Raw genomic sequence first — 1,153,433 nt, forward strand, 5'->3', positions numbered from 1 at the left:
TTTTTCACCTTTCTTTGCTCCCTTTTATTTTCTGTCAGTCTTCTGACTTGCCACTAATTTTTGCGGAACTGTACTTTCTTTCAATTTGGTACTACCTTTAACTCCCTTAGTTAGCTATGAATAATTAATCCGACCCTGAAGTCTTTCTTTCTCACTGGAATGTAACTTTGTGGAGGGTTAAGAAACATCTCTTTAAATGTCTGCCCCTGCATCTCTCCTGACCTACCCTTTACCTTGATTTCCCAGTTCACCTTGGCCAGCTCTATTTTCATACACGTGTATACCGGGGCCAAGTAGGTTGATTGTCAGCCTGTAAATCCTTCCAAAAAACCTAACGGCAATCAATAAAAGTGGGAGAGTCTGCTGGTCAGCCATCCTGCAGAAAGCAACAGCAAAACACTGCAGTACTTTGCCAAGCTTAATCATAAACCAATACAATGATAAACCATGATCACCAACGTTAGGGCACAGCACCTGAGGAAAGAGGGTCTTTATTTTCTTTGTAATTGCCTTTATTTAAGTCTGAAATGTTAGTCTTTGACACACTCTTCTTTCCCTCGAACTGGATGTGAAATGCCATCATGTTATACTCATGATACCTGGGAGCCCCTTTACTGAGAGATCATTAATTGATCCTGTCTCATTGCACATTCCCAGGTCTAGAATAGCCTGCTGTTTGGTTGCTTGTGGAATAAACTGCTCAAATAAACTGTCTCTAAAACACTCTACGAGTTCATCTTCCAAGCTACCTTTGCCAATCTGATTCATCCAACCTATATGTAGATTAAAATCATCAATAATTATTGCCCATAAGGCAGTAATTGTCATGGAGAAATACAAATTAGTCTCAGGAAATGGTGCACAATAGGTGGGGTTGGATCTGCTGTCCCTTATAGGTAGTGCCTAGTATTTAATTTCATTAACTACAACAACACTTAATATTGAACACTGTTTATTATGGGCAGCCAGTACAACAATGCCTATTTTCAGTCACTGTGCTGCCTCACAGTACCTGGGACCCAGGTTTGATTCCTGTGTGTGTGGAGTTCTAATTCATTTGTGGGACATGGGCCTCATTGGTTGGCCAACATTTATTTCCCATTACTAGTTGCCCTTATTCAGAGGGCAGCTGAGAGTCAACCACATTGCTGTGCCTCTGGCATCACATATAGGCCAGGCCAGGTAAGGATGGCAGATTTCCTTCCCTAAGGGACATTAGTGAACCAGATGGGTGTTTCTGACAATCGTCAATGGTTTCTTGATCATAAGTAGATTCTTAATTCTAGATTTTTTTAAAATTCAAATTCTACCACCTGCCGTAGAGAGATTTGAACCCAGATGTGGATTCAAACCCAGGACATTAGCTGAGTTTCTGGATTAGCAACCTAGCAATAATACCACTAGGCCCTCACCTAAAGTTAAAGTTTATTTATTAGTCATAAGTAAAGCTTACATTAACACTGCAATGAAGTAACTGTGAAATTCTCACCTAGTCTGCACGTTCTCCCTGTGTTTGCGTGGGTTTCCTCAGGATTCTCTGGTTTCCTCCTGCAGTCTGAAAGCTGTGCTGGTTAGGTGCATTGGCCATGCCAAATTCTCTCTCAGTGCACCGAACAGGCGCCGGATTGTGGCGACTAGGAGATTTTCACAGTAACTTCATTGCAGTGTTAATATAAGCCTACTTGTGCCATTAATAAATAAACTGAAACTCTGGTTCTCCTAGCAACCACCACTCCCCCCACCATTCTGCAGTTTTTGTAATTAACTTTCTGTACCTTATTTCTTTATGCTATTACCTTCAGTGTTATTTTTCAATTTAACATTCCTAACATTTAAGAGTATCACTGGTTGCATCAGCTAATTTGGCTACAGGATTCACGCTTATGCTTCCACGGCCTTTAAATGTCACCCTCTTTCTCAACATATACTCCTATTTATTTAGCTGAGATTCATGTTGATCATTTTCAGATTCTCTCTCCCACTTTTCCTTCTCAACCTTAACACAGCCTCCATCAACTGAGCTGGGAATTGAACTGAGTACTTGTTATTGTCCCACAGTTTATCAGACAATTATTGGATTACAGTCTCCTTGCATTTTACAGCCTGATCCTGTGTACACTTTAATTCAATTAATATAATGAATTAGTTGAAATGTCAAACCAGGTTTTGTTAAACACAGATGCCAGGAATCTCCTCATGGTGTGATGGGATGGGATGGGTGGGAGGTGGATTTGCCCAAGTGGTCACCATAACTTTGGAGGGAGTCCTGGATAAACCAGGTAAAATGGTTTTTCCACCAACCGGTGGCTGATGTACAACCCTGTTCTAAAGGTACCTAATCTAAAGGTTCTTTACTTTGGATATTACTGATACAACTTGGATGAAATTTCAACAAAGGTGATACACCTTTATTAAACCACTAAGCAATAGTACATACTCAAGATGATACTCATTTCTTATCTTCCCTATGAACCAGAGTCTATCACAGTACTCATGCTGATTATGAACCCTCCATGCGCCTCTTCTGAGCCATTTATCAAATTTCTCGAACAACTGCAATGGAGATAGTTCTGTAGACTCTTCATTTGGTCCATCTCTGACACTTCCTTTCCTTTCCTTGACTTCTTTGTTTCCATTTCTCGTGTTAGATTGTCTACCAATATTCATTACAAGCCCATCAACTCCCATAGCAACCTCAATGAAGCTCCTCACACCCTTCTTCCTGCAGAGGCTCCATTGCATTTTTCCATTTCCTTCACTTTTCCCATTTCCTTCATTTTCCCAGTTCCTCCATAATTGGAACATCAATTATGCTACCTTCCAAAACAGCACTTCTGACATAGCTTCCTTCCTCCTATGCTGAGGATCTCCCACTCATTGTGGTTGACAGGTCCAACCCATTTCCCTCACTTCTGCTCTCACCCCTCCCTCTCTCCCCCAGAACAATGATAGGGTCCCCTTTGTCCTCATTTTGCACCCCAGCAGCCTTGACATTCAAAGAAACATCCTCTGCCATTTCTGCCAACCCCTGCATGATGTCAACAGAAAATAGATCTTCTTCTTGCCATTCTCCTTCCCCACCCCCCCAACTCCACACCACCATCAGCATTCCTTAAGGACCGGTCCTGTTCCCTCTGTGACATCCTGTTCACTACTCTGTCACCCCCAGCACCTCATCCCTTTCCCATGACACTTCCCCCATGCAATTGCAGAATTTATAACATGTGCCCCTTAAGGTCCTCCCTCCTCACTGCCCAACACCCTAAACACTTCTTTCAGGTAAAGCAACACTTCACTTGCATGTCCTTCAATTTAATCTGCTGTATTCACTCCTCTACATTGCTGAGACTAAACACAAGCTGGGTAACCTCTTTGCGGAACACTTAGTTCATTCCTCAAGCATGACACTGACCTTTCTGTCATTTGCCATTTCAGCTTATCATCTTGTTCTCATGTGCATATTCCTGTCCTTGGCTTGCTGCAGTGTTCCAATGAAGCCCAACGCAAACTGAAGGAACAGCATCTTCCGATTAGGAACTTTACAGCCTTCTGCACTTAAGAATATAAGAACATAAGAAAGAGGAGCAGGAGTAGGCCATCTAGCCCTTCGAGCCTGCCCCGCCATTCAATAAGATCATGGCTGATCTGAAGTGGATCAGTTCCACTTTCCTGCTTTCCCCCCATAACCCTTAATTCCCTTGTCTGCCAAAAACCTACCTACCCGTGACTTAAATATATTTAGCGAGGTAGCCTCCACCACTTCAACTGGCCGAGAATTCCAGAGATTCACCACCCTTTGAGTGAAGAAGTTCCTCCTCAACTCTGATCTAAACTGCACCCCCCCTTATCTTGAGGCTGTGCCCTCTAGTCCTGCTATCCTTGACACTGAGATCACTTAACTTTGAGTTCAACACTAACTTCCAATCATGAACCCTCTCCTCCATTTCTATCTTTTTTAATATCTTAATTTCCACCATCCCTCTTAACATAGGGCCATCTGTCACCTGTGTTGCTTTCACAGAGCACTGACCTGCTTTCTGCTATTGACACGTTCTGTCATCTGCCCTTTAAGCCACTATTTGCATCTTTCTTAGTCTTTAACATTACCATGAGAGCAAGATGATGAGCTGAAATGGCAAATGACAGAAAGATCAGCGTCATGCTTGAGGAATAAAGTAAGGTGTCCCGCAAAGGGATTACCCAGTTTGTGTTTAGTCTGACCTGTATGCCACAATTTGCAGCTTTCTTAGTCATTAACATTACTATTAACACATCCTTTTCCTCATGCCCATGACATCTTTGTCAAATCCTTCTGAATTCCGATCTATCCCTAACCTATTTTGCTCCACCTGCTCAACCCCCACAAACAGTATAAAACTCATCTCATTTATCCCTCTTTTTAGCTTTGAAGAAGAGTCAATCAGATTCAAAACATGAACTCTGTTTCTCTTTCCTCGGATGCTGTTAGACCTGCTGAGTTTTTCCAGTATCTTCTGCTTTCATTTCATTTTACATGTTTTCATTGACAGATTACGTGACCTCTTAAGCAAGAGCAGCAACTTTCAGATAATCAATAATTCTTTCAATTCAAGCCTACTCCTTTGCTATTTTGGGTTTCCAGATTCATGAAATTCCTTCTCTAGCAGACGGATATAAGGGTAGATTTATGACCTACAGGAGTTCTCCCACAAGTGCAAGACATGCTGGGAGAAGCAAAAAAAAGGCAAAATGTGTGACCTTCCAGCATTTCTAATAGAACTTACATCATTACTGTTTTGTGATAACTTGATCTGGGAAATAAATTTGACCCGACCAGCGGCGCTCTCCCTATTTTAAGAAGGGGAGGTGATGGCCTAGTGGTATTAACACCAGACTATTAATCTAAAAACTCAGCTAATGTTCTGGGGAACTGGGTTCAAATCCCACCATGGCAAATGGTGGAATTTGAATCCAATGAAAAAAACCTGGAATTAAGTATCTAATGAAGACCATGAAGCCATTACTGATTGTCAGGAAAAGCCCATCTGGTTCACTAATGTCCTTTAGGGAAGGAAATCTGTCGTCCTTACCTGGTTTAGCCTACATGTGACTCCAGAGCTACAGCAATGCCACTCTTAACTGCCCTCCAAGGGTAACTAGGAATGGGCAATAAATGGTGGTCAGCCTGTAATGTCCCACAAATGCATGAAGATACAATTTTTTTTGAGACTTCCCACTTTACTCCATGAACTGCCATAGTGCTATTGGTCACTCACTCTAATGGTCATTTCATGTTGCTAAAGGGTTATATTTACATAAGTTAATTCATAGAATCAGAGAAAAATCGTAGAGTCCCTCCAGTGCAGAAGGAGGCCATTTGGCCTATCATGTCTGCACCAACCACAATTTATCTTTGATAGTTTAATTAACCATCACCTAATGGAACATGGCAATTTGTTACTCCCGAAATAGTTTGTTGACAAATGAGGGATTCAAATGAAATGAATATTCATCTAGTGATCTGTGCCACTTGTGAAAATGCGCAATGACTGCTTCCTGTTAGCTATTCAATATTTCTTGCCAATGATCTGAATGAAGTTTGTCTGCAAGCTCTTAAATGTTAAAAGATATACATGTGCATAAGGAATCAGAGGAGACAACTAACATGCAGACAGATACTGGTGGGGAAACAGACCAAAACTGGCAGGCATCGTTTAACATAGATGAGTGCACTTGGGTAGGGACAAATTTGTGCACCATGTAGCTCAAAGCTGCTGATGGGAGCTTGGGTATTGTGATGTGTGGATGAGTAAAGACTTCATTAAAAACTTGATTACCTTTAAAGGACTCAGCTTCCAATCATTCTTCACATTCCAAACTAATTATCTTACAATTGTGTCTTTGCCTCTATATGCTATTTTTGTGAACCTGCCTCCACTCACCTGATGAAGGACAGCACTCCGAAAGCTCGTCATTCCAAATAAACTGTTGGACTTTAATCTAGTGTTGTGAGACTTCTTACTGTGCGCATCCCAGTCCCATGCTGGCATCTCCACCTTAGAAAATTTGCTGTGTAGGGGCCAGAAAATCCCATCCATATCCTTCTGGGTTTGATTTGATTTGATTTGATTTGATTATTGGCACATGTATTAACATATAGTGAAATGTACTGTTTTTTGTGTGCTTTGCAGACAAAGCGTACTATTCATAGAGTAGGAAATGAAAGTGTGCAGAATGTAGTGTTACAGTCATAGTCAGGGTGTAGAGAAGGATCAAATTAATGCAAGGTAAGTCCATTCAAAAGTCTGATAGCAGCAGCGATGAAGCTGTTTTTGAGACGGTTGGTATGTGACCTTGGACTGATGTATCTTTTTCTCAATGGAAGAGGATGGAAGAGAGAATATCCGGGGTGCGTGGGGTCCTTAATTATTCTGACTACTTTGCCAAGGCAGCAGGAAGTGTAGGCAGAGCCAATGGATGGGAGGTTGGTTTGTGTGATGGATTGGGCTACATTCACCACATTTTGTAGCTCTGTTCTGCCAGAAGTTCCTGATGATCTGAAAATATTCTTTATCTTCATCCATTTATATGCTGAGGCATTGCAGAATTTTAAAGATTGGAAAAATTCAGCTCATCAATCCTTTCCTCATTCTCTGAAATAGCTAGTCATTTATTCTAATTCCTCCTGTCCTCATATCCTTTCAAGTTCTTTAGTCTCAATCTTAACCCAGGGCAACATCGAGGAATGAACATGGGGGTGGCAGGGCAACTACCAGCTCCCATGCTACAGCCCAGTGAGATTTTAACCCCCTGAATTTATTGCCATATTCACCATTGCCTGACAAGCAGTAGGAAACAGAAACATGGGCTAAAAAGAGGCACTCTTGGCGCCCTCACTGACACTAAGGGGGCAGCACGGTGGCACAGTGTTTGGAGAACACATTATTTTAGACTTGGCATTGTGTAATGTGACAAGATTAACTTATCACCTTGGAATAAAGGCAAACCTAGGGAGCAGAAACTGCAACACGATTGAATTCAGTTTGAAAGGGAGAAGATTGGATCTAAGGCTAATATTTTAAACTTAAATAAGAGCAGCTACTACCCTGACTAACTTGCAGGCAGATACTGGTGGGGAAACAGACCAAAACTGGCAGCTATCGTTTAACATAGATGAGTGTAATGGCATGCAATTGGGCAGGGACAAAGTTTGTGCACCATGTAGCTCAAAGCTGCTGACGGGAGCTTGGGTATTGTGATGTGTGGATGAGTAAAGACTTCAGAACTTCTGATGGACTTCATCCTAGGGTTTTTAAAGAGGTGCTTAATGAGGGAGTTGGTGTTAATTTTCCAGAACTTGGTCAATTCTGGAAAGGTTTCAACAGACTGGGAAGTAGCAAATGTTACCCTTCTATTCAAGAGAATAAGAAGGCAGTCAATAGGAAACTACAAGCTAGTTAGCTTGATATTTGTTGTGGGGAAGGTGTTAGAATTGGGATGGCACGGTGGCACTGTGGTTAGCACTGCTGCCTTTCAGCGGCAGAGAGCTTGGGTCACTATCCCTGTGGAGTTTGCATGTGTCCCCCAGCCCCACCCTCCCCATGCCCCATGTCTGCGTGGGTTTCCTCCAGGTGCTCCAGTTTCCTCCCATAGTCCAAAAATGTGCAGGTTAGGTGGATTGGTCCTGTTAAATTGCTCCTTAGTGTCAGGGAGGATTAGTGGGGTCACGGGAATAGTGCGTGGGTGGGATTGTTGTCAATGCAGGCCTGATGGGCTGAATGGCCTCCTTCTGCACTGTAGGGATTCTATGATTCTTACCGGGTAAACCTCGAGGAAGAAGTCCACGTGCAGGGATTGGGCACAGTCCAGGGTGAAAGAGCGCCAAGGTTTCCATGTGGCCTGGAGGAGAACAGCTGTCCCTCCTGGCCCACATGGAAACAGAAAATAACAATAAAAGCTTACCTTGCTGGGCCTCCTCTGGCTGTGTCTGCTCTCCCAGGCTGCTTCTCCTGCCTACCCGGGCCTCAGCCTGAACTGCAAATTGAGCCCCAGTAATGTCACTGGTCACAATTAAGTCAATGGAACTGAACATCTTGGGGTGGTGACAATGTGCGGCTAATCCATTTTACACCCTGGGCCAAAGTCAAAACGACCCTCATTATATCCAGGTGATTATCGGTGAATGTTGCAGCAAATCAAGTGCTTTTCACATTGTGCGTTTAGAGCATCCCTGAACAGAAAGACGTGATGCAGCAAATGAGGATTCGCGCTGGGTCGCGACTTGTTTCCGAATAGATTCATTACTCTGAGGCTTAATTCTGCCCCACATTCAAGGAACAGGAACCACTTTTGAGGATTACTAGGCAGTAAAAACAGAACAGCTTGTTTACTGCAAGCCCAGGCAGGCAACAGAATCAGAGCTTGCTCTCCGCGGGTGGTGAACACTCCACCACCAGTGGCAGCAGAGCAAGCTGACTGCAGAGTCAGAAAGCCAGTGGAGTGGGAGAAAGTGCTCTGCAGGCCTGTGCACTCAGCGGAACCGGGGACGGGACAGAAACTCTCTGGTTACAGTCAATAAAGGCGAACAATCACCATGCAGAGTGATAAAAAGCAGTTGAGCAGAACAGGGTTCACTGCCGGGGGGAGCACCAGATGCATAGCAGGACAGACACTTATTGAACTGTAGAGTCACATGATCAAGCTCATTTGTCTGACCGCTGGAAAAGCAGTGACCACTTGCTCGACCTTCATTTTAAATTTTGGCAGGAGAAAATCCCAGCGCAACAACAAAAAAAAACCATCAGGTCAAAGAAACAATTGAAAACTGTAAGATGTGGAACAGAGCCCTGAGATGAAGCTGAAAAATTAGCGCCTGACCGCAGAATTTCAAAAGCCGGTATGTTTTAGGATTATGGAACCACTGAATCCCTACAGAGCAGAAAGAGGCCATCCAGCCCATCGAGTCTGTACCGATTCTCTGAAAGAGCATCCCACCCAGGCCCTCCCTTCCACCCACATCCCGGTAACCCTGCACATTTACCATGACCAATCCACCTAACCTACACATCCTTGGACACCAAGTCCGGGATTTTCTGGCCGCTCTCAGCCCGATGCCAGAAAATCCCGCCCGAGGTCAACGGACCTTTGCATGGTCCGTGTCCCGCCCGCCAGGATTCCCGTGGGAAAATTCAGCCCTGAAGGGGCAATTTAGCATGGCCAATCCACCTAACCTGCACATCTTTGAACTGTGGGAGGAAACTGGAGCACCTGGACGAAACCCATGCAGACACGGGGAGAATGTGCAAGCTCCACACAGACAGTGACCCAAGGTCGGAATCAAACCTGGGTGCCTGACATTAAGGCAGCAATGCCATCACTGTGCCTCTGTGCCGCTCTTCGATCCGACTCATGCTCGTTCGCACTGCTGACTTCCCTGGTGTCAATTTATGCTGAAGCTTCCCGCGTAACTAATTAGATTCTGCCAGGACATCCAGCTTATTGAAATGTAATGCAGAGATGCCCTTACCAGCTGTGATAAATCACACAGCTCCAACATTGTTGTCCCAACTCTCTGAAATTAGGTTGAAGCTGATTTTGGAAGTAATCAACTTGTATCGCATTACTTAATTTTGTTAATGGCTTAATAAAATTAATGAATTAATAACATTGCTAAATGTTAAAAGAAAAGCAAATTGCATACAGTTTAAATTAATGGCTCATTTACGTATATCTGTCAGGCTCCAGATAATTACTTTCATGTTCAGAATTAGCTTGTTTTTTTTCAATAAGCCTTTGCAATTCTAAGCTGCTTTTTAACTGCAACCGATCCCCCCCCCAAACGCAGGATGTCCTTTAAAATGTACTCGCAGAGAGGATGAACACTGATGTTGCAAGGAACGGAAGCTTTCTTGGAAGCTTTTCCATATGAACTACTGCAATGGCATATTTATTGCTTCATCCTCTTTTTATTGCATTTTAACCACAACTCGATTGCAAATGGTTGTGACATTTAGGACCCAAGTAATTTGTCACGTCTAGAAACTCCAAAGGCTAAAGGACACTCGGTTGAGCAAGCAAACTTTGATTCTTGATTTTGGTTCGTGATGCCTCTGAAATCGTGTCTGAAAGACACGATCGTGACTTTTAAGGGGTATCTGGCCAAATAGGATACGATAGTGACTTTTAAGTGGGGTCTTGACAAATACATAAATAGGATGGGAATAGAGGGATATGGTACCTGGAAGGGTATGGGGTTTTAGTTCAAATGAACAGCATAATGGGTGTAGGGTTGGAGGGCCGAAGGGCCTGTTCCTGTGCTGTAATTATCTTTGCTGTTTGTGAAAGTGATTTTAATTTTGTCAGCACTTAATATTCTGTAAATTAAATTCAAACCCTTTTCCACAATTCATCTCATATGGTGAGCTGGTAAGATGGATACAAAACCGACATGGGAACAGAAAGCAGAGGGTAGCACTGGAGGTCTGTGACAAGTGGTGCTCCACAAGGATCAGTGTTGGGGCCTCTGTAATATATTAGGTGGTCTGATTAGTAAATTTGCAGATAATACAAAAATTGAGGGAATAGTGGGTAGTGAGGAGGATTGTCAGAGGATATAACAGAATATAAATCGGCTAGAGACCTGGGCCGAGAGATGGCAGATGGAATTTAACCAGAACAAGTGTGAGGTGATGCTATTTGGAAGGTCCACTGCAGAAGGGAAGTTTACAGTAAATGATAAAGCCCTTAGAAATATTAGCATACAGAGGGATCTAGGCGTGCAGATCCACAGTTCCCTGAAGGTGGTAACTCAGGTGGACAAGATGGTTAAGAAGGCATATGACATGCTGGCCTTCATCGGTCGGAGCGTTGAATATAGGAATTGGAAAATCATGTTGCAGCCGTATAATACCTTGGTTAGGCCACATTTGGAGTATTGTGTACAATCCTGGTTGCCACACTACCAGAAGGATGCTGATACATTGGAAAGGGTGCAGAAGAGATTTACCAGGATGTAGCCTGGTTTGGAGGATATGGATTATGAAGAAAGATTGAACAAACTTGGATTGCTTCATTGGAGCGTCAAAGGATGAGGCAGGACCTGATGGATGTTTACAAGATTATGACAGGTTTGGACAGAAAGGATAGTCAAAGTCTTTTTCCCAGGGTCGAAGGGTCAATTACTCAGGGGCATAGGTTGAAAGTGAGAAGGAACGTTTGAAAGAGAGGTAAGAGGCAAGTTTTTCATAGAGTGGTGAATGTCTGGAATGCGCTGCCACACAAGGTGGTGGAAGCAGTTTCTATAACAACGTTCAAGAGGCGTCTGGATAGATATATGAACAGTACAGAATAGAGGGATATGGACCTCATAGAGGCAAGAAAATATTAGATTAGTGAGGCATCTGTGCCAGCACAGGCTTGGTGGGCTGAAGGGCCTGTCCCTGTGCTCTATTATTCTTTGTTCTTTGCGGATCATAGGTATATCGGAAATTTGAGCATCTACCTTTTCCCATCTTAGAAACTCAAATTCCCCCAACTTCCACAACTTTTTGAGGGAAGTTTCCAAACTTCTACTTACCCATTGTGTGAACAAATGTTTTCAGAATTGTTCCTGAATGATCAAATTCTAATTTTAAGATTACGTCCTCTTGCTCTTGATTCTTCCACCAAAGGAAATTACTTCTTTTTATTCAGCCAGTTGAATCCTTTTGACATTTCAGACAGATCTATTTTTCTTATTCGTTCATAGAAGACAGTTCTTGCTGGCTAGGCCAACATTTATTGCCCAACCCTAATTGTCATTGAGAAGATGGTCGTGAGCTGCCTTCTTGAACCACTGCGATCCACGCGGTGTAGGTACACCCACTGTGCTGTTTGGAGGGGACTTCCAGGATCTTGACCCAACAACAGTGAAGGGGATATACTTCCAGGTTAGGATGGTGTGTGGCTTAAAGAGGAACTTCCAGGTGGTGGTGTTCCCACTTACCTGCTGCCCTTATCCTTTTAGATGGTATGTTTGGAAGGTGCTGTGTAAGGACCTTTGGGAGTTCCTGCCACTCATCTTATAGATGGTACACACGGCCGCCCCTGTTCATCAGTAGTCAAGCGAGAGAAAGTTGGTGGAAGGAGAGCCAATCAAGCAAGCTGCTTTGACCTCGATAGTGTCAAGATTCTCGAGTGTCGTTGGAGCTGCACTCATCCAGGCAAGCACACAATATTTCATCAAACTTCTGACTTGTACCTTGTGGATGGTCGACAGGCTTTGGAGAGTCAGGAGGTAAGTTACTCACCACAGGATTCCTCGGCTCTGACCTGGGCTTGTAGCCATAGTATTTATATGGCTAGTCCAGTTTCTGATCAATGGTAACCCCCAGGATGTTGAGGGTGGGAGAATACAATGACTGTTCTGCCATTGAATATCAAGGGGTGATGGGTAGATCGTCACTTGTTTGAAGATGGTCATTTCTTGGCACTTGTGTGGCATGAATGTTACTTGCCACTTGACAACCCAAACCTGGATATTGTCCAGGTCTTGCTGCATTTGGACATGGACTGCTTTAGTATCTGAATAGTCATGATTGGTGGTGAACATTGTGCAGTCATCAGCGAACATCCATACTTCTGACCTTATGATGGAATGAAGATCATTGGCGAAGCAGCTGAAGATGGTTTGACATTACCCTGAGGAACCGCAACAGGAAACTGAGAAGATTGACCAATGACCACAACCATCTTCCTTTGTGCCAAGCATGACTCCGACCTGTGGTGAGGTTCTCCACTGATTCCCATTGAATCCAGTTGTGCTAGGGCTCTGAGATGCCACACTCGATCAAATGCTGCATTGGTGTGAAGGGCAGTCACTCTCACCTCACTTCTAGTATTCAGCTCTTTTGTCCATGTTTGAACCAAGGCCATAATGAGCTGAGTGACCTTGGTGGGGCCTAAACTGAGTATCAGTAATCAGGTAATTGCCAAACAAGGGCATTGTTGATGATGCCTTCCGTCATTTTACTGATGATTGGAAGTAAACTGATGGGGCAATAATTGGCTGGGTTGGATTTGTCCTGTTTCTTGTGTATAGGACCTGCCTGGGCAATTCTCCACATTGCCAGTTGGGTGCCAGTGTTACAGCTGCACTGGAACACCTTGGCTAAGTGTGCGGCATGTTCTGGAGAACGACTTCTCACTATTTCAGCTGAATATTGCCAGGGCCCATAGTTTACTGTATCCAGTGCCTTCAGCCATTCCTTTTCACCACGTGGAGTGAATCGAATTGACTGAAGACCGACATTTGTGATGCTGTGAACTTCTGGAGAATTCTCAGATTGTTCAACCACCCAGAACTTCATAGAAACATAAAAACTTAGAAAATAAGAGCAGAAGTAGGCCATTCAGCCCAACAAACATACTCTTCCATTCAATGCTGGAACCTATGGTGATGTTAGGTGCTCCATTCAGTTTCATTCCTTTTGATTGACTTTCTAGTGGTCTGATACAACTAGGTAGCTTTTGAGACCATTTTAGCAGGCATTTAAGAGACAACCACATTGCTGTGGGCTTGGAGTCACATGCAGGCCAGGCCAGGTAAAGGTGGCTAATTCCATTTCCTAAAGGGTATTAATGAACCAAATGGCTTTTAATGACAATCAATGGTTATGTATCTTTTCAGAGCTTTATTGAATTCAATCTCCATCATCTACAGGGTGGGATCCAAACCTAGGTCCCTAAAGCTTTGTGTTGGGGGTATTGCATAAGCAGTGCTGGGGGCAATTTGCAGCCAGTATCAGGGTACTGCCCGGGCATGATCCTCTCCCCCTGGGGGATATACTCATCTGTGTGTCTCCGGAAGGTTCTGCTCACCAGGTGTACATCATAGGGGGACCTTTGGTGATTCATGGTGGCGTGTCTTCGGGCTTATGTTAATGGACAATCTAGTGAGGGGGGGGCGGTGCGGGGGCAGGCAATCAGGTGTAAAGGCCTGATCATTGTATTTCAATGTATTCAATGTATCCCAACATTGGGGATTCCCATGATGTCATTGGCAGGAGGTGGGGAAAGTCAGAATGTGGATTTTCCAGTCCCACTGCCAATCCTGCCCTCCCCCACCCCATAGAAACAGGGACGCAAAATCCACCCCTCCATCACCTTTACAAATCTCAATTAGATTCTTGCTCAGTTTTATTTTGATTCATGTTTGTGCCACATGATCAAACTTATCTAATTTAAATTGGCCCCGGATGCTGTTGAGGGGGAATTCTAATTGTTACTTCACTCTGTGAAAATCTGCTGCTGTTAATTTATGCTTTGTTCTCATCTGGCAACCATCTCACAATTAATTCAGTGCAAGCATGTCTCTGTTTGATATTTACTGTTGATATATTTTCATTTGTTAAACACATATTTTACTAAATCTGGCATTATGTCAAATTAAATTCCAAGGCAGGAACTGCTTTTGTCCATCTCGATTGTAAATCTAAAGGAAATCTACGCTCCTAAAACCTCAGTGTAAAATTTACACCCAGTGAGGAAGGGTGGAATTTAACCCAGCGGGGACTAAGTTCCGTGGTGGGGGTGGGGACGGGAACTAGGGGTGCCAACCAATGGCATGCCACCTCGACTGCCACAAAACACAACACGGTGGCAGCAGGAGAGGAGGGAAATCCCGCCTGTTTCTTCTGAATTCCATTTTGGATTTTTTGGAGGCTAATGAAAAACCATGCCATATCTTCCACCCCCAACCTCATCAATTATGCATCCAGGGTTTAATGTCATATTTTGTGGGCAGCACAGTGCCACATTGCCAGGGACCTGCGTTCGATTCCCGGCTTGCGTCACTGCCTGTGCAGAGTTTGCACATTCTCCCCGTGTCTGCGTGGGTTTTCTCCGGGTGCTCCAGTTTCCTCCCACAGTTCAAAACAGCATGCTGGTTGGGTATATTGGCCATGCTAAATTCTCCCTCAGTATTTCTGAACGAGTGCCAGAGTGTGGTGACTAGGGAATTTTCACAGTAACTGCATTGCATTGTTCATGTAAGCTTACTTGTGATGCTAATAAATAAGCTTAAACTGTGGTGGTCCAGACTTGATTGTGCGAGATCCACTATCGTAGATGGGTGCCACATTTAAAAACAACTCACCCACTGTTGAAGAAAGAAGATGGACCTCCTCAAAAAAGATGATGGATCTCCAGGAGACCCAGAACCTAGGCAGTGGACCTCCTCAATGGCACTGAAATGGAAAGATTCACCTGTAGACGTTCCACCCACCCACTGCTGTGTTCCAGGCTCCACAGTCTTCACCTTGAGCACTGGAGGCAATCCAGGCATTTTTCAGGTATGTCCTGACTTCTGCACGCCATGTTGCTCCAGCTGTGTTCTGGACTGGTGTGTTTATCCACTGGCATTGCAGGGAATTGGGTCTTCATTTGCGTTCATTAGCTGGATGCATATCAGTTACATGCTGACCACCTGTAGGTTGCCTGATCAGACATGGCAGGCACCAGCAGACGATCCGGTGGGATATTCTTAGATTTCTTTGGTCTCCCACCGAATTCTCCTTTCCCTCGGATAAGCAGCCTCTCCAAATTTGATCCTGCCAATGGTAAAGTGACCCAATGACAGTAACATGTCAAGGAGCCGAACCAACCCGGCTCCCGATTTTACCAGCAACCTCCTTCCCCCGTTCCTCCCCTCCCACTACCCCCCCATCCCCCCATTGCCTGCCCCACCTCCCAACAGCGTCCACTATCCTAGCCAAAGAACAGTTTTGGGGGATGGCCCATGTAGCATCTCAACTGGCAGTTTAAGGACATCCAGAGATGGACAGCAGAGGCTGGTCTTGCTCACAATGCCTTGTCTTGAGAATGAATTAAACAATACCCTCACCAGAAGACGCTTACTCAATTTGCAGCTGGCTATCTTTCCTCTTGTGCGGATGAGCAGAACTAAATGCCATCAATGCAACAGTCACCAAGAAATCCAAACTGGAATTCAGAAGAAACAGGCAGGATTTCCCTCCTCCCCCGCTGCCACCATGGTGTGTTTTGTGGTGGTGGAGGTGATTCATCATTGGTTGGCAGTGGGATCCTCCAGTCCCTCTGCTGTCAACAGATTTTCTCATTGTTCACACTATCCGTCACCAGGAAACCTGTGGCAGGGCAGTTACCGTTGGCAGGAGCAGATGATCCCATCTTCAGGAAGGCTGGAAAATCTCAACCAATGTCTTTGACACAAATGGGTGAAAATGTGGAACCAAAGAGAAAATGCAGGAGGACCTCAGCAGGTCTGGCAGCATCTGTAAGAAGAGAAAAGAGCCTATGTTTCGAATCCAGATGACCCCCTTTGTCAAACTGAAAGGCATAGAAAGGTGGCTCTGTGGCACAGTGGTTAGCACTGCTGACTCACAGCAGCAGGGACCTTGGTTCAATTCTGGCCTCAGGTTACTGTCTCTGTGGAGGTTGCACGTTCTCCCTGTGTTTGCGTGGGCTTCCTCCACATTACTCTGGGTTTCCTTCCACACTCCAAAGATGTGTGGGTTAGGTTAATTGAGCATGCCAAATTAACCCTAGTGACAGGGGAATTAGCAGGGTAAATATGAGGGGTTAAGGGAATAGGGTCAGGGTGGGATTGTGGTCACTGCAGACTCCATGGGCCAATTGGCCTCCTTCTGCACTACAGATTCTATGCAATTGGGAGATATTTAGACTGTAGGGTGAGGGAATGAAGATGAGTCATAGCCACAAAAATAAGGGGAAAGTTTAAGAGGTGCTTATGTGGAACAAGAAGTGGTTGAAGCAAGTAATATCAATACATTGAAGGCAAAGGTACAGAGCGGGGGGATCAGGTAGTGAGTTTTTTTGTTCCAGATTCTTCTTGGGAGCTGGCTGCAGCCGTGAGACTGCAAGCCTCTGTAAAGCCTTTACCTGTAAATAGACAAGTTGTTGTTTTCCCCTTAATTGGTGAACAGGGATTATTACAGAAAGATTGGAGGAGGCTCAAGTTGAGCATAAAAGCAGGTATATGCTTGTTGGGCCAAATGGCCTGTTTCTGCATCTGTTGTAATCTTTCAGTAAACAAACTTATTTTTGTTTGGTTCAACAATTAGAGTAACAACTGTCCATATCGGCAGGAGGTCCTGTGATGAGGTAACAATTAGTACCAAGTCACTGGAGTCTAAAAGCTTCCATATTTTGCTACATTTCCGACAGAAATGATCAAATTGACTCTCCTGCAAAGGATGCACAAGTTGCTTGGTGGATTGCAAAGGCATCACACCAACTGATCCAGCATTGAATTGCAAGCCACAGAAACAGTAGCTTAGTCTCAGAAAAAGCTGGCTCAAGTGCATTTTTAAAAGTCTCCAGGCATTGACCTAGTTTAAAATTTAATCAAAAATATATGATATGAATCTAGATAGATCCTCAGGTCCATCACATTAACACACTGAAATCTTTTTCTTATTGCAATTTATATAATATTACACTGCATATTGTGATCATATATATTATTTCAGCACAGTACGCATTTACTGGAACAGTGAATGCAATTTATAATTCATCTTCCCACTTTGTTAACTGCATTTCTGAATTAAACCATCTTCCCAGAAAGCCCTGTTAGATATTAATAAATTTATTAACTATGGGGTTTTCTGGGACTGTTTGCTGAGGGATTCTGCTGGTCACAAGCACTCAATTAATATTACCATTAATAACTACCTTCTGTTCCCTATTATCTAGCTAATTAATAATCTAATTTATTACCTCCGCTCAGGTCCCCCTGAGGTTCCACTTTTGCTGCAAATCTTGGGGGATGTTTGTGAAATACTTTTTGAAAGTCACTGTTACCTTTATCCACCCACTGCTTCTCCTCAAAGAATTCCAATAAATTTATTGGCTCAGATCTGTCTTCTGCAGAGCTTTATTGGCTTGGATATATTGGTTTTCTGTTTCTGGATGCTCTTGTATTGTTTACTTTTACTGCATACTTTAGTATTTTTCTTACCATAGATGTCACACTAACAGGCCTATAATTCCCTGCATTGCACCTCTGAGCTTTTTAAAGATTGGAATCACAACAGCTATCGTGCGATCTGCTAGTGATGACCCTTAATAAGCTTTGCAAGATTTAACCCCGCTGATATCTTGAGCCTACGTTGGTTGCTTCTAGCTTTTGTATTTTCTGTACTCCATCCATGGCTAATGAAATTCCGTATCCCATTTTCTCAATGACACAAATTGACCTTCCGTAAACATAGAAACGTAGAAAATAGAAGCCGGAGTAGGCCATTCAGCCCTTTGAGCCTGCTCCACCGTTCATTATAATCATGGCTGATCATCAAATTCAATATCTGGATCCCCCCTTCCACCCATACCCCTTGATCCCTTTAACCCCAAGAGCCATATCAATTTCCTCTTGAAATTATACCATATTTTGGCCTCAACTATTTTCTGTGGCAGTGAATTCCACAAATTCACCACTCTCTGGGTGAAGAAATTTTTCCTCACCTCAGTCCTAAAAGTCCCCTTATCCTCAAGCTAGTGCTGTATTCCTCCACCATTGGGAACATTCATTCTGCACCTACTCTGTGTAATCCTGTTAGAATTTTTTAAGTTTCTATGAGATCCCCTCTCACTCTTCTAAACTCCAGTGAATATAATCCGAACTGACTTAATCACCCCTCATATGACAGACCTACCATCCCAGAAATCAGCCTGGTAAACCTTTGCTGCACTCCCTCTGTAGCAATTGTTCTCCTTTATACTTAACGCACGTTGCAATTCTTCACACAATAGTAGTCCTTACAGTGAACAATCCACAACAGGTAATTTTCAGTCCACCTTAGACTTCGGGTGAAACGGAAACATGAGCGGAAAAATGATGAGAATCAGTAAGTGTGATTCTTGCTGGGAAATTCGCATTTCCTGATTTTCCAAGCCCCTCGTTGGTGGAACCACAAGTATTTTAATGGTTTGGGGTATATTTTAGTCTCATTACTGAGTCAGCCCACCTCCTAATCCCTTCTCACTGACTATTCAAACCTTGTCAACAAGGCATCATGATAAGGAGCTGGCGATGGTGCCATGCTGGACATTGTCTGAAAACTCGACTATTATCTCTAGAGAAATGGAAACACTTCGCCTACAATTCCTCCCAGCTTCCAATGTGTTTGCATTTCCCCATTTCGCCAAGTAATATCTTCAAGTGACCACCTGCACATGTTTTCCTTAGATAAGGACACCAAAACTGCACACAATGCTTCAGGAGTGGCCTCACCAAAGCCCTGCACAATTGCAGTAAAGCATCCCATTTCTTGTACACAAATCCTCTCGCTATGAAGGTCATCATACCGTTTTTTTGCCTTTATCACCTATGCACTTACTCTCAGCGATTGATGCACGAGGAAACCAAAGTCTCGTTGAGTATCCACCTCTCAAATTGACCTTCTGTAACTCATGGACAGTGAGCATTCTAAAATTTGTCTCTTACCCTGGGGTGAATTCTGTTGTAGATCTGCTGAGGGCACAAGGTAAACAGTGGGGGAGCCAGTCATTGCTGCTACAGGACATTAACCCAGCTTCATAAAGGAATCCATGGGCAAAGGCAGATTTGGCATTTAGTAAGTATGCACATTTATTGATTGCATTCATGTGGCCATTAAAGCACTGAGTGACAGGTCAGTTCGATTCACCAAGAGGAAAAGATTCCCCACCCTCAGTGTTCTGTGACCACAATAAGAATTTCCGGATCGAAGGTCCCGGAAGCAGTACGGTAAGGAAGGTTTGTAATTTTGGTTTGATCTCTGTAAAGAGCAATAACTTTATATAAAAGGAGTTAACTTCCAGTTAATAGCTGAAAAAAAATGACACAACAGGATTGCACCCTTTAAATCCTCTACTGTAAAAATTGACTCAAAACAATCAGAGCTGAGAACACCCTATTTTCTTTTTGCAGGTAACTTAGACGTCCAACTCAAAAGCAGTTGTTCTCCTTTATACTTAACGCACATTGCAATTCTTCACACAATAGTAGTCCTTACAGTGAACAATCCACAACGGGTAATTTTCAGTCCACCTTAGACTTCGGGTGAAACGGCAACGTGGGCGGAAAAATGACGAGAATCAGTAAATGTGATTCTTGCTGGGAAATTCGCATTTCCTGATTTTCCAAGCCCCTCGCTGGTGGAACCACAAGTATTTTAATGGTTTGGGGTACATTTTAGTCTCATTACTGAGTCAGCCCACCTCCTAATCCCGTCTCACTGACTATTCAAACCTTGTCAACAAGGCATCATGATAAGGAGCTGGCGATGGTGCCATGCTGGACATTGTCTGAAAACTCGACTATTGTCTCTAGAGAAATGGAAACACTTCGCCTACGATTCCTCCCAGCTTCCAATGTGTTTGCATTTCCCCATTTCGCCAAGTAATATCTTCAAGTGACCACCTGCAGATGCTTCCCTCCATTTTTGGAGATTTCCTACATACAGTATCAGCAGTAAGCCTGCTCTAATGATTTTTCACCTCTGGCCGGGCCAAGATGAATCTTCCACAATTCTGGTCATATCCCTCTTATATCCGGCTTTGGTAGTTCACCAAGCCAAACAGTTCTTCACTCTTCTGACCACATTAAAAAGCTGTCTATCTGTGATATTCAGTGAATTGCAAGGAAGCCTGTAACCCAATCTCAAAATGGTTTCCTAAGTCCTCTTCTCCATCACAATGTGAAACACATATTAGCCTTGTATCCAGATAGAAATGCAGATTAAATATCCTTCATCCCCAACTCTCATCAACTTGGAACTAAGTGGACAATTTAAAGCATAACTGTTTACAACCCAACAATCTCAACACTTTTCTGGATTTTGGAGACTCACAATCTTCATTGTTAACACACAAGCTGCCACCATTGTCTCCAAGTGCTAATATCTTGTACTTTCTTCCCAGTAAAACAACCTAAACCTATCTTTGATGTCTAACAATCAAGACCACCCAGAGCCGACAGGCTCTCAAACCTAGAGAGCCAAGGGGAGGCCCACCAGCACAGAAAGAGCTGCTGTCTGCAGATAAAAGAGAGTAAGAATGAGAGAAAACCTCCCTCATGAGGTAGCCTCTCAGTGCTTATAAAACCTATGCTGCAAAGAAATGGTCAAGGATATGGCATAAAATGGGGTCTGAAACGGAAAGAAATGGCTTACACCAATATCAAGAAAAGTAATGATCCAGTAGATCCTTAGAAAATAGGAACAAGTTTACATGAGTATGTAATTTGGTTCTCCATGCCTATTGCACTATTTGAAAAGAATATTAGATCTTTGACCTAATGTCATGTACCAAATGGCACTTAATATCTTTGGTTGACAAAAATCTATCGATTTTTATCTATCTAATTCTATAGGATTGTATGGATTTAAAGATAATAACTGACCTAGCATTTACGGAAGAGCATTCCAAACTTCGAAAACCTTCTGCATGAAGAAATGTCCCTAGCTTCATTCTGAAAGACCTGGGCGGAATTTTCCCATCCCACCCACCACATGAATCATAGCGGTGGGGGCCAAACCATTCAAAGGTCCATTGACCTGGGGCAGGATCTTCTGGTCTTGGGGGCAAGTACAGACAGAATATCACACCCCTGGTTTCTAACTTTTAAACTATACCCCCTCGTCTTTGACTCCCTACCAGCAGAAATTGCTTTTCACTATCCACCCCATCTCTATCTTCATATTGCATCCTTAAATGTCCAAAAATTGCCGGTCATGGTTCTCCAGACCTTTCTATCTTTAGCAGCTATCCCACACTGCCATTATCCCATTAAGGTCAAGTAGAAGAGGTAGGCCCCAAGGACAACCTCAACCGGTACAAGGATGGAACCTGCTCTGTCACTAAGCACAACACACTCACTAACTCTCATAGATCCGATTCATTTATCCCATGAATTCTCCACAAAATATTGAATACTTCAATCAAATCAATCCTCAAATTTGAGGGAAAACAATCCCAGTTTGTGCAACCTTCCCTCACAATTTAAGCCTTGGAGTTCGATTATCATTTGGATTAATGGCCAATGCATTCTTTTCAAGGCCCGTACAAGCTTCCTAAGTTGTGATGTTCTGAACTGAACAAGCAACAAAAACAACAAAATACAAGCAATACTGGTTAATGGTCATAGCTTTTATAAATACATTGAGAGTAAGATTGTGGCTTGGAAAATGCAGGCTCATTAAAGATAAATGCAGGTGACGCTGTGAAATAGAACAAAGTAAGGCAGATTTATTAAACAGATACTCTCTATCTGTTTTCACCATTGAAGAAGAAGATAAAACACTAGTGATAGAAGGGAAATAAAATAAATCATATTGATTCAATATAAGATTAAAAAATGGTAACGGAGAAAATAATGGGACTTGGGATAGATAAATCTCCAGTACCTAATGGGTTTACAACCAAGTGTAATAAAATAAGTCGGCAAAGAAATTGCAGAAGCATTAGTTACAATCTTTCAAAGCATTCTTGTTTCAGAAAATGTATCATTAGATTGGAAGCTTCAACTGCTTCTCAATTATTTAAGAAGGGTGAGAGAGACGAACCAAGTAACTGCCAGTTTAACATTAGTTGTGAGCAAGCTCCTGGAATCTACCTTGAGGCAATTGAACAAATATGAGCTGATCAGGAAGAGTCAATATAGTTTTATTAAGCTTTAACTTACTAAGTTGACTTATTTCAGGAGATCATTAATACAATAGATAGGAGAGTATCTATGGAAATTCTAGAAAGCATTCAATCAGATTCCACACAAAAGTTAACTTGCAAAAATGAGATGAGACATCATTGGGCCATTGAGCTGGAAACTACTTTAGAGGTAGGAGAAAGAGGTGGAATTTTCTCGTCCCTCCCACCACCTGAATTGTAGCAGGTATGGGCGGACTTTGCAAAGGTCCACCGACCTCGGGCGGGATTTCCCAGTTTTGGGGCAAGCACGGCTATAAAATCCTGCCCAGAGAGTGGAGAATAAAGGGTTAACACTCTAATTGGCAGATGTAGCAAGCAGTGTTTCCTCAGGACATATTCTTGGGCCTTAACCTTTCACTATATTTATTAATGACCGGGGGAAGGAATAGAGAGTTGTACAAGTTTGAAAATAACACTAAATTAGGATTGACAATAATATGACTGATATTACGTACAGGAAGTTGCAAAGGGGTGTAATCCCAAACATGGCAGAGTGTAGTTGAGATCTCTATGTTTCCCTTGATGCTGTGTCAATTGTACCTATCCAAACTCGGATAGGTACCAACTCAATGGGCTGAATGGTCTACTCCTGTTTCTGAGTTCGAAAATGAGATGAGGCATGAATGACATGCTGGCATTATTATATCCCATTTTCTGGCATTGCTGCCCCGTTTGCACTCAGCACTAGTAATGTTCATATAAAAAGCATGACGTTCATTGTTAGAGAAAAGACAGTAGATTTTAATGGCCAGCAAATACTTTACAAGGAACCACAGAAAGGCTATTTCTCAGGCACTTTTCTATATGTTTGCCATGGATAAATGTTTTACCATTTATTTATTTCTGATTTCGCTTTAATATTGCATTTTAGGGGAACAAGGGTACCCAGAGTGGTCTAGCAGAACGTAAGTACGTAGCATCAATGTACAGTATTCTCACACCACAGTATACAGACAAGACGCTGACGAGAAACAGTGCTGCCAGTGGCTTGCCTTCACAAGAAAGCCTTCAGCCCAGACTACACACCAGCCCACCACTGGTAATGCACTGCAGAAAAGATGCTTGTGGGTCATAACCACTCTTCTCCTGTTGATTCCTTGGATCTGTGAGGGTAGCAGCAAGGATCAGAAAATGACTGCTTGGGGATTGTCCAGGCTTCGCGTGTGGCCAGCACCGATGAGGTGGTCATTGGCCATCTCTGCAGAGGTGGAGGTTAGGTGATGACGTGGAGGCTCAGAGGGAAAAATGTCAGCCAAACCGGTTCCTTGATTTTCTTTTCTCTTCAACTGCTAACCCACCTGAGTTTAGCGAAATTGTGTGACTGTACCATTCGATTTTTGACATCGCCAATTCAATTCACTGGACATGACATCAAGTAGACATTGGACACTGGAAAGGCTATCGGCCCTGACAACAGGTCTATCCTCTCCACAAAAAGCAGGACAAATCCAATCCAACAATAACCACCCTGTTAGTCCATTATCAATCACTATCAAAGAGGTGGTTATCGAGGGCCTTTACTCAGCATAACGCCATTTCAGCCTCAATCTAAAAATGGACGAAAAAGAGGAAAGTGTCACGGTTCTTGGCATTAAGACTGCACATGACTGGATATGACATCAGGTAGTCCTGGCAAAACTGGAGTCAACCAAAATGAGAAGGAAAGCTCTCCACTCATTGGAGTCATATCTAGCCCAAAGGATGATGAGTATGATTGTTGGAGATCAATCCTCTCAGTCCCAGGGAATCACTGTAGGAGTGTCCTAGGGAGTGCCATAGGCCCAACAAACTTCAGTTGCATCATCAATAACTTTCCCTCCATGATAAGCTCGGAAGTGGGGATATTCGCCAATGACTTGACAACGTTCAGCATCATTCGCAATTTTTCTTTAACTGAAGCAATCCTTGCCCATAAGCAGCAAGATCATGACAACATTCAAGCTTGGGCTAATAAGTGACAAGTAACATCCACACTAAACAAGTGCCAGGCAATTACGATCTCCAACAAGACAGAATCCAACTCTCTCCCCTTAATAACCAATGGCATTACCATCATTGATCAACATCCCATTATCAACATACTAGGGGTTACATTGACCAGAAACTGAACTAGACCAGCCATATTCATATTGTGGCTGAAGGATCAGGTTAGAGGCTGGGAATTCTGCAGCGAGTAACTCACCTCCTGACTCCCTACAACCTGCCCACAATCTACAAGGCACAAGTCAGGAGGGTGATGGAATACTCTACACTTGAGTGCAGTTACAACACCATTCAATGAACTCAACACCATCAAGGACAAAGAAACACACATGATTGGCACCCCATCCACCACCTTAAACATTCAATCCCTCTACTACCAACACAGTGGCAGCAGTGTGTACCACATACAAGATGCATTGCTGCAAACCATCAAGGTTCCTTCAACAGAACCTTCCATACCCACAACCTCTCCCAACTAGAAGGACAAGGGCAGCAGATGTATGGGAATATATCTAGTTGCAAATTTTCCTTCAAGCTACATGGGTGCCAACCTGACCTAGAACTATATCATCACTCCATCATTAACATTGGGTCAAAATACTGGAACTCTCTCCCTAACAGTACTGTGTGGATGGACCTACACCACATGGACAGCAGCGGTTCAAGAAGGCAACTCACCTTTACCTTCTCCAAGGCAATTTGGGATGGTCAATAAATGCTGGCCTTGCCAGCAACATCCACATCCCATGAAAGAACGAAAGTGGGCCAGACTAAAGAGAACTTCATTTCTACATTAAGAAAGTTTGCAAGATACTGTGAATATTCTAATTCTGGAACAGCTATCAAAAAGCTAAGAAAGCCCTAAAAGCACAAGACGTTTTAATTTTCTGAACAAGTTCAGAATGAATCTGTAAAAACCTTTTACATACTTTTGAGATCAGGAATCAGCTAAAGATATTTCAGCTGGTGTAAGTTGTGAACTTTAAACACAAATTATGGATAACATTTTTTCCTGTCTGAAACGTTCTGCCATTGAACCTTGGAGAAAGAGCACGACTCAAACAAACTCTCAGCACTCTGCTCAGCAGTTAATCTAATCGAGGGCCATTCAACAGATCTGGAAACAAAGCAACAAGTCTCTGACGGCTAGATAAATGTCAAGCAGAAAATGTATCATGCCAAGTAAAAGCCACAGGCAAAACCAGGTCAACTCCAGTCACGTGGTATCGTAACAATGGAATTTACCCCCATCCTGATGATTGTCCAATAAAGGGTCAAGCATGCAGCAAACAAAAATCACTTCTGCTGATGCCGTCAGTCACCCAAGCATAAATCACGACAAAAAACATCCAATTCAACATGTCAGCCCAAATCAATATCCAGAAAAACACAGCCAGCCCTGCACTGGCTGCTTTCAAGAAAACACGATCTACATACCACACTGCAGTCCCAGCGATGTCGTCACCTATTTCAGGTCCGCTTTTGGCTTGATCCATTCCAAAGTGAGTCTTCGCAAGTCAAGCTATAGAATCCTTAAACTGCTGAAGGAGGCCAGCCGGCCCATCAAGCCTGCATTAACTACAATCCACCCCCCCATCCCAATAACCCCATGCATTTAGCCTAGCTAGTCCACCTGACACTAAGGGGCAATTTAGCTTGGCCAATCCACCTAGCCCGCACATCTTTGGACTGCAGGAGGAAACGGAGCACCCAAAGGAAACCTGCGCAGACACAGGGGGAAAAGTGCAAACTCCACATAGACATGATGTGAAGATGCTGGTGTTGGACTAGGATGGGCACAATAAGAAGCCTCACAACTCCAAGTTAAAGTCCAAAAGGTTTATTTGATAGCACAAGCTTCAAGAGCGCTGCTCCCTCATTCACCTGATGAAGGGGCAACGCTCCAAAAGCTCGTGCTACCAAACAAACCTGTTGGACTTTAACCTGGTGTTGTGAGACTTCTTACTGTGTCCATACAGACAGTCACCCAAGCCAGGAATCGAAGTTGGGTTCCTGGCTCTGTGAAACAGCAGTGCTAACCACTGTGCCATCATGCCGCCCCATTAATTCTAGACTCATGTGTCTTTGATTCCAGTATTCACTAGGTATCATGCTGGTTGTTGAGATTCCATTATTATGACCAGCATGTTAACTATTGCACTGGATCTGATATTCCAGCTGAGGGCACTTAAGATACTAAGAAATCACATTTCAAGAGGCTGACGCATTCATTTATTTTGCGGCTCGACCTTCTTCGCCCAAGGCATTCTTTTGAGCTGATGTTAAGCAAACTAAGAAGAGCTTACACTGGAAGCAACCAAGCAGAGTTTATATAAAAATCAGAGGGACGGGTTGAAAATTGTATGCAATTTTTAAGATATTACTTCAAAAAATAGTTAGCAGCTATTATCTGTACCTTGGGGTTTTCAATGTGGAAATTGAATTGTGTGGTGTTCTTTCTCCTTTTTAGATGAATGTTTTACTGCTCCAGAAAGGTGTAATGTCTGAAACACAGATCAGATGCAAGCCAGTAAAATCTCTCCCAATATGGAATGTATTAGGAGAAATTTTGTCAAAAGAGTGCCATTATCAACAGCGTAACTGGAAGTGTGCATTACCTCAGCTCTCTTGCCTTTCTCCCATTACAGCCCTAGTTGATGTTATAGCTGGATGGGAAGATTCCAGAATGGAACCGTGTCTCAAATGATCATAACTTCTACTATTTTCAAAAGGAGGAACAGAGACACGGGATTGCTAATTAGTTTTTAACCAAGAAAAAAAAGCATTTATTAAACGTGAAAGGTTTGATAATGATATAATACTCCTTCATTCCAGCCTTTAACTTTATAATTCCATACAAATTTCAAGGGTAACACCCCACTCTGAAACCAAGTGGCTTGTGCTATTCAACTGATTTTCCATGGATTATTTTTCTCACAATCCTTCAAATGATAGTCACAAATTCACCTCCCAGAAAGTCTTCTTTTAAACAATGCTTTCCATCAGATGTTTGCGCTAAGAATCTACTCCAGCTTTTCCAACTATCCTTTCAAACAATTCTGCCACTCCACTTTTGACAAGGAAACCAACAGCAGGGTTTTCATCTCTCCTTTCAGGTTTCCTTTGCCTTCAATGCTTTTACACAAACTGAGATACAGCCACCGACTTCCATCATTATTCCAACTCACATTCCGCAGGCTGTAGTAAAATCTCACAAGCCTTAAAATCACTTCAGGTATCTTTTAGGCTTCTTTTAGACAAATGCAAAGTGACGTATTTTGGTAGCTTGAATCAGGGTAGGACTTATTCAGCTGAGGAGAGTTACAGAACAAAGAGATCAAGGGATACATGTTCATAGCTCCTTGTAAGTGGAGTCATAGATAGACAGAGTGGAGAAGAAGGCATTCAGCATGCTTGGTTTCATCAGTCAGAACATTGAATACAGGAGTTGGGACATCTTGTTGAAGTTGTACAAGACATTGGTAAGGCCACACTTGGAATACTGTGTCAATTCTGGTCACCCTATTGTAGAAAGGATATTATTAAACTAGAAAGAGTGCAGAAAAGATTTACTCGGATGCTACCGGGACTTGACGGTTTGGTCCCAGTTGGATAGACTGGGACTTTTTTGCTGGAGCATAGGAGGCTGAGGGATGATCTTACAGAGGTCTGTAAAATAATGAGGGGCACAGATCAGCTAGTCAATATCTTTTCCCAAAAATAGGGGAGTCTAAAACTAGAGGGCATAGGTTTAAGGTGAGAGGGGAGAGATACAAAAGTGTCCAGAGGGGCAATTTTTTCACACAGAGGGTGGTGAGTGTCTTGAACAAGCTGCCAGATGTAGTTGTAGAGGTGGGTACAATGTTGTCTTTTAAAAATCATTTAGATAGTAATGTGGGTAAGATGGGTATAGAGGGATATGGGCCAAATGCAGGCAATTGGGATTAGCTTAGGGGTTTAAAAAAAAGCAGAATGGACAAGTTGGGCTGAAGGGCCTGTTTCCATGCTGTAAACCTCTATGACTCTATTCTCACTAGCCAACTCCTTCTCAGCTCTGCCGTTTTTTTCCTAAATGCTACTCTGTTCAAATATTTGTTTCCTCTGATCCTTTAACCCCAAACTTCTTGGAAAATTCTCTTAATTTCTCGAGTTTTCTTAGCTAGTCACCTGCACTGGTTCTCTTAACCATTACTCCATGGTGTGGCTATTCTTCTAGCAAATCTGTTACCTCTCTATCTTCTGACAACCAATTGTTATGAAATCAGTTAAAAATATTCAAAAGCCTACTTGCTCTAAAGATGCCCCTGGTTGCTAAGCAATGACTTTTTATTTCTCTCAGTTTCTTTACTTTTCATGCTGTAATCCTTCCTAAGCACAATAGAAGCGCAGTCAGAACTGACCAAACACCCCAGCATCAAACATCTTGTCCTAGCATGAATCTAATTAGAGTTTTACTCCTCTTACACAGACACACTAACCTAAACCAATTTAAACCTATATCTTATTTCTAACATTTGTAAATTAAATCTGTTAAAACAACCTCTGTTTTCCTGAGAACACTATTTCACACACAATTACAATGAAAATTTGAAGTGTCATTGATGTTCAAAGGAGACACATGGTGGGGAAGCTTTACAATGGTGAAACCTGTCATCAGATGACATGTTGCATCAATGGGTGGGCTATAATATAACTCCCCTTGTCAAATAAGGAGGCTCTACATCACAGTCAAAACTTTCCTGCTCTTCCATTACAATTAACATAAGAATTATTGAAAGCACAAAGATGGTTTGGATGTTCTTCAAAATTGAATTTCACTGGTAAATATTTTACATTACATTGGTTTCACTTCATTCATGTGTACATCATCATGATTTGTTGAGACTAGCTTAGTCAGGGAACTAAATATATTGGCACATCTCATGGTTGGCACACATTGATCATTCCAGGGGAGGTAAGGACATTTCCTTTGTTGTGGAAGAAATACTCACAGCCCTGACATCAGCTTTGTTGCAACTAAATAAGTCAAATCACGTTTCATTTCATATTCTGGAGTTTTTAGCCTTGATTACAATTCCGCCCATTGTTCTGTGCATAGCAGAAATCGATAGCCATTCTATTTTATGTATATTCCTTTAACTAAGTATTTAATTTAATGTAATCTATTGATATTTTTCAAGCTGAAAATATACAGGAAAATATGCAAGATGTGCCAATAGATACTATCCAGGACAAAGCAACTCGCTTGATTGTTACCTACCGCTTAAATATACATTCAGTCCCTCCTCCACCAACAAAGAGTGGCAACTGTGTGTACCAGCTATAAGATGCATTGCAGGAACTTACAAAGGCTCTTTAGGCAGCATCTTCCAAACCCAGAATGACTACCATCTAGGAGGGCAAAAGCAGAAGATACCCGGGAACACCATCACCTAATGGAACCATCCATCGCCCCAGCCTCCAAATGTCACTCACCATGTTGACTTGGAAAGTCCACTCTGTCATTGTTGCAAGGTCAAAATCCTGGAACTTTCACCCCAACAGCACTGAGGGTGTACCTACACCACAGGACTGCAGTGGTTCAAGATGACAGCTCACCACCACCTTCTGAAAGACACCACTGCCCCCTGAGGTCCTGAGTTTGATAATATTCCAATGGAGTGTTGACGCTTGATTGGACAGGGAGATGTGGAGCATTGTAAAAGTAAAGTTGATTTATTAGTCACAAAGCAGGCTTACATTGACACTGCAATGACATTACTGTGAAAATTCCTCAGTCACCACACTCTAGTGCCTGTTCGGGTACACCGAGGAAGAATTAACGTGGCCAATGCACCTAACCAGCACGTGTTTCAGATTGTGGGAGGAAACCGGAGCATCCGGAGGAAACCCACGCAGACAAGCAGAAAGAAGTTGAGGCCAAAAGATTGTGTTATTTCGAGAAGGAATTAGATATAGCTTCTGGGGCTAAAGGAATCAAGGGATATCGGGGAAAGGCGGGATCAGGATATTGAATTTGATGATCAGCCGTGGTCAAAATGAATGACGCAGCAGGCTCGAAGGGCCAAATGGCCTACTCCTGCTTTGATTTTCCTCTTCTCTTGCTACGTATGTATAAACATGTAATCAGAGTTTTGGTCTGTCTGACACATGCGCAGAAATGCCTCTGCGTTTTAAAACATGACCAGTGTAAGCTGCACCTAATAATATCACATAAATCAATACATTGTAAATAGACCATGGAATTTGAAATACTGTTCATGGTGATTGGAGGTTTAGGGCGCAATAGTAGTGGTACCTCTGGGCCAGGAGCTCTGGGTTCAAGCCCCACTTCAGGCCACAGAAGATGCATTCATCATGTGACTAAACAGATCAATTCTGAGCCTGCAAATTCTTTCAAAATGCCTGATGGCAGGCAGTAAGAGCGGGAGAGTTTCCTGGTCAGCCAGTTTGCAGCAGGCAATGCAAACCACTAATTCAGCCAAACATAAACACAGGCAAATCCAATGGATGTCCATGGACACTAACGCCCTATTAGGGCATGGTATCTGATGGAGAAAGAGGAGGTTCTTGATGATTAATTGTGATCAGCACTGTTGTCTAATAGAGAGGGTATACAAGCAGATCTTCACAGACCTGCTCACAGTAAGTCAAGGAATATACCATGAGCAAAGCTTCATCGAGCCATGTGGGTGGCACAGTGGCACTATGATTAGCACTGCAGCCTCATCGCGCCAGGGACCCGGGTTCAATTCCGGACTCAGGTGACTGTCTGTGTGGAGTTTGGATGTTCTCCCCATGGGTTTCCCCTGGTGCTCCGGTTTCCTCTCAAGGTGTGTGGGTTAGGTTGATTGGCTGTGCTAAATTGCTCCTTAGTGTTAGGGGGATTAGTATGGTAAATATGTGGGGTTACAGGGATAGGGCATGGATGGGATTGCTGTCTGTCAAGCTTGATGGGTCGAATGGCCTCCTTCCGCGTTGTCAGAATTCTATTCTATGATTCTAAAACAAAATGTATTCTCTAGTGTTAAACATAGATGTGTATTTCTTTAACCCAACTGTAAAGATGCATTTTCAAAGACTTTGGTTTTATATTAATGAACACAAAGGTATGTATTAATAAGAATTGTACAGTAATCTCAATGGATGTAGCGGGCTCTCAAGAAGTATATTTTCTTCGGAGTCTCTCTCACTATAGGGTGATTCACATCCTGAGTCCCGACTGGTCACACAGGCCACACAGGCCATGAACTAGGAAGAGAGGCTGAATAGACTGGGTCTGTACCCGTTGGAGTTTAGAAGGATGAGGGGGGATCTTATAGAGACGTATAAGATGATGAAGGGGATGGATAGGGTAGAGATTGAGAGGTTCTTCCCGCTCAGAAAGGACAGCAGGACTAGAGGACACAGCCTCAAGATAAGGGGGGGACAGTTTAGAACGGAGTTGAGGAGGAACTTCTTCACTCAAAGGGGGGTGAATCTCTGGAATTCTCTGCCCGTTGAAGTGGTGGGGGCTACCTTGCTAAATATATTTAAGACGCGGGTAGATAGGTTTTTGGTAGGCAAGGGGATTAAGGGTTATGGAGAGAAAGCGGGAAAGTGGAGCTGAGCCACTTCAGATCAGCCATGATCTTATTGAATGGCGGGGCAGGCTCGAGGGGCTAGATGGCCTATTCCTGCTCCTATTTCTTATGTTCTTATGTGACAGTTGCTCCGCTGTGTTTATCTTAAAGGGACAACGACCACATCAACTGTGTGAGATTGTCTTAAGCAAACATTAAGTTAGTTCATACGCAAGTCAGTTCATGAACCAGGGCCCAGTAGCTTGAGAGTGATCTGTTGGGAGAATTTATCTGTACATGGGCCTCTTAATAAGCTTCAATGGTTCTTTAAACCTTACATTGTTTTCTTGCAAGAGCAGCACACACATTTACAATGGACAAAACATGAAGTCTAAGATCCGACGGACATCTGAAATTTGTTGGCCAGGATGTGTACCCATCCGTCATGTTCTGGTAATATTACAGGCAGATGTTGTGGAGATAATAATAAACATCTGACACAAAGGCTTACGAGAGACCACAGCCCGGTGGAAAAAATAGGTTACAGCTGGAAATACTATACTCATTGGAATTTAGAAGAATGAGGGGGGATCTTGTAGAAACATATAAAATTATGAAGAAAGTAGATAAGATAGAAGCAGGGAGGTTGTTTCCACTGGTAGGTGAAATCAGAACTAGAGGGCATGGCCTCAAAATAACGGGGAGTAGATTTAGAACAAAGAACAAAGAAAATTACAGCACAGGAACAGGCCTGTCGGCCCTCCAAGCCTGCACTGACCATGCTGCCTGATTGAACTAAAAGGCCTGACTCTGCTGGGGACCATATCCCTCCATTCCCATCCTATTCATGCATTTGTCAAGATGCCCCTTAAAAGTCATTATCGTAACTACTTCGACTACCTCCACTGGCAGCAAATTCCAGGCATCCTCCGTGTAGAAAATTTGCCTCTTACATCTCCTTTAAACCTTGCCCTTGTCACGAGTAGGCTCACCTTCACACCGTGATGAAGTTACTGTGAAAATCCCCTAGTCTCCACACTCTGGCACCTGTTCAGCTACACCAAGAGAGAATTTAGCATGGCCAATGCACCTAACCAGCATTTAGGACTGAGTTGAGAAGGAACTTCTTCACCCAAAGAGTTGCGAATCTGTGGCATTCCCTGCTCCCTGAAGCAGTTGAGACTACCTCATTGAATGTTTTTAAGGCGCAGATAGACAGATCTTTGAATATTAAAGGAATTAAGGGTTATGGGGAGCGGGTGGGTAAGTGGGGCTGAGTCCACAAAAAGATCAATCATGATTTTATTGAATGGTGGAGCAGGCTCGAGGGTCCAGATGGCCCACTTCTGCTCTTAGTTCTTATGTTCTTTTAATTGAAAGTCATGATTAATACATGTAACAATAATAAATCAACTCAAATCAAATATTTTGGTGTCCTTTAAATCAGCTATTTTCCTCACAACGTTGGGTATTTATTTGACCTGATTGTCCTTTAGAAATAAGGCCCCAGATGCCCTGGCATCCTAAAATGGCATGAGAGATAAGCCAACACTAGATTAATACTTAATTGATCCAGTGTCTTGTGCCTACGTCACTGTTTTCTCCTTCCACCCCCAATCACAGCCCCCTAAACTGTGTCATTGCATAGTTTGGAAGAGACAAGAAAGATAGAACTCCCACCTATTTTCTTATGCAGTGACAGTGGAAAATTTGACTCATTGACAAATTTGCTGCTAAAATGTAGATATTTGAATTACAAAGCATAATTGATGTTAATTAAACAGGGGACAAGTTCAGTTGAAGGTTAATTGCTAGGCAGAAGGAATATCCCCTTCAAAATGGCTCACGGTTCTTCCCTGCTGCTGTAAATGATTGAACACTGTGGCATAGTACCAGCAGGAGTGCCTGATCGCATGAATATGCCTATTCCAAATATATATGGTTGTACAGTCACTCAGAGCTGGAGCTGCTGGTGGGGATGGGAGCGATGCTGAGAGGGAGGAAGCCAGCAGCCACAATAAGGGCGTGAGCAGCATAATATTGGAGCAAGAGAAATAAGAGTGCGGCTTTTCATTTCTGCCTCGCAGTGCCAGGGACCTGGGTTCAATTACCAGCTTGGGTCAATAGTCTGTGTGGAGTTTGCACATTCACCCGTGTCTGTGTGGGTTTCCTCTGGGTGCTCCGGTTTCCTCCCACAGTCCAAAGATGTGCAGGTTAGGAGGATTGGCCATGCTAAAATTGCCCCTTAGTAGCAGGGGGAACAAGCCAGGGTAAATGCATGGGATTATGGGGCTAGGGCCTGGGTGGAAGTGTGGTCGGTGCAGTGTCGATAGGCCGAATGGCCTCCTTCTGCACCGTATGATTCTATGATTAAACAAAACAAACAGAAATTCTGTGATTAAATGCAGAGGAGAAGAGTTCCAGGGTAAAATTGTAAGCAAAGAAAATGGCGAAGAAAATGGAAGGGGAAGGATTGCGAGACCCTGGAGAAGACAACAGTGTGTGAGGCATTGGAGAGGGGAGGAAAGTGCCAGCAGAATATCAAAGTAGTAATAGCACAAAACGGCCATTCAACTAGCGGGACAGAAAGAGTGTCACTGTGAATTGGTCAAAGAGAGAAAAATGTGCCTGCTTTTCAAGCAGAGGAAGGGGCAATGAGAGGGATAAAATAATTGTAACATTTCAAAATTCTTTCTTTTAAATAACAGCACTGTTGCCCCACAGCGCCAGGCGCCTGGGTTCAATTCCGCCCTTGGGTGACTTTGCATGAGATCAGGCACTTCTGCTAATACTTGTGCAGAGTTTGCACATTTTCCCCATGTGTGTGTGGGTTTCCTCTGGGTGCTCCGGTTTCCTCCAAAGATGTATGAGTTAAGTGGATTGGCCGTGCTAAATTGCCCTTGTGTGCGCCAGGATGTGTAGATTAGGGGGATTCGCAGGGTAAATATGTGGAGTTACGGGAACAGGGCCTGGGTAAGATGCGCTGTCAGAGAATAGATGCAGTCTAAATAGGCTCCTTCTGCACTGTAGGGATTCTATGATTCTAAGTGTGGCAATTACGTACACCGTATACTGTGCAATTATATAAAGTGTGACATTTTCAGATTGACATCCACCTTTGCTGATGTGCCACCTTTAATTTACTAGTATGGATAGATGTACATGGATATAGATAATAAATCAATAGCAGGATACTTTTAACTTGATGCAAAAACAGAATTAACATTTTACATTAGAAACAATAACTTACTTAAAGGACAAATGAGATAAACTGCATGGTATCAATGTTGTTTGTATCCTTTACGCTGTGATTTCTGAACAAACGACCACTGATTGAAGTGCCTGAAATTCATCAGATATTGATACATTAGTGAAGAATAATGAAACGCTATCTTTACATGGCACAGAGCGGATTCATGTTGTGAAGACAGAACAAGTGATCTGTGAGCAGCTATCACTGTAAGGCAGTGTGAGATAGTAATTCCTTCTTCAAATCTGACCTATCAGGAAAAGAAATGCAGAGATACTCGGAATATTTCAGTCAAGCGAGATTTTCCATCTAATAATTGCCTTAATTGGTTTTACTGAATAAGGACTATTCCAATAAAGCTGGGTTTAGTATTACATGGGAAATGAAGGGAAGTGACAACTGCTGTGTGTATTGGATGAGCCACTAGATTCAGGAGTGAAAGTGTAGCAGCAATATCCAGCACTGAGCAACGCAGATTTAATTTTCTTTACCATCCACTGTGATGGTCCTTTATTTATCTGAGTTACCATCCCAGTTCTCATTCGTACGTTTTCCAATCTTCCATCCCGTTTCTTTAAACAATACCAAGCATTTTGCTCCTGCAAATTCTGTCGCCCTTCGACTCGTCATTGAACGTATCCTCTCTTTGAAGCAGCGATTGTTATTTGTAACCGATTACAGCGCAGGGAAATAATTGGGTCAACCCAGTTTGCATTTTAGCGAAAGGCATAAAAACAGTCTTTAAAAAATAGGAGCACGAGTAGGCCAGACTGCCCTGAGATTGAGCCTGCCTCATTACTCAATAAAATTATGGCTGATCATCTATCTCACTCGAGTGAGTTACGGATAGCACAATGGCACAGTGGTTAGCGCTGCTGCTTCACAGCGCCAGAGACCTGGGGCGGAATTCTCCAGCCACGCTGATCTAAAAACCAAAAATTCCCGCTTAGCTGCCAATGAGGGTTTCATATTGTCTGCCACCACCAGCTCCCCCCCCCGCCAACTTAAATTCCAGTGGTAGGAGGGATGGGAGAATTCCCGGCCCTGGTTTCGAATGCTGGCTTGGGTCACTGTCGGCACAGAGTCTGCACGCTCTCCCCATGCCTGCGTGGGTTTCCTCTGGGTTCTCCGGTTTCCTCACTCAGTCTGAAAGATATGCTGGTTAGGTGTATTGTCCATACTAAATTCTCCCTCAGTGTACCTGAACAGGCACCTGGGTGTGGCGACTCGGGGGTTTTCACAGTACTTTCATTGCAGTGTTAATGTAAGCCTACTTGTGATACCATTAAACAAAAAAAAGACTTTCCTGCCTGCTCTCCACATCCCTTGATTCCTTTAGATTCCAAAAACCTATCAACATTAGCCTCAAATACACACAACAACTGACACTCTCAGAAACCCTGAGATTATCATTAGAATTCTACCACCCCACCTGCCACGGAATTGGAGCAGGTGAGGGGCGGACAATGGGAGTGTAGGTCAACCTCGGGCGGGATTTTCCAGTCTCGCTCGAGTAATGCCATAAAATCCCTCCTCATATCTCTGAATGAAAACCCTTCTCCTAACCTCAGACATAAATGGCCAACCTTTTGTCCTGACACAAATGCCCCTTATTCTAGGCTCTCTAACAAGAGGAAACAGCTTCTCAGCCTCTACTTTGTTGAGCTCTCTGGGAAGGCAGAATTTTCCCATTTTAAGACAAAGTGCAGTGGTGGGCAGCTCTGATAGTGCCAGAATGGCGGGATCCCACACCAGATTGGTGCATTCCCCACCATCACCTCAGCTGATTCGTTCCTCCGCCCTCTGCTGATGGCTCAGTTGACCATTGCAGAGGTGGCACAATGAGGGTAAGCAGGTCTTGGTCTGCATGGCCATTGGCAATGGAGATCTTCCAGCTACCTGGTGATGGAATTAACATAAAACAATCATATGGCACATTACACTCACTCATATTGACTTGACGTCAACAGTAACAAAGCTATGAAGATTATACAAATGTCGATATAAGCCTTTTAATCTTGAAAGTTCTTTTTCTTGTCCTTCATCTCATCACAAGCCCTTCGAGTGTACTCAGGAGCTAGTGCCAGAGGAGGAGGAAGATGACATCTCAGAAAAAGTCTCTCACTAAGAGGAAGCACTGTCACATGACTCATGCTCACTTTCCACCAGTGCAAATACACACATGGTCATTCATCATTAATTGTCCCTCAACCCAAGGACATCTACTCAGGGTTGTGAGTTTCTGTCATAGGAAGGACAAAGAGATACTCTGAAGCACAACAGCATTGAGGCTAGGAGGAGTTTGTTACCAATCGTTCGTCATGGCTCATTAAGCTGAATCATGCTTTGAGTACAAATGCTTAAATGAGAGGCAAAGCAACAATCTTCGAGTGACTCAACAGGCCAATTGCCAACCCACAGATCTTTGGACACATGGGGCAGGAAATACCAGTTTGTAGTGGGTTCTAGGCTGCTGAAATCGCTTTGAACTCAATGCATGATTCAGCTTAGTGGACGGGTTGTCACCATTTTGACAGATTGGTGGCAAACTCCTCTCAGTCATTAACACAAATGCTGCCATGCTGCAGGGAGATCATCTTTGAAATGTTTTCTTTATGTTCTCCTGGACCTTTAGGGAGGTCATCCAGGCTGCCTCCAGCTCATTTTAATGGCTCTGCAACAGTTTTGCCTAAATGCTTGTGGAGCTGGCTTCAGGAGGACACAAGTATTTGTTCAACCCAATCATTGAATCCACATTCGGGATGTGGCAAAGGCATTCCTGATGGAATTTCTCTTGCTCTGATGTGTCTCAGTGCAGGAGTGTGGTGATAACAGCTGCTTTGTGCATCAGGAATTCTGTTGTCGTGTGGCAGAGCTCTCATGGCTTCAAAACCCAGAGGACGCCAACAACGAGCATTGGCACAGGTAGAGCAGTGTGGTGAGCAGCTTATGCCTTCAGATCTGTCCAGGAATAGCACCGTGTTAGCACCCCACAGAAAAAGGGGAACTAAACTTTGGAGCGTTGCAAAGCAGATCCCCAGCTTCCTGGTTAGCTTTTCAACAGGCACAATAATCCTCCAGTGAGAACATGCCAGCTGAACATGACCAGAGTACAATTAATAAAGACTAGTGATTGAGCAGAGGATGACTTGATTGCCATATGTGTGTAGTCTCCGATGGCCAATACCTGTGAGAATCCAACCAGCGCGGCAAATTCTCAGTAAGTCAAGAAGTCCATTCTCCTCAGCATGAGGACAGGGCAGCTTAAAACCTGACTAATCTCTCAAGGTGTGCACTCTGAAGAGCAAATTCCTTGAGGAGCTCAGCTGAGTACACTAGGAGCGGGAGTGGGGGGGGGTGGGCGGTGCATGCCTGGGTACTCCCCCCTGGCAGAGCTAGGGAAGTGCCCAGATGGTGCCGGGGGAATGTAATGCCAGAGTTCCAAGTGAACTACCGTGCACTGGCGTAACCTGTAAGAATGTCACCCTCACCTTGGGGGGGATGAATTCATTCACAGATTGAGGCTGTTCCTGCAGCATATGTTTATGTTTTTTGGGCTAAGTCCAGGAGGTTACGGAGGAGAAAGCCTGCTGGTGCTGGCCGCCAAGTTCTCTGACATAACTGCAGCGGGAGCCTGGCACGAATGGCCAGTAAGACGCATAGTGTATATCATCCCCATTAACTTTAATATCAGGGTATCACTATTATTAAAAGAAAGAAGACTAAGATCAACATCACGTCTTTCACAAACTTGGAAAATGCTTTACAACAAATTATACACTTGTGAATAGTTAATTTTGGAATTTGGAAATCTCACAGCTACATAGTACACAGCGAGCTCCCAGAACAACAGTATGATAATAACCAGATAAGCTATTTTAGCGATGGTGATCGAAGGATGAATATTGGCAGGAGACGGTGGAGAACTCTTCCTCTTTTTTGAAAGTACCCTGAAATCTTTTACACTCACCTGAGAGAACCAACAGGTTCTCAGGCTATCATCTCATCTGGGAGATGGCACCTCTGGCACTGCAGCACCCCATTAGTACTGCTCTGCGGGTACAATGAATTTTTTTTTTACGTTTGTTTTTAGAGTCACAAATAGGCTTACATTAACACTGCACTGAAGTTACTGTGACAATTCCCTAGCCACCACACTTTGGTGCCTGTTTGGGTACACTGAGGGAGAATTTAGCATGGCCAATGCAACTAATCAGCATGCCTTTCGGACTGTGGGAGTAAACTAGAGCACCCGGAGGAAACCCTTATAGACACAGGGAGAATATGCAAACTCCACACAGACAGTACCCAGGCTGGGAATTGAACCTGGATTTCTGGCGCTGTGAGGCAACAGTGCTAACCACTGTGCCACTATGTGCAATAAAGTTCTAGATTTTGGAGGAACCTGCAACAAGTCTGAACTTAATGACATGTGATAGCTGGCATTTAACTATGCTCCAACTCCAGGTTATCTATTGCCTCAGACTGGCTGCTGAACATAACAAGGGTGATTCTCCCAGCCCGTTACACTCCAGCAGTGCAGCGAACCAGGAGACAAAAGCAGAGGCTGTTTACTGGGTTCCCTCCTGAGTGCCATGGCCTCCACACGTCTCAGGCTGCTGGATTTCTACCGATATCAGCTATGCACCAGACATCTGTGTGGAGCTGATTACATTAAAATTCTGATTTAAGTCTTATTAACAGGCCGAGACTGAAGTCTCCAGGCCCACTAGCCACTCCCCCCTCCCCCCACCCCACTCACCGCTGCCAGGAGTGGTTAACACTAGTGGGGTTTACAACAGTTCCCCACTGACAGGGAGCAGGCAGCCCGACCCTGCTGGAGTGAAGGGTAGCCTTTGAGGCCCCCCAGGAGGTGAGAGGACAAGGAGGGGTACCACCTGGGCACTGTGAGTCTAGCAGTGCCAGCCTGGTCCCCTGGCACTGCCCAAGGGGCAAAGTGGCAATGCCCAGGAGGCACGTTGGCAGTGCCCACCAGGCATCGAGCAATGCCCAGGGGGCAGGGCCATAGAGGGCAGGGCCTATTGGGGGCAGATCAGTGAGGGTGGGGGGACATGCTGCTTCCACTCTGCACTTGGGATCAGTGACAGAGGGAGGGTGGACAGTGATCCATGCTGGCCATCAGGATAGAGGGGGAGCATTCGGCTGTTGGGGGGGTGGTTGGAGCTGTGGAGGGGGGGGCAGTGGGCTATAGGGGAGGGTGGTGGTTGGGACTGAGGGGGTGTCGGGGCTGCCAATGGGGGTTGGGGAGATTGAGGCGGGCTGGTGGGGGAGGGGAGGGGGCAGGAGTGGTGGTGGGGGGTGGGCGGTGTCGGGGCTGGCCCAGAGAGGTCCGGGAGGGCTGCGATCAGGGGTTGGGGAGAGGCAGTCAGCAAAGGCAGTAATGCAGGGCTGTGGGGTTGGCCAGCATTTGGGTAGCCAGCAGAAAGGAGTTACTGCACATGCGCCGATCTCAGTGCTGACAGATTGGCGCATGCGCAGTGGCCCACTCAGCGTTATGCGTTATCCAATGGGAATAGGACCCACTCACTGATTTTTAGCACAATTCATACTTGCACAATGCAGAGAGTGTGTGAGATTCACTTTGAAAATCCTGCTGAATAAACCAGTGGGTTCTATACTCCAGTTATTACGTGAATTCAGTGCTTGGAATTTTTTTGGGAGAATCCCGACCAATGGATTCCCTAGGAGCCATATTTGAACATGCACAGATCCAGAAATCCTGCACTAGCTTCATTAATTAACATCGCCTTTTGAAACTTCACACCATCATTCTACTGCACTTCTTGGCAATTAAATACAATTAGCAATTTCTCTCCAATGCTCAACACCTTCACTCAGGTAGTTCCATATCACACTTTTCCTGATAGTTTTCAAAGAAATCTCTCTCCTCTGGTGTCACAGCTTCTCAACCACATGGACTTGAAGCTTTTATCTGAGGATGAAACATCTTCTTTGATAGCTGTCTGACCCTCAGTTATTACAAATGCTGCCCCTCCCTTAATCTACTTGATTATCATTTCCAAACCCAGCAAATGCAAAACTCATGTATCCATTCCTCTGTTAAGCTGATTATATCGCACATCTCCTTTCCTACATAACCGTCAGCAACCTGTATCTTGTTTCAGAAAACACAATACAAGTTAGACCAGTGCTGTCATTTTTTTTGGTTTCGAGATGGATCACATTGATTTCACACGGCAGTCCACCTGGTTGAGAACTGGGAAATCCACCTGAGGCTAAAGAACCAGAGAGACATGACAAGAAGAGGGAGCAAAGTGACTCAAGAAGCAAATAGATCCAATTAAAACGAGGAGAAAAGAGGGCTTCAAGTAAGTGGAAGTGTGAGTGACACACAAAGGCAAGAGAATCTCACTGACACAACAAAGTGAATGAACGGCATTGGAAGAATAAAGCAGGATTGTTGCAGGAACCAAGCGAGACAACAATGTGGTGGTGGTACAATGAAGAATGCAAGTCCTAATGGCAGAAGGATAAAAGAGTCAGAATGATGAGATGATGAAAGAGATTTGCAATGAACTTGAAGCTAGCAAAGCTGGCAAAAATCATTCATCTAAGATTAGTGACAGGATGCAGCGATTCAGGTATTTCTCAGCAGTGTAATTTTACCAAAGACTAACAATTTTGCAAGGGATGCGGAGGGGGAAGGTATCTTATTTCAATGTACCTCTCTTTAGAGCGGAGGAGGATGAGAGGCAACTTAATAGAGGTTTATAAGATGATGAGGGGGATAGATAGAGTGGACATGCAGAGACTATTTCCTCGGGTGGATGTAACAGTTACTAGGGGGCATAACTATAAGGTTCATGGTGGGAGATATAGGAGGGATGTCCAAGGTAGAGTGGTTGGGGTGTGGAATGGACTGCCTGCTGTGATAGTGGAGTCGGACACTTTAGGAACTTTCAAGCAGTTATTGGATGGGCACACGGAGCACACCAGAATGATAGGGAGTGGGATAGCTTAATCTTGGGTTTGGATATAGCTCGGCATAACATTGAGGGCCGAAGGGCCTGCACTCTGCTGTACTATTCTATGTTCTATGTTTTTACTTTTTCACTCTTCAATCTCCCACAATCTGAAAGATGTGCTGGTTAGATGCATTGGCCCTCAGTGTACCCGAACAGGTGCCAGAGTGTTTCGACGAGGGGATTTTCATAGTAACTTCACTGCAGTGTTAATGTAAGGGGCAAGTTGATAAACACATGAGTAGGATGGGAATAGAGGACTATAGTCCCCAGAAGGATCGGGGATTTTACTTCAGTTGGGCAGCATGGTCAGTGCAAGCTTGGAGGGTCGAAGGGCGCTGTAACTTTTTTTGTTCCTTCAAATAGGGTATAGATAAAGACTGGGATAAAGACACTTTACCTGAATGCACGTAGCATTTGGAACAAAGTGAATGAGCTGGTGGCGCAGATCAGCACAAATGGATATGATCTGGTGGCCATTATGGAAACGTGGTTGCAGGGTGACAGGGACTGGGAGCTGAATGTCCAGGGATATCAAGTGTTTAGGAAAGATAGAAGGGAGAAAAAAGGGGGGGCGGGGGGTAGCTCTGCTGATTAAGGATAATATTAGGGCGGTAGTAAGGGAAGATATAGGCTCCAAAGAGCAGAATGTGGAATCGTTGTGGGTGGAGATAAGAAACGGTAAGGGGAGGAAGACGCTGGTGGGTGTGGTCTATAGGCCCCCAAATAATAACTTGGAGGTGGGGCGGACTATAAACAAGCAAATAAATGATGCGTGCAGAAATGGAACGGCGATAATTATGGGGGATTTCAATCTGCATATTGATTGGTTAACCCAAGTCGGACGCGGTAGGCTTGAGGAAGAGTTCTTGGAATGCTGTAGGGATAGTTTCCTTGAACAGTGTGTGATGGAACCAACGAGGGAGCGAGCTATCTTAGATCTGATACTGTGTAACGAGGCAGGAAGAATTAGAGATCTTGTTGTGAGGGCTCCTCTTGGGACGAGCGATCATTGTATGGTTGAGTTTTTGATGCAGATGGAGGATGAAAAAGTAGGGTCCTGAACCTGTGTCCTCTATTTGAACAGAGGGGAGTATGATAGGATGAGAGAGGAATTGGCAAATGTAGATTGGGGGCGTAGATTGGTTGGTAGGATGGCTGAGGAACAGTGGAGGATCTTTAAGGAGATCTTCTTCGGTGCTCAGCAGAAATATATTCCAATGGCAAAGAAGGAATGCAGGAGAAGGGATAATCAGCCGTGGTTATCAAAGGAAATAAAGGAGAGCATTAAATTAAAAGCTGATGCGTTTAGAGTGGCTAAAAGTAGTGGGCGAGTAGAAGATTGGGAGAGGTTCAAAAATCAATAAAGAATGACTAAGAAGTTGATAAAGAAAGGAAGGATAGACTATGAAGCTAAACTAGCACTAAATATAAAAAAGGACAGTAAGAGTTTTTATAAATATGTAAAGAGGAGGAGGCTGGCTAGGGTGAATGTTGGACCCTTAGAGGATGAGAGAGGGGATTTAGTGGTAGCAGTGAGGAAATGGCTGAGGCCTTAAATAAGTTTTTTGCTTCAGTCTTCAGGAGGAGGATGCGAATAGTTTGCCGGGTATTAAAGATAGAAGGATGGTAGGAGTTGAGGGCCTGAATGCGATTACTGTCACTAGAGAGGTAGTGCTTGATCGACAAGCGGGACTGATGGTGGACAAGTCCCGGGACTGGATGGAATGCATCCCAGGGTTCTGAAGGAAATGGCAGAGGTGATAGTGGATGCCTTAGTGATTATTTACCAAACCTCGCTGGATTCTGGGGAAGTGCCGGAAGATTGGAAAACGGCTAATGTTACGCTGCTGTTTAAAAAAGGTAGCAGGCAAAAGGCAGGGAATTATAGGCCAGTTAGTTTAACGTCTGTTGTTGGAAAAATGCTTGACTCTGTCATCAAAGAAGAAATAGCGAGGCACCTGGAAAGGAATGGTTTGATAGAGCAGACGCAGCACGGATTCGTTAAGGGGAAGTCGTGTTTGACAAATTTATTGGATTTCTATCAGGATGTGACTAGTGCGGTGGACAGAAGGGAACCGGTGGATGTGGTGTTTCTCGATTTTCAAAAGGCGTTTGATAAGGTGCCGCACAAAAGGTTGCTTCAGAAGGTTAGGGGGCATGGAGTTGGGGGTAAGGTGTTAGCGTGGATAGAGGATTGGTTGTCTAATAGGAGGCAGAGAGTTGGTATCAATGGGTGCTATTCTGATTGGCGGTTGGTGACTAGTGGAGTGCCCCAGGGGTCGGTGCTGGGGCCTCAGCTATTTAGCATTTATATAGATGATCTGGAGGAGGGGGCTGAGTGTTGGGTGACGAAATTTGCTGATGACACAAAGATGAGTGGAAAAGAAAACTGTGCAGAGAGTGTGGAAAGTCTGCAGAGGGATCTAGATAGGCTGAGCGAGTGGGCGAGGACCTGGCAGATGGAGTACAATGTTAGCAAGTGTGAGGTTATCCACTTTGGCAGGAATAATAGTAGGAGGGATTACTATTTAAAGGGCGAAAAGCTGCAACATGCTACGGTGCAGAGGGACCTGGGGGTCCTTGTGCATGAGTCGCAAAAACCCAGTCTGCAGGTGCAGCAGGTAATCAAGAAGGCGAATGGGATGCTGGCCTTTATAGCAAGGGGGATAGAATATAAAAGCAGGGAGGTCTTGCTGCAACTGTACAGGGCACTGGTGAGGCCGCAGCTAGAGTACTGTGTGCAGTTTTGGTCACCGCACTTGCGTAAGAATACTTTGGCCTTGGAGGGAGTGCAGAGGAGGTTCACTAGGCTGATACCGGAGATGAGGGAGTTGGACTATGAAGAGAGACTAAATAGACTGGGTCTGTACTCGTTGGAGTTTAGAAGGATGAGGGGGGATCTTATAGAGACATGTAAGATAATGAAAGGGATGGATAGGGTAGACATGGAGAGATTCTTCCCGCTCAGAAAGGACAGCAGGACTGGAGGGCACAGCCTCAAGATAAGAGGGGGGCAGTTTAGAACGGAGTTGAGGAGGAACTTTTTCACTCAAACGGTGGTGAATCTCTGGAATTCTCTGCCTGTTGAATTGGTGGAGGCTGCCTCGCTAAATATATTTAAGACACGGGTAGATAGGTTTTTGACAGACAAGGGAATTAAGGGTTATGGGGAAAAAGCGGGAAAGTGGAACTGAGCCACTTCAGATCAGCCATGGTCTTATTGAATGGCGGGGCAGGCTCAAAGGGCTAGATGGCCTACTCCTGCTCCTATTTCTTATGTTCTTATTACGTTCTTATGTTCCTTTGTTCTTTGTAAGCCTACTTTTGACACTAATCAACAAACTTTAAAACTTGAATAAAACCTTATAAAATTGTCCATTTATTCTCACTAAATCCCATGTTAATTGTATCCAGCTCTCCCCCGCCCCCACCCTTCATCCTCAGTAGGTTAAGTTCTTCATTTCCTTATACTGCGTTTCTGTTTATCGATTTGTTTCCACAAATAACATTCGTGACCAGCATGTGTAGCACCGATGCAATCTCTCCTCTTTCTAAGATTTACAGAAAACGGAGACGACCTGAATGTTAAAACAAAGCTGGTTTGAATATCTCAGGGAGCTCAGCTTGCTCATAAATCCTTCCCTTAGCTTGTTAAGAAATTCCTTGTTGTGGTATTCGAACCTTAATATTTTACCCTGTAACTGAGGCACGCTTACTTCAAGATGTTACTGGCAGCGTCCTCCTTTATTGTCCCATTGCAGCTCTTTCAATTCGGCCTGTCACATGAAGTTTCCCACTTTCACACATCACTCAATATTTGAGCGCTGCCTCTCAATCCAGTTCCTATTTGGCATCCTTTGAAAACGTAAACCAGCCATAATTTTAGAGAGCTGAGTAGAAAATAGCTACAACATCCATCCCCTGACAATCTGGCCCATCATTCAGAACCAACGGAAGGAGTTTTATGGCAATATTGGTTCTAGGATTTTCATGCATGAGCACACTTATAGGACATATATGGCGCGATTTTCCCAGCCCACTGCACTGTTTGAGCAGCGTCGGTCCCAACTGAGAATTGCGATCAGTATTGGCCAGTCGCAATCTTCCCAGGCCATTTTTTTTGGATGTATTCAGCCTTGCACTGGGAAACAGCACAAGGCTGAATGCAATATGGAAATCAGCATTTCCATCAATTTACTGAGCCCGGGATGCAATCATCCAGTTTCTGACCCTGCCGGTGGAGTTCCATGCCAGTGGGGGTCTCCACTGAGACGTCTGGAATGGAGACGTCTAAGAATGGAGACGTCTGGTCTCCATTGCTGAGGACCAGGTGTAATGGCCTCGTTGGTGGGACCAGAGGCCGTTAAGGCCCCCTGGGAGGTCAGGGGTCAAGGGATTGCCCCTTCGGTAGTGCCTGCCTGACCAGCGAGCACCAGGCAGTGCAAAGGATGCATGACCTGAGGGAGAAGAGCCAAACCAGGGAGTGGGGCAGAGGGAGGTCGGAAGGGAGAGAAGGGGGGAACTCTGCATGTGGGGTGGGGGCTGATGTGGGGCTGGCAATCAGAGGCCAGGTCCGACCATCAGGAAGCCGAGCACTGGGGGGGGTGGGGGGGAGAGGTGAGGGGAGGGTTCGGGGCTGGCCATTGGGTTGGGGGTTTTGGGGGAGGAATTGGGGCTGGGATGTGAGGGGGGTCTAGGGCCGATGATCCAGGGAGGCGTTTGCCAACTGATCTCCTAGGAAGGGAATAGGAGAAGCTCTGCATGGGGACCAGCAATCGGAGGCCAATTCCAGCCATTAGGAGGCTAGCTATCGCTGGGGGCAGGAGGGGCCAAGGCTGCCGGTCAGGGGAGGAAGAGGGGAAGGGGCAGGTGATTGGTGGGGTGGGGGGAAGGCCAGGGCCAATGATCAGAAGAGGGGGAGAGGAAGAGGCACGTGATCAGTGGGGTGGGGAGGGCCAGCGCCGATGATCGGTGAGGGGAAGGGGAAGGGGCAAGTGATCATGGGGGGCTAGAATGTCTGACCAGCGATCAGGAGGGGGGGTTGGGACTGCGATCATGAGTTGGGGGGGCAGGGGGGAGCAATAAGGGAGGTGATTATCAACTGATCCCTCAATATACTGGGAGGTCAACACATGCACACTGGCCCCCAACATTACCATCACAACAAATAATAGAACAAATGATAGAACAAATTGTGAATACTGTTCTCCCATAGCCACAGAGCCATGGACGCAGCTGAGAAAGGCATGAACTGAGTAAGATTACCTACAATTCGGCAAATTAAGTACGTTTATAATATGCACTACTGCAATAGAACATGAGAAGGCTGGCACTCCCCTCTCAGCCAGGTGTCCAGTCTGACAGGTCCTTGGAATGCTGTTAGCACACGAGAGACCCACACAGTGAAAACACTGCAGCTGCACTTTCGCCTACATTATTACACTGCTGCTCTCACACCATCCATTTATATCGTAGACTGTTATCAGGGACCTTGATGGGTGCTACCTCCTTAGAAAGGCTTGAAAATATTTAGCAACTGAGCAGAGTGTTCATAAACGTGGGAAAATAATTCACCTACAAGGAATGACATTGAAATGCAGTCACTGTTATTATGAAAACAAGCATTTTGCATAGGAAAGATTGGATGAAAGGTCAGTTAATCTCTTGTTACTGGTGCTGGTCATGCATGGAATGTTTACGAGAACATATTCTCATTAAGTACCACCATAGGATTGGTAATGTTTAAGTGAATGGGCAGGCACCTGTACAATACACCAGGAAGAAATGAGAAAGGTGACACCTTGAATATTTTCCGCACTTCTGTATTGCCCTGTAGTTTGGGCCTAGATTGTTCCTGCAAATCAAGAACCCATCTATCTCTGTCTTATATACACTCAATGACTTGTCCTCCACAGCCTTCTGCGGCAAGGAATTCCACAGATTCACCACCCACCAGCTGAAGAAATCCTCCTCATCTCAGTTCTAAAGGGTCGTCCCATTACTCTGAGGCTGTGCCCTCAGATCTCAGTCTCCCCTAATAATGGAAACATTTGTTCTACATCCACTCTATCCAGGCCTTTCAGTATTCTGGTCAAGTGAGTGCTCTTGATATTCTTAAACTAAACATGTAGGGGAGGATCAAGCTTGACTAGGTGTAGCAAGTCAAGGGGTAGATTCAAGGTTGGAGAGCATAATAGTAATATGGGAAATGAGGGCCTTAGAATAGCAGGAAGGACAGAGATATAAACCCTAAGAATACACCAAAAGTCAAGATTAAAAGTGCAGATAACAGAAAGATTAAACTTAAAGCTTTGTATCTGAAAGCATGTTGCCCACATAACAAAGTAAACAAATTGAAAGTGCATATTGAATTAAATAAATATGATCCGTTAGCCATTGTGGAGATGTGGCTACAGGCTGACCAGGACAAGGGCCCTGGGCATTGATGGGTCTATAACTTTCAGGGAGAATAGGAAGCCAGGTAAATGTGGTGGGGTGGCACTATTAACTGAGGATGGCATTGGTGCAATAGTTAAAGATGACCTTGGTTCAGGATGTAGAATTGGTTTGGTTAAAGATGAGGAACAGTAGGGGAAAGAAGTCACAAGTTGGAAGGGTTTACAGCCTTCCTAACAGTAACCACAGTGTAAAACAAAGTATACAAGAAAAGTATTGGGTGCTTGTGATATAGGGACAGTAATAATCATGGGTGACCTTAATCCACATATAAACTTTAAAAATCAGATTGGCAGTAATAATCTGGATGAAGGGTTCATAGAATGCTATTGAGGTAATTTCTTAGGAACCAGTCTGAGAAGAGATTATATTAGACTTGTGTAATGTGACAAGATTAATTAATCACCTTAGAATAGGGGTACCCCTAGGGAGCAGAAGCTACAACATGATTGAATGCAGTTTGAAAGGGAGAAGATTGGATCTAAGGCTAATATTTTAAACTTAAATAAGAGCATCTACACGGGCATGAAAGCTGAGCTGTAGTGAACTGGGATATTATGCTAAAGGGTAGATCTACAGAGAAGCAGATATTTAATTTCAGAATACTCAGAATAAGAAAGTAGAGCATGAGAGGAAGCAAGTTAGAAGCATAAAAATAGATAGTGGGAGTTTCTATAGATATTTAAAAAGGAAAATTGTAAGTAAGGTGAGTGTTGGTCCCCTGGAATGTGTGAATAGGGATTATATAATGAGGAAATGGTAGATAAGATCAGCAAATATTTTGCTTCTGTCTTCAATATCTCTCTCTCTCTTAACCTTTCTGTACCCTGACGGTGTATAGGTCAGACTTTTGTCTGTTTCTGTAATGAATTATTCCTGGAAAAGGTTGCTAGTCTGTCATCAGAGGCTTTTTGCTTGAGGGGCACAACACCACATCAAGCAGGGTCACATTCACACAAATTAAGGGGCAATTTAGCGTGGCCTTTCCATTTAACCTGCACATCTTTTTGCAGTGGGAGGAAACTGGAGCACCTGGAAGAAACCCACATAGGCATGGGGGGAATGTGCAAACTCCAAACAGACAGACCCCCAGGTCGGAATTGAAGCCAGGTCCCTGGCACTGTAAAGCAGTGGTACCAACCAATGTGCCACAATGCCGTCTTCACTATAGAAGATAAAACATATTTCAGTGATAGCTGTAAATCAACACGTAGAAGGAAGAGAGGAACTTAGTGAAATTAGAATCACCAAGGAAGTGGTACTGAGCAAACTGATGGAGCTGTGGGCTGACAGGTTTTCGGATTCTGACGGACTTCATCCTAGTGTTTTTAAAGAGGTGGTTAGTGAGGAAGTTACTGTTAATTTTCTGGAACTTGGTAGATTCTGGAAAGGTTCCCACAGATTGGGAAGTAGCAAATATTACCCTTCTATTCAAGAAGAGAAGGAGGTAATAAATAGGAAATGATAGGCCAGTTAGCATGATAGCTGTTGTGGGGAAGGAGTTAGAATTGGGGCGGCATGGTGGCTCAGTAGTTAGCACTGCTGCCTCACAGCTCCAGGTACCTGGGTTAGATTCCCAGCTTGGGCCACTGTCTTGTGGAGTTTGCGCATTCTCCCCATGTCTGTGTGGGTTTCCTTTGGGTGCTCCAGTTTCCTCCCACAATCCAAAGATATGCGGGTTTGGTTGATTGGCTATGCTAAATTGTCCCTTAGTTTCTTGGGATGCGTAGATTAGAAGGATTAGTAGGGTAAATGTGTGGAGTTATAGGAATAGGGCCTGGGTGGCTTTGTTGTTGGTGCAGTGTTGATGGGCCAAATGGCCTCCTTCTGCACTCTAGGTTTTCTATGATTTCTTTGTCAAGCATTGTAGGTATAATAGCTGGGAATTCAGAAAAACCCCCAAGACAGTCGGCAAGACACAGTATTTTGCCTACGTTGTCTGCTTCTGATTAAGTTATTGCTGTACAGATATTCCTCCTATCAGCCCCTCAGATTAATGGGCATGCATCTGAGTTATTTTTTATTCCTTTTAACATACAAGTTAGCTTAACCTCGGAATCCTCAGTAGTGCTCCGCAATTCAGTGCGCCATGAATTTCTTCCTAGGATTCTGAGGATACATGACGTTGGACACTGGGGATTTATTAGATTTGAGTTTTGCCCGATTTGTCAATCGCACCTATTTTCAAATTCTCTAGGATACAGGCTCTACAACAGAAACTGGCCGGTAAGCTTGTTTATCCTCTCTAGTGACTGCTTGTACTAAATATTCATTTCACATTTCAACTATTTTATCATTGAACTTTACTGCCATTTTCATTTTTTATAGTTCAAATTTCCTCTCCTACTGTTTGTTTACTGTTATGATACTAGAAGAGTTTTACAATGGATTACATTTAACATCTTTAGCTATTCTCTTCTCCTGGGTCCTCTTTGCATTTAATCTCATTTTAATATTCCGTGCTTCCCAAGGGTATTCTCCTTCCTGTTGCCTTATGGATATGTTTGGTTTTGTACTTTTTATTTTCTTCACTCAGTTTTGGATACTACTGATTTAGCTTTCATGTAATTTTCCTGGGGGCATATTTATCTAGAATTTTCAAGATTCTTTGTTTCACTTTTCCTCAACAAACATCAACATTTCTCAGTCAAACTGTTATAATTATGCATATATTCCTCTTCAAGCTATTTGTCTGGTTTCAACTGGTGATGATTGCCAGATAATCTTAAATTTATGCATATCGTCGTCACAACATCTATATTACGAATGTTAATCTAATCACTTGAACAGCCTAGAAATGGTATCTGTTGTATTTTTGGATTCAAATCACATGCAAAGATCAGGCATCCCCAGTACAGACCCTTCTCACAGCACTGAAGTGGCAGAAAGTAGGGTAAATAAGCTCGACTCTTCAGAAGAGAGTTGTGCAACTATGGTAACAGCCACCCAGACTCAAGGGCATTTTGCTACTTTCTGAAACAGCAGACAGAAGGCCTTGTTCTTCTAAACCTGCCTCTAAAGGAAGATGTCAGTCTTGGTTCAATGGTATGAACTGATTAGACAGAAACAGCATGACTTTGTTATACATAAGGCATGCCTAACAAACCCAGTTTTTTTTACATGATAGATAAGAATGTGTCAATGAAAGCAAATTAAATGGACTTCCAGAAAGCATTCAATAAGGTTCCACACAAAAGACTTTTGGCAGTGATTAGTACCAAGTGAAAATAAATCTTATTTACAAAACCCTCTGTATTGTTATTCTATACTGTCTCTGTAACCCTATCCAGCTTCCCAAGCCTCTAAGATCACTGTGCTCCTCTATTTCACACTCAGTTTTTATCATTACACCATCAGCTCCCATGCCTTCAGACACACAAGCCATAAGTTTTGGAATTTGTTCCTTAAGTCTCTCTGCCTCTTTGCCTTTCCTTCTCTTGTTAGTTTTTTTTAATTTAGTCGTATAGGACATGGGCGTCACTGGCTGGCCAGCATTTATTGCCCATCCCTAGTTGCTCTTTTGAAGGGTTGTTGAGACCAACCACATTGCTGTGGCTCTGGGGTCACATGTAGGCCAGACTGGGTAACAATGGCAGATTTCCTTCCCTAAAGGACATTAGTGAACCAGATGGGTTTTTACAACAATCAACAATAGTTTTATGGCTATCAGTAGATTCTTAATTCCAAATTTTTTTTAATTTTTGGATTAATAGTCTAGTGATAATACACTTGGCCATCACTTCCCCAACTCTTGTTAGTGCATCACTTAAGAGGAGGTTCCTGGCCTAATATCTCCTAATTAGGCTCAAATTTTGTTTGATAACCCTTTTGTAAAGTGCCCAACAACATTTTACTATTTAAATGCTCTATATAATTGCAATTTATTGGTTTTGTTGTTTGCTGTGTAGACTGGGGACAACTTATTGGCATGGGTGGACAATTAGTTCTGAATAGGAATAGTGGAGATATATTCCAATTGACAGAATGTGATTAACGATGTCCCTGGAGGATTTGTACTAGAAGGTTTGGAGAATGGCATATCTTTCTAACATCACTAAGTTAGGCGGAACAATAAGTAATGGAGATAGGAGCAGAAAACTGCAAAGGAACATTGAAGATTAAGTGAGTGGAAAAAACTGTAAAGCTGGAGTTCAATGTGGAAAACTGTGAGGTCATCCACTTTAAAACTATGAAAGATGTTCTGAAATGGTAAGAATCTGGGGTGTGCAGCGAAATAGAGGAATTAAGCTGCACATGAACAGAAATCACTGAAAGCTATTAGACAGAAATATTAAAAAAATTAAAAGGCTAATGGAACGTGAACATTTATAACAAGAGGCTCATGCAGAATTGCTCTCAGTTGTATGGACATCCTTATAAAACCTGTTAGTACCTTAAACCAGTGCCTCATATATCCTTTTCAAAATAGCGAGAGCAGAACAGCACTTAAAGTGCCTCACAACTAAGGAGAGCAGGATGCCGTAGCATAATGGTAATGTTACCGAACCAGTAATCCAGAGGCCCAGGCCAATGGGACACAGGTTCAAATCCCACTAATTGGAGGAATTTAAATTTGGTTAATAAATCGAATTAAAAAGCTCACCTCAGCAATAGTGACCGAGAAAATGTTGTCATTAAAAATCCATCTGGGTTCATTCAAGCCCTTTAGGGAAGGAAATCTGCCTGGCCTATGTGACTCCAGACCCACAGTAATGTTGTTGACTATTAATGGCTTGGGAAGCCACTTGGTTGGATCAATCCACCACTAAAGCCTACAAAAAGGAGTTAAAATGGACAGATCACCCATCACCTTTTGAAGCACCAGAAATAACAACAATAAGCCCAACCTTATAAAGTCCTGCTAGGAATTTAAGCCAAAATTGGGAGAGCTGTCCCACTGACCAGCAAAGCAACAGTCTAACATAATCATACTCACGGAATCATATCTGACAGATATCATCCATCATCATCCTTCATGTTGGCTGGACAGGACATACTGTTGCACAATCAGGTTTTCCTGGAAGTGCGCAACATCGACTCTGGACCCCATGAAGACTCATTGTACCAGGTCAAAGATGGTCAAGGAAGCCTCTTGCTGATTGCCATGCACTCCCCTCAGCTGATGAATCAGTACTTCTCCATGTTGAACATCACTCGGAGGAAACACTATGGGTGGCAAGGACACAGACTGATCTCTGGGTGGGGGATCTCAATATCCATCGTCATGAATGGCTCACAAATGACCAAGCTGACTGAGTTCCAAAGACCAAGTACCAGACTGAGTCTCCAACAAGTGTTGAGGGAACCAACAAAAAAGAAAAATCTATTTGACCTCATCCTCACCAATCTACCTGTTGTGGATGCATCCGTACATGAGAGCATTGGTAAGAATGTCCACTCATCTTCACATTTAAGATACCCTCCATCGTGTTGTGTGGCACTACCACCATCTAAATGGGATAGACTCACTCGCTCCATGACCAACACACTTCAGCAGCAGTGAGTACAGTCTACAAGATAGAATTATAAAACCTCTACAGTGCAAATGGAGGCCATTCGGCCCATAGAGTTTGCACTGACTCTCCATCTTATTCATGCCCTCTCCCCATTACCCCACTAATTTCCTGAACTACACATTTTGGGGAAGTAAGGGACAATTTGGTTTGACTGATCCACCTTACCTGCACACCTTTGGAGTGTGGGAGGAAACCAGAGCAGCTGAAGGAAACACACACCAATACAGGAAAACATGCAAACACCACACAGACAGTGATCCAAGGTTGGAATTGAATCCAGCTTCCTGGTGCTGTGAGGCAGCAGTGCGAGCCATTGTGCCTCCTCACCAACCCAATTACATTGTTATCAAAGATAAATAATGCTCATTGGTTCAACCTCCAAAATACTATGATGAATAAACACAGTTGGAACAGTTGCTGGAGGGATATTATATAGAGTATATTATATCATGTAAGAGTATATAGAGTATATATTATTATATAGAGTTATATTTTGTATAAATATTATATTGTCTCTGCTGAGTTGGATGCAGAATAAACTTGCTGAAGGTAAAAGACAAGTTGCAGTATTATTCCTCCATCATGTACTGATATATTTAATATTTGCAGCAATGCCCATGTCCCATGAAAGCATTAAAAAAAAACTGCTCTGCTTTTCAATCATGTCCCTCTAGAAATAAACAGATTGAAATCAGTGGCAGAATGCCAATGCAGGTAAGTGAAGAAGAAGGTGCTTGAGAATGCAAGCACCCTCTCTCCAACTTTTTCAACTCTTGGATTAAAAATGGTCTTTAAAGCCAGGTCACCACAGTGATGGGGATTCTGCTTTGGAGGCAGCTTGCAGACATGATAGATTGCTGAGCCTGCCCTGTGTGTCACTGGGAAGCCGCTTCTCAGCAGCTAATCTGGCACCCTCTGCCTTCCAGAACCAGGAGACTGACAGGAAAATCCCAGACATCCTTTGTTAACAGGCCTTGTTAGGCTTTTAATTGAGTCAATTTTTTCAGAACATTTGAGTTTCTGCCTTCACCGGTGCGTATGCCCCAATCTTAAATTTGCTTTGCGCAAAAATGTTTAAATGATTTTGACTTACTGCATTTTGTTTCCTGTTTGGCTGCCTGTGAAAATTCTTTAAAGTGATTGGCTGCTTGAGAACAGCCTGATGCCATCTCTCTGGCTCCACTCCAGAAATATCCAGTGTGGATCCAATGCTGTGATCAGTGGCAGTGCCTGTGCAGAAATGACAGAGGTCAAATTTTTGCCAGGGAGACGGCTGGATCTCTCAGCCAGGCTTATTTCAGGGTCAACCACAAGAACCATTCCTTCGCTGCTGACCTCAAAGCTTTGGGCCGTTATATTTTTGGTACGTCAGACTTAATCATTGTATTGAGTTACTTTGAAACCAGTCCTTTTTATTATTCATTCGTGGGACATGAGCGTCACTGGCTGGCCAGCATTTATTGCCCATCCCTAGTTGCCCAAGGGTAGTTGAGAGTCAACCACATTGCTGTGCCTCTGGAGTCACATGTAGGCCGGACATGGTAAGGACAGCAGATTTCCTTCGTGAAAAGGGCATTAGTAAATGAGATAAATTTTTCCCGACAATCAACAAAGGTTTCATAGCCATTAATAGATTCTTAATTCCAGGCTTTTTTTGTATTGAATTCAAATTCCACCATCTGTTGTGGCGGGATTTGAACCCGGGTCCCCAGAACATTAGCTGAGTTTCCGGATTAATAGTCTGGCGATAATACCAGTTGGGCCATCGCCTCTCCTTCTTCTTGTGAATTCATACCAAACCTCCAAAGTTCCATTTGTATTTATTCTTCATCATGTGAGGGCAGTAAGGCAGAAAGTAGAATTGACTGCAAACACTGAGCAGACATTTAATTAATATTTATTTCAGTTTACCTGATGAACACTAATGCAGGGATAATTTGATCATTTGTCTATTGGGTTTTGCTATTGACCGTATATTGACACTGAACTGTCTTGATGCACCGTTGAGTGTTATGTGTCACAATGTAATAACAAATGAATTTCATCAGCATATAATGTACTTCAAATCATAAAATTGCAAATCTTATCCAGCAGGAAAGGGCTAAAGGTCAGGCTGTTGAGCACGTTTCACAGGTTGTTCAGGGCTTTTTGTATTCCTGGTTAGTTTATACTTATTAAGGTGAGGTTGAAGCATTTCTTTAGATCCAGACTCACTAGCAAGCAGGAAGAGATCACACAGAAGAATATTTATGTGCTTGATAAAAACTCTCAACATTCTCTTAGCAACATGCCTCAATCCTTATCTCAGTTATTAACAACAAACCTTAATCCTAATCTCAGCTATTAACAACACACCTCAATCCTAATCTCAGTTAAACACCTTCCACAGTTAGACACTTGTATTCCCCCATCAAAAACCTCTGGGTTTTTTCCATAAAACTAAAGGGTAAAGATTCCAGCTGGTGAAAGTGGAAATGGGGGCCAGAAATAACAAATTAATAATTCGCTGGGCTGAATTTTACAGGACGCTGTATTTACCACCAACTACCCCCCCCCATCCCTCCTAGTCGCCACTGCACAGATAGACCAAAACCCACCCAACCAATTGCTGTCTGCTCCGCAATAATTTTACACCAAAAGCTGTGTTAATTACTTTTTTCAAAATTGAGTCTTATGCCCCCATCTGGGAAGGCAGCCGCACCCTAGAGAACACTGGCCATAGTCCTGGCAGAAGCGGTGAGCCATGCAGTCGGCAACAAGAGGGGGTTAAGGGGCCAGACTGCAAGATAAGGACCAGTGAAGGGGGTGGGAGGAGGGCTGGTTTGAGAGGCTAGGGGGAGGGATAAAGAGGGTATGACCTTAGTGGATTCCTCCAATGGGTACAGGAGAACTTCAAATGAGGTTTCCCTCCCTTATCTTCAAGCCAAACCCCAGTCTAAGCAGTAAAACCTGCCAAGCTAGCCACCTGATATGGACTTTCCCCTGTAGTGGCAAATAGGGGGGGGGGCAGGAATGAGACACTCCCATGGCCAGTAATTGGGCCTCTATAGGCCCAAGGACAGGCGGACTGCCTGATGTGGTTGTCGCTCATCATAAAATGGGCGACAGGTGAGGAGTGAGAGGGAAAGCGGTGGGAAGACCCTGGCCCTGTGTACAATTCCTTCTCACCTTAAAACCCACCAGCAGTGGGCTGTAAACAACAGCCAGCCAATCATCTCCCTCCCTTACTTCATGCCGTGAACAACTTTCAAAATAAGGCTGATGCTGAAAAGAAAATTGTTGAGATGCTGAAACCCTTTACTGATGGGATGTCATTGTGCAGCTCTCAATTGTTGGACTTTACACCCCCTCTCTCCCCCCAACCCCCCATCAGGTGTATAAAATATTACAGGTGGCCAGCCCACTGCCTACCCACCTACGCCGTCCCCTCCCCAGTAATAGGGTAGGCAGCTGAGGGCCAAGATCAACAGCCTGCCCGCCATTTTGAAAAAAGTCATTAATATCCAATTGCACTTGTTAACAGACTATTTGACTCAAATGTTAGCACTGTAATACTTCCAGCGTAGGCAAATGGGCGAGAATGAGAATTCCATTTCTCCACCATTAGGGGTGAGAAAATGGAAAGGAACTGAGGTGGTCTTGTTGGCAATGCCCTGTGCACATCAGGGGCGACCCGTCCATCCCCCTTTGCGCCTCTTACCTAGGCTTGAAGGTCTGTCCACCTACACTCTCACCACCTCACCGCCACTGAAGGAGCCTAATCCTTTTTTGCCTAAAAGATGGTAACTATCTGAGCTCTAGTGGCACTGCTTGAGCTGTCAGCCAATCTGTCTGGTCTGCAGCTCTTCAGGGCGAGACTTCCTCCCACAGAGGGATGGAGGTCCCACTTTCTCCACATTGAGGCACCAGCAATGTTATCACTGCAGGCTAGCCTCGTATGTCCACTACAACTCTCGCCAATTTTTACAAGTGCACCATAAAAAGCATCCTTTTCACAGCTTGGTATGGCTCCTGCTCTGACCATGACCACAAGAAACTACAAAGGATTGTGAATGAAGCCCAGTCGATCACACAAACCAACCTCCCATCCATTGGCTTGACCTGCACTTCCCGCTGCCTCAAGAAAGGAACCAGTATAATCAAAGGCCCCACACACCCCAGACATACTCTTTTCCACCTTCTTCCATCAGAAAAATGATACAAAAGTCTGAGGTCATGTTCCAATCACCTCAAGAACAGTTTCTTCCCTGATGCCATTAGATTTTTGAATGGTCTTATCATATATTAAGCTGACCTTTCTCTTCACCCTATCTGTAATTGCAAGACTATATTCTGCACCCAATCCTTTCCTTCTCCCCAACGTACTCGATGTAGGGTATTTTTTGTTTGTATAGCGTGCAAGAAACAATACCTTTCACTGTATCCCAATATATGTGACAATAAGTCAAATCAAATCAAATTATCTTACGTTGGTCAGTTTGGAACTGATTAGGCACACACTCACTCATAAAATTCAGCTCAATTTATCTAGTTTCTATGTATTTCTGTCTGTCCAGTGTAAGCATTAAATACGCTATGTCCTGTTGCGAAGGGGTCATTCAATGAAACTCAGTCATTTTTTTCTTAATCTACTATTCTATACAAGTATGCGGGGAATACTTCCAAGGTTATCATATCCTAGAATTTAATGTCAGGTGATGAAGGAGATCATAACATGATACCAAGGAGATCAGATGGTACAAGTGATGGACAGCCGATCTGCCAAAATCACATAGTTTTGGGCGTTAAGAAAATCGAGGGATATGGGAAAAGGCAGGAAAGTGGGTTTGATACATGGATCAACAGTGTTTTTATTGCAGAGTGAAGCAGCACAAGGACATGTGGCCTATTCCTGGTAGGGAAGTGGAACTAAGTAAGTTGATCTTGCAAAGAGCTGTCATGAGAAATGACAGGCCGATTGGCCTCCTTCTGTGCAGTAACTACCCTATGATTCTGCGAGTTCTTACTTTCTTACGTTCCTGGGAGCAAACACAGGTTAAAGCTCCATGGATGGCTATGATAACAGGCAACTGTCTTCCCAGCCTGGGCTTCTCCAGGGAAGCAACTGATGAGTTAATCCAGCAGGAAGCCCTGCTGTTAATCATCATACAGATGGTACTGCTGACATGGTCAAGGTCACCTATTCCCTTTGCGTTTCTGCCACTGCCTCCAGCTCCTTCTAGGTTAGCACTAGGGTCAGCTGTGTCAGCTAAAGTGATTCTGACAGGTATATCAAATACATGGCTGACCCATCACTGAGCATGACCAGAAATACCTTCTCCTTCCCTGAGAACATCACTCAATTCTCCAAAACACAAGGATTCAGTGATAGTCTCCATTACCCTGTTGGGTCATTTCTGACCTTATTACCCTGAATTATTCGGCTCTGATATCTTAAACATAGAAACAGGGAAAATATCAACAGGAGGAGGTCATTCAGCCCCTCGAGCCTGCTCCACCGTTCTTTATGATTATCCATCGCAGTAATCTGATGCCACCTTCTCCCATCGATGTCATTTGATCCAATTTACCCCAACAGCTGTATTGAACTCTCATTCTTACAGGGCGGGATTTTACAGGCAAGATCTTAAAATCCCGCCCGAGGCCAACAGAGCTCTCCGTTCTGCAAGCATTGCCCGCCCCGATTCCAGGGCAGGCTGGGTCGTAAAATTCCAGCCACAATGTTTTAGCCTCAACTGCTTTTTGTGGTAGTGAATTCCACAGACTTACCACTCTCTGCGTGAAGAAATTTCTCCTCATCCCAGTCCTAAAAGTACATGGGATTTAATGGGATTGAGGGTTATAGATAGGCCTGGTAAGTAGAGATATGATCGGCGCAACTTGTGGGGCCGAAGGGCCTGTTAGTGCTGTAGTGTTCTATGTTATCCTCAGACTGTGACCATTGGTTCTGGACCCTCAACAATCTGGAACATCCTTCTTACATCCACCCTGTCTAGTCCTGTTAGAATTTTATAAGTTTCTATGAGATCCCCCCTCATTCCAGTATATATCAGTGATAGTAGAAAAAAAGATTATCAACAATGGATATCTAAGGAAATAAAGGACGGTATCAAATTGAAAGAAAATACATACAAAGTGGCAAAGATTAGTAGTAAACTAGACAATTGGGAAATCTTTAAAGATCTACAGAAAGCCACAGAAAAAGCTATAAAGAAAAGTAAGATGGATTATGAGAGTAAACTAGCTCAAATTATAAAAACAGATAGCAAAAGTTTCTACAACTATATAAAAGGGAAAAGAGTGGCTAAAGTAAACATTGGTCCTTTAGAGAATGAGAAGGAGGGTGTAATAACTGGAAATGAGAAAATGGCTGAGGCATTGAACAGGTATTTTGTATTGATCTTCACAGTGGAAGACACAAATAACATGCCAAAAATTGATGACAGGAAGGCTATTGCAGATGACGACCTAGAAGCTATTATTATTAGGAAAGAGGTAGTGTTGGGAAAGCTAATGGAGCTAAAAGTAGACAAGTCTCCTGGCCCTGATGGAATGCATCCCAGGGAACTAGAAGAGATGGAGGGGAAATAGCAAATGCACTAGTGGTAATTTACCAAAATTCTCTGGACTCTGGGGTGGTTCCCACAGATTGGAAAATAGCAAATGTGACACCCCTGTTTAAAAAAATAGCTGGACAAAAAGCAGGTAAGTGTAGACTAGTTAGCTTAACTTCTATAGTAGAGAAAATGCTTGAATCTATTGTCAAGGAAGAAATGGCAAGACATCCGGATATAAGTTGTCTCATTGGTAAGACACAGCTTGGGTTCATGAAGAGCAGATCATGTTTGACTAATTTGGTAGAAATCTTTGAGAACATTACATGGGCTGTAGACAGTGGGGAACATGTGAATGTGGTGTATCTGGATTTCCAGAAGGCATTTAACAAGGTGCTGCACCATAGACTGCTATATAAGATAAACGTGCATGTTGTTATGGGTAATATATTAGCATGGATAGAGGATTGGTTAACTAACAGAAAGCAAAGAGTGGGAGTAATGGGTGTTTTTCTGGTTGGCAATCAGTAATTAGTGGTGTGCCTCAGGGACCACTGTTGGGACCACAATTGTTTACAATTTACATAGATGATTTGGAGTTGGGGGCCAAGTGTAGCGTGTCAAACTTCACAGATGACACTAAGATGAGTGGCAGAGCAAAGTGTGCAGAGGACGCTAAAATTCTGCAAAGGGATATCGATAGCCTAAGTGAGCGGGCAAGGGTCTGGCAGATGGAGTACAATGTTAGTAAATGTGAAGTTATCCATTTTGGTTGGAATAACAGCAAAATGGACTATTATTTAAATGGTAAAAAATTGCAGCATGCTACTGTGCAGAGGGACCTGGGTGTCCTTCTGCAAGAATCATAAGGAGTTGGTTTGCAGATGCAGCAGGTAATTAAGAAGGCAAATGGTATTTTGTCCTTCATTGCTAGAGGGATGGAGTTTAAAAATTGGGAGGTTATGTTCCGCTGAGGCTACACCTGGACTACTGCATACAGTTTCAGTCTCCTTACCTGAGAAAGGACATACTGGCACTGGAGGAGGTACAAAGGAGATTCATAAGGTTGATTCCAGAGTTGAAAGGGTTGGCTTATGAGGAAAGACTGAGTAGACTGGGGCTACACTCATTGGAATTCAGAAGAATAAGGGGAGATCTTATAGAAACATATAAGATTATGAAGGGAATAGATAACATAGAAGCAGGGAAGTTGTTTCCACTGGCGGGTGAAACTAGAACTAGAGGGCATGGCCTCAAAATAAGGGGGAGCAGATTTAGGACTGAGTTCAGGAGGAACTTCTTCACAAAAGAGTTGTGAATCTGTGTAATTCCCTGCCCAGTGAAGCAGTTGAAGCTATCTCATTAAACGTTTTTTAAGGCAAGGATAGATAGGCTTTTGAACAGTAGAGGAATTGAAGGTTATGGTGAGCGGGCGGGTAAGTGGAGCTGAGTCCACAATAAGATCAGCCGTGATCTTATTGAATGGCGGAGCAGGCTCAAGGGGCCAGGTGGCCTACTCCTGCTGCTAGTTTTTATGTTCTTATTCTTCTAAACACCAGCAAGTACAAGATATCCTATTGGGTGGATCCAAGACTTAATACCTTTAACAAGGAGCAAATGGCTTGAAAAGAACAATAGCCTAATGAAGTTCCTAAACATCATGAGATTTCAAACATTCGCCCAACAAATCTTAAGACTCACCTTGTCATTAACACTTGAGCTGTTAGGAATATTCAATGATAGGTGAATATGCAAGCCAAACCGTCAGCCTGATGGAGTGCCTGGTCCAAAACGCTTATTCATGGAAAGCATATGGACTCCAATTCTCATTGGTCATCCTTTTCTTTTCTTTTCTACCCTGTTACTTCGTGCACGATGTTAAGATCGTACCAATGTCCTTAAGACCTAGGGAAGAATTTGATTGTACAGCCCAGATAGAACAGCAAAACACACCTGCTCATTGCCTTTAGCTGGAATCAAATCATAGGACCCCTGCAGTACAGGAGGAGGCTATTCAGCCCATCAAGCCTTTACCGATAACAATCCCACCCAGGCCCCATCCCAATGACCCTATGTATATACCTTGCGAATCCCCCTGACTCTAAGAGGCAGTTTAGCATGGCCAATCAACCTAATTTGCACATCTTTGAACTGTTGGAGGAAACTGAAGGACCTGAAAGAAACCCACACAGGCACGGGAAGAATGTACAAACTCCATACAATCAGTCACCGAAGGCAGGAATTGAACCTGGGTCCCTGGCACTATGAGGCAGCTGTGCTAACTACTATGCCACCGTGCCACCCCAAACTGTGATGAACAAATTTGTGTGATTAACAGATCTTATTCTGGTATGAAAGTAATGGAGCATCACAGAATTGCTCACTGTAAATTTATTCTACAGGAAAAGAATAAACCCATATGAAGCGGTCAGCAATGTTCTGCCTCATTCTTCCAATGGACAACGTAATTACACATTTGCAACTCCAACCCCTTATAAGTGCTTTTCAAAATGCATACCAATGACTGAATATTTCTTCAGAGCTACTCCCAGACCACCCCTGTGACTTTTTAAGAACTATTCTTGGAATGTGACCTTTGCTGATAAACATAAGAACATAAGAAATAGGAGCAGGAGTAGCCCTTCGAGCCTGCCCCGCCATTCAATAAGATCATGGCTGATCTGTCGTGGCTCAGTTCCACATTCCCGCCCTCTCCCCATAACCCTTAATCCCCTCGCTTATCAAAAACCCATCAACCCGCGTCTTAAAAATATTTAGCGAGGCAGCCTCCACCACTTCAACGGGCAGAGAATTCCAGAGATTCACCACCCTTTGAGTGAAGAAGTCCCTCCTCAACTCCATTCTAAACCGCCCCCCACTTTATCTTGAGGCTGTGCCCCCTAGTCCTACTGTCCTTTCTGAGCGAGAAGAGTCTCTCCACCTCTATCCTATCCATCCCATTCATCATCTTATATGTCTCAATGAGATCTCCCCTCATTCTTCTAAACTCAACGAGTACAAGCCTAGTTTATTCAGCCTCTCCTCATAGCTCAACCCCCTCAACTCCGGTATCAGCCTAGTAAACCTCCTCTGCATTCCCTCCAAGGCCAAAATATCCTTGCGTAAGTGCGGCGACCAAAACTGCACACAGTGCTCCAGCTGCGGCCTCACCAATGCCCTATACAGCTGCAGCAAGACCTCCCTACTTTTATATTCAATCCCCCTCGCTATGAAGGCCAGCATCCCATTCGCCTTCCTGACCACCTGCTGCACCTGCAGGCTGGGTTTTTGTGACTCATGCACAAGGACCCCGAGGTCCCTCTGCACCATTGCCTGCTGCAGTTTTTCGCCACATAAGTAATAGTCCTTCCTACCATTATTCCTACCAAAGCGGACCACCTCGCACTTGCCAACATTAAATTCCATTTGCCAGTTCCTGGCCCATTCGCCCAGCCTATCTAGATCCTTCTGTAGACTCTCCACACCCTCTGCACAATTTGCCATTCCACCAATCTTGGTGTCATCAGCAAATTTCGACACCATACACTCGGTTCCCTCCTCCAGATCATCTATATAAATGGTAAATAGCTGAGGCCCCAGCACCGACCCCTGGGGCACTCCACTAGTCACCAACCGCCAATCCGAATAGCACCCATTAACCCCCACTCTCTGCCTCCTGTTTGACAACCAATCCCCTATCCACACTAACACCCTATCCCCAACTCCATGTCCCCTGACCTTCTGCAATAACCTCTTGTGAGGTACCTTGTCAAACACCTTCTGAAAATCAAGAAAGACCACATCCACCGGCTCTCCTCTATCCACTGCCCTAGACACATCCTCATAGAACTCCAATAAATTCATCAGACACGACTTCCCCTTAACGAAACCGTGCTGCGTCTGCTCTATCAAACAATTCCCCGCAAGATGCCTCGCTATTTCCTCCTTGATGACGGATTCTAACATTTTAAAGCCAGCACTTATTCCCCATTCCCAGTTTTCCTTGAGAAATTGTTGATGTCCCTTCTTCTTGAATCTATGCTGTTCATGTGGCAAAGAGAACACTACAACTCTCTTATGTCAGGAGTTCCAGTGAAGGAGTGGTGATATATTTCCAATTCAGGACTTGAAAGACAACATGGAGATGGTCCTGTTCTCAAGTACATGCTTCCTTCAACCTAGTTGTTTCAAGCAGGGGGTATGGGAGGTGCTGCTGAAGAAGGCATGGTGACATGTTGAAGTGCATTCTGCAGGCGATGGCCCAGAGGTAATATCGCTAGGCTATTAATTTAGAAACTCAGCTAATGTTTCTAATGAAACTAACTCAATGTGAAATTCCATAAGCATAGACAAGGGTCATGGGTGGAGAGGGGACTTATAATGTTAAAATGGCGGCGCGGGCTTGTTGGGCCGAAGGGCCTGTTTCCCGTGCTGTGTTGTTCTTTGTTCTTTGTTGATGTTCTGGGTACCCAGGTTCGAATCTCGCCATGGCAGATGGTGGAGTTCGAATTCATTTTTTAAAAATCTGATATTAAGAATCTACTGATGATCATTAAACCATTGTCGATTGTCAGAAAGCCTATCTGGTTCACTAATGTCTTTTAGGGAAGAAACTCTGCCATCCTTGCCAGATCTGGCCTACGTGTGACTCCAGAGCCACAGCAATGTGGTTGACTCTCAACTGCCCTCAAGCAACTTGGGAGGGACAATAAATGTTGGCCAGCCAGTGATGCCCATGTACCACAAATGAATTTTTAAAAAATGTCCTTTAGGGAAGGAAATCTACCATCCTCACCTGGTCTGGCCTACGTGTGACTCCAGAGCCACAGCAACTGCCCTCTGAAATGGCCTAGCAAGCCACTCAGTTCAAGGACAACTTGGGATGGGCAATAATCTTGTCAACAATGTCCATGTCCCACAAATGAATAAAGACAAGATAATAATGTAGCCATGGAGAGCAAGTGAATGTTTAAACTGTTGATGACAACGAAGCAGATTCTTTTGTTTTGAATGCTATTGAACTTCTTGACCATTTTTGCTGCAGTGACCATCCTGTCATTGGGAGAGCATATTCTTGGCTTGCACTTTGTAGGTAGTGGAGAGACATTAACAAGTCAGGAGATGAGTCAATCTCTACAGAATACCCAAGGTCTACTTTGCACTTTCAGCAATGTTGCAGCATTGGAACAGGTACAATTCTGAGGAAAAGTTCAGCCAGTGTGTTTCTTTAAGGATGTCAAACTTACTGCTTCTGCCTGGCTGCTTCCCCGGATTTTAAACCATTTACTCTTATGGAATATAATTTAAACAGAATTGTCTTTTTTTATATCCTGCACAGGACTCATCAAGATTTCCTAGATTTGGAGTAGCTGATCTGTCACATTTAAAAAGAGACTATCTATCAAACATAATCATATCGCAATGCTTAAGTTTGAATTATTTCTCTCTCTCTCTGAAGCCTGTGACTTTGCAATATTTTAAATAGACTGATACAGTTATAGGAACTATTATTTTGTTTTTTTGAACTGCTATGACTGAATTTAAGAGCCAAGCGTTCACAGCATTTAGGTGTGCATTGGTAAGTGCAAAATAATTTTGTGTCATCTTCCTCTGTGTGCGATTTTCTCAATCTACAGGAACAGAGAAGCAGGTCGAGGTTAGAATGGTAGCTCCAAGACATTCTTCAAGCAGAGCTTGCACTGTGAGACATTGCCTGATGGTTGGATGGTTCTGTGTGTATTCCTGTTTGCCACTCTGAGAAAGGAAGAGCTAAAACACAATAGGAGTACCCCTACCTATATAAGTAGATTATACGATTTCAGTCTGACAACAATTTCAGCTAAAGGTTTCAGTAGCTATGACTGACATGGAGCTATCATAGTTCCTGTGTATCTTCACAGAATACAACAGGAGAAGGCCATTTTGAAAATCCTGTCCATGCCAGTTCATTGAAAAAGCCATTGAATTAATCCCACACCCTTGCTGTTACCCCACAGCCAGTGGTAAGCTATGCTTCCTCATCCATGCCCTCAGCATTCTTATCCATCCTGGGATCACCAGTGAATAATGGCGACTCTTATTGCTTCTGCATAAATTTATCTGTGCCTCTTTCGCAATTCTCATCTGCCTGGCCGCTCAGCTAGATTTTAAACCATTTACTCCTGTGGAATATAATTTAGACAGAATTGTCTTTTTTTATATCCTGCACAGGAATCAGCAAGACTTCCTAGATTTGGAGTAGCTGATCTGTCACATTCAAAAAGGGACTGTCTATCAAACATAAAAAAACCTTAAGTTTTGGAATATCTTCTGCCTCTCCCTCTTTCCACCTTTAAAATGTTTGTTAAAAATAATTTTAAAAATCGTGCAAACCAGCCTCCCATCCATTGACTCTGTCTACACTTCCTGCTGCCTCAGAAAAGCAGCCAGCACAATCGAGGACCGCATGCATCTCAGACATTCTCACTTCCACCTTCTCCCTTCAGGAAAAAGGTATAAAAGTCTGCAGTCACGTACCAACCGACTCAAGAACAGCTTCTTTCCTGCTATCATCAGACTTGTGAATGGACCTACCTTATATTAAGTTAACCTTTCTCTGCACCCTAGTTATGACTGTAACATTATATTCTGCACTCTCTCCTTTCCTTCTGCCCTATGTACTCTATGAATAGTATGCTTTGTCTGTATAGCACACAAGAAATAATACTTTTCAATGTGTCCCGATGCATGTGACAATAACATGAAATCAAATCAAAATCTACTTCTTTAACAAACCTTTGGCCATGTGTTGGAATATCTCTTCACTAAGTGACAAATTTTGTTTGATAGTTCCTCTCATGATCTGCCTTGTGACAAATTTATTACAATTACAGCGCCATATAAATGCAATTTGTTGTTATATATCCAATTTTGTTTTAAAAGCACCAATTCATCCTGCTTCCACCAACCTTTCAGGTAATACATTCTAGGTGATAATATTTTGTTGCATATAAAAAAAATTGCATCCTCATTTCCCCCGGTTCTTTCGCCAATCATCTTCAAGCTGTCTCCTCTGGTTACTGACCTTGCATGGAAAAGGTTTCTCCTTATCTGGTCAAAATAAAACCTTCATAATTAAACCTCCCTTAATCTTCTCTGCTCTAAGGGTAACAACCTCAGATTCCCTAATCGCTCCACAGAACTAGTAAATCTCTCCTGCACCCTCTCAAAGGCCTTAATGACTGGTGCTTACAAATGAGCACAATGCTCCAACTAAAACCTAACACGTGATTGATAGTTTTGCATAGCTCCCTTGTTTTTGTACCCTATGGACTGGATTTTCACTCAGTCACATTGCCTCAGGAACCATTTAAAAATGACGGGTGGATCCGGATTCTGGAATTCCCAAGCCCATTCCCCAAACCCTGCAGTCTTTGGTAAAATCTTTAAATGGTGACTGTCATTTTCTGTCAGTAGTCTGCATCCGGCACTCCTGACCTGGCTGGTTCCTTTTTGGAGATAGGTATCTCCTACTTCTCTGCAACCTGTATTTCAAGGAGTTATGGTTCACAGCCCCGTAACAGGAGTCCTGAACTGTAGGTGCATGTGGGACATTTTTAATGGTAAGTTCAAATGTCCTTTTCACAGCCCCTATGGCTAGTTACAAGCCACATCTACCCCTTCAGACCCCTCAGCCTTCAGTGCCAAGCTCTGCCCTTCCAGTCAACTTCTATGTGCACCCCATGCCAATCTCAGGCACTTCCATTCCCATTGACCCACTGAACACTTTCTAGATCCTATGAGCATTAGAGTATCAAGTGGAATGTTTAAAAAACAGCTTTTAAAAATTCTTTGGTCACTTTCCTCCATGCTTGAAAAATAGTCTGAACAAGCTAATAGAATTGTCAATCATCTAGGTCCTTTGGTGTTTCAAAAACCGCAAATCCTTGAAACCACCTGACTTATGTAACCAAACATTGTGAAATTGACTGCAGAGATCAGAGAGCATGAGCTGTCAATCATGCAATATTTCCTCTGTGGAGCAAGTGCTCTGTTAATCTAGTGGATGTCAGGATTCTCAGCCAGGCATACATAATGGGGCTTAGCTGAGGTCCCAGTTTTCTGTTAGAATAACAGAGCATTTGCTTCCCGTAAGAAATATTGTTTGATTGGCAGCTCAGGCTCTCTGGTCTCTGGGGTCAATTTCATAATGTTTGTGTATGCCACAGGCTGGCCTTTTAAACGGCCAATCCCTGTGGCTGCCTCCTTACTTCTTTCTAGATCAGCTGGCCTGGCTCCAGCCCACACCCGACCCTCAGCAATGAAAGTCCTGCTTTTGCGGACACTTTCTCCTGAATTTTTCCAACTCCCTCCACCCATATGTATAATAAAAATCCAGACCTATGCCTCCATTTCCAAAGTAGACATGATGTGGAGATGCTGGTGTTGGACTGGGGTAAGCACAGTAAGAAGTCTTATAACACCAGGTTAAAACAAACCTGTTGGACTCTAACCTGGTGTTGTGAGACGCATTACTCCATTTCCAAAGCCAACATTTCCTTAGGCTTTTTTAACAACCTTCTCCACCTGTCCTATCACTTGCAAAGTGTTTTCAATTTTTAATCACCTTCCTTTCAAACTGCATGCAATAGCAGTTCGATTGACAGTTTATTTAATATAAATCTCCATATTTTACCCTCTAAAGGGAAAACTGACATCACAACTGCAGCTCGACAGTAATAAACAAAGTATTCCCTTCACTGTTAGGATACTATAAACAGCTTGCAGAATCATTTAAAATGTCCTGCTCCACTCATACAAGATCCTCAAGGCTGTCCGTGGGTATTCACCATGAATATTTAAGGAAGTGTAATTCCAGGAATCCTGGTGGGAGCAATCATCCATAACAAGTCAGCCGGTTTTCCCACGACACACAATTCCCATTGTTATCTCACCCTCACTCATCAGTACAAATCCTGATTAAATTACGGGCAGGTTGCAGGTGTGAAAGTGAGAGTAATAAACCAGTTACGCACCCATTCCAATCAGATCCCCCCTGGCTAGGTTGGATTGAAATATTTCTGCAAACCAAAGATGGGATGTTCCCATCCTGCCCACCACGGGAATCGTAGCGGACAGGAAAGGACCATGCAAAAATGCATTAACTTCGGGAGGGATTTTCTGGTCTTGGGGGAAGTGCAGACAGAAAATCCTACCCCAAGACTTGCAAAAAAAATTCAATGTTTAATTTTGTCATCACTGTTCTGTATGTCTCATAGTTATCCTAAAGAGGCAAGAAGGAAGCAACCAATTATATCTAAAATCAAAACCAGGGCCACAACATACATTCTTTTTGTTATTCATTTGTGAGACATGGGCATCGCTGGCTAGGCCAGCATTTATTGCCCGTCCCTAGTTGCCCTTGAGAAGGTGGTGGTGAGCTGCCTTCTTGAATCGCTGCAGTCCATGTTCTGTGGCTTGACAATGCCACTAGGGAGGGAATTCCAGGATTTTGACCCAGCGACTGCGAAGGAACTGCGATATATTTCCAAGTCAGGATGGTGAGTGGCTCGGAGGGAAACTTGCAGGTGATGGTGTTCCCATATATCTGCAGCACTTGTCCTTCCAGATAGTGGGTTTGGGAAGTGCTGTCGAAGAATCTTTGGTGAATTGCTGCAATGCACCTTGTAGATAGTACACACAGCTGCTACTCAGCATCGGTGGTAGAGAGATTGAATGTTAGTAGATGTGGTGCCAGTCAAGTGGGCTGCTTTGTCCTGGATGCTGTCAAGATTCTTGAGTGTTGCTGGAGGTGCACCCATCCAGGCAAGTAGGGAGTATTCCATCGCACTCCTGACTTGTGCCTTATAGATGGTGGATAAAATCAGGAGGTGAGTTACTTGCTGCAGTATTCCTAGCCTCATTCAAACAAATGAATTAGAAGCAGTAGGCCGTTTGTCCCCTCAGACCTGCTCCACCATTCAATAAGATCATGGCTAATCTGTTTGTAACTTCGACTCCACATTCCTGACTACCCTGATAACCATTCACACCAAGAATCTACTTAACTCTGCCTAACTAACATTCAGAAATTCTGCTTCCGCTGCCTTTGGTAAATTGAGTTCGAGAGACTCATGACTCTCTAAGAGAAAAAATTTCTCCTCATCTCTATCCTAAATGAGTGATAACTGATATTTAAAAAGTGATCCTGTAGTTCTAGATTCTCTGACAAGAGGAAACATCCCCTCCACATCCATCCTGTCAATATTCCTCAGGATCTTTAAGGTTTTGATCAAGTTGTCTCTTACTTTTCTAAATTCCAGTGGATAAAATCTATCCAATCTTTCCTCATGTAACCCATTCATTCCTTGCATTAGTCTAGTCAACCTTCTCTTAAAATCTTCTAACATATTTACATCTTTTCTTAAATCAATACTATGCACTGTACTCCAGATACGGTCTCACCAGTGCCCTGTACAACTGAAACATAACCTCCCTCCTTGCACAATAAACTCGGCTCACAATTAATGATAACATTCGATTAGTTTTCCTAACTATTTTCTGTACCTGCACACTAGCATTTTGTGATTCATGTACCAGGCTTCCCAGATCCCTCTGAATTTCTTGCTCTGCAATCTCTCAGTATTTAAATATGTTTCTTTTTTATTCTTTCTGCCAAAATGAACAATTTCTCGTTTGTCCACATTATACTCCATTTGCCAGATCTTTGCTCACTCATTTAACCTATCGATGTCACTTTGTAGCCTCCTTATGTTCTCTTCACAACTTAGTCTCCTACATATCTTTGTGTCGTCAACAAATTTAGTAATGATACCATCTGTTCCTTCATGTAAGTCATTTGTATAAACTGTAAAAAGTTCAGGCCCCGGCACGGATTCCTGTGTCACATCACTCGTTACATCCTGCCAACCAGAAAAGGACTTATTTATGGCTATCGTCTGTTTCCTCTTGCTAGCCAATCTTCCAGCAATGCCAATACGTTACTTCCTACACCATGAGCTTTTATTTTCCACAATAAAAGGAGGCAATGACCTAGTAGTTTTATCAGTAGACTATTAATCCAGAAACACAGGTAATGTTCTGAGGACTCAGGTTCGCATCCCACCACAGCAGTTGGTGGAAATTAAATTCAATAAAAAATATCTGGAATTAAGAATTAAGATGACCATGAAATCATTGTTGATTGTTGTAAAAACCCATTTGGCTTGATAACGTCCTTTAGGGGAGGACAGGTGGAAAAGGTGGTGAAGAAAGCATATGGCATGCTTGCCTTCATCGGAAAGGGTATAGAAAAGTAACCTCAGCTGCTTCACTGGGCAGGGAATTCCACAGATTCACTACTCCTCGGGTGAAGAAGTTGCTCCTCAACTCAGTCCTAAATCTGCTCTCCCTTATTTTGAGGTCATGCTCCCTAGTTCTCGTTTCACTCGCCAGTGTAAACAGCTCCTCTGCTTCTATCTTATCTATTCCCTTCATAATCTTATATGTTTCTATCAGATCTCTCCTCATTCTTCTGAATTCCAATGAGTATAGCTCCAGTCTACTCAGTTTCTTCTCATAGCCAACACTCCGAACTCCTAGTGAATCTCCCCTGCACTCCCTCCAGTGCAAGTTTATCCTTTCTCAAGTAAGGAGACCAAAACTGTACACAGTACCCCAGGTGTGGCCTCACCAGCACCTTATACAGCTGCAACATAACCTCGCTGTTTTTAAACTCCATTCCTCTAGCAATGAAAGACAAAATTCTATTTGCCTTCTTAACTACCTGCTGCACCTGTGATTTATGCACAAGAACACCCAGGTCCTTCTGCACAGCAGCATGCTGCAATTTTTTACCATTTAAATAATAGTCCATTTTGCTGTTATTCCTACCAAATGGATGACCTCACATTTACCAACATTGTACTTCATCTGCCAGACACTTGCTCACTCACTTGGATTATCTGTGTTCCTTTGCAGACTTTCAGCGTCCTCTGCACAGTTTGCTCAGCCACTCATCTTAGTGCCATCTGCAAATTTTGACACACTACACTTGGTCCCCAACTCCAAATCATCTATGTAAATTATAAACAATTGCAGTCCCAATACTGACCCCTGAGGCACACCACTAGCCACTGATCGCCAACCAGAAAATCATCCATTTACTCCACTCTTTGCTTTCTGTTCGTTAACCAATCCATTACCCGTAACACCATACACCTTTATCTTACACAGCAGTCTTTGGTGAGGCACCTCGATAAATGTCTTCTGGAAATCCAGATACACCACATCCAAAGGTTACAGTTATCAGAAACATTGGTTAGGCCACATTTGGAATACTGTGTCCAATTCTAGTCACCACGCCACCAGAAGGATATTTGATTTGATTTGATCTGATTTATTACTGTCACATGTATTAACATACAGTGAAAAGTATTGTTTCTTTCGTGCTAAATAGACAAAATATACCATTCATTGAGAAGGAAATGAGAGAGTGCAGGATGTAGTGTCACAGTCATAGCTAGGGTATAGAGAAAGGTTAACTTAATGCAAGGTAAGTCCATTCAAAAGTCTGATAGCAGCAGGGAGGAAGCTGACCTTGAGTCAGTTGGCGCGTGACTTCAGATTTTTGGATCTTTTTCCCAAAGGAAGAAGGTGGAAGAGAGAATATTCAGGATGCGTGAGGATCCTTAATTATGTTGGCTGCTTTGCTGAGGCAGCAGGAAGTGTAGACAGAGTCAATGGATGGGAGGCTGGTTTGAGTGATGGATTGGGCTACATTCACAACCATTTGTAGTTCCTTGCAATCTTGGGCAGAGCAGGAGCCATACCAAGCTGTGAAACAACCACGAAGAATGCTTCCTATGGTGCGTCTTCGGAAGTTGGTAAGAGTCATAGCTGATATGCCAAATTTCCTCAGTCTTCTGAGAAAGTATAAGCGTTGGTGGGCTTTCTTAACTATAGTGTCTGCATGTGGGGGAATAGGACAGGTTGTTGGTGATCTGGACATCTAAAATCTTGAAGCCCTCGACCCTTTCTACTTTGTCCCCATTGATGTAGACAGGGGCATGTTCTCCTTTACACTTCCTGAAGTCGTTGATGCGACGGGAAAATTCCACCCAAAGAGTTTGGAAAATCTTTCACTCTGGAGACTATTCAGAGACTCGCACTTTAAGAATTAGCAAATGAGGAGCAAGAAATTCCTGTTTTGCACAGATGCCAATGCACCTTTGAGTCGAATTGAAATGCACATTTGGACGGAAAGAGAAGGTGTTGTGGAAGATAGCACTGTCTGATTACAGACAGCAAATAATCCAACTGAGATCTTGATCAGAGCAACCAAATTATGGAGCTGTCGCTGCGTTTTATGAATAATAACACATCTTTGTTGTCTGGCAGACGTTTTGTAGTAGAAACCCAGTTAGAAGATATAATGACGAGAAAAGAAAATGTACACGGGTGATTTCAGTCTGATGCTTCCTCTCAATGGGGTGTAATGTTCAATGAGCATACATCTCCAGAAATAGGAAGCCTAAACCCATGATTTTCCACCCATTCATAACATCCATTGTCAGCAGTAAATCTTCAAATTATTGCCATATATTGTACTGCAATTAAAAATGTAAGTACTCGAATGGATAAACTCACGAGGGGCTGAATCTTACTGAGAAAATAATGAAGTGTTGACAACACGTATATTGAATAATGCAAAATCAGTCAGCAAGTCCAGGGGAAGAAGAGACATATTGTGAAACTTCGAAACCTATTGATCAATTTACAGTTTTCCATCATTTTCCTCACACAAATAGCATCTTGCCCTCAGCCTCACTGTTATTTTTAAATATTTACTGGATTTGCAGTACCCTTTTCCAATTCCAGTTCTCGTTGGCACACTAAGGCAAACTATTATCTGTTTCCATACCTAGGTTGTTCTTGGAACAAGGCACTAAGTCTGTTGCCAGCATTCTTTTAATGACTTAATAATTTTAATGCAATGCCAATCACCCCTCCCCCCTGCCCAGAAAGGAAATTATTTAAACTTTTCAGTCTCACTGTTGCATGTTGTAACTTGTTCGCCATTTTAAATTGATTAAATTTTAATTCTTTCATCCTTTTCTGTCTCTGTTTTCCGCTCTGTCTTAATCCAATCTTTTCTTTCTCTGTTTATTTTTGTACTTTGTACAGAGGCACGGTGGTTAGCACTGCTGCTTCATAGCGCCAGAGACCCGGGTTCAGTTCTGGTTTCGGGTCACTGTCCAAATGGAGTGTGCACATCTTCCCTATGTCTGCATGGGTTTCCTCCGGGTGCTCCGGTTTCCTCCCACACTCCAAAGATGTGCAGTTTAGGTGGATTGGCCATGCTAAATTGCCCCTTAGTGTCGGGGGATTGGCAGGGTAAATCGGTGGGATTTCAGGGATAGGGCCTCCATATGCACTGTAGAGATTCTATGATTATATTTGACCCATCCTCCATCTGTTTTCCCTCTGCTTCTTTCTCAAGCCTTAAACCTCATCAGTTAAGGAGATGCATTGCGTTGTTTCATCTTTCACCTAAGTTCTCAGTAGCCCTATTGTCCATGACATTAGCAGCTCACACTTTGGGCAAATTACAGTGCAATAAAAACTTTGAGCTCAACAAAGCAGGCGAGAGTCCAATGAAAGGCAAGTGCCATGAGTTCAGCTGCTCCGGCAAGATTTGGCCCTACGGTATGGGATTCACCTCTTAGGTGAATGACACTGCACGCATTCTGTCTTTCCTGCAAGTCAAAGTCCAATGAGTGGCATGATTATAAACATGAAATGTGTTTAAACATTTCTTTAAAACATTTAAAGGAAAAATAGACAACAGCCAGCAAATTAATATAACACAGCGCTTAGTGGTATCACTGAGGTTGTCATGGCAATGGTTGTTCTGAAGCATGCAATTTTCTGCAGTGTGCAGTTGCTTTAGGATTAGCTATTAAAGTTGAGATTGGCACTGAAACTCGGCTTGTCCACATACGACTGTGAAGATTATTTCATGAGCGTTGGCTTACGAACACTGCAATGTAACTATTTGGAAAGCAATAATTGTATGCAGAACACGGTTATGCATGTCTTACTTACCTTTATATAGCACCTTTCACAACCACAGGACAGCTTCAGATTATATCACTTAGTATGATGTGAAATTTGTAAAGCTGTGTTCGATTAAATTGTGCATGAATCATTGAATATGCCAGAACTCTACTATCGGCACAGGTGAGGATCTGACAATGGAAATCTCATTAACCTCAGGCAGGAATTTCCAGTCTCACCCAAGTGATGCCATAAAATTCCACCCATAGAATCCGTGCAGTGCTGAAGGAGGCCATTTAGCCCATTGAATCTGCACGACTTTACCCTATAACCTCACCTATTTATGCCACTAATCTCCCTAAGCTGTATAACTTGAGATACTAACGGGCAATTTAGCATGGTCAATCAACCTAATGTGCACACCTTTGGACAAATGAGTCATTTGTTACATGTAGAAAGAGTTGAGTTATGAAAGCAAATAATAACAAACTGGTAATACCGTAACCTTTTTCTTTCCTACGACTTCTGGACATTTTCATCTGGCCTTTAGATTTGAAGAAAAGTTAACTAAGGTGCAAAACAATAAAAATAATAAACGGAATGATTGAAATACTCACAAACTCACTGCAGACCAACTATTCTAGAAATAATGACTAAACCCGAGGAGATAAGCAAAATATAAGGTTTTAAGAAAATATTCTTATGAATTTCTTTTGATATTTTTCTTTTCAATTTGGCACAACAGAGAACAGCAGCATTCACAGACACTTGCACTGAAAAGCACTGAAGTACATTGTTGACAGAACTATTTGTTAAATATGTTTGCAGCAGATTACATCTTTGTTTGAAGAGACCCTGTGGTCACTGCTAAGAGTAGTGTTGACAATCTGTAGTGGCTAACTTCATGAATGGAATAAACCTTCTTGGCCTCTACCAGTACTGTTTACTGATGTAACAGCCCCTGAAAGTCAGCACTGAAAGTACTGTTGACAGCATGTATTGGGTAACTTCTTGATTGGAATAAGCCCTGTAATCAGTATCGGATGTGGTGTTGACAGGCTGTAGTTGGTGACTCATTGATTGGAAGAGGCTCCGCAATGAGTATTGGCGCCCGTGTTGACAGACTGTAGTGGAGACTTATTGATTGGAAAAGGCCTCACGGTCAGTTTTGTGCCTGTGAGTGAGTTAGCCTCACTGAATGACTAAGATTACGGTGGACAGTCATTCTACAATTCTGATGGAAATGGGGCAGCTGAAAATTAAGCTTTGAGAATGAGGCAGTTCTCTTTCTCATCGAGCCGAGCCCTCCAGCTGAGCTTATTTGAACTCTTTGTGCTTCCTGTTGACTTTATTCCTCTAAACTTCTCCCCTATCAACACCCACTAATGAGAATTCTTCCGAGTATACTAGCTCTGTCCTTATAAGTTAACACAGTAAGAAGTCTCACAACACCAGGTTAAAGTCCAACAGGTTTATTTGAAAGTAAACGCCACTAGCTTTCGGAACGCTGTTCCTTCATCAGGTGACTGGAGTCCACTATCAAATAAACCTGTTGGACTTTAACCTGGTGTTGTGAGACTTTTTACTGTGTTTACCCCAGTCCAACGCCAGCATTTCCACACCATGACTACCCACGAGTTAAGCCATCGATGCAATTGCAAAAACTTTGGGTGGGATTTTTTAGCCATGCTCGCCCCAAGACCAAAAAATCCCACCCAAGATCAAGAGACCTTTGCATGGTCCATCACCCCACAACACTCCCACCCGCTACGATTCCCAGGGTGGAATGGGAAAATTCCGCCCTTTGTCAAAATCATTGAGATAGTGAAGAGTGTTAAAATTCCCTGCTAATTCTGGAGCCAGTCCTTCCTTAGCACAAGACCCAGAGAAGTTTAATTTAGATAAATGTAAGGTGATGCATTTTGGTGGATTGAATCGGGGCAGGACCTGGAGCAAAACAAAAATAAGAATAAACAGAATGATCAAAATAATTGCAAATTTTCTGAGGATCAACTCTCCTAGAAATAATAACTGAACCTAAGGGGATAAAATATTTTTAAAATATTCTTACGAATTAAGTGCATTTCAGTTTTTTCTCTTGATAGTTTTCCCTTAAATTTGGCAATTTGGCATTTGTTCTCACTGGAACGATGGAGGTTGAGGGAGGCGACATGATAGAAGTCTACAAGATGACGAGTGGCATGGACTGAGTGGAGTAGATACTCTTTCTTGGTGCGTAGCGGTGGACACAGTGTGCTCTCCCGCCAGGTCCACCCAAACAGAGGTGCAGTGGAGAGACAGACAGTGGGGTCAGACAACCCCCGTACCCGTTGATGGAACAGGAACAGGCTCACATGGAGATCCACCTTGCTGGACTAGCAATCCAGAGACTCAGAGCAATGCTCTGGGAACCAAGGTTCAAATCCCAACATGGCAGAAGATGAACTTTGATTTCAATTTTTTTATAATCTGGAATTTAAATGATGACCATGAAACTGTTGCCGATTGTCATAAAGACCTACCTGATTCAATAACGTCCTGAGAAGGAAACCTGCCATCTTTATGAGGAGATATTAGAGGAAAGATTGAGTAGATTGGCCCTATACTCGTTGGAGTTTAGAAGGCTGAGGGGGATCTTATAGAGACATATAAGATAATACAAAGAGCAACCCAGCATGGGAAACAGGCCCTTCGGCCCAACCAGCCCGTGCCGCCATTTCAACAAAGCATTTTCCTACACCTACCCTGCCCCGTGAAGGGGCTGGATACGGTAGAGGTAGAGAGATTCTTTCCGCTTAGAAAGGAAACCAGAACTAGAGGGCACAGCCTCAAAATAAAGGGGGGGTCAGTTTAAAACAGAGTTGAGGAGGAACTCCTTCTCTCAGAGGGTGGTGAATCTCTGGAATTCTCTGCCCATTGAAGTGGTGAAGGCTACCTCATTGAATATGTTTAAGTCACGGGTAGATAGATTTCTGATCAATAAGGGAATTAAGGGTTATGGGGAGCAGATGGGTAAGTGGAACTGAGCCACGACAGATCAGCCATGATCTTATTGAATGGCGGGGCAGGCTCGAGGGGCTAGATGGCCTACTCCTGCTCCTTTTTCTTATGTTCTTATGTTCTTTATCTGGCCTGGTCCTCATGTGACTCCAGATCTACAAGAAATGCAGTTGACTTTCAAATACGCTCCCTAAAATGCACTCAGCTCAATAGACACTAAACGCTGGCCCAGCAGTAATGCCTACATCCCATGCATGAATAAGATCCTTCCCCTCATCCAGAAACAAAAAAATATATTTTCAAGTGTCAGGAAATGCTAGCTCCAACAACTTCTGGATTCCAATACCCACCTGGGATCATTCTTCACCTTCACTTTCTTCTGACCCCATCCTTCCTTCTAATCTTACTCTTTGCCATGACTTCATTGTGACCTTTGGCTTTCCTCTCTCGCTCCCTCTGGTGCTAGAGAGTAAGTCCTCAAGGAAAGGTCTTCAGCCCTTAATGGTCCCATCTCCATGAATGTAGAGCCTGATATAATGCTGTCATCATCTTGGTCTTCCAGCCCACTTCTTCAGCCATGGGTCTTCCCCACTTTCGGAATTCTGGTTCCACGTGCACCCTTCCCTCAGGTCTCTTACTCTTGGGAATTCATTAGCATTTTTGAATTAGTATTTAACTCTCTCCCACCCCAGTTTTGAAAGCATTAAGCAACTCAGAAAGCATTGGAGAAAAGTGGGAGACTTTGCTCCAGCACTTACATACACAATACAGCAATGAAAGCTTGCCTGCTTTTTAAATGCAGAAGAATTATAGATTTCCTGTTGAATATTATAATAAATCTGCAAGTGAAATGTTTTCATTAGCGGTCTAGAAGCTGCCTTTAATATTTCTTCTTTTTGGTGGTCTATTGCACCAGTAACAGGACTTTTCTTTTTGTCATTTTATTACTGAACACCCACATAAACTGTCGTTTATGCAGAAAAACAGCAGCAAGAGAAGGCTGATTTCAGGGATAACATCCCCCTCCACTGCCAATTCAAATCTGTTTTCTTTGGCTAAACCTTGAGAAGTTGAGCACATCAAGAAGAGTGGCATTTATTTAAGTAGAAATTAGCAATGAATAATTTCATAGTCATTTACCAGAAAAGAAGTTGAATATTGCTGAAAACTGTTGGACAGTTAACTGTCACTTCACATCAACTGGTGCATTCTCCATGGCAGTGTCTCTACCAATCAGAGTCTCCTTGTCAACCAATCAGTGTCCTCTTCTCAGTGTAAAGTTGCTGTTTCCCCTGATTTTGCGAATCCTGATGAGTGTAAGATGAAAAACTCCGACACGGTGTCTTTTTCAGCAATATTCAAATGAATAGTATCTCATATTATTTAGCAAATGGGCACCCCAATTTCAATGGGCAGTGTTTTCCATTCCACACTTTAAGTGAGGTGACAGATGGGAAAGGCATTGTTTTCCCTGACAACTCAGTGCTGGATTTTTGCACTGTGTTGTCCGCACAAAAGGTTGTTACAGAAGGTTAGGGGGCATGGAGTTGGTGGTAAGGTGTTAGCGTGGATAGGGGATTGGCTGTCAAATAGGAGGCAGAGAGTGGGTGTCAATGGGTGCTATTCGGATTGGCGGTTGGTGACTAGTGGGGTGCCCCAGGGATCGGTGCTGGGGCCTCAGCTGTTTACCATTTATATAGATGATCTGGAGGAGGGAGCCGAGTGTAAGGTGTCGAAATTTGCTGATGACACAAAGATAAGTGGAACAGCAAATTGTGCGGTGGGTGTAGAAAGTCTGCAGAGGGATCTAGATAGGCTGAGCGAGTGGGCGAGGACCTGGCAGATGAAATACAATGTTGGCAAGTGTGAGGTTATCCACTTTGGCAGGAATAATAGTAGGAAGGACTCCTACTTACAGGGCGAAAAACTGCAGCATGCTACAGTGCAGAGGGACCTGGGGTCCTTGTGCATGAGTCGCAAAAACCCAGCCTACAGGTGCAGCAGGTAATCAGGAAGGCAAATGGGATGCTGGCCTTCATAGCGAGGGGGATTGAATATAAAAGTAGGGAGGTCTTGCTGCAACTGTACAGGGCACTGGTGAGGCCACAGCTGGAGTACTGTGTGCAGTTTTGGTCGCTGCACTTGCGTAAGGATATTTTGGCCTTGGAGGGAGTGCAGAGGAGGTTCACTAGGCTGATACCAGAGTTGAGGGGGTTGAGCTATGAAGAGAGGCTGAATAGACTGGGCTTGTACTCGTTAGAGTTTAGAAGGATGAGGGGGGATCTTATTGAGATGTTTAAGATGATGAAAGGGATGGATAGGGTAGAGGTGGAGAGGTTCCTCCCACTCAGAAAGGACAGCAGGACTAGAGGGCACAGCCTCAAGATAAGGGGGAGCAGTTTAGAACAGAATTGAGGAGGAACTTCTTCACTCAAAGGGTGGTGAATCTCTGGAATTCTCTGCCCATTGAAGTGGTGGAGGCTGCCTCGCTAAATATATTTAAGACGCTGGTAGATAGGTTTTTGGTAGGCAAGGGGATTAAGGGTTATGGGGAGAGGGCGGGAAAGTGGAACTGAGCCACTTCAGATCAGCCATGATCTTATTGAATGGCGGGGCAGGCTCGAAGGGCTAGATGGCCTACTCCTGCTCCTATTTCTTATGTTCTTATGTTCTTATACACCCCACCTCACAAGAAACAAAAGCATGTCAAATTGTAGATTTACCCACACGACCATGACCTCAATCGTTTGTTCTTTCAAGTAACTTATTAAAAGTACAGCCACAATCAGCCTTCTCAATATCTCCAAGCCAGGATAATACAATGGAAGAAAGACAAGAGGAGTGCAACTCCAAAGTTCAGTAATGCTTCTCTTGGTTACTTGCTATTGAGGCCTACCAGGATGTCTTTGCCTGCAGTGATGGCCGGAGGAGATCCACCAATGCCTTCAGAGCTCAGTGCAAACAGAGAAGGTCCGCAATCCTGTCAATTTAAGCACCTTGTCACTCTGACATCTTCTAATTCTGGCCTCAGCTGACATTCCCTGAGACACACTTCTCCATTCTGGCCCCAAGAATGATTCTAACCCATATCCGCCTAGTCATGTGTCATGTCACTTTTGCCCATTCCCCGTGGATGTCTTGCCTTGTGGCCCCTTCCACAGCACCCCTGCTTTACTGCTGGCCTGTGATCCCCTCTTGGGATCACTTAATGCTTTCTGGGAAGCCTGGCACTGTGTTGAGGTGTCATAAGCAGTGTATAATTAAAGGTAGACAAACTAAAACCAAAGCCACTAGCGTAGTGTTGCTCATCACTTTTTTCTTAATTAATTTTTGGGATGCGGGCATCACTGCCTGGGTCCAGCATTCATTGCCCATCCCTAACTGCCCTCCATTTCTGTGGGCATTTAAGACTGAACCACATTGCTGTGGATCCGGAGTTTCATGTAGGTTAGACCAAGTAAGGTCGGCAGATTTCCTTCCCTAAAGCACCTTAATGAACTTGATGGGTTTTTTTGGCTAATCAGAAATGGTCATCACTCGATTTTTAATTCCAGATTTTTCATTGAACTCATCTGCAATGGTGGGATTTGAACCCGGATCTCCAGATCCTGCCCTGAGTCAGTGGATTACAGTCCAGTAACAATACCAGTGTGATACTGCCTCTGGAGATGTGAAACACCTTGGTCTAATTAGACGTCAACATGACCTCTTGCTCCAACATTGGGGGATGATACTGACAGGCAGGCTTTATAATGAAAATTCAAATAGCCTTCCTGACATGTGCATCAGGAAACACACTCCACCATTGCAGGCCAGAACAAACATTAGGATCCTGTTTTCCTGCCGACACAAAACAGGTTTTAATGCCGTTATGAGATTTTCCGCTCCCCCCCACCATGATGCATGATGCAGGTGGGAGCAGAAAATCCCAGACAATTCGTCATACATTTATCAGCTGTGTTTAGTTTCGCCACATGATCCCAGTTGCGTGCAGTACATGCATTCCTGAAAGGTATCAGTTCTGAGGGCTGTCATTCATGATACTGCAGACACAGATGAGTGAGAAAGACAAGTATGGCTTTGTGCAGCCATTCTATGCATGCATGCCAGTCTTTCCAGCACGATCCTTTATCGAGATGCTACTTGCATTAAAATCGGACAGAAATGTGATCACTACAAGTACTGTGTGCCAGCCTTGGCTCAGCAGCAGTTCTCCCCGCTCTGAACCGGAAGGTTGGGAGTTCAAGCCCCACTTCAGAGAGCTGAACCCACAATCAAAGCTGACACTTAAGGGCAATGCTGAAGGGGGTCATTGAAAGGGTGACACAGTTGTTAGCACTGCTGCCTCACAGCACCAAGGACCCAGGTTCAATTCTGGCCTTGGGTCACTGTCTGTGCGGAGTCTACACATTTTCTCTGTGTCTGCGTGGGTTTCCTCCAGGTGCTCTGGCTTTCTCCCATAATCCAAAGATGTGCAGATTGATTGGCCATACAGAATTTAGCAGAGTAAATTTGTGGGATTATGGGAATCGGGCCTGGGTGGGATTGTGGTCAGTACAGGTTCAATGGGCCAAATGGCCTCCTTCTGAACTGTAGGAACTCTATGATGGGCCCTGCACCATTGGGTGAAATTTTCCCTCATATTGGCAAAAGCCAATAGCAGACTGGGAAAGTAGCATTGAAGCAGAGGGCATCAACAAGGACTTTCTCCATTATATCACAGGGAACATTGAAAAAGAAATGGAAAAGGGACAGGTCCCACAACGTCATGCTGGTAGGACGGGCTTTGGTTGAGTATCTTAAAGATCAAGGCACCATTTTTTAAGGCCGCCCCAGTGTCTTAAAAACATCTGCCATACTAACATGCCTTACTAACATCTTGTACAACTTCAATAAGGCACCCTGACTGCTGTATTCAATGTTCTGACCGATGAAGCCAAGCTTCAATGCCCGTGTGTTGTCCGGGCATAACCCTCTCTCCACAGGGTGATGTACTCACTTGAGTTCCTCTGGATCTGCCAGGTTCATGCCCCAGGAGACCAGTCGTAATTCACACCAATCTGCCCTCACACCAATGTGAATTGACTTTCCTACAGAAGGAGGGAGGATGGGTGGTGGTGGTGGCAGTGGTGTTGGGGGAGGGAGGGCGGGGGAGGAATTCAGACCTGATTAGGATATGTGAATGATATTCCCAATGTTGAAAGTCAGGAATCCCGTTACATCACTGACCAGGGGATGAAAAGAATTGCATCACATTTTTATATTAGCAACTTGGACATCTGGTGAGATTTTCCACTCCAATCACCGATCCCACCTAAGGAAAATGGGAGCGGAAAATCCCACTGTTGTCTTCTAAATTTTTTAAAATTTATTCATCCATAGACTGTGAACATTGTTGGCTAAGTCAGCCTTTATTGCCTATCCCTAATTGGTCTTGAGAAGGTGGTGGTGAGCCACCGAAATCCATGGCAATGCCGTTAGAAAGGGATTTTGACCCGGTGACAATGAAGGAACGGGAAAGGCTAGAGTATTCCCAGACTGTGTGTGGTTTGGAGGAGGACTTGCTCGGAGAACATGATGGTGTACCCATGTATCTACTGACCTTATCCTTCTAAGTGGTAGAAGGCATGGGTTTGGAAGGTTGTAGGTGGTACACACTGCTTCCACTGCATCAGTGGCAGAGGCAAGTAACATTTAATGTGATGTATGGCATGCAGGTTGCTTTGTCTTGGTTGGTGTCAAGCTTCTTGAGTGTTGCTGGAGCTGGACCAATCCAGGAAAATGGCAAGTATTCCATCACACTCCTGGCTTATGCATTGTCGCTGGCTTATAGTTGTGGCTTTTCATTTGGTCTGTCTGTTGGATATTAACAATGTGGAATTTATTTCATAGAAATTTACAAAATACTAACAGGATTAGGCAGGGCGGATTCAAAAACAATGTTCCCGATGGTGGGGAGCCCAGGACTAGGGATTATAGTTTGAGGGTTCGGGGTAAACCTTTTAGGATTGAGGTGAGGAGAAATTTCTTCACCCAGAGGGTGGTGAATGTGTGGAATTCATGACCACAGAAAGTAGTTAAGGTCAAAACATTGTGCAATTTCAAGAAATTAGACATACCTCTTAAGCTAAAGGGATCAAGCGATATGGGGAAAAGGGAAGATCAGGATATTGAATTTGATGATCAGTCACGATCGTAATGAATGACAGTCAGCTCGAAGGGCCAAATGGCTTACTTCTGCTTTTATTTTCTGTTTCTACAAAAGATAAAAAGGGAAAGGTGTTCACTCTGGTGTCCTGACTAAGATTGTCATTGCTCTTTGTGGTAAATCTGTGCACAAATTGTCTGCAACCTTTCCCTGTTTTGAAACAGGGCTACATTTCACAAAATAAGACATTGGCTGTAAAGTGCTTGAGGAACATCCTGAGGTTATGAAAGATTGTTAATAAATGCATGTTCTTTCTTCCCGTATGCTCACAGCTAGAAAATACTATAACATTGATTGTGTGGTGAAGAATTGGGGAATAACATAAAACAAATTTTCTAAATAAAAGGAAGGAGAAAATGATATTACTTGAAAAATGTTAGCACTATCTTTGGGCCATCCCACCATATCACTCAAATGTTTCGATATCTGAAGTGTTTCAAAGCATCCTGCTGCATTAGAAAATAGAAACACTTCCATTTTTCCCTTTAAGATCATTTGCTTGTTTCAATAATTCATACGTAGGGAGTTCTTCAGTTCTTCGCTTTCTTGGCTGGGTGGCTCGGTGGCACAGTGGTTAGCATTGCGCCAGGGACCCAAGTTTGATTGCTGGCGTGAGTCACTGTGCAGCCTCTACACATTCTCCATGTATCTCCGTGGGTTTCCTCTGAGTGCTCTGGTTTCCTCCCACAGTCCGAAAGACATGTTGATTAGGTGCATTGGCCAAGCTAAATTCTTCCTCAGTGAACCCAAAAGGGCACCGGAGTGTGGCGACTAGGGGATTTTCATTAGTGACTACATAGATAGTATCTATTTACCTAGAAATACTAGAAGATTGTATCTATCAACTTATTATCTGCCACCCCATTTGTGAATAATAAATAAACTTTACTTTTCATAATCCTCCCTCAAACATTACCAAAAATATCTTTTGCTATGGTTTAAATTGCCGACACTTTGTAGGGGGTGGTGATTGTCCAGAACCCGCTATCTCCGGATGGTGATGGCCAACATGGCTAACACGAGGGGACATAGCTTTAAATTGAGGGGTGATAAATATAGGACGGATGTCAAAGATAGGTTCTTTACTCAGAGGGTAGTAAGGGCGTGGAATGCCTTGCCTGCAGCAGTTGTGGACTCACCAATTTTAAGGGCGTTCAAATGGTCAGTGGATAGGCATATGGATAACATTGGAACAGTTTAGATTAGCGGGTCATTAGATTGGTTCCACTGGTGGGTGCAACATCGAGGGCCACAGGGCCTGTACTGCGCTGTAATGTTCTATGTTCTATCTCCAGGAGAGAATCACGATGGCCAGAGAATCAGGTGTCAGGCCAAAAACAAGTTTGGAGCTGGCCTCCAAATCTGTGATGATGCTCCCACCCATCCTACCCCACCAGCCCCAGTCAGGTTCCTGCCCATAGCAAGCAGCAACACAATAATTATGCAAATTCACTAATTGTAATACAATTACTTGGTTTGACAGCCTGTTGACTGGACCCCTGCCTTTCACCCTTTCATTCCAGCAGGAAATGCACCGGCGAGATCTGGTGCTGGTAATGATCAGCATGGATCTGGCATACTGGACCCCAAGCACCCAGGGGAGCACCATGAACCCCTCAGCAAATAGGGACACCCTCCCCACTCCATTCAAATAAAGGGTCATCCCACATCCCCCACACCCCACCACACAGGGATGAGGATGACCCAAATCGACCGTACCCTCAGCCCTTCCCTCCTGAGGCCCCCACCCTCCTGAGACTCCCACTCTTCCCCCCTTGCCCACTCAGATCCTCCTTTCAGCCCCCCCACTTATCACACTCTCCACACTCAGGCCCGCCTTCAAGCCACCTGCCTTCCTCTGCCCCCCCATCATGCTGGACTGCCCCTTCTTGCCCTGGCACACCTACATATCATCCGTAGGACAGGGGTTTCAGGCAGCTGAGATCAACATCTGCATTCCTGCCTACTAGCCGTGAGAATTCTGAAGTGGCCAGTTCACTTTAATCTCCGTGTCCCGCCCCGAGCCTCCCGCACCCCCCCCATCCCCCACCCCTCCCCAGTCACCTGACAGGCTTTTAAATCATTGCAGCACTCCATTCTGCAGCAGGGATTTCCCTTCCTCTCAGTCAGAAGCTGGAGGGGTGAGACTTTAATGTCTTTGAAGGAACCACTGTTGATGACCAGTTTTAGTATCTCTGTATATATTGCAGTTAGGAACAGAGACGGGTATTTGAGATGCATTGAAGCATGTAGGCAAATAAACACAGGTGACTAGAGGCTGAGTAGAAATCCACTCAGCCATCTTGGGGAGCCTAGTTCAAAGCACTGCATTTTGAAATTGACAGAGATCAAAGGTTTTTAACGCAATAGAGAGGGTTTCAAAGGTTTCAGTTTGCTGGGAGAGATTTCAAATCCAATCTGTGTGAATACATCGGGACTGAATGCACAGATGTGAAGAATGGAATGCCCCAGGTGAGATCTAACAGATCTCCTCTCTGTTAGAGCACTTCAAAGGGGTCTGCTCACCCTCCAGTTGGTGTGGGCACTTCTTTCATTCATTCATGGGGTATGGGCGTCACTGAATGGGCCAGCATTTATTGCCCAGTGCTGAGGGCATCTAAGAGTCAACCACATTGCTGTGGCTCTGGAGTCACTTGCAGGCCAGACTGGGTTGGAAGACAGATTTCCCTTTCTAAAGGACACTGGTGAACCAGATGGGTTTTCCTGACAATCGATGATGATTTCTCCTGACAATCTGTGATGGTTTCGTGTTTATCGTCAGGCTTTTAATTCCAGATGTTTATTGAATTTAGATTTCACCATCTGTCAGGGTGGGATTTGAACCTGGGTTCCCAGAGCCTTAGTCTGGGTCTCTGGATGACTAGTCCAGTGACAATACCACTATGCCACTGCCTCCTCTGCCTGTATAGTCTGTATTCAGTTCATTGACATGGCCAGCAACATCCTTCCTGTGAGTAGATCACCAAAACTGTCTGACGGGATCTGGACAGTGATAATCAATGTTACAACTTCTGATTTGTACTCTTTCTCTTTACTAATGCAGCCCATTGTTGCCCTCGCCTTTTCTATTTCAAACGCAGGATAAATGCTTCGACAAAGGGTCATCTGGACGCGAAGCATCAGCTCTTTTCCATTCTTACAGATTCTGCCAGACCTGCTGAGATTTTCCAGCATTTTCTCTTTTGGTTTTTTTTATTTCAAACTCTGGCTTTTCCTGAAACCATTGCATTCATCGATGTATCCGTAAATATTCGGTAAATATTCGTCATGGAGTTCAGTTACGAGTGGTGTGCCTCAGGGATCTGTTTTGGGGCCACTGCTGTTTGTAATTTTTATTAATGATCTGGATGAGGGTATAGTTGGGTGGATTAGTAAATTTGCTGATGACACCAAAGTCAGAGGTGAGGTAGATTGTGAGGAAGGGTGTCATAGTTTGCAGGGAGACTTAGACAGGTTGCAGAGCTGGGCCGAGAGGTGGCGGATGGAGTTTAATGCGGAGAAGTGTGAGATAATTCACTTTGGTAGGAATAACAGATGTGTCGAGTATAGGGCTAACAGGAGGACTCTGAATAGTGTGGATGAACAGAGGGATCTAGGTGTATGTGTACATAGATCCCTGAAAGTAGGGAATCAAGTAGATAAGGTTGTTAAGAAGGCATACGGTGTCTTGGCGTTTATTGGTAGGGGGATTGAATTTAGGAGTCGCAGCGTCATGTTGCAACTGTACACAACTCTGGTGCGGCCGCACTTGGAGTATCGTGTGCAGTTCTGGTCCCCACATCATAGGAAGGATGTGGAGGCTTTGGAGAGGGTGCAGAGGAGGTTTACCAGGATGTTACCTGGTATGGAGGGGAGGTCCTATGAGGAGAGACTGAGGGATTTGGGGTTGTTTTCGCTAGAAAGAAGGCGGCTAAGAGGGGATCTTATTGAAACATATAAGATGATTAGAGGTTTAGATAGGGTGGATAGTGATAGCCTTTTTCCTCGGATGGAGAAAGCTAGCACGAGGGGGCATGGCTTTAAATTAAGGGGAGGTAGTTATAGGACGGATGTCAGGGGTAGGTTCTTTACCTAGAGGGTGGTGAGGGATTGGAATGCCCTGCCTGCTGCAGTTGTAAATGCGCCTAGTTTGGGGGCGTTTAAGAGATCCGTGGATAGGTTTATGGATGAAAAGGGATTGGTTTAGGTTAGAGGGTCATTGTTTTTTAACTGGTCGGCGCAACATCATGGGCCGAAGGGCCTGTTCTGCGCTGTAATGTTCTATGTTCTATGTTCTATGTATCGAGAATACCCATAGCACACTGATCAGAAGCGTACCAGTTCAATTTAACATATGCAGCCAATTTTGCGTCATTTTGAAACTGGCAATCATCTTGAACCTATTCTCTTTCAGGTGCATTAAATACTCACTAAACCATTTGGAATAAATTGCTAATACATCACACCTTGAACAGGAAAACACGCCAAGACATTTCATAGAACATAGAACATTACAGCGCAGTACAGGCCCTTCGGTCCTCAATGTTGCGCTGACCTATGAAATCAATCTAAGCCCATATAACCTACACTATTCCAAAATCATCCATATGTTTATCCAATGCCCACTTAAATGCCCTTAATGTTGGTGAGTCCACTACTGTCGCAGGCAGGGCATTCCACACCCTTACTACTCTTTGAGTAAAGAACTCTGACACCTATCCTCTATCTATCACCCCTCAATTTAAAGCTATGTCCTTTCATGCTAGCCATCTCCATCCAAGGAAAAAGGGTCTCACGGTCCACCCTATCTAATCATTTGATCACCTTATATGCCTCTATTAAGTCACCTGTTAACCTTCTTCTCTGTAACGAAAACAGCCTCAATTCCCTCAGTCTTTCCTCATAAGACCTTCCCACCGTACCAGGCAACATCTTGGTAAATCTCCTCTGCATCCTTTCCAATGCTTCCACATCCTTCCTATAATGCAGCGACCAGAACTGTACGCAATACACCAAGTGCGGCCGCACCAGAATTTTGTACAGCTGCAACATGACCTCATGGCTCCGAAACACAATCCCCCTACCAATAAAAGCTTCCTAAGAAGAATATTCAAAAGAGCTGCGTAAGACATTGTGTTTGCTAAGTCTGCTCTTTTTTGTATTATTTGTAAACATGGAAATTTTGCCTTTGATACTTATCTCAGTCACTCATAGGATCATGGAATCCCTGCAGTGCAGATGGAGGCCATTCAGGCCACCAGACCTGCACCAACTCTCTGACAGAGCATCTTAACCAGACCAACCACCACCCCCCCACTTCCCTATCCCCATAACCCTCGCATGTTCCCCACAAATGTCTCTGGCCTACGCAAATCTACACATATTTGGGCACGAAGGGGAAATTTAATATGACCAATCTACTTAACCTTCACAACTTTGGACTGTGAGCACCTGGAGGAAACCCATGCAGACGTGGGAAGAATGTACAAACCCCACACAGCCACCCAAGACTGGGATTGAACCTGGATCCCTAGCACTGTGAGGCAGCAGTGCTAACCATTGTGCCACTGTGCCATCCAGAATGAAATTGATCAATGATATTGAAGGTAAAATTTGATCTCTGCTAACTGATTCTCTACATCCTGCAGAGTTCTCATTGATGGTAATTTCTGATTTCTTTGTTTAAATTAACAATCTATCTAGAGCCTCCTATTTGGGGACTGCTTACTTTGGCCACTAATTACAATTGTGGAACTTTGCCAAAAATATTTTGAAAATCCAAGTATATAATATCAGTTATATGTCCCTTACCTATCACGTCAGTAACCTTCAAGAAAAAAAACACTTGCGAAGAGTTTAATGTCACTCTTTGCCTGAATCCATATAAATTATCCTTTAGTAAGTTATACTTTTAAGTATATACTTAAGTATGAGTATTATACTTATACTTAAGTTTTAGTATGAGTATTCACTCATTTGTACTCTTTAAGTCATTTTGAAAATTTTCTTTATTGCTGATGTCTAACGTACTGTTTCTTGTTTCTGGATGTATCTCTGCAGTTCTTCAATGATAGAATTATCTTAGCAACTTTCACACTGTACGAGTAAATAAACGACAATGGGGTCTATCAAGTTAATATCCAAGTCCAACAAGTGATACGCATGTTTCTATTGCAAGGAGATTGGAGTATAAGAGTGAGGAATTTATTTTGCAATTATACATTGCTTTGGTGCTTGAAGTAATCATACTCATAGAGGTTTGCAGCATGGAAACAGACCCTTCGGCCCAACTTGTCCATGCTCATTCTAGTGCCCGCATTTGGCCCATATCCCTCTACATCCACCTTACACATGTACCTGTCTAAATGCTTTTTAAAAGACAAAATTGCACCTGCTTCGACAATTATCTCTGACAGCTCATTCCAGATGCTCACCTCCCTCTCAATGAAAATATTGCCCCTCTGGATCCTTTTGTATCTCTCCCCTTTCATCTTAAACCTACCCCCTCTACTTTTAGACCTTTGGGAAAAGATGTTGACTCTCTTCCTTATCTATGCCCCTCATTATTTTATAGACCTCTACAAGATCACCCCTAAGCCTCCTACGGGCCAGGAAAGAAAGTCCCAGTCTCTCCAGCCTCTCCTTATAACTCAAATCATCGAGTCTCGGTAGCATCTTTGTAAATCTTTTCTGCACTCTTTCTAATTTAAAATATCCTTTCTCTAATAGAGTGAGCAGGATTGCACACAGTATTGACCTCCTTTTGTAAGGAAGAATGCACTTGACTCAGAGGGAGATGCAACAAAGGCCTACTAGAGTGATTCCTATATTGTGAGGGCTGTCTTATAAGGAAAGGTTGACCATGAAATTTGATTCTAACACTGCTGGCACTGACAGTACAATGAATCTCCAACTGTCATCAAAGAACTTTATCCTTCTTCCAATGGCTGTTGTCTTCTGGTAGAAATAACAGTGCTTTCGTTCTCAGAAATGTTCTATCAACATCCTGGGGGCTACCATTGAAACTGAACTGGACTAGCCATGTAAATACTGTGACTAGAAGAGCAAGTCAGAGAAACCCAGCGATGATTAACTTACTTCCTGACTCTGTTCACAATCTACAACACACACATCAGGAGGATGAAGTAATACTCTTCACTTGCCTGGATGAGTGCAGCTCCACCAACACTCAAGGCACTTGATACCTTCTAGAACAAAGTAGCCCACTTGATTTGCACCCCATCCACAGACAATTATCTCCCTTCACCACCAACCTTTGCATGGTACCCCCACTCTACCCCCACCCACCACGATTCCCGTGATGGGCGGGACTGTAAAATTCTACCCAGTGCTTGAGACAGGTGACAATTCAGGACAAGAGGTGAGAAGAAATAGGACTTGCGGCAAGTGAAGGCATGTGCATCAGATTCTGTACAGGCCAATCAGCATTTGTAAAAGATCAGCTCAGCGCTAAAACGTTGACATTTATGTCAGAACAGGCTTCAATTGCTTCCATCATCACATTCACAGCTATGTAAAGGGTGTTTTCTTCCAGTTTATTACAATGTGCTCTACAGTATGACTGGACTTAGCATTGCAAAACATAAACTGCCATACAGAATTGACAATGTCAGAAACTCCCTCCTGCGCCACCGTAGCTTGTTTTCAGCTTCAAATTATTTGTTCCATTTCACAGGAATGTCATGTGTTCTACTCTGTAGTCAGCAGAGTTAAAAGATTTTTCTAAATGTTTCTGAGGCTCTGTCACTGAGTCTCCTGCAGGACAGTCTCCCTGCACGGATCTGCAGAACATTCTCCTGATGCCCTGGGCTGCATTTCACCTTGCACGCTGTAGAACTGACATTTTCATAGAATCCCTACAATGCAGAAGGAGGCAGCTCGACCTATTGAGCCTGAACCCACAACAATGCCAGCCAGGCCCTATCTCCGCAACCCCATGTATTTACCCTGCTAATCTCCTGACACTAAGGGACAATTGAGCATGGCCAATCAACCTAACCCACACACCTTGGCAGTGTGAGAGGGAACCGGAGCACCCAGAGGAAACCCATGCAGACATGGGGAGAATGTGCAGGCAGTCACCCAAGGCCAGAATTGAACCTGCGTGCCTGGCGCTGTGAGGTAACAGTGCTAACCACTGTGCCACCATACCATCTTTCATTCAGCTTCTTGCAACTCATTTGCTTCTTCATCCCCCTCCTCTTTAAAGTCCCCCTGGTAAAATTGTTTCCCGCTTTTACCATCACCCCTCTTTTGCTCATTAATTTGTTTACCCATTCGATGTACTTTAGCGTTGCTTACTGGAGTGTATGTTTGTCCTGTAGCAGTCAGCCAAGTTGGCCCTTAATTCCATGGCTGACTCACTCCATTGAAAAAGTGGTACTTAGCCGATTAGATGAGCTGCTTAGCTGTTACGTTACAGCTGCTCGCTTTGTTCTCAAATCATCATAGATTTATTTTATTTTCCCCCCCTTAAATCAGCATTTAATTGTGCTCCTGCAGTTAGTTTGTTCTTTGTGCTGTGACAGTAAACATCTTTAGAATTCTTGAAAGCATGTCGTGCAGTTTAATCAAACCCAAGCTGTCACAGTAACTTGCAAATAATTTCGAAACCCACCAAAAAAAAATCGCATTGACTCATTCGCCTAATTATCTTCCAAAAATATTCAACTTCTAATGGCAGCGAGCACCGTGAGCCCACTGGAAGGTGTGCGCCTCCAATAAATGCTGCCTTGAGGAAGCAGGTATGTCTGCACATGGTTCCCCAGTCAGTGAAATCTTCAGAGGGCTCTCCTTGTGGTTCAAGGCACTCAGCAGATAGACCATCCAAATCGGTTTGATCCTTGCACTGTCCAAAGTGAGTAAGAAGTGTCACAACACCAGGTCAAAGTCCAACCGGTTTATTTGGAATCACAATCTTTTGGAGCGCTCATCACCAGGGGAAGGAGTGGCACTCCGGAAAGAGCACCGCTCCGAGAGCTCATGATTCCAAACTGAACCTGTTGTTGTGAGACTTCTTACTGTGCCTATCCCAGTCTGATGCTGGCATCTCCACATCAAAGTTAGCTGAGGTGAGGGTTGGGGTTCTATGCCTGAATTGGAGGGGGACCCCTGTCCCCGAAAGCTGTCTGGTGGATTTCAGGCGAATAACAAACAAAATACTGCGGATACTGAAATTGGGACTAAAAACAGGAGATGCTGGGTGGATTCAGCAGGTCTGGCAGCACCTGTGGAGAGAGAAGCAGACTTAACTTTTCAGATCTGAATGACAATTGGGGGCTTTGCTGTGATATCTCTGCCACTTAAGCAGCCAGGCAGCACTCAGTGTCCACATGCCTTGTCCCATTGCAACTCCCTTCAGTCTAGGCCTCTGGTAATTCACTAATATCTAACATCATAGAATCCCTACAGAGCAGAAGAGGTCATTCAGTCCAGCGAGTATACACCACATCCCTGAGAGGGTATCTTACCCAGCCCCTCTTCCCTGCCCTATACCTGTAATCCCACACATCTATCATGGCTAATCCATCTAACCTACACATCTTGGGTCACTACAGAGCAATTTAGCATGGCCAATTCACCTAAACCGCACATCTTTGGACTATGGGTGGAGACTGGAGCACCCAGAGGAAGCCCATATAGACACGGGGAGAATGTGAAACTTCCAGGGCCTGAATCAAACCAGGTCCCTGGAGCTATGAGCCAGCAGTGCTAACCACTGTGCCACTGTGCTGGCTAGCTTTGGTTCCCTTCTATTAATGTACGTGCTGCCCCTTGGAAACATCATCTGAGAGTACAACATTAGTTTTACATATTACACCCATGGTACTGAGATCTAACTCACCATGATCTCAATTCCTCCATTGTGCTGAGTTGTCAGACTGCTTCTACAACATCCTGCAATGCATAAATAGAAATTTCTTCCAATTAAATATTGGGAAGGCTGAAGCTACTGCTTTTGGTCCTCACTCCAGACTCAATTCTGTAGCTGCTAACTCCATCCATCTCACTGCTAACAGTCTAACACTAAACCAGTCTATTCACAACTTTGGTGTCACATTTGACTCTGAGATGAGCTTTCAAGTTCATTTTCATACTATCATGAGCATTATCTATTTCCATCTCCAACCAGCTTGTTTTGCTAACCCACTGGAGGATGGGTGGTCAGTTGCTAATCAAACATGGCGAATACCTTTTGACTTAACAAATTTCCAAAACTCCTTCACTATAAATGCTGAGCCCATTGCCTAACATCAAGATTTGTAAGATGCCATGAATGGTAAAAGCCTGTCTCTACTTGTCAGTAGTGGCTATATCATTGTACACTTCACCAATTGGACATCTAGCCAGTTGGAATGCACACTAACCAAGATGAGAAACATGCTTCATGAAGGGGCCTGCAAAATCTATGTGTAGTTTTGCCCAACGTGTCCCCAGCCATTCCCATGGGTACATATTCACCGGTGGCCTGTTGGACTTCACAATTTAGGCACAGGCTGGCCATTCTTTCAATTTCTTTATCATGCCTGGCCACCAAACAAAATTTTGGGCGAGTGCTTTCATTCTGCTTTGTCCTGGATGTGCATCATGTAATTCTTGTAATAAAATCCGTTGCCTTTGAGGTGGCTCTATAACATGAGCTCCCCACAATAACTTTATTATGTTATCTCTATCTTTCACTAGTGATAAGGTTTAAGTTGTTCTGAGTTATCATATCGCCATCCTTGCATCACCATCTTCTTAACTTCCCCAACTTGGGTCACTATTTGTGTGGAGTCTGCACGTTCTCCCCGTGTCTGGGTGGGCTTCCTCCGAGCATCCTGGTTTCCTCCCACAGTCGAACAGACATGTTGGTTAGGTACATTGGCCATGCTAAATTTTCATTCAGTGTAAGCGAACAGGCGCCGGAGTGTGGTAACTAAGGGATTTTCACAAATGTCAGCCTACTTGTGACACAAATAAATAAATTTTAACTTTTGAATACATTATCTCTTTTGGTCCAAGTTTTTATATGATTTGCTGAGACTGACAAAGTCAAGTGCAGCACCAACATGATTTCTTGTGATATCAGTGGTGAAGGTATTATCTGCACCAGGGGTAAGTGGCTGAGTGCAACCGCATCTGATATTTGTATCCCTCGATGATGCTGGAACGAGTAGCTGTATACAGCTAGCAATAAAGCCCATCTCTGTACCCTCACAGAGACGATTGGTGACATGGGTTTATCCTCTCAGAATAACCCCAACAAAGGTTTGTAATCTGACACTATGGTGAAAGGTCTGCCACATATATATTGATGAAAATCTTCACATAAATTACCGCCAGACTTTCTTTGTCTACCTGAGAATACTTTATCTCTGCATCTGAGAGTGTTCTTGATGCAAACGCAATTGCTTTTTCTACTCCATCTGACATATTGTGGGACAAAACTGCTCCCACTCCATATGGTGATGTATCACAGTTAACTGCCCATGGCTTAGTTCGATCAACTTGCATAAGTAGTGCAAATGACTGTAAGGTCTGCTTTAGTTTGGCAAACGCTTCTTCTTGTTCCTCTCCCCACTTCCAACGCTGATACTTCTTCAAAAGGTGGTGAAGTGGGGCTAAGATTGTGGACATATTTTGTAAGAATTTGCCATAATAATTCACCATTCCTAGGAACAATTTTAACTCTGATACATTTTTAGGCTGTGGTGCTTCCTGAATAGATGCAAATCTTGAGCATCTACCCTGAAATCCAAATATGTAACTTCATATATTTATATATATATATATATATATATATAAGGATATTTTGGCCTTGGAGGGAGTGCAGAGGAGGTTTACTAGGCTGATGCCGGAGTTGAGGGGGTTGAGCTATGAGGAGAGGCTGAATAAACTAGGCTTGTACTCGTTAGAGTTTAGAAGAATGAGGGGAGATCTCATTGAGACATATAAGATGATGAATGGGATGGATAGGATAGAGGTGGAAAGACTCTTCCTGCTCAGAAAGGACAGTAGGACTAGGGGGCACAGCCTCAAGATAAAGGGGGGGCGGTTTAGAACGGAGTTGAGGAAGAACTTCTTCACTCAAAGGGTGGTGAATCTCTGGAATTCTCTGCCCGTTGAAGTGGTGGAGGCTACCTCACTAAATATTTTTAAGACGCGGGTTGATGGGTTTCTGATAAGAGAGGGGATTAAGGGTTATGGGGAGAGGGCGGGAATATGGAACTGAGCCACGACAGATCAGCCATGATCTTATTGAATGGCGGGGCAGGCTCGAAGGGCCAGATGACCTACTCCTGCTCCTATTTCTTATGTTCTTATGTTCTTATCTGCCTGGAAAGTTCATTTCTCTCATTTCAATCTGACACCCACTGACTTAAATCTTCTCAGAACTTCCTCTAAGTTCCTCAGGTGAGGGTCCTGTGGTTAGGATGTCATAGTGATATATCACTACATTAGGAGTGCACTGTAATTAACTTTCCTGGAAAATGGCACAGGCCAATGAGACTCCAAAAGGTAACCATATATACTGGTATAAACCTTTGTGGTTGTTGATGATAACTAATCTCTGGGATTCATCATCCAACTCCAGCTACTGGTGGGTGTGACTGAGATCTAGCTTGGTATACTTCAGGCCCCCTGCTAATTTTGGCATAGAGGTCCTCAATTCTAGAATGGGGTATCTATCTGAGCTCCTTGATTAACAATTTGTTTATTATCCCCACAAATCCTAACAGTACGATCCAGTTTGAGAATAGAGACTCGGGGTGCAGCCCATTAAGAGATCTGTTCAAGCTTTGTGACACCAAAGTCCTCCAATCTCCCAAGCTCTACTTATGATGAAGTCCATAAGTCACTGGGCAAGTCCAAAAGAATTTTGGTGTTGCTTCGGGATTCAAATAAATTTTGACTTTAGCCCCTTTATTTGTCCCAGTATTTACACAGCTCACAGCAACTCTTGAAAACCTCAATCCCAGATATTTAATATTTCCAACCAATTTGGTTTTATCTGCTTGAGCCAATCCTGATCCATGAGGCAGAGCCTGCGACCCTCAATCACTAGAATAGTTAGTTGTCCTGTTTGATTTTTGTCGGCTGTAATAACGACTTAGCCTCCTGGATCAGCAAGTTTCTTGGGAGTGCTCTCCCTCACACTGGAAACAAGCTTCCAGCTCCAGTTCTTCTTTGTTTTCTTTCCCCCCAACTCTTTTCCCCTACTTCCTCCCCTTTACTTTATCTTTTCTACCCCCGCTTCCCCTTTTCTACATTCTAACTCTGTCCCATTCTCCCCCCCACCTTCCCCAGCATCTTCATCTGTCACAGCTTACAACTTCTCTGCTGTTTGGCCATTCACACCCTTTATTCTCTTTGGGGACAGCTATTAGCAGTCTTTTCCCCTGTTTCTTATGGCTATGACTCATCTTTCATTCCCTCCCCCTGCAGTATAAATATTGCCTACTTTCTATGCCTTTTAGCTTTGACAAAATGTCACCTGGACTCGAAACTTCAACTCTTTTCTCTCCTTATAGATGTTGCCGGACCTGCTGAGATTTTCCAGTGTTTTCTCTTTTGGTTCTACCTCCAGTGATCCAGTGTTTATCTTCTCACTAAGCATGTGGGCCACAGACTGTGAGTAGTTTCACTTTGTTATTGTTATATTAGTGTAGATATAATTTTGTGGGCAGGATTCATAAGTTCACAAGATATAGGAGCAGAATTTGGGCCATTCAGCCCATCAGGTCTGTTCCGCCATTCAATCCGATATTCAGCTGATATGCTCCTCATCCCCATTTTCCTGCCATTGCCCCATAACCCTTCAACCCATTACCAATTAGTAATCTGTCAAAGTCTTCCATTAATTTACTCACTGTCCTAACATCTATTGCACTTTGGGGTAACGAATTCCACAGATTCACAACCTTTTAGGAGAAGTAGTTTTTCCTCAACTCTGTTTTAAATTTGCTACCCCTTATTCTAAGACTATGACCTCTTGTCGTAGAATGCCCCACCAGAGGAAGCATCCGCTCCATGTCTACTTTATCCATATCTTTTATCATCTTGAATACTTCAATTTGATCTCCCCTCATTCTTCTAAATTCTTTGAAATAAAGGTTTCTTTGAGGTCAGCAGCAAGTACTGTCATCTCACTGTTGACGAGTATCATCTTTCTTTTTTCCTCTGTTGTGATCCCATTAGCTACAAAGCAATAATGAAGCCTTTTGATATATTGTTCCCACAGTTTCAGTGCTCACTCTCCTCCCACTCTAGCTGCTCACTGTGATTTCCCAATGACTGACAAAAGTTTTTCCTCATCGCCAGTGTAATAGCTTTAAAAGTAACTCATTGTGGCTTCAAGTTATAAAGGGTTCATTACAACGATATTTATATATTGATAGTCTAGAGATCTGACAGAATTGCAACACATATAAACCCTCGTCTCCTCCCTGGCTCCAACTGAGGACCCTCCCTGACCCAGGACCCTTGCACTCAATTGGTTCGGCTTCCCCGCTGGCTCTCCATACTGGTCAGCCCAATCACATGGCCCTCAGGGATCATCCCTTAAAGGGCCAATGGTGCCACAAGATGAAATTCGCACTGCAGAGCTCACTCGATTTTTGTTTCTTTGAGGTCAGCAGCAAGGACCATCACCTCATTGCTGACTGCAGTACCCAAGCCAAAATGTGTTGTAATATATCCTGTCTAGAAAAATAAATTATTTAGGTACAGCACAACCATAGTTTCCTTTTCTGATCCTTAGAACTATTCAGTTAATTACCATATATAGAGGATATGTCACAACCAGAAGTGTGATGTGATAAATACTTTCACAAACGAGACTAACCGGATAATTCATGAGTGACAAAGTTGCAAGTGATTTATGGTCAATCTCTCCACTGGAGATATTTGTCACACCGACTGCTAGCCATGGCATATCCTTTCCTTTCCTTGTATGTTTTAAAATACGATTTTTTTGTTGTGAGGAATCAAGAACAGACTCAAAATTATATCTATGTTAATAGAATAGCACAATAACAATGTGATACCACAAAGTAACTTCAAATCATGTTCTTCAGCTGTGAAAGATGGGGGTATATTGAAAATCTATTATACATCGATCAGGCCAGGGATATCCATGACATGGATCTGTCTTCACACATGAGCTGATCGTGAATTATGTATGATGTCATTGAATGTGAGTTATCTGAACTCATATAATTTGTGTTATTGTGGGGTGTCCACTACTTAGTGGCACAGAGTAAGTAAGATGCTATGAAATATCCTACCATTTTCAAAATTGATGTTTGGCATGATGTGTAATAGTTAGTTGTCTTTGTTGGTTCGCATCACCCACTGATTTTTTTTATTTAATTCGTTGAGCCTGAAATATCTTGCACACACGCGTGTTTTTAATTCATTCGTGGGAGATGGGCGTCGCTGGCTGGCCAATATTTGCAACCCATCCCTAGTTGCCCTTGAGAATGTGGCAGTGAGCTGTCTTTTTGAAACACTGGGCAGCACGGTGGCACAATGGTTAACACTGCTGCTTCACAACTCCAGGGCCCTGGGTTCGATTCCCGGCTCGAGTCACTGTCTGTGTGGTGTTTGTACATTCTTCTCATGTCTGCGTGGGTTTCCTCCAGGTACTCCGGTTTCCTCCCATAGTCCAAAGATACGCAGATTAGGCTGATTGGTCATGCTGAGAAATTGCCCCTTAGTGTCCAGGGATGCATAGGTTAGACGGATAAGTGGGTATAATATGTAGAGATATGGGGGTAGGGCCTGGGTCGGATTGTGTTCGGTGCAGACTCGATGGGCCGAAAGGCCTCTTTCTGCACTGTAGGGTTCTATGATTCTATGAGATGTTGGTTAAGTGCATTGGCCATGCTGGATTCTACTTCAGTACCCCAACAGGCATTGGAGTATGGTGGCTAGGGGACTTTTCATAGTAACTTCATTGCAGTGTTAATGTAAGCTACTTGTGACACTAATAAAGAAACTTTAAGAAGCAATCCACGAGTGATTGATACAACTGAGCGTCTCACTCGGCCATTTCAGAGAGCTATGGCTTTGGAGTCGCACATAGTCCAGACCAGGCAAGGATGGCATACTTCCTTCCCTAAAGGATGCTAGTGAGTCATGTGGGGTTTTTCCAAAAATCATAGATTCTTAATTCCAGATTTTTTTTATTGAAGTCAAATTACAGTTACGGAGTTGAGGAGGAACTTCTTCACTCAAAGGGTGGTGAATCTCTGGAATTCTCTGCCTGTTGAAGTGGTGGAGGCTGCCTCGCTAAGTATATTTAAGACACTTGTAGATAGGTTTTTGGTAGGCAAGGGAATTAAGGGTTATGGGGAGAAAACAGGAAATTGGAACTGAGCCACTTCAGATCAGCCATGATCTTATCAAATGGCAGGGCAGGCTCGAGGGGCTAGATGGCCTACTCCTGCTCCCATTTCTTATGTTCTTAAATTCCACCATTTGCAATGGTCTCCGAGGTCTCCAGAACATCAGCTGAGTTTCTGCATTAATAATCTAGCAATAATACCGCTAGGCCATTGCCTCCCCCTCGAGTTGGAAATCAGGCAAATAATGAGGACGTGCAAACCTTTACAGAATGGACAGTCTCATGACAGATGCAATATAATGCAGAGAGGTGTGAGGCAATGTACTTGAGAAAGAAAAATGCTTATATTTTCGAAAGGAAGACAGAAATTTGGAGTTATTATTTAATGGAAAGCTATTAAAGATTGAGGAGAAACACAGAGTCTCTCGGGTCCATAGCATATCCTGCTAGGTTGTTGCAATGAGGGCCAATTTTGAAGACCAACGCCTCATGTGCAAATGAAGCAATAACAACATCTGCCCTGGTATCAGGTCAAATCAGGCATTAGGCCATTTGGTACATTAAGTCTACACCAACACTCTGATAGAGTATCGTAACCAGGTCCTTCCCTCCCTTAAATATATAAATAAGTACCAGTTATAATGTCATACGAACATAAAAATTCAGAGCAGAAGTAGGCCACTTGGCCCCTCGAGCCTGCTTCGCCATTCAATGTGATCTTGCTTGATCTAACTGCAACCTCATCCCCACATTTCTGCCTACCTCTGGTGACCTCTCATCCCCTTCTTGATCTAACTATGCCTTAAAAATATTCAAAAATTCTCCTCTCACTGCCGTTTGAGGAAGAGAATTCCAGAGCCTCTGAGAGAAAAAAAGTCCTCCTCATCTCTGTCTTAAAGGGGTGGCCTCTTGTTTTTAAAGCGTGACCCTGTGAGAAATCAGACATCACAGAGCAGCATCTGCTCCTGCTGTTTAAGCAATGGCGGGGCTTTTATTATTAAAGTTCCTGTGTAGCCGGCCAGGAGGAGCTGGAGTGCTTCGCAGTATCCCGATTGGTCCAGTCTTTCCCATTGTCACTCCATCTCCCATCCACTCACAGGAGTTACCTTCATTCCCAAAGCAATCTGCCCAAATGTCATCTCCATAAAATGGGTGAGTGAACAGCAGTGGCAAAACCATTCTCACATTAATGAGGCCCAGTGTTCAATTTCAGGCCAGCCTTGGGCCTCCTGCTTTTGCCACACTCTGTTTGTGTACCATTGATTCATAGAATCATAGAGTCTTACAGTGCAGAAGGAGGCCATTTGGCCCATTGAGTCTGCACCGACCACAATCCCACCCAGACCCTATCCCCATAACCTCATGCATTTACTTTAGCTAGCCCCTCTGACACTGAGGGGCAATTTAGCACGGCCAATCTGCCTAACCCGCCAAGAATGGGCCATAACTAATTCTAAACCATAACATCTTGATAATGTGAGTGTAGGTATACACAGTCTATTAAAAAAAAATAGGTCAATGCCTTTCGAGTTTCATAAATAGAAACATAACATATGAAAGTACACTGTAGGTATGAAATGTTGGAAAGGTAATGGAGACGGCTCCTGCTGACTGTTTCCCAAACCACCTCAAGGGTGATTAGGGATAAGCAATAAATGCTGACACTTCCACCCACGCTCACATCTCAAAAGTGTTTTATTTTAAAATCCAGCAATGTATCAAATTAGTCAAATCAAATACACAGTGACAATTATGGGAGGCTTCATTTACTCACAAATAGATTGGGCGGACAAGGGAGGGAAAGGGAACAAGGCAATAGCAGCTTTTAGAGCCCCTTCATAGGCAGCCTTAGATGAGAGGTAAAGCTGCTGGGTCTAGGCATGGGATATAAACCACAACAAATAAAAGAAATACCAGAAAACATTTGGGAGTAGTCATCTCACTATCATATGATTTAAGATACTGATTGCACTATCATAGATTCACATAATTGTTACTATGCAGAAGGAGACCCTTTGGCCCATTGTGTCTGCACCGGCTCTTCAAATGAGCATGGTGGCTTAGTGCCATTCCCCTGCCTTTACCCCGTACCCCTGCACATTGTTTCTATACAAATAATCATCTAGTGTCCTCTTAAATGCTTCGATTGAACCTGCCCCCACCACTCTGAGGCAGTTGCATAGTGGTACTGTCACTGGACTAGCAATCCAGAGACCCAGGATAATGCTCTGTGGACCTGGGTTTGAATACACCATAACAGATGGTGAAATCTGGAATTAAAAGTCTACTGATGACCATGAAACCATTGTCGATTGTCGGAAAAACTCCTCTGGTTCACTCATGTCCTTTAGGGAAGGAAATCTGCCGTCCTGACCTGATCTGGTCTACATATAACTTCAGATCCACAGGAATGCAGTTGAATATTAAATTATCTCAGGGATGGGCAATAAATGCTGGCTCAGCCAGCGACCCCGACATCCAATGGACAAATACAAAAAACACTTTCAGGCAGAGCATTCCAGACCCAAACTACTCATTGTTGAAAAAAGTTTCTTCTCACAACTTAATTCATGTAGTACAAGGGCAAGAGTAATACATGGGAAAAAAGCCATCCATGAGAAAATGCGGATGGAGCTAAGGAATGTAAACTGGAGGAAGTATTGCCGGCATATTTCAAAGGGGGACTCAGCAGATAGAGCAGGTCTTGTGGTGCAGTAGTAGTGTGCCTACTTCTAGACCAGAATCTCTGGGTTCAAGTCCAGCACAGTAAGAAGTTTCGCAACACCAGGTTAAAGTCCAACAGGTTTATTTGTAGCAAACGCCACTAGCTTTCAAAACTGTCTGTTTCTCCTGACGAAGGAACAGCCAGTTCTGAAAGTTAGTGGCGTTTGCTACAAATAAATCTGTTGGACTGTAACCTTGTGTTGTGAGACCTCTTACTATGTTTACTCCAGTCCGACGCCAGCATCTCCACTTCAAGTCTAACACCAGGGCTTACTGACCACAGAAGGAGTGTTCATAATTTGGTTCAAGGGACTGATGACCAACTCAGGAACCTATTCCGACAAGGAAAAGCAAATGTATATCAAAAACACGGATTTCTTCCCAAATTCAATTTAGTATTTGTGAACAGATAAAGGCAAATTACTGCGGGTGCTGGAATCCGAAACAAAAACAGGAAATGCTGGAAGATCTCAACAAGTCGGACAGCATCTGTGAAGACAGAAAGAGCCAACAGCTCGAGTTAGGATGACCAAGACATTAGCATTTTCTGTTTTTTGTTTTGAGGGAGATTTCTCTCTTTGCTTTAGACATGGTGACAAATTCAGGATGTCTGATATTTCTTATAGAAATAAAGACTGAGAAATCCTTGGTCAGAATTTTACATGTTATTTTCGGCACACAGCTGACCCGCAAGTGGGTGAAAATGCACAAAGAGATGTTGGGTGCTCTTGTTGACGTCAGCATGCACTTGGGTGATACTGCAGCCTTGCACAGGAGTCGGCACCATGCCGTCAATAATTAATCAGCCGATAAAGCAATCGAAAGGGTAATTGACTGCTTTAACGATCCTACTTCTGCACTTAATCCAAAGACAAGGCGAAAGGGGGCCGGAACATGGGCTTTTTGAGTTGTCAGACGTTCAGGTGAGAGTTCGCTGTTGCTTTAGTGTTGAGATTTCAGACTTTTCCCTCTGTTTCCTTTTCAAAATTTACTTGTTCTGATCATATTCGTTTTGTTAACTCTGTTGAGTGTTTCTGCCCATTGCAATCTTCAGTGTATGGGGCAGTGCCATCTGTATTTCAGCAGGTGGAGATTGCGCAGTCCTCTGGGGGGGTCATTTCCTCTGAGGCGGGGGAGAGTGGCAAAAGGGAGAGGAGACATATGAGAGGGGAGGCGCAGGGTCTGCACGGAGAGCAAGACAGACGGCACCATAAAGGAAATCACTCTGCTGCTATCAGAGCCTACAGGCAGCGATGCAGCTACCTCACCACATCCGAGACCGCAGAAGGCTCCATCACTCTCGAGACACGTGACATCAATGTGCCACACGATTGCGCTGGAGATCATCTCCAACTGTGTGGGTGGGCACCCAATGTCAGTGGCACTGAAGGTCACAGTTGCTCTCAGTTTTTTTGCATCCAGATCCAAGGGTCTGTGGAGGGTCTGTGTGACTGAGTATCCCAATTAGCTCTCTGTAACTGCGTCAAGTTCTCTTCAAACCAGCCTGCACATTCATTACCGGACAGACCAAGCTAGGCAGGCTGAGCGAGCCAGGGGCTTTGCATCTATTGCAACAGCAGATGGTGGGATTTGAATTCAATTTAAAAAATCTGGAATTAAGAATTTACTGATGACCGTGAAACTATTGTCGATTGTCGGGAAAACCCACCTGGTTCACTTATGTCCTTTAGGGAAGGAAATCTGCCGTCCTTACCTAGTCTGGGCTACATGTGACTCCAGAGCCATAGCAATGTGTTTGACTCTCAATTGCCCTCCAAAGGCAACTAGGGATGGGCAATAAATGCTGTACGAAGTCTCACAACATCAGATTAAAGTCCAACAGGGTTATTTGGTAGCACAAGCCACTAGCTTTCGGAGCGCTGCTCCTTCATCAGGTGAGTGGGATTTCAGTTCACAAATAGGTCATATAAAGACACAAACTCAATTTACGAAATAACGGTTGGAATGCGAGTCTTTACAGGTAATCAAGTCTTACTCTTTGCTGTCATGTGTCGTGAAGGCCGCCTTGGAGAACGCTTACCCAAAGATCAGAGACCGAATACCCATGACCGCTGAAGTCTTCCCCAACAGGAAGAGAACATTCTTGCCTGGTGGTTGTGATTGTCAATAAATGCTGGCCAGCCAGAGATGCCCATGTCCCATGAATGAATAAAAAAAATGTGCAAGACTCCTCAAAGCTCTAAATCACTATCCTCAGCTTCATGTAAACACACACAATGCTCCAAGTGTATAGCCAAGTGAGAGGATGAATAGAGCACTTGAATGATTTCTAGCTATTCCTACCATGTGTCCTACCAACTGTTGTTTTGAAAGTATAAACATTCCATGTGCAGATCGATTGACATGCTCAATATAAGCAAACATAAAATTAAATAAAATTACCTGGTTTAATAGAGATGGTAGAAGTCCCACCAGAGCCAATGGAGGTTCGGTGGGTGGGGCAACTACAAGCATTGGCCATTGCTTGGTGCTGCACCTGCCAAATGAGGCAAATCAATGGTTGTGCACACTAAAAGCCGAGTAAATGATGTCTGGGGATGTTGGGGCTAAGAGGCAAGCTCCAGTAAAGGGGGCATCACTAGGGACAAGTGGCAAAGTTGCCAATATTAGGGTTCTGGCCTGAAGCCCAAGGTATATAATGAAGCCAGACTTGACACCAACAGTTTTTCATATTTTCGCACAAATGTGCAGAGAGGATGCCTCACTCCAAGAGTAATTCCACTGACAAATTCAGGATCTTTTATAGTAAAACAAACTGTCATTAATGACACAGTTTAGCTGCAACTCTAACAAATGAAGCAACTTAACTATTAACAGTTGAACAGTTGTTAAAAGTGAAAGAAAACAACTTTAATTTCTAACTTAGCATTTGGTTCAGTTCTAAATAGGCAACATTTTTCTTACAGACCTAAAAGCCACTTTAAATGCCGCTAGCAACCATAAATATACTTGCTATAAGAATTGTATACAGTCTCGAAGCTTTGACAGAGGTGTTGATTTTCAGACCAGCTTGACCTCTGTCAATTCTCAGCCAGAGCTCGGAAGCTATTTCTTTCTGCTACAAACCTAAAAAGGAAACAGAGTGATGGAGCCTTCTGCGGTCTCGGATGTGGTGAGGTAGCTGCATCGCTGCCTGTAGGCTCTGATAGCAGCAGAGTGATTTCCTCTATGGTGCCGTCTGTCTTGCTCTCCGTGCAGACCCTGCACCTCCCCTCTCACATGTCTCCTCTCCCTTTTGCCACTCTCCCCCACCTCAGAGGAAATGACCCCCCCCCCAGAGGACTGCGCAATCTCCACCTGCTGAAATACAGATGGCACTGCCCCATACACTGAAGATTGCAATGGGCAGAAACACTCAACAGAGTTAACAAAACGAATATGATCAGAACAAGTAAATTTTGAAAAGGAAACAGAGGGAAAAGTCTGAAATCTCAACACTAAAGCAACAGCGAACTCTCACCTGAACGTCTGACAACTCAAAAAGCCCATGTTCCGGCCCCCTTTAGCTCCTCCCATTAACCGCAAAATCCCAGGGGAACAATTCTGTTTGTAAACAAAGCCCATTAGCTCTATCTTAATAAACACCATGTAGCTAAAATGAGTAATTGTCCTGCTTTCCCAGCATCTGAGCTGTATGAGTTCCAGACACATTGACTGTCTGCAGAATAGAGCTGAATCTGTAAACAGTTCCTTGAAATACAATAATGTATATATCCATAGCACACTATCATCACACTGAGAGGTGATCATTGCCATTGAGGGAACCATGTAAGCCAATAAGTCTCAAAATAGGAAAGGCTCAACAAGCTTCTGCCGGTGTTTATTGTAAATTATGCTGTCGACCAGCCTCCTTCCACTTTACTTAATCCCTCCTGAGCAATGTATCATCCAGCCCAATTCTATTTCTTTCTCCCTTGTGTACAAATCTAGCGTCCCCATAAAGGCATCTTTGCCAATCACCCACAATTTGCCCATTCAGTAGCTATTTCCCCATTCTCACCACTCTTTTGAGTACTCCCTGATTGGACGTATTCATGACTAACTTCTGCTCCCTGACAAATGGAATGTCTTCCCTACATTTACTCTGTTGGCTCCATTTATAATTTCAAAGATCTCTACCTGGCCATTTCAGTCTTCTCCTCTCTCGAATATCGGGTCCCAGCCTGTTCAACCTTTCCCAATAGTCAGAGCCTCTCAATTTTGTGAAAAGAAAAAAGATAGGATACTTGCCAGAATTTTACCAGGCTCATAAACTGTCATTCTCCATTGGCCTTGAGCAGGATCACACAGTGCAGAAAGAGGCCCTTCGGCCATCGAGTCTGCGCCGAGAACAATCCCAGCCAAGCCCTACCCCTACCCCATATCCCTACATATTTTACAGGCTAATCCCTCTAACGTACGTATCTCAAGACACTAAGGGGAAATTTTAGCATGGCCAATCAACCTAACCCGCACATCTTTGGACTGTGGGAGGAAACCGGAGCACCCGGAGGAAAACCACGCAGACACGAGGAGAATGTGCAAACTCCACACAAACAGTGACCCAAGCCGGGGATCGAACCCAGATCCCTGGAGTTGTGAAGCAGCAATGCTAACCACTGTGCTACCATGCCACTCCTGATCTTAAGCGCCTCGAGTGGACAAGGGGGTAAATGTGACTGTGGATTAAGCCCTGAACCTAGGTGAAGATGTTGTGACCTCAGTTATGGAACAGCATTAGCTCTATTCTGATTTTTCATGGGCCAATGAGCAGAGTTTGCATGTTGGTGAAGAGAACCAGCAATTCTGAGGCCATGGTCACTTTTTTTATGCATTCATGGCGGATGGGCATCGCTGGCTGGCCACCATTTATTGCCCATCTCTAGTTGGCTGAGGGGGTTGACAGTCAGTCACACAGCTGTGGCTCTGGAGTCACATATAGACCAGGCCAGGTAAGGATGACAGATTTCCTTCCCTAAAGAATATTAGTGAACCAGAAAGTTTCATCTTCAACAATGGTGTCAAGGTCAACAATAGATTCTTAATTCCAGACATTTTTTATTGAATTGAAATTCCACCAACTGCCATGGTGGGATTCGAACCCAGGTCCCCAGAACATTCGCTGAGCTTATGGATTAATAGTCAAGCGATAAGGCCATCATCTTATTTAAGTTCAGCAGGCAAATTGTGGAGCATCGGACAGGCATCCCCCACAAACAGCTAGCCAGATTGAGACTGCAAATTCAGGCCAGAGAAACCCTTCGTCAGGTATATGGGGGGAGTCATTATCATAGGGAGAGGAGCTAGCTAGGCGTCAGTGGGCCTGAAGGCCCAGAGAATAATAGGAGCCCAAATTTGACATTAAAATCTTGCCCAACAGATGAATGTTTATGTCACCCTGCACTGGTTCTATCAAAGTAGAGCTGATTGCACTGTGTGCTTATAGAGTGGGGATGGGCACATGGTTAAACCACCAACATCATTTTGATACTGTCACAACTTAACATGAAGAATTCGGAATCAAACCCCATGAGTTTGCAATGCATCTGATCCAGTGCTCAGAAATGTGAAAGGTCAACTCTTGGTTGATCTGTGTAATTGAGAGCATTTGGCCTGGATTTACACAGATAGCATCGATGTTTACTTTAAGCAGATATGACCTTCTCCATAATACCTTTTTTTGAAACACTGTTTGCATCACATTCAGTATTTTACTGTGGAATTTCAGCTAAATAAAGCTACACCAAAGTGCACAGCACATCCAAGAGTGAAGGAAATATTACCTCCTTACTATAGTATATCTTATACAACATAGATATCCTAACTGAAGAAACTTGATTGTTTTGATATGGACTGCAAACGATTGAAATCTCCGCTCCAGGTTTGGCTAGATGCATACCTGGAAGCTTACAAGATCTTGCAAATTGACCCTATTTGACATTCCTAGTAGCCTGATTCAAAGAGAGCCTTGTCAAATATTCAGCCTGGAACAGACCGCTGCAGTCAAGGCCTACAGTGAGATGATTCCATCCAAAAGGAGAGCAAAGCATGAACAAAGGAAAGGGAGCACTCCAATGCGGTTTGATTAAACCGCAAGAAAGAGCTGGCAAAAGGCCAGAAATATTAACTTTTGTAAGATCAAAGGGGTCTCTGAGAATCATATACAAAGGGAGTGCTGTAAAGGAGGAAGAGAAAAGTAAAATGAGGTTTTAAATGCAGTGATGTTTATAGATACGTGCGGCAATGAAAATAGCAGGTGCAGTGAGATGCTGATGGGGGCACAAGGTTTGATTGTAAAAAGGGTTGTATAAAGAATATAAGCCTTGTCTGATAACCTTTCCCAGGAGAATGGAGCCAGACAGAGGAACACAAGTCCTTTCTTTCCATTAGCATAACATCATTCATAAAACATTTATCTTCTTGTCAGCAGAAGACTCTTAACAAAATGCGTTATTATTGATCCACTCCAAAAAAAATATAAGCTACATACCCCTTGAATAGCTATCCTCCGTACCTCTCCTGGCATTCCCCAAAAGATTTATCAGGCACCTGTCACTGAGTTGCTACTTGCAACAAGGCAAAGTGCACCAGCATCCTCTAATCTTCACACCAAGTGCACCCATGAGAGATTAACATTGCCAAGTTCCTTCAGCTCCCATTAATACCACTCAGTGATCTTAATCATTGTTCCTGTCTGCATTTCTCTTCATAATGTCCAATTGCTTGTGAACTCTTGCCAACTGTAACCTTATTGCAGGTAATTGAATTGATATTCCAGCTTTGACTAAAACTTGGCCAACTGGTGGTGATGCTATGTCACTGCCAAGGCCTCCCTGCCTGCATCCACCATCCACCACCTGCTTTGTCCAAACCACCTTATCTCCAATTCACTCCTTGGTCCCTCCTCCTCTTCATCTACCGCCTTCTCTTCCTCAATTTCACCCTCTGACCCCTTCCTTTAAAATCCTTGCTGTCTACCGTCTCAATAAAGCACCGCCCCAATTTTATTTTCTGCTTCCTTTCATCTCTCAGCCATTTCACTGAACGATGAATCATTCTTGATTATTTCAATCTCCAACCCAATTCCCCTCTGATTCCTTGTAAATTGTGCCTTCATACTAAATCACACGTCCACCGCCACCCCCTCATTCTTGCCATCGCCTGAGGCTAACTTACTCCCAATGCTGTCGATCTGCTTTGATCACTTCTTTGTAGCCCACACCACCCGCACCTCACCACCGACAACATCCCCCCACTTCCAACCCCACATCTTTCTGCATCTGTTGCTGAAGAAAACATTTCTCGAAATCACATCCATTTGCATGTTCATACTCCCATCTGCCAAGCCTTTAATTAGCATTCACCGTAATGGGACATAACTTCCCTTGAGTTTAAAGTTAAAGTTTGTTGATTAGTGCTACAACTATAGAGCTCTGATGAAGGGTCATCTAGACTCGAAACAATGGCTCTATCCTCTCTCCACAGATACTGTCCGACCTGCTGAGATTTTCCAGCATTTTTCTGTTTTTGTTTCAGATTTACCAGGATGTTGCCTGGTATGGTGGGAAGGCTTTATGAGAAAAGGCTGAGGGACTTGAGGTTGTTTTCATTAGAGAGAAGAAGGTTGTGAGGTGACTTAATTGAGGCATACAAAACGATCAAAGGATTAGATAGGGTGGACAGTGAGAGCCTTTTTCCTTGGATGGTGATGGCTAACACGAGGGGACATAGCTTTAAATTGAGGGGTGATAAATATAGGACAGATGTCAGAGGTAGGTTCTTTACTCAGAGGGTAGCAAGGGCGTGGAATGCCCTGCCTGCAGAGTAGTGGACTCGCCAACTTTAAGAGCAGTCAAATGGTCATTGGATAGACATATGGATAATATTAGAATATTAGGTTAGATGGTCATTAGATTGGTTCCACTGGTAAACGCAACATCGGAGGGCCTGTACTGCACTGTAATGTTCTGTGTTCTATGTTCTATTCCACTTTTTGCAATATTCTGCATTTATCCTCCTATACCGATCTTATCCCTGTAACTGTCTAAATGCTTATTAAAAGACAAAATTGTACCTGCCTTTACTACTACATCTGGCAGCTTGTTCTAGACATTCACCACCCCTTGCATGAAAAAATTGTGTCTCTGGACCCTTTTGTATCTCTCCCCTTTCACCTTACACCTATGCCCTCTAGTTATACTCTCCCCTACCTTTGGGAAAAGATGTCTATTATCTACCTTATCTATGTCCCTCATTATTTTATAGACCTCTATAAGTTCACCCCTAAGCCTCCTATGCTCCAGGGGTAAAAGTCTCAGTCTATCCAGCCTCTCCTTATACCTCAAACCATCAAGTCCCAGCAGCATCCTAGCCAATCTTTTCTGCACTCTTTCTGGTTTAATAATATCCTTTCTATAATAGGGTGACCAGAGCTGTATATAGTATTCCAAGTGTGGCCTTACCAATGTCTTGTAAAATTTCAATAAGACATCCCAATCCCTGTGTTCAATGTTCTGCCCAATGAAACTAGGCATGCCAAATGCCTTCTTCACCACCCTTTCCACCTGTAACTTCACTTCAAGGAGCTATGAACCTGTACCCCTAGATTTCTTTGTTCTATAACTATCTCCAGTACCCTGCCATTAACTGAATAAGTCCTAACCTGGTTCAATGTACCAAAATGCATCACCTTGCATTTATCTAAATTAAACTGCCATTCATAGGTCCACTAGCCCAATCGATCAAGATCCCGTTGCAATCCTAGACAATCTTCTTTGATTTGATTTATTATTATAACATGCATTAGTATACAACGAAAAGTATTGTGTCTTGCATGCTATACAGAAAAAACATACTGTTCATAGAGAAGGAAAGGAGAGAGTACATAATGTAGTATTACAGTCATATCTTGGGTGTAGAGAAAGATCAACATAGTCCATTCAAAAGTCTGATGGCAGCAGGTTCTTCGCTGTCCACCAATCTTGGTATCATCTGCAAACTTACTAACTATGCCTCCTAAGTTCTCATCCAAAGAATGAATATAAACAACAAATAACAGTGGACCCAGCACTGATCCCTGAGGCACACCATTGGTCACAGGCTTCATGTTTGAAAAACAACCCTCTACACTCACCCCCTGTCTTCTGTCACCAAGCCAACTTTGTATCCAATTGGCTGCCTCACCACTGACCCCATGAGATTTAACCTTATGCAACAATCTACTATATGATACTTTGTCAAAGGCCTTGCTAAAGTCCATGTAGACAACATCGACTGCAGTGCCCTCATTTACCTCCTTGGCTATCCCTTCAAAAAACTCAATCAAATTCATGAAACATGATTTTCCACACAGAAAGCTGACTGTCCCTGATCAGTCCTTGCGTCTCTAAATGGCTGTAGATCCTGTTTCTCAGGATACTTTCTAACAACTTACCCACCACAGACATTAGGCTCACCAGCCTGTAGGTCCCACGGTACAATGAAGAAGAACTTGGCATGGTCAATGCACCTAACCAGCACGGCCTTTGGATTGTGGGAGAAAACTGGAGCACTCAGAGGAAATCACGCAGACACAGGGAGAATGTGCAGACTCCGTACAGACGGTGACCCAAGCCAGGAATCGAACCCCAGTCCCTGGAGCTTTGAGGCAGCAGTGCTAACCATTGTGCCATCACACTGCCGAATCTGTGACAAATCAGCAATGGATTGCCACTCTGTGCATAAGTTCATAAGTTCATAAGATATAGGAGCAGAATTAGGCCATTCGGCCCATCAAGTCTGCTCCAGCATTTGATCATAGTTGATATGCTCCTCATCCCAATTGTCCTGCCTTCTCCCCATAACCCTTCTACCCATTACCAATTTAAAAATCTAAGTCCTCCTTAAATTTACTCACTGTCCCAGTATCCACTGCACTTTGGGGTAGCGAATTCTACAAATTCATTACCCTTTGGGAGAAGTAGTTTCTCCTCAACTAAATTTGCTATCCCTTATCCTAAGACTGTGATCTCTCGTCCTAGAATGCCCTACCAGCGGAAGCTTCTGTTCCATATCTACTTTACCCACACATATTATCATCTTGTATACCTCAATTTTATCTCCTTCATTCTTCTAAATTCCAGAGAGTATAGGCTTAAACTGTTCAATCTCTCTTCATAGGACAAACTCCTCATCTCTGGATCTAGTGAACCTCCTGTGAACTGCCTCCCCTCTTACCTGTGCTAAATTCTGTCCAAGCCTGTCTCACCTGTCCTTCCTGAATCAGGTGGGATCCAAGCAGAGCACCAGGTCACCTGCATTCAGCATCGGAGCACCTAAAGAATCACAGTGAAGGAGGGCACGCCCCATTAATGGCACTAGTTGCTGGAAAGCAGATGAGTTTAAATATCCCATTGATAATAACAGATCAGGGACAATGTAAGTGTCTAAGGCAAATAGATGAGAATTGGTGGGGGGAGGCATTGTCAGACATGAAGGGAGGAGAAATGAGTGTCCAACATGAAGGTTGGGGGGAGGGGGTCAGACATGGATGAAGTGGAGCATCAGACTTCATGTGTATGAGGGGGTGCTGTTGGATGTTAGGGTGTGGAGGTCACGTTGGACTGGGTCAGATCATAGAAGGGTTGAGTCAGGTGGGGGGTATCAGATTGGGTCAGGGGCATGCAGTCAGGGGAGGTCAAGGGAGGGTCCTGCTGGGGTTCAGATTGGGTGAGGTCTAGCCAGGTCGGGGGTCAAGTTGGGTGGAGGGAATCTAACAGGGCCAGACCAGGTCAGGTCGGTTGAGGGAGGTGGGGGAAGGTCAGGTCATGTGTTGGGGGAATGTCATGTGGGAACAGTGGTCAGTTCAGGTCAGCTCAGCAGGACGTCCAACTGGCCAGATCAGAGGTCAGGTTTTGGGGGCGATTCCTGTGCAGGTGGAGATCTGGGTTGGGAAATATGATGGAAGTGAGTGCTTAGTTGGGCGGGGGGGGGGAGGTGGGTGTGTGGAATGTTTCCTGGCATGGTCAGTAGTGGAGGGGAGTCCCATACAGGATTTAAAATAGTTACACTGAAATTCAAAATAGTTTTATTTCTTCTTACTATTTTAGAGAAACCATTGGGAGAACACTGGCAAAACCATTCCAAAATTAGCAATTTAAATTGCTTTCGTTATTAAGTGCCAAATTTCTGTAAGAGCTGATAGTGATGTCATTAGGGTGTTGCAGAGGCTTCTGGTTTACTTTTAATTTGTATGCAGATGTCCTTGAATAAATCTGGTGTTATTATTTTGAATCTGCACGTGTAAACCAGATCTTTTTCTTTTTGTGTAAACCCACAACTCTCACATAGCTAGGACATTACATTTGTCGGATAGATCGCAGCCCAACGCAATTGTCCAGGGGAAGTTAACACTTCTGGACAATGGTTGAGTAAGCCCTTACTGGCATCTTTCATATCCGATGCTGGTGATGCATAGAGGATAGGACTTTTCCCATGTGGTCTATCAGAATATTGACACTCAATCCATGGGCTGTTGATTCCAAACTAGCACCAAGATTCATATCTGTTCTTTCTGATGGACATCAGCTGATGTGTGTCGGAGAATGGACTGACTTTCGATGCACACTTTGGGAAGACAAAATGTCTTCAGTTAACTGACTTTAAATAGCCAAATAGTTCTTAGCAGCATACATTCGTGGCATTAAGATATTCCAAGATTTGGCTGCTATTACTTAATGATAGCATAGGTTTGCAAGTGAAATTATAGAATCATAGAATCCCTCCAGTGCAGAATGAGGCCATTCGGCCCATCAAGTCTGCGCCAACTCTCTAACAGAGTACCTTATTGAGGCCCTCTCCCCCATCCCTTCCCCGAACTACATGTATTTACCATCCCGTCAATCTACATATTTTGGGGCACCAAAGGCCTATCCATCTAACCTGCACATGGCTAATCCATCTAACCTGCACATTTGTGGACAAGACTTTTACTCAAAACCACCCACTTACATGGAGTTAAAACTGAGACTTTTCCATTGGTTCTGGTAAACTGAGATGGAGAATGAAATCTTTCATGTCAGTGGAACTCTCTTCTCTATTGATTTGATTTGATTTGCTTTATTGTTGTCACATGAATTGGTGTACAGCGAAAAGTATTTTTTCTTGCGCACGCTAACGACAAAGCATACCGTTCATAGAGAAGGAAAGGAAAGAGTGCAGAAAATGATGTTACAGCCAAAGCTAGGTGTAGCGAAATATCAAGTTAGTATGAGGTCCATCAAAAGTCTGATGGCAGCAGGGAAAAAGCTGTTCTTGAGTCAGTTGGTATACGTCCTCAGACTTTTGCGTCTTTTCCCTGATGGGCAAAGGTGGAAGAGAGTATATCCAGGGTGCGTGGGGTCCTTAATTATGCTGGCCAGCTTTACCAAGGCAGTGGGAAGTGCAGACAGTCTCAATGGGTGAGAGGTTGGTTTGCATGATGGGCTGGGCTTCATTCACAACCCTTTGTAGTTTTTTGTGCTCTTCGACAGAGCAGGAGCCATGCCAAATTGTGATACAACCAGAAATAATGTTTTCTATGGTGCATCTGTAAAAGTTGTAACAGACATGACAAATTTCCTTAATATCCTAAGAAAGTAGAGACATTGGTGGGCTTCCTTAACTATAGCATTGGAATTGAGGAACAAGGGCAGGTTGTTGGTGATCTGGACACCGAGAAATTTGAAGCTCTCAAACATTTCTACTTGGTCCCCATTGATGTAGACAAGGGTATGTTCTCCACTACACTTCCTGAATTAGACGGCAATCTCCTTTGTTTTGTTGACATTAAGAGTGAAGTTATTGTCATCGTACCAGCTCACCAGATTCTCTATCTTTTTCCTGTTCTCCATCATGTCGTTGTCTGAGATCCAACCTACTAAAGTGGTGTCATCAGCAAACTTGAAAATTAAGTCGGAGGGGAACTTGGCCACGCAGTCAGGGGTGCATAAGCAGTATAGTAAGGGGCTGAGGACACAGACTTGTGGGGCACTGGTATTGAGGATGATCGTGGAAAAGGTGTTGTTGCCTATCCTACAGTCTGAGGGTTGGGAACTTCAGGATCCAGTCGCAGAGGGAGGAGCCGAGCCCCAGATCAAGGAGTTTGGAGATGAGTTTTGTAGGAATAATGGTGTTGAAGGCTGAGCTGTAGTCAATCAATAGGAATCTGACGTAGGTGTCTTTGTTAGCTAGGTGTTTTAGGGTTGAGTGCTGGGTCAGGGAGGTGACGACTACTGTGGACCTGCTGTGGCAATGGGCAAACTGTCTAGGGCAGTGGATAGAGGAGAGCCGGTGGATGTGGTCTTTCTGGATTTTCAGAAGGCGTTTGACAAGGTACCTCACAAGAGGTTATTGCAGAAGGTCAGGGGACATGGAGTTGGGGGTAGGGTGTTAGCGTGGATAGAGGATTGGTTGTCAAATAGGAGGCAGAGAGTGGGGGTCAATGGGTGCTATTCGGATTGGCGGTTGGTGACTAGTGGGGTGCCCCAGGGGTCGGTGCTGGGGCCTCAGCTATTTACCATTTATATAGATGATCTGGAGGAGGGAACCGAGTGCAGGGTGTCGAAATTTGCTGATGACACCAAGATTGGGGGAAAGGCAAATTGTGCGGAGGGTGTGGAGAGTCTGCAGAAGGATCTAGATAGGCTGGGCAAATGGGCCAGGAAATGGCAAATGGAATTTAATGTTGGCAAGTGTGAGGTGGTCCACTTTGGTAGGAAGAATGGTAGGAAGGACTATTACTTACGTGGCGAAAAACTGCAGCAGGCGACGGTGCAGAGGGACCTCGGGGTCCTTGTGCATGAGTCGCAAAAACCCAGCTTGCAGGTGCAGCAGGTGGTCAGGAAGGCGAATGGGATGCTGGCCTTCATAGCGAGGGGGATTGAATATAAAAGTAGGGAGGTCTTGCTGCAGCTGTATAGGGCATTGGTGAGGCCGCAGCTGGAGTACTGTGTGCAGTTTTGGGCGCCGCACCTGCGCAAAGATATTTTGGCCCTGGAGGGAGTGCAGAGGAGGGTTACTAGGCTGATACCGGAGTTGAGGGGGTTGAGCTATGAGGAGAGGCTGAATAAACTAGGCTTGTACTCGCTAGAGTTTAGAAGAATGAGGGGAGATCTCATTGAGACGTATAAGATGATGAATGGGATGGATAGGATAGAGGTGGAGAGACTCTTCCCGCTCAAAAGAGACAGTAGGACTAGGGGGCACAGCCTCAAGATAAAGGGGAGGCGGTTTAGAACAGAGTTGAGGAGGAACTTCTTCACTCAAAGGGTGGTGAATCTCTGGAATTCTCTGCCCGTTGAAGTGGTGGAGGCTGCCTCGCTAAATATTTTTAAGAAGCGGGTTGATGGGTTTTTGATAAGAGAGGGGATTAAGGGTTATGGGGAGAGGGCGGGAAAGTGGAACTGAGCCACAACAGATCAGCCATGATCTTATTGAATGGCGGGGCAGGCTCGAAGGGCTAGATGGCCTACTCCTGCTCCTATTTCTTATGTTCTTATGTTCTTATGTTCTTAAACTGTAATGGATCCAGGCAATCTGGGAGGCTAGAATTGATTTGTGCCATGACTAATCTTTTGTAGAACTTCATAATGATGGATGTCAGAGCTACCAGACAATTGTCATTAAGGCACACTGCCTGGTTTTTCTTTGGTACTGGGATGATGGTTGTCTTTTGAAGCAGATAGGGACCTCAAGTTGTTGTAAAGAGAGTTGTAAATGCTCCCTGCATTATACAGTCTTCAGCACTAAATCCTTTTATGGCAATGTATTGATTATGTTACTGGACCAGAAACTCAGACTAATAATCCTGACAGCAACATACCTTGGGAGTTGGAGACTTTTAATGCAGTTTAATCAAATCAGGAATTAAAGGGACTGTAGCAGGAGAAATGACAACAAGTTCCTGGATTGTTATTTTCGCAACAACTGGCTCATTAATGTTCTGTAGGAAAGGAGACTGCCCACCTTTACCTGGCTTGGACTATCTGTGACGCTTCCCACCCTTAACTGCCTTCTGAAGTCATCCAGCAAACCATTGATGTAAACCAAATGGCTAAGAATAACAAGAATATTTTAACTGTAACTTACAAATTAAATTGAATCAGGACTTGATGAAGACACAAGCAGCAGCAGTGAAATTGTAACCTCATGGCCTAGGATCTGCATTACTAGCAAGTCAGGAGACCAAAGCTGGTTTAATGAGGAGTGTATGATAGCATACCATGAATAGCATCAGATATACCTAAAAATGAGGTGAAACCACCACAGAAGACTACATGCATGCCAACAGTGGAAGCAGCCAGATATACACAAAGAAAAGCCACCCCACAACCAACAGATTAGACCAAAGTTCTGCTGTTCTGCCACATCCAGGGGTGAATGACAATGGAATGGTGGAGATAACTGTGGAGAAGGTTCCACAGATATCCCCAAGCTCAGCCCCATATCATCAGTGCAAAAGTGATGCCAAGTGGATGATCCATTTCCCCCTCAACCCAGCATCACAAATGCCAGTCTTCAGCCAATTTGATTTTCTTCACTAGATATCAAGGAATGATTTGAGCCGATGAATAGTATGTAGCATCTGTGTCACACATGCCTCGCAATGACCGTCTCCATCATGACATAAATCAGCATCTCCCCTTGGCAGTCAATGAAATTACCCATTATCGTCACTAAATTCACCCACCATCAACATCTTTGAAGTTGCCATTGACCAGAAACTTAACTGGATCAGCCATATAAGTACTGTGGATATAAGAGCAGACCCAAGACTGGGAATTCTGTGGCAAGTAATTTGCCTCATGACTCACTAAAGTTTATCCACTGTCGTACAAGGATGCTTGGCATAGAAATGTAGGACTGGGAAACAGTACCACCCACTGTATAATGCAAAGAGGTTCATTGTCATTGGAGCCAGCAGCTTCAATGCCTGTTTTCCTGCCCACTATCGCACTCTGCCAAAGACAGGGAACAGCGCGCCTTGAATTGTTATTGGAGTAGCTGACAATACTCTCTCAGACAACCTACAGACCAAGGAAGATCTGATTCTAGGAAAGCACATCCAAATCATCAGACATGCAAGAAACTACAATGGGTTATGACCATAGCCTAGTCCATTAAGCAAACCAGCCTCACATCCATTGACTCTGTCTACAATTCCTGCTGCCTAGGAAAAGAAGCCAGCGTAATCAAGGACATCCCGCACCCTGGATATATTCTCTTCCACCTTCTTCCATTGGAAAAAAGATACAAAAGTCTGATAGCACATACCAAGAGCAATTTCTTCCCTGCTACCATCAGACTTTTGAATGGGCCTACCTTATATTAAGTTGATCTTTCTCTACACCCTATCTACGGCTGTAACATGACATTCTGCTCCATCTCCTTTCCTTCTCCCTTATGTACTCTATAAACGGCATGCTTTGTCTGTATACTGCACAAGAAACAATACTTTTCACTGTATGCTAATATATGTGATAATAATAAATCAAATCAAAAACAGTCTAAAATCCAACAAAAGCACCGATCTATTTTACATGGCAAAATCAAGCCAACGTACCAAGCAACCCCTAACTGTCCAGCTAGTAAAACAACAAACAGACTCCAGGTCAAGGAAGACAATACCCAAACCAACCACATGTCAGTGCTGTGGAGCCAACTGATCTCATAGGGTGACACAGTGGCACAGTGGTGAGCACTGCTGCCTCATAGCACCAGGGGCCTGGCCTCAATTCCTGGCTTGGGTAACGGATGTGCAGAGTTTGCACATTCACCCTGTGTCTGTGTGGGTTTCTTCCAGATGCCCCAGTTTCCTCCCACAGTCCAAAAGACTGCTGGTAAGGTGCTTTGGCCATGCTAAATTTTCCTTCAGTTTACCTAAACAGGGGCCAGAGTGTGGCGACTAGGGGATCTTCACAGTAACTTCATTGCAGTGTTAATGTAAGACAACTTCTCACACTAATAAATAAACTTTAAACTGTAGGCCAGCAATCTCAGTGCAGTGTTTCAACTGCAACTGCCAGGGACACTTTGGAAAGCTATGGAAATCCAAGATACACCAACATTCGGACAATTCTTAGATAATCCATGAGATTGAGGTACCACACCAGGAAGAGGCGAAACCATGCTTCTTAGGTGAAATCATGGATCCTGGATTTACTTCTTGAAGGTCCACTTCTCGGTAACCTGTCACCTTACGAACCTCAAATTGGGCGGGGGAGCCAATATTACAGCCCTCTAGGACACAGAACTGTGGCTGGTAACATAATACCTGATGGCATGCACAACTTACTTGTATAGAATCATAGAATCCCTGCAATGCAGAAGAATGCTATTCAGTCTATTGAGCCAGCACTGATAACAATTCCACTCAGACCTTAACCCTTAACCCCACATATTTACTCTGCTAGAACCCCTGACACTAAGGGGCAATTTAGCATGGCCAATCCACCTAACCTGCATGTCTTTGGATTGTGGGAGGAAACCGGAGCACCTGCAGGAAACTCACGCAGACACGAAAGAATATACAAACTCCACACAGTGCAAACTCCACATCACGTCCCCAGTAAAAAGCACGTTGCAGGCAATGCAAAGGTAAACAAGCAGGGGAGGCATTAGGCAGGATTCTTCCAAAAAATTTTAAGTGTCATAACAGCAAGAATAAGGGAGTGATCCATACCAGCCTCTGAAGCTCAGGCCACATTGTAATCCTCCCATACTCAGTCATTGTTTTAACAAGGTGGGAGTTTTGTGCTGGTACTGAGGGACCAGGGCCTGACCACACCACTGAGCCTGGCTTCTGAGTGCTAGTTTCACAAGGGCACCATTCAGGACAAATCAACCCAGTTGATCACTACTCTATCCACCACCAGCAGCATTCACATCCTCCATCACACAGTGGCTAGTGTGCACTACCTACAAGATGCATTGCAGCAACTCACCAAGCCTCCTTCAACAGAGCTTACAAACCTACAAGCTCCATCCCCTAGAGAAATAACAGCAGCAGGTGCATGGGAAAACCATCACCTGGAGGTTCCCCTCCAATCCACGTACTATTCCAATGGAAATAAATTGGAGACTACCTTCCAAATCGTACTGTATCAGCACCTCATGGGCTGCTGCACCACCACCTTTTCAAGGTCAATTCGGGATGGATGGTGCTCCAGTTTCCTCCCTCAATCCAAAGATGAGCAGGTTGGGTGGATTGGCCATGCAAAATTGCCCCTCAGTGTCCAAACATCTGTAAATTAGGCCGAATAGCCCTGATAAATGCATGAAATTATGGGGATAGGTCAGAGGGGAGGGCTTAGGCGGGATGCTTTTTTGGAGAGTTGGTGCACTTCGATGGACTGGATGGCCTCTTTCTGCACTGGTTCTCTGATTAAATTGGAACTCCCACAGACTCATCAAGCAAGAATCTGACATAGTCATAATCACATTGCACCAGAGTTCTATCTCAAGAAGGAGTGGAATCCTGAGCTAGCATGTTATTCTTGCCTAATGTCCTCCGTTCCTCCAACTTGTCCTCATAATTTCATGCTAGACATTCCATATCCTCAAACCAATGTCAAAATATCATTAAACCTTCATTTCAACAACATGATGGTTTGGAACAAACAATAAAACTCAACCAACACGATTTATCTATTCATGGTTTTCAGAAGTCACGCTAAAGTTGGGAGTTTCCCAGTGTCAGTGGACTAATAAATCATTTAGTGCTGAGCAGGATGTCAACAAAAACAGAAAAATGCTGGAAAATCTCAGCAGGTCTGGCAGCATCTGTGGAGAGAGAATAGAGCCAATGTTTCAAGTCTCTGATGAAGGGTCATCTGAACTCCAAACATTGGTTCTATTCTCTCTCCGCAGATGCTGTCAGACCTGCTGAGATTTTCCAGCATTTTTCTGTTTTTGTTTCAGATTCCAGCAACCACAGTATTTTACATTTATCAGAGTACAAAGTTCCCAGGTTCAGTTCTTGACCTGCGCTGCATTACCTGATCTTAACTGAGGTTATGCCGTGGTGATAATAATGCGGGTCAGAGAGGTTAGAGATAAACTGCCTATGCCTAATCATTGTTTAATGATTCTCTAATGGACAAATAATGACAGTGGATGAAATCAGGACTGGAATTATCTAGCCTCTCATGGAGCTTGTCAACAGTGCTCAGCCGCACGTGTAAACGGTAACCTTTACCACTTAAATAGCATCTTCAACATAGTAAAATATCTCTGGAGAATTACCAGAGAAAATCTGACACCCAGCCAAATAATAGGATGGGGCTGAGAGAAATTTAAAGGAGGATATCAAAGAAGGAGAGAGAGGTAGATAACCAGGGAGGTTTAGAGAAGAAATTCCAGAGCTCAGGGTTTAGAAACTGAAGCACACATGCACCAATAAAAATGTAAACAAAATCTGGGATGTGCAACAGGCAAGGCTTAGAGGAACAGGGAGATGACAGAGGGCTGTAGATCTGAAGGAAATTAGAGCGATAGGGGATGGCATGTGATCCAAAAACAAGATGAGTATTTTAAATTTAATTGCAATATCAGGCCATTTTCACATGCTAGGTTTTGATTTGATTTGATTTATTATTGTCATAAGAATTGGGATACAGTGAAAAGTATTGTTTCTTGCAGTACACAGACAAAGCGTACCTTTCATGAAGAAGCAATGGAGAGGGTGCAGAATGTGGCATAACTAGGGTGTAGAGAAAGATCAACTTAATATGAGGTAGGTCCATTCAAACGTTTGAAGGCAGCAGGGAAGAAGCTGTTCTTGAGTCGACTGCTACGTGATCTCAGGCTTCTGTATCTTTTGCCCGACGGAAGAAGGTGGAAGAGAGAATGTCCGAGGTGTGTGGGGTCCTTAATTACGCTGTTTGGGGTCATGCTGTGCCATAATTAGCTACTGTGCTTCCTACCTTAAACATTAACAGTAAGTCAAATGTTTTAGACTGGCTGTAAAGCATCGTGACTGCGAAAAGCACTAAATGCAAGCTATTTCCTTTGAACCGGGCCTAACCAAGTTAGGAAGCAGAAGGAGATTCAAACCCAAAAAGGGCAAAAGAATGGGGAAGAGAAAAAGGATATCAACCCATAATGACATCTGTGCAAAGTACAAACCATAATTTAGATACAACTGTGTACAAATCTGAGTTTGGATGACTCATTTAGGATTGTCACATGTCATTTATAGTTTTATAATACAATATCAGGAATACGATACTATACATAGGCAGACTACACCCCCACCCTAAAAGCATAGCAGACATAGTTAGCCTGACAACCTCTTGAGAGATCCCTCTAAGCACGTACTAAGTACCCATCACTGAAACAACACTTCCCTGTGGGGAAGTAATTAACTGCATTTGCAAAAGTCCCATCCCCAGAAGTTGCCTACCAGGTCACGGGATATACGCAGTGACTCACACAGCTTTCTGAGAGAGACAAAAGGAGATATCAAAACAAGAAAAGATATTAACTGTAATATAATTGGGCGGCCTCCAGGCACCGAGGAGAATTTCCTGTCTCCCTTAATCAAAAGAAGTATTGTGGCTGTCTGAGGTTACAAAGGTTTAACACATCCTGTCAATGTAGGCGTTAAATAACAGGGAGTATTTTAACCTCCCGGCCCAAATAAAGGTGTAGACGGATTAAGAAAGTAGCGAATTGTTTTACACAGCATTCCTGAGGCGTTTCTTGCCTCCACCATTTTAATCTGTTTAACACCAGGAAGCGAGAGATTAATTTAAATGGCAAAGTCATCAGCAAGAATCAGTTTCCGTGGCCTGATCATAACCAGTGTGGTCTCAAACATAGCAAAACTGTGTTTACCCAAGTCCAACGCCGGCATCTCCACATCTCAAACATAGCTGCAAGAGAATGAGGTAAATGTGTCTCTATCACTTTTGAACCTCTTCGGGCCAGAAGGAGCAGATATACCACCTGTGCCCCTTATCTCTTTTCCATCATTGGTGATATAGGAAGGGGTTTCCCACAAATGCTGAGGACATTTAGCAGCAAGGACCTGATTGATATAAAATAATTCTCTGCCTCACCGCAGCTGGAGTCGGTGAAGCCTGACTAGTTATTGTGTGGATGGGCTTCTGTATGCAGCCATGGATCTGGCCCCGGTGCCGTGGCGTGGGACAGCGGGTAAGTGATCAGTTCACATCAATCATTGGGAGGGAATTGGTAAGATTCCGCAGTGAGGTTAGTCAGTTCCTGGGGGAATCAGGGCAGGGAAGAGCATTCGTCAGATTGTAGGGAGATAGGGATCTGTCAGATCACAGCAAGGACACAAAGGGGTGTCAGTCAGGTTGTGTAGACAGGTTGATCAGATGATCAGATCTGGTGGAAAGGATTTGTACAGATTGCTGCTGACACCTGATCTCCCTGGCCCACAAGCAGTGCTGAAAAAAGAATTCACCTGTTCCATCTGCCCTTCGCCTACAGGGTTTCCCTAAGGCCCATAAAAAAGCCAGACTGCAGACGTTAATGCTGTCCCTTTGTCTTATCTTCTGACTTTTGACCTTTAGGGAAAACTGTGGAATATCAGGTGGATTGACAGGGCGGCACGGTAGCACAGTGCTTAGCATTGATTCTTTAATGGCTCCAGGGACCTGGGTTCGATTCCCGGTTCGGGTCACTGTCTGTGTGGAGTTTGCACATTCTCCTCGTGTCTGCATGGGTTTCCTCCGGGTGCTCCAGTTTCCTCCCACAGTCCAAAGATGTGTGGGTTAGGTTGATTGGCCGTGCTAAAATTGCCCCTTAGTGTTCTGAGATCCGTAGGTTAGAGGGATTAGGGGTTAAAAATGTAGGAGTATGGGGGTAGGGCCTGGGTGGGATTGTCGTCAGTGCAGACTCGATAGGCTGAAAGGCCTCTTTCTGCACTGTAAGGTTCTATGATTAACAAACTGGCGTTGTGAACCCCCTTTCTGTGGTCGCCATCAAGTCATGGAATGGCCTTGAACCCTGAGCCTTCTGACTCAAAGAGTGCTGCCAACTGAGGTACAGCGCTGAAGATAAAAGTGATGTTAAATTGGGAGCACACAGGGCGGGGCTTTCCAGCCTCGCTTGCCCCAAGACCGGAAAATCCTGCCTGAGGTCAACGGACCTTTGCATGATCTGTGTCTTGCCTACTACGATTCCCGTGGCAGGCTGGATGAGAAAATTCCACTCACTGTCTCCTTGAAGTGCTTCCTAACAGCGTGTCAATAATCCACCCCCTGACCCATCTCTGTTGATGTAACAGATTGGGGTCACGTTGCTCATTTCTTTTATTTTAAAATTCACCCCATCAACTCTCCCCACCACCTGCACCTCCCCACATCTCCAGCCCCCCCCACCTCTGACCTGCCTGCCTTCAGCATCCCTGGGGATGTAAAATTGCCCCCATATTTAAAAGGGAGTTGCTCTAAGCAACCTTCTGCGACTAAGTGAGCACGTGCTTGGCGGGAATTGTGTCCCAGTTTTGGTTTTGGCACTTGTGAAAAAATCCCAGCGGTTTGAAAAGGGCTGAGAGAAGGGCAGCCAGGGCTGTGGATGGCTGGGACATGAGCTATGAGAGATATCCAGAAAAAAACAATTTGCCCTCACGAACAATGAGAACAAGGCAAAATATTTGATTAATTATTACTGCGAAGGGCGGATGTAAAAAAAAAGAATTTTGCTGAAAAAGCAAAACCAGGGAAAATGACTACATGTTAAAGAGACTAAACAATCAGTAAATAAGCAAAGGTTTCAAGATTATAAATTTCAAATGGCACAGGAGCCTGTCAACTTCCTGTGAGCTGTCCCCCCCCATGCCCTCTAAATCTGTCCTTTACTCTCGCTCTAAGCTTTTAAAACTGTACTCTGACTCTTATAAACTCTAAGAATGCTCCATTTACCTTACATTAATTTGATTTTCCTCTGCTTCCCAGCTATGTCTGTGACATTATATTCTGCACCTTCTCTTTTACTTCTCCCCCCTGTACTCTATGAATGGCATGCTTTGTCTGCATAGCGCAAGAAACAATACTTTTCACTGTTTCCAAATACATACGATATTAAATCAAACCAAATCAATGACTGCAACTCTAATCCTTCCTGAACAAAAAGTGGGAGAAGAATATCATTTGAAGGACATCTCACTCAATAGGACGTTTTCTTTCCATTGTCCCACTCCAAGAGCGGTACAAGAAGACCCAGCAGACTGATCCCAGACAGGGGGTGGTACGTGCCTCACAGCTCCAGGAACCCAAATTCAGTTCGTGGCTTGGGTCACTGTCTGTGCAGAGTCTGCACATTCTCCTCATGTCTGTGTGGGTTTCCTCCAGATGCTCCGGTTTCCTCCCACAGTCCAAAAGACCTGCTGGTTAGGTGCATTGGCCATGCTAAATTCTCCCTCAGTCTACCCGAACAGATGCCAGAGTGTGAGGACTAGGGGATTTTCGCAGTAACTGCATTGCGGTGTTAATGTAAGCCCACTTGTGACACTAAGAAACAAACTTTAAACTTTGGAAAGTTCCACTTTGAAAAGATATCCAGAGAATTTTAAAACTAAAATTAAAATTAATGGTAAAATAAACAGACAGGACATGAGGAGGAATTATTTTGCACAGCCAGTTGTGATACAGAATGCATTTCCTGAATGTGTGGTAGAAGCAGATTCAATGGCAACTATCAAAAGGGAATTGGGTAAATACATGAAATGGAAAATTTCACAGGACTGTAGGGAATGAACAAGGGATTGAGATCAACTCATGAATAATGGGCCGAATGGTCTCCTTCTGTGCTGTGTCCTTTTATGAAGTCTGTCTCAGCTTGGCTGCCATTATCGTGATTGGCGATAAATATCTTTCATGGTCTAGATGTCAATCCCCACATAATGGGCTGGATTTTGTCAGGGCAGTGGGGAACCCAAACAACCTCACCTTGATCTTCTCAGAGGCCCTAGCAGATGCTGTGGTAATCAGACAGCTAATGCACTGACATTGAGACTCCAATCCTTCCAAGAGACAATATCCGACTTCTAACTGCAGTGGGCCGGTGGGAGGGCTGGGAGCTCTTCAACCAGACAGCGCTGGCCACAGTTGGGGCTACTCTTAGTCTGGCGAACCACCCTTTGCACCAAGTTAAGTTGGGTGTGGGCTGCCAAGACCAATCAGGAAGGTCCTGGCAATTTGGGAAGGGAGGAAATCGTTCCTGATGGCAAGGGAGTGTTTTCAGCGGGGACTGCCTTTGGCACAGGGGAGAGGAGGGTATCTCCATGGGCTACAAGATGCCTGATCAAGAGAGCACTCCCTACCTCAATCTGACTGGAAGGTCATCAACTTTTACTGGGTGGTCTTCCCATACAGCAGAGGTTCTCCCAATACTGGTAAAATGCCAGCTGTGACGTAAGAGGTCCTTACATGACCCTTCATTGGCCACTTCAGGTCATCAGTTGAAAAACCATATTCAACCTTTCACTGAAAAAATTTCATGGGGCCAAGAAGGTGGAGGAAACTCTACCCTCCCCCCACCCAAGCTGCCCTCTTGAATTACTGACACCAACCCCCTCTCCTACCCCACCTCAGCCCTCAACCCGCTTCTGAGTGCCTCACTAAATTTTGCCCAGTGTCACTGAAGAGCTCAGTGCTTGTTTGGCAAAGGAATTGATGAGTGTAATTTAAAGTTCAACATGTTCTCTGTTGGAATCAAGTCCACGAAATAACTTGCAGGATTGTGCAGGGAGAATATGATTGCCGTGTTCAAATATAGTGGAGGTGGGATAATTCCTGATTGAACAGACAGTGAAAAGGTACAAATCTGGAATGTACGGGTGGAAGATAGAATAGCCTTTGATTAAGTGAGAGATGCAACCTTGGCACAGCACAGAACTGAATAAAAGCATCTCGCTGGGAAATAATGGACGGATAGATATTTGGCATGAAAAGAAATTAAAGTATTCAATTTAGAATTGAGTTCAAGATGCATACATAATGGTAGAACTATATGATGATAGACTGGTCTGTGATTAGGGGATAGTGGATACCGATATTATTGATCTTCCACCTATCTTCAGCTATCTATGTCAGGCGTTGGCGAGTTTAACTGCCAGAAAAATCTGCTGCCATCCAGCTGGGCATTTTCCTGTGGCAGGTATTTGTTGCTTTCCCAAAAAAAAGCGCTAATTTTAATTAAAGCAAGAATTGGGGTGACAGGGGCTGTGTGGTCAAAAATGATGGTCAACTGATTTTAACCACAGGGCCTCAATACCACCAACTAAATTCTCCCTCAGTGCACCCGAACAGACGCCAGAGTGTGGCGACTAAGGGTTTTTCACAGTAACTTCATTGCAGTGTTGATAAGTCTACTTATGACACAAATAAAATAGACTTTAAAGTTTGAAAAGTCCCTGAAGTGATGTGAAATCTCAACCAGTTTGGGGGAGATGGGGATGATGAAATTCTGGCCCATCCTTTTTTTCTCTGTCACACACTCTTTAGCCATTCAGACACTGCTCCATCTTCTGACTTCTTCTCTTGGCTTTTATCCATCGCCTTGTGTGTAATTCCATTTCTGGACTCACTCTTCCCTTACCTCAATCTCCCGTGTTGTTATTGCCTTTCAGTTTTCACCCAAGCTTAGCAGGTCAATTTGCTCACTCAAAGCTGACGTCATTCCACATGGATGACAGTAGATCATTGTAATTTAAAGTTCATTGCCTCAGTTGGAATCCAGTGCCTGCAATAACATGCAGAATGACAGAAAGGGTTGGAGAATATGATCCTTGTTTTGAAACCAGGATGCTGATGGAGTAATCCTGGTTTGAGAGACGGTGCAAAAATATACATCGGCTTGGCACGGAACAAGATTAAGGTGTTCATTATTTTTTTCCCTTTGTCCCCTTCAACTTCTAATTATTACCTTATTATCACTGACTTGCATTCATTCCAACTATAGGGAAAAGAGGTGTAAACTAAATTATTTTTAAAAAGTCATAAGTTCAGCTCAGTTCAGTGCTCGTACTTATGTATCCTATTTTGCTTTGCTTTTGTTCACAGGTTGCACATCTTCTGAGAAGTAACTGCTAAAGCACTTCAGTTCATGAGTTGATCTCCACAGAACTGCTCATTAATAGTCACCTCTTCGTAAAAATTACAGTTGAAATAATGTTGAATTGTGACATTAAAACAGATGCCAACCACAGAGTGGGGCAGAGACTTTCCCTTTAAATGTCTGTTCCTATAACACTTCAAAGTAAATAAGTTATGGATGGAGATTGACTCTAGTGGGTGAAATGCACAGAAATCCAATTTTCTGTACAATGAGCGAGCACAATGAGAGTAAATTGCACAGGCGCCTTTTGCCAGCTATGTACTGCTGCAAAATCTACTTCAATAATTATCTTTTATTTGTTTCATATTTGATTCTCCCTGACCAAGGGAACAAGACAGCACCAAAGACTTAGGTTTTATATATATATACGATGATCGTGAGGTTGAAAGGCCACCAAATCTGATGATTCACCTGCATTTGTTTCATGTCCAATTCAATATTCCACTTGCATCAGCAATTGTACGTTCTTCACCTACGTTTTCAAAGTTTAGCCTGGCTCCATTATCCTTTCATCTCCAAAAATGATAATGATGCAATTACACAGATGAATTCTTATTGCCCCCTCATCTGTGAACAAAATGTGCTCATGAGGGTCTTGCTTCGCAGTTGATTCCAAAGGAGAATAATGAATAGCCTGCTAATCTAACTCATTCCATCTGGTTTGGCTTGTTCTGTTCTGGGGTGAGCTGAGCGCAATGGATACCACTCCCTGCCCACTGTCAGTGAGTCACTATGCAATCGAGAGCGGCCAAAATGTTTTCAGCTAACCTCCTCCAACTTTTGGAGTTGAGGGGCCACATCAGACCAAGGCAGAGGACATGTGAGAAAGTTACGAAGAAAGATGCCCTTCAATTGCTTGTGAATGTAAGCATAATTAATAAGTAATGGAGATTGACCCCGTTTTTTCTAATTGCAGTGTAAGTGAGATTGACCCTTTGCTTTCTAATTACATAGCAACAGAAAAAGACCCATCAGTTGCTAATTATAGTCGAGTGGAGAATGACATTTCAGGTTATATTTCACTATTGTAAACAGCTATTTTTTAGCTTCTGATTTCAGTGTAAGAAAGTGATCCTTTCATTTCTGAATTTACGAGTAATAGTTATCCATTGGCTTCCCTTAATCTTATTTCCTTTATTGTTATAGTTCGGGTGTCGATGCTGAGGAATCGAATACTTTTCCATTTCCAGATCTCCAGTATCAATCTCCAGTATCAGAGAATTTGAAATGTGTTTCTTCAGAAGGAACTCATCAAAATGCAGCAAATGAAAATACAACAAAACTTTCTCCAACTTATAAATCAAATGAAGGGTTTAATAAAGAAATATCATTATTCAAAATTTGAGGCCTTGCCCTGAGCCACCCGAGCTTCCCACAATGCTACATAGTTCTTTATTTATAGTGAATCAGCTGGTCAGCTGACTATTACATCACTCTGTAATTGGTTACCATGTGTTACTGGGTCAGCTGACTCTTACATCTTGTTCCCATTGGTCACATTACATCCAATCAAAGTTGTCACCATTTGCATTCTAACAAAACACACATCCAGATGAACATTAAAATTCCTTCTCTATGCCAACAGTCTTCCTTTCTTCCAAAGCTTGACAATTGTTCCTGCTATAGTAATCTGAAAGTATTGTGGAACCTCTACAGTACAAAAAGAGGCCATTTGGCCCGTCAAGTCTGTACTGACCACAATCCCATCCAGGCCCTCTTCCCATAACCCCACACTTTTACCCTGTTAATCCCCCTGACACTAAGGGTCAATTTAGTATGGCCAATCAATGTAAGTCACACATCTTTAGAGTGTGGGGGAAAACCCACGCAGATATGGGGAGAATTTGCAAACTCCACGTAGACTGTGACCTGAAGCCGGAATTGAACCTGGGTCCTTGGTGTGATGAAGCAGAAATGCTAACCACTGTGCCACGGTGCCACCCATTGTCAGCTTTATTCAATAGTTGTGATTAAAAGGCATGAGCCCAACTACAAAACCTGAGCAGAGAGGTCATCAGTAACTTGCTCACTTCTTCTGGATATAAGATTACAGACTTGAAAATGGGAGGGGTTCTGTGGTCGCACACGCCTCAGACCGCAAATTCCCACCCAAGCTCAATGGACCTTCAGATGGTCCTCAGAATTTTCTGTCTCACCCCCGTAAAATTTTTGTGGTGGGCAAAGCAGGAGAATTCCAGCCAGTATGTTGTGAAGCAGACGTAGGAGTTTGCAGACAAATACAAATAGGTTGGGTGAGTGGACAAAAATCTCACAGATGGAGTGTAATACAGGAAAATGTGAAGTTGTTCGCTTTGGCAAGAAGAATAAAAAAGCAGAGCAATAAACAGCGAACAGCTGCAGAATTCCGAGGTGCAGAGGGACCTGGGTGTTCTAGTGCATGAGTCAAAAATAGTTAGTATGCAGGTACAGCACATAATTAAGGCTGATGGAATGCTAATCTTTATTATGAGAGGAATTGAATATAAAAGTAAGGATGTTATGCTTCAGTTATACAAAGATCACATCTCAAATATAGTTTGCAGTTTTGATCTCCTTATTTAAAGGAGGGTGTAAATGTTTTGGAGGTGGTACAGAGAAAGTTCGCTGCATTGATACCTGGAATGACCAGGTTACCTTATGAGATTAAAGTTTCTTTACTAGCATCACAAGGAGCCTTACATTAACACTGCATGAAATTACTGTGAAAGTCTCCTAGTTGCCACACTCTGGCGCCTGTTCAGGTACACTGAGGAAGAATTTAGCATAGCCAATGCTCCTAACCAGCACGTCTTTCAGACTGTCGGAGGGAACTGGAGCACCCAGGGAGAATATGCAAACTCCACACAGATAGTGACCCAAGTTGGGTATCGAACCTGGGTCCCTGGCACTGTGAGGTACTTGTACTAACCATTCTGCCACCATGCCTCTCTGCTTATGAGTGATTAGATAGAACAGATTTGTTTGCACTGGAATTTAGAAAAGTGAGGGGTGACTTGAGTGAAGCGTATAAGATCCTGAATGATCTTGACAAGTTGGAAGTGGAAAGGATGTTTCCTCATGAGCAAATCCAGAACTAGGGGGTATTGCTTTAAAATTAGGGGTGCCTTATAGAACAGAGATGAGGAGGGTTTTTTTCGTCTCAGAGGGTTTTGCAACTTTGGAACCCTTTCCTCAGAAGGCAGTGGAAGGCAGAGGCACAAAGATTCTGGTTGAGCAAGGTAAGCAAAGGTTATCAGGGGTAGATGGGAATGTGGAACTCAAGCCACAAACAGATTAGCCATGATCTTATTGAATAGTGGAGCAGGCTTGAGGGGCCAAATGGCCTTACCGCTGCTTCTATTTTGTATATTTGTATGTGTAATTATCGCCTGGAACAGACGACCAACAGGGCAGATAAACGAACAGGGGTTTATTTGAGGGAGGATAACTATATACAAGACAGAGATAAGAATGCTTCCAAGTTCACAGATCACAGATTCGACTATCAGAAAGCCTGCACTCCCAGTCTTGGTTCATGCACCTCGCTGCAATTGGCCCAGTGAGTTATGTAGCCCCCACCGATAACTTGCCACTTAAAGCGAGCACGCTACCACAGTATGAAATGCTAACTCTGTTTCTTTCTCTGCAGATATTGCCTACCCTTTTGAGCGCACCCAGTATTTTCTATTTTATCTGCAGTACCTGGCTTTTGTTTGCGCTGCAGCAACAACATGCCAAGGTTCCTTAGACAACTCCTCCTAAACCTGCGACCTCTACTATCTAGAAGGACAAAGTGCACAGAGACACCATCGCCTCCAAGTCACACAATTGCTGTGTCAAAATCTTGGGGACTCCTCGCAGTGGTGTCAGTGTACCTACACTATACGACTGCCACCTTTTCAAGAAGGAGGCTCACGGTCACTTTCTCAAGGGCAATTAGGGATGGGCAGTAAATGCTGGCCTTAGCAATGAAGCCCACATCCCATGGAATGAATAAAAAAAGAACTTAAGGATACTTCATACACTCTCAGCAATTGATTAAATGATGGAATGTGATAAATGAATTGTAATGACATAGAACCCTGGGGGTTTGAATCAAGTATGAACAGAATGAGATTATTAACCATAATGCTAGGCAAGATATGGGTGGGAGTTGCTGAATATTTTCATTCTCTCTCCAATCAGAAACTATTGAGTCTCATACTCTTATCTTTCCACTGTGTTCTTAATCAGAGAATATGATACAATTCACATTTGAGGGTCAAATTAATGCATATGCATTCTATTCCTGGTGAATTGTCACGCTGTTGTCATGTAGCTCCTGTATCAAGGCTGAGCCTTTTCATTCGGCCCTCATCAAAGGCAATTACAAACCTGTCCTATTCCAAACTGGGATCCACCCACTCCCTGTCCATTATATTGTTCCACAGACTGTGCATCTTTTTTCCCGTAAACTGCAAGCTAGTATTGTATTTTTCACGGCGTTGTGTAGGATTGACATCCCCATCTTTCTGGGAATGCCAGCTTTAACACCGAGTTTCAGTACTTTTGAAAGTCATCCAATTGCAACAACTGATCACAACTCTTCATCAATCATCAATCCTCAGCAACAGCAAGGATAATGTTTACTATTGTCTTCCACATCATTGCAAACTCATTTATAGCCAGTAATTCCACCAGGATACAACAGATAGAAAATGAATCCAATTGCGTTTCAAGTAGCACTGAGACTTTTTCCAATACGTTGCACATCCATTTGTGTACCATTTGAGCTTATGATCTTTTCCAAATTAACCACAAGTAGCAATAAATTGTGCATTTATGTAGTGACTTTAATGTAGGAAAACATTGAAAGATGCATTACAGAGGCAAAATGGCAGTGAGCCAATCAAGAAAACATTAGGATTGGTGACTGCAAAACATGGAGTGGAATTTTCCACCAGCAGAATTTTCTGCTTCCATCGAAGACAATGGACATTTTAATGGCACCCCCATTTTCCAGCCCCATCCCCTCCATGATGGAGCCATAAAATTCACTTAGCCCAGCGTCGAGGAAATAGGTAAGGTGAATCTTAAAGAAAGGATGGGAAATGGAAATCTTTAGGTAAAGAATTCCAGAGCTTGGTGGCTGAAGACATGCCCACCACTAATGAAGCAAAGGGATTGAGAGATGTGGAAGAGACCAGAGTTGGGAGAATGCGATGTTTATTCTCTGAGGGTCGTGGGGATGGAGGAGGTTCCAGAATTACAAAGGAGTGAGTTCACTAAGAGATTTGAACAGAAGGCTGAAAATTGTAAAATGGTAGCATTTGTCCATCAGGAACCAATATAAATCATTGATGGGTTCAAGTTAGAATATAGTTTTGGATGATCCAGTTTCCACTAAGTGAAGGATGGAAAACTGACCAGCAAACTATTGAAATGGTGGAATTTGGAGGTCTAGATGAGAGTTTCAACAGCACATGGGCTGAGGCAGGGGCAATTTTTTTTTATTCGTTCATGGGACATGAGTGTCACTGGCTGGCCAGCATTTATTGTCCATCCTCAGTTGCCCAAGAGAGTCAACTGAGAGTCAACCACATTGCTGTGGCACTGGAGTCACTTGAAGACCAGACTAGGTAAGAATGACAGAAAGTGGCAACACAGGTGGAGAAGCTAATCAAGAAAGCATATGGAAAGCTTGCCTTCATCAGCCAGGGCACTGACTTTAAAAATTGGCAAGTCATGTTGCAGTTTTATAAACTCTTGGTTAGGCTGTTCTTGGAATATAGTGTTCAATTCTGGTCGCCGCACTACCAGAAGGATGTGGGGGCTTTGAAGAGGGTACAGAAAAGATTTACCAAGATGTTGCCTGGTATGAGAGCATTAGCTATGAGGAGAGGTTGGAGGTTTGTTCTCACTGAAACAACGGAGGTTGAGGAGTGACCTGATAAAAGTCTACAAGATTATGGGCAGAATGATCAGTCTGAAGCTTTTTCCCAGAGTGGAAGAGTCAATTATGAGAGTGCACACATTTAAGGTGCGAGAGGCAAGGTTTAAAGGAGATGTACAAGGCAGGTTTTTTACACAGAGGCTGCCGGGGGAGGTAGTGGAAGTAGATACGATAGTGACTTTTAAGGGCGTCTTGACAAATACATGAATAGGATGGGAATAGAGGGATATGATCCCTGGAAGAGAAGAGGGTTTTAGTTCAGGCGGGCAGCATGGTCGGTGCAGGTTTGTCCGGTCGAGGGGTCTGTTCCTTTGTTCTTTGTTCTTTATTTCCTTCCCTAGATGACATTATTGAACCAGATGGATTTCTCTGACAATCAGCAATAGTTTCATTGTCATTAGTAGATTCTTAATTCCAGATACGTTTAATTGAATTCAAATTCCAACAGCTGCTATGGCGGGAATTGAACCCGGTTCCTCCGAGCATTGGCTGAGTTTCTGCATTAATAGCCTAGCGATAACGCCACTAAGCCTTTGTCTCCCCGACAGTCATCTCACAGAGATGGAAGCAGGGAGCCTTTAAAAATGGCTAAGAGTTAGGGCTTGAAGCTCAGCTTGGTATCAAATCTAATAAATTCAAAGGAGTCTGGCTCACTCCTCAACAGACCAAGGGAGGGGATGGAGTTGGTGGCCACAGCATAGTATTTGTGGTGGGGGCTTCAATCAATGGCTTATGCTTTCTCAAAATTTAACCAAGAGAAATTGCAACATAACTAGAGCGGAACATCAGCAAACAATCTAACAGCATGATAGCAGAGGAAAGGTCAGGAAGATTGGTGACAAGATCGAGCTCAATGTCGGAGCCTACTGTCTTCGGATAATGTTGGCGGAATGTAAATGATATATAGGAGGAGGCAAATATTGACTCTGTAATGGTTGTTCTAAGTGAATTAGCCACATGTATTTGTACTTCAAGACAAAACACATGAAAGCACTTTAATATGGCACATTAGCTTGTATTCTTGTTACTATTATTTGTTTGATTTTTTTTCCACATTCACACAATATCTTCAGATGTGATTACAAGTATAGACAAACTCTGGGAAACAATCCAGTTCTATGGATGTCAAATAATCCCAGATGGAGATACTGTAAGTAGGTTTGACCTTTGTGATCCATATTAATTACAACAGATGGGCCAGCCTTTCCAACACCCTCTGTGCTCTGATAGTGTGGGGGACCCCCAGAGTTAATCATGTGGCAACGAGAGAAGAAGCCATCGCTGGAGATTCTTTGACTGAGACTGCAGAGGTGAGAGGGGACCCAGGTAAGAGCAGTCCTATTCAACAGAACAGCGGAGGAATGGCATGGGAGATAGGTGGTATAGTCCAACCATGTCAAAGTCTGATGGGAAGTGACGAAGAATGAGTGGAAGGAATGTAGTAATGTGGCCCCTTTAGGGAGGTGATCCTTTAAGGGCCATATGATTGGGCTGGACCCCATGGAGATGCTGCATGGAAATGTGTGCAAGGCTGCACATTCTGGGATAGGGAGGAACCTCAGTTGGAATTAGGGAGGAGAGTAGACAGGTATTGCAGTTCTGCCTAACCCTTATTTGTACATATATATATTGTTGTTAATAAATCAGTTATTGCTTGAGACCACAGCAAGTTGCCTTCAAATTTACTGCAAGGATAAAGCTGGTGGAAGCGCTGGGCTGAGAAAGATAAGTGGGGAGAATGCAGCTCAGGCAGCTGAAATGCCCACAAATTAGCATTCTAAAAGAAGGTGCACATTAATTTCTCAGCCTTAGCCTATCAACAACATCACCATCTCTGGAATTCCCCTTGACATTTCTATCCTTTTCTCCTTTTGTAGAAGGACTTGGTCCACAGCTGGCATTTCTTTCTCGCAGCACAATGAAGTTCCAGGTGGCAATCGTGGGGAGTAACCAGTTACCACACACTAAGAGCACTGTGTGCTGAAAATGCTGTTCTACCAACCGACTGTTTACTATTAAGAACATAAGAATATAAGAAACATGAGCAGGAGTAGGCCACCTAGCCCCTCGAGCCCTCCCCGCCATTCAATAAGATCATGGCTGATCTGAAAGTGGTTCAGTTCCACTTACAAGCCTGCTCCCCATAACCCTTAATTCCCTTATTGATCAGAAATCTATCTACCTGTGACTTAAACATATTCAACGAGGTAGTTTCCACCACTTCAATGGGCAGAGAATTCCAGAGATTCACCACCCTCTGAGAGAAGAAGTTCCTCCTCAACTCTGTTCTAAACTGACCCCCCCCTCCTTTATTTTGAGGCTGTGTCCTCTAGTTCTTGTTTCTTTTCTAAGTTTCCTTTCTAAGTGGAAAGAATCTCTCTACCTCTACACTATCTAGCCCCTTCATTATCTTGTATGTCTCTATAACATCAGCCTTCAGCCTTCTAAACTCTGAGTACAGGCCCAATCTACTCAATCTCACCTTATAAACTAACCCCCTCATCTCCAGTATCAACCTGGTGAACCTTCTCTGCAATCCCTCCAAGGCCAATATATCCTTTCGCAAATAAGGGGACCAAAATTGCACACAGTACTCCAGTTACGGCCTCAACAGTACCTCGTACTATTGCAGCAAGACCTCCTTGCTTTTATACTCCAGCCCCCTAGCAATAAACGCCAATATTCCATTCGCCTTCTTGATCACCTGCTGCACCTGCAGACTGGATTTTTGCAATTCATGCACAAGTACCCCCAGGTCCCTCTGCACAGTAGCATGTTGTAATTTTTCACCATTTAAATAATAGTCCATTTTACTATTATTCCTTCCAAAGTGGATAACCTCACACTTGCCAACGTTATACTACATCTGCCAGATCCTTGCCCACTCACTCAGCCTATCCAAATCTCTCTGAGACTTTTCGCATCCTCCACGCAATTCGCTTTCCCACTCACCTTCGTATCATCAACAAACTTTGTTGCCCTACACTGGGTCCCCTCCTCCAGGTCGTCTATGTATCTGGTAAACAGTTGAGGCCCCAGGACCGATCCCTGCGGCATGCCACCAGTCACCAACTGCCAACCAGAGAAGCAGCCATTTATTCCAACTCTCTGCTTCCTGTTAGATAACCAATCCTCAATCCACGCTAACACTTTATCCCCAAATCCGTGTACCTTAATCTTCTACAGCAACCACTTATGAGGCACCTTATCGAACATCTTCTGGAATTGTATTTAATGTGGATGACATAGACCAGCGAATATCACACATATCTCCATCTGGGATCATTCAGCAGCCATAGGGCTAGACTATTTCCTCGAGTTAGTGTACACCTGTAGTCCTGTGTAGGTGAGAAAAATAACCAACCAATTAATAGTGACAACAATACATGCTAATGTGGCACATGAAGCTCTTTCATGCGCTTTGTCTTGAAGACTTACAGTTGGTTAATTCATCTGAAACAAGCATTACAAAGGTGATTACAGCAACAATTGTCAAGGGAGAGCAATTATACAGTCTGCATGCTGGCCTCCCAGGACAAATTCTATGTGTCTGTGTAATATCCTGTTAATATATATACCGTGTGCAGATACAAATAATGACAGTACACTGAATAAGCCAAGAACAAAATATGTTTGTGGCCCATTGCCAGTGGAAGAGGGATGGATGTCGAAAGAGACTTAAAGTACAGTTTAAATCCAACAGTGAGATGTAGGATAGGCAGCCTCTTAAGTTTCTTAATTTCTTGTTGCTCCTTAGTTTATTATTTCTTGTGTTTTTTTTGGCTACAGGGCAATTTAAGGAATCGGTAAGTCCAATGCCAAAAGTCAGAAAGATAGCGCTGGGCAAGACAAAAAGTCATGGGTTGATTATTTTTCCTTTGTCCTGAAGTATGCAAATGAAAAATACGGAGGCGCCAGCAGTTGCACATTATCTCTCAATGGTAACCTTGAGTCAACTAGGTCAGGTCTGTTATGCTGGCTTCAGACTGAAGTGTTTTGCATTGAAATCTAGGATAAGTTATCAATCTAAAGGGTGGGAGTGGAATAACATGTTTTGTGCATTGGACATGATTAACTGAATGCTTGCAGCCATTTGTGTGGCAATCAACAATCATTTGGCATATTTAAATAGGAAACAATAGTGGCATAATGTCACCCAAATTGTCTGACTCACAATTCTTTCAGGTGTGTCTCTTCATCGGAGCACAATAGACCATAAGATGTAGGAGCAAAGATAGGCCATTCAGCCCATTGTGTCTGCTCTGCCATTCAATGAGATCATGGCTGATAGGATACAATGCCTTATGCCTTGATTCCCTTTCTGATTAAAAATCTGTCTATCTCAGCCTTGACCCAGCCTCTACAGTCCACTGTGATAAAGAATTCCACAGATTCACTACACTTTGAGAAAAGAAATTCCTCCTCATCTCTGCATTAAATGGGTGACCCCTTACTCCGAGATTATGCCCTCTGGTCCCAGACTCTCCCATAAGGGGAAACAACCTTTCAGTGTTTACCCTGACAAGCCCTATGAGAATCCTATGCATCTCAATAAGGTCACCTCTCATTCTTCTAAACTCCAATGAGTATAAGACTAAACTACTTAACCTCTCACAATAAAATACCTCCACACTCAGGTTCAAATTAATGAACCTTCACTGGACTCTCTCCAATGCCAATGTATTTTCCTTAGAAAAGGGGACCAAAACTGTTCACAGTATTCCAGGTGTGGTCTAATAAGGGCCTTATTTAGTTATTGACAGATTTTCCTATTTTGATTCTCCATTTCATTTGAAATAAATATCAACATTTCATTTGCCTTCTAAATTACCCGCTGAACTTACTTTCTAGCTTTTTTGCGATTTATGCACGAGGACCCCTAAATTTCCCTGTGCTGTAGCTTTCTGCAGTCTGTCTCCATTTAACTAATATTCAGTTCCTCCATTTTTTCTACCAACGTGCTCAACTTTATATTTTAATATATTATATTCCATCTGCCAAGTCTTAAGTGGCCGATATCCCTCTGTACACATCATGTGTCATCCTCACCACATTCCTTCCCATCTATTCTTGTGTCGTCCGCAAACTTGGCAATCATGCATTCACTTCTCTCGTCCAAGTCATTAGTTTATTTTGCAAATAATAATAATAATTCCCTATTTTTACATCCATAGAGAAATAATATAGGATCATTGTGGGGGAAAATGCACGTTTCTCAGATTTACACATAGGGCTGGCATTCTCAAACATGATGCAATTCTTCAAAGAGCAAGAAAAGACTATAGAATGCTTCCTTTCTGATATGGACCATATCTGCAGTGTAAGTATGGTTGGTGACACCTTTTCCCAAGCTCTGTGCAACCTAGGGTTCTTACTGAGAAAATATTTGGGGTATAATGCAAATTTTGAGATTATTGGACCAGAGGGGAGGACGAGAAGAGGGTACTAGAATATGCATGCATTATTATAACAGTAAATTGCTGTAAATACTTTGCCATGGGCTTGGATGAGCAACAGTGCCAAGGTGTGGGAAACCAAAAGGGTAATGATGCCTAGGAACCATAAGTCACAACAGCCAGAGGGAATGCTAACGACCAAATCATTCCCAGAGCTTCTAGTGGACATTTATAATATAGGTGAAAAATGCACTAATGCTCTACCCTGCCAATACACCCCAGGCCTTCCAGATTTTTAATGTTAATACCATCACATTTTCCCATTCATGTCATTGTGAGAAGTAGGGCAGATGAGGAATAGGGAATTCAATGCAAATAGATTAGCCATGATCTTATTGAATGACAGGGTAGGCTTGAGGGGCTGAGTGGCCTACTTGTGCTCCTATTTTGTATCTACTTCAACCAAGAATCGTCATCCAGAACTGAGACAGCCCTTCTAACTAATTGAGAACAGATGGATTAAGAAGATAATCTGGTAAGGTTCAAACTATAGGGAAAAAAATGTATTCCACAGGTCCAACAAGAGGCTGATTTAGATACTTCCACTATCAGAGAACGGGAGGGCTCGACAGGGTAACAGCTGGTATAGAATGTGGAGAGATGTGACTACTTGGCACACAGCGCTCCCAATCTCCCTCAAGATCATGGAAACAGGTGGATGAAGGCCAACCCAGGCACAGCACGCAGCAATCACTGTAGAAAGTGTAGAAATTGGGAAAGATCCCGCAGAGTGAAAGAATTACTTCAGCTGTACAACGCTCACAGTCATGTGCAATGATTTAAAAAAAAAATTGCAAGAGAAAAATGTTCTCTTGGACTGAGGACGAATGATGTTCTTATAAGCTTCAATTTCACGGATTCTACTGGCAGTTGTGGAACCTGGCCACGGACAAATATGCATCATCAAATGGGGCATGTAGGCCACCACACTTGATTTTTAACTTTTTTCAGGTTTTTAAGAGGTTACATAGGCGACGAATAGAAGCCTCATTATATAAAAATTATTTAATCTCGTTGCATATTGGATTTAACAGCTTTTTTGTCATCTCCTTGCTAAAGCAAAGTACAAAGCGGCATGCGAGTGCTCTGGTATTGTCCTTTGAAAGGTGAGTAGCACTTCATATTGTTGGTTGAAGAGCTGCCTTATCATTGGGTGCATTCATTTCTTATCATCGTTCAGGTCTGACCTTTTTGCATTGCAAAATTTTTATTTCCAAACATGCTCCTTACAACCGTCTGGTTTCCAACTGCTATTTAGTTTACAGCAACTAAAATGGGCAGCAGATTAGTACCCGGGGGGATTTCCAATGGCATTCCTAATAGCTGTTTTTGAGAGGACAAGTAAGATACAGTATATATACCTCGTGCATTATGAATATGTGTGTACGTATCACACAACTCATTACTTGCTTTTTCAGGAAATGCTTCCTGGACATCTCTCAGAGAGCATCTGACTCTGGTACTTCTCCACATAAGAGTCTCTCGTACAGAAACTAGAAGCAGGAGTAGGCCATTCAGCCCTTTGAGGCTCCTGTGCCATTCATTTTGATCATGGCTGATCATCAAATTTAATATCCTGATCTTCCCTTCACCCCATATCTCTTGATTCCTTTAGCCCCAAGAGTTATATCTAATTTTTTCTTGAAATCAATTATTGCCTCCTGAAGATCCTTCACAGACAGCTTGTACCACAGGCAAACCACTGTGATGATAAACAACAAGTCAGCTTCAGACATATCAAACAAGTTATCGGGATCTTATTAGCAAAAGACTGTGTGAACCTCACTTGCCCTTTTGAAAGGAGGCATTAACTCAGCAGGGTAGAAAATGTTTTCCCTATGAAAGGGTTCCCCAAGAGTATGAAGCAGTATAGATGACAATGAAATGACCAGCTAGCTAGTAGGATCCACGTCTCTCCTGTCACCACCTTGTGTGCTCTATTTCACCTGGGCTCATCTCAGACTCAATAACATCATTCTCCACCACATGTGCAGCTGCTGTGGTTCCAGCAAACTTTGATTTGAAGGCCAAGGATACTGCTTTGATCTGTACCACCAGCAGAAGTAACAGGTTGCCCTTCCTAGTACACATTTCACATCCTTTTTGACAGCACTCAAACTTGTAACCCTACGCTTCCATTTAGGCAGAACCACAATGTTCACCTTGGCAATGTCTTCCTTTTGACCTTGGTTGCTCACTTTCCTCTAGGGCAACCCACCTTCCCCCCACCTCATCCAGCCCCGTCTCCCCTCCTACAGTTTCTACAGCGGGTCCCACTTTGGCAGGATTGGCAAGCCTCAGCGACTGTTTCTTCAACAACGGAGCAAACAAATGAGTTTCCTAAGCTGAATATTCCAGCAGCAGCTCTGCTAAACAGATCACTTTACTGAGACCTATAACTGGTTATTCAGTTCATTACTGTCCCGCGAGTCTTGTAGTTTTCTTCTAAAATCCCCATCTTACGTTGGCCACAAAGAAGCTGCAGGATTATCAATCAATCTTTGCATGGGCTTCGTGGAGTATGAACTCCCCTATTGAGCAAGTGGGGCATCACCCAATGGGAAGCAAGCAGTGAGGGTTAAAATCCCATTGCATCAACTCAGACCATCATTCTGTAGATCATAGAAACATAGGAAGTAGAAGCAGGAGTAGGCCATTTGGCCCTTCAAAGCTGCTCCACCATTCATTTTGATCATAGCTGATCTTCAAATTCAATATCCTTTGATTCCTGAGTTTGGACTTGCATGCTGTAAGCCATGGATGGATGTGGCTCTTTTCCGTTTTGTGAATAAAGGATTATGGGGATGAAAGATTGGCCTTGGCGAGATTATTACACCTTGCCACAGAAGGCTGTGGAGGCCAGGTCATTGAGCATACTTAAGACAGAGATAGATTCAATCTTGATTGTTAAGGAAATCAAAGGTTACAGGGAAAAGACAGGAGAGTTGGTTTGAGAAACTTATAGGGTGAAGGCCAGCACAGGAACAAGCCCTTTGGCCCTCCAAGCTTGCACCAATCACGTTTACCTAACTAAGCCAACCACTTATATCCCCCATTCCCTGTTTGTTCATATGCCTATCAAGATAAGTCTTAAACGTGGCTAATGTAACTGCCTCAAACACCTCACCTGGCAGTGCATTCCAGGCCCCCATCACCATCTACATAAAAAACTTACCCCACACATCTCCACTGAACCTTTCCCCTCCTTATCTTGAACTTGTGCCTTTGTAATTTCAAGTTTATTTATTAGCCACAAGTAAGGCTTACATTAACACTGCAATGAAGTTACTGTGAAATTCCCCTAGTCGCCACAGTCTGGCACCTGTTTGGGTCAGTGCACCTAACCAGCATGTCTTTCAGAATGTGGGAGGAAACCGGAGCACTCAGAGGAAACCCATTGCAGACATGGGAAGAAATTGCAAACTCCATGTGACCCAAGCTGGGTCCCTGGCACTGTGAAACAGCAGTGTTAACCACTATGCTACTGTATTTCTGCCCTGGGGAAAAGCTTCCAACTGTTCACCCTATCCACACCTCTCATAATTTTATAAACTTACATCAGATTGCCCCTCAGTCTTTCCAGGGAGAACAGTCCAAGTTTATTCAATCTCTCCTCATAGCTAATACCTTCCATACAAGGCAACTTCCTGGTTAACCTTTAATGCACTCTTTCCGAAGCCTCCAGGTTCTTCTGGTAGTGTGGTGGCCAGAATTAGACACAGTATTCCAAATGTGGCCTAACCAATGTTGTATACAACTGCAGTATAATTTGCCAACTTGTATACTCGATGCCCAGACCAATGAAGGCAAGCATGCCATGTGCTTTCTTCACCACCTTTTCCACCTGTGCTGCCATTTTTAAGGGTCTGTGTACTTGTACTCCCAGATCTCTCTGAGTGCCTATGTTCCCAATTGCTCTGCCATTGATTTTATAGCTCTCACCTGAATTCGATCTACCAAAATGCATCACCTCGCATTTGTCCAGATTACATTCCATCTGCCATTTCTCAGCCCAGTTTTCCAGTCTATCAGCCATGATTAAATGGCGGAGCTGACTCAGTGGGCCAAATGGCCTAATTCTGCTCCTATATTTTGTGGTCTTACGGTCTGCTCTCTCTGACACACATAAACGCACACTCTGAACTCTGTCTCTCTTCTGTCTTTTCTCTATGTCACCAGACCACTATCGTTAGACAACAGTAAAGCTTTTTTTCTATTTTGTATTTTTCGCTTCACAATCACTAACCTTTTAACCCTTCTCTTTAACTTCAGCTGTTGTAAAATATGGTTAAAAATGGATACATAGAAACAAATCCAAACTCCAAGGGCCAGAAATAACCTAGAAATCATAGAAACACTACAGCACAGAAAGAGGCCATTCAGCCCATCGAGTCTGCACTGACCACAATCCCACCCAGGCCCCACCACCCATATCTGTACACATTTTACCTACTAATCCTCTAACATATGAAATTAGGTTCAATTTAGCACAGCCAATCAGCTTAACTCACACATCTTTGGACTGTGGAAGGATACCGGAGCACCCGGAGGAAACCCACACAGGCACGAGGAGAACGTGCAAACTCCACACAGACATTGACCCAAGCCAGGAATTGAACCCAGGGCCCTGGAGCTGTGAAGCAGCAGTGCTGACCACTGTGCTACTGTGCCACCCAGCACCTAAATGAAACTGAAACCATTTTACATTTTGTAACACACAAATAGGTATTTACATATGTATTTTCACATTCAACTTTAAAATTATACATTGTTCATAACAGGGATCAGGAAGATAACTGATAGATGAAGCTGAAAGTTAAAATTGTTCAAAACCCCACACTACTCTGGTAGAACCTATCTACCATCCTATCAAGAGCCTATCAAGAACCTATCTATCTCTGTGTTGCCTGAAATGGAGGTTATTAGCTATGAGGAGAGATTGAATAAACTGGGATTGTTCTCGCTGGAAAGACGGAGGCTGAGAGGCAACCTGATAGTTTACAAAACTATGAGAAGTGTACATAGGGTGAACAGTTAGAAGCTTTATCCCAGGGGAGAAATGACAATTGCAAGGGGGCACAAGTTCAAGATAAGAGGGGGGAAGGTTCAGTAGAGGAGTGCGGGTGAGGTTTTTTTACACAGAGGGTGGTGGAGACCTGGAATGCACTGCTTTGTGAGGTGGTTGAGGCAGATATTTTAGCCACACTTAAGACTTATCTTAGTAGGCATATGAACTAACAGGGAATGGGGGATAAAAGCGATTGGTTTAGATAGGTAAACATGATCGGTGCAGGCTTGGAGGGTCGAAGGGCCTGTTCATGTACTGCACTGTTCTTTGTTCTTTGTTCAGGGCTTTAAACTAATTGCGGGGGGGGAGGGTGCGAGGGTAGGTGACATTACGGGGTCTAAAGTTAAGGAGACGGTACAGGTAAGGGAAGAGGCCGAGGATGTCCCAGGTGGCGTTCTGGCAAATAGGGTCCAGGTGAAGGCTGGGATGAAGGCACTGTATCTGAATGCACGAAGCATTCGGAATAAAGTGGATGAGCTGGTGGCGCAGATCAGCACAAATGGATATGATCTGGTGGCCATTACAGAGACGTGGCTGCAAGGTGACAGGGACTGGGAGCTGAATGTCCAGGGGTATCAAGTGTTTAGGAAGGATAGGCAGGAGGGAAAAGGGGGGAGGTGTAGCTCTGCTGATTAAGGATAGCATCAGGGTGGTAGCAAGGGATGATATAGGAACCAAAGAGCAGAACGTGGAATCGTTGTGGGTGGAGATTAGGAACAGCAAAGGGAGGAAGACGCTGGTGGGTGTCGTCTATAGGCCCCCGAATAATGATCTGGAGGTGGGGCGGGCTGTTAACGCGCAAATAAGTGCGGCGTGCAGGAATGGGACGGCCGTAGTTATGGGAGATTTCAATCTACATATTGATTGGTCGACCCATGTTGGACGCGGTGGGCTTGAGGAGGAGTTCTTGGAATGCTGCCGGGATAGTTTCCTTGAACAGTGTGTGTTGGAGCCGACGAGGGAGCGAGCTATCTTGGATCTGATGCTATGTAATGAGGTGGGTAGAATTAGGGACCTTGCAGTGAAGGATCCTCTTGGGGAGAGTGATCATTGTATGGTGGAGTTTCTGGTGCAGATGGAGGAGGAGAAAGTGGGTTCCCGGACACGCGTCCTTTGTTTGAACAGAGGGGAGTACGGTAGGATGAGAGAAGAATTGGCGAATGTTGACTGGGGGAGCGCGTTGGAAGGTAGGTCTGCTGAGGAGCAGTGGAGGATCTTTAAGGAGATCTTTCTTGGTGCTCAGCAGAAATTTATTCCAATGGTTAAAAAGGACCATAGGAGGAGAGGTAATAAGCCGTGGATAACGAAGGAGGTGAAGGAAAGTGTTAAATTAAAAGCGGAGGCGTTTAGAGTAGCTAAGAGTAGTGGGCGAGAAGAGGATTGGGAGAGGTTTAAATGTCAACAAAGATTGATAAAGAAGTTGATAAAGAAGGGTAGGAGAAACTATGAAGCTGGGCTAGCGCTTAATATAAAAAAGAATAGCAAGAGTTTTTATAAATATATAAAAGGGAAGAGGCTGGCTAGGGTGAACATTGGACCCTTAGAGGATGAGAGGGGGGACTTAGTGGTAGGGGATGGGGAAATGGCTGAGGTCTTGAATAACTTTTTTGCTTCGGTCTTCACGGAGGAAGACGTGAATAATTTGCCGGGTGTTAGCGATGGAAAGGTGGTAGGACTGGAGGGTCTCAATGACATTATTGTTACTAGAGAGGCGGCTCTCGACAGACTGGTGGGACTGATTGTGGACAAGTCCCCAGGACCGGATGGAATGCATCCGAGTGTTCTGAAAGAAATGGCGGAGGTGATAGTGGATGCCTTGGTGGTTATTTTCCAAACGTCGCTGGATTCCGGGGAAGTGCCGAAAGATTGGAAAGCGGCTAATGTTACGCCGTTGTTTAAGAAGGGTGCCAGGCAAAAGGCAGGGAATTATAGGCCGGTTAGTTTAACGTCTGTTGTAGGTAAAATGTTAGAATCGGTCATCAAGGAGGAAATAGCGAGGCATTTTGAGGGGAATTGCTTGATAGAGCAGACGCAGCATGGTTTCGTTAAGGGGAAGTCGTGTCTGACAAATTTATTGGAGTTCTATGAGGATGTGTCTAGGGCGGTGGATAGAGGAGAGCCAGTGGATGTGGTCTTTCTTGATTTTCAGAAGGCATTTGACAAGGTACCTCACAAGAGGTTATTGCAGAAGGTAAGGGGGCATGGAGTTGGGGGTAGGGTGTTAGCGTGGATAGAGGATTGGTTGTCAAACAGGAGGCAGAGAGTGGGGGTTAATGGGTGCTATTCAGATTGGCGGTTGGTGACTAGTGGAGTGCCCCAGGGGTCGGTTCTGGGGCCTCAACTATTTACCATTTATATAGATGATCTGGAGGAGGGAACCGAGAGTATGGTGTCGAAGTTTGCTGATGACACCAAGATTGGTGGAACGGCAAATTGCGCGGAGGGTGTGGAGAGTCTGCAGAAGGATCTAGATAGGCAGGGCGAATGGGCCAGGAACTGGCAAATGGAATTTAATGTTGGCAAGTGCGAGGTGGTCCACTTTGGTAGGAATAATGGTAGGAAAGACTATTACTTACGAGGCGAAAAACTGCAGCGGGCGACGGTGCAGAGGGACCTCGGGGTCCTTGTGCATGAGTCGCAAAAACCCAGCCTGCAGGTGCAGCAGGTGGTCAGGAAGGCGAATGGGATGCTAGCCTTCATAGCAAGGGGGATTGAATATAAAAGTAGGGAGGTCTTGCTGCAGCTGTATAGGGCATTGGTGAGGCCGCAGCTGGAGTACTGTGTGCAGTTTTGGTCGCCGTACTTACGCAAGGATATTTTGGCCTTGGAGGGAGTGCAGAGGAGGTTTACTAGGCTGATACCGGAGTTGAGGGGGTTGAGCTATGAGGAGAGGCTGAATAAACTAGGCTTGTACTCGTTAGAGTTTAGAAGAATGAGGGGAGATCTCATTGAGACATATAAGATGATGAACGGGATGGATAGAATAGAGGTGGAGAGACTCTTCCCGCTCAGAAAGGACAGTAGGACTAGGGGGCACAGCCTCAAGATAAAGTGGGGGGGGCGGTTTAGAACAGAGTTGAGGAGGAACTTCTTCACTCAAAGGGTGGTGAATCTCTGGAATTCTCTGCCCATTGAGGTGGTGGAGACTGCCTCGCTAAATATTTTTAAGACGCGGGTTATGGGTTTTTGATAAGCAAGGGGATTAAGGGTTATGGGGAGAGGGCAGGAATGTGGAACTGAGCCACGACAGATCAGCCATGATCTTATTGAATGGCGGGGCAGGCTCGAAGGGCTGGATGGCCTACTCCTGCTCCTATTTCTTATGTTCTTATGTTCTACTCAGGTCAGTCTGGGTTTGATGTTTGACTTGTCACCTGATTCACAATGGTGGTTAAAATTAGAGCTGTGATGTTTACTAAATTTTCAGCAGCTTTAAGGCGAATCATCCAATCTGGGTGTCTTGGTCTGACCTTAGATTGACATAAACATGGCATAAATTATTCAATAAATCAATTACAGACATAATGACACACTTAGAACTTTACTTTAGTTGAAAGAAACCCATTAACTATGTAATCACAGAGCAGTAAATCCATCCCTTATACCAAAGTGTCAGTGACTATATTGGCTCATGGATCTTGTTTCCCAGGAATAACCTCCTGTTGCAATGGCACCCTCTTTAACTACTGGCTGATTCAATGCCTCATCATTACTCTGTCTTAATCAGTGTTTTTTTGATGCATTTGGCGTTTCTTGCAGGAAGAAGTTTTATTTATTGGTGTTTCAGTGGGAAGCGATGGCCTAGTGGTATTATCACTAGAGCATTAATCCAAAAACTGAATTAATTCTCTGGGGACCCAGGTTCGAATCTCGCCACAGCAGATGATGGAATTTGAATTCAGTAAAAAAAAAATTCAAAATTAGGAATCCACTGATGACCATGAAACTTTTATCAATTGTCAGAAAGACCCATCTGGTTCACTACTGCCCTTTAGGGAAGGAAATCTGCCATTCTTACCAGGTCTGGCCTACATGTGACTCCAGAGCCACAGCAATGTGGCTGCCCTCTGAACAGGAACAACTCGGAGGTGGGCAATAAATGCTGACCAGCCAGCGACACCCATGCCCCAAAAATAATTATGAAAGAAGTGAGTACGCTTACACTCCCGTTGTCACCAGACCCCAGAACCTGTTCGGGTTCACTGAGGGGAAATTTAGCACGGTCAATGCACCTAATCAGCACAACTTTCAGACTGTGGGGGGAAACTGGAACACCCAGAGGAAACCACACAGACCGTGACCCAAGGCAGGAATCAAATCCGTGTCCCTGGCGCTGTGAGGCAACAGTGCTAACCATTATGTTACCGTGCTGCCCTTCAGAATTTCAGAACTCAGGGTTGGTAGTTCAAATTAGGAGATGTCAGAAGTTAGGGTTAAAGCTTGTTAAACCGAGCACCAGGAACCACATGCTACCTTTCTGAGACCATTCAGTGAACACGCTCCATAGGACAAATTTTCTTGTTCCTGTGTTGATTCACTTACAAATTGAGGAATATTAGACAGGAAGAATCACATGCATCTAACAATCTCTGTTTGATTTTCCATCCATTTTGATGCAATCGTCCCCACCCAATTTTCCTTCTATTTGCTACACAAGGGGATACAGTCAGCCCAGTACAGGAACAAGGAATCCCATCCCATCCCATCTAATGTTCGGCAGATGTGAAATTGCTTCACACCAACACTAAATCTGCGTGTAAATCAGGTGCAGCGACTTGAACTGACTTCAAAGCAGAGTGAGACTCTCTTTCAGCTCCAATCTTGGCACCACATTCAGATCACTTCAAAGCTACAGATGTAGTAATTGTCAGCTTGATTGATTTTAACCTCATTAGTCACAGCCGGAAGGCTATGGCTTGGCTGCACCCCCCACACACCATTTCCATCTCCTACCACTTTAACTTACCTGTTTCTGGCAATGTACCAGACAGTAAGACTTCTTACAACACCAGGTTAAAGTCCAACAGGTTTATTTGGTAACACAAACTCTTGGAATCTCGCTCCTTCTTCAGGTGAGTCAGGTGAGCAAGACTCCGAAAGCTTGTGCTACCGAATAAACCTGTTGGACTTTAACCTGGTATTGTGAGGCTTCTTGTTGTTCTTACTCCAATCCAATGCCGGCATCTCTACCTCACGTGTATCAGACACCCAATCCAGGCACAACCAGTACATCATTACCACTACAAATTAATTCCAAATGCATTACCCAGCCTCAGGTCAACCAACACCAAACAGGATCGGTGTCTGAGAATTCCTGATTCTGTATAAAAGGGGGCACTCATAGAGTTATCCAGCACAGAAAAGGCCCTTCAGCCCATCAAGTCTGTACTGACAGCAACTACTACCAAAGTCGTGTTTTCCAGCACTTGTCTGATATCCTTGAATGTTATGATCTTTCAAGTGCCAATCCAAATCCATGGGCAGCATGGTGGTACAGTGGTTAGCACTGCTGTCTCACAGTGCCAGGGACCTGGGTTTGATTCCTGGTTTGGGTCATTGTCTGTGAGGAGTTTGCATGTTCTCCCTCTGTCTACGGGTCTTCCTCCGGGTGCTCTGGTTTCCTCATACAGTCTGGAAGATGTACCGGTTAAAAGTAAAAAAAGTTTATTTATTAGGTAGTTGTGAACCTTTGGAATTGCATAAGCCAGAGGGCTGTGAATACTCTAGCATTGAATGTATACAAGGTCTAAGAACAATCAATTTTTGAAGTCTTTTGAAGTGAGGTTGAATGCGAAGAGCAGACACGATCTTACTGACTGGAGGAGCAGACCTAAGGGACCATATGGCCTCTTCCTGATCCCATTTTGTATGTTCCCTGGCCCTTGTCCTAACTCAACTGATTGTGCAAGAACCCAGGAGGCCATCACAAAGCTTGAGTAATTTATGGTCCTCCAGTCACCCCACTACTATTCCCTGAAAGTTTAAAGTTTATTTATTAGTGTCACAAATAAGGCTTACATTAACACTGCAGTGAAGTTACTGTGAAAATCCCCTAGTTGCCACATTCCAGCATCTGTTCAGGTACACTGAGAGAGAATTTAGCATGATCAATGCACCTCATTAGCACATCTTTCAGACTATGGGAGGAAACCGGAGCACCCAGAGACACAGGGAGAACATGCAGACTCCGCCCAGACAGTCACCCGAGCCAGGAATCGAATCTGGGTCCCTGACACTGTGAGGCAGCAGTGCTAACCACTGTACCACCATGCCACCCTATAAGCAAAAGCAGACACTGGTCTCTGAGAAAAGCTGCAGCTTGTCACAGAATTTGAGAATTCCTTCAATGCTTGTTTCAAACTCAAAAAAATCTCACCCCAGAAAAGACTTGAACCCACAATCCCTGACTCCAGAGGCCAGCATGTTATCCATTCGGGCAGCTGGGACAGTGAGGCTTGGCAATAAGGCACTCCCCCCTCCAGACCTCACTGATGGACACCTCTATGAACCTCACCCAAGCCGCAGACACAGCCAGGATCAGGGTACAGCCAGGGTCAGCTTTAGAGCTCAGGACAAGACTGCTCAGTCAGAGCTGTAAACATCTGAGAACTTCCCCCCAGACAGTGTCATGCATTGCCATTGTTTGCTGCATTCTGCATAGCATTGCGTAGCAGAGAGGCTGCCTGGCAATTGATTTTGATTTGATTTGATTTGATTTGATTTTGATTTGATTTGATTTGATTTATTATTGTCACATGCATTAGCATACAGTGAAAAGTATTGTTTCTTGTGTTCTATACAAGACAAAGCATACCATTCATAGAGGAGGAAACGAGAGAGTGCAGAATGTAGTGTTACAGTCATAGCTCAGGTGGAGAGAAAGATCAATTTAATGCGACGTAGGTCCATTCAAAATCTGATGGCAGCAGGGAAGAAGCTGTTCTTGACTTGGGGTTGGTACGTTACCTCAGACTCGTATCTTTTTCCCGACGGAAGTAGGTGGAAGGGAGAATGCCCGGGGTGCGTAGGGTCCTTAATTATGCTGGCTGCTTCGCCAAGGCAGTGGGAAGTGTAGACAGTGTAAATGGATGGGAGGTTGGTTTGCATGATGGATTGGGCTACATTCACGGCCTTTTGTAGTTGTTCGTGGTCTTGGGCAGAGCAGGAGACGTACTAAGCTCGATGAAAGATGAAAATGATGTCGGCCTCACACCAACAGTATCATGGGAGTTTGCTGCTTACCCTGCCCCATCCAGCACAAACACAGTGCCCATCCCTAGATCGTATGAAGCCGTTTTGTGTCAGTTTTGTGTTGTAGCCTCTATAAACTGCACCAAAACTGAGTATCTGTGTAATAGACAAGGTTTACATTGTGCACTAGTTTCAAATTCAAGTCAAAGGACAGTGTTCTCGTCATTGAGCGACCCAGACAATATTGAGCCTGTTTTATATTGTTAGTCTTGCCTTAATTGATACAATAAACAGAATATGAAGCAGGTTGTTTGGATAGAATCTGTTCACAAATATAAATTGTTCCTGCTGCACACACATTAATAACCACATGCCTGTTTTCAAAAATTGTTATTTATAACAATGCAACAATATAATTGGACTGAGGAGATTAACGTTATAAGATTTTAGCAATCTGCCATGTGTGAATCATCTATATATCATAATTATTTATAATGGAAAAATAACACGGTAAAATGCATTATATCATAAATCTAGCATTAAATTTTCAATAGTAATGAAAATATTACTCCATCTGAAGAGTTATGCATGTTTTAAATCCTTTTTTTCAGTGATAGATTCAATGAGGAAACATGAGTTCTTCATCCATCTCCCTGCACTCCATCATCTTGAAATGCGCTATTGTGATTTGGATTGCCTACAAGGAATCTCTGACATTCAACTCAGCTTTCCAGCTTTGTCCCGCAATTCTGTGTGGTTGCAACAAGATCTTCAAACTGAGTAAGTCAGCCGATCATATTTTGACTGGATAAGTCAGCATCCCCTAGTTCCAAGCTCCACTTGTGGACTGGGTGAATCACATTCCTGGACCTCAGCTCCACCTTTGACCGAGATAAGTCAGCATTCCCTGAATACTAGATCCACCTTTGGACTGGGTAAGTCCACATTCCCTAGTTCCCAGCTTCACCATTGAAATGGATAAGTCAGCATTCCCTGGTTGCCAGTTCGGTCCACTTTGTGTCAAGTCAGCAATTTGAACAGCATCTCCAACTAACCCCTTTCTCATTCAGACACCCAAACTTACAATTTGCAACCACATTTCCATCAATAGCAATATCTTGCATTTGTGTAGCACCTTTAACTCACTGAAGTCTCAAGTCTCCTGCTAAGCAGGGGAAGTGTCGGACGCTCAGGTGGCCAAAAGTGTGGCCCAATAGTTAGATTTTAAAGAGCATCCTAAAATAGGAGAGCTGGGGAGGTGTAAAGAGAGATCTCCCAATCTGAGAGCCTTGCCAACTGAAGACACAGCCTCCAGTGGAGGGCCTTAAATAACCAGTGGAACGTTACACTCATGCTAAAGGACGGTGCTGTGTCGATGTTTGATTGACTGAGCCCTCTACCAATGCCTAAGCAAGATTAATTTTAACTTCTGGCGCTAGGCTAGGTTGATTGGCCATGCTAAATTCCCACTTAGTGTCACAGGGATTGGCTGGGTAAATACGTGGGGTTATGGGAATAAGGCTTGGAAGGGATTGTTGTAGGTGCAGACTCAATGGGCCAAATAACCTTCGCCTGCACTGTCGGGATTCTATGGTTCTAATATAAAATCAGCCGCATGTTATACACCTCTCCTGCTTTTCCTTAAGACCTTGGTGCAATGGGCAGATTTTAAGCCCCATCACAGCAGGGTGGGGTCTGGAAAACTTGGCATGCCATTCAAAAATCCATTGATTTTGGCAAGACTGGAAAATCCCACCTGTAAAGTTCTGCTTATTGGCCGATATTTTACAACCTTGCTCGGATGAGGCTCATGAAATCTCAGCCAAGGCCAAAGGAAAATTCTGTTCTGCGAGCCGCTCCCCATCCCGATTCCAGGGTGGGCATGCCGGTAAAATTCTGGCCGCAGTGTCCATTTTACACTTTCACCGGTAGTTAAAGTGCTACAAAGTAATGGCTTGCAACAGAAAAGAATTTCCACCAAATAGATGTAGGATGGCATATTCCCATTGGTGGAAAATCAACGTTAAAAAAAAATTATGGCAAAACTTTACTATTCTGCCTGATGGAAATCTTACCAAAAACTTGGAAAATGGTGCTTTTAATTTCCATCATCACCATCGCTGAAAACTATAGATCACAAACAACTGAGAAAGTTCTCCCAAAGCCTGCATCCAAAAAGCAATGTGGAAACAAAATAGGACTGATTGCAGATATTAATGAGAATAGAAATAAGGTCACTGGAAATCTTCACTGACTGAACAGTACCAAATACTGACAGGGTCAAACGATTAGATGCAATTTTCCTAGTACGCTGAAATACATCTCTATTTCCTGTGTAATCTTTGTGGCTCAGAAAGGTCCCAAAGTATTCACACCATTCATGCAATAAACTATCCATGATTCCTAGTAACCTTTGTACTGATGAACAGCATTTAATTAAAGTAAGGTTAGTAAAGTTTTAAACAAGATTGGAAGACTCTGCTATAAGTTGAGCAAGTGTCATTAGGATGGATGTCAAAATGATGTTCTGTGCATATTCATGCATCCATCTTGTTACCAGGAGCTTAAATAAATATAGAAAATGCAAGCCAATGCTTGTTGACAACATCATCACTATTGGAGCATGTATATATTAAAGCTAGTTATCTGTTATAATGAGTTATTGTAATTATAAGCAGGGATTCTGTTTCTTGACATTGTACTTTGTATACAGCGCACTTGTGCTCACTATTCATAGTTGTACATTTTATTTGATTTGATTTATTATTATCGCATGTATTGGGACACAGTGAAAAGATTGTTTTATTGACCGCTATACAGATAAAACATACTATTCATAGAGTACATAGGGAAGAAGGAAAGGAAGGGGTACAGAATATAGTGTTACAATCACAGCTGTGAGGCGAGGTGATGGCCTAGTTGTATTATCAGTAAACTATTAATCTAAAAACTCAGCTAATATTCCAGGGACTTGGGTTCGAATTCCACCACAGCAGTTGGTGGAATTTGAATCCAATAAAAAATATCCGGAATTAAGAATCTACTGATGACCATGAAACCAGTGTCGAATGTTGGAAAAACCCATGTGGTTCACTAATGTCCTTTAGGGAAGGAAATCTGCCATAATTATCAAGTCTGGCCTATGTGTGACTCCAGAGCCACAACAATATGGTTGACTCTTAACTGCCCCTCAACAAGGGTAACTGGAGATGGGCAATAAATGTTGGCATTGCCTTTCATGAATGAATTAAAAAAATACTTAGAGTCTGTTTCAATTTTTGGAAACCCTATACTGCAGAAGGAGGCCATCAAGTCTGCACCAACCACAATCCCACCGAGGCCCCATTCCCATAATCCCACATATTTACCCTGCTAATCCCCGGACTCTAGGGTCAATTTATCATGCTTAATCAACTTAACCTGCAGATCTTTGGACTATGGGAGGAAACTGGAGCACCAGGAGGAAACCTATGCAGATATGAGGAGAATGTGCAAACTCCACACAGAGAGTGACCCGACGCCTGAATTGAACCCCCTTCCGTGATGCTGTGAGGCAACTGTGCTAACCACTGTGCCAATGTGCTGCCCCTATAGCTTGTACACTGATGATCCATTACAATAATACAGTCCATTTGCACTACCGCACTGTTTTTTAATCGCAATCTTATATTTACATTCTTTTCACTATTACAGATAATGCATTAATGAACTGTTGCAGCATTACAACCTGTTCACTGCTGGCTCACTTCACTCGAACAGCCTTCTAAGTATTGGCTTCTTTCATTTTTCCACTTTGCGCACAGATGGCAAATTTATGCCATGATTGTGGAATACCTCCCTGTCTGGCAGAACAGCATCTTGACAAAACCAAAGAGCAATATTAATTTGGAAATATAGTCACAACCATTTAGACTGGGCAGGATTTGCCCATTACCTGTCTGTTGTGGATGGTAAAACAACAATAAGTTGTAACAATGAAACAGCATGTCGTGTTCGAATGTAGCCAACAGCCCATCCCCACCCAATATATCATCTGGTCATCAGGATATTTTTTTCTGCATGAGTTGGTAAAAATTCACATGCAAATCTATTTTTAATCAGTCTTGTTGCAGGATGGCTGATGTCTCCATTTTCCCACACCTCTGGTAATTGTTAACAGTTGCATCCAAATCAATATCAATCTTAAGAATCTCATCACTTAGGGAATCAGGTTTTAACGAGGTGCAAACAGCTGATTAAAAATGCTGGAAGACCCAACTTTGCCTAAAGTCATGGAGTTTTTTTAAATCATTAAGTACAGGAAGCTAACGAGGTGCAAAAAAACTTATTGAACAGTGCTTAATAGGTTATAGGCGGTGTCACTGCAATTGAGTCTTATGGTTTTGGCAAATTATTAGTGGCATTTAGCCAATGTGGGTGATTCCTATGGTTTTGGCAAATCATTAGTGGCAGGTGGCCAATGTAGGTGGCTGCCAGACACAAGCATAGACAATGTAGGTGGTGGGTACTGTTCTGTGGAAGTCACTGTACGCCAGTGCACAATTACCTTTCATTTTGGCCTGTCCTTTAGAGACAGATACTGACTACGAGCCATTTATTCATGACTTGGAAGGCTTCCAAGGTAGAGGGAAGGTCGATGAGATTTCAGCGACAATTATTTTCTGCTTTAATCTCATTAACAAAGAAAGTTATGTCCAATGCCAATAAACAACAGACATCATCTATTATATAATGCAACTGCGACCCTGAGTCATAATCTATGCCTGTAATATTCACTGATCCATATGGAGCCCCGATGTAAAAGATTGTCAATGGCAACAACATTGAAAACGTTGAGAATTATTTGTCTAATAACCTAGTAATTAGAAACAAATGAGGCAGCAAAAATAGAAGACCTTGTCATGGTGAACTTTGCATTCAATAAAAATCTGGAACTAAAAGTCTAGTGGTGACCATGAAATGATTGCTATAAAAACCCATCTGGTTCACTAATGTCCTTTAGGGAAGGAAATCTGCCGTCCTTACCTGGTCTGGCCTACTTATGACTCCAGATCCGCAGCAATGTTGTTGACTCTTAAATGCCCCCCGAAATGACCTCAGTTCAAAGGCAATTAGGGATGGGCAATTAATGCTGGCCCAGCCAACAACAATCACATCCCATAAATGATTTTTTCAAAGAGCAGCCATTAAAAACTATTTTAAAAGAACAACCGAATAACTGATATTCTAAGTGGACAATGGAAAGCCTTGCAAAATGATAAACCTGTATTTCCAAGAACGTACTGAAGAAGTTCTGATTACAAGGTTGTATTTAAGCTCAAGACATTGAGAATATGAGGTGAAATACATTGATAAGAAATTGTCTGAAATGTGGAAATCAGTATGGGATGAGTGGGATTTTACTCAGACGAGACCGGAATTTCCCACCCGAAATCAACGGAGATTTCCATGGTCAGACCCTCACCCAGGCCAATTCCGTGGCAGGCAAGGTGGTAGCATTCCAGCCAAAATGCTTAATCAGTCAGGAGACACTGGTTGAAGTTCTCCCATTTCGACACCATGAGGTTAGAGGGATAGGGTCAGGGTGAGCTTGCTTTTGGTGCAGGTTTGATGGGCTGAATGACTTCCTTCTGTACTGTAGGGATTCTATGATTCTGTTTATATTGTGCATTTGTCAACCTGACAATATTGCAAGCACTAGCCAATTAAGTACCTTTCAAATGTAATCTCTGTTGTGATGTGAGACAGTTCATTTGCGCACAGCACGATCCCACAAACAGCAGTACGGTAATGACCAGGTAATCTGCTTCCCTCATTGTTGTTTGTAGGACAAATATTGACAAGGACACCAAAGATAACTCCCCCTGCTCTTCATCAAAATGATGCCGTATGGGATCTTTTGTACCAACCTGAGAGGGAAGACAGGTCCTCGGTAAAATGTCCGTCCTAAAGATAGTCCTTCTGACAGTGGTGCCCATTCTCAGTACTGTCATGATGCAATTGTTCATCCTGGGATCAAAAGCCAAGAAGCAAAGGTTTTAACATTAATCGACAAGCAGAAACGCTAACAATTTTTAAACATTCGAAGATCCAAATCTAATGGCAACAAATTAGGCTTTCATTTGTATCTCCCTAGATTGGATCTCATAATTTGTAATAGATTTTCCTCATGCTTCATGTACCCAATGCACAGAATCATAGAATCGCTGCAGTGAGGAAGGAAGCCATATGGCCTAGCAATCTTGCACCAACAACAATCCCACCCAGGTCCTTTCCCCATAACCTCCCCCCTGCTAATCCCCCTGATACTAAGGGGCACTTCAACATGATCAATCCACCTGTCTTGCACATCTTTGGGACTGTGGGAGGAAACTGGAGCATCCGGAGGAAACTCAGGCAGACACAGGGAGAATGTGCAAACTCCACACAGACGATCACCCAAGGCTGGAATTGAACCTGAGTCCTTGGCGCTGTGAGGTAGCAGTGCTAATCACTGTGCCACCGTGCTGATCCCAATGCAAAGGGATTGTATTTGGCCTTTGGTGATTCAGCGATAATCTCCATTTCAGATCTAACTAGTTGAAAATGGAAAGAATTGTTTTGGTAACACCCAAGGTGTGGATTTCCTTACGGCTTCACCACAGGAATTTAACAGCATTCCTATTTGCATGCTCTATGGTACAGAGGTCATTTTAATTTCAGCTACCCATTGGGAAGCTAACCACATATCCATAGCATCTCAAAGAGCGCCTATTTTCAGCTCCATAATATTGCCCAACTCCACCCCTATCTCAACTCATTTGTTGCTGAAACCACCAGCAGTGCCTTTGCCTTTTCCAGTGCACCCCGGCCAAATTCCCACGTTTCACTCTCTGTAAGCTGATTCCCCTGTCTTCACTCGCATAAAGTTCCATTCATCAATCGCAGATCTACGTCAGTTAAACAACATCTCAAGTTTAAAATTCTCACCTTTGTTTTCAAAACCCCCTCCCACGGTCTCAGCCCTCCCTATCTTTGAAATCTCCTTGAGAACTGCAGCCCTCTGAGATATATATGTTTTATGCATTCATGGGAAGAGGACATTGCTGCTAGGCCAGCGTTTATTTCTCAGCCCAAATTGCCCTTGAGAAGGTGGTGATGAGCTGCCTTCTTGAATCGCTGCAATCCCTGTGGTGTAGGCACATCCACAGTGCTGTTCAGGAGGGAATTCTAGGATATTGACACAGTGACAGTCAGAATGGTGAATGGCTTGGAGAGAAATTTCCAAGTGACCACTTTCCGTTGTGCTTACAGCCCTTGTCTTTCTAGGAGATAGTGGTCGTGGGTTTCGAGGGTGCTCTCCAAGCAACCTTGGTGGGTTCCAGCAGTGCGTCTTGTTGATGGTACACATCAGTTGCCTAGGGTCCAGGTTCTGGAATTCCATCTCTTAGCTTCTCTGGGACTGGATCTTCATGGAATTAAGCACCTTGGAGACCTTTGAAAATGGCAGGCGGAATACCATTTTCAAATGGTGCAGAATAACTCTCCACTCCCACTTCCGATGTGTGCAGTTTTTGCTGGCGGGGGGGTGGGTGCAGAGTGTTATTCAGACAGGTGGGAAACCTAAATTCGGCAGAGTCATTTGAGTCTAATGCTGAATTCAAACATATCACCATTTGGCTATGCCAATGGCCTTAACCCATAGTGTGGGCGTCACAAATTGATGGAGTGGATGTAAATGTTATTGAAGGTGGATTCAGCTTTGCATTACTGTCATGATCTGAAAATGTTGAAATCACCCACTCTTTAAACACGAAAAAAAAACTGACTAAGGTTGTCAGAGAGAGTTAAAGACAGGCCCTCTCATTGAAGATTCTGAGAGGACTTGACAGGGTAAATGCTGGGAAGATGTTTTCCTTTTGTGAAGGGATCAAGGACTAGGTGAACAGTTCAAAAATACTTGATCTCCCATTTAAGATAGAGCTAAGGAGGAACCTCTCCTGTCAGAGGGCCAGTACTCTTCTGTTCTATTGGTTCTAACAGGATCCTTTAATCCGAGGTAGGCTGCCAAATTGGGAAATTTCCCAACTTGACTTATACCAGTCATCTGATTTGATTTGATTTATTATTGTCACATGTATTAGTATACAATGAAAATTACAGCTTCTTGCGTGCTATACAGACAAAGCATACCGTACATGAAGAAGGAAATGAAAGAGTGCAGAGTGTAGTCATAGCTAGCGTGTAGAGAAAGATCAATTTAGTGTGAGGTAAGTCCATTCAGAAGTCTGATGGCAGCAAGAAAAAAGCTGTTTTTTAATCGGTTGGTCCGTGACCTCAGACTTTTGTATCTTTTTCTTGACGGAAGAAGGTGGAAGGGACAATGTCTGGGGTGCGTGCGGTCCTTAATCATGCTGGCTGCTTTGCTGAGGCAGCGGGAAATGTAGACAGAGTGAATGGATGGGAGGCTGGTTTGTGTGATGAATTGGGCTACTTTTATGATGTTTTGTAGTTTCTTGCTGTCTTGGACAGAGTAGGAGCCATACCAACCTGTGATACGACCAGAAAGAACACTTACTATGGTGCATCTGTAAAAGTTGATGGGAGTTGTAGCTGACATGCCTAATTAAATTTAGCCCTTTGTATCTCTACCTCTGCTCCTACCTTTACAACATTTCTTAAAACCTAGTTCCCCAGCCACATTATTGGTAACCTTCCACAATATCTATTTACATGGCACTGTATCAATCTTTACTTTTTGTGTCCCGGTAAGCACTCCGGGTCATTTTATTCCATTCAAACGCTAGAACACAGAAGAGAGGAGGAAGAGTAGGTCATTTGGCACCTCAGGCCTGCTTCACAGGTCTGCTCCATCATTCATTAAGATCACGGATGATTGTATTGTGAGTTCAGCTCCACTTTCCTGCCTGCCCTCCACCCACCCCCATAACTCTTGGCCCCCTTGTTAATCAATAACCTATTGAACCCAATCTTGAATATGTTCCCTGCCTCCACTCTTCCCTGAATAAAAGGATTCCACAAACTAACAAACTCCTGAAAGAAATCATTTCTCGTCATCTCAGCCTGAAATTGGAAACCCTTTTAAGCTGGCCCCTTGTTCTAGAAACATCCTCTCAGCATCCACCATGTCAAGTCCCCTCAGAATCTCACATTTTCAATTAAATCACTTCTCGCTCTTCTAAACATCAATGGGTATAGGCCGAACCTGTTCAACCTTTCTTCATAAGATAATCCTTTCACCCCAGGAATCAGTCAAGTGAACCTTCTCTGAACTCCTTCTAATAATATCAGTTTTATCTTTCCTTAAGTAAGAAGAGCAAAATTGTACACAGCACTCCAGGTGCAGTCTAATTAAGGCTCTGTACAGCTGTACCTAGACACCACTGCTTTTATATTTGATTCCTCTGGCAACTAACATTAACATTTTATTTGCCTTCCTGTATTATTCATCCAGGCACCCTGACCTCTCTGCACTGTAACATTTTGCACGTATCCCATCATTCAAATATATCCTGCTCCTCTACTCTTCCTGCCAAAGTGGACAGTTCACATTTTCCTATATTATACTCCATCTGCCAAGCTTTTGCCCACACACACAACTGATCTAAATCCCTTTGTACATTCTTTATGTTCTTTTCACGATTTAATTTCCTATCCATCTTTGTGTCATCCGTAAATGGATGGATTTATGGGTATAGATTCTAAATAATTGAGGCCACTGCATTGGTCCCTGTGGCACACCATTATTCTGTTTTACCCCAGTCCGACGCCAGCATCTCCACATCATGCACACCAATAGGAACATTCTCTCGAGGTTGGATCTCACAATTTGTAATAGATTTTCCTCATGCCTCTATAGCCAATGGAGTATGATTCTATTTGGTATTTGGTGACAATCTTCATTTCAAATCTAACTATTTGAAAGTGGGCACAGTAAGAAGTCTCACAACATCAGGTTAAAGTCCATCAGGTTTATTTGGAATCACGAGCTTTTGGAGCACTTCTCCTTCATCAGTTGGTGTTGTGAGACTTCTTACTGCGCCCTGTCGAGTCCAACGCCAGCATCTCCACATCATATTTGAAAGTGGGAATGATTGTTTCGCTATCACCCAAAGTATTGGATTTCCTTAGAGCTTCACTGCAGGATAGAACTTCTAACCAGCCATCTATCCATGCTGAAATGTCACTTTTTACACCAGGATCCCTTATTTTGTAAATAACTTTAATCTGGTACCTTAGCAAATATTTTCGGAAATTCAAGAGCATCACATCTACAGGTTGCCCTTCATCGACCTTACTTATTACTTCCTCAAAGAGCTTTAATAAATTAGTCAAACACAATTCCCTTCCACAAAACCATTTTGACTCTCCATGATTGTATTATTATTTGCTTAATGTCTTCCTTGGGAATAGATTCTAGCATTTCCCCAACACAGACATTAGATTAACTGACCTATATTTTCCTTTTTTCTGTCTCTCCCCTTTCTTGAATAGAGGTATGACATAAGTGATTTTCCAATCTATGGTGCGCCATAGGATGTACAAAGAATAACTCAACTCTGGAATAGGCCCTTCGGTCCACCAAGTCTATGTTGATATGCAGTTTCTATTCCTCTATTCGCCTCCCGTTCATGTGTCTATCAAGATACACCTTGAACGTTGCTAACATGCCTGCTTCCACCACCTCCACTGGCAGTGTGTTCCAGATACCCACCACCCTCTATGTGAAAACTTTCCCAGCTCATCTCCCCTAAACTTACATCCTTCACCTTAAACCTGTGCCCTCTTGTAGCCAACCCTACCATCCTGGGAAAAAGCCTCTGACTATCCATCCGATCTATGCCTTTCAAAATTTTGTGGACTTCTATCAAGTTGCTCCTCAGCCTCTATCATTCCACTGCGTTTATTCTATTCCAAGTTTATCCAATCTCTTCCCATACCTAAAACCGTCTGGACCAGGCAACATCCTGGGAAACCTTCTTTGCACCCTCTCCAAAGTATCCATGTCCTTCTGGTAATGTAGTGACCAGAACTATGTGCAATATTCCAAATGCGGTCTAACTAAAGTTTTATGCAGCTTTATGCGTAGGGGCAGATGGGTGGCACAGTTTAGCACTGCTGTCTCACAATGCCAGGGCTCAATTCACAGCTTGGGTTTCTGTCTGTGCAGAATCTGCACATTCTCCCTGTGTCTGCATGGGATTCCTCTGGGTGCTCCAGTTTTCTCCCAAAGTCCAAAAGACGTGCTGGTTAGATTCATTGGCTATGCTAAATTCTCCCTCAATGTTCCTGAACAGGTGCCAGAGTGTGACAATTGGGGCATTTTCACAGTAACTTCATTGCAGTGTTAATGTAAGAATCATAGAATCTAAAGTGCAGAAGGAGGCCATTCAACCCATTGAGTCTGCATCAACCACAATCCCAACCAGGCTCTATCCCGTTAAATCCCATATATTTACTCTGCTAGTTCCCCTGACACTAAGGGGCAATTTAGCATGGCCAATCAACCTAACGCATGCATCTTTGGACTGTGGAAGGAAACTGAAGCACCTGAAGGAGACCCATGCAGAGAGAATGTGCAAACTCCACACAGACATTGACCGAAGCCAGGAATTGAACCCGGGTTCCTGGTGTTATGAGGCAGCAGTGCTAACTACTCTGCCACCATGCCGCCTCCTAAGCCTTCTTTGACACTAATAAATAAATTTTAAAAATGCGAGTTATTGGCATTGTCGCATTTTTGGGTGCAACACTGGTTTTACTCTACATAACATTTGGTTTTCTCTTGCCGTCAATAGGATGTAACCTTGGTCGGGGTATGTAGCCAGCGTTACAGCCAGAATCATGGATTTTCATGACAGATTGGTGATGATAAAAATTGCTCCTGGGGTTTCTGTGGAAGTTATGGGTGGAGATGCCGGCGTTGGACTGGGGTAAACACAGCAAGAAGTCTCACAACACCAGGCTAAAGTCCAACAAGTTTATTTGGTGGTGTTTGCTGCCAAATAAACCTGTTGGACTTTAACCTGGTGTTGGGAGACTTCTTGCTGGCTTTATGGGGCCCATGGAAGTTCACAATCCCAGTTTATTATCCAGCTTGTGATTATTTTATGAGTTTTTGTTTATACATTTGCAATAAAAAAAACTTTTCATGGGATATATGGAAACAGAATACAACTCAGAAGGTGATCATCTTGCACGTTGTTCCCACATTGTCATGTGAAACGGAAGGGTTTGAGTCACATGACTGGTGAGAAGCAAAAGTAGGAAATAACTAACAAAGAGAAAAGAATTGACAATCATGCGTGGGCAACACGTTTAATGTACATGACAGAGACAAGAAATGTTATTAAAAATATGAATTATGTTCTGCTGATGTCCTTGGATTTGAGGTTTTGTACTCGTTATATGTGACAGGAAACAAAATGATCCTCATGCTAAAATCATTCTCAATAAGTTCTCATGTAAATATTGATTTTTTTTGTACTCCTGGCTTCGATCAGTTTCTGTAGCTTATCGCTTGGGCAGCAAGTGAAGAGCAAACTGTTTATTTCACACCTCAGATAGAAACATTGAAACATAAAAACTAGAAGCAGGAGCAGTCCATCCGGCCCTTGCAGCCTGCTCCGCCATTCATTATGATCATTGCTGATCATCAAATTCAATATCCTGATCCTGCCTTTCTCTCCCACCATACCCCTTGATCTCTTTAGCCCCAAAAGCTATATATAATTTCTCCTTGAAATCACACAACATTTTGGCCTCAACTACTTTCTGTGCTAGTGAATTCCATACATTCTCCACCCTCTGGGTAAAGAAATTTCTCCTCACCTCAGTCCTAAAAGGTTTATTCCTTATCCTCAAACTATGACCCCCTCATTCTGAAATCCCCCCATCATTGGGAACATTCTTTCTGAATCTACCCTGTCTAATCCTGTTAGAATTTTATAAGTTTCTATGAGATCCCCTCTCACTCTTCTAAACTCCAGTGAATATAATCCTACCAGATTTAGTCTCTTTACATGACAGACCTGCCATCCCAGGAATCAGCCTGGTAAACCTTCACTGCACTCCCTCTATAGCAAGGACATCCTTCCTTAGATAAGGATGGTACTTACTTGGAAATTACTTCCATAACAAATTAAATCTTCAAATGTTTCCCTATCAAACCATGCAAAATAAAACCAATGAAGAGGAATAACTTGCAGTCACTCTGCAGGCAAGTATTATTGTTCAAAACAGCAGGTACTCCTTGTTGAGTTAGTTCAGAGGTAATAGTATGAGCTTGCTTAATAGAGACTGCTGCAATAAAATGTGATAGTGCCAGTTGTCATTTCCAGGAGTTCATCGGATGGGGGACGGGCCAAGTGATAGCACAGCTCACCTGCTAAATCTCACCAGAGGTTCAAACCACCTCAATGGTCAGGCGTCATTGGAATAATTTTGACAATTTGCCAATATTGACAGACACATCATCAATTGGCTGGCACCAGGTATCCATCCGTTCCTTGCCAGGACCAAGCTGGGAAGTGATTCATTGAAGATAACACACAGTGGCACAATGGTTAGCGTTGCTGCCTCACAGGACCAGGGTTCAATTCTGGCCTTGGATGACTAACTGTCTGTGTGTTCACCCCATGTCTGCGTGGATTTCCTCCAGGTGCTCCAGTTTCCTCCTGCAGTCCAAAGATGTGCAGGTTAGGTGGATTGGCCATGCTAAATTGCCCCTTAGTGTTCAAGGATGTGTATGTTAAGTGGATTAGCCATGGTAAACACATAGGGTTATGGGGATAGGGTGGAAGGGAGGGCTTGGATGGGATGTTCTTTCTGAGAGTCCGTGCAGACTCGATGATCCAAATGTAGGGGATTCTGTTGTTCTGTGAGGGTGCAGCTGGGAAGAAGTGATCTCATAGGAGTTGGGGGTGCCACAGAGCCACCAGCAGAGAGCAGGAAATAAATCGTTGCCAAAGTGGATTGTGGACATTTCCAGTGTAGGCTGCAGGAAATTCCTTTAAAGATTGCTGCACCAGCTACTGGTCATTCAGCCCCACTGGGCAGAGCCTGTGTATTGGCATGAGTTGCCTCATGATACTAATATAATTTCAGACAGAGAGGCCTACCTTCCGCACTTGCTGGCGTCTGCAGGGATTAGGGTGCATCATCGACCCCTTTAATCATATTTTGTTTTGCTGTTTTAAGTTTCCTTTATGCTATTTTTGTGTTGGGTGGTCCCCTGCCCCCCTCCCAACGCACCAGTGGTCCCCCCCGCCACCGCTTAAACACATTTAAGGGGCTGTCCCTTTTACTTTATCCCTCAGTTTCTTTGATTTAGTTTATTTGATTTGCCAAAAACCAACGGCGAAGGGGCCTATCAGAATGCCTGCTGGAAAGTAAAGTCACCCGCAGGTCACCCTTGAGCAAAGAGACAGCAATAATTGGAAAGAAAGATTGTCCCTGAAAAATGGGGCGGTCCCAAGCTGCAGATCACCGGCGCTGCCCGGTTTGTGGCGGGCATGTGCTTGTCATAGATAAATGAGGAACAACGATAAAACAAATAAATGTTATTAAAACCTTGCTGTGGTGATCTGTTTGCTGTCTCCTGGTACAGAACCAGCCTATAAATGCATGCTCAGCCACGGGTGGCTGACTTGAGAGCGTCTGAATTGAGAAGGAAAGTTGCTGATAAAAGGAAAAAGGCTGTGTGTGCATTTGTAATTGAAAGGCAGATTCGATCAATAAAGATGCAAGCATGTAGTGATCTTCTCAGTCACTGTTTTATCACTACTGGAGAGTTGTAATCATTGTTTAAATTATTCCAATTGGCCAATTAAAAAAAGACTTATTCTTGCAGTTTGGGGAAGAGGTTGAGGAATTGTGCAGTTGTCTATTCCCAAAGAGCTGACAATAATTCTCACAAGAAGATCTTATCTTCTATTCTGTGAACACTCCCACAGGAGACCAAAACTGATGCTTATCAGTTACCCAACCACAATTATCTCCTTACTAAATCCAACGTAGCCTCACGCGACACAACCCAGACGTTTCCACGCTACATGGCCCTGATATTAAACTACATCAGACCTCCCCCCACACCCCTCTCCCCACCCCATCTTGGGAAAGAGAGAGCCGGGGAGGATGTTGAAAATTTTAGAATAGGATCCCTACAGTGTAGAAGGGGGCCATTCGACCCATCAAGCCTGCACCAACAACAATCCCACCCAGGCCCTATCCTCATAACCCCACGTATTTACTCTGTTAATCCCCTGACACAAAGGGGCAATTTAGCGTGGCCAATCCACCTAATTTGCACATCTTTGGACTATGAGAGGAAACCAGAGCATCTGGAGGAAATCCATGCAGACGCAGGGGAGATTGTGCAAACAGTCATCGGAGGCTGGACTTGAACCCAGGTCCCTGGCGCGGTGAGGCAGCAGTGCTAACCATTGTGCCACTGTGCCGCCTAGTAGGAAATGGGAAAAAAGTAGAAAAAAATGGGAAACCTTGAAGTGGGAACCCCTGAGCTTAACCCATCAAATACACACCCACTTCTGTTTTACGGTGTATCTTGGAACTCTTTATTAACATATTTTAATGAGGCTCACACAGTGCAGTTGGGAATCTGATTTAAATCTAACATTTTTCCCAGGACTCAGTAAACACAGCAATGAGCTGCCTCACCTTTTCCATCCAGATCTTCATCCCTGTCGCCAACCCCTCACCACTCAAACCCTGAATGTCCTGCTCGCACCTGTCCCCCGATTGCCAGGGACCATTCCCAAGGGTCCCCAGACGAAGAGTCCCACTGCTAGTTTTCGTATCCGGCACATAGCAAGCCTGCCAAGTGGCTATCTGCCAGGTGGGAATTGGAAGAACAGTATTCTAAAGCTTCTAAGTTGAGTAAGAGCTCTCTGTACTAGAGTGCTATCCCATCCCTTCCTTGCAAATATCTGGGGCCAATGTTTTAGGTGTTTGAAGAAATTGTCAGTTGCTCGAAGTGTTGACTTCGAAACAGATGGAGGTAAATTTGAAGGTTGCTCCAGGGCATTGAGTACACAGCCTGCAAGAGCACTTCAATGCAGTATGAAGCAGATGCTGATCTTTTAAAGGGGCTGCCTTTTAGATGGGGTGATAGTCTGACACCCCATCTTCCCGTACAGGCTGGCGTTTATGATCTAATGGCAAGGAGTTATTCCACTTTCCTTAAATCAACATGGCCAAAAGCAAATTACCAGGTCAATTATCCTGTTGTGTGCGGAATCATGATTTGTGAAGTATTTGCCAACATAATGATGTATCAGTGTACTCCAAGGTAATTAAGTGTACGTCAAGTATGTCTGAGAGGTCTAATAATGTTGGCACAGACTAAAATTACAACTTATATTGACGTGCAGACAATGAGCAAGCCTGCAACGGCTCAGTTACATTTCATAAGAGCAGCTTTTGATTATGTTCAGAAGTTGCTGTTAAATAATGAACAAAGTTCTCAGTTCATCATAAATTCAGCCTCTTTCCATCCTTTATGGCATCTTTGTTTACCCTCAAGCATATACTTCTCTCAGAGCTGAAATTCACTTCAATCACTTCTAAAATAAGCTCCCCTGCTGTTTCAAACTCCCCTGCCTTTAATCTCATTATCAAGTGGGGTCTTGATAACAAATATCTGAGATAAATTCAATATTTCCTGCATATACACGATTAAGATTAAGACATCAGTGCCTACCTGCCTCAACGTTGTGAACGATATGCAAAAATTGGAGGGACAAAATGAATGCAGAGGTCCCAGATATCCATAAATCTACTAGTGGACCCAAATAAAAATTACTTGTTAGACATTTGTGCTCTCAGGAAGTTCCAAAACGCATTACAACTAATGAAGCTCTTTTGAAGTATTGTTATTTGTTTGTAATGTAGGAAATGGGCAGTGAATTTGGACATAACAAGTTGCTACAGCAATCAAATAAATGACTAGATAGCCAATTTTAGATGCTTGTTAGGACATTGGAAGAACTCCCCCAGGCATTTTTTACATCTATCGAGGTAGATAGAGGAGGCCTCAATTTAAGATCTCAGCCGAAAGATGGTATCTGTAACTCTCTCAATATTGTGCTCAATCATCAGCCTACTTCATGTTCTCGGATTTCTAGAGTGGGATTTGAACTCACAACCTTCCGACTTAGAGGCAAGGGTGAAGAACAGCCAACTCCAGCCACAAATTTGGTGGAAGGCGGTTGGATCAACCGGAAAGTAGATCAGGACCTGGTAATACTCAGTGATACTGATTGGGCACAAAACTCTCCTACAGGTTACAACCACATGTTTCAGACAAGGCCTTGCGAGAGAGTGAATAACCTCCCATTGTCCGCACATCAAAGATAATGCAGAGCAGACCTTCACTCAAATCTGGCACGTGGATTTTCAATTATTGGTGGCATCAGAAAGGGGTAAGGGCACAATTCGAAAATCACCTTCCAAGAGGGCGGCACTTGATCGTATCACTTCCAAAACACAGAGTAATTTTTGAAAGAGGGGGAGGAATAGGGGACCCATTTGCTTCCAATTAACAGCTCCATTAGGCTCCTTGTTGAGGAGCTTGCTGATGAGCCAGGAATGGTGAGAGTGCAATCTTCAAAGTTAATATTTCCAAGCCCAAAAGGTTTGGTGCACATTAGTGCCCAGCTGTTCAGTGCAGGGAAAGGTAAACGTTTTTGGACGTGAAGAGATTTTGTGAACTGGATGATTTTGCACCAGATTGTTCTCTTTGCCTCCTATTTGGCTAATTTTGTGCTTGGTGAGGCTGTGGGTCCACCAATCTGCTGCCTGATTTGTTCTGCAAGGCAGCAGCAAGACCCATCTTGGCTGCTCTCTGCCTTTATGGGCAGCTCCTACCTCCTGGTAATAGTCAGCGGTACTAATTGGGCACAAAACTCAATTTGAACATTTACATTTCAAGATAGCGTCATGCAAGCAACAATGTTGCTTTGTTGGGTTGAGACATGGAAATTATCCAGGTGTTGCTTTCCTGATCCCAGTTTGCCAGATCAGGTCGATTAGAAACACATCTCTTTTGCTCGGACGATCTAACCTTTGTTTATAGGCAGAGACATGGTTTGGAGTCTTGTGCTCCTGCTGGCCTCAGATTTGAAGGTGGGGATGGCACTTACTTAGGTGGAATGGAACACCTGCCCTTTTATCATCTCTGAAAGAATTAGATTCTGGGTGGGAAGGCTACAGTTCTGCCCACCATACCCCCCTCTGCCCTTCACCCACCACACCAACCCCCTGGCCACTCCACCATCCATTAAGATTCTTAGATGACTAATTAACGATCACCTCAGTGCCTGTCCTCTGCCGCTGTTATTAACCCATCTGCAGGCAGATCTGTTGCCAGGCAGTGTGGACAAGAGATAGCAATGTATAGCCAACTTGCAGCTTGTAACCTCCAGTGGAGGGAAGTCCCTCAATCAAAGTGGCCAAAGTGCCAAATCAAGGGATTGGGCATCAGGTATGGGGGGTTGTTAGTGCGTATCTATCACTTCCCTATTGCCAGAGTCACTTGGCAATACAGGGACACTACAGTGGTACAGTGGTTAGCACTGCTGCCTCACAGTGCCAGGGACTCAGTTCCCAGCTTGGGTCACTGTCTGTGCAGAGTCTGTACATTCTCCCTGTGTCCGCGTGGGTTTCCTCCGGGTTCTCCAGTTTCCTCTCACAGTCTGAAAGACATGCTGGTTAGGTGCGTTGACCCAAACAGGTACCAGAATGTGGCAACTAGGGGAATTTCACAGATACTTCATTGCAATGTTAATGTAAACCTTAGTTGTGACTAATGAATAAACTTTATTTACTTATCCTAGGACTCCAGTGCCTATTGTCTGGCATCAGGCACAACCTTCGCAGCAGCATGGCTGAGAATAAAAGCTAGCAGCCTCTGATAGGCCAGCGTCTCTCACCAGGCGAGACTTCCACCCCTGGGGTCTTAATTCCAGCGGAAAGCCCACTGCTGGCTGAGCCGCTGCCTGGTTAGCATTTGGTTCGGCTTGCCGTCCTGAAAAGAATCAATGTGGGTCTCTCGCTGGCTCTCCAACCAGCAGATCGCATCAAGATTCCACCTATGGTCCCTCACCTCATAGTAGACCCATGTCCATCAAGGATAGTAGAGGTCATGGGTGGTGTCACCCTGGTACAGGGAGCTGCACCATCCTACCGATTTTCAGGGCAACAATCATCATCATCAGACTATGCAGGGACTATTTCCTGTGCTTCAATGTCAACATCTGAGCAGCCACTAATATTAAGGCTTGGACTTAATGACACTGGAGTCAGCATGGAACAAACAAAGGAACGATGAGGAACAAGGCTCCCTTTGTGTTGCAATGGTCCTCAGGTAAATGTAGCCAGGGAGTCAGAACTCAAATGCCAATAGGGGTTGATAGAGGAAGGACGCAGAGATGGGAAAGGAGGATTAGAATCTAGTAGAGATGAAAGGGGGGGCAATGGAACCTGGGGATCAGGCGGCATTGTGCAGGAAACAAGGCCAGATGGTGTGAGAGGAAACCAGGGGCCAGCATTGTGAGCTGTTGGATTCTGTTCAGTAGGTCTTAATAAATTCTCTGTAGTCTTAACTAAATTAACTGTACATATTTATTAACCACAAGAACTATGTACATATGTGCAACAAAGAGATTAAGTGAAGAGCTGACTCCATACTTGCTTGCACACAGAGTTCTGTACAACACTAGACTGACCCCTAAATTCAGGTTATGTGTGCTATTATCAGGGTGGGCAGTACTGTACTCAGCCCCGCATTAACCTTCTCAGTGCCAGACCTTTATATTGCATCTCCCCCTTGCCCTTATACTACATCCTCTACGTTGCGTTCCAAAGATTTTTGATGCTTGAATTTCATCAAGTTTTAATCAAAGATCCATTTTTGTTGAATTACTTTCTACAAGTTCTTCATTTAAACTTTTCAAGTCCTCTTTCAAGTGCTGTTCTTTCTGAGTGACATCACATTGCCCCATTAGTTCTTATTTTTCCTTGTCAAGTGCATCTTTAGTACATAAAAGTTGAGTCTATACATTGATTGGTTTTCGTTGACATAACGTAATTCCGCTGGTCTATCATTCAAATTTGTTTTCTATAATTTTTGTAAGTTGTTTTTGAGAATCCTCGCGTTGTTTTGTGAGGACTTCTGCTTTCTCTCGCCATTCAAGATTCTTGGGCCTCAGATTTCAGGATAGTGAACTTTGGATGCCTGTCATCCTGAGAGTCTGTGGGAAACACATCCTCATTGATTCTGACAGACCCAGTGTCATCACACGCTCAATTGATCTTGATTGGCAGCAGATGGGACATCCCTCCGCCCTTGGAGGGATGCCCTGCCTTGGAAATTGGACAACAGCTCTTCAGCCCCTCCAGGCACAGCGCTACAGTGGCCAGAAGAGGCATTGTAGCACTGTGCCTGAGACCAAGTCCCAGGATCTTATGTTAGGTAAGTACCAGAGCTCCACGGAAGGCCAGGAGGGGGCCATCTCAATGTCAGGGCATATCCTGAGGGTTGGGCTGAAAATTGCAGATCCCCAAGGAGAGGGTGGTCCCAGCCCACAGCATTTCCAATTGAGGCTCCACCCGCAGCCCAAGATTGAGGGTGAAAACCCTTTCAGTTTTTTACCCTGAGTCATCATGTGCCTGCCAACCTAAAAATTGAAGCCGGGCAAGATAAGGCCTCAAAGTGATAATTAAGTACCTAAATAAGCACATGATTGAGCTTCCAATCTGGGACCCTGCTTGCCCCACCATAAAATTGTGTCTGGGTCAGGGCAGGGTGTATGTACAATATTATGAACACCATCCCATTGCGTTAGAACCCATCAGCAGGGAGCATAAAATTCTGGCCTTGATTTTCATCTCTTCATATACCCCTTTGGAAATGTAATGTTCTTCCAAGTTTTCTCCTAAATGTCCAACCATTTTCTTCAGCTCTGTAATCTCTTTCTTATACTTCATTCACACCACAAAAATTTGTTCAGACCTTGGTTTTGGTTCATAGAAGACTTTAGTGTTTCATGCACTTCCAAGTGTATATAATGTCACAAAGATGAAAGGCACTGACTAAAGATGGATGCCACAAGTCACTTGATGTTTAGTATTGCCAGTGATCAGCTTCTGAAGTTTCTGATGTGGACTTACAATTCAAATTTGCAATTTGATCTGAGGCAGAACAAACTAGTTAAAAATTCAAGGCCACATTACATGGTGGAAAGAAAACAAATCACCATCAAAGAAGTAAGCAGAAAGCGGCATTTTCTATAATTCGAAGACCCATCAAAACTTGTCACTGTCTAAGGAAGAGGCATTAAAATCATTAGTGCTATATTATTAACCATTAGACCAGAGAAAAGCTGAATGAATATGTGATGTCACAGGCACACAGAAGTGTCAGAAATAATTGAAAAATTTCCTGCTACAGACAGACCCATGGAAATGCAGAATGGGTGAAGTATTTCATGTAAAACTGTCAGTCACTGTAGAGATTGCAAGACTGTTTTCAGTGAAGGAAACAGATTAAAAGTTAGTCTCTCTTACTCCATCTCTCTCTTGGAACAAAAGTATTACCCAGTTCAGGAGCCTACATTACGAGAAAGCTATCAGCAAGTCGAGATTTCATAACAATTGCAATATCTTCCATATTTGTATGTGCAGGTTAGGTGGAGTGGCCATTATCCCTTAATTTCCAAAGGATGGTAAGTTATGTGGATCAGCCATGGTAAATGCGTGGGGAGATGGGATAGGGTGGGGGAGGGTTCTTTCAGAGAGTTGGTGCGGACTCGCTGGACTGGATGGCCTCCTTCTGCACTGCAGAGATTCTATGGGTGTATCTGACCACATGCAAGAAAGCAGCTAATCCAAATCATCTGGAATGTTTAAACATCTATGCTTGAAGAACACTTAACTGTTTTTATTATTGTAATATTTTTCGATTAAGCTCTAACTTCAATTATTTCAGATACCTCTGTGTGCCTGAGACATCACATTTTCATTCAGCTTTTCTCTGGTCTAATGGTTAATAAATAAAATTTTTAGTAAAGTTTATTTATTAGTCACAAGTAGGCTTACCTTCACACTGCAATGAAGTTACCGTGAAAATCCTCTAGTCACCTCACTCCAGCGCCTGTTCGGGTACACTGAGGGAGAATTTAGCATGGCCAATGCACTGAACCTGTACATCTTTTGGACTGTGGGAGGAAACCCAAGAACCTGGAGGAAACCCATGCAAACACAGGGATAATGTGTAAACTCCATACAGCTAGGAATTGAACCTGGTTCCCTGGTGCTGTAAGATAGCAGTGCCAAGCATGGTGCCACCTTGCTCCCCAATTCTCTTTGACATAGGAAAATCTTGTTTGATTGGCTCTTTATTGCTCACAGCTTAAATAGTTAAATACATTTGCATTGGCAAAAGGTATACCTTGTGAAAAAGAAACCTAAACTTTCCTTGTGACCAGCCGAGGAAGTTGAATACAGGGAAACCAATTCATTCTACTTACCTGCTTATAATAATACTTAGCTTGAGTCTTGAGTTTCAAATCTTCCACTTCAGTTCTGATACAAACATTTTCCAAATATTTTCCAACAATATTTCATTTTCCTTTCTTAGAGTTTGTTTATTTTGTGCTTCGTTAGATATCTTCCGTTCATTCACAGCCAGCTGTTCCTCTGCACTATCACCTACTGTTTAGTTTAGGTAATATGTCGCAACTTCCAAAAGATATATTTTTGAGACTTCCAGAAAATTCCCTGCTTCTCTGATACTCTTATTTGGTTGACTCAAATATCGTACTTTTGTTCTGTGCACTTGACAACATGAAGATTAAAATATTCAAAGGCTTCTAATATTTCATCAAAACTGGTTGAGGATTCATCAATGCACTGCATTGGGATTACTCCATAGCCTGTGTATAAAAATTAATCTGTACCATTTCTGACTTCGACTTAGACCTGTTAATTTAAAAGTTCTCTCCACCATGGCAGCCAATTTCCCAATGGGTTTGGCTTTTGGATGAGTCCAAACTGATCTGGTAAGTTGGGTTCTGATCCACGGTTAAAAATTTCAAAGTGTAGGTTCAGTTTTAAGGAGTTGCTGAAATTCAAGATGGCACTGCATTCATTTGAAGACAAGGGTTTACTTGCACTTGTGGGTTTTGGTGGGATTCTCCCTGTGTCTAGATGGGTTTCCTTCAGGTTCGCAGGTTTTCTCCTACCATCCAAAGATGAGGGTTAGGTGCATTGACCATGCTAAATTGACACTTGGTGTCCTGGGATGTGTAGGCTAGAGGAGTTAGCAGAGAAAATATGTGGGGTTATGGGAATAGGGTTGTTGTAGTGTAGGGTAGTAGGATAGTTGTTGGTGCAGACTCAATGGGTCAAATGGCCTCTTTCTGCACTGTAGGGATTCTATGATTAAGCTACAATGGTGTTCATACTCTGCTTAGAAACAATTTTTCATGTATTCAGGTACCTACAAGGGAATATGGTTTTTCTGATAGTTTTTAAACAGCAACTTTTGATCTCTGAAATATTTAAAAGTATGGTTTCCTAACTGTGTTAGCAGTTGTGGGTTTTGACAGAAAAAGGAAAAAACAACTTGGTTTGCGCAGGTAAATTTAAGCAATCACAATAGGTTTTACTGAAAGTAAAACAGCAGCTTAAGCACACATCCTAATGACATCACCATCAAACCATGTGATCAGCTCTTGAAGAAACTTGCAATCCTTTTAATTATAGAACAAAAAATGTTGCTGAGGACTTACTTTATTCTGGATTTTAAAAGCTTTAGTTTACTTCTGCAAGCCTGCCAACTCTGCACTTTAGGAATTGAAGCTGGACTTCTAAGGGTTCTCATGGAGTCCTCTGCTGCAGAGAGGAATTTTACATTTCTGACTTCAGCTTCCAGCTCTTTCTCTAGAGAATTTTCCTGCTGATTTTCCTCTGTGCACCAGCTTCTCAAGCTTTTCTTTGGGGCAGAATACTTCTTCAAATTTTTCTTTAGCCTTGCAGGATTTTAGCTTATTTCTGGATTTGAGTGAGTCTTTGAGTATTGCTGTTCGTCACTGCCATGTTGCAAGACATCGGATACCATTTAGTTGGTCTTAATGAAGTCTTTGGAATCTTAAGTAGGTTAACTGCATGCATTTGTTAACTGCAAGAACTGTGTACATAAATACATTAGAAAGCCTTTACTTTCTCAAGAGGCTAAGGAAATTCAGCATAACTGCTACGACTCTCACCAATTTTTTCAGATGCACCATGGAAAGCATCCTTTCACGTTTTATCACAGCTTGGTATGGCTCCTGCTTTGTCCAAGACCGCAACTACAAAGGATTTGAACAAAGCCCAGTCCATCACACAAACCAGCCTCCCAGACTCTGCCTACACTTCCCGCTGCCTCGGCAAAACAACCAGCATTATCAAGGAACGCACCCACCCCGGGCATACTCTCTTCCACCTTCTTCCGTCAGGAAAAAGATACAAAAGTCTAAGGACACATACTAACTGACTCAAGAACAGCTTCTTCCCTGCTGCCATCAGACTTTTGAATGGACCTACCTCATATTAAGCTGATCTTTCTCTACATCCTAACTATGGTTGTAATATTATATTCTGCACCCTCTCCTTTCCTCTCCTTTTATCTCTATATAATGCTTGAGACAAAATACTTTTCACAATATACTAATACAAATGACAGTAATAAATCAAACCAAAATCAAATCAAATCAGTGAAGGGTTCAAGCTCGGAGCAGTCTCCATGTATGCTTGCACATGGCTCTGCTTATTATGACACTGATCATTAGGTACAGATCATGTGCTCTGTTACATCAGTGTGCGTGCTGTATTGTATTCAGTCTCTCCTTAACCCTATATGTGCCAGACTCTTATAGTAGAGCTAGTGGAAAGGGGCAGAATGCTTCCTGCCTGCCATATTAAGGACTTACTAGTCAGGTTGGCAACCAAACAGCAGTGCCACAAGGTTGAATTTATCGGCTGTAATTTGATCTCTAAAAGCAGGAATCAATTCGAACTTTGCTGCAGGTGTATTGCCGTCTCCTTCATCTTCAATTTAACACTTAGTTCGTATTTCTGGGTGACAGCTTACATTGCTTTTTCTGAGCTTTTAGCATAATCATATCATGTCCTAATCCTGTCCTTTCCTATGAGGTGCTACACAATCCTTAAAGTAATCTTCATAGAGTTGATGTGAACGGTTTCTGTGAAGTCTCTAGAGGAATGAGATGGTTTAAATATGTCCTTTCCACTCTGTATTGATGCTGTTGAGAAGCGCGACACAGGCCATTATTAAAAAGGGTTTTATGTATTTCCAGATTGTTGTTCTTCAGGGAAATGGCAGAGTACAACTGAGATGGGATGAATGCGCTGACATGATAATTTGTCAGTTTACGCGTAACTGTTTATTCCCGGGGGCCTAAGGAGGCCTTTCAGAACTGCATCACTGCATCCCACAAGGTCAGCATTTTTACAGTCTCTTCATAAAACAGGATTAAAAAGACGATGCGCCTACTGTCAGGCCCATGGGCTGTATGTAATAACTGTAAAATCACATACAAACTAGAATGTTGCTCATATAAATCAACCTTCTCTGAAATACTCCAGAGATTCATCTGTACGACGTCAAAGAAAATGACAATGGCATAGGGAGAATAGGCAGCGAATCAATGCCACTCTTTTTTAAAACGTAATGCCTACCTACTTGTCCTTCCGTCTCATCTTATTGTTAAAAAATTGTGCATGTGTTTAAATTGAAGGAGACTTGAGTATTTCCTAATCCGGTGACAGGAATTTTCCAGCAGTTAAAGAAGAGCTCTTCAGGTATTTGAAGTCAATAATGTAAAGTTTAAGGCTTTCTCAAGGTAATCAATCAAATAAAATGACAGCAACACGGCAGAACACAGCTTGTTCAGAGTTTCTAATATATTGTTAGCTATGTTTCCCAAATTGGAAAGAACCTTTTTGAATTGTTACTTACAAGGAATCTGTTGTGGTTAAATCGTTCTGTCTAAAACCACAACAGATGCACGTCAACTGGATAAAGATTATTTTAAGGATTATGACTTTAGACAGTATTGAATTTGTGTTTTCAGTTTTCAGTTTTCTCAATTGGTGTTTACACTTTTCAAACATTGTAGCCAGGATTTTCCGACCATTCACGCCAGCGGGATTTTCTCTTCCCGCTGCACTGAATGGAGATTTGGATTCCTTGCTGCAGCGGGAGTGTGGCGTGGACAGGCAGTAAGATCGCTGCCCTACACACACTCTAAAGGAGGGCCGTACAGACTAGAAACGTTAACTCTGTTTCCCTCTCCACAGATGCTACCAGATCTGCTAAGTTTTCCCGGCGTTTTCTGTTTTATAAGGCCATAACACCATAAAACATAGAAGCAGAATTAGGCCACTCAGCCCATCGAGTCCGCTCCGCCATTCAATCATAGCTGATATTTTTTTCATCCCCATTATCCTGCCTTTTCCCCATAATCTCTAATACCCTTGTTAAACAAGAACCTATCTATCTTTGCCTTGTTTGCCCCAGCATCCACAGTATCTTGCTTTTATTGTTATATATTATCACATGGACATTTTATTGATATATATTATCACATGGACACTTACTTGAATGACTATAAGTGTGTCCATGCATTCAATCTCTCTGACCTTCACAAACACTCCCACATACCGATTAAAAGCAAAATACTGCAAATGTTGGAGATCTGAAGTAAAAATACAAAGTGCTGGAAAAACTCAGCAGGTCTGACAACTTTGGTAGAGAGAAATAGAGTTAACATCACAAGACCAAAATGACTCTTCTTTGGGACTATTCTGAAAAAGTAATTTTGGACTCAAAATGTTAACTCTGTTTCTCTCTCCACAGATGCTGCCAGACCTGCTGAGTTTTGCCAGCACTTTGTTTATCTTCCCACAGATCCACCTCACTCCCCATGGTTCCTTTCCCATCTCCTTATCCTAACTGTCCTTCAGAGCACCTTTCCTTTCACATGGTTCCACCACCCAGTTTTCTTTCCCTCTATATTATTCCGCTCTATCTTCCAATTTACTCCTTCAATTCAATTCCTCTTCCTCTATTCAAGTCCCCCTCACACACTCCACATTAGGACCCTTTCAGATACAGGTTAATTTATCTCTATTGCTGTTCTTTCTCTCTCTCTATCCTGTACAAAACTCTTCCTCTGCTCTACAAGAGCACGTGAGAGACAGAATAATGACAAATAAGAAAAGCTTCATCCAATTTCTCCAGTGTAATGCGCATTACACTGTAGCCATCTCACCCTACCCAAAATCATAGAGGTCATAGAATCCCTACAGGAAAAGGAGGCCATTCAGCCCATCAAGTCCACGCTGACTCTCCAATAGAGCATCTTACCCACGCCCTATCCCCGCAACCCTGTATACTTATCCTGTTAACCCCCCAAACTATATATCTTTGGACACTAAGGAGCAATTTAGCATAGCCAAGGCACCTAACCAGCCCATCTTTCGGACTGTGAGATGAAACTGGAGCACCCGGAGGAAACTCAGGCAGACAGAAGACAGAACGTGCAGACTCCACACAGACTCCCCAAGTCTGGAATCGAACCTGGGTCCCTGGCACTGTGAGGCAGTAATGCTAACCACTGTGCCGCCGTGCCACCCATCTTGAGAGGAACAAACAAACAGATGAAAATCCAGACCCAATTTCCTAATCCATCTGGACAATCAAAACACATTCAGGACATCATTCTAGCCCTGATAATACTTTGCACTACCTACCTTTTGTAGGGGGTCTTTTCCACTGCAGACATAAGAGTTCACATCCTGCTGGAAGGTTATTCAGTGAAAGTATGTCTGGCACAACATCTGGCAGCCTGATTCACAGATCCACTATAATTTGGGAAAGGAGCAATCTTTTTATATGTCTTCTCGATCTGCTCTTAAACAAATTATTTTAAAATTATTATTAAAACTATTTAATCATAAACATATTTGTCAACTTAAACATAATTGGTTCCTTTCATTATCATCTAAACTTCAATCAAATCATCCCCGAGCCTATATTTCTAAGGGCAACACAGTCGTTAGCATTGTTGCCTCACAGTGCCAGGGACCTGGGTTCAATTTCTGGCTTGGATCACTGTCTGTGTGGAATTTGCACATTCCCCTCATGCCTGGGTGCGCTGGTTTCCCCCCACAGTGTGAAAGATATACTGGTTAGATGCATTGGACATGCTAAATTGCCCCTTAGTGTCCCAATGTGTGGGGTTATGGGGATAGGGCCTGAGTAAGATGCTTTTTGGAGAGTCAGCACGGACTTGATAGGCTGAATGAGCTCCTTCTGCGCTGTAGGGATTCTATGACTATAGAGATCCAGCTCTTGTTCTGCAGTTCTGGATTTGGCATTAATACTTTATCTTTTCTACTCTGCTTTATATCTGACATCAGTCTGGAAGGTGAAATTCTATTTCTTTTTTTTTCAGACAAAACAATCTAAGTTTTCCCGTCTTTCTCATGAGTCAGTTGTAAGACTCTAGAATTTAGTCTTGTAGCTCTCTTCCACAAAGCTGCCAGGCCTTGTATGTTTCTCCTGCGTCTGGGTGGTCAAAGCTGAACACAGCATTCAATACCTGGGCTTGATCGAAGCATTGTTCACTTTCATTTTGATGGCCTCACAATTCAGCTGTCCTGATATAACTCGGTATTAGCTTCACTTTGTTAATACTGCTTACATTCGTGTGCTTTGAGATGGGTAGAATAGCAAAATTTCGAAAGCATTTGGATAAGTGCGTGGATAGGAATGGATTAGAGGGATGTGGGCCAAACACGGGCACTTGGGTCTAGCTGGTCATCAGCATGAACCAGTTGAGACAAAGAGCCTGTTTCCGTGCTGTAATGCTCTATGACTGTACATGAGAATCATAGAAAATACAGTGCAGAAGAGACCCTTTGGCCCATCAACAAGCATGGCAAGTGTTGAGTTTATCATCATTGCATGTTCTTCATTAGTCTCTCCCTTGGCCAATTCAGCACTATTCTTTGCGCAAGTGCACATATTTTTTTCCCGACATTTACTTAATCATATTAGGTTATAACTGTTGGTAAAGACTGATTCAGTACTCCTGGCTGATAGAAATGTTGGCATTGTGGCATTCTCATGAGATTTGGTGCCAAAGGAGTGGGCATAGCTAACTAAAGCATATGCCGGCTACATTCAGCCTAATTTTGGAAAAGGCTTCAGACAGATTTGAGAAATGTAGCAATGGGATTAGGTTATTTAGCTCCCTGAGTGGGTCCTTTTTTGTATAATGCAAAGAACCCACCCAGAAGGAAACAAATAGTTGGAACGAATATTCTTATTTCCCCATTTTACTGTTTATTTCCCCCTTCTGGGCAATACCTGTTTCAGGCACAGATTTAACACTTACTTTTTTTCCTTTTACCAATACTTGATTTGATTTCATTTCATTTATTATTGTCACATGTATTAGTATACAGTGTTTCGTGCACAGACAAAGCATATCGTTCATAGAAAAGGTACGGAGAGGGTGCAGAATGTAGTGTTGCAGTCAAAACTAGGTTGCAGAGAAACTTCAACTGAAGGTAAGGTAGGCCCATTCAAAAATATGATGGCAGCAGGGAAGAATCTGTTATCGAGTCAGCTGATACATGACCTCAGACTTTTATCTTTTTCCCAACGGAAGAAAGTGGAAGAGAGTATGTCTCGGGTGTGTGGTGTCCCTAATTATGCTGACTGCTTTTCTGAGGCAGTGAGAAGTGTAGATGGAGTCAATGGGTGGGAGGCTGGTTTGCATGATGGACTGGGCTTCATTCATGACCCTTTGTAGTTTCTTTCTGTCTTGGGCAGAGCAGGAGACATAGCAAGCTGTGATAGAACCAGAAAGGATGTTTTCTATGGTGCATCTGTAAAGGTTGGTGAGAGTCATAGCAGACACACCAAATTTCCTTAGCCACTTGACAAAATAAGGCATTGGGGGGGTGGGGGGGGGGGCACTTTCTTAACTATAGTGTTGGCATGGGGGAAACCAGGATAGGTTGTTGGTGATCTGGGCACTAGAATGGTAGATAGAGCATACTGGGGCCTCACGTAGTGAGCACGTACCCCCACCCACCCCATTAGATGCTTCAGCTTCTCATTTTGTATTTGGAACATGGATGCAGTTCCATCAGATTTCGAAGCTCAAATACTTCAAGTGCAAAGACCTTCCTTCCCTCCCTGGAAACTCCATCTGCTCCTCCAAATGGGATCCAGCAATAGGAATGCCCAACTGGGAGTTCCCATTCCGAACAATTTGTCCACGACACGGAAAACAGCTGTTCAGGGGTAGACTGATGTGGGGGAGTGATTAAGGGTGAAATAATTATTGCAGTGCAAAGAAAAATGTAATGGCACCGTGCAGGAGTAAATATTTCGAAAAGCAGGGCGAAAACAGCAACTGGGATTTCCAGAATCTTCTCTTTCAGTGGCAGGGAGATAACGTGAAAGCTAAACCCAGCCATTCATGCTCTTCCTCTATATGTTCTGTAAAGTTATAGAATGGAATTTTACCGACTCATTGTGCTCGTTTTGTGATGGGAAAATGTTGTACAATCAGGCGCAATGCAACTAGGAGGAATGCCGCCCATTTTTGCGCCCATTCCCATTTTACACAAAAAAAATTCAGCCTGATCGGGAGTCCGCCCAAAATGGGCAAAACGTCAGTTTGCATTTTTTTGCATTCATCACAACGTCATTACTGAACTTCACTCCCAATCGTCCCAGCTCACCTGCCTTAACCACCTCCCTCACTGCAGCCGGATCACTCAGGAAAGCACCTCACGTATACACGTTGCATCCAGCTGCTCAATCAGTGAGGAGGTAAGTCTCCGCATTCAAACTGCTCCATGTTACTCGGGGGGTGGGTGGTGGGTGGGGGGAGGTGGTGGGGGGGGGGTGGTTGTCTCGTGGCAGCCATGTTGTGTTTCAGGTCAGGAGGGGCCTGCGAGTGCATGGCGGGGGTGGGGGACCGGGAGGCTGTTGTTGCTCACGGGGTCCAATCTCAGACTCTCAGCACAAACCTGGCTCAGAGCACTGACCTCGGGCCTAAGCAAAGACTCTGGGTCCTGACTACTGACTTTAGGACACTAAGCAATGACTCTGGGTCCTGGTGCAGGCAGCAAAAAGGGAATCGGGAGTGTGTGTTGCTTGGGGTCTGTGGGACGGGGTATGGGGAATGTGTGTTGCTGGGCTTGGGGTTAGCAGAGTTCTTCAACCTCTCTATCTGTCTTACCCCTTCTCCAAAATCCAGCGTTCCCCCCTCCCCCCATGGACCTCTGACTTCAGATTGACGAGATGGCTTTTGCAATGCAATCATTGACCTTGCTGCTCTTTTGGTTGCTGCTGGAGTTGAGGAGGAGAAGTTGGAGGAGGAATTGTGAGCAGAGGAGGCTCAGGTCTTACCACTCGCAAGAGTAGAGGAGATGGCCACTCACTCATGGGTTCTGGGAATGCCATGGCAGATGCTGAAGTTGCTGCTAATGCATGCCACCCGCTGTAGCCAGTGAATTATTTGAGTGTCTTAATTTTCTCAGTAGCAGCGCCTTGAGGGACAGCCCTCACTGACATCAACATATAGAGTCACACTGGTGATTGTTGGGGTAAGTAGATCATAGAGTCATAGACTCATTGAGGTTTACAGCATGGAAACAGGCCATTCGGCCCAACATGCCCGCGCCGCCCTTTTTTTTAAAACCCCTAAGTTAGTTCCAATTGCCCACATTTAGCCCATATCCCTCTATACCCACCTTACTCAAGCAACTCTCCAAATACTTTTTCAAAGGCAAAATTGGAGCCGCCTCTACTACTACCTCTGGCAGCTTGTTGCAGACAGTCACCAGCCTCTCTGTGTAAAAAATTGTCCCTCTGGACCCTTTTGTATCTCTCCTGTTTCATCTTAAACCTCTGTCCCCTAGTTTTAGACTCCCCTATCTTTGGGAAAAAATATTGACTATCTAACTGATCTGTGCCCCTCATTATTTTATAGACCTCTGTAAGATCACCCCTCAGTCTCCTATGCTCCAGAGAAAAAAGTCCCAGTCTTCCAGCTTTTCCTTATAACTGAATCCGTCAAGTCCTGGTAACATCCGAGTAAATCTTTTCTGCACTCTTTCTAGTTTAATAATATCCTTTCTATATTAGGGTGACCAAAACTGTTTACAGTATTCTAAGTGCGGCCTTACCAATACCTTGTACAACTTCAACAAGATGCCCCAACTCCTGTATTCAATGTTCCAACCAATGAAACCAAGCATGCCGAATGCCTTCTTCACCACCCTGTCCACCTGTGACTCCACTTCCAGGAGTTATGAACCTGCACCCCTAGATCTCTTTGCTCTGTACCTCTCCCCAATGCCCTACCATTAATTGAGTAAGCCCCCGCTCTGATTCGATCAACCAGCTCGCATTTATCTAAATTGCACTCCATCTGCCATTCGTCAGCCCATTGGCCCAATTGATCAAGATCCCGTTGCAATCCAAGATGACCTTCTTCACTGTCCAATATGTCACCAATCTTGGTGTCATCTGCAAACATCCTAACCATGCCTCTTATATTCTCATCCAAATCATTAATATAAACGACAAATAACTGTGGGCCCAGCACTGATCCCTGAGGCACACCTCTGGTCACAGGCCTCCAGTTTGAAAAACAGCTCTCTACAACCACCCTCTGACTTCTGTCAAGAAGCCAATTTTGTATCCATTTGGCTACCTCATCCTGGATCCCACAAGATTTAACCTTATGCAACAACCTACCATGCGGTACCTTGTCAAAGACCTGGCTAAAGTCCATGTAGACAACATCAACTGCACTGTCCTCATCTACCTTCTTGGTTACCCCTTCAAAAAACTCAATCAAAATTGTGAGAAATTATTTTCCACTCACAGAGCCATGCTGACTGTTCCGAATCGGTCCTTGCCTCTCTAAATGCTTGTAAATTCTGTCTCTCAAAATACCTTCCAACAACTTACCCACCACAGATGTGAGGCTCACTGGCCTGTAGTTCCCAGGCTTTTCCCTGCAGCCCTTCTTAAACAAAGGCACAACATTTGCCACCCTCCAATTTTCAGGCACCTCATTTATGACTATCCATGATTCAAATACCTCTGCTAGGAGATACGCAATTTCCTCCATAGCTTCTCACAATGTCCTGGGATATACTTCATTAGGCCCCAGGGATTTATCCACCTTGATGCACTTTAAGGCTTCCAGCACCTCCTTCTCTGTAATATGAACACTGCTCAAGCCACCACTATTTATGTCCCCAAGTTCACTAACATTCATGCTTTTCCAAACAGTAAATACTGATGAGAATTATTAATTTAGGATCTCATCCATCTCTTGTGGATCCACACATAGATTACCTTGTTGACACTTAAGAGGTCCTAATCTCTTCCTAATCACTCTTCTGACCTTTATGTACTTGTAGAAAATCTTTGGATTCTCCTTTGCCAAAACAATCTCTTGTCCCTATTTGCCTCCTGATCTCTCTCTTAACTCTACTCCTACACCCCCTATACTCTTCAAGGGATTCACTGTATATTCCTGTTAGAGACTAATTAGAGATAAGTTAGTCACAGGTGTGGGGTGAAATAGCATTTATTGTTGCCAATAATAGTGCTTTCAAAATAAGTGAGAACATAAAAGCATGTGAACATGAGACGTTAAAATGTGTAAATGTTCTATCTACTCAGTGTTGTCCTTTCCTCGTACCATCTTGATGCCACTACAATTTCTTAACCTTACGTGGCCTACCACAACATCTCAGTGCCTCCCCAGAATGTATATCGGAGATGGAGGGGGCAGGCTGCCAACTGCATCCTGTTGCCTATGATGCCCTTGGCAAGCATACTCTGGCATACGTCCAGGTCATGATGTAGAGATGCCGGCGTTGGACTGGGGTAAACACAGTAAAAAGTCTCACAACACCAGGTTAGAGTCCAACCAGTTTATTTGATAGTAATCTCGCAAGATTTCAGAAACGGTGTCCCTTTCTTCAGGTGTGTGGAAGGTTCTACAGACCTGACGAAGGAACATCGTTTCCGAAAGCTTGTGGGATTACTATCAAATAAACTGGTTGGACTCTAACTGGTGTTGTGAGACTTCTTACTATACTTCCAGGTGTCAGAGGTGTATCCATGACACCCTCTTCATCCCGCTGCCCCTGAGATTCTTCGGTGTCAGGAAGCGGGGAGTCAGAAGATGTAGCCACAGCTGCAGTCTCCAGGGTGGAAGGCCCCAGCAGGGGCTCAAGGCCTCCTGCTTTCTTGGGGTTCCTGTGGGCTCCTGGGTCATTCCACGGGATGGTAGTGCTTCTGCGCTGAGCCCTAGAAGCTCCAACACCACCTGGCTCTGCCAATCCTGGAGGACCACCTGCATTCTTGCCATGGTGGTCGAGCCCTCTGTGATGGCCCTCTGAGTGGGGGGGAGTGGGGCCACTTGTCAATGGCAGCAGCAAAGTGCCCTATAAGACTGGGCCGCAATCTGCAGCCCCTCAGCCATGACCATCTGTGAGTGGGCCATGTTATCAAGGGCTGCTACTGTAACCCGCTATGTCTCAGCGACGTCCTGCGGGGTCTCCTATGAGCTCTGTAACCTCTTAGCCATGACCCTCTGTTAGTGGACCACATTCTCAATGGTTGCTGCCATAGCCTACTGTGTCTCAGCAACGTCCTGCTGGGTCTCCTCTGCATGACCTTCTGTGAGTGGCCATGTTCTCATAGATTGCAGCCGTAGTCCGCTGTGTCTCAGCGATGTTCCACTGGGTCTCCTGTGAACTCTGCATGACCCTCTGTGAGTGGCCATGTTCTCATAGACTGCAACCATAGCCTGCTGTATCTCAGCACTGTCCCACTGAGTCTTCTGCAAGCTCTCGAGCCTCTCAGCCATGGGCCGCAGAGTCTTGATAAGCCTGTTGAGACCCTCAGCTAGCCTGCTGTAACTTGGCCATGGTCCTCTGAGACTCCATCGTGACCCACTGTGAGTGAGCCATGGCCCTTTGGGACTCCACTGTGGCCTGCTGTGACTCAGCCATCGCTTGGAGCCTGCCACTCATGTGAGAATCCCCTGTCCCAGGCTTTCCATAGTAGATGCCACCCTTGCAGTGTTAGCCTGGGAACCATGCAAGACAGGCAATAGCTGGTCCATCTGAAAGCTTTGGGTCTCCTCCCAACAGCCTTGCAGTTGGTCCAGTGTTGCTGTTACCCTTCTGCATTCCCCGGCTCTGTTGCTGCATCTCCAGCAGCTGAGGGAGAAGCGATCACAGAGGCCCAGCATGTAGCCTGGGGCCAGCTGAGTCCTCGCCTCCGGCAGGCCCCTGTGTGCCAAAGGCCTCAGACGTTACCTCCTCTGCCCGATGTATATCAGCAGATGTGTTGTGTGCACCAAAGAGTGACCCAGATACCTCACAAAAGCTTGACCCACCGATGTGAGAATCTCTGGGGTGATGAGTTGCAAGGTGGAAGTTGAAGAAAAACTGGTGCCAGCCTCAGAGGTCCTCCATCAACTTCAGCTGAGGAGTCTTCTGAGCTGTCAGGGGCAGGATGGGTGGGAGCCGCAATGCCAGATGGCCCAGGCACATTGGGGTCTCTTCCTGCAACACAGGACACAAGGTTAAGTGCAATGGAGGGAGAGGATCTGGGCTGCATGCAACTTATTTGGGATTTCTCCAACAAGTGGAGGATTGGCTCCAGTCCAACCAAGCTGTCGCTAATGGTCCACATCTCGTCCTCTCCCCCAAGCTCCAGCGCCTGCTCCTCAAAGGGGCTGAGGGTCTGGATCTCGGGCACACCAAGCCCTGTCTCCGCTCTCTCCCAGCGAATATGGGTATTCTTCGTCTGTGGAGACAGAAGAATTCATGTAAAATCTGATGGTACAAGTCCTGCAGGGTTTCATGCTAGCTAGACATTTAGAAAAAAAATCATAAAATTCCGCCTAGATTGTGAGCCCGGGAAAACCCTGAGGTAATTCAAGATCCCAAAATATAAGCACATAATGAAACAGTTACATGTAACAGCATAAAAACATAAGTAGTAAATGCCTGCAGCCCTGTTTTACATGGGAAAGCAGCTTTATTGAAGGGATTGATTGAAAAGAAATCCATGACTTTGGTGCGAGACCAATTTAGCTGGCGTTGAATTAAATTAGGAGGCTCAATGAGACTCTCGAATGCCAGTTCCTAGGCTCTATGAGTAATTCTTTGAGTGAATTGGATACTTAGGCCTGCTGGCTGGGTTCAGCCAGAAACACGCAGGTATCATAGAATCATACAATCTCCACAGTGCAGAAGAGACCATTCGGCCTACCGACTCTGCACTGACAAGTATCTTGCCCAGGCCCTCAACCTCACCTTATCCCCACAACCCCACACACTTACCATGACTAATCAGTCTAACCTACTCATCTTGGGACAATAAGGGACAGTTTATAGATGCTTTCAAAGAGCACACTGTTCTCAATTAGGTCAATGGTTCTGCCCATTTGCAAATTTTCTCCAGGTTCTCCTGTAGTTGATTTATCAGATGTGAACAGTCTCCTCTCACCCCGGTGGCAATACCACACTCCCAGAAGAGCAGATACTTGGTAAAGCCAGTATGGGCTTCGTAATGCCAGTATTGTCAGCCAAATTTATCTTCTGGTATTGCTTTTCTAAATCCATGGAGGAATACTAAGGGGCTATGGCAACAACCCCCAATGCACTTTGTCCAGTGCGCCACCCCAGTCCAGCATCACCCCTTCACTTTAGCCACTGATCCCACATTCAGGTCTTATTATGGGTACCCACCTCCATGAGCTTGTTGAGCAGTCTTTCATTTGGAACTTTACCAAGGTTGTTTTGTCATTTAGAATCTTGTCCCCGCACCATGTGTTACTAGCCAGGAGTGTGATGGAATATTCTCCAGTTGCCTGGATGAGTGCAGCTCCAACAACACTCAAGAAGAACAACACCATCCAGGGCAAAGCAACCTACTTGCTTGGCACCACAAACATTCAATCCCTCCAACAGCAACAGATAGTGGAAGCAGAGTGTACCATCTACAAGATGCATTGCAGAAACTCAGCAGGAGTCTTTAGACAACACCATCCAAACCCAGCACTGCTACCACCTAGAACAGCGACAAGCAACCTAGGCTAATGGAGGGGCCGCACAAGTAGCTCTTCTTTAACTCAGTGGGCTATAGGGTGGCAATCGGGCATATTCGTTAACCATGAATAAGATTGAATATGTTTAACACACACCGAATATTTCACAAGGAGTGATAGAAAATTCTTATCATTCATATATAAATTAAACTGTCAACTTCAAACGATGCAAACAAATTAAGCATTTAGACTTTAATAGTGCGCGCACGCTCTCAGTCAATGTGTGCAATCAGCATGCACATCACTTCATGTGCCCCTTCTCTATGTACACTTCAGTCATATGGTAGGAAAAAAACTACATGGCAGGAATCTGGCAACCTGCTCATGGGCAATTTTCAACAAAATGTTTTGTGGACTGCACTCAGAAGTCTGATGGGCCGCATGTGGTCCATGGGCCACAGATTGTCCACCACTGATCCAGGAAGACAAGAGCAGCAGATGCATGGGAATACCATCACCTGGACATTCCCTTCCAAGCCACACACACCCATCCTGATTTGGAACTACTTTGGCAATCCTTCTTTGTTACCAGAACTCCCTAACAGCACTGTAGGTCCAGTGGCACAGTGGCTAGCCCTACTGCCTCACAGCCACAGGGACCTGGGTTCAATTCCCGGCTTGGGCCACTGTCTGTGCGGACTCTGGACATTCTCCCCGTGTCTGCGTGGGTTTCCTCTGTGTGCTCCAGTTTCCTCCCACAGTCTGAAAGATGTGCTGGTTAGGTATATTGGCCATGCTAAATTCTCCTCAGTGTACCCAAACAAGCGCCAGAGTATGACTGCTAGGGGATTTTCAGTCACTTCATGGCAGTGTTAATGTAAGCCTACTTCTGAGACTAATAAATAAACTTTAGGTATACCTACACCAGTTAGAATGTAGTGATTCACAAGGCTGCTCACCACCACCTTCTGAAGGGCAATTAGGGATGGGTAATAAATGTTGGCTAATTCAGCGATGCCCTCATCCTATGAATACATTTCTGAAAAGCACGACAGTTCTGCTGTCACAACATCTTAATGATGAGGAAAAGGGGATGCAGAAAGAAATGACACTCCATGTCTCACTATGTTATGTGACAACACGCAGAAAGTTCTGTGGCCTGAGAATCAGCATGTTCAGTCACATGCAAATCCACAGCCAAAACTCAACCCTGAGTAGATGTCATCCTCAGATCAAGAGACTGTCAACAACAGTGGTGGCCATGTACAAAACATCACAATAAGCAGAGGTGAGTCATCTCACCAGTAAAACTGGCACCTACCCGTCAGTGTTTGTACATTCCTAATCACCCAACTCCCGCAAATACAACAAAGTCACCTCACGCTGCTAGAAACAGGGTGACTGGTTTTTAAATTGCCACAATCCTCACAAATATGTATGAAAAAGGAATTTCTGACATTTCATCTCAATTGATCAAAAGGAACATGGAAATGAAATGCAGTCTATTTTTCTCCCCATTTCTTCCTCTGCATTTCCAATGACATGCATATTTTGTGCAAAGACTAATTAGGATCCCTGTGTACATGTACAGACAAAAACACCAACTGATATGATTTTGAATGAGTTTACAGGTAATATAATGTACAACAGATCTCTGAAAGATGCAGTCCCAAGTTCAAGGGAGGATGGTTGCTGTTGATGGAGGCCGATCATCCCAACTTCAGACATTGCTGCAGGTTTCTTAAGGATAATGTCCAAGAAAATTTAAAGCAAGGTGCAAGGGGCAGAACCACGCACTGTACATGGCCTTTTTCAACCTCACATGACAAAAGCCTTTGACTGTCAACCATAAAGAGCTGTGGAGTCGCCGCCTCAAATTGGCTGCCCTCCAAAATTCGTCACCGTCTTCTGCCTACTTCACGATGTCATGCGGGTCATGAATCCCAACAAAGGATCCACGCCAGACACAACCTTGTTTGACCCTAGTCTGCACGGCGGTCGTATCAATGTAGCGGTGCCCCTCTCCATTCTCCTCACCACGACGCCACTAGAAAACCACTTCAATCTCAGGTCATTGAGCTTCATTTGCAGGTAAGACGTGTGTGAGTGCATGTGTGTGTGTGCGCATGCATGTATGTGTGCATGTGTGTGCACGCGTGTGCGCGTGTGTGTGTGTGTGCGCATGTATGCGTGTATGTGCATGTGTGTGTGCATGTGTGCGTGTGTGTGCATGTGTGTGTGCATGTGTGCGTGTGTGTGCATGTGTGTGTGGACTCTCTCGTAAACTGAGTCATTGTTGACGCCATCTCTGAAACATGTGAGATAACTTGTGGCGGGGGGGGGAGGGGGGTGGGGGAGGGCGCGGTGGGGGGGATGGGGTGGTGTCGGGGGACAATTCTCCCAACAAAATTCTAGTTGTTGAATTCATGCAACAACTGGAGTAACTCCTGCTGGTTTTTCAGCAGGATTTTCAAAATGAATCTCGTACACTCTGTGCACTGCAGAGTGCCTCAGGGGGGTTCACACTGAAAATCAGAGAGCAGGGCCTACACCCGCTGGAGAGGCCGGCAGCTTAGTGCTGAGCGGGTAATTGTGTATGGCTGATCTGTCATAGCTGAAATCGGCACCTGTAGCTCCTGACCGCTGCCCAGCACCACGGCCCCACAACGCTGCCCCTCCAATCCCCCCACGGCCTGATCACTGGCCTCTCCAAACTCCCCGCCTTCCCCCCCCAAAGCAATCCTGACCACACCCCACCCCCAGCAGCTCCAGCCGCCGCCCCCCCCCCCACCATCCTGACGTCCAACCTGATCAACCCCTTCCCTCCTTCTGCCACTATTCCTGATTGCAAAGTGGCTGCAGGACCCCCACCCCCACCAATCTCCCCCCCAATAGGTCCCACCCCTACCAATGGCACAGTCTCCTTTGCATTGCTACCCCTTGGAGGGAGTGCAGAGGAGGTTTACTAGGCTGATACCGGAGTTGAGGGGGTTGAGCTATGAGGAGAGGCTGAATAAACTGGGCTTGTACTCGTTAGAGTTTAGAAGAATGAGAGGAGATCTCATTGAGACGTATAAGATGATGAATGGGATGGATAGGATAGAGGTGGAGAGACTCTTCCCGCTCAAAAAAGACAGTAGGACTAGGGGGCACAGCCTCAAGATAAAAGGGGGGCGGTTTAGAACGGAGTTGAGGAGGAACTTCTTCACTCAAAGGGTGGTGAATCTCTGGAATTCTCTGCCCGTTGAAGTGGTGGAGGCTGCCTCGCTAAATATTTTTAAGACGCGGGTTGATGGGTTTTTGATAGGAGAGGGGATTAAGGGTTATGGGGAGAGGGCGGGAAAGTGGAACTGAGCAGCAACAGATCAGCCATGATCTTATTGAATGGCGGGGCAGGCTCGAAGGGCTAGATGGCCTACTCCTGCTCCTATTTCTTATGTTCTTATGTTCTTATGTTCAATGGGTAGCACCAAGGTGCCAGTTGGGAATTTCCTTAGACAGTGCCAGGTGCCAGGTTGGTACTGCCAGGCTGGCAATGCCCAAGGGGTATAGCCCTTACCCCTTGACCTCATAGAGAGCCTCCCTAGCCTCCCTTCACCCCAGTGGGGTTGGGCGACCAGCTCCCCCTTAGTGGGGAACAGTTGTAATCCCGTTGGAGTGAAACACACGTGGTTGGGGAGGGAGGATAGTGGGCCTGGGGACATCAGTTCCGGACCTGCTAATAAGATGTAAGGTCCCAATTTTAATATTTAATATTTTAATATTTAAATCAGCTCCATGCAAATTTCCAGCACAGTGCTCACACACCACAAATCCTGGGCCTGGAGTCGCGCGGAGGCCATGGTGTCCAGCAGGAAACTAGCTAAGTGGCCCCCTCTGATATCTGCTGGGCGGCTGCGCTCCTAGAGCAGCTCAACAGCTGGGAGAATTGCCCTCTTGGTCTTCACTAAACACCTGGGAGACTATGGTCCCCTTCCCACCCAGCGCACAATACCTCCCCCAGTCGATTAGAACATAGTACATTACAGCGCAGTACAGGCCCTTCGGCCCTCAATGTTGTGCCAACCTCTGAAACCGATCTAAAGCCTATCTAACCTACACTATTCCAATATCATCTATATGTTTATCCAATGACCATTTAAATGCCCTTAATGGTGGCAAGTCTGCTACTGTTGCAGGCAGGGCATTCCACGCCCTTACTATTCTCTGTGAAAAGAACCTACCTCTGACATCTGTCCTATACCTATCACCCCTCAATTTAAAGCTATGTCCCCTCGTGCTAGCCATTTCAATCCACCCTATCTAATCCTCTGATCATCTTATGTGCCTCTACAATTAACATCAGCAAGATTCAGAAAAACGTGAAACATTTTCTGTACCTTAAGTGGGGTCCTCCTTACAACAAGGCAGACTTAGACAACAAAATTCATTGTTGCCTCTGTTGTGTATTCCAGGTATCTCCAGTGTTTCCTCACCAACAACCTTGAAGCAGAACACGGGCACGTTAAGAGGCAGACTATGTGACATCATTGCCATTGTCCATTTGTACAGGCAAACGGGCAATGTAATATATTGTTCACATCTCCTGAATAAAGATCTTTGTTTGAACCTCTGAGGCCTGCAGACTTAATTTTGAAACCACTACATAAAAGCTGGTGACCAGATAGGCAAACAGAGTTTGTAGGCAGATACAAAATGCCTTAAACTAAATAAATCAGTGCCCACAAGCCTGTGCCCTCAATCCTTTACCAAACTCCTTACACACCTATGACTGAGTGGCCAAATTCCCCTCCAACTCAATTTTCATGTTTGCTGATGACACCACCATAGTGGGTCGGATCTCAAACAATGACGAGGCAGAGCACAGGAATGATATAGAGAATCTTGTGAACTGGTGCAATAAACATAATCTCTTACTCAATGTCAACAAAATGAAGGAGATAGTCATCAACATCAGAAGCATAATGGAGGACATGCTCCTGTCTACATCAATGGGGATGAAGTAGAAAATATTGGCAGCTTCAGGTTTTTAGGTGTCCAGATCACCAACAATGTGCCCTGGTCCTCCCCATGCTGAGACTATAGTTAAGAAAGCCCACCAACGCCTCTACTTTCTCAGAAGACTATGGAAATGTGACATGTCCGATACAACTCTCACCACCTTTACTGATGCACTATAGAAAGGATTATTTCTGGTTATGCTATGGTTCCTGCTCTGTCCAAGACCACAAGAAACTACAAAATGTTGTAAACGAAGCCCTGTCCATCACTCAAACCAGCCTCCCATCCACTGACTCTGTCTACACTCCCCGCTGTCTCGGAAAAGCAGCCATCATAATCGAGGGTCCCATGCACCCTAGACATGTCCTTTTCCATCTTCTTTCGTCGGGGAAAAGACACAGAAGTCTGAGGACAGGTACCAACCAACTCAAGAACATCTTCTCCCCTGCTGCCATCAGACTTCTGAATGAACGTGCTTCACATCAAGTTGATCTTTCTCTACACCCTAGCTATGAGTGTAACATTACATTCTGCATTCTCTCGTTTCCTTCTCTATGAACGGCATACTTTGTCTGTATAGCGCACAAGAAACAATATTTTTCACTGTATACTAATACATGTGACAATAATAAATCAACTCAAATCAAATCAGATCAAAATAATTAAAATTCAGAGGAAGAAACTCTGAAGGAACAATCTTGGATAGAAGCTTGCTATGTGCTTGCTCAAAACAAACTGTAACAATGCAGCAAGTACGCTGCAACAAACAAAACAGTAAGAAGTCTGACAACACCAGGTTTAAGTCCAACCGATTTATTTGATTATAAACTCGCAAGCTTTCAGGGTTTGCCCCGGGGTTTGTTTTCGGGGTTTGTTTTGACAAAGAAAAACACACAGAGAAACAGGCTGAGCTCAGGTTTTGAGAAAAGAAACAAGTTTGTGCTGATGATTGACTGCACATCGGCAGACAGGGGTCCTTCCAGAGTGGAAAATGGCAACAGTTTTTGGCACTGTGGGACCATTTGATGAGAATAGAGAGCAATGGAGCTCATATACAGAGAAATTCGACTATTTTGTTCAAGCCAAAACTTAGCAGCAGGCATAAAAGTCTGAGCATAATGGGGTGGTGGGGGGGAGAAGCATTTAATCTCTTTAGGATTCTGGAACAACCGGAAAAACCAGGCACAAAATCCAATGTTGAAATAGTAGAAATTTTGTAGGGCCACTATTCACCAAAATCTCTAGTCAACACAGAATGATTTAGGTTTCATAGGCACAAAGAAACATAAAAACAAAGGAATTAGGAGCATAAATAGGGAAATTCAGTCCTTCAAGCCTGCCCTGCCATTCAATCAGATAATGGCTGATCTCGCCCTCGTCTCAGATCTGCCTCTCCACCTATTCCCCATATCCCTTTCTCCTTTTTTTAGTAGAACTATATCTATCTCCTTCTTGAAACTATTCAACGATTCAGACTCCACTATGCTATGAGGCAGTGGGTTCCACAGCGAGTTCAACAAACCACAAGCACAACTAGGAAGGAGGTGCATCGATGACACAGTTTGTACTTACCCTGAAAAGAGTAGAGGCGTAGAGGTTTACAGCATGGAAACAGGCCCTTCCGCCCAACTTGTCCAAGCCGCCCTTTTTTATAAACCCTGAAGCTAGTCCCAATGGCCTGCATTTGGCCCATATCCCTCTATAGCCATCTTACCCATGTAACTGTCTAAATGCTTTTTAAAAATTGTACCCACCGCTACTAGTACCTCTGGCAACTTATTCCAAATACTCACCACTCTCTGTGTGAAAACATTGCCCCTCTGGTCACTTTTGTATCTCTCCCCTCTTTCCCTAAACCTACACCCTCTAGTTTTAGACCCTCTGATCTTTGGGAAAAGATATTGACTATCTAGCTGATTTATGCCCCTCATTATTTTATTGACCTCTATAAAATCACCCCTCAGCCTCCTATGCTCTAGAGAAAAAATCCCAGTCTATCCAGCCTATCCTTATAACTCCAACCATCAAGTCCTGGTGGCATCCTAGTAAATCTTTTCTGCACTCTTTCCAATTTAATAATATTCTTTCTATGATAAGGTGACCAGAACTGTACACAATTCTCTCTCCCAGAGTGTCAAGAAAATGAAGGAGATTGTCATTGACTTCAGGAAGCATAAACATAAGAACATAAGAAATAGGAGCAGGAGTAGGCCATCTAGCCCTTCGAGCCTGCCCCGCCATTCAATAAGATCATGGCTGATCTGAAGTGGCTCAGTTCCACTTTCCCGCTTTCTCCCCATAACCCTTAATTCCCTTGTCTGTCAAAAACCTATCCACCCGTGTCTTAAATATATTTAGTGAGGTAGCCTCTACCACATCAACGGGCAGAGAATTCCAGAGATTCACCACCCTTTGAGTGAAGAAGTTCCTCCTCAACTCCATTCTAAACAGCTCCCCCCTTATCTTGAGACTGTGCCCTCTAGTCCTGCTGTCCTTTCTGAGCGGGAAGAATCTCTCAACCTCTACCCTATCCATCCCCTTCATTATCTTATACGTCTCTATAAGATCCCCCCTCATCCTTCTAAACTCTGAGTACAAACCCAGTCTATTCAGCCTCTCTTCATAGTCCAACCTCCTCATTTCCGGTATCAGCCTAGTGAACCTCCTCTGCACTCCCTCCAAGGCCAAAATATCCTTACGCAAGTGCGGCGACCAAAACTGCACACAGTACTCCAGCTGCGGCCTCACCAGTGCCCTGTACAGTTGCAGCAAGACCTCCCTGCTTTTATATTCAATCCCCCTCACTATAAAGGCCAGTATCCCATTTGCCTTCTTGATCACCTGCTGCACCTGCAGGCTGGGTTTTTGCGACTCATGCACAAGGACCCTCAAGTCCCTCTGCACCGTAGCATGCTGCAGCTTTTCGCCCTTTAAATAGTAATCCCTCCTACTATTACTCTTGCCAAAATGGATAACCTCACACTTGCTAACATTGTATTCCATCTGCCAGGTCCTCGCCCACTCGCTCAGCCTATCTAGGTCCCTCTGCAGACTTTCCACACCCTCCGCACAATTTGCTTTTCCACTTATCTTTGTGTCATCAGCAAATTTCGACACCCCCTCCTCCAAATCATCTATATAAATGGTAAATAGCTGAGGCCCCAGCACCGATCCCTGGGGCACTCCACTAGTCACCAACCGCCAATCCGAATAACACCCATTGATACCAACTCTCTGCCTCCTATTAGACAGCCAATCCTCTATCCACGCTAACACCTTACTCCCAACTCCATGCCCCCTAACCTTCTGAAGCAACCTTTTGTGCGGCACCTTATCAAACGCCTTCTGAAAATTGAGAATAAAGGAGAACAATGCCCCTGTCTACATCAATGGGGATGAAGTAGAGAGGGTTGAGAACTTCAAGTTTTTAGGTGTCCAGATCACCAACAATCTCCTCATGCTGACACTAAAATTAAGAATGCCCACCAACACCTCTACCTTCTCAGAAGACTAAGGAAATTTGGCATGTCAGCTACAACTCTCACCAACCTTTTCAGATGCACCATAGAAAGTATTCTTTCCGGTTACATTGTAGCTTGGTATGGTTCCTGCTCTGCCCAAGACAACAAGAAACTACAAAAGGTCATGAATGTAGCCCAATCTATCACGTAAACCGGCCTCCCATTCATTGACTCTGTCTACACTTCCCGCTGCCTCAGCAAAGCAGCCAGCTTAATTAAGGACCCCACGCATCCCGAACTTTCTTTCTTCCACCTTCTTCCTTCAGGAAAAAGATACAAATGGCTGAGGTCACGTACCAACCGACTCAAGAACAGCTTCTTCCTTGCTGTTGTCAGGCTTTTGAATGGACTTACCTTGCATTAAGTTGATTGTTCACCACACCCTAGCTATAATTGTAACGCTACATTCTGCACTCTCTCGTTTCCTTCTCTGTGAACTGTATACTTCATCTGTATAGCGCACAAGCAACAATACTTTTCACTGTATGCTAAAAAATGTGCCAAAACTAAATCAAATCAAAGCTCTGGTCACTATTATAGAACTAGCCGAACATCTCGAATTCGGCGATGTATTAAACAATACCAGCAAGGATAGATTAGTTTGTGGTTAAGGGAGCAAAGCTATTCAAAAGCAGTTGTCAACCAAAAGCAACCTGATCTTAAAAAAGTTTGGAGGTTGCTCCATCCATGGAATTAGCAGCCAAAGGAGCTCAAAAATTGAGTTCAAGCACAGGAATTCACAAGATCTTGTCTGAAACTCAAAAGCAGACACAGATTCACACTTGCCATCGTGTGGAAAAAACTGACACAGCAGCAGATTGTTAGTGCAAAGACATCATTTGCAGAAATCGTGGCAGAAGGGGCCACATGGAACACACTTATTGGAAAAAGAAGCATGTTTCAGACAAAAGTTACAGAAAGCGAGAGCCAAGTAAACAAATGGCAAGCTGAATCAAGGAAAATGTATCCACATAACACAGAAAACACTTGAGAAGGAACTCGATTCACAATCAAGGATGAACTGCTGGTGCAACAAACTGATATTGCCTGACTGGACAGATAGCCAGTGAAGATGGAGCTGGATGCTGGGGCAGCAGTCTCACTGGCGCCAGAGACTGTTTATCAAGAAAATCTCTAACATAGTTCTCTGAAACTCTCAAAAGGTAGTGTTAAAAACTTACACTGGGGAAGTGGACCAGAGAATCCTGCCGTTAGCAAACAATGAACCACTTCCCGTTGGCGAGAAACATGTGACAGGGAGGCCAGGAGGAATGAGGGAGAACATAGAAACTAGAGGCAGGAGTAGGCCATTCAGCCCTTCAAGACTGCTCCGCCATTCATTTTGAACATGGCTGATCATCGGTTTCAATATCCTGATCCTCTCATCCCCATATCCCTTGATTCCTTTAACCCTAGGAGCTGTATCTAATTTCTTCTTGAAATCAGACAACGTTTTGGCCTCAACTACTTTCTGTGGTAGTGAATTCCACAGATTTACCACCCTCTGGGTGAAGAAATTTCTCCTCACCTCAGTTCTAAAAGATTTACTCCCTATCCTCAAACTATGTCCCCTGGTTCTGTACTCCCCACCATTGGGAACACTCTTTCTGAATCTACCCTGTGTGCCCCTATTAGTATTTTATAAGTTTCTATGAGATCTCTCTCACGCTTCTAAACTCCAGTGAATATAATCCTAACCAACTTACTCTTTCCTCATATAACAGACCTGCCATCCCAGGAATCATCCCAGGAAACATCTCAACAACCAAGATACACCACTCCAAAGATTAGAATATTATGGGTTAAAAGTCTGAAAAGACGAATTGGAATTTTTCCAATCTTTCATCAAATATTTGGATCATGTCATCAATGCCTTTGAAAGTCAAAGCCATTACTGAGGTACCCACAGTTCAGAATGTTAACCAACTTTGAACTTTCTTAGGGTTACTAAATTATTATGAAAGGTTAAGATAAATTATTACAAAAGGTTTGTCCTTAATCTGGCCTTAATTCTAAAATCATTAAACAATTTACTTTGTCAAAATAAGAGTGGAATTGGGTGGGTCAGTATGAAAAATACTACCTACAAGGCAAACAGGCAATTCCAATTGCCCTCCGAAATCGTGGTGGGATTTTTTACTCCTGCCCAGGAGAATAGGTGAAAGGGTGGCACGATGGCACAGTGGTTAGCATTGCTGCCTCACAGCGCCAGGGACCCGGGTTCGATTCCAGGCTTGGGTCACCATCTGTGCAGAGTTTGCACGTTCTCCCCTGGTCTGCATGGGTTTCCTCCGGGTACTCCAGTTTTCCTCCCACACTCCAAAGATGTGCAGGGTAGATTGTTTGGCTGTGCTAAATTGACCCTAACGTCAGGGGATTAGCAGGATAAATTTGTGGGAATAGGGCCTGGGTGAGATTGTGGTCGGTGCAGACTCGATGGGCCAAATGGCCTCCTTCTGCACTGTAAGGAGTCTATGTAAAACAGACTCCAGTTTAGCGTCTTATACAGGGAATTGCATCTCTGACAGTGCAGCACTAAACTGTTTTTGCCCTCAAGTTGCAGGAATTGAATTTGAAACAACAACATTTGCAACTCATGAAAGAGCAAAAGAACTTGCATTCATTTAGCATCTTTCATGGTCGCAGAGTGCCACAAAATGCTCCAGAGCGCATGAATTATTTTGAAGTAGTTGTCGTCGTAATACAGGAAAACTACTATTTCCAGTCCATATTCTAAAGGTATAAAAGCTGATTGCTTGCCTTGCAGACTGCTACCTCAGATACTTTACACATAAGGTCGGGTTTCAATTTGTTAGATGCAGTTCTATTTTTAAGTAAGAGCAAGTATTCTTTAGATGTCCTTGATGTCCACTACCTCACTGGAAAGATGACTGTAGGGAAAGCACTTTCAACACTTTCATAGAACACATAAAATAGAGGCAAAAGCTGTTAAATCTTTGAAGAAAGAAATTGCATGCTAAAATGAAAGAAGAATCTCTCCATGATGGATGAATTCCAGTCAGCCAATAGCCTTCCCAATATGCAAGTGCCTGGATAATCATTTAAAACTGGTGCGGTTAAGAAACACAAAAACATTTATTTTTCTTAAGAAATCCAAAAATATTGGTTTAAAGAAATAGAATAATACTCTTGCAGCGGAGAAGGAGGACAAAGTGGAGGATCACTACGGTAGACCAAGTGGTCACATGGATGTCATGTCGGAAGCACAGAGTTCTCCCCAGAGTGTAGGCAGTGTTACAGCACATAAGAGATGCTCAGAGTACTTAGTAAATGGTTGTTGTTATAAGACCTTGATCATTAGAACCCAGCATCTCTACATCATAGAATCATAGAGTCCCTACAGTGCAGAAAGAAGCCATTCAGCCCCTTGAGTCAGCACCAACTATAATCCCACTCAGGCCCTATTCCCGGAACCCCACACATCCACCCTGCTAATCCCCCTGACACTAGGATCAATTTAGCACGGCCTATCTATCTAACCCGCACACCTTTGGACTGTGGGAGGACACCGGAGCACCCGGAGGAAACCAACGCAGACACAGGGAGAACATACAAACTCCATACAGACAATGATCTGAGGCCAGAATTGAACCCGCGTCTCTGGTGCTGTGAAGCAGAAGTGCTAACCGCTGTGCCACCATGCTGTTCATACATGGTATATGGCACCTTGACTCACAGTATCAAGAGTTGGGGGAATGAGACAGTGATTCCAACGCATTGGTCAGCTTGTGCTCAACAAAAATACTGCAGACAACTGGGCAAAGTTTGAAAAGGAGTGAGAGATCAAAGAGGTGATGGCCTAGTGATATTACCATGAGACTATCAATCCAGAAACTCAGCTAATGTTCTGGGGATCACGTCAGATGTTGGAATATGAACTCAATAAAAAAATCTGGAATTAAGAATCTACTGATGACCATGAAACCATTGTCAATTGTCGGAAAAAACTCATCTGGTTCATTAGCGTCCTTTAGGGAAGGATATCTGTCTTCCTTACCTGGTCAGGCCTACATGTAATCCAAAGCCACAGCAAAGTGGTTGATTGTCAACTGCCCTCTGAAATGGCCTGACAAGCCATTTAGATCAAGGGCAAGTAGGGATGGGCAATAAATGCTGTTTAGCCAGCGATATCCAAGTCCCACGAATGAATAAAAAATCCACAGTGGTGACCTTCACTGTAAGCAGCTTCTTGCAAGGAAGATCTAACATTGCAAACATCTGTGTGCTGAACAAGCAGTCAGAAAAAAGCTAGCGAGGAGTTAAAGTGGGAAACAAAAGTTTTTGAGGTACGGAGCATGCCCTGTCCCAACCACGGTGACCATCACCTATGGAACAGAACTATATTTGGTAAATACTGTAATAAACATTGCAAATGGAACTATTATGTGAAATACTGCCGATCTAAATCACAGTAACTAATGTCACCAGTCACATTATAAAGGTTCTGAGCATGAGTAAGGTAAACGAACTGGAGCTCTGTCAGAGCAACCAAACCACTAAGCCTCCAGCAACACCCCACTGTGACAGTATCGTCACAGAGAGGGGAAGTCACAGAATCCCTACAGTGCAGAAGGAGGCCATTCAGCCCATCGAATCTGCAGTGACCACAATCCCACCCAGGTCCTATCCTCATAGCCCCATGTATTTACCCTAGCTAGACCTCCTGACACTAAAGAGCAATTTAGCATGGCCAATGCAACTAACCCACACATCTTTGGACTGTTGGAGGAAACCGGAGCACCCAGAGAAACACACGCAGACACGGGGACAACATGCAAACTCCACACAGACAGTGACCCCAGTCGAGAATTGAACTGGGGTCCCTAGTGCTGTGAGGCAGCAGTGCTAACCACTGTGCTACCGTGCCATCCTGAGCATTATCTGCAGCACTGAAGATTGACACTGGAACAAAATGCAATGCATTACCCAGAAAAATGATGCAGGAATGAGATCCCTATTCAGCAACAGATCCTAACACCCAGGTGGACCTCGTAGCCTGTGGTGGACAAACCACCTGCATGGGAAGTGTGGCCACTCTCCATTGCTCACAGGGCAGCTTCAGGTTCTACATAGTGGATGAGAATGTAAGTCCACTGTTAGGTTTCAGAACAGTATCACACTGGTGCTCATCCACATTGGCCCAGGTTTACATGTTCTGCAATTCCAGGCCCCAGAAATGATAGGTAGACCTATTCAACTGCGATGTCATTGTTAAGCTAGTTTGATTCAGCTTATTTGTTCAAGTTAATTTATTAGTGTCACAAGTAGGCTTACATTAACACTGCAATGAAGTTACTGTGAAGATCCCCTGGTCACCACACTCCGGTGCCTGTTCGGGTACACTCGAGGAAGAATTTAGCATGGCCATTGTACCTAAGCTGCATGTCTTTGGGACTGTGGGAGCAAACCGGAGAAACCGGGAAACCCATGCGGACACGGGGGGGGGGGAACATGCAGACTCTACACAGACCATGACCCAAGCTGAGAATCGAAGCCGGGTCCATGGCGCTGTGAGGCAGCAGCGCTAACCACTGTGCCACCACTATGTGGAGAACATTTTAACATGTGCCCCATAGATTATGCCAGACAGTGATTTGCTGTGTGAGTTAAAATGACATGAGAACACTATGAGTAGCACTCTTCTAGTTAAGCTGATACTTTACCCTGCTCACTTCAATCACTTGTAACATTTTTGAAATGGTTAAAACAAAACAAACTGCAGATCCATTATTCCATATGCCACTTTGAAGTCAGATCTCTAATACTGGCAATTCTATCCTCTTCTTTTCCTGTGAAACATCTGAGTCATATTCCTCCACCCCCTCAGATATGACGATGGGTTCTTTGAAAAGTCAACTATTGTTTGGGATATGGATGAATCATCTGTGAAGATAGGAACATTAGAATGATGAATTATGGCAAGGTGGATAACGTTTACAAGTTCACACTCCCAGGATGGAGTCTTGCCAAACTGGAGCGTATAGTAGGAAGATGATTTGCTATCCATTCAAATAAATGTGGCTTGTAGGAGCTCTTGTGGCTCAGGGAGAGGCATCCCTATTGCTGGACCAGAAGCTTTGGGTTCGAGTCCAGCGCCAGGACTTGTTGGCCACGGAAGGAATGTTCACTGTAGTTCAACAGACTGATAATCAGTGTGGAAATCCTTCCATCACTTCCCCCACCATTCCTCAAAGGGTAAAATACAGTGTGGGTGTGGAGACACGCTAAAGCAAAAATGTGGCTGGTAAGATGAAGGTTCACCTGATGGCAAGTCACTGAGTGATATCATCTCTGCATGGCAAATAGCAAACTTCTGACTTGAGCAACTTCTGCAATCAACCACGGCAATTCAAAGCAAGAGTGAATTCAAATTTCTTTCTATAATCTAAAATGGCAGCTCGGAGTTGTGTCAGCGTTTGTGTGATTTCCTGCTTATGTTTTACTGGCAAGGTTCTGCACAAGCAGTTTGCAACTGAGAATCGGTGTGCTGTCTAAGGAGGCTTTTCCTGCAAGCAGAATAATAATATGAAAAGGATTCATTTTTAAAACTTTCTCCAACACAGATATAAAAAGGCAACGCGTACTCTCCGAAGTAAAGGGATAAAACGCTCATTATTGTGTGCAATGAAAAGGGTTTATAATTTCTCCCAGGTAACCATTACATATTCCACATAAATCTAATTTAAATCTTTGGGTTTGAATTTAGCTTCGTTATCATTCTCAAAATTTACCTTGTCTGCTCTTGGAATATGGAAAATCATTATTTCTTGCCCATCTGTAGTTGCCCTGGGAGCATTAAGAGTCAACTGTGTGGCATGGAGCAAGAATCACATGTCAGTCAAACCAATTAGAGTTGGCAGCTGCCTTCCTTGAAGGATATTAGTGAGCCAGTTGGGATTAAACAATTTTCACAGTCATTGTATGTAATATTTTAGAAGGCGCCTCGTTGTGGTTTCCAGTTATAAAGGGTTTACCAACAATATTTATATATGTACAATATAGGATCTGACAGAACTCCTCCAACTGAGGTTCCTTCTCAACCCAGGATGCACACCCTTGTACCCAAATGGATCGACTTCCCACACTGCCTCTCCATAGGGTCCAGGCCGAACACATGGCCTTCAGGGGTCACCACCTTAAAGGGGCCACGCTGCTGCCATACTCCCTGCCCACTGACTCCTGAGTTCACCTGTCAATGAAACAGAATGAACACCATTAATAAAGTCCCAGTGGCACATTGGTTAGCATCGCTACCTCACAATGCCAGGGACCTGGTGGGGTTTGATTCCCAGCTTGAGTCACTGTCTGTGTGGAGTCTGCACATTCTCCGTGTGTCTGCATGGGTTTCTCTTGGGTGTCATGGAGTCATAGAGGTTTACAACATGGAAACAGACCCTTTGGCCCAACTTGTCCATGTCACCTATTTTTTAACCGCTAAGCTAGCCCCATGTTTGGCCTATACTAAATATACCCATCTTACCCATGTAACTGTCTAAATGCTTTTTAAAAGACAAAATTGTACCCACCTCTACTACTATCTCTGGCAGCTTGTTCCAGACACTGTATGAAAAAATTGCCCTTCTGGGCCCTTTTGTATCTCTCCCCTCTCACCAGGTGCTCTGGTTTCCTCCCACAGTTCCAAAGATGTGTTGGTTAGGTGCATTGGCCCTGCTAAATTCTCCCTCGATATACCTGAACAGGTGTCAGAATGTGGCAACGAGGGGATTTTCACAGTAACTTCATTGCAGTGTTAATGTATGCTTACTTTGACACTAATAAATAAACTTTAAACATAGGTATGTAAATTACAGCAGATATCAGGAATACCCAAGGAAATGTCATCACAAATTTCGTCGATCCAGAAACTTCTGCACTGGTCTATGACAAAGGCAAATGGCTGAGCGCGTTTGAATTTGATATTTGTGTCCGTAGGTGATGCTGAAACACATAACTGTATTCTCTTAACTATACAGTTCATCTCTTACCATTGCATAGGCAATTGGTGGTACTGGTTTATCCTCTCAGAATAAACCCAATAATGATTATGTCTGAAATCAGTCAACAAATTGCCAAGCTTATTGACCATAAGACCATAAGATATAGGAGCAGAATTAGGCCATTCAGCCCATTGAGTCTGAACCGCCATTCAATCATGGTTGATAAGTCTCTCAACCCCATTCTTCCGCTTTTTCCCTGTAACCTTTGATCCATTTGCCAATCAAGCACCTACCTGTCTCTGTCTTATTGGCTTGAAGTTGCACAGCTAGGCCAAAATGAGCCAGAGATCACAAAAGCATAGTCTGTCTTCAGTGCGGTTCCGGTTTCTGCAATCTTTTATGCTAGCTTTCAAAACATTGAGCTGGCAGCAGGTCCCATCCACAGCATTGACCACACCAGCGGGGAACCTCCATTATCTGCACTCCCTTGCATGCCTTTAGGGAGAGTTTAAAAATTAAACATGTGGCAATGACACTAAAAGGTACAATTTAAAAGCTTTCAAATGTGAAACTGACTAATCCACCCTAGTGCCCTAACTAGAAAAGGGCTTCATACATTATTCAAAAGTATATTTCTGTAATGTAATATCAGCTTACCCAGAGTTGGTGGATTGACACTGATTAAACAAACCATTTTTTGTGACAAAGCTTTTTCCAGCTGTCCTAATTAAACTTGGTGAAGTTTAATTCAAAAAAATTACTTTTTGCATCTGTGAGAGGGGGAAAAAAGTAATTTTTTTGAATTTCTTTCAAAAACCCTGCTCAGATACACAAGGCAGGTCTGGTATTCAGTTATATGAAAATGAGCCAAAGTAAAGCTGCAAGAGAGAAAACAAGTTACAAGATGGGCAACTTTGCTCAGAGCTGAAACTCTACCTCATTAAATTCATTTTCCTAACCTACCAGAATGAGAATTGAACTTATAAACTCCTCGTTCAGCAGTATAACCACTGGGGTATCATAGGCCTAATATCTATCTTGTATTTTTCTTTTCTTTAAATCAGCTTTCTTTTGAAAGTCATCTGGATTTGGGAATTATGCCATTAGATTGGAAATTAATTAAGATCACCCAACATTTAGGAAGAGAGAAAATCTGTGGGTTTAACATCAGTTGTCAGGCAGCTACAGGACACGTGATTAAAGACAAAGTGGAGCTGATTGGAGAGAGTCAACATGTTAAGGGTAAGTCAGCCTTACTAATCTACTTCAATTTTTAGAGAAGACAAGCTGTAAGAAAGATAAGGGAAGATTGAAATCCAAAAGAGAGACCTTTTCTCCCCAGAACCAGGTTCAGGATCCAGGACAGTCCTGATTTCTATGCATGGTGCACAGTGGCACAGTGGTTAGCACTGCTGCCTCACAGCGCCAGAGACCCAGCTTCACTTCCGACCTCGACTGTCTGTCAGTGTGGAGTTTACACCTTCTCCCTGTGCCTGTGATGGTTTCCTCCCCCACTCCAAAGACGTGCAGGTTAGGTGGATTGGCCATGCTAAATTGACCCTTGGTGCCAGGAAGATTGGCAAAGTAAACACATGGGGTTACAGGGATAGGGCCTGAGTGGGATTGTTGTCAGGTAGGGCTCAATGAGCCAAATGTCCCTCTTTTGCACGATGGTGATTCTATGATTCTGTCTCCCACCCCAAAAAGTATAAGTTCAGCCCATGTGTCAAATAAAACATGTTGCTGTTTAACTGCAAGTTGTGTCTAGTTGCTGGAGTTATTAGTATGTTGGAACAGACATCACAAGGCCAATGCCTTTTATGAGACATGCATTAAAAACCACCGTTGTGCATTAGAAGCTGAGGTTCTGAAGGGAGTCTACAGTTCACATGAGGTGTAGTCACTGAGTAAGTCACCAATAACGTGTGGATCCAGTCCAGGTTGCATCTCCGAGGACCGTAATCTGATGAAGCATTCAGCAGCTGGTCAATGAGTAAGTCAATTTATTTTCTAAAATCAGCAAGATTGTATCACAGATTTCAAAGCATTATGCCTGGCAACGCCCTGATTAAAATTCACAGTGAGAAAGAAACAGGTTTCATTCCTCCAAAACATCATTTCGTGTTACACACCCATTCAAAAATAGGTCCTTGGTCAATGGCCACCAGAGAACAATGGGGGAGAATCCAGGTGCTCAAAAAAAACCACAAGCATTTTTAGTCCCTGCTTCTAATACCTATTTGCCTTCTTTCTTTTGTCAAAACTATCACAGGATGTTTATTCCCCGAACATTGCTAAAAATGCCATGCAATTGCAAGGGTCCAATCCAGAACAGGAGCAGGCTATGTGGGAAAAAGAGGGGCAAGAATTTATGTCATGCCTATCCAATATGTAAAGCACTGGAACACTTAGCCCAGTGGTTAGGGCTGCTGTCTCACACAGTGTCAGGGACCCAGGTTCGATTCCCGGTCACTGTGCAGAATCTACATGTTCTCCTCGTGTCTGCGTGGGTTTACTCTAGATGCTCCAGTTTCCTCCCACAGTTCAAAAAATGGTTTGGTTAGATGCATTGGCCATGCTAAGTTCTCCGTCAGTGTACCCAAACAGGTGCTGCAGTGTGGCCATTAGGGAAGTAACTTCATTGCAGTGTTATTTTAAGTCTACCTGCGACACTAATAAATAGGCTTAAAGTAAGAACATAGGGACAGCAGAGAATGAAACCAATGCAAATAATGAGGCTTGTTGCCACTTCACCATGTGATCTGTATTATCCTCCACCTGCTGCCCTTCTTCGCAGCCTAACAATAAGTAACTATTCCAGATTCCCATGGGTTTTCCTTCCCATCCACATTTCATTATTTCCATGGCTACCATGGTGTTTGATGGTGGTACGTTAAGGAAAGTTGTGATAATAGCCTTGAAGTCTCCCCAGAGAGAGCCTAATTTTACCACCCGGCAGTAGTGCCGTAAAAGGGATCATGTCCTCTCTTCCCTAACTCTGCTCTGCTCCGACAGAGTTCCCCAGTGGTCGCTGTGCTGCGCTGCACATTTCTGTGAAATCTGGGATCAGAGGGTCCCGGAAGAAATGTGCAGCAGCATCAAATCAGAGGAATTTTCAAGCACAGTGTCAATCTGGCCATCACTTTGATCTTCCAGAAAGTCCTGATGCACTTTGAACACTCACTACTTATTCTTGATGCAATGATAATGGTGTGCACCTATAACATTTAATTCATCTCCCATTAATACAGGATGTCCGTTCGACCGGGATGAGAAAGCTCTATTTCCATTAGGACTTCTTTCCCATGGCCGGAATTGCAAATTCCACTCCCCCATGCAACAGCATGCCCCCATTGCAGGAACATTAATGGATCCAGAGTCAGAATCCTCAGTCACCAGAAGACTCACCAAGTCTGATGGACGCCACTCTCGATTTTGAGGGAACGATACGGATGATTATTAAGTAAAGGGAATACAATTGGAGGGCCTTGGCTGTTCAAGTACCTTGGGCACATATAAAGCGAGACTAATGTCGCAAATGATATTTTAATTTGATCATTTTCCTTTGACGGTTTTGTTTAAGTTACAACATTGTGAAAGTACGGCTTTGAAAGAAATTGATCATTTGTTTATTTTCCATTTGTTCTCAACAGTATTTAGACAGACTTCTCAAAAGGGTTATAAAAAGAGACATCTGTGATGTTGGGTGTTGGTCAGGGAGGAGGCAGACATTTGTAATGTTGCATTCTGTAATAAATCCAATGTTAAATAAAAGATCGGTGTCTGGTTTCCTAATTCACCAATTTGTTTCAGAGTGATTAAACTTCCCACGCACAGGACACCGGATGTCAAACTAACCTAAGGGCTGTTCCTTTCTTAATTTCCTTTGGCCTCTCTTTGGCTCAGCTACCTTGAGATGACTTGCTTCAAGCTGTGTTGTGCCACCGTGAATCATCTTTTGCCACTTACTCCTGTCAAAGGCGTCATGTTCCCATGTGTTAGTTGAGATGTCAAGTTATTTTTAGATTGGGCTTCAGGCACTCTTTATATCTTTTGAACTGACCACCAGAAAAGCACTTACCAACCTTCAACTCAGAGTAGAATACAATCTAGGGTGGTCCAATATCAAACTGACTGGCCCACTCGAGTTGCACATGTAATGTCATTGCCTCTCTATCTGGCGTGCATATCTTACTGAGAACCCCAGCGCCTGGAATTTATGCCATCATCAAATTGTCATAGTTGTTCTTGATATCAACCTTGATGAAAGTGCATGAGTTTTCTCATTTAGCAAGTGCAAAGATCCCACCATCCTCAAAGAGCTGAATATTAGCCTTCAAATGGGGAAGGAGCAGAAAATGTCAACATCCTTGGGGTTACCATTGACCTAGCAACTGGACTCACCACATAAAAAACACTGTGGCTGCAAGAGTACGTCTAGGAATACTGCAGGGTGTAACTGACCTCCTGACTTCCCAAATCCTTATCCACCTTATCCACCATCCAAAAGGCACAACTCGGGAGTGTGATGGAATGCTTCCCACTTGCCTGGATGAGTGCAGCTCCAACACTCAAGAAGCTTGACACCATCCAGGACAAAGCAGCCTGCTTGATTGGCACCACATCCACAAACATTCAATCCCTCCACTACCGACCCTCAGTAGCAGAAGTTGTAACTATTTACAAGATGCACTCCAGCAATTCTCCAAAGATCCTTAGACAGCACCTTCCAAACCCACAACAACTTACACCTAGAAAGACAAGGGCAGCAGATACTCCAGCCATTCTCCAAAGATCCTTAGATAGCACCTTCCAAACCCACAACGACTTACACCTAGAAAGACAAGGGCAGCAGATACTCCAGCCATTCTCCAAAGATCCTTAGATAGCACCTTCCAAACCCACAACGACTTACACCTAGAAAGACAAGGGCAGCAGATACATGGGAACACCACCACCCTCCAAATCACTCACCATCCTGACTTGGGAATACATTGCTGTTCCTTTGCAGTTGCTGGATCAAAATCCTGAAATTCTCTCCCTAATGGCATTGTGGGTCAACCCACAGAACATGGCCTGCAGCGATTCAAGATGGCAGCTCACCACCACCTTCTCAAGAGCAACTAGAGATTGGCAATAAATGCTGGCCAGCCAGTGATGCCCATGTCCCACGAATGAATTAAAAAAGAGGTGGTTTTCTATTTTGCGGTCAGAAAACACAGAAGGGCAAGCTTCCCAAACATACTGCAATTATCAGTGACAGGATTACTTAATTTGTTTCAATAGGTTTCCAGCTACAGTCCGACAGATTGAAAGCCTGGATAGCCTGTACAGCAGGAAATCTCACCGCACACAGTCATGGCTCAACTGCGCTGACAGTGAGTTGAGGGGAAAGACCGGGGGTGGGGGAGTTCGAATCCATGAAGAGAGTCCAATTGCAATGGTGGGCAGGGGGGGTGAAATTCAATCATGGGTGAAGCAGAGACTGGTTGGGCTGGAGTCAGGTCTCACGGTCCAATCCCTAATCCAGGCAGCATTGACCTGGAGGAATGGGCTGCAATTCCCAGTCCCAGAAGTCTTTGCATGGGATTGTTTGGTGTGGGGTAAGCTCTGGGGTAAGTGGCGGAAGATTATCTATTCAGCCTGGCCCAGAAGCAGTGCTGCAAAGGCACTGACCCCCTTCCTGGAGCTCTTCTTGTCTCCTTCCAGCTGTCAAATTTTCCAAGGTTTAGGAATCCCAGATGGCCTGGGCTAAATACGTCAGCCTCGTTACATACTTAAATTGTCAACCTGCCTCCTGGAAGCAGGTCGGCTGTGCCACCGCTCCCCCCCCCCACCCCCCAACACCCCTCCCCCACTTCCCCTCCATTAAATATAGAAATTAGCAAGATGGGACAGATCAGGCGTCAGGATTTATATTTAAATTTGAAACTTCTGAATTCAACACATCCACATGAAAATTTAGTCCCAGGATGTGCAGGCTAAGTTGATTGGCGATGTCTAATTGCCACTTAATGACCCAAGATGTGTAGATTGGGGGGACTAGTGAAGGAAAATTATGGGGTTACGGGGATAGGACCTGGGTTGGATGTACTGGTGGACAATAGGTGCGGACTCAATGGGCTGAATGGCCTCATCCTGTACTGCAGGGGTTCTATGAATTGTAAGTAACACATTTCATCCCACACTGTAAGAATGTTGTAGTAACTACCTTGTAAACTTTTGCTATAAACCTCAGCTTCATAGCACCAATGTGTAGGCACGATGATTATTATTTTGCTTCCAATTTGTCCGTGTCATGTGTGCTCACTTCTGGCTCCGGATGCCATTTTGATCGAGGTTTTTGCATGTGCACATGGAACATCAGCTCCAAAGACAAGGAGTATATTTATCACCAACTCTGCTGCATTAGAACTCAATGCTCCCAGCTAACATCATCTCTTACCCTCACACAACTGAAAACACATCAGCAGCAGGAATGATGCTGGGATCATAAATAAAGCATAAATAGATCGTCAGTTACTTTCAGGTTAGATGTAGATTGATTCCCATTGGCTCAAGCTGCGAATATAGATATTGTTCGGTCGTTTCAAAGTTACTGACGTAAACAGGGAACGGTACAGCAGGTACTGAAGCACTTGGTCCTAATTTCAAGGATTATGTACCAACCAGACATGGATGCTGTAGTTTGGATTCCCCATTGGCCTCATAAGAACATAAGAAATAGGAGCAGGAGTAGGCCATCTAGCCCCTCGAGCCCTCCCCACCATTCAATAAGATCATGGCTGATCTGAAAGTGGTTCAGTTCCACTTACACGCCTGCTCCCCATAACCCTTAATTCCCTTATTGACCAGAAATCTATCGACCTGTGACTTAAACATATTCAACGAGGTAGCCTCCACCACTTCAATGGGCAGAGAATTCCAGAGATTCACCACCCTCTGAGAGAAGAAGTTCCTCCTCAACTCTGTTTTAAACTGACTCCCCCTTATTTTGAGGCTGTGTCATCTAGTTCTTGTTCCCTTTCTAAGTGGTAAGAATCTCTCTGCCTCTACCCTATCTATTTATTATCTTATATGTCATTTATAAATGACCTAGATGAGGGTGTAGAAGGATGGATTAGTAAATTTGCGGATAACTCCAAAGTAGGAGGAGTTGTAGACAGTGAGGATGGATGTTACAGTTTGCACAGGGACATAGATAAGCTGCAGAGCTGGGTTGAGAGGTGGCAAATGGAGTTTAATGCGGAAAAGTGTGAGGTGATTCACTTCGGTAAGAGTAACAGGAGTAGGGCTAATGGAAGGACTCTTGGTAGTGTTGACGAGCAGAGAGATCTCAGTGTACATATGCATAGATCCCTGAAAGTTGGCACCTAGGTTGATAAGGTTGTTAAGAAGGCGTACGGTGTGTTAGCTTTTATTGGCAGAGGGATTGAATTTCGGAGCCGTGAGGTCATGTTACAACTGTACAAAACTCTGGTGCGGCTGCACTTGGAGTATTGCGTACAGTTCTGGTCACCGCATTATAAGAAAGATGTGGAGGCATTGGAAAGGGTGCAGAGGAGGTTTACCAGGATGTTGCCTAGTGTGGTAGGAAGGTCTTATGAGGAAAGGCTGAGGGACTTGAGGTTGTTTTTGTTAGAAAGAAGAAGGTTGAGAGGTGATCTAATTGAGGCATACAAGATGATCAGAGGGTTAGATAGGGTGAATAGTGAGAGCCTTTTTCCTCGGATGGTGACGGCTAACACGAGGGGACGTAGCTTTAAATTAAGGGGTGGTAATTATAGGACGGCTGTCAGAGGTAGGTTCTTTACTCAGAGGGTAGTAAGGGCGTGGAATGCCCTGCCTGCAGCAGTTGTGGACTCATCAACTTTAAGAGCGTTCAAATGGTCAGTGGACAAGCATATGGATAACACTGGAATAGTTTAGGTTAGAGGGTCATTAGATTGGTTCCACTGGTCGGCGCGACATCGAGGTCCAAAGGGCCTGTACTACGCTGCAATGTTCTATGTTCTATGTTCTATAAGGTCACCCCTCAGCCTTCTAAACTCCAATGAGTACAGGCCCTATCTACTCAATCTCTCGTCATAAGCTAACCCCCTCATCTCCGGTATCAACCTAGTGAACCTTCTCTGCACTCCCTCCAAGGCCAATGTATCCTTTCGCAAATAAGGGGACTAAAATTGCACACAGTACTCTAGTTGCAGCCTCACCAGTACCTTGTATGCCTACCCACTGACCATTTGAACGCCCTTAAAGTTGACGAGCCCACAACTGCTGCAGGCAGCAAGACCTCCCTGTTTTTATATTCCATCCCCCTCGCGATAAAGGCCAACATTTCATTTGCCTTCTTGATCACCTGCTGTACCTGCAGACTGAGTTTTTGCGATTCATGCACAAGGACCCCCAGGTCCCTCTGCACAGTAGCATGTTGTAATTTTTCACCATTTAAATAATAGTCCACTTTACTATTATTCCTTCCAAAGTAGATAACCTCACACTTGCCAACGTTATACTCCGTCTGCCAGATCCTCGCCCACTCACTCAGCCTATCCGAATCTCTCTGCAGACCTTCCGCGTCCTCCACGCAATTCACTTTCCCACTCATCTTCGTGTCATCAGCAAGCTTTGTTACCCTGTACTCGGTCCCCTCCTCCAGATCATCTATGTATATGGTGAATAGTTGAGGCCCCAGCACCGATCCATGCAGCACGCCACTAGTTACCAACTGCCAACCAGAAAAGCACCCATTTATTCCAACTCTCTGCTTCCTGTTAGATAACCAGTCCTCTATCCACACTAACACTTTACCCCCAACTCTGTGCGCCTTAATCTTCTGCAGCAATCTTTTGTGAGGCACCTTATCCGATGCCTTCTGGAAATCGAAAAACACCACATCCACCGGTTCCCCTCTGTCAACCACACTAGTTACATCTTCATAAAAATCCAGTAAATTTGTCAAACACGATTTTCCCTTTATGAACCCATGCTGCATCTCCTTGATCGAACCATTCTTTTCCAGGTATCCTGCTATTTCTTCTTTAATGATGGATTCCAGCATTTTCCCAACTATAGTCATTAAGCTAATCAGCCTGTAGTTACCCTCCTTTTTTCTACTTCCTTTTTTAAACAGCGGCGTAACATTAGCTGTTTTCCAATCAGCCTGCACTTCCCCAGCGTCCAGCGAATTTTGATAAATTACTACTAACGCATCTGCTATTACTTCTGCCATTTATTCCAGCAACCTGGGATGCATTCCATCCGAGCCTGGGGACTTGTCTACCTTTAATCCCATTAGTCTACCAAGCACTACCTCTTTGGTAACAGTAATCGTTTTAAGAATTTCACCCCCTACAGTCCCACAACCGTTAATGTTCGGTAAGCTGTTTGTGTCCTCTACCGTGAAGACCGACACAAAAATCTTGTTTAAGGCCTCGGCCATTTCCTCGTTTCCCATTATTAAATCCCCCTTCTCATCTTCTAAGGGTTCAACATTTACTTTAGCCGTTCTTTTCCTTTTTATATATTTGTACAAACTTTTACTATCAGTTTTTATATTTTGCGCTAGTTTAGTTTCATAATCTACCTTTCCTTTCTTTACCGCTTTCTTAGTTGTGCTTTGTTGCTTTCCCAATCTTCTAATTCCCCACTAGTTTTGGCCATTCTCTACGCATTGGTTTTTAATTTAATACCCTCCTTTCTTTCCTTCATTATCCACGGCTGGTTATCCCTTTCCTTACATTCCTTCTTTATCACCGGAATATATTTTTGCTGAGTACTGAGAAAAATCTCCTTAAAAATCCTTCACTGTTCCTCAGCTGTCCTACCAACTAGTCTGCGCTCCCAGTCTACATTAGCCAATTCCTCCCTCATCCTAATATACTGCCCTCTGTTCAAGCAGAGGACACTGGTTCGGGACCTACTTTCTCACCCTCCATCTGTATTAGAAATTCAACCATATTGTGATCACTCATCCCAAGAGGATCCCTCACAAGAAGATCTTTAATTCTACCTGTCTCATTACATAGGACCAGATCCAAGATAACTCGCTCCCTCATCGGTTCTGTAACATTCTGTTCGAGGAAACTATCCCGACAGCATTCTAAGAACTCTTCCTCAAGCCCACCGCGTCCGACTTGAGTCAACCAATCAATATACAGGTTAAAATCCCTCATGATTATTAGTGTTACGTTTTTGCACATACCCATTATTTGCTTGTTTATAGCCCGCCCCACCTCAAAGTTATTATTTGGGGGGCCTATAGACTACACCCACCGGTGACTTTCTCCCCTTACTATTCCTTACCTCTACTCACAACAATTCCGCATTTTGTTCCTTAGAGCCTATATCGTCTCTCACTTCCACCCTGATGTTATCTTTCATTAACAGAGCTATCCCGCCTCCTTTTCCTTCCTGTCTATCCTTCCGAAATGTCTGATACCACTGGATATTCAGTTCCCAATCCCGGTCATCCTGCAACCACGTTTCTGTAACAGCCACTAGATCATACCCATTTGTACTGATTCGTGCCATCAACTCATTCACTTTGTTTCGAATGCTACGTGCATTCAGGTAAAGTGTCTTTGTGCCAGCCTTTATCTGGACCCGATTTGTTGAAACGCTACTGAGCCTTCTACTCCTTTAACTAGTTGAATGTCCTCAATTTTAACCTGCACTTGTATCCTCTCCTTTACTTTAGACTTTGTAATTTCCCCCACCCCTGAACCCTCCCCCCCACTATTTAGTTTAAAGCCCTATCTACAGCCCAAGTTATACAATTCACCAGGACTCTGGTCCCAGCACGATTCAGATGAAGACCATTCCATCTGAACAAGTCCCATCTTCCCCAATACTGATGCAAATGTCCCATGAATTCAAGCCCATTCTTCCCACACCAATCTTTGAGCCACGCATTCACCTCCTTAATCTTATTGACCCTGCGCCAATTCGCTCGTGGCTCTTATTGGCCCTTTTCGCCTAAGCCTGATGAGCCAAAGCCCTTTAGCTCTCACTCTGCTCCCTGCTCACTCCGCTGCCCACTGGTTAGTGCGGCCTGCTTTTTATACCTCGTGCGCTAAGAAAACCTTCCCCAGCTCACCCCGTGGCCCACTTCCACTTTACTTTTAAAGTAACTTTTTCAAAAACAGAAACCCCATGAAAAAACTTGAAAAACAGTTAGACTCGGAGAATGAACAGAGATGACACAGAGCAGGAGAAGCTGTTGGAAGAGGGAGGGGGCAGAGAAGAAGGGGAAAGGGTTATCAGCATGGCACCATCTCCGCCCAATGTTTCCAGGGTAAAGTGCTATCACCTGAACCTCAGTGAGGATCAATGTGTCACACATATCTGCTGCTGAAAGGGGTCCTCACAGACATCTGCCCACCTACTGCAGCCACAAGTCCAACTTTAGAGCAGGGCAGGAACAGTATCATCAGTGGCTGTGAATGCGACTGTGACTGTGAATTCCTATATGTCTGGCTTCTTCCAGGTTGGAGGAAATCATATTTGTACTGCTTTTGTGATATCCTAATAACAATATTGACACTTAAACATATAACAGTTTCCCAGTTTGACCTGGGAACTCTGGCAGTTCTGACACAGGGTCACCCAGACTCAAAACATTGGCCCTATTCTCTCTCCACTGATGCTGAGATTTTCCAGCATTTTCAGTTTTTGTTTCAGCACCCGCAGTATTTTGCTTTTATCCCAGTTTGATGACCACTATTGCAAACGGGAGAATGCCCGTGCTTCATATTCTAAGAGGCCTGAATACATTTCATTGTCTCTTACCAGGGAGAAACATTGGAGCAATCATGTAGGTTTGAGGGGACTGCAGCCCTCACCAATGTACAGGGTACCACTGACCCCATACATGTCACTTCAGGCAAAGCATATCAACTTTGAGATGAAAGAAACCCTTGCAGACACAGGGAGAACGTTCAGACTCTGCACAGACAGTGACCCAAGGCAGGGATCAAACCCGAGACCCTGGTGACAACAGTGCCACCGTGCCACACAGCAGATAAAGTTTGTCTTTCAGTAACTAACCTAATTATAAAATATTAAGTGCATAATCTCATTTTACGCTAATATTTTGAACTCTTTTGGTACATTAAACAGAGTAATCAAAGATGGTGGTTTTAAACAGTCACGCATTGCTTCAGCTGCCTATGTTACATCTTTAGTCCACAACTTTATGACTCATAGTATATTCAATTTTAACAAAAGGCTGCAGCAATTTGTGAAAATGAGTCCATGACATGAATGGGAGAAACAATGCAAACTATTTTACATGTGGCTTAATGAGTGTGAATTCTATTTCCAGCTAAGAATAGTGAGCACTTTAATGATAACTAATCATTAACCAGACTCAATAATCAGTGAATTATTATCAAAGAAGCTGACTTACCACTGATCATCATCTAAGCAATCAAGTGGAAAGTTTGCCGAAATTATTCAGATTTACTGCCGCAACAATCACATCTGAGCTCCTTGACCTGTGCAAAGGAGTTTAGCTTTATTTGTGCTTGGACAATAGAAAGCAGAAAATGCTCAAAAGGCAATAAACAACAATGTTCTAGAAAGAGCTGTATATTCCAGCAGATATCCATTTAAAATTGACATTGTACATGAATGCCTGCAAAAAGAGGTGACTGTGAAAATGCATGAGAAATTGCAGTCAACAAACCCCATCAAGATTCAACAATTGAGCATCGGAAAGAACTTTCAAAAAACATAAATTATCTAAAAAATATGACTGAATCAAAAAAAAGCATACACAATATAAAAATAGCTGGTAAAAGGCTTGTCAGTGAAAAGGTTGATAGGCAAAAGATGATTGTGAATCTGTACAACGTTTTCAATGAGTAAGCCAAGACATGATTTGTCTTTGCAGTGGCTGAGAAATGACAAGTATTGTTTCTTTATAAGGTCAGGCCTGTTATATTTGTTCTGCCACAGCCCCTGCTTTGTATCAAACAGTCCAGGAATAGTCCTGGGAAGGATCCTTAACAGCACAATTAAAAGATTAAACCATGGATTCCTTGGGCCGGATTTTTCCCTCCCGCATCCGCCTAGAATCAAGTTGGGAATGGGCAAAGTGAGATCCAGGTGGTTGTAATTTTAAGTTTACCCTGACAACGTTTCCAACCCATCTTTCTGCGCGCCCCCTTCCCTACCCCACCACGCCAGTTTGGGATTGTGTTCAGTCCTGACCACACAGGCGCATCTTTTGTTATCGGAGTTATCATTATAAAAGTCTAAGGGAAATTTAACTTTCACCCCCCGTGCGTTTTTCTCTGTGACATGGGATTTGGAAGCAGTAGAACATCACCAGGTAAATTAGTCCATGTACCTTGGGAAAGGCCAACTGAGGGGTTGACATGTAACTTTAAAAGGCTTTGCCAATGTCCCTCATGTCCCGCATGCAATCTCATATTCCTCCATACCAAAGAACAAAGAACAACACAGCACGGGAAACAGGCCCTTCGGCCCAATGAGCCCGCGCTGCCATTTTAACATTATGAGTCCCCTTTCCACCCACGACCCTTGTCTATGCTTATGGCATTCCACATTGAGGGAAGACTAATTTAGGGACAATTTGTTACACCGATCAGCCTAACAGCACATCTTTGGGGTGTGAGAGGAAACCGGAGCACCCGGAGAAAACCCACGCAAGCATGGGGAGAATGCGCAAACTCCCGCAGACACTGGCCCAAATCCATGTATCTGCACAGCAAACAGTGATAGTCACTGAGCTGTCGTGTTGCCCAGCATCTGGTCCAGTTTAAGCGTACACTAACGACATGAAGCACTAGGCTACTCTCGAAACAACCAAGAACAGCCCTCGTACGACCCATCGCGTGTATGCCCCTCGTTGGACAACAAGGCGGACCGAAGCACCTGTGGATTAAAAGAGAAAAACATCAGTACCATGCACATCCTTATATAAACATTCAAGGGAATCCCCAAGTAAAACAAGTGAGCCAGAAAATATGTTGGAAGGTCCATAGGAATCAATTGATTTCCAGGGACGTCCCAAGGCTCCTGAACCTTATTTAAAACAGTCTCCTAAATCCCTCCATCTCCATCCCACTCATGTGCCTATCTAAGTAACTCTTAAACAACTCCAGTGTGCCTGCCTCCACCACCTTGCTTGGCAGAACATTCCATACCCCCACTACCCTCTATGTGAGAAACCTCCCTCTAACATCCGAATTATACCTTGCCCCCATCACCCTAAGCTCATGGCCCCTCGTAATGTGCGTTTCCAACCTAGGAAAAAGCTTACCACTGTTTACTCCATCTATACCCTTCATAATCTTATATACCTCTATTAGATCTCCCCTCAGTTGCCACCTTTCAAGGGAAAACAGCCCCAATTTGCCCAATCTTTCCTCATAACCCAGTCCTTCCATACCAGGCAGCATCCTGGTAAACCTCCTCTGCACCATCTCCAGGGTCTCCACGTCTTTCCGGTAGTAAGGCCACCAGAACTGGATGCAGTACTCCAGATGCGGCCTAACCAATGTCCACATCCTTTTCTATGTCCCAAAGCATCCTCAGTACCAACTTTTCCAGTATTTACTACATGCAGAACAAACGAACCATGTAATAAGAACATAAGAACTCAGAGCAGGAGTTGACCATCTGGCCCCTCGAGCCTGCTCCGCCATTCAATAAGATCATTGCTGATCTTTTCATGAACTCAGCTCCAATTACTTGCCTGCTCACCGAAACCCTTAATTCCTTTACTGTTCAAAATTTATCTATCCTTGCCTTAAAAACATTCAATGAGGTAGCCTCAACAGCTTCACTGGGCAGGGAATTCCACAGATACACAACCGTTTGTGTGAAGAAGTTCCTCCTCAACTCAGTCCTAAATCTGTTCCCCCATATTTTGAGACCATACCATCTACTTCTAGTTTCACCTGCCAGTGGAAACAACTTCCCTGCTTCTACCTTATCTATTCCCTTCATAATCTTACATGTTTCTATAAGATCTCCCCTCATTCTTCTGAATTCCAATGAGTATAGCCCCAGTCTGCTCAGTCTCTCCTCATAAGCCAACCCTCTGAACTCCAGAATCAACCTAGTGAATCTCCTCTGCACCCCCTCCAGTGCCAGTATAGCCTTTCTCAAGTAAGGAGACCAAAACTGTACACAGTACTCCAGATGTGGCCTCACCAGTGCCTTATACAGCTACAACATAACCTTGTTGTCTTTAAGCTCCATCCCTCTAGCAATAAAGGACAAAATTCCATTTGCCATCTTAATTACCTGCTGCACTTGCAAACACTCTCCTTGAGATTCCTGCACAAGGACACCCAGATCCATCTGCACAGCAGCACACTGCAATCTTTTACCATTTAAGTAATAGTCCACTTTGCTGTTACTCCTACCAAAATGGATGACCTCACATTTATCAACATTGTACTCCATCTGCCAGACTCTCTCCCACTCACTTAGATTATCTATATCCCTTTGCAGACTTCCAGCGCCCTCTGCACACTTTGTTCTGATATTCATCTTAGTGTCATCTGCGAATTTTGACATACTACACTTGGTCCCCAACTCCAAATCATCTATGTAAATCGTAAACAATTGCGGTCCCAACACTGATCCCTGAGGCACACCACTAGCCACTGATCACCAACCAGAAAAACACCCATTTACCCTCACTGTTTGCTTTTTCTTGGTTAACCAATCCTCTATTCATGCTAATACATTACTCGTAACACCATGCATCTTTATCTTATGCAGCAAGTCTTTGGAACACTTCTGAAACTGACACAGTAAGCAAAGATTCTGAAAATCTCCTTTCAAAAAATCTACTGCAGTTACAACATCATAGAAGTGTCGATCAACACATTGATTAACAGTATCAATACAGAAAGATTTAATCCTCTTAACTCCAAAGATGTGCGAGTTAGGTGGATTTGCTGTGCTAAATTGCCCCTTAGTGTTAGGGGGAGTAGCTAGCATAACTGCATGGAGTTGTGGGGATAGGGCCTGGGTAGAGTTGTGGTCGGTGTAGACTTGATGGGCCAAATGCCTCCTTCTGAACTGCAGTATTTTATGATTCTGTGATTAACACTTCTTAATGTTACAACCAACCGGTTTTTTAAAAAAATCACACCAAATAAAGAATAATCACATAAAGGCGTTAATGAATCAAAGCTGGCATTCCCTTTCAGGCTGAGTCTTTTCCTACAAGGCTAAGTCCATTATCCATTCTTGAAGCTCAGCCAAGCATTCATAAGATGGCCATCTGGCAACTGTATGAACAGGATCTGTTTGAAAAGATAGCCAGATATTTTTCAAGATGACCAAAAAAGGAATGATGGCCAAAAAAGGGGGTGAAAATGGTAGTTAGCATCTGATTTTGCTGCCATAAGTTTTTCAACACTAAGGCAGGAATGTAGGAAATCATGGATACTATGTATTAAGTTTACCTGAGCGGGATTGACTTTGCATTCAAGAAATTTCTGAACTTAAAAGGGGCCATGACATGCGCCAACTCAGATTAATTGTGTGTTTTATAGTAGTCACTTTGGATTGTGTATTGTGTTAGATTTCTCCAGCCTTATCCTGTTGCAGCCAGGGCCAGAGTTCTATACTCTTGGAGCATGCAAGCAATAACCAGAACACTTGTGAAAACACACAAGTAGATATTGGGTGAACATCCCGACATCATCACACCATCGTACCACATTGCCGTCAGCAGGCAGGATTCAGGAACATTCCCGCTGACAATTAAACGGGCAAATAAGCCCATTAAAAAGGGAATTGTCTCAAATTTAACTTGCAATTTTGTGTCAGTGCGAAGGTCACGTGGGCAGGTGGCCAACGCACTTTTAAATCAAACTCAATCCAGAACAGGATAAAAGTCATCCAGAACCGTGATATTGTGAGTAGGCAGGAGTTTACGTTACAATTGTAGATGATTTTCTGACAGTCCATCACACTTGCTGTGTTTCCTGAAGGACTCTTTCGTTCACAGCTTTCTTAAAGGCTTTCTGCTGAGTGCATCCTTCAGTGTGCTATCCTGTAGCAGCTGTATTCCAGCAAATGGAGATTGCCTGAGCCATCGGAAGGACTTCCTCCTCTGAGGAGGAGAGGACCAGAAGGAAGAGGGCGACTGGTGCCCACAGGCAGTGTACTAGGGAGCGACGTGTGAGAAGAAAGGGACAGCCAGAGGGGGTGAAGGGCCTGCAAGAAGTGCAAGGCAGAAGATTCCGCAGGAGACACTAGCGTCTACAGACAGTGCTCTGGCTACTTCAACATACACCCCACTCACTACACTCAGTGCAGCATTGGAGGCAACCTTCAACTCCGATGGCCTTGATGGCAGTTCTTTGATGGCAGAGCCTCTGCATGCACCAGCTGAGAGGGAGCACACATGTCTGGGCATCTTTGTGGCCTCATCAGATGCCACAGGCCCTGGCAGAGAGGTGGGGGAGCCGCTGTCTTTGTCTGGAATGGCCTGGAAGGAGTCTGCAGATCTGACGTAGAGCTCCCTCCACCACCAGCGAGAGGCTGGTTTGACATTGAGGTGAATTCTCCCATTCCGCCCGTCACGTGGATCATAGTGGGAGAGGGACGAATCATGAAAAGGTTCATTGATCTCAGGCGGGATTTTCCAGTTTTGGGGCCAGCCTGGTTGGAAAAATCCACCCCCCTCCCCCCACCCCACCCCCAGATACCTCATCCATCTCTCACATTGACAGCAGCGAGCTGTTGTGATCACTGCTGGGCCAGCAGGGCCAAGTACAGCCCCAGAAAGCCCTGATTCTGTTCCTGGAACTGCCTGTCCATGGAAGTCATGGAGGCTGAATGCCCTAATATTGAACATTGAAAGCATCACTCCAAATTCCAGGTGTTTATGTGTATTTTGAGACTTACGTGGCACCATTCTACCTTTGCCTTAAAACCACGGCACACATCAGCCTGGATATAGGTTATTAATAATGCTTACTCCATAGCAATAGCATGTAGCAACAAAACATTTCCTGATACATCAGGGTATTGGAAATATACCTTGCTGTATATTCACCATTCTTAACTAGAGCATGGATTTAACATTGAAAAACATCCCATGGAGCTTTACAGAAATGCTACCGGGCAAAAATAAACAAAGAAATCTTCACAGAGGTTGTTAGAAGCTTCGACATGAAATCCACTCATTAATGGATGAAGCTTACCTTCAACATTTAGCTTTGGATATTTCCAATACCCTGTCTAGCTGTCAACATAATCCTCACCCCGCCAAATGTTGGAAAGCTGAAATTTGGATTAGCAACTGAAACTTTTGTGCATTTTATTGCATTTCTCACAATCCTGCTCATGTCACATTGAATTTATGTTTAATGTCAGGATGTGCTGATTAAAATAGGATTGTTACACAGAATCCCTATAGTGCAAAGGAGGCCATTTGGCCCATTGAGTCTGCACCAACCACAATCCTACCCAGGCCCTATTCCTGTATTTACGCTACTAGCCCCCGACACCAATTTAGCATGGTCAATCAACCAAACCCACACATCTTTGGAGTGTGGGAGGAAACCAGAACATCTGGAGGAAACCCGCACAGAAACAGGAAGAACGTGCAAACTCTACACAGACAGTGACCTGAAACCAGAATTGAACACAGATTCCTGGTGCTGTGAGGCAGCAATGCTAACCACTGTGCCACCATGCCACCCAGTTATGCAAGGCCCTCCTTACATAAAGATACACTTGTATAGCAGCTCACAACCCCCACTTCACCCAACAGCGAGAACTACCAAACTTATCCAGAACTAAAAGAATAAAAACATAGTTGAACAAGCAATTACTAGTTTTATTATCTGCACTACACAGTACTCTAAAGGCTTTCCAATGGCATTACTGGTATTTCCAATATAATTTCAAACCATTTGACCTGGTACACTACATTTTCTTTCTGCTTGTTTTCACTCTAAAAATAAATAACCTCCGCTTTATCCTTTTGCTTTAATGGGAAAGTAATTTGTCACTGTCTTCCTCCACACAATTTCACTCAATTCAATTTCACTGCTCCCAAAGTTCCCTTCAGATTTTTTTTTAAGAATACTGTTAAAGTTTTTAAGCATTTATTCAATTCGCCATTCTCAATTCAATAGTTGTTTCATTGATACTGTGGTAAAATGTCACCGTGCATGGCACTTTAATCTTGTGGTGGGGTATTCCTATGTTCTATGACATTCATGCATGCAGGATGTGCACTGGCTACTAATTGTGGTCTCGTATAGTATTTAAAGGGATGCTAGCTTAGTGCATGAGGAAAGAATAAAAGGATATTCTGATAGGGTGAGATGAGATAAGGAGGTACGAGACTCATGTGGTCATTAACACTGACAGAGTTGGGTCAAATGGCACATTTGAGTGCTGTAATTTCTGTGCCATTTAGATAATAGGATTCCCATTATCCCAAACCTTCTCTTTTACAGATCTAAAGAAAGAATTAGAACCTGATCGGACGCACAGATATCTAATAAAGAGACCCAGTGTAATGCAGATCCGGTTGTCTATAACTCCATTTCTTTCAACTAGGAATTTTCTGGAATCCTTTGGAATTTTCCATCCCACGTTTTTAACAGCATTTTATATTCAGATGTTAAATTGTTTATCCTGTTGTTCCTGCCAAAGCAGCATTCAACTAATTTGGCAGTGATGGCAGAACATAATCACAATTAATGCTATACACAAATATTTAATCGTCGACGCTGCTTAGAAAAGCAGACTTCAATAAATTAACTGATAATATCACATCACTTTTGCTCTGTTAGTAATAGGTGCAATTAGGCACTTTCGAAACAAATTGTAATGCCTTTTCTTTGTAATAGAAATACTCAGGCCTTGATTTGAGTTTGTTCTGCCTCATGGGGACCAGGTAGCTGAGGGTGTAAATGGAGTAGGGCCTTCTCCTCATTCTCCCCTGGCCATCCACTACTTTAAAATTTGAGCAGTGAGGATAGCCACCCAAAGCTGCCAAAGCCTTCGTCGGGGGGGAAAACTTGCCTTGATGGTGTCCTTGGGGATCTATCTGTGTTTTTAACCTGAGGACAAAGAGCACAGTGGCACAGTGGTTAGCACTGCAGCCTCAGAACACCAGGGACCCAGGTTTGATTCCTGGCTTGGGTTGCTGTCCATGTGGAGTCTGCACATTCTCCCTGTGTCTGCATGGGTTTCCTCGGGGTGCTCCGGTTTCCTCCCACAATCCCAAAGATGCGCTGGTTAGGTGCATTGGCAATGCTAAATGCTCCCTCAGTCTACCCAAACAGGCATCAGAGTGTGGTGACTAGGGGTTTTTCACAGTAACTCCATTGCAGTGTTCATGTAAGCCTGCTTGTGACACTAATTAATAATCTAAAAAACAGCTGGAGGCTTTCTCGAATGGTGGGTTTCCAGCCTGGCTAGGTTAATTCTCATAGGATCCAGGGGGAGGTATTAAGAACAAAGAACAAAGAACAGCACAGCACAGGAAACAGACCCTTCAGCCCTACAAGCCCCTGCCGGCCATTTTAACACTCAGCGAGTGCCTTATTCAAGTTTTTCATCGATCATCGACGTTTTTGTCTACCTCTAGTGGAACTCCACAATAAAGGGGGATGCAAATTATATGTACACCAGAATTACGTATTAAATGGATACAAAATTGGCTTCTTGACAGAAGCCAGAGGGTGACTGTAGAGAGTTGTTTTTCAAACTGGAGACTTGTGACCAGCGGTGAGCCTCAGGGCTCAGTGCTGGGTCCCCTGTTATTTGTCATTTATGTTAATGATTTGGATGAGAATATAGGAGACATGGTTAGTAAGCTAGTCGACAGTGAAGAAGGTTATCTTTGATTGCAACGGGATCTTGATCGATTGGGCCAGTGGGCTGACAAATGGCAGATGGAGTTTAATTTAGACAACTGCAAGGTGATGCATTTTGGTAGATTGAACCAGGGCAGGACTTATTCAGTTAATGGTAGGGCGTTAGGGAAAGTTACAAAACAAAGAGATCTAGGGCTACATGTTCATAACTCCTTGAAAGTGCAGTCACAGGTGGACAGAGTGGTGAAGAAGGCATTCGGCATGCTTGGTTTCATTGGTCAGAATATTGAATACAGGAGTTGGGGTGTCTTGTTGAAATTGTACAAGACATTGGTAAGGCTACACCTGGAATACTATATGCAGTCCTGGTCAGCCTATTATGGAAAGGGTATTATTAAACTCGAAAGACTGCAGAAAAGATTTACTAGGATGCTACCAGGAGTTGATGGTTTGAGTTATAAGGACAGGCTGAATAGACTAGGGCTTTTTTCTCTGGAGCGTAGGAGGCTGAGGGTGATCTTATAGAGGTCTATAAAATAATAAGGGGCACAGATCAGCCACATAGTCAATATCTTTTCCCAAAAGTAGGGCAGTCTAAAACTAGAGGGCATAGGATAAGATGAGAGGGGAGAGATACAAAAGTGTCCAGAGAGGCAATTTTTTCACACAGAGATAGTGACTGTCTGGAACAAGGTGCCAGAGATAATAGTAGAGGTAGGTACAATTTTGTCTTTTAAAAAGGATTTAAATAGTTACCTGGATAAGATGGGTATGGAGGGATAAGGGCCAAATGGGGTCATAGGGATTAGCTAAGGGCAGCATGGGCAAGTTGGGCCGTAGGGCCTGTTTCCATGCTGTAAACATCTATGACTCTATGGCTGACCCCAGTACAAACAGGAGACAGTGCCAGAAGAGTCCCAGAAATTTTGTTTTAGTTTCTTTGTTTTTTTTAGCTCCAGAAGTAGAAAATGCTCCTTGAAGTTACACCAGGATTTCTTTGTCTCCTTTGCTCTGGAGTTTTCCCATCCTGCACTGGGATTTACGCCTGACTGCCTATCCATTTACGTTAGTGCTGGGGGCCATATACTATCTGTTCCCTGTGTCTGATTAATGGCCAAGCAGCTATGTCCCATCAACTTCCTGCTTATTCTCCTTGAGAAGTCAGCAAGCAGTGTGAAAATGATACCTGGTTGTCTCTCCTATGTGGATACATCACTGCAAATTTGGAGATATTGCATTTAGTTCCCTCCTCTAAATCACCAGCTGTGGTCCTAACACTGATCTCTACAGTACCTCACTAATCACTGCCTGTTATTGGAAAAAGACCCATTGATTCCTAATTGTTTCCTGCCTACCAACCAGCTTTCTATCCATCTCGTACACTACCCCCAATCCCATGCGTTTTAATTTTACATGCTAATCTCTTATGCGGGACTTCCTGAAATTCCAAATAAATCACATCCACTGACTGCCCCTCATCAACTCTATTAATTACATTCCTGAAGAATTCCAGTCGATTTGTCAAGCATATTTTCCTTTTCATAAATCCATGCTGACTTTATCCAATCCTGCCATTGTTTTCCAAGGGGTGACACGGTGGACAGTGGTTAGCACTGTTGCCTCACAGAGCCAGGGACCTGAGTTTGATTCATGGCTTTGGTCACCGTCCGTGAGCAGTTTGCACATTCTCCCTGTGTCTGTGTGGGTTTCCTCCAGGTGCTCTGGTTTCCTCCCACAGTCCCTAGCTATGATTGTAACATTACGTTCTGCACTCTCTTGTTTCCTTCTCTATAAACAGTACGCTCTGTCTGTATAGCGCGCAAGAAACAATACTTTTCACTGTATGCTAATAATTGTGACAATAATAAATCAAATCAAATCAAAAGAAAGCCATGCTGGTTTGGTGCATTGATCCAAATAAGCACCGGACTGTGGCAACCAGAGGAATTTCATAGTAACTTCATTGCAATGATAGTGTAAGCCATACCTGTGACTAATAAATAAATAAACTTTAAATAAAGTACACTGCTATTAAATCTTTTATAATGTACTCTAGCATTTCCCCACTATCGACATCGGGTTTACTAGTCTATAATTCCCTGTTCTCTCTCCACCTCCCTTTTTAAATACAGGGGTAACATTAACTACTTTCCAATCTGTAGGAACTGTTCCAGTGCCTATAGAATCATGGAAGATGACCACCAATACATCCACTATTTCTAGGACCACTTGTTTAAGAACTTTGGGATGTAGATTAGCAGGCTCTGGAGTGTTATTAGTCTTCAATCCCATCAATTTCCCCAACATCATTTTCCTACTAATACTGATTTCCTTCAGTCCCTCCCTCTCACTCTACCCCATGTTCCCCAAAATTTCTGGTACACTATTTGTGTCCTGCTTTGTGAAGACAAAATCAAAATATACATTTAATTGGTCAGCCATTTCTTTATTCCCCATTATAAATCCCCCTGTTTCTCAGAGCTGACTGAGACTGCTATAGATGGTAGTGCATTGATGTGCATGTCTATGATAATCGATTAATATTTTCTTGTGTTCAGTCAGACGGGAGCTTGTGACAATCATCAGCAATGCATAATTTTTATAGTGAAAATGCTCAGATTATATTCCACATCATTTTAAAGGGACACAAAAAAATATCACATGAATGGAAAATGTACCTCTTCCAAGCATTTCACTGAACCACATAGCATCAGGCGAGTCATCTTCCACATGTCTTCAATAAGGAAATGCAAACTCAGAGCATGAATACAAATTGCATTTGCCAGTGCAATCCGGAAAATTTAAGTGTATGGCAAAGGGCCACAGTCTGATACTGAATCCACAGAGAGGAATGATTTATTCTATTTGTGATCTGTGTGAAATCCTATAAGTGTTCTCTGCGCTGTCATGTTAAGAGTTTGCCGTGAACCTACTTCATAGAATTTGTTTCAGATGTAGGGGAGATGATCTCTCATTGTAAGGGATGAGAATGAGGAAAGAAGCACACATTTACTTTGCACATGGATAAGGTGACCTCAATATTTTACACTCTAATAGGTACTGTTTTTTCTTGTCGTAACAAAATCTAAAGCCATCGCCTGGTTGATTAAAGAAATCTTGCACCAGCTAAACAACCAGAGATGGGTTCTGGGAGATGGCAAGAATGGCAGGCACGAAACCCACAATAAATTTTAACAAGCATTGAAATGCTCTAATTGCTCTAGGGCTGCCACTTTTGTGCTTCTTGTCAGACATAGTTTGCCAGAGGCACTCTTGACTCTGAATTACCAAGGATTTGGGTTCAAGTCTCGCTTCAGGACTTGAAAACAAACAGAAGTCTCACAACACCAGATTAAAGTCCAACAGGTTTATATAGAATCACAAGTTTTCAGAGCGCTGCTCCTTCATCAGGTGAGTGGAAATTGGGTTCACAAACACGGCATATATATTAAACCTGTCGAACTTTAACCTGGTGTTATGAGACTACTTACTGTGCCCACCCCAATCCAATGCTGGCATCTCCACATCTTGAATATAAAAATCAGGGCTGAAGTTGTAGTAATCAGAGAAAGTTGGCTTCTCTGAGATGGTGGACACAATCTTCTCCACTTTGATTTAGGGGCGGCATGGTGGCACCGTGGTTAGCGCTGCTGCCTCACAACCCCAGGGACTTGGGTTGGATTCTCAGCTTGGGTCATTGTATGCATGGAGTTTGCAATTCTCCCCATGTCTGTGTGGGTTTCCTTCGAGTGCTCCAATTTCCTCCACAATCCAAAGATGTGCAGAATAGGTGGATTGGCCATGCTAAATTGCACCTTAGTGTCCTGGGATTTGTAGGTTAGAGGTATTAACAGGGTAAATGTGTGGGGCTGTGGGGACAGAGCCTGGGGTGGGATTGTTGTCAGTGCAGACTGGATAGATCGAATGGTGTCCTTCTGCACAGTAGAGTTTCTATCTTACCAGCTATTCACGCCATGCTACTGCAACATTTGAGAATTCTGAAAATAACCCTGAAAAGTGTGAGGTGATGCATTTTGGAAGGAGTAATTTGACAAGGAAGTATACAATGAAAGATCTGACACTGGGAAATTCTGAAGAACAAAGGGACATTGGCTTGTTTGTTCATAGATCTCTGAAGGCAGAAAGGCAGGTGTATAGGGTGGTGAAAAATGCATTTGGCACATTCGCCTTTATCAATTAGGGTATGGATTACAACAGCAGTGAGGTCATGATGGAGTTGTATAGGACTTTGGTGAGGCCACAACTAGAGTACTGTGTGTAGTTCTGATTGTCAGAAGGACGTGAACTCACTGGAGGGGCAGAGGAGATTCACCAGGATGTTACCTGGGAGATGAAACATTTAAGTTATAAAGAGAGGTGGGATTGGCTGAGGTTGTTTTCTCTGGAGCAGAGAAGACTGAGGGGTGACCTGATTGAGGTGTTCAAGATTATGAGGAGCATGGACAGAGTGGACAGGGAGCAGCTGTTCCCCTTAGTTAAAGGGTCAGTTACGAGAGGACACAAGTTAAAGGTGAGGGGTGGGAGGTTTAGAGGGGATTTGAGGGAAAACCTTTTTATCAGAGGGTGGTGACAGTCTAGAATGTGCTGCCTGGGAGGGTGGTGGAGGCGGGATGCCTCACATCCTTTAAAAAGTACCTGGATGAGTACCTGGCATGCCATAACATTCAGGGCTATGGGTCACGTGCTGGCAAGTGGGATTAGATGGGCAAGTCAGGACGTCTCATGCATTGGTGCAAACCCGATGGGCCGAAGGGCCCCTTCTGCAATGTAATATTCTGATTCTGTGAATTTGGCGCACAGCCAAATCTTCATTCACTGAAGCAGGGTGGGAAAATCTCACCGGCGTGAACGGCTATAACATTGCAGATGCTGTCTTTTAAATGAAACATTTAAGAGAGGTCTCACGTGTCTGTCCACAGTGAATGGAAAAGACCCCGAGTCAGTATTTCAGGGAAGTGTCGGGTGGTTATCCCTGGTGCACTGGCCACTCTTCATCCCACAATCAGCTTCACAAAAACAGATTATCGAATAGTGTTTGAGGCAGCTTTCTGTGCACAAATTGGCTGCTGTACTCTGACATGATAATGGGGACTGTGCCTTTGGCTGTGAAGTGCTTTGAGACATCTGGCTGGTGTGCAAAGTGCTGCATAAATGTAAGTTTTTCTTTTCTATCACCCTGGACCTGTGTGAAGCCAGCCAGAGATACAAATATGAAAGCTCAATCATTCTGACTGGTGCCATCACAGGCAAAGTTAACGTAATAGCTTAAGATCCATCAGTGACTTGCCTTATGCATTTACATGCAGCCAGCTAGGATTTCCTGGATATATCACTGGTAATGTGTCAGAAGAATCCAAGGACAAATCTGTTGAAAGTAGTGGGCATTTTTGCAGTGTAAGTGTCTGGCACATAAAGGGTTAATGTGGTATTGATTACAGTACCGCCCGCACGGTGATTTGAGAACACATGACCTACGCCAAGGGGTAGCATTGGACAGAGCCATGTGTCGAAGCAAGCATGGACACAGCTCCTAGATTGAACCTTGACTGCACCTATGCACATGACTTCGAGAAGTTAATAAATACTTACTGTTGAGCTTCAGTAAGAGTACAGATACCTTAAGACGTGGCAAACTAGCCCAACACCTAACAACAATTTTCACAGCCGCTGGTAAATGCATGGCCACAGATCCTGAAGGGAACAGGCCTTCTTCGAATTACTGAAAGCTTTTGGAGTCATGGGGTGAATTTTCCCATTCTACCTGCCACGGAAATTATAGCGGGTGAGGGGTGGATCTTGGAAAGGCCTGTTGACTTTGGACAGGATTTTCCAGTCTTGGGGCAAAGCTGGCTGTAAAATCACACCCATAGAATCATTTACAACAGAAGAGGAAGCCATTTGGCCCATCGCATCTATTCCAGCCTTTTACAGAACAATCCAGTCTGTTTCATTCCCCCATTCTATCCCCCGTAGGCCTGAAAATTTATTTCCTTCAAGGGCCATCCAAATTGAAATTGTTGATCATTTCCATTTCCAGTAGACTTATGGGCAGTGAGTTCCAAGTCATTACCACCCCCATATAAAAGGTCTTCCTCACAACTCCCTGCATCTCTAGTCCAGAAGACCTCCCTTGTCTGGACGGCAATAGTTTTATCTTGTCTACCTTATATAAATCTGTCTTAATCTTATATGCCTCTCTCATATTTCCTATCAGTCTCCTTTGATCTGAAGAGAACAATCTTAGATTCTCCAACCTAACCTTGTAGCTAAAATCCCTCATCCCTGCAAGTCTTCTGGTAGGCTTCCTCTGCGCCCTCTCAAGGACCCTCACATCCTTCCTACTTCGTGATCAGGACTGGATGCTACATTCTACGTGTGGCCCAACCAGAAATTTATAAATGTTCAGTATAACGCGTGGCACAGTGGCACAGGGTTGGCATTTCTGCCTCAGAGCATCAGGGACCCAGGTTCAATTCTGACCTTGGGTGACTGTCTGTAGAGTTTGCACATTCTCCCCATGTATGTGTGAGTTTCCATAGGACCATAAGACATAGGAGCAGAATTAGGCCATTCAGCCAATTGAGTCTGCTCCGCCATTCAATCATGGCTGATATTTTTCTCATCCTCATTTTCCTGCCTTCTCCCCATAACCCCTGATTCCCTTATTAATCAAGAATCTATTTATCTCTATTTAAAGGCACTCATTGACCTGGCCTCCACAGCCTTCTGCGGCAAAAAGTTCCACAGATTCACCACTTTCCGGCTGAAGAAATTCTTCCTCATCTCTGTTGTAAAGGATCGTCCCTTTAGTCTGAGATTATGCCATCTGGGTCTAGTTTTTCCTACTCGTGGAAACAGCTTCTCCACGTCCACTCTATCTAGGCCTTGCAGTATCCTGTAAGTTTCAGTAAGATCTCCCCTCATCCTTCCAAACTCAGTACAGACCCAGAGTCCTCAAGCGTTCCTCGTACAACAAGCTCTTCATTCCAGGGAACATTCTTGTGAACCTCCTTTGGACCCTTTCCAAGGCCAGCACATCCTTCCTTAGAGACAGGGCCCATAAATGGGGTCTGACCAGAGCCCTATTCAGCCTCAGAAGTACATTCCTGCTCTTGTATTCTAGCCCTCTTGACATGAATGCTAACATTGCATTTGGCTTCCTGACTGCTGACTGAACCTGCACATTAACCTTAAGAGAATCTTGAACAATAACTCTCAGATCCTTTTGTATTTCTGATTTCCTAAGCATTTTCCCATTTAGAAAATACTCTATGCCTCCATTCCTCCTTCCAAAGTGCATAACATCACACTTTTCTACATTGTATTCCTTTTGCCAGTCTTTGCCCACTTTCCTAACCTGTCCAAGTCTTTCTACTGACCCCCTGCTTCCTCAATACTACCTGTCCCTCTACATATCTTCGTACCATCTGCAAACTTAGCAACAGTGCTTTCAGTTCTTTCCATCAAATCGTTAAGTTATATTGTGAAAAGTTGTGGTCCCAGCACTGACCCCTGAGGCACAGAGTCCACCAGTTTCCTCCCACAGTCCAGAGATCTGCATGTTGGGTGGATTGGCTATGCTAATTTTCCCCTTAGTGTCTCAAGACATGTAGATTAGAGGGATTAGCAGGGTAAATATGTGGGGTTATGGGAAAGGGCCTGGGTGGAATCCTCTGTTGGAGAGTTAGTACGGAATTGATGGGCCAAATGGTCTCCTTGTGCATTGTAGAGATTCTATAATTCCATGAACTTCCATGCCTAATCCCTCTGTTTATCCCATATGGTTTGTTGATCACCCTCTCAAGATGTGTTGCCACTTTCAAAAGTCTATGCATTCCCAGTTCCCTCTAACTCTGCACACTCTTTGAAACTGGGCCTTGATTAAATCTGTTTTGACTCTCCCTATCACTATTGCCAAAATGCATCACCTCACACATCTCAGTAATAGATTTTATCTGCCAGTTGTATGCCCATTCTGCTAGCCTATCTACGTCTGTTACAGTCGATTAGTATCATCTTCTGTTTGCCACTACTCCTAGTTAGGTATCAGCAACAAATTTTGAAATTTTTCTCTGTATTCCAAAATCCAAGCAGTTGTCCTAACATTGATCCTTGAAAAATGTTACTGCCTAAAATCCTCCAGAATGAAAAACAACTATTGAACTATTTTTCTGTCCTTAAGCCAAATTGTTATCCACGTTGGCACTAGCCAGTTGTTCCATGATCCATTATTTTGTGAAAGCTTTTTATGTGGTACTTCAGCTAAAACCTTCTTAAAATCCATATACATGCCATCAATTGCACCCTTCATCAACTGTCCCTGTTACTTCATCAAAACATTCATAGTTCAGTCAAAAGTGACATGGCTTCTAAAATCCAAACTGACTTTCCTCAATTAACTCAAAACCTCCCAAATGCCTGTTGATTTCTTTTCTTGATCTAAAACCTTACCTGCCTCTGATGTTAATCTGACAAACCTACTGTTAGTAGGAATGACGTTACACTCTTTCTTGAATAAGGAATGTCACGTTTGCCACTCTCCAATCCTCTGGCAACTTCTGTTATCTAGTGAAGATAAGAAAATTACACCAAACACTTCCACTATCTCTTACCCCACCTCCTTTAGCAACCTGGGACACAAGACATCCAGGCCAGGTGACCTATTGGTTCTGACATAGCTAACCTATTCAACATCCTGCCTATTAATTTTCACCCCATCCACTGTCTCTACCATCTCCACTTCTGCCAGTCTTTTGTCAGATTCCTCTTCCTTAGAAAGTACTTAGCAAATTACCCATCAGGTATTCTAGCCTTGCCCTTCTATTCTAAGCATATATCACCCTCTTTGTCCCTAACAGGACCCACTCCAATTCTTACTACACACTTTTATTTTTATGCCAGTAGAAGATTTGAGGTTCCCTTTAATGCTAACTGCCATTCTGTTCTCAGTTTCTCTTTGCTAGTCTAACCTTCCTGTTTCATTTCCCATTCAATCTATTCCAATTTAACTGGTTCTCACTTAAAGAAGTGGAGGCACAGTAGCTAGCACTGCTGCCTCACAATGCCAGGGACCCAGGCTCAATTTCAGCCCTGAGGCACTGTCTGTGTGGTGTTTGAATGGTCTCCCTGCGTCTGTGTGGGTTTCTTCCAGGTGCTCTGGTTTCCTGCCACAGTCCAAAGGATGGGCAGGTTAGGTGCATTTAGCCATGCTAAATTGTCCCTTAGTGTCAGGGTGATTAGAAGAGCAAGTATGTTGAGTTATGGGGATAGGGCCTGTGTGGGATTGCTGGCGGTGCAGGCTCGATGGACTGAATGGCCTCCTTCTGCACTGTAGGGATTCTAATTTACATGACATGCATCGTGCACTTTTTATTTTGTCATTATCTCTATCTCCCTCATCATTCAAGATTCTCTAGTTTTGATTCATTTAACATGCACCCTTCCTGGAATAGACAAGATGCATCACGTTTTTCCATTAGGTTTTCCTATCAATTTTTGGTTCCCTTTTCCCTTGGCTGGATCTCTTCTCATTCCACTGAAATTAACCCTCTTCTAATGTTGACACTCTATTTTAGATTGTTCCTTGCTTTTCTGCACACTCATCTAAACCTTTTAATCTGATGATCATTCTTACTCAGATGTTCCCCCACAGACATCTAATCCACTTGGCCCACTGGTGGGAAGAAACCGGAGCAGCAGGAGGAAACCCTCGTAGATATGGGGAGAATGTGCAGGCTCCGCACAGTCAGTGACCCACGCCAGGAATTGAACCCAGGTCCCTGCCACTGTGAGGCAGCAGTGCTAACCACTGGCTAAGTAATAGGATGAGCCAGATTCCTGAGTCCCTCCTTGCCTATCCTGCAGACTTCTAGTTATGCCTTGTCATCGTCAAGTGCCGCTTCCTTAAGCTTCACTCTTTCTTCAGGCTCAGCTGGAAGTTGCTGGATCACAAGATAGGAGGCATATCACCTAAGCCCTTACTCCAGCCCTACCAATCCTCCTCATAGGCTGAGTCCTTCCCGATCCCCTCCAACCACTGCTTTTTTTAGCTCCAAAGTCTTGTTTTTGGTACCCTTCACCCTTTATTTCTAATCAAAAAAGCTAATTCAAATGAAGTCCAATCATGGTCCCTGCATGAGGGGCAAACAAGATCCAAACCGGCTTTGTATCTCACCTTGGACTCGATCAATTAAGATCCAAGCTGACAGGGTGGGGCATTGCGCCCCTTCCTGGGCTTGATCTAAAGCTTCATCTTTACCAAAAAGGCTTTGAAAAAATGTGTCAGATAAAGCCTTGGTGGCTACCCTGATCCTTTACTCTATCCCAGCTTAGGCAAACCACAATCACAAGTGTCAGCAAAGCCAGAGTGCAATGGGCTAGCCTCACCTCCTTTCTGATTATGGTTGCGTCCCTACCAAATATTCTTGCTCTTAATACAGGTTTCCACCACATTGTCTATCTGTGACTTTGTGGTGGCACACCCTGCCATTCCCTAATTTGCTGGTCACCAGGCCTGAGGAATGGAATCTGTATTTCTGGTTTTGTCTCCAATCAGAGCTCTGGTATCAGAGCTTTGACAACATAAGGTGGAATTCCATGGACATTGTCAAGAGTGGGCAGATTTTTACTTGTTACTGAAATCCATGAGAATGTCTTGAAATCCTCAGCTATGACAAGGTCCACAGCAACTTTCCACTCCAGTGCAGGCTCCGGTTCTGGTTCTGAATATGTACTTCTAAGATTCCATGGTCCTGGGTTCCCTCCTGATCTCAGTCCTCCCTCAATGGCCAGTGTGAGCGAGTGATAATATGAGTGAGTGAGATGGAGAGTGAGTGAATGCATGAGTGAGTGTATATTAGAGAGAGGGAACCCTGAGACTGGGAGTGAACCACATGCGCGCACGCACACACCTGCTGCTCGGTGTGGAGACACACACCTTCACCTTTCCCATCCTCCCTCCTCTGATGATCATTTCTCTCTTCTCTCACCTCCAATCTAAGGTAGACATGATGCCATCTACTCAGATCTGGGCTTCAAGCATCCAAAGTGCACAAATGACCTCTCAACACAAGTACCTTCAACACACCCTCTCCCAATGAGAGCTAAGAAAGTAAGTGCAAGCGCTGAGTATTTATTTATTTATATTTATTCATTTTTATGGGGTGTGAGTACCTGTCTGGGTCCAGCATTTATTGCCAATCCCTAACTGCCCTCCATCTCTGAGGACATTGGAGAGTCAACCACATTGTTCTGGATCTGGAGTCACAGATAAGCCATGCAAGGATGGCAGATTTCCTTCCCTAGAGGGCATTAGGGGTTTTATGACAATTGTTTAGTGGTCATCATTAGACTTTTAGTTCCAGATTTTTATTGAATTCGAATTTCACCATCTGCCATGGTGGGATTTGAACCCGGGTTCGCAGAGCAGTGCGCTGGGTCTCTGACTTGCTAGTCCAGTGGTAAATCCACTGTGACACTGCCTCCCCTTATTGATGTCCGTAAGACCGACCTCTAATAAAACCTATGAACTGTTGTTCAGTCTTCTCATCTTTATTTTTGTAAGAAGTTTCAGGGAGCCTGGGAAACCTTCTCGTGTTGTGTTAAAGCCCAATCTTTTGCTTCATTTAAATATTATAAGCAGGAACCCACATTCAATGCGTCTGATTTGAATCCACAAGCCCATGCATTAGAGGCAACCTCCAAATGCCCTGACATTTGCACCAGATGTAAGAACTCTTGAACTAAAGCTACACGGTGTTTACTATCAAAATAGCACCACCACCCCCACCTCCAGCTCCCACTGCTTATTCAAAACTGACCCAGGGTCGTGAAGGGGATCCTGAAATGTTAATAGTTAATTTTAAACTAGCTTGACTGCCACACTCGGCAAAACACTGCATTCCCGACTGGACATCAACTGATGAAGCGAGGGATTCCTCCATGGAAACAAAGAAGTAAAAGAAAGAAGTGCGCTGGCCCTGCTACAGAGAGAAAGCAGCTCCAGTAACAGCCTGGAAATTAATGCAGGGTCACATTGTGGTGTAACCACCATGCAGAGGAAGCAATTCGCCACTCTTTGTCCGGCTATCAGTAACATCTTAGCATCGGATGGAGCAATAAATCAAAATTATGAAAATAGTTATTCCCTGGGCCTTTGAAACAACCACAGGAAAAGCACTGACCCTTACGAGCACCAGTGTTATTGCAGAATTTCCTCCAGATGAAAGGTTGAGCTGCAAAATGACTTCCTGTGCAGCGCAATTGTGAACAAAGCCCTTCCGTCATTGTGTGCGAGCACTGGGAAGAGACACATCAATTACTCTGCGGAGCCCCACACCCAAGCATCACAAATTATCCATGGCTTTATTCCATGAGAAAGATTCTTCGTGAAAATAATGAACAGCTAAACAGGACAATTGCTGATTCACATCTTTCTCCTCTTCCTTCAGCTGCCCTGCCTTTGAGAGGGCATTGGCAGCTATGGACCTCCACTGGATTGGTCCATGATAATGCTTGGCAAAGTATTGAGGTGGCTTGTTGTTACATAGAAAATAGAAGCAGCAGTAGGCCATTCGGCCCATCGAGCCTGCTCCACCATTCATTGTGCTCATTCATTTTGTTGCCTTCTACAACAGGGCTGACATAGTAACTCTCCCATTACCACCTGCCAGCAGGCATATTGGAAGGATTTACAAACTGATAATCAATCTGTTTGGCTATCTTATGAACACAATTTCCATGGCCATCGAATCCTGGCAATGGGACCGGAACCCAAAGCTTCTGAACCAGAGGTAGGGACAAGACCACTGCACAGCAAGGCCTACCGTGCCAATTTACATAATCAGACCACATTTCTAATTCCCTTCGTGTCCCATTTAAATTCTTCAACCTAAAAATGTTGATCGTCTGCAAATGTCACGAGTAGATAGGTTTTTGACAGACAAGGGAATTAAGGGTTATGGGGAGAAAGCAGGAAAGTGGAACTGATCCACTTCAGATCAGCCCTGATCTTATTGAATGGCGGGGCAGGCTCGAAGGGCTAGATGGCCTATTCCTGCTCCTATTTCTTATGTTCTTATGTAAACAATCTACAAAGGGTCGCGAAAGAAGCTTGGTGCATCATATAAACCAGCCTCCCACCCATTAACACTGTCTACACTTCCCACTGCCTGGGAAAAGCAGCCAGCATAAGCAAGCACCCCATGCACTCCAGATATTCTCACTTCCCTCTTCTTCCATCAGGAAAAGATATAAAAGTTTGAGGTCAAGTACTAACCAACCCAAGAACAGCTCCCTCCCTGCTGCCATCAGACTTTTGAATGGACTTATCTCACATTAAGTTAATCTTTTACGACACCCTAGCTATGACCGTAATATTATATTTTGCAGCATTTCTTTTCCTTCTCTATGAACAGTATGCCCTGTCTGTATAGCATGAAAGAAACAATACTTTTCACTGTATACCAATGCAAGTGACAATAATAAATCAAATCAAATCAAAAACCAAATCAAAATCTAATTTCTCCAATGAAAAGAAGTTTATATTTTTATTTGAAAGTTGGTAAACATGAATTGCTATTTTTGATTCACTCCTTACCTTCTGTCCGACAGATGCAGTTCTCCATCCCACCTACACACGGTCACACCACACAATACACTCAGTAAGGAATAGGACGCCCACATAATTCCCTTTATTGAATGCCAACGTGTGACCACGAACAATAACAACATGGGTGTGATCCAAACAGGCACCAGTTGAGTACTGTCATTTATTGTCCCTAAAGAAAATCATTACTGGTGCAGGGATTATATATGGAAGACGTAGCTTGGAACTGGTGGTGGCACTGATAGGGCTTAAGGCACAATGGTAGCGTCCCTGTCTCTGTCCCACTCCAGGACTTGATGGCCAAGGCAGGTATGTTAGAATGTAGTTAAACATCTTCAATGTCAACTTGTATAAACATTCCGATGTACCTGAACAGGAGAGATTCCTGGTCAGCCATTTTATTGAAGAATGTGGGGTCTCTTACCATCATTATCCATAGTTCCAGGATTGCAAAATGCAATGTTACCATGGCAACTTGGACTCATTGGGCGGCTGGATGGCTGGTGGGGATCAGACTGGTGCCAACAACACAACGGGCCCGATTTTACCATTACGTCACACCCGTTTTCAGACACGAAGATGTGGTAAGTCGGGCGTGAGGCCATTAACGCGATGTGCACCCACGTCTGCGCCGATGCCTACTCTAAGGCCCGAAAATGGCCACAATCCTAATCGTGCCCGAAAGGGGCACAACGGCAATTTGCATGCATTTAAATTGAATTAATAGGCCGCTGCCCAACTTTACCAGCATTTCCCCCTTTACCAGCACGTTCACACATCCAGACTTTTGGGCGCTCCAGCTTCTGAAGAGGCAAGTTCAGAGCTTCCAACGTCTCTCTGACTCAGATTGGTGGTGAAGGGAGTGGAGGCGAGTAGGATCATCCTCTGGTGAGGTGGGGGGGGTGGAGGAAGGCGAGATCACTCTCTGGTGGTGGTGGAGGTTGGGGTGGGGGGATGGTGGAGAAGGAAGGCCTGATCATTTTCTGGTGGGGAGTGGGGTGGAATGGAGTGGAGGAGGAGGCAGGTCAGATTGTCTCGGTGGGGGAGGGGGAGGAGGACAGATCGTTGTCTGGTTGCGAGGAGGGGGAGGAAGGCAGAGGGAGGCCAGATTGTTGTCTGGTGGGTGGGTGGGGGCAAAGAGAGGCCAGATTGTTGTCTGGTTGGCGGGGGAGGCCAGATTGTTATCTGGTGGGAGTGTGGGGGATGCAGAGGGAAGCCAGAATGCTGTCTGTTGAGGGGGACGGTGGAGGAGAGCAGAGGGAGGCCAGATTGTTGTCTGTTTGGGAGGAGGGGGGCAGAGGGAGGCGGGAGGCCCAGATCATTCTCTGGGGAGAAGTGGGGGGGTGGGGAGACCCAATCATTCTTCAGTGGGGGAGTAGATAGGGGGTGGGGCAGGGAGGACCGCTGCCATTCTGCAGGCCATCGGAGAGGGGGAAAGGGGGTCGCAATCGGTCTGGGTAGCGGGGAGGGTTGGGTGGATAAGGGGAGGCAGTTATGTTGTGGGCGTGGGGTGATGTCTGTGGGGGGGCCATTGCCCCTGCTTTTTGCCCTTGGGCCACTTTATCTGCTTTGTGCGACCCGGGAGCGATGTGACAGGGGCGCGTTTTTCTAATTTTTTTCTCAGTGCGCGTGCGCTGTTCAGAGCTCCGATCGTTTTGGGCACGCTAAGTCCCACCCACAGCGCGATTCAGGCTCACAATTTTATTTTCGGGTTAAGTATCGGGGTGCCTGAGAACAGTTTCTAAGTCGGATCTGAATCACGCCCAGATTCAGCACGTAGAATGAAAATGGTGAAATTGGGCCTGACGTGTGACCCCTAATTTGGCTGGTGTAGATTCAGCATTTGCCTTATTGCCTCACCGGTGCTGGAGTTTGTAGCAGTGTTGGTCAGACCTGCCTTTGGGCAGAGAATGCAAGAAGTTTTGAACTGATGGAACACAGCAACCTCAGTCTGGTTGATAATTAACATTGTGAGACCAACAGAACAAAAGATGGCTATCAAACCGACTGACCCAAACTGACCTGTTTATGGCAGTGGATTGGAGGGGACGTATGAAATAGGGTGGGGGCCCACCTCACCACCTTCCCACTCACTCCAAAGCTCACCCGCATTATATTAGGGGGTGGGCAGGTGGTGAAATTGGCACCTCACTCACCATATTTAAATAGATGAGTTACCATGCCAACTGAACCTGGTAATGTGCTGCCCACACCATAACGATTTGGCAAAGGGTAGTGGGGTGGGCCCAATTTTTAAAATAAATTCTTCAAAAGCAGGGGGATGGAATGGGTAGTTCCATCTTATGGGGCTGCCCTTTGCAAATTTGAGGACAATGCCCCCCCCCACTTTCCCCCTCCCTTTGCTCCTTACTCATATACTGCCTTAAAACCAACACCACCACTCTCCACTCCCTTCCCTAAATTGCCTAAGGCCTGTCTGGCCAAGACTCCAGACCAACCTGTTTCCAGGGGTCCATGGATCTCCTTGTGCCTCCTCATGCAGCCCTGGGAGCACTCATTAATACACCACTGGCACTGCCAGGACTAATGGAGATGCTGGCCAGTCCAATTGTCCTCCCCAGCGAGAGGCAGATGTCCCACACAGGCCCTGTCCAGCCTTTCCCTCCACCCTGTGTAACGCTTTATAGCTGAGTGGGCTTCACACCAAATTTGCTTCCTGGGACTGAGGCCCACCCCGCCTCCACACCACGCCCTCCCGTAATTTCAGCCGTTTGTGTTAAACATTATTGTTCCAGGTCCCCAGTATAGCATCGCACTCTCTGCCACATTTACCTCAGAGGAAGAGAGTAGACTGAGATGGTGCACAATTCACTGACTTCTGGGTCATCTTCTTGACCAGATCACCTCACCTGATGTGCCTCCAAGAAATCAGATCCCAGAGTTGACTGTCTGCCACTTGTCAGTGTCCAAGTCAGTCATCTTCACCCCTTGCTTAGAGTTTGTCTTGTAGTGGAATATTGATAGCCAGAAGGTTGATGCCCACCCATGTTGCTGCAAGAAAGGGCTTTGGGAATATGGCCATCATCCATTCGATGAGCATGGCCGAGGCAGTGGAGATATTGTTGGCTTAGTAATGAGTGAGTGCAATGGAATTAGTGTAAGAATTTCTGAAGTTGTATTAGAAGTTTTCTCAGGCAGCAGATCACTGGCTAACAGGATCTTTTGGCTTGCCCAAAGTGTTTCCAGCTTCTGCTAGGGAAGACAATCGTACATCTTTCTTGTGGCCATGGCAAGGAATAATAGGAATTAGAAATAGGTCTAATTTATATATTATCAACTCGATTTAGGTACGGAATTAAATTAATGCTTGACCTTTTTACTGGAAGCTGCTTAAAGTTTCATTCTTCTAGAAACACAGTTGGTGATATGATTATTTTTAGATAAAGACAGTTAGCCCAGATAAAGGCTATAATTGGGTAGTTACATGAATAAATAACCATACTGCAAAAGCTGTGTTAGGATCTCCGTTTAACCTTGTCCAATTAAGATGCTTGCTGAAATATGAAAGTTAATTAGTGTGTGGAGCTAGTGAATCACCCCTATGGTGCAATGGTCTCATAAAGAGTTGAAGCAGCTAGTCCAGATGGCCAGCTTTATGAGCAGTTCTGAACGTAAACCACAGGTAATAGATAAATGGAGTCCTTGAAAGTAAACCTGAAGTCCAAAGGAAGATATTGAAGGGAGTTATGTAACTTACCAAGGGGAATAGCATGGGAAGAGATCAGGGAAGATGCTGCAAAGATATCATTGATCAGGGACATGAGGAATAGACATAGAGACCTCCAAGGGTTGGAAGATAACACCAGGGTGGGTTTTTACTCCATTGTTTGAACAAAGAATTAACTGGACACTTTAAGATGAACTTTCACAGGATAATTAAGTCTGTCTATGACACCCTGAAAAATTATATAAAGAATAGATTTTTGACAGAAGTCATTGTGGTAGACTTTGGGAAGAAGCAAGGCACCAAGAAGAAAAGGTGAGAAGGATTGTTTGTACACGTGATCCATACTCTCTGACCTAGACCAATACTCATTCCTTGTCATAGTCATACGTTTTTGCTGTACACCGAGTGTGGCTTATTCCATTTTAACTCCTATTAATCACCATAATGGTTGCAGTTTGTCCTGTTTAACTGAAAAAGCAATACATATGTTCATTGATTAGATTGATAACAAATACAAATTATGCTTAAAATAAATTAGAGAATCAGCAGCAGCAGCCTCAGCAACCATCAACAGCGCAGTCAGAAACCGTACCAGCAATTGTATGGTTCATATGAGTGTGCCGCTCAATTTGAGATAATTAAATGGGCAACATGTCCTTCAAATGTCAAGAGATCTTGAACTGAAAATGGCTTGGATCTCACACTGTCCGCATCCATGGGGGGAGTGTCCATGGGGGATGTGGCAGGAGATCACCCAATTCACTGGGAGATCAGGGTACCTGCAATGGCGCCCTGAGCAGTCTTCAGCTGGCTTCACCAGTGAGTTTAGGCTTTGCCTCCCCAAACTGGTGGGAATTGCATTTCTGTCCAAAGAAGTGACAGTGTCATAAGGTTGCATTTTCAAATTCGCCCTAAAACCAGGTCTGAAACTCTCCCATTTTCTCACTCATTCAGAACTTCCAATTTTTTTTCATAAGATCTCACCCAGAAAGTTCTGAAAAGACACAGCAGGTCAGCAATATTAGGTGAGTTAACATTTCACATATAGCTTCTTGGTTATTAATTAGTTGAGATTGCGGAGTTTGCTTAATTTCCTTAAACATTCTGAGTGACATTCCTCAGAATTTCTTCTGAATTGGTTGCAGGTATATTCCCTTTAATATTTACCATCTGGAGTGACAGGGGGATGGCTGATCTACACAAAGCAGTAGCTTCAACTGGATGTAATGGGTGGGTCTTCTCCTGCACTTCTTTTGGAGTGTTTGAATGTTCAAAACTATGTCTGAGTTCTGGACTAGACCGTGAATAATCCACCACAGTAGAGCCCAGAGTGACACTGGGCAAGATTCTCTGGTCTTGCCAGCGGGGATAGAGAGTTTGGCACTCAGCCAAAACTTCATGCAGTGCCGAGGGACTGGAGAATGCCAGCCGCGAGCAAGGTCAGAGATTTTGGCATATGTGTTCTTTATTGGTTCTGTTAAGTGTCAACTATATAACCCAGTTGGCAGCACTCCCGCCCAAGTCACGGGCTTCTGGGTTCTGAAAGCAAACAAAATCGAACAGAGAGAGTACTGCCTTGTTGGATAGGCTGTCTTTTGGAATTGATATTTAAACAAGTCTCCATCTGCCTGATTGGGTGGTTGCAAAGATCCTATGCTACTCTTTGGAGAAGAGCAGGAGAATTATCCCCAGTGTTCAATATTTAATCCTCAAGCAGCAACACAAAATCAGACTATCTGGCCATTGCAACAATGCTGTTTGAGGGAACTTGCTGTGCACAAATTGGTCATTGTGGTTCCCACACTTTAACAGTGATGATACTTTACTTGCTGTAAAGCACCTTGAGCCATTAGCGATCATGAAAAGCACTACGTAATGCAAGTTTCTCTTTTTATTTCTGTCTGCAGTTTGACCAGGTGCTCAGACCACTGCAGAGGACTCACCTTTAGCTGCCCAAATTACATTGGCAGCAAGTTGTCTGGCAAATTCTCAAATCAATTCATTGGCATGCTGATATTGAGATACCCTATTGTTTGCCAGCTGGCCTTTATCCATGATCTGTTGGCCCGAGGGCTTGACTATTCCAATGCTTTCCTAGCCATCCTCCCACCTTCTCCTCTTCAAAAAACTCTGCTGCCTGTATTCTAACTCGCACTGAGCTCCTGTCGCCCTCCACTCTTGTGCTCATTGACCAACATTGACTCCCGGCCGCATAACACCTCAAGTTTATCATTCTCAACCCAGTATTCTGATCTTTCATTGGCTACACCCCTTCCTATCCCTGCAATCCTCTCCGACCATACAACCCTCTCAGACATCTGCACTCCTCCAATTCTGGCCTCCAGTGCATTACCGATATTCACATTTGTGGATCTGTCCTCAAGTGCAAAGGCCTCAAGCTTTCACACTCTAAAACTCCTTGCCTCCCCTCCCCTCACTTAAGACACTTCCTCAAAACCTATCATTTTGTGAAAGTTTTTATCATCTGTCCCAATATCTCTTTGTGTGGCTCAGTGCCAATTTATATCTGATAAAGCTCTTGTGAAACAGCTCGGGACATTTCACAACATGAAATGTGCCAAATAAAGACAAGTAGTTATTTTTATAAGGTCATGCACTGAATTCAGCAACAGAAAGAGATTCTGTGTTGTTTGGTATATTGCACCTCTTCACCTGTGGTTTGTGCTTCCCCAAGTGCACTCTCCTTCCATTAACTGGCTTCTCCCAGTGTGAATATAGCTGTTCTTAAATCCATAATAATGAGTGATGTAGATCGAGTGCCCTACGGTGTTCTGTTGAGGCTACAAATAGGCTTCCATCGCTTTGGAATACTGTCAGTAAGGCACCTCGTGAAACAGCTGACATAGCAAGATATTCCAATGTGTGCCTGAAGGAGAAGGTTAAGGATGACAAATAGCTGATCCTAGCTACAAGTTTTGGGGAGACTTCTGATTTCATATTCTATCCCTTTCTTTATGTCTCAGGCTCATCAGCTACAGTTTGATGCCCTCCCCCACAGCGGGTTTGATTACGGCAAGGCGAGGGGGGGGTGGTGTGGTGGTGGTCTAATCTGACCAGAGGAAGGCACCTTCCTACCTGGAGTTTAAAGTGAGAAAGCTCATGCCCTTAAGTTTCATCCCAGCGATCTTGGACTATAATGCAAGGTCAGCCCATTCGTGTATTACCATTGAGGACCCACTCACTACATAGAGTGTATGGCATGTTGGGAGAGCCTGTACATCAGGAGTGAGAGTGTTGGGGGGGGGGGGCGGTGGCAGAGGTCTGGTTATGTGGATAGCATATCAAGCAAACCCCTGTGGGGTTTGGGCTCAGGGTGGGGAGAGTGGGGGGGTTCTCTCATTCAAAGGCATTGAGCACTGATGGAGGGACCCAGAATGCAGAGACCCACTGAGCTAGCCCTCCCCTTGCTGCCCTCACTCTCTGCCTCTTGGACCCCCAACCCGCCATCATTCCACCAAGGCCTAGGATCCACCTCGGCCTCGGGTGGATGCCACACTGGCAATAGCCTTCGCCTTCACCGTGGCACTGCTGTCCATTCAAACTGCTGGTATCAGACTGACCGTCACCTCTCGATGGCCGGGGTCATGACCTCTATCCCCCGCCGCCCCCCACCCCCACCCCAAACCCCCACTCCCACCCACCAGTTCCTTCAATTTTTTTAAATTCTCCACCTCGGACAGCAAAGGAGGCCGGGTTATTGAAGAGATTGGCGGCTGATTCAGACAGAGTTTGAAGCTGTAAGGATTATCAGAAGTGGCTTTAAGGCTCCAGTCAACATCAGTCACGATCTTGTGAATGACAAAGCAGGCCCAGGGGGGGCAAATGGCCTACTCACTCTTCCACTTCTCATGATCTTATGTTCCATGGAGCCCCTCCCTCATTCTGCACAAGCTGATACTTGCCAAGAGCTGTCATCCCCACCAAGCAAGTATAAACAGAAACATATTCCAGTCAGAAATGCGAGGAAATATTTGTCACCCAGATACTCGGGACAAAGCTGTTTTGTGTTTGTTCGTGAGAGCGTAGTCTTGGATTGGCACTGTGCCTGCTGTGTGTGCTCCTGGCCACCTTTCTGTCGCCACAGAACAAACACATTTCAAAAGCCTCCTGCTGAATGCTGGGTGTACCTGTGTAATTAGAAAGTACACGGTTAGTTCACCAGATATTCTCCCTGTGTGGTATTCAGCGGGCCTGTGGCAAATGCTCTTGAACATGAATTGGAGGGAACACTGCGAAATGAAATGAAGCAAAATTTGACGAGACTTGCATTGAAAACTTCCCATGAACCAGCAGATAACCTCCTCGCCTACTTCCAAATTTGGGCCACATGTTATTCGCCTATAAGGATTCTGTCTCTCTCTCTCTCTCTCTCCGTCTGGCTGTCTGCCCCAGAAATGATTACACTGCATTGCATTCCCTCCAAAAACTTGTTAAGAATAGAACAGTTCTCACATCTGCCTTTTGCTTTAGCCGGTTCTCCCTCACTTCAGTGGCAGGGCAGCTTTTAAGGTAACCAGCAGCCCTTTGATAGCTGCTGGTATCAATTACACCCCGCGCTCCCCCACCAACCCCCCCCCCAGTCCCTCCTCACCACCCTCACTCCTGATGTACAGGCACTCCTAGCATGCCATACACTCTATGTAGTGAGTGGGTGCTCAATAATACATGAATGGGCTGACCCTGCATTATAGTCCAAGATCACACAGCACTTTAACCAACAGTGGTTCCAGTGCCGCTGCGGCAGAGCTACTGGATTGGTCCCGTAAGGATTATGTATAAGTAAGCAGACTGCTTCAAACATAGTGGGTGAGCCTGATGAGTGGAGGAAGTTTTTTTCAAAACAAAAGCGCTTTGATGCACAGTTCTTCTGGCATTTCCAAAATAATTCTGCAGCGATAAATTTGTGCACTGCTGCCGGATCTCTTTCTGTTTCTTGTTTTCGATCGAAGACATTTAAGGATCCTTAGTGTTTGGTAAATGTCCTCCAACCTTGCTCTAAAGGGGCAGCGCTGTGTATGAAGCAGTAGCATGTATTTGAGGTGTTTGATTTATAAAGTGCTAATTTATGGCTGGGCGATTCTAATTGGTGTGGCTTTTACAGCAGTACATGCAGAGACGTGTTCCAATCTCCTCGGTTTACTGCAAGAAATTACAAGTGTAAGGCCTGCTTCTACATCACGTGTTGTGTCTGTTGTCATGGTGACGGGTCCATGACATATCTGTGGCAGATTTTATAGTTTGATCCTTAAATATACAGTGAAAATAAACTGTTAGCACATTATTCAGACATTAAAGAAATACCTGTTTTGTAAACACAAGATCTGAATGAATATTACAATCTGTGGCAGGATTCAGGGATGCAACTGACAATCAAGGAACTGACTTGATTATATTTCATTTGACAATGTATTGTTTTCCTGCGATTATTTTCCTTTGTGCGTGCATTCGTCTTTAACTCTCAGTAGACAACTTGGCAGGAGTTGCAACTGGCCAAGGTGGTAGAAATCTTTCCGTCCTTCTTGCACCCCTCACCCCACACACACACACACACACACACACACACACACACACACACACACAGACACACGCACACACATACACACGTACAAACATACATGCACACACAAACACGTACATTCCCCCACTCCCAACCAACTCCCCTACATACACAGCTCCCCCCACCCTATAGACACATGCACACACACACGCGCACACACACATTCTCCCACCTCCCCCAATCAACCCCCACATACAGACGTCTTCTCTCCCATCACACACACACATAAACACACCTTCCCCAACACACACACACCTTCCCCAACACACATACCCACACACATCCACCCCCCCCAACACACACACACACACACACACATACCTTCCCCCAACACACACACACACACACACACACACACACACCTTCCCCAACACACACACCTTCCCCAACACACATACCCACACACATCCACCCCCCCAACACACACACACACACACACACACACACACACACATACCTTCCCCCAACACACACACACCTTCCCCAACACACATACCCACACACATCCACCCTCCCCAACACACACACACACACACACACACACACACACACACACACACACACACACACACACACACACACACACACACACACACCTTCCCCCAACACACACACACACACACCTTCCCCCAACACACACACACACACACACCTCTTTTGCCACTCCCCGTCCCTCTTTGTTGTGCAGCTTGTTTTGTCTTTTCAGACAAAAGCAGGAAAATCAGATGCAAATTTGATTGGCAACGTAGATTCAATCTTGGGTGTGAGGGACCCGGCTGACAAAGCTTCCATTGCCACACATCCTGCTCCGCCTGCAGAGGTGAGATAACCTGAACAACAACTCTGGATCACGCATCTGTCTTAACCTGGTGTTGTGAGACTTCTTATCATGTATCTGTCTCCAGCTGACTGAAAGGGCATCCTGTGGAGGGAGCCTCAGACAATTTGAACGCTGCCAATTTTAGCTTAACTTCGCCAGTAATGGTCTCAATATAAAGGAAATGGAAAGTCAAGCAGGGTGTAAAATGACAGTGGATCTATTACTGTCTGTGCCCAAAGTGAAAAATACCCCTGTTGTTTTTAATTGAGTGCTGTTTCCCTGCACAGTGTGACAGGGATAAGTCACATCCAGCTGTGCTGTATGACTAATGCAGCATCTCAACAGTGTTCCCAAGTTCATTGGTGACATTTACTTCAATTGCACGGAGGGGTTTGGCTTCATTTAAATGCTTAGCATTTTTTGCATAAATATTTAACATTAGCAATCAACTGTAGAAAATGATCACAGGTGACCCGCAAATTGGATAGAAATTTAGGCTCCATGGAGTCCAAAAAGGGTCACAGTCTGGAGCAGCAGATCTGCATATGCCAAAAGTAGTTGGCAAAAGAGAGCACAGTAAATTGGTCCACTGGGTGCCCGTTGTGGTCACAGATTGCACAACCCTCAACTTGAACATAAAGCTGGTGAATTTCCTCTCTGACTTCATTCAAGGGGTCCCCTTCTAAGGGTTGACAAATTCACCTTTGATGTGGATCTCAGGAGGTGGGCAGCAAGATTGGTCAACTAACTGCAATGTAGGTCGGGTAGGGCCACAACCAATATTACAATGGAACAGAGAGTTTCTACATCACGTGTCCTGTGTGTTGTCTCCAAGACATATCTGTGGCAGATTTTATCGTTTGAAACTGTGACACATTATTCAGACATGAAAGAAATGTATGTTTGTTAAATGCCAAAGGAATGATCTTACCGGCTCATCCCACCAGTCGATTGGCGTGGTGAGCGGGTGAGATTGAGTGAGAGGCGGAAAGGCGAGTTTGTGCCAGGTTTTTACTTCTCGCGATGTTACCAGCACTGATTTGCCGGCAAAATCAAGGTTGTGCCCAGAAAGCACACAAAGCCAATTTCAATATTCATTCATTCATTTACATATAATTAGTAAGCCCCAGATGCTGTCATCCTGGCTCATTTGACCTTACCTACTCCCTGGCGAGGACCACGTATGATCACCACTGACAGGGGCCAGACGTGACTTTGCCAGTGGGACTGAAGACCATTAAAGCCCTCTGGGTAGCGGGAGGCAGGGCCAGACAGCACCACTTGACCAGTGCCAACCTGGCATCCTAGCACTTCCAGCCTGGCACCCTGGTACTTCTCATCTGGCACTCAGACACTGCCCGCAATCAGCCGGGGCAGATATCTTGGGTGGAGGGGTGGTGGGGTCGACCAGAGTGTCAATCGGGGAGGGTGGGAATCAGCTGGGGCAGCGATCATGAGGGTGGGGATCAGCGATGTCCAGGGCAGAGACAGGATGTCGGGATTAGTGATGTCTGGGGCTCAATATGGGAGGGCTGCAATCTCCGGGCAGCGGAGGGTGCCAAGAAATTGAGGCGCCTACACAATGACACCCCAAAAGTTCAGCAACCAGCTTCCGAGAGAAAATAAGCTCCATCCCCTTCCTCTACTGGCAAGAATCACATCTGGGCTCTTTTTAAAGATTAAATGCCTTACGATTGTGACTGAGAGCTCGGCCAAACAAATCGGCACCACTCTCCCCCATTTTCATGCTCGTTCGGCACTTAAAATGCTTTGGTAAAATCACCCCCAAAGACCTGATTAAATATTAAAGTCTGCACCAGGATTAAAGATTTAACACAAGGGATGTAATTGGTAATCAAGGACAGAAGCAACCGATTTGATTTTATTTCGTTTTACGATTTATTGTTTTACGCAATTTAGTTTTCTTTCTTCATCCATTCATTTCTTTTGTCAATTCCTGCCAATCACAGATCCACATTCAGGGCACTTTTTTTTGTTATGAAGCTACCAATTTGATAGCCGCCATCAGCAGTGGTCCCTTTAAGAAACATTGTAGATGTAAGCTTGGTAATCCTGAACACAGCAGATCCAGCAGCTGAAGCGTATTCAGTGTAAATCAATTTCCGGTCTGGGTCCTAAAATAGGTGTCAGCCTCTATTAGTATATTTACGGTCACCACCTCAATTTAGGGTTGGTGATATTCTTAGAGATACAACCATGGAGCATCAGGTTACATGACATCTGCACTTGCCTTATAAAATTTGGATCTGCTGTTGTTGTGTATCTTTGCTCATGATTTTGTGCCAGCAGTCGTTTTTTAAGAATCAAGAGGCTACTCATGAACTGATGGAAACATGACACCGAGGACTCAGAGAGAACTCACAGTACGTTTGGGAGGAACTCTGGTTGTCTTTATGTTACCGGCAGTAATAACAACTACTTGCTTTTACGTAGCAAAGTCACGCAATAAAATGTCTTGAGGCATTTTGCTCAAGTGTTGTTAAACAACAATTTACATTGAGCTCTGGAAGCAGGTATTAGGGCAGATGACCAAAAGCTTGGTTCAGTTTTGAGGAGCATCTTAAAGGAGAAAAGTGAAGTAGAGGGGTGTAAGGGGAATGGGCAGCAAGCTGGCAGAGTGGTTAGCACTGCTATCCCAACAGCGCCAGAGACTCGGATTCGACTCTGGCCCCGGGTGACTGTGTGAAGTTTGCACATTCTCTCTGTGTCTGCGTGGGTTTCCTCTGGGTGCTCTGATTTCCTCCCACAGTGCCAAGATGTGCAGGTTATGTGGATTGGCCATGGTAAAGAGGGTAAGCGGGGGGCATTTTGCCTGGGTAAGATGCTCTTTCGGAAAGTTGGTATAGACTTGACGGACTGAATGGCCTCCTTCTGCACTATAGGGATTCTATATGATTCTATGTAAGGAGGGAATTCCAGAGCTGAGAGCCTCAACAGCTGAAATCATGGCCACCTAAGTGGAACAATTAAAACCTGGAGAGGCTCAAGAGGGAATGTTTTTGAACTGGAGGGGTTTACAAGGATAGGAAGAGGACATGGATGGATTTGAAATGAGAATTTTGAATCAGGTTGTTGCTCAACTGGGAACCAACTAGCACGGGGATGGTGAAGTGAAGCCGAGGGCAGCAGAGGTTTGGAGAACCTTGAGTTTACGATGGAAGTAATCAAGGCGAGAGGTAAGAAAGGAGCAGATGAGTATCTAAGCAGCAGATGAGCTGAGGCAGGAGCAGGCCTAGAATCATAGAATCCCCACAGTGCAAAAGCAGGCCATTCAGCCTATCAAGTCTACATGGACTCACTGAGAGCATCCCATTCTATCCCTGTAACCCCACATATTTACCTTGCAAGTTCTGCCACCCCATCTCTAACCTACATATCTTGGGACGCTAAGGGGAAATTTAGCATAGCCATCTCCCTTGTCTGCAGATTTTGGACTGTGGGAGGAAACTGCATCCCCCAGAGGAAACCCATGCAGGCACAAGGAGAATGTGCAAACTCCACGCAGAGAGTCACCCATAGCAGAATCAAGCCTGGATCTGTAGTGCTGTGAGTCAGCAGTACTACCCACCACGCCCATAATTGGTGGTTGAAACAAGGTGGAGTAGGCAGTCTCAGTGGTGGCTGATGTGTTTGGAAACCTGATTGGGGGGGGTTTTAACATACTCTGGGTGGGGTACTTCAATATCCACTTTGTTCACTTTGCATCTCTCTGTCAACTACCATTCATGCCAGGCTTGGCCACTCTATACCTCAGGTAAAAATATGAAATTTTTCTCATGCCTGCTCCTAACAAGAAGATACATATAAAATGTGTGCAGTTAGTAAGCCTTTCTTCCTAACAACATATATATTCTTAAAAGATGTGACATAGCGTGGCATTAATGTTAAAATGCTGGCAGTGGCAGAATAACATTGTGGGGGCACCTTTGAGACTCCCTGGGGGGGACTCCCTGAATCAAATCAGAATGAAATCGTGTTGCATTGAAATGTACAGCGTGGCAAAATGTTGTGTGCTGAATGGATCCAACTGTTAGAGTAGGGGAATTAAGATGTTATTCTGGCAAGCTAAACATTAGAAAATGCGAAGTGAGAAATTTATGATCAAAATGTGTGAAACAGATTGCAATCCCATTTGATTATGTGGAGATGTGTTCATCTTAAAAGTGGATAAATCACAATAGGTAATATTTTAAGCCAATCATTGAGGTCTGATGGATCCACGTTCGGCAATGCTTTTTAATATCTTTTAAAATGAAGAGGAATCGTCTTTGGCCAGTGGATGCTGAATCATTAACTTTATTATTTTTTTAAATAATGGGATGTGGCCATCACTGGCTCAGCCAGCACTTATCGCCCATCCCCTAATTGCCCTCCTTTTAAACCTCAGGCTAAGCCCACACCCGATCATTACAAGGAAATCACTGCGACTGGTAGACATTGGCTATCTGTGTGCCTGTTTCAAGCAAGCCAGATAACATCAAAGATAATACAGCCATAATGGGCTCTCAGAGCAGCCAGTAACACAGTAACCAGAGGAAGCCACTGAAGAGATGGGTGGATTTCTAGATATCTACTTAATGACTGATGTGTTAGAAGGTAGAACTGCTGCAGTCAGAACATCAAAATGAACAGATTAGCATTATATCTATAATAATGCTAATTATTATAGTCAGAATCGATTGGTTAATTTAGTATGTATATAACCCAATTGTACACTAAAAGAGACGATATAATTAAAAGCCATGATGTGGAGTTGCTGGCGTTGGACTGGGGTGAGCACAGTAAGTAGTCTCACAACACCAGGTTAAAATCCAACAGATTATTTGATAGCATTAGCTTTCAGACTGTTGCCCCTTCATCAGACTCACCCGATGAAGGGGCAATGCTCCGAAAGCTCGTGCTACCAAATAAACCCGTTGGACTTTAACCTGGTGTTGTGAGACTACTTACTGTAATTAAAAGCATTCTGTCTAGCTCAAGGCATGATTTTTTGAATACCAGGTTTTCTCACTCACACTGCCAGGAAAGTCAATGGGAAATGAATCCCCACCGATGTCAACGCTCCCACAGTCTCTTAATGCTCCATGAAGAGTTAATTGGCTGGAGACAGGACTTCCACCCCAAGCTCAGGGAGTGGTCCTGTGTCAGGTAGCTGCTGGCCCACCTGATTGCCTGACACTCCTATAGTCCCAGTAGCACTACTGCAAGCAGGGGCCACTCCTGGGGCTATATCCACTCCTCAGAATGTTAGTGCCAGGAGCCCAGCACAATGGTAAAGATAAGTCTGAGGGGATCTCGCAGCAGGGACAAGTAGGGGGACTCTAGGATAGGAAGGAAGACAGTTGGGGGGGGTGATGGCAATGCTGGAATCAGGGGGAGTGGAAGTTATGTTGGAAAGAGTGGAGGGACTGAAACAAACCAGAACATAGACCTCAGCAGAGAACCAAGTGGGAAATTGGGCCAGTGACGATGATGATCTTACCCCACCCCCACCTTCCATCCTAAGATTTTACTGATGACCATGAAACCATTGTCAATTGTCAGAAAAACCCATCTGGTTCACTTTAGGGAAGGAAATTTGCCATTCTCATCTGGTCTAGCCTACGTGTGACCCCAGAGCCACAGCAATGTGATTAACTCTCAATTGCCTTCGGACAACTAGGGATGGGCGATTAATGCTGGCTAGCCAGCGATGCCCATGTCCCACAAATAAGAACATAAGAACATAAGAAATAGGAGCAGGAGTAGGCCATCTAGCCCTTCGAGCCTGCCCTGCCATTCAATAAGATCATGGCTGATCTGTCGTGACTCAGTTCCACGTTCCCGCCCTCTCCCCATAACCCTTAATCCCCTCTCTTATCAAAAACCCATCAACCCGCGTCTTAAAAATATTTAGCGAGGTAGCCTCCACAACTTCAACGGGCAGAGAATTCCAGAGATTCACCACCCTTTGAGTGAAGAAGTTCCTCCTCAACTCTGTTCTAAACCGCCCACCCTCTATCTTGAGGCTGTGCCCCCTAGTCCTACTGTCCTTTCTGAGCGGGAAGTCTCTCCACCTCTATCCTATCCATCCCATTCATCATCTTATATGTCTCAATGAGATCGCCCCTCATTCTTCTAAACTCTAACGAGTACAAGCCTAGTTTATTCAGCCTCTCCTCATAGCTCAACCCCCTCAACTCCGGTATCAGCCTAGTAAACCTCCTCTGCACTCCCTCCAAGGCCAAAATATCCTTGCGTAAGTGCAGCGACCAAAACTGCACACAGTACTCCAGCTGCGGCCTCACCAATGCCCTATACAGCTGCAGCAAGACCTCCCTACTTTTATATTCGATCCCCCTCGCTATGAAAGCCAGCATCCTATTCGCCTTCCTGACCACCTGCTGCACCTGCAGGCTGGGTTTTTGCGACTCATGCACAAGGACCCCGAGGTCCCTCTGCACCGTCGCCTGCTGCAGTTTTTCGCCACGTCAGTAATAGTCCTTCCTACCATTATTCCTACCAAAGTGGACCACCTCGCTCTTGCCAACATTAAATTCCATTTGCCAGTTCCTGGCCCATTCGCCCAGCCTATCTAGATCCTTCTGCAGACTCTCCACACCCTCCGCGCAATTTGCCGTTCCACCAATCTTGGTGTCATCAGCAAATTTCGACACCATACACTTGGTTCCCTCCTCCAGATCATCTATATAAATGGTAAATAGCTGAAGCCCCAGCACCGACCCCGGAGCACTCCGCTAGTCACCAACCGCCAATCCGAATAGCACCCATTAACCCCCACTCTCTGCCTCCTGTTTGACAACCAATCCTCTATCCACGCTAACACCCTACCCCCAACTCCATGCCCCCTTACCTTCTGCAATAACCTCTTGTGAGGTACCTTGTCAAACGCCTTCTGAAAATCAAGAAAGACCACATCCACCGGCTCTCCTCTATCCACCGCCCTAGACACATCCTCATAGAACTCTAATAAATTTGTCAGACACGACTTCCCCTTAACGAAACCGTGCTGCGTCTGCTCTATCAAGCAATTCCCCTCAAGATGCCTCGCTATTTCCTCCTTGATGACGGATTCTAACATTTTACCTACAACAGACATTAAACTAACCGGCCTATAATTCCCTGCCTTTTGCCTGCCACCCTTCTTAAACAACGGCGTAACATTAGCCGCTTTCCAATCTTCCGGCACTTCCCCGGAATCCAGCGACGTTTGGAAAATAACCACCAAGGCATCCACTATCACCTCCGCCATTTCTTTCAGAACCCTTGGATGCATTCCATCCGGTCCTGGGGACTTGTCCACAATCAGCCCCTCCAGTCTGTCGAGCACTGCCTCTCTAGTAACAATAATGTCATTGAGACCCTCCAGTCCTACCACCTTTCCATCGCTAACACCCGGCAAATTATTCACGTCCTCCTCCGTGAAGACCGAAACAAAAAAGTTATTCAAGACCTCAGCCATTTCCCCATCCCCTACCACTAAGTCCCCCCTCTCATCCTCTAAGGGTCCAACGTTCACCCTAGCCAGCCTCTTCCTTTTTATATATTTATAAAAATTCTTGCTATCCTTTTTTATATTAAGCGCTAGCCCAGCTTCATAATTTCTCCTACCCTTCTTTATCAACTTCTTTATCAATCTTTGTTGACATTTAAACCTCTCCCAATCCTCTTCTCGCCCACTACTCTTAGCTACTCTAAATGCCTCCGCTTTTAATTTAACACTTTCCTTCACCTCCTTCGTTATCCACGGCTTATTACCTCTCCTCCTATGGTCCTTTTTAACCATCGGAATAAATTTCTGCTGAGCACCAAGAAAGATCTCCTTAAAGATCCTCCACTGCTCCTCAGCAGACCTACCTTCCAACGCGCTCCCCCAGTCCACATTCGCCAATTCTTCTCTCATCCTACCGTACTCCCCTCTATTCAAACAAAGGACGCGTGTCCGGGAACCCACTTTCTCCTCCTCCATCTGCACCAGAAACTCCACCACACAATGATCACTCTCCCCAAGAGGATCCTTCACCACAAGGTCCCTAATTCTACCCGCCTCATTACATAGCATCAGATCCAAGATAGCTGACTCCCTCGTCGGCTCCAACACACACTGTTCGAGGAAACTATCCCGGCAGCATTCCAAGAACTCTTCCTCGAGCCCCCCACGTCCAACATGGGTCAACCAATCAATACGTAGATTGAAATCCCCCATAATTATCGCCGTTCCATTCCTGCATGCCACACTTATTTGCGCGTTAACAGCCCGCCCCGCCTCCAGATCATTATTCGGGGGCCTATAGACGACACCCACCAGCGTCTTCCTCCCTTTGCTGTTCCTAATCTCCACCCACAACGATTCCACTTTCTGCTCTTTCGTTCCTATATCATCCCTTGCTACCACCCTGATGCTATCCTTAATCAGCAGAGCTACGCCCCCCTCATTTTCCTCCCGCCTATCCTTCCTAAACACTTGATACCCCTGGACATTCAGCTCCCAGTCCCTGTCACCTTGCAGCCATGTCTCTGTAATGGCCACCAGATCATATCCATTTGTGCTGATCTGCGCCACCAGCTCATCCACTTTATTCCGAATGCTTCGTGCATTCAGATAAAGTGCCTTCATCCCAGCCTTCACCTGGACCCTATTTGCCAGAACGCCACCAACCATACTCACGCCCCCTACTCCCTTTATTATTGGGACATCCTCGGCCTCCACCCTTACCTGTACCCTCTCCTTAACTTTAGACCCCGTAATGTCACCTCCCCTTGCACCCTCCCCCCCCCGCAATTAGTTTAAAGCCCTGTCTACAGTCCTCTTTACTTGATTCGCCAGCACTCTGGTCCCAGCACGGTTCAGACCCACCCCATCCCACCTGAACAGGTCCCACCTACCCCAATACTGATGCCAATGCCCCATAAATCCAAACCCATTCCTCCCACACCAATCCCTGAGCCACCCATTCACTTCCTTAATCTTATCAACCCTACGCCCGTCTGCACTCGGTTCAGGCAGTAGCCCAGAGATAACCACCTTGTCGGTTCTACTTTTTAATTCCATTCCCAGCTTTTCATACTCCCTCCCCAGATCCTCAGTTCACATTTTGCCTATGTCATTGGCACCCACATGTACCACAACGACTGGATTCTCACCCTCCCATTCCAGGTTCCTCTGCAGCCCAGATGCGACATCCCGGACCCGAGCACCAGGCAGACAACACACCCTTCTGTGCACTTTGTCATTGTGACAAAGGACAGTGTCAATACCCTTCACCCCACTATCCCCAATCACTACTACGTTCCTTTTCACCTTCTCTTTGCCTATGTCCTGCGTCTGCATCACTGTACCGTGTGCAGTTTGCTCACCAACCTCACCTCCCTCGTTCTCATCCAGACTGGAAGCAAGAACCTCAAACCTGTTATGCAGATTGAGAGGCTGAGGCATCTGCTCCCCACCCTCCTTCCTCCGCTCCCCACCCTCCTTCCTCCTCCCCCCACCCTCCTTCCTCCTCTCAGCAGCCCCCTCTTGTTCCTGACCCTTAGAGTTAGCCAGTCTAGGGGGGGGTGGATGTCTCTTGCACCCCGTTGACAATGGCACCCTCTCTCCCCCTGATGAGCCTCAGTGTCTGTAGCTCAGAGGCCAGCTCATCTACCTTGAACTGGAGCTCCTCCAGCAACCTGCACTTACTGCAGATATGGTCACTGGGAAGGACCCTGGGGTCCACCAGTTCCCACATCATACAGAAACAACACATCACATGCCCCTCCATTATTCACTGTAGTAATATTGAAAATTTCCACACGAACTCACCTGGCCCTTTTTCTCCCCAGCCCTTTTGCTCCTAAGCCCTAATAGCTCACTCTGCTTCCCTCTCACTCCACTGCCCGCTCCGACGCTGCCCGCTGTCTACACCAGGCCTCCTTTTAAACCTGGCGCTGTTTTAAAGCCTGCTCCCCCACAACTCCCTGCTATCCACTCCCTTAGAATTCTTAAAGCGGTAGATACAAAAAGCCCGAAAAAATGCTTTTAAATGATTTAAACAGTTCTACAAGGTACGTTCTTACTACGAAAGTGCTTTAAACTTATTTAAACAGGTTTTTAACAGGTAATTTCTTATCTGTCTCTCTGCTCCTTCACTCGTCTGCTCCAGCAAACAATCAAATGAATAAAACTTCCCTTACCTCATCCTGAGAGCCTTAAAACTGTCGCTGGGCAGGAAACTGCCCCAAATTGGCAAAGTGGGAATATAAATTTTACAGGAAAAGTTCATCAATCCTTTGCCCTTAATGGAGTGTGAGTAGGAGATAGGGTTAAAAATTATTGTAGCAATAATTCTCTCATTTGGACACAACCCTCTATTTGAACATGAAGCTGGTAAATTTCCTCTCTGATTTCATTCAATGGGTCCTCTTCTAATGTTCACAAATTCACCTTTGATGTGGATTAGGGTTTCATCCTCATTCCCCTCTTTTCAGCCTCATTTAGATGTTATCCTTCCACGATATTATTTAGAATCATGAATTGAGCTTTCATGGGCATGCTAATACATCCAGTTTTATCCCCATCTCTCCATTCATTTCTCACCTGTTGTTATGCTACCTTGATCTGCATGAGCTAAAACTTCTTCCAAATTAATTTTTGCAAATCCCCTGGCTTCCCTGACCATGGATGTACCTCTGGCCTTGACCACTACCTGGGACTTTATATCTGAAAGGCTAAATACAAAGGATAGGAGTAATGCTACAGCTACACACTGCTCTAATTAGACCACAGTTGGGCACAAATCTAGGCAACATCTTAGGAAGGGTATATTGTCCTTGGAGGAAGTGCATCTTAGATTTATCAGAATAATACCTGCACCCCAAGGCTTAAAATTATGAGTAAAGATTACACACAAACTTTGGATGTAGTACTTAGAATTTAAAAGGTTAATGGGAGATTTGTTCAAAATTTCAAGCTATTGTGGGGAACAGATAGAACAGAGAGGAACTATTGATGCTGTCAAACTGTGGATAGAATCAATTTCCCATGCGGAACTTTTGGCTGCAAGGCAACTAATCCAATGCACATATGGGGTCAGCTTCTTCAACCTCACCTGCAGCTGGGTTCTCCAGTCCCGCTGCATGAACAGGGATTTGACAGAGCGCCAAATTCTCTGTTCTCGCTGGCAGTGACGCCAGGACATGAATGGCCAGAGAATTCCGGCCATTTTGTTTGCTATGTGGCGGTGTAAATAAATCGAACGATGAAGAATTGAAGATTTTAAGGTATTAATCCCAGGTTGGCGACATCAGCTCGGCAGTATAAAATGGCAGATTTGACATAAAAGCCACCAACCTAAAATGGCTGGTAACTTGAATTATTGCCAACGTATATGTTAAATGAACAAAACTTGAGAGAAATTGGGATGTAGCCAGATGAGACAGCTGTGTTTAGTGCTGATATCCTTGTCAATGAAATCTTCCCTAAACACAAAATCACTTCAGATAACAAATAATTAGAGAAGTGGCCCAGTATAAGACAGTTAGCTCAACAAAGTCTTGAAGTAAATCTAACTTCTGGGAGGAAATCAATGTACTTTTGGAAGGTGGCCAGCCAGCCAGCCATTTCAAAACACACACTTACACAGGTGAGAAAGAAAACATGCAGTCTTCACTCATTCTTAATCATTATTAATAAACGGTGAAAGTCTGTTTTGTTTCTAGAGAAATCTTCCTTTAATGCATATTCCCTTAGCTGAGAGATTTCAGTCAGCTGTTTTGAGGCTGTGTTCCTTTTGGAGAAATCCCCCAGACTGAGACTGAGATATTTCAAAATCTAATATAACGATATTGTATTTGTGAGTATATTTTTAAAATTATTACTTATTTGTTTGTCATAGAATCCCTACAGTGCAAAAAGAGGCCATTTGGCCTATTGAGTCTGCACCGATCACTATCCCTCCAGCTCTATCCCCATAACCCCTATTATTTACCTTGCTAACCCCCTGACACTAGGGGCAATCAACCTAACCTGCACACCTTTGGACTGTGGGAGGGAACCGGAGCACTCAGAGGAAACCCATGCAGACACGGGGAGAATGTGCAAACTCCAGACAGTCACCCAAGCCAGGGATCAAACTCAGGCCCCTGGCACTATGAAGCAGTAGTGCTAACTACTGTGCCACCGTGTACTTTATTCAACAAGGTTTGCTGATAAGGTGGATTTAAAAATTCACACATTTAGACTGCATTATTGGCATTAAAAAATGTATATATCTTGAAGTATATAGGATGTGTGGTCTGAAATATTTATTATCTCAAGAATCCACATATATACATCACTCTAAAACTCTTAGTGAAATTTCTGAGAGATGATATTGGTAAATCTTTGAAGAATTTAGTCCATTAAAGTAAAATCTAAAGTTTATTTATTGGTCACAAGTAGGTTTACGATAACGCTGCAATGGTGTTACTGTGAAAATCCCCTTGTCGCCACACACAGCACTGTTTGGGTACACTAAGGGAGAACTGAGCATGGATAATCCACCTAACCAAGACGTCTTTCGGACTTGTGGGAGGAAACTGGAGCACCCCGAGGAAACCCACTCAGACACAGGGAGAACATGCAGACTCCACACAGACATTAACCTGAGCCGGGAATTGAACCCCAGGTCCCTGGAGCAGTGAGGCAGCAGTGCGAATCACTGTGCTACCATACCGCCCCACAAACGTACTAATACATGCCTTAATGTATGTCCCATCCTAAGATAATTTTGTGGGCTTTGAGACTTCTGGAAGAGTGGAGGAGTGAAAGAGAGGGCCTAGTCTAAGGCTATGTTCCTTTAATGCTTAGAAATCACTTTTAGTTGAGATTTTGAACTGGCAGTGCGTCTGAGGAAATTGGCTTACTTTGCCCGGAGGTAAAGATAGTAAAACCATTAACAACAGCCCTCTGTCTCGTAAAACAATGGTTTGTGCTGTGCTGGTCAACTCTGTGCTAAGTATCGTCTGGTGTGGCTCAGGACTTCCATCTTGGTGCTGCATTTTCTGCAGAGGAAGAGGAAGTTTAAACACATCCTGATAAAACAGAATATAGGGTGTATGTCACATTTTACTTTATATATATTTTTGTAACATGATATGTTGAAATCATGATTCTCATTTAGAAAACTAATAGGGTACATGATTTGTTTTTTGAATAATTTATGGTTTATTATCAAAACTGTCCGCCTAAACTTCATTTTCTGGCTATTTATTTCTCCTTGTCAGCGTGTGTTTTTTTCAAAGTTTATTTATTAGGGTCACAAGTAGGCTTACATTAACACTGCAATGAAGTTACTGTGAAAATCCCCTAGTTGCCACCCTCCGGCACCTGTTGGGGTACACTGAGGGAGAACTTAGCACGACCAATGCACATCACCAGCATGTCATTCAGGCTGTGGGAGGAAACCGGAGCACCCAGAGGAAACCCACACAGACACAGGGAAAACGGGCAGACTCCACACAAACAGTGACCCAAGCCAGAATCAAACCAGGTCACTGGCTCTGTGAGGCAGCAGTGCTAACCACCGTGCCACTGTGCTGCCATGTGTGAACATGGGAAGGGAGGTTAGAGTTGAAATTGTAGTCCTTTAAACCCCGTTTAGGAAGCCCTAGGTCAGGTATAGTATTGAATGAAGCGCAAAAGTTATTTTACACCACTCCAGCAATGTGTGCTTTCCTTGACCACGTTTTGGAGTGAACCCGAAGATGTTACAGGTCAGGGGTGGGGAAGGTCTGAAATTGCGAGATCCGAGACTGACGGCATCTGCGACTTCCAGACTTTGAACTCCTGCCGGTATCTGCATGGATGGCAAACACAGGCTCAAGAGCGCCCCCTCAGTCTCATCAGATTGCTGATAATATAGCAATAGGGGACAATAGTGATTCAAGAAGGGGGTGAGGTTCACATCCCAAGGATGAGTTTAAAAAATTACAGATGGCTATGGTTACTGAATGGAAAATATTGCGTTTGTCGCTTGTTATAAGCTGCACCCAAAATTCAGCTCCACCGGTCTCAGTGGAACAAAATACTAGACACGCACTGCAAAGATTCACAAATGTGATTCTAACTGTTTTGCATCCAAGGCTACGTCCAACTTCACTCCCAATTAATAATGTTGATTGAAGGATAAACATCGACAAAGCTACACTCCTGCCCTTCCTCAAATACATTACTTGGATCTCTTCAGCCCATCGAGTCAGCACTGACATGAAAGAAACACCTGACCTCCCACATATTCCATCTACCAGCATTTGGCCCATAGCCTTGAATGCTATGATGTGCCAAGTGCTCATCTAGGTACATTTTAAAGGATGTGAGGCAATCCGCCTCTATCGCCCTCCCAGGCAGTGCATTCCAGACTGTCACCACCCTCTGGATAAAAAGGTTTTTCCTCACATCCTCTCAAACCTCCTGCCCCTCACCGTGAACTGCTCAATGGGCTGAATGGCCTCATTCTGCACATTAGGGTTTCTGTGATTCAAGGTCGCCCTCTCTGCTCCATCAAAAACAAACCATCTCTCCAATCTTTCTTCATAGCTTCATAACTTAAATGTTGCATCCCAGGCAGAATCTTAGTGAATCCCCCCTGCACCTCTCTAGTGCAATCACACCCTTCCTATAATGTGGTGACCAGGACTATACACAGCACTCTAACTGTGGTCTCACCAAAGGTCTATACAATCCCAAAATGACCTCCAAGTTTTTGAAAACTATGCCTTGATTGATAACGGCAAGTGTTCCATATGCCTTTTTCACCACCCTACTAACATGCCCTTCCTCCTTCAGAGATCTGTGGACAAACATGCCAAGGTCCCTTTGTTCTTCAGAACTTCTAAAATTTAAAATTTATTTATTAGTGTCACAGATAGGTTTACATTAACATTGCAATGAAGCTACTGTGAAAATCCCCTAGTCATCACACTCTGGCGTCTGTATCTTCCTAGCGTACTACCATTCATTGAATTCTTCCTTTCATGTTACTCCTTCCAACCCTCACATCTTTCAGGATTAAATTCCATCTGCCACTTATCTGCCTATTTGACCATTCCATCTATATCACCTCTCTAAACATGCTAACCACAATGCTCTCGGACTCTGGAATGCTGCTCAATGTCCCCAGCCACCATCCTAGCTCTGAAACCCAGGCTTCTAAGAGCTGCAACTAGGTATACTTCCCACACACGTGCTGGCCCTAGACATTGAAAATATTCCTGATTTCCCACATAGAGCAAGAGGAGCAAACCATGGCTTTCATGCCATGACTAAACCCTTTAAATTTAAAACTTTAGGATACCTTTATTAAATAAAATAAATAAAATAATTTCCTATCCTTGCTTAAACAATTTATAATTTAACATAGTTAAATACCCACCAGGACTTACTCACTAATCAGCTCCTCAAGTTGTTCCCACACCACTTTCTGGTATATGACGTCACCACAGAACACTACAATCTGTATTCATATTACCACTGATTTACTCTACCAACCATCAAAAAGGTAAGTACTAAGCAATAATTATTCAACCTTATTCACTACTCACCAAATCAGTTCCCTCACTTTCTCCATGTTTTCGAAGTCCTGCTGCCCTCTGCTCCTGCCCGGACGGAGCTCTGCACTCAGTCTCTCACCTTCACCTTTCTCCCTGTTTTCACCCAACTTCAAAGCATTCTCGTTTCACCAAGCAGCACTCACAGAAAACCAGGCCATTCAGCCCAACAAGTCTGTGCCTGCGTTCATTCTGCACTCGCCATCTGTCCTCACTTAATTCTACACCTATAACCATCTATTCCCTTCTCCCTCATTTGCAGCTCTAGCTTTCCCCTTACCTTAACCTAAAGCAGGCAGTTGAGGCTCAATTTTAACGTTCTGTCTGAAAGACAGCGCCTCTGACAGTGCAGCACTCCAGCACTAAAGTGCCAGATGATATATCCATGTTTCTGCAGTAAGGCTTGAACCAATACCCTCCCGACCCAAAGGGAAGCCTGCTTGCCACAGTAAAAGGGATAGAGGTGGGGGGAAAGAGAGAGGGCTAATTTAACCTAACCCACTGAGCATGAAGTTGACAGGACAGGACTGTTGGCCTTGCTTGCACCCCACTATTAACATCAATGGAATATGAAATCAGGTGGCTGGTCCAATCCTATCAGTTTCCAGTCAGGCAGACTGGGATAAAATTATTCCCAGAGGGAGAGGATTAAATCCAGTTCCTGGAATGGAAAGGAAGGCATACTGACCGACTACACTGTCCTGTTTTTCATTTTATTTCATGTACCTACAAAAGACTCAGCATTAACTTACTTAAACTGCTGAGAAATTAGGACAATTAATTTAATTTTTGACTGATATTAGATACTAGTCAAGAATCCTTTCAGCATGCACAAGAGAAACAGGTTTATTTATTTTAGCTGAATATGGCAGAAAAATAATATTTATTTGACATGGTTATGTCGGACAGATTCATTTCTTTTACATGGCTGCATGAGAGAGATTTATTTGCTCATTTTACATGGTTTCAGGGGAAACAGATTCATTTATTTTTGATAGATGCAGGGACAAATTCATTTATCTTATCCCTTGGAACGGAGTGAGAGTTCGATTTCTACCTTTGTGGGGATGATTTTTCTGGGTGACAAGCACTAGAGCTCTTTGAGATAATTATCTTTTGTACAAGCCACTCAAGTGTGGTGAACATTGGAACACATTGTTTTCCAGCCAGCAGCCCCGTGATCCCTGGCCGGCGGGAAGTTGGCTGCCAAGTGACAAAGTTATGGATAAGGAAGGCCATTCAGCCAGCCTTAGGCTGTCAGCCCAAAGCATCCAACAGTTCCAGCGATGCAGCAGGCTCCTTAAGTTATTCCAGCTTGCTTTGCCTCCGCTACAGACTGAAAAACAGGCGCGAGCGTCTTAACAAACAACTTGCTCTTCCGTCAACGGGAAGAGGTAGTTGGTAATTCAAGTGCATCAGTAGGAAAATTGCTAACCAATGCCACTAAATCATAGGGAGTCATCTCTTATCAACTAAGTAAGTGGCTTCTTTCGTCCATGGCTCTTGCAACAGGGAGGGCAGCAGATTTCAACTTTAGGTGAGTACCTCTCCCCAGGTAGACAAATACAAGAACAACAAGGCAGCAGAAAATATCTCAAAGACCTCGGCGCATGTCAGTAATTTATCTGAAAGTTTGCTGATAGGCACAAATCAGAACAGAAGAGGGGAAAAAAGTAACTAGAGATGTTTTAAGTTGCTTTTATTTTGTGATAGGGCAGTTATGGTGTGGCTCATGATGGCAACAGCAAATGAAAACTACAAGATTCACTGAGATTAAATTAGGCTGATTGGCCATGCTAAAAAATTGCCCCTTGGTGACCTGAGATGCGTAAGTTAGAGGGACTAGTGGGTAAAATATGTAGGGGCATGGGGATAGGGCCTGGGTGGGATTGTGTTCAGTGCAGACTCGATGGGCTGAAGGGCCTCTTTCTGCACTGTAGAGTTCTATGATTCTATGATTTTATGATTACAGTTAAGACCCAGTCGAGGAAAAAAATTGATCTGAGCTCCCAGCTTTACTCAGCCTGGATGAACGCTGGAAAAACTGAACAAGTCTGCCAGCGTCCATCAGGAGAGAAACACAGTTAACGTTTCGAGTCACGGACCCTTCATCAGACGGTGTCGCTGCAGTTCAATGGGAGCTGGGTTTTGGGAAACGGTGACACTACCAGGCCATTCGAACAATATAAAAACAACCCCAACTGACTCATTGGAACCAAAGTTTCCCCCGCTGCTTGACATTGCGAGAGGGGATGGTCATTTCCTACGTAATACAACTACAGACAGAATTTTGCGCTCTCCTGAAGCCGGGGAGGGTGTTGGGGGGTTGGGGTGGGGGGGCGTAAAATTGAATAGATGGGATTCCCCATGGAGCATGATGGCACAGTGGTTAGCACTGCAGCTTCATAGTGCCTGAGACCCAGGTACGATTCCAGCCTTGGGTGACTGGAATTTGCACATTCTCCCCATGTCTGCGTGGGTTTCCTCCGGGTACTCCAGTTTCTTCCCACAATCCAAAAGTGTGCAGGTTGGGTGAATTGGCCATGCTAAATTGCCCTTTAGTCTCCAGAGGCATATAGGTTAAGGGGATTAGTGGGGTAAATATGTGGGATTATGGGGGGAGGGCAGGGGGACTCCTAGGTAAAATGCTCGATGGGAGGGTCACTGCAGACTTGATGGGCTGAATGACCTTCTTCTACACCGTGGGTATTCTTTATGCTCCTGAGCTATTGGTAACCTGACTCAGACCTTGCCAGTGCCTTGTGGCACGTAAAGCAGATGAAGCACACACTTACATCTGTTTTCACGGCAACTTATTCCTGGAGTAGGTCACCAGCCTGTCACCAGAGCCTACAGATTGACAGGACACTTCTCCATATCAAGCTTGACTGATCATGAAGGGGAATCTCCAATTCTTACCACCTGCCATAGGCACATTGGAGGGATTTCAAGATTGATAACCAACTTGATGGACCACATTAGGAATACGTCTTCCACAGCCACCAAGTCTCAGAGGCAGGGCCACTACCCATTGCTGTGCAAGACCTCCTTTGCCTGAAGGAACCTCAGAATTTTAACATTTTCATGTCCTTTATACATTTGTCCTGTTCGCCCAATTCATGGAAAGCTTCTTAACTGCAACATGTTAGATTAATTGCCCAGAACGTAAGGAAGTATTTCTGAGACGGAAAAAAGAATTTTACGAAAATGCAGAACTAACCAAGAAAATAAAAGTCTGCAAGATTTTCAATGTGTACTGAGGGACACTTCTAACCCCAAAATGACTGGATTCACACATTCAGTAAAACACAAGCAATCAAATCATTTTAAAAAATGCCAGACCTGTTTAGCAATCCAGTGGCTATAGCTTTATATGGGCCAAGCATATGCTGGGGGGAGGTAACATACAAAATCATGAAATTTGCCTTGGGACCTTATTTTAGTGATTATTCAATGTTAATGAGATCCGTGCTCTCCTCCTGCTTAGCTTCATTTTCTCTTCTCCACATTTTGTTTTGTAAATGCAGTGCAGTGTACAAGCCTGTGTCAGTGAAGTGACAGGCAGCTTCCCAAGGCTGAGGCTCAGGCTTGCTGTCTGATTTTGTTGTCCTGTCATGTAAGGTACGATAATCTATTAAGTCTGAGTGTGTGGCTTCTGGTGTCCAATGGCAGTTTTAGTTCTTGATTTTTGCCTTGTGGATGTTAACAAGTTACCATCATTTATGTATCATAAAATGAAAACCGGAAGGAATTTCAGCACTATGGTGTGTTCATACGTATTGGTAGCCTAGGACTCATCTCTGCCTTCTTATAACAGGCTTTTAAAGATATGACTTGGATTCTCACAGTAGCACAGGACCACTCACCTTCTTTTACACCCTCTTTTCTGCTGCAGATTCACCTGATTCTACCTTGCTTCTTCTTCCAATTATGGAATTGAAATTAAATTGCACTAGATAAAATTCGGAAATCAAATACACATAAAATATATATTCCCCGCATGGAAAACGCTCAGAATTTGTAAACCACTCAACCTAGAATCTCACTTTGGTCTCATGTCATGGGCTTGACTTTAAAGTGATACATTTCTTCAAATATCACACGGGTTTCGTTCAAACATGACTCTGTTAAGAAAATACAATTACAAGCATAATAGCCACAAGAACTCAATAATCTGTTACAAACTATAAATCCTCACAGAAGAATAATGGAGATGGCATCATATTTTAGCCCTGCAAACAAAAATTACAGTAATCAGCTTCTTTCACATTGAGAAGAAGGCACCATTTCTACAGTGTTTTCTTTCTGCTCTGCCAACTACAATAACAGATCACACCTTAATGATGGTTTTGCATTTCATCAACACCATCTCGTAATTTTCAAATTGTAATATCAATGTCATTTCATGATGCAGTCAATCTGAAGTGACAAGACAAGATTAACATCATTTTTAGTTACACTTTAAAACAGTAATGACAGCAACTTGTTCACCATCATTCTGACAGTAACTCCTAGGGCAGGATTTTGTCTTTCGGGTCAGGGTCCAGACTTTGAGGAGTCACATGTGGGTCTCAACCCTGTTAGGACCAGTCACCCGACATTGATTTTGTCTGGGTTGGCCAATGTAATGACTCAAGAAACCCAACAGAAAGGGAACACAGTTTATTTACGGAATGCAAAGTAACACCACTGCTGTGGCACTAGTCTCCGCCTGAGACTAGAGTTCAGCAGGCCCAGTCCTGTGCCTGCCTTCTCAAAGACTCAGATAATGAGTTCCAGCTGGGCAGCCAGCGCCGGTTGCCAGGGGAACTCATATCCAGTGACTTCCCCTGGCAACTCACCTCAACCAGTGATTTCCCCATGTACCTCAAGGGGGTTATCATAGCCAATTAGTAGTAGATTGGCTGTCAAATCTGGAAGGTCATTAGGAGGCCATCCAGCACTATTGTGAAACCCTTTGCCCGGAGGGCTGCAACTATAGTTGTGGCCAAGTAGATGTGGGGGAGCATGGGGTGGTTGGACTGCAGTTATCATCAAAGCCAATTGAAGCACAACCCCTTCAATCTGGTTTCCTGCCAGGAGGTAGCCTCCAGGAAGCTGCCATGCTCCCAACATTGTGTGAGGAGGGAGTTGGGGTGGAGGGAGGGGGTGAGGTGAAAAGAGAGGCAGGATGCACACGGTCAAACTGAGAAATCCCACTTGGCCTCTAACCAATGGCTTTAATTGGCCTCATAAGTACTTCAACTGGCTTCCTGCCACATGGGGATGGGTGGAGGGGTAGGTGTCCTGCCCTCCAGGAAAATAGCGCGAGATGGAGCCAGCAGCCCACAATAATATGCCTGCTTGCCTCAGTTCCTGCCCATATGGAGGTCAACATCCTGTTCATTAGTCTGCACATGCAGAGTTAAAGGATGAGGTTCAGAAATGGCTGCCAGTGATTCTAAAGTCCCCCATACTGTCCGTATTGGAGTTCCTGCAGATTGCAATCAACCAGAAATCATTGAACCACCACAAAGCAGCCCTATTACATTGCAATATCACTGCAAAAAACCCTTCTAAACTTTAAGCCTTATTAATGAGACCTAACTGGATTTTTAATGGTGTGCCAATCCATAAATGCTGCCAAGAAGCCCCTCTGACCCGTGAAGCCTCATTCTCTATATATGTATATGTATATATATATACGTATATATATATGTGATGTTAGCTTTATCCATTCTGGAAAAAAATCAAAGGCAGAATTCTCCCCAATTGGGACTTAGTGCCAATGTCAGCGTGAAAACGGGAATGTCTCCCTGGGGCTACTGAATGCAAGCTCATACATGCCAAGAAGCTCACTGAGCAGACCGGCTGTTCAAAGGTCGCGGAACCCCAATCTCTCCCAATCTCTACACTCAGAGACAGACACCCCAACTCCCAAAGATAAGACGCTCACCATACCCACCTCCACCCCCTCCCCACCACTGATTATGAAAGCACCAACAACCCCTCAGCAAAGAAAGGTATTCTCACTCCCCGTACCCACAAATAACCAGTTACTCCAGCAACTCCCCAGCCCCAACGTATTCACACAGCTTTAAATTGAAATCTCTAAGCCTTCCTGGAAAGTTGAAACCTTTGAAACACTCTCTCATACATTGAAAATATTTGATCACTTCCAATTCCATAGTACAGTACTTTGAAATAAGCTTTCATTCACAGCTGAATGGATTGGCACTCAGGGTCCAGTTAGCTGTGTTTTTTTTTAGCTTTCCCTTCATGTTTGAATGCATCTCAAGTAACCCCATTGTTCCTAACCATTACATTAACAAAGGCTGTAAGCCTGATCAACAGTTGTGATTTCTTCAATTCTTTTAAAATAAATTTTAAACAAACGTCAGATGGCAGCAAGGGAAGAAGCTGTTCTTGAGTAGGTTGGTACGTGATCTCAAACTTTTGTATCTTTTTCCCGATGGAAGAAGATGGAAGAGAGAATGTCCTAGACGCATGAGGTCCTTAATTATGCTGCTACTTTTCCGAGGCAGCAGGAAGTGTAGACAGTGTCAATGGATAGGAAGTAGGTTTGCGTGATGGATTGGGCTTCATTCATAACCCTTTGTAGTTCCTTGCAGTCTTGGACAGAGCAGGAGCCGTTCCTGCTCTGATACAACCAGAAAGAATGCTTTCAAGGGTGCATTTATAAAGGTTGGTGAGAGTCATGGCGGACATCCATGGGTTTTTGTATTTGCAGGAATGGGTTAGAGTTTGTTCATATGAATGTTTATGATAGGTGTATTATTGACAAGAGGATATGACTTTGTGACTGTTCTGCATCTAAAGGAAATGTTTCATTTATTTGTAATGGAATATAAATACGAGGGAAACAAGGGATGGACATTTGTCTTCAGTGATTCTGGCTCTAGTTACAAAAGTGACGTGATGTGAGATGACTCAGCCTAAGTCAACAGAAGAAGTGAATTTGGACTATTTCCAATGTGGGATTCTGGAATAATGAGAAGAGGGGCTAAAAGTTGAAAATTTGGGATCTTTGTTAGCACAGTGTTACCATGTAAGGTATGACTCTTCTGGGCACAGTTCAATGTCACTTCAAAAGCAGAGATAGGAAAGACATTGCCTGTGCTGGCAACGCTAAAGTATTCCTAGGAACTTGAGTGGTAAGAAATTTCCATGTTGCCTTCATAGGTTTTTTGTTACACTTATATATCTGGGTGGCATTGTGACACAGTGGTTAGCACTGCTACCTCACAGGACAGGAACCGGGTTCATTCCTGGCTTGGATCACTGTTTGTGTGGAGTTTGCACATTCTTCCCATGTCTGCATGGGTTTCCTCCAGGTGCTCTTGTTTCCTCCCACAGTCCAAAGATGTGCTGATTAGGTGGATTGGCCACACTAAATTGCTGCTTAATGTCAGGGGACTAACCAGGGCAAATGCATGGGGCTATGGGGATCGGCCCTGGGTGGGATTGTGGTCGGTGCAGACTCGATGGGCTGAGTGACCTCCTTCTGCACTGTAGGATTCTATGAGTCTATGATATGTAAATCTTGATAATAAATTCTACTTGATTCATGAACTCTAGTTATTCATACCATGTTAGGTCAGGCACAACTGAGGACCTAGTGTTAGAAATTATAAATTTGGAAAGTAGAAATTTTAATTAGAAGGGTGTTATACCTAAAACCTCACAAAACATAGTTCAAGAAAAGTGAGATCTGAAATACAGAGATGACTGGATCTTTATACACAACTGGCTTTGTGGTCAGCAGCTGTTGCTGTGGCTTCACTACTGACCGTGAAACCTGGGCTAACATCAGTTTAGCAAATTATTTGCTTAAAAGTCAGTCTGTCTTCCGTATCTAAAAAAAATCAGGATGAGGAGGATGAAAGATGAGCAGATACGCCAGAACATTCCAGAAACTAACAGTTCAGTGCACAGGGTGACCTTGCAACCTGTTTACTTTTTAATACGAAATGGTAACTGGTTGCTTCCATCAAAGGGAAAGAGTCTGATTGAAGAAGCGATGAAAAGCAGCATTCCATTCAACAAGTTTTCAGAATCTATACAGAGTGAAAGATAAATAGCAGCTGATGTCACTGCTTAATTATACCTTAAATTAACATTTTAAATGGGATTAGATAGATATGTACAAAGAGACTTCAGACATGGGGCAGGGAGGATGGAAGCTGATGGATGTAACCATTTCGACTGGTTCCACTTCCGTGACTGTGTGGCGTTTGCACATCCCCCCCGTGTCTGTGCGGGTTTCCTCTCACAGTCCAAAGATGTGCGGGTTAGGTGGATTGGCCATGCTAAATTGCCTATTAGTGTCTCAAGATGTGTAGATTAGGAGGATTAGCAGGTGGGATTCCAGGAATAAGGGCTGGATGGGATTGTCATTGGTGCAGACTCTGGATCGAATGGCCTGTTTCTGCACCATTGGGATTCTATGATTTTATTCTATGATTCTGCGCAGGCAAATAGGGTTAGCTTAAGTGGGCTTTTTGGTTGGTATGGACCAGTTTGGGGTGAATGGCCTGTCTCCATGCTGTAGATTCTATGATAACCAAGAGCTGCTATATGGCCAGCCTCAAATTTATATTGAGAGATCAGCTGGGGTGGCATTTTGGTCACTAATTCTATCAGCTATGAACGGAGGACTCCATGGAGCTCAGGATTGTTCGAATTCATGAACTGCTTTGAGGGTGGCACTCGGCCATTGATCAGTATTGGCAGCAGATTGGCTATTTCGACAACCCATTTAGGTGATGCATCCAACTCACATGATTGCTCTTTGTAAAGATGTTACATTGTTCTTCATTTGCTCTTGCTGAAAATGTTGACACCTTGTTCCTAATCAGAAAGATGATAGATTCATTTTTCAAAGAGTCTGATATTTTAATCTAAATTGCCCAATTTTTTCGTCCAGCCTATGGGCATCTCATCAAATGAATCATAGAATCATAGAGCACATAGTGCAGAAGGAGGCCATTCAGTCCATCCACCCTGCACCAACAACAATCCTATCCTGGCCCTATCCCCATAACCCCACACATTTAACCCTGATCCCCCTAAGCAATTTACCATGGCCAATCAATTTAACCCACACATCTTTGAAATGTGGGAGGGAACCAGCGCACCCAAAGGAAATCCACGCAGACCTGGGGAGAATTTGCCAATTCCACCCAGTCACCCGAAACCAGGATTTAATCCGCGTCCCTGTTGCTGTGAGGCGGCAGTGTTATCCACTTGAGTTATGTTAAATTCATCCCCTAAGAGTCCAGAAACTTTGCTTGTAAGATTTCTAAGTAATCTCTGTTGGAAAGTCCAGATGAGACTAGCCCACCATTTTTACACAAGTGTCTGTTATAATGGTGTACAAATGAGCAGACCCCAGAAACTCCAGTATATAACCCTCTACACATCAAATGTGTTTTTTTTCTCCATGGGATTTCATGGGCATTGTCGGCCATCAGTGTCCATGCGTAATTGCCTTTAGGAAGATGCCATTCCAGCTGATTTATCACTTTAATTTTGAGACTGATCATATAGAGGCTCTTGGGGCAGCACGGTGGCACAGTGGGTTAGCATTGCTGTCTCACAGCACCAGGGACCCAGGTTCGATTCCTGGCTTGGGTCACTGTCTGTGTTGCATTTGCACATTCTCCCCATGTCTGCATGGGTCTCTTCCGGGTACTCCGGTTTCCTCCCACAGACCAAAAGACATGCTGGTTAGGTACAGTGGCCATGCTAAATTCTCCCTCAGTGTATCGGAACAGGCATCAGAGTGGGGATTTTCACTGTAACTTCACTGCAGTGTTAATGTAAGCCTATTTGTGATAATAATAAATATGCATTAAAAAACTATCTAATGCCATTTAAAATGTTAACTTAAGGTATAATTAAGCACTGACATGAGCTACTATTTATCTTTGACTTTGTAACTATGTGCTATGTAACATATTTCATTTCGTGTTTCTAAACAGGAAGCCCAGAAGCAACTGTAAGGCAGTTTATATAATGTCTAGAACTTTTGCCCTGCTGAGAAAATGGTGGTTTCCTCACAGTTTGCTTATTCAATGATTGCATTATGGTTAAATCAGAGAAAATACTTTGGGAGCAAAAAGGTGTTTTTGTTGAACCATTTCCAGGTAATTTCTGTCCTGATGTGAGGGAGAAAAGGAGAGATCCCATTGAAAAGGACGAATATAGTAGTGACTTTTCAGGGATATCTTGACAAATATATGAAAAGATGGGAATAGAGGGCTACGGTCCCAGAAAGGGTAGGGGGTTTTAGTTAAATCGGGACAGCATGGTCAATGCAGGCTTAGAGGGCCGAAGGGCCTGCTCCTATGTTGTAATTTTTCTTTGTTCTTTGTTCTTTGATAATAATTGCAAAATCACATGCCAGGGTGCACATCAGAATTGATTTGTTACGTACGGAAACGTCAAAGTGCCTGACGTTCCCCTCCTCTATGATACCACCTTTGTGAGCAAACTATTGCTAATGATAAGAAAGAGCAGCACTGATGTGTCCATGAATCGGCAGAGAAGGTGAATATCTACAAGACTGTAGAGGAATTCATCTTAGATTGGGGAATGAGGTAAAGGGAGAAAGGCTGACAATGCCACTTAAAACCAACCACCAAATCATAGAATCCCTACAGTGCAGAAGGAGGCCATTTGATCCATCAAGTCCACATCATTCTGCGAAAGAGTCTCCCACCCAGAAATGCCCTACTCCTACCTTGCCTCGTCCCTATAACCCTGCACATTTACCATAACTAATCCATACATTTTTGGACATTAAGGGGCAATTTAGCTTGGCCAATCCACCTAACCTGCACATCTTTGGACCGTGGGAGAAATCGGAGCACTCAGAGGAAAACCATGCAGACATGGGGAGAACATACAAATCCCACAGAGACAGTGACCCAAGGCCAGATTCAAACCTGGGTCCCTGGTGCTGTGAGGCACCGTGCTGCCTCAGCAGAAAGGCAATCACCATATTTTCTCATATGGATCTGGTGTGTACTCCAGCCCATCAGGCAATGAAACAAGCACTTTGCCATAATTTCGACTGTGTCAAAAGCACATGGAGTCAAATTTGAAGCATGGCTACAGAACTCAGGACAATGCTTAAGAAGGTCTCCCAATAAAAATGAAATGTCGCAGAGAGAGGAAATATAACAACTACTGTGGAATTGGTTAATCTTTTTATAACAGTTCTTGTAGATGATTTGAAAGTATATTTGCTTGACCAAGACACCAGGATTCAAAAGTTACATGGCCGATTGAATTGATGACTTTAGAAAACATAGAAACATAGAAAATAGAAGCAGTAGTATAGGCCATTTAGCCCTTCGAGCCTGTTCCATCGCTCATTCTGATCATGGCTGATCATCAAATTCAATATCCTGATCCCGCCTTTAGCCCCAAGAGCTATATCTAATTTTTTCTTGAAACCATATAACGTTTTGATAGAAACATAGAATTTACATTCTGAATGCCAGAAATCTGATGAATGAGAAGACAGATGTACTAAAGCAGTCAACTGGCAGGTAATTCACAACACTAAGTAATCAGTTGACACCTACTAAAATTGTGCAACACAGAAGGAGCATAGAGAAATTAAGAGCTGGATTCTCCTTTCAATTGACATTCATTTTTGAGGCACTAAGTTAAGTAGAGTTGGGGTAAGGCCTCAATAAAAATTGAATTTCACTGTTAAAAGAAATGCTATTCCCCTTTACGGTCATTCCAAACATCCTTCCTGCATTCATGCGTTTCTGGCCTTTAATATATTTTCCTCAATTTCACGATTCTTGCAAACCTCTTCTGACTCTTTCCAATGTGTTCAAATCCTTCCTATAGTGTGGCAACCAGAACTATTCACAATATTCAGCTGAGGTCTAACTGAAGTGTTATATAAATTCAGCATAACTCTCTTGCTCATGCATTCTATGCCACTATTAATAAAACCTAGGGTACTATGCTTTATTAACTGCTCTCTCCACCTGTCCTGCCACTTTCGATAATCTATGCGCATATACAACCAAGTCCATCTGCTCCTGTAGCCACTAAAGAACTTTACCCCTTATTTTGTATTCCCTCTCCATGTTCTTCCCATCAAAATGCATCAACCCACACTTCCCCCATTAAACTTCATTTGCCACCTATCTGCCCACTCCCCCAACTTGTTTATGTCCTTTTGGAGGTCTATGCTGCCCCTTTCACAGTTTACAATGCTTTCAAGTTTTGTGTCATCTGCAAACAGTCACACCAAGATCTAGATCACTGAGAAAAATAAGGAAAAGCAAGAGTTCCAACACCAACCTTTGGGGAACCCAACCACAAACCTTCTTACCTGAAAAGCATCCATTGATCATTACTCTCAGCTTCCTATTGTTCAGCCAATTTTGTATCCATAACATTCACAAAGAATTCCTTGAATTCCTATGTTTTAAAGAGAAACCAAGCTGGAAATAGAGGATGTTGGGTTGGATATGGATGAAGTGGAGAAGCATAAAAGATGTTTGTTTCTTATACATAGATTGCCACTCAACAAAGTTAACAGACTGATAAGTGTTACTTAGATTGCTCTCCATGTCTCTCAGCAAGCAACTGGGGAGAATTGTTAGCTGCTCCTTGAATGTCCACTTTTAACAATGAAAAGCATGGTAAATACCAATCAAAGTCAACAGTGCCTGCAATGGGATCCTTCCAGGCAGCATCTGCAGACCTTCATCATGCCAGTGAGATTGCGACTGTTCACTGATGCTCTCTTCAAATCGATCATTTTCTTCCCGACAGTGCCAGCTAAATTAAATGACATAACAAATTTTATTCCTTTATCTTTTGGGTTCTTCCATTTGACTTGGGGTTGCCACAATTCTGGTTGATCACCTATCTGCCTCTGCCCCTGTCAGTTGCCCATTCCTCTTCCAACTCCACTGTGGTTAGGTCTCTCACCACCAAATCTTTCTATCCAGCCTTAGGCTTTCCTTTTCTTTTTTTAATTTAATTTGATCTGATTTATTATTGTCTTATGTATTGGTATACAGTGAAAAGTATTTTTTCTTGCACACTATACAGACAAAACATACCATTCATAGAACACAGAGGAAGGAAGGAAAAGAGAGGGTGCCGAATGTAGTGTTACAGTCATAGCTAGGTTATAGAGAAGGATCTATTTAATATAAGGAATGTCCATTCTTCTTGCCAGTCCTAACTCATCACTTGCCTCACCACATTTCTGTTCTCTCTCTCTAACTGATGACTATAACATTTCAATCCCTTCTCAGCTACTTTGCTCGACGCCCCCAAAATTTTCACTGACCTACTCATCATAGAATCCCGATAGTGCAAAAAGGGGCTATTTGGCCCATCAAGTCTGCACCAGCTCTCCCACCCAGCCCACCTCATCTCCATTAATCCCCCTAACCTACAAATATTTGGGATACCAAGGGGCAAATTAGCATGGCCAATTCACCTTTCTTGCACATTTTTGGATTGTGGGGTGAACCTGGAGCACCCAGAGGAAACCCACGCAGACATGAGGGGAACATGCAGACTCCACACAGTCACCCAAGACCAGAATCAAACCCAGGTCCCTGGCATTAGTGCTGACCACTGTGCTACTCTGCTGCTCATAGGATGATTCCTAACTTTGCCCTTTCTCAACACACCACAAATCCATCTGTATCTTATCCAAACCCATTGTATAAACTGGCAAAATTTTCACAACTGCAAGGAAAGCACGTGAGTTTATATTGTGCCTTCATGAGTTCAGAATACTTGAAGCACTTTACAGCCAATTAAATAATTTTGCAGCATAGTCTTTATTTTAATGTAAGGAATTGCAGATGATTTGAGTAATGCTAGGTGCAAAACAACAATTAAATAAATTATCATATCATTTGTTTTAGGTGTAGCGTGAGGGATAAATACTGGCAGGAAAACAGGAGAATTCACGTAGTATTCTTTGAAAGGTCTGCATCACATCTTTTACTCTCAACTGAGAAAACAGCAATGGCCTAAGTTTAACATTGCATCTGAAAGGATGAATTAGCACAGCACCCTCGCAGTGATGTGAGAGTTTAGATTATGTGTTCAAACCTCATATGGACATGAACCCACAGCCTTATGGCTCAAGCAAAATTGCAAGCACTGAGTCGACTCTGGCACTTTGTCAATAATGGAACATTTGTAACTCTCAAAGCCCCATATTTGAAAGTGAACACTTTCACTCCATTAAGATGTAGTTGGTATGTTATAACAGTGGCCTTATCTACAGGTTAAGGCCTGAAATTTAGGAAGCTATCACAATGTTTCTTCTGAGGACCTGTGTTTGAATCCCACCACAGCAGATGGCAGAATTCTGGAATTAAGAATTTACTGAAAAGTATGAAACTATTGCCAATTGCCGGAAAAACGCACTTGGTTCACTACTGTCCTTTAGGGAAGGAAATCGGCCATTCTTGTCCAATGTGGCCTACATGTGGCTCCAGAGCCATAGCAATATGGTTGACTCTCAACTGCCCACCAAACAAGGGCAACTAGGGATGGGCAATAAATGCTAGCCAGCCAGTGATGCCCATGTCCCCATGAATAAATAAAAAAAATCCACTATGCCCAGCCTTGATAATTTGTAACTATGAATCACAATAGGTGGTTGGGCATCAGGTCAATAGCCTGCAGTCATGGCTGATGAGTCCAGTCAGGTTTTAGCTGACACTGAGCAGCCACAGCAGAATTATAAAAGATTTCTCCTGGTCAAACAAGAACACTCTGCATCACAGCCCAATTTTCCTACCCAACTCTATCGCCATTAACATGACCCTACTTTGCATCACAGAGCATTCCTGGGATTCCGCGCCAGCCCCCAAAGACAGCATCAGGTCGCTTTCAGCGCCTTGTCACAACTGTCTCTGCTGACCCGGCCAGTGATAATATGTGGTAGTTTCTCATGGGCTGTCGGATTTGGGCTCCACTGGGGAAGCAGGGGGGGATGGGGGAACTGGCCTGAGACATGCAAAGTGACTGTAGGGCAAGGGCTCTACTGGGTGACGGGGGGCAGTAAGAGTGAGGAAATTACACTCAGTCACAGCATAAGGGGTGTAGTATGGGAGGTTGGACTCCTCAGCACCAGCATGTAGGGGAGAGTATATTGCAGAATGACAGAAGCCACTTGTGGGGCAAGAATGGGAGGAGATCTGAGTGTAGGTGCACTTCAGTTTGCATTGTTGAACTTGCAAAGACCATTCTTGTCCTATTACAGAGAGTGTTTTTTTTCAAGGGGGTTGGGAGTGGGGGGAGGGGGGTGGTGGTTTGGTCCTATCTCAGCCGTGCCCAGCATGTTCCATGCAGGGCGTTGTCATAACATTGTGTGCCTCAGTCTGTGGGCTTTCTGGCATCATTCTGGATTTTACACTCAGTCAGTGAAGGCATCTGCAGCCTACAAGTGGGGAAAAGGCACTGTGAGGACATTGGAGAGTGTGTGTGCAGGATGGGAGGATGGCAGTATATGTTTAACTGTGCAAGTGCTGTCAAGGTAAGGAGGGCTGAAATCATATGGGCATGGGCACGCCAACCGCAAAATGTTCAGGGGCTGGCAAATCAACCACAATCACAAAAGGCTCAAGCAATACAGGGGGAGGATTTAGAGGTCTGTGAGAGAGAGGAACCTGGACATGAAGCTCCTCCAGGACCATGGGAGGGGTTTCCATATGCACACAGGGAGAGTCTAAAGCTAGTCTGGCTGTGAGAGTTCAGTACCACCATCTTCCAACCTGTGCCAATGGTGCAGTACAAAATGGAACTGAGGAGAACTTCTGCCAGGGGTGGGGGACGGGGGGAGCTGAAGGTGGATTAGGGAGCATGAACTGGAGAGGGGAGAGGTGACTGAAGTGTCACCCAACTGAACAGTGCATTTCCAAATGAGGTGAGAGGCACAGCTGAGGCATTTTACAAGCCTTTCAATGACAATGCAGGGAATCAGGAAAGTGAATCAGTTATGCCACTGTGCGAGACTAATCCAGCAAGGTGGTATTAATCAGTCTTGTTGTATGAACCATTTGTTCATAGTATGGAAATTCCCCAGAATAATAACAAACTCCAGAGCAATTGGATGAATGGACAAGTTTCAAATGTTAGAATTCTAACACTAGCAGATGCCTCAAAGAAAAGCCTCAGACCTAATCAAATATTCTTATTTCCTGACTAAATCTTTTGCCTCCTGTTTGTTCCAAAGAGTATAGTAGTGGAGTGCAGTGAATAAGGAATCCAGCACCTCGGCTGCAGGCAGCACATCCAAGTGCCTGCCAAAATAATCTCGTAGCAATCAGTCATGTAAAGATGCGTGGGAAAGGTAGGGGGTGGCCTTGAAACACTGGCCAGGATTTCAGAGTAAATAGTTGCTGACACTGGTACAAAGCTCTTGAACCCACATTCACTGATGGGTCATTAACTGAAAGAGGGCCTTTGAAGACTAATGCTGACACTTGTCTGTTTCTCATTGATGCTGCAGAGAGGAGACCATCTGGAGGATGGAGGCTGGATTTATCACTGCATTATCATTTCTAGACAAGAGAGAAGAAGGGGGAGATTGTGACCGAGGCACCTGGATCACCAAATGCCTCAACACCACGGGCCAGCAGTGTCCTCCTGGAGGCAAGGAATGAGGTTCTCAGAGACATCGTGTATTGGCAGCTCACAACACCCAGTCCCGGGGTGTAGAGAATGTGAGAGACATTGTCACCAATGTCTCCACCAATGTCTATGTGTCTGATGACTCATATTTGCCACATTCTCCAGGAATTGGCACCATGGGGGCTGCGAGGACACCCATTGCCAGTAGCTGTGAAAGTAACAGCCACCCTGAGCCTCCATGTCAATGGTTCCTTCCAGGCTTTCAATGGTGACCCCTGTGAGATCTCTCAAACAGGCATCTCTGATGTCCTTTTTGCCAAAGTCCATAATTATGTCAACTGACAGAGATCAAACAAGCCAGAATCTTTCTCCTACCCATCATCTCAAAGACCTTCATTGTCAAAGATGTCTGCTTATTTCCTTCATAAAACAAGAAGTCTACATTTGCCCTGCCATTATCCGGCTCCAAAGAGTCGCAGGCAGAAATGAACTTTGATCACCTTGTGCTTATTTTCTTAAACATCTGTCACCAAAAAGGAACTGAAAAATTGATAGCCTCTATCTATAATTATTTCTTATCAACATGGTTAGTCTTTGCAGCAGCTTACTTACTTGATCTGGCTCCTAATTTATTACTTCTACAAGATGCTCCCTGTGTGAGAGAAGGTTAAGTGGTGGATGGCTGGGAATTTCCCGAGAGCCTGAGATGACTCTTGCCAAAGTGATGCACTCTATTCTGTGAGAAGCACAAGGCACACCAATACAATTAATATTCTGCCTACTTGGTCCGATTGCAGATAGAGCAAGTGAATGAAAACATCACAATCTAATTAAGAAGGAACTCCTTTCCCCCTGTATTTAGGCTAATAGTTTCATGGGAATCCAAATATATAAACCCAGCCTCGTTTGGATACTCATTTGTCAGTTGTGCTGAGACAGACCATATGGACAGTTCATGAAATGTTACGCTAGCCAGAGCCCTCCTCTGAGGATGGAATTGAGACACATTTATCAGTTTAGTGTGAAATTACTGCACCATCTTCCTGATCTTTCACATCATACTATCCAATCCAGGAGTGAAGTACGGTTTTCAAGGTAAATTGTGAATTAAAATAATCCAAATTTGAGCATTTTGAGCTTAATTGTGAAACCCATTCCTTCTTTGCTTTAAGAACAGCACCCTCAATCACGTTATGAGATGCCTGTTTGTAAAGTGGTTTAGCAATATTTACACTTAAAGTGGCAACGTGTCTGTTGATTCCATTTTCCACTGGCGGTGGCACAGTGGTTAGCACTGCTGCTTCACAGCGCCAGGGACACGGGTTCGATTCCCATTTTGGGTCACTGTGTGGAGTTTGCACATTATCCCCGTGTCTACGTGGGTTTCCTCCAGGTGCTCCAGTTTCCTTCCACAGTCCAAAAGAAGTGGCGCTTAGGCACACTGGCCATGTTAAATTCTCCCTCATTGTACCCGAACAGGTGACAGTGTGTGGCGACTGGGGGGATTTCCACAGTAACTTCATTGCAGTGTTAATATAAGCAACTTGTGACAGTAATAAAAGTTGCGACTGTTGACATAGTTGGGAAGTGTCAATTGCAATGGCTACTGTGGGTGCTCACTTCAGTAACAGGAACTGTAGACAAAGGTTAGCACAGGTTTGGAATTCTGCCTCCAGTATGTTGTTGATACAGGGTATTTTCTGTAACTGGGTAGTTTGGTTGCACCACCAGTGCAGAGAGGACATTCTTGGGTTTTCCATGGTCCAATAATGCATCTATAGCACTGGGGGCACAAAGGTCAGGGTAACATTTCCTGGGTAGAGTTCTGAAATGATGGGTACGGCATCCAATAGCACTTCTTCCTCTAAGGGAAAAAAGAATTGAGCTGTGGCTGCACTTAGCAAATGAAGTAAAAATTGAAAATCCCAAGTGTTCGGCACACTCCAGAAAAGCCAAAAGGCCTGTTTCTGAGCTGTAATTTTCTATGGTTTTTCTAAGGAGGGAGCTGACAACTTTCTTTCGCGAGACTCGGGAAGTAGTGATATTGCAAGAGGTTCTGGCAAGGAAGTGTACTGTTTTGAATTTGAGGGCAATCGCCTCAGCAAGCCAGATCGAGGACTGCCTCGCAGCTAGCTGACTCGAGCAGCTTCTGCAATAACAGATCCTGGCAGATGAAGAAGAAATTTAACACCTTCAAGGATCTTAACAGGATGTGAACCCTGTGCTTATCACTTTACAGTGGCCTGCAATACATATAGACTCCCTTCTCAAATAGCTGCAATTAGGAAACTGTCTTTTTACACATCATATTGCTCTCTCTATCACTGGCACAATACAACACATATTCATATATACATGTACCTTTCATCGTCCCAGGATAACCTTCGTTGATGGTGCATGGGCAGTGCAATTAAACTCCTCTCGTTCGCACTTCCATGTTGTGTGCCCTTGCAGTGTCTAATTGATTAGCTTGGGCAGGCCTTGGAAAGCAGTTAACATTTCATCAACGTCTTAAAAAGTGCAGGGCAAGCCAGCCAACGATTGAATGGAGAAGCAATAAAACTGGACTAGGCTCCCTCCCAAATCTCCAGTCACTGGTGCACTTTGAAAAACTCACCCCACAGATAATGAGTGGGTCACAGTCTGGGCTATTGAAGATGGGCTGGAGAATCTGTATTTGTACACTAGTGCCCATTCTTTCCCTCTTTCTCTTCCCACAAGGGAACGGTGCTTTTCATGCACTCGTTCTGCCAGTATCAAAGTTAACTGGTACTATTATATGATATAAGGGGATCTGAAAATGTGTTCCAAACAGTGACTTGCAGATGATGATCGACCTGCACTGAGTTAATAATATATTCAGGACTGTTCCTCACATACAATCGTAAGTACAAGACGACCTCTCCCTGAAGATTTGTACTATTGAATATCATTGCCTGCACCGGACTATTGCTCCTGACAATTATGTATCCACTGACTTTGTTCATATTGCCCTTCCTTGGGGAATAAAAAGGCTACAAGTTCCAAGCTCTATTCTGAGATTTGAGTAACTAATTTTGTGGAGAAAAGTCATTGCAGTACTGAAGGAGTGTTGCATTGTCAGGCATGCTGCCTTTAATGTACAATATTGAACTGGGGCCCTGGCGATCGAGTAAATGCTAAACGTTCTACACCACAAAGAGCAGCAGGGGGTAACATTCTTCCCTGAACGAACACTACCAAAAATAGGTGATCATTCTACTGCTGTTTGTAGAATTTGCTATGTGAAAGTTAACTGCTGCGATTTATGTAGAGTTACACAGAGGGGGTGATTTTCCAGCCTCGCTGCGCCTGCGCCAATCCTGGAGAATAGGGTGCAGGCCCAGGTTTCATGCCCAATGGTTTGCAACCATCCTGGTCTCCTTCTAATGGCACTGGGGGTGGCACGGTGGCACAGTAGTTAGCACTACTGCCTCACAGCGCCAAGGACCCAGGTCCAATTCCTGGTTTGGGTCCTGTGTGGAATCTGCAAGTTATCCCTGTGCCTGTGTGGGTTTCCCCTAGGTGCTCCGGTTTCCCCCCAAACTCCAATGACGTGCCTATTAGGTGCATTGGTCATGCTAAATTCTCCCTCAGGTGCCAGAGTGTGGCAACTCGGGGATTTTCACAGTAACTTCATTGCAGTGTTAATGTAAGCCGGTGTGTGACACTAATAAATAAACCATGACCTAAAAAACTTAACACAACTGGACCGTGCCCAGAGAACCCACCAGACCAATTAGCATATTTAAAGTGGCATTTAAAAATACTCAGGCCATTCAACGGTGGATTCTCCTTGCGCCCAGGGCCTTGCGACCTTCAGGTGTGTGTGAGACCAGAGAAAATTGCTGGCAAAGATCTGGCACGATGGCTATGCTAGGGGGCTTGGAGGCCAAGGAAATCCTTGGGCATGGCTGAGCAGTGAGGGAAACATGCCTCCCATGTGAGGGAAGGGGGAGTGGGGTTCATAGGGGGAGGGAGGGGGTCTCCCTGTGCACTGTGAGATTGATGTGCCCTTCCAAAATGACGTCTTATCACTTTGCAGCCGGGCTCACTCGTATGTCCCCAGGACCGGATGGAATGCATCCGAGGGTTCTGAAAGAAATGGCGGAGGTGATAGTGGATGCCTTGGTGGTTATTTTCCAGACGTCGCTGGATTCCGGGGAAGTGCCGGATGATTGGAAAACGGCTAATGTTACGTCGTTGTTTAAGAAGGGTGCCAGGCAAAAGGCGGGGAATTATAGGCCGGTTAGTTTAACGTCTGTGGTAGGTAAAATGTTAGAATCTGTCATTAAGGAGGAAATTGCGAGGCATCTTGAAGGGAACTGCTTGATAGAGCAGACGCAGCACGGTTTCATTAAAGGGAAGTCATGTCTGACAAATTTACTGGAGTTCTATGAGGATGTGTCTAGGGCGGTGGATAGAGGAGAGCCGGTGGATGTGGTCTTTCTGGATTTTCAGAAGGCGTTTGACAAAGTACCTCACAAGAGGTTATTGCAGAAGGTCAAGGGACATGGAGTTGGGGGTAGGGTGTTAGCGTGGATAGAGGATTGGTTGTCAAATAGGAGGCAGAGAGTGGGGGTCAACGGGTGCTATTCGGATTGGCGGATGGTGACTAGTGGAGTGCCCCAGGGGTCGGTGCTGGGGCCTCAGCTATTTACCATTTATATAGATGATCTGGAGGAGGGAACCGAGTGTAGGGTGTCAAAATTTGCTGATGACACCAAGATTGGGGGAACGGCAAATTGTGCGGAGGGTGTGGAGAGTCTGCAGAAGGATCTAGATAGGCTGGGCGAATGGGCCAGGAAATGGCAAATGGAATTTAATGTTGGCAAGTGTGAGGTGGTCCACTTTGGTAGGAAGAATGGTAGGAAGGATTATTACTTACGGGGCGAAAAACTGCAGCAGGCGGACGGTGCAGAGGGACCTCGGGGTCCTTGTGCATGAGTCGTAAAAACCCAGCTTGCAGGTGCAGCAGGTGGTCAGGAAGGTGAATGGGATGCTGGCCTTCATAGCGAGGGGGATTGAATATAAAAGTAGGGAGGTCTTGCTGCAGCTGTATAGGGCATTGGTGAGGCCGCAGCTGGAGTACTGTGTGCAGTTTTGGGCGCCGCACTTACGCAAGGATATTTTGGCCTTGGAGGGAGTGCAGAGGAGGTTTACTAGGCTGATACCGGAGTTGAGGGGGTTGAGCTATGAGGAGAGGCTGAATAAACTAGGCTTGTACTCGTTAGAGTTTAGAAGAATGAGGGGAGATCTCATTGAGACGTATAAGATGATGAATGGGATGGATAGGATAGAGGTGGAGAGACTCTTCCCGCTCAAAAAAGACAGTAGGACTAGGGGGCACAGCCTCAAGATAAAAGGGGGGCGGTTTAGAACGGAGTTGAGGAGGAACTTCTTCACTCAAAGGGTGGTGAATCTCTGGAATTCTCTGCCCGTTGAAGTGGTGGAGGCTGCCTCGCTAAATATTTTTAAGACGCGGGTTGATGGGTTTTTGATAAGAGAGGGGATTAAGGGTTATGGGGAGAGGGCGGGAAAGTGGAACTGAGCAGCGACAGGTCAGCCATGATCTTATTGAATGGCGGGGCAGGCTCAAAGGGCCAGATGGCCTACTCCTGCTCCTATTTCTTATGTTCTTATGTTCTTATATTGAGGCCCTGCACCCCCCCGGCCCCACCCCCCGCAAAACTGGCACACAACTCACCACTCTTCCAGAAAACAATTGTGGGACAATTGTCATTTGGATTGTGGCAGACAGACTGGCACGGATTTCTCCGGTTTTCTCACTGTTACGACAAGTTCTGGGGCGAAAATTCCACCCAGAATTTACTGAACAGCACCAAGCAATTTGCTGCAATTGATCTATGCTGCTGGTCTTAAGGTTGCACACCAGTCTCTTTCTACCTTATTTTATCTTATCCCTCGAGCATCTAGTAGCCCTCAGAAGCATCTACACTAGTCACCTCAACCACCAATGTTGCCTCTGAAATTAAAACAGAAAATGCTGGAAAATCTCAGCAAGTCTGCCAGCATCTGTGGAGAGAAAATAAAGCTAATGTTTCAAGTCTGGATGACTCTTCGTCAGAGCTAAGAGCAATGAAAATAGAAGGGATTTGTACTATGAGGGTGAGGAAGGGGGTTGTAATTGGACAAAGGGAATGTGAATGAGGATGAAGATGGCAAAGAAAAGTGCTAAAAGTGTCCATTAAGTGATCGGAATGTGCGAATGGCAGAACAGAGGTACAGATGGAGAGAGGAAATGAAGGAATGGAAAAATGGAAGTGACAAAGAAGGATGATAAAAATGGGTGAATGAGATAAAAAGAATAAACAAATGGAACAAATTGGGACGGTGAGCAGGGAGGACGTAAGGGGGCAGGTCTTGCACCTTTAATGTTTGCATGGGAAGGTGCTGAGGGCAGAGGGTGAGCTATTGGGTGTGATGGAAAAGTGGGCCAGGGTGTCTCGGAGAGAGGGGTCTCTGAGGAATGCTGACAGGGGTGGGGTGAGGGGAGTAGTGGCATCATGCTGGAGTTGGCAGAAATGGCGGAGGATGATCCTTTGAATGCGGAGGTTGGTGGGGTGAAAAGTGGGGACAAGGGGGACCCTATCCTGCTTCTGGGAGGGAGGGGAGGAGGTGAGAGCAGTGGCCCGGAGGATGGTTCAGATGTGGTTGAGAGCTCTGTCAATCACAGTGGGTGGAAAACCACGATTGAGGAAGAAAGCAGACATATCAGCAGTGCTATTCTGGAAAGTAGCATCATCAGAACAGATGTAAAGGAGGCAAAGGAACTGAGAGAATGGGATGGAGTCTTACAGGATGTGGGGTGTGAAGAGCTGTAGTCAAGGTAATGGTGGGAGTCAGTGGGCTTGTAATGGATACTCGTGGAAAGATTATTACCAGAAATGGAGACAGAGAGGTCAAGGAAGGGAAATGTCAGAGACAGACCACCTGAGGTTGATGGAGAGGTGGAAATTGGAAGCAAAATTGATAATTTTTTCCTGGTCCAGCCGAGTGCATGAAGCAGCACTGAAAAAGTCATCAAGGTACCAATAAAGGAGCTGTGGGAGGGGGCTGGAGTAGGACCGGACCAGGGATCAACCGTCCTCCAGGCCACTGTTCTCACCTCCTCCCCTCCCTCCCAGAACCAAGGTCCCCCTTGTCCTCACTTTTCACCCCAGCAGCCTCCGCATTCAAAGGATCATCCTCCGCCATTTCCGCCAACTCCAGCATGATGCCACTACACAACACATCCTCCCCTCACCCCACCCCTGTCAGCATTCCTCAGAGACCCCTCTCTCCGTGACACCCTGGACCACTCCCTCATCACATCAAACAACTCATCCTCTGCCCACGGCACCTTGCCATGCAATCATAGAAGGTGCAACACCAGCCGCTTTACCTCCTGCTCCACATAACCCATAAAGAGACAGGATTAACTGGGCCATTAGTGGGTGCCCAGAGCCACAGCTTTGATGTGGAGGAAGTGAGAAGAGTTAAAGGAGAAATTGTTGAGTGAGAGAACCAGTTCAGGCAGGCAGAAGAGAGTGGTGATGGATGGAGGTTGTTCAGACCTCTGTTCGGGGAAAAAGTGAAGAGCTTTGAGGCCATCCTAGTGGGAAATGGAGGTGTAGAGAGAAATCCTAGTGAATCCCAAAGCAAACTGGAAGAACAGAACCTCGTCTTTCAATTGGGCACTTTATAGTCTTCTGGACTGAACATTGAGTTCAACAACTTCAGAGTATGAACTCTCCTCTTCACCTTCATCCCATTTCCATTTATCTTATTTTATTTCCATTTGTTTCTTCATCTCATTCATCCATTTTTATCATCCTTTTCTCTCACTTCCATTTTTCCTCTTTTTCATTCCTGCTCTCCATCTTGCCCCCTCCATCCCCGCCATCCCTTTTAAGGTAACTGCCTGAACCATCTGTACTGTTGTTCTGCCATTCTCAGATTCTGATCACTTAACGGACACTTTTAGCATCTTTCTTAGCCTTCTTCATCCTCGCTTTCATTCCTTTTGTTCAATTACAGACCCGCCCTCCCCGCCACCTCCACCCTGACCCTCACAGTATAATTTTCTTTTCTCTTAGCTCTGCTGAAGGGTCACCCAGACTCGAAATGTTGGCTCCATTCTCTCTCTCCATAGATGCTGTCAGACCTGCTGAGATTTTCCAGCATTTTTTGTTTCTGTTTCAGATTCCAGCATCCACAGTATTTTGCTTTTGCCTTTAAAATTGTTCATGTCCCGGTTCACGTTCTCTTGACACATTTTTTCATGGCTGCAAGTGATTTTAACCCAGAACACCAGGCATGTAACTTTCAGGATGCTGCGATCAAATATTTGGCAGCATTTCCTCTCTTTTTTGCCTATCCCCATTGATTCCGCCTGATACTGTACCTCTTTCTGGTTCTCTTTCCTGCTTCTCTGATCCAATCTTCCATCAGTAGCTCTGAAGTCTATGAACATGGGTGCTGTTCAGCTCTTTAACCATGTAACCGGGAAACAAGAGGCAACCGTTCAGCTCCTCAAGCCCGTTACAAAGAAACAGGGTGAGCTTATTCAAGTCTCTGAGCTTGCTCAGCCATTCAATTAGATGGTGGCTGATCCTTATCTTAACTCTATCTGCCTTGGGTTTGGTAACCTTTAATACCCTTGTCTACAATTAGCTGTTAATTTAGTTTTGCATCTACTAAATTTTGTCTACATACAAATTTTCAGAAATAATTAATGTAAAATGCTTTAAGGTATATCTGTGGTAAGTGATAAAGATGCAAAAATGTAAAACTCTAGTTCTTTTTAATTAGGACAAATATTGCTGCAATAATATAGTGACTCTTGTCATGTACAAAGAGTTCCCTCTGCAGCTGCTATGGACATCCACTTCTTTCTGAATCTATAGGTACAAGGCCATCTTCTACCTTACATCCAAGTTATCCTGATCTACACACAACTGTCTTGTGTAGGCTCCAACCCGAAAATGAAGATGCTTCCCTGCAGGCTTACCACGTGGGCAGAGGCAGTGCATCCATGGCCGGATTTTCCAGCGGTTCACGCTGGCAGGATCTTCCAGTCCCGCTGATGGTGCACCCCCACCACAGGCTTCCTGGCAATATGGGGCGAGGTCAATGGGAAATCCCAATGACAGCGGTGGGACCAGAAGATCTCAAAGCAAGCCAACAGCATGCCTCCTCCCACCATGGAAAAGGTGCCACAGGGAGGCCAGAGAATCCCATCCCATGTCCCAAGGAGGGGGCCTCCAGGTAGCAAAGGCTGCCCCTGCAGCCCAAACACAATCACTTTTTGGTTTATTCATTTGTGGGACAAGGGCATCGCTGGCTGGCCAGCATTTATTGCCCATCCCTAGTTGTCCTTAGAGGGCAGTTGAGAGTCAATCACTTTGCTGTGGCTCTGGTCACATGTAGGCCAAGTAAGGACAGCAGGTTTCTTTCTCTAAAGGACGTTAGTGAACCAGATGGGTTTTCTGACAATCAACAATGGTTTCAAGTTCATTAGTAGAGTCTTAATTCCAGATATTTTTATTGAATTCAAATTCCACCACCTGCTGTGGTGGGATTCGAACCCGGCCCCCAAGAACGTGAACCGAATTTCTGGATTAATAGTGATAATACCACAAGGCTATCGCCTCTCCATCATCTCCCCTTCCAATCACCAGGGCCTGCCTGCCTGACTCCAGGAGGTAAATTGTAACTCTCCTGTGAGGGTGCCTCAAAATGCAGGCAACCTCTCAGTCTCCTTGCTGCTATCGCTCTCAGTGACACAGCCAAGGCTTCAGAGTTGCAGGCCTTCAGGGCGAAGAGTTTGGAGAGCCAACCTATCTTCATTGAACAAAACGGGCCTTGCCAATTAAGAGGAAGCCACTAGGAAGGTTGTCACCACGGTCTTGCTGCCCTCGTATGTACAGGACATTGGTAAGGCCACACCTGGAGGATTGTATACAGGTTTGGTGTCCTTATCTGGGGAAGGATGTCCGCATTATAACGGGAATATAGTGAAGGTTTACCAGGCTGATTCCTGGGTGGCAAATCTGTTGTATGAGGAGGGATTGTCAGTTAGGATTTATGTTCATTGGAATTTAGAAGAGTGGGAGGGAACCTCATAGAAGCTTATAATTCTAACAGGATTAGACAGGATAGATTCAGCAAGAATGTTCCCAATGGTGGAGAAGTCCAGAACTAGGGGTCATTGTTTGAGGATAAAGGGTAAACCTTTAGGACGGAGGTGAGGAGAAATTTCTTCACAGAGGGTGGTGAATGTGTGGAATTCACTACCACAGAAACTAATTGAAGCTAAAATGTTGTCTGATTTCAAGAAGTAATTAGATATAACTCCTGGGGCTAAAGGGATCAAGGGACATGGGGGGAAGGTGGGATCAGAATACTGAATTTGATGATCGGCCCTTCGAATCTGCTCCACCGTTCATGATCAAAATGAATGGTGGGGCAGGCTTGAAGGGCCGAATGGCCCACTCCTGCTTCTAGTTTTTATGTTTCTACGATGGATCAGGACATGCATATGATCCCAGTGCTAGGACTCAGCCTTTCCTGAGAAAATTCCAGTCATATTCCTTTTCTCTGACACAGAAACATCCACTCTGAAGAAGGCTGAAATCAATTGAAACACTGAGAGCCTGTGCATTCAAAATTTCCTGGAAGCATTTTTAAAACACTTTGAGTTACTTTTCAAGAGGTTTAATGTTCTCCTTCAGAATTGCTTTATTTTTATTGCATAAATTGGCTTTTCAGCTGCATGTACTTGGAAGTGTTAGAACAAAAGCACTTCGAATAACACTCTAAAAATCTAATGCGATACGTTTTTTTAATGGCAAGAGGAATGGAATATAAAACTGAGATGTAATGGTAGATCTTTATAAAAGCTTAATAAGACCACAATTGAAGTATAACGTGCAGTGTTGGACAGCACACTTTAAGAATGGCTTTGAAGCAGTATTGTGAGTTTAGCACTAGTTTATTATGATGCTGCCTCCGTGAGGAACTATTAAGCATGAAGAAAGAATTGAAAAGCTCCATAAGAGTGAGTGCTTGATGTTGTAATATGTTGTGTGTGGTTTGCTAGGTCTCATGAAGAGGTTCTGAGTCTTTTATGGGTTAACAGTAAGTGTTTATTAACTCCCTGTAGCTATATACATATTTATAGTATAAGGTCTAAGCTGGGAGCTGTCTCCATGCTTGCCTCTACACATGTTTCTGTCCAGTAAGAGACTGGCATCTAGACTCGGGTTAAGTGTTCCATTGCCTCACACTGTGGGTGGTACTGTACTATTCCAATGTTAACTCATTCTATGTCAGGTCTTTATCCTATACCTGCCTCCAAATCTTTATCCAATGTATTTTCAATGCATTCCTACAGGCCCAACATATTTCTACTACCACTTCTCCCTATCTCAGCTCTTGCATTTAAAGTCACAGGGAGACTGGAGGTTTGATAAATTTACCAGTTGGAGGAGTGGTAGATTCGGTTACACTGGGTACACTTTGATGACGAGGAGGTTGGTTTGGATGTGGTCATTCTCATGTTTAGTTATGATCTTAGTCCTCCCATTTTGGTCTTTGGAGTTAGACAACTAAGTTAAACCACTTACCACTAAGAAGCATGATTGTGTTTTCCTCTTGGTGTGGTATCTTGACCTGTGCATCTGGTTCTGTTAGCTTTGCTTAGCTTTCTGAAGTGTCGGTTACAATTAAAACATTTAGCCAATTAACATATTGCTTCCTTTGGCCTGGGGTGCCCCTCTGCTATTTTACTAGATGGACAGTAAGGGTTCCTTGATACCGTGGTTTGCTTTCACCTCGTAAAATGGATCTGTGATATATTTCCAAGTCTGGATGGTGAGGCAAACTTGCAACTGGTGGTGTTCCCATGCAGCCTTGCAAATTGGAGGGTAGCTAATGTAAGCCAGCTATTCAAAAAGGGGGGTAGAGAGAAAACAGAGAACTATAGACCAGTGAGTCTAATATCAATACTACGGAAGCTGCGACAGTACATCATCAAGGATTTCATAACTCAGCATTTGGAAGGCAAATCAGACAAAGTCAGCCTGGATTTACAAAAGGGAAATAATGCTTGATAAATCTATTGGAAATCTTTGAAGATATAACTAGTAGGGTTGATCAAGGAAAACCAGCGGGTGTGGTTTATTTAGACTTTTCCAAAGGCTTTCGACAAGGCCTCATAACAGACTACTACGCAAAGTTAAAGCACATGGGATTGCAGGTAATGTCTTGAGATGGAGAGAAAGCAGATTAGCAGATAGGAAGCAAAGAGTTTTCATAAATAGGTCTTTTTCTGAATGGCAGTCAGTGACCAGTGGGGTTCCACAGGGATCTGTGCAAGGACCCCAAATGTTCACATTATATATTAATGATTTGAAAGAGGGAACTGAATGTATTATCTCCAAATTTGCAGCTGATACAAAATTGGGTGGGGGGGTGGTGAGCTGTGAGGAGGGAGCTGAGATGCTTCAGCAAGATTTGGACAGGCTGAGTGTGTGGGCACGTATATGACAGATGCAGTACAATGTGGATAAATGTGAGGTTATCCAATTGGTAGCAATAATATGAAGACAGATTATTATTTGAAAGGCTGTAAATTGAGAGAGGGGGGTACTCAGCAAGACCTTGGTGTCCTTGTGCATCAGTTGCTGAAAGTAAGCACACAGGTACAGCAGGCAGTAAAAAAGGCAAATGATATTGGTGGCCTTCATAGTGAGAGGATTTAAGTACAGGTATAGGGATATTTTGCTGCAATAGAGCATTGGTGAAGCCACTGTATTGTGCGCAGTTTTGGTGTCCTTATCTGAGGAATGATGTCCATGCTATAGAGGGAGTACAGCGAAGATCTCATAGAAACATACAAAATTCTAACAGGGTTAGACAGGGTAGATTCATAGATAGTATTCCCAATGGTAGGAAAGTCCATAACTAGGGGTCATAGTTTGAGAATAAGAGGTAAACCTTTTAGAAGTGAGGTGAGGAGAAATTTCTTCACCCAGAGAGTGGTGAATGTGTGGAATTCACTACCACAGAAAGTCGTTGAGGCTAAAATGTTTCTGATTTCAAGAAGAAATTAGAGTTAGCTCTTGGGGCTAAAGAGATCAAGGGATATGGGGGAAGGCAGGATCAGAATATTGAATTTGATGATCAGCCATGAACAAAATGAATGGTAGAGCAGGCTCGAAGGGCCAAATGGCCTACTCCTGCTTCTAGTTTTTGTGTCTCTGTGTCCTTTGTCCTTCTAGTTGGTAGACGTCACGAAGATGCTGTCGAAGGAACCTTGGTGAGTTGCTGCAGTGCATCGTGTAGATGGCACACACTGCTGATACTGTGCATTAGTGTTGCGGGGGAGTAAATGTTTAAGGTGATGAATGGGTTGCCAATCTAGCAGGTTACTTTGTCCTGGGTGATGTTGAGCTTCTGGAGTGTTGTTAGAGCTGCACTCATCCAACCAAGTGAAGAATCTTGCATCACACTCCTGACCTGGGCCTTGCAGATGATAGACTGGCTTTGTGGACTGAGGAGGTGAGATACTCACCCCCGAATTCCTAGACTCTGACCTGCTCTTGTAACCACCGGCTGATCCAGTTCAGTTTCTGAGACATCCTAGGATATTAAATTTAAAGTGCATTCTGGAAGAACTTTTAATTACATAGATATTACTTAATGTGACTTTAAATCTGTGATACCTGGTCAGTTAATAAAGCTAGTGATAAAACACACAAAGGAATAATTGAATCGATGCACTGGAGCGGAGAGAAGATTAAACTAGAATGTTATGAGGAATATGTGCAAACACTTATTAAGTTGGGAGCCGACTAGCTTAGATGGCTAATGTGTGGTTCTGAATAACATCAACAGCGTGGGTTCGATTCCAGTTCTGGCTGAGGCAGACTGGGACCTGTCCCTTCACTCTGCCACTGACAGCGGAAGGCAAGGGCAGATCACCACTAATAAAAACTGCCAAGAAAATAGCTCAGGATGAAGCATCAGCAGACAATGAGCCAAAGACCTGCCTTCAGGCAAAGCACAGCCCACTCACGTATGGGGAAAAGATGAAAAGGCTTGGCCTATTTTCTCTTGAAGCATGAAGGCTCAGGGGTGACCCAATAGAGGTCTTTAAATTATGAAAGGTTAGGGTTATGATCAAGTGGACACAGAGAGAATGTTCCCTCTTGCGGGGAAGTACATTCTAGAGATCATCAATATAAAACAGCCATTAAGAATCCAATATTAAATTTAAAGGAAACATTTTATCTGGAGATAGTGAGAATGTGGAACCCAAGGCCTCAAGGACTGGTTGAAGCGAATGGTAAATGCATTTAAGGGGAAGCTAGATAAGCATTTGAGGGAGAAGGGAAAATGGTAGATTGAGGTAAGAAAAGAAGGAAGGGGGCTGAAATAGAGAACAAACACTTCCATGGAGTGTTTGAGCTGAATACCCTGTTTCTGTGCCATGAATGCCATGCAATCCAATGTAGTTACAACCTTTATTCGATGCTTAGCTAGGCAGCCTCTGCCGCCTAATGATGATGCCCTATAGCTGGGCTCAATTTCTCTGGGATAGGTGAGGGATAATTGAACAAATGTGGGTGGTATGGTGGCACAGTGGTTAGCACTGCTACCTCACAGTGCTAGGGACCCGGGTTCAATTCCCAGCTTGGGTCAGTGTCTGTGTGGAGTTTACACTTTCTCCCTGTGTCTGCTTGGGTTTCCTCCGGATACTCCGGTTTCCTCCCACAGTCCAGAGATGTGCGGGTTAGGTGGATTGGCCATGCTAAATTGCCCCTGAGTGTCAGGGAGACTAGCTCGGGTAAATGCATAGGGTTATGGGGATAGGGCCTAGGTGAGACTGTGGTTGGTGAAGATCCAATGGGCTGAATGGCCTCCTTCTGTTCTGTAGGATTCTATGCTCCTGTGAGTTACCATAATCACAAGAGGACAGAAAAACAGAAATTTTTAAAAACAGAAGAGTTTGTCTTGCGGACTGGGCACAATGAGTAATTTAATATGAAACTGGGCAGCACAGTGGCACAGTGGGTAGCACTGCTGCCTCACAGCACCAGGGACCCAATTTTCAATTCCAGCCTTGGGTCACTGTCCGTGTGGAGTTTGCACATTCTCCCTGTGTCTGCGTGGGTTTCCTCCGGGTGCTCCGGTTTTCTCCCACGGTCCAAAGAGGTGCAGGTTAGTTGATTGGCCATGCTAAAGTTCCCCTGAGTGTCCCAAGATGTGTAGGTTAGGTGGATTAGCAGGGTAAATACATTGGGTTACAGGAATAGGGCTTGGGTAAGATGCTGTATCCGAGAGTCGGTGCAGACTCAATGGGCTGAATTGCCTCCTTCTGCACTGTCAGGATTCTATGGTTTTATATTGAAAAGACCAAAGAACCCTTTGATAGCACCTTCCAAATCTGTGACCTCTAACATCAAGAAGGACAAGTCAGCAGGTGCACGTGAACACCCTCAGCTGAAATTCCTCTCTAAGCTGCCATTCTGACATGGAAATATATCACCATTCCTTCACTGTCGCTGGATCAAAATCCTGGAACTCCCTCCCTAAAGCACTGTGGGGTACTTACAACGGTTCAAGAAGGCAGCTCACCACCACCTTCTGAAGGGCAATTCAGGACGGACAATAAATGCTGGCCCAGCTAGCGATAACCACATCCTGTGAAAGAATAAAATCGATTAAATCTTTTAGTGGAAATGCCAATCAAATTCCACACTAGCAACTGTTCAGAATTAGAGAAAAGCAGTATACTTTTGTATACTTCCTTTCATAATTCCCAGTGTCCAAAAGTATTTTGCAGCCTAAGAAGCACTCCTTGAAGAATAATCATTGTTACAATGCAGGAAATGTAGCAGCTAGTTTTACACACAACACAAACAGATAATCTGTGTTCGTGATGTTGATTGGAAAATAAATATTAGCCAGGCCATGGGGAGAAAATTTATTGATCAGTAGCAAGTAAGGCATACATTAATACTGCAATGAAGTTATTGTGAAACTCCTCTCATCGCCACAGTCTGGGTCAATGCACCTAACCAGCACGCCTTTCAGAATGTAGGAGGAAACCGGGGCACCTGGAGGAAACCCACACAGACACGAGGAGAACATGCAGTCTCCACACAGACAGTGGCCCAAGCCAGGAATTGAACCCGGGTCTCTGGCACTGTGAGGCAGCAGTGCTAACCACTGTGCCACCCTGCCTATTTTTCTTCCTACTTTTCTTCAAATAATGCCATGGCACCTTTTACCTCCGCACAAGACAGCTAATTTGCCCCATCCGAAGGACTGCCCCTCCGAAGGTGCAGCACCCATCCAGTATTCACAGAAGTTCTCAGTCTGGATTAACAACTTCAAGATTCTGGATTTGAATCCTCAACTATTCTGACTCAGAAGGGAGAGTTCTACCAAACACAAGAGGATGGAGCCACAGCTGACATGTTCAGAAGTCAAAATGAAAACACACAGATTGACAGTTTCATAGCTTTGTCACAGTGCTAATGCACACTTTCTCAAGGCAGCTCAGAGAGTAACTTCAGATTAAATTGAATCACCTATAAAAATCTCTGTTTCTAATGCTGCTCTCCGGCACATCAGACTGCAGTTTAATTGAGTGTAATGCATATACTGGAATAGGACGTGATTGAATTGGATCAACATGATATGAATTGAATAAACCCAGGTGCAAACAGTACATTATGTTTACTGATGCATTTGAAGAGTCCATGATCTAATTAAATAATATCCTTAGAAGTCCCCAGTGGCAATGCTATCACTTAAAAAAAAAGTAAATTGTCGGGAGTTTAAGAAATTGGATATTATAAAGTCCGATAGGGTTCAAATCAAACTAGGTTTACTAAAGAGTTTATAAGATAGTCTGGGAAAAATGTCTTCTCAGCGTCAAACTTATTGTTCTGCACACCAATATATCCAAGGTGCTAATGTGTCCTGCAGCCTCGCACCCCGCACCCCCCCAACCCCCGCTACCCCAGCCCCACCTTCCCCAACACTCTCTGTCCTCACCATGGTGATGGATCTCAAAGAAGTTAAAGGGAACCACTTCCCAATGATTGGCAATCTCCAGGACAATCTTCTGGAGAAAAGACTTGAAACTTTATCTCACTGTTACTGGATATAAAGGGAAATTGGTGGTTGGAGACTACTCATATAATTTTAGCAGAAAAATGTCTGTTGCTTCAAGAAGCTGACGCGCATTTTATTTTCACCTCAATGTGGATTGTGGAGTCATTTATTCAAACTTTAAGTTTGAAGTTTATTCATTAGTGTCACAAGTAGGCTCACATTAACTCTGCAATGAAGTTACTGTGAAGATCCCCTGCTGTCTCACTAACCACAGCTCAGTCCTTATGCACACACTGGCAAACCACTTAAGTCTTGAATTCAACCAGCGTCAACAGATGGTGGGAGAGAGATTGCATAGCTCTAAATTGTATGTTTTCAAACTATTGCGCTGTTGTATGCCTTTTTACATTGATAGAGTTTGCTGATTGTTGTTTGGTTGGATAATACTGTAGGTCAGACTAGGTAGGAGTGACTGCAAGAAATTAGAGTCATAGAGGTTTACAGCATGGAAACAGGCCCTTTGGCCCAACTTGTACATGGCACCCTTTTTTTCAGAAAAACCCTAAACTAATCCCAATTGCCTGCATTTGGCCCATATCCCTCTATACACATTGTACCCATGTAACTATCTAAATGCTTTTTAAAAGACACAATTGTACCTGCCTCTGGCAGCTTGTTCCAGACACTCACCACAGTCTGTGTGAAAAAATTGCCCACTCACCACCCTCTGTGTGAAAAAATTGCCCCTCTGGACACTTTTGTATCTCTTTCCTCTCACTTTAAACCTATGCCCTCTAGTTTTAGACTCCCCTACCTTTGGGAAAAAATATCAACTATCAAGCCGGTCTGTGCCCCTCATTATTTTATAGATTTCTATAAGATCACCCCTCAGCCTCCTACATTCCAGAAAAAAAAGTCCCACTCTATCCAGCCTCTCCTTATAACTCAAATCATCAGTCCCAGTGGCATCCTAGTAAATCTTTTCTGCACTCTTTCTAGTTTAATAATATCCTTTCTATAATAAGGTGATCAGAACTGCACACAGTATTCCACGCATGGCCTTACCAAGTGAAAGATAATTGTTTCTTCCCTGTCGTATTTTGTTTTTACCTTTTTTTGTGTTCCAAAGAAGTTCATGATGGGTTTTTTTTTAACCTGGTCGGCTTTGATCACATGAAAAGGTCAGTGATAGCACTTGGGGAGAAAATGCTAATCCATCAAAATTAGGGATTAGATGATTTAACTCTACGGAATTTCTAAGGCGTCATGGAAAGGAAGACTGGCAAAAACAAGGAGGTGCGGAGTAGGAAGGTTGTAGATACAGAACATTCTATAATTACAGAGTTAGATGATATTCTTTTTATTCAGGATTGAGAGTCCTGAAGGGTATGCCGTGATAAAGGACATCTTGAGAATAATGTGGAAGGAGAGGAGAAGGATTTAGTTGCTGTGATCCACATCAGAACCAATGACACAGAAAAGATGAGGGGGAAGTCCTCCCTCAAGGTGTATAAGGAGTTCGGAGCTAAAGTGGGGCCGTACCAGGCAGGAAATAATCTTAGGAATGTTATTCCAAACAGGCACAGGGATAATCATGCAGTGAAAGGGATCCATTGTCCTAATTAGGCATATACTATGGACGCCAAATAGAGGAAGGGAGCTGGAAGACGAAATCTCTCTACAAGTTTATAACGTGCATGGCAGACATAGAACATAGGAGTTTCAACTAGCCCCAATTAAATTTATGGGGGTTTTAACCATGTATCATACCATGTATTCACACTCAGCATGTAAGAAGTTCAACAAGTAAAGAATTACTGCTGGGCAATGCACCAGCACAGATAGGCGTTGGAGAGCATCTTAGCAGTAGTGATCTTAAAATGGTAAGGTTCAGGATTGGCACTGAGAGTGATTTAAGTAGAAGGAAGATTAAAAAGTAGATTAGAAATAAAGAAATTGTGAGGAAATTAGGGTCGAAAACTGGGAAAAAAATCTTGAAAACCAAAGAGACAGAAAAAGAGTAGGTGTTTTTTAAAGGAAACCCAAAAGAGTTCAGGAAAATGTATTCCACTAAAAAAAATGTATAGGGCACTGTAAATGAAAAAAGAACTAAAGAGATAATTGAATTTAAAGGAGAAGACATAAGAAGCGCTGATATTATTCCTTCACTTCCCTACAATTTGCTTTTTTCCAATCTGTTGACTTAGTCTTTCACTTTCAATCCTACCTTGAATCTTACTATGTTGCCATCAAAAAATTTAAAAGAAAAGTTAAAATAAATCAATGCCAAACAAAACGAAATTACGAAATCAATTTATCAAGAAATTTAAAAAAAGATAAGTATTCTATAGACACACAAATAACAAAAGAAAAATTAAAGCAGGGGTAGGACCACTAAGGATAAGGAAGATACATTCACAGCTAATGACAGAAAAATTGCAAAAGTATTAAATAAATAATGTGCCTCAGTTTTTAACAAAAGCTAACAATGAAATAGATTCATCAATAGAGGATGATCTTAAAACAAATATCAGAACTTTTGGGATAGAAAATGAGAAAATAACTGGCAGACGAGCAAACTAATGAAGGATAAAATTCCAGGTCTAGACACTATACAATCACACATTCTCAAGGAAACGAGGCAGATGGTAGCAGAGGCACTAGGATGTATATACAGATTTTGATAGAAAATAATTCTGCTGCTGCTGATGGCCTACAGTGCCAGCTAAGCTACTATCCCATTCAGCACAGCACGATGAAGGATATACACTGACAGCAGAACTTTGTCTCTGCAAGGAGATTGCAGTGGTCACTCTATCAATATTAGCTGGACAGATGCCTCTGTAATGCTTAGTGTGGTGAGGACAAGATCAAGTAGACTTTTCCCTCTTGTTGGTTCTCTCCCCATCTACCACAGGCCCAATCTGGCAACTATGTCCTTCTGGACTCCTTCAGCTCAGTCAGTACTGGCACTAATGAGCCATTCTTGGTGATGGCCAACATCCAGAGTATATACTTTGCCTTTACTATCCTCAGTGTTTCTTCCAGGTGGTGTTCAACAGGAAGGAGGACAGATTTATTAGTTGATGGCATTCAGTAGTTTGTGGTCAACCTTGCCCATTTTCATTCGACCTGTTGCTATAAAACAAAACTGTCCAGAATTAGTGGCCAGGGCCAGAACCTTCCAACTGTATGCCACTGTGTCATCATTTCTGGTGTGTCTGCCTTGCCAGTGGGGCAGGACGTGCTCAGGGGCAAGAGGGAGATTTGGAGGAATATGGGACATTGGATGTGAGATATGATTCAGTGAGTATGGTTATAGAAACATAGAAAATAGAATAGGAGTGGGCCATTTGGCCCTTCAAGCCTGCACCACCATTCAATATGATCATGATTGATCACGCCCTTTCAGTATCCCCCTTTCTCCCCATATCCCTTGATTCCTTTAGCCACAAGGGCCACATCCAGCTCCCTCTTGAACATATCTCACAAACTGCCCCCTGCGGCTTTGTGAAATAGAGAATTCCACAGGTTCGCAAATACTTGAGTGAAGAAATTCTTCCTCATCTCAGTCCTGAATGGCTTATCCCTTATCCTTAGACTGTGATCCCTAGTTCTGCAGTTTCCCAACATCGGGAACATTCTTCCCGCGTCTAGCCTGTCCAGTCCCATCAGGATTTTATATGCTTCTATAAGATCCCCTCTCATGTTTCAGAATTCCAGTGAGTACAAGCACAGTCAATCCAATCTCTCTTCATATGTCAGACATTCTGTTCCAGGAATCAGTCTGGTGAACCTTTGCTGGGCTCCCTCAGTACCAAATATGTCCTTCCTCTGACTAGGAGATCAAACTGCACATAACACTCAAGGTGTGGCCTCACCAAGGCCATGTATAACTGCAGCAAGACTCCTATATTCAAACTGTCTTGCTGTGTTGGCTAGCATGCCATTTGCTTTCCTCGCTGCCTGCTGTACCTGCATACCAACTGTTCACCAGACTGATTCCTGGAACAGAATGTCTGACATATGAAGAGAGATTGGATTGACTGTGCTTGTACTCACTGGAATTCTGAAACATGAGAGGGGATCTCATAGAAGCATATAAAATCCTGATGGGACTGGACAGGCTAGACGCGGGAAGAATGTTCCCGATGTTGGGAAACTTCAGAACTAGGGATCACAGTCTAAGGATAAGGGATAAGCCATTCAGGACTGAGATGAGGAAGAATTTCTTCACTCAAATATTTGCGAACCTGTGGAATTCTCTACTTCACAAAGCCGCAGGGGGCAGTTTGTTAGATATGTTCAAGAGGGAGCTGGATGTGGCCCTTGTGGCTAAAGGAATCAAGGGATATGGGGAGAAAGGGGGATACTGAAAGGGCATGATCAATCATGATCATATTGAATGGTGGTGCAGGCTTGAAGGGCCAAATGGCCCACTCCTATTCTATTTTCTATGTTTCTATGTTTCTTCAGCAACTGTTTCACCATTACACCCAGGTCACATTGCACTTCCACTTTTCCTAAACTGCCACCATTCAGATAATAATCTTCCTTCCTATTTTTGCCCCCAAAGTGGATAGTCTCACATTTATCCACATTATATTGCATTTACCAAGGATTTGCCCATTCATCAAGCCTGTCCAAGTCACCCTTCAGCCTCTTAGTATCTCGTTCACAGCACACATTCCACCAAGCCTAGTGTCGTCTGCAAATTTGGAGATATTGCATTCTATTCCTTAGTCCAAATCATTAATGTATGTTGTGAATGGTTGGGATCACAGCACTGAACCCTGTGGTAACCCACTAGTCACTGCCTGCCACTCTGAAAAGGACACATTTATTCCCACTCTCTGCTTCCTATCTGCCAACTAGTTCTCTATCCACATCAATATATTACCCCTAGTATCATGAGCTTTAATTTTGCTCACTAATCTCTTGCGTGGGACTTTATTAAAAGTCTTTTGAAAGTACAGACACATAACATCTAATGGTTCACCCTTGTCCACTCTACTGGTCACATCCTCAAAAAATCGGACCGATCCTGTCACCACTATCCAAATGCTCAGTTATTGCATCCTTAATAATTGACACCAGCATTTTCCCCACCACCAATGTCAGGCTAACTGGTCTATAATTCCCAGTTTTCTATCTCCCTTCTTTTCTAAAACGTGGGGTTACATTAGCTACCCTCCAATCTACTGGAAATCTTCCAGAGTCTATAGAATGCTGGAAAATGATCACCAATGCATCCACTATTTCTAAGGCCTCTTCCTTGATTACTCTAGGATGCAGAGCATCAGGCCCTGGGACTTACTGGGTTTTAATCCCAGCAATTTCCCCAAGACAACTTCCTGACTAATAAGGATTTTCTTCAGTTCCTCCTTCATGCCAGGCCCTCTGTCCCTTCGTATTTCTGGAAAGTTATTTGTATCCTCCTCATTGAAGACAGATCCAAAGTATTTGTTCAGCTAGTCTGCCACCTCTTTGTTGCCCATTATGAATTCACCTAATTCTAACCATGAGGGACCTACATTTGTCTTCACCAGTCTTTTTCTCTTCACGTATCTATGGAAACTTTTGCAATCAGTTTTTATGTTTTCTGCAAGCCTACGCTTGATTTCTAATTTCCCTTTTCGAATTAAGCCCTTTATCCTTGGCTGCTAAATGTCAGGCTGGTGCTCGGCCAGCCTGTGGGACAGCTTTCACAATGGTAGCCCATTCACAGGATGATGGTGAGGTGGATTTTGCAGGATTAACTGCATTGGGTATGCCTTTTTGCTGCTGGGTGGTGCATTCGGTTTTATTCTTATCCAACTTTTCTGTAGTGGTTTGATACAACTGAATGACTTTCTAGGCCATCTCAGAGAATAGTTAAGTGTCAGCCACATTGCTGTGTGGCTGGTGTCATGTGTAGGCCAGACAAGATAACAATAACATCTTTCCTTCTCCGAACGGCATTAGTGAACCAGATGGCCTATTACAACAATCGATCAGAGTTTCATGGCCACTGTTACTGAGGATAGCTTTTGGTCCAGACTTTTATTAATTAATTGATTTTGAATTCCCCCCAGCTGCAATGGTGAAATTTGAACTCATGTCTCTGAAGCAAGCACCTGAATTACTAATCCAGTAACATTACCACTGTCACCACTCTCCCCTGTCCAAACTTCATCCATCTTTGTTCCATATCCTCGTACACCCTTGGCTGGCAAAAATCTCAAAGATCAGTCTCAAACTTATGGTTATTAATGAGTGGGCAGCCGTTGCTGTTAAATGGAGAGAGTGAGTTTCATACCCTCCCATCATTTACTTAAAGAAGCGTTTCTTAATTTCTCTTCTGAATGGCCTCTGATTTTAAGGTCCTGTCCCACAATCCAATACTCCACCATTATTTGAGAAAGGTCATCTATTCTATGAATTCCTTTCAAAATCCTAAAATCACCAACTAACCCCTATCCCAGGAAATACAAACCTAGTTAATGCGAATGTTCCACATAATCTAACGATTGGAACAGTGATGATGTTCTAGTGAACCTGCATTCCTTCCAAGGCCAATATATCTTTTCTAAGGTGCAATGACAAGGAATATAATTAGTAGTCCAGATGTGATCTAACCAGTGCTTTGTATAACTAAAGCAAAAAGTTCCTTCCTTTTACTTTTTGGCCATAAAATCTAATATTCCTTTATTCTTTTGATTAATTTTTGTATCTGACTGCCACATGTTAGTGATCTTTGTAAATGGACTACTAATTCTCTTTGCACCCCCAGTGCTCCTAATTACATAAGAACATAAGAACATAAGAAATAGGAGCAGGAGTAGGCCATCTAGCCCCCCGAGCCTGCCCCGCCATTCAACAAGATCATGGCTGATCTGTCATGGCTCAGTTCCACTTTCCCGCCCTCTCCCCATAACCCTTAATCCCCTCTCTTATCAAGAACCCATCAACCCGCTTCTTAAAAATATTTAGCGAGGCAGCCTCCACCACTTCAATGGGCAGAGAATTCCAGAGATTCACCACCCTTTGAGTGAAGAAGTTCCTCCTCAACTCCGTTCTAAACCGCCTCCCCTTTATCTTGAGGCTGTGCCCCCTAGTCCTACTGTCTTTTTTGAGCGGGAAGAGTCTCTCCACCTCTATCCTATCCATCCCATTCATCATCTTATACGTCTCAATGAGATCTCCCCTCATTCTTCTAAACTCTAACGAGTACAAGCCCAGTTTATTCAGCCTCTCCTCATAGCTCAATCCCCTCAACTCCGGTATCAGCCTAGTAAACCTCCTCTGCACTCCCTCCAGGGCTAAAATATCCTTGCGCAGGTGCGGCCTGCCATGTAATAATTTGCTGCCATGTAAGTAATACTTCGACGTATCCATTTTTGTTCTGAAATTGATGACTTCACACTAATCTGCATTGAAATCTATTTGCCACAGTTTTGAACACTCACTTATTTGATCAATTTCCCTTTGCAATTTCATGCTTCTGTTGACACTACTTAACATACCAACAATCTTTGTTTCATTAAGAGCAGAGTACCATATATCCAAGTAATTATAAATCTGGTGGACAGTTGAAGTCCCAGCACTGATTCGTGTGGTCCACCAGTAGTCAGTCACTTCCTTATGATTCAAGCACTTGCTCATCATCCTTTCCCCTGGTCTTCCACTATCCAAACAAGCTCCTAACCAGGTCAATAATCTGCCTTCAACTGCGTGATCTTTAATTTCATTGAACAGGCTCTCATGCGAAATCTGACACCTTCTGGAAGTCCACATAAGCAGCAAATGATTTGCTCAAATGATTCAAGTTTTAAACACCTCAGAAATCCTGTACTCTGTCTCGTCATTGTTTGCGATCCAACCCACTACGGTGGTGTCATCAGCAAACCTGAACATCAAATTGGAGGCGAATTTGGCCACAGTCATAGGTATATAAGAAGTAGAATAGAGGGCTGAGAACATAGCCTTGTGGTGCACCAGTATTGAGTATGATGGTGGAGGAAGTGTTGCTATCCTTAGTGATTGTGGTCGGTGAGTTAGGAAATTCAGGATCCAGTTGCAGAGGGAGGTGCCGAGGCCCAGGCCATGGACTTTGGAAGATGGGTTTCATGGGAATAGTAGTGTTGAAGGCTGAGTTGTAGACTCAGGGTGTCCTTGTTATCTAGGTGTTCCAGGGTTGAGTGCAGGACCAGCGAGATGGCATCTGCTGTGGACCTGTAACGGCAGTAGGCAAACTGTAGTGGATTCAGGTAGTCTGGGAGACTGGAACTGATTTGTGCCATGACTAGCCCTTTGAAGCGCTTCATAATGACGGATGTCAAAGCCACCGGCCGATAGTCATTAAGGCGCGTTGCTTAATTTTTCTTAGGTACCAGGATGATGGTCGTCTTCTTGAAGCAGATAGGGATCTCAGATTGTTGTAAAGAGAGATTGAGGTACAGACCCACATTGCTGTGTGTCTAAAGTCTGGGTCAGGATGGCAGATTTCCTTTCCTAAAGGACACCAGGGAACCAGATGAGTTTTTATAACAATGGTTTCATGGTCATCATTAGACTTTTAACTCCAGACTTTTACTGAATTCAAATTCCACCAGCTGCCGTGGTGGTATTTGAACCTGGGTCCCCAGAGAATTACCCTGGATCTCTGGATCACTAGTCCAGAGACAATAGCACTACTCTACCATCTCTAACTTAAAATTAACTGGAATGCAATATTTTTAATATAAGAATTAAAAATTTCAACTGGAACATGCCTGCATTCTCCCTGGAAGTGTAACCCCAATTGATGTGTGGGAGGAAGGCCACTTTTGGAAGGTCTGTGTACAGTTCTAATTTTGCTCCCTGCAGCCCTGACTTAAATATGACTGTGTTTTATCAAAGTTGCTTTGAGTCTTCTGTTTTGAAAAAATATTAAGTAGAACTTTTTTTCTTTCTCTCAACAATTGTTGTTACTGGGAGAAATACATTCCAAAAGTTAAAGAGAAATAATTAATTCTCAAAATGGCAATTTGAGAGTAGGTTTCAACAAACCTGAGTGGAATGATATGGTCGGCACAGTGGTTAGCACTGCTGTCTCACAGCTGCAGGGACTCAGATTCGATTCCCGGCTTGGGTCACTGTCTGTGTGGAGTTTGTACATTCTCCCCATGTCTGCGCTGATTTCCTCCGGGTGCTCCAGTCTCCTCCCACAATCCAAAGATGTGTGGATCAGGTGCATTGACCATGCTAAATTACCCCTCAGTGTCTGGGGATGTGTAGGTTAGAGGGATTTGTTGGGTTACGGTGATAGGGTCCAGGTGGGATTGTTGTCGGTGCAGATTCAATGGGCTGAATGGCCTCCATCTGCACTGTAGGGATTCTATGAATCCATTTCTCTTTAAATAAAAAGAATGCACAGTCAATGCTTACTGAAATTTTAACTACGATTACAGACAAATGCTTCATCTCATTTTCTTGTTTCACTTGTATTTCTTTGCAAGGATTGGCAGTCAGAATCCAGAATCGCTTTTCAATTTTAGTCGGGCAATTTTCTGAAATTTTCCCTCAAATACTTTTGATGACAAATTGGTTATTACAGCCCCAGTGTCCAATTCAAATTCCAACTTAATACCTTCTATCCGGAAAGAGATCACAATTTGCAGCTTTCCGTATTTTCCTTCAATATGCAATATTCAAATAAATTCATCTCTGCTTCATCTGTCCTTAGTTGTATCCAAATATCATACATATAAATTCAATTCAAACACGAACAATTAGGGGTTCTGTCTGTCCCACATCACCAAAATGGCTCTAATGTAAGTGAAGAATGATATTCTTACATATGTAAGTATGATGCATTATCCCTTCTCATCCTTTCCAACAATCCTGCCGCATTTTACATAGTCAACCCCACCATCCTCCTAGATTTCCTCTGTTTCCCTGCTTGATGGGGCTGCACTCACTTAATTCTACCATTATTAAACCAAAATAAAGAGCAGCCTCTCTGGCAACAGCTTTTCTTAGTAAAAAGTCTGCCAACATCAGGTTTAAGTCCAACGGATTTATTTGATAGTAAACTCACTAGCTTTCGAGGTTACCCCCTTCGTCAGGTGAATGGAGAGTCCTGGCCTCAGACAGAGCATATAAAGCACAGACAGTTTACAGATTACTGACTATCAAATAAATCGGTTGGACTTAAACCTGGTGTTGTCAGACTTTTTACTGTGTTTACCCCAGTCCAACGCCGGCATATCCACATCATAACAGCTGTTCTTTCCAGCCCCAGACTGTAAGTTCAGGAATGTATCACAATTCAGTTTTTGTCCACTTGTCTTCATCTACGTGCTGCTCCTGAGATGCATATGTACACCCAACGACACCCAGTTCTACTCTATTCCACTCCCTTTCACAACCCCTCCACTCAGCTTTTAAATGCCTGTCTAACATCAACTCCATATCGTTGCCACTACCTCAGGCCCAACCAGGTTTCTCAGATCATCAGTAGCTTATTTGTGCTCATTTGATGGTTACGAAACTCACCAAGCTCCTAATGTCTGCTGCTTATCACTCTTGTCCTTGCTTTTCTACAGTAGTTCCTACCACCACCTGCAATTCTCTCCCCATGTCACAAAATCACAGAATTGCTATGGTGCAGAAGGAGGCCATTTGGCCTATTGGTCAAAATTCTCCAGCATACACAGCCCAGCGCTGCTACTACCGAGAACTGAGAATTTGGCATTCAGCCAAATCTCCGTTCACAGCCGAGGGACCGGAAAATCCTACCTGTGGGGCGAGGTCGGGGAATCTGGCCATTGTGTCTGCATCCGCCCTCCAAATAAACATTATGACTTATTGACATTTTCCTGCCTTTTCCCTCTAACCTTGCACACGTTTCTATTCAAACGATCACCTGATGCCCTCTTGAATTCCTCATTTGAACCTGCCACCCATCAAAACCTCAAAATTAGAATTCATTCTTAAATGGATCCATTGCCTTCCTGCACTGACTCTATAACCTGCTACATTTACTCCCCTAAACACTCTGTTTCTCTGCCTCATGGACCAGCAGTACCTATTGGATGGCCATTGGTGTTTGTACTTTCAGTTACCTATTTTCCATCCTCTGGAAAATTCTCCTTGCATTCGTCTTTATATTCAATTCCTCATTGCCCATTGAGACTTTCCTTAAAACACATTATTGTGACCTAAGATTTCATTTCCTTTCCTAATATCCTCTTCTTTGGCAAGTATCCATTTTTAATTTATGCCTTTGTGCCATTTTTTGACATCAACTGTGCTATTTGAATGTAAGTAATTGAAAATAATTGGATAAACATTATTCCAATAGTTAAGTTAACAACTCTTTTTTGGAATTTTTTTGTGTTGGAGAACTTTTGGGGAATTTTCACACCTCTCATGAGGTCAGTTTAAGAGAAGTGGAACTTAGTAGCACAGCGGTATTGGGGGTTGCTATAACATTGACACAATGCAGGCTGTCAGAGGACTCAAAGAAAATCTGAATTATATAATTTCTGAGCTACATAAGCGGGGATGATCACTAATAGGCAAATGCAATCAGTAGATTCATGAGACAGCCACCTATCCCTAATTAATTTACATATTCTAATTAAAAGATTTCATGACGCCATTCAAGCAGTTGCGGCCAATTTTCACAGGATTTATAGAATAAAACATAGTTAAAATACCTCCAGCACCTTGTCATGCTCTCAGGACAACCCAAAGTGCTTTCCAATTAATGAATTAGTCGTGGATGTGTAATTGTAGCTGTTAAGCAAGACATTTACATTTTACAATCTGGAATTTTAACGGTACACCTATGTTTTACTTCCTCAAATTGTGGTTATTGAGGGAGGGAAGTGGGAGAAAATCTCAACTGTTCTTGGTTTATATTTGAAACCAAATGTTCTGATATTGGGAGGTTGCCTTGTCAAATTAAAGGTTTTTACTCTAGTCTCGAAAATTACTTACATTCTCTTTCTTTACATCTTTCAAGTATTGGATTATGTTTGTTATAGTCATTGGTACCTATACTTTGCCTCCTTTTTCTCTTCATGCACAACAATTTGATTTGATTTATTATTGTCATATATATTGGGACGTAGTGAAAAGTATAGGCTGCAATTGTCCCATCTTGCTGCAATATTTCTTTAGCGCAGCGGGCCGGGAGAATCTTTGGTGGGCAATGCACAGGATTCACGCAGTCCCACCCTGATAGCGTCTCCCATTGCTGGACTGCCGGCGGCTTCTGCTCCGGGGTCCCATTGCCATTCTGCATAGAGATCGGTGGGGAAAGAAGGGAGGTCAGTGATCAGGGCAGGCTGGGGGAGGGGGGTGATCAGCCTGCTGAGGGGGGGGGTGCGTCGGCACTGCGAAGGGGTTAACTGTCAGTGGGGTTGGGGCTGGAGTTCACAACGGGTCGGGGGGGGGTGCCAGCGATTGAGTCATGAGGGGGGTTGGGGGGCCTTGTTATGAGGATGTGGGGCCAGTGATCGAGCTGGCCAGCAATCGGAAGGCCATCATTGCAGAGCCTCTGCGTATGTGCTGATCTTGGCACTGACAGATCTGCACATCGCAGTGACACACTCAGTGCGCTGATTTCAGCCTCCCCAGCCCCTGCCCCTGAAATTTAATGATATTCACGTCGGTGGCCTCTGCAGTGCACAGAGTGTAGGAGATTCTTCTCTGAATCTCACTGAAAAACTGTGAATTACTCAAGTTTTCACACAAATTCGGCACTTGGGATTTTTTTTTGGAGAATTCCGGCCACAGTTTTTTGGGTGCCATACAGACCAAGCATACCATTCATAGAGTATATAGGGAAGAAAGAAAGAAGAAGGTGCAGAATGTAGTGTTGTAGTCATAGTTAGAGTGTAGAGAAAGATCAACTTAATATAAGATAGGTCCATTCAAGAGTCTGACGGCAGCAGGGAAGAAGCTGTTCTTAAGTCAGTTGGTCTGTGACCTCAGACTTTTGTATCTTTATCTTGATGGAAGAAAGTGGAAGAAAGTTTGTCCAGGATGCGTGGGATCCTTTAAATTGCTGGCTGCTTTTCCAAGGCAGCAGGAAGTGTAGACAGAATCATTGAATGGGAGGTTGGTTAGCATGATGGACTATTTGTTTATTTATTAATCACAATCAGGCTTACATTAACACTGCTATGAAGTTACTGTGAAAATCGCCACACTCCAACACTGAGGGAGAATTTAACATGCCAATTCACCTAACCTGCAATCTTTGGACTGTGGGAGGAAACCGGAGCACCTGGTTTCTCCATACAGGCAGCGACCCAAGCCAGGAATTGAACCCAGGTCCCTGGCATTGTGAGGCGAACAATTGTGCCGACTGGGCTAAGTTCACAAACCTTTGTCGTTTCTTGTGGTCTTGGTCAGAACAGGAGCCACACCACGCTGTGATACATCCGGTTGTGTTTAAAATGTACGACATGATTTCAGATTCACAAGACTCTTTAAAAACAAGATCAAATACAACTGGAGTTAGGGCTTGTATTTAGTATGCATTACGAACAATAAGTAATAATATTGAAGTTGTCCAACAAAAAATACTTTGATATTCAAATTCCATAATGTAATCGCAAATAGGCTGCATAGTGCAAGAGTGGTTGTTATGAGACTTTGATAGAACATTGTTTTACAATGGCAGCATTAAAATGGAATCAGGGTGCTGCTGGACAGACACTAGAGTGATACTAGATTTGATTGATTACAATACAGACAGCTGGAGTAAATAACCACTTCACTCTTGTTTTGAACTGACTGTCGATGTTAATATTTTGAGTCCAATATGATAGAGTATTTCAAAGTGTGCCTGCCTTCAAATCAAATAATCAGGAGTCTGAACAGGCTTCAATAAGGATTGTGTAGCAAGGAATGTGAAACCAAGTCAGGTAATTGTGGGTGCCTGAAGTAAGTTAATTCAGCGAAAATGGAATGATTTCCAACCAGGAAACAGATATCAAAAGAGATTCTGTGTATAAAAAACTCATCTGTATTAAAGCAGATTGGGTGCTTGCTCAAAGTGGCTGAGCTGAATAAAACATGAATGCTGAAATGCAGATAAACTGAGCGACATAGACAACGGAACACTGTCCTTTCAAGTTGCGAACTTAGATTCGAATCTGTCTCGGGCAAATGAAATAAAAACTGACTTAGTCAAAGTGAGTTTGGGGAACTCTTAACCCTATGCCTAGAAAGATCAAGTCCACAGCATAGAACCATCAACAGGTTGCCATAACTTAGAAGTCTTCTTTTAAATATACACGCAAAGAAACTTGGTTATGTGGAAATGGAAATTTGTATGTATAGTAGGTGATTTTAGGAGATTGGAGGTAAAATATTCTGCAGGGAACCTGCGTTAACCTGCATTATATTTGATCTGGGAGTGTGGGGTCCTGAAAGTAGGTGGAAGATGTTGTATTCCCAAGCATAATACCCCTGATTGTTAAATGAAAATATTTTCTTCTAAAATTACTTGTAGGAATGCCATTTAGCATAAATGAAATGATTGCTGTGACAACTGTTTGGACAATTTAGTTGGGCTTTGATAATTAAAATGTTTGTTCACTTTATATGCAGAGCACATAACTAATAAAATTCTGTAAAGGTCAGCCAATATAAAATGGGTTATCACGTAAGTAAAAACAAGAATTCAATATCCGTTTTCCATTTTGTATGAATTAAATCCAGATGTTTAGTAGCAAATTACTGATTCTCTTTGTAGAGGTGCTATAGATCTTGTATTAAAAAGAGCTCCACAGAACAGTTAACATTAATTTGCTCTCTCACTCTATCAAAAAGGAAGCAAATCAGAGAATTTTAACATGAACTGGAGTGTGTCTAGAAACTTCACTTATTTGAGCTGATATGCTCATATTCTGTAGCAACTGGATCAATTATGTTAAACGGTCAGCTAATCGATCAGCTGCAGTACAGAGCGAACCATTGTAAATCTTCCCTGGATAAATCCTGGGAACTGAATCTTATAAAATCAAACAGGGTTATTAATGGTAGTCTGAGCATTGACTCTCGTTAGTGGCTCCAGGAGTCAGTAATGCAGCAGAAGGCTGTTAAATGCATGACGTCTGTGCAAAGTAATTTAACGCAATGAAAAGTGTTATGGGTCTGAGAGTGAAAGCCCATTATATCAGGAGATGCTGTCTGATACTCAGCATCTTAAATAGTGAGATTAATTTACAAGAATCCTAAAGCATGAGGTGCTTTCACAGGATTTATAAACTGTGAGAATGATTTAGAGGAATTTTTAAATAGTAAGATTAATTGAAATGGTTTCTGAAGGATGGGATTTATTTCAATGTCGTGCTTTTTAGGGGGAAGTTTTTGAAACATTTTTTTTACATGATCCCTAAAGCATGAAATTAGTTTAAAGAGAGTGTCTCGCCGTCAGGATCATTTATAATGAGTGAGGCTCTCAGCATTCTTCTCCATCTGTGAGAGTGAGGTCGCTGTACCACTTTCTCCATGTGGAAGGGTAGGATACCTCGACCATTCTCTTATTCTTGTAAGCCTTCAAGCAGTCTGTGCATTTCATTTATCCACAACCACCAGCGACACTGACCTATAATTAGATGGTTTCAAAAATAGATAGTTCATACTCCTCCTGACACCACAAAACAACTGACATTTTGTGAAATTTCCACTGGTCCCTTTAAGGATCACTGGTTAAGCTTTTTCACAGCTGGAGAAAGAAGGTACTGCAGATGCTTTGCCCTTTTCTTTTCTGCAAGTTTCATTGATGGGTGAGATCTTCCTCCCCTTCTGCGGCGTGTAGTAGCCCTGTGACTGCTTGAGAAAAATAGAATCATTAAAAGGAAACCAACTGCAGACAGACATCAGACCAGAAATACAGAAGTGACATAAAAACTGACATAGAAATTGGCCTAAAAGCAAGGGATTACCTCAGTCCAAAACAGTCTGCCTGGAGACAGGCCCTTTGTAAGATTCAAGCTCAGGCAATTAAAAACCAAAGATGCACCAGGACACATTAGCATGTGTAAAAGGATAGTTACGCATTTCCTGACAAACAAATCATCACCAAAAACATGAGGCAGACATGCATCTATGAAACAAAAGATTTGATGCATATTAGAAGCTGAAACTAGACATCTAATAGACAAACTCAAAGGGGCCACCATTGAAACTCATTAACACCCATTGAAACCTATCAACAATAAGACCGTAAGAAATAGGAGCAGAATTAGGCCATTCAGCCTATTGAGACTGCTCCACTATTGAATCATGGCTGATATGATTCTCATCCTCATTTTCTTGCCTTCTCCCATAATCCTGATCCCCTTATTGATCAAGGGCCTGTCTATCTCTGTCTTAAAGAAACCCAGTGACCTGTCCTCCACAGACTTCTGTGGCAAAGAGTTTCACAGATTCACCCCCTTCTAGCTGAATTCCTCCTCATCTCAGTTTTACAGGAGCTTCAGTCTGAGGTCTTCCCTCAAGTTCTAGTTGCTCCTACTAGTGGAAACACCCTCTCCAAGTCCATTCTATGAAGACCTCTCAGTATTCTGTAAGTTTCAATTAGGTTCCTCTTCATCCTTCTAAATTCCATCGACTGTAGACCCACACACCTCAACTGCCCTTCATATGAGGAATATCATTCTTGTGAACGTCCTCTGGACCCCCTCCAAGGCCAGCATATCTTTCCTGAGATATGGCGCCCAAAACTGATCACTGCATTCCAAATGGAGTCTGACCAGAGCCTTACAAACCTCAGCAGTACATCCCTGCTAGTCTGCTAGAACTGAACAATAACATTGAATTTGTCTTCCTAACTGCCAACTGAACCTGCATGTTAACCTTAAGAGAGTCCTGAAGCAGGGCTCTCAAGTTCCTTTGTGCTTCAGATTTCTGAAGCTTTTCCACATTTAGAAAATAGCCTACATCTCTATTCTTCCTACCAAAGTGCATAACCTCCCATTGATGTGAAACTAATCAAACCTAAGCACTGATAGGCTAAATCCTCGAAAGATTCCAGAACATGGCCAGACAGGTAAAGAAACCCATGCTAGCAGCATTCAAGAGAAGCCACCTCTCCAGCTTCCCGCAGGAGCATGTCAGGATACGGCAGCGACAAGGGCAGCTCGCTACCAGACTAGAGAGAGAGAGGGACTGACTTTAAAGTTCAGTACACTGACAGAATCATGAAGATCCGGGGTTCAATTAGCTAGAGAGAGAGAATTGTTAAAGTTGTAAAACTTAAGTCTTTTACTGTTCGGAATAAAGTTGCAACTTGTTTATTTGCTATTTGTTTGTGTGTGTAGTCCTATTGCCTGATATATGCAGAGGTGTTTGAGTAAAATCTGTGATACACAGTGCTGGCTGGGTGAGTCTGCAGGATATTAGAAATACCCTGGTCAACAGACGTGTTTTGCTGTGGCGGGTGCCAGCGCGCCGCTCGCTGGTGGCAGGATCTTACAGTCCCACCGTTGTCAACAGGGTTTCCTGTTAAAACCCCTGCCACTGGGAAACCCGTGATGGGGATGCACGATCGGCGGGACTATAAGAACCCACTGGTTTAAATGTCAGCAAGATTACTTTGTATTGATCTCTGGAAGTTTGAGATTGAGATTCCCCTACTACTGGGGAGGCAGTGGCGTAATGATATTGTCACTGGACTAGTAATCCAGAGACCCCGGATAATGCTCTGGGTTTGAAACCCACCATGGAGAAATTTGAATTCAATAAAAATCTGATGATGACCATCAGAACATATTGTAAAAGCCCATTTGGTTCACTAATATCCTTTACGGATGTTAACCTGCTACTCTTAATTGGTCTGGCCAACATGAGACTCCAAACACACAGCAATTTGACTCCTAAATGCCCTCTGAAATGGCCTGGAAAAATATTCAGTTCAAGGGCAATTAAGGATGGGCAATAAATACTGGCCCAGCCAGCGAGGCTCACATCCCATGAGTGAATTAAAATAAAATCTATGTTCATGTCTAGTAGTATATCATGGAAATAATGATATAAAACGCACATTATGCTATAATCATATTATAAAATATAAAAGATAGTTATTAACATAAGTGAAGTTGTTTGCCTTCAAATTCCTGTCAAACTTTGAATGAACCTAAATAAATTTAATCCCAATTATTAAGTGTCAGTGATACCACCTGCATATTCTAATGTAAGGAAGATACTTATGGGAATTTCAAGAACATTTGATGGAAAGTGATGGAAATGATTTATCATCTTCAATCATGACTCAGCAAGAAACAAACTGAAAACCTACCACTCATGCATGTGTGACACATTTCAATGGGCATGGTTTTACCACAGTCTTTGAGATCCTGTGGAGGAAATTGAACGGCTTGTGCTTGCCAAGGGCCAGACAGCACCATAATATTCCAGAAGGTTATCCCCGAACTGGCCGTCTTCAAGCTTGAGATGGGATGTAAACATTGCCAGCCCAATCAGAGAACAGGCAACTCTGAAGCCTTGGCAGCCCCGCCCAGAGTGATAGTCACTACTGAAGCAGCTTGGAGAGCACTATTGTATGGGCCAGCATAATTAGAAAATGTTGCATGGCCAATGATAGAGGTACCCATGGAGATTAGGGTGATCCTGGTGGCCTCTGCCCACAAAAGGGGATTGGCAGAGGGGAGTGGTATGAGAGTTGGGGAGGGTTGGGCAGGCACTCCACCAATGACAAAATGCTGGTGGACCCTTCAAATCAGCTCTAGTATGAATCGTAATTATTCAAATTGACTACTTGGCAGACAGCTGATCAGCATCAGATCCCACCACTGGGAAACTTTCCTGGCAGTGGCAATACACTAGCGAACTCTCATAGAAACATAGAAACCCTACAGTACAAAAGGAGGCCATTTAGACTATTGAGTCTGCACTGACAATCCCACTCAGCCCCTATTCCAGTGGCTCCACACATTTACCTTGTTAGTCCCCCTGGCACTAGGATCTATTTAGCATGGCCAATCAACCTAACTCGCACATTTTTAGGCTGTGGGAGGAAACCAGAGCACCCAGAGGAAACCCACGCAGACACAGGGAGAACATGCAAACTCCACACAAACAGTGACCCAAGCCAGGGATTGGACCTGGGTCCCTGGTGCTGTGAGGCAGCAGTGTTAATCACTGTCCTGACCCATCTCCCACTAATTTCCTAGCCCCCTGCCTCATATAGTCATCCACCCTGGGACTGGGAACATCCTGCCCGATGTTTCTTCCTTCCAAGCTGGAGTAGGCTTTTTTTTGTTGCTTTCTCCACATCTTCAACTCTGCAGCTCCCCGAGTGAATGACACAACAATCCATAGCCAACAAGACAAATGGACATCCTGTTTCCCAGGCAGCTTGTATGGACGATGAGTAGTTTGCACTGTTGAACGTGAATTTTTCCTTATACCTAAATTCGAAGCCAAATTCGATTCTAGAATGGACAATGTCAATTCCCGAAATATCATTTTACTAACACTGAATACTTGATCACAATAATATTTGTTCACATTTGGTTCCTGGGCAAATTTGACAAGATCCACGAACAGGTTACAAAAACAAAGAGATAACTATGAACCTTTATGAAATCTTAATAAATTCTCAACAATACTGGGGTACACATTATGTCAAAGGTGTTCAGGTTTCAGAGAAGATTTAATGAGTCTTTGGTGTAGTGGCACTGCTGCCTGTGGATCAAAAGTTGAAGGGGTTAGGTTCCACTTTAAACAACACTAGCAAGTGGAAGCCAGAATATGCTTCTTAAATTCTGCTTTTCATCCAGGGTAGTTTCTCTTCAGAGTGATCAATGTATTGGTGATGATATTCCTGACACTAATGGAAGGGTTCATAGAATCCTTACAGTGAGGAAGGAGGCCATTTGGCCCATCGAGGCTGCACTGACAACAATCCCACCCAGGCCCTATTCCCGTAACCCCACATATGTGCCCTGCTAATCCCCCTGACACTAAGGGGCAATTTAGCATATCAATCAATCTAACCTGCGCATCTTTGGGGTGTGACAGAAAACCAGAGGAAACCCCCACAAGATGTGGGGAGAATGTGCGAACTTCACACAGAGAGCGACCCCAGGCCAGAATTGAAGCCAGGTCCCTAATGCTGTGAAGGAGTAATGCTAATCACTGTGCCGCCGTGCAAGCAAGGGTTGAGTTTGAACTATGCTTCGGATGGCCCAGTGAGCAGACATTAGAGAGCCAGCTCTAAATACTGAGCAGAGATCCAGCAAGTATAAATATGCTTGATGGATAGTAAGGGAAGATGAAGCTAAGGTAGATGGTCAGTTACAATCTTACTGAATGGTAGGGTAAGTTTGAGGGGCTTAATGGCCTTCTCCTGCTCCTGTTTCTTATAGATGCAGGTATCTCCCGCCAAACAGGTCTCTCCTGCCATCCTTACATGATAAAGAGTAAGCTGGGATCTTTATAAAACCAAAAGAGAAAATGCTGGAAAATCTCAGCAGGTTTGGCAGCATCTGTAAGGAGAGAAAAGAGCTGACATTTCAAGTCCACGTGAGCCATGTCAAAGCTAAAAAGCATAGAAAGTGAGAGATATTTATACTTTAGGGTGAGGGAATGAAAGATGAGTCATAGCCGCAAAAACAAGGGGAAAGGCTGCTAATGGCAGTCCCTAGAGAGAATAAAGGGTGTGAATGGCCAAACGGCAGAGAAACTGAAATCAAGGGTAAGCTGTCACAAATGAAGATGTGGGGAAGTGGGGAGATGGATGGGAAAGAGGTAAAATTGGGGAAAAGGGGGAAAGGGGAAGCAAAGGGGGAGAAAAGGTAAGGAAAGGGAGATAAAATGGAGGGAAAGATCGGGGGAAAGAAAAATAAAGAAAGACAATAAATAAATAAATGATAGAGAACAGTTAAAAATTAAATAAAATGAAAACAAAGGGATCGAAGTGGGGTAGAGCTAATCAGCTGATGTTGTTGAATTCGATGTTGAGACCAGAAGGCTGTAATGTGCCCAGCCGGAAGATGAGATGTTGTTCCTTTGCGTTGAGCTTCATTGGAACATTGCAGCAGGCCAAGGACAAGCATATGGGCATGGGAGCAGGATCATTAGTTAAAATGGCAAGCAACCGGAAGGTCAGGGTCATGGTTGCACACAGACCAAAGATGATCAGCAAAGCGATCACCCAATCTATGTTTGGTCTCTCCGATATAGCGAAGACCAAATCTGGGATCTGGGATATTTACCCTTGCTTCCAGTTGAATGTGGTGCAGATTCTGCAAATTCCCTATTGATGAGTTTATCAGACTTCTTCAATACATTAATATTCCTCTGATGCTTTGTTGACAATTTTGTTTCCGGTTACACTTATTTCAGAAGTCTATGATTTAATTGAAGTTTAAGTACAGGAGGCTATGTTATTTTTATAATTATATGGGACAAAATCCTGACACTGAAGGATACGCCTAAGATTTCAACCTCTAGCAATTGGAAAGGGAAGGGGTTAGAGAGCCAAGGACTGATTAGGAACAGTCAGCATGGCTTTGTGACTGGAAAATCATATCTCAGAAATTTGATTGAGTTTTTTGAAGGGGTAACCAAGAAGGTAGATGAGGGTAGTGCAGTCAACATTGTCTACATGGATTTTAACAAGGCCTTTGACAAAATACCACATGGTAGGTTGTTGCATTAGGTTAAATCTCACAGAATCCAGGGTGAGGTAGTCAATTGGATAAAAAATTGGCTTGACAACAGAAGACATGGAGTGATTGTAAAGAGTTGCTTTTCAAAATGGAGGCCTGTGACCAGCAGTGCGCCTTAGGAATCGGTGCTGGGCCCATTGTTATTTATTATTTACATCAGTGATTTGGATGAGAATTTAGGAAGCATGATTAGTGAGTTTGCAGATGACACCAAGATTGGTGGCATAGTGGGCAATGAAGAAGGTTATCTAGGATTGCAACAGGATCTTGATCAATTGGACCAGTGGGCTGATGAATGGCAGATGGAGTTTAATTTAGATAAATGTGAGATGATGCATTTTGGTAGATTGAATCAGGGCAGGACTTATTCAGTTAATGGTAGGGTGTTGTGGAGAGTTACAGCACAAAGAGATTTAGGGATACATGTTCATACCTCCTTGAAATTAGAGTCACAGGTGTACTGGGTGGTGAAGAAGGCATTCGGCATGTTTGATTTCATTGGTCAGAACATTGAATACAGGAGTTGGGACGTCTTGTGGAAGTTCTATAAGACATTAGTAAGGCCACACTTGGAAAACTGTGTACGGTTCTGGTCACCCTATTATAGAAAGGATATTATTAAACTAGAAAAAAATGCAGAAAAGATTTACTAGGATGCTACTATGACTTGATGGTTTGAGTTATAAGGAAAGGCTGAAGAGACTGGGATTTTTTTCCCTAGAGCATAAGAGGCTTAGAGGTGATCTTGTAGAGGTCTATAAAATAATGAGGGATATATTTAAGGTAGATGGTAAACATCTTTTCCCAAAGGTAGGGGAAGTCTGAAACTAGAGGGCAAAAGTTTCAGGTGACAGAGAAGAGATACAGAAGGGTCCAGAAGGGCAATTTTTTCACTCAGATGAATGTGTGGAATGTATTATCATGGGTAGTAGTAGAGGTGGGTACAATTTTGTCTTTTAAAAGCATTAAGACATGAGTAAGATAGGTATGGAAAATATAGGCCAAATGTGGGCAATTGGGACTAGCTTAGTGGTAAAAACTGGGCAGCAAGGACAATTTGGGCCAAAGGGCCTGTATCCATGCTGTAAATCTCTATGAAACCCCACAATATAGAATCTATTTCACATCTGTGGTCAGGAGTAGACATTCAGTCCTAACTTCTCTATAATGCTGAGATGTCACAATGGATCTTTCATACATCAGTTTGATTTTGCTTCAAAGTTCTGAAATGGTCCAGTAATCAATCAGTAATAATGATTGTGATTAGTTCACAATGGTGCTTAATTGAGGCCCTTTTCAGTTGGAACATCATAATGGATGTAATTGCAAATCGGATATTCAATAAGAGTGGCCCTGTTTTATCAAAATGACAGTACTCTAGATCCCATCCCTTTTCTTTCAATATCTCCCTGTTTTGTAAATCCCAGTGACAGATAAGAAGCAGGCACAGGGCAGCTCTCTGACCACAAATAATGGCAGGCACTATAATACTGAAGAATGTATTGATTTCGAGTAAATTGAAGTGAAACTGCCTTAAACTGTGAACAATATGAAAATTCAACAGCTTGACTCCAACTAATTATCACTTCACACCATTGAAGTTTGAAAGTTTTTGATCTCTCTCTGACTGAACAGTCAGGAGTAAAGCCAAGTGTCAGGCACCTTAAAAATTTAGAAAGCAGCTGCTGAAGAAGAAATTCTTCAGAAGAGCTGACTCAAACATCTGGATACAGAAGAACAAATCAATTTAAGCCGAGCAGGATGATCTACTGAAGAGAGGCAGTACAGTGTGTTCATTTTTCTTACATTTTGTGCAGATTTGCTGCAGTGATTGAACTAAGTGAATTGAATCAATTAAACTAGAGAGAGTGCAGAAAAGGTTTACTAGGATGTTATTGCGACTTGATGGTTTGAGTTATAAGGAGGGGCTAGATCAACTTTTTTCCCTAGAACGTAGGAGGCTTAGGGGTGATCTTATAGAAGTCTCTAAAATAATGAGGGGCATAGATCAGCTAGATCTTTTTCCAAAGTAAGGGAGTCTAAAACCAGACAGCATAGGTTTAAGATGAGAAAGGAGAGATACAAAAGGGTCCAGAGGGTCATTTTTTTTCACTCAGAGGATGGTTAGCATCTGGAATGAACTGCCAGAGGTAGTAGTAGAGTTGGATACAATTCTGTTTTTGAAAAAGCATTCAGACAGGTACATGGGTAAGATGGGTATAGAGGGGTATGGGTCAAATGCAGGCAAGTGGGACGAGCGTAGTGGTAAAAATTCTGCAGTATGGACAAGTTAGGTCAAAGGGCCTGTTTCCATGCTGTAAACCTCTGCGACTCTAATTGCTCCATTTGTTCACTTAACAGTGGAATAAAAAGTTTAACAATTCAAAAAGGGGCATGATTTTTCTCAGAGATTTTGCCAAAATGGCATCAGAACCCCAAATCAAGTCAATGAGTTGGCATGGCTGGGACATGGGGAGTGAATGGGGGCATGAGGGGGTTTGAGTAGTGAGGCCTTCACTCCAAGGCCTTGTGCTCAACCTGGTCTATGGGAGGTACATATCAATGTGCACCACAGCACTCCGCCAAGGATTTAGGAGCGTTCTCCTCGGGCAGTGTGCCGTTGCCAACTCTCTAAGGGGATATAGTTGCTTGCCCAATCAGGCCGTGGTACAGGCACATCATGGTGGTCTTTGACCTTGGAAGTCAATACACCAAGGGTTAAATGCTGAGCAGCAATCAGTGGCCTCATATAAGTGCTGCTTGAATGGGCATAATGAGTAGTTTGACTGTGGGCATGTCAATTGCGTTACAGCTGAACAGTTTCAGCTGAAACAGGGTACTGATGACTGACAGGTTTTTCAATTAGCCTTGCCCTTGGCAACATGCCACCTCCAGATGACCCCACTGCAATGTCCTAGGTTTTCCTTGCCTCCTGAGGCCCCAGCAGAAAGCATCCTGAAGAACAGTTCTTTTCACACTAGACAATCAAACACCCTCTGCAACTTCCACTTCCCCAGTCTCCCCCGAGTCAAACTATCCACGATACCCTAGAGTCAAAGGCCCCGGTACGCTAGAGGCAAACCCCAGATCTTACCCAAATAGGCTCCTGATATCCCAGAATCTGCCATGGATGAGAATGATTCTGGACTGTAGGCATGGTAATGAGATAATAATGTATTCAGATGAGATCCCTAAACAATGGGAAGTGCAGCCCGCCACTGATGGGAGGAGAGAATGATCATGGCAACTCTCATGCCAACATAAACCGTGACTTTGCGCTGCACTTGTTACAATATTTCCCTCTCCCGCCGCTATACTATCCAACACAAACCGGAACGGATAATCCCAGGTAATGTTTCACGTCTGTGATCTTTTCAGAAGGGCGATAGAAAGCAATAAAGATGAACAAGGTGGAAGAGGCAAATGGAAAGCCCACTGAAGAAAAGTGCTGAACTTCTTCAAGGTGGACATTCCTGGAAGGGAAGTGGGAGTGAATTAAACAATAACAATACTACAGGCAATGGAAATCTGAAATAAAGAAAAACAGAAAATGTCCAACAACATCCATGAAACTGAATTAAATTTCAGAGTTGTGAACGTTAACTCTGTTTTTTTCTCACGACTCAGCTACCTGACCTACTGAGCATCTTCAGAATTTTTTGTTTCTGTTTCATAGAAACTAGAAGCAGGATTCAGCCATTCGGTCCATCAAGCCTGCTCTATGTCTATGATCATGGCCGATCATCAAATTCAATATTGTTGTTGAAGCAACCCTACAAAATTAAAATGCTCAGACCCCTATTTTTCAGAGCCACTGAACCTGAGGAGATATCTTCAGTAGTCTGAAACTGTGATAGAGAATACATTAATATGATAACGAAATGCATAAAAACAAACGCAGTATTTGACTCTGCAATTCTTATGCCCTCTGTGCTGGTAGTGTCCATGTACTATATCACAAATTACATATCACTTTAAAGAGTGCAGTACTCAGTCAGATAATTTACATATGATGTAATCTTTTGCTAATTGAATTATAGCACTGTGATCAAGTCTACACTTGTGACCATGTCTTAATTTTTCATGCATTTATGACCAAAGCGAGCTTATAACAAATTCAAATTAAATAAACTGTAAATAGGGCAAATCAAATTAGCCTAGAAACGGAACTCCCCTTAGCAACTTGACATAAAGTATTCATATTTAATGCATTGCATTCATATGATGGCAGCACGGTGGCACAGAGTTGGCACTTTTGCCTCACAGCGCCAGGGACCTGGGTTCGATTCCTGGTTTGGGTCACTGTCTGTGTGGAGTTTGCGCATTCTCCCCGTGTCTGTATGGGTTTCCTCCAGGTGTTGCAGTTTCCTCCCACAGTCCAAAGTTAGGTTAATTGGCCATGCAAAATTGCCCCTTAGTGTCTCAAGATGCATGGATTAGCGGGATAAATATGTGAGGTTACAGGGATAGGGCCTTGATGGGATTGTTGTCGGTGCAGACTGGATGAGTTCTGCAATGTAAGGATTCTATATATGACTATTGCAATCTGAATGTATGGAATTCATATATAAATATGCAATGTTCCTATAGGACTACATAATTAGATTTAACAGAGTGTTATAATCTGTATATAAGTGCTCTTTCTGAATAGAATACTTATTACACGTGCTTGAGTTCAACATTGTCAAAGGTCCACATATCACTCAGTATAAAACTTGTTTCTGACTGCACAAATCAAAATGAAATGGGAGGCAGGCACAACACACTAACTGCAATCTACCCCAGCATATTCCTGCCTTTCTTCTATGTAAGAAGTCTTACAACGCCAGGCTGAAGTCCATCAGGTTTATTTGGTAGTAAACGCCACTAGTTTTTGGAACGCTGTTCCTTTGTCAGGTGAGTGGAGAGTTCAGCGTTCCAAACAGCATTCCGAAAGCGAGTGGCGTTTACTACCAAATAAATCTGTTGGACTTTAACCTGGTGTTGTGAGACTTCTTACTGTGTTTACCCCAGTCCAACGCCGGCATCTCCGCATCATTTCTTCTATGTCCCAATTCATTTACTCATTGCTTCTTGCTTTCTCATATCCGATATCAGTCTGTCCGAGGCACTGATTCCCCCAACTAACAACGTTATTGCCACACTCTCCACTGCCTGCTCCTCCAGCTGTTCTCTTCCCTTTGCATTGTCATTAACATTCTGCACCTGCTCATCACTTTAAGCAGCCACATCACATCACGCCTGTACTTCTAGGATGCCATTGTATAAAAAGTGCCGTCAGAAAAGACTAAAATCTATAATTACCATAATGTCTTCAAATATACTTCAGTATCACACAACCTGAGATTAGGAGTAAGAAATGCAACAGGAGTCAATAGTTTGTGCATAAAATAACCATCAATGTCTCGCATCTTCATAACTCACTTTGAGCTCATTAGTTAAACATCGAATATCAAATAACTGAAACCTCTGTTGTTATTATTTTTGCAATCATATTTTCACATCCATTCAGATATCTATGTGTGCATTCATAATTATTCACAGTGGTCATTGTTCTTGGTTTAGCTTTAGCAAAGATCTGAGGCTAACTCAAAGTAACATTTAATGCTAATATTTAATATTAAAACAAAGAACAAAGTTCAGCACAGGAATAGGTCCTTCAGCTCTCCAAGCCTGTGCCAGTCATAATGCCCTAACTAAACTAAAGAAAAAACCTTCTGCCCTTACTCAATCCCTATCCCTCTATTCCTTCCCTATTCTTGTACCCATCCAGATACCTCTTAAAAGTTGCTAATGTGCCTGCTTCCACCACCTCTTCTGGCAGCCCGTTCCAGGCATCCACCATTATCTGTGGGAAAAATTTCCCCCGCACACCTCCCTTAAACTTTCCCCCTCTCACCTTGAACCTGTTCCCCCTTGTAATTGACACTTCCGCCCTGGGAAAATGCTTCTGATTATCCAATCTGTCAATGTCTCTCATAATTTTCTAGACCACTATCAGGTTTCCCCTCAGCCTTTCCAATGAAAACAATCCTAGTTTATTCAACCTCTCCTCATGGCCAATACCCTCGAGACAAGGCAACATCCTGCTGAACCTTCTTTGCACTCTCTCCAAAGCTTCCACGTCGTTCTGGTAGCTGACCAGAATATTATTGCAAGTAATATAACTTATTTGAGAAAAAAAACTGCTTAGAAGGAGCTGAGGCTTTATGTACAGCAAGGCAGGACACCGGTAATTGTGGACATTTTTTTAAATAACACAAATATCACGCATCATTAGCACCCGAGGTCAAGTATCATCATGAACAATCACCAGTGGATCTCATGATTTCAGGCATGAACATATGATTCCTATTAACATTGAATTTAAAATGTTAGTTGAATCTTGCCAATTTGGAATGACCTGGACAGCAAAACAAAATCATTTCTTCCATATAGCTTTAGCTTATTACTGTAGAGAGACGAAAAGCAGCTTGTGTTTTTCAATGGGAATTGATAGTATGTACCAATTTGGAATTTACTAAAAGGATATACACTTATAAAACATGTGACTGACTTGAGATTTCCTTGGAAAGTCAATTGGACTAGCAATCAGTCCACAGGTCAACAGGTGTACAGTTTATCAGCAGTCTCAGCAGATTTACCCGATAAAGAATTTAGCAGAAATGCTTTTAAAAATGGAAGAGAGCATGAGGGAAAAAAGGGCTATTTGTCTGATCAAGTCGATTCTATTCACAGCCCAAATACAATCCAATCCAGCATGAGCTTTATTCAACCATTTAATTTCCTGAGGGAAGGTTCTGCACAGATTCTCCAAATGTAAATCAAATTTCAGTGTATCTATTTATTCTTATAGCCTATATTATACATTCAGATTAGTTATCTTCCTTTGTATGGCATTTCTATGCGCCTAGCAGCTCAATAGCTATAATGTTGCACAAAATATTTGATTATCCCTTTCTGTACTTATCCTTGCAATCTTCAGTTGCATCCCTAACCAGATACTTATCCACCTATTTTATGTTTGTTAGTTGACACATCATTACTTGCTGTGGGTTTACGTCACATATCCAGAACTCTTTGGAATAATTGAAAAGATAAGAAGGGAGGCAGAGTAGCAATAACAATAAAAAGGGCAGAGTACAGAGAGAACTGATTAATAAGACTAAATTAAATTGCTTGTGTGCAACAATGTACACAGCATCCAATACAAATCGAAGAAACCGGAGGCGATAATTCGTAGAGACGAGCCCGATACAGTGGGAATAACTGAAACATGGCTCCATGAAAAATAAGATTGACTATTAAATACTGCAGAATATAAAGCACTTGGAAAGGAAAGATAAAGTATAAAGGAGGGTGGTGCAGCTGCGCTATTTAGAGATAATGGCAGTAGGAAAAAACACAACTGGACTGAGGTAGAATTGGAACAGTAATACAGCATTCAACCCTTTGAGTCTTGGCTACATAATGTTAGATCATTACAGATTAGGAGGACGAAGGGAAGCAGGTTCAAGGGAATGCCTGTCATAGCAATATCAAATAAATAGTAAAGGAACAAGTGTGTAATGGATAGTTATTATGTATTGAATGACTATTAATGATTATACAGCACCAACTTCACCAGTAATATCCTACAAAGTGTGAAAATAGAACAACCTTAACACATTAAGGGCAACTTATTTTATACTTAGTATCTTTCACATAATCAACATTGTGCTTCATGTGAGATTGGAGGAAGTCAAGCTGGAAGTGGGAGAAAATTAAATGTTTGAAATGGCTGAAGAAGTAAATTTTGATGAGACTTATGAACTGGATATTATTAAACCAGAAAGAGTGCAGAAGAGATTTACTTGATGGTTTGAGTTGTGGGGAGGGGCTGAGTAGACTGGGACTATTTTTCTCTGGAGTGTAGGAAACTGAGGGTGATGTTATAGAGGTCTATAAAATAATGAGGGGCACAGATCAGTTAGGTAGTCAATATCTTTTCCCAAAGGTAGAAGATTCTAAAACTAGAAGGCATAGGTTTAAGGTCAGAGGGGAGAGATACAAAAGTGTCCAGAAGGGTAATTTTCTTCACAGAGAGGGTGGTGAGTGTCTGGAACAAGCTGCCAGAGGTAGTAATAGAGGCGGGTACAATTTTGTCTTTTAAAATGTCTTTAGACAGTTACATGGGTAAGATGGGTGTAGAGGGATATGGGCCAAATGCGGGCAATTGGAACTAGCTTAGGAGGTTAAGAAAGAGGGCAGCATGGACAAGTTGAGCCGAAGGGCCTGTTTCCATGCTGTAAACCTCTATGACTCTATGAAAGCAATGGTAGAGCTGCAAAACAGAATGGTTTAGAAAGAGAATTACCAAATGCAAGAATATGGCGCTAGAAACCTCAGCCATGCTTTGCACAAAATTAGACCAGAGGTATAGAATGACACACAGTAGACTTGGCTTAGAAGAAGACAGGGAAGTAGGGCTGCAGAAGATTGAGAGTTCGGATAAAGTGACATCACAGAGATATTTAATGACAATGATAACTACTTGCATTTAAATAAAACTTTTAATATAGTAAGATTCTGTCTACACTTTTCACTGCCTCTGAAAAGCAGTCGACATAATCAAGGACCCCACGCACCCTGGGTGTAGTCTCTTCCATCTCCTTCTGTCAGGAGAAAGTTACAAAAGTCTGAGATCATGTACCAGCCGACTCAAGAAGAGCTTCTTCGCTGCTACTATCAGACTTTTGATTGGACCTACCTCATATTGTCAAATAGGAGGCAGAGAGTGGGGGTTAATGGGTGCTTTTCGGATTGGCGGTTGGTGACTAGTGGAGTGCCCCAGGGGTCGGTGCTGGGGCCTCAGCTATTTACCATTTATATAGATGATCTGGAGGAGGGAACCGAGTGTATGGTGTCAAAATTTGCTGATGACACCAAGATTGGTGGAACGGCAAATTGCGCGGAGGGCGTGGAGAGTCTGCAGAAGGATCTAGATAGGCTGGGCGAATGGGCCAGGAACTGGCAAATGGAATTTAATGTTGCCAAGTGTGAAGTTGTCCACTTTGGTAGGAATAATGGTAGGAAGGACTATTACTTACATGGCAAAAAACTGCAGCATGCAACGGTGCAGAGGGACCTCGGGGTCCTTGTGCATGAGTCGCAAAAACCCAGCCTGCAGGTGCAGCTGGTGGTCAGGAAGGCGAATGGGATGCTGGCCTTCATAGCGAGGGGGATTGAATATAAAAGTAGGGAGGTCTTGCTGCAACTGTATGGGGCACTGGTGAGGCCGCAGATGGAGTACTGTGTGCAGTTTTGGTCGCCGCACTTACGCAAGGATATTTTGGCCTTGGAGGGAGTGCAGAGGAGGTTTACTAGGCTGATACCGGAGTTGAGGGGGTTGAACTATGAGGAGAGGCTGAATAAACTAGGCTTGTACTCGTTAGAGTTTAGAAGAATGAAGAGCGGTCTCACTGAGACATATAAGATGATGAATGGGATGGATAGGATAGAGGTGGAGAGGCTCTTCCTGCTCAGAAAGGACAGTAGGACTAGAGGGCACAGCCTCAAGATAAAAGGGGGGCAGTTTAGAATGGAGTTGAGGAGGAACTTCTTCACGCAAAGGGTGGTGAATCTCTGGAATTCTCTGCCCATTGAAGTGGTGGAGGCTGCCTCGCTAAATATATTTAAGATGCGGGTTGATGGGTTTTTGATAAGCGAGGGGATTAAGGGTTATGGGGAGAGGGCGGGAATGTGGAACTGAGCCACGACAGATCAGCCATGATCTTATTGAATGGCGGGGCAGGCTCGAAGGGCTAGATGGCCTACTCCTGCTCCTATTTCTTATGTTCTTATATTAAGTTGATCTTTCTCAACACCTTAGCTCTGACTGTAACACTACATTCTGCACCCTTTTCTTTCCTTCTCTATGTACTTTGTATAGTGTGCAAGAAACAAAACTTTTCACTGTATATTAATACATGTGACAATAATATCAAATCATAGAATCCCTACAAGTGCTGAAGGAGGTCATTTGGTCCATCACGTCTGCATCGACCACAATTTCATCCAGGCCCTATTTCCGTAACCCCACATATTTACCCTGTTAATCCCTGACACTAGCGTCAATTTAGCATGGCCAATCATCCTAACCCACACATCTTTGGACTGTGGGAGGAAACTGGAGTACCTGGAGCAAACCCATGCAGACACGGGGAGAATGTACAAACTCCACATAGACAGTGACAGGCTGGCATATAACCCAGATCCCTGGTGCTGTGAGATAGCAGTGCTAACCACTGTGCCACTGTGCTGCCCATAAATCAAATCAAATTAAATCATATAAGTGTGATCAAACAAAATTTGTTAAACATAGGCATCAGTGCAGGCAAAAAATGATGGCACACAAGCTGTAGGGTATGCAATTAGCTCAGTGTGGAACAGGCTACAGTTCAGCAAAAGTCAAATGGGAATAGACCAGGGCATCTTCAATTTCCACTTGGTCAAAAGCTGCTATATTTCTAATTTCTCCTTGTGATTAAGGTCAGAGACCTGAAATATTGGCTGGAATTTTCAGACCCCTCCTGCTGGAGGGATCTTCTGGTCGTCAAAGTCATCAGGTATTCAAATGAATGGCTCACTACATCCCCCACTGCTGAACCTGCCTTAGCGAGGCTGGAAGGTCCAAGCCGTTAATTCTATTTATCGCTCCACAAATGCTGCCAGGCCTGCTGAGTATTTCCAACATTTTCTGTTTTCTTTTCAGATTTTCATTTTCCATAGATAATATCCAGGACTTGATTTCTGTTTGGCAACCAGACAGCAGTCATAGACTTGGATTGCTGGTGGAGAGGTAAAACTCTTTCATGGCTCACCTTATGATTCGCGATGACTGGTAAAGCACTTTTTAATTTCTTTCCCTCACTCAGTGTTTAAAAAGCTAATGCAAAGTGTGGACAGGGCAAGCCCCTGATCCACTTCCTTGCTTGCTCCAAAAACCAATTCAATCCAATTCGTAGTCCCCGGACAAGGCACATACCCGATCTAAGGTGACAAGAATAAACATAATACCTGATCTCACATCTGATCCAATGCTTGATCTTAGCCAAAAAGCTGAGAAGCAATAATGTACTTAATTTTTTTTAAATGGCATTCTTTTCTCAGAGTTACAAAGCCAAAGATCAGAGTGGTCGAGTCAAGCCCTTAATCCAAGTCCTTGCTCCAAAAAGCAATTCAAATTTATATTGAATCCAATTCATGGTCCTCACAAAAGAGACATCCTAGATGCAAGCTGACAAGAACAGGCATTGCACCTGGTCTCAGGCTTGATCCAACACTTTTTTTTTCCAAAAATATACTTTATTCATAAAAATCTCAAGTAAACTATTACAATGTACAGGGCTTCGAGTAGCAAAACAATGCGGAATGAAAACATTTTTGCAGATCTGTCCAAAACTACAGTGACTACATTTCAGTACTTAACATTTCAGTACTTAAAAAAAAAACTATGTCCATGTCTCCATATTTACATATTTGTACTAATTACAATGATTACATTTCAATACTTAAAAAACTATATACACGGCTCAAAAAATTTCTGTGTGCCGTTAGTGCTCAGATTGGCACACAGTTACGCAGGTCGAGGGTATTCTGCAGTTCCTGGGCCCTCGGTCTGCCTCCGTTAAAAGGCCTTACAGCGTGGCCTTTCCCCATTGTGCCTTTGCGGCGGCTGCCCCAAGCTTCAGCCCGTCCCTCAGCACGTAGTCCTGGACCTTGGAATGTGCCAGTCTGCAACACTCGGTCGAGGACAATTCTTTCAGCTGGAAGATCAGCAAGTTTCGGGCGGACCAAAGTGCGTCCTTCACCGAGTTGATGACCTTCCAGCAGCAGTTGATATTTGTCTCGGTGTGCGTTCCCGGAAACAGCCCGTAGAGCACAGAGTCCTGCGTCACCGAGCTGCTCGGGACGAACCGCGACAAATACCACTGCATCTCACTCCAGACCTTCTTTGCAAAGGCACATTCCCAAAGGAGGTGTGCGACCGTCTCGTCAGCCCCGCAGCCGCTTCGAGGGCAGCGTGCGGTGATGTTGAGACCTCGAGCGTGCATAAAGGATCTGACGGGGAGTGCCCTTCTCACCACCAGCCAAGCCAGATCTTGGTGCTTGTTTGTCAGTTCTGGTGATGAGGCGTTCTGCCAGATGACACTGACAGTCTGCTCAGGGAACCATCCGACAGGATCCGCCGTCTCCTTTACTCTCAGGGCCCCAAGGACGTTACGCGCTGACCACTGCTTAATCGCCTTGTGGTCAAAGGTGTGTTTGCGGAAAAATTTCTCCACGAAGGACAGGTGCTGCGGGACGGTCCAACTACTCGGAGCGTTCCGCGGCAGTGTGGCCAGACCCATCCTTCGCAACACTCGGGACAGGTAGAACCTCAAAAAGTAGTGGCACTTGCTGTTGGTGTACCGAGGATCTACGCACAGCTTGATGCAGCCGCACACAAAGGTGGCCATCAGGATGAGGGCGGCGTTGGGAATGTCTTTCCCTCCGTTCTCTGGAGATTTGTGCATCGCCTCCCTCCGGACGCGATCCATCTTTGATCTCCAGATAAATTTGAAGATGGCCTGCGTCACTGCTGCAGCGCAGGACTTGGGGATAGGCCACACCTGCGCCACGTACAACAACACGGACAGCAACTCGCACCGGATCACCAGGTTTTTCCCTGTTATGGAGAGCGAGCGTTGCTCCCACAAGCCCAGTTTCTGCCTGGCTTTCGCGATGCGCTCCTCCCAGTTTTTGATGCATGCCCCTGCCGCTCCGAACCATATCCCCAGCACCTTCAGGTACTCTGCCCTGACGGTGAAGGGGACAAAGGATTTGTCGGCCCAGTTCCCAAAGAACATGGCCTCGCTCTTTCCCTGGTTGACTTTGGCTCCCGAGGCCAGCTCGAACTGCTCGCAGACCTGGAGGAGCCTGCGGACAGACGAGGGGTCCGAGCAGAACACAGCCACGTCATCCATGTACAGGGAGGCTTTGACCTGCGTGCCTCCGCTGCCTGGGATTGTCACCCCTTTGATGCCTGGGTCGTTTCTGAGGGCCTGGGCAAAGGGTTCAATGCAACACACAAAAAGGACGGAGGAGAGAGGGCAGCCCTGTCTGACTCCAGACCTGATTTGGAAGCTATCTGTTTCCCACCCGTTGACTGAGACTGCGCTACTGATGTCTGTGTAGAGCAGCCGGATCCAATTGCGTATTCCCTCCCCAAAACCCATTTTGGAGAGCACATCCATCATGTAGCTGTGCGATATTCTGTCAAACGCCTTCTCCTGGTCGAGGCTGATGAGGCACGTATCCACCTGCCTGTCCTGCACGTAGGCGATCGTATCCCTGAGTAGCGCCAGGCTGTCAGAGATCTTCCTGCCGGGTACAGCACAGGTTTGATCAGGATGGATTACTGACCCCAGACCAGACTTGACTCGGTTGGCGATGACCTTGGCCAGAATTTTGTAATCCACGTTCAATAGTGAAATGGGTCGCCAATTCCGAATTTCTTCCCTCTCCCCCTTCTGCTTGTAGATGAGGGTAATGATGCCTTTCCTCATGGATTCTGACATCCTGCCCTCCAGAAGCATACTCTCGTATACTTCCAGGAGGTCCGGGCCCGTCAAGTCCCACAACGCCGAGTAAAACTCCGCCGGTAAGCCGTCGCTTCCGGGAGTTTTACCCTTCTGCAAGGACTCGACGGCCTTGGTCAGCTCTTCCAGAGATACCGGTCTCTCCAGGCTGTCCCGCTCACCGTCGTCTAAGACCTGCGTGATAGACGACAGGAAAGACTGGGAGGCCGTGCTGTCTGTCGGCTTCAGGTCATACAGTCCGGCATAGAAGGATTTGCAGATCCTCAGAATGTCAGACTGCGATGACCCCACTGAGCCGTCCTCTTCCTTCAGGCTGCTGATCACAGAGGTTTCTCTGTGCACCTTCTGGAAGAAGAAGCGTGAGCACTTTTCGTCCTGCTCCACGGAGCGGACCCTGGACCGGAAGATGACCTTGGCGGCCTCCGAGGCAAAGAGCGAGGCTTGCTGGCTCTTCACCTCCTGGAGCTCCTCCTTGACATCGACCCCCATCGACTGCAGTTGGAGCAGTTCCTGCATGCTTTTCTGGAGTCGGGACATGTCCCGCCGTCTCTCCCTAGCCTTCTGAACCCCTTTGCGAATGAAGAACCTTTTGATGTTGCCTTTGATGGTTTCCCACCAGAGCGATGGAGACTCAAAGAAGGGTTTGACGGTCCTCCAACCGTGGTAATCCCTCCTGAGTTCCTCGAGGTTCTCTGGGGTCAACAGTTCTACATTCAGCTTCCAGGACCCCCTGCCCACTCTCTGGTTTGCCTCCAGCTGACAGTCGGCCAGCAGGAGGCAGTGGTCAGAAAAGAACACCGGCCTGACGTCGGTGGGCCTGACCGTGAGCGCGCGGGACACAAACATAAAGTCGATCCTGGAGCGAACCGACCCGTCGGGCCGCGACCACGTGTACCTGCGCTGCCCTCCGTCTGCTGGGTTGCTGAAGACGTCGAGCAGCTTGGCATCTTTGACCGTCTCCAGCAGGGCTCTGGACGTAGCGTCCAGTTTGTTTTCAGCCCTGCTGGATCGGTCGGCCTTGTCTAGGATACAATTGAAGTCCCCACCCAGAATGACCGGCCTGGAGGTGGTGAGCAGCTGTGGCAGCTGCTCAAAAACCGCCAGCCGCTCGGTTCTGGCGGCAGGGGCATACACATTAATCAGCCTGAGAGGGCAGTTTTTGTACGTGACGTCTGCTACGAGAAGGCGTCCCCCCACCACCTCCCTAACTTCGGAGATGGTGAAGCCACCTCCCCGCAGCAGGATGCCGAGGCCCGAGGAACGGCAGTCGTTCCCACCTGACCAGATGGACGGTCCGTGGGACCACGCACTCGACCAGCGCCTGTAGCTGCTGAGGTGAGGGATCCCACACTCCTGCAGGAACAGCAGGTCGGCTTTGACGTTGGCCAGGTAGGATAATGTGGACGCACATCTCAACCCATCTTTGACACTGCGTACATTTACCGAGGCAAACTTAAAAGACATTTTTAAAGTACAAAATCCAACACTTGATCTAAGCCAAAATACTTAAATAGGGCTTGAACCAACAATGATACAGACTGAACAATTGAGACAAGCTGAGTAGCTGACACTTCATGGTAAATATAATCTTAACAAAAATATTTTTTCTGTGATCAGTATATACAATGAATATTTTAATGCGGTATTTCATGCAGCAGTTTATTTGCATTGTTAGTTTATGGTGTCGAACATATCAAGTTAGCTGTCTTAGAAATTCAGAATTCAGAATGCGGGGTAACATGATGGCGCAGTAGTTAGCACAGATGCCTCACAATGCCAGGGACCTGGGTTCAATTCCTGGCTTAGGTCAGTGTCTGTGCAGAGTCTCCTTGTGTCTGCATGGGCTTTTTCTGATGTGGAGATGCCGGCGTTGGACTGGGGTAAAACCAGAAAGAAGTCTCAACACCAGCTTAAAGTCCAACAGGTTTATTTGTAGCAAACACCACAAGCTTTCGGAGCAGGCTGTCCCTTCGTCAGGTGAGTTCTCCCACCCACCTGATGAAGGGACAGCCTGTTCCAAAAGCTTGTGGCGTTTGCTACAAATAACTTTAAGCTAGTGTTGTGTCACTTCTTTCTGGTTTTTTCTCACAGTCCAAAAGATGTGCCAATTAGGTGCATTGGCCATGGTAAATTCTCCCTCAATGTACCTGAACTGGCGCCAGAATGTGGCGACTAGGGGGACTTTCACAGTAACTTAATTGCAGTGTTAATGTAAACTTACTTGTGACACTAATAAATAAATAAACATTAAATTCATTACTGGAAGGACTTTATCTTATTTGAATGTAATATAACTGTAGTCGTGAAAATCAAGTTTTAATACAGTCACTTGGTTTTCTGTAAACAATATATTCTTACACAGTATAATATATGTCTGAAAAGTTACTGATAGATATACATATTCTCCTTATTGAAGATATCAACTTTCTGTTAAAACCAGATTTGGTTGAGTTTATAGACAGCAGAATCATAAAGAGAAACAGTGTGAAAGGGGAAAAGTAAGCTGAAGTATTTTCCTTGTCCTCAGTAAACATTTCATCAGACAGAGACCACACAGCATTTAATTCAGCAAATTATATTTCATTAAAGTGACCTCATTCATGTTAGTCGCTACAAAGGCCTAATGCACCCATCAGCTTCCTAGTATTTGTTTCCCGTAGCAGCAATCTCCCTAACCATGCATGACAAAAGTTATGCATGACAACAGCTGACCCGACTCCCCAGGACAATGGATGGTGGCATACATTTCCTACCACCCATCAAGTAAAAATTTCTTGCTAATTGCATACCGATTGCATTATTCATGGTACAATATAATTCATCTGGAAACAACAATGAGATTGATTGTATATTCAGGTATTCTGTAACAGGTTAACATTCCTAAGAAGTCAAATTGTATGGCTTGCTCTCAGTACTATTTTATTGTGTTCTCTTTGGTAATAGCTTGTTGGTATGCATAAGGTGTAATTGGACTATCTTTGTATGCAACCCTATTGATTTCGAGCAAGCCCTCCTTTGTGCCCAATTCAGCAAAAGAGTATAAACAGTTTGGATAAATTTAAGTGTGCTTTTACCTTGTAGGTTGGCCATAAATGCAAAGCAATCTCAGCTTCATCCAATGTTAACTTACAAGGTAAATCGAGAGTCAGTTTTGACATTTTTATGTTTGCAATTTAGCAACAAGACAAAGTAACTTAATTGTCATACAGAACCTGATTTTATTTATCATACAGTGCAAAGTTTGCACCATTTCACAATGTTTGTTGGACAATGCGGATTGTCTCTTTTTTATTGGGCCAATTACGAGACTTAAATGTTGGGTCAAAAGGCAACATGTTGGTAGTCTCATGAATGGCAACATGCCAAAGAAAATGACGACATGGCTTTTGTAAATCCTAAAGAAGGTGAGATTCTGATCATGGAATTGTCAGGTAAAGACAAGAGACAATATTTCGCTGGTTCTGTGTCTGATAGAGTGAATATAGGCAAGGAGCAGCACACATCACAAGGGAACAGGCTTAATTTTCCCTTCAATTTAAATTCATGTAAGCAAATTGGATAGGTTCTGTTACTCCACCCCATCCAATTGTTAAAATATTGATTCTAGGGATATAGGTTTTGCTAGCAAAGCCAGCATTTATTGCCTGTACCATGTTGCCTTTCAGCAGGTGAGGGTAAGCATTTTTCTTGAAATGCTGTAGCCTCTATAGTTGGAACTCCCCTGGTGTTGTTCAGTGAAATCTCCAGGAATTTGACCTATTCATGCAGTAACAGTGATATATGTCTAAGGCAGAATCGTTTGATTTGGAGGTCTCACTTTTAGAATTAATTTTAAATGTGCCCCCACCTGCTTGCAGCAGGAGTCTTGGCAGACATCAAATTTGCTAAGATAAAATGTTGCCCATTGGGAATGGTGCTGCTTCAAATGGATTGAGCCGATTTTATCTCTCCCACATACCGTTCGTGCTGGCAGGGGAATTTATGATTCAAATCAACCTGTTTCCCACCCACAAAATGCTAGTGCATGATGGAGGAGTTTTCCTCCTACTACTTGCATGGTGGAGGAGTGCATGATTGCGGACTATTCTTGCAATCACAGTCCCACAAAGCTAAATTCAAGTTTATAAAGAGCTGATGATTCTATACAGCAAAATCACAATTGACCTTTAGAATGCTGCTGCTGTTGCCAGTAAAATTGCAGAGTCACAGAATCCCACAGTGCAGAAGAGACCCTTTGGCCCATCGAGTCTGCACCGACGCATGAAATGCCCTGGCCTGCCGACCTAATCCCACTTGCCAGTACTTGTCCCATAGTCTTGAATGTTATGGCATGCCAAGTACTCATCACAAAATTGTTATAACAGCGAAGGAGGCTATTCAGCCCATCATGTCTGTGCTAGCTCGACAAATGGGGTAATCCTCCAGTGCAATTCCCCTGCCTTCTCCCCGTCATCTTGCATATTCTTCCTTTTCAGATTACAATCCAATTTCCTCTTGAATGCCTTGATTGAATTTGTTACCACACTTGGGCAGTGCAGTCCTGATTTTAACAAAATGCAACTTTGAGCACCATTACGCTGGAGCTGACAGATTGTGAGAAAGTTCCTCCCTGGATCCCCATTGCTTCCTTTTTGCAATTACCTTAAATCTATGCCCACTGATTCTCAATCCTTCCACCAGTGGGAATAGTATATGTAATATACATACTCTGGACCGTATACTTTGTTCAGACCCCTCGCAATCTTGAATACCTATATCAAATCTCCTGTCAATGTTTCTTTTCCAAGAAAAACGGTCCCAAACTCTCTAATTTATTGACATCACTGATGTTTCCCATCCTTGGAACCATTCTCATAAATCCTTTCTGCATGCGCTCTTACTGCCTTCATGCCATTCTTAAAGTGTGATGTCAAGAATTGGATGCAATACACAAGTTGAGGCCAAACCAGTGTTTTACACTAGTTTAAAATAACCTCATTGCTCTTGTACTCTGTAGCCCATTAATAAAGCTTAGAGTACTATTTGTTGTATCAACTGAGCTCTCAACCTGTCCTACCACTTTCAGTGACTTATGTACATATACATCCAGGTTCCTCTGCTCCTGTTCCCCTTTTAGAATTGTACCCTTTGTTTTTATATTGTCTCTCTGTGTTCTTCCTACCAAAATGAATCACTCCACATTTTTCCATTCACCTTCATCTGGCATCTGTCTGCCAATTCCATCAACATATCCTCCTCACAGTTTACAATGCTTCCAAGTTTCATATCATCCACAAAAATTGTGTTCTAAATACAAAGGTCTGTGTAATTAATATATATCAGGAAAATCCAGGATCCCAACACAGACTTCTGTGGAAATCCACTACCAAACTTCATCCTGGTCTGACCTCATGACTAACATTATTGGTCTGAATTTGCTGCCCAGTTGGATGAGGTGGGCAGCTCTTCCATACCCAAGCCACCTTCATTGAAATTGGCTTAGGACCAGGTTGGTGGCAGTGATCTGGCACAGATGCCAATGGTGTGAAACTGTAGACGTGGGGACATATCTGATTTTGGTCCTGATCCATTTGAAAATCCAGCCCATGATTTCCAATGTGCAAATATAACTAAATTTTAACCCTTTCTTTATAAACCAAGTTTGATATTGTTACATGTAAGACACAGTGGAAATATATCCTTCCTAAGTCCATTCTCAAGTAATATAACATGATGATAACTGCTTCCAAAATACTTTGAATATTCTCAACAAAAAGATGCACTGGATATTCTATCTAAATTCCACAATCTATTCTTGATCATATTGTTAATAATACTTTTTAAGTAACATTAGTTTTCATTTAACTTCTTGCTTGGAAAGCTAATAGTAGTGCAATTTCTGCCTTATCGGTACAGTCAATATTCATTGTCATTTTACAGGAAACAGTTTATCTTTGCCACCCAAAACCTTCACAGTTTTGTCCTCAGTTGTATTTTTCAAAGATGAAACCAGTTCCTAAGAGGAAACTATTCAAGAATGATTTAGTTTCTATGGAAACAGCTCCAGTCACCAGTATGGCAACTCCACAGGTCCAGAAAACTGATGATATTGTAAGTCTAAGTGAAGCTCTGAATTATAATGGATAAGTTTCATAATATATTTATAGCTACATCTAAAGAAATTCTAAAGTGATTGAAACTAAATACAACTAAGATGAGGACCTACACTTACTAATGCAGATCCTGGGCTACAGATTCCAGCTCTGCCATCGTCTATAGACTCCACAGCCGGAATTTTAATAGCACACAGAACGGCATCCTCCATTGGCTTTGGGCGGAATCTTACGAGCCTCGGGTGGGTGAGGCAGTAAAATTCTGGCACATGTTAATCATGATATCTCTCCTACACTCCTGTTTAAAATCAACATGAACAATGTATTCATCAAGTCCTTTTATTATGGCAAACCATCCAAAGACATTTCACAGAGGCAATATCAAACAAGACACAAAAAATATTAGGACAGATGACCATGAGGTTGGTTAAAGAGGCTAATGGAGCCTCTAAGCAAAGCTTAGTGAGAGGGTGTTATGTTGACCACAGGGTATCATCAACAGATCTCCCTTTGGGCCTTGTTGAATATGAGCCTCCACTATTATGTGAGTGGACGCTCGCCCAATAGGGAAGGAGTAGCAGGGGGATGGGAGGGGGTTTGAAACCAGGTGACTCCACTCAGGCTGGCAGTCAATAGACTTGGCACTGATCTGCACTCTGTAGCTGCTGAACGGTGCTCAGATACCATTGTAAATAAAAGGGTGATTGGTACTAAGACTAATCTTGGTAAGACTATTAGAGAGAATTCATAAATTTACAGCTTAGGTAGCTGAAGGCATGGCCATCAATGGTGGTACAATTAAAAACAGGGTTGTACAAGAGGCCAATATCGGAGAATTGCAGGGGTCTTGCAAGGTTCTAGAGCTAGAGGAGTTCACAAAGACAGGATGGGAGGAGTCAAACCTAAAGGAATTTTAAAACAAGGATGAAAATATTAAAATTGGTGCATTTCTGGTTGGAGTAATTTGTTGTTCACTAGTAATGGTTGAACGAGACTTGGTACACGTTAGGATGTCGGCAGCAAGGTAGGAGACCATCAAGGACAGTATTTAGACAGTTAACTCTAGAGGCATGGATTTCAGCAACTGGCCAGCTGAAACAGGAGTGGAGACAGGCCTTACAAACGTACAGGTAGGCAATATTGGAAACGGTGGTGGGAAGCTATGGAGTTAGAAACTCAGCTCAGGATCAATAATGATTATAATGATAAGGCTGCAATGGTCTGGTTCAGTCTTACAAGGTGGCCTGGGAGAGAGATTAAATATTTTGGAATGGAGGTTGTGCCAGGGACCAAAGATAAATGCCTCTGGACATAGTGATAAATGTTGATAAACATTCAATGGGGAAGGCAGCCTTCAGTTAGGTAAAGGAAAGTGAAATTGTGGTTGTAGGTCACACTTAGAGTCAATGCAATTCCAATGCCAATAACTCAGAGAATCTTATGCAGTAGATGCACCATAAATATTTCTATAAAATAAAGGGACATAAACAATATTAGTCATCAAAGACACACACTAATGGTGCTATATTGAAACAGAAGAAATGTTTGCAAGGATTTTGTAACTAATGTAATGCAAATAATGATAGCATGGTTATGCAAATTTCCTTATATACATGACAAACTATTTTGGAGAAGAGTGTGGAATAATTTCCTTGAAGCATATCATCCTGTCACAGTCACCATGAGTGGGCTATTGTTGATCAATTTGGGAAACAATTCGGAGGGAGAGATTGTAAAGCATGAGATTTACAATGAATAGAGAGTATGGACTCATAACCATATTTTCATATTTGTTTGACCACTTTTTCAGATAGGATTAGGAAAACAATTATGTTGAAATAAAAACAGAAAGTGCTGGAAAAACTCAGCACATCTGGTAGCGTCTGTCGAGAAAGAAACAGAGTTAACTTTTCTGGTCTGTACAAACTCAAATCATTAACGCTGTTTCTCCCTTCAAAGGTGCTGCAGAACCTGTTGAGTTTATCTGGCATTTTCTGTTTTTATTTCAAATTTCCAGCATCCACTTTTCTTTTAATAAACCATGCATGGTCATCTCTTATTACTAACGTTATGGAGGAACTGTTATTGAATATGTTGCAATTGGCATCAATACAGGTAACAATATGAACTTTGATTTACATCGTGCTTTTTTTTTGTTTTTATTCTAATTCAATCCAATCAAGTCCAATTCAGAGTCTCAACAAGTTGGGACATTCCCGATCCAAGCTGACAAGACAGGGCTCTCACCTCCTGTCTTGGGCTTGATCTACATGATCCAAGCTGATTGGAGTAGGTATAGCACCTCCTCCAAGGCTTGATCTCATTTGCATCTTAGCCAAAAGACCGAATGCCGCTTTGAAAAATTACTTCAAAAGAAGCTGAAATGTAACCTATTGACTTCAACCAAGTACAGCATGTCGATACTACACTTGATCTTAGCCAAAAGGCCGAGAAACATAGTAAAATATCTCAAGGTGCCTTACAAGAGCATTATAAAACCCAGTGCAACACCAAGCCACATAAGGAGACATTAGATCAGATGACCAAAGACTTGGTCAAAAAGAAAAGTTTAATGGAGTATCCTGAAGGAAGAAATTCAGGTAGAAAGGAACAGAAGTGTAGGGAGGGAATTCCGGAGCTTGGATCCTAGGCAATTGAAGGCTTCACCAAGAATGATGGAGCAATTAAAATCAGGGATGCTGGCCTACAATTTCCTGGGCATTTTCTGTCCCCAATCTTGAATATAGGAATCAAACTGGTTACTCACCAGTCCTGAGGCACTATACAATTTTTGTAATTAATTATTAAATATGTGAGATAAAGCTTCTTCTCTCTCTATGCTAGGTTTTTTCAAAATGCATGGATGCAATGCATCTGGATCAGGGGTTTTATCCTTTTTGATTTTGATCAGTTTATTCCACACATCCCTCTTTTTAATTTTAAAGACATTTATTTCATTACTCATCATTCAATATCATGTCTACCTGTTCTATCGCCCTGATGAATACCAAAGCAAGATAATAATTTCTTATTTCTATCATCTCTCTATCATTACCTTTTCGATCCTTATTGTCCATGCCACCTTTCCTTTCTACTAGTATATCTGTAAAATACTTCACTATGCTGTTTTATATTTTTTGATCATTTAATTTTGTAAGTTCTTCCCTGTCTTCCTAACTGTTTATTTAACTTCTCTCCTAATCTCTACAAATTCTGTATTATCCTGCACTCCTCTGATGTCTATGTATTTGGGGTATGTCTCTTCCCTAACCTGCAATTTTTCCCTGCTAATGTCTTGATTCATCCATGGTGTGTCATTAATGCTGAGTTTGTTCTTTCCTTTCAGGTAGAGCTGGGTGTTGTCAGCATATGTATGGAAAGGAATGCTGTATTTTCAGATAATGTCGCCAAGGGGCAGCATGAAAATGAGAAGTAGGAGGGGAGCAAGATTAGGTCCTTGGGAACATCAAGGGTAATGTTGCGGAAGTAGGGAGGGGAACAATTAACTGGTGTTTGAACTCTGTTGAAGGCTAGACTTGCTTTGGCAATTCTGGTGTGTGTTTTGTCATCAATAGAGACAGCTCAAGAGAGTATGCTGCCAAGTTAACTGAATTTATCCATTGCTGACAGATTCTCATCATGGACTGAAACCTTGGACTTGAGATAGGGCTTTCCTTGAGCAGTCTGGTAATACATCAGTTTCCAGTATTGTACCAGAAAGCTGCAGTAAATGTTCTTCTGAAAACAGTATGCCTGAAGCAACTCCAACAAAGGACACCTTTGTAACTGTTGCAGGGGAGACAGCAGGGTGGTGGTAATATCACTGGACTAATAATTCACGGGCCTAGGCTAATGTTCTGGACACATGGGTTCAATGAATTAAAACTGTTTAATAATTCTTGAAATTGAAAGCGGAATTGTAAACTAGTTTTCCGTAATGGTGACCATGAAGCAAACAGCAATTTCATTACAAAAAAATCTGGTTCACTAATTTCCTCCAGGGAAGGAAGTCTGCCATCCTTACCTGGTCTGGTCTACCAGGTGACTTCAGATCCACAGCAATGTGGTTGACTTGGAACTGAAATGGCCTAGTAAGCCACTCCATTGTAGCAAGTAGGGATGGGCAACAAATGCTGCAACTAAAGGTACACATAGATATCCTGATGTATTTTTGCAGCTTGGTTCTTGGTTACGGAACCACCCATTTCATTCATTGAGAGAAGCATATGCAAAACAGTATAGAACATAGAACATAGAACATTACAACGCAGAACAGGCCCTTCGGCCCATGATGTTGCGCCGACCAGTTAAAAAACAATGACCCACTAACCTAAACCAATCCCTTTTCGTCCATAAACCTATCCACGGATCTCTTAAACGCCCCCAAACTAGGCGCATTTACAACCGCAGCAGGCAGGGCATTCCAATCCCTCACCACCGTCTGGGTAAAGAACCTACCCCTGACATCCGTCCTATAACTACCCCCCCTTAATTTAAAGCCATGCCCCCTCGTGCTAGCTTTCTCCATCCGAGGAAAAAGGCTATCACTGTCCACCCTATCTAAACCTCTAATCATCTTATATGTTTCAATAAGATCCCCTCTTAGCCGCCTTCTTTCCAGTGAAAACAACCCCAAATCCCTCAGTCTCTCCTCATAGGACCTCCCCTCCATACCAGGCAACATCCTGGTAAACCTCCTCTGCACCCTCTCCAAAGCCTCCACATCCTTCCTGTAATGTGGGGACCAGAACTGCACACAGTACTCCAAGTGCAGCCGCACCAGAGTTGTGTACAGTTGCAACATGACGCTGCGACTCCTAAATTCAATCCCCCTACCAATAAACACCAAGACACCGTATGCCTTCTTAACAACCCTATCTACTTGATTCCCAACTTTCAGGGATCTATGTACACATACACCTAGATCCCTCTGTTCATCCACACTATTCAAAGTCCTCCCGTTAGCCCTATACTCAACACATCTGTTATTCCTACCAAAGTGAATTACCTCACACTTCTCCGCATTAAACTCCATCCGCCACCTCTCGGCCCAGCTCTGCAACCTGTCCAAGTCTTCCTGCAAACTATGACACCCTTCATGGAGATTTTCATGACACAAAGACAAACATAAAGGGTGTTACACAGGTTCACTGCTAACACTGCAAATTTTATTACCTCTCTCAATCTGTAATTCTCATTTTCGGGAATGGAAAGTGTCAGATTAATGATCAAAAAGTTTTGACCTCTGAGATGTTTCCTCTGGATGCCTGGAAGGGGACTAATGACCTGCTTTTCAGATGGCTAAGTCCATGCAAGTGTTCATGAACTGGGTGGCATATTTCAGTCACAGCCTGCTTGACAAGCTTAAGTATCTTTATACACTGCTTCCTTCCCTCAGCCATACAACTAACTGTTGTATTGATCTGCTGCCTCAGATAAACCTACGGCAAATTGGGTTCTGCCTTCTCCCTTTGTAATCTGAGCCACCCCTTCGTCCTTCCTCATTTGCGCACACACTTGCCATGTCCATTACAACCTCTGACAAAATGTTCTCTGAAATTTGTCACTGGTGATGGCTTAAATCTTCCCATTTGTTAAGCTCATTAATTTCAGATCTGATTTGGGTAAGAGTGCTCACATCTTGTTTTCAATGTGCAGCTGTGAATTATTTCAGCAATCGTCAATAATGTCAGGTTAACAAGTGAAAAAACAGACTTTCTACTTAATTTTCATTCACTTTTGTGAATCTTTATTTGGAATTCCAGGGGTCCTCAGGTCTGTATTCAACAACAACTAGAATTTGTATCGAACCTGTAATATAATTAAATGTCTTAAGGTATTTTATAGAACAAAAATTAACACTGAGCTACATAAGAAAATTTTGGATCAAATGATCAAAAGTTTGGTCGAAGTGATAGGACTGAAGTGACCGTAAGGATGAAAGAGAGCTAGATAAACGTAGGGAGGGAATTCCAGAGCTTATGGTGTGAGCAACTGGAGAAGCAGTTGCCAATGGTGGGGTGACAACCCTGCTGGTGCATTTATCTAGCACACTTAAGTGAGTAGTTTTCCAGCAGCCCTCATTGAGATACTTCTCCAACCCTCACATCCACTGTAGTAGTTCCCTCCCATCCTTCAGGAGATCCTTCTCCAACACCAATGCTAGTCAATTTCTAGCGAGTTCCTTTCCTGCAATCCACTGATGTTCGTTCCCATCCCACTCCTCACTGGGGCAGTCTGTCCCTAACTCGTGCTGAGTTATGACAGTATTCCTAAAGCTTCCCATTAAGAAGGTTCCCAACCCTCATACCAATCCACCCGCTTCTAGCTGGGGTACTTTCCTTACTCTCAGTGAGGGAGAGTAACCTACTCCACCCAAACTGTCTCCTCTCCCTGCAGCCCCACCTCCACTCCCTTCCCTCTCATATTTTCCTCCTGCTCTGCCCAGGTCAAATTATCCCTTCTTAATCATTACTTAGTCTAAAATTAGTAATTAGCAGTGACTGACTGCGTGCAATATCATAGGTTAATCATTTTTTTTAATTAGAAAAAGATTTAGTTCGAAAGCCAATTAATGAAACATGTAGGGACGGGGTGTGATTAGGGAGGATTTTCTGAGCCTGCCCACTATGGGCACAAATCCCGTTGTGGTGGAAAGTCTAGAGAGGGCCATTTGCACCAGAGAGATCTCAGAGTGAGATCTTCCCCAACCCCCACCAGCAGCGTCATCAGCTTCACTCCCTTGCTGGGCGTGAACTTGATTTCAATACATTTAAATTAACATCTGATTAGATAGCTCAGCACTGTATCTTCTGGGAACATCAAGTGTCCCAACCCACTGGCAATAACGTTACACTAGCGGGAATGACTACTGCTCAGCAGCAGTCAAGATGAACACACCCGGGTGAACTGCCTCGAGGGAAGGCTAACAGGCAGACCCATTGGCTCCTACTGTTTGGGGAGAGCTGCAGAGGAAGAGGACCCTAGAGGAAGCAACTAGAAGAGGAGGCCCCAAAGCAAACATTGATGGGGAGGGGCCAGGTGCATGTAACCCTTTGTGGTAGAAGGTTGGGAGTCCTCCTCTTACATAGAAGATAGGAACAGGAGGAGGACATTTGACCCTTTGTGCTGTTCTGCCATTCATTATGATCATGGCTGATTGTCTAACTCAATAGCCTAATCCCCTGTTCATGAGGAGCAGGTGTTTTCCTCACCAGAGAGAACATTTCCCGGCAAGGCCATAAAGGCAAACGAGCCCGGACGATTGAGTAACAGGCTCGCTAATGCCAAGCAAATCAACATTACAATATATTTATATAATTTATTCAACCTCTCACCCATTTCCCGTGAGGGGCTGACCTCACTGGAAATGCAGCTCTCGAGAGCCAGGAAATAGGGCATGATCCTGATCTCTCGGGTTCTCGCGCAATTTTACAGCTCGCTCCACCCATCAATGGGCACAGCGAACCAGCAAAATTCCACTCGTATTTGTTTTTACTAAATGCAAATAAAATCCTCTTAATGAAAACCTTGAAATTTTATTGCAAGTATTTTCAGGCTAGATTTTAAATATCTGAAGCCAGTGCTCCCCAGGTGGTTGCAAAGGGAACTCCCAAATGTTTAATGGAACTCATTCATAAGGATATCCCTGTACCACCTGCAGACTCTTTCTTCCAAGCTCAATTCATTAAAAGCGCGTGAAGATATTTGGTGATAAAATGTTGAGATTAGTAAGAAAACAGTTGTCTTGTATGGCCAAATGACTATGCCTGTTCCCACACACCCCAAGAACTGCCTCTAATTCTACTCCTTGCTCCAATGGAAACAATTTCTCTCCTAAGTGCACAACAAACATAAAATCACAGTGATCTCACCACAACAGGAATAAAATCACACTGATCTCACCATGACAGGAATACATTAGGCCTACCTCTAATAATTGGGAAGATTGGAAACACTGAAACCTTTGTTATTTGACTAAAACTATTTAAGTACTTCAAAATCAATTGTTATTCAGTTCATTTACATTTTAAAATACAGATAATGTCATCAGACTAACAGTCTTTGATTTTTGCTTGGCAAGTGTTCGAGATTTACAGCATGTCAGAGTAAGCTATGATTGTGTACCTATTATAATGTTATCTTGGTACATATGAATGTATAGTGATCCTTCTGTGACCACCTTCCTGGATCTCCCACACACACGTTCAGCATCATTCTTCAAAAAGCTTGGTCCATTACAAAAGAATGGTCTTGATCTCCTTGACTTTCGCCTCGATGAGTTCATCAATATTTGGGGATTTCTTCTTCCCACTTTACGGGGACAAGCTTTGCACAATAGATGCACTAATAAAAAATTGAAATAGTCCAATTGCTGGAAATCTTAAATAAGAAAATTCTGGAAATACTTAACAGGTCAGGCAGCATCTATCAGAGGAGAAACAATGGGGGAGATCTTACCAGAACTTGTCAAAGTTTTGGTTCCAGTGAGCAGGTTGGTTTTCTCTCCAGATCATGTCACATTGTCAAAAAAAACAGCTGGATGAGTTTCACACTGTCATGCTGGGGGAGTGAGAGGGGAAGGCTAAACACGCCAGCGAAACCCAACTGCACTAAGACTGAGGCACCATGTTTAAAGGGTGCCCTGATCAGAACATGAGTAAACCTCCCCCCTCGTCCACTGCAGAGTCTCAAGGGCTGCCCCCAGCCCCTCCCATGTCCCCAGTTGGAGCTGGCACTTCTCCCTCCACCCTGATTGGAGTCAGAGCTGGCACTTCTCCACCCTCCCCCCCTACCAGCAGTCAGTGCAAGCACCTCCCCATCCCTTCCTCCCAACCCCTCAACCACACAGTCAAGGTTGTTCTCCATTGGTTGATGACCAGAACTGAGAAAAGTTAGAAATGTAATTGGTTTCGAGCAAGGAATAGGCAGTAAAAGGGACAAAAGGTTTGTGGTAGGGTGGCAGAAAGGAGACAGAGGAGTTAGTGTTACAGGGCAAAAGGGAAGGGTAATGAGGCAAGAAACAAGGAACCAGAAGATATGTCTAGAGCAACTGTGCCACTGTCTGAAAGCAAAACTAAGAGAAAAACTGTAACATGCAAAAAAGAACCAAAGTGCTCGTGGTCTAATATTGTTGAACTCAATGTTGAGTCCACAAAAGGATGTAAAGTGCCTAAATGAAAGATGAAGTGCTGCTCCTCAAGTTTACGTTGCGCTTCACTGGAACAGTGCAGCAGGCCAAGGACAGAAATGTCAGTGTAAAAGTAAGGTGGAGAATTTAAATGATAGGCTCAGAATCATTCTTGCTAACTGAATGGAAGTGCTCCATAAAGCAATCATTCAATCTGCATCTGGTCTCCCCAGTGTTGAGGAAACTGGATAGCGTAATGCAGTACACCAAATTGAAAGAAGTTTCTGTAAATCGCTGCTTCACCGGGAAGGGGTGCTTGGAACCTTGGTCGATGAGGGGAGAGGAGGTATTTTTGCATGGAAAGTGCTGTGGGAAGGGGACAGAACGTTGGGGTGATTGAGAGTTGGTGAGAATATCACAAAGGGTACAGTCTCTTCCAAATGCTGGGAAGACATGTTTGGTGTTGGCATCATGCTGGAGGTGGCAAAAATGGCAAGGAAGGATCCATTGAATACAAAGGCAGGTGGAGTGGAAGATGAGGACAAGAGGATCCCTATTCTAGTTTGCAGAGGGAAGGGAAATGGGTGAAAGCAGAAGTGCAGGAAACATACAAGGTTGAGGCCCCTAATAACCATAGTGGGAGGGGGTGGGGTGGGACGGGTGGATTCCTCAGTTGAGGAAAAAAGACATCTTAGAAATGCTGATGTGGAAAGTTCCATTATTGGAACAAATGCAATGGAGACAAAAGAACTGGGACAATGGAAAGGAGTCCTCCTAGGCTGTAGGCTGTGGTGAAGTTATTTAGGGTAGCTGTGAGAGTCAGTGGGTTTATAATGAATATTAGTTAATAGCTTATTGCCAGAAATGGAGATAGAGAAGTCAAGGAAGGGAAGTTAGTAACAGTGGTTAGCACTGCTACCTCACAGCATCAGGGACCCGGGTTCAATTCCAGCCTTGGGTTACTGCCTGTGTAGAGTTTCCATGTTCTCCCCAAATTTGCAAGGATTTCCTCCAGGTGCCCCGGTTTCCTCCCACACTCCAGAGATGTGCAGGTTAGGTGGATTGCCCATGCTAAATTGATTCTTATTGTCCAAAGATATGTAGGTTACGGGGATTGTTACGGGGAGAGGGCAGGCCTGGGTAAGATGCTGTTTCGGCAAGTCAGTACAGACTTGATGTTTCTACCTTGGCCACTGTAGGAATTCTACGGTTCTATGGAAAAGCTGGAAATGGACCATATGAAATTGAGAGAAGGATAGAAATTGAAGGTGAAGTTTTCCAAATCAGAGCGTGAGCAGGACACAACACTGATGTCATCATCAATGTACTGGACAAATAGTTGAGGGAGGAGGCCCTGTAGGACTGGAAAAAGGAATGCTCCACATATCTGATAAAAAGGCAGGTAAAACTAGGATCCATTCGGGTACCCATAAAGGCACCTTTTATTTGGAGGAAGTGAAATGAATTAAAGGGGAAATTGTTCAAGGAAAGAATAGGTTCAGCCAGTCAAAGGAGGGTGGAAGTTGATGGAAGCTGATTGGACCTCCATTCAAGGTAGAAGCAAAGACCCTCAGATCTTCCTGGTTCCTATTGAAAGGCAGGACATCCTTGGTGAAGAGGAAATGGTTAGGGCCAGGAAATTGGAAAGGTTTAAATTTGATGGACAGCATTAGAAGGGACACAAGCTCCATCTTAGGCATTCTTCTTTCCTCATCTATATGTTGCCATAAAGGCACTATTCATAGGCTTCACACCAGTTTTTACATCAAGGTTGATAGATACCTGGTTGCTCCTACTACTGTTGTCAGAGTATCAGCTTCTGGATGAACAAGAACTCAATTCATCTGAAGCTATCCCATTTGGTTGCTTGCAAAGCTTCACATTCTTGTCCCTGACTCCACCTCTCTCCATAGCAACTTGCTCAGCTTGAGTTCAATATGTTGCTTGAAACTCTGCACTGCTTTAAACTCCCCAAACAGGCCATTACCAAGACTTAATTTCCTCATCATCGCCCCAACCTCACTCCACAGATGCTGAAATGCTTACCCATACTTTTGTCACCTACAGGTTTAATTGCTCCTTTCAACTTGGCCAATGCTCAATGACTAGCATTTTATCCTTACATCTAACTTTTCTATTATCCTGTCCTGAACAACTTTCATTTGCGATCTGTTTCTCAATGCATCAATTTCAAAATGAGTAAGCTGTAGCTTAGTTGGCAGCAGTCTTGCATCTGAGTCACGAAGTTCTGAGTTCAAATCCCACTTCTGGAGATCAAGGCTGTCATGGACTAAAAAGGTGCTGTCTTTCAGATGAAATGTTAAACTGAGGTCCACTTGTGTCTCAGGTGGACATGAAGATACCATGGTATGATTTTGTAGAAGATCTCTGGTGTCCTGGCCCAATATTTTCCTTCAATCAACATAAAAAAAAAATGATCTGGTCATTATCACATTGTTCTTTATGTGAACCTGCTATACGCAAAGTGACTGCGGCATTTCCGGTTTTGCAACAGTGATTTGACCTAATTGGCTGTAAAGTACTTTGATATGTTCCGTGATCATGAAAAGTACTATATAAATGCAAGTCTTTTTCCAAGAAATAATTATTTTCATTTCCAAATCTTTCTGTGGCATCACCCATCCCTCTTGTGTGCCTTCAGTTGTATGATCCTGCTTGTACCCTTTACTCCTGCAAATCTGGAGTCTTTCAGTCCAGCCCTCTTGCTGATGCTTGTGGAGTCTATAACCACCTCATCCCCACATTCTGCAATTATCTCCTCAAATCCTTCCTCTTTTATGTCCTCCGTCCTTCAAATACTATCCATTTGATTATTTTGTTTAGTATCCAGTGATTTTGATGGATGTGAATGATATTTAAGCATATAAATAGTAAAAGGATGGTAAAAGGAGGAGGAAGGGCTCATTAGAGATCAACTTGGGTGAGACTGAGCGCATAGCTAAGGTATAAATTAACACTGTCTTTACCAAGGAAGATGATACAACTTTGGCCATGGTTAATGAGGTGATTCAAGGACTAAACTAATTAAGAGGAGGTATTGGATGTGCTGTCTGCTCTTAACAGTTGATAATTTACCAGGAGGGTTAAGTACATCCAATGATACTGAGGAAATTAATAGGAGAAATTGCAGAAGTGCTGGCCAGAATTTTTCAGTCTTCCTTAGTTTCAAGGGTGCTGCCAGAAGACAGAAGAAGCACAAGCATTACACTCTTGTTCAAAAAAGGATGCAAAGGTAAACTCAGCAACTACAAACCAATTAGTTTAACCTCAATGGTGGGAACACATGTTGAAAATATCTGGGACAAAATTAATACTGTAAGAAGTCTGACAACACCAGGTTTAAGTCCAACCGATTTATTTGATAGTAAACTCACAAGTAAGTGTTAGCTTGTGAGTTTACTATCAAATAAATCGGTTGGACTTAAACCTGGTGTAGTCAGACTTCTTACAGTGTTTACCCCAGTCCAACGCCGGCATCTCCACATCATGACAAAATTAATAGTCAGATCAACAAATGTGAGTTAATTAAGGGAAGTTGGCACGGATTTCTTAAATGCAAATCATGTTTAACTAACTTGCTGTAGAAGAGATAACAGAGACAGTTGATGCGGGCAATGCTGCTGATATGATGTACATGGACTTCCAAAAAGATATTTGATACAATGCCTCACAACTAACTTGTGAACAAAGTTATTGCTTGCGGAATAAAAGATATAGTAGCAACATGGATATAAAATTGTACAAGTGACAGGAAACAAAGAGTTGTGGTTATTGGATATTTTTTAGGCTGGAGGATGGTTTGTAGTGGAGTTTCCCAGGGGTCAGTATTGGGATCATTGTTTCACCTGATATATTTATACATTATGTATATATATGTGTATGCTTGGACATAATTTCAAAGTTTCATAGTTGATATGAAACTTGAAAGAATTGTTATCTGTGAGGAGGACAGTGTAGAACTTCAAAAGGACATGGACAAATTGATGGAATGAGTGAACAAGTGGGCGATGAGGTTGAATGTGGAGATGAGAAGCAATTCATTTTGGTATGAAGAACACAGCGAGACAGTACAAAAATAAGAAGTATAATTTAAAGGGGGTGCAGGAGCAGAGGGACCTGTATGTGTGAGTCTAAGTCATTGATAGTGGTAGAACGGGTTGAGAACATGGTTAGTAAAGCATACTAGAATTTATTGCAACATCATGTTAAAATCCAATAAGTTTATGTGGATCATGAGCTTTTAGAGCGCTGCTCCTTCTTCAGGTGAGTCAAGGAGCAGCACTCTGAAAACTTGTGATTCCAAATAAATCCATTGGACTTTAACCTAGTGTTGTGAGTCTTCTTACTGTGCCACCCCAGTCCAACGCCAGCATCTCCACATCATGGCTAGATTTTATTAATAGGGTATGATGATTTTATTCATTTAATATAGAAATGTATATATTTTATGCTTAAGGGGAATGTTTAAAAAATTAAGTTTTATGCTACAGGTGTAACTTGTAAACATTTAGCTCAGATACTGGGAGAGCAGGATAATCACTCATTTTAGCTATGCAGTGTTTACTTAGGATAGAGCTAATAGATTTTTATATATAGGTGAAAATTTTCCCTGGAGTTTGTTGATTAGGCTGATTGATAGGATCGGGTGATAATGTGGTTAATGGGCGGAGCTCAGTCTGCAGGAGGAAAAACAGCTTTTGAGTTCTGGCCGTGGTTTGTTTTAAAACGTTTTTTCGTAAATAAAACATAAAATAAAACGTAATAAAATAAAATGTAAAAATGTTTTTTCCAAACATCGCTGGATTCCGGGGAAGTGCCGGAAGATTGGAAAATGGTTAATGTTACGCTGTTGTTTAAGAAGGGTGGCAGGCAAAAGGCAGGGAATTATAGGCCGGTTAGTTTAACGTCTGTTGTAGGTAAAATGTTAGAATCCGTGATCAAGGAGAAAATAGCGAGGCATCTTGAGGAGAATTGTTTGATAGAGCAGACGCAGCACTGTTTTGTTAAGGGGAAGTCATGTCTGACGAATTTATTGGAGTTCTATGAGAATGTGTCTAGGGCGGTGGATAGAGGAGAGCCGGTTGATGTGGTGTTTCTTGATTTTCAGAAGGCGTTTGATAAGGTGCCGCACAAGAGGTTATTACAGAAGGTCGGGGGCATGGAGTTGGGGGTAGGGTGTTAGCGTGGATAGGGGATTGGCTGTCAAATAGGAGGCAGAGAGTGGGAGTCAATGGGTGCTATTCGGATTGGCGGTTGGTGACTAGTGGAGTGCCCCAGGGGCCGGTGCTGGGGCCTCAGCTTTTTACCATTTATATAGATGATCTGGAGGAGGGAACCGAGTGTATGGTGTCGAAATTTGCTGATGACACCAAGATTGGTGGAACGGCAAATTGCGCAGAGGGTGTGGAGAGTCTGCAGAAGGATCTAGATAGGCTGGGCGAATGGGCCAGGAACTGGCAAATGAAATTTAATGTTGCCAAGTGTGAAGTTGTCCACTTTGGTAGGAAGAATGGTAGGAAGGACTATTACTTACATGGCAAAAAACTGCAGCATGCAACGGTGCAGAGGGACCTCGGGGTCCTTGTGCATGAGTCGCAAAAACCCAGCCTGCAGGTGCAGCTGGTGGTCAGGAAGGCGAATGGGATGCTGGCCTTCATAGCGAGGGGGATTGAATATAAAAGTAGGGAGGTCTTGCTGCAACTGTACGGGGCACTGGTGAGACCGCAGCAGGAGTACTGTGTGCAGTTTTGGTCGCCGCACTTACGCAAGGATATTTTGGCCTTGAAGGGAGTGCGGAGGAGGTTTACTAGGCTGATACCGGAGTTGAGGGGGCTGAACTATGAGGAGAGGCTGAATAAACTAGGCTTGTACTCGTTAGAGTTTAGAAGAATGAAGAGCAGTCTCACTGAGACATATAAGATGATGAATGGGATGGATAGGATAGAGGTGGAGAGGATCTTCCTGCTCAGAAAGGACAGTAGGACTAGAGGGCACAGCCTCAAGATAAAAGGGGGGCGGTTTAGAATGGAGTTGAGGAGGAACTTCTTCACGCAAAGGGTGGTGAATCTCTGGAATTCTCTGCCCGTTGAAGTGGTGGAGGCTGCCTCGCTAAATATATTTAAGACGCGGGTTGATAGGTTTTTGATAGGCGAGGGGATTAAGGGTTATGGGGAGAGGGTGGGAAAGTGGAACTGAGCCACGACAGATCAGCCATGATCTTAATGAATGGCGGGGCAGACTCGAAGGGCTTGATGGCCTACTCCTGCTCCTATTTCTTATGTTCTTATGTCCTTAAAGACAGAGTTCTACAAGTTGCTCCGAAACTCATTTTCTCTCTCCAAACGCTTCAAGACTATCTACACATTATAGCAAGTATATTTATACATATTAACTATTTAAAGTGGTATAAGTGTAAGTCTGTAAGAGGAATGTAGCCTATTTGCAACTGAAATGGTGATAAAATAAAAATTAAGGTTGCTTCCTTTCATTTTCAAATATTGTTCAACTGTTAATGGTTAAGCTGCTGCATTTGTTAGAGGTTATATTTAGACTGTTATTGAATAAAGTTTGTTTATTATAAAAAAACTCTACTTTGTCAGTGGAATTGCTTCTAGGACGAAGAACCTTATCCTCGGAATTATGCCAAAATAGAACTGTTGAGGTCTAGTCTGGCATCCCGATGTAACTTGGGGTCTGGCCCAGCACCTTAACAACGGTACAGAGTACAAGGTTAAGGAGGTTACATTGAACTTGTAGAAAACACTGGTTCAGCCTCAATTCAAATACTTGTGTCATATCCTGGGTAACACGTTAAGAAATGATATGAAGGTAGTGGAGAGGGTGCAGAAAAGATTCACAAGAATGTTTCCAGGGTTGGAGGAGAATTTGATGGAGCTATTCAAAATCACGAAGAGTTCTGAATAGAGTAGATAGGGAGGAATTGCTCCCACTTCTGAAAGGATCAGGGCATAGGTATAACATAATTGGCAAAAGAAGAAAACAACGAAGAAATACGAGAAACAACATTTTTTCATGTAGGGAGTGGTTAAGGTCTGGTATGCATGGCCTGAGAATGTGGTGGAGACGCTTTTAATAAAAGATTTCTCGTTTGGAGGGACGGTGCAGACACGACAGGCCGAATAGCCTCCTTCTGCGCAGTGACAACTGTGATATCTCACAACACTAAAGGTGCTTCGAATCGCAGATCATCGTTACATTAAAAATGACAGGTTGACAAGCAAAACAGCAGTCGAAATGACTTGTAGCCTTTCCAATTGGCGCTATTCAATATCTGTCAGTGACCACTTTCACAGTAGGGCACATTCTGGGCTAGGATGGGCTGAAAAGTTTATCACATTCACATGATGGATCGTGCGGGCAGCTGCCTGGCCCGCCTTACTGGTATGCGATTTAACTTCAGTTTCCCCCGGGGATGGGTGAAGGTATAGTTTACAAGTTGTGCAACAGCAGTACTGTTGTCCTTTCTACCAGACTTCCCAGCTCGCTTTTATTTCTACTGGACTGGACCTGTTATCCTCGACGACAGGTTACAAAGACTGCATTGTAAAACTGCAAATGAAGAGCATTTAAAATTAAAAATATACGCTAAAACTTATAACCAACGCGCCGAGCCAGCAGCACCAGTTTACTACGTCCCCTCCCCTCTGTATTTACAGCCACAAATCTATCACACCGCGAATAGAGTCCCGCTTGTGTGTATTTGGAGCTTTCCGGGCTCGCCCTGCGCTCAGGGAATTTTCCGTCTATCCGCGCGTACTTCGGGAGGTCTCCCAGCCTGGCGACGTCACAATAACAGCATTGTTGCGATTCATTATAGGGGGTGGGGGGGCGGGGGAGGGCAAGTCTCCGGATCGCCCCGCCCCCTCTCCCCCACCCCCGGCCTGCCATCATCACCACCACCCCGCGAGCGCATCTGGCTCCGGATGACGCCATCAGCGGGCGATGCCGAAGTTTGCCGAAGGCGTTCGGGCGGACTCGGGCGCCCAGGCGACGGTTTGGGGCTTCGGCGTCCGTGGAAAGTGTGTTAAGTAGAGTGCTGGGGAGTAAAAGAGAAAAGGCGGCTGGGGTGAGATCGAGTCCCGGGCACCGAAGAAAGAGAGAGAGAGGGAGAGAGTGTGTGTGTTTGGGAACGAAAATAAAGAGCGAGCTGACTGAAGAGGAGAACACACACACACATATAAAATTAAATAAATAAAGTTGAAAGGTAGTTTGGGTGCGGTCTAAGCGAGCGCTGAGGTGAGAGGGAAGCCGGCTGGAAGTGTGGTCGGGGCTGTTGAGTTTTACGGGCATCGTTGAGGCGGCGGGCGGCTTGGACGTTATGGCATGGAGCTGAGGGAGACTTGAGACGGCTGTGTGCGGTGAGTAAGGAGCAGCGGGTACCGACAGAAGAGGAAAAAAAAACCTGCGGGAGGGATTTTGTTTGAAATTGGTAGAGTTTGACTCGAGTTTAGTGATTTTTTTTTAAATGTTCCTCCCCCCCCCCCCCCGTGTTGTTGAATCCGCAAAGCCGCAGGTGAAGCTCGGGCTCCGGTCTGTCTGCAGCTCCTCTAGCCGCCTGTTGAAGAGGAGATTGTGTGTGTGTGTGTGTTTTAAAATCTATACATAATATAAAACATCTCCTCCGTGTCGTGAGCAACCCAACAGCTTGTATTTTTGATGTGTGATTTCCAGCACCCCGATCTCTCTCAAAAATTCAAACACTTTGTTTTAATTTTATTTGGAGGTCCTCTTTTGTCCAACATGGAAATTTTTATTTGGAGGTTTTTTTTTAAACAACCGTCTCTCTCCAAGCACCAAACTCCGCCGCCTGTTGAAAGCGAGAAAAACCGATTGGAAATTCGGTCGTAAAGTTAAAATTGGAAACACAAAGAGAGTGCAGGACGAAGGGAAGGAGGGAGGGAATCGTGCTGTGCTTTTTTTTAAAAGCAGATAACCGAATTTTTACCTGCTGGCGTGTTCGGTGTCTCGATCCCCTTCTCTTTTATGTTTTGTCGGAGGGGGGTTAGGGTTGCTCCAACAAGACGAGGTTAGCAACCGGGAGATTTATGTTTTTTTTGGGGGGGGTCTTCTCACACATCTTCCTTTTGAAGAAAGTGGGGTTTATACCATTTTGAACCCTTCTCCCCTTTACCAAGTGCGGTCAGGCCGTATTGGATTAAAAAATATTAAAATACGGGTTTCAGACACCACAGCGATAAGTAAGGAGAGAAAGAGCCACCGTGCCTGCCTGCCTTCCTTCGGGCCACTGCGTTCTTATTTATTGGGATGGAAAGTGGTGCCGCTCGTTTCAAAAAAAATCATTTCCACAATCCAAGAGGCTCCTTCTTCGTCGCGTTAGATGTTTCATTGAGTTTCGAGGAGAGGGGGGCATTTGAAAACGGTGAATGAAAACGTTTTTAAGCATCTGAGACAACCTTCGATTAGGAATGTTAAATCCTTCAACACACATTCGCTTAACCGGCATCCCTTAGCCAAAGGTTGCTTTTAAAATCTTTTAGATTGAGGTTGATATTACGCTTATAAAGTATGTACTGATTAATTAGGTTTTCTATTTGAATTTGTCGTGACCTAGGGTGTTTGATGCCGCGTTTAGACCGAATCTCCAAAGAAGTTTTTTTTTCCCTTATTAACGTGTGAATTGATATTTTAAAATTTTAGATTTGTTTTGGACTTGATTTTCTTTTTCTCGTTTTCCAATGAATGGTATGCGTGTTTCAAATGGTGGCGTCGGTTCCTCCGTAGAATCCCCAGAGCTTGTGAGGGAGCTTGATAGACGAGGTTGTGCAATTAGGATCAATATATCTGATCGGTTGGAGACGCTCCTTACTTGGAGACTTGATCCTCTTCAAAAGCTCAGCGTGTAATTTTATCCCGCCGTCCAAAGGTTAATTCAGATTTATCGTGACTTTAGGCTTGTTTTGTAAATGCGGTTTTTGTTTTAAAAATACAATAAAGAAAACATCCAGGCATTCCTTAAGGCATTTAACGTCGTCCAGCCTGTGATGATTTTTTTTTCTGTGTATTTCGGTTGTTTGGTTTGTTTGGTCATTCACGTGCACTCGAGTGTTGCAGATATTAGGGAAAGGTAAACATGAAAGCCTTGAGAGTTTTCTATCCATTTACTCGGAGGAGCCTGGCTATGTTGTGTGGCAATACTGTACTCTAGTTGTGAATTCTGACCGAGCTTCTCGGGAGAATGAGCAACTGGTTTAAAAGCGTCAGTTGTGTTTAGATTACATCTATTTGTAGATGTTGCAGTATGTCATTTTTGCTATTTACCAATAAAATTAAGGTTTCTATATTTAAAAAAAACTTGCCAAATAAATAAATGCCTACATTAGACATGATTCGGTAGTGTACAGGTATAACATAATAGCAATGTTGGGCATTATATTGGTACCGGAAACCTTTTCATATAGTAAAATTAATTCTTACGATTTTTATGCAATATTTATTAAACATTTTTTGGGGTGCTAAGGGTTGATTTATGAAGGTTTTTTTTGTTTTAGACCATTATCAAAGGAGCCATCTTGTTCTCAACTCATTGCAATTATGTTTGACTTGTATCAAGCTTGCCAACTATAGCAATTGATTTGTACTGAATAAAATGACTGAAAAGCAAATGTTCTTAATGTTTTAGTGCACTTTTTCTTTTTGTGTTACTGATTTTTTTTTTAAAAACATTTTTGTGGGCTGATTGTTTTACCAAAGTGTGCAATCGTAGCCTCTGACCCATTCACAATTTCGCCAAACAAGGTTACCCTGTTCTCATTTTGGCATGGCAATTGTAAATAGAACGTTGTTGGCTATTGTAGGAGGAATTCATCAGAATAATGCACATCTCTAGTTCTGGAGTGCCAATTCGATGTTACACACTTGGCTTTTCCCACCCACCTAACAATGCTGTTTTGGTTAAAATCTGCTTTTCTATGTTTGTAAAATGTAAAACATGTATGAAAGTACATATTAAAATGCTGGCCTGTTAATACTTAAGGTCAGTGCACAAGTAATCTGCTTTCAGATGTGTTACTCCTAAATTGTGCTGAAATATTTTCCCCCACTTGGTGACGTATTTCAGTGTCTAGAATATCTCATGAAAAACAGCACGTGTATGGGTAGTGGATCATTTTTCTATAGTACACAATTCAACATCTCAGGACTTAAGAGAACTTTTTTCCATGCAAGATAACTACATTATCTTTCAAGGCTTCAGCTGGAATACAAAAACACCACACCAGTACTGGAAATTTATCATTACCCTGGTACTCTTTTATTCATTTGTGTTTTTCTTGTGCATCCGATGTTCACTATTGCTTATCTAATATTATACCTTAATCTAATTTCCCATGATGCTTAACAGGAATAATTTTTCTCTAGTTTTAAAGCTCAATTAACATTAACTGGCAGTCAAACAATTTGAGTTGAGGATTAAAATTTAGGATGTTCACAACAATAACCTTTGGCCCCAGTGCTTGTGACCAATTTCTCCATTGCTGTGGTCTTGGGTTGAACCAGAGTCCTGGGAACTGTGGCAACCCATTTAACCTCTAACTGAGTTTCTGACCCTCAACCTTTCCATCTCTCAGATTGCTGCATATAAACAAAGGAAACAACCTTCACCATCTCTGCTTCAGCTCATCTGCCTAAACCCTCATCCATGCCTTAGTCCCCACCAAACTCAAACAGTTCAATGCTTTCCTTGTGGGCCCCCATAAATTTCAGCTCACTCTAAACTTTGCTTTTTGTATCCTAACCTGAACCAAGACACACTTGCGAATCAATCATGTTTGCTGACTTGCAATGGGTTCCAGTTCCCAAAAAACATACTTTCTCCAGCTCAAAAGACTAAATAAATCTGCATTTCTTCAACTTCCTATGGATCCTCTTCTCCCTTCACTCCTTTTAAAGAAGCAACTCTGTCTAGACAACAAAGGTTTGTTCTGTCAACAGTCCATGTTTCCATTGTATGAATGGACTCTTAAGCATCAGAGAGTTCCATTGAATTATTGCTGCACTTGTGGATTAGCTGAGGGCAACCTGTGTGGCCACCTCCAATTTGGAGCAGCAGGTCACCGTGGTTTCTGAACTTGGTTATCTTTAGTACCTATTTGTCTGAGATAGGAAATGAAGATTAATGATGCCCTCAATTTTCAGGTTTAATTCTTGTTTCATTTGGATTGCAAACATATTCAGACTACCTCATTCTGAGAATTCACTCCTGATTGATAGTCCATGTTAAAAACAAAACAAAGAACAACCCAGCACGGGAAACAGGCCCTTCGGCCCAACGAGCCCACGCCGCCGCATCACCCTACACCTATTCTACCCTGTTTGTCTACGAATGGAACCCCTAACTTAGCCAGATTCAGGGGAGAATAGTGTTAATTTGGTAAAACATGTTCATACAGATATATGATAGGATGGCTATCGGAGAGATGTATTTTCATAGGGATATATTCACCTTCATTTGACTCCAGATCCTATGCAGGTTCTTCATTGTTGAAGCTGCTAAGCCATTTTATTTTTGAGCTGCTATAATCATCTGATGGTGGTTTGCTACTGAGGTAGATAAAGTCATTTGCTTCCTTCATGTCTTGTCTACCAACATCATGAACCCAAATAAAACCAGCAACCCAAAGGTGGCTGCCTCGTCTTGCAAGTTCCCTAGTGCACCTGTGACGTTACTCATGTCCTGACTGAGGAGGGCAGGTAAGCTGTGTAGTCCAGGCTCAAAAACAGCCTGATTGATGTCCACATTTGTAGTGATGCAGTCAAGCATCCAAACCAGCACATGACAGAAAAGGGATGTATTCCAATCATTCTCTGTATTGATAGAACATTTCAGACCCATGGTTCTCCAATCCTTGTGTAGGTTTTATTAGCTTGATGAGAATGTTGGACGCAAATGTTTGGATCTACTTTATAAACTCTGTAAAAACCCATCTCTGACTAAACTTTTAACTACCTGTCTTAATATCGTCTTTGGCTTTGGCTTGGTGTCAATTCTTGTCTTATTGCACTATGGCAATTTTTTGCGATGTTAGAATGCTTTATAATTCCATATTGCTGTTTATGTGCTAAAACTTACTGAATAAGCTTTACTTAATAACACTTGAAGCATTTTAATGTTGCTTCTTTGTGCTTTTAGCTGGAGGCTCAAAAAATTAAAGAAAACCTTTTTGTCATGGTTCTTTATCTAATGTAGAATTCACTTTGCAACTAACTTCTACAATGTGAAGTACTGGATGATGCAGTCTGATGCACTGACTCACTAGACTGAAGTTTGATGGGAAGGAATCCTGATGAGGAATGAGCCAGGATTGATGAACAGTTTTACTAATAATTTTAGTATAATTTAAATGGTATTCTTATGTACAGACTTCAGTCGACAGTGAAGATGTTTGTTAAGTTGACCTCCATCATAGTAATTGAGTTCTCTAAGTTAGTGTAAAATTTGTGCATTTTTGATTTTCCATGTCATTGTGCTATATAAAAGAACCTTAATTGCTGAATGAACCTGCAAAATAGTGCTTTATTTTGTGCTACTTTATGCTTAGGTCCATTTTCTCCTTGGTGGTCTTCAAAATATACTTTTGTATGTGTAGTTAATAGTAGTTCAAGGCTGAAATGCGGATATTCCAACTGCAGTGAAGAGTTGCTTTCCTCACCTGCATTGGATTTAATTTATAATTGAATTTGGAAAACAAGAAAGCCTCATGAAATCAATCTGGTGTGTCTTTCGCTTAACATCACTGAAATCCATTCCCAGAGAAATTTTTGCTGCTAAACTTTTTTGTAATTTGCTCTGCAAGAATTTTGCTGAATTCTATATATATCTACACCTCAAACATATACTTACATCACATGCGCATGTATTGGTATATTAATTTGAAAATTTATCATGTTAATCAAAACCAAATATAGCAGATTGCACTGTGCTGTCTTTCCAGGACTTGAATAAAAATCTACATAGTCAAAGAAGAGAAGCCCAACCTAACAATATTGGCTGGGGATTTGCAGCTGTAATGTTGAGAGAACTGTCAAAAACTGATGAACATCTTATAATGTCGGCACATGCGCAGTTAAAAATGGAGATCAGAAGTTGCTGTCAGTGATACCCTGCTCCTCCATAGGGTGTGCTGTTGCAGTCTTCACAGATGCAATCAGCAAATAATGTGATATGGCAAGAACTTCAATATTTCATGCATTATTCTTGTTGCAAAGCCCATTGAAAAAGTTGAACCTCCCTGAATGAGATACAGCTGAGTTTTAACAGTATATTAAGTATAATTAGTGCTGAACAACTTCTTTGGACTGAAAACCAATTTTAGAAGCCCAGATTGTCATTCTATGGTGAAAATGTCACAGATTAAAAAGTGTTTTTGAAATTTAATGTTGTGGATTTTATCTTTTTAATCCCATACATATCTGCGTATCTTTGTTTTGCTCTCTAAAATTTTGAATAATTGATTTTTTAACTTCCTGGTTTGCTGGCTGTAAGAATACTTCACCCTGATTAGCTTTGTCACTTGTTTGACTTCACTGTTTCTGATGCCAGAGATCAGTTGTAGATAACATCATCAGAATGGATGGACAGCTTCTTTTGAGCTCAGTGGTGAGCGCCTACTGTAAATCCCAGGGTGTTTTCTGCGACTGATAAGTATAATAGTGTCCCCCTGAACTGCAAAAATGAAACTTTAAAGGTAGTGATTTTTATGCTTGTTTAAAAAAAACTTGAAGGTAGAACAAGAACAAAGTAACTAAAATCCAGTTGTCCAACATCGCCGTAACAACTCAGGAAACCCAACTGGAAAGGAACAGTATTTATTGTTAACCATAAGGAAAGGCACTAGGCTGTGGCACACAAGTCCCAACTTTTTTTCATGTAAACAAATCATTTGAATACATTATAATTTCACTGCTATATTTTTAAAACAAGCTGATATAATATAACAGCAAATATACTATCCTTAATACAGTAGCAAATAATCTCCCTTTCCAATGAAAAAGGAGTTCATTGTAAGTTATCTGTCACCTCCTGAGATGAGTCCCAACTGGAACAGCTGTTCTCATATAAGTCCCAACTGGAGGCAATAATTCTGTAGACCCTGTGTGGTGTCTGCCTTATAAAGGGTTCAGGTGATGAGTTTTACCTGGGCAGACCTTTTTTTTTGTTACCAAAGGAAGTCCAATAAGTCTCACAGGGCAATTAATTAGAGAACCCCCCCAATGAGTTCCATGGGGAATATCACAATCACGTTCTCTTTAGTGACTGTTACTGGCAGCCCACTTCTTTCGAATAGGCAGTGGGTCTGGCAACATCTGTGGAGGGAGAAAAACAGAGTTAAAGTTTCTCCTCCAGAATGATTCCTAAGAAGAGTTATATTAGCCTGAAAACATTAATCTGCTTTTCTCTTTCCACAGATGCCACCTGATCTGCTGGGCTTTTCAGATCTCCAGCATCATCAGTATTTTGTTATATTTTAAGGGTCAAAAAAAACTAAGTCATAAAAGTATGCAATAAATATAGCAAATGCAGAAACTACCCAGCAGATTTGGCAGCATCTGTGGAGAGAAACAGATAAAATTTGAGGTCCATGACCTTGAGTAAGAATTGGTAAAAGTTAGAAATGTAATAGGTTTTGTGCGAGGTACAGGGTGGGGAGAGGAAAAAGAACCTGTGTGATAGGGTAGAGGACTGGAGTAATTGAATGACAGTAAGTTGTTTAGGACCAAAGAGGTAGTGATGGGGCAAGAACAGAAAGAAACAAAACTGTACTTAACTATTTCAGTCCATAATCTTCGTCCCTGTTTTGTTTCCTTCTTGTCGCATGTTTCATTTCTCTCTCTACTTTCAGACACACCTGCTGCTTTCATATCTTTTGTTTCTTTTCTTACCTGATCACCACTTGCTTTGCTCTGCACAAGTAGCTCTTCTGCCAATTAATCTCTTGTCCTCCACCTTCGAAGTCATGTATTCTCTCATTTTTGTCAGTGAATTGTAATTGCAGCCATATCCTATATTAGGTAGTTCTGTTATGAAGTACAACAAATTACTATCGACCCCTGGAACCTGTGCGAAAGGTTTTTTATAACCAACTTCATAGTTATGGCTGGGTGATTCAATTAAACAACTGTTATATATACACGCACGTGCCATTATGCTGGTAGATAAGCGGTCCATGACTATTCTCTCTTGCTTCAGGAGGTTCACCCTTACAGTCTCCCTTACAGGTGCCCACTATGACGCACGCTCACATGTATTGATATATTAGTTTGAAAATTTATTGGGTTAAACAAAACCAAGTACAGCAGATTGCACTGTGCTGTCTTTCCATGACTTGAATGAATAATCTATATAGTCAAAGAGAAGTCCGACCCAACAATGTTGGACAGTGTACTGCAGAGTTTGTTAATGTAAATGGAATCCTTTTCCAACGTTAGTAAACTTGAGTTTAGGGTGATGGATCTTAAAGACTAAAGCTCTATCCTAAATAGTGAATATAAAATCATAATCCTGTATCCTCTTCCAATCCTGCCACACACGCTCCGACCTCATCCCCAGCAGTAGTTTAATTTAGCATCTTACTGACTAATGTGCAGAGAAAAGTGTTGTCTGCTTTGAAACTGGTAAATACAACATCCAATCCTTTTTCTGTGTTACTCCCTTTCCCTGCCCTCAGCCACATTTCCACCCCATGTTTAATAATGTTTTATTTAGTTAGTGATTCTGTTTATTAAGATATAGCAAACGCAAACTTGATTTATGAGTGTTTTAAAATGTGGTGATAACACTCAAATGTTATTGTCCTTTTATTGATTTATCATGCATAGTTGATCCTAACTCTTGTGTGCACCTTCACCTGATTGATGCTACATTGTAAGCTAGTTAATTTCACTTGTGATATAAACTCTATAGTCAGACTCCAAATATAAAAAAATGCAGTGTTCACAGAGATCTTTGTAAACATTTATATTACTTGTTATTGTGAAATAGTGAGCCACACCTCATTACACTTTACATGCAAGTTGTGGAATCTTGAACAGATTCTGCGCAGCCTTGTACTTCACCTTTGGCTCTGATGCTACTAGAATTTAGCCAAAGCAACTTCATAAGTGTAGTATATAGCTACCAGAACAAACTGTAAGTGAAAGAGCCCCCACCACTAGCCCTTTCCACAAGACACTGATTGGGTTCTAGTAACTTGATCAGGGAATGGTTCTTAATGCAGGAGTCTAGAAACAAGTATTTTCAAACAAATCAATTGTAGACGGCACGATGGCCAAAACCAACGCGGTACCCATTAACAAATACATATGACCCACCTTCCCAACAGAATTACAGCTAGCATGGCAATCAGTACCACATCAGGAAGAACTGGACACCCCCATCATCGGGGACATCCTTTTTTTTTTGCATCTACCCTATCCAGCCCTATGAGATCCCTCCACCCCCATTGATCACAATCCTAGCCCACTCAATTTCTCCCCACATCAGTCCTGCCATCCTGGAATCAGTTTGGTAAACCTTCTCTGTACTCCCTCTAGAGCAAGGACATTCTTCCTCAGAAAAGGAGACCCAAACTACACACAATATTCCAGGGTAGCCTCACCAAGGTCCTGTATAATTGCAGCAGATCTCCCTGCCCTTATACTCGAATCCTCTTGCTCTGAAGGCCAACTTACTATTTGCTTTTTTTTCACTGCCTGCTGCGTCTGCATGCTTACCTTCAGTGACTGGGACATGAGGACACCTCGGTATCGCTGCACATTTCCCTTTCCTAATTTATGGTCAGATAATCTGCCTTCCCATTTTTGCGACCAAAGGGGATAACCTCACATTTATTCAAATTACACTACATCTGCCAATCATTTGCCCATTCACAACTTGTCCAAATCGCACTGAAGGAACTCTACATCCTCCGACCCAGCTTTGTGTTTTCTGCAAATTTGGAGATATTACATTTTAGTTTTGAAGGCTCATCCCCTATTTCTCATATATAGATGATTTCATAAATAGAGATTTACAGCATGGAAACAGGCCCTTTGGCCCAACTTGTCCATGCCACTCAGTTTTTACCATTTAAGCTAGTCCCAATTGCCTGCATTTGGCCCATATCCCTCTACACAGTCTTATCCATGTAACTGTCTGAATGCGTTTTAAAACACACAATTGTACCCGCATCTACAGCTACCTCCGGCAGCTCATTGCAGACACTCACCACCCACTGAATTTAAAAAAGTGCCCCTCTGGACTCTTTTGTATCTCTCCCCCCTCAGCTTAAACCTGTGCCCTCTAGTTTTAGATTCCCCTACCTTTGGTAAAAGAAGTTGGCTAACTACCTTATCTATGTCACTCATTATTTTATAGACCTTTACAAGATCACCCCTAAGCCTCTTGTGCTCCAGGGGAAAAAGTCTCTGTCTATCCAGCCTCTCCTTAAACTTAAACCGTCAAGTCCCAGTAGCACCCTATTAAATCCTAGAGATATTTTCTTATCTCAGTCCTAAATGCTTGACTGATTCTGATTCAATACTTGTGTTCTAAATTCCACACCAAATCCCAGACGTTTCAGCACCATGCCGTGGTACGTTCCGTCCCACTATTAGGGCTGGTGGTGGCGTAGTGATTTACAGTTGGGAAGAAGTGGCCCCAGTCTCAAAGCATCAGGTTAAACATGGGCAAGTAAACTTTCTGCAATGATCACTTACCATCTCCCCCCCCCTCCCTTCCCCCACATTTGATGTGTCTCCCTGTTGAAGATAACTGTAGGGCACCAAATATTTGACCAACTGTAGTGCCAAGGGTCCTGGGACAAACTTTTCCACTGGTTGAAGTGGAAGGAAGATAGTTGCATTTGTTGGAGATCAAGCACCAAACTCCTAAGGCATTGCTGCAAGGAGTTCCTTAGGGCAGTTTTTGGGCACAGCTGTTCTTTAGTTACATCACCTAATGCCACCATTCTGAATTGAAAGTATATTGTCATTCTTCCATATTTGTGTGATCAAATTCTGTCTGGGCAGTGTAGGAATACCTTCACCTCATTGCAGCAGTTCAAGAATATGGTTCACCATCACCTTTTCAAGGGCAACTAGGAATGGGCAATAAATGCTGACATTGCGATCAATGCTCAGTGAAAAGATTCTCCATTTTACAACATGTTTTACTCTGGCCTCTTGTCACTTCGATCTGTTATTTCTGGGTTGACATAGTTTTGAGTTCTTGGGTGATCCTAACAATTATGTAGGTTTAATTTTTCACAGGATCTACTTTACCCTAACAAAAGATAAATGTTAATGAGTGAACAATTTATGTTTGAGCTAATATTTAAGTAGCTCGGATCTGTACTTCTGTGGTAAAAGTACAAAGCAGTAGCTAAGTGACAAATGAAGTCCATGATGTAGTTCTAACCAACGAAACCTATTGTGATTTCCAAGCCATGTACTTGAACAACAGCTTGCATTGTAACTGATACTAGTGATACCTTAATCCTAACATTGCAAACAGGTGGTCCAAAACTGTATTGTCATTAACGTAAGTTGGGGATAGCCTTTTGTGAAAAGTCCCAGTTAACATTGGCATCTATATAAACTTGGTTTTGACTTTTGATCATTTTTTTGAAATGGCATTGTTTCTGCATTTTTTTTTGACACATACAGAATGTACCTCAATGTGTGATTCCTCTTTGATTACCGTAGAAACTGGCATATCAGACAATTCAATTTTTTTTTTTGTTTGGACCTACACTCTGGGTATGAGTTTATTTCTCTTCTCCCTGCCCTCCCACCTTCCCAAACTCTTCTAAGAAATGCTAGATAGAATAGCATTTAGAGTCCGCCTTATGTTTTTCCCCTCTGGTGTGTGTTACACTCTCACATTTCATAAATCAACACTAAGTGGCAAGAAGACAACACAGGCGTGTTGTCAGGAAGATGCAGGGGAGTTAAGGCACCCCAGACAATGCAGGTAGAGCCTGGTGAAAGACAAACAGAAACGGGGCCGGTGGGGGGGAAGGGGGGGGCGGGAGGGAGTGTGAAGTATGAACTTAACACTTGTTAAGTTGTCACATAACTGCTTCAGCAAGGGAGTTCAATCTTAGTGAAAAACGAGCGTGAGAATAGAAGAAGGAATCAGTTCTGAAAAAGATGTCCAAAACTAAATGTGCCATGAGAACAGAGACAGCCACTAGCATGATATTAAAGAGCATATTTCAGAATTGGTTCTCTCAAATTGTCAGAATGCATTTCTGGTGATGATGCAACCAATGTGTATTATGCACTCAACTGGACCAAATCAAGCCCTGAGTTCAGCAAAGATTTCAGATAAAACAGGTAGTTGGTGTCGTTGCTTTATGGAAGGAAAGAGTCCAAAATTGCAACAGAAAACCAAGATTGCTCAGACTTCTAAAAGACTTCTGTCAAAATTAGCAGCTTCCAGCAATTCTTCATCCGATAACAGCAAAAACGTGCGTACCCGTTACGTCATGTCGGTAACACAGATGAAAACACTTTGATTGTGGTTGAAGATATCCTTATCAAATTAATTCTCCACGTACCTGAAGTCCCTAACCTTCAGAACTACATCCGAAGTGCTGGAGAATGGGATTAGGCTTTTGGTGTGGGAAAGGGGCGTTGGTAGTGCAGGCATGACGGCCTCCTGTGCATTAATATTACTAATTTTTTTTGCTCTTTATCAGACGTTTAAAACACAATGTGGGAGAGAGTAGAGGAGTGGCAGTATATGAATTGCTTCTGAGGAGAGGCGCAAGGTCACAGTGGGCCAAATAGTTGCCTTTTGTACTATGAATAAAATGTGTCATTGATTTAATTTGAATTACTGGTGGTGTTGTTTTGACATTTCAAAATGGCAACCATCTATACAACAGTGAAGGTTCATATTTTACATTTAAGTTGACCCATGTTTTTGGAAGGATTTTTTGAACCTTTAGAAGGTCGATTTGTGTGCCAATCGATAGTGTACAAGATGTTAACAGATTTTGACAGGGACTGGGAGCTGAATGTACAAGGCTATCAAGTGTTTAGGAAGGATAGGCAGGAGGGAAAAGTGGGGGGGCGTAGCTCTGCTGATTAAGGATGGCATCAAGGTGGTAGCAAGGGATGATATTGGATCCAAGGAGCAGAACGTGGAATCGTTGTGGGTGGAGATTAGGAACAGCAAAGGGAGGAAGACACTGGTGGGTGTCGTCTATAGGCCCCCGAATAATGATCTGGAGGTGGGGCGGGCTGTTAACGCGCAAATAAGTGCAGCGTGCAGGAATGGGACGGCCGTAGTTATGGGGGATTTCAATCTGCATATTGATTGGTCGACCCATGTTGGACGCGGTGGGCTCGAGGAGGAGTTCTTGGAATGCTGCCGGGATAGTTTCCTGGAACAGTGCGTGTTGGAGCCGACGAGGGATCTGGTGCTATGTAATGAGGCGGGTAGAATTAGGGACCTTGTGGTGAAGGATCCTCTTGGGGAGAGTGATCATTGTATGGTGGAGTTTCTGGTGCAGATGGAGGAGGAGAAAGTGGGTTCCCAGACACGCGTACTTTGTTTGAATAGAGGGGAGTACGGTAGGATGAGAGAAGAATTGGCGAATGTGGACTGGGGGAGCGCGTTGGAGGGAGGGTCTGCTGAGGAGCAGTGGAGGATCTTTAAGGAGATCTTTCTTGGTGCTCAGCGGAAATTTATTCCGATGGTCAAAAAGGACAGTAGGAGAAGAGGTAATAAGCCGTGGATAACAAAGGAGGTGAAGGAAAGTGTTAAATTAAAAGCGGAGGAATTTAGAGTAGCTAAGAGTAGTGGGCGAGAAGAGGATTGGGAGAGGTTTAAATGTCAACAAAGATTGACAAAGAAGTTGATAAAGAAGGGTAGGAGAAACTATGAAGCTGGGCTAGTGCTTAATATAAAAAAGGATAGCAAGAGTTTTTATAAATATATAAAAAGGAAGAGGCTGGCTAGGGGGAACGTTGGTCCTTTAGAGGATGAGAAAGGGGACCTAGTGGTAGGGGATGGGGATATGGCTAAGGTATTGAATAACTTTTTTGTTTCTGTCTTCACGGAGGAGGGCGTGAATAATTTGCCGGGTGTTAGTGATGGAAAGGTGGTAGGACTGGAGGGTCTTAATGACATTACTGTTACTAGAGAGGCGGTGCTCGACAGACTGGAGGGGCTGATTGTGGACAAGTTGCCAGGACCGGATGGAATGCATCTGAGGGTTCTGAAAGAAATGGCGGAGGTGATAGTGGATGCCTTGGTGGTTATTTTCCAGACGTCGCTGGATTCCGGGGAAGTGCCGGAGGATTGGAAAACGGCTAATGTTACGCCGTTGTTTAAGAGGGGTGCCAGGCAAAAGGCGGGGAATTATAGGCCGGTTAGTTTAACGTCTGTGGTAGGTAAAATGTTGGAATCCATCATTAAGGAGGAAATTGCAAGGCATCTTGAAGGGAACTGCTTGATAGAGCAAACGCAGCACGGTTTCAGTAAAGGGAAGTCGTGTCTGACAAATTTACTGGCGTTCTATGAGGATGTGTCTAGGGCGGTGGATAGAGGAGAGCCGGTGGATGTGGTCTTTCTGGATTTTCAGAAGGCGTTTGACAAAGTACCTCACAAGAGGTTATTGCAGAAGGTCGAGGGACATGGAGTTGGGGGTAAGGTGTTAGCGTGGATAGAGGATTGGTTGTCAAATAGGAGGCAGAGAGTGGGGGTCAACGGGTGCTATTCGGATTGGCGGATGGTGACTAGTGGAGTGCCCCAGGGGTCGGTGCTGGGGCCTCAGCTTTTTACCATTTATATAGATGATCTGGAGGAGGGAACCGAGTGTAGGGTGTCGAAATTTGCTGATGGCACCAAGATTGGTGGAACGGCAAATTGTGCGGAGGGTGTGGAGAGTCTGCAGAAGGATCTAGATAGGCTGGGTGAATGGGCCAGGAACTGGCAAATGGAATTTAATGTTGGCAAGTGTGAGGTGGTCCACTTTGGTAGGAAGAATGGTAGGAAGGACTATTACTTACGTGGCGAAAAACTGCAGCAGGCGACGGTGCAGAGGGACCTCGGGGTCCTTGTGCATGAGTCGCAAAAACCCAGCTTGCAGGTGCAGCAGGTGGTCAGGAAGGTGAATGGGATGCTGGCCTTCATAGCGAGGGGGATTGAATATAAAAGTAGGGAGGTCTTGCTGCAGCTGTATAGGGCATTGGTGAGGCCGCAGCTGGAGTACTGTGTGCAGTTTTGGGCGCCGCACCTGCGCAAAGATACTTTGGCCTTGGAGGGAGTGCAGAGGAGGTTTACTAGGCTGATACCGGAGTTGAGGGGGTTGAGCTATGAGGAGAGGCTGAATAAACTAGGCTTGTACTCGTTGGAGTTTAGAAGAATGAGGGGAGATCTCATTGAGACGTATAAGATGATGAATGGGATGGATAGGATAGAGGTGGAGAGACTCTTCCCGCTCGGAAAAAGACAGTAGGACTAGGGGGCACAGCCTCAAGATAAAGGGGGGGCGGTTTAGAACGGAGTTGAGGAGGAACTTCTTCACTCAAAGGGTGGTGAATCTCTGGAATTCTCTGCCTGTTGAAGTGGTGGAGGCTGCCTTGCTAAATATTTTTAAGACGCGGGTTGATGGGATTTTGATAAGAGAGGGGATTAAGGGTTATGGGGAGAGGGCGGGAATGTGGAACTGAGCCACGACAGATCAGCCATGATCTTATTGAATGGCGGGGCAGGCTCGAAGGGCTAGATGGCCTACTCCTGCTCCTATTTCTTATGTTCTTATGTTCTTTTGCATGCCTCACCAGCGGGTCATAACCAATTTGAAAATCACAATATCACATATAATGATGCATTTTATCTCACACATGTTGACGCACACATTCTCTTAAATAAAAATTTTGTAGCCAGGTAGTTTTGAAAGAGGTCTGCATGTGTTTTCTCTGGAAACTCCGGCTTCCTTCCACAGCCCAGAGGTGCACGGGTTAGGCTGATTGACCATGCTAAATTGTCCCTAGTGTCAGAGGATTAGTAGGGTAAATATGTGGGATTACGGGAATATGCCTGGGCAGGATTGTGGTCAGTGCAGACTCGGGCTGAATGGCTGCCTTCTGCACTGTAGGGATTCTATGAATGCATTGTTCATACAGCATTAGCTATATTTTCCACAGTAAAAGAAGTAGGGAGGCACATTGTCATGATGTGCTAATGTCACTGGAGTTGGAAGGCAACTCCAGTGTACAATATATTTAATTGTACACCCATGTGTACAATTTAAATATATGCTTAGAGTGCTGCTTACTGGCCTCCCACTCAGTGCAGTTTATAATGATTAGAAGGATCTCGGACAATAGTTATATTTAAGAATCATAGAATCCCTATAGTGCAGAAGGAGGCCATTCGGCCCATTGAGTCAGCACAGAATCTCCAACAGAGCCCTATCCCTGTAACCCCAGATATTTACCCCGCTAATCCCTTAACTTACATATCTTGGGACAACTTGGAAGGAATCAGAACATGCGGAGTAAACCTACCCAAACACAGGGAGAACATGCAAAGTTCACATAGATGGTCACCCGAGGTTGGAATCAAACCTGGATCCCTGGTGCTGTGACGCAGCTGTGCTACCCTGCCACCCAAGAGTTTAATGTTCTACGAAACTCTGGAAGAATTTATTTTATTCAACAGCTAATGCTTTTGTGTAAAGCCAATTTTATATAGTTGTTTATAGCCGGAGCATAGTACTTCTATTGTGGCTGGTATACTAAAGCAAATGAATTATGTTTCCAATAGCACTGCAGAATCAACCCCCTGGCCTCCCCAACAGTTGCAAGGCAGCTATTCATTAAATCTCCATGGCCCCAATAAATTTCAGCACCTTCCAGATCTGTGTCGACTGTCACCAGGAAGAGCAACAGCAGTAGGCACAGTAAGAAATCTTACAACATTAGGTTAAAGTCCAACAGGTTTATTTGATAGCACAAGCCACAAGTTTTCAGAGTGCTGCCTCTTCATCAGGTGAATGGGAGTTCTGTTCACAAACAGGGCACGTAAAGACACAAACTCAATTTACAAAATAATGGTTGGAATGCGAGCCTTTAAAGGTCTTAAAGGTACAGATAATGTGTGTGGCAAGAGGGTTAAGCACAGTTAGAGAGATGGGTATTGTCTCCAGACAGAACAGTTAGAGATTTTGCAAGCCATGGGGGTTACAGATAGTGTGACATGAATCCAAGATCCTGTTGAGGCCGTCCTCGTATGTGGAACTTGGCTATCAGTTTCTGCTCAGCAATTCTGCATTGTGTGTCGTGAAGGCTGCCTTGGCGAACACTTACCTGAAGATCAGAGGTTGAATGCCCGCGACCGCTGAAATGTTCCCCAGCAGGAAACGAACAGTCTTGCCTGGTGATTGTCGAGTGGTGTTCATTCATTTGTTGCCATAGCGTCTGCATGATCTCCCAATGTACCATGCCTCGGGACATCTTTTTCTGCAGCATATCAGATAGATCATGTTGGCCAAGTTGCAAGTGTATGTATCGTGTACCTGGTGGATGATGGTGTTCTCGCGTGAGATGTTGGCATCCGTGTCGGTGATCCAGCACATCTTGCAGAGGTTGCTGTGGCAGGTTTGTGTGGTGTCATGGTCACTGTTCTAAAGGCTGGGTAGTTTGCTGCGGACAATATCTGTTTGAGGTTGTGCGATTGTTTGAAGACAAGAAGTGGGGGTGTGAAGATGGCCTTTGTGAGATGTTCGTCTTCATCATCAATGATGTGTTGAACGCTCCGGAGAAGATGTTGTAGCTTCTCTGCTCGGGGAAGTACTGGATGACAAAGGGTACTCTGTCCGCCATGTTTGTCTTCTGAGGTTGATGCGGTTTTTCACTGTGGCACGTCGGAACTGTCGATCGATAAGTTGAGCGCCATATACTATTCTTACGAGGGCATCTTTCAGCGTCTGGAGGTGTCTGATGCAATCCTCCTCTTCTGAGCAGATCCTGTGTATATGGAGGGCTTGTCCCTAGGGAATGGCTTCTTTTAACGTGTTTAGGGTGGGCGTTGGAGAAGTGGAGCATCGTGAGATTATCCATGGGTTTGCAGTACAGTGAAGTGCTGAGGTGACCGTCCTTGATGGAAATGTGTGTCCAAGAATGCACTCGATTCCGGAGAGTAGTCCATGGTGAGTCTGGTAGGATGGAACTTGTTGATGTCATCATATAGTTGTTTCGGTGATTTTTCACCATGAGTTTGAAGGAAGAAAATGTCATCGATGTATCTAGTGTATAGCATCGGTTGAATGTCTTTTTCAAACCTGTGCATGTAGATATTGGCGTATTGAGGTGCAAATTTGGTCCCCATGGCCATTCTGTGTGTCTGGATGAAGAACTAGTTGTTGAAGGTGAAGACATTGTGGTCCAGGATGAAGCGGATGAGTTGTAAAATTGCATCTGGAGATTGGCAGTTGTCGGTTTTGAGTATTGAGGTAGTTGCAGCAATGCTGTCGTCATGGGGGATGCTGGTGTAGTGTGCTGAGACATCCGTTGTGATGAGGAGTGCTCCTGGTTTATCCATGTGTGCTGAATTTTGATAGGAAGTCCGTAGTGTTGCAATAAAAGCTGGGGTTTCTTTGTACAATGGGTTCAGGATGCCCTCGACGTAGCTGGATCCCATTGCCTGACATGATGGAGCAGTCGGGTATGTTGGCCTTGTGTATCTTCGGGAGGCAGTAGAGTTCTCCAACATGGGGAGTATGTGGGATGAGAGCGTGGAGGGTGCTCTGAAAGTTTGGATCAAAGGTCTTGATCAGTCTGAGTTGATGGGTGTGTTCTTTGGTCAGATCTGTGGGTAACTGTCTGTAGTGTTCCTTGTTGTTCAGTTGTCGGTACACTTCTTTGCAGTAACCTGTTCTATTGAGTATGACGGTGGCTCCTCCTTTTGTCATCAAACCAGCAGGCAATGTTGCAGATGGTGTTGCATTGTGTTTGGGTGACGTATGGGGCTGTTTGTGAGTGCAGCTGATGAATCTGGCATTGGCGCACCTCCTGACAGCTTGGACATGCATGTCAAGTCGAGGCCAGCAGCTTTCCGGAGGAGTCCGATTCAATTCTTTCCCCTTTGGTTGCTGCATCGCAGATCTCTGGCTGTTCTGGCTCATCAGTATCTCCACATCAATAGCAGTAGGCACATGGGAACATCACAATGTGCCCTTTGAAATTCATCACAATCCTGGTTTGTGATTAAATCAATCTTGGTTACGATTGTTTCATTGTCACTGAGTAAAAATCCTGGAATTGCCTATCTAACAGCACTGTGGGAGTATCTCCATGTTTGTAGCAGTTTAAGTAGGTGGCTTGCTACTACCTTCTTGAAGGCAATTAGAAATGAGCAATAAATGCTGGCTTGCCAACAGTACCCATATCTCATGAAGGAATGACTTGTCTACTGTTACTAATGAATCACAGCTACCTGTTGGTGAACTTTTTTTTAAAAAAAAAAGTATTTTAGCCAAGACACACATGAAATGTTTCTTATTGAAACTCAAAGCAGCTGTTTTGAAGTTTGCCAACTTCCCTTCTTGCATGTGCATTCGTGAAATTGAAATAGAAAGCTCATTCTGGGGAAGGTGGGACCTCTACAAGAGTGATGGTCTACACCTGAATCAGAGGGGATCCAATATCTTGGGGGGAAAATTTGCAAAGGCTATGCAGGGGGGTTTAAACTGATTCAGAGGGGGGGGTGGGATCCTGAGCAGCAGGGATGAAATTGAGGGGGTCGTAGATGAGGACTGCAAAGCGCGGCATCATGGGGGTGGAGTAGAGCATGGTTTGAAATGCGTATACTTTAATGCGAGGAGTATTCACAATAAGGTGGATGAACTTGCAGCGTGGATCAGTATCTGGAACTTCAATGTTGTGGCCATTTCAGAGACATGGATAGAGCAGGGACAGGAATGGTTGTTGCAGGTTCCGGGGTTCAAATGCTTCAGTCGGAGTAGAGAAGGAGGTAGAAGGGGGGGAGAAGTAGCATTATTAGTCAAGGACTGTATCACAGTGACAGAAAAGAAGTTTGATGAGGACTTATCTGTTGAGGTAGTATGGGCTGAGATTAGAAATAGGAGAGGAGAGGTCACCCTGTTGGGAGTCTTTTATAGACCTCCTAAAAGTTCTAGAGAGGTAGAGGAAAGGATTGCAGAGACGATCCTGGACAGGAGTGAAAGTACTAGGGTAATTGTTATGGGAGACTTTAACTTTACTAATATTGATTGGAATAGCTATAGCTCTAGCTCGTTAGAGGGGTCAGTTTTTACACAAAGCGTGCAGGATGGTTTTTTGACTCAGTATGTAGATAGGCCAACTAGAGGTGAGGCTATATTGGATTTGGTGCTGGGAAATGAGCCAGACCAGGTGTTAGACTTGGAAGTTGGTGAAGATTTTGGTGATAGTGACCACAATTCGGTACGTTCACCTTAGTGATGGAAAGGGATAGGCATGAACCTCGGGGCAGTAGTTATACATAAGAACATAAGAAATAGGAGCAGGAGTAGGCCATCTAGCCCTTCGAGCCTGCCCCGCCATTCAATAAGATCATGGCTGATCTGTCGTGGCTCAGTTCCACATTCCCGCCCTCTCCCCATAACCCTTAATCCCCTCTCTTATCAAAAACCCATCAACCCGCGTCTTAAAAATATTTAGCGAGGCAACCTCCACCACTTCAACAGGCAGAGAATTCCAGAGATTCACCACCCTTTGAGTGAAGAAGTTCCTCCTCAACTCCGTTCTAAACCGCCCCCCCTTTATCTTGAGGCTGTGCCCCCTAGTCCTACTGTCTTTTTCCGAGCGGGAAGAGTCTCTCCACCTCTATCCTATCCATCCCATTCATCATCTTATACGTCTCAATGAGATCTCCCCTCATTCTTCTAAACTCCAACGAGTACAAGCCTAGTTTATTCAGCCTCTCCTCATAGCTCAACTCCGGTATCAGCCTAGTAAACCTCCTCTGCACTCCCTCCAAGGCCAAAGTATCTTTGCGCAGGTGCGGCGCCCAAAACTGCACACAGTACTCCAGCTGCGGCCTCACCAATGCCCTATACAGCTGCAGCAAGACCTCCCTACTTTTATATTCAATCCCCCTCGCTATGAAGGCCAGCATCCCATTCACCTTCCTGACCACCTGCTGCACCTGCAAGCTGGGTTTTTGCGACTCATGCACAAGGACCCCGAGGTCCCTCTGCACCGTCGCCTGCTGCAGTTTTTCGCCACGTAAGTAATAGTCCTTCCGACCATTCTTCCTACCAAAGTGGACCACCTCACACTTGCCAACATTAAATTCCATTTGCCATTTCCTGGCCCATTCGCCCAGCCTATCTAGATCCTTCTGCAGACTCTCCACACCCTCCGCACAATTTGCCGTTCCCCCAATCTTGGTGTCATCAGCAAATTTCGACACCCTACACGGTTCCCTCCTCCAGATCATCTATATAAATGGTAAAAAGCTGAGGCCCCAGCACCGACCCCTGGGGCACTCCACTAGTCACCATCCGCCAATCCGAATAGCACCCGTTGACCCCCACTCTCTGCCTCCTATTTGACAACCAATCCTCTATCCAGGCTAACACCTTACCCCCAACTCCATGTCCCTCGACCTTCTGCAATAACCTCTTGTGAGGTACTTTGTCAAACGCCTTCTGAAAATCCAGAAAGACCACATCCACCAGCTCTCCTCTATCCACCGCCCTAGACACATCCTCATAGAACTCCAGTAAATTTGTCAGACACGACTTCCCTTTAATGAAACTATGCTGCGTCCGCTCTATCAAGCAATTGCCTATATTATAGCTGGGGTAAGGGTAATTATGAGGCTATTAGGAGAGAATTAGGGAGCATAGGTTGGACTAGGAAACTACAGGGGCTTGGAACATCCGAAATGTGGAGTTTATTCAAGGAGCAGCTACTGCAAGTCCTTAAAGTATGTCCCTGTCAGGCAAGGAGGAAATGGTCGAGCAAGGGAACCGTGGTGCACTAAAAAAGTTGATTCGCTGGTTAAAAGGAAAAAGGAGGCTTATGTCAGGATGAGGCTTGAGGTCTCAGGTAGTGCACTGGAAAGCTATAGATTAGCCAGGAGGGAGTTAAAGAGGGAGTTAAGAGCTAAAAGAGGACACGAGAAGACTTTGGCTGATAGGATTAAGGAGAATCCTAAGGCTTTCTTTAGATATATTAAGAATAGAAGATTGGTTAGGGCAAGATTAGGGCCAGTCAGAGACAGCAGTGGGGAGTTATGTGTGGAACCGGAAGAGATTGGAGAGGCACTAAACAAATATTTCTCTTTGGTATTCACGCAGGGAGACGTAAATGTAGTTGTGGAGAACACTGGGTTACAGGGTTGTAAACTGGATAGTATTGCAGTAGATAAGGAGGATGTGCTAGATATTTTGGAGGGTTTGAAAATAGATAAGTCCCCTGGGCCGGACGGGATTTACCCTAGGATTCTCTGGGAGGCAAGAGAGGCGATTGCAGAGCCTCTGGCTCTGATCTTCAGGTCGTCGTTGGTCACAGGTATAGTGCCAGAAGACTGGAGGATAGCAAATGTTGTCCCATTGTTTAAGAAGGGGAATAGAGACTTCCCCGGGAATTATAGACCGATGAGTCTTACTTCTGTTGTGGGCAAAGTATTAGAAAAAATTATTAGGGATAGGATTTATAGTTATTTAGAGAGTAATGAATTGATTGGAGATAGTCAGCACGGTTTTGAGAAGGGTAGGTCGTGCCTTACTAACCTTATTGAGTTTTTTGAAAAAGTGACCAAAGAGGTGGATGGGGGTAAGGCAGTTGATGTGGCATATATGGACTTTAGTAAGGCGTTTGATAAGGTTCACCATGGAAGGCTTCTGCAGAAATTGCAGATGTATGGGATTGAGGGTGATTTAGTTAATTGGATCAGGAATTGGCCAGCTGATAGACAGAGGGTAGTGGTTGATGGAAAGTATTCGTCATGGAGTTCGGTTACAAGTGGTGTGCCTCAGGGATCTGTTTTGGGGCCACTGCTGTTTGTAATTTTTTATAAATGATCTGGATGAGGGTATAGAAGGATGGATTAGTAAATTTGCTGATGACACCAAAGTCGGAGGAGTGGTAGATAGTAAAGCGGGGTATCATAGTTTACAGAGAGACTTGGACAAGTTGCAGAGGTGGCGGATGGAGTTTAATGCGGAAAAGTGTGAGGTAATTCACTTTGGCAGGAATAACAGATGTGTAGAGTATAGGGCTAATGGCAGGACTGTGAATAGTGTTGACGAACAGAGGGATCTCGGTGTATATGTGCATAGATCCCTGAAAGTTGGAAATCAAGTCGATAAGGTTGTCAGGAAGGCATATGGTGTCTTGGTGTTTATTGGTAGGGGGATTGAATTTAGGAGCCGCGACGTCATGTTGCAACTGTACAAAACTCTGGTGCGGCGACACTTGGAGTATTGTGTACAGTTCTGGTCCCCACATTATAGGAAGGATGTGGAGGCATTGGAGAGGGTGCAGAGGAGGTTTACCAGGATGTTGCCTGGTATGGAGGGGAGGTCCTGTGAGGAGAGACTGAGGGATTTGGGGTTGTTTTCGTTGGAAAGAAGGCGGCTAAGAGGAGACCTTATTGAAACATACAAGATGATTAGAGGTTTAGATAGGGTGGACAGTGATAGCCTTTCTCCTCGGATGGAGAAAGCTAGCACGAGGGGACAAAGCTTTAAATTAAGGGGTGGTCGTTATAGGATGGATGTCAGAGGTAGGTTCTTTACCCAGAGGGTGGTGGGGGAATGGAATGCCCTGCCTGCTGCAGTTGTAGATGCGCCTAGTTTGGGGGCGTTTAAGAGGTCCGTGGATAGGTTTATGGATGGAAAGGGATTGGTTTAGGTTAGAGGGTCATTGCTTTTTTTCTTAATTGGTCGGAGCAACATCGTGGGCCGAAGGGCCTGTTCTGCGCTGTAATATTCTATTTCTATTACAATGATTTGCATTGTCCTTTTTGGAGAGGAAATGTGACAAACATGAAGGGTCACAGGTTCAAGGTGAGGGGGAGAGCGAAGTTTAACTCATATCGGAGGGAAGTAATTACACAGAGGGTGGCGGGGGCCTGGAATGCACTGCCAAGCAAGATGATGGAGGCGGACATGCTGGGATCATTTAAGACTTATCTGGATAGTCACATGAGCAGACTGGGAATGGAGGGATACAAAAGAATGGTCTAGTTGGACCAATGAGTGGCGCAGGCTTGGAGGGCCGAAGGGCCTGTTTTGAAATCTGCTGTCCTTACCTAGTGTAGCATACGTGAGACTTGAGACCCACAGCAACGTGGTTGACTCTTCATACCCTCTGAAATGACCTTGGAAACCATTCAGTTCAAGTGCCATTAGGGCTGGGCAATACAGCAATCCCCTGAATGAATTTTTAAAAATTCAAACTGTTATAAAAATGTAATTTGTACATTAAGCAAGAGAGTAATACGTATGCAGATTTGTTTTTTGTTCTTTGCAAACGTATAGGGTGGGATTTTACAGCCTCGTGCCTCTGAAACCGTAAAATCCTGCCCAAGGTAAATGAACCCTTCCACATTCCGCCCCTTGCCCACTTCAATTCCTGCAGTTGGCGGGGCAGTAAAATTTCAGCTGTAGACTTTAAATTGCGAATGTACTGCTGCATTATAAAAGTTACAGTCCCCAGCCTTTTTGGAAGCAATGATTCAGCACTTGTTTTTACCACCCTCCAAAAGTAAATGGATGCCACCCAGTGCTGTCCCAATTTGACATCATGACTTAAGAGTTTTTGCATTTTATTGTGTCTCAGGTCCTAATAGGTTGGCCTTTGATGCGATTCTGCATTTCTTTGCCTTTTTGGAACTGGCTAACATGTAAGCTGCTTCGTAATTGAAAATGGACCGGGAAGTGCCATTTTTGGAGACTAGATCAAATAACATCTGAAGCATATGGCATCATGATAACAGCCTATGGATGTGCTTCACACAATGGGTCCCAGGAGCTTTACTGGTGAGCTATCAGGGGTTGCAGCAAAAATGGAATTTCCAATTCTGCCTTTGCATGTGAAATCTGATTTATAAATCTTGTACAAGCAGAGTTGTGCTGGTATTGCCAAGACTGTCTATTTGCCCTGCTGTATAACTGGGATGAAACCAGATGATATTGCAGAATTGGAATTGAAAATTTGACTTCTGAAACAGGGTTAAGTAGAATTAATGATCTTTTCGGACCATAATTACGTGAGAATGGGGTTTTAAAATTCTTTTCCAGTTGAGACTGGTTAATAATATCTAGTATTTCAGTCATTGTGCTGTTCAAGTACAAGATTTCTTTGCAACTTATTAAAAATAATCTTAAATTATACATTTTGAATTTGCCCCAACAGCATGCACCTTAATTTTCCAAATCGAAGGTTTAAGTACAAGTTGACTGAAATCCACTGCTTCTTGGATCTTTTCCTTTTGAACTTCAATCATTTTTGATTTGGTTTAAAAAAAATCTCTCACTTTCAAATACTTTAGGAACTAACCTGCTGTATCCCTTTGGGTTGCATCTGTTCATTTCCCAAAGAGGCAACAGGTTAAATATGAACAGGATATCGTACCTTTAAACTACTGTGGTGCACTTCAGAAATCAGTAGCTATATTACCAGGCTGTAGCATTGAGTGTTTTAAGATGTACTTTATTAGGAGCCTTGTTTTGCAACTAATTTATAAACGAATAGTGGAGTATCCTGTTTATGGTTTTGATCTGCTTTTCTTTTCCAGTTATGTGGGTACAAATAAAGGGCCCATTGTTTACTTTCTACACAGTATGACTTGGAAAACTTGTCATATGGTTCATTGGAATCTCCCAGTAAGTAAAGAAAATTAAATTTGCACGTTCTCTTAAGATTACCACCACCAGGTATATAGAGGCTTGAAATGAGAGAAATGTGTATCCCTGCTGATTTCCAACTTAGTTCCATGCATAATGTATGTAGGCTGGGCAAATATGTAATTGGAAAAACTGATATTTGACTGAACTGGAACATTTGGTAAATGTTGTGGGGCAAAACAAAAAGGGCAATAGAAAAATTGCTCAAAAACAGTTTGCGTAACATTAGCTGCACTCAAGTTATTCCACCACAGCTTAAAATTAATTGTCTATATTTTCCATTTAAGGAAAGAGTGCACCTGCTCAGCGTTCTCTCTAGTTTCTGTTTGCTGTGCACAGCTGGCTTGTTGCACTGTATGGGCCCCTTAAGACAGACGTGTAGCCGTGCGTGTGTACACCTGAAAATGAACATTGCTTGTGCCCTGTACAGCATATTTCCAATTATTACATGGCAGTAAAGCCGTGAAGCTTCGAGGAAGCATGGTCATTGCCCCTCCAAATACCCTTTTAGAAATATTGCTGAACCCATCTACCTGCTCTGGACAAAAGGCCAACTTGCAACCTTTTGGCAGCAAATGGCTGAGTTGGGAAGCTCAGCAGAGTGGAGAATTCAATCTATTTTTCACTACCTTTTATACTTTATGCCTTTCCTTGTGGACAGCTTCTTGCAGGATCCACTATTGTCACACTTCTTCAGCTAAATTTATACTTCAAACTCACTTAGTTATTTCTTACACTACACGTGGAAGCCAACAGCAGGGGTTCAAGGCTGGTGAGACTGGAAAATCCCATTTGAATGGCCAGAAAATTTCATCCTCTGTTTGATTTAATTTGAAATATGTGTTGTGTATTTTCCTTTGAAAAGCAGGTAAGAAAATGTTAAACAAGGACTGTAGTAAGAAACTTTTTGAAGGTAATGCTGACTGCTTTGAATTGAGTGGGTTGCTTTTGAGCTTGTAGGAGGGATTGCATTCTTGGGATGTGAGCTTGTTTTGAGGGAGTATTCAAGAGTCTTAAGTCTTTTGATCTTGAGTAGCCATTTCCATCCTGGCTTCTTGAATTGATTTTCCCCTCCCCAGGTTAATCTAACTAGTTTTTCCATGCTTCCTTTCTCCTTTGCTACTTTGTTTTAGTTACTGACACACTCTCTGGGTCTCATTCTAACTATCTCTCTCGTCTTGCGCTTTTATCACTCCTGTTAGTTTATTCTCCTGTTTTGCCATCGTATCATTTTATAGACCAGTCATCTCCTCGTGTCTGTGGTCATTTTGCCCATCGCATTTCTTAATGTGCTGTTCATCTGTAGTCACTTTCAGTTCTGGTGAGGCGTAAGGTCTGAAATGTTAACTTTTTTCCTTTCTGGACAGGCCTATCTAGTGTTAGCCACCTTTTTTCATGATTTTATTTCTGGTTTCGGTCATTTGCATATTCTGCTTTTCACTTTTGAATAGTTCTGAGGTAAAGTTATATTACTTATGAATTAGTTATATATAATATATATAAAAGTTATATTAGATTTATTGATTATTCAAGCAGATGCAGGACAGGTTACTGCTATCATTGCTAAAATTTCCAACATAAGAACGTAAGAAATAGGAGCAGGAGTAGGCCATCTAGCCCCTCGAGCCTGCCCCGCCATTCAATAAGATCATGGCTGATCTGTCGTGTCTCAGTTCCACATTCCCGCCCTCTCCCCATAACCCTTAATCCCCTTGCCTATCAAAAACCCATCAACCCGCGTCTTAAATATATTTAGCGAGGCAGCCTCCGCCACTTCAACGGGCAGAGAATTCCAGAGATTCACCATCCTTTGAGTGAAGAAGTTCCTCCTCAACTCCATTCTAAACTGCCCTACCTTTATCTTGAGGCTGTGCTCTCTAGTCCTACTGTCCTTTCTGAGCGGGAAGAGCCTCTCCACCTCCATTCTATCCATCCCATTCATCATCTTATATGTCTCAATGAGATCTCCCCTCATTCTTCTAAACTCTAACAAGTACGAGCCTAGTTTATTCAGCCTCTCCTCATAGTTCAACCCCCTCAACTCCAGGATCAGCCTAGTAAACTTCCTCTGCACTCCCTCCAAGGCCAAAATATCCTTGCGTAAGTGCGGCGACCAAAACTGCGCACAGTACTCCCAGCTGCGGCCTCACCAGTGCCCTGTACAGCTGCAGCAAGACCTCCCTGCTTTTACATTCAGTCCCCCTCGCTATGAAGGCCAGCATCCCATTCGCCTTCCTGACCACCTGCTGTACCTGCAGGCTGGGTTTTTGCGACTCATGCACAAGGACCCGGAGGTCCCTCTGCACCGTTGCATGCTGCAGTTTTTCGCCATGTAAGTAATAGTCCCTCCTACCATTATTCCTACCAAAGTGGACAATTTCACATTTGCCAATATTAAATTCCATTTGCCAGTTCCTGGCCCATTCGCCCAGCCTATCTAGATCCTTCTGCAGACTCTCCACACCCTCCGCACAATTTGCCGTTCCACCAATCTTGGTGTCATCAGCAAATTTCGACACCATACACTTGGTTCCCTCCTCCAGATCATCTATATAAATGGTAAATAGCTGAGGCCCCAGCACCGACCCCTGGGGCACTCCACTAGTCACCATCCACCAATCCGAATAGCACCCATTGACCCCCACTCTCTGCCTCCTATTTGACAGCCAATCACCTATCCACGCTAACACCCTACCCTCAACTCCATGCCCCCTGACCTTCTGTAATAACCTCTTGTGAGGCACCTTATCTGACGCCTTCTGAAAATTAAGAAAGACCACATCCACCGGCTCTCCTCTATCCACCGCCCTAGGCACATCCTCATAGAACTCCAATAAATTCGTCAGACACGACTTCCCCTTAACGAAACCGTGCTGCGTCTGCTCTATCAAACTTAGTTTGAACTTGCTGTGTAATAGGTTCATCTAGTGTGTGTACCTGCCATTAAAGAGATTGTTAATGTCATCCAATAGGATATGCAGAATTTAGATACTATTCTATGATCATAACTGTGTTAGCAAATTAAAAGTTCAGGAAGAATATTTTGCTCTTTAATGAGATGTATCCTCATTTATGCAACAAGTCTAGATTTTGTTCCTCAAAACTAGTAACAACTTTGTCACAAAATATGTCTATATTTTAGTCATTACGGCTTGAATTTTCATAAATATGTAACTCTCAAAATAGGCACACCTGGACAGTGGGAAAGAGAAACCTAGCTGTACAATTGCAGGTTTCATGTTTTTCCAAAATCGAGCTGAGGTTTTTTTTCTTGCCATTGGTCAGCAGCGGGATCTTCTGGTTCCGCTGCTGTCAACGGGGTTTCCTGTTCTATGCACCTCTGCTGTCAGGAAGCCAACAACAGGGGTTCAAGGTTATTGGGACTAGAAAATCCCATCAGAATGACCAGAAAATTTCACCCTCTATTTGATTTAATTTGAAATATGTGTTGTGCATTTTCGTTTGAAAAACAGATGAATAAAATGTTAAGCAAGGGGTGTAGTAAGAAAATTTAAAGTTAATGCTGACTGCTTTGAGTTGTAGGTTGCTTTTGAGCTTGTAGGAGGGATTGCGTTCTTGGAATGCAAGCTTGTTTTGAGGGAGTATTTAAGAGTCTTTTTTGAAAACATGATTGCACGTCAACCTATTACCTTCTGATTGAATTATTTAGGTGAAAGTTGGTGACAGTGTATACATTAGCATTTAATCCACAACAAAAGTTGATTGAGTTAACATTGATCCTGAATTCTGATGTAGCAAGAATAATTTTTCACTGAAAGGTTTCAAGCACCCTAAGAGGAAAGGAAAATGATAATCTTGAATATACTAGACTTGAAAAGGATTGTGAATCTCTGCATACTTTTGATAATGTATACTATTCTGACATGTAAAACCTTTTTGGCATCTGCTGATACTTTGTAGTTTTGTTGTTTCTTTGTAGCAGTCTAGTTGGCACTCATCCTCTATTTATTCTTCTTTTCAAAATAGTAATCGAAAGATATCCTTTACGATAAAATTACCCTTTTCTGCCTTTTTACCCTTCATGTCCCTTTTGCTTTCCCAACCCCGCAACACCTGTGGTAAATTTTGTATTTGTCCTTAACTGTTTAAATTTACTGTTGTAACTTAATAGTTAGCTTGTAAAATTACATGAAAACTTGTGTCAACTATAGTCTGTGTGATGTTATTTCTACGATCTGCCGTATTTCGCTTTTGTTCTCTGGGTTCAGATTTAATTTATAAGGGGTCCACAATTTGAAATCCTTCAAGTCCAATTCAGTAGGATGTAAACAGTAACTCTGGCACTTACCAGCACTGAGAATTATTAGTCTATACCAACCAGGGTTTCTTAAACATGGGTTTCTACGTCCATTGAGGTCATGAGCTCTGATGCCTTTAAGAGAATATTCAATTTGTTGCAGTTTTACTATGTAATAAATTAGCTGGATAATTAAACAGCACAACGTCATCTGAAGGGGGTTTGGGACTTTTGTGAACAAGCAAGCAATGATGTGTCTCCTTAAATCAGCTTGAAGAATCCTTGCTGAGGTTAAACCAGGAAGTGTGGGGAGTTAAACTTGCACATATACTGGGAGTTAAATCCCTTAACAGCAAAGTCAGGCTGGGATCCCAGCATCAATCTCTTAGGAGTTTCACCAAGATGGGACTGAAGGCAATAAAGAGACTGAGGTATCTAAGCCAATTGGACTAGTTCAGTCCTCCAATCTGGATTTCCTGGCCTGAACACCTGTTTCCTGAGCTGTCAGCAACTTGCCAAGGTCACCATGGCAAGTTTACAGCATTTTTCAGTGGCATTGATCAGCTATGAAGGATTTGATCAAAGAAACTGAACAGCTTTGGTGAAATGCTGTTGTTTGTCTTTTTTTTCCTTAGTCCTATCACTGGTGATTTCTTCTCACCGGTCCAGCACTTCACTCACCCTCAACTGCACATCCTTGTTGCCAGCCTTCATCCAGGCATGATAACAGGAGAATTAGGAGCAGCAGTATGCCATTCAGCCCCTCAGGCCTGCTCCACAAGTAACTTGTGCAGCTCCATCTTGCACTTCTGATGATAATGGGAAAAACAGCAGCAGCAGCACCAACTTCCTTCTCCATCACATCCCCTTCATAGGATGGAGGTGATTGTGGGGCATTAGGATGACGGTGAACGTTTGACTGCACGGATGAGAATGTGATGTGCCTGCAGAGAGAACAAGTATGTTCTCTTAAGGAATGCTGCACAGGAGAAGGCTGAAAAAGTCAATGTGGGACTGGATATCTGTCACATTATTCTGAAGTTGTGGATCCTCGGTGTGCACTGTTTCAATGCTGGAGGCACCACAAATTTGGTAATTTTCTTGTTCACTTCCATCCATACCTGAAGTGTTATAAATGTTGGAAAGGAAAAATCCTCATCCTCCTGACTTTGGAAGAGGTTATCTCACTGCAGCCCCTCAGATAAGACTGAAGGATCTCCAGATAAGTGAGAAATCAGGAGTGCAACCTTTCTGGCTAACACAGTATGCTACAAGATGCCCCGCACATGATGACAATTTTGCGCCGTACTGGCCAGCTAAACTTCCAGAGCAATTTACAGTTAGACAAAATGTTGACTTATGGTTTATTTCATTTTTGTTCCCGGTTTGGTTAATGCAGATTCTTTTCTGGAAAGTACAACTTGATCATCAAGATACAAAATAGTGATCACACCTTTTCCTTTGAGGTAATAGATTACTGTTTACCCAAATGTCATTTGGCTCATGATCATGTGTGATGTTTAGTGTTGCTGCCAGGTGTGCAAATAATCCAGCAGCGTCTTGATTTTACGATTCTCATCCTGTTTTCCCTCCCTGGCCCCTCCGCTCCTAACAGCCTTCTCTAGCCCTGAGATTGCTGCTGCTGCTTCAGTTCTGGCTGTTTATGCATCCCTGATTTCATGATTCTGTCACTGGTGGCTGTGCTTTTAAGATGCCTTGGTTCGAAGCTCTGGAGTTCCCTTGCTAAGCCACCTTGCCTTTTTGCCTCACTGTCTTCCTTTTTAAGATGCTCTTTAAAATGACCTATTTCTTTGATTATGCTTTTGATCACCTATCCTAATATCTTATGTGGCTTGATGTGAAATTTTGTTTGCTAACACTCATGAAGCACCTTGGGGCATTTTATGTGGATGAAAACTGTAAAGAAATGTGTTCTAGCTTTTAATGTTTTGGCTCTACATTGTAACATTATCTGCTTATAGTGCAATTTATAAATTCAAGTCATAGAATCTCTACGGTGCAGAAGGAGGCTATTCGCCCATCGCGTCTACACCAGCCACAATCCCTCACAGGCCCTATCCCTCCAACCCCACCTATTCTTGCTAATCCTCCTGACACTAAAGGGCATTTAACATGGCTAATGAACCTAACTTGCACATATGTCTTGAATTTTGAGCACAGTTGAAAAGTAACTGACCTGTCAGCCAAATTAAATGTCATAATTTGAATACATTTGCTGCTAAATTGCTCTTTCATTACATTTATTACTTAGTCCCTGCAGAGGTAGGTGTCTTTTGCTTTTTTTTGTTGTGGGCAGTGCTTGCAAATGTTAATGTACTCCCTTCTTCTGAAATGCATTTCTTCTGAAAGAAGGCAAACAGTGCCATCATCGCAAAAAAACAGCATACAACAGAGTTGATATCCAATAAGACTTCAAGTGCAGAAAACTTCAGAAATCTGATTGCCTTGGGCACCTGCAAGTGATGATGATTCTTCTGTGTGTTTGGGAAGTTATGTCTAAATATCAATATTTTAGATTTAATTGTTCTCCATCACTTTTTTCCCTCCTAAATTCAATAAAGAAATTCTGATGTTATTCAGCAAAGCATCTTGAGTTCGAACAATTGTAGGTGAAGGGGAGCTTGTGAGCTGAAGGAATGTAAGATATGGTCCTATTTTATAGAGTTATGAGGCTGTCTGCAACTGTCAGCATGTTGTAAGTCATGTCTCCTCTATGAATATGCTTTTCGATGTGTTTTGATAATGATGGTCCCCCGAGACTGAGGTTGAACTCTTTGAAGTTGTACTTAGTTTCAATATATGGTTATGTTTGAAGTAGCACTGCAGTGTAATGCAGGTGTACCATGTTTGTGTAATCTGCTTCAGGTACTGATGAACAGCTTTAAGGGGAGCAAAAATGTTTTGAGATTTTGGCACTAAATTCTTAATGAAGGAGTAGACAAAAAATACTGCATTTTAACTGGCCCACCAGATGTTAATTGCACAGCAGGAGTTGGCTATTGGAGATCATTTAAGGAGTATGGAGTTTGGCCATGGCAATAATTGAATTTGCTGTTTGGAATGAGGAAACAAGTGAGAATTAAAAACAAATTTTGAGAGTTGTGAAAATGGGTTGCATTTTCCACAGATTCATCCTGGGTCTGATGTTCACTGTGCACAAAATGAATTGGACTTTGGGAAAGAGGTTTTGGTGTCTTTATTGTGAAGACAATCTGCTGTCTAAAACAGTAAATAATTCTTGAGGTCCAGAAGATTGAGAAGGGGATATTGATGGGCAAAAACACGGAGGATCACAAAAGAAAACAAAGTAACTAAGAAGTCAAATAAATAATTAGGCAAAGGGGACCTGTGAAAGGAATGGAAATACTGTGGTAAATTCATTCTGCAAACACAAAACGAAAGTAAAACTCCATGGGAATTGGAGTAGGAATCTCATCATATTGACAGTGCAGCTTAACAGTCACCAAGCAACTACTTGTATTTATTTTGCCAGCCTTTAAGTAGTAAAATGTCCCAAAAGTGCCTTGCAGGAGCATAATGAAACCAAATTTGATCCTGAGCTATGTAAGCTATTAGAATAAATTACAAAACTTAGGTTTTGATGCAGTGCCTTGGATGAAGAGATGGGGGAGGAAATGCCAGAGCTGAGGGCATAGGCATTGAAAGCATGGCTGCCAATTATGGAGCAATTAAAACCTAGAACAAGCAAGAGGCTAGAAATAAAGGGGGTTTCAGGGATGGGGGGCACAAGATCTTGGGAGGATTTGAAAACACAAGATGAGAATTTTAAAAACAAATTTCCCCCAGCTGGAAGCACTGGGGCGATGAATGAATAGAACTTTGTTAGTGGATTACTTTTGGCAAGAGTTTTAGATAGATGACAATCTAGTTTATGTAGGGTAGAAAATGAGAAACTGACCAGGAGACCTTTTATAATAGTCAAATCTAACAGACATGAATGAGGGCTTCAAAAGCAGATCATCATCTCTATGCTGGTCAAATCTTTGTTGGGACTCTTGGTTTGATTTTACTCGTTTTAAGAGTATATATAAGCACTTGATTTCTGGTGACAGTGTAATCATTCTGACTATTTTCAAGGCCGCATTCCAATATATGCTTCTAAGATTAGGCCAGTGGCTTCTCATAGTGCAATTTGCGTTGGAATTCTTCAAGGCAGGTTCCTCCTTTTCATTCTCACACCAGTTTTTCTTTGCCGCAGCACAATTTTTCTAACTGATTTTTTTTTGGCTGCAGCAGTTATTTGATGAGGTAGCAATTGTTATGATTTTTAGCTTGATAGCAGTTTTACTTTTTCAAGAACACATTTCTGTTTGTCACTTGCTATGCCATTTTGCATTCTGTTCTGGTCTTAAATTCCCATCTTCACAATGCACCCCATACTGTCTGCTTTATCCCAATCACTGACTTGTAGGATAATGTAAATGAAACATGTTTTTGGGGTGAAAAATTGAAATTGACCAATTTTATTTATTCATGTAATGTGGCCATCTATACCAGCATATTTTCCTTTGAGAGTATTGGTGAACCTTTTTCTTGACCCATTTGTAGTCCATATGGTGTGGTACACCCACAGTGCTGTTAGTACAGCAGTATCAGGATTTTGACCCAGCAACAGTGAAGAGACAGTGATTTACCTCCAAGTCAGATTGCTGTGTGGCTTGGAGGGGAACTTCCAGGTGATGGTGTTCCCATGTGTCTGTCGCACTACGTAGTAGAAGTCATGGGCTTGAAAGGTGCTTTAAAGAAGCCTGTGTGAATTGCTGCAACGTATCATGTAGATACATTGCTACCATTGGTAGTAGAGGGAGTGAATGCTTAAGATGTTGAATAGGGTGCCAATCAAGCAGGCTGCTTTGTCCTGGATGGTGTTGAGTTTCTTGAGTGATCTGAGAACTGTATTCATCTAGACAAATGGAGACTAGTCCATCACAATCCTAATTTTGTGCTTTGCTAGACAAGCTTTTAGGAAGTGAGTTACCACAGAATTTCCAGCCTCTCTCACCCTTCTGATCGTTGTATTTATACGACTGGTCTAGTTCAGATTCTGGTCTTTGGTAACCCTGAGGTTGTTAACGGTGGGGGATTCGGTGATGGTAATGCTATTAAATGTCAAGCGAAGATGGGTCAGATTCTCCTTGGTGATGGTTATTGCCTGTTACTTGTGTGGTGTGAATGTTACTTGCCACTTATTACCTCCAGGATTGAACGTGAGTACGGCATTTTGTAGCTGAAAAGGGCCGAATTTATGCAAAACCATTAGTTTTAACACTGAAGAAATTGAAGTCTTTTTACGCTGATTTGATCTCTGTGCTACAATACATCATCCACTTCGTTGGATTGCCTGCCTCAGCCCATCTGCTGCTGAAACCATCATCCAGACTGATGTTATCTCAGATCTTCTAGTCAGTTCCCTATCTTCCGCACTTCTTGGACTCGGGGCCATCTTGCTGACTGTTAGTCTAATTCTCCACCAAGTTCTAGTCACCTATTGCCTGTCACGGCTAATCTGCATTGACTCCTGGTTGCCCAAATTCTCTTCCTCTGTCGGTATCTGTAAACTTGGTTAGACTGCACTGATTGCTGACCATTGGTGACCTCCAACCAGGCAGGCTTCATAACTTAAAATCCCTTGCTAAATTTCACTGCCTTCCTCCTGTTTCTTAAGACTCTCAAAATTCATCTGCGTGAACAAACTGTTTCCACTATCTCCTACTATCTTCTTGTTGCATTATTTGATTATGTCTTCAGGATATTTTTCTGTATTGAAGGTGCTATATAAATACAGAATGTTTATTACACTGTGCCAAAATGAGATGTGCATGTCATTTGTTTATTAATACCATGAGCCAGTGATGTTGGAGAAGATATTGCAACAGTAGACCTGGGGCATTCAACACCCCTGTGGACTATCTTGAGTGTGAATAACTAATTTGAACGACAGATTCAGATCGGTGCAAAAATACATATATTCAATTTCACTTCTCATGTATGGGGATTCCTGTTTCTTTTGTCATGGACACATTATTCTGTTTAGGAAGTTTTTACTTTTTACGGTATTTGCCAGCAATGTCATTAGTGTACAGAAAATGCGGGGAGGTGGGATGAGTGGATCAAATTTTATATTCCAGGTACATTGCTGTTCAATTAATCAGTGGCGCTGAGGCTAGAGGGGCAGTATTCACACTTGTGCAGTATTATGTTAGTAGGATGCTTGGGATACCACATGGTGTCATGTAGTAACTGCATTTGATTTTTGTTTTATGCAAGTGGGAGTTTGCAGTGTTTGACTACATGAATTTTTGTATTTAGATTGTTTGAATTTTCTGCATTGGGAGTTGCATTTTTGTGATATCTACTAACTAGTTTTAATCAATATTTAGATTTCAGTTCCAAAATAAACTGACATGCCTGTCCTAATGAACTGCTCACATTTATAGTTGAAGGTATTAAGTCCTTTTTAGTGACTTGATTATTGACTAATGATTGCATATAGTTAATGATGTTACAAATTTATTTAACACGTTGCTGTCCAGTTTGGCTGCTAGATTTGCCTATGGAAAAGTGACTACATTTCATAATTCTTGGGCGGAATTCTCCCAAAGAATTTCTAAATGTCATAACAGTGATCCGTACAGGTGTCTTGAATGTGTTCCACATTGCACTCCTCCCACACTCGAGTCAGAGTTGGGAGTTCATTGCTGGCACCCCCTCCACCTTGTCAGACTTCCTATCCTGTCACACTGGCAGTACCCATTTGGTACTACCAGGCTGTCTGGCCATTGCTGGACACCATCATTCTGTTAGTTGCACACATCCAGTGTGCCAGGTGGACGCTCCTGCATGTGCACTGTGGCCATGCCCTGAGCACCAGGGAGCTTCGGACCTACGAGCCCACTGGTATGAACATCATGCGAGGTCTTCACTAGTGGAGAGCAGTAGTGATTCTAGCTGTTATCGCGTCACACCTGAAGGCCAGTGAAGTCTGTGCTAGGATTTGACAAACTTTGCATATTTAAATTCTTCTTTACATATCTAATCAAGGGTACTATCTAGTTGATGCCATTGGGAACAGGCCAGACGTTTGTCAACTGTTTAGCGCCGGCTGCGAAACGGATTTTTGGGCAGGTATACTCTTCTCCGGGACAGGCATGGTCTACTAATAAGAACATAAGAACATAAGAAATAGGAGCAGGAGTAGGCCATCTAGCCCTTCGAGCCTGCCCCGCCATTCAATAAGATCATGGCTGATCTGTCGTGGCTCAGTTCCACATTCCCGCCCTCTCCCCATAACCCTTAATCCCTTCGCTTATCAAAAACCCATCAATCTGTGTCTTAAAAATATTTAGCGAGGTAGCCTCCACCACTTCAACGGGCAGAGAATTCCAGAGATTCACCACCCTTTGCGTGAAGAAGTTCCTCCTCAACTCCGTTCTAAACCGCGCCCCCCCCCCATCTTGAGGCTGTGCCCCCTAGTCCTACTATCCTTTCTGAGTGGGAAGAGTCTCTCCACCTCTATCCTATCCATCCCATTCATCATCTTATACGTCTCAATGAGATCTCCCCTCGTTCTTCTAAACTCTTAACGAGTACAAGCCTAATTTATTCAGCCTCTCCTCGTAGCTCAACCCCCTCAACTCCGGCATCAGCCTAGTAAACCTCCTCTGCACTCCCACCAAGGCCAAATGGTGCGGTGAGGTCGGAGAATCCTTCCCCATTGTGTGTGAAGTATTTGGGGTCTCTTGAGAATAAGAATGGTCCAATTATCTGAAATGTCTTGCCTTTCTTTAATCTGTTATTGGAGATCTCACATCACCAAGCTGCCTGTCAAAGAGGATTACAAGCAATCTGTTTCCAAAACTCAGATTCAGCTGTCAATCAAACTTAGATTGTGATCTTACTCTGATCTATAAAAGGGCAATGGTATTAATGAACCAAAAAGCAGCCAATGAATAAATCACCAATTTAATACATCTCATTATTCATCAGTGTTGAATTGCTATACAACTGACAGGAGCAACATTGTTTCTGATGAACATAAGCAACATGTCGGTTCGACAAAACACGTTTTTGAACATAAGGAGCATGCCTTGATTTTAAAAAGACGCTTTAGACAAGCTATGGAGTTTGTCTCAAACTTGCCTTTTTGTAGCAAATGACTTGTGTAAGCTAATGAAAAATAAATACTGCAGATTGGCAGATGCTGGAAATCTGAAATAAAAACAGCAATGCTAGAAATGACAGCAAATCAGGCAGTGATTTTGTGAAAGAGAGGGGGAGCAGTCTGGTGGAAAAGAAACAGAAGGAAAGCTCTGAGGGGGTGGACAGAAGGGAAATTAAATGAGATTAATTTGTTCTTATTTTGTATGATAGTGTTAACTTGTATTGTTTTTAGAATACAAACTAAAAATGGAATATCGTACATACATGATCACACCTAGGTCCTGATTTAAATATATCACTTAACAATGTACCTTCTTGGAATGTGTTTTAGTCTGTGCAGTTCAGAGCAGATATTTTTTCCCAAGAGTTTTATGGACTGAATATAGCATCCATTTGTAATGTTAATTGCTCAGATTAGGGATACAGAATTTGAGAAGTCAGTGTCAACCTGTTGCTGATTCTGTTTTCAAGTTATAAGAAATCAATTCGGAAATAGAAAGTGGGCGACCAATTTGATTTATCTAATTCTTTGTCAAATTCAGAACATCTGGTATTTGTTAAATTTAATCTGTGCACTTGAAGCTAAATATCATCTAGTAAATTTGAGGTCACAGAAGGAAGTGTAACCTTTTGCATCAAGCAGGCATTTCTGTGCTGTTAATGAAGTCACTGTTTGTTAGCAGAAGTAAACACAGCTGTGTTTTGGAGAAGGTAGCTCTGAACATGTAAATCTAATTAGTGTGGACACGGATCAACATTTGGTGATTGTAATGATTAAGTTTTTTTATGTATTATAGCTGATGAAAGTTGGAACATTTTAAAAATGATGTTAACCAAAATAGTCACTCAAAACAAACATTGAGCAATATTTAACACTCAACCAAGTAAATTCCCAGGGTGGTAGCTTCTGTATGGAGTGTTGGAATTGCCAGAGGATTTCAGTGGAAAGATGTAATGTCTGCCTTGTATTCAGGCCAATTAAAACAAAAATCCACCCCTCTTCAAATATGCAAGGCAGTTAATACTCTGGCATGACATTAAACTTCTCTTAATTTTCAGGGATCTGGATGCCACTGACAATGTTGGTATTTATTATACACCCTTAGTTACTCCTGAAAGGCCTTGATGGCTGCCTTCTTGGAAATGCTACAGTACATGTGCTGATGTAAGTCAAAATCAGCATGGTATGTTGGAGATGATGTTTTGACACACCTGCTGCCCCTATCCTTCTAGTGATAATAGTTGTGGATTGGGGAGGTGATGCCAAAAAAAAGCATAGTGAACGGCATGCTGCAGCCACAGTGCTCCCATGGTGGAGGAAGCGATTGACTTAGCTGGGGGATGGAGTGATAATCATGGTGATTGCTTTTTCCTGTATGGTATGTATTTTGAAAAAGTAACAGCTAGTCTTCATGCTTTTTTAAAAACTGAAGCAAATGAATAATCTGAAAAAGTTAAACTGCAGTTATATAATGGTACTCTATCTGCGTGAATTATAGAGTAGAAATTTAGTCAGTGGATTGAAATGCCATTCTGAGAAATAGGATTGATTTATGTTCAGTTAAACCCTTGTTATTCAATTTGTGGTCAGATTTTCTGAGGTGATTGGTTATAATGTGATGTTTAATGCTATGTATAGTTATTGTAATTCTGCTGACTATTTGTGTTTAAAAACTCAGGAGAAGGTACTGCTACAATATTAAATTAATTCTGTTCATGGATTGGTGAAGATATGTTTCAGGGAAGTGTGTTTCTGTGGTCAGTAGAAACAAGACTATTGTGTAGGCCAAAGGATGGTTTGTGCATCCAAATCTATTTGTCCAATGGATCTTGCATCAATTGTTTTACAGTATTCTCTCCTTTTTCATTAACCATATAAAAACTGTGCAGTATAAAGCATAGCCAGCATCCAGAAGTAACATAAGTAATTCACACTCCCTATATTACAACAGTTTAAAAGTTTTATTTGTCTGTATAGCTTTGGGATATAATGCAATTTATATAAAATGTAATTTTGTTCATTATTAAAACCAACATAGAGGCATGTCATTTTTGTGAGCAGTAGTTCAAACTTTCGTGCCTCCCATTAGAAGTCATTTGACTGTAGCCAACCTTGTATATTGGGTGGTTTATTTTGAATGCCAATCACTATGAAGTGATAGCTAGAATTTTTAAGCAATTAAACAGCTAATCAATGGAGGATCCACCAATATCCCTATCCTTGACTTCCAATGACTCTGTGATCACTGAATTTCCCTCCCACCTATCAACAATCTGGGGGTTGCCATTGGCTAAAAACTTAACTGGACTGCTCTATGAAACTCTGGCTGCAAGAGCAAGTCAGAAGCTGGGAATTCTCAGGTGATTAACTCACCTGACTCTGTAAAGTCTGACCACTATTTACAAGGCACAAGTCAGGACTGTGGTGGAATACTCTCTGCTTGCTTGGATTAATGTCACTGAAGCTAGATACCATCTAGGACAAAGCAGCCAACTTGATCAGGTCCTCCGATGTTTGTTCTCTCTGCCATTAGGGCACAATGATTTGGAGATGCCAGTGTTGGACTGGGATAACTCCCGTTTACCTGATGAAGGAGCTGGGCTCCGAAAGCTAGTTGCTTTTTGCTACCAAACAAACCTGTTGGACTTTAACTTGGTGTTGTGAGACTTCTTACCAGGGCACAGATGACAGCTATCTCTACCACATACAAGATGCACTGCAACAACTTGCCATGCCTCCTTCCAACTACACCTTCCAAATCCGAGGGTTCTATCACCTAGAACGATGATGGTAGCAGATGCATGGGGACATTACACCCTGCAAGTTTACCCCCCGCCCCAGGTGGTTTTGCTTCCTGCTATTACTTTATTCTGTAGAAAGGAATTTTCTGCTTAACTTTTATCCTAATTATGTGGTCAAAAAAAATGAACTTGCACGTATAGATCTATATCCTATTGCTCTTTGATGCTGTGCATTGATTTCCCCAAGCAATTAATTCCTGCTTGACGTATGTAATTATGCTGGTATTTATATTGCATGCTTTGAGAGTGACCTTCAAGCAATTCTCTCACTAGCATATTGATACTAGTCCTGCTGCTAAAAAAATAAACTTCCCACAAAATGAAGATTCTTGTGTCAGTGATTCCATTCACCAAATAGCTAACAACAATGAAAATGCATATATTTAAAGTGAGATTCTTGTGCACTTTTTGTTTCAGTTGCTTCAAACCTTATTTCTTGCACTCCCACAGTGTGTAAAATTGGAAGATGTTAATCAGTGGAACAGTTGACTTTAACTATCAAACTTTATAGAAAGTGTATTTTTATTGCTGTGTAAAGAGGGAGATTGTGAGCCCAGTGGTATTGTTAATGTTTTGTTGCAAATTATTACAGTCAAATGGTACAGTTAGAGTAGATCTATTTGAACTCCAGCCAAAGGTCTGTTGTAAAAATAGTAAATTATGCTGTGTGCAACCAACATTTTGCAACTGATTGTCTAGATTTGTAGCAGAGCTAATTTACAGCAATTACTTTCTGTTTTTGCTTAATAACACTAACTTTATATTTATATCTGACCTTAATTGAAATCAAATATCTCAAGCATTGTGAAACAAAAGGCCTGGGTGGGATTGTGGTCGTTGCAGGCTCAATGGGCCGAATGTCCTCCACCTGTACTGTAGAGATTCTGTGATTCTAAAGTGTCACATCAAAGGTTATCATGGAAAATAAAAACTTGTGGTATTGGGGGGGTAACATATTAGCCTGGATTGGCTGGCAGAAAGTAGAGAGAATGCATAAATGGGCCTTTTTATCATCAGGATGTGAAGGGTCTGTGGTGGGGCCTCAGCTTTTTATAATTGACATCAATGACTTAGATGAGGGGAGAAAAGGCATGGTTGCTAAATTTGTAGATGGCACAAAGATTGGGAGGAAAATATAAAACCAGTCAGTCCTAGCTCCAAGTCAGGAGGTGGAAGGGATAGAGGAACTGGGAGAAATTACAATGATGTGGGAAGCTGTAATGAGTAAACTGATGGAACTGCGGCTGTCAAGTCTCTGGGTCATGATAGATTTCATCTGAGCATCTTAGGAAGGTGGTTAATGACATAATGATAGTAGATTTGTTGGTGTTAATTTTCCAAAGTACCCTAGATTCTGAAGTTGTTCTAATAGACTGGAAAGTAGCAAATACATGTTAATTCAAGAATAGAGTGAGGCAGAAAACAGGAAATATAGGCCAGTTAAATTGACATCTGTTTTGGGGAAGATGTTACGATTGATATTTAAAGAGATTATAGCTGGACACTTTGAAAATTACAGGGTAATCAGAAAGAGTCAGCATGGTTTAATGAAAAGGAAATCATGTTTAATCAATTAGAGTTCTTTGAAGAAGCAACATGTGGATAGAAGGGAATCTGTAGATCTACTATACTTGAAATTCCAGAAAACACATGAAAAGGGGCGTCATGGTGGTATAGCGGTTAGCACTGCTGCCTCACAGTGCCAGGGACCCAGGTTCAATTCCAGCCCTGGGTCACTGCCTATGTGGAGTTTGCACATTCTCCCCTTGTCTGCATGGGTTTCCTCCGGGTGCTCAGTTTCCTCCCACAGTCCAAAGATGTGCGGGTTAGGTTGATTGGCTGTGCTAAATTGATCCTGGCAATAGGGGAATTAGCAGGGTGAATATGTGGAGTTACGAGAATTGGGCCTGAGTGGGATTGTAGTCGGTGCAGGCTCAATGGGCCAGCCAAATGGCTGCCTTCTGTGCTGTAGGGATTCTATGAAAACTTGACACTGAGCCAATATGGAGATATTAAGGCAATTGAGCAAAAACATGCTCAGAGACAGAGGTTAAGGGATGGTGATGCTGAAGGCACCACCACTAACATTGGAACAAATAAAATCAGGGATACTTGAGATGCCACAATTGAAGGAACGCTAATATCATGTGTATGTGTGTGTCGGGAGATGGTGATGCTGATGCTGGATGAGGCTAGAGGTAGGGAGAAAAAAGACCGTGAAGAGGTTTGAGAATCTTAGGCATTGCTTAACTGAGTGCTAAAATAAGTCAACAAACCCCGGGTTACAGCTCAATGTGACTTGGTGTCAATGTATCAACAACGGCATGCTTTGGCAATTTGATAAGCTAATTGCACTGTTAAAGGTGTGGTTAGCACTCTCACCTTATAGCGCCAGGGACTGGGTTTGATTCCCAGCTTGGGTCACTCTGTGTAGAGTTAGCCTATCTTCTGGATGTCTGCCTGGCTTTCCTCTGGGCGCTCTGGTTTCCTCCCATGGTCCAAAGATGTGTGGGTTAGGTGGATTAGCCATGCTAGATTGCCCCTTAGTGTCAGGGGGATTAACTAGGGTAAATGGGGATAGGGCCTGGGTGGAATTATGGTTAGTGCAGACTTGATGGGCTGAATGACTTCCTTCTGCACCATGATTCTATGATCACTGGCCCAACGACAGCATTAACGGATACAGCTGGAACAGTTGGTGTGGGGAAAACCCATAAGGCGTTTGTAATTAGTGAGCTATGTGAAGAACCAACTTGCTGAATGTAAAAGACAAGCTGTTGTATTATTCCTCCACCATATACCATTGTTGATTTGAACACCCGATTCAAGTTGGAACATGAATTTTTGATTACCACAAATTTAATGATGGCAGTCTGGAGTCTTATAATAGTCAATTCTAGAGGTAACACAATTCTGGTTCAGGGTTTCAGAGTTCATGATTGCAAAGAACTGCACCTTTTCTGATTTTATCTTTTGAACTGAGCTCCATGTATATGCTCCTGATTTTTAATTTTGCTACCACTTCAAAACTCTCAACCTATGTTGCTTTTGCCCTTCCTCAGTTTTTCCTTCCTTCAATTGTCACCACTTTAAAAAAAAAACTGTAGGAGCTGGGTTAGGTCATTCATCCCTACATCCCTGTTCCTGCAATTCTGTGGGATCATGGCTGATCTGTACCTGAACTACATTTATCTGTTTTTGACCCTGTCCTATACAAAAGAATAAAGAAAAGAAGCTGATTATATCTAAATGGGTGAGAGTTTTAGAGATGCAGAAGGATGTTGGTGGTCCTAGTTCATCAATCACAAAAGACTGTTATACAGGTACAGCAAGTAATTTGGGGAAACTAATAAAATGTTAGTTTATTGTGAAAGGAATTGATTCCAAGAGTAGGAAGATTATGCTTCAGTTGTAGGGCATTGGTGAGACCACATCTGGAGTACTGTGTACAATATTAGTATCCTTGTCTAAGAAAGATGTAAATGCATTAGAAGAAGTTCAGAGAAAGTATACGAGATTAATACCAGGAATGACTGCATTGTTTTATATGAAAAGGCTGAAGAAGTTAGATTTGGATTCACCAGCTTAGAAGAGTAAGAGTCAATTTTGAAACCTTTAAGATGTTGGAGTATTGAGAGGGTGGATATGGACAGGATGATTCCTGTTGTGGGAGAATCTAGAGATAGGGTCAATGCTTAAAAATAAGCATTCTCTGAGATAAGAATTTGAAGATTTTAATTGACCCAACCTTCAGAGGCCCTTTTTATAGGGGAACAAATTCCAAATTTTTCACTACTCTCATGTAGAAGAACTGCTTCTTGAATTCATTCCTGAATAGCTTGTTTATAAATGTAATATTTAGCTGGCATTTTTCTCTCAAGGTGGATAGCACCTGTCTCAGGAAAAGGTGTTCCATTTACAATCTGGGAAGGTGGTGGGGCATGGGATGGAGTTAGGCTTGTCGCCCCCAGATATAGATTGGAGGTTGCTACAAGGGCTGCCAAGTGCTTACCAAGATCTCTGGGACTTTATGGTTGTTTCCATCTTTAAAGCTCTTGCTCATGCCTTTTGCACGCTATCAGCCCCTGACTGATTCCCATGCCACTTCCATGCTCCCATAACTCATTGAATGAAATGAACTCAGTAAGTAAGATCTATATGCAGCTCACTCAGGAAGTGAAGGATAGTATTGGATTAAAAGAGGAGGCTTGCAATGTTACAAAAAAACCCACAGACGTTTGAGGGTTGGGAGTGATTTCAAGATCAGTAAAGGGGCCATCAAAAAGTTTAGGGAGAAACGTAGAATAAACTAGCCAGAAATATAAAAACAAACTGTGTTATTAGCGACAGCATGGGAGCTCATGTCTCACTAAGGGCAGATGGAATTTCATGAAAAACTTGAAATTAGTGATGCATGTGATAAAGGAATATCGATGATCATGGGTGATATTAATCTGCACATAGATTAGGCAAATCAAATTAGTCACAGTGCCATAGAGGAGGAATTCTTGGAGTGGATATGGGTTAATTTTCTTGAGCGATATGTGACCAACGAGAGAGTATGCGGTCTTAGACTGGGTACTGTGTAATGAGAAGGGAATCATTGCCAACCTAGCTGTATGAGACCCCTCGGGGATCAGCACCCATAACATGATAGAATTTTTTATCAGGATGGAGAGTGAAGTAGTTGATTTGGAGATTAGGGTGCTGAATCTTAATAAAGGAAACTATGAAGTCATGAGGCATGAGTTGGCCTTGATAGATAGGGGAGAATTACTTGGATGACAGTGGATAGACAATGGCAAACATTTCAAGGAATGCATGAGGGAACTACAGCAACTGTTTATTCCTGTCTGGCACAAAAGCAAAATGGGTTAGAGGACCAATGCATGGCTCACAAAGGAAATTAGAGTGTTTCTGATCTAAGGAAAAAGCGTACAGATTGGCCAAAAAAAAAAGGTCTGAGGATTAAGAGCAGTTTAGAATTCAGCTAAGAAGAACTATGGGACTGATTTGAGAAGGAGAAAATACAGTGTGAAAGTAAGCTTGCAGGGGACATAAAGACTGACACTGAGTTTCTATAGATACATAGAAAGAGGTTAGTAAGGACAAATGTAGGTCCCCTTCAGACACACAGGGAAATGTATAACAGGGAACAAAGAAATGGCTGAGCAACTGAATAATACTTTGCTTCTGTCTTCTTAAAAGAGGACACAAATCAGATGCAGAAATGTTGGAGAATGCAAGATTTAGTGAGAGGGAAGAATTGATGGAAGTCAATATTAGAAGAGAAATGGTACTGGGAAAGTTGATGGGATTGAAGGCAGATACATCCCTAGGGCCTGATAATCTAAATTCCAGAGTACTTAAGAAAATGGCTCTAGAAAACAGGGAATTATAGACCAGTAAGCTTAACATCGGTCGTGGGGAGTTTTATAGTGGAGCATTTAGAAAGCAGTGGCAGGATCAAGCCAAGTCAGAATGGATTTATGAAGGGGAAATCATGTTTGACAAATCTGTTGGAATTCTTTGAAGATGAAACTAGTAGAGTTCACAAGGGGGAATCAATAGATGTGGCGTATTTGGACTTTCAGAAAGTGTTTGACAAAGTCCTGCACAAGAGATTATTGCGCAAAATTAAAGCGCATGAGATTGGAGGAAATGTATTGAGATAAATAGAAAACTGTTGGCAGAGAGAAAACAAAGAGTAGGAATTAATGAGTGCTTTTCAAATTGGCAGGCAGTAACTAGTGGGGTGCCATAGGGATTGATGCTGGGACCCCAGCTATTCACAATATATATTAATGATTTGGATGAGGGAACAAAATGTAATATCTCAAAGTTTGCAGATGGTACTAAGTTGGATGGGAGGGTGAACTGTGACGAGGATGCAGAGATCCTTCAGAATGATCTGGACAAGCTGGGTGAGTGAGCTAATCAATGGCAGGTGCAATATAATTTGGATAAGTGTGAAGTTATTCACTTTGGAAGCAAAAACAAGAAGGCAGATTAATACCTGAATGGCTGTAAATTGGAAGAGGGGAGTGTAGAGCGGGACCTGGGTGTCTTTGTATACCAGTCACTGAAGTTAAGCATGCAGTAAGTGGTTAAAAAAAGGCAAATGGCATGTTGGCCTTCATTGCGAAAGACTTCGGGTACAAGATCAGGGATGTGTTTTGCAACTGTACAGAGCCTTGGTGAGGGTGAGAGTATGTTGTGTGCAGTTTTGGCCTCCTTTTCTGAGGAAGGATGTTCTTGCTCTCGAGGGCGTGCAGTGAAGGTTTACCAGGCTGATTCTGAGGATGGCAGGACTGATTTTTGAGGAGAGATTGACTTGGTTAGGATTGTTTTCACTGGAGTTTGGATGAATGAGGCAGGATCTCGTAGAGACTTATAAAATTCTAACCAGTCTAGAGAGGATAGATGCAGGAAGGATGTTCCCGATGGTAGGGGAGACCAGAACCAGGGGTCACAGTCTGAGGAGTCAGGGCATTTAGGATGGACGTGAGGAGACGTTTCTTCATCCAAAAAGTGGTGAGCCTGTGGAATTCATTACCACAGAGTATTTGATGCCAAAACATTGAATGCATTCAAGAGGCGGCTGGATACAGCACTTGGGGCAAATGGGATCAAAGGTTATGGGGAAAAAGCAGGAATGGGCTTTTGAATTGCATGATCAGCCATGATCTTAATGAATGGCAGAATAGGCTCGAAGGGCCATATGGCCTCCTCCTATCTTCTATGTTTTTATATTAATCTGGACAAATGCGAGGTGATGCATTTTGGTAGATGCAATTCAGGTGGGAGCTATATAGTAACTGGCAGAACCAGCAGGAGCATAGACATGCAGAGATCTGGGAGTACAGGTCTGCAGGTCCTTAAAAGTGGCAGCACAGGTGGAAAAGGTGGTAAAGAAAGCATATGGCATGCTTGCCTTCATTGACCTGGGTTTTGAGTATAAAAATTGGCAAATAATGTTACAGTTATAAAAAAATGTTGGTTCGGCCACATTTGGAATGGTGTGTCCAATTCTGATCACCACGTTACCTGAAGGATTGGAGACTTTGGAGAGAGCATAGAAAAGGTTTACCAGGGTGTTGCCTATGGAGGGTATTAGCTATGAGGAGAGGGAAGAAACTGGGATTGTTCTCCCTAGGAAGATGGAGGCTGAGGGGCATAGAAAGGTGAACAGTTGGAAGGTTTTCTCAGGGCAGAAATGACAATTCCAAGGGGGCACAAGCTCAAGGTAAAGGGATGGGTTCAGAAGACATGTGTGGGAAGCTTTTTTACACATAGGTTGGTAGGGGCCTGGAATGCACTGCCAAGTGAGGTGGTTGAAGCAGACACCTTAGCGACATTTAAGACTTGTCCAGATTGACACATGAATGAGTGGGGCATAGAGGGACACAGGCGGTTGGTCTAGATAGGGCAACGTGATCAGTGCAGTCTCGTTGGGCTGAAGGGTCTGTTCTTTGCTCTTTGTAAGTGTGTTGGGGGAAAAAATAGGAAGGGATTAGCTAAGGTAAATGTTGGTCCCTTTGAAGTAGAAGTATTGGACAAATATTTGATATGTCTTCGCAGTAGAAGATAGAAGTTTCATGCCAAAAATAGGTGATAACCTTGAGGATAAAGAGTGAAGAAATTAATATCAGCAGAGATGAAGTATTGGAGAAACTTGAGGGACATTCTAAAAGTGACAGATGCAGAGATGATCTTCCATTATTCCTTAGATTCAGGAATGGTCCCACAAGATCATTGGGAGTTGGCAAATGCTACACCGTTTTTCAAGAAAGTAGGGAGAGGAAGTGGTGAACTGCAGGCCAGTTTGCCTAACATTAGTTGTTGGGAAAATGCTGAAATCTCATTATTAAGAAAGCCTTAACAATGCACTTGCAAAAGCATTGTATGATTAGAACAAGTTAACATAGTTTTACTAAAGGGAAATCCTATTTATTATTATCCAAATTTATTATTTTTGAGGATGTAACTAGTTGGGCAAATAAAGAGGAACCAGTAGATACAGTATACCTGGACTTCCTTTTGAATGGCAGAGCAGGCTCAATGGATGACAAAATCTACTCCTATTTCTTGCATTCTTAAAAGCTCGTTACAAAATATGTTCCTGATGAGCAGTGCAGGTGTCACGTCCAAGTCACTCAATCTTTAGGGGCCCCAGTGACCACCAGCTACAAGCATTTTCTTAAACATCTGTGAAGCAAAGAATTAGATGGGATAGATTCAGAAAGAATGTTTCTGATGGTATGGGGAGTCCAGAACTAGGATCATAGTTTGTTTTTCCACTTGTGAAGTCAGCACATAAGATTAGCATGCAGTGATGAATCTTGTAGGGTGACACAGCATTTCTGGCTGAAGCAGTGTAAATGCAGCCAGATGTCCAGTCTGAGCCAGAGTTCCTGGTCAGGTTTTAATTAAAAAAGCTGACTGCCTGTTGAACTGCAAAGTCTCAAAATTGCTGGTTCCTCATGCCAGAGGCCCATGCCACATGACTCCCACTTCTTCACATTGTCTTTGACAAATGATATGTATCCCTTGGCTGGGGTCCCAAGATTGTTAAATGTTTCAGCCATTAAGAATTGAAAATAACACTGCCCTATGTTTTAGGGGCATGCAGAGTCCTGTTGGCCAGCTTGGGTTGTGAAATACAGATAGCCTCTATATAGCTCTCTTTGAATTTCACCTGTGTGGCCACTGGTATCATTTGTGACTCCTCAGAAGTTAAAAGTAAAGTTAAAAAAGTTTATTAATCACAAGTAGGCTTACATTAACGCTGCAATGAAGCTATTGCGAAAATCCCCTAGTTGCCGCACTCTGACACCTGTTCAAGTACACCAAGGGAGAATCCACCTAAGCAGCACATCCTTCAGACTGTGGGAGGGAACTGGAGCACTTGGACGAAATCCACACAACACAGAGAATGTGCAAACTTCACCCAGACAGTGACCGAAGCCAGGAATCGAACCTGGTACCCCTTGTGCTATGAGGCAACAGTGCTAACCATTGTGCCACTTCGCTGCTCTCATGAGGGGTAACCTTATTTGTTCGAAGTCACAGACAGACATAGATTAAGCTGCTTATGGATTTGGCCAATTTGTATAATAATAAATAGGATTTCCCCTTGGAACAAGTTAACGTAGTTTTACCAATCGTACATGTCCAGTTTGAATGTTTTGGACATAGCAATAGGCACATCTCATAAATATAAATTTAAGTAAACTTATGAAAACGTTTGTTATCTTTTGAGGTATCTTGCAACTTTTCGTTCTTACAGTCCTTTTGCACCTCCTACAGTTGTCAGTCTTCTGGGTTATCACTTAAATTTTTCTAAACCTTTTCTTTCAGGAGTCTTATCCCCTGACTCCTATTTTGGTTACTTGCAAATGGAGCTTTTGTCTTATTGCACTAGTTTTGTATTGTATCAGAAGCTTCAGGTTGTTTTGTCTGTTGCTTTACATACTGTCAGTTCAGCCCAGTTGCTTATGTCAATTATTTTGTCATCCTGTCAAAATTTGCCTAAAATTCAAAATTTTCGTTTAGATTTCTGCCATTCTCTTGCGAACCTAACACCAAATTTAATTGTATTATTTTCCAGCTGTTTCCTTGCATCAGATTGTTAACTAATTCTGGTTCAGTGCTCGCCTTGTTCATGCTAAACATTGTTCTTAAACTACCCTGAATGTAATTGTATTGTCTCTTCTGCACAAGTTTCTCCCATTCTACTTGAAACTTAAAATTTTCTGTCTTATAACCATGTTACTTCTGGCATATGCTTTCTTGATCCTTGAATTTATACATTGCATTAACAGGTCACCCGGCTGTTGAAGTCTGCATCAACTCTCCGAAAGAGCATCCCACCCAAGCCTTCTCCTCTGCCCTATCCCCATAACCCCATGCATTTAGCATGGCCATTTCACCTAACCTGTAAATCTTTTGACTGCAGGAGGAAACCCACATAAACACGGGGCGAATGTGCAACGCCATACTGCCACCCAGGGCCAGAATCAAACCTGGGCCTCTGGTGCTGTGAGGCAACAGTGCTGATCACTCTGCCACTTTGCTGCCCTGATACATTGCTTCATCCAGCTACATTTGACTGCTGGCTCTGCAGGCAACTGTTGCATTACTTAGTTAAACTTGTACTCTTTCCATTGCTGCCCTTGTGTATAATCTGTATTGGCACTCCTTTCCCAACATCCTTGTTCATTTTGAAAACCCCACAGCCTTGAAAATTTAGTTGGACTCATGCCTAGCCTGTAGCCAGTTTTCTGTAATAGTTACATTATATCTTATGTTGAATTTGTGTTTTAAACTTGTTTGTTTTATTTGATTAAGCTACATTAATTTGATTAACTCTCCCACCCTGCACGTAGGCCATGATGCTGTAATTCTCGTACCTTTTAACTTGTCACAGTTTCGTTGCTGCTGTTCTCTATGTGGCTCTAACTGGCCATTTAATGTTTTATTTTTCATGTGTTTTATTATTACTTCTGATTTATTTTTCTTAAAGTATATGTTCTCATTGTCTAATTTCATACTCTGGCCATTGCTGTATTTGATAAATCTTCAGGTTATTGTTTGCTCAATCCAGAGTGCTTCCCTTTCTGCACCCCACCTTTCCTTTTATTGGTTTCAATTCCTTTCTGCAGTCCTTTGTTAGGAATTCTGTTAGGAATTTGGTACTGAACTAGATCAAATGCATCTGGTCTCAGCTCTTTCATTTCCAGTATTGGGACAGGGTCCCATGAAATGGAACTCCTCCTTCCCACGTCAATCTTTCAGCTGTATATTTTTATTTCCCTGATCTATTTATTTTTTATGCTTCAGTTGCTACCCTTGAAGTACTGCTTTTTGATTTTAGCACCCAGTTCCTGATTACTTTGTCAGTAGGATATCCTTGTTCTTTCCTATGGTATTGGTTCTGATGGATTACAACTGATTCCGTCGCTGAGTGCATGAAAAGTTTCAAATGCTTGCCACATAGTATCCCACTATACCCAGTGGCATGATTGCAGAGAACCCTCTCTTGCCTGATGATTATTGAATTGCCTTTAAATACAATCCTTCTATTTCACATTGATCTGCATTGTGCTCAGTTTTCCTGTTGCAGAGCCACCCAGTGATGGGCTGTGGTGCTAAATATTTACTTGAACACTAGCCTGATAAGCAAGTAATGTTTCTTTGGCATGTTAAAATGGTTCTTATTACTCCACCTTCAGGTTTTACAGGTGTTGATTTCTTTGACTTACATACCTTTCTTTTGATATCGATCATAGATTGATTTTTGTATAAATGGTCTCAAGTTTTCTACAAAAATTGTTTAAAGTGTCAAGTTTAAAGTTTATTTATTGTTGTCACTAGTCAGATTACATTAACTCTGCAATGAAGTTACTGTGAAAATCCCCTTGTTGTCGCAGTCTAGCGACAACAAGGTACACTGAGGGAGAATTTAGCATGGCCAATACAGCCTAACCAGCACATCTTTCTTGGGAGGAAACTGGAGCATCCCAGGGGAAATGCACGCAGACACGGAGAGAATGTGCAAACTCTGAACAGACAGTGACCCAAGCCAGGAATTGAACCCAGGACCCTGGCACATAGGCAGTAGTGCTAACAACTGTGCAAACTTAGTGTTTTCAATACAAAAGTAAAATATTATGGGTGCTGGAAATCTGAAAAAAAAAATGCTGAAAATACTCAATATTTACTGCATTTTTTGTAACTTTTGATATTTTTATTTTTTGTATTGCCGTGAATTCACCTTCTTTAATTTTGAGCATTTTTGCTAGACTCCCCCCTCACCAGCTGAACCGTAGTATGGGTGTATATCCTATAATTTGCAGTCAGAAATTGTGTTCGAATCCCACTTTAGACCTTGAGCATATAGTCTGACAGTTCAGGACAGTACTTAACAATAAATGTCCTGATTAAAATGCCAGTCTTTTGAATGAAATCTGAACTTGAAGCTTGACGTATTCAGTTAGATAGAACAATATTCCTGACATAGTACCCTGAGTTATTTAATGTACATTGATGAGAGAAATCGTTTTGGGATGATCTCCCAAAATCCTTCAACAAACATCAAAAAAAATTTAACTAGTGATTCACCATCATATCTGTTTGTGGGATTGTGCGGTGTAAACTTGCTTGCTATGATTGTTTTATTAATTAATTAACTGGTTATAAAAGGTGCTATATATGTTTTCGTTTCAAGTCCATTACTGATAATTCAGTGATCCTTCCCAACATTTAGGGGTAGTTACCCATAAGATTATTCTAACTTGCTACTTTGTGTTAAGACTTGGTCGGGCCACCTTGTCAATATGTGGAAAAAAACACCCCGCCCATCAATCTTTCCTTTTTGAATAAATATTCTTTAAATTACTAAGTTACTTTGTAATTAAAAATTATTTAGTCACTTCTTCAACCTGAAGAGATGCAATGTCTCATTCTAAAGGGTATTAAGTGAATTGTGATCAGTGACTGAGTCCCTTTGGATCACATAGACGCTCATAAAGCAACAAAAGGTTTGTTCGTTCAGTTTGTCATTGTGTGTGGTCCAGCACACCATCTGTTTTTCACAATATATCCAAATAATTTACTGGGCTGGATAACTACCCAGAACACCAGCATTGGCTGTTCATTGTATTTACTTATACCCAACTTAAAGTTAGCAAAGTTGAGTGAAATACAGGTAAGGTTATTCTTGTCAGATTTCTGTGGTGCTCTTTTATTTTTGTGTGGCTTTTTCCCATGAATTCAATTAGCTATTGGCCACCTGTGATAAAGTATTCATGAGTCAAAGTTCACTTGCAGGTGCAGCAAGCAATTAGGAAGGCAAACGGCATGTTTTATTGCAAGGGAAATTGAGTACAGAGCTAAGAATGTTGTCTTGCAATTGTACAGAGCCTTGATGAGACCGCATCTGGACTATTACATACAATTTTTGTCTCCCTATCTAAGGAAGGATATACTTGCCACAGGGGAAATGCAACAAAGATTCACCAGCCTGATTCCTGGGATTGTCCTAAGAGGAGAGAAGAGACTAGGCCTATATTCTCTACCGTTTAGAAGAATAAGAGACAATCTCATTGAAGAATACAAAATTCTTACGGGATTCTACTAGGTAAATAGAGGAAAGATAGTTCCCCTGGCCAGGTCTGAAGTGCCTGGGACGCAGTATCAGAATAAGGCATAGGCTATTAGGACTTGGGTGAAGATTTTCTTCACTCAGGGTGGTCAACCTTGGAATTCTGTACCCAACAGGGCCATGGAGGCTGTGTTATTATGCTCAAGATTTCAATAGACATAAGAATACAAAGACACTGCAGGGAAAATGGCATTGAGGTAGGCGATCAGCCATGATCAAATTGAATAGCAGGCGGAGCATGGCCTACAATTGCTCCTATTTCCTTTGTTCCTATGACTGCAAATATAAAAGCAAGAACCTCCTTTTGGGAAACAGTGCAATCCCAATCCTGGGACTGAGTTATGCCTTGTAAGTGCTCTTAATGAACCAAGCTAATTTGCCTTTACGTGTTTTAAGTAATAGAGGAAAGTCCAGCATAATTCCATTTCATTCTTCCTTTTGATTACTAACCCGAAATAGCCAGTTCTAAAAGAAGGACATGAAGTTTGTCTTTCTTTCAGTTGTGTATGACTGTAGGATGTATTCTCAGGAATAATTTTACAGTTGGGAACACACCAGATAATATATCCCCAGAATACTTGCATTCTAATTTTTCCAGATAAAATAAATCACTAACCTTGATGTAGTGTCTTACATGGCCTTGAGGCATCCCAAAACAATTCATAGACACTGAAATACTTTTTGAAATGTGCTCTCTGGCTGCTATGTTTTACTACACTGGAATAATCTGCGCACTCAGATCCCACAAACAGCAATCACACAAATTATTACATGATCTGCTTTTGACAGTTTTGGCTGAGGGATAAATATTGACTAGAATACCAGAATAAACCTCCTTCCCCTGTTTAGAATAGTGTTCTGGAATGAATTATAGCCATCTAATGGGGCCTCAATTTAACATCTAGTCTAGCAACCTTTCACAGTGCTGCACTAATTTGGTACTGGTCTGACATATCAATTAAATTATGCACTCAACTCTCTGGAGTTAAACCTAATCCACAGTTTCTGATTCCGATGTGAAATTGTTTTCATCTGACGTATATTTTGTGTGAATTTTGGCAGAGAACGAATTGAAGGAACATCATAGCTGACTTTGTTCTTGCCTGTCATCTGCTCATGTGCTGTCCAACAACACAATGGGTAGAATGAGAAGACTAACCTTTCCCTCACTATCTTGGATATAGTAACACTAAGGTTAATGATTCCAGTGTTACTCTGCATTAGATCAAAGAACTTATTCCAGATGAGAGAATCTGAAACTTTATTACATAAGAACATAAGAAATAGGAGCAGGAGTAGGCCATCCAGCCCTTCGAGCCTGCCCCGCCATTCAATAAGATCATGGCTGATCTGTCGCTGCTCAGTTCCACTTTCCCGCTTTCTCCCCATAACCCTTAATCCCCTCTCTTATCAAAAACCCATCAACCCGCGTCTTAAAAATTATTCAGCTGTATAGATCTGTGTACTACATTTCAAACTACAGAATATTAATCTCGCCTATTTCAATGAAATCATCTTGCCTCCTCCTAAGATCCAGAGAATATAGGCCCAATTTACTGAGCGCCTCATCATAAGACAGCCTCCTCACCCCAGAGATCAGTTTAGTAGTTTCCCTCTAACTCCCAAGATGTCAGTTTAAGGGGAGGGGAAAGGGGGACCTTGAGGCCTGGAAATGACATCCAGTCATGGCCACCATCTTCCGTGGGACCCCTGCCACTTGCCTTTGCTTTGATTTCCTGCCCTTAGATCCAGGCGCATTGCTTCTTCCAGCCATTGTAGCACTGTGCCTGGAGGGCACAGCCAATCTGGCAAATAAATAATCATGTTTGTTTAAACTCACGTTTTTAAAATTGGCCATGCACACTCAGTGGGCGAAGAGAGACACATCATCCCCTCCAAAAAGGAATATGGCAGTAAGGTAAAGGATGCAAAGGTTTTGGTTCACTCCAGTCCCTGCCTGTTACAAGTTAATGTGAATGACTTGCGTTATTTGTTGTTTTAACAAAATCTGGAGTGGTAATTAAAGTATAAACATTTTACTATGTAAAAACTTCCAATATCCTGGCTACCTAAGGAGAGCTTGAATCAAGATTATGCATGATTATCAGACCTATGCAAAACCAAACAGATGGAAAATAAATCTGCAATGTTTTGTTTATTGAAGCTGCTCTCTGGAAGAGGGGAGCCTGAATTGTCACAGGTGTAGTAATATATCGTCCACAAAATGGACTTATTTTAATACAAAGATAGGGTAGTATTGTTGGTTTTAAAACAAAATAATTCAGATTGATGTGATTGGAACCAATTTATAGATCATGTTGCATTTGAAATTGCATTTAATTTGATTTTAATTACCTAATTTGCATTATAAACAAATAGTTCCTCAGCATATATCAGCAGTAGAGTAGTCTGGTTTCGGTAAAATAGAATGGAGAGCAGCCACCCACCCACCCAATTATAAAGCAGTGCTTTAACAGCCCCCTGTTCAAGAAGTCCTCTCTAATTAGATAAATTAAACATCATCTTGGGGAATAGGGTAGCAGCAGTGTGGGTTAGTATAGGCCATCATCCTCTTGATCCAAGCCCAAATCAGGTGATATACACTATTCTCTGCCAACTGTAATGATTCTTGGGATTTCTGTAGCACCATTTTTGACCCCAGATGTTCAGAAGTCCTTTACACTCAATGTGTTATTGAAGTGCAGTTACTTGTAATGTAGGAAATGAGGTGGCCAATCTGTGCACAACAAGCTCCCGCAAACATCAATATGTTAATGATCCTGTGTTGATTGCAAGGGGTATTCTGCTCTTAATTCCATGGGGTTTTTAAAATCGTGATGTGGAGATGCCAGTGTTGGACTGGGGTACACACAGTAAGAAACCTGACAACCCCAGGTTTAAGTCCAACCGATTTATTTGATAGTAAACTCACAAGCTTTTGGAGTTTGCCCCTTCGTCAGGTGAATGGAGAGTCTGAGGCCAGAACTCTCCATTCACCTGGCGAAGGGGCAAACCCCGAAAGCTTGTGAGTTTACTATCAGATAAATCAGTTGAACTTGAACCTGGTGTTGTCAGACTTCTTACTGTTTTTAAAATCAACATTTAACATCTCGTCTAAAAGATGGCACTTCATACAGTGCAACACCTGTAGCCATGATCTTATTGAATGGCGGGGGCAGGCTCGAAGGGCTAGATGGCCAACTCCTGCTCCTATTTCTTATGTTCTTAACACCTCAGCACTGACTGCATTGGAGTGTCCATATGGTTTTTTTTGTGCTCCTACCCTGGAGTAGGACTTGGAACCCCTACTCAGACAGAAGTGCTATCAACTGAGCCACAGCTTTTCTGAAGTTTCTTTGTCAATCTGATCCATAAATTGAAATGGTAATCTGCAGTAGGAAGGTGAAGTAAGAACATAGGGTTAGATTTTTTTTTTGTGGAATGTATGTGTCATCTTTGCCCATAATTTTGGATCTCTGGGTGTGATAAGAAGGTGGACAAGACTTCAAAAGATGCACAAGGCCTCATCCCCATCCAGCTATCCCTGGAAATCCCCACAGAAGGATGGTATTGGTGTGGGGAGGGGGAGGGGAGTGCAGGGCACAGTTTTGTCCTGGTGGATGGCCTTCTGTGCTTTCTGATTTGCTGGGAGAGGGACAGTACACTGCTTACTCAGTAGATACAATGTACAGATTCGTGAGTCTGTTCTCTGAGCATCTACAATCTTCTCTTCTGTAATTTTGCAGTAGTTGGGCTTGTGGACATCCTGAATGTTTGCCTGATTAAAATGGAAAACCTATTTAGTTTTCAAATCACTCTACGTTCTTAAATTTTATTCTGGCTGATGAGGTTAATTTGCATTTTGGTTTGCTCAGTTTTAGGGAATTCAGTGATGCCTTTCTGTTGATGTGGTTATTTGAGGATTACTTGACGCATTTTGGATTGTCAGGTAATTTTGAAGTACTGCTGCATTGTACTGAATGTATCATGTAACATTACATTCATATTGTCACTTGCAGACACACTACATCTGCAATCGTAACACTGCTCAGTTTAATGTATAATTGATACCCATACATTACAGTGAAATTAATATATACATTGAGTGCTGCAGGTTTAGCGAGTTAGTGTTACCAATCAATTAGGTAAAATTTGGAAAAATACATGAAATGTAATCCTGTTTGGGAAATTTGGATCGCAGTCAACTCTGTGCACTTGTTTTAATGAACATGAAGCAATTTGTATACACCTATAACACTTAAATCCAAGAAAGATGATTTGTAAATGCACAATACATATAATAATGTCATTGATGTACTTGTTTGATCAAGGAGTATCCCTGTACTAAAGTAAATTAGATGTTTTATGCATTTTTTTCCCCCATAGTAAATGCCGTTAAGAAATAAGGACACTGCAATCTATGTGAAAGGTTAGGAAATATTTAATTAAATTAATAGTTTTATATAAACCAAGCTTTTGGACTGTGAACCACAGGTTCTTTTGGACCTCAAAGCTCTTGTAATAATAGATTCTGATTAAAAGTAGCCTAAAGACATTAACTCATCACAATCTCTAGCAAAACAATTGCTGGCGACAACCTCCGTTTCATTTGTTAATTGCATCATATGCTTTTGTTTTATAACCTGTTTATAACCTTAATTTTATTTCAACAATATAACTTATTCAAAATCTCTGGTGCGCTAGTTTAAAACTAGATTTCATCCTTGCGTCAAGATTTTGTTTACGTGTTGAGGGTTGTGCAAGGCTCGATCGCAGCCCATTTGCACCCCCTTTAATAATGCCAAATTCATCTTTAAAGAGAGAAAAACTCACCTCTTGTCAGTCTTAGTTACATGACACACTTGTGATATTTGAAGCATGCATGCCAACCTAAAAACCCAGCAAAACCTTAATTTTTAGCTTCAGAAATGTTGACACAGCTGTGAAAATGTTGGTAACTGAACAAAGCTCTAGAAATAGCTTTGACATTTAAAGACAAGTTATGAACTAAAGTCTGATGGGATGTGGGTTTGTTATACCCTACAGTGCAGATATACAATACTGCACTTGCTAAACTTATCCTAGAGAGGGACTCCTCCCTCCTAGATTTCTCCCTCTGGCCTCATATGTGGCTTTGATCTGTTTGTTGAGAATTGTCAGCCATCTCGATTTTCTCTGCTCCTCTCAACCACTCCAACCTGAGTCATTCTGAATTTGCTACAGTCAGTTCCCGGTTCTCTCAGTTTCAACCCTGATCATCAAATCTGCTGACATGGGTAGTACTGTTGCTCAATGGTATACTGACCCCTATCTCTCAGAGGCTGAGTGCCAACTCTCAGACACTTCCTCCTACCTCCTGCTGGATTGTGACCCCATCACTGAACATCAAGCCATTGCGTCCAGGACGGTCACTAACTTAGTTTCCTCCAGTGATCTTCCCTCCACAGCTTTCAACCTAATAGTCCCCCATACCCAACAGCTTGCTTCTGCCTCTTTCCCAAAATCCACAAACAAGGCGTACCTCGTAGACCCATCATATCAACCTGTTCCTGCTCTGTGGAATTTATTTTTTTCCTATCTTGACTCCCATTTTCTTTCCCCTTGAACCATATCTGTCTATCATTAATGATTTCTCTTGCCCTACGTGGCATCAATAATTTCCAGTTTCCTGTCCCAAACTACCCCTCCTCAATATGGATGCCTAATCCCTCTACACCTCCACACCCCATCAGGAGGATCTCAGGGCTCTGCTTCTTCCTTAAGAAGAGGCCCAAGCATCCCTCTTCCATCACTACTCTGCCTAGCTGAACCTGTTCTTTCTCTCAAAAGTTTTTCCTTTAGCTTGTCTCACTTCCAGCAAATAAAAGATACGGCTATGGATACCCACAGTATTATCTGCCTTTTTGTGGGAAATGTGGAATATTCCTTGTTCTAGTACTAATTGGGAGACCCCTCCAACAACTCTTGCTATTACATCGATGTATTCAGTGCCGCTTCATGATTTCACCTGGACCTGAAAAAAATGTATTGTGCTTTTTAATGTGCTTCTAATTTCCACCCTTCTCCCTCGTGGTCTGTCTCCAATGCTTATCTTGTCCTTCTTTTGATTTCTCTGGCTGCATTTCTGATGATCGTTTGACCATCAGATTCATTACAGGCCCACTGACTTCCACAGCTGCTCACTCCCCTCTTCCTGGAAGGACTCCATCCCATTCTCCACTCCATTGCATCTGTTCTGAAGATACTACTTTGGAAAACGTGCTTCTGGCGTGCTTTTCTTTTTCCTTAACCAAGGTTCCCCCCACCCACCCACCCACCTCCATTTTAGTAGACAGGGTACTCAACTATGTCTGACCCATCTCCCTGCACATATGCCCTTACTTGCTCACCCAGAACCATGATAGTGATCCCCCTTTTCACCTCAGCCTTTGTTATTTCCACCAACTCTAGAATGGTGCCACCATGAAACACTTGACCATCCCTGCCTCCCCATGGTCAGCATTTTGCAGGGACTGCTCCCTCTGACAGCCTGGTTCACTCCCCCAAACACTCATCCCATGTGCCATTCCCATGGCACTTTCCCATTCAATCATGCAAGGTGCAACATCTCCTCCCTCCTCACTGTCTAAAACCCCAAAAAACTCCTTTCAGTTAAAGCTTGAGCCTCCTTCAGTCTGGCCTACTGTGTTCACTGTTCCCAGTGATGGGAGGGGGGTGGAGGGAGGGGATGGTCTTACACTGGGGAGACTGAATGCAGACTGGGTGGCCACTTTGCAGAACATTCAATCTGCAAGCATGACCCTAACCTATCTTGTTTGCCATTTTAGCTCACCATCTTGTTCTCATGCCCACATGTCCATCCTTGACATGCTGAAATATTCCAGGAGGAACAGCAGTCCAGATTAGGCGCAGAACTGACTTCTGGATTCAACACCTCTTTTTAGGCTGTGAACTTTCTCCTCCATCTTGAAGCCTTTTTTAATCCAAAAGAAAATGTTTTTATCCCAACATGCACCCCCTCCTCCCCACATGTAACTTATTAGTTTTATTTTCTTTGAGCACTGACCCTCATTTTCCTATTCACACATTCTGCAATCTTGCCTTTGTCACTATCAGCACCTTCTGTAGACTTCAATTACTGCTATTTTCACTTGTGCTGTAAGCATTTTTGTGCAATTTCTCCCAGCTCACTCCTTTTACTGACTAGTATTGCTCCAAGTGCTTCACCCTCCATTTCGCACTCTCTCTTCAGCTCTGAAGTAGAGTTGTACGGACTCGAAACATTATTTCTTTCTCCGCAGATGCTGCTACATCTGCTGAAGTTATCCAGCATTTTTCGTTTTTGCTCCCCTTCAAGGACTTATTCCATATGCTAATTTTCAATTTTAATTTCCAACAATTACTATCTTTTGTTTCTTTCAGCATCTTTAATACAGCATACAAATTGTAGTAAAGGTCGAGAGCTTCAAGTTTTTAGGTGTCCAGATCATCTGCAACAACCTGTCCTGGACCCCCATGCCGACAGAGTTAAGAAAGCCCACCAACACCTCTACTTTCTCAGAAGACTAAGGAATGTCAGCTACGACAATCAATCCCAACCAATTCAAGAACAGCTTCTTTGCTGCCGTTAGACTTCTGAATGGACCTGCCTTGCATCAAGTTGACCTTTCTTTGTACCCTAGCAATGACTGTAACCCTACGTTCTGCGCTCACATTTTCTTATATGGTACGCTTTCTATGTGTAGCATGCAAGACAAAATACTTTTCACTGTATATTAATACGTGACAATAATAAATCAAATCAAAAATAACATTAAGCAGCTGTGGGATTTAAAATTTCTTGAGTGGAAACAAGTGCCTCAAATAAAGTTGTGTTGTGCTGGGCATTCTGATTTTATACTTTTGCTACTTGGAATCTTTGTATTAATTAAGTAAAGCACATCACTCCAATCATGTCTGCACTTTCTTTTTCATCCCACTACCCACACCAAAATTAGGTGTTCCTAAGCTGTGCTATTCTTGTACAGCTGTGATCTCGTCTACCTGACAACATGAAAAATTGAACATAAGAACATAAGAAATAGGAGCAGGAGTAGGCCATCTAGCCCTTCGAGCCTGCCCTGCCGTTCAATAAGATCATGGCTGATCTGTCGTGGCTCAGTTCCACATTCCCACCCTCTTCCCATAACCCTTAATCCCCTCTCTTATCAAAAACCCATCAACCCGCGTCTTAAAAATATTTAGCAAGGTAGCCTCCACCACTTCAACGGGCAGAGAATTCCAGAGATTCACCACCCTTTGAGTGAAGAAGTTCCTCCTCAACTCCGTTCTAAACCGCCCCACCCACTTTATCTTGAGGCTGTGCCCCCTAGTCCTACTGTCCTTTCTGAGCAGGAAGAGTCTCTCCACCTCTATCCTATCCATCCCATTCATCATAATATACGTCTCAATGAGATCTCCCCTCATTCTTCTAAACTCTAACGAGTACAAGCCTAGTTTATTCAGCCTCTCCTCATAGCTCAACCCCCTCAACTCCGGCATCAGCCTAGTAAACCTCCTCTACACTCCCTCCAAGGCCAAAACATCCTTGCGTAAGTACGGCGCCCAAAACTGCACACAGTACTCCAGCTGCGGCCTCACCAATGCCCTATACAGCTGCAGCAAGACCTCCCTACTTTTATATTCAATCCCCCTCGCTATGAAGGCCAGCATCCCATTTGCCTTTCTGACCACCTGCTGCACCTGCAAGCTGGGTTTTTGCGACTCATGCACAAGGACCCCGAGGTCCCTCTGCATCGTCGCCTGCTGCAGTTTTTCTCCACGTAAGTAATAATCCTTCCTACCGTTCTTCCTACCAAAGTGGACCACCTCACACTTGCCAACATTAAATTCCATTTGCCAGTTCCTGGCCCATTCGCCCAGCCTATCTAGATCCTTCTGCAGACTCTCCACACCCTCCACGCAATTTGCCGTTCCACCAATCTTGGTGTCATCAGCAAATTTCGACACCCTACACTTGGTTCCCTCCTCCAGATCATCTATATAAATGGTAAATAGCTGAGGCCTCAGCACCGACCCCTGGGGCACTCCACTAGTCACCAACCGCCAATCCGAATAGCACCCATTGACCCCCACTCTCTGCCTCCTATTTGACAACCAATCCTCTATCCATGCTAACACCCCACCCCCAACTCCATGTCCCCTGACCTTCTGCAATAACCTCTTGAGGTACCTTGTCAAACGCCTTCTGAAAATCAAGAAAGACCACATCCACTGGCTCTCCTCTATCCACTGCCCTAGACACATCCTCATAGAACTCCAGTAAATTTGTCAGACACGACTTCCCTTTAACGAAACCGTGCTGCGTCTGCTCTATCAAGCAATTCCCCGCAAGATGCCTCGCTATTTCCTCCTTGATGACGGATTCTAACATTTTACCTACAACAGATGTTAAACTAACTGGCCTATAATTCCCTGCCTTTTGCCTGGCACCCTTCTTAAACAACGGCGTAACGTTAGCCGTTTTCCAATCTTCCGGCATTTCCCCGGAATCCAGCGACGTCTGGAAAATAACCACCAAGGCATCCACTATCACCTCCGCCGTTTCTTTCAGAACCCTCGGATGTATTCCATCCGGTCCTGGTAACTTGTCCACAATCAGCCCCTCCAGTCTGTCGAGCACTGCCTCTCTAGTAACAGTAATGTCATTAAGACCCTCCAGTCCTACCACCTTTCCATCTCTAACACCCGGCAAATTATTCACGTCCTCCTCCGTGAAGACAGAAACAAAAAAGTTATTCAAGACCTTAGCCATATCCCCATCCCCTACCACTAAGTCCCCCTTCTCATCCTCTAAGGGACCAACGTTCACCCTAGCCAGCCTCTTCCTTTTTATATATTTATAAAAACTCTTGCTATCCTTTTTTATATTAAGCGCTAGCCCAGCTTCATAGTTTATCCTACCCTTCTTTATCAACTTCTTTGTCAATCTTTGTTGACATTTAAACCTCACCCAATCCTCTTCTTGCCCACTACTCTTAGCTACTCTAGACGCCTCCGCTTTTAAAAATTGCTACCTCTCTAGTAGATAGGAATAAAATGTAATGACCAATTTCACTCTTTATGGATGCTTGGGAAGAATTTTAGTGCTGGGAAGAGTATCACCAATTCAAACAAGAAAACTTTGTCATCTATCAGAGGCTTCAGGAAGGACAGGGAGGGGGGCAAGAGAGGTGGCGGAGTGGCACTGTTGATCAGGGATAGTGTCATGGCTGCAGAGAAGGTGGATGCTGTGGAGGGACTGTCTACGGCGTCTCTGTGGGTGGAAGTTAGGAACAGCAAAGGATCGATAACTTTGGGTGTTTTCTATATGCTGCCCAATAGTGACAGGGAAGTTGAGGTGCAGGTAGGGAAACAGATCCTAGAGAGATGTAGTAATAACAGAGTTGTCGTGATGGGGGACTTTAATTTCCCAAACATGGACTGGAACGCCCCTAGGGTAAGGGCTTTGGATGGGGAGGAGTTTTTTAGGTGTGTTCAGGAGGGTTTCCTGACACAGCACATGGATAAGCCTACGAGAGGAGAGGCTGTACTTGACCTGGTGCTGGCTAATGAACCAGGACAGGTGACGGATCTCTTGGTTGGAGAGCATCTCAGGGATGGAGATCATAATTCTATCTTTGTCACGATAGCATTGGAAAGAGATAGGATCAGGCAGGCTAGGAAGGTGTTTGTCTGGAGTAAGGGGAAATATGATGACATCAGGCAGACAATTGGACGAGTAAACTGGAGGGAGGTGTTCTTGGGGAAAAGTACTGAAGGAAGGTGGAGGATTTTCAAGGAATGTTTGACTGGACATCTGCACGACGACATTCCGATGAGACGAGGTTTTGGTAGGTCGCGGGAGCTGTGGTGCACGAAGGTTGTGGTGAACCTGGTCAGGATGAAAAGAAAGGCATATAAAAGGTTCAGAGAGCTAAGGGATGTTAAGGATCTAGAGGAGTATTAGGCTTGTAGAAAGGAGCTTAAAAAGGAAATCAGGAGAGTCAGAAGGGGACATGAGAAGGCCTTGGGTAGAATTAAGGAGAATCCCAAGGCGTTCTACAAATATGTGAAGAGTGAAAGGATGAGAAGAGAAGGGATAGGACCTATAAAAGGTGAAGGGGGAAAAAGTCTGTGTGGAACCGGAAGAAATGGCAGAAGTGCTTAATGAGTACTTTGCCTCGGTATTCACGGTGGAAAGTGATCTGGGAGGTTGTACTACAAGTTTGTGGCAGACTGAAAAGATTGAGTATGTGGATATTAAGAAAGAGGATGTGTTGGAACTTGTAAATTCTATCAAGATAAGTCGCCGAGACCAGATGGGATGTACCCCAGATTACTGTGGGAGGTGAGGGAAGTGATTGCAGAGCCCCTGGCGATGATCTTTGCATCGTCGATGGAGACGGGAGAGGTTCCGGAGGATTGGAGGATTGCGGGTGTGGTTCCTACTTTCAAGAAAGGGAACAGGGATAGCCCGGGAACTTACCAACTGGTGAGTCTGACCTCAGTGATTGGTAAGCTGATGGAGAGGATTCTGAGGGACAAGATTTATGAGCGCTTAGATAAGTTTAGAATGATCAGGAATAGTCAGCACGGCATTGTCAAGGGCAGGTCGTGCCTTAGGAGCCTAGCTGAGTTCTTTGAAAATGTGATTGAACACATTGACAAAGGAAGAGCAGTGGATGTGGTTTACATGGAGTTCAGCAAGGCGTTTGATAAGGTCCCCTATGCAAGACTTCTTGAAGGTGAGAGGGCGTGGTATCCAGGGGGCTTTGGCCTTGTGGATCCAGAACTGGCTTGCCTGCAGAAGGCAAGGTGGTTGTGGATGGGTCTTTCTCTGCATGGAGGTCGGTCACCAGTGGAGTGCCCCAGGGATCTGTTCTAGGACCCTTGCTGTTTGTCATTTTCATAAATGACCTGGATGAGGAAGTGGAGGGATGGGTTAGTAAGTTCACCGATGATACGAAGGTTGTTGGTGTTGTGGATAGTCTGGAGGGATGTCAGAAGTTGCAGCGTGACATAGATAGGATGCAAGACTGGGCGGAGAAGTGGTAGATGGACTTCAATGCGGATAAATGTGTAGTGGTCCATTTTGGCAGGACCAACGGGATGCAGGAGTACAGTATCAAGGGTAGGAGTCTTAGCTGTGCTGAAGAGCAGAAGGATCTTGGGATCTGGGTCCATAGGCCTCTTAAATCGGCCTCGCAGGTAGAGGATGTGGTCAAGAAGGCATATGGTGTACTGGCTTTCATTAATCGAGGGATTGAGTTTAGGAGTCGGGAGGTAATGCTGCAACTTTGAGACCCTTGTCAGACCCCACTTGGAGTACTGTGCGCAGTTCTGGTCGCCTCAGTACAGGAAGGACGTGGAAGCTATTGAGAGGGTGCAGAGTAGATTTACAAGGATGTTGTCTGGATTGGGAGGCATGCCTTATGAAGATAGGTTGAGGGAGCTAGGTCTCTTCTCCCTGGAGAGATGAAGGTTGAGAGGTGACCAGATAGAGGTTTATAAGATGTTGAGAGGAATAGATAGGGTGGATTCTCGGAGGCTATTTCCCAGGGCTGAAATGGTCGCTACGAGAGGACACAGGTTTAAGGTGCCGGGAAGCAAGTACAGAGGAGATGTTAGGGGAAAGTTTTCAACTCAGAGGGTGGTGAGTGAGTGGAATCGGCTGCCGTCGGTGGTGGTAGAGGCGAACTCGCTGGGATCTTTTAAAAGACTTCTGGATGAGTATGTGGGATCTAATGGCATTGGGAGTTACAGATAGTTCTATGGCTTGGTAGGTATAGATGTGATTGGTGCAACTTGTGGGCCGAAAGGCCTGTTTGTGCTGCAGTGTTCTATGTCCTATGTTCAATAATCTACTCTTTGCTCACTTTAAGTTGTCAGAAACATTCCACTCCAGACTTCTTAGCCTTGATCCAGGTATCACTTTGACTTGGGAGAAATCTGTTGCATTTATCCTATTTTTCAAGATGGCATATGCTTGGGCAACCTTTGACATTATCAGCTAGTGACCAGTCTCTGAAGAGATAGAGGAAAATCAATCAAGAAGTATGCAAAATCTTAACCCTTAGCATAGCGGCGCAGTTAAGCTATTGAGAAGGCTAATGGAATATTGGTCTTTATTGCAAGAGGATTTGAGTATAGGAGTAGTGAGGCCTTGCTTTAATTATGTAGGAGCTTGGTGAGTGCAGTTTTGGCTCTCCTTGCCTCAGGATATTATTGCTATAGAGAGAGCTCGTTAAACTTATTAGACAGGACCTTTCAAAAGTTGATTGGGGGAGTCTGGCAGCCAAAGGGATGGCTGGTAGGTGAGATTCTTTCAAAAGTGTTTTAACCAGGGTTCAGGGTAAGCACATGCCTTTTAGAGTGAAGGGCAAGGTTGGATTACTCAGGATATTAAGGCCCTGGTCACGAAGAAGGAGGTGGCACATGACGTGCATAGGCAGCTGGGATCAAGTGGATCCCTTGAAGAGTATAGAGGGTGTAGAAGTAGAGTTAAGAAAAAAATCAGGAGGGCAAAAGGAGTACACAAGATTTCTTTGGCAGATAAGGCAGAAGAGAATCCAAGAGCTTCTACAAATATAAAAAGGGCAAAAGAGTAACTAGGGAGAGAATAGGGCCCTTAAGGATCGACAACGTCACCTGTGTGCGGATCTACAAGAAATGGGTGAGATCCTAAATGAATATTTCTCATCAGTATTTACTGCTGAGAATGCCATAGATGTTAGGGAACTAGGGAAATAAATAATGATATCTTGAGGAGTGTACATATTATAGAGAAGGAGGTGTTTGAAGTCTTAAAGTGCATCAAGATAGATAAATCCCTGGAACCTGATGAAGTATATCCCAGGACATTGTGGGAGGCTTGGGAGGAAATTGCAGGTCCCCTGCCAGAGATATTTGAATCATCGGCCACATGTGCAGTGCATGAAGATTGGAGGTTTGCAAATGTTATGCCTTTGTTTCCGGAGGGCTGCAGGAAAAAGTCTGGGAACTGCAGGCCGGTGAGTGTAACATCTGTTGTGGGTAAGTTGTTAGGTATTCTGAGGGACAGGATCTGCAGGCCTGTGGAAAGGCAAGAACTGATGGGGACAGCATAGGGTCACCAAGACTGACTGCACTGCTCTCATCTACCTTCTTGGTTACCTCTTCAAAAAAACTCGATCAAATTCGATCAAAGCATAGCTTTGAGTGTAGAAAATCATGTGGTTCAAATTTGCTCGAGTTTTTTTGAAGAGGTAACCAAGAAGGTAGATGAGAGCTGTGCAGTCAGTTGATGTTGCCTACATGGACTTTAGCACGGCCTTTGACAAGATACTGCATGGTAGGTTGTTGTATAAAGTTAAATGTTTCAAGGTCCAGGTTGAGGTAGCCAGATGGATACAAAATTGGCTAGGTGACAGAAGCCAGAGGGTGCTTGTAGATGGTTGTTTTTCAAACTAGAGACCCATAACCAGTGATGTGCCTCAGGGATCAGTGCTGGGTCTGCTGTTATTTGACAGTTATATCAATGATTTGGATGAGAATTTATGGGGTGTGATTATTAATTTCCAGATGACACCAAGATTGACATAGTGGACAGGGAGGAAGGTTGCAACAGGATCTTGATCAATTGGGCTAGTGGGCTGATGAATGGCAGATGGAATTTAATTTAGATAAATGCAAGGTGATACATTTTGGTAGATTGAACCAGGGTAGGATTTACTCAGTTAATGGTAGGGTGTTGGGAGAGTTATAGAACAAAGAGATTGTGGGCTAAAGGTTCCTAGCTCCTTGAAAGTGGAGTCACAAGTGGACAGAGTGGTGAAGAAGGCATTCAGCATGCTTGGTTTCATTGGTCAGAACGTTGAATAGAGGAGTTGGGACGTCTTGTTGAAGTTGTACAAGACTTTGATAAGGCCATACTTGGGATGCTGTGTACAGTTTTGGTCACCTGATTATAGGACTATATTAAACTAGAAAGAGTGCAGAGAAGATTAACTAGGATGCTACTCGGACTTGATGGTTTGAGTTATAAGGAGGGGCTGAATAGACTGGGACTTTATCTGGAGTGTAGGAGGCTTAGGTGTGATCTTGTAGAGGTCTATAAAATAATGAGAGGCATGGATAAGGTAGATAGTAAACATCTTTTCCCGAGAGAGGAGAGCCTAACACCAGAGGATATAGGTTAAAGGTGAGAGTGGGTGATACAAAAGGGTTCAGAGGAGCATTTTTTCACAGTGGTGTGTGTATCTGGAACAAGCTGCCAGGAGTAGTAGTAGTAGAGGTAGATACAGTTTTGTCCTTTTTAAAAGCATTTGGACAGTTGTATAGTTAAGGTGGCATAAAGCGATTATGGGCAAAACGTGGGCAAGCTTAGTGGCTTAAAAAAAAGGTGTGGCATGGACAAGTTGGGATGAAGGGTCTGTTTTCATGTTGTAAACCTCAAAATATATGACTTGTTCTGGAGATGGCAACTGTCTTTTGAAGAGAGATTGAGCAAACTGGGCCTATATTCTCTAGAATTTTGAAGAATGAGGGATGATTGCATTTGAAACCAACAAAATATTTAAAGGAATAGACAGGTTAGATGTAGGCAAGATGTCCCCTTTGGGGAATCTAGAACCAGGGGGCATGAATTCAAAATACGGGGGATTCCACTTGGAACCAAGATGAGGAAAAAATCTTGACAGAGGGTTATGAATCTTTGGAATTCTCTACCCCAGAGGGCTGTGAAAGCTCAGTCATTGGGAGGTGATGGCGCAGTGGTATTATCGCTAGACTATTAATCTAGAAACTCAGCAAATATTCCGGGGACTCGGGTTCAAATTCCACCATGGCAGATGGTGGAATTTGAATTCAATAAAAAAAAAATCTGGAATTAAAAATCTACTGATGACCATGAAACCGTTGTCAACTGTCAGATTATCCTTTAGGATAGGAAATAAGAACATAAGAACATAAGAAATAGGAGCAGGAGTAGGCCATCTAGCCCTTCGAGCCTGCCCCGCCATTCAATAAGATCATGGCTGATCTGTTGTGGCTCAGTTCCACTTTCCCGCCCTCTCCCCATAACCCTTAATCCCCTCTCTTATCAAAAACCCATCAACCCGCTTCTTAAAAATATTTAGCGAGGCAGCCTCCACCACTTCAACGGGCAGAGAATTCCAGAGATTCACCACCCTTTGAGTGAAGAAGTTCCTCCTCAACTCCGTTCTAAACCGCCTCCCCTTTATCTTGAGGCTGTGCCCCCTAGTCCTACTGTCTTTTTTGAGCGGGAAGAGTCTCTCCACCTCTATCCTATCCATCCCATTCATCATCTTATACGTCTCAATGAGATCTCCCCTCATTCTTCTAAACTCTAGCGAGTACAAGCCTAGTTTATTCAGCCTCTCCTCATAGCTCAACCCCCTCAACTCCGGTATCAGCCTAGTAAACCTCCTCTGCACTCCCTCCAGGGCCAAAATATCCTTGCGCAGGTGCGGCGCCCAAAACTGCACACAGTACTCCAGCTGCGGCCTCACCAATGCCCTATACAGCTGCAGCAAGACCTCCCTACTTTTATATTCAATCCCCCTTGCTATGAAGGCCAGCATCCCATTCGCCTTCCTGACCACCTGCAAGCTGGGTTTTTGCGACTCATGCACAAGGACCCCGAGGTCCCTCTGCACCGTCGCCTGCTGCAGTTTTTCGCCACGTAAGTAATAGTCCTTCCTACCATTCTTCCTACCAAAGTGGACCACCTCACACTTGCCAACATTAAATTCCATTTGCCATTTCCTGGCCCATTCACCCAGCCTATCTAGATCCTTCTGCAGACTCTCCACACCCTCCGCACAATTTGCCTTTCCCCCAATCTTGGTGTCATCAGCAAATTTCGACACCCTACACTCGGTTCCCTCCTCCAGATCATCTATATAAATGGTAAATAGCTGAGGCCCCAGCACCGACCCCTGGGGCACCCCACTAGTCACCAACCGCCAATCCGAATAGCACCCATTGACCCCCACTCTCTGCCTCCTATTTGACAACCAATCCTCTATCCACACTAACACCCTACCCCCAACTCCATGTCCCCTGACCTTCTGCAATAACCTCTTGTGAGGTACCTTGTCAAACGCCTTCTGAAAATCCAGAAAGACCACATCCACCGGCTCTCCTCTATCCACTGCCCTAGACACATCCTCATAGAACTCCAGTAAATTTGTCAGACACGACTTCCCTTTAATGAATCCGTGTTGCGTCCGCCCTATCAAGCAATTCCCTTCAAGATGCCTCGCAATTTCCTCCTTAATGACGGATTCTAACATTTTACCTACCACAGACGTTAAACTAACCGGCCTATAATTCCCCGCCTTTTGCCTGGCACCCTTCTTAAACAACGGCGTAACATTAGCCGTTTTCCAATCTTCCGGCACTTCCCCGGAATCCAGTGATGTCTGGAAAATAACCACCAAGGCATCCACTATAACCTCCGCCATTTCTTTCAGAACCCTCGGATGCATTCCATCCGGTCCTGGGGACTTGTCCACAATCAGCCCCTCCAGTCTGTCGAGCACCACCTCTCTAGTAACAGTAATGTCATTAAGACCCTCCATTCCTACCACCTTTCCATCGCTAACACCCGGCAAATTATTCATGTCCTCCTCCGTGAAGACAGAAACAAAAAAGTTATTCAAGACCTTAGCCATATCCCCATCCCCTACCACTAGGTCCCCTTTCTCATCCTCTAAAGGACCAACGTTCACCCTAGCCAGCCTCTTCCTTTTTATATATTTATAAAAACTCTTGCTTTTTTTTTATATTAAGTGCTAGCCCAGCCTCATAGCTTCTCCTACCCTCCTTTATCAACTTCTTTGTCAATCTTTGTTGACATTTAAACCTTTCCCAATCCTCTTCTCGCCCACTGCTCTTAGCTACTCTAAATTCCTCTGCTTTTAATTTAACACTTTCCTTCACCTCCTTCGTTATCCACGGCTTATTACCTGTCTTCCTACTGTCCTTTTTAACCATCGGAATAAATTTCTGCTGAGCACCAAGAAAGATCTCCTTAAAGATCCTCCACTGCTCCTCAGCAGACCGACCTTCCAACGCACTCCCCCAGTCCACATTCGCCAATTCTTCTCTCATCCTACCATACTCCCCTCTATTCAAACAAAGGACGCGTGTCTGGGAACCCACTTTCTCCTCCTCCATCTGCACCAGAAACTCCACCATACCATGATCACTCTCTCCAAGAGGATCCTTCACCGCAAGGTCCCTAATTCTACCCGCCTCATTACATAGCACCAGATCCAAGATAGCTCGCTCCCTCGTCGGCTCCAACACACACTGTTCAAGGAAATTATCCCGGCAGCATTCCAAGAACTCCTCCTCGAGCCCACCTCGTCCAACATGGGTCGACCAATCAATATGCAATTTGAAATCTCCCATAACTACTGCCGTCCCATTCCTGCACGCCGCACTTATTTGCGTGTTAACAGCCCACCCCACCTCCAGATCATTATTCGGGGGCTTATAGACGACACCCACCAGCGTCTTCCTCCCTTTGCTGTTCCTAATCTCCACCCACAACGATTCCACGTTCTGCTCTTTGGCTCCGATATCATCCCTTGCTACCACCTTGATACTATGCTTAATCAGCAGAGCTATGCCACCCCCTCTTTCCTCCTGCCTATCCTTCCTAAACACTTGATAGCCCTGTACATTCATCTCCCAGTCCCTGTCACCTTGCAGCCACGTCTCTGTAATGGCCACCAGATCGTATCCATTTGTGTCGATCTGCGCCACCAGCTCATCCACTTTATTCCGAATGCTTCGTGCATTCAGATAAAGCGCTTTCATCCCAGCCTTCACCTGGACCCTATTTGCCGTAACGCCACCAATTGGGACATCCTTGGCCTCTTCCCTTACCTGTACCCTATCCTTAACTTTAGACCTCGTAGCGTCACCTACCCTCGCACCCCCCCCCCCCCAATTAGTTTAAAGCCCTGTCTACAGTCCTCTTTACTCGATTCGCCAACACTCTGGTCCCAGCACGATTCAGACCAACCCCATCCCGCCCGAACAAGTCCCACCTACCCCAATACTGGTGCCAATGCCCCATAAATTTGAACCCATTCCTCCCACACCAATCCCTGAGCCACCCATTCACTTCCTTTATCCTGTCAACCCTACGCCCGTCTGCACTCAGTTCAGGCAGTAGCCCAGAGACGACCACCTTGTCGGTTCTACTTTTTAATTCCATTCCCAGCTTCTCATACTCCCTCCCCAGATCCTCAGTCCGCACTTTGCCTACGTCGCCGGCACCCACATGTACTACAACGACCGGGTTCTCACCCTCCCACTCCAGGTTCCTCTGCAGCCCAGCTGTGACATCCTGTACCCGAGCACCAGGCAGACAACACACCCTTCTGTGCACTTTGTCATTGTGACAAAGGACAGTGTCAATACTCTTCACCCCACTATCTCCAATCACTACTACGTTCCTTTTCCCCTTCTCTTTGCCTATGTCCTGCTGCATCACTATACCGTGTGCAGTTTGCTCACCAACCTCACTTGCCTTGTCCTCTTCCAGACTGGAAGCAAGAACCTCAAACCTGTTATGCAGATTAAGAGGCTGAGGCCTCCGCTCCTCACCCCCCTTCCTCCTCCCAGCAGCCCCCTTTTGTCCCTGACCCTTAGATTTAGCCAGTCTAGGGGCACCCTCTCTCCCCCTGATGAGCCTCAGTGTCTGTAGCTCAGAGGCCAGCTCATCCACCTTGAGCTGGAGCTCCTCCAGCAACCTGCACTTACTGCAGACATGGTCACTGGGAAGGACCCTGGGGTCCGCCAGTTCCCACATCATACAGAAACCACACATCACATGCCCCTCCATTATTCACTGTAATTTTTTATGGGGAAAAAATTTTTTTCCTTGTTTCTTGCTGTAGTAGTTATGAAAAACTTTTTTTTTCCTTTTTTTTCAAATAAACTCACCTGGCCTTTTTTCCTTCAAGCCCTTTTTGATATTAAGCCCTATTAACTCACTCTGCTTCCCACTCACTCCACTGCCCGCTCAGACGCTGCCCGCTGTCTACACCAGGCCTCCTTTTAAACCTGGCGCTGATTTAAAGCAGGCTGGTCCACAAATGCCTTTTCACCACACCCTCAGAATTCTTAAAGCAGTAAATACAATAAATAAATCTGCTCCCTTTACCTTGTCTGGCCTACATGTGACTCCAGAGCCGCAGTAGTATGGTTGATTCTCAACTGCCCTCAGGCAACTAGGGATGGGCAATAAATGCTGGCCAGCCAGTGATGTGTATGTCCCATGAATACATTTAAACTATGTATATTTAAAGCTGAAGTTGATAGTTTATGATTAACCATAACAATAAAGGGTTATAGGAATAGTGGATGTAAAAATTGTCTGATCAGCCTTGATCATATTAAATGGCGGAGCTGGCTTGATGGACTGAATGGCCTACTCCTGTTTCTATGTTCCTAATAGACCCCAAGATTTAGGGCTAATTGTTTAAGTGGGAAAACAAAGTTGGGGTATGATTGAGTTTTTTAAAAGTATAAGATTTGATGTGTTTGAAATGAAGAAGCAGCTAGAGATCATGCCCATAAAAACTGCAAATGGAGAGTTGGGTTGGATATCAGGTATTTTAGTAGTTGGTAGTCTTTGGAATGAACTGTTGAGATATGGCAAATATAAAATTGCTACAGATTTTAAAAAGTAAATTGATGAATTCCTGAGAAATAAAAGTATTTGGCAATTATAGGAGTAAGTTGCTAATTAGTGGTCATTGTGAATTATTGACATTCATCTGTCCCCTGTAGTTGTCCTGATTCTATTAGGGATTTCTTTTGTTTGTTACAAAACAATTACAAATATTCAAAGAATGAATATCAAAGATACATTACCAATGGCTAATGCCATCAACCTCTTAGGGACACTCGCATGGAATGTATAACACTGAAAAATGCCATTTGGCTTAACTAGTCCAGGGGAGGTAAGAGTTGCTCCTGAAAAAGGCCATTTTTAGAACTTTTTATTATTTCTGCCTGTCAGAGAGCATGGCTTTGTCATGGAACAGTGAATAGTGAAAGGCTGCATTCCGGACTGGATGGATGAGTTTAATGGGCTTGAAGATCCTCCATCTCCCTGTCTCCTTCACATGTTTGTAGCATGACCATGGGAAGCAATACTTATACATTTTAGATATTCATCTTTATATACAGTATGTAACAATATTTTTCACAAGTTTACTCTATTGAAGGAATCCTAATAGTAACAACCATAATGCAAATTGTCCTTGTGTTCAAAATGTGGGAAATCTGCCTCTGGGAAAAGTGAGCATGATACTCCTTTGTTAGGATTTTGTGATTCTTTACACACAGGCTGCCTTGTTCTAACAGCAAGCTGAATTCCAAGTAGTCTCTGAAATGTAACTGGTGGCATTTGCCCCACATAGTCGATGCTAACAAAAAAGAGGAGTGACTGCTTTTATGAAGCAACTGAAACTTGACCTCAAATTTTCAGGAGCCAACTCAATGAAGTTCCTGTAGTCTCTTTGGAAATGACAGCAAACATTTGGGAAGTGGACAGTAAATAGTGTTCAGTAACAGGGCTAAGAATGGATAGATTCTGGTTGCTTCTTCGTATATAAGTTTCCAAATTTTACACGAGTACCATTTTACTTTAGAATTCAAATGAAATTATGGTTCAAATAGTTCTTTAAAAAATGTAAAAAATTAAAGTTGCAAAATGTGAACCATTAAAGGTTAGGTGCCTCCAGGTGAAGGTGCAGTTATCTTCTGTAGTTCATAATGCCCAAATTCATATCTCAAATGCTTGGGTTCAGTTCTTCAAAGCACAAAAAAATGAAGTCATGCGGCATCTATTACACCTACAGTTAATTTTGTTAAAACTGTTCCTTGCACCCTTGTTTGTAAAATATTTATTGCTAACTGAACTGCCTGCGGACAAGTGCTTTGTGATATTTAAGGTGTTTTTTTTGGTGTGTATTTGTGAATTAATAATTTCAGTACTATAAGGAATCTCGACTAAAACTCATCTGAACAGCTAATGTGGCTATTGACGCAGCTAATGTGGCTATTGCATACTTAGTAGAAATTAGTTATTTTTCAGGGCAGTGATGATGCTACATTGTGCTTGAGAGGAAACACTTCATCTTGTATGATGTAATGCATTATGATCTCCCTCCAAGATTTAAAAAAAAAGTTGTTTTTGAAATTGGAAATTATGTTTAATGTTATCAAGTATGAATTTCTTGTTTAAAACTTTTAAGAAAAAAGGAATTGGTGAGATGCAAGTCAAGATGTTTGGTTGCAGATGTAGATGTTGCCTTTGTTTATCTTGGTGCTCCTCTCATTCTCCAGTCTGTTTCTAAAGTGATTATTAAGCAATTTTCTGGAAATGGTATCTGACATTATTTCAGATTTGTTCAACGTATAAGTATTGCTGTAAAGAAAAATCCTGTGCTCTTAGATGTCAGAGCAAAAGCTGGAGATGGGTTTGATTTACATATTGCCTGATTAGAACTCTGAGTAGAGAGGGACTGAGTGGAAAGAAGAGTTAGATCTGTTCCTGCTGGAAAACCATATCAATTCAGTAACCTAGGATGATTGTGCATCCGCTCGTGCACACAAGGAAGTAGGAGAAAAGTGAATTTGCTTACCAAAGATAAAGATGTTAAACCTGTGATAGCAATTAACAATTGCTAACTAGTTATAAGTGTTGCTATGGTGGTGTTCATGTGCGTTGCTTCTAGTAGAAAATAGGTTAATGGACTTCACATGCAACAGATACCTACAAAAAGTCTTCCTCTGTCAAGTTTGGATTATCAGAGACAGTATATCAAGGATTTTTTGTCCAGCCGTTGCAAGCATTTTGATTTCATCATTTTGCACCCCATGAATGAAACAAATTCCTATTTTCCCATTTTTCAACTTCTGTAAGTTTCAACTCATCAAAAAATTCTGCCAGCATCCAATTCTGCTCCAAATTCTTCATAGTCGCCAGCCGTTAGTTCTTACTAACCTGTGTTGCCTCACGGTCCCGCTATGTTACCAATTAAAATTCTTACCCTTAGCCCACCAGAATCTGAACATTCTGTTCTGTCGTGTACTAAGATCATTGTTGACCTTTAATTTCAACTCCACTTCACCATCAATCCCCTTTATCTGTCGATTCTCAGTGGGCTTTAAATTGTATAATTTCGACCTGCAATATACGCCAGGGCAGAGCATCCACCTCTTGGTTGGAGAATTCCAAAGATGAACAACCTTCAAAGAATCTTCTAATCTCATTTCTAACCATTGGTCTTAGCCTGAGACTATTCCCCCTATTTCTGGACTCTGTCAGATGAAGCAACCACTCCTCAGCATCTACTCTTATCAAACTCCCTCAAAATCTTATCTTTCAATTTTAAAATTTACGCCTCTGACCAAGCGTTTGGTTAATCTGACCTGGTATCGCCTTTTGTGACTTGGTGTCATTATTGTTTTATAATGCTCCTCTGGAGCACCTTGGGATATTTCAATGTTAAAGCTGCTATACAGATATAAAAGTTGTTGATCACACCTCGTTCTTCTAAACTTTGAAGACCCACTCTACTAAATTTCTTCTCGTAGGCTATCCTGTCAGCCCAGGGATTGATCTCCCAAACGTTTAAGGCACAGAAATTCCTCTTTGGGGACAGAGACTAAAACTGGAAACGGAACTGGAGATGTGGCCTCAAACTTGTATAATACCAGCATGGTTTCCTGGCTCTTGAACTCCAACCTCATCTTGTAATGAAGATCAACATGGCAATGACTTAATGAACCTGCATTTCAACATTTCAACTTTTGCATATTTCACACTCAAGGATGCTAAATCCCTCCAAACATCAACTTTCAATAATTTCCTGAGCATTTAAAGAAATCAGTTATTCAATTCTTCCTCGAAGTGAATGGCCTTACTTTTCACCACATTTTCCACATTATATGCCATTTGGAATATCTTAGTCGTCATGCAAGCAAATCTCTAAAATAGCTATTTTGTCATTTATCTCCATTTGTGCTTTTAGTTTGTCTATCTTGTTAGAATTACTTTGTGCGTTTGGACAAATTGCCTTTTAGTTTAGTTTTTATTACCATTTTCCCTGATTCACAGCACACTTAATTTTAAACTTTGTTCCTTCCTCTGCTTATTTCTACACTGCTTTGTGACCTTGACTTTTCTGTTTAGATTTATAAATCTCTTGAATCTTCTTCACGCCTCCTCCATTTTCACTGTCCCTCCCCCACTGCCTCCAATTTTGTAATCCCCCCAAAACATCTCCAGTTCTCTAATATTCTTGATAAAATCTATCTTTGACTAAACTTTTGGTCACCCACGCCTAATCACCCATGGTTTAACTCCAGTTCTCCCCATTGCATCACTGTGTCCTCTGAAGTTTGCAATGTGATGTTGCTGTTATGCATAACTTTATTTGCGTGAACAAGGATTATGTGTGGTGTGAGGGGTATTAGAAGTGACATGACCTGGTCCTCAAAAAACTGTTCCCTAAGCTGGACTAAAAATGGGCAAACTGGAACTGTGTAAACAGTTCTTGACAGGCAAATCGATAAATGATTCTGAAATTCTAATTCCATAGTTTGTGCCAATCCTTTTGGCTGCTGAAGCTAATGTCATTCTGAGGGACAGCTGTGGCTCACTTGGTGACAATTCTTGCATCTGAATCACAAGATTCTCGGATCAAGAATCCTAATACAGAATTTGAACACAAACATCAAGGCTCATATTCCAGTGCTGGGTTCCTTCTTTCAGATGAAGTGCTAAACTGAGGCCCCAGCTACCTGCTCATGTGTAAAAGATCCCATGGTTCTAGCACTAAGGAGAGCAGTGCAGTTACCCCTAGTGTCCTGGCCATTACTCGCCCTTGATCATCATCACAAAGGCATATTATCTGGGCATTAGCACATTGCTGTGTTTTTCTGTTGCTATCTCAAGGCATTACGTATGTGGAAAGCAACAGGGGGTATAAAGTTTAGTGACCAATGATGTTGTTCAATTATAAAGATGAAGAACTTCTCATCCTGGTGGCTTGCACCATGCATTGGAGTTGAAATTGTTTCCTTTGGCAATAATATTACAAAGCAGAGCTATTGAGTGTTCTGAAATGACAGATGAACATGCCTCTGTTGCCCATTTATTTACTAAGATTTCCATTCGTAAACCTACAAGCTTTGCTGTAGTGGTATAGAGGGACAGTAAATTGGATTACCAGGAAATGCCAAAGTCTTGTCTCATATTTGTTTTGTGACTGATCCAGTATTGTTGACAACAGAGATGACCTGTTCATTCAACAATGCACACTTAGTTATTCCCTTCCCATTCCTGTCCTGAACTCCAATAAAAATAGATTTTTGTCTCCCTAGGGTTGGTTGATTTGTGATCTTTAGATTACTGGCTGTTATAAATGGCATTTAATTTGCTTTACACAACAAAGCCTCATTGTCCCTTATGCCACCGCTGCAAAGCTTGTAGGTTTATGAATGGAAATCCTGGTAAATAATTGGGCAACAGCGACATGTTCATCTGTTGTTACAGTCATAGCTTCTTTCCTGCACATGTATCGTGTTCAGAATTTACCATGACTATAATTTTGATACTGTAGTAGTTTGCTGTAATGTGAACTTACTAAATGTTGATAGTTTTCCATTTTTAAAATGGCACTGCCAAACTTAATTCGGTTCAGATGTTTTACGCTACAAGGCATCTGCTCCGGAGGGAAGTTGAATTCTTTTCTTCTGGACCGAAGATTTATGGCAGTTTATTTTTAAAAAAATAGTGGAACTATTTTGAGCTCATCAGGTGATGAATGTTAGTGTTGAGCTTGGAATTCTTCCCATTTAGAACATAAGAACATAAGAAATAGGAGCAGGAGTAGGCGATCTAGCCCTTCGAGCCTGCCCCGCCATTCAGTAAGATCATGGCTGATCTGGCGCTGCTTAGTTCCACTTTCCTGCCCTCTCCCCATAACCCTTAATCCCCTCTCTTATCAAAAACCCATCAACCCGCGTCTTAAAAATATTGAGCGAGGCAGCCTCCACCACTTCAACGGGCAGAGAATTCCAGAGATTCACCACCCTTTGCGTGAAGAAGTTCCTCCTCAACTCCGTTCTAAACCGCCCCCCTTTTATCTTGAGGCTGTGCCCCCTAGTCCTACTGTCTTTTTTGAGCGGGAAGAGTCTTTCCACCTCTATCCTATCCATCCCATTCATCATCTTATACGTCTCAATGAGATCTCCCCTCATTCTTCTAAACTCTAACGAGTACAAGCCCAGTTTATTCAGCCTCTCCTCATAGCTCAACCCCCTCAACTCCGGTATCAGCCTAGTAAACCTCCTCTGCACTCCCTCCAAGGCCAAAATATCTTTGCGCAGGTGCGGCGCCCAAAACTGCACACAGTACTCCAGCTGCGGCCTCACCAATGCCCTATACAGCTGCAGCAAGACCTCCCTACTTTTATATTCAATCCCCCTCGCTATGAAGGCCAGCATCCCATTCACCTTCCTGACCACCTGCTGCACCTGCAAGCTGGATTTTTGCGACTCATGCACAAGGACCCCGAGGTCCCTCTGCACCATCGCCTGCTGCAGTTTTTCGCCCCGTAAGTAATAGTTCTTCCTACCATTCTTCCTACCAAAGTGGACTACCTCACACTTGCCAACATTAAATTCCATTTGCCATTTCCTGGTCCATTCGCCCAGCCTATCTAGATCCTTCTGCAGACTCTCCACACTCTCCGCACAATTTGCCGTTCCCCCAATCTTGGTGTCATCAGCAAATTTCGACACCCTACACTCGGTTCCCTCCTCCAGATCATCTATATAAATGGTAAAAAGCTGAGGCCCCAGCACCGACCCCTGGGGCACTCCACTAGTCACCATCCGCCAATCCGAATAGCACCCGTTGACCCCCACTCTCTGCCTCCTATTTGACAACCAATCCTCTATCCACGCTAACACCCTACCCCCAACTCCATGTCCCTCGACCTTCTGCAATAACCTCTTGTGAGGTACTTTGTCAAACGCCTTCTGAAAATCTAGAAAGACCACATCCACCGGGTCTCCTCTATCCACCGCCCTAGACACATCCTCATAGAACTCCAGTAAATTTGTCAGACACGACTTCCCTTTAATGAAACCGTGCTGCGTCTGCTCTATCAAGCAATTCCCTTCAAGATGCCTCACAATTTCCTCCTTAATGACAGATTCTAACATTTTACCTACCACAGATGTTAAACTAACCGGCCTATAATTCCCCGCCTTTTGCCTGGCACCCTTCTTAAACAACGGCGTAATATTAGCCGTTTTCCAATCATCCGGCACTTCCCCGGAATCCAGCGACGTCTGGAAAATAACCACCAAGGCATCCACTATCACCTCCGCCATTTCTTTCAGAACCCTCGGATGCATTCCATCCGGTCCTGGCGACTTGTCCACAATCAGCCCCTCCAGTCTGTCGAGCACCGCCTCTCTAGTAACAGTAATGTCATTAAGACCCTCCAGTCCTACCACCTTTCCATCGCTAACACCCGGCAAATTATTCACGTCCTCCTCTGTGAAGACAGAAACAAAAAAGTTATTCAATACCTTAGCCATATCCCCATCCCCTACCACTAGGTCCCCTTTCTCATCCTCTAAAGGACCAACATTCACCCTAGCCAGCCTCTTCCTTTTTATATATTTATAAAAACTCTTGCTATCCTTTTTTATATTAAGCGCTAGCCCAGCTTCATAGTTTCTCCTACCCTTCTTTATCAACTTCTTTGTCAATCTTTGTTGACATTTAAATCTCTCCCAATCCTCTTCTCGCCCACTACTCTTAGCTACTCTAAATTCCTCCGCTTTTAGTTTAACACTTTCCTTCACCTCCTTTGTTATCCACGGCTTATTACCTCTCCTCCTACTATCCTTTTTGACCATCGGAATAAATTTCTGCTGAGCACCAAGAAAGATCTCCTTAAAGATCCTCCACTGCTCCTCAACAGACCCTCCCTCCAACGCGCTCCCCCAGTCCACATTCGCCAATTCTTCTCTCATCCTACCGTACTCCCCTCTATTCAAACAAAGGACGCGTGTCCGGGAACCCACTTTCTCCTCCTCCATCTGCACCAGAAACTCCACCATACAATGATCACTCTCCCCAAGAGGATCCTTCACCACAAGGTCCCTAATTCTACCCGCCTCATTACATAGCACCAGATCCAAGATAGCTCACTCCCTCGTCGGCTCCAACACACACTGTTCGAGGAAACTATCCCGGCAGCATTCCAAGAACTCTTCCTCGAGCCCCCCGCGTCCAACATGGGTCGACCAATCAATATGCAGATTGAAATCCCCCATAACTACGGCCGTCCCATTCCTGCACGCTGCACTTATTTGCGCGTTAACAGCCCGCCCCACCTCCAGATCATTATTCGGGGGCCTATAGACGACACCCACCAGTGTCTTCCTCCCTTTGCTGTTCCTAATCTCCACCCACAACGATTCCACCCCCTGCTCCTTGGTTCCAATATCATCCCTTGCTACCACCGTGATGCTATCCTTAATCAGCAGAGCTACGCCCCCCAGTTTTCCCTCCTGCCTATCCTTCCTAAACACTTGATAGCCCTGTACATTCAGCTCCCAGTCCCTGTCACCCTGCAGCCACATCTCTGTAATGGCCACCAGATCGTATCCATTTGTGTTGATCTGCGCCACCAGCTCATCCACTTTATTCCGAATGCTTCGTGCATTCAGATAAAGCACTTTCATCCCAGCCTTCACCTGGACCCTATTTGCCGTAACGCCACCAACCATACTCACGCCCCCTACTCCCTCTATTATTGGGGCATCCTCGGCCTCTTCCCTTACCTGTACCCTCTCCTTAACTTTAGACCTCGTAACATCACCTACCCTCGCACCCTCCCCCCCCCAATTAGTTTAAAGCCCTGTCTACAGTCCTCTTTACTCGATTCGCCAGCACTCTGGTCCCAGCACGGTTCAGACCAACCCCATCCCGCCCGAACAGGTCCCACCACCCCAATACTGGTGCCAATGCCCCATAAATTTGAACCCATTCCTCCCACACCAATCCCTGAGCCACCCATTCACTTCCTTAATCCTGTCAACCCTACGCCCGTCTGCACTCGGTTCAGGCAGTAGCCCAGAGATGACCACCTTGTCGGTTCTACTTTTTAATTCCATTCCCAGCTTTTCATACTCCCTCCCCAGATCCTCAGTCCGCATTTTGCTTACGTCGCCGGCACCCACATGTACCACAACGACTGGATTCTCACCCTCCCACTCCAGGTTCCTCTGCAGCCCAGCTGCGACATCCCGTACCCAAGCACCAGGCAGACAACATACCCTTCTGTGCACTTTGTCATTGTGACAAAGGACAGTGTCAATACCCTTCACCCCACTATCCCCAATCACTACTACGTTCCTTTTCCCCTTCTCTTTGCCTATGTCCTGCTGCAGCACTGTATCGTGTGCAGTCTGCTCACCAACCTCATCTGCCTCGTTCTCGTCCAGCCTAGAAGCAAGAACCTCAAACCTGTTATGCAGATTAAGAGGCTGAGGCCTCTGCTCCTCACCCCCCTTTCTCCTCCCAGCAGCCCCCTCTTGTCCTTGACCCTTAGAGTTAGCCAGTCTAGGGGGGGTGGATGTCACTTTCACCCCATTGACAATGGCACCCTCTCTCCCCTTGATGAGCCTCAGTGTCTGTAGCTCAGAGGCCAGCTCATCCACCTTGAGCTGGAGCTCCTCCAGCAACCTGCACTTACTGCAGATATGGTCACTGGGATGGACCCTGGAGTCCACCAGTTCCCACATCATACAGAAACCACACATCACATGCCCCTCCATTATTCACTGTAGTAGTTTTGAAAAAAATTTTTTTTTGTTTTTTTTCTTGTTTTTCAAACGAACTCACCTGGCCTTTTTTCCTTCCAGCCCTTTTTGATATTAAGCCCTAGTAGCTCACTCTGCTTCCCACTCACTCCGCTGCCCGCTCAGACGCTGTCTACACCAGGCCTCCTTTTAAACCTGGCGCTGATTTAAAGCTGATGTCCCACAACTGCCTGCTAACCACTCCCTCAGAATTCTTAAAGCAGTAAATACAATAAATAAATGCTTTAAACAGTTCTACAAAGAACAAAGTGCTTTAAACTTATTTTAAACAGGTTTTTAACAGGTAAAATCTTAGCTCTCTCTCTGCTCCTTCACTCGTCTGCTCCAGCAAACAAGCTAGTCTTGGACATTGATGCCTGGTTTTTCAGCTTGAAATACCAGAGAGGGTGATAATTTGGAGAAATGCAGTAAAAATCAAATTACTTGCATAATAAAAAATTTGGGGAATAATGAGTAAGAAAAATGAAGGGTGCAATAACCAAAGGGAATTTGATAGTTATGACCATAGGCAAGCATTTCTGTAAGCACAAACTTGATTCTCCTATGGCATATTGCCCATCTGATGCCAGGGCAAAATAGATTACCGAGCAGACATTCTGAGGGAGAGGAAGGGGAGCAGCCAGGAAAAAAAAGTCTTGCCCTACCATAAAGTCATGTTGAGTCTGATGTTATGATTCCCATAGAGACTAATTTCTTATGAACTTCCAGTACCAACTCAAAGCATCTGATGTTCATATTTCATGTTTTAAGACTTTTACTGCAAAAAGCAAATTAAAATCAACATCAACTAAATATTACTTAGCAGGCAATTGGTGCGCCTAACTATAGAACAGGTGACATTGTGGTTAGCACTGCTGCCTCATAGTGCCAGGGACCCAGGTTCGATTCCCAGCTTGGGTCACTGTCTCTGGATACCCTCTGGTTTCCTCTCAGTCCAAAGATGTGTGGGTTAGGTGGATTGGCCATTCTAATTTGCCCCTTAGTGTCAGGGGGACTAGCTAGGGTAAATGCATAGGGCAATAGAGCCTGGATGGAATTGTAGTCAGTGCAAACTTGATGGGCTGAATGGTCTCCTTCTGCACTGTAGGGATTCTATGATTCAATGATACCAACGTATGAATTAGGAGCAGGAGTAGACCAGTTGGCCCCTCAAACTCATAGCTGAACTCATTGCGGCCTCCATGCCGCTATCCTGTCAACCCCCTATACCTTTTAATTTCCTTGTTTGTCAAATATCTTCTTTTGCCTCAAAAACTTTCAGTGATATAAGAGATGCAAGCTCCTGTTTACGTCTACTGTCAGTTCTTTACTTCAAGATTTTGTAAAAGGCAAAGTTACATGGGCACAGATATTTGGGCTGTATGGAGATTATGTGGAGATTGCATGTTCTCCCTGTGTTTGCATGGTTTTCCTCTGGGTGCTCCGGATTCCATTCCGCCACTCAGTCCAGCAAGTTAAATGGATTGGCCATGCTGAATTTCATTTATTATTGTCACATATATTGGGATACAATGAAAAGTATTGTTTCTTGTGCACTATACAGACAATGCGTGCAATTTATAGAGTAAAATCATAGAGGTTTACAACGTAGAAACAGGCCCTTCAGCCCAACTTGTCTATGCCGCCCTTTTCCTTTTTAAAACCCCTAAACTAATCCCAGCTATCCACATTTGGCCAATATCCCTCCATACCCATCGTATCCATGTAGCTTTCTAAATGACAAAATTGTACCCACCTCCACTACTATCTCTGGCAGCTTGTTCCAGATACTCACCACCCTCTGTGTGGAAAAAAATTGCCCCTCTGGACCCTTCTGTAACTCTCCCCTTTCATGTTAAACCTATGCCCTCTAGTTTTAGACTCCCCTACCTTTGGGAAAGATATTGACTATCTAGCTGACCTGTGCACCTCATTATTTTATAGACCTCTATAAGAACACCCCTTGGCCTCCTATGCTCTAGAGAAAAAAGTCCCAGTCTATCCAGCCTTTCCTTATAGCTCAATCTATCAAGCCACAGTTACATCCGAGTAAATCTTTTCTGCATTGGTAAGTGTGGCCTTACCAATGTCTTGTACAACTTCAATATGACATTCTAACTCCTGTATTCAGTGCTCTGACCGATGAAACCAAGCATGCCGAGTGCGTTCTTCACTCTGTCCACCTGTGACTCCACTTTCAAGGAGCTATGAACATATACCCCTAGATCTTTTTCTGTAACTCTCCCCACCGCCCTACCATTAACTGAGTAAGTCCTGCCCTGGTTCAGTCTACGAAAATGCATCACTTCGCATTTGTCTAAATTAAACTCCATCTGCCAGTCATCATCCCACTGGCCCAATTGATCACAATCCCGTTGCAATTGGAGATAACTTTATTAACAAAAAAAACACACTTAATACCCTAAACTTGCTGGCTCCAATACACCCCTCCCTGATGAGCTCAATGCATTCTATGCCCGTTTTGAGCAAGAGGTCAGTGAGATCATGCCCTCCACTCTGGAAATCCTGGATGAACCTTATCTGAGGTCGCCATTGCAGACGTCAGAGCAGCTTTCTCGAAGGTCAACCCCCGGATAGCGACCGGCCCGGATGAGCAATCAGATGCTGCGTGGATCAGCTGGCAGGGGCATTTGCAGATATCTTCAACTCTGACAACAATCTGAAGTCCCTATCTGCTTCAAGAAGACGTCCATCATCCCAGTACCTAAGGAAAACCAAGCAACATGCCTTAATGACTTAATGGCTCTGACATCCATTATTATGAAGTGCTTCAAATGGCTAGTCATATCATAATCAATTCCAGCCTTCTGGACTGCCTGGATCCACTACAGCTTGTCTACTGCCGCAACAGGTCCATAGCAGACACCATCTCCCTGGCCTTGCACTCAACCATGGAACACCCAGAAAAGCAAGGATACTTATGTCAGATTTCTATTTATTGACTATAGCTCAGCCTTCAATACCATTATTCCCATGAAACTCAACTCATCTCCAAACTTCGTGGCCTGGGCTTCGGCATTTCCCTCTGCGACTGGATCCTGAATTCCCTAACTCACAGGCCAAAGTCCGTAAGGGTAGGCAACATCTTCTCCATGATCATCCCCAACACCGGTGCCCCACAAGGCTATGTTCTCAGCCCCCTACTATACTCCTTATAACACTTATGATTGTGTGACCAAATTCCACTCCAATTTAGTTTTCAAGTTTGCTGACGACACCACCATAGTGGGTCGGATCTCAAACAACGATGAGACAGAGTATAGGAATGAGATAGAGAATCTGGTGAACTTGAGCGGCAACAATAATCTCTCCCTCGATGTCAACAAAATGAAGGAGATTTTCATCAGGAAGCATTGAGGAGAACATGCCCCTGTCTACATCAACGGGGGCAAAGTAGAAAGGGTTGAGAGCTTCAAGTTTTTAGGTGTCCAGACCATCACCAACGTGTCCTGGTCTCCCCATGCTGACACTAGTTAAGAGAGCCCACCAACGCCTCTACTTTCTCAGAAAATTAAGGAGATTTGGCATGTCAGCCACGACTGCCACCAACTTTTACAGGTGCACCATAGAAAACATCTTCCTGGTTGTATCACAGCTTTGTATGGCTCCTGCTCTGCCCAAGACTGCAAGGAACTACAGAAAGTTGTGAATATAGCTCAATCCAGCCTCCCATCCATTGACCCTGTCTACACTTACCGCTGTCTCGGTAAAGCAGCTAGCATAATTAAGGACCCTACGCACTCTGGACATCCTCTCTTCCACCTCCTTCCATCGGAAAAATGTTACAAAATCTGAGGTCACGTATCAACCGACTCGAGAACAGCTTGTGCCCTGCTTCTGTCAGACTTTTGAATAGATCTACCTTGCATTAAGTTGATCTTTCTCACCACCCTAGCTATGACTGTAACACTACATTCTGCACGCACTCATTTCCTTCTCTATGAACGGTATGCTTTGTCTGTATAGCGTGCAAGAAACAACACTTTTCACTGTATGTTAATATATATGACAACACAGTGGAAAACCCCATGTAATGTCCATATATCACAATCTTTAAGCATGAAGTCTTAAGTTTAAAACTACTCCTGGTGATTCAGTAGGATCTTTTTCCTTTGCTTTGCAAAGGTGAATCTTCCAGCATCCTTTTAAACAAGGTCCTTTTTACTCTGAGCATATGATCAAATAGACTCCCTACTTAATGTTTCGTCTGGTGATTCACAATCTTTTCATGAATATGGACTCTGTCCTTGCCATTCCCTTTGCTTAGTAATTCACCCAAAAGCAGTCATTTTCTTCTGCTTGACATAGTGACACCTATGATGGGTCTACATGTCCCAGATTCTTAGATCTAACTGACTTTGAGAGTCTGCAGCAGTCGGACCATCTTCCTTTTTCTTTTGGCGACATATGTTAAAGCTCACACCTGGCTTTGAAAATTTTCAAATTGAGTTTCTGCCTCCATAATAAACAGGTCATAAGGGGTTTGTCTCTGAGCAGAATTGGGAAAGAATCACACCATTTCTGTTTCCTGAGCAATCTGTTTTACTTGAGTTTAAAAGCAACAACTGAAAGTAAAATCATGTAGAATCTAGCTGTCATAACACCAATCATACAGTTATTTCTAAGCACAATATTAAGACTTGCTTAATAATAGATTACAGCATTTTCCACAAGAATCAATGCTAGGACCATTGCTGTTCACAATTTACATTCATGAATTGGACTTTGGAATTAAAAACCCTTCACCAAATTTGGTTTCGTCTGCAAATTTAGAGTGGTGCTGGTCAATACTGAAAAGGACTGCAACAAATTGGAGAAAGATAATCTTGCAAAATGGCCAAATAATTGGCAAATGAAGGTAGTAGCATTTTGGTAGGAAGAATAGGGAGATCATTTATTATTAAGAAGGTTAGGAAGCTAGGGAAAGGTGATGGGGTAATTCTATTAATTAAGGATCACATTGTTACAATAGGGAGATTGAACTTGGCTCTAAAAATCAAGATGTAGGATCAGTTTGCATAGCAATGAGAAATAGTAAAGGTAAGAAGTCACTTGTGGGAGTGGTTTATAAGCCCAACAGTAACCACACAATGGGGCAGAGTGTAAAGGAAGAAGTAATGGGGGCTTTTGAGAAAGGGACAACAATAATCATTGGTGATTTTAATCTACGTAGTTTGGCTAAATCAGATTGGCAAAGGCAGCCTGAACGACCAGCTCATAAGTTTGAGCAATGTGGTTTGGCACTAACAAGGCAGCAGACAATTACCAAATCTAGTAATGAGACCGGCTTAACTAATGATTTCATCATGAAGGCACCTCTAGGTAGCAGTGATCATAATATAAATGAGTTTCACATTCTGGTTGAGGGAGAGCAGAGTGGACCTAAGTTGAGTATCTTAAGCTTAAGTAAGGCCAATTATGAGTGCATGAAGACAGCTGGTTGAAGTGATCTGAGAAATGAGATTAAGGGATAGAGCTGTAGAGGTGCACTCATAGACATTTAAGGAGCTAGTTTAGAATACTCGGGAAGCATTCCAGTGAGAGAGATTCCAAGGGCATGATGTACCATACAGGGCTAACTAAAGAAGTTAAAGATTGGATCTGCTAAAATGAGTGGCGGGTCAGAAAATTGGGCAGAATGTAAATAACTGCAAAGAATGTCTGAAAGATTAGTAAGGAGGGAGGAATTAGAGGATGAGAAAACAATTAAGAGTTTCTACAGGTATTTAAAACAGAAGAGAATAAGTGAATGTTGGTCCCCTATAGAGAGATTGAGCAGTTAATAATAGAAAGCGAGAAAATGGTGGATTAGTTGATATTTTGTGCCCCTCTTCACAGTAGAGGATACGAGTAACATCCCAGATAATTATGAATTAAGAGATTAAAGGGAGGGAAGACGATAAAATAATTACAATCATCAGGGGAATGGTACTGAGAAAGTTAGTAGAATTAACAACTGACAAGTTCCTGGATCCTGATGTACTACTTCCTGGGTCTTAAAAGAAGTGGTTACTGAGATGTTAGATGCTTTCGTCTTTCATAATTCCCTAACTTCAGGAAAAGACCCCACTATCACCATCCTGGGGTTACCATTGACCAGAAATGGAACTGGTCTACCCATACAAATACTGCGGCCACTAGAATACGTCAAAGGCTGGGCTGTGGCAAGTAACTCATCTCCTGACTCCCCAAAGCCTGTCCACCATCTACAAGGCGCAAGTCAGGAGTGCAGTGGAATATTTCGCCACCTGGATGTGCATAGCTCAAACAATACTCGAAGCTTGACACCATTGAGGGAAGAAACTCTCTGCTTGATTGCTAACCCTTTACAAGCATTCACTTCTATATGCAACGTAGTAGTACATACTGCAACTGATGAATAATAGTAGCAGTGTGTACTATCTACAAGATGCAATGCAGGAACTTACCAAGATTCCTCAGGCAACACCTTCCAAACCCATGGCTGCTAACATTGCAGAAGGACAAGAGCAGCAGATACCTGGGAACACCTGGATGTTTCCCTCCAACTCACTCATTATTCTGACTTGGCAATATATTGCTGTCCTTCCACTGTTACTGGGTCAAAATCCTTGAATTCCCTCGCACTGTGGATGTACCTACACCTTGGGGACTGTGGCAGTTCAAGAAGGTGGCACTGTGGTTAACACTGCTGCCTTCACAGCCTTGGGTTACAGTCCAGCCTCGGATTACTGTCTGGTGTTTGCATGTTCTCCCCTGTGTCTGTGTGGGTTTCCTTCGGGTGCTTTGATTTCCTCCCACAGTCCAAAGATGTGCGGGTTAGATTGATTGGCCATGTTAAATTGATCCTAGGGTCAGGGAATTAGCAGGGTAAATATTTGGGGCTACGGGAATAGGGCCTGGGTGAGATTGCGGCGAGTGCAGACTTGATGGACTGAATGGCCTCCTTCTACACTATAGGGATTCTAAGGGACTTGCCACCATCTTCTCGAGGGCAACACATGTAGTAAGCAAAAACATTCCATTTACTTTCCTATTTTTAAAATTAATTTTACGGGGATATAAAAGCAAAGATGTTTTGCTGCAGCTGTACAGGGCATTGATGAGACTACATGTCAAGTACGGTTTTTAAGATTATTTAAAAAAAGATATAAATACATGAGAGGCAGTTTGAAGACTTGATTGAAACCCAAGTTGTGGAGCCTGTATCTGTTGGAGTTTAGAGGATTGAGAGCTGATTTCATTGAAACATGCAAGATCCTGAGGGGACTTGTCAGGTTGGATGCTGAAAAGATGCTTTCCTTTGAGAGTGACTAAAACTAGGGGGCAGAGTTTAAAAAAAGGGGTCTCCCATTTAAGATGGATATGAGACACAGTTGTTTTTCTGAGGGTTGTGAATCTTTGGAAATGAATATTTTTAGGTAAGAGGTAGGTAGGTGCTTGACTAACGAGGGAGTCGAAGGTTATCAGGGCTGTGCAGAATGTGGGGTTGAGACCGCAAGCCTTGATTTTATTGAATGATAGAACAGGCTCAAGGGGCCAAATTGTTTAGTTCCTATGTTGATAGAGGAACAAAGGGAGCTTGGAATACAAATACATCAATCACTAAACAATGCACTATAGGGTAGCAAAGCCAGAAAAGAGCACTCGGGTTTATTTTTAGAAGGATAGAATTGGAAAATTGGGAGGCTACGCTGAAACTGTGTCGAGAGTTCATTTGGACTATACTTGGAGTGCTGCTTGCAGTCTGGGCAGCATGTTATAAAATGGAGAAGACTGAAAATGTGGGAGTATACATATCGAGGGTAAACATCTGGATTTCTTTTCTCTTGAAATTAGAAGGTAGAGGGGTAACCTAATAGAAGCCTTTAAAATTATGAAAGGTTTTGATGGAGTGGATGTTACCACTCGTGCAGCAATAGAGCCAGTTGATTTTAAATGGTGACCAAGAAATCTAACTGGGAATTCTGAGAAACCTGTTCACCCAGAGCTTTGGAAATATGCAACATAGTATTACAGAGTGGTTGAAGAGCAATAGGTATTGATGCAGTTCGGTGAGAACAGGCAAGTATCTGAGGGATTAGAGAATATTTTGATGAGGAAACACAAAAGGAGGTGAGTGGAGCATGAATTACAGCATTGACTGGACCAAATGGTCTGCTTCTGTGCTGTACATAATTTGTAATCATTATCAGAGACAAAGTAAACTTTCATTTGGAAAGGCATGGGTTAATCAAGGAGAACTTGCATGGATCTGTTAAAGACAAATCTAGTCTGACTTGATTTGAATTCTTTCTGTTAACAGGAAAAGTTGAACAGGTTCAATTCTGACTGACCTTGGGTGGCTGCCTGTGTGGAGTTTGCATGTTCTCCCCGCATCTGCATGGATTTCCTCTGGGTGCTCCAGTTTCCTCCCACAGTCCAAAAATGTGCAGGTTAAGTAGATTGGTCATGCCAAAAAAATCCCTTAGTGTCTCAAGGTGTGTAGGTTGGGGATTAGTGGGGTAAATACATGGGGTTATGGGGATAGGGCTAGGTTGGATGTTATGTCAGAGGGTCGGTATAGGCCCAATGGGCTGAATAGTCTGTTTTCTGCACTGTGGGGATTCTATGGAAGGCAGTGCAGTAAAAATATAAATATTGACTTCAGAAGGCATTTGGCAAATTGTCGGGCTGGAAGTTTGTTGCAATGGAAGCCAATGTAATTAAGGGAATAGTGCTGATTTGGTTACAGAATTGACATAGTGACGTTACCCAAGGATAGTGGTGGATAGATGGTTTGCAGTGGTGTTAGGCAAGGCCATTTTTTACAAACAACCCAGAGTTGTGAAATAAAATACTCAGGTCAGGTAGTATCTGTGAAGTGAGAAACCAGGTTGTACATTAATGTGGTCAGCCCATTTGTACAGTAAGATCAAAGGATGAAAAGGTTGCCACATGGTGGGTTAATTTAACCAGTTAGTCAAGCTTTGTTGGATAGGTATTCTTACAGTTCAGAATGGAAGAGGGGACAAATCTGCACATGTCTAATGATGTCACTACATGTCACATGACTCGTCAAATAGATGCATTAGTTTACAATACATAACACAGAAACTTCATCAAAAATCAAACTTGGGAATTGGAGAGCAGCATTATAAAGCTTGCATGTGACACAAAACTTGGCAATGCGGCCGAGAGATGAAGAAGATAGTTGTAGACTTGAGGATGACGTAGACAGGATGGTGAAATGGGCAGAAACCAGGCAGATGGAGTTTAATTCAGAGAAGTGTGAATTAATGCAATTTGGGAGGACGAATATAGAAAGACAGTATACTATAAGTGGCACAATTTGAAGAAGTATATATGTTACTTAGGTTTGTAAATAGCAGCATAGAAGCTAAAAAGCAAAGGGATGATTTTAGTACTTCAAAATTCCCGGCCAAGTTCTAATTGGCATATTTTGGGAAATTCTGGGCATTGTGCTTCAGGAAAATGTATAAACCTTGGTGTGCAGAGGTTTACTAGGCATGAGGGACTTCAGTTACAAGGTGAGTGTGGGAAAGTTAGTACTTTTTTTTGTTTTTATTCCAGTTCAATTAAATCAAGTCCAATTCAGAGTCTCGACAAGTTGAGACATTCCCGATCCAAGCTGACCAGACAGGGCTCTCGCCTCCTGTCTTGGGCTTGATCTACATGATCCAAGCTGATTGGAGTAGGCATAGCTCCTCCTCCAAGGCTTGATCTCTTTTGCATATTAGCTGAAAGACCGAAATGCCATTTTTAAAAAATTGCTTCAAATGAAGCTAAAATGTAACCTAATGCACAGCATGTTGATACTACACTTGATCTTAGCCAAAAGGCGAAAAGGTTTAAGAGGTGACTTGGTAGAGGTTTACAAGCAGATGAATAGGTTTTTGATACAGTTGCTAGAGTAAATCTATTCCATCTGGCAAGTTGATAAGTAACTAGAGGTCATTAGATTTAGAATTAGCAAATGTCTAAAAGGAAAATTACGATTTTTTTACTCCCAAGTTGTGGGGACCTGGAATATTCTCCTTGAAAAAATGTTAGAAGCCGATTCCTTAATTTTATGAAGGAGTGACCTGTACTCCAGGATACGGAATATGCAACATTATTGGTCTCAAAGCAAGGACGTGGGACTGAGCATGGCTGTTTTTTTTTTAAAAGTATGAGCACAAAAAACTGAATCACAGTCTCGTGCTGCAAATTTTTGATTAAGCATGCCCATCTTGTTTGTGTGTAATATTTAGACATGTGAGAGCTTGATGTTAACATTGAATGTCTGAAATGGGTAAAATTACATTTGTCACCAGTGTTTATCAACAGCATTTATGTGGTCCCTTGCAATCTCTAATCAGCATGTTTGAATGCAAGTTATGTATTTTTTTTACCCCCAGTGATTTTTTTTCCTAATGCAGCAGATGTTTTGATAATCTTAAAAGTAAAAGTTCTTCATTATCATTCACCTGCCCTGCATATTTGGAATTGAATGTTTCAATCACTCATCCCACTCTCACTTTCACACATCCAAATAGTAGATACAGATGAATTTTAAATTATAAAAGTGGAATTTATAATTCAGTCTCTGTTGATGCAGGCATGATGTCATCTTCGTTGAATTGATACTTCAGCTGGAGTCAAGGACTCCTAGAAACAAAAGATTCTTGTGAAGTTGTAAACTATTTTCGAGACGAATAACCAGGAGATGGCTGCTCAGGCGGTAGCCGTAGAAGCTGGAACTAGTTGTTTGGCTGCATTAGAAGAATGATGTTTTAGTTGTTTCCGATTTTCTTCTGAATTTGTTTAGTTCAGAGTCTTTTAAACTGCAATCCCTGAAAGTTAGTTTCAGTCCTGTGACAGCAAGTTAATCCTAGGGTCCACAATGGCAGTTGACAATAGTCATTCATTCTCATCTCTGCTCCAACTTGAGCTCAAATATTCTCCTTTGTTCAAGATGGTACTCAGAGACCAATAGTCCAGAGACCCCATCTACCTCAAATGCTAGCTCATTCTTAAACAATTATGTTTGAGTTTGACATGGCTGTGAAGTACCCTTATTCTGGTTCATGTTTAACAAAATATTGCCACAGAATGAAATATTGACCATCGTTCAAATGCCCATAGTTAATTGTATGTTAAGTTACAGCCATCTTAACAGGTTTTGTGGTGACTTGCACAAATTATGATCTGACAGTCTGTAATATCAAATATTACATGCTTATGCTGAGCATGACACCAGCCTGATGTGCATTGAAAGTCAGGTATAATATAGCAGCATCATGCCTCAGCCCATCTCAAGAAGAGTATTAATGCAGCATCCAATTCCTCCTCTATGCTGCAGCCTTTCTGAATCAAATTGCATGACTGGGAACATATTGTGTCATAGGCTAGTGTCCATCGTGAACTGGATTTATTTTTAGACAATCCTTTACAACCAGTAACAGGAGATTTTCATCTGCTATAGCGGAACAGCATTCTTGTGCTCTGTGTAATTTAATTTATATTGCATTAATTTATAAAAGTCAAAATATTTGTTGACCGTTTTTAGGGCATCATTTACCCGATACCTTTAAGGAATTGGGTATTCGCATCTCTGGCCTTTGTTATTCCTTCTAATTTTCAGTGCTTTTCAGTTGAGTTCCATTTCCTACTGCTTTTTCTCTTCTCAACTTGTGTTATTCAACTTATCATCTGCCACTAGTCTACTCATTCTACTGAGTTTGCTACCCTGATCTCTTTCACAGTACATTTGCCATCCTTCCTACTTCTAAGAAACCGATATTAATGCTGTCTTTTGCTCTTTAGTGAAGAGCAGTGATGACTCTGGTGTAGAATCATCATTCGTTGGCTCAACGATAAACCTCCCAAAGTCACTGGGGAGCCAAATAAAAATGTTTTTTTTAATCAATTAAAGAAATTTTGGGTCTGCTAGGTTCATTGACCCAGGCCACTCCCAATAAATGGTCCTCACATCTTGCATTCAGGCTGCCTTACTTAACTGGCAAACCTACAAATCTGAAGTAGAACTATCTGTAGGCATCTGCTGTCATGATCGGATTGATTTAATGTTAAAGCTCCAAAATGATTCACAAATGTCAGTCTCCTGAGATCTAACTCAAAACTGCATCAGTTTAAAAGTGGCTCTGGTTTGGTAGTTTTTAAAGGAGCATTGCTTTTGTTGTATTCTTTATGCAGAATTGTTTTGTCTGTTGTACAGTTCTTGTTTGGGGAAAATTGAAAGAGAAGGAAGTAAGTGAAAATGTGCTCTTAATTTAAGCTTTTTCCTCCCTACTGATCATGCTGAGCACTTTTCAACCATCAAATCTAAAGGATGGAGCAGAAAACCTGTTCAGAAATACTTGAAAATGCTGCTGAGGAGTGCAAAAAGAGTTAGAAAAGAAACCCTCCCTAATTGGCGTCGATTTGAGCACACCAAATAAATGGATCAGCCAATGGATCCTGCCAAGTTATCTTGATTTAAACAGCCACTCCCCCCACCACTGACGCTGTGCTACTATCTGTAAGATGCTCTGCAGCAGTTCACCAAAGATCCTTAGATAACACCTTCCAAACCCACGACCACTTCTATCTAGAAGGACAAAGACAGCAGATACATGGGAACACCACCACCTACAAATTCCCATCCAAACCACTCACTGTCCTGACTTGGAAATATATCATTGTTCCTTTGCAATTACTGGGTCAAAATCCTGGAATTCCCTCCTTAATGGCAGTGTGGGTCAACCCACAACATATGGACCACAGTGATTCAAGAAGGCAGCTCACCACCACCTTCTCAAGGGCAACTAGGGATGCAATAAATGCTGGCCAGCCAGCGACACCCATGTCCTACAAATAAATAAATAAGGTGGGAACTTGTGCCAAAGTTGAGAGAGATGCCTCATTTTGACAGTGACATTCGTGGAACTATAAATGGTGGCGTCCGACCTACGTGTAACTTTTGTCCTTCTAGATGGTAGTGGTTGTGGATTTGGAAGATGCTGGCGAAGGAACCTTGATGCATTCTTGCAGTGTATCTTAGATGGTATACTCTGCCACTGTTCGTCAGTGATGCAGCAATTGAATGTTTGTGGAAGGGGTACAATCAAGCAGGCTACTTTTTCTTGGATGATGTTGAGTTCCTTGGATGATGTTGGAGCTGCACTCAACCAGGCAAGTGGAAAGTATTCCTTTACTCTCCTTGTGCCCAAGTAACTTTGGGAGTCAGGAGGTGAGTTATTCCCATAGGATTCCTAGCCTTTGATGTTCTGGTACTCATAGTCTTTTCTTGGTTAGTCCAGTTCAGTTTCTGGTCAGTGCTAACCCCAGGATGATGTTAGTGGGGATTCAGTGATGATAATGTCACTGAATGTCAAGGGGCAATGTTTAAACCCTTTCTTTTTAGTGTAGGTAATGGGATATTAATTAGCTGGGTTGAATTGTCCTGATTCTTATGTACAGGACATACCTGGGCAAATTCCCACATTGTTCGGTAGATGCCAGTGTTCTAGCTGAGCCTGAACAGCTTGGCTAGGTGTGTGGCAAGTTCTGAAACAAATCTTCAATTCTGTTGTGGGAAAATGATCAGGTTTGGCAGTATCCAGGGGAGCATGGTTAGCGTTGCTGCCTCACAGTGCCAGAAATCTGGGTTTGATTCTGGTCTTGGTTGAGTATCTGTATGGAGTTTGCATTATCTCCTTGAGGTTTTTCTCCAGGTGCTCCTGTTTCCTTCCACAGTCCAAAGATGAACAGGTTAGGTAAATTGGCCATGGTTACGGGCAGGTTACAGGGACAGGGCAGTGGAGCTGACCTAAGTGGAATTTTGGAGAGTCAGTGCTGACTTGATTGTTGAATGGCACCTCCTTAACTGTAGAGAGATTCAGTGGAATTAAATTGTATCCAGTACTTTCAGCCATTTCTTGATATTATGTGAAGTGAATTGAACTGATTGAAGAGTGACACCTGATGCTGGAGACATCCAGAGGAGGCCAAGCTAGATCATCCACTGAGCTGGCTGAAGATTGTTGGCTTAACATTTGCAGTAATGTGCTGGCCTCCTCCGCCATTGAAGATGGGGATATTTGTGGAGCTGTCTTCTCCACTGAGTGTCCACCACCATACGTGACTGGATGTAACAGGTCTGCAGTACTTAGATGTGCTCTGGTTGTGGAATTGTTTAGCTTTACTTATTACTTGCCGTTTTTTTGGCTTGGCGTGCAAGTAGTCATGTGTTTTAGCTTCATCAGGCTGATGCCTCATTTTTAGTTATGTCTGCTGCTGCTGCTCCTGACTTGCCTTCCTGCACTCTGTTAAACCGGGGTTGATTCCCTAGCTTGATTGTATTGGTAGAGGATATACCAGACCATGAGGTTCCAGATTGTGGTTGAGTATAATTCTGCTGCTGATGGCCCATAGCCCAGGGATGCTCAGATTTCAGTTTCTAGATCAAAGTCTATTCAATTTAGCCCTCTGGTAGTACCACACAACACTATGGAGGGTATTCTCAGCCTGAAGGTGTAACTTTGTTTCCACAAGGACCATGTGGTGGTCACTCATACCAGTACTGTCATGTAGAGATGCCTCTGCAGCAAACAAGTTGGTGAGGTCATGTATGCTTTTCTCTCTTGGTTCCTGCATGACCTACTGTAGTCCCACTGTAGCAGCTATGTTCTTCAAGATCCAGCCAGCTCGGTCAGTGGTGGGACGACTGAGTCATTCTTTGTGGTGGACAAGTTCCCCATCCAGGGTCCCTCATCCAGGGTACATTCTGAACTCTTCCACAATTGGTGCCTTCTCCAGGTGGTGTTCGACAAGGAATGCTGATTCATCAGCTGAGGGGGTAATCAGCAGGAGGTTTCCTGGCTCATGTTTGACTTGGTGTCTGGGGTCCAGATTCGATGCTGAGGACTCCCAGAGCAACTCCCTCCTGACTGTATGTCACTTTGCAATTCTTTGTTGAAGGCCTTGATTGAACCTGCTTCCATCATAATCTCAGGCAGTGCATTTAATCCACTCGCTACATAAAACATTTTCTTCCTCAGCCGTGTCCCTACCTTTATGCGTAAATGCCCTTTTTGGTTAATAATTAGCCCCACTGCTCCTTTTACATCCTTTCATTACTTTTATTTGCTTGTAGAAAACCTTTTGAATTCCCTTTTTTATGTTCATTACTAGTTTCTTCCTATGCATTTTCTGCTTATTTCTCCACTCCACCTGTATTATCACCTCTGTAAAATGTACTCTTTCTCTTTTTCATCAACCAACAAATTATGGATTTATTTGTCCTACCTTTCCTGTTCATGAAGATGTATCAAGACTGCATCTGGATTATCTTTTTGAAGGCAGTCCATTGTTTATTACAGTTGTGCCTTCCAATCTTTGGTTAAAATTTACCTGGGCCACCTCAATTGTCATCCAACTATCTTCACGCCGAGGCCACTTCCTTTGTGCTATGTCAGATCAATTCAGAATGAAATGCAGTCAACCAAATCTCAGCATCAAAGCATGACAGAAGCAGCAGCATGTGAACTTCATACCAGGAACCAACATTGTGTATCTGCAATGTAGGACTATAAGCTTATTTAAACAAACGAGGATGCATATTCTAGACAGAGTAAAGCAATCCTGCAAGAAATGAATCAAAGTTCTATTTCTACAGTTGTGAATTGTTGAACAAGTAACAAGGAGGCAGCTCCATGAGCATACCCGTTCTCAATGATAGAACGACTGATGAGTGCAAAAGGCAAGACTGAAAACATTCACAACTATCTTCAGCCAGCTGTCCCAAGTGAGTGATCCATCTCCCCACCATTGCAGATGCCAATCTTCAGCCAATTTGATTCCACTTGATATCAAGAAATAACTCGTGGTCTGTATAAGGTGAGGACAGTGGGCATTGACAATGTCCCTGCTCTAGTGCTAAAAACTTGTGTACCCCAGCACTACGTCCAACCAGATTGTTCCAGTTCAGCTATGAAGTTGAAACCTAACTAACAAAGGTGGAGAATTTCCCAGGTTATGTTCTATCCATGCAAACCTGGACAAATTCAATCCAACCGATTACAGCATCATAGCTGACTCTCAAACATCAGCAAAATAACGTTAGCGTGGATAGAGGATTGGTTGTCAAATAGGAGGCAGAGAGTGGGGGTCAACGGGTGCTATTCGGATTGGCGGATGGTGACTAGTGGAGTGCCCCAGGGGCCGGTGCTGGGGCCTCAGCTTTTTACCATTTATATAGATGATCTGGAGGAGGGAACCGAGCGTAGGGTGTCGAAATTTGCTGATGACACCAAGATTGGGGGAACGGCAAATTGTGCGGAGGGTGTGGAGAGTCTGCAGAAGGATCTAGATAGGCTGGGCGAATGGGCCAGGAAATGGCAAATGGAATTTAATGTTGGCAAGTGTGAGGTGGTCCACTTTGGTAGGAAGAATGGTAGGAAGGACTATTACTTACGTGGCGAAAAACTGCAGCAGGCGACGGTGCAGAGGGACCTCGGGGTCCTTGTGCATGAGTCGCAAAAACCCAGCTTGCAGGTGCAGCAGGTGGTCAGGAAGGCGAATGGGATGCTGGCCTTCATAGCGAGGGGGATTGAATATAAAAGTAGGGAGGTCTTGCTGCAGCTGTATAGGGCATTGGTGAGGCCGCAGCTGGAGTACCGTGTGCAGTTTTGGGCGCCGCACCTGCGCAAAGATATTTTGGCCTTGGAGGGAGTGCAGAGGAGCTTTACTAGGCTGATACCGGAGTTGAGGGGGTTGAGCTATGAGGAAAGGCTGAATAAACTGGGCTTGTACTCATTAGAGTTTAGAAGAATGAGGGGAGATCTCATTGAGACGTATAAGATGATGAATGGGATGGATAGGATAGAGGTGGAAAGACTCTTCCCGCTCAAAAAAGACAGTAGGACTAGGGGGCACAGCCTAAAGATAAAAGGGGGGCGTTTTAGAACGGAGTTGAGGAGGAACTTCACTCAAAGGGTGGTGAATCTCTGGAATTCTCTGCCCGTTGAAGTGGTGGAGGCTGCCTCGCTAAATATTTTTAAGACGCGGGTTGATGGGTTTTTGATAAGAGAGGGGATTAAGGGTTATGGGGAGAGGGCGGGAAAGTGGAACTGAGCAGCGACAGATCAGCCATGATCTTATTGAATGGCGGGGCAGGCTCGAAGGGCTAGATGGCCTACTCCTGCTCCTATTTCTTATGTTCTTATGTAAGGTTTTGCAGACAGTGCTATCAAACAAAAGTTATTCACCAATAACCTATTCATTGATGCTAAGCTTGGGTTTTGCCAGGGCTGCTCAACGCCAGACTTCATTACAACCCTGGTCTCAAATAAAAGTCATGATGTGGGTATGCCGGCGTTGGACTGGCGTAAACACAATCTTGGGTTCATGTCGCACTATCTGTAACCCCCCTGACTTGCCTGGGTTTGCAAAACCTCACTTACTGTACTGTCTGGAGACAATACACATCTCTGTAACCTGTGATCAGTGCTCCTTCCACTCACATTGTCAGCCACTTCAGGTCTTGAACAGCAGGTTAGGTGTAAGGATTCGCATTCTAATCAGTAATCTCTAAACTGTCTGTGCTTTATATGCTCTGTCTGAGGCCAGAACTCTCCATTCACCTGACGAAGGGACTAACCCGAAAGCTTGTGAGTATTATCAAATAAATCAGTTGGACTAAAACCTGGTGTTGTCAGACTTTTTACTCAAATAAAAGAACAGAATTCCAGAGGAAAGAGTGACTCTTCTTATCATCATTGGTGCCACATTCAATCAGATACTGGCAATCAGCCTGAGTAAAACTGGAGTTTTAGGAATGACAGGAAAGCTCTCCATTGATTGGAGTTGTGCTTAGCGCAAAGGAAGATGGTCCCAATTCCTGGAAGCTAGTTATGTCAGCTGTAGGACCTTTGTTGCAGATATTTTTCAGCAGTGTCCTAAGTTCAGTCGTCATGATCATCAGTGATCTCCCTTCCACAGAAGGCCGGAAGTGAGGATGTTTTTAATTGCACAGTGATCAGCATCATTCGTAACTTTGTCAGCTAACGAAGCAGTTTGTGTCTGCATGCAGCAAGAGCTGGGTTACATTCTCTTTGAAGCAGAATGAGATCACAAGGGAGCCTGATTTACAAATAAAGCAAAATGCAAACCAGAAGTTTTGTTTGAAGTTTCACAGAAATTTGACAAAGAGAAGAAAAGCTGCACTTAAATTGAGAACCACACACTTAAAATGTCCACAGTAATGCCCTTGTCATTCTAGCAGGGTAATTTTCCACTAATTCGTCAGAATAAAGCATCATTTGCATTGCTATAAAGCACTATTTGCATTGAATTGTAATTGAATATTGAAATTAATCATGTAAAAACATAACCAGGTCAAAGGCAGAGATCTAGAGAAGCAGTATGTACAGAATAGCTGAAGGAGCTGAGATGATAGGGTCCAATGGCAAGAAAGGTTAAATCTATTTGGGTGGAAATTAGAAATAGCAAGGAGAAAAAGTCACTGATGGGCATAGTCTATAGGCTGCCAAATAATAACGTCGCGATGGGGCAAGCAGCAGTTAAAAGAAATAACTGATGCATGTAAAAATGATACAGCAATTATCATGGGGGATTTTAATCTGCATGTCGATTGGTCAAACCAGGACAATCAAGGAGTTCATAGAATGTATCCACGTTAGTTCCCTCGAACAATATGTGATGGCATCTACAAGGGAGTAAGCTATCCTAGATCTGATCCTGCCTAATTAGGTAGGAATAATTAATGATCTTACATTTAGGGATCCTCTTCAAAGGAATGGTTGAATTTAAAGTACAAATGGAGCATGAGAAGGTAAAATTTAATACTAATGTCTTGTGCTTAAACAGAGGAGACTACAATGGGATGACGGAGGATTTGGCTAAGATAGACTGGGTGCAAAAACTTTATGGTGGGACAATTGAGGAGCAGTGGGCGGCCTTTTAAAGTGATTTTTCACAGTGCTCAGCAATTGGGCAGCACGTTAGCACAGTGGTTAGCACTGCTGCTCGACAGCTCCAGGGACCTGGGTTCGATTCCCGGTTTGGGTCACTGTCTGTGGAGTTTGCACATTCTCCTCATGTTTGCGTGGGTTTCCTCTGGGTGTTCCGGTTTCCTCCCACAGTCCAAAGATGTGCAGGTTAGGTTGATTGGCCATGCTAAAAATTGCCCCTTAGTGTCCTAGGATGTGTAGGTTAGAGGGATTAGCGGGTAAATGTGTAGGGATATGGGGATAGGGCCTGGGTGGGATTGTGGTCAGTGCAGACTCTATTGGCCGAAGGGTCTGTTTCTGCACTATAGAGTTCTATGTTCTATGTTCTACAAGTATATACCAGTGATAAGGAAGGACATAGGAAAAGGGATAATCAGCTATGGATATCTAAGGAAGTAAAGGAGAGTATCAAATTTAACGAGCAGGTATATAAAGTGGCAAAGATTAGAGGATTGGCACATTTTTGAAGGTCAACAAGCTACGAAAAAAGCTACAAGAAGAGCAAACTAGTTCAGAATTTTTTTTAAAAGAAGCAAAATTCTCTACAAATATATAAACCGAAAAAGAGTGGCTAAGGTAAACATTGGTCCTTTAGAGGATGAGAAGGGGGATTTTATAAAGAGAAATGAGGAAATGGTCGAGGAATTGAACAGATATTTTGGATCAATCTTCACACTGGAGGACACAAAACATGCCAAAAATTGATGACAAGAAGGCTATGACAGGTGAGGACCTAGAAACGATCATTATCACTAAAGTAGTGTTGGGCAAGCTAATGGGGCTAAAGGTAGATCAATCTCCTGATCCTGATGAAATGTACCCCAGGGTACTAAAAGAGATGTCAGGGAAATAGCAAATGCGCTAGTGGTACTCGACCAAAATTTCCTGGGCTCTGGGGCAGTTCCAGTAGATTGGAAAGCAGCAAATGTGACACCAGTGTTTTTAAAAAAAAGTAGACAAAAGGTGGGTGACTATAGGCTGTTAGCTTAACTTCTGTAGTGGGGAAAATGCTTGAATCTATCATCAAGGAAGAAATAGCGAGATACCTAGATAGTAATATTCCCAATGGGAGGCCATAGCATGGGTTCATGAGAGGCAGATCATGTTTAACTAATTTAATGGAATTTTTTGAGGACATTACGAGGATGGTAGACAATAGTGAATGTGGTGTATCTGGATTTCCAGAAGGCATTTGACAAAGTGCGACACCAAAGACTGCTGTATAAGATAAAGGTGCGCAGAGTTACAGGTAATGCATTAGCATGGATAGAGGATTGGTTAATTAACAGAAAGTAGAAAGTGGGGGTAAATGGGTCTTTTTCTAGTTGGCGATTGGTGACCAGTGGTTTACTTCAGGGATCAGTGTTAGGACCACAATTGTTTACAATTTATATAGACTGGAGTTGGGGACTGAGTGTAGTGTCAAAGTTTGCAGATGACACCAAGATGAAAGAGCAAAGTGTGCAGAGGGCACAAAGTCTGCAAGGGATGGCAAAGGCTTGGCAGATGGAGTATAATGTTGGTAAATGTGTGGTCATAAGAACATAAGAAATAGGAGCAGGAATAGGCCATCTAGCCCTCGAGCCTGCTCTGACATTCAGTAAGATCATGGCTGATCTGAAGTGGATCAGTTCCACTTTCCCGCTTTCTCCCCATAACCCTTAATTCTCTTGTCTGTCAAAAACCTATCTACCCGTGACTTAAATATGTTCAGCGAGGTAGCCTCCACCACTTCAACGGGCAGAGAATTCCAGAGATTCACCACCCTTTGAGTGAAGAAGTTCCTCCTCAGTTCCGTTCTAAACTGCATGCACACACACACACCCCCCGCCATTTTGAGGCTGTGCCCTCTAGTTCTGTTTTCCTTTCTAAGCAGAAAGAATCTCTCTACCTCTACCCTATCTAGCCCCTTCATTATCTTGTAAGTCTCTATAAGATTCCCCCTCAGCCTTCTAAACTCTAACGAGTACAGGCCCAGTCTATTCAATCTCTCCTTATAAGCTAACTCCCTCATCTCCGCTATCAGCCTAGTGAACCTTCTCTGTACTCCCTCCAAGGCCAATATATCCTTTCGCAAATAAGGGGACCAAAACTGCACACAGTACTCCAGTTCTGGCCTCACCAGTGCCTTGTACAGTTGCAGCAAGACCTCTCTGCTTTTATATTCTATCCCCCTCACTATGAAGGCCAACATTCTATTCACCTTCTTGATCACCTGCTGCACCTGCAGACTGAGTTTTTGTGATTCATGCACAAAGATTCCCAGGTCCCTCTGCACAGTAGCATGCTGCACCTTTTCACCCTTTAAATAATAATTCCTCCTCCTATTATTTCTACCAAAGTGGATAACCTCACATTTGCTAACGTTATACTCTATCTGCCAGGTCGTCACCCACTCACTCAGCCTATCCAGAACATTCTGCAGACTTTCTGTGCCCTCCACGCAATTCGCTTTTCATAAATTATCCTTTAATAATCCTAATAATCCATAACTGTCCTCAAGAAGGTAGGGAACATCAGCCTTGAACTGCTGCAACCCATATGTGGTGAAGGCACTCGCACAGTGTTGCTGTGTAGGGAGTTATCTGGTTTTGGTGATGGATGGGCTGCCAGTAGATTGCTGATTTGTCTTGGATGGTCTCAAGCTACTTGAGTGTTGTTGGAGCTGCACCCATCCAAGGTAGAGGAAAGACCTTGGGAGTCAAGTGTGTCACTTACAACAGAATGCCCAGCCTTGGTATTTTATCTGTTATGTCTCTGGTCAGTAACGATACCTGAGATTTTGGGGTGGTGGTAATGAAAGGACTAAGCCATGGTAATGCATTTGATGCTGAAGGGAGAAGGTCCGGTCTTATTGAAGATAGTTATTGCCTGATACTTAAGTGGTCAGTAACATTTGTGTCACTTACAATACAACACAAGCTTGAACGCAGTGATCATAGACTAGAAACCCTGCAGTGCAGAAAGAGGCCATTCAGTCCATCAAGTCTGCACCAACCACAATCCCACCCAGCCCCTACCCCATATGCCTACATATTTACCCGCTAAACTATGCATGTCAGGACAGTAAGGGGCAATTTTTAGCATGGCCAGTCAACTTAACCCACACATGATGGACATCCAATTCTGATCTTGTGATGGAAAGAAAGAAGATCCTTTTGTATGGTTTGCTTCAATGAAAATACTTCATTTTAAGCTATTTCTGCCCTTGTAGCTAACATGGCCACATTTTAAATTCAACTGGGAATCCTGGGGTGTGCTTATAATTGACTGCATTTAAAAATACAATGTTAGCAGAAAAGGCGTTTTTTCATAAGTAAAGCAAAGTTTTTCATAAACAAGCTTTCATGGCCACACAGCTGCCAATTGTTTATGCAGCTAGACTGTGTGTGTCCAGCAATTTCAATAACACAGATAAGAATTCATAAACTGTTAGCTGTTCTCACAGTATAATTCAGTTCAGTCCTGTGGAAGGCCTAAGTTCAAGTCTGTACAGGGCTGGGCCGTAAAGCCAGCCCCCAACTTCTCTTTGTTTCTGCAGTTTTTAATTTTAAGTTTTATTCAATAAAGAAAAATAATTTTTTTAAAAAAAACAGATGCAGTGCTGCCTATGTCTATTCTAAAAGAATGGACAGACCTTACAGAAAGTCATTGATGAAGCAACTGAAATGGTTGAGCTGGATCCTGTAGCGTTGTTCTGAGGCTGAAATGATTCCAACAATTGGAACCATCTTCCTTTGTGCAGCCAATGGAAAATTACCCAATCCCCTCCAATTCCTAATTACTTCAATTTTACTGGGAATTTCTGATGGCATATTTTGTGAAATGCTGCCTTTCTGTGAAGAACAAATGCTTTTGCTTCATCTCTGGAATTCTGCACTTTTGCTCGCGCGGCTTTCTGACTGAAAACGATTTCAAACATTTCGGCTTTATACTCTAGTAGTTCCGTCATTGAGGATGGCAATGTTCATAGAATTGTCTCCTCCTACAGTCATTTGTTTTATTGTTAACCACCATTCGCAACTGGGCAGAATTACAAAGTTTTGATCTGATCCACCTGTGGTGGAATTATCCAGCTTTGTCTTGTGATGCCAGGCGGTCTGGATTTATTTTGATTAGACTTTATAGTAATTTGATACAATTGAGTGGCCATTTCAAAGAAAGAGGGTCAAAGGCTTTATTGGGGGTCTGGAGTCACATATAAGCTACATTGGGAGGACAGCAGATTTCCTTCCTTAAAGGGCACATGTGAACCAGATGGCTTTTATGATAATCCAATAATTTCTTCATCTCCGTTATCGATACTGGTATTTTATTCCAGATGTATTTAACTAACTGAATTTAAATTCCCCAGCTGCCATAGTGGGATTTGAGCTCATGCCTATAGATCATTAATCCAGGCCTCATTATTAATCCAGTAACACAAGCACTGTGCTATTTTCACCCGATTAGAAGGAAAAGCTGCTGATTTTGTGTGTGTTTTACCTAGCAGCAGCAAGTAGCATATCCTGAATGCTAATAGTTTGAGCCCATTACCTTTGAAACCACCACCCAACCTTCTTTGGATTCTTTGTTTTGCACTGTCCTTTAAATGCAGCCAATATTGTTTCCCCTTGCCAATGTCCTGTACAACTCTAGTAAGACTTATTTTTCCTGCGCTTCAATCTTTTGCAATAAAGGCCACAATGTTATTTCCCTTCCTAATTCCTTGCTGTACTTAATTTTTTGTGTTCCTTGTACAAGCACACCCAGCCAAAATGAAGAACCTCACTAATTCTATCAAAAATGATCTGTTTATTTGCTTTTAAAATGAACAATTTCATTGTGAGCATCATAAAATTATGCTCAACTGGTTTAAATTTTAAGAGTAAATGCAAATTAATTTTAAGTATCTGTTATTCCCTGAAAGCCATTCCTTGACTGTCCTTCAGTATCTTCTGTAAGAAATCTGAGCTGAACGAAGTTTTATCTGCTGCACATGACTTCCATTGAAAAAAGTTTTATTTTGATACGGGAATAAATTTACCTTTTTGTATTCCAAGTGAAGAAGGGTTTATTGAAGAATATTTTTCCCATTCATGAAGCAAGTTAACATTTGTAAAATGGAAAGATTACTCTGGCAGCAGTATTAGACAGTGGAACTCACTAGTTAGTGTTGCAGGTACATTTTATGTTCTTATATAGAGTGCTTCGCTTGACTCGTGGCCGCAAGACACCTTCCGAGGAAAAACAACAACTTATAGGGGCTTTAACATTAAATTCCCAAGGTGTTTTACAAGTGAATTATGAAACATATTGACATAGCTGCATTAAGACTATTACACCAGATGAACCAGCAGTGAAGTGATTAAATCAAGGCCAGAATTAGGAGTGTAGATGTTATGGGGCTGGATGAGGCTATAGAGGTGGGGAGGGGCATGGCCAATTTGGGATTTGAAAACAAGGGTGCGAATATTAAAATCAAGGCATTGCTTAACTGGGAATGTGGATCTGCAAGCACAGGAGTGATGGGTAAACAGGATTTTGTGAAAATTAGAAAATGGGCAACAGAGTTTTGATAGACCACAAGTTTGTATAAGATAGCATGTGGGAGACTAGAATTGTCAAGTCAGATAAACTGAAGCAGGGATGAAGTGACTGATGTTACGGAAGTGTAAATGGTGATGGCAGGTGTGTGTGATATGTAGCTTATCTTGGTATCAGATATGACACCAAGACTGCAAACAGTCTAGTTTCAGTCACGCAACAGTTGCTAGGGATAGGGTTGGAATTTGTGGTGAAAGAATTGAATTTGTAGGAGTGGAAGAAGATGCCTTTAGTCATCCCAGTGTTCAGTTGACAAAATTTCTGTTTATCCAGCGCTGAATGTCGGTCAAATTCGAGACAGTAGGGATGTCTGGAGGGTGGTGGTGGTGGTGCGGGAAAGAGAGAGAGAGCTCTTTGTGGTCAGCATACATGTGGAAACTGGTGCTCTGTTTTCAGATGATGTCACTGGACAGCACATAGATGGCAAATAGGAAGGGAGCAAGGTAAAGGGTCTGTGGAGAGATAGGGGGATTCCAAAGATAATAGTGAGGTAGTGGGATGCATAGTTGGTATGCTGTGGCTATGTTTAAATAGATGAGAATGTAATCGGGTGAGTCCAGTCCTGCCCAGCTGATGACCGTAAACAAATGCTGGAGGAGGATGATGTGGTCGACCATGTCAATGGCTGCCAACAAATTGAGAAACACAAGGAGGGGTAATTTAATTTGTCGCAGTCATATAGGATATCATTTGAGCAAGTTACTTGCTTTCACCAAACATAATGAAACCCTAGATTTGAAGTTAACTTTCGGATTGAAGTCACTTGAGTGTCTCAATACACTGAGATTTTTCATTGTTTTGGAATTGCAGGATGATTCCAATGGCAGGAGGTCATTTTTTAAAGTATAAGGAAGACTCTGACAGCAAGCAGCTAATGATTTTAAGGTCCTCACATTCTTGGTGGTTGAATACTTCCAATGATTAGAATTCCATAGAGCAACATTTTTTGAATGGCGTGCTCTCTCTTTGGAATGCTAAAACAGTACTTTCTGGTGGTGAAGCACGCTGCTACTTGTTCAATAGCTGGACATTCCCTCATTTAACTCTCATTCACCAGGATTAAATTTGACAGATGTTTTGCAGCCCCATTGCAGCCAACCTCGAACACGAGATTTCACGTGCGTTAACCGCAAAATGCCGAATGAGGCTGCTGCAAATGTGGAGTTGTTGAATGAGTCTATGTGAATTCCACTGACTGATACTACCCTGTAAACACTCCCTCAGGCAGCTTGCAATGAAGTCAGTCTACATGATATGAAGGTTTTTGGTTATCACTGTAATATCCCAGTGATCCTAAGCAAAATGTGCTATTCAATTGATACTTTCCAGTATTATTTGTGCAGTCTTTTGCAGCGCGTATATTTTCTTTTTAGGGTTAGTACCATTTTACTATGGGAGGAAACTTGAGACCGGGGAAACCAAAAATCTGGCTGCCCGAATGGTTTGTGTTGTTTCCTACTGCATTCTCTCCCACTGCTGAAAGCTTACAACATGGGTTATTTTCAGGTTTAAGTCGTTTTGCATTGCAAATGTTTTTTAGAATGGAGTGCTGTAGAATAAAGCTATTCTCTACTTTCCCCATTTTTTTAAACTTCTTTTTCCTTTTAAAAGAGCCAACACAGCAAAGCATGGTGAAGTACATGCAAAATTACCTTGCATGGTAAGTACCAAAAATACAGACTACAGGCAGCAAAGCCTTGCCACATCCAATATGCCATGCACATCAAGTTTAGCATAGTAGGAAATTAACAAGAAGAGTAAGTGCCATTGACATGGAACATAACACAAGGACTAGGAGCAGGAGTAGGCAGTTTAGCCCCTCGAGCCTGCTTTGCCATTCAGTACAATAGTGGCTGATCGTTGTGTTCGCAGAGGGAAATCACAGCTACGTGGCATCGCTATAGGAGTTTCTCGGAAGTGTCAACCCAACTTTCTGTTTATCTCAACATCAAATGTAGCCCAGTTCCTCTCCTTACTACAATAAGAAGGTGACGGCCCTTAACTATATCAATGCAATTGGAGATGAACAAATAATACAGCTCAACCCTGTCAGATGATTTGAAGAAAAACTACTACTTTGTTCTTTCACTTTTATAATCCATGGCTTTTAAAATGCTCTTGGGGAAGGCGCACAGATAAGTGTAAAGTCTTGAAAGTGACTCTAAACTGCACATGAGTGATAGCTTTAACTCTGTTGAAATCTCTTTAGTTCTATTATTCCAAGTTTTTCAACCAACCCATAGTAGAAGGCAAAAGGAACTTTGAACACGGTTGCATTTACTACATGATAATGGACTGCACAGTGGTTAGCACCGCTGCCTCAATATCAGGGACATGGGTTCAATTCTGGCCTTTGGTGACTGTCTGGAATTTGCATGTTGTTCCCTGTCTGCATGGGTTTCCTCTGGGTGCTCTGGTTTCATCTCTCAATCTAAAGATGTGCAGGTTAGATGGATTGGCAATGTTAAATTGCTTCATAGTGTTCAAGGATGTGCAGGTGAGGTGGATTCGTCATGGTAAATTTTGTGGGGTTGCAGGGATAGGGTGGGGAATGGGCTTGAGTAAAATGCTGTTTTGGGCTGCATACTCCAAATGGCCTCCTTCACATGCAAGGATTCTATAGGGATTCTGTAATAATCCTGAAATATGAAAGGAAAATACTGCAGGTTCTAGAAATCTGAAACAAATACGTCAGGCACCGTCAAGAGGAGGTAATGCAAGTTTGACATATTGTTAGGATGGTTTGCAGTTTGTGTTGACCTATTTTATCTGCCAGCTTCCTGCACCTGCCAATTTTTCACGTTCCTCTCTCTGCTTATCTTTTTTATTTGTGATGTTACATGATCAACTCTTTCTGTAATTGTTTTTCCCAGTCCTGTGATCTCATTTTATCTGTTTGTTGACACTTTGGTCAAGTTGGGGGGCTTATGACTTTTTTTGGTTTCAGGATGTTGACTCAACCCTCCTTACGTTGGAATTATTTGGAGGCTGATTGTCAAAAGTTTGAAATGCAGTTAATACTGAACCTTGATTAGAGTAAAATGTGTTCTGCCATTAATCTGTTGCATTTTGTACTGTAGAGTTGTTGGTGGTGATATTGAATAGAGTTGTCGTTGGCAACAAGAACAAAGGGTTTGTGTTTAGCTTTGTTTTTGTGACCCAGAGCCTTTTTTTGACTCCTGTTTCAATTGTGGTAGATGTTCGCAGTGGCCTGATGTCACTGAATAATTCCTTCTGTTTTTTATTTGTATACAGTCGTTGCATACAACTTGTCAGAATGAAAATCTAATTTTGTAACTGCCTTAAGAACATGTTTGGAAAATCATAATTTTAACTTTTAGAACAGGAACTAGCTATTTTCATTTGCTCTCACTTACAGCATCAGAGAGTGACCTTACCCACAGCATCTGAAATGCTCATTAAAAATTTAGCAAGTGTATTGTACCTGCCATGGATTTTACACCATTGAATTTATAAAGATGAAAGAATGAGCAGATATGTAGGGTTTGTCCTATTAACTCCAAATTTGAGTACGAATTAGGTGTCTGATTTATTCCACCTGGGCTGAACCTACCATCATTTTAATGGAAAAACAAAACTGGAAAAGCCAGAAAATCTCAGGTCAGTTAGCATCTGTGGCGAAAGAAACTAAGTGAATGTTTTCAGATTGGTATCCTGTTGTTAGAACTGGGAGTAATTTGGGATGTAACACCTTTTTTCAGAAATGCAGGGAAAGGGGCTGGGACAGAGCAAAAGGGAATGTCTGTGATTGAACTGAAAGCAGGACAGGTTAAATGACAAAGGGATGATAGTGCAAGGCAAAAGGAATAGGGCTAGTAAAGAAAGAAAGGATGAGTTTAGAGGACGTGTAAATGTGATGAGCAGGACCCTCATCACCAACAGCTCCCATCCAAAAACAAAACACAAAAGAAATGGAGGTAGCAGTTACAATCTAAAATTGTTAATTCAGTGTTGAGTCCAAAGGCTGTAAAGTGTTCTGTCAAGAGACGATTTTCATACTGTTCCTCAAGCTTATGTTGAGTGTCATTGGAGCATTTTAGCAGGCTGAGGATAGAAATGTCAGTGTGAGAGTGAAGAGAATAAAAGAGTGGATTGGGGTATCACAGAGGGAAGCATCCCTTCAGAGGCCTGATACAGGAGGTGAAGGGACGATATGTCTGATGGTGGCATTATGGTACGGGTGGTAGGATCCAGAGGATGAACTGGAAACTAAAATTATGAAATGGAAAGTGAGGGCAAGTGAACCACTATTGTGGTTCTGAAGGGGAGGAATGGAGGGATGGAAGCAGAAGCGTAGGCAATGAAAGGGACATAGTTGAGGGCTCCGTCAATCAGTGGTTGAGGAAAAGAAAAGCAGTGCTGGTGTGGTTGAACCTATAAAATAGATGGAACAAATTGAGAGTATGGAATAGAGTTCTTACAAAAAGTAGGATATGAGGAAGTAGTCAAGGTGCCTTTGCAGTGGCATATGTTGGTTAATAGCCTATTCCCAGAAATGGAGACTGAAGTTGAGAAAAAGGAGAGAAATTAGAGATGGGCCGTATGATGTTGAGAAAGGTTGGAAACAAAGTTGATGAAGTTTTCCAACCTAGAACAGGAACCTATTACCATGTATTGAAACAAGTAGTAAGGGAGGTGTCTGTGAAGGATTGAAACAAAGATTGCTCCACAAAAAGGCAATCATGGTTAGAAACCAATAGGGTTCTTAAAGCAACATATTTTTATTGCAGGGAGTGAGTGGAGTTAAAGAATTGTTTACTGAACATAAGTTCAGCCAGGTGGAGGATGGGAACGGATTGGAGCTACATTCAAGAATGAAAATGAAGAGCCCTTGCATCACGCTCCTGACTTGTGCTTTGTAGAGGGTGGGCAAGCTTTGGAGAGTCAGGAGGTGAGTTACTTGTCCACAAGATTCCTCCTAACTTTTGATCTGCTCTTGTGGCCAAGGTATTTAAATAGAGGTCATAGAGGTTTACAGCATGGAAACAGGCCCTCTGGCCCAATTTGTCCACACCACCCAGCTTTTAACTATTAAGCTAGTCCCAATTGCCTGGTTGACCCATATTCCTCCATACCCATCTTATCCATGTAACTGTCTAAATGCTTTTTAAAAGACAAATTATACCTGCCTTTACCTCTGGCAGCACATCCCAGACACACTCCACCCTCTGAGAAAAAATTGCCCCTCTGGACCCTTTTGTATCTCTCCCCTCTCACCTTAAACCTATGCCCTCTAGTTTTAGACTCTCCTACCACTGGGAAAAAATATTGATTATCTACCTTATCTATGCCCCTCATTATTTTGTAGACCTTTGTAGGATCACCCCTAAATCACTTACACTCCAGTGGGGGAAAGAATCCCAGTCTTTCCAACATCTTATAACTCAAACCATCAAGTTCTGGTAGCATCCTAGTAAATTTTTTCTGCACTCTTCCTAGTTTAATAATAACCTTTCTATAATAGGGTGACCAGAACTGTATGCAGTATTCCAAGCGTGGCCTTGCCAACGTCTTGTACAACTTCAACAAGACCTCCTGTATTCATTGTTCAACAAGACTCATTGTATTCAGTGTTCTGACCAATAAAACCAAACATGTCAAATGCCTCCTTTGCCACCCTGTCCACCTGTGACTCCACTTCCAAGGAGCTATAACTCTCCCCAATGCTCTACAATTAACTGAGTAATTCCTGCCCTGGTTTGATCTACCACAATGCATCACCTTGCATTTATCTAAATTAAACTTCTGCTATTCATCAGCGCACTGGCCCAATTGATCAAGATATAGCTAGTTCAGTTCAGTTTCTGGTGAGCAGTAATCCACAGATAGTGGGGGATTCAGCAATGGTGATGCCATTGAATGGGGAGATGGTTGACATTTCTGTTGATGGAGATGAACATTGCGTGGCAGTAAGTGGTGTGGATGTCTGAATGTCATCAGGTCTTGCTGCATATGATCAGACTGCTTCAGTATTTGAAAAGTCTTGAATGGTGCTGAACATTAATGCAGTTATCAGCAAACAATCCCAGTGCTGACCTCATGAGAGAAGGAAGGTCATAGGTTAAGTTGCTGAAGCCATTTGGGCCTGGGACATGACCCCGAGGAATTCCTGCAACACTGTCTTTGGGGGAAATTGAAATCTAACAACCACAACCAGCTTTCTTTGTGCCACCAGTGGAGATATTTCCCCTTGTTATGACCAGGTTAGGAGAGGTAGCTGACACCTCTCCCATTACTGCTCCCCCCAACCACTTGTTCCATCCTGTTTTGTTTATAAGAGTTTGAAGTTTTTAAAAATGTGATATTGTCAGTTCAGTTTGCACTTTACTGTTCCTCAGTGTAAGAGTTTGCCAGCCAAGTTCCTTGAGTTAACAAGTTAGGAGTTTTATTACTAAATTTCCTTTGGTAAAGATGCAGAAATTATTAATAGGTTTAAAATGCACAAATATGCTCAACTTCTCACTGGTACAAAAACCACACTGAACATCCCCCAGGCATGTACAGAAGAAACAAAATCTTAGAATATCAGATATTAACCTGGATGAAAAGGTAAAATCAGAAAAGTTGTTTCTTGATTGTCTGAATTCTTGCCCACAGCTAGAGAGTTACTTTCCACATGGCTGTTGATTCTTTGTCTTCACATTGAAGCAGTTACTCTGCAGTCAAGGCTGGTCGATTTTCTTTTTCTCATTACAGTGATGTTCATTTGGGATCCTCCTTTAGGAATTCTTCGTTTTCAGCAATGAGATCTTTTGATTGGGTTTCAAATCACAAACAGGGCTTAGCTTTGTTCAGCTATTCCCCTGAGTTGAAATGTCAGTCACTAGGGGACATACGTTCAAGGTGAGGGGCAGGAGGTTTGGGGGCATGCAAGGGAAAACTTATTTACCCAGAGGGTGGTGACGGTCTGAACGCACTGCCTGGGAGGGTGGTGGAGGTGGATTGCCTCGCATCCTTTTAGGAAGTATCTGGATGGAAACCATAGCCCTGAATGTTATGATGTGTCACATGCTGGCAGATGGGAGTTCAGGTGTTTCTAATGTGTAGGTGCAGACTCAATGGGTCAAAGGGCTTCTTCTGCACTGGATGATTCGATGATATGAGAGCAAGAGAAGTAAGGAGCTTGCTCCTACTGTTGCTGTGGCAGTTTCTACCCAATTAGTTCAAATCTAATAGCACTTGCACACACAGCCAAGAGCTGGTTAACATAATCTCTCTCTCGTTTTGGTTTGGGATTGGCCACTATTTCTGGTAGCTCTGCGGGATCTGTCTCTAAACACGTGGTCTTCAAAATTGCAACTTGGTAGCTGCAGAATGCCGTGTGCTTTTGTTTAGTGCACACGTCCAGCAGATTACATTAATTAATATTCTACATAGTACATTTTTGTAACATCTCTAATTCCCTTTGGCATTAATTTTGCTGGGGTTCCATGATACTACACGGAGTTAAATATAGCCTTAATGCCAAGGGCAGTCACGGTTACCTTGCCTCTTGAGTTCAGTTCTTTGGATAAAGGCTGTCATGAGGTCAAGTGCTAAGTGAGACTGATGAGCCCCAAACTGAGCAGCATAGCATTGCTGAATAAGTGTTGCTTGTTAGCACTGTTGATGGCCCATCACCTTGCTGATGATTGAGAGTAGACTGATGGGGTGGTGTTTGGCTGAATTGGAGTTGTCCTGCTTTTTCAGCATACCTAAGCAATTTTCCACATTGTCAGGTAGATGCAGATTTGTAGTTGAACTGGACTAGCTTGGCTAAGGGCATAACTAGTTCTGGAGCACAAGTCCTTAGTACTGTTGCCAGAATGCTGTCAGGATCCATAACCTTTGTAGTATCCAGTACTATCAACTGTTTCTTGATATCATGTTTGAGTGAATTGAATTGGATGAATCTGAGTCTGGGAATCGCAGGGCGAGGCCGTGATGTGTCATCGATTTGGCACTACAATCTATTAGCAAGTGAACACAAAGCAGCTGAAGCCAATTATTAACCTTTTTCCAACATGTAATGCCAGTAGGGCAAATTCAGCCCAGCCAATTACAACCCCATCAGTCTCTCAATCTTCAGCAAAGTGATAGAAGTGCTATCAAACAATACTTAGTAATAATGGTGTGATTAAAAATGTTCATAATTCATAATTTGAGTTTCTCACGGACACCTTCTTGGTAAGGTCAAAAGCCTTGATTGTGAAATGTTTGGATATGATTACATGCTGCTTCCTTTTCCATCTTGGTTTTGATACTGCAATTGGCTTTTAATCTGCAATGATTTATAATACTGACATTATGAAAATATTGTTGTTATTCCTGTTTTAGTAATCTAGAAAGTAATTGAGACGGAATAGGCTGGGTAACTTAATCTATAACGCCATAATTTTTCTGGAATTCAAGTGTTTTATGGAACCAGCCTGGATCATGCGTTTTGCAACCTGAATAGGATAAACATGATATGTTTCACCTTGGGTATGACTCAAATGACCACTAAGGTGCTTTTATCAAACAAAGTTTAATTAAGAATATAGTTAACATGTTTAGTAAGAAAATTAGCAAAAACTTTTAGCAATTACAAATGAAAACAAAGCAACTGCAATAATGTATTATCCTCAACAAATATATCTAAGATGTTCCAATCGAAACCAATCCCATAAACAACTCTTCGAACAGGTTCAACACTAATGCTCCTAATAAAGGAATTGAGTCCTTTGAATTCTGCAGTTCTCTTGATACATGCAGAATAGTTTGGAGTCAGAACAGCTTCCTAGAACACCAGGGAGACTTCAGGCAAACCATGAACAGCAGATTTCTCCCCTTCAGAAAGGCAAGATGTTGCTTTCAAATAACCAACAGAATTTCTAAATGAAACTGGGAACAAGAAAAATATTTCTTTTCAGCTTGCTGTCCCTTCTAAAAAGCTCAGAACTGAAAATGAACTGCCAACCAGTTTGTCTCTTAATACTGTAGAGCCATAAAAGATCCCACAGTAAAAATAAAAAAAATTAAGCAGCTATGAAAGGACATCTCCAGGTAAGCTGGTTTCATAATGAAAAGCCAAAATGGTCTGCTTACAATTGTAAAAAAATGATGTAGGGAAAAAAAATTTTTCAAAGGTACACTAAAGTCACAATTGTTAAGTTAACTTGTAAACTTCATTATTAATGAAGGCTAATAATATACAGTTTTCATTGAACAGGAGTCAGAAATTCAAACAGAAATGATCACAAACAGAATTCTAATAAAATGCAATTTGACTTATCCTTGTCCTGCTAATGGTAAGACATTGTATGTTACAAAACAAAAAAATATATTCCCTAATTCCCATTGAGCAGAGCCACAGATGTTTATGAATAATTTACATTTTCCAATGTTATTAGCCGCACAGAAGAATGAAAATTGCCACCCAGCATCTAGCTGCTAGTTCTTTTATAATGACAGTAGCCCCTCAATAATAAAGGCACTGGTCTGTGAGACTTGATCAAGTTTGATAAGTTATTTGTAATCAGTATTATAATAAGACTTTTCATTATATACATTTTTTTCATAATTGTATTGTGTAGAAGCCTGATAATAGACTAGCAACTTTTACAGATGCACCATAGAAAGCATTCTTTCTGGTTGTATCACAGCTTGGTATGGCTTCTGCTCTGCCCAAGACTGCAAGGAACTACATCCATCACGCAAACCAGCCTCCCATTCATTGACTCTGTCTACGCTTCCCATGCACCCGGACATTCTCTCTCTCTCTCTCTCTCTCTCTCTCTCTCCCACCTTCTTCCGTCGGGAAAAAGCACAAAAGTCTGAGGTCATGTACCAACCGACTCAAGAACAGCTTCTTCCCTGCTGCTGTCAGACTTTTGAATGGACTTACCTTGCATTAAGTTGATCTTTTTCTATACTCTAGCTATGACTGTAACACTACATTCTGCACTCTCTCCTTTCCTTCTCTATGAACGGTATGTTTTGTCTGCCTAGCGTGCAAGAAACAATATTTTTTACAATGTTAATACATGTGACAATAAATCAGATCAAATAGTCTTTCTATGTGCGCACTCTTGGATAATTGGCAGCATTCAGAAAAAGAAGTGATAAACTGATATGGAAGTAAACTGTTTATCAAGGTAATATCTGTTTTGTATCTGTGAATTAGGGAAAGTACTTTTGTTCATTGTTAAAGTTCAGAACATTAAAATCTTAATTAAAATCTGAAACCGAGGAAGTACAGTTGTGAGAGAGTTAACAATAAACAAAATTTTTTTTTTGTGAAAGTTTTCGATATTCTGCTATTCAGTAAAGATACAGAGACCAGAGAGAAGCAAGAAGCAAATTTCATGAACTGACATGGTAATGCTAAGTTGACTGGTTCTGCTGATAGGACTGACCAATTCTAAATTGTGCTGACTGATCAGGGCAATCAGCAAAACAAAAAAAAAATCCCGTATGCAGAAATGAGACCAGGTGAACCCTTCATCATTCGCTGTCCTCCTTCACTTTCTAATTGCTAAGTTCACTGGGTGTTAGAGACTAAGTAACCAGTTCAATAAAGAGCTGCAGTCATTTTCTGCATTGCATTGTTAACTTTATTGAAAAAGTAAAATATTGCTCCTTGATGTATGTGGGGTCACAGTTGGTACTTGATAGGACAGTGCTTCTCAGACATGGGAATATCAACTGTTTGACTCCATCATTGATGTAATTAAGAGTTGGTGAGAACAGACCTTTTGAACTCTACAGCTAAGCGACTGGGGGAAGAAGCATCTGGATTCTATGGACCAATGAAATCTCATGATGTCAGATGGTAGAATGTAATTGGCTCAAATATATGAGAACTGTTAACAAAGAACAAAGAAAATTACAGCACAGGAACAGGCCCGTCGACCCTCCAAGCCTGCACTGACCATGCTACCTGACTTAATTAAAACCCCCTATCCTTCCGGGGATCATATCCCTCTATTCCCATCCCATTCATGTATTTGTCAAGACACCCCTTAAAAGTCACTATCGTATCAGCTTCCACTACCTCCCCTGGCAAGGAGTTCCAGGCACCCACCCTCTTTGTAAAAAAAATCTGCCTTGTTCATCTCCTTTAAACCTTGCTCCTCGTATCTTAAACCTGTGTCCCCTAGTAATTGACTCTTCCACCCAGGGACAATGCTTCTGACTATCCATTCTGTCCATGCCTCTCATAATCGTGTAGATTTCTATCAAGTCACCCCATAACCTCTGCCGTTCCAGCGAGAACAAACCAAGTTTCTCCAACCATTCCTCCATACCAGGCAACATCCTGGTAAATCTTTTCTGTACCCTCTCCAAAGCCTCTACATCCTGCTGGTAGTGTGGCGACCAGAATTGAATACCATATTCCGAAGTGTGGCCTAACTGAGGTTCTATAAAGCTGCGACATGACTTGCCAATTTTTAAACTCAGTGCCCCAGCTGATGAAGGCAAGCATGCCATATGCCACCATGACTACCTTTTTCACCTGCATTGCCAGTTTCAGTGACCTGTGCACCTGTACACGTAGGTCCCTTTGCCTGTCAATATTCTTAAGGGTTCTGCCATTTACTGTACATTTCCTATTTGGATTAGACTTTCCAAAATGCATTACCTCACAGTTGTCCGGATTGAACTTCATTTGCCACCTCTCCGCCCAAGTCTCCAACTGATCTATATCCTGCTGTACCCTCTGGTCCTCATTGCTATCACAAATCTACCAACCTTTTTATTGTCCGCAAATCACGAATCAATCCAGATACACTTTCCTCCAAATCATTTATTTATATATATATGTATATATAAAAACAAACAGCAAAGTTCCCAACACTTATCCCTGAGGAATGCCACCTGTCACAACATTCCATTCAGAAATGCACTCGTCCACTGCTACCCTCTGTCTTTGACCAAACCAGTTTTGTATCCACGTAGACAACTCACCTCTGATCCTATATGACTTCATCTCCTGCACGAGCCTGTCATGAGGGACATAAGAAACATAATACATAAGAAATAGGAGCAGGAGTAGGCCATCTAGCCCCTCGAGCCTGCCCCGCCATTCAGTAAGATCATGGCTGATCTGTCGTGGCTCAGTTCCACATTCCCGCCCTCTCCCCATAACCCTTAATCCCCTTGCCTGTCAAAAATCTATCAACCCGCGTCTTAAAAATATTGAGCGAGGCAGCCTCCACCACTTCAACGGGCAGAGAATTCCAGAGATTCACCACCCTTTGAGTGAAGAAGTTCCTCCTCAACTCCGTTCTAAACCACCCCCCCCCTTTATCCTGAGGCTGTGCCCTCTAGTCCTACTGTCCATTCTGAGCGGGAAGAGCCTCTCCACCTCTATGCTATCCATCCCATTCAACATCTTATACGTCTCAATGAGATCTCCCCTCATTCTTCTAAACTCTAACGAGTACAAGCCTAGTTTATTCAGCCTCTCCTCATAGTTCAACCCCCTCAACTCCGGAATCAGCCTAGTAAACCTCCTCTGCACTCCCTCCAAGGCCAAAATATCCTTGCGTAAGTGCGGCGACCAAAACTGCACACAGTACTCCAGCTGCGGCCTCACCAGTGCCCTGTACAGCTGCAGCAAGACCTCCCTACTTTTATATTCAATCCCCCTCGCTATGAAGGCCAGCATCCCATTCGCCTTCCTGACCACCTGCTGCACCTGCAGGCTGGGTTTTTGCGACTCATGCACAAGGACCCCGAGGTCCCTCTGCACCGTCACCTGCTGCAGTTTTTTGCCACGTAAGTAATAGTTCTTCCTACCATTATTCCTACCAAAGTGGACAACCTCACATTTGCCAACATTAAATTCCATTTGCCAGTTCCTGGCCCATTCGCCCAGCCTATCTAGATCCTTCTGCAGACTCTCCACACCCTCCGCACAATTTGCCGTTCCCCCAATCTTGGTGTCATCAGCAAATTTTGACACCATACACTCAGTTCCCTCCTCCAGATCATCTATATGAATGGTAAATAGCTGAGGCCCCAGCACTGACCCCTGGGGCACTCCACTAGTCACCAACCGCCAATCCGAATAGCACCCATTGACCCCCACTCTCTGCCTCCTATTTGACAGCCAATCCTCTATCCACACGAACACCCTACCCCCAACTCCATGCCCCCTGACCTTCTGCAATAACCTCTTGTGAGGCACCTTGTCAAACGCCTTCTGAAAATCAAGAAAGACCACATCCACCGGCTCTCCTCTATCCACCGCCCTAGGAACATCCTCATAGAACTCCAATAAATTCGTCAGACACGACTTCCCCTTAACGAAACCGTGCTGCGTCTGCTGTATCAACAATTCTCCTCAAGATGCCTCGCTATTTTCTCCTTGATCACGGATTCTAACATTTTTCCTACAACAGACGTTAAACTAACCGGCCTATAATTCCCCGCCTTTTGCCTGCCACCCTTCTTAAACAACAGCGTAACATTAGCCGTTTTCCAATCTTCCGGCACTTCCCCGGGACCTTGTCAAAGGCCTTACTGAAGTCCATGTTGACAACATCCACTGCCCTATCCTCATCAATTATCATCGTCATTTCCTCAAAAAACTTGATCAAGTTAGTGAGACCCAACCTCCCCTTCACAAAACCATGTTGCCTTTCATTAATACATTCATTTATTTCCAACTGGGAATAAATCCTGTCTGGAAGAATCTTCTCCAATAATTTCTCTGATGTAAGGCTCACTGGCCTGTAATTACCTGAATTATTCTTGCTACCCTTCTTAAACAAAGAAACAACATTGGCTATTTTCCAATCCTCTGGGACCTCCCCTGTTTGTGGAGATCAGTGCTGGACTGGAGTAAGCGCAATTAGAAGTCCAACAGGTTTAATTGGTAGCACAAGCCACAGGCTTTTGGAGCGCTGCTCCTTCATCAGGTGAGTGGGAGTTTTGTTCACAAACAGAACATGTAAAGACACAAACTCAATTTACAAAATAATGGTTGGAATGGTCTACATATGTGTTCCTCAATCTTCCGCTGGCAGTGGGGTGGCCTAGTGTAAACCCCCAATGTTGTGACAACACCTTTCCCATTCCTGAGCTCTACCCATATTGCCTTGCTGTATGAGCCCTCCGAGGTGCCCTCCCGGAATACAGCTGTGATATTCTCCTTAACCAGTAGTGCAACTCCCCCACCCATTTTGCATCGCCTCTATCCAACCTGAAACATTTGTATCCTGGAATGTTAAGCTGCCAGTCCTGTCCTTCCCTTAACCAAGTCTCTGTAATGGCAACAACATCACAGTTCCAAGTACTAATCCAAGCTCTAAGTTCATCTGTCTTACCTGTTACACTTCTCACATTGAAACAAATGTACTTCAATCCACCAGATCTCTCTGATTAGCAGTCCCACCCTGCTTGCTGTTTGAGTCTTACTGGCCTACTCTCTGGTTCCCCTTCAGCTAATTCACCTTTGCTTTGGTTCCCACCTCCCTGCCAAATTAGTTTAAATCCTCCCATGTGACACTAGCAAACTTCCTGGTCAGAATATTTGTACCCTTCCAGTTTAGATGCAACCCGCTCTCCTTGTACAGGTCCCACCTGCCCCGGAAGAGACAGCAACACTCCAGATATCTGAAACCCTCCCTCAAAACCGGCTGTTAAACCACGTGTTGAGCTCCACTATCTTCCTAGCTTCACTAGCATGTGGCACAGGGAATAATCCTGACGTTGATTTTTATTAATGATTGGCTCATAACTAATGGTGAGAAACTTGAGAAATATATAGTTGTTCTGATCGATGTACTGTAACTTCAGAGTGATATTGGAATGCTCAGGGCCTTCTCTTCAGAGAGCACAATGCTATCTCTCTCTCAGCAATCATTGGTCAAATAAAGATATGTCTTTAACCAGGATACTGACTTGGCGAGTCTTTGTATTAGCTGCGTTTTAGCAATACCTAACTTCTGAAAAAACCCCGCAACACCATATATGTGTTTTAATTTTTGTAAGCTTGGTTTATTTGGTTGCTCATTTTTGCCTCTGATTTTGCCTAATTCCACAACATGAACTCTGAATCGACCTTCCCAACAAAGAGATCACATTGTCAGAAGTGCTGTCTTTTGGATGAGATGTTGAACCATCTTCCTGCTAAGGTGAACAAAAATAAAAATGTATGGAACATCAGAGCATTTTCCTGGGGTATACCAACATTCCTTCCTCCACTCATGCCAGTAAGAAACTTCCTTTTAAATTGGAGATGAGAATTTCTTTGAGGGATGTTAGTCTATGGAATTTTCTTGTTAAGAAATCAGTGGCGGTTTTATTCAAAGCTGAGTTGGATAGCTTTTTCTATTGACGAGGGAGTTGAGGGTTATTGTGGGGGTGGCAGCCAGAAAATTGGAGCTGAGCCCACAATCATATGAACCAGGAGCAGGTTGTAGGCTATCCCGTCCTAAGAGCTTGCACCACCATTCAACAAGATCATGACTGATCTGGTTGTAATCTTTATGCCACATTCCTACTTGCCCCTAATGACTTTTTAACCCCCTGCCTATCAGATCAGTTATGATCTTAGCAAAAAGCAGAGCAGGCCTGAAGGGCCGAATGCCCTACTTGGGATTTATGTCATTGTTACACCTTGCTGTGTGCACTTTGGCTAATAGCTACATATAAAATATTAACACATTAATTGCTTGAAGATATAATGTATTGTGACATAAATACAGATGTTCTTTAAAAATGCCAATTTTATTTGGTTTCCTGTATATATGAAATTGATGCTGCTTAAAGTCAGTTGGAATGAATTGACATCAGGTTCGTTCTGTGTAGCTGTATGCTTGCATTATGATCTGCTTGATTATGCAACAGATCACAACACACTGATGTCCTTGGAATTCTGGAGGTCACATCTTTCATATTTGCTGTGTGAACAATGCATTTGCTGTCAACAGACAGTCAAGGCCAAAGTACTTAAAATGGCTGTTGAATTCTTCAAATTGATTGGGCCTGTGGCTCACTATCTATCAGAGTTTAGTTGAACTTGAAGTTGGGAAAGGTAAATGTACTTTCTATAAAGCTCCCTGTTTGCTTTTGAGATTCTATGCACTTAACTAAAACCTGGCTTGCAGCTGACATCCTTTTTCATTGCTGTAGAGCTGCATATGTATGTGTGAGTATGAGTACATAACAACTAGGAGCAGGAGTAGGCCATCTAGCCCTTCGAGCCTGCCCCGCCATTCAATAAGATCATGGCTGATCTGTCGTGGCTCAGTTCCACATTCCCGCCCTCTCCCCATAACCCTTAACCCCTTCTCTTATCAAAAACCCATCAACCCGCGTCTTAGAAATATTTAGCGAGGTAGCCTCCACCACTTCAACGGGCAGAGAATTCCAGAGATTCACCACCTTTTGAGTGAAGAAGTTCTTCCTCAACTCCGTTCTAAACCGCCCCCCCTTTACCTTGAGGCTGTGTCCCCTAGTCCTACTGTCCTTTGAGTGGGAAGAGTCTCTCCACCTCTATGCTATCCATCCGATTCATCATCTTGTACGTCTCAATGAGATCTCCCCTCATTCTTCTAAACTCTAACGAGTACAAGCCTAGTTTATTCAGCCTCTCCTCATAGCTCAACCCCCTCAACTCCGGCATCAGCCTAGTAACCTCCTCTGCGCTCCCTCCAAGGCCAAAATATCCTTGCGTAAGTACGGTGCCCAAAACTGCACACAGTTCTCCAGCTGCGGCCTCACCAATGCCCTATACAGCCACAGCAAGACCTCCCTACTTTTATATTCAATCCCCCTCGCGATGAAGGCCAGCATCCCATTTGCCTTTCTGACCACCTGCTGCACCTGCAAGCTGGGTTTTTGCGACTCATGCACAAGGACCCCGAGGTCCCTCTGCACCGTCGCCTGCTGCAATTTTTCGCCACGTAAGTAATAATCGTTCCTACCATTATTCCTACCAAAGTGGACCACCTTGCACTTGCCAACATTAAATTCCATTTGCCAGTTCCTGGCCCATTTGCCCAGCCTATCTAGATCCTTCTGCAGACTCTCCACACCCTCCGCACAATTTGCCGTTCCACCAATCTTGGTGTCATCAGCAAATTTCGACACCCTACACTCGGTTCCCTCCTCCAGATTATCTATATAAATGGTAAACAGCTGAGGCCCCAGCACCGACACGTGGGGCACTCCACTAGTCACCATCCGCCAATCTGAATAGCACCCATTGACCCCCACTCTCTGCCTCCTATTTGACAACCAATCCTCTATCCACGCTAACACCCTACCCCCAACTCCATGTCCCCTGACCACCTGCAATAACCTCTTCTGAGGTACCTTGTCAAACGCCTTCTGAAAATCAAGAAAGACCACATCCACTGGCTCTCCTCTATCCACCGCCCTAGACACATCCTCATAGAACTCCAGTAAATTTGTCAGACACGACTTCCCCTTAACGAAACCATGCTGCGTCTGCTCTATCAAGCAATTCCCCTCAAGATGCCTCGCTATTTCCTCCTTGATGACGGATTCTAACATTTTACCTACAACAGACGTTTAACTAACCGGCCTATAATTCCCTGCCTTTTGCCTGGCACCCTTCTTAAACAGCGGCGTAACATTAGCCGTTTTCCAATCTTCCGGCACTTCCCCAGAATCCAGCGACGTCTGGAAAATAACCACCAAGGCATCCACTATCACCTCCGCCATTTCTTTCAGAACCCTCGGATGCATTCCATCCGGTCCTGGGGACTTGTCCACAATCAGTCCCTCCAGTCTGTCGAGCACCGCCTCTCTAGCAACAGTAATGTCATTAAGACCCTCCAGCCCTACCACCTTTCCATCTCTAACACCCGGCAAATTATTCACGTCCTCCTCCGTGAAGACCGAAACAAAAAAGTTATTCAAGACCTCAGCCATATCCCCATCCCCTACCACTAAGTCCCCCTTCTCATCCTCTAAAGGACCAACGTTCACCCTAGCCAGCCTCTTCCTTTTTATATATTTATAAAAACTCTTGCTATCCTTTTTTATATTAAGCGCTAGCCCAGCTTCATAGTTTATCCTACCCTTCTTTATCAACTTCTTTGTCAATCTTTGTTGACATTTAAACCTCTCCCAATCCTCTTCTTGCCCACTACTCTTAGCTACTCTAAACGCCTCCGCTTTTAATGTAACACTTTCCTTCACCTCCTTCGTTATCCACGGCTTATTACCTCTCCTCCTGCGGTCCTTTTTGACCATCGGAATAAATTTCTGCTGAGCACCAAGAAAGATCTCCTTAAAGATCCTCCACTGCTCTTCAGCAGACCTACCTTCCAACGCGCTCCCCCAGTCCACATTCGCCAATTCTTCTCCCATCCTACCGTACTCCCCTCTGTTATATCGAGGAATAGTCATTTGGTAGAACTTGAGTATTGCTGAAAAAAGAAATTTTGTCAAAGCTTTTCATCTTGCACTTCGCTCGACAATTGCAAGAATACCAATGTCAGGAATCAATAACTTTATGCTTTTGAGAAGAGAATGCTGATTGGCAAGTGAACTGTAATTTGTAGAGGTATTGCCAGTGATTGGCAGTTAACTCCCAAACATTATTCAATTTTTAAAGCAGACAGCTTAACTCTGGTTAACTTGACAACACATTTAAGATTGTGAATCGAACTAGTGAGCTGCATTTGAATGTACCGCAAGCTACACATATTAATACATAAGATTTTTTTTTACAGACAAAGAGCATATAATCACATTGCGCCTATTTCAATTAAGCAAAATAGGTGATAGGTGTTTGCTGATTCATTCTTCATGACAATCTGTTGACCATTCAGAATCAAGCTACTTTCTTTAAATTTTCAAATGATGCTTGGCAGTTAACTGTCCATGGCATTAACTGGTTGCATTCTCCATGGCATTGCCTCTACAAATCACAGCACTGTTCACTCTCTCTCAGCATACGATTGTTGACGATGGTATTTATGGTTGTCCTGATGAGTGCATGATGAAAAGCTTAAACAGAATGTCCTTTTCAGCAATATAGAAGAATGTGGATCATGTATGATTTTAAGAAGTATCTGCCTTACTGATCTATTGAACTGGTGCAACAATAATTTCTCTCTGTGTCAACAAAACAAAGGAAATTGTCATTGACTTCAGGAAGCATAGTGGAGAAATGCCTCTGTCTACATGTCTACATCAAAGGGGATGAATTAGAAATGGTTGGGAGCTTCAAGTCCCATCTCCACACCTCCAAACCTCCCCCGCCCCAATACTGTAGTTAAAAAAGGCCCACCGATGCCTTTATGTTCTCAGGAGACTAAGGAAATTTGGCATATCTGCTTCAACTCTCACCAACTTCTATAGATGCACAATAGAAAGCATTCTTTATTGTTGTATCACAGCTTGGAATGGCTCCTACTCTGTCCAAGGCAGCAAGAAACTACAAAAGGTCATGAATGAAGCCCTGTCCATCATGCAAACCAGCCTCCCATCCATTGACACTGTCTACACTTCCCGCTGTCACAAAAAAGCAGCCAGCATGATTAAGGACCCACGTACCCTGGACATTCTTTCTTCCACCTTCCCCCTTCAGGAAAAAGATACAAAAGTGTGAGATCACGTCCCAACCGACTCAAACAGCTTCTTCCCTGCTGCCACCAGACTTTTGAATGGATCTACCTCGCATTATGTTGATCTTTCTGTACATCCTAGCTATGACTATAGTACTACATTCTCCACTGTCTCCTTTCCTTCTCTATGAACGGTCTGCTTTATCTGTATAGTGCACAAGAAACAATACTTTTCAGTGTATAATAATACATATGACAATGATAAATCAAATAAATGCCTTTGATTGTGACAATGGGAATAGGCCACAGGTAGTGGCAGGGAAAGTGTTATGTGCAACTCTGCTGCAAGAACCTTATCCGACTTGCATATCACCATTTTTTTCCTGTGCTATACTTTTAAATAAAAGACAATCATCCTTGTATTTAAATCTGTTTATGGACTCAACTTTTCTCATCTCCCTAAAACCTTACTTTAAAATAAAACAAAAAGTGCTGCAAACTTTTCAGACATCATCTCTGGAGATAGGAATGTCAAGTTCATGTTTCATTTCGCTGAACCAGAAGGGTCATAGATGCATGATATTAACTGTAGCATCCTTTCTCTGAATGACCTGAGTTTTTCCAGTAATTTTTGTCTTGGCTCTCCCAATACCTTGGAGTTTTAGCACCTGCAATAATTTGCTTTGTGTTCTGTTTCTCCAACTCTGGTCTTTTATGAAGCACTTGTCCATTCGGACTCATAGTACACTACACAGAAACAGGCCCTTCAGCCCACAAGTTGCACCGCTCACATTCCTACCTACCAGGGCTATCTATAACCTTCAATCCCATTAAATCCCATGTACTAATCCAGAAGTCTCTCAGAAGACCCCAACGAGTTCACCCCCACCACCACTGATGGCAGCAGATTCCACTCACTCACCACCCTCTGAGTGAAAAACTTGACCCTGACATCTCCTCTGTACTTACTCCCCAGCGTCTTAAACCTGTGTCCTCTCATAGCGACCATTTCAGCCCTGGGAAATAGCCTCTGAGAATCCACCCTATAAGAGAGGGGATTAAAGGTTATGGGGAGAAGGCAGGAATGTGGAACTGAGCCACGACAGATCAGCCATGATCTTATTGAATGGCGGGGCAGGCTCGAAGGGCTAGATGGCCTACTCCTGCTCCTATTTCTTATGTTCTTATACCTGTGAACATCTTATAAACCTCTATTGGGTCACCACTCATCCTTTGTCTCTCTGGGGAGAAAAGACCTAGCTCCCTCAACCTATCCTCATAAGGCATGTCACCCAATCCGGGCAACATCCTTGTAAATCTCCTCTGCACCTTTTTCAATAGTTTCCATATACTTGTAGTGAGGCGACCAGAACTGTGCACAGTACTCCAAGTGGGGTCTGACAAGGGTCTTATAAAGTTGCAGCATTATTTCTCGTCGTCTTCAACTCCTGATTGGCAGATGTACCATCAGTCGTCATTTCCCACAGTTTTGACAGTATTTGCTCAAACTATCTCTGCTTCTCCATTCCTTTTCTCTTCCAAGATCTTCAAACACTAGATTTTGGTTAGTCCAGCACCATATTTTTCAGAATATCCCTTTTAGAAGCTCCTTCTTACTTTGTGCCAGGCTGCCACGTTAATGCAGATTGTATTGCTTTTGGAGCAGAATAGGTTTAAATTATTTGGAGTATCTGCTGATATTGAGTAATTTGCATATTTCCTGTCCTTCCATTGCCTGCCTGTAGAGATTTATTTTAACCTACTGCTTTCATTGGCTGCATGAAGGAGGCTGTGCTTTACATTGAGTGTGTGTCTCAAACCAATTCTCAATGGTAATAGTTGTAACTAAGTAAACCTGGTAACAACCTCACTCCACCAAAGATCAATAATCCATTCTCATGTATTGATTGCTAAGAACATAGGAGCAGGAGTAGGCCATCTAGCCCTTCGAGCCTGCCCTGCCGTTCAGCAAGATCAAGGCTGTTCTGAAGTGGATCAGTTCCACTTTCCCGCTTTCTCCCCATAACCCTTAATTCCCTCGTCTATCAGAAACCTATCTACCCGTGACTTAAATATATTCAGCAAGGTAGCCTCCACCACTTCAATGGGCAGAGAATTCCAGAGACTTACCACCCTTTTGAGTGAAGAAGTTCCCCCTCAACTCTGATCTAAACTACCCACTCCTCCCCTTATTTTGAGGCCGTGCCCTCTAGTTCTGCTATCCTTTCTAAGCGGGAAGAATCTCTCTACCTCTGCCCTGTCTAGCCCCTTCATTATCTTATATGTCTCTAAAAGATCCCCCCTCAGCCTTCTAAACTCCGAGTACAGACCCAGCCTATTCAATCTCTCCTCATAGGCTAGCCCCCACATCTCCGGTATCAGCCTAGTGAACCTTCTCTGCGCTCCCTCCAAGGCCAACATATCCCTTCGCAAATGCGGCGACCAAAACTGCACACAGTACTCCAGTTGCGGCCTCACCAGTGCCCTGTACAGTTGCAGCAAGACCTCCTTGCTTTTATATTTTATTCCCCTCGCTATGAAGACCAACATTCCATTCGCCGCCTTGATCACCTGCTGCACCTGCAGACTGGATTTTTGCGATTCATGCACAAGGACTCCCAGGTCCCTCTGCACTGTAGCATGCTGCAGCTTTTCACCCTTTAATAACCGCTCCTACTGTTATTTCTACCAAAGTGGATAACCTCACATTTGCTAACATTATACTCCGTCTGCCAGGTCCTCACCCACTCACTCAGCCTATCCAGATCTCTCTGCAGACTTTCCGCACCTTCCACGCAATTTGCTTTTCCACCCATCTTTGTGTCATCAGCAAATTTCGTTACCCTACACTCAACCCCCTCCTCCAGATCGTCTATGTAAATGGTAAACAGTTGCGGCCCCAGCGTCGATCCCTGCGGCACTCCACTAGCCACCAACTGCCAACCAGAATAGCACCCATTGATTCCAAAGAGAAGCTTTGTTTCTGAAAGCTCTGATCCCTTTTATAACTCATTTGTCCTTGAGAGTAGAATGGATGCTGAGAGAAGTGCAGCATTCTGATTGGATGTGACTGTTGAGCTGTGGTGTGCAGGATAGCTGATATTGGAAACCTCACCATATTGTGTTTAAAGATGAGTATTGTTCTGTGCATGTGATCATAGCTTAGGTGTAGTTGCCCCTAATGTGCAATCTCCACAGAGACAGTCACCCGAGGCCAGAATTGAACCCAGGTCCCTGACGCTGTGAAATAGTAATGTTTACCATTGTGCCTCTGTGCTGCCCCAATAATTTTAGTTGTTCTACATTTGGAATATTGCATACAGTTCTGGTCACCGCCCTATCAGGAGAATGTTGAGGCTTTGGAGAGGATATTGCCTGGTTTGGAGAGTATTAGCTATGAGGAGAGATTGGAAAAACTTGGTTTGTCTTTCGCTTTGAGGTGATCACGTTTATTCTGTTTCCCTCCATCCCTTCCTTAGCCAGGCTGCAACAGACTTCTTGCAATTTTTGTCATATTTGACCTTGATGAGCTTCTGACCATATATTTACACGATTACTTATGTAATGTTGTTTGACTCTTTCCCCGTTCCACTCTTCTGAAACTCACAACCCATGCCATGGTTATCTCTAGATTTGATTATTTAATGCACTCTTGGGTAACCTGCCACATTCTTTCTGTCCTCTGTAAATTTGAAGTTATTCGAAACTCTGCTGTCCGTGTCCTAACTCACCAAGTCTCCTTCATCCATCACTGTGTTTGCTATCTGTAATTTTCTCTGACTACGCAACTTTCTGAAATCTATGCTGTTTCTGGTTTCGTGAGCATCCTTGATGTTAATTGTTCAACTGTTGGTGGCTCTAGCTTCAGCTGCCAAGGCCCTGAGCTTTGGAACACCCCATAAACCATTCCATTTTTTTTCCTCTTTAAGGTGCTCTTTACAAGCTACCGCTTTGACCAAGCTTTTCAACATGTCAAATTTTGCTTATGATGCTTCTGTGAAACATATTGGGACATTTAATTACATTAAAAATGCTATATGAATAAAAGTAGTTATTTTTTGTCAAACAGGATGTTGTGATGGATGACAGATGCTGGTTATATGCAAGAGATGTTCAGGTTTGGATCCTGAACCATATTTGGGACTTGTGACTGGACTCTTCCTTTAATTCATTATTAGTGTGCGTGTTGCTGCCAAGGCTAGGACTTATTAATGATCATAAATGTTAACAAGCTTGTTGAGTGTGGCAGCTGTGGTTATCCACGTAAGTGTAAAGTAATCCATCATATCCCTGACTTGTATGTGATGGAAAAGTTATGGGGAGTCGAGAAATGAATCCCTGTTGCAAAGCACCAATCTCTGAATTGCTAATTTAACCATAGTATTTGTGGCCAGTCCAAATTTTGGTCTGTAATGATTTTTGATGACACTGTGTGGATTTCACCCTCCACCTCTTAACTGATGATTGGGAGTTGACCAATTGAGTGTAAATTGGCTGGATGGCTTTGTCCTGCTATTTGTCAATCAGACATATTGTGGGAATTTTTTTCTGGAACATAAGTCTTCACTACAACTGGGGTGTGCTGGGGCCCCATAGCCATTGAAGCTGAGACCTAACACAGGTAGTTCATCTTGTTTCAATGATTTTACACTTTGTAACAGTTTAATACAACTGAGTGGCTCGCTAGGCCATTTCAGAGAACAGTTAGGAGTCAACCACGCTGTTAAGAATCTGGAGTCACTTGTAGGCCCAACTAGGTAAGGACGGCAGATTCTCTTCCCTAAAGGACATGAATGACCCAGATGGGTTTTAATGGTGATCAGCAATGGTCATGATCATCACTAGATTAGCTTTTAAAAAAAATTCCAGGTTTATTAATTTAGTTTAAATTCCACCAGCTGCCATGGTGGGATTTAAGGTGGATTAGTCTGTACCTTTGGATTACTACTCCAGTGACATTTACCACAACATCACTCCTCCCTTCATGTTGGTGTGGGATTGCTTAGCTGTGCCTAAGTGTGCTGCATCTGCTGTTTGGCACTGTCAGAATTTTATACATTTCACTTGAGATCACCCCTCATTCTTAACTTGAGTGAATGTAGGTTGAGTCAGCCCAATCGATCCTTGTATGACAATCCTACCATCCCAAGAATCAGTCTGGTGAACTTTCGTTGCACTCCTGTGGCAAGTATTTCCTTTCTTTGGCGCAAAGACCAAAAATGCACACACTCCTCCAGGTGAGTACAGTTACAGGAAGACATTCTTGCTCCTGCACTCGTGGTCTTGTAATGAAGGCCAATATACCATTTGCTTCCTTAACTGCTTGCTGCACCTGCGAAGCTACTGCTGTATGGACAGCCATTAAGGGTGGAAGTTGACATGGGATAACAGTCTTGCTGGTGCCAGAGATGGTCTACAGTGGGAAACTCATTCTCTTAGGGCTATCAAGAATGGTGCTGATGATGTAGACAGGAAAAATGTTTCCCTGAAAGGCCATGTTTAAGTGGCTGTAGAATTCAGTGGCAAATAGCAGATATGCCTCTACATGTTGTAAAGGGAAACTATCCCAGAACTGATGGGTCATACATGGTTGGAGAAGATTTGACTGAACTAGGCTGAAGTCAACATAATGACCAATGAAGAATCAAGCTCCTCAATTTTGAATAAGCATGCAGTTTTTTTTCCAAAGGTCAATTAGAGAGCATGAAATAGGCAATCAAACTGAAAATAAAAGACAAGCCGAGTAAAATCCTTGGGTCCAAAGGTGGAGGCTAACTTGGAGTGACTGGTGAAGATTGGAGTTCTGGAACCTGTCAGCATGAGTGAAAGGGCCACACGTATTGTTACAATCATCAAGCAAGAGGCATCTGTAAGGATCTGTGGGGACTTCTAAGGTCACCATAAATCTGATGCTATCTGCTGAACAGTAACCATTATCTTGCAGGTCACAAAGTCCGAGGTGTTTTATGAAGTCAGCCCAGACCATAAGTTTTGCACTTTGAATTTGGCATGGAATTACTCCTTTGGATGTTGAATTGAAAAGCTGAGGACTTCTGGACCTGGAACTTCAAGCACGTTTTGAGAGACAAAATATGCTACTTGCCTCCAGCTTCTAGCTTGCCAGCTATCGACAGCAAAATTTCCTACACCAGAGAGCAAGACAATAATCATTGCTTTCAGCCTGCAGTCCCAAAAGCTTTTGCCAGAATGAAAGTAAAACCCCTTTGTGTTTCTCAGGTGAGGGGAAGAAAAACTGTCCAAAGGCAGCTGACCCACCAAACAGTCACAAAACAACAATTCCCCAAAGGTCATAAAACTACAGGACACTACATTAGGCCCAGATTAAAAATGAACTAGGTGCCCAATATATTGCTTCAGCAACAGTAAAAATACTGACAAAGACAGCCCAACATCAAAACCAAAAATGCCAGGCCTGCTTGAAAAAAAACTGGAGAGATCATGATTAACATACATTTCTTAAAGGCACTGTAGCATCACACTTTGAAGACTTTTTTGTGCGTTTAGCGGGAGGCCACAAATTTAGCAGAATTCATTTGGGCCAGGCCTACTTGCAGGCGAATGTGGACAAGAAGTCACTAACAAATCGTAACATGCACAGGCTTATTCCAATATCAGTTGTCACCATCTCTCAAATAATGATGAGATGGAGTACAGGAAACATAGAGACCAGAAGCAAGAGTAGGCCATTTAGCCCTTTAAGCCTGCTCTGCCATTCATTTTGATTATGGCTGATCATTGAATCAATATCCTGGTCCCTCCTTCCTCCCATATCCCTTGGTCCTTTTAGCCCCAAGAGCTATATCTAATTTCTTCTTGAAATCAGACAACATTTTGGCCTCAACTACATTCTGTCATAGTTCACCACTCTCTGGATGAAGAAATTCCTCCTCAACTTGGTTCTAACAGGTTTGCCCCATTATATTCAAACTGTGACCCCTAGTTCTGGACTCCTCACCATTGGGAACATTCTTTCTGAAACTACCCTGTCTGATCCTGTTAGGATTTTATAAGTTTCTATGAGATCCTGTCTTATTCTTCTTAACCTCAGGGAATATAAATCCTAACTGATTTAGATCTCCTCATATGACAGACCTGCCATTCCAGGAATCAGCCTGGGAAACCTTCACTACACTGCCTCTAAAGCAAGGGCATCCTTCCTCAGATAATGGCACCAAAACTGCACACAATACTCCCTATATAATTGCAACAAAACATCACTACCCCTATATTCAAATCCTGTCACTATGAAGGCCAACATGCCATTTGTCTTCTTCACTGCGTGCTGTACCTGCATGCTTACTCCCGATGACTGTTGCACGAGGGCTCCAATGTCTTGCTGAGTATCCACCTCTCTCAATTTATACCCATTCACATCATAATCTGTCTTTCTATTATTGCTACCAAAGTGAATAACCAAACATTTATTCACATTGTACTGCATCTGCCAAGTAGATGCTGACACACAGCCTATCCAGATCATGCTGAAGCATCCCTGCATCCTCCTCACAGCTCACCCTCCCACTCAACTTTGGGAAAGAGATAGAGAATCTGGTGAACTGGTGTGATGACAATAATCTCTATCTCAATGTCAACAAAATGAAGGAGATAGTCATCAGCTTCAAGAGGACATGCCCCTGTCTACATCAATGGGGATGAAATGGAAATGGTCGAAAGCTTCAAGTTTCTATGCGTCCAGATCACCAACAACCTGTCCTACTCCCTCCCCACCAACGACTCTACTTTCTTAGGAGCCTAAGGAAGTTTGGCATGTTTGCTACAACTCAGCAATTTTTACAGATTCACCATACAAAGCATTTTTTCTGGTTATTTCACAGTTTGGTATGGCTCCTTCTCTGTCCAAGACCACAAGAAATGACAAAAGGTCATGAACGAAGCCCAGTCCATCACTCAAACCAGCCTCCCATCCATTGACTCTGTTTACAGTTCCTGCTGCCTCGGAAAAGCAGCCAGCATAATCAAGGATTCCTTGCAGCCTAGCCATGCTCTGATCAGATCCTGAGTGGACTGGACAGTCCAGTGCCATCTGGATGGCACTGTAGACTGGAAGAACACCATTGAAACTTGGATGCCACTCTCCAGATTTCGCCTGTCACCTCATTTGAAAAGATTATTGAGAAGTTAGAAGTATTTTGTGGCTTTAAATTTCCTAAACAGCTGTGAAACAACAATATACCTCAATTTGTCTTGCAGGAATTTTAGAACTTCCTTTAAGAGAATGGTATTCAACATCTTACTTCCACGGCATACCAACCTGCTACTCGTGGACTAGGAGAATGTTTCGTCCAAATTCCTGAAGCACACCTTGAAAGCAACCAAGGAACAAGGTTTGCTTATCAATCTCTTTAACAAGTTCCTAATGGGCTACCGGAATACCATATATTCCATGACCGAGATCTCTCCTGCTTTGCTCATGATAAAAAGGAAACTATATTCTTCATTTGATCATTTAAAACTTCCAAAAACTGAGATTGTGCAATAACAAGCACAAGTGGAATGGTGGGAAAGCAAGACAAAACAGTTTTTTATTAAGGATTAAGACATGCATTTATTTCCTGCGGAATATTTCCGTTCCTGGCAACTGTCCTTGCGTGAATTGGACCTGCCTCTTGTACGTCCAGACCAGAGATGACATTATCTGGAAGAGACATGCAGATCAGTTATTGTCTGGAATAACAGGTCTATCAAATTTGGGATCAGACTTGCAAAGTCCTGATTTGAACCTGCCTCCTGCTCCTATGTTACCAGACACCTTTGAGGAAAGCACCTTTCCTTCTGTTCAGATGCAGAGACAACCTCTCGTTCCTAAACTGATGTCACTGAAAAGACGAAGCCACTAGAAGTTCTCATCAGTATGAAGAAAATGCCAGAGGTTTGCCGTCAGTCACTCTAAGAAAGATGACCTCCAGAACATCTGACTTGTGACTGACTACTGTTCACATTGAATTTGTATCAGACGTGTTTGTGGATGTTCAGTTTAAGTGGGGAGAAAATGTTATTTTATTGGCTCACTGGAACTCTGCTATATTAATGTATAGGCCAGAAATGATATAATAGACCTAACACACAACAATGGAGAGAAGCAGCAGTCATAGACAAGATCATATTAAAGTTTGTCCAGCATATCAAGTCTGCAATACACAACACTTCCTAAAATATGGCCAATTCTGGGTCACCACAATACTGCAGTTGAGGAAGAAGTAAGGATTTCATCGCCTCCATTATTTCTTCAGCCAAATATTCTGTATGCCTTTTTAAATGCTTCCATAACTTTTCCAACCAGCTTCGAAAACTTGTGTATGACCATCCCACAGGCCCCTCTGCTCCCGTATCTTCCTCAAAAATTATACCATCCTGTTTATGTTGGCTCTTCTCATTATTCTTAAAGTATATCACCTCACATTTTTTCTGTATTAAGTTTAATCTGCCATAGTCTCTTCTGAATCTATTCTCCAGATGTGGGTGTTGCTGGCAAGGCCAGCATTTATCGCCCATTTCTAATTGCCCTTGAGAAGGTGCTACTCGAGTCAATCAAGCAGGCATAGCAGTTTGCACAAGTGATTGGCTTTCTAAATATATTATTTTCAGAAGGTATTTTGGAGCCAGCTACGTTGCTGTGGATCTGTGGTCACACACAGGTTATCTAGATTGTCTTCCCTAAAAGACATTACAAAATTGGGGTTTTTATGACATTACAGCTTCATGGTCGCCAGTACTGACTTTTAATTTTTAGATTTTTTTTTGCATTTAAATTCCTCAGCTGCCATGGTGTTAATAGCCCAGGCCTCTGGATTACTAGTCCAGTCTTGTAACCACACCGTTACCGTTCTCATATAGCCACCTGCACGTTAACAATTTGCCCATGTCCTCTTGATGTTGTTAAGCTTTTTACTACATTTTAAATTTCAAAATACATTCCCTCCATGCCTTATTCTAGATCTTCAATATATGTCATAAGGAGGACTGGTTCCAAAACTGCGCCTTGGAGGATGCCACTGCACTTATCCCTCTAGTTTGAAAAACAGCTATCTGCTGCCACTCTTTGCTTTTGTCCTTTAACCCATTTCCTATCCTTGCAGCCATTGTCCCTGTAATGTCATGGGTTGCATTTTGCTAATTGGTTCATTTTGTGCCACTAAAGTCTACACAATAACTGCACTGCCCTCGTCCATGCTTTTTGCTGATTGAAAAATTCAATCAGGTTAGTCGAACACTCTCTTACTTTAACAATCCTGCTGGTTTTCATTTATTTATTCACACTTATTTTCTTTTGTGCCAATTAGTTTGGTCCCAGATTAAATTTCTGCAGCACTGTTGGAATGATTGGCTTGTAAATATCAGTTTTATCCCTTCCCCATTTTTGAGCAGTTGTAAAGTTTGCAATCATCCAGTCCGTGGGTGTCATCTCCACATCTATATCTAAATAAATGAAAGGATTGGAAGATTGCAGCCTGAATGTCTGTAGTTTCCATCCATTCTACAATCAGCAACCTATGGTGCATCCCATAGTTTCCAACCATCCTATCATCAGGAACCAGGGATACATCCCATAAGAACTGTGGCATTTCTTTATTCTGCTTCCAGTCTTTTTAAGTATCTGTCCAATTCTCTATTACCTCCTTTACATTGGCAGCATACTCGTCTTTAATGAAGTCAGTTCATTTTGTATTTCTGTCCTATTGACTTCACTTTTCCTTTGACTAGCCTTTTACTATCTGCATATTTTTAAGACTTTTATGTCACCTTTTAAAGTATTCTCATACCCCTCTTTTTCATTTTCTGCTGTATATTTTCATATTCAGCTTGGTTGGTCTATGAACTTAACTTGTCGTGAGCTTTTTCAATCATTATCTCTAGATTATTCAACATGTAGCTTTGGATGCCCCTGCTTCTGACCTCGGGAATATCCTGGTTTGTACTTGAACTACCTGCTCCTTGAAGGCCTGTCATTACTCATTTGCAGTTTTACTTGCCAGTTTCTGATACCAATCTATCTTGGCCTGACTCCTTTTTGACCCTAAGTAATTTCCTATCATTGAACACTTTTAATTCCATGGGCTTCAATTTTGTTGCCAAGTCTATTATGCTGAAAAGATGTTCAGTGAAGTATAAACTGCATACCATCAACTGTACTACCCTCATCCACTGTCTTCATATTTAGTCAAAGAATTTAACTATCTGATAGAAGGAATGGGAGACCACTGTACAGGTCCAAAGGCAGTCTTTTTTAGAATATGTTTCATTGGTGTAGTCTTGCAATCTTCTGTAAAATATTCTAAATTTGTTTAAAGAACTTTTTAAAAAGTGTAATGCTTGTTAAAACCAGATTTTATCATATGTTTGTTGTGTTGAAAGTTAAGTGCATATAATTCTGTTTTCCTCAGTGTTGGTGTCTCTTTTTAGCATTCTATTTAGTTGAGTTCTGCACAGGGACTTGGCTCTTATCTAATCAGTTTGGTTCTGATTGCTTCCATGTATCAGCAAGTTGCATTTCTCCTTAGCATTTTGCATTTCAAATTTATTCTCTGGAGATATGAGAATATGTGCACCATCTGTTGCATTTAGTTTTAACCCTTTAAGAGAATTGTTAACAGGTGAATGACTTTCCAATCAGATGAAAGTGAAGGGTTAAAACAAAACAATTTTATTTGACCAACACCAGTTGCTTTCAGATGTACTTTTTTTTTGTTTCACTTAGGTGTATGTTTTGGAGAATTGTTTCATGATCATTTATTGCAGATAGTTAAGATGGCAGCTTCTTAATTTGCTCCTTAAGTATCTTATACTATCCTATGTATTATATTTTTCCATTTACTCCCCCAGTCAGAACGCTAATGTTTAAGACCCTCTGGCCCTAAAAGTGGGTGAATTATAGCCTGAACTACAAGTTTAAAGCTTCCTTTTCAAAATACAATGCCCATCCCTTGAAATGGCTTGTTTTGTTTTTACTGTGCTTTTTTTCAATCTAATTTGATTTCTTGGAGATCTGAATTCTGGTCATCAGGGTTATATTACTGTGTTGGACTTCAAATTAACATTCAGCTGACATGATTCTGCTTTGCTATTCAGTTGATTTAATTTTAAGGTTATCTTTTTGCATTTCAAGTCCACCACATCCCCGTCTCCATTAGCAGCTACTATTTGCCAAGCTTTTAATTGTACTTCAGTGAACTGCTTTATTTGCTCCTGAGTCCTGGACAGAAAGTCACTTTAACTTTCCATAGAGACTGTATTCTTTGGGAATATTTATCTTTTAGTACTTGATCTACTCCCAGTATTCTGTCCTTGCCAACTTTTAATACATTAAGCCACCCCTGACCTACTGCTGATTCCTAACGTGCTCTTGATTCTACTCCATTGCTTCCGCAAGATGTTCACTTTGCTGTTTTCTGCTATCATAGAACATAGAACACTACAGCACAAACAGGCCCTTCGGCCTACGAGTTGCGCCGATCACATCAACACCTACTAATCTGTAGACCTATCTATAACCCCCAATCCCATTTAATTCCATATACTCATCCAGAAGTCTTTTAAAAGATCCCAGCGAGTTCGCCTCCACCACCACTGACGGCAGCCGATTCCATTCACTCACCACCCTCTGAGTGAAAAACTTACCCCTAACATCACTTCTGTACTTGCCTCCCCGCACCTTCAATCTGTGTCCTCTCGTAGCGACCATTTCAACCCGGGGACATAGCCTCTGAGAATCCACCCTATCTATTCCTCTCAACATTTTATAAACTTCTATCAGGTCGCCTCTCAACCTTTGTCTCTCCAGGAAAAAGAGTCCCAGCTCCCTCAACCTAACTTCATAAGGCAAGCCTCCCAGTCCAGGCAACATCCTTGTAAATCTCCTCTGTACCCTTTCAATAGCTTCTACATCCTTCCTATAGTGAGGCGACCAGAACTGCGCACAGTACTCCAAATGAGGCCTGACAAGGGTCTTATAAAGTTGCAGCATTACCTCCCGATTCCTAAACTCAATCCCTCGATTAATGAAGGCCAGTACACCATACGCCTTCTTGACCACATCCTCCACCTGCGAGGCCGATTTAAGAGTCCTGTGGACCCGGACCCCAAGATCCTTCTGCTCTTCAACACTACTAAGACTCCTGCCCTTGATAGTGTACTCGTTCATCCCATTGGTTCTGCCAAAATGGACGACTACACATTTATCCGCGTTGAAGTCCATCTGCCACTTCTCCGCCCAGTCCTGCATCCTATTTATGTTCTGCTGCAACTTTTGACATCCTTCCAGATCATCCACAACACCACCGACCTTCGTGTCATCAGCGAACTTACTTACCCATCCCTCCACTTCCTCATCTAGGTCATTTATGAAAATGACAAACAGCAAGGGTCCTAGAACAGGTCCCTGGGGCACTCCACTGGTGACTGACCTCCATGCTGAAAAAGACCCATCCACAACCACTCTCTGCCTTCTGCAGGCAAGCCAGTTCTGGATCCACAAGGCCAAAGGCCCTTGGATCCCATGCCCTCTCACCTTCTCAAGAAGTCTTTCCATGTTGCCTCCTGTGCTGCAGATAGAAACCTAGAGGTGGCAGGCTAAGGCCCTTACCCAGTGCCTTCCATGCTGTGAGTAAAATAGCTGCTTGGATGGGCAGGTGATAGGTATTACTGCGTTGGTGTCCAATTTTATGTTCTCCCTCCATTACCTGCTATCCTAACCAGTGGGCAAGATAGTAGTGTTCAGCATGTCATGCATGCTAAGAATATCCTCTCTCCAATATTTCTCCCAAACTGTTCACATCACATCCAACGTGCAGTACTGGTTAAGCGAAACTTAGCTCCAGTTTTTATTCATTCGTGGGACATAGGCGTCGTTGGCTGGCCAGCGCTTATTGTCCATCTCTAGTTGCCCTTGAGAAGCAGGTGGTGGTGAGCTGCCTTCTTCAATCCCTGTAGTTCACGTGCAGTTAACTTTTGGACAGACCAAAGACATCACCTTTGGTCCTTGGTTCAAACTCAGTCCCCTAATAAATGATCTTATTCCTCATCCTAACAATTTATTAGGATGTTGAACTACATTGTTTGTGACGCTGGCGTCTCATTTGACCCCATGATACAGTTGTAAATGGAGTGGCTTCTGTATATATCTAAAAATTCTTGGGCCTTTCCTAACAATACTATTACATTTGTAGAGGAAATTGTTTAGGAAATGTAGGCTGAGATAGAAGAGCAGCCATGATTTGGCTAATTGGTGGAGCATGCTCAGGGGGCTAAATGCCCTACTCATGTGTCAGAGTTGAACATTTTTCTTTACCAGTTTGCTTTGGTTAAAGTATGTTTTAAAGAACGAAATGGGCAAAGTGAATTCCATGAACACATTGTACATAAATGGCATTGAAACTTCTTCTGTTGTTATTCAATTGTAGGTCAAATATTCCTTCCATCGGCAACATATTTTAAGACTTTTGTATTTTGCTTTGCTTTGTTTTGACTTTGCTTTTGTATTTCCTGAGCTTTTCAAAAAGAAAACTAATACATTGTGAATGGATTACATTGAAACAGAAAACTGCCAATTGTAAAAAGGAAAATGCTGCAGATGCTGGGAATCAGAAATAAAAACAGAGATGCTGAAACTACTTAGTTCAACCAACATCTTTAAACTGTGGACAGAGCAAGAGTTAATGCTTAATATTCACGACCCTTGATCATTTTTAACTTTAATGCCGTCTATTTTTAAAAAGATAGTCGGATGAAAGAGAAGCTCTTGTTTGTATGGTTTTTATTAGCATGCAATACTTAATTCTCTGAGTAATATCATAGGTTTTCCTACTCCTTGCTCGACTTAGTCAGCAAATACTCTTGATATTTTGGTTCTTGCTTAACAAGGATTTCCATGACTTCTCTCATCTTCTGAGCAATGCCACTGGGTGTTGTGCTGGCCACCAGTTGTAGGAAAAAGCTTTAAAACAAAACTTGAAAGTTTTTTCACTTTTGGCAAAGCATGGAGAACTTCCAGCTCATTGCAGGCAATTAGATTTGTGGTGAATCGTAACTGCAAATCCACGTTGAAGCAATTTGTGATGGGAGTGTAATAGTTTTGTGCATGCCGAGTAAATTAAGTAATTTGAAATTTTTGCATCAAATTGACAAGATACTTAGTAATCAGATACTAATAATTGCATTGATTGATTTGTTAATTGGATAATAATTTTTCAAATCAGATATAGTAGAAGTTGTTGTTCTTTGGCATTGCCCTTTGCAGTTTCATTTGACTGCAGTTCTTATGAAGGTACCATGTTGCAAACTGTATTGTGGCTTCAATTTTGTTATTCAATGCCTGGTTTCAGTACAAACAGCAATAATGAGGGATGTTGATAACTACGTTGAAATAAATTGAGGGCGAATGTTATGCCAGTTTGAGGTAGTTCTGTAATATAAATTAGATGGCGTGCTATCTTCAAAAACAGTGAACCAGTTGCAAGATGCTTTCTCTCCCAGGGAGAAAATGCTAAAGATAAGAAACTTGAAAGGTCTGCCATTGATTCTTGCTGTTCTGCCAAATTTTGTTGTGGTCATTGGTGTGGTAGAGTTCTTGAGTCATATAAGTTAGCGGTTCAATTTTCACATTGAATGGACTACTCCCATTCCTCTGCTCCATGTTGCTGGCTTTCCTGTTTCTTCCAAGGTTTGGAGATGGTCCGGGATGTGTGTGTTGAAATGTTTTAAAAAAGTTGCATGAAATTCTCCCTCTGTGTACCTGAACACGTGGAGTGTGGCAACTAGGAATTTTCACAGTAACTTTGTTGCAGTGTTAATGTAAACCTATTTGTGACACAAATAGTTTAAAGTTTCATTATTATAAAGTGAGAACAAAACATTGGGAATGCTGAACAGCTCAGAGAGAGAAAGACAAACAGTATTAACGTTTGGAGTGTTGACCTTTCATCAGAACTAGAAGGTGCAAAGGATGAACAAATTTTCAGCAAGTCTACATCCAGGATGAAAAAGAAGAAAAGCTTGGTGATAAAAGTGACAAACATGAATGATTAACTGACAAAACCATCAAGGAATAAACTTGGTAACAAAAGATAGGTCCAGAGGCAATAAATAGTCAGACACTGTATAGTGGTTTTGAAATGTATGCTGCATTCATATTCTATGAGATTTGATTTGCGTGATATTTGCTCTGTATGGCCATCCAAAGTGACTGGATAAATACTTTGATGGAAAAAAAATTTCAGGTCGATTGGGAAAAGAGCAGGTTGGTGAGACTGATTAGACAACCTTTTTAAAGAGCCCACATTGGTATTATAGATTGAATGAACTCCTGCGCTATGTGATTCTACAAAAGTGAATGTCAGGATTTGTCAATGGAACACAGTCTTCTATGTTAGTTAAGTTTCGGAAAAATGTAAAATATTGATAGTTACCTCTTTCTGTGCATTACTGCACAAGTGGGAATGATGATATATTGAGAGAACAAGTAACTGGAGTTGGAGGCTTTTGAACATTTAGATCTTTAAACTTCTGTCAACTTTCTAAAGAAAGTGAAATACTTGAGTGTTTCCCTGCAGCATCACGAAAGAAGCTGGATTTGAATAAGGTTCACTGTGGCAGAATAGAATTCAGTATTGCCGAGAAGGGAGACATGATCTGAAACTTTTCACCTTGCATACATGAAGGAGTAAGTCTCTTTTTCAGTAGTGTTCACTATAAAGCTTGGGAGTTGGCATTTCATTATAAAAATGAATAGTGTTCTTGGCAACCATCTTAACCACACAGAAGGAAAAACACATCCTCTGCTAAATTGTGGCAGTGTTTAGCTGTAGGCAAGAGAAGCATTCAAAACATGTTTTGTGATCTTCAATAGATTATTTATATTCCCTGCGTTTACTGATATGAAGATCTCCAGAAGTGAAGGGAAGCAGAAACAATGTCTTGGCCATAATTTTGAGGTACTTTTCCACAGGGCAATCAAAATTCAACAGCAAAATGCTGTGGATACTGGAAATTTGAAATAAAAATAGAAATTGCTGGAAATACTCAGAGGAGAGGGGCAACATTTGTGGAGAGAAAGAGTTGATGTTTCAGGGTATGAAGTTGAATTCTTTATCTTAAATTTAAAAAAAAAACTTGCAGTAGCTATTTGACAAGCTCCCTTGTAGTTCAGCAGCTTTCAGATAAATTTGAAATTGCTGACATTGCTTTCTGATCTATCATACCCTCTAGTAAGTAATCAACCATTATAGAACATAGAACATAGAACATTACAGCGCAGAACAGGCCCTTCGGCCCACGATGTTGCGCCGACCAGTTACAAAAACAATGACCCACTAGCCTATACCAATCCCTTTTCGTCCATAAACCTATCGAGAGATCTCTTAAACGCCCCCAAACTAGACGCATTTACAACTGCAGCAGGCAGGGCATTCCAATCCCTCACCACCCGCTGGGTAAAGAACCTACCCCTGACATCCGTCCTGTAGCTACCCCCCCTTAATTTAAAGCCATGCCCCCTCGTGCTAGCTTTCTCCATCCGAGGAAAAAGGCTATCACTATCCACCCTATCTAAACCTCTAATCATCTTATATGTTTCAATAAGATCCCCTCTTAGCCGCCTTCTTTCCAACGAAAACAACCCTAGATCCCTCAGTCTCTCCTCATAGGACCTCCCCACCATACCAGGCAACATCCTAGTAAACCTCCTCTGCACCCTCTCCAACGCCTCCACATCCTTCTTGTAATGCGGGGACCAGAACTGCACACAGTACTCCAAGTGCGGCCGCACTAGAGTAGTGTACAGTTGCAACATTACACTGCGACTCCTAAATTCAATCCCCCTACCAATAAACGCCAAGACACCGTACGCCTTCTTGACAACCTTATCTACTTGATTTCCAACTTTCAGGGATCTATGTACACACACACCTAGATCCCTCTGTTCATCCACACTATTCAAAGTCCTCCCGTTAGCCCTATACTCGACACATCTGTTGCTCCTACCAAAGTGAATTACCTCACACTTCTCCGCATTAAATTCCATCCGCCACCTCTTGGCCCAGCTCTGCAACCTATCTAAGTCTCCCTGCAGACTATGACACCCTTCCTCACAATCTACCACACCTCCAACTTTGGTGTCATCAGCAAATTTACTAATCCACCCAACTATACCCTCATCCAGATCATTAATAAAAATTACAAACAACAGTGGCCCCAAAACAGATCCCTGAGGCACACCACTCGTAACTGCACTCCATGATGAATATTTACCATCCACCACCACCCTCTGTCTCCTATCTGATAGCCAATTCCTGATCCAACTTCCTAGATTACCCACAATCCCATACATCTGCATTTTCTGCAGAAGCCTACCATGGTGAACCTTATCGAACGCCTTACTAAAATCCATGTATACCACGTCAACTGCCTTACCCCCATCCACCTCTTTGGTCACCTTCTCAAAAAACTCAATAAGGTTAGTAAGGCACGACCTACCTGCTACAAAACCATGCTGACTATTTCTAATCAATTCATTACACTCCAAATAACTATAAATCCTATCCCTAATAATTTTTTCTAAAACCTTGCCCACAACAGAAGTAAGACTCACCGGTCTATAATTCCCGGCAAAGTCTCTGTTCCCCTTCTTAAACAATGGGACAACATTCGCTATCCTCCAATCCTCCGGGACTACACCAGAGACCAATGACGACCTGAAGATCTGAGCCAGAGGCTCTGCAATCACCTCTCTAGCCTCCCAGAGAATCCTAGGGTAGATCCCATCCGGACCAGGGGACTTATCTATTTTCAGCCCCTCAAGAATTTCCAGCACATCCTCTTTATCAACCGTAATACTGTCTATTTTACACCCCTGCAACCCAATGTCCTCCTCAGCTATATTCATGTCCCCCTGCGTGAACACCGAAGAGAAATATTGGTTCAATACTTCTCCAATCTCCTCCGGTTCCACACACAACTTCCCCCTGCTGTCTGTAACTGGCCCTAATCTTGCCCTGACCAACCTTCTGTTCTTGACATACTTATAGAACGCCTTAGGATTCTCCTTAATCCTATCAGCCAAAGTCTTCTCATGTCCTCTTTTAGCCCTTCTCAACTCACTCTTCAACTCCCTCCTAGCCAATCTAAAGTTTTCTAGTGCACTATCTGAGCCCTCCAATCTCATCCGAACATAAGCCTCCTTTTTCTTTTTAACCATCGACTCAACTCTTTTAGTGCACCACGGTTCCCTAGATCTACCAAATCCACCATGCCTGACAGGGACATACCTATCAAGGACTCGCAGTAGCTGCTCCTTGAAAAAACTCCACATTTCAGACGTTCCCAGTCCCTGTAATCCCCTAATCCAATCCATGCTTCCTAATTCACTCCTGATAGCCTCATAATCGCCCTTACCCCAGCTAAAATTGCTGACCCGAGGTTCATGCCTATCTCTTCCCATCACTAAGGTGAACGTAACCAAATTGTGGTCACTATCACCAAAATGCACACCAACTTCCAAGTCTAGCACCTGGTCTGGCTCATTTCCCAGCACCAAATCCAATATAGCCTCACCTCTAGTTGGCCTGTCTACATACTGAGACAAAAAACCTTCCTGCACGCTTTGTACAAACACTGACCCCTCTAGCGAGCTAGAACTATAGCAACTCCAATCAATATTCATAAAGTTAAAGTCCCCCATAACAATTACCCTATTACTTTCACTCCTAACCAGGATTGTCTCCGCAATCCTTTCCTCAACCTCTCTAGAACTTTTAGGAGGTCTATAAAAGACTCCCAACAGGGTGACCTCTCCTCTCCTATTTCTAATCTCCGCCCATACTACCTCAACTAACAAGTCCTCATCAAACTTTCTCTCCGACACTGTGATACAGTCCTTGACTAGCAATGCTACCCCACCCCCCCTTCTACCTTCTTCTCTACTCCGACTAAAGCATTTGTACCCCGGAACCTGCAACATCCATTCCTGACCCTGCTCTATCCATGTCTCAGAAATGGCCACAACATCAAAGTCCCAGGTACTGATCCACGCTGCAAGTTCATCCACTTTATTGCGAATACTCCTCGCATTAAAGTACACGCATTTCAAACCCTGCTCCGCCCCACCCCCACTATGCCGTGCCTTGCATTCCCCAACTATGCCCCCCTCACTTTCACCCCCTTTCCTCACTATCCCTCCCCCCCTCCGAATCAGTTTAAACCTTCCTGCATCGCTTTTGCAAATTTACCCCCCAGGATATTGATTCCCCTCTGGTTCAGGTGTAGACCATCCCTCTTATAGAGGTCCCACCTTCCCCAGAATGAGCCCCAATTGCTCAAGTACCTGAACCCCTCCCTCCTGCACCATCCCCTCAGCCACGAGTTCAAACTTTCCCTCTCCCTATTCCTCTCTAAACTATCCCGTGGCACAGGCAAGAGTCCAGATATAACTACTCTTTCTATTATAATAACTTTATATTTTACTTGATTTCTGTTTTGGATTTCCATGACATGAAAAGGTTAGTTTAAAAATATCTAACCCTTACCATAAGAGAATGACCAATTGCACTGATGAAAATGTTAATTGAATTATATTTTTAAATAAGATGAAGCTATCCAAAAAATGCTTAGACTAAAATTCCTCTAACTTGAAAGAATTGACACCGATGTCCCTTTGAAACCTATGTGCCAGAAGCTAACCAAAACTGTGGAGTGTACAGTGAGGCATTTTGGGAATCCCCTTGTACCTGTCATCAGCATTTGCTACTCTGCGCAATGAGAGTATGTAGGTCCTTGTTGCCAGCAAACATAAAGTGAGAAAATATTACCTTGTGAGATGCTGAAGTTATGTACATCAACTCCCATGATCCATTTACTTATTTTTTTAAATATTCATTCATGGGGTGTGGGCTAGCATTTATTGCTCATTCCTAATTATCCTTGATCCAAGTGTCTTGCAAGACTATTTTAGAAAGCATTTAAAAGTCAACCACGCACCAGTGGATCTGGAGTCACGTGCAGGCCAGACCAGGTAAGGATGACAGGTTTTCACCCCTAAAGGGCATTAGTGAACCAGATGTGTTTTTAAGACAATCAACATGTCATCATTAAACTTTTAATTCCAGATTTTTAAAATGCAATTCAAGTTTTGCCACTTGCCATGTTAGGAGCATTATGCTGGGTCCCTGGATTACTAGTCCAGTGATAATACCATTATGCTACTGCTGCTCACCTTGCAGAGCAAGAATAAGGTGACGGGATGGGTTGATGGAGGATGATAAAGAGAAAAACTCCTGTTCATTGCATAGTGCATTGTGGCAGTTGTTATGAGAGTGGAGTAAGGAAGATTTGGGATAGAAGCTGTTGTGTGTTGTGTATGATGTACTGAAAAACTAGACACATGCAAACTTTTGTCTAATTCTGACTTATGCTGTGAATAAAACTTTTTTTTTGTGCTGAAGTAGTCATTGTGACAGAAATGATAAATTTTCTGTAAATGTTATCTAAGTAATTCCTTTTAAAAACAAGGGAATATGGTAGCCAGTTAAAATTACCCTGCAATGTTTGTTGTCTCCATGCCAATTCAATTTTCAAAATGCGGATTTCAGGACTGTAAAGGTAACTGGTCCCAGTGCCCTTGAATGGTCACCTTAAAGACAAATAAATGCAAGTCATCAAATACCATAAAAAAAATTGCAAAACTTAAATTTTTAAAAAATTTTGTTTTTTTCCCCTAGTAGTTGCTTGACTATGTTGACGTGCATCTGTAAAGGTTTTAGCACATCAAACGAGATGTTTTTAGCTTTGCCATTTTATTCAACGTGCCGAAAGGATACAGAACTCAGTTTTTTTCCCACATCACACTTGCTTCTTTCACAAATCAATTTAAATCTGTGCCCTTTTATGAGCAGGAACAGTTTGTCCCTATCTATCCTAGTCCAGCTCTCTCATGAGTTTAAACATTGAGGTATTTTATCCATCTATGACTTGTCTGCATGCATCCTGATTTCTATTGGCTCAAATTTCAGTTATCTTGATCTGTATCCCCCAGATACTTGAAGGTTCTTTGTACTGGAATGCGTACTGTTTTTCCTTTTTTCCATTCTGCTCCTTCTCCTTTCAAAAGATCATTAATGAAGGTTGTATTATTGCATAACTTTTTTTGAATGGTAATGATAGGCAGGAAGACGAAAGTCACGACCAAATTTTCCTCATTTGATTATTCAAATAATCTGATGGCTTCTGCTGCAGGGTAATCAGTAAACTATCACCTGGAGGCATTTTTGAAAAGAAAAATCGTGTATATTTGTTTAATTGCTGGATTAGGAATTATTACATTAACATTTGTTAATGGCAATGTCAATGATTTTTCATCTTTTAATTTGCGGTTAAGCAAGGGATTGAATGTTGAAAAGGCTAAGGTAGCATATTTTTCATTTCTGAAGCTCTGTAGCAAATTTCATCCTGCAATTACTGTTGGCCGAATGTCAGAAAAATGGCATTGGGGTGAAAAGAATATTCACCTGTGAGGGGAGGAAAAGAGTCCATAATAGTGATAGGAACATGCGCAAGCCCTTGAATGCTTTAATTGTTTTACACTTGAGTGACATTGAGACTGCAGCACAGGAATTAGCCACTGGCCCAATTGATCTGTACTGGTGTTTATATGCTGCACAAGCATCCCTTCCCACCATCATCTTATACTAACCCTTAGCGTAACCTTCTATTCCTTTCTTCCAACATGCTTATTATTCAGCTTGCTCTTTAAATAGGTTTGATATTCACCTCAACAGCTCCTCATGGTAGCAAGTTTCATTTTCTTATCCAAAAAACTTCTCATCACTATTGATTTATTAGCAATTATCTTTCGTATTTTATCACAGTCTTCCTTTTTATGAACTGAATCTGTCCAATTTGGTATCATCCACAAATTTGAGACAGTGGGCAGGATTTTACAGCCTCACTTGCCCCAGAATCGTAAAATTTCGCTGGAGGTCGATGGACCTTTCCATGGGCCACTCCTCATCTGCTGTGCTTCCCGTGGCGGGTGGGATGGTAAAATTTCAGCCAGTATTTTTGATTTCCGAGTTCACGTTGTGAATGTAAATTGAATAGTGGTATCCCACTCTTCACTTTTGCCAGCCAGAGTAGTTACACAATCCCTCTATTTTCTGTTTTGCAGCTAGCTTGGTATCCATCTGATGCCTGTCTCAAGGGGCAGGTTTAGTACAGTGGTAAGCATTGCTGCTTCACAGTACCAGGGACCTGGGTTTGATTCCTGGATTGGGTCACTGTCAGTGTGGAGTTTGCATGTTCTCCCCATATCTGTGTGGGTTTCCTCCAGGTGCTCTGGTTTCTTCCCACATTCTAAAAGATGTGCTGTTTAGGTGCATTGACCCGAACAGGCGCCAGACTGTGGCAACTAGGGGAATTTCACAATAACTTTATTGCGGTAGTACTTAAACTTTTTAAACTATCAGCTTTTAAGATCTGCTTTGACCTATTTGCCTTATTATGCAGTGTCATATTGAACAACTTTGCAAATCTAAATGTATTTCATCTAATGTGTCTACTGTCTTTATTTACAAAAAAATCCAATACGTTGATCAAACATGATCATTTTTGAAATCTGTTCTATTTACATTTTCGGTTTCTAGATGTTTTCTTGTGTAAAGGTTACATGATCTCTCCCACCACTGGCATTAACTGGTCTGTAGTTTCCCAGACTTGGTTTATCTCCTTTTAATTATACGAATCACATTAGCTGTTCTCCAGTCCCCTGATATGGTGCAATTATTGTTGCCAGCATTGGTCAGCCACCCCTAACTTCACTTGAGGAGGAGGTGGTAAGCCTGTTTTGAACTGCGGTAGTCTATGTGGTGTACATACACCCATCGTGCTGGTCTAAGGAAGTAGTTGTGGGATTTTGGCCTAGCAAAGAAATGGTGATATAGTTCCAAGTCAGGATGCTATGTGGTTTGGAGAGGAACTTGCAAGTGATAGTGTTTCCATGCATTTGCTGCCGTTTTTCTTCAAAGTGATGGAGGATGTGGGTTTGGAAGGTGCTTTCAAAAGAGTCTTGGTGGGTTGCTGCAGTACATCTTGTAAGTATAGGCCAAGTATACTTTATCTGTAAATCTGTAAACCAAACATTTCCAAAAACTGCATTTTTTAAACTGTATCAGCTTTAAGTATGAGGTCCTTGATCTTGGCTGACATGACCCAAGCCAATATGAATCTTGTCAATTGCATCTGACCTTTAACATGGAAAGTATCGTTATTTACACTGTTCACCTTGTGGTTTTTGTGGTGAACATGTCAGAATGACCATCGGATATGCTTATGGCTAGCAGTGAGAAAAAGAAGCATTTATTGTTCAGTTGCTAAGAAAGTTGATGCAGAAACTTGACCGTGAAGCACCTGAGGCAATTGAGTGAGGAGTATGGGGTGGATATTACCATCATATAGTGGATGGACTGGAGAACAGCTAATGTGATTCGTATAATTAAAAGGAGATAAACCAAATCTGGGAAACTATAGACCAGTTAATGCTAGTGGTGGGAGAGATCATGTAACCTTTACACAAGAAAACATCTAGAAACTGAAAATATAAATAGAACAGATTTCAAAAGTGATCATGCTTGACCAACTGTGTTGGATTTTTTCATAAATAAAAAGAGTAGACACATTGGATGAAATACATTTAGATTTGCAAAGTTGTTCAATATGACACTGCATAATAAGACAAATAGGTCAAAGCAGATCTTAAAAGCTAATACAAAGAAGCAGAAAGGCAAATCCTTAAAAAAATTTTACATTGCAAGTAATTCACACGAGTTGATGAATGAGGAAAACTTTGCACAGTCCAAAAATTATGACATGATCATGTAATGATGGACTGGATTCATTAGTGCAGGAGTGAAAGGTTTCCACTAACTTGGCCCATTGATCATGCAACAAGTCAAGATCTACCACGAAGAGCTAAGGCTTTAGGATGTATAAGAATAGACAGCAAGTTGGTTGCAGAGGTGTCTGCAGCCCATGAGTGAGTGCACTAATGAGTCTTAAGGATACAAAGAATAGGTTGACTCTCCTTGGGTTTGCCAATGCGGCTGGCACATAAGATTGTCTGTAATTGGGAAGAGCAAATGGCTCATGTACTTCAAGGATATTCAGGAACAATGAGAGAGCCTGGGTAACCAGGGACATGTTTCCTGAATGGTTTCAAAACTGCTTCTTATCAGGCACGTGCACTTTATTGGGTAGCTGGATTTGAAAAAAAACTGTAATGTTGCCCCAAGTGGACCAAGGCTGCCTTTGATCCATAAAATGTAAAATTCCTTTGAATAGTGGCCTGGGAGCTGAAAGGTTCCAAAAAGGGTTTATAATTGAGGATGCTGTCTAGGTATCTGCGAATGCTTGGTGCAATAAAGGCACCTTGATCTGCCATTGGCCTGCAACAGTTAATGATAATAATGAAGATGCTTTCTGATGAAGCACGAAAAAACTCTGGTAAACCAATTCATATATTGTATGTAAGTGTAGTCCTATATATGGTATCAGAAAATAAAAATTATTTGAAACTGTTGGCCCGAGGATTCCAAATAACATGTACTTGAACTGTAGTGCACATGACATTCACTGTATTGGTAGTGGAGGGAGTGAATGTTTAAAGTTGGTGCATGGGATGTCAACCAAGTGGGCTGCTTTGTGCTGGATGATGTTGAGCTTCTCAAGTGGAGAGTTCTCCATTTCTGGCATGTCCCTTGCAGCTAATGGACAGGCATTGAGGGCTGTTGCAGCTGAAATCCCAGCCTCTGGCCTGATGTGGCCACAGTATTTGTCTGATTTGTCCAGTTAAGCTTCAGTGGTGAGCCTCTCCCCTTACCAGGATGTTGATGCTGGCAGATTCAGTGACTGTAACGTTTTTTGGGGAACACTGATAAGAATCCTCATTGCTGTTTGTTGTAAAATAATTGTTAATATAATTGTGTTTCCACTCCTGGCTCATAAATGAGTATTCACGTTCCTTAAGAAAGGGCACAAACTACAAGTCACTTGAATAGGTATGTTGTGGGCATGTATGAGCATCCCTGTTTATGTGGGCAGTTGTTATATTACAGACCTAAAAATCATTTGACAGAATGAAAACAATTAGAACACAGAGACCACTTGGCCCATTGTGCCAATGACAGTTTGGGTGTTGTAGGATAAAAAGCAATCTAGTCTGCAGTGAAATTAAAGTTAATCTATCTTAGTGCTATTGGTTGAAGGATGAATATTGATCAGCTTACTGGACTGATTTATTTTTTTCTCTCCTGGGGAAAAGTGAGTTTTTTTTTATGTTCATCCAAACAAACAGATGATTCTGGTGTTGTAATCCAGGTCAGAAGTTTTATGAAGCCCCCTTGGATTATAAGTTTTGAATTTGGCTAGGATAAGCATGATATGTTTCATCTCCAATATGATTCAGATGACCCACTAGGAAGCTTTTGTCAAACAAAGTTTACTTAAGAATATAGTTAACACGTATGGAAAGCAAATTAGCAATAACTTTTATCAATTACAAACCAAGAACAAAACTACCACAATAATGTGTAACCCTCAACAAATACATCTAAAATGTTACAGTCAAATACAAAATCTTCACTTAGACAAAAACCCTTTCCACAGGTTTAACACAGTAAAGAATAATGCTCACGTGATAGCGGAACTGAGTCCTTTGCAGTTTTCTTAATGTAGACACAAACAAAGCTTTGAGTCAGAACAACTCCCTGGAACACCAGGGAGAGACTCTGGTCAAGCCACCAACAACAGATTTTCTACTCCAGGTAGACAAGAAACCTTTTAGCTAACCATCAGAATTTCCAAAAACCAGGGAGTGAAACACTTCTTTTCAACTTGATATTCCTTCAAAAGGAAAGCTGCAGCCAGCCAAAAAGAAAATGGAACCTTAAATTCCCTATTAAATAAAAAAAAGTCCAGAATCCATGAGCTGCCATCCAGTTTTCCTCTTAACAATGCAGGCTCATAAAAGATCCCAAAATAAAAATAAACAAACCCAATTTAAGCCATTGAAGGAGTAATAAAAGTGCCTCCAGTAGATAGCCTGGCAACAATGAGAGAAACTGAGGCTTTGAAAGCTTCAGAGAACAATTTTTTAAAAATTCTTAATGGTACACTAATGTCACACTGGCATCTTACCTAAGTGATGATGTCGCTGATGATGAAACATTTTCTAATTTCTGCAGTGGTGTGAACCCAGGTTGAATATGCCAAGTGTTGGTTTCGGGTTTTAACTCTCAACACTATGATTCAGAAGTGAAAGTTCTATCACTAAATCAAGCTGATCAAGTTAAATTATAACTTTCTGCAGGTTTTTTCTCGCATCTCTAGGTGCAGGAAGAGAGTAATGAAGCAGTTAAATCTTCTGAAGCTAAATTTCCTGGAAGAGGCCGCCAGCCTGTTCCCAGAGGCTATAACTTGAGGGGTACCATTCTGCATCTAACTTGGCGATGAATAGTCACCCCTGTTTTTACTACTCTCCGCAGATGTATTGAAAGGATTTACAGGTTGATAATCAGCCTGTCCATATCCATCAAGTCTGGAGTGGGACTCTAATCTTTGGGCTTGGAGGCAGGGATGCTACCCACTGTGACACAAGACTTCAAATAAAGCAGTTAACTTTTAGTAGTGTGTTTCTGCCAAACAACAAATACCAAAAGACAGTTAAATATTTTTAAAAGGCCTTTCAAAATATAAAAGTAGAAATGGTACATTGTTGACTTCACAGTGCAGTATATGAGTTGGAAGGAATTTTACTGCAGGTGCTCTGATGTTGAGTGATTCTGATTGCTTCCTCGGCAAGGTAGTAAAAAAAAATGCTGTGAAGTTGCCCCAAATTTCCCATGATATAAAACTGCTAGAAGGCCTGCTTGCAAGCAGAGGACAAAACTTCCCATCTTGTCACCAAGCCATTTAATTTTTAAATGTCAAGGTGTCGTTGAATAATTTTCTCATTCTCTTATGCACCAATAAAATATAGATCCCAGTGGAACTGAGATGGGCAGTTGGCCCTTGTTAAAATGTAATCCTGTACTGTTTATGTTAGTTTCTCATGAAAACTGAGTACTGTGGATGCATTAATTATGATGCATATTAGAGAGGCAATAGAAACAAACTGTTTTCTTCTGCAGAATGAGTGAATTGATTGATCTCCAGTTTCTTATTTTAGCAAAGGTTCCAGAAGGACAACAAGGAACCAAAGTACAAATAATATTGACCCAAATGAAAAAGCATTGATAGTTTAAAACTTGTTGTATTGTAGGTATCTTAGCTTTAATGCCTTTTTAAAGGGGTAATGTTCTTAATATAAAAAACATGCAAGATTCTCAATATTGTCATGATCCAAAGTGCATGTGTATTTATTTATTGTGTAAGACCAGATTTTGGCCAAATGGATGTAGCAAGCAATAGTTTCTTGATGGTGGCAGTTGTGTTGTCATCCTGCATTGTTTCAAAGCCCAACAATTTTTGTGAGCAAGTGGCCTGGCAACCTTGGATTCTAACCATGCCTGTGGCTGGGGCAACATGTAGGCCAAACAGCTGAGGGCAGCAGTGAATCAGATGTGGTTTTCATTGGACTTTTTGGATTCCACGTGTTAATGGAATTCATGTTTCACCATCTGCTATAGTGCAACTCTATCTTGGGTCCCCAGAGCATGCCCCTGAGCCACTGGATTACTAGTCCAGTGACAATAGTCCAGCAGGCCATCCAGATTTTAAAAATACTGTTGTGGTGTCTGGACTAACTGAATGGTGCCCTCTAGTGCAAGCCTGGAAGAGTTTTGTTCATTGTAACAATCTGCTGTATTTTCCATAGTGTGGCCCTTCAACTTGATGAAGCGCTATGTGGACACACTTCATCAGAGGAGGTGGCGGTGTAGGAGGAGGAAGACGCAGAGCAGAATGTTGCTCGTGCAGTGCAGTGAAGTGAAGTAACTGGGGCCATCTTGGGAGTTGAACAACCATTAAAATGGCTGGGATGCACCCAATCCATTTCACCTGATCACTCATCCAGCAGGACTGCATGCTGTGAACCCACTTACGTTCTGACTGTGAAAACATGTCCATGAAACATGCAGTTTTGAAATTGCGTTCTCACTGATAATGTATGTTACAATCTCTGCTGGTCAGGTCATTGTTTTCCTTAACCCTTTTTTATTCATTTATGGTTTTGCCATAAAAGACTGGAAGTACATGTGTATAGGATCATGGTACATCTTTGTAATTAACAATTCAGTCAAATAAAAGCTTGTCGATTCAGGGATGATATAGTGGTCAGCACTACTGCCTCACAGGGACCCAAGATTGATTCCGACAACAGACTGCTGTCTGTCTTGGATTTGCGCATTCTCCCCATGTCTGCTTAGGTTTCCTCCAAATGCTCTGGATTTCTCCCACACTCCAAAAGATGGGTGGGTTAGGTTGATTGGCCATGCTAAATTAACCCAGTGTCGGGGGATTAGCAGAGTAAATGTGAGAAGTTATGGGAATAGGGCCTGGGTGGGATTGTGGTCAGTGCAGAGTCAATAGCCAAATGACCTCATCCTGCACTGTAGATATTCTATGATTCTATGACTTTGGGTGACTCTGTGGAGTTTGCACCTTCTCACCGTGTCAGCATAAGCTTTCTCCAGTGCTCTGTTTTCCTCCCACAGTCCAACGATGTGCAGGTTAGTACATTAGCTGTGATAGATGTGCTGGGTTGCAATGATGGGGCAAGGGAGTGGACCTGGGTGGGATGCTCTTTGGAGAGTCAGTGCAGAATTGATGGGCCAAATGGCCTTGTGCATGTAGGAATTCTATGAATGGTGGCACTCTTATACTCAACGATGACTGCTTCAGCAATTTTATAGCATACTCAGTCACCGAGTTGGGACACAACTGGCATCCACTCAGATTGTCAATATCTTTTCCCAAAGGTAGGGGAGTCTAAAATTAAAGGGCATTAGGTTTAAGGTGAGAGGGGAGAGATACAAAAGGGTCTATTTTTTTCACACAAGGTGGTGAGTGTCTGGAACAAGCTGTCAGAGGTGGGAGTAGAGGCGGGTACAATTTTGTCTTTTAAAAAACATTTAGACAGTCACATGAGTAAGATGGCTATTGAGGGGTATGAGTCAAATGTGTGCAATTTGATCTACCTTAGTCGTTTCTAAAAAAAAGAGCCATGGAAAGGTGGGCCGAAGGGTCTGTTTCCACGTTGTAAACCTCTATGACACTCCATTCATCTTTTTACCATTAGACCGTCAGTGTTACAGAACGTAGCATGCGTTGTTCCTGCACTGATTTGAAATGCAGTTGCATGTGGCTGTCCATGAGTTTGGCAATTCTCTCAATGGAGGAGCTGATACATTCAAAACCCTGAGCCATGTCATGAGCTGAAATAGTTCCTCCGTTCTTAGCCTGCTGATACTGCCTCAGAAAATTCTGACGTGGGTAGATATCTCGTGCTGATAGTCAAAGTAGAGGTGGCTTGTTTAAGATTCTGACGATGTGTGTGTCTGTGCCCAGTTGAGCAGAGTTCTGCTGCTGCCCTTCATCCTGTGAAAGGGAATGCCCACAGCTGCCTCTAGTTTTCTCATCTTCCTTATTTGTCAAGTGCTCTTCACTCAGTGCCACCCTATCTTGTCACAGCTGATGATCCACTGTTGTGATTATCTATGCTCGTGGAGTGTGCAGCTAAATAATTTGGTGCTACTTCTGTGGTTTCCACTTTGAGGGCACGGGTTATGTCATTTCAGCACTAGCACACTCTTGTTCTACCCTTTGGGAAACTCATGAAGGAGATCATGAAAACTCACCTGTGATATTGGATACCTCTGCAGAACTGAGGCTTCTCAATGCAGTTAAGGTTTTGGCATGTGTCATGCATGTGTTTCCCCTTGTTTGGGTAACTGTAGCTCTAACAACAATGAAGAAATCCAATACCATTCATGACAAAGTAGTCTACTTGATTGGTACCCTTTCCACAAACGTTCAATCTCTCCAGCAGCAGTGAACAGTGGCAGTAGTACGTACCATATGCAATACGCACTGCATTAACTCACCAACCTTCAACAAGAACGAACAAAGAACAACCCAGCACGGGAAACAGGCCCTTCGGCCCAACGAGCCCGCGCCGCCGCATCCTCCTACACCTACCTTGCCCCGCGTGTCTGCGAGTGGAACCTCTAACTTAGCCAGATTCAGGGGAGAATAGTGTCAATTTGGTAAACCAATCAGCCTAACAGCACATCTTTGGGGTGTGGGAGAAAACCGGAGCGCCCGGAGGAAACCCACGCAACCACAGGGAGAATGCGCAAACTCCCACAGACACAGGCCCAAATCCATGTATCTGCACAGCTAGCAGTGCTAGTCACTGAGCTGTTGTGGCGCCCGTCTACCGGTCCAGGATCAAGCACACACACCGGCACGAAGTACTAGGCCACTCCCGGAACCTCCAAGAGCAGCCCACGCACGACCCACCGTGTGCATGCCCCTTGTTTGACAACAAGGTGGACCTCCACCTGCGGAATAAAAAGACAAAAACGTTAACATATAAGTCTGCATTTCCGGTGTCTCCCGAGGCTCTGACCCTATTTAATACCCCCTGCTATAACCCTCCATCCTTGTTTCGCTCATGTGTTTATCCTGAGACCAAACCTTCCAAACCCATGATTGGTACCATCTAGAAGGACAAAGGCGTCAGATGCCTGGGAATATTACCCCTTGGAAGTTCCCCTCCAAATCACACATTTCCAAGTCAGGGCAGTGAATCACTATTCCTTCACTGTAACTGGATCCAAATCCGAAAAATCCCTCCCTAACGGCACTATGGTTGTATACACCTCAGAGGTTGCAGCGGTTCAAGAAGGCAGCTCGCTGCTCCCTTAAGGGCAACTAACGATGGACAATAAATGCTGGCTAGCCACAAATGAGTAAAATAAATTTTCAAAAATATTGTGCATTCAGCTTTCGAATGCAATAGTTGAATGCATAATATGGCAAATATTTTCTTGAATTCCTCTGCACAATGCTGACAAAAGCTATACAATGGTATAATTATCCTTTTATAAAATAAACTCACCCATTGGAACGGTGGTCTGGTTTGCTTTTGGATATGACTGCAGGTCATAAGTCCTCGACCTCCTTAAATGACTCATGCACTTGCACAAAGAGACAAATTGATGCTTTTTGGTAGTATTCAAATGTCTAAGTGAGCATTTTCAATTTTTCAAGCAGCTTTTTATTATGTTTAATAGTTAAGTCAATAAAGCCACCCTACTAGTCCTTTCTCTATTACATTGTGTCTCCATGCAGTACCCTAAAATTGGAAAGCAGTGCTTCACGTAGTTGACCAGCCAAACCCATAAATTTGACCATTGAGATGGAAGATCTTGAATGCATGCTTTTGTTTGGAGTTCACAAAGAAATTTAGGAAATATTTTTTGTTTCAGTTGAACATTGATTAATCTACTTGTGTAATACTACCTTAGTTGCAATATTATATGTTGAATGATGCAAGGGTATGATTGCATTCTCTTGTCCATAAGAACTGTTTTACTGGATAATGCTTTTCACGTGCATACTTTATGAAGAGTTCTTACAGTTCTATTGTTTTAGTTTGTTTTGGGAGACCACCAAATTGTAAGCATTGACTTAAGAAAGTTTCATTTCATGTTCTCAACTATCAGCTTCCTTAGGGACTTAAGAGCACAAATAAACCCTCAAAGCTTGCTCTGCCATTTGCTACGATCAAAGCTGATTTGATTGTGGTCTCAACTCCACCTTTCTGTCTGCCTTGCCATAATGCCTTGTCCGTCAACAATCTGTCTAACTTGGCCCTGATTAAATTTAATAACCCAGCTTCCACTACTTTTTGGCACAGAGAATTCCACAGATTTAATAGCCCCCTGAGAACTTTTCTTCTCATCTCCGTCTTAAAAGGGAGCCCTCTTATTTTTAAACCGTGTCCCCTAATTTGAGTCTTTCTCACAGGAGGAAACATTCTGCCTGGTATCCACATTTTGTTTAGTTGGACAAAATACTTGGTGACAAATTTTGAATATTAGGCTCTTTATCTTGTGGCGCAGATGGTTTTTAAGCTTAATGTCCAACTCAGTAAGTTTTGGTCTGACGGACAGTTTGAGGGATCCTATGACTTTTAAATGAAAATCCGTGATCTGTTGGTGGAGTTATAAGGTCATTAACGACTTTTATAAATATGTTGATTTGAGTCGGTACTGCTATTCACTTATTTGGTACATTAGTGAAGCATTCGCTTTTGAACAAATTTGTAATTTGATAGACATGTTCAATATTGATTTTTGATAAAATTTTATGCATAGCTTTAAAAGAATAAGCAAATAAGCGTGCTAGTGATGCAAGGATGATGCTTGAATAGGCCTGATGATAATTTTTTTATTTGGTTTGGTGGAGTTTTCTGTGCAAAGTTTTAAAAAAAAAACTAAGGGGATGGAGGCGCTGATCTTGCACTCAAGAACTACATGGTATATTTTAAATGCATTATGGAAATGAGTACAATTGACTAACTGAATCAAGCATTTCAGGCCATTTGTGACAAAATCTTTTAGCCAGTAAAAAGATTTCTCCCAGTCCTGCTTGTAGTACTAGTTGTGGGTTTCACATTTTGCCCATCATTTGCATGTCACATTTCTTATGATCTTCACCCAGAGGTCCCCAAACTTCTGCCTTTTACAGCCAGCAAGTTTCCAGAAGCACAGGAAATTGTGTGACCTGTAACCTGTATTTCTGCAATTACCAGCACAGCTTTGACTTTGTTCTTTAAAGGATCCTTTTTAGCTCTTTTTTTAAAATTATATTTAATTGGTCAAGAATTTTGTACTTATGCAAGGAGCTGGTTCCACGTTTCTACTTTGTACTCTCAGCAAAAGCATGGTAATTGTTGTAGCCTAGCTTCACAAGTTGCAGCATTTGGTCAAGTAATCTTCCTTTGACTTTTCTGAATGTGTTTTCTTGATGTATCAAAGTTCTTTTGAAGGTGCAGAGTCAAAAATGATAATTGAAAATAGTACCCTTCTCCAAAAAGATGTCACCTATTCTATGTTATCTCCACATTGGCATTTAGCTCAGCTACACCTCAATACTAAAATTCTCATTCCCCTCAGTGACCTTGCACCTCCTTAGTTCTTTCAGCCCCCTCCAGAACTGCAGCCCTTGGACATTCACACTCCTTTAATTCTGACTTCTTGCTCATCACTAATTTTAATTGCGCCACCACTGGTAACTGTGCTTTTAGTTGTTAGAGGTCCGAAGCTCGGGAATTCCTTCCCTAAACCTCTTGGCATTTCCAGCTCTCTTTCCTCCTTTAAAATGTACTTTTAATAGCCCCTTGTCTTAGTGTCAAAGTTCCTGTGAAACATTTTGGGATACTTCGTGATAATTTGTTGTTGTTCAATTTACATCGATTATACAATCCAGAGCATTGAAGTTCTTTAGGTTGGGAGTATTTGTTGGTAGATTTAAATTCATTTGTTTGAAAGGATTAACCATAATAAGCTTTCAGTCTTGCCAAAATTGGTGCATACAATTGTAATATGTACCATTTACAAGACGGATTGCAGTAACTTGCCAAATCTTGCTCCACATCCCCTCCCAAAGTCATGGCCTCTACCACGTAGAAGGACTAGGCAGCAGGCATACGTATAATACTGAAGCACTCTAATTTCGTGACATAGAATACAGCAGTTCAGAAAGGCAACTCAAGGACAACTAGGGCTGAGCAATTGATAAGGCATTGTCAGAAAAGCCCAAATCCCATGAATAATTATATTTGTTAAGAGAGTTGGCCTGAAAGGTTCAAAGAAAGAAATTAAAAAAGTTGTTAAAATTGTGGTTTCCAAAGAATTTTTACTCCCAAAAGTGTGCAACTGAAGTGCTCAATCTGGTGAATGAGAGCTAGTGGAAAAAGTGAATGCATTTACAGAAAGTCAAATTCATGGGAATGAAATTGATGATCTGAGGTGGCAATGAGTGTGACTTTTTTGGCTTAAATAACAATTTACACAAGAAAGCCTTTCATTTTGGCTTTTACTCTGTACACCATGGATCTGTAAGATGACCAGTGCTTAGCGAAGGACTAAAAATTGGAAATATAATTAGCTTCGGGTGAAACTATAAACTGATGTGTGAACAAGTTGAGTATTTGCATAACCATAATTATGTTCATTCCAGATTTGCTATAATTTTTGCATCCCAACTTGAGATTCCTGTTGAATCAATTTAAATCTGCCAGCTTTGTGCCAAGTTCATAATTCCAGTTTCCATCTGGATTTGAAATTCAGTTCAAAATATCATGAATTAGCTGATACAATGCAGGAAGATTATTGAATTTAAGCCGCACATTATAGTGTATTGAAAGCTAATACGATGTAAATTACTCTTGACTGCTTGATGAGCAGTGACCTGAAGACATTAATAAATCTGTAACATTCTTACATGCAGGTATGAGCATTTGAAGACCAACAACTATATCTGGACCTGAGTTAAAGGACAACTGCCACCCTGGAATATGATACCTCTATGTTGGACAGTGCTACCAGTCATGGTGATCCTGAGCTTTTTAGCAAAATACATCCAAGCAGATAGTGAGTAAAATTGTTAAAGCTCTGTTACTGTTTTTTTCTCTTTAATCTGCCTTGATGTGTGTGATCTTGTTTGAAAGTAGAGCATTGAACTATCACACGGAGTAAAGAATTGTATATGTTTACTGCAAGCTTGAATGGTAGACTTTTCAGATTCAAAATGAACAATGCTCCAAAATAATAGAGCAAAGCAGAATAGGAAAACTGAAGTTATTCTTCCCTCCCACAATTTTTATGTGAAACCATTCAGGACCATCAGTTTAGAAAACTAAATAATCACAAACTTAGAAGTAATGAGAAAGGTTTGCATCAAATATACAACATTTGTATTTGTGGTTAAAATATTAATAACTTTTTTAATAAATAAAAGGATGCCCTGAAATTGCCTTGAAAGATCTTGAAAATAACCGGTTTGCTTTGAATGTGATTTAAACTTTCATCAATCTCTGTTTTTGAAATGAGAATTTAGTTGCTAAGTGGTAACAGAATGTGAAGTGAGCCTCCCATTTGGGATGGGAACTGGGAGCAGCAGGAAAAAATTGAGGGGAAATCAACTATTTTAAATTAATACCTTTATTAATGACTCAAGTTGGGTGTACCTGTCCAAGCACTGGTCTGATTTTGAGTTCTGGCTGTGAAGAGGTCGGTAAAATGTTGTTCAAGAAATGATGGGCTGAGCCTGAATGTGAAGTAGAAAATTCTTAGTAGTAGATACACCATGAACATTGAGTGCATATGCTTTTTATTACTGGTCATAATAGGTGGGGATATCTTGAGGTTTTTAATATTAGTAGATTTGTCTAGGTTGAGTTGTTAATCTTCGACAAAAAGAGCAGTTACATCATCTAATCTTTAGATGTAAGAAAGACTTCATTATGTCATGTTGTACATTTTATTAGAATTTGGTTTCCTTTTTCATTTTAGAATGCATGATAATTAAGCCTGTGAATGTAACTCATGGTGGATACTAGTGGTGATGGAGTAAATCAAAAAGAAGGAATGGTGTTTGTTTTCTGGTACTGAACTGTAGTGATTGTAGCTTGCCTGCCTTGATTGTAATAAAGAGCCCAGCATGTATCCAATTCTTGAGCTGCACTACATTTGGTTTTAGGTTCACTTTCAGTTAAGTTCTTGGGAATACAATATGATCTATTAATTTATTTATAAAGAAACCAGAAGTGGCTCTGAATGTTTATAGCTTCCTACTGATGAAACCACACTGTTTATGCCAAAGGGAAGCCTCAGCAGTGGGAGCAGGAGAAAAAAAGCCAGTAGCTTCTACAGGCCACAGCACAATTAAAACATTTGAAGCAGTTCATGTGGCTCCTTTCTGTATATTAATGTAAATTTTGCAACCTCATGATTGTTGAGAAAAGCACATAATGAATGATGACCATAAATAGACTGGGGATTCATGGCACTGGAAATCCTGGAAACAGCTTTTGATCATAGTGGATCTTGGTAGCGTATATATTTCTGGTGGCTGCAAACTTTGTATTTGACTTAACCAGGTTGACCGCAGAGGATAAATAAAATCAACATTTCTGCGGGCTCAACTTTCATTGCTTGATATCCATGCCCCTTTCATCAAAACTGGAGAGTTCTGCGGGCTCAAGGTTTCCAATTAGTTAGTTTGATTTTCAGAAGCAGTGTTTTCATCTTAACAGAACTAAAATGGATTGCAGTGCCTGTGAAATAAACATTAATATGGTTGCTATGTGAAAGATGTGTAGGTTATTTCCAGTTTCAACATTAGGAACTTTATTTCCCAGCTTAACCATTTTAATATCCACTCACCTGATGAAGGAGCAGTGCTCCGAAAGCTTGTGATTTCAAAGTAACCTGATGGACTTTAACCTGGTGTTGTGAGACTTCTTACGGTGCCTACTCCAGTCCAATGCCAGCATCTCCACATGATATTTTAATTATGCTTGGATTAATAGGATTATCTATCCACAAAAACACACAAATGTTTAGGTACTGGCAAGTCCTGATCCCAAGTACCTCAGTTTCTAAATATTGGTTTTACCTTCAGATGCATTACATACATATTTTGAAAAACAGGCTAACCAGCTGAATCAGTTTGGAACTCCATTCCAGATTTATGGTGCAATTTTTGCATCACTGTGAAAGTTTAGATAATTTGAAGGGATTTGTCCAAGGCAGGTAGGATATGAAATTCCACTGCTTCCACATTATTTTGAAGGGTTTGATTTTTTTTCTAAATATTGATTGATCCGTTGTTCACCTAAAATGTTAAAGGATAACCAGCATGAAGACTTTCAAAGAAAGGAAAACATTTCTGACAGCTAACAGTGTAATTGAATTTTAGAGTCTATGAAATTCAAACATTCTTTCCAATTTATATTTTATTTCCAATTCCTTTATTTAAGGTGAAATTGAGATGTTGAAAGTTTTTGGCTGAATCTGTTATTCAAATGTTTTGTTATAAATGGTCCAATAATTATTGGTTTAGAATCATGGAAGGCAGTGGTTTTGCCCTGGGAAAAGATGAAAAGCTGACATAGAATGTGAAGATCTTGTAGCATTGCAATGTCATAAAGCAATCAACTCATAACCTCTGTATAAATGGCTTAACTTTGTTTCTTGGCAACTGATAGCAAATAGGGGCTTCCAGCATTGATTTACAACATTAGGCCAACTTACAGTAAAAGGCAATTGTATTGCTTAATTATTCATGACAGATGTATTATCGCAGGAAATTAAGACATTAAGAGCAACTAAAATGGTTAACAAGGGAGCCAATAAACATGATACAGGACACCTGAAAGTGCTCTGCTAGAACAGACTTGAATGTTTTCACATAAATATTTTACAGATTAAGAAAATCTACGTAAAGTTACGCCTGAGTGTTTAACAATGCAGTACAAGCATGGAATATCATTCACATCTCGTTATTAGATCAGAATAATATATCAGTTGAAGTCAAACTTGGGATTACAACCAGTTTGAATTTCACAACTGTGTTTTTAGTGAGTGAGGTTAGGTATTTTGTATTGATGGGATGTTCCATCACAAGCAGTCTATACAGATGAATATATTTTCAAATAGAGGGAACAAAATATTAGTTGGGCACAGGAACTGTAGCTGTATTTTCTTTTGTCCTAAATCTTCTCTTTGCCTCCTAACTTCAGTGCTAGAAATCAGTACTAGCCTCCTTATCATCTCTCCAACCAACAATTAATGTGTGTGGTATGTGGAAAGCTAGAGCGAAGAATCAAGATCCATAGTGTGGCAGAATTGAAAAAGGAGTAGAGTTCAAGTCAAAAAATGGAGGCTAAAGAAAATTGAGCAACAGTAAAATGTCCCAAGGTGTTGCACATGAAAATGACCAGAATAATTTGATACTGAGCTATGTATGAAGTTAACAAGCAGTGACCAAGAGCTCAGTCAAAAAGGTAGAGCCTCTTAAAGGAAGAGGGGTGGACAAGCAGGGAAGTTAGGGCTGGGTTTAAACAGTCTAAAGTGTAGCTGTCAATAAAAGGAGTTTAGGAAATTGTGGATATGCCAGTGGCTAGTTTAGGAGGAAGGCAGAGGATTGTCAGACTGGAGGAAGTTACATATATCAGGAAAGGGCAAGGCCATAGGAAAGATTTGAACACTTGAGAATTTAAAATGTCAGGATCTCAAAAATGGTAATCTCTGAATTGCTCTCTGCGTCATGCCCAAGTGCATATAGCTTCAGCAAGGTAAAGTTTATTTATTAGTCACAAGTAGACTTACATTAACACTGCAATGAAGTTGTTCTGAAAATCCCCTCTTCACACTCCAGCGCCTGTTTGGGTACACTGAGGGAAAATTTAGCATGGCCAATGCACCTAACCAGCACATCATTCAAACCGTGGGAGGAAAATGGAGCACCTGGGGAAACCCACACAGGCATGGGGAGAACTTGCAAACTCTGCGCAGACAGTGACTCAAGCTGGGAATCGAACCTGGGTCCCTGGTGCTGAGAGGCAACAGTGCTAACCAGTGTGCCACCATTCTTTAGAATGGGTTAATTGTTGTAATTAACAATGATTTTATGGTTGTCATTTGACTTTTAATTCCAGATTTTTATTGAATCTAGATTCCACCATCTACCATGGTGGAATTTGGGCTATGGCCCCCAGAGCATTACCCTTTGTCTCTGGCTTACTAGTCCAGTGACAATATCATTGTGCCATGCAGTAGGGGAAGCGATGTAATAAGGAAGAAATGCAAATCAGAGAGGTGGGCAGCACATATGTACGTAAATGCATGGAGCATGTTGAAGAACATGCTTTTATGATTATATGAAGAGTAACAAGGTAGTCAAAAGGAAAAACAGAAAATGTAGGAAAATCTCAGCAAGTCTGGTACCATCTGTGGAGAGAGAATAGAACCAAAGTTTTGTGTCCGGATGACCTTCGTCAGAGCTAAGGATAAAGAAAATGGAATGATCCACCCTTGCAGCATAAATCTCATGGTCTTGTGTAAGAGGGAAAAGGTGGGTAGAAGCAGACATAAAGGAAGGTTTGTATTAGGGTGAAGGGCAGGAGAGAGTAAATTACTAAAAGATTTCATGGAGCAGTAATGGGACAAATAACGAAACAATGGACCTATCTGGAGGATGTTTGGATGGCAGATTCTGGATAGCTGCTGTCTGAAAGCAAAGCAAAGTGAATGGAGAAAAACCAGAAAATAAAACAAGCTGAGCAAAGAAAACACAGCAAAAGGCAAAGATTATGATCTAAAATCGTTGAAGTCAGTGTTGAGTCTAGAAAGAACATAGAACGATACAGCGCAGTACAGGCCCTCTGTCCTCGATGTTGCGCCGACCAGTGGAACCAATCTAATGACCCTCTAACCTAAACTATTCCAATATTATCCATATGCCTATCCAATGATCATTTGAATGCCCTTAAAGTTGGCGAGTCAGCTGTGTGAAAATGCCCAATCAAAAGATAAAACCCCTTTGAGCTTAAGTTGAGGGTCATTGGAATACTGTAGCAGACTAAAAGCAGAAAAGTCAAGAATGGGAACAAGGTGGACGATTAACAGGACAGTTGACTGGAAAGTCAGGTCAGACCTATGGACTAAACAAAAATATTCAGCCAAGTGGTTACCCAGCCTTACTAATTTGACTTACTAATGTAGAGGAAATCACATCCTGAACAGTAAATACAGTACACCAAACTGAGAATTTCAAATAAATTGCTGTTTAACCTGGAAAGAGCGTTTGAGACTTTGGGCAGTTAGAAGGGAGGAGGTAAAAAAGCAGATGTTGTAGTTTCTGAACTTGCATGGAAAGATGCAAAGGGAAAAGTAAGTGACTGTGGGAGTGGATCAGGGTTTCAAATAGGAAATGGTCATTTCATAATGTTGAAATGGGAGGCAAAGGAAAGATGAGTTTTGAGGTGGCAGTTGATCCATGGAATATAGAGACTGGGGTGGAAGACAAGGTCAAGGCTAACTAATTGTGGTGAAAAAGGAGAAAAGCTGCTATGGAAGGTGAACATTGCAAACAGACGCAGTGGAAACAGAGGTACTGAGAGAATGGAATAGAATCCCAGTCAAGGTAGCTGTAGGAGTCTTGTAATGAATATCGCCTGGAAACCTTTCCCCAGAAATGGAAACAGACTATTCGAGGAAGGAGTTGGTGATGGGCCATGTAAAGGCAAGAGATGAGTGGAAATTGGAAGCAAAGTTGATTACGTTTTCTCATTTGGGGCAAGAAGAGAAAAAAAGCACTGATAGTCACCAGTGTATTATAAAACGAGGTTGGGGTAGGGGCTTTGAGTAGGACCAGAGCAAAAAATGTTCCTCATCTTCCACAAAAGAAGGTGGGCGCAAAGGGCGTGTGGAGCAGCATGGTGGCACAGTGGTTAGCACTACTGCTTCACAGCGCCAGGGACACAGGTTTGATTCCCAGCTTGGGACACTTTGTGTGGAGTTCTCCCCGTGTCACATCTCCAGGTGCTCCAGTTTCCTCCCACAGTCTGAAAGACTTGCTGGCTGGGTGCATTGACCCAAATAGGTGACTAGTGAAATTTCATAGTAACTTGATTGCAGTGTTAATGTAAGCCTTACTTGTGACTAATAATTAATTAATATATTAGGGACCCATGTGGGTATCCTTGGCTACACCTTTTATTTGGAGAATGTGAATAGAGTTGAAATTGTCCAATGCAAAAATGTTCAGCCAGACAGGAGGGTGGTGATCGATAGGGACCTGAGCCGAGCCTCCAATCAAAAGGGAAGCTAAGACCTCTTGATTTACTGGAAACTTAATCTGAAAGAACCACAAAAGTAGGTAGAAAGAAGCTGGCCATCTTTTTTGCTGCCTTTGTTTTAATTGATATAAATTCTGATGTTGATATGTGACCACTGTAACCTTTTTCTTAATGAATGTAATCCTTGAAATTAATATATAAAAGTCGTGAGTTTCACATGTTCTAGCAACCACCTCGGCAATTGCCAGATTCAAATCTTCTATGTGTAATCTATTCAATTTATTCATTGTCTTTTTAAAATGTTTGTCAATGAAGTAGCATTTAAATTAAGCTTTTCCTTTTCGTTGGATGCAACAAAAATTTCAGCCCAAAGCTTTAAGCGTTGTGACCCAGTGGATTTCTTGATTTCAGACCACTGAATTAGAACATATGCTGTCAAGAGTTCTGCAGCAGTTGATCTTATTTATTTACATCAATATGTTATTCATTTTATTTTAATTTGTGAAATAGATGGTTTTCAAAGAGAGAAAAAGTGATTTAACAAACAAATACGTTGTTTTTTGATATGTGATTCCAAATTCTGAGTGCTCTTGAGTTCTGAATAAACTGATTGGAGTATGGGACAGTTTACTTTAATCATCCTGAGCTTGAGGGACCATTTATCAAAATCCTATTCAATTCTGTTACTGCTCCTTTGTAATCTTGTTTTTAATTTTTAATTGCATGCTTTATTTCATTTGTTTGCATATTATTTCTGATGCACTCTGCTATTCTTTGTGAGGAGGTTGTTCAGTTACCTCTTGAACATCAGATTTGCATTTGCAGCTGAGGAAGAGAAGTGAGTTGTGATTAAATGTTTTTATACCAACCATTACTTGATTGAGCAGGCTGAATCGAACCCTGAAAAGCTTTGGTCCTGGAACAGACCCAATTTCTCAATTCCATACAGTTAAATAAGACACAGTATCTACAACAGTTGCATTTTAGATTATATATTTTAAACAGTTCTGTCCATTTAAAACCACAGACTGGAATCAGCAAAAATAAGCAATAAAACCTCTACAATTATCCTCAAAATTGGTATCTTGCAAGACTGTGTCCTCAGCCCTTTACTATATTCCTTATACACCTTTGACTGTATGGCCAAATTCCACTCCAACTCCATTTTCAAGTTTGCTATGGATCAGATCTCAAACAATGACAAGATGGAGTGCAGAAAAGAGATAGAGAATCTGGTGAAATGGTGCGACAACAATAATCTCTTCCTCAATGTCAGTGAAATGAAGAAGATAGTTACCAACTTCAGGAAGCGTAGTGGGGAACATGCCCCTCTCTACATCAATGGTGGTGAAGCAGAAATGCTTGAGAGTTTTAAAGTTTCTAGGTGTCTTGATCACCAACAACTTATCTTGGCCCCTCCACGTTGACGCTATAAAAGAGCCCACCAATGTCTATACTTTCTCAGGAGGCTAAGGAAATTTTGCATGTCCGCAATGCCTCTCATCAATTTTTCACGTGCATTATGGAAAGCATCCTTTCCAGATGTATCATACCTGTTCTGACCAAGATCGCAAGAAACTACAAAGAGTTGTGAATGTAGCCCAGTCCATCATGCAAACTAGCCTTCCATCCGCTGACCGTCTACACTTCCTGCTTCCTCGGAAAAGCAGCCAGCATAATCAAGGATCCCATGGACCCCACACATACTCTCTTCCACCTTCTCCTTGGGAAAAGGGTACAAAAATCTAAAATGGCGTACCAACTGATTCAAGAAGAGCTGCTTCCTTGTTGCCATCAGACTTTTGAATGGATGTAGCATGTAAATTAATCTTTCTCTGTGATAGTAATACTATATTCTGCACCCTCCCCTTTCCTTCTCCATGTACTCTATGAATAGCATGTTTTGTCTGTAAAGTGCAAGAAACAATACTTTTCACTGTATCCCAATGCATGTGACAAGTCAAATCATATATGGGACCGGCAGCATTGTAATTTGCACTGATGCGACAAGCCCTAGCTTTAAGTCGCCCCATGTAAAGTAATTGCATTTTAAAGTAGTTTCTTCTTAAGTGCTTGTTTCTCTTATTGGTCTCTCTTGCAGGTAGGAGAAGACTAGTTGTATTTAAAGCCAAAGAATCTGTGGGCGTTCACTTGGGAATTATCCTTTTAATTTGGAACCCAATAGTTAGCTGAGGAGGAAGACATTGTCAAACTCTCCGTATTCCAGATTTTGTTAGGGTTGATCCAGATCTTTTTGTAGTATTGCGTATTGATATAGAATGTTTCTGTCAGATCTTGTAAGAGCTTGCATCCTCTACGTTGGCATTGCAGTTAGACATTGTCATCACCATTGATATTTTCACCCCATGCATTGTGCACATTGTCACACATTTGCACATTGCTTAATATTGATCTGATATTGAATTCCATTATCCAATTGTGAAGAATGTGAGGTGTTTCTCTGCACTGAAGGGAAGTTGGCAATTTTTAAAATGTGCTACACCCAAGTTTTGAAGGAAAAATATCCAAACCAGCAGGTTTCTTTTTGCAAGCAAAAAGTTGAAGCCTGTGAAGAAAAAACTCATTTTGTGATTTTGCAAGCTGATTTCCCTGTTTTGGAGCCCCAGGTGTGCTTGCTTGGTTAGGTACAGAAGCCATCTGAGAGGGAGGCATTTGGTACTGTAGAAAGGTAAAATTGCTTTCCATGTTTCTGGACTTCTGGGTGAAATATGCAGCGTGCACAGTACTTGCCCTTTCAGGAGGCTGATTCTGAAATTGAGATTAATTTTGGACTCCCCTTGGCCTGGCCCTTGTTCAGTTCTGCAACAGGTGAAACAGAAACACTAGCAATTTGTTTCAAGACTCTCCCAATTCCAGTGGCAAGGGAGATGGTGCAACAGCAAAGTCTTCTTCCAAGCCAACATAGCAAGCATAGAGGGATTAAATTGCTCAAAGCCACCTCCGCTGAAATGTTTTACAAATGTCTTCAACACATTCTTGAAGCAGTCAAAAGCCTCCACCAACTCGTAGTGATCAACCAAATGGGAGAAAGTTCATTTGACAAGCCACGAAATGAATGCTACATTGAAAACACACAGGCTAAGACACAGTGGCGGAGAGAGTGCTAAAAACTCCCAAGTGACACCTGCCCATGTGGGAGAGTCTGGTGATTGTGCTGGAATGAAGCAAGTCATTCTTAAAACGTAGGGACTGCCTGTGCGTTATCCAAGTTGAACTCATTGAGTGTTTCCATTATATTTCATTTATTTTGTCAGCTATTTAAGCTAGCAATACACCATGCTATACATGTGCAGTGTTTCAACTTATACATTGTTTTTTCCAGCCAAGAAATGTCCAAAGGAGCCCATTTCTGGTTTTGACATTAATCCCTAGGAAGGGATATACTGCCATTGGATGGGGTGCAGAGGAGGTTGACTCCAGAGTTGAGAGGGTTGGTTTATGTTGAGAGACTGAGTAGACTGGGACTGTACTCATTGGAATTCAGAAAAATGAGGGGCGATCTTATAGAAACATGTAAGATTATGAAAGAACTAGATAATAGTATGGAGCTTTTTTCCGCTGGCTCTAAGGGGGAGCAGATTTAGGACTGAGCTGAGGAGGAACTTCTTCACCCAAAAGATTGTGAATCTGTGGAATTCCCTGCCCAGTGAAGCAGTTGAGACTACCTCATCGAATGTTTTTAAGGCAAGGATAGATAGGTTTTTGAACAGTAAAGGAATTAAGGGTTATGGTAAGCGGATGGGTAAGTGGAGCTAAGTCCACAAAAAGATCGGCCATGATCTTATTGCTGAGCTGACTCCAGGGGCCAGATGGCCTACTCCTGCTCCTAGTTATGTTTGCTTAAAATTGTTTCACTCAATCATTATCTTCAGGACCCCAACACTTAGAATTGAGGGTTATAGGTAAGCCTAGTAGGTATGGATATCATTGGCAGAACTTGTAGGCCGAAGGGCCTGTTTGTGCTGTAGTTTTTTTATGTTCTAACTTAATTAAGCAAATACCATAATTAAATATTACTCCTGGCCTCGAATGCAATAATGGTTTTCTAAGTATCTGTTTTATAATCCAGGTTAGAAACTCCAAGGTATTTTATAAAGTCAGCCTTGATCATAAGTTTTGTGCTTTGAATTTGGCTAGGGTAAGCATAAGAGGCTTTACTGCAAGTATGATTCAAATGTGGTGTGCCTCAGGGATCAGTGTTGGGACTGCAATTGTTTACGATTTACATAGATGATTTGCAGTTGGGGACCAAATATAGTGTGTCAAAATTTGCAGGTGACACTAAGATCAGTGGCAGAGCAAAGTGTGCAGAGAATGCTAAAAGTCTGCATAGGGATATAGATAGTTTAAGTGAGCAGGCGAGGATCTGGCAGATGGAGTCAATGTTGGTAAATGTGAGGTCTTCCATTTTGGTAGGAATAACAGCAAAATTAACTATTATTTAAAGGGTGAGAAATTGCAGCATGCTGCTGTACAGAGGGATCTGGGTGTCCTTGTGCAAGAATCACAAGCATTTGATTTGCAGGTGCAGCAGGTAATTAAGAAGGCAAATGGAATTTTATCCTTAATTGCTGGAGGGTTGAAGTTTAAAAACAGCAAGGTTATGTTGTAGCTGTATAAGGTGCTGGTGAGGCCACACCTGGAGTACTGTGTACAGTTTTGGTCTCCGTACTCGAGAAAGAATATACTGGCACCGGAGGAGGTGCAGAGGAGATTCACTAGGCTGATTCCGGAGTTGAGAGGTTAGGCTTATGAGGAGAGACTGAGTAGACTGGGACTATACTCACTGAAATTCAGAAGAATGAGGGGAGATCTTATAGAAACATATAAGATCGTGAAGGGAACAGATAAGCTAGAAGCAGGGATGTTGTTCCCTTTGGTGGGTGAAACTAGAACTAGGGAGCATAATCTCAAAATAAGGAGGAGAGATTTAGGACTGAGTTGAGGAGGAACTTTTTCACACAAAGGGTTGTGAATCTGTGGAATTCCCTGCCCAGTGATGCAGTTGAGGCTACCTCATTGAATGTTTTTAAGGCAAGGATAGATAAATTTTTGAACAGTAAAAGAGTTAAGGATTATGGTGAGTGGGCGGGTAAGTGGAGCTGAGTCCATGAAAAGATCAGCCATCGTCTTATTGAATGGTGGAGCATGCTTGAGGAGCCAGATGGCCCACTCCTGCTAGTTCTCATGTTCTTATTTCCCATGAGGGAGCTTTTATCAAACAAAGTTTATTTAAGAATAATGGTGCCAGGTGAGCTGGCAAAGTGGATACAAAACTGGCTTAAAGAAAACAGAAGGTAGCAGTGGAAGGGTGCATTTCTGAATGGAGAGCTGTGACAAGTGGCCTTCCTCCCAGATCAGTGCTGGGACTGTTTGCTCTTTGTAATATATATATAAATGATTTGGAGGAAAATGTAAGTGGTTTGATTAGTAAGTTTGCAGATAACACAAAGTTTGGTGGATTTGTAGATAGTGATGAGGACCATTTTCCGGTGGGGAGGAGGAGGGAGGCTCTCTGGTGCAGGGGAAGGGAGGACAGATCGTTCTCTGATGGATGGGAGGTTTGGGGGGGAGGGCAGACCAGTGGGTGATGGTGGGTGGGGGAGGGGGGTTGGAGAATCACTGCCACTCTGCAGGTGTTCGGTGGGGGCGGAGGGTTGCGATCGGTCTGGGTCGCAGGGGAGGTGTTGGATAAGGGGGACTGTTATGTTGTTGTGGGGTGGGGTGATGTCTGTGGGGGCCATCTTCCCCCGTTTTTCACTCCCAGGCCACTTTATCCATTTTTTTTGCGGCGCAGGAGTGATTTTTTTTTTCCTCACTGCACATGCACAGTTCAAAGCTCTGATCGTTGAGCCCCGCCCTCAGCACAATTCAGACCTGTGATTTTTTTTTTCAGGCTGAGTACATATGGGGATGCCTGAAAGCAAATTTCCAAGGCAGATCTGAATTGCGCCCAGATTCAGCACTTACAATCAAAATTGTAAAATCGGGCCCACAGTGTTCAATTCTGGTCGCCACACTACCAGAAGGATGTGGAGGCTTTGGAGAGGGTACAGAAAAGATTTACCAGGATGTTGCTTGATATGGAGGGCACTAACTATGAGGAGAGGTAGGAGAAACTTGGTTTGTTCTCACTGGAATGACAGAGGTTGAGGGGTGACCTGATGGAAGTCTACAAGGTTATGAGAGGCATGGGCAGAGTGGATAGTCAGAAGCTTTTTCCCAGGATGGAAAAGTCAATTTCTCGGGGCACAGGTTTAAGATGCGAAAGGCAAGGTTTAAAGGAGATGTACAAGGCAGATATTTTACACAGAGGGTGATGGATGCCTGGAACTCGTTGCTGGAGGAGGTAGTGGAAACAGATAGGGTAGTGACTTTCAAGGGGCGTCTTGATAAATACATGAAAAGGATGGGAATAGAGGGATATGGTCACTGGGCGTGTCGGGGGTTTTAGTTAAGTCAGGCAGCATGGTTGGTGCAGGCTTCGAGGGACAATGGGCCTGGTCCTGTGCTGTAATTTTCTTTGTTCTTTTGTTCTTTGTAATATGGTTAACACACAGAAAATTGGCAGTAATGTTTATCAGTTACAAACAAGAAAAAACAAATATGACATTGTCTAAACTGTAACAACTCAATGCATTTTCCAACCCAACAAGCCCGATAAACAAACACCTTTTTGGGATTAGTGCAAGAAGCTCTTATGCTCACGTTTTGTTGTTGGATTCTGCAGCTTTCTTGATGCACACCCAGACAAGCCCGAAGTCAGAACAGCTTCCCAAAACACCAGGGAGAGCAAAGCAGAACACTATATACAGTCTAAAGTCCTAAAACCTTCTAACTAGCCAGCAACCAGTTGAATTTCCAATACCAAGGAGAGAGGCACAGAGATTGTTGTCAGTCTGGAATCCACATAGCTTCTAACTATCCTGCAACCAAAACTGAAAATAAGAACTCTGGTGAGAGGAAAAGAAAACTGTCCCACCTGACCTGTCAATCAATCTTCCACAACACTTCAGAAAGATTGTAACTCCCAGAAGGTGCATTAGGCCCAGAGTAAAAATAAACATAAGAACATAAGAAATAGGAGCAGGAGTAGGCCATCTAGCCCTTCGAGCCTGCCCCGCCATTCAATAAGATCATGGCTGATCTGTAGTGGCTCAGTTCCACTTTCCCGCTTTCTCCCCATAACCCTTAATTCCCTTGCCTACCAAAAACCTATCTACCCGTGTCTTAAATATATTTAGCGAGGTAGCCTCCACCACTTCAACAGGCAGAGAATTCCAGAGATTCACCACCCTTTGAGTGAAGAAGTTCTTCCTCAACTCCGTTCTAAACTGCTTCCCCCCCCCCTCTTATCTTGAGGCTGTGCCCTCTAGTCATGTTGTCCTTCCTTAGTGGGAGGAATCTCTCTACCTCTACCCTATCCATCCCCTTCATTATCTTATACGTCTCCATAAGATCCCCCCTCATCCTTCTAAACTCCAATGAGTACAGACCCAGTCTATTTAGTCCCTCTTCATAGTCCAACCCCCTCATCTCCAGTATCAACCTAGTGAACCTCCTCTGCACTCCCTCCAAGGCCAAAATATCCTTGCGCAAGTGCGGCGACCAAAACTGCACACACTACTCCAGCTGCGGCCTCAGTGCCCTCTACAGTCGCAGCAAGACCTCCCTGCTTTTATACTCTATCCCTCTCGCCATAAAGGCCTGCATCCCATTTGCCGCCTTGATCACCTGCTGCACCTGCAGACTGGGATTTTGCAACTCATGCACAAGGACCCCCAGGTCCCTCTGCACTGTAGCATGCTGCAGCTTTTCGCCCTTTAAATAGTAATCCCTCCTACTATTATTCCTGCCAAAGTCGATAACCTCACACTTGCTAACATTGTACTCCATCTGCCAGGTCCTCGCCCGCTCGCTCAGCCTATCTAGATCCCTCTGCAGACCTTCCACACCCTCCACACAATTTGCTTTTCCACTTATCTTCGTGTCATCAGCAAATTTCGACACCTATACTCAGCCCCCTCCTCCAGATCATCTATATAAATGGTAAATAGTTGAGGCCCCAGCACCGATCCCTGGGGCACTCCACTTGTCACCAACCACCAATCAGAATAGCACCCATTAATACTCTCTGCCTCCTATTAGACAACCAATCCTATATCCACGCTAACACCTTACCCCCAACTCCATGCCTCCTAACCTTCTGAAGCAACCTTTTGTGCGGCACCTTATCAAACACCTTTTGAAAATCGAGAAACACCACATCCACCGGTTCCCCTCTGTCTACCGCACTAGACACATCCTCATAGAATTCCAGTAAATTTGTCAGACATGACTTCCCCTTAACGAATCTGTGCTGCATCTGCTCTGTCAAACAATTCTTCTCAAGGTATCTCGCTATTTCTCCTTTGACAGATTCAAGCATTTTTCCAACAACAGACGTTAAACTAACCGGCCTATAATTCCCTGCCTTTTGCCTGCAGCCTTTTTTAAACAGCGGCGTAACATTAGCCGTTTTCCGATCTTTCGGCACTTCCCCGGAATCCAGCGAAGTTTGGTAAATAATCACTAAGGCATCTACTATCACCTCTGCCATTTCCTTCAGAACCCTGGGATGCATTCCATCCGGTCCTGGGGACTTGTCCACCATCAGTCCTGCGAGTCGATCAAGCACTACCTTTCTAGTGACAGTAATCGCATTCAGGCCCTCAAGTCCTACGATCCTTCTATTTTTAATACCCGGCAAACTATTTGCGTCCTCCTCCGTGAAGACCGAGACAAAAAACTTATTTAAGGCCTTAGCCATTTCCTCATTTCCCCCACCACTAAACCCCCCCTCTCATCCTCTAAGGGTCCAACATTCACTCTAGCCAGCCTCCTCCTCTTTATATATTTATAAAAACTCTTACTGTCCTTTTTTATATTTACTGCTAGTTTAGCTTCATAGTCTATCCTTCCTTTCTTTATCAACTTCTTAGTCAATCTTTGTTGATTTTTAAACCTCTCCCAATCTTCTACTCGCCCACTACTTTTAGCCACTCTAAACGCATCAGCTTTTAATTTAATACTCTCCTTTATTTCCTTCAATAACCATGGCTGATTATCCCTTCTCCTACGTGCCTTCTTTAAACAAAACCCCATTTAAACCATTTAAGCAGCAATAAAAGGACATGAATCAAGCAACCGGTGCCACACTAAAAAAGAACAAAGCTACTTATAATTGCAGAGAAAATGATTTAAAAATCAATTTCTTAAAGGCAAGTAGCACCACAGTTTTGGTATTTGAAAAACTAATGGTTTCTTGTTAAATATTTCAAGTTGACTGTTGTTCACCTGATAATGTTTATTTTCTTCTTTTAAGGTTTTAACAGTACTTTAATTGACAGGATTGATAGTCCATTTGTTTTGAACTACTCATAACAGTTCAAACTCAGGCTATACAAAAGCTATAAATTAGGTGTCTACTTTAAATACATCTTCATTTGCATTCTGCTTTAAAAAATATGGATTACTATGGAAGGTATTTAAAGGGATGTATTGTTTATTTTGTTAACATCTTTGTCCAATAAAAAATGTGATTCAACCTGCATGCACTGCAAAAGACAAGCTCAGGTATTGCACGGAAGTTATTTATACCTTAATTCCCAATTGGCCACTTTACCTCTTTCATAAGCTGTTGGCACTTGCCAACTTACTTTTGGTACTATGTTGTTGGAACCAAGAATAGTAATATCAACTTTGAGAAAATGGGTCAATTTGGATTGTATAATTGATAAATTGATTGAGTGTGTTCAATCTTTAAGACAGTATGTAGTTTGCACTTCAGTCTTCTGTTGGCTGCTTTTCCTTCTTCTAATATTATGTTCGGTTGCATGCTTTTAGTATCATTTCACATTAAACACATCTCCATCATGTAGATACAGTGTAGAATTAGTGATCAGGCAAGTGTCAGCAATGTGTAGGAGACATAATTTTATCCACACTGATCAATGTGTCTGTGTACTGTCCTTGAAAGTAGAAAAATACTGTCTGAATTTGAAAGTACTTTGCTAACGTAGTGTTTGATTTGTCATAACTCGCAAAGCATTGCATACATTCAAGTACCTCTTGAAGGTACTTTTAACTTGATGTTTGCCCAGTTCTTGAGGAAACAATCTATTGCACTCTCCCATGTAGAGTTATGGAATGATTACAGTCCAGAACAAGGTCATTCTAGCTATTGTGTCTGTGCCAGCTCTCTGGAAGACCAATTGCGCTACTTCATTCCCTGCCGTTTTCCAGTATCCCTACAATTTATTTTTCTCTTTTGAAAGCCCTGGTTGTATCTGCCTCCAGCACCCTTTCAGGTAGCGCTGTCTGTGTACTGTCCTTGAAAGTAGAAAAATACTATCTGAATTTGAAAGTACTTTGCTAACGTAGTGTTTGATTTGTCATAACTCGCAAAGCATTGCACACATTCAAGTGCCTCTTGAAGGTACTTTTAACTTGATGTTTGCCCAGTTCTTGAGGAAACAATCTATTGCACTCTCCCATGTAGAGTTATGGAATGGTTACAGTCCAGAACAAGGTCATTCTAGCTATTGTGTCTGTGCCAGCTCTCTGGAAGACCAATTGCGCTACTTCATTCCCTGCCGTTTTCCAGTATCCCTACAATTTATTTTTCTCTTTTGAAAGCCCTGGTTGTATCTGCCTCCAGCACCCTTTCAGGGAGCGCATTCCAAATCCTAAGCACCTACTCTGTAAAAATGCTTTTTCCTTGTGTTCTTTTGCCAATGATCTTAAATCTCTGTCCCTTGGTTCTTGACCATCCTGTCAATGGGAACAGTTTATCTATTCTCATGATTTTGGATGCTACTATAAAATTTTATATCCACCTTCTCGAGGGAAAATAAGCTAAGTTCTTCAGTTTATCTACATAACTGGTTCTAGGGATGAAGGACTTCATTCTCATAAATCAAATTCTTCCTAAAGTCCAGAACCAGTGCTCCAATTGAGACTGAATCCACTACATACTTTGACTGTCAGGAAAAAAAAAACCAACTGCTTACCATGTACTGTCTGTTTCCTGTCAGCCAACTTTGTATCCATGTTGCCACTGTCCCTCATAGTTGCTTAATAGTACAGAACCTGAGTATTGCTGAGAAAAGAGAAGATCACGTGACCTGTCTGTCTCTTTCAGCAGTACCATCCGTTTGTTCCATAGCTTTCAACTTCATTGGCAAGTCCATTACGTGATATTTTTAGAAGTCCGAATGCATGAGACCAATCTTCTTACCCTCGTCGTCTGTTATTTCCAAAAAGCTCAATTGTTCGTCAAAAACACTAGTGACCACAACTTTGCACGGTTCAAATTCCTTATGGACAAGGAGAAAGATGGCCTACAAAAGCTGGTTTTGGATTGGCAGAAGGCAGGTTTTATTAAAATAAGGCGGGATCTGACCAAAGTTCACTAGGTAAGTCTACAGCAGAGCAATGGGGCATATTCAGAAAAGAGCTGGAAAGAGTACAGGTCCAACACGTAACCTTTAGGGGGAAATTTAGGAGCAATAAGTTCAAGAAACCTTGGATATCTAGGACAATTCAGGATTGGATGAGGAAGAAGACAAAGGCCTTCAGGGTGCCCAAGAGGAGCAATTCAGCTGTGGGCATAAAGGAACATAGGAAGTGCAAAAGGGAACTTAAGAAACCAATTAGAAGAGCAAAAAGTGGGCATGAAAAAGGATATTTGACCAGGATTAGGGAAACTCCTGAGATATTTTATTAATATATTAAAGGGAAGAGGTTAACCACGGAAAGAGTAGGGCCCATTAGAGACCAAGGGGGCAATCTGTGTGTGAAGCCAAAGGACATCGAATACTTTTCTTTGATCTTCACTCAGGAAAAGAAGAATGTAGGTACCAAGTCAAATTCTGGACTTTAGGAAGAATTTGATTTACGAGAACGAAAAGGGACTTTGTGGAACTTGCACAGCTTTGATGTAAGAACTGGGGAGGTATTGGATGCGTTGATGGACTTAAAAATGGATAAATCACCAGGCTGCTGTGGGAGGTGGGGCAGGAAATCGCAGAGGCTTTGACGCAATTTTTTAATTTCTCTCTGCCCACAGAGGAAGTTCAGTTGATGTAGTTTGTGTGGATTTTAGCAAAGCTAAATTCCACATGGGAATCTGCTTGAAAAGGTAAAAGCACATGGAATTCAATGAAACTTGGCGAGATGGTTTAAAAAAACTGGCTTAGTAATAGGTCAGAAAGGTGCTATTTGACTACGAACATAAACTTCTTTCCAGGCACTCAGTCAGTATGACATCCATGAGGTGGAAATGGTCAAAAGTTTCAAGTTTCTAGGTGTCCAAATCACCACCAACTTGTCCTGGCCCCACCATGCAACATTATAGTTAAGAAAGCCCACAAATGTCTACTTTTGCAGAAGGTGAAGGAAATTTGGCTTGTCTGCTTATGAGTAATTCAAAACAAATGGACTTTCGATCCTGTCAATGAAAGTACTGTTAAAACCTTAAAATAAGAAAATAACAAACAAATTTACAAATGCATTATAGCATTTTCAAGCAGATTCCCATGTAGAATTTAGCTTTGCTAAAATCCACACAAACTACATCAACTGAACTTCTTCTGTGGCCAGAGAGGAATTAAAAAAGTTGTGTCAAAGCCTCTGCGAGTTCCTGCCCCACCTCCCACAGCAGCCTGGTGATTTGTCCATTTTTAAGTCCATCAAAGCCTCCAATACCTCCCCATTTCTTATGTCAAAGCTGTGCAAGTTCCACAAAGTCCCTTTTCATTCTCATAAATCAAATTCTTCCTAAAGTCCAGAAAATAACAAACAAATTTACAAATGCGTTATAGAAAACATCCTTTCTAGATATATCACAGCATGGTATGGCTCCTGCTCTGACCAAAACTGCAAGAAACTATAAAGGGTTGTGAACGTAGCCCAGTCCATAATGCGAACCAACCTGCCATCTGTCTACACTTCCTGCTGCCTGGGGAAAACAGCCAGCATAACCACATACTCTCTTTCACCCTCTTCTCTGAGGGAAAAAAAAGTCTGAGATCACGTACTGACTCAACAACAGCTTCTTCCCTCCTGCCATCGGTCTTTTGAATGGACTTACTTTATATTCATTCCGCTGATCTTTCTCCACACTCTAGCTATGACTGGTATGTTATATTCTGCACCCTATCTATGAATGGTATGCTTTGTCTGCATAGTGCACAGGAAACAGTACATTTCACTGCATACCAATACATGTGATCAATCAAACTAAAGGACAGGAGTCATCTCGGATTCATTTAAACAAACTTCCATTTATTTAACACTGTACCAAACTCAACCTTTCAACCGTTGCAGCACTTTAACTCTTCCTCTGAGCATTAACTCTTTAACTGAACCCTGATACTACCCGGTTTAGAACGAATTGGCCAAGTCCATTATCAATGTAGATTCTGTCATTGTGGTCCTTCTCTGAAGGTGATCTTTCAAGACATCTTTGTGATAGTTGGTCTCAAGTTTTTGCTGAAGACAAAAGTTTCAGAAATACTTCATTTATCTTCAAACTGCCCCAGTCTTCCAGAAAGTTTTCTGGCACTCAGCTAATGATGTAACTGGAAACTGATCACATTGTTTGAATTGGTGAATGGAGTTACTCGTAAACAGCTCCCTAATACTCATCCAAGGCTGCACAAAGGGCACATAACCCTATCCCATATTTGGACATGATGGGGAATCTTGGTGCCACAGCCTAACTCAACCAAAGAACCTCCCACATTTGATTAACGTAAGAAGTTTCAGGTCACAGCCCACAGAACAGGTCACAACTTGCAGCAGTTTTAAAGCCTGCATCTGTGTTTGATTATAACTTAACCAAAAATCCCGGCATGCTTAACTCGGTCACAATTGCTCTTTAAAGCCAATATTGCTGATATTGTTGTTTATAGTCACTGTCGTTGTTGTAATTGTTCCTCCCTCTGTCCACAAAGAATAATGGTTGAGGCCTGTTATTGACTGGAGGCTGGTGTCCAGTGGTGTACCACGAGACTGGGACTCTTATTGTTTGTTATATACATAAACGACAGAGGTGAAAATGTGGGGGGATGTTAAGCAAGTTTGCAGATGGCACCAAGAGTGGTGGTTACTAGTGAAGAAGATGGTAGTGGGTCACACGAAGATATGGGTGGGTTGGCCAGATGAGCAGAGCTGTGGCAGATGGTACTTAACCTTGATAAGTGCACTTTGGAAGACGCAACAAGACGAGGTTATATTTAATGAATGGCAGGACACTGGGAAGTTCAGAGGAACAGATGGATCTTGAGGTTCTTATTCACAGATCCCTGAATACAGCAGAGCATGTGAGTGGGATAGTTAAGAATATGTTTATTAGCCATGGCATGGAGTCCAAGTACCAGATGGTAATATTAGAGTTGTACGCAGCATTGGTTAGGCCACAGCTGGAATACCATGCGCAGTTCTGGTCACCTCACTACAGAAAGAATGTGATAGGAGTGGGGATACAGAGGAGATTCACCAGGATGTTGCCCGGGATGGATCCTATGAGCTATAAGGAGATAGGCTTGAATTATTTTCTTTAGAGCAGAGAATGCGAAGGTGAGAACGCAATTGAGGTATATAAGATTGAGTGGTATGCAGGGTGAATAGGGAGCAGCTGTTTCCCTTGGTTGAGGGGGTATAGTTTTAGGGTGAGAGGCAGGAGATTTGGAAGGGATTTGAAAAAAAAAATTTCACTGAGGGTAGTGGAAATTTGGAATGCACTGTTTGGGAAGGTAGTGGAGGCCAGAAACCTTACAACCTTTAAAAATAATTGGATGAGCATGTGAAATATCATAACACTTGAAGATATGGGACAAGTGCAGGAAAATGATATTAGTGCACCTTCAATGGTAATTATTGTCAGTGCAGACTTGATGAGCAGAAGGGCCTTTTCTGAGCTGTGTGATTCTGACTGTATTGTGTTAACAAATCTATGCTGGCTATCCTTAATCGATCCCCAATTATCCAATTTTATCCAAAGTTATCGCTTCTAAAAACTTTGCTAGCACTGGGGTCTTTTATCCAAGTTTCCAATAAAGTGGAGTTAGGCATGCATGCCTTCATTGGTTGGGACATTGAGTATAAAAATCGGCAAGGTCATGCTGCAGCCCTACAGAGCCTTAGGCCTCATTTAGAATATTGTGTACAATTCTGGTCGCCATGCTACCAGAATGATGTGGATGCTTTGGAGAGGGTACAGAAGAGGTTTATCAGGATGTTTCCTGGTCTGGAGAGTATTAGCTAAGAGGAGAAGTTGGATAAACTCGGTTTGTTCTCACTGGAACGATGGAGGTTGAGGGGTGACCTGACAGAGGTTTACAAGATTGAGTGGCATGGACAGAGTGGATAGTCAGATGTTCTTCCTAGAGTAGAAATGTCAAGTACTAGGAGACATAGGTTTAAGGATGGTGGGGAAAAGTTTAGAGGAGATGTGCAAGGCAAGATTTTTATAGAGAATGGCAAATATCGGGAACGTGCTACCTGGGGAAATGGTGGGAGGAGGTACAGTAGCAGCATTTAAGGGGCAACTAGATGAATACATGAATAGGATGGGAAAGGAAGGATACAGACTCTTAAGTGCGTATGGCTTTAGTTTAGGTGGCATCATAATCAGCACAGGCTTGTAGGGACAAAGGGCCTGTTCTTGTGCTGTACTTTTCTTTGTTCTGACCTTCCTAAATGTTGTCCCATTAAATGGAAAACTATTTTGTTCTTGCAGAAGAACTTTCATCATATTTTAATTTTTTGAGTAATTCATGACTTGAATATTTTAAGGTTAGCACTACACAAACCATCTTTGCCACTATCTTGTTTGCACTATGACACATCAACTTTATGATATAAACATAGACAAGCTGATTATTTTCTGTATATTTACAGGACAATTTGAGAATGTTAGCTAGTTATCACTAATGGTGATGATGAAACTATTTGATTGTTGTAAAAACCCACTGATACACTAATGCCCTTTTTAGGAAGAAAACCGATGATCCTTTCCCAGTCGAGCATATCTATGTGATTCCAGACACTTAGCAATGTGGTTGACACTTCTTGCCCTATGAAATGGCCTAGCAAGCCGCTTGTATGCATCAAAAGGCACGGTGATGGACTATAGCGGTCCAAGAAGGCAGTTACCCTTGAAGGCAATTAGGGATATCTTTTCTTGAAGTCAATTAGGTACAGGCAATAAATGCTGACCTTGTTAATGAAGTCCATTTCCTTGAATGAATAAATAAATTAGATCTGGAAACCCTGTATACAAGAACTAACTAGACTGGAAAGAGCTGAAACAGAATAGGTGCCAAAAGGCTCCTATTCTCGGATTCTATGCACTTCTCCCCTTCCACGTTCTAGCCACCAAAAATTTCAGGCCCTAACTTGCACCCAAGTCCCATTCACCATCTTCCCAGTTGCTTGATGTATGCAGTGTCTTGATCAAGCAATGTATGGGTTTTAAAATTTTTGTCCTTCTTTTCATATCACTTTCTAACTTCCCCCATTCCTGTAATCTCTTTTAGCTTTAAGCCCCTCAGCCCCACCATTAGATTTCAGTGTTCAATTCATTCTGCCATATTAAGTGTTCCCAATTTTAATTACTCCATCATTGCTGATGTTGCTGAGGCCCTAACCTAAGCCCTAATTTGCTCCCTATATTTGTTTGCTTATCTCCCTTAAGTCACATAGTAAAACATACCTCTTTGACCAAGTTTTTGCTCATTGAACAGAATAACATCTTATGTGGTTATGACTGTAAATTGGAAGAGGGGAGTGTGCAATGGGATCTGGGTGTCCTTGTGCACCAGTCACTGAAGGTAAGCATGCAGGTGCTGCAGGAGGTAAAGAACGCAAATGGCATGTTGGCCTTTGTTGTGAGAGGTTTTGAGTATAGGAGCAGGGATGTGTTGTGCAATTATACAGGACCTTGGTGAAGCCACACCTAGAGTATTGTGTGCAGCTTTGGTCTCCTTTTCTGAGAAAGGATGTTTTTGCTCTTGAGGGAGTGCAGCGAAGGTTTACCAGGATGATTCTGGGGCTAGCAGGACTGATATATGAGGAAAGATTGACTACGTTAGGATTGCTTTCGCTGGAGTTCAGATGAACGAGGGGAGGGATCTCAAGAGGCTTATAGAACTCTAACAAGACTAGACAGAATAGATGCAGGGAGAGTATTCCCAATGGTGGGTGAGTCCAGAACCAGGGGTCGCAGTCTGAGGATTCAAGGTAGACCATTTAGGTCAGAAGTGAGGAGACATTTCTTCACCCAAAGAGGGTGAGCCTGTGGAATTAATTACCACAGGAAGTAGTTGATGCCAAAACGTTGAATGTATTCAAAAGGCGGCAGGATATAGCACTTGGGGCGAATGGGATCAAAGGTTATGGGGAGAAAGCAGGATTAGGCTATTGAGTTGGATGATCAGCCATGATCATAATAAATGGCAGAGCAGGCTCGAAGGGCCAAATGGTGGCCTCCTGCTCCTATCTTCTATGTCTGATTTTGTTCCATAACGCACTGAAGCACCTTAGTGTGTTTTAGTACGTTGAAGACATGATATAAATGTATGCTGTTGTTGGGAGCTCTTGATTTTGCAGTAACATAAAAGTTGGGAATTTCGTGGTGGATAAGATTTATATTATCTTTGTTTTCATTTGGTGCTTTATCCCTGGATTGTTCACTTTTACTTGACTGAGAATTGCTGTGGTAGATTTGGAGTCAGTCTTTTGACATGGAGTGCTGCAGTGCAGGATACAAAAATGCAAAATCAGTCTGGTTCTAGACTTTCTTGGGATGTGATGCTGACCTGCATGCATGATTGTGTCTATAGCCAGTTCGAACCAAATTTGATTAAACTAGTTGTGGAATTTTTTTGTATGAATACTTTAATGGAAATTAATATGATTAGTTACTGGTAATTCTTTATGACTAAATGGATTTCACATTTTATTGCTCAGAGTTAAGTCAGACAATATGAAGTCTTATAGTGGCAGGAGCATTCGTTCTTCAATGCATTGCACTGTGAAATGAATTTCTGTTTCTGTCTCAATAGCATTTCCTCATGGTGTATGGTGGCTGCTTTCATAAAGTTGCCAAGGTGCAATGGTGTTTAATTAAGGTGTCTCTTTAAGGGCAAAAATAATTCCTGTGTGATTAGGCACGCATTTAAGTCATAGGCTAATTGCAGTTGCTGAGGAAAGTTTTATCTCAGCTGCTTTTAAATTCCCAGTCTTTCCCTTTGGAGAGAGTCCAAGTTTTAAAGTCAGCACAATTCACCAGGAAAACACTGACTCTCTTTTTATGGTTGTTTAGGTATTTGTTTAAAACATATGATTTTGGATGCGAGTGATACTATTATAAAGCCTATTTGCCCTATTATTGTAGAACTTTAAAAGCCCAAACTAAGTGATTCAATATAGCTTGTCTGTTGGGTTTATTGCTATGCACAAATTTTGCACACCCCTTGATTGTAGACATAAATAAATTGCATTTGACAGATTGCAGTCATCTGTCCCCCAAACTACACTGTCTTGGCCCTAAACGTACAGATTCTCTTCCCTGTTGGTAGCAAATAAAAGTTTGGAATGTTCAGAACGGCCGATGAAATCTGAGACTGAGTGCATGAGTGATAGTTTCCTGCTACAGCAAGCACAAGTAGAATGCGCAAAATGACATATGCGCAAAATGACATAATCACATGGAAACTACTATTCGTTTCCACTTGAAAACAACATAAGGGAGAATAATCGGTGTATACAAATGGTGAACCAAGATGTCCAAGCAGTCTAGCAGTGGACTTGTAGCTATTAGAATTCATCAAGTGATGTTCGAAATATATTGTGTGATTGTGTCATTTTTAAGTATGACTTGAGTAGTTGTACAACTTTTATTCTGACTCTGAAAATTGTGCAGGAATTTAATAATTTGAAATGCAGGTAGAAATTTAATGAACCATATCTTCAATCTTGAATGAAAACAAAATAAGAGTGATTTTAGGAGGGTGGTTAGGTAAGGAGGCTGAGCGATTGGTAATGAATTGAATCATTATCAGTGGATGTTGCATAAATAGCTAAAATGGCTGCTGAGGGTATGCATACTCTAAGTGGGGCCCTTAGAAGTAAATGGCTAGATATCGTGTAATCAAATAAGAGAAAATAATAGATGCATCAAGGATAAAATCAGTGAAATAATAGCTCTGACTACTACAGAATATCAGGATTAGAAGATGTCCAAAGCACATATGGAAGGTTTAATTTTATTGAATCTAATAAGAAAAGGGTTAAAAGTTGTGAAGGAGAGCCATTTAATCAGTTGGCATCTGGACTGTGGAATTCAGGTTTGGTATAAAATGAGGTATGATTAGTTTATACTAGACAATAATGTAACCAATCTGGGAAATGATGGGCAGAGAGGAATATTTTATTTTAGTGGCAGTACTGCAGTGGAAAGAACACAAACTATGGGAGGATTTGAAATGAAATCAGTCGGAATGATTGGTAAAGTAGCATAAAGTCTACTTTGTATTAAGTTGGTCTTTCTCTACAACCTAGCTATGACTGTAACACTACATTCTGCACCCTCTCCTTCTCTACGAATGGTCTGTTTTGTTTGTATAGCGTGGAAGAGAATACTTTTCACTGCATGCTAATGCAGGTGGCAATAAATCAAATCAAAAATCGACAACTATTGTTCAAATAAATTGAAGTAATATGTGGATTACCCAAGAGTCAATAGGCGAAGTCATGTATGTGAAAGTGCATAAGAATTTAATTAGTAAGTAGGCAAGATCCTGTCTACAAAATTAAAATAATGCTATTTCCTGGAGTGACAATCTTGTAGTTAGCCTCTTAAGTGGTCTAGCTATTACCTGACGGTCTCCCCTCATACTTAGTAATTACTGGATTTGCTAATTAATTAATTTTTTCTCTTTGTCAGAAAGTAGCAACCTTTCCTTAAGGTTCTGCTTAGGGCCAATCTGTTAATTATTAAACTTTGTTCTTTGTTCTCAAATCCTTTTTTATCTATACAACTGTCTTCTAATTTTTATACAATTATAGATAGCAATGAAATATGCCCAGTTGATCTTTACGAGGCACAAAATCATACACTATACAATAGTGCCTTCAAATCTGTGACAATGAGTAGCTTTTCAGCTACTGCAATCCCCGAATGTTCTTTGTTTTCCAATTCCTCTTTTTCACTCTGGCCTCCTGTTTTGCCCCATCCAGCCTAATGTGTCATCAGCTGTAGCTTGTTTGTGCCACTGCTCCTCAAGTGCCATGAAGCATCAATGCGCATCACAACTGCTGTGCATGTGTACTGTACGTGTTACTTCCATGTTGTGGAGATGCCAGAATTGGACTGGGGTAAACACAGTAAGAAGTCTCTCAATACCAGGTTAAAGTCCAACAGGTTTATTTGGTAGCACAAGCCACTAGCTTTCGGAGCGCTGCCCCTTCATCATTCACAGACAGGGCATATAAAGACATACAAAATAAAGGTTGGAATGCGAGTCTTTACAGGTAATCAAGTCCTGAAGATACAGACAGTGTGATTGGAGAGAGGGTTAAGCACAAGTTAAAGAGATTGTATTGTCTCCAGCCAGACAGTTAGTGAGATTTTGCAAGCCCCAGGCAAGTCATGGGGGTTACAGAGAGTGTGACATGAACCCAAGATCCCTGTTGAGGCCGTCCTCGTGTGCGGAACTTGACTATCAGTCTCTGCTCAGCGACTGTGCGCTGTTGTGTGTCATGAAGGCTGCCTTGGAGAAAGCTTACCTGAAGATCAGAGGCCAAGTGCCCGTGACTGCTGAAGTGTTCCCAATAGGAAGAGAACACTCTTTCTGGGAGAAAATAGAGCCAATATTTCAAGCTCAGACTCCAGGTCGACTGGGTCAGTCACTTCACTGGGAATAAAAATATCCACCTTCAAATCTTGCCTGGTGTCTGTTCAACTTGCCTGGACTTGCAAAATCTCTAACTGTCCTGGCTGGAGACAATACACATGTCTTTAACCTGTGCTTAACCTCTCTCCACTCACATTGTCTATACCTTTAAGACTTGATTGCCTGTAAAGACTTACATTCCAACTATTATTTTGTAAATTGAGTTTGTGTCTCTATGTGCCCTGATTGTGAATAGAACTCCCATTTGCCTGATAAAGGGGTAGTGCTCTGAAAACTAATGGCTTGTGCTACCTAATAAACCTGTTGGACTTTAACTTGGTGTTGTGAGACTTCTTACTGTGTCTATGATCTGGAGGAGGGAACCGAGTGTATGGTGTCGAAATTTGCTGATGACACCAAGATTGGTGGAACAGCAAATTGCGCGGAGGGTGTGGAGAGTCTGCAGAAGAATCTAGATAGGCTGGGCGAATGGGCCAGGAACTGGCAAATGGAATTTAATATTGGCAAGTGCGAGGTGGTCCACTTTGGTGGGAATAATGGTAGGAAGGACTATTACTTACGTGGCGAAAAACTGCAGCAGGTGACGGTGCAGAGGGACCTCGGGGTCCTTGTGCATGAGTCGCAAAAACCCAGCCTGCAGGTGCAGCAGGTGGTCAGGAAGGCGAATGGGATGCTGGCCTTCATAGCGAGGGGGATTGAATATAAAAGTAGGGAGGTCTTGCTGCGGCTGTATAGGGCATTGGTGAGGCCGCAGCTGGAGTACTGTGTGCAGTTTTGGTCGCCGCACTTACGCAAGGATATTTTGGCCTTGGAGGGAGTGCAGAGGAGGTTTACTAGGCTGATTCCGGAGTTGAGGGGGTTGAGCTATGAGGAGAGGCTGAATAAACTAGGTTTGTACTCGTTAGAGTTTAGAAGAATGAGGGGAGATCTCATTGAGACATATAAGATGATGAATGGGATGGATAGGATAGAGGTGAAGAGACTCTTCCCGCTCAGAAAGGACAGTAGGACTAGGGGGCACAGCCTCAAGATAAAGGGGGGGCGGTTTAGAACGGAGTTGAGGAGGAACTTCTTCACTCAAAGGGTGGTGAATCTCTGGAATTCTCTGTCCGTTGAAGTGGTGGAGGCTGCCTCGCTAAATATTTTTAAGACGCGGGTTGATGGGTTTTTGATAAGAGAGGGGAATTAAGGGTTATGGGGAGAGGGTGGGAATGTGGAACTGAGCCACAACAGATCAGCCATGATCTTATTGAATGGCGGGGCAGGCTCGAAGGGCTAGATGGCCTACTCCTGCTCCTATTTCTTATGTTCTTATGTTCTTCAATATTTACAGCTCTCTGGCATGTCAAAATAGTAGCTGAGTGTTTAATCCATTCTGGGAACTTTGAACCATCTGTTTTGTAAGCCCATTTGAAAGATTTGATGAGTCTTCCATTTGTAAGCATATGGACTTGATACTTGTGGGTGTTGCTCTACTGTGTTAATGAAATAGAATTTTAGCTTGCTTCAGTGTTGCAACTTAATTTGGACAAAAGAATGCCTGTCTAACATTTCAGCCTCTGAGATTTCCCTGTGTTTCCCGAAGGGTGGAGGAGTGGAACTCATTTGCACCTATCTCTTTTGTATCCGCATACTGCTCTTGGTTTAAATTTTGAAATGTATGCTGAAGGCACTCAATTCTATCTCTCCATCTTTTGTGGCCACTGCAGTCTCTTTGTTTTGTCCAGTATTAAGTTAGGATGATCCACAATTTCATTCAGATTAACACTGGGAAGGCCAATACCTTCCTTATTAGTACCATAACAAATTCTGTACTTTTGCCACTAATTGCAGTGCCTACCCACATCCCTCCTCCTCAACTGCCACATTATTCACAGCCTTAGTCTCCGGTTCAATTTTGGCCTTAACTTGTGAAACATGTTCCCTCCACCACAACAAGGTACAATGTTTAGTTTTAGGACAAAGTGCAAAGTTCTGGCCATTATTTAGCCTTCGATCAACATAATTGATAATTTATTTCATTGCTGTTTGTGAGACGTGCTTGTGGCGATTTTTGACTGCTGTATTTCCCTACACTGCAGCCTAGCTTTAGTTATTCTCCCACTCTGGACTCATTCAGAACTTGAGGGATCTAGGAGAATTTGCCAGGAGGCAGAAGATGGGGGATCTGGGTGACCTTTCCCTGCCTCACATGGGAGAAAATTGTAGATTCCAGGTACCTGGATAAGCAGGTACCAATGGTAAGGCTCACTGTAATATATGTGCACGTCTGCTCCATGTTGATTTGGTGTCTGATGCTACTGCAACAAGTTCCAATAGGATCAGTGCTACAGATCGGCAGTGTAACTGCTCGGATCACATCTAAAATTTTGGCTCTTAAGTCTTCAGGAGAAGAGGGTTAAGAAGAGAAAATTGTATCAGGAAAGAATAGAACAATTATAGTTAAAACTGTCTGATGTTATCAAATAATTCAGGATCATTAGTTAAGAGTCCTCACTGGTGCACCATCAGGTGATGCTTTACCTTTCTTGAATCCTGATGAGTTGAATGTCAAGAAATGTTCTGTTTTTTTTTACCCTGAATATTTAGTTACCTATCTGCTCAATACCACCTCCTTTCAAACCAAAAATCCTGTCAAACAGCAGCAGAATCAAATTTCTAAAGAACAAAGAACAATACAGCACAGGAAACAGGCCCTTCGGCCCTCCAAGCCTGCGCCGCTCATTGGTCCAACTAGACCATTTTTCTGTATCCCTCCATTCCCAGTTTGCTCATGTGACAATCCAGATAAGTCTTAAACGATCCCAGCATGTCCGCCTCCAGCACCCTGCTTGGCAGTGCATTCCAGGCCCCCGCCACCCTCTGTGTAAAATACATCCCTCTGATATCCGAGTTACCCCCCCCGCCCCCCATCTGTGACCCCTCGTGTTTGTCACCTCCGACCTAGGAAAAAGCTTCCCACTGTTCACACTATCCATACCCCTCATAGTTTTATACACCTCTGTTAGGTCTGCCATCATTCTCCATCTTTCCAGGGAGAACAACCCCAGTTTACCCAATCTCTCCTTGTAGCTAAGACCCACCATACCAGGCAACGTCCTGGTAAACCACCTCTGCACTCTGTCCAAAGCCTCCATGTCCTTCTGGTAGTGTGGCGACTAGAGAAGGATGCAGTACTCCAAATGTGGCCTAACCAATGTTCCATACAGCTGTAACATCAGACGCCAATTTTTATACTCTGTACCCTGTCCTATAAAGGCAAGCATGCCATATGCCTTCTTCACCACCTTCTCCACCAGTGCTGCCACCTTCAAGGATCTGTGGACTTGTACACCCAGGTCCCTCTGTGCGTCTATACTTTCGATGGTTCTGCCATTTATTGTATAGCTGCCCCCTACGTTAGTCTACCAAAATGCATCACTTTGCATTTATCTGGATTAAATTCCATCTGCCATTTCTCTGCCCAATTTTCCAGCCTATCTATATCCTGCTGTATTCTCCGATAATGTTCATCGCTATCTGCAAGTCCAGCCATCTTCGTGTCATCCACAAACTTACTGATCACACCAGTTACACCTTCTTCCAAATCATTTATGCGTATCACAAATAGCAGAGGTCCCAGTACAGAGCCCTGCGGAACACCATTGGTCACAGACCTCCAGCCAGAAAAAGACCCTTCCACTACTACCCTCTGTTTTCCAAGGCCAAGCCAGTTCTCTACCCATCTAGCCACCTCTCTTTTTATCCCATGAGATTTAACCTTTTGCACCAACCTGCCATGAGGGACTTTGTCAAACGCTTTACGAAAATCCATATAGATGACATTCTCGGCTGTACCCTCGTCAACCATTTTTGTCACCTCCTCAAAAAACTCCACCAAATTTGTGAGCCACAACCTCCCTCTTACAAAACCATACTGTCTATCACTAAATGAGTTTATTCTGTTCTAAATGTGCATATCTCTGAGGATCCTCTCCAACAATTTCCCTACCATGGACGTCAAGCACACCGGCCTATAGTTACCTGGGTTATCCTTGCTACCCTTCTCAAATAACGGTACCGCATTTGTTATCCTCCAATTCTCAGGGACCTTACCTGTGTCCAATAAAGAGACAAAGATCCCTGTCAGAGGCCCAGCAATTTTATCTTTTGTCTCCCTGAGCAGTCTAGAATAGATGCCATCAGGCCCTGGGGATTTGTCAGTTTTAATGTTCCCTAAAAAACCTAAAACTTCCTCATAAGAAATAGGAGCAAGAGTAGGCCATCTAGCCCTTCGAGCCTGCCCCGCCATTCAATAAAATCATGGCTGATCTGTCGTGTCTCAGTTCCACATTCCCGCCCTCTCCCCATAACCCTTAATCCCCTTGCCTATCAAAAACCTATCAACCCGCGTCTTAAATATATCTAGCGAGGCAGCCTCCACCACTTCAACGGGCAGAGAATTCCAGAGATTCACCACCCTTTGAGTGAAGAAGTTCCTCCTCAACTCCGTTCTAAACCGCCCTCTCTTTATCATGAGACTGTGCCCTCTAGCCCTACTGTCCTTTCTGAGCGGGAAGAGCCTCTCCACCTCCATCCTATCCATCCCATTCATCATCTTATATGTCTCAATGAGATCTCCCCTCATTCTTCTAAACTCTAACGAGTACAAGCCTAGTTTATTCAGCCTCTCCTCATAGCTCAACCCCCTCAACTCCGGAATCAGCCTAGTAAACCTCCTCTGCACTCCCTCCAAGGCCAAAATATTCTTGCGTAAGTGCGGCGACCAAAACTGCACACACTACTCCAGCTGCGGCCTCACCAGTGCCCTATACAGCTGCAGCAAGACCTCCCTACTTTTATATTCAATCCCCCTTGCTATGAAGGCCAGCATCCCATTCGCCTTCCTGACCACCTGCTGCACCTGCAGGCTGGGTTTTTGCGACTCATGCACAAGGACCCCGAGGTCCCTCTGCACCGTTGCATGCTGCAGTTTTTCGCCACGTAAGTAATAGTCCTTCCTACCATTATTCCTACCAAAGTGGACAACCTCACATTTGCCAACATTAAATTCCATTTGCCAGTTCCTGGCCCATTCGCCCAGCCTATCTAGATCCTTCTGCAGACTCTCCACACCCTCCGCACAATTTGCCGTTCCACCAATCTTGGTGTCATCAGCAAATTTCGACACCCTACACTCGGTTCCCTCCTCCAGATCATCTATATAAATGGTAAATAGCTGAGGCCCCAGCACCGACCCCTGGGGCACTCCACTAGTCACCAACCGCCAATCTGAATAGCACCCATTGACCCCCACTCTCTGCCTCCTTTTTGACAGCCAATCCTCTATCCACGCGAACACCCTACCCCCAACTCCATGCCCCCTGACCTTCTGCAATAACCTCTTGTAAGGCACCTTGTCAAACGCCTTCTGAAAATCAAGAAACACCACATCCACCGGCTCTCCTCTATCCACCGCCCTAGACACATCCTCATAGAACTCCAATAAATTCGTCAGACACGACTTCCCCTTAACGAAACCATGCTGCGTCTGCTGTATCAACAATTCTCCTCAAGATGCCTCGCTATTTTCTCCTTGATCACGGATTCTAACATTTTACCTACAACAGATGTTAAACTAACCGGCCTATAATTCCCTGCCTTTTGCCTGCCACCCTTCTTAAACAACGGCACAACATTAGCCATTTTCCAATCTTCTGGCACTTCCCCGGAATCCAGCGACGTTTGGAAAATAATCACCAAGGCATCCACTATCACCTCCGCCATTTCTTTCAGAACCCTTGGATGCATTCCATCCGGTCCTGGGGACTTGTCCACACTCAGTCCCTCCAGTCTGTTGAGCACTGCCTCTCTAGTTCCTCCCTTGCAATGGAGATTTTCTCTAATGGGCCAACACATCCCTCTGAGACACTCCCAGTCAACACGTCCCTCTCCTTTGTGATTACTGATGCAAAGTATTCATTTAGGATCTCCCCTACTTCCTTGGGCTCTAAGCATAATTCCCGTCCTTTGTCCCTGAGAGGTCCGATTTTTTTTTTCCCCTGACAGCTCTTTTGTTCCTAACGTATGAATAAAATGCCTTAGGACTCTCCTTAATCCTGTCTGCCAATGACATTTCATGACCCCTTTTTGCCCTTCTAACTCCCCATTTGAGTTCTTTGCTACTTTCTCCGTATTACTCTAGTGCTGTCTGTTTTTAGTTGCCTGGACCTAACGTACGCCTCTCTTTTCTTTTTTGATCAGATCCTCAATTTCCCTGGTTACCCATGGCTCTCAAATCCACTTTGCCACATTGAGTTTCCTCCCCTGACGTTTAATTTTCTTCCTTTTTATATTTTTACTCTTTTTTCTCTTTGCTCTTTATTTACCTTTCCAATTGCTCTTTTTATTAATTCTCAGGATGTGGCCATCAAAGGTGGGACCAGCATTTATTGCTTACCCCTAATTTGCCTTTGGGAATGTGGTGGTGAGCCACTTTCCAGAATGCCTGCAGTCATATGGATTATAACTTGGTCAACTGAGTGACTTGCTGGATCATTTCAGAGGGCAGTTAAGACTGAAACACACTGCTGCAGGTCTGGAGGTGCATATACTCTGGACCAGGTAAGGACAGAAGATTACCTTTCCTAAAGGACATTAGTGAACCAGAAGAGTTTTTATGATGGTTCAGTGGTTTTTTGGCTGCCAATATTGATGCTAACATTTTATTCTAAATTTACTTCATTTGTGAAATTTAAATTCTTTTGCCCCTCAAAATGTTCCTCGCCTTTCCCACATCACACAGTGCATTTAACTATTGAACCCTCAGGAGCCAATCCTACTTGCTTGTGGAAGTGTTGAGAGATCCAGATTTATCTCGCTGTTGGGAAACTGATACTAGCATGTCCCAGAGGTTTACATGCATCACAGCACCATAATTGAACAGAGTCCTAAACAAGTGACAGGGACAGGCTGTTAAGAATGAGAGAGGAGCAGAAAAAGAGCTGATGTTGGCAGACAGGGGGACTCAGGGGTAGACCTAAGGAGGCTGCAGGTGGTTGGTGACTCTGTCCTCTGGACTGATAGGGTGAAGGCACTCCTTTGGAGCAGTAGTATTCTGCAAGGCCAAGTAGCTGACATTTTGCTTAAAAGTTGGTGCTGAAGTGCAAATTTGGGAACCTGAATGGAGTGTTGGGAAACAAGATTCAAACCCTATGAGTTGGGTCGTCATTGAGGTTGTCTAAATTGGCCTGACTTTTGAAGAAAATTCCAAGGCACGATCTTCAAAGATGGAAGACTAGAATCCCTTGTCAGAGAGACTTTGTTTCATTGAGATAGGTTGATCACTGTTTACTGAAGTCTGGGTGGCTTATAGAGCAATCTGGGATCTGTCTTGGTTGCATTTGACATTTTTTTGTATAGAGTGGTGTGTTCAGCAATAGGTGACCTGTTAATTCACAGGCAGCTCATATTAATCTTGAATGTTAGAGTACAACATAGGTATTGTAAATTGTTTTATCTTTCTGACCTTGTAAAGTTTATTTTTGTTTGTCCAAAACCTGTGAAATCTAGTGGCTTTATTTTCTTAGCACATGTCTTGAATCTCAAACTTGGTCTACATCAAACAAAATATTACTGATCCCGAACCAGACTGTATCAAAAATTGTGGCTCTGGTCCACGATCATAACAGAAGGATGTACTATGTTGAGCCCATCCCAATGTTGGTCATTTCAACCTAGGTTCTAAAACAATATCATGGTAAATTAATTTGCCTCAAGTAGCCAGCATGGGTTTTTCCCCTCTCTATGGAACAGAACCTATAATTTCCCTAAAAACATTAGATGTGATTAAATCCAGCTGTTGCCTTTGAAGGCACTCATTTGGCCAGCTGTATTATTTACTCAAATGGATCAACTTCTCAGCTGCAGAGCAGCTTGCCTTTGTTATGCTAATCTATAGCACTCAGAATAATCAGATTGTAGATAGTGCTATCTTTATAGGATCCACACTCCCTCAGAGACTCTGATCACTTGGATTTGTCGCCATTATCCTTTTCTGTTCTGGTATGTGTCCTCGAACCCATTAGAAGTAATTGGCCATGAGGACCAGCTGATCAGAATCTTTTACATTTTAGATATATTGATGCACTTTGTTATCCTCCAGACACATTTCCTGCATTACCATGTTTTTGAAACTGACATATTCTACCTTTTGTATTTGTGTAAGTGGTTACATGGATACCTAGTTTCAACATAGGTCAATTGTAGCTGGTGACAATCCTAAAATAAAGTTGCTCCTACATCCATGCCAATTTAAAATATCGAGGTGTTCTGGCTGCCAGCATTAGTGTTGTACGCTACAAAATTTTTGTGAAGAGAAAGCTATTAATGGTATTTTAATTGTATTAAAATTAAGGATATGCAGTTTGAAGCAAGGTTGATTCAGTATCTTGAGCCCATGTAAAGAGAGACTTTTGAGCCACTGGGTCTTGGGTAGGGAAGCAGTAGATATTTGTGATGTTGCATTCTGTAACATGTGGTTTCTTACTTCATCACCTGACTTTAGAATGAAGTAACACTGCCAAACCCACCATCCTGCCTTCACCCAGCAAAAGAACAGAAGTAGAGTGCTTGGCTTGCAATCAGGACAATCAATTTAAACTGTAGTTTGTTTTATTAGTTTTATCATTATAGGCATGACCTAATTTAGTTTCTGACAACTGTATAAATAACAATAGTGCAGGTTGTTTCACCTATAAAATACGAGTTAAACTATGTTGCATGAAATGTAGTCATTACATCAGCAATGCCTTTTTATGGCCAGGTTTGTAGTTTATTAAAAGCTTGTTTTAGCTATGATTTCTTGCATTATTTACTTAATTGTTACTGCAGTTTCAGTGACTATCTTACGTGCGGCCAAGAAATTATGCTATTTATGAAAATTGACTCTTCAGTTGAATAATTAATTGATTGCAATGTTTAGCATTGCAGTCATTCTACAAGCAAAAAACAACAGTCTAATTTGATAGTCTTTCGAAAGATGAGTAAAATCATGCTATAATAGAACATAGAACACTACAGCACAAACAGGCCCTTCGGCCCACGAGTTGCGCCGATCACATCAACACCTACCAATCTATAGACCTATCTATAACCCCCAATCCCATAAAACCCCATATACTCATCCAGAAGTCTTTTAAAAGACCCCAGCGAGTTCGCCTCCACCACCACTGATGGCAGCCGATTCCATTCACTCACCACCCGCTGAGTGAAAAACTTACCCCTAACATCACTTCTGTACTTTCCTCCCCGCACCTTAAATCTGTGTCCTCTCGTAGCGACCATTTCAACCCGGAAAAATAGCCTCTGAGAATCCACCCTATCTATTCCTCTCAACATTTTATAAACTTCTATCAGGTCGCCTCTCAACCTTCGTCTCTCCAGGGAAAAGAGACCCAGCTCCCTCAACCTAACTTCATAAGGCATGCCTCCCAGTCCAGGCAACATCCTTGTAAATCTCCTCTGTACCCTTTCAATAGCTTCTACGTCTTTCCTATAGTGAGGCGACCAGAACTGCGCACAGTACTCCAAATGAGGCCTGACAAGGGTCTTATAAAGTTGCAGCAGTACCTCCCGACTCCTAAACTCAATCCCTCGATAATGAGTAGATTTGTCATTTGCCACTTCCTATCTGATGCCACTTCATACATGTTCCAGTTTTAAGTGCCCTATAGCACCGCTGTCTCACAGCACCAAGGACCTGAGTTTTATTCTGGCCTTGGGTGACTGTTTGTGTGGAGTTTGCTTGGTTTCCTCTGGGTGCTCCAGTTCCCTCCCAGTCCAAAGATGTGCGGGTTAGGTGGATTAGCCATGTTAACCTGCCACTTATATCCCAGGATGTGTCAGATTGGCCATAGTGAAAGTATGGGATTGCAGGGATAGTGTGGGGGAGAGGGCCTGAATAAGTTACTCTGTAAGAAGTCTCACAACATCAGGTCAAAGTCCAATAGGTTTATTTGGCAGCACAAGTTTTTGGAATCTTGCTCCTTCAGGTGAATGAGGAGTTGTATTCATAAACAGGGCACATACAGACACAAACTCAATTTACAAGATAATGGTTGAAATGTGAGGTAATCAAATCTTAAAGATACAGACAGTGTGAGTGGAGAGAGGGCCAAGCACAGGTTAAAGAGATGTGTATTGTCTCCAGCCAGGACAGTTAATGAGATTTTGCAAGCCCAGGCAAGTTGTGGGGGGTTACAGATAGTGTGACATGAACCCAAAATCCCAGCTGAGGCTGTCCTCCTGTGTGTAACTTGGCTATCAGTTTCTGCTCAACGACTCTGCATTGTCGTGTGTCGTGAAGGCTGCCTTAGAACGTTTACCTGAAGATCAGAGGCTGAATGTCGTGACTGCTGAAGTGTTCACTGACTGGAAGGGAACACTGCCACCTGGTGATTATCGAGCAGTGTTTGTTTATCCATTGTTGTAGTGTCTGCATGGTCTTCCCAATGTACCAAGCCGGCACAAGACAACGCAGAATCGCTGAGCAGAAACTGATAGCCAAATTCCACGCACATGAGGATGGCCTGAACCGGGATCTTGGTTGTTACCCTATTTATAACCCCCATGACTTGCCTGGGCTTGCAAAATCTCACTAACTGTCCTGACTGGAGACAATACAGACCTCTTTAACCTGTGCTTGGCCTTTCTCCACTCACGTTGTCTGTACCTTTAAGACCTGATTACCTGTAAAGACTCACATTCCAATCATTATCTTGTAAATTGAGTTTGTGTCTGTATATGCCCTGTTTGTGAACACAACTCACTCACCTGAAGAAGGAGTGAGATTCCGACAGCTTGTGCTGCCAAATAAACCTGTTGGAGTTTAACCTGGTGTTATGAGACGACTTAGTGTGCTTACCCCAGTCCAAAGTCGGCACCTCCACATCATAAGTTACTCTGTCGGAGAGTTGGTGCAGACTTGATGGGCTGAAAGGCCTTCTGTACTGTAGGAATTCTGTGATAATCTACAAAGTTATTTTTAGATTTGGTTTGGAATTTTGTGCCACATTACTTTTCATTCTTTGTTTTCCCTTTAATTTGCATCATTTGTAAAGGGAACAAACAAATCTTTGTGATGTTGGAGACATTATTCTTTGAATGCCTAGTTGAATAAGCTTTTCTGTGTATCCTTGATCTGACGCATTTGAGCTGGGTGTTGCACAAGACCCAGAAATAGCAAACATCCTTAGAAGTTGCTGTTAGTCATCTATCAGCTTAAGAACTTGCATGCTCCACTAGAACAACTAAGCTTAGTCTGTGGGTAATTCAGTTGCTTTTGTACTAAGAAAATTAAAAATTTAAAAATGTGAAACAATCAACAAAAGGAACGTAGCGTTGGAACAGGGTGCAAAAATGATCTGAATTAAGAGCAAAAATTGCATTTAGTGTCCCTGGTGTATATTTATTCAAGGTGGTTAAGTGTACAGCATTTTGCATTTTATCCATGTTATCAAGATTATTGCCCATTTGTCAAAGGCCTAAACAACAGATGGACTCTTGTGCATGTGAATTGTTTATTGGTTATCTGCTTTATTGCTGATGCTACGCTTGAAGTTGGGCTGAAAGTGGTGTCAAAGCCTAGAGACGAGGCACGATGATGGTTAGTCACATAAAAGTGATTCTGTAAGAGACTTCTCATGTGTGTGCACTCACCTTCAGCTGTTGTGGTGTATGATGTCCACAGTGTTTTTCCAGTCAAATGCCTGTCATATAAGATTATGAAGGAAATAGATAAAATAGAAGCAGGGAAGTTGTTTCCACTGGCAGGTGAAACCAGAAATAGGGGCCATAGCCTCCAAATAAAGGGAAGCAGATTTAGGACTGAGTTGAGGAGGAACTTCTTCACACAAAGGGTTGTGAACCTGTGGAATTCCCTGCCCAGTAAAGCAGTTGAGGCTACCTCATTGAATGTTTTTAAGAAGAGGGTAGATAAATTTTTGAACAGTAAAGGTTTATGGTGAGTGGATGGGTAAGTGGAGCTGAGTCCATGAAAATATCAACCATGATTTTATTGAATGGCGGACCAGGCTCGAAGAGCCAGATAACCTACTCCTGCTCTTAGTTCTTATGCCTATGATCATGACCTTTTTACTCATCAAGGCATTCATTATTCATAGATATAGTACTGTCAGTGCTTTGAAACAGGGATGTATCTTGCAACATTGATAATCTTTGAAAGGACTTGCGCTCTTCCTCAATTTTACCCTTTAGCAGGTAGGAGTTACTCTTAATTAATTTCCTTTTCCCTCTCTTCTCTCCAATTTCCCAGAGTAAAAGTAGGCTCTTTTTGAATATAGAATCATTATAGGTAACAAACAGTTCCAAAAAGTGAAATCTGGAACTGATCCAAAAACAAAGGAGCAAAAATCAATTTTAATTAGAATGCTGCTACCACCTTTCACTAGAGCTCCACTTGTTGCAATTATGTTTGTGTCACCTGATAGATGGGACCGCTCTTTCAGGCTCCAAATCACCAGGATGGCTACAAAACTTAAGAGCATCAGTGTGCATGCATGAAACCCTGACCATTTGCGTCATTTAGTGAATGAGGTGTTGTGCTATCTGAATGTGGTATTATTGATCTAGTGCTTCATCTGAACAAGCTTTGAAGTACTTTTCACAGTACAAGAGAAATTTATAATGATTTGAATGTATATGTATATATTAATGGATCGCCTTGCCATTGCCTACGGTGAAAATTGAGCAAGAGAAATGCAATTTCTGATCAAGTTTATTGTAAATATATTTTTTTAAATCCAGGTATGATTTATCTCCCTTATACCTATTTTCAAGTGTGATACTTCATTGGCTTTCTTGATGGTTTCGCAATTTTCACTTGTTTGGTTGACTTTCTTTGCCTGTTTATTCAGTTTGAAAAAAACCTTTAAACATAACTTCTGTGTGCTCTTAGTAGTTAACGATTGAATTGGAAAATGCTTTGGGATGCAGAACTCAACAGCTGGAACCGATGCTAAGTGGGAGGAAGGAAAAGAGATGGCAATCAATGTTTTAGTGTTTTATTATGATATATACGCGTGCTTGTGTGTATACCTTAGAAGAAAAAAAGTTGTAGAACCAAATTTGGGTGGGGAAAGTTTAAAGTTTTGCTGGAGGCTTTACAAGTTTGTGCTTGCAACTTTTTTGCTTTGTAATCGCAATTTGAGTTAAACAAAGCAATTCTCTCCACGTAAGAGAGAGCTTTGGTATTTATTGAATTTATTTACTATTAATCATGATGTCCCAATGATCAACCTTTCCATAGCATTTTTCTTAAAGTTGTATATTTTTTAATTTTCTTTTCTAATTTTCAACGTGTATAAGTATAGTTCGATCTGGGCGATGGAACAGATTTTTGTTCTGGGCACCAAACATTCTGGAATCAGTGATCTGACAAAGGGTTGAGCATGATGTGGTTCACAAGTTAACCTCTACAGATGCAGATAGGCTTGCTGTAAATTTTCAATAATTTGGTCTCGTCACTGGAATCAAATATCACTGTAGAACAATATCCCTGCTACCTTGTATCAGTTTAATAGTGCACTGCATGAATATGATTCTTTACACTTCCCACTGATCGCAATTTGTCCAAAACTGTGGAGCAGCATCCCCCTATTTCAATATAGAATTATTGTGTTCAAGACCATCTTTGTTGTCTTGCGCTGCAAGACAATGTGTCCTTCCAATACACAAAACATGTGTTCTTGTGTCAGACATATAGCTTTATTGTGAACTTGTATCTTGTTATCTAATGATTAGGTGTTCATGGCTTTTCACAAACACTGCTTATAGCTTTCACAATTAACGTCACGTTATGTTTTGGGAAATGACAGTTCTAATGCTGCATTTGGAGATATTTTTGTGTGTATTGCTGTGATTCACCTGTTTCAAATCTCTTAAATGTCCTTAATTAGGTGGTGGGGTTAGGGGAAGAATGAATGATGACTCTTGTCGGTATTTTTTTCCTGTTTATCTGTTACTCTTGAAAAGGGCATGATGCACTTTAAAGCTTATCAACTGACTGTTAAATCTGACTTTACACAAAATACACAATATTAAAAATGTCCACTTTTAACCCATTATCCTCAAATTTTCAGACCACCTTCATTTGATATATTTCTGTTTAAAGTACGGAACACAGTTAAGATAGCAGTTCATGTGCAAGCCTTGTAAGTTGACCTGTTGGCTGAATACATGCACTTTTATCTCACATTGTCTTTTTTCTTCCATGCCAGCTTTACTCTCCTGTTGGTGCCTGACTCGTTTCTGAGATCATTTGCCTCTGCAGTGAGGGAATAAAAAGCTCCTTAATACAATCCATCTTCCCAATACACTTCAATTAAATAATTGTTTGTATTGTACCTTTTCATATAATGGGCAGGGTTTTCTAGCTGTCTTTGTCCCAAGACTGGAAAATCCCATCCAAGGTCAATGGACCTTTGCCCCACCAGCTACGATTCATTCCCATGACAGGCGGGATGGGAAAATTTGCTAATGTGTTATCCCTCAAAAGTTTGATTTCCATTTCTGATAAACTTTTATTCATTCTGGTATTGTTCATAAAGTTGAAACAACTTTATAATTGGACTTCAAATGTACCCTTTTGCTTGATTCCCTTGTTAGTTGGGAGCAGATGCACCCTTTTGGAAGTACTTCAATAAACTCCAACATGCATACAGATGGTTTTCACTGTAATTCCCTGACTGTGTCAGGAAGTTAGAAAATCTGTGCGAGATGCCTGTGTTTGCAAAGAAGGAGCTGCAAGACAAATAGTAAACTACTGCACATGTAGCAATATTCCCTATTCTGATGTGCATTCAAATTATGCTGATTCCCCCCCTCCCCCCAGTAAATGTTCAGGGTAGGAAAAGATGCTGATCGCCTTCATTTCTTCTGGATCATTTAAAAAAAATGATTTGATTCCTGGTCTCCATAGGAAGTCAAAAATTAATTAAATTTCAAACTTGCGCAGGTCAATCAAAATTGCTGTTTGACCCTGAGAATGCTGCATTCAGCCTCGATGTCTTTAGGCTGAAGTGGACAGATGTCAGCCAGATTTTCTGATCCTCATTGCTATTTCAAGTTGTAAATGGTTTGTGAGGACAGAGCGATTGACCTTGGATGACTGTTAAGTTAAATAATCATTGAAGTTTACTGTCATTTCTCATGGAATATAGGTTCGACACAAGAGATGTACAATATAGAAACCAAAATACAACAATGAGCCTTGATGAAACTTGAATACATTTGTTTATTCTGTTCAGCATTGGGACCTTTTTACTCATTAATGAGATGTGGGCTTCACTGATTAGGTCAGTAATAACTATCCATCCCTAATTTCCCTTAAAAAGATGGAGGTAAGCTGCCTTTCTTGGACTATTGCAGCCTGTGGGTATACCTACATCACAGTGTACAGAATATCATTGAGGATATAAAAGTAAAATACAGTAGCTGGTATAAGAAAATACAAATATAAAGTATTGGGGCTTTTGCATCAGAACAATATGGATTCTGCAGCCATATGATAAGGCAGGACCAATAAAAGCATAAGTAAAATCAGAATGCTGGAAATCTCAGCAAATCAGGGGAGAAGGAAAGAAGAATATTTCCAGTTGGAATAGTCCTGGGATCAAGAATGAGGAGTTATTGATACAAATGCGAAAACGAGAGATTTCAAATTGTGAATAATACATTTTTCTTTGTGGAGTTTTAAGATGCTGTGCTGTGGAATTTACTTCTGCGATTAGTGGTTGAGGCAGTAACAAGGCTAACATTTCAGATTACAAACAGACTAAAACATTGAACAAGAAAACACCTGTGAGTCCATGGTCCTATACAGTTGTGATGCCCTGTGCATCATGATTCAGGGTCTGATTTAATTGGATAAATGAAAAGGAGATAATGGAGTATGGATTGGTTAATATTATTAGCGCTAATTACTCACATGGAGGATCAAAGGTTTACATAGATTGGTTGAGCTGAATGGCTTTTTTTAGTGTTGTAACTTTTATATATTTCTATCCACATGTAAAACTGAATTTTTGAGTGAGATACCAGAGAACACAGAACAAAGAAAATTACAGCACAGGAACCTAGACTGACCATGCTGCCCAATTGAACTAAAGCCCCCTACTCTTCCAGGGACCATATCACTCTATTGCCATCCTGTTCACATATTTGTCAAGATGCCCCTTAAAAGTCACCATCGTATCTGCTGTTATCCGTGGAGCTGGTGTGAACTGCCATCTTTAAAAATAGCATCTTTTGTGCTTTTCATGACTTTCAGACATTCCAAAGCATTGCACAGCCAATGAAACACTTTAGAAAAGTCATCACTTGTAATACAGGGAGACATACCAACAATTGTTTTAGAGCAAAGTCCCATCAACAAATTAATGATATTGCTTGAGGCCTAAAAATGTCTTAATTTGGTGTATTTCCCTTTGCTTCTTGGATCCTGGGATATTGTGAGATCTGAGAGAATAGACAAAACTTTGATTTAAACATCTCATCGAAAGGCAGCATCCCTAAAGTGCAGTAATTCCTCACTATTGCAGAGAACTTTTATTGTGAATAATTTGCCGGGTGTTAGAGATGGAAAGGTGGTAGGACTGGAGGGTCTTAATGACATTACTGTTACAAGAGAGGCGGTGCTCGACAGACTGGAGGGGCTGATTGTGGACAAGTCGCCAGGACCGGATGGAATGCATCCGAGGGTTCTGAAAGAAATGGCGGAGGTGATAGTGGATGCCTTGGTGGTTATTTTCCAGACGTCGCTGGATTCCGGGGAAGTGCCGGAAGATTGGAAAGCGGCTAATGTTACGCTAATGTTTGTTTAAGAAGGGTGCCAGGCAAAAGGCAGGGAATTATAGGCTGGTTAGTTTAACGTCTGTTGTAGGTAAAATGTTAGAATCCGTCATCAAGGAGGAAATAGCGAGGCATCTTGAGAGGAATTGCTTGATAGAGCGGACGCAACACAGTTTCATTAAAGGGAAGTCGTGTCTGACAAATTTACTGGAGTTCTATGAGGATGTGTCTAGGGCGGTGGATAGAGGAGAGCCGGTGGATGTGGTCTTCCTTGATTTTCAGAAGGCGTTTGGCAAGGTGCCTCACAAGAGGTTATTGCAGAAGGTCAGGGGACATGGAGTTGGGGGTAGGGTGTTAGCGTGGATAGAGGATTGGTTGTCAAATAGGTGGCAGAGAGTGGGGGTCAATGGGTGCTATTCAGATTGGCGGATGGTGACTAGTGGAGTGCCCCAGGGGTCGGTGCTGGGGCCTCAGCTATTTACCATTTATATAGATGATCTGGAGGAGGGAACCGAGTGTAGGGTGTCGAAATTTGCTGATGACACCAAGATTGGTGGAACGGCAAATTGTGCGGAGGGTGTGGAGAGTCTACAGAAGGATCTAGATAGGCTGGGCGAATGGGCCAGGAAATGGCAAATGGAATTTAATGTTGGCAAGTGTGAGGTGGTCCACTTTGGTAGGAATAATGGTAGGAAGGATTATTACTTACGTGGCGAAAAACTGCAGCAGGCGACAGTGCAGAGGGACCTCGGGGTCCTTGTGCATGAGTCGCAAAAACCCAGCTTGCAGGTGCAGCAGGTGGTCAGGAAGGCGAATGGGATGCTGGCCTTCATAGCAAGGGGGATTGAATATAAAAGTAGGGAGATCTTGCTGCAGCTGTATAGGGCATTGGTGAGGCCGCAGCTGGAGTACTGTGTGCAGTTTTGGTCGCCGCACTTACGCAAGGATATTTTGGCCTTGGAGGGAGTGCAGAGGAGGTTTACTAGGCTGATACCGGAATTGAGGGGGTTGAGCTATGAGGAGAGGCTGAATAAACTAGGCTTGTACTCGTTAGAGTTTAGAAGAATGAGGGGAGATCTCATTGAGACGTATAAGATGATGAATGGGATGGATAGGATAGAGGTGGAGAGACTCTTCCCGCTCAGAAAGGATAGTAGGACTCGGGGGCACAGCCTCAAGATAAAGGGGGGAGCGGTTTAGAACAGAGTTGAGGAGGAACTTCTTCACTCAAAGGGTGGTGAATCTCTGGAATTCTCTGCCCGTTGAAGTGGTGGAGGCTACCTCGCTAAATATTTTTAAGCCGCGGGTTGATGGGTTTTTGATAAGAGAGGGGATTAAGGGTTATGGGGAGAGGGCGGGAATGTGGAACTGAGCCATGACAGATCAGCCATGATCTTATTGAATGGCGGGGCAGGCTCGAAGGGCTAGATGGCCTACTCCTGCTCCTATTTCTTATGTTCTTATCTTAGCAGGAGAACCAGGTAGGGAAGGAAAGGAGCTTGTCATATTTTCTTGGCAGGGGGATATGGTGGAGCCATGTCTCTGTAATCTTGACTATATCAGACCTGCTTACATCTATTTGAGCAGTTAATTTATCCACTTCATTGCAAATGCTCTGTGCATTAAGATGCAAAGCCTTCAGGCTTGTCTTTTTAACATTGTGTCTCATTCCCATTAATTTTCACTGTGATCCTGTTTAATTCTAACCCTTGATTTCTCTGCTTATCACTTTTCCTATTTCCCTTTGTCTTTTCTTATACTTGATTCTGGCCCTCCTCTGACACTTTGCATAGCTTCCCATTTCCTGCCATTTTAATCTTAAACCGTTCCCAACCTCTGTTGCAGATATTACCCCCTAGGACATAAGAACATAAGAACGTAAGAAATAGGAGCAGGAGTAGGCCATCCAGCCCTTCGAGCCTGCCCCGCCATTCAGTAAGATCATGGCTGATCTGTCGCTGCTCAGTTCCACTTTCCCACCCTCTCCCCATAACCCTTAATCCCCTCTCCTATCAAAAACCCATCAACCCGCGTCTTAAAAATATTTAGCGAGGCAGCCTCCACCACTTCAACGGGCAGAGAATTCCAGAGATTCACCACCCTTTGAGTGAAGAAGTTCCTCCTCAACTCCGTTCTAAACATCAGTCTGGTCCTACCCAGGTGTAATCCATCCAATCGGTACTGGTCCCATCTGCCACAGAACCTATCCCAGGAATCTTAAACCCTTCTCTTCATACCATCACTTCAGCCATATATTCATTTGATAGTCCCTGTTATTTTTGCTCTCATTAGCATGTGGCATCAGGATTCAACTGTTGAAGGGAATGGAGTTGCAATGAGAAGGTTGTGGGTGGGCCAGGGTAGGGAAAAGGAGGGTTGGCAGCAAGGCAAGAGATGATTTCAGCCCCAGATGTCAGGTCCCTTGATCAGGCACTGGGTGCCTTTGACAAGGAATGTCCCCTGGGACCTGCAATCAAACATGCTAGAGTTTGCTTCATACGCTCCCTACATGTCAATCCCCCTGCCCACCATTGGTGCATTGAGGCTTTTAAGTGGACATCAGTTGGCTACATAAGGCCCTCAATTGGAGCAGGACTACTGTCTGATCACTTTCCTGTCATGAATAGAGATAATGAGATCACCATCAACAACCTTCCTGCCCTAGACCCATCAAACTTGCCATGTGACAGCACAAGAATTGAATATCATTGAATAGAATTGGTTTAAGAAAGTGGATGTTCGAAGTGTTTGTGTGATTGGTAAATGTTTAGGTTTTAGTTCTTTGGGATTTGAAAATCTTAAAGCATTGTGTTTTCACCATGAGTTTGACTTTCTTTTTATAAACCTAAATTTTTGCAATTCAGAACCAATGTTAATAAAAGCTAGGGAAGTAACCGTGTTTAGCTGAATACATTTGATCCCTAAAACAAATTAGTCCATATACGTCGTTCAGTCCCAGAACCTTTGTACAATTTGAATGTATGTATCCTTTGATATCTTAGTATTTGTTTTAATATGGTTTATTCCACCTGAATGTCCTGATTCTGCATGAACCAGCTGTGTTTGGGTTTGCAAATGTTTTGAGGTAAAACATCGGCAGTTGGACTAATCTGCAATACTGTGATAATTTTCAGGTATGCCAAGTTTTACTCGAATCCCAGTGGATCAGATTGGAATTTCTGGCGGCGTGGCTTCATTTGTGTGCCAAGCAGTAGCAGAACCTAAACCTCGTATCACCTGGATGAAAAAAGGGAAGAAAGTCAGCTCTCAGCGCTTTGAGGTAAAACTTTTATCCTTTAAACACATTTTAAGGGAAATGTTGGAGAAAAACAGACTGAAGAACTTGGGAGAGCTATGTGTACTGAATGTGACATGGTGGAACAGTGGCAGTAATTGTGCTTTTTTGCTTGGATGAGTGATGCGTATAGAAATTTATTACCATGTGTAGCAACCTCCAAATCAAGTTACTTAGTAAGAGACAAAAACCCACCTGAAGTGTTTATTTTACCTAATATAAAGTGTGCCGATAAATTCAATTCAAGAAACAAGCTTGGCAGAACTTGAGACTTGGGCCTGTTCAATTTGAGAAGAGATCCCATTGGAGTTAATCAGCTAAAACTGGGGTTGATTCCTGTTGTTTGTCCAACCAGGAACAGCCTACTGTTGGGACATTGCATTGTAGCATTAACTAGAGTCAAGTGTGAAAAATTCAAGCCTATATTAGGTCTAGCTCTCCTTGTTCCATTGCACCATAAAGATTCTGTAGAACAAAGGCATGGTTTTGCTTCATTACTTATACTACAAAAGGAATCGGTGTTAGGGGTGGCAGGTAACACTGCTTAGTAAAATAACCAAAATTGTGTAGCTTGGTTTCCCCACCAGAGGAACTAGTTTCCCTCTGTCTATCCCAACAAATCTTTTCCATCATTTTAAAACATTCTGATTATTTTACCCCTCTACACTTATGGGGGATACAAAGCAAGTTCATGAAGATTGGCCATGTAATTGTTAATACTTCGAGCTTGGGTAAAAAAAAATGGTGATTCTGTGTTGTCTCCCCGCCAAGGCCAATATAATCTCCTGAGAATGCAGTGTCCAAAACTGAACTTAGTACTAAAATGGTCTTTATTCTTGAAGCAACATTTCCTCACTTTTGCATGCCATATCTCTTGAGATAAAAGCCACTGTTTGGTTTTTGTACCTATGCATTAGCTTTTATCTATTTCTGTACATGGAGACCTAAATTCTTTTGATCCTCCACAGCCCTCTCCCCCTGGTTTTTCCCTATTGACAAAGAATTCAGATTTGCTTTTCTCTCCATCCAAATGACTTCACGTTTCTCCACATTGAATTTCTCCTGCTATAATTTCATCCACTTGTAATCTTTGTAACCTGCTGTACCTGTCCACACAAATGATTGGTATCATTTGCAAACTTGGATCTTTCTTCTTCCAAGTCTGTAGTATGTACAGTACAAAGTTAGGGCCTCACTACAAATCTGTGAGGAATATGCCACATCACACCAATCAGAGCATATTTCCATTATCCTGACTCTGTCTCTTACTCCCACCCCCTAACCAATTACTGACCCATGTTACAAGATTTTCTCCAATTCTGTGCAGCTTGATTTTTGTTAATAGCTTTACACAACCATATCAAATTTCTTCTGCGAGTCTACATAGGCAACAAATGTAGGCATTTTCATATCTACCATATCAATGACCCCTCGCAAATAGTTAGGTTAGTTGATGATTTGTCAGATTCCCAGATCCATGAATTTCAATTGCAGTAATCTGCTGTAAAATATTTGTCTTTTAACCAATTCTAACTGTTTGTTGTACAATTAACTCATTCTGTTCAGTTTTTTAATTTATCACAGCTAAGGTTCAACCTGTCCTTCCATTTGCAACAGACGTCACTGGCTAGCAAGTGGGAGTGATTGAAACAATGGCTGAGAAAATCACTGGAGACTTTCAGTTTTGTATATTACATTAGGCAATGCCTTTACTCACTAGTCCATTAAAGTACCATTGATCTAGAAATAGTCTCGGCCAGCATTTATTGATTGCACATGTGGTCTAACGAACAATATTTTAGAACAAATGAGGGGACCATTCGCTGGTACAAAATCGGTCTTGTTGCTGCTTGGCTAAAGTTGTGAACCTATTAACATTGAAGGAAAATATTTTATAAAGAGGTCTTCTTTGACACCTTGCATCAGTTCTTCCTTTAATTAAGTGTTCTTTAATTGATTTCTAGGTTATAGAATTTGATGATGGCACTGGATCAGTGCTTCGAATTCAACCGCTAAGGGCGCCACGAGATGAAGCAATTTATGAATGCACAGCAACAAATAGTATTGGGGACATAACAACAAGTGCCAAACTAACAGTACTAGCAGGTAAGAACATTTTTCCTTGTATCATAGTGTTCCATTTATTAATGCAATGTTCAATTTCATATTGTTATCAGTATACATGGTATATCACAGCAGTCATTAATATGACATGGATACACGTTTAATGATGAGTAGTTAGTTGAAAATAAAAGATTTAACTTTGTATAAAAATACCTAGTCATACAGAACTGAAAAGATGCAAGCTCTTAAAGGCAGAAAATAAGGCTATGAAAGCAACAGGAGGTAATTGCAGAGATGAAAATAAGACTCTTCGTGCTCCATTTTCTGTGTTTCATACTGCAAGAGATTTTGCAGCAAGAGTGCCAACTCGCATTGAAAACTATTCAACCTGTTCCTGTCATGCTGGTCACCCGCGTATCACTTTGGCCCCATTGATTGCATAGAATTTACTTGTATTGTTCAGTCACCTCCGAATTGTATTTTCTAGTCGAATTGAGAAGGTTCACACAGATCATTCCTTTGAGGAAGGGATAATCATTTTTATTGATTCATGGGATGTGGGCATTTCTGGTTAGGCCATTATTTGTTGCCGATCCCTGATTACAAAAAGGTAGTGGTGAGCTGCCTGCTTGAACCATAGTAATCCATTTGGTGTAGATACACCCACAGTGCTTTGAGGGAGGGAGTTCCAGGCTTTTGACCTGAAACAGGTTGGGCTTGCCCCCATTGGAGTTTAGAAGAATGAGAGGTGATCTTGGTAAAACATGTAAGATCCTATCAATAAAGTTTAGGATATTGATTGCATTATTAATCATTATTTCAGCTTGTCCTGCCATCTTTCAAGACTTCTGCACCTGCGTACCCAGGCATCTCTGCTCCTGTAACCCTGTTAGAATTGTACTCTTTATTTTGTGTGTCTCTCAATGTTCTTCTTACCAAAATGAATCACTTCACATTTCTCAGCCACCTGTCCTTCCATTCCACTAACTTGCCTATGTCCTTGTGAATTTTTACATTATCCTCCTTGCAGTTCACAATGCTTCTGAGTTTCATATCAATCACAAACTTTGAAATTTGTGTTCTGTTCACCAAGGTCTCGGTGACGGTTTCACAAATTTTTCCAGCCGTGAAATCCTTTTAACCTCTCAAGAATACTGACAAAATGCTAGAAAGTATTTTTTGTACTCTAAGAAAGGTACAGACAGAGGAGGAGATTGGGTGATTAAAAAGTGAATTACAGTGTTGCATAAGGAATGGTCCCTTCAGGATGCTGCTGAATGGAGAGAGGAAGATGCATTTGGTGATGATCTTGTGCTTGAGAAAGCGAAAGATGATCCATTGCATGTGAAGATTGGAGAGGTGGAAAGTTGAGGATAAGCATAACCCTATCATGGTTTGAGAAGAAAGGGCAGAGTATAGAAATGTGGGATGGATGTGGTCAAGTGTCCTATCAGTTACAGTGAAGAGGAATCCTGGTTGAAGAAATAGAAAGGCTGATAGGGAGCGTTGGACTAGAATGTGGTAATGTCAGAACAGATTTGACAGATGGAGAAACTGTAAGAATAGAACAGAATCTGTCCAGCAAGTATGGTGGGAGGTTGTGTAATTAAGATAGCCGTAGAGTCAGAGGCTTATAATAATTACTAGTTGACCGCCTAACCCCAGAGATAGAGATCTTGAAGTCAATAAAGGAAAAGGAATAGTTGAAGGTGACAAAGGGTGAAATCAGTACCTGCTGTGGTTTGACAAGAGCAATGTGTAGTTGTACTACACTTTTTCATTTGCTTTATTAATCACTACTAAACTGCAACTGGGAATGTTGCAGGCAGAACTACTGCTAGCCCTAGATCGTTTTCCGTTTCTTACTCTGCTATTTAACTACCATTTATATAGTTACTGTGCATTTGTATTAATCTTCCATTATGTACTCACTTGAATGTTTTGTTTAGAATTGTGACCACAGCTCTCAACTTTGACAAATTTGGATTCAGAGTTCAAGCAGTTAACATTAATTGTATGGTATTGGAACATAGGCACAGGAGTAGGCCATTCAGTCCCTTGAGCTTGTTCCATCATTCAATAAGATGATGGCTGATTATCTTAAGTCCACTAGTGACTTTGGCTCCCATGTCTTTTTATAGCCTAGTTTAGCAATACCCTTATCAATCTCCAAATTAAATTACTAAAATCCCAATATCTGTATCTGGACAATGCCCTGAATATTTTTTTAAAGATGTATTGATACTGAAAAAATAGGTGGGCAAACATGTCATAACTTAAATCTGATATAGCAAAATTCCATGACTTGCATAGCATAAGATTGAGAAATAGAATGACTTATAATATTTTAGACTGCGCTTTATTAATAGGGGCATAGAGCACAAGAGCAAGGAAGTTATGCTGAATTTAAACAAAATACTTGGACCTCAGCTGGAATATTATGTACAGTTGTGTGTGCCAGGATATAGAAAGGAGAGTGTATAGAAGAGGTTTACAACAATGGTTCCAGGAATGAGAAACTTTAGCTATGAAGATAGACTGGAGAGCCTGGGACAGTTCTCCTTGGAGAGGAGAAAGCTAGAGGAGAGTTGATCAGTGTTTCCCTGCCTCCACTTAACCATTACCATCAAGCCAAGGGATCAACCCTGGTAAACTCCAATAAACATCATGTGAAATAAATAGCATTTTAGGTAAAGGAGGCATAAGTATTGACCAGGATACAGAACCACCCAAACTCTTAAAATAGTGCCATTGCCACTTGAAAAGACAGACCAAAACTTGGTTAAATATCTCATCTTGAAAGAAGTGCAGGAGGGCATACCAGGAGTGTGCCATAATGCTCATTTGGAGAGCTGTGGCAGACAATGGGCTGAATAGCTTTCTTTGCACTGCAGCAATTCTGTGAATTTCTTTCATTTTTAGAGTTGGTGGGAAGGAATTGAAGACACTTGTGGATCTGTGTAGGCACTCTGATACTAAATGGGTATTGTTGTTCATACAGTTGTAGTAGGCCACAGGTAGAGGGTACCGATAATATCTGTCCCACTAATTCAGACACGCTCCCACTTCCTGGCCTGGTGAGGGCACATGCTGCCTTGAACAAGTTGTTGTCAAAAAGTCCAGGACTTAATCACATTACCAAGCTGATATTTCAGCTGAGTACTAGCAGAAAGTTGCATTTCTTTGAATCCCTCGGAAAAGCAGCTCACATAATTAAGGATTCCATGCACCCCGGACGTCACGTACCAACTGACTCAAGAACAGCTTCTTCCCTGCTGCTGTCAGACTTTTGAATGGACCTACCTTGCATTAAGTTGATCTTTCTCTACACGCTAGCTATGACTGTGACTCTACATTCTGCACTCTCTCATTTCCTTCTTTATGAACTGTTTATTTTGTTTGTATAGCGCAATAAACAATACTTTTCACTGTACGTTAACACATGCAACAATGATAAATCAAATCAGAGATATTTAACCAAGTCTTGGTCTGTCTTTTCAGGTGGCAGTGGCCTTTTGAGAGTTTGGGTAGAATTTGGGTAGTTCTGTACCCTGGTCAACATTCATGTCTCAACCATTACCTAAAATGCTATTTATCTCATGGTGTTTACTGGAGCTTACCATATGCAGATTGTCTGCCATATTTGCATACATAGTGGTCGTGATTGTTCTTCAACAGTTATTTATTAGTTGTGTGATGTTTTGAGACATCCTGCGTCTGAAAAGTGTTTTATAAATGCAAGTTGTTCTTTTCCCCCTCAATTAATGCAAATCATCTTCCCTCCGCAATAATAATGCACGCAGGGGAGAGGGATGTAGGAAGACAGAATAGGGCAGATGTACGCAGGCAATTTAGGGAGTTGGGGTCCAAACTGAAGAGCAGGACCTCCAGGGTGGCATTCTCTGGGCTGCTGCCTAGTACCAGCAGGGCTAGGAATAACGAAATCATGCAGCTGAATGCATGGTTGAGGGATTGGTGCAAGGTAGAGGGCTTTACTTTTGTAGACCGCTGGGAAGTATTTATGAGAGAAGGGCAACTGTACAGGAGGGATGGGGAAAATTTGAATGGGAGAGGGACAAATGTCTTAGCAGGGAGGTTAGCTGGAGTGTTTAGGCAGGGTTTAAACTAATAGCGGGGGGGGGGGGGGGCGGGTATGAGACTGACAGCTCACTAGACATTGGGGTCGGGAGTGAGTTGGTTGATAGGGTAGGTTTGGGTGAAAGGAAAATTATCAGGGAGAAGGAGGGTCTGAGTGGCCCTGGTGGGTTGGACTGCGTCTGCTTCAATGCGAGGAGTGTGACGGGTAAAATGGATGAGCTTAGGGCCTTGATGTTTGTGAGGAGGTTAGATGTGGTGGCAGTAACGGAGACGTGGTTAAAGGAAGGGCAGGACTGGCAGCTGAATGTTCCTGGGTATAAGTGTTTTAGGTGTGACAGAGGAGGGTTGAAGAGAGGTGGTGGGGTGGCGCTGTTAGTCAAGGAGCACATCACAGCAGTGCAGAGGGAGGATAATATGGAGGAGTTAGGGATTGAGTCGCTGTGGGTGGAGTTGAGGAATAAAAAGGGAAAGATTACGATGCTAGGGGTATACTATAGACCACCCAACAGCCCGAGGTCAGTGGAGGAAGGTATTTGCAGAGGCATTTTAGATAGGTGCAGGAAGAATAAGGTGGTTGTAGTGGGTGACTTTAATCTTCCTGGAGTGGATTAGAAGGTGCTTAGAGCTGGGGGTACGGATGGGGAGGAGTTTGTAAAATGTGTGTTGGAAGGGTCCCTGGAGCAGTACGTAACTAGCCCGACTAGGGAGGGGGCTATACTGGATTTAGTGTTGGGTAATGAGCCGGGGCAGGTGGTTGAGGTTGAGGTAGGCGAACATTTGGCTAACAATGATCACAAGTATGGAAAGGGATGAGTGCCGTCCGAAGGGGAGGGTGCTGAACTGGGGGAAGGTGAGCTATAGCTGGATTAGGAGGGAGCTGAAGGACACTGATTGGGAGGGGTTGTTAGCTGGCAAGTCCACGGTTGGTAAGTGGGAGGCTTTCAAGGGCAAACTGATAATGTTGCAGGAAAGGCATGTGCCGGCAAAGAGGAAGGATGGGAAAGGCAGGATTAGAGAGCCGTTGATTACAGGGGGTATCGAAGACTTGGTCAGGAACAAGAGGGAGGCATATGTTAGGTCGAAACAACTGGGAACGGAGAGTGCGCTGGAGGAATATAGAGAGAGTAGGAGGGAGCTAAAAAGGGGAGTTAGAAGGGCGAAAAGAGGGCATGAAATGGCTTTGGCTGATAGGATTAAGGAAAATCCAAAGGCATTTTACTCTTATATTAGGAGCAAGAGAGTGGTTAGAGGGAAAATTGGTCCTCTTAGGGACAAAGGAGGGGAGCTATGTATCAAGTCTGAGGGAATGGGGGAGATCCTGAATGAATACTTTGCGTCGGTATTCACGAAGGAGAGGGGTTTGGTGTCGTGTAATGTCTTGGAGGGAGCTGTAGATCAGTGGAAGGAGATAGCCATTACGAGGGAGGAAGTGCTAAGGTTTTTAGGTAGCATAAAGACGGATAAAGCTCCGGGGCCTGATGGTATTTAGCCCAGGCTGCTTAGGGAGGTGAAAGATGAAATTGCTGGGCCTCTGACGCAAATCTTTGTCTCTTCCTTGGACACAGGTGAGGTCCCAGAGGACTGGAGGGTAGCTAATGTGGTACCGCTGTTTAAAAAGGGTAGTAGGGATAACCCTGGTAATTATAGACCAGTGAGTTTGACATCGATGGTAGGAAAATTATTGGAAAAAATTCTTAGGGATAGGATGTATGAGCATTTGGAGCGTTGCGATCTGATTAGGGATACGCAACATGGCTTTGTTCGGGGGAGGTCTTGCCTTACGAATCTGGTAGAATTCTTTGAGGAGCTGACAAAAACGGTTGACGATGGGCGAGCTGTTGATGTCATCTATATGGATTGCAGTAAGGCGTTTGACAAAGTCCCTCACGGTAGGCTGGTAGAAAAGGTTAAGGCACATGGGATACAAGGACAGGTAGCTAGGTGGATTGAAAACTGGCTGGGCAATAGGAGACAGAGAGTAGTAGTGGAAGGGTCCTTTTCTGGCTGGAGGTCAGTCACCAGTGGTGTGCCGCAGGGCTCAGTACTGGGACCTCTCCTCTTTGTAGTATATATAAACGACTTGGAAGAGGGCGTACGTGGTGTGATCAGCAAGTTTGCGGATGACAGCAAGATGGCAGGATTGGCAGAAACTGAGGAGGACTGTCAGGTGACACAGCAGGATATAGATAGGTTGGTATATTGGGCAGATAGATGGCAGATGGAATTTAATCCTGACAAATGCGAGGTGATGCATTTTGGAAGGAATAATGCTGGGAGGAGTTACATGATAAAAGGTAGACCGATTAAGAGTATAGAAATACAGAGGGACCTGGGAGTGCAGGTGCACAAGTCTCTGAAGGTGTCAACACAGGTAGAGAAGATTGTGAAGAAAGCTTACGGAATGCTAGCCTTTATAGGAACGGGTATAGAGTATAAGAGCTGCCGTCTAATGCTTCAGTTGTACAGATCGTTGGTTAGACCGCATTTGGAGTACTGTGTCCAGTTCTGGCCACCTTACTACCGGAAGGATGTGGAGACCCTGGAGAGGGTGCAGAGGAGGTTTACCAGGGTGTTGCCTGGCATGGAAGGACTGAGTTACGAGGAAAGGTTGGAGAAACTGGGGCTCTTCTCCTTAGAAAGACGGAGATTAAGGGGGGATCTGATAGAGGCGTATAAAATAATGAAGGGAATAGATAGAGTCAACAGTGGTAGGCTTTTCCCTAGATTGGGGACAATTACGAGAGGTCACGATCTACAGGTGAGGGGGGAGAAGTATAATTTGGATACGAGAGGAAGGTTTTTCACGCAGAGGGTCATGCGGGTATGGAACGCGCTACCAAGTAAGGTGGTGGAAGCAGGCACGTTGGACTTATCTAAGGTTTACTTAGATAGACACATGAGCGAAACAGGGATGGAGGGTTATAGTAGACGGTATTAAATAGGGTCAGAGCCTCGGGACGACACTGGAAATGTAGTATTACATGTTAATGTTTTGTCTTTTTTAATCCACAGGTGTCGGTCCACCTTGTTGTCAAACGAGGGGCATGCACACGGTGGGTCGTGTGTGGGCTGCTCTTGGAGGTTCCGAGAGTGGCCTAGTACTTCGTGTCGTTGTGTATGCTTAATCCTGGACCAGCAGACGGGCACCACAACAGCTCAGTGACTATCACTGCTAGCTGTGCAGATACATGGATTTGGGCCTGTGTCTGTGGGAGTTTGCGCATTCTCCCTGTGGTTGCGTGGGTTTCCTCCAGGTGCTCCGGTTTCCTCCCACACCCCAAAGATGTGCTCTTAGGCTGATTGGTGTATCAAATTGACACTGTTCTCCCCTGAATCTGGCTACATTAGGGGTTCCATTCACATACACACAGGGCAGGGTAGGTGTAGGAAAATGCTTTGTTGAAGGGGCGGCGTGGGCTCGTTGGGCCTGTTTCCCGTGCTGGGTTGTTCTTTGTTAATACTGCTGTTTCATGCTGTCTAATCCATATCCCCTTCCCCTTGCCTCTCCACCTCTTCAGTCAAGTGCAATCGAGCTCAACCTGCTTTGTTTTTGAAGCCATAACGTTCAAGAATAACTCTTGAAAATGAATATGTAGTCCTGTGAGTTTGCTGCTGAAATGGAAATCCATTATCGCTGTGTATTGCATTCCCTGTTTGTTTGCTGCTGAACATTAAAAGCTAAATATTAACAGTTTAATGTTGAGACTAACAAATGTTAATCTTTCATGTAGGAGGGGCAGTTTGTATAGCATATTGTGCTGTTGATGGTGAAGGAGCCAGTGTCTATTGTTGACCGTGCTCTTAACTTAATGATGCTTTAAGTTTATTTGAGTAATGGATGCTTGTAATTCTTTGTTTATCCAGCAGATTTGGCCATGGCTGGGATTTATTATGTGCTTTTTCATTGGTTTAGTTGTACTTGTTTTTTTCTTTCTTTTGTGCAGCTGAAAAATACATTATTTAAGCATTTAAATTGTGATACCCAAAAATGAAGACAAACCTTCTCCAATACTTGAATGGCTGAGCTGGTACTGCAGTCATTCTGAAATGCTACTGGAATCATAGAATCGACAGTGCAAAAGGAGGCCATTTGGCTCATTAAGCCTGCACCAACAACAATCCCACCCAGTTCCTACGCTGTCTCCATAACCCCACATATTTACCCTGTTAATCCCCCTGACATTAAGCGGCAATTTTACATGGCCAATCAACCTAACTTGCACACCCTTGCACTGTGGAGGAAACCAGAGCACCCAAAGAAAACCCAGAAACATGAGGAGAACACGCAGACTCCAAACAGCCACAAGAGTGTGGAGTTTGCAACTGTTTGTGTGCCACTTGCTGTATCCTGTTTACAAATGACTGGATACGCATTGACTGAGATATCAGATTTTTGTGTGATCCCTAATGACTGTAGTTTTACAGAAGGAAAAAGAGCCCTTCACGTAGCATGATCCATTCAAGTTTGACCCGGTGAAAATTGCTCATCCTCCTAGGCAAGGCTGATCCTTCCTGAGTGCAGAATAACTATTGATGCCCTCTTGTGGACTGAAAGGGAATATACTGTGTCTTCCTCCTCCCCCACCACCACCGCCAAACACCTCCCCACCCCCATCAGAAGCAACAAAATTTAAGTTCCTTTTTATGGTTGAGGGCTAAGTGGTGAAAACATTCTACAAGGCCAAAGTAAGAAATGTACAATTCTGCAGCACAATATTGAATAGAACGAAGAGCCAGTGCTTTACATTCAGCTATTTCAAAGCCCTAAAACGAGTATACTGTAAAGCTAAATTAAAAGTGCAATGTTGTTCTGTTGTGTCAACAGACAGGGTGAGTCATAAACTTTGTTGAAATGCCAGGTATGTCTGGTACTGAATTCTATCAGCCTAACACTTTGGAGGTGAACAGAACAAAGCACTACTATTTTGACTTGAATGCTTAGGAAGATACCCTTCCTTAAGGTGCTGCTATCCCTCAGATGGCCTTGAGGCCTTGCAACTTGTGGAGCCATGCCAGTTTTTGCAGTTCTTTCTTTGGTGTTTTCCTGTTTGTATGTTGGAGGTTCAAGTGTATCGTTGGGACAGCCTACATCAGAACCACGCTGGGACCAGTGTTATTGCGGACTGTTATAACTAGGGAATTAGAGGAGGCTTTTTAAACTAAAGAGTGAGGGTCAGGTTTCAGTTACTTGGAAAACTGGGAAGTCTGAGTTAAAGGTAAGAGTCCAGGTTATGATCAGTCTGAGTGTCAACAGAAAACGACAGGTAGGGACAGATCATAGGAATGTTATGTTACAGCAAGGACTCAGAACCCTCCCCCTTCCTAGTTAGGGCTCTTGCCTAAGAATAGAAGCTTCAAAAATTCTTAAGTTATAAAGTTTATTAGTGTCACAATTACGCTTACGTTAACACTGCAATGAAGTTAGTTTGAAAATCCCCCAGTTGCCACAGTGCACCAATCAGCACAGCATGTCTTTCTGATTGTGGGAGGAAACTGGAACGCCTGGAGGAACCCTACACAGACATGGGAAGGATAGGCAGATTCCACACAGATAGTGACCCAAGGAATTGAACCTGGGTCCCTATGATGCAGCAGTGCTAACCACTGCCATCATGCCGCAGTCCGTTTAAGTTGAAATCATGAATAGCAGGAGAAGGAAGATAAAGATGGGAGTAGTCTCCAGACCTCCAAAATATGACCTGTCAATAAGCCGGAGCATAAATGGAGAAGTATCAAGGGCATGTTCAAAGGGAAGTGCAGTTATCATGGGAGATTTTGATTTGCACATTGATTGGATAAACCAAACCATCAAGACTAGCGTCAAAGAAGAATTTGTGGAGCCCATCAGGGATTACCTTTTGGAGAAATTGTGAAGCTTACCCAGGAATGGCCTAGTTTAGATTTGATTTTGTGTATTGAAGAAGGGATCTTGTGGTTAAGAATCCCCTGGGGGATAGTGACCATAATATGATAGAATTCCAGATACAGTTTGAAGGTGAATACCATAGGCCCATAACCAGTGTATTCAACTTAAAGAAAGGTAATTATTATGGTATATGGAAGGAGTTGGCACGAAGAATGAGGCGGGTGAATTGATAACAGCAAACAAGGAAGTGGGGGATATGTTAAAATTTTTTTGTATCAGTCATAGAATCCCTACAGTGCAGAAGGAGGCCATTTGGCCCATTGAGCCTATCCCACCCAAGCTCTATCTCTGTAACCCCATGTATTTGCCCTGTTATCCCTCTGACACTAAGGGGCAATTTAGCATGGCCAATCCACCTAACCCGCCCATCTTTGGAATGTGGGAGGAAACTGTGGTACCCAGAGGAAACCCAGGTAGACAAGGGGAGAGCATGCAGACTCCATACACACTGTCACCCAAGGTCTGATTCGAACCCGGATTGCTGGCAGTGTAAGGCAGCAGTGCTAGCCACTGTGTCACCCCATGTCTTCAGCATGGAAGAGATTGCAAATATCCTTAAGATATCAGATGAGTTGATTTCAAATAACGTGGTAGAGCTTCAAGAATTCCCAACCACATGGAATACAATATTAGAGAAACTCAAGGGGCTAAAGGTGGATAAGTTGCCAGGACTCGATGATTTGCACACGAAGGTTTTAACGGAAGTGGCTACAGAGATAGTGGACCAATTGTTTGAAATTTTTTGTCATGCTCGAAATTTTGGGAGGGTACCAGAAGATTGGAAAACAGCCAATGGAATGCCTTTATTCAAAAAGGGAAAATGGCAGAAGGCAGGGAACAATAGGCCAGTTAGTTTAACATCTGTTATTGGCAAGATGCTGGAGTCAATAATCAAAGAGGAAATGGGTAATCATTTGGGAAAGCTGATTATAATGAAATCTAGTCAACATAGTTTTATGAAAGGTAAATCATGTTTGATAAATTTCCTTGAATTCTTTGAGGACTTGCATGGAGAATAGATAGAGGGAAACCTGTAGATGGAATGTATTTAGATTTCAAGATACAAGACAAAAGGTCAATCATTTAAAACTGAGGTGTGCAGAAATTTCTTCTTGTAGAGCGTGGTGAATCTCTGCAATTCTCTGCCCCAAAGCGTAGTGGAAGTCGGATGATTAGCAGTATTTAAAGTGGAGGTCAGTAGATATTTGATAGATTGAGGAATAGAGGGCTGTGGAGAAATTTGATTTATTATTGTCACATGTATTAGTAAACAGTGAAAAGTATTGTTTCTTGCGCGCTATACAAACACACACCATTCATTGAGAAGGAAAGGAGAAACTGCAAATTGTAGTGTTGCAGTCATAGTTGGGGTGTAGTGAAAGATCAACTTCTTAATATAAGGTAGGTCTTTTCAAAAGTCTAATAGCAGCAGAAAAGGAGCTGTTCTTGAGTTGATCAGTACATGACCTCAGACTTGTGTCTTTTACCCAACGGAAGAAAGTGGGAAAGAGAGTATGCCCAGGGTGCATGGAGTCTCTAAATATGCTGGCTGCATTTCTGAGGCAGCAGAAAGTGTAGACAGTGTCAATGTACGGGAGCCTGGTTTGCATGATGGACTGGGATTCGTTAACGACCCTTGGTAGTTTTTTGCAGTTTAGGAGGGAGCAGGAGCCATACCAAGCTGTGATACATCCAGAAATAGAAAAGGAGTTGAGGCTGGCATACATCAGCCATGATTGTATTGAAAACCAGAACAGGCCTAATGGGCCTGGAGACCTATTCCTGCTTTTATTTTTTTGTGTTCTTGTGAATGAACATTCTGTAGGTTTTATTCTCTTTTACTGAAACGCGTTCAACCTTCATATATGGAGTTTCATTTCAGAAAACTTGTTTTTCTTGTTGTTTATTCATTGAAGGTGTTCTTTCTGTTGTTCCTGTCCATTTAGGTTTTGGTGCAGTTGTTACCCTGAAGTAATCTCCTTTTTCACTTTAAAGATTCGGACTTGAATGAGATATTATACAGCAAAAGGAGAGATTGCACAATAAGTAAATATTTCATATTGGAGTGTGTTGCCGGGTGATTTTTCTCGAAGTGTAACAGCAATGTCTTTGTTTGTTGTTCAAACATTGGCAGCTGGAGCATTTGGAAGTTATTGTTTAGCTGTTGAACAGAAATAGCCATTCAGTCCCTTGAATCTGCTCCACCCATCAATTAGCTCATCTGTCATGGCACCATTTGTTGGCTTTGGGATTGTAAACCTTCTCTCGCCCGTATGAGAAACCATGACTTATGACATTAACCTGCCTCCTGAAGAACAATCAACAATTTCCCAGCCTTTGGAACCAACAAGTCAAACCACCATAATGGTCCTGGTCAGGACAAAGCAACATGGCCAGTGGGTCCTTTTGTTTAATTCCTTCAGAGAAAGTGGATATCGTTGGATAGGCCGGCATTTATTGCCTAATTGTCGTTGAGAAGGTGGTGATGAATTGCCTCCAACCACTGCAGTCCATATAGTATATATACATCCATAGGGCAATTGGGAAGGAAGTTCTGGATTTTGACCCAACCACAGTGAAAGAACAACAGTATATTTCCCAGTTGAGTAAGTGAAGGCTCAAAGGGGAACTTATAGGTGGTGGTGTTCCCAAGTGTCTGCTGCCCTTGCCCTTCTAGGTGATAGTAGCCATCAGTTTGGAAGATGCTGTCTAACGAGCCTTGGGTGAGTTCCTGAGGTGCATCATAGAAAATTACAGCTCAGAAATAGGCCTTTTGGCCCTTGCCTGTGCCGAACCATTTTTTGCCTAGTCCTGCTGACCTGCACTTGGACCATATCCCTCCACACCCCTCTCATCCATGAACCCGTCCAAGCTTTGCTTAAATGTTAAAAGTGACCCTGCATTTACCACTTTATCCGGCAGCTCATTCCACATTCCCACCACACTCTGCATGAAGAAGCCCCCTCTAATATTCCCTTTAAACTTTTCTCCTTTCACCTGTAACATGCCCTCTGGTGTTTTTTTTCTCCCCTAGCCTCAGTGGAAAAAGCCTGCTTGCATTCACTATCTATACCCATCAAAATCTTATACACCTCTACCAAATCTCCCCTCATTCTTCTACGCTCCAGGGAATAAAATCCTAACCCATTCGATCTCTCTCTGTAACTCAGTTTCTCAAGTCCCGGCAACATCCTTGTGAACCTTCTCTGCACTCTTTCAACCTTATTTACATCCTTCCTGTAACTAGGTGACCAAAACTGTACACAATACTCTAAATTTAGCCTCACCAATGCCTTATACAACCTTACCATAACACTCCAACTTTTATACTCCATACTCCGATTTATAAAGGCCAATGTACCAAAAGAGTGCACCACTCTTTATGACCCTATCCACCTGTGACGTCACTTTTAGGGAATTCTGTGCCTGTATTCCCAGATCCCTCTGTTCAACTGCACTCTTCAGAGTCCTACCATTAACCTTGTATGTTCTACTTTGGTTTGTCTTTCCAAAGTGCAATACCTCACACTTGTCTGCGTTAAATTCCATTTGCCATTTTTCAGCCCATTTTTCTAGTTGGCCCAAACCTCTGCAAGCTTTGAAATGTGAGTGTGAGGGAACACTTTGGATCCAGTGATTATAATGCCATTAGCTTCAACCTGATCATGGATAAAGATAGATCTGCTCCTCGGGTTAAAGTTCTGAACTGGAAAAAGGCCAAATTTGATGAAATGAGAAGGGATCTGGGAAGAGTGGATTGGCATAGGCTGTTCTCTGGTAAGAATGCAAATGGAAAGTGGGAGGTCTTCAAAAGGAGAAATTTTGAGAGTGTAGAGTTTGTATGTTCCTATCAGGATTAAAGACAAAGTAAATAGGAATAAGGAACCTTGGTTCTCGAGGGAGAGTGTAACACTGATTAAGGGGAAGAGAGAGTTGTATGAAATGTACAGGCAGCAAGGAACAAATCAGATGCTCGAGGAGTTTAAAAAGTGCAAGAAGCTACTTAAGAGGGAAATCAGGAGGGCTAAAAGACGACATGAGGTTGCTTTGGCAGACAGAGTGAAGGAAAATCCAAAGAGCTTCTATAGGTATGTTAGGAGCAGAAGGATAATGAGGGATAAAATTGGTCCTCTTGAAGCCCAGAGTGGTAGACTGTGTATGGAACCAAAAGAGATGGGGGAGATAATAAATAGGTTTTTTACTGAGGAAACGGACATGGAGTCTACAGAAATAGGGCAAACAGGTAGGGAGGTCATGGAACCTTTACAGATTAAAGGGGAGGTGGTGCTGGCTGTCTTGAGGCAAATCAGAGTGGATAAATCCCCAGGACTGGGCAGGGTGTTCCCATGGACCTTGAGGGAGGCTAGTGTTGAACTTGCAGGGGTCCTGGCAGACACATTTAAAATGTCTGTATTCAAGGAGGAGGTGCCAGATGATTGGAGGGTGGCTCACGTTGTTCCGTTGTTTAAAAAAGGTTCCAAAAGAAATCCGGGAAATTACAGGCCAGTAAGTTTGACATCGGTGGTGGGCAAGTTATTGGAAGGTGTGATAAGGGTTAGGATCTACAAATATTTGGATAGACAGAGACTTATTAGGGAGAGTCAACATGGCTTTGTGTGTGGTAGGTCACGTTTAACCAATCTATTAGAGTTTTTCAAGGAGGTTATCTGGAAAGTGGACGAAGAGAAGGCAATGGATATTGTCTACCTTGATTTCAGCAAGGCCTTTGACAAAGTCCCTCATGGGAGGTTAGTTAGGAACATTCAGTCGTTAGATATACATGGGGAGATAGTAAATTGGATCAGCCGCTGGCTCAATGGAAGAAACCAGAGAGTGGTTGTGGAGGATTGCTTCTCTGAGTGGAGGCCTGTGACTAATGGTGTGCCACAGCTACATCTCCAATCTTTGTATCATCAGCAAATTTGCTGATCCAATTTACCACATTATCACCCAGATCATTGATATAGATGACAAACAAGAATGAACCCAACACTGATCCCTGTGGCACACCATTAGTCACAGGCCTCCACTCAGAGAAGCAATCCTCCACAACCACTCTCTGGTTTCTTCCATTGAGCCAGCGGCTGATCCAATTTACTATCTCCCCATGTATATCTAACGACTGAATGTTCCTAACTAACCTCCCATGAGGGACTTTGTCAAAGGCCTTGCTGAAATCAAGGTAGACAATATCCATTGCCTTCTCTTCGTCCACTTTCCAGATAACCTCCTTGAAAAACTCTAATAGATTGGTTAAACGTGACCTACCACACACAAAGCCATGTTGACTCTCCCTAATAAGTCTCTGTCTATCCAAATATTTGTAGATCCTAACCCTTATCACACCTTCCAATAACTTGCCCACCACCGATGTCAAACTTACTGGCCTGTAATTTCCCGGATTTCTTTTGGAACCTTTTTTAAACAACGGAACAACGTGAGCCACCCTCCAATCATCTGGCACCTCCTCCTTGAATACAGACATTTTAAATGTGTCTGCCAGGACCCCTGCAAGTTCAACACTAGCCTCCCTCAAGGTCCATGGGAACACCCTGCCCAGTCCTGGGGATTTATCCACTCTGATTTGCCTCAAGACAGCCAGCACCACCTCCCCTTTAATCTGTAAAGGTTCCATGACCTCCCTACCTGTTTGCCCTATTTCTGTAGACTCCATGTCCGTTTCCTCAGTAAAAAACCTATTTATTATCTCCCCCATCTCTTTTGGTTCCATACACAGTCTACCACTCTGGGCTTCAAGAGGACCAATTTTATCCCTCATTATCCTTCTGCTCCTAACATACCTATAGAAGCTCTTTGGATTTTCCTTCACTCTGTCTGCCAAAGCAACCTCATGTCGTCTTTTAGCCCTCCTGATTTCCCTCTTAAGTAGCTTCTTGCACTTTTTAAACTCCTCGAGCATCTGATTTGTTCCTTGCTGCCTGTACATTTCATACAACTCTCTCTTCCCCTTAATCAGTGTTACACTCTCCCTCGAGAACCAAGGTTCCTTATTCCTATTTACTTTGTCTTTAATCCTGATAGGAACATACAAACTCTACACTCTCAAAATTTCTCCTTTTGAAGACCTCCCACTTTCCATTTGCATTCTTACCAGAGAACAGCCTATGCCAATCCACTCTTCCCAGATCCCTTCTCATTTCATCAAATTTGGCCTTTTTCCAGTTCAGAACTTTAACCCGAGGAGCAGATCTATCTTTATCCATGATCAGGTTGAAGCTAATGGCATTATAATCACTGGATCCAAAGTGTTCCCTCACACTCACATCCATCACCTGCCCCAAAATCATTTCCCAATAGGAAATCCAATATCGCATCCTCTATGTACTGATGTAGAAAATTCTCCTGAACGCATTTTACAAACTCTACCCCGTCTAAACCTTTAACAGTGTGTGAGTCCCAATCTATACGTAAAATCCCCCACAATCACAACTTTGTGTTTCTTGCAGTTGTCAGCTATCTCTCTGCTGATTTGCTCCTCCAATTCTCGCTGACTATTGGGTGGCCTATAATACAACCCCATTAATGTGGTCATACCTTTCCTATTTCTCAGCTCCACCCATAGGGCCTCTGTAGATAAGCTCCCTAATTTAACCTGCCTGAGTACCGCAGTAACATTTTCCCTGAGCAACAATGCCACCTCTCTGCCTCTATCACGCCTGAAACGTTGGAACCCTGGAACAGTGAGCTGCCAGTCGTTTCACTAATAGCTACAATGTCATATTTCCACGTGTCAATCTCATCTGCCTTCCCCATAATACTCCTGGCATTGAAGTAGACACACCTCAAAAGATTATTTCCACCACACTCAACCCTTCCATTTGTGATTTTGCTTGAACTAACCTGTTCTTTTTACCCCCGCTCCACTAACTGCACTGGCACTCTGGCTCCCATCCCCCTGCAAATCTAGTTTAAAAGCTCGCCAATAACTTTAGCAAACCTCCCTGCAAGTATATTGGTCCCCTTGTAGTTTAGGTGTAACCCCTCTCTCTTGTATAGGTCCCACCTGCCCCAGAAGAGGTCCCAGTGATCCAAGAATTGAAAACCCTGCCCCCTACACTAGTTCCTCAGCCACGTGTTCATCTGCCCAAGTATCCTACTCTTGCCCTCACTGGCACGTAGTACAGGTAGCAATCGTGAGATTACTACCCTCGGGGTCCTGCTTTTTAACTTCCAAGCTCTCTATACTCTCTTAGGACCTCCTCACTCTTCCTACCTACGTCATTGGTACCGATGTGTACCACAACATCTGGCTGATCACCTTCCCACTTTAGAACGCTGTGCACACAATCAGAGATATCCCTGACCTTGGCACTCGGAAGGCAACAAACTATGCGGCAGTCTCTGTCCTGACCACAGAACCTCCTGTCCGTACCTCTGACCATTGAGTCCCCTATCACGACTGCTCTCCTTTCCTCCCACCCTTCTGCACTGCAGAACCAGACTCAGTATCAGAGTTCCGGCTGTCGCAGCTTGTCTCAGGGAAAGCATCCCCCTCAACACTATCCAATTCAGTATTCCTGTTGTGGAGGGGAATGGCCACAGGGGAACCCTATTCTGCCTGTCCTTTCACATTTCCATTTCCTCTCCTTACAGTAACCCAATTTCCTGTGCTCTGCTGCTTAGGTGTAACTACCTCCCTAAAGCTACTGTCTATATACTTCTCATTCTCCCAAATTAGATGGAGGTCATCAAGCTCCTTCTCCAGTTCCCTAACACACTTTGCTAGCAGCTGCAGTTGGATGTACGTTTTGCAGGTGTTGTCGGCAGGGATACCGGAGGTCTCCCTCATCTCCCACACCCTGCAAGAGGAGCATTCCAACATTTTTTTTGGTTTTTACTCTGGGAGAGAAACAAGACTAAACATTCCAAAAAGAGAAAAAAAACTCAACCTCCCAGAATCTCCTGCGGCCACCTTCCGCTTCCCTTAGTTTAAACCTTGAAAAAAAACCCGTGAAGAAACGGAATAAATAAATAAATAAAACAGTAGTACTTTGCTTACCCTCAGCACTCCTGCTAAGAATCTCTCCCTGTATGTCCTGCTCCAGTTGAACAATGAGGTCCATGGTATGCATTACAGGACAATGTCCCAGACACAACTGTCACTATATAATAAAATATGCTGCAAATTCAACAGCCGGGCAGCATCTTTGGGGAGAAGAGCAGAGTTAATGTTTCAAGACCGTATGGTTGTGCTTCACCATCCTGGTGTATGTCCTGACATATCGCATTGGCAGAACAGCCTCACCAGGTGGCTATATAATTGTATTCAGTCTGGAGGGAATTGCCCTGGGAGCCCTCAACATTGACTCCGAATCCTGTGAAGTCACATTGTGCTGACTACCCCCTCAACTGATAAATTAGTTAGTACTCCTTCATATTGAAACCGCATCTAGGAAACATTAGAGGTGGCAAGGGCACAGAATGTACTCTTGTATGGCGGACCTCAATGCCCATCACCAAGAATAGCTCAGTTGGGCCACTACTGAACAAGCTGGTTGAGTTCTAAAAGTAGTCATGATGTGGAGATGCTGACCTGTGCTTAACGCTCTCCACTCACATTGTCTGTACCTTTAAGACTTGATTACCTGTAAAGACTCGCATTCCAATCATTATTTTGTAAATTGAGTTTGTGTCTTTATATGCCCTTTTTGTGAATAGAACTCCCACTCACCTGACGAAGGGGCAGCGCTCCGAAAGCTAGTGGCTTTTGCTACCAAATAAACCTGTTGTTCTTTAACCTTGTGTTGTGAGACTTCTTACTGAGTTCTAAAGGACATAGCTGCTAGACTAGATCTGCAGTAGGTGGTGAGGGAACCAACAAGAGGAAAAAACATACTTGACTTCATCCTCACCAGTTGGCCTGCTGCAGATGTATTTGTCCATAACTATAATGTTAGAAGTGTCCACTGCACAGTCCTTGTGGAGCTAAAGTCTTCATATTGAGGATACCCTCCATCGTGTGGCATGGCCACCATGCTATCTGGAATAGATTTCAAGCAGATCTTATAACTCAGAATTGGGGAACCATGAAATGCTGTGGGCCTTCAGCAGGAGCAGAATTGTACTCAACTGCAGTCTGTAACCTCAAGGTCCAGCATATCTCCACTGTACCATTACCACCAAGCCAGGGAATCAACCTTTATTCAATCAAGAGTGCAGCAGGGCATGCTAGAAGCAAAACTTTAATGCTGAAATCCTGGCTTTGATCTTCCTCAAAGCTCTTGGGTAGTGACGCGATTATCTGGCTTAACCAGCTGAATGTAAATTTATATTTATTGCTTTACAGCTATGTATCCAAAAGAAAGAAAAGTCATCTACTTTTGCCCCGATTTCCTTACCTAAGAAACACACAACTATCTCAATCTTGAAAATTTAAATTATTCAACATTTGCAGCCTTTTTGGAGAAGTCATTTCCTTCTGTTACTTCAACAACTTTTCAATTTGATTAAGGAGATGTAGTTACTAGTTCTGTTCTCTTTGGTCCCAGGTGCTCGGTTTCTTTTACTGTAGTGGCAACGACTTGCAGCAATCTGCCACAAAAAATTTTAAATCCTAAATTTCCAAAGCAAAGGCTAAGAAATGTCAGGCACCATTAGGCTTACTCCAACAGCACATAAATGACTTGGAGATAAAAATGTTGTGTATTTCGAAAACTACCTGAGCTGATTTGTTGCAGGTTATCTATGTGAAAATTAAAATCTTCCATAGCGACTACTTTTCAGTTCCTACATGCTTTTCAGAACTCTATTTCTGTGCCCCCCCAAATATTTCCTTGCTGTTAGGTCTGCATGTAATTTCCACCAGAGCTTTTTCATTTGTTGCTGTTTCTTAATTCTATCTACTGTATTTTGATTCTCTGCTATCTTCCTAATATATTTTCTTTCAACTGCGGCAATACTATCGTGTAGCAATGTGTTACTGCTCCGCCTTTCTCCAATTCTCTGTTGTTCTAATGACCTTATGAAACTCTGTCATACTCAACTTGTAACTGGGTCCACTAACATGTGTCATCTTCCTTGAGCTGGAGGTGTAGTTCTCATTCACTTGCTTTATTCTTATGTTTTGTGGATCTGTGTTAAGAGCAGTTTTAACAACCCTTGCATTGATGGTGTTTTCTGAAGATTTAAAATGCGACTTTTTTGTACTTTGCAACACTTCTGTTTTATTTATATTAGGAATGTGACTTACTTTAGTGCTATTGTCTGAACTTGAATTATTCATAGTTCATTGTCTTCTGTAACCTTTGGCCTCTCCTACTTCATCTTTTGATTTATTAGCTGTGCTATTATTTCTCATTGAACCATTACCCTGTGTTTTGCCACCCCTCTTAAACTCATTCCTTCAAGCCATTTCTACAGCCCCTTCTATCCTTTTAACCTAGAATCTTGGTCCCAGCTCAGTTGAGGTACATTGGATAAAAGCACATTACTGCAGATGCTGGAATATGAAACCAAAAGAGAAAATGCTGGAAAATATCAGCAGGCCTGGCAGCATCTGTAAGGAGAGTAAAAAGCTGACGTTTCAAGTGCAGTTGACCCTCTGACAAAGCTCTGACAAAGGGTTATTTGGACTCGAAATGTCAGCTCTTCTCTGTCCTTACGGATGCTCAGTAAAAAGTCTGACAACACCAGGTTTTAGTCCAACCGATTTATTTGATAATATACTCGCAAGCTTGCGAGTATATTATCAAATAAATAGGTTGGACTAAAACCTGGTGTTGTCAGACTTTTTACTGTGTTTACGCCAGTCCAACGCCAGCATACCCACATCATGACTACTTACGGATGCTGCCAGACCTGCTGAGATTTTCCAGCATTTTCTCTTTTGGTTTCAGTTGGGGGTACAGTCCTTTTTCCTGACCCGTTTCTGGTGCGAGGCCGCATAAAATGGAACCCACCTTTTTTCACATCATTCATTCACTTTCATAATCTGCATCTGCTAATGCCAAATTAGCACTCGACATCTAATAATGCTGAGGTTACCACGTTTGATGTTCTGCATTTTAATTTAGCACTTGGCTCCTAATACTCTCTTAGCATGACCCCCTGCGTGTTTTTTTTCTAATGTCTTTGGTCCATATTGGGCCCTGACAACTGGTTCCTCACCTTCCCTTTCCAGGTTCCATTCCAGTGGTTATCCTGGCACCAGGTAGGCAAAACATGCTTTGGGACTCGATTGTTCTCTGTAAATGTTGCGCATCAGAAATGAAGCAATTGTGACTGAGTTTTGTAGAATTAAGCAGGATCTTTTTTAATAGCTACACAGCCCCAAGTACATGTTTGTGCATGCACAGCAATCAAAATAAAAAAATACTGCATGTTACCATGCAATGTACCATAACATTTGTGACTTCAGAATGATTATCAGTCAGACCTATTCTGTTTGCGTGACAAAGTCCATTTGACTTTTGCAAAAGTAGTACTGTTTATTCCAGTGATAATATGCACTACTTCCTCTTAACGCACCACAGCTATAATAAATGAAATTTAAGTAAATTGCTATTTTCACATGCTATAAAAATAAAATTCCTAGCTCCTGAAGGTGAAATCCCCATCTTCTATGGGCTGCATGGTGTCACAGTGTTAGTACTGTTGCCTTGATTCCAGTCTTAGGCGATTGTGTGGAGTTTGCATGTTCTCCCCAGGTCTGCATGTATTTCCCCTGGATACTCTGTCAATGTACAGAGTTATGGAGGTGGAGCAGGACGGTGAGCCTGGGTAAGATGGCTTTTTGGAAAGTCTATGCAGACTGAATGGGCTGAATGGCCACATGCATTGTAGGAGTTCAGTGGTTCTGTGGCTTTCAGAAAGTAGCGGGTTTATGGGTAAAACACTTTAACCTTCATTTGACTGTTGCAACACAAAAGTTCATCAGATGAACATGTTTTAAAAAATTGAATATTTCTACATTTGCGGTTTGGTGCTATTTGGAATGTTGTAATTGTGTGTTATTTTAATAACAAGTTAACAAAAACAGAATGAAGTTTTCAGTGATATCTAGTGAAAAGAAGTATCTAAAGATGTGCAGATTAGGTGAATTGGCCATGCTAAATTGTCCCTCAGTGTCCAAGGATGTGTGGGTACGGTGGATTAGCCATTGCCTGTGTGTATGTTTTTTTGCTGGGGGTGGTCGGGGAGCGGGGAGCAGGTGCTGGCTGGCTGGTTAAGATGCTGTTGCTGTTTTGGAGATTCAGTGGGCCAAATTAACTCCTTCCGCACTGTAGGGGCTCTGTGGTGATACTGGGGAATGCCATGCATTTAGTCACCCATTGAAAAACCATCATGAGAGAGGTTTGTGGAATGCAGAAAATGAAATGGTGAATCTGATTACTAATTATCAACAATTCAGAAACATTATATTAAAAACGTCTGAAGTCGTAGCTGCAGTCAGTGGTACCAGCAATGAGGTTAATCCAGCATCATTGACTTTATTCTTGGCAGCATCTATGTTGAGAAAATTTTAGAGACAGAGCCAGCACCAGCTATATCAGCCCTCTGCATCAGCAATAATTTTCACTGTACAGTTGCTGGCCTTTGAAATGTAGTACCTAAGTTAGTCTTGGTGTGAAATCTTTAGTGAAGGTCATGGAAGGGGGGGGGGGGGGGGGGCGGTGGATACATTTGATGGATGGAATAGTGAATGGGTAAATGATGGTACAGGAAGAAGAGGTGGGCTCAGGATGATATGAAAAGGATGACAGGAATTTTGACAGGTTTTGGCTTGAGATGGGTGACATGGGGAGAATGGAATGGCACAGGATGGGAATTTAAAGAAAAGTGTTGCAATAACAACAGTAATCTCACTGCGAATGTTTTGAGGGTCTCTGCTAGTTTGACCTATTTTGAATGAAAGTAGCTCAGATGATAAATAGAAATGATCCTTTGTACAGATGGTTAATTTTGTTCTGATTCTACATTGGCAAGAAACGTTTTCAGTTTAAAAGCAGTCTATGAATGATATTTGGATGGCAGTTGAATATCTAATTTGAATTGAGATCATGGAATGATAATTTGTTTTGGCTCAATCTCAGTGCTTTGATGAAAATATTTTGTTTAAGCTCACACTCATGGATCATTAGTGTAACATTAATATAGACTATAAATATAAAACAATCTGATTCAGTACATCCCCAAATGTTTAATTGGCTCGCAGCCCTTGTTGGTAGCTTTTTATCCCCCTTTTTCCTTTTATAACACTTCCTTTTTGTCTAACACCTCCTCTGCCTTCCTCTTTCTTTCCCCTCAACCACCTCTTTTCCCTTCATCTTCCCCCACCCCTCTGCAGTTACTTCCCTCAATTCCCTCACCTGACCCCAGTTCGGTACCCTGCAAAGAGATAAGGGGTTAGAATTCCAGATTCCATATATTAACCAAAATTGATTTAATTGTTGCAAGGGTAGTTAAGCAGCTTGCTGTGTATGCTTGGAGATTAAGCGAAATTAAACTGTGTCCGCTGCATGATTTGTTCAGATATATCTGTAAAACTGCCACCCTATTTTCAAAGTTGGTGCCTCACACATTTGTAGAGTCTGTTTGTGTTTCAGATTCCACTTTCCCATCTACAGCCTTGCCTAACATGAATGTACCTATTGGCACCTTTGAAAAGTAGTCGTTGCTTTTTGTCGCAGAGAGTCTGAAAAATGCAGAGAACTGGGACTGAAGTTTGTTTATTAATCACAAGTAGGCTTACATTAACACTGCAATGAACTAACTGTGAAATTCCCCTAGTTGCCACACTCATGTGCCTGTTTGGGTACACTGAGGGAGAATTTGGCATGGCCAGTGCACCTAACCTACTTTGGAGGAAACTGGAGCACCCGGAGGAAACCCCCACAGACACGGTGAGAAAGTGCAAACTCCGCACAGACAGTGACCCAAGCCGGGAATCGAACTTGGATCCCTGGAGTTGTGAGACAGCAGTGCTAATCACTGCCACCATGCCCCTCCTTTCCTTTCTCACAGAACCACAAAGACACTGGTCAAAATGGCCTTCTGTGCTGTATCATTCTTTGAATATTTATTGACTATTTAATAGCTTGGTTGTTCAAATCAGTGTCAGTCTAAAATAAAAATAAAGTGCTGGAAATATTTAGCAGGTCTGGCAGCAACTGTGGAGAGAGAAACAGCATTAATGTCCAGTATGACTGTGTCAGCTGTTAAATAACTAGTCAGGCATACGGATCTATGCTTTGTCAGATTGCAAGAAGAACAACTATATGTATTTGTAACAAGCATTTAATTTTCCATTAGTGGATCTGAGAGAATTTACCATCTATTGTAAATATGCTTGCAAATCACCTGCCACGTTACTCAAAGATGGGAACTGCAGCAAGTCCTCATTTAACATTGTTTTGCTTTAATGTCAGTGAGTTAATAGAGCCAGCACTCTCATTGAGCATTGTGAAATTTGTTTCAATGCTGATTCCTGCATGACCTGTTTGACACCATTTTGGAGTGGCCTAACCCTGCTCCTTGACCATATTTTTAAAGATGACTGATGAAGTTGCTCCTGTGTTGCTGCTCTTGCTTGTAGGCAAGGTTCAAGTGGGGGAAGTGGTGAGTGGAAGCATTTTAAAAAAAACATGAATTGTAGCAGCCCCAACTTGGCCCTTCTGCACTATCAGCACTTGCATTTCCAGGAATTGGAGTTCCGACTTTGGTTTGGATTGGATCTGGATCTTGACTGGAAAAGCAGGTCCAGGAGAAGGAAGTGGTGCAAGGGTGAATCAGGGAGCAATGAGAGGGTGAGTTGAAGAGGGGATGGTTGGGGAGATACTGCAATTCTGAGGTTTGGAGTGGTGAGAGAGGCCACAACTCATGGAATTCAGCCCCTCGAGCCTACTCCACCATTCAATAGGATCGTGGCTGATCTATTTGTGTTTTGAATTCCACTTTCCCATCCACCCCCAATAACCTCTGATTCCCTCGCCAAACAAGAATCTTAAAAAATCTTCAATGACCCCACATCCATTGCTCTTTCAGGCAGAGTTTGCATTGCAAAATGCGAGGAGAAAAGTTTTCTTCTCATCTCTGACTCAGTAGGGCGACACCTAATTTTAAAACAGTACCCCTAATTCTGGCTCAGGCACAAGAGGAAACATCCTTTCCATATCCATCTTCTTGAGACAATTCAGGAGCTTGTATACTTAAATCAAGTCATCCTCATTCTTCTAAGCTGCAGTGAAAACAAGGCTAGCGTCTTCAACGTATACTCACTTCCTGCCAGTCAGAAAAATAAATTTGTGCATACTGCTATCCTCCCCATCATCCATCTTTATTTTCCATAATAACCCTTATAGCAGCTTGTCAAATGCCTTTTGGAAATCCAAGTACTGTATGCGCCCCTTTAACCACCGTGCATATTACTCCTTCAAACAAGTCCAATCAATCAGTTAAAATGATTTCCCTTTTGCAAAATAATGCTCACTCATCCTGCTTACCCTGAGGTTTTTCAATTGCCCAGTTATAACCTTGTTAATGACCAATGCTAACACCTTCGCTACAGCATATGTCAAGTTAAGCGGCATATTTTCCTGTTTTCTGCCTCCCTCAGTTTGTGAATAGAGAAGTTACATTTTCTACTTTTAAGTCTGATGGAATCTTTCCAGAACCTAGCAAATTTTGGAAAATTAACACCTATGCACCTACTACCTCATTTGGCACCTCTTGAAACCCTTGGATGAAGTCTGTTAGGATCCAGACGCTTGTCACCCTCAGCTCCACCAGTTTGCTCAGTACCACTTCTGTCTTTTATTTACCGACCAATCATCTGATTTGCAGAGTATTTTCAGTACTATGAACAAGCTGCTCTAATAAGCTTTTCTCAGTACAATAGGGTATAAAACCTTTAGTTTGCTCCAGTGCTTGGCTCATCCAAGTTGAGTTGTTAGAAGATATTCTTTGAGACCGTTTAGTTTGTGGTTGCCAAAATGAGGCGATCCAAAGAAGATTGCTTACTGAACATGCTTTGACTTTAAAGGCGGCAGTAGAAATCACAGTGTCAATGGAACTGGCTGCCAAAGAGGCTTCACAATTTGGTGCAGAAATGAAGATCCAATAGTTGGGAACTGCCCATAAAAAGACAAAACAGCTACAGACATGTCACAGATATGCCAATTTGGGAAGTCAGCGAATGAATGCTGGAGTAAGGATAGTCAATGCAAGAATTATGGCAGAATGGGTCATGTTGCAAATGCTTGTTGGGTAGGCCGGCTTCCCTTGAAAAGAATATTCAGAAGAAAAATCTGGGTACTTTCACGAAGAGCATAAGATGGGAACAGAAACTGTCAGGTATGGGCACAAACGAAAAGTGGAGCTTTTTCAAGGAACAAATACTGTGTGGCCTTGATTAGGTATGTCCCTGGCAGGCAGGGAGGAAATGGCCAAGTGAGGGAACCATGGTTCACAAAGGAGGTTGAATCTCTTGTTAAGAGGAAAAAGGAAGCATATGTAAGGATGAAAAAATAAGGTTCAGTTGGGTCGCTTGAGGGTTACAAGGTAGCTAGGAACGAGTTAAAGAAAGGGCTTAGGAGAGCTAGGCGGGAGCATAAGAAGTCCTTGGTGGGTCGGATAAAAGAAAACCCCGAGGCTTTTTACTCTTATGTGAGAAATAAAAGAATGACCAGAGTGAGGTTAGGGCCAGTCAGGGATAGTAGTGGGAGCTTGTGCATGGAGCCGGAAGAGATAAGTGAGGCATTGAACGAATACTTTTCTTCAATGCTCACTAAGGAGAGGGGTCATGTTTTTGAGGATGAGTGTGTGATACAGGCTGATAGGATGGAGGAGGTAGATGTTCTGAGGGAAGATGTATTAGCAATTTTGAAAAATGAGGGTCGCTGAGTCCCCTAGGCCAGATGGCATACATCCTAGGATACTTTGGGAGGCAAGGGATGAGATTGCGGAGCCTTTGATCTTTGGGCCCTCATGTCCATGGGGATTGTGTCAGAGGACTGGGGAGTGGCGAATGTTGTTCCCCTCTTCAAGAAAGGAAATAGGAATGACCCTGGTAATTATAGGCCAGTTAGTCTTACTTCAGTAGTCGATAAGTTAATGGAAAGGGTGCTGAGAGATAGGATTTATGACCATATGGAAAGATGCAATTTAATCTGGGATAATCAGCACGGTTTCGTAAGGGGTAAGTCCTGCCTCTCAAATTTGATTGAATTCTTTGAGGAGGTAACTAGGTATGGAGACGAAGGCAGAGCAGTTGATGTTGTTATACGTGGATTTTAGTAAGACGTTTGATAAGGTTCCCCGTGGTAGGCTGATGAACAAGGTAAGGAGGTGTGGGATAGAAAGAAATTTGGCTGATTGGGTAAGTAACTGGCTGTCTCATAGAAGACAGAGGGTGGTGTTGGAAGGAAAATTTTCAGACTGGAGGCCAGTTACCAGTGGTGTACCACAGGGATCAGTGCTATTTGTGATTTTTATCAATGACTTGGAAGAGGGGGCTGAAGGGTGGGTTTGTAAATTTGCTGATGACACCAAGATTGGTGGAGTAATGGATGAGGTGGAGGGCTCTTGTAGGCTGCAAAGAGACATTGATAGGATGCAGAGCTGGGCAGAAAGTGGCAGATGGAGTTTAACCCTGATAAGTGTGAGGTGATTCATTTTGGTAGGACACACTTGAATGCGGATTACAGAGTCAACAACAGGGTTCTGAGGAATGTGGAGGAACAGTGAGATCTTGAGGTTCATATCCACAGATCTCTGAAGGTTGCTGCTCAAGCGGATAGAGCCGTGAAGGCGGCTTATGGTGTGTTAGTGTTTATTAATAGGGGGTTTGAGTTTAAGAGCCATGGGGTTATGCTGCAACTATACTGGATATTGGTGAGACCACATTTGGAATATTGTGTTCAGTTCTGGTCACCTCACTATAAGAAGGCTGTGGAAGCATTGGAGAGAGTGCAGAGGAGACTTACCAGGACACTGCCTGGTTTGGAGGGTAGGTCTTATGAGGAAAGATTGAGGGAGCTGGGGCTTTTCTCTTCAGAGTGGTGGAGGATGAGAGGTGACTTAACAGAGATTTATAAGATGATGATGGGGATAGATAGAGTGGACATGCAGAAACTATTTCCTCGGGTGGATGTAGCTGTTACTAGGGGACATAACTATAAGGTTCATGGTGGGAGATACAGGAGGGATTCCAAGGTAGAGTCTTCACTCAGAGAATGGTTGGGGTGTGGAATGCACTGCCTGCTGTGATAGTGGAGTTGGACGCTTTAGGAACTTTCAAGAGGTTATTGGATAGGCACGTGGAGCACACCAGAATGATAGGAAGTGGACTTGTTTGATCTTGGGTTTGGACATAGCTCGGCACAACATTGAGGGCTGTACTGTTTTTCTATGTAACAAGTTGCATTGTACAAAAAGAATTTATAGCACGGAAGAAAAGAAGTGTGAAGAAGCGAATGTCCAGAGATATGATGAAGTGCTCCAACTGAACGTCTTGTTCATGCAAGGTGAATCTCTCTGGTGATTCTGGGTGATTCCGAAGTTAAGTCCATAACTTATTAGGATGGAGATTGACATTGGTGCCACTATATTTTTTCTTCTGAGACTACAGGTGGAATTTTCTGGCCACACTCATCTCAAAGCCAAAATATCCCACCTGAGGTCAATGGACCTTTGCATGGTCTATATCCCGCTGCTATGATTCCCATGGCAGCCAGAACAGGAAAATTCTGTCCTATTCATCAACAATAAAGCTGAAGCATCTTTCTTTAAAACTAGCTGATGTGATTTTAAGGACATACACGGAAGAGAGAATGCCATTAAAAGGTTACATCACAGTCAACATAGAGTTGAGTGAACTTAGTGAAGTTGCATCCTCATGCGATCCATGGTAATTTTCCAGCTCTATTTGGGAGATCATGTTTGGAGAAGTCAAAGCTTAACTCGAATACTGTCGATAGACTTGTTGATGTCAAGACAGATCAACCGCACCTTTTGGATAAATACAAGAGTATTTTCAAAGAATGAAGAAAGTTCAAATGAATCTCAAGATAAAGCCTGATAGTCAATTGAAAAAAATCTCAAAGAGCAGTGTCATATGCAATTCATCCCAAGGTTGAAGAAAAATTACTACAAATTGTTAACACTGGTGTGTCATAGCGATTACAGTGAGTGACTGAGCTACCCCCGTCATATCATCTTGAAACCAGGTTCATTTCGTATTTGTGGTGATTTTAAAACAGCCATAAATCCAGTGCTGAATGGTGATGCATTATCTTGCTTACCTTTACCTATTGAGCAAATGCAACCAACTAGTTTTATTAATATTCTTTATTTTTTGCTAGTAGATCATTTGCTTGTGACGGCTTCTCAAGTTCAGAAACATACCAGAAATGATCCGTGATGGAGAAGGTGATGGATATGGTATAGAAAGGAACACTAGCTGGAACGCAGCGTCCACATCCTGATTTGAAACCATATATGTCAAGAAAGCTTGAGTTGACTGTCCAAGGTGGGTGTCGATTGTGGGAAATCCAAGTGACCATTCCTTAGTCTGCAGGGAAGAGTTCTTGAGCAAACCCTGAATGAAGAAAGTCCTGGTATAGTCCGGATAAAGGAATTAGCACATAGCTATTTTTGGTTGCCGAGCTTGGATGATAGATTGAAGAAGAAATGGGACAGTGTCAGTCTTGTGCAGGAATAATAAATCCACTGTTGTCTCCCTTTACACCTTGGGAGTGGCCTAAAATGCCATGGCAATGATTGCATGTAGATATTGCCGGTCTATTTGAGGATCACATATTCTTAGTCATAAGCAATGCAAATTCAGTGGCAAAAAGTTATCATGAGATCTTCTACATTTGAACAAACCATTGAAAAAGTTGATGTAATTTTTGCAAGATTTGGTATACCAGAACAGATTGTTGGAGATAATGGTTCACAGTCTACTTCACAGGAGTTTGAGGATTATCGTAAAGCAAACGGTATTCAGCATATAAAATTCACACCTCATCATCCATCAACCAGTGGATTAGCTGAAAGATTTGTACATTCCTTGAAACGTTTTTTAAAAGCTACAAGAGGGCAAGGTTCATGTGAATAGCTTTTTGGTGTCTTAGCTCACCTGCATTACTACTCTTAAAGAGAAAGTTGAAAATCACATTTAATTTGTTTCCAGAAACTTGAGAGATAATAGAGCGTCAACAACAATCTCAAATTGCTAGATGAGAAGTGAAGGCAAAACGGCGTTCATTTCAGCAAGGAGATAAGAGTGGCACATAATGTTGGAACAAGTGAAAAATGGGTACTAGACATAGTTTTAGCAAAAATGGGTCCGATTTCTTGCGTGGTTCAAACTGAAGATGAATTAGTTTGGTGACGCCATGCTAACCAATTGTTGCTATGTTGAAGTGATTTTCAGAATCACCTTCAGAAGTACCAACTTGTTTAGTCCCTAGTGTTATGAATACTACTACAGAAGACTTAGTTGAATTTGACTTGCCTGATTATGTCTTAGCTACTATACCATGTGAGAATGATACTGAATTAGTTCCAAGAGAAGAAATGTCTCCTGAAGTTCTGAATCATCTTCTGAGTGTTAAGGACAACCAAATTCCAGAATGTCATATACAGACAAAAAGGAGTAGATGTCCTCTAGATCAACTTTCTTATTGACTATTAATGGTGCACAGTGCTGTGATGGACTATTATCGATCCAATGTATAACATGCTAGTAATTTGTTGTCATGTCTGAAGTAAAGGGGGAGAGTTGTTACACGTGTAAAAGAGCTGATCACATGATTTGATAGTGATGTCATTACTGTGTTTGCAGAGGCTGCTGTTTTACTTTCAGTCTGTACTCTTACAGGGAAAATCTGCCAGAATAAATCTGTTGTTACTTTGAATCCATGTGTGCAAAATGCATTCCTTTTTATATCCACGACCGTTAACATAGTTAGGACATAACACTTCCCGACATCTTCCTGCACAGCTATCCTTCAAGATAATGCATTCTGCAATTCAACTTGTTCTCTCTCTCTCTCTCTCTCTCTAGTAACCTCACATCCCCACCTGAGCAGCCTGCACACTCTCATGCCCTCATTTTAATGTCCCCTCACACTAATGTCTCAACTTTCCTGCTCTCTTCTCCACACAAGCGTTACAAACGTACACTGCTCTGCTCTCACAAGGGAAGTGAGGAAGGTGGTTGCAGGCCCCACAGTGATAGATACCTCATTAGCTGGGGGCAGCGCAAGCTTCCTGCTGCACTGTAGATGTCTTTTTCCAGGTAACTGCATGTATCATTAGTGATATGTCCATTAGAATCTGAAGCACTGGTGCTCTGATATCTTGTTTAAAGCTGTTCTTCTGTTTATAGACCATGTTGCAGATCTTGCCTTCCTCAAGCTGCCCCCTGTCCTGTGCCGAAGGAATTGCGGGTAGGCCACACATTGCTAACAGCTCCAGTAGTGCAGTATCTGTAGCAATACTTCCTACCTTCTTCAAAGCTGGATGGTAGAGCCAATCTAAGCTTTTCCCATGCTGTGATGAAGGCTGAGAGCAGGGAAGTACTAGACAGGTTGAAGTGCCTTCCTAAAAGTTGGTAATCACCTGTCAAGTAATGATAACATTTGCTGAGAGACAGAGCGCTTTGAACAGCAGTCTGTCAATGCTTGTGGCTGGAGCGCTTCATTGTAATTGTAATCAAGCCTCCCCAGATTGAATTCAACTGGAGAAGCTCTTCCTGCTGTGCATTTGCCTCAGCAATCCTAGCAAGTTGCTGATTGGACAGGGTCTCCTGATTGAAAAATCCAGAAGTAAGTTTTGAAACAGTTTTTAATCCTAGAGTTTTCTGTGTTTCTTCAGAAACCCTGGAGATGATGAGATGACTTCAGGACCTCCACACTGTCAGATTCAGGGATTTCTCTGCACTTATGTTTGCACACAGTGGTATCCTCTTGCCTCAGAAAAATCCCTATGCCCTATGTGTGTCTTAAAATTGAACTAATATATAAAAATAAGTAAAGTTTTCAATTTGGGAATAATTTAACTGTCGTCAAAATCAACAATAGATATATTATTAATACAGTATTTATTTTCCCTTTTTCAGTTTCTCTGGCACATGAACGTACACTTGTGCATTCAATATAAATGTCAACTACTTCAACTGATCTTAAAAAGCAACTAAATATAATGTGTTAGTCAGTGAATCTATCATTTACCTACTTTAAGAATTGCTGATGCAATCTGGGAAATTGAGGACATTGCCTATACTCAGAACACTGGTCTTAGCAGTTAACAGTGATATAGCTGTGAGCAATGATATTCAGTCCAATCCAGGACTTGGTATGAAATGATGACGGCTTTTTAATGTGTTGTGAAATGTAACATGCATTTAAAATCTCATTAAAATCTTAATTTTGCGGGTGTTGATTGGTCCGGGTGGGGGGTTTGCAATAGGCCGCAAACCCCAGCAGTCGCTGGGGAAAGGCCTGCTTTAAACCATGGAGAGAGGCAGAGGCTGAGTGAAAGGTCTGTCTGCTCTGAGCAGAGGGACCTGTGCGTATGCAATGGCACCCTCTGCTACTCTGAGTGTTTGGGTGATTTAAGCCCCACCCCCAGCACCTACAGGTGAGAAAATGTTTTTGGAGCGATTTGCCCAAAAAACAGATCTGAAACTCCCCTGTTTTCACACTCATCCTGGGCTTAAATTTTTTTCATGAGACCACTTGCATTCTATCATGTTATATTCATTGTTGCTACATGTCCATACTTAGCAGGTTAATTCATTCATTCTGGATTGTTATGCATTACCAAGTCTGGTGTGTCCATTTCCTTGTCAGTTTTAAAGCAATGGTCTGGAATTTGCAGTTGTAATGACAGTGAAATTTTTGGGACCCACTGTCATAAATGTGTGAAATGACAACAGCTTCTATCACCCACACGTACAGTTAAATGTGGAAATCTAGAAGTTGCTGATACTGCTTCTCCAGATGGTGCACTGTTGAGGTCTTTTCCGATTCCATCAACGTAGAATTAGTGACATAAGAACATAAGAAATAGGAGCAGGAGTAGGCCATCCAGCCCCTCGAGCCTGCCCTGCCATTCAATAAGATCATGGCTGATCTGTTGTGTCTCAGTTCCACATTCCCGCCCTCTCCCCATAACCCTTAATCCCCTCGCTTATCAAAAACCCATCAACCCGCGTCTTAAAAATATTTAGCGAGGCAGCCTCCACCACCTCAACGGGCAGAGAATTCCAGAGATTCACCACCCTTTGAGTGAAGAAGTTCCTCCTCAACTCCGTTCTAAACCGCTCCCCCCCCCTTTATCTTGAGGCTGTGCCCCCTAGTCCTACTGTCCTTTCTGAGCGGGAAGAGCCTCTCTACCTCTATCCTATCCATCCCATTCATCATCTTATACGTCTCAATGAGATCTCCCCTCATTCTTCTAAACTCTAACGAGTACAAGCCTAGTTTATTCAGCCTCTCTTCATAACTCAACCCCCTCAACTCCGGCATCAGCCTAGTAAACCTCCTCTGCACTCCCTCCAAGGCCAAAATATCCTTGCGTAAGTACGGTGACCAAAACTGCACACAGTACTCCAGCTGCGGCCTCACCAATGCCCTATACAGCTGCAGCAAGACCTCCCTACTTTTATATTCAATCCCCCTCGCGATGAAGGCCAGCATCCCATTCGCCTTCCTGACCACCTGCTGCACCTGCAAGCTGGGTTTTTGCGACTCATGCACAAGGACCCCGAGGTCCCTCTGCACCGTCGCCTGCTGCAGTTTTTCGCCCCGTAAGTAATAGTCCTTCCTACCATTATTCCTACCAAAGTGGACCACCTCGCACTTGCCAACATTAAATTCCATTTGCCATTTCCTGGCCCATTCGCCCAGCCTATCTAGATCCTTCTGCAGACTCTCCACACCCTCCGCGCAATTTGCCGTTCCACCAATCTTGGTGTCATCAGCAAATTTCGACACCATACACTCGGTTCCCTCCTCCAGATCATCTATATAAATGGTAAGTAGCTGAGGCCCCAGCACCGACCCCTGGGGCACTCCACTAGAACTTTAAATGTTTATACACAATGCTTGCTATAAAAACTAGTGAAAATTCACACTTTTTATTGCATTTGATTTCATAATTGCTGCTGAGAAACCTCTCTGAAAATCCCCAATGGAAGAAGAGCATTTGGCACATTGGGTCAACACTGACTCTTAAAGAGCCCAGCCACCCCACTCCTCCACCCTTTATCCACAAACCTGCACATTTATCATGGCCATTCCATTTAACTTGTACATATTTGGACAATGGGAGAAAACCAAAGCATCTGGAGGAAACCCAGGCAGACACGGGGAGAACATGCAAACTCCAAGGCCAGAACCGAATCTGTGTTCCAGGCACTGAGAAATAGCAGTGCTAACCAGTATGTTGCTTAGAACACTTGAAAAATGCATGATCTTTTAATTTTTTTTTAAAAAGCAGCTTGTTTAATAACTTAACCTTTACCATAACCCCATATAGTTGTCCCTTCTGTTCCACTTGCTGCACCATGATTAAAGTGTGAATATAACCCCTACTTTTTAACTTACTGCTTTGCTTTCTGAGAATTCTTCAATCTGGTTATTCAGTCGATCTGCTATCTTCAAAGATGGCATCAAATTCAAGGTCACTCAGAACAGAGGAAATCTGTACTCTAAAACCCAATAGATCGTTGTAGGCAGCTTTTCTAAAGTCAGCAGCAAATGCTGTCCCTTTCTCATTGACTGTAAAATCCAGATCTTGGATATACTCATTGTCTTCACAGCTAGAGCTGGCTTACATCTCCCAGTCTGTGAAAATTAAAATGTCCCATTATACAGGTCTGCCTTTGCTCCATGCTTCTTTGATTTCATCACTGCTGATATGAGTTTTTTGAAAAAAAAAGCAATGTTTATGTGTTTTGGGAATTTTGTGGCTGCATAACTAAATTTTATGACTGCTCATGAAACATGATTTGTCAGCACATCTTCTACAGGGAATCTATTTTATGGCAGAATAGTACCCAATCATTAAAAGCTTCCCCTATTCTGAGAAATGGAAGGCTCAGATCCTGGCGTTACTTGCACACATTTAGTGTTTTTCTTGACATTTTTCTTATTTATCCATCTGACCCCTTCAGTTCAGATCGATGAAACAGACATTCTTTGCACCTACACAGTCAGTTGACTGGGAAATTAATTTGGATTCTGGTAGATATCCTCTCCTTCCTCCTGTTCACTTTGAAAATAGCGAATATGACAAGTTGGCAGTGTGACAACTATTTTGGCTGTACTACAGAAGTGGAGAAAATTATTTGAAGTAAATAGATAGAATACAATTACCAATAGTCATCACTAAATTATCACCACAAAACTGCCCAAGAAAGTGCATATGTACAAGGAGCAGGAGTAGGTCTTTTGGCCCCTCGAGCCTTCCCTGCCATTTAATAAAGAATATGGCTGAACTGATAGCAACCTTAAATCTGCACTCTGCCTATACCCTTTCACCTGCTTGCTTATCAAGAATGTATCCACCTCTGCCTTAAAAATATTTAAAAACTCTGCTTCCATTGCCTTTTCAGGAAAAATTTGCCTAAGACCATAAGACATAGGAGCAGAATTAAGCCACTTGGCCCATTCAATCATGGCTGATATTCTCTCATCCCCATTCTCCTGCCTTTTCCCCGTAATCCCTTATTAATCAAGAACTTATTTATTTCTGTCTTAAATACACTCAATGACCTGGCCTCCACAGCCTTCTGCGGTAAAGCGTTTTCAAAGATTCACCACTCCATGGTTGAAGAAATTCCTCCTCATCTGTTTTAAAGGATCGTCCCTTTAGCCTGAGGTTGTGCCCTCTGGTTCTAGTTTTTCCTACTAATGGCAACATCCTCTCCACGTCCACTCTATCCAGGCTTGGCAGTATCCTGTAAGTTTCAAGATTCCCCCCTCATCCTTGTAAACTCCAACGGGTACAGACCCAGAGTCCTCAACCATTCCTGTTACAACAAGCTCTTAATTCCAGGGATCATTCTTGTGAACCTCCTGTGGACCCTTTCCAAGGCCAGCACATGCTTCCTTAGATAAGGGGTCCAAAACTGCTCATAATACTCCAAATAGAGTCTGACCACAAGCTTATACATCCTCAGAAGTACATCCCTACTCTTGTATTCTAGCCCTCCCAACATGAATGTTCACATTGCATTTGCCTAACTGCCGACTGAACCTGCACGTTAACCTTAAGGGAATCTTGAACAATGAGTCCCAAATCCCTTTGTGTTTCTGACTTCCTAAGCATTTTCCCACTTAGAAAATAGTCTGTGCCTCCATTCCTCCTTCCAAAGTGCGTAATCTCACACTTTTCCACATTGTATTCTATCTGCCACTCCTTTGCTCACTCTCCTAACCTGTCCAGGTCCTTCTTCAGCCCCCTCCGCTTCCTCAATACTACTTGTCCTCTGCATATCTTTGTATCATCTGCAAAATTAGCAACAGTGTCTTCAGTTCCTTCCTCCAGATCATTAATGTATATTGTAAAAGGTTGTGGTCCCAGCACTGATCCTTGAGACACACCACTGGTCACTTATTTAACAGTCTCCTATGTGGCACCTTGTCAAAGGCCCTCTGGAAATCTAAATAAATCACTTCCACTGGTTCTCGTTTATCTAACTTCCTGTTTCTTCCTCAAAGAACTGTAACAGATTCGTCAGACATGATCTTCCCTTGACAAAGCCGTGCTGACTCAGTTCTACTTTATCAAGCACTCTGCGATCTCACCTTTAACCTTTAAAGATTCAAAGCCCTCAGAAAATTTCACCTCATCTCCATTTTAAATGGGCATCCCTTTATTTTTAAATAATGACCCTTTGTTCTTGCTTATCTCGCAAGAGGAAATATTTCCTCCACGTCAACCCCTCAGTATCTTAAAGATTTAAATCGAGTCACCTCTTATTCTTCTAAATTCCAGCAGATACAAACCAAGCCTGTCCAACCTTTCTTCCTAAGATAACCTGTCCATTTTAGGTATTAGCCTGGTAAACCTTCTCTAAACTGTTTCCAATGCAGTTGCATCCTTCCTTAAGGTTACCAATACTGTACAGAATACTCCAGATATAGTCCCAGATGCTCCGTTTAAATGAAATATAACCTCCCTACTTTCATATACCATTGCTTTATAATCATCACAGTAATATGTATTTTAATGACCAATTTTGACAGACAAAAAGAAGCTGGTGATCTATCAAGCAAGTTTTGCTTCATCAGCAAGATCTGGTGAAAGTCATTCATGACCTGAAACATTAATTGTGTTTCTCTCTGCCAGGCCTGCTGAGTACTTTCAACATTTTCTGTTTTTATTTAAGCCCAGTGACTTCCTCTTTTCCTGTCTCTGCATAAGTGCTGGGAACAGAATCATTTTGAAAAATGGAGGAACCATATCAAATCCCAATAGTGTGCTGACTCCAATTGTAGAGGCCTGTCTGGCTGAGCTCAAGTACTGCAGTACAGATCCGTGATCAAATCTGTGTTACTAAACTCCCTGGATTAACAAATTTTAAAATATTCTTTACATATCTCAATACAGCAGCTGTTCATGAGCTATTCTGATGACTGTATGTTGTAAATGGAAGTTGCGTGTGGCATGCCGTCTTCTGTCTGTGTTACATATAGTTCCCCACTGCTGTTGCCTTTTTATTATGACTTTAGTTTTAAGTTTAAGAATGCTTGTTTTTATCTTTATGAAGCAAAGTGGGTTACAAAGCATTACATCCTGTAATTCAATCTTGGGGTTCAGATAATGAACATAAAATGGTCATCTGACCCCCTTGAGTAAACATACTCCTACGCATCTAGTATCTACATGTCTTGTTCTTCAATATCTGAATTACAGGTAACCTGAAGCTTCGGTGATAGAATTATTCACTTAGTATGAATCTAATCGTTAAATGTTTAACTTAATTGTCCAGAGTACCTGATTTTCAGTTAGTCATGTTATCAGATAATGAGGAATTCTATTTATTCATTGTTTTGAAATGTAGCTAGTCATGTAACATAGATCTATGGTGTAAGGTTAGACCACAATGACTAATGATTTGCATTAAGCCATGTTAGAAATTCATATTTCTTTTTGTATTCCTTGCACTATTAGCTAGAATGGCCATAGTGATTCTCTGGGATGTGGATTATTAGATTCTGGGGATTTATCAGCCTTAACTTTCCCGACATCATTTACCTACTAATACTGATTTATTTCAGTCCCTTCCTCTCTCTAAACCCTGTGTTCCCGAACATTTTTTTGTTATTTGTATCCTCATTTATGAAGACAAAACCAAAGTATATTTTTAGTTTATCAGCCTTTTTTTTCTTCCCCATTATAAATTCCCCTGTTTCTGACTATAGGGACCTTCATCTTTCTTTACCAATCTTTTTCACTTCACATACTTAGAGAAGCTTTTACAGTTTTATGCTCCTGGCAAGAGTACTCTTGGTCTCTTCCCCTTCTTAATCCCTTTGTCCTCCTTTGCTGAATTCTAAACTGCTTCCAATTCTCAGGTCTGCTGGTTTTTCTGGCCAATTTGTATGCCATTCCTTGGATCTCAAACTATCTCTAATTTCCATGTAAGCCATGGTTTGGCCAACTTTCCTGTTTTAATTTTGCTCCAGACAAGAATGAAGAATTGTTGCAATTCACCCAGGTGCTCTTTGAATGCTTGTCATTGCCTATCCACTGTCATTCCTTTAAGTAATGTTCCCCCATCCATCATAGCCAACTTTGGTCCTCATACCATTGTAGTTTCATAGAACATTACAGTGCAGTACAGGCCCTTCGGCCCTCGATGTTGTGCCGACCAGTGGAACCAATCTAATGACCTTCTAACCTAAACTATTCCAATGTTATCCATATGCCTATCCACTGACCATTTGAATGCCCTTAAAGTTGGCGAGTCCACAACTGCTGCAGGTAGGGCATTCCACGTCCTTACTACCCTCTGAGTAAAGAACCTACCTCTGACATCCGTCCGATAACTACCATCCCTTAATTTAAAGCTATGTCCCCTCGTGTTAGCCATCACCATCCGAGGAAAAAGGCTCTCACTGTCCACCCTATTTAACCCTCTGATCATCTTGTATGCCTCAATTAGATCACCTCTTAACCTTCTTCTTTCTAATGAAAATAACCTCAAGTCCCTCACCCTTTCCTCATAAGACCTTCCCACCATACCAGGCAACATCCTGGTAAACCTCCTCTGCACCCTTTCCAGTGTTTCCACATCTTTCTTATAATGCGGTGACCAGAACTTTACGCAATACTCCAAGTGAGGCTGCACCAGAGTTTTGCACAGTTGCAACATGATCTCGCAGCTCCAAAATTCAATCCCTCCACCAATAAAAGCTAACACACTCTACGCCTTCTTAACAACCTTATCAACCTGGGTGCCAACTTTGAGGGATCTATGCACATGTACACCGAAATCAGTTTGGAGGCTAGATTATTTTTCTAGTGCAGTTGTACATGCTGTTGGAGCTTTACAATACTTTGCTAAAATCTGAACAGCTTAGTGTGAATAGTCTCACTCTGCAAGAGGCCATGTCCACTGAGTGATCTTACCCTGATCGACAGTAAGGAAAAAAGTTATGACTGAAATTGGCCAACTGCTGAAGGTACAACTGCAATCTTGAAAAAGGGAAAGGATTGAACTTCCTGTGGCTCTCATTGGTTCCTTTTTGCGGAGCCAAGAGCAAAATCTCACGGATTGCCGTTCTTTGCTGCATAAAGCCCTCTAGATACAGAAACAATTTCATTTTATTCCACCTTGCCAGGGACAAGTTGGCAGAGGGAGTACAATGGTTTTCTGAATTGCAGGCTTCCCTACAGTACAGGGTGACATTGACTGCACTCACATTGTCTGAATGTGGCTCAAATGAACACAGTCACTTTACTGAGCTGAAAGTGATTGTACCCTTTTTATGTGCAACCACAAGCAATATTATAGAGCACACCACCCTCATGCAATGATTCTGCAGCCTGGTCCATGCTGGAAGAGCACTGCAGTACTCAGATTTGTTGTATAACCTCACCATTAAGAGGCACAGTCCTTACTATGACATTTCAGAAAAAAAAGTGGAAGAATAAGAGTATTATGAAGAGGAACAATGGATGCAATGTAGCCCCTTTTTGCCTAGGATCGATTGAATCAAAATATTCACTGGAAATTTGAGCAACTTCAACAGCCCCACACTATTGATATTTCATCTATCATTTACTATCTTTTCTTGTCAGAAACAAAACCATTAAAAAATGTAATTTCTAAATACAGATTTATAAATTCAATCATTATGTAATTCTCACAAAATCAAACCAAATAGCCTGCTGCATTCCTTACTCTTGATTTCTAACCCCTTTGCCTTAAGGGACAAAATACAATTTGCTTTCCTAATTATTTGCTGTACCCTCAGTTCAACTTGCTGTATTTTGTGTACAAGGACACCCAAATCCCCCTGAATACTAATGTTCCAAAAATTTCTCACATTTTGAAAACAATCTGTTTTTCAATTCTCCCAACCTAAATGAATAATCTCTCCACTCTCCACATTAGACTCCCTACATCTTCTAACCCACTCACTTAATCCATCATTATCCCTTTGTAGGTTTAATTTTTCTTCTCGCAGCTTATTTTCCCAGTAGCTTTATATTATCAACAAACTTAGATACAATACACTAAGTCCCTTCAGCTAAGTCATTAAATACAGATTGTAAATAGCTGACTCCTGGCACTGGCCCTTCTCAGTACCCATTTATTCATATACTCTGATTTCTATCTTCTAACTATGCTGTTACCATATTTTCACTACCTCATAAGCTTTACCCTTGTAATAGTCATTCATGTGACACCTTATTGAAGGTAACCGCTCACGTGATGAAGGAGCAGCGCTCCGAAAGCTCATGATATCAAATAAACCTGGTGGACTTTAACTTGGTGTTGTGAGACTTTCTTACTTTATTGAATGTAATTTGAAAAATCAAATACATCACATACATTGATTCCGTTTTATCTACACTACACGTTATATCCTCAAAACACTCCTCCATAAAATTTCAAACAGAGATTTCCCTTTCATAAAGCCACTTTGGCTCAGCTCAAAATCAGGCATTAATTTCTCTAGTGCATTTACTTTGTCAATGTTAATTACTTTAAGTTTTTCAAAGCCATTTGATTCTTCATTCCCTATTATTTCTGGCATGTTTACTGTTGCACCTGTTGAAAAGACAGAGATACAAGATGGTGAGCAGGTAGTAGTAGTAAGCCATCTTTTTTAAACTGCAGGCCTTGGTTAGCAAGTGAGCTACTCGCTACAGAATTCCAACCTCTGATCTGTGGCTGGCCCAGTTACATTGGTACTGGAATGGTCACCCCAGGATGTTGATGGTATATTCAGTGATGGTAATGCTAACAGGAAATTAGAGATACAAGCGATAAAGGAACACAGTGGCATAATGGTTACCACTGTCTCACAGCGCCAAGGACTTGAGTCACTGTCTGTGTGGAGTTTGCACATTTTCCGTGCCTCCATGGGTTTATTCCGAGTTCTTCGATTTCCTCCCACAGTCCAAAGATGTGTGGGTTAGGTTGATTGGCCATGTTGGATTACCTTTTACTGTCAGGGTGACTATTGGGGTAAATGCTGAGATGAGGCCTGGGTGAGATTATTGTTGGTTTGGGCTCAATGGGCCAAGTAGCCTCCTTCTGCATTATAGGGATTCTATGATCTGTAATTATGGGTGCATAGATATTGGGTGAATCAAATTAGTCACAGTACCACAAGAGAAATTCCTGGAGTCTGTATGGGGTGGTTTTCTGGACCAATACTTTTAAGGAACCAACTAGAGAGCAGGCAATTCTCGACTGAACATTGTGTAAGGGGAAAAGAATAATTAGTGATCCGGTTGTGAGAGACCCTTTGGGGATGAGCAGCCATTAGATGGTAGAATTTTTCATCAAGCTAAAGAGTGATGTAGTTGATACTGAGACTAGGGTCCTGAATCTTCATAAAGAAAACTATAATAATCTGAGGTGTGAGTTGGCTCTGATAGATTGGAAAAAATTACTAAACGGATGATGGTAGATAGGCAATGACAAACATTCAAAGAGTGCATGGGTGAATTACAACAAATGTTTATTCCTATCTGGCACAAAAGTAAAATGCAAAAGTGGCCAAGCCATGGCTTACAAGAGAAATTGCAGATAGTATTAGATCCAAGGGAGAGGGGGGTGGCACAGTGGTTAACAGTGCTGCTTCACAGCACCAAGGATTTGCGTTCGATTCCCAGCCATGGTGTCTGTGTGGGTTTCCTCTGGATATTCCGGTTTCCTCCCACCGTTTGAAAGACGTGCTGGTTAGGTGCGTTGGCCTTGCTAAATTCTCTCTGTGTACCCAAACAGGCATCAGGGTATGGAGACAAGGGGATTTTCACAGTAACTTCACTGCAATATTAATATAAGCCTACTTATGACACTAATAAATAAAATTTAAGAAATGACCAAGAAAAACAACAGGCCTGAGGATTGGGAGCAGTATAAAATTCAGTAAAGGAGGACCAAGGAACCGATTTTAAAAAAGGGGGAAAATAGAGCTTATGGGGAACATAAAACTGACTGTATAGGTATGTGAGGAGAAAAAAATGGGTGAAGACAAATGTAGGTCCCTTACAGCCAGAAATAGGGAATTTATAATGGGGAACCATGAAATGGCTGACCAACTGAATATATACCTTGGTTCTGCCTTCATAAAGGAGGACACAAATAAGATACTAGAAATGTTGAGAAACACAGGGTTTAGCGAGAGGGTGGAATTGAAGGAGATTAGTATGAGTAAAGAAATGATGTAAAGGGAAACTGATGGGATTGAAGGCCATTAAATCCCCACACCTGATAATCTACTTAAGGAAGTGACCCGAGAACTAGTAGATACATTGGTGGTCATCTTCTAAGATTCCAAGGAATCTAGAACAATTCCTGTAGATTGGAGGAGTAGCTGGTGAGCTTATCCTCCAGAATTTATTTCCTGCTGCTCCTGTTACCACCACATCCTACCAGAAAGAAGTGTCCTACAGCATGTCGGATGTGATCGTCATGGTTGATTCGTAGGCTGGAATATAATTGTGAGACATTGAGGTAAAGCATATGCATTTGAAGGGCTGAGCATTGATTTGATTTAGGTTGCGTTGGCAGGTGGGTGATGGGGTTGTGAATTAAGCACTAGATCAACTAGTTCATAGGATATATTGTGTGAAGATGACCTGCTCCCCTCGACAATCCTTATCAATTCATTAAGCTTCTTCCTGCATTGCATCCATGCTCTTGGGAGTTACACTCCTGCCAGTGACCTCTGTTCCTTTTCCTGTCCTCTGCCTCTGGCTGTATGTACGGAGGATCTCTGCCACTCTGAATAAGGGATTGCTTTTTCTGGGTCTTCCACTAAGATATCCAGTGCAGTGTCTGAAAAATTGGGTGCTCTTTCATATGTTCAGCCATTCCTAAATGTAACGTAGCATAGATTCACCTTTCAAGAGACACCCACCACTATTTGCCGCCAAAGCATGCCTTCCTTTAAAAAGTGCAGGCTGCCTTTAAGTAGCTCTAGTCAGTCATGTTATTAGGCTCCCCTACTGATAGTCTGCTAGATAGCACTGGCTGCACACTGCAATCTTGTAAAACAGCAAGCCATCACACTTAACGGATGTCGGTAATCGCAGGTCCATTTTCATGAGTTATCTAATTTTAAACACCCATATCCTCCAACTCAATATGAACAATGTCATGTGAGATCTGCTAATGTGTGCATAATGACTTGTCTCTTTTTAGTGCCCTTTAATTATTACTCCTAGTCATGTTATTTCTATCACATTTAGTAATCACACTTGTAATTCGCTTCTATGTTCTGTCTTTCACTGAAACTGCTGCTGTTGAACAGGAAACCAGGTTTTGCTTCCCACTTGGGCTGCCACTGCATGCGGCATTTCACCAATTTCTTATGTCATCATTGTGTGTCCAGTACTGCAGCTGTACAGGGCATTGTTCAGATGTGGCATACTGTGTGCTGTTTTGGTTTCTTTGCTTGAAAAAAAAGGATATAAATGTGTTAGAAACAGTTCAAAGAAGGTTCAGTTGATTCATTTGTGGGTTGAAAGCCTTGTCTTGTGAAGAAAGATTGGGCCTATATTTATTAGAGTATAGAAGAATGAGGGGGGATCTGTTAAAGTTTGATGTTTTATTTATTAGTGGCACAAGTAGGCTTACATTAACACTGCAGTGAAGTTACTGTGAAAACTCCCCAGTTGCACACTCTGGCACCTGTTGGGGACAATGAGCGAGAATTTAGCATGGCCAATGCACCTAACCAACACATCTTTCAGACTGTGGGAGGAAACTGGAGCATCCTGACGAAACCCACGCAGGCAAGGGGAGAACATACAAACTGTGCACTGACAATGGCCTAAGCCGGGAATCGAACTCAGGTCCTTGGTGCTGTGAGGCAGCAGTGCCAACCACTGTGCCACCCTGCCGATATGGGCCCTGATAGGTGGACACCAGGATGTTCCCTATTGGGAAAACTAGAACTAGGGGACACGTTAAAAATAAGAAGTTTCCTCCTGTTGAGAATTAACCAGACTATACATGGTGAGTACTCAAAAAAAAACTGCACCTTTATTCCTTGTGCACAAGGAGGATAAACACAAAGGTCTCATTTTGATGCTCTGACCAGGTTCTGCAAAACAGTTTCAATTATAGCATTTTGCAACTAATCCATGCCCATTAAAACACCAGTAGCATTACAGTTTGGTGTGCACTTTCCACCAATACAATTCAGCATCTTTTCAACCCTTAGTTTGCATATTTATCACGATACATGCAAATATATAGAGTCCTTGACATTTTAGCGCACAATATTCAGTAAACATCCTTATCCTTCCTAACCACGAACCGTAGCCAGAAGTGGCTCGCAATACTTAATTATGCTGATCAGGCAGACTCGCACTTTTCACCTGCTAACAGCGGACTCCAACTCCGATGCTCCTTTCTAAGGCAGAAATGAAGATTTCTTTTTCTCACCAAGAATGGTTAGCCTGTAGAATTCACTTCCTCAAAAAATAGTGAAGCTGGGTTTTTGAATTTATTCAAGGCCGAGTTGTATAAACCTTTGATTGACAAGAGGGTCAAGTCACTGTCACGAAGCAGCAGTTTTTTTTGGGAAGAAGGGATTTACTAAGAAACAGCACGAATAAGTCAGGATCATTGTAATGCATTGATATAAGGGAAGTAAAGTTAGTGTGAGGGAGGCAAGTTAATAGTATTTGTATGTAAGTGGAATTTTTTGTTAAGAAAGGAGTAAATAAGGGGCTTAAAGGGTCATGGCAGGAGAGCTCACACCTATGATCTGATTTCCATGTGGCAAATCATGGGAAGCTTCAGTTGTTCCTGGTGACCATGTGTAGGAGGTATGTCCAACTGCAGCTACTGGCTAACTGCATTTCAGAGCTGGAGCATCCATGATGTTGAACAAGTCATGGGCAGCACTTTAAGTGAGGTGGTCATATTGCAGGTGAAGATTGAAATGGGAGAAGGGGCATGGGTGACCACCAAGCAGAGTAGTGGAAGGCAGCTAGTACAGGATTCCCTGTGGCTACCCCACTTTCTAACAGATATACAGTTTTGGATGCTGTTGGGGAAGATGACCGCAGGGAAAAGCAGTGGCAGTCAACTTCATGACACCATGGGTGGGTCTGCTGCACAAGAGGGGAGGAGTAAGAACAGCAGATCCATAATGGTCAGAGATTCAGTTGTAAAGAGAGCAGATGGATGTTTCTGCACCTGCAAACCCATCTTGCTGCAGGGCATCCTGAAAGGGGAGGGTCAACAGATGATATGGTACATATTGGTAGCAGTGGTACAGGTAGAAAAAGGAATGAAATCCTGCCAGCAGAATTCTGGAAGCTAGGAAATGGTTTAAAAAACAGGACGTATGAGGATTAACATATGCTAGTGAGTATAGAAATAGGAGGCTAGTTCAGATGAATGTGTGGCTGCAGAGATGGTGCAGGAGGAAGGGGTGCTTTAGATTTTTGGGACTTTGGAACTGTTTTTGGGGATGGTGGGACCTGTACAAGGTGGACGGGTTGCACCTGAACTGAAATGGGACCAGCATCCTTGCAGGGAGCTTTGCTAGTGCTGTTGAGCAGGGTTTAAACTAACTTGGCAGGGGAATGAGACCTTGAGAGAAGGTTCAGCAGAGGGAGATGCAAAACCAAAATTAGAAGACACATTCAATGAGTCAAAGGCATAGAAGTTGTAGGCCAATTAAGGCACAAGGGAGTTTGGCAAAATTGGATGGTATTTATTATAATGTAAGGAGCCTGATGAACAAGCCCGATGAGTTGAGAGCACAAATTAAAACAGATATGATGTCATTGCTGTCACTGAGACATGTTTGAGAGAGGGGCATTCCCCCTCAGCACCATGGTTTTGCATGCACCTTTTGTCATTTCTCTTGTCATCCTCCCCACCCCTTGCCACTTTCTTTATCATTGATTTGCTTCTTCCTGCTCTGTCCCACTTCCTTTGCTGCTCACTGCCCCCTTTGTTTCTTCCTTCCATTCCCTGTTACCCACCTGGGAGCAAGCTGGTGGGGAGAGTGGGTGAGGGGAGCAGGGGAATTGAGTCAGCCCCCCCACAAGGAGAAACAGGAAGTGGTTGAGAGAAGTAGTCAAGGAAAGTGAGAATTTTGGGGGAGAGGAGTTGTTTAGGGAGTGGCAAGGATCCTTGGGGGCTGGAGGAGGAGTGTTTAGGGATTGGCGAGGGTCCATGGAGTGGGAAGAATCAGAACAGTATGGGATTTTCTTTTCTATCTTTTTTGTTTTAATGCCTGCAGCTGTCTGTCAGGTATGTTGCAGATGTTGACACTTCATTCACCCATATGCAGGAGCTACTCCCCCTGGTGTTGCAGCAGAAATAAACACAGCCTTCATGTTACATTTTAATCCTATCTAGCAGCTTTTACCAGGATAGTTGGTGTTTTACAGCAACATCCAGATTCAATTGAGCCTTTTACATTCCTTGATATTGGCATAAGATTCCCACAGTAAACTGTGACTGGAGCCTCGCTTTTGTTAGTACAGTGGTGTGTTTCTACATTTAATAAAAGATTGGCATTGTTTTAATCTTCTGGGCTTTGGCAGCCAGAAATATCTTTTCACCTTTTCCTTCTGAAGTATTGTTATCCAAACTTTGCTCCCATTCCCAGTCCTTGCTCTCCACATCCACTTGCACTGAACTACTGTGCTTCTCCCACCCCCATCTCGCTCTTTCCAATTTGTTCCTCTTGTTTCTCATTCATCTTTTCTCCAGCTTATCTTGTGACTCTTGTATCACTGTTTTTCCTTTTATCCACATTTATGCTCTTTCACCACTCATCCCCACCCACTCTGAACATCCCCATGTATTCACTCCCAGCCCTCTTTAATGCTTCATATTCTCTGCTGTCTCTTCTAACCCAAGCACCAAAGTTTTCTCATCTTCTCCGGTTGTGCTGCTAACCCCTTCTACCTCCACCACGTTTTCCCCCCCAACCATTCACTAATATAAGCCCTTAGCAAATACTGCCAGTTGTAACTACCCTCCCTACTCCCATTTCTCAACGGCCACAAATTTAGCCCAGCTATTTACTCCAATTCTTAAACTTCTGATCTTTCCAAGATGCTATATCATTATCCCAGATATCTTCAACACAACCTAGCTCCATTGACTGCTACAATTTGCATCTTTATTCTCAGCATTATTGAACCCTGACCCATTATTCTCAGGCTCCACAATATCCTTACATTCCTCACTAGTGCGCCCAAAAACCACCATCAGTTACTCAGCACATAACGCAGTCTTCACTGCAGTGTGCAAACTGCGCTGGTATAAAATAGTGTAAATATGTTTGTTCTAACATTTTAAAATATAAATAAAATTAAGTTTTTTTTTAAAGTAATGCACCAACAGAACATTGTGTTCTCTATTGCTTTATGTAATTCCCCAGGCCTCCAAATCAATGATTAGTGTTCAGATATCCACACTTGTTTGAGAGTGATAATGGCACTAATGCTCCTATACTACAGTAAAAATGCACTTTGAATTATTCAATCATCCAAGATCAGTGACCTGATAGATATGATACAGAAGACAATGCAGTGCATGCTTGAATCTGCAAGCTAAAGCATGAGAGATGTGCAGACAGAAATATGTATGTAGTGCCATATTTTCCCTAGGCAGAGATGTTCTTTGAATAGTATCCCCCAGAGAGGCCTTTCTTCCCCTTTCAAGTTATGTCAGATACCTGGAAATCTTGCAAATATAATTTGAGAAAGCTATACCTGGAGCAAGCATTTCTTTTAAGAAGAGTATCAAAGACACTGCTTTCCTTTGTGTAAAATGGGAATCAATATTAACAGCTTGAGGTGACCACAATGTCACACCAACTACTAATTTAACAAATGTGAACAACAGGAGAACTTGTCCAATAAAAAAGCAGCATCTATTGTCCTACTGCTGCCTGTGGCTTCCTTAATAGCTTTAAATTCAGAGTTAATATTTCACATGTATTGAAATAGGAAGGTGCCAGGAAAAGGAGTGCGGATAGTGAAGTAATGGAATAGTGACCAAGGTATCAGAAGCAAAAAAATGCTAATGATTATAAATGGATCCTCAAGTCATAACCCAGTGGAACCTTACATAACAACAGTTATTAGTCCTTTCAAAAACTTTTCTGTAAGAACTTGAATTCCAAGAAAGAAGTATGAACTCTGGTTCCTTGCCACATAACCAAAAAAAGGAGCAGGAGTAGGTAATTCAGTCCCTTAAATCTGCTCCACCATTCAATAAGATCACGGCTGATCTGCTTGTAGCCTTAACTCCACTTTCTTGCTCCACTTTTCCACCTGCTACCCATAATCCTTGAATCTTGTCAATCAAAAATCTGTAAATCAGCCTTGGAAAAAAAATAAATGGCCCAACATCCACTTCTTACTGAGGAAGTGTTCCAAATGCCAATGTTCTTCTGAGAGAAGAAATTCCTCCTCATTTCCACCTTAAATGGGAGACCCCTTATTTTGAAACTGCCCTTTGTTTCTAGTTGTAATGAGACTTCTCTACTTTTATATGCCAAGCCCTTTGCAATAAAGGCTAACAGTACATTTGTCTTCCCAATTAGTTGCTTTATCTGCGTGCTTACTTTTGTGATTCATGAATGAGTACATGCAGGTCCCTTTGCAGGTTCATACCATTTAAATTGTATTCTGCTTTTCTACCTGCTAAAAGGACTATTCAATCATGGCTGATCTTGGCTTCAACTTCATTTTTCCCGCTCACTTCCCATATCCCTTTAATTCACAGAGTCCAATACTCAGTCTGTTTAAGTCCAACATGATCAGCCATGATGGAGTTGAATGGTAGAGCATGCTTGATGGGTCATGTGGTCTACCCCTACGAGCATTGTTTAGCAGGAACAGTGGTAGAAAGTGCTCTGGCATTGGTAGAATTCAAGAGATTTTCTCTATTGTGCCTTATCATATTTGTGTTCCAGGATCCCTTTTCACATGATCATAACTGAAAATCAATTGCATAAAACACTAGGGTCGTCTTTGTCAGACTGATCCTTCTTCTGATAATTCTGAACAGTATAAATTGTACCAGATATTCACAAACTCAATAAGTGATCGGTCCCTTATCCTGAAACTGGCCATGATGTGGAGACTTCACCTGACGAAGGAACAGCATTCCAAAAGCCTGAGATTTCAAATAAACCTGTTGAACTATGACCTGGTGTCATGTGACCTCTCATCCTATCCTGAAACTGTCTCCATATTTTAGACTCCTCAACCAGACGTAGCAGAATAGCTTCCTCAGAATTTTCTAAGTTTCAATGAGACTGCTTTCTCATTTTTCTTAATATCAGAGAATATAAGCCCAATTTACTTTGTGGATATCCCTGTTGTCCCAGCAACCAAATCAGTGAACCTGCGTTGTGCTGCCTGAAATGTAAGTGTATTCTTTTTTGAATATGAAGACCAAAATTGCACACACTACTCTAGATGTGATCTCACTAAAAACCTGAACAATTGTAGCAAGTCTTTTGTGTTCTTGTATCACAGTCCCGTTGCAATAAAGGCCAACATGCTATTTGCGTTCCTAATTGCTTGCTTCATTTGAGTGCTACTGCTGTGTGCCTTGTACCACATGGATCTTGTTTCACCCTAAATACCTGAGCTGTTCAAAAAAAATTAGAGGTTCCTTGCATTAAAAAAAAACTACCTGTGCACAATGTTTTACAGGAAATGTTACTTCCTACCCCTGATATTATGATAAAAACACCTAACAGTACAGAGTCATGCATTCTTGATGGTTATTGAGTCTAATAGAGTATACACCTTTGGAGAGGATGTGAATTTTTACACTTCATATTTTTGGACTAATAGATTTTTTTCTTTTGGTTATCGTTAATGCAACCTCAGACACTTCTGAATTTTGTCATTTGGTATTGCTGCAGGGGGCTGGGCAATGCCGTCAGTGATCAGTCAACCATTGTACAATGGTGACAGTGTGCAGATGCTGTCATTGTTGGATCCTTCATCATCTTTGCAAGGCTGGGCACTGTCTGTCTTCTCTGATCACAATCACAGCACTGTTGCTATGTGCTCCAATCTGCTGTAATTAGAAACAGGAGATGGTTGGCACATCTGTATCTCCTCTTGTTCACGAGTCAATCAGCCTCCCTATTAAAACCTATCGAGGTTCTGTATGAGATACTGAGATGGAGAGAATGCTGGTGCCAGTTTTTGCCTCTTGTGGTCACTGTCATACACACTGTTGAGCTGTGATGATTTATTGCATATATGCCCCACATAATAAAAAAAAAGTTGTGTTCTGAGGCAGTGATCTGTTAGTTCTTGGTGGAGTGTAGCAGTTGATCATAACCTCTTCAAAACAAGATAGATTCACAGGTACGTTGACATATCTTTATAAGAAGAACATAGGGCTAAGTAGGGAAAATTCTGTCAGTCCCCTGCAAGTAGAACAAAATTGAACCAAAATGTTATTTCCAGATTCTTCTGCTCTGTCCCAAGCTGCCTTCATTGTTTCGAGGGGAAGTTCACTTCTCAATGTTGTTTCTTCAAATAAAAAATTGCATCGTGAAATTAAACATATTTTACTTCAAGTAGGCTCACCACCCTACTCTACTTGAAATTGTAAATAGAGTCTCGAGATCGCATTTTGAACACAGAAGCAGTTTCCTGTCAAATATGGACAGATGTTCTGTCATCTATTGCATTAGGTAGGCCTTGGCCATCTTCTATTGCATAAGGTACCAGGCTTTTTGATCTTGGTGAATTTTACGGCTGAGGGTGATCCATTTGTCACAGCATTTGCATTATATTTAAAGTACCCCGTTATGTCACTGCTGCTGCTGATAGAACTGACTTTGGTTGCATACATGAAGGTGATGTTGCGGTCACTAAATAGGAAACCATTCTTTCCATGTTCCACCAGTTTTCCAAACATTACTCATTTTGTACCCTTTTTCAGATCTCATCAGGCTTGTTCTTTTGGCCTCTAGTACTTTCTTTCCAGATTGCTTCATGGCGTCTGCAAGGATATTGTTCCCAGATTCCTTCACTACAATAGTTTCTGCAAGGACATTCTTTCCAAACTGCTTCATGGCAGTGATGACTGCAAGGATACTCTTCTTAGACTGGTGATTATGAGTAATGTCCTTGCTCTCTTTCTGGAATAGAGTGTCACTTTTGCAACTGTCCAACCACTGTCACCTCTCCGGCATTTCGGGAAGATTAGCCACCTCTCCGGCATTTCGGGAAGATTAGCCACCTCTCCGGCATTTCGGGAAGATTAGCCACCTCTCCGGCATTTCGGGAAGATTAGCCACCTCTCCGGCATTTCGGGAAGATTAGCCACCTCTCCGGCATTTCGGGAAGATTAGAAGATTATGGCGTACTTGTCCTATCTCTAGCTCCACTTTCTTTAACCATCTGGTATGCAGACCATCCAGACTTATCCTACTCTAAGCATAACCTGGCTTTTCTTGACTTGCATCTCCAGATAAGTGTAGGGATGGTGATCTCCCCTGGACGGTCCATTTCTTCGGCTAACTAGAGTCATGTAAAAGAGGATGAGGCACCATGATGACCTTTAACCCCTGCTTGAAAGCTCAGAGAGGACTAAGGGGTTGCTGCGATTAAATGTCACAGACCCATCCCTCAGGACAAATCCACCAACCCATCCCTGGGAATGCTACATGCCTTTGCAATTAGGGGAAAAACAAAACTGACAAACCAAAAAATCACTGGAAAGCATTCCTTTTTTTCACATGTGCTCACGCACACAGTTTGAGAACCCTGTGTTTCAATAGTTAGAGAAAATCCAGCAGCCTGAAATGAAACTTTTTTATACCCGTAAAGAACAACTATTTTAAGTTGTTGATGCCATAATCCAATCTATGGTATAAATGGAATGGATGCCTCATTACTTGCTACAAAAAGTAGTCTCATAGCAAAGGCATAAATCCACTTTCTACATTTTTATTCATGGGAAAATTGTTATAATTCCTATGGTATCTTACATATTAGCATATTGTAACATTTATATCTGTTTGAAAAAAATAATGATTAAGATGCCAGAAATCTGTTAAACTGTAGGCAGAAAGAAAGGTGGCAGAACAGTGAGGATTGTTGTACAACTGCATGTTGGTTGGGGACATTTCTGTCTGATGGGAGACATGGAATGCTAGACTCAACAATCCAATTTGTCTTGCTCAATTGCTAAAGCAAACCACCCCCCCCCACCACCCCCCAAGCTGGCAAGTTATTGACTGCTTAACTGAAAATTGATATTAAATCATTCTTAAACTATTAAGACCCTAGATGTAACTAATGTTCTTTGCTTTTTACCTTACCACTGTTGATCCATTTCAGGAAATTAGGTCTGAAACCACAACTTAAAAGCTGGTTATTTTCACATACCTGTAGCAATGATGATCGACTTTTACTTAACTATTAGGTGGCCTAAAATAATGATTGCTATTTTTTACCAACAAAGGAATTTAAAGGGTCTGGTGAGCGATAGATTGTTTTTGTGGCAATATTTTTAGTTGGCTGCCATGTTTGCCTAGATAACAATAGTGACTGGAAGTGTGGTGCACATTCAGTGTGATACATAAGTTTGAGTTCCTGCTTCTAACTATTGAGTCAAACTCTGTACTGCTTTGGATCTGTCTTATGATACATTTCTGAAAAGTTTGCAGCATCTGAGCATTCAAATAAAATCTCAACAGAAGTACAAATTTGAGAGGTAGCTTGGCTCTCTTAAACTAGCATCCTGTCTCTTGTTCACTCTGTAGAAATACATAGAAGATGCAATATGAATCAGGCCATTTGGCAAACCAGTCCATGATGACTGTTGCAACCCCAATTGAACCATCATTTCCCAGAGCAGAACACTGGCTCAATAGATTGCAACTTCTAAATTTTGTTTAGAGATATGGATGAACATAGTCGCAGGAATGTTAACTTTTAAGAAAATAATAAAGTATTCATAGTATCATACAGTGCAGAAGAGGCCCACTGAGTCCACACCAACACATTAGAAACATCTGAACTCCCATCTAATCCCTATATGCCAGCACTTGGCCCATAGCCCTGAATGTTATGCAGTGCAAAGTGCTCATCCAGACACTTCTTAAAGGATTTGAGGCAACCTGCCCCTACTACATCCCAGGCAGCGCATTCCAGACCGTCACTAGTTTCTGGATAAAAATATTTTTCCTCAGATCCCTCTAGACCTCCTGCCCCTCATGTGAACCTATGTCCACTTGTGACTGACTCTTCAACTAAGGGGAACGGCCGCTTCGTATCCACTTTGTCTATGGCCTTCATCCTGTATGCCTCGATCAGGTCGCCTCTCAGTCTTTGCTTCAACAAAAACAACCAAAGCTTATGCAACACTCTTCATAACTTAAATGTTCCATCCCAGGCAGCATCCTGGTGAATCTCCTCTGTATTCCCTCCAGTGAAATTACATCTTTCAGATAATGTTGCAACCAGAACTGCACACACAACTCTAGCTGTGACCTCACCATAGTTCTATACAAATCCAACATGACTCATCTGCTTTTGTAACCTACGCCTTGATTGATAAAGGCAAGTGCCCCATACGCCCCATTAAACAAGAAAAGATTAATTATAATATGCTACTGCTTCATGCCACCTGTACCTTTGCAGATGTACATAGACTTGTAAAGATGTACATCATTGGTAAAAATACCACAAGTTACAATCATACTTTATAACTACACAGTACATGTAAACCAATAGGTCAACTGTGGCAGATGACACCCAAAATAACTTGTCGATTTCTCATCTAATTCCTACAAATGCTTGTCACACAGAGCCAACTGGTCTCACTGGAACTCTTAACTTCCAAACAATTTTCCAACTTCCAATCTCAAAAAAGATACTTGGGATCTACCCCAAACAAACTTTCTCTTGGCTGCTTTCACCAAGGATCCACCTCCAGGATTTTAGTCTCTCTTTTTAGTATTCCTCTGCCTTGGACTGCCATGTGCATTCAAACTTACATATAATCTCTTCATTACACAGCCATGCAAACAGAACACTACTGCTTCAGAGGCTGTATTTAAGATGTCATCAAACTTTCCATTTACCTCAGATGTCTGGCTTCTCACCTCACCAATTTTAAATCTTTCTTTTTTAACTGTCGCTTTAACACAAGGCGCTTTCTCTGCTTTTTAATAGAATTCCTATGAAGAGGGCTGTCTCCCTGAGACACATTGTCCCAATTCCCTGGTTTCTTTTGGGGGAAGTCTGTCCAGCTCTCCAGTTTCCGGCTTAAAACTAACTGAATTATTTTCTGTCCCAGGGTGGCTCCTGGTTATGAAGCAACAATTTAGTTTTCCTTTAAGCTTTGTTTGCTTTCATGTCATAAACGCTGATCACCATACTTTTTTTTTAAACTTCAGGATGTTAACGAACTACGAAATACAACAAAAAAAAATTAAAATGACCAAGACTCCAGAATTAGGTACAACACCAAATGAAGGTTAAAAAAAGGAATGCTGCAGGGGATACAGTCTGGTGTAGAATTCCTACAGTGCAGAAGGAAACCATTCAGCCCATCGAATTTGCTCATTTATTGTGGTGACCTTCTTAACCTGCACATCTTTGGACTGTGGGAGGAAAGCGGAGCACTTGGAGGAAACCCACACGGACATGGGAACAACATGTGATGCAAACTCCACATACAGTTACCAAGGCTGAATTCAAACCGGGTGCCTGGCACTGTGTGTTAACCTGGCAGTGTTAACCAGTCTATCCCAGGATATTTATCTCTCCTGGTTCACTGTACATTCAAGTAACCAATTTAAAACTAAGCATGTCTACAAATATAGGATGCCTCCATGGACTCTACATCCATTGCATGCCTCCCATCTATCTTTGCGAGGGCTGTTGGGAATGGCAATAAATTCTGGCCTTAGCAGCAATACTCTCATCTCATGATGAAATAAAAAATATCTAACAGAAAACTAAATTGTCTGTTAGCTTCCTCAATTCTTGAGGGGTTTGTTGTGCATGATCCTCCCTTTTGTAATTCATGCTGCCTATTTTTGCTTTATGCATGTTAATTTTATCCTTAATTGGAGACTAGCATTTTCCCTATCACAGATGTTATGCTAACTGGCCTGTAATTATCCAGCTTGCTGCTACTTTGCCTTTTTAAAATAGGATACTGCATTGGCCAGTTTCCAGTCTTCCAGCAGATATCCAGATTCAATAGTATATTGATATATCAGGTGGCAGCAATTTGCCCTGTCATTTCCTGGGCTGTATTCTGTAGACGCTAGCATCTGGTCTTTTAGCTTGACTGACTTAGATAGCAAAAATATTTTAGACTTCATATCATGTGCCTCACTCATAACTTCAGGTTTTATCTCATTGTTCTCTTTTGTAAAGAACAAATACAACACTACTGAATTGCTTCTTGGGATGATTTTTGCTTCTGCAGTTGGAAGTAATTGCTCTTTTACCCAAAGAAGTGCTTCTGTCACCAGATTTGCACTTTCTTTCCAGTTTGTACCTGTGCCCCCTTATTCTGCTTCAGCTTGAAATCTTTCTCCAGCTTTTATATTCTGTTGCGTATGTTCAGTCTAGTTTTTGAGACTGGTCTGTGTGCATTCTTTCAGTTTTTCCGTAACTGAAAAAATTCACCTCATTTCCATTTTGCATTAAATCCAGAGCCTCCCGACCTGACCTTGACATGATCTTGGACTTAGCTACGTTTGGGGGCATCCATGGTAACTCCGACTCTCGGACTTACTGCAATACTAGTTATGGCCACTGATCCTAGTGTTGCACGGTGCTCCTGTCTTCTGTAAAAACCGGGTAATCCAACCAAACAGGGATTCGCCCTGAAATTTATGCTGGACTGTGAAAAGTTCACCCTCAGCATATAAACCAGCAAGTCTGTATACTTAACCAATTTGCATTGCTTTGCTGAACCCAAAACCTTACTGTTGATTTCCATCACAAGGGGCCATGCACTCTGGAGTGGTCCATTCTGTACTTCTCCCAAGCTGACATCACTCTTAAGAGTCTGAACTTTTCTCCTCCTGCCAATTACTTAACTTTGCCAGGTTCTCCCTGATGACCATGGCCATAAGCATGAATAGCAGGTTTTCATATGAAAGCACAAAACTATTAGGCTAAACAATAGATGGAATTTTATACCTATACAAATGTACAATTATATATATTGAAAACAGCAAATATGCTGATAGACTGCCCTTCAGCAAAGCTGGAAAAGTATTGCATTACGATCACTGATCATTTATTGCATTTCAAAATCGCTAAGTGCATCACAGTATTCCATCTGAAATGTACTGAAAACTTGATGTCAGGTTTTGTTACTGGCAAAACAGTGTTAATGTATCAGCATGCAACTGTGGTATGATTATGCCTGTTCTTGATTCTGTGGAGTTGTTCTAATGTTAGTACATGGGTAGTGAAACAACTGGGTCAAAATTTCCTGTCAAAATAATAGCATGGCTAATGGTGCTTGCCATAGGTAAATGGTATGCAACATCAGGTGAGGGGCAGATGTACAATTTGATACAAACATCCAAAAGTTACTGTTCAGGTTGTGACGATCTATCAGCTTTGCTTAAGTGGCATCTCATTGTTAGTCTTCCTTTTTAAAAGAAAGTTGCTATTTTTGCCCCTTCTTCACCGCAGAAAGTTGTCTTAATCATTAGAAACAAATTGCCTTTCACTGATATGGCAAGTGTTAATTATTGCCAATCAGCACTTCTAGTATTGACAATTAATTATTTAAAGTGTGGAGAGTTTCATTTAAGTTCTGATTTTTTTTGAGGGATGTTTAAAAAATGTCAAATTTAAATGTTCTTGTAATTCGTTATTTTGCTTTCTTTTTCTGTTTTATTTATCTCTTTTTAGTTCAATTTTCCCTCCTAATTTCTCTTTCCATCCCTGATTTGATGTTAAATTCATCCCTTTGAAATCCATGCTTCTTCTCAGTTCTTTCTGTTCCACTCCTTGAATTGGTTAAGGATATACTATGTTGGGTTGCTGTGTTCACTCAGGTCCCAGATGCTCTGCCACCTTCGCTGCACTGTTATCAGTTCAAGCATTTAGCTTTCTGGGAAAACTTTTTTGGACTCAGAGCAAATAATATTTGAGCTTGACATATTGCAGTGAGGATAGGTAACCAACCGAGAATCTTATAGACCAGAAGTAGACTGCTTGACCTGTCATGCGTGTGCAGGTTTTTTGAGTTGTCCAGTTTAGTCCCATGCTCCAGGCTTTAACCCTGCAAATTATTACTCAATTGCTATGCATGATATTTCTGCTTACTCAAGGTTTACCCTAACAAACTGCAAAACAATGAACAGCCAGCATTTGTAATTGGCCAGTAACAAATTGAGACACTTTCCAATTCATGGGCCCTGAATCATAGAGGTTTATAGCATGAAAACAGACCCTTTGGCCCAACTTGTCCATGCTGTTCTTTTTTTAAAACTTTTAAGCTAATCCCAGTTGCTCGTGTTTGGCCCATTCCCCTCTATACCCATCTTATACATGTAATTATCTAAATGCTTTTTAAAAGACAAAATTGTACCCACCTCAGCTACCTCTGGCAGCTTGTTCCAGACACTCACCAACCTCTGTGTGAAAAAATTGCCCCTTTGGACACTTTTGTATCTCTCCTCTTTCACCTTAAACCTATGCCCTCTAGTTTTAGACTCCCTTACCTTTGGGAAAAGATACTGACGATCTTATCTATGCCCCTCAATATTTTATAGACCTCTATAAGGTCACCCCTCAGCCTCCTATGCGCCAGAGGGAAAAAAAGCCCCAGTCTATCGAGCCTTTCCTTATAACTCAAACCATCAAGTCCTGGTAGAATCCTAGTAAATCTTTTCTGCACTCTTTCTAGTTTAATAATATCCTTTCTTTAATAGGGTGACCAGAACTGCACACAGTATTCCAAGTGTGGCCTAACATATGTCTTGTACAACTTCAACAAGACGTCCCAACTCCTGTATTCAATGTTCTGACCGATGAAACCAAGCATGCTGCCTTCACCATTCTGTCCACCTCTGACTCCACTTTCAAGGAGCTATGAACATGTACCCCTAGATCTCTTTGTTCTCTGACTCTGACTCCCCAACGCCTACCATTAACTGAGTAAGTCCTGCCCTGGTTCAGTCTACCAAAATGCATCATCACCTCGCATTTGTCTAAATTAAACTCTGTCTGCCATTCGACAGCCCACTGGCCCAATTGACCAAAATCCCTTTGCATTCGGAGACAACTTTCTTCACTGTCCACTTTGCCACCAATCTTTGTGTCATCTGCAACCTTACTAACCATGCCTCCTATATTTTCATCCAAATCATTAATATAAATGACAAATAACAGTGGACCCAGCACTGATCCCTGAGGCACACCGCTGGTCACAGGCCTCCGGTTTGAAAAACAACTCTCTACAACCAACCTCTGGCTTCTGTCAAGAAGCCAATTTTGTATCCATTTAGATACCTCACCCTGGATCCCATGAGATTTAACCTTATGCAACAACCTACCATGCAGTTACCTTGTCAAAAGCCTTGCTAAAGTTCCTGTAGACAACATCAACTACACTGGCCTCATTTATCTTCTTGGTTACCCCTTCAAAAAACTCAATCAGATTTGTGAGACATGATTATCCACTCACAAAGCCATGTTGACTGTACCTAATCAGTCCTTGCATCTATTAAATGCCTTTCAAAATATCTTTCAACAATTTACCCACCACAGAGGTGAGGCTCACTGGCCTGTAGTTCCCAGGCTTTTCCCTGTAGCCCTTTTTAAACAATGGCACAACATTTACACTATCCAATCTTCAAGCATCTCACCTGTGACTATCTCAGCCAGAGAACCTGCAATTTCCTCCCTAGCCTCCCACGATGTCCTAGGATACGCTTCATCAGGTCCCAGGGATTTATCTATCTTGATGCGCTTTAAAACTTCCAGCACCACCACATCTGTAATATATACATCCTCAAGATATCACTATTCATTTCCCCAAGTTCTCTAACATCCATATTGAAACCAACCTTGTTCTCTGTTTCTTCTTAGATCAGCATTGGAGGACTTGACAGCCATTACACTTTCACTGTACCTGCATCTGCTTCTTTGTCCCTTTACCACACTGCTTTTCTCTTATGTTGGTCTGCTGTTAGCCTTGGCTTTTGTAACCTGCTGGCTAGGTTCCTATTTTGGCTGATTTATTGCTCTTGCTCATTTGCTGTAGTTATGCAGCACTGGAAATGACAAACTTATACCCTGCCCAGTCAACATCTGGGGATTCTGTAAAAATTCAGAGAGCTGTCCCGTAGCCTTAGACAAGCAACAGCCACGTCACTGAATCATGTTCTATAACTTGTAGTAGTGATTGGGGATAGTGGGGTGAAGGGTATTGACACTGTCCTTTGTCACAATGACAAAGTGCACAGAAGGGTGTGTTGTCTGCCTGGTGCTCGGGTCCGGGATGTCGCATCTGGACTGCAGAGGAACCTGGAGTGGGAGGGTGAGAATCCGGTCGTTGTGGTACATGTGGGTGCCGACGACGTAGGCAAAATGCGAACTGAGGATCTGGGGAGGGAGTATGAGAAGCTGGGAATGGAATTAAAGAGTAGAACCGACAAGGTAGTTATCTCTGGGCTACTGCCTGAACTGAGTGCAGACGGGCGTAGGGTAGATAGGATTAAGGAAGTGAATGGGTGGCTCAGGGATTGGTGTGGGAGGAATGGGTTTGAATTTATGGGGCATTGGCATCAGTATTGGGGTAGGTGGGACCTGTTCGGGCGGGATGGGGTGGGTCTGAACCGTGCTGGGACCAGAGTGCTGGCGAATAGAGTAAAGAGGACTGTAGACAGGGCTTTAAACTAATTAGGGGAGCGGGGGGAGGGTGCGAGGGTAGGTGACGTTACGGGGGCTAAAGTTGAGGAGGGGGTACAGGTAAGGGAAGAGGCTGAGGATGTTCCAATAATAGAGGGAGTAGGGGGCGTGAGTATGGTTGGTGGCGTTACGGCAAATAGGGTCCAGGTGAAGGCTGGGATGAAGGCACTTTACCTGAATGCACGAAGCATTCGGAATAAAGTGGATGAGCTGGTGGCGCAGATCAGCACAAATGGATATGATCTGGTGGCCATTACAGAGATGTGGCTGCAAGGTGACAGGGACTGGGAGCTGAATGTCCAGGGGTATCAAGTGTTTAGGAAGGATAGGCAGGAGGGAAAAGGAGGGGGTGTAGCTCTGCTGATTAAGGATAGCATCAGGGTGGTAGCAAGGGATGATGTTGGAGCCAAGGAGCAGAAAGCGGAATCGTTGTGGGTAGAGATTAGGAACAGCAAAGGGAGGAAGACGCTGGTGGGTGTCGTCTATAGACCCCCAAATAATGATCTAGAGGTGGGGCGGGCTGTTAACGCGCAAATAAGTGCGGCGTGCAGGAATGGGACAGCCGTAGTTATGGGGGATTTCAATCTACATATAGTTTGGTCGACCCATGTTGGACGCGGTGGGCTCGAGGAGGAGCTCTTGGAATGCTGCCGGGATAGTTTCCTCGAACAGTGTGTGTTGGAGCCGACGAGGGAGCGAGCTATCTTGGATCTGGTGCTATGTAATGAGGCGGGTAGAATTAGGGACCTTGTGGTGAAGGATCCTCTTGGGGAGAGTGATCATTGTATGGTGGAGTTTCTGGTGCAGATGGAGGAGGAGAAAGTGCGTCCTTTGTTTGAACAGAGGGGAGTACGGTAGGATGAGAGAAGAATTGGCGAATGTGGACTGGGGGAGCGCGTTGGAAGGTAGGTCTGCTGAGGAGCAGTGGAGGATCTTTAAGGAGATCTTTCTTGGTGCTCAGCAGAAATTTATTCCGATGGTCAAAACGGACAGTAGGAGGAGAGGTAATAAGCCGTGGATAACGAAGGAGGTGAAGGAAAGTGTTAAATTAAAAGCGGAGGCGTTTAGAGTAGCAAAGAGTAGTGGGCAAGAAGAGGATTGGGAGAGGTTTAAATGTCAACAAAGGTTGACAAAGAAGATGATAAAGAAGGGTAGGAGAAACTAGGAAGCTGGGCTTGCGCTTAATATAAAAAAGGATAGCAAGAGTTTTTATAAATATATAAAAAGGAAGAGGCTGGCTAGGGTGAACGTTGGTCCCTTAGAGGATGAGAAGGGGGACTTAGTGGTAGGGGATGGGGATATGGCTGAGGTCCTGAATAACTTTTTTGTTTCTGTCTTCACGGAGGAGGACGTGAATAATTTGCCGGGTGTTAGAGATGGAAAGGTGGTAGGACTGGAGGGTCTTAATGACATTACTGTTACTAGAGAGGAGGTGCTCAACAGACTGGAGGGACTGATTGTGGACAAGTCGCCAGGACCGGATGGAATGCATCCGAGGGTTCTGAAAGAAATGGCAGAGGTGATAGTGGATGCCTTGGTGGTTATTTTCCAGACGTCGCTGGATTCCGGGGAAGTGCCGGAAGATTGGAAAGCAGCTAATGTTACGCCGTTGTTTAAGAAGGGTGCCAGGCAAAAGGCAGGGAATTATAGGCTGGTTAGTTTAACGTCTGTTGTAGGTAAAATGTTAGAATCCGTCATCAAGGAGGAAATAGCGAGGCATCTTGAGAGGAATTGCTTGATAGAGCAGACGCTGCATGGTTTTGTTAAAGGGAAGTCGTGTCTGACAAATTTACTGGAGTTCTATGAGGATGTGTCTAGGGCGGTGGATAGAGGAGAGCCGGTGGATGTGGTCTTTCTGGATTTTCAGAAGGCGTTTGACAAGGTACCTCACAGGAGGTTATTGCAGAAGGTCAGGGGACAGGGAGTTGGGGGTAGGGTGTTAGCATGGATAGAGGATTGGTTGTCAAATAGGAGGCAGAGAGTGGGGGTCAATGGGTGCTATTTGGATTGGCGGATGGTGACTAGTGGAGTGCCTCAGGGGTCGGTGCTGGGGCCTCACCTATTTACCATTTATATAGATGATCTGGAGGAGGGAACCGAGTGTAGGGTGTCGAAATTTGCTGATGACACCAAGATTGGAGGAAAGGCAAATTGTGCGGAGGGTGTGGAGAGTCTACAGAAGGATCTAGATAGGCTGGGCGAATGGGCCAGGAAATGGCAAATGGAATTTAATGTTGGCAAGTGCGAGGTGGTCCACTTTGGTAGGAATAATGGTAGGAAGGATTATCACTTACGTGGCGAAAAACTGCAGCAGGCGACGGTTCAGAGGGACCTCGGGGTCCTTGTGCATGAGTCGCAAAAACCCAGCTTGCAGGTGCAGCAGGTGATCAGGAAGGCGAATGGGATGCTGGCCTTCATAGCAAGGGGGATTGAATATAAAAGTAGGGAGGTCTTGCTGCGGCTGTATAGGGCATTGGTGAGGCCGCAGCTGGAGTACTGTGTGCAGTTTTGGGCGCCGTACTTACGCAAGGATATTTTGGCCTTGGAGGGAGTGCAGAGGAGGTTTACTAGGCTGTTGCCGGAGTTGAGGGGGTTGAGCTATGAGGAGAGGCTGAATAAACTAGGCTTGTACTCGTTAGAGTTTAGAAGAATGAGGGGAGATCTCATTGAGACGTATAAGATGATGAATGGGATGGATAGGATAGAAGTGGAGAGACTCTTCCTGCTCAGAAAGGATAATAGGACTAGGGGGCACAGCCTCAAGATAAAGGGGGGGTGGTTTAGAACGGAGTTGAGGAGGAACTTCTTCACTCAAAGGGTGGTGAATCTCTGGAATTCTCTGCCCGTTGAAGTGGTGGAGGCTACCTCGCTAAATATTTTTAAGACGCGGGTTGATGGGTTTTTGATAAGAGAGGGGATTAAGGGTTGTGGGGAGAGGGCGGGAATGTGGAACTGAGCCACGACAGATCAGCTATGATCTTATTGAATGGCGGGGCAGGCTCGAAGGGCTAGATGGCCTACTCCTGCTCCTATTTCTTATGTTCTTATGTTCTAACTAATCATACTGCCCCTTACAAGCATTGCTCCAGACTCCTCCATCAATATGCCTGACAGACCTACCACAGGAAGTGGCACAGTGGGGAGGGAGTGGCCCTGAGGTCCCCAGCGTCACAGACACCAGTCTTCAGCCAATTCAATTTCAGAAAATTCCTGAACACTCTGGTTACAACAAAGGCTTTGGGCGTTTCACAACATCCTGACTTTAGCTCTGAAGATTTTGTGCTCCAGAAGTAGCTGTGATCCAAACAGTGTTATTCAGTTAGCAACTTGCATCTACATGGCAATGTGGAAAATTGTCCAAGTTCTTTCAGAAACAGGATCTTAATGGCATTTATAAATGAGCAGAAAATACTGGCTTTTCAAGTGATGCTCACATCCCATGAATATATATTTTTTAAAATCCGTCTGACCAATTACTGCCTCAAACAGTCTACTCTCCATGATGACAGTGTAATTAAAGGTGTTATTGACAGTGCTATTAGGCAGCATTTGCTCACCATTGGTCACCTTGGAACTTGCAGGGACATTCAGCTCCATCTCATTTCAGGTTTGGTCAAGCTTGGACAAAACTGATTTCCAGAGATGCGGTAAGATTGATTGTACTTAACGTCAAGGCAGCATTTGTCTAAATGAACCAGCAAAGGGTCTTAACAAAATTGAAGCTGATAGGAATCACGGGCAAGCACTCCATTAGTTGGACTAGTATTTGGCACGAAAAAATATGGTTATAAATGTTGGAGGCCAACCATCTCAATCCCAGGATAGCAATGAAAAAAATCCTCGGGTACACTTTGAGCCCCAACCATCTTCAGCTACTTTTATCAATGAACTTCCCTCCAACATAAAGTTAAAAGTGGGGATGTTTGCTGATGATTGCACAATGTTCAGTAACAATCCAATAGTAGGAATAGGGAAACACAGTAGTTAGCACTGCTGCCTCATAGTGCCAGGGACCCGGGTTCGATTCCAGGCTTGGGTCACTGTCTGTGTGGAGTTTGCATGTTCTCCCCATGTCTGCATGGATTTCCTCTAGGTGCTCTGGTTTCCTCCCACATCCTGAAAGACGAGCTGGTTAGGTGCGTTGACCCGAACAGGGGCTGGACTGTGGCGACTAGGGGAATTTCACAGTAACTTCATTGCACTGTTAATGTAAGCCTGCCTTGTGACTAATAAATAAAACTTTCAATCCTGAGATACTGAAGAAGTCTGTTCCTACTTACAGCCAGACCTCAATACAGGTAACATTCATGACACAAAAGTGTAAGACAATGACCATCTCCAAAGAAGAATTATCCATTTGCCTTTTGACTTTCAGTGGCATTATGATTGTTGAATTCCTGCTCACAGGGTTCATGATTGACCAGAAATTTAACTGGACCAACTATATAAATTCGCTGGCTTCAAGAGATCAGATGCTTGGAATCCTGCACAGGCTAACATACCTCCTGACTCCCTGTCCACCATTTCCAAAGCAGATGTCAAGTGTTAAAGAAATGCTCTTTATTTGCCTTGATGAGTGCAACATCGAAGAATACTCGAAGCTTGACTCCACCCAGGGCAAAGCTTAATCAGCGTACAGTCAGTCACCTTGAGCATTCCCTCTGCCATAGGTGCATATGTATTATATGCAAGGTGTACTGCAGCAACTCACCAAGGTTTCTTTAAGACTTTCTAAATCTGTAACCTCTGCCTTTGGTTTCAGATGAACTAGACTAATAATCTTCAGAGTTGAGAGAAAATGTACCACAGTTGACGCCTTTGAGCTACTGTCTACTTAGAGGATTGAAGTGAGAGTTTTAACGTATTGCTTCACTGGACAGATGTTGAATCTACAGGTGCCATAGTAAATCTGTTTGCGTACCATGGGAACTGTAGAAGAGAAAGATCTGGCCAAGTCATCTGTCTGCAAAACTAATATGAAATTCATCACCTATGGCTCCCAGGACAGTCTCCTGATGTTAAAATAATTGCATGCATGTTGGCCAATCTCCAATCCATTGCTGGTTAAGATATATTTTGGAGCTGTTACATCTGAAGTGTGACTCACACTTGCAAGTAGCTATATCACTGTTAACTACATCAGTAAATCTGTATTACCTGACATCAAAGACTGCCAGTCACAGATTCTTTTTTGGAGATGTTAAAATAAATCCAGTATTCCAAGCAACAGGTGTGTTTTAGACCCTTGGTGTCATCTTCACTTGTCTTCCCACCCATTTTTGTGTCATCCAAGCCATTAATATATATTGTAAATAATTGTAGCATCAGGATGGATCATTGTGACATTCCACTAGTTACAGGTTGCCACCCTGAAAAGGAACCTCTTAGAACTCTGTCTTCTATCAGTTAGTCAATCCTCTATCCATGCTGATAAACTACCCCCAACACCAAAGGCTCTTAAGTAAGCATTCGTGCGGTACCGTTTCCAAATATATTCATATCTGCTGGTTCCCCTTTTATCAATATTACTTGTTACCAACTTAAAGAATTGTAATAAATTTGTCAGTTGTGATTTTCCCCTGGCGCATGTGGTCTCTGCTCCTCAGTATGCTTGCTGTCCCTCAGGTGTATACCTTGTAGGCATGTGCTTCCCTGCTCCCATCCCTCCATGCACTTGCTCCCACACATGCGTGCATGTGCCCATGACCCCCTGTATGTTCCCTTGCCCTTGTCCCTCACCCCATGCATGTATGCATGTGCCATCGCTCCTGTCTCCCTGCGTTTCCTGTTTCTGTGCCTTGTATAATACCTTTGCATTGTTCCTAAAACATGGCGTCCAAAATTGGACACTGCTCCTAATGAAACTGTGTTTTATATACATTTATCATAACTTGCTTTTGTACTCCACACCTCTCATTCATGTCTTATTAACTGTTTTATCAAACTGCCTTACCAGGTTCATCAATTACGCACATACCTTCAGATCCCTCTCTTCCTGTACCACATTTAGATTTGTATCCTTTTTCCAATTATATTGTATCACTTCACTCTGCTGCAGAGTTTTTTTTCTCTGCCATGTGTTCCATCCAGTCCAGCAGCCTGCCCGTGAAGACAGTCACTCTCCTCACAGTTCACAACACTCCCGATTTTTGGATTACCTGTTGTTTTGAAATTTTGCCCTGCACACCCATGTCTCCTTCAATATATATCAAGAAAAAAGTGGTTCCAGTACTGACCCCTGGAAACCTCACTACATCCCTTCCCGCAGTTCAAACGACAACTGCTACCTGATTTCCTGCTGTCTCTGTCCCTTTTATTCCTTTTGCTTTAACTTTGCTGACAAGCAAATTGTGCGGAGGGTGTGGACTGTCTGCAGAAGGATCTAGATAGGCTGGGCGAATGGGCCAGGAACTGGCAAATGGAATTTAATGTTGGCAAATGTGAGGTTGTCCACTTTGGTCAGAATAATGGTAGGAAGGACTATTACTTACATGGCGAAAAACTGCAGCATGCGACAGTGCAGAGGGACCTCGGGGTCCTTGTGCATGAGTCGCAAAAACCCAGCCTACAGGTGCAGCAGGTGGTCAGGAAGGCAAATGGGATGCTGGCCTTCATAGCGAGGGGGATTCAATATAAAAGTAGGGAGGTCTTGCTGCAGCTGTATAGGGCACTGGTGAGGCCGCAGCTGGAGTACTGTATGCAGTTTTGGTCGCCGCACTTACGCAAGGATATTTTGGCCTTGGAGGGAGTGCAGAGGAGGTTTACTAGGCTGATACCAGAGTTGAGGGGGTTGAGCTATGAGGAGAGGCTGAATAAACTAGGCTTGTACTCGTTAGAGTTTAGAAGAATGAGAGGAGATCTCATTGAGACATATAAGATGATGAATGGGATGGATAGGATAGAGGTGGAGAGACTTCCCGCTCAGAAAGGACAGTAGGACTAGAGGGCACAGCCTCAGGATAAAGCGGGGGGGGAGGGGGGGCGGTTTAGAACAGAGTTGAGGAGGAACTTCTTCACTCAAAGGGTGGTGAATCTCTGGAATTCTCTGTCCGTTGAAGTGGTGGAGGCTGCCTCGCTAAATATTTTTAAGACGCGGGTTGATAGGTTTTTGATAGGCAAGGGGATTAAGGGTTATGGGGAGAGGGCGGGGATGTAGAACTGAGACACGACAGATCAGCCATGATTTTATTGAATGGCGGGGCGGGCTCGAGGGGCTAGATGGCCTACTCCTGCTCCTATTTCTTATGTTCAAGCCTGTTACATTTTTGAGAGCAAAATACTGCGGATTCTGGAATCTGAAACAAAAACAGAATGCTGGAAAACCTCAGCAAGTCTGACGGCATCTGTGGAGAGAGAATAGAGCTAACATTTTGAATCTGGATGATGCTTGAAGGGCCACTCTCTGTTTTCTCTCATCAAACCAATTTTCTATCCAATTGGCTACCTCACTGTGAATCCCGTGAGATTTAACCTTATGCAACAAGCAACCATTTGGTACCTTGTTAAGTCCATGTAGACAATGTTGATTGCACTGCCCTCATCTACCTTCTTGGATACCCCTTCAAAATCCTTAGTCAAATTAGTCAGACGTGATTTTCCACTCTCAAAGCCTTGCTGACTGTCCCTAATCAGTCCTTGCCAGTCTAAATGCCTGTAGATCTTTCTCTCAAATATTTTCTAACAACTTATCCATTACAGATGTTAGGCTCATCAGTCTGTAGTTCCCAGGCTTCCTCCTGTAGCCCTTCTAAACAAAGACACATTTGCCACTCCCCAATCTTGATGCAAGTCACCTGTGGCTGTCGATGATTCAAATATTTCTGCTACAGGACCTGCAATTTCCTCTCTAGCTCCCCACAACATCCTGGGATACACTCCATCAGGTCTCGGGGATTTATCAATCTTAATGCGATTTAAGACTTGCAGCATTTCTGCCTCTATTATTTACACTCCTCGAGACATCACTGTTTATTTCCCCGAGTTCATTAACATCCATCCCTTTCTCAACAGTAAACATGATGAGAAATATTCATTTAGGATTCCACCCATCTCTTGTGGAATCCCACATAGATGACCTTGTTGATCCTTAAGAGTCCCTACTCTCTCCCTAGTTACTCTTTTGCCCATTATGTATTTGCAGAACCTGTTTGGATTCTCCTTTTCTTTATCTGCCAAAGCAATCTCATGTCCCTTTTTTGCCCTCCTGATTTATCTCTCACCTCTACTCCCACACCCTCTGTACTCTTCAAGGGATCCAATTGATCTCAGCTGCCTTTGCATGTCATGTGCTGCTTTCTTCTTGACCAGGGCTTCAATATCCCAAGTCATCCAGGGTTCCCTATTTCTGCCAGCCTTGTCCTTTACTGTAAAAGGAATGTGTTTACCCTGAACCCTGGTTAACACACTTTTGAAAGCCTTCCACTTACCAGCTGTCCTTTTGCCTGCCAAGAGACTCCCCCAATCACCTTTTGAAAGTTCCTGTCTAATACCATCAAAGTTGGCCTTGCCCCAATTTAGAATTTTAACTTTTGGGCAAGACCTATCGTTTTCCACAGCTATTTTAAAACTAATGGAATTATGGTCACTAGTCCCTAAGTGATCCCTCACCAACATTTCTGTCAATTGCTCTTACTTATTTCCCAAGAGGAGATCAAGTCTTTCTTTTTCTCTCTTTCTCTCTCCCTCTCCCTTTTCTTCTCGCTTCCTTTTTCTCTCTTTCTTGCTCGCTCTCTCTCGCCCCCTCTCCATCTTGCAATGGGGTCTACCAGGCAGTTGCGTCTAATATCCCTGGATTTACCTGAAGTCCCGGTTTCATGTCACTTTTTCATTGGGGACTGCTTGTAGGCTCGGCAATGGCCATCACTTAATAGTGGTGCCACTGGTATTACACCTTTCTTGGGCAGGACTTCCAGATGTGGTGGAAGTTCCAGTCTGAAGCAATTAAGGCTGTCCCTGTGTAATATCACTTTGGGGCGGCCGGGTTCCTAGCTGGCACCGTGCTGACAGACTTTTTAATGCTTGAACCTGGCTGTAAGTGTGGCACTGTTGTTTTTTTTTGTCCTGTGTATGTACACTGGAGTTGTGTTCCCTTTTTAAATTAGGCTGGTTTCTTCAGCCTTAACAATAGTTAGTTAAAAATAACTCCTTCATGGCACTCCTGTAAGTCATGGTCCCAGCTCTTTAAAGTTTATTTATTAATCACAAGTAAGGCTTACATTAATACTGCAATGAAGTTACTGTGAAATTCCCCTTCTTCCTTTTTGGGTGTTGTATCTCTCCCATTTAAATATGTTTTCATCATTCTCGCCTCAAAAACCAATTCTTCATCTCAATGTCCTTACAAATTACTGTCCCCATCTCCAACCTCCTATTGCTGTGTGTCAGCTGTGGCTCATTTGACTCATCTGTGTCTTACAGTGTCAGATTCAAAATCCACTCTGGTATTGAAGAACTACTGCACTGTTACAGATGCTGTTATTCGGATGAGTTGTTAAACAAATGCTCCACCTGCTTGTTCAAGTGAACCTAAAAGGTGCTATAGCATTATTTTGAAGACTGGAAAGGAGCTTAAACCAGTGTCTGGTCCAATATGGGGTCGGTGCTGGGGCCTCAGCTATTTACCATTTATATAGATGATCTGGAGGAGGGAACCGAGTGCAGGGTGTCGAAATTTGCTGATGACACCAAGATTGGGGGAAAGGCAAATTGTGCGGAGGGTGTGGAGAGTCTGCAGAAGGATCTAGATAGGCTGGGCGAATGGGCCAGGAAATGGCAAATGGAATTTAATGTTGGCAAGTGTGAGGTGGTCCACTTTGGTAGGAAGAATGGTAGGAAGGACTATTACTTACGTGGCGAAAAACTGCAGCAGGCGACGGTGCAGAGGGACCTCGGGGTCCTTGTGCATGAGTCGCAAAAACCCAGCTTGCAGGTGCAGCAGGTGGTCAGGAAGGCGAATGGGATGCTGGCCTTCATAGCGAGGGGGATTGAATATAAAAGTAGGGAGGTCTTGCTGCAGCTGTATAGGGCATTGGTGAGGCCGCAGCTGGAGTACTGTGTGCAGTTTTGGGCGCCGCACCTGCGCAAGGATATTTTGGCCCTGGAGGGAGTGCAGAGGAGGTTTACTAGGCTGATACCGGAGTTGAGGGGATTGAGCTATGAGGAGAGGCTGAATAAACTAGGCTTGTACTCGTTAGAGTTTAGAAGAATGAGGGGAGATCTCATTGAGACGTATAAGATGATGAATGGGATGGATAGGATAGAGGTGGAGAGACTCTTCCCGCTCAAAAAAGACAGCAGGACTAGGGGGCACAGCCTCAAGATAAAGGGGAGGCAGTTTAGAACGGAGTTGAGGAGGAACTTCTTCACTCAAAGGGTGGTGAATCTCTGGAATTCTCTGCCCGTTGAAGTGGTGGAGGCTGCCTCGCTAAATATTTTTAAGAAGCGGGTTGATGGGTTCTTGATAAGAGAGGGGATTAAGGGTTATGGGGAGAGGGCGGGAAAGTGGAACTGAGCCACAACAGATCAGCCATGATCTTATTGAATGGCGGGGCAGGCTCGAAGGGCTAGATGGCCTACTCCTGCTCCTATTTCTTATGTTCTTATGTTCAATATTTATCCCTCGTTCAGCATCATAGAAACAGAATATCCAACCATTTTCACATTTCTGTTTATAGGAGTTTGCTGTGTGCAAATAGTTTGCTACATTTCCTACAATAGTGACTTTGCTTCAAAAAGTATTTAACCAGCTGTAACACACATTAGGATGTCTAGTGATTGTGAAAAGCACAATATAAGTGCAAGGCACCAAAAACTAGCATGCAGGTACAGTACATAATAAAGAAAGCAAATGAAATGTTGGCATTTATAACTAAAGAAACAGAATACAAAGGTAAGGAAGTGTTGTTACAACTATATGAGGCATTGGTGAGGCCGCACCTGGAGTATTGTGCACAGTTTTGGTCCACTTACTTGTGGAAAGATGCAAGGGCATTGGAGGCCGTTGAGAGGAGGTTCACTAGCTTAATTCCAGAGATGAGGGGTTTGTCGCATGAAGAGAGATTGAACAGTTTAGGCCTATACTCTCTGGAATTTAGAAGAATGAGGGGAGATCAAATTGATGTATACGAGATGGTGAAAAGTATGGATAAAGTAGATGTGGAGCGGATGCTTCTGCTGGTGGAGCATTCTAGATCGAGAGGTCATAGTCTTAGAATAAGGGGTAGCAAATTTGAAAGAGTTGAGGAGAGACTACTTCTCCCAAAGGGTTGTGAATCTGTGGCATTCGCTACCCCAAAGTGCAGTGGGTGGTGGGACAGTGAGTAAATTTAAACAGGAATTAGACAGATTTTTAATTGGTAGTGGGTTGAAGGGTTATGGGGAGAAGGCAGGAAAATGGGGATGAGGAGCATATCAGCCACGATCGAATGGCGGGAGTGGACTTGATGGGCCGAAATGGCCTAATTATGCTCCTCTGTTTTGAACTTATGAAGTATTTGATGTTAGAATATTTAAATCAGCATCCCTCAATGTCAGTTTTAGTTCTAAGTGCTGCTGATCAGATTTTCCCAAATTCAGCAAAATCCACATAGGAGGTGCTGGCAGTAGGAGGATTGTACTTTTTAATCCTGTGGATTAGGAACGCCGGTGTGTCTTCCCTTCTCCCATCCTCTCCATCCCTTGCCATAAACGGCAACTCTGTCACACCCACCCTGTCCCCATCTTAACTTCCACGAAATCCTGATGTGTAGCTTTCTAGCTCCTACTTTCTGGGTTTCTTCCCATAGTTGACAGCTTTGCAGCATTCAATTTGGTCATCTCACAAGGAAGACCAAGAAGAAAAAACAAAATTTCCCTGTTAAATTCAAATGACCATTTTTGTCCCAACCTTGCCAGGTTTTTCTTGCGCTTCAGCACTCCTGTACATCCTCTTCCTTTTTAATCGCGGTCAACAGTTCCTAGCTCTTGCAAGCAACCTGAATATTTCGGTAAAATATTAGTGTCCTAAAAAGTAGAGTTACTAAAAGTAAAAGTATAAATGAGAGAACTTGCATTTATATAGCACCTCAAGTGTCCCAGACTATGTTTCATCCAATAAATTACTTCTGTAATCTAGACACTGTTGTATTGTATGTATAATAATCAGATTTATATTCAGTAAGTCATGACTGCACAGAGTGGTAGTGTGGTGATCATGGACTTTGCAATAATCAGCAAACTGAATAGATACCAGATAATTCTGATTAGGAACAAAATGTGTGCAGACAGAAAATACATATTTTATCTTCCGTTTCTCCAAAATCATAGAATTGTATTTAAAAATTAAAATTATATGATCAGTGGTACACAATCCATATTTTGTTGTCTGTCTTGAGCAGTATTTTTACTGATACAACTTAAATGATTGAGAAATGGGTTTCTGAAAGGTGGCATTGTCATCAGACTGTCAAATTTGCATTTTTTACCAAAGAATTAATACCCAGAAATTTTCTGATTGGAATGTTACAAATTCTTATTTACTTATGGAATTTGAACTTCTTTCCAAAATTGGCTATATTTTTACATGCACTCTAACATTGTAGAACTGGCTCCTTGTCGTCAGAAACAGTTTATATTAACTAGTAATTTGTCTTTTTCAAAATATTGTGCATCTCAGTGATATTTTTCAATGTTCCAGCTACAAAATAGTTAACTAATGTAGGTCCAGAAGTAACTGTTTTAACTAAATTACTAGTCAGCCATTTACAGTGATTAGATTATCCCTCCAGAAAATATCCCAGTCAGTATTGGTTATTTATAGTCACGCATTCTTTGAGATGTTGACAGTACTTGACAAATCAAGGATAGAGATCATCTTGAGCTGGTCTATTTATGACTGCTGATTTGATAAATGTGCTTTCATGATTGGGTGAAATTTTCAAAATATAACAGCTTCTAACCCAGGTTCTTAATCTGCGCGTGGAAAACATAACTGAGTCCATGCTGAATGAAGGGTATCTGGAAAAATTCATTAATTTTGGAAATGGGTTTTTCAGCAGGTCCTGCTGGACATAAGGTTTGATGACCCAGATTGTCTCAACAACAGTGCATTGTGGGGAAAATGAACAAATTCAATAAACTCATCAGTGAGACCTAACTGACTGTTGATCTGCGGTTAAACACTAGCACTTTGAAGGATTGTGGAGATGAATGTGTACAATTTCACCTCTATTACCCCTTGAGCTCAAACAGGTTATTTTGCTTGTCAAGGTTATGTTTTTGAATTTAAACACTAAAACAGTAAAGTCTGCCATTGAGGAAACCACTGTGGCTGTTAAACTCATTTTAATACAGAGTGATGTATATTACATGCTCTCTCAAGTCCTTTCTATACAAATATTTAATGTGAAGTCATTTATCTGTATGTGCTCAAATATGAGCTTCATGGTGTGAAAAGTACTGATGATTTCAGTTGTCAAAAATGTTTTCCTAATTAATTTGGGAGTGGGGAGAAAGAACATCTTCCAAATGTTTTCATTAATTTCTACAAGTGAAACAAACCCCTTTATGGTTACAAAAATGAAGGCATGTGAAATGAAAATATAAGTATAGTGTCAAAGTTGAGCAGGTTATTGCAGTTTTGGGCCATTACCCTTAAAATGGTCATATTGGGTATAATGAACTAAAATTCCAACAAACCAACAAAAAGAAATTTTTCTGTAAATTGTTAATAGTTCTATGAGGCGCGTTTATTTTTGTTAACAAAGCAACTTATTTAGTGCATTTAAAATAGAAACATGTTACAAGAGAGAAGAACATAATAAAATGGTCTCCAAGCTAAACAGGTAGATGTTAGGAGCTGGGTCTCTGGTGGGTTTTAAGGTGGATCTTAAAGGAGAAGAGGCTGAGAGATTATGGAAGGAGCATGGGGATTGAAGGTGTGACTGCAAAGTGGGACATAGGAGGAGAAAGATAAATAAGGCCATAACTCAGAGCATTTGAAAAGTTTGGAGCAGGTTGTGGTGATGAAGAGGTGGGAATCATGAAGTGCTTCAAAAGATGAGATTCTTAAATAAGAAGCTTTGGGCTCTGGAATGATGTAGGATGAGCAAAATGAAAAATGAACAGAACTTAATGCAGACAAGAAGTTAGCAGCAGGGTTTGGATGAGCTGTATTTCAGTGAAGATGGAGGATAGAGGGTCCAGCCAGAAGACCATTGCCTCCTCCAGTTTTGAATTTTCCAAAGACAGAGTTGGGTTGATGCAGACTGTATTGAGGAGATAAAACTAAGCAGTGTTTGGAGAACCTGTGTGGTGCAGAATTCAGCTTGGATTCAAATGTGATGCTGAAGTTATCATCAATCTGTTGCAATCAGAGATGGAGATGGTGCCTTGAGGAAGGTAGTTGAACTAGGATTTGTTGCAAGGGCTAAAAGTATTGACTTTGTTTTTTTTCAATATTACCTGGAGAAAATTGGCGTTCATCCAATATTGGATAGCACAAAAATAATAACTGACTGGAAAGATTCATACAAGTGGTCACAGTAAATACAGAGTGACAACAAGCCATTCCAGGACTATGGAGGGAACAAGGAAGTTGGAGATGGAACAAATGAGGTTCCAATTGTTAGACTATTGCTTGCAAGGGCAATAGCATTGAGGAGGAAAGTGATGAGGATGGTTTTTAAAGGGATGTGAACAGCTTCTTAAGAGAGGGAACCATATACGATGTCAGCTGGAATGGGATGTTGTAAGAGTTGTAATTGATTTAGCAGAAATTGTGTCAGGGAGATTGACACTTAACTTAGCAAGGATGTTGGTATACAGCAAGAGAAACTGAAGAACAATATGAATTTAATATTTATGCAAATAGCCTAGAAAAGGTTGGGCTTGAAGGGCAAAAGGAAGAGGCAGTAGAAGGGCAGGTGAAGTGACAGTGCTTCACACGTTGGTGTGGAGGGAGTCATTGAAGAGAGGTATATGAAGATGGTTTGTAATTGAGAAAAGAAGCTCGGTGCTATCTTTACTCTCCAGAATAACCCTGAAGCAGTGGATGCTTTGGGTAGAGGAGAATGAGGCCTAACGGGGCTTGATCTGTCTGGGCAGATGTTGTAATGGCTAAACTACTCGTATTCAAGGTACAGTGTGGTTTGCATACTTTTGAGCAAAGATGGATCAGAGTAAAGATTTAACTGAGGACAAGGATGGGACCTATGATAGGCTTTTCAGAGAATGCCCAGAAAATAGGCGTGGTCGTTAACTTATCCAAAGTTCTTTCAAGCTTTGGATGTTAGAAAGACAATAAGAAAGAAAGCAGGGGAGTAGTGATTGATTGGAACAGAAAGTGGAAGATGGGATAATTTATTTGAAAGGGTGGTGGAAAGGGAATAAATGGAAGAGCCTGACAGCCAGCAATATTTCAACGCAAAATGTGTAAGATGACCCAGGAGGTAACTGCAAAAATTCTGAAATTAACTATAATGCTGATTATCACCTGTGTTTTAACAGAGGAACAGCTGCCTCATGGATTCCCCACCATTGACATGGGCCCACAGCTGAAGGTGGTGGAACGGACCCGCACTGCAACAATGCTCTGTGCTGCCAGTGGGAATCCAGACCCTGAAATCACGTGGTTTAAGGACTTCCTGCCGGTGGACACTAGCAACAGCAACGGACGAATTAAACAACTCCGATCAGGTAAGATGTTTCCTACCAGCTATTTATTGATCTGTTTGCTTATGTGGAGGTTGGTGTTTAGTATGAAGCTAGATACTTGTTTTTGTGCATTTTGTTTTCTAATTACATTTGATATTATTCAAATCAATTTTGATCTATTTGTTTTAAATAGACAGCATTAGCCATTTTTTCGGTCCATGCATTTGATTGTTTACCTGACAGTCTAAGAAGGTACATCCAGTGATGTCAATATTTTATTACTTGTCCACCGGAAGTGAGCAAAGGTGAGAAGTTCCCTCTGAAAATTGTCTAAGCAGTGGAGAATTATGGTTGAGTTTTGTTTGCCTCCTCTGTAACTGATGTATAATGGCAATCAGTAATAATTTAACTGAGTTTTGATACAGAATTAGTGGTCTGCTTGCCCAATAGCTAGTTGGCTTATCATATTTCCCAGAAGCAGCTTTCAGTTCTTAAAAAGTGATAGATAATTGATGAATCAAATCCTATTTATGTTCATTTTTTTGGAGCATGCTTGACACATGAGGCAATCTATCACAATGTTTAACTCTTTTAATGCAAGATGTTTGGAATTTATGTCCAATATGGAGGTTATACTCTCTTCCTGTAGAGGCACTTAGCCAAGTGAGGAATGTTTAAGTGCAGGTTAGCAGAGCTAAGTATTTGGGAGACCAGCTGTCCATGGGGATAACTTAAATTTTAATCAGCTAAAACTGTACAGTTTGCCAGAGTAGATTGCCTTTTCGGCTATAGACTATGTGTCGGTTCCATTGGTGAGCCTGGCTGTTTAACCAACAATACCAATGTAACTGCCTGGCCCAAGTATTCAACTACTATGTTTATCACATAATGGACTTGTTTCTGAACCTTAGTTGTTATGCTTATCCTCTTCAATCCACCTTGACTCCAAAGGGATCTACCTACATTTCTTCCCCACTCTTTTCAAAGTGGCAAGTTCTGTGCTATTGTATTAATAATGCCGAGAAATAGTTAAAGCTATGTTTCCATTGAAAAATAATTGTGGGCAAAACTAGAGACCATCAATGTAAGATAAACATAAAGAAGGCAGATAGAGAATTCAGAAAATGTGCCTTCACCAAGAGAATTGTGAAAATGCTGGACTCTATACACAGGTAGTAGTTGAGTAGTCCAGGTGGAAGCTGGGTATGTACGTGAGAGACAAGGAAAAAATGCAAAGTCTGAGGTCACGTACCAACCGACTCAAAAACAGCTTCTTCCCTGCTATATTCAGACTTTTGAATGGATCCACCTCATGCTAAGTTGATCTTTCTCTACACCCTAGCTATGACTGTAACACGATCTGCACTCTTCCCTATGTACGGTATGCTTTGTCTGTATAGCATGCAAGAAACAATACTTTTCACTGTATACAAATACATGTGATAAATCAAGGAATAGAAGGTTTTGCTAATGTGTTGGATGAGAGGATGCTTCAGTGATGAATTAGTTGAGAAGAAGGATCTGTTTCTGTGCCAGAGACTATATAATTCTGTGCTTAATATGCAAGCTAAATGTACTTGCCATGTGAAATAAATCTCCAAAAGATTCCTTTCTCATTGGTATCTAAGACCAATTTTGTAGATCTCCAGGAAAAGAGATATTTTCCCTATGATTAATGCTGATTATTGATTTTTACATTTGATTTCAGAGGTTCAGTTATGAAGACATTCACTGTGTCAGGTGTCTATATAGGAGGTGCTCAAAAATTGTTCAGAAATAAATAACCATTGTTTAATTGCTGTTCTGAAAGGGTAACCTTTCCCTTAATATGTTGAAAGAAAAAAAGGAAAGATGAAAGTTAGCTTCGTATCTGAAAAGGTGCATTTTCTGGCTGTTATGGAGAAATATGTTTTGTATTTTGGTTTCAATTTGATGGTCTCTTTGCAAATATACAAATGCAAATAAACACAGATACTCATTATCAACAGTTTGAGTTTATAAAAAATTTTGTTTGTTTTTTGGTTAGGTGGTGGTGTGCAATACATTCAAAATGAATGCAAATATTTATAGCGATGGTTTATGGTATATTGTAGTTACAGAATCCCTCAATTGTTTTTAATAATCTTGTGGGGGAATATGAACAGCCTAATCTTTAAGTTCTTAAATGGCTGAGCATCATTTGAAAAATGTTCTAATTTTAGTAGCAAACTTTATACAATTCTACTTTCAGCTTTGGTTGGGTGTGTCTGTGATACATAGTTCTGTCAATGTATATGGTCAGACAATTAATTCCTATAAATCTTACACACTAGAATGGAATGCAGATTTTAGAACGATCAGGAACAGACTAGCTGAGGTAAAAGGGAAAGAGATATTTGTATAGAAGACTGTAGATTGTTTTGTTTGAGTAAGGAATTGTATGGTTGTATGAAGTTACATCAAGTATACAGCACAGAAATAGGATGCCCTGCCTACATTATACTGGTGTTTATGCTGTATGTAAGCCCCCTCATGTTGTAATTTACCTCATTGTGTATTCTTCTATTCCTTTTTCCCTTGTGCCCTTATCTAATTTTCTCTTAAATATATCTATGCTACTTGCCCCATTTAAGTTGGAACATCCTACCTTCATATCAGTGTTTGGGTGAATAAGTTTCTCCTGAATTTCCTTTTGGGTTTACTCATAACTATCTTTAGATTTATGACCTTCTGCTTTTGACTTACTTTAAGGTGGAAATATTTTCTCCATATCTATCAAACTCTTAATAAGATTTTTAAAACCTCTTTCTTTTTTAGAGAGACAAGCCCAACCTTTCCTGGTACATGTTTTTCATCAGTTCTAATGCCATCCTCATGAATCATTTTGCCCCTTTTTTATTGCTTCTATGGCCTTTTCATAACATGGACCAGAACAGTGTAGAATTCTCTCAACTGTGGCTTCAACAAGTGTTTGATACAAATTTGATGTTAACTTCAATACTTTTCAGTTTTATCTATTGTTGCAGAATGTTGCAAGGAGGAATGGGTAGGGCTAGGGAACCGTGGTGCACCAAAGAAGTTTTTTTGTTGGTTAAGAGGAAAAAGGAGGCTTATGTTCGGATGAGACGTGAGGGCTCGGGTAGTGCACTAGAAAACTTTAGATTGGCTAGGAGGGAGTTGAAGAGTGAGCTAAGAAGGGCTAAAAGAGGACATGAGAAGACTTTGGCTGATAGGGTTAAGGAGAATCCTAAGGCGTTCTATAGGTATGTTAAGAACAGAAGGTTGGTTAGGGCAAGATTAGGGCCAGTTATAGACAGCAGAGGGAAGTTATGTGTGGAACCGGAGGAGATTGGAGAGGCATTGAACCAATATTTCTCTTCGGTGTTCACGCAAGGGGACATGGATATAGCTGAGGAGGACACTGGATTGCAGGGGAGTAGAATTGACAGTGTTGCAGTTGATAAGGAGGATGTGCTAGATATTCTGGAGGGTCTGAAAATAGATAAGTCCCCTGGTCCGGATGGGATTTACCCCAGGATTCTCTGGGAGGCAAGAGAAGTGATTGCAGAGCCTCTGGCTCTGATCTTCAGGTCGTCGTTGGCCTCTGGTATAGTACCGGAAGATTGGAGGTTAGCGAATGTTGTCCCATTGTTTAAGAAGGGGAACAGAGACTTCCCTGGGAATTATATAGACCGGTGAGTCTCACTTGTGTTGTGGGCAAGGTTTTAGAAAAAATTATTCGGGATAGGATTTATAGTTATTTGGAGAGTAAAGAATTGATTGGAGATAGTCAGCATGGTTTTGTGGCGGGTAGGTCGTGCCTTACTAACCTTATTGAGTTTTTTGAGAAAGTGACCAAAGAGGTGGATGGGGGTAAAGCAGTGGACGTGGTGTATATGGATTTTAGTAAGGCGTTTGATAAGGTTCACCATGGTAGGCTTCTGCAGAAAATGCAGATGTATGGGATTGGGGGTGATCTAGGGAATTGGATCAGGAATTGGCTAGCGGATAGGAGACAGAGGGTGGTGGTTGATGGTAAATATTCATCATGGAGTTCGGTTTCGAGTGGTGTGCCTCAGGGATCTGTTTTGGGGCCACTGCTGTTTGTAATTTTTTATTAATGATCTGGATGAGGGTATAGTTGGGTGGATTAGTGAATTTGCTGATGACACCAAAGTCGGAGGTGTGGTAGGTAGTGATGAAGGGTGTCATAGTTTGCAGGAAGACTTAGACAGGTTGCAGAGCTGGGCCGAGAGGTGGCGGATGGAGTTTAATGTGGAGAAGTGTGAGGTAATTCACTTTGGTAGGAATAACAGATGTGTCGAGTATAGGGCTAACGGGAGGACTTTGAATAGTGTGGATGAGCAGAGGGATCTAGGTGTATGTGTACATAGATCCCTGAAAGTTGGGAGTCAAGTAGATAAGGTTGTTAAGAAGGCATACGGTGTCTTGGCGTTTATTGGTAGGGGGATTGAATTTAGGAGTCGCAGCGTCATGTTGCAACTGTACACAACTCTGGTGCGGCCGCACTTGGAGTACTGTGTGCAGTTCTGGTCCCCACATTATAGGAAGGATGTGGAGGCTTTGGAGAGGGTGCAGAGGAGGTTTACCAGGATGTTGCCTGGTATGGAGGGGAGGTCCTATGAGGAGAGGCTGAGGGATTTGGGGTTGTTTTCGCTGGAAAGAAGGCGGCTAAGAGGGGATCTTATTGAAACATATAAGATGATTAGAGGTTTAGATAGGGTGGATAGTAATAGCCTTTTTCCTCTGATGGAGAAATCTAGCACGAGGGGGCATGGCTTTAAATTAAGGGGTGGTAGTTATAGGACGGATGTCAGGGGTAGGTTCTTTACCCAGAGGGTGGTGAGGGATTGGAATGCCCTGCCTGCTGCAGTTGTAAATGCGCCTAGTTTGGGGGCGTTTAAGAGATCCGTGGATAGGTTTATGGACGAGAAGGGATTGGTTTAGGTTAGTGGGTCATTGTTTTGTAACTGGTCGGCGCAACATCGTGGGCCGAAGGGCCTGTTCTGCGCTGTTATGTTCTATGTATGTGTGGGGAAGACTTCCTCAAATTTCAAAATGCCATTGATAAATGAATTGGATTGAGTATGAGCTAAATTGAAAGAGGCCTTTTGAAAAAACTGATCAAAATATGTGAAAATAGATTAAGGAAGCATTAAGAAAAGCCAGGATGTATTAAAGAATCTCAATTTTAAAAAAAGTAAAGCATTTTACATTTAAAAAAACTTGCTGATGAAATGAGCAATGTTACTAGCAACCTGCTTTCTACTGTGCCCTTATTGTGCACAGCCCAATCATTTAGGTGCCTTTCCTGTCTTTGCACATGCATGATAATTTTAAAGGACTAACTTGTGCATGGCCTGCCAGGAAATTATGGATCACTACGCACCTTGGAGGGAACATTGGTCACTGCCAAATCAGCAATTTGTTGTCCGTTTCAAATTGATCTTGAGAAGCTGCTAATGAGCTGCTGTCTTGAATTGCTGCAGTCCATGTGGAGAAAGCACTTCCTCAATAGCGTTGAGGTTCTAGGATTTTGATCCAGTGGTGGTGAAGTAATGGCCATATATTTCCAAATATATGTAGGAGGCGAAGGCAGTGGCTGTGTTGTAATAACATTGGTTTAGTTATCCAGAAGCCCAGGCTGTTGCTGTAGGGATACAAGTTCAAACCCCATCAATAAATTAACAATTCTGGAATTAATATCTACTCCCAGTAACAATGACCATGCAACTATTGATTATGGTTAAAAACCTATGCTTTAGGGAACAAAATCTGCCATCCATGCCTAGTCTAAACTAGATATTATTCCAAACCTAAAGCAATGTGCTTTACTTTTAAATGCCCTCTGAAATGACCGAGCTATTCAGTTGTTGCTGTTAGGTATGGAATTGCAGAACTTTGACCCAGCAATGAGGAAGTAAAGGCGATATAGCTGTGTGACTTTAAGGGGAGCTGGTTCCCATGCACCTGATCTTTTTCTTGGAGGTAGTAGTCAGATTTATAATGGTGCTGTTAATGAAACCTCAGCACATGTTGCTGCAGTGCATCTCGTGGTGGGTTCGCACTACTGCCGCTATGGATCGATGGTGGAGTGAATGAATGTTTAAGGTGGTGAATATTTACCAATCGAGTGAACCAATCTGTCCTGGATGGTATCAAGTTTCTGGAGTGTTGTTGAAGCGGAATGCGTCCAGGCAAGCAAGAAAGGATACTATTATGCTCCTGCCATGTGTCTTGTAGATGGTGGAAAGAATTTTGGGAGTCAGGAGGTGAATCAATTCCTATAGAATAGCCATCTCCTCAATAGTTTTTATAGCCATTGTATTTGTCCAGTAAAACTTCCCCCAACCAAAACGTACATTTTGATGGATTCAGCAATGGAAACACCCTTGACTGCCAAGGAGGGACAGTTAGTGTCACTTGTTGGAGATGGTCATTGCCTTGCATTTGTGTGGCATGATTGTTACTTGTTACTAAATCAACCCAAACCTGAATGATGTCCACAGTTTTGTTCCACACAAACACTGCTTCATTATCTGAGAAATTGGGTGGAACTGGAGACTGCAATCATCAGCAGACATTGTCACTTTTGTCCCTACACTGATCATTGATGAAGCAGCTGAAGATATTGGGTCTAAGTCCTTACATGAGGAACTCCTGGGACTGAGATGATTGATCTTCAACAGCAACAATGACAACCATCTTTCCTTGTGCTAAACATGAATAACTATTGGAGAGTTTTCTCCCTGACTGTCATTGACTTCAACTTTACTTAATTTTCTTGATGCCACACTCGGTCAAAATTTGCTTTGACACTAAAGACAGTTACACTTACCTCAAGTTCACTCATTTGTCTATGTTTGGACCAAGGCTTCATTTCACTGCAGTTTGATACAATTGAGTGGCCTGTTAGGCTGTTTCAAATGGCAGTTAAGTGTCAACCATATTGCTTCGAATTTAGAGTCGCAAATAGGTCAGATCAGATAAAGATATCAGATTTCCTTCCCTAAAGGATATTTATGAGCAAAATGTGTTGATGTGACAATCTATAGTTTTAGGTTCACCATTATCAATGCCAAATTTTTATTCAAGATTTATTTAACTGACTGACTTTAAATTTTCCAGCTGCTATAAAAGGATTTGAACTTGATCATTAGGGTGTTTGAATTAGAACATAAGAACATAAGAAATGGGAGCAGGAGTAGGCCTACGAGCCTGCCCCACCATTCAACAACATCATGGCTGATCTGAAGTGGATGAGTTCCACTTTCCCGCTTTCTCCTCATAACCCTTAATTCCCTTGTCTGTCAAAAACCTATCTACCCGTGATTTAAATATATTCAGCGAGGTAGCCTCCACCGCTTCAACGAGCAGAGAATTCCAGAGACTCACCGCCCTTTGAGTGAAGAAGTTCCTCCTCAACTCCGATCTAAACTGCACCCCCCCCTCTCTCTCTCTCTCTCTCTCTCTGTCTGTCTGTCTCTCTCTCTCTCTCTCTCTCTCTCTCTCCCCCCCCCCCCCCCCCCCCCACTTATTTTGAGGCTGTGCCCTCTAGTCCCGCTATCCTTTCTAAGCGGGAAGAATCTGTCTACCTCTACCCTATCTAGCCCCTTCATTATCTTTTATGTCTCTATAAGATCCCCCCTTCAGCCTTCTAAACTCTAACGAGTACAGACCCAGTCTATTCAATCTGTCTTCATAGGCTAACCCCTTCATCTCCGGTAGCAGCCTAGTGAACCTTCTCTGCACTCCCTCCAAGGCCAATATATCCTTTCACAAATGCGGTGACCAAAACTGCACACAGTACTCCAGTTGTGGCCTCACCAGTACCCTGTACAGTTGCAGCAAGACCTCCTTGCTTTTATATTCTATCCCCCTTGCTATAAAGGCCAATGTTCCATTTGCCTCCTTGATCACCTGCTGCACCTTCAGACTGGGTTTTTGCGATTCATGCACAAGGGCCCCCAGGTCCCTCTTCATGGAATTACTAGTCCATTGACAGAACCTGTCCTATCCACCAAGTTTAAATACTAGTTTACCATTACTGAGCCTCAATCTCTACTATTTATTAAAAAATAAATATATTTTGTTTACAGAACTATAGTTTTGAAACTTCCAGCTTATCTGTTTAGTTACAACAGCATTAATTTTTCAAAATATCAATTCCAATCTTGGAATTCTCTCAAAATATTGTTTGTAATAAATAGACATAAATATCATTTAAATTTGACTGTAGATGCATAGGTTAGAGGATTTGTGGGTAAAATATGTATGGGGGTAGGGCCTGGGTGGGATTGTGGTCGGTGCAGACTCGATGGACTGAATGGCCTCTTTCTGTACTGTAGGGTTTCTATGATCTACTATGATGATTTGATCCCTTTTTTTCTTCCCTTTCTCTTCCGTCCCCAAAGCCCAGAAAGTTACTTTGGTTATTTTATTTCCCTCTGCTTTATCCTCCTTCATAAACTTAAACTTAAATTTGAACTCTTGAACTTGAAATTGTCTGATCAATTGATGTTAGGTTAAGTTTTCTTTTCTTGGTGATATTTCTCTTCCCACCCACCATGCTGGTAATAGACCAAATTATTTGTAACTAGTTTTTCCTGTGTACTGGAGCCCTATTAAGCACTCCATTTCTCCTCCCAACTAATTCCTTTGTTTAAATGCAGTTACGTAGTTCATTTCGGAGTCCTGACTTCATTGAAGTTTGTTGATTTCCACGTAGATAATTGTCAAATGTTAGTAATGCCTTAAAAGGCAGCAGAATGTGTTATAATGATTGCATGATGTTAGTTTGTATCTTCCAATTACAGCAACTAGAGTGAGTATTGATATTAGCTGATGCACCCATTTGATTTTGAGGCTAAAGTTAAATGGTTGCAAGCAGCCACCTAGAAAATGTGACCCTTGGAGCATATTTATTGAATCTGCACTTTGTTTTTATCAGAGCAAGAAAAGGCTTTTAATGTTAAAATATTGAGAGCCAGCCACTGTTGCACTTATGTAAACATTGACATATGTGAGTCATCAGGTGTTTAGTTTTCAGATCCAATATAATTTCTTGATCTGCTATAATCATAACGTATGATAGAGATGGTAGTTCTTTAAAATGATTGGAATTACATAAGCGTTAAATGCTATTTTGTTTGTCAGTTTAAAGATGGAGAATCACACTAGTTAGTTATTATGCAGTTGCCCAGCAAGGCTGTAATATTTAAGTGTGTAAGGTATTTAACAACATCTAATGCCTATTTTGATGAATATATATAACATCTACTACGAATATTAGGATTGATCTAATCTTTTTCATCTTGTCCCTGATGGGCTTCTGTTTGACAATGAAACTGTACATCCTAACACATTCCAGGACTGGGATATGTACAAAGAAATTCTGAATTTTGGATCGTGGAATTCAGCCCTGTTACTTTTTTCCAACTTCCATCTGTCCCAGTGGGCCATGACTCAACCTGTCTTTAATCTGCCACCAATTCTGACCTGACTTTGACTTGCTTCGTGAGATTGGGAGATGCAGAAGCACTGCCCCCAGTGGCTGCTGCTCCTGTATGCACCTTGCAGATCATTTTCTTGCAGGGGGCCATTTTCTTGGTGCTGTCACTGCTGCTGGAGCCACTGCTGCAGCAGGACGACTGGATTTTCTTGCTTAATCTAGGACCCTGTTACTACTAAGGTGGCTCAGTCTTGACCCAACTGCAGTCTGCCATTCTTTTTCAAACTCTGGGCCCAGAAGGAAGGGAGATTCCAGTTGGCCATTGTCTCAGCCACATTCCACCCTCAGTAGTGTTTGCTGCTTTGTGCTGCTTCTGGCTTGGCCCACTTCTGGACTTCGATCACCGGCCACTTGGGTAGTGCCAAAGACACTTCATTTTCTGGCCCACCGGTTCTGAGTCCCTGGGCCCAAGTTACTATTCATTTTGGGTGGTAGCCCTGGTCAAGGGGGAACTGCAGCCAGTTACTGTTAACAACAACAAGGAACTGAGTCCAGGGAGATTGGAGAAATCCAGCTTTGATTTGTGCAGGAGTAGAGAATGAAGACGGCATAAATGATTGAAGCTAGGTGGGGAGAGGGGGAAGTAAGGGTTATGAATGAGGGTTGGTGGAATGGGGGGGTAGGAGTGAATGGGTCAAGTGAGTGACGTGTGTGGAGCAGAAGTGCATGATGGGACTGAGTGAGGAGGGAAGTGATATGAATAAATAGGTAATTGGAAAGGGCTGTGGAGTGTGTGTGGTGGTGGTGAGTTGGTAAGTGGATGTCATAGGGAGAGGAGCTGATTACAATCTGTAGGTGGGTGATGAAGACTGAGACTTCTATGACCATGGAATATGGCAAGCTTAGCTGAAACATATAAAATAACTTTACAAAACATCTTAAAGTGCGAGATGATCATATTATTATGACTTGTATGTTGATTGATAATACAGAAACTTTAATAACACTAAATGTTATTATATTGTTTCAAGGCTGTTTTGTTTTTGCTGGGGTTTGGGATCACAATTTTTGAGATTTTTCAAAATATATTGGTTGATGGGATGTGGGTTTCACCGTCAAGACTAATATTTGTTCTCCATCCCTAATTGCCCTCGAGAAGATGGTGGTAAGTTAAATTGCGGTCATGCTGGAAATAATTTGCTAAGTGGGTTTACTCGACATTTCTGGAGTGGAGGGCTTATCTTATGAAGAAAGGGTGAAAAAGTTGGTCCTATACCCATTGGATGAACAGAAGGTGATCTTATTGAAACATGTAAGACCTTAAGGCAATTTGATTGGGAAGATGGTGGGGGCGTGTTTCCTCTTGTTGGGGAGACGTGATTGAAGGGACAGCTTTAAAAAAAGAGGTCTCCCCTTTAAGATGGAGACGAGAGAGTATTTTCTCTGGGGGTAGTCAATCTGTGGAATTCTATTTCTTAGAAAGCAGCTGAATTTATTCAAGGCTGAGTTGGATAAAGTTTTGAATGACAAGGGCATTGAAGGCTATGGGGGGGCAAGTGTAGTTGAGACCGCAGCCATGATTTTATCAAATGATAAAGGCTGAAAAGGCTGAATAATTACCTCCTACTCCTAATTCCAATGTTCCTAAGTGCTGCCACAGTTGTTTGCTTCGCTTTGCACGTACATAATCCAGCAAGGTCACGTTCTATTGTCTGTATGGACTTCACCTTGTATTACGTGCACCAGCTGTATTGAATGTTGAAATTCTGAGGTCACTTTGGTGATTTGATACAAATGCATTGCTCTGTCTTGGTAATGGTAGGCAAACAAAGGAAAAACTCATGTTTCTGCCCACTTGAAGTCTTGTTCCACCCATTTGAAGTGGCCTAGAAGCTTTTGCAATTCAGTAAAGAAGATGAAAAAAAGCTATTATTACATGATTCCTTGTCACAAGAAAAAACTTTTTGGTCTTCAGCCACTATTTTTTCAGGCTTTTTTTGTCTTTGGCCAAACTCACCCCAGTATATAAATAACAATACTGGAAGGTATTTTTTCACTCCATGGGTTGAATTTTACAGGTCAGTCGCAGTCAGGAAAGTAGGTAAGCTTGGATCTGTAAATTCAGGCACTGTGCCATTACTTGTCAAGTAGCTTTAAATTTCATTGGGATCATTATTTTTTGAGTAAGATGGTCTTGAGGACGACCTGCAGAGGGTTGGCCAAGACAGGATTTGAAGAAAACTGGATTATAATTGGGCACAGAATTATTGCTATTCTGACAAAGTTATGGCCCATTGTTATTTAATTAGCAAGCTGAAAGACTCTGTTTGTCAGCTATTCAAGTGTGACAGCTTACAGCTAAACCTCTCACAACCTTAAAGATTGAATTCGGCAAAATTCATTGGCCTGTCGGTGGAAATTTGATAGTTGAATAAGTTGTCCAGAAATGTGTGAACTTTGAACCTGCTACCCAAATCCTCTTTGTGATATAAATAAATTTTCACTTGTTTCTAATATGGAGATCAAAGCTATTCAGACAATTAACAGCAGCAAAATAGGCATAAAGATTCTAGCCATAATCCCAGCTATAGTTGTTTTTCAAAAAAAATGTGGAACTGTGACTTTGTTTATCTATTTTCTAACCTGACGTGCTGTGGCCAACTCAAATGCAGCTCCACTTGAGTGCAAGTAAAATACCGACTGGAACTTGACCACCTGGAGCTTGCAGCTTTGTGACAATTCAATACAATGCATAGTTAACTTATTAAAATATTGAGCAAATTCCAATAATTTTTAAAACTAAAACAGTACAACAGAGATTCAAATAAATGTACAATTGTCTAAAATATAACAGATGATCTAAAACATAATCTTTGGCTGTCTGGTGTTTTTTTGATTACAGTGAGTGAGTCTGGTTAAAAGGAGATTTTTTTTGACTCTAATACTATTTTTCAAGTTGGTGGACATATCCACTTTTAGATCCTCAAATCCATTCACTGAGCTCTGTATTATTGTTGTGAGCCTACATATTTTTAGAACTTTTTTTGAAAAAAGCAGCTAGGTCCACATTAATCTAAAAATGCTTTTAATGAGACATATGACTTTTAAAGCATGCTTATTTTGGAATAAGGTTTTATTGGTGTAATAGTTGCAAGGTAAAGATGACCAACTCAGCAAATAAATGAACCAGGGGTTTATTGGGAAAACAGCTATATACAGGATAGAGATAGGAATGCTTCTGAATTCCATGACTCCTGGACTCCAACTCTCAAACAATCGCCTCTCCACGATTCGCCTGATGGGTCCTGTGACCGACGATATCATCTTTACCCAAAACGAAGTGTATGTCACCACACCCCTCCCCCTTCAATTTTTTAATTATTGTTTTCCAATAATAAACCTATTTACAATATTAAAAAGCAAAAGTGGGGAAACTTAGTCTCTCAATCAGCAAGTCTATTGGCGATCATCTACTACTTTCTAAAGCATCACAATTCTTTAACAGGTGCTTCATCAGGAAGGCTTCCAGTTTGCACAGGCACTCAACTGCCTGTAAACTCTACAATTCCTGCTGGAATATTACTCGGCCCTTCCTCAGAGTTACCAAATTCGGTTCTGTTTACCGCTGCTGGAACCACAATAGCAGGAACAGACTGATCAGTGGTACTGTGAGTGGTTCTCTTCTCCTCAGATGGTCTGCATGCTTCATTTTCTTTCCTTGTATGCCAACTCAAAGGACACTGGATGTGTCTTTGCCGTGATTGTGGGACGACACAGTGATTAGCGCTGCTGCCTCACAGCACCAGGAACCTCAGTTCGATTCCCGGCTTGGGTCACTGTCGGAATCTCTGGTTTCTCCCACAGTCCAAAAGATGTGCTGGTTAGGTGCCTTGGCCGTGCTAAATTCTCCCTCAGGATACCCCAACAGGTGCCAGGGTGTGGCGAATGGGGCATTTTCACAGTAACTTCATTGCAGTGTTAATGTAAGCCTATCTGTGACACTAATAATAAACTTTAAAAAAAATTCATTCCAGGGGTCCAGTCTGGGCCAGCATTGAAATTTCTTGTATATGCTAAATCATTTACCTCAAAAACCCTCTCACCCTTTGTAGAATCATGGTATTTCTTCTGTGTGTTCTGTTTTGCCTCCCCACCAAATTTGGAAATATTAAATCAAGTCTAGTCTGAAGACATCTTACCATGAGCAACTCGGTGGGAGTCATGTCTGTAGTTGCATGGGGCATTGTTCTGTATGGCAGTAGGAAACGGGTCGGTTTAAGTCATAAAGATGCAGAAGATTGTTTCATCGTAGCCTGCTTAAATATTTGGATAGCCTTTTAGCTAATGCATTTGAGGTCAAGTGATAGGGTGCTGTTAACACAAGCTTTGTGCCACTAGCTCGCATAAAGTGTTGAACTTCCTCCTCAGTGAACGCAGTCCTTTTATCAGAGGCCAGTATCTCGGGTAACCCATGGGTGGCAAATGTTTGCCGCAGTTTATCTATAATTTCCAGGGAGATGGTAGCCTTCATGTCATGTACGTCTATCCACTTGGCGTGAGCATCATTAAGGATCAGGAACATAGTGTCCATGAAATGGCCCACAAAGTATACATGGAGACATGCCCAAGGCTTACCTGGTTATTCCCAGGGGTACAACAGAGTAAACTTTACTCTGCTTGACACTGGTTACAATGTTTGACCAGGTCATCAATATCCTTGTCAATCCAGGGCCAACACTTGTAACTTAGTGGCAACATTTTCATTTCTGAGGTGCACACAGTGCAATTCTTGCAACAGCATCCTTGCAGGAACAGGGAAAACTATGCTAATTACCCATAACAGAACGCGATCCTTTCAAAATAACTCACGTTTTCTGAGACAAAATGGTCAAAATTGCATGAACTTATTGTAATGGAAACTCTGAAGGACTATACATTTGTCCTTAGACAGTGAGGGATTTTTTGGATCCATACCTGTTGTGTTGAAGCAGGTATCGTGCCCAAGAAGTTGAGGATGAGGATGATTTCTTTTGGCACCAGTGGTGGTGAAATTGTCTATGGCAAAGGAGGGTGACTTAATGCATCTGCCTTGCAATATGGATGCCAGGCTCATGTTGGAATGTGTAATTGTAGGCCACTAGTAGCAAAGGCCATTGTTGGATCCTAGCTGACACATTGGGCAGAATGGCCTTGTCCTCTGAATAAGCCCACGAGTGGTATATGATTGGTAACAATGTGATGTCCGTAGACGAATTGACGAAACATTTTCATTCTGTAAATAATGGCCAAACCTTCCTTTTCTATTTGAGAATAGACTATCTCAGCATCAGAGTGTTCTAGAAGCATAAACAATACTTCTCTCCACACCATCTTCCATTTTGTGGAACAGTACTGCTCCTATCCCACAGGGTGAAGCATTGCAGGTCAGAACCATTTCGTTCAAGGGATCAAAATGAACTAAAAAGTTTGATGACAGCAATCCTAATTTATTTGTTCAAAGGCTTCTTTTTAAGATTCACTCGAATACTACCCTGGCACTTTCTGAGAAACTTGTACTAGCAATGTGATAAGACTGGGGATGATTTGGCCGTAATAATTCATTATACCTAAAAAAAAGATTTTAGCTCTGATATGTTTCTGGGTGCTGGAGCTTCCTTGATTGCCTTAATCCTTCCCTCTGTAGGATGAAGTCCCTGTGTGTCAACTTAAATCCAAGTGAAGTGACTTTGTGAGCTTGAAATCTTTTGCCTTATTCCTGCTTTTTTTTTTAAATCTTTGTAGAACTTCCTCAAGATTTGCTAAATATTCTTCCTCAGAATCCCCTACAATTGACATGTTGTCTAAATAGACCAACACCATGGGAACATCCCTTTCACAAGCTTTCCAATGTCTGCTGGAATATCGTGTGCACGCTGAAAATACTCCGAATGGCACTGGGTATATTGAAATAAGCCTCTATGGGTGTTGATTGTTATGACTTCCCTTGATGCTTTGTTAAGCTCCATCTGCTGGTAGGCTTGGCTCATGTCAAGCTTTGTACAAGTCAAAACATCCCAGCTAATTTGGCATATCTGTCTTCAATTCTAGGTATTGGGTACCAATCCAGTTTGGCAGCTTTATTAATTGTCATCTTATAATTGCCACAGATTCTGTCAGTCCCATCTGGCATAACCATGGATACAGTGGGGGCAGCCCACTCCGGGAACTGCACAGGCTTTATTATTATTCATATGTCTTCCAGCTGCTTGAACTCAGTTTCTATTTCTTCATGTAAAGGTAGGATACTGGACAAGCTCTGAAGAACTTGGGTGTTGCCTGGTGCTGTTGTTGTACACAGAACAGTACAGCATAGAAACAAGCCCTTCGGCCCACCAAGCATGCGCTGATTATATTGTTTTACTTAGACCAACTGCCCATTTCCCTCTATATCCTGTCTGTTATGTGCCTATCCAGATAAACCATAAGTGTCGCTAACATATCTGCCTCAACCGCCTCGATTGGCAGAGCGTTCCAGGCCCCCACTTATCCTCTTGTAAAAAGACTTGCCCTGCACATCGATCTTGAACATTTCTCCCCTTACCTTGAACTTGTCCCCCCACCCTATTATTTCATCAACTTCTATCAGGTCCCCCCGCAGCCTCTGCCTTTCCAGGGAGAACAATCCCAGTTTATTCAATCTCTCCTCATAGTTAATACCCTCCGTACCAGCCAACATCCTGGTAAACCTTTTCTGCACTCCCTCCTAGGCCAGCACGTCCTTCTGGTGCTGTGGTGACCAGATTTGGACACAGTATTCCAAATGTGGCCGAACAAATGTTTTATGTAATTGTAAATAATTTGCCAACTTTCATACCTGATGTCCCGGCCGATGACGTATGCTTTCTTCAACACCTTCTCCATCATTGCTGCCAGTTTTGAGGATCTGTAGACCTGTACTGCTAGATTTGTGTGTCTATACTCCTGGTGGTTCTGCCATTTATTTTATAACTGAATTGGATCCACCAAAATGCATCCCCTCACGTTTGTCCGAATTAAATTCCATCTGCCATTTCTCCGCCTAATTTTCCAGCCTATCTAAATATCCTGCTATATCCTTTGACAATCTTCATCACTATCTGCAACTCCAGCAATCTTAGTATCATCTGCAAACTTGCTAATCTGACCAGTTATAAGAACATAAGAAATAGGAGCAGGAGTAGGCCAACTAGCCCTTCGAGCCTGCCCCGCCAGTCAATAAGATCATGGCTGATCTGTTGTGGCTCAGTTCCACATTCCTGCCCTCTCCCCATAACCCTTAATCCCCTCTCTTATCAAAAACCCATCAACCCGCGTCTTAAAAATATTTAGCGAGGTAGCCTCCACCACTTCAACTGGCAAAGAATTCCAGAGATTCACCACCCTTTAAGTGAAGAAGTTCCTCCTCAACTCTGTTCTAAACCGCCCCCCCCCCCCCCCCCTTATCTTGAGGCTGTGCCCCCTAGACCTGCTATCCTTTCTAAGCGGGAAGAGTCTCTCCACCCCTATCCTATCCATCCCATTCATCATCTTATACATCTCAATGAGATCTCCCCTCATTCTTCTAAACTCTAACGAGTACAAGCCTAATTTATTCAGCCTCTCCTCATAGCTCAACCCCCTCAACTCCAGCATCAGCCGAGTAAACCTCCTCTGCACTCCCTCCAAGGCCAAAATATCCTTGCGTAAGTACGGCGCCCAAAACTGCACACAGTACTCCAGCTGCGGCCTCACCAATGCCCTATACAGCCGCAGCAAGACCTCCCTACTTTTATATTCAATCCCCCTCGCGATGAAGGCCAGCATCCCATTCGCCTTCCTGACCACCTGCTGCACCTGCAAGCTGGGTTTTTGCGACTCATGCACAAGGACCCCGAGGTCCCTCTGCACCGTCGCCTGCTGCAGTTTTTCTCCACGTAAGTGATAATCCTTCCTACCATTATTCCTACCAAAGTGGACCACCTCGCACTTGCCAACATTAAATTCCATTTGCCATTTCCTGGCCCATTCGCCCAGCCTATCTAGATCCTTCTGTAGACTCTCCCCACCCTCCGCACAATTTGCCTTTCCACCAATTTTGGTGTCATCAGCAAATTTCGACACCCTACACTCGGTTCCCTCCTCCAGATCATCTATATAAATGGTAAATAGCTGAGGCCCCAGCACTGATCCCTGGGGCACTCCACTAGTCACCAACCGCCAATCCGAATAGCACCCATTGACCCCCACTCTCTGCCTCCTATTTGACAGCCAATCCTCTATCCACGCTAATACCCTACCCCCAACTCCATGCCCCCTGACCTTCTGCAATAACCTCTTGTGAGGTACCTTGTCAAACGCCTTCTGAAAATCAAGAAAGACCACATCCACTGGCTCTCCTCTATCCACCGCCCTAGACACATCCTCATAGAACTCCAGTAAATTTGTCAGACACGACTTATGTTTTCTGCCAAGTCATTTATATATATTACAAACAACAGAAGTTCCAGCACTGATCTCTGCGGAACATTACAAGTTACAGACCTCCATTCAGAAAACACTTTCCCACCACTACCCTCTGTCTTCAATGGCCAAGCCAGTTCTGAATCCATCTAGCTAGTTCACCCTTGATCCTGTGTGATTTAATCTTTTGTACCAACCTACCATGAGGGACTTTGTCAAATGCTTTACCAAAGTCCATGTGGACAACATGTGCAGTCCTTCCCTCATCAATCATTTTTGTCACGTACTCAAAAAAACTCAATCAAATTAGTGAGACATGACCTCCCTCATACAAAAACCATGCTGTCTGTCGCTAATAAGACCATTCAGTTCCAAATGTGTATAGATCCTATCCCTAAGAACCTTCTCCAATAATTTCACTATAACTAATCTATAATTACCCAGGTTATTCTTGCTACATTTCTTAAATAGTGGGACAACATTGGCTATCCTCCACTTCTCTGGGACCTCACCTGTGGCCAATGAGGAAACAAAGATTTCTGTTAGAGACCCAGCAATCTCCTTGTTTATCTGTCTGGGATAGATGCCATCTGCATCTAGGGATTTGTCTACCTTAATGCTTTTTAATACAGCAACACTTCCTCCCTCATACTGGTGACTTGCTCTAGAGGGTTTACATACCCCTCCAGTACTCTATCAATCAACGTGTCCCTCTCCTTTGTGAATACCAATGCAAAGTACTCATTAAGGATCTCACTCACTTCCTTTGGTTCCACGCATAATTTCTCTCCTTTGTCCTTGAGTGGACCAACTCTTTCTCTAGCTACTCTCTTGTTGTGAATATATGCATAAAATGCCTTGGGATTTTCCTTAATTCTGCCTGCCAAGGACATTTTGTGACCCCTTTTTTCCCCCCAACACCTCTGTTTGATATCTTTTATATTCCCCCTATATTCTTCAATGCTTCATCTGTTTGTCCCCAGTATTTTCAAGGTTTCTCCAGTATAATGGCCAGCTTAGACATTGTGCTTTTTCATTTCAAGGGTTGGACCCCATCTTGCAAATATCAATAGATCTGGTCTCCTAAGACAGTGGCAGAGGCTTCTGTGTCCACTTCCATACTTAATGGTCAACCATTCATTATTGTCATTATCACAATTATGGATGACTTGTTTACTTCAATAAACTTCAATTCTGCTGCTAGTATTTTTTGTATATTGAGGCTATTCATACCACAAACTAATTTATATCCCAGCACATTGTTGGGTGTTGATGTGCATTCATACTGCTCAGCCAGTTGCCTTAACTCTGCCATGAACATCATCTCCCTTGGGTTTCTCATTGTTGAATTAAATTGGTATCACTGCATAATCACTGATGGTTTTGGGTTGTGGTGTTCCTTAATGCAATGAGTTGCTCACAAGCTTTTGTATCGGGTACCTCTGGGGAGGTCAGATTTCAAACAAGGTTGTAAATCTGAGCCCCACACGTTGGTAGATGGATGACCCTTTCTGCTTTTCCTCCCCCTGATTTCATTGGCCTTATCAGAGATGCTAAACATATTGGACCTGCTGTTCTATTTCAGGGCCAAATTGTTCTCATTTCTCAATCAGTGGCATTTTGGCACTCAGGTTGTCACAGCAATGGTTTTCAAGGGTGTTCAATACAAGGACCACACTCCCAATTTGTAGCAGATGACAGAAAGGGCTCCGATTTACTTTGTTGCAGGATGTGATCGCTGTGAGGTAAAGATGACCAACTCGGCAGATAAACTAACAAGGGGAAGCAGCTATATACAGTACAGAGATGAGAATGCTTCTGAATTCCACGACTCTCACTTCGCTGAGATTAGTATGATGGCTCATATGACCCAGATAACATCCTGCAAACAAAAGGGCATGTCACCACAGTTGGTGATATGGTTTTATGTTCTTATTAGAATCTAACCCTACCAAATTACAAATGTATAGGCCATTTTGATTTTAATATCCTCCTCTAATCTTTTCTTAAAGTCACAGATTTATGCTTGGTCCTGCTACTTTCTACCAACTTGTTCAAGTGGCCAATCTTCAAGTGTGAAGCGAGACAGTAATTATTGGAAAGCTACTGAACAACGACAGCACCATAAAAATGACCTTGTCTCTGATTAGCACTTTCATTATTCTGTGTCTATACTGTAGAACAGTTAGGTATGAGAATCTCTCATTTTCTCCTTACCACTTACTGACTGTTGCTTTAGAAAATGCAGGGAATTAATATAATTGGACAATGTAAAGTATTGGGCACTACTACTACTACTGAGTTTTAAAATAATAGTTAGTCTGCTACATAATAGAATGTTCTTAGAAATCAGACATTGTAATTTTTAGAGAATTGTTGCATATACGGTAGTGTGCAATTATTTCAAAATATTTTGTACATTGGGGGAGGGAAAGCTAACAACTGGTAAATCATTAACTGCATTTTAACAAAGATTTTTGTCCTGTATAATTTGAGTTTATTAAAATTTCTCTTAGCTAACTGGCATGCAGAGATTTGGCCCACACTATTCTTCCTTGGCACAGGCTGTACGGTGGCATGTTTGTTAATTCTTAACCACTTGTTTGAGGAAAGGGACTCTTGTTCAGTGTGATAGCTCGATTCATGCAGGTGCATCCTGAGTTGTAACGCTTTTTTAAAAAAAAGACGCGAGATATGCATTCACCAATCTGTGGTTTTGTAGTTCAGAACTTGAATATTGTTGAAAAGAGGGACTTGTTGCCAAAATGTTTTGTCTTGCACTCATCAGGACAAGTGTAAGAATGGCAAATTTCAAAGGGTCACAACAATTGATGACAACAATTCTCATCTACGTGAGAAAAGGGTGTTTGCTTGTCAAGTCATCTCTGGCTCAGTAATTACCATGGAGTAAACATCCTTTTATCGTTTTTAATTTATTCTGATGGTTTGAAATTTGGCATTCTTGTGCTTGTGCTATAGAATGAAGATGAAAAACTTGTATCGCTTTCCAGCAATATTCACCATGCTTTTATGTTAAATCCTTATCTATCAATAGTTTTAAAGAGTCTCACATGGCATGGTGTGTCCTGTTTAATTCTGTTTTCTGTCTCTCAGTTGAACTTCTCAGAATCCTTTGGTAAGTGCTTGGTGTTCAGACTACAGTATGCATAAAAGCAGTGGTGCATGACATTCTTCTACTAACTGAGGCATACCCTTACCATGTCTAATATCTAGGCTACGTGTCACAGCGTAAAAACTCATAATAAACCTTGACCAAATGATACATCCCTCTTGCTGTCCAGGAAAAGGTTTAAAATCTGATGCAATGGTTGACATGGTGTTTAAATGAAAAGGATGAAAGAATATGAACCTTTTTCCCTAATATTCTGCCTGCAACGCAGTGCTGTCTGTGTGATTTACTCGCTGAGGACTGATTGTTAACCCAGAACTTTTACAAGTCCAGGCACTTACATGGATGCTGCACTGCTGAGGACAGCTTTACTAACCTTCCTAAGGAATTGCTCTGACTTGTTACTTTGCATCAGCCTTTTCTGTTGCTTAAAAAGAAATATATATATATACTATATATAATAATCTAATTCTTTTTTCTTTTGGTTTTCTTTATTTTTTTTCTTTCTCTCCTGTACTAATGCTTCTCTTTAATCTTATTTGCATTCAAATTACCTCACCAGGTGGTACACCAATCAGAGGTAAGAATGCTGAACGTGCTCAGAATCATCATCCTCACTCCATTTCCCCTTTCCTCCAATGTTCTCATTTCCCAACATTCTCTTGACCCCAGCATTTTGCTTTGCCCATCTTTCCCTTTCTCTCATTCTCAAACTACTCCCCCACCCCCCCATCTGTTTCAACTTTTCAGTGTATATAGTGGTTTTTGTTCTTTTTGTTTATATATACCTTTTTTTACACAAAATGGACACAAATGATCATTTGTCGGAACCACTTAATCACTTGAATAAAATCAGATGAACACGTGTATTTAGTGCTGTGCCTGAATCTGGTTCTAGTGTGTAGAAAATGAATGTCTCCAGGAGTACTGACCCTTAAAATCATGAAAAAAAAGCTGATATTCATTAGAATTGCTGCAAAATTTTATGGCTTGATCACATCAGCATAAATCAAACCTCCATGATTTTTGACTCTGATCAGCTAATATAATTATATCACACTCTGGTTTTCAAGCTATGTTCATTTGCTTACCATACAAATCAACAATTTAACTTTCAAATATACATGTTAGGGGAAGAAGAAGGGTATTTCACAAACATATAGTTTGAAGGTTAAAGTTAGTTCATTTTCCAGTGTCTCTTATCTGGTCATTGTGCAAATGAATGTGAACCAAGGCAAATTTGTAATCTAGGAAAAAAACATCCTTCTTCAAAGAGTGGTAGACAGCAGTTCTCAAACAGAGTCAACACTGATAATCTGCCATTCAAATCAGTAATGTTCAGGTGAAATTGATTCTGTTTTTATTAGATGGTGTATTTGTTTGTCTGGAGTACTCTGCATTCAGTAAAGCAATAGATGTTTCAGGCCGTTGTCAGCTTTTGAGAATATAACAATATTGCCTTCACTGAATTATGGATTTAAGATCTTCATGGGGGTGTAACAATCTGCGAACTTGGATGCTTCAAACATTGTAAAATTTGGTGTCACGATTTAAGTTGTCTGTGTTCACTTTTTAAGTGATGTAGGCAATAAAGGCATGTTGAAATTACATCAAGTATTCAAATTCCTCCACTCCCTGCCACACACTCCCATACTTCGTTTCATTGCACCTATTGAGATGTAAATGGACATATTGTTTTCCTTCCAGATTCGTACAATTTTTACCTGTAACATTGGACCCCATCGAGCCCTTCCAGATAGGTTAGCCCCAACACTTCCACTCTGTCACATCTATGAACCTGTATCAGATGCTTCTCTTCACCTGATCCCCAAATTCACCTCTCAATTCTAAAATTCCTGCTGGCAAATCCTAAACAAATAGTTTGTATACATTCTTTCTCCCTGTACTATTCACAAAACTCCTCCCTAACTATTTTGAAATCTTCAGCCCATGGCAGAAAAAATCAAGTGTTTGGTTAAGTAGGGGGAGCACTGTGTTAATTCAGGAAGACCTGGTTAACACATAGATCATAGAACCCTACAGTGCAGAAAGAGGCCCTTCGGCCCATCGAGTCTGCACCGAACACAATCCCACCCAGGCCCTACCCCCATATCCCTACATATGATACCCACTAATCCCTCTAACCTACGCATCCCTGGACACTAAGGGGCAATCTTAGCATAGCCAATCAACCGAACCCGCACATCTTTGGACTGTGGGAGGAAACCAGAGTACTTAGAGGAAACCCATGCAGACAGGAGGAGAATGTGAAAACTCCACACAGACAGTGACCCAATCTGGGAATCAAACCCAGGACCCTGGAGCTGTGAAGCAGCAGTGCCAACCACTGTGCTACCGTGCCACCAAGTCAATGAATTTTAATGCAGAAAATGTGAAGTGATAAATTTTGGAGGGAGAATAAAAAAAGCAAACTTGGACTAACCATTAAGTTTTTAAAATAAGTGAAGAGGCGATACTTAAAGGTTCAGACTGGAAATCTTTAAAAATTAGAGGACACATTAATGCACTTTTCAAGACATGCATATTGGATCCTAGTTTTTTCAATAAGAAAGTGCAAAAGCAAAAGGATGATGCAAAACCTATATAAATTATTGACTAGGCCACAGTTAGTGTATTGTGACCCAAGAATATGGAGAGGTTACAAGAGAAGTGCTAAACTGGTGACTCTGATTAATGCCTTCAGTTAACGGCAGAGTTTTAAAAAAAAACAGACTAGGGCTTTTTTCATTAAAAGAAATGTGCCAAGGAAGGTTTGAGCGGGGTTTTAAAGTAATGAGGTAATTGAGGCAAAACTATTTCCACTAGTTGGCATAAATTAGTGGAATTACCAAGAGAAGAATGGAGGAGATATTTTTGTGGAGGGTTTATTCGGACTCAGAACATATTGCTGCCAGTAGTGATGAATTACAATACATAGTAACTTTAAATTTAGAAGTAGATTAATATTTGAAAATTAAAATTACAAATTAAAAAGGCAAAGAAAAGCAAGTAAGAGGCCTATAATAATAGGAGACAGTGGTGTAGTGGTTTTGTCGCTGGCCCAGTAATCCAGAGACCATGGATGATGTATTGGTGACCTGGGTTTGAATCTCACCTTGGCAGATGGTTAAATTTTGAATTCAATATAAACAAAAACTGGAATTAAAAGTCTAATGATGACCATAAAACCATTGTTCGATTGTCATAAAAAACCTATCTGGCTCACTAATGCCCTTTAGGGAAGAAATTTTATCTACATGTAACTCGAGATCCACAGCAATGTAATAGACTTCAAATCGTCCTCAGGATTGGGCAATAAATGCTGTGGTTCAGTCACTGATGCCCACATCCCAGGAATTTAATTTTTAAAAATTGAGCTTCCTGTTCCCTCAGGCCAACAGTCGTCACATTGGGTCTCCTGCCCTTTTCTAAACCTGCAACTGACATCTGTTTTTTCCATATTACTTGGGCTCTATTGATTTTTTTTTAGAATGTGTTGTTTCTAATACATTATTTAACTAGTCATTTGAGTTGTATCAAATATCGCTTCCTTCCAATTTGCACAGCTGATAGGTCACTACTTTCAACTGTCTTTGTTTACTTGCAGCTCAATGTGTAATTCCAGTGTTTTTATGCCTTCAGATAGGTTAGTGGCTTAGGTTGTTTGCACACCCAAAATGTGTACAGCAATTCACTCTGTGGCCACAGATATACTCCACCTCTGGTTTTACCAAATTATTGGATGAACTTTGCATCATGAACAGCCAGCGGGTGGTGGGGTCAGGGAAGGGATGGGGCAGGGAAGAGGTACTGGACTAAACTAAATACGCAATTTGTGACAATGATGTAATTTTCTATTTCGTTATTGGGGTCAAGCGCCACTGCTCTGTCTCCTGGTGACATTGAAGGTCTAGGCACTGGAACCATTCAATCATCGACTGTACTTAATAAAATTAAGCATTACTTCAATTAAACCATCCATTTCATTAAATCATTACAAAATATTTCTCATATTTGAATTTTAAAAAAGAATTGAAATATGCTTTACATGAATTAAAATTTATCCTGTTTAAATTAAGCAGAAACTATTTTAAAAGGACACATACATATATAGATGAAACTACTATAATAATATTACTAGCCCATTTCTTTGCTGTTAATTAAGTTATTTTCAATCTAAATAGAATTATAAAACCCGTAACAATAAAGGGTAAATTAAGGATGATAAATTCCAAAATCACCAGGTTCTTAATATGTGTTTTTAACATGTATAAAAGTCACTCATTCTATTGTTCTAGAAGTTGCAGTATCCTCACCTGGTAGCCCCGTGCAGGCTGTATTTGTAAACGAACAAAGGAAAAGTGATTATTCATAAAATTTGGCCAAATGATATCATCTCCAGACATTTAGATAGAATATTTATTTTATCTGGGAAATTGCTTGATTAATGTAATGGTGCGAGACTTAAGTTGACCATACAAATAATAAACTTTTTACTTTCTTGTTAAGCAGGGATTTGGAGAGAAGTGAGAGCTGTGAATGGTTTCTCAAATGTGTTGATATCAGTGATTATTGCGGGCACAGCTAAGTAGTGAACATTTTTCATTTATGTGAGGAAGTTTCTAATTCCAATGTTTTCTGGTCATGATGTGGGCCCTGAATGGGTCCACTTCTGTATTGTTAACTCCTGCATGTGCACTGAAGGAATACCTCAAAGCACCTGAACAATATAAAGTTAATGAATTATGGGCTACACCATTAAGTGTCAGCAAATCATTTATGTTTCAGTTCACATTCAACAAAATGGAAAGGGGGGGATTTTGGGTTGATGTTGTGGTTAACTACATCCAATTCTTTCACTTTTAGGATGTTATTTTTAATCCAGCCAGAATGATAGGAAGAGAGTGTCCTTTCTCTACTAATGACCAACATCCTACATGCAAACAGTTGCATTCACAGCTCAAAAATTGCCTATGTTAGCCCAAATCTGATGGTCTTTAGATACAAGGTGACTAATTTGGAGAATGCAAAGGTCTCATTGATAAAGTTTCGCGATGCTTTAAACTACATCCAGATTTTAATCTGAGTACTTGAAGCTGGCCACAAATGTCAGTAATGGAAAATACTATCATGTCCAACATTTCCTAACCCTTGATGAGCATAAAATGGTTTATTTAGCTGAACTGCTTTGTTTACCCTGTTTGATTTCAGTAGCATTGCCTAATGTTCATACATAAATTTTTATAAATGTCCAAGGATGCATGGTATATGCACGTTTGTTTTTAACAATAAATGCATGCCAAAAGTTGTTTGACAATGATTTGAACTTTTCCAAGTAAATCTTGACACCTAAAAAGGAAACTTAAAGTAATTTTTGTAGCATTGTCCTGGTTGGGCCACTAGCAGCTGAGTTAGTCTTGTCAATGCATCACATTGTTTCCAGATTTGATTTTTACTTCTGGTTCTTTTGGGAGTTGTTGACTATCTTTATGTAAGTGCAGCTTATGTGGGGCATTACCTTCAGGATACTGCAGCTTCCTTCAAATTGCTGTTCTAGCAATTCATATTTATTTTTAAAAGTCTGAATTTGCACTTTAATGGAATTCATCCTGAATATATTTGAATTTAATATTTTCAGTATTACGTGTTACGTCTTTCTGCGTCTGGTCCTGACCCTGCTAATTTTTTGTTTGAAACATTCTGGATAACTTTTTCACCATGTGTTCTGAGCTGGAACCTTTTGTCAGCTTGCTATTGGTCACCAGCTCTGCCATTTTGGACTTGATGAATCCTACTTCTCATTCATCTGATGAAACAAAACAATCAGTGCTTTAGTTCCAAGATGCTTGTGCATGTTTGAATGTCTCGTTTACACTATAAGAATTGTAAAATAACATTCCCCAAAAAATGTTAAGACTTGTTAAACCCAAATGGCAGGATGAATGAGTTCACCAGAAGTTTCTTCTTCTTACAGTAATCACACAGTTGCAGTATATTATAGTTATTTTATTTCCTCGAGCTGCAGTTTCCTTTTTGTTGTAATTTTTATGGTGTTAGTAGAATGTTCCAGTGATCTAGTTTGTAGAATTTACAATATATTGTGATTCAAAATTAGTAAATTCCTACTTCATGAGCCTAAATATGTGCATTTTGCAAAGCTCACACTCAGTTTTGTGATGATGTGTTATCGTGTAGGGCATTTCTGGCTATCAGTGGGATAGAATTTAAATCATTAGGAGCTGTATTTGTTCAACAACACACTGGGCTCCTTGCCTTTAAAAAATGGTTAGGTATATAATGAGTTATCACAGTCATCTGTTTTCAGAAATGATAAGTTTATGGTTATTTATTTCAAGTTTCAAGAAAATATCACAATTGATACTGCATCCAGTAGTACATGGATGCTATATACCAGGATTTGATATAGGTAGCCTTTCTAACAATGCAGGTTGCGAATAATGCATTGCTTTAGCTTTCTTTTCTATATTCTTCGCTTTACACTTTCAGAATAAGACTAACGATCAGGCAAAAATCCAAAAAGAAAATTTGTTTATAATTCTTCGCAAACTCTGTCAAGATTTGATTTTCAGGATTTTAAATACAGTCCCTAAAAAGGATACTGCAGCTTAAGTGAACCAGAAGCATTTCAATACATCCTAAAACTAAAACAAGCTTGGCTTCTGATTTGGGATATATGTATAAGATTATTTCTGAGCCTTTAATGTGGGCGTATGGACAATGCAATACGTTTCTGTTAAATCCATTTGTAACATGCATCATTTATTAATTTAAATTTTTAATTATTTTAACATCAGTAAAGAGATTTTAAAATAAATAGCAACTGCTGTTGAGGAAGACTTCTTATACCTGACAAGTGATCAATTTTTCTTCACTTGGAGAATAAATCCTGTATTTCACAGGCCCTCAGAGTTGTCCCTCTCCGACTAGATGCTATATAAGTTATTAAAATGTTAATTTTGTCTATATTAAATATAATAAACCTGCATAAAATATTGACTGCTTTTACTAATGGTAGAATAATTTGGTCACAGGGTTTAAATGGTGATTTGAAATATAACCATCTGTAACAAGAATGTTTTTGTTGATTAGATGGTTGGGTTAATCCCTGAAGACTGTTGTTCTCGCCAAATTGCAAACACTACAGTCATTATTTTCTTTATTGTACTCTTGGGCTACATTTTCTTAAAAGTTCAAAAGACACTAGCATTCCATTCAGCAAAGCCAGCCTGCATTTCGTGGTACAATTTGCTTCCGCCTGTGATGTATTGATGAAATAGTTTTGTTTTGTGTGAAACAACCCTCTGGCCATACAGATTGAATTAAAGTGTTTTCCTTAGGTTCTTGAATAAAGCTGGATGCCCAACCTGCCAGCTTCTGTTGTACATTATGTGAAACATGGTGAAAGGCAGAAAAGTACAATTTTACCCAAGCATACAGCTGCCTTTTGTCGAAAGTTTCTTGAAGTAATGTGTTAGCTGTCAAAATCCAGCTGCATATTAAGTGCAAACTGTTAATTCTGAGCTTCTCAATTGTTGGATGCAGCATGTGCATAACCTTGCAGACATCTCATTAGCAGAGCAATAAGTATAGCACTCTTCACAGATTTTATGCAACTGCATGAATTTCTCGCTTATTCAGCATATAAGGGTTGAGGCAATAGCCACTGCATGCACTGGAATAGGGAGTGAAGCACCAGGCATGTAATGTTAACAAAAATTCTTTCATGTTTATGCAGTCAGGTGAAAACCAGTCTGGCATTGAATTGCGAAGCTGATAGAGGGTTACTGGCAAAATAGAATCCTATTTCAAGATCAGCTCAGTTTCATGAATACCTAATAGCTTGTGTTTTTTTTACATTAATCCTTAAACATACTACTTTAATGTTCTTCACAAAAGTTAAATAATTGTAGGTTCAATATCAGTTTTCAAACAGAAGATATTAGCCCAAGGGTGCAATAAAATATCAATGAAATATGTGTGTTTTCATTTCATTCTTTCATACTTTGGGGGAAAAAGATAAAGGGGAAACTTGTGCATTTTGCATTTGAAAACCACCATGTTCTGTTCCATCACATGATTTTTCTCACCTTTTCTGTGTCTCAGATCCGGATAGCTTGTTGTTGGATCAAAAATAACCAGAGCTGTGTTTGTTTTTATACAGGAGCCTTGCAAATTGAGAACAGTGAGGAATCTGACCAGGGCAAATATGAATGCGTATCAACTAACAGCGCTGGAACACGTTACTCTGCTCCAGCCAACTTGTACGTCAGAGGTAGGGAGTGGACTTCTTAAACTTGTTCTGCATTTCAATTTGTTGATGTAATTGTTTAATTTGTGGGAGACATTTTCTGGACTGCTGTATATTTAATTTAATCTTTTTGTTCATTCCAATGATTGAATTCTCTTTATGTTATGAATTGACTCACCTTTTCTACATGTACAAACACAGGATACCAAGGCCATCTCCATCAAACACCTGTAAAATAGGTTCCTTTCTCTGTTCTAAGCAGCCTGAATATTGTTTAAATCAAAGGTGCAATGTTTCAATCTTTTGTTTTTTTGCTCTTTGTTGCTTTTTCTCTCCTGAGGTTTCTATTTTATCAAATGAAGATCAGACTGGAGACTTTGTCAGGATACCAGCTTTCTAAAGTTTCCAGGCATATGTTGGTAATGTAAATGATGAATAGCTTCCATTTAAAAACTTTATCCCTTCAAAGTGAGTGTTTAATATTTTTGCTAGAGCTTCAACTGTATTATTATTTTCCCTTTATTATACGTGGGCTCTGCTAACAACATTTTTAATTGGGTGCACTTATTCCTTTTGATTTGGATAGAAACTTTTAAATTTAATTTTAAGAGTCATCACATATGCTTCATCCTATGCTTTATGTAAGCAAAATTCCCAAATGCAATCAAAAATTTGAACTTCAAGAATGTGGGATATAGCAACAGTAAAGAAAGTTAGGCGGCAATTTTGTTCTGCTTAGTACCTTGTTTACACATATAAATGAGGCAGCAGCAGGCAAAACATGGTTTTAGTTTCCCTTATCCAGTTCAAACTGATTACAGAGGTAATCTGATTGCTCTTGGGGTGGGAGATTCTAAGTGCCCAGAGGCTGCTTCTAAATAGAAGGTAGCTGAAAATATACATATGTCTTGTGATTGGGATTGTTGTTGGTGCAGGCTTGAATGGCCTTCTGCACTGTAGGGATTCTATGATTTTATTGGCAATAACGTGGTTTCCTGACCTTCCTGTACAGTATAGCTCTGCTCTGTGAAGAGCCTTTAGGCATTGCAATTCTTTATTCATGGGGTACTTCTGGGGTACAGACTGGGGTGGTGGGGTGCAACTGGAAGAAGGAATTGCTTCCCAAAGAATTGTGATGGGATTGGTGACATGCCATTATCCGGCCACGATGGCCAGGACTGCAGATCAAATCCTACCAGAACTTCAAAATTTACAGATGGCACACAGCTTGAAAGCATTTTGAATGGGAGGGGGCAGTGATAGACTTTTAAAATGTCCTTCTCTTGAGTTTTGCTGTTAAATATATCACTATAATATATATAGTATATATGGATTGTGGTCAGGTCCAATGTCAGTACCTGGATAGGTTCTTTCTTGTTGTATTCAGGTTTAAACTTTAGATCACACTAATGTATCCTATTTGGTAACAATGGACATCTGGGCACCTCGATAGTGTTCTTTTAGGTTGCTTAAAAAATAATGCTTGCTATTTAAAAATGGTTAGTTTGACAAAATTCAATCAATTTCAACTTACATTGACTTCTTGCATCTAAACCAAATTGCCCTTGACTGAATAATCTTTCTCTTGCCCCACTACTGCATTCAAGTCACCCATGATAATTGTCATTGGCTCACCTGGTTTACTTCAGAATCTCTTTGATGTTAAAACAGAACTTTTCTATATCTTCATCAGTGATCTTACATTGGAACATAGACCTGGCTCGCATTGATACTGAAAGGCTTTCCTTCTAACTTCATAAACAAATCTGCTTTTTCATCAAAACGATGACACCATACTTAAACTTCACACATCCTGAATAAACCATGACATGCCATGCTACTCATAAACCACAGCTATCTATTACTAGTCAGTTTGACCTTGCTCATATCAAAAATATCAATGTTCACATCTGTCATTTCCGATCGCAGCAGCCCCTCTAACATCCTTTTCCAGGATATTTGCTTACTCTCAAAGTTATTGCCATTAACAGCCTTATTGTGGATGATCGGATGGGTGTCCTGACTTTAGCCGAAGCCTGGATCGTACGTACTAACGTCAGCCCCTTAATGTAGCCTCCCTACCTAGCTATACTTTTCAGTGTCTGTAGAGTTCAACCATTATGGTGCTTCTATCAAGAAATCAATAATTGTTTACTTCATTTATGTTTCTGTATGACTCTTTTAACTGGTACATTTTTGATCCTCAGGTCACCTATAGTTGCATTTTTAAACAACCGATTTATGTATCTTTGCCCTTCCAGTCAACACAGCAGTTCAGCCATTGATTGGCTCAGCCACTCTTTCTCCCCCATCTTGAATCAGGTTTCACTCCCTGGTGCCACAAAAGATCCAAATATCCCCTGTTACCATGTTACACTTTTTTCCTCCTTGTCCTCGGGTGGCACAGTACTGCCTCAAAGTGCCAGGGACACAGATTCACTTCCAGTTTGGGTGACTGTAATGCGTGGAGTTTGCATGTTTTCCCCGTGTTTGCGTCAGTTTCCTCCGGGTGTTCCGGTTTCTTCTGCAGTCCAAAGATGTGCAGATGAACTGGCTATGTTAAATTGAGCCTTAGTGTTGGGGGATTAGCAGGCTCAATGTGCCAAATGGCCACCTCCTGCACTGTAGGGACTCTTCGATCTTCTCGTCTTCTGTTATTCGTACCAGTGGAACTGTATTCACTCGGTACACCCACATCTTTAACACATCCAACCAGCTCCAGAGCAACTCCAGCATTAACTTCTCGTTCTACTGCTGGAATATTAACCCTAAAGGCCTCCCCCTCCCCCAAAAAAGGATCTACTCTTGGATTTCTTTTCCTCCACCTTAATGGTGGATCTTCTTGTAGCTTCCAAAGACATAAGGACAACTTCCACATATATGCTGACAATATTCATCTGTAGCTCTGTACAGCTTCTACAACCCTTCAACTATGCACCACCTCCTTGTCCAGTATCTGATTGTGATGGATGAGCTGCAATTTCCTCCTTTTAAACATTGGGAAGCTAAAGTTCAATCTGAATGGCCTACTCCTAATTAGTATGTTCATATAATCCCATCAGACTCCTTACTTTTCCCTGGCTACTGCCTTGGGTTGAGCCACCAACATATACCCTTGAAACATTGCCTTCCTCTGCCTCAGCTTGTGTGCTGCTGAAACTCTTAATCATGCCTTTGTTACACTCAGATTCAACTGTTGCAATGCTGCCTTGGCCAGTCTCCCATCCTCCACCCTCCTGATTTCTCACCAATAATGCCCTTTCTTGCTGACCGACTTTGACTCCTCATCTGCCATAGCCTCCAGTTTAAAATTCCGATCCTCATGTTTAACTCGCTTTCATAACTTTGCCTCTTACTGTCTCTGTACCCTACACCAGCTTTTTGACTACTTCTTGAGCTCTGACAGGGGGTCATCCAGATTCGAACCGTGATTCCCTCTCCACAGGTGCTGACATTTTCTAGCATTTTCTGTTTTTGCTTCAACTACTCCATTCCACCATCTCAGCTGAAGGAATCAACATGGATGCTAATTAGACAGCATAACTGGGCTATTTACAAAGGACAACCAAACTGCTGTTTTGTCCTCCTTTTAGTGTGTACATTGTTAAATGTTGATCTGACATTTTGTAAAACCAGCAGCATATTAGGGTAATTAGATGACAGGTTGACTAACTACAATGACAATTGGCTGACTGATGTAATGCATTTATCATAAGAACATAAGAAATAGGAGCAGGAGTAGGCCATCTAGCCCTTCGAGCCTGCCCCACCATTCAATAAGATCATGGCTGATCTGTCGTGGCTCAGTTCCACATTCCTGCCCTCTCCCCATAACCCTTAATCCCCTCGCTTATCAAAAACCCATCAACCCGCGTCTTAAAAATATTTAGCGAGGCAGCCTCCACCACCTCAACGGGCAGAGAATTCCAGAGATTCACCACCCTTTGAGTGAAGAAGTTCCTCCTCAACTCCGTTCTAAACCACCCCCCCTTTATCTTGAGGCTGTGCCCCCTAGTCCTACTGTCCTTTCTGAGCGGGAAGAGTCTCTCCACCTCTATCCTATCCATCCCGTTCATCATCTTATACGTCTCAGTGAGATCTCCCCTCATTCTTCTAAACTCTAACGAGCCTCTCCTCATAGCTCAACCCCCTCAACTCCGGTATCAGCCTAGTAAACCTCCTCTGCACTCCCTCCAAGGCCAAAATATCCTTGCGTAAGTACGGCGCCCAAAACTGCACACAGTACTCCAGCTGCGGCCTCACCAATGCCCTATACAGCCGCAGCAAGACCTCCCTACTTTTATATTCAATCCCCCTCGCGATGAAGGCCAGCATCCCATTCGCCTTCCTGACCACCTGCTGCACCTGCAAGCTGGGTTTTTGCGACTCATGCACAAGGACCCCGAGGTCCCTCTGCGCCGTCGCCTGCTGCAGTTTTTCTCCACGTAAGTAATAATCCTTCCTACCATTATTCCTACCAAAGTGGACCACCTCGCACTTGCCAACATTAAATTCCATTTGCCAGTTCCTGGCCCATTCGCCCAGCCTATCTAGATCCTTCTGCAGACTCTCCACACCCTCCACGCAATTTGCCGTTCCCCCAATCTTGGTGTCATCAGCAAATTTCGACACCATACACTCGGTTCCCTCCTCCAGATCATCTATATAAATGGTAAATAGCTGAGGCCCCAGCACCGACCCCTGGGGCACTCCACTAGTCACTAGTTATCAAACAAACAACCTTCTGGTGTACCTCTGCTTTCAGTCTCTTTGTGAGCTTACTCGCTTATTTGAACTTTTTGCAAAAGAAACTAAGCATAATTTATTCAAGATTTCTTACGTCCAAAATTTGATATAAAATAACATTTAAACAAAATAAATTTTACTTCTTAATGATGACTGAGTTACAGGTTGTTAATTTCGCCCTTTATTCTGGTTCCTTTTTTAGACAAAAAAAATTATAAATTAAACCTGTGACAAATCAGCAACTTTTTAACTTAACAAAAGATCCCAAAGTGCATCAGAAGAGCATTTATAAGCGCAGTGTGATACTGACCACATAAGGAGCTATTAGATCAGATGACCAAAAGCTTGGTTAAAGTGATATATTTCAAAAATTGCCTTAAAGAAGGAAAATGAGATGGAAAGGCATAGGGAAGGAATTCCAGAGCTTTACGGTCTAGACAACTGGATGCACAGTCACCAATGATAGAGCAGTTATAATAAAAGCAAATACTGTGGTGGAGCAATTATAGTTGGGAATGCACAAGAGGCCTGAATAAGAGAAGTGCAGATATCAAGAGAGTTGTGGCATTGCAGGAGATGTGGATGGGTGAGGCCATGATAAGATTTGAAAGGAATGATTAGGATATTAAAATCAAGACTTTGCTTGACTGGGAGTCACTGTAGCTCTGACTACAGACATGATAAGGAAATAGGACTTGCTGTGAGTTGGGAGACGACAGTAATGTTTTAAATGACCACAATTTTAAGGAGATCATAATTTGAAACTGAAAGGAAATTTTAATCTTCATTTACAGAGGCGGTGTTGAGACTGACTTAGCAGGTTTTGTCCTTTGGTTGAATCAATTTTTTGGTTTCTACATCATATTGTTAGCATCCCTTATCAATGACCATCATTCTTGCTTTGGAGAACTTGTGGACTTGCAGATAAAAAAAACTTACTATCTGATTAGTATTACTAATGATCAATGTTTTCATGATTCATAAGCTAGTTGAGATCAGATATGTAGTGGTGATCTGCCTAATGGCAGGGCTGCTGCTCATCTCCACATCTCACAGGCTTATGCTTTCAACAATGAATCGTAAATTGGTCTTATTGTTTATTATCTTGTCAAGCCACTTAATTCAGATTGCTTCTTTGAGTCATTTACACCTTTCAAATGGCCTCCAAAAGACTATTTTTATGGTTAGTGTGTCATTGATAGCAAGCATGCAATACTGCTACTGGCACGTTATTACATAGGAAAGAGCTGCAATCCCAAATGGCGCGTTGGCTCTAATTTGGCCATCAGAAGTAGCACAAAGAAGTGGGCAGTTTCTATTTGTCTTTCAGTTGAAGCAGTGATTTGCCGGTGGGGTTAATTTGTAAATTAACAAAGTGACATTCAGAACTTGAAAGTCTATTGAAGTTCTGTGGTGCAATATGCTGATGTCATTTAAAAAGATACAGCATCCGCAATAACTTGTTTGTGCAGTGTACACAAACTACTTGTCCAAAGATTATATCATAGTGACCCAGAGTTTATGGTCAGTATCATAGAGGCATAGAGGATTACAGGTTGGAAGCAGGCCTTTCAGCCCAACTTGTCCATGCTGACTTTTTTAAACCTTTAAGTTAGTCCCAATTGTCTGTGTTTGGCCCATATCCCTCTATACACATCTTACCCATATGACTGTTTAAATGCTTTTTAAAAGACAAATTATACCCTTTACTATGACCTCTGGCAGCTTGTTCTAGACACTCACCACCCTCTGAGAAAAAATTGCCCCTCAGGAATCTTTCGTATCTCTCCCCTTTCACTTTAAACTGATACCATATTGTTTTAGACTTCCCAGTGACAAAACAGGAGCTTTCCACTGGCCTCAAAATAAGTCTCATTGAGAAATCCAGCGACCTCTCTACCAAAAATTTAATCTCTAGTGTCATTTTGTAGCAATGCACCTGATTGCAGCATTCTACACTGGGCATTCCCAAAGTGGAGCCAGAGAAACGTCATCAAATAGTTCAAGCCAAACACTGAAGGATTTTCACAAGGTCCACAAACAGGAAACAAATGTCAGTAAAATAAAATCACTTAGATTTTGTTTGCATGGGCAGATTTTATTTGCTTCCCCCTTTTATTAACAGTGGTGTGCTTTGCAACCCTTTTTGATGTGATTCCAATTTCCCATTAATGACCCCACAGCAAACTCAAGATGGGAAAAATTCAGAGGATTAATTTATTTACAAGCGCTCAAAATGCAGTAGGGGGAGGTTGCCATGCAATCCCCTGTGCATTCGTACAGAAGGGATAGAGAAAAAAAGATGTACAGGGCACAAAAACCACCAGAAAATAATTATTGTTTTGCTTGAGTGCACTATCCGTATCAAAGTCAGATGATGAATTCCTTTACAAAGGTTAGCAGGCTGAATTGCTGCTGGATAATTAACTTTTTCAGTAGAGATGATCTCCACAATGATATAGGCCACACACAGATGAATCCTCCTTGTAGGTAATCATGTGGAAGGTCAACCCCAGTGGGGAGGGTGGGCAGGCATTCAGCCGGACAGGGTTCATTTTCTGTACTGCTGCTAGGTAGATGGAAAAATGGCAGACTAAGGTTTTTCAGTACCACAAGGCAACATAAGTGGTTCCACTAGCTAGGAGTTTACATGACTCACACCACATGAGTCCCACCTCTCTATTTCAGCATTTACAAAGAATGTTTGACAAAGTTGTTAATGTTCTAACCATTAAATTTTAGAAGAGATGTTGTGGGGTCCGAGTTGACAAATCTAATCCAATGGCAAGGCTTGGCTTATGAAATGTAGATGGTCTTTATGTAATTCCTTTTGAATTTGGTCTCTTGAGTCCGGTGTGAGGTGGGGTCATTAGGCTCTCTTCAGAGATAACTGAGGCATCAGTTTCTACAAAACTGTCATCTTAACTGGTATTGTTTGACGGTTGCAGGTATTTTAAAAAGGGTCTTTGGCCAGTCTTTAAAATTTTAGAAATTAGCCATGAAAATGTCTATATATTTGTAGAAAAGGTTCTAGTCCCCTGACAATTCTGAAAACAAAACTTTTAGAACATTTTGTTAAAGAAAACAAATGTATTATTTATTATGGGTGGCACAGTGATTAGCATGGCTGCCTCACAGCGCCAGGGACCTGGGTTTGATTCCAGCCTTGGGTGACTGTGTGGAGTTTACATGTTTTCCCCGTGTCTGCGTGGATCTCTGGGGATACTCCAGTTTCTCCCACAGTCCAAAGATGTGCAAGTTAGATGCAGTATCCAGGCTAAATTGCCCCTTAGTGTGTCAAGATGTGTAGGTGAGATGGATTAGTTGTAGGGATAGGGCAAGGTGGTGGGCCTTGTTGAGATGCTCTTTTGAAGAATTGGTGTAGACTTGATGGGCTGAATGGTCTCCTTCTGCACTGTAGGTATTCTATGGATTTAACAGCAATTACTGAATTATTTTTTCAAGACCAGTTCTGTTGTTCATCAATCTTTATTAAAATCCAGTCCAGAAATTCAGATAAGTGTTCGCATTATAGTGAGCCCTTTTAGTGTTGTTTGGATAATTTAAACAGCCAATAGCAAATTTAGTAATTTTCTATATTTAACCCATGTGGTATGATTTTCAGAAAGAAGTCCATGGTCCAATGAACAGCAGTTTCCTGGCTCCATCGATGCTAGTCTGTTTTCCTTCTGTATGGAAATACATGATTTTTGTCAGTACTCAGTTACTAAATCTGGAATAAAGTCTACAGTAATGGTTATTAATATGTTATAGAATTTAATCTAAATAAGCCTAATGATCATCACAGTTCAGATTGCTGTAATCCAACAAACAGAAAATTTCCCAAGACCTACCAGTTTTTTTTCTCCTCCCCACAACAACCTACTTGAAGGACACGCTCTCTTCTATGCTGTCTTAAAAATTTACCCCATTTGCCACTGATGCACAGTGTTGCATTGAGACCACCTACAAGTTGCACTGCAGGAACTCATCAAATCTTTTTTGACAGCACCTCCCAAATCCTTCATTGTTGATGGATCAAATGCTGGAACAGCCTACTGAACACCATTGTGGGTTCAGTACATGTAACACTCTGCAGTGGTTGGTGAAGGCTGCTCATTGCAACCTTGTAAGTCTCAACACCAGGCAACCTTCTCCAGGGCAGTTGAGGGCGAGCAATAAGTACTGGTTTTGCCCTGGAATTTGCATTCCTTAAAAGAATTAAAACAAAACTCCACTTTTTGCAACATTTATTTACCACAACAATTAGCTTGTTTTACTCATGATAGATATTTTAATTTAATAATGTGTTTATTCTGTTGCAAACTGTTGCTTCATGTCATCACCTTAGTTGCTGTTGGAAAACATCAAATTTATATTTAGTTCTATATCTGCATCATCTTTATGGTGGTGTTAATCTCCTTTATCATTTCAAGCACTGATGATATATTCCATTGCAAAAACCCTTTCTAAATACATAAGAACATAAGAAATAGGAGCAGGAGTAGGCCAACTAGCCCTTCGAGCCTGCCCCGCCATTCAATAAGATCATGGCTGATCTGTCGTGGCTCAGTTCCACATTCCCGCCCTCTCCCCATAACCCTTAATCCCCTCTCTTATCAAAAACCCATCAACCCGCTTCTTAAAAATATTTAGCGAGGTAGCCTCCACCACTTCAACTGGCAGAGAATTCCAGAGATTCACCACCCTTTGAGTGAAGAAGTTCCTCCACAACTCCGTTCTAAACCGCCCCCCCTTTATCTTGAGGCTGTGCCCCCTAGTCCTACTATCCTTTCTGAGCGGGAAGAGTCTCTCCACCTGTATCCTATCCATCCCATTCATCATCTTATGTCTCAATGAGATCTCCCCTCATTCTTCTAAACTCTAACGAGTACAAGCCTAATTTATTCAGTTTCTCCTCATAGCTCAACCCCCTCAACTCCGGCATCAGTCTAGTAAACCTCCTCTGCACTCCCTCCAAGGCCAAAATATCCTTGCGTAAGTACGGCGCCCAAAACTGCACACAGTACTCCAGCTGCGGCCTCACCAATGCCCTATACAGCCGCAGCAAGACCTCCCTACTTTTATATTCAATCCCCCTCGCGATGAAGGCCAGCATCCCATTCGCCTTCCTGACCACCTGCTGCACCTGCAAGCTGGGTTTTTGCGACTCATGCACAAGGACCCCGAGGTCCCTCTGCACCGTCGCCTGCTGCAGTTTTTCTCCACGTAAGTAATAATCCTTCCTACCATTATTCCTACCAAAGTGGACCACCTCGCACTTGCCAACATTAAATTCCATTTGCCATTTCTTGGCCCATTCGCCCAGCCTATCTAGATCCTTCTGTAGACTCTCCCCACCCTCCGCACAATATGCTTTTCCACCAATTTTGGTGTCATCAGCAAATTTCGACACCCTACACTCGGTTCCCTCCTCCAGACCATCTATATAAATGGTAAATAGCTGAGGCCCCAGCACCGACCCCTGGGGCACTCCACTAGTCACCATCCGCCAATCGAATAGCACCCATTGACCCCCACTCTCTGCCTCCTATTTGACAACCAGTCCTCTATCCACGCTAACACCCTACCCCCAACTCCATGCCCCTTGACCGTCTGCAATAACCTCTTGTGAGGTACCTTGTCAAACGCCTTCTGAAAATCAAGAAAGACCACATCCACCGGCTCTCCTCTATCCACCGCCCTAGACACATCCTCATAGAACTCCAGTAAATTTGTCAGACACGACTTCCCTTTAACGAAGCCGTGCTGCCCCAGAGGCCAAATTTCCAACCCTTTGGCCAGTTCAACCAGATTACTGTTTCGCATTCAAGAGATTGTTTGTTTTAATGCAGAAGCCCAAATCTTCAAAATTCCACATCTTCTTCCATTTTCTCCATGTTGTCTTAAAATTGATTTTTGTCCTCCTAGGGAGGAAACAGCTTGATAGAAACCACACAATTCCTACAGTGCAGAAGGAAGTAATTTGGCCCATCGAGTCTTCCCCAACTCTTTAAAAGAGTGTCTTAATCAGGGCCACCCCACGCCGTTCCCCCGTAACCTCTTGAATTTACCCCGCTCGTCCCCTAACCTACACATTTTGGCCACTTTAGGAGCAATTAAGGATGGCCAATCCACCTAAACTCACATCTTTGGAGAGTGGGAGGAAACGGATTATGCAGAGGAAACCGTAGTCACAGGGAGAACATGCAAACTCCACATAGTCACCCAAGGCTGGAATCGAACCCATGTCCCTGGTGTAATGAGGCAGCAGTGCTAGCCACTGTGCTATTGTGCTGTGCCAGCTTGGAAATTGATACTGATCAGCTCCAGGAGCCAACATCTTTGGAGAGTGACATTATTCTATTTTACTTCACACTCAACTCAAACTGGGTCAAAAGAAGTAGTAGTTCATTCCTAAGCAGAATTCAGCAGTTGCCAAATATTGAATCTGCTGCAGTATGTTCTGTACCACAAAGTTGTTTGTGTTGAGGCATGGTGACAATGGGTTGGGTGGTACAGTGGTTAGCACTGCGGTCTCACAGCGCCAAGGGCCTGGATTTGATTCTCGACTTGGGTCACTGTCTGTGAGGAGTCCACACATTTTCCCTATGTCTGTATGGGTTTCCTCTGGGTCCTCCAGTTTCCTCCCACAGTCCGAAAGACATGCTGATTAGGTGCATTGGCCATGCTAAATTCTCCCTCAGTATACCCGAACAAGCGCCAGAGTGTGGCAACGAGGGGATTTTCACAGTAGCTTCATGGCATTGTTAATGTAAGCCTACTTGTGACAATAAATAAATTTGTATGAACTTTTAAAAAAAATAAAGAATTGTGTGTTGGCATTCAACACCCCATTAAAATGAGGAGTGTAGTTAAGGTTTAACTTTGGAGTGTTAGCTTTTTGGGGAGGGGGAAAGCCCTCTGGACAGGTTTGCCAACACTGTTTGAGGGGAAGGTTAGTAAAACTGGAATATCAAAGAAACAAACATGCATTTTTTGGATTTTGCCCCTATGCATGTGGTATTGGACCCAATGATGCTGAACCATTCAGTTACAGTTCATGGTGTTTCTGGTGAAACTAAGAAGCCCTAAGTGCATTGTGATGAGGCTTTGAAGGATAAATATCCAAATACTTGTTTTGCTCTGAATTAATTTTCTTTATTTCCTTTGTCTCGCATCTCAATTTTGCTGATACATCGCCCAAACCTTTTGCCCACTGAATTTTCAGTTTTCTTTTGTTGCCAACGTTTGGACTAAAATAACTATAGTAACCTGGTTCAGAAAAAAGTGTTTCTATTGTGTGTGTGTGTTCATGTCACAAATTTGCTTGCCATTAACAATGATTCTATCCTGTCGTGCTTGTCAAAACAGAACCAATGTGCTGAACAAACTGACCAAAGTTTCTTTTATTACATTTTAATTTCATTCAGTATTTAGTACTGCAATTATGCGAAAGGCTGGGAAGTGAAGTAGAGTAAAGCAAAACACATTACATAAATGCAACTACAAAATGCTAGAAGTTGGACGTGAGTTCCAAGTACAACCAACACTGTCCCACAGTGGAATTCCAATCAGTATTGAGTCCTCGCAAATACCTGTAACATATTATTCTGTCAAGAAAATTGGGACAAATTTATTTCAAACTTACTTCAAGCAATTAGGAGAATTGTGTAGTTATAGTTTTAATTGTCGCCTAGTGTTCTGTGCTCTGAGGTCTTTCTGAATATGTGCTAGCCCAATTTTGTGCTGTATATAAATTCCATCTATGATTTCTAACTGTAGAGACCACGACAACACTTCCCAGCCTGGGCTTGATGAACTTATTTCAATACTGTTCTTTCTTCCAACAAATGTGCAGCTACGATGAAGTGGAATGTCCTCAAGTGCAGAATTGTCTTTTTTTAGGGGTGTGACACAGAATGTCATAATAACAAGACGCATAATCTTGTGCTGTGCGTGTGTGTCTGGTTTATGAATGTGCATATGTGAAGCTGAAATACCACCACACTATTGTCTTGTCTTGTTCTTTCAGTGCTGTGAGGATTGATGAAGCCTGGCCTGTTTTTACTCTCTGTGTTTTTCCTTGTCTTTTTATTCCCTCCTCATCCTCATTGCACTCTACCATCAAACCCTTCATCTCTCAGATCAGCGAGAAGGTTGGTCTCTTTCACTTCTTATCCACCTACGCCACGCCAAATGGACTGTCCTATAGTGAAACAGAGGAGAGCTGGGGTTTCTGGCTCCCTGCCAGACATGGCCTAGCCCTACCTGTTGGAATCTAATGACTTTCTGCTTAAGTGTCTTTAAAACCTCGTGGAAGTGTCAGCGTGCTGCATGTTAATGTTTGTTTCTATTCTCCATCACTGGCTCTGTTCTGTGCCATGAGGAGAATCTTATCCTCTCTGCTTCTTTCATGGTTGGTAGCTGTATCCCTAATACTTTGAAACTGTAACCCCAATTTCACTTTCAGCTTTCAAAATTGTTCAGATATTTATTCAGATTTCATACTTGATCATCACAAATTTTCAGATTTTGTAAATTGAATCATCCATTCTTCAATTATGTTGTGTCTTAAAAGATAAAATTTACCATATATTTTTCGAATATTTAGTCAATCTCAAAAAAAAATCTATGTTAGACACAAATTATTTTATAAATACCTATGGGTTGGTATTCTAGAATATTAAAATTGTCAATCATTCATATATAATGAAGTGACAATGTCTAGAGTAAATAACAACAGAGAATGCTGTGTACACTTGGGAGATTAGTCAATATCTGTACAGACAAAAAGAGATACTGCATCCGCAGTATTTTGCTTTAGTTGTGTCCAAACTGGAGCGTTTACCAAATGTAATTTGCTGTAACATTACAAACTGTAGTGGTTAAGAAATAATTACTTTTTGTTTGAAATGTAGCCCTTCCCTAGTACAAATTCACTGGGGTTTACTGAAATTCTAATGGATTTTAAGATAGCTAGGATTTTCAATAGTCTCCCACTCCAGTTCTCTTTATACACCATTTTATAAAACAGTAAAAAAAAATTTTGCAAGGAGTGAGATGTTATTATGATCCTTGATTGGAATGTTCAAATCTAGACTCAAACTCAGTGTTTAGAAAAGAACCAAGCATATCCTTGGACTCAGAATGAGTTTGCTTATTTTCAAACATCTCAAGTTTTGACTTGCATGTTTACATCGGAGGATGTTTTGATCAGATCCTGTTTCAGATACCATTATTAACTGTTTGTATGTCCAGTGGATGTAATGCAAGAGCTGGGGCAGGAGAGAATACTAAACTGTACATACAGTTGAAAAGAGCCAAATTAGGGAAAATTCTATTCTACTATTTCAGACTCCTCTCTCCAAAGCTCCAGCAATACAAAACCCTCTGCATCAATGTTACTGATATTTTTCCAGATAATATTTTGGCTAAATTTTGTGGGACTGTTGTGCCCTAACATTGAAAGGCTAAGACCCAATGTTTTGTACATCATAGCTCATACATGTTCTCTTCTCTCCCACATTTGCTCTTGATAGAAGCAAACTGCCCCCCAAAGCAAATATGTTTTTGGTGGGGAGGAGACACATAAAACATGACGGGAATAGGCCATCACCTTGTCTCACACTCCTAACTGAGTCTCCATAATACAGGGACTGCCCGCCCTTGCCTTCTGAGGCCCTTAAATGGCCAATTAAACTTAAAACATCGCCTTGTTTCATCTCACCGTAGTGTGAGAAAATGAAGGAGCAAAATACAAATGACGGCAAAATTGGTTAACATTGTATTGTCCACTCTGGAACCTCCAAACTTTTCAGGGTGGTGGGTGCATGGAATCGGCTGCCAGAGGTGGTGGTGGAGGCGGATTTGATAGGGTCTTTTAAGAGACTTTTGGATGAGTACATGGGACTTGGTAAGATAGAAGGTTATAGGTAAGCCTAATAGATAGAGATATGTTCGGTGCGACTTGTGGGCCAAAGGGCCTGTTTGTGCTGTAGTTTTTCTATATGTTCTATCACTGCAGTTAGTCACGCTCAGCCCATGTCAGGATATCTTTTGGATTTAATTTTGGAAAGTGAAAGTGATACCAACTTTTTTAAGCTTATTTTATCCTCCCACTTGAATCATTTGCAACATCAGTTAAACACATTTACTTCATTAGGGCAAAGCAAAAATCATGGGCATTAAACCTTTCCTTGAAAATTGGTTTGGAGGTCATTGGAGGAATGATATTGGTCTGATTCAAAAACGTTAAACAATATCCACTACCAACATGAAAGAGACAGAAAAATTAATAAATGTTGTATGTTAATGCTGTGGTGAACGTGAGTCAGAGCACGTTGCATTATTAATTATTTTTTCCCTCCCTTTGTTTCTTCCTTTGTGAATTTGAGGATAAATTTTATTTTTTTTATGAATTCTTGCATGCTGTTCTTGGAAGAACTTGGATCTTACCCTCGCATACTGACTTGCATTTCATTTTATACATGACATCCAACAAATGGAAACATCACCAATGCTGCAGTCTCCATTTAACAATGTTCAAAAGAGATTGACTGATGCCTGGTTTTGATATTACTACCAATACTGATAGCTGAAACCTTCACATCAGTCAACAAGGTTAAACAGAAAAGGAAAAGGTGGTGCAGGATTGAAAGATTTGGAAATGAAAGGCTCCAGCTGCATTGCAATGATAAACTTGTCATTTGTATTTGAAAATATAATCTGGTTTGTTATACTAGTCTTTTGGGGCAAAAGCTTCCTCTGAGTGCTTCTGTTGATTGAAGCAGTTTCAAAACCATTGAATCTTATCCTTTTTTGGCCAAAATTTTAAATTACTTTCAAAACAATTTGGCTCCCTTGGTCCTTTATGCAGAATACCATGATTGGCTATAAGCAAAGTATTGGTATAATAGTGACACCAGTATCAGTAGAACCTGAATTTAAGTGGAACTGGGATGGATGCAAAAAAATTCTAATGTTGAAACCGATTGGTTAATGATGCGATGATTTGGACAACATATGTTATGTTAGCAGATAGCAACTAGCTTTTAAGAGTAATTACGAAGAGTTGAGGAGATGTCATTGTGCCCAGCTAGATTAAACTGTTTACTCAATATCTTTGATTCGATGGATAGTTTTGTGAATAAAATGTAATATTTATAATTTAGTCGGCTGCTGCATTGCATGTTTGCCTACTCAATGCATGCTGACGTTTGTAGATAAGTGAAACAATGGACAGAATTCTCCCAAAAAATTCCGAACTTCATAATGGCAAGAATAATGGAGTGACCCAAGCCAGTGTCTGTGGTGTGCTCTGCATTGTAATTCTCCCACACTAAAACCACTTTGTTGGAGAGTTGGGAGTTTTGCGCTGAAACACACCAGTAATTCTCACCTCTGAATGTTTGGGTGCCATTTTGCAAGGGCACCCCGATCTCAAAGTGCACTGAAAGACCCCCTCGTGCACCCACGGATATCGGGATTTCCTCTCTCTCCCCCTTCATAGCCCTCCTATCATTGCCCCTGCTCAGGCCCTACCGCCTCAGCACAACTGTTGGCGCACTGGTAGTACCCAACTGGTATACTGGTAGTACCAACTATCATCACCAGCCTGTCCAGTGGGCACTGTCCATCCATATCCCCAATCTCCCCAGGCTTCAATGGCTTCCAAGCCCCCCGGCATGACCATTGTGCCAGGTCTCTGCTTGTAGACACCAGTAGCCTTTATCTTCAGTCTAACTTTTGTGGTGGGAAATTGAGATTATTTTCATGAATTGTCATATTAAGTGACTCTTTGATTGTTCCGTGTGATTGGTGGAAATCCAAAGGTGCCTTATAAATATGACTTTATTGATTAAAAAAATTGAGGAACTGTCAGTATAATAAGGACAATGCAAATCTTGACATTAGTTTAATCCAACTGTTACGGAATCAGGTACAATATCTACTAATTCTCTGTAGAAATTAAGCTGCTATATTTTGAGAACATAAAAGGCACCAAATGAAGAGAAAAGAACTTTTGTGGTAGTTACATTTCCTTACACTGGTGAAAATGAAGAACCATTTTTGTATGGAAATAGAATTTGAATATCCATCCCCGTTCCAAAACTAATTTCTTGTGTTTGTGACAGTTCCATTGCTAACATAGGAAGGCAAAACTATGCACCTGACATTAAGTGTGAAATTGTATGGCATGCTTTATTCTAGTGCATGTCTATTGGTTTTGTATGTGTGAAAGTTTGTGCAAACCATTTTGTTTCGCATTTGACTGCAGCAGCTCTTTCTTCCTTCTTACTCTGTCTGGTTCATTGACTTTTCCTTACATTAACCTGCATGAGAGCTGTAAGCCTGATGCATGCTGATTGAATGTAAGCACATTGCGTTTTAAGCTTATGAGCCAAGCTTTTGCAAATTGGTCACTGCAAGTTTTTGGTGCAGTGGAAACAAACTCCCCATTATCAACTGTTTACCCAAAAGCTATTATTTTAAAAAGTGGTGTTTCATTTCTGTAAAACAAGACTGATGTGGTCAGAATTTAATAGTCTGGAGATGTTCAGTTTGATAAATCGCCATCATGTTGAAACCATTTCCATTCTCATGAGTAATGGCGGAGTTATTCTAACTACTTGCACATTAAATAGTAACGAAACGAAACAAAACATCCAGTCTGGAGAACAACAGTCAAGCTTCATAACACTGCAGCTAATCTAAGCCACTCTAGTCTTAAACAGATAAAATACCTTTGGTGATCATTATGATGTTGCATGAATGATCCAGGTCATGGTATTGCAGGGCACTGTAGCACTAACAAAATGGCATTCACATGTACTGAAGAATATTTTTGTCCGAGAATATACATCAGTTAACTACATTCTAATGGTACAGAGCTATCTATCATGAAATTTTGCTTGCAGTATATTAGCTATTATATCTGGTGTCATCAGGATTGGATTAACAGAACATTTGTGATTTTTAAAGAGTATGTTGGCATAAGATCCCAAATTGCAAAATTGGCAGTTGCAAGAACCCCAAACACCACCCACCTACCCAAATACCCAAAAGAGTATTTCTCATCATGTTTGATTTTTCTCCCATTGCAGCTTGTAGTGAAGGATGGTCTGGACTGGGTGATTAATTCACAACATGTATTGTCATTTTGTGAATAGCCAGCAGTGGCACAGTTTCAGCAGGGTGAGGTATACAGTTCTTTTTTTCTCCCCTCTTCCTATCCTGAGACACAGAGGACCATGCAGGACTATAGCAGTCTTGGAAAGAACGATTCGCATGAAATTAGCTGAGCTGGGCAAGGTCAGGTGATGAATACTTTTGTAACAAAGACAAACCAACAAGTAACCTAGTCCTGGTACTTGTAGTACTTGCATACCTGATTGATATGTGCTGTAGCCCATATTGCACTGACCTTGACTGACTATTTGCCAAACAAAATTATGTTGGAAATTTTACTCTCCAGGAAAGATAGCAGGTGCATAATTTTACAAGGGCATTATGATTACACAAATATTTCTTATATAAACACTGCACCAACCTTAAATGTAACCATTCAAAAGCAAAACCAAATTACATTTGAGAGTAGTTTTTTTTAACATTTAGCTAATGGTTTGAGTTACAATTACAGTGTGTAAAATTGAAAGAACAAAATTTTTTCTGGCCCACGTTGCTGGTTTCCAAGGTGCTCATGATTCATAACAGATTGACTTCCATTGTACTTGTAAGATTAACAATATCCTTTTAGATAATAATGCAGTTTGTACCGTCATCACCTTTGAGTATTTGTCAAGATTTGGTTGTAATACAAAATAAGCTGTGTGAGTGGAGAGAGTTTTTGTACATTATGACCTGGCAATATTGAAAATGTTGGGTAAAGAAGCTTCAGCAACCCACCAGCCAACAAAATCTCCTCTTCCCCCTGTTGCTAGACTTCCATTTGATTCCTTCCAATGTTACAGTTTGAATTTGGTATATTTGAATTGATATATTATTTTTTATTTCTAATTAAAATCTAATTTGACATTTTTCCCAAGTGAACTCCCACATTCTGTGACAGATATTTTTAAATAATGCCTGATGTTAAAATTAAAAGCAATATAAAATTTGAAGGGATTTTCAAATTTCTGCTTTTAAAATACAATTTGAAAAATCACATGCATTATTCAATATATTGGTCAAGTATTTATTTAGTGTTATGTTACTATACTTCAGAAGGTTTTGTTACCAATTTAATTATGTAACAAAATTTGAGAACAAAATTGTGTTGCAGAAATCTTACCTTTTGGTAGAATTTGTCAAGGCATGTATTTTGTTGAAAATTGCCGTGACATTTTAAAATATAACTTTTGAGTCATGCATTTTTAATTTTATGGGGTTTCTTTTACATAAATTTGAGAAGAACATAATGCATACATAGTAGTGAACAATCATGCTTCTTGTTTCTACTGTTTGCTGTTCTTCACAAGTGTTTAGCCCTATGAACAGTGTAAAAATGATACTAAAACCTGTCCAGGAAGAACTGGGCTGTTCTGCATTCTGGGTTTGGAGAAATGATACATTGTTGTATTCCTCATTACATGTTCTTACGCTTGATGCCATAAATGAAGCTTATGGAAGGATTATCATGCTGCTATGCTTATGATATGAGAGCGGACATTGTCCCTGCAGCTCCACATGAGGGTTATCAAAGTTAGCTTAGCTGCCTAGAGTTTAATTGCTTCCCTATGGACAATGTAAATTGGTGTGCAAATCACCTGGATCACTCTGGCATTTTCCCATTGTCAATGCTCCCTCTCATTGTATACAGCAGGGTAAACTGAAAAAAAGAGAATTAGAAATAATTTACATATCATTTGTTGTTTTTAACCATATGATCAAAACAGACCACTGCAACATATCGATTTATGCAAAATTGAGAGGACTCCCTAATATTTATTATTGCTGTTTTAATTTAAATAGTCTTAAAAGGCTTAAAAGGATAGCAACTTTACTTTTTGATCCATTTTCTTTTTTAAATACAAGTTATGATTCAGGTGCAGGCTGTGTTTTCTTTTGCTCAATCTCATATAACCAAATGGAGGAAAGTCTGTTTTGTGCTTCTGTCTTCTCATGCAGGTTTAATTTACAGCACACACTAAATACTGTTGTCTGGTACTTGCATTATATAAGCATCGGCCATATAGATTTTATTTTTATTACCGCAGTTTACTTTCAAAATGAAGCAGCTGATATTAACCTGGTACCTTGGTGTGGTGGGTGGATGTGGCTTGTGAGCCCTGCATGGTAATAGTTGAAATACTTTTCATATCTTTGATACTACCACATATATCTTCCTTTTCAGTGCGCCGAGTTCCCCCTCGGTTCTCTATCCCACCCACTAGCCATGAAGTGATGCCAGGGGGCAGCGTTAACCTCACCTGTGTAGCTGTGGGGTCACCCATGCCCTATGTGAAATGGGTGACTGAAGCAGTAGAACTCACTTCAGAAGAGGACATGCCTATTGGACGGAATGTTCTGGAGCTGGTTAACATTAAAGAATCTAAGAGCTACACGTGTGTTGCCATGTCTTCACTGGGTGTTATTGAGGCAACGGCACAAATAACAGTTAAAGGTAAGTCATACAAGTTACCTGACCTAATTAATGAGGCAAATACATTGTTAATATTTATTTCCTCTCTCCTTGTTCCCTTCACTCTCAAAAAATGGGTGTGTTACATCTGTTGTCCTATTCATCTGTGTCCAAAAATAACTTTCTCAACAGATTCACAGAAATATCTCCTAATCAAGTTGACAGTGTGTGAATGTCTTCTTTCTGAGTTCGGTTTGTTCTTGTTAATGTGCTGAAGGCAATATTTGTCTTTTGAATATGTTGTTATTGTAATTTGGCAGCAAATGTTGCCTGTGATTTAAGGTGCATTATGTATTTTTCACTTCCCTCATTTGCTGCTAACAACTAGATTTTAAAATTTGATTGGTCAGTTGTTGAGTAATTGAAGTGCAAAATGTGTTTACTTAGTTACTCAGCTTATTCGTTTGTAAGTTTATGCTGTGCTTTCTGATAACTTTACTGTGTCTCACTATTTATGCATTCTAGCTTTACCAAAGCCACCTACAATGACGAGCGTTACAGAGACAACTGCTACCAGTGTTACACTGACATGGGAATCAGGAAATAGTGAAATGATACCATACTATGTGATTCAGTATAAACCAAAATCCTCTGATGGAGCTTTCGAAGAGGTGGATGGAGTCGCCACCACACGATACAGTATTGGGGGTCTCAGCCCATACTCAGAATATGAATTCAGAATCATTGCAGTAAACAATATAGGCCGAGGCCCTCCCAGTGAAATAGTCGAAACCCGGACAGGCGAGCAGGCTCCATCCAGCCCACCTTTAAAAGTTCAGGCACGCATGCTGAGTGCTAGCACAATGTTAATCCAGTGGGAGGAGCCAGAAGAGCCAAATGGACAAATTCGGGGTTATCGGGTTTATTACACTACAGATTCTCGACTTCCCCTGAATATGTGGTACCTACATAACTTGGATGACAGTCGTCTAACAACCATCGGTAGCTTAATAACTGACACCACGTACAGCATCCGAGTGTTGGCATTCACTTCGGTGGGGGATGGACCAACATCTGAAATTATACAAGTTAAAACAAAACAAGGAGGTGAGTTACAAGACTTCCTTACCGTGGCTGTATAACAATTTCCATTTTGAAAATCAAATGAATTAAAATGAGTTGTCTCAATAGAACTCTGTAAATTCCTGTTTTAACAATTAATCTCTAGGAAAATGATATTAGGGTAGCTTATAGTATATATACGCATATAGACTATTGTTTTACCTAAGTTTACATAAAAGGTATGAAAATCTCTTCTGACATCAGAAGTCCCACGTGAAGTAAGTTCGGTCTAGTTTCAAGCATGTAACTCTCTACCACTAAACTAATCACAATTGTATCAATCATCTGGATTTTTGTGGAAATTATACTGTTATAGTAGTGGGTTTTGTTAGATTGAATGAGGTACTTCGATGGGAAAGTTCCATTGTTCCTAGTTTTAGTTTTAAGTACCTTTGAATGCTTCAATTTTGTTTATCAATTCTTTATGTTGCTTCTTCAGATGTAGAGGACTCATTTTTGGTGTGCCTTCATGGGTATTCGCAGACCAATCATACAAATTATTCTTCTTAATAAGTACGCTTAGCCATTAAGTTAATAGACCTTTTTTTGTTCATTCATGAGTTGTGGGCATTGCTGTTTGGGCCAGCACTTATTGCCCATCCCTGAGCGCACTTAAGAGTCAACTACATTGCTGTGGATCTGGAGTCATGTGAAGGCCAGACCAGGTAAAGACGACAGACTTCCTTCCCTGAAGGATATTAATGAACTAAATGGATTTTCCCAACAGTCAACATTAGTTTTACAGCCACTGTTAGACTTTTAATTCAGATTTTTATACAATTCAAATTTCATCAACTGTCAGGTGGGATTCAAACCCCCAGAGCATTACCTTGGGTCTTTGGATTACTAGTCCAGTGACTATATTATTGAGCCACTGTGTAGGGAGTTACACGCACTGATTTTAAATGGATTGGAATTTTACACAGTTTATACTAAAAGATTGAATATAGGGTTGTTTCTTTCATTGTAAACAATTGTTTACTCTGGATTTGTTTCTTCTTTAGTTCCAGCTCAACCAGCTGAGTTCATAGCTGAAGCAGAGTCTGATACCAGCATTGCACTTTCCTGGGTGTTACGTCCGCAAGAGAAAATTATCAAATATGAACTAATATATTCTGAGGGCATCGATGGCAAAGAGGTATGTTGGAGTTCAGATTTATAGAAGAATGAATCATAAGGGAGCATGCAAGACTCTAACTGAGTTAGTCAGTAACAGATTTATGAACGATCCCTATAGTGTTTTGCACCATTTCAGTATAATTTAAGGATTAAACAACTGCCTTGCTTCCGTCTTATCTATGTCCTTCATAATCTTATATGTTTCTATAAGATCTTCCCTCATTTTTCTGAATTCCAATTCCAGTATAGTCCCAGTGTACTCCATCTCTCCACATAAGCCAACCTCTTAACTTCTGAATTAACTTGGTGAATCTCCTCTGCACCCCCTCCAGTGCCAATATGCCCTTCCTAAAGTAAGGAGACAAAAACTGCACACAGTACTCCGGGTGTGGCCTCACAAGCATCTTACACAGTTGCAACTTTACCTCGCTGTTTTTAAAGTCCATCCCTCTAGCAATGAAGGACAAAATTCTCTTTGCCATCTTAATTACTTGCTGCACCTGCAAAACAGCTTTTCGTGATTCATGTACAAGGACACCCAGGTCCCTCTGCACAGCAATTTTTTACCATTTAAATAATAGTCCATAATTTAAATAATAAATGATAAACCTCTGAAGAAAAATGTTGCAGGAATTTAATGTAATTTTAAGTAAAAGCTTTGTAATAGAACATTACAGCGCAGAACAGGCCCTTCAGCCCATGATGTTGCGCCGACCAATTAAAAAGCAATGACCTTCTAACCTAAACCAATCCCTTTCCATCCATAAACCTATCCACGGATCTCTTAAACGCCCCCAAACTAGGCGCATTTACAACTGCAGCAGGCAGGGCATTCCAATCCCTCACCACCCTCTGGGTAAAGAACCTACCTCTGACATCCGTCCTATAACTACCACCCCTTAATTTAAAGCTATGCCCCCTCGTGCTAGCTTTCTCCATCCAAGGAAAAAGGCTATCACTGTCCACCCTATCTAAACCTCTAATCATCTTATATGTTTCAATAAGGTCCCCCCTTAGCCGCCGCCTTTCTAATGAAAACAACCCCAAATCCCTCAGTCTCTCCTCATAGGACCTCCCCTCCATACCAGGCAACATCCTGGTAAACCTCCTCTGCACCCTCTCCAAAGCCTCCACATCCTTCCTATAATGTGGGGACCAGAACTGCACACAATACTCCAAGTTCGGCCACACTAGAGTTTTGTACAGTTGCAACATGACGCTGCGGCTCCTAAATTCAATCCCCCACCAATAAATGCCAAGACACCGTATGCCTTCCTAACAACCTTATCTACTTGATTCCCAACTTTCAGGGATCTATGTACACATACACCTAGATCCCTCTGTTCATCCACACTATTCAGAGTCCTACCGTTAGCCCTATACGCTCCACATCTGTTATTTCTGCCAAAGTGCATTACCTCACACTTCTCCGCATTAAACTCCATCCTCCACCTCTCGGCCCAGCTCTGCAACTTGTCCAAGTCTCTGTAAACTATGACACCCTTCCTCACTATCTACCACACCTCCGACTTTGGTGTCATCAGCAAATTTACTAATCCACCCAACTAAACCCTCATCCAGATCATTTATAAAAATTACAAACAGCAGTGGCCCCAAAACAGATCCCTGAGGCACACCGCTAGTAACTGAACTCCATGACGAATACTTACCATCAACCACCACCCTCTGCCTCCTATCCGCTAGCCAATTCCTGATCCAATTACCTAAATCACCCTCAATCCCATACATCTGCATTTTCTGCAGAAGCCTTCCATGGTGAACCTTATCAAACGCCTTACTAAAGTCCATATGTACCACGTCAACTGCCTTATCCCCATCCACCTCTTTGGTCACTTTCTCAAAAAACGCTAAGGTTAGTAAGGCACGACCTACCCTCCACAAAACCATGCTGACTATCTCCAATCAATTCATTACCCTCTAAATAACTATAAATCCTATCCCTAATAATTTTTTCTAAAACCTTGCCCACAACAGAAGACTCACCGGTCTATAATTCCCGGGGAAGTCTCTGTTCCCCTTCTTAAACAATGGGACAACATTCGCTATCCTCCAATCTTCTGGCACTACACCTGTGGCCAACGACGACCTGAAGATCAGAGCCAGAGGCTCTGCAATCGCCTCTCTTGCCTCCCAGAGAATCCTAGGGTAAATCCCGTCCGGACCAGGGGACTTATCTATTTTCAAACCCTCAAGAATATCTAGCACATCCTCCCTATCAACTGCAATACTCTCCAGTTTACAACCCTGCAACCCAGTGTTCTCCACAGCTACATTTATGTCCCCCTGCGTGAATACCGAAGAGAAATATTGGTTCAATGCCTCTCCAATCTCTTCCGGTTCCACACATAACCTCCTACTGCTGTCTTTAACTGGCCCTAATCTTGCCCTAACCAATCTTCGGTTCTTAACATATCTATAGAACGCCTTAGGATTCTCCTTAATCCTATCAGCCAAAGTCTTCTCATGTCCTCTTTTAGCCCTTCTTAACTCACTCTTTAACTCCCTCCTAGCCAATCTAAAGCTTTCTAGTGCACTACCTGAGCCCTCAAGTCTCATCCTGTCATAAGCCTCCTTTTTCCTTTTAACAGCGAATCAACTTTTTTGGTGCACCACGGTTCCCTAGCTCGACCATTTCCCCCTTGCCTTACAGGGACGTACATATCAAAGACTCGCAGTAGCTGCTCCTTGAAAAAACTCCACATTTCGGATGTTCCCAGACCCTGTAGTCTCCTAGTCCAACCTATGCTTCCTAATTCTCTCCTAATAGCCTCATAATTACCCTTCCCCCAGCTAAAACTACTGACCCAAAGTTCATGCCTATCCCTTTCCATCACTAAGGTGAACGTAACCGAATTGTGGTCACTATCACCAAAATGCACACCAACTTCCAAGTCTAACAGCTGGTCTGGCTCATTTCCCAACACCAAATCCAATATAGCCTCACCTCTAATCTTACTGAAGTTCATGAGGATTGTAAAATAATAGTGAATGTTACTTTGCTTCTGATCTGTTTAATATAACAATGGGCCCAGATTTCAATTACTAGATTGTCAGAGACCAGATGTATGACCAAGGTGCACATTGTCCCAACAAACCTCCCTGAAGTTTGAACGTCCAATGGGCAAATCCCATGCTTCCCAGGACCCACAATGGAAGTCTGCAACTCTGAGTTGGAATTGAAGACTTTGGACAGATCCGTGCAACTTGCCCAGGATAGTTAGGAAAAAATCCTATACTAATTACTGGGTATCTACAGAACAGACTCTCAAATCACATGCGCTGACCCCTTGACTACCTCTCCTGGCCCAACTCACCTTACCCGCCTGCCACCTACCACCCTATCCATTCAGTTGCATTCACGCTGGGCATTTAATCTCATAGTACAATAAGTGCCATAAAACAGACCATTTCTTAGCTTGCTACAGTGCTGTGTTAGAGTTCTCCAGGGGATGCTATGCTGCCCAATTCTGGAGAAACCGGGCAGAGAAGACCTGGTAAGAACGTAGAGCAGCGGCAAAAATTCAAGCACTTGGAAGAGATACATAGTTCAAAGGAGTGGTCACACTTTATCAAATGGATTCTTTTTAATATGAGGATGGTGTGCTAAACACAGCAAATACAATTGGCATGCACTTAAATTTTGCAAAAACCTTTGATAGTCTTCCATCTTGGGGATTAGTAGCTCAAGGATGAAACCATGTGACCGGAGGTTAAGCTGAGTAAATCATTTAAAAGGAGGACAGAGTTTAATATAAACTTTTATTCCTATTAGATTTAGCATTTATTATCTGTTTTCCTAGGTTTCAGAAGCTAAATTAGGTGTCATGTAATCTATATACCAGTAGTTCAACCAAATACAGAAATTATTGGCACTAAAGAATTATCCGCATAATCCAAATCCACCACTCTCACTAAATACATGTAAGAATTTGTTAAACTAATATTCTAATTGTACTTTGGCACGTGCAATGTAGGGTCAAAGAAAATCCCAGCTAAGGGCAATAGATCAATGAATGTTTTCAAAATTTATTTAATTTTTGTTATATTATTTACAGGAACAAGTAATCTTTGACCCTAAATCATCGTACACGGTGGAAGGCCTGAAGCCTGACAAAACGTACTACTTCTGTTTGGCTGCACGCTCAGAGCACGGTTTAGGAGCATATACACAAAGAATTTCTGCAAAAACCATGCAATCTAGTAAGTGTTTAAATCTCTATTATGGTTGTATTGGTTGCAAATGTAAAAAGCGCAGTGAATAGGATGGGTAAACCATTGGGATTTGGCAGTACTTTTCAAGTTTGTTTATTGAACAGAATTTCAATTTTGGTGTCTTAGGAACCACTCATTAATAGTTGAATAATTATTCTATTTGCATCAAATAATTTCATGTCAAAAAAAAATCTAAATGACAGTGTTTCATTAAATATTGCATCAAAAGTAGAAAAACTGTTAATGCTACACTATAGTGAATGCACTTTAATGACATACTAAAACATATTTAGAACGAATGTAACACATTTCAAACCAACTGTTCTATTGCTTTTTGATGTTCACAATCTTCAGATTGTCATTTTAATTTGGTTTATCCAGATCTGTCATTCTGATATAAAGACTGAGAATAGGTATGGCAGGAAACAACAAAGTGTATAATTTGCTAAGATTGTCACATTTTATATACACTTTTATGTATGACTGTTCCTGGTGTGTTATCAACGATTGCGTAACTTTTGTGTGGATGGAGTTACCTTTTCATGTCCAATAGTTGCCTTGGCTAGAGGTCATTAGCATTCACAAGCTATACTAACAATAATTTTCCTTGGTTCTGTATTTGAATTGAGATGAATAGGGAGGAAAATGGGGGGTAACATGAAGAAAAATCTTTTTACCCAAAAAGTGCTTGTGATCTGCAACTCAAAGCCTGAAAGGGTGGCAAAGCTAATTGTGGCTTTCAAAAGTCACCTCAACAGCATTGCTGACATCAAGCACTGAAAGGGGCCTGTGCGCTGTTGATAAAATTCCAGTGCATTGCCAGAACATTGGATCATTACCGAGTTAATTGACTACCAGCTACTACAAGGTCGGAGCATGTCGAGAAGCAGTGTTCCAAAATACAATGCCTTCCAACTCCAAAGCCATTGCCACAGGGCTGAACGAATTCCAGCTTCGGAATCTCTTGCACCATGATCACCTCACTGTCCATTTACATCCTACCACACACTCAACTCCATTACGACGCCAAGCTCTTACTCTTGACTCGTATCCTTTTTCTCCAGCCTGCCTTGTTCTTCACAGAGGAAGGTAGCAATCGGACTTGTATGTCCTTTCATAGCTGTTGCATCAACAAAGACTTGTCTATTATTTTCTTATTGTGATTGAATCTTATTTTGAGCAACAGGTATTTCAGAGGAGGAAAAAACTCTTAATGGTTCAGAAGACAACTTGTGAGAATTATATGGATCCAGACCCCAGATTGCTCAATCACGATAATGGGGTGATGATGCAATTTTCCATTATACGTGTGGATATGGGCATTTTTAATAAAACTTATTCAAAAAATGTGATTTAAAAGCATGACAGCAGAGAGTCAACAGGGACATTCTGATTTTTGGAGTTTGAGTTGCATTTAAATCTTTTTTCCCAGTCATTTTTATTAAAATATTCTTGAAACATTCTATTGGTTTGTTCGCTGACTCAAGTTTTCTCCAGGCCTCTGTTCTTTCTGCAATTCTGCTACTTCTCTAGATCAGTGGTTCCCTCAACTAGTCATCAAACTACATCTGCTTTCCCCTTTAAACCGATCCTCATTCATCTTGCAATAAAATTGTTGAAACAATATATTTGTTTTCCTTTATGACCCCACAACTTTCTTACAAAAGTACAAGTTTATCTCCAAGTTACAAGTCCAACCACCCAACATTTTACTTTTGGCTCCAGGCACAGGCCTACAGATACCCCTATTGTGAGACATCTTATGATCTCTTAAGCCAAGTCTCAAATTGCATCCATTCCTGAAAGGCCCATTTCTTTTTCATGACTCTTTGCTGTTTATAAAGGCAACATCTTTCAGCTCTTGAATATTGCTCATTTATTTAGGAACACGCATGGGAGATGATCTATGGCAGGAAACACTTCTATTCTTAGTTCCAGAACTGGATCAAAGTAGGAACTGTATGATTTATCCTTTGAGCTACTGAAGAGGCTTATATAGCCTTTTTTCTCTTTCTGTTATTCTATTGTCTGTTTGCCATTGCTTCTTTCAAGTGTTTTGCCTCAATCTTCAAGCCTCCATTTATATCCTGCATATACTTTCTGCTTGTGTTGCATCCTTACAATGTTGAAATCATGTCAGTTCTTAATATAACATTGTTTTTAACTCAAAAAAATTAGAATTTCTTGCCTCTCTGTATCTTATTCTTCTGTCAGGTTGGTAGAATATACAATGTCAAGTTGGCATCCCCTGAGTACTTACTACTTCATTTATCTTGATTTCTCTCATTTCACAATTTTACAAATTATTTTTAAAGTTCCCTGTTAGTGGCCAAGTATGTGCATTGAAAGAAAAGATTGAGAGTGGGACTTGTAGCCCTTCCTGCCATTGGGATCTTCCAGTCCCACCAAATACGAACCCCAGCAGCAAGACAGGTGAGCCACGCAAAACGCTGTAGACATCAACAGGACTGGAAGATTCCACTGGGCCAGCCATGGTGAGCCACCTCTGCTACTGGAAAACACACTGGGGGGAAATTCCCTCCCCCAGTCGCTAGTTCTTTAGAATAACGGAAGGCAGGCAGTGAGCAATGGGATTGCTGGCACCTAAAGCTGAGTTGTAAATCAATATCTAGCTGTAATCAGTGAGAAGTTGGCATTTCTAAATTTGAGGACAGTCATTTCCTGATACTTAAAAATTTACATGCATGATTGAGGGTAAACCTATTATCATGCCTTATCCTGGAATATTCCTTTGAGATAGTGAATGGTGCAAATTAAAATATGAACATTCCCGATCTAATGGTATAATGGAGAGACGATATGGCTTGCTTAGCTCACAGGACCTTCCCAAGTTCGGACACAGTTAGAATTAATAGTATACTATCAAAATGGAATACCACAAAGTTGTTGCCTTGCTGTGGCCCAGGCTCAACTTTGGAACATGCCAACTAAAGAATATTATCCCACTTTTTTATTACCATGGCCAGGCTTGTTAGCCTTGTTAAGATTTGCGATTAATTGCATTAAATATACATAGAATATTTACATTTCTATAATCAGTGCGCTGAATCATGCTATTTAAACTGCAAATAAAGTTCAGAATAATTAATGATGCATTCTCTACAATTAAGGTAGGTATGTGGCATGAAAGTTCAACGCTTATTTTCTGTATTCTTTATCCTACCATAATCATTTTTACTGTATTTATGCATGATTGAATGTTAACATCTAAATTTAAAATTTTTTAAGGTTTGAATTGTGTTTTAATTTTTTTGTTGTCAGCATGCTTTTTTTTGTTCTAGTATGTATTTTTAGGTTCATCATTTGACTTCTTATTTCATTCATTATCCTTCATACCCCTCCATTTATTCACTAGCCCCCTCCGCCCCACCTCAAGATGTCCATGGATTCTCCATCAGCTCTACCAGCATTCGGGTAAGTTGGCATCCACCGCCAGCTAACAGTCGTAATGGTGTCATTACCAAATACTCCATTGTATATCAGGCGGTGGATAGTGAGGACAACATGAAGCATGTTTTGGACAACATTGAGGCAGATGCAACCAGCTCACTAATTGAGGACCTGGAGAAATGGACTGAATATCGGGTGTGGGTAAGGGCTCACACCAACGTTGGGCCGGGTCCGAAGAGCACACCTGTGAATGTCCGCACAGATGAAGATGGTAGGTCATTTGAAAATGAAGTTAAATGCCTTCTAATGTTGTGGTACCCCTTTCACCAACTTCTTCATGAAGACAAAAATTTTACAAAATATTTCAAAGACGTGATTGAAATTCAGATGGAAAGCTGCTATAATTTCTGCGATTGTTTTATTGTAAAAGTTAATTATATTTTTATGCAATAAAATGCATATGAACATTTTCAGTCACAATAAATATTTTATTTCAGGCATCTTCATGCAAATTGTATTCAAAACTATTCTGTGTAAGTAATGACCAGGCTATTAGCAAAGGGGTACCACAGTTCCTTACATAGAAATTACAGTAATTACATCCTTAATTGTTTAAAAAATATATTTCTATGTTTCTTCATAAATATGTTCATATATACTTGCACGAATGAATCTCACCCACAAAAATGACAAAGACAACTTGATCCGTGGCAGTCCAGCAAGTGTGTTGGTTCAATTTCCATTGAAAGCGATGAGGGTAATAGGTGAACTTGAAACCTTGTCCCCCACTTTGTCCTTGATGTCTGATCTTTTCAAGGTGGCCCACCTGAATAGAAAGTAAATTCTAATATTGTTTCAAAATTCATCTTGAGAATTGTGATTTCCAGAGCTTTTGAATGTTTGTTTAGCTTTATTTACTTTACCTTTTCCTTATGGAATAAAGAAACTGGAAAAGCACCAGTCTGTCTGTCTGTTCCTGAAAACTAATACCTCTCAATCATTCACTTTTTTCAATGACTATCCAATTCTTTCTTGAGCTTTATTACACCATGTGCCTTCTTAGTCAGTACATTCCTGATAATCATCACCTTCTGTATCCAGCAGTTAAATATTTCTGAACCTTCCTTTCTTAAGCTTGTGAACGTATTCCTCGATTTTAAACTTTGTGGTGATTTCTAACATTCTTCAGGGTTTATATAATTTTCTCCTCAAGAATGCCTGGATAATGCTATATTTTAGCTTTCTCTTCCCCAGTGTAACTAACTTGAAGCTTACCAGCTTCCTGAGATTGGTTTCAATTTTAGTTACCAAGCAAAGACTGTGAGTTCCTTGTTCTTGGTGATGATGAAAAGGTGTATGGGTTGGAATTTTAGAAGATAGTTGTTAGTTGGGGGAGGGGGGGTGCTGGTGGTCAAAAGCCAGAGTTATCTTGGCATCTTGTTAACCAGAAACATGATTTTCTCTGGTGTAGTTGGTTCCAAGCATTTTTCTTGCTTGGTTACTTTATATGCCACCTTTAAGAATTTTCAATGGTGTCAACGTTTGTTTTCATGCTGCTGCATATGATCTTTCTTTTAATACTTATAATGTTTCTTGCTAACCTAATCTTCTTCCCTAGCTCTTGTGACTCGTTTCTTAACCTCCTTTACCTTATTCATCTCAGTTACACCACCATGCATGTATACTAACAACTAATTTACTGACTAAATTTATGTCCTCCTCTCGTGTTTTCCCACATCTTTGGCTGGTAGAGTTCAAAATTACCCTTTTTTTTACTGTTAGTTAGAATTACCATTTGAAACTTGTACTGATTTCCACTCTAATTACTGAATAAATCCTGATTTTAGGTATTGTCATTCATAATATAAGAACATAAGAAATAGGAGCAGGAGTAGGCCATCCAGCCCTTCGAGCCTGCCCCGCCATTCAATAAGATCATGGCTGATCTGTCGTGGCTCAGTTCCACTTTCCCGCCCTCTCCCCATAACCCTTAATCCCGTCTCCTATCAAAAACCCATCAACCCGCGTCTTAAAAATATTTAGCGTGGCAGCCTCCACCACTTCAACCACTTCAACGGGCAGAGAATTCCAGAGATTCACCACCCTTTGAGTGAAGAAGTTCCTCCTCAACTCCGTTCTAAACCGCCCCCCTTTTATCTTGAGGCTGTGCCCCCTAGTCCTTTTGTCTTTTTTGAGCGGGAAGAGTCTTTCCACCTCTATCCTATCCATCCCATTCATCATCTTATACGTCTCAATGAGATCTCCCCTCATTCTTCTAAACTCTAACGAGTACAAGCCTAGTTTATTCAGCCTCTCCTCATAGCTCAACCCCCTCAACTCCGGTATCAGCCTAGTAAACCTCCTCTGTACTCCCTCCAAGGCCAAAATATCTTTGCGCAGGTGCGGCGCCCAAAAATGCACACAGTACTCCAGTTGTGGCCTCACCAATGCCCTATACAGCTGCAGCAAGACCTCCCTACTTTTATATTCAATCCCCTTCGCTATGAAGGCCATATTTCTATTCCTATAGGACTACCTTCTAGCTTTGTCCTAATATTGAATATGTATCTCCCAGCATGTTCTATTCTGATTTCATATAAGGTGGTTTAGTAGTTTTTGACAATATTGTATTTCAATTACGGCTTTGTACATTTAGAGGACAAATTACGCTTTATATTGAACATTGGAGCTATGTTGAAAACCGATTAATGTGAATTCTTTATAGAGAATTTATTGGTGCTTAAATACATGGAAAGAGAAATTCTATTTCCCAATTGTTCAATTTTTAAAGATTTTTAAAAATTCTTTCATGGAGTGAGTGTCATTTTCAAGGCCAACATTTATTGTCAATCCCCAGTTGTCTTGAAGAAGTGTTGGTGAGCTATTAACTTTGTCTATCTACATGTCAAATGTTTACAAATTACTCTCAATCGGTTTAGCTTTCATGGTGGCTGTCAGTAATATGCAACAGTGCAAGATAACATTACACCATAAATATTACACGATGCAGTGAATGATTCCCAAAGACACGTCAAATTGATGAACTTAAAATTCCACCAGACTGATTCCTGGGATGGCAGGACTGACATATGAGGAGAGATTGAGTCAGTTAGAATAGTATTCACTGGAGTGCAGGAAGAGGAGGGGGGGATCTCATAGAAATCAATAAAATTCGAACAGATTAGGCAGGTTGGATGCAAGAAGGATGTTCCCTATGGTTGATGTGTCCAAAACCAGGGTGACAGTCTGAGGATACAGGGTATACCATTTGGGATAGAGATGAGGAGAAATTCCTTCACCCAGAGAGTGGTCAACTCATGGAATTCACTTCCACAGAAAGAAGTTGAAGCCAAAACATTGAATATTTTCAAGAAGCAGTGAGTGGCACAGTGGCACAATGGCTAGCACTGCTGTCTCACAGCACTAGGGACCCGGATGTGATTCCCAGCTTGGGTCATTGTCTGTGCGGAGTCTGCGTGTTCTTCCTACGTCTGCTTGGGTTTCCTCCAGCTGTGCCAGTTTCCTCCCACAGTCTGAAAGCAATGCTGGCTTGCTGCATTGGTCATGCTAAATTCTTCCTCGGTGTACCTGAACAAAAGTGTAGCAACTAAGGGATTTTCACAGTAACTTCATTCAGTGTGAATGTAAGCCTATTTATGACTAATAAATAAACTTTAGGTATAGCACTTGAGACAAAAGATATGGGGGGAAAGCAGGGTCAGGCCATTGAGTTGGATGATTAGCTATGGTAATGAATGGCAGAGCAGACTCGAAGGGATGAATGGCCGCCTCCTGCTCCTATTTTCTGTGTTTCTTTGTAACTGTTTAGTTATCATATCTGGAACCACATAACACCCCCTACTGACAAAAAGGTGGATGTCTTTCATTCTCTATCCATTTCCTGATGTCGCAAAATTTTGAGAGCAAAATTGGTGTTCAGAACTGTACTTTAGGGGATCTGCAGACTCAAAGGTGAAAGTAACTTTAGGAGTTATCCAAAGTAATTGCTAATTAGTTAGATTGTTCTTTAAGGGTAAATCAGGTACAGATGTTTTAATTCACTATAGGTGCAAAGCAGGCATTTTTTGTTGACACTAGGTAATGAGATTCTTGTACACCTAGTTTCTTAGACAACATCAGCTGCTCAGTGGCTGGTCTGTCTAAAAACTGATATCCAGCTGTTATTTTGAACAGACCCGGAACACGGCAAAACATGTTAATTTTGGGTTAAATAGAAAATGCTCCAGAACTATTTGTAGAAGCAACAACTACGTGGCAATTAATGTTAGATGCTAGCTGTTTTATTGGAAGCAGACCTGCATTTAAAAGATTTTATATGATAAAGTAGGGGAGTTCTTTACAAAGCTTCATAAAAAGACATTGCAATTGCTCTTCCGGTAAATGTGCCATGTAATGTAAAACAGAGTCATACAAAGACTTGCTCACAAGTCACAATAATGGTTGGGTGACTGTTGCATAGCAGTAGTGTCACTGGACTAATAGTCCAGAAGCCCAGGCTAATGGTCTGGGGACATGGGTTCAAATCCCACCATGGCAGCTTGTGGAATCTATATCAAATTAACAAAATCCAGTGATGGTGACCCTGAAATCATCATTGATTGTTATATAACCCATCTGGTAATGCTGTTTAAAGAAGGCAATCTGCCATCCCTGCCTGGTCTGGTCTATGTGTGACTCCAGACTCACAGCAATCTGAATTGCCCTCTGACGGTCTAGGAAGTCACTTAGCTTAAGAGTAGTTAAGATTGGATAACAAATGATGGCTTTGTCAGCGACACCCACATACTATGAAAGAATAAGTAATGACAGTTGGCCTTGTATGTCCTGATGCTATGAAGGGGAAGATTAGCCACTCAATCAGTCTCTACTGATAACTGCTGAAAGAGAGCTTACGTGAATGTAAAGTGAGCCCAATGTTAGATTCAACGGTAATTAGTGAAATGTTGCACCAACATACTCACTGTCTAGATCGTATATGGGGAATACAACTGAAGCACATTAAATGTATGTGAATAGAAGGAATTGTTTAGATATAATATTCAGGTATAAACCCCCTTCCCCGCATGTGTTCATCTTCCTGGCTAGATAACTGTGAAAAGTAGGTTCTCACTTTGCAGTATTTCTTATTGACAATTCAAGCCTTGTCTATTAATCGTCAATTGGTTTTCTGTCTGAAATAACTCCACAATAGGGATTATTTATATGGGGGGAAAGTTGAAGAAAATTGGAAACTGGGTGATGCTTTCTTTTTTCAAACCTTGATATGAATCAAATCCGGTTGGTAAGATTAGTGTTTCATTTTTTTTGAAGACAGTAGGTGTATTCAGAGGATTTCAACTTTTTCTTAAATTGACTGAATTCTTAGAAAATCTTTACCTTCAACTCAAAGAGACAGATTTTGTGTAGATGGGTGGCACAATAGCACAGTGGTTAGCACTGCTGCTTCACAGTTCCAGAGTCCTGGGTTCGATTCCCAGCTCGGGTCACTGTCTGCGTGGAGTTTGCACATTCTCCTTGCGTCTGCGTGGGTTTCCTCCTACAGTCCAAAGATGTGTGGGTTAGGTTGATTGGCCATGCTAAGAAATTGCCCCTTAGTGTCCAGGGATGCATAGGTTAGAGGGATTAGTGGGTATAATATGTAGGGATATGGGAATAGGATCTGGGTGGGATTGTGTTCGGTGCAGACCTGATGGGCTGAAGGGCCTCTTTCTGCACTGTAGGGTTGTATGATTCTGTGTGGTTTTTTTTGGAGGAAGCTGCTCATCTAGCGTGTATGTCCTTTCAGAGGAAGATCCCCTACTTGTAACAAGTGTGATACCACAGACCATAAGTTTGTTAAGTCTTTACAGTGGGTGGTGGAAGATGATTCCTACTATAAAGTGTAATGCAAAGTAGAGTTTAGGAACTCTTAAATCTATCCTAAACGAAAATTTAGCAGTTAATATCAATACATTTTGTCATAGTGCCTAGTGCACCACCACGGAAAGTGGAAGCAGAGTCGGTGAACTCAACAACAGTCAAAGTCACTTGGAAACCCCCAGTAACAAGCAAACAGCATGGACAGATCCGTGGGTACCAGGTCACTTACGTGCGTTTGGAAAAAGGGGAACCACAAGGACAACCAATCATTAAAGATGTGATGTTAGCAGAAGAACAGGTAAACACAGTTAATTGTTGATAGTTGAGATGTTAAAAGTTTCTGATAAAGAGGCATAAAAATAGCTTGTTGTTTACTATGCACGTTTATGAAATATCAAGGCAAAATGAAAGGCAAGTTGCCTGAAATGTTGTCTTCTAAAAATATATAATTAATATTGTTTATTCTGATGCTTTGTTGATGTATACTGATCTGTTGAATCTGAGTTTGAAACAGAGTCATAGAGGTTTGCAACATAGAAACTGGCCCCTTCGGCCCAACTTGTCCATGCCGCCCTTCTTTTTAAACCACTAAGCTAGTCCCGATTGCCCACGTTTGGCCCATATCCCCCCAGACCTGTTTTATCCAGGTAACTGACTAAATGTTTTTTAAAAGACAAAATTGTACCTGCCTCTATTATTATCCCTGGTAGCTTGTTCCTGACATTCGCTACCCTCTGTGTGAAAAAATTGCCCCTCTGGACTCTTTTGCATCTCTCCCCTCTCACCATAAACCTATGCCCTCTGGTTTTAGATTCCCCTTAGCTTTGGGAAAAGATGTTGATTATCTAGCTGATGTGTGCCCCTCATTATTTTATAGACCTCTATAAAATAGCCCCTAAGTCTCCTATGCTCCAGGGGAAAAAGTCCCAGTCTATCCAGCCTCTCCTTACTCAAACCATCAAGTCCCGGTAACATCCTAGTAAATCTTTTCTGCACCCTTTCTTGTTTAATAGTATCCTTGCTATAATAGGGTGACCAGAACTGTACACAGCAGTCCAAGTGTGGCCTTACCAATGTCTTGTGCAACTTTAACTCCTGTATTCAGTGTTCTGACCAATGAAATCAAACGTAGCGAATGCCTTCTTGAACACTTTGTCCAACTGTGACTCCACTTTCAAGGAGTAATGAACCTGTACCCCTAGACTTTGTTCTATAACTCTCCCCAACACGTTACCATTAATTGGTTCGATCTATCAAATGCAAGCCAAAGATGCATAAACTGTGTACTTCTCAGACATTGACTATATTAGCTTGTCTGATGTTTGTTAATTTGTAGTGACCTGGTACAAACTATCAGTATAATGATTATTATTCATAGTATGATTTCTAAATGTTTGTTTTATCTCCAAAAATTGTGTTTCAAATATACCACATAGTTATTTCTCTCTACACTAATACAATTCAGTAAGTAGAAAATGAAGAGTGAACCATTCACAAACTCTGTCACCTCCATCATTTTTTAGAAAATTGGTGTCCCCTCCCAAAAAAAAAGCCAGCCAAACTCTAATGAAAGGATACAAAAATGTGAAATATGAAAATGAGCACAGAATCAAATCTTCTATTTGTGTTTTATGCATGGGGCAGAGGGTTACTAAAGAATTAATGTTTATATTATTTTTCTGCTGATAGAAAATAGGTGCAGGAGTGGGTCATTTGGTCCTTTGAGCCTCCACTACCATTCAATGTGATCATGGCTGATAATGCACTTTCAGTATCCCACTTCTGCTTTCTGTCCATATCCCTAGATCCCTCTAGCATAGAATCATAGAAACTCTACAGTGCAGAAAGAGGCCCATCAAGTCTGCACCGACCACAATCCCATGCAGGGCCTGCCTGCCTGCCTGCCTGCCTGCCTGCCTGCCTGCCTACCTACCTACCTACCTACCTACCTACCCCCCCCCCCCCCCCCCCCCCCCTCCCTTGTATCCCTACATATTTAGTCACTAATCCCTCTAATCTACGCATTTCAGGACACTAAGGGGCGATTTTTTTTAGCATGGCCAATCAGCCTAACCCACACATCTTTGGACTGCGGGACGAAACCAGAGCTCCCAGAAGAAACCCACACAGACACGAGGAGAATGTGCAAACTCCACAGACAGTGACCCAAACCAGGAATCGAACCCAGGTCTCCTGGAGCTGTGAAGCAGCAGTGCTAACCACTGTGCTACTGTGCCGCCCAAAGCCACAAGGATCACGTCCAGCTCTCTCTCGAACAGATCTAATGAACTGGCCCCAACAGCTTTCTGAGGTAGAGAATTCCACAGGTTCACAACTCTGACTGAAGAAGTTCTTCCTGATGTCAGTCCTGAATGTCAGTCCCCTTATTCTTAGACTGTGACCCTAGTTCTGCATTTCCCCAACATTGGGAACATTTTTTCCATATATAGCCTGTCCAAACCCATCAGGTTTTTGTATGTTTCTATGAGATCCTCTCATTATTCTAAATTCCAATGAGTACAAGCACAGTTGATCCATTCTGTCTTCATGTGTCAATCCTGCCATTCCAGGAATCAGTCTGGTGAACCTTCATTGGACTCCCTCAATAGCAAGAATGTCCTTCCTCAGGCAGGAGACCAAATTGCACACGCTACTCAAGGTGTGGCCTCATCAAGGCCCTGCAGCAAGACATCTTATTCCTATACTCAAATCCTCTTGCTATGAAGGCTAGCATGCCATTAGCTTTCCTCACTGGCTGCTGCCCTTGCATGCCAACTTTCAGCGACTGTTCCACCATGACACCCCGGTCAAGTTGCACTTCCCCTTTTTATTTATCGCTACTATTATGGTAATAATCTTCCTTCCTGTTTTTGCCACCAAAGTGGATAACCTCACATTTATCCACATTATATCATATTGTCTACTCAGTTAGCCTGTCCAAGTCATCCTGCAGCCTTAGTATCTTCTTCACAGTACGCAGTGTCATCCAGCTTAGTGCCATCTGCAAATCTGGAGATATTGCATTCAATTCCTTTGTCCAAATCATTAATGTAGTGATGTCTAGTAATTAATTTTATTTCTGTTCCTTGTATATAATTCTGAGCTGTAACTGGTAAATTATTTTGCTGTTGGTAATAACCATCATTGCCTTCTTTTACTGCCAATGAAACAAATTTAAATCAAAGTAAAGTTGATGATCAGGCAAAATCAAGACTTAATTTTGTGATACTTAAGAGGCCTTTAGGATTGAGATCAGGAAGAACTTCTTCAGTCAGAGTTGTGAACCTGTGGAATTCTCTACCTCAGAAAGCTGTTGGGGCCAGTTCATTAGATCTGTTCAAGAGACAGCTGGATGTGATCCTTGTGGCTAAAGGGATCTAGGGATATGGACAGAAAGTGGGAGTGGGATACTGAAAGTGCATTATCAGCCATGATCATATTGAATGGTGATGGAGGCTCAAAGGGCTGAATGGCCCACTCCTGCGTCTATTTCCTATGTTTCTATCAGTAGAAAAATAATATAAACATTAATTCTTTAGTAACACTCTGCCCCATGCATAAAACACAAATAGAAAATTTGATTCTGTGCTCATTTTCATATTTCACATTTTTGTATCCTTACATTAGAGTTTGGCTGGCTTTTTGGGGGGGGTGGTGGTGGGGGAACACCATGGAATGCCAATTAGTGAAAGTAAAAGCAAATTACTACTTATTACTATTACCGCAGAACTACCTTCAGATTATCAGCAGTAATTTGGTAGGTTCATGCCATTGCTTGCTTTTGGGTTTTTTTGCTCATTTGTTTCTTTGGTTTGCCTTACTCGTCTTCTCTTCATGTCAAATCATGTGGGGGCAAACCTATACTGCCAAAAAAGGAAGATGTTTTTCTATGAAGATTGCAAAAAGATTACTCTTGGTTAAATTTCACCACTATTAGCAAGCAACTGACTCTTGAATCCTCAATGAGAATGAATATAATCTATAATCAACAAGTTATCAAGGGCTTTTATTCATCCTGAGCAATCCTCTGTTATTGTCAAAATAATTCACAATGTAAGTTTTATAGCTGAAGTGTGTGGATCATTTGCAATGTTGACTAATGTGTCTGAATCCACTTGATGAACTTTTTGGAAATTATATATTGGATTCATTGTTAGCAATTTGTAAAAGAAAAACTTTTGGTTAAAGAAATTACTGAACAAAACAGTTTTTTTTCTCTTTTGATGGTCTAAAATGTATCTTGGTGATTTACTGTTGTCCATGAACAGTTGTAAATCACCTCAGTAAGTACTTTTTTTTTGCAAGTTTGAGTACCTGTCAATACTACCAAATTACTTAGTGCAAACGAGTGACACAGTGGTTAACACTGCTGCCTCTCAGCGCCAGGGACCCAGGTTCAATTCTGTCTTCGGGTCACTGTCTGTGTGGAGTCTGCACGTTCTCCCTGTGTCTGCACAGGTTTCCTCCAGTTGCTCTGGTTTCCCCCCACAGTCCAAAGATGTGCAAGTTAGATTAATTAGCCATGCTAATTTGCCCCTTAGTGTCAGGGTAAAAATGTGAGGTTACGAGAATAGGGCCAGGGAGGGATTGTTGTCAGTGCAGTCATGATGGGCCGAATGGCCTCTTTCTGTTCTGTAGGGATTCTATAAACCTGGTCTCATATTAAAGATATAAAAACTCACCATTCTGGAAACACTCAGCAGGTAAGACAGCATCAAAAGAAAGTGATTGTTAATAGGACAATTTTCCCAGCCATTGGGGACTGGAAAAATTAGGTTAAAAAAAAACAATTGGACTGGTATCCCAACATTTTTACTCTTCCTCCAATATTTCCCAGGAGTGGAGTGGGAATGTTGTTGGCAACCTTGCAGCAGCATTGGCTGCAGATGACGGGTCACACACATCATCTAGGACATGGCAGCTTAGAGTAGGTGATTGCATAGTGGGAAGCCATTGAGGTCTATAAAAGACATGCAGTCAGTACTCTTAAGGGGGAAACCAGCAAGCCAGACGTCAGCCTTAGGCAGAGATTTATGATGATGGAAGCTGATAATGGATGCTGAACCTACTGATAGTGGCCCTGGTAAGGAAATTGGCAGTTCCTACAAGATAGTTTCACAACTGAACTGGGCTACAGACCTTCCCTGTCTCTCTTCTATTTGCGTCATTAGGAGCTCATCCTAATCGCCACAGTCCAATTCTTGTGCAGCGACTATAAAGGTTCTGATTCCACCCTTCAAATCTGCGCATTCAATTTTGATCCTGACTCACCATCTTGTCCACAATCCCTAATTGGGCAACAATCTCAGCGATGTGTTCCTAATTGGAAACCTCCTGGAAGGGCCATTACTGAAGCTTCTTCCATCGCCCTTTCAGGCAATGCATTCCAGATCACAACAGCTTGCTGTGTTTAAAAAACATTTTCTCAGGATGGCTGTGCTTCTTTTACCACACATCTTAAACTTGGTCCCTGATTTCCGACCAGCCTGCAATTGAAAAGAATTCCTCCTTATTTATTCTATCAAAAACATTCAAAATCACCTCTACCAAACCCCTTGTTAACCCTCTGTTTTCCAAGGAGATCTGCGCAGGTTTCTCCAGCTTTTCCACATAACTGAGGTCTCTCATGAGGTGAAAATGACCTCCTTCCACACCACAACAATTCTGTGATTCTGATCCTGGTACAATTCTAATAAAACTCTTCAACCTCGCCAAAGCCTTGACCGTCTTTCCTAAAATAAATTGAACACAGTAATGTCCAGATTATGAATTTGGTAAATTATTAATCATTTTAGCTGAGGCCTAACCAGTGTTTTGTATAGGTCTAGTACAACATCCTTGCTTTTGAAATGTATTCCTCAACTAATAAAGGATCCAATTTTTTTTGAACTGCCTTCTCAGTTCTCCTGGCCCTTTCAAAGATTTGTGTGCCAACAGAGGCCTTCCTGTTCCTCCACCCACTTACATGGGTTACCTTTCTTCATTACTCATACCAAAATGTATCACTTTAAACTTTCATTAAAATACATTTGCCACTTGTATACCCATTTTACCAATCTGTCTATATTCTCTTGTGGTCTGTTTTTACCCTCCTCATTGTTAACCACATTTTGGTTTCATTTCCTCTGTCAACTTTGAAACTATGCCTTCCATATCCAAATCAAGGTTATTAATATTTATCAAAGAGAGCAGTGGCTCTAAAATCAATCCCTGGAGATCACCACTATACACCTAACTGTAGGCTTTAAGTTGAGAGAATGGAATTTCTTTTAATTGATAAATAATATATTGTTCTTATGGGAACATGCCAGGCAATCTACAGTCACTTAGAACGTTGTAGTATGCCATGCAGACAAAGTCTTCTCACTTTTTCTGTTCAATAGGAATGGAGATAGAAGTATTTCTCTTTTCTGATGCCTTGGTACATCTGTATATTCCAAAGTATAAGATGTTTTGTTGCTAATATCGCCTGTTGAAGCCTAAAAGAAGCTTATGACATGAAAATTGATCAGGACCCTGAAAGTTATGGGCAGGTCTATCCATTGTGTGGCTTGAGTCAAAAAAGCTGACATAGTTCAGTACCAACTTCATCAGTACATTATACTGACTTTGAATTAGGAGTGCTCCATGGTCATGGCCTCCTGTGAAGTACCTGATCCTACTCACCCTTCTGACACTATATCCTGCTCTGCGGCATCTTTCTTCATTGCTCAGTTCCCAACAAGTGACTTATGTCTGGATAGTTGGTGATGGTTACCGATTCATTTGCCAGAAGAAACAGTTTCTCCCTTAAATGCTTCTGTTTGTACATAGGAAGAATTAGATGATTTTAACATTAACCTTTCTGTGGCTTTGCTGAATAGTCCCCAGTTTGAAAAATACCTGTTCTCCACTGTTCTCTGCCTTTTCTCTTGGCCAACTAAGTATCCCAAGCTACCACCTGTTTGATATCCCTATGTTTCTGTTTTCCAAATAAACATGTTATGTGGCACTTAATCTGTATATGTAACATCCATGCACTCCTTTCATCAACTCTGCAACGCTTATGAATATTGCACTGAAATTATATTTACATAAGATTAGCACACCTGAAGGGGTTACTATCAGTTTATCAATAAATCTTTACAGTTGATTACTTGAAAATGCATTGTGAGTCACATAATACATTTGTGTTTTTATTGCTAACAAAAGCAGAAAGTCAACAGTCTATGAATACTGACTATGCCTGTCCCTTATTTGTCAATGTACCTGATGTGATTCATCCTGGTATAAAGCTTGAGACTAAATATATCTAAATTTGATGCCTTGCAATAGTCTTTGATTCTCATTCTAAGGAACTTTGTTCTGCCAAAATCATACTGCATGCGCAAAATGAGCATTGTTCTTGTTCTTGGCTAAAATTTCATTGTGAAATGGGAATTGAGTCAACTGATTAATGTCTCTCATATTTATAGCTATATGTATGTTGCAATTTCAAGAAAAAGATCATTTTATGCCAGTGAAATTATGTGAATAAACCACATGCATAAGTCCAAATTAGCAGAAAATAAATTGAAGGTGACTGGAACATTGTGATTGTATGTTGTTGTAGATATAGATTTGGTGTAAATGTTTAATATTATGGTGTGTGTGTGTAATTTTTAGATTTTATTTCTGTATTATATTTCTGAATTTGCATTAGACAACCTGAAGCATGTGGCATGAAAGAATTGACCAAATGCTGCATGCTATAAGAGGTAACAGTTAAACAAAAGGCAAGCAGCAGGTATTTATGTGAGCAAGTCCCAAACACTACCGCTGTGAGTGCAGATGGCTGAACCTTCTAGATTGAAGAAATAAATAATGAACTCTACTAATTGCTGTGCAATGCAGTCTGAAAGATGCTATTTTAAAATGTTATTTTTTTCTGTTCATAGGTAGCATGTATCCTTACTAATCCAGTCAAGATTGTCTTTCCTCTAATCCCTTCTTTCTAATTGTCTTTATTTTCTCCAAACCCATCCATTCAGTGGGAGTCTGAGGACACCCAGGACTATGTGAGTAATAAACATGTGCAAGTCTGGGCATGGGCTTTCTATCAAGTTATCAGAGGGATGTCAAAGATGAATATAATAGATGTGGTTTAAATAGAGAAGAACTGGGTAGGGTCGTTAAAGAATTTAAAAATACTAAGTACTTTACAGAATTGGTGCTTTTATTAGAGTAGCTGTACAAATGGAAATCGATAGTACATTCCTTAACTTTGATGTAAAAATTGCTCTGTGCTCAAACAAGTGATGCCACTGATAGCTTCTGTCTTTCTTTGAGGCAAATATGATGCCTCTCGGCTAGAGATCAAGGTATTGGTAAGATACAGATTTTATTAGAAAAGTCAATTTGATTCACAAAATTCAACACGTTTGTTTTTTATTCAGTACTGACAGATATAGCCAACCTGGAGTCAGTTTTGCATTTTGAAAAAGGCAGCCCTTTTGACAAAATAGCCAGGGACAGCCATGTAGTTTGCTCATACGTTTATCCATTTACTATAATGTGAAACAATTGGAACGGAGTGCGATTTAGGAATCTTCTATTTATGGTTAAGCTATCTTTCAAACTGCAAATTGTTTGCCAACCTCATTGAGAGCTGTTATTCACAGCAAGGGGAGAATTGTAGTGTTGCAATTCAGACGGTTTCAATCATCTTAGCACTAATAGTGCTTGTGACCCTCAAGTAGAATTCTGGTACATCACAACACTTCCGCTTCATCTAAATTGTGAAATTGTACATTTAGAAAGAACCCATGATAATGAAGAAGGCTGCAGCTTATTCACTTGTCCTGATAACTGAAGGTCGCTTTATGAATATAGAAGCATCAAGGTTTAACATAGGATAGTGTAGGCTAGTAATCAGATGTTGAGTCTTTGGATGGAAATTAAGGAAATAGAAAAATGGAGCGTATTCTTCGTTGACCACCTCTCTTTGACATCCCTGCATTATCATTTGGCATTGAACTTCCTTTGCTCTCTGAATTAGACAGCTGCATGAGAAATATACTTTACTGGGAGAATCTAATGGATGATCTACTTGTAGATTCAAATCTACACTTTATTGCCTGTTGCAATGGTGCTGGCACAATATGTGCTTTTTCTTCCCTTTGCTATGTTGCGTGTGATGTGTTGCTTGTTGAGACTTGTTTTGTACTGAACTGGTTTGTGTAAACCAGTAGTATTGCATCACTAAGCTGGGCACTTCTGCAGACTGTATGGGCAGCAAAGCCTGATAAAAATCAACCTGTCGTCTTGTTAGCATACCATGTAGGATTTGTGATTTTAAAAAAAATTGGAAGGGATCAGTGACAGAGAACAAAACCCACAATGAACTATCGTTCTCTGTGCTAACAGTAAGCAAATGTATATGGCGTCTTGTGTTTTTCTTTATCTCTGCGTCCTTGCCTGAGGATATTTTTGATGACGTACCCTTCTCCAAACTGATTATCCTTTATTAATTTCATTTACTTGTAAACAGAAAGTTAAAAATGGCAAAATCTTGTGAGCTATAAGGTAACAGAAAATTGAACAAAATCGAGCAGTAAGACCTACTTGTCTCCTCACTGCCCAAATCCAAATTTTCCTCACTCTGTCCCTACAGAAGATCTTGGTCATATCTCTTCGTTGTTGTCTTTTGAGTTTGCTGCCCCTTTAATGCTGCTCCTGCCTCTCTGGGCACTGAAGCACCATCCATGCTTGTAAAGGGCCACCAGCAGTCTCCACCCGCTGATTGATCCTGTTAGGATGTCAGCATGAATGTTCTCCAACTATGTTAACTCTGCTGGCTTCATGGGAGTCAGGTTAGTAGACAGGAAGAGGGAAATCCAAACACACTTGCTTAAATTAATAATTTCCATCCTAGCCACTGAAGTTAGTGAAATTGTTATAGACAAGAAATGCAAATCTGTATTCCCAGCACAGTTGTGCATTTGGTGGAATGGTGTGGCAACAATTTTTCACCCCAAGGGACGTATTTGCTTACCAAACAGAATAACATTTTGAATGATTTTGAAACAACAGGGATTCCCATTTCCTAATTTGACAAAGGGCAGGAAAACAAACTGATTTTTCAGTTTAATGCCCAGATCACTAATTTGGTAAATTATGAATCATTTTAACGTGCACTCAGCCCACAGATAAGCTTTTCCAACTGTGTGAGTAAGCAGTATCACAGGGAGGAGGAAAGGCTGAACAATGGATGTTTCCTTTCAGTTCAGAAATGAAAAGCTTTGCTCGTTGTCCCAGATGAATCCGAGTCATATATACTTGACTGTAGGAGCTTAGATGAAGGTGGGAGTGTGTCTTCCTGAATGCATGTGTGGAAATGGTGGTTTGCAGTGCATTGGTGTTGCTTTTTGATTTCTACAAATGATTATCCCAATTAATCTTATTTGATTTTAATGCATTATTCCATATATGATATTTCTGTGGTTTGTTGAATTCAGCACTTCAGTTCAGACAAGGACTGCTGGAAAAATCTGATTGTTTCACCGGGATTACACACAAAAAGAATGCACTTGGTTTAATTAGCTAGGATGAAAATGTGATTACAGGCAAACTTGCAAATAAAATGCAGTACCAAAACATAAACTTATAATTACTTGACTTTAACATGATGTGCATTTTACTTTTATTCTTTTAAATTAAATTGTTAGTATGTTCTGGAATCACAGATTCTTTAAAGTCATTTTTATTTTTCAAAAGCATCAATAGTAAAACATTTAAATCCATGCTAATTCTTAATCAGTTGCAAGACATGTTTATGAAAGCCATGGGGTCTATAAATCATGATGGCATAATAAACTGTCGAAACTCTGAATGTAGATCCTTATCTTTCTCTGATACAATATGTTGTTTCATATTTTCTCTCTTTGCCTGTGCTTAGCCGATTGGTCAGGATTCCAAATGTCTGCTCCCTAGCATCCTGATTGTTCATTATTAGCATTTGGTAAAACCTGGGTGTTTTGTGGATAAGTAACTGTTGTAAATTATTTGTTTCTGATGCGTTTAATTATAGGAAGCCATTATTGGGGGCCTGATGCCTGAAACAACATATTCAATTACTGTGGCAGCATACACCACCAGAGGAGATGGAGCTCGTAGCAAACCCAAGCTGGTTACTACTTCAGGAACTGGTAAGGTGGATCTCATGTTATATTAGCCATAGTTTGTGGCAAAAGGAAGAATTCCCAAGTGAAGTCTTTCATTGGATTTGACACTGATACAAGTCCTCAATCCTGCTACTCCACGTTAATCTATTTAAGCGAAATACTGCAGCTGCTGGAGAACTGAAATTAAGACAAGGTGCTGGAAAATCTCCGTCAGTTTGGCAGCATCTCTAGAAATAGAAACAGTTTATATTTCAAATCCAATATGACCTCTATTTCCCTTCAGTTATGAAGAAGAAAGTTTGTTTTATGCTGTTGAAGAAAGGGTGAGGGTCAGTTGGAAGAAGAGAGATGGTTAGCAATAGGTATTGAGTGTGGGGGATACTAAATTACTAAAAATGTCATGGAACACAAGGCAAAGGAGATGGTAATGATAGTATTAAAGATACAAAGCATTGATATAGAATAGTTGTTAATGGCAGAATAAAGGTCAGTGCTATGTGAAAACAAAAACTTAAGAACATGATACAGGTTGCACTTGGAGGCAGGGGGAAGTGTTCCATGCTTTCAGACAGCACCAAACTTTATTTTGCTGTTAACACATTCTATCATTTTGATTTCAGACAGTACTGATCTTTATTCTGCTATCATTACCTTCTCTTTGCCTTGTGTTCCACAATTCTTTTGTCATTTAACCCCCTGCCCGCTGATCTTCCTTCCTCTTCTACCTGACACTATACCACCAACCCCCAACTTCAACAGCATAAAACCTATCACCTCTCAATTCCGAAGAAGAGTCAAACTGGGCTGGAAGTGTTCACTCTGTTTCTCTCTCCACAGATGCTGCCAAGACCTGCTTGGTTTTTCCAACACTTACTGTTTTGATTACTTTTAAATAGTTTACATTTCCAATAATAACATTAAAATAGAAAATGGCAACACTTAAATACCAAATAAAATAATTTACTTGTATAATCTTTGGGGGTGAAAATGAAAGTTGTTAATACAGTACTGCTGGAGGAATTGTTTAATTGCAGCAAGATCCTATTAGTCCAGGTGAGCTATAAGATAAGCGGGGTCATGTAAGGATTTTAAGGTATGTCAGCATTGTAGGATTCTCTGTGAAGAACAACATTGATTAGGATTATTGTTGCAAATGGTGGGGGAAGGAGTTATACAGAACTGCAAGCATTATACTAAAATATTTCTAAAAGATTAGCCACAAACAGACTTCGTCGGTAATGGTACAAGTTGGATAAAAGTAATCAATCTTCCTCATCTTCATGGGTTAATGCAATGTCTTTGCCAGCTTGGCCATTGAAGAACTTCAATAAATTAATTCTATTGATATTTTCTACAGTTAGAATAGGAATAGAAAGATTACATGTCATTTAACTCACAATATATAGTTTTACCAGTAAAGTGAGGGAGAAAGCAAAACCAAGTGCTAAAGCAATCAGTGATGTCTTAAAGTCAGTGATTTAGATTCACCTTCTCTTCCATTGTTAACTGATTGGTTTTTGGGATATTTAATTCTTTTGGAACTAATGCCCACTAGTTTGAACTAGATGAAGCTGTCCTCATTAGTTTACCGTTGTTCTGCTTTATTCTTCAGTTCCAGGCATGCCTGCAATGGTTATCAGTGTCACACATATGAACACAGCACTCATTCAATGGCAGCCTCCACAACAACTCATGGATGATCTGCTAGGCTTCCGACTGCAGTACAGCCGGAGCGATGAAGACAAGCCCAACATCATTGAACTTAGTAAGAACGATAACCATTACACCGTTATAAACTTGCACAAAGGGGCCACATACATCTTCAAGCTGAGTGCCAAAAATAAAGCTGGATTTGGTGAAGAAACAGTGAAAAAAATCATAACGCAGGAAGATGTGCCAAGTGGGTTCCCACAAAACCTGCATGTTGTGGGACTTACAACATCCACCACTGAGCTTTCATGGGACCCACCAGTTATGGCAGAGAGGAATGGGAAGATGATCCTCTACACTGTGTTGTTCCGTGATATCAACAGTCAAAAGGACCTCACCAATACTACTAATGAAACTGAAATAACGCTGAGCAGTTTGAAACCAGATACCACTTATGACATCCGAGTGAGAGCTCACACTTCCAAAGGGCATGGTCCATACAGTCCTAGTATTCAGTCCCGTACCATGCCGGTTGACCAAGGTAAGGAGTTATGATTATAACAAGATCATGAGCGATATTTCCACGTTGAGTGATGATTTTGGCACTTGAGTGAAAGTTAAGAACATAAAAAATAGGAGCAGGAGTAGGCCATCTAGGCCTTCTAGCCTGCCCTGCCATTCAATAAGATCATGGCTGATCTGAAGTGGATCAGTTCCACTTTCCCGCTCTCTTCCCATAACCCTTAATTCCCTTGTCTGTCAAAAACCTATCTACCCGTGACTTAAATATATTTAGCGAGGTAGCCTCCACCACTTCAATGGGCAGAGAATTCCAGAGATTCACCACCCTTTGAGTGAAGAAGTTCCTCCTCAACTCCGATCTAAACTTCCGCCGCCACCGCCCCCCCGCCCCATCTTGAGGCTGTGCCCTCTAGTCCTGCTATACTTTCTAAGCGGGTGGTCAGCAATGAGCCCAAAGTTTAAGAGTCGTTCGTCCATTGCTGGAAGCATCTTTGAGTGAGATACTGGTCAGCTGCAGTGAATGAATTATGCCTCAAACCACTGGGCTGAGGTCATTTACAGACTTTTGGAGGTACAGCATTGCACAGATTGCAGTGTGCAGTAGTATGCAGGAGAAGCAAGACTCCGAAACACCCGAACTAAAATGGGAAAACGTTTTTTTTCCTCTAAGATTGATTACCTTTTCGATAGACCCAGTAGGGCAGTTTGTTAGTGTAGTTCGTACTGGACCTGTCAGATATTATATCAATTTCCATTAGCATTCTTAATCTTTGCCCGCGCACGCAGACAGACGGGGGCGCTTGTGCGCACGCAGACAGACGGGGGCGCTTGTGCGCACGCAGACAGACGGGGGCGCTTGCGCGCACGCAGACAGACGGGGGCGCTTGCGCACACGCAGACAGATGGGGGCGCTTGCGCGCATGCAGACAGATGGGGGCGCTTGCGCGCACGCGGACAGACGGGGGTGCTTGCGCACACGCGGCCAGACAGGGGTGCGTGCGCAGGCAGACAGGCAGGCACGCAAACACCATGTACCCACAACATTTCCTGACATTCTATCACAGGTCACTATAGTCAAAACAGGGCAAAAGACAGCACTGAAATTGTTTGGGCTTCAAATTGCTTTGCTATCCTTCTCAACTTCTGGAACTTTAGATTTAATGCACTCACTTGGGAATTCGTTGTTGATTAAGTATGCTGCCATATTTATTTCACTCTAATGGAAGCAAACTACTACAAATGCTGGAAACCTGAAATAAAAACAAAAGATGCTGGATAAACCCAACAGGCCTGGCAGCATCTGTGGAGAGAGAAACAGTTTATGATTGGAGTCCATTTGACCTTTCTGGGGCAATATGGACTAAAAACGTTAACTCTGTTTCTCTCTCTCAACCGACCTGCTGAGTTTATCTGACATTTTGTGTTTTTATTATGTATTTCACAGTTGGTTTATCTTTATTATATGCTATTTTTGTGCAGTGTCTTTTTATTTAAAATCTTTGCTGTTTGCTATCACTGGCTTAGACTTCTGTGTAGAATAAGCGAGAGGAATTAGTTTGCATATGTACCCTTCAGAACGCTAAGTTTCCAGTCACAAGCAAACTTTTGAGGGAATACCAAGAAGAATAGTAGATTTTGTGACACAGTTTCCTGTGCTGCTACACCTATACCTATTTTTTAACTAAATGTGACACAGGTGGAAGCCAAAGAATAAATTGCCTGCCACTTCATCCACATCTGAAATGTAGGGTAGAGGAAGCCAAGTCCTACAGTATTCATTCAACACAATAGAACCTGCACTTAGGAATGAATGATTAGATCTCTCTGTCGCTGTACAGCCTAGAGCCATACCGAAACCATGCTGGTAATGTAGCGTTGGCCCCAACTGAGTACTTGTAGGTGCCATATTCTGGAAAATCTATTATCATTTATGTACAGTTACGTACAAATCATGATACTTTTGACCTTTTTCTCAGTGTTTGCAAAGAATTTTCGGGTGAAAGCAGTGATGAAGACATCAGTGCTGCTGAGCTGGGAAGTACCGGAGACATACAAGCCAGGAGTGTCTTTTAAGGTTGGTGTAGCATTGTAGCCTGAAAGTTTGATAAATTTGCTTATAGCTAGAAGAAATTTCCATCTCTCAGACGTCATATAATTGTTATCTTAAAAGACTGGATCTATTCTGCCTTTTCAAGTCCATTCCAAATTTAAATTGAGATTTCCTTGCCTTTGCTTTGGTATCAGGGTGAGGTTAAAAATATGCCATTCAGAAGAACTTGTACACTATAAAAATACAACTAAAATCAGATATGCAGTTCTTCTATTAACTACCTTCCTAAGTGAGCAGACTTGAAGTTTAGCAAACTAATAGAATTGTAGCTGAACAAAAATGAGAATCTACAAGTCGTCTTGTCTGATCATGACTGCTTGTCCCTGCAAAGCAAAGGTAGGGAACAAATCTCCTTTTTAAAACTCTTAACTAGATTGCTATCAAGTGAGTTGCGAAACTCAGCTGTTGTTGAATCGTAGTATGATCTGTGATTTTCCATTGGAGAAAAACTATCAGTTTTAATAAAAGGTAAAACCCTATTTACTGATCTTGAATAATCTTGCCACGTTTCTGAATAATTTATAATTCTGAAGGTGTATACCTCCCCCAAACTGCTTCTGAGCTGGTAGCAAAAGCTGAAAACAGATCTCTGAGGTCTCTGAAATCAATTTTTAGTTGACAGCTCTGGCCATTAGTTGCTTGATTGTGATAAAATATGACATTGTTTTTTCAAGTTTACGAGTTATTTTGTTTGTTCTGCAACTTGGGTGGACTTCATGTATTTGTCTTTCTCACATAAAACATTTTGCCAAAGGGACAATATTTAAGATGTTGCAGAGAAATGAAGTTGTCTTGACTTTTATTGCTTTGAATGGGACACTGGGAAATAATGTAAATAATCATAAGAACCTAAGAAATAGGAGCAGGAGTAGGCCATCTAGCCCGTCGAGCCTGCCCCGCCATTCAATAAGATGATGGCTGATCTGAAGTGGCTCAGTTCCACTTTCCTGCTTTCTCCCCATAACCCTTAATCCCCTTGCCTACCAAAAACCTATCTACCCGCGTCTTAAATATATTTAGCGAGGTAGCCTCCACCACTTCAATGGGCAGAGAATTCCAGAGATTCACCCCCCTTTGGGTGAAGAAGTTCCTCCTCAACTCCGTTCTAAACTGCCTCCCCCTTATCTTGAGGCTGTGCCCTCCAGTCCTGCTGTCCTTTCTGAGTGGGAAGAACCTCTCAACCTCTACCCTATCCATCCCCTTCATCATCTTATATGTCTCAATAAGATCCCCCCTCATCCTTCTAAACTCCAATGAGTACAAGCCCAGTCTATTCAGCCTCTCTTCATAGTTCAACCCCCTCAACTCCGGTATCAGCCTAGTGAACCTCCTCTGCACTCCCTCCAAGGCCAAAATATCCTTGCGCAAGTGCGGCGACCAAAACTGCGTACTCCGGCTGCGGCCTCACCAGTGCCCTGGACAGTTGCAGCAAGACCTCCCTACTTTTATATTCAATCCCCCCTCGCTATAAAGGCCAGCATCCCATTTGCCTTCCTGATCACCTGTTGCACCTGTAGGCTGGGTTTTTGCGACTCATGCACAAGGACCCCAGGTCCCTCTGCACCGTAGCATGCTGCAGCTTTTTGCCCTTTAAATAGTAGTCCCTCCTACCAAAGTGGATAACCTCACACTTGCCAACATTGTATTCCATCTGCCAGATCCTCACCCACTCGCTTAGCCTATCTAGATCCTTCTGCAGACTTTCTACACCCTCCGCACAATTTGGTTTTCCGCTTATCTTTGTGTCATCAGCAAATTTCGACACCCTACACTCAGCCCCCTCCTCCAGATCATCTATATAAATGGTAAATAGCTGAGGCCCCAGCACCGATCCCTGGGGCACTCCACTAGTCACCAACCGCCAATCTGAATTGCACCCATTGACACCTACTCTCTGCCTCCTATTTGACAGCCAATCCTCTATCCACGCTAACACCTTACCCCCAACTCCATGCTCCCTAACCTTCTGTAACAACCTTTTGTGAGGCACCTTATCAAACGCCTTCTGAAAATCGAGAAACACCACATCCACCAGTTCCCGTCCGTCCACTGCACTAGACACATCCTCATAGAATTCCAATAAATTCGTCAGACATGACTTCCCCTTGACGAATCCATGCTGCATCTGCTCTGTCAAACAATTCTTCTCAAGGTGCCTCGCTATTTCTTCTTTGATGACGGATTCAAGCATTTTTCCTACAACAAACGTTAAACTAACTGGCCTATAATTCCCTGCCTTTTGCCTGCTACCCCTTTTAAACAACAGCGTAACATTAGCCATTTTCCAATCTTCCGGCACTTCCCCGGAATCCAGTGAGGTTTGGAAAATAATCACTAAGGCATCCACTATCACCTCTGCCATTTCCTTCAGAACCCTGGGATGCATTCCATCCAGTCCTGGGGACTTGTCCACCATTAGCCCCACTAGTCTATCGAGCACTACCTCTCTAGTGACAGTGATCGCATTCAGGCCCTCAACTCCTACCATCCTTCTATCTTTAATATCCGGCAAACTATTCGCGTCCTCCTCCTGAAGACCAAAGCAAAAAACTTATTTAAGGCCTCAGCCATTTCCTCATCCCCCACCACTAAATCCCCCCCCCTCACCCTCTAAGGGTCCAACATTCACCCTAGCCAGCCCCCTCCTCTTTATATATTTATAAAAACTCTTACTATCCTTTTTTTATATTTAGCGCTAGTTTAGCTTCATAGTCTATCCTTCCTTTCTTTATCAACTTCTTAGTCATTCTTTGTTGATTTTTGAACCTCTCCCAATCCTCTACTCGCCCACTACTTTTAGCCACTCTAAACGCATCAGCTTTTAATATAATACTCTCCTTTATTTCCTTTGTTATCCCTTCTCCTACGATCCTTCTTTACCATCGGAATAGATTTCTGCTGAGCACCAAGAAAGATCTCCTTAAAGATCCTCCACTGTTCCTCAGCAGTCCTACCGACCAATCTGCACCCCCAATCTACATTTGCCAATTCCTCTCTCATCCTATCGTACTCCCCTCTGTTCAAACAGAGGACACACGTCCGGGATCCTACTTTCTCATCCTCCATCTGCATCAAAAACTCAACCATACAATGATCACACTTCCCAAGAGGATCCTTCACAACAAGGTCCCTAATTCTACCTGCCTCATTTCATAACACCAGATCTAAGATATCTCGCTCCCTCGTCGGCCTCATAACCTAATGGAATCTGTTTGTTCTTGGTTCTGTTAGTTCTACTCAATAACCCTACTTTAAAGCTGGGATATATCAAGTGTAATTTTTATTTGTCCCATCAATCAGAGAAGGGAAAGAGTGTTAGGTTAATGAATTTGTTATTTAATTTAAGCTACTTTCCAGATTACTTCACATGTCATTGTATTTCAGTACGTAGGCTTGCTTTTGAAAGGAGTCCTTTGTACTTGTCACAAATAAGTGGCTGGAGAGACAAATCATAACATCTTCATGTATCTAAATATATAATTTTTTCAACAATAGAATTGTAGTTAAAAATATGATTTGTAATTTTACAATATTTACTTTTCTGGAAAACATAAAACTGCCAGGCAAAACCATGCCAAAAATTGGTAGGAATTAAAGGCCTTGATTTGAATTCTAGATGAGTTTTCAGCTATCAGACTTAGAAACTCACCTGTTATTGCCACCTAATCAGGCATGGTGAGTGATAAGAAGCAATTGAGCAATTGATAATCTGGAACAGCCTGTATAAGAAGGTGATCCAATACTTTTACCAGTTGTCTAGATAAGAAAGTAATAGGTAAAACTTTTAAACTATGCAAGCAACATATTAAATTTTATTTTCATTTGTAACTGAATATAGTGGTTTAGTTGTGAAACTGCAATGAAGTAATTGTAAATAGTAACAAATTATACTAAATTTATTTTACAGCCCAATGATATTTTATCAAAAGGGTGCAGTATACTATGCTACCTGTTTATATTGCACACTTGGTGTTGACCACCTGTTTTGATTAAAAAGCAAAGTTAAGTATGACTTTTGTTATCAATTTATTATGTGTCTTTTCATATTTATTTCTCAGATATTATATAATGGCCAAAGCGTAGAGGTAGATGGACAATTGATGCGAAAACTTATTACAAAGCTTCAGCCTGATACAGAATACTCCTTTGTATTGACAAACCGTGGGAATAGCGCTGGTGGGCTACAGCAAGTGGTATCGATCCGCACTGCTCCTAACTTGCTGCGCACAAAACCAATTGTTGTCAGCAAGAACATCCAGGATGGCAAATTGCCAATCAACTTGCCTAAGGTCCAGACTACATCCAAAGTCAAGTAAGCTGTAAGATTAGTTAAGGATGAATTCACTATATTTACGAAACTTCTTACAAATGTGCATTTTTTTTAAGGACTGTTTTTCAAACCCATGTAAAAGGTCTGAGATACAAATAGGTGATGAGTCTGATTTTACATTTTCATTCTAAGCGCTGAATGTGGGCGCAATTCAGATCCGACTTGGAAATCTGCTTTCAGGTGCTCCCATATGCACTCAGCCTGAAAAAAAATTGCAAATCTGAATCATGCTGTGGACAGGGCTTAGTGCGTCTGAAATGATCAGAGCTAGAAGAACGTTTGAAAAATCGCGCCCATGTCAGATTGCTCCCAGGCCGCAGAAAGCAATGAAAGTGGCCTGGGAGCGATGGTCCCCACAGACATCACTGTCCCTTTTTATTCACCACTCTCCCGCCACTACCCAGACCCATCATGACCCCCTGCCCCGTCTTCCCCCCACTAGAGATCCATCTGCTCCCCCCACCACTACCAGAGATATATTTCTCCCCCCCCCCGCCCCAAACACACACACACACACACACACACGGGAATGAACTGGCCTCACTCCTTCCCCCTTCCCCAGAGGAACATCTGATCAGCCTCCTCCTCCCTCCCCAGAGAATGATCTGGCCTGCCTCTCCCACCCCACAAAACCAGCCAACTATGCCCCCTCCCCTACCCATCACCACCAGACAATGCTCAGCCCCCCCAACCAGGCAACAATTGGGCATTTCCACCCCCCTCCCCTGCCCCCAAACCCCACCAGAGATTCATTTGACCTCCTCACCCCAGCACCACCAAAGAATGATTTGACCCGTCTCCCTCCCTCTTCCCCATCACTGATCTCAGTCAGAACTGTTGGAATCTCTGAACTTGCCTCTTCAGCAGCTGGAGTGCCTGATTCAGACTTTTATTCAGCATGCCTATTTCAGCCCGATTCCAGATCGGCAAACGTGGTGGTAAAGGGGAAAATGCTGATAAAGTTGGGTGGGCAGTTCAATAATTCAATTTAGATGTATGCAAATGCATTTAAATTGCCGTTGTGCTCGTTTCGGGCAAGAATTGGATCGCAGCCATTCCCAGATCTCAGTAAAGTGGCCATCTGTGCAGGCGCAGATTGCGTTAATGGCCTCACACCTGACTTTACCACGTTTTCGCGCCCGAAAATGGATGCGACGCAATGGTAAAATAGGGCTCGATGTCTTCTTATGTAAGTTTTACATATCCTGTTGACTGTATCAGATTAGAAGGGGATGTCACTGAATTTAAAAATTCGTAATCAGACCATATCGATTGTTCTGCTTCAAACCAAATATTACATGCTTGTTAAAACATTGCATCATCTGGTCTGTACTAAAGTCTAGATTTAAATGTGTTAAATTGGAAGACTTCATGTCTTGTAAATCTTAAAAAGCATAATGGAATTTTGTTACATCTGATTCCAGAAAGCTTTATGAAGACAAGCCTAAAGTTACTAAGGTATTCATGCAAAATGGAACATAATTTAGCTCTTAATTCCAGATTCCAATTCTGATATATTTGGTAATGAACAATGAGAATTATACTCTTTTTAATAAAAAAACACACAGGGAAAACCCTCATGTATATTCCTACTTAGCACATTATAATTCTGTTACTAAGCTCACCTGGAAGAATGTATGCAGTTAGCAGATCCGTTTTTTAAAAAAAAAGTGAGCACAATATTTTGAAGCTCTTGTAATATTCTGTAGCACCCTCTGGTATCGGTTTTTGAATGGATGAAATGCACCCAGCCTGCTTAATGAAGCCTTGGAGGAAATTGTAAAGGGTTTTCAATTCCCACATGATGCAGCTTAGGTGCTGGAGGATTGGAGAACTGCTAACGTTGTACTAAAGTAATGACTTAACTAATGTTTTATATAGTTCCAGCATAACCTCCCTACTCCTATTCTGTGTCTCAGCTAATAAATGAAATGATTCCATGTGCCTTCTTATAACCACCTTATCAACCTGTCCGACTACCTTCAGGGATCTTTAGACATCCATTCCAAGGTATCTCACTTCCTCTACTGCTTTCAATATTCTGAAGGATACTGAAAGAAGTAAAGAATACAGTGAAGGATAGACCAAATAATTACAGGCCAGTCAGCCAGTTTGACCTCATTGTTAGGTAAATTTTTGGTATCTATTCTGAAGGACAGGGCAAACTGTTACTTGGGCAGGGATTAATCAAACAACGATAGTCAGCATGAATTTGTTATGATTGCTGTGGATTGCAGGAGGACGGAAAAGTGGCAAATGGAATTCAAGCCAGAGATGTGTGAGGTGATGTTTTGTGGAGCTCAAAATTGTGGAGGATTCCACAACAAATGAGAGGCTACTGAAAGAGCAAGTGAGAAACATTGGAGTGAATTCCATCGATCCCTGAAGGTGGCAGGACAGGTTGATAAGATGGTTAAGGCATAAAAAATCCTTTATTAGGTAAGGCATAGAATTTGAGTAAGGAGGTTATATTGGACCTACATATAGCATTGGTTAGGCCACAGCTTGAGTACTGTGTGCCGGTTTGCTCATCGTTTTAGGGAAATAATATTGTGTTAGAGAGAGTATAGAGGAGCCTTACAAGGGTGTTGGCAGGATTGGGAAATTGCAGCTATGAGGAAAGACTGAATAGGCTGCAGTTATTCTCCTTGAAACAGGGAGCTAAAGGGAGATTTGATTAAGATGCCCAAAATTGAGGGGTCTGGATGGGGGATCTAAAGAACCTATTTACTTTAGCGGAGAGGTCAGTGATTCGTGAACAGATTTGAAGTGGTTGGTAGGAAGATTAGAGGGTGGGGCTCGTTGGGGGGAGGAATTTTTTTGTTGTGGGCAGTCTGAAACTCACTGCCTGAAAATGGAGTGAAGACAAAAATCCTCAACTTACTCAAAAGGTGCCTAGCTAAATGCACCTCAAATGCTGCAACCGTAGAACTATGGAGCAAATTCTAGATAGTGGGATTAGGTAAGTTGTTCATTTTCCAGCCAGCACAAGCATGATGAGGCAAATGGCAGCCTCCTGCACCATAAACTTGCTATTATACTTTTCTTCCCTGGCTTTTTTGCCCTTTCAGAGAGTGATATGGATTGGCGTCCTTTTCTAAACGTATTGTTCTACTTCCAATATCCAAATTGATTTTTTTTTCTGTTTTTAGTGTAATTATAGTTGTATAGATTTGTACACAAAAATGTTTCTGCTAGCTTGCTTGGTTAGCCAGTGGCAGCAGTTGAGGACTACAGTGTAAGCCATTTCATAGTTACCTCACCCTTTTGTGATGCAGCATCATTGTAGCTATGGGAATTGATAGATCTTTTCCTATTAAAATGTGATTCCTATTAAAACAGATATGTTTAATGGATTACTATTTAAATATTCTAGTTTGTAAGTCTATCTCCAAATGAAACGTAAATGTCGCAATTTGATATCATGTAGCAGCTTTTGCAAGTAATATCACTTTTGGATTAAACGTTGTTCCATGGGACCTGCCATCATAGTATGAAGTCTCACAAGATCTCCAAGAAGATTGCGCATATCGACACAGACCTGCCATCATCCCATTGCAGTAGTAGCATTGTAAATTACCTTTCAATAAAATTGTTTGCATGTTGCATTGGGACATATGGTTTCGCCGTCCCTGAATTCAGACATCTGAGATTTTGATCAGGAATTTAGCTGGAACATTACTTCTCGGATCTTTTCCCTCTCTGTACAGTTCCCATCAGGTGTTCAAGGTATAAATTGGTTATTATATAAGTTTCTAAAATGTCATCATCTTTTTCATCGTATCTATGTAACTTTTCTTTTAGATGGTATTTCATTGTTGTGGTACCACTTGATAGGACTGCACGTGCTGTTACGGACAAATTGCAGAATCCTGAAGAATTGGATCTTGATGATGTAAGGCTTTGTAATGAGGACCATATGACCTGTATTTTATGCAATTCTGATGTGCTATCATTTACGTCACTAATGAGTCAATTGTGTGACCATTTGTCAGATATGTACAGAGCATTTGTTAGTAAATGGTATGTTGTCTCATTTTAATATTTCATTGTCCTACTGCACCTCCAACCATAAAATTTGGATGACAACTTATTATTTAAATGAGGAAAATGATATCAAAATCACAGCAATACGTAGGTTAACATTGTGTTCTATTGTCAATATGTATGTACAAAGGCCTAATCCACTGATCCGTATGGGAGAGTAAGTACCCAGCACTGCTGAGACTTAGTAAATATCAGTGCAATACTCAGACTTCTTTACTCACTCATAATTCATCCTTCATCAAGAACAACTTGGGTCCTCAGTGATAATTAGCATATAGGAAATCTTCCTTTTGTATTTAGAAAAAAAAATCATTTTTATGTAAGTTAATAGTCCAGAAAAATATTTTGTTTTTTTTCTTTGTTCTGTCATGCAAAGTATTACAAGATGTATGTAATTTTTATTTAGTCAGCATTTGTGAGCATTGGCTGACTGGATTTTAAATACTGGTTCATGCCAACACCAAGATTGTAAATTAAAATTAAATGTTATGGAGTGTTAAGAAAGCAATCTTCTAGGCCCACTTTTACAAGAGAGATCATTTTTTGGAACCAGTGCAGTAGAATGCACAGAAAGATGATGCATTTACATTTTCATTGTTTAGTTTTTTGAGCACAGCCAGGCTTCTGACAGTATCTGACTACACAATTCATAAATTCGCAAGAATATTGACTTGCCATCCAGCTTTTTGTCTCCTTTTCTGTGGGGAAATATTTGACCTCAAGTACTTCCGAAGACCAGGTAGCTGAGAATGGGAATAATATGGGATTTAGTTGACTTGATTTTTTTTTTGTCAATGATGTTCAGGTTGTGCATTCCCATTGTGTATCCCATTACTTGTGAATTTGTACCATGTTGTGTTGTGACTGGGAGAATTTGAGAAGTCTCTAAATTGCATTTGCTTTACACGTTTAGCTGTTTGAAGGTATAAACCAGCAACATATCCGGCAACGACGTCAATCTGAGAGATCGAAGCCATATATTGCTGCTCAGCTGCAGAAGCTACCAGATATGTTTACACTTGGAGATGAACAAACCTATGGAGGGTTTTACAACAAACCACTCTCTCCCAACCACAGTTACTTGTGCTTTGTTCTGGCAGCATTAGAGGAAAAAGATACAGTAAGTATACCTATGTGTTTTGAAATTTCTGCAACTTTTAATTTTTGTGCTCGTTTGGATTAAAATTTCTGAATGCTCTCTCAGATAAATTTAGGTGGAAAACATTGTACGTCAAATTTGATATTTTTTAAATTGAAGTGGTACAGTTGCTAAATAAAACCCTACTGTTATGACTTGCAAGGCCGTAAGAAATGGGAGGTAGAACAGACTATATGGCCCATTGAGCCTCCACTGCCAATCAATCGGTTGATCTTGAACTTCAACTCCACTTTGTACCCAATATCCTAATCCCAAGATTCTCAGAGACCAAAAGCCTGTCTATCGCAGCCTTAAATATATTCAACGGTGGCCTTCTGGGATTACACATATTGATAGCCCTTTGAATGAAGTAACTAACCCTCATCTCAGTCCTAAATGATCATCCTCTTATCCTGAGATGCCCTACCTTTTAGATTCCCACCTTGGGGAAACAACCTCGCAGGCCTCTCCTATCAAGCTCTTTCAGAGCCTTGTTCATTTCAGTAATATCATCTCTCGTTCTTCTAAACTCTAAAGGAACATAGAATTTATTCAAACTTTTCTCATAAGGGAACTTTCTCTTTCCTGTTACCAATCGTGAACCTTCACAATACTGCCTCCATTGCAGGTATCCCCTTCTGTGTTTTGGTTGTGTCTTTTTAATTTTTTTGTTACAGAAGAAATTAAAATACTGAACTTGATCTTTCTTGTACAACTTCTGAAGCCTGACAACTCCTTGATGGCTGTACTATGTCCTCTGGCCTCGTGACTGAGTTCTATATGTCAAGTGGGATGACTTTCGAAAGCATTTTGTAACACTAGTAACAAAGTAAAACAGAAATGCTGCTTTGCAATAAAATTGTGCCTAAATAAACAAAATTTTTAATACTGCTGCTTGTCCTGACATCTCAAGTTTGTAATTCCTTTCTCTATGATTGATTGACTCTCACACATCTGAAAGGATTGACTTCCATGACCATACTTTTCAAGACCCATTCTTCTGAGTTCTGAAATGCCATTTAAGTCCAGCTTTTCTCCATAAAATGGCAAACCATTTAATGCACAAAGTAATTGCCACCCGTATCATGAATGCCAGCCAAGGCTCATCTTTGAGCAACAAAGTTCTAGGTTCAAGTCCCACTGTAGCACATGAGTACAAAAATCAAGACTGACACTTCTCACTGGAGGTACCATCTTTTGGATGAGGCATTAAATCAAGGCTCCATCTGCCTGTTTGGGTGAATGTAACAGATCCCTTGGCATTATTTCAAAAACGAGCAGAGGAGTTATCCCTGGTGTCTGGCCAATGTTTATCCTTCAGTCACATGATAAAAACAGGTCATTTGGTCATGACCACATTGCTGTTTGGGGGAGTTCAATGTGCAAAAATTGGCTGCTGCTTTTCAACAGTGACCATACCTCAAAAATGTTTCATTGGCAGTAAAGCATTTTGTTTTCACTGCCTTGTGTTAAGTGTAATTCTGACTAGTAAAGTATTGAATTTAGAAATTTCGCAAATTGCAATACTCGATGATGGTGGATTTGACCTTGGATCTGTCAACAAGTTTCAGTACAATGATCAAAAACATGTTTTAAATTATACTTCGTAATATTTGAGAAAACCATAATGGTTGTGTATTTTCATGTGGATACAGTTCAAATTCTCAGAATTATTTTGTAAACAGTTTTTCATTGTGCTCGGACAGGATTTTAAAACAAAGTGGTAAATGTGCAATGTCTGAAGAGTAATCATCAGAAAATCTCAGTAATGCATAGTGGGAGAAGAGGTTGAGTATTCATTTTTGCAGTCATCACAATAAGAGAGTGTTAGTGTTTTGATTTATATGAAATGTTTGCAAACCTGTTGCAGTTGTGAAATGAGGACTTGCCCAAATGTCTTTATGTAGACATCAAGATGCTAATTTTCCGTTAAGGTTCTTAACAGGCTCACATGCAGCTCTGAGCTCATTTTTCTGTAATGGCTCATTAGGACCGGTCAAACTCTTCATTATTCATCAGCCCTGAATGCATTCAGTATAGGGTCACACAGCACCAAAGAAAAATTGGACGCTAAATTTATCTGACAGCAAGAAAAAACATTCCTCCTGTATTGAATTACAGTTTAATGTAGTCATATTTCAGGAGAAACCATCTTGCACAGGCAATTAGCTCTATAGTGTGAAGTAATGCCAAGGAAAGTGGTTTCATCAGGCTCTTGAGAATTATAAATAAGGGAAATGTACCATCAGCTGATAGATTTTGAAATTTATATGAACATTATAATAATGTGGCAGCACAAGAACTTGTTGATTGTTATGGGTGGCTTAATTCCTTGCTTGAGGGACCTCAGAAAAGTTGCTTAATCATTGAATTTAGATTGCAAGTCAGATTGTTGTGATCCTTAAGCAGACTCCCAGGTTTTTGATATGATCTGGTTAAGGGCCAATATGTTTTGTTCAAAGTAGACAAGTTTTGAGATTCAAGACACACACTAAATGAGCAACAACACAAGATTCCACAGGTTTTGAACAAACTAAAATAAGTTTTATAAGACAAGGTCAGAAAGTTGAAACTATTTACATTATCTGCTTTATACTTTAACATTCAGGGTTAATGTGACATACGTGTGAATTTATAAGCAAATTGTGGCCAAACACACTCCAGACTGCCATAAATAGCAATTGTGGCAAAGACACGGATTTCTTAGCCCTCATTGGGACACTAACCTTTTTATTTTGAAGATCAACCCTCTGTATGCCCTGAAAGCCACTCTAGCTAGGACTGCCTCAATGATTGAACACCTTTCAGGGTTTCAGTTCTGTTTTTCGAGACTCCATTTCTCTGAATTTCCAAGTCTGCATTTTAGACACTATTCAGTGGCACAATTTTAGCTCTTTGATAATTAGCTGGCTCGGTTGGACTGGCACAGCCCCTGGATTTTAACAAGCCTCAATCTCCTCAACTACACCAAGATTTAAATAGCACCCAAGACTTAAGAGCATGAAGAAAGTAACATTCTGCCACCATCTCAGCTCTCCAGAACTTTTCTTGAGCCTAACTGCACGGAGCTATCAAACGGCCCTTGGGATTTGTGAGCCACAGCTACACAGAGCTAGCAACAGTAACACTTTTGCTGCTAAACCTGCTCACAACAGCATCTTTTTCACGTGGTATTTTCCCTTGCCACAGAACACATTCTGGGCTTGATTTTACCACACGAAAATGTGGTAAAGTCGGGCATGAGGCCATTAACGTGATCTGCGCCCACATCTGCACGAAGGGCCACTTTACCGAGGCACGGGAATGGTTATAATCCGATTTGCGCCTGAAACGGGCACAACGGCAATTTAAATGCATTTGCATGCGTTTAAATTGAACTAATGAACTGCCCACCCAATTTTATCAGCATTCCCCCCTTCACCACCACATTCACCAATCCAGAATTGCGCCGAAGTGGACATGTGAAATAAAAGTCTGTTTCGGGCACTCCAGTTGCTAAAGAGGCGAGTTCAGAGCTCCCAATGACTCACTCTCTCTCAGATCGGTAGTTAGGGAAGAGGAGGAGACAGGCCAGATAATTCTTTGGGGAGGGAGGAGCGAGGCCAGATCATTCCTTGGCATGGGGAAGGGTGGGGGGCGTCAGGCCAGATCATTCTCTGGAGGGGTGGGGGGAGTGAAGCCACATCATTACTGGGGGGGCTGTGGGAGGGGAGTGAGGCGGATAAAATGTATCTCTTGGGTGGGGCGGGGGGGGAGGCCAGATGGATTTCTCGTGTTCTGTTGGGTGGGTTCATGGGGTCTGCTGCCACTCTGCAAGCGATCAATTGGGAGGGGGAGCAGGGGGTCGTAGGGAGGGTGCTGGATAAAGGGGACAGTGATGTCTGCGGCGGGGGGGGGTGCCATTGTTCCTGCTTTTCACTTCTGGGCTGCTTTCGCGACTTTCTGCGGCCCGGGAGCGATCTGCCACGGGCATGCTTTTTAAAATTCTTTTCTAACTGCGCGTGTGCAGTTCAGAGCTCCAATCATTTTGGGCAAGCTAGGCCCTGCCCACAGCGTGATTCGAACTCACAATTTTTTTTCAGGCTGAGCGTGTATGGGGGCGTCTAAAAGCAGATTTCCAAGTCGGATCTGAATTGTGCCCACATTCAGCACTTAGAATGAAAATGGTAAAATCAGGCCCTCTGTCGCAGCAAACGCAGATAAATTGAAAGCCTCGAACCTTTTCCAGACGTCGCTGGATTCCGGGGAAGTGCCGGAAGATTGGAAAGCGGCTAATGTTACGCCGTTGTTTAAGAAGGGTGCCAGGCAAAAGGCAGGGAATTATAGGCCAGTTAGTTTAACGTCTGTTGTAGGTAAAATGTTAGAATCCGTCATCAAGGAGGAAATAGCGAGGCATCTTGAGAGGAATTGCTTGATAGAGCAGACGCAGCACGGTTTCGTTAAAGGGAAGTCGTGTCTGACAAATTTACTGGAGTTCTATGAGGATGTGTCTAGGGCGGTGGATAGAGGAGAGCCGGTGGATGTGGTCTTCCTTGATTTCCAGAAGGCGTTTGACAAGGTACCTCACAAGAGGTTATTGCAGAAGGTCAGGGGACATGGAGTTGGGGGTAGGGTGTTAGCGTGGATAGAGGATTGGTTGTCAAATAGGAGGCAGAGAGTGGGGGTCAACGGGTGCTATTCGGATTGGCGGATGGTGACTAGTGGAGTGCCCCAGGGGTCGGTGCTGGGGCCTCAGCTATTTACCATTTATATAGATGATCTGGAGGAGGGAACCGAGTGTAGGGTGTCGAAATTTGCTGATGACACCAAGATTGGTGGAATGGCAAATTGTGCGGAGGGTGTGGAGAGTCTACAGAAGGATCTAGATAGGCTGGGCGAATGGGCCAGGAAATGGCAAATGGAATTTAATGTTGGCAAGTGCGAGGTGGTCCACTTTGGTAGGAATAATGGTAGGAAGGACTATTACTTACGGGGCGAAAAACTGCAGCAGGCGACGGTGCAGAGGGACCTTGGGGTCCTTGTGCATGAGTCGCAAAAACCCAGCTTGCAGGTGCAGCAGGTGGTCAGGAAGGCGAATGGGATGCTGGCCTTCATCGCAAGGGGGATTGAATATAAAAGTAGGGAGGTTTTGCTGCGGCTGTATAGGGCATTGGTGAGGCCGCAGCTGGAGTACTGTGTGCAGTTTTGGGCGCCGTACTTACGCAAGGATATTTTGGCCTTGGAGGGAGTGCAGAGGAGGTTTACTAGGCTGATACCGGAGTTGAGGGGGTTGAGCTATGAGGAGAGGCTCGTTAGAGTTTAGAAGAATGAGGGGAGATCTCATTGAAACGTATAAGATGATGAATGGGATGGATAGGATAGAGGTGGAGAGACTCTTCCCGCTCAGAAAGGATAGTAGGACTGGGGGCGCAGCCTCAAGATAAAGGGGGGGGCGGTTTAGGACGGAGTTGAGGAGGAACTTCTTCACTCAAAGGGTGGTGAATCTCTGGAATTCTCTGCCCATTGAAGTGGTGGAGGCTACCTCGCTAAGTATTTTTAAGACGCGGGTTGATGGGTTTTTGATAAGAGAGGGGATTAAGGGTTATGGGGAGAGGGCGGGAATGTGGAACTGAGCCACGACAGATCAGCCATGATCTTATTGAATGGCGGGGCAGGCTCGAAGGGCTAGATGGCCTACTCCTGCTCCTATTTCTTATGTTCTTCTTAAGTCCCACCTATCTTTATAATAAAGTTGCCTTCGTGGGCTCACTGAATGCTATTATTAATTGTAGTTCTAACTCCCAAAACAGATCACCTCTCTGGACAGTATGTCTTTGCAAACAGCATAAGCACCTTGTCTCCAATTATCCAGCAAAGTAAACTCACCTGATGTTTTATAACCATGTCTATTGAGCTGTTAACTCTTTTTGTCAACATGGCCCCAACCTTTTAAGTGTAATAGTCTTTAAGCTGCTTTAGTTGCATATGTCCCATTTTATATAATTAAACTTTCAATCTTGCTAGAGCTTCTAAAAAATTACTTCTAAAATATTACTATAAACCATTAGCTAGATATTCATAACAAGATGTAGCAACTGTTCGCTGAGAAACTTGTTATAGAATTAGTATTGCCGATCTGCTTTCTTATCTTTGCTTAGTTTTTAAGCCTCCTAATTCATATCATGATTAGGAAAGAATTATGGTTAAATCCCAATTTTAGCTATGAACTAATGTTTTTAGTTCTACCGGAGTACATCAGAACTCTAGATAATACAGTGGGATTATTTGGGTGCCAGAACTGTACACTGTTGAGGAAGAAATTAGGAATATTTTGATTTTGACAAAAACTACTAGCTTTAATAATCAACAAACTTAACCTTATTGATTGTACACGTACAGCAAAATTTTATATTCCATTCCTCACGCATCAACCACAACATTCATTTGTCTTTCTAACCACTTGGTGTACCTGAATACTAACTTTGTGATTCCTGTACCAGGACACCCAAATCCTACTGTACCTCAGAGTTCTGCAAACTTTAGCAACCAGACCTTTGTCCAGATCATTGATACAAATGGCAAATGGTTGATCCGTGAGGCACCCTACTTGTCGCATCTTGTCAAATGGAAAATGAACCGCTTACGCCTACTCTGCTTTCAGTTAGCTAATCAATCCTCTATCCATTGTAATATATTGCCCATAATACCATGAGCTTTTATCATAGAATCCCTACAGTACAGAAGGAGGCCATTCAGCCCATCAAGCCTGCACTGACCACAATCCCATGCAAGCCCTACTCCCTCAATCCCTTACATTTATTCTGCTAATCCCCTGACACTAGGGTCATTTTAGCATGGCCAATCAACCCCTAACCTGCACATCTTTGGAGTGTGGGAGGAAACCTATGCAGACCCAGAAAGAAAGTGCAAACTCCATACAGACGGTGACCCAAGGCTGGAATTGAACCTGGGTCTCTGGCACTGTGAGGCAGCAGTGCTAACCACTGTGTCACCGTGCCAATAATAACCTCTAGTTACTTCCTCAAACAACCTCAATAAATTAAACATGATTTTCCTTTCTAAAAAGTAGGTTGACTCTGCCTTTTTACATTGAGGTTATCTATGTGTCCTGCTATAGCCTCCTGAATAATAGATCCTAGCACTTCCTTTGTGACTGATGTGAGGCTGAACTGCCTTTCATTTCCAGCTGTCTGTCTCCCTCATTTCTTGAAGGGAGGAGTCATAATTGCTGTTTTCAAATCTGATGGAACCATTCAATAATCTAGGGAATTTAAAACAATTAAAATCAATGCATCTACTATCTTAGCAGCATTTTAATCATTTTTTTGATACCGTTTCCATGGTGATTGTAATTTTTAAGTTCCTCCGTCCATAATTCACAATTATTTCTGGGATGTTATTTGTATCCTCTACCGTGAAGACAGGCACAAAATATCTGTTCAATTGAAACATCTACTCACTTAAGAGCTTCAGTAGATCTGAGAATAGGCGACTGCCTAGCACTTTACCTGTTTAATCTGGAGGCAGATTGGGGTGGGTGGGACAATATTGGGTGTAACATTCAACCCTATACGTAAATAAAATAAACTTTCAAGTAAAGTTTTACTTCCTAATCACTGACTCACCCACCAGTGGAAATACTTTTTTTTCCTATGAAACCCCTCACAAACTTGATTATCTATCAGATCGCACCTTGCCTTCATATCGGAAAAAGGTTTCTTCAGACTGTCCTCATAACTCATCCCTGTTACTGTTGAAAGGGAAACTCCCAAAACTGGGAGCAAGATTCTAACTATGGCCTATCCAATGATTTGCACAGACTTAGCATGATGTCCGTGCTGTATGCCCCTCTTTACAAAGCACTTTACGATTTTCTTTTATAGCTTTATCAACACCCACATTTTGAAATATGTATTTGCACTTCCAAATCTCCCTTCCCTTTTTGAACTTCTATCATTTAAATGTCTGTGCTCCTGAAGTCACTTAAATCCTCTTCACAGTTAACCATCCTCTGTAGCTTTGCGTTGTCAGCAGATTTTGATATTATACTTCTGTGTCCAAGTCCACATTGTTTGTGTGTGTGCGATTATGTGAACATACATCCAAGCACATTCGCACAGGCACAGATCTCTCCAGACCAGGGAGAAACGCAACGGTTGTAAAGCTAACACCTGAGATAGTTTGATAAATGTTCATGTCCCAAGACTGCATTATTAACCACTACTTTCTGTCCCTTGTTTTAAAAAAAAAATCAACTTTTTAATCCATGAAATTCTCCTTTTAATACCACATTACAAGAAGTAGGAGCAGGAGTTGGTTATTCAGCCCTTCATGCCTGCTCCCCTATTTTGGTCTCACCATGGCTGATCTGATTCTAACCTAAACTTCACTTTCTGCCTGCACCCCACCCTGCCACATAACCCTGGCCTATTTTGTCTATTAAAAATCTAATTTGCCCTTGAATATACTCAAGGGCCTTGCCTGTCTGGGGAAGAGAATTCCAAAGCCTAATGAGAGCCTCTGAGAGAAATAATTTTTTTCATCTGTCTTAAATAGACAAATTTAACTAATCTCAACTAATGTTCTGGCAACTTGGGTTTGAATCCCACCATAGCAGATGATGGAAGTTGAACTCAATAAAAAATATCTGGAATTAAGAATCCATTGATGACCACGAAACCATTGTAGATTGATGGAAAAACCCATCTGCTTCACTAATGTCTTTTTAGGGAAGGACGTCTGCCATCCTTACTTGATCTGGCCTAGACATGACTCCAGAGCCGCAGCAATGTGGTTGACTCTCGACTGTCCTTGAACAAGGGCAACTGGATGGGCAATAAATGCTGGCCTGCCAGTGATGCCCATTTCCCACAAACGAATTTTTAAAAATCCTAATGTTCAAATGGTGTCCTCTAGTTCTTGACTCCCTGACAAGGGGAAATATCCTCTTAGCATCCATCCTATCAAGATCCTTTAGGATCTTGTATGTTTCGATAGAGTCATCTGTCATTCTTCTAAACTCCAGTGGCTCTTGGTCCAATTAGGTAGCCCTTTCATCCCAGGAAATAGCTGAGTGAACTTTCTTTGAACTGCTAATGCAATTATATCTTAAGGAGACCAAAGCGGTGCACAACACACCATGTGCGTTCTTGCTAATGCCCTGTATAGCTGTAGCAATACTTGCCTGCTTTCATACTCAATTCTACTTTTAGTAAAAGCCAATGTTCCACTTGCCATCCAAATCACTTGTTGAACTAACTTTTTGTGATTCACAAGCTTTTACATGGAATCTTATTGCACTTGGAAATTTTCTTTAGCACCCACTTCATTTCCTTTGTAGTTATACTAGTTATTCCAGTGTGAATTTGTCCAGTACGACTTTGCCTTTTACAAATTAACACTGCTTGTCTTTAACTCATGTTTTTCAAAGTGAATTGTTAATTTTACCTCATATTGTGGCCTCTAGAAACTTAATAATCTGAAGCTGACTAGGGATAGTTGATTTATTTCTTCGTCCCTTTTTCAACAAAGATGTTACATTCACAAGCTTTCAATCCTTTCCTATAACAACACATTCAAGAATATTAGAAAAAATTATAATAGCCTCAATTTCCTCATGCATGTCATCAGAGAACAGTAGCTTTTCTACTGAGTTCTGTTGATTTTTTTTTATTATGTCCTCTTGCTACCTGTTCTATTAAATTCTTCCACTTCCTCTTCACGTATCCTTACATTTCCATTACGATCCTCTTATGCTCACTTAATTGGGGTAATCATGGTTCTCTGCAAATGACTTTGGTGCCTTTGAGCTCCTGAGAGCTTAGATGTGCCAAAGTTCCCATTACAGGCTTTCACCTACTGACCCCTTGTTAGGTGTGTTCTACCCACAGCCATCACCCCCTCGCCCCCACCCACAATCAAATAACCTCTTCCTATTTGCTGTGTTAAATTCACAGGAACAGAATTCTACTTCAGATACCAAAATGCATTCAGCAGTCTGCAGAACCATAATCTAATTCCTGCCTTTGGGAGAAGGGCAGATTTAGAAAAATACTTAGCTGTAAAAGCTTCATAAGTTAACAATTTAATATTTATTGATGTGGGGAATTGACCCTTTTTCATATTAAATAAGCATTAAACTGATAATAGGTAGACAAAAATAGTGACCTGAGTCAGTTGATATATCTAAGTAAGTATTAGTAATATTATTTTGTGCTCTTTTTCTGTTCAGATGTATGCTGCTAGTCCCTACTCTGACACAATCTTGGTGGAGGTACCCAGTCCATCTGCACAGGATGACCCTGAGATGCTGTGGGTGATGGGACCAGTACTTGCTGTCGTGTTAATTATCATCATTGTCATTGCTATCCTTCTGTTCAAAAGGTGAGATGATCACAAAGTTGCGTGAAAATAGGAAAATGTCATCAAGATCAATGTTGAGACAGTTCATCTTTCAAATGGGGGTGTATTCTCAATTGTTAATCGAAACTGCAAAATAAATTAAAGCTGCCAGAACCATTCCACTCCAGATCTCATTTACAGACTTGGTTCAAACATGAGTGAAACTGCTGAATGTCCCAGTTAAGGTTAGAAAGATTGCGCTTGACATCAAGGCAGCATTTTACTAGTGTAACATCAAGAAGCCATATTTTAATTAAAGTTAATGGGAGAAAGCTCCATTGGTGTGGGGAGGTAATTGCAGAGCTTAGGGCCGAAGTTACTGAAGACAAAACCACCAAAGGTGAAACAATTTAAATTGGGGATGCCTAAGAGACCAGAGTTAGAAGATTGTGAATATCTCAGAGGCATATAGGACTGGAAAGATAGCAAGGGATATGAAAACAAGAATATGAATTTGAAAACTAAGGCATTGCTTGACTCAGAGCCAGTGTAAATCAGTGAGAACAGGGGAAATAGGTCATCTATCTGTGGAGCCACAAGAGATGGGTGAGATCCTAAATGAATATTTCTCATCAATATTGACTGTTGAGAAAGGCATGGATTTTAGTGAACGAGGGAAATAAATAATGATGTCTTGAAGAGTGTACATATTATAGACAAGGTGTTGGAAGTCTTAAAGCACATCAAGGTAGATAAATCCCTGGGACCTGATGAAGTGTATCCCAGGACATTATGGGAGGCTAGGGAGGAAATTGCAGGTCCTCTGGCAGAAATAGTTGAATCATCAGCAGCCGGAGGTGAGGTGGCTGAAGATTGGAGGATGGCAAATGTTGTGCCTTTTTTAAAAATGGCTCGGGGAAAAGCTTGGGAACTACAGGATGATGAGCCTAACGTCTGTAATGGGTAAGTTGTGAGAAGGTATTCTGAGAGACAGAATCTATAGGCATTTAGAGAGGCAAGGACTGATTATGGACAGTCAGCATGGCTTTGAGAGTGGAAAATCATGTCTCACAAATTTGATTGAAGTTTCTGAAGGCATAACCAAGTAGGTAGTGAGGGCAGTGCAGGCAACATGGACTTTAGCAAGGTACTGCATGGTAGGTTGTTGCATAAGGTTAAATCTCAAGGGATTCAGAGTGAAGTAGCCAATTGGACCCATAATTGGCTTGATGACAAAACAGGTAGAATGGTTGTAGACAGCTGTTTTTCAAACTGGAGGCCTGTGACCAGTGGTGTGCCTCAGAGATCGGTGCTGGGTCCACCGATATTTGTCATTTATATTGATATTTTGAATGAGAATTTAGGTGGCATGGTTAGTAAGTTTGCAAATGATACCAAGATCGGTGGCTTAGCGGATAGTGAAGAAGGGTTATCTAGGAATGCAATGGGATCTTGCCCAGTTGGGCCAGTGGCTGATAAAGGGCAGGTGGAATTTAGTTTAGATAATTGCAAGGTGATGCACTTTGATACATCAAACCAGGGCAGGACTTACTCAGTTAATAGTAAGGTATTGCAGAGAGTTTATAGAACAAAGAGATCTAGGGGTACTGGTTCATAGCTCCCTGAAAATGGAGTCACAGGTGAACAAGGTGATGAAGAAGATATTCAGCATGCTTGGTCAGCACATTGAATACAGGAGTTGGGACTTCTTGTTGAAGTTATCCGCAACATTGTAAGACACTTGGAATACTATATACAGTTCTGGTCACCCTATTATAGAAAGGATGTTATCAAACTAGAAAGAGTGCAGAAAAAGTTTTACTTGGTGCTACCAAGATGGTTTGAATTGTAAGGAAAGGCTGGATAGAACCATAGAAAATTACAGCTCAGAAACAGGCCTTCTGGCCCTTCTTGTCTGTGCCGAACCATTCTTTGCCTAGTCCCACTGACCTGCACTTGGACCATATCCCTTGACACCCTTTCATCCATAAACCCGTCCAAGGTTTTCTTAAATGTTAAAAGTGACCCCGCATTTACCACTTTATCCAGCAGCTCATTCCACACTCCCACCACTCTCTGCGTGAAGAATCCCCCCCTAATATTCCCTTTAAACTTTTCTCCTTTGACCCTTAACCCGTGCCATCTGTTTTTTTTCTCCTCTAGCCACAGTGGAGAAAGCCTGCTTGCATTCACTCTATCTATACCCATCAAAATCTTATACACCTCTACCAAATCTTTCCTCATTCTTCTACGCTGCAGGGAATACAGTCCTAACCTATTCAATCTCTCTCTGTAACTCAGTTTCTCAAGTCCTGGCAACATCCTTGTAAACCTTCTCTGCACTCTTTCAACCTTTTTCGCATCCTTCCTGTAACTAGGTGACCAAAACTGTACACAATACTCTAAATTCGGCCTCACCAATGCCTTATACAACCTTACCAAAACACTCCAGCTTTTATACTCGATACTCCGATTTATAAAGGCCAATGTAGCAAAAGCACTCTTTATGACCCTATCCACCTGTGACGTCACTTTGGAGAATTCTGTACCTGTATTCCCAGATCTCTCTGTTCAACTGCACTCTTCAGAGTCCTGCCATTAACACTATACGTCCTACTTTGGTTTTTCCTTCCAAAGTGCAATACCTCACGTTTGTCTGCATTAAATTCCATTTGCCATTTGTCAGCCCACTTTTCTAGTTGGTTCAAATCCCTCTGCAAGCTCTGAAAACCTTCCTTACTGTCCACTACATCTCCAATCTTCGTATCATCAGCAAATTTGCTGTTCCAATTTACCACATTATCATCCAGATCATTGATATAGATGACAAACAACAATGGACCCACACCACTCGTCACAGGCCTCCACTTAGAGAAACAATCCTCCACAACCACTCTCTGGCCTCTTCCATTGAACCAGAGTCTAATCTAATTTACTACCTCCCCATGTATACCTAATGACTGAACCTTCCTAACTAACCTCCCATGAGGTACCTTATCAAAGGCCTTGCTGAAATCCAGGGTGACAACATCCACCGCCTTCCCTTGATTCACTTTCCTGGTAACCTCCTCGAAAAACTCTAATAGATTGGTCAAACGTGACCTACCACAAACAAAGCCATGTTGACTCTCCCTAGTAAGTCCCTGTCTATCCAAATATTTGTAGATCCTATCCCTTATCACACCTTCCAATAACTTGCCCACCACTGACGTCAAACTTACTGGCCTATAATTTCCTGGGTTTCTTTTGGATCCTTTTTTAACCAACGGAACTACATGAGCTACCCTCCAATCATCCGGCACCTCTCCCGTGAATATTGACATTTTAAATATGTCTGCCAGGGCCCCTGCAAGTTCAACACTAGCCTCCCTCAAGGTCTGTGGGAATGCCCTGTTCGGTTCTGGGGATTTATACATTCTGATTTGCCTCATGACAGCCAGCACCTCCTCCACTGTGATCTGTAAAGGTTCCATGACCCCCCTACCTGTTGCCCTATTTCCGTAGACTCTATGTCCGTTTCCTCAGTAAATACAGATGCAAAAAACCCATTTAGTATCTCCCCCATCTCTTTTGATTCCATACACAGACTACCACTCTGGTCTTCAAGAGGATAGACTGGGACTTTTTTCCCTGGACTGTAGGAGGCTTAGGGGTGATCTTGTAGAGGCCTATAAAATAATGAAGGGTGTAGATCAGCTATATAGCCAACACCTTTTCCCAAAGATAGGGAGTCTAAAACTAGAGGGCATAGGTTTAAGGTGAGAGGGGAGAGATATAAGAGGGTCCAGAGGGGAATTTTTTTCACGCACAGGGTGGATAGTGTCTGTGTCGAGCTGCCAGAGGTAGTAGTAGAGGCAGGTACAATCTTGTCTTTTAAAAAGCATTTAGACAGTTATATGGGTAAGATGGGTATCGAGGGATCTGGGCCAAATGCAGGCAGTTGGGACTCACTTAATGGCAAAAACAGGGTGGCATGACAAGTTGGACCGAAGGACCTCTTTCCATGCTGTAAATCTCTGTGACTCTAGATTAAGACCTGGTGTGAAGTAAGACTCGGGTAACAGAGTTTCCGATGACGTTGTAGCAGGTAGAATGTGGGAAACCAGCCAGGAGTGCTTTGAAAGCTAGGAAAAGGCATAAATGAAGGTTTCAGCAGCAGATCACTTGAAATGGGGGTTAAGTCAGATGATGTTGCGGAAGTGAAAATAAGTGGTCTCAGAGATGGTGAGAATATCTTGTTGGAATCCTATCTTGTGGTCAAATATGATGCAAGGTTGTGAACCAACTGTTTTATTCTCAGACAGTTGAGAGGGCCAAGAACTGAAACAATAAAATGGAATAAAGCCAGTTTCTACATTAATCAAAATTGAGATTCATATTTAATAATTGTGTGTGAATTTTCATGCTGAAAAGGCTGTGTTATGGCAGATGTGGGTATGCCGGCGTTGGACTGGCGTAAACACAGTAAAAAGTCTGACAACACCAGGTTTTAGTCCAACCTATTTATTTGATAATATACTCACTAGCTTTCGGGGTTACCCCCTTCGGGTTGTCAGACTTTTTACTGTGTTTATGGCAGATGGCCATGTTTCTAACTTGACAGTGTTGAAATGTCCCTACAAACATCTCAATACTCTTAATGTTTTATTCTCTTGATGCCATTGCATTATCTGTAGAGTCACAGCAATTAAGTTGTGTCATTTTCTGCCTCTTCTGTTTCTGCTTCTCTATTCCTCACATGTGTTCCGCTTTCTTTTAATTTCACTTTCTCATCCCTTAGTCACAACTGTTTTATTTATTTGACTTATTTCTCTCTCTTTCCCAAAGTAAAATGTATAGATGATTCTGTTTAGATAAATCTACATGACCTTACTGTGATTCAGTTACAGTTGGTATAATAATGTTTGTGAGGGATACAGCTCAATTTTGTTCCAGAGATACTCATGTATAATGTTTGCTCCTAGGTATTTTCCTAATTTTTTAATCAGTTGTGCCAGCACATTTGCTATTAAATGAGCCATTGGAAGATCCTTTCTTCAACTATTTTTGTTGCTTTAGTGTCAGGAAGAAATATCCTAAATTGTTACCAAGTAAATTAGACTATCTGAGCTGTCACCCTGGGCTAAATTTTCCTGGTCCCACAACCATGTGCTTAGAGACAGGTCCGGAAGCAAAATTAGAGAATCTTACATTGAGGTAGCTCCTCATTGTGAGATTGCCTCCATCTTGCCCGGGCAGAATCTAGCCTGCATTGCTACCTGCTCAGTAGTGAGGACAAACTGGGAACACTGCCAGGTGCTTCCCTGCAGGTAGACGGGTAGATAGGTTTATGACAGGGAATTAAGGGTTATGGGGAGAGAGCGGGAAAATGGAACTGATCCACTTCAGATCAGCCGTGATCTTATTGAATGGCAGGGCAGGCTCGAAGGGCTAGATGGCCTACTCCTGCTCCTATTTCTTATGTTCTGGCAGTTGCCTGGAGATGGTTTCCTTACCTCAGGACCAAAATGCCTCCTTTAAATTCTTCCCCCATGCAACCACCCAGAATTGTGGGTATCAGAGGGCCACAGTCACGGCTGCAAGATACAGCATGGCTGTAAGATGACATTTTGTTTTTCCAATCCTATAATCTCTCAGAGGGTGAAGAGAGGAGGCAGAGAGAACATTTCACTGTTTCAAGCAGAAACAAAATAATTATTTTTTATTTTTTTCTCTTCTTGCCACCTTATGGATACAGTAAGCAGGAAAGGTAAGACTCATACTAATAACAGTAATATTGTCTTAAAGTGGGCAGTCCAGATATGCTTCCCATTCCAGCATTCACATTTGCTCCTCCATACACCTTAAAGAAAGCAAGCAGGATACCCGCTTTCATGATTTAGCAAATCAGACATTGGGATTGATAAGAAAAGAGCCACACGGGGTCAATCGTCTTCTAATTTTTAGTCCCTTCATTTCCCATTAGGAAAGGCGATAGTGTTTAAGATCTGATAATGGCACTGCTGAGACTGGCAAGATTGGTTCATGGGAACTGAGAGCTGGAGCTGACATATTATTCTGTGCTAAAGTATGTTGCAGAAATGATGCCATCCTTTATTCCATTTTTAGAATCAAAATATTGCACACAGCTGTAAAACATAAAATCTGACAGATACCAAAGTAATGTGGATTCTGATGATAGTAATCTTGACTTTGGTTCACATTAAACAAGCTTGTTCAAGTTCTGATGATTGTAACAAATGGCTATGAAACTTGCTTGTGTGATTGGTTATGTTGTTGTTAAAATGGTGATTAGAACTTGACCCTGCTGAAAATACACAGCAGATTAATCGGTGTGAATTGAGAAAAGGCTAGTAAATATCTGAGAGACCCACTTATCAGAAATTGATGTTTCCATCCCAAGTATATCTATTGAAACTCCACATTTCTATTTTTATGTTTTAGTTTCCAATTGTCACAGGTCTTTTTTTCCCCAAAATTTACAGATTTGCTTTGCATAGGGAACAGGTTGGCATATAAAAGTTAAAGGCGAAAACTGTTGATATAATGGTAAATATCAGTGAATATTATTGTAAAATAAGAGTAAAATACTGCTGATCCTGAAGATTTGAAATAAAAACAAAGTGCTGGAAAACCTGAGCAGGTAGCATCTATGGAAAGTGGAAGAGTTCATGTTTTGAGTCTGTATGACTTAAGAGTCATAATGGGCTCAAACCATTAACTCTGTTTTTCCCTCAAATACTTCCAGACCTGCTGTTAGTACTGGAGTACTGTGTGCAGTTTTGGGCGCCGCACCTGCGCAAGGATATTTTGGCCCTGGAGGGAGTGCAGAGGAGGTTTAGTAGGCTGATACCGGAGTTGAGGGGATTGAGCTATGAGGAGAGGCTGAATAAACTAGGCTTGTACTCGTTAGAGTTTAGAAGAATGAGGGGAGATCTCATTGAGACGTATAAGATGATGAATGGGATGGATAGGATAGAGGTGGAGAGACTCTTCCCGCTCAAAAAAGACAGTAGGACTAGGGGGCACAGCCTCAAGATAAGGGGGAGGCGGTTTAGAACGGAGTTGAGGAGGAACTTCTTCACTCAAAGGGTGGTGAATCTCTGGAATTCTCTGCCTGTTGAAGTGGTGGAGGCTGCCTCGCTAAATATTTTTAAGAAGCGGGTTGATGGGTTCTTGATAAGAGAGGGGATTAAGGGTTATGGGGAGAGGGCGGGAAAGTGGAACTGAGCCACGACAGATCAGCCATGATCTTATTGAATGGCGGGGCAGGCTCGAAGGGCTCGATGGCCTACTCCTGCTCCTATTTCTTATGTTCTTATGTTCTTAGTAGCACTTTGTTTTTCATTTGATATTATTGTTAGGGTCATGGCATGTATAATAATAATTTAAGTCGGATGACATTTCTAATTACAATTAATTTAATTGTGTACTTAATTACAAAAAATGTTTTCCTAATTGAAATACGAATGCTATAACAAACAATAATACAAATGACTTACTGCATTTTTACAATCACCATATGTATTATTGGTACCATACCTCTGGGCTGAAATATACTCAAGAAAGCAACAGTCAGTTTTCGCTGCTTTGTCCGAAGAAAGGTTTTCTTTCTTGCAAAATTCATGCATATCACGTAATTGAACAGAAACAAACTATTTAACCATGAAACAGAAACTTGCTTTCCGTCTCTGGATTACAACATTGTGAGTTAATAGTAGTTTGTGGAAAATAGCTCATTTCAATCATTAGTTGCGGTAATAATACCATGTGGTTGGTTCAGGAAAAGAGCAAACTCTCCATCTGCAAAAGACGATGTTCCTGGTGGAAAAGACCCATTGCTATCACACTCTTCGGATCCAGTGGAAATGAGACGACTAAACTACCAAACTCCAGGTAAACATTTGAGATTGAAGTTCAAAGAAAATCACTGTTGTATTCCTCATTAGCTGGAGACAATCTATCAAAATCTAAATTAAAGGGTACTTCACTATTTTTGTTACCAAGTTAAATCTATGCAAAATTCTGCCCTTCTGAGATCACATTAAAAGATTTCAGTTTAATTGCTCCACTTAACAGAATATTTTATTTCCTGCTGTCAGTGGTGGTGAATTTATATTTGTATGTTCATTTCAAAATAAGAATTAGATTTTTTAAAAAGCCTATGGCTAAATGACTCTGGTACTAAACTATCCAGGCACAAACTGAGCACAACCAAAATACTGGTTCAGATCGCACAATTTGCCTTCATAGCTTACGACTAAAGAAGTGAAATATCGAGGAAGGAATTAGAGGGCTATGAAATTATAGTAGCTGCAGCAAGATAGATGTAGTTAATACAAAATAAAAACGAAGTATTGGAAAAATTCAGCAGATCTGGCAGCATCTATGGAGAGAGAAACAGATTTAATGTGTTGAGTTGAATATGACTCCTTCAGAATAGATAACTAATATACATAGCTATCCAGATTGCAGCAGGGGTGACTAGATGCAACAAATGTTCTTTCTCATTATTTTCTTCCTTGCCCTTCAGAAATCTTGGTAGGAAACGCATAAATTCAATCCAACCTAAATCAGACAACATATACTAAAATTCTGCCCAAAATTTAACAAATCTTACAGAAACAGTATCTTGGGTATTGATCTTTTCTTAATGATCCGCTTTTCCAGCATAACTTGCCAAACTAATTTTTTCTAGAATTGTCTGTTTAAACATTTCAAAACCACTATATCAACCTGCAGATGTTTTCCATAATAGCACAAAACTCATGATAATATGCAAATACTTAGTTCCTGAGAGCTAATTTGTATACTTATAAATTATGTAATTATCTAATTGTATCAATTCTTGCATGGAGAATAAAATTACATGCAATAAATTCAAGCTCTGAGGCACCCTTTGTTAATCTGCTGATCTTCATGTGTGACAAGGTACTCATAAACTGATAATCTGTACAAATGAATATATGAATTATAAGAATAAATATATGTAATAATCCAACTTCATGTTTCAAGTCATGTAAAATTTTAAGGTACTTCCCATCTTTTTAGGAGAGAGAGAAAATTATTAGAAAAGATCATGAGATCTTGATTTTTGATTTAGGATCAAGTTCAATCTAGATGAACTTGAGCCCCATTTCTGAGCGGCTTGATTATCAAAAGTTATATTCAGATTGATGTAACAATACTTGTAATGGTGTAATGAATGGCAGTGCCAAATGTTTAGAGCAAGATTACATAACATCATCAGAGATGACATACAGCATTTTAAAATAAAACACATTGCCTATTTATGTTCTAAATCTTCACGAAGGAAGCAATTTTTGTTCTCACCATCACTCTCAAGCTGCCTCGTTCACTCGCTCATCTCAAACTGACTTTTCCCAATTTCAAATCATAGGCATGGAGGGAAATTAAAACTATGAATTAATTGGAATAGTTTAACTTTAAATCTCAAAGGCAAATATCCTAAATTATGTCCCTGTGTGCTTATTTCTTAACATAATAATCCTAATTACATTTTTTAATACTAATGATTGCTGTGACTATCAGTAATGTGACACCAGCATTACTTCTGGGCACAATAAGAAGTCTGACAACACCCGGTTAAAGTCCAACAGGTCCTTTTTCAACTGCTTCATCAGGTGAGTCACCTGATGAAGGGACAGCACACTGAAAGTTCGTGCCACCAAATAAACCTGTTGGACTTTAACCTACTGCTGTGAGACTTCTTACTGTGCCCACCCAGTCCGACGTCATTGCAACATGGTAGCACAGTGGTTAGCACTGCTGCTTCACAGCTCCAGGGACCTGGGTTCGATTCCCAGCTTGGGTCACTGTTTCTGTGGTGTTTGCACATTCTCCTCATGTCTGCGTGGGTTTCCTCCGGGTGCTCCAGTTTCCTCCCACAGTCCAAAGATGTGTGGGTTAGGTTGATCGGCCATGCTAAAATTGCCCCTTAGAGTTGTGAGATGTGTAGGTTAAAGGGATTAGTGGGTAAATATGTAGGGATATGAGGGTAGGGCCTGGGTGGGATTGTGGTCGGTGCAGACTCAATGGACCAGATGGCCTCTTTCTACACTGTAGGGTTTCTATGATTACTTCTGGGTTAATGAATAAATGGCAACGGTCACACAAGAGGATTATTGTAAAGTGAAGCAACATGTATATAATTTTAAGGTAGCTATTTGGCAGTAAAATCCAAGCACTTGGGACAAATAACAGAATTTCAATGTTAAGAATTTGTATAGTTGAAGGAGGCCATCATGCCTGGCCCACTCGAGGTTCTAATTCTGCCTCTTGTCCTAACAAATACCCCAACCAACAATGTGGAGGACATAAAATTATTTTTACCTATATGGATTACTATAACTGCCTAAATTATCATACATGAATAAAATTGATTGACTAAAGAAAGCACTATCATTATTTTTTACATACATTTGTCTGGCCTCAGGAATTTTGTACATTTTTTTTCCCCATTTTAAGTTTTCAGGATCTTATGATGAATATTTGGGTGCGTTTCATTCTCCAACTGAAAGCCATCAAGTTATCCGATTTCCTAACCCCTTCTAGTGGAAGTATTGAAAATTTATCTCACTTCCTACAAGAGGGTGCACAGTCTCTGCTTAGCACCTCCTGATGTCAATACTGAGATCAAGAGCTCACTTTGTTGGGAGTTACAGTTGAAAGCATTGTGATCATGAAAGTTCTCGTAATGTTCATACTATTATGAACTGGAATGGTTAGCGCTGCTACCTCACAGCTCCAGACACCCAGGTTCAATTCCAGCGTTGGGTCACTGTTTGTGTGGAGTTTGTACTTTCTCCCCATGTCTGCTTGAGTTTCCTCCAGATGCTCTGGTTTCCTCCCACAGTCCAAAGATGTGTGGGTTAGGTTGATTGGCCATGTTAAATTGACCCTAGTTTCAGGGGAATTAACAGGGTAAATGTGTGGGATTACGGGAATAGAGCCTGGGTGGGATTGTGGTCAGTACAGACTTGATGGGCTGAATGGCGGCCTCCTGTACTGTAGAGGTTCAATGATTATTAGGGCCATCAATCTGGTGAGTTTATATTACAAATCTGGGCACATTTCAGAGAACCATACACCTGTGTTCAGTGGTAATTTTGTTTCACAGCAATGTTGAATATTTTGCTCAAAATTTTAAGACATTGCTTGCTGATCACATTGTCAGAGAATAGATTTTAGCAGTAAAAGTGTTAACATATAGTGGTTAAACTCTTTTCGAAGGGCTGTGTAGCATGTTAACATTCATTAATATGGTCTCATGGATGGAGACAAAATCCAATTGTTTCACAGTGACAGTGAGTTGTGTTTTGCAATGAACTTGCTTCAGAAAAAAATTAGGTGTCAGCCCAAAAAAATGAAATGTCAAGTCTTAAATTCCTTTGATTACAGAATGGTGGGACTGAAAGCAACCTCAGACAAAAGGTTTTTGTCGTCAAAACATCTCATTAGTTTTTATTGTGCTGTCTGAGCTATGACTTGGCAAACAACTATTTCTTTCACCTTAAAAATTGCTTACTAGGGACTTTGAAGTTGGAAATGACAAGTATAAATGTCATCTTTGTGTACCTGTGTATTTATAAGAACAACTGAAGAATTATTGAAATAGTTCCTGCCTGACTTCTCACACATTCCTAGCTCAGTACTGTACTTGCCAAGGTTAGGAATGTCTGTACTGTCCGAGAAAATGTGATGTTTTCTGTTGCTTTATTATATTTATATGCTGGTATACATTACAGTATACGAGTCAGCACATGCCAGATTATAGCATTGCACATCAGTTTGAACTTGGTTTTGGAAATTCTCTGATAGCAGATTATTTTTGTGGGCTATTGGAATTGATAACAAAATCTATGTGGGTTGATGTGTGCAAAGAGCTACCCATCTGGTTATGACTGTTTGTGAAATGGTCACCAATTTGGATAAGTGGACCCATGCCAATCTGAACTTGCTGTATGAAAATGTTCCTGAGATAGAGAAGCTCCTATCCTTACTACAATTTAGTTCCCTTTTTCTTTCATCCATTCAGTGGAATTGTTTCAATATTTGGCGTATTTGAGCATAGTCATTGAATGTATTTTGAGCTACCCTACTTATCCCTTCACAGCCCAGGGAACTGCCTGTTCATTTTGTTTTTCTCTCTCTAAGTACACTCAGTCTATCCATTCTCACCGCGGAAGGTCAAACTTCTGTTAATTTATTTCTTAGATCCACAATGCTTCTAGTCAACATCTGATATTTACTTTGGAATGAATGATGCTTAAGGGGATATTTATGATACTTTGCAGTTGATCACACTTGAAATATCTTGTCAGTTCACATAAATCATGTCTACAGAACAATTTCTCAATAATCTTAAGTAATGGAAGATGGGGGTTACAGCTTAAAAACTATTTCCATTGTATTTTACCTCATATGGCATTTTGCTAAGTTAACATAGATACTTTTCAAGGTCTGATTAAGTTGTGTCAATTAACACTTGTCAACATGAAGTTCAGGAGTTTGGCAATTTCTCCATCAGTAGAATAGGGTGGGGAATGTACCAGGTTCTATTGTGCATTGTTGTTTTCAGAAGTAGCATTATTCAGAAAGAAACATTATATCTCAGAAATTATGAAATTCTGCCACTGCTCCAGTGAGATTATGCTGGGAACTAAATAAACAGTAATCTACAGACATCTTGTCTTACAAGTTTATTTTCCACCCCAAGAAAAATAATTTGGCTAACAACTAATATGTTTGTAGTTATATTAATCCCAAATTATTACGTATCACTGCATTAATACTTAGCCAGACGATTAAATACCTTTGTCTTAATATTTTCTCCTTCCTTATGTTTATAAACCCTTCCAATATTTTAGATGATGATTTTGATTGCATAATATTTGAAACAACTTGAATTGATTACATTTTCAAGGTAACTCCCCTAGTCTGCTTCCCACAAAAAAAAATCAAGGGGGAAATGAAAAAGCAAAACTGAAATATATAAATTAAAATCAGAGATTGAATTGAAGTAGTCTAAAGAAGCCTAAATCTAAACCATTAATTAAATGAAAAAGCAGACTTTAAAAATCTGTGACGATAACTGCAATAAAAATCGAACGCTTTTGTGCACAAGTCATGATTCTGCCCATCTGCAGCAGTAGTTACACTCCAGTCACTTTTGTTCACTCCAATTACATTTACAAGTAACGCTGCAATATGCATGAGGTAATAAACTAACCTTTGACATTTGACTTTCCTCTGTCATGCTGCCTGTTTCAGTCAGACATGTTCCATTGAGTCAATAGACCTAGAGCAGCTGGGACATCCACACCAGGCATTGTTGGTTGAAAATCTTTTTTTTAAGCTGTAGGCAAATTGAGTAGCAAGGAAAGATTTTACAGGGCTACAGAAGAAGATTATGGAATGTGTGATTCATTAGGTAGTTCTACCAAAAAGCCAGTACTTGCATAATGAATCGAGTAGTCTTTTGTACTATATCCTTCCATAATTCTTTGATAATGAGGTAAGCTATTATAAGAATATTATGTCACTTTTAGTCTTCACTACAGAGAGCAGACTTCGTGCTTTTTGTGTGGAATAGGTTCAGAGTAGATTTATTGGATAAAGAAGTGAATTTATGCAAACTAGACGTGTGCCAAATATCCTTCATCACCCTATCCTCTTCAATGAGGCTTCAGTTCTCATTTGAGTAATAAAGGTTGCTCAAAGAATGCAAGAGTGGGGAATTTGCTTCCTTGGTCTTATTAGATTTACATTGTGACATAGACTTACTCTCATCTGTTGAACTTGTGTTGCTTAGTCTCAAGAAAAAATATTGTCATGGCGTGAAACTGCCGGATGATAATTAAAAGAAATATTTCAACAGACTGCCTAGTTGGCAATTGACATAATGATCTTGCAAATGAGGGAAATAACAGGTGAAATTGGCATTGTGCAGTGAGATTAGCAAATAAGCAAGATACCAGTTAAAATTAGCATAATGCCATATAATTATCCTGTTCAAATTAAAGTCACAGTATTACACTCCAACCAGCCTGGATCTTTCGTCTTAACACCCCAAAGTTCTAGTGTGAACATCTGGTAAATAAATGATTTGATTGCCACTATTATAAAACAATGAATTTGAACATCGCCACCATCATTACAGATGGTAGACAGTTATATTGGTGCATGAATCATGTGTTTCAAATAGTATGATTGCTTGTGATAACTGGTTTAGAAAAATCACTAACTGCCTGAATTATATAATGTTACATATCCTTGAACTGTACAGGGTTAGACAGCACTTGAAGATGAGGACACTCTGAGAGAGTAAATGCCTAAAGGAGATGCTGGGAGGAATTTTTCCGTCGCAAAGGTCTGTTGACCTTAGGCAGGATTTTCTGGTTTCAGGGCAAGCATGGCCAGAAAATCCCACCCACTGTGTCAGAGGCCAGTGGGAAAACACTACTACAGTACTTAATTTAAAATAATCAGGCATTATGAGAATGGGCCAGCAGAAATTTGAAAAATGTTTTCAGAAAAAAGCGATCAAAATTATTTTCAGACCCCCTTGATCTAATTTAAATACTGGTCTTTAAATTTCACATTTGAAACAATGCACTTTAGAGCATCAGACACATGAATCAACCAAGGGACCACATGATAATGAATAAGTTATTAACTTAAAAATAGCATCTTGGAATATGGTGTTGATGAGATGTGCCCACTGAATCTCTAACTGCAGTATTCCTCTTCACAGACTAACTTGCATAATGACCCCAGTAACCAATTTGATATGATGTGTCTTGGTTAGAAAAAAACAGATATGTTAAGAAGCAGCATTCTTCCCAAAATTAAGCTGGTTAGGATTGATCAGGAGTGCCAAGCACTCCTGCTCACTAGACAAAACAACAGATATACCCAAGAGATACACATGAGCTGGACTATTCCAATATCCCACTGTTCCTCCCATCACCTTCCCCTCCAAAAGAGCATGCTTGGATAAGTCTATAGGAAACATTAACCAATGAAACTCAAAATAATAACTATAACATTGAGATTCAACATGAAAATTGTACATTAGAATGGATTTTTTTCTTAGTAAAGCAGGCTTTATTTTGCATAACTGCATGGAAGATATCAAAGTAGAATGTAAAGCAGCATCTGTATTGTTAAGTTTATTTCTTGGTTTGTTTTTCTTTTTGTATTGATGCTCTCTAAAACAACTATAATATACTCAGGGGTTCACATAGAGAGTCAAATCTGAGTGCTACCAAGCACTATAAGGTATATATTATATACAGTATATATTAACTGTAGAGTATACTTTGAGTACTTTCTTGCCAATAATAATGCAGAAACACTAATTATATTTTCTTTCCTTTTATTTGAATAATATTGTGTTTTCGAAGGTTTATGTCAGTTCAGAAACCGAAGTGATAATAATCTTTGGTACAGCGCGGCTTGGTGTTTCAACTGCCACCATTCATGTGATGAAAGTGTTCCAAGTCCGAGAGTTAGCTGCTCATATTTGAACCCTCTGAGTATATAACTGTTCCTTCACCTATTTAACTCTGAGATCGGTCTCTTGTCCTCTGGTAAAAGCTAATTTGTTTTCTTCCCCTTTTTTTTAAAAAAAATGTTTCTGCCCCATTTTCTTCACAGGTCCAAGTGTCCCCAGTTGCCCAAACAATTCAAGTTAGTTTAATTGTCCTGTGTCTTTTCTGCATTTTATCTGTATATTTCTTCTTGCTCTGCCATGAAGATCATTTTTGCTCAAAGAAGCTAATCTCAGTTCCAATTTGACTAATTGAGCAGTATCCCCTTTGGTTATCTACACAGCCTCAATTTCCATGGTATTTGTGTGTATTCCAAAGTTACCATATTTACATTTAAAACTAAACATAGTTCTGTAAACCATCCAATCACAAAACTTGTTGCAAAATATTTTGGTAGGCGCACGAGCTGTCAAAACACTGAATTTCTACTTTGAGAGTCTTTTAACTTAGGAGTAAAAATGACCCCTTTTGAGTTTTAGGAAACTGTAATGTTGATTTACTTTGCAAGTCTGATGAATTTATGGCCCTAACAACTATAAAGCCTCTTACCATTTCTACATAGCATTTCAAGAGCCTAGAAAATAAATTCCAACTTCATGAAATAGGAACTGATGAAAACAAGATTTGTTTTAGAAAAAAATAAAACTAGATTCAATTTGCCTGTTGCTGTCTCTAAGAAGTCTGTTCCAATATTCTTGTAACTATTGCAAAAGAAATAATTAGTGCAGAATGGTCAATCAAACTTCTTAGAACATTGTGTTTCTTATTTAAATGTAGTTATAAATTATTGGCGTTGCATTTTCTGAATTGCAATGTTGAAAGCAGGTCGTCTTTGAGTACCCCTCCAGAGCTTCAGAAGAAAGAGAGTCAAAACTGCTAAACACAAATTGAGTTGTAATGAAGCTAGGAGAGTTGATCTCCACTAGTCTTAATAGATACAGTTAAGACAGTGTGAAATATTTGCAATGGTGGTGTATATTGACTAACCTATTGCAAAGTAGTGTTCAATGGTATACTTTAAATATGTAAGTGTAGAACAGATAACTTTTGATTAGAACTTAATCTATTTAAGCATCCCATCTGTCCTGGTGTTGGATGTATCCAGTTATTTTGGAGTGGAATTTAGCTTCATTTTCTGATATCAATGTATCTCCTAATAACTCTCAATCTCCTGATGATCACGCTTATAACTGAGATCCCTCAGTTATAGTTGACTTTTCTAATAAATGCTAGAGAAAGAAGTCAATACCAGAATATTGGTGCAGTGATGATATTCTGCCATTAGATGGCACTTGTGATTTATTTTTGTAATTTTGATTTTTTTCATACATTTGTAAAACATAGTATCAGAGAATCACTGTAACTTTATCGTTTACCAGAAACTGGTCACTCCTAGCACAATTAATTTGTTCTGCTTCAAATGGTCCCATTGCTTCTTTAAAATCTAACTGTAAGGCTCATGTTAATGTTATTGTATAGATGCCCAGTGGCAGTTTCACATCAATTTTAACCAGATAGCCCAATTATTTTCCCTCTTGTTTGTTAATACAACATCAAATTTCAATAAGCAATAATCGCGCCTCGGTTAAACCTCATCAGCTACGATACTGCCACTGCAAATTTCAGCTCAGTCCCTATCACAATACACCAGAATTGGGAATTTAGATGACGCTGACAATCAAAATTACAATAATACCCTACCACATAATGGCAAAATATTAGAATATTAAATTTTATTCTAATGATGCATTTTTGTTATATGAAAGCATAACGCTTTTGAAACCTTTTTAAAAGGTTGTTTAATGAGTTTATCCTGTGACGTGATTGATACTTTAACTGATTGATCATATCATAGATTGCACTGTTAGAACAACATTACTTGCCAATTCAATCTCCCAGTTTATGAAGACTGTTAATTAGGCATCAAAAAATTCAATTTCTGTACATGAATCGGAAGTGAGCTTCATAACCCTAGATGTTAGTGACAACCAAGGCACCCTGTGGTGTATATGGTCTGAGTCCCATTAGAGGTTTGATTTGTTTCATTTTGGTGGAGCGTTCATAAAACACATGTTTGTGAGCCCTCTCTTATGAACTGCCAATCAACTATTTTGAGATGACAAATTATACTGGAGATATTTTTAGCCTTTTATTATACTTCATTTTGTAATCATTTCATGTCTGACTTGCATATTGGCATCAGTCAGACTGTAACAATGACCCTGGCCTCATCAACACTCCAAAATGAAGTACAATGATGTAGAAGTGCTAAATTCAGACTTTGATGCAACTTTCAGGGAAAATGACAACAATATTTCTTCATGGAAAGTGGAAAAACCATAAAGAGTACCTGTATCATGAAATTATTAGTGCATGGATTTGTGGTGACATCAGAAAGTGGACTTTGAATCCAGGAATACCGGATCTATGCAAGTCATCTTGAATTGCTAACATGAGAATTTGGATGTGACTGTTATAGTGGTAGCAGCCATCCTTTTATTGAATAGCTAATGAACTAAATTATTTAAACAAATAGCTTAATGTCTAGGGGTTAGTGAGCCTTTCCTAGTGTAGTTTCCAAATTTTATTTAAGCATACGTGTAAATAGAAATATTGGCTGGTAGATGAGTTTGTGATGACAGATGTAATAAACAAAAACTAAATTGCACTATTCTTGATGCTTAAAAAAAAGGTACAGGCTAGGATTTTGTACTGGGTGATTAACCTCATCTCTGACCTCAAAGAAAGTCTCATGAAGAGATCTATCAATCTCTGTGGCGATTATGATAACTCTTGCTGTGTGGTTGATTTTTAGCATTCTTTAATGGGGATTCCAAACATGGAGTTGAGGTGATGTTGTCAAGCATGCCAAACTAACAATCCAAACAAAGAATTCCCAAATAGCTAACCACAGAAATGAAAAACACAAAATCAAATTACTTTCTAAAAGAACAAAATAACTATTGGGACATACACATGGGATGAAAGTAGAAACTGAAATATCATGGAAAAAAATGGAAAAGGTTATTTTAAAAATTAGTTTTAAAGAAATTAATAATTAATCATGATGGAGACATTTAATAATCCTTCACACAAATATAAAAGTTTTTTTTTGTGGGGGTCAAATCTGTTTCCAGTAAATTATCACCATTAAAATCCAGTGACACCTGATTGAACAAGGTGTAACATTATATGGGGTTTCTGACAACGATGTGAGAGGGGAAAAGTGGAAGTATTCACCATGTTAAACAGATTTCACTGATTTGCCACTTCAGGCAAGTCAGGCACGGCGGGGGGGGGGGGGGGGGGGGGATTGCAGCATGACCTGCAGCAGGGCAGAGGGTAACATATCGCGTCTTAAGGATTGTTGCATCAATCTGCTCGTGTGCTAATTCCTAATTGCTGACAGTTCATTTTCAATCTTCAAGCCACTATATTTATTTAACAAAACTGAGTGTTCGGGGCTGCTGCATCTTCTTCCCAAGGACCAACAAAGTATTATTGAAAGTATTATTTTTCATTTTAAACCAAATTTAAAAATCACTTTTGATAAAGAATGTGAGTTCTCAAGTGGTAGTCTTAATTCTAGTGTGCCTGTTAATTGCAATGGTAATAAAAAAAAATGTGGAAGCATGAACCAAAAAATTCTATACCCTTTTCTCCACTCACCCACCTGCTCAGTGACTTAAAATGATTAATACTTTTGGAAAAGACAAAAGTCGCAAGTAAGAACTCTTTGGGGTGTTTTTGCAAGATTGATTATCCCATTTCCCTCTTGAAACAGAAACATGCACTATGGATTTGACTATCAACTCAGTCTGTGTAGATGAGAAAAAGGGACTGCTGCATTTTTAACAGCCTTTACTGTCCTTCTCATTTAAATCTGCCTTTATCATCACTTTTCTGTATGTAACCACATATGGGCCGCTTAGAAACTGTGTGCTGTGTGATCAGTGACTGTTGCATCTGAGCATGTTCAATAGAGAACAGATTCAACCATACAGTTATATTTTTTAAAAATCCACAAATTTTTGCGCATGTTATATTGTAATTCCAGTGTTTTTGGTAATGTCACACATAACCTTTCTACATGCATAATACATATGTGCTTTTAACACTTATTCATTTTATTTTTTTTAAAGTTGCCATGTTCTGTAATTATATTTCACTGATTTTATGACTCTTATTTGGCTAGGCATGAGGGACCATCCACCAATCCCCATCACTGATCTTGCTGACAACATTGAAAGATTGAAGGCTAATGATAATTTGAAGTTCTCACAGGAGTATGAGGTGCGTTGAGCTTCAAAATACTAGACACTAGTTTTCTTCACCTTGAATGTATTTCTTAGCATGCTGGAAATTATCATGTATTAAAAATGGAATGTTTATTTCTTGCACTCACCTTTTGTGTCAGGAATTCCCAAGCCAGACGCACTGCAGAATTTTCTCTAATTATTTTGACAATGTGTCGCAGACTTACTTTGGTAAGGAAAACAATTCCAGCATCTGTGGGAGAATTAAAGTATTAAATCCAAAAAAATTCAACAAGTGAATCCTATTTATATGCTAGCAAATTTTTATTCAAAAGGCTTGTGTCATATTAACTGTAATAGTTATATGAACATAAATACAGGGTGCAACATTTGTTTGTAACACTCATGAAATTGAACTCTGTGGCACTACAATTTGAATTGTGTTGTGGCAGAGCTTGCTATCAATTTGAAATAGAACAACTTAGTTTGAATCATTATACAGAGCAACAATTACTTAATTAAAACAAAAGCAAAATACTTGTGTTTGCAGAAATCGCTGGAAATACTCAGCAAGTCAGGCTGCATCTCTGGGGAGAAACTGAGTTAGTGTTTCAGAACTATTCTGATGGAAGGTCATTGACCTGAAACATATGATTAAATGCAAAGTTACAGGAGATTTCTTCTTTCCCCAATCATAACTCGTAATCATATTGGAAGAATGGGTGATGATATCCCCTGAGATCTGATGAGTGCTTCACCAATAATTGGTACAGAATGGGGAGAAAACATTCAACAAATATATTTTTAGTTTATAATTATCTTGGCTGCTGGGATTATATGCCTTACTGTCAGATAGTATGTGTAAAATTCAAACTTTAATCCCAGATCCTTCACAAATTAGGATAGGTGAAAGAAGTAAGTTTTGAAGAAAGAGGTGAGGAGGATTCCTAATGACAACAAAATGGTTAAGACCCTCCTAGAAGCAAAATTAAGGATGGGATGCATAAGAGGCCAGGTTCAGAGGAAAGGAAAGCTGTTGATGGTTTGCATCATAGAATCCCTGCAGTGTAGGAGGAGGTTATTTGGGCCATTGAGTATGCATCAACTCTCCAGTGGAGTATTTTACCTAGGCCCTATCCCTGTAACCCCATATATTTACCCCAGTAACTTGCACATCTTGGGAAACTAAGAGGCAGTTTAGCATGGACATCCATCTAACCTGTCATTTTGTGCTGTGAGGAAAAAACCAGAGCATCTGGAGAAAATCCAAACAGTCATGGGGAGAATGGGCAAATTCCACACAGTCATCCAAGACTGGAATTGAGCCTGAGTTTCTGCCAGTGTGAGGCAGCAGTGCAGAGCTAGTAATGGTCACTAAGAAAAGGAGGAACAACGTCATATAAGGAATTCAGCACAAGCTTGAGAATTTTTAATTAGCTGCATTTAGGGACCAGGAACAATAAGGACGTGGAGAGTGGGACTTAGTACCGAATAGGTAATAGCAACAGTTTTGAATGAGCTGATGTTTATGAAATATGGAACAAGCAAGGATAGTATTGGTCTATATAGATGAAGTTAACCATGATTCTCTCTCCATAGGTACTGCCAAACCTGCTGAATATTTCCAGCATCTTCTGTTTTTATTTCACATTTCCAGTATTGACAATACTTTGCTCTTGTTTTGAAATAAGTCAGGTTGGGAGGTGACAAACGATAAGAATCTCAACAGTAAATGAGCTAAGGCAAAGGTGAGCCAAGTTTCAAAGGTGGAAATAGATTGTTCTTGCAGCTGAGGTGAGGAGTGCGATCTTATGAAAAAAATTCGAAGTCCAGAATGAGCACGAAAACAGGAGAGTTTAAGATCTTTTTTCCCAGCAAGTTCAAATTTGGTATCTTATGCAATCAGTGCATAAAAAATGCTGAAAACCATTTCTTGCCTGTAGGGGGAGTGGGTGAGGCTTACATCATCAGAAAGCTGGCTGAGAGCAGCAGAAGGCACAATCGCTGTTACACAGCCTTTCAGCCAGCCTCCATGGCCCTAAACTCAGCAAAATAGACCAGGTCCTAGGATCTGGGTAGAGGAATAAAGATGATTGACAACAACAATGCTGTCATTCAGCATTCAGTTCTCTGACATTTCTGTCTTTGGACTTCTCAACTGTTCCAACTAAGTTCAACAAAAGGTTGAATTGCCGCACCATATTTTTCTACCATACACTCTGCAGCTGTCTTTATATTTACTTTAATGACTTCTGACCTTAACTATAGACCCATTATCTCTTTAGCAGGAATACTTGGCAGTGCAAAATTTGGCCAGGAGGTGTGGTACTTTGAGTAGAATGTCCTGTCAGAATACCATTCCAAAATGCATAAAGAAATACTTTTTCTAGCTTCACTTCCTCTTAGCATACCTTCTAGCAGTTCTACTTCATATTACTGACATGCAACTTTATATTTCAGTCACACTCATCTGAGTAAGATTATTGTTTTCACTAGAATGGGGACTAGAGAAGTATACTAGAGGGTATTAAGTCCTGTTTTGACTGATCCCGCATCTGTTTTGCTTGTGCCTCTGGGAAGTCCTTGTAAGATATTTCTGTATTTTGAAATCACATTGTATCATCGTATTGACGTTGGTGGATTCATTATAAAGAACGTTTTTCAACTGACTGCTTGAGCAGGTTACATTTTCAGTTTTCTCAATTTTAATGTCACAGAATCTCAGAATTTGTTCAGTGCAGAAAGAAGCCATTTGGCCCAATGTGTTTGCACTGGCTCTCCAAAGGAGCTTTTTAGCCCGTGCCACTCTTCTGATTCCTGCCCAGAGCTCTGCATCTTCTTTCTTTTTAGATAATATTTCAAATCCCTTTTGTCTGACTCAAATGAAGTTGCCTCCAACACACTCGGACAGTGCATTCTAGATCCTAACCACTCTTTTGTGGGAAAATGTTTCTTCTCATGTCTCTATTGCTTAGTGTGGCACTTATGTTACATCTGTGCCCTCTTGTTCTTGATCCTTTCACCAACAGAACAGCTTTTTTTTTCATCTACTCTGATCTGACAAGGCTGCTCATGATTTTGAATACATTTATCAAATCTCCTCTCATCCATCGTAATGGCTTGAGAATCCCAACTTCTCTAGTCCAGCTTCCTCATCCCAAGGAGCATTCTTGTGAATCTTTTCTGCACTCTTTCTAAAGCTTTCACATCGTCCCTGAAGTATGGTGCCCAGACTGACTGCAATATTCCAGTGTTCTAAACAAATTTAACATCACTTCCTGCTTTTGTACTCCAAGCCCCAAGTTATAAAGCCTACATTGTATGTTTTATTAACCACTGCCTCAAATGTCCCATTACCTTCAATCACTTATGCACATATGCACCCATTTACGTCTGCTCCTGTGCATTTTTAGAATTATACCCTTTAGTTTCTTTTGTTTCCCCTCATTCTTCCTACAGAAATGTATCACTTCACACATCTCTGAAACAATTTTTATTTTCCATCACTTATCTGCCCATTTTACTTACCTATGCCCTTTTGAAGTTTTATAATCTACACAATCTTCTCACAGTTCGCAATGCTTCCAAGTTTTGAACTTGTGCCCTATGAAATAAGCTGTAGGTCATCACTATATATCATAAAGGGCAAGAGTCCTGGGAACTCTGCACAACATATATATGAACTAGGAGCAGGAGTAGACGAACTGACCCCTTGAGCCTCCTCTGCCATTCAATAAGATCATGGCTGATTGGATTGTGATCGCAACTCCACATTCTGCCTATCCTGATAACCTTTGATTCCCTCATTATCAAGAATCTAGCTGCCTCTGTTGTAAAAATATTCAATGACTTTGTCTCCATTGCTCTCAAGTTCCAAAGGCACTCTGCTCTCAAATGGGAAGCCCCTTATTTTAACCTGTGTCCCCTAATTCTAATCTCACAAAGGGAAGTGTCCTTTCAGCATTCTTCTTGTCACGTCCCCTCAGATCTTGTATGTTTCATTCTCCTAAACTCCAGTGGATGCAGGCCCAACTTGTATAACCCTTCCTTATAAGGAAGCACCCAAATCCAACATATCAGTCAACATAGTCAAGTCAACCTTTTCTGAATGACTGAAATGCATTTGTATCCTTTCTTAAATAACTCGTCCAAAACTGTGCATCATATTCCAATGAATCTACTCCATTCTTCATTTTACCATCGATTCTGGCTTTGGGTGACTGTGTGGAGTTTGCACATTCTCCCTGTGTCTACATGGGTTTTCTCTGGTTCTCCAGTTTTCTCCCGTGGTGCAGAGATGATTGGTCAAGCTAAATTGCCCCTTAGTGTCTAAAAATATGTAGATTAGGTGGGTTAGAAATGGTAAATGCATGGGGTTACTGGGACAGGGATTTAGGGGGGGCGGGTGCGGCAGCAGGTTAAGATGCTCTTTCAAAGGGTCAGAGCAGACTCGATGGGCTAATGGCAGTCTCCTGCACTGTAGAGATTCTGTGATTATATCTTACTGAGCTATGGATCCCAAATGCAGTTTCCGTTCTTGCCGTACATGAGATATTGATGACAGTTTCAACTGAATGATATTCCAGGTTTCCAAGTTCTTGAGTAATGTTCTGCCTTTTCTTCTCTTAAAAAAAATTGTATTTTTATCTGCAATTTATTTCCAATAAATTGTTAAGTTTACCCTCAATTTTTCCCTGCTCGTACCAGATCATTCTTCAGCCTGTTCTGGGCTTTTATCAGTGCCAACTTAATCTGAAAACCATATCAGTGGTCATTCTGCAAATGCCTTTAACATAGCAAACATCCTAAAGATTTTCACAGTGGAATTGGGTGACAGACAGGTAAGAGAGAGATTAAGAGATCAGGCAGGAAGTCAGATTGAAGAGATGAATTTTGAGAACAGTTCTAAAGGTACAAAGAGAAATAGATGGGATAAAGATTCATTAGGAGATTAGTCTAGATCTCTGGAGCAATAGAACTGAAGGTTGGTCCATGAATAAATGATATAAAAGTGAGAGGCAGAGCTTGAGAAGCTTCTAGAAGTAGGCTGGGCAAAAGCCTTCAAGAAATCTATAAACCAGGATGAGAACTTTAAATTCATTGGGATAATGTGGAGCCAGTCAAGCTTACAGAGATTGAGGATTACATAAGTGACCATGGAAAGGAGTTTGAGAGATGAAAATGGGGAGGTAGAAAGGAGGATCTTGCAGTAGTGACAAAAGCAGGTATGAGGGTTTCAGCAGCAGAGTGGCCCAATAAGCTGTAGAAGTGGGCAATATTGTCGAGGTCTAAAGCTCCATTCAAGATTGTAGATTGAACATCATGCTCTGATTCTGTCTCAGAGCATTTTTGGGGAAGGGAATGCAATCATTGGTAAAAGCTAGTGAAAATACCTTTGGTATTACTGATACAAAGCTGGAAAATACTGTGGTTTATCCAGCATTTGATCTGAAGCAAGCAGTCTGACAGCACAAGAGCAATTCAGACATCAAGAAGAGTGCTAGAATGTGTCCAAAGATGTGCAGGTTAATTTGATTGGCCATGCCAAATTGACCCTAGTGTCAGGAAGATTAGCAGGGTAAATATATGGAATAATGGGAATAGGACCTGGGTGGCGTTGTGGTCGATGCTGATTAAATGGGCCAAATGCAGCCTCCTGCACTTTAGCGATTTTATGATTCTAGAGCCATAGAGGTTTACAGCAAGGAAACAAGCCATTCGGGCCAACTTATCCATGCCACCTTTTTTTTTAAACCCGTAAACTAATCCCAATTGCCCGCATTTGGCCCATATTCCTCTATACCCTTTGTACCCACGTAACTATCTAAATGCTTTTTAAAAGATAAAATTGTACTTGTCTCTACTACTATCTCTGGCAGCTTGTTCTAGACACTCATCATTCTGTGTGAAAAAAATTGCTCCTCTGGACACTTCTGTATCTGTCCCCTCTCACCTTAAACCTATGTCCTCTGATTTTAGACTTCCCTAATTATTTTATAGACCTCTATAAGGTCACCTCTCAGCCTCCTACGCTCCAGAGGAAAAAGTCCCACTCCATTCAGCCCCTCCCTCTAATTCAATCCATCAAGTCCCGGTATCACCCTAGTAAATCTTTTCTGCACTCTTCTAGTTTAATAATATCCTTTTTATAATAGGGTGACCAGAATTGCACACAGTATTCCAAGTGTGGCCTTACCCATGTCTTGTACAACTTCAACAAGACGTCCCAACTCCTGTATTCAATGTTCTGACCGATGAAACCAAGCATGCCAAATACCTTCTTCTTCTTCACTCTAATCACAGGGTTTCCGTTATAACAGAGCCTGATGTCATAGAATAGAATAGAACCTTATTGTCCACATTAAAGTTGGTTTCATCTCCAGTATAACATATAATCATACAGTCATTTAGAACAAAGAACAGTACAGCACAGGAACAGGCCCTTCGGTCCTCCAAGCCTGTGCTGATCATGATGCCTACCTAAAGTAAAACCGTATGCACTTATGGAGTCTGTATCTTTCCATTCCCGTCCTATTCATGTGCTCATCTCGATGCCCCTTAAATGCTGCTATTGTACCTGTTTCCACCACCTCCCCAGACATTCACCACTCTGTGTAAAACAAAAACTTGCCTAACACATCTCCTCTAAACTTTTCTCCATGCACCTTAAACCTATGTCCTCTAGTACTTGACTTTTCTGCCCGAGAAAAGAGCATCTGACTCCACTCTGTCCATGCTACTTATGATTTTGTAAACCTCTATTAGGTCGCCCCTCAACCTCCGTCGTTCCAGTGACAACAAACTGAGTTTATCCAACTTCTCCTCATAGCTAATATCCTCTGGGACAAGGCAACATCCTGGGCAAACCTCTTCTGTACCCTCTCTAAAACATGCATATCCTTCTGGTAGTATGGTGACCAGAATTGTACACAATATTCTGAATGGGCCTGTTCTGCGCTGTAATGTTCTATGTTCTATGAATGAAGCCTAACTAAGGTTCTGTACAATTGCACCATGAACTGCCAATTTTTATACTCAATATCACATTTTCGCATTTGTACTCATTCTTGTAATTTTTCCAGCACCAGGACAAAAATGAGAATAGTTTAAAGACTGAGTATTTCATGTATACCTCACAAATATAACACATTGCATCCTGTTATTACAGCACTTACTGCGGTTGAATAAATAAAAACAGTGGATTGAGTTCATTGTCAAGTGGAACATTGTCCAACAAATATCACTCGATAAGGCAGAGGAATAATAAGTTTTTTTAATAAACTCTCAAATTTTTGATTATCTGTCATTTTACTGATTATCAGTATACCTCTGTTTTACGGCAGAGAATATTTGTCGTGGAATCCCATATAACAGGTTAAAGGTTCTTCAGATGCACTAAATTGTAATGAACTATTTTTATGCATCAATAGGCATTGCAGTGATGTTTTTACTGTGTGTTGGCCTAGCAGGATAAGTCAGTACGAACTGGGGGGGTCTTGCAGTGGAGATGTAATTATTGGAATATGCAGGCCTGTGCACCCACTGTCTCCAAAGCAGTACAAGAAATTCAACAAACAAGCAGATATATGTGGACAGCGTTACCAGCTAAATAAAATAATTTCACAAAAAAACCACCCACATAAAGTGAGCAGAAAACAGCTGTAAGTTATGAAGGTTTTATTTTGAATGCCTGAAAGTAAATTTCCACACAAGTTTATGAATCAGTCGTTAAGGTGTGTTCCTTACAATACCACATTTATTTTAGTTTTAGTATTTTTCAATTCACTAGCTCCAGGATGATGATATAATGAATTCTGTATCCTTCTTCTGAATACACAGCATTATTCATGATAAAAATACTAAAAAGCAAATTTCCACTCCATCCTCCTCATAATTTTATAGTTTGCTATTTAATTACTTATTGCTTTACTACAAGAGTCTGAACAAATGTTGACTTTACCTACTCTTAAAACTGCCTATTTTTAATCTTCTGACCAAAAACTTGAAGTTTATTGGCACTTCTGGATAAAAAAATTTGCAAAATGATTCTCAGTGGTTGTGAGCAAATATTAGGACTTTGAAATTACACAATTGAATAAGAAATATAAACTTTTACCTTGCTCGAAATTCATCTCTGCTATTTTAGATCGGGTGTTAATCTATTTCTCTTTCTCTTGAACAAGTTAAAACTTTGTCTAAAATAGTGGAGAGAAAACAAACAATCGAGTTTCAGATTTATTATCAAAAGTGTGTTTTTAAATTTAATTAAATGGTTTATTAATTTACAGTTTTTGCTAGAGTGCAGAAACAATAGTAAAGTCTCGATAACAGGTTCTTTCTCATTTTTGTCTTGGTGTGAGAAAACTTACAAGAATGACTACAAATGAGAGAAAATGTGAAGGATTTGTTTTGACCTCAGATGTTCTTTTAAATGGTAGTAACTGCAACCAAATGTGACAGTAACAGTGTATACATTTGACTTGCTGAGGATCACGTTGTCAACAAATACATTGGATGGAGGGATGACAGTAGCGTGCAAAATTGCAGTGTACAGAAGATAAGTCTTCTGTTGGGGGTGAAATATAGAGTGGATAGATAATCGGCTAACTAACAGGAAACACGCAGAGCAGGAAATCTTGCTGCTGTTTACGCTGGTGGGATCTTGCAGTCTTGCTAATGGCACGTACTGCTGCAGGTTCCCCAGCAGTGAAGGGTGTGTCCCATTGGAAATCCCGTTGACCATAAGATCCTGCCACCAGGATCTTAATCATGAAGCACACCATGGAGGGGGAGGAAAAACCCACCCAGGGAGTCAGAATAAAGCGTTATTTTGAGGTTGGTAAACTGCAATTAATGGAGTGCCACAGGGATCAGTTTTGGTGCTGTATCAGTTTCAGATCTGTATTCATCAGTTTGATGAAGGTACAGAGCGTATTGTATTCATATTTGCTGCTGATAAGATAGGAAACTAAGTTGTGAAGAGGAAACAAAGAATCTGAAAAGGGATATTGATGGGTTAAATGAGTGGACAAAAAAATGACAGATGGAATGTAATGTGGGAAAGTATGAAGTTATCTACTTCGGCTGAAAAATAGAAGAACAAAATATTGATTAAATGGAGCACAATTGTAGAATGCTACAGTACAGAGCCAAATGGGTTACCTTGTACATGAATCACTACAAGTAATTACCATAGAGCACCAAGTGCAGAAGAGGCCATTTGGCCTATTGAATCTGCACCAATTCTACAAAAGAGCATCCCACCCTTGGCTCTCCCCCCGACCTATCTCTATAACCCCATGCATTTACCAATGGCTGATCCACCTAAGCTTCACATCTTTGAACAGTGGGAGGAAATGGGAAACACGCACACACACGCGGAGAACTTGCAAACTCCACACAGATAGTCACCCAAAGCCAAAATTAAACCCAGTCCCTGACGTTATGAAGTAGCAGTGCTAATCTAATTAGGAAGACAGATGGAACACTAGCTTTTATTGCAAGGGGAATGGAATATAAAAGTAGGGCTGTCTTGCTACAAAGCATTGGTGAGAATGCATCTGGAGTACTGTGTACAGTTTTAGTCTCCTTATTTAAAGAGGGATGTTCTTGCAATGGAACCAATTCTGTGAAGATTCCCTAAGCTGGTTCCTGGGATGAATGAGTTGCCTTATGAGGAAAGGTTGTGCAGGTTCGGCTTATACTCACCAGAAGAATGAAAGATGATCCTATTGAAATTAAGATTCTGAAAGGGCTTGATAGGGTAGACACTGAGAGTTTGTTTCTCCTCATGGACTAATCGAGAACAGTGGGCACAGTTTAAAATTGACTCACCCCCTGTTTAAGAATTTTTCTCTGAGGGTCATTACTCTGGAATTCTCTTCCACCGAGAGCTGTAGAGGCTTGGTCTTTGAATATATTTGGGGCTGAGTTAGATTTTTGATCAGCAAACTGTAAAATTAGTCACTTGGAGATTCATAGGAATATACTGGGGTTTAATTGACCATCTGTTTCCTTTCCCTGTGGAAACTAACCAAGTTTCATTTGGTTTCCCCATGTGGTTAGAAAAGTGAGATCAGCAGCTTTTGGGGCAGGTTGTGGGCACAGACTTCCCTGCAGCCACCCACCCTAAATCATTTTAGGTTGGCTCAGAAAATGGAGCTGTTGCCGGCGAGATCCTGGAAAAAAAACTAAGAATTATAAAAGTTTTAGCAGTGAAAGGAATCATTTGGGCCATTGATCTTGCACATGCCGCTGATATAATCTAATAGTTTAAAAATGTGTTTTTCTTCTCGCATGTTTAGCAAATTCCACTTGTACATTATGATTGACTTGGCTTAATTAGCCACTTAGAATGCAATCCTTATTTTAATTTCCCACTGAATTTAAATAATCACAGATTGAAGACATTTAAAATGCCAGAAAATGCTGCAAAACCCCCAGTGTAGAAATGGGGCATTCAGCTCAACTTTGTTTGGATTTAAGCCATGTTTATAATCTACTTGAGCCATCTTCTACTCTGATTAAAGTGCCCCAAGGTACTTTCTAGTATTTAGAAATTTACACTGATCATAGGCATTGCATCTTTTAAATCTAAGAACATTTTTTGTTTGAGAGAAACCTGAAATGTTAATTCTGTTTCTCTATCCAGTTTGCTGCCAGATCTGTTGAGTGTTTCCAACATTTTCTGTTTTTATTTCTGATTTCCAGCATCTGCAGTATTTTGCCTCTATTTTGTTTCTTGCTTGGCTTTATTCCAACTTCTCTAATTTTTATTCTGGGAAAGAAAGAAATGGAAGATTTGGATTTATATTGAATTTGTCATGCTATAGAATGTCCCATTGCAGTTTAAAGCCAATTTAACATTTTTGTCATTGTTGTAACTTGGGAAGCATGACAGCCAGTTTCTACACAGCAAGTTGCCATAAACAGCAATGTGATGACGACTGGCTAATCTCTTCTCTTGATATTGATTGAGGGATAAATATTGGTCAGGGTATAGGCAATAACTTCCCTGTCGATCTGATGGACCCTTTTATATCACCTGAGAAAACAGACGGGGATCTTGGTTTAAGATCTTGGGAACTTGCTGCATAGAAATTGGCTGTCATGTTTCCCAAGTTACAGTAATGACAACACTTCAAAAATTTTAAATTGGCTTTAAACTGCTTTAATATCTTGATTTAGACAAAAATCAGTATTCCCTCAGTATTGCACTGGAGCACTTGCCTTGATTTTTGTGCTCCATGTCCTCAAATGGTAATTGAGCTTAATTTTTTTGACTCAAATGTGCGCGTGCTATGAATTGAGCTTTGAATGGCAGAGATAAATTACTTTTGTGGAATTTCCAGACTAGCATCAGATTTATTAAATCCTTTTGTGTGATGTGAGGATCACAGGCAAGTCCAGCATTTGTTACCCATCCCTGATTGCTCTTGAGAAGCTGGTGAGCTGCCACCTCTTTTGAACTGATGCATCTCGTATAGATACGCCTTCAGTGCAGTTAGGAATGGAATTCCAGGATGTTGAACCAGCAACAGTTGGAGAAGAATTGATATTGAATACGTTGTGTGGCTTGGAGGGAAACCTGCAATTGGTGTAGTCCCATGAGTCTGCTGCCTTAGTTATTCTAAATGATAGATCTCATGCATTTGGGAGGTGCTGCGGAAGAAGCCTTGGTGAGTTGTTAGTGAATTTTGCATGTTGAATACAATGTTACCATGGTGCGTTGATGTTGGGGAAGTGAGCCCTTAAACTGATGAATCAGCTACTAATCAAATGGTGTGCTTTCCTCATGGATGTTATCAAGTTTTTTGAGTGTTGTTGGAGCTGCACTCATCCAGGCAAGTGTAGACATTCCACCATATTCCTGACTTGTGCATTGTAAATGTTGGACAAGTTTTGGGAAGTCAGGACGTGAGTTAGTCATCATAATTCCCAGTCTCTGATATGCTCTTGTAGCGACAGTACTTCTGCGGCTGGCTCAATTCAGTTTCTGATCAACAATAACCACCAGGATGTTCGTTGTAGGAAACCAACAACGATGATGTCACTAATATCGGGAGGTGGTTAGATCCTCTCTTGTTGGAGATGGTCATTGCTTGGCACTTCATCAGCCCAAGCCTAATGTTGTCCAGCTCTTGTTGCATATGGACGTGGGTTGCTTTAATCCCTGCAAATGGTGCTGAATGCTGCAATCATCAGTGAACATCCCCACTTCTGACCTTATATGGAGGGAAGATCTTTGAAACAGCTGAAGATGTTTGAGCTGAGAACAATACCCTGAGGAACTCATGCAGCAATGTCCTGAGGCTGAGATGATTGGCCTACGACAACTAAAACCATCATCTTTTGTGTGAAGAATGTTTGTTTGTAAACTGCTATAGTTCCTTGATGTTGCACTCAGCCATGTGCTGCCTTGATTCAAGGGCAGTCACCTTCCCTCTAGAGTTCAGCTTTTTTGTCCATGTTTGGACCAAGGGTGTACTGAGGTCAGGAGCTGAGTGACTCTGGAAACCAAACTGAACATTGCTGAGCAGGTTATCGCTGCGTAAGTGCTATTCGATAGCATTGTCAATGACACCTTCCATCACTTTGATTGAGAGGAGACTGATAGGGTGGTAGTTGGTCAAATTAGATGTGTCCTTTTAGTGGACAGGACATACCTGGGCAATTTTCCATAATGCTGTGCAACTAACAGTGCTGCAGCTGTATTAGAACAGCATGGCTAGAACTGGTTTAAATTTTTATTATTTTTTATTTATTAGTCACAAGTATGCTTACATTAACACCACAATGAAGTCACTGTGAAAATCCCCTAGTCGCCACACTCCGACATCTGTTCAGGTGCACTGAGGGAGAATTTAGCATGGCCAGTGCACCTAACCAGCACGTCTTTGGACTGTGGGAGGAAACCGGAACACCCGGAGGAAACCCACACCTACGCAGGGACAGTGACATAAACTGGGCCCCTGGTGTTGTGAGGCAGCAGTGTTTGCCACTGTGCCACCTTGCCACCCTAAGCACAGGTCGATATGATTGCCAGAATGTTGTTAGTCTTCGCCATATCCAGTGTTTCTTTATAGCACATGAAGCTGACATTTGTAATTGCTTGGGATCTCGGGAGGAAGCTGAGATGGTTCACCCACTCTGCATTACTAACTGAAGGTTCTTCAGCCTTGTCTGTTGCACCAATGTGTTGGGCTCCCCCATCATTGAGGATGGGGATATTTGAGGATACTCCTCCAGTCAGTTGTTTAATTGTCTCCACCATCATGTCCTGGTGTGGAAGAACTGAGGAACTTGGATCTGATGCATTAGTGGTGGGATTGTTTCATGCTGTCTATCACATGTTGCTCTCACTGTTTGCCTTGCAAGTAGTCCTGTGTCGTAGCTTCATCAGGTTGACACTTCATTTTTAGCTATAATTGGTCCTGCTCCTGGCATGCTGTCCTACACAGCACATCATGCTGGGCCACTTTTCGTGGCCAGTCGCTAGCATTCCGTACAAGTCTCTTCACAGTGTGACTGATCTGTTGAGACTTGGAATAGTAAGCAGCAATTACTCAGTTTAGGTTAAATCTTCACAAACCAGCTGCAGTTCATGTTGAAGTTTGGTGCAGCAGCATATATGATTGTTATTTTGTATCTTTTCAGGGAACTTTTGCATCTTTGTACAGTTTGTCATTGCCAAAGTTTGCTTGTCTAAGGTTACATGTCTGTGTACAGTTTAATGAATCTGCTTGACAGTTTATGGTTTAAGGCACAAGCTAGCAAAGCATTTATTTTGGCACGACAAATTTCAATATTATTTCAAATGACAAGATCATAAAGTACATATATAACAAGCAGGAATGTAGAATTATAGAATAATTATAGTACAGAAAGAAGCCATTCAACCAATCAAGCCTGCACCGACAATATTCCCACCCAGGCCCTATCCCTATAACCCCATTTACCCTGCTAGTTCCCCTGACACTAAGGGTCAATTTAGCTTGGCCAATCCACCTAACTTGCACATCTTTGGAGTGTGAGACAAAACTGGAACACCCGCAGGAAACCCACACAGACGTGGGATGAACACGCAAACTGCACACAGTTAGCCAAGGTTGGAATTGAACCTGGTGCTGAGAGGCAGCCATGCTGCCCACATACAGTGATGAGAGTTTTCAGTTACAATACCATTAATGTACAATTAGCATCCAGTTAGTACAGGTCGATAAGTCTTTGTCTGTGTATCTGAAAACCAAATACATCCATGACTCTTTTTTCAAATGGCTGTGCAGTCAATTTGTATATTAATAAAGTATGATAATATAAATGTTAAGTTAAGCAATAATGTGAACGTAGGCAAATGAGTAAACAACCAAATCTTTGTAAACTTGTAGCTGGACATGGGCCTACCTTGTATACAGTAAATCTGAAAACTAGAAATATTTGAATACAAACACACAATCAGCCCTAAGGTTTTGGGATAAAGGATACTTGAACTGTCTAAAATTAACAATTGAGTGGGTATAAGTGACATTCTGTTTCGTAGCAAGCGATGGCCACCAAAAATGTCAAGTCAAAAACCCAACAATGCATAATATAAATAATTACAGGCACAGACTTGTATCATCACAATATGAAGAATCATGCTGGAAGATTAACGAGTGGTCTATCAAATGATACTGTTTGAAATTCTGCTTTTGGCATACGCACTGTAGTTGGACTGTATGGTGTGCTTTTTCACATTTGTATCTGATTAAAATGAGTTATATAGTCTGTATTTGGCCCCGACTTGACTTGGCTGTTTACCTAATCAATGTGAAAATGTTACATTGAGACATGCTCAGTCAGTCAGCTTTTAAGGTAGCAGCCAATATTTCAATCTAAATGTCGCTAAATTTAGACAGATTACACTGTTTATATAATTTAAATTTTGTTACTGTTGTGATAGGTGTTTTGGCTTCTTTGTGCATGAATCAATGCCCAGTTGGGGGTTTAAAGTTAACTTTGCATTATGTGTTTTTCAGCATGTTCAGATTGATTTGAAGCTGTCAGCTGTGTTTTTCTCTCTCCCACAGATGCTGCATAACCTGCTGAGTACTTCCAGTGTTTTTTGTTTTTATTTAAGTGGGAGGAATTGATTTATATTTGTGCTATGGTAGGTAGGGAAAACCTCATGGAACTCAGCATAAGGCTCATTCCATTTTTGCCAATATTTGTACTCTTCAGAATTGTAGTCTTTAGTCTCTATGTAATTTTATCCTCTCCTTTATTCATTTTAGTCAATTGATCCTGGTCAGCAGTTCACATGGGAGAACTCCAACATGGAAGTGAACAAACCGAAAAACCGCTATGCTAATGTTATTGCATATGACCATTCAAGAGTTATCCTCACCTCTATCGATGGCAAGTATAGCTACAGATCTCTAGATTATTGTGCTTACACTTTTTCTGGAATTGTTTGCTCTAAGATATTTGAACTATTTATGTGGGTGATTCTGTAAGCGAGGATAATTTGGGTGTCCAGGTACATTGTTCGTTAAAATACCTTGAACAGACATAAGAAATAAGATAGGTAGGAAAGTCACAGAGTTTTACAGCACAGAAGGAGGCCCTATGCCGGCTATCAAGCACCTATCTATTCTAATCCCATTTTCCAACAATTGGTCTTTAGCCTCGCATACAATGGTATTTCTAGTGCTCATCTAGATGCTCTTTAAATGCTGAGAGGGTTCCCGCATCTTTTTGGCAATGAGTTCCAGATTCCCACCACACTAGGTGAAATTGTTTTTCTTCAAATCCCCTTTAAATCACGTGCCCGTTACCTTAAATTTATATCTTCTAGTTATTGACTGCTCAACTAAAGAGAAAAGTTTCTTCCTATTTATCCCATCTATATCCTTCATAATTTTGTACATCTCAATCGGGTATGCCCTCAGCCTTCTCTGCTTTAAGGAGAACAACCCCAGCCAAACCAGCTTCTCTTCATAACTGAAATGCTCCGGCCCAGCCAACATCCTGGTGAATCTCCTCTGCATCGTTTCCAGTATAATCAAATATGCCATGCTTCAGCCATAATAAGATCCTGATGAGGCCACATCTAGAGTTTTGGGCACCACTTCTTAAGATGATGTATAGAGGGACTGCAGTGTAGATTTGCAGGCCATGACTCCATTGCTTAAATTACAAAGGAAAATTACATAAGCTAGAGTTATATTTCCTGGAATTTAGAAGGTCAGGGGATGATTTGATTAAAGTTTCCAAGATATTAACAGTAAATAGATAAGGTAGATAGAGAGAAACTATTTCTGCTGGTTGGGGAATCTTGGACTATGGGACACGGTCAAAAAAATAGAGCTACACTGAATGAAGGTACAAATTCAAGTTCTAATGGCCCATCTTGTTCCTATGTTCAATAGTCAATATTGTGTCAATAGGAACATTGCTAAACTTTATTTGTTAATACACTACATTACAAAAAGTTCTAACATTTAAGTTTACTCAAATGACAGACTGCACCATATATGTCTCATTGCTTGTGCTTTCCATATACAAATCATAATTTTAACTACTTAGTTCTATGGTGCATATAACATATTAGGCCTTCACCTGTACTGCCAGAATTAACTTAGTGAGTCAAGAACACATTTTCTCATCTGCTTGTGATTGGGCTGTGTTCCAAATCTCCAAGTGTTAAGGTTTCAACATGACCTGACTGGCCACACTTCCAATCTATTTCAGAAAGCAGTCTTTCCAATGTGAATGTTGAACTTGGTGGATGGGGTGCTGATCTAGCAGGCTGCTTTGTGTTGGATGACACAAGCTTCTTGACTGTTGTTGGAGGTGCACTCATCCAGACAAGTGGGGAGCATTCCATCACACCTAACCTGTGCCATGTAGATCGTGGACAGGCTTTGGGAGTCAGGAGATGAGATGCTCTCTTCAGAAACCCCAGCCTTAACTTGCTGTTGTAGCCACAGCATTTATATGGCTGGCCCTGTTCGGTTTGTGGTTAGTGGTAACCCCAGATTGATGGTGGGAGCTTCCATGATGGTCATGTCATTGAATGCCAAGAGGAGATGGTTTGAATCTCTCTCTCTCTTGCCAGAAATGGTCATTGCTAGTACTTGTGTGACAAAGATGTTATATGCCACTTGTCAGCCCAATCTGGACTGTTTCTAGGTTTTGCTACATATGGACATGGACTGCTTCAGTATCTGAGAGGTTGCAAATGGTACTGAATAATGAGCAATCATTAGTGAACGTCCCCTCTTATGATGGAGTGAAGGTCATTGATGAAGCAGCTGAAGTAATTGGGCCTAGGACATTACTCTGAGGGACTCAGTGATATTCTGAGATTTACATGATTGGCATCCAGCAACCACAACCATCTTCCTTTAACTCCAATCAGTCATAATAAAGCAGCACATACTGACATCTACAATATTGAGCATCCACAATAAAGTAACACAAGTGATTTGTCAATCATGCACTTTTTATCTATTGTATTTCTTTATTTTCAATAAGTCATTATTGTCTAGCATATTTTATCTTGTTCTCAAATTTCTACCTCAATATTAAAGCAACAAGGCAATTAGAATGTATACAAAATGCTGCAAGATTAGAAAATGCAGCAACCAGAATGTCTGCATTCTCTGAATTTGCTTTACTGATCAGCTTTAAGGTTTTGATATGCAAGCTATCTAAAATTAAATAGTCAGTAGATTACAATTTACGGATCGAATGGTTAACAAATTATATTGCCATTAGTGGCATGAAAGCGTTCCTCCAAAAGCACACTACATGCAATGGTATATTGTATTGTGGTACAGACCATGCAAATAGTGAAGCCTCAGATTTGCTTTTTGGTTTATGCTTGCACTTGGGGGATAAGAGAATAGCACCATGGCAGAGCTGGGATAAGAATGAGGAAAAGTCTTGCTCTTAGATCCTATTTGATATTAGCCACTACTGGAAAGGGCTTATGTTTTGATGAGGACAGTATTAAATTTAACTGTGATGATCCAGCAGCTGAAAAGCCTGTCAACACATTACTGAGATTGAAACAGAACAGAAGTAATTATTAGTAATTACTGACACATGAAGAAACTGTCACGGTGAGTCATTGTTTTTCAGAACAAAAGTGCAGAAAAATAGGAAAAATGAATCAATATGCATTGTATGATTTGCAAATACATTGCAATGATTTCACATGACGCACAATTTTTGCATTGAAAAAGATTTGCCCTTTTTTCCCATACTAAAATGTTTTGCTAGGTGTCTCAAAGCTATTTAATCAAGTGTTCTGTGTTCTTACAGGGGTACCAGGCAGTGACTACCTAAATGCCAATTACATAGATGGATACAGGAAACAGAATGCCTACATTGCTACCCAGGGCCCACTTCCTGAAACACTCAGTGATTTTTGGCGAATGGTATGGGAGCAAAGGACTGTCACTATAGTAATGATGACAAGACTAGAAGAAAAATCCAGGGTAAGTCATTCCTGTACTCAGAGGATTGATCGAATTGGGAGTTTTGAGCAGCTCATTATCACTGTGGTAATTAATATTGCATCATATGCCTCGTCTCAAAGTTCTCTGCAATTGACTTTGATTATCTGGGATCTAGTTCGAGAATCCCATGATAGTGGACTATTGGGTCTTGAGTTTGGGAGACTGAAAGATTTTAAATTTCCAATATCTCAGTTGCACAACAGGCTGTGTACTTGCTATAAATTCTGCTAATGTTTGATTCTTAAAGAACAACACTAATATGGTCTGTAGTTCAATTTTTGGTCAATGATAACCCTCAGAATGATGCTGGGGGATCATGAAATAGCCATGCTGTTGATATCAAGGTGAGATGGTTAGATTCTCTCTTGTTGGAGATGGTCCTGCACTTGTGTGGCATGAATGTCACTTGCCATCTGTCAGCCCAAGCCTGAGTGATGTCCAAATCTTGCTGCACATGAGAACAGACTGCTCCAGAAACTGAGGATATGCAAATGGTACTGAGTATTTTACAATCATCAGCCAACTTCCCCACTTCTTCCCTTTTAATGGAGGGAAGATCATTGATGAAGCAGCTGAAGATGGTTGGGCCTCAGACACCATCCGAAGGAACTCCTGCAGCAGTGTCTTGGGACTGAGATGCTTCTCGCAACTTCAAATTTGCTAAGGCTTCTTGATGCCACATGTGGTCAAATGTTGCCAGTGCGTTTTTATCTGTATTCAAACCAAGTAATGAGGTCAGGAGCGGAGTAATTCTAGTGCAACCCAAACTGAGCATTAGTTAGCAGGTTATTGCTGTGTAAGTGTTTCTTGGTAAGTTTTTAAGTTTTTATTTATCAGTGTCACAAGTAGGCTTACATTAACATTGCAATGAAGTTACTGTACAAATCCCCTAGTCACCATACTCTGGCGCCTGTTTGGATACACTGAGAGAGAATTTAGCATGGCCGATGCATCTAAACAGCACATTTTTTGGACTGTGGGAGCAAACTGAAGCAGCTGGAGGAAACCCAAGCAGCCACGGGAAGAACATGCAAACTCCACACAGACAGTAACCCAAGCCAGGAATTGAACCCAGATTTTTGGTGCTGTGAGACAGCAGTGCTAACCACTGTGCCATCCTATAGCCCTGTTGCCAACATATTCCACCACTTTGGCAATTGAGAGGAAGCTGAGATGGTGATAAATGACAGTGTTGAATTTGTCCTGCTTTTTGTGGATAGAACATAAAAGGGCAATTTTCCACATTGTTTGGTCGACATGAATGTTGTAACTTTGCTGGGAGTGCAGCTGATTCTGGAGCATTAGTCTTCGGTACTATTGCCAAAACTTTGTCAGAATCCATAGCAGTATCCAGTGCCTACAGCATTTCTTCATGTGTGGAGTGAATCAAATTGACTGAAGGCACATTGGTGATGCTGGGAACCTTGGGAGGAGGCCAAAATCATCCATCTGGCACCTCGAGCTAAGGACTGTTTCCAGGTTGACAGCTCATTTTTAGGTATGTCAAGTGTACTTGGGATGACCTCTCGCAACCTTCATTGAAACAAGGTTGATTCTTTGGCTTAAGATATTAGTAGAGAGAGGGATATGCTGAGCCATGAGTTACAGATTGTGATTGAATACTACTCTGCTGCTATTGCTGGTCCATAGCATTCGTGGATGCCAAGATATGAGCTGCTAGATCTGTTCTGAATCTACCTTCTTCAGCACAATGGTAATCTCACACAATGCAATGGAGGGTGTGCTCAGTGTGCAGATTGCATTTCATCTGTGGAGATCATGGACAGATGTATCCGTGGCAAGTAGATTGATACGATCCAGCTCTAGTAAGTTTTCCCCCTTTTTTTCCCCTCACCACCTGCCAAAAGCCCCATCTGATAGTTAAATCCTCAGGACTCAGTTGGCACAGTTAGTAATGGAGCTACTGAGCCATTCTTAATGATGAACATTAAAGACCCCAACCCAGAGTAGATTCTATGTCCTTTCCGCCCTAGTTACTCTTCCAAGTGCTGTTCAGCATGGAAAAGAACTAATTCAGCAGCTCAGGGAGAATTATAAGTGAGAATCAGTTGGAGATTTCCTTGCCTGTGTGTGGCCTGATGCCAGGTGATTACATGAGGTTCAACGTCAATGTTGAGTACTCCCAAGATAGCTTCCAATTATGTATCACTGGCTGTCCTGCCAATGGGACAAGACATACAGAGGCATGGTGGTGATGGTGTCTGTGACATTGACTATACGGTGAGTTCTGAGAATAAGACTATGTTAGATTGTTGTTTAACTAATCTGTGGGACAGCACTCCCAATTTTGGTATGTCGCCCCAGATTTTACTCAGGAGGGTTTTGCAGAGGTCAGATGTGAATTGTTGTTTTTGGTACCAAGATCGATGCCAGGTGGATCGTTTCTTTTTGACTTTTCTATTGCTTGGTAGATCATTTTAAGAACCTCATCGATCTGTTTACATGAAACAAAACCATATTTTTGGAGAGAACTTTATTATAGGTTCAACTGCATTTTATCACTTTCCCAAATTAAACCTTTTGTTTTGTAAATTACTGGTCAAGTCAATAAAAAGTGAATACATTCTGGCCCACTAATTTTTGCCATTACTATCACATTATTATCTGAAACTTGAAAAGCAGCAAAACACTTCACCATAAGGAGCAGCAATTTCCAAAGCAGACCTTCAGCTGAAATTGACAACTTAAATATATGCATGTATATTTTATTTACTTTTCTTAATTTATCTGTAATCAATTTTGGTTTGGCTGTCCATTTCTACTAAACACAAGTTGTGATAGTCTTGTCAGATTCTATGATCGAGGAATGTAATTCTGACCTGTCCACCCAGACTTGAGATTATCCCATTAAACCGGTCATGGTGAGTTAATTTTTGACCACTGCACACATTAAAGTCAAGTTTCTGCTGAATTCTTAAGTTGTTCTTCACCCATCCAAGACAATCCTTTCCTTTTCTTGAGATTGCTAACCAGCTTTGAAATGATTTACTTTGCTTTATACGGGATAAAAGCCACATAAAAGGAAAGGAATAGTTGTATGCACAGAACCCCTGTTCGTTTTTAGCACTGATGCAGATTGGAATCATTTTTGAAGGTGACATTTTTAATGCTGTTGCAACAGTTTAAAATTAGCTGATGCAGCAAAACACAAGGGGACATAACAACCTCTAGCCAAGTTCACTTTACTAACTGCTGCTGGGTGCCACAAGAAAAAAAAAATCACCATTGTCATTTGATGAAATCATGCTGAAAGAAGTTCAGAATTTAAAGATGCGTTATGCAGATGAAGAGCAAGTAGTCATTTATTAGCCGAACTAATGATCAGAAAGCAATGAACATTCATTCTGTAGTCAATGATGCAGTGGTATATGTTGTCATATTGTATATTAATAGCCTTTAACATCCTCAAATAATGCATACTCAGGACAACGGAAATCTATTTTAGTACATTATTGATTTAGTTAATAAAACTAAATTGATAGATTCAAAGCTGCAATCAGCATAAATTTGACATGAATTGGATTGTCACCAGACACAATATTACATACACTTGGTTTTGCTCTGGGTAAAAATGACTGATTAATGTCATACGTGTCCGGATCTTTATCTTCTCTCATTTAGATCCCTCATCATTGGAATGATAGAGTGCACAGAGAACTTGGTGCTAAGCTTCTTAACAATGACTGAATAGCACCAACTGACATTTTTTTAAACAATTCTCTCTGCTTGAGCCCTGAGATAAAAAATAGGAAAATAAGTAGCATAGCATCTCTTATGGAACTTAATGTTTCACTGCCTATCCCTTTTGAATTCACACTTTGTAAAACATTGTCATTCAATAATTTTTGAGATGTAAAGACGATTAATTTGATTAAGTTTCCAACAATGTAACACAAAGACTGCACCCAGTCTGTACATAAGACATTGGGGGGAGTTTTAACAAGGGAAAGCAGGTGGGATTGGGTATGTGAGGGGATTAATTCCAAAGAAAAACATAGGGGTGTCAGCCAACTCCATTCTACCGACCTCTGGCTTTTAATCAGGCAGGATAGAGGGGAACAGCCAACCCGCTGACAAGGTATTGGGAAATGTGACAGTTGTAACAAAGTGAGTACAACTTGGGGGAATCTCTTGGTGATCAGTATACCTTCCCCTGCATTGGTGTCAGTGATCAAGATTGGGTTCCCCATCAGGCTGACTTATGGGCATTTCTACTGACATGAAGCCAGAATGTATCTGCGTTGCTTTTAGGAAAAACGTGCATTTCAGCCTTGAGACTGCTGACAAATTCAAAGATTAAGCACGTTTAATAGTTTTTAAGACCAATATTGTTGGTATTATGAATGTTGAAAGTCTTAAAGCAGCTACACAGTTCTGTCATTAAAATTGCTACTTTTTGAAAACTTCCCATATCTATAAGTAACTTGTGTTTTTGTTTAGATACAGAGCAGAAATAGGTGAATAACTGCATTCTCAGTCTCATTGACTTAAAATATCTATCATATGTCTCTAGAATTTAATGTGGCACCACGTGTTTTTACAATGTGATATCCAATTTAACCAATTCAGCCAGTAAACTGGCTATGGATTCTGTCACAGAAATACAGAGAACTAAACTCAACACAAAAATTGATTCCTTTCCTGCGATTAATGTACCCTATGTGGGTCTATTGGCTTGTTTTATTGGTTAGTCTAGCCTGCAGTGGGAGCAATGCTTGTTTGCATGAGAAGCAGCATAAGACTTTTGTTCTAGTTTCTTTTGAAGAAAATTAGAAATAAGGTACAGGAAACCTTCAGTAATGTGAGATTCATGCTTGAATAATTTATGATACTCAGATCTTCAACTTCAGAGGTGTGAACCATGTATTTTATTTCACAAAACATCCAGTAGTTAAAATATTTAAAATGAACTGCTCCTAATAATTTTGTTAAACCATCACAAATAATGATACCTATTCAAAATATTGTCGTTAAAGTATTTCAAGATTGAACAAGAACCAGTGTCTCAAACTCATGTTTTGTTGCTTAGAATAAGCAGTGGGAATTGGGGAAGGAAAACTAAGTTGAGTGTGATGTTCTAACAAGGTCTTCTCCTTTTTCACTGACACTGCAGTCAAGCTGCAGAAATCCATGGCAGAGCTGCATTTCAATTAGAAAGTGGAGACTTATTGATGTTGCATTAAGCTCGTTGTTTCACTGTTCGCACTTGAAGTGAAACATAGAGCCTCATTAATCTTTTCCTGTAACTGCAAATTCTGAATATTCTCTCCTTGTCAGAACATGTAGTCCTCTTTCATGCAATGTTTGAGAGAAATGGTGAAATTAGAAAAGTGTGGAAACAGATTCACAGTGCATTTCACTCAATGAAACTGAATTTTAAGTGCAGTTCTTTGAGAGCAAGCTATTTGAAGTGCATCTAAAAAATAATTATTTGTAATGTTTTTCTTTAAAAATTACTTAAAGACTGCCATACCAATATGGAATTGATTTGTCATATAGTGTATGATGTTCAACAAGCAGTTTTAACCCTGCTTGTCTAATCGGAAGTATGGTGCAGCCAGAATCATTGTAGAGCTTTTCTGTTGGCTGCTATTTTACTTGTGCAGCTATTTTGGTTGGCTGAGGCTGGTAGAAACAGGTTGGTGCTTTGTGAGTCCATGCAAATCAGTGTCTTGTATGCGCTTAGGACCTTGGAGCCATTTTCACTCAAAATTACAGCGCCTAACCCACCAGTGAAATCAAGTGGCCTCTCCGAGTGACTGAAGCGGTATTTAAAGAGGCACTCAGCTGCAGCTAATTTAACCAGAGGATTTCTATGCCATTTCGATTGCCTGGAAATTTTCTAGATTCTGACAGTTTTGTATTAAGTGGCTTCAGTATGCTCAAACTCTGCTTTTCGTGGGTGTTATTATTCCCAGGTAGAGGAAGTAAAGGAGCAGCAGCAACCCTATAATGAGGAAGATCAAATACAGTAATTGACTTCTATTCCTTTCTCACCCAAGTAACAACGCATGCTGCCTTTCATTGAAGAAAGTTTCCTAACTTGACTGCTCCTGAGAGGCACTCCTCCATTGGTCTCTGCAAAGATGTCGAAGGCCACTCATGTTGGGATCCTTGAGATGTTTGTGACCTGTGTCTAAGCTTGCAAGGACTGCAATCTGTGCACTTTAGATGCTACCAGTTCAATCTAGACAAACTGACTTCAATCTCCTGGCACCATTGTGAACATTGGCTGAGGGTGCTAGGAGATTTGAAGTTCTGCTCCCATTTGAGGCTCTTATGGTGCTGGAGATTAGCACTTTCCACTAATTCAGAGGAAAGCAGACTGCAGAAAATTAGCCCTTGAATGCCCTATTCAGTTCACCAATTTGACCAAGATGGACGCCAGAGTTTCTGAAATGTTTGTCATTAACACCTTTTGCAAAGACCAGACTTCATTGCCCTTGGAGCTAGCCATGTTCTCCAAAATAGACAGCTGAGTGTCATGCAAGGTACGTGGACTACTTATTACTTTCACCATCAAGCCAAAAACTCTTTCCTAATTTCATTTTGGCGTGAGTCATTTTCCTGTTTGTAGCTCTGCCATTGAAATCAACAGCAGAGCTGCAGAAGGACCTTAACCTCGGTCAAACTCTCGCCTGGACTGTTCCTGAAGCAAGTGCCTGCTGCTGCTAACACAAGATGTGTGTTTCACCACATGCAGATCCATTTTAAATCACTGTCAACCCTACACAGATGGCCAGTGTCTGTACTGAGAAGGATGAGGTACTCAATCCTGTGTTACAGTCTAATATACTGAACACCAGAATAATTTACCACCTGGTATGGTGCTCTATTTTTCAGAACTTAATTATAAAATGCAAATGAAGAAGTGAATGAATTTTTTTCTGTAAATGATTCTTAAACTATACTATGTATCTGCAAAACAAAGAATTTTTTTAAAAAACTAACAAATGTTTATTCATGGCTGCTGACTTATGCTTTGCACAGTCAATTTTATATTGCTACTTTTGGTGCAAGACCCCAGGGACTTAGTTATGCAGCAAAATTTTCAAGTAAAATAATATCTACTGTGCTTTCACTGTTCATATTTACATTTCCTGGTCATATTTACATTTCCCCAAGTGTAGGTACATTGTAAACTGGAAGATGCAGAAAAATATATTTGTCTAACTTTACTGAAGAAATATAATACTTGATTAACACAAATGAAGCTTCTACTTGTGTGAGTTTAACTTATCAAAAATGTCCTGAAAGCATTGTCAGCTTCCTCATGAATTTTTATGGGTTTAATAAAACAGAACACTGTTCTGCATAAGCAGGAAAAAGTGTTCCTTACAGTTGGCATAAAACTTTGCTAGTGACACTCTCAAAGATGACCTGCAAGAGGAAAATAGCACTGTCATTGCAAACAGCATGTATACATGAGATATATATCCATCTCTTCAGACCTTTCACACTATTTCTGCTATGTCTGGGAGTTGGTTTAAATACACAAATTATGTAATACATCTTTTGGAAGGGTAGAAACTAGAAGCAGGAGGAGACCATTCTGCCCTTCGAGTCTCCTCCACCATTCATTTTGATCATGGCTAATCATCAAATTCCATATTCTGATCCCTTCTTTTCCTCATATCCCTTGATCCCTTTAGCCCCGAAAGCTATATCTAATTTCTTCTTGAAATCAGAAAGCGTTTTGGCCTCATCTACATTCTGTGGTAGTGAATTCCACACATTCACCACCCACTGGATGAAGAGATTTCTATCACCTCAGTTCTAAAAGGTTTACTCCTTATCCTCAAACTATGACCCCTAGTTCTGGACTCCCATTGGGAGCATTCTTTCTGAATCTACCTTGTCTAACCCTGTTGGGATTTTGAAAGTTTCTATGAGATTCCCTCTCACTCTTCGAAACTCCAGTGAACATAATCCTTCCCGACATTGTCTTTCCTCATTTGACAGTCCTGCCATCCCAGGAATCAGCCTGGTAAACCTTGCTGTACTTCTTCTATAGCAAGGACATCCTTCCTCAGATAACGACACCAAAACTGCACACAGTACTCCAGTACGCCAATGCCCTGAAAATTGCAGCAAAACATCACTATCCCTATACTCAAATCCTCTCGCTGCAAAAACCAACCCACTACCAGGTCCGTACCTGCTTCAAGAAGACGCCCACCATCCCAGTACCAAAGAAAAGCCTGGCAGCGTGCCTTAATGACTATTATCTGGTGACTCTGACATCCATCATTATGAAGAGCTTCAAAAGGTTAGTCATGGCACAAATCAATTCCTGCCACTCAGACTGCCTCCAGGTCCATAAACTGGATTTCCCTCCAGCTGCACCAAGCTATAAATGGCTCCTGGGCCACCTTTCGAGTCCCAATCCTTTCTACCACAGAGATGAGGACCTTCTGTCTCACTCTTGGGGTGGGGCGTGGCTAACTCTAAATGCACAGAGTATCAATTAGAACCTTCTTATTGCCACTTATCTTCATGACGGCTTTTAAAATAATTGTAACTTTAACTTGTTGCTTTAAATTGTAGCTGCAAACCTCTGTGACTCTATAGCTCCCAAAGCAAAGCAACCTTCTGAGCTGCATTTTTTACTGAACAGTGTAAACATATCGGGGGCGACTTTATCATCCCCCAGTGGCTGATGGGCGGGGCGAGCCAGTAGGTTTGTGCCCGATTTCTTGCCTCTTGATCACCAGATATCGGGTGAGGTTAGCCTCATGTCCATTTCAGGCGCAAGGCTGAATATATTATTTAAATATAGTTAACAGCCCATCTAAATGACTGCTGTACGTACACTCAGCGGGTGGTGATGATCCGTTAACTGAAGTGTTCTGTTTCTGACAAAGTATACTAGTTTATTTTTTTAAAAAATCAACTTTCTTCAAGCGTGAACTTAGAATTTAATAATCCTTGGGATCATGGCCAACCTCTTGCAGATTCTCTCCTTTTATGCCAGTTGTGCTATCTGAATTATCATTTTGGCAGATCTGTTAAGGTGAAGACTAAACACATTTGGATGTTGTTGCCCTACCGCAGCTTGCAAAAAGGACACATTTCACCTTTGATTGACAGCCATGCAGCACTCTCTGTTACTCCAACCTCAGAGATTTTGCAAAAAGCATCAGCTCCCAGCTAAACAGAACCAACTTCTTCAGTTAGACAATTCTGTGTTGCTGAATTCCCCAAGAGAATTTTGACAGCAATTGGAGTGCTGTCCTTCCAAAAGCTGGTCTTGCTATCGCAGTGCTTCACAGTATAGCTCTGCAGATCTAATTATATCATCATTTAGAGGCATTACAAGATACTACAGAAAGAAAAAAAACCCAGGTATGATCATCTGCATGGCACAGAGAATACCCAATCCATTTCATTCAAGGGCCTTGACCACTTCTTGCCTACAAGGTACAGACTCATATTCTGTAGTCAAGTTTATTATTTATTGCAAAGAAATATAAATTTAATACAGCAATGCTACATTCAGTGAGGTTCTATTTTGACATTCCTGCTTCTGAACCCTGGGACACAGATCTTTTCTTCATCTCTCCCTTTGTTCTTATGGAAAATTTTTAACAGTGCATAGTGTTGAAAAACAATTTCATAATTGATACAGAATTTCTCTGCTATGGGGTGAATGCATACTTTGTGCCTTCTATCGGCAAAACTTCCAGAGTTTTAAGTTGGCTTTTTATTCAAGCTGTAGCGAGGAAGTCTGCCATCCACAATGTGACATACAGAGAGTATAACGTGGTATATACAATTATGTCTTTGCTTATGTCACAAGTAATTTGCGTATACCAATCACAAGTATGCATTTGTTCTGAAATCATTGATATACAGTTACAACTAATAGTTCTGATTATTTCATTTATCAGGTGACTATAGTTAACCAGTTACAGCCTCTATATGCTTGTCTAATTATAATGATTGATTATTAACTTGTTATGTAGGTACCACTACATGGTTACACCATCCCAAACATCTACACCTGCAGTTATGGCTACCACTTTGTGGTTGTCAACTGTCCCTTGGTCAGCTTGTTTATGCTACTCATCTGCAAGTGTCAGGACTGCACTGAAACATCTTCCCAGGGAACTGTGCTGTATTTAATTGTGATTTGGAGATGCCGGCATTGGACTGGGGTAAATACAGTAAGAAGTCTCGCAATATCAGGTTGGACTTTAACCTGGTGTTGTGAGACTTCTTACTGTACTTATTCACAGGGAAACTCCACTGCATTCTATGATTTCAACCCCTTCTATAATAAAGCAAGCATGAACTCAAACAAACTTCATTATGTTGTAACACATAACATATTAGTTCTTTTAGATTAACCATTCTATCTTTTACACACAAAATATATTACAGTTACTGCCCTTGCAATGACCATTGAGTTGGTGTACGGGCTTCCTTTCATCCGCATAACATTCCCTTTTACCAGGTGAGCTTTGTGCCGTTTCGTGCATGCACCCATACTCCAACACTGGCAAATTGATAGTTACCAATAAAGCCAACTATCTTGCTTTGCATTACATTTTTGTAATCCTTGGCATTACATTTTTTAAAGAAGAATGTTGTAGGATGCTTAGCATAGACCAGCCATAAAAATGTACTGTACACTACATTATCCAGAGAAAGCAGAAATAGAAAAAGTAACAAATTGTGGATTTTTTTTTCATAAAGCAAATGCTCTTTCAGGTCACTAGAAATCTGACAACTGAATGATATTCTGACGTGCGTAGTCACAGTTTGACTGTCTAACATCAACCTAGTTGATTTTTCTTGTTCAATGAGGGATGGGTAGAAAAATGAGCTATCTAGCAAGGTATCACCTGTCTCACATCCACCATTGCAACATTAATCTCATTCAGTTTTGTGTGGTTCTGAAAATGATCAATTCGCCACATGTTTATAGATGATTCATCACAAGTGGTGAGTGAGTTGGACAGCACTGCTTTAAGTAAGTTGGTTGCTGTGAAAAGAACACATATGTGAAGCAGCAACCATGAGGTATGGGGCTTTATGGGGTCAGCATTTGTTGTGACATTCTTATTCTTTTCCGCTCTGCAACCTCATACACAAAGAGTCTGTCCTGTGACTCGCCTTGTATAAACCACAAGGGATTCATTATGCATAAAATACAAAAAGTTAGCTGATTTTCAAAGACATTTGGAGGATATGCTGTTCAATAATATGGATGCAAAATGTGACAGGAAGAGTGTTATAAGTAGTAAGTTCTAAGTGCAAGGCAAATGAGTCCCTTATGAACTTTCCAAGTTGGAGGAAATATGATTTGTAGCAATGTTTGTTGTAATGGGAAAAAAATGGCAAACATTCCTCATTGATTTGCAGTGCAGCCTAACATTGAGGGAGCACGGGCATTCTCTATCCATTAATGAAAAATGGTGACCTATATGCTCCATCATTCATACAGCAAGAGTGTTGATAATTGTTACTGTGTCACCTCATGTTGCCTATCCAGTTTACATTGGTGCAGTGTGGTCATTTTATTGTACAGGTTATTTTTTAAGTTGCTTTTTTATTTGATTGCTAATTTCTTAGTAGTAACAGTGCTGCCCAAACCTGGCTGACATATGGGCCTAGATGTTCACTCCTTGGGCAGGTGAGCATAGTCAGGAAATGTCTCAACTCTGCAAGCTTGCCTCTGGAAAATGTAGCCTAAATTGGGCGGCAGAGTGACACTGTGGTTAGCACTACTGCCTCTCAGCAGCAGGGACCTGGCTTCAATCTGACCTCAGGTGTCTGTCTATGTGGAATTGCACGTTCTCGCCATGACTGCGTGCATTTCTCCCGGGTGTTCCGGTTTCCTCCCACACTCCAAAGATGTGCTGGTTAGATAGATTGGCCTTGCTAAATTGTCCTTTAGTGTCAGGAAGATTAACAAGGTAAATGCGATGGATTACAGGAATAAGATCTGGGTGGGAATGTTTCAGGTTCAGTAGGCTGAATGGCCTCCTTCTGCACTGTAAGGATTCTGTGATTCCAAGAGTTGTGGGATCTTTATTGGGGGAGGGGGGGTGTAAGAGAAGTGTGTGCTGGAGAAATATCTGCGCAGCTGAAAGTGGTTTCAGGAAACAGCTGCTAAATGCAGAGGTGGCTGCTTAGAAATCTACCTCAGGAGCCATGCTGAGATGAAATTAAATAAAGTTATAAGTATCTATTACCCACATGAAAGCACACTCATTAATAAAAACTCATTCAGTACACTTAAATCCTCTCAAATACTTAATTTCTCATAAAAATTAACATTCATGTGCATCCCCACATCAAAAACAGCTAATTTCTTAACCTCATTGAGTTATCAATCAGAGTGTGAACATGCAGCCCCCTGCTGTGATAACAGCAAGTTGTAGAAGCAATCAAGCAATAATGATGCTATAATTATAATACTTAGTCTAATGTCAGCAAACTGTTATTAAAACTATAAGCACAATTTCTTTTAAAACAATCATCACTCTCACATTGTGGAATTGAAAATGTATAATCAGCACAGAGTTCAAATGGCCCTGCAAGATTTAGGTTCCCACCGTAAGTGAGCCACATTCTACCTGTTTCTGTACTCACAGGACCAGAATCTGTCAGAAATGGGGGAGGTGGCGAGGGATTTTCAGATCTGCATCTCGCACCATTTTAGATAAGGTAGAGTTTCCTATGATTTTTCTGAAAATCTAGGCCATAGAGCAAATATTTAGATTTTAACATTTCTGATTGAAGTTGCTAAATATGTTTGATTTGGATTTACTTAATTTGAGTTATAATTTGGTGCCTGTGCCTTTAAACTCATTTAAATTCACTTTTTACTTCTACTGCAAAATTCCTGCTGAATAATGAGTTGCAGTTATTAGTGATTAAGATTTCTTTGGGGATGAAAGCTGACCTCCAACTAAGGGGAACAGCTACTCCCTGTCTATGCCCCTCATAAGCTTGAACACCTCAATCAGGTCGCCTCTCAGTCTTCTGTGCTCCAGAGGAGACAATCCAAGCAACATCCTGATGAATCATCTTTCCACCCATTCCAGTGCGATCATATCTTTCCTGTAATGTGGCAACTTGAACTGCTCACAGCACTCCAGCTGTGGCCTCACCTAAGTTCTATACAACTCCATCATGACCTGTCTGCTTTTATAATCTGTATCCTGATTGATAAAGATGAGTGTGCCATATGCCTTTTTCACAACCCTATTAATCTGCCTGCCTTCGGAGATCTGTGGACAAACACGCCAAGGTCCTTGTGTCCTTCACAACTTCCCAGTGTCAGACCTTTCATAGTATCCTTCCTTATCAAATTACTCCTTCTAAAGTGTATCACCTCACTCTTTTCAGGATTAAATTCCATCTGCCACTTATCCGCCCATTTGACCACCTCGTCTGTAACCCAAGACACTCAACCTCACTGTTAACTGTCTGGCCAATCTTTGTGTCATCCGCAAACTTATTGCTCCTAACCCCCACAGTCATCTATGTCTTTTATATAAATGATGAACACTAGTGGGTCCAGCACGGATTCTTGTGGTATGCCACTTGTCACTGGCCCCCAGTCACTGAAGCAGCTGTCTGTCGTCACCCTGTGTCTCCTACTGCTAAGCCAATTATGAATCCACCATATCAGATCATCCTGTATCCCATGTGCATTTGCCGCCTTATTAAGTCTCCCATTTGGGACTTTGCTGAAATCCATGTAAACTACGTCAACCGCACTACCCTCATCCACACACTTGGTTACATGCCCAAGAAATTCAATCAAATTTCTTTAGGATGACCCCCATCTGACAAAATCATGCTAAACTATCCCTGATCAAACCTTGCCTCTCCAAATGGAAATAGATTCTCTCCTTCAGGATCTTCCTAGGTAGTCTCCCAACCAAAAATGTGAGACTCACTAGTCTAGTTCCCTGGCTTCACTCTTGCAATTCAAGAAGTGCAAGTGTCTTGTTGCTCTACCAGATCAATGAACTCCTCACTTTGGAACATTCACAATTCTTAAATCTTCTAAATCACTCCAACTTCCTGTATTTTCATTAAAATATTCTCTTCCTTCCTTTTGGTTGGGATTATTTTTCTGAATGAGACAGTCTGCCTAGCAGTTTATGTTCTGCAACAAATGTTCTGTCACTGTAGGTTGTGATGCTCTTTTGTACCCGTTGTGCAGGATGAGACAACATTCAGCTCAGTGTACATCACACTGCCTACTTCCTTCATTGTTTGAATGTCAACCTGATTATTGCATGTTCAATGCAGAGATTCAATGGCAGGGATTTTTCAAACTTGTTCACCCTGCCACTGATACCAGCAAGAACAGAGAATTTGGCACTCAGCCAAAACCCCATTCACTGCATCCACCTCCCAGCTGCAGGGGAGGTGGAGAAATCCAGTCAGTGTGTCTTGTGAATACCCACAACCACAGAAGAAAATGACTAAGATTTTAATTATTGCTTGTGAAATGTGCGGGCTTGTCTTGTGCTAGGAAGCTGTTTCTGCCTATGTTTGTTTATTGCCTATTGCCTATCTGTAGACCTACTACAAAACATTTGTAAAGAAATTATTCTTGCTGATGCTACTATAAATGCACAATAAACTAATTGTTGCAGGTTAACAATAGTCATTTGGTAGTACAGAGCTTGAGTATTGTTAAAAAAATACATGTTGTCAAAGCTGCTCATCTTGCACTGATCAGGACAGTTCACAAGAATATCAAATGTAAACAGAACATCTTTGTTGTTTGAAAACTCCATCTGTTATCAAATAATAACTGGGTGCATGAAATGCAGCAAAAGTCATGGGCCCTGATAACATCCTGGCGATAGTTCTCCAGAGCTACCTGCGCCCCTAGCCATAATGTTCCAGCACAACACTGGTATTTATCAGTCAAAGTGGGAAATTATTTGGGTTTGTCCTGTCCACAAGTTTTCGAGGGGACTCCCTCTTCATCAGGTGAGTGGAGAGTTCTGGCCTCGGACAGAGCATATAAAGCACAGACAGTTTAGAGATTACTGATTAGAATGCAAATCTTTACACCTAACCTGCTGTTCAAGTCCTAAAGTGGCTGACAATGTGTGTGGAAGGAGCACTGATCACAGGTTAAAGAGATGTGTATTGTCTCCAGACAGCACAGTGAGTGAGGTTTTGCAAACCCAGGCAAGTCACGGGGGTTACAGATAGTGCGACATGAACCCAAGATCCCTGTTGAGACCGTCCTCGTGTGTGGAACTTGGCTACAGTCTCTGCTCAGTGACTCTGCGCTGTCGTGTGTCGTGAAGGCCACCTTGGAGAACGCTTACCCGAAGGTCAGAGGCTGAATGCCCGTGACCACTGAAGTGTTCGCCAACAGGAAGGGAACAGTCTTGCCTGGCGATTGTCGAGCGATGTTCATTCATCCGTTGTCATAGCGTCTGCATGGTCTCCCCAATGTACCATGCTTCAGGACATCCTTTCTTGTAACGTATCAGGAAGACAATGTTGGCCGAGTTGCAAGAGTATTTACCGTGTACTTGGTGGATGGTATTCTCACGTGTGATGATGGTATCCGTGTCGATGATCTGGCATGTCTTGCAGAGGTTGCTGTGGCAAGGTTGTGTGGTGTTGTGGTCACTGTCCTCCTGAAGACTGGGTAGCTGAAGGCCGCTGCCCTCGACTGGACTTGTATGCCCAAACCATCAGGAGGTGCGTTAACACCAGATTCATCAGCCGCACTCACAAGACAGCCCCGAACATCACCCAAGCACAACGCAACGCCATCCACGCTCTCAAGACCAACCGCAACATTGTCATCAAACCAGCAAAGGAGGGGCCATTGTCATACTGAACAGAACGGATTACTGTAAAGAAGTGTACTGACAACTAAACAATGAAGAACACTACAGACAGTTACCCACAGATCCGACCAAAGAACACACTCGTCAACTCAGCAATCTGATCAAGACCTTTGATCCGGACCTTCAGAGCACCCTCCGTACTCTCATTCCACGTACTCCCCGCATTGGAGATCTGTACTGCCTCCCAAAGATACACAAGGCAAACACACCTGGCCATCCCATCGTATCGGGCAATGGAACTCTGTGTGAGAACCTCTCCAGCTACGTCGAGGGCATCCTGAAACCCATTGTACAAAGAACCCCCAGCTTTTGTCGCGACACTACAGACTTCCTACAGAAACTCAGCACACATGGAGCAGTTGAACCAGGGACACTCCTCGTCACAATGGATGTCTCGGTGCTCTACACCAACATCCCCCACAACGATGGCATTGCTGCGACTGCCTCAGTACTCAATGCTGACAACTGCCAGTTTCCAGATGCAATTTTACAACTCATCCGCTTTATCCTGGACCACAATGTCTTCACCTTCAATAACCAGTTTTTTATCCAGACACACGGAACAGCCATGGGGACCAAATTTGCACCTCAATATGCCAACATCTTCATGCACAGATTCGAACAAGACTTCTTCACTGCACAGAATCTTCAACCAATGCTATACACTAGATACATCGATGACATTTTCTTCCTTTGGCCTCATGGTGAACAATCACTGAAACAACTATATGATGATATCAACAAATTCCACCCCACCATCAGACTCACCATGGACTATTCCCCAGAATCAGTTGCATTCTTGGACACAGGCATCTCCATTAAGGACGGTCACCTCAGCACCTCACTGTACCGCAAGCCCACAGACAATCTCACAATGCTCCACTTCTCCAGCTGCCACCCTAAACATGTTAAAGAAGCCATTCCCTATAGACAAGCCCTCCGTATACACAGGATTTGCTCAGATGAGGAGGATCGTGACAGACACCTCCAGACTCTGAAAGATGCCCTCATAAGAACAGGATATGGCGCTCGACTCATAGATCGACAGTTCCGATGCGCCACAGCGAAAAACTGCACCGATCTCCTCAGAAGACAAACATGGGACACAGTGGACTGAGTACCCTTCGTCGTCCAGTACTTCCCCGGTGCAGAGAAGCTACGACATCTTCTCCGGAGTCTTCAACATATCATTGATGAAGATGAACATCTCGCCAGGGCCATCCCCACACCCCTACTACTTGCCTTCAGACAACCGCACAACCTCAAACAGACCATTGTTCGCAGCAAACTACCCAGTCTTCAGGAGAACAGTGACCACAACACCACACAACCTTGCCACAGCAACCTCTGCAAGACATGCAGGATCATCGACACGGAGACCATCATCACACGTGAGAATACCATCCACCAGGTACACGGTAAATACTCTTGCAACTCGGCCAACATTGTCTACCTGATACATTGCAAGAAAGGATGTCCCGAAGCATGGTACATTGGGGAGACCGTGCAGACGCTACAACAACGGATGAATGAACATCGCTCGACAATCACCAGGCAAGACTGTTCCCTTCCTGTTGGCGAACACTTCAGTGGTCACGGGCATTCAGCCTCTGACCTTCGGGTAAGCGTTCTCCAAGGTGGCCTTCAAGACAGCGCAGAGTCGCTGAGCAGAGACTGATAGCCAAGTTCCACACACATGAGGACGGTCTCAACAGGGATCTTGGGTTCATGTCACACTATCTGTAACCCCCGTGACTTGCCTGGGTTTGCAAAACCTCACTCACTGTGCTGTCTGGAGACAATACACATCTCTTTAACCTGTGATCAGTGCTCCTTCCACACACATTGTCAGCCACTTTAGGACTTGAACAGCAGGTTAGGTGTAAAGATTCGCATTCTAATCAGTAATCTCTAAACTGTCTGTGCTTTATATGCTCTGTCCGAGGCCAGAACTCTCCATTCACCTGATGAAGAGGGAGTCCCCTCGAAAGCTTGTGAGTTTACTATCAAATAAATCGTTTGGACTAAAACCTGGTGTTGTCAGACTTTTTACTGTGTTTACCCCAGTCCAACGCCGGCACCTCCTGTCCACAAGATGCAGGATAAATCTAATCTAGCTATTGTAATTGCCATTTCATGGTCAAGTTTCAGTCATCAACAAAATGATGGAAGGTGTTATCGGCAACGCTTTCAAGTGGCACTTACTCACCTATTACCTGCTCACTAATGCTCAGTTTGAGTTCCACCAGGATCATTTACCTCCTGATCTCATTGCAGCCTTGGTTCAAATATGGGCAGAAGGACTAGATCCCAGAGGTGATCTGAGAGTGACAATATACCATTTGATCGAGTGTGACACAGGGAGCCTTTGTAATTTGACAAAATCAAGAATCGGGGAGAAACCGCCATTGGCTGGGTTCATCCAAAACACGAAGAGAGATGGTTATGGTTGTCAAATACCAATTATCTCAGCCCCATGATGTTGCTGCAAGAGTTGCTCATTGGCAGTATTCTAAGTACAACGTCTTGAGCTCCTTCATCAGTGACCTTCCCTCCATCATAAGACCTGAAATGAGGGTAGTTCCATTTGCAACTCCTCCAATACTAATAGCGCATACCCACATGCAAAAGACTTGCACCAAATTCAGGCTTGGGCTGATAAATAACATTTGCACCAAATATTACCAGATAATGACTATCCCCAACAAACAATCAAACTCTCCCCCCTTGACATTCAGTGGGGTTATCATCACTGAATAACCCACTGTAAATGTCCTGGGACTCATTATTGACCAGAAACTTGATAGGACCCAATACTAAGCAGATCAAAAGCTGGATATTCTGCAGCAAATAACTTACTTTCTGACAGCCCAGAACCTTTCCGCTATCTGCAAGGCACAAGTCAGGAGTGTAATAAAATACTCTTCACTAGGCTGGCAAGTACTGCTCCAGAAAGAAGCTAGGCACCATCCAAGATGAAGTAGCTCACTAGCTTGACACCCTGTCCATCACCTTAAGTATTCGCTCCCTTCACCACTGACACATCATGACTGCAGTGTGTACCATCTGCAAGATGCATAATAGCAACTCATCAAGGCTAACCTGCAATTTCCATTGCCCAGAAGAATAAGACCAGCAAGATCATGGGAATGCCACCACTGGCAAGGTCCCCTCCAATTCTCTTGTCGTCCTGACTTGGAAATACATCACCGTTTCTTCACCGTCCTTCAGGTCAAAACCCTGGAACTCACTCCTAAACAGTACTGTATTTACACCAGATAGACTGTAGCAGTTGTAGAATGTAACTCATCAGCACCTTCTCAATATCAAGTAGGGATGGACAATAAATTCTTGCCTTGCTAGTGGTATCCACATGCTGTTTTTAAAAAAATTACGAAGTATTTCTTTAAGGGCCTAATCCATACAGTATAAATAGCACACTCAAACATTTTTTAAATTGCTGAGTAGCCTTAAAGCATTCAATATGTACTGGATAGATGGGACTAAATCATCGACACAAATGTGTGGTCCTTTATAGCGTATCTGTGTGTCCATGTTAACACCTGTAAATACATGGACTCCTGTACTGTATGGGATATACATTATAGCATTAAACACTCATAATAATGGTGCCTTTTTAGGTGTCCACTGTAGATGTTTGTATTTTCTTTACATGGCTTTTGTCATAAATGTAAGTTCTAAAATGTTAGATATAACTGCAGTTTAATCAAACTCTGTTAATTACTGATAACAATCCTCTTGCTCCAGCTCCCCTGGTGTTTGAACATTCTTAACCATGTGACATTTTTCTGTAGGTGAAATGCGATCAGTATTGGCCATGCCGTGGCACAGAAACATATGGAATGATTCAGGTCACCCTGTTGGACATGGTGGAACTAGCAACATATTCTGTTCGGACATTTGCACTCTATAAGGTACGGACACATTTGTGTTCTCTGTGTCTTTGGACAAGCAAATAAAATTTCTGGTACTTGCTCCCAAATGGCATCTGAGTTATTGATCCACTGCAAATTTAAAGGAGACATTAATTCTTTTGATTCTATTAAAGGTGGCCCCGAGCTTAAGAAGAAATAACACTTAAAAATAGTGATGAGAAATACAAGGATGAGGTCAGAGATGGCCTACACTCGTGCTCAGTACTGAAACATTACTCATCTACAATATCAAATGGATCCATAGAGCTCATGGCAGTATTCAAAAAGAGAAGGGAGTTCTCATTGCGTCTTGACCAACAAATGTTCCTCAAACAACAGATGCTTTGGTCATTTCTTTAATTTTGTTTGCAAATTGGTTGTTGTATTTCCCACACTACAAAGTGACTATTCTTTAAAAGTATTTCATTGTAAAGTGCTTTGGAGTGTCCAAAGATCATAAAAGTTGCCAAATGATTTCCAAAATCCTCTAGATCCTAGAACAGTCCTCGTGGATTTGGAGTTAGCAAAGGTACGATGCTGTTTAAGAAAGAAAGGAAGAAGAAAACGGTGTGCTACAGACCAGTTAGTTCACAGGAAATGCTGAAATCTGTTAACAAGGAAGTCTTAACGATTAACTTAGAAAATCAAAAGTATAACCAGACAGAGTCAAACATGGTTTTATCAAATAGAAATCATGTTTGACGATTTTATCAGAGCTTTTTAGATAACTAGCAGGGTAGAAAATGTTGGGCTAATAGATGAGGTACATTTAGATTTTCAAAAAACATTTGATAAATTGGTTGTTACACTTGTAGCGTTTATTAGAAGACTGCTATGATAGGGACTGTGCCTTTAATTTGAGATAAATGAAGGAGTTCATGTGATCTGTCCCACAATCTGGCTGTTAGCAAGCCTTGGTGGTTTGATTGTTAGAGATTAAAGGAGGCCCAGATTGTTTCACTGTAAAGAAGTTAAAAGCTGTTTATACGTAGCACACAGGTTACTGCTGTTGTCTCCCATCAGCGGATAGACCGTGAATCTCCAAAATACCAGAAAAGGGTTGAGAAAGTTGGGTTGCAAACAGTTGCAAACTGCCCATTGAGTTAGAGGATAACATTGAGTTGAGGTCTGAAAGATAGCCAGTCAGCATTTCTATCTGGCTACAAACCCCATGTGAATCATGTTGCCATAAAGTTGAGCTTCGAGAGAGGAAGGATCTAAGATGTCCCTGAAAACTCTCAGACAAGGTTAATCTGACAAGATCCAGGAGACGAAGAACAGCAATAGGCAGCTCGACATTGTGATTAATTGTTCACAAGTAGGAGTTTGCATCACATTGGAAAGACCAAATTCATGAGGAATTAAACAGAAGCCGGAAGATTAGCTTAGTTTGCACTAGAGAAGAATTTCTGGAGAAAACCCTACGCCTGTGAAAAGCAGTTCTGAGATTGAAAGTACCCAGACTGAGAAAGTAACTAAATCCTTTGGAGCTAAGAATCACTTTGGACTAATTCCTGAAGAGTTGTCTATTTATAGGACAGTATAAAGTATATGTGAGCTAGGCTTAAAGAGAAATAGTAATGTTCTATTGTTGCTTAACATATTAATTGCCTACATAAAAATAGTGTCTGGTCAAAAGTGCTTGATTAAATCTTGTTGTGTCATTCTTTCAGCTTTTAACTGGAAGTATGAATTTCTTTGTAAAAGGTATTGGTAGCTACAGAAGTTGTAGTATGCAGTAATGTGAAAGATAAAGGTTTGTAGAACTGAGGGAAATGTATTAGCATGGGTGGAGAAGTATTTAACTGAAAGGAAGCAGAGAATAGCAATAAACAAGCAGGCCGTAACAAGTAGAGTGCTACAAAGATTAGTGCTGGAGCCTCAGTTATTTAAAAACTATATTAATGATTTAGCAATGAGACCAAGAGTAATCTATTACTATTTGCTAATGATACAGTTACTAGGTGAATGTCAGCTATGAGGCAGTCATAAAGAGACTGTAAGAGATAGAAAGGTTAAGTGAACGCGAAACAAGGTGGCAGATGGAGCATAATGTGGGGAAGTGGTAGTAAGGAAAGGAAAGTGAAAGTTTTTAAATGGCATGAAACTCGTAATTGTTGATGTTCAGAGATACTGGGGTGTACACATACAAGGGAGAGAGAAAGTTGGTGCAGGTATGGTGAAGGTTCACTAGAGTAATTCCTGGGCTGTCCAGTGAGGAGAAGCCAAGTAAACTGGGCCTTATATGGTCTTAGGTTATAGAAAAATGAAGCAGAAAATTGACAGAGTAGAGATTGGGAGGTTGTTTTTCCCCTGGCTGGGGAAATGTAGAATGTGGGGGAACAATCTCAAGGTAAAAGTTCAATCATTTAGGACTGAGATGGGACAAATTTCTTCACTCAGAGAGCAATAAACCTTTGGAATTGTCTAAACCAGAGAGAGTTGAGGATTGTTCGTCATTGAGTGTAGTTAAGCTAAATTAGAGATATTTGGTTTCTCTGGGATTCAAGAGATATGGGGGAGTGAATGGGAAAAGCTTTTAAGGCAAAAGAATACCCATGATCATACTGATCAAGATCTACACTCCTATTTCTGATGTTCTTAAGATTTTCTTTCTGTGTCATCGAGATGATAAAAGAATCCATTACACAAAATCACAGGATTGTTACAGTGCAGAAAGAAGCTATTCAGTGTATCTTGTCTTTTGAGCATTTTGACTTTGTGCCATTCTCCTCTTTTCCCCATAACCCTGCACATTGTTTCTATTCAAATAAACATCTAATGCCCTCTTGAATGCCTCCATTGAGCCTGCATCTACCACACATCCGGGCAGTGTATTCCAGACCTGAACCACTTTTGAAAATCACTTTGAATCTTGTTCTCGATGCTTTTGCAAGTAGGAACAGTTTCTCCTTATCTACTCTGTCCACCTCCCTCATGATTTTGAACACCTTTATCAAATCCCTTCTTAACCAAGGAGAACAGTCCCAACCTCTCTGTTCTGTCTTCATTGCTGAACTTCCTCATCCTTGGGATCATTCCTGTAAACTTCTTCGGTACTCTCAGCAATGCATTCACATGCTATCTAAAATGTAGCAAACAGAACTGTACACAATACTCCAGCTGAGATCTAACTGGTGACATATAGAACATTACAGCGCAGTACAGGCCCTTCAGCCCTCAATGTTGCGCTGACCAGTGGAACCAATCTAATGACCCTCTAACCTAAACTATTCCAGTGTTATCCATATGCCTATCCACTGACCATTTGAACGCCCTTAAAGTTGGCGAGTCCACACAACTGCTGCAGGCAGGACATTCCATGCCCTTACTACCCTCTGAGTAAAGAACCTACCTCTGACATCCATCCTTTAATTACCACCCCTTAATTTAAAGCTACGTCCCCTCATGTTAGTCGTCACCATCCGAGGAAAAAGGCTGTCACTATCCACCCTATCTAACCCTCTGATCATCTTGTATGCCTCAATTAGGTCACTTCTTAACCTCCTTCTCTCTAACGAAAATAACCTCAAGTCCCTCAGCCTTTCCTCATTAGACCTTCCCACCATACCAGGCAGCATCCTGGTAAACCTCCTCTGCACCCTTTCCAATGCCTCCACATCCTTCTTATAATGCGGCGACCAGAACTGTACGCAATACTCCAAGTGCGGCCATACCAGAGTTTTGTACTGTTGCAACATGACCTCATGGCTCCGAAATTCAATCCCTCTACCAATAAAAGCTAACACACTGCACACCTTCCAGAGTTGTACACCTTATTTTGTATTTCTCCATGTTCTTCCTACTGAAATGAATCACCTCACACTACTCCACATTGAATTTCATCTGCCACCTATCTGTCCACACCACCAATTTGTCTGTGTCCTTTTGAAGTTCTATACTTTGCTGTTCTCAGTTTACAATACTTCCAAGGTTTATATATTCACAAACTTTGAAACCAAGATCTAGATCATTCATATATATCAGGAAGGGCAATGGTCCCAATAGCGATCCCTGGGGAACCCTATTACAAAATTTCCTCCACCTCGAAAAATATTCATTAACTACTGCTCTCTGTTTTCTACTGCAAAGCCAATTTTGTATCCACGTTGCTACTGTCCCTTTTATTCCATGAGTATAGCTTTGATTTGATTAAGTTATTTGACTTAAGTTGCTGCACCTATAGAAGGATGCGAGTGTTGGTTAGAGATTCTGAACAAACTTTATTTTTTGTAACCACACACCAAATTCTGACAAATTCAATCATGAGGTTATTTAGAAATCGTCTTTTCTCAACAGAATGGCTCAAGTGAGAAGCGGGAAGTGCGTCAGTTCCAATTCATGGCTTGGCCAGATCATGGTGTTCCAGAATACCCAACTCCAATACTGGCCTTCCTGAGGAGAGTTAAAGCATGCAATCCTCCAGATGCTGGTCCTATGGTTGTTCACTGCAGGTATGTGGAGTTGAAATAGTTTTAGAGCTGAAAGAATACACTGATAACCATTATCAAATGAATAATTTTGATATTACTGCATGATGTTGCGTTTAGACGTAAAGGATGTGCCAGCCACTTGAGCTTTGCGTTGACTTTCAGCTTTCTGGTACACGAGTCAGCACTTTGTGATAAAACTTTAGTTCCATTCATGTTATTGCACCAGCCTTTTCTTGCATGATTAACTCCAAACTCTCATTGTTGAAACAATAACGAAAAAAACTACAGAAGTAAACAGGAGCTAAAGTCTACAATGTACTTACCCACACTCCCATTTGTTGGATCTTATAGTGGCATTGAGAGGAGACAGGGATCTAGTCCAGTGCATTAGCCATAGGGCTGACCAGTACACACACCGTGGATATCAGACCAAGATAACAGTGCAGTCAATGGAAATGGAGATAGTAGAAGAAACCAACAACTAATTGAAACGGAGGGAAACAGATTAAAAAGAATGAAAGAAAGGGGTCAGAAGCAGTGTGTAGTGCTTTGGGATGGGAATTAACTCTGGAGTGAAATGGCAACGGTGGATGATGACAGATATCTCTGTTAAAGGGGAAGAAGTTCAATGGGGCGTTGTCTGTGAAGTGGACAGGCATAAAGTCTAATTGGACAGTCTGGTTTTATCTATTAAAAATCCATATTTGTCTTGTCTTTCCTTTTTTATAAGAGTAAAAACCAACAGTTTGAGCTCTTGCCAGGTCATAACATTCAAGGCTACGGCCAGTGCTGGTAGGTGGGATTAGTGGGGGTTTAGGTGTTTCTTGTGTATCAGTGCAAACTCAATGGGCTGAAAGGTCTCTTCTGCACTCTACGATTCTATGATTGGTTACAAATTGCAAAACCAAGTAAATGTGCAGTATTGTTGAACTGCCACCAGTTTTCTGAAAATTAGTTTATTTTTAATGAATAAACCAAATATTCTGAATGCTCATAAGTGCAATTAAAAAAACGCATTTATTTGTTCAGGCATTTTTAAGTTATCAGCTGAGAGCTTAAAACTTTTACAAGTTTTCTAGTTTGGCATGTAAATTTATGGGAACAAGTTTTAGAGTGACTATTTTCTTGTATTTGTTCCATGTACAGTCCATGTTACAACTCTGATGTTATAAGCTATCTGATCTGAAACACATTTGATCTATGGGGATATTGTACATACTAATACAAAGTGTACAACTTAGCTGCATAGTACAACTTTTTTTACATTTACCAAGATGTTCTATTGATGCAGTGAGATAAAAGAATCACTGCTTATTTTCCATACAGCAGGCCCGATTTTACCATTGCATCGCGCCCGTTTTCGGGTGTGAAAAGGTAGTAGAGTCAGGCATGAGTCCATTAACGTAATCAGTGCCTGCGTCCGCACAGATGCTCACTTTACCAAGGCCTGAAAATGGCCACAGTCCAATTCCTCAAAACATTTACATGCATTTAAATTGAATTCATGAACTGCCCACCCAACTTCATCAGCATTTCCCTCTTTCTGTTATGTTTCCCATTAGGTAAACGTTTTGGATGGGGTGGGGGGGGGGGGGGGCGCACTGCCACTCTGTGGGCGATCGGTCCGGGTAGCGGGGGGAGAGTGGATAAGGAGGAAAGTTATGTTGTAGAGGTGGGGTTGATGTTTGTGGGGGCCGTTGCTCCCGGGCCACTTTACCCGCTTTTTGCAGCCTGGGAGCGATGTGACAGTGGCGAGATTTTCAAATTTTTTTCCTCACTGCGCATGCGCAGTTCAGAGTGCCGATCGTTTCAGGCTCACTAAGCCCCATCCATAGTGCAATTCAGACCTGCAATTTTTTTGTTCAGGCTAAGTGTGTACAGGGGCGCCTGAAAGCAGATTTCCAAGTCGGATCTGAATTGTGCCCAGATTCAGCACTTAGAATGAAAATGGTAAAATCAGGCCCAGAGAGTCACAGAGTTCAATTGAAGGGGGAGTACCAAGTGAAAAATGAAAGTAGTCTTATTGAAAGAGGGAGTGAATCAAAGAACAAGTTTTTTTTAGGACAATGCTTTTGCACCTCTTAATCCCAGCTCAAAAGGAGAACTTGAGACAAAGCTGCCTGCCTTTACAGCCAAGAAATGGTGAGATCGTAGAATTAGAATAGAACTGAAGAGAAGCAACATGGAGAAATTGTGTCATATCATCCCTTATACTGTGCACTCGAGTAGTTTCTTAAATATATTTACTTCTGCAGTATTTTACTTTCTGTAAATTTTGTGATTCATGTCAATAATATTATTATGCCAATTAGTGATGTGCATAGTTTAAAAAACAGAAAATGCCAGAAATAGATGACCTAAAGCTAAGAGCTCATGGAGATCTGGGAAAAAAGACAGCGGAGTTAATGTTCCTATTAGGTAAACGTTTTGGATGGGGTTAATTTATTAAAACAAAGGTCGTGCATTTATATATTTTCATTAATTCTGGGAAAATGTACAATGCTCTCAAGCTGCCATTTTTAATTCTGTTCTTAGTGTCCATTGAGAATGGTGATAGAATATACAGTACTTCTACAGTGTAGAAGGAGGCCATTTGGCCCATCAAGTCTGCACCAACTCTCTGACAGTATTTTACTGAGATCCTATCTCTTTAGCCCCTCACATTTACCATGGCTAATTTTCTAATCTTCACATCTCGGGACAATAAGGAGCAATTTAGCATGACCAATCCACCTAACCCGCACATCTTTGGGCTGTGGGAGGAAACCGGAACACCTGGAGGAAATCCATGCAGATACAGAGAGAATGTGCAAACTCCACACAGTCATCCAAGGCCAGAACTGAACCCTGAAGCTATGAGGCAGCAACGCTAACCATGTGCCACTGTGGTGGATGCCTTCTTGAGCCTCTGGTCCTTGTAAAGATATTCGTAGGTAGGGAGATCCAGGTTTTGCCTCAGTGATCATACAATCCTTACAGTGCAGAAGAGGCTATTCAGTCTATTGAGTCTACACTGCCTCTGACAAAGAATCTGACCCCTCCTTTGCTCTACCCCATAACCCCACATATTTACCATGGCTGATCCATATAACCTACACATAATGTGTGCAAGTAAAAGTAAAGCTATATGTGAGACCTGGTGGGACTGGGATTGGTCGGAATTGAGATGCCATTGCAGACATAAAAATGGTTGTGGATGAAACTATTAGGCCTTGCTGAACAACATCCCCCTTTGTCAGTACTGCAACCCTCGCCCCCTTTCAGTTCTTAGACTAGGGTTGAACGAACATTTGAGCATTAACATGGGACACAGTGGGGAAGAAAATTGGGAAGCCCTACTTAAGACAATTCATACACAGCAAAGTAGCAAGATAAATGACCAGTTACTCTATTTTGGTGATGTTTGAGATAAAAGTTAGGAAAGCTCCAATCCGAGCAAGCAGATGGAGCTCAGTGTAAAATCTCGATCAAAAGGTAATGTATCTAACATTGCAATATTCCCTCATTTCTGAACTGAAGAGTCAGCCTAGGTTGTGTGCTCATGTACCTAGAACAGGGCTTAAGCACATGACCTTCTTAGAAGATAGATTTCTGTCACTGAGCCAAGGCTGACACCTAATGCACTGTTGCACCTTTTTTCTAATTGCTTATAGAGGTTTCAAGGAATTAGATCAATCATTCTTGCCATAATTTAATACTTCATGATGAATGTGCTTTCCTTCTACGCAGTGCTGGCGTGGGTCGAACCGGCTGCTTCATTGTGATCGATGCCATGCTAGAACGAGTTAAACATGAGAAGACAGTTGACATCTATGGCCATGTCACCTGCATGAGAGCTCAGCGAAATTACATGGTGCAAACTGAAGATCAGTATATCTTCATTCATGAGGCCCTACTCGAGGCAGCAACATGCGGAAATACAGAAGTTCCAGCAAGAAGTCTTGTTGCCCACATACAGAAACTTGGCCAGGTTCCACCAACAGAGACAGTTTCAGCCATGGAACTGGAATTCAAGGTCAGTACTGCAACCAGCATTTAGTTTTCACACATTGCCATGATATTTGGTATGATATCTTTAAGTGGCCATTCAACTTTTATTGAGAAAAACCCTTTTTTTTAAAAAAGCTGAAAAATAAGTGAGTGATATATTCTAGTTTGCAACTCTTTTAATGTTTCCTTTTTCTCACTTCATTTCGAGTGCTTGAGCTAGGACTGGCTTGTCCATTCATTCATTCGTTCTGTGATTTCCTCCTCCCCATCGCTTTTTTTCCATGCAGCAATATGGCAGAGAGCAAGGAAGTCACAGAACGCGTTACTGAACCTTTACTAAACTGGCCATTCTTAAATATATTCTTATGCTTGATAATCGGAAGAAAAATCAAATGAAAAATGTCATCCTAATATCAGTACAGGAGATGACTATTTAAACGTCTCTGTTTGATTATCTATCTTTTTTCTTTTTTCCTATTTATAGGTTTATTTCTCATATTTACTTAATCTCCCTTGATTTGTAGCAATTGACTTAAAGTCATGGGTGATGCATTCCATATTTTAATAGCATTCTACATGAAAACACTCAACTTTTTCATGTTAGTACAAATTGTAAATTTATGGCCCCTTTTGCGATAACCTTGCATTATCTCACATCTCACGACAAAACAAAATGTTTTTGCACTTGTAGAAGATTCCCCCCTTGTTTTTTTTCTGCTTCACTGAAATACGGTCCTAGTTTTTTTCGACTCTGGTATCACCCTAATGAACCTAAGGTCCTTTTAAATTGATCTCAGGCAGTTATTTGCACTGTTGGTTCCCAAAGTATAGTTTTTGTGCAGGTTGCTGCAAGCTGAATGTAAAATTGCCATGGCTCAGTAATAATGGCAGTCTCAAAGACTCTCTTTAAGGATTGGGAGATTGGTTTATATATGAAGGTTCAGCTACATTCAGTAGTCTGCAACCAGTTTAACATAAAGCTATTTATGTTCTGCTAAACCTGGAAAAACTGCGCAATTAGTTATACTTTGAACATCAAGTATTTTTATTTAGAGCAAACATTTGGACAGAGTCGAAAAATACCATCTTTGCTAATCACAGCATGTTTCAAAAGTATTTTCTTCTAGACATTTCATCACATTTAGCCCTTGTGAAAAAATATATTTTTTAAAATTGCACTGCATAAATAACTCATAAATGTAACAGGAAACAGCACGGCGAGGGGGGAAAAAGCCAATCTAAGTAGACGGATATGCACTTGGTACTTCTAAAAGGAAGAGTCAGCAAATATAAGAAAAATCATGCAAGTTGTTATTACGGATTAATAATGATGTAGTGAAAGTTTAGAGCACTGGAGAGTGGAAGAGTAATGTTTTCTTGGTCAGCAAAGAGCTGAAGAAATCTTATTCAAAACCAGTGGTTGATTTAAACAGTTGCAATGCACAGTGTTTTATCAGTGTTCCTCCTGTATATAACCATGACCAAAAAGCAGAAATACCATTAAGCTGCCAATCGGGGGTATCTCGGTAGTTTAAAAATTCCTTCAGTGCACTAAGATCTCTTGAGAACCTGGAAAAAGATTCCTTAAAGCTTTGTAGAAATGGTGACTAAAACACTTCATAGTTATTTTCTGCTCCTTAAGTATGAGGCATTTCCATTAATGAACTTGCAGAATGGGTGTGCAAATGAATTTCAGTGTAGACAGATATGAGCCAACACTTGGGCATTGTCATTAATTAGGAACATCCTTCTTTATGAGAAAAACACTTAACTATTGTTGTATTACGTAGCAATGACATAGTATTTACAGCTCAAAAATAGGCCATTCGGCCCAAGAGACCTATGTCGGTGTTCGTGCTCTGTGGAAATCTGGGGTACAGATATGTATTATAGATAGATGTTTCTCTTACAACGGGTAGGGTTGTTCTTAATACATGACTGAAAAACCTACTAATTAATGAAAATCCTAAATGTTGGGGAACGTTTACAGATCAAGCAGGCAACCAAATAAAATCAAAAACTGTAGACGCTGAAAATTTGAAATAAAAACAGAAAATGCTGAATCAACTCAGCAGTTCTGGCAGCACCTGTGGAGAGAAACATCGTTAATGTTTTGGATCTAAATGACCCTTCTACAGAACTGACAACCATTGTTGTAAACATTCCAACCAGCCATGCAGATAGTGAATGTGATTGGACCTATATTCATGACTGTTTTTGAGTTGTCAGATCCCTTTAGAGTTGTTGGTCAAATTTTATAAGTTGTGTTTATGTTGTTTCCTCAGGTGAGTAATGGCCATCATTCCAGTTAACTTATCTTTATTGTACTCAATACAATGCAATAACATTACATTTATTTTGTTGTTTAATATTTTAGTTAAAACTCAGGGCACTTGTACAGTGTTGTAATTCACTTCTGATATTCCATCAATAAATAGTCATTTAGCAGTATGGAACTTGAGTATTGTTGAAAAAGGGACATTTTCTGTTCAGGCTTTTCATCTTGCACTCATCAGCTACCAGGTAGCTTGACTTTGGTCAATGCGTTGACCCAAGGAATGAACCAATAAATGGCATCACCTACTTTGTTTGTGCGTGCATATGTTCTTTCTGTCTGTAGACAACAGAAGGGACATGCTGTTTCATGCCAGTTTTTGGGATGTACAGCCTATGTGCCTAGTATCACACTGGCACTGAAATTCATGTACCACATTCCTCAGTTTTGAAATAGCTAGAACGTCTTTTTGGCTTGCTGGCAACATCCTGTCAGTGGCAAATACCACTCGTGCTGCTCCTGCATAGTAGCAATGTGAAGCAGCTAGCTTCATCTGTTGCACAAATGTTTGAGATAGTTTGCCTTCCAGAGTAATCTCAGGTGGATTGGGCATTTTTAAGAGCTGAATATGTAGGCCATGGGCCTATTCATGAGTCACTTCTGCTTTTTCCAACAGGCAAGGAATAGACCATACCCAAATGGCCTGTACTTGCAACACTCAAGGTACAATGCCCAGCATTAGATTCAATGGTTCAACAACATTTGCTAAATAGTCCTCAGTGTGCTAAGAATTACACTGACAGCCAATTTGAGATTCAGTTGGACTCTTTGCTGACAGAAAGTGAATGCATATTGCACCTGTTTGAGCTAAACAAAATAAGTTACAGCCAGCTATTGGTTCATTTCTCAGTCCCTCAAAGCATTGCCTTGACCAATCAGAGTCAAACTACCTGGTTAAATTTCAAAGCATGTTTGGCAGTTAACTGCCAGCCACTATCAACTGGTGCATTATCCATGGCAAATATCAATGCCTCTACCAATCTAAATCCATTTATCAACCAATCTGCGTTCTCTCCTCAAACAAAATAAATTTGTTCATTACCCTTGCATTGTATTCTTGCAAATGCCCTGGTCAGTGCAAGGCAAAAACCTTCGACAAAAAATATTTTTTCAGCAACATTCCATTAACAATTGATCACTTTCAGGTTTACCCTTAAGGATCCTTGAATTGCATCTAATTAGGTCTGGACATTTCTGCTTCAGCAACTCTGTCATAAAATTCTATAATTCTGAGCATTGACCTTGTAGTTGTATTCCCAGATATGGTGCTTTTCCTTATTTTGTACGTAACGAGCAATGCTTTAGTAACAGCTATGGAGCATAAGCACCCAAAAACAGGTTGGATGGCCTGTTGCTGTGCTTTAAAATCCAAGCCAATCCATCTTTCAGTTTTTGGGCTGATCCATTTTATTGTTTATTTTCAGCGCTTGGCAAACTCCAAAGCACATACCTCACGATTCATCAGTGCCAATCTCCCATGTAACAAGTTTAAGAACCGACTTGTGAACATCATGCCATATGAGTCCACGCGAGTCTGCCTGCAGCCAATCCGAGGAGTTGAGGGCTCTGATTACATCAATGCCAGCTTCATCGATGGATACAGGTACTAGCACTTGCCCCTTGTAAGACTGCAATGACCATACTTACTCCGTGCCAAGTGTTCATATTCAAAACACCTTCCCTCTTGTAAGGTACAAAGAAATTGCTTTTATATGGCACCTTTTACAACCTCAGGATGTTCCGAGGTGCATTGAAACCACTTGTGGGCAGATCCCACAATGATGGTCCTATTATCATTTAAATGAATGTTCAGATTATCTGTTTTAATTCTTGAGGTGAAAGTATTGGCTAGGACTTTGGGGTAACCTTACTCTCTGAATAATGCCATGAGACATTTAACCTCCACCTGCAAGAGCAGGTGAGACCTCTGTTTAATGTTCCTGCAGAAAGATGACATCTTCAACATTACTCTCTTTTGTATCTTTAGCGTTGCTTTGATTCAGTCACACTTAGGCATGTAATCCAACCTTATTTACTGCAGAATAACAGCAGACGATGCAGGAGGCATTTATTTTAACTTTTAGGATCAAACGTGCATTTATAAGAATTTATTACCTGGTACTAAACCCTGCAGGCTTAAAGATTTTTAATGGATGGAAAAACTGATTCTGTTTCAGGGCTAGAAAAATGCACACAGTGCAAAAACTGTACTGGTGCTGTTCACTATATTCTGCTTATTTGCAAATGGAGCATTTGTGCCTACCCCGCAGAGGTATAACTCAAGAACGTTGCAACAACTCACTTTCATAACTTGTCTGCAATATATCAGTGTTGAAATATATTGACACATACAAGAGTAATCAGAATCAAGCAAGACAATTTGCTACAGTGCAGTTAATTGTACTGTAGGTGAAACACAGGATCATATGATAGTTATAATGGAGAGATTTCAGTTATCCTGATGAAGACTGGGACAGTAATGATCTAAAGGACAGAGAAGGGCAAGAGTTCCAAGAGTGCTCCCAGGAGAATTACTACATCAGTGTGTTTCCAGTCCAGCGAGAAAGGAGACATTGCTAAATCCAGTTCTTGAGAATGAGATGGGCCAAATGGAGCAGGGTCATAGATGAGACACTTGATGGGTTTTAAATTGATAATAAGGAGATATAGACAGGCTGGCAGTGTTGAAGTTGACTAGTCACCAGGACCAAATGTGATACATCCAAGATACTGAAATTATGGAGGAACAATTTTCCAATCCTTAAATAGAGATATGGGATCAGAGGATTAGAAATTTGCAAATGTTACACCTTCGTTCAAAAAAGAGTGTAAGGATAAGTGCAGCAGTTACAGGCCTGTCAGTTTAACCTCGGTGTGGGGGAAGCTTTTAGAAACAAGAATACAGGACAAAATTGATAGTCACTTGAACAAATGGCGATTAATCAAGAAAAGCCAGCATGGGTTTGTTATGGGCAAAGCCAAGACAAACTTGCTTGAGTTTTTATGATGAGATATCGAGAGAATAGATTTGGGTTCTGCAATTAATGTGGTGCATGGACTTAAAAAAGGCATTTGATAAAGGGCTGCATAATAGACTGGTGGGCAAAGTTACAACTTATGGAATAAACTGGACAGTGGAACACGGATGTAAAATTGGCTAAGTGACAGGAAATAGAGAGTAGTGTAAGAGGCTGATATTCAAATTGGAGGAAGGTATACAACAGGGTTTCCCAGGGATTGGCGTTTGGACCCCTTCTCCTCCATATATAAATTTCCTAGACTTTGGTATACTGGGTGCAATTTCAGAATTTGCAGATCAGACAAAACTAGGAAGTGTTGCAAACTGTAAGAAGGATGGTGTTAAAAGGACACAGGCAGGCTGATAGAATGGGACACGGTAATATCAAATGAAATTTAATAGAGACAAGTGTGAAATGATTCATTTTGGTGAGAAAAACGGAGAGGCAATATAATATAAAGGGTACAACTCTAAAAGGGTGCAGGCATGGAGAGACTTGGTGTTTCTGTGCACAGATCATTGAAGGTAACAGGGCAGGTTGAGAACACGGTTAATAAAAACAATGGGATGCTGGATTGATAAAGGGGGAATAGGCTACAAAAGCATGGAAGCTATGACAAAACTATGTAAAACATTGGCTGGAATGTTACACTTGTGTCAGTGTATCATTGCAGGCAGGTTGGGAAAATTTGGAGTGACCAAAAAGTCTTTTGGCCATTCTCCAGATTTTTCCACCCTGACCACGATGATGCCCGCTGCTAGCAGGGTGAGAAAATCCCGCCCACTGGTGCAGCCTCAGCTGAAACATTGCGTCCAGTTCTGGACAGCACATTTTAGGAAGAATGTTATTAGAGAGGATGTTTTGGATTAATATTATATTTATGATGAGTGGCAGGATGTCACAGTGGTTAGCACTGCTGCCTCACAGCTCCAGGGACCCGAGTTCGATTCCGGTCTTGGGTGGCTGTCTATTTGGAGTTTGCGTGTTCTTCCCGTGTCTGCGTGGGTTTCCTCCCACCGTCCAAAATGTGCAGGTTAGGAGGATTGTCCATGCTAAATTTACCCTTAGTGTCCCAAGATGTTTAGATTCTGGGGATATGTGGGTAAATATGTGGGGTTATGGGGATAGATCAGGAGAGTGGACCTTGGTAAGATTCAGAGAATTGGTGCAGATTTGATGGGCTGAATGCCTCCTGCATTGTAGGGATTCTTTGATTCTTAAGGGTGCACAAGAATGATTCCCAGGCTTAGGAACTTAAGTTGCGTAGATAGATTGGAAAAGCTGGGAATGATTTAAGAGATGAATTTCTACAAATATTCAAAATCAGGAGTAGTCCGGACAGAGAAGATAGGGAGATACTGTTCCCATGGCTAGAAGGATCAAGAGCTCGAGAATACTGATTTAACATGATTGGCAAAATAAGCAATGCGCCATAAGGAAAACCTCTTTACAAAGGAACTTCCTGAGAATCTGGTGGAGACAGATTCATTTATGGCTTTCAAAAGGGATTTGGGTCATTATCTGAAGAAGAAAAATTTGCAATCCTCCAGGACAGGGCAGGGAAGTGACACCACGTAAATTGCTCTTGCAGAGAGTGAGCAAAAATACATAACAGGCCAAGTAGCTACTTCCTTTGCTAAAATCATTCTGTCATTCTAGGTCATGCTTATATCACCTGCACTCTCACAGCTACTGAACTGGTACTGTGCCATCAATATTCTGCTGTATAGGTGATGTTTCTATATTTTCAGAAAAACAGATACAGTAAATAAAAGGAAACATTCATACAAAGGCAGTTTAATATCAGAGAAATTGACAAAGACAACATGACCACCGGAAATTCCTTACTGGGTACCTGCACTGCTTGGCAGGTGTCTTCATTTTTATCTGCATTCATTATTCTAATGCGCTGCAGCAATATGGTTCTTTCCCAAACTAAGCTATGTAAATCCTAGGTTGCACCTATTTGCATAATTTATTGAAGTTGTGCAATTTCAGATGCCTTCAAAGTTAATCAGTAGACATGAATTTTAATTTCTTGTGCAACTTTGATATCTGAGCTTAGTTACTTACATCATTTACAAATATCAGGTATGTTACAACTCCGTTAATTAATTAGAATATTACAGAAATGTACCTAAAGCCAGGTTATGATAATTTGAAGTCCTACTATGTCAAGCAGATTAATTATGCACTAAAATCAGACAAAAGGTTGTGTTGTTCTAACAGGTCTGCCTTTTGTAAAGCACTGGCTCCATCTGGTGGGGTAATGCATGTTTTTAAACAAAATAAACTTCTGCAGTGCTTTCAGACCAACAACATAGAAAACTAAAGCACAAACAGGCCCTTTGGCCCACAAGTTGCACTGATCATATCCATACCTACTAGGCCTATCTATAACCCTCAAGCCCATTAATCCCATGATTAAGCATGAGTACTATATTAATATATTAAGCATGATTGCTTTAAACTTGCTTTGTTCTTGGGTGGAGAATAAGAATTAAAATATATTTTGACCCCTTTTTGTGCATCGTGCATTGGGAGAGTGCTTACTTATGAGTAAAAATGTGATCCTTTTTATTGCTAGACATCACTATTGTCTATCTTTGGTGCTTTGTAAGTGCACACAGTTACGTGTGAAGTGCTTTTTCTAATTGACCCACTATGCTTTTAAAGTTTGCAGTCATTGTTCAGAAATAAATGGACTGTTATTTAAGAACATAAGAACATAAGAAATAGGAGCAGGAGTAGGCCATCTGGCCCTTCGAGCCTGCCCCGCCATTCAATAAGATCATGGCTGATCTGTCGTGGCTCAGTTCCACTTTCCCGCCCTCTCCCCATAACCCTTAATCCCCTCTCTTATCAAAAACCCATCAACCCGCTTCTTAAAAATATTTAGCGAGGCAGCCTCCACCACTTCAACGGGCAGAGAATTCCAGAGATTCACCACCCTTTGAGTGAAGAAGTTCCTCCTCAACTCCGTTCTGAACCGCCCCCCCTTTATCTTGAGGCTGTGCCCCCTAGTCCTACTGTCTTTTTTGAGCGGGAAGAGTCTTTCCACCTCTATCCTATCCATCCCATTCATCATCTTATACGTCTCAATGAGATCTCCCCTCATTCTTCCAAACTCTAACGAGTACAAGCCTAGTTTATTCAGCCTCTCCTCATAGCTCAACCCCCTCAACTCCGGCATCAGCCTAGTAAACCTCCTCTGCACTCCCTCCAAGGCCAAAATATCCTTGCGCAGGTGCGGCGCCCAAAACTGCACACAGTACTCCAGCTGCGGCCTCACCAATGCCCTATACAGCTGCAGCAAGACCTCCCTACTTTTATATTCAATCCCCCTCGCTATGAAGGCCAGCATCCCATTCGCCTTCCTGACCACCTGCTGCACCTGCAGGCTGGGTTTTAAATGGTGAAAAATTACAACATGCTACTTTGCAGAGGGACCTGGGGGTTCTTGTGCATGAATCGCAAAAACTCAGTCTGCAGGTGCAGCAGGTGATCTAGAAGGCAAATGGAATGTTGGCCTTCATTGTGAGGGGGATGGAATATAAAAGCAAGGAGATCTTGCTGCAATTCTCCAAGGTACTGGTGAGGCCGCAACTAATACTGTGTGCAATTTTGGTCCCCTTATTTGCGAAAGAATATATTGGCCTTGGAGGGAGTGCAGAAAAGGTTCACCAGATTGATACCGGAGATGAGGGTGTTAGCTTTTGAGGAGAGATTGAGCAGATCGGGCCTGTACTCGTTGGAGTTTAGAAGGCTGAAGGGTGATCTTATAGAGACATATAAGATAATGAAGGGGCTCGATAGGGAAGAGGCAGAGAGATTCTTTCCACTTAGAAAGGAAACAAGAACTAGAGGACACAGCTTCAAAATTAAGGGGGGGGGTGGTCACTTTAGAATAGAGTTGAGGAGGAACTTCTTCTCTGAGGGTAGTGAATCTCTGGAATCCTCTGCCCGTTGAAGCAGTGGAGGCTACCTCATTGAATATGTTTAAGTCACAGGTAGATAGATTTCTGATCAATAAGGGAATTAAGGGTTATGGGGAGCAGGCAGGTAAGTGGAACTGAACCACTTTCAGATCAGCCATGACCTTATTGAATGGCGGGGCGTGCTCGAGGGGCTAGATGGCCTACTCCTGCTCCTATTTCTATGTTCTTAAATAGTGTGAATGCGACAGTGCATGTTTAGATGAAAGCGTGATATGCCCTTATCTATGGTAAGAAAGACTTGCATTTATATAGCATCTTTCATGGTGCAATGTTGGTCTGAGGAATTGGATGATCTCCTACAGGACTGCTTAGAGTCAGTGGACTAGTCAGTATTTAAAAACTCTGCGACCAGCCTGAGTGAGTACACCACTACAGTAATTGGCTTTATTAGTAAGTGTGTAGAAAACTATGTGCCATAGGAGCAAATACGCATGTTTCCCAACTGGAAACCATAGATGAACAGGGGTATCCACTGCTTGCTGAAGTCTAGGTCTGAGGCATTGAAGCCAAGCAACACTGACCTACATAAGAAAGCCAGATACGATCTAAGGCAATCCATCAAAGATGCCAAAAAGTAATAACGGACCAAGCTAGAGTCCCAGGCCGCACGGAACCCCGCCGATTATGGCAAGATCTGCAAGTCATAACAGGCTACAAGATGAAGGCATGTAAAAAGCCTAAGGTCACGTACCAGCCGACTCGAGAACAGCTTCTTCCCTGCTGCCATCAGACTTTTGACAAATGCACCTCTCCCTGATGAGCGCAATGCATTCTACGCCTGTTTTGAGCAAGAGCACACCCTCCTCACTGGATCTGAGGTCACCATTGCAGATGTCAGAGCAATCTTCTCGAAGATCAACCCATGGCAAGCAACTGGCCAGATGGGGTACCCAGACAAGCACTCAGATCCTATGCTGATTAGCTGGCGGGGGGCATTTGCAGACATCTTCAGCTCTCTTGACAACAATCTGAGGTTCCTATCAGCTTCAGTAAGACGACTATATCTCAGTACCTAAAAACAGTCAAGCAGTGTGCCTTAATGAATATCATCCGGTGGCTCTGACATCCATCATTATGAAGTGCTTTGAAAGGTTAGTCATGGCACGAGTCAGTTCCAGCCTCCTGGACTGCCTGGATCCACTACAGTTTGCCTACCGCTGCAACAGGTCCACAGCAGATGCTATTTCCCTGCCCTGCACTCAACCCTAGGACACCTAGATAACAAAGACACCTATGTCAGATTCCTATTTATTGACTACAGCTTAACCTTCAACACCATTATACATACGAAACTCATCTCCAAACTCCATGGCCGAGGTCTCGGCTCCTCCCTCTGCGACTGGATCCTGAACTTCCTAAAACACAAACACAATCAGTAAGGATAGGCAATAACACCTTCTCCATGATCATTCTCAAAACTGGTGCTCCACAAAGCTGTGTTCTCAGCCCCCTACTATATTTCTTGTACGCCTATGACTGTGTGGCCAATTCCCCCTCCAATTCGATTTTCAAGTTTGCTGACGGCAGCACCATAATGGGTCAGATTTCAAACAATGATGAGACGGAGTACAGGAATGAAATAGAGAATCTGGTGAACTGGGGCGATAACAATAATCTCTCCCTCAATGTCAACAAAACGAAGGAGATTGTCATCGACTTCAGGAACATGCCCCTGAGTACATCAATGGGGGCGAAATACAAATGTTCGAGAGCTTCAAGTTTTTAAGTGTCCAGATCACCAACAACCTGTCCTGGTCCCCCCGCTTGCCGACACTATAGTTAACAAAGCCCACCAATGCCTCTACTTTCTCAAAAGACTAGGGAAATTTGGCATGTCAGTTACAATTTTCATCAATTTTTGCAGATGTGCCATAGAAAGCATTCTTTCTGGTTGTGTCACACCTTAGTGTGGCTCCTTTTTTGCCCAAGACAGCATGAATGTAGCCCAATCCATCATGCAAACCATCCTCCCATCCATTGACTCTGTCTACACTTCCCGCTGCCTCAGTAAAGCAGCCAACATAATTTAGGATCCCACACACCCCAGCCACACTCCCTTCCACCTTCTTCCGTTGGGAAAAAGATACAAAAGTCTAAGGTCACGTACCAGCCGACTCGAGAACAGCTTCTTCCCTGCTGCCATCAGACTTTTGAATGGATCTACCTTGCATTAAGCTGATCTTTCTCTTCAGCCTAGCTATAATGTAACATTACATTCTGCACTCTCTTGTTTCCTCCTTTGTGAACGGTATGTTTTGTCTGTATAGCACACAAGAAACTATACTTTTCATTGTATACTAATACATGTGACAATAATAAATCAAAGCAAATTTCACGAGCTGTCAAGATTAAAAATTTAACCACTTATGTTGAACTGATTTATTTAAAAATGTTTGCATCATTGTTTATTAAAAACTGCAGAATAGAAATCTACAAGATTATGAGGAGCATGGACAGAATGGATAGTCAGAAGCTTTTTCCCAGGGTGGAAGAGTCAATTACTAGGGGCTACAGGTTTAAGGTGCGAGGGGCAAGGTTTGAAGGAGATGTACGAGGCAAGTTTTTTTACACAGAGGGTTGTGGGTGCCTGGAACCTGCTGCCGAGAGAGGTAGTGGAAGCAGATACAGTAGTGAGTTTTAAGAGGCGTCTTGACAATTACATGAATAGGATGGGAGTGGAGGGCTATGGTCCCCGGAAGGGTAGGGGGTTTTAATTCAGTCGGGCAGCATGGTCAGTGCAGACTTGGAGGGCCGAAGGGCCTGTTCCTTTGCTGAAATTTTCTTTGTTCTTTGTTTCTTTGATTGACGCTGTCATTACACCAATGTGCTATACTACTGAGCAGCAAGTGCAGGTTCCTAACATCATATATATAAAGATTTTGATCTTATTGGGGTTATTTCAAGATATTCAGACAAGATTCCCTATTTTCCACCAAAGTTTTTGTACTGTGACAGCATTTAAAGGAACAATGGCCAAACAAAGCTTGAGAAAACACCTTATTTTTGTAGCTGTGTTGCTTTGGTCCTGTGGTAAGTAGCTGTAACTCGATAATCACCTGAATGGAAATTCTGTTGTTTCTTTTCTTCCTTTGTAAATTCAATTCATTTTCCTATCAGTTCTGTTTCTAGATGAAGCAAAACTGAATAATACATAATTCCTTTCTGCAAGACATCACTGGCATTGTCTTAGTCTTTGAATGTGAGACTGTTACTAGGCACAACCACCTGCTATGAACCTTACTGTGTTGGTTAATTAAATGACAACGTGGATTTCTGATTTAGTATTCAGTACCAGAGACACGTTTCAAGATTGTTCACTGGCTGCTCTTTCCAAGCTCTAATATTTGGGATCTGTTGAGGCCTAAATTATGTTCAAAAAAAAATTCAATGTGCTTTATATCTCTGATAACCAAGAGTTGTTAGATCATATTATAAATCAATTGCAATCAACTACTAATAACAATCGTAAGCACTTGTAGTGGACCATTCATTGAAAGTTATAACCAAGTCAGTAAGCCTAATAAATAATGGAATAGTAGGCTTCAGTCTCATGGAATGTATGTTCTGCTCCATGTCAGAACTCCAGGACAGGCTTCTTGGCCTAGGCAGCCCACAGACAAGAAATGTCACCAGATGGAGGAGCCAGATTGAATATTAGCAAACATCACTGTGGTGCGTGTATGTGGTTGAAAATAGATGGAAAGCACATGTCTGGATGTAGTCACCATGTGCCTGCAGGGAGAGAATGGATGGCTGACAGATGTCATAAAATTGCTGAAAAGTTCCTGAACCAAAAGGGCAGTAATAGGGGATTTTAAGTACCCAAATATTAACTGAAATAAATCGAAGTATAAAATGTATAGAAGGCACAGAATTCTGAAAGTATATTGCACAGTACATTTTTAGCCAGCACATTGCTATCCCAACAAAAGAAGGAACAGTTCTCAACTTGGTTTTTGGGAATGAATCTGGGCAGAAGGAAGGGATACAAAATAGAGCATTTTAATTGTGATCATGGACAAAATTTTCCCAAAATGATTGGAACCCTGACAACCGTTGTAAACTCCTACTGGCAATGCACACAGCTGGCTGCCAGACCTCCCAGTTAGTATATCATGGCAACCACAAAGGTTGCCATCATGTGCAGGAAGGTTGCCTGACGCCCTAGGGCTGCCAGCCAAATCCGCAGTCTTAGCAGGGACAGTGACCACTGCTGCAGAAGCAGGCAAGGGCCCTTTAATTACATCAGTAGGTTGAAGAAAATTAAATAGAGCATTAAAAATTATCTCAGTGGAAAGAAAATCCTCAGTAAATTGACGAGGTGGGGCTGTGGGGGCTGCCTTCTCTATCCATCAACAACCCAACCCCACCCCACCCCACCCCCAGCCATAAATAACTCCCCTGTCTCCCAAGTTGCAGCTGGACAACTGCCTTCATTTAGCTGGTGTCCTCTTGTGGCTGGGTGTGGGGGTGGCCAGACTGTCACTCCGTCATTCTAATGTAGGCAAAATACCAATGGTCTGGTAAAAAGACCCATAAGATGTTTAAATTTGCCTGGCATGCCTTGTGGAGGGTAGCCTACCTAAGATCTTTAAAATTCCCCAATGGTGGGACATATTAAAACCATTATGGAAAGGCATGAAGAAACGCCAGGAGTAAATGGTTTTAATTGAGAAAAGGCCAATTTTACCACTGTGCTGTAATGTGACAAACATGGTTGAAAACAGCTACTTGAAGATAAATCAGTGTTAAGATCTCGGAAAGCATTTGAAGAGAAGCTTGAGATGGTTCTCAAATACATTCACAGAAAGAAAGGGATGGAACTTACAAATCTGGACGTCCTCCCCATAAATGTCAAAGACTAAATAGAGTGAGATATGGTTTAAAAAAAGCTCATGTCTGATCTCAAGAGCTCAAGCGGAATATTGGGCTGAAATTTAAAAGGTAATTAGAAGAGAAAATAGAGGGCATGAAAATATTGCTAAGTAAAATCAAGGAAAACACAAAGATATTTTATAAGTCTATGTTAAAAATCCATAAATAAAAAGAGGATAATTAATGAATAGTAGGGCTAAAGAGACCAAGGATGCAACTTGTGCATGGAAGAGAAAGACATGGTTATGGTTTTTGAGAAATGTAGAGAGTCAAAGGGATCTTGGTGTGCATGTTCACAGATTCCTGAAAGTAATCTGGACAGATAGGTAAAGTTGACAAGAAGCATATGGCATACTGGCCAAGGCCGTGAGTATATGAGCAGGAAGGTTATACTGGAAGTGTCTAAAGCACTAGCTAGGCTGTAGCTTGAGTACTGCATTCTGATCATCACAATATAGAAAGAATGTGATCATATTACAGAGTTTACAGGAGCAATTTACAAGGGTGTTATGGAAGTAGAGAATTTTAGCTCTGAACCAAGATTGGACAAGCTGGTTTTATTTTCTTTAGAACTGAGGAGGCAAAGAGGAGATATAAATGAAGTGTATAAAATTATGAGGGTGCTGGATGGAATGAATGAGAAGTACCTATTTCTGTTGGCAGAGATAGAAATAAACTTGCAGAGTTGTGGGAATCAAGCATATGAGTGGGATTGACTAGATTGCTCTGCGGAAAGCAGGCATAGACTCAGAAAGGACCAAATGGCTTCCTTCTGTGCTGTAATGGACTCTCTGATTCTAACATAGATTTGGCTAGATTTAAAGTAATTGCCAGAAGGTTTAGCGGGGAGTTGAGGAATTATTTTTTCACCCTGAATATTATGGAAGTCTGGAAGTCACTACCTAAAAGAGTAGTGGAGGCAAAAACAATCAGTGCATTTAAAAACACTTGCTGCAACATGCAGTGAAAGGGATCAAGAGCTGGAAAGCGGGATTAGACTGGATAGCTTTTTTGGGCATTCAGTTTGGGTCGTTGTGATTTCAGCAGTCTTCCGATGCTGTTTTGAAGCTTTGTTTGATTTTGGTTGCGTGTTGCAGCTTCCATGGTGATTTGAGCTAGAAATGAGTGTCATATATTGTCAAACTATTTAACAATCACTGCATACCATTGTTTTAAAAACTTAGATTTATCACATATGTCTGCTAGTCTCCCTTTTGTTAATGTGTAAAATGGCAAAGCTGGTGATTCAGATATTTGAAGCACTTTATATGGATATTTTAAACTATTACAGCCAATCCAGATAGGGTCTTTCGTTTTATGGGTTACCGTCATATGTTGATTTTATGTGAGAGGTTTGCAGAAACAATTTCAACATTTATTTTTTTAAGTAATCTGGTAAATAATTACAGATCTTCAGGAAAATAGTTGCAGTTTTAAATTGTTTTATGCAAATCTTACTGATTAAGAAGAATTTTACATGAAATTTGCCTTTAAATTGTTTTATGCATTTGGTTAGATTCTTTTGCAATGTATTGGTGAGACTATCGCATTACTCCCTCCTGTGGACAAAGTTAGAACAGCATGCTGCACAAGGGAGCAAATTCCACAATTATCCACAGCAATAATAACATTTTTGTCTGTCTGGACTATTTTGATTGGTCAGTTTAAGGGGTGCCTCTAGATGGGCATGCCAGGTGTAAAAAAAAACTGGTGTCCAAACAGCTGATGAAGTAACAAGTATTTATTTACAGGAAGAAAAGATTATTTACAAGAACGATTTACAGCAAAACAGTAGTGCTACTGTAACTATCACAACCAGGTCCCAATTGCAGGCTTTAAAGCCCATTCTCCAGCTCCAAATCACACTCCTTGGTCAGGGAGTCACAGGATTCTCAAGGTTGGCCAATACCTCAGACGAGAAGACCACATTATCTTCGAGGCCGCCATAACACCGGGGTACACGTGGAATCCAAATATCCCAACAAAGTTTTAAAATTTCCACAGGCATAGAATATTTTATTTTGCAGAATAACCTCATCAAATATTAAGTATTCCACAAGGATGGCATGCAGGGCAAATGGCATGGGAAGGGTCTGGCACAGGAAGAAGGGATGAGATGATGGAGATGATACAAGAGGGCTGAAAGGAATAGTTTGAACATAGAATAAAAGATAGAGGGTTGGGGGGCAGGATGAAATGGCATGAAATGTTTTAAAGAAGCATTGTTGCAATAGATATTCAAGTTTCACCACAGATGTTGTGCAAGTTTCTGCTAGAAGAAAGTGTTTTTAATGCTCCTCTGTTTTCTCAATAAACAGGCAGCAAAAGGCTTATATTGCCACACAAGGACCCTTGGCAGAAACCACAGAAGATTTCTGGCGTATGCTGTGGGAGCACAACTCCACGATTGTAGTAATGCTGACAAAACTGCGGGAGATGGGTCGAGTAAGTAACACTCAACAATTGTGCTCTCAACTGTACAGTTAAACCACCTCCAAGGAATGTAGTTTGCTGCCTGTATGCTAGTTATTAGTTGAGTTAGTCCATTTGCAATCCTTTGATTACATGGAAAAGGCATAGGATTGGCAATCTGGCTCGTTTGGCAAACCTTGATGTATTGAGGGCAGTGGGGGGCTGGTGTAATGAATGTAATTTGAATATTTAGGGGCATCGAATGTATGTGGCTAAACAGTAGCACCTCTTTCTGCAAGTTATTGCTTTTGTTTGTAACAATATCTGTCAACCATACATCAACCACCCTTTACAAAAAATGAGATACAATTATCTCAGGAACTGGAAGGTTTGGAGTTTTTATGAGCTCACAGTGGCATAAATGTGATTGACATTCTTGAATAATTTGTTGAAAATAAAGTTACAAATCACTTTTCGTTGGGGGCTTTCCAGAAGGTGCGTCAGGTTACAGAGAAATTGACCTTTACAGCACTGAAGAAAGCCATTCAGGTTACAGAGAAATTCCCATTCTCTCTTTTTAATTCATTCGTGGGGCATGGGTGTCGCTGGTTGGGCCAGCATTTATTACCCAAGGCTATTTGCCTGAGAGCAGTTGAGAGCCAACCACACTGATGTGGCTCTGGCATCACATGTGGCCAGACCAGGTAAGCATGGCAGATTTCCTTCCCTGAAGGACATTAGTGAACCAGATGGGTTTTTCTGACAGGGACAGTCTTTGGTGAGGCACTCATGGCCTTCACAATCCAGAGGACATCAGACACAGACATCTAATATATCAGAACCTGGACACAAGTAAGCTGCCTTCTGCATTCCTGAACCATAGGGGAAATTCCATATGGAAAACAGGATGCTGAAAAAATCTCAGTGACACAAAGCAATTAACAGGTGTTTCTTAAACCTTCCAACGTTAGTGAGGAATGAAATATTTTCATGCTTTGTCACCAATTCGTGACCTGGTGCTTTTCTATTCCTCACTGTTGGACTGTTGGTTATAGCAAGGGTGTGAAATGTGCCTCTTCAATGGCAATGCAAGGCAGAAAGTATAATGGTGGATAATTCTGTGTAACAGATCAACTACAGTGTGGGTGGTATGGACATGGATGGAAAAGGTTCATGCAGGATGCACAGTCCTCATCTGAAGCATGCCTGAACGAGGAGCTTACAGGCTTCTCTGGCATTCAAGTCTATTGCATACAGCATCACAAACAGCTCTGAATGGTCATGCTCTGCTGGTTTCTCCTTCGAGGAAGTGATGCTCAACTTTCTCTTGCACCAGTTTCACTCCTCTTTGTATTGCTAAATTGTACAGGCTGCAGCATTCAACTATTTTTGCCAGCGTTTGCCAGCCTGCACTGAAGGATGCTTGCAGAACTATCAAGGCACCAGAAATACATATTGTGGCCCCAGTATTAGAAGAAACCAATGATAACCTCTTGTGTGCCTTTGTGGTCTGGTGAATCATTCATGTGAGCAACTAGACCTTCAGTGGGTATCTCTTGTCAGTCAGGAACCATTCACTGACGCTGTCTGGAGATTCGAAGAGCTGAGGAACCTAAAACTGGTGAAGGATAAAAGTGTCATAGTAGCTTCCTGGAGATAATGCACACATCCCAGGACCCTCTTGCAGTAGTCATATACCAGCTGTATATTGAAGGACTGGAATCTTTTCACAATCACAAATTTACCTACCGGTTCAATGGACCTTAATCACACATTCACAGTCAGTTATGCCCTCGACCTGATGAAACTTTGGAGAGAGGTGAAACCAACAATCCTTTGGGCTTATGTGGCATCCATAGCGATCTACGAACTGTAATTATCTTTGAAACTAGGCATTCATCATTTAGCCAGTACACTTGTGGGCTATAGATTGTAAGATACCACAATCTGTAGCTGAGCCCTGGAACACACTGAACACAAAGCTACAGTCATCTATGTGGGTGGTCCCTCTCTCACTTTCTCTAACATGTGAGAAAGTGTGTCTGTCAACACAACGTGTGATCGGTGCACTATTGGGGAAGAGCCACTGCTAACAATGAGTGGCACTTGTTTGTTATTTTAATTGCCTCACTTAGCTGCACCCTTCACCTAAGATCAGACAGTATTTTTTGCCACTTTTCCAGCCACCCAGCCCAAATCCTGCCTCTAAAGACCTGGAATATTTCTCTACCTTTGAGCCAATCACAAGATGAAATGTTAATGATTGTGGTAATTAAAGTGTGAAGTACCACCTGTTAAGAGATGATGTGTATTATGCTCATTGTTGTCTATCTGTTCTTTTCTCATTAGGAAAAATGCCACCAGTACTGGCCAGCAGAGCGCTCTGCCCGGTATCAGTACTTTGTGGTAGACCCAATGGCTGAATACAGCATGCCACAGTACATCCTGCGAGAGTTCAAAGTAACAGATGCCAGGGTAAGTGTGAGACGAAAGTCATATTAAAATGCCTTAATGTTCTTTAGTGCACAGACTACTAATCATGAGACGCCTGCTTTCAGATAGAACTGCAGTTTACTTATGATAACATATGGTCGCAGTGCGCCCAAATTGGAACTAAGTGCCCATGCCAGTGGAAAACCTGGAGGGTTTTTCATTCAAACACACCTATTTGACAATTGCAGATGCTCACACTCCACGTCAGGACGACAGATTCTAGTATTGCTAGCATTGTTTACATCCCATGAATGAATTTTAAAAATGTTGACATTTCTGAATTCTCTTCATTGCATTGAGGATTGACGCAATGATTCCAAAAATTGAGAGGGAACTGTAAAATTTTGCCTTGTTTTTACCAAGAATCAGGTCCAGAAATGTGTGCATGTCACATCCATAATTTTAAAATGCGCATTGAAAAACCTTGTTGCTCACAACAGCTTTATTGTTAACAGAAGAGGCTGGAAGCTCTTAGCACAGCCAGCTGTTTTTATTCCGGATTTCCAGCACCAGCAATTTTTTACTTTTTATTTTATGACATTTTTGTCAAGATTAGTATACTGCATGCAATCATCATGCAAGACTAATATAACCTAGTAAAACTTTAAAAATTTGTTCTTCACAATACCATAGAATAATGTATTATTTTAACTAGTAATTGTAGCTGCTAACATTTTGCAGTGCACAGTCTGTTCACAAATGGCTAATTTATTGCTGAAGTTGCTTAACAGTATTATCTTGTGACCATGGAAATGTCTCTACATTTGCAACTGGCGTTGCGGCCATAGAAGCGGTGATTATGAATGGCATAGATAATTGCAAGTCCACATTTAGAGAAACCCTCTTCCTCACTTAGATTCTAGTGATATAAATTAAAAATTGCTTTTTGAGTGTCTTGAAATTTATTCTATTTATCTGGCTCTAATTTTCCATATTTTATTTCTAATTCTGAATTATTAAAAATAGAAACTGACTAAGGATAAAGTACATCATAAATTGGTAATAAAGATGACTTTAATGCTCTTTGAAAACAAACGTAAACACTTAGTATGTTGTATTTTCCATGTATCATGAAATGAAAAATTATTCAGGGCTATGTTAGAGTAGAGGCTATGTCTGTTCTATACAGTTGTTTGATCCAACATAACCAGCAGCTGTTGTCAACCACAACAACAAAAATAGAAGATGCTGGAAAATCTCAGCAGGTCTGGCGGCATCTGTGGCATCAAACCTGCTGAGATTTTTCAGCACTTTCTGCTTTTGTTTCAGATTCCAGCATCCATAGTATTTTGCTTTTAACTGCTGTAAACTAGCTTTGATAATCTTAAAATGATCTCTGTATTTCCATATGACTGTTGCAAACAATGTGGTCAGAGGTTCTGGGACTAACTGACTCCTTGTTTGCTTTCTCCCTCTCTCACACTCTCTATCTGTCTTTTTATCTGTGCGGCACCACGAAAATGCATTGAGTGTAAAGGTGACAATTAATTTCATTTGTGGCTCGCAGTATTTTTGGTTTTATTCTCTGTCATGAGCTATGTCCTCTGAGCGCGAAGCTTTCTTCATTATTCTCATTGTAGGTTACAGATTATTTCATTTAAAATGTGGGTTAGTCACCATTTATACTAACAATTTTTGAATGTATAACTTTGTTTTCAATGTAGGATGGTCAATCTCGAACAATCCGACAGTTCCAATTCACTGACTGGCCTGAACAAGGAGTGCCAAAAACAGGAGAGGGATTTATTGATTTCATTGGTCAAGTACACAAGACCAAGGAACAGTTTGGACAGGATGGACCTATCACTGTGCACTGCAGGTGAGGGCCAACAAGCAGTCATGGTGGTTAAATTGGCTGCAACTAAGCAAATTTCTATTACATATTGCATGCATTTGCCTTCAGCGCAGTGTTCTTCCATCACAGCACACCTTAGGCCTGAATTCACATGGAGCCAAAAGGACTTGGAGCTATTTAAAAATGATGGGTGGGACCTCATTACAGGATTCCCAATCTCAATCCAAGATTCCCCAGTTTTCACCAATCGGGATAAGGGTGCGGGTAAAAAAGTTGCATTCGGCACTCGTAACCTGGCTGGTTCCTTTGCGGAGTAGGCAACTTAGGAGTCGACATTTATAAGTTTTAACAATGTACGAGTCCTTTTTTATACATCTAAAGAGAACTGTTGACGTTGCTGATTGACATCTTTGAGGTTATAATGAGTTAACTTTTCTGTGATCGCTTTTGAATGTTTGCATAAGATTATGAAGTGTGAAGTACTTAAAGCTTCTATCATTACTTGAATAATCTGATTTGCACTTTGTTGGTTGTAGGACCAGTTTCTTTTCCAAGAATTATGAATGTTTCTTTTTCTAAGCAGTTTCATGCATTTCGTTGTTCTATAGGGTTCATTGGTTCTGTACATAGTTGATGCATGGTGATTGAGCATGGAAGGACCATGAGTTGGCATGGATGGTGTGAGGGGCTTTTGGAGGTTGGGGGAGGCATAAGTAGTCACTTGGATATAAGGGATGATAGGGGTCCTGGCAGGCATGAATTCGGATTGAGAAATGGAAGTGCATGAGAAGTAGGGGGTGGTGATGGCGGAGAGCAAGTGTCTGGGCGGCGGGGGGGAGGTGGAGCAAGCGTCTGGGCATGGGGGGGTGGGGGAGAGAAAGTGTCAGGGGCAAGGGAGGAATATAGGGCCTGGAACCAAAAAAAGTGGGACAAAGTACCAGAGAACCAAGATGGACCACTTGCTTCTCTCACCCGTGTGGGTTCCACCCCACCCACCCCTGAGTGACACTCATGCCATTTGGGCACTTTGTACCGAGCCAGGAAGTTCCCCAAATAGATCTTGGCAGCAAAAATCTACCCTTGAAATCTAGCGTTACTGCAAGAGGACTGAATTCAACAAAGTTCATGTGTAGCTAGCTTTGCGTATTATCTGTTAAAAGTTTCTCCTTTCTTTTAGCGCTGGTGTGGGACGAACTGGTGTGTTCATTACTCTGAGCATTGTACTGGAACGGATGAGATATGAGGGAGTTGTGGACATGTTTCAAACAGTGAAAACTTTACGAACTCAGCGGCCCGCCATGGTTCAGACAGAGGTGGGAAATATAATAATTTCTTAATTACACTGGTAGAAATGTACAATGTAAATTACCTTAAAACAGCTGGTGCTTTTATATATATATATATATGTGTGTGTGTGCGCGCATGACTTGTTGCCTTACCATTATAATGACAATCATATTGGTGAGGCTTTTGTAGAAATCTTCAGTTCAAGCAATCCAGCTACCAGATTATCAAGATTGTGAGAAGTCCTCTCTCTGATCTCTGGTGATGAGTTGGCTTTTCCTAGGATGCAACAGATGAAATTTGTATTGGATAGTAACATAAAAAGTGCATTAGCAACCTGCAGGACAGGCTTTGTAAAGCAGCTTCCGTTGCACTATCTCATTGTGTTTTACTGACCATTTTAATACAAATTTTGTTATCTGGGTTGGTCTGATCCTGAGATTAGTTGATATTTAGGTTGTGCAAGAGTTTGTTACATTGTATTGTTTGCTTGAAATCTATCAAACACATTATATTTTCTGAAGACATTGATATTTGTACCACATGTAATGGAAGTATTATGAAATAGCTTTTGCAGAAACTTGCTATTGATAACATTTACTATCAATCTAGTTCCAATCATTCTAGTTCCAGTTCCTTCACCAACATGCCAAATCGAAAAATCATTGCAAAAGGTTGCTGGACAGGGTTTGGGGAGCAAGGAGAGTGGGCAGATGCCCTGCCTCCAGCTACCTCGACTTGTAAAAATCAATTAGTCTGCTTGTGCTGTAAAGTTCCGTGACTCCATCAATGGTAATTTGATGGGAAGGGACCTCTGTAATTCCTTAACGAAAATAAGATGTGGTAACGAATGCAAATCTGTAATGTTAGAATTTAAAGGGAAGAGCCTTGATGCTCATTATGGCTTTCTAAATATCTAAATTAATACACTGCTGGTCATGATTACAATACAATATTCGTGACACCTACTGAAAAATGTAATTTATTACAAATAACAGAAGTGTAATGTACTGCTTTGAGTCCCAACCTCCTGCTTTGGCAGGGGGAGTGGGACCAAAGCAGTCAGGCCACAGAAGAGAAAATTGAGGACAGCACAGAAGTTAAAAAGAGCAAATTAAATAGTAAGAGTGAACTGCATTTATTTCAATGCAAGGCAGATGAAGGGCAGGTGACAGACATGTTAGTGAGGGATCACTTTGGGACCAATGGCCATAATTCCATTAGTTTTAAGATAGCTATGGAGAATGATAGGTCTGGCCTAAAAGTTAAAATTCTAAATTGAGGCAAAACCAATTTGATGGTATTTGACAGGAACTTTCAAAAATTGATTGGGGGAGTCTATTGGCAGGCAAAAGGATGGCTGGTAAATGGGAGGCTTTCAAAAGTGTGCTAACCAGAATTCAGGGTAAGCCCATTCCTTTTAGAGCGAAGGGCAAAGCTGGTAGAAGTAGGGAACCCTGGATGACTCAGGATATTGAGGCCCTGACCAAGAAGAAGGAAGAGGCCCATGCATAGGCAGCTAGGATCAAGTGGATCCCTTGAAGAGTTAAGAGGGTGTTGAAGTAGAGTTAAGAGAAATCAGAAGGGCAAAAAGGAGACATGAGATTGCTTTTGCAGATAAGGCAAAGGAGAATTCAAAGAGCTTCTACAATACATAAAGGGCAAACGGGTAACTGGGGAGAGAATAGGGCCTCTTATGGATCAACAAGATTATCTATGTGCAAATCCACAAGGAATGGGTAAAATCATAAATTAATATTTCTCATCAGTATTCACTGTTGCGAAAGACATGGATGTAAGAGAACTTGGGGAAATAATAGTGATATCTTGAAGCATGTACATATTACAGAGAACGAGATATTTGAAGTCTTAAGAACATGAGAACATAAGAAATACGAGCAGGAGTAGGCCATCTAGCCCCTCGAGCCTGCCCCGCCACTCAATAAGATCATGGCCGATCTGTCGTGGCTCAGTTCCACTTTCCCGCCCTCTCCCCATAACCCTTAATCCCCTCTCTAATCAAAAACCCATCAACCCGCGTCTTAAAAATATTTAGCGAGGTAGCCTCCACCACTTCAACGGGCAGAGAATTCCAGAGATTCACCACCCTTTGAGTGAAGAAGTTCCTCCTCAACTCCGTTCTAAACCGCCCCCCCTTTATCTTGAGGCTGTGCCCCCTAGTCCTACTGTCTTTTTTGAGCAGGAAGAGTCTCTCCACCTCTATCCTATCCATCCCATTCATCATCATATACGTCTCAATGAGATCTCCCCTCATTCTTCTAAACTCTAACGAGTTCAAGCCTAGTTTATTCAGCCTCTCCTCATAGCTCAACCCCCTCAACTCTGGTATCAGCCTAGTAAACCTCCTCTGCACTCCCTCCAAGGCCAAAATATCTTTGTGCAGGTGCAGCGCCCAAAACTGCGCACACTACTCCAGCTGCGGCCTCACCAATGCCCTATACAGCTGCAGCAAGACCTCCCTACTTTTATATTCAATCCCCCTCGCTATGAAAGCCAGCATCCCATTCGCCTTCCTGACCACCTGCTGCACCTGCAAGCTGGGTTTTTGCGACTCATGCACAAGGACCCCGAGGTCCCTCTGCACTGTCGCCTGCTGCAGTTTTTCGCCACGTAAGTAATAGTCCTTCCTACCATTATTCCTACCAAAGTGGACCACCTCACACTTGCCAACATTAAATTCCATTTGCCATTTCCTGGCCCATTCACCCAGCCTATCTAGATCCTTCTGCAGACTCTCCACACCCTCCGCACAATTTGCCGTTCCCCCAATCTTGGTGTCATCAGCAAATTTCGACACCCTACACTCGGTTCCCTCCTCCAGATCATCTATATAAATGGTAAAAAGCTGAGGCCCCAGCACCGACCCCTGGGGCACTCCACTAGTCACCACCCGCCAATCCGAATAGCACCCGTTGACCCCCACTCTCTGCCTCCTATTTGACAACCAATCCTCTATCCACGCTAACACCCTACCCCCAACTCCATGTCCCTCGACCTTCTGTAATAACCTCTTGTGAGGTACTTTGTCAAACACCTTCTGAAAATCCAGAAAGACCACATCCACCGGCTCTCCTCTATCCACCGCCCTAGACACATCCTCATAGAACTCCAGTAAATTTGTCAGACACGACTTCCCTTTAATGAAACCGTGCTGCGTCTGCTCTATCAAGCAGTTCCCTTCAAGATGCCTCGCAATTTCCTCCTTAATGACGGATTCTAACATTTTACCTACCACAGACGTTAAACTAACCAGCCTATAATTCCCTGCCTTTTGCCTGGCACCCTTCTTAAACAACGGCGTAACATTAGCCGTTTTCCAATCGTCCGGCACTTCCCCGGAATCCAGCGACGTCTGGAAAATAACCACCAAGGCATCCACTATCACCTCCGCCATTTCTTTCAGAACCCTCGGATGCATTCCATCCGGTCCTGGGGACTTGTCCACAATCAGCCCCTCCAGTCTGTCGAGCACCGCCTCTCTAGTAACAGTAATGTCATTAAGACCCTCCAGTCCTACCACCTTTCCATCACTAACACCCGGCAAATTATTCACGTCCTCCTCCGTGAAGACAGAAACAAAAAAGTTATTCAATACCTTAGCCATATCCCCATCCCCTACCACTAGGTCCCCTTTCTCATCCTCTAAAGGACCAACGTTCACCCTAGCCAGCCTCTTCCTTTTTATATATTTATAAAAACTCTTGCTATCCTTTTTTATATTAAGCGCTAGCCCAGCTTCATAGTTTCTCCTACCCTTCTTTATGAACTTCTTTGTCAATCTTTGTTGACATTTAAACCTCTCCCAATCCTCTTCTCGCCCACTACTCTTAGCTACTCTAAATTCCTCCGCTTTTAATTTAACACTTTCCTTCACCTCCTTCGTTATCCACGGCTTATTACCTCTCCTCCTACTGTCCTTTTTGACCATTGGAATAAATTTCCGCTGAGCACCAAGAAAGATCTCCTTAAAGATCCTCCACTGCTCCTCAGCAGACCCTCCCTCCAACGCGCTCCCCCAGTCAACATTCGCCAATTCTTCTCTCATCCTACCGTACTCCCCTCTATTCAAACAAAGTAGGCGTGTCTGGGAACCCACTTTCTCCTCCTCCATCTGCACCAGAAACTCCACCATACAATGATCACTCTCCCCAAGAGGATCCTTCACCGCAAGGTCCCTAATTCTACCCGCCTCATTACATAACACCAGATCCAAGATAGCTTTCTCCCTCGTCGGCTCCAACATGCACTGTTCCAGGAAACTATCCCGGCAGCATTCCAAGAACTCCTCCTCAAGCCCACTGCGTCCAACATGGGTCGACCAATCAATATGCAGATTGAAATCCCCCATAACTACGGCCGTCCCATTCCTGCACGCCGCACTTATTTGCGTGTTAACAGTCCGCCCCACCTCCAGATCATTATTCGGGGGCCTATAGACGACACCCACCAGCGTCTTCCTCCCTTTGCTGTTCCTAATCTCCACCCACAACGATTCCACCCTCTGCTCCTTGGCTCCAATATCATCCCTTGCTACCACCTTGATGCTATCCTTAATCAGCAGAGCTACGCCCCCCCCCCCCCCCCCCCTTTTTTCCCTCCTGCCTATCCTTCCTAAACACTTGATAGCCCTGTACATTCAGCTCCCAGTCCCTGTCACCTTGCAGCCACGTCTCTGTAATGGCCACCAGATCGTATCCATTTGTGTCGATCTGCGCCACCAGCTCATCCACTTTATTCCGAATGCTTCGTGCATTCAGATAAAGCGCTTTCATCCCAGCCTTCACCTGGACCCTATTTGCCGTAACACCACCAACCATACTCACGCCCCCTACTCCCTCTATTATTGGGACATCCTCAGCCTCTTCCCTTACCTGTACCCTCTCCTTAACTTTAGACCTCGTAATGTCACCTACCCTCGCACCCTCCCCCCCCCTAATTAGTTTAAAGCCCTGTCTACAGTCCTCTTTACTCGATTCGCCAGCACTCTGGTCCCAGCACGGTTCAGACCCACCCCATCCCGCCCGAACAGGTCCCACCTACCCCGATACTGGTGCCAATGCCCCATAAATTCAAACCCATTCCTCCCACACCAATCCCTGAGCCACCCATTCACTTCCTTAATCCTGTCAACCTTAAGCCCGTCTGCACTCGGTTCAGGCAGAGATGACCACCTTTTCGGTTCTACTTTTTAATTCCATTCCCAGCTTTTCATACTCCCTCCCCAGATCCTCAGTCCGCATTTTGCTTACGTCGCCGGCACCCACGTGTACCACAACGACTGGATTCTCACCCTCCCACTCCAGGTTCCTCTGCAGCCCAGCTGCGACATCCCGGACCCAAGCACCAGGCAGACAACACACCCTTCTGTGCACTTTGTCATTGTGACAAAGGACAGTGTCAATACCCTTCACCCCACTATCCCCAATTACGACTACGTTCCTTTTCCCCTTCTCTTTGCCTATGTCCTGCTGCATCACTGTACCGTGTGCAGTTTGCTCACCAACCTCACCTGCCTTGTCCTCTTCCAGACTGGAAGCAAGAACCTCAAACCTGTTATGCAGATTAAGAGGCTGAGGCCTCCGCTCCTCACCCTCTTTCCTCCTCTCCCCACTCTCCTTCCTCTGCTCCTCACCCCCCTTCCTCCTCCCAGCAGCCCCCTCTTGTCCCTGACCCTTAGAGTTAAAGCGCATCAATGTAGATAAATCCCCAGGACCTGATGAAGTGTATCCCAGGAAGTTTTGGGAGGCTAGGGAAGAAATTGCAGGTCCCCTAATAAAGATATTTGAATCATTGACAGCCACAGTGAGATGCCTGAAGATTGGAGGGGGCAAATATTGTGCCTTTCTTTAACAGCAGCAGGGAAAAGCCTCGGAACTACAGGTTGGTCAGCCTAACGCCTGTAGTGGTTAAGTTGTTAGAAGGTAGTTGAGAGACAGGACCCAAAGACTGATTAGGAACAGGCAGTGTTGCTTTGTGAGTGGAAAATCATGTTCCATGAATTTGATTGAGGTTTTTGAAGGGGTAACCAAGAAGGTAGATGAGCGAAGCACAGTTGACATTGTCTATATAGACTTTAGCAAGGCTTTTGACAAGGTAACACATGGTACGTCATTGCATAAGGTTAAATCTCACAGGGTCCAGGCTGAGGTAGCCAATTGGATACAAAATTGGACAACAGAATTCAGAGGGTGGTTGTAGAGGGTTGTTTTTCAATCTAGGGGCCTGTGACCAGCGGTGTGCCTCAGGGATCAGTGCTGGATCCAATGTTATTTGTCATTTATATTAATGATTTTGATGAGAACTAAGGAGTTTGGGGACGACACCAAGATTGGTGGCATAGTGGACAGTGAAGAAGGTTATCTAGGACTGCAATGGGATCTTCTTCAATTGTGCCAGTTGGCTGATGAATGGCAGATAGAGTTCAATTTAGATAAATGCGAGGTGATGCATTTTGGTAGATCGAACCAGGGCAGGACTAACTCAGTTGATGGTAAAGCCACACTTGGAATACTGTGTACAGTTGGGGGACGTGTGCATCTGGATTTCCAGAAGGCATTTGACAAGGTGCCGCACCAAAGACTACTACATAAGGTAAAGGTGCACAGTGTTACGGATAATGTAATAGCATGGATAGAAGATTGGTTAACTAACAGAAAGCAAAGAGTGGGGATAAATGGGTATTTTTCTGGTTGGCAATCAGTGACTAGTGGTGTGCTTCAGGGATTACTGTTGGGACCGCAATTGTTTACAATTTACATAGATGATTTGGAATTGGGGACCAAGGGTAATGTGCCAAAATTTGCAGATCACAGTAAGACGAGGGGCAGAGCAAAGCATGCAGAGGATGCTAAAAGTCTGCAAAGGGATATAGATAGTTTAAGTGAGTGGGCAAGCATCTGGCAGATGGAGTACAATGTTGGTAAATGTGAGGTCATCCATTTTGGTAGGAGTAACAGCAAAATGGGCTATTATTTAAATGATAAAAAATTGCAGCGTGCTGCTGTGCAGAGGGACCCGGGTGTCCTTGTGCAGGAATCTCAAAGCGTTGGATTGCAGGTGCAGCAGGTAATTAAGAAGGCAAATAGAATTTTGTCCTTTATTGCTAGAAAGATGGAGTTTAAAAACAAGGAGTTTATGTTGCAGCTGTATAAGATGTTGATGAGGCCACCTGGGGAAGATGAATAGAGAGGGATATGAGCCAAACGTGAGCAATTGGGACTAGCTTAATAGTAAAAACTGTGCAGTATGAATAAGTCGGGCTGAAGGACCTGATTCCATGCTGTAAACCTTCATGATTCTAAATTACCTTTTTTGGCAAAAGATCTAGGCTTTTAAATGTGCTATAAAAGCTAACTTTGAAAGAGCTTGGGTATCTGTGGTACTCATGGGTATTCAATTTGTTCAATTAAAAAGGTTGAAAAATGCTAACTTACCGATTGTTCTTCTACTGGGGTTTCAGCGGTGGACTGTTGACATCTGGTGGAATTTCAGGACTGTTCTTTATTGTTAGCATGGAGCATCCTTCACACAATATTACTCAGAGTTATGTACGCTGACTTTCACCTCTTCAGAGGTGTTTGACTATCATGTTTCAACTCCACTGGATATGGTATATTTATGTATTCAAGTCCATACTTATAAGCAAGTGTTCACTGATAAGGAATGAAAGCAGTTATGTACATTATAGAATTTATAAATATGTGCTTAAATATTGAATCTATCAGCTGAATTCAATAACGCATACATTTATATTGAACAATGTTCAATCTCTGTCCACAGGACCAGTACCAATTGTGTTACCGAGCAGCGCTGGAGTACCTCGGAAGCTTTGATCACTATGCAACGTAACTTCTATCACTCAATCAGAATTTGTGACTTTCAGGACCCAGAAAATGATTTTTTGAGCCATATCAAATCAAATCATTGTTTAGTTATCCTGTGCAGCGAGTTGTCAAGGTGTAATGATATCAGCAACTCAAATTCTATCATGATTCTTGGACTGATCAGGAACTAAGTTGAATTGTTTTAATTCCAGTAGGATGATAATTTTCGCATCTCAAATCCTCTTCACCCTGCATGGGATTCCCTTGATTATAATTTTAGCTCAAATACAGTACATCAGTTTTCTTTTGGGCTTTAACTGGGGTGCCATTTACAATTTTATAAACCTTTTTATTAAAATTGGTATTTTTTTCCGAAGCTAATTGTTTTGCTCAATGGCAAAACAGAATTCCTTATGCTGTAAATGCATTTTTTTATTTTATTATAATTGGTTAAGTTTTTTATATTCTCCTTTTTTTGCTGATTTAAGGGTACTTTATGTTTGCAACAGAGCTGCCCATTTTAGTGCAGTTCTGTATTAATCCTGGTGACTGGAATCTTAACCACTGTTCTGATTATAGCTGCTGTATCTATCTACTCCTAGGGATAGACAAATTGAACTGAAGTTTAATCTCTTATATGAAAGTGTCTTCTCTTCAGATACTGTACAATACAAAACTATTAATACTGAATAAAGCAGGAGCCTGGTGCTGTTAGATGAATTTAATAAAAAAAAACAAGGATGCATTTTGGTTTTGTACAGTTTCTTAATATGACCGATTTGATCCTTTCCTTGTTTTAAAAAAATAATAAAAAAGTTAGAGAAAGTACTCCATACCCAATATTCTGTCCAATCTATTGGAGGTAAATTTAAACTGGATCACAACCAACTTGATGTAAACACTGCAGCACACCTTGCTACAAACTTTCAATGATCTACCCAGAGAAGAGCTGGGAGCAGCAACGCTTATTCCTTACCAATCAGACCAGTTGGTCTCTATTTCACATTGACTATTCTGTGGGAGTTAAGACCGCTAAGCATTTCCTTACCAATAGCCCGAATTTTCCAGTGAGCTATTACGGCGGATGGAAGTTCTGTGATGGTATAATCTTCTGTAATTCTATGGAGCTGTTGCAGTAGGGAATCTGGGTGTGAAATTGGGGAAGGTGGTGGATGAATGCCAAATATAATCAATTAATCAGAATGATACTGACTGTAACCTGATTTGAAGAGGTTGAATTGTTTGGACCGCGCTCATTTTTACCTTGTGTATGCATAGTGCTGTAGGGGTTACTCTGTTGTATACACAGTCTGTTTTCTATTTGTTGATAAATGATATCATCATTGGAAAAGTCTTGATGTTAATAAAGTTGAATAATCGGGTTTTATACAATGTGGTTTCATTGGGGAATTTTTACTTGCTTTTCCACTTTTGGAAATTAAAGCTATATTGTCACTAATCCACCATTTTGGGCTGTGTGCAGGTGTAACTACAAATTTACCAAGAGCAGTTGGATGGAAAAGAATTGAGGCTGTTGCTGATTTTAAAAAATTGAGGAGCAGTTGGGATGAGGTTTACAATGAGATTTCCAGATGGTTTATTTTGATAATTGTCATACTACAGTTATGAAACTGAAATCAGACCTGTGAAAAATTTTAGTCAGAAATACTCTGCATGATTCCTCCTATGTTTCCAATGTCATAAGTAGTCATGTCACTGCCACCTCCAGTTTTCGCACTTTATTTCCTTTTGGAAGACATTGTCCTTTGTTGGGATACAGTTCTAAGTGCTGACAGCCCTTCTGTACCTTGTCTAAGTTCCCATTCTTCATGCGTGCAAGCTTCAGAAGGGGAGGAGCAGTAGACTGTTTCACAGGGTATGTATCACAGCCAAGCCTAATTGTGTTCTCCCCAGACACCATTCATGCATGGCAGAGGACCAGGTAGGCAATTGAGTTAATTTTCTCCTTCCAGAGTCAAGCTGGCCAATTTGGAAGAGATCAGCTTGCTCACCAAAGGCTGAGGATGAGACTTGAAGCTGGATTTTATGTGTTGCTACAGTCCAGACCCAACGAAAGCAGCCCAACAATACAGCAGCTGGCATTATTAAGAGTGGTGAGGTGGAACTTCCTCCCCTTCGGAAAGTCCTGCCTCGGAGAACAGCCAGTCGATCGTCAGCTGGCAGCTCTCCAGTACCAGCAGCATCCTTGTGATGGAAACTGAGAGGGAACTTAACACGCTGGATCTGGCCTAGCAGGTGAGTCAGGGGTCTGTCTGGGTGCCAAGCTGGCTTATCCTGGTAAGAGAGTAGAGGAAAGCTCAGAGGATTTCAGGAGGGACATGAGAACATAAGAAATAGGAGCAGGAGTAGGCCATCTGCAGGTCCCGGGGTTCAAATGTTTTAGTCGGAGTAGAGAAGGAGGTAGGAGGGGGGGAGGGGTAGCATTATTGGTCAAGGACTGTATCACAGTGTCAGAGAGGAAGTTTGATGAGGACTTGTCTGTTGAGGTAGTATGGGCAGAGATTAGAAATAGGAGAGGAGAGGTCACCCTGTTGGGAGTCTTTTATAGACCTCCTAAAAGTTCTAGAGAGGTTGAGGAAAGGATTGCGGAGACGATCCTGGTTAGGAGTGAAAGTAATAGGGTAATTGTTATGGGGGATTTTAACTTTACTAATATTGATTGGAATTGTTATAGCTCTAGCTCGTTAGAGGGGTCAGTTTTTGTACAAAGCGTGCAGGAAGGTTTTTTGACTCAGTATGTTGATAGGCCAACTAGAGGTGAGGCTATATTGGATTTGGTGCTGGGAAATGAGCCAGACCAGGTGCTAGACTTGGAAGTTGGTGTGCATTTTGGTGATAGTGACCACAATTCGGTTACGTTCACCTTAGTGATGGAAAGGGATAGGCATGAACCTCGGGCTTAGTGGTTTTAGCTGGGGGAAGGGTAATTATGAGGCTATTAGGAGAGAATTAGGAAGCATAGGTTGGACTAGGAGATTACAGGGACTGGGAACGTCTGAAATGTGGAGTTTTTTCAAGGAGCAGCTACTGCGAGTCCGTGATAGGTATGTCCCTGTCAGGCAAGGAGGAATTGGTAGGGCTAGGGAACCGTGGTGCACCAAAAAAGTTTTTTCGTTGGTTAAGAGGAAAAAGGAGGCTTATGTTCGGATGAGACGTGAGGGCTCGGGTAGTGCACTAGAAAACTTTAGATTGGCTAGGAGGGAGTTGAAGAGTGAGCTAAGAAGGGCTAAAAGAGGACATGAGAAGACTTTGGCTGATAGGGTTAAGGAGAATCCTAAGGCGTTCTATAGGTATGTCAAGAACAGAAGGTTGGTTAGGGCAAGATTAGGGCCAGTTATAGACAGCAGAGGGAAGTTATGTGTGGAACCGGAGGAGATTGGAGAGGCATTGAACCAATATTTCTCTTCGGTGTTCACGCAAGGGGACATGGATATAGCTGAGGAGGACACTGGATTGCAGGGGAGTAGAATTGACAGTGTTGCAGTTGATAAGGAGGATGTGCTAGATATTCTGGAGGGTCTGAAAATAGATAAGTCCCCTGGTCCGGATGGGATTTACCCCAGGATTCTCTGGGAGGCAAGAGAAGTGATTGCAGAGCCTCTGGCTCTGATCTTCAGGTCGTCATTGGCCTCTGGTATAGTACCGGAAGATTGGAGGTTAGCGAATGTTGTCCCATTGTTTAAGAAGGGGAACAGAGACTTCCCTGGGAATTATAGACCGGTGAGTCTTACTTGTGTTGTGGGCAAGGTTTTAGAAAAAATTATTCGGGATAGGATTTATAGTTATTTGGAGAGCAATGAATTGATTGGAGATAGTCAGCATGGTTTTGTGGCGGGTAGGTCGTGCCTTACTAACCTTATTGAGTTTTTTGAGAAAGTGACCAAAGAGGTGGATGGGGGTAAGGCAGTGGACGTGGTGTATATGGATTTTAGTAAGGCGTTTGATAAGGTTCACCATGGTAGGCTTCTGCAGAAAATGCAGATGTATGGGATTGGGGGTGATCTAGGGAATTGGATCAGGAATTGGCTAGCGGATAGGAGACAGAGGGTGGTGGTTGATGGTGAATATTCATCATGGAGTTTGGTTACGAGTGGTGTGCCTCAGGGATCTGTTTTGGGGCCACTGCTGTTTGTAATTTTTATTAATGATCTGGATGAGGGTATAGTTGGGTGGATTAGTAAATTTGCTGATGACACCAAAGTCGGAGGTGTGGTAGATAGTGATGAAGGGTGTCATAGTTTGCAGGAAGACTTAGACAGGTTGCAAAGCTGGGCCGAGAGGTGGTGGATGGAGTTTAATGTGGAGAAGTGCGAGGTAATTCACTTTGGTAGGAATAACAGATGTGTCGAGTATAGGGCTAACGGGAGGACTTTGAATAGTGTGGATGAGCAGAGGGATCTAGGTGTATGTGTACATAGATCCCTGAAAGTTGGGAGTCAAGTAGATAAGGTTGTTAAGAAGGCATACGGTGTCTTGGCGTTTATTGGTAGGGGGATTGAATTTAGGAGTCGCAGCGTCATGTTGCAACTGTACACAACTCTGGTGCGGCCGCACTTGGAGTACTGTGTGCAGTTCTGGTCCCCACATTACAGAAAGGATGTGGAGGCTTTGGAGAGGGTGCAGAGGAGGTTTACCAGGATGTTGCCTGGTATGGAGGGGAGGTCCTATGAGGAGAGGCTGAGGGATTTGGGGTTGTTTTCGCTGGAAAGAAGGCGGCTAAGAGGGGATCTTATTGAAACATATAAGATGATTAGAGGTTTAGATAGGGTGGATAGTGATAGCCTTTTTCCTCTGATGGAGAAATCTAGCACGAGGGGGCATGGCTTTAAATTAAGGGGTGGTAGTTATAGGACGGATGTCAGGGGTAGGTTCTTTACCCAGAGGGTGGTGAGGGATTGGAATGCCCTGCCTGCTGCAGTTGTAAATGCGCCTAGTTTGGGGGCGTTTAAGAGATCCGTGGATAGGTTTATGGACGAAAAGGGATTGGTTTAGGTTAGTGGGTCATTGTTTTGTTACTGGTCGGCGCAACATCGTGGGCTGAAGGGCCTGTTCTGCGCTGTAATGTTCTATGTTCTATGTTCTATCTAGCCCTTCGAGCCTAACCCGCCATTCAGTAAGATCATGGCTGATCTGTCGTGGCTCAGTTCCACATTCCCGCCCTCTCCCCATAACCCTTAATCCCCTCGCTTATCAAAAACCCATCAACCCGCATCTTAAAAATATTTAGCGAGGTAGCCTCCACCACTTCAACGGGCAGAGAATTCCAGAGATTCACCACCCTTTCAGTGAAGAAGTTCTTCCTCAACTCCGTTCTAAACCGCCCCCCCTTTATCTTGAGGCTGTGCCCCCTAGTCCTACTGTCCTTTCTGAGCGGGAAGAGTCTCTCCACCTCTATCCTATTCATCCCATTCATCATCTTACCACACTCCTCTCCCCCCACCCTCCCCTCCTACCCTCACCCCAAATAGACCACAGGGAGACGTGCTTGATGTGGGCCTCTTCTGTCACCAGTTAAATACCAGCAATGGCAGGGTGAAGCCCATAAGTGGGAATTCATTGCCTACTTACAGACCTCGCTCGGTCCACTGGGCTACGCAATGTCTCTCCTGCTGTTGGTTAAATTGTGGTGTGGGCAGGAACAGGTAGGTAGCTGGTGAGCTGGCCCAACTTCAAATCTGCCAGTGGGAAATGTAAGAAACAGCTCCAAGAAGCATTTCGTTTGTATAGTTCATTGATGGCATTGAAAATCTGAAAATAAAATATATAGGGCTGGAATACTTGGAGTAGCAGTCATGGTCGGATTGCCCCTCCACTCCTATTACGCTAATGCAGCTGCCCGATGTTCCAAGAATAGTGCTGTACAGTGGGTTCCCAAGTTATTCAATCGAGTGCAGTGGAGCCAGGAGAAAGGAAGCCACGTCCCTTTTATACAGCAGTAGCTGCTGTAAAGCAGGTAAGTTAAAAGGTCCAGCTGCTTTGATAATCCAGGGAGGAGGTAAATGGGTGTGTGAGAGCAGGGGTGGGGCGGGGTGGAGTTGATGGTGTTGTCAGGAGGATAGTCAAGGCAGGTCTGGGGACTAGTTGAAGGCTGAAGTGATGGAGGCATAGTCGGAGCCAGGACAGCTGTCAGAAAGATAGTCAAGGGGGTGGGGGATGGTCGGAGAGATACCTGTGTGGAGTTGGGAGGGTAGTTAGGGGTCACTGGTATAGTCATACAGAGTCTAAAAGTGGATTTAATTCTTCTAACTATTCTGCTAAGTCCATAGAATCAAGAATCCTACAGTGCAAAAGGATGCCATTCAGCCCATTGAGTCTGCACCAACCACAATCCCACCCAGGCCTTATCCCCATAGCCCCGTGCATTTACTCTAGCTAGTCCCCCTGACAATAAGGGGCAATTTAGCATGGCCAATCCATCCATCCCGCACATCTTTTGGACTGTTGGAAGAAACTGGCGCACCTGGAGGAAGCCCACACAGACATGGGGAGAATGTGTAGGCTCAGCACAGATAGTGACCCATGCCAGGAATCGACAGTTGGAACCATCTGAAATTTGGTGATTTGCGTTGGATTTGCAGGGTAATTACTCAACAAACGTTTGAACTACCTGGTCGATTGGCATGCAATCCTTACATGAGGACTTCTGGGTGGGGTGAGAGTGGCTTTGAGGTACATCCCAGATACAACTCCCCAGAAATCTATAGGTCATAACGTTAGAAGCTTTCTGCAGGTCAGACAGTATCCATGAAGAAAATGTTAATGTTTCAGGTCAGTGACCTTTAAGGACTGACCCATCAAGTGAAACTCCTGCATAATCTCTTTTTACACTGTCTGGATTTTTTCTATGGGGAAGGGGAGGGTTAGGAATTGTAGTTGTCCATAACTTAGTCCTAATCATTTGTTCAGCTGAAAAAGATGCTTTGTTGCATCAAGATCCTTTTGGTGCTACATGTTTAAAACTGTGTTACTGTGGGAATCAGAATGGTTACAGCACAGGAGGCTATCCACCCATTGTTCCCATGTCTCCATGAGCAACTGCGCCAGTGCCACTCCTCTGCATGTTCCCCATAGATTTGCAATTCTTTATCTCTTCAGAAAATTATCCAACTGTCTTTTGAATCTACACCAAACACTCAAGCAGTGAATTCCAGATACTAACCATTCTTCTGTGTGAAAGTGTTTCGTTTTTGCTCTCTTGCCATTATTCTGAAATTGGTGTCATCTTGATCTCTTCCCAACAATGGGAAGATTTTACTGTATTTATTCTCAACTTCTCCAAGAACAGAGCAGCTTCTCCAGTCGACCTTTGTATCTAAAATTCTTCATCCTTGGATCCATTCTTGTCAGTCTTGATTGCTTTCACAGGATGTCCAGAATTGGACACAATGACTTAATTTTCCCCATCTTGCCTGAAGCGGACTTTGTGGCAAACGGGAGCACAGAATCTAGCGGTAGGCAGAAAGTTGGAAGCTGCCGGTGTAAAAATAGTTTCAAATTCTCCCCGCAGGAGTTTTCCTGATGTGCATCAGTTAACCGGCTGCCTAGTGGCATGAACACCATTTGCATTCAGTTAAATTTCATAAATGCTCGTACAATAGCTCTCATTGGATTCTCTTCACGATTTCCAATCTTGTGTCATGCCATCAGGAAATGATGTCAGCCCTGAGCCTGTTTGGAGATCAATGGGTTCACAAGTCGGACCATAGTTCGCTCGTGACTTCGAGGTGAGTGCAACATACAAAGCCTACCTATCATAGTGCTACATAGGAGTTGTTGTGATGAATGCCACTGTGCTGGAGCTGCAGGGTTGGTCTCCTGTTCTTAACTAACATTGTCTGCAAGGACACCAATGTGCTGTGGTGACCGTGCAGGTCTCCACTTTCAGACGCTGGAGATTGCAGGGGTCTTCTGGCTGACACCATTGTCCAAAAGGACACCACTGCGATGCCATACTCAAACAACTCCATTTTCACAAATGAGAATTGTGACCAGGAATGGGGCTGTGAGAGGAGAGTGGGGATGATGAACACCAGGAGGGCAATTCGGAGGGAAGGCTGTGCAAGGGCTGAGAGTGGGCAAAGGGCAAACATCAGGGGAGCATTGGAAAGTGAAGGCTGCGAGATGGGGAAGGGAGAACACTGGGGGACAATGGAGAGTGAAGGGTGGTCACAAGGAGGACTGTGCAAGGGCTGAGAGAGGGGAAAGGGGACACAATGGAAAGCAGAGGGGCAAGGAGGATGAGTAACAATGGAAAGCAGAGGATAAACTGAAAGGTGGGAAGCTGAAACACAGGCAAACAAGAGGATCAAAGTGATACCATGTATTTGACTGAAAGGTGATGCACACAAATTCTGGAATAGAAGGGAGAAGAGATTTAGTGTGACGCTGGGTTGCATGAACTATAAAGTGTGGGGACCGGTGATGTGGAAAGGAGTCATAGATTACAGGCCACAAAAGGACACTGGGTGTACTGGCTGCTCGGTCAAAAAGGGACCAACCACATCCCAGAGTTCCTCTGACTGACCTTCAGATGTCAGAGCAGCTGTCAAGAAGGTCGTCATAAACAGCAAGAGGTTCCAAATGATCACTGTTCAACTGATGATAACCAAAAGCACATTCTGTAGCTGTGTGCCCAATTCCATGGGAGCGTACAGGGTACAACACTTCCAGGTGCCATGGCTATTCCAGTGTCCACTTTGGAGATAACGAGTACCTTTGGAGTGGCTCTTTGGAGATAACGAGTACCAACTCTAGACATGAGTGTTAAAGCTGGAGAAGAACCCTCATGCTGCAGCTGAGGAACATATGCCTGCCATGAGTCAACTCGAACTGCCGTCAAGCATGCCATTGGTCTTCATGACATAAGATGCCATTGCCTGGACCAGCTAAGGGTGCATTGCATTATACCCCAATGAGGGTTCCCCCTAATCATCATGTGTTCTGTCCTGCTTTTCATTTGGAGGATTTCAACCCTAATCTGATGAGGAGGGGCAGAACGGGCAAGTCAGGATGTTCTGCCCCCTGCCCAGAAGGCAAGAGCCACAAATGCACAAGGGAGGCTTGTGAGGTTCCAGTTCACAGCTTCCATCAACCATGATATCCTTGAAGTACCTGCCCAATTAAAACTCCACCCCACATTGGCAATGACATCTCCTTCCACTTATTACTCACCACCATGTCACACCCACCATCTCCTTGCACTTACCCCATCTGAGGAGATAGGCAGACCAATGAAGATGAAAACTTTCCATCTGACAAGGCAGGGATAACAAGCATTTATCATTACTGTTAGAAAATTGCTCATTCATGTCCTTTAGAATTGGAGCAGCAGGAAAGAGTGAGACCGGGAGTAGAGTGATAAAGCAGCTATTCCAGCAGGAGCCAGTCAGAGTCTGGTTAACAGGAGATATAAGAATGTGTGATAGATGATGATGTATCACTGACTTTAGTCAGTCATGTGTCAAGATGAGAAAGAGGTTGGAACACCGTGCCTCGGATCTATGTGCCTACTCTGTAAATGTAGTATTAATAAACAAGTGCTAAACGGATACCAGAGTATGACTACTGTCTGTCTACTGACCAAGTTCTATGCTGGGAGTCCACAGATAAAAGGACCATCTCGGAACAGCCCACATTTGGAAAACAAATACCAGGAAAGCAGGTAAGTTATTGGTTGGGGGCAGAGAGGAACCCAGACCTGCATGGGAGCAGCTGAAATCAGAAGCCTTCAGGGCCTTACTATGCTTGAAAAAATAATCAAACCTGTACATCACAGGAAAAGTAGTTTATTAGTTGGTGACTAAATGCTGTTCGAGAGTGTCTATAAATAGCTGAAAATTAGAAAAACACTTTAAAAATTAAAAGTTGAAGTTTATGTAGACTTACATTAACACTGCAATGAAGTTACTGTGAAAGTCCCCTATTATAAATGAAATAATCTTAAGTAGTAACTTTCTAATTAAGGGACACCAGCAAAAGGGCAGTAAGAAGCTGGGGTTGTTTCTTGGTAAGGGTTATTGTATTATTAAGGATTAAAGTGGTATGTTAAATGTTGGTGAAGAAAGAAAAATCATTAAGAAAGTAATTAATTCACTGCAAAACCGAGGAAAGAAGCACAAAAGGTGACTGAAGGGAGCGGTGAGTGGAACATAAGCAGAGTTAGACATATCAATAATGTGATGTTGCCTCAGGGGAAGGAGCTAACTGGCAAGTAGCTAGTGAGAAATTCTACTCTCTAATCTCTGGTTTTTAATAAATAGTCTAAAATTAAAGCATGGTAGGGCAACTTGGCCACATGTAATGTGCATCCTACAACATGTGGGAAGTCATGGATATTTCTCGTGGCCTCAATGACCACATGTGCAAGAAGTCACCAGCTGCTGAATATTTAGGTTTCAGCACTCAAGTGGTGGCTGGAGTTATTGTGTCGCATCCACAAGAACTATTCAGATAGCACCTTTTGGGAGGTGTCACATTGCAGGTTAAGAAAACACAAAGAGGGAATGCATGACAGTCCGATACTCTAGAAATATCAGACAGGTGAGGTAGGAGTCCCCTGAGCTCATCTTGTTCACTGAAGTTTGCAATTTTGGATACTGGTGAGGGCAATGGTTCCTCAATGGAATGCCCCAGAATCAACTCCATGGCATCAAGGGCAGCTAAGATGCACACAGGAGGAGACAAAGAAGTATAGAATAGCTAATAGTGGTGGAGGATTCAATAGGGGAATGGACAAGCATTTCTCTGGCTGTGGCTGTGATTCCAGAATGGTATGTTGCCTCCCTGGTGCCAGGGTTAAGGATGTCACTGAGTGACTGCTAGACATTCTTATGGAGGAAGATGAACAGCCAGAGGTTGTGGTCCACAATGATACCAACAAGGGTAGAATGAGGGATGAGATGCTGTTAGTAATATGGAAAAAGATTAAAAAGCAGGACTTCAAAGGCAGGAACCTCAGGATTGCTCCCAGTGCCATGTGCTAGTCAGTACAGAAATAGGAATAAAGAGCCTGTACACACTGGAGAGGTGGTGCAGGAGAGAGGGCTTTAGATTTCTGAGGCAGTGGGGTTCATTCTAGGACCTCAGCAGGACCAGTACCTGGAGCAGGATATCCTGCTGAGGATATCCTCACGGGGAAATTAGCTAGTGCTGTTGGGGAGGGTTTAAACTAGCCTGGCAAGGGTATGGAAACTTAAGGTGGAGCTCAGATAGGAAACAAAACCAGTAATGGCAGGAAGACAAGTATAAGGTAATTGGAAAGCAATAGAAACAAGTTCTATTGATTCTTGAACAGATTGAGAGAGGTGGGAGACAAAACGGGGAAATACAGACTAGTTAGTCTTCACATCAATGGTAAGAAAATTGTAAGAATCTTGTCTTTGTTCTTTCATGGGACATGGGCAATACTTGCTAGGCCAGCAGTTATTCTCGATCCCTCAAGAAGGTGGTAGTAAGCTGCCTTCTTGAATCACTGCAGTCCATCAAGTATAGGTACACCCACAATGCTGTTAGGAAAGAAGTTCCAGGATTTTGACTCAGTGATACTGAAAACGACGATATAGTCCCAAGTCAGGATAATGTGTGACTTGAAGGGGACCTTGCAGTCAGTGGTGTTCCAATGTACCACCTACCTTCTAGGTGGTAAAGGTTGTGGGCTTGGAAATTGACATGTAGGAGCTAGCAAGTTGCTGTAATACATCTTGTAGATGGCACACACTGCTGCGATTGTGTATCAGTGGTAAGGGAATGAATGTTGAAGGTGCTGGATGGGTGCGAGTCATTTGGGCTGCTTTTTCCTGGATGGTATTGAATATCTTTAGTGTTGTTGGACTTGCTCCCATCCAGACAAGTGGTGAGTATTCTGTCACATTTCTGAATTTTGCTGCCTAGATGGTGGACAAGCTTTGGCAAGTTCGGAGGTGAATTAGAAAGGGCAATCCCCAATTTTAAAACAATGCCCTCAGTTCTGGACTCCCCACATGAGGAAACATCCTTTCCACGTTGACCTTATCAACTATTCAGGATTCTAGTCACTCCTCACTCTTTGAAACTTCAGCAGAAACAAGCCCAGTCTGTCTAATCTTTCCTCATAAGACACTCTGCTCATTCCAGGTATCTATCTTGTAAACCACCTTTGAAATGCTTCCAGTGATCTCTAATGGAGACCAAAACTGAGTATTTGAGATGCAGTCCTGCCAATGCACTGGCTGTCTAAAACCACCATGCCAAGGAATAACAGCAGAGGCCCTATAGCAGCAGCAATGGAACCAAAATGCCACCATGAAACATCATTTGCTCATCTCAGATTTCACAGACCACACACTCAGCCTTCAATCCATAATTCCAACAAAACTCAACTCCAACTCCATGGCCTAAGGCTCTGCTCCTCCTGCAACTGGATTCTTGACTTCTTAACCTATAGACTGCAATCAATAAGGATTGGCAACAACACCTCCTCCATGATTATCCAGCAAGGCTGTGTACTCGGTCACTTACTATTATACACTTGTGACTGTGTGGCCAGATTCTGCTCCAACTCCATTTTCAAATTTGCTGATGAACAACTGTGCCAAACATCAAGATGGAATACAGGAAAGAGAGAGAGCATTTGGTGAATTGGTGCAATGACAATAATCTCTCAATATCAGTAAAACAAAGGAGATTATCATCGAATTCAGGAAACATAGTGAGGACATGCCCCTGTCTACATCAATGGTGGTGGAGTGGAGATGGTTGAGAGTTTCCAAGTGATCAGATCACCAACAACCTGTCCTGGTCCCTCCTCGCCGACACTATGGTCAAGATAAATCACCAATGCCTCTACTTTGTCAAGAGGCTAAGGAAATTCGGCGTGTCTCCGATTTTTACAAATGCACTATAGAAAGCAATCTTTCTGGTTGTATCACAACTTTGTACGGCTCCTGCTTTGACCAAGACAGAAAGAAACTACAAAGGGTTGAGAGCATAGCCCAGTCTATTGTGCAAACCAGCCTCCCATCCATTGATTCCGTCGACACGTCCCACTGCCATGGGAAATCAACCAGCATAATCAAGGACACCACACACCCCGGCTATGCTCTCAAGGACCCCACACACCCTGTCTATACTCTCTTCCACCTTCTTCCGTCGGGGAAAAAAATACAAAAGTGTGAGATCATGTACTAACAGATTCAAGGACAGTTTTATCCCTGCTGCCATCAGACTTTTGAATGGACCTATCACTTATTAAAGCTGATTTTTATCTTCACCCTACCTGTGTATTCTGTACCCTATCCTTTTCCTTTTCCCCATGTACTTTATGAATGGTATGTTTCATCGATATAGCATGCAAGAGACAATACTTTCGCTGTATTCCAGTACATGACAAATCAAATCAAATTTAGCTACAATGCCTTCACTCCCCTCATCCATGTCATTTTTGAATAAAGTTGAGACTCCCTTGGGACTGGATTCTGGAGAGTAGTCCGTGGTGAGTTAGATGATGGGATGGAACTTGATGGTGTCATCATATAGTTGTTTCAATGATTGTTCACCAAAGGAAGAAAATGTCATCAATGTATCTAGTGTATAGCATCGGTTAAAGGTCCTGTGCGGTGAAGAGGTCTTGTTCGAACCTGTGCATGAAGGTGTTGGCATATTAAGTGCAAATTTGGTCCCCATGGCCGTTCCTTGTCTGGATGAAGAACTGGTTATTGAAGGTGAAGATATTATGGTTCAGGATGAAGCGGGTGAGTTGTAAAATTGCATCTGGGGACTGGCAATTGTCAGCATTGAGTACTGAGACAGTTGCAGCAATGCCATCGTCATGGGGAACGCTGGTGTAGTGTGTCGAGACATCCATTGTGATGAGGAGTGCTCCTGGTTTAACTGCTCCATGTGTGCTGAGTTTCTGCAGAAAGTTCGTAGTGTCGTGACAAAAGCTGGGGGTTCTTTGAACAGTGGGTTTCAGGATGCCCTCAATGTAGCCAGAGAGGTTCTCACACAGGGTCCCATTGCCTGATATGATGGGACAGCAAGGTGTGTTTGCCATGTGTATCTTCAGGAGGCAATAGAGTTCTCCAACGTGGGAAGTACGTGGGATGAGAGCACGGAGGGTGCTCTGAACATCCGGATCAAAGGTCTTGATCAGTCTGTTGAGTTGACAGGTGTGTTCTTTGGTCGGATCTTTAGGTAACTGTCTGTAGTGTTCCTCGTTCAGTTGTCGGTACACTTCCTTGCAGTAATCCGTTCTGTTCTCCCAGCCAGCCAATCTTCCATCTATTGTAATATATTATTGTCTACAACCTGAGCTTCTATTTCCTGCAATAACCTTTGCTTTGGCACCTTATCATATGCCTTCTGGAAACCCAAGTACAATACGTTTACAGGGTCCCCATTATCCACAGCGCATGTTACTCCTTCAAAGAGTTCCAATAAATTAGTTAAACATGAGTTCCCTTTCACAAAACAATGCTATACTCTTTCCAATTACCTTGAGCTTTTCTAACTGTCCAGCTATAACATTTTTAATTGTTTATTCTAACACCTTCCCCATGACAGATACCAAGCTCTAACTAGCTTATAGTTTCCTGTTTCCCTTCTTTCTTGAAGGATTATATTTGCTACTTGCTAGTCTGTTAGAATTTTTCCAAAATCTAGCAAATTTTGAAGATTAACACCAATGCATCAGCTACTTCATTAATCATCTCTTTTAAGCCCCCAGGATGAAGTCCATCTGGACCCAGAGACTTGTCAGGTTGCAGCTCCATCAGTTTGCTTAGTACCACTTCCCTCGTGATTGTAATTTCCCCAAGGTCACCCATCTTCCCTCCACCATAATGCCACCCCCCACCCCCCCCCCCCCCCTCTGCAGTTCTTGATTTAAAGTTATTACTGGAATGTTTTTCTAAATGCTCTGTACTGAAGCCAGAAGTAAATTATTTGTTCAATTCTGTCACCAGTTACTTATTATCTATTATTAACTCCTCATTCTCACTGTCTGGAGGACCTATTTCCACTTTCCTATTCAAGTAGTTGTAAAATCTGTTACTATCTATCTTTACATTTCTGGCTAGTTTCTTCTCACATTCTAATTTCTTTTGCCTGATTAACCATTTTTCTCTGCCTTTTTTTATATTCTGACCAATCAGCTGGCCTGCCTTTCATTTTTTGCAGTTATGGTATTTTTCCTTAAATTTGATGCTTTCCTTAGCTTCTTTAGTTCAACACGGATGGTGGGTCCTCCCCTTAGAAAATGTCCTTATAATAGGGATACCCTTATTCTAAATAATCAAAAATATCCCCTTTAAATATCTGCCACTGCTTCTCTATTGATTATCCTCCAGCCTGAGTATCCAGTTCATTTCAGCCAGCTCAGTTTTCATGCCCACATAGTTGCCTTTATTTAAGTTTAAAAAACTAGTTTTGGACCCATTCTTCTCCCTTTTAAAGTGTATGTAAAATTTAACCACATTATGCTCACTGCTACCAAGGGGTGCCTCACTCTGAGGTCATTAATTAATCCTGTCACATTACACAATACCATGTCTAATGTATTCTGTTCTCTGGTTGGTTTCAGAACATGCTGTTCTAAGAAACTGTCTCAAAAACATTCGGTGAACCACTCCTCCAGTCTATTATTATCAATCTGATTTTTCCAGTTTATAGATAAATTAAAATCACCTATGATTATTGCCATTCCTTTAACACAAGCACCCAATATTTGTTCATGTTTACTTTGTCCTACATTGATTATTATTAGAGGGCCGGAATACCACTCCTGGTGACTTATTTCTCCTACTATTCCTCATCTGCACCTAAACAGATTCTACAACCTGGTCTGGTGAACCAAGGTTATGTCTAATTATTACATCAATGATGGCCTTAATTAACAGTGTTACCCCTCCACCTTTCTATTCTTCCTATTCTTCTTGGATATCAATATTCAGGATTCAGTTCTGCAGTGGCATCTCAATAATGGCTAACAGATTATGCTTATTTACTTCAATATGTGCTATTAATTAATTTACTTGTTATTAATTCTAGGGTGCATTCAATACAGAATGTTTAGTCTTGTCTTTTTGTTATCTTTGTGACATTGAGTCATCACTTCTGATGCATTCTTAGATTTTATCTCTGTCCCTTCCTCTTCTGAACCTATTTCCTATTTCCCTTTGCTGTCTTGCCTTAACCCTCGCTTGATCCCTCATTCTCCTTGTTTAGTTTGCAGTTATCTCTACTCCTCTAATTATATGGTTCACTACAACATTGATCTCAGCACGATCTAGTTGTAGACCTTACAGTCCCCACCTTACTCCAAACTGTTCCAGCGCCCCACAAACCAGAACCCACTTCTCTCATACCAGTCTCCGAATCACGCATTCAGTCCCCTAATCTTATGCCAGTTTGCACACGGCTCAGGTAAGCTGTGGAAAAGGTGTATCACAGGGATCAGTGCTGGGACCTCAACTGTTAAACCAAAAAAAGTTACTGTGAGGACCCAAGCAAAGCAAAGGTGAGTTGAGATTCTTTTATCCTTTTAAATGTAAAAGAGCAGTATAGCAGTGTTTTTTTTTATTTCAAAAATATACTTTAATAATAAAAAAACTCTCAAACAATTGCAAAACGACAGATCCAAAAATTGCAAACAGTGAAAAAAATCATTTTTACAGTTTAATACTATGCTATTTACACATTACATTCAATATGTTTCATTGAAATAATATTTCTATAAATTAATATTTCTCACTAGTATATACTGTTGAGAAAGGCATGGATGTTAGGGAACTTGGGAAAATAAATAGTGATTACTTAAGGAGTGTTCATATAGAGAGAAGGTGGTGTTGGAAGTCTTAAAGCGCATCAAGGTAGATAAATCGCCAGGACCCGATGAAATGTATCCCAGGATATTGTGGGCGACTAAGGAGGAAATTGTGAGTCCTCTAGCAGAGATATTTGAATCATCAATAACCATAGGTGAGGTGCCTGAAGATTGAGGGTGGCAAATGTTGTGCCTTTGTTTAAGAAGAGTTGCAAAAAAAGTCTGGGGACTACAGACCGGTGAACCTAACATCTGTAATGGGTACAAAAACAGAAAATGTTGGAAAATCTCAGCAGAGGGCTCTGACGAAGGGCCATGTAGACTTGAAACATTGGCTCTATTCTCTCTCCACAGATGCTGTCGGATCTGCTGAGATTTTTTGGCATTTTCTGTTTTTGTTCCATATTCCAGCATCCACAGAATTTAGCTTTAATCTGCAGTGTCTAAGTTGTTGGAAGATATTCTGATAGGAACCACAGGCATTTAGAGAGACAAGGACTGATTTGGGACAGTCAGCATAGCTTTGTGACTGGGAAATCATGTCTCACGAATTTGATTGAGATTTTTGAAGGAGTAACCAAGAAGGTAGAAGAGGATAGTGCAGTTGATGTTGTCTACATGGACTTTAGCAAAACCTTTGATAAGGTACCGCATGATAGGTTGTTGCATAAGGTTAAACCTCATGGGATCCAGAGTGAGGTAGCCAATTGGATACAAAATTGGCTTGATGGCGGAAAGTGGTTGTAAAAGGTTGTTTCTTGAATTAGAGGCCTGTGACCAATGGTGTGCCTCATGGATCAGTGCTGGGTCCATTGTTATTTGTATTTATATCAATGATTTAAAGGAGAATTTAGGATCCATGGTTAATAAGTTTGCAGATGACACCAAGAATGGCGGAATAATTGTCAGTTATCTAGAATTGCAAGGGATCTTGATCATTTGAGCCAGTGGGCTGATGAATGGCAGAGTTTAATTTAGATAAATGCAAGGTGATTCATTTTGGTAGATCAAACAAGGTCAGTACTTATTCAGTTAATGGTCAGGCATTGGGGACAGTTACATAAGAACATAAGAACATAAGAAATAGGAGCAGGAGTAGGCCATCTAGCCCTTCGAGCCTGCCCTGCCATTCAATAAGATCATGGCTGATCTGTCGTGGCTCAGTTCCACATTCCCGCCCTCTCCCCATAACCCTTAATCCCCTCTCTTATCAAAAACCCATCAACCCGCGTCTTAAAAATATTTAGCGAGGTAGCCTCCACCGCTTCAACGGGCAGAGAATTCCAGAGATTCACCACCCTTTGAGTGAAGAAGTTCCTCCTCAACTCCGTTCTAAACCGCCCCCCCTTTATCTTGAGGCTGTGCCCCCTAGGCCTACTGTCCTTTCTGAGCGGGAAGAGTCTCTCCACCTCTATCCTATCCATCCCATTCATCATCTTATACGTCTCAATGAGATCTCCCCTCATTCTTCTAAACTCTAACGAGTACAAGCCTAATTTATTCGTTAGACTAAATTTACGGAACTTTATTTACTAAAGTTACGGAACAAACATAATTGGGTATACAGGTTAATAGCTCCTTGAAAGTTGAGTCACAGGTGGACAGAGTGAAGAAGGCATTCAGTATGCTTGGTTTCATTGATCAGAACATTGAATACAGGAGTTGGGAATCTTGTTGAAGTTGTGCAAGACGTTGGTAAGTCCACACTTGGAATACTACGTACAGTTCTGGTCACTCTATTATAGAAAGGATATTATTAGACTAGAAAGAGTGCAGAAAAGATTTACTAGAATGCTACCGGGACTTGATTGTTTGAGTTACAAGGAGAGGCTGGGTAGACTGGACTTTTTTCTCAAGCATAAGGGTAGCATAGCCAAGTTGGGTCAAGGGGTTCATTTCCATGCTGTAAACCCCTAGGTGCTTGATGGCTGATAGACACAATGGGCCAAAAGGTCTCTTTCCATGCTGTGAAACTCTATGGATTCTTTGACCCTTCGAGCTACAAAAACCTCCCTCCATCCCACCTTTTCCCTCAAGCTTAAGATCCCATCCTCTGCGTAGGGCTGGATTCTGTTACTTGCTCTGTTAAAGGCGTTATAGAGATGCAGGTTGGAGATCTGTAGAATCAAAGTGACAAAGTAACTTAAATGAATGTGTGCTGGTATCAAAGTGACCATCTTTATTATTATGCATTTTAGGCAAACTGAAAGTGGCATTGTAAATAGCGAATTCTGCTATTGCAGCGCCAGCGCCAACGCCAGCCAGTCAGTGCAACAGCAGTAGCATCAGTAGCTCACCTGGCTCCAGCAGCTCCGCCCCCCGGGGGCTCGGGCGGCGGCGGCGGCTCCTCCCCCCCGCAGGCGAGGGCCGGGGATGTGCGGATCGGCACGCGGCCCATGGAAGCCGCAATCCGCGAGCTGATTGGAGAAAAGTCGCCACATGTCGCTTCTGATTGGTGGAGATCCAGTGGGGCGGGATCGGCCCCGCCCTCTGGCTGAGGCCGGGGCAGCCCCGCTCGCTGATTGGTCGATGTTCAACGAGGGTCCATTGGTCGGTCGGCGCAAAGGGAGCTGATTGGCTGAGGACAGAGCGAGGCTCGTGGGGCCGTCGGGCAGTTGAGGGATTGCGGAGAGAACGAAGTGAGCAGATCCGGAATAAGCCGGGAGGTCCGGAACAAACCGGTAAATTCAGTGTAAACAGGGGGATTCCGGCGAAATGTCACCCGATGCTAACGGACTAATTGCTGATTGGTCACTGGAGGAGAAGTGATGTTGATTGGCTGCGCACAGACTAATGGGGTGCGGAGCTGCAGGGTGAATGCTGATTGGTCAGCCTGGGGGAGGGGGCGGGGCCTGGAATTCTCAATTGTCTTCATTATGGAGAGGGAAGATCAAAATAGCCAATCAGAGCCTGGCCTGAGAGACCCATCCACCCAACTTCACCCCAGACCCTATCCCACCCCTCCCAAGACAGTAACCCCACCCACAAGACCCACCCTCCATCCCATCCACCCAACCTCCCTTCAGACACCAACCCCACCCCCAAGACACACCTTCACCCCCCCCCCCCCACCCCGACACTAACCCTACCTCCCCACACCCAACCCCAGACCCACCATCCATCCCATCCAAACCCAATCCCCATCCACCCAACCTCACTCCAGACACCATCCCACCCCCAGACCCACCATCCATCCCACCCAATCCCCAGCCACCCGCCTCACCCCAGACACCAATGCCATCCCCCCAAACATTATCTCCAGACACTAACTCCACCCTCCCAGACACCAACCCCATCTCCCAGACCCACTTTCCATCCTGCCCAAACCTAATCCCCATCCCCCCAGACCCAACCGCAGACTGTTCTGTCAGAGAGTTGGTGCAGACAGTGTAGGGCGAATGGCCTCCTTCGGCACTGTAGGGTTTCTGTGATTTCTGAAAACATCCTTTTTACATCCATCCAGTCATTTCCCCTCATAATCTTATATGTTTCTATTAAGTTGCTACTTACTGTTCTAAACTCCAGTCTAGCCTGTCTAGCCTTTCCTCACGACCAGTGACTCCTCAAGAGTATCTTCTGGTTTTATTTTAAATTTTCAGCACAGGGAGTATTTTGCCTTCACCCAAAAGTCTGCTCCCTATGTCTTAACTGAATGGGACTTGGCACAAATTATCACCTGTGCTCACTTTTGCTGGCACCCGGGCAAGCATTGTCTTGGCTTTAAAGTTCTAACCCTCGTTTTCAAATCCCTCCTTGGCCTTTCCTATCCCTAATCTCCTCCAACCTCTCAATCCTCCAAGATATTGGAGAACAAGTGGCAGAATGCATTACTAGTTGGTTTTAAGTCAGATACCAGAGCGAGGGAGTACTTAGGTTGTTGTTGAGGGTACCAGATGACGGGAAACTGTGTTCCATGAAGATCAGCGCTGAGACCACTGTTGTTCATAATTTACATTAACAATTTGTACCTTGGGATGAAAAATATAATTTCCAAATTTGAGAATGACTCCCAATTGCAGAGCAGGTTGAATGGGCAAATAATTGGCAAATTACTTGCAACAAAAATAAACATGAGGTAGTACATTTTGATAGGAAGAACAGGAAGTCACTTATTATTTAAAAGTTGCAAGCCTAGTTGGCGTACAGGAACAAGGTCTTGGAGGATAAATATACCAATCATTGAGAGTTGCACCACCATTTAGCAAGGCCATGAAGAAAGCAAATCAAACAGTAAGCTTTATTTCTATGTGGATAGAATTGAAAAGTTGAAAAATTATTATCAGAAATTTTGCTAAGTCTGTGTCAAACCTTGGTAAGACCACATACAGTTCTGGTTGCCAAAAATACAAAAGGCATAGAAGAGGGTACAGAGAGGAAGAATTTTAAGCATGATTCCTGAAATGTATGGGTACGCACACGAGGAATGGATTGATAGTCTGGGACCCTAAGAAGGCTGAGTGGTGACCTAATAAAGATCTTTAAAAGTTTTAATAGAATGGATAGAGTGAAATTTTCTTTCTGTGGGGAAGCACGTAACCAGAGGCAATCAGTGCAAGGTCACCAATCAGTCACCAATAAATTGAACAGGGAAGAAACTTCGCTCAGTGGTAGGAATGTGAAGCTTGCCACCATAAGTAGTGGTTAGTGATTGGTACAGCATAGATGCATCTAAGGATAAGCTAGATGAGCATAGAATCCCTACTGTGTAGATGAGGCCATTCGGCCCATCAAGACTGCACCGACTCTCTGACAAGTTTGGTACCCTGGCCATATTCCCTTCATGTGATGGGGAAATTATTTGATTTGTTGTCACATGTATTAACATACAGCGAAAAGTATTGTTTTTTGTGCTCTATACAGACAAAGCATACCACCCATAGAGAAGGAAAGGAGAGAGTGCAAAATGTGGTGTTATAGTCACAGCTTAATGTGAGGTTGGTCCATTTAGAAGCTGACAGCGGCAGGGAAGAAGCTGTTCTAGAAGCTGTTCTTGAGTCGGTTGGTACGTCACCTTAGACTTTGGTATCTTTTTCCCGACAGAAGAAAGTGGAAGAGAGAATGTCCGGGGTGCGTGGATCTTTAATTAAGCTGGCTGCTCTGCTGAGGCAGCAGTGTCGACAGAGTCAATGGATGGGAGGGTGGTTTGTGTGATAGATTGGCTACATTCACGACCTTTTGTAGTTTCTTGTGGCCTTCGGCAGAGCAGAACCCATACCAAGCTGTGATACAACTAAAAAGAATGCTTCCTATGGTGCATCTGTAAGAATGACTAACAGGTTATGATAATAGATTTAGATGGGGAAAGACATTTGAATGGACAAAATATTGTCAGCATTGACAGATAGTGTCATATTTCCAATATGTAACCAAAATATGGTGTTGGACTGGGGTGGGCGCAGTAGGAAGTCTCACAACACCAGATTAAGATCCAACAGGTTTATTTGGTAGCAGAAGCTTTCGGAGCAAGTGAAGAAGGAGTCACTCACCTGATGAAGGAGCAGTGCTCTAAAAGCTTGTGCTACCAAATTAAACCTATTGGACTTTAACCTGGTGTTGTGAGATTTCTTACTGTAACCAAAGTACTGAGTACTGCCGTCTCACAGTGCCTGGGACCAATTTTTGAGTCCAGATGATCCTTTGTCAGAACTTTGCCGAAGTGAGACCCTAAACTCTGGAATTGCTTCACTTAAGCACTGTGTCTCCCCTTCCAACTTCAAGACACTTATCTGATTGAGGAAGGTTTTATCCCTCTGTACTGTTATCTGTTTGTGTCTCAGTTTCTCCTCAGTTGTTTGCTCTGTGAACAGCTCCACAGAGCTTGTTGGTTCATACAAGCTGCTGATTGGCAGCAGTTGGTTTGTGGGGGTTGTTCCCTGATTGGTTGGTAGCGGAGAACCAAGTGCTGATTGGCTGTTCAAGGAGAATCGGGCTGGGGCTGATTGGATACTGTCGGACAGGCCTAATTTTGATTGGCTGGTAGTGGTATTCCAAGGATCTGATTGGTTGGAATCGGGGAGCGGGGCTCTGATTGGTTGGAATTGGAGAGCGTGCTCTGATTGGCCTGTGGCGGTTCCTGCCTTGGGGGATCGGGACGCTGATTGGCTGGTATCCGAGCACGGGGTCCTGATTGGCTGGGGTTAGTTGGAAAGGGGCGGGTGGAAATGTCATTTTTTGAACAGATGCAGACGGGAGGCGCCGCTTGGGAGTGAGGGGAACAATCGGTCCCCACAGAGCGTGTGGAGGGGTTTAAGGGACTCTGAGGTCGGTCTCCCGCCATCACCCCCGCTTCTCCACTGTTATTATCGGGTTACTGTTGATTTCCGGTTGTGGTAACTCGCAACGATTGAACTTAGTGGAACAATGGGCTGTGAGTGACGGACCGATTGGCCAATGGGCATTGAACGACTGGCCGATTGGCCAATAGGCATTGAACGACAGGCCGATTGGCCAATGGGCAGTGAGTGACAGGCTGATTGGCCAGTGGCGTGTGAATGACAGGCCGATTGGCCAATGGGCCTGTGAGTGACAGGCCGATTGGCCGATGGGCCTGTGAGTGACAGGCTGATTGGCCGTTGGGCTGTGAGTGGCAGGCCGATCGGCCAATCGGATGGATGGAGCGGCCTTGTTGTGAGGTGCTGTGTACCGGGTTGTCCAATAGGAGAGGCGGGGCCGGAGGTGGGGAGTCGGGCTTTGGTTGAGGTGCTCGGTCGGCCGCTGGCTACCGAGTCCGGGCCCGAGGGTGCGGTACAGGGCAGGCCCGGGCTGTTCACCAGGACACTGTCGCCAATTCCCGGGGAGAGAGTAAGGGAGGTGCCGGCCGGGCCCAGGTGACAGCTTTCGTCAAACAATGGAGAGAGAGAGCGCGGGCCCCGTCCCCACCCCCTCCCTCTTCCCCCAGCGGCCACAAAGGGAATTAGGGCAGCGATTTAAAGAGCAACCCGCCTGGAGGATGCTTCCCCCGGCCTCGGCCCAGACCCGGCCGTCCGCAGAGCTGCGGCTCGAGCGGCGATGGGAAGCTGGAAGACGAAGCGGAGGGGTTACAATCCCGGAGTGGGTGGAAAGTGAAAATGAAAGCGGCTGCGGGGCGGGGGGGTGAGAGAGCGGCCCGGAGACAAAGGGAGAAGCAATTCTCCCCCCCCCCCCCCCCCTTTCCTGGGGTCAGGGTTTAACCCCCCCCCCCCCTTTCCTGGGGTCAGGGTTTAACCCCCCCCCCCTTTCCTGGGGTCAGGGTTTAACCCCCCCCTTTCCTGGGGTCAGGGTTTAACCCCCCTGTTTCCCGGGGTCAGGGTTTAACCCCCCCCCCCCCCCCCCCCCCCCGGTTTCCCGGGGTCAGGGTTTAACTCCCCCCCCCCGGTTTCCCGGGGTCAGGGTTTAACCCCCCTCCCCCCCCGGTTTCCCGGGGTCAGGGTTTAACCCCCCTCGCCCCCGGTTTCCCGGGGTCAGGGTTTAACCCCCCTCCCCACCCCCCCCGGTTTCCCGGGGTCAGGGTTTAACCCCCCTCGCCCCCGGTTTCCCGGGGTCAGGGTTTAACCCCCCTCCCCACCCCCCCCGGTTTCCCGGGGTCAGGGTTTAACCCCCCTCCCCCCTGGTTTCCCGGGGTCAGGGTTTAACCCCCCTCCCCCCCCGGTTTCCCGGGGTCAGGGTTTAACCCCCCCCCCCCCCCCCCGGTTTCCCGGGGTCAGGGTTTAACCCCCCTCCCCCCCGGTTTCCCGGGGTCAGGGTTTAACCCCCCTCCCCCCCGGTTTCCCGGGGTCAGGGTTTAACCCCCCTCCCCCCCAGTTTCCCGGGGTCAGGGTTTAACCCCCCCCCCACATCGGGCTTCAATCCGCCCCACCTCTCTCCAGGGTTCGGGCTCTAACCTTTCTCTCCGGGATCAGGTTCTACACCTCCTCCATTGCAGTCAGTCAGGCTGGATCAGCTCCCTGGTTGACACTATCTGCATTCCTGTTTTCTGTCAAATGGAAACTTGGTTTGCAATTTACATCCTGCCACAATGTTTTCTTTTTGATTGTTTCTAGTTTTCTTTGCTTAAGAATCGCACAAAGTTTAAATTTTTCTTTTAACCATTGCGGTACTTTTGACAGTGCATTGAATTAATTTTTGCTTTGATCTTTATATTAGCGAAGAATCTCCAGTAAATTATTAACGTATTCTTTTAATTTCTTCCGGAAATCTGATATTCCCCGCGTGTCTGTTATCCGTGGCTCCCTCCTTGAGAGTGATCAGATATGTATATATAATTTCCAAACAATGCACTGATTCGCTGTCTGAATTATACAATCAATGTTGTGCTTGGACTTCCATCAATTTTATGGGTCCTGTACTAGTGGAACACCTTGCTATAATTTGGTATACACTGATGAGGGAAACCTTGCCTTGAAATGCTCCTGGTCATTTTATTGCATGGTCCTTATTAATATTTTTAAAATGCATCTTGGGTTGCAAAATATCAATTTGTGTAAACATTTGCATTGCAGGTGATTGAATTTGATAATCATGGCGTCAGATTCTGGAATGCCCAATCCCGGTTCTCGGATAATGACTTTTTATCCTACAATGGAGGAGTTCAGAAATTTCAGCCGTTATATTGCGTACATAGAGTCACAAGGGGCCCACCGTCCTGGACTCGCAAAGGTAAAGGGGGATTAGCAGGGTAAATACATGGGGTTATGGGGATAGAGTGGGATTGGGTTTGCGCCAGAAACAGAATCTGAGATTCTATGATTCTAACCTGACAAATGCACATTTATATTGTTTTATTTTTGGGTAATGACTTCTACTGAGTTTCCAGTTCCCAAACACTATTATCCCAAGTTATGAGGCTTGTGACACAGGGAACAGATTTGAGTTTTTGTGATTGCTGTGTCCAGATGTGATTCGCTGACTGCAGTGATCTTTCAGCAACAAGATGCAAGAATGAGTTAGAGGAGAGAAAGGACAAAGGGAATGTGGGGGCCTGGGCTGAATTGTTGGATTTGTGTGGAAGGCAGTGTAAAACTGATGGTATCAGCCCACATATTGGACTGAGGCTCCAGTGGTTGGCATTTCACTCCAAGTGATTTAATTTATTCATTTATTGGGAGTCTGAATTTGAAATAATACTGATCAACATATAAAACCTGCTACTGTTTCCTACTATGAATAAAATGCGCAGTCAAATATGTTCAGTTAACATCTGACCTGACACAGTAAAGCCTGAGTGTCCACAGTTCGGTAGCAACCCTGAGAAGCCAATAATAAACTTATCAATTGTTGGGTTATCTAGTTAAAAGCTTGTTCAATTCTTCACCATCCCTCCTTTTCCATCACGTGCAGTTATTATTTGTAAATCTTGTCACTTCTATTGTTCAGTGTCATTCACTTTACTGTCTTGTATATTATTTTGTAAGCTATTTTTATGTCACCTGTCGCATTTATTTTCACAATTATATATAACTTCTGTTAAGCATCAGATGTAAATAATAGTATTTAGTTGTCTCATAAAATGTAGGCATCTGAAAACAAATCTCTATGTTCCCTGCAAGGTTAAACCTACAGTACTACCTGCAGTGTTTGCTTTCTAATTTAAGGAGGAAAATACTAGCATTAGAGGCAACTCTGCGTAGGTTCGCAAGTTTAATACTTCAAAGTTTATTTATTAGTGTCGCAAGTAGACATGCATTAACACTGCAACAAAGTTACAGTGAAAATCCCCTAGTTGCCACACTCTGTTCGGTTACACTGAGGGAGAATTTAGCATGGCCAATGCACCTAACCAGCACGTCTTTCGGACTGTGGGAGGAAACCTACACAGACATGGGGAGAATGAGTAAACCCTCCGTATAGACAGTGACCCATGTGGGAATCAAACCTGGGTCTTTTGCGCTGTGTGGCTAACCACTGTGCCACTGTGTTGCCCCCATTCCTTGGGATGAAGGTTGGTCTTATGAGAAAGGGTTTAACAGGTCGGGCCTGTACTTATTGGAATTTAGAGGAATGAGACACGATCTTACTGAAACGTAAAGTTTTGATGGGGCTTCCCCTCTACCGCGGCTACGTTCGCGGCCAGGTGTCCCTGGAGAGGGAGCATGTGGTGGCCACGGGCACAGTCGACACATTTCGTGCCCATTGGGCACCGCAGGGGCTGAGGTGCGTTATAGACCCCGACAATCACAGTTTGATTTGATGTGTCTTAAGTTTCCTTTGTACTTTTGTATTTGTTTGGGCTGTTCCCCTTCCTTTTGGGGAGCTGTCCCTTTTATTTTGTTCCAGTTTAATTTGAGTTTGTTTATTTTGTTTGACCTTAAAAGAGGACAAGGTTGATGCTGAAATGCTGTTATGAGAAGCCTCGAATTCAGGGGCATAGTTTCAAAATAAGGGATGTCCCATTTAAGGTGGAAATGAGGAGGAATTTCTTTGAGGGAAATTAGTATGTAGAATCCTCTGACCCAAACTCCACTGCTCTCTGGGGTAATGAATATATTCATGGTTGAGTTGGACAAATTTTTGATTGACAAGGAAGTTGAGGGTTATGGGTGGTATGGCAGGAAAGTGGAGTTGAAGCCACAGTCAGACCAGCCGTAATCTGTTGAATGACTGAGCAGGCTCGAGGGGCCAAATGGTCCATTCCTGCTCCTAGTTCTTAGTGCCATCGTTACAGCTGCCTGTGACCTGTTAACACACAATACAGTTGCATCTTGGAGGTTTTACACCATGGTTAACTGCCACCTCACCAACCCCCAGAATAGATCTTTGTGATGCCTCACCAACCCCCAGAATAGATCTTTGTGATATAATTTTATAATGCACACCCAAACAAATCCAGCATTATTTAGCAACACCAACAAGGATGACATGCAAAACTATTTTAAATGAAATATCAGAACTTGCCATTTTTCAATTTTGATATGTCTCCAGTTTGATCAACTATTTTATAAAAAGTTTTTCAAAATGTGCCATCATTACTAATACTGCAATAGTTTTGTTACTGTTTAATATTTTGAAACTAAGCAATATGGTGAATTAAGCATTTAGTTGATTTATGAAATTAAACTCAAACATCCTGAATCTCATCAGTTAGAATCACAAAATCATACAGTGCGGAAGAGTCCCTTTGAACCATCAAGTTTGCACCAACATGTGACGAACACCCCACCTAATCCATTTACCAGCACTTGTGCTCATCCAGGTAGTTCTTAAAGAATGAGGTAATTTGCCTCTACCATCCTCCCAGGCAGCACATTCCACATTGTCACCACATTCCCACTAAACCTCCTACCCTTCACCTTGAATCTGTGCCCCCTTCTGACTGACCCTTCAACTAAGGGGAACAGCTGCTGCTTATCAGCTCTGTACAAGCCCCTCATAATCTTGTACACCTCGATCAGATCGCCCCTCTGTCTTCTCTGCAACAAAAACAACCCAAGCTTATCCAACCTGTCTTGATAACTTAAATGTTCCATCCCAGACAGCACTCTGATGAATCTCCCCTGCATCCCCTCCAGTGCATTCGTATTCTTTCTGTAATATGGTGACCACAATTGTGCACAATTTAGTGTGGCCTCGCCAAAGTTCTGTACAACTTCAGCATGACTTCCCTGCTTTTGTAATCAATGCCTTGATTGATAAAGGCAAGTATCCCATATGCTTTTTTCACCACTCTGCTTAGATGCCCTTCTGCCTTCAGAGATCTATGGACAAACACGCCAAGGTCCCTTTGGACCACAGAACTTCTTAGTATCATGCTGTTCATTGAATACTTCCTTGACAAATTACTCCTTCCAAAGTGTATCACCTCACAGTTTGACGCGTAAAGTCCTTCTGCCATTATCTTCCCATTTGATCTTTCCGTCTGTTTCTTCTTGTAGCCCAGGACACTCAGCCTGTTAACCACCCAGCCTATCCTTTTGTCATCCACAAACTTACTAATCCTGCCCCACATAGAAGTCACCTATGTCATTCTTATAAATGATGTAATAGGAGACCCAGCACAAATCTGTGGTATGCCACTGGGCACTGGCTTCCAGTCACTAAAGCAGCCTTCTGTCATCACCCTCTGTCTCCTAGAACTGAGCCAATTTTGCATCTGCTTCATCATATTACTCCCTATCCCATTGCATTTGCCTTTTTTTAAGTGGGACCTTATCAAATGCTTGGCTGAAATCCATATAAACTACATCAACTGACTATCTTCATCTACACACCTGGTCACCACCTCAAAAAATTCAATCAAATTTAATAGGCATGACCTCCCTCTGTCAAAGCTATGCTGACTGTCCCTGATCAAGCTTTGCCTCTCCAAGTGGAGATGGATGCTCTCCTTCAGACATTTCTCCAATAGTTCCTCTACCACTGATGTGAGATTCACTAATCTGTAGTTCCCTGGCTTAGCTCTACGATCCTTCTTAAAAAGCAGAACCACATTAGTTGTTCTCCAGTCATCTGGCACCTTCCCTGTGGCCAGAGAGGAATTAAAAATTTGGTCAGAGCCCCTGCAGTCTCCTCCTTTGCCTCTCACAGCATCCTGGGACACAATTCATTTGGGCCTGGAGATTTATCCACTTTTGAACCTGCCATCATTCCAACAACTTGTCCTTGCTTCTGTCAATTTGCTCAAGAATCTTGCAGTTTCGCTTCCTAAATTCCATATCTTCGTCCTTGTTCTCTTTGGTGAAAACGGATGTGAAGCATTTATTGAACACTCTACCAATATCTTCTGGTTCCACCCACAGATTGGCCTCTTGGTCCTTAATGGGCCTTACTCTTTCCCTTGTTATCCTCTTCCTAGTGGTATACTTGTAGAATGTCTTCGGATTTTCCCTACTTTTATCAGCCAGAGCCTTCTCATATCCTCTCTTTGCTTTCCTTATTGTTTGCTTAAGCTACATGCTGCACTTTCTGTACTGTTAAAGCTTTTTTTAAATTTGTTCACGGGATTTGGGCATCGCTGGCTGGGCCCGCATTTATTGCACGTCCCTGAGAGATATAAGAGGCAGCCACGTTGCTGTGTATCTGGGGTCATGTGCCAGTAAAAAGTCTGACAACACCAGGTTTCAGTCCAACCGATTTATTTGATAGTAAATTCACTAGCTTTCAGGTTAGCCCCTTCGTCAGGTGAATGGAGAGTTCTGGCCTCAGACACCTCCATTCTCTCCATTCACCTGACGAAGGGGCTAACCCGAAAGCTAGTGAATTTACTATCAAATAAATCGGTTGTACTGAAACCTGGTGTTGTCAGACTTTTTACTGTGTTTACCCCAGTCCAACGCCAGCATATCCACGTCATGTGCCAGACCAGGGAAGGATGACAGATCATCTTCTCTAAAAGACATTAGTGAACTATATTGGTTTTTTCAATAATGGTTTCATGGTCATCATTAGACTTTTGATTCCAGATTTTTATTGAATTTAAATTTCACCATCTTCTGCGGTGAGATTCAAACGCAGGTCCCTAGAGCATTGCCCTGAGTCTCTGGATTACTAATCTAGCAAGAATACCAATATGCCTTTGCCATCCCATTTCAACTATCATGGTAATGTGTACAGAGGGTCAAAGCGGCAGTCATTACCATTTAAGCAATTTATGATGAACTCTTGGTACTCATGTTATTTTTGAATGTTTTTTCTTTTGTTTCTCTAGTTTGTTCTTCTTAAATCTTTTTATAAGTTGATGACTCGTGCTGACTGTTGACCAAAAACTTGACTGGACCAGCCATACACACATTGTGGTTACAAGAGTTGTCCAGAAGTTGGATATTAAGTGGCGAGTTATTAGCCACTTGGGTTCTCCTGAGCCTGAATACCTGCAAAGTAACAGTCAGGAGTGTGATGGAAGTCTTCCTATTTGTCTGGAAGAGTGCAGGCTCAACAATTCTAGAAAACTTAACACCATCCAGTGCAAAGTAGCACCCATCCATCATCTTAAACATCCACTTTCTCTATCACTGCTGCAATCTAGCTGCAGTGTTTACTATCTACAAGATGTGCTGCAGCAATTCATCAAGAGTTCTTCATAACTACCTCCCAAATCCTCCTCCTCTTTACTATACAATGGCAGCAGATGCATGGGAACACCATGCAACTTCCCCTCCAATTTGTAAACATTCCAATGTTGCGACATGTTGCTTTTTCTTCATCGTTGCTGGGTCAAGGTCCTGCAATACCCTACTTAACAGTGCTGTGTGCGTGTTTTCACACCACATTGACTGCTGTGGTTTAAGAAGGCAGCTCACCATGACCTCAGGACGACTAGGGATGAACACTAAGCCCACATCCTGTGAATGAATAAGTGGCCATTATTTATTAGTTCATTCAAATGAATGGGCTATTTTACCGAGAAAGTGTTATATATGAGACACAAGTTTATACAATGCATTTGAACCAAGGATTGCCCTATTCTGATCAAGAACCATAGCTATTAATCTTCATTGCCCACCCACTACCTCCAGCTACCTAGAGTTGCTGAGCCACCTGAAGTATCACTTGGGTAACATTGCCTGAGGTTAAGTTTGTCAATGTACCTGATTTGAATGACTTGCTACCGTGACACATGGTGCATTTAATTTGAATGGGCAATGTGTATATCAGCAATTATCTAAAAGTTATTTTCTCGCCAAATTTTTTTTATTCATTGGGAGGTGGGCATCGTTGGCAAGGCCAGTATTTGTTGCTCATCCCTAATTACCCTGGAACTGAGTGGTTCATTGAGGCAATTAAGAGGAAAAGTAGTTTCCTCAGTAGCTGTTGCTCAGTTCCCAAGTAGCTGGGGAATGTGAAGAGAGCTCAATATACGGATTTCCTCCCAGAAACGAAAAATTGCTCATTCTTTTTAAAAATTGTTTCCTGTAGCTTTTCAGATTCTGAAAAGTTTTTTAACCTTGTTTTTCAAGCCTCGAGGCTCTATTTAATGAGCTTTGTTGTATTCAAATCTCATATGTGTCAATTAAACTCATTTTGTGAAGGAGCAGTTCACAATATTGGAATTCCAAGATTCCAAATGGATGCATGTAGCATGAAGCATTCCATGCTGTATTGGGAATAGCTAATTAATGTGCCTTCAGTGGAATAATTTGGAAAGGCGATCGGGATAAATAACTGATGGTATTCCTAAGGTTTGTTGATAAGGATCTTTGTGTCCAGATCACACATTGCTGTTCGAGTGAAAATCTTGGACACCTATTACGCTGTACTTGATGTCCATGTGGGAGTATAGGCATTTTAAAAGCATATTAATGCTAAATGCAGCTGGCATTAAGTCCCACCTATGCTCTAGATTGGCATTTCCAGGTACATATAGCTCCTTTTGCACTGTCAAGATCAGTTATGACCTTAAAGACATGGCTAAAATTAACAGCTGCATATCATAACATCCTTGTCAGGAGCACAATGAGCAAAGCCACAGGACATCTAGTATATTGCAATCCTGTTGACTCTGGTGACCTATTTCTTAAAAAGTTGTGTTGCACAAAACACTACATTTTTGTTTGAAACAAACATTTTGAAGAGTTGTAACTTTACCTGGCTAATTTTCCTTGTCCCCAACAGGTTGTCCCTCCAAAGGAATGGAAGCCTTGTAAGAGCTATGATGTCATTGATGACCTGGTGATTCCAGCTCCTATTCAGCAGGTGGTAACGGGCCAATCAGGCCTCTTCACACAGTACAACATCCAGAAGAAGCCAATCACTGTACGCGAATTCCGAAAAATTGCCAACAGTGATAAGTAAGGAAACCCTTTTCAGTTGCTGCTTGTCACAGTAGATTTAATAAAATCAGTGTGTTGGTTTTAGTTTAATATTATACAATTTGACTAACAACTTTTCTTAGTAGGGTCCAGAATGTGTTTTTGAGGTTTCTCAGGTATCTAGTTTCAGGCACTTCATTTGGCGTCATAATTGAGTTTCCAACTTAAAACTGCAGCTGTGAGTGGTACATCAAATCATAGTATTAGCTTATTATTGAGTGCTTTAGCGTGTCAGTAATGAACAGGAAAGCAGCCAGTAGTTGAGGTGACTTTCACAGGTGGGAAGGTAGCAAACAGAGAAAATGATTGAATAGTATTTGCACCACAGAAACAGGCCATTTGGTTCAACTGGCTTGGTATTTATGCTCCTCACAACCTTCACCCTACCGTCTTTCATTTAATCCTATCTGAAAATCCTCCTTTCTTTCCCCCAGGTATGTAACCTAACTTCCCTTAAAGGCATCTGTTGTAGTTTCCTCAATTACTCAGTGATAGCAAGTTCTACATTTTAACAACTGTGTTTCTCCTGTCATCTTTTTTATTTTTGTAAGTGACCATTTTGTACTCGTGGTCTGTAATTTTTGATTCGCCTACAAGTACGGCTTCTGTATGTCTGCTCTGCCAACCCATTGATGGTTTAAAGTCCCAGCCTGTTCCCTTCTAAAAAAAAAGTCATAACCTATTCAGCTGCTAGATCATTGTAACTTCTTGAATTCTAGTATCATCTTTGTGAATCTGTTTGTCCTTTCATCTGTGTTTCTGTCTCCTTTTTGTAATGTGGAGTTCAGCACCATACAGCAGTCTTCAGTGTAGTCAGTTTACTGTAACTTCCCATTTTTAAATTCTGCTCCTTTAGAAACAAACTCCAGTGCTTTGTTTGGATTGCTACTTTAACCTGTGAGTGCATACCCTTACGTTCCTAGGCTCCTTTACCCCATTCCTCTGAGAAGTATTGGCCACCTTGTTCCTCCTACTAAAATTGCACCACCTCACACTTCATTTATGTTAATATTGATTTGCCATTTGCAGTTGAGTTGTTTTTCTTATATTTGCAATATTCCTCTACATTAATCATATTTAACTAACATTGTTGTCTGCAAATTTTGAAATTGTATTTCCAATTTCTGAGCTCAGATCATTTGCGCACATGATAAACAGCAGTGGTCCCAGTACCAATCCTGACCACCACTTCCTGATTTTTGTCACCAAGTTCTTTTAACCCCAAGGCATTCTTTCCTGTTTTGGAGCCAGCTGGTTTTCCATTCTGCTAATTGTCTCCTCAGTTAATGCACTCTCATAAAATGGACTGGGGAGATGAAGTTGTGGTAACGTCACTGAACTAGTAATCCAGAGATCCAGGTTGATGTTCTGGGGGCATAGGTTCAAATCCCATCATGGGAGCTGGTGGAATTGAAATGCAATTAATTAATAAATCTGAAATTAAAAGCTAATTTCAGAAATGGTGACCATGCAACCATTGTCAATTGCCATAAAAGCCCAATCGGTCACAATATCCTTGTAGGGAATCTGTTGTCTTACCCAGTCAAACTTTACCCAGCAATGTGGTTGACTCTGAGCTGACCTCTGAAATTACCTAGCAAGCTACTCAGTTGTGGCAAATAGGGATAGGGAACAAATGCTGGCTTTGCCAGTGATTCCCACGTCCATGAAACAGTAACAAGAAATGTCATATATTGGGTAGCAGGTTCATACATAGATTCTTCCCAATAGTATTGTTTTTGTGCATTGTAGAATGTTAATGTTCCATTAAACATACATTGTATAATAAACAAATAGCATCTAAAGATACTTCTAAGCATAACACCTAGAGTGAAAATGAATTCCCTGAGGCAGTATTATGAGATAGGATCATGTAAAAATACATGTGGTTTCTTGACTAACAAAGGATGGAGATAATCTCTGCAGTCAGATCTCTTTAGCTGAAATAGGAGATTTTACTATCTTTTCGTGAAATTCGAAAGCTTGACAATGGAATGTCAAAACATTTATGTGGAAAAAATTCAGACTAGAATAAGGAATTTTGTTCAAAGATCTCAAATTCACGAAGTGCTCGAATTTGCTGCACCTCTAGACTTGAAGCGAGTTAAAGCAACACCAATTGAGTCTAGCCTTAGTGATAAAAGTCCTGGAGTTGATATTATTTGAATACAGCCAAGCTGCTTGCACGGTATACAGTGGCTTTGTGGTTTGATGCTCGTGTTAATCTAGTTTTGTCCTGGCCTTGAAATTTAATTGCCTCATTACGCAATCTGGAGTATGTTTTTAGACAGTCTGGCTTATTAAATTGTTGGTTCCATCTCTAACATGGGTAGTGGCAGCAGAGGCAAAGGGAGAGCATTTAACTTAGGTAAATCCAAGGTGCAGCATTTTGATAGATTAAACCACGACAGGACTTAATTAATGGTAAGGCATTGGAGAGCTGTGAACCTTGGAGTACAGGTTCATAGCTCCTTGAAAGTGAAGTCACAGGTGGACAGAGTGGTGAAGAAGGCATTCAGCATGCTTAGTTTCATTGGTCAGAACATTGAATACAGAGTTGGGATGTCTTGTTGAAGTACAAGTCATTGGTGAGGCCATACTTGGAATATTGTGTACAGTTCTGGTCATCCTATTATAGAAAGGTTATAGAAAGATTTAAACTAGAGAGAGTGCAGAAGAGATTTACTAGGATGCTACCAGGACTTGATGGTTTGAGTTATAAGGGGAGACTGGATAAACTGGGACTTTTTTTTTCTGGAGCTTTGGAAGCTGAGGGGTGATCTTGTAGAAGTATATAAAATAATGAGGGGCACGGATCAGCTAGATAAGTCAATACCTTTTCCCAAAAGTAGGGGAATCTGAAACTAGAGAGCATAGGTTTGAGGTGAGAGGGGAGCAATACATCAAGGGTCCAGAAGGGCAATTTTTTTTTCACACAAGGTGGTGATTGTCTGGAACAAGCTGCCAGAGGTGGTAGTAGAAGCATGTACAATTTTGTCTTTTAAAAAGCGTTTAGAAAGTTAATGGTCAAGATGGGTATAAAGGGATATGGGTCAAATGTGGGCAGTTGGGACTAGCTTAGGGGTTTAAAAAAAGGGGCAACATGGACAAGTTGAGCCAAAGGGCCTATTTCCATGCTGTAAAGCTCTATGACTCTGAGTAAGAAATTTGAAGAGTTTTGGGGAAAGGGTTAAAGATGTGTAGTACACTTCTAATTAATGTAAAATTAGTACTCCATTTCTTTAATTTTAAGAATGAAAACATCATTAATTATATTAATTTCTAAGTAGATTTATTGGGTAAGTACTGTTAAAGCTATTGCTGAAGTTTCTATGATTTTATTGCTCCTAATGTTACTTTTTTAATGGGGTACGAGCTTAAAAACCTGGGAGGAGAGAATAATTTATCTGGATTCACCAGCGCTAAGAATTCAAAATAAATATTTGAAATGTGCTATTCCTGCTCTACAGTTGAGTTGACAAACTCTAGAAATCAAGCTTAACTCACTTCTCAACCAAATTCAATTATTCAATTTTTTTTGACTGTTAATTATGTTCCTCTTTAAGATACTGCACCCCTCGCTATTCAGACTTCGATGATCTGGAGCGCAAATATTGGAAAAATCTCACCTTTAACCCACCAATCTATGGTGCAGATGTCAATGGTACATTGTATGATGAGGTAAGGCATAAATTAATCTTGTGTTTTCATTATTCCCAGATGTTGTGGTCTTGCTTCATTTTGCCCCAGTTTCTCCCCCTTCTTGCTCCTGGAAATGTTTTTAAACTGAATGGATTCCAAGCATTGCATAGCCTGCTGTGTATTTTGTAATATAACTAGAATTGATGAGAAGTGTCATTTCCTAAATCAGACTTGGTGCTTGAGGATGAGTGGCATTAAATTTTAGTTTAATGGTTCAGTAGGATCATACAGAGTAGAAGGACGCTATTTGGTCCATTGTCCTGTGTCAGTTCTTTCTAAAAGAGCTACCAATTAATTCTTCTCCCCTGTTCTTTCCCTATAGTACTGCTAATATTTCCTTTTTAAGAGCATTTCTACTTCCCTTTTTGAAAGTTGCTGTGGTGGCAGGTTGCTGTCACCACCCTTTCAGGCAGAGTATTCAAGGTCATAACAGTAACAATAAGTTCTCTTCGATTCCATCCAGACTTTTTTGCTAATTATTTTAAATGGGTGCTCTCTGTTTACTGACCCTCCTGTCATTGGAAAAGGTGTTCATAATTTTGAGACCAGTCCCAGCTTCTCCAATCAAAAGAGAAAATGCTGGAAAATCTCAGCAGGTTTAGCAGCATCTGTATGGAGAGACGGAAGCTGGCATTTCGAGTCCAGATGACCCTTTGTCAAAGCTCATTTTGACAGAGGGTCATCTAGACTCAATGTCAGGTTGCTTCTCCTTCCAGATGTTGCCAGTCCTGCTGAGATTTTCCTTTGTGGTTTCAGATTCCAGCATCTGCAGCAATTTGCTTTTATCCAGCTTCTCCAATCTTCAGGTAACTGAAATCCCTCAATGGTGCCATTCTAGTAAAGCTAACGGGAGATGATTTCACTCATGCCCACTCATTGTGGTATGTTTTTTCATAACTCCAATTAGATCAGCATAAAACTTCAAGGATTGTGGTTTTTGAATATTCCCACTCTTTAATTCTTCAATTTTTATTTTTTAAATTCTCGTTGTCCACCCAGCTTTCTCTGCTCCAATGCCTTAATTCTCCTTTGTTTCCCTGTTAGTTGAACTTTGGTACTTTAGATGCATAAGATGTTGCTGCTGCTTAGTTTAAGCTTTCTCCTTGCTTCATTATTTTTGTTTGAATTGATTTGCCAGATAGAATCTCTAAAATATAGAAGGAGGCCATTTGGCCTATTGAGCCTACACCAACAACAATCCCATCCAATCCCCATAACCCAACATACTTACCCTGCTAATCTCCCTGAAACTAGGGTCAATTTAGCATGACCAGTCAACCTTACCCACACGTTTTTGGACTGTGGGAGGAAACAGGAGCACGCGGAGCAAACCCATGCAGATGCAGGGAGAATATGGAAACTGCACACATACGATGAGATAAGCCAGGAATCGAACAGGAGTCCCTGGTGCTGTGAGGCAGCAGTACTAAAGCACTGTGCCACCCCAGCTGTTTATATAATTCTTCCACAGTGCACCATAGTGACTGATTGCACCTTCACTAAATTTAGAAATGCCTGGACCTCCATTTTGTAACCTCCAGTTAAAATCGGATACATGCTGATTGAAGAGTAGCAGATATAGGATTGTATCTCTTTATTCAATGGTTCATTTGTATAGTTATTGAGAATGAATACATTGCTTGTATCTCAAGTCTTTTGACAAAAGGTTACTGCGTCATGATAGCTCCGTTTTTTTTCTTACTCGTGGGTGAACTTAATTTTCCAAGACACTTTGCTTGCAGGGAGTATGGGAGATGATTGGGGTGTAATGGTTGCTTTGTGATATAAGGAAAAAAGATGGGATTATTTTTGGACTCTCGTTTCCACAAGAGTAAATTAATGTGCTTATTTAATTTCTTTGTGAGCAATCTTACATTTTGCACATTTGCCAGATGCTGTATTTGTTAAAATATTTTGCTTACAGAAACAATTTTCTGTTTGTTTAGGGTGTGTCTGAATGGAACATTGGGCACTTGAACACTATCCTGGATGTGGTCGAAAAAGAGAGTGGTATCACAATTGAAGGTGTCAATACACCATACCTGTATTTTGGGATGTGGAAAACCACCTTTGCTTGGCATACTGAGGACATGGATCTCTACAGCATTAACTACCTGCACTTTGGCGAACCCAAGTCCTGGTAACAGGCTCAGAATTTTCTTGCACTCTTCGTGTATCTGAATGCAATGGCCGGAATTCTCCAACCTTGCCCGAGGCTGGGATTCTCTGTTCCCACTGCAGTCAATGGAGTTTTGGCTGAGTATCTAATTCCCAAGGGCGGGAAGAATGAGATCGGAGAATCCTGGCCTCTTTCCTGGGTTTAAAATGTGTTATCGTGGAATAACATAAACAGTTTAATACTTAACTAATCATTTTAGCACGTGAAGTCAACAGCTCCTTTATTGTCGTAGTATGCAACCACAGTGATGACTGAAGTCGAACTAGAGGGATCTTTATCTTTTTATTGTCAGGTGACTCCTATGTTACTGTGGTGCTCCAAGTTAAATCTATGGGGTTCCAAGTAGAAATGAACTGAGCTATTTTAGGGAGGGGATAAAAGGAGGAGGTGATTTTGATATTCAATCACTGAATAAAGAACAAAGAAAAGTACAGCATAGGAACAGGCCCTTCAGCCCTCCAAGCCTGCACCGATCTTGATGTCTGCCTAAACTAAAACACTGTGCACTTACGGAGTCTGTACCCTTCCATTCCTAGCCTATTCATCTATTTGTTTAGTTGCTCCTTAAATGACAATATCATACCTGCTCCCACCACCTCCCCAAGCAGCACGTTCCAGACATTCTCCACCCATTGTAAAAACAAAACTTGCCTCGCACATCTCCTCTGAACTTTTTCCCATGCACCTTAAACCTGTGTCTCCTAGTACTTGACTTTTTTTACCCTACTTTTTTCACTGCTTGATTTATATTTCCTGCTGATTTCGTATTCATACATATGCAAAATAAATAGAAAAACTATTAAGACATGCAGCTAAATGAAAAAAATAAAGTCTTGATTTTCTAACGCCTTTCCAACCACATTGCCCTGAGGTGTCTCTTGGCCAGTTAACAACTGTAGCCGCTGTTATGTAGAAAGTGCAGCAGTCAATTAACGCACAGCAACAGGCTAAACAACTAGTTAATGTGCTTCTGGTACTTTTGGCAAATGTTGCTCAGGACATTGGGACCACTTTGTGTTAAAAAACCAGCCCCCGATCTAGATGTTGTTTGCAGTGTGCCTTGCGAAATAGAGTTTGTGAAAACGTGTCTCCTCTGACCTGTTGAGCGACATGTGTAAGGACCGTGGGTCTTGAAATGTGGATAGACTATTTTGTCTTTGACGTCTCTTGAGTTGACCTTCAACTTAGCTAGAAATGGATATAGAATGATGAATGAACAAGGATGGCTGTACAATCCACTTCTAGAGCTCTGATTATGTGCCCACAGCAACAAAGATATTTGAAAAATATTTATTAAAAAAATGAAATGTATGAATGGCAGTTTTCACAATGAAAAACAATGCAAGATGTACTGGAAAATGTGGTGATGGGGATGCATTTTTGCAGATGTTTAAGTTTAAAGTTCAACATTTACCTACAATTTTAAGAGGTCTGCTTCTGCAGGATAGGCCCGTGATTGTCAAATGTCCCCATTTCAACTGAGTGAGCTGCATTGTGGCATCTGCTTCCTGATTGTTGAAGTTAAGTGAAGGATCTAGTTTAAATGTAATTAATGCAAGGTCTGTGTGTAATACCAACATGGACTCTTTTTCAGCACCAAAGTCATCTATCAGGAAATCTGGTGGTCGCAGACCTGCTTTCTTGAGGCCTGTCTGCAAAATTCCACATCCTGTCTAGATCATGGATGGTTTACTTCACTGTTCCTGAAGTTTGTGTTGAGCCTGCGTTCAGAAGTGCACAACGTTCGCAATGGAGTGGTCAGAGTGGAAATGAAATTCACGGAGCTCAGGGTCACCCTCGTGTACAGAATATAGATTGTTGATGAACTGTTCACCCGTTGGGTGTTTGTTCGGGTCAATGTAGATGACAGAGTGCTAAGATGGCAGAGGGGTAAAACAAGTGGAGTTTTTACTTGGTGTTGGCTGTGTTATTTCTTACTGTCAAGTACTTGATATTGACGGGATAGTCGGTGTGAAAACTTTGCATTGACATCATGCGCTGTGCTGACTAATTTTCATGTGGAGATTTGACAGAGATGTTCAAAATCATAAAGGGTCTAGGCAGACAAGATAGAAATTTCCTATTGGCAGAAGTTTTGAGAACCAGAGGATGAAGATTTAAGGTGATTGACAAAAGAGTCAAAGGAAACATGAGAATTCTTCTTTAATGCAGCAAGTGGTTAGGCTCTAGAGTGCATTGCCTGAAAGTGTCATGGAGATAGATTCTGTCATGAATTTCAAGGGGAATTGGATGTGCATCTGAGGAGAGGAAAGGGCAGTGAGGTGGAACTAGCTAAATTATTCTTGTAGAAAACCAAAATAGACCCAATGGGCTGAATGGCCTCCATTGCTGGAACCATTCCAGGATTCTGAGCGAATAATGAAAGCCAATCGTTTATTCAAAAAAAAAATCTGGTTAATTAAATTAAAATACATTTTTATTAATTTTTTCTGGATGACTTTTATTGCCCCTCTTGAAACAAGAGCATAATTTGATGGTGAGCTATATTAGACAACTTATACCATGGCTTGTTCCATGGAAAGTCAGGGCAGACAATTTCATATTGTCGTTTCTGTCAGTGGTGGAATTGTGCTGCTGCAGATGTCATTGCGTCTTTCAGAATGGTAGTGCCCAAAAAAGGCATTTCTGACATGTAGTCGTTCTTGCAGGTATACTGTTCCTCCAGAGCATGGAAAACGACTGGAACGCTTGGCTAAAGGTAAAGAATTACATTATAATCTGTTTGATATTTGTTTTAATTTCTGCATTGAAATAACTTGATAAGTTAAGGCCAGGAGAGAATTTTCTGTTGAATGTACTCCCTAGTTTTATAATTGGTAAGGAGATTGCTGCAGGGAAGAAATATTGCACGGGTTTTGTTTGATCTCCATTTAAGCTATTATGAAATTTCTTACTAATATGAACACGGAAACAAGATTACATTTTATTCTGTGCTGGTAACTTTGTGACATCTCTTTGGTGTGCCCTTGAACTTTTTTGGAATTGAAAGCAGCTGCGACGTGAACAATTCTGAGGTCCAGTTGAGCATCCTGATCTTTTGGCTCCAGATTTAAGTTGTCTTTCTCATTATTTACAACACCAGAATCACCTGCATCCCTCTGCCCCACCATTTTTCCTCCAATATAGTCACTTCAGAATCTGTCCAGTTGATCACCAGTTATGAGGTGAAATAAGATTTTCTCTCCAACATAGAGTCTATGAATTTATAAGATTTTTTTTTTTGAAAAGAAACTATATGCCCTTTCTTTACTCCTCTGGCCTCTGTCCTTCTCGACGGAACAACCTTCTTGAACCTAGCCAAACAAAACTTTTCTGGATGTGTAGAATCCTGACATTTGGAACTCTTGTATTCCTGGATGACTTCCTCTGATGACAATTGTAGGGACACATTCTGGAATGGTTCCAGTTTGAGTTGGTGTTTTCTACTGGCCTGGAGTCAGATGCACAGCTGCCCACTCCACAGAGACTCCAGTCTCACCACCTAATTTGTGCTCTTGACATAAAAGGGTTTGAGTAACCCGTTTACTGTAACATTCTTCATTGCCATCTTTGATTTAGGTCTCTTTATTTGTGTGTTCTCAAATTTGGTCATTTAGGATTAGTTGATTGCTCAAGTCCTTGGAAGATTCTGATGAGTAATTTAATTCAACTATTCCTTATTCTTTAGTTCTACTTTGCTTTGCTTTAAGTTGCACAAGTGTATGGGTTCACAACAAAAAGTGGCAGGAAATGTTACGCAGTGGGGAATGCAAACAAACAAGTCAGACCTTTACTGTGTGAGGAATCTATTTAATTTCAATACTCTTCCCAGATACTTCCAACTCTTGTTCACGGAAGTGTGACGAAAGTACAACATGAAAACAATGTGGCTACAAACATTAGTATGCGTTATTTATGTTGTACTTTCTGTAATTTTATCATTGAGCAATATCACTGGTGATCAAAATCAGATCAAGTCCACAGTCCCCGAATCACATATTGCTACTTAACACCATTGTGGGAATGTTATCACCAGAGAGCAGGAGCAACTCTTGAAGAAAGCCTAACAACACTACCTTGTGTTATGTAGGACATGTAATAAACATGACATTGTCAACATCTCCCATATCACAAATAAATGGTTTTTAAAAAAATGCATCAATTTTTACTGCTTCATCATATGAAAACCATGGAGAACTGACAATATCTCGACTGAACCCACAAATGCTTCATCGGTCATCAAGTAGCAAGCCACTCAAGAATGAGAATCAATGAAAAATAAGTTGACCTTTAGTTCATTTTTCTCCACATTTTTAAATATCCAACATTTAAAATATCAAATTATATTCTACATAATTAAACTTGCATATGAAATTTGCTTTGTGTGTCATTATAGTCATCATTATTTGGAAGGTCGATCTCTCAAAGACCTGAGTCTTTACATATTCCTTTATGCTGGGATTTGAATTCCTTTCCTGGTCTCTCTTTCATTGGTGCATTGGACCTTAACTGTCAGAGTAAATGTATTAAACAGTTTTTGTTTTAAATGTGGCCACATGCAGGGACGCAGTATCTGATTTTCTAATAATGTTTAAACACAATTATTTATTTGCAGTAGAAAACAATTATTGTTTAACGTGGGTCTTCTAATAACATTTTTCTTGCATGACAATTTTCCTCATCACAATCTATAGGAGTAGTAAAGTTTAAAATGAGTGAAAATCAATTTTCAAACTGTTATTAGAAAATGTTTATTGAAATAATGTTACTTGTTGGAATGATTTAACAGATGAATTATTGGAATTGAGTAATAGGGAGTTCAAGATGCATTTGGATGCTAGGTTGGAGAAAAACTGGAGTGATGTGAGAAAGTCAATGAGTCAAATAGCCTTTTCTTCTCCTTGATTTTTGTCTTGTTTAGTAAATGATTTGTGAGATGAACAGTCTTAAGTCTTACTGAGTATTTTTTTAATAGGCTTTTTCCCAGGAAGTGCTCAAAACTGTGAAGCTTTTCTGAGGCATAAGATGACCTTAATATCCCCCTCTATTCTCAAGAAATATGGAATCCCATTTGATAGGGTATGTATCTAATGCTATTGAGACATGTACAATCATCGCCCAAGCAATTCTTAGGCTGGCATGTTTATTTTCATTGATATTGTACAGATGGGGGTTAATGTCTGTGCTGCACTCTTTCATGGCAGACTTCATTTCAACCAATTTGCTGTTGAATTTGCTGATCAAAAGCAACCAGTGAAGTAAGATTACAAACCAACACTGACTATGATAGCCAAAAACCTATCATGCAATAACTCTTATTGATTTCTTGAGGTGTTTGAAATGTTGAATGTGTAGAACAGACGAATGTATTCAAGTGCAACAAAATCTTCAAAGTAAATCACATGATTATGTGCAAGGTTTAATAATTTTAGGCTAGCTCAAATAAAAGTAAATTATTTTTCCTAAATGTTGTAGTCTACTCCAGTTATTGGACTGTGGAAGCTAATTGTAAAATAACTTGGTTCCAGAAGTCTTCATCTGAAAACTCTTTCTCACCCAGTATCAATTTCTGTATTATTTGAAGAAAGAAATACTTGTCCTTAAAATAATTTGGTTATCTGTTTTTGAACAAGGGGTTAATAATGGGGTAGATGTATTTATCATGTATACTTAGTGCTCTTGTTATCTAGATACTACATTTAAATACCTTGTTTCTTCTAAAAAATCCCCATAAGAAATTATTGAGAGAGTTTTCACATTTTAATTCCTTTTAAAGCATTTGTTTTACCGGTGTTTATAGGTTACTTACACTTTGTCTTATTGTCACCAGTACAGCAGTTGGTTGATCTCTGTCCAGAAGTAGAATATATCCAAATACTTCATCTTGCTGCTCATATTTACTTCAGTTGCACTTGCACTGTGTTATTGGTCTGAGGATGTTGCTGAAAAATTGACCCATATTTTGGCAGTATCTAATTTGTGCTGCCCGCTCTTATTTCCCAATTCAAGATAGGAAGGAACTTGTGCAAGGTACTGCTTCTCTCAGTGCAAAGTATTTTGAGAGCAGGAGTGTTCGTTTTATCCAAATGATTTGCAAAACACATCAGCCAGACTGCTGCAGCACTGTGGGTGTATTTACACTGCGGACGGCAGCAGTTCAAGAAAACAGTTCACTCCCACCTTCGCAAGGGCAACGAGAGATGGCCGATAAATGCTGATCTGGCCAGCGTTGCCCACGTCCCGTAAATGCATTAAAAAAGTAGTATTTCTAATTTGCCTATTGATCATCTGTTTTAATTCTTTTTGTACTCTGCTTGTCCTGGTCCCTCTTCTTACCAGAAATTAGGTAATGACCTCTTGTCGATGTTAAATCACTATAAATGCCTATGCTTCAATAATGGGGAGAAGAGTGGGCTAAGATTTTGCTCAGCTGTTAATCCTCAAGCTTATCTTTTTTTTTGTCCTGTTGGTTACTTAATATTTTAATTTCATTTTTGCTGTCATGTTTGTTGCAATTTGTCTTTTTATCTGTAATACATTCATTGTAAGACGAAATTCAGTTTTTAACCATTCTTTTCATTAATTTGTAGGTAACTCAGGAGGCAGGGGAATTTATGATCACATTCCCCTATGGTTATCATGCTGGTTTTAACCATGGCTTTAACTGTGCTGAATCAACAAACTTTGCCACACTTCGATGGATAGAGTATGGGAAGAATGCCGTTCTGGTATGTATTGTTTTTTGACAGGGGAAGGAACCTGTGGCCAAACCATGGCCTTCAAGGGAAATTAAAGATCGTATTTGATTCAAAGAAGCATACAAATTGGTGAGAAAAAGCAATAAGCCTGAGGATTGGAAGCAGTTTAAAATTCAGCAAAAGTGGACTAAGGGATTAATTAGGAAGGGAAAAATAGAATGTGAATGTAAGCTAGTGGGGAACATAACTGACTGTAAATGTTTCTATAGGTATGTAAAGAGAGAAAGATAACAAAAAGCATTAGCACTGCTGCTCATAGCACCTGGAACCCAGGTTCGATTCCTGACTTGGGTCACTGTGCAGATTCCGCATGTTCTCCCCGTGTCTGTGTGGGTTTACTTCTGGTGCTCCAGTTTGCTCCCACAGTCGGAAAGACTTGCTGGTTAGGTGCATTGGCCATGCTAAATTCTCCCTTTGTATACACGAACAAGTGCTGGAATGTAGCGACTCGGGGATTTTCACAGCAACTTCATTGCCGTGTTAATGTGAGCCCACTTGTGACACTAAATTTCAAAAAAACAAATGTAAGCCCCTTGCAGATAGAAACGAGGTAATTCATAGCAGGGAACAAAGAAATTACTGAGGAACTAAATTCATACTTTGCTCTGTCTTCACAAAAGAAGTAAGAAGTCTTACAACACCAGATTAAAGTCCAACATGTTTATTTGGTAGCACAAGCTACTACCTTTGGGAGTCTTCATCACTTACCTGATGAAGAGCCGTGCTCCGAAAGACAGTGGCTTGTGCTACCGAATTTGGAGTTTAACCTGGTGTTGTGAGACTTCTTGCTGTGTTTACCCCAGTCCAACGCTGGCATCTCCACATCATTCTGAAAAGAAGACATGAATAGTGTACCGGAAGCTCTGAGAAACATAAGTTTTAGTGAGGAGCTAAAGGAAATCTGTATTGGAAATGGTTTTGGAGAAATTGATGGGATTGAAATGGATAAATCTCCATGGACTGGTAATCTTCATCCCCTGAGTTGTTGTGGAAGTGGCCTGGAAATAGTAGATCCATTGGTAGTTACTTTCCAAAACTCTTCGGACTCTGGACTGGCTCCTACAGATGGAAGAGTAGCTAATGTAAGCCCGATATTCAAAAAGGAAGGTAGAGAGAAAACAGGGAACGATAGACCAGTGACCTAATGTCGGTACTAGTGAAGTTGTTTGAGTCCATAATGAAGGATTTCATAGCACAGAATTTGGAAAACAGTGGTATAATCAGACAAAGTCAGCATGGATTTACAAAGTGGAAACCATGCTTGACAAATCTACTGCAATTCTTTGAGGATGTAACTAGGAGAGTTGACCAGAGTGACCCCGGTCGATGTGCTTTATTTAGACTTCCCGTTGGCAGGCTGTGACTGGTGGGGTACCACAGCGATCTGTGCTAGGACCCCAGCTATTCATATTATCTATTAATGATTTGGAAGAGTGAACTAAATGTATTACATCCAAATTTACAGATGATACAAAGTTTAGTGGGGAATGAGCTGTGTGGAGGATGTAGAGATGCTTCAGCATGATTTGGAAAAGCTGAGTGAGTGGGCATGGCAGACACAGTATAATGTGGGAAAAGTGAGAGATTATCCACTTTGGTAACAAAAATAAGGCAGATTATTATTTGAATGAGTGTAAATTGAGGGGAGGATAATCAGCAAGACCTGGGTATCCTTGTACATCAGTTGCTGAAAGTAAGTGTGTGAGCATGGCAAGCAATGAAGGAGGCAAATGGTATATTGGCCTTCATAATGAGAGGATTTGAACACAGGGATGGTGATGGTTTACTTCAATTGTATAAGGTGTTGGTGAGGTCACACCTGGAGTATTGTGTGTAGTTTTTGCCTCCTTATCTGAGGAAGGATGCCCTTGCTAGAGAGGGATTGCAGCGAAAGTTTACCAGACCAATTCCTGAGATGGCAGGACTATCGTAAGAGGAGAGACTAAATCAGATTGGGTTATAGTCGTTGGAGTTGAGAAGAGTGAGAGGGAACCTCATAGAAACTTTCAAAATTCTAACAGTGTTAGACATGGTGGCTTCAGAAAGAACATTCCCGATGGTGGGAGGGTCCAGAAGTAGGGGTCATAGTTTGATAAGGAGTAAACTTTTAGATCTGAGGTGAAGAGAAATTACTTCATCCAGAATGTGATGAATCTTGGGAATTCACTACCAGAAAGTAGTTGAGGCCAGAAGGAATTAGAAACAGCTTTTGAGTCTCATGGGATAATCAACAGTGTGTGCATGTGTGTGCGGGGTGGGTGTTGAATTTGATCATAATGAATGGCGGCAAAGGCTTGAAAGTCCAAATGGCCTACTTGTGCTTCTATTTTCTATGTCTGTTTCTATTTATGATAGTATTTTGTTGCTCTCTGGAAGTGCCACAGATTTTATAAATGCGTTGATTGATTTGTGAACAGTGCAGAGGTTTTCATGTTGTATTTGATGAGAACAGTTTGACATATAACTAATCCAATTGTTCATTATATAATCAATTATATATCTTTCTATTTGTCAGAAATTTCATTTTTCTATAATTTACTTGGCTTTGTTCCCAATTCGTGTGCATTGCTGTGCCATGAATAGAAGGCTAAATGTTGTCAGTTTTCTGTGTATTTTGGTAATGATTACAACTTTGTTGTTTTTTAATCCAGTGTTCATGCAGGAAGGATATGGTAAAAATTTCGATGGATGTTTTTGTGCGCAAGTTTCAGCCTGAACGTTACAAGTTGTGGAAAGTAGGAAAAGACAACATTTTCATTGATCACACACGAGCCACTCCAGAAGCAACTGAATTTCTTGGTGAAGAGTTGAACTCTGTAACTTCAAAGAGCCTGAAGGACCAGGAGGCTGATGAAGCTAAAATGGAATCCGATGACAAAGTTGAAAAAGAACACTCCCAGCAGGAAGATGTTGATGAAATTAAAAGGTTGAATTTCTTCTACTGCTTGTACCTCTTGGTGCTAAGTTGGTTAAGTCCAGTATTTTGCAGGGAAATACCACTTTGTTGGTGACTGCTCCAATATGTTTAATATGATGTCCATTTTCAAAGGGAAACAGTTGCTTGAGACTTTCTTTGCACAGATACAACAAGTTAATGTTGGCAAGTGCGAGGTGGTCCACTTTGGTAGGAATAACGGTAGGAAGGATTATTACTTACGTGGAGAAAAACTGCAGCAGGCGACAGTGCAGAGGGACCTCGGGGTCCTTGTGCATGAGCCGCAAAAACCCAGCTTGCAGGTGGTCAGGAAGGCAAATGGGATGCTGGCCTTCATAGCGAGGGGGATTGAATATAAAAGTAGGGAGGTCTTGCTGCGGCTGTATAGGGCATTGGTGAGACTGCAGCTGGAGTACTGTGTGCAGTTTTGGGCGCCGTACTTATGCAAGGATATTTTGGCCTTGGAGGGAGTGCAGAGGAGGTTTACTAGGCTGATGCCGGGGTTGAGCTATGAGGAGAGGCTGAATAAACTAGGCTTGTACTCAGAGTTTAGAAGAATGAGGGGAAATCTCATTGAGACATGTTAGATGATGAATGGGATGGATAGGATAGAGGTGGAGAGGCTCTTCCCACTCAGAAAGGACAGCAGGACTAGAGGGCACAGCCTCAAGATAAAGCGGGGGCGGTTTAGAACGGAGTTGAGGAGGAACTTCTTCACTCAAAGGGTGGTGAATCTCTGGAATTCTCTGCCCGTTGAAGTGGTGGAGGCTGCCTCGCTAAATATTTTTAAGACGCGGGTTGATGGGTTTTTGATAAGAGAGGGGATTAAGGGTTATGGGGAGAGGGCGGGAATGTGGAACTGAGCCACGACAGATCAGCCATGATCTTATTGAATGGCAGGGCAGGCTTGAAGGGCCAGATGGCCTACTCCTGCTCCTATTTCTTATGTTCTTATGTTCTTAAGTATCTTTTTCAACTAACAGTAATCAGTAGTTTGCAACTTCATGCCTGTGGTGCTCAAGTTCAAACATCTGTTTCCATTTCTTTCATCTGATAAAATTGATTTTTTTCCTAAATTGTGAAGCTGTAGCAGTGGAATTTAGCTACAGTAATGTTCTGTTACAACAAAAATTGTAATTTCAAGAACTATTTTACCAATGCTTTATTCCTACATCTTTAACAAGGGAGTAACTTGGTCAACTTGATTCTGGCATGCAGTTCCTTAGACCCATAGTTTGAATGTCCATCTTTAATACTCTTTCTGAGCAAGCTGTTTATTTAACTTTTAGCAGCGGGCATGCTCAGAACAATCTCCTAACAATTGGATATTTTACAGAAATATATGATTAAATTAATTTACGAGCCAAGAAGAATTAGTTATTTCCTATGAGTATTTGTTGATTCATTTTGCAAACGGACATTAAGCTTCCATTCTGTATGCATCAAGAACAACCTGGTGACAGGATGGACGTGTTGAGTCCTCTGCAGAAATAAAGCCTGCTGCAAACTTTGAAATACTTTGTCACTAAGTCAAGGGGCACTGTAAAAAATGTACAAGTGTGTACAAAGTAAGAAATTAGACCTTCATTTAGATCTGAGTGCTTGAAGTGTGTCAACATCATGTGTTTGAAAACTTAATTTGGAGTAACCTCATGTTGCTGTTGGATAGCTGCTAAGTGATACCTCCCCAAGGTTACATATGTTACCTGTCAAAGCAATGTGAGCTCGAACTGTGTTTAAATATTATATTGAATTGCCTGACTTTAATAAACCACCATGGGGAAAATCTCAAATTATCTGTCCACTCTATTGATGGAGATGAGGAAATATATATGGCAATAACCATAAATGATCTGTGCAGCACTAAGCCATACAGACCACAAGTCTCTGGTGCAGTGCTGTACAGTGGAAGCACCTGTTAATGAACAAAGATAGGTCATCATACTTCAAAAATGGAAACCAGCCGTGGAAAGTAGAGGAGAAAATTGGTGGAATGCAACAAATTATTGTTCAGCGAGGAATAGATTTTTGTGTTTGTAGATGTGCTTTAAGGAAGGCAATCTGCCGTTCCTTAGCTGGTTTGATCTACATGTGACTCCAGAGCCACAACAATGGTTGACTCTCAACTGCCCTCAGGTAACAAGGAATGGGCAATAAATGCTGGCCAGCCAGTGATGCCCATGTCCCATGAATGAATTTTTTAAAAAAAGATAGCAGATCATCTTTTGGTTGTGCTTGTTCTCTATAATTTGCTAATGATCATCTTTTATTATCCAGTCCAGTAAAACATCGAATAGGAACAAAAAGACACAAGGTTTGCCTCGAGCTGCCACAAGAAGTAAGTGACAATACTGCTATCTTGAAGGAAAGTGAAGAGTGTAATCCTGTTCCACTGATTGAGTCTGAAGACCTCAAGGAAGAACTGAAAGAGGATCAGAAGGGCTGCTGTAAAGTGGAAGTTGACAGTGCTCCAGGTAGGATTTGGTAGACACTATTCCAGTTACTGTAATCAACAGTTGCAATTTTGTTTTTTTTCCCTCTCCTGAATGCTGTGACTTTTTCTATGGCATGGTTGCAGCCTATTCAATATCTTGCCAGGATGTGAACTGAGAGAGTTAGCTGCAGTTTGTCTACAGGGTAAATTGGGTTGAATTTCCTGGACCACCTGCAACCAGGAAGGTAGGCGGTTGGAGCTATAAATTAGGATGCTATGCTATTGGTGACTAGCCCACCCACCCCCCATCATTGCAGGAATGGCTGTCCCCACTTGTGTTAGGGGAAGGAAAAGGGAGTCTGTGTCTTTGTTCTCTGGGTTCTAAGAAAGACTCTCCAGATTCTAGTCTGGTGGTGTTAACCCAATGGGCTGCTGGCTGGGATGGGTTGGGGAAGGATTGCCTTTTGTCAAGGATCTGGTCCCAATCAGAGGCCTCTCCTCCTTCCCTGTCCAACATAACCCCATCACCATACTCGGAGGCCTGTGAGCCTAGCCAGATCGCATACGTCTACATGTCCACATCCATTTTGAAGACCACCTCCTTGGCTTACGTGCAACACCAGAAGTGGCCATTTCTCCAGCTGGTGCTGTTGACGTGCAGAGCTGCTGGACTTCAATGAATTGGCAGCTCTGTGAGCCAAGTCATCTTAGGGGCAGACAGCAGTCCTGACTCCTACAAGTTTGGACCATCACAGGCTACGCCAGCCAAGCAAGGGCAGGCTTGCCCCCAGTATTCATGTTAGGCTGTGTGGAACTTTGGGGGGGGGGCGGGGGGGTGCTCATTCAAAGAGCCAGTGCAGATACAATTGACCAAATGGCGGCCTCCTGTGCCATACACATTGTGATATCTCTATAACGTCAATAATTTCAGTAAGAAGTCTCAGAACACCAGGTTAAAATCCAAGGCGCAGTGTTCCAAAAGCTCATGCTACTAAATAAACCTGTTAGTCTCACAACAGCAGGTTAAAGTTGTCTTACTGTGCCTACCCCAGTCCAACACCAGCAACTCCACATCAGTAATAATTTCTGAAGGCCTGTTACTGTTTTGTGATGAGTGTTGGCATCTTGAGTGTCACACTGTATGGGAGCAGGACACTTCAATTAACTTATTCAAACTGAACTCCTAGAGTGCCATTTAGCTTTTGCAGTTGCTACATGGATTTTACCCCGGGTTGGGAAGCTTGACTGGAAGGGAGTGCATTCCTTGCAGGCAAGAGCCTTCCCCAGCTGCTCGAGTAGGTCTTCGGCTCTATACCTTCCCACAAGTTTTGATTGCACCAAGCCTCAATGGCTCTTCATAAAAGCAAGTTACTGCAGATGCTGGAATCTGAAACCAAAAGAGAAAATGCTGAAAAATCTCAGCAGGTCTGGCAGCATCTATAAGGAGGGAAAAGAGCTGATGTTTTGAGTCCAGATGACCCTTTGTCAAAGAAATTTAGAAAAGTGGAAGCAAAGGGAAAAGGTAAGGGAAGAAGGAACGAGTGGTGTGTGTGTGTGTGTGGGTAGGGAAGAAAACGGAAGAAAGACAATAAAAAAAAGTAGGGAGCAGTAAAAAAATTAAACAAAATAGAATAAAAACAAAGAAGGCTGAGGTGGGGTAGAGCAAATCATTTATCCCCCTTCGCTTCCCCTTTTTCTAAATTTTACATCTGTCCGACTCCCCCCGCCTTCCAACATTGTCATCGGTCACAGCTTCTCTGCCGTTAGGCTATTCACACCTTTTATTCTCTCTGTGGACAGCCGTTAGCAGTCTTTTCTGCTCATTTCTGTGGTTATGACTCATCTTTCATTCCCTTACCCTGCAGCATAAATATCTCCCACATTCTATGCCTATTAGCTTTAACAAAGGATCATCTGGGCTCTTTCCTTACAGATGCTGCCAGACCTGCTGAGATTTTCCAGCGTTTTCCCTTCTGGTCTCGATGGCTCTTCCGTGCCAGAGCAACATTCCCTTTTCTATTCCCAGCTCCAATTAATGAAGTTCTGGCTTTCTTGCCTTGTCAATTTGGTCCAGTTTGTGAAATGGAAAAAAATGCAATTGGCCCTCTGCATCCTCTGTCTTTCTGAACTGCTTGTATCTTCTCATAAATTTGGGAGTTTTTGTTTCAGTCCCACGACCTGGTAGACATAATGACAGATGGTGTGAAGCCCTTGCATATTTTTCAAACAACAATCTAATACAATTAAGAGTGTGAGAGATTCTGCTGAAGGTTTGCTATTGCTGTTGAAATTGAGTGCACAGAGATTCTACTTGAGTATATTTGTTATGAACCACAGGATTGTGTAGTGAAATAGCAATTTGTTTTCTGCTTATAATACATTTTTTCCTTTTTGCAGAACCTGGTCCAGCACAAGTTGAACCAAATGGTGAAAATAGTCCACCAGAGGAGAAGCTTACCTTGAAGCGAACTATGTCCAGTGCAGTGGACACTCCTGTTACTGTGTTAAACTTCTCTGTGGCCAGTCCTTCCCAAAATACTCGTGCCCCATTTGTGAAATCGTATGAATCCAGCTCATCTGATTCAGAGACTACAAGTACTCAAAGTTCAAGTCAAGAGAGTGCTGCAGAGGACTCTGATTATAGCCCAGATTGGAATGAAACAGTTAAAACAAATATTGGAACTAGTCTCAATGAACAAGATCTTGCAGAGGTATTTATACATTGCTTGGAGATGTTTCTCTTTATCTGTCCTTGAGCAGTCTCTTTACCTTATAAAGCAAGATACATTAGTCAAATTGATGCAACATTAAGAGTATGGTAGAGAAAATAGTCTCAAAATCGCACTAAGTAAACAGGGTAAGATAACTCAAATCTTATAAACTACTGATCCACAGGTTGAAGAAGTCTTCTGAAAATCGTTTGTATGATCACTTTGCTTCCCTTTTGTGAATATTTGCTTTAGCTGACCCAAGTGCATTATTCACAGCATTTTCATTAGAGGATGTTTGGGTGAAGGATTTTTGCACATTGTATACTCCTATGCCCAAGAGAATGCCTAGAATCACCTTGAATTTTACAGGGGGCATTTCAACCAAAAATTACTGTGGTGGTCTCTTCAAAAAGCAATATACAATCCCTTTGATAAGATCATCGCCTTCAGCCATATCCTCGATTCAAGGATGACATCGAGTCTGGGTCACAGGTTTCTGCTATGGGTGATCTTGTGACTGAACAGGTTGATTCCTGACCCACAGCCCTTTGGGCACATAAAGCAGGACATCCCATGAGGTGGTGTGTTCTGAATGCAGGGTTTGCTTCCTTTCCTTGCCTTCTCTGCCGCCTGTCTACCTCATTAGGATATTTGGACTTCAAGCATGATGCAGTTTGATAGACAAGTTGGTGCTATGTTGACTGATTTATCGAAAGCTCTGCCCGACCATAGTTGCCTATGCTGGCAAGTTCAAGAGGAGCTTCAGAGTGTTTTTGTAGCATTTTCTTTGCCTTCCCCTGGAACACTGGCCGTTTGGGACCTAGTCGGGAGACGCTTTTTGGCCATCCGGACATGGGCCGGAATTCTCCCAGAAAATTCTAAGTGTTGAATTTGTGTGAAAACTGGAGTAATTCATGCTGTTTTTTTTCATTGGGAGTTCAGAGCATAATCTTCCACGTTGTGCACTGTAGAGGCCACCATTAAAACCTAGGAAACGGGGCCTATTCCTGCTGGAGAGGCTGAGCAGGCCACGCGCGTCTACAGGTCTATCAGTGCAGAGGCCCCACACTGACAGCCTCCCAATTGCTGGCGCCCCGACCCCCAACAGTTCCATCCTTCCCCCACCGATTCTTAGGCAGAGTGGCATCGGGACCCCCATGCCCCTTGGGCAGTGCTGGTGCCCAGGCTGGCACTGCCAGGGTGCCATTCCCCAGGGGCCACCCCACACTTGACTCTCTAGGGGTCCTAATTTCCCCTGCTTTACTCTCTAGCAGGGTTGGGCCGCGAGCTCCCTGAAAGTGAGGAGCTATTCTAAACTGCGCTGAAGTGAAACATTGTGACAGTGCCAGGAATCGTGCTGGGAGAGGCACTCAGGACCGGATGCCTACCGTGGATTGCATTAATCCGGCTCCACTGATAGCTCCCACTGTGCTAGCAAATTGGTGTAGCAGAATGGAAGAATCGCCCACTTGGTGTCTGATCCATCAGAATTAATAGTTATCTTGAAGGTAGTGAGAATTATCGCATTCCTGAAGGGAACGAGCATAAGACCTCTGGAGTTGGCTCAAGTTGTAGAAAAGCTAGCAAGCTGATTGCAACACCAGAAATGGCGAGCAGAGATTAAAAGTAGCTGCTCTATCTGATAAAAGTTGGAAGTAATGTTCCAGAAGAAATATGATTAGCAAATTAACTTCTAATATAGGTAGGTGTGAGGAAGTATAGGAATTGTGTAGGAAGAATAAAAAGGCTGCATGCTGCTTTAGAAAATGTGTCCTAATGAGGTAGAGGAACAAAAGGATCCGTGGGTTCAGATAAATCGCAAAACATATTGATATGGGTTAATGAAGCCGTTTAAAGATAAAAGGAACCGAAGTTGGGTTTATTTTATGTTAATGTAAAATTTAAAAGCAGAGAAGTTATCCTAACCATGTATAGAGCCTTGGTTAGGCCACACAAACTCCGTGAACATTTCTGGTGGTGTTATAACATTTGATGGAAAGCTAAATAAACATACAAGAGAAATAGGATATCTGGAGGAAATGGGTATGAGGAGACTTGTCAGGGACATGAGCATGACCTTGAGCTTCCACTCACCTATTACTTCAATTCTCTGTCCCTCTCCCACTCTAAACCTCCTGTCCTGAGCCTCTTTCACTGTTCCAGTGGAGCTCAACTTAAGCTCAAAGAACAACACATTCTGATTTAGTTCAACATGTTCAGATCATAACCTCTGTCTCCATTGTTTTTCTTGATTTTGGACGTTTGATGAATCTGTTTGCTCGTTCGCACCTCCAGATGTGTTTTTGTCTCTTTGTGTCCCAATCATCTTTTGCCTTAAACCATCATTACTTTTATCAGTGGCATCCTATCACAGATATTCCCTTTTGTTCTGCACCCTTTCCTCTACTCTTATTTGCTTAAAACCATTTAAAAGCATTTCTGTTTCTGATAAAAGATCATTGATGTGAAACTTGGCAGCCGTAACTCTGTTTTACACTGTTTTCAGCATTTACAACATGAATTATAACCAGTTTACCTCCAACCTCATGTCTGTCTCTGCTGAAGCATATTTTGTACGTGAAATGTTACACTTGATCAATTGGGCTCATCAGTAACTTTTAGCTTCAGTCTTAAAAGTATTTATGCTAACAGAAAATTTGCAAAAAGGATGGCTGTCGTCCATCGCTGAAATGGAACTTCTGTCCCTCCAAAGGGAGTTCAGATTTATTGTTTTATTCTCCCACAGATGGCTGAGCAATATATGAAAGAGATGAAATCTAAGAAGAAAGCCAAGAGTCGGCGCCAGCCTCTGAGTAAACCACCGCGGCACCATCCACTTTCTGTGGTAAAGGACTGCGTTAGCGATGAAGGTGTGTAGCTACACTCAGACTTAACATGCAGCCATATTCAAGAGGCTTTACTGTTGAAATCTTTGTTAGGGACTGAATTTTATTACATTAGATTAATTCTCTGAGGTCAGTGATGTAGCAATGCTTGTTTTTAATCCCATGCCACAACATGTAGATAACAGATGTGTTCTCTTGCGGTTGTCCTCTATATCATGGGTAAAATGTATGCTGTAGAAAAACCAAATTTGTGGAAAAGCATGCCTTGTTTTGCTAGCTTTGAGACATCTGTTGATTTTTATTCTGCAATTGAAACCTTTTCTCTTCGTGGCTAGCTCTTGGTTAAAGACTTGAGTCACTTCATGTTGCCAAAGTAGCATGCACTATAGAATGAGAAAATGTGCTGAGGAAAAGCCTGAGACTTAAAGGAGGCAATGGGAATATCAAATTTAATTGCAATTTAAGATATTTTTAATGATCTGGGCAAGTGCTGAGCGACCTGCGGCTGCCCTGAGTTTCTGAGCGAGGCCCACAAGACATTTGTTGACTATTGCCCACCTGCAGGGTTACCACACTCTGCTGATTTCCATCGGCATAATTTTTTTCCTACTGGCATGACTGAAGTGATATTTCTGTGAAGCAAGGGCAAGTGAAGTGATTGTACGCAACATTGACTGAGAGAGCTGTATGCAAAGTGTAAATTTTTATTTTGCTTTTGCCATTTGAATTTTATAGTTCTACAAATGATTAAGCACTTCCTATAATTTGATACAAAATATTTGGTGTGTATTAAATGTACTTAAGAACGTAAGAAATAGGAGCAGGAGTAGGCCATCTCGCCCTTCGAGCCTGCCCCACCATTCAGTAAGATCATGGCTGATCTGAAGTGGCTCAGTTCCACTTTCCCGCTTTCTCCCCATACCCTTAATTCCCTTGCCTACCAAAAACCTATCTACCCGTGTCTTAAATATATTTAGCGAGGTAGCCTCCACCACTTCAACGGGCAGAGAATTCCAGAGATCCACCACCCGTTGAGTGAAGAAGTTCCTCCTCAACTCCGTTCTAAACTGCACCCCCCCCCCCCCCCACCAATCTTGAGGCTGTGCCCACTAGTCCTGCTGTCCTTTCTGAGCGTAAAGAATCTCTCTACCTCTACCCTATCCATCCCCTTCATTATCTTATGCGTCTCTATAAGATCCCCCCTCATCCTTCTAAACTCCAACGAGTGTAGACCCAGTCTGTACTTAATCATATTCATGAGTCCTGGCTAGTGAATAAGCCTGATTTCAGTCTTGCATGTGGCCCATTCACAGAGCTGGGCCATCTCAGCCAATCAGCAAGCTCTGCAATATAATAATGTGAAGGGTTGTGAAGAAAATTTATGTTGCATTTGGAGAGATGATGGGGTCTTCTTTGGCACACTTGTTGGAAGAGAGCTTGTGGAACAATTGTGAGGAATAATCGGGGATGTGGTGGTATAATGGTATTGTCACTGAACTAATAATCCAGAGACCCACGGTAACGCTTTGGGGTCACGGGTTCGAATCCTGCCGCAGCAAATGGTGAAATTTAAATTTAATAAAAATCTGGAATTAAAAGTCTTAACAAAATCATTGTTAATTGTCATAAAAACCCATCTGGTTCACTAATGTCCTTGAGGGAAGAAAATCTGCTATCCTAACCTGGTCTGGCCTACATGTGACTCCAGATACACAGCAGTGTGGTTTACTCTTAAATGCTCTCAAGGATGGGCAATAAATACTGGCCCAGCCAGTGAAGCCCATGTCCCGTTAATTCCAAAAAAAATTAAAAAAAGAAATGGCATTGCTAGAAGTAGTAAGTACATTCTGAAGACATGATATTAAGACCATCAGAAGTCACTAGAAAGTATAACTGACCATACTATGTACGTTCATTTGATGTTCCATATGTAATGGACTTGATTCTTATTAAAACTGATGTTTTTAATAACAGAAATGCCAGACTTGTTGACAGTAGAAGATGACCCAATGGAATCGGAACCATGGGCAAAGCCACTTGCTCATCTGTGGCAAAACAGGCCCCAGAACTTCCTTGCAGAACGGGAATACAACTGCATAATGGCACAGCAGATGCCTTACTGCTCAATTTGTGCTCTCTTCCAGTCGTACCAGGTTGGGATTTCTTTTTTGTTTTCCTCCAGTTTTTAAACTTGGACTAAAGTTTTTTTTTTAACAAGTTACCCTGCTACTCAATACTTAGGATGCTGGTAGATCTTAAATTGTGTTGCTTAGAAAAATCAAAACATTTGTGTCAAATTTGCAGTGGCGCATTGGTTAGCATTGCTTCCTCACAGGGCCAGGGACCCGAGTTCAATTCCAGTGTGCTCCCCATGTCTGCGTGGGTTTCCTCCAGGTGCTCCAGGTCCCCCCCCTCAGTCCAAAGATGCATAGACCAGGTGACTTGGCCATTGTAAAACTGCCCCTTAGTGCCCCAAAATGTGTCAGTTATATGGATTAGCCATGGTAAATGTGTGAGGTTACAAGGAGAGGGTCTAGGTAAGATACTCTGACAGAGAGTCAATGCAGACTCTATGGGCCAAATGGCTGCTTTCTGCACTGTAGTGATTATATTATTTACACATTCTTGTGGACTGATTATGGATTGTGAAAAATGAAGCATCATTTTTACTCTAAATTAATTTAAGATATTTGAATGTAGTCATTGCAATACACATTGTAAACTGAGACCAGTCTGCCTCAATGTAATTCCTGAATTATAGAATGCAATTGATTTTCACTTTTCACTGTTGAAATTCCAAGTACATTAATACTGCATATTGCATATTGTGGGATGTTGTGAATACCAAATACTCTGAAATTAGTTATTTGGAAGGTATTTCTTATTGTATCCCCCATGCACGATTGATTTTGTAGTTCTTAGGATGTTTGTGGAATTATTTTCCCCCTAATGGCAGTGCTCCAGACCACCAGTTAATATTTCCCTAAATGGTAGAGAAGTTTCCTTTTTATGCTTCATTATTTATCACTTGCAGATGAAGTTAAATTTTCATAGCTTTTAGAAACCGTTTTTTAAGTTTCTGCTTTTTTTGCCAGTATCGTATTAAACTGTAACACCAATCAATAGCACCAACCAACGCTACCGTCCTGGGTGCAAATATGAATGGGTTGATATGTTACAGGGGTTTTTTTGTGTTTGACTGCAAATTTATCTGTCCCGTTGGGTTAGTTTCAAGAAATCCATAGGACTTCTCAGTGAAGAGCAGAGATTTCTCCCAATACCTTGGCCAATAATTACCTTGCAAACAACACCCTTCAGAACTATTATTAATTGTTCAAGCATTATAAAGATCATAAGGGATCTTCATATGTCCTTTCCCTTACGGGGAAGAGTGTTGGTGACTAGGAGATTTTCACTTTAAACTTCAAAAGTTGATTTGAGTAAACCTTTGAATACAAATTTTATCTACTTATTCTCTCGTGACTATTCCAATCATTCTGCAGCTGCAGATATTTCATACTCTGAACCCTCATCCTCCTTTCTCTGGGTGTAGATCAAAGGGATCTAGTGTTCTGGTGGGATGGGTCATATGAACAATTGTTCTCATCATTAAAACATACCAGAAGGGCACATTTCCGTTTTAAGGAGCCTTTCATGGAGGCTACCCCAAGTAGATAAACTTTGAATTGTATATTGAGAGACAGGCACTCTATTTAGGCTTTGTTAAAGCTGTACTATGCACGTACCCAGCAAGTGACTTTCTAAAATATTTCAATTGACACTCAGTGACTCTTGAGATACATACATTTATTTTGATCATTTATGGAACAGTGGGAGAAGAAAACCAAATCTGAAGTCCACACAGTCATTACTTTCTGATGAATTTGGCTGTTCCACCCTGTGGTTGCAATTAGATGGACTTTCCTATAGCTGTTGAAAAGATTGTGTAACTGCTAATGCTTATCTGCTCCTCTTATTTGTAAAAGGCAGTGATGCCACCAGTTTCATAACAAGAGGGCTAACCTGAGCTTCTATGAATGCATAATTTTCTTAATAGAGCATTCCTAGTTTAACTAAAAATTAGAAACTTGGTGCGGAAAGGTTCTTGGCAGTGGCTATATCCTGTCAGCATTGGATTCGGCTTAATATTATCAATTACATCAGATCATTTATATGTTTCTTCCCTTACTGACACCTTCCCACTTTTATTTTGATAGGTAGATTGTCAGGAGACTCAGGGTGCCGGAGTCAAAAGCCAACCGTTGGACACGGGCAAACCCAGAAATCAAATGAAAAGCAAACCATTGGTCCCAGAGATGTGCTTCACATCTGGAAGTGACCACGTAGACCTAACTCTCCCCACTTCTTATGTTGACGATGATGGAACAAGCATCCTTGTGACATGTGCAAAGTGCTGTGTATGTGTTCATGCAAGTAAGTGTAATGGGATCTTGTGTTAGAAGGAGGGAGAAATTGAGGAGCAGGTGAGTCCTCCCTGGTTTACCAGCCAATATTTATACCCCAATCAACATCACTGGAAAAAAATGTCAGATTTTCTCATTGTCTGTAATAAAGGAGGCACTGCAACCAATTTACACATAACCAGGTTCCACATGCAGCAATTAAGTATTTTTGAAATATAGCACTGTTAAACTGTTTGGAGTATTCTGAGGAGCAGTGGAGTGTTATAAAATTGCACGTTCCTCCTGCATTTTCTGGTGGCTAGTTGGTCTGCATACTAAATTTTGAATTACTAACTTTTATCCCATGAATAAATTTTTTAAAAAAAGCTATAGCAATGTGATTAACTGTTAGATATCCTCTGAAATGGTCTAGCAAGCCACTCAGTTGTATTCAGCCACTACAAAAGAATAAAACTGGATGGGCCACCTGACGTGACCTAGGCACTGGAAACGACAAATGACAAGCTCAGCCCTGTGAAACCTGCAAAGTTCTCCTTATAACATCTGGAGGCTTCTGACAAAATTTGGAGAGCTGCCTTACAGATGAGTCAAGCAACAGCCTGACATAGTCATACTCACAGAATAATACGTTATAAATAACGTCCTAGACACCATTATCACTATTCCTGGGTCTCACCGGCAGGACAGACCCAGCAGAGGTCATGGCACAGTGGTATGCAGTTAGGAGGGAATTGTCCTGGGAGTCCTCAACATTGACTCTACCCCGTGAAATCTCATGGCATCAGGTCAGACATAGACAAGGACACTTCCTGCTTCTCATGCACCATTCCAGCCCCCCAAGCTGATGAACCAGTACTCCTCCATGTTGAACAGCACTTGGAGGAAGCACTGAAGGTGGCAAGGACATAAAATATACTCGGCGTAGAGACTTCAACGTCCATCACCAAGAGTGCTTGATAGCACCACCAGAGACTGAGCTGGCAACTGTGGATCAGATTTAGGATCTGCAGTCATGCCACATCCAGCCATGAATGGTAGGGAATACCTTAAACAACTCACTGGAGGAGGAGGAGGCGCTGCCACAAAATATCCTCCTTCTCAATGATGGAGGAGCGCAACACATCAGTATAAAAGGCAAAGCTCAAGCACTCGCATCAGCAGCCAGAAATGCCAAGCGGATGATGCACCTTGGACAGGTCCCTAGCAGCACAGATATCTGTCTTCAACCAATTCAATTCACCCCACATGATGTCAAGAAATGGCAATTCCTCGGTGTCCAAGGCCCTTCAGCTTCAGCTGCTTCATCAATAGCCTTCCTTCCACCATCAGGGCAGAAGTCAGGATGTGCATTGATGATTACACCAGGCATGTAGTAGCTGCTGGTAATGCTGTTGAGTCCTTCGGGGACTATAGGCTTGATCCCTTGGGATAACTCGTTCTGTATTTCCAAGGGTACAGTATGTCAGTACACTCATGTCTGGGAGCGCCAAGTTTGTGCAGAAGCCTTATAATCATAAGCTCCATCCTGTAGACTTTTTGCAACTTGAAACAACTGTAGAAAGCACCAGATGTGTAGAATCGAAAAAAACAGCTGCTAATCTTCAGCAGTTGACCCTTTTTTAAATAGTTCTGGTGGGGTGTCCTTCCTATTGAATGTTGGCAGCTTTACAAAATTACAAAAGGGCGTTCATTGGAGAATTGAACTGCAAATTGGCACTGCTGGCATCAGATCAGCATGACATACTAAACGTTGTTGTTATCTATCTGCTTTGCATACTTTCATGGTTTTTTGTGCCCTCACCAATACAACAGCTGGTATATGCATTGCAAAAGTGTGTGCTCACAAAAGTATGCATTTTGTAGCTCTTAAGGGCACTTGCATCCAAAAGTAAGGAGATTATCCTGATTTCTTGCCCATGGTTTTATCACATTTCTACTTAGTATTCTTCTCGAGACAATCTGGGAAGGTGATAAACACAGGCAGTAAATGGTTAACTTTAGCAGCAGAAGTCATTTCTGAATGTGCATGTTAGTTTAAATAGAATGGCTGAGCTCTGTGGCATAAAGGTGACTTCCCTAAAAGTGAGCAATTGGCGTATCTGAAAGGGAGAATGGATTCCATTAAAGGAAATGTGTGGATTGGTCAAAATTGTGGTATGTTTAAATGCAATAAGTTGCATTTATATAACGTTCTTCATGATCTCAAGCTGCCTCCAAGTCCTTCACAATCAAACGCTTTTTTTTGTTGTGAAGCATTGTCACTGTTGAAATGTAAACCCATTTGTGCACAAAAAGCTCCACAATGTGGTTAATGAAATATGAGCAATGAATCTATGTAAGGTGTTGATTGAGGTATATCTTGGCCATGTCACTAGGAAAAACTCTCCTGTTTTTCATATTGTGTCAGGGGACATTTGGCATCCTGAGGGGGCTGACAGGCTTTGGCTTAATATTTCAATGGAATATCAGCAGTTCTGACAGTGTCAGAACTTTGCTGTCAGCCTATGTAAACCTCGGGCAATAGTGCTACCCCTGAACTAGGCTCCTTCTGAAACATTTGTTAACAAGGACAAATCCTAAAATAAATCCATTGAAAAGTAAATTGCCATGACACGTTTAGTGCCTAGTTAAAATGTTAATTTTGAACATTCCTCCCATTCCTCTTTCCCTTCCCAATGTCTTTTTGGAATGGTTTTTAAAAATGCACAATTAAACAGTTACTTTTTTTAAAAAAAACTATTATTTTAAAAAGCTGCATGACTTAGAACATGTGATAGACTAAAATTCAAAATTTGATATGCATCTTCAATAGGTTGTTATGGAGTGGCTCCTGAGAAAGCAACTGATGATTGGATCTGTGCAAGGTGTGCAGCTAATGCTTTAGCAGAAGTAAGTATTTTCATCTTTGGCCTAATAGTTGTAATGCAAGATATCATTTTATCCCGTTAAGAACATAAGAACATAAGAAATAGGAGCAGGAGTAGGCCATCCAGCCCTTCGAGCCTGCCCCGCCATTCAATAAGATCATGGCTGATCTGTCGCTGCTCAGTTCCACTTTCCTGCCCTCTCCCCATAACCCTTAATCCCCTCTCCTATCAAAAACCCATCAACCCGCATCTTAAAAATATTTAATAAAATATTTAATAAAAAAAATAAAAATATTAAAAATATTCGCCCAGCCTATCTAGATCCTTCTGTAGACTCTCCACACCCTCCGCACAATTTGCCGTTCCCCCAATCTTGGTGTCATCAGCAAATTTCGACACTCTACACTCGGTTCCCTCCTCCAGATCATCTATATAAATGGTAAAAAGCTGAGGCCCCAGCACCGACCCCTGGGGCACTCCACTAGTCACCATCCGCCAATCCGAATAGCACCCGTTGACCCCCACTCTCTGCCTCCTATTTGACAACCAATCCTCTATCCACGCTAACACCCTACCCCCAACTCCATGTCCCTCGACCTTCTGCAATAACCTCTTGTGAGGTACTTTGTCAAACGCCTTCTGAAAATCTAGAAAGACCACATCCACCGGCTCTCCTCTATCCACCGTCCTAGACACATCCTCATAGAACTCCAGTAAATTTGTCAGACACGACTTCCCTTTAATGAAACTGTGCTGCGTCTGCTCTATCAAGCAATTCCCTTCAAGATGCCTCACAATTTCCTCCTTAATGACAGATTCTAACATTTTACCTACCACAGACGTTAAACTAACCGGCCTATAATTCCCCGCCTTTTGCCTGACACCCTTCTTAAACAACGGTGTAACATTAGCCGTTTTCCAATCATCCGGCACTTCCCCGGAATCCAGCGACGTCTGGAAAATAACCACCAAGGCATCCACTATCACCTCCGCCATTTCTTTCAGAACCCTCGGATGCATTCCATCCAGTCCTGGGGACTTGTCCACAATCAGCCCCTCCAGTCTGTCGAGCACCGCCTCTCTAGTAACAGTAATGTCATTAAGACCCTCCAGTCCTACCACCTTTCCATCGCTAACACCCGGCAAATTATTCACGTCCTCCTCCGTGAAGACAGAAACAAAAAAGTTATTCAAGACCTTAGCCATATCCCCATCCCCTACCACTAGGTCCCCTTTCTCATCCTTTAAAGGACCAACATTCACCCTAGCCAGCCTCTTCCTTTTTATATATTTATAAAAACTCTTGCTATCCTTTTTTATATTAAGCGCTAGCCCAGCTTCATAGTTTCTCCTACCCTTCTTTATCAACTTCTTTGTCAATCTTTGTTGACATTTAAACCTCTCCCAATCCTCTTCTGATGGTTATCATGAAAAAATGATCTGTATTTCACTTTTTTTTAAAAAAAAAGAGCATTGCACAGCACTCTAATTTGCCTTGATCCATATTCTTGCACAGGGAGCAAAGGGAAATACTTGGCCATTATTTTAAGTTGTGAATTCTGAACTGTAAAATCTTTTCGCAGTCAATTCATTGGGTTCTGGGACGTGCTATCTGTAAATCGACTCCACACTACACCTAATTGGGTTTGTTTTGGCGGCTGAATCATAGATCCAGTTTTGTTTGGGTTTGTGATCCTGTTATCAGGATAAGGAGCCTTGATCTAAGAGTGAAAATGGCAGACGCACGTTGGTGTACACACATGTTCAGACACTAGACCTGGATTGAATGAGCACTGGTAGTTAATGGTTGAATTTTTGATTGTGAGTCCAGATTCTATTCCTGGCATTTCACGTTATGCACCCAATCTGGCCTCGTTCTTTGAAAAAACACTTGGTAAAGTGCCACACAATAGGTTGTTCCTTAAAACTTAAGGGTTGGGGTAAAAAAGTTATGTGGATTGAGGATTAATGGACAGAAATCAGAAGGGATAAATGGGTAGTTTTTGGGTTATATACTGTGGGATGTAAACTAAGAATCTGTGATTGGGAATGTTATTACATTCCATATATCAATGTCTGAGAGATGAGGGAGCTTGGTATTTGTATCCAAGTGTGCTTGTGATGCAAAACTTATTGGGTCGAGAAATTGCAAAAAGATATAGATTGACCAAATGGAATGTAATGTGGAGGAATTCAAAGTTATTGGCTTTGATAAGAAAAATTGAAAATCAGAATATTTATTAAAAGGAGAGACGAGTACTCGGGTGTCTTTTTATGAGTTGCACGCAGGTACAGCAAGCAATCACCTTTTAAACTGCAATCACTTTGCAATTGAGTGAACAAATGTTATCATAATTATATAGGACCTTGGTGATAACACACCTAGAATCCTGTGTAGAGTTGAGGCTTCCTTTTCCTTTGGTTTCTTTTTACTTTGAGTGTAACGAAAGTTCAGTAGACTGATTTCTATTAAGAGATTCTCCATGAGGAGTGATTGAGTAGACAATACCTAGAGTTAAGAAGAATGAGGAGAAATCTCTTCGAAGTAACAATATTTTTAAGAGGCATGATGGCAAAGATTTTCCATGGCTGAGGTGTCTTGAATTTTGGATTAGAATAGGGATTAGCCGCCCAGAACTGACATGAAACGTTTCTTTGCCCAGAGGGCTGTGAACCTTTGGAATTCTAGTGGTCTATCAAAGCTGAGTCATATTATATTCAGGACAGAGATCAATAGAGATTTGGATACTAAGGAATTGTGGTGCATGGGAATGGGGTGGGAAAATGGCATTTATTTTTTTTTAATTCTTATTGAATGGCAGAGTGCACTTGAAGAGTTGAATGGCCCACTTCTTGTTTCTTATGTGAAAACAAAATTAGCTGTAGAAGTGGCACTGGACAATTATGGAGTTTTTTTTTGAAAACTTGCTTTTAAACATGCTTGTACAGGTTTACATTTCCATCACTCTTACAGTACATGAAATTGAAATTTGCTCTTCAGTCTGTTTTGATTGTGATCTGAGCCAAATGTTTAAAAAATTACCTGACAGGTTGCAGTACCAGCCTGATTTTATTTTTTATTTTTAAAGTTTTTATTTTATTGCTATCACAAATAGTCTTACATTAACATTACAATGAAATTATTGTGAAAATCCCCTAGTTGCCACATTCAGGCACCTGTTCAGGTACACTGAGGAAGAATTTAGCATGGCCAATGCACCTCACCTGCACGTCTTTCGGAATGTGGGGGGAAACCGGAGCAACCTGAGGAAAACATGCAGACTCCATGCAGATCGGACCTAAGATGGGAATTAAACGTGGGTCCCTGGTGCTGAGGCAGCAGTACTAACCACTGTGTCTCCATGCCACCGTGCCTGCTTGACTTTCATATGCTATGATTTACATGTAGTACACAAAACTGTTGTATATGGAACGAAAAACAAAATATTGCAGATGCTGGAAATCTAAAATTAAAATGCTGGGAATAAAAACCTGGGCAGCATCAGTGAAGAGAGGAAATCAAGCATTATATTTCAAATTGATGACAGAATTGTTCCTGACCAATTTTGATTTGTATCTGTACAGGATTGTTGTCTATGTACCCTTCGGGGAGGAGCACTTCAGAAAACCACCGACAACAGGTCAGACTAACCAATAGACCATACGTTGTGTTTTTTTAATGCTGGATCGTAATGTATGGCTGCAATTGTTGTTGAGCAATTTCAGTTAGAGCAAAAGTTTCACTTGTTTTTATTAATTTAGCAAAGTAACACTTTATTTTAAATGGAAGGGCTAATGATGTTGGGTGATCCGCCAGAGGCAACCTTTCATTGTCTCCTTCCAGTTTTTTCTTTGCTGCTTTGACCTCAAGTTTACTGGATCTGCCCAGCATTTTGAAGTAGTTTCTTTGTCAGCTGTGCAATAGGTGCCACCGTGTAGGGAGTGGCGCCAGTTACCTTATTTCTTGGGAACTGACTCCACAATCCATGAAGGACTTGCTGCTATGCTATTCTAGTTTGTAGGGCTTGTACCACCTGCCCCCCATTGCCGTTTTGACAATAGCATATTGTTGTGAACTATTGAGTGTGCTATGAAACTTTTTATTTAGGATATAGTACATAATTGCATGCTAACTATGTGCCCTTAGCAATTTCGTCTTGGTTGTTTTATTAATTTGGATATTAGAAATGTTTTTATACTAAATTACCTTCCTTGCTCAATATTTCGCAATCATCTAGTTCAGAAGGAGCCTTTTTGGGCCATCATAACTCTGCTGGTTCTTGAAATGTAATCAAATTAGTCCCACTTTCCCTCTTCCTTCCCCATAGCTCTGCATTTTTACCCCTTTAAAGCATATATTCAGTTCCCATTAGAAAATTTCTATTGAATAATACATAGTAATGAAGTTGAGTCCTCTTGGTCATTTTGCCAATGTCCTTCAATCTTTGTCCTATGGTTATTGACCCTCCTACTGGCGGAAGCAGTTTCTTACTTTCATTAAAGCCCGTCATAATATTGAGTATCTCCATTTAATCTCCCCTGAACCTGTTTGTACGTGTGGGGGTTTTGGTTTCAATTCCAATGGTGCTACTATTGTGCTTAGAGATTAGGTTACAGAATGAAAAGTAAATAAGTTCACAGAAGACTGTTGACTCTGGCTTCCAAATGAACTTGGAGTAGAAGGGCTTTTTGAATTTAGCTTTAGCTGAATTTGTTGGCAGTTGGTTTGAAAGGCTAGCGAGGAAATATTCTCTTTTGGCTTTGATAGAAGAAAATGGAGTATTGGTTAAGAAAGCAAGTGTAGAGAAATAAAGTCCAGCTAGTTAAGAAAACTAAAGAAACGAAGTTTCTAAGAAGCCTAAGTATAACAGTACTAGGACAGAAAACTGTTCTGTAAAGATGGACCGAGCTGAGTAAAAGGCTGATTTAAAGAGACAGCTACAGTAACCAGAGTTAAAGTTGGAAAGCAGATTTCAGAGGTAAATCAAAAGTTTAATGCCATCTTCATACAGTTTGGGAATCTATATGTAAAGCAACCATGAAGACAAAGAAGTTCTGAAGGGGAAGGTGTAAAACCTGTTGGCAAATTCTTGATGGATGCCTTGGAAGGAAAGTCTTATTTAAAAGAAGATTTGAAAGTGTGTCTTTTTGAAATGGAGTTTGAAATCACTCATGGAAACCAGAGTTCAGTGAAATAAGGTGGCTCATGGTGTAACGATCACCTGGAGGGATTCTGAGGAGAAATACACAATCTCACTTGGGCTCAGAGCAGAGTGTATTTTTGCCAGTGCCAGCTTGTGCATTTAAAATGACTTTGTATTACTGAGACCATTGTAGCTTAAGATGAGCTTTATAATTTGTGTTAACCTTAAAATCTGTGAAGATTTGTGAAGCTAATGGGGAAGTAAAGGACTATTGTATCATAATTAACATTTTCATATTTAATGTTTTCTCTTTTTGGTAAAAACTAATTAGTGGTCCTATTACTCTCTTCCTCCATGCTTTCTTTAAAAAAAATTTAAAGTTGCACACTTTTGAGCTGGGGTTTGATTCTGGGAACTTTAATTATGATCATAACTTAATGAGAACAATTCTAGTTTCTCTAGGCACTCCCTCATTCCTAGTTTCATTCTAGTAAATTTCCTGTACACCCTATCCAAGGCCTTGACATCCTCCTTGAAACATGGTAATTGAGTTGTATATAATACTCTAGCTGAGGCCTAACCAGCGTTTTTATTGCTCTTAGAGAGTAGCATAATTTCTTTGCCATGTTTAATTTCTCTGCCACGTTTAATTTCTGGTCAAATCGTGAACAGTGATTTGGGTGATTATAGCCACTTGTGTGTTAATGGTCATGCCAATCTCTTCACTACAATCGTGAGCTATGTGGTTCGTTGATCTTGTAATTTCAGCTGTTTGTTCATTTCACTTCCTCTGTCTGGTTCAGTAATTTCTCCAAACTTGTGAAACAGTTGTAGATAAAGTAAACTTACCTTGTAGAAATGGTGGGGATATCTTTTGCAACCTCAGCAAAGAGGTATTTGGGAAGTATTGTTGGAAGTGAGCAATCTTTATGAAACCTGTTCCCAGAATGGGAAGTGGAATGAGATTAGTGTATTATGTTACAGTCTTGTAAATTACATTTAAGACCAAGTTAGCTCTTTGGTGTCTCAGGGAATTAAAAGATATGGGAGCAGTTAGGAAAATGGAGTCAAAGCACAAGATCAGCTGTAATCGTATTGAATTCCAGAGCAGGCCATATGGTCTACTCCTATTTCTTATGTTGCATTTCTTACAGAATTCAGAAAAACATTAAAATGTGTGTTATGGAGTTTGTTTGATGGTAAATACCCCTCCATTCATTAAGTCACTGGATCTAACCCAATTTACTACTGTTCTTTAAATATTGCACAGGTGGGTTCATCTACTGTGTGCTGTTGCAGTGCAGGAGGTACGGTTTGTCAGTGTTGCAGAACGCAGCCCTGTGGATGTCAGCCCAATACCACCATTACGCTGGAAACTGGTATGCGATCATGATGTTCAAGTAACTTCATAAAATTTACATAACAGACAATGTTCAAATTGACATTAGGAATTAAAATGCTAGCTGCCAAGTTACTGTACTAAATATTTTGTCATCTAATCTGCACCAACGTAAATGAACTTAAGGGACATTGCCAGCAAGCGAACCTCAAACTCTCCTGTTTAAATGCGTTCTTAGCTTTTTGGGGAACTGGATGGTGGTGCTAGTTAGAGCTGTTTCTCTGTCAGTTGCAGCCTAGACAAATTGGGTAAAAAGCTTACCCCCTTCAGTTGGGTAAACAATATCAGTTGTCAGATATTGCCGTCAGGAGAGCACCTCCTATGTTATGGCAAAAGGACAAGACCTGATTGAGATGGTAGCCTAAATTTCTCAAATCTTTTATTCCATTATTTTGCCCCATTTTTTAATCGATAACTTTGGAATTTATCTTGGCTTGTATATATTTCATTTGCCCATCACTAAATGACATATTGGCTGGTCATATGCATTTTAAAATTCGTTGCATTGGGGAGAGAATATCCTCGCCCAATTAAAAGCTATGCTATCTGACAAAAATAAACCTTTAATTGAAATTGAAGGAAAGGCACCAGATTATTTAAAAAGAACAAGAATACTCAGGGTTATTGATGTCTTTAACTCCAATATTTACCACGTTTGCCCGAAAAGACAACTGCTGAAGCAATTTGTGATTGTGTTGAGTCAGACTCGAAGGTAACTGCCTAATGTAGCTTATTTTTAACTTTTTAATTATTTTTTATTGGTGTGTTGGCTGGATTCAATGATGGCATTTTCTGAGTCAGAAGGTCAAGGGGTTCAAGCTTCTGTGTTACAAGTTCTAGGCTGCCACTCATTTCGGTGCATTACTGATGAGATGTTAAGCTGAAGCACTGTTTGCCTTTTCGGGTGGGTGTTATTTCTCTAAAATACTTGCAGTGCTCGAAGCATTTCTTCCCATGATCTTCAGAAACTGAGTTCAAATGGAAACCATTGTTCTAAGTATTCCCAACACATGTCTTCTAGGCCAACATTTATCCTCAGCAACATTGCATAAACAGCAACAAAATAAATAATCCATTAATTAACTTTGGTATTGGTGCTGTGTGCCATTTTGATGTTTTCTTACACAAAGTGAAGACAATTGGCAGGTGTGTGAGGTAAAGAATAAATTGTCTATCTTTTTTGGGTACTTTAATTCATTAAATGGCACCTTTTATTATCAAAATATTTCGAATATGCAGTTGGTCCATCTACTTTTCCCAGAAAACAGGCGTTTTTAATTCTTCATAGAACATGCTTTCTTGTTAAATAACATCTTTTAGGTTACGTTTTTTTTCCTTTCCTTATCACTACTTTGTCCTTATTTATATTTGAATTTGGGGTATATTCACTGTCACAAATATGAAACCAAGAAACTGAAAAACAAGAACAATTTCTCATTCTCTCCTCTATACCAAAAGAGAAATTGTGTAATAAAATAACATCAATAGAATGGACTTGAGGACAAAAAGCAATATGGATGATGCAAATGTGGAAGTTTTTTTGGCAACTTAAAATAATTTATTAGTCAATATGTTGGCATGCTTAGTATGATGCAGATATAAATTTGTTCCTTAAGCCAAGATAGACATTGCAGATTTGTAAACTTCAAATGTGTGTTAGAATTCCTCTTTCATGCATTAAAGCAAATTGACAGTTGTGACCCTATTATCGCAACTATAAAACTGTGTGTACTTTGTCAATGATGTAATCTTGACCATTGCAGAAATGCTTCTACTGTAAGAAACGGATGAAGAAGACTGGTGGTTGCTGTGTACAGTGCTCCCATGGCCGTTGTCCCACTTCCTTTCATGCAACCTGTGCCCAAGCTGCTGGAGTGATCATGCAGCCTGATGACTGGCCATTTGTGGTCTTCATTACTTGCTGCAGGCACAAGACACCCAACCAAGCAGAGGTAGGCCATGTTTAAGAATAGCAACAAATAATTGCTGCCAAATGAATTGATCTTCCCATTCATCCGCTTTTTGTCAAATGTCTTAACTGCAGTTAAAAACAATAGAGTTGAGTGAAGTGTTTTAATGATGTTTATTGAAATCTATAATGTCCTGCAAGGACTTGACATAGTGGATGTGGAAAGATCTTTCCTCTTGTGGGAGAATCTAGAACTAAGGATTACTGTTTAAAAACAATTCTCATTCTCTCTCTCTCTCTCTCTCTCTCTCAAATTGAGACATGAGAAGAGAGAGGTTTTTAATAAGCAAGAGGGTGAAATTGAATGGGCAGGATTATGAAGTTGAGGTTAAATTAGATCAGCCACAACCATATTAAATGGTAAAGCAGGCTGGAAGGGTTAAATGGCCCACTCCTGCTGCCAACTTGTATGCACATATGGAAGTCTGGATGTACCACAAATATTGTTTTAAGTTTTGAAGATATTCAAGTTTTAATTGTGATTGCTAATTGGAAACATGTTTTTAGTTTAAATCTGTAACTCTTAATTTTTGTCAATTTATCATGGATTAAGGATCACAGGAAATCATTGCTTTCAGAAGCCACAACATGTTCATCTTTTAATCAAGTGCGGATATCATCCTGTTTCATCTGGGATGCTTTGTTCTTAATGTTCTTTTCTCCAAATCTGTGGGTAATATCCATTGCCAGAATAAAATCTGATAATGGGACTGTGCAGTGTGTCTTTAAAGCCAGGAATGTTGCAAACTTCACTTAACTAACTACTAAAATCATAGTCATTTTAACACATAAGAAGGCCGTTTGGCCCATCACTTCTTGTTGGCTCTCTGTAAAGCAATCCAGTCAGTCATCCCCCTTGATACTGGTATTCCCTTGATACTGTAAGTTAGTATTCAGCTAATTTTCTTTTGAGATGTATTCATCAAATTAACTTCTACCACCTTTATATAGTGCAGGTCACTACCAATCAGAGAAATTGTAGGATGATATGCCATAGAACATAGAACCCTACAGTGCAGAAAGAGGCCCTTCGGCCCATCGAGTCTGCACCGAACACAATCCCACCCAGGCCCTACTCCCATATCCCTACATATTATTCCCATTAACCCAGACACTAAGGGGCAATTTCTTAGCATGGCCAATCAACCTAACCTGCGCATCTTTGGACTGTGGGAGGAAACCGGAGTACCCGGAGGAAACCCACGCAGACACAAGGAGAATGTGCAAACTCCACACAGACAGTGACCCGAGCCGAGAATTGAACCCAGGACCCTGGAGCTGTGAAGCAGCCCTGCTAACCACTGTGCTACCATGCCGCCCAAAAGGAGGGGGCTACTCATACAGAGGGAGCTCTTTGGTGGAGCTGTCCAATTAACCCCACTTTCCTGCTCTTCTTTAACCCTAAAAATAATTTTCCCTCCTTCAGTGTTACTGTTGAATCTGCTTCTACCACTCCTTCGAGCAAAGCATTCCAGATCTCTCAAATTCTAGTTTTTAAAAACGTTTTCCTCGTACTGTCTTTGCTTCTTGAATCTCTAACCTCCTGTTATTTACTCTTCTGCATTGGAAACCATTTCCCCTTATTTACTCCATCAGAATTATTAACGATGACCACTATTCAAAATTTCCCTTGACTTACTCGACTCTAAGGGAAATCCCAACTTCTCTGCAAACTGAAGTCACTAAAAACAGTGTCCAAACTCATTAGTCAATTGGACAACATTTGTTAAATAATCCTCAGTGCGCTAAGAATTATGCTGACAACCAATTTAAGCTTCAGTTGAGCAGAGTGCTGGAAGTTATTTATATTAATACACAGGACCTTTTTTTTGCAGACATGCATTACGCCTGTTTCAGCTAAACAAAATAAGTGACAACCAATCAGCCAAGCTAATTTCAGACAATGCTTAGCAGTTAACTGTCAGCCACCAACAACTGCATTTTTTTTTATGGCAATGCCTTACCAACCAATTTTCACCCCCCTCATACAATATAAATCTGTTTACCCTTATGTAGGCATCCTTGTGAATTGTCCTGATGAGTGCAAGGCAAAAAACTTCAATAAAATGTCTTTTTTTCCAGCAGTACATAACTGAAGTCCCTCATCCCTGGTAATAACCATGCGAACTGTTACTGCAATCTGTCCAAGGCCTTGTCATTCTTCCTAAAATATGGTGCCCTGAATTTAAGAGCTCTGCAAATGAGGCCTAACCAGTGTTTCATTAAAGTTTAGCATACTTTCATGCTTTTGTGCTCTTGTTTCTCTATTGATGAAATCAAGGATCTCATTTCACACACACTTCTCATACTCCTCTGACACTTTGAAACATTTTGTACTACGTGCTCCTTGGTATGCTCCTGCATCTCCCTTGAAAAATTGTACCACTTAGTTCATGTTGCCTCTCCTCATTCTTCATACTAAATATGTCATTTGACAGCCCAGGCCTGAATGTTGCCCAAGTCTTGCTATATATGGACTGCTTCAATATCTGAGGAATTGTGAATGGACGCAATATGTTCAGTACCAATCAGTTGCACCAATTATTCATTCACCAGCAATTGAGGAAGAGGTGTAATTTCTATTATAATTAAGCAATCATTTTTAAAAGCAATTGCAATGCCCATTCTAATTTAGTAGGGCAAATAGCTTCCACAGTAAAATATTACAGCAGAATCTTCTGTCAAAATAATAGCAAAGTTAATATGTTTGCCATTATTTATAGATAAGCTATACTGCAAGTTTAACCTCAAAATAGATGTGTAGTTAAATGTGAATATTTAAATATGACGATCCCAAGTTCTGCTCCACTGTTAGCTTTGCAAGAGCACCATCTTTCCAAATAACATAATGCCATTTAGGGCAGACGTGAAGAGAAGTTATCTCTCGCTCAGGGTTAGAACCTTTTGTAATTTTCTACCTCAGAGTAGTCATCACTGAATACATCGGGGTTGGAAAGATATTTTTGGCACCTCAGAATCAATAGATATGGCAGGTGTGTCAAAAGGTGGAGTAGATGAATTGGGTCAGTCACTGTTGTCCAGTAAGTCCTCACTTAACGTGGTTGTATTCCGGGAAATCGTGACTCGAAGTAAATTTCGGTCTTTTGGAGGATAAGAAGGGGATGTAATAACTGGAAATGAGGAAAAGGCTGAGGCATTGAACAGGTATTTTGTGTTGGTCTTCACGATGGAAGACACAAATAATATGCCAAAAATTGATGGCAGGAAAGCTATGGCAGGTGAGGACCTAGAAACTATCATTATCAGGAAAGTGTTGGGCAAGCCAATGGGGCTAAAGATAGACAAGTCTCCTGGCCCTGATGGAATGCATCCCAGGGTACTAAAAGAGATGGTGGGGGAAATGGCAAATGCACTAGTAATAATTTACCAAAATTTGCAGGACTCTGGGGTGGTTCCCGCAGATTGGGAAACAGCAAATGTCACACTACTGTTTAAAAAAGGAAGTAGACAAAAGGCAGGTAACTATAGGCCAGTTAGCTTAACTTCTGTAGTAAGGTGCTTGAATCTATCATCAAGGAAGAAATAGCGAGCCATCTGGATATAAATCATCCCATTAGTAAGATGCAGCGTGGGTTCATGAAGGGCAGGTCGTGTTTGTCTAATTTGGTGGAATTCTTTGAGAACGCAGTGAACAATGGAGAACATGTGGCTGTGGTGTATATGGATTTTCAGAAGGCATTTGACAAGGTGCCACACCAAAGACTGCTGCAAGATAAAGATACATGGTGTTACGAGTAATGTATTAGCATGCTTAGAGGATTGGTTAATTAGCAGAAAGCAAAGAGTAACAGTAAATGGGTATTTTTCTGGCTGGCGATCCATAACTAGTGGTGTGCCTCAGAGATCGGTGTTGGGACCGCAATTGTTTACGATTTAAGAACATAAGAACATAAGAAATAGGAGCAGGAGTAGGCCATCCAGCCCTTCGAGCCTGCCCCGCCATTCAATAAGATCATGGCTGATCTGTCGCTGCTCAGTTCCACTTTCCCGCCCTCTCCCCATAACCCTTAATCCCCTCTCCTATCAAAAACCCATCAACCCACGTCTTAAAAATATTTAGCAAGGCAACCTCCACCACTTCAACGGGCAGAGAATTCCAGAGATTCACCACCCTTTGAGTGAAGAAGTTCCTCCTCAACTCCGTTCTAAACCGCCCCCCTTTTATCTTGAGGCTGTGCCCCCTAGTCCTACTGTCTTTTTTGAGCGGGAAGAGTCTTTCCACCTCTATCCTATCCATCCCATTCATCATCTTATACGTCTCAATGAGATCTCCCCTCATTCTTCTAAACTCTAACGAGTACAAGCCCAGTTTATTCAGCCTCTCCTCATAGCTCAACCCCCTCAACTCCGGTATCAGCCTAGTAAACCTCCTCTGCACTCCCTCCAAGGCCAAAATATCTTTGCGCAGGTGCAGCGCCCAAAACTGCACACAGTACTCCAGTTGCGGCCTCACCAATGCCCTATACAGCTGCAGCAAGACCTCCCTACTTTTATATTCAATCCCCCTCGCTATGAAGGCCAGCATCCCATTCGCCTTCCTGACCACCTGCTGCACCTGCAAGCTGGGTTTTTGCGACTCATGCACAAGGACCCCAAGGTCCCTCTGTACCGTCACCTGCTGCAGTTTTTCGCCCCGTAAGTAATAGTCCTTCCTACCATTATTCCTACCAAAGTGGACCACCTCACACTTGCCAACATTAAATTCCATTTGCCATTTCCTGGCCCATTCGCCCAGCCTATCTAGATCCTTCTGCAGACTCTCCACACCCTCTGCACAATTTGCCGTTCCCCCAATCTTGGTGTCATCAGCAAATTTCGACACTCTACACTCGGTTCCCTCCTCCAGATCATCTATATAAATGGTAAAAAGCTGAGGCCCCAGCACCGACCCCTGGGGCACTCCACTAGTCACCATCCGCCAATCCGAATAGCACCCGTTGACCCCCACTCTCTGCCTCCTATTTGACAACCAATCCTCTATCCACGCTAACACCCTACCCCCAACTCCATGTCCCTTGACCTTCTGCAATAACCTCTTGTGAGGCACTTTGTCAAACGCCTTCTGAAAATCTAGAAAGACCACATCCACCGGCTCTCCTCTATCCACCGCCCTAGACACATCCTCATAGAACCCCAGTAAATTTGTCAGACACGACTTCCCTTTAATGAAACCATGCTGCGTCTGCTCTATCAAGCAATTCCTTTCAAGATGCCTCGCAATTTCCTCCTTAATGACAGATTCTAACATTTTACCTACCACAGACGTTAAACTAACCGGCCTATAATTCCCCGCCTTTTGCCTGGCACCCTTCTTAAACAACGGCGTAACATTAGCCGTTTTCCAATCATCCGGCATTTCCCCGGAATCCAGCGACGTTTGGAAAATGATCACCAAGGCATCCACTATCACCTCCGCCATTTCTTTCAGAACCCTCGGATGCATTCCATCCGGTCCTGGGGACTTGTCCACAATCAGCCCCTCCAGTCTGTTGAGCACCGCCTTTCTAGTAACAGTAATGTCATTAAGACCCTCCAGTCCTACCACCTTTCCATCGCTAACACCCGGCAAATTATTCACGTCCTCCTCCGTGAAGACAGAAACAAAAAAGTTATTCAAGACCTTAGCCATATCCCCATCCCCTACCACTAGGTCCCCTTTCTCATCCTCTAAAGGACCAACATTCACCCTAGCCAGCCTCTTCCTTTTTATATATTTATAAAAACTCTTGCTATCCTTTTTTATATTAAGCGCTAGCCCAGCTTCATAGTTTCTCCTACCCTTCTTTATGAACTTCTTTGTCAATCTTTGTTGACATTTAAACCTCTCCCAATCCTCTTCTCGCCCACTACTCTTAACTACTCTAAATTCCTCCGCTTTTAGTTTAACACTTTCCTTCACCTCCTTCGTTATCCACGGCTTATTACCTCTCCTCCTACTATCCTTTTTGACCATCGGAATAAATTTCCGCTGAGCACCAAGAAAGATCTCCTTAAAGATCCTCCACTGCTCCTCAACAGACCCTCCCTCCAACGCGCTCCCCCAGTCCACATTCGCCAATTCTTCTCTCATCCTACCGTACTCCCCTCTATTCAAACAAAGGACGCGTGTCCGGGAACCCACTTTCTTCTCCTCCATCTGCACCAGAAACTCCACCATACAATGATCACTCTCCCCAAGAGGATCCTTCACCACAAGGTCCCTAATTCTACCCGGTTCGTTACATAGCACCAGATCTAAGATAGCTCGCTCCCTCGTTGGCTCCAACACACACTGTTCCAGGAAACTATCCCGGCAGCATTCCAAGAACTCTTCCTCGAGCCCCCCACGCCCAACATGGGTCGACCAATCAATATGCAGATTGAAATCCCCCATAACTACGGCTGTCCTATTCCTGCACGCCGCACTTATTTGCGCGTTAACAGCCCGCCCCACCTCCAGATCATTATTCGGAGGCCTATAGACGACACCCACCAGCGTCTTCCTCCCTTTGCTGTTCCTAATCTCCACCCACAACGATTCCACCCTCTGCTCCTTGGCTCCAATATCATCCCTTGCTACCACCGTGATGCTATCCTTAATCAGCAGAGCTACACCCCCCCCCCCTTTTCCCTCCTGCCTATCCTTCCTAAACACTTGATAGCCCTGTACATTCAGCTCCCAGTCCCTGTCACCCTGCAGCCACGTCTCTGTAATGGCCACCAGATCGTATCCATTTGTGTTGATCTGCGCCACCAGCTCGTCCACTTTATTCCGAATGCTTCGTGCATTCAGATAAAGTGCTTTCATCCCAGCCTTCACCTGGACCCTATTTGCCGCAACGCCACCAACTATACTCACGCCCCCTACTCCCTCTATTATTGGGACATCCTCGGCCTCTTCCCTTACATGTACACTCTCCTTAACTTTAGACCTCGTAAGGTCACCTACCCTCGCGCACCCCCCCCCCCCCCCCCCCCAATTAGTTTAAAGCCCTGTCTACAGTCCTCTTTACTCGATTCGCCAGCACTCTGGTCCCAGCACGGTTCAGACCAACCCCATCCCACCCGAACAGGTCCCACCTACCCCAATACTGGTGCCAATGCCCCATAAATTCAAACCCATTCCTCCCACACCGATCCCTGAGCCACCCATTCACTTCCTTAATCCTGTCAACCCTACGCCCATCTGCACACAGTTCAGGCAGTAGCCCAGAGATAACCACCTTGTCGGTTCTACTTTTTAATTCCGGGGACTAACTGTTGTGTGTCAAACTTCACAGATGACACTAAGATGAGTGGCAGAGCAAAGTGCGGGGGGTGCTGAAAGTCTGCATAACGATATAGATAGTCTGAGTGGGCAAAGGTCTGACAGATGGAGTACAATGTTGGTAAATGTGAGGTCATACATTTGGTACGAATAACAGCAAAATGGACTATTATTTAAATGGTAAAAAATTGCAGCATGCTGCTGTGCAAAGAGACCTGGGTGTCCTTGTGCAAGAATCGCAATGAGTTGGTTAGCAGGTGCAGCAGGTAATTAAGAAGGCAAATGGAATGTTATCCTTCATTGTTAGAGGGATGGAGCTTAAAAACCGGTTTTGTTGCAGCTGTACAAGGTGCTGGTGAGGCCTGTGTACAGTTTTGGTCTCCTTACTTGAGAAAGGATATACTGGCACTGGAGGGGGTGCAGAGGAGATTGACTAGGTTGACTCCAGAGTTGAGAGGATTGGCTTATGAGGAGAGACTGAGTAGATTGTGGCTATACTCATTGGAATTCAGAAGAATGAGGGGAGATCTTATAGGACCATACAAGATTATGAAGGGAATAGATAATATAGCAGGGAAGTTGTTTCCACTGGTGCGTAAAATTAGAACTAGGGGGCAAGGCCTCAAAATAAGGAGGAGCAGATTTAGGACTGAGTAGAGGAGGAACTTCTTCAAACAAAGGGTTATGAATCTGTAGAATTCCCTGTCCAGTGAAGCAGTTGAGGCTATCTCATTGACTGTTTTTAAGGCAAGGATAGATAAATCTTTGAACAGTAAAGGAATTAAAGGTTATGGTGAGCAGGCTGGTAAGTGCAGCTGAGTCTGTAAAAAGATCAGCCATGATTTTGAGTGGCGGAGTGGGTTCAAGGGGCCAGATGGCCTACTCCTGCTCCTAGTCATTATGTTCTTATGGAGTGAATCGTGGGTTCCTATTAGAATTAATGTTAAAGACAGGAGTTTGGTTTATCCAGGCAATCAATGTTGACAGGAGCCTACGTACAAGTATACTGTGATGTGGAGATGCCGTCGTTGGACTGGGGTAAACACAGTAAGAAGTCTCACAACACCAGGTTAAAGTCCAACAGGTTTATTTGGTAGCACAAGCCACTAGCTTTCAGAGCGCTGCTCCTTCATCAGGTAAGTGGGAGTTCTGTTCACAAACAGGACATATAAAGACACAAACTCAGTTTACAAAATAATGGTTGGAATGTGAGTCTTTACAGGTAATCGATTCCTAAAGGTGCAGACAATGTGAGTGGAGAGAGGGTAAACACAGTTTAAAGAGCTGTGTATTGTCTCCAGCAGGACAGTTAATGAGATTTTGCAAGCCCAGGCAAATCATGGGGGTTACAGATAGTGTGATATGAACCCAAGATCCCGTTTGAGGCAGTTCTCATGTGCGGAACTTGGTTGTCAGTCTCTGCTCAGCGACTCTGTGCTGTCATATGTCGTGAAGGCCGCCGTAGAGAACGCTTACCCAAAGATCAGAGGCCGAATGTCTGTGACTGCTGAAGTGTCCCCCAACAGGAAGAGGCCTGGTATTGTCGAGCGGTGTTCGTTCACCACTTGACAATGAATGAACACACTTGACAGTCACCAGGCAAGAGTGTTCTCTCCCTGTTGGGGAACATTTCAACGGTCATGGGCATTCGGTCTCTGATCTTTGAGTAAGTGTTCTCCAATGCGGCCTTCATGACACAGGACAGCACAGAGTTGCTGATCAAAGACTGATAGCCAAGTTCCGCACACATGAGGACGGCCTCAAACGGGACCTTGGGTTCATGTCACACTATCTCTATCGCACCATCTATGGTCACCTCATTACAGGAACGATGTGGAAGCCATTGAAAGGGTGCAGAGGAGATTTACAAGGATGTTGCCTGGATTGGGTGGCATGCCTTATGAGGATAGGTTGAGAGAGCTCAGTCTTTTCTCCTTGGAGAGAAGAAGGATGAAAGATGACCTGATAGAAGATGTTGAGAGGTATTGTTCGGGTGGATGCTCAGAGGCTTTTTCCCAGGGCTGAAATGGCTGCCACAGGAGGACGCAGGATTAGGGTGCTGGGGAATAGGTACACAGGAGATGTCAGGGGTAAGCTTTTCACTCAGAGGGTGGTGGGTGCATGGAATTGGCTGCCAGCAGTGGTTGTGGAGGCAGATTTGATAGGGTCTTTTAAGAGATTTCTGGATGAGTACATGGGACTTAGTAGGATTGAGAGTTATAGGTAAGCCTAGTAGGTAGAGATGTTTGGCGCAACTGTGGGCCGAAGTGCCTGTTGTGCTGTAGTTTTTCTATGTTCTATTTGTAACCCCGACAATTTGCCTGGGCTTGCAAAATCTCATTAACTGTCCTGCTGGAGACAATACATGGTGCTTAACCCTCCACTCACATTGTCTGTACCTTTAAGACTTGATTACTGTAAAGATTTGCATTCCAACCATTATTTTGTAAATTGAGTTTGAGTCTTTATATGCCCTGTTTGTGAACAGAACTCCCCACTTATCTGATGAAGAAGCAGCATTCCAAAAGCTAGTGGCTTGTGCTAACAAATAAACCTGTTGGACTTTAACCTGGTGTTGTGAGACTGCGTGCCAAGTATACTGTACCATACATGATTTGATTTATTATTGTCACATATTAGCATACAGTGAAAGGTATTGCTTCTTGCGTGCTATACAGACAAAGCATACTGTACATTGAGAAGGAAAGGAGTGAATGCAGAATGCAGTGTTACAGTCATAGCTGGGGTGTAAAGAAAGATCAATTTAATGCGAGGTAGGTCCATTCAAAAGTCTGATGGCAGCAGGGAAGAAGCTGTTTTCGAGTCGGTTAGTACGTGATTTCAAACTTTTCTATCTTTTACCTGACGGGCGAAGGTGGAAGAGAGAATGTCCAGGGTGTGTGGGGTCCTTGTATGACACTGCACATTCCTAACTGGAATAACTTGCAAAGTAAAATAAACCAGGAGCACAGCTGTGTCTCACCCCCAGCGCTGCTGAAAACCCAGGTCAACTTTCTTGTCTTGTTTGCTTTTCTCACCTTCTCCTGCCCCCTGTGGTAGCAGTGCTGCAGATGGGGAGTGAGAACTGCTGGGGAAGGGGGTGGTCCTATGCTCCAGCATTGGAGTTGGGGTGGAGGATTCTTGAAAACAAACTTCGTTCAAATGAAACGACTTACTGTATTGAATGGTTAAACAGGCTCAGTGGCGCAGATGTTGGTCCAGTGCTGCTTATTTCTTGTCTTTAGCTGGAGATTCTGGAACAATCCTGTCTAAATACTCTGGCAAACTGTTGCCTTATTTAACATGACAGATATAGTAGCTTTATCTGATATTGGATATTTCCTTTTTATGAATAATTGGTGTCAGTGGAGTTTTTGTAAAAGATTCTGATCATTTACTTTTCACAGCGTGCCAAATCATCTTTGAATGATATTGAAGTTGGACAGAAGGTCATCTCGAAGCACAAGAATGGACGCTTTTACCAGTGCGAGGTGGTGGGATTGAGTAAAGAAACATTCTATGAAGTGAATTTTGATGATGGTTCCTTCAGTGACAACTTGTATCCAGAGGACATTGTGGTAGGTGGAGATATTGTTGCCTACAAAAAGCTGTGGTGTCTGCAAATTATAGGGCTGTCAAGATGAAAAGTTTTTAAACAGTGCTCAGCACAGCTCTCAAATCTTCACTGTAGAAAATCTGACTGGCCTGATATCGCAGAGTAAGTATTGGGAGTTTTGAGCTCGGTTCTAATCGATCTGTAGTTCCTCCAACCGGTTTTGTTCTATCCAAATTACTGCACTAAAAAGCACACTAAAGTGGATGTCCAATGCACCCTTTGCATAGATACGAGGATGATCTTTTTCAATTCTTCTATTACCATAATGGATGTGGTGTTAATTAAATACACTGGCCTATTTTTCAAATCTGACCATGCCTTTTTTGTGGTAATGCTGTTAAAATAATATTTTGATCTATTTCCCACTGAAGAATGCCTTACACTAATCATCACGTTGTGATATCTTTTCACCTGTTGTTAATAAATTTACATTGTTCTAAAGGTAAACTGCTCAGAACACAGGTAGAAATTTCTGATTCTTGGATTTTTTTTGCTTATTTTTAGAGCCGTGACTGCCTTCATTTGGGACCCCCTGAACGGGGAGCTGTGGTACAAGTCAGGTGGACTGATGGGCTAGTATATGGAGCCCAGTTTGTAGCATCACATGTTATACAGCTCTACCAGGTAAGAAACCATTCCCAATTGATTACGCATACAGTGATATGCCCGAACTGTGTGTGACTTGCAAAATAGAACATCACTGCATATAACAAAAATATGACTTTAGATGACACCACATTACCTAGATAAGCCCTGAGTGGCAGCACAACTTCTGTGTCTCATCCATAGTACCAACCTTTTGCTTGCTTTCTGACTTGCTCTCGATCCCTCTCTGTTCTCTGCCTATCTATCTCCGGAGCCTGGACCTCTTCCAAACAGAGTTTGCAGGGTCTGGACTACTCTCCATGGGATGCTACAGAACAGGCCAGTTGGGGTGACAATTGGAGATGGCAGGGCAGTGCAAGGAACTGGCGGAGAAGTAGACTTGGGGCTGGTGTGGGGTGTGCACTGTCTTCCCTACTTTACCCCAACTTACTTGTTCATCACCTAATCTGTGGCCTGCAGCTGTTGTGCCCTCTGCTTCTGAATCTCAGGCCTTGATCTCACCATGCAGCCTGGGCCTCTGGTGACTGTAGCGGCAGCTCCAGCATCAGAACATATTGGCGTGGTCAGCTGGGTGGTTGGGGCCAGGGCCACGGTGCAGACATCGTAAAATCAAAAATCATAACGTAAAACAGACAAAAGGTCCTAAAGTATAAGTGACTTTTAAGTGATGCGACTTACTGTGAGGAGTTGCTGTACTTGATGTGCAACCAGGATATTGTCTGCATGTGTTTCTATTCCTGACTGTCATTGAAACTAATTTTTTCTCCCATGGCTGTTCATTGTTCTGAAATAATTATCAATTTAGTAGGTCAGAGATTGCTCCTACAAATCTCCAGGCAATTGGTTCAATAATACCCAATCCATTTAATGTTGACATTTGGTGCTGACCTTGGAGTAATTGACTGGTTTTCTTGAAATATTGACCAAATGGAATGTGGTCTCTTGTTCATATTTTTTCCCTCCCTTTTCAAAACGAAACTGCACATAAGTTGCATCCTATAAAGCAAGCATTGAAAAATCAAAGTGTGTTCAGTGCATGTGAGTTTTTAATGTAATTATCCAATTAGTTATTGCTCTTGTCTTTATGTATGAATAACTGAAAGTTAATATACAGATACAGCAAACAACCATGAACTTTTTATTACAAAGGGATAAGATTATAGAGATTTTACTGCAATTACACAGAGCCTTGGTGAGACCATACCAGGAGTAGTATGTAAAGAGTTTTGGTCTCTTTCCCAAAGTTAGGATATTGTACCCTTGGACTGAGTTCCCTGAAAGTTCATGAGATAGATTCCTCAATTAACAGATGTAGTAAATTATGCCTTTATTCTCTAGAATTCAGTAGAATGTGAGGTGATCTAATTGAAACATATATTTGCTGGGAGGATGTATCCACTGGCTGTGACCTCTTGAGCGAGGGGCTAGACTCAATGCAAAGTTGATCATTTAGAATTGTGTTGAGAAGAAGTATCTTCATTGCTGGTTTTCCACCCCAGAAAACTAAATGATCAGTTGTGGAATAATGGGTTTGTGGATGCAGAATAAGAGATATGGGGATAGTGCAAGAAGATGGAGTAAGTATCAGCATGATCTTGAATAGCAGCACAAACTTGAAGGACTGAATGGCCTACTCCAGTTTAATTGTTCTATTTTGTCACTCCTGAGACTGTAGTTTTAATTAATTGAGCCAATCTTCAGTTCCCAGTGCACACATAACCATGCTTTGCTTATCCATTCAGGTGGAGTTTGAAGACGCATCCCAGCTGATGGTGAAGAGAGAGGATGTGTACACACTTAATGAGGAACTCCCCAAAAAAGTCAAGTCCAGGCTGGTTAGTATGTTACCATTCCGTTATTGCTGCAATTTAAACCCAACAAAGGTTGATCAGAGCTTGGTTTCTTTTGACAACTATTACTTCTTCTTAACTTAACTACATTGCTTTGTTACCTTTCTTAGAATTGATTATGTAATTCTGGGTTAATTTGGCGATTTGGTATCGGCTTATAACATACTGCTTGTGGAAAATCACTTCCAACGCTTCAACTTACAATTGGTTCCAGAAAACTGCATCTTGTCTTAAGTCTGAGCACTATCTGTATTTCATTAATGTCCAAAGTTCCACCACCGTAGGTGGAATTTTAACAATCTGAGTCGGTTTAGCCAGTTGGCTGGATGTTTGGTTAGTGATGCAGAGCGCTGGCAACGTCGTGTGCTGAATTCTTGTACCAGTTGCGGTTATTCATGGAGACCCGCCTTCTTAACCTTGCCCCTCGCCTGAGCTGTGGTGACCCTTGTGTTAACCCTCCCCATGCACATATACACACACTTTGAGGATTGGGGGAGCATCTGGGACTCTGGTGACTTTACCCATTAATATAAAATGTGTGTATTTTATAACCTCAAGTTAACTTTCATTTTTGTTGTCCATTAAGCTTATCAGATGTGTAACGATGCAGAAGATAATAAATATTCAATACTTCGGAGAGTAATTTGTGTATCTAGTTTTGCTTGAGGCTAGCTTTTACTGTGCACTCATGGATTTCTCAGTCTTCAGAATTAAAAAGCTTATCTTGTTTGTTTTGCAGTCTGTCGCATCAGACATGCGCTTCACTGGAATTTTTGCGGAGGAGGAGGTCGCACCTGTGTCAAAGCGACAGCGAGTTCTGAACTCCAGGTATCGCGGGGACTATGTTGAGCCATCTCTGTACCGTGCAATTATGGAGTAAAGTGACTATCATTACAGAAACTGTTCAGAACTTCACCAATGGAAACCCTTGGGACAGATTGGTTTTCATATATGGTTCTATTGTAGATATGTGAAAGCAGTTGAGGTGCAGCTGAGTTCTAATCCCTACAGCAACAAAACTACTCTTCATCACCAAGGGTACCTCATTAACAACACTCCCATGGAACTCAAAATATCGAATATCTTGGGATTTCAGCAAAGCTGTTTTCAAGCATTCTTTGGTCTTGCTTCGAACTCCTGCTGCATTGCAAAGTGCAGACTGATCTGGATCAAGGAATGCCTTTACAGGAGTCTTCAGTGGTCTAGAAATAGGATTGCAAAAAAAAATCTTTGGGATAGATTTCGACACTAACGTCCATGTTCAGAATGAGAAATGCATTTACATTTTAACATTACCAGCCTCTCTTTCATTAACATCTGCATTAGACCATCAAATGAAGCCTGTTGCATACCTGGTCTGTTGAACACAGATGTACTAACTTATTGTACAGCAAGATTGATTGACGCATGGCTGTTTCACCATAGGCATAGAAGCATTCCCTCTGTATACAGGCTGTGAAATTCTGGAAGGTGTGAATGGGTTTTCACAATATCCAGTCATTAGCCCAAAACCAGGGCCAACACCGGTGCTTGGAGTTAAAATTCTTATCTGTATTTATAGGGAAGTCTTAAGACTATAGGTTGGCTCATATTAGACACAAGGTTTTTAAAAAGTTTTTGTTCCCCTAATAATAGCAGTTTACTCAGTGTTCACACTGAAAGTAAGTAGAATAATAAGTTCCTTGAATGGCTAAGTATTAGTGATGAGCTAGCACATGATTTATTGAAGGCCAAATATATTTGAAAAAGCGAAAGAAATTAAAACTGTTCCCATTCTCTCCGTTCCCGCCTTCACCCTTCCAAAGGTGTGCTGATCTTATGTGAACCTTGTACCGGATGGACTTCTGTGCTGTTTTTATCTGTGCCACAAATTATATTTGTTTATTCAATCAATTATTAAATTTTATTCCAATATTCTTGAATTTAATTACAATGTAAAATGTTCCTTTCAATTGCTTTATTGGTTTGGTGTAGACTGTAGCAGCAGATATTGGACAGAACCCCCACACAAGATTCCTGATCAAAATTGATAGGCATTTCGTCTGGGCCCAATTATCTTGATAATGTAAAGTTGTATGCAAAAGTTTTTTCACCAGCTACAAAGACTATTAATGTAATAGACCATTTGGGAGTTGAGTAATTCTATATACTGAATTCAGGCAGGGCCATCTGTTGCTGTTGAGACAGCTTGGAGGAAAATGATAGAACTGAACAGCTTGATGTTATTTAAAGAAAAGTAGGTGGCAAAATTTAGCAGCAAAATGGAAGGAACTACACTTGCTAATTGTATGAGTTCTGAAAGTCTTGTTGCCCCTTTAACTGAAAGGAGAGTGCACCAGTAAGAACCTTTGATTGCTTCCTTTCTTTATTATAAGTACCTTTGAGTCTGTGAACAAAGGGGAAATTTGCATCTAAATTTACTTGACTGTGAGGGAAAAGTGTAACAGTGATTCTAGCTGTATGAGGTACTTAGCCAGCATAACTCAAATACTTCCTTTTCCTTATCCAGAGATCAGCAAGTTTAAACTTTCCAAACGACTTTTATTTATCTTGGTTTTTTTAATTTTCCAGTAGCATCCAGTTTGTGTTTCTGTCTTTCAGCTTAATTTCTTCATGTTTGAAAAAACAGATCCCCCTCTCGAATTGTCTTCAGTCTAACAAGTTGGATCTGAATTGCAATGTGTAGTTTGGGAGTCTTGTATTAACTTTTAACAGTGGAGTTAGAGCTGGGGAAATGCTTTAATGTTTTCCATTTTGTTGTGGGCTGTTGCTGTAAAGCGTTTTGTTGGTTTCTGGAAAATCCAGAATGTTTATGTACGTTCAGTCATTTGGATCAATAACCATTCGACACTTTAGTTTTTAAATTTGTTGCTCCCCAATTTCAATTCCTTCTGGTGGCATTAACACTGAGCCATGAATCGTCATTAGTCTGGATTGATAAAATTTCACATCTGTAATGCAAATGGATCTTAAATGGCAACAATTAGTAATCAGTTTTAATATTTAAGCAAATTTATTTGCAATATTTTCTGTCCTGGTGAATTGAACTTTCTTCGCACCTTGTGTGCAGGTAATGCAAAAAGCCCCTCTGGTTCATTCAAGACCTGAAGATCCGAAGTCCTCATATGATTTATTCCATTGTGGATTTCCCTGTTGCACTACCTGTCATACCACCCTATTTTAGAGATATTGATTTCCTTCCTTTTACATCTTGGGATGGGGGTATAGGGAAGCAAAGCTGATATTTCTAATATAAAATCCTTCTTATTAACATTGATCAGGCCTTTTCTTTAAAAAAAGTAGTCATTAACCTAGGGTCATCTCCACTATCTTGAGCAGAAAAATGTAACCTCCAACATTGCTTGATTCCCGTCAGTTTTTTTGGATGTAAATTATACCCTTCAGCCCAAAACTCAAATAGTAATTGGTTTGTTTATTTCAATCTCCTCTACCTCTTTAATCATATTTTTAATGAAGTATCTCGATGCATCTCTTCCCAGTGAGATTACTCAACCTTGAGATTTCCTTCATAGTTCAGGTTAAATGAGAGTTGACACTGAGTCATGGTCTACCCAAAATATTGTATTTACTGTTCCAATTTCTAAATATGCAGTCCGTGAGTCAGATTAATGCGAGATCATGTTTTCATACATTAATTTGGATACAAGAAGAAAAATTACATTTTGGCTTGTCTGTATTTTCACTTTATTCTTTAACCCCTGCTTGATAAATGATCACCATCCACTTAATGATTCTTCCGTCAGAGGTGGTGAAGGAGTGGTACATCTCTGTAACTTGTTGGTGCTGCAACTATGTGATGGTGATCCAGAGCATTAACTGTAAAAGCTGTTTGGCAGTGGGTGAGGAATAAGTAATTTCTCAAAACCAGTTTTAACAGCTCTTTGTTTCTTGGATACGTGCACTGTTGGGTTTTTAAAAAATTAAAAATGGTATTCCACAAGCCTGGTTGCGCATCACATCTCCACAGCAAAACAGAACATCCATCTAAAAACCCGTATGGAACTGTTTCTCACTCCCCATCCCTAATCCAATAAATGAACAGTTCCTGAAAGCATTGTGTCTAATCTGAGAGACCTACAGTCTACACTACAACCACCTCAGGAGTCTGTACATTAATTGATTGTATTGATCTATAAAAAATGACTGTATTAGTTCAAGCAAACATGAAGTTTAAATGGCTTGCTGTGATTGTTTAGGAAAATAAGATGCGTTGAAATGATTTGCAGTCAATAAATGTCTTTTTTTGTCTTTGATTCTGTCTTGTTCCAATCACCATGAATCTCGGTCTTAAGGTGAAATGCCAGCAGGTTTCCATTTGCACTAAAAATCAGAGTTTTGCATTCGTGTTATAATTTCCTTTCACTAATTGCAACAGCATCAAGATTAAGTAAAATGTGTAATTCTCCTACAGTAAGGGAAGAGGGCAAGAGGTACGGAGCAGTACTCCTTCATTAAATTTTACAATAAGCACTGCATTTTCTGAAATGAGACTGGCACCCTGACTTTCCAATAGTTGGTGTCTGCAGAAACGTGAGACCAGAAGCTAAGATTGAATTTGTGACAATAATCTCTCCTTCAAAGTTAGCAAAACAAAGGAGATAGTCATTGACTTTGGGAAATGTAGTGGAGAACATGCCCCTGTGTACCTCAATGGGAATGAAGTCGAAGTGATCGAGAGCTTCAAGTTTTTAGGTGTCTAGATAACCAATAACCTGTCCTGGTCCCTGCCCATACCGACACCATTAGAAGGCCCACCAATGCCTCTACTTTCTCAGAAGACTAAGGAAATTTGGTATGTCCACTATGACTCACCAATCTTTACAGATGCACCATAAAAAGCATTCCTTCTAGTTGTATCACATCTTGGTATGGCTCCTGCTCTGCCCAAGACTGCAAGAAAATACACAAGAGTCAGGAGTGAAGCCTGGTCCATCATGCAAACCAGCCTCCCATTCATCGAATCTCACTACACTTCCTACTGCTTCAGAAAACTAGCCAGCGTAATTAAGAACCGCAGACGTACACACTTCCACCTTCCGTTGGGAAAAATATACAATAATTTGACGTCATGCACAAACCGACTCAAAAACAGCTTCTTCCCTGCTACCATTAGACTTTTGAATGGACCTACCTCACACTGAATTGATTTTGCTCTACACCTTAACTATGATTACCACATTCTGCACCCTCTCCTTTTCTATGAACAGCATGTGTTGTCTGTATAGCACGCAAGAAACAATACTTTTCACTGTATACTAATATATGTGGCAATAAATCAAAAAGTATATCTTGTGAAACAGCATTCTCATTACCAGCAAGGATATAAAATGTTCCCTTGCTTCTCTGACAGTACATAGGTCCAGGAGAATGTTGACTTGTTTTTTGCCTCTCTTGACTGACATAGATCTGAGCGAAGACCAGCTTTTATCTAATTTATTACTTCGAAAATGGAATGTGTTGTCACTATAACACCTTTATAACCAAGCAATATCCGTCCCACAGGTAGAATGAGATAACTGGTGTTGAACAAGGGAGAAATTTTTGTTCAGGTTATCTTCTGTTTGTGGCAAAAATAAGTTTTGAGTGCCCCAAATCCTCCAGATGTAGTGCAAAAGCTGGTCATGTAGCACAGGCCAATTTTAATTCCAGAGTCTTTCGCAGAGAAAATATTCTTTGAAAGCTATAATTGATTGTGTCCAATAGATATCTCTTCTCACTTCAATGACAATAACTGGAAAAGTTTGCGTGTAAAGAGTTGACATTTTGATGCCAAGCTCATGTATTGATATGTGCTATGTGAAGTATTGTTTGGTGATGGGTTACTTTCCTATTATTCAACAATGGGGTAAGTCTGACTGACAGCAGAAACTTTTTGTTTAAATTCTTAGTTGGCATTTTGCAATCGAGTTTTCTACCACAAACTGTAAAAAAAATGCTTTAGATCTTTTGTTTGGCAGTGATACTTAGATTTGGTTTTGAACAGATGCTGTTCTGTTTCTGCCATACACCTACATCTCCCAGCTTCCACTTTAGCAAAGAACAAGTATGTTCCCAAACCTAAGCATGTTTTTTATCTTGTGGCTCAGTTTGACACTAGAATCCATAATGTGGAATCTATTGTCAGTGATGCTTGGCAGAACTATAAATGACTTCCTCTTTATGTTTGGTGCTGAAACCAAATTTGCATCCTGGAGATCATGATCATTTTCAAAATAGCACTTACAACACTAAAAAAACTGATTGGATAACCACTCCATAGGAACATGAGAACAGGAGTTTATTATTTAGGGGAGGTGATGACATAGTGGTATTATCGCTAGACTATTAACCCAGAAAGTCAGTTGATGTTCTGGAGGTCTGGGTTCAAATCCCACCACTGCAGATGGTGGAATTTAATTTCAATAAAAAAATCTAGAATTAAGAGTCTACTGCTGACCAGGAAAGCATTGTCAATTGTCAGAAAAACCCATCTGCTTCACTAATGTCCTTTAGGGAAGGAAATCTACCATCCTCACCTGGTCTGGCCTATATGTGACTCCAGTGTTACCCCAATGTGGTTGACTCTCAACAGCCCTCGGGCAACCAGGGATGAGCAATAAATGCTGGCTAGCTAGTGATGCTCTGTGCCTTGAGGGTGTCAATTAGATCATGGCTGATCAATGAGCTAACTCCAGATCCCTTTGCTAATCAAAGGGATTATCAGTTGTCACTTGGTAGCACTCTTGCCTTGCTTTAGGTCTTGAGTACAAAGAATCAAGAATGATGCTCTTGTTGTACTATTGGAAGTTCTGTCTTACTGATGAGATGTTAAACCAAGGGTCCTCTCTTAGGTGGAAGTAAAAAGATCCCATTGTAGTATTTAAGTATAATAGAGGGACACTGTATATTGATGAGAGCTTTCATTCAGATTTAACATTAATTAACCTAACGTAATTTGGAATGAAGTTCACTACCTTTGCCTCCAAGTTTTGCCTAATTTCATTTGTGAAGGGTCTTATTCAGACTCTTTTCCCCAGACTGAGACTCCCCATTGGGGACAGGCCGTGCCAGTAATAGAAAACGTTAAACATTTTGATTTTAAAGGTAAGCACAAGGATGGTATGCATTAGCCACTATCATCAGGTATTCTGTTTAAATCTTTATGTTGAATGTGATTTTTCTTTTAAAGCAAGAACTCCACACTATATTCATTTTAGTGACATGCTGGAAATGCAAAAAAAATAAGGACTATTGATTTTATTATTGTTACTTGCATTGGCATACCATGAGAAGTATTATTTCTTGCACATTATATAGACAAAGCATACCATTAATAGAAAAGGAAAGGAGAGAGTGCAGAATGTAGTGTTACAGACATAGGGTGTAGAGAAACATCAACATAGTGCGAGGTAGGTTCATTCAAAACCTACTGATGGTAGCAGGGAAGAAGCTGTACTTAAGTCGGGTTGGTACGTCAGAATTTTGTATCTTTTTCCCAATAGAAGAAGGTGGAGAGAATGTCTAGGCTGCATGGGGTCCTTAATTATGTCGGCTGCTTTGCTGAGGCAGAGGGAAGTGTAGATACTCAATGGATTGGTGGCTGGTTTGTGTGATGGATTGGGCTACATTCATGACCTTTAGTAATTCCTTGCCATCTTGGGCAGGGCAGGAGCCATACCAAACTGTGATACAACTGGAAAGAATGCTTTCTATGATGCATCTCTAAAAGTTAGTGAGAGTTGTAGCTGACATGCCAAATTTCCTGAGTCTTCTGTGAAAGTAGAGGCGCGGTGGGCTTTCTTAACTATAGTGTCAGCATGGGGGGACCAGGACAGCTGGTTGGTGATCTGGACACCTAAAAACTTGAAGCCCTTTCTACTTCATCCCCATTGATGTAAACAGGTGCATTTTCTCCTGTATGCTTCCTGAAGTCGATAATTATCTCTCTCATTTTGTTGACATTGAGGGAGAGATTATTGTCATCGCACCAGTTCACCAGATTCTGTCTCCTTCCTGTCTCATCATTGTTTGAGATCTGATCCACTAAGATGGTGTCATCAGCAAATTTGAAAATCAAATTGGAGGGGAATTTGGCCACACAGTTACAGGCGTATAAGGAGTATAGCAGGGGGCTGAGAACACAGCCTTGTGGGGCACCAGTGTTGAGGATGATCGTGGAGGAGATGTTGTTGCCTATCCTTAATGATTGTGGTCTGAGAGTTAGAAAGTTCAGGATTCAGTCACAGAGGAAGGAGCTGAGGCCCAGACCACTGGGAGGTGAGTTTTGCAGAAATAATGGTGTTGAAGGCTCAGCTGCACTCAATAAACAGGAGTCTGACGTAGGTATCTTTGTTATCTAGGTGTTCCAGGGTTGAGCACAGGACCAGGGAGATCGCGTCTGCTGAGGACCTGTTGCGGTGGTAAGCAAAATGTAATGGATCCAGGTAGTCCGGGAGACGGGAATTGATTTGTGCCATGACTAGCCTTTCAAAGCACTTCATAATGATGGATGTCAGAGCCATCGGCCTATAGTCATTAAGGCACACTATTTGGCTTTTCTTAGGTATCGGGATGATGGTTGCCTTCTTTAAGCAGGTAGGGAACCTCAAGATTGAAAATGATGGGTATTTTTGATCTGTTAACAGATAATGAACGTTCAGCTTTCAATTTTTCCTTCAAGGTTGACTGGCCTATCCCTCTTCCTATACTTACCCTGTTTTTTTTCTGCGCATGCAATTTTTAGCCCAAAATCCTGATTATTGCAAGAGTCTCATGAAGGGAGGGCAAGACGTATTGAAATATTTGTACAAAGTAATACACTCTCTGCAGTGATACTTCTCCATGTAGGTTTATATCTATCCCTCTAGAGCAGAGATCTCCAAACCAAGGCCTGCGGGCCGCATCCAGATCGGAGTTTGGAGACTGTTGTTCTAGAGGGTGCCCATTTGAATATCTTCAAAAGACTCTTTAATTGGCCTTATTGACTACTAGCAGCTGGCAGTTAAATATCACAATCCAGAAGCAGCCAAGAGCACGCTAGCTGTACAAACTGCCAGCACACACACCTCGCAGGATAAAAATCCAATTCTTTATGCCCTCAAATTACTTTTCCTTCTTATTTTGTATTATCAAACTTTTTTTTTATTAATTTGTGGGGATTTTGTGTTGCTGAAAGGCCAGCATTTATTGCCCATCCTTAGTTGCCCGAGGGCAGTTGAGAGTCAATCATATTGTTGTGGCGCTGGTGTCACATGTAGGCCAGACCAGGTAAGGATGGCAGATTTCCTTCCCTAAAATACATTCGTGAACTGGATGGGTTTTTCTGATGATGATTTCATGGTCATCAGCAGATTCTTAATTCCAGATTTTTTTATATTCAAATTCCATCATCTGCATGGTGAGATTTAAACCTGGGTCCCCAGAACTTACATATATTATACTTTGTCCCTTCATCTAAGTCAGTAAATATAGATTGTAAATAGCTAAGCCCCAGTGCTGATCCTTGGGGGCACTCAGCAAGTGACAGACCCATTTGTTCTTAATCTGTTTTCTTCCGTGACTTTTACAGGTGCACCATAGAAAGCATCCTTTCTATGGTTTATCACAACTTGGTATGGCTTCTGCTCTGTCCAAGACCACAAGAAACTACAAAGGGTCATGAACAAAGCCTAGTCTGTCACTCAAACCAGCCTCCCGTCCATTTACTCTGTTTACACTTCCTGCTGCCTCAGAAAAACAGCCAACATAATCAAAGACTCCATGCACCCTGCACATACTCTTTTCCACCACCTTCCCTCTGGGAAAAGGTACAAAAGTCTGAGGTCACATATCAACCAACTTGAAAACAGCTTCTTTCCTGATGCCATTGGACTTTTGAATGGACCTACCTTATATTAAGTTGATCTTTCTCTACACCCTAGCTATGACTCAACACTATATTTTGCACCCCCTCTTTTCCTCCTCTGTACAGTATGCTTTATATAAGCACGCAAGGAACAATGTTTCACTGTAATAAATCAGATCAAAACCAATTCCCTATCCAAGCTATATTTCACCCTTTGAGTCCTTACCTTTTGCAACAAGCTTTTGTGTGATGCCTTATTGAATGCCTTTTGAAAACTGAAATGTACTACATCCATTCATCCCCCACTTACACTGCTAGTTGCATGCTTAAAATTCACTATAGATTTGCCCACACAATTTTCCCTTTTGTAAAACAATATTGATTCTGTCTAATCATATTTCTAGCCCTAGCACTGATCCATTTCTAAGTGCCTTGTTACAATTGCCTTCATAGATTACAACATTTTCCTTTTGACTGATGTTAGACTAACTGGCCTGTTAGTAACATTTTATTTCTTTCCCTCCTTTCTTGATTAGGGGTGTTGTGTTTTCTTTCAAACCGCTAGGACTCCAGAATCGAGTGAATTTTGGAGATCACAACCACTACATTCGCTATCTTTGCGGCCACATCTTTTACAACCATAGAATTTAGCCCGTGAATTAGGAAATGAGTTTTCTCCAGTATTTTCTCTTTACTAATTCCTCACTCTCATTGGACCCTTGGTTCCCCATTATTTCTGGTATGTTTTGTTCTCTGTCTTCCAACGTGAAGATAGGAGCAATAAAGGCTTCATGTTCGTTATTTCTCTTGTCTCCACCTCCTTTAAGGGATTCCACAGTTCTGTCGCTCTTGCATATTTGCAGAAGCTCTTACATCTTTTGCTATTTCTAGCTAGTTTACAATTTTTCAGTCATCCTTTGATGCTATCTAAAACTTTCTCAGTCTTCAGTCCTCCTATCCCTGGCAATGTTGTAAGCCTTTAATTTTAATTTAATCCTATCCTTAGAATGTAGTGGTGGTGATCTCTTTAGTTAGCTGCGGGTGGATCTCTTTCCTATGGTGAAAATATATCAATGAAATAATCGTAGGTTGAGAATTACAAAATTTTTTATAATGTTAATAGCTGGTATTTTGTCTTCATATATTATAATGCAACTCCCTAGTCGTTAACCAACTCTTGCCTTGTACCTATGTAATCTGCTTTATTTAAGTTCAATGCTGCGGTTTTGGATTGGTATAGAGTTTCACATTGAGTTGATTGCCCATCCACATAATGACCACGTTTTCCCAGGGGCTCCCTTACCACGAGGATACTAATTAACCTTGTCTCATTACACAGAACAAGATGTAAAATAGCCTCTTCCCTAGCTTGTTCCACAATGTATTGTTCAAGGAAATTTTCTTGAACGCATTCAGTTAACTTGTCCTCCAAACCACTTTGCCAATTTGATTTGTCTGGTCTATATCAAGAATAAAGACTCCTGCCCTTATTGCTTTGTCTTTGTTGCAAACCTGTTTGATTTCTTGATTACTACTCTGTCCAATGTTCTAGTTATTGGACTATAATATTGTTATGATTCAGATCAGAAACTCCAATGTGTTTTGTGGAGCCAGCCTGGATCTTAAATTTTGCATCTTGAATTTGAGAAGGATGAACATGAAATGTTTCACTTTGGGTATAATTCAAATAACCCACTAGGGAGCTTTTATCAAACAGTTTATTCAAGAATATAGTTAACATGTATGGAAAAAAAATTCCAATAACTTTTATCAATTATAAGCAAAATGACCACAATAATGTATAACCCTTAAATATATCTAAAATGTTCCAATCAAACAAAACCCTTGCCATAGACAAAATCCTTTAAACAAGTTCAACACAGAAAAGACTAATGCTCATGTGATATTGGAATTAAGTCCTTTGGTTGAAGTCTGCAGTTCTCTGGATACATTCAGAACAGTTTGAAGTCAGAACAACTTTCCAGAACCCCAGGTCAAGCCACCAAGAGCAGATTTTCTACCCAAGGAAGGCTTTCAGCTAACCTGCAGAATTTTCAAAACCAGGGGGGAGAGAGAGACTTCAGCTTGCTGTCCCTTTGACAACTCCACTCTAATCGCAGCCAAATGGGAAATGAAACCTGAAACTCACTGGAAAGGAAAAAAAAACCTGTCCAAAAACACATGACTATCCTCCTAACTATGCAGGAGCATAAAACAACCCAGTTAAAATAAACAGACCCCATTTAAGCTATTGAAGTAGCAATAAAAGGACCCCTCAGGGACAACTCGGCAGCAATGAAACTAAACGGAAAAAGACCTGCTAACAATTGCAAAGAACACGATTTATTAAAAAACCTTAAAAGGTACACTATCATTACAATATACTCCTTGACCCTTTCTATTTCTTGTCTCCATCTCTATTTATTTTACTTTCTGATCTTCTGAACCAAGGTCCTTCCTCACTGTTATCTTTTATCACTTTTTACCACTAATCACTTGGGCTACCCCTGCCACCCCTCCCTTTATAAAACATGACATTCCCTGGGATATGTAGTTCCCGGCCTTGGGAACTACATATCCATGTTTCTGTAATGGCAATTAGATCACGCCCATTTATACCTGTGTTATTCATTTAATTACCTTATTGTGAATGCTTTGGCCATTCAGACAAAACTCCGTTAATTTTACTTTGTTCAACCATCTTCCCCTTGGGCAGTATTGCGCTATATTATCATTAAACATTTTTGTCCCTTTCTGTCACACTGCTTATCTATACTCAGATCTGCACACTCCTCTGTAGCCTTAACTTTTCTCATTGGACTTATACACTTTCCCTTCCTTGAACCCACCCACCCCAACTTTCTTTCATGTCCACCTTCTCCGAATCACTTTTTTAATTGAAAACTCTACCTATTAGCCCTAGTTATACAATTCACCAGGATATTGGTTTAACTGGAGCCAGTCCCAGCAGAAACTGCTTCTTCTTTCCCATGTATGGGTACCAATAACCCATAAATCAAAATCCTTGTATCCCGCACCACTCTGTGTGGCATGCATTCAATTCTGATCTGCTTGACCTTATTTCATTTACTTATCTACAGGATTTGGGCACTGGTGGCTAGGCCAACATTTATTGCTCATCTCTAATTGTCCTTAAGAAGGTGGTGGTGAGATGTCTTATTAAACTGCAGCAGTCCATATGGTGTTGATACACCCATCATGCTCTTAATAAGGGAGTTGCAGGATTTTGATCCTGTGGCAATGAAGGAACAGTGACGTAGTTCAAAGTTAGGATAGTATGTGGAGAACTTGGAGGAGAACTTTTAAATGGCTCAGGTTGTAATCCAAAGATTTCTTTACCTTGAGGTTCTGCTTTTCTAACTTGGACTCTAGCTCCTCAAAGTCTTCTGCAGAATCTCATCTATCTTCTTGTCTATGTTGTTGGTTCCTACACAATAACTTGATCTTCCCAGAAAAGCAAAGAACTTGAGATGTCTTTAGTCTTGGCATCAGGCAGGGGACACAATCTTTGGAGTTCTTGGTCATGGTGGAGAGAATGTTGATCTAACTGCCCCCTACTGGACCTTGCAAAAATATAACAATGGATTGTAAAAGCTTTTACAATGATATAAAATGAATAGTTGAAGTAAACTGTCTGTTAGGGCAGGAAATGCCAGAGATGTTGAACAAATATCTGTTTTCACAGTGGAAGACACATTATGCCCTGGAAATAGAGGGAAGTCAAGGGACAAATAAGAATGAGGAAATTAATGTAGTTACTATCAGCAGAGGAAATATTGGAAAATCTTGATATGCTGAGAAATCCTCAAGACCAGGTGGTCTATATCATCTGCTCCTAAAAGAGATAGGCGCAGAGATAGTGGATATCCTGGTTATGACTTTCCAAAATTTCCTAGACTCTGGAATGATCCCAGCAGATTGGAAGTTAGTGAATGTAACACTGCTTGTATGGACAAGATCGGGAAGGAGTAGAATCTCTTGTATCCTTTCTCTTACTGTCTATAATTAGTGTATTTTTTTAAATGGGAAGTTGCATATGTCTACCTTTGCTGCCCTGAGGAAGAAACAAAGAAGCTACTAAGAGAATTGGTTGAGTGAGTGGGTAACAGTATCAGATGAACGATAATGTGGGGAAGTATGAGGCAGTAACAACAAAGCAGAATATTTTTATTAAAAAGTGTGAAACTTGAATTGTTCAAAGAGACTGGGATGAGCTCATACTAGAAATGCAGAGTTAATATACAGGTCAAGCAAGCCTTTATTTGCAAAGTGATTGAAAAACATGAACAAAGAAGTATTGCTATAATCACATAGGCCTTTGGTGAAACCACACCCGGAGTGCTGTGTGCAGTTTTTGTCTCCATAATTAAGGAAGGATATATTTGTCTTGGAGACGGTGCAGCAAAGGTTCACTTTTATGGCTCCTGAGAAGAGGCTGAGTAAATCAGGCCAATACTCTTTGGGGATTAGAAGAATGAGAGGTGATCACCTTGAATCATGTAAAATTCTGAAGCGGTTTGATGGAACCCCAAAGATATGTGGGTTAGGTTGAAATGCCATGCTCAATTGGCCCTCAGTATCAGGAGGATTAGTGGGGTAAATACGTGAGGTTATGGGGATAGGGCCTGGGTAGGATTGTTGTTGGTGGCGGCTTGATGGGCCAAATGGCCACCTTCTGCACTGTAGGGAGTCTATGAACCGATAATGAGATGTTGTTTCCCCTGGCTGGGGATTCTAGATTATGGGAGCAGTCTCAAGATCAAGGGTCAATCAATTGGGACTGAGATGAGGAATTTCTTCATTCAAAGCACTGTGAATCTTTGGAATTCCCTACATCAAAGGTTTTTGTAATCCATTATTGAATATGTTCAAAACTGAGAACAAATTGTGGGTGTCTCAGGGAATTGAGGGTGATGGGTAAGAAGGTAAAATTGAGGTAGAGGAGCACCATACAATCTACTCCTGCTCCAGTTATGTTCTTAAATTCTCTTCTTCTACCCACTCCCCTTTTCACTGCCCTGACCTCCTGTACTATGCAGTCAATGGTGAGTTTGCTCATTCATCTTGCAGACTTTGCTGTTATCCACACAGACAGCACATACCTCATACCTAACTAGGTGGCATGGTGACACAATGGTTGGCATTGCTGCCTCACAATGCCAGGGTCCTGGGTTCAATTCCCAGCTTGGGTCACTGACTGTGTGGAGTTTGCACTTTCTCCCCATGTCTGAGTGGGTTTCTTCGGAGTGCTCCAGTTTCCTCCCACAATTCAAAGATGTGTGGGTTAGGTGGATTGGCCACACTAAATTGCCCCTTCATGTCAGGGGGACTAGTTAGGGTAAAGTGCATGGAGTTATGGGGATAGGGGCCAGATGGGATTGTGTCTGGTGCAGACTCAATGGGCCGAATGGCCTCCTGCTGCACTGTAGGATTCTATGAAGGGCAAAGACAATGCACTTCACTTGGAGTCCTCTTACCTACTCAACTCATAGTCCCTGACCATAAACCAGGTCAAATTTGCCCCCTAATCTAAGGGGAGCTGACTGCCTCCTGGATCAACGTGTTCAAATATCTCTCCCACTCCCTGCAATATCTGTAGCTGGGACTCTTGGTTTACAACACTGAATTGACAATCCTAGAAATGCAAGCATGTAATGCAATGCTCTTCCCCAACTCTCATGTGTATCAGGTGTAGTACAGCCATCCCCATATAAACTTGTTTTATTTAATTAATTGATCTATGTTTATCAATGCAACTTATAGATTTTTTATCTTTTGACAAATTGTTTTAGTTTAAGTTCTAGGTAGATTAAATTTAATATTTATTCATACTGTACATGATCCACTATATAAGTATCAGAGGCAAAAAGCAACATTTCCTTGTATTTTTAAAATTTATTTAATGGAACAGTACATGCTTATGTGCCTGTCTGTGAATGTTCTGTTTTTTGGCTTTCTGGAAAGGATGATTGTGTGTTGGTACTCAGTGCATCCAAAAACATATTTCAACACCAGAGGGAGCCAAGTAACAGCAGGAACACAGGTCAGCTGATCTAAAGTGAATGTAGAATCATAGAATCATCAAATCCCTACAGTGTAGCAGAGACCATTTGACCCATTGAGTCTGCACCAACTCTCTGACAGACTATTTTAATCAGGCTGCTCTTTCCCCATAACTGCACACAATTACCATGGCCAATCCATCTAGCCTGCATATTTTTGGACACTAAGGGGCAACTTGTCCTGGCCAATCTACCTAACCTGCACATCTTTAGAAACCAGAACACTCAGAAAAAACCCATGCAGACACAGGGAGAATGTGCAAACTCCACAGACAGACACCCAAGGCCAGAATTGAACCAGGGTCCCTGGCACTGTGAGGCAGCAGTGCTAACCACTGTGTCCCTGTGCCAACCAAACTAAATCTAGTTACTTTTAAAAAGCGGCGCCTTGGATTTTACAGACTCAATGCTAATGATATTCAGATAATTACATGCATATTTAGAGTACATTGTGGCAAAGAATTTGCACCAAATGCTTAATGTGCAATTCTGTGAGTGGCATATCAGGATTTGATTAAATTTGTTCTGGATTCTTCATACAGTAATAGAATCTTTAGCCCTGGTGAACAGTCCTGCAGATTCCCACAGCTAAAGAAATGCACTTGTAATTACATGGCACTTCACGTCCTCATATCAGCCCTCAGTACGTTTCAATCAACATTTAAGTCACGTTCAAGGAGATGGGACAAGTGTTGGAAAATGGGATGAGTGTGACTTTAGTGGTAGTTATTGTTGGTGCAGACTCGATGGGCTGAAGGGCCTATTCCATGCTGTATGACCACGACTTGTGACCTGGGCAAACACAGCCGCCAGTTGCTCGCAGCAATATTTCAGAAACACAGTGAATGTTCTGAATAAGTAGACAATCTGTTTTTTGGCAGTCATGGTTGAGAGGAATGTTGGCCCGGCTAGCAGGAAAAATCCCCATTTCTGAATAGGACCAAGTGATTTTCACAATCCTACCTAATTCACATCTTGTATTTTTCTTTGTTTTACTTTCTTCTTCCTTTCTGTGGTTTTCCTACACGGGACACGAGTCCCCTCTGCCAATATGATCATGGCTGATCATCCAATGGAAATGCCTTTTACACCCCCCCCCCCCCCCCCCCCACCCCACTATTCCCATATCCCTTTGCATCACTGGTAGCTAGAAATCTGTCAAACTACTTCAAACATGCTCAATGACTGAGGCTCCACATCTCCTTTTCTAGGTGAGTAGCTGAGTTGCACGTGTGCAAGCAGTTTTTCCACCGTTTCCGCTCTTTTTGTTTGTTTCTCTGGCTCTGGAGTGGGGGGGGGGAGTGAGGTGTGATCCAAACATCGCCAAAAGCAATCTTGGAACTTCCAGTGTGGGAAATGAATGTGATCCAGTGCTGCAGGGAGTCTCAGTTCCTGTGAGCTGTGCCGTCGCCTTCTTTTTTATTTCATCCTGACATAAATTACTCACGTTGATGGAATTTGGGCAGATCCTCTGTCCTCAGTATGGTCCATGTGAGAATGAATATCCAACAATGTATTTACACATGTCAGTCTAGTTTATGCAGGGAGAATCAGCTGCTGAATAATGGCATCATTGATATTACTACATGGCATGCAGATCTGTAACTATTGTGGGTAATCCCTTTGTGCCAATTACTTTAATAATAGGAATTACTACTAAAAACGATCACCTACTGATGCCAGTTTAAGTAAGCCTGACAATCAGCCCATGTTACTGGTAGTGAATTTAAGGCAGCAGAAGGAACAAAATAGTCACACCAATAATCCGACCCTGCATTTGCTTTACTGGTTTTCCTTCAGTTCCTTGAGCCGCTACCTTCCATTCAACACCTGAGAACTCCCAGTGGTGCAGTATAGCAGAGATCGCTTTCATATAATATGCTGTGCCTAACGAGGAAATCCTTCTGCTATTTAATATTGTGTGCCTATTTATTCTGCTTAGAATTTCTGGAGAAGATCTCTCCAGTGGAGTAATAAATAACGGCGCTGTACAATTTAGTACTTTGCTGAGGATATCACAGGTTTAATTGGTGGTCCTTGATCTCTGTAAGGTTAGCAGTACAGGGTTAGAATTCGTCCCAGTCTCACCCAGTTAGTGGAAACAATATTGAGTAGGGTGTCCACTTCTAATTACTATTTAGTGCTTTCTGCTAAAAAATAAATAAGAAAATAATGAAGCTTTCCTGTGGTTGACTGTCTGGGCTCATTACACATAAAGAATTGACATTCTGTTGAGTACTGGTATATGGTTGCTGTAGAACAACACCCGAGTAAAGGTGAACGCACTGAGAAAGGGATAGCAGGGGACTAGAGGAAGGAGAGATGCCAGTATTAATTAGTTACTGTAACATAGCAATAATGTGGAAGGCATTAAATTGAGTGGGGGTTTTAACTTTCACTTTGGATTGAGCAAGTAAGGGATTAATGTCATATATCGTAGACAGCTGAAAGATAGTCCAGAACAACAACAGAGCTGTTGACTAATCATAGCAATTGTAAGAGAGAAATAAAATGAGTTGAGCCTTGGAGACCATGTCGAACTTCAAGAAAAGTTTTTATTCCACATGCATGAGGGAGAGATGGACTCTGGCTGAAACCTTAGGTTGCCTGTGAGTCCTCTCTGTCCCTGGTCAATTTGTACAGGTTATTATACTTTTTTGAGTCACAAAGTTACATTGGCATATTAATTCCTCTTTGGATACAAGATGGTTCTTCTAAGTTCATAATGCAGACTGCATTGCTCAGTATAACTTCGTTAATCAGTTCCCTGGACAGTTCTGTTTACCCCATTATAATGTATTTGCCTAACCGATTTACAACGACCTGTTAATCGTTCCCCCCTCTGCTGGAGCATCTAGCAGAGGGGGGAAACAATGTTTTACAGAAGACTATGCCTTCCCTGGACTATGTGGAGCCTGGCTGTCTCAGTGCCAATTCTCCCATTGTCATGATAATTTGGAATGATCTCCTGCACATCAGAAGCTGATAACATGCATTAATCATTATGTTAGCAGAGCAGGCCTCTAGCTGTCTGCATTAACCCTTTCCTTCCCTTTGGTGAGGACTGGTTCTCTGGGCTTGCTCAATGTAGCCCTGCATGTATTACACTGAAATTAAATAAATATGAATGGACATATAAACTAAAGTATAAAAGACATGATCCTTGATCTCTCAATAATGTTTCACTTCAGGTACGATTTAAATGACCCACTAGTGAGCTTTCATCAAAGAAAATTTACTTAAGAATATAGTTAACATATAGCAATAACTTTTACCAATTGCAAATAGAAAAAAACCCACAATCTTGTGTAAATCTTTAGAACGCTATAAAATGTTCCAGCCAAACAAACTTCCCTCTAAACACACACCTGCTACAGGTTTAACACAAAAAATAGGAATGCTCATGTGATGTTGGAACTTAGTCCTTTGGTTGGAGAATTCAAACTGATTTCCCAGCCTTATAACTTGCAGCAGCCCTTGAGACAGAGAAAGTGCTACTACTGGCCCCTAGCTTTCAGCCAGTGAACTACTGCAAAAGATAGAATTCTCACTCCAGGAAGGCAAGAAGACCTGCGTCCAGCTAGCCAGCAGAATTTACAATACCAGGGAGAGAGAGAGAAAAAAGCACTGCTTTTTAGTCTGATTTCCAAACACCTTCTAAACAGTAAGCAGCAGCCTAAAACTGAAAGAGCTCCTGTCACCTGATCTATCAACCATTCTTCCCCTTAACAATGCAAAAAGTCACAAAATCCTGGACACTGCATGGAGCCCAATGCAAAAATAAACAAAACTCTATTTAAACCATTGAAGCAGCAAGGAAAGGACTTCTAAGCAGACAGCTCAGCAACAATAAAAAAACCTGCTCACAACCTGCAGAGAACATGATTTTAAAAAAATCCTTAAAGGCACACTAGCATCACAGTGACAACTAGGGGATTTTCAAAGTAACTTCATTGCAGTGTTGATGTAGACCTACTTGTGACAATAATAAACTAAACTAATCATCCCTTGAGGCTGACATCTATCCCAATACTTCTAACCTCTGGAGTCTAAAAGTCTATAAATTATGAATCCATTGCAAAATAAATACACTGATCCTATTACAAATGAGAAAGGCCACCATGAGAGATTTTAGCATGTCCTCATAACATGGTAGATAGATATTTTCTGAATTTATGTCGGTGGCTGCTGGTATAGACTCAGAACATTTACTGGAAGCAATAGAAAGAAAAACAAACTTGAACTGGGAAAGAGAATAGCATAGATTACTCAGTTGGGGATTTCCAATGGGGATCGATTTTATTTATTTAGTAGGCTTACATCAACACTGCAATGAAGTTACTGTGAAAATCACCTAGTCACCACACTCCAGCTCCTGTTTGGGTACACAGAGGGGGAATTTAGCATGGCCAATGCACCTAACCAGCTCATCTTTCGGACTGTGGGAGGAAACTGGAGCACCTAGAGGAAACCCATTCAGACATGGGGAGAACATGTAGACTCTGCACAGTGATCCAAGCCTGGAACCTAACCCGCGTCCCTGGCACTGTGAGGCAGCAGTGCTAACCTCGGTGCCACCCAAAAAACTACATTTAGGAGAACCTTTTTCATTTTCATATGTTTGTGATTTTTAATGCTCCCTTCTGAGATTGTTTAAGGTGGAAAGAATTTGTGATAATCCATTGAAAATATGCTGAAACAACCATTTTCTCATTTCATTCTTGCTTGGATGTTCTTAAAGGTGGTTGAGTGGCCATGCCTGAGACCTATAAAACATTGTGTTATTTTACTTCTTTGCTTGGACAGAGTCAAATGTCATTTTATTCTTGGCCTATGTTATATCATTGTTAAACAGTAGCACTCAGGGTTGTTGAGTTTGTGAACGTCATTCTTGTCGAAGAAGCATGCTTTGACTTGGCTATCAGGGTAAAGCTATTTTGATGAAGTCAGATAAGATTGCTCATCAAGTAATTTGGCAATATATTAAAAATGATGAATCCCGTTGTTTTAATATGGTCAGTTTTTAAAATAGTGTAGCAATGAAGAAAATGGCATGCAATGACTTTGCAATCTATAATTAGTATTAGCGGCACTGTGGCACAATGGTTAGCACTCCTGCCTCACAGTGTCATGGACCCGAGTTCAATTCCTGGCTTGGGTCACTGTCTGTGTGGAGTTTGCATGAGTTTCCTCCAGGTGCTCTGGTTTCCTCCCACAGTCCAAGTTAAGTGAATTTGTCATGCTAAATTCTCCCTCAGTGTCCCTGAACAGGCGCTGGAGTGTGGCAACTTGGGGATTTTCACACTAACCTCATTGCAATGTGAATGTAAGCCTACTTGTGACTAATAAATAAACTTCACTTTAGTAACCATTGAATAATGTTTGAGTACAGAATGGATTTTGGCAATTTTTTTACCGTTTACCCTGTTCTTACCCTTCAGGATCTTGGACACCTCGAGGAAGTCTCCTCTTACCTTCTTTTCTCCAAGGGAAGCACTCCCAACCTCTTCAATCTGCCCTCACCTACAGTTTTTCTTTTGTGAAATAATTCTTGAGAATTTCTGCTACACTCTCTCCAGTGCTTTCACATCCACCCTCAGGTATGATGCCCAGGAGGGTGGCAGATGGCACAAGGGTTTGCAATGCTGCCTCACAGCGCCAGGGACCTGGGTTCAATTCCCAGTTTGGGTTACTGTTTCTGCAGAGTCTGCATGTTCTCCCTGTGTCTCCGTGGGTTTCCTCCCACAGTCTGAAAGACATGCTGGTTGGGTGCATTGGCCATGCTAAATTCTCCCTCTGTGTACCCAAACAGGAGTTGGAGTGTGATGACTAGGGGATTTTCACAGTAGCTTCACTGCACTGTTAATGTCAACCTACTTGTGACATTAATAAAAAAAGGATTGGATGCAGTATGGATAAAATCTAACTAATTTCATGTACAAGTTCAACATGAATTCCACCAGCTTCCATAGTAGGATTTGAACCTGCATCCCCAGAGTATTACCCTGGATCTCTTTTGTGTCCAGCAACATTCCCACTTTACCACCGTAGATATTTCTGTGGCCCTAAATGTAACTCCATGATGGTATGTTGCCTCCGTGGTGCCAGGGTCAAGGTTGTCCAAGGGCAGCTGCAGGACATTATTTTGAGGGCAGGTGAACAGTCAGAGGTTGTGGTCCGCATGGGGACCAATGACATAGGCAGAAAAAGGGATGATGTTCCAAAAACAGATTTTAGGGAATTAGGAAGGAATTTGAAAAAAAGACTTCAAGATCAAGAATCTCAGAATTACTCCCAGTGCCATCTGATAGTGAGGGTAAGAATAGGAAGATTAAGATGGTGGGGGAGAGAGGGGGATGGGGTGACAGTATTGGTTAAAGAATGGTCTTACTGTATCAGAGAGAAAGATGTTTCAGAGGGGTGAGGGACAGCATCTCTTCAACTAGATTTTGGCTGTTGGGATTTAAATTCAATTGATAAATCTGGAATATAAAGCTAGTCTTAGCTTGGGTGACCGCAGACTACCGTTGGTTGTCATTAAAAAAAATCATCTGGTTCATTAATGTTCTTTAGAGAAAGAAATCTGCCTTCCTTGCCTGGTCTGGCGTACATGTGATGCTAGATTCACATCAAATGTGGTTGACTATTAACTACCCTGTCAAGTTCAAGGAATGGGCAACAAATGCTGACCTTGCCAATGATGCCCACATACCATGAAAGACCAAAGGAAAAAATCTCCTTCCGTTATAGTACTTCCACACTTCTTTCTCTCAGCCGGTTGAGTCTCCTTGGCTCTTGCCACTGTCCTCTGAGGAATCATCTCTCTCACTGGTGTCCAAAACGGAAAAATGTTCAGACAGCGCAGTAGCCTCAGGGAATTCCTCTAAATTTCTCTCAGCGACTCGGGCAGTTATAGAATTATGGAATCCCTACAGTGCAGAAAGAGGCCATTTGGTCCAGCGGGGCTGCACTGATTCTCCGACAGAGCATCTTACCCAGCCCCACTCTCTCCATTAAGCCCACGCATTTACCCCACTAATCCCCCTAACCTACACATTTTGGGACAGTAAGGGACAATTTAACATGGCCAATCCATTTAACCTGCACAACTTGAGAGTGGGAGGAAACCCATGCAGAGACAGGGAGAATGTGCAAACGTTACACAGACAGTCACCCAAGGTAGGAATCAAACCCGGGTCCCTGGCACTGTGGCCAGGGTGGTCAGCATTAATTCACCTCACAAGAAGACCACCATCTAGTTCAAGAAGAGGATGAATGATTTCCTCTGAGCTGGTTAACCTTTTCATCATTCTCAGTTCACATACTCACAAGGCCAATAGCATTCACAGGGTTACTGTCCACAGGGATCTCACACAGTACTATCACAAGAGACATCACCACTGATTCTGTCACATACATTTTAACATCTTCATCTCTTCTCACACCCTGTGAGACCAGGTCAGTAAGGACGGCAGATTTCCTTCCAGAATCACAGAATCCTACAATGCAGAGGAGGCCCTTCGGCCCATTGAGTCTGCGCTGAAGCATGGAAGGCCCTGACCTGCCCACCTAATCCTACTTCCCAGCACTTGGCCAATAGCCTTGAATGTTATGGCGTGCAAAAGTACTCATCTAGATACTTTTTAAAAGATGTGAGGCATCGTGCCTCCACCACCCTCCCAGGCAGTGTATTCCAGACCATCACCACCCTCTGAAAAAAGGTTTTTCCTCAAATCCCCCTGAAACCTCCCACCCCCTCACTTTCAACTTGTGTCCCCCTCATAACTGACTCTCCAACTAAGGGGAACAACTGTTCCCTATCCACCCTGTCCATGCCCCTCATAATCTTGAACAATCAATCAGGTTGCCCCTCAGTCTTCTCTGCTCCACAGAAAACAATCCAAGCCCATCCCACCTCTCTTTTATAACTTAAATGTTCCACCTCAGGCAACATCCTGGTGAATCTTCTCTTCCAGTGGGATCACATCCTTTCAGTGCAATCACATCCTTCCCAAAATGTGGCGACCAGAACTGCACACAGTACTCCAGCTGTGACCTCACCAAAGTTCTATACAACTCCATCATAACTTCTCTGCTTTTGTAATCTAAACCACGATTGATAAAGGCGAGTATGTCGTATGCCTCTTTCACTACCCTATTAACCAGCCTTTCTGCCTTCAGAGATCTATGGACAAACACACCAAGGTCCCTTTGTTCTTCAAGAAATTCCCAGTGTCAGACCTTTCGTACAATGCTTGCTTGTCAAATTACTCCTTCCAATGTGTTTTACCTTACACTTTTCAGGGTTAAATTCCATCTGCCACTTATCTGCTCATTTGACCATCTCGTTTATATCTTTCTGTAACTCAAGACGCTCAACCTCACTGTTAACCACCCGGACAATCTTTGTGTCATAGAGTTATAAAGATCATAGAGATTTACAGCATGGAAACAAGCCATTTAGCCCAATTTGTCCATGCTGCCCTTTTTTTAAAACCCCTAAGCTAATCCCAATTGCCCACATTTGGCCCATATCCCTCTATACCCATCTTACGCATGTCTAAATGCTTTTTAAAAGACAAAATTGCACCCACCTCTACTACTACCTTTGGTAGCTTGTTGCAGCCACTCACCATCCTCTGTGTGAAAACATTGCCCCTCTGGGGCAATGTTTCCCCTCTCCCTTAAACCAATGCCCTCTAGTTTTAGACACCCCTATCTTTGGGAAAAGATATTGACTATCTTGCTGATCTATGCCCCTCATTATTTTATAGACCTCTTTAAGATCATCCCTCAGCCTTCTACACTCCAAAGGAAAAAGTCCCAGTCTATCCAGTCTCTCCTTATAACTCAAACCATCAAATCCCGGTAGCATCCTAATAAATCTTTTCTGCACTCTTTCTAGTTTAATAATATCCTTTCTATACTATGGTGACCAGAACTGTATACAGTACTTCAAGTGTGGCCTTACCAATGTCTTGTACAACTTCAACAAGATGTCCCAATTCCTGTACTCAATGTTCTGACCAATGAAACCAACCATGTGAATGCCTTCTTCACCACTCTGTCCACCTGTGACTCAACTTTCAAGGAGCTATGAACATCTACCCCTAGATCTCTTTGTTCTCTAACTCTCCCCAATGCCCTACCATTAACTGAGTAAGTCCTGCCCTGGTTCAATCTACCAAAATGCATCACCTCACATTTATTTAAATTAAACTCCATCTGCCATTCGTCAGCCCACTGGCCCAATTGATCAAGATCCCATTGCAATTATAGTTTCTTCACTATCTACTACACCGCCAATCTTGGTGTCATCTACAAACTTATTAACCATGCCTTCTGTATTCTCTTCCAAATCATTAATATAAATGACAAATAACAGTGGACCCAGCACTGATCCCTGAGGCACACCGCTGGTCACAGGCTTCCAGTTTGAAAAACAATCCTTTACAACCATCCTCTGGCTTCTGTCAAAAAGCCAATTTTGTATCTATTTAGATACCTCACCCTGGATCCCGTGAGATTTAACCGCATGAAACAACCTACCATGCGGTAACTTGTCAAAGGCCTTGCTAAAGTCCATGTAGACAAGATAAATTGCACTGCCCTCATCTACCTTCTTGGTTATCCCTTCAAAAGACTGAATCAAGTTTGAGAGACATGATTTTCCACCCACAAAGCCATGCTGACTGTCCCGACTCAGTCCTTGCGTCTCTAAATGCCTGGAGACTCTGTCTCTAAAACATTGTCAAACTTACTGACCCTATCCCCCCATCATCATCAATGTCATTTATATAAATGATGAACAATAGAGGGCCCAACATGGATCCCTGTGGTACATCACTGGTCACTGGGCTCCAATCACTAATACAGCCGTCTGTCACCACCCTCTGTTTCCTACCACCAAGCTAATTATGAATCTATCTCATCAGATCACCCTGTATGCCATGCGCATTAGCCTTCATGTGGGACTTTGTTAAAGGCTTTGCTGAAATCCATGTAAACTACATCAACCACACTACCCTCATCCACACACTTAGTTACATGCTCAAAAAATTCAATCAAATCTGTTGGGCATGACTTTCCTCTGACAAAACATGCTGACTATCTCTGATCAAACCTTGCCTCTCCAAATGGAGATAGGCTCTCTCCTTCAGAATCTTCACCAGTAGTTTCCCAACCACAGACATGAGACTCACTGGTTGGTAGTTTCCTGGCTTGTCTATAACCTTTCTTAAATAAGGGACCACAAAAGAACATTAATTAGTGAACTAGATGATCTTTTTTTCCAACAATTGTTTCAAGGACATCACTAGATTCTGACTTTCAGCTTTATTTTAACTGAATTCAATAGGCCAACTGCCATGGCAGGATTTGGACACAGATCCACCAGAACAATAGCTGATCTTCTGAATTAACGGATTAGCGATTATACCACTTGGCCATTGCCCCACTCAAATAAGTTCAAATACTATCATCGTAAAATAAGCAGAGCAGATTCTGTCTCTAACTAAAGCAGAGGGGTATTTCAGCCCAGCTTCAAGCCCAGTACCGTGCAGGACACTCTGTACCTGGATTGGTATGTCTATCGTAAAATAATACACCTGCAATTTTTAAAATTGAAGAGCCAGAAATCTCCGCAGCAACAAGACTCAAAAGGGACAGAAGGAAGCAACACCATCCTAGCAACAAAAGCCCATGTTAAAAAGGCCACTGCACTGTTAGTCTTAAAGGGGCATTTAAAGCCGTAACTACAAGAAAACAATGGTGGACAGAAAATTAGAAGAGCCAGGTGCATTTTAGATAAGGAAATGCTAGCTGGGACTGATTAGACTAAATCAGACTAAAGAGTGGCATCTTAGAGAAGACAACTTTTAGTTTACAGGAGGCTTACGGCATTAAATAAGGAACCAGAAGAAGTACAAGTTGATAAGCTTTCATTCATTTTTGTGTTATTTGTTGGTGAATACTCCACAACCAATGTCTAAGTCAATACTCGACAACATTTGGTGTGCTGTGGTGAAAGATTCAATCCATTCAAGTCTACAGATTGGAGTAGCAGAGACTTTTATTCACAAACATATTTGCAAGACACAATCTGCTCCTATCAAGTGCTTGCACGATATAAATGCTGCATAACATATTTATATATTTTGGTTATTATCCTTACACTAGTCATAGAAGGGACAAGAACTAAAAACATTAAATGAAGAAACTAGGTGAAAGAGCTAAAGTCAATTTCTTAAGAAAGTGGGAATGGGAGTGTATGAGAATATCCAAAGATTTAAAACAAAACCCAACCAGTTAGAAACACTGATAATTATGTAGGAATGTGACATCACACTTGTAATAGGGTCATAACTCCAGTTTATATAGGATTAGGAACTTAATATATTGCATTTTCCAGAGAGGTAGGGAGAGAGAAATAGGTGGAATTTTAGTGACATATGTTAAAAACAGTGTAGAATGAAATGTTCTAGGAGATGGTATTGACGTAATTAGACTTGAAGAATTGGAAGGGAATTTTTAAAAATTCATTCATTGGACATGGGTGTCACTGGCTGGCAGCATTTCTTGCCCATCCCTAGTTGCCCTTGGACTAAGTGACTTGTTAGGTCATTTCAGAGGGCAGTTGAGACTCAGCCACATTGCTGTGGCTCTGGAGTCGCATGTCAGTCAGCCAGATCAGATAAGATTTCCTTCCCTAAAGGACATTAGTGAACCAGACGGATTTTTCCAACAATTGGCAATGGTTGCATGGTCATCAGTAAATATAAATTCCAAATATATTGTTATTGAATTCAAATTCCACCACATGTCAGGATAGAATTTGAACCCAGGCCCCCAGAACATTAGCTGAGTTTCTGGATTAATTATCTCATGATAATACTGTTAGTCTTCCCCACTTAACAAGACACCCAACATTGACAGTGTTACAGAGGTGAAGATCTGCAGATATTTCAGGAAGTTAGGGAAGCCAATAACATTCAGTCTCCTAACTATTGAAATAATGCTAATGTGGAAAATGCTTTTTTTTAGAATGTACCCAGCATTGCATCCTGCCTAATTCAGAACAAGTTCGTAGAAAAATAACTTTGGTTGGGAAAATGAAGCAGGGCAAAAAGCTGATGTGAAAGTAAGACCAGAATTGGGAAATAATGATCACAGCAGACAGGAAAACGTTAGAGGAAATAGCCTGGATTTTGGAGTCAGCAGCATTCGAACTTGCATTTGGGTTTGCTGACAGCAATGTTTTGTAGGCTTTCAAATTGAGACACTTGCATTAATCTTGCATCTGATCCAATGAGGTGCCCTCTATAGGGCACTTATGGCCAAGAAATAGCGAGAATGATGAATCCTCACTGAGACACACAGAATTTTCCCATCCCACTCACCACAGGAATTGTAGTGGGCAGGACATAGGCCGTGCAAAGGTCCGTTGACCTCAGGCGGGATTTTCTGGGCTTGGGGGCGAGCGTGACCAGAAAATCCCACTCGCAATCTGCAAAATTTGTTTCAGTTGCACCATTGGTGGCAATGTCACAGAAGCCCTGAACTCGGAAAATGTCAGCCAGTCACTTCTGATCATCTGACTGGCTGTGCATTCATGTGGGCATGTTTTGCATCAGAAGCACACAGAGGAAATGAATCATGGCACCCACCAGCCTCTAACACTGATTTAGGGCATGGTCTGCCATTTTGGATTACACAGGACAAATTAGTCACCTGCAGCTGGCCATGTCTTCAGCTGCACAAGAGGCCACCCCATCCATTAATGCTATTTAAAATGCTAATCATGCAACTTTCCATTGAGGTGACCTATTTTTGCAAGTGCATAGCAAGTGGAAGTTCTCCGCTCTGTGATAGGGGAGAAGCGTTGTAAACTGTTTGGATTTTCAATGGAGTGGTGCTGGATTTTGGCAGTGTTACCCTGTCAGAAGAAAGTCTGTAAGAAAGGATATAGTTCATAGAATGCAGAAGGAGGCTATATGGCCCATCAAGTCTGCAACCAACTCCTTTCACAAGGCCTGTAACCTCTGTGTATTTATCCTGCTAATCCCCATAACCTATACATCTTGTGTCACTAAGGTTGGGATGGCACGGTGGCACAGTGATTAGCGCTGCTGCCTCACAGCACCAGGGACCTGAGTTCAATTCCAGTCTCAAATCACTGTCTGCGTGGAATTTGCACTTTCTCCCCGTGTCTGCATGGGTTTCCTCCGAATGCTCCAGTTTCCTCCCACGGTCCAAAGATATGCGGGTTAGGTAGATTGGCCATGCTAAATTGACCCTAGTACCAGGGGGATTAGCAGGGTAAATGTGTGAGGTTACAGGAATAGGGCCTGGGTGGGATTATGGTTGGTACAGATGGCCGAATGGCCTCCTCCTGCACTGTAGGGATTCTATGATTGACTATGTTAAATTGCTCATTGGTGCAATGGGACTAGCAGGATAAATACACGGGGTTACGGGGATAGGGCCTGGGTTGTCGGTGCAGACTCAATGGGCCGAATGGCCTCCTTCTGCATTGTAGGGATTCTATGATTCCGTGATAAACATTTCCTCCTCTCTTTCTTCCTTTAATGAATTCCTCAAAATCTACCTGTGACGAAGCTTTTGGACTAATATCATCTTATGTGGTCTGCCATCAATGTTTTCTTTGTAAGGCTCTTGTGAAACACTTTGAGATATTTTATTGCACTTTATAAATGCACTTAGTTGCTGTCAAGTGTAGACTGAATTGTCATGTGATGATGTGGCTAATGAAAGTGTCACATGATGGGAGCGCAGGAATTCTCATCTGAGCACGGGTAGAATACAGACATGGAGTAGCTGCTCTGCTAGTAAGTAAAGTATTGTTTTTTTTACAAGTCTTTGGTCATCAGTCTTTGGGGACCCAACGCCTCAACATCAAGTAAGAATTTTAACAAAAACAGTTTAAGCCTTAATTATGGAAAGTTTTGTGTGACTATTATTTACCCTGCTAATTCCTCTGACACCAAGGGACAATTTAGCTCAGCCAATCCACCTAACGTGCACATCTTGGACTGTGGGAGGAAACCCACACCGACATTGGGAGAATGTGCAGACTCCACACAGACAGTGACTCAAGGCCAGAATTGGACCCGGATCCCTGGTGCACGTCACTGTGCTGTCCTGTGCCATGCCGTCTTGCAGTATGTATCTTGCTTACTGATATTTTATCTATTGGTGAAGTAGTACTACTTTGAAACCTCTCACAGCCTATAAATCTTGAATTTATAATGTTATCATTTAGAAATCTGCAGATGATTTTTGAAATCCCGATGGAATATTAAGTAGGCAGTATCCTATAAACTGATTTGTCATTAATACAATGGGACAACCTTGGAAGAATCATTGTTTCACTTCCTTTAAGTTTGTCTGGTTACATGTCTGGTTTAAGTATATCACCGCAGCAATTCTAAAAAAATTACATTGTGCATCCAAGTTAACCTGTTGTACGTCTTGTCGGGGAACTTGGAGATGATGACATTCCCATGCCATTGCTGCTCTTGTTCTGCTTGGTCATTCAATCGTGGAAAGGGCTGTTGAAGTAACCTTGCTGTGTTAGCAAAATTTGCATACTTTATCCTCCCAAAACACACAATTTTCAGCAAGTTCAGGTTGCTTGAAAATTATGTTGAAATTGCCATGGATGCCAAAAAGAAGCTTTTTACACTGAATTTTATTTTATTTAAACAAATGTGTATCTGAAAGTTGAGGTTATAATTCATTATCAGGCATTGTTACAAAATGCATCTGGACAGTCATGTCGAAATTCTTCTCAGCTCTTTATTTCTTTCCGCCTCGGAGATCTACAATTTGGAAAGTAACAACAGTATCTACACTTCAGTCTGAAATAAATGAAAATTTAAGTGTGCAAGTGCTAAACTGAAATGAAAAGTGCTTGATGGAGGTGGCAATGTGGAAGTTCTCGTTTCAGTCAGAGACAGCTGTCTGGATTTCTCATGTGTCACCATCTATCTGAATTTAAGCTTAGAATAATATGTCTATATGACTTCTGGAAGGAAATTGCTCAAACAGCCAACTGAGCTGTTATTTAAGGGAGGGGGAGAGAGTGGCAATGATGATGTTCCATTTGAACACAGCACCATTTATATGTGCTGAAATTCTCTCAATAAACCTATTTAGTCTCTTTCACTCCAGTAAAGCAAACAAAAGTTGACCACGGATTTATAAAAAATGTTGCGAGCTTTCTAATCTAAAAGTGTACAATCAGTCTTTAAGTCACATTTTGATCATTTTACTTACATTCAGGTTGTTATGGATAGTTATAGACTGGATAGACTCTTGTGTGAACTTTACAAAACATATTTTTCTTTATTAGAAAAAATACCTAACTAATATTAAATTGGGAATCCAAACAGAAAATGCTGGAAAACTCAGCAGCGTCTGTGGAGAGAGAAACAGAGTTAACGGCTGGAATTCTCCAACCTCGCCTGTGGCTGGGATTCTGCAGTCCCACTGCGGTGAGTGGAGTTTTGGCTGAGTGTCAAATTCTCTGGTCTCACTGGCAGCTGTGGTGGGGCAAACGAGATCAGAGAATCCTGGCCTCTTCAAAGCGACCATATCGACTTGAAACATCTGATTCCAGATCTGCTGAGGTTTTCCAGCACTTTCTGGTTTTATTTCAGATTTCCAGCATCCACAGCATTTTACTTTTATAATATTGAATTGGACCCAATTTAACAGGAGATGCCAATACAATATTCAAGAATCCATTACTGACATTAAAGTGGCCAATACTTAAAAAAAAGCAGGAATACCTGGCTGCCAGCACCATTTGGGTAAATTACATGAAATTTTTACATTCACTTCCTTATAGTAGTCACAATTAATAAGTTAACTAGTGATGTTCAAGATACAGGAATATCAGCGTTTATAAGATACAAAGGATAACAATAAGGAAATATTTATGTGGTTCCTGTGATTTTCTATCAGTAAGTGGGCCATCTATGAAAGAAGAATTACATAAGTGCACAAGGGAAAATACATTATGCAATGCTCACAGTGGCTTATTTCAAATTGTAAGTGGCACGAAGAAACTGCAAAGACGCAAAGAATATAACAACATAAGAATTAGTATCAGGAGTGGCCTTTGAGCCTGCTCCACCATTCTGTAAGATCATGGCTGATTTTTGACCTCAACCTCCCGCAATATCCCCATATCAATTGATTCCCGTAGTATCTAAACAATTATCCATTTCTCCTTTGGATGAACTCACTAACTGAGAATCTGCAGCTCTCTGAGGAAGCAAATTCGGAAGATTCACAACACTTTGAGTGAAGAAATTTATCCTCATTCCAGCCCTGAATGACCGACTCATTATTCTGAGGCTCTGACCACTCATTCCAGACATTGCAGGCGATGAAAATGTCCTTCCACCATTTACCCCACCTAGCCCTTAAAGAATTTATATATTTCAATGAGATTTAAAATTTCAAAATCTGAAATATACACAAACCCTCACGAAATTTCTGGTATTAATGAAGAAAGGTTGGAAACCAAGTCTGTTCTTGAGACACAGATCGATGAAGATGCTTACTCTAAATTTTACTAGACTTTTTGATTTATTATCTATGGGCTGTGTTTCTCAAGGCTCAGAAAACCTGACAGCTGGAGGGACACAAGAACCATTGTATCCAGCAGATGTGTTTTTCTGACATGGCTTATAGGCCAGGAGCAGCAGGATACTTCCTCACACTGGCTCCTTGCGCAGTTCTATTCCTCCTTGTGATCAGCATCCTTCTACAATGTCCCTTACTTATGATACAAAGCTCCCTCAATAAAAGTCTCCCAACATTTCTAAACCATGATCGCTTCACATTCTTTTCAAATCATCACCATTCCCCCATCTACAATCTCCGTTTGACCTGAATGCTTTACCTGTGCCCCCTCAACAACGCTATATCCTTTCCAGCCCTCAATCGCTTTCAGTGCCCTCAGAAATCCTTCCCTCTCACCCCTTCCTTCCTCTCCTCCCTTCCTTGTGTGCAGCCTTCCAGAATAGATTTTCTTCACTGCTAGCCAGTCACTCGTTCATTCTGGCTGCCAGCCAGGCAATGGAGAAAAAGAAATTCAAAACATTTCCTGCAATTAAATTTGGCAAGTCCTGCACATTGCCTGTGTATATAAGTTTCCTGCTCAGTGCAAGTTTTCCTGACTCCATCCCGAAACACCCTGAAAATCATAGAATCCCTACAGTGTAGAAAAAAATCATTTGACGAGACACCAAGGGGTAATTTAGCATGGCCATTCTGCCTAACCTTCGCATCTTTGGACTGTGGGAGGAAACCCACACAAGACATGGGGAGAATGTGCAAACTCCACACAGACAGTGACCGAAGACTGGAATTGAACCTTGATTAGTTGTGAGGCAGCACTGCTAACTACTGTGCCGTCATGCCGCTGCCAGTTCTTGCTATAATTATTGAGCTTGGGCATCAATATTTCTGCTTTCTAATGTGATTTTGTATTTTTTTAATTTGTTTGCACTTTCTTTCCTCATGCTCCATACAACAAAACATATTTTCTGAGCCACGACAGATCAGCCATGATCTTATTGAATGGCGGGGCAGGCTCGAAGGGCTAGATGGCCTACTCCTGCTCCTATTTCTTATGTTATAACAATGGTTTTGCTGAGCATCCAATATTTTCTGTTAGCTGTTTGGAGAGGGGCTTCTTCATTTTTAAAATTCATTTTTGGGATGTGGACATTATGGCTAGGTCAATATTTATTGCACATCCTTAATTGTCCTTGAGAGAGTGGGGGTGAACTGCCTTCTTGAATCACCACAATCCATGTGGTGTTGGTTCACCCATGGTGGTGTTAGGGAGGAAGTTCAGGGTTTGAATCTAGTGACAGTGAAGGAACAGTGATATATTTCCAAGTCAAGATGGTGGGTGGCTTGGAGGGGAAATTCCAGGTGGTGGTGGGGTGCATGGGAGTAAGGCCATGCAAAAGATTTTGAGAATTGCTATGTTATCCGATTCAATGGTAAAGATGCATTCTGAGAATGCAGGCATTTCCAACTTTGCACAGGCCTCTAATACAGTCTGCTAGGAGACCTAAAAAGGAAATGGGGCCCAAATGAAGGGAGACGAGGCCACTGTGAGCCCATCGTCTTCTTATAGGGCCCGCGGGACCATTACCGTTGTTTCATGGAGGTTATAACTAGCTTCCACTTGAACATTCTGGGAAGTGGTGGTAGGTGATGCAGACACCAAAAGAATCCCCTGGGTGTCTGTCTTTCCAGCCATTACCACTATCATGAGAAGATACACTGATTGTGTACAAAGTTGTGCTTACTACATCCCTACTTTCCCTTACTGAAATGCATTAAATTGAATAGGGTCTTTTTTTACTAGATATAGCTCTGATCCAAGCACTCACTTTTCCATTTGGATAACTTCAGCACAGATTCCAGTTCCGTAGTTACACATCTGAATGATTGCACAATAAAGTAATTTGAAAACTTCAGTATTGTGGTAAGACTCAAAAGAAATCAGCAGATTTTTTGGGACATAGTGAGTTTGCTGACTCCTTTAACAGGTTATTCCATAATTTGACTATTTGATAACTATGCCAGCTTAACAGAATTAGAAGCATGCAGACTTCATCTGGAGTTGGGACATTTTCTCAAATATTTTTTGCCACTCAGAAGGAAGATCTTGTACAAAATTACCCAAAAACTGAATTTAGCACAACAAATGGACAACATATTGAAACAGAAAATAGAATGTGCACATCTCAAGGCAAAATGCAACATAAACATATAATTTTTCATCCATTCTATTCCAGCACAATTCTTCCTAGTCTGAACAGCACTATACTACCCTTCAGAACAGTTGGTAAGTTTGCAGCAATTGGAAATGGGCATCTTTTGTTGACTTATCAGATTCTTAAGCAAAGATAGCAATTAGCTATCTCATCCCGTGAGGAAAAAAACTTGAAAAACAGTTGTATGAAATATTTAGTACAATGTAATAGAGCATGGTTTTCCATTCACTGTGCAGCTGAAGAAACTCATTCTGAGGAAGCTCTTTAATTCTACATTTCTCTTATTGCCAGAAGCCCAGTTCTATTATTGCTGTTATGACTTAGGCTTTCGCCTAATACCATTGATTTGTGCTCACTGCAAAAGCTTCCATAAGTAGACCAAATATGTTAACTAAAACTTGCAACATTGGCCCAGATCCTCTGGATAACGGGAGACCATATGTGTTCCTCAAGATTAGCTTTGATTTTCTATGTTCATATGTATTAATATACAGTGAAAAGTATAGTTTCTTGCGTGCTATGCAGACAAAGCATACCATACATAGAGAAGGAGAGAGTGCAGAATACAGTGTTACAATCATGGATAGGGCCTAGAGAAAGGTCAGCTTAATAATGTAAGGTACGACCATTCAAAAGTCTGATGGCATTAGGGAAGAAGCTGTTCTTGAGTGGGTTGGTGTGTGTCCTCAGATTTTTGTATCTTTTTCTCGATGGAAGAAGGTGGAAGAGAATATATCCGGGTTGCATGGGGTTCTTGATTATGCTGGCTGTTTTCCAAGGCAGTGGGAAGTGTAGACAGAGTCAATGGATGGAAAACTGGTTTGCGTGATGAATTGAGCTTTGGTCACAGCCCTTTGTAATTTCTTGTGCTCTTGGGCAGAGCAGGAGCCATACCAAGCTGTGATACAACCAGAAAGAATGCTTTCTATGTATGGTGCATCTTCAAGGTTGGTGAGAGTCATAGGGGACATGCCAAATTTCCCTAGCCTCCTGAGAAAGTAGAGACGTTGGTGTGCTTTCTTAACTATAGTGTCGACACAGAGGGACCAGGACATGTTGATGGTGATCTGGACACCTAGAAATTTGAAGCTCTTGACCATTTTCACTTTGTTCCCATTGATATAGGCAGGGGCATGTTTTCCACTATGCTTCCTGAAGTCAATGACTATCTCCTTTGTTTTGTTTACATTGAGGGAGAGATTATTGTTGTCATACCAGTTCACTAGATTGCAATGGGACCCTTTGGAAATCCCAGTGCACTGACTCCAATATCCAATTCCCCTGTTTCCCAGGGCCATTCGACCCTGACATAGTGTTGGAAACTTTGGACAGTTTCAAGTACTCACCTGGTTAGTTACCCAGGAAATGTTAGACAGAAAAATTCTAGACTTACACCTAGCACACTATAGAACTGACACCTCCTCCAATCATTCATACTGACTCCCCTCCTCCCCACTGGACCCCAAAAATCCCTACTCCCCCTCAACCCAAGCTAACAAGCCTCCATGATCCAACTCTCCATCCGACCTGACCTGATCCTCAACTCTTTTCCTACTCCCTGCCCTGATCCTCTGACTGTCCCCCCTTATCCTCAAATTCACCCTACTCTCTGGCCACTTACCTTGCATACCTTATTTCCTTCCCCACTTACCTAACCCATCCTGTCCCCTTACCTTGCCCACCCTGCCTCCCCTTATCCCTTCACTTTACCCACCCTAGTCCCTTACCCATTCTACTCCCTTACACAATTGCCTTCTCTTCTTGTCTTTTCAAAGAAGCATTGGGGAATTTAAGCTCTTTACTTACTCACATGCAGCATCTAGTACTGTGAAAAGGATGCATAGCTTCAGCACAAATTCTCCTTGCTAAAGTCTGTGAGGTTTTCAGTGCTGTGTCAGTTTGGAAGAATCCTCCATTAATAGATTGTACAGGATATTCAGAAAAAGGTAAGTGGGTATTTTTTTTCTGATCAGGGTCAAAAATAGGCATTCCGATCATGACTGGAAGATTTGGGCCCTTATATCTATGAGTGAGGTAGCATGCCATTAACTAGAATTACCTTTTTATTCTGGCACAACACACAAAGACATATGGGATGCTCTCCTTCTGTTCCGAATGATGAAGAATGCTATTGTCAAACCAACAGTTCTTATTTATCAGTCGGGTACATTACAGAAGCAGAAAGAAGATCACAGTATAATGTTCGACTTGCACAGTATGTGAATTGCTACAACATAAGAGTCTAAAACCTTAAGAGAAGATTTACAAGATGCTACCAGAATTGAAAAATTACAGCTTTCAGTAAAGAATCAACACCATTGGACTTTTTCTCTAGAAACAGGGAGACATGAAGGAGGACTTGAAAAATTATGAAAGAGTTGGAGAGGGGAAATGGGGAGAGAATATTTCCACCTGTGGCGAATTCAGAGGGGTCATACAGGATAGTCACTAATATATCTGACAGAGGAATAAAGAGAAACTTCTTTACTGAGAGTGGGTTTAGGATGTGTTTGTTACTCACTACACCAGGAAGTGGATGAGACAAATTGCGTGTTCACTTTCAAAAGGAAATTTGGCAAGTAAATGAGAGAAAAGAAAATAGAAAGATAAACTGGGAGGCTAAGATAAGTTAGATGGAATGGATGAAGATTCATGGGATATAAAAACAGGTTGGACTAGTGAGTTGATAGGTCTGCTTCTGTGCATATATTCTACGTAATTGAATATAGAACTAGCAATACAAGTAGGAAAGTAGGAATTGCTAAATGAGAAATAAGTAAGTTCATCCAGTTTGTCTTTTGCCCCCTGGTAGTCACCTTCTACAATGGGAAGGGCTATCAAGTGTGCTATACTTACCATGTCATGTCTCAGGTTATTATATACTCTATTTAGAAGTGTTATTTTGAGGCCTTTACTTCCTCTGATTAGAGTCACAGAACAGAAGAAGCCCTTCGGTCCATCGGGTCTGCACTAACACATGAGAAAGACCTAATCACCGACCTAATCCCAATTACCAGCACTAGGCCCATAACATTGAATGTTATGATATGCCAAGTGTTCATCCAGATACTTTGTAAAGGATATGAGGCAATCTGTCTCTACCACTCTCCCAGGCAGTCCATTCCAGACTACCACCACCCTCTGGGTAAAATAATTTTCCTCACATCCCCCCCAAACCTCCTGTCCCTCACCTTGAACCAATGTCCCCTCATGACTGACCCTTCAACTCATTGCCCTTGTGACAGCGGTGGTGAGCTACTTTCTTGAACCACTGTAGTTGATGTGGTTTGGGTACAACCACAGTGATGTCAGAGAGTTCCAGGATTTTTACCAGTAACTGGTAAGGAATGCTGATATAGCTCAACCCCTCCTGTCATTGCTCCCCACCATCATAACCACCCCATCATAGCCCTGCTCAGGCCCCACCCCCTCGACACTACCCCGGTACACTGGCAGTGCTCAACTAGCACTTCCAGGGTGTTAGGTGGGCACTGCCAGGGTATCTGGTGGGCACTGATAGAGGCACTACCCAGCCAAGTCCCCGATCACACGGAGGCTTCAATGGCCCCTCGGCGAGGCAATGGCGCCTGATCTCCACTAGAATCGTGTTCGAGCTAGCGAAGACCAATAGTTATTCTCACCAGGTTCGTGCCATGCTCTAGGGTCAGAAGATCCCGGGAGGGTCGAAGAATCCGGTGTGGGACAGGCTGCTAATCAGCCTTGTGCCTTTTCGAGGTGAGATCTGGTTTTCAGTAGTAGAAAGGGAGAGGAATGATTGCAAACTGTTTGGCAGTGGGCATGGAGCCCATTTGTAGGCCTGCACGCTATTTCCTAGGATTGGTGCAATCTGCTCCAGATGCGGCAAGGCTGGAAAATCGCCTCCTAATTCCAAAATTTGCAGTTGATACAAAACTTGGAAGCATTGTGAACTGTGAGGAGCCTAGTGGTCGATTTCAAGAGGACACAGGCAGACTGGTTTGGAATAGGTGGACTCAGAGCAGATGAAATGCGAAGCACAGACATGTGAAGTGATGCATTTTGGTGGGAAGAGACAATGTGGAAAAAAGATACAATTCCAAAGGGGTGCAGAAGCAGAATGCGTATGGGAGCATGTGCACACATATTTGAATGTGGCAAGGCAGTTTGACAAAGTGATTAATAAGGCATATGGCATCCAAGGCTTTATAAACAGAGACACAGAGTACATGAGCAAAGAAGTTATGGTGAACCTTTATAAGACGCTGATTCAGTCTCAATTACAGTACTATGTCTAATTCTAGGGAGAGATTTTATGTAATTGGCAAAAGAAGCAATAGCAGAAAAGTCATCTTTATACAGCAAATAACTAAGAATTGGAATGCAGTATCTGAGAGTCCAGGGGAGACAGATTCAAGTGGGGTTTTCAACAGGGGAACTTGATAATTAAAGTGATGGAAAAATATTGTAGGGCTATAAGCGAAAGGTGGGGGAGCGTGACAAGCTGAATTTGTCTTGCAAAGAGCTAAGTTGGCCTAGCAAGGAGCTGACATGAATTAAATGGCCTCCTTCTGCACTGTAAAAGTTTTATAATTCTATGATTGCAGCAATGTTTTTTTTAAAGTGTCAGTTTTGTCTCACTATTTCAGCTCATTTAATAATTCCCAACATCTGGTTTGCTGTATTGTCACGGAGTACTGTTACAGCGACTTCAACTTATTGTCAATCAGAACTATCTGTTCTCTTTCATTTCCCAGGGACGTTATTTTCTTTCCATTTAAGTCCTTTCCTGGATTTCCTGTCCCTGTGTGACATTTTCTATTAAAATTCATCTGCCATCTGCCTTTCCAATTCCCAAGTATATTTTGTTTGTTTTTGAGTTGAAGCAAGTTTATTCGAAAATCAGACTGTCTTCTCAGCGGTCAGTCAATTAAAATATTTTCCCTTTGTATTGCTTAGATAATGTGTGAACAATTGTTTCTTGGTCACTTGGCACCTAAAGCATTCTTAATATCTAGGTATCTTATTTGTAATTATCCTTCAAAGCCCGCATAATTTGAATCTACACAACAAAATTCTGTCTCGGTGACTGTGTATCAAACACTTCTCTTTTGCATTGCAGTAAATATGACACTGGAATAAAAACAGAAAAGGCTGGAATATTCAATACGTAATGAACATTTTTTTTCCAGTTTTCTCCTCATATTTTTCTTGATGGAATATGTTCCATGCTTGTTAGGAGCCAGATGTCTGACACCCTGCCAAGTAGACCCATATTCATGTGGGACAGTAATTGAATCCATCTTTAGTTCTGCCCTAAAACAGGCATTTTGTGTTAGTAATTTGAAATGTTATTTCATTTTGAATCAGTGCCAGCACAGGAATAATGGACTGAATGGCCTAATTCTGTGCTGTACGACTCAATGAAAATATGGGAATTATGGCATTAGCTGAGTCTCGTAGAACGGAATTCTCTGTTGGCCTCAGGCGGGATTTTACGAGCCTCGTCCGAGCGAGGTGGTAAAGTTCCACATGGTGTAACCATCAGGAGTATATCACACCACATATACAGTGAAGGCCATTCTGCCCATTGAGCCTCACTGACAACAATCCCACTTAAGCCCTATCCCCGTATCCCCACATATTTACCCTGCTACTCTCCCTGACAGTAAGGGACAATTTAGCCTGGCCAATCAACCTAATCCCCACATCTTTGGACTGTGGGCGCAAACTGGACCACCGGGAGGAAACCCACGCAGACACAGGGAGAATGTGCAAACCCCATGCAGACCAAGGCTGGAATTGAACCAGGTCTATGGCACTGAGAGGCAGCAGTTAGCGAACCACGGTGCCACCACGGAAAACCTGGAATGATTTATACAGAATCTTCACAGCTTTACAGCTGGATCACTCGAATGTTTAAGTCACTCTGGAATAAGAGGCTATTATTAACAGTGCAGCGTCAGCTCTGCAGCACTCAGCACAGTTTGCCTCAATGTCTCATTCTGTCCTCCCCTCTCCCCTCCCCCCCCGCCCTCCCCTCCCCCCCGCCCTCCCCTCCCCCCCCGCCCTCCCCCTCCCCCCCCGACCTCCCCCTCCCCCCCCGCCCTCCCCCTCCCCCCCCGACCTCCCCTCTCCCCGACCTCCCCTCTCCCCGCCCTCCCCTCTCCCCGCCCTCCCCTCTCCCCGCCCTCCCCTCTCCCCGCCCTCCCCTCTCCCCGCCCTCCCCTCTCCCCGCCCTCGTCCCCCCTCCTCTCCCCTCCCTCGTCCCCCCTCCTCTCCCCTCCCTCGTCCCCCCTCCTCTCCCCTCCCTCGTCCCCCCTCCTCTCCCCTCCCTCGTCCCCCCTCCTCTCCCCTCCCTCGTCCCCCCTCCCTCGTCCCCCTCCCTCGTCCCCCTCCCTCGTCCCCCTCCCTCGTCCCCCCTCCCTCGTCCCCCCTCCCTCGTCCCCCCTCCCTCGTCCCCCCTCCCTCGTCCCCCTCCTCTCCCCTCCCTCGTCCCCCTCCTCTCCCCTCCCTCGTCCCCCTCCTCTCCCCTCCCTCGTCCCCCTCCTCTCCCCTCCCTCGTCCCCCTCCTCTCCCCTCCCTCGTCCCCCTCCTCTCCCCTCCCTCCCTTCTCCCCCTCCCTCCCTCCCCTTCCCTCCCCCTTCCCCCTCCCTCCCCCTTCCCCCTCCCTCCCCCTCCCCCCTTCCCCTCCCTCCCCCTCCTTCCTCTACCCCCCTTCCTTCCTCTACCCCCCTCCTTCCCCCTCCCTCTCCCCCCTCCACGGGGGGCTGCGGGGGGGGGAGGGGGTGGGTTGGGGGTTGCGGAGGGGAGGGAGGGGGTGGGTTGGGGGTGGGGGGGGGGCAGGGAGGGGGTGGGGGTTGCAGGGGGAGGTGCGTTCTGGAGCCTGTACAGGGAGGTATTACTGACTGCGGCTGGTTCAGCAGCGGAGTCCTGGCTGACACTGATACTCCAGCTCCGCAACTAACCCTCCACATGATTACCGCTGTGACCGCCAAAGGATAACATGTTCCTGCAGGAGACTGTGCACATCGCCTTTTAGAGAGTGAACTCCTGAGAAAGGGCGGCAATGCAGTTACGGTGAAAGATCGGCGCTGGATAACTAGTGAGTGGTACGTGGGGCGATTTAATCCACCGATTTTAAGGCGTAGAAAGCTAGTGGAGGATAAGTAAGGAAAAGCCACTTCGAACTGCACGTTGTCTACGGGAGTTGTGAGCGCTCAGCGTTGCCTCCAGTAAATGCCGGTCATTTAAACTAAAGGCAGAAATAGGAAATGATGGTATGTCCACACTTAGCGAGAGGGAGCAGCCAGTACTGTTATATATTGTGTTACTCATCTTTCACCATCTTTACGGCACAAGAGGTAATTTGCTCCTTTGCTGTACACAGCAGTTTACATGCGAAGTGTTCATTTTTGTGCTGTGGTTCGGCTTGTGTTAATATCTATCCCAGGGCATCCACGCATTTTTTTGTATCTGCTGTTGTCTTTTACAGATCCTCTCCATGCACAATTACACAAGAGATTACTTTAAAAAAAATATTGCGGATTTAGTGCCAACCCCTGTAGTCGCACAGCGGCGGTGTGTGCTAGAATTGCAAGCTGTTTTTATTTATATACCTGTTCTAATGAGGGATGGGGCAAGTTCAATGTCTTAGTGCACGTGTACTCCCCGCAACGATGGAGAGAATACTGACTGGTTACAAGACCTGCACCCCCCCCCCCATGGAAAATAGCCTTGCCTTTTCCACTGGGATATTTCGATTGCACGTACCTATAGATGAGGCTGTTGAATTTTCACCTGAAGTAAAGCATGCACAGGATATGATATAAGCCAGCCAGTCTTTGAGAGAGAAAAAAAGAAAGGTCAGCATTTTGGGTCGGATGCTTCAACACCAATTCTTGGCGACTCTTCTGCTTTTAGATGCTATGTTGCAGATTGACTTGTATTTTGAAAAAAACAGAAGCCGTTGTGATTCAGATTTCCACCATTCCATAGAATAGAGCCATTGAATCCCTACAATGCAGAAGGGTGCCATTCGGCTCGTCAAGTCTGCACCGACTCTCCAAAAGAGCATCTTACCCAAGCCCAGCCCTCTGCCCTATCCCTGTAGCCCCTTGCATTTATCATGGCCAATCCACTTGGTGGCACAGTGGCACAATGATTAGCCCTGTTGCCTCACTGTGCTAGGGACCTGGTTCGATTTCTGGCTTATGTCACTGTCTGTGTGGAGTTTGCATGTTCTCCCCATGTCAGCGTGAGTTTCCTCTGGGTGCACCAATTTCCTCCTACAGTCCAAAGATGTGCTGGTGGAGTGGATTGGCCATATAAAATTCTCCCTCTGTGTAACTGAACTGGTGCCAGAGTGTGGCGATTAGGGGAATTTTTGATTTGATTTATTATTGTAACATGTGTTAACATACAGTGAAAAGTATAGTTTCTTGAGCACTATACAGACAAAACATACCATTCATAGAGAAGGAAATGAGGGAGTGCAGAATGTAGTGTTACAGTCATAACTAGGGGTTAGAGAAAAATCAACCTAATGCAAGTCCACTCAAAAGTCTGACAGCAGCAGGGAAGAAGCTGTTCTTGATTTTCACAGTAACTTCAGTGCAAGCCTACTTGTGACTAATAATTTTTTTTTTAACCCAACCTAATCCACCTACCTTCAATATCTTATTTACCTGTGTCATTTAACTCAAAAACTATAATTCCAGCAGTGTACGTGGGGAAGAGGGCACACCCGACCCAGATTGTTAGTTATGGGGAAGTTTCTTTACCCATTTTCATGCTTCTTTTCCTCCCACCTTTCCTGAAGATATGGCTGATGCTGAAGTATGCTTCTTAACAACCAGCCTGTCTCATACCCCGATGACAAGTCCATGTTTTTTGGGTGGGAGTTTTCATTTTGTACCAAGTTGTTTGATCGTGGAAAGTTTCACAATCACCCTGTCATATATTCTTCAATGCGTATTTTCCACCATAGCTTCTGTACAACAGCCAAGGTTGGTAATCCTTGGTAATTTTAATATCTGCTAGCTTAGGGTCAAAAAGGCCAGTTGCCCCTGTGCCCATTAGGAATTAGCTGATGCAGCACTCACTAGGCATTGAATCTGCAACCTTTCTTATTATTACTGTTTGAAATCACCAAGGGACTAAACTTTCCGTTGATATTTTTAGTGAAAGGGTTGGCATGAGTACCACTTTTGTTTATTTCCTGGAGGAATTTCAAACCACGTGTAAATTATTGATCCACTGAAACATCAGGAGAGCACACTGGTTGTTTTTTGGCTTCCAATTGGGTCATCCTACACCTGGACTCCTGCATGTCTGTTCCAGCTTAAATTGGCTTAAATCCAGCTTAAAATCCAGCTAATTCTCAAAATGTTTGGAAGAACTATTATAATTGATTTGCTAGGATTATTGAGTGGAATCTCATTTCATGTAAGCTGAACAAAAAGAGCAAGAAATCAGGCTTGTTTTTGCTAGTTGTTGAGCTCTGCAAGTGCACTTAGATCTCCAAAATAATATTGCAGTGCAAACGTTTAAAGCAAATTGCGCAAGATGACAAGTTGATGGGGACAATGAACAGCTACGGGAACTATGCAGAGCAGGCAGATCATGTTGCGGAACACTGATTTAATGCCAGCTGCGCCATTTTGGAATGCAATGCTTCAGTTAATGGTCTTTATTAGCCTCACAAAACTGTACACTCAATAGCAGCTAGAATGGCCCGCCTCAGCATCACTATTTAAAGGGATTTTCAACTGCTCACAAGTTAATTGCTGGTTGATTTCTTCCGGCTGTTGCTTTGATTCTTGGAGTCTTTGTCAGGTGCTGCAGGTGCTGAATGACTTCAAAACTTCAGCACAAACCAGTTGCTCCCATTAGGGGTGCTACAGTGGCACAGTGGTTAGCGCTGCTGCCTCGCAATGTCAGGGACCTAGGTTCAATTCCAACCTTGGGTCACTATCTATGTGGAGTTTGCACATTCTCCCCATACCTGTGTGGGTTTCCTCCAGCTGCTCTGGTTTCCTCCCACAATGCAGATAAGATTGATTGGCCATATTAAATTGCCCCTTAGTGTTGGGGACCTAGCAGAGTAAATAAGTGGAGTTATGGGGATAGGACCTGGGTGAGATTGTGGTCGATACAGATTCGATAGACCAAATGGCCTCTTTCTGCACTGTGGGGATTCTATGATTCACTGTACCATTTACCAGAACTGAAAGGGATTCAACTCCTTCAATATCCAGCTGATGTGGACCCTAAGCAACAAATCATGCAGATTAATGCCTGGTATCCTGACTTTATCCTGACATTGTCCTGACATTTTTCATTCTGTGGTTGTATCAGTTGCATTTGACCCACTACAGCAAACCAAAGGATAGTTGCTGTATAACAAGGGCTATTTGCTGATGACGTGGCTGATTACTTGCTTTCCTACTTATCTTTGACTCTTCAGCTGTAACACAATCAGTCCCTTAATTCAAATTATTAATATAGATCCCTGTGGTACTCCACTAGTTAGAGTTTGTCAATCTGAAATGACCCATTTATCCTGACTGTTGGTAAGCTAATCCTCCATCCATGCTACTATATCAGCCTATACCAGGAGTGTTTTTTTATCTTCTGCAGTGAACTTTATGTAGCATCTTATCAAATACTTTTCACTATATCTAATAGTACCCCTTTACCTGCCCTGTTTGTTGCATTTTCAAAAAAATCTAATAAATTTTTGAAACATGGTTTCACTTTCACAAAACTATGTTGAATATCTGGTTAACTCTATCTGATTGTATTATAATTTTCCAAAGATCCTGCTACTACCTCCTTAAGAATGGATTCTAGCATTTTCCCAATGACAGGTGTTGGGCTAAATTGCCTATAATTTCCCTTTCTCTCTTTCCCTTGTTTCTTGAATAGAAGTAGTACATTTGTGGTTTTCTAATGTATTGGGGCTTTTCCAGAATTTAGGAAGATTCCAACCATTACATCCATCGTCCCTGCAGTCGCTACTTTTAAATCCCTGGGATGCAGACCATCAGATCAAAAAAAGTCGACTTGTCATCAGGGTATCAGACAGACTCGTTGTTAATAAGCAGACTCCAGCATCAGCCAAATCTTCAGGAAAGGTGGGAGGAAAAGAAGCATGAGACTGGGTAAAGAAATGTCAATCCCATTCCTAACAATCTGTGTTGGATGTGCTCTCTTACCCTTGCACGCTGCTGGAATTACAGTTTTAGAGTTAAATGGCACAGATAAATGAATAAGATATTGAAAACCAAAGATGTGTAGGTTGGTGGATTAGCCAAGGTAAATGCATGGGGCAATGGGGATAGGGCAGAGGGGTGGGCTTGGGTAAGTTGCTGTTTTGGAGAGTTGGTGCATACTTGATGGGCCAGATGACTTCAATAATTAATCTCGGCTTATTATATGTAACCGGGTCTAAAATAACCTGTACAGAACGTATCAAATGAAACTTGCTTAAAAACACTCTTTAAACTCATTGTCCCAATTTTATTCTTCCAATCCACTTGTGAAGATTAACTTTATTGCAGTGTTAATGTAAGCCTACTCGTGATGCTAATAAATAAACATAAAATATTGCACTATTTTCAGTACCTTCCTTGCACAGCCCAATCATTTTTTTGACTTATTCTCTGTCCTACAACAGAGTTACTGTCAGGAGCCCAATAACAACTCCCACCTACCCCAAAATGATTTTACATATTGATCATCCAAACCAAGATTTTTTCTCACTACTGTACTGATCTCATCCTTTATTAATAGAGCTACCCCACCTCCTTTCCTTTCTTCCTGACCTTCTGAAGTGGCACTTGAAGATGCATTTATTGGCCTTGACCACTTGTCTGAGATTATTTTTTTTTGTGCCTTTGCATCCAGATTTGTGGGTTTTGACCCCTGGCATTGGCCTCCACAGCTATCTTCTGACAAAGCGGACGGTTTTAAATTTTAAAAACTCCCAGAAATTCACCAGTAGGTTAGCTGTATTCACCAGTGCAGTTTTCAATGATGTGAAGTTTTCATTTAATAGTTTTCACGTCACCTCACTTACCTCTGGTTCTGCACAGGGTAGAGGAGCTGAAAAAAGTATTGTCCACTTACAACAGTTGATTAAGTCAGATTCTCAAAGCCTCTTCTGAGAATGCCAGCACCTCTGTTTCCAATCACATGACCTTCAATTGCGAGAGACTCTGACTCACCCACTGTACTGGTTACTGATGACTCTCTTCATCATGACCCTGTAAATAACCATCTCTAAACTGTGTACCTACCACGGTACTAATGCTCCTGTTTCTACTCTTTGCCTGAGTCCCTGTTTGTGGTTGAAATAATGGGTAAAAAAGTGTGAAAATAGCTGAGCGGGCAATGTGTGGAGACATTGATGAAGGTTAAAGGGACAAAGCAAAAATAAAGATAGAAACATAGAAGATAGGAGGAGGCCATTTGGCCCTTTGAACCTGCTCCGCCATTTATTACGATCATGGCTGATTATCCAACTCAATAGCCTAATCCTGCTTTTTCTCCATAACCTTTGACCCCATTCACCCCAGGTGCTATACCCAGCAGCCTCTTAAATATATTCAATGTTTTAGCATCAATTACTTCCTGTGGTATGATTCCACAGGCTCACCATTCTTTGGGTGAAGAAATGTCTCCTCAGCTCTGTCCTAAATGGTCCACCCTGAATCCTCAGACTGTGACCCATGGTTCTAGACTCCACCACCATCGGGAATACCCTCTCCGCATCTACTCTGTCTAGTCCTGTTAGAATTTTGTAAGTCTCTATGAGAACCCCTTCATTTGCCTGACCACCAGCAAAAACATAAGAACATAAGAAATAGGAGCAGGAGTAGGCCATCTAGCCCTTCGAGCCTGCCCCGCCATTCAATAAGATCATGGCTGATCTGTCGTGGCTCAGTTCCACATTCCCGCCCTCTCCCCATAACCCTTAATCCCCTCGCTTATCAAAAGCCCATCAACCCGCGTCTTAAAAATATTTAGCGAGGCAGCCTCCACCACTTCAACGGGCAGAGAATTCCAGAGATTCACCACCCTTTGAGTGAAGAAGTTCCTCCTCAACTCTGTTCTAAACCGCCCCCCCCTTTATCTTGAGGCTGTGCCCCCTAGTCCTACTGTCCTTTCTGAGCGGGAAGAGTCTCTCCACCTCTATCCTATCCATCCCATTCATCATCTTATAAGTCTCAATGAGATCTCCCCTCATTCTTCTAAACTCTAACGAGTACAAGCCTAGTTTATTCAGCCTCTCCTCATAGCTCAACCCCCTCAACTCCAGTATCAGCCTAGTAAACCTCCTCTGCACTCCCTCCAAGGCCAAAATATCCTTGAGTAAGTGCAATCCTAACCTAATCAATCTCTCCTCATACATCAATCCAGCCATCCCCAGAATCAACCTGGTAAATCTTCACTGCACTCCCTCATGAGTAAGAACATCCTTCCTCAGAAAAGGAGGCCAAAACTGCATACAATACTCTAGGTGTGGCCTCACCAAGGCCCTGTATAATTGCAACAACACATATCTGCTTCTGTACTCGAAACCTCTCGCAATGAAGGCCAACATGCCATTTGCCTCTTTATTGCCTGCTGCACCTGCATGCTTATCTTCAGTGACTAGGTGCACAAGAACATCTAGATCCCACTGCACACTCCCCTCTCCCAATTTACAGCCATTCAGGCAGCAATCTGTCTACTTGTTTTTGCTTCCAAAGTGGTTAACCTCACATTTATCCAAATTATACTGCATTTGCCAGTGATTTGCTCACTCATCCAACCTGTCCAGATCATTCAGAAGGATCTCTGCATCCTCGTCACAGTTCACCCTCCCACCCAGTTTGGTATCATCTGCAAACTTTGAAATGTTACATTTTGTTCCCTCATCCAAATCATTAATATATATTGTGAATAGCTGGGGTCTCAGCACCGATCCCTGTGGCACTCCACTAGTTACCATCTGCCAATTTGAAAAGCACCCATTAATTCCGACTCTTTGTTTCCTCTCTGCCAACCAGTTTTCTATCCATTTCAATACACTCCACCCAGTCTCATGCACTTTAATCTTGCATGTTAATCTCTTGTGCTGGACTTTGTCAAACACTTTCTGAAAGTCCAAATATACCACATCGACTGTTCCCCCTTGTCAACTCTATTAGTTATGTCTTCAAAGAATTCCAAGCATGATTTCCCCTTCAGAAATCCATGCTGACTGTAATCCTACCATTGCTTTCTAAATGCTAGGAATGAATTCAGAGAAAAGGAGACAGAAGAAAGAGGAGTGACTGAAGTGAAGGATGCAAGAGCAACTTCTCTTGCCTTTATGAACATGTTTAGTATCTAGGAAAAGCAGTTTCTGTCTCATACTTGTACAGAAATAATAGCAGAATGCATTTTTAGTCTGTGCTCACAAACGGATTGCATAACAAATATCTGGTCTATTGCTCCAAAAGGTTTCATTCCCCTATGCAAGACTATGATTTATCTCAACAATTTACTTTGTTGCCAACATAATTCATTCTGTAAAGTGCTTCTGAGACATTTTGACATTGTGTGTAAAATCACCAAGTAAATTACTACAACTACAGCGTCGTATTTCATTGGATGGATTAGGTTGAACGCTCAGTTGAAAGCTAGCCTGGTACAGGTGAATTTTCTGCTTGTGTTGTCTCAGCATAGCATGGAATGCATGTTAGAAGATTATATATGATTAGCCCCAGATTTTTCATTCATTAACATTAATAGACCAAAAAAATGTGAATTGGTAGCAGGTAATATCTCAGTTATATGCTGTCAGCAAGAATGCTGTCTATCAAAAATGCACAGATGGAAACATTACTTTGTGATGTAAGACTCACATACCCCTTGAAGATACTGGGTAAAGAGAAACTGTTCATGCAGGTCTTGTGTTACATGGATGATGTTTAATTTTCATCAAACTCTTATCACAAACAAAACTACATTCTGGATCCACGCTGGCAGCAAAATACCTCATTCATTGCCAATGCATAATTAAGGACGAAAATAATTTTTTAATTTTAATTTTGCCATGCACCTCACCCTCTTCCACCTTCTTCCTTCAGAAAAAAGATACAAAATCTGAGGTCATGTACCAACCGACTGAAGAACAGCTTCTCTGCTGCCATCAGACCTACCTAGCATTAAGTTGATCTTTCTATGACTGTAGCACTACATTCTGCACACTCTCACTTCCTTCTCTATGAATGGTATGCTTTGTCTGTAAAGTGTGCCAGAAACAATACTTTTCATCGTATATTAATACATGTGACAATAATAAATCAAATCAAACATACCGAAAAAAATCAATGGTCTTTAAAGTTTTTAAAGTTTATTTATTAGTGTCACAAGTAGGCTTACAATAACACTGCAATGAAGTTACTGTGAAAATCCCCTAGTCGCCAATGGTCAGAAGATTATGGGCAAAATGCTTCAATCGTTCAAGTCTTTTCTCACGCTTGTTTCTCCTCAACATAGGCAGCAGCCCAGTGAATCTGAATGACATCTTTTTAAAACCTCAGTATTCTAGTGTGGAGCTCAATACTGTAAATGAGATCTTATCAGGGCTTGTCATTATCTCTTAGCTATTCTATTCTGTGCCATTGATAAAACCTAGAATTCTGTTTTTGCACAGCCCTGGCAACCTGACACTGTTTTGTTTGATGTTCTTTAAACTTGTACTTCAAATTCCTCTGCTTTGTCACTGCACAATCCAACTCCTATTCATTGCTGCTTTTTTTCACTCAAATGTATTACTTCTAATGTAGCTGTGTTGAATCCTATCTGTAATTTTTCTGCCCATTTCCCTTGTGGTTGTGCATCACGTTCTGGCTTAAAGAACCAATTCAACCTGTGCAACTCTGAATTTTATTTGCATGCATTTGTAGGCTTCCTACATGATACACTTGGAATAATTCCACCCCTTGGGTGAAGAATGCTGTGATCATGCTGTAAGGATATGTTCTTCTGGTGCTTACTAGTCCGGTGTTTGAGTATGGTATACAACTTCCTGATGCGGATCCACTAGATTATTGGTGGTTTATGTCGGAAAAGTTATTGCGGCTTCATGCAGGAGATTATTTTCTACACAGCGGGTAATAATGATCTGGAATGCACTGCCTGAAAGGATGCTGGAGACACATTCAATATTAACTTTCTAAAGGGAATTGGATATGAGGTGGCACAGTGGTTAGCACTGCTGCCTCACAGTGCCAGAGACATGGGTTCAATTTCTGGCTTGGGTCACTGTCTGTTTGGAGTTTGCACAATGTCCCTGTGTCTGCATGGGTTTCCTCTGGGTACTCCAGTTTCTTCCCACAGTCCAAGATGTGCAAGTTAGGTGGATTTAGCTATGCTAAATTCTTCTTCAGTGTACCTGAACAGGCACCAGAGTATGGCAGCTAGGGGATTTTCTTAGTAACTTAATTGCAGTGTTTAATGTAAGCCTACTTCTGACTAATAAATTAACTTTTAAAAACTTTATATTTTTGAAACAGGGATGAACAGGGGAGTTTTTGAGATTTTAAGCTCAGGCCCTGACTGCCCCTCTTACTTGATGTGGATGTGAAAGATCCCATTGCATATTTTAAAGAAGAGTAGGTGAAGTTTCCCATTGACCTCATCAATCAACATCACAAAAAAACAGATTACCTTGGTCATTGTCACATTGCAGTTTGTGGGAACTTGCTGTATGCACATTACCTTTTCAACATCACTTCGCTGACTTTGCTTCTAAAAAATACTTAGTTGGCTGTAAAGTACTTTGGGTCACTAAATGTGTGCAAGTGCTTCTTTTTCCTAGTTGGGAGAGCTCTTTCAAAGAGCCAGCACTTGCAGAGTGAGTTGAATGATCTCTTTCTGTGCAATAAAATTATATCATTTATGATCTTAACCACAGTTTAGCTTTGGTATTGCTATGTCAGCTGGTGTTACCTTTCGCACGTATTTTGCAAATCAATACTCGTTGACCTGGCAAGTTCAGAACTAATTAAAGTTAGCAGCTTATATGAACATAGGAAATAGGAGCAGAAGCAAGCCATTCAGCTCCTCGAGCCTCCCGCCATTCGATAAGGCGTTTCAAGATCCACATGCCACTTATCCTAATTTTGATCCTTTTGATTCTGGTACCTAATGATCGATGTATCTCTTACCTCAAAAATATTCAACAACACTGCCTCCATCATCACCTGAGGCAGAGAGCTCCAACGTTGCTCAATCCTCTGAAGGAAAAGAAATTCTCCTCATCTTTTAAAAGTTTATTTATTTGTGTCACAAGTAGACCTACATTAACACTGCAATGAAGTTACAGTGAAAATCCCCTCGTTGTCACAGTCTGGCGCCTGTTCAGGTACACTGAGGAAGAATTTGGCATGGCCAATGCACCTAACCTGCACATCTTTCAGACTATGGGAGAAAACTGGAGCACCAGGAGGAAACACATGCAGACACAGGGAGAACGTGGAAATTTCACACAGACAGTGACCCAAACCAGGAATTGAACTCGGATCCCTGGTGCTGTGAGGCAGCAGTGCTAACCACTATGCCACCGTGCCGCCACCTCTGTCCTAAAAGGGCAATTCCTAATTTAAAACAATGCCCCTGGTTCTCTCACAAGAGGAAACATCCTTTCCATGTCCACCTGGTCAGGACAGTTGAGGAACTTATGCACTTTAGTCAAGTCACCCCCTCGCTCTTCTGATTATGGATGGAAGAGGCATATAATTCTAGGTTTAGAGTATGATAATCAACGGTATAAATTGGGATTTTGAATTATAAGCTAAATTTGAATTTCAGGGGAATCATCACATCTCATGCTGTTAATGATAGCTGCTAACATTTGGAAATGCTTGATCTGTACTGACAGGTGCACTTGAGCCCTAGTGGTGTGTGCACCTTCAGGAGACTGCATTCATTTTGTGTTTTTTCTAAAATAGAACATTTATGTGCTGTTAATTTTAAGTATTTTGTAATTTTCATGGTTTTTTCAGCTTTCACTGAAATTTTGACTTGAGAACCACAGCAGCAGAAATGGGGAAATAGAGAGAATTTGAGGTAACCACATCTGGGTTTTATGTCTTAAATTGTCATTTGAGTTCCTTGAAATTTCATCCTTTTTTAAAGGTTGGAGCTTGCAAAGATCATGCTGAAAGAAATATGATACACTAAAAAAAGTACAAACATTTGGAGTAGCATTGTTGTAATAATCATATCAGCAAGAGTAGATAGTTAACAGTTTAAATTAAAGAAAAAGCTTTGTTTCTTTAGTACACAGAAAGAGGTCATGCAGCTCTCTTGCTTTAGTTTTATGCCATTTCTCTGATTTGTGTTCCTTTATTTTTATTATGTCTGATTGACTTTGCTTTTCTTGTTTCTAATCTCTTATATGTGTACTTACTTTTTGTCCTGTGAATACCAGTATCTGTTTTGGAGCTGGCCACAAATCCAGAAAACAAGTTTATGTTTAATTGGAATATCAGATTTGTTGCATGTGGCTCATTGCCTGAGAGAAACAGGTGATGACCTGCCATCATGAATCACTACTGTGCGTGTTGTGAAGGTACTCCCACAGTGCTATCAGGTACAATATTTCATGATTTTTAACCAGCTATGGTGAAGTAATGGTGATGTGCTTCCAAGATAGGATGGTGCATGACTTTGAGGGGGACTTGCAGATAGTGGTGTACCCAAACATGTACCGTTCTTGTTTTTCTAGATATAGGAGCCTGTTAGTCCCTTGAACCTGTTCTGCCGTTCAGTGAGATCATAGCTGTTCTCTTTTATGGCTCTAACTAGACAGTAGAAATGCAGGTTTGGATGTTGTAGTTGAAGAAACCTTGGTGAGTTGCAGATTGTATAGACTGTAACTCACTTTGTGCTGGTGATAGAGGGAATAAGTATTTGAGATGATAGATGGAGAGCCAATCAAATGGGCTACTTTGTTCTGGATATTGTTGAGTTTCCTAAGTGTTATTGGAGCTGCACTCATGCAGGCAAGTGGACAGTATGCCAGATCACTCCTCAGCAATACCTTGGAGCTGCAATGATTGACCTCCACTCGACTTGACTTGATCCACTTAATATGTCTATTAGACTAATAACAGAAGTAAAACTTGAGACTTGAGGCAACATGGTGGCACAGTGATTAGTGCTGCTGCCCTACAGTGCCAGGGGCTTGAGTTTGGTTCCAAACCTTGGGTGATTGTGTGGAGTTTGCACATTCTCTCCATGTCTGTGCGTGTTTCCCGTGGCTTTCTCCCACAGTCCAAAGATGTGCGAGTTATGTGGATTAGCCATGCTAAATTGCCCCTTAGTGTCAAGGGATTAGCAGGGTAAGTATGCAGGGTTACAGGAATAGGGCCTGGGATGAGATTGTTGTCAGTGCAGGTTCGATGGGTGGAATGGCCTCCTTTTGTACTGTAGGGATTCTATGATTCCGTGAGTTCCCACGTTGCATTTGATGGGACTGATGTGCCTTGCTATACCTCTATTTATTAGGCTAAAAACTAAACTTGAGACTTTAAAAGAACTGCTTGTACTGTGTTGCTATCAGTCAACTCCCACTCCTTCTTGTCTGAGCCCTGCTGTGCCGTTGCACTTTATATCTTGCTCCACTCTCACTTAGCTCCTGCTCCTTCAGGTATCTGAACAGCCGGATTGTCTGCAAAATCTTACAATCTGTTTAAAAGATTATTGTCATAGGCACATTTATTTAATTTGAAAGCAGATGATTCTTTTGTAGATGCTGAGAGGATTAGTATAACAGTTGGTAGCTACTCCTTGCCAAATCTGTTTGTGATGTCTAAAAGCTTATCTGTGACTGCAGCACATCTGTTGATATTCAACACTTCTGAATAGCCACTTGAAACGTACAAGGACAGATGATCCTGAAATGCTAATACTACCATGAGCTTATAGTACAGTTTTTGCACCGTGGCTCTCCTCTGAACCGTTTTTAGTATTTATGATTACTGTAAGTAGTGTTCCAAGTAAGTAGAATTGTGTGATTGATATCTCCCAAATTATGGCCATTCCTCCCTATGTTCCAACCAAATCAATTGTAAACAGTGAATAAAAAGAAATTGGGTGGAATTTACCAAATAGAAAATGGCAGTGTCATGTTCTGACTGAAAACTGGCATGTTTCTCCCCAGAAACAGCCAAGTTATCACTTGAGATCTTCTAACATTGGTCAAAAAGCAGTAGGGAGTGTGTTTCGTGCCCTGATACAGCCTGATAGAGCCAGCAAAGACAACTGCACAGATCTCAAAGTAAAAATCTGCACCCCCTCAGTTTCTTTCTAGGTGTGAACCTGATTGCGTTATTGGGAAGGGCCCCGGAGCATTACGCTCGGAAATCTTGCTGGCGCAAATCCTGTTATGGCCTCTTGCAAAATTTAGTGGTCAAAACAGGATTTTCATGCATAGCGAACAGGCCTGGAAAATTATGCCCATTATGTTCACAAGTTATACAGTGTTCTAGGTACTATGTTTTATGAACTTGCATATGGAGTTCATTCAGAGCATGTTTAGGATGCACAGAATCCCTGTTGGCACACCATCCACCATTCAGAATGTTGATACCCCAGCAGCTCCGTCATAGAATTATAAATGTGGCAGCACAGGCCACGTTTTAGACTGAGATGAGGAAAATTTTTTTTCTCTTTGGAATTCTCTTCCCCAGTGAGCAGTGGAGGATGGGTTATTGAATATATTCAACTTTGGAGTTAGATAAATTTTTGATTAGCAAGGGAGTCGAGGATTATGGTGGGTTTGGGGTGAGGGGGCAGTGTGGGGGTTGTGGGCAAGCAGGAAATTGGCATAGAGATGCAAGCAGTTCAGCTGTGAATTTATTAAAGAGCAGAGCATGCTCAAGGGGGCATATGTCCTGCCCCTGTTCCTAATTCTTGTATTTTTGTGGGTTTAAGATTGTACACAACTTAAACAAGATCTTCTTGACTTTGTGCACTGGTCCTATCGCTCCCCTGTGAAAACAGATTCATTGGTTACTACCAATCTTAATACTGTTCTCACCCTCTCGAGTGATTTTGCTCTATCAGTTGGAGATGAGGAATGGCAGAAGGATCTGTGGCACTCCACAATCGGTGGAATATCTGGTATTCGAATAGTTTGTATAGTTGTGTGGGAAGGATTAGGGTGAAGTAGGGTACACATGCGCTATCTGAAAACATGTGTCAAGTCTCTCTAAAGGATGATAAACTTCTGGCCTGAATTTAGATCACTGGTTATTATAAGTTCCTGGTTTCAGCACAGACATGATGGGCTGAATGGCCTCTTCCCATGCCCTAACTTTTCTTTGGTTGTTTGGATAGTGAGTGCGTCCCTAAGGTCAGGGAACTATTTCTTTCTGGTAGTAACTTTTCTCTAGACTGTCCAGCCTTTACCATAAGGTTAGTTTGATTATTCAGCCCATGTGAAACGGTGACCATTTAAACCTCTGACTCCTGTGTTTCTTAATCTCTGTTTACGTATGTTTCTTTTGCAACCACCATGTTCCTTCTCTGAATTACGGTGTAGTCAGTCCAACAACCTATGTAACAAAACCGGTAGCACAGTGGTTAGCACTGCTGCTTCACAGCTCCAGGGGCCTGGGTTCAATTCCCAGTTTGGGTCACTGTCTTTGTGGAGTTTGCACATTGTCTGCGTGGGTTTCCTCTGGGTGCTCCGGTTTCCTCCCACAGTCCAAAGATGTGCAGGTTAGGTTGATTGGCCTGCTAAAATTGCCCCTAAGTGTCCTGAGATGCGTAGCTTAGAAGGATTAGCAGATAAATATGTAGCGATATGGGGCTAAGGCATGGATGGGACTGTGGTCAGTGCAGACTGGATGGGCCAAATGGTCTCTTTCTGCACTGTAGGGTTTCTATGATTCTGTGAAAAGTACTTGCTAGATTTACTGCTTTTTCACACTGTTGAATTACCTCTAGGTGTTTTGTGCAGTGACTTGCTAGGTAAGGAAAACAGCAATGAAATGAATAATCTATGATGTTAGTTGAGTGAGATTTCTGAGAACACGAACTAACTGCTCTTCTTTTAGTAGTTACTACAAAATAATGAACATCCTTGTCAATAAGCAGATTAGATGTTGATTTAATATCTTATTGATCATAGCAAATTTAAGAAAGAAAATTCAGGACACACTGATTTGAGCTCAGGAACTCCAAAATTAGTTAAAACATGTATGAACAAATGTAAAGTATAGCTTAGTTAGATAGATTGTGTACATTCAAACACGTTTCACCCCTAAAAAATCAAGAGCTTCAATTTAACATAAGAGTTTTAAGATGAAGGTTTTGTCATGTACATGATGAATAAAGTGAATATTTCACCATCCTCCTCCTAATTATATCCTAGAATAGAAGCGCCAAATTATAGGAGGGTAATTGGTAGTATAAATATAGCCCATTCAGCTTGTGGCCATGAGTAGTTAAAGCTCTGAGCATAACTGTGGTTATCAGTTAAAGGTACATGAATGCAATTAGTTTCATTGGGTGGGAGTAGATCTTATTTTATATATTAATTTTGAACAACTCACCAATTCATTCATGTGATTAGTCAAAAAAAACTTCACTGACTGCTAAACTAAGAGTTCAACTTCAAGTCAAGACCAGAAGGAGCGGAAATGGAAGGCTGTGGTTGCTTTGATAGAAATTCAAAGGGCCAGTACAATAGTTTGAGGTTAATTTGGTTTGAATTGATTCATTATCACATGTATTATCATACAGTGAGAAGTATTGTTTCCTGTGCGCTATACAGACAAAGCATACTGTTTGTAGAGAAGGAAACGAGAGAGTGAGAATGTAGTGTTACAGTCATAGCTAGAGTGTAGATAAAGATCAACTTAATGCAAGGTGTGTCCATTCAAAAGTCTATAAGGAAGAAGGTGGAAGAAAAAAGTCCAGGGTGCATGGAGTCCTTAATTATGCTGGCTGCTTTGCCAAGGCAGCAGGAAGTGTAGACAGAGTCAGTGGATGGGAGATTGGTTCGCGTGATGGATAGGACTATATTCACAACCTTTTGTAGATCCTTTTGACGAGGAGGATTTATTTTAAGAACATTAGGTGAAAGAACAGTGGGTTTTAGTGAGTAGCAGAGGACGACGACAGCATCCACAATTACAACTGTTGCAGTTTGTACAGAAATTAACATTTTTTGTCATAGCTAATTAATTTCATCTCTTCTTCTTGTTAAAAGTGCACACAAGATGTGCTCTAAAGATGTGCTGGTTAGGTAGATTGACCATGCAAAATTGCCCCTTTGCGTCAGGGAGATTAGCATGGTAAATACGTGGGGTTGCAGAGATAGGGCCTAGGTGGGATTTTTGTCAGTCTAGACTCGATGGGCCAAATGGCCTCTTTCTACACTAGAGATTCTATGATTCTAAGAGTAAGATCAATTATTGTTCATTATTTCTGCAAGTTTGTGTAGAATATACATCACAGTCTGGATAATTTTCACACCTCATAAAAGTTAGAATTCTGGAAACGTTTTACGCTGTCCTATCAACCCCAGCCGCTCCTTTTAAATATTTTGTAAACCCATACTCCAAATCCCTCTGCCCTTCCACCTATTTCCATTAAGGACATAAATTACTGCTGCTTTTTTTACGTAACATGTCATAATTAGCTGTCACTTTCAGCTAATTCCTTTCCATTGTAACTTTACAGCATGGGTAGCACAGTGGTTAGCACTGCTGCTTCACAGCTCCAGGGTCCTGGGTTCGATTTCCGGCTCGGGTCACTGTCTGTGTGGAGTTTGCACATTCTCCTCGTGTCTGCGTGGGTTTCCTCCGGGTACTCCGGTTTCCTCCCACAGCCCAAAAACGTGCAGGTTAGATTGATTTGCCATGTTAAGAAATTGCCCCTTAGTGTCCAGGGATGTGTAGGTTAGAGGGATTAGTGGGTAAAATATGTAGGGATATGGGGGTGGGGCCTGGGTGGGATTGTGTTCGGTGCAGACTCGATGGGCCGAAGGGCCTCTTTCTGCACTGTAGGGTTCTATGTGTCACAGTGGTTAGCACTGCTGCCTCACAGCTCAGTAAGAAGTCTCACAACACCAGGTTAAAGTCCAACAAGTTTATTTGGCAGCACAAGCATCTTCAGGTAAGTGAGGTGTTGTGTTCACAAACAGGGCATATACAGACACAAGCTCAGTTTATAAGATAATGGTTGGAATGTGAGTTTTTACAGGTAATCAAGTCTTAAAGGTACAGAGAGGGCCAAGAGGTGTATGTTGTCTGCACAGTAAGAAATCTCACAAAGTCCAACAGGTTTATTTGGCAGCACAAGCTTTTGGAGCACTGCTCCTTCATCAGGTGAGTGGGAGTTGTTTCACAAACAGGGATATGTAGACACAAATTCAATTTACAAGATAATACTTGGAATGCGTATCTTTACAAGTAATCAAGTCTTAAAGGTACAGACAGTGTGAGTGGAGAGAGGGCCAAGCACAAGTTAAAGAGGTGTGTATTATCTCCAGCCAGATCAGTTAGTGAAATTTTGCAAGCCCAGATAAGTCATGGCGGTTACAGATAGTGTAACATGAACCCAAAACCCCAGTTGAGGCTGTCCTTGTGTGCGGAACTTGGCTATCAGTTTCTGCTCAATGATTATGCGTTGTGTGTCGTGAAGGCTGCTTTGGAGAATGCTTGCCCGAAGATCAGAGGGTGAATGCCCATGACTGCTGAAGTGTTCCCCGACTGGAAGGAAACAGTCCTGCCTGGTGATTGTTGAGTAGTGTTCATTCATTTGTTGTTGTAGCATCTGCATGGTCTCCCCAGTGTACCATACCTCGGGGTATCCTTTTCTGCAGCATGTCAGGTAGACAATATTGGCTGAGTCACAGGAGTATGTATTGTGTACCTGGTAGATGGTATTCTCATGTGACATGATGGCATCCGTGTCGATGATCTGGCACGCCTTGCAGAGGTTGCTGTGGCAGGGTTGTGTGATGTTGTGGTCACTGCTGTCCTGAAGGCTGGGTAGTTTGCTATGGACAATGGTCTGTTTGAGATTGTGCGGTTGTTTGAAGGCAAGAAGTGGGGGTGTGGGGATGGCCTTGACAGAAAAGGTCCTCACAGCACCAGGGACCCGGGTTCGATTCCCGGCTCGGGTCACCATCTATGTGGAGTCTGCATGCTCTTCCCGTGTCTGCGTGGGTTTCCTCCATGGGCTCCAGTTTCCTCCCACAGTCTTGACAGGCATGCTGCTTAGGCACATTGTCCACGCTAAATCCTCCCTCCGTGTACCCGAGCAGGCGCTGGAGTGTGGCAAGTAGGAGATTTTCACAGTAACTTAATTGCAATGTTAATGTAAGCCTACTTTTGACACTAATAAATAAACTTATTTGCTCATCTAAAGTATTAACTATACTTCTTTTGTATTGATAACATGCCCTCCACGCATCTTCCACAGGATGTGGATGTCACTGGCTGGGTCATTTTTTGTTGATTGTGATGTGGAGATGCCAGTGTTGGACTGGGGTAAAACAGAAAGAGATTCCACAACACCAGTTTAAAGTCCAAACAGGTTTATTTGTAGCAAAAGCCGCAAGCTTTCAGGACAGCCTGTCCCTTTGTCAGGTGGCTGGGCTGTCCCGAAAGCTTGCGGCTTTTGCTACAAATAAACCTGTTTGGACTTTAAGCTGGTGTTGTGGGATCTCTTTCCATTTTTTTGTTGCCCAGCACTAATTACCCTTGAGTAAGTGGTGGTGTGCTGCCTTCTTCAACCCCTGCAGGTGAGGGATGGCGTAGTGGTATTATCACTAGGCTATTAATCCAGAAACTCAGCTAATGTTCTGGGGATCTGTGTTCAAATCCCACCATGGCAGATGGAATTTGAATTCAGTAAAAAAAACATTGGGAATTAAGACTCTGCTGATGACTATGAAACCTTTGTCGATTGTCAGAAAAACCCATCTGGTTCACTAATATCCCTTAAGGAAGGAAATCTGCTGTCCTTACTCGGTCTGGCCTACATGTGACTCCAGAGTCACAGCAATGTGGTTGACTCTCAACTGCCTCTGAACAAGGGCAACTAGGGATGGGCAATAAATGCTGGCCAGCCAGCGATGCGCATGTCCCACAAATGAATAAAAATCGCTTCAATTTATTTTCAGAATTTTGACCCAGGGACAGTGAAGGAATGACAGGTCAGGATGGTGCGTGGATGGTGGTGCTATTTCATGCCTTTGCTGCTCTTGTCCTCCGAGGTGGTGGAGGTCATGGGTTTGTAAGGTGCTGTCAAAGGAGCCTTGGTGACTTGCTGAAGTGCATCTTACAGATGGTACATAATGCTACCATGTGTGTTGGTGATGGAGGGGATAGATGTGGAAGGTGGTGGATATCAAGCGGGCTGCTTTGTTCTGGATGGTATCAAACTCCTTGAGTGTTGTAGGAGCTTCACCCATCCAGGCAAGTGGAGGATATTCCATTACACTCCTGACTTGTGCCCTTTAGAGGGCAGGCAGGCTTTAGGGAGTCAGGAGGTGAGTTACTCAGCCCCTGGCCCTTGGAGACACAGTATTGAAAGGTCTAGTCTAGCTTAGTTTCTGGTCAATGGCAACTCCCAAGATATTGGAATTGGGGAATTTAGCGATGGTAAAGTTATTTCATGTCAAAGAGAGATGGTTGGATTCTCTCTCCTGCTGGAGATGGTCATTGCAGAGAACTTTGTCATGATTGCTACTTTTCAAAAATTTGTTTTACATTTTACATGATAAAGGCCAGCATTTATTGCCCATCCCTACTTGTCCTTCAGAAGGGTGGTGAGCTGCCTTCTTGAACCGCTGCAGACCTGAGGTCCATCCACTTTGCTGTTAGGGAGGGAAATGGGTTGGCATAAAATTCTGATTATGTCAAAGTCATCAACCATTCCTGCTGGCAGAATAACAAATCCCACAGAATGATGCCTATGATAAGTTGGTTCCAGATTAGCTGAACTTATCTGACTGAGCTTGGCTTACAACAGCACATGTTAGTCTGAACAGAGTTTAGACCACACAAGATCATGGAGCACTGGGCAAAAGTCATAATTTGACATTGAGATCGCTTTGTGAAAGGATATACAAAACCTGCAGCGTGGTTTAACCTATGCAAAAGTTGAAAGTGTTGGCAATTGGAGAGAAGGTGAAGTTGATGCAAATGGGAAACCCTGTTACAACGCAGAAAGCTGGCAACACAAGACTGGGAGATTTTGCCAAGAAGTTTGTCCACCGTTATGAAACACAGCAAAAATCTTGGAACAGTTTAATAAACAAGCATTTTCTCCTGCAAGGAAGAGGATGAGAACAGCTACCTATACCGACATTGAAGAAGTTCATGGTTCAAGGTTGAGCAGTGAAGGTTCCCATCTCTAGTTTAATCATGGAGGAAGGGGGAGTCATTCTGGCAAAGAAGCCATAGAGTCTGCCTGCAGTGATGGATGGCTGGATTGATTCAAGACAAGGCATTGCATTGTTTTCCACACAATAAGCGGTGAGAGTGCAGTGGTTATGGCAAGAATGACAGATGTTTAACTCCATATGGTCTCACCCACATTGTGAAGGGAGATTGTCACCATTACAAAGAGCTGCCCAATGCACCCTGACCACTCTGGCCTGAAGAGTGTGAAACTATTCTTGCCTCCCTACACAACGGGCAAATTTAACCCAATCGTTTAGGAATCTGAAAGCCTACCAGTGATGACAGCTGATTGAGACCATCAGTAAGGAGCAGGTGCTCAATCCAATTGTACTGAAGGATGAAAAAGGGGTGGAAGATGGTGAGAGAAGCCATAATTGCCAACTGCTTCCGTCAAACTGCACAGGACGTCGAGCACGGTGAGTCACCAACCTGATGATAAGGCACTTTTCACTTGGCTGTGAGAGGCCAACATGGGAATTCCAGCAGAGGCAACTAGGGAAATTTATGCGGATGTGGATGATGCTGTATGATACATGACTGAACTGACAGATGGTGCCAACTTAGATGCAATACTTCCCTCAACAGAAGAACCCAGGAAGGCCAATAACTCCAAAGAGTCTGATCAAGGATTACCTTGACTCCCTAGCCAGTGAAGGTTGTAGAGATTTTCTAGGATTTCACACTGCAGCACAGAAAGAATGAAAACTGTTTGACTGCATTGAAGAAATGGCGGACGGTATCACATGCGTCACACTAAGCAGAAAAGATTTTCAAGAGCTTATACCTGGCCTTTTTCAATGCAAAGCCCTGACCTTTTGTAAAGTGTGAACAAATTGAATAGAATTTTGCACCACATTTGATTCTGCACAATATTTTCAGCTGGCATTTAAATCTGTTGGCTTTGAAATAGACCATGTTTGTAGGCATATTGTGTTACGTAGAGGTGCAGTCATATGGGAACAGGCCTCCTCAACCATTGCAAAGCTCCGCTTAACATGAATTTGAAGGTGGGTCCCCCGAGGATTCAACTCATTTTATGCTGTACATAGTTTGCTTCACACAGAGTTTGAGAGTGACTCTTTTTTTCAGGTTTGTATTTCCCCAGACCTGCACATTACTACTGATGTAGCTCTGGAGTAGTCATGGATTTTTGTCCATCTTTATGTGTACAAAGTTTTCCCAGCCTAGTAGACAGACAGGTCTGTATCTTAGATGCATTATTGGATAATCACCTGAACAGTACATATGTGTGGGGATGCGGTTAGCTCAGTTGGCTGCACAGCTGGTTAGTGATGGAGAGTGATGCCAGCAGCGCGGGTTCAATTCCTGTACCAGCCGAGGTTATCCATGAAGGCCTCACTTTCTCAACCTTGCCCTTGCCTGTAGTGTGGTGATCCTCAGGTTAAATCACCACCAGTCAGCTCTCACACCCCCAACCCCTTAAAGGAGAGAGAGCAACTCATGGTCATCTGGGACCATGGTGACCTTTAAATGTGTGTGTGGCTAGAATCAGGTCAGGTGAAGAGCCATTCATTATTACTAAGATAATCAAAGAAGTTAATGTTTTAACACAAGGGGTGATTTTTTTGAAAATCAACGCATTTTATAAACTCACTTCTGATTTCCATACAGGAACCTTCACCTCTAAAACTTTATATACCGGAAGTCAGAAATTCAAAGGAACGATTTTGGTGGAGCTGTAAATTTTAAATATGTCTCTGAAAGGCAAGAAATATTATGTATCTCTCATTGAACTTGACCTGGCTTGTTTTCTGAGATTTAAGTGGCACGCAATACCAACTCGCCTGTGGTGTTATAGTGTGCTTTTACCTTCCCCTCCATGCAGTGTCTTGAGATTACATATTATTAAATTGTATCTTAAAGCACAGAAACCAGCCAGTTGGCTCAGAAGATTGCTGCTGATGTCTTTGCTGTGCTTGAGACTCCTTTTTCAATGGATATGATCAATGGATATGATCTAGTGGCCATGACGGAAATGTGGTTGCAGGGTGACAGGGACTGGGAGCTGAATGTCCAGGGGAATGAGGTGTTTAGGAAGGATAGACAGGAGGAAAAAGCGGGTGGGGTAGCTGTGTTAATTAAGGATAATATCAGGGCGGTAGTAAGGGAAGATATAGGTTCCAAGGAGCAAAACGTGGAATCGTTGTGGGTGGAGATGAGGAATAGTAAGGGGAGGAAGACGATGGTGGGTGTGGTCTATAGGCCCCCAAATAATAACTTTGAGGTGGGGCAGGCTATAAACAAGCAAATAAATGATGCGTGCAGAAACAGAACAGCGATAATTATGGGGGATTTTAATCTGCATATTGATTGGTTGATCCACGTCGGACATGGTGGGCTTGAGGGAGAGTTCTTGGAATGCTGTAGGGATAGTTTCCTTGAACAGTATGTAACCGAGCCTACATGGGAGCGAGCTATCTTAGATCTGGTGCTGTGTAACGAGGTAGGTAGAATTAGGGATCTTCTTGTGAGGGATCCTCGTGGGACGAGTGATCATAGTATGATTGGATTTCTGATGCAGATGGAGGATGAGAAAGTAGGGTCCCGAATCTGTGTCCTCTATTTGAACAGAGAGGGGTATGATAGGATGAGAGTGGAATTGGTGAATGTAGATTGGAGGCGCAGATTGGTTGGTAGGATGGCTGAGGAGCAGTGGAGGATTTTTAAGGAGATCTCTGGGATGAAAGCGCTTTATCTGAATGCACGAAGCATTCGGAATAAAGTGGATGAGCTGGTGGCGCAGATCGACGCAAATGGATACGATCTGGTGGCCATTACAGAGACGTGGCTGCAAGGTGACAGGGACTGGGAGATGAATGTACAGGGCTATCAAGTGTTTAGGAAGGATAGGCAGGAGGAAAGAGGGGGTGGCGTAGCTCTGCTGATTAAGGATAGTATCAAGGTGGTAGCAAGGGATGATATCGGAGCCAAAGAGCAGAAAGTGGAATCGTTGTGGGTGGAGATTAGGAACAGCAAAGGGAGGAAGACGCTGGTGGGTGTTGTCTATAGGCCCCCGAATAATGATCTGGAGGTGGGGCGGGCTGTTAACGCGCAACTAAGTGCGGCGTGCAGGAATGGGGCGGCAGTAGTTATGGGGGATTTCAATCTGCATATTGATTGGTCGACCCATGTTGGACGAGGTGGGCTCGAGGAGGAGTTCTTGGAATGCTGCCGGGATAGTTTCCTTGAACAGTGTGTGTTGGAGCCGACGAGGGAGCGAGCTATCTTGGATCTGGTGCTATGTAATGAGGCGGGTAGAATTAGGGACCTTGCGGTGAAGGATCCTCTTGGAGAGTGTGATCATTGTATGGTGGAGTTTCTGTTGCAGATGGAGGAGGAGAAAGTGGGTTCCCGGACACGCGTCCTTTGTTTGAATAGAGGGGAGTATGGTAGGATGAGAGAAGAATTTGCGAATGTGGACTGGGGGAGCGCGTTGGAAGGTAGGTCTGCTGAGGAGCAGTGGAGGATCTTTAAGGAGATCTTTCTTGGTGCTCAGCAGAAATTTATTCCGATGGTCAAAAAGGACCGTAGGAGGAGAGGTAATAAGCCGTGGATAACGAAGGAGGTGAAGGAAAGTGTTAAATTAAAAGCGGAGGAATTTAGAGTAGCTAAGAGTAGTGGGCGAGAAGAGGATTGGGAAAGGTTTAAATGTCAACAAAGATTGACAAAGAAGTTGATAAAGGAGGGTAGGAGAAGCTATGAAGCTGGGCTAGCACTTAATATAAAAAAGGATAGCAAGAGTTTTTATAAATATATAAAAAGGAAGAGGCTGGCTAGGATGAACGTTGGTCCTTTAGAGGATAAGAAAGGGGACCTAGTGGTAGGGGATGGGGATATGGCTAAGGTCTTGAATAACTTTTTTGTTTCTGTCTTCACGGAGGAGGACGTGAATAATTTGCCGGGTGTTAGCGATGGAAAGGTGGTAGGACTGGAGGGTCTTAATGACATTACTGTTACTAGAGAGGTGGTGCTCGACAGACTGGAGGGGCTGATTGTGGACAAGTCCCCAGGACCGGATGGAATGCGTCCGAGGGTTCTGAAAGAAATGGCGGAGGTGATAGTGGATGCCTTGGTGGTTATTTTCCAGACATCGCTGGATTCCGGGGAAGTGCCGGAAGATTGGAAAACAGCTAATGTTACGCCGTTGTTTAAGAAGGGTGCCAGGCAAAAGGCGGGGAATTATAGGCCGGTTAGTTTAACGTCTGTGGTAGGTAAAATGTTAGAATCCGTCATTAAGGAGGTAATTGCGAGGCATCTTGAAGGGAATTGCTTGATAGGGCAGACGCAACACGGTTTCATTAAAGGGAAGTCGTGTCTGACAAATTTACTGGAGTTCTATGAGGATGTGTCTAGGGCAGTGGATAGAGGAGAGCCGGTGGATGTGGTCTTTCTGGATTTTCAGAAGGCGTTTGACAAGGTACCTCACAAGAGGTTATTGCAGAAGGTCAGGGGACATGGAGTTGGGGGTAGGGTGTTAGCGTGGATAGAGGATTGGTTGTCAAATAGGAGACAGAGAGTGGGGGTCAATGGGTGCTATTCGGATTGGCGGTTGGTGACTAGTGGGGTGCCCCAGGGGTCGGTGCTGGGGCCTCAGCTATTTACCATTTATATAGATGATCTGGAGGAGGGAACCGAGTGTAGGGTGTCGAAATTTGCTGATGACACCAAGATTGGGGGAAAGGCAAATTGTGCGGAGGGTGTGGAGAGTCTGCAGAAGGATCTAGATAGGCTGGGCGAATGGGCCAGGAAATGGCAAATGGAATTTAATGTTGGCAAGTGTGAGGTGGTCCACTTTGGTAGGAAGAATGGTAGGAAGGACTATTACTTACGTGGCGAAAAACTGCAGCAGGCGACGGTGCAGAGGGACCTCGGGGTCCTTGTGCATGAGTCGCGAAAACCCAGCTTGCAGGTGCAGCAGGTGGTCAGGAAGGCGAATGGGATGCTGGCCTTCATAGCGAGGGGGATTGAATATAAAAGTAGGGAGGTCTTGCTGCAGCTGTATAGGGCATTGGTGAGGCCGCAGCTGGAGTACTGTGTGCAGTTTTGGGCGCCGCACCTGCGCAAGGATATTTTGGCCTTGGAGGGAGTGCAGAGGAGGTTTACTAGGCTGATACCGGAGTTGAGGGGGTTGAGCTATGAGGAGAGGCTGAATAAACTGGGCTTGTACTCGTTAGAGTTTAGAAGAATGAGGGGAGATCTCATTGAGACGTATAAGATGATGAATGGGACGGATAGGATAGAGGTGGAGAGACTCTTCCCACTCAAAAAAGACAGTAGGACTAGGGGGCACAGCCTCAAGATAAAGGGGAGGCGGTTTAGAACGGAGTTGAGGAGGAACTTCTTCACTCAAAGGGTGGTGAATCTCTGGAATTCTCTGCCCGTTGAAGTGGTGGAGGCTGCCTTGCTAAATATTTTTAAGAAGCTGGTTGATGGGTTCTTGATAAGAGAGGGGATTAAGGGTTATGGGGAGAGGGCGGGAAAGTGGAACTGAGCCACGACAGATCAGCCATGATCTTATTGAATGGCGGGGCAGGCTCGAAGGGCTAGATGGCCTACTCCTGCTCCTATTTCTTATGTTCTTATGTTCTTATGTTATGTTCTTTTTCGGTACTCAGCAGAAATATATTCTGATGGTAAAGAAGGACTGTAGGAGAAGGGATAACCAGCCGTGGTTATCGAAGGAAATAAAGGAGAGTATTAAATTAAAAGCTGATGCGTTCAGAGTGGCTAAAAATAGTGGGCGATTAGGAGATTGGGAAAGATTTAAAAATCAACAAAGAATGACTAAGAAGGTGATAAAGAAAGGAAAGACAGAGTATGAAGCTAAACTGGCTCTAAATATAAAAAATGACAGTAAAAGTTTTTACAAATATATAAAGAAGAGGAGGCTGGCTAGAGTGAATGTTGGACCCTTGGAGGATGAGAGGGGGGGATTTAGCAGTGGGTGATGAGGAAATGGCTGAGGCTTTAAATAAGTTTTTTGCCTCGGTCTTCACAGAGGAGGACATGAATAGTTTGCCAGATATTAAAGATAGAAGGATGGTAGGAGATGAGGATCTAAGTGCGATTACTATCACTAGAGAGGTAGTGCTAGATAGACTAATGGGACAGAAGGTGGACAAGTCCCCGGGACCGGATGGAATGCATCCCAGGGTTCTGATGGAAATGGCAGAGGTGATAGCGGATGCCTTCGTAATTATTTATCAAAATTCACTGGACTCTGGGGAAGTGCCGGAAGATTGGAAAACGACTGATGTTACGCCGCTGTTTAAAAAAGGTAGCAGACAAAAGGCAGGGAATTATAGGCCGGTTAGTTTAACGTCTGTAGTTGGAAAAATGCTAGAATCCATCATCAAAGAAGAAATAGTGAGGCACCCGGAAAGGAATGGATTGATAGAGCAGACGCAACACGGACTTGTTAAGGGGAAGTCACGTTTGACGAATTTATTGGATTTCTATGAGGATGTGACTAGTGTGGTATACAGAGGGGAACCGGTGAATGTGGTGTTTTTAGATTTCCAAAAGGTGTTTGATAAGGTGCCTCACAAAAGGTTAGGGTGCACGGAGTTGGGGGTAAGGTGTTAGCATGGATAGAGGATTGGCTGTCTAATAGGAAGCAGAGAGTTGGTATCAATGGGTGTTATTCTGGTTGGCAGTTGGTGACTAGTGGAGTGCTGCAGGGATCGGTGCTAGGGCCTCAACTGTTTACCATTTATATAGATGATCTGGAGGAGGGGGCTGAGTGTAGGGTGACAAAATTTGTTGATGACATGAAGATGAGTGGAAAAGCAAATTGCGTGGAGGGTGTGGAAAGTCCGCAGAGAGATCTGGATAGGCTGAGCGAGTGGGTGAGGAGCTGGCAGATGGAGTATAATGTTAGCAAGTGTGAGGTTATCCACTTTGGCAGAAATAATAGGAGGAGGGATTATTATTTAAAAGGCGAAAAGCTGCAGCATGCTACAGTGCAGAGGGACCTGGGGGTCCTTGTGCACAAGTCACAAAAACCCACTCTGCAGGTGCAGCAGGTGATCAAGAAGGCAAATGGGATGCTGGCCTTTATAGCGAGGGGGATAGAATATAAAAGCAGGGAGGTCTTGCTGCAACTGTACAGGGCACTGGTGAGGCAGCAGCTGGAGTACTGTGTGCAGTTTTGGTCGCCGCACTTGCGGAAGGATACATTGGCCTTGGAGGGAGTGCAGAGAAGGTTCACCAGGCTGATACCGGAGATGAGGGAGTTGGACTATGAAGAGAGACTAAATAGACTGGGTCTGTACTCGTTGGAGTTTAGAAGGCTGAGGGGAGGTCTTACAGAGATGTATAAGATATGAAGGGGATGGATAGGGTAGAGATAGAGAGATTCTTCCTGCTTCGAAAGGATAGCAGGACTAGAGGGCACAGCCTCAAGATAAGGGGAGTGCTGTTTAGATCAGAGTTGAGGAGGAACTTCTTCACTCAAAGGGTGGTGAATCTCTGGAATTCTCTGCCCATTGAAGTGGTGGAGGCTACCTCGCTGAATATATTTAAGTCATGGGTAGATAGGTTTCTGATAGACAGGGGAATTAAGGGTTATGGGGAGAAAGCGGGAAAGTGGAACTGATCCACTTCAGATCAACCATGATCTTATTGAATGGCGGGGCAGGCTCGAAGGGCTAGATGGCCTACTCCTGCTCCTATTTATATGTTCTTATGTTAATATATTGCAGATTGAATAGTCCTCAAATTCCTTCAAAGCATCTATGCTAGTCACCTTAACTGGCAAGTTAATGTACTACTAATCATAATGTGGCAATCACCTCATGAAAAGAATTGCCAGTAAAATCTGTAACATTGATTGTGTTATAATTAGAAACAACAGCAACACTTTGAGGATTTGAGCTCCTTGTAGGCCTGCAGTTCTGAAGTAGAGGCTTACAATAAAATAGCTTGGACGTAAAGGCCAATGTGAAGTGATTCTTCAACCGTTTATTGTGAGTAACATGGCAGTGAGTTCTGCATTCAAACTACTCACTGGGTAAAGAAGTTTCTTTCGAATTACCAATTGGATTTATTAATAACTCTCTTGTATTTATAGCTGCAAGTGGAAATATCATAAATCTTAAAACTTCTGTCAAGTCACACCTCAGTCTTCTCTATAGAAAAGAGAAGACCTCCAGCCTATTCAACCTTTCCTGATAGGTTGGGCCTTTCAGTTCTGGCATGATTCTAGTAAATCATTTATCCATGTCCTCTAGTGCTTCACAACACACCACAGTGTGGTCTAATCAATGTTCTACACATGTGTAACATAACTTCTCTGCCTTACAGTCCTGGGTTGGGGATACTAGTGCAAATACTTGCCATGCAGGTTTCTTAGCCTGGGTTTATTGGCCTGCTGATATATTAAGTATTTTCAATTTTCTTTGCTTAGATTAATTAAAATGGTTCCCCAGCCAAGCACTCCCTGATATTTATATCAATATTTTCCAAGCAACCCTTAGTATTTATATTAATAGTTTCCTAATATTACAGTGTATATAGAAGAGTACTTTTTTCTGTATTCTAATACAGAGGCTTATTCTGTTCTAAAATACACTCCCTTGTTAAGGTAAAGATATTTTTAGTATTCTTATGCCATTTTGAGTACGGGTTAACACTAGTAAATCCTTATTGCTGGTAAAAATGCTAATTCATTGTGTGCAAATTACAAACAAGTCATCTTAATAACTTAAACTTGTTTTCACCCTTTTAAGCCATCACTACTATAAATCTCCCAACTGACATTGGTTTTGTTTCTGGCACTGGCCCGAATATTGGCAGTAATCTTTTCTTATGACAACATGAGGACAATGTCTTTTTCTGAGAAGAAACAGGACTCATTTGAACTTGGGGTAATTGGAGAACAGCAGCCCCTAATGGGTTAAATTCAGCAAGTTTGTAAAAGACTATTTAAACAGAGGAAACCATTGACTGCTAAGCTTGGACAGAGACACTTTTCATCAATGTGGGAAAGATTAATTAAATGATGAGAGACGTGAGCTAAAATGAGAAATGCAAGCAACTTTGCGATGGCTAGCTTCTGTAATAAGTGACTGGCTAAGGCCAAAAGATTGTGGGAGCATAAATTCTGCGTCTCTCTGGGACAGGTTGGCTATTTACTTGCTGCATAAAGGATTACTTGTATCCAGCTGCTTCTGTCAGTCAGCCAATTTCTTGGTTGAGGGAGAGCCTATTCCATGTCCTTGGCAGATGTAGTGATTCAGTGTGGACAAGCACCAAATCTGCTTGGTTAACTTTTCGTACACCCAGTCCTCCAACTGCTGCAGAATTATTTAAGCCTAAAAATATATTTGCTGTAAAGAATTTCTTATTGCGAGATTTTAATAATTTTGCATTCTTTTAAGTATCAGTTCTTGGCCATCTAGGATGCGTTTCAGAAGTAGGGCAGTATAACTACTAAAAATTCTCTCTAATCAGGTTTGGCATAGAGTGCAAGCAGGGTAAGTCTTCCAAAAGCGCTGGCATCTTCAGTTTGTGGCAGTTATACATTGCTGCAATCAATATGGCTTCATTTTGTTTTCCACAGAGGCATGCTAGGAGCTTTTGCCTGAATTGGGTGCAATTTAGCATCAGATTGGGGTATGGATTTATAAATGCCAAGAATTATTCCAAACTTTTTATATGGGACTAGGGCTAGCAAAAATAAATCTCTATCACATTAATCAGGGACTGATTTTCTTATTCATTTGTGGGACATGGGCATCACTGGCTGGTCAGCATTTATTTCCACCCCTAGTTGACCGAGGGCAGTTGAGAGTCAACCACATGACTATCGCCAGGTAACAGACCAGGTAAGGACACCGGATTTCCTTCCCAAAAGGACATTAGTGAACCAGATGAGTTTTTCCGACAATCTACAATGGTTTCATGGTCATCAGCAGATTCTTAATTCCAGATTTTTTTATTGAATTCAGATTTCACCGTCTGCCGTGATGGGTTTCGAACCCGGGTCTTTAGAACATTAGCTAAATTTCTGGATTAATAGTCTAGTGATAACGTTACTAGGTCATACTCTCCCCGAATTGAGACTGCACCGTCAAATCCCATCTTGAAATGCTTTAAGTGTTTTAGAAGGAATGACTAATAGTTTCTAAATTCTGCATGAGAGTTTTTTACACCTGATTCTGGTCTCCAGATTGATTGAGTCAGATCAGTGTCAAGTAGGCTAATCTGAAATAGAAAACTCAATGCAATGATAAATGAGAAAAGCTGTGCCTGGCGTCCCCACTCACATGCTATGTAATAAATTACATTCTACAATTTTAAGATAATGATGAATAACAAAGCCCAATTTGGCTCACTTTTCAGTTCCATGATCCTGAATTTTGCTAAAGATATTTCTAAAATAATTTCAGGGTTTTCACTTCCATTATTCCTGTCCAGATATTCTCTTGTACATGTTGTAAAGAACTTCTTAGGCCAGATTTCTGTCTTGGCTTCGTGGGCTGCATTTTTTTTTTGGAGCTGGGAATTTCTTGATCTGTAATTCTGCCTCCTGACTGGCCGTAACCACTCATGCTATTTGGGCCTGCTGTTTCTGGCAACAGTCCTGACATGGAGAGGGAGGTGGGCTGATGCCGAGGAGGTTAGGTTAAAAGGCCTGCCTCTGTTCTCAAAATGAGTGAACTAACTCTCGTCCCCCATACCTTCCTATATCCACTATGTACAGAACTCGTGACTCCCATCAAAACATTTTGAAGCCTTTGAGAATTTTACAAATCTGTCGCAATGAACTAACAGGTATTTGAACATGGGCTTAAAACATTATCTTCTTCAGAAGCTTAAAGAGTATTAAGATATCCACTTGAATATATTCTTTTAAAACTCATAAAACTGTCAAAATAGCCAAGTTGACATTCCCTTTGACAGCTATGTGAACAACCCCTGCTGAGCGCAATTCATTAATGGGATTGGAAGTCACTCAAGAATTGTAACTGAGATTTCAGTGAACAACTTTGCCAACAGAACCTCTTGAGCTGAATATATTAAAGACAGGCCTGATGAAATATTCACAGAATGTTGCTGTAAAGTCGTTTCCAGTTTGTCGGAGATTGCAAGGTTTTACAGGGATGATGATAAGAAATAGAAGCAAGAACAAGTCACATCAGATGGCTGCTCCACCATTCAGGAAGAGCACAGCTGGTCTTAGAGCATGAATCCATTTCCCATTGAATTCCCTTATCCCTTAATCCCCTTAGATTAAAACTATCAACGAACTGATGACTTGATTATAAAAACAGAAAATGCTGACTATAATTGGGTCAGTAATGATCATTTGAAAGAGAAAATCCAATTTATATTACCAAATCTATGAAGAAAGATTGGACAAAGGTGGCTATTTGTAGTTGGGTCACCAGTCAGCCTTGATCTCACGGAATGGTGAAAGAAACTCAAGGGCCAAAAGGGCCTATTCCTGTTCCAATGGATCTTATTTCTGAGTTGATTATTTATTAGCCTTTCAGGAAAGAGTAGAAATTCAAAAAATAGGGAAACCTGACAAACTGTATGACTGTAATTAATCTACTGTAAGACACTGGCTTATTAAATAATGACTCTAAGAAATAATAGTGCTAGAAAAGCAGAATTTACTTATATGACAGTGATTGTCATTGCAATTAGGCAGGAGAGATTGAATAAAATATAAATTAGTTAGACACCGGTACTAAAATTTAAATATTTGAACTAATGAAATTCAAAAGAATGATGTCAATAACTAGCCATTTAAATGAGTTTACAAAATATTTTAAAGATACATTTATTGATCTATTACAATTTAATTAATTGTGCTGCTTGGTGCACCATCTTCTCAAATTGTAATAATATTGTGGTTAGGAAACTTGTGAACAGGGCATCAGGTAGTCATGTCCAGATTATTCCTGGTGCCATGTTTTGATGAGCATAGGATTAAGGAGGATAGAAGAGATGAATGTGTGGCTGGAGAGGTACAAGAGGGAGGACTACAGATTCTTGGGTCATGGAGATTGGTGCTGAGGGAAGGTGGGATCTCCACAAACCAGATAGGTTGCATTTCAACAGGGTCAGGATCAGTGTCCTTCTGGGGCGATTTGGAAGTGCTGTTGGCTGGGTTTAAACAAAGCTGGCAGGGGCTTGGGAACCAGGATGTAACATTAGAAAAGTGAAACAAGATGGATAAGGGATTGGGAGACAGCACTCAATTAAGGTATTAACATGGGGTCAGAGTAAGAGGGAATAGAGTAAGATTTAAATGAGGTTTATAGTGCTTGTAATATGATAAATACTGTAAAGTTGGTGCACTACAAAAAGAGGGGGGAGTGGGACGAGATGATTTGCTCCTACAGGCAGCTAGTGTGGACATGACTGGCTCGATGATCTCTTACTGTAACCTTTCCAAGTTTCAATGGGCAGGATATTCTGACGCTTCCCACCAACTTGCCAAAGTCGATCCCTTGCCTTGGGTTCCCCAGTAGTGGAATGGGCAAGCCATAAAAGGACTGTAAAGGGAAAGTGGCCAATTAAAGAGAGAAACATATGATATAGTTATGAATAAAAAAGGTATGATAATAAAGAAGTCATTAACTGAATGGTTTCACAGCCAACAGCGAGATCAAAGTACAAGTTGGAGAAAAGAACCTAAAATCAATCAATGGGTGGAACTTATTGAACTTTCGTATAATTGAATAAATGCTAATGGAGAAAATAGTGAGATTTGAGATAGATACAGTTAAGGACTTGATGCCTTCCACCCTGCAGAATTAAAACAAACTGCTGGAGAAATTGCCAATGCTTTAGCCATAATTTTTAAAGCTGTTTAGAGTTGTGTGCTTAAAATAGAAAATGATAAAATCACTTCATTGTCGCAGAAGTAGAGAAACCAGAAAACCACAGCCTTGAGTATTGTGGAGATATTACTGGACTGTTAAAAAGAATAGAGTTACCTGGAACTAGGATAAGCATGTGCTCATCAAAGAAAGTTGCATATCCAACTAATCTAGTTAAACATTTTGAGGAGACGTTACAATTTTAGGGTGGGATTTTCTGACCCTTTCTTGCCATTGGTAAGAATGGAAAGTCCCATTGACAGCCAATGAAGAGCCATCTCCACTACTGGAAAATAATGAATTCAGCTGGAAGTAATTTGACAAGGGCAATTTATTCTGTTGTATTAATTTGATTGCAGCCACTCAAATTGCAAGTGACTTAATAAATCTACTTTTTGTTTGGACAAGACTTAACCAATTAAGGTAAAACAACTTTGAATAATAAATTTTAGAAAGTTTATCAAAGAAGACATGTACCCACGCCGACACAAGGACAATATGCAAACTCCACACAAACAGTGACCCAAGCCGGGAATCAAACCCAGGTCCCTGGAGCTGTGAAGCAGCAGTGTTAACCACTGTGCTACCCATCTTTTTCAATAAATCCATTGGGTATTACTTTGAATCTACGTGTGTATACCACATTCTTTTTATTTAAACTCACAACTTGTAACATAGTTAAGACATTAGACCCACCCAGAGTTCATTCTACACCCTTGTCACCCTATGCTTCCACTAAGCAGTGTTCAACAGGAAGGATACCACTTGGAGAAGTACTGATTCCTCAGCTGAGGAGATGGTACATGACAATCAGTAGGAGGTTTCCTTTGATCTGGTGCCATGAGACTTCTGGAGTTGAACAACCAAAGGCTAATAAAGGCTTTTTATTTTTTACCAAAATGAAATATGGCAATCTTTACTTATTTCTTCAGATGTTGGTCCTTTTTTTCATGTATATAGCATTATGTTGAAGCAGAACCAGAATCTCTAGGCATCCATTTGAAATTGAATGAATTGACAACCACAGTAATTTTAATTTTATTGGATTCAGTGTTGGAATACGATTTTCATTAAGTTGCTACACCTTTTTACAAATAGAAAAAGTATAAAAATTTGAATTTTGAGGCTTTCTGCTGCAGAATATGATCTGTTTAAATTTATTTTCATTTAGCAATCATGTATTTCCTTTGAACAAGGTCTATTAAAATTTCAATTTCCTCTTTTTGCATTCATGTCCATACCATCAGTAGATGATTGCAGTGAGAATATTTCTTGTACTATGAATACAACATTTTCTGCTGACAGAGTCACGTGTCTAGGTGCTGAACATAGTGATGTGAGGCATTTTGAAATACAGGAGAGAAAGATTTGGAGGTAATCATTGATCCATTCATTATATTAAACAATAAGGTTGATCAGATACTGGAATGCAAAATTATTTAATTATGAATTAAGATGTTGTTATTAATATGAATTGGTGGATAGGCCCCAGTTGAAATAATAGTGGCAAATCTCTCATCTCTCATTTCCAGCATACTAGTAGCGCATCAAGAACCTTTATGTTGTATGCTGCAGCCCATGATTTTCCATCCATTAACAATAGTAGATGGAAGATCATGATTTCAGGTGCACCATTTCCAGATATGTTCATACCATAAAATTCCTACAGCGCAGGAGGAGATATTTGGCCCATCGAATCTGCACCAACTCACTGCAGAGTATCTTATCCAGGCCCCCCCCACCCTATCCCTGTAACTCCACACATTTCCCATGGCTAATCCATTTCACTTACACATCGTGGGATACGAAGGAGCAATTTAGCATGGCCAATCCACCTAATCTACTCATCTTTGGACTATGGGAGGAAACATGAGCATCTAGAGGAAACTCATGCAGACATGGGAAGAAGGTGCAAACTCCACACAGACAGTCACCCAAGGCCAGAATTGAACCAAGGTCCCTGGTGCTGTGAGGCAGCAATGCTGTACCGCCATGTGGACCCGAATTTGTGTTAGTTTTCTGATTCTTACTCCCTGTAAGAATGTGAGTGCAGGATCGTTAAATTGCATTATGGTATATTGAAAGTACAAACTCAAATGAGCTGGTTGTATTTTCTTGTCCAATGCTTTTATGTATTAATTTGTCCTGACAATGTTGCAACAAATTCTGACATCCTGCTCATCACTTATTGTTCCCAACCTTTGTCAATTTAGCACCCTCTGCTTTGGACTTCATTTTATAGCTTTGAGGGGAGTGCGTTGGTAGGTGGGGTGAGGGGGTGCAGAGGGACCATACAATTTGGTGCCATTCTGTGGGTGCCATTCCTGTCACCTGTCCACCTTCCTCCACTGTAATTTTACCTGTGGCAGGGAGGCAAAGGATGACCGCCCTCAAGCCCCTTGAGGCCTTCAAAATTAATGGCCACTTGATGGCCTATATAATGAAGTGGACCAGTCCCCTGCACATAAATATCATTAACTTAAAGAATGCATTCAACAGTCTACAAAGCATCACCTCAAACTGCCTATAAGAATTTATGGAATCCCACAGATGATGGGGATCAGCAAATTCTGTCAACATTTTGAGTGCAGTGTCATCGTGAATAACTCATTATCTGAGTGGTTTCCTGTAAAGTCGAGTTTGGCAAGACTGAGTAATGTCATCAGTCTTTTTTCTTACCATCCTTGTCTGGATCAGGAGAAACACCACATCAGACAGACCTAGAGATATCCAGTGGATCTTATTCTCCCACCTAGAAGATCTGGACTTTGACCTAGGTCTGTCATCCAGGCATGCCCATCTACAGAAAAGGACTACCAGAGTAATGAGCTTTATGAGTAGGGCTGGTCTGGAAATAAATGCCACCAAGAACTAGGTAGTAATCATCAGTGCCAAGCCCACTACACTTAATACTGTGAATGGAGTTCCTCTGGAGACAATCGAAGATTTTACTTATCCAGGAAGTTTCATCAGCAAAGATAATGGAGCCCAGAGGGGACATCAAGGCCAGACCCTGCAAGGTTGGCTTTGCATTTGCTTGACTTATTTTTCAAGCTGGAGGCCTGTGACCAGTGGTGTGCCTGAGGGATCAGTGCTGGATCCACTGTTATTTGTCATTTATATTAATGATTTGGGTGAGAATTTGTGGACCATGATTAGAAAGTTGATGACACAAAGGTTGGTGGCATGGTGGACAGTGAAGAAGGCTATCTAGGATTGCAACAAGATCCCGATCAATTGGGCCAGTGTGCCAATGAATGACAAATGGAGTTTAATTTAGATAAATGTGAGGTCATGCATTTTGGTAGATCGAAACAGGACAGGACTTACTCAGTTAATGGTAGGGCACTGGGGAGAGTTACAGAACAAAGAGATCTAGGAGTACAGATTCATAGCTCCTTGAAAGTGGAGTCACAGATGGACAGGATGGTGAAGAAGGCATTTGGCATCCTTGGTCTCATTGATTAGAACATTGAATACAGGAGTTGGGACATCTTGTTGAAGTTGTACGAGACATTAATGAGGCCACACTTGGAATACTGTGTACAGTTCTGGTCATCCTATTATAACAGCTATTTACCATTTATATAGATGATCTGGAGGAGGGAACCGAGTGTAGGGTGTCGAAATTTGCTGATGACACCAAGATTGGGGGAAAGGCAAATTGTGCGGAGGGTGTGGAGAGTCTGCAGAAGGATCTAGATAGGCTGGGCGAATGGGCCAGGAAATGGCAAATGGAATTTAATGTTGGCAAGTGTGAGGTGGTCCACTTTGGTAGGAAGAATGGTAGGAAGGACTATTACTTACGTGGCGAAAAACTGCAGCAGGCGACGGTGCAGAGGGACCTCGGGGTCCTTGTGCATGAGTCGCAAAAACCCAGCCTGCAGGTGCAGCAGGTGGTCAGGAAGGCGAATGGGATGCTGGCCTTCATAGCGAGGGGGATTGAATATAAAAGTAGGGAGGTCTTGCTGCAGCTGTATAGGGCATTGGTGAGGCCGCAGCTGGAGTACTGTGTGCAGTTTTGGGCGCCGCACCTGCGCAAGGATATTTTGGCCTTGGAGGGAGTGCAGAGGAGGTTTACTAGGCTGATACCGGAGTTGAGGGGGTTGAGCTATGAGGAGAGGCTGAATAAACTAGGCTTGTACTCGTTAGAGTTTAGAAGAATGAGGGGAGATCTCATTGAGACGTATAAGATGATGAATGGGATGGATAGGATAGAGGTGGAAAGACTCTTCCCGCTCAAAAAAGACAGTAGGACTAGGGGGCACAGCCTCAAGATAAAGGGGGGGCAGTTCAGAACGGAGTTGAGGAGGAACTTCTTCACTCAAAGGGTGGTGAATCTCTGGAATTCTCTGCCCGTTGAAGTGGTGGAGGCTGCCTCGCTAAATATTTTTAAGAAGCGGGTTGATGGGTTTTTGATAAGAGAGGGGATTAAGGGTTATGGGGAGAGGGCGGGAAAGTGGAACTGAGCCACGACAGATCAGCCATGATCTTATTGAATGGCGGGGCAGGCTCGAAGGGCCAGATGGCCTACTCCTGCTCCTATTTCTTATGTTCTTATGTTAAGAACGATATTATTAAACTAGAAAGGGCGCAGAAAAGATTTAGTAGGATGCTATCGGGACTTGATGGTTTGAGTTATAAGGAGAGGTTGGATAAACTGGGATTTTTTTTCTGGAGCATAGGAGACTTATGGGTGATCTTTTAGAGATCTGTAAAATAATGAGGGGCACGGATCAGCTAGATAGTCAACATCTTTTTCAAAGGTAGGGGAGTCTGACACTAGAGGCCATAGGTTGAAGGTGAGAGTGGAGGGATGCAAAAGGGTCCAGAGAGGCAATCTTTTCACTCAAGAACATAAGAACGTAAGAAATAGGAGCAGGAATAGGCCATCTAGCCCTTCGAGCCTGCCCTGCCATTCAATAAGATCATGGCTGATCTGAAGTGGCTCAGTTCCACTTTCCCACTTTCTCCCCATAACCCTTAATTCCCGTGTCTGTCATAAACCTATCTACCCGTGTCTTAAATATATTTAGCGAGGTAGCCTCCACCACTTCAACGGGCAGAGAATTCCAGAGATTCACCACCCTTTGAGTGAAGAAGTTCCTCCTCAACTCTGTTCTAAACTGCCCCCCCCCATCTTGAGGCTGTGCCCCCTAGTCCTACTGTCCTTTCTGAGCGGGAAGAACCTCTCCACCTCTATCCTATCCATCCCATTCATCATCTTATAGGGTAGTGAGTGTCTGGAATGAGCTGCCAGAGGTAGTAGTAATGGGGGGGAGGGGTACAATTTTGTCTTTTAAAAAGCATTTAGACAGTTACAAGGGTAAGATGGATATAGAGGGATATGGGCGAAAGTAGCTCAGTGGTAAAAACTGGGCGGCATGGACCAGTTGGGTCGAAGGGCCTGTTTCTATGCTGTAAACCTCTATGACTCTCTGACTTCAACTCATCTGGAAGTCTAAGCAATACAGTATGAAGATAAAGATTAGGCTATATAACAGCAATGACAAACTTATTGTGCCATATGGATCAGAGTGCTGATGAGTCATTAAGTCAAATATGAGCAATGTAGAGGCTTTTTGCAAAGGATGTCAAAGCAAAATCTGCTGCATCTCCTGGCCAGACAAAATCTCTGACTTAGACTTGCATAAAAAAACACAGCATTATAAATGAGATTGAGCGCCGATGGCTTGGCCACATATTCAGAATGCCATTGAAGAGAAGCACCAAAGTGGCCCTTAGATGGACACCATCAGGGAAGAAGCCTTTTGCCTTTGGCTTGTCTGGCTTTCTATCTACCAAAATGGTCCTGGCTTAACTGGGGAATTTATCTATGGAGATGGAATGTTTTAGATGGGAAAGCCTGATATCTATGAATTTGCACCATGGGTACCACAGGTGTCCAGTTGGTGGCTCACGGACATGGAAGGCTGGAAGTGACAGGTATACCAGCGGGAAAGCAGCAATACTGTCATCTAATGAGAGATAAAATGTTCAGTCATGAACCAGAAGAGGGAGAGTTGGAAACTAGCTGATTTGAGAAGAGGCTGGAAGTTCTTTATCCTGGAACTGCGATCAGTGCTTGAGTTAGTACTGTTGTTGATTGATGTATAAGAGACTGCTACGTGTATTTCACATGGTGAGCCTGATTTGATATTCTGGCAGATAGTCTGCAACATGCAACAGAAAATATTTAAATAGATAAAAAAATACACATGCACATTTGAAAGTGGAGCACTTGTAGGCGATCCAGCCCCTTGAGCCTGCTCTGCAATTCACTAACATTATGGCTGACCTGTTTATTTGAAATTCCAAATTCCCAACATTTCCTGATATCTTTTAACTCCCTTGCCTAACAAGAATCAATCTACCTTCACTTTAAAAATATTGTACAACCCTGCCTGTCCCAGCTTCTGAGGCAGAGAGATCCAAAGGCTGTACAACCCCGAGAGAAAACATTCCTCTTTGTCTCTGTCTTGAAAAGACAACCGTTAATTTTATAATAGTGTCCCCTAGTTCTGTACTTACTGACAATAGGAAACATCCTTTCGACATCTGCCTCTGTTGAGACTCTTCAGGATCTTATATACATCAATAAGTCACCCCTCATTCTTCTAAACTCCTGTGGACACAAACCCAGTCTGGCCAAACTTTCCTCATAAGACAACCCACTCATTCCGGGTATCAATCTAGTTGACCTCCTCTGAACCATCTCCAATGCATTTATGTATAAATAAGCCACAAAAGAAAGCGATTGATTGTTCAGAAGTTCTCAGCAAATCAGGCATTATCTGTGGAGAGAAAAACAGATGCTGTTTCCAGTAGAATAAAGATCAACTTTGAATCAGCAAAACACCCAATTAAAATATCTTTACCTGCTGGGCACTTCAATGAAAGAGTGGACACAGACTATGAGTCATGGCTCACCTGCCTTGGACATCTGGGAAATGCAAATGAGAACAGATAGAAACTACTTGAGCTTTCTTGCTGTCACACTTACATAACACTTCCATTCCAATTTTCAAAACAGGCAAAATTGAAAAAAATTTAAGCACACTTGGCTGGCTGCATGTGGTCTATTCGTCGTTTGGGGAAAAGGCGGGAGAATGGGAATGAGAAAAATATCAGCCATGATTGAATGAAAGAGCAAACTTGGTGGGCCGAGTGGCCTAATTCTGCTCCTATCCTTATGGTCTTATAGTAGTGAGGTGAAGCCAAATCGCTGATAATTACACACTATGGGAGCTGGGAAGTTGAAACTCAGTGGGTTTCTAATGGCTGACTCAGATATATCAATCAATTGGCACTTCCCATTGCAATTCTTCCAATGAAATTGGACATCCAGTAGGTTCAGAATGGATTAAGCAAAAGTGTTCTACAGGCCATACATTTGACACTCCTGATGTCATGCTGCCAGTCCTCTGGGATTGGCTTGGAGTCATCAGAAATGAAGATCATTCGCTAGGAAAGAGTGCCATCCTAAAAGGGCAACCTAAAGGGGTCACCCCTTTAGGACAGAGGCAAGGAGAAATTTTTATCTGAGGGTTGCATAATTTTGGAATTCTCTGCCTCAGAAGGTGGTGATGGTGGGATTATTGAACATTTTTAAGGCAGAGGTAGGCATACCCTTGCCTAACAAGAATCTCAATGGTTACTGGGGTAGATGGGATGTGGATCATCGGGGCATAAAAAGAATTTCTCTTTACCAGCTATAAAAATATCGCAATGGGAAATAAATTTGGTTTGGCTTACAGTCAAGAATCATCAAGTTGGTTCATGAGTCCTTTTGCTTTTCATTTGGTGTGGGAAGGCAATACATCACGAGGATGGATGTGTTGGCCAACCAATGGCAGAAAAGTGGGGGCTAGTACTATGATGTAACTTCCTAGAATACATTTATCACAGTTGGCAACGTTAACCTAACGTAGCGAAGAATGCAGTGATGGGCAGAACAACTTAAAGGACTGGGCAATATAAGTTCATCAACAGGTTCAAGTCTTGAACTGTTGAAAGTTATCTTTTACAGAGTATCAATCCATTTGGAAAAAGGGTGATTTCAGTGAATACATTGGATTTGTTCTGTGGAATCCACAAACCCTGAGGGTTGGCGCTGAAGATAGGCGATGGTAAAAAGTGAGATACTTGGAATCAGAAAAAGGTGCCAGAAGAATGAGTATCGTCTGACTGAGTGATAACCATTTGTATTTTGCAGGAGGGAACACGATTAACAATTATAAACATAGGGCTGTGCTGAGTAGGAAAAGTACCATTGAATAATCAGGCCTGTGCGTATCAGTTTCACTAGAATGATGTTTGTCTGAGGGAAATGGCTGCTTTTTGCAAGTGAGCATTAGTTCAGTTTGCCTGAGATTTAAATTAGGACTTGCGTGACAATGAAGTTCTAGTCTTGATTGAATTAATTTTTTATTACTAAATTGCACAAAGTATTTGTCATGAAATGAACATTCCTAAATTTCTTGTATTTGCATATTGATGATGGCAGATTAATCAGCACTAATGCATTTGACGTCTCATTTCCTTCATGTATATTTTAGACCTGGAACGCATGACATTTATTTGAAATCAGTCCAGGGATTGTGTTTAATCAGTGAAGAAATAGAAGTATCAAGGAAGTCATGGTATTTGTACAATATATATGCCACCTCTTGATTTGAAACACTTAAATGTACCAAGAAGTCTCAGTGGTATTCTGCAGAGAGTAAAGGAGTGAAACACAAATATATTGTTTGGCCCAATGTTGGTGTTTACTCTCCATTTATACACAAGAGTGACATTGGTCAGTGACATTTCAAAAGCACATCATTAGCTCTAAAGTGCTTTGAGATGCCTGGCGATCATAAAAAGTGTCATAAAAATTGAAGTCTATTTTCAATTCTCCACACACATTGGACCATAACATCCTGGCTCCTCAGTGTTGGATTTGCGGGGGGTCCCCCAGAGATGTGCTGAGGAATTGTAGTGGGAAGTTTTCAGGTAAGGGTTTATGCGGCAATCGTCAAGAAGCACTAATTTCATCCAGACAATTGTGTTGCACTGGAAACCACCTGACAAAGTAATTTAAATCACTAACTTTGGATGGTTCTGCCAGTGTTAGACTAATAATTGTGCTGAAAGAGTTAGAAATAAAAACATGTTGAGCTTCAGCATAACTATTTCAAAGAACCCAGACCACACAGGACACTCCTCAGACTGTTGGATGCCCAGGGGATTCCCCCATGTATTCCCCACCACATGCAGAGGTCTCCCCACCACTGACCCCCTCACTCATACGGGATTCTTCACTCTATCCCTTGACAGAGGGTCAGAGAGGCTAAAGCATAGAAACAGGCTCTTTGGCCCATCTTCTCCATTTTGCCCAGTTTTTACCATTGAGCTAGTCTCAATTGCTCATGTTTGGACCATATCCCTCTATACTAATCTTACCCACGTAACTACCTAAATACTTTTTAAAGGACAAAATTATACCTGGCTTTACTATTACCTTTGGCAGCTGCAGACACTCACTGCCCTCGTGAGTGAAACAGTTGCCCCTCTGGACCCTCTTGTATTTCTCCCCTCTCACCTTAAACCTATGCCCTCTAGTTTTAGACTCCCCTAACTATGGAAAAAGATATTGACTATCTCCTGATCTATGCCCCTCACTATTTTATAGACCTCTATAAGATCACCCCTAAGCCTCCTGTGCTCCAGAGAAAAAAGCCCCAATCTATCCAGTCTCTCTTTATAACTCAAACCATCAAGTCCCGGTAGCATCCTAGTAAATCTTTTCTGCACTCTTTCTAGTTTAATAATATCCTTTCTATAATAGGAGGACCAATAGTATTCCAAATGTGGCCTCACCAATGTCTTGTACAACTTCAACAAGACGTCCCATCTCCAGTATTCAGTGTTCTGACCAATGAAACCAAGCATGCTGAATGCCTTCTTCACCACCCTGTCCACCTGTGACTCCACCTTCACGGAGCTATAAGCCTGTACTCCTAGGTCTCTTTATTCCATAGCTCCCCCCAGTGCGCTACCACTAATTGAGTAAGCCCTGCCCTAGTTCAATCTACCAAAATGCATCATGTCACATTTATCTAAATTAAACTCCATCTACCATTCATCAGCTCACTGGCCCAATTGATCAAGATCTTGTTGCAAACCTTCTTCATTGTCCACTTGCCACCAATCATTCATCATTTTGGGAAAAGGCAGGAGCATGAGAATGAGAAAAATATCAGCCATGATTGAATGGCAGAGCAGATTTGATGGGCTGTGGCCTAATTCTGTTCCCATGTCTTATCGTCTTATAGTAGTGAGGAGAAGCCAAATCGCTGGTGATTACACACAATGGGAGCTGGGAAGTTGAAACTCAGTGGGTTCCTAATGGCTGACCCAGATATATCAATCAATTGGTACTTCCAGTTCCAATTCTCCCAATGAACAAGGACATCCAGTAGGTTCAGAATGGATTAAGCAAAAATGTTCTACAGGCCATACATTTGACACTCCTGATGTCATGCTGACAGTCCTCTGGGATTGGCTTGGAGTTTCCAGAAATGAAGATCATTCTCCAGGAAAGTGTGCCATCCTGAAAGGGTCACCCCCTTAAATTCTCATCCAAATTAATATAAATGATGAAAACAGTGGACCCAACGCCAATCCCTGAGGCACACCACTGGTCTCAGGCCTCCAGTTTGAAAAACAACACTCTACAACCACCTTTTGTCATCGAGCCAATTTTGTATCCAATTGGCTAGCTCATCTTGGATCCCATGAGATTTAACCTTATGCAAACAACCTACCATGCGGTACCTTGTCAAAGGTTTTGCTAAAGTCCATGTAGGAACATCGACGACATTGCCCTCATCTACCTTCTTGGTTATCCCTTCAAAAAACTCAATCAAATTCATGAAACATGATTTTCCTTCCACTCGCAAAACCATGCTGACTGGCCCTCATTGTTCCTTACCTCTCTAAATGCCTGTGGACTTTGTCTCTCAGAATACCTTTAAACAACTTGCCCAATACTGAAGTTAGGCTCACTAGCCTGTAGTTCCAAGGCTTTTCCCTACAGCCCTTCTTAAATAAAAGCAAAATATTTGCCACCCTCAATTTTCAGTCACCTCACCTGTGGCTGTCAATGATTCAAATATCTCTGCTAGAGGACCCGTAATTTCCTCTCTAGCCTCCCACAACATTCTGGAATACACTTCATCGGGTCCCGAGGAATTATCTACCTTGATGTGCTTTTAGACTTTCGGCACCTCCTTCTCCTAAATAGGTACACTCCTCAAGACATCATTCTTTATTTCCCTGAGTTTGCTAACATGCATGCTTTTCTCAACAGTAAATACTGATGAGAAATATTTGTTTAGAATCTCATCCATCTCTTGTTCCGCACATAGATGACCTTGTTGATTCTTAAGAGGCCATATTCTCTCTCTAGTTACCCTTTTGCCCTTTATGTATTTGTAGAAGCTCTTTGGATTCTCCTTTGCTTTATCTGCCAAAGCAATGGTGTGTACACTTTTTGACCTTCTGATTTCTCTCTTAATTCTATTCCAACACCCTTGATACTCTTCAAAGAATCCACTTGATCCCAGCTGCCTGTGCTGCCTATGCCATATGCATCCTCCTCCTTCTTGACCAAGGCCTCAATATCCCAAGTCATCCAGGGTTTCCTACTTTTACTACGTGCCCTTAACTTTGAGAGGAATGTGCTTATCCTGAATCCTGGTTAGCACACTTTTGAAAGCCTCCCATTTACCAGGCATCCTTGTGCCTGCCAACAGACTCCCCCAATCAACTTTCGAATGTTTCTGTCTAACACCATCAAAATTGGCCTTGCCCCAATTTAGAATTTTAACTTTTGGGCCAGACCTATATCATCCTCCATAGCTATCTTAAAACAAATGGAATTATCATCATTGGTCCCAAACGAATCCCTCATTAACACTGCTGTTACTTGCCCCTCCTTATTTCCCAAGAGGTCAAGTTTTTCCTCCTCTCTAGTTGAGCCATCTACATACTGAATGAGAAATTCCTCTGAATACACTCAACAAATTTCTCTCCATTCAAGCTCTTAATACTATGGCTGTCCCAGTCAATGTTTGGAAAGTTAAAGTCCCCTACTATTACCACCCTATTTTTCTTGGGACTATTTGTAATCATCTTACATATTTGCTCATCAATTTTCCGCTGACTACTTGGGAGCCTCTAGTACAACCCTATTAAAGTGATCTCCTCCTTATTTCTCAGTTCTATCTGTGTAGGCTCAGTGGGCGAACCCTCAGAAATATCCCCTCTCAGTACTGCCATGATGTGCTCCCTAATCAAAAATGTAACTCCCCCTCCTCTCTTACCTCCTGTTCTATCTTCCCTGTAGCATCTATACCCTGGGACATTGAGCTGCCAGTCCTGTCTCTCCCTTAGCCATGTTTCAATAATAGCTATAATATCTCAGTGCCATTTACCCATCCATGACCTGAGTTCATCTGCCTTGCCTGTCAGGCCTCTTGCATTGAAATAAATGCAGCTTAATCTAGACTTGCCTTGTTCTCTGCCCTGTTCTTGCCTGACCTGTCAAGTACTAGGAATACTGACAATGCCTTTACTATTTACTCTCATAATAGACTCTCTTTAACTTCTGTCCTCAACCTTCCCTTTTGTCTCCCTGTTGCTTTGGGTCCCACTCCTTTGGTAAACTAGTTTAAACCCTCCTGAGTGGCTCTAGCAAATCTCCCCACCAGGATGTTAGTCCCCCTCCAGTTCAGATAAAACCTGTCCCTCTTGAACAGGTCAGCCTGCCTCGAGATCCCAATGATCCAAAAATCTAAATCTCTGCCCCCTGCACCAGCTCTCAAGGCATGCAATCATCTGCCTAATCTTCCTATTCCGACCCTTGTTATCACGTGGCAGTTGCAATAGTCCAGAAATTACTACCCTTGAGGTCCTGTACTTGAGCCTTCCGCCTAACACTCTATATTCACACTTCAGGATCTCATCCCTTTTCCTAAATCTGTTGTTGATACCAATGTGTACAACGATCTCTGGCTGCTCACCCTCCTCCTTAAGAATGTCCTGCAGCTTCTCAGTGACCTTCTTGACCTTGGCACCATGGAGGCAACACACTGTCCTGGAGTCTTGATCGTGCCCTGTCTGTGCCTTCAACTAGCCAGTCCCCTATTGCTACTGCTCGCTTGCTCTTTGCCCAATCCTCCTCTGCAGCAGAACCAGGAGTGGCGCCATATCTGATATCTGATCCACTACCCCAAGCACTTTTACTTTAGCATTGTCTACTTTAACGTCTAGGGCAGGATTTTCCAGCCGTGCTTGTTCCAAGGCCATAAACTCTTACCCAAGGTCAAGGGACCTTTGCGTGGTCCACCCCCATCTGCTACGATTACTGTGGTGAGTGGGATGGAAAAATTCCACCCACAGACCAAGCCCTGTATGGAACACCCCACACAATCCGGACCCCTCACCCCTGATATCTAGCCACATGGGATTCCCTCCATATTGTGGGCCCAAAGCTCCCTCCCTGACTCAACCACCCCAACGTGACTTGAATCTCCTCCCCCGACCCCCCAGATTGAACCAGACCTGACACCCAACCCACCTTGTAGATGACGGACAGGCTTTAGGTAATGAGGAGGGGACTCCTGGCCTCTGACTTGCTCTTACAGACACAGTTTCATTGAGTTTCTGCTAGTGGTAGCACCCAGGATGTTGATAGAAGCATAGTGATGGTAATGCCATTTAATTTCAAGGAGTGATGATTAGATTCTCTCTTGTGTTATGATCCCAGTTGGTGTTATGACTGGATAGCAAGATCCAAGAGTGGAACTCTGGCTCAAAGACCATTGGCGGAATTCTACCGCCCCATCCACCATGGGAATCGGAGTGGGCAAGGAGCAGACAATAGCTTAACAAATACACACAAGTTTTAAGATTAACACATGACAAAGTACACTTGAAGCTACAATGGTTTCATTAGCACAAAAGTTTATGGACTCTTTCTCAGAATTTTCCCAGAAAGTTTTCCTGGGCGACAATAGGAAGCTACTTTGGTCTCGCACAGGATTTTCTGGTCTTGGTTTCAGTGAGGCCATAAAATCCCACCCCATAACATTAATTTTTTAAAAATCTAATGTGGAGGAAATAGAGTCACAAGACTGCTAATTAGTTTTTACCAACACAAAAAAATTACTAAACGTGAAAGAAATGGATTGTAATCCACTCCTTTACTCTCCCCTTAGCTTAACAAATACACACAGGTTTTAAGATTAACACAGATGACAAAATACACTTGAAGCTACAGTGGTCTCATTAACACAAAGATTTGTGTGTTCTTTCTCAGAATTTTCCTGGGCAAGTTCTCACTTCACTTTTAACAATAATTTCTGTCAGGATTTCAAACTAATCTTTTTAGGTTTCCTTTGCCTCGACTGGCTTACTGTTTAACTTTTAAGTCCCAGCTTCTTGATAGAATTACTTCAAAACTTGCCTCTGAAGTCTTCCCCAAACTATAAATCTAGTTAAATAGAATGGCTTCTTTAACTCAAAGCTTTGTTTTGCCCTTCTTTGATATTTTTCTGGATCATACTTTATTCTCTCCACTCTTCGCCTCTATTTTATCCCCTCTTTCCTTAACTTTTCTTCCCCTTTTTCTCCATTTTATCTCTCTTCCACCCATTCCCTCTCCCCCTCCCCCTTTCTCCACATCTTCATCTGTCACAGCTTGCCTTCTGATTTCAGTTTCTTTGCCATTCAGCCATTCACACCCTTTATTCTCTCTTTGGACTGCCTTTAGCAGCCTTTCCCCTTGTTTTTGTGGCTATGACTCATCTTTCATTCCCTCAGCCAACAGTATAAATATCTCCCATTTTCAATGTCTTTTAGCTTTGACAAAGGGTCATCTGGACTTCAAACGTCAGCTCTTTTCTCTCCTTACAAATGCTGCCAGACCTGTTGAGATTTTCCAGCATTTTCTCTTTTAGATTCCTGCATCTGCAGTAATTTGCTTTTATACTGTATTCTTTATTCATTTAGCTTTAGCTCCAGTATTCTGAAGCCTATTTTCTGTCGTTGCTCTCTGGGTATGTTGAGCTGGCTTACGTTAACGCCATTATTTACAGCCTTCCTCAACCTTGAATAGAACTGAGAGAGTCCTTATCTTGAACTCTCTCTCAATCCTCAAAAAAAAGACCTGCCATTTTAGTTTTTATTGGTGGATTGAATTTTGGAGCCGTGAGGTCATGTTGCAACTGTACAAAACTCTGGTGCGGCTGCACTTGGAGCATTGCATACGGTTCTGGTCGCCGCATTATAAGAAGGATGTGGAGGCATTGGAAAGGGTGCAGAGGAGGTTTACCAGGACGTTGCCTGGTATGGTGGGAAGGTCTTATGAGGAAAGGCTGAGGAACTTGAGGTTATTTTCGTTCGAGAGAAGAAGGTTAAGAGGTGACCTAATTGAGGCATACAAGATAATCAGAGGGTTAGATAGGGTGGACAGTGAGAGCCTTTTTCCTTGGATGGCGATGGCTAACATGAGGGGACATAGCTTTAAGTTGAGGGGTGGTAATTATAGGACGGATGTCAGAGGTTGAGTAAAGAACCTACCTCTGAGGGTAGTAAGGGCGTGGAATGTCCTGCCTGTAGCAGTTGTGGACTCGCCAACTTTAAGGGCATTCAAATGGTCAGTGGATAGGCATATGGATAACATTAGAATAGTTTAGGTTAGAGGGTCATTAGATTGGTTCCACTGGTCAGCACAACATCGAGGGCTGAAGGGCCTGTACTGCGCTGTAATGTTCTATGTTCTATAGTTTTGCTACACTGAAGAACAAAACTATCTTTCTCTCATTTCTAAACTTGTTGCTGGGGAAGATCACTTTGGATTTCAGTAGGAACTGAAGTTAACTTCTGAATAGCCAAAAAAAAAATTTTCGATATGAAATCTATCCACAGCTCTCTTCAGGAACAGAAATATCAAATTAAACCTATCAACTATAACTTAATTATAACGCTTTACCCATCCAAATATTAATCTTTTAAATTTCTCTTTGGGTTTCATAAGACTTGTTGGAGATGGTAGTTGCTTGGCACTTTGTGCAGCTTGCATGTTGCTTTGTACTTCTCAGCCCAGCCTGGATATTGTGCAGGTCTCGCTGCATTTGGACAGAGATCCCTTCAGCATCTGAGGAGTCTTGAATGGTGCAGCCATTAGCGAGCAACCCACATCTGTCTTTATGATGCAAGGAAGGTTATTGCTAAAACAATTGAAGGTGTTTGGACCTAGGACACTATCCTGAACTCCTGCATTGATGCTTTGGAACTGAGATAATTGACCTCCAAGAGCCACAGCCATCTTCCCTTTTTGTAGATATGACTCCAACCACCAGAGAGACCCCCCCTCCGATTCCCATTGATTTCAGTTTTGCTACGGCTCCTTGATGCTATACTCAGTCAAATGTTGCCTTGATGTCAAGGGACAGTCATTCTCACCTCACCTTGGGAGCTCTTTCTCCTGTTTGAACCAAGGGTGTAATGAGGTCAGGAACTAACTGGCCCTATTGGGGCCCAAACTAAATGACAGCAAGCAGGTCATTGCTAAACTAGTGCCTCTTTATAGGACTGTTGGTGACCTCTTCCACCACTTTACTGATGATCAAGGATAAACTGATGGGGTGGTAATTGGCCAGATTGATTTGTCCTGCTTTTTATGTACAGGACATATCTGGATAATTTTCCACATTGCTGGGTAGATGCTAATGTTGTATCCCTATTGGAACAACTTGGCTAGGGGTGTGGCAAGTTCTGGAGTACAAGTCTTCAGGACTCTTGCTGGAGTATTGTCAGGGTTCATAGTCTTTGCAGCTCCTCCAATGTGCTTTCAGCCATTTCTTGATATCGTGCAGAGTAAATCAAATTGGCATCTGTACTGATGAGAACCTCTGGAGGAAGCTAAAATGGATCATCCACTCAACACATCTGGCTGAAGTTTGTTGCAAATGATGCAGCCATGTCTTTTGCACTGACGTGCTGGGTTCCCCAGTCATTATTAAGAATGGGATATTTGTGGAACCTCCTTCTCCAATGAGCTGTTAATTGTACACTGCCATTCATAACTGGATGTGGCAGGATTGCAGAACTTAGAACCGATTCATTAGTTGTAGAATTGCTTAGTTCTGTGGACATGTGTCCTTGCAGTGGAGGTCTGGGCACCCAACTGTTAGTTGTACAAAAGCCTTTTGGGTGTATGGCTGATAATTGTCTGATGAATGTGGCTGCGCCACTACTGATATTGTTGGCTTGCTCCAGGACCACTGAACCGGTCCACCATCTGTCAGAAATGTAATGGAATACGCTCCACTTGCCTAGATGAATGCAGCTCCAATAACATGCAAGGAGCTCAACAAAAAGCAATTGTTTGATTGGCAGCACTTTGGCATCACATTTAACATTCACTCTATTCCCCATGAATGCAGTGGCAGCAGTGTGTACCATATGCAAGATAGAGAATAAGAGCAGGAGGAGGCCACTCAGCCTTTTGAGCCTGCACAGCCATTTATTATGATCATGGCAGATCATCCCCATATCCTTTAGTCCCAAGACACATAATTAACTCCTTCTACAACTGCTTTCTGTGATAGAGAATTCCAGAGGCTTACCACTCTCTGGGTGAAGACATTTTTCCTCACCTCAGTCCTGAATGGTTTATCCCATATTTTTAGACTGTGATCCTTCGTTCTGGACTCCCCTGCATTGGGAGCATCTTTCCTGCATCTAGCCTGTCTAGTCCTATTAGAATTTTGTCAGTTTCTATGAGATCCCCTCTCGTTCTTCTAAACTCTAGAGAATATAATCCTAATCAACTCAATCTCACCTCATATGTCAGTCCTGTCACCCCAAGAATTAGTCTGGTAAACTTTTGCTGCACTCCTTCTGCCACAATAACATCCTTCCTCAGATAAGGAGTCCAAAACTGCGCACACTATTCCTGGTGTGGTCTCACCGTGGCCCTGTATAAGTGCAGCAAGACATTCCTGCTCCTGTACTCAAATCCTCTCACTATGAAGACCAAATGCACTGCAGCAACTCACCAAGGCTACTTTCTTAGCACCTTCCAAGCCTACAACTCTACCAAGGGCAAGGCAGCAGACATATGTGAGCACCACAACTCACAAGTTCCTCTCCACACTATCCTCGATGTTCCTTCACTGTCACAGGGTCTTATTGTTGGAATTCTCTTCCTTATAGCACTGTACATGTTCATCACCATTTTCTCCAGGGCGGTTAAGGATGAGGAATAAATGCTGGCCTTGCCAGCAATGCTCACTTCCAATGGAAGAACAAAAAAAAATGTTGACCTTGTCCCCCAAGAAATGTGGGAATAAACAGAACACAATTAAGATGAAAATTATTCAGCATTTTCTTCTTCTTAGCCCATGCTGTCCAGTTTGAGGGCAAATCAACATCTGGCATGTGGGAGACTTTCAAGTGTAAGTTGATAGGGATTCAGGTCCAGCACATTCCTGTAAGGATGAAGGATAAGTATGGCAAGTTTTGGGAACCTTGAATAACAAGACATATTACGAGCCTAGTCAAAGAGAGAAAGGAAGTACTTATCAAGGCTAGGAAGCTTAGAACACATGAAGCAAGTGTACAGGGAAAGTAGAAAGAAGCTTAAGCAAGGAGTAAAGAGGGCTAGAAGGGGCCATGAAAAGTTATTGGCCAGCAGGATTAAGGAAAATCTCAAGGCTTTTTATACATATATAAAGAGCAAGAGGTAGCCAGAGAGAGGGTTGACCCACTCAATGTCAGGGGAGGGAATCTATGCCTGAAGCAAGAGGAAACAGACAAGGTATTAAATGAGTACTTTGCTTCAGTATTCACCGAAGAAAAGGACTTATAAAAGAACATAAGAACACAAAGCAGGAATAGGTCCCTCAAGCCTGTTCTACCATTCAATAAGATCATGGCTGATCTTTTCATGGACTCAGCTCCACTTACCCGCCCGTTCACCGTCACCCTTAATTCCTTTACTGTTCAAAAATTTGTCTATCCTTGCCTTAAAAACATTCAGTAAGATAGCCTCAACTGCTTCACTGGGCAGGGAATTCCACAGATTCACAACCCTTTGTATGAAGAAGTTCCTCCTCAATACAGTCCTAAATCTGCTCCCCCTTCTTTTGAGGCCATACCCCCTAGTTCTAGTTTAACTCGCCAGTGGAAACAACTTCCCTGCTTCTATCTTAACTATTTCCTTCATAATTTTATATGTTTCTATAAGATCTCCCCTCATTCTTCTGAATTCCAATGAGTATAGGCCCAGTCTCTTCAGTCTCCTCATAAGCCAGCACTCTCGACTCCAGAATCAACCTAGTGAATCTCCTCTGCACCCTCTCCAGTGCCAGTATATTTTTCAAGTAAGGAGACCAAAACTGTACACAATACTCCAGGTGTGGCCTTACCAGCACCTTTATACAGCTGCAACATAACCTTGCTGTTTTTAAACTCCATCCCTCCTGCAGCAATGAGGCACAAAATTTCATTTGCCTTCTTAATTATCTGCTGCACCTTCAAACCAACTCCTTGTGATTCTTGGACAAGGATAGCCAGGTCGTTTTGCACAGTAGCATGCTGCAATTTTTTATAATTTAGTTAATAGTCCATTTTGCTGTTATTCCTACAAAAATGGATGACCTCATATTTACCAACATTGTATTCCATCTGCCAGACCCTTGCCACTCACTTAGACGATCTATATGTCTTTGCAGACTTTCAGTGTCCCCTGCGCACTTTGCCATCATTTTAGTGTCATCTGCAAATTTTGATATATCAGACCTGGTCACCATTTGGTGAATGATAAACCTGGAAAAGGGTGTGTAAATAGTTTGAGTCATGTTGAGATCAAAAAGGAGGTGGTATTGGTGTCCTTGAGAAACATTAAGGTAGACAAGTCCCAGGGCCTGATGGGATGAGGTAAGTAAGGGAGGAAATTGCTGGGGCCTTGAGAGAAATCTTTGTATTTTCATTGGCTACAGGGGATGTCCCAGAGGATTGGAAAATGGCCAATGTTTTTCCTTTCTTTAAGAAGGGTAGCAAGAATAATCCCGGTTATTATAGGTTGGTGAGCCTAACTTCAATGTTGGGGATATTATTGGAGAAGATTCTTTGAGGCAGGATATACTCCCACTTGGAAATAAGTGGATGTATTAGCAAGAGGCAACATGGTTTTGTGAAGGGGAGATCGTGTCTCACTAAGTTTTCAAGTTTTTCGAGGAAATGATGAAGATGGTTGATGAGGGTAGGGCAGTGTATGTTGTTTACATGGACTTCAGTAAGGCCTTTGACAAGGTCATTCATGGCAGACTGGTGCAGAAGGTGCATGGGGTCAGAGGTGAGCTGACAAGGTGAATACAGAACTGGCTTGGTCATAGAGGACAGAGGGTAGCAATGAAAGGGTGTGTTTCTGAATGGAAGGCTGTGACAAGTGGTGTTCCTCAGGGATCAGTGCTGTGACTTTTGCTGTTTGTAATATATATCTGTAAATGATTTGGAGGAAAATGTAACTGGTTTGATCAGTAAGTTTGCGAATGACACAAAAGTTGGTGGATTTGCGGATAGCGATGAGGATCATCAGAGGGTTCAGCAGGATTTAGATTGGCTGCAGACTTGGGTGAAGAGATGTCAGATGGAGTTTAATCCCGACAAATGTGAAGTAATGCATTTTGGAACATCCAATACAGATAGGAAATATACAGTAAATGGCAGAACGCTTAAGATTATTGATAAGCAGAGGGATCTGGGTGTATAGGTACACAGGTCACTGAAAGTGGCAACGCAGATGAAGAAGGTAGTCAAAAAGGCCTACTGCATGCTTGCCGTCATTGGCTGGGGCATTGAGTTTAAAAATTGGCAAGTCATGTTGCAGCTTTATAGAACCTTAGGCAGTACTTGGAATACAGTGTTCAATTCTGGCCGTCACACAACTAGAAGGATGTGGAGGCTTTGGAGAAGGTACAGAAAAGTTTTACCAGGATGTTGCCTGATAAAGAGGGCATCAGCTATGAGGAGAGGTTGGATAAACTTGGTTTGTTCTCACTGGAACGACAGAGGTTGAGGGACAGCCTGATAGAAGTCTACAAGATTATGAGGGGCATTGTCAGAGTGGATAGTCAGAACCATTTTCCCAGGTGGAAGAGTCAATTACTAGGGAGCACAGGTTTAAGGTGCAAGAAGCAAGGTTTAAAGGAGATGTATGAGGCAAATGTTTTACACAGAAGGTGGCCGATGCCTGGAACTTGTTGCCAGGGCTGTAGTGGAAGCAGATGCGATAGTGACTTTTAAGGAATGTCTTGATAAATACATGAATAGGACGGGAATGGAGGGATATAGTCCCTGGAAGGGTAAGGGGTTTTAGTTCAGTCGGGCAGCACGGTCAGTGCAGGCTTGGAGGGCCAAAGGGCCTGTTCCTGTGCTGTAATTTTCTTTGTTCTTTGTTCTCATAATAGTAGAGGAACGTACTGTGGACACAGATGGATAGCCGTGGAGTTTGGTAATCTTAATCAAATTCAGCATGTAGCGACAGCTTCCCATACTTCAGCAGCACAATCACCAGCAATCTGTCATATCATCCTGCATCATTCCTAAGGCAAAATGTTGTCAGTAATGGTGGTGATGAAACTACCAGACTGTCATTAAAAACCCATCTGGGTCACCAGTGTCCTCCAGAGAAAGAAACTACTATCTGTACCCAGTCTCACTATATGTGACTCCAGATTCAAAACAATGTGGTTATCTCTTAACTACCCTACCAATGACCCAACAAGTCACTTAATTGTATCAAACAACTGCAGAGAAACTGCACTGGAAACAACAAAAGTGCAGCCTGCCCAGTTAACCCTAAATAGCATTCGTTACAGACATCTATGTACTTGTGTCAGAATTGTGAGAGCCATCTCATAGACTAGTCAAGTAATAGCCTGACGTAGTCACCAAATCAATCCTTGTAGTGAATGCCCAAAATTCTTCCATCACCACCTCTATGCATATGCCCTATACCACCAGCAAGACAAGGTTGTGTTATCGTGGAATAGATATTCTGGAATATGTGGCCCTCGGAGTCAAGGGAAAGGATATTGCTTATTCGATTTAAAAAAACCATCTGCTGAATGGAGAATGTATATTTTGGAGCTAATTGGTTTCTTAGTGGCTTCTAATTTTCTATAATTTTCATATTTACTGCCAATAAATAAAACATACAAATTAGGAGCAGAAATAGGCCACTCAGTCCTTTGAGCCTGCTCTGCTATTCACTAAGATATTGGCAGATCTGATTTTAATCTCAATACACATTCCTGCCTATAACTTTTCACCCCCTTGTTTATCAAGAAGCTATCTAGTTCTGCCTTTCTGGATATTCATCTAGTAAACCTTCTTTGAACTCTTTCCAATGCATTTACACCCTTCTTTAAATAAGGAGGCCAGTACTTACAATACTGTAGATGTCATTTCACCAATACTCTGCATGACTGAAGTCTATTTTTGTTTAATAACATTCTATTAGCTTCCTTAATTAATTGCTATACATGCATATTAAAGCTTTTATGATTCATGTAGGAAGACACCCAGATCTCTCTGCATCTGGGCTCTGCAATCTCTTGTCATTAGATAATATGCTTTTTCATTCTGTCTACTTAAATGGACAATTTCACAATTTTCAATATTGTATTCCGTTTGTCAGATCATTATCTATATTTATATCCCTTTGTAATTTCCTTATGTCCTCCCCACAACTTACTTTCCTATATTTTTACATAGAACATAGAACATAGAACATAGAACACTACAGCACAAACAGGCCCTTCGGCCCACAAGTTGCGCCGACCACATCACCTACCAACCTACAGACCTATCTATAACCCTCAATCTCATTAAACCCCATATACTCATCCAGAAGTCTTTTAAAAGACCCCAGCGAGTTCGCCTCCACCACCACTGACGGCAGCCGATTCCATTCACTCACCACCCTCTGAGTGAAAAACTTACCCCTAACATCACTTCTGAACCTCCCTCCCCGCACCTTAAATCTGTGTCCTCTCGTAGCGACCATTTCAAACCGGGGAAATAGCCTCTGAGAGTCCACCCTATCTATTCCTCTCAACATTTTGTAAACTTCTATCAGGTCGCCTCTCAACCTTCGTCTCTCCAGGGAAAAGAGTCCCAGCTCCCTCAACCTAACTTCATAAGGCATGCCTCCCAGTCCAGGCAACATCCTTGTAAATCTCCTCTGCACCCTTTCAATAGCTTCTACATCTTTCCTATAGTGAGGCGACCAGAACTGCGCACAATACTCCAAATGAGGCCTGACAAGGGTCTTATAAAGTTCCAGCATTACCTCCCGACTCCTAAACTCAATCCCTCGATTAATGAAGGCCAGTACACCATACGCCTTCTTGACCACCTCCTCCACCTGCGAGGCCGATTTAAGAGTCCTGTGGACCCGGACCCCAAGATCCTTCTGCTCCTCAACACTACTCAGACTTCTGCCCTTAATAGTGTACTCGTTCATCCCGTTGGTTCTGCCAAAATGGACGACAACACATTTATCCGCGTTGAAGTCCATCTGCCACTTCTCCGCCCAGTCCTGCATCCTATCTATGTCCTGCTGCAACTTTTGCCATCCTTCCAGATCATCCACAACACCACCGACCTTCGTGTCATCAGCGAACTTACTTACCCATCCCTCCACTTCCTCATCCAGGTCATTTATGAAAATGACAAACAACAAGGGTCCCAGAACAGATCCTTGAGGCACTCCGCTGGTGACTGACCTCCATTCAGAAAAAGCCCCATCCACAACCACTCTCTGCCTTCTGCAGGCAAGCCAGTTCTGGATCCACAAGGCCAAAGGCCCTTGGATCCCATGCCCTCTCACCTTCTCAAGAAGTCTTGCATGGTCTTCAATTTTTGAATTGATTTGGTTTATTATTGTCACATATATTAGTATACAGTGTAAAGTGCTGTTCCTTGTGCACTATAGAGAAAAAGCATACTGTTCATAGAGAAGGAAAGGAGAGTGCAGAATGTAGTGTTCAAGTCGTAGCTAAGGTGTAGAGAAAAATCAACTTAGTGCGAGGTTCAAAAGTCTGATGGCAGCAGGGAAGAAGCTGTTCTTGAGTTGATTGGTACACGACCTCAGACTTTTGTATCTTTTTCCTGATGGAAGAAGATGGAAGATCATATGTCCGGGGTGCGTGGGGTCCTTGACTGTGCTGGCTGCTTTTCCGACGCAGTGGGAAGTGTAGACAGAGCCGATGGATGGAAGGCTGGTTTGCGTGATGGACTAGGCTTCATTCATATTTGTAGTTTCTTGCGGTCTTGGGAAGGGCAGGAGCCGTACCAAGCTGTGATACAACCAGAAAGAATGCTTTCTATTATGTATCTGTAAAGTTAGTGAGAGTCAAAGCTGACATGCCGAATTTCCTTAGTCTTCTGAGAAAGTAGAGGTGTTTTACCTATCTTGTATCATCAGATTTAGCAACTATACTTTTTTGTCCCTTCATTTTGTCTCATTCATATAAATTGTAAAGAGTTGAGGCCCCAGCACTTGTCCCTTTGGCACACCGCTTGCCGACCAGAAAATGACCCAGTTATATCTGCTCTGTTCCCTGTTAGAACTCCAATCTTCAGTCCCTGTCAATATGTTACTCCCTACACTGTGAGCTTTTATTTTTCACAATACTCTTTGATGTGGCAGCTTATCAAATGCCTTCTGGAAATCTAGGCACAGTACATCCACCGGCTCCCCCTTATACACAGCACCTGTGACTTCTTCAATGACCTCCAATAAATTGGTCAAACATAATTTCCTTTCCATGAAAACACTTTGGATTACCTTGAATTAATCTAAGTGCCCTGCTATAACATCCATAAAATAACGTTTTCTGTCTCAGATGTAAAACTACTTGGTCTTACAGTTACTGATAAATTGTACCAGTTCTTAAAGGATAAACAAGCTAGTCAATTACTTACCTGATTTTCTCTGTCATCACTGAACCTCACTATCAGCTGACCCTTTGAAGCCTCAGGTCAGCTCCAAGTTACTTGGAATCTAAATGCAAAGCCAACATTGGCTGCAGAGTCAGAATTCGGAATGTTTACACTTGGCTATGGGAATTTGACACAAGTTTACTTGTCTTTATTGTGCTATCATTGATAATCAGCAATGCCGTTGTGAACAGATGTTCCTGACTGCATTCCTGTTTCTCTCTTCACTCTTATTTTCCAAAATAGAAATTTATATCCATTACGCCTATACCAGCTCTCTGACAGAACTACTCAATTAGTCTTTTTCTCTGTATTCTTTTATATTTTGATTTTTAGAATATTCATCCATTTCCTTCAGTAACATTTTTTGATTTTATAACAGGAATTATCTGGCTCATTAATTTTCAGTTTCAATAATGAGCTGTGTGGTTAAAATGAATATGATTTTGCTGTCCACTCTGGGGAATTGAAGTGTCAAGTTTAATTTTCTTACCAAAGATGAGACACAGAGAATCTTTTTGTTTTGTACTGAATTTATTTCTGTTGTTTTTTTTTGGTAGTTTGCATAATGTGTGCCAGTTCTGGAACATCTGTGAGATCAATAAGTGACAGAAAACCATGTTAGAAAACCACATTGTGTTAGAGCACCTTTCCTGGTGAGTTGCTGAATGGACAGAGGAACTTTACCCTGGATACATCCAAACGTACTCTGGTGTCTCCTGCATCATCTTCTGTTGTTTAACATTGGGCTTAAGGCAATGAAATTAATACCATTTTAAATGGTTTGTTAGAGCAGTGCTGAGTAGCACGAATAATTCAATTTAATAGATCAAAAAGATTATTTCAGTTGTTTTGAAACCATTTGGGGGCATTTTTCTTAATTTACAAAAACTCTTTCTGCCAAGTGTTTTAATTTCTCTTTTGAAGCACAATACTGCTAATGGTGAGATTTTCCCATAGAAATCCTTATATTTGAGGAGGAGGGAAGATGATGATTGATGTTGATGCATACAGGTCAGGATGCCTTTCAGTGCTCTCTGTCAGCATATCAGTCTGCAGACACATACAGCAGCAGACAGAAGTGGCCAGAATTCACTTTGACATGAATAATGCGTGTGGACTGTCCGATTTGAAAAGTAGATTGTGATGCTAGGTCTGATAAGGTTGACTAAACATAATATTACTAGACTGGTCCTCAGAAGCACCCCTATCTCAACATGCAGGTTGTTGTTTGGCTGCATCTATCAGATGCCATCAATCATAACTGCTGGTATTATTGTAGATATCTGCCAACGGTTATGAGACAGTGGTCGGGATTGTACCGGGCTCGCCCCACCCATCTATGCACCTATGGTAGAAAGTTTAATATAAAGCTAATAGTATGAGGTACTTCCACCTTCATAATTTTTATCAACCGAAACAAATCCTCTCACTTTGTAGAAAATTACATCATTTGTCTTAGCTATTGGCATCTGTGATGACAAGAATGAGTATGCTGTGCCAGTTTTTGTACTTTTTCACAAACTTTTCTGATTTTGCACACTTCTAGATTAGCATCGAGTTTACCAGTTTCCAGTTAAATTCAGATATGTCCCAGAGTTGTGTCGTTAGAAGATCTCCAGACTTTGAGGTTGGAAATTGGACATGGAAGCAAAATGGTAAACAAAAATCTTCCCCTTTTCTCCTGTGGTCTAAATTGTTGTGATTATTTGAAAATTGGCATTCTTGCATTTGTCCTGATGGGTGCAAGCCAAAACGCTGTGACAAAAACGTCTCTCTTTCTGCAATATTCCAGTCTTGTACAGTGCTACCAAGCAACTATTTTAATAATTATCAAACCCCATTTGAATTGTTCCTTGACGTACCTAATCCGTAACTGCAGTTATTTAATTTGAATATAGTTACCCATTAATTCAAAATTCAGATTTCCCAGTTGAACTGAATAAATTAACAGTATGATTTTGCGTATTTTCACTTCAAAGAACATGTATTCAAATGCGAGAATAAGGAGTTCTTGGGATAGCAATTGTACTTGCAACCTTGGTTGCTGTGTTGAATTTCCTTCCTTCTGCTGCGCACCGCCCCCACCATGTGACTGTTCTTCAAGTGGACTGAGTTTGCTTGGAAGCATTGACCATGGTAGCCACTAACCACTCGAGGGCAGCAATCCTTCAATACAAAACCATGCTTCACAATCAAAAAGCTTACTGGAGACCAATTCAAGCTTCAGATGATCCATTTTTGTTGAATTTGTTTCTGCAAGTTCATCATTCAAATGGTTCAATATCCTCTGTCAAGTGTTTTACATCCTGTGAGTCACATTCCAGTGTTCACATTAGTTCTCATTTTTCCTTATTAAATGCATCTTTCGTGATTGAAACTTGATTCTCTACAGCTTTGCTAATTGTTTTTGAGACTTATCACATTGATTTCTAAGAACTTCTACTTTCTTTTGCCATTCTAGGTTCTTGATTTTCATCCCTTTGGAAATGTAATGTTTAACCGAGTTTTCTTCTAAACATCCACTCATTTTATTTAGCGCCATATCTCCTTTCTGTACCTCTGATTTTTTTTCTTCAAATCTTGAACAGTTTAGTTCATTGGCAACTCTATCTACCCTTCTCGTGTACATTCAGAAACATCGGTAGGAATAACATCAGGCTGAGGTTCAGTGCAGAGTCATTTAGGCAGGGGCAGATCCTGCCAGACATTCTGACTGCTTTGCTGTTGCAGAGAAAGTTCCTGCATCTCATCCACAGAGTGTAGTTTCAACAAGATCTTTAACATCCTCACAGAATTTCAATAGATTAGCTGGCCGAGGATTACATTCTATAAATCTCTGTGCTGCTCATAAGTTCAGGTATTTCAATTGTCTCCTTTTTTTTGTCAACTTTAGTGTCTTGGGTGCTTTCAGTGATATATATTTGGCTTGAATTGTGAGTTTCAAATTTTCCAATTCAACTCTGAGAAAATATTTTCCAACCTTATTTCATTTTCCTTTTGCTGGATTCGTTTATTTTCTGTTCCATCTGATAGGTTTCCCTCATTCACATCAGCTGTTTAGTCCTCACTGTCACCTACTGTTACGGTTCAGGATTTCCAAAAATAAAGAGCAAAATTTTATCAAAAAATGGCAGTGTTTCTTCTGGCCAGAAACCAGCATGCTTCTCTCCAGAGAAATTGGTCAGTCTTTTCTCCAGATTTGACCAAACTGAAGGGAGTGAGATTCACGCCATCGTAGAGGCTTGGGGGGAGGGGCGGGGGGGGGGGGTGCTCGGCAGGGGGCAGGGCATGACATCACTTGGAGGGCTGGGTGTGACGTCATGGGATGGGGGGGGGGTCCCAAAAATAAAGGTGAACACATGGCCCCCAAAGTGTAAGTCCACCACTTCCTCAAGGTCTTGGTCCTGGGCTAGACCTGCTGCTAACCACCGAAGTACCTAACTGGCCCTTAATGTGGTAGACCTTGACCAAAGGATGCAATGCAGTGTTCTCACTGGGCCTCTAGTTAGCAAGTGTCACTTGGATTATATTCCACTCTAATGATGCTTTGAACCACTTTACAAGAGTAAGCTATCCTCTTTATTCTATCTCTCCTCAAGACTCAGGTGCTTTTAAGTTAGTTGTCATTTTTTTTCTCTCTGATAGTGATTCTTTGACTAAAACAACAACAACTTGAATTTGGAGTTCTGAAGAAAGGTCATGAGACCTGAAATATTAATTCTGTTTCTCTGCACAGGCGCTGCCTTACCAGCTGAATTTTTCCAGCATTTTTTGACTATATTTCAGATTTTCAGCGTCGGCAAAATTTTGCTTTTGAGTTACATTGCACCTTTAACGTAGGAAAGTGATGAAATGTTTGGTCCGATAGGTTAGTTTTATGGCTGGTTTTGAGGGATTAGATGTTGCGTTGATGGCAGAAGTTTTTTTCTAAACTTGGAGGCTGTCTGCCTCTTTAAAGAGCTTCAGATATCCATCACTTTTATCACATGTACTCTATCTACCCTTCTCGTGTACATTCGGAAACACCGGTAGGAATATCATCAGGCTGAGGTTCAGTGCAGAGTCATTTAAGCAGGGGCAGATCCTGCCAGACATTCTGACTGCTTTGCTGTTGCAGAGAAAGTTCCTGCATCTCATCCACAGAGTGTAGTTTCAACAAGATCTTTAACCTCCTCACAAAATTTCAATAAATTAGCTGGCCGAGGATTACATTCCATAAATCTCCGTGCTCCTCATATGTTCAGGTAGTTCAATTGTCTCCTTTTTTTTAGGGACACCTCAGGTGATTCTCCCAGCCCACTAAGCTTTAGCAGTCATGTAGCAGGCTTCTCGCCGGGCACCGTGGCCTTTGTGAGTCTCTGCCCGTCAGATTTCCACTGCCATTACCTCTGAGCCAATTTCTGGCACAGAGCTGTATAAATTATGTAAATTAACATGCAATTAGCGGTCCCAAGGCTGAAATCTCTTGGCCTGCTAGCCCCCCCCACACCCAACCCCCTTGCCCCCCCCCCACCCCCTCTCCCACCAGGAGTGTTTCACAATAGCCCCCCACTTGCGGGGAGCTGGTGACCAGACCCCGTTGGAGTGAAGGGGACCCCAGAGACACCTCACCCCCTGGAGGTCAAGGGTAAGGGGGCTGCCCCTTGGGCATTGCCAGCTTGCCAGTGCTGGCCTGGTACCATGGCACTGCCCAAGGAGCAAAGTGGCAATGAGCAGGGGCACCTTGGCACTGCCCACTGGGCATTGGGAATGCCAAGGGAGTAGGGCCAGAAGCCTGATGGCGGCAGGGCCTCGGGGGGTGGGGGGGGGGAGCGGGGAGATCAGTTGAGGTGGGGGATCCCACTGCCATTCTACATTTTGGGCTTGGTGATGGAGGGAGGGAGGCCAGAGATCAGGACTGGCCATCAGCAGGTCAGCCTGCTGGGTAATGGTTGGGACTGCAAGGGGTTCAATCAGGAGTGCCAGGGTGGGATGGGGCGAGAAGGAGGAGGAGGAGGAGAAGAAATCAAGGTGGGTGCAGGGGGGCTAGTGGTTGAGGCTGGCCCAGACACGTTCGGTGGCGGGGGTGTGGGGAGAGGGAGATTGCACGGTTAGCATTGTGGGGTCATGGGGCTGGCCAGCGATCATGCTGACCAGTGATCGAGAGGCTGGCAGTGACAGATTGGCACATGTGCAGTGGCCTGCTCAGTACGATGCTGCCGGCCTCTCTAGCAGGAATAGGCCCCAGCCACAGCTTTTCGAGTGATTCACGCTAGTGCACTCAGAGTGTGGGAGATTAATTTTGAAAATCCTGCTGAAATAAGCAGCAGCATTTACTCCCATACTTACATTATTTCGACACTTAGAATTTTTTTTGGGAGAATCCCACCCTTCATCTTTACCCATAACACAGTACAGCATATACTCCCTGTGCTGAGCTTATTGTTATTGTTTAAAAGGCTGTAGAACATAGAACATAGAAAAACTACAGCACAGACAGGCCATTCGACCCACAAGTTGCGCCGATCATATCGCTACCTACTAGGCTTAGCTATAACCCTTAATCCTATTTAGTCCCATGTACGAGAGTCCCCTTGTGCCCCTCTAGGATCCCCTTGTCCCATGTAGTTAGATAATCCCTGGTCACTTGATATCCCCCGGCTTTTTCATCAATAACCAATTTCCTTCTTCACCTGCTTGCTGTAAATATATTTATGGAAATGTTTGACATTTGTTTTAACATTCACTGCTACCCTAAGCCCTTCTTGCTTTAGCTCTCCTGGGCAGTTTTTAAAAGGTTTTTGCACTATGCTTTCATTATTATTTTCGATCACTTTGCTTTATGCACCTTTACACTATAGCACTAAAATCTTTTTTCACCTCACTTTCAATTTTGCATACTGTCCCTTGGTTGTAATTCCTTTCTCATTAAAATTAATAAATTTCCCATTAGAGCAGTTAGAACAGTGTAATTAACTCTTTAACACAGCCAGAGAAATATCAGGTTACGATCAAAGTGGAATAACTAGATATGATACAGGTTTTGTTGAAATGTAAGAAGCAGAGTACTGCCAAAATTAAGTATTATGGATTTTATATTTGCTGTCCTAAACTACTGTTGGATTGAGGAGGGCTAGTAGGTGGTGGGATAGTGGAGAGAGTTTTGACAGACCTCTACCTTCTTGGTTGTTTGATTCACTTCCACCTTGAGATTAAATGAACTGTTGGAGGACCAAGATGATTAAATTAAACTCACATCGTTCTAGTGGGTAAAAACAAGCTGTTTGCTCACTGATCTTCTCTTGATCTTATATTATTTTACATTCTCTTTGGATTTTTTTGGTACTACTTATTTCACTATTATCAGCCTTAGGCTGGCTGCAACTTTGTAGATGTTCCCGAGTTGATAAAACCAGAAACATAAATGGATATAATTGTCCCAGTTACTTCAGCTTCTGTTCTCTGGAAGAAAACTTGAAGGTTACGTTTTATGCTTAGTGTCTTTGTTTCAATTTCAGCTTGAAAGTGGCTGGAATGTTTTTCCTTCAATAAGAAAATGAATGCTGTGGATGCCTTAACCTATTGAGTCGCATTTAAGACAGTATAAAGTGAGGTACAAAAGTAAAAATGGTAAACTTTATAGAACCTAAAGGTTACCGAAACCACAGGAAAAAGTACAGGAAATACCAGAAAATGTATATACTTTTAAAGATGGTCAGGGAGACAAGTGGAAGTGCAGAAAGCTTTAGAAATCAAAGGTAAGACCGTCTTATAGAACTATGAGGAAAGCAAGGGTCTAGAGAGAAGGAGGAATTAAAGGAATATATTAATAAAAAATAGTGCTGGAGAAATTAATAAGATTGAAAGCTAATAAATTCCCATTGATCTCAATTCAAGGGTACTGAAGGAGGTGGCCGTGGAAATAATAGATGCATTAGTTGTCATCTTCCAAAATTCAATAAATTCTGGAACAATCCCGGCAGATTGAATGGTGGCAAATGCAATCCCACTATTTAAAATGGGAGGAGAAAACAGGGAATTACAGACTGGTTAGTCCAACATCAGTAGTCGGGAAAATGCTAGAGTCTAAGGATGTGATAACAAGACATTTAGAAAATATCAATGGGATTAGATAAAGTCAGCAAGGATCTACAAAAGGGAGGTTATGTTTGACAAACCTACCGGAGTATTTTTGAGAATGTAACTAGTAGAATAGGTAAGGAAGACATGATGTATTTAAATTTTCAGAAAGCTTTTGTTGAAGACCCAGTAAGAGGTTAGTGTGCAAAATTAAAGTGCATGGGATCAGGGGTAACTGGGCTTCAATTTAACTTTGGGATCAGGGTGCCGTTTTGAAGCCAGTCTTGCCATTGTCTTTCAGTCCCTCACGATTCTCCGCTGATAGTAATTTTGTGTGGGAATCTCCCAAGCTTCAGAAAAATTACTGTTGGAGGTGAATTCAGTCTGGATCATGCCAACACACTCGGCGGAATTCTCACCACTTTTCGCACTGGAGGTGACACTTCGGGGAGATTTCAGCCCCATGTGTCCAAATAATATTGTGCCCTTCCATATTTTAGAAGAAAAATATAATTTGTGAAGATATGATTTTTCCAACATTATCAAAGCCCAACCAAACTTCATAGGCATTCAATAAGTCATCTTTCCTATAAATTCTGTCCATGAATTTGAAAGCCCATGGGCATTTGGCCTCTGGTCTTTGGGTAAGCATTCTCCAAGGTGGCCTTCATGACAGTGCAGAGTTGCTGAGCAGAGCCTGATAGCCAAATTCCGCACACATGAAGACGGCCTCAACTGGGATCTTGGGTTCATGTCACACTATCTGTAACCCCCATGACTTGCCTGGGCTTGCAAAACCTCACTAACTGTCCTGTCTGGTGACAATACACCTCTCTTTAACCTGTGCCTCATGCTCTCTCCACTCACATTGTCTGTATCTTTAAAACTTGATTACCTGTAAAGACTCGTATTCCAACCATTATTTTGTAAATTGAGTTTGTGTCTTTATATGCCCTGTTTGTGAACAGAACTCCCACTTACTTGACAAAGGAGCAGCACTCCGAAAGCTAGTGGCTTTTGCTACCAATAAACCTGTTGGACTTTAACCTGGTGTTGTGAGATTTCTTACTGAGGAAGCAAAGTGCCAGAGAAGTCCCTTGCTTTCTTCTTGGTAGAGCTGTAACCTGTGTCCACACATTGACTTTATTCTTCCATTGATAATAAGGCTCAGTTTCACAAATCATTGATGGAAAATCATGTCTTGTCACCCTACAGTTGGTTTTAGTCATTTTCTTCAAAAATCTCTAACATTAGTCTTCTGTCTGTCAGAAAGTCATAGTCTGCAGTGTTCACTTTCAGGCAATCATCCTCTTACCAAATGGCAGAGAAAGTCCAAAGCCTCCCTGTGACAAGTGAAACTGGGTTGCTTTGGTGGAGCCTGTGTATTGCTTGCCTTAGAGCTTATTTCCCCACTCCAGCAATCCCTTTGCTTAGTCCTGGCTGGCTCTTTATATATACATGTGAATATAACCTATCTATAACCAACCCCTGTGCACCTTATTACTTTTAACTACTAGGTAGTTAATATTTATTTACAGAACTTATTAAAAAATCAGGCCATCAGAAATGAATTTTAAGCCTGGGGAAATGGCATATTATAAAAGAGAAGGGTAAAAAAAGTGGACCCAGAAAAAATTATAGGTACTGATGGCAAATTGTCAATCTTGCAACATGGTAACCAAGCCATTAAGAGTACGTTACACCCAGCTTACTGGCACTGATTACACATTGACGGAACCAGAATACGTGTTAGAAACTGAAGGTACTTTGTGCACCCATATGCCAGGCCTTCATGAGCAGGATTGTGGCAGATAATGGGATTGAAGATCAGGATAGGGACACTTATCACAAAAATCAATCAATGAAACTTGGAACACTTATGGCATATATGCCAGAAGAGGCTAGTGAGGGAAGGAAAGCCCATTATAGGAGGAAGGGCAGGGCAGGCATAGGAAAAGACAAAAAAATTGGCTGAATGTGCAAGACACACAATCAGACCTATGGATTGGCAGAAGGAAGCAAAAATGTGAAGAGCAAAGAAATGTAGTGTAAGTTGAGATAGTGGGTCTAATGGTGATCATGAACCAAGGAAAAGATCAAGAACTTGTGGAAAGAAGCCTAGTGTCAGGAGGAACAAATTCAGTTGGAAGAGTTCAGATTGGGACCTGAGATCTAGTAGGGGATGTAGTTTAACCAGAGCAAAGACCAAAGAATAGGCGATGAATGATACAAGATTTGGAGTCCCTATGATAAATAAGCTCTATTGGCTACTAATAAGTTAGATGATAAATTGGCAAAGGAGGCAAAACAAAAAGAAATTGACAATTGGAGAGAGTTTGGCATTCATACAGAAGCGCCAGACAAAGGAGAACCAGACTGATATGTTCAGAGAAAGTACTCTCCAGTGGTATGTACAAAACACTGAGTGTGTTGTCGGTGCAGAGGGGATGGGCTGAATGGCCTCCTTCAGCATTGCAGGGATTCTATGGTTCTATGATTCAATCCAAGAAACTCAGCTTGTCCTTTGATATTGCAAAAGCAAAACTCATATCAATGCACACCTGGTCAGCCAAAGGTTCCACCTTCCAAATACTTTGATGGAAAGACTCTGGAATATGTTTTATATTTTCCTATGCCTTACCTGCCCTTCCTCCTATAATGGACTTTCCATACCTTGGCAGCCTCCTCACAAAGACAACCATTGACTAGGAGAGCCAACATCGGATGAGCTGTCCCAGCTCAGTCTTCTACAAACAATGGCAGCAAACATTTGACAAAAAAAAACTCCAGTCTCAAGTTCATAGAGCGTTTGTCATCACCACACTGTGGTGAGAACAGGATTGTGTATCAGTGAAGAGCCCCAGAGAAGGTCCTTGAGCAATGTCTCCGTCATATCCTCCAGATTCAGTGGGAGGATCATGAAACAAATGCTGGTGTCCTTCTTGAAGACAAAGCCACAAGCATTTAGGTGAGGCTCCTGAAAAATCAGCTTCAGTGGACTGGACACTGTTTGGACGGTTGGAAAGTACCTCCCCAACCAAGTTCTATTTTCTCAACTCTGGAATGGCTGATATTCCGGCAAAAAGGACAAAGAAAATATTTCACTCTAAAGCTCTTCTAGAAGCACAGTGATATTACTGATTGGAAAGAGCTCAGTACCAATCATTCAATGTGGTGACAACTTGTCTATCAAATTGCATCACACTTTGAGTCAATGTTTGAATGAGGAGACAGAGTAGCAGCAGAGAAGGGAAGAAAAGAAAGCAAATCCTGCACTCTAGATCTCTTTACCATGTGAAACACCTTGCCCATTGTGCCCAAAGATCTGTGGCTTGAGAACCATCTTGTTCCGTCACATGAAGACATGTAGTAGAAAATCACAACCTTTTGGTTCAAGGGACAATGAATAGTCATATAGCTCACTTCATGTGTGAAATGTACATCTGAGACTACAACATGTGTTCAAAAGTAGATGACTTGCTTCTGTTTTGATATTTGGTGTAATGAATGTTTAATTTGCTCAGATTTGCATTCCAATTTATGAGGGAAAAGCTTTAACACAAGTATTCCCAAGATAGATTGTCTTTGTATTGGGGTAATTCAGGCTTGTTCATTGGATTTTGTGATGTTATTCTGACCAAAGGTCGTAGAATCATAGAATTCCTACAGTGCAGAAGGAGGCCATTTGGCCCATCAAACCTGCACCGACAACAATCCCACTCAGGCCCTGTCCCATAACCTCACATATTTGCCCTGTTAGTCCCTCTGACACTAAGGTCAATTTAGCATGGCCAGTCAACCTAACCTGCATATCTTTGGATCATCTGCCTGAAATTATAACTATTTCTCTCTTCACAAATGCTGCCCAACCTACTGATTATTTACAACATTTCTTCTGTTTATTTCAGATTTCCAGCCTCGGCAATACTTTGCTTTTATTTGTCTGTTGTCAACTTAGCGTGAATGGTAGCTTGCTACTGACAGTAGCAATTAATAGTCATTTAGAGCATTAGTGGGTGCTTACAGTTTCATCTTTCGGAGAATATCAATGGAGCAAGTTGATAATGTGTGTATGATTCTTCTGTTTTGAAAAATAAAAAATTCTCTCACTTCAGAAGGTCTCTACACACTTTCCTGTTATGATCAAAAAGGTCTAATGTCCCCTTTGTAATCTGGTTCCCTACCTACTAAAGGAGCCCTGTAGATAAATGTAAATAGCAACAAACAAAACAGATACTCGGTGGTGATTTGAATAACTGAAACATCTCAAATGTGGCACTTTTTTGATAGTAATTGGCCACAATTGCAACTTTGATGTGGTTTGAATTCCCCTCCCCAAGCATAGGATAAATATAATACATGTTAAAATACATTCCTGATTTATATGTGGCATCTTCATTGTGACTATTATTTAAGAAAGGTGAGGATGAGAAACCAGGAAATTACAGAACTATTACCCTTAAATATGTTGTGATGTCATTATTGGAAACTATAATTAAGCACAATGCACTTAGTGAAACCTGAGATGTTGCCAACATGTTTTTGTAAAAGGGTAAATTATGTTCAACAAAGTCTAACTTTGAGTAAGTAACTAAAGTAATGAAGTGAATGCCTTTGAATGTAGCCTGCACGGCTTTCAAGAGTCCTTTACTAGGAGGGTTGTGAATCTTTGGAATCATCTATCCCTGGGACTGTGGATGCTCCATCATTGAATATATTTAAGTCTGAGAGGTCTTCCCCCTAAGAGATTGTTAGTTTCCATGGTATTGAAGGCATATTAGGAAGAAGAAGAACGTAGAAGAAGGGTAGTGTAGTGGTTATGTTACTGGACAAGTAAAACAGGGGCCTGGACTGATACATGGAGACATGTCTTTGAATCCCACCACAGCATCAGAGAGACCAAAAATTAAACTCAGACCAAAAAGGAACTCAACAAGGGATCATACACAACCCTCTGCGGTAAGCAATTTATAAAATTCACAACCCTTTGAGTGAAGACATTCTTCTCATTTTAGTCTGTATCCATGTGTTCTGGATCCGTGTCTACCTTATCTAGGCCTTTCACAATATTCGTATGTTTGAATGAGATCACCTTGCATTCTTAACTTCAGTAAGTACAGGCACGATTTACTCACACTTTCAACCTAGGGCAACTCCCTCATCTTAGGAACCAACCTAGTGAAGATTGTACTGCATTCAAGTACCTATATCCTTCCTTAAGTATGGAGACCAAAATTATACATAGTACTCCAGCTGTAGTCTTAACACAATCCTTTACAAGTGTGGCAATGCTTCCTCTTTCAAATCCCTTGCAATAAAAGCCAACATGCTATTTGCCTCCCTGATTTCTTGCTTGCTTTGCAAGCTTTGTGTTTCATGTCTGACCAAGTCCAGCTAAACATCAACATTTAAAAATTTACATTTTTTAAAAATATCTGTTTTTCTATTCTTCCTACCACATTATGCTCTATCAGTCACTTTGTTGCCCACCAAATAATCTGACAGTGTTTCTTTGCAGCCTGCGTCCTTCTCCAAGCTTACTTTCCCATCTAACTTCATATTATCACCAAACCAAACATTATTCTTCTCTCTTCGTCAATGTTATGAAAGTATCAAACATGACAAAACACACCAGCTCAGTTAACCCTTAAATACCTCTTCCTTAACATTTAGGAATTTGTGCTCAATTTGGAAGGATTGTCCCGCAGAATAGTCAAGCTCCAGCAGTGATGCTGACAGAATCATGGCCCCTAACTTCCATCCCAAATCCCAGCATATGCCGATTGCACACAGCACACGTGCATCGGGACTATATGGGAGTCCCGATGCATGGACATGTGTGCTAAAAGCGCGTTACGTTCAAACCACCAGTTCGGATCTTTACAGCTTTCGCGATTGAAGCACTGCCCTGAAGTCCCTCGATTTGAAAAGTGATTGGATAATGCCAACTTTACTTACTTGATAGGGTAGTATTTACACCTATTTGTTTGCACCTTTTTTTAATGCTCTAGCTGCAGTGAGCAGAAGCAACAGATACATCAGACATATGCTTTAGATGGGTTAATTTTTTTGTAAATGTGTTTAAAAGATGTTTAAAGTATATGTAATGCAGTTAGGGACCACTTCAGAAATTCCAAGATATATTATGAAGTTAGATTAGACCCCAACTATTCCTGATTTTGGCATTAGCGTGAGTATAAGATGTTTCAGTCCAGTTGTGATTTTATTGAACCACTAGGAAGTTTTTATTAAACAAACTTTATTAACAATACAGTTTAACTACAACAAAAAAATTGTAACAAAATGAATGAGTGTAACATTTACCAGTTGAAATACTTAATCATGACAAGATATAATTTTTAACTGCTAGACTATCTCTTAGTTTCAAAATAAGCAATATCCCTCATATTCCTATACTTTTGCAGCCACCTCTCAAAGACCACCATTGACTAGGAGTCCAATATTGGATCATCTGTGCCAGTTCTGTCTTCTGTAAGCTATGGCAGCAAGCATTTGACAAAAAGACTTCCAGTCCTAGTGTACAGAGCAGTTGTTATTGCTACATTGGAGTGAGAGTAGTATTGTGCATCAGTGATGCATAAGACCCCAGAGAAAGTCCATCAGCAATGTCTCTGACATATCCTCCAGATTTAATGGGAAGACCATTGAACAAATGCTCGTGTCCTTATTGAAGATGGGACCATACACATTTAGGTAAAACTTCTGAAAAATCAATTTCAATGGATTGGATACCATGTCCAGATGGTTGGAAAGCACCTCCCCGACCAGGTTCTGTTTTCTCAACTCTGGATTGACTGACATACCAGGGGAGGACAAAGAAAATATTTCAAGGACAACCTAAAGCTCATGAAGCACAGTAGCAGTGACATTAACGATTGGGAGGAGCTCAGTACCAATCATTCAATGTGGTGACAATTTGTCTATCAAGTTGCATCATGCTTTGAGTCTCAGTGTCTGAATGAGGAGACAGAGCAGCAGCAGAGAAGGGAGGAAAAGAAAGCAAATCCTGCACTCTAAATCTCATTACCTCATGGATCAGCTTACCCATCAATGCCCAAAGATCTGTGGGTCAAGAATCATCCTGTTCCATCACATGAAGACACATGGTAGAAAATCACAATCTTGAGTAGAAATCCTTTTGGGGCAAGGGACAATGACTATGTCTGCAGCCACTTTAATTTGATTTCTGGATTGTTGTGTATAGCAACATGCATGACTTGCTTCTGTTCTGATGTTTGCTCTGGAAGCTTGTTTTTCTCATTTGTATTCCAAGCTATGAAGAAAATGTTTTAACACAGGAGTATTCCCAAGACAGGTTGCCTTCGTACAGGGGCAATTTAGGCTTGTTCATTGGATTTTGTGACATCATTCTGACGAAAAATCATAAATTATAACTGTTTCTCTTTTCACAAATGCTGCCCAACCTATTGATTATTTTTCTCTTGTGTATTTCAGATTTCCAGCTTTAACAATACTTTGCTTTTATTTATCTGTAATCCATTTGATTCAACTTAGTATGAATGGTAGCTTGCCACTGACAATAACAATTAGTCGTCATTTAGTGCATTAACGGGCGTTTACAGTTTCATCTTGTGGAGAACATTAGTGGAGCAAGTTGCTAATGTGTATGGTTCTTCCACTTTGAAAAATAGAAAATATTCTCACTTCAGAAGGTCTCTATGCACTTTCCTGTTATGATCAAAAAGGACTAATGCCCCATTTGGTTTCTGCTGTTCTAAAGAGGCCTTGTAGGTACTGTAACTAGCAACAAACAAAGCAAATACTCGGTGGTGAAAGTCCTGATTTGAAAAACTAAAACATCTCAGATGTTGCAGTTTTGTGATAGTAATTGGCCACATTTGCAGTTTTTGTTGATGTGGTTCGAACTCCCCTCCCCAGGTATGGGATAAATATAATACATGTTAAAATACATTCCTGACTTATATGTGGCATCTTCATTGTGACTTTATTATTTAAGAAAGGTGAGGGTGAGAAACCAGGAAAGTTACAGAACTATTACCCTTAAATATGTTGTGGTGACATTATTGGAATGTGTAATTAAGGACAGTGCACTTAGTGAAACCTGAGATGTTGCCAACATGTTTTTGTAAAAGGGTAAATTATGTTCAACAAAGTCTAACTTTGAGTAAGTAACTAAAGTAATGAAGTGAATGCCTTTGAATGTAGCCTGCACGGCTTTCAAGAGCCCTTTACTAGGAGGGTTGTGAATCTTTGGAATCATCTATCCCTGGGACTGTGGATGCTCCGCCATTGAATATATTTAAGTCTGAGAGGTCTTCCCACTGAGAGATTGTTAGCTTTCATGATATTGAAAGCGCATTATTGAGCTCATTAGGCGGAAGAAGTGTGTAGACGAAGGGAAGTGTAGTGGTTATTGGACGATTAAAATAGAGACCTGGATTGATGCATGGAGGCATGATTTTAAAACCCACAACAGTATGAGAGAAACCAAAAATCTATCTACCTCAGACTAAAATGTACCAAACAGTGGATCATTCAGAACCCTCTGAGGTAAGCAATTTAAAAGATTCACAACCCTTTGAGTGAAGACATTCTCCTCATTTTAGTCTGTATCCATGTGTTCTGGATTGGGTGGCAAAGAAAACAACCTATCCGTGTCTACCCTATCTAGCCCTTCGCAACATTCATATGTTTGAATGAGATCACCTTGCATTCTAAACTTCAGTGAGCACAGAGACGACTTACTCACTCTCTCAACATAGCACAACTCCCTCATCTCAGGAAACAATCTAGTGAAGGCTGTATTGCAATCAAGGCACCGATATCATTCCTTTAAATATAGATACCAAAATTATACATAGTATTCCAGCTGTAGTCTCCACAAACTCCTTTACAAGTCTACCAATTCTTCCTCTTTCAAATCCCTTGCAATAAAAGCCAACATGTTATTCGCCTTCCTGATTGCTTGCTAGCTTTGCAAACGTAGTTCCTTGTATGACCAAGCCTATCTAAACATCAATATTTAAAATTTTACACTTTTTAAAAAAAAATTTCTTACTACCAAAGTGAATAATCTCACACATCCCCGCATTATGCTCCATCAGTCATCTTATTACCTTCTGACAATATTTCTTTGCAGCTCGTGTCCTCTTCCTAGTTTACATTTCTATCTAACTTAATGTCACCAAACTCTGCATTGCAGACTATTCTCCAGGGAGATTCCAGCGGCATCCAATTCACCCTGAGCATGTCTCTTAGCACCAGTTATCCGGCGGCATTAGCTCTGTGCCAGAAATAGGCATGGAGCCAGATAATTTAAATTCCAATTTTAATTGAAATGTGATTTAAATGCTATTAACGGTCCTGGGATTGAAATTTCTGGGTCTGCTTGCATCCACCACCCCACCCCAGTAGAAGCATTTCACTCCAGTGGGGTTTACAGTAGCTCCCCACTTTTGGGAAGCTGGCAGCCTGATCCTGCTGGAATGGTGGGGGGACAATCTGGGCCCCCCACCCCAGAGGGTCAGGTGCTGGGGAGTGCCCCTTGGGCAATGTCACCTTGGCTTGGGCCTCTTGCACTGCCCAGGGTGCACCTTGCTAGTGCCCTTTGGGCATGGGGCAGTGCCAAAGGAGGGGATCTAACTAGGGCGATTAGTAGTCCTGTTGCCACTCTGGAGTTGGGATTGCTGGGGGAGGGAGAGAGACCATAGATTGGGGCTGGCCAGCCAGATCCGGAGGGGGCAGCCTGCTCGGGGGGTGTGGGTGCTTTCCGGAGGTGCGCTGAACATCGGGGAAGGTTGGGGGGAAAGGGGCTGGCCTAAGAATACTTTGGGGAGGCTAGCAATTGGGCCGTTGCAGGGTTGCGAGAGCCAGTATTGTGGGGATCATGGAGCTGGCCAGCAATTGAGCAATTGGGAGGATGGCAGACAGGGGACACCGTGCATGTGCTGATCTCAGTGTTGTCAGATCGGCACATGCATTATGCTGCCGGCCTCTCGGGCGGGGATAGGCCTCGCCCACTGACTTCTGGAGTGAATCACACTGTTCACTGCAGAGTGCCCAAGTGTGGAAGGTTCTTCTCTGAGGTCCCACTGAAAAAAATCAGTGTGATTTACTCTAGTTTTCTTTTCACATGAATTTGGCACAACTTTTTTTGAGAGAATCCCGTCCATTATCCTTGTCTCTTTGTCTATGTCATTAAAGCATCAAACATGACAAAAGCACACCAGCCCAGTTGATCCTTAAGTACCTCTTCATTAACATTTAGGAACTTGTGCTGAATTTGGGAGGGCTGTCCCACTGACTAGACAAGCACCAGCAACGATGCTGACAGAATCAAAGCCCCAACCTCTGTCCCAAATCTGGCAAATGTAGATTGCACGCTGCAATGCATGTTGGGACTATATGGAGGTCTTGACGCATGGACATATATGCTAAACGCATGCCAAGTTCAAATCTCTGGGTTCAGCTTTTTATAGCAATCGGGATTGAAGCGCTGACCTGAAGTGCCTTAGTTTGAAAAGTGACTGGACAACGCTAACTTTGCTTATTTGATAGGGTAGTATTTACACCCATTTGTTTGTGCATTTTTTTCTGCTCTAGCTGCATTGAGCAGAGGCAGCAGACATGTCAGAGATATTCTTTAGGAGGGTTTTTGTTTGTAAGTATGTTTAATAGATGTCTAAAATATATATAATGTGCAAACTGAAAACATTTTTTCTGCTATTAATTCCATTCAAAAAGTATTCCAGAATGCAGCGCAGATTGAAAAATTGATCTTGAGATTACCTGGCTGCTGCTACTAATGGATATTGAGCTTTAAAAATTAACAATATGTCTGTCCCTCCTTTTCCTTTCCCTCCATCCCTCCTATCCTTTCCCACCATCCCTCCATTCCTTTCCCTCCATCACTTTGTACTTTCCCTCCATCCCTGCTTTCTTTCCCTCTCTCACTCCCTTCCCCTCATTTTCCTCCCTTATCTCTCTGTTTACAAAAAGGCAACAGAACCATCTTCCTCAATTAAAATAATGTTTAATTGAATGTTGTGTTAAAGTAAAACAAGGAATTTGGAAAAGTTGAGGTAGTAATTAGATGAAATGTCATACTGCAGCTGCCAAAGTTAACCATCAAGTTAAATGTCAACATGGTATCAAAGATTTGTATTTATAACATCTAATTTTTTTAGTTATGTCCTCAGTCCTAAATTTCCCAACCAGGAAATCATTTATTTTGAACTACTTCTCAGTTACACTTCATATATTTGGAACTTCAAGTCAAATCAAGTTTAATCTTCTAAATTCTAGGGAATGTTGCCCTAGTTGATGCAATCTTCCTTCATAACTTAATCCTTTTAGCCCTTCCATAGTGAGTATATCCTTACCATTATGTGCACTGGAACTCTACCATCTTGCCTGCCACAGAATCGGAATCGGCGAGATGCCAACAATGGCAATGTCTGTTGATCTCGGGTGGGAATTTCCTGTCTTGCTCAAGCAAGGCTGTAAAATCCCACCTGTGGTGCCCAAAACAGAATGCAGTGTCAATGATATGGTCTAACCAGGACTTTGTATAGCTGTAGTATGATATCTAACCCCTGTATTTTAGTCCTGTAGATATAACTGCCAGACTTCCATTAGCCATTTTGATTATTATTGTACCTATCCATATTTATATTTCAATTGATTATCAATTGAAATAAGTTAAAAGAGGGCTGTGTGGTTGGAGGCAAACAGTATGTAATGTGTATATCTGCAAATAAAAGTTAATACGTGACTGAAGATTTCAGTGTTTCATTCTTCGCTGTCTGGCTATCTGAGTTTTAACACAACATTTTAATGACTTGTATCAAACCCCATCAAACCTCCATTGCATCTAGCATTTCACTATAGAGAAAGTATTCTGATCTATACATTTTTAGGTCCAAAGAAGATGATATCATAACTGCCTACATTAAAATCAATTTCCAAGTTTTGCCTATTCACTTATTCATTTTTTTGTAGTTGGAAGCACTAAAGTACAATATAGAACTGCTTAGCAATGTCATTAGAGTCATTAATAAATACAGTGAATAGTTGAGGTCCCAACACAAAGATCTGTGAGATGCCAGTAGTCATATTCCTGATGAATAAAGTACCCATCCATCATCCGTGTGCTGTCAATTGCCAGTCAGCTGATTTTCTAACCAGGCTAATAGTTCACCCTCATTCCATGATTCCACAGCCTCAGTTTTGGCTAACATCTCTTCTGAGGAACTTTATCAAATGCCTTCTGTCCATTAATTAACTTCTATAGACATTCCCCTGACCTCTAGTTTAATCATTCCTTCAAGTAAATTCCATCAAGTGAATCGTGACTTTCCCTTTAAAAATCCATATTGACTACCTCATTGGCTGAACATTGTCAAGGTGCACAGATATCTAGCCTTAACTATAGACTTAAATATTTTTCCAGATGTTAGGCTAACTGGTCCATAATTCTCAAGTTTTCCTCTGTCACCTTTCATAAATAGCAGTCTGTCAGCTGTTTACAATTTTTGGAAAAATGATTAAAAATTGTCCTGGGAGATTAGAAAAATAAATTCTCTTGCTGGTTGATCTTTCTCTGCACTATACTCTATTACTGGCACTATATTCTGCACTCTCTCCTTTCCTTCTACCTTATGTACTCTATGAATAATATGCTTTATCTGTATACGATGCATGTCGGAATAATAAATCAAATCGAATAAGGGAACATAATAGGTGGGATTTTCTGACCCCCAGCTCTTCCCACCAGCAGAATCTTCTGGTCCCACTGCTGTTAATGGGCTTTCCTGTTGTTTGTACCCTCTGTTGCCAGGGCACACGCAATGTTGGGGGCGTTGTCAGCGGCAGGACTAGAAGATCCCGCATATGGGAACAGCCAGAAAATTTTGCCCAATCTTGAAATTAGAGCCAGGCTATTCAGGAGATAAGTGAGGAAACACCTCTTTGTGCTAAGGGTGGCGGGTTTTTTTAAACTCTTTCACAGAAAACAATAAATGCCAGCTCAGCTAATAATTTTAAAACTGAGATGGGCAGATTTTATTCGACCGAGTAAAAACCAAGATAGTTAGATGGAATTAAGATATGAATTGGTTGTGAGAAGATAACAGATCATTTAACAAGAGCGCATTCAGAGAAAAATTGACATAGAGCCAAAGATAAGGGCGAGTGACTAGAATTGGAGCTTGAAAATATTGTTAGCACTCTTGCAGTCTTTATCAATTTGACTTAGTTGCTGACCATTCCATTCCATGCCATATACCAGGTGGTGTTGTATACCTTCTTCTAAGTGGTAGAAGTTTCATGTTTGGAACCTACTGTTGAAGGAGCCTTGGCAAGTTGCTGCAGCTCATCTTGTACATGTCACACACTGCTGCTACTGTGTTCCAGTGGTGGAGGGTATAATTATTTAATGTGGTGGATGGGGTACTGATCAAGCAGACTGCTTTGTCCTGGATAGCACTGAGTTTCTTGAGTGTTGTGTGAGCTGCATTTATATAGGCAAATGGGGAAGAGTATTCTGTCATACTCCTGATGTGCCTCATAAGCTCTTGAAGATTGGAGATGTGCTACTTGTCACAGAATTCCCAGCCGCTGATCTGCACTTTAGTTACCCAGTCAGCTGAACAGTTACCCAGGAAATGATAGTCAGGAGATCCCAGTCTAACTGCTGGGTAACTATAAAACTGATTGTTTCCTCTCCAAAGCCCATTCCAACCTGACTATAACCCATCACTGACACCTTTTTGACTTGATTACTCCAACCCTCTGTCTCACCCTGACCTCCCCAGGCTGATTGGACCATCCAACCTGCTGTCATCCTACTCCCTTAACCACTTAACACACCTACCCTACAATCCTCATTCATGAAAACACTGAAAACTTGTTTAAATGTCTGAAAGCTTTACATTGTGCTGGTGAACACTTACTAGAATACAGCAGCTAGGGCTATAAAAAGGGGATATGGCTTCTATACAGATTCCCTTCACTGGTGTCTGCAAGATTTTGTGCTCTTAGGGAACTGCGTTCTGCAGAATATCCCATCGAAACATTGATCAGGAAAACTGGAGGACGGTAAGTGGATTTTTTTTTTGTCTGATCAGGGTCTGAAACAGGGGTTCCAACCCTAACTGGAAGTTTTGGGCCATGTACATGTAAATGTATTGAGAGTGCCACATCACTCACTGCTGTCAGAATACCAAGCACAGTGTGTTATTCAACAGCTCATGAGAAATCTCTGAGAAATGCATTTCATTAAGTTCTAGCAGTTGAATCTAAAAGTGTGATTGTTTCAAATTTATGGGAATTACAAGACATATCCTCTTAATAAAAACATTGAAATATTTCTAACTTCACATGAGATTTAGAAATTACACTGCCAAAGTATACACCTGACATGATATTCATAATTTGCTACAAATGTTTCATTGTGCCTGAAATGTTATTTTTTAAAGTATTGTGGAAAAGCTTGACTGGCCCACGCCAAAGTGATGTGATTAGAAATGGTGTTGCCTATGTGAAATAATCCCAAAAGGTCTTTGCAGTGTTGCTTGAAAGGAACTAAAATACCAACAGAAAATGACTGTGCTAGTCCTGATTATTTTTAAACTCAACATCTCAGAAAAGAGTTTAAATAATTTATCCTGTTATAAGCCTAATATTTTACATGGCAACTTCTACCACTGTAATTCAATGACAGCTTATTGCCAAATGTACAGGACATCTGGGATCTGAGTGAACACAGTAAGTAACTGTGAACTGACTTAACCAATCAGATTGAAGGATTCTGAAATTAACAGCAATGACTGTGATGGGAGACAAATTTAGAATAGTGAATTCAATGTTGAGTCAGCTATAGAAAGATAAATAAAAAGAGGGAAAGGTTGGATTATCACCTAAATGGCTAAAGATTGGGAGAGGGAAATGTGCAATGAGACTTAGGTGTCCTTGTACAGTCATTGCTGAAAGCAGGCGTGAAGGTGCAGCAAGAGTGAAGAAGGCAAATGATCTGTTGGCCTTCATAGTGAGACAATTTGAATGCAGGAGCAGGGATTTCTTGCTGCAGTAATACAGGGCCTGAGACATTGGTGAGACCATACCTGGAATATTGTGTGCAGTTTCGGTCTCCTTACCTGAGGAAGAATGTTTTTGCTATGGAGAAGTGCAACTGAGGTTTATCAGATTGATTCTTGACATGGCGGGACTGATGTATGAGGAGAGATTGAGCCTGTCAGGATTATATTCACTAGAGTTTAGAAGAATGAGGGGGGATCTCATAGAAAGCTATAAAATTTTAACAGGACTAGACAGGGTAGTTGCAGGAAGGCTGTTCCCGATGATGGAAGAGTCTAGAACCAGGGATGACAGTCTAAGGATACAGGGTAAACTATTTAGGACTGAGGTGAGGAGAAATTTCTTCACCAGAGTATGGTAAGCTTGTGGAATTCTCTATACAGAAAACATCTGAGGGCAAAACATTGTAGGTTTTCAAGAAGTTAGATGTAGCTCTTGGGGCTAAAGGGATCAAAGGATATGTGGGGAAAGTGGGAACAGGTTACTGAGTTGGGTGATCAGCCATGAGCATAACGATTGGCAGAGCAGGGTTGAAGGGCTGAATGGTCTACATGTGCTCCTATTTTCTATATGATAATAAATGTATTATATTCCATTATATTGACTGCATATGTACTGTAATAGTTGTTTGGAATAATGTTTAATTAATACGGAGTTATGGAAGAGCTTCATAGTTAAGTAGTGAAATAAAGTAAAGTTTGTGATATAGATTCTTATGCTAACTTACTAATCAATAAATTTGGAACAACTGACTTTTGATGAAGAATCACCCTTAATTTCCACTTCAGAATGAGATACAGCAATAAAATGAGTGAGCCATGTTTCGGAAAGAAAAATTGAACATTTTCATAAAATAAATGACCAATAAGGTATCAAAAGTTGAACGCTGATTCATCCAAACACTGAAATAACTTGTCGGAACTAGCCAAAAAGTAAATGAAGTATTCTGTATTGCCATGAATGTGCTGGAATGTAAGATAACAGTTCATAACATGTAAAGGTGAACATGTATGGCCGAACAAACTGATGGAGAAAATAGGCTTAGAGGGAATTGTGCATTTTAAAAGGAGGAGCTTCTTGTTCAGACATTTTGGTATAAGAGATGATTCAGTCAGCTGGCTCCCCCTTTGGTAAATTGATTAATAATTAATGCATATTGTATCACCTTCATTGTACACAGACATCAAATGCATTCCATGTTGGTAGCAATATAGCTGGTGATTTCATTTTATCTAACACTTTCTTGATAAAAGTGATAACATACGGTGTTCTACATCAATTTATTTGAATAGAAAATTTTCTAATCAAAGCTATTATCTGAAAATGTGATCCATGGATCACATGTTAAAAGAAACTCGCACCCTACAGATGATTTAGGAAAAATCTTTTGAGACCTGAGTTCACTATGAGAAATAAAATACTTAAAGATTTTATGTAATACATTGTATAAAAACAGTAGACTACCTTGGGTTACCTTTGAACTTGTATAATGTTTGAAGTGATACTTGAAACTTGTACAACTGATGTGCTACGTGTAATTTTACAAAGAAGTAAGTATTAAATTTAAACAATGTCTAATGTATATTTAAAAGGCAGATGGCTACAAGATGAAGTGAGAGTGATTGCCCTTGACATCAAGGCAACATTCTAAGCGTGGCATCAGGGAGCCTTAGGAAAATTGTAGTCAATTGGAATTGGGGAAAAACTCTCCAGTGGTTGGAGTCGTACCTAGCATAAAGAAAAATATGATTCCAGCTGTTGGAAGCCAATCATCTCAGGCCCAGGACATTGCTGTAAGACTTCCTCAAGGTAGTGTCCAAGGCTGAATCATCTTCAGCTGCTTCATAAATGACCTTAACTCCATAAGGTCAGAAGTGGGGATGTTCACTGATAATTGCTGTGTTTTCAGTACCATTGTGACTCCTCAGATGCTGAAGCATTCCATGTCCATATGGAACTGGAACTAGACAGCAATCATGCTTGGGCTGATAAGTAGCAAATATTACTTGTGCTATACAAGTGCCAGTCAACGACCATCGCCAGCAAGAGAGAGAATCCAATCATCCACCCATGACATTCAGTGGAATTGCCGGTGCTAAATTTCCCACCGTCAACATTCTATGGGATACCACTGACTAAAAGTTTTATTTTATTTATCGTACGTTTTAACAACAATCAGTGAATGACAGTACAGAAAATAGCTTACTTTATTTCATAAACTTAACCTGGACGAGAAAGAGGAAAGGAAAAGGGAGAGATAGGAGGAAGGTGAAAAATCCTGGAATCCTGGCCAAAGTCTCCTCCAATAAGTAAATTGTATTTGTCTGAATCAGGTATGGAAAATAAGATTGAAATGAAAAGGTGGCCATCATAGTTGGGTGCATATACATTAGCTAAATAAATGAACTGTTAAAAGTCTGCCTTGTGTTATAACATAGTGACCATTAGAGTCAGTTATAACCTGAGAGTGAACAGAGGGAATGCTTTTATGGATTAGAATTGCCACACCTCTCACTTTACTCTGAAAATTACAATGAAACATCTGCCCAACTTGACTTGAGTCTCCTGCAGAAAGAAAATGCTTATTTTTAAATGATGTAAATGAGCGGGCACTTTATTTCTTTTGACTTTTCACATTTCCAATGATAACATCGATTGGACAACCACAAGGACAACCTTAATGTTAGTGGACATCACGATAATAAAAGTGTATTAAAGTATATGGTCTCACAGGTTAACCATTACAAATAAAGGATTAAATATTTTTGAACAGCAGCTCATCCACCTGAGGGATGTTAAAAACTGACCAAAAGGGAAATATAGATGTATATGTGGAAAAAACTTGAAAAAAAGAAAAGAAAAGGAAGAAAAAATAGAAGGGGGAAGAAGACAGAAGAACCCGCCAGCAAGAGAGAATCTAACTATCTCTCCTTGATGTTCAATGATGTTACTATTCCTGAATTCCTGCACCACCAGCAGTCTGTGGCTTACCACTGACTAAAAACTCTAACTAGACTAGCCAAATAAATGATATTGCTGCAAGAGTAGCTCTTGTGGGGAGATGACGGCATAGTGATAATGTCACTGAACTAGTAATCCAGACGTCCAGGTCAATACTCAGGGACATGGTTAAAATCCCAACGTGACAGCGGGTGGAATTTAAATTAATTAATAAATCTGGAATAAATCTCAGTAATGGTGCCCCTAGCAACTGTCATCGACTGTTGATTTGACTTATTATTGTCACATGTATTAGTATGCAGTGAAAAGTGTTGTTTCTTGCACACTACACAGATAAAGCATACAGTACATAGAGAAGGAAAGGACAGATTGCAAAATGTAGTGTTACAGTCATAGCGAGAGTATAGAGAAAGATCAACTTAATGTGAGGTATGTCCATTCAAAAGTCTGAAGGCAGCTGGGAAGAAATTGTTCTTGAGTCGGATGGTACGTGTCCTCAGACTTTTGTATCTTTTTCCTGACAGAAGAAGACGGAAAAGAATATGTCCAGGGTGCGCGAAGTCCTTAATTATGCTGGTTGCTTTTCCGAGGCAGCAGGAAGTATAGACAGTGCCAATGGGTGGGAAGCTGATTTGAGTGATGGACTGGGCTTCGTTCATGACCCTTTGTAGTTTCTTGCAGTCTTGGACAGAGCAGGAGCCATACAAAGCTGTGATGCAACCAGAAAGAATGCATTCTATGGTGTAAAGGTTGGTGAGAGTCGTAGCTGACATGCCAAATTTCCTTAGTCTTCTGAGAAAGTAGAGGAATTGGTGGGTTTTCTTAACTACAGCTTCGGCATAGAGGAACCAGGACCTGGACATCTAAAAACTTGAAGCTCTCGATCATTTCTACTTCGTCCCCATTGATGTAGATAGGGCATATCCTCCAGTACACTTTCTGAAGTCAATGGCTATCTTTTTCGTTTTGTTGACATTGAGAGAGGAATTATTGTCGTCACACCAGTTCACCAGATTCCCTATCTCTTTCCTGCACTCCACTCTTCTTTGTTTGAGATCTGATCCACTACGGTGGTGTCATCAGCAAATTTGAAAATCGAGTTGGAGGGGAATTTGGCCACACAGTTGTAGATGTATGAGGAGTATAGTAAGGAGCTAAGGACATGGTCTTGCGGGCACCCAAGTTGAGGATGATGGTGGAAGGGATAGGCTGTTGTCTCTCATTACTGATTGCAGTGTGTGCGTTAGGAAGCTCAGGATCCAGTCGCAGAGGGAGGAGCTGAGCCCCAGGCCTTCAGGGAAGGGAATCTGCCACTCAGTTATGTGATTCCAGAGCCACAGCAATGTGATTGACTCTTAACTGCCCTCTGAAATGACTTAGCAAGCCACTCAATTCAAGGGCAATTAAGGATGGGCAACATGTGCTAGCTGTGCCCACATCCATGCAAAAAATAAAGAAACAAAATGTCAGACATTGGCAAGTCTGAGGCAAGTGATGCACCTCCTGACTCCTCACTATCTATAAGACCCAAGTCAGTAGTGCAATGGACTTCTTGTCTGGAACAGTATGGTTCCAACAACACACAAGAAGCTCAATATCACCTGGACAAAGTGGCTTGCTTGATTGGCACCTCATCTAGCAAGTTAAACATGTACTCCCTTCACCACTAATGCTGTGGTAGTAATGTGCACAAGATATGCAAAGTGCTCTGTCAGTACCTTCCAAACCTGTTATCTCCATCACTTATGCCTGCAAGTTCCCTTCCAAGTCACACATCACCTTGACCTTGAACTATTTCACCTTTCCCACTCTTGCTGGATCAGAATTCAGGAGCTCCCTTTTGAACAGCACTGGGGTGTATGTATCCCAAATGGGCTAAAACTATTCCAGAAGATGGCTCACCCCCACCTTCTCAAGGACATTTAGGGATTGGCAACAAACGCTGACCTAGCCAATGACACCACATCACATGAATGAAAGATAAAAAAACATCAGTCACCGTGTCCAGAACATGATCTTCAGTCCAACAACCGGCCAATAAAATTGAAAAAGAGCTGTGGTTTTCATGATACTGAGTTACAAATTTTGCACAGTGTGTTTCCAAGAGCAGCACAATAACATGATTTGCTCTTTCCACGTACCAATATTAGTTTAGCAGATATTGGATGACAGACTTGGCACCTCTTCCTGCTCCAAGATTCTGGTCTAAATGTTAGGTTATTTGATCAAATCCATTACTTTATACTGTCTGAGCTTTTGTCATTATCCTTTGCTCAATATACATTGAAATTATATGTGTAGTAATTAGACCATTCAAAGCAAATATAACGTTTTTGGCCTAATGTTGACTGCTTTTTCATAAGTTCAGCACGAACACTTTTGATCATGAATTAAGTATATTTTTGTGTCCTTGTGTCTCTACACCCTTTTTGTACAGCTATGTCCTTGGGGTCATTGTAACAGCAACGGAGGAGGCTGTCTCTGCAGCACAAAGAATCAGGTCAGTAAGTGAGATTAGATTTGGAACTTTATACTCATATAAGTGAAGCATGTCAAGACTCAAATCTATTTGTTATGGGAGACTTCAGTTCACTAGGAAAAATAAGATTTATTATGGGAGTAGGGATATTTCTGGATAAAATGCTGAGCTGATATCTGATTCAGAAGGCACCTCTGCAAAGGGGCTTGATATTAGATCCTGATCACTTTGTAACAACCGAAGTTAGCAGACACATAGCATATCTGAGTTTTAACTTGGCTTTATATAAAAAGGGCTGAGTGCGCAAAGAGACCTTCAGCTTTATGCAGGGGATTTTGAGCAGTTAATGAATGTACTTTACATTGTTAGAGCATGTCATTTGAACAGAGCAATGAGAGGAAAGATGCTAAAGCTTTCAGAATATATCACAGGAAATACAATTACCCACTAAGAAAATGTAGCAGTTCTGAAAGAAAATCAGTGCAGGCAGGTATGTAATATAAATGATGAGGATATAAAGAAATGTTTCCAAAGTATAATGATTCAGATAGAATTAAAGGTAGAGATGAACAGGAGAATAGGAAAGAAACAATTTGAATTGATAGAACACCTTTCCCAAAATTAGGATAACCCTCAAATGTCTTAGAACCAATAATATTATTTTATAGGCAACGTAAAATTAAATAGAGAGGATGAGATGTAGAAAATATGAAAGAAAATATGAAAATCATATTCAAGGTAAATGTGTGTTTGAACTATGTTAGGACCCATCAAGGATGGCAGACATTCTGAATGACTACTTTTTTTGTATTCATTAATATCTTAACCTGACTTTGCAATAGAAAGGTATGATTTCCGTGGCAAAACAAGGAGTTTTTATGAATTAGAAATAAATGAAGCAGGTTGAAGACACTATATGAGAATAAAGCATCCAGCCCAGATGATCTGCACATGAAGTTACTTCAGAAGGTGGCTCATAAAATTAGTCAGGCTACATTATCCAACTTAAATCCATGGAAATAGGATTAGTAGCCAAACATTGTAGAATGATGAACATATTGGCAAATTATTTTTTATAAGTTGAATTAAAATGATTCTGGCAACTGCAAACTGGAGAACATGACATTTATATTTAACAGAGCATGTGCAAACTTTTAAAAAAATCATTTATAAGAGCGTCGCTGGTTAAATCAACATTTATTGCCCATCCTCAGTTGTCCTCAAGAAGGTGGTGTTGAGCCAGCTTCATGCATTGCTGCAGTCTATATGTTGTAAGAACACCCATGATGATGTTAAAGATTGCAGAATTTTGACCCAGTGACAATGAAAAAAAAACACGATATATTTTCAAATAAGAATGGTGTGTTGCTTGAAGGGAAACCTGCAGATGATAGTGTTCCCAGGCATCTGCTGACTTTGTCTGTCTAGGTGGTAGAGAACATGGGTTTGGGAGATGCTGTCAAAGAAATCTTGGTGAGTTGATGCAGGACATCTTGTAGATTGTACACACTGCTGCCACTGTGCATCACTGTGGAGGGAGTGAATTGCGAAGGTGATGGATGCAGTGACAATCAAGCAGACTACTTCATCCTGAATGGTGTTGAGCTTCATGAGTGTTGTTGGAGCTGCACTCATCTGGATAGGTGACGAATATTCTCCTGGCTTGTGCCTTGTAGATTATGGACAGGCTTTAGGGAATCAGGAAGTGAGTTACTCCGAGCAGAATTCTCAGCCTCTGATCTGCTCTTGTAACCACTGTATTTATGTGTCTTCTCTAGCTCAGTCCCTGGTCAATGGTAACTTGCAGGATGTCGATACTGGGGGATTCAGCAGTAGTAAGATGCTGAAGATGGTTGGGTCTAGGACACTACCCTAAGGAACACCTGCTGCAATGTCCCAGGGCTGAGATGATTGACCTCCAACAAACACAATCATCTTTATGCTCAGTGTGACTCCAAACCAGTACAGAATTTTTCCTTGATTCTTAATTACTTCACTTTTTCTAGGGCTTGTTGATGGTACACTTTGTCAAATGTGGCCTTGATGTCAGGGATAGTCATTCTCACCTCACGTCTTGAGTTTAGCTCTTTTGTCCATGTTTGAACTGAGGCTAAAATGGGTCAGGTGCTGAGTAGCCGTAGTGAAACCAAAGCTGGGCATCAGTGAGCAGATTATTGCTGTGTAAGTGCTATTTGATTAGCATTGTTGATGACACCTTCCATCATTTTACTGATGATTGAGAGTACACTGACGAGGCAGCTAAATTTCCCTTACTACTTGTGTACGGGAAATACATGAGCAAATTTTCACGTAGCTGATAGATGTCAGCATTATAGCTATACTTAAAGTTTATTTATTAGTGTCACAAGTAGGATTACATTAACGATGCAATGAAGTTACTGTGAAAATACCCCAGTCACCACACTCTGGTGCTTGTTCAGGTATGCTGAGAGAGAATTTAGCATAGCCAATCCACCTAACCAGCAAGTCTTTCGGACTGTGGGAGGAAACTGGAAGAAAAGCATGCACACACGGGGAGAATGTGCAGACTCCACACAGACAGTGACCCAAGCTAGGAATCGAACCCAGGACCCTGGCGCTGAGAGGCAGCAGTACTAACCACTGTGCCACTGTGTCTCCCCATCTGAACAATAGTTTGACTAGGAGCATAGCTACAGGGTGGCACGGTGGCATAGTGGTTAGCACAACTGCCTCACAGTTCTAAGGATCTGGGTTTGATTCCCAATATTGAAGATGATTATAACTGACCTGAGGATTCATTCCATTTCAGTTTAACAAACTTATATGAATTTGCAGCTGCGTCAATAATGCAACAAATTAAAAATGACTTCAGTGAATGTTTTCTGGAAGAGACTTTCTCTGGTATGCAGAAAGGGAAGTTGGACAATACCCATCCCTGCTCCTTATGCGCATTACTGCTTCAAGTTGCTTAATAACTGCTGGGAGACTCCGGATAGTAAAAATAATTGATTTTAAATAACTGATTGTAAATGTAATAGATTCAGTATAATCAAGTATTTTGGTTTCTAATTGTTTGCCCGTTATTAGGTTCTGTGAACAAGATTAGCAGTTTTGCTTTGTCCAGAAATTACGCTAGTTGTCTGAGTTAAGATTTTGAGAGGTAATTTTTGTACTTACTAATTGTGAAGGTACCGTTATTTTAAAACTTATTTTTTATTAGCTTGTATGTTTAAGGAGAAGAGACTTAAGAAAAAGGAGCAGTATATTGACCCCTCGAACCATTCAGTACAATCACAGCTGGTCATTTCCTGCAACTTCTCTTTTCCAGCTCATTCTCTACACCCGTCAATTCCTGATCAAAATCTATCTATTCTAGCCTTGAGTACCCCGAATTGTGGATGACCTACAACTCTTGGATGTAGAGAACTCCAATGATTCACAACTCTCTAAGTGAAGACATTTCTCTTAGTCCTAAATGATCAATTCTTTATCCTGAGATTGTGTTTTGGTGTCTTAGATTTCCCAGAAAGGAGAAACAACTGCTTAGTTTCTATCCTGCCAAGACCCTCCAGAATCTTGTATCTTTCAATGAAATCACCTCTCATAAAAGTACAGGACTAATTTACTCAGCCTTTCATCATAGAACAACTGCCTCATCCCCAACACATATTTAATTACTGCTTTTGACAATGAAATATCCTAAGGCACTTCACAGGAGCCTTATAAAGATGCTTCAGATTGTAGCTGATAAAATTAGTTAGGCTCCAATTTAAATCCATGGAAACTGGATTGTTAGCCAAGCACTAGAGAAGGATGAACAGATTGTCGAATTATATTTTTATAAAATGGCAAGAAAATAATTCTGGGAATGACAAACTGAGGAACATGACATTTGTATTTAAAAAAACATTGGCATGCATTCTAAGTTAGTACATAAGTGCCTAGTTAAAAGTAACAATATGAAACCAAGTCTGGTACCAAGTCCAGAAGGAAATGTTAGGTTAGAGATCAAAACCATTGTCAAAGAGGTAGGGTTTAAAGAATGTCTTAGAGGAGGAAAGTGAGGTAGAAAGGCAGGGAGGTTTGCCAGAGCTTGGGACCTGAGCAGCTTAAGCATTGTCACCAATGGTGGAACAATTAAAATTAGACACATGCTAGAGGTCAGATTTTGAGGAGCTCAAATATCTCCTGAGCATGTTGGGGCTGGAAAAGATTGCCAAGGTAAGGAGGACTGGGGTCATAGAGGGATTTGAAAACTATGATGAGAATTTTACAATCGGGGATGGAGGTGGAGGTAGGGGTGAGGATGGATTTTATGCCCTGTTCGTCATGACACAAATGCGACACGGAACAAAATCTCTCGAGAGCTGGAAAACAAGAATCCCACCAGTGAGACCTTGTTTTCCAATTAACGTCATCAGTGACATAATGAGGTTGCTATTTAGGAAGGTCTCGACCCTCTTCAATACATTTAATTGTAATTAGTGGGATTCCCCTCCATATAGCTTTCCCCCCCTTATTAGAAATTATCCCCTTGCTGACTAGGTGTCACGTCGGCGAGATTTACAGTCAGTTTTTAAAAACGTGAACAAGGCACAAGGATGAGCTTAGAAGCTCATCTCAGAACTAAGATTAAGAGCAGACGGGCTTCGTCTCAGACTGTTGCCAGGGAGAGGGATGGAGTTGGTAGCTAGGGAATGAAATTTGGAGTAGGAACTGAAAAACCAAGGCTTCAGTCTTTCCAATATTTAATTGGAGGAAATTTCTACTCATCTTGTACTGGATCTCAGATAAGCCATCTGATAACTTAGCAACAGTGGAGTTGAGAGAGGTGATGATGAGGTAGAGCTGGGCATTGTCAGCATTCATGTGAAAAATAATGCTTTGCTTTCAGATGACATCGCCAAGTCACCATAGTAAATCTATTGAACCTTCACTGAAAGTATATCCTTCATTGGAAGCGAAAATAAAAATTGTGCATAGTCCTAATAAATTGATCAAACATGATTTGCCTTTCATACAACCACATTGATTCTGATTATATTATGCTTTTCTAAGTGAGTTTTTATGACTTCCTTAATAATAGATTCCAGCATTTTCTTGATGACTGATGTAGGTCTAACTGGCCAACAGTTCTCTGTTCTTTCTCTCCCCTCTTTTTTGAATAACAGTTTTGCATTTTGCTGGATTCCTATCGTAGAATCTGTAAGACTGCAGTGCAGAAGTTGGCCATTTGGCCCATTGAGCCTGCACTGGCTCTCTGACAGAGCATCCTATCTACTCCTATCTCTGTAACTCCCAGATATTTGCCCTGCTAATCCCCCTAACTTTGAAACTGCTCCTCAGGTCTGTTAATGAACTCATCAGTGCGCTCAAGAAGCACTTAATTGGAGACATAGATATTCCCAAATTCTTCCCTCCTGCCTCCCCTTTGAAAATCACACTGAATTCTGGAGGCCGCAGGATTCAGTGACACTCTGTTGGGATGTGATTTTCACGTCACACCTTGCCCTTTCTTGTCCCCACCTTCAGTTAACAATAATTCTAAACCATATCGAAAACATTTTGATAGGTCTGGTTCCCGTGAAATTTGCTTCAGTGTAAATGAGATAGATTGCATAGAACTGGGATCCTGAGGAGAGCTGTAGAACTGCTTTTTGGAGCAGACATGCAATCAACATACAGATAAAGCTGGAAATTAAAAGTATGTTGGGTAAGGAATCCATAACTCCAAGCACATACACTGACTCAGTGGAAAAGCTTTCTGTTACTCATTCCTGCATAAACTATCCCATTTTTGCCAGTGCAAATTCCACAGGAGCCAGACTAATAGTTGCAGGTATGTCTTAAGAGTCATGGGGCTAGGGTTTTAATGCTGACAGGGGCAGGAGTAGGTGAGGGCATAATAATATAGCTGAGAACTAGGTTGAATTATAGAAGGTTCAGAGGGGAATTGAAAAGAGAAGCAAAAAGAGAGTATGAAAATAGATTGGTAGCGAACATGAAAGGTAATCCAAAGTCTTTAAGTATGTTAATACTAAAATTGTGGTAAGAAGAGGAATTGGACCAATTGTGCACAATAAAGGGGATTTGTACATAAAGACAGGGGGCATGGCTGAGGTATTAAATGAATACTTCTGCATCTGTTGTTACCAAGGAGGAAGATGCATTATAAGTCATGGTGAAAGGGGAATTAATTTAGACACTTGAAGGGTATAAAGTTGATGTGGAAGAGATATTGGATAGGCTGTCTAACTTAGTGGATAAGGTCTGGATGAGATGGATCAAAGGATACTGAGGGAAATGAGAGTGGAAATGTCATAAATTTCCAATCTTCCTTTGACTTGGAGATGGTGCCAGAGAACTGGACAATTGTAAATGTTACATTCTTGTTCAAAAAAGGGTGTAAAGATGAACCCAGTAACAATCGACCACTCAGTTTAACCTCTGATCGGGAAATTAATAGAAATGATAATTCCAGACAGCATTAATTCCATAAATCATGGGGTATAAGATGATCCAATTTCTACAATGCCAATAATATGCTTTTGCATACAAGTGGAACCAACCCCCATCCAGCTACAAAATGCATTAGCCGTTGACCTCAATTTTTCATCCTAGAAATACATATTTTACTTAGCTTATCCTGTAAGTTAGTGCACGGGATCAAGCAGATAGTACAGGCGATGTTGCGAAGATGGTGTATTGGAGTTTTAAACATGCCTGCACAGACCTGACTGTGCATGGCAATGGCAAACAGAATGTGTGCTCTAACAAAATGAATGAATCATGAAGCTGAAAGTTGTGATATTTGCTAACTTGTCAAATAATCATGCTGCAGTGAGGGAATTTGGTATTAGTGAAAATCTGGTTTGAGAAGGAAGTAGCAAGAATCCACTCTAGAAAAGATGCCCAGGACCAATCTGTGCCATGAGAACAGGAACTAATCTTGAGAAGCATATGAGAAGATGGGTCCTTGAAAATCATTGTAATGATCACATTGTCGCCAGAAATGCCATATGTGTATATACGCACTTAAATGGGCCAAATCAAATCCCAAGTCTGGCAAAGATTTCAGGCCAACAGCTAGTTGATGTAGCTGCTTTATGGAATGGAACAGTCCAGTGTTGTGGCAGAGACCAGGATTGCACAAGACTAACAAAATACCCTGATGCCAAAATTACCAGTTTCCAGTGATTTACTCTCAGACGGCATTGAAAATACAAGTGCCCATTAAGTCTCATTAGCAACATGGATAAAACACCTATGAATTTCAATATGCCTAGCAGCCAAACTGTTAAGTGTCAAGGTTCAAAAATATTTCTAATGAAAACAACAGGACATAAGACAAGACTCATGATGGTATTAGCCTTAATGTCTGATGGAACAAAATTAAAGCCTAGGGTAACTTTCAAGCATAAAACCATGCTGAACATCAAGTATCCTGCAGGACATTTTGTGCATGTCCATGACAATGATTGATGGATGAGAATAGAATGAAGTTATGGATTGATATTGTGTGCAATAGGCATAGTGACAAATGCAAACTTATTAGTGTGGAACATGTTCAGATGCTATATAACTGATGAGATCAACAAATATCTGCAGATAAATAATATTTGCATTGCAGTTATACCAGGGTGTCTAACGGGTTCAACGTTTGGATATAAATCTCAACAACCATTCAAAAATTACGTTCATGCTAAATGGAACAGACACATAGTTGATGGAGAAAGATCCTTCCGAAAAGATTGGAAATAAGCATGCTATCCAATTTGATATTTTGTGTTTTAAAGTTTATTTATTATGAGTGTCACAAATAGGCTTACATCAACATTGCAATGAAGTTACTGTGAAAATCCCCTAGTCGCCACACTCCGGCTCCTGTTCATGTACACTGAGGGAGAGTTTAGCACGGCAAATGCACCTAACCAGCACATCTTTTGGACTTTGGGAGGAAATCCAAGCAGACTCGGGGAGAGCATGCAGGCTCCGCGCAGACCATTGACCAAGCCAGGAATCGAACCTGGGTTCCTGATGCTGTAAGGAAGCAATGCCAACCACTGTGCCGCCCAGTTGTTTTATTATCAAATCACGTGAGATGCTATTCGTATATCAAGTGTCATCAGCTTGTTCAGAATATCCAATTCAATTGATGCCAGGGAAAATGATTTGATGCGGAGGGATGATTCTAAAACAGAAAGTGCTACATCTGATCCAGAGTGAAGCCTTACGACGATGCCTGCCAAAATTACTCAATTAATTTGATTAGCTCTTTGCATTGGAAAACAATGAGTTTGAAGGTTTTAAAACATTTTGTTGTGTTAAAGGTAACTTTATACAATTAATTAATTCAATAATCATGCCACATCAATATTATCCCTTTTTTTCATACTTCTAAAAGGTAACCAATCACACTAGTCATTCCAATTTTATACTCTGCATATTATTAAGAACTGTGCTGATATTTAATGTGAGGGTATCCCAAAACCCAGCAGGATAACTTGGAACACTGGTTTTTAGTGGTGCATAATTTCAGTTTTGTACATCGTGAGGAAAGATACGCAAACAAGTGAGGAAATGTCCAGTTTTGTTATGTCATAAAATAATATTTATTAAAACAAACACAACACAATGCAAAATAGTACCCTTTACTACAAAAATGGCTACGTACACACACGTACAGTTTCTTATGAAGTTTACCCAGTTCCCATTTATCCATAGTCCTAACATGGAGAAATGTCCCTGTTCCAAACAACATTCCATCACTGTAATCCTGAGTTAAAACCTGCCAATAGTTACCACCATAGAGTTACTTTAGGTTTGGGAGAGTCTTTTTTCCATTTAAGGTTCTCTTTAGCAGCTTTTAGGTTGGGGTTCTGTGGCTTGTGGGGAGCACTGCTTCCGTCTTTCTTTTTCCCTCTCCCATTGTTCTAGCTAACCCTGCTACGGATATATTGCTTTGTCCTTTAATGTTATTCTATGTTAATAAACCTTTGGACCATGCTTTCAGCATATAAGTGTAATTGTATTTTTCTTTCTCCACTCTGAACACACCTCTGTATAGTTCTAACATCTACTGTTAGACCATTGTTCACCTACTCCCCCAAGTCACTTCGATAAACACTTGTTTTCCTACTGCTAAGCAAATTCACTTATTAAAAATCCCTTGCAACAGACGCACCTTTATCAATTCCATCTTCACCTTATTTTGTTCAAATTTTATTTTTTTAATCTCTAGTTTACTTAATTCTTAATGTTTTCTTTGGTACCATTGGCCACTGTTTTTGGAGACTTCGGTAGTTACTTGGAAAAAAGCAGGATTATTAAGAAAAGCTAACATTGATTTAAGTGCAAATCATGTTTAACTAATTCGCTAGAGCTAACAGAGAGGTTTGATGAGAATAATGCTGTTGATGTAGTGTGTATGGACCTTCAGAAGGTGTCTGATGAAGTGCCTTGGGTCATGGAATGAAAGGAACAGCAAAACTGGCTGAGTGACAGGAAACAGAGCAGTGGTGAATTGAAATCTTCCAGATTGGAGGAAGATTCGTAATGGAGTTCCCCAGAGGTGATAGTAAGAATCCTATCTTTGGTGGAAAGGGAAGGCAAGTGGCAGATGAAATCTACTTTGGTAGAATGAACTGTGATACACAATATGAAATAGAAGGTAAAAGGGATTACAGGAGCAAGGACCTGGGTGTACATGCACATAAATCACTGAAATTAGCAGAACAGGTTGAAAGACTGTTAATAAAGTCTAGACCATTGTATTCTGTATTTATAATGACATAGAGTACAAAAGCAAAGAAGCCATGTTAAACCTGTAAAACAAAATTGGTTTGGCCTCAACTGAAATATTATGTCTAATTTTAGGCACCACACTTAAGGATGTGAAGGCATTAGAGAGAATGCATAAATAGTAAGAATGAGTCTAAGAATGAGGAACTTCCGTGATGTGGGTAGATTGGAAGAGTTGAGACTGTTATTCTTGGATAAGGATTTCATCAAAACATTCAAAATCATGAGTCTGAACAATGTGGGGGAAAACTGTTCCCATTGTGGAAGGATGGAGAGCTTTATGGTGCACAGCTTTATGGTAATTGGTAAAAGAAGCAATGGTGACATGCAGGAAAATATTTAATGCAGCAGGTTTTAGGATCCAGAATGCCTTGCCTGAGAGTATGGTGGACGCTGGTTCAGTTGAGGCATTCTGGAAGGAAATGGACCATTATTTCAAAAGGAAAAATATGCAAGACTATGGGGATAGAGCAGGAAATATGCACCTTCAGCAAGTCAATACAATGGGCCACTTTCTTCTACATTGTGTCATGGTGGCACAGTAATTAGCATTGCTGCCTCTCAGCTCCAGAGACTGGGTTCAATTCTGCCCTTGGGTAATTGTCTGGGTGGAGTTTGCTCATTCTCTCCCAGTGTTTCCAGGGGTTTCTGCCGGGTGTTCCAGTTTCCTCCTACAGTTCAAAAGATGTGCAGGTAGGTGGATTGACCATGCTATTAACTGCCCCTCAGTGTCCCAAGATGTATAGGTTAGATGGTAAATGTGTGGGGTTATGGGGATAGGGTGGGGGAGAGGGCCTAGGTACTAAACTCTGAAATTCAGTGCAGACTGGATGAGCTGAATGGCATTAATAGGTCCAACAGAACCTCTATAGTGTAGATGACAGCCATTTGGCCCACCGAGCCTGCACTGACAATAGAATCCCTACAGTGTAGAAGGAGGCCATTCAGCACATTAAATCTGCACCCACAACTTACCTATCCAATTTCTATAACCCCACATATTTACCCTGCTATTCTAACCTGAAACTGGGGTCAATTTAGCTTGGCTAATCAATCAAACCCACACATCTTTGGCCTGTGGGAGGAAACTAGAGCAAAACCAGAGCAAGTGGAGGAAATACACGCAGATATGGCGAGAACGTGCACACTCTGCACAGACGTTGACCCAAGGCCGGAATTGAACCTGGATCCCTGGCGCTGTGCCACTGTGGTTAACTCAGGCGGTTGACATCCTTTACCAAGATGGTGGCTGCACCTCAGCCTCCTCCAGCTGTGGGACGTTGCCAGACTCTGGCGCGCGGTTGCTATCCTTTACCAAGATGGTGGCTACGCCTCACCCTCCGCGGCGGGGGCGTGAAAAACGTTGGCCGCACGAGGTTCAGCACAGGAGTGCGCATGCGCTGCCACCATCCTCACAGCACGAGTCACTTTTGGAGAGGAACAATTGCATGGCCACGAAAACGACCCCCAGCGGGACCGAGGAAGAGGTACGGAATCCAAAGGAAACTCGGAGATCCTGCTGACCGCTGAGCAGAGCGGGAGGTTTCGAGGACATCCTGAGAAAGGGGGCGGGACAAAGTCGGGCTGCTGCGCAGGCGCTTTGAAACGGAGACGCCTGCGCGTTGGCGGCTGCCTGACTGGTACGGAGAGGTTTGGATTGCAGTGTAACGGACAAATGTACTGCGGGGGGTGGGGGCCGTGGGAAGGCGCAGATGGCCCCCGTCTTCAACGAAGGTATTTAACACAGGAGGATCAGGCAGCAATGCAAAGAGCAAGAGGTAGGAAACTTTACGAGCTTTTATTTGGTGTGATCGGAAACGGCCCCCCCCCGCCCGCTCCATCCCCATCCCCCACCCCCCTGAATGGCCATCAGTGAGCGGTTGCTATGTGAGCTCCAGTCCTTGAGTGAGATCATGAGTGGCCGCCGATTGATCTGTCAAGTGTTTAAGAAGTAATGAAAAGCCACGGCCGTGGCATTAATGCGCTGCTGGTCGGTACGTCGAGTGTGCATCTTGGCTGCGAGTGCTGTCGGTTTTAGCGATGCTGGCGCTCGGCTGTCAGGCTTGGGTACAGAAGGCATTTTGATTAAATTCCAGAGTGTGGTAGGTACAAGTGCCAATTGCAACTCAACCCAGCGCTGTTTTTTTTCCCCCCGTGAAAATAGGACCAATTGTACACAGGCTAACGGCTTGAGTACCAGCCTGTAAATCAGTGTGGCAGTGTGTGCAATATTACAGATTTGCCTGTTCTTCGATTCTCTTTTTATTTTGAGAAAAGGGTTTTTCTGGATGATGTAACCCAAGAATCAGCTTATTCATCACGGTGAAGTTAATTGTAGGCCCTTTTTAAGCTTTAGAAGGTGGTGATATAGTTGGGTGCTGACCAAATTACGGTTGTGATGATGAGATACGAATACTATTCGGACATGTACTGAAGCGTTCTTCCATTCACTCCTGACTTAATGATTGGGCAATCCTCCCCAGAGTATTTTAGTTCCCATCGGATGTAAGGAATTTGGAATGTTTTCCCTTTTCTGATTCGAATTTGTGACCGTCTTCGTTAAACAACCCGAACATACTTGTAACTGATGTAGGGGATGGCATCTTGGAATTTGCCTCTGGCGAGAAAGTGTATTTTTTTTGTAACCCGACTATGCAATTCATATGAAATGAAAAATGGAGTAATAACATTCAAAAATGTTATTTTGGATAACTGTAGAAGTCATTTAAAAACTGCTTTTGTTTTTTTTAAAGCTGCAATAACATTACAGAATGGATTGTAACATTTTTGGCTTGTGTGTTGTAATTGAGCTGTGTCCCCCTTTGTTATGATGTGGATATGCCGGCGTTGGACTGGGGTAAACACAGTAAAAAGTCTGACAACACCAGGTTTACCTTCTTATTGTGTTCCCCCTTTGTTAATCAGGTCTCCTCCTCTCCCATCCTTCTGTCCCCCTCACCCCCTGTCATTTTGGAGGATGTCAATGTTTCTGGAACCTCTTCTTCTTGATTATTTGTTTCGTTATCCACCATAATGGATGGATTATTCACAGTTGGATGTGGTAGGATTGCGAAGATTTGATTTGATGTATTATTTATGAGATAGATATGTTGCAGTAAGAAGTCTCTCAACACCAGGTTAAAGTCCAACCAGTTTATTTGATAGTAAACCCACAAGCTTTTGGAAATGCTGTTCCTTCATCAGGTGTGTGGAAGATTCTGATCATAGAAGGGCATATATGCCTGATGAACACACCTGACGAAGGAACGGCATTTCCGAAAGCTTGTGGGTTTACTATCAAATAAACTGGTTGGACTTTAGCCTGTGTTGTGAGACTTCTTACTGTGTTTCCACCAGTCCGATGCCGGCATCTCCACATATAGATATGTTGCCCCAGCTTTTTGTTCAGCGTGCATCAGAACAAATGCAAGAATGCCAAATTTCAAATGTTTGCAACAATTTATACTACAGGAGAGAAAGGGTTGTGATTGGTTAAGGTGCTGTCATGGACAAGTAATGGGAACTGTGGGCTTACAGTTGGTTGTTGATAACTATTAGCCCATGAGCAATGCTGTGTATAAATTCCAGTGCTGCTGTCATGTCAGGTGCATAGACTATGTAGATCAAATCAAATAGCATATCCCATTGGTGGTTTGAAACAGATCTGTCCACTGCCTTGCTCTGTTTGACCCCCTCCACCCTCCCAAAATTCCTGGGTAATTGAAGAAAGCTTGAACGTATTCCTGTTACATTCATACCTGCTGTCTGAAAATATGTCACTCTTTTCAGAAAACAGGTATGAATTTATGCCATTTTCAAATGTAGAAGAGCTACCTTATAAGCACAACCAATTATCTTACGTTGGTTGTTGATAACTATTAGCCCATGAGCAATGCTGTGTATAAATTCCAGTGCTGCTGTCATGTCAGGTGCATAGACTATGTAGATCAAATCAAATAGCATATCCCATTGGTGGTTTGAAACAGATCTGTCCACTGCCTTGCTCTGTTTGACCCCCTCCACCCTCGTCACCCTCCCCTTGGCCACCTTCTCCCCTCTCTCCCCATGCCTTGGCCATACCTGCGCGCGCGCGCGCGCGCGCACACACACACACACACACACACACACACACACACACACACACACACACACACACACACACACACACACACCCCCGGCCTCCTGACCCTCTCTCCCTGGTTCCCCCTGTCTCGGCTCCTCAATTCCAGCCTCCTGGACTGCCTGGATCCAATACAGTTTGCTTACCACAGCAACAGATCCACAGCACACACCGTCCCCTGGCCCTGGAACACCTAGATAACAAAGACACCTATGTCAGATTCCTATGTTTTGACTGTAGCTCAGCCTTCAACACCTTTATTCCTAAGAAACTCATCTCCAAACTCCATGGCCTGGGCCTTGGCTCCTCCCTTTGCGACTGGATCCTGAACTTCCTAACCCACAGACCGCAATCAATAAGGATAGGCAACAACACCTCCTCCATGATCATCCTCAACACCGTTGCCCCACCAGGCTGTCTCCTCAGCCCCCTACTATATTCCTTATACACCTATGAATGTGTGGCCAAATTCCCCTGCAACTCGATTTTCGAGTTTGCTGCTGATACCGTCGTAGTGAGTCGAATCTGAAACAATGATGAGACAGAGTACAGTAACAAGATCGAGAATCTGGTGAATTGGTGCGGCGACAATAATCAATCCCTCAATGTTAACAAAGTGAAGGGGATTGTCATCGACTTCAGGAAGCATAAAGGATAACGTGTCCTGTCTATATCAATGGGAGCAAAGTAGAGGTGGTTGAAAGTGTCAAGTTTTTAGGTGTCCAGATCACCAACAACCTGACCTGGTCCCCACATGCTGACACTATAGTTAAGAAAGCCCATTAATGCCTCTAGTTTCTCAGGAGACTAAGGAGTTTTGACACGTCAGCCATGACTCTCACCAACGTTTACAGATGCACCATAAAAAGCACTCTTTCTGGTTGTATCACAGCTTGGTATGGCTGCTGCTCTGTCCAAGACCGCAAAAAATTACAAAGGGGCATGAACAAAGCTCAACCTATCATGCAAACCAGCCTCCTATCCGTTGACTCTGTCTACGCTTCCTGCTGTCTTGGAAAAGCAGCCAGCATAATCAAACACCCCACATACCCCAGACATAGACTCCTCCACCTTCTTCCAAGGGGGAAAAAAAGTACAAAAGTCTGAGGACACGTACCAGCGGATTTGAGAACAGCTTCTTCCCTGCTGCCCTCAAACATTTGAATGGACGTATCTTACATTAAGTTGATCTTTCTCTATGCTCTAGCCATGACTATAACACTGTATTCTGCACTCTCTCCTTTCCTCCTGTATGAATAGTATGCTCTGTATAGTGCGCAGGAGCAATACTTTTTGCTGTATGCTTATACATGTGATAAATCAAATCAATAAATAGTCGTAGCATTGGTTGCTTAGCAAATGGGGACCGTTGTATGATAGGAAAGCTTTTAGGTTTTAATTTTAGCTGGATATATTGCAGTTGGAGACAGGACACCGGAAAGTGAACATCTCAGCTCTGACAGAAGAATGACTGGACTAGACATGAGCTTCAAAGAGGTGGGCTTCCAAATGAACCAGTTACTGTCCAGAAGGCCAGGGAGTTTGGACAGAAAGAATGTGTTAAGATGACTAAAGCCAAGAGAACAGAGACTGAGGTGAAGAATTCAGGGATGAGTTAAAGACACATTTGTAGCAACCAGATTTATAGTGGGAATTTGGACTTCAGATGTAAAAATTTGGTGTCATTGGAATCAGTAGTTTAAGAGGTTATGAATAGTTTGTGCAAAAAGCAGATGGTTTAAAGCCTGAACTGGGTTCGCTCTTTAAAGTGAAGCAGAAGCAAAGTGTAATTTGGGAAACCGGGACTGGATTTTGGAATGCAAACCACCAAGGGAAAACATTGAGAGAAGATTTTAAAGCATGTCTTTGAGAGTGGAGATTAGAAACTGTTATATGATTGTCATTTGGGAAATTCTGAGGCGAAATCCACAGACACTAACTTGGGTTCAGAGTGGAGTGTGTGCATTTGACCATAGTCATCTTGTGTGCTTCAAAGGACTTTGGTAATGAGACCTTTGCAGTTTAAGACGTACTTGTAATCTGGGGTGTTAATCATAAAATCTGTGTGTAATTGTTAAACTAAGGGGAGAGTGAAGCAGTATTATTAAAATCCAGTTTTTTCATATTTAATGTTTTGTTCTTGTTAAAACTAATTAGTAGCCCAGTGGAAAAAAGAAAAGTTACAATCCTTTGAGCCAGGGTTCCATTCTAGGGTCTTCCCATCTAGTTATACTATCAACTGGGATTGTAACAGCTAAAATTTGTCAGGAAATAAAAATAAAAATATAATATTTATATTTGCATTTGCATCATGCTTCCACTGCAGCGCGATTGGAGAATTTAGTGCCCAGCCAAATCCCCGTTCACTGTAGCGGGATGGGAATATCCTACCAGGGTGAACAGCTGTAACTTTTCCGCTTTAAAATAAACACTCAGATTTTGTTGCACGTGATCAGTTGTGATCTATTTGAATGGCATTTTATGCCTTAAGTACACTAACACCCAATTAAAGATAAGCAGTCGAGCTTGTAATGTGGTTTATTTACCCTTGCTAGAAATGACATACATTCCTATGCAGTTTAAATTTTATTTGTTAGTGTTGCAAATGTGCTTGCATTAACACTGCAATGAAGTAACTGAAAATGCCCTCATTGCCACACTCCGGTGCCTGTTTGGGTACACTGAGGGAGAATTTAGCAAGGCCAGTGCACCTAACCAGTACATCTTTTGAACTGTGGGAGGAAACCAGAGCACCCACAGGAAACCACACAGACATGGGGAGAATGTGCAGACTGTGCACAGACAGTGACCCAAGCCAGGAATTGAACTCGGATCCCTGGCACTGTGAGGCAGTGCCAGCCACCATACTACCCAATGCAGGGATCTGTCTGCAAAGAAAATAAATGGGCTTGAGTCTTGTGCCTTTTTAAATTGTCCAGCTGTCTGGGAAGCCTGCAGTTTCCCATTTTCTCCACATTTGAAGTCCCCAATCCAGAGATCAGAAGGATCCTGCTATCCTTCCAAGTGGTGTTCAGTAATGTGGAATACAACTTCCTCAGAGAGGGTGGATATTTGGTAATAAATAGGAGGTTTCCTTCCTGTATGTGACTTAATGTTGCAAAACCTTTGAGTTCCGGAGTCGATGTTGAGAACTTACTGAGCCACTTTTGCATGACACTCGATAACACTGCTACTATTTTGGGTTGGTCTTCCTTGTGGGTGGAATAGGTAGGGCATGCTCAGAGATGGTGGTGGAGGTCTGAAGCGTTGGCTGAAAAATATGATTCTGTGAGTGTGACTATATTAGTATCTTGCAAATATGGCACAAATCCCCAGATGTTATTGTGGCGGATTTGCATTTGTATATCCCGCCTTTCATGACCACAGCTTGTCCCAAAGCGTTTTCATAGTCAATATGCCTATTGAAGTGCAGTCATTCTTGTAATCTAAGGAACTCAGCGGCCAAATTCCACACAGAAGGATCTTGAAAACACGAATGTGATAATGACTAGATTATCTGTTTTAGTGGTGCTGATTAAGGATTATGTATTGGCCAGGAAACCAGGAATATTTTATGTCTTTAGCATCTTATCTGAAAAATGGCATCTCCAATGTGCAGTTTTTGATACTGCACTGGGGTGTCAGCTCAGTTTTTGTGCACAAGCCCTGAAGTTGGATTTGAACCCACAATCATCTGAGTCAAAGGTGAAACTGCTACTAACTGAATCACAGCTGACACTAATGAGGGTTGACTGGCCTGGGATGCCATTGTCTTTCAAGTGCCAAGGTTAGTCTGGGTTTGTCTGATTTTATTATTTTATGTAGTGGTTTGTTACAAATGAATGGCTTGGTAGGCTATTGGAGAGGGCAGTTGAGGGTCAACCATGTTATGTTATACAACAGTAACTGTTCTGGAGTGATTTGTGTTGGGGCACTGTTTTGATAATTTACATAAATGATTTGACCTTGGGAAAACAGAAGTACAATTTCCAAAAAGGACTCCAAATTTGATGAAGAAAGAATGTGATAAAGTACTGATATTAATAAACTTGAAGAATGGGAATTCGAGTTGTAAACAAATTTCAACATGGGTACCTGTAAGGTGGTGCCCATCCATAGAAATAGGATACATTAGACTGCTTGAATAATAGTCTGAATGAGGTTGAGGAAGAAAGGGTTCAAAGGCTTTAGTGCACATACCATAAAAGTTAGCAACCTAGAAAACATGCCAAACTAAGGGGTTCTTTTCAAGAGGAATAGAATTGAAAAGCAAAAAATAGTTTTAAAATAGTTTGGAACTTGGTTAGCTCACACTTGGAATATTATGCATAGCTTTGACCTCCATATTGTAAAATACACATAAAGGTGTTGACAAAGTGCAGAAAAGATTCGCAAGTATCATATCAGAACTGCCCACAGAGTGGATATGCTTACCAAGAAAGGCTAAAGAAGCTGGGGCACCTTTCTGTAGCAAGAGAAGGCTTACGGGGATGGCCTGATAGAGGTCTTTAAAATAATGAAATTTGGTAGGGTCGAAATGTTTCTGCTTGCAGATGAGACCAGGACAGAGGACCATAAATGTAATATAGTCCCTGATAAATCCAGCAGGGTGTTCCAAAAAACCCCATTGCCCAAAGAATGTTGTATATGGAAATCATTGCTATATGGAGTGGTTGAGACAACTTAGTACGTTTAAGGGGAAGCTCGGTCAACACATGAGAAAGAGAAGATATGTTGGTAGGGTCACATAAAATAGGCAGATGAAGGCTTGTGTGAAACGATTGCTGGCATAGACAAGTTGGGCTGAATGGCCTTTTTTGCTGCATATTCGATGCAGTGACCTCACATTTGCTAACTTTAAATTCTACCTGTCAGTTATTTGTGTTTTTAACTATCTTATCAGTGATTTATTTGATTTTGGCATTAGTGCAAGCGTAAGGTGTTTCATTCCAGGCATGTTTCTATTGACCTATAAAGAAGTTTTTGTTGAAACAAAACACAGATTTGACAACACAGTTAAAATATAACAAAATGACCACGTAACTTTTACCAATTGAAAATATTTAAACATGACAAGGTATAATTCTTGACAACTGTCTATCTTTATAGTCCCAATTTGGGCAATATCCCCATATATGTAAATTCTACTTCATGGATTCTAGATTTCTACCCTTTTAACCCTTGCTATTTCTCATTTCTACCCAAATGGATTCTACAGCTTGATCTTCTGAGAACAGTTCTCACTACTGTACTGATCTCATATTTTACTGACAGAGCTAACCACTTCCTTGTAGTTCTTTTACATCCTTCCGAAGTGTCAAATATCTTTCAATCTCTCTGCAACAATATGAGGTTCCTATCTGCTTCGAAAAGACAACCATCATCCCAGTACCAAAGAAAAGTCAGGCAGTGTGAATTAATGACTATCGTCCAGTGGCTCTGACATCCATCATTATGAAGTTCTCTGAAAAGTTTGTCACGGCACGTATCAGTTCTGCCCTCCCAGATTGCCTGGATCCACTACAGTTTGCCTCCCACTGCAGCAGGTCCACAACAGATGCCATCTCCCTGTCCCTGCACTTGACCTGGGACACTTAGATAACAAAGTCACTTAGGACAGATCTGTATTTATTTATCGGATACAGCTCAACCTTCAACTCCATTATTCCTACAAAACTCATCTCTAAACCTCGTGGCATGCGGCTTGGCTCCACCGTCTGTGACTGGATCCTGAACTTCCTAACCCACAGACCGCAATCAGTAAGGATAGGTAACAACAGCTCATCCAAGGTCATCTTCAACATTGGCACCCCACAAGGCTGTATCCTCAGCCCCTTACTATATACCTATGGCTGTGTGGCAAAATTCCTCATCAACTTGATTTTCAGGTTTGCTGATGACATTACCGTAGTGGGTTGGATCTCGAACAGTGATGAGATGGAGCATATGAAAGAGGTAGAGAACCTGGTGAACTGGTGCATCGACAATAATCTCTCCCTCAATGTCAACAAAACAAAGGAGACTTCAGGAAGCGTACTGGAAGACATGCTCCTGGCCAATCAATGGGGATGAAATAAAAATGGTCGAGAGCTTCAAGTTTTTAGGTGCCCAAATCACCAGCAACCTGTCCTGGTCCCTCCATGCTAATGTTGTAGTTAAAAAAGCCCACCAACGCCTCTACTTTCTCAGAAGACTAAGGAAATTTGGCATGTCCGCTTCGACTCTCTCCAACTTTACAGATGCACCATAGAAAGCATTCTTTCTGGTTGTATCACAGCTTGGAATGGCTGCTGTTCTGTCCAAGACTGCAAGAAACTACAGTGTCGAGAACGAAGCCCAGTCCATCGTGCAAACCAGCCTCCCACCCATTGATTCCGTTTACACTTTCCACGACCTCAGAAAAGCAGCCAGCATAATTAAGGACCCCACGCACCTTGGGCATTCTCTCTTCCACCTTCTTCCATCAGGAAAAAGGCACAAAAGTCTGAGGACATCTACCCACCAACTCAAGAACAGCTTCTTCTTGCTGCCATCAGATGGTTGAATGGACCTACCTTACACTAAGTTGATTGTTCGCTACCAACAATGACTGTAACACTACGTTCTGCAATTTTTCTTTTCCTTCTCTGTGGATGGTGTGCTTTGTCTATATAGCATGCAAGAAACAACACTTTTCACTGTATATTAATATATGTTACAAATCAAATCCTTCTAGATGAGAGAGGTTTTAGGTTTGGCAAGTGCTGTCGAAGAAGGCTTGGAGAGTTGCTGCATGCATCTTGAATATGGTGCATATTGCTGCCACTGTGCCTTGGTAGTGGAGGGAGTAAATGTTTAAGGTGATGGATGGGTGCTAATCAAATGGACTGCTTTGTTCTGGATGGTATTAAGCTTCTTGGGTGTTGGAGCTGCGCTCATCCAAGTAAGTGGTGAATATTCCATCACATTCCTGACTTGTGCCATGGAGGTAGCGGGCAGGCTTTGGGGAGTCAGGAGGTAGCTCACTACAGAATTCCCAGTCTCTGAGCTGGTCTTCCGACCATTGTATTTATATGCCTGGCCAAGTTCAGTTTCTGGTCAATGGTGACCAATAATGTGTTGATAGTGGGGGATCCAACAATGGTAATGTTAAGGGGAGATGGTTGGATTCTTTCTTATTGGAGATGGCCATGGTACGGATGATACTTGCCACTTATCAGCTCAAGTCTGGACGTTGTCCAGCTCTTGCTGCTTATAGACCAGGGCTGCTTCTGTATCTGAGGAATTCCAGGAACACAGATGATTGGCCTCCAACGAACACAACCATTTTTCTTTGTGTTAGGTATGTGTCCAACCAGTGGAGCGTTTTGCTAGGGCTACTTGATGCCATGCTTGATCAAATGTTGCCTTGATGTCGACTCACCTCTGGAGTTCAGCCCTTTTGTCCATGTTTGAACCAAGGCTGTAATGAAGTCAGGAGCTGAGTGGCGATGGCAGAACCCAAGTTGAGCATTCCTGAGCAGGTTGTTGCCGAGTAAGTGCAGTTTGATAGCACTTTCAATGATCCTGCCATCAATTCGCTGATGATTGTGAATAGACTGATGGAACAGTAATTGGCCTGGTTAGATTTGTCCTGCTTGTTGTGGACAGGGCATTTCTCGGTAATTTTCCACATTGCTGGTTACCTGAAAAGGCGCTGGAGTGTGGCAACTAGGATATTTTCACAGTAACTTTATTGCAGTGTTAACATAAGCTTACTTGTGACGCTAATGAATAAACTTAAAACTGATTAATGCTTAAGGCGGAAGATTGAGAAGTTTTGAAACTAGCAAAGGATCATTTAAAAAAAACAAGAACGGAGAAACTTAGAACGAGAGTAAAGTAGCATGATATATAAAAGAGATTAAGAGCATCAAAGAACAAAAACAGCCAGGGAAACAGGCCCTTTGGCCCAACGAGCCCTTGCCGCCATTTTGACATTACCAGCCCCCCCCTCCACCCATGACCCTTATCTATTGTTTTATGGCATTCCACATTGAGGGAAACTAACTTAGGGACAATTTATTACTTCCAATCAGCCTAATAGTACATTTTTGGGGTGTGGGAGGAAACCGGAGCACCCGGAGAAAACCCACACAAACACAGGGAGAATGCGCAAACTCCCACAGACACTGGCCCAAATCCACGTGTCTGCACAGCAAAACAGTGATCGTCACTGAGCTGTCGTGTTGCCCAGCATCTGGTCCAGTTTAAGCACACACTAATGACATGAAAGCACTGGGCCACTCTCGAACATTCAAGAGCAGCCCAAGTACGACCCATCGCGTGTATGCCCCTCATTGGACAACAAGGCGGACCGACTTAAAACCTGTGAATTAAAAGAGAAAAACATTATTATCATACCACATCCTTTTACATTACCAGGGACGTCCCAATGCTAATGAACCTTACTTAAAACAATCTCCTATATCCTCCCATCTCCAATCCACTCATGTGCCTGTCTAAGTTACTCTTAAACAACTCCAGCGTGCCTGCCTCCACCACCTTACTTGGCAGAGCATTCTATACCCCCACTACCCTCTGGGTGAAAAACCTCCTTCTAATATCTGTGTTATACCTCTCCCCCGTCACCTTAAGCCCATGGCCCCTCGTACTGTGTGTCTCTAACATAGGAAATAGCTTACCTCTGTTTACTCTAACTATACCCTTCATAATTTTATACACCTCTATTAGATAGCCGTCTTTCAAGGGAAAACAGCCCCAATTTGCTCAATCTTTCCTCGTAACCCCGTCCTTCCATACCAGGCAACATACTGGTAAACCTCCTCTGCACTCTCTCCAGAGTCTCCACGTCCTTCCAGTAGTAAGGCGACCAGAACTGGACACGGTACTTTAAATGCGGCCTAACCAACGTTCTATACAACTGCAACATTAGACTGCAGCTGTTATATTCTATACTCCTTCCTATAAAGGCTAACATACCATAGGCTTTCTTCACAACCTTCTCCACTTGTACTGCCACCTTCAAAGACTTGTGCAATTGCACCCCCAGGTCTCGCTGCGTTTCCATACTCTATTTACTCTTTATACTTCTTTATCATATAACTCCCCCCTACATTATTCCGGCCAAAATGCATCACCTCACATTTATCCGGATTAAACTCCATTTGCCGTATATCTGCCCAGTATACCAGCCTATCAATATCCCGTTGTATTGCCAGACACTGCTCCTCACTGCCCGCCAATCCAGCCATCTTAGTGTCATCTGCAAATTTGCTGATCACACCATTTACTCCCTCTTCCAAATCATTTATATACACTACAAAGAGAAGAGGTCCCAGTACTGAGCCCTGCGGCACACCACTAGTGACAGACCTCCAGCTAGAAAAGGACCCCTCCACTACTACTCTGTCTCCTTTTAGCAAGCCAGTTCTCAACCCATCCAGATACCTGGCCTTGTATCCCATGAGCCTTAATCTTTTCTACCAACCTACCATGAGGGACTTTGTCAAACGCCTTACTGAAATTCATATAGACGATATCAACGGCTCATCCTTCGTCGACCATTTTTGTCACCTCCTCAAAAAATTCTACCAGATTCGTAAGGCAAGACTTCCCCTTTACAAAGCCATGCTGCGTATCCTTAATCAGATCGCAACGCTCTAAGTGCTCATACATCCTATCCCTAAGAATCCTCTCCATCAATTTGCCTACCACTGACGTCAAACTCACCGGCCTATAGTTACTAGGGTTATCCCTCCTATCCTTTTAAACAACGGTACCACGTTCGCTATCCTCCAGTCCTCTGGGACCTCACCTGTGTCCAAAGAAGAGACAAAGATTTGCGTCACAGGCCCTGCAATGAAATGATAGAGACTTTGAACTGTCTTCAAAGTAGAAGACACAAAATGTTCCAACAGTAGCAAATCCAGTGGCTAAACAAAAGGAGTAGCTTAAAACCATCACTGTCAAGAATAAGTGTGAGGAAAGCAAATGAGTCTTTCAAGTCCCCTGGATCTGATGGTCTGAATCCTGGTGTCTTGGAAGAAGTTGCTGAGGAAATAGTAGATGCATTGGTTGTAATCTTCCAAAACTCCCTAAATTCTGGAAGATCACTGTGAATTGGAAAACCACAAACGTATCACCTTTAAGCAAAACTTACACAGAGACCTCTGTAGGGCTCACTTATGTAGGTGAGAAACACTGGCATGCAAGTGTAGCAAGTAAGTAGGAAGGCAAATAGAATGTTAACTTGATTTGGTTTCTTGTCACATGTATTGGGATACAATGAAAGGTATTTACTCTTGCGCACTATACAAAGCATACTATTCATAGTGTACATAGGGGAGAAGGTGCAGAATGTGGTGTTACAGTCATAACTAGGCTGTAGAGAAATATCAACCGGTCGGTCTGTTCAAAAATCTGATGGCAGCAGGGAAGAAGCTGTTCTTGAGTCAGTTGATACATGATTTCAGACTTTTGTATCTTTTTTCCTTTACTGCAAGGAGAATGTCGTATAGAAGTGGAAAAATGTACAGATGTACAAGTATTGGTCAGACAGCATCTAGAGTACCCCCATAGTTTTGGGTTCCTGATTTAAGGAATTAGAGGCAGTTCAAAAGAAGGTTGACCAGATTTAATTCCTGGAATGAAGGATTGCCATATCAATTTCTTTTAAGATACTAGGATTCAGACCATCAGGCCCAGGCAACTTAAGTCTCATTTGTTTTCTTCATACTAGGGCGGCACAATGGTTAGCACTGCTGTCTCATAGTGCCAGGGACCTGGGTTCAATTCTAGACTTGGGTCAGTGTCTGTGTGGAGTCTGCACATTCCCCCCGTGTCTGTGTGGGTTTCCTCCGAGTGCTCCAGTTTCCTCCCTCATTTTGAAAGATGTGCTGGTTACGTGCATTGGCCATGCTAAATTCTCCCTCAGTGTACTCAAACACGTGCCGGACTGTGGCGACTAGGGGATTTTCACAGTAACTTCACTGCAATATTAATGTAAGCCTAATAAATAAACTTTAACTAAGTGTGTGGACGAAGGTAGACCAGTTAATGTCGTATACATGGATTTTAGTAAGGCGTTTGATAAGGTTCCCCATGGTAGGCTGATGAATAAGATAAGGATGTGTGGGATAGAAGGAAATTTGGCCGATTGGGTAAGTAACTGGCTGCCTCTGCGCAAGGATATTTTGGCCTTGGAGGGAGTGCAGAGGAGGTTTACTAGGCTGATACCGGAGTTGAGGGGGTTGAGCTATGAGGAGAGGCTGAATAAACTAGGCTTGTACTCGTTAGAGTTTAGAAGAATGAGGGGAGATCTCATTGAGACGTATAAGATGATGAATGGGATGGATAGGATAGAGGTGGAGAGACTCTTCCCGCTCAAAAAAGACAGTAGGACTAGGGGGCACAGCCTCAAGATAAAGGGGGGGCGGTTTAGAACGGAGTTGAGGAGGAACTTCTTCACTCAAAGGGTGGTGAATCTCTGGAATTCTCTGCCCGTTGAAGTGGTGGAGGCTGCCTCGCTAAATATTTTTAAGAAGCGGGTTGATGGGTTCTTGATAAGAGAGGGGATTAAGGGTTATGGGGAGAGGGCGGGAAAGTAGAACTGAGCCACGACAGATCAGCCATGATCTTATTGAATGGCGGGGCAGGCTCGAGGGGCTAGATGGCCTACTCCTGCTCCTATTTCTTATTTTCTTATGTTCTTATGTTCATAGAAGACAGAGGGTGGTGGTTGAGGGAAAATTTTCAGACTGGAGGCCAGTTACCAGCGGTGTACCGCAGGGGCCAGTGCTGGATCCTCTTATTTTTGTGATATTTATCAATGACTTGGAAGAGGGAGCTGAAGAGTGGGTTAGTAAATTTGCTGATGACGCCAAGATTGGTGGAGTAGTGGATGAGGTGGAGGGCTGTTGCAGGCTGCAAAGAGACATTGATAGGATGCAGAGCTGGGCAGAAAAGTGGCAGATGGAGTTTAACCTTGATAAGTGTGAGGTGCTTCATTTTGGTAGGACAAACTTGAATGCGGATTACAGGGTCAACAGCAGAGTACTAAGGAATGTGGAGCAACAGAGAGACCTTGGGGTTCATATCCACAGATCTCTGAAGGTTGCCACTCAAGTGGATAGAGCTGTGAAGAAGGTTTATAGTGTGTTAGCGTTTATTAACAGGGGGTTCGAGTTTAAGAGCCATGGGGTTGTGCTGCAACTGTGCCTGATGTTGGTGAGACCACAATTGGAATATTGTGTTCAGTTCTGGTCACCTCACTATAAGAAGGATGTGGAAGCATTGGAGAGAGTGTAGAGGAGATTTACCAGGATGCTGCCTGGTTTGGAGGGTAGGTCTTATGAGGAAAGGTTGAGGGAGCTGGGGCTTTTCTCTTTAGAGCGGAGGAGGATGAGAGGCAACTTAGTAGAGACTTATAAGATGATTAGAGGGATTGATAGAGTGGACGTGCAGAGACTATTTCCTCGGGTGGATGTAGCTGTTACTAGGGGGTATAACTATAAAGTTCATGGTGGGAGATATAAGAGGGATGTCTGAGGTAGATTCTTCACTCGGAGTGGTTGGGGTGTGGAATAGACTGCCTGCTGTGATAGTGGAGTCGGACACTTTAGGAACTTTCAAGTGGTTATTGGATAGGCACATGGAGCACTCCAGAATTATGGGGAGGGGATAGCTTAATCTTGGGATTGGACATAGCTCGGCACAACATTGAGGGCTGAAGGGCCTGTACTGTGCTGTTATGTTCTATGTTCTTACTTTAAAACTTATTCTTGATGGTGATTGGTTGGGTCTGTGGTCTTTGGAGTTTAGAAGAATGAGAAGTGATCTTGCTAAAACATAAGAATCTGAGGGGCCTTGACAGAGTTGGTGCCGAGAGGATGATTCCCCACGTGGAGAAATCTAGAATTGGGGCACAATTTCAAAATAAGGGGCCTTCTAATTGTACTGGGGATAAAGAGGAATTTCTTCTGAGAACATAAGAACATAAGAAATAGGAGCAGGAGTAGGCCATCTAGCCCTTCGAGCCTGCCCCGCCATTCAGTAAGATCATGGCTGATCTGTCGTGGCTCAGTTCCACTTTCCCGCCCTCTCCCCATAACCCTTAATCCCCTCTCTTATCAAAAACCCATCAACCCGCGTCTTAAAAATATTTAGCGAGGCAGCCTCCATCACTTCAACGGGCAGAGAATTCCAGAGATTCACCACCCTTTGAGTGAAGAAGTTCCTCCTCAACTCCATTCTAAACCGCCTCCCCTTTATCTTGAGGCTGTGCCCCCTAGTCCTACTGTCTTTTTTGAGCGGGAAGAGTCTCTCCACCTCTATCCTATCCATCCCATTCATCATCTTATACGTCTCAATGAGATCTCCCCTCATTCTTCTAAACTCTAACGAGTACAAGCCTAGTTTATTCAGCCTCTCCTCATAGCTCAACCCCCTCAACTCCGGTATCAGCCTAGTAAACCTCCTCTGCACTCCCTCCAAGGCCAAAATATCTTTGCGCAGGTGCGGCGCCCAAAACTGCACACAGTACTCCAGCTGCGGCTTCACCAATGCCCTATACAGCTGCAGCAAGACCTCCCTACTTTTATATTCAATCCCCCTCGCTATGAAGGCCATTATTTTTTGGAATTCACTACCCTGGACAGCATTAGAGGCTAGCTCATTGATTATAATCAAAGCTTTACACTATGACTATAAAGATGTTAATTGCTGAGCAAACCAAATCCCAGAGTGATAATTGGCTTACTGACTATAACCTTTTTTTTGTATTCTGAAAATGAGAAGAAATGTATTGATCTCTGCAGTTAAAAAAAAAGCCAGTAGCACTGTTGGGATTTTAAAATTTGAAGTAAAACATTTATTAAGAGCAAAAGAAACTTTTGAGCATAAAAGATTACAGTTACACAGTTAAAAATACTCTTACAAAAATTCCTCTGAAAGATTCTCTACTCGGTCATTTCCAAAAGCAAACACCTTCTATACAACACTCCCTTTATGGATGTTTAACTGTACAGATCCAATAATATTACCTGAGGCAAAACTGCTGTTGTTTTCATAAGGATATATCACACGATCTTTCAAGCTCATCCCCACTCTGCAGTGGAAATGCAAGCACTTCAGAACAAGATTCATTTTTGCAGCACCGACCTAACCATATGGCTAATTCAAACTTGGACTGGGTCCAACGCCGGCACATCCACATCATAATTCAAACTTCACCTTCTCCCAACCCAGAGCTGCTTCCAGGATACCCCACTACCAACCCCAAATGAACTTCACATCTCTCCTTGCATATCCTTTTTCCCTTTTCATTTTTCATTCCATTCTTCTCGGCACTTATTTGTTTGCTGATTTTTATATTCTGAAGAAGTTTTTAAGTCTTTTTTATTGCCCCCACTTTGGGATCAAAAAAATTTAATAACCTTCCCTTGCTTACTTATGAAACCCTTTGCAAGCTGCAGACTTTTACTCAGCTTTGAAATTTAACACCTGAAAAAAAGCTAAGCCCCTTTTTGTCTCCTAATGTAAATTTATTTACTTTGGCATTTGCTAGCACTGCTGCTTCACAGCTCCAGGACCCGAGTTTCATTCCAATCTTGGATGATTGTCTCTGTGGAGTTTGCATGTTCTTGTGTCTGTGTGGGTTCCCTTAGGATGCTCCGGTTTCCTCCCTTTGTTCAAAGATGTGTACATTTGGTGGATTGGCTGTGGTAAATGTTATAATTCAATTTTTTCATGTTTAGTTTTTTTTCTTGTTAAAACTAATTAGTAGTCCTGTGGTTCTTGTTCCTCATGTTTTATGGAAAAAAAGTAAGGTTACAGTCTTTTGAGCCAGTGTTCCATTCTAAGATCTTCCCAACTAGTTATACCATCAATGGGGATTGTAACAGCTAAAATTTGTCAGGAAATAAAGGTATAAGGGTGCAACCTTACCAACCGCTCACATCACACTCCCACTGCAGCAAGTGTTACTGGGATGTTGTGGAGGGGAGAGCCGAGGTTGGATGCTGTTCTGGAGAATCAGTGCAGACTCGGCTAAATGGCTGCCTTCTTCTGCACTAGGAATTCTATGGTACTACTTATAAAGCCACTTGATGGTAGTATTAATTACAAATACACCTCCCCTCTTTTCATCCTTGAACTCATCCAGACCATTGGTCTCTATTAACTTTTCCCCACCAGAATTTAAATCTCTCTCTGTCACGCACGCACACCAGACACACACGTCTACAAGTGAAACAGGTTTTTGATTTGCAGGGGAATCAGTTTCTGAGAGGCGGGCAGGAAAATAGAGCTAAAGCCGCAATCAGATCAGTCACGACCTTGTTGATTTACAGAGCAGGGTTGAGAGGCCAAATTCCCTACTCCTGCACACATTTCTAAGCAGTTTATCTAGCTTTCCCCAACTTACAACTCCATCGTAATGAGAACATAAGAACATAAGAAAAAGGAGCAGGAGTAGGCCATCTGGCCCTTCGAGCCTGCCCCGCCATTCAATAAGATCATGGCTGATCTGTCGTGGCTCAGTTCCACATTCCCGCCCTCTCCCCATAACCCTTAATCCCCTCTCTTATCAAAAACCCATCAACCCTCTTCTTAAAAATATTTAGCGAGGTAGCCTCCACCACTTCAACAGGCAGAGAATTCCAGAGATTCACCACCCTTTGAGTGAAGAAGTTCTTCCTCAACTCTGTTCTAAACCGCCCCCCCTTTATCTTGAGGCTGTGCCCCCTAGTCCTACTGTCCTTTCTGAGCGGGAAGAGTCTCTCCACCTCTATCCTACCATTCATCATCTTATATGTCTCAATGAGATCTCCCCTCATTCTTCTAAACTTTAACGAGTACAAGCCTAGTTTATTCAGCCTCTCCTCATAGCTCAACCCCCTCAACTCCGGCATCAGCCTAGTAAACCTCCTCTGCACTCCCTCCAAGGCCAAAATATCCTTGCGTAAGTACGACGCCCAAAACTGCACACAGTATTCCAGCTGTGGCCTCACCAATGCCCTATACAGCCGCAGCAAGACCTCCCTACTTTTATATTCAATCCCCCTTGCTATGAAGGCCAGCATCCCATTCGCCTTCCTGACCACCTGCTGCACCTGCAAGCTGGGTTTTTGCAACTCATGCACAAGGATCCCGAGGTCCCTCTGCACTGCTGCCTGCTGCAGTTTTTCTCCACGTAAGTAATAATCCTTCCTACCATTCTTCCTACCAAAGTGGACCACCTCGCACTTGCCAACATTAAATTCCATTTGCCAGTTCCTGGCCCATTCGCCCAGCCTATCTAGATCCTTCTGCAGACTCTCCACACCCTCCGCACAGTTTGCCTTTCCCCCAGTCTTGGTGTCATCAGCAAATTTCAACACCATACAGTCGGTTCCCTCCTCCAGATCATCTGTATAAATGGTAAATAGCTGAGGCCCCAGCACCGACCCCTGGGGCACTCCACTAGTCACCATCCGCCAATCCGAATAGCACCCATTGACCCCCACTCTCTGCCTCCTATTTGACAACCAGTCCTCTATCCACGCTAACACCCTACCCCCAACTCCATGTTCCCTGACCTTCTGCAATAACCTCTTGTGAGGTACCTTGTCAAACGCCTTCTGAAAATCAAGAAAGACCACATCCACCGGCTCTCCTCTATCCACCGCCCTAGACACATCCTCATAGAACTCCAGTAAATTTGTCAGACACGACTTCCCCTTAACGAAACCGTGCTGTGTCTGCTCTATCAAGCAATTCCCCTCAAGATGCCTCGCTATTTCCTCCTTGATGACAGATTCTAACATTTTACCTACAACAGACATTAAACTAACCTGCCTATAATTCCCCGCCTTTTGTCTGGCACCCTTCTTAAACAACGGCGTAACATTAGCCGTTTTCCAATCTTCCGGCACTTCCCCGGAATCCAGCGACGTCTGGAAAATAACCACCAAGGCATCCACTATCACCTCCGCCATTTCTTTCAGAACCCTCGGATGCATTCCATCCGGTCCTGGGGACTTGTCCACAATCAGCCCCTCCAGTCTGTCGAGCACCGCCTCTCTAGTAACAGTAATGTCATCGAGACCCTCCAGTCCTACCACCGTTCCATCTCTAACACCCGGCAAACTATTCACGTCCTCCTCCGTGAAGACCGAAACAAAAAAGTTATTCAAGACCTCAGCCGTTTTCCCCATCCCCTACCACTAAGTCCCCCTTCTCGTCCTCTAAGGGTCCAACGTTCACCCTAGCCAGCCTCTTCCTTTTTATATACTTATAAAAACTTTTGCTATCCTTTTTTATATTAAGCGCTAGCCCAGCTTCATAGTTTATCCTACCCTTCTTTATCAATTTCTTTGTCAATCTTTGTTGACATTTAAACCTCTCCCAATCCTCTTCTCGCCCACTACTCTTAGCTACTCTAAATGCCTCCGCTTTTAATTTAACACTTTCCTTCACCTCCTTCGTTATCCACGGCTGATTACCTCTCCTCCTACGGTCCTTTTTGACCATCGGAATAAATTTCTGCTGAGCACCAAGAAAGATCTCCTTAAAGATCCTCCACTGCTCCTCAGCAGACCTACCTTCCAACGCGCTCCCCCAGTCCACATTCGCCAATTCCTCTCTCATCCTACCGTACTCCCCTCTATTCAAACAAAGGACGCGTGTCCGGGAACCCACTTTGTCGTCCTCCATCTGCACCAGAAACTCCACCGTACAATGATCACCCTCCCCAAGAGGATCCTTCACGGCAAGGTCCCTGATTCTACCCGCCTCATTACATAACACCAGATCCAAAACAGCTCGCTCCCTCGTCGGCCCCAATACACACTGTTCAAGGAAACTATCCCGGCAGCATTCCAAGAACTCCTCCTCGAGCCCACCGCGTCCAACACGGGTCGACCAATCAATACGCAGATAGAAATCCCCCATAATTATGGCCATCCCATTCCTGCACGCCGCACTTATTTGCACATTAACAGCCCGCCCCACCTCCAGATCATTATTTGGGGGCCTATAGACGACGCCCACCAGCGTCTTCCTCCCTTTGCTGTTCCTAATCTCTACCCACAACAATTCCACTTTCTGCTCTTTGGCTCCAATATCATCCCTTGCTACCACCCTGATGCTATCCTTAATCAGCAGAGCTACGCCCCCCCCCCCTTTTCCCTCCCGCCTATCCTTCCTAAACACTTGATACCCCTGGACATTCAGCTCCCAGTCCCTGTCACCTTGCAGCCACGTCTCTGTAATGGCCACCAGATCATATCCATTTGTGTCGATCTGCGCCACCAACTCATCCACTTTATTCCGAATGCTTCGTGCATTCAGATAAAGTGCCTTCATCCCAGCCTTCCCCTGGACCCTATTCATACTCACGCCCCCTACTCCCTTTATTATTGGGACATCCTCGGCCTCCACCCTTACAGTCCTCTTTACACGATTCGCCAGCACTCTGGTCCCAGCACGGTTCAGACCCACCCCATCCCGCCCGAACAGGTCCCACCTACCCCAATACTGGTGCCAATGCCCCATAAATTCAAACCCATTCCTCCCACACCAATCCCTGAGCCACCCATTCACTTCCTTAATCCTATCAACCCTACGCCCTTCTGCACTCGGTTCAGGCAGTAGCCCAGAGATGACCACCTTGTAGGTTCTACTTTGTAATTCCATTCCCAGCTTTTCATACTCCCTCCCCAGATCCTCAGTTCGCATTTTGCCTACATCGTCGGCACCCACATGTACCACAACGACCGGATTCTCACCCTCCCTCTGCAGCCCAGATGCGACATCCCGGACCCGAGCACCAGGCAGACAACACACCCTTCTGTGCACTTTGTCATTGTGACAAAGGACAGTGTCAATACCCTTCACCCCACTATCCCCAATTACAACTACGTTCCTTTTCACCTTCTCTTTGCCTGTGCCCTGCTGCATCACTGTACCGTGTGCAGTTTGCTCACCGACCTCACCTCCCTCGTCCTTGTCCTGTTATGCAGCTTGAGAGGCTGAGGCCTCCTCTCCCCACCCCCATTCCTCCTCTCAGCAGCCCCCTCTTGTTCCTGACCCTTAGAGTTAGCTAGTCTAGGGGGGGGTGGATGTCTCTTGCACCCCATTGACAATGGCACCCTTTCTCCCCCTGATGAACCTCAGTGTCTGTAGCTCAGAGGCCAGCTCATCTACCTTGAGCTGGAGCTCCTCCAGCAACCTGCACTTACTGCAGACATGGTCACCGGGGAGGACCCTGGGGTCCACCTGTTCCCACATCATACAGAAACCACACATCACATGCCCCTCCATTATTCACTGTAGTAATATGGAAAATTTCCACTCGAACTCACCTGGCCCTTTTTCTCTCCAGCCCTTTTGATATTAAGCCCTAATAGCTCACTCTACTTCCCTCTCACTCCACTGCCCGCTCCGACGCTGCCCGCTGTCGAGACCAGGCCTCCTTTTAAACCTGGCGCTGATTTAAAGCTTGCTGGGCCACAACTCCTTCTAACCACTCCCTCAGAATTCTTAAAGCAGTAAATACAATAAATGCTTTAAACAGTTCTACAAAGAACAAAGTGCTTTAAACTTATTTAAACAGGGTTTTAACAGGTAAAATCTTATCTCTCTCTCTGCTCCTTCACTCGTCTGCTCCAGCAAACAATCTCCACGCTCTTACCATTCTTTTGACAGAGAAATTTATTCTGACTTCACATTTCTTTTTTGCTTACTGTTTCATAGTATGTGAACATTACTGGCTACACCAGCATTTATTGCCCTTGGAAAAAGCAGTGGTGAGCCACCTTTTTGAAAAGCGATAGTCCATGTGGTGTCCGTATGCTGGTTGGTTAGGAAGGCAATTCCATGATTTTGACCCAGCAACAGTGAAGGAACTGCCGTATGTGAGTCGAAGTCAGGTGTCTTTCTGTATCTGTTCAGAGGGGTTAAAAGGCTGGAAATCTTGCATCCATGTGAGTGTACGTGTATTTGGTGCTAATTGGTTCTGAAGTAGATTTATGTCTATGGGGATATTGCTTAAATTGGAACCATACAGATAAATAACCATTAAGACATATACTTTGTCATGTTTAATTATTTTAATTAGTAAAAATTATGCTGATTCTTTTTGTATCATAACTGTGTTCTTAGAATTGTTTTAATAAAATTATCTAGTGGTTAATAGAATCACACCTGGAGTGAAACACCATATGCTCATGCTAATGGCAAAATCAAATAAAGTTGGCTAACTTCATAATACACCTTGGCATTTCTGATCAGGGCCTTAACAATTTGTAATTCTTTAATAGTCAACATAGGGGGAGATGTTGATGTAGTGGTAATGTAACTTGACTAGTAATCCAGAGTCCCAGGCTATTGGTCTGGAGAGAAGGGTTCAAATACCACCACGGCAGTTATGGAATTTAAATTAATACATCTGGAATTGAAAGCTAATTTCAGTAATGGTGACAATGAAGCTATAATCGTTTGTTGTCATAATGCAACAGTTTCACTAATGTACTTTGAGGGAAATCTACTGTCTTTGGCTGGTTTGGCCTACATATGACCCATAACAATGTGGTTCACTCTTACCTCATTGAAATTATCTAGCAAAAGGGCAATCAGGGATGGGCAACAAATGTTGGCCTTGCCAGTGAGACATCCCATGAAAGAATACGAAAAATCAAAATCCTGCATTAATTGTGTTGTTAGCTTGGATTACAACTAAGAAAGCTTGAGTGGAGCATAGATCCTGTCCCAAAACACTGAATCTTCACCATCAGGGAGAACAAGGGAGCAGGCATTTAGGAATACCACCTCCTGAAAGTTCCCCTTCAAGCCACGTAACATTCTTGTATGGAACCAAAATGCCGTTATTTAACTGTCGCTAGATCCCAGAACTGCATGCCCAACAGCATTCTGAATTACCTTCATCATACAGGGAGTGCCCTGGTTTAGAAAGGTGGTCCACCACCACTTTATTAAGACGATTAGAAATTAGCAATATTCACATCCCATGAATGAATTAAAAATGATAGACCATATGGGTTAATTGTTATGCCTCTGTTCTCCAACTTATAATGGAGAGGTATATGTTCATAGAAATCACAGTAACCCTACAGTGCAAAAGGAGGCCATTCGGCCTATGGAGTCTGCACCGACCACAATCCCACCCAGGCCCAAATCCCATCTCCCTACGTATTTACATAAGAACATAAGAAATAGGAGCAGGAGTAGGCCATCTAGCCCTTCGAGCCTGCCCCGCCATTCAATAAGATCATGGCTGATCTGTCGTGGCTCAGTTTCACTTTCCCGCCCTCTCCCCATAACCCTTAATCCCCTCTCTTATCAAGAACCCATCAACCCGCTTCTTAAAAATATTTAGCGAGGCAGCCTCCACCACTTCAACGGGCAGAGAATTCCAGAGATTCACCACCCTTTGAGTGAAGAAGTTCCTCCTCAACTCCGTTCTAAACCGCCCCCCCCCCCTTTATCTTGAGGCTGTGCCCCCTAGTCCTACTGTCTTTTTTGAGCGGGAAGAGTCTCTCCACCTCTATCCTATCCATCCCATTCATCATCTTATACGTCTCAATGAGATCTCCCCTCATTCTTCTAAACTCTAACGAGTACAAGCCTAGTTTATTCAGCCTCTCCTCATAGCTCAATCCCCTCAACTCCGGTATCAGCCTAGTAAACCTCCTCTGCACTCCCTCCAGGGCCAAAATATCCTTGCGCAGGTGCGGCGCCCAAAACTGCACACAGTACTCCAGCTGCGGCCACTAATCCCTCTAACCTATGCATCTTACGACTCTAAGGGGCAATTTTTAGATTGGCCAATCAACCTAACCTGCACATTTTTCGACTGTGGGAGGAAACCAGAGCACCTGGAGGAAACCCATGCAGACACAAGGAGGATATGTAAACTCCACACAGACAATGACCCAAGCTGGGAATTGAAGCCAGGTCCCTGGAACTGTGAAGCAGTAGTGCTAGCCACTGTGCTACTGTGCCGCCCTTTGGATTTTCAGTTAATTTTATGAGGTATTGGCAGTGGTGTACCTCAACTAATTCCATATCCATGGAAACATATCAGATTCAGTGGCTGGGATTGTTTCCTTCGCTGTCTTTTGTGCAGTGAAAATAGCATGAGTGAATGAAGTGTGATGGATGCTTTTGCATTCCCAGTATTTTAATGCCAGTTTGATTTTCTGCAGGAAGTGATGAGCAATGTTGACAGTGTGTATATTCATTAATGCGTGGGCCTCTTGTGATATTTTCTAAGTAATGCATATCATGTCACCCAAGGTATTTTTCAGTTCATTCAGAGCAGCAGTGGATGCCAGGGATAGCTTTTATTCTCTAACATTCAGAATTGTAGTGGCAGCTTTTAAAATTTAATTAATTACACACACCATGATCATTTCAAAATGAAAAAAATACTTAAATGTAGCAGACCCTGAAGGCTACAAGAGCAAATTTCTGCATTCCTACACATACTCCTGATGAATTTCTGGGGGACACCTCGGAAGCCCCTCTAAAGATATTTGTATGACCTCAGAAGATCATGTTGGTTCAGGAGCCAGTCTTTTATGCTGGCTGGAGATTTATCCCAGTTCTTTGAAATCTCTACATGTAAACCAATACATGCAGTACATGATGAGTTCTTTTATTTAGTTCATATTCAACTTTTAGTTCATATTCAACATATTAAAACTGTCCCATGCCCAGATTTTTCAGATACCTGCTACCTACCAAATTCTGAGCTAATCATCTGTTGTAGTTCCTGTTATGAAATCATTTCAAGAATCTATGGAACTAATACTTGACTTTTTGTCTGAAAACTATTTTCAGTTACTCCCTAACAACAGAGTTTCCTCTATCTTATCAGAGCTAATTAATTTTCTTTCTTTTTAAACTAGGTGCTGTAGAATTCTGGGAATAATGTGAAGATGAGTTTGCTGGGGTCTGTCCGCAATTTGTTGCTGGCTCTTTGTTTGATGTTGGTCTTGGGATTTCTTTACTATTCCGCTGGGAAGTTACACATGCATGGATGGGGACAGGAAGCACGTGAGTCTTAAATGTACTATTTTAAAATGCTTTTAAATGTTATTTTGATCTTCAGGATCAAGATACAATGTACTGAACTCTCAAGTCCAGATTTGAGATGTCTTCGTTGAAGAAATATGGGATATTTTTTCCCAAGCATTCAAGTTGAATGAAAGGGTTCTGTTCTTCAAAATTTTGATCCATGTCTTATTGGAAATATGGAAGCATATTTAATTCAAATGTATCTATTAAACATTTTTGTTGCTAAGGTGGAAGTGATCCTGTTTAGTTCAGTTATTTCATTTTAATAACTGTATTGCTGCAGGTTATAGGAGTTAAAATGAATGCCCTCATATGTGGGTGCATGGAGACAGGGCAGGAGCCAAGAAATGGAGAAGACATTTGATTCTTCAACGATGCATAAACTGATCAAAATCCAGGTTTATAGTCTCTAAAAATAAATTATGCTGCTACCTCTATAGATAAAAATGTTTTGATCATCCAGATATTCCAAATCATGATGTTTTGCCCATTATAAAACTTAATATTCTTGTGAGCTGTGCCTTCATACCTTAGTTCTTCCTTTTTTTGCTCCACATCCGCATCATGGAATCATAAAATCATAGAATGATTACAGCACAAGAAGGAGCCATTCAACTGGTTGAATCTGTGCTGGCTGTCTGCAGGAACAATTAAGCAAGTCCCTCTCTCTGGCTTTTTTCCTTGTACTTGCGAAAATACAAGGGAAAGAAAGAAAGAAGCCAAGTAAAATCTTCCTTTAGAGATTTATTCAATTTCCTTTTGAAAGCTGTGATTGAAGCTGCCTGCACTACTCTTTTATGAATTTTGAGTTATGAGGACAGCTGAATAAACTAGGCTTGTACTCGTTAGAGTTTAGAAGAATGAGGGGAGATCTCATTGAGACATATAAGATGATGAATGGGATGGATAGGATAGAGGTGGAGAGACTCTTCCCGCTCAGAAAGGACAGTAGGACTAGGGGGCACAGCCTCAAGATAAAGGGGGTGCGGTTTAGAACGGAGTTGAGGAGGAACTTCTTCACTCAAAGGGTGGTGAATCTCTGGAATTCTCTGCCCGTTGAAGTGGTGGAGGCTACCTCGCTAAATATTTTTAAGACGCGGGTTGATGGGTTTTTGATAAGCGAGGGGATTAAGGGTTATGGGGAGAGGGCGGGAATGTGGAACTGAGCCACGACAGATCAGCCATGATCTTATTGAATGGCAGGGCAGGCTCGAAGGGCTAGATGGCCTACTCCTGCTCCTATTTCTTATGTTCTTATGAATTGTGCATTTTAGATGGTAATCCCTGCTGTGTTATAAAATTTATTCATGTCGCTTCTAGTTCTTTTGCCAATCACTTTAAATTTGTGTTCTCTGGTTCTTGACCTACAGCTTCTCTCTTACTGTTCCCCATGATTTGGAATATCTCTATCAAAGCTCATCTCAAATTTGCATAAAAGCAAAATATTGCGATGCTGGAAATCTGAAATACAACCAAAATGCTGGAGAAACTCAGTTAGTCTGGCAGCATCAATGAAGAGAAACCAAATTAATGTTTTGAGTTCAATATGACCTCTTTGGAACAGTTCCAAAGCTTCCCCAGTATCTCAGCATAACTGAGGTCCTCAATCCCGGGATCCATCTTTGAAAATCTTTTCTGCATCCTCACTAATCCCTTCACACCCTTCCTAAAGTGTGATGTCTCAAGTTGGGCACAGTATTCCAGTTGAGGGCATACCAGCATTTATAAAAGTTCGTCATAACTTCATCACTTTTGTACTTGTTGTCACTATTCATAAAGCTTGGACCCCATATGCCTTTGCAGCCATTTCTCAGCCTGCCCTGCCACCTTCAATGATTTGTGCCTATAATCCACCAGCCTATCATTGTCCACCTCACTGTTCAGTATACTTATAAATTTTGTGTCATATTTAAAGTTTGAAATAGTGCAATGTAGATCTAATCTAAACCATTAAAGTTCAAGAAAAACTATTATTTTAATACTGATCTCTGGGGAAACAGTCTGTCTGCCTCCTTCCAGTCAGGGAAAACAACTATGAATCACTAGTTCACCCATTCTGTAGAAAAGTCATATTTGACTTGAAATGTTAACTCTGTTTCTGTTTACAGGTGCTGTCAGACATGCTGAATATTTCCAGCACTTAATTTTCATTCACAACTATTCCTTGTTTCCTATTAACTTCAAATCCATGCTGCCACTATCCCTTTTAATTAATAGGCTTCAACTTTTCCTATGTGGCTTTTATCAAATATCTTTTGTAAATCCAGAAACACCACATCAAATGCAATTCTCTCATCAACTCTGTTATCTCATCAACAAGTTAAACACCATTTTCCTTTTAACAAATTTATCCTGGCTTTTGATAGTTAATTTACACTTATCCAAATAATTATTAATTTCGACTGAGATTGTTGTTTCCAAAAGCTTTCCTACCACTAAGGTTAAACTGACTGCCTGTAGTTGATGATTTTATCCTTACTTCCCTATCAGTTAATTTGCTGAAATCCTCATTATTACCTTGTTACCCCTCGACTTCACTATTGCAACACACCTCTGGCCAGACTCCTGTGTTCTACCCCTTTATAACCTAATGCAAAACCTGGTACCGTTCAAGCATTGTTCACTGTCCTAAGTTGGTTCGCCATCAAACAAGTCCTCTACTTTAATACGATCATCCTCGTTTTAAATTCCTCCTCTCTTGTCCCTCCCTATCCCTATATTTTATAGCCCCACAACCCTCTCAAGATATGGCCACTTGAGCGATCCTCAATTTTAATTGCTCAACTATTGGTCACCAAGTCTTCTGCCTAGGCCCTAAGCTCCTGATTTCCATTTCTACACCTTCTGATTTCTCCACACCTCTCCTACATCCCTAACACACTCTCCTCCTCTGGGGTGCACATTAAAACCTACCTATTTGATCAAACTTTTGATCATCTGCTCTCATTGTTGTCTTCTGCGGCTTGGTGTCAAATGTTGCTTTATATTGCTCCTTTAAAATGCTTTGGAATGTTTTAATAATCCCACAGCACCTTTTTAATGCTCACCATTCTATGTAAATATAAGTTTTTTTGTTGCAAAAGTAGCTTCAGATCTGGAATGTATGTCAGATGTATCTTCATTTCACTCTGCGGGTTTATGTGCATCCAGTATTAACTGTCAGAATCATCTTGATTTAAAGAACTCGGGAAATACATGGCAGATCAGACAGCACCAGTGGCCAAAAAACAATTAACACTTCAGGCAATGACCATTCATCAGAACAGTGCTTAAGGATTGAGGCAGTTGTTCCAACAATTGGAATGAAAGCAGCCTAGTTATTTGGGTGTGCTGGTGGTCACCTGTCATTGTCTGAAAATCTTTCAAATGGAGCAAAATGTAATTGTTCAAGTATTGGTTGAAGGTAGAGTTTTTATTTCTCTAGTGGACAGAGGTTCAGAAAAACTGTATTTTTATCTATGTCACAAAGTTGACAGGTCATAAGCCTTGTAGTGGTCAGTTCCAGTAGTTAGAATTGACAGTGATTTGAGTGGTTCATTTTGTAAACAAATAATTCTAACTCTGTTCCTGTTGGATACCAGCTGTCATTGCTGTAGGATAGTGAAGTGGATCGGAGCCTAGCTCTGGCCGTGGCCTAAACAGTAAATATCACCTTTAGTTTTGAAAGTTGAACCTTGCTTGTTGGTTTATTGTTTCATCTATGAAATTTAGTCGACGTCAGGAATGTGTAAGCAGCTGGATTTGTTAATACCGACCACTTTTCTAATTTGAGCAATAGCATTAAAGGAGCATCTTTTTAAAAAGTTTACATATGGTTGTGAATGTTACAGCAGTTTCACAAGGGTAAAGAGAGAAATGTGACAATTGAGGTCATTACTGAAATGTGAATGAGAAATCTGACTTTTTTGAAGCCAGTTGTCCTAATCTTTTACAAACACGGATGTTTTTCATACAGTGGTTGTACTTGAGTTTGAACATTCCTGTGGAAATTGCATAAGTTCTCACAGATTGGTGGTCTACTTCATCAGATAGATTTCGGATTGAAATTCGGCAGATCGTCATAGAATAGAATCCCTAAAGTACAGTATAGTACAGTCTATTGACCACAATCCCACCCAGGCCCTATTCCCGTAATCCCGCATGTTTACCTTGTTGATCCTGCTGACACTAGGGTCAATTAAGCACGGCCAATCTACCGAACCTACATATCTTTGGACTGTGGGAGAAAACTGGAGCATCCAATGGAAACCCACGCAGACATGGGGAGAATGTGCAAACTCCACACAGACAGTGACTGAAACTGCAGTTGAACCTGGGTCCCTGGTGCTGAGAGGCAGCAGTGCTAACCACTGTGCCATCCTCAAACGTTCAGATGTAACTGATTGTTTTGAATGCAGTTAGTCTGTCCCAAAACAACAGCAACCACTGGCATTTATGTATTTAATGAAGTGAAGTGAGATGAGTAAACATTCAAGCGTTTGGATTCTCTCATAGTCTTTGGTTCTGCTTGTCCAGGCTGATTAAAACAAGTGTTGTTCAGTTTCAGAGTATGCTGTTGTCAGTAGTGGAGACCTGCCTGCCCTGTTGCTGAAGAAGAGTACACTCCTTTTAACATCTTCTGTCAACATTCTGGACACAGGTCTGCCTCTTGGCAGGACAGACCCTTGGAAATTGATGCCTTCTAGCTATTGACAGAGATTTTGCTTTGATTTATTATTGTCACATGTATTAGTATACAGCGAAAAGTATTGTTTCTTGCACGCTATACAAACAATGCATACCATTCATAGAGAAGAAAGAGGGTGCAGAATGTAGTGTTACGGTCGCAGCTAGAGTGTAGGGAAAGATCAAATTAAGGTAGGTCCATTAAAAACCTGATGGCAGCTAGAAGATGTTAATTCTACCTAAAGTCCCTGAGGAAATGTTTCAATATGTAAAAAAAACAGTTACCTGGTCATCTTCAAAATGACAATACGGTAGAAATTGCAGTGTGGTACATAGAGCTTTTTTTTTCTGGGTGTCCCTATTGGATGTCCTGTAATGTTGTTCACAGCTGACTTGCAGCCTATATTGCTGGAGGATTTGTCAGTTTGTACGTTAGCTTACTTCAAAGTCTACGCCACTTCGTGTAACCTGGAAAAGGATATATAGGTGATATAATTGTCTGAATATCACCTCTTTTAAAAAAAAATTTAGGAGATGAAGGCATTGTTGACAAGGCCAGCATTTGTTGTCTTGAGTGGCTTGTTAGGCTATTTCAAAGGGTGGTTAAGAGTCAACCACGTGGCTGTTGGACTGGAGTCATGTGTAGACCAGACTGGTAAAGAAGACATATTTCCTTTCTTAAAGCACATTAGTGAACCAGGTTGGGCTTTTATGACTATCGATGATAATTTCATGATCACCAGTAGTGAGGCTAGCTTTCAATTCCAGATTTTTATTAATGGAATTTAAGTTCCATCAGATGCTGTGGTGTAATTTGAAATCGTAGAAACCCTACAGTACAGAAGAGGCCATTCAGCCCATTGAGTCTGCACCGACCACAATCCCACCCAGGCCCTACCCTGATATTCCTACATATTTTACCCACTAATCGCTCGAACCTACACATCTCCAGACATTAAGGGCAATTTTTAACATGGCCAATCAACCTAACCCGCACATCTTTGGACTGTGGGAGAAAACCGGAGGAAACCCATGCAGACACGAGGAGAATGTGCAATGATAGCATAGTTACTGCTTTTTTTTTACTATATTGAAGGCCCTATGTAAATATTAACTGTTTCTGATTGCACATTCTCCCTTTGGGGTGAGAACATCATTATTTTGTTGAACGTCTGGGGGATTTTAGACAGACATAACTTTTTTAAGGACATTTTACTTATATGATTTTATCATTGGTTTATTTTGGCTGTGAGATATTCATATGTGTTGCATGAACTAACTTTTTAAAAATTCTAAGCAGGTATATATTGTTCATCCTTGAGAAGGCAGTGGTGAGTGGCTGCCTTGAACTGCTGCAGTCCGTGATTTAGGTACACCCAGCCTCTGGACTTGTTCTAGTAGCCAACATAGTAATATGGCTGGTCAAGTTCAGTTTCTGGTCAGCAGTAACCCCCGAGATATTTGTTGTGGGGAATTCAGCGATTATGTATGTCAAGAGAAGATGATTGGTTTTTCTTGTTAAAAATGATCATTGCCTGGCTCTTGGATGGCATAAATGTTACTTGCCGTTTACCAACCGAAGACTGAATGTTGTCCAGGTCTTGCTGCATTTGGACATGGACTGCTTCAGTATTTGAGGAGCTGCGAATGGTGCAGAATGTTGTGCAAACGTCCCCTCTTTTGATGGTTGGGCCTAAGACACTATACTGCAGTGATGTTCTGAGATTGAGATGACTGACTTCCAACAAGCACAATCATTTTTGTTTTTGATTGGTATGATTCTAGCCAATGGAGGATTTTTCCCCTGATTCCAGTTGGCTCTAGTTGAGTTCAGCTCTTTTGTCTGTGTTTGGACTAGGGCTGAGTGGCCCTGGTGGAACCCGAACAGAGTGCCAGTGAGCAGGTTGTTTCTGAGTTAGTGGCAATTCATAGCTACAACACTGGCATTGATATAGTGATTTGGAATATTGCCCAGATAGTTCCTGTGCACAAAAAAAAAAGCAAATTTAACCCAGTCAGTTTCCACCCCATCAGTCTACTCTGTATCATCTTTGGTTGAAAGAAACTTAAAAAATTGAGGCACAGAAAATGCAGATGTTGCTGGCAATGCCAGCATTTGTTGTCAATCCATAATTGTCCTTGAACTGAGTGGCTTGCTAGGCATGTCAGAGGGCAGTTCAGAGTCAATCGCATTGCTCTGGAGTCACAGCCAGATTGTGTAAAAGGTGTAATATATCATAGAGTCCCTGCACTGCAGAAGGAGACCAATCAGCCCATCAAGTCTACACTGACAGCAATCCCACCTAGGTCCTATCTGCTTAACCCCACCTATTTAACCCATTAATCCATCTGACAGTGAAGGGTAAATTAGCATGGCCAATCCATCTAGCTTGCACATCTTTGGATTTCCTTTCCTAAATCCCACCCAGGTCCTAACCCCACATCCCTTCATATTTACTCACTCATCCCTCTGGCTGGTGCATCCCAGGGCACTGGGGGGCAGTTTTAGCGTGGCGAGTCAGCCTGACCTGCACATCTTTGAACTGTGGGTGGAAACCGGAGAAAACCCATGCAGACATGAGGAGAATGTGTGGGCTCCACACAGATGGTGACCCGAGCCAGGATGGAACCCAGGTCCCTGGAGCTGTGAGGCAGCAGTGCTAACCACTGTGCTACCGTGTTTTAACCTCAATTTCACATTCCAGCCAATAAATGATAATATTTTACTCTTTTGTTAATTAATAATCTATTTACTTCGGCATTCAAAATATTCAAGAACGCTACAATCAGGCAGAGTAAACATGGTTTGATGAAAGGGAAACCATGTTTGACGATTTTATTAGAATTTGAGAATTAGATGTCACAAGCAAGATAGATAAGTGAGTACCAGTAGTTGTAGTGTATTTGGATTTTCAAAAGGCACTCAGAAAAATGTCACATAAAAGATCACTGCCCAAATAAGAGCTCATGGTGTTCAGGATGATGTATTAACATGGATGGAGGATTGGCTAATCGCAAACAGAAACTTGGGATGAATGGGTCATTTTCAGATTGCCACAGGTATCAATTAATGTTGGAGCCTCAATTATTTGCAATTAATATTCATTACTTAGATCAGGGGTCTCCAAACTATGGCCCGAGGGCCACATTCGGCCTGCAATGGGGCGTATTCGGATCGGAGTTTGGAGACCGCTGACTTAGACGAAGGGATCGACTGTATTGCACCCAGATTTTCTGACAATATAAATTGAGAGGGGAAAGCAAGAAGTCTGCAAAGGGATATAGATAGGTTAAATGAGTGGGCAAAGATTTGACAGATGGAGCATAATGTGGGAAAATGTGAGGTTGTTCACTTTGTTAGGAAAAATAGAAAAGCAGAATATTATTTAAATTGAAAGAAACTACAGAATGCTGTGGTGCAGAAGGATCTGGGAGTACATGAATCACAGAATGTTAGTATACAGGCACAGCAGGTAATTAGGAAAGTAAACAATGTTTTCATTCATTGCAAGGGGGATGGAGTATCAAGACAAGGATGTCTAACGATGTTGTGGGCATCACAGACGTGGCTGCAAGGAGGTCAGCGCCAGGATCTAAATATCCAAGGATTTGTGACTTACCGAAAGGACAGGCAGAAGGGCAAAGGAGGCGGGGTTGCATTGTTAGTAAGGAATGAAGTTAAATTGATAGCAAAAAGCGATACAGGATCAGAAGACATAGAATCTCTATGGGTAGAGTTGAGGAGTTGTAAAGGTAAAAAGACCCTGATGGGAGTTATGTATAGGCCCCCAAGCAGTAGTCAGGATGTGGGGCAGAAAATAAAACAGGAGATAGAAAAGGCATATAAAAAAGAAAATATTACAATAATCATGGGGGACTTCAATATACAGGTGGATTGGGAAAATCAGGTAGGTAGTGGATCCCAAGAAAAGGAATTAGTGGAATGTCTAAGAGTTGGTTTTTTGGAGCAGCTTGTGACAGAGCATACTAGGGAACAGGTGATTTTGGATTTGGTGATGTCTAATGAGGCAGACTTGATTAGGGAACTTAAGGTGAAGGAACCCTGAGGGAGCACTGACCACAATATAAAGAACAAAGAACAAAATCAGCCCGGGAAACAGGCCCTTCGGTCCAACGAGCCCACGCCGCCATCTCAACACCACCAGTCCCCCTCTCCACCCACGACCCCTGTCTAATGTTTTATGGCCATCCAGATTGAGGGAAACTGATTCAGGGACAATTTATTCCTACCAGTCAGCCTAACAGCACATCTTTGGGGTGTGGGAGGAAACCGGAGCACCCGGAGAAAATCCACGCAAGCACGGGGAGAATGCGCAAACTCCCACAGACACCGGCCCAAATCCATGTGTCTGCACAGCAATCAGCGATAGTCACTGAGCTGTCGTCTTGCCCAGTATCTTGTCCAGTTTAGGCACACACTAACGACGTGAAGCACTAGGCCAATCTTGAACAACCAAGAGCAGCCCCAGTACGACCCATCGCGTGTATGCCACTCGTTGGACACGAGGTGGACCGACTTAAAACCTGTGAATGAAAAGAGAAAAACATTATTATCATACCATACCCATTTACATTACCAGGGATTATGATAGAATTTACCCTGCAATTTGAGAGGGCGAAATTGGAATTGGATATAATGGTATCACAATTAAATAAAGATAACTACAAAGACATGAGGGAGGAACTGGTCAGAGTTCATTGGAAAGGGACCCGAGCAGGGAAGAAGTGGAACAGCAGTGGCAGGACTTTTTGAGGGTTATTTGGGAGGCACAACAGAAATTCATCCCAAGAAGGAGGAAACATGCTAAGTGGGAGGTTGAGGCATCCATGGCTGACAAGGGAAATCAAGGACAGCATAAAAGCAAAAAAAAACATACAAAGTGGCAAGGATTAATGGGAAGCCTTTAAAAGCTAGCAGAGGACAACTAAAAAAAAATATGGGGGAGAAGATGAAATATGAATGTAAGCTAGCTAGTAACATAAGATAAGAAGGGTTTTTTTTAATATATAAAAGGTAAGACAGAAGCAAAAATAGCCATTGGACCACTAGAAAATGAGGCTGGAGAAGTAATAATAGGAGACAAAGAAATGGCAGAGGAACTGAATCATTTCTTTGCATCAGTCTTCGTGGTGGAAGACACCAGTGGGATGCCAGAGCTCCAGGAGAATCAGGGGCACAGGTGAGTGTAGTGGCCATCACTAAGGAGAAGGTTCTGGGGAAACTGAAAGGTCTGAAGATGGGTAGACTACTTGGACCGGATGGATTACACCCCACGGTTCTAAAAGAGATAGTTGAGGAAATTGTGGAGGCATTGGTGGTGATCTTTCAGGAATCACTGGAAGCTGGGAGGTTCCCAGAGGACTGGAAAGTAGCTAATGTAACATCGCTATTTAAGGAAGAAGGGAGGCAGCAAATGGGAAATTATAGGCTGGTTAGCCTGACTTCAGTTATTGGCAAGATTTTAGAGTCCATTATTAAAGTTAAGATTGCGGAGTACTTGGAACTGCATGACAAAATAGGACTGAATCAGCACGGCTTTGTCAAGGGGAGGTCAAATCTGCTAGAGTTCTTGAAGGGTTAACAAGGAAGTTAGATAAAGGGAAACCAGCAGACATGATTTATTTAAATTTCCAGAAGGCCTTTGACAAGGTGCCACAAAGGAGACTTAAGTAAGTAAAGAGCCTATGGTGTTCAGGGTAAGACCCTGACCTGAATAGAGGATTGGCTGACTGGCAGAACACAGAGAATGGGGATAAAGGAGTCTTCTTCAGGATGGCAGTTGGTGACTAGTGGTGTGCTTCAGGGGTCAGTGCCAGGACCACAACTTTTCACAATAAACATTAACGATTTGGAGGAAGGAACTGAAGGCACTGTTGCTAAGTTTGCAGATGATACAAAGATATGTAGAGGAACACGTAGTATTGAGGAAGCAGGGGGGCTACAGAAGGACTTGGACAAGTTAGGAGAGTGGGCAAAGAAGTGGCAGATGGAACACGATGTGGGGTGAGGTGATGCACTTTGGAAGGAGAACTGGAGGCATGGACTATTTTCTAAATGGGAAAATGTTTAGGAAATCACAAAGGGATTTGGGAATCATTGTTCAAGATTCTCTTAAGGTTAATATGCAGGTTCAGTTGGCAGTTAGGAAGGCAAATGTAAAGTTAGCATTCATGTCAAGAGAGTTAGAATACTAGAGCAGGGGTGTACTTCTGAGGCTGTCTAAGGCTCTGGTCAGACTCTGTTTTGGAGTATTGTGAGCAGTTTTGGGCCCCGTATCTAAGGAAGGATGTGCTGGCCATGGAAAGGGTCCAGAAGAGGTTCACAAGAATGATCCCTGGAATGAAGAGCTTGTCATATGAGAAACCCTGGCTCTGAAGTAGTTGGAGTTTAGAAGGACAAGGGTGGGGGGTGGTATCTTATTGAAACTTACAGGATATTGCAAAGCCTGGATATAGTGGACATGGAGAGATATTTCCATTAGTAGGAAAAACGAACCAGTGGGCACAGCCTCCGGCTAAAGGGCGGCACGGTAGCACAGTGGTTAGCACTGCTGCTTCACAGCTCCAGGGACCTGGGTTCGATACCCGGCTCAGGTCACTGTCTGTGTGGAGTTTGCACGTTCTCCTCGTGTACCACTTGTCATGTGTGGGTTTCCTCCAGGTGCTCTGGTTTCCTCCCACAGTCCAAAGATGTGCGGGTTAGGTTGATTGGCCATGCTAAAAATTGCCCCTTAGTGTCCTGAGATGCGTAGGTTAGAGGGGTTAGTGAGTAAAATATGTGGGGATATGGGGGTAGGGCCTGGGTGGGATTGTGGTCGGAGCAGACACGATGGGCCGAAGGGTGTCTTTCTGCACTGTAGTGTTCTATGATTCTGTACAGGACATTAATGAACTAGATGGGTTTTTATGAAAATTGACAATATTTTCTTGAGGCCAGCCCAGCCTTTTAATTCCAGATGTATTAATTGAATTTAAATTCCACCAGCTGCTGTGATGGGATTTGAATCCATCTGTCCAGAACGTTAGTTAGCACTTTGGATTGCGAATCCAGTGACATTACCACTACTCCATCTTTTACCCATGCAGGTATCTTGTGTAATAGCTTCACTAGTTTGATACCTCATTTTAGGGATGCCTGGTGCTGTTTCTGGCGTGCACTCCTCATTGAATCAGGTTTGATCCCTCGGTTTGATGGGAATGATAGAGTGGGGGGGATATACTGGGCCATGAGGTTGTGGTTTTATATAATTTTACTGCTGCTAATAGCCCACAGCGCCTCATGGATGCTGATCTTTTGCGTTGCTTGATCTCTCTGAAATCTATCCCAGTTGGTATGGGACGGGAAATCTGTAACAAGTGGATTGGTGGGTAAGAGGTCGAGTAGATTTTTCCCTCTTGTTTTCCTCACCAGCTGTCACAGACCCAGTTTAGCACCTATGTCATTTAGCGCTCAGTCATCTGCTGTTTGCCTATAATGTGATAATGCCATCATCCAAATAAACCTCTTGTATTCTGTCAAGAAATGAAATTATATCCTTTTTGCTTGGCCTTGAGTAAAATTTATCAAAGCTGTTTTTCACAAGCTGTATTTCTGCTTTGCCCATTCTCACTTCCCATGTATCATAATCAGTTGACAAAAAACCTTTATAGCCTTCTAGGTATCTGAACAAATGGCTTGTAATGTACCACTTGTCATGAATCAAATCTGTGCAGTGATCAATGACCGACATTTTTTATATCTCAGTTTTTAAAATTTGTTTCAACTAGTAATGAAGTGATCTTACTTGACACAGAGTAGGACCAACCCAACATCAGAATCGTCAGTGAGTAATGCCTGCATGTTTCACCACTGTTCAATGGAAAAATGTCATCAGGTTAAGTTTCACATTACAGATTGCAAATTAGGAAAGAACTTGAAATAGCTCATCATCACATTAAGAGTTCAGTAAGATTTCAAGTGAGGAGAAATGTCAGTAACAATCCTGGACTTTTTTTTTAATAACATTAATCAGGAAGCACTGATTCTAGGTAATGAAAGTTGGGGATATGCCAGTTCACAAAGTTACAAATTGTGGTTATATACAATTCCCTAGGTTAACAAGTTCTTTTCTTGCTTTCTGTGAAGATATTGTTTTTGTCTTATTGTATTTTGAAATCTGGGTAATTCTGATTGGTGAATCCTAATGTTCAAGAGCAAAGATCAGTGGCGCAAACACACAAAAATACATTGCTGAAATTGGCCACCTTTGTTAGGTCTCTCAGCATATTGATGAGTGGCATTGGAAAGAATGTTTTTCAATAGGTCAAGTTCCACGTTAATAGTCCAGGGATAAAAGACTCCTATTCTGAAATCACTTGGACATGGGAACACAAAACAGTTGCTGGCGACAAGTCACAATGAAATCTGTTCAGAGTGGAAAAGCCATTCATTAAAACAAATCTCACTTTTTTACTTGTTTTTTTCTCTCTTGACACCTCATGTCGTTAGCTTAGTATAATTGGTGTCACTCTTGCCTCCAATTCAGAAAGACATGCATTCTAGCTCTCACACCGGGACTTGACCACACTAATACAGTTCTGACAAATTGCAGCATTTGGGGTTGTCTTTTGGAGAAGATGCTAAAATGAAGCCTTGCCTATTTATTTATTTAGACATTAAAGATCCTGTGGCATTATTAAAGGACTAGGAGCAAGTACTCCTGGGATCCTAAGTTGCACTCCCTTTATTTTCTGAGCATTTTGTTTGGCCAGCTACGTGAATGCTTTAGAACTGGAGCCATAATCAAATTTATTTTTAATGCATCACCAGTTTAGAATGTAAGGCTGCTATTTGCAAAATCTTCTCCATTTTTTATCCTGCACTCTACATGCTAAGGCTTTTAATTATGACGTAAAAACAAAACTTGTAGGTTCACCAAGCCCCCACTGGCAACAGAAAACATCAGTTAATGGTTCAGTAAGTAAGCCTGTGTAAGCTTCAGCAAGTCTGTGCCTGAAAAAGGGTGAGGACCTTGGTGTGTTTTGACTGTTTAAATGTCCAGCATTTTGAAGTTCTATTTGAATTGTTCCATCTTCCTAATTATGTAATTTATTGAATAATTGTTTTGGACGTTGCAGTACACAAAGGAGTGGTTTACTAACATTAAGTTAAGTTGTTTACTTACAAAAAATGCACTTTATTCAAGTGGCCCAAATAGAAATTGCCCTAAATATATGGACAGGTGTACTTTGAATGCATGTTGGATATAGGCATATAAATAGTAAAAGGGTACTAAAAGGAGTAGGCTGATTTAGCCTGAAAGGTATTTACACATGGAGGCTGGGGCATGGCTGAGGTATGAAATGAATACTTTGCATCTGTCTTTACTAAGGAAGTAGATGCCACCCAGGCCTTGGTTCTGAGAAGAGTTCTAGGAAGAAGTGTCGAATAGACTGTTGGTACTTAAAAGTTTGACAAGGCATAAAGGTTAGATGGGATGCACCCAAGGATATTGAAGGAAATGAGAATGGAAATTGCAGGGTTGCTGGCCATATTCTTTTAATCTTTAAACTGAAGGGAGGTGCTAGAAGACTGGAAAATTGCACTTTAAAAAAATCATTTATGGAATATTGGCATCACTGGCTGGGCCAACATTTATTGCCCTTCATCTCAGAGGGCAGTTAAGCATAAACCACATTGCTGTGGCTGTGTTTTGCCTTGTTCAAAATAGGTTGTAAGGATACCCCCAGCAATTACAGACCAGTCAGTTTAATATCATTGGTGGGCAAGCTTCGTGAGAAGATTTTTCAGGATAGATTTTTCAGGATTAGTAGTCTTGGAAAAACGTCAATTGATTTAGAAATGCACACTCTCTCTTTTGAAAGGGGCTTTAATTAAATTGTTGGAGTGTTTTGAGCAGGTAACAGAGTTGTTGACAATAATGCCGTTAATGTTGAATACATGGGTGTTCGAAAGGCATTTGATATAGTGCCACACAACAAACTTGAGAAAATTTATACTGTTGAATATATGAGAGAGTAGTAATGTGGGTACAAAATCGGCCGAATAAAAGGAAGCATAGAACATTACAGTGCAGAACAGGCCCTTCGGCCCACGATGTTGCGCCGACCAATTAAGAAAAAAGCAATGACCCTCTAACCTAAACCAATCCCTTTCCATCCATAAACCTATCCACGGACCTCTTAAACGCCCCCAAACTAGGCGCATCTACAACTGCAGCAGGCAGGGCATTCCATTCCCCCACCACCCTCTGGGTAAAGAACCTACCTCTGACATCCATCCTATAACTACCACCCCTTAATTTAAAGCTATGTCCCCTCGTGCTAGCTTTCTCCATCCGAGGAAAAAGGCTATCACCGTCCACCCTATCTAAACCTCTAATCATCTTGTACGTTTCAATAAGGTCTCCTCTTAGCCACTGCCTTTCCAACGAAAACAACCCCAAATCCCTCAGTCTCTTCTCATAGGACCTTGCCTCCATACCAGGCAACATCCTGGTAAACCTCCTCTGCACCCTCTCCAATGCCTCCACATCCTTCCTATAATGTGGGGACCAGAACTGTACACAATACTCCAAGTGTCGCCGCACCAGAGTTTTGTACAGTTGCAACATGACGTCGCGGCTCCTAAATTCAATCCCCCTACCAATAAACGCCAAGACACCGTATGCCTTCCTGACAACCTTATCGACTTGATTTCCAACTTTCAGGGATCTATGCACATATACACCTAGATCCCTCATCAGCACTATTCAGAGTCCTACCGTTAGCCCTATACTCTACACATCTGTTGTTCCTGCCAAAGTGAAATACCTCACACTTTTCCGCATTAAACTCCATCTGCCACCTCTCGGCCCAGCTCTGCAACTTGTCCAAGCCACTCTGTAAACTATGATACCCCTCTTCACTATCTACCACTCCTCCGACTTTGGTGTCATCAGCAAATTTACTAATCCATCCTTCTATACCCTCATCCAGATCATTAATAAAAATTACAAACAGCAGTGGCCCCAAAACAGATCCCTGAGGCACACCACTTGTAACCAAACTCCGTGACGAATACTTACCATCAACCACCACCCTCTGTCTTCTATCAGCTAGCCAATTCCTGATCCAATTAACTAAATCACCCTCAATCCCATACATCTGCATTTTCTGCAGAAGCCTTCCATGGTGAACCTTATCAAACACCTTACTAAAGTCCATATATACCACGTCAACTACGTTACCCCCATCCACCTCTTTGGTCACTTTTTCAAAAAACTCAATAAGGTTAGTAAGGCACGACCTACCCTTCACAAAACCGTGCTGACTATCTCCAATCAATCCATTACTCTCTAAATAACTATAAATCCTATCCCTAATAATTTTTTCTAATATTTTGCCCATGACAGAAGTAAGACTCACCGGTCTATAATTCCCGGGGAAGTCTCTATTCCCCTTCTTAAACAATGGGACAACATTTGCTATCCTCCAGTCTTCTGGCACTATACCTGTGACCAACGATGACCTGAAGATCAGAGCCAGAGGCTCTGCAATCGCCTCTCTTGCCTCCCAGAGAATCTTAGGGTAAATCCCGTCCGGCCCAGGGGACTTATCTATTTTCAAACCCTCAAGCATATCTAGCACATCCTCCTTATCTACTGCAATACTATCCAGTTTACAACCCTGTAACCCAGTGTTCTCCACAACTACATTTACGTCTCCCTGCGTGAATACCGAAGAGAAATATTTGTTCAGTGCCTCTCCAATCTCTTCCGGTTCCACACATAACTTCCCACTGCTGTCTCTAACTGGCCCTAATCTTGCCCTAACCAATCTTCTATTCTTAACATATCTAAAGAAAGCCTTAGGATTAAGGAGAATCCTATCAGCCAAAGTCTTCTCATGTCCTCTTTTAGCTCTTCTTAACTCACTCTTTAACTCCCTCCTGGCTAATCTATAGCTTTCCAGTGCAGTACCTGAGCCCTCAAGCCTCATCCTGACATAAGCCTCCTTTTTCCTTCTAACCAGCGAATCAGCTTTTTTAGTGCACCACGGTTCCCTTGCTCGACCATTTCCTCCTTGCCCGACAGGGACATACTTATCAAGGACTTGCAGTAGCTGCTCCTTGAATAAACTCCACATTTCGGATGTTCCCAGACCCTGTAGTTTCCTAGTCCAACCTATGCTCCCTAATTCTCTCCTAATAGCCTCATAATTACCCTTACCCCAGCTATAACTACTGCCCCGAGGTTCGTGCCTATCCCTTTCCATGACTAAGGTGAACGTAACCGAATTGTGGTCACTATCACCAAAATGTTCACCAACTTCCAAGTCTAACACCTGGTCTGGCTCATTTCCCAGCACCAAATCCAATATAGCCTCACCTCTAGTTGGCCTATCTACATACTGAGTCAAAAAACCATCCTGCACGCTTTGTGTAAAAACTGACCCCTCTAACGAGCTAGAGCTATAGCTATTCCAATCAATATTAGTAAAGTTAAAGTCTCCCATAACAATTACCCTATTACTTTCACTGCTGTCCAGGATCGTCTCTGCAATCCTTTCCTCTACCTCTCTAGAACTTTTAGGAGGTCTATAAAAGACTCCCAACAGGGTGACCTCTCCTCTCCTATTTCTAATCTCAGCCCATTCTACCTCAACAGATAAGTCCTCATCAAACTTCTTTTCTGTCACTGTGATACAGTCCTTGACTAATAATGCTACTCCTCCCCCCCTTCTACCTCTTCTCTACTCCGACTGAAACATTTGAACCCCAGAACCTGTAACAACCATTCCTGTCCCTGTCCCTGCTCTATCCATGTCTCTGAAATGGCCACAACATCAAAGTTCCAGGTACTGATCCACGCTGCAAGTTCATCCACCTTATTGCGAATACTCCTTGGATTAAAGTATACGCATTTCAAACCATGCTCTACTCCACCCCCATGATGCCGCACTTTGCAGTCCTCATCTATTACCCCCTCAATTTCATCCCTGCTACTCAGGATCCCACCCCCCCTCTGAATCAGTTTAAACCCCCCTGCATAGCCTTAGCAAATTTTCCCCCCAAGATATTGGTTCCCCTCTGATTCAGGTGTAGACCATCACTCTTGTAGAGGTCCCACCTTCCCCAGAATGAGCCCCAATTGTTCAGGAACCTGAACCCCTCCCTCCTGCACCATCCCCTCAGCCACGAGTTCAAACTTTCCCTCTCACTGTACTTCTCTAAACTATCCCATGGCACAGGCAAGAGTCCCGAGATAACCACTCTGTTTGATTTGGCCCTAAGTTTCCACTCCAACTCCATAAATTTCTGTTTAATATCCCCTTCCCTTATCTTCCCTATGTCATGTGTCCCCACATGAACTATGACTTGGGGCTGACTCCCCTCTCCCTTGAGAGTCTTAAACATCCGCTCCGAAACATCCCGTACCCCAGTCCTTGGGAGGCAACACACCAGCCCTGAGTCCCTTCCATTACTATTGACTCTCCTATCTGTCCCCCTAACTATGGAGTCCCCAATCACCAGGCCCAATCTTTTACTTCCCCTACCCACCTGAGCCTTCACAGCAGGCTCACCTCCAGAGACCTGCTCCCTTTGGCCATCTCCAGTTGATTCTTCCTCAACTGTAGCCTCCAGGACAGAAAACTTATTTTGGAGGGGAACAGCCCTAGGGGATTGTCTCCCCGATTGCCTCTTACTCCTCTTCCTAGCAGTTACCCAAGACTCATTTTTAGGAGTGACTATCTCTTTGTAACTCCTATCAATGTCCGCCTCAACCTCCCGAGTTATCCGGAGTTCCTCCAATTCCAGCTCCAACTCCTTAACACGATCCTCCAGAAGCTGCAAGTGTACACACTTCCTGCAGGTAAAATCAGCAGGGACACTACTGGTGTCCCTCACCTCGTACATACTGCAGGAGGTGCAGTATACTGCCTGAACTGCCATCTCTGAAACAATTTCCAGGAGGGGGAAAAAAAAACTTCCCACACACTTATTATTAGGTTAGAGGAGGGGGAGGGTGGGATACTCTACCTGTGTAGAGGATCGGGTTTCCTCTCTGTACCAATTTATAGGCATGATGTGGGTATGCCGGCGTTGGACTGGCGTAAACACAGTAAAAAGTCTGACAACACCAGGTTTTAATCCAACCGATTTATTTGATAGTAAACGCACAAGCTTTCGGGGTTAGTCCCTTCGTCAGGTGAATGGAGAGTTCTGGCCTCAGACAGAGCATATAAAGCACAGACTGTTTAGAGATTACTGATTAGAATGCGAATCCTTACACCTAACCGGCTGTTCAAGACCTGAAGTGGTTGACAATGTGAGTGGAAGGAGCACTGATCACAGGTTAAAGAGATGTGTATTGTCTCCAGACAGTACAGTAAGTGAGGTTTTGCAAACCCAGGCAAGTCACGGGGGTTACAGATAGTGCGACATGAACCCAAGATCCCTGTTGAGACCGTCCTCATGTGTGCGGAACTTGGCTATCAGTCTCTGTTCAGCGACTCTGCGCTGTCGTGTGTCGTGAAGGCCGCCTTGGAGAATGCTTACCCGAAGGTCAGAGGCTGAATGCCCGTGACCACTGAAGTGTTCGCCAACAGGAAGGGAACAGTCTTGCCTGGTGATTGTCGAGCGATGTTCATTCATCCGTTGTCGTAGCATCTGCATGGTCTCCCCAATGTACCGTGCTTCGGGACATCCTTTCTTGCAACGTATCAGGTAGACAATGTTGGCCGAGTTGCAAGAGTATTTACCATGTACCTAACCATGTACCAATTTATAGGGTCAGAGGGACAAAAAAAACTACAACTACCGGTAAGCCTCCTAATGACGACTTCCGGTTTCTAGCTAACTTAAAAAAAGAGAAAAAAAAACCCACCGCTGCTCGCAACTTTAAACTAGAAAGCAAAAGTTAAGAAACTTAAAAAAAAATTACCTTAATCTCGACCTCCACGCACGCCCAAAATCGCTGCCTCTCCGTGCTGCTCCACAGGAACAGAGATGGATTTTTTTCGGACTGGAGGAAAGTTTGTAGTGATGTTGTCCAGGGGTCGCTGTTGGGACCTTTTGCTTTTCCTGATGTATATTAAGGATCTAGATCTTGATGTGTAGGAGACAATTTTGAAGTTTGTGGATGATATAAATCTTGGAAGTATTGTAAACTGAAGGGGATGGTTTGGAACTTCAAAAGGACGTAGGTGGAGTAGGCAGATAGGTGGAAAATGCCGAGAAGTGAGAGGTGGTGCATTTCGGTAGGCAAAGCATGGAGAGGCAATACAAAATAAGGGGTAAAATTCTTAAAGGAGTGCAGGAACACAGGGACCTGGGCATATATGTGCATAGATCAAGAAGGTAGTGGGATGGGTGGAGAGAGCAGTTAATAAAGCGTATGGTATTCTAGGCTTTATGAATAGGGGCATAGAGTACAGGAGCTGAACTTATACAAGACATTAGTTAGATCTCAGCTGAAATATTGCATACAGTTCTGGGTGCCATGCTAAAGGAAGGATATGAGTACATTGGAGAGAGTGCAGAAGCAGTTTATGAGAATGGTATCAGGGGTAAGAAACTTCAGTATTGAGGCTAGATCAGAGAGGTTGAGACTACTCTTCTTGGATAAAAGTAGGTTCTAAGGAGATTTGATAGAAATGTTCAAATGCATGAGGGGACCGGACAGAACTTGTGAACATATGAATTAGAAGTAAGTCACCTTGCCCTTCATCTACCTCACCATTCAATAAAGTCATGGCTGCTCTGATTGTAACCTCAAGCCCACATTTCTTTTACCTCGATAACCTTTCACCTTTTTGTTAATCAAGAATCTGTCTAATTCTGCCATAAAAATATTAAAGATCCTGCTTCCACTGCCTTTTGAGGAAGAAAATTTGTGAACAGTGAAGTGACCTCTATTTCTAGATTCTCTGACAAGAGGAAACATCTCCACATCCACCCTGTCAATACCCTTCAGGATCTTAAAGTTTTTGATCAAGTCATCTCTTTTAAAGTCTAGTGGATATAAACCTAATATCTTCTAAGACAACCCATTAATTCCTAGTATTAGTCTAGTAAACCTTCTCCAAATTGCTTCTCACACATTTACAACTTTCCTTAGATAGGGAGACCAGTACTATACACACAATTCCAGACGTGGTCTCACCAATGCCCTGTACAACTGAAGCATAACTTCCCTACTTTTATAATCAATTCCCTTCACAACGGACAATAACATTTTATTAGATTCCCTAATTACATGCTCGTGCTGTTCTTGTATGCTAGCATCTTGTGATTCATGGGCACACAGATTCTTCCGCAATCTCTCACCATTTAGATAATATGCCCTTTTTATTCAGTTTCACATTTGTCTACATCATACTCCATTTGCCAGATTTCTGCACACTCACAACCTATCTACATTCTTTTTTACCCTCCTTATGTCCCCTTCACCATTTACTTTCCTACCTATCTTTGTGTTATCAGCAAGGTCATCCAAATCACTTACATAAATTGTAAAAACTTGGGGCCCATGCACTGATCCCTGTGGCATCCCACTCATCACATGTTGCCAACCAGAAAAAGACTCATGCCAACTGTGTTTTTTGTTAACTGGTCAATCTTCAGTCCATGTCAACACCTTACCCCTATACCATGAGCTTTTATTTTGTGCAATAACTTTTGATGTGGAATCTTATCATATGCCTTCTGGAAATCTAAATACAGTAAATCCACCATTTTTCCCTTTATTCACAGCGCACAAGACTCCATTAAAGAACTCAAATAAATTGGTGAAACATGATTTCCGTTTCACGAAATCACTTTGACTTTGCATTACCCTGAAATTTCCCAAGTGCCCTGGTATAACACATTTAATAATGGCTTCTAATATTTTCCGAATGACAGATGTTAGACAAATTGGCCAGTGGTTTCCTGCTTTCTGTCTCCCTTTTTGAATAGAAGAGTTACATTTTCTGTCTTCCAGTCTAATGAAACCTTCTCAACTCTAGGGAATTTTGGAAAATTAAAACAATGCATCAGCTTCTCATTGGCCACATCTTTGAAGACCTGAGGGTGAACTCCTTAGAACTTGGGGATTTGTCAACCTGTGGGCCCAACAATTTGCTCAGTATCGCTTTCCTGATGACTGTAATTTTCCTGCATTCCTTCCTCACTTCTTATTTTATCATTTACAGCTATTTCTGAGATGTTATATATGATGATCAAAGCAAAATACCTGTTTAATTTTTGTTATAGCCCTGCTTTCCATTATCAATTCCCTAGACACGCTTTTTAATAAGACCAACATTCACTTCATTAATTCTTAAATATTGATAGAAATTCTTTTTATCTGTCTTTGTTACTGGCTAGCTTTCATTTGTACACAAGTTTTTCCCTTATCAATCTTTTTGTCATTCTTTTAAGTTCTTTATATTCTTACTAATCTTCTGACCTGCCACATGTCATTGTGCAAATATTTTCTTTTTCTTTAAATTTAATACTGTCTTTTTTTTTAGTTAACCAAAGATGATGGTTAACTAAAAAATTCCCCTTGGAATTTTTCTTTCTCATTTGAAATTTCTCATTTGGAATGTGTTTTTGTGTATTCTGAAGTATCCCTTTAAATGTCAGCCAAATATCAATCTATCCCTTGAGAATATTTGCAGTTTGTTCTAGCTAGCCCTATTTCATGCCCTCATAATTGTTCTCGTTTAAGTTTAAAATGTTAGTCTTGGACACACTCTTCTCTCCCTCAAACTGCATGTAAAAATTCAATCCATATTATAATCGTTGCTACATAAGGGTGCCTTCGCTATGAGGTTATCAATTAATCCTGTCTCCTTGCACAATACCAGTCTAGCATAACCTGCCCTCAGATTGACTTCAGAATGTATTGTTCCCCAAAACATTCTATTAACTTTTTCATCTATGTTATCTTAGCACATCTGATTTTTCCAATCTATATGTAGATTAATATGCCCCATGATTGTCATTGTACCTATCTGACAAAGTACTATTGTCTCTTTTATTCTCTGCCCTATTTGTCCAACTGTGTAGAAATAGAAATAGTTGGGGTGATCGTGACCCGCAACTTTTCTGGTGGGTCGGTGGGGGGAGGTTGCGGGGGGGATGTGGCTGGGTGATGTGCATTGTTGACCCTTTTCTGGGATTTGCGCATGCGCCAGGAACGCATGCACATCTCCCAGAGCTGGAGAACAGTTGGAGTCCAGACTACGCTGGAACCCGGCGGAAGAGAGGTAAGTCATTTGAATCATTTTTTAAATGTAGTTTAAATATGTTTTCAGTGTCATTATCGGGAACTTGCCGGTCCTGATAGAATCTCCCATCCTGCCAGGAGTACTTCATTCCGGTGGGGTTTAGAATAGCTCCCCACGTTCGGGGAACTAGCAGGAAACTTCATCAGAATGAGGTGGGGGCAATCGGGTCTCCCCAGGGGATCCGACGGCGGTGGGGGAGGTGCCCCCTGGGCATGGGCACCCTAGCAGTGCCAGCCTGGCACTCCCCAAGGGGCAAAGTGCCAATGCCTAAGGGGCACCTTGGCACTTCCCACTATGCATTGGGCTGTGCCACAGGGGCAGGGAATATTGTGTGTGGGGCCTAGGGGCAGTTGGTGGAGGGTCCAGCTGTCACTCTGCATGGGAATCGGTCTGGGCTGGAGGCAGGCCAGCAATTGTTGGGGCGGAGAGGGGGAGTCAGCAGGAGGAGGTGTCTGCTGGGGTGAGGAGGGTGGCGCGGTTGCCACTGCTGGGGTCGGGGCTGGCCTGAGGATTGTCGTGGGGGCCATCATCAAGCAGTGGCGGGAGGGTGGGGGTTCCCACACTGGCCAGCAATTGAGCTGGCCAGCAAACGGGGTGACTGACAAATCGGGACCACTGCATACAAATAGTGTATAGAGTGTGGAGATTCAAGTGTGAAGTTGCACTGACAAAACTGTTGTGATCTAGAACAGTTTTCCCACCAATTGAGCACTTTTGGGAGAATTGCTCCCAGTATTTAACAATGGCACTATGTCATGATGCCTGTTTGGAGAGCCGGTACAGACACAATGGGCTAAATGGCCTCTTTTAGCACTAACAATTCTATGATCCTGAAGAAAGCAGAATTCTTTGAACTTGAATAACTTTGAACGGAAAGATGTTGACAGGTTTTTTTAAATGGAGTTTTAACATATAGTCGTGTGCTACTGTGATGCCTTCAGCATACCACTGGAGGGAGACATTGTCTTACAATAAAAGACTGTTTATTGGCTAGATATTTGTATATTGCTCAAGATAAAGCTATGCTGAGTAAAGGATGAGTCCTGTACAGTGCTGACTAATCTAACTTATTCATGAGTCTAGCCAATCAGGATACCTTAAGCTAACGAGGAAGGAACAGTTAATTGTATTGATCAGTGTCCAAAATCTGCCACCCTTAGGACTGCGACTGTGCTGGATTTTGGATTTCTCCATATAGAATAGAATTATAGAATCCTTACAGTGCAGAAGGAGGCCATTCGGCCCATCGAGTCTGCAAGAACCATAATCTCACCCATTCCCATAACCCCGCATATTTAACCTGCTAATCCCCGACACTAGGGTCAATTTATCATGGCCAATCAACTTTGGAATGTGGGAGAAAACTGGAGCACCTGGAAGAAACCCACAACCACACGGGGAGAATGCAAATTCCACACAGACTGTGTCTCAATGCCGGAATTGAACGAGGGTCCCTGGTGATGTGAAGCAGCAGTGCTAACCACTGTACCACCCCAAACATTACTGGACAGTAAATTAATTGTCAATAGAATGAAGGTAGCCAATCCTTGTCCAAGTTCTGTGAATAAATGACACACAAACTAGATAAGAAAAATAATAGTGTATGCATTAGTTGATTTAGATTTTAGCATCATTCTTTACATTCCTTCAAGCCTTTCATTTTGAACAATATTCCATTAACCAATGTCTGAATTACATCTTCCTTTTTCCTAAGCATGTTTGGTGACAAGGGCTGAACAGTATGATCATACCTCATGGATGAGTAAGCATGCCCAACCCCGGAACACCTAGATTACAAAGGCACCTATGCCAGACTCCTATTTATTGACTACAGCTCGGCCTTCAACACCATTATACCAACAAAACTTATCTCCAAACTTGATGGCCTAGGGCTCAGCTCCTCCGTCTGCGACTGGATCCAAGCCTTCCTAACCTGTAGACTGCAATCAGTAAGGATAGGCAATAACACTTGCTCCACAATTATCCTTAGCACTGGTGCCCTGCAAAGCTGTGCCCTCAGCCCCTTACTGTACTCCTTATATACCTTGGACTGTATGGCCAAATTCTGCTCCAACTCCATTTTCGAGTTTGCTGATGACATCATCATAATGGGTTGGATCACAAACAGTGATGAGATGGAGTACAGGAATGTGATAGAGAATCTGATGAACTGGTGTGGTGACGATAATCTTTCCCTCAGTGCCAATAAAATGAAGCAGGTAGTCACCAACTTCAGGAAGCAAGGTGGAGGACATGCCCTTGTCTACATTAATGGCGATGAAGTGGAAATGGTTGAGAGCTTCAAGTTTCTTGGTGTCCAGATCATCACCACAGCCTCAAGACAAGGGGGGGGGGCGCAGTTTAGATCAGAGTTGAGGAGGAACTTCTTCACTCAAAGGGTGGTAAATCTCTGGAATTCTCTGCCCGTTGAAGTGGTGGAGGCTACCTCGCTGAATATATTTAAGTCACAGGTAGATAGGTTTTTGACAGACAAGGGAATTAAGGGTTATGGGGAGAAAGCGGGAAAGTGGAACTGAGCCACTTCAGATCAGCTATGATCTTATTGAATGGCGGGGCAGGCTCGAGGGGCTAGGTGGCCTACTCCTGCTCCTATTTCTTATGTTCTTACGTTAACTAGCTGGAAGCTGTCTGACATGGCCTTGTTCTTCAGTTTCTCTGTTGCAAAAAGCCAGTGTGACTCTATGGTCTTTCTTCAACTGCAGGTCATTAAAATCACAGAGGTTTACAGCATGGAAACAGGCCCTTTGGCCCAACTTGTCCATGCCTCTCCCCTTTTTTTAAACCCCTAAGCTAGTCCCAATTGCTTGTATTTGGCCCATATCCCTCTATACCCATCTTACCCATGTAACTGTCTGAATGCTTTTTGAAAAACAAAATTGTACCCATCTCTACTACTACCTCTAACGGCTTGTTCCAGACACTAGGTCACTCCTGCCTAACGCAGGGTGATGGTCAGATCCTACATCAGTACATCTAGATATCTCATGGGGATGCCCTTCATCTACTGCATATATAGTCAATCACATTCAGGGCTTTACCACCTGAAGAACTCCAGGCCTTTTTGTGGATGTCCTTGTATCTGAAGAAGGTATTCCCAATGCTGAGTTCTTTGCTGCTGAAAGAAGCTAGCAGATGCCCGCCATTTCTTGATTTGATTTATTATTGTCACATGTATTATTGTCACTGTCACAGTGAAAAATATTGTTTCTTAAGCACTATATAGACAACACATACTGTGACAACTGAATGTCAACAAAGCCATTACCGTTGGGCAGCAGAACCTGGAGGATATCGACCACTTCCTCCACCTTGGAAACAACATGGACGATGTAGAGATTGATGTCCATGCAAGAATCACAAACCAGTTGCATATCCAACACCATCAACATGACTGGATCTGGTCCTCTTGTCCAGATGTTGTGATGAATTTCCATATTTTAATAGAGCACTTGGTAATGTTATAATGGACTTTTGAGTATCAAAATTTAATGTCTGTTATATTTGGACCAGAACTGAATGCTAACCTGAGAATAGAGTGTGGAAATGGGATTGGGAATAGATGCAGTATGTTGAGTGGCCATTTTGGAATGTGAGAGTGTAGAGTATTGGAAGATCACTATGAACATTTTGCCAATTTGCCAGCTGTGTTGATTGGAGACTGATTTGTGTTGGGAAAGAAGTGTTACATGTGCTAAAATTTGCATTCTTAGAGTATGTAAAACTGTAGTAAATAAATTAGCAAACTTTTCTGCCTTTCTGAAATTAGTAAAGAACAACAAATGATAAATAAATGAAGTATAAAAAAAATGGTTTTTGTGATGTTGGTTGACAAGCAAATCCTGGTTTGGACACTAGAGAATTTTTCTGCTCACTTTCATTTAATGTAACTTGTTGCATCCACATAATCAAGGAGTGGAAAGCCTCACTTCAATATCTCAATAAAATACAGTAAATTCTGCAGTAGTAGTAACCTTGATTCTGTCCCAATCCTTTTCGTAGAGATTGTACAGCAGTTTCTGACTCGAGCAACAGTGCATCTGAGACAATCTGGGGAGTGGCGACGGGAAGAGGTTCATGCCTATCTAGTTCCAAATTATTCACCAGAAGTAAAAAAAAAACACAATGAAGTGAAAGAAAAATGTTATTTTAATGGTTGATTCTGCATCGAGGCTGCATTCTAAAATGCATCTATGGGCAATTAACTTATTTATGAGGTGTGACTACTATTATGCGAAGAAAACAGGAGTTAAATAGCTAATAAATTTGTTTTGATTATCTATATTGAGGGATATACTTGACGAGGGAAAGCTCTGCTTCTCTTTGTCAAAAGTGGAATGTGATCTTCTACATCCACTTGACTGGAAGATTGGGGTCTCTGTTTAACATCTGAACTAACAATACTGCATTCCCTCAGATCTACACTGACATGTCAAAACCTAGACGATGATATTAAAGCACAAGAGTGGACTATAAATTCTTAAACTCGGAGTCTAGAGGAGAGAAAGTCACCAGTGAGCCAAGTTCACTAAGTGAAATCCCTTGATTAGAGAGATGGTGTTTCAACATTTTGTGTCATGCAATACTTGGAACATTTTCTGCAACATTGATTTGTACTCATGGGAAAACAGTTTCTAGAATCAGCTGTCTACTCTGAGCCAAAAACCTGAATTTATATATTCTAAAGCATTCCAGGGGGCTAATAATTACTCTCTTACACAGCAACAGTGAAGAAACAGTAATTAGTTGCAAATCAGGCTGATATGTTGCGCAGAGGGAAATTTGGAAGTGGTGAAATGCCCATGCATCAGCTATCCTTGTCCTTCTAGGTGGACACATAGGCAGGGCACCCAGAAGAACAGCCCCTAAGTTTCCTGAGGGAGAGCTGGGCCGTCTGCTATAATGTGGAGATGCTGGCGTTGGACTGGGGTAAACACAATAAGAAGTCTTACAACATCAGGTTAAAGTCCAACAGGTTTATTTGGTATCATTTCGGGCCTCTGACCCTTCGTCAGGTGAGTGGAGAGTTCTAATCACAAACAGGGGAAGTAAAGACACACACTCAGTTTACAGAATAGAATGTGAGTTTTTACAGCTAATCAAGTCTTAAAGGTGCAGACAGTGTGAGTGGAGATAGCATTAAGTATAGGTTAAAGAGATGTGTTTTGTCTCCAGATAGGACGGTAAGTGAGATGTTGCAAGCCCAGACAAGTCATGGGGTTTACAAATAGTGTGACATGAACCCAAGATCCTGGTTGAGGCATCCTCGTGTGCGGAACTTGGCTATCAGTTTCTGCTCAGCAACTCTGCGCTGTCGTGTGTTGTGAAGGCTGCCTTGGAGAATGCTTACCCGAAGATCAGAGGCTGAATGCCTGATACATTGGGGAGACCATGCAGACGCTATGACAACGGATCAATGAACACTACTTGACAATCACCAGTCAAGACTGTTCTCTTCCTGTTTGTGAACATTTCAGCGGTCACGGGCATTCAGCCTCTGATCTTCGCGTAAGCATTCTCCAAGGCGGCCTTCATGTCACATGAGAGACAGATTCATTTTGCAATAGCAGCATCACAGTGTACAGCAAGGTGTCATCCTCCTCCTGCCTGGACTAGTAACTCAGTAACACGGCCCAGACCCATCACCCTGGTATTGTCATGGCACGGGGGAGTGGAAAAAGCTTCTGTTTTTGGTGGTAGCGTGTGAGGTTTGCTGCTATAACACTGCATTCCCCCTAGTCCAAGAACTTTGTGGCAATGAGGGCTTCCCTTGCTGCCCTGCCTGTCCTACCTTTGCGGCTGCCTGTCCTCCATCCCCTCCTCCCCAGGCGCACCTGATTGATCACTTTCCTCCTCATCCAAGAAGCCACCCTGCTGCTTGCCAAGTTGTGGTACTCATAACAGACCACGACGATGTGGGAGATTGTCAGAGAGCTGTATTGCACAGCCCTGCCAGAGCAGTCCAGGCAGCAGAACTACATCTTTAGGACCCCAATGCAACACTCCACAATGGCAGCATAGGCACTTGCATTTAATTTATCAGTAAAATGCAGCTATCCTGCAGCTGGACAAAGTCCTGGTTAAACCTTGCCTGGATTACTGTGAGCAGACCTGGGCTCCACACCTTAGGAAGGATATATTGGCCTTGGAGGGAGTATGGCATAAGTTTATAAGAATGATACCTGGATTTTGGGGGTTTAATTATGAGGAGAGATTATACAAATTAGATCTGTTTTCTCTAAAATTTAGAAGGTTAAAGGGTGACCTGATTGAAGTCTTCAAGACAGGGTAGGTAAAGATAAACTATTTCCACTGGTTGGAGATTCTTGAAGTAGGGGACATTGTCTAAAAATTAGGGCCAAACTGTTCAGGAGAGATGTTAGGAAGCACTTCTAGACACAAGTGGTGGCAGAGGTTTGCAACACTCTTCCACAACCAGCAGTTGATCAGTTGCGATCTTTAAATCTGAGATAGATCAATTTTTATTAAGCAAAGATATCAGGGGAAATAGGCCAAAGGCAGGTATATTGAATTAGGCTACAGATCTCATTAAATGGTGGAAAAGGCTTGATAGGCTGAGTGGCCTACTCCTGTCCTAAGAGAATCCCTACCCTGCAACAGCCCACACTAGAAAATGAGCATTTGGGAAGGCACCTTGCACATCAATGGATGGGAAGGCCAAATCTAGACAGCGAAAGGAATACACACACCCCCACAGGCAACCCTTCTACATGATTTTTCAAACACTTCCTGCTCCACATATGATGGAGCCTGTGGATTGCACGTCAACTTGCCTGCTTTGGATGCATTGAATCAGAGTGAAAGCAAGCTGTCCTTGCTCTTGTTGGAATGTCCCAGAGGGAATGAAGCACTACCAGAACAACCTCTGAAAAATTACTGTATAAAAGCATTGCATGCTTTCAAACAGCTTGTTTCAATCCGTATTATGCATGAAAAATTACATTGGTTCCTTGACAAGTACATCCAGCCTCATGGCTAATTATACCACCAAGTATAATACTGGATCATTAGACCAGGAAGAACATTTCCCCTCTTCGAGGGAGTAATATTTGCTATATAAATGTATTGCCCTAGAGTATCTCCCTTTCCACGCTAAGCCTATGTAAATGATACAGTTTCCTAACTGGACACCCATTCTGTCTCCCACTTGGAGCTTCCCATCCTTTGGAAACAAATAGTGGGTTTTTATTTTCCCTTGTCATTCTGCTTTTTCTGTCTCCAGGTTCTTTATTTCTCTAAGTATGTTCTTTTGGAATATATCTGGTGTGTCTCCATTTCTGTCCCCAATATGCTTCTTTCTAGTTTTTGCTTCCTTTAACTCGAGTGCTTGATACTTAACTCTTGCTGCAGGAATAAATATAACTTAACTAATCTTCTCTTAAGCTTGACTATGTGCACTACTTTTTAGTAATTAGTTGAACTTGAGTAGATTTTAAACAAAAGGCATAACTGTTCCAAGAATAACACTTTGCTCTGTTGGTGGAGCAGAATGCTTCATTGTGCATTCCATGATGTGTTGCTTTAAAGTTATAATGAGGCAGCTTTTGAAGTTAACCTTGTTTTAAGTGACCAATTGGCCCAATCATAATTTTTCATTGCTAATGAGGACTTTGGTAATTATCCAAACTTACACATCCCTAGTTATGCACGTTCTGATTTAAGCTATCATAGATAAATGCAAAACACATTATTCACAGAGAATGGATTTACAGACTCAAAAGGTGATTTCTTGGCACTTGCTTAAAATCATGTGATATTTCAAGATTAATTTTTTGTAGTCATGTATTACATGCTAATTTAAATCACTTGGCACCAAAACTGCCCATTTTAGAAACTTCTGCAAACCTTGCAGTAAGTTGAAAGAGCAATGTACTTCATCAACAGCTGGCATCTTGCTTTACCCTCAGCTTTCAGTTACAGCCCCATAGCCTTTACAGAGCTCTTGGATAAACGCCAAGTTCCCAGGACCCAAAGTAAAAGGCACATATCTAGTTTGTTTGAATTTACTGCTTGTTTCAAGTGTAGGGTTGCCTGAATACTCCTGCAATTAAAATCGTAAGACCATAAGAAATAGGATCAGGAGTAATTTAAAGGAAAAATACTGCGGATGCAGGAATCTGAAATAAAAACCAAAAATGCTGGAAAATCTCAGCAGGTCTGACAGCAGTGAGGAAGAGAGAATGGAGCTAATATTTTGAGTCTGGATTACTTTCCAGACCCTTAAGCCTGCTCCGCTATTCAATAAGATCAGGGCTGATCCAATATTCCTCATTCCTTCCTTCCACTTTTCTCCCTAACACTTGATTCCCTGACTGATCAAAAATCCATCTCAAGCTTAACTATAACTCTCTGTGGAAGGAATTCGAAAGAGACTCAACCCTCTGAGAGAAGAAATTTCACCTCATCTCTGTCTCAAATTGGCACCCCCATACTCTAGGACCATGTTCTCTGGTCCTAGACTCTCCCATGAGGGGAAACATCCTCGCACAATCTCTTTAAAAATCCTCTTAAGTTTCAATGAGATCACCTCTTGTTCTTCTAAATTCCAATGAATGAAGTCCCAACCAATTTAACCTTTCCTCATTAGACAATTCCTTCAGGATGGGGATCATCCTAGTGAACCTTCTCTGAACTGCCTCCAATGAAATAATATCTTTCCTTGAATAAGGGATCCAAAACAGCTCACAGTATTTCAGATGTGGTCTCACCAGTCAGTACCTTGTACAACTGCAGAAGGGCTTCCCTACTCACTGCTCTGATGTGGAGTTGCTGGCGTTGGACTGGGGTAGGCATAGCACTCAGCTGATGAAGGGACGGCGTTCCGAAAGGTCATGCTACCAAATAAACCTAATGGACTTTAACCTGATGTTGTGAGACTACTTACTGTGCAACCACTTTGAAATAAGAGCCAACATTCCATTAGCCTTCCTGATTACCTGTTGTACCTGTGTGCAACCTTTCTGTGTTTTGTGCACAAGTACTTCCAAGTCTCTCTGTGCTGCAGCTTTCTTCAGTTTATTTCCATTTTTAATTAAGACTCCGTTCTCTCTCAAAATGAAGAGCTTCTCACTTTACCACAATATGCTCCTTTTGCCACCTTTTTGCCCACTTACTTATCAGTGTCTTTTTGTAAATTGTTTGTATTCCTCACATAACTTGCCTTTCCACCTATTTTATATTGGCTATAGTACATTCAATTCCTTCCTCTAAATCATTAATAAATGTTGTGAACAATTATTATCCTAGCATTGATGCCTGTGGAACCCCACTGGTTGCAGTGCCAACCTGAAAAAATAACCTTATCCCCAGTTGCCCTCAATCTCCTTCCGGTGGCTATTAAAAGCAGTGGGAGATTTTCAAACTGAAAATCAATGTCATTTAACTGGATGGCAGCACTACAACATAATTGCAGCCAATGTGATGACGCTTATGACGCAGCTGTTCAAGCATACTGCACAACGCATTAGTGAACGTTGCTGCTTATTTGCTCTGTTTTACCTCGTGGTGGCTTGCACTGCAAGTGAGTGGAATAAGCAGACCTCGAGTTGGGTCCAAGAGTGACTTAAAATTCAGAGGAAGAAGTACAAAGAAGGGGCCAGCCTAGTCAGCAAGCTGTAACTTTACTGCATGTTTGGCAATGGTCCTATGCACTGATGTGAATATACTGCATGTGGCATGAGTAATCTGGAATGGTTTTAGTTCTATTTCAATCTTACATGAAATAATTTGCAACAGTTGCACAGACCCTGAGAAATGAACCTGTTGACTCTGTCTACAACAACATCTTGATGAAATAAAGTGATAAATTAATGATCTAATTGATTAAATAACATAAATTAAAGAAAAGCATCCTGAAGGAATGCCATTGAAAATCATGTGCACATGTTTGAAACTCTAGGAATGAAGGAAGTTGATTTTTATTTCTTCAATCAAAAGCATAATTAATTCATTAACAATAGAAAAGCACCTGTTGATATGGAAGGAGAGAACTTTAAGCTTGGAAGCTTTAATCATCCCTCACCCACACTAAAATAATAAAAAAATGGCTTTGTTGTGCAGTGGTTTGGAAATGCTGGTTCAAAGGTCAATCAATGACATCATCGCATTTTCGTGGAGAAAAGATCTCCCGGAACAGTTTTGGCAACCCTATTCCAGCAATCAACAATATTTTGGCAATTTTAATAATTTAGAATAAAATTAAACAATATGCTGTAGTTGATAAAGCCCTGCATTGGCGTTCTCTCACCTTATCACTGAGCAGAAAATTCATGATTTACACCATGTGCTATACCAGATGCCAGGTGGCAAAAGGCAGTATTAAGTTGAGACCAAGGACTAAGTTTCCAAGTTCCTCCCTGAGGTTGAAAATGGAGGTGGGCCACGAGATTCTACAATATTGGTACTGACCAATGTGTCAGTTTCAAAATCCACCAATGTTCACCAGGGTAGGGTGAATTTTGTCTTCTAATTGAGGTCAGTTAAAGTATTTGAGAAACTTGTTAAGGGCTACTTAGAGATGGCTGCAATTTTGAAGAGGGTGCGTTGATTTCTAAAGTTTTTTGTTGGCTAGTTGAAGGGATGGTGAGGCTTGGACCCATAAGAGGGGCCAACGGGGACTTAGTATTTGGAAAGTCTACAGTTAATGAGAGGACTTGGTATTCTGTGCACAAGCATTGAGTAGTCTCATCAACCCTGGAATTGCAGAGGAAGAGGATTAGGGCACAAGGCTGCTAATCACAATAGCATGACCATTTGCCCAAATGGAAAGCTGCAGCAGGATGAGAACACTCAGCTGTCGAATTTTAACCCAGTAGCAATGAGCTGTGTGAAACAACAGGAGAGCCCAGGAGAGGAAAGATGAGCAGGACGTCATATCCTCAACATAGGGTTTACTGCCAAAGGTGGAGCTACCAGGTGTCGACTGAGATCAGGCAGATGTTTACAGACATCTGTGGCTTCATGATTGAACACCTCTCAGCACTTGTTATTATGTTCTGCTGGTAGCTGCCATTGTTACTGTGGTCTCTTTGCATTTGATTTCTTCTAGGATCAGCTGTGGACCCTAATGGATCTCTCAAACGGCAACACACCGCTTCCATTTTCCTGGCCACTGATGCCCTTTTGGCAAAACTGGATTATACATTTATTTTACATTAGGCATGGTCACAAAGGGACAGAGGGCAATGGGTTTTGCCTCCACTGCTGGACTCCCAAATTGCAGGACATTGATTGTGGCCATCAAGGCAACAAGTGACAAGCCAGTGAGTTTATTTCCCTGGCAACAGTTATTACTTCATTGTCTGCAGCCTCATATCTTCATGTCAACCCCCAAAGTCTGAATGGACCTTAGAGGTCAAGGGCTGTCCTTTGAAGCCATGGAACCCCTAAACAGAGGTATTGCAACTGATGCTGCATGCTTATTAAAGCTACAGTTAGGCAGGTCATCTGGCTTATGAGGATGTGCTTCTGGTGTTTGAACTGGTCCGTAGGCATCCTGCAATAAATTTCTGTGAGAGTTTCTGTAGTTATGGCGGTCTGACGCATTCTCCACTTCATGGACTTTCAGAGAGGTGTGGACCATGAGGATAGTGAGATCCTGAAAGGAGACAGGTCATCTGAGGAAATGCAGGGGGAGAAAGAATGCTGAAAAGAGAGGTGCCTTATCTGCACAGTGAGGTGACTGGGCGCCACTCAGATTGTGAAGGGCTTCTGAGTGTTGGTTTGGAATCTCCAAATCCAAAAATGTCCAGGAGGCCCTCTGACCAGGTTAAGGAGCATTAAATGGGAAGGGAGCCTGAGGCATCAGTGTTAAGAAATGTGGGGAAGATGCAGCTTGGAATCACATCTGCCCAGAGGCTTTGCCGTCAAAGATGCCAGGAGACAGTATTGGACCAAGCTAAAGTCCCAGGCTAGCCACACGGACTGCCATTGATTTTGGCAAGGTCTGCAAGACATAACAGGCTACAAAATGAAGGCACGTAGAATCATCAGTCACTATGTGCCCTTCCCGATGAGCTCAATGCATTCCATGCCTATTTTGAGCAAAGGTCACCAAGAGGATACCTTATGCCCGGAAGCTTCAGACAAACTGGTACCTGAGGTCACCATCACAGACGTCAGATCAGCCTTCTTGAAAGTCAACCCACGGAAAGCAACTGGCTCGGATGGGGTACCTGGACAAGCATTCGGATCCTGTGCTGACCAGCTTGGGCTGGCATTCGCAAACATCTTTGACCACCCCTTACATCGAAATGAGATCCCTACCTGCTTCAAGAAGACGACCATCACCCCTGTATTTAAAAAAAAAAGCCAGGCAGTGTGCCCTAATGACTATTGTCCAGTGGCTCTGACATCCATCATTTTGAAGTACTTTGAAACGTTAGTCATGACACAGATCAGACCTGATCTCCCAGATTGCCTGGATTCACTACAGTTTGCCCATCTCCGCAAAAGGTCCACAGTAGCTGTCCACAGCTTCCTGGTTGTGGGCATGTTATTGATTTCACAGAATCAGAGAATGGTTGCAACACAGAAAGGGGCATTTGGTCAATTATGTCTGTGTTAGTTCTCCAAAGAAGAGTCCCTGGGCTTACACTCAACCCTGGAACACCTGGATATCAAAGAGACTTACTTCAGACTCCTATTTATTGTCTACAGCTCAGCCCTCAATGCCATTATTCCAACAAAACTCATCTCCAAACTCCGTGGCCTAGGACTCTGCTGTTTGCTCTGCGCCTGGATCCTAGACTTCCTAACCCACAGACCACAATCAGTAAGGATAGCCACGGCATCTCTTTCAAGGTTATTCTCAATACCGGTGCTCCTCAGAGCTGTATCCTCAACCCCTTACTATACTTCCTATATACTTAATGATTGTTTGGCCAGATTTGGCTCCAGCTTGATTTTCAAGTTTGCTGATGACACCACCGTAGAGGGTTGGATCTCAAACAGAGATGAGATGGAGTACAGGAAAGAGGTAGAGAATCTAGTGAATTGGTGCAATGACAAAAATCTCTCCCTGAATGTCAGTAAAATGAAGGAGATAGTCAGCAACTTCAGGAATGTAGTAGAGAACGTGCCCCTGTCTGAGACCGACTCAAGAACAGCTTCTTCCCTGCTGCCATCAGACTTTTGAATGGGCTTATCATATATTAAGTTGATTTTTCTCTACACCCTAGCTATGCCAAATACTATATTCTGCACCCTCTGCTTTCTTTCTCCCCAAGCACTCTATGCACAGTATGCTTTGCCTGTATAGTGTGCAAAATACTTTTTACTGTATACCAATGCATGTAACAGTAATAAATCAAATCAAACTATCATGGAGAATTGGCAATCTTTTTTACCATATATGACTTTTCCAGTCACAGCAGCAATAAAAAGAGTCCCAGATGTGTGGCTTAAGCCTTAAAGTGTCATCATTTATAGTGTAAATAGAGGAAAACAGTAGATAGAAGTAGTAAAAACAAGCAGCAGTGACTCATTTAGTATTCTACACTACGCACTGACTTTCTTCTGCCACCCTCTTAGAAAAGGATGTCTCTTTGCTTCATGACCACCAACTTATTTTATTTACTTTATCTGGAAGAACATTACAAACATTTCAAAGTAACACGCATTGCAATAATCAGGTTTTCTACATATGTCATATTGAACTCTGAGGTAATTCACTACATCCAGAGAAACATTATGGACATTTCAGAATGGTCATTAAAGATGGTGCAATGGTATTTACATTAGATCCAGGTTGGCACTGATGAAACAAGGTTCAAATCTGGGCCTTGGGCTCCTTTGTGTCATCAGTTTCGTCTGATGCTGTGGAAAGCTTTGACATAATAAGCAGATTTCTCTCTTTGGACTATGTGCAGCCTCAGTGCTGATTCCCATATGAAGTCCAAATTAGTCTCATGCTTCATCTGACCTGTCTTTGTTTCCATCCTCACTAACTACAATGGGATAAGGGATACATCACCATATCAACTAAGGGTTCATTCCTTTGAAAGTGTTAACTTGAATCAGTCTCACAGAGGTGAGTTCTTGATCTGAAAACAAATTGGACTGCTGTTTCCTGCCTTCATTGTGAGATTTCCGCCCAAGTATTCACCCCACGTAAGATGGAAATGTCAGAGAATTCTGGGTTGATATAATATCACCTAAAAAGAAAGACAATTTGACAACCATCAGAGAGATGGCCATTTTAGCCAAGAATACTATTTTTCTCGGAAAATACCATTTCATGAGAAATAGAAAAAAATTAATTTAAGGGAAGATTTATATTTGCAATTCTCCAAATCTGGAAGAGCTTCCTGGTTGCGGGCACGTTACTGTTTTCACAGAATCAGAGAATGGTTGCAACACAGAAGGGGGCACTTGGTCAATTATGTCTGTGTTGGTTCTCCAAAGAAGAAATTAATCTGATGCCATTTCTTGGCTTTGTACTCACAGCATCTCTTGCACTCCTGCTGCTTTTAATAAAGTCGAGGATATTGTCTGTTTTATTAATCACTCTATCTTGTTCTGCACCTAGCAGTGAGGTATTCATATATATAGCCAGGTCCCTCTGATCTTGGATCCTAATTGTATGCTTTATGTTATGTTGGCTGGAATTCTCTGACCTTACAGCTGGGGTTACCTGGTCCCATTACTATGAACAGAGATTTGGCTGCACACCAAATTATCTTTTCTTGCTGGCAGCAGTAGCAGGGCAGAAAAGATTGGAAAATTCTGGCCATTGTCTCCATGTTCTTGCCACCAAAATGAATCACTTTGCATTTTCTGCACTAAATTTCATCTGCCACTTATCCACGCATTCTACCAACCTGCTGGTGCCTTTTTGAAGTTCTGCACTATCTTTCTCACTGTTTACAATATTTCCAAGTTGCATATCATACTCAAGTTTTAATATCGAACCCCGGGGGTGATCTTTTGAAAAACATCGAAGTCCAGAATGAGCATGAAAGTGGGAGAATTTTAAATTTTTTTTGATAAGTCCAACACTCAATGCATGAAAAAATCCTGAAATGTGTTTCCCGCCTGAAGAGGATGGGGAAAGGGGCGAGGCTTAAATTGCCAGAAAACCAGCTGACAGCAGCAGGGGGCACCATTGTGTATGTGCAGATCTCTGTTCTAAGAGCAACAGAGACATGTCTCCAGTTTTTCTGTTCATTATCTCAAGTCAAATAGATTCTGTCCCTGACCAGTCTGGGGCATCAACCCTCTTTCATACTGCAATGTTCTTAATCAATGCTGTTTCGTATGCTCCTTTGTTTCTGATTTTTCTAAACACCTTGTATCCAGGAATATTTAATACATGCCCCTCTTTGAGATATCTGTTATAATCACATGGTTATCTGTGCCTGTAACTCACCAGAGGACATTAGGCTTCATTAATAGATCTCCACATGAGCTTCATGGAATATGAGTTCCCCTATTGAACAAGTGGAAGCTCATCCAATAAGAGACGAGCAGTGGGAATTAAAACCGGCACCCACAGCCTGGACCGGAGTAATGTAGGCCCAGAGCACAAGCCTTGATTTGTTGTAAGCCACCTTTTCTTTGTTTCAATAAAGCATTATTGCACTGAAGGACTAGCCTTAGCAAGGTTATTACATTAGCGACAAAGGTGAACAAGTCTTTTTCTCTACTCCTGGTAACCTTTATCACCGAGTAGAAAGCAGCATTTTCTTTCTGGTAAGAAAAAAGACAAAAATGTCTTTGTTTGATTTACCCAAACAGAGAAAACTGGGCCCAATGAATAGAGCACACTAAGAATGAGCTGCTTCCTCTGGGCAAATAATATTGAGGGAGATGAAAAACAGAAAGTGATCTTAGTTGCAGCATGTGGGGCCCCTGCATTCAGAATAATTAAAAGCCTGATTTACCCAGGTACCCCTGATTCAAGAACATTCAATGAACTTGCAGATTTGGTTAAAAAACACTGTGATCCAAAGCCCCCTGTCATGCTCCAGAGATAACGGCTGGAATTTTACCAATTTAGTCAGATTTTCCAGCTCATGTTGCCAGGCAATCGAGATAACACAATGACGTCCTCGACTTTATCAAAATTGAAGCACACAATCTTGAATGGTAACTTCCGAGGACATTCCTTAGAAAAGACGAAGCCTTTCTTTACTGAAATGGATGAGCTCAGCGTGGAGAATGGTCTAATTCTCTGGGGGTCCTGAGTGGTTGCCCCTCGTCCAGAATGGCATTTGATACCCAAGGAACTGCATAGTGGCCAACCTGGAATATTGAAAATGCTGGCCAGGAGCTACATCTGGTGACTTAGCCTCGACTATTGTTGACTTGGTGTGATCTATGTATGCCAGGAAAATCAAAGGCTTCCTTTTACAGCCTTTCTGCACCCATGGGAGTGGCAGCAGGCCAAGGTGAGAATGCATATGGACTTTGCAGGGCCTTTTGTGGACTCCATGTTTTTGATCCTGGTAGATGTACACGTAATGATTAGAGGTACACTGCTTGAACTCCATTACGAAGTATGTTACAATAGAGAAGTTAAGATAGAACTTCTGTACAAAAGGCATACTAAAAGTCTTGATGTTCGACAATGGAACAGCCTTCACAAAACTTCATGCATTCTAATGGCATCAACCATATTAAAATGGCATCATACCACTTATCCTCTAATGGGCTGGCGGAATAGGCTTTTAAACTGAAACAGAAAATACTGGAAAATCTCAGCAGGTCTGACAGCATCTGTGCGGAGAGAATAGAGCAAGTATTTCAAGTCTAGATGACTCTTCGTCAGAGCTTTTCACTTTTAAAACTGACATGAAGAAACTGCCTATGGCACGTTTGGAGACCAAATTGGCATGATTCTCAATGGATTATAGAATCACTCCACACACTACAACATTAATTCCTCCAGCAAAACTATTAATGGGACATTAAATTCATGCAAAAGTAAGCCAAACCTGGTCGGGAGGGTGGAGTCTAGACAAGAGTCCCAGAAAAGAAATTATGATTCTGCAAGAGCAAAGAGAATGTTTGACATAAGCAATCAAGTCTACGTGAGGAACTTCAGGTTGGTCCTGTTTGGGCTCCAGGATAAGAACATGAAAAATCACCCAGATCAACTTAAGAGCAGGGAATTTGCCCGAGAACAGGCGTTGCTTCTGCCCCCCACTAATACAGGACAACAGTTCATACCTAACTTGGAGCCCATTATTTCAGATGGTGAAGTAACAGACTCAGATATGGAAGCTGAGGAATTAGGCTGCCTGAGCAAAATGAACCCTGAAGAGGAACCTGTGTCAGTGACACTTTGGCATTCCCTCTGAAAACGAAAATCCTAGTTTAGGTTTATGCCTCCAGATCCAGTGGCACCTCCAGCTGTTTTTAACCTGGTCCCCAAGCAGTGAAAAGAACTCTTTCCCAGGGGTACTGAGGGGAGCTGTGGACATTGGTGCAAGGGAGGAATGATGTAGTGGCCACAAAGGACACGAGGCACATCTCTCTATGTGCTGCATAGATTATGAGTTTCCCTATTGAGAAAGTAGAGCTTGTCCAATGAAAGACAAGTGGTGGGAGTTATAACCCGTACTCAATGCCTGGACCCAGGTCCAGAGGCAGGCCTTAATTTATTGAAAACCATGGGCGTGGCCTTTCTGTACCAGGGAATTGGCCTTTGCGAGGTCATTACAGGTCCCATCTCCCCAGAACTGATCCCAATGTCCAGGAATCTGAAGCCGTTCCTCCTGCGCTATCATTTCAGCTCCCCATTCCTCTACTTTGTGCTCCTATTTCTTACTCATTTGTGCATGCAACTGAAAGTAATCTAGAGATTCTTACTTTTGGGGATCTGATCGCTAATTTTTTGCTTGATCCTGTAAGTTTGATTGCAGCACAGCACCCCGCTCTCTCTCTCTGCCTATGTCATTAGTATCAATATGGTCCATGACTGCTGTCTGGTCACCCTCTTTCCTCAGGGTTCTCTGTATTTGCTCAGTGAAATTCTTGTACATGGTTCCAGGAAGAAAACATATCATCCTGGATTCACATCTGTGGCCACAGGGACATTTGTCCATCCCCCTATTGAAACTATTACCCTTCCAGTCGTCTTTGTCCCTATCTATATAGGTGTGTCACCTGTGTTATCACGGACTTGGCTCTTTTGCATGTGAACCATCTCTTCAATTAGTACTCAAAACTGAACTCTGGTTAGGTAGTGAGATGCAGTTAGGGGACTCCTGTACGATTTGCCTGTTTTATGGCCATTTATTTCCTCACTCCCTGCATGGTGTTAACCTTCAGAATGACCATATGTATAAACATGTTTTCCATAAAGCACTGAAGCTCATGGATGCACCACAGTAAAGCAACTGAACTTGATGCCATTCTGCACCACACTCTGTCCATCTAGCTAAGTGAGCTAACTGTCAACAGTGCATGATAATAGTCTGGATAATGACGCTGCAGTGGTGAGTATCTGCCACTATAGGTCCTCAGTCGACTGCTGTTATGAAATTCCAGGCAGCAAATAATAAGAGTAGGAGTTGGATAGGTAACAAAGGCAATGAAGAAAATGGTGTATAGGATCTTTAACACTTCTACCATTCAAATGTATTGCATGAAAAAGTTACACATGCAGAAACTTAACCATCAAACTGTCCTGATAAAATGATGCATAAACTTTGAAGTTGCATTATGTCATTCCTTGGATCAATTTTGTATTGCTACAATATGCATTTCATTTGTAAATTCTTGTCTGCTTTTTAAGGTAAATGTTTAAATGTTCTTGTGCATTTTGTATAAGATTAATAAATTACTCCTGAGCTCTAGTGACATGAGTGGCCATTACTCTGTTACAAATTCTACCTGTAAATTTATGCAATGACCCATATCTGTCTTCAGCATTTAAAACATCAATGGTCTACTGGTTAGGATTACCCCTGTCTTCTCTGGGTTGAAGCAGTGAAGTTCAAATGAAACTTTTTTTTATGTTCTGATATTCTAGATCACGCTTGTTCAACAAGGGGTGGCATGGTGCCACACAGCACCAGGGACCTGGATTCAGTTCCAGCCTCTGGTGACTGACTGCCTGTGTGGAATTTGCACATTCTCCCTGTGTTTGCGTGGGCTTTCTCCGGGTGCTCCGGTTTCCTCCCATAGTCCAAATATGTATGCGTTAGTTTGATTGATGATGATAAATTGCCCCTTAATGTCAGGGGATTAGGAGGGTAAATATGTGGGGTTACGGGGATAGGACAGGACCTGGATGGGATTGTTGTCGGTGCAGGCTCGATGGGCCAAATAGCCGCCTTCTGCACTGTAGATTCTATTCTTCTGCTGGTCATGTGTGGAAAAGGGAATTGGTCAGAAAGATTAGCCCTGGATGGGAAGGTTGGTCTGAGTGTAGGATGGGACAGTTGTATTTGCTGCAATGAGACAGGCTACTCAATAGGCTCTTCAAGAGATCAAGTGAGACACACAAGAAAACCGTAACTTATGAGGAAGCCAAGCCTGGGACAATGGCAGTAAATTAGGAAGGTCAGAGTTGCGTTTGTGATTTGAGAGGGGAGAGAAGCGAAATGAGTGGATATCTGATGACAGGAGAAAGGGGCTTAGGAGGACTAAATGAAAACAAAAAGTGAAAATAGAAGTGGTGGGCCCCGTGCTTCACCTCCGCCATACTCTCCCTCCATACTCTTCCTCTCCCCATTCTCTCTCTGCCACTACCTGTGCTCTCTCTGACCCCTGTGCTCTCTCAGCTCCCACCCCTGTGTTCTCCCGGCCCCCCTGTGCTCTCTCTGTCCTCCGTGCTCTCTCGGTCCCCCTTGCTCTCTCGGTCCCCCCTTACTCTCTTGGCCCCACAATGCTCTCTCTCTCTCCCTGTGCGTTTTGTCTGTCCCCATGCTCTCTTTCTCCCCATGCACTCTTTCTCCCCGTGCTTTCTCTCTCCCCATGCTCCCTTTCTCCCCATGCTGTCTTTCTCCCCATGCCCTCTCTCCCTGTGCTCTCTGTCTGTCTTCCCGTGCTCTCTGTCTGTCTTCCCGTGCTCTCTGTCTGTCTTCCCGTGCTCTCTGTCTGTCTTCCCGTGCTCTCTGTCTGTCTTCCCGTGCTCTCTCTCTGTCTTCCCGTGCTCTCTCTCTGTCTTCCCGTGCTCTCTCTCTCTCCCTGTGCTCTCTCTCTGTCTTCGCATGCTCTCTCTCTCTCCCCGTGCGCTCTCTCTCTCCCCGTGCTCTCTCTCCCCGTGCTCTCTCTCCCCGTGCTCTCTCTCCCCGTGCTCTCTCTCCCCGTGCTCTCTCTCCCCGTGCTCTCTCTCCCCGTGCTCTCTCTCTCTCTACCTGTGCTCTCCCTCTCTCTCCCTGTGCTCTCCCTCTCTCTCCCCGTGCTCTCTCTCTCTCTCCCCGTGCTCTCTCTCTCTCTCTCCGTGCTCTCTCTCTCTCCCCCCGCGCTCTCTCTCTCTCCCCGCGCTCTCTCTCTCCCCGCGCTCTCTCTCTCCCCGCGCTCTCTCTCTCCCCGCGCTCTCTTTCTCCCCGCGCTCTCTTTCTCCCCGCGCTCTTTCACCCCGCGCTCTCTTTCACCCCGCGCTCTCTTTCACCCCGCGCTCTCTTTCACCCCGCGCTCTCTTTCACCCCGCGCTCTCTTTCACCCCGCGCTCTCTTTCACCCCGCGCTCTCTTTCTCCCCGCGCTCTTTCACCCCGCGCTCTCTTTCACCCCGCGCTCTCACCCCGCGCTCTCTTTCACCCCGCGCTCTCTTTCACCCCGCGCTCTCTTTCACCCCGCGCTCTCTTTCACCCCGCGCTCTCTTTCTCCCCGCGCTCTCTTTCTCCCCGCGCTCTCTTTCTCCCCGCGCTCTCTTTCTCCCCGCGCTCTCTTTCTCCCCGCGCTCTCTTTCTCCCCGCGCTCTCATTCTCCCCGCGCTCTCATTCTCCCCGCGCTCTCATTCTCCCCGCGCTCTCTTTCTCCCCGCGCTCTCTTTCTCCCCGCGCTCTCTTTCTCCCCGCGCTCTCTTTCTCCCCGCGCTCTCTTTCTCCCCGCGCTCTCTCTCTCTCCCCGCGCTCTCTTTCTCCCCGCGCTCTGTTTCTCCCCGCGCTCTCTTTCACCCCGCGCTCTCTTTCACCCCGCGCTCTCTTTCTCCCCGCGCTCCCTTTCTCCCCGCGCTCCCTTTCTCCCCGCGCTCCCTTTCTCCCCGCGCTCCCTTTCTCCCCGCGCTCCCTTTCTCCCCGCGCTCCCTTTCTCCCCGCGCTCCCTTTCTCCCCGCGCTCCCTTTCTCCCCGCGCTCCCTTTCTCCCCGCGCTCCCTTTCTCCCCGCGCTCCCTTTCTCCCCGCGCTCCCTTTCTCCCCGCGCTCCCTCTCTCCCCGCGCTCCCTCTCTCCCCGCGCTCCCTCTCTCCCCGCGCTCCCTCTCTCCCCGCGCTCTCCCTCTCTCCCCGCGCTCCCTCTCTCCCCGCGCTCCCTCTCTCCCCGCGCTCCCTCTCTCCCCGCGCTCCCTCTCTCCCCGCGCTCCCTCTCTCCCCGCGCTCCCTCTCTCCCCGCGCTCCCTCTCTCCCCGCGCTCCCTCTCTCCCCGCGCTCCCTCTCTCCCCGCGCTCCCTCTGTCCCCGCGCTCCCTCTGTCCCCTGTGCTTTCTCTCTCCCCCTGTGCTTTCTCTCTCCCCCTGTGCTTTCTCTCTCCCCCTGTGCTTTCTCTCTCCCCCTGTGCTTTCTCTCTCCCCCTGTGCTTTCTCTCTCCCCCCCGTGCCCTCTCTCCCCCCCGTGCCCTCTCTCCCCCCCGTGCCCTCTCTCCCCCCCGTGCCCTCTCTCCCCCCGTGCCCTCTCTCCCCCCGTGCCCTCTCTCCCCCCGTGCCCTCTCTCCCCCCGTGCCCTCTCTCCCCCCGTGCCCTCTCTCCCCCCGTGCCCTCTCTCCCCCCGTGCCCTCTCTCCCCCCGTGCCCTCTCTCCCCCCGTGCCCTCTCTCCCCCCGTGCCCTCTCTCCCCCCGTGCCTTCTCTCCCCCCGTGCCCTCTCTCCCCCCGTGCCCTCTCTCCCCCCGTGCCCTCTCTCTCTCCCCGCGCTCTCTCTCTCCCCGCGCTCTTTCACCCCGCGCTCTTTCACCCCGCGCTCTCTTTCTCCCCGCGCTCCCTTTCTCCCCGCGCTCCCTTTCACCCCGCGCTCCCTTTCACCCCGCGCTCCCTTTCTCCCCGCGCTCCCTTTCTCCCCGCGCTCCCTTTCTCCCCGCGCTCCCTCTCTCCCCGCGCTCCCTCTCTCCCCGCGCTCCCTCTCTCCCCGCGCTCCCTCTCTCCCCGCGCTCCCTCTCTCCCCGCGCTCCCTCTCTCCCCGCGCTCCCTCTCTCCCCGCGCTCCCTCTCTCCCCGCGCTCCCTCTCTCCCCGCGCTCCCTCTCTCCCCGCGCTCCCTCTCTCCCCGCGCTCCCTCTCTGCCCGCGCTCCCTCTCTGCCCGCGCTCCCTCTCTGCCCGCGCTCCCTCTCTGCCCGCGCTCCCTCTCTGCCCGCGCTCCCTCTCTGCCCGCGCTCCCTCTCTCCCCGCGCTCCCTCTCTCCCCGCGCTTTCTCTCTCCCCCCCGTGCCCTCTCTCCCCCCCGTGCCCTCTCTCCCCCCGTGCCCTCTCTCCCCCCGTGCCCTCTCTCCCCCCGTGCCCTCTCTCCCCCGTGCCCTCTCTCCCCCCGTGCCCTCTCTCCCCCCGTGCCCTCTCTCTCTCTCCCCCGTGCTCTCTCTCTCTCCGTGCTCTCTCTCTCTCTCCCCATCCTCTCTCTCTCTCTCCCCGTGCTCTCTCTCTCTCTCCCCGTGCTCTCTCTCTCTCTGTCCCTGTGCTCTCTCTCTCTGTCCCTGTGCTCTCTCTCTCTGTGGTCTCTACCTGTGCTCTCTCTCTCTCACCGCTCTCCCCATGCTCCTTTTTCCCGTGCATGCTCCCTTTCCATGCTCTCTCACCTTGCTCTCTTCCTCCCATCGTGCTCTCTTCCTCCCACTGTGCTCTCTTCCTCCCACTGTGCCCTCTTCCACGTTCTCTCTGCACCTCCCTCCCTGTCCTCTCTTTCCCTCCCCTGTCCCCTCTTTCCTTTCACGTGCTCTCTGCACCCCATATCCACTCCCTCTGCCCTCTCTTTTCCCCCTGCCCTCTCTTTTCCCCCTGCCCTCTCTTTTCCCCCTGCCCTCTCTTTTCCCCCATCCTGTGCTCTCTCCCCTCTGTCCTCCCCCTTCCCCACCATCCTCTCTTCCTCTGTTTCCCCGTCCTTCCCCTGCCCCCTCTTGCCCCTGACGTAATGCCTCCACTCCTGCTGGACCGTGTCCACTGCCCATCTCTTAGCCAGCCCTGTTCTAGCTAGTATAAATGGGACTTGTTTGCTTTGCATTAAACCTGTAGTGAGGTGCAAAGCTGCGCATAACTGTATGGTTCTACAGTAAGTGGCAGAACCCTTAAGAGTATTGATAGGTTACTAAAAATGGCAAAGCAGGTGGAAAAGGCATACTGCATGCTTGCCTTCATGGGCCGGGGTATTGAGTTTAAAAATTGGCAAGTCATATTGCGGCTTTTTAGAATCTTAGTTAGGCCACACTTGGAATATAGTGTTCAGTTCTGGTCTCCACACTACCAGGAGGATGTGAGGTTTTGGAGAGGGTACAGAAAAGATTTACCAGGATGTTGCCTGGTGTAGAGGGCATTAGCTATGGGGAGAGGTTGGAGAAACGTGGTTTGTTCTCAATGGAGCGATGGAGATTGAGGGGAGACCTGAAAGAAGTCTACAAGATTATGAGAGGCATGGAAAGAGTGGATAGTCAGAAGCTTTTTCCCAGAGTGGAAGAGTCAATTATTAGGGGGCATGGGTTTAAGAACATAAGAACATAAGAAATAGGAGCAGGAGTAGGCCATCTAGCCCTTCGAGCCTGCCCTGCCATTCAGTAAGATCATGGCTGATCTGTCGTGGCTCAGTTCCACATTCCCGCCCTCTCCCCATAACCCTTAATCCCCTCTCTTATCAAAAACCCATCAACCCGCGTCTTAAAAATATTTAGCGAGGTAGCCTCCACCACTTCAACGGGCAGAGAATTCCAGAGATTCACCACCCTTTGAGTGAAGAAGTTCTTCCTCAACTCCGCCCTTTATCTTGAGGCTGTGCCCCCTAGTCCTACTGTCCTTTCTGAGCGGGAAGAGTCTCTCCACCTCTATCCTATCCATCCCATTCATCATCTTATATGTCTCAATGAGATCTCCCCTCATTCTTCTAAACTCTAACAAGTACAAGCCTAGTTTATTCAGCCTCTCCTCATAGCTCAACCCCTTCAACTCTGGCATCAGCCTAGTAAACCTCCTCTGCACTCCCTCCAAGGCCAAAATATCCTTGCGTAAGTACGGCGCCCAAAACTGCACACAGTACTCCAGCTGCGGCCTCACCAATGCCCTATACAGCCGCAGCAAGACCTCCCTACTTTTATATTCAATCCCCCTCGCTATGAAGGCCAGCATCCCATTAGCTTTCCTGACCACCTGCTGCACCTGCAGGCTGGGTTTTTGCGACTCATGCACAAGGACCCCGAGGTCCCTCTGCACCGTCGCCTGCTGCAGTTTTTCTCCACGTAAGTAATAATCCTTCCTACCATTCTTCCTACCAAAGTGGACCACCTCACACTTGCCAACATTAAATTCCATTTGCCAGTTCCTGGCCCATTCGCCCAGCCTATCTAGATCCTTCTGTAGACTCTCCACACCCTCTGTGCAATTTGCCGTTCCACCAATCTTGGTGTCATCAGCAAATTTCAACACCATACACTCGGTTCCCTCCTCCAGATCATCTATATAAATGGTAAATAGCTGCGAGTTTTAAGAAAGATCTACGAGGCAGATGTTTTACACAGAGAGTGGTGGGTGCCTGGAACTCGTTGCCAGGGGATGTAGTGGAAGTGGATACAGTAGTGACTTTTGAGGGGGTCTTGACAAGTGCATGAATGAGATGGGAATAGAAGGATATGGTCCCCAGAAACGTAGGGGGTTTTAGTTCAGTCAGGCAGCATTTTCGGTGCAGGGTTGGAGGGCTGAAGGGCTTGTTCCTGTGCTGTAATTTTCTTTGTTCTTTGTTCTAAGTACCATTCCTTCTTAGTGTTGAAGAAGTTAACGGGAATTGTTCCAGGGCTGAATGGCTTCAGTCACATGGTTAGTTTGGAGCAGCTGGTATTGATCTCCTTAAAGAAGAGAAGACTGAGAGGAGATTTGATAACCAGGTTTAAAATAATGAGGGCTAGATTCCATGGGTAGACACAGTTCCTATTTGGAAAAGGGTCAAGAATCAGAGGACACTACTGGAAGATGCTTAGTGAAAGAACCGACAATGATGCTTTTTTTTATGTGCATGAGGTGCTTAAGGCCTGGAATACACTGTCTGAGAGGGTGATGAAGTAGGTTTTACCGTGGTTTTCAAAGGGAAATTGGATAAGCAGCTGAAAAGAAATTGCAGGGCTAACTGAAAGCCAACACTGACATGCTTAATAGTCTCCTTTTGTCCTGTAACCACTCTATAACCTTTATACTTTAGCTGTTCTCACCTGCAATGTAGTTACTTAGTTAGCCTCACTTGGCTGTGGAGAGAGAAAAAACACTGCAGTTCTCACTCGTGTTTGCTACACCATGACCCCTGCTAGAAAATGCAATTGTACAGTGATCAGGCTTAGTTTTGATGGCCCCTTGGTCAAATAGCTTGTCAACACTTGCTGGCCAAGTTCAGTCATGAAGATAGTCACTTGGGCAGCAGAGGCCTGTTGATGGCTTTAACTTAATTCAGCCTGCAAGCAGGAGAAAAAAATAAAGTGGAAGAGAAAATAAATGAATGAATGCTTGCCTTCAAAAATCTGGTTCAACATTTTGAAATGCCAATAATTTGGAAAACTTATTCAATCTCTTTATTTCGTACGTAAAATGAAAACAAGAAAATGCATCAAATCTTTCTTTGCATACATGGTGGAGTATAAATGATTTGAGGACCTTTCTTTCCCTTGTTTCCCTGTCCTAATAAAGAGTTGATTTTCTCATTAATTTTTAGAAATTGAAACAAAATTTCGATTTGTGATCTCTTAACAAGTCAGCACTTTTTTTGAAAAGTAATAGTGCATTTCTGTGGTGTTATGTAAATGCAGTTGTGACCAAGCGCAGTATTTTTTTTTGATTCATTCATGGGATATGGGCATCGCTGGCTGGCCAGCATTTATTGCCCATCCCAAGTTGCCTTAGGGCAATTGAGAGTCAACCACATTGCTATGGCTCTGGAGTCACACGTAGATTAGACCAGATAAGAATGGCAGATTTTCTTCCCTAAAGGACATTATGATGGGCTTTTCTGATAATTGGCAATAGTTTCATAGTCCTCAGTTTATTCTTAATTCCAGATTTTTTTTATTGATTTCAAATTCCACCGTCTGCCATGGTGGGGTTCAAACCCGGGTCCCCAGAACATTCGCTGAGTTTTTGGGTTAACAATCTAGCGATAATACCACAAAGCTCATCTTCAGATCAAATAGAATTTTAGACCAATGTGGCTGCCGACTGCATTTTTTGCAGAGTCAAACCACTAGTTTTCAGAGTTAAGAAGTTCAAATTTAAATTTTCTTTTTGGGTTTTGATGCTAGAATGGGTGTTTAAATTTCAAAAGGTCTTGGTTTGTTACTGACTAGTTCCTTCAAAGATTCTTGGATAGCTATAGCATGTTCTCACTGGATCGCCAGTCTTTTTATTTTCTTCTTTCAGTGAACTTCTTTTTGATACATTACACCTTTCCTTCCACTACTTCAAATGTTATTGAGCCCTTGACACAATGCATATCTGGATTCCACTTCTGGTTCTTATTCTACAGACCAGCCAACTTGGTTTCCTTCCAGCCTCCAATATTTGCTCTGAGATCATATCTCATGTCTGGTCCAAGTGTTGTATTGGTGCATTTTCACCCGGTGACAAAGTTTAGTGCGTATTTAAACATATAGGTTAATATTTTAAGCAGCTACATTAAAACCTTACATATTGTAGTTTATTCATCACATAACATGAGCTTAGACTACCACCTGGGGGTGCAATTCTAGCAGCATGTTATGGCCAACCATGTGATTTTAATGTAAATTGAAGAAGTTAAGCATTGGTGTGAACAATGGAACTTTGTTCCAATAAAACAAAGGAGGAAAACTTAAAAACTTGCTGGGCGGCACAATGGCACAGTGGTTAGCACTGTTGCATCACAACGTCTGGGACTCGGGTTCGATTCCTGGCTTGGGTGACTGTCTGTGTGGAGTCTCCTGTGTCTGCATGGATTTCCTATGGTTGCTGCAGTTTCTTCCCATAGTCCGAAAGACATGCTGGTTCGGTGCATTAGCCATACTAAATTCTCCTTCAGTGTTTCCGAACAGGCGCCTTGGGGATTTTCACAGTAACTTCATTGCAGTGTTAATGTAAGGCTACTTGTGACTAATACATAAACTTTAAACAAGTGGGGTTTGGAACTGAAACTATTGTTCATGGAAGTTGATTTTGTCGCAAAACTTCCACTATCATCAGTAGGTTTGACCACAGTCTATGTGGATTTGCTGTTGATGATCTAATGCAGATGTAATGTTTAACTGTTTATACTTAAAATAGAATCTGAATTTCATGTATTTCGGCAAAACATTCCTTCTCAATCTTAGCTTCATCCAGGTGGATATATTTCATGTGAATGGGAAGAAAATCTGTTTATTCAGTAACAGACATTTTTCAATTGGCATATCTCAATATCAAAGGTTTAGTTCCATGATAACTAAAAGAAAATTCATCTTCAGGTGCTTAATGACTTTACATGATGGCTGTCTAGAACGGACTAAATGGCATAAATGCTGTCTATTTTGGGAATATTTTCATAACCTCCTTCTGCACTGTAGGGATTCTATCAAGCCTGCATCAGCAACAATCCAACTCAGGCTCTATCCCTGTAACCCCAGCATATTTATCTTGTTAGCCTCCCAGACACTAAGGGTCAATTTAGCATGGCCAGTCAACCTAACCCGCACATCTTTGGACTGTGGGAGGAAACAGGAGCACCTGGAGGAAACCCACGCAGACTGACTTTAATATTCCATTTGTAATTAGACAATATATTTACTTGTTATTCCCTCCAAAGTGGATAAGAATCTGCTCCCTGTTCCATTGTAGATTAAATTTGAATGAGCTCTTACAATCAGCCCTGTTTCTTGATTAAATAGTTTTACTCAATCACTGAATTAGTAAAAAGTGTAATTTAAGTTAAAGTTTTTAATGCTAGGTACTATGTCGCAGAAGTATCAGAAATCAAGTTACCTCATTAGTTTGTTCAACTGTAGGGACGTTAATATAGGAATAGGTGGTACTGTGTGCCCACAGTATGATACCAATAAAATTTGCCTGGCACGGAGTTAAGGAGCTTCACAGCAATATCTATCAATTAATTATTATCTAAAATAAATTTATTACTTGCAGGTACTTGACCAACTTCTATCAGCTCCACTGCTTACCTGTGCAAACAATGGTCTGGAATACCTTCTCTGTTTAACCAAGTATTGCAGTCTTTTATATCCTGCACTGGCAACAGATGATCTGTCAACAAAACAACTCAACATAATTTATGCACAGAAGAAATAAATCACGCGTATTGTGTGGTGATTTCAGCAACAACAGAAACTAACAATCAGTTTGACTTACTTTTATTTGGTGCAATTTGCCTTTCTGTAATGACAGATTAAATCCACTTCAATATCAGTGGCTTGACCTGTTTGATTTAATTAAACTCATTTTCCCTGCAGTGTCCTAGCTTTTTGGGGGCTTTACTCTTTTGTCATCCATCTGGCAACAAATGTTTCTATTCTATTTGTCTCAAAACCTGAAAAAGAGTTAATGTTGTTCCAATATCTTTTCAATTGCTGAGCTCTGGGCTACTGCCTGAACAGAGTGCAGACGGGCGTAGGGTTGACAGGATTAAGGAAGTGAATGGGTGGCTCAGGGATTGGTGTGGGAGGAATGGGTTTGAATTTATGGGGCATTGGCATCAGTATTGGGGTAGGTGGGACCTGTTCGGGCGGGATGGGGTGGGTCTGAACCGTGCTGGGACCAGAGTCCTGGCAAATCGTGTAAAGAGGACTGTAGACAGGGCTTTAAACTAATTGGGGGGGGAGGGTGCGAGGGTAGGTGACATTACGAGGCCTAAAGTTAAGGAGAGGGTACAGGTAAGGGTGGAGGCCGAGGATGTCCCAATAATAAAGGGAGTAGGGGGCGTGAGTATGAATAGGGTCCAGGGGAAGGCTGGGATGAAGGCACTTTATCTGAATGCACGAAGCATTCGGAATAAAGTGGATGAGCTGGTGGCGCAGATCGACACAAATGGATATGATCTGGTGGCCATTACAGAGACGTGGCTGCAAGGTGACAGGGACTGGGAGCTGAATGTCCAGGGGTATCAAGTGTTTAGGAAGGATAGGCGGGAGGAAAAGGGGGGGGGGGGCGTAGCTCTGCTGATTAAGGATAGCATCAGGGTGGTAGCAAGGGATGATATTGGAGCCAAAGAGCAGAAAGTGGAATCGTTGTGGGTGGAGATTAGGAACAGCAAAGGGAGGAAGATGCTACCACTAAGTCCCCCTTCTCATCCTCTAAGGGTCCAACGTTCACCCTAGCCAGCCTCTTCCTTTTTATATACTTATAAAAACTCTTGCTATCCTTTTTAATATTAAGCGCTAGCCCAGCTTCATAGTTTATCCTACCCTTCTTTATCAATTTCTTTGTCAATCTTTGTTGACGTTTGAACCTCTCCCAATCCTCTTCTCGCCCACTACTCTTAGCTACTCTAAACGCCTCCGCTTTTAATTTAACACTTTCCTTCACCTCCTTCGTTATCCACGGCTGATTACCTCTCCTCCTACGGTCCTTTTTGACCATCGGAATAAATTTCTGCTGAGCACCAAGAAAGATCTCCTTAAAAATCCTCCACTGCTCCTCAGCAGACCTACCTTCCAACGCGCTCCCCCAGTCCACATTTGCCAATTCCTCTCTCATCCTACTGTACTCCCCTCTGTTCAAACAAAGGACGCGTGTCCGGGAACCCACTTTGTCGTCCTCCATCTGCACCAGAAACTCCACCAGAAATACAATGATCACTCTCCCCAAGAGGGGAGAGGGCGGGAATGTGGAACTGAGCCACAACAGATCAGCCAGGATCTTATTGAATGGCGGGGCAGGCTCGAAGGGCCAGATGGCCTACTCCTGCTCCTATTTCTTATGTTCTTATGACAGGCGAACAAATTGTTGGTTAATGAAAGCTAACTGATTTGCATCTTTACTTGCTGACGTTGTGAGACTTCTTACTGTGCGTACCCCAGTCCAACGCTGGCATCTCCACAGCATTACTTATTCCTGAAACCTCTTTAAAACTGGCACTATATTTAAAACACATTTTTCTAATGTTTTACTGTGGGGAAAAATAATCAAAACATCCCAAATGTGATAATGATTATCCTAAAATTGCATGTATCCAAAAGTTTAAAATCCCAAAAATATTTCTAATGATAATTATTACAATGTTAAGAAAATGTGTGCTGTGATGACCTAGATTTTGTGGTCAGCAGTGAAGGAATGGTGCGTGTTGCGTGTCTAAAATAAACTGCTCACAAAGACAGGACTCTACAGTATACATTTCTTCAATTGCATCATCCATTTCAATTTTGTACCATCTATAGAGGATTTGTTCAGGATAATCTGGCAGATCAACCAATCAGGTTGAAAAATTCTAAGTCAGCAAAACAGGAAATGAAAAGAGAATATAAATCACATTTAAATAATTTCTCAGGAAGTGAATTAAAGTTTGGGACATACACCTGGCATTCAGCATGAAACAAATATCAGAATAAGAACTTAAGTATTTTATTAAAAATGATATTTTTAAATAGTCTTCAGAGGGAATGAAGTGCCACATTTTTAAAATAAGCAATATACTGCGCATGCTGGAATCTGAAACTAGAACAGAGAACATTGGAAAAACTCAGCAGGCCTGACGGCATCTATCTGGAGAGAAAACAGTTGTGGGGTGGGGAATCTTACCAACAAGTGGCAGCGTGTTGTTTCTGGTGAATAAACTGGCATGTTCCTCTGCAGAGAAACCGATCAATTTTCTCTCCAGAGCTAATGACTCTCTGCCAAAAATACTAAAGAGGACGTTTTTCACGCCATCATACAAAGGGGTGTGGCCTAAACATGCCAGCAAAATACGGTTGCACAGAGATTGGAGCACTACCTTCAAAGGGCATCTTGATCAGAACCTGAGTAACCTTCCCCCACCCCCACCAACACACAGAGGTCTCAGAGGCCTCCCTCCCGACCTCAGTTGGAGTCAGCACGGTGCCACTACCTGCCCCCTGATCATCGACATCTTCCGACCTCTCTCTTACGCCCCCTCCCCGTCCCCAGCCTGAACCAATGCCTGCTGAATATCCAGTGAGGGCGTAAGTCCCAGAGAGCGTGCTCGCTAATGACAGACTAATATATTAAAATGAACTTTCTGTGGTGCTGCAGTGTGTTTCACACCGCTCAACCGGCGAGGGGACGGTAAGGTCAGAACTTGGAAACGCGCCAATGCAAATCACACTCCCTGGATTTTGAGTATATGTGGCCATTCCTGCAGGTGAAGAGTGCAGACTCAAGTCACCCTTGCTGAGTTTTTCCAGCATTCTCTGTCCTTGTGACACACCAGGTTGCTTAGCAATAATTATAACTTAATTCTCAGTTTAAAAACTCAGTTCTGCCTTATTAAACAAGGCTAAAAATGTTGCTTTTTACAGTAACAATACTGTAGAAATAGTGAAAACTCACAACAGGTCAATGATTTCTGACGTGTTGATCTGCAAAGACTGTAACATCAGGTTACCACTGACAGCTGCCTCTGGATTTTGTGTTTAATTGCTCATTTGTGGGCATCAGAAATTGCTGTCATTTTCACACAGTCATTTTGAGAGTTGAGAGCCTCACCATTGTGACTACTGTGAATTCTGGACCCTTGTATCATATGTGTTCTATAATTTACTATAAATAATGTTAAGGAAGATCCACTAGGTTTAAATTTTTTTAAAAATTACAGCAGTAGTATTGAGTTAAGGCATGGAGAACTAGAAAACGTTGGACTGAAATCAAAATATTAGAAAAATATTGAGTGGCAAATTAACTGATAAATTCAGTTAGAAAATGTTCTTGAATGTGGGAGCCAAATTTTCAATTGAATCGGAAACTCAGACACTTGATTGAAACAGATGGTTTTAAAAAACACATGCTGAAGTGCAACTTTAATGATGGAAATCTCGGTCCAAAACCTTTGGTGAGTGCTTAATGTTCCAAGTTTCTCCAGAGAGAACTGAAAAAGGATGAGTCATAAATTGATTGTTGGCTGAATTCAGAAGACTATCTAAAAACTGCATAAACTTCAGAGAACTATTTTCTGCGTTAAATAGAAACATTTTCCAAGGGTCTTTTCTCAGGTTTATGAAGTATTACTTGAAGATGTGTTCTATTTGTATGTCTCCAATGCTCGGTATACACTAATTTACATGTTCAGTTATTAATGATGCATCAGCTCCTAAGATGTTTGGAATTGGGAAAATGGAATCTGCACCAAATTTAACCGCCCTGCCCACCATGGAATCAGAGTGGGCGAGGAGTGGTCAATGGAAATGTCCATTGACCTCGAGTGGGAATTTCTGGTTTTGCCCGAGCGAGGACATAAAATCCCGCCCAATGGGATACAATTATTACTGCAACTGACTTCTGTGAGGCCACTTCTAGAGTGCAGTGCCCAGTCTTGATTTCCTTGCTTATGGAAGGATATTCCTGGGACTTTCATAACAGTGGTTCATTAGACTGGTTCCTGGGATGGGATTTTCCTAAGAGGAGGAACTGAATAGATCCTAGCGTTTAGAGAATTGAGAGATGTTCACATTGAAAGACACAAAATTCTTCAGGGACTCAACAGGGTTGGTGCTGGGAAGAGTGGCCATTTAGGACAAAGTTGAGAAATTGCTTCACTCAGAGTTGTAGTTTTTTGGAATTCTCTGTTGCAGAGAATTGTTGTGGATGCTCAGTCATTAAATATAGTCAAGTCAGAAATAAACAAGTATTCAGATACTAAGGAAATGCAGAAAGGTACCTGAGGTAGAAGTTCAACCATGATATTGGATGGCAGAGCAGACTTGAGGGGCTGAATGATCTACTAATTGGAAGAAGATTGGATAAAGGTTTACAGCAATTGTCTGCAAGAAGTTAAAA

General features: G+C 42.4%; 3 protein-coding genes and 2 non-coding genes across 10 annotated transcripts in view; 3 read left to right on the plus strand and 2 right to left on the minus strand.

The window, feature by feature from the left end:
- Window positions 1–345,357: 345,357 nt before the first annotated feature.
- On the minus strand, window positions 345,358–345,548 carry LOC145348719 (U2 spliceosomal RNA). The gene has a single exon (XR_013887969.1). It is a non-coding gene; the product is annotated as a U2 spliceosomal RNA (small nuclear RNA).
- A 14,663-nt stretch (window positions 345,549–360,211) lies between these two features.
- Window positions 360,212–848,677, plus strand: ptprfa (protein tyrosine phosphatase receptor type Fa). 2 transcript variants are annotated; one of them, XM_080195322.1, is made up of 33 exons: window positions 360,212–360,618; window positions 524,200–524,342; window positions 571,521–571,666; window positions 573,646–573,787; window positions 649,839–650,027; window positions 679,206–679,316; window positions 699,394–699,663; window positions 700,147–700,728; window positions 701,748–701,881; window positions 705,939–706,083; window positions 709,472–709,777; window positions 715,491–715,684; window positions 723,396–723,422; window positions 726,434–726,551; window positions 728,140–728,718; window positions 730,676–730,773; window positions 734,868–735,121; window positions 738,944–739,034; window positions 740,100–740,306; window positions 750,556–750,707; window positions 758,449–758,561; window positions 770,436–770,533; window positions 785,769–785,892; window positions 788,806–788,981; window positions 808,687–808,806; window positions 813,106–813,260; window positions 816,969–817,254; window positions 820,989–821,167; window positions 833,776–833,902; window positions 836,219–836,344; window positions 838,027–838,181; window positions 839,335–839,470; window positions 847,242–848,677. In XM_080195322.1, the coding sequence occupies exons 2-33, from the start codon at window positions 524,267–524,269 to the stop codon at window positions 847,308–847,310; spliced, it is 5,685 nt and encodes a 1,894-aa protein (XP_080051448.1). In that variant the 5' UTR covers window positions 360,212–360,618; window positions 524,200–524,266; the 3' UTR covers window positions 847,311–848,677. The 2 variants fall into 2 exon arrangements, with proteins under 2 accessions (XP_080051448.1, XP_080051449.1); XM_080195323.1 differs by lacking the exon at window positions 723,396–723,422.
- On the minus strand, window positions 767,721–767,863 carry LOC145348739 (U4 spliceosomal RNA). The gene has a single exon (XR_013887983.1). It is a non-coding gene; the product is annotated as a U4 spliceosomal RNA (small nuclear RNA).
- An 18,018-nt stretch (window positions 848,678–866,695) lies between the features above and the next one.
- kdm4aa (lysine (K)-specific demethylase 4A, genome duplicate a) lies at window positions 866,696–936,804 on the plus strand. 3 transcript variants are annotated; one of them, XM_080195326.1, is made up of 22 exons: window positions 866,696–866,785; window positions 872,582–872,738; window positions 879,627–879,802; window positions 883,390–883,504; window positions 885,472–885,665; window positions 888,374–888,423; window positions 890,680–890,783; window positions 892,295–892,432; window positions 895,114–895,388; window positions 897,675–897,871; window positions 900,229–900,542; window positions 903,289–903,412; window positions 905,363–905,541; window positions 907,606–907,822; window positions 910,625–910,701; window positions 914,265–914,320; window positions 917,094–917,202; window positions 918,986–919,174; window positions 929,866–930,036; window positions 930,579–930,698; window positions 932,423–932,515; window positions 933,270–936,804. In XM_080195326.1, exons 2-22 carry the CDS (start codon window positions 872,601–872,603, stop codon window positions 933,408–933,410), a joined length of 3,177 nt encoding a protein of 1,058 aa, XP_080051452.1. In that variant the 5' UTR covers window positions 866,696–866,785; window positions 872,582–872,600; the 3' UTR covers window positions 933,411–936,804. The 3 variants fall into 3 exon arrangements, with proteins under 3 accessions (XP_080051452.1, XP_080051451.1, XP_080051450.1); XM_080195325.1 differs by lacking the exon at window positions 866,696–866,785 and adding an exon at window positions 870,281–870,365; XM_080195324.1 differs by lacking the exon at window positions 866,696–866,785 and adding an exon at window positions 870,779–870,931.
- Window positions 936,805–974,194: 37,390 nt separating this feature from the next.
- The window catches only part of st3gal3a (ST3 beta-galactoside alpha-2,3-sialyltransferase 3a), a 523,437-nt gene continuing 344,198 nt past the window's right edge, over window positions 974,195–1,153,433 (plus strand). For 2 of the 3 annotated variants that reach the window (XM_080195327.1, XM_080195329.1), the window contains exons 1-2: window positions 1,071,591–1,071,814; window positions 1,097,046–1,097,193. In XM_080195327.1, the coding sequence (XP_080051453.1) occupies window positions 1,097,076–1,097,193 (118 nt within the window). In that variant the 5' untranslated portion in view covers window positions 1,071,591–1,071,814; window positions 1,097,046–1,097,075. Of the gene's footprint in view, window positions 974,373–1,071,590; window positions 1,071,815–1,097,045; window positions 1,097,194–1,153,433 lie in introns of those variants that run through there. The other variant, XM_080195328.1, reaches the window with a different exon arrangement.

The sequence above is a fragment of the Carcharhinus amblyrhynchos genome, chromosome 9 (assembly GCF_965287045.1).
Source record: "Carcharhinus amblyrhynchos chromosome 9, sCarAmb.v2.hapA, whole genome shotgun sequence".
NCBI lineage: Eukaryota > Metazoa > Chordata > Chondrichthyes > Carcharhiniformes > Carcharhinidae > Carcharhinus > Carcharhinus amblyrhynchos.

Coding starts and splice junctions, on each gene's coding strand:
- kdm4aa (XM_080195326.1), top strand. CDS start 872,601: ATGGCGTCAGATTCTGGAATGCCCAATCCCGGTTCTCGGATAATGACT. Junction 910,702..914,264: donor CAGCTAATGCTTTAGCAGAA/GTAAGTATTTTC, acceptor GTATCTGTACAG/GATTGTTGTCTATGTACCCT. Junction 919,175..929,865: donor AGACACCCAACCAAGCAGAG/GTAGGCCATGTT, acceptor TACTTTTCACAG/CGTGCCAAATCATCTTTGAA.
- ptprfa (XM_080195322.1), top strand. CDS start 524,267: ATGATACCTCTATGTTGGACAGTGCTACCAGTCATGGTGATCCTGAGC. Junction 726,552..728,139: donor GGTTACTACTTCAGGAACTG/GTAAGGTGGATC, acceptor TTTATTCTTCAG/TTCCAGGCATGCCTGCAATG. Junction 770,534..785,768: donor AGTTCTCACAGGAGTATGAG/GTGCGTTGAGCT, acceptor TATTCATTTTAG/TCAATTGATCCTGGTCAGCA.